Source organism: Myotis myotis, unplaced genomic scaffold (genome assembly GCF_014108235.1).
Source record: "Myotis myotis isolate mMyoMyo1 unplaced genomic scaffold, mMyoMyo1.p scaffold_m19_p_13, whole genome shotgun sequence".
NCBI lineage: Eukaryota > Metazoa > Chordata > Mammalia > Chiroptera > Vespertilionidae > Myotis > Myotis myotis.
In genome coordinates, this window is record NW_023416317.1 from 43442893 (window position 1) to 44596325 (window position 1153433).

The 1153433-nt window shown below is 38.8% G+C and overlaps 1 protein-coding gene, 1 long non-coding RNA gene and 2 pseudogenes across 13 annotated transcripts; 1 reads left to right on the forward strand and 3 right to left on the reverse strand.

The window, feature by feature from the left end:
• Positions 1-28810: 28810 nt before the first annotated feature.
• On the reverse strand, positions 28811-28909 carry LOC118668743 (annotated as a pseudogene).
• A 160339-nt stretch (positions 28910-189248) lies between these two features.
• Positions 189249-201933, reverse strand: LOC118668256. Of its 2 annotated transcripts, XR_004971600.1 has the most exons (4): positions 201683-201933; positions 194361-194467; positions 190215-190400; positions 189249-189532 (listed from the first exon to the last, which is right to left on the reverse strand). It is a non-coding gene; the product is annotated as an uncharacterized LOC118668256 (long non-coding RNA). The 2 variants fall into 2 exon arrangements; XR_004971599.1 differs by lacking the exon at positions 190215-190400.
• A 137-nt stretch (positions 201934-202070) lies between these two features.
• RBMS3 (RNA binding motif single stranded interacting protein 3) lies at positions 202071-825907 on the forward strand. Of its 11 annotated transcripts, none has more exons than XM_036332820.1 (16): positions 202071-202716; positions 349840-350012; positions 398033-398091; positions 470985-471076; positions 586485-586642; positions 602368-602447; positions 687248-687354; positions 701181-701219; positions 704492-704538; positions 714814-714910; positions 717173-717223; positions 753307-753417; positions 761171-761218; positions 802961-803041; positions 805331-805458; positions 819339-825907. In XM_036332820.1, exons 1-16 carry the CDS (start codon positions 202642-202644, stop codon positions 819343-819345), a joined length of 1353 nt encoding a protein of 450 aa, XP_036188713.1. In that variant the 5' UTR covers positions 202071-202641; the 3' UTR covers positions 819346-825907. The 11 variants fall into 11 exon arrangements, with proteins under 11 accessions (XP_036188713.1, XP_036188714.1, XP_036188720.1 ...); XM_036332821.1 differs by having other exon boundaries at positions 349843-350012; XM_036332827.1 differs by lacking the exon at positions 761171-761218.
• A 69617-nt stretch (positions 825908-895524) lies between these two features.
• LOC118667868 lies at positions 895525-895964 on the reverse strand (annotated as a pseudogene).
• Positions 895965-1153433: the final 257469 nt, after the last annotated feature.

The following is a 1153433-nucleotide window of genomic DNA, read 5'->3' on the forward strand; positions in this document are numbered from 1 at the left end:
CAGCCAAATGAGATATGGAGATTATTGATTTGATTATGTGCTTAAATATATCACCATGCTTTTAACTTGCCATTTCCCGGTGGCCCATGAAATTAATCACCGTTTTGAATGTTCATTCTAGTATGATAATGAATCCAATGTGGGAGCCATTGTCTTTTACTTTGAGGAATATAAAAGCATAGAGTATGCTGTTAGGGTTGTCAAACATAAAATTGACTTTGCCTTCAAGATTTCTTATAGTTGTCTTTACCACTCTAATTCTTGGAGTCTCTGCTAGTAGCCAGTGAGAAACACTCTCCCTCTCCTCCCCCCTCCCCCCCCCCTCCTTCCATATTACTCACTGGGCTATCTTGCATTAAAATATTTTTTTTATTTTACTTTGAAAACTAAAACAACCAAACAATAACTAAATGAGCATACAAGAGAGGACCCTCAGAAATGGATGTATCATAAGTGAGAGGCCCTGGTTTTGTTTGGTGTGGCCTAGTGACTGAGGATTACTTTTTGCTCTCTTAATGCCTGATGCAATACAATATGGGTTCAATTGACTTTAGATATCTTGTTGACAAACTGACAAGAAGCTTAGTTTAAGTTACGTTAACAGGATGTAAGAGTTGATGTTTTAAATAATTATCATTGTTTTAAATTTAATTTTAAATCATAGTTGTCATATAGTATTATATTATTTTCAGGTGTGCAACACAATATTTAGATATTTCTATACCTTATGAAGTGATTACCTGATAGCCTAGTCCCCATCTATCACCATACACAGTTATCGTATTATTGACTATACTCCCTATGCTGAACTTTACATCCCCATGACAGTAGTTTGTACTTATTAATCCCCTTCTAATTTTTTTTTGCTCATCCTCATACCCCCTCTTAAATAGCAACTATAACTTTGTTCTGCATCTAAGTTTATTTCTGTGTTTTTTTTTTAAATTTTTTTGTTAAGATTCCATACATAAGTGAAATTATATGGTATTTGTCTTCTCCTGACTTTTTTCACTTAACATAATACCCTCTAGGTCCATCCATGTTGTTGCAAATGGCAAGATTTCATTTTTTTATGGCTGAGTAATATTCTACTGCATGTATGTACCAGATCTTTTTTATTCATTTGTCTATTGATGGACATCTAGGTTGCTTCCATATCTTGGCTATTGTAAATAATGCTGCAATGAAAATAGGAATGCATATATCTTTTTGAATTAGTGTTTTTAATTTCTTTGGATAATAGTAGATGCAATTTTAATCCCAGATAAGGATATTTGTTTGGGCACAAATTAAACAACTCATTACTAAAGGTTTGTATTCTCATCAGACATAGACCTGTATCCAGGAACTCAGAGAAGAAACAGTTCTAGAAAACACGTATACCAAAATAATGACTTTGGAGATATAACACTAAATCTTTAGACTTTAATTTCCTATTCATATAAACATAAGTTTTACAATAGCTTTCAAATCTGAAGTATAACTCATTATTAAGATCCCATCCTCTGATGACTGGTCAGTCACTGTTGATTAAAATAAGTACTGACAATACCTACCTTGCCCCAATAAATTACATTGCAAAGAGACAATGTACGTTTGTCTTAAACTTCATGATATTTGATGATCTGTTGGCTGTTTCCTTTTACATATTTTAGTTTTAACACAGAAAATTAATTAGATCTGCATTTTTTGGAATGTCCAATTTTTTTTATGTGATTCCCTGAATGCATTCACCATTTCCACTGTGACAAACATTCTGTGTAGCAGACTGATGAAACAATCTGCTTTAAAATCCCAGTTCCACCATTTACTTTCTTTGTGAAGTTGAGCTCCTCTTACAAAAGAGAAGAAGATAAAATAACAAAGTTAATAAATCCTGGGGGCATTCAGGTCCTTGATTACAGTGGCACTCAAGGCCATTTGTATGTCTTCCCTCCTGAAGTTACTGAGTTTTTCCTGGAATCCATGAGCTAGTAATTCTCCTTCTCTTTTATATAATACAAGTCGTGTTTCTGGTGCCTACAATGACTCATATGAGTTATGTTTATTGATCAAAAAAATATATTCATATTTGCCTGTGTCCCTGATTTCCCTTTTGCCTTTTATTATTATTATGCTTTGTATTTTGAAATTGTATATCATTTGTCACATAAGAGAAAAGATAGATGAGTTGAATTTCAAAGGTTCTTTAGCATTCTTATATAATGTTTCCAAAAACCTTTAGACAAGACATCACACTCATGCAGCCTTATTACCATTCATAAATAATCAAAAAATATTATAATCCTATACTTTATAAGGGTAAGTATAGGAAATTGGTCATAAGGGCAAAGGGAGCTGCACTACTTAGTATTTGGGGAAATATAAAAACGGATATATTGTCTCATTGTACATGACACAAAGATTATGAAAATACCTAGTATTGCAGATATGACTTATCTTCATGAATAAGGGGTATATCTTAGACTGACAATCATCTCTCAGATTTTGTAAGGATTAGACTTTTCAATTTGATGATTCTCAGATGGTTATTAGAAAGCATCTCTTAAGATCTTTGCTTCATGTTTTCTTTCTAAAAGATGTTACCATCACTTAATAAAAATCATTCAAAAAGAATTATAAGATGCAGAAAACAGAAGAACTAATCAATGGGGATTGCTAATCAATCCAGAGCATAATTTACTGGACAGCAACAATTCCACATTATGACTTTCATGGGCCCCTTCATCCATAAAAAGAATTATTTTAAATTTTTTTATTTTAGTATACTGTTGGTGAAAACACAAATATACTAACATTATATGATAATATTTTTGTGACCTAAAAGGGTTTTTTTTTATTAAAAATATAAAAGCATTTCATAAGTCTCTAAAAGTATCACAGTGCCTTGGCACTGTACCTATTGTGCCTGGTAGATGCATGGACCCTGAGCATCAAACCACCTCCTTCACTCTCAGCCATTTACATATAGTTAGATTAGATTATCACACAATTAGACACTATCTTAGATAATGGGGAGCAAAGCTCTGGAGAGATGAAATGTAGGACAGGTAAGTTTTAATAGAAAGATAAAGACAAGTAGAACAAATATTCACTAAACCCAAATCCTGATCCCAGTGACCTCCAAGGTTATCAATAGAATCACATATGTTGGAAATGACTCCAGTCTTAATAGCTCTTCCTGAAGAAGTTACAGTGGGGTCTTGACTTGCAAGTGTCCCAACTAACGAGTTTTTTGAGATACCAGCTGTCTCTCGGCTGATTTTTTGCATTGAGTTGATAGAGTAATTTGAGTTAATGAGCTCCTTAACAAGCTCCTTAATGAGCTTGGTCTCAGAACAAATTAAACTCGTAAGTCAAGGCCCCATTGTACTTTTATTTCTATAAACTAAATAATTTGTGATAAAATGTCTATCAATTTGCTTCTTGCCTTACCTCAACAAAGGACAATTATCCTCTATGCAGTTGCACTTCCAAAAGAAAATTACTATTTTTGCCTTTTTCTATTTGTCTCAACATACCTTTGAAATGAACTAACTTTATACACTTTTGGCTTGCAAATATTTTAATCTAAGGACTGTCAAAGCTTAATGCGTCAGCGGAGACTCATAAGGATAGTGCTCATTTCATTTGTGAAAAGTTAAAAGTCATAGCCCTTATTAAAAAGTCTTACCTTTGTTTCTGTGGAAAACAATGCCATACATTAGAGGAATCTGTGTGGGTGTGTTTTAATTAAGCTTTAAACTGGTTAACCAAGATGCCTTTGAGGACTTCTTTGTGAAAATTGGACTAAGATTGGTACACGTGTAAATATATCATAGTTGAATAAATCAGAATTGTGTCACAGAATGAAGATTCTTTATTCTCTATAATAAAAACCCAACTTTCCTATAATGCAAAACATGTCCTTTGCTTTAAAATAAAATAAATGAATATTCATTGACTTTTGGCATTTGGGGTTGTCATTAACATGATGGTAAAATGTCATGTTATTACAATCATTTCCATGCTCACATATGTGGGATTTTGAAAACATGTGGTGTCTCTTCCTGTGGGTTATAGAAAGAGACGGTTTGGATGAATTACTTCTGTCTAGACATACTCCTGCCTTTTGCTGTGTCATTCATCAGCCAAGGAGAATAGGGACTCAAATGGAGATGAAGGATACAGATGTTGCTAACACATAGACCACAAGCTGATTTGAACAGTATTAACATTCATAACCAGGTGCATATTAACTCTAATAACCAGGTAGTTTCTTAGCAATCTCAGCAAGTTTTATTTATATTATATAGACAAAAGGGACCCTATAAGATCCAGGCATAGTTGGTCACCAGGAGGATTGTAAAATGCTGGGGTTTAGCATACACACAGTGATTAGGGGATGAGACCGCAGCGTTCCCCATACCTGGGAAACACAGCTTCAACTTAAACCTTAAGTGAACTGCTCTGGGTAAGCTTATCACGGGCACACAGAAGCCCTTGTTGTCTGAGTGAGTGAGCTGGTGATGCATTGAAGCCGCCAGTCTTTTGTACAGTCAACCTGACTTTCATAAGAAGCAGAAAGTTTCATCTTGCCAACTTTCCCTCTCACTTCTCTTCCTGATCCAAGGCTTGTTTGCATGATCCTCACCCCAATGATCAGAATTATATAGAGATGCTTTCCCTGCATATTGTCTATGCTGGGGTAAAAGCAGATAGAAACTGTGACTTCCTTAAATGAAAACTGCGTACAGAGATTTACTCTCCAAACAAACTCTTAGTGACTTATGCACTAATAGCACCCACATTTCTGATGCTGTTTTAGAGAATCCTGGAGGATTTATGACTTTGCTGCATTTCCCTCTCACCAACCTAGACATACTTCAGGGTTTTATCATCACTTTTGACAAAATACCTTGAGATGAAGGTTGTAGTAGAAACTGCTCTAAACACCAAATATTGGGTAATATCTGTTCAGAATGCTACAGGAAATCCCAATGCAGCTGTCCTTCCGAAATTAAAAAACGAATCTTCAAAGCTCTGTGTTATTTTTACATTTCGTGTGAGCAAATAAGAGAAAATGTCAGACCGTTTTCCATCATTTTCCTCAATCACATTCTTTTTGCACCAAATGAAGAATAAATTCCTCGTTGACGGTATCATTTTACTTTTCTTTCCATGACTCCTTTTCCCAAGCAAACAGATTTTGCAATTGGATGCCTACTAGCTGGGTGTTCACGAGCTGTGATGGATTACTTTTAATAGGTGCTATTTTCCTACTTCATTAACTGCTCCTTATCTGGTGGTGTTTCTTTGGGCAAGTTAGAAAAGGAACAATGGCTTAGCCATTTACCCAAATAGGCAGCGACACTAAGTGTATTTTGAAAAAGTTGATTATGTACCCACAAGGATGTGTTTATTTTGGGAGTATGTGTGAGTGAGAGCTTGAGTTTGTGTGCGTGTGCTTGCTCCTTTCAACTTAAAACTCCCTCTCCCTCTGCCTGGCTGATTGCCATCGCCATGCCAGTCTCCATGGCAACTTTCTTAAGGATAAAATAGCAGAAATGTGAGGAGGCCGCCTGCCCACAAACAAAGCTGCCACAGCCCTGCCAGAGACCTGACTAGACAGAATCCCACAACACTCCACATTCCATGAGAGTTATGCAGGTTACTGCAGTTGGCTCCTTTTAAAGGTACAGTGCCTCTGGTCCTAGGAGGAAAGTTCAAGAATGTCTTCTGACTGGTATTCCCACACATTGGAATGTAAATTCACAACCCACATGTCTCAACATCATTTTCCCCATCCCGTTCCCTTTGAATAATTTAAGTATTTTATATCTATCATGTATTTTTCAGTGATGTTTGGAACTTTGCTTCACAGAGACCATTACCTGGTACAGAATACTGAACACTCAGTCACTTGCATAAAATGTTGATTAAATGTTGCTTTTAATAGTTTGTCCCAACCTGCTTTCATGAAAAGAATATACTTGTTTGCTTTTTAATGAGTCATAATGGATGTATGCAAATTTCCCCCAAAAAACTGTGGAATTATTTGTTAAGAGATATTGCTATGGATTGAATGTTTGTGTTCCCCCAAATTCATATATTGAAATCCTAACCTCCAAAGATAATGATAGTAGTAGATGGGGCCTTTAGAAGGTGCTTAGTCATGAGTGTGGAATCGTCATGAATGGGGATCAGTGCCTTTTAAAAGAGGCTCCAGAAAACCCGCAGCACCTTCTACCATGTGAGGACACAGTGAGAAGGTGCTGGCTGTGAACCAGGAAAAGAGCCCTCATGGAGAATGCGCTGTGCTAGCACCTTGACCTTCGACTTTTGGCCTCCAGAACTGAGAGAAATACATTTCTGTTATTTATAAGCTATTCTGTCTATGGTATTTAGTCTATGAACTAAGACAGATATATACATAGTGTATATCATTAGTTTTCAACCAGGGCAAAATTTTTCCCGCATGAGATACTTAACATAATCTGGAAACATTTTAGGTTGTCACAACTAGGACCGTTCTACTGGTATCTAGTGGGGAGGGCGCAGGAACAATCCTAAACATCCTACAATGCACAGAACAGCTCCCATAACAAAGGATTCCTGGCCCCAACTGGCAATGGTGCCAAGGTTGAGAAACCCTGATTTATATACATAGATGTAATATGTGTGTCTCGTGTGTGTATGTGTATACATACATACCATTTTTAAAATTCCTAAGGTGTAGCATGTTAGAATAGGAATACATTATGTTAAGGCACCTTCTATCTAAGTTGTTTCAGCTCAGTCTGCTCAGAATGGAACCAAGAATTCTCATATAATAATTATCAATCTTGGGTCCACGGTTTAGATTTATCTGTGCAATTTGTTTAGCACTCCTATAATTGCAATTGTTTTCTGAAGACCAGAAAAGATTACCTTAGAATACCAGACCTACCCTGGGGATTGGAAACTGTGACTAGTTTACTCTGTCTTTAAGAATGATTTCTGCACAATGAACTATAAATAATATACACAATGTTTTGACATTAACTATTAAGTCTTTCCCATTAGGAATTAGTAAAATGCTTAGTAAGTATGGCTAAGAGAAATATTTGTGATTCTCGCTGCATTGAGATTGCTCATTTCGTCACCAAAGTTCTGCTAATGCTCCCCAGGGTATTCATCTTGTTTCCATCCAATGCTATTCAGCACAGTTTCCTTATGTAGGTTTAGAAAAAAACAACTACGGGAAATTCTGAGTTTCTGGTTGTACAAATACGAAGGTTACTTTTAAAGCCAAATCAAGGAAGCTTTATTGGATTAGCAGTGCTACTCAAGATGTGGTTACCTGAACTGGAGAAGCACCACAAACATTTGATTGCTGGTCTTTAGAGATTTAGTTCTAAAAATTGAAAGTAAGCTTTTAGAAACTTCTATAGCAATTTTAAACTGCACATCTCATCAGACAGCTGGGTGTTGTCACATTCACATGTGGAGTTGCAAAGGGTCGCTAGCTATGAGCTGGTCAGTGAGATCACATGAATTCACGTGGCAAGACCACGTATTGCTCTATAATAAATTAGAAGTTAAAAAAATAATGGACTTTTACCATTGAAAATATGAGAAACAGCATCGTGTCTACTATTTTTTATTACCTTGAAATGCTTTCTTAGTTTTATTCTTGTATGGGATGGTCCTGCTTATATCTGCAAATGTCTGCTCAAGTTACCCCTGAGTTTTGTTGCAATGTTGATATTAGTTGGTTACTCTTCAAGGAGTAGTGTATGGATTTGGTGCAACCTACAAAGGTCTTCTCTTGGAGAGAAATGAACATGATAGGTATCAGTAAGGATATACTAGATTTTGCTGCTGTAATCAACAACCCCCAAATCTCAGAGGCTTCAATCAACAAAGGTTTATTTCTGGTTCTTAGTACTGCTTTCTTTGTAATCACTCAGGAACCCAGGATGATGGTATATCCATGAAGTTTAACATTATTGACAATTGTGCAGGGACAAAGGAAGGCTTTGGTTGTTCTTTCATCAGGAAGTTAAATTCTGTGCCTCAGAAGGGACTCACATGTCACTTCTCTCCTCTGTGGCCAGATCTAGTCATTTGACTCCATCCAATAATCAGAGAAAAGGGATGTAGAGCTACCATGTGCTCAGAAGGTGGGGATAAGAGAGATTTGGTGAGCCTCGTTAATTATTATGACACTAGAAAATGTCTAGGTATTACTAAAAAGCACTTTTGCCTTTAGCATCCTTGGGTGTTAGTCCTTAGCATGTCACTTCCACTTTTACATAGACATAGGAGGCAGGATAGGGAAGCAAAATATTATTTCCTTTGATTTCAGCTATAATCTCAATTCTACAACTTACTAATAGTTGTGGCATAACCATACATAAATTATTTAATCATTTTAAAATAGGACTATAACACCCACCTCATGAGTTGTAATGAAGATTAAATTGGATAACTTTTATTAAAAAGCCTTGCATATTGCTTTTTAAATGCAGGCAAATGAAAGTGTTTATTATCAGGCTATAATAGTTTCAGTTCAATTTTTTTTTAAATCTTGTTTTCATCTAGAAAAGTATAAACAATATTGAAATCAATTTAGATAGAACTCATCTATTAAACCATGATATATCCTTAAGCATCTTTACATATTGTCTGTTGCTGTTGACCTAGCCAATACTTCTTGGATTATTCTTTATGAATTTATGAATGTCTCTAGTCTTTCACACATCTCACACATCTCCGTGCTACAGCATTTTGTGGTGCCACTCAGGTCTTTATTTTTCTTGATTACTGTGTAATATTATTTCTAGAAAATTGAACATGTGATATCATGGGTCTTATCCCTGTTCATTACACACACACACACACACACACACATATATATATATATATGAAGCTTTCATTTAAGAGTTGATTATATAGGTTAATTTCTTAAAAATAAGTATTTAATAGACTAAAACTAATTCTGATAATATATCAGAAGATTATTTCTGCAAATAGATGCTTTTGGTGATCAGAGGAATTTTGCACTTATGACATCGAAAAAGTCATCCCAACTACAGTAAAACATTTGTCAGTAACTCATTCCCATGGTAGGGTTAACAGTCAAATTGTATAGTCTTTTTTTCCTGGCTCTGCCATCAACGAATATTTTGATCATACCATTGATCAGCCTCTTGCTCTTTCTCTTTCTGCCTCCTTCCCTCCCTCCTTCTCTAGACCATATTATCAGTTGAATGATTTAAAAAACTGATGTTTTGTAGGTATATCAGGATTCTTGGAACTAACTTCCACTTGAAGATTCATTATCATTGCTTTTGTCATGAACAAAATCAATGTGGTACATTAATGCAAAAATATTTCCAAACTTTTTCACCCATCCCTGTAACTTGCCTTCCTGGGGATTTGCAGTTCCTCCCTGTAAGAGATGGAGTGTCCCGCCCCACCCACCCTTTTTTAAAAAATATATTTTTATTGACTTCAGAGAGAAGAAGGGAGAGAGAGAGAGAGATAAAAACATCAGTGATGAGAATCATTGATCAGCTGCCGCCTGCATGCCCCCTACTGGGGATCAAGCACATAACCTGGGCATGTGCTCTGACCTGGAATCCAACCCTGGTCTCCTGGTTCATAGGTCAATGCTCAACCAGTGAACTACGCAGTTCAGGCTCCCCACCCCTTTAATCTGGGCTGGCTGTGAGACTTGCTTTGCTCAGCAGGTGATGGTAAGTTCAGAGCCTTGGCCTCAAGAGGCCTCACATGCTCTGTTTTCTCTTCTGGAGCCCAGTCACTTTCACAAGAACAAGCAGGCCAGCCTGCTGGAGGATGAGGTACTGTAAGATAAAGAGCCAACTCATTCCAGCGGAGGCCTTTCTAGACCGGGCAGCATCCCATAGATTTTAGCCCACTGCAGACCCAGGAGCGAGCCCATCAGAACTTCCCAGGTGACCCTTAGACTTATGACAAATGATCCATTGCCGTGTTTAAGTCACCCAGTTTTGGGGATGGTGTTGTTGATGATGGCAATATGTGCCTTAGACATATACTTTCCAGGCCTTGGGAAGGATTGGAGCAATAGTATGTGTCAATCATTTAATTCATCATGTGTCTCAGGAGGCCCCTCCCCCGCAAAACAGTCTTTATTCACCTGGGGCTTCTCATTTTACCATGGTATTAGTTCCATTTTGCTGATGTAACAAATTACTGCAAACTTAGTGGTTTTCCACAGCAACAATTTATTATCTTATAGTTCTGGAGCTCAGAAGTCCTAAAAATCACACAGTTTTTGACATCTGGATTGACTGAGAATTTCCAAATCATGAAGTCCTTATTTTTTGGTGTGTCACTTAAGAGGTTTTTTAACTCATTTTTTTTTCTTTTCTTTTACATTTTACTATAAACAACAACAACAACAAAAACAGGCCATACCTTCAATACTTTGAAAACCTTTGCAGCTATATTCTCTGAGTTATCACTTAGAAGTTCCACTTTTCATATCGTATTTGTAGGACACATTTCACCTAAGCTTTCTCTATAATAAGAAAATCCCATTTCCTTCAGTTTCCAATAACACCTTTTTTTTCCATTTCCTCCTGAGCCGTTGTTAAGAATGCTGTTCAAGTCCACATTTCTACCAACAGTCAGCTTATGATGATTTGAATATTCTCTTAAAAAAATATAGGTTTTCTCCACCATATTCCTCACTTTCATCTAAATCCTCACTAGCAGAGCCATTAATATCCATATTTGTACCCATTGGTTGTGTAAGGCCATCTAGGTACTGCTTATCACGGCCTCTGCCCCCTGCCCAATCCCAAAGCCACTTCCACATTTTTAGTTGCTGTTTATACCAGCAGCCCACTTCCAGGTCAAAGCATGTATTTGTTTTCTATTCCTGCTGCAACAAAATTTCACAAATTTAGTGGTTTTTAAACAACATACATTTATTATATTTCTGGAGGATAGAACTTCTTTTTTTTATTTTTTATTTTTATTTTTATTTTTATTTTATTTATTTTTTATTTTTATTTTTATTTTTTTTAGGATAGAACTTCTAACATCAACATGTTGGCGGGGCTACATTCCTTCTGGTGCCTCTAGGGGAGAATCCGTTCCTTTGCTTTTTCCAGCTTCTGTGCGCTTTCCTGGACATGTGACCCCTTTATCTTCAATGCCAGCCCAGTAGTATCTTCAAATCTCATTCCCTCTCCCTCCCTCTCTCTTACCTCTACTTGTCATCATGGAGCCTTCTCTAACTCTGTCACTACTACCTCCCTCTTATAAGGACCCCTGTGATTACATAAGGCTAACTCAGATAGTATAGGATTATCTCCCCATCTCCAGACTCTTAATCAGATCTGCAAAGTCCCCTTTGCCATTGGAGGTAATATACAGGTTGTCCCCCAAACGAGTATACACACTTTAACAGCTGGTAGCTCAATTGATGTTTCTTTCTTTTCAGCCAGACTAAGCTTTGAACAAAGGAAATTCATCCTAAAATGTTACTGGAAGTTTGAAAACGCAGTTGAAGTACCAACACTGCCTTTATAATCATCCAAAGTGTGTATACTTTTTTGGGGGATGCAGGGTGTCCCCCCACAAAATGTATGCAGACTTTTAACAGCTGATAATTCACTTAATTTTCACTCCTTTTCAGGTTTAACTGATTTGAAATAATGGGTGAAGCAAGACTAAGCTTTGAACAAAGAAAATTTATCCACTAGACTTTTTTTATGGGGATACATAAAAGATAAAGTTTACGGTACAAACAGTTATGAATGGAGGGTGCACAAATATCAAACAAAACGATTCTTGATGTTTTTGATTCTGTTGCTTCACCTTTTCAGCAGTGCCTGGTCCAGAAGGATCATTAGTTTGAAAACAGGCATTGACCCCCCAAAATTATTCATTTCTGTAGATTCTTTTAAATTTTGAAAATGAACTATATGTTAATAAACACTGATTTCATAATCATTCAACACGTGTATACATTTTGGGGGACACCCTATATTTATAGGTTTTGGGAATTAGGACAGGGACATCCACCACCACCTTTCTAGATTTTCTTTTAATATTGAAATCCAAATCCACAACAAATAGTACTCTATCCTGAGTATTAGAAACGGATTTGTTGATCAAAACTATGTTTCTAAAAGAGGAAGGACAAACTGTTTTTTATCAGAAATTGATATATAGTGAAAAGTAAAACAAGCTACACATATTTTCTTAAAGAAGTCCTCTTCAATTCTAAGCTATTCCCAAACATTCATGGTTTAAATAGCTTTAAATAGCATTAAATTTTTAATAGTAAGAATTTTTATTACAATACTTAGAAACCAAACCAAGGCTTTGAAGACATCTGAGGTTATTTGGCTTGGGGTTTGATCATCCCTCACTCAGCTACCCCATTGTCATGGTTACTGTGGGTCCTTTTTTTTTTAAAAATTCTACCTGAGGTTATGTTTCCATTGATTTTTAGAGAGAGGGAAAGAGAGAAATAAATGTTGATGTGTTTATTGATTGCCTCCTGCACGCATCTGACCAGGGATGGGGCCCGGGGAGGAGCCTGCAACCAAGATCCGAACCCTTGACTAGAATTGAACCTGCGACCCTTTGGTCCACAGGCCAACACTAGCCACTGAACCAAACCAGCTAGGGCACTGTGGATCTTAAAATATTCAGCTTCTTTTCACCTTCAGCCACAGTACTTGACCCTCTGACCGTCAGCGACATTGACTACCACAAGCTGATTGTGCCCTGCAGAGAAGAAAAATTTCCTTTTGTATATTTTGTTTACTTGCCGTCACCTCTCTGTGACCCTCATTCTTGCTTTGCAAAATTGCATAAGAAGACAGAAGAAAACTGCACAGAAAACAGATCCTTCCTCTTCCTGCCCCCAACTTATAATAGTATTAAAATAGTACTTCTCTTGCCTTAACCGGTTTGGCTCAGCCGATAGAGCATCAGCCTGCAGACATAAGGGCCCCAGGTTTGATTCTGGTCAAGGGCATGTACTTTGGTTGCTGGCACATCCCCAGTAGGGGGCATGCAAGAGGCAGCTGATCGATGTTTCTCTCTCATGGATGTTTCTGGCTCTCTATCCCTCTCCCCTCCTCTCTGTAAAAAATCAGTAAAATATATTTAAAATAAAATAAAATAGTACTTCTCAGTGTCTTCTATTAGCAAAAATTAAAATATTAATTATTTTTGTCACCTCATAAAATCTAAATGTATGACCACATCTCTCACGTTGCTTCTTTGAAGGCCCTCGGATTCTGGTCCAAATATTGCTCTTTCTATAGAAAGAGGTTATTTACTCTCAGTCTAGGATGTTTCATTTCTGGTCCTAAGGCGAAGGCAGTGAAATCAAATGTAATTCTTCAGCGCGGCGTTAGGTTCTCTCCCTTTTCACATTCTGCCAAGCATCCTGTTTGCTCTCTGGAAATTGGATTTTCACGGTGAAGAACATCATCAAAGTAACTCCAAAATAACTCCAAACTATTTTCTCCATAGAACATTTGGTCAGTTTAGAGGCCAGCTGTTGACAGATGCAAGTTACAAGCGAAAGGTATCATTCTGTGATATTGACTCTCTTGTAATTCACGTGTTCTGCTTCTGTGACAGTGAAATACCGTGAGCTGACTTTATATACTAAGGTTAAAGGAAAACCCAGAGTGCTGCACCTGAAAGTTGATTTGCTGCTTTGTCAACACATTATCTCTCCCTTTCCGGAGTTAATTTTCATGTGCCATCAACCTGCCTCCTCACCCAAAGCATCGGAGTCCATCTGGAGTTCCTTTAGGTCGTCTGCCTATGGGTTTCCCTCTCCCTTCAAATCCAGGCAAATCAGCATCGTCAGAATCCTTCCTAGTTCCCAACACCACCTTACTTCAGATGTGGAGGTGCTTGCAGTGTTCACAAATCCTGAAAGTCGTCATGGCTGTCTGAAAGATTTTTTATGCTAACAGCTGTAGCATTATTATGTATTGATTTATTTTCTAGCATTTAATCTGCATGTGTGTATACGTATTTTTAAAAATATGTGTTTTTACTCATTTCAGAAAGGAAGGGAGAGGGAGAGAGATAGAAACATCAATGAGAAGCTCTGACCGGTTTGACTCAGTGGATAGAGCATCGGCCTGTGGACTTAAGGGTCTCAGGTTCAATTCTGGTCAAGGGCATGTACCTTGGTTGTGGGCACATACCCAGTGGGGAGTGTGCAGGAGGCAGCTGATAGATGTTTCTAACTCTCTATCCCTCTCCATTCCTCTCTGTAAAAAATCAATAAAATATATTTAAAGAAAAGAAACATCAGTGAGGAGATAGAATCACTGATTGGCTGCCCCCTATGGGGGATCAAGCCTACAACCCGGGCCTATGCCCTTGTCTGGAATTGAACCTGGGGCCCTTCAGTCTGCAGTCTACACTCTATCCACCGAGCCAAACTAGGGCCGTGTATGTATTTTAATGTACACTACCATTGACCTTAAATACGGTTGGGGTTGTACACGGGGAAATTTTATAGAACACAGTATGACTTAGTGGTTAAATGTAAGACTTTGGGGTCAGAACATGTAGATGTAAATTATGATTCTTCCATTCACTAATTTTGCATTGTTAGGTAAGTTACCTTTGTTCTGCAAGGTTCAGTTTCTACTATAAACAGTGATCATGATAAAACCTTAATCTATATGTTTTTCAGAGAATTTAATGAAATCCTACAAATAAATGTCTTAGCACCTGGCCAGTGTGGTTCAGTGGATGAGCTTCAATCTATGATCCAGGAAATCAGGGTTTGATTTCCAGTCAGGGCACATGCCCAGGTTGCGGGCTCAATCCCCAGTAAGGGCATTCATGAGACAGCCAATTGGTGATTCTTTCTCATCATCGATGTTTCTATCTCTCTCTCCCTCTCCCTTCCTCCCTGAAATCAATAGAAATATATTAATAAAATAAGTAAGTAAGTAAATCAATGTCTGAGCAAGATGCTTGGCAGGTAATAAATACTCAGCATTTTTAATTTTTTATTCTTTATCTTGATAAAGAGGTTAAGCAACAGTACAGGAAAGTTCCAATTTAAATAGAATTATTGTTAAATTCTTTAAATGGGATTGACATTTAGTTACTCAGTAAATGTTTATTAAATATTCATTACTTGTCTAGTACTATGAATATGAATTCAAGTTCCCGCCTTTAAGGATTACAGAAGGATAAAACTGTAAAACAAGGGATGATAACACAACACAATTGTAATAGTTTTTATGACAGAGATATGGCCAAGATGATAAGCACAAGAAGTGATACCTCTGAGTGATGGGAAGAGGGTGGCAGGGAGAAGTCTTCTTGAAAGAAGTGAGGTCTAGAGTGAGTCCTGAATGCTGGACAAGTGGAAGTTCCCCAAGTGAAAAGGAAGTTATTCTAGTCACAGAGATGAGTAGAAGAATACATGATCTTTAAAAAATAATCAAAAAGTTGGATTAGGACAAAGGAACTGATATTAATTTCTGGCATGAATTTGTATGATATCAAAACCTGGTTAAGGAAGTAAATAATTCATTGCAAGCTCTATACTAGTAGATGTACAGCTTAACTTCTGTTCTTGTGCAGGAGTTAATAAAATAATAGTGACTACCATTTATTTACCAGTAATATCTACCATGGCCAAATGCTGAAATTGAGGTTAGTTGCTTGATAACCATTATCCTCTCAAAACACATATTTTATTGATTTTTTTAAAAATTACTATTTTTTGTCCTCACCTGAGGATATTTTTTTCCATTAATATTTAGAGAGAGTGGAAGAGAGAGGGAGAGGCAGAGAGAAACACCTATGTGAGAGAGACACATCTATTTGGTTGCTCCACATGCCCCTAACCAGGGTCGGGAGCCTGCAACTGAGGTATGTGCCCTTGAAGGAATCGAACCCGGGACCCTTCAGTCCGCAGGCCAATGCTCTATCCCCTGAGCCAAATTGGCTAGGGCTCATATTTTATTGATTTTAAAGCTAAATACAGTGAAACATGCCACCATTGATCAAACCCTTCAATAGAAAATGTAAGGAATGATAAGAAGAATTTGAATGCCAAACTCTCTTTATTCTGTCCAGGTTATGTTTATTATAAAGATTAGAGTCGCATACCTAAAAGAATTCACTTCCAGCTGCTACCATTTTTTTGAAATGGTAATGAATAGTTTATAGCTTATAATTATAAATCATAAATAAGCTTGTAACTTATTAATAACTAATGGGACTTCAATTTATGGTGCTATCAAGTTACAAAATTTTAAATTTTAAACACCTTTTCCCCTAGTTGTCATTCATTTCTTCCAGGGAACAGTATAGACCAGTGATGGCGAACCTTTTGAGCTCGGCGTGTCAGCATTTTGAAAAACCCTAACTTAACTCTGGTGCCGTGTCACATATAGAATTTTTTTGATATTTGCAACCATAGTAAAACAAAGACTTATATTTTTGATGTTTATTTTACATATTTAAATGCCATTTAACAAAGAAAAATCAATAAAAAAAATGAGTTCGTGTGTCACCTCTGACACGCGTGTCATAGGTTCACCATCACTGGTCTAGACAGTTAACCTTCTTAAGAAGTTTCTGGACATAGAATGTTGTTGCCTATCTACATGGAGGACTCTCTGGAGCATTAGAGAAAAGAGACAAGACAATAGAGGGGCCCCTTCCCTGCTTTTTATGGAACACAACCTTGTGAAAAGGCTGCAATCTTGAAGTTGTTCTCTTTAATGACAGTGTGAGCTCTGTAGGGAGTGTAAAGAGTCCTTCTGACCATGCCTGACACCTTGTTAGAGTTGCTTCTTTGGGATGTTAAAATGTCTTAGAGGTTTAGAGACCGCTGCTGGATTCATTATCTAGGAAAGGGAAGTGTAGCTTCTTCGTGAGTATTGACCTTCTAAGGTGCACTTGCTCCCATTGACCGCAGTGAGCTGGCCAGTGCTAAGTATTCGTGCCCTGTCTAAAAGGTTTCATTGTGACAAATTGAGCTAATAAATATTTAACTGACTGGATGAAGTTACAGATCGGATTGTCTTAATGGAATGTACCTGGTTTTCCACATCTTTCCACTTTTTCCCATTATAGATCCAATACACCCACAGACCCAACACCTGTCGGTTTTTGTTTGTTGTTAGTTTCTCTTTTGTGGTCTGTATTGCCATATCTTTTAAAGCAATACAGTTTACAAGGAGATCAGTTAAAATAGAGAACAAATATCTAGCTACCCAACCCTTACCTGAGAGGCCATAGCAGCTGATAACTAGACTTGGCCTCGGAATCCTACTTAATTCTGTTACAGATAGACACTAACAATGGAAGGTAGTTGGCATGTGAGATGAAACCTCTTGGTCTTTTCCACCAGTACCATATTTCACATGCTTAAAATAGGGGATCAAGTGAAATTGGCAAGAAGGCTTACATTCTCCCAATGAGGTAAGAAGAAAAATGTCAATTTTATATGTGTATATGTGTATATGATTGTTCACATGCGTATATCTATTAACCTGCATTTAAATAGGGAGGCAAAGGTAATTTCATAAAATTTTCATTGTCTATCATACTGTCATTCAATTAATAAATTATAGAAAGTAATAGGTTTGTGTGATTTCCCCCATTACTCACATTTATTATTTGTAGCTGAGAAATGCTCTTTAAATTTGTCTTTCTTATAAAGGCAAGGGAACATTTTCTGTCTCCATAAAAAAATTACCCTGCCAGTACCTGTACAGGTTTATGTTCAGAAGCTATAACCTTTTTTATGGGATTTAAACACAGGGAATTGTTCACATTGATTTGGCTGTCACACACAACCTAGGCAACACTTTGCACTTTTCACCACTCTGTGATAAGCAAAAAGATGGGTTACGAAGCTAGTCATTTCATTCCTGTACTCTGTACTGATGGAAGTAGATGGTTCCCCCTCCTTTGCTTTTGTGGTTTATCCAAAAGGTAGAGTACGGAGCTTTCCCAGTTTTTCATGCCATTCCAACTTGCTCAGCATTTAAAGAATGTGTCTCTGCATAGTCCTAGGTGAGTGCAACATCTCATTTTTGGAAAACATTTTCTGTAGTCTCTATTAGATTTATTTACCAACTAAACTCAGTTTGTATGCAGGAGAACCCAAACTCTCAATCTGAAGTTTGAAGTAATTCAGTCAAGCTCTACCAGATAAGAAATGGGAAAGACTATTTTGTTTCTTATTCCTCATGGGAAGACAATTTTCTTGCTTTGAGAATAGCCCTATTATATTATTTTAATGTTTCTCTTTAAAAGTTTGCAGCATTTCCAGCAATTTGTAATTCACTCTTAAAACCCTTTGAAAATAGAATTGAGAGTGGTTAAATGCGTTGTCCCTCTAATAGAGATTTTCTGTCTTTTGCTTTTCTTTCCATTTTTCAAACTGCATCATATATATATATATATATATATATATATATATATATATATATATATATATGCCTAAGGGACTGTTTGACCGGTAGCTATGATGCATACTGACCACCAGTGGGCAGACGCTCAACGCACAGGCACAGAAACATGAAACAGATTGATGTATCTCAGAGGGAAGGGGGAGGGGATGGGGAGGGCAGAAACAGATTAACCAAAGATCTTATATGCATACTAGAGGCCCTGTGCACAGATTTCTGTACTGGTGGGGTCCCTAGGCCTGGCCTGCGGTGATTGGGCTGAAACTGCAGCCTGACATCCCCTGAGGGATCCTGTACTTCCAGAGGGCCCCTCTAGTATTTACATATGCCATTAAGCAAAAATATGACTTTTCCATAATGTTCACTAAGGGGATGCCTGAATTTTAATAGCTTTGTGGGAAACTATTTTGGAAGAACAGATTGTCTTGGAAAAAATGATATTTACCAGTATCTTCTATTGGGAAGTGATTTTCCATCTGACCAGTTGTCATAGCCTACTGACAAAAATTATAACCATTTTGAAAAACATTTTCATTTGGTTGCCTTCCTAGACATTTTGGTTGAGTTTATTGTGATTCTATATAAGTTTCTAAACATCAAAAAATATTAGGTTGGAAGTGAAGACTGAGAGGCTACCATTAATATTACTTTGTCAGACTATGAAAATAAGTTCTTCAGAAAGTCAGTCTGAAGCAAACATGCCTATTCATCCAATTTAGATACTCTCCGAACAAATTTAGGGACCCTCTTTTCTCTTACAATCTCTGGAAAGCTAACAGTAACATTGATTTCAAGGAGAAAAAGAAGGAAAGGGCATTGGTAAACTTTTTTTTAAGAGAGATATTTAAAATTTTATTTTTCAGTTTATTCTTGCTCCTTGGCTGTCTCAGAGACTTTAGAAGATGCAACACTAGTGATTGGGAGAAAAACCAACTGGGTAAAAGCCATGCAGCTGTAAGATCCTTACCAGGACTCTGATTGTGGAAACATATGGAGTCAATCGCAGACCCTGCCGCAGGGACTAAAATTAGCATTTGTTGTCAGACACATGTGGGATGTCCCTTTTTTTATATGATGAAAGATTTGCATGTGACTTTCTCCTGCCTGTTCAGTGTTTTAATTATATGAGAAGAGGGTTGGCGACAATACATACTTCACATCCATCATTACTTTTCCCCTTTGACTCCTCCTCCAAAATAAATTTGTTTGAGGTGGAAAGTGAAATTAGTGGTAGCCGTGGCACTAACAATATGGCTGCTAAACTATGCCCTCACAGAGCATCATATGAAATATTTAGTGAGGAAAACATTTTTATTCTAAGTAAGGGCAAGTGGAATTCTAGAACGCTTTGAGGGTAACTACATTTCAGAGTTTGTTTTCACATTGGTATTAGGCATCCAGTGTGAAGACAAGGCATCCTAGAGTCAGTGAATAAGCACAAAGACAACAAAAAAAGTTCACACGAACAAATTTTCTTTTTAAAAAATCCTCAAAGTTTCAAAACTTTCACGCTCTGGATGGCACTTACACCCAAGTCTTTCATCTCACCTGATTCTTAGACCTAGATTCACTGAATAAATGGTTGAGTAAAGCATCTACTGCTATTTTTAATTGTTTTTGTCTCAGCATGTAGAATTTCTGTTAGTTAAATGTGTATATGATACTAAAATAGTATGTTCATAGTTTAGGTAGCAGGAATAATTTCAGCTAGTTACTAATGTGAGAGAGACCATGCTGTTAATCAATTCTTCATCTTTCCTGACCCATTTACTCCAGCCTGGATATTGTCACATTTTTATCCAATCTCATCTATTTGTAATAAGCTATTAGCTATCTGTAGGCATCACAACACTGCTTATAGATTTTCTTCTTTTTTAAAGCTGAATAATGTTCATATTCATATATATGTATATATATATATGTATATCATATTTTCTTTATTCAATTGTCAACAGATATTTAAATGGAATTCATATCTTGGCTATTGTGTATAATGCCATAATGAGCTTGGAAGTACTAATATTATTCTGTTTTAAATAAGAAATCTTGCCATTTGCAACAACACATGAATCTTGAGGACATTATGTTGATTGAATTAAGCCAAACACAGAAAGACACATACTGCATGATGCCACTTATATGTGCAATGTAAAACAGTCAAACTTATAGAAGCAGCAAGTAGAATGGTGGTTGCCAGGAGCAGGGGGAAGAGGGAACTGGGTAGATATTGGTTAAGGGATATCGTCTCAGTTATGCAAGATGAATAAGTTCTGGCAAGCTCATGTACAGCAATGTGACCATAGTTAACCATATATTGTATACTTGAAATTTGCTAAGAGACTAGATATTAAGTGTTTTTTCCATATACAAAAACATAATAACTATGTTAGGTGTTGGATATGTTAATTTGCTTGATTGTGGTGATTATTTCAAAATGTGCACATACATATATCAAAAACAACAAGTTGTCACCTTAAATATGTACAATTTTTTTAACCATACCTCAAAAAGACTGGGAGATGTTTTTTAATTAAAAAAATATGCTTACAGAGGTAAGAGACCCTTAGTGATAAGTAACTGAACCAGCCAGTAGAGGTTTAACATGTCTTAGCCACATTATCAAACAGTAGAATAGATGGACATGGAGCCATTGCATGGAGACACATGACCCAGCTGACAGCCACTATCAATTTCCAGACGAATACATAAGATCATTTCATACCATCTAGTCTCAGCTGAGTTGCCTATTGGAGGACAGTCACATGATTTTAACCAAGACAAGACCACCAAAAGAACCACCAGCTGCACCCAGCCCAAATTGCTGATCATGCATTAATAAATAGTAGCTATTTGAAATCATCAAGTTTTAGAATTATTTGTTACCTAACAGTAGGTTACTGATAGACTAAATACACATGAATTTTTAAAAGTTTTCTTTCTTCTTTCCTTCCCCTACCTCTCCCTCCCTCCTCCTTTCTTTCTTTTTCCCTCCCTCCTTCCATCCCTCTCTCTTTCTTTTAAAGCTCCCATGACAATATGTTTGAGGGGTGGTAGTCCGGGGCTGATATAGGGCTTTCTATCCTTAGTGTCTTGACTTGCTATTGATGGCAAGGTGACTACTCTACCTTTAGGGATCACATCCGTGCTCAGGGCAGGATGAAAGGAAAATACCTTCACCAACTGTCCCTAGTCCACTCATTAGGAACGCAGAACTTTCTCCAATGTTCCTAAAAGACTTCTGCCATGGTTTATTGGACAGGACTGTGTCATCTGGCCACTGACAGCTGCCAGCATGGCTGGAAAGCTTTCTCAGCCTCTTTAGTACATGCAGGGAAAGGGTTTGGGAATGGCTGCTGTGTGAGCCAACCAACAGTGTCAGATATACTTCCTTTCTCCTCACATTTCTTTTATCTTTTCAGTATTAAAAGGGTTTGTATCTTATTCACCAGTTAAGTCATACTACTTTGAGCCTCAGTTTCCTTATCTGTATAATATAAAACAATGCTGCATGCTTCAAAAATGTATTTTGAATTGAATTATAATATGAATAATCACATAGAGACATGATATTAATTGTAAGTAGATATGAGATTTAGGTAAATTTTGTTTGCCAATTTTTTGATACATAAAGAAATATGGCTTTGGATGATCAAACAGGCACATACTGGCTTCATTTCATCTTGTCTTCCTAGTTAATCAGAGTCAAAATATCTCTGATAAACAAATTTGACTCTAGGTCCTAAACTTATTCTAAGTTTCTAAAAATAGTTTAGAGATGAAAAAACTAAATAATGGTTGTTTTATCCTATTCTAGATTTAGAAATTTGACATACAGCATGATGAGACAAGAGTTATAATTATGGACAAGTTGGAATGCTCAATTATGAGATAAGGTTGTGATACATAATAGCATCAGTAACCCCTCCGATAATCAGCTGTATCTCCTGAAAAACTTTCTTTGAACACTGCCTAGACATTGGCCAGTTGACATTACTAGACTAATTTGACATCAGAGAAGATAAATCACCAATAAAATCCCTGAGAATTCATGAGCCAAACAGCCTCTATCTTAATTTATGTTACTCAGAACCTTAGTAATCATGTTTGCAAAAGGTAAAGTTGCATTAGTCATGCTCTGCTTCAGTAACAAACAAACACATAAATCTCAGTGACTTAACACAATATGTGTTTTTTCTTTGATTTTCCCAAGGAAACTCTTTCATTCAGTGACTCAGGCTCCAGGCAGCTTCCATCTTATGGCAGAACCAACTGATCATTTGACCTTCATAGACACAAGTAAATAGGTGATTAGAGTCTGAGGACGCATATCACTTTTTAATGATCTTGGCCTGGAAGTGACACATGTTACTTCTCATCTCCATATGTTGTCAAAATGGTCACACAGTCCATCGTACTTACAAGGAGGTCTGGGAAAAGTAGGAAGATTTGGATGTTTGGTGAGCACCAAATCGTGTCACAGAGGAGGCTGGTTTTTGAATAGTCATACCTTTGAGGTTTAAATTAAATGAGATAATATTTGAATAGATGAAAGACAGAATGACTGTATGACTTACGGAATGAATAAATAAACAGACAAGTGCTAACTCCTTTTACTTCCACCATATTTTATCATATTTAAATATAGATAATAAAACTGATCTGCATAGATTAGCACAATATTCCGCACATGGCATACAGTCAATAAATACTTGTGTTTTGTTTTGTTTTGTTTTTCTTTTTTTTAATTAAATCTTTATTGTTCAGATTATTACTTTTGTTCCTCTTTTTCCCCCCCATAAATCCCCTCCTCCCAGTTCCCGCCCCACCCTCCGCCCTCACTCCCCACCCACTGTCCTCATCCATAGGTGCACGATTTTTGTCCAGTCTCTTCCCGCATCTCCTACACCCCATCCCACCCCAAAAATAGTCAGTCCATTCCCTTTCTATGTCCCTGATTCTATTATGATCACCAGATTATTTATTCACTTGATTCTTAGATTCACTTGTTGATAGATGCATGTTTGTTGTTCATAATTTGTATCTTTACCTTTTTCTTCTTCTTCCTCTTCTTAAAGGATACCTTTCAGCATTTCATATAATACTGGTTTGGTGGTGATGAACTCCTTTAGCTTTTCCTTATCTGTGAAGCTCTTTATCTGACCTTCAGTTCTGAATGATAGCTTTGCTGGATAAAGTAATCTTGGTTGTAGGTTCTTGGTATTCATCACTTTGAATATTTATTGCCATTCCCTTCTGGCCTGCAAAGTTTCTGTTGAGAAATCAGCTGACAGTCATATGGGTATTCCCTTGTAGGTAACTGAGTTTCTTTCTCTTGCTTCTTTTAAGATTCTCTCTTTGTCTTTTGCTCTTGGCATTTTAATTATGATGTGTCTTGGTGTGGTCCTCTTTGGATTCTTTTTGTTTGGGGTTCTCTGCACTTCCTGGACCTGTAAGTCTATTTCTTTTACCAGGTGGGGGAAGTTTTCTGTCATTATTTCTTCAAATAGGTTTTCAATATCTTGCTCTCTCTCATCTTCGGCACCCCTATAATTCTGATGTTGGTACGCTTGAAGCTGTCCCAGAGGCTCCTTACACTATCTTCGTATTTTCGGATTCTTTTTTCATTTTGCTTTTCTGATTGGGTGTTTTTTGCTTCTTCGCATTTCAAATCTTTGCCTTGATTCTTGCGCTCCTCTGGTCTGCTGTTGGGAGTCTGTATAGTATTCGTTATTTCAGTCCGTGTATGCTTAATTTCTAGTTGGTTCTTTATCATAACATCGAGGGTCTCATTAGATTTTTTGAGGATCTCAGTAACTTTATCGGCGGCTTCTAGACAGTTCTTAAGAGACCTTAAAAGTGTGGTTCTGAACTCAGTATCCTCCATTGACAGTTTTGTCCTGTTTCTTTGTCTCCGCATTTTTTATGCTTTCTTGGTGCATCCCCTAGTGGTCTTTGTGCGCAGTCTTGTTGTAGTTAAGCCTTGATTATTGTCAGCAATACCGGGGGTGATTTGACCTCCAGGCTAACTGGCTATGAGAGTCCACTGTGTCTGCAGTGGGAGAGCTTCTGTGCTGGATCTCTAGGGCGGTGCTAATCTAGCGTTTGCCTGAGGCTATCCGGCAAATGGCTCTGCACAGGGCTTGGGTGGGGCGGTTTCCCGGGGATCTACAGGGCGGGCCGGAGTGAGCAGTTATGGCTGCTCTCAGTTCCGTCCCTAGGGGCTCTGCCTCACAGAGTCCCAGCAACCGCTGCAAACCTCAGAGAGAAAGCTGCCTTCGAGTTCCAACCGAAGCCAGACAGTCCCGCTTCTCCCGTTTGAGTCTGGGTCCCTAGAGACTCACCCGGATCTGGAGCTCAGAGTCTGAAACTTCCTCCCAATTGAGAACAACAACCGTGCCCTCTGCCTCCAGCCCGCTCTGCATGCACTCCGCACCTGAGTATTTCACTTCAGCACTGAGCCTCCTCTGAGTCTGGGTATGATATTCTCTTTCCTCCTAGTTGTAGAATTTCCACTCAGCCAGCCTTCCTGTGGTTCTGGATGATGTCCGTTCCATCTTTTAGTTGTTTTTTGAAGTGCTTCTTCGAGGCAGCAACCTCCGGCGTTAACCTATGCCTCCATCTTGGTTTCTCCTCTAATTCATACTTGTTTATTTTGAGGTTGGTGATAAACAAGGCCAATAATTAACAGTGATTGCACTGCCAAATGTTCTTTTCCTTCCACAACAAGGGTTAACATTTTAAAAAGGATGAATTGTATCTCCCTTTGGCAGTTTGATTTATGTATATTTTAGAAGTAGAATCTTGAAAAAAACTTTGTTCAACTTTGAAATACCAGGACAAATGTTCGCCATGTGCTGTACAAAGTTTAAGGCATTTAATGTAACCGTACCGTCCATAGCACATTGCTTTTCTTTCTTTAAACAACATAAATTTGCTGAGCTGGGCCTTAGAGAACTACGATTTGTTGACATGAATTCAGCATGATCCCAACCTGCATAGTAAGAGTGTTTTGATTCCTGTGCCAACTTTTATTTCTTGGCCAAGTTTTGTGGAACATGCTTTTGGTCTTGGCAATCGCCTGCACATTAGCTATTCTATTCCTTCTAATTTCCAAGGAGAGACATTAATTATATTTCTCTACTCTCCTGGGAGTCACACACGTGATATTACTAGACGACAGCAGTGCAGTAGATATCTCCCTGGGACATTTTAAGTTGGGGTGGAACCAAGGATTTCTGCAAGCTACAGACTGGATCTAAGTGGTTCACTCTCAGCTGGTATTTGTCGTTTTACCCAATGGCAGAAAACAAGTAGAACAGAGTGTTTATTCTGTCCGTGAAGTCATGAGTGATACTTATTTCTATTCAGAAGTGTTTCCTGGATGGAAACTCTAGGTAGATGTGAACACTTGTGTTGTAGGCTTTAGGGAGAAAAAGTTTTGAAAGAGAAACACGAACTGGAGAAAAATCTTAGAATATAAGCATTTGGTACTGATGCCACTGGCTGTCCATCTGGCAAATGAAGAAATGGTGTGGGTTGTGTATAAACAGAGACCTATCAATTTTGCCACAAAGTGTGAAATTTCTTGGTTGATTTTGCAAGTATATTCATTTATTTATTCCTTAGTTATTTATTGAGTTCATACTATGGACCAACCATATTTCTAGGTGCTGTGGATATAGCAGTGACCAAAACATTAAAACAACAAAATAAAACAAACAAAAGGAATGCGATTCTTAGGGAGAGTTTGAAGAACATGCCCAAAGTCACACAGCTTCTAAATAACAGCTGGGATTCAAACTAGGCAGTCTGACATAACCTTCTTCATTATTACACTTCATTACTACTCTTACTAAACTTCATTGCTGAACTACAGTGCCTTTCTAATTTTTTAAATCAATAGATACTATTTTTGGAGGAGTTTTAGTTTTAAAGTAAAACAGCAGGAAATGCATAGAGTTTTAATATACTCCACCCCCAAACACACACACACACACACACACACACACACACACACACACACACACACACTAGTTGATTTTTGCAGAAACCAATAGAAAATGAAACAAGCATGACTGTGCCTAATGCATGCCCCTTCTCCTTTCTCTGTAGTTGTATTGCAATAGAGGGAACTAAAAAATTTCCTAGTCCTAAGTTATTAATTCATTTATTCTCCCAACAAATAATTATAGAGATTTTTTCATGTATTAGGGTGCTCAAATAGAGCAATGAATAGACAGACATGGTCCCTGCTCTTACAAAATGAAAATAAAAGTGAAAAATACAAAGATTTTTAAAGACAAGGTGGCCCATAATTTTCGATTGGGGATTAATACAAGTCCTCACTAAGAAACTAATACTTAAATGACACTTGAAGGATGTATACAAGTTTTCCTTGCAAAGGGAAGAGTAGAGGGTATTTAGGGGGAGAGGGATGACATATAGAAAGTTACTGAGAAGGCAAAGAATTTGGAGCTTTTGAAAAGAAAACTCTGAATCTGTAAAGGAAATGGAAAATGACTGGCCTGATAGATAGGAGAAAAGCCAGGAGAATTTTTTGTTACAATAGTCAAGAGAAAGTATGGTCACATAAGGTCAAGTTAGTTTAAGATTTTAAAAAAGTACATTGATTGAAGGTTGTTTGTGACCTTTCATTTTCTGGTACCAGCATTAACACAAAGGTTGTATTAAATGGTTTTTATACAGATTTCAAGTGCATGTTTTCTTATCGAGAGTAAGGTTCTCAGGTTTCTGGTAAAGAAGTGTCTTTGAAGTGGGTTATTAATTAATGGGAGGTGAGAAGGTAGACATCGTGTGCACAGATAATGCTGATGAGCAGCATGCATTGTGCAGAGGAAGTAGCTAGAAAGGGAGGTGGCATGGAGGAAGAGTTCTTTTTGTTTGTATTAAGTTGATAACTATTGGAACAAGTTAAAATGCTGCTTTTAAGAGAACTAAAAGCATTTCTGGGAGTGGAGGGACTGAAAATGCAAGTGGGAGGGGACAACTGAGGGGCAGAGAGGCAAGAATCCGGGGACCCATAGAGGGATTGGGCTTTGCTAAGGATATTGGAAGAAAAATTAGTAAAGATTTAGTTTAGTTAATAGTTTTGATAGCAATAACTAATTATATGCTTTAAGAATTTGAAGCAAGAAGTTAGTGTGGATCTGAGAGATAAAGGGTGGGAGGTGGAGAAGAAAAACTTTCAGGTATTTCAAGCAGTAAAAGGTGGTTGTGGAGAGTGAGGGTGAAGTTACTAGAGAAATGATGTTATGAATGCCAACCTGTATTGACTGGCCATTTAGAAATGGGTGGCCAAGAACTAATAGTGATATCAGCAAACTAGAATTGAATTATAGTGGGCCTAGACCCCAAATGGTAGTAGCTTATGTCAAGTTTCTCTCTCAAGTGAGTTGGTATTAAGTCCAGACTGGTACAGTGTTTCTACTAGTATGAGGGCCCCAGGCCCTTTCTGTTTGCTACTCTGTTTTCTCCATCATTTGACTTCCATGTCATGGTCCAAGATGGTGTTCCCTTCCAACCAGCAGGGAGGGGAAAGGCACAAAAAGAGGACATCTATTCTCTAAGTTAATCTTCTTGCTGGAATGACTGATCCCAAGAGAATGTGTTCAACATGTAATTTTTATTCTTATGCTTCATCAGCTACCCAAAGTAGCACCTCATTTTTGTTTGTTTTATATTTAAAACTTGATTTGCCTTTAAAGTTTTATGCCTATTTTCTAATGATCTTGAAATTGTAGTTTATGGATAACACATGCCTACCTCTTATTAGCACTTGCATGGAATGGAGTCCATGTTCTTCCTGAAGATAGTTTTTCATAGCCCTCCATCATCCTGACTGCCCTTCTTTGATTATTTGTTGTTGTTGCTATTAATTTTATTCCTAAAGTCATCCAATGGTTTTGAAGAAACCATGATATCTTTCTCTTGAATTCCTTTCTGTTTGCTGTGATAGGTTTTCAAACTTGCTTTTTTTATTGTTTTGTTTTGTTTGAAATAATAGGTGGAAAGCAAATTTTCAGAATTCTTCCATGTCACTCTTAACTGATACTTGTTATTGCTTCATTTGATGATGCAAAAAAGTTTGATGCTATTTGATTCTTTTTAAAAAAAAAATATATTTTATTGATTTTTACAGAGAGGAAGGGAGAGAGATAGAGAGTCAGAAACATCGATGAGAGAGAAACATCGATCAGCCGCCTCCTGCACATCCCCCACTGGGGATGTGCCCACAACCCAGGCACATGCCCTTGACTGGAATCGAACCTGGGACCCCCCAGTCCGCAGGCCGACGCTCTATCCACTGAGCCAAACCGGTTTTGGCATGATTCTTTTTTTTATAATGTCTCAATAAAAATACCAGGTTTAACATGCACAAAGCCAAGAAAACTAACGATGCCAGATACTGAATTTATATTGCGCTGTCCTTTGAACATGCAATTTGATTCTTAATCATTTGAAAGTGACATGAACTATGTTCTAGAAGTTTTTGAATTTATGTTACCTATTATGTAATAACTAGAGCCCGGTGGGGTCCCTCGGCCTGGCTTGAGGGGATTGGCCAATACTAGCAGTCCTATGTCCCCCAAGGGATGTGTAGTGCATGAAGCAGCAGGCTGCCAAGGAGGAATCTGAGCCCGGGCTGGAAGCTGCGCTGCCCCTGCTCATCCCAGCCCCACTGCACATGCTGCCTCAACAGTCTCGGTCTGGCTAGGGGAGGGGCGCGCAGGGGGAGTGTCCGTGGGAGAGGCTCTCATGGCTACAGCTGTGCTTGCTAGGCATGAGCCAGGCATCTGGCACCCTTTGGTCAGCTGAGCGGCGCTCTTGCTGTGGGAGTGAACTAACCACCAGGGGGCAGCTGCCGGTTGACCGGTTGACCGTTAGAATGGTCGACTGGTCAACCAGTCGCTTAAGCTTTTATATATATACTAGAGGCTTGGTGCACAAAAATTTGTGCACTCGGGGGGAAAGGGGGGTCCCTAGGCCTGGCCTGTGCCCTCTCGCAGTCTGGGACCCCTCGGGAGATAACGACCTGCTGGCTTAGGCCTGCTCCTGGGTGGCAGAGGGCAGGCCCAATCCCTAGGTGCAGCCCGTGGTCGGGCTCAGAGCAGGCCTGACTGGGGAGTTGGGGCACCATCCCCTGTCATGCACAGAGCAAGGTGGATCGGGAGGTTGCGATTCCACCCTCAGTCACGCTCAGGGTAGGGCTGATTGGGGGGTTGGGGCACCGCCCCCTGTCACACTCAAGGCAGGGTCGATGGGCAGGTTGCAGTGCCACCCACTGTCACACACAGAGCAGGGCCCATCAGGGGGTTGGGGCTCCGTACCCTGTCACGCACAGAGCAGGGTCAATCAGGGGGTTGTGGAGCTCCCCCCTGTCACTCACAGAGTAGGGCCGATAGGGGAGTTGGGGCACCGCCCCCTGTCACACACAGAGCAGGGAGGACCAGGGGCTTGGGACGCCACACCCTGTCACACTCAGGGCAGGGCCAATGGGGAGGTTATGGCTCTACCCCATCACACACAGAGCAGGGCCCGTGGCGGGGGAGGGGTTGGGGCGCCGCACCCTGTCACACACAGAGCAGGGCCGATCAGGGGGTTGGGGCGCCGCACCCTGTCACACACAGAGCCGCAGGGCGATAAGGGGGTTGGGGAGCTCCCCCCTATCAGGCAGAGAGCAGGGCTGATCAGGGGGTTGGGGCACTGCCCCCTGTCACCCTGATCCTGGTGCCGGGAGGCCTCGTGGCTCCGCTGATCCTGGTGCTGGGAGGCATATTACCCTTTAACTATATAGGATAGAGACCTGGTGCATGGGTGGGGGCCGGCTGGTTTGCCCTGAAGGGTGTCCTGGATCAGAGTGGGGCTTCCCACTGGGGTGCCTGGCCAGCCTGGATGAGGGGATGATGGCTGTTTGCAGCTGGTCACATACCCTTCAGGGTGGGGGTCTTCACTGGGGTGCCTGGCCAGTCTGGGTGAGGGGCTGAGGGCTGTTTTCAGGGTGGCGGGTGACTGAAGCTCCCAACCGCTCCTTTTTTTCTTTCTTTCTTTCTTTCTTTTTCTTTTCTTTCTTTTTTTTTTTATTCTGGGCCAGCTTTAGCTCAGAGCCTCTAGCTCTGAGGCCTCTGCTGCTGAAAGCAGGTATCTGGTTTGTTTGGGTTCTATAATCGAAACACTGTCTCAACTCCAGCTCTGAGATCCCGGCTGGCTGAAAGCAGGTTTGTGAGGTTTTGTTTAGCTTCTATATTTGTAACAATGTTTCAAACGGCAAGCTCAGAGGCCGGCAAGGCAGGCGGGGAACGTTGGAGTCCTCCCTTTCTGAAGCAAGCAAGCCTCATGTTCGCTTCAAGCTGCCTGTCTGCCGGCCGCCATCTTGGCTGGCAGTTAATTTGCATATCACCCTGATTAACCAATGGGAAGGGTAGCGGATATACGGCTAATTACCATGTTTCTCTTTTATTAGATAGGATATTTCCTATATCTGTGTCCATTCTATTACTTAGTTTACATAGTTGACATTTATCTTGCAATTATTTTATTAATTTCCAAGATCTCATGGTTGCTGTCTAATTAATCCTTTTTTTATAGTTACTTGTTGGTTATGAATGACTACTTTCTCAAATTTTTCAAATGAAAATGAACAGCATTTTAAGAAAAACAGAAAGTACATTATTTCTGTTTTCTCTGGGTCAGTGTTTCTGTTGTCCACTTTGATCTTTCTTTTTGGAGTTGTAAATTTTCTTCAAATACCAAGTGAACCAAACCTTGATTGACTAATTATTTAGCAATGAAAAACTACATTAATTAGCATAGAGAGGTGGCCTCCATTTCTTTCACAGTCCTTGGAGTTACTGTCCCAAAAGTCTTATTCTCTGAAAGCCAAAGTTGTTTCTGTATAAGAATAAGGGCTCTGCCCTCAGATTTTCCTTTAGGGTATGAGAACAGACCGTGTTTATAGGGAGGCCAAGGGTCAGCTAAAGAACATTTTATTTTTAGGGTTTCTTTTTGGTTAGAATTCTTAGGTGAAGAACAAAGAATATACTCCAGTTAGTTTGGTCAAGGAGGAATTTATTAAGAGCTATTTAATAACTCGCCCAATTGTTGAGAGAGTTCAAGGATCAGTTTCTACAAGAAACTGCTGGGAGAAAACAGTTGCCAGGAACTCACTGAAGAACTGCCTATTTAGGGAGCTACTGGCACTTGGACCCTGGAGTCCCTCTGCATCTGCTGCCTCCCATAGCAGCAGAACAGATGCCCTGTGCCCAGTCTGCTTCTTCAGGTGGGTCAGGTATAAAACAAGTCTTATATACATACAGCTGATTGGGGGAACTGGTCATATATCTGCATTTTAGTTGCAATGGAGGTTAGGAAATAGAGCTTTAAAAATTGTACTTTAGGAAGCAGTATGCAAAATAGATTCACAGAAGTATTAAATGGCGATATCCTCTACATGGGGACACATACCTGAGTTTATTTCCATCTCCTGGCCCAGCTGCCTCCCCCCCCCCTTTTTTTTATCCCACTGATCCAGTGACATTATACTTGTTTTATACCTCTCTCTAGTCCTAAAATACACACTAATGGACTCTTTACAAATAAATTTTTCTCATTAGAAAGCCCTACCTGAGGCTTAAGATGGGATTCATTGCTGCAGCCAGCTGAACAGAATATGAAATTGAAGGGGCTGACCAGCCCCAGCTGTGCACAGTAAGTCCTTTAATTAATTACCCTCATTCCCACCCCCAATTTACTTGTACTCTCAGTACCTGCTGGGCCTCTTGGGGGGCTTCACCAAAAATCTCTGTGCCCACCCCCACTGAAGCATCTTCCGTTTTCTTTAATCTGATTTGTGCATCCATAAAACCCATGGGACTCCTATCTGGCAGAAACATATTTTTGTTTGCTGAGTGCATACTTCCGTTTTCAGTGCTATTATGGATGAATTATTTTTACAATTGTTACAAAACTCAGTCCATAGTTTGGAAAAAGGTAAAACAAAGACAGTCTCATAGCTAGTTTCCTCTCTCTGCCCTATTCTCTATGTTTCTCTCTCTATTGCCTACCCAGGGACTGGCCAACATTTTCTAAAAACAGTCAGAAATAAAACTTTCTGGCTTTATTGGCTCTATAGTCGCAACTCCTCAAATCTGCCGTGGGAGTGAAAAAGCAGCCATACATAGGCATGGTTGTGTCCTAGTAAAAATATTTACAGGAACAGGTGGCAGGTTAGAGTTGGCCAATAGATCATAGTTTATCCACCCCTGATTGATATGAAAGGTCCTGAGGGAGAAAACGCTGAGTCTCGGCACTGAGCAGGCATGAAGTATCTGAGGATGCATGTCTTTCACATTGAGTTAATATGATTAATCCAAAGTATTGCTTAAACTCACACTTTTTTCATTGTCTATAGATAGTAAAGATACGTTAATTGGAAAAATGTAGGTTTAAGAACACATCATCCTACCCATAAAATCCTTGTTTTACTGTTTCCTGGTGTCAAAGAATGAAATAATTTCTAGTGGGCTTCTTTGTGACTTTGTTCTTCACAATATGAAGGCAGCATTTGAAAATAATTTTCTGGTGTGACACCCAAATAACAGAAATAGCTTTCTCAGAAATTATGACGTTTACGTGTAAAAGAAAGAAAAGGCAGGCAAAGGCAGAAATGGGGAGAGTGGCTATAATACAATGTATTTTGACATTTAAGTGGATCAGGAAGTTACTGAAAACATATTTCCCCCACTTATTTACCAAGGTGGATTTGTAACAGAGCAGATCCTATTTTACTCTTTAATTTAATTCATAAAATACTTTAACACCAAGAGAAATCCTTTTAACTAAGATGTTGAACTTGACATTTGTATATGCAAACTGGAGAGAAAGAGCTCAGCACTGAAGTTGACATGCAAAGAACAGAGAACCTTACTGAGGAGAGCGTTAATGTTCCAACTGAGGGCACATGTGTAAGTTCACAAGGAGGGCTGGTTCCTCAGGCTTTATCAGTTGTTTCTATTGCTGTGGAAGCTGGTGGCTCTGTTCTGGAAAGTGAAGATTTAGTTCTTTTTCCTCATCCTATTCCTATCATACAGGAACCCACTTCTCATTTCTCCAGTAGAGATAGCTCAGGATTTGGATTAGAGCTCTGTTGTGTGCTTAATATTATTTTTACAGCTGTGCCAATAATATGATTTCGGCCACTTACTTTTCCTGGAGTTCCACCCCCCCCACACACACCTGTTTAATAATTTATGTGCCAGTAATTTAGCTCCCCAAACCACCTCCCCAGTAGAGCTAAATTCTCAATCTGTTTACACCCATCAGGCTCTATATTAATTTCATCTTGTTCAAGACATCTCTTCCAGAATTTTCTCACCTCATCATTCTATACTGCTTGTGTTTTTATTGAGAACTGTTTTCGTATGATCATCCACCACCGTCATTTTGAAGATTTTCCTCATGTCTTTCTAGTGACAGATCTCCTATTTTTGGGATCCTGGATCTTTCCTATTTTTGGTTTATTTTCTTGTTTTTGTAGAAAAAATAAAACTTCCAATATCATTGTGGTAAAGAATCGATGTAAGGTAAACTTTTTGTGGTGATGCATATCTGGAAATCTCTTTCTCTACAATACAGTTGATTGATAGTTGGGTTACATATAAAATTCTGGGTTGCAAATAATTCATCTTTAGAATTTCGAAGGCATTTCTTCCATTGTATTCTGGCTTTTGTACTTCTATTATTAAATTTGATGCTATTCTGATTCTGGATCATGTATAAGCTAACTTTTTTCTTGTGGAAGATTTTAAGGATTTTGAGTTTTTTTCTCAATTGCTGTTGTATGTGTGGTCTGGAAAACTGGTGGTCCCTTAAGTCTGGAGATTCTAAGTTCTTCATTTCTGAAAATATTTTTTGTATATTTTGAGTTGTTTTTAATTATTTTTAATTCAGTTTTTCTTTCTGGAATTATTATTCACATGTTCAACCTTCTAAATTCAGTTTTTAAACATCTTATATTTTCATTCTTCTATTTTCTGGGAGATATCCTTATCTTATTTTTTTATATATAAAATTTAATTTTAATTTTTACTTTACATGTACTTTAAATGAAAATATATTTAAGTTGTGAAAACTCTGAGTATATTACTGATTATTTTTTAATTTGGAATCACTGAGAATGAATACAAGTCAAGGTCATCATAGATATAGGAAATGCAAAATTAGAGTTCAAAAAGAAAAAAATGCTAAAAGGTAAAGAAATAGAAAGTCTTCAAAAGAGACAGTCTGCTTACATTTTAAAAAAATTGAAAACAATCAAAACAAACAGACTTTTTTTAAAAAAAAAAACAAAAAACAAACAAACAAACAGACTTTTGTCGAGAATGACCCACTTAAGATTCTTGAATAGGAAATTACAAATTGTTTATTTAATGGACATTTAATAACTTATTGATATCATGAAACCAGGAACAAAATTATTCTCTTCAATCTCTGGCTTGAACAGGTCAAGTAAAATCTCTGCAATTTCACATTCTTTACTAATGAAGATTGAATAACTGCCCCAAATAGTTAAAATTAACAGAGAATTATATGTGAAATCAGTGGGTTGAATGAGCAAGAGAAACCTGAGACTGTTCGTTGTCTATTGAGCATTGATCTGGGACAGTGACCATCACATTCTCCTGTTTCAAATGAATGCTGACAATTTTTCATTTCTGTTTTCACTTAGCAGATAATTTAGAAATTCATTTTACACCGAAGTGCTTTCAAATGGCATAAAACACTATAGAAACTCTACTGTAGATTTTAAGTTTAAAGGCCATGTATTTTGTTAAACTGTTACACAACTCACAACCAGTTCTCAAGGTCAGCTTTGGCCAGCAAAGGTATTTGTGATCTATCTTTTAACTTTTAAAGCCTGTGTTTATTCTTTGAATGTTCTTTTACATCTTCCAGTTCTTGATTCATTAATAAAATGTTTCCTACTCTCTCTCTCTGAGGATGTTAACATTATTTTTGAAGTTTTCCATGCATCATCTCTGTTTCTCCTAGATTTCTTTTCCCCATCTCTGTGTGTTTTGGTTTCTACTTTGCACATTAGAGTTTTTCCCTTCAAATATTTGTCTATCCTTTATTTACTCAAAATTAAGAGCGTGGTTCCAGAGATTGTTAGAAATTCTTACATGCAGAAATTACTTTTCAGATGTGGTTTGTCATGGCTATTTTATTAGGGAAACATCAAGATCATCTTAGTTGCCCTGACCAGATGGCATAGTTGGTTGGAGCAGCATCCCATACACCATAGTTTTTGGGTTTGATTCAAGGTCAGGGCACATACCTAGATTGCAGGTTCAGGAGGGGATGGCATTAGCAGTCTCCTGGTATCAAAGAAAGTATCTGACATCAAATTTCCTGAGCAAAATTACAATATAGCCTTCCATTTTTCTTCTCTGTCTTTTCTTCTTCTAGAATTTATCATTCTACCAACTCCTAACCTGTGGGAGTTCTGTAGTGAAAAGCAGATTATTTCTTAGCTTCCGGAGAGCCGCCCCAAATTTGACTTCCCAGGATTGAGTAAGCATGCTTCCCATAGTCCCGATTTCAAACTGTCAAAGTTAGGTAGCTAATGCCCCTTCCGCACTTCCTTTGCCCTTGTAGGTTTGTGTGAGTGTTTTTTTAAAGACATCTATTTACCATCATCTTGTTGGAGTTTTGGGAAGGAGTGCATCCTAATGAATTTGTCCAATTCTCCCCTGGGTCATTGTCTTAAAAACTTAAATAGATACTTGTGCTTTTCTTAAGCACTATTTGTGAACTAATGGTTTTGTATAGTTATATTTTTCTTATGCACAGAAAATAAGCATACATGTTTTTAAATTGTGCCCATAATGCCCAAGTTTATTTTATGAACTTCTCATTGTAAGCATAACATATTTTGAGAAATGGTGTGCAGTGTTGCTCAGCATGAAGTTGAAACTCATGACAATTATTGACTTGGAGAATTAATGGTCCATGGGCATTCTTTAGAATAATTGTTTTTAATTGTGTATTTTATGCAATATGTTCTTGTGTAAGTTGTGTGTGTGGTGTGTGTGGTGTGTGTGTATAGCAGCTGATTCGGCCATGTCTTGATGGAAACAACACTACAGATTGTGTGTGTACCCCCAGGAACAATTCCCCACTGCTGAGTGACCCTATCATCCAGCTAGGTTGAGGCATTGTTTGTGGCATAAGTATTATCATTATTTTCCAGACTATTACCATCTGCTCATTTGATCCATTAACCTCCTATTGGACCTCGTAAACAAAATGTCCAGTTACATAAGTAGAACTCATCAGAGGAAAATACATCTGACACACACTTTGCTTTGGGAACAGGGGTCAATGCTTTTCTTATTTTCTTTCTCTTCCCTAAATAATTCTTTAATTTTCCTGATGGCAGACTGTGGGTAATCCACATAAGTAAAACACTCCTGGTCTAGTTTGTTTATTTATTGCTGGTAACAGGTTAAATCAACTAACATTCAAATTAGTCATTTCTTTGTGTCCACCAAGGGCAGAAAAAAAAATAAATGAGCTCATAGCTTGTGAAGTTCATATACAGTTTCTCCCCCTCCCAAAGACAAACAAATTGTTGTGTTTTTTTTTAGCCAATGATCATAACATCTTGAAATGATGTAATTTTTACATTGGTCATGTTAAAATTCACATGAGGTTTTAGAGTCTGAACAATTATGTGATTTGGTGGTATACCTGGATTATTTAAGTGGGTACTTTTTGTATTTCATATCACTTAATGATAATAGTGTCATAATATATGCTATGTTGCAGACATTGTTTTGAGAACCGTGTGTATTAAGTCATTTATCCCCACAATGATATTTTGAAATAGATATTATTCCTCTTCATGAATAATAAGATGAGGTACTTAGAGAATTAAATAACTTTTCTGAGAGTCACATAGCTAGTAAGTGGTGAATTAAGGGTCTGAAGCTTTACCCACAGAATAGCCAACACAATAATGAAGGAGAAGAACAAAGTTGGGTACTGACATTACTTGAATTCAAGACTTACTGTAAAGTTACAGTGATGGTGATAGTGTGGTATCAGTGAAAGGACAGACAAATAGATCAATGGAATAGAAAAGAAAGCCCAGGGAGAGACCTGCATAAAGATGTTGATCTTCAACAAAGAAGCAAAGTCAATACAATAGAACAAAGATAGTCTTTTCAACTAATGGGACTGGAATAACTCGACATTACATGCAAAAAAAATTAAGCTAGACAGATATTTTATACTCTTCGCAAATACTAACTCAAAATGGATCATAGACCTAAGTAAAAAATGCAAAACTATTAAAGTCCTAGAAGATAACATAGGAGAAAACTTGGATGATCTTGATTATGGCAATGACTTTTGAGATATACCACCAAAGGCACTACCTATGAAAGAAAGAATTGATAAACTAAACATTAAAATTAAAAACTGTGCTGTGAAAGAAAGTGTTAAGAGAATGAGAAGACAAGCCGCAGACTGGGAAAAATTATGCAAGTGACATCTGAGAAAGGACTGTTACCTAAAATATGCACAAAAGTCTTAAAAACTCAACGATGAGATCAACCAACCTGATTAGACCAAAGGTCTTAACAGACACCTCACCAAAGAAGATACTCTGATGGCAAGCATATGCAAAAATGCACCACATCACATGTCATCAGGCAAATTAAAATTACAGTGAGCTATCACTACAAACCTAACAGGATGGGAAAAATTCAGAATACTGACAACACTAAATGCTAGCCAGGATGTGGACCAACAGGAAGACTTATTCTTTGTTAATAGGAATACAAAATCTTACAGCCACTTTGGAAGACAGTTTGGCTGCTTCTTACAAACCAAGTAATACTCTTACCATACAATCAAGCAATCACACTCCCAGGTATTTATCCAAAGGAGTTGAAAACTATGTCTACAGGAACACCTGCATATTGGATATTTATAGCAGCTTTATTAAGAATTGTCAATACTGCCCTAACCGGTTTGGCTCAGTGGATAGAGCATTGGCCTGCGGACTCAAGGGTCTCAGGTTTGATTCTGGTCAAGGGCATATACCTTGGTTGTAGGCACATCCCCAGTAGGGTTTGTGCAGGAGGCAGCTGATCGATGTTTCTCTCATCAGATGGTTCTAACTCTCTATCCCTCTCCCTCCCTCTCTGTAAAAAATCAATAAAAATATGTTTAAAAAATTGTCAATACCAAGATGTTCTTCAGTAGGTAAATAGATAAATCAATTGTGGTACATAGAAACAATGGAATATTATTTGGCACTAAAAAGAAATAAGCTATTAATTCATGAAAAGATATGCAATAACCTTAAATTCATATTACTAAGTGAAAGAAACCAGTCTTAAAAGGCTGAATACTGCATGATTCTAATTATATGACATTCTGGAAAAGGCAAAACAGTAAAAAGATGCATGGTGCCCTGGCCACTGTGGTTCAGTGATTAGAGCCTAAGCCTGCACACTGAAGGATCATGGGTTCAATTTCCATTCAAGGGCATGTATCTGGGTTGCATGTTTGATTCCTAGCCCTGGTTGGGGGCATTGTGGGAGGCAACCAATCGAAGTGCCTCTCTCACATTGATATTTCTTTGTATCTCTCTCTCTCTCTCTCTCTCTCTCTCTCTCTCTCTCTCTCTCTCTTTCTCTCTCTCCCCCTCTCCCCCACTTCCTCCCTACCACTCTCTCTAAAAAACTCAATGGAAAAAATATCCACAGGTGAGGATTGACAACAAGATGGGTGGTTGCCATGGGTTGGCAGGGGTGGGTGGGTGGGGAGGTAGGGCTCAGAGGAATTTTAGGGCAATGAAAGTACTCTTTATGATACCATAATGATGGGCACACCATTATACATTCATCCATACCCATAGAATGTACAATACCAAGAGTGAACCCTAATGTAAACTATGGACTTTGGGTTAGTTATTACGATGTGTTGATGTGGCTTCATCAGTTGTAACAAATATACTACTCTGGTGGGGAATGTCGATACTGGGAGAAACTATACATGTGTTGTGGGAGCAGGAGGTATATGGGAAATCTCTGTACCTTCCCCTCAGTTTTGCTGTGAACTTAATACCGAACTAAAATATCTAAGTTATAAAAATGAGCTTTATGTTCTGTGATCATCATTTAATTTTACATTATTAAGTTTATTGTCTAAGTGCTTTAAACCCATGTTTGTTTTCAAAAGTATCAACCTAGTTGAAAATGTTGCTGCAAAAATTGAGAAAGTCACCGACCCTCACATACTTCCCTTGGGAGGTAAAGCCTTAGGTAGAAAATAAAAAGCAATTAAAAATAAAATTGATGCATTCCTTTCTATCTACCTCCACTTCTGTGACAGTTTTTTAAAAAACATTTTATTTTCAATTCTTTTGAAAGTTTATTACCAACTTGCTCCAAAAACTTCCCCAATTGTCAGAGTTAAATTAGTTCAGTTATTTTCATAGTTAGTTGATAAGGTAATCTTTCTATTCTGACAAAGGAGTTCTTACATCTTTATCTGGCCTCAGAGCTGAAACTATTCTCATAGAGAATTAAAAATTGGGGGTTTGAATAGAAAGCAAAAATGGCTTGACGTATATATTTGAATGACTCAATATGGAAATGTTGAAATAATCTAGTCTAATTTTCTAAAAAAAGAAAAAGCATGCGTTTTAGACTCACTATAGAAAAGGATGAGAAAAACTAATATAGGCCTTTTCCTCATAGTTAAATAATATCTTTGTAAAGAAGATGATATGAAAATATCAAAATATTTAAAGAATAAGTACACACATGCACAGGTAACATGGATAAATGCATGCATATGAAATATATGCATATATATGAGCAAATGTATACACATATTTAAACATGCACACATGATTCAGCCCACATTATAATAGACTAGAGGCCTGGTACATGGATTCGTGCACAGGTGCAGTCCCTTGGCCTGGCCTGGACTCTCTTGCAATCTGGAACCCCTCGGGGGAGTGTCAGATAGCTAGTTTTGGCCCAATCCCTGTAGGCCTGATCCAGACAGGAGGGAGCCAGATACTGGGCGTTGAGCATCTGCCCGCTGGTGGTCAGTGTGTGTCATAGTGACCAATCGACAGGTCACTCACTCATTCGGTTGCTTAGGCTTTTACATATGCAGACTAGAAGCCTGGTGCACAGATTCATGCACTGGTGGGCAACGTGGCCTGTGGGGATCGGCCTGCTGTGGGAGCACCACTCATCCTGGTCAGCCGAGCAGTGCTCCCACTGTGGGAGCACACTGACCACCAGGGGGTAGCTCCTGCACTGAGTGCCCCCTGGTGGTCAGTGCATGTCACAGTGACTGGTTGACTGGTCATTCTGGTCATTCTGCTGTTCGGTTGCTGGGCTTTTATATAAAGAGATTTTACTAAGTCTAGAATATGTCTTGTGAATCTGTGTGTCTCCAAGACAGTAAGTCACTATTCTTTGTTTCTCTTCATCTACGCCCAGCTATTTGATTCAGCAAGATCAGATTGATGTTGAACATGAAACAGATATGCTTAACACTACAACATATTCTCACATTTTTGCAGCCCAAAGGTAGTGATGAAAGATGCTTGCTAAAGCAAACCAGAAGAATAATGAGCTTCCTGAATCAGTTAATATCTTGATTTTGAAAGATATGAGGGAACTGTATTAGTCACTGTCCAGAGAAACTACTCTACTCAGATATTTTCAACAACAAAAATTTAAAGTAATGGTTACCAAAGAAGGAAAAGAGCAAAGAGTAAAGAGAAGAAAATGTGTGAAAGAGGAAAAGGGAAATGGTGTCCCCCGGAACCCATGATTGCCAGGCTGCTGAGGCTGCTCAGCAGCTGATGAGATGGTCAGTAGTGGACGAGCCATTGTCCTTCTGTTCTGCAAGAAGTCTGCACTCCCACTGCGTTGCCAGTTTAATATATATTTGTTAGAATTGTGTTTCCTGAATTTTTATTGCTAGTGTAGAGAAATGTAAGAAGAGTTTTTGACTTTTCAGTCTGTTCAGCTTTTTATTTGTTAGGGCAAAGTGGCACCTTCCAAGTGTTTTACATGCGAAACTGAAAACTGTTTTTAAATTGCTTATTTAGAAAAACAACAACAAAAGAAAACACTTCTTCTGCATTAAAAAAAAAAAAGTAAAAATGGTTTCTTCTAGGAAGGAATTTTGTTTTAGTCACTTACCTGGGATCACTGACAGTTTCTAGCCAGTTTACCTTTCTGATTAAGGGTATACATGTTCTTTAGGCTTCTAACTTTATGTAGTATCTCCTATTTGACCACTCACTTAGTTAAGGACTTAGATTTTGTCTTCAGTAGATGCTTTCTGGAAAGTTTCACAAGGTACAAGCTAGATGACTTATCTCAGGCTGCTGTTACAAAAATATCATAACCTGGGTGGCTTAAATAATAGAAGTTTATTTCTCACAGTTCTAGGAACCAGACAGTCTAAGATCAAGGTCCTGACCTATTCAGTTTCTGGTGTATTCTTGCATGCTATAGGCAGGGAGAGAGGAAGGAAGGAAGGAAGGAAGGAAGGAAGGAAGGAAGGAAGGAAGGAAGGAAGGAAGGGAGGGAGGGAGGGAGGGAGGGAGGGAGGGAGGGAGGGAGGGAAGGAGGGAGGGAGGGAGGGGAAGGGAAGGAAGGAAGGGAAGAAGGGAGGGAGGGAAGGAGGAAAGAGGGGAAAGTCTTCTGGTTTCCTTTCTTATAAGGGCATGAATCCTATCATGAGAACCCCACCACCATGACCTAACTACCTTCCAGAGGCCGCATGTCCAAATACTATCTCCTTGTGGTATAAGGTTTCAATATATGAGTTCTAAGAGGACATATAAACACAAATTAATCTTCATTTCTGGCCTCAATGTTATATTACTTTATTGGCAGATAATTAATGCATTTAAGGACATGTTGATAATATGTTATCAATAATTTTTCATTGTTTTTACTGGATGTTCTTTGTATACCATGTTGAGAGATGGCATACATAACAATAAAATAAAATTGTTTATAACAAGTTGTGGAAATAAGCTAAATTTCCATTAGTAGATGAATGTTAAATAGAGAGATAAATACTGGGACATGTATACTATGAGGCACAGAACTCTCAATAGATTTTCAAAAAGAATGTATTAGTATCTATGTGTATATTTAAAAATTTAATTCTTTTCTATTTTTTGAGACAAAATCAGGTTACAGAATGAGTAATGTGAAAGAGATATACAGACATAGATAATATACATAATATAAATACCTTAAATAATTCTGCAAGGATATATTCAGATTGTTACTAGCTATTATTTGGAAAAAGTGCAGTCAGTGGTGGAACTGTGAGTTGAAAAGAAATTTTACATTTTAATCTACTGCCTTTGAAATGTTTACATTTTTAGGGAGTGTATATCCATGTATTCAATTTTCAATAAGAATTTCAGGAGTCTTAATAGAAGCTAGTCTAACTAACTTGCATATTCTTTACATGAGCTAATGTAATCCTCTATAACAGTTTATTTGCAATACCTATTGGTACCTTTAGTTATTAATTTAATAAAAGATTTTGTGGAAGCAAAGGCTTCTATACAAATAAATTTTAAAACTTAAAATATAAAACCAATAGGAAACATGATACTCTTTGATATAATTTTTAAAAACATACTTGTTCTTCACCTTGATTTGGCATTGTTTGAATCATCAGTATATTATGCAGTTTCCATCTTTTCAGCTGCTCAAATTTGTGCTCTATTAGAGCTAAATCCATTAAAGTCTTACATCCTAGATTTATTTTTAAAATAAGTTGAAATTAGTTTTAATTCAGAGCAGGAACTTTCTTCTGTAGGTACGTGTAAGATTTGTTAAAAATAAATTACCAAATAACACATTTCGGGGAAAAAAAAAAGCTTATTCCTGCCATAGTAGTTTGTGATAACTACTTTAGCAGTCTTAAAGATAATTTATTCTTAAAATGAAATATTTTCGTGATTTTATTTAAAGCAATAATTGCATCAATAATGTTGTTGAGGAGACTGGAATTTTTCTTTAACACCTTTTTTATTTATTTATTTATTTTTATTGTTTAAAGTATTACAAAGGGTATTACATATGTGTCCATTTTATCCCCCCGCCCTAGACAGTCCCCTAGCCTCCCCTATCCCCCAATGTCTTATGTCCACTGGTTATGCTTCTATGCATGCATACAAGTCTTTTAGTTGATCTCTTACCCCCCTACCTCCTGCCCCGCAACCCTCCCCAGCCTTCCTGCTGCAGTTTGACAATCTGTTTGAGGCAGCTCTGCCTCTGTATCTATTATTGTTCAAAAGTTTATAATGGTCTCTATTATCCATGAATGAGTGAGATCATGTGGTATTTTTCCTTCATTGACTGGCTTATTTCACTTAGCATAATGCTCTCCAGTTCCATCCATGACGTTGCAAATGGTAAGAGTTCCTTCCTTTTTTAGAGCAGCATAGTATTCCATCGTGTAGATGTACCACAGTTTTCTAATCCATTCATCTACTGATGGGCACTTAGGCTGTTTCCAGATCTTAGCTATGGTGAATTGTGCTGCTATGAACATAGGGGTGCATATATCCTTTCTGATTGGTGTTTCTGGTTTCTTGGGATATATTCCTAGAAGTGGGATCACAGGGTCAAATGGGAGTTCCATTTTCAGTTTTTTAAGGAAACTCCATACTGTCTTCCATAGTGGCTGCACCAGTCTGCATTCCCACCAGCAGTGCACAAGTGTTCCTTTTTCTCCACATCCTCTCCAGCACTTGTCGTTTGTTGATTTGTTGATGATAGCCAGTCTGACAGGTGTGAGATGGTACCTCATTGTTGTTTTGATTTGCATCTCTCGGATGATTAGTGACTTTGAGCATGTTTTCATATGTCTCTTGGCTTTCTGAATGTCCTCTTTTGAAAGGTGTCTATTTAGGTCCTTTGCCCATTTTTTGATTGGATTGTTTATCTTCCTTTTGTTAAGTTGTATGAGTTCCCTATAAATTTTGGAGATTAGGCCCTTATCAGATATGACATTGGCAAATATGTTTTCCCACACAGTGGGTTTTCTCGTTGTTTTGTTCATGGTTTCTTTTGCTGTGCAGAAGCTTTTTATTTTGATGTAGTCCCATTTGTTCATTTTCTCTTTCGTTTCAAGTGCCCTAGGAGCTGTATCAGTGAAGAAATTGCTTCGGCATATGTCTGAGATTTTGTTGCCTTTGGATTCTTCTAGAATTTTTATGGTTTCCTGTTGTACATTTAAGTCCTTTATCCATTTTGAGTTTATTTTTGTGTATGGTGTAAGTTGGTGGTCTAGTTTCATTTTCTTGCATATATCTGTCCAATTTTCCCAGCACCATTTATTGAAGAGACTATCTTGGCTCCATTGTATGTTCTTGCCTCCTTTGTCAAATATTAATTGAGCATATTGGTTCGGGCCGATTTCTGGGCTCTCTATTCTATTCCATTGATCTATATGCCTATTCTTGTGCCAGTACCAGGCAGTTTTGAGAACAGTGGCTTTGTAATACATCTTGATATCTGGTATTGAGATCCCACCTACTTTGGTCTTTTTCAGGATTGCTGCAGCTATTCGAGGTCTTTTTTTATTCCAGATGAATTTTTGGAGAGTTCGTTCTAGATCTCTGAAGTATGCCGTTGGTATTTTAATGGGAAGTGCATTGAATTTATAGATTGCTTTGGGTAGTATGGACATTTTAATGATGTTGATTCTACCAATCCATGAGCACGGTATGTTCTTCCATCTGTTTATGTCTCCTCTATATCTTTTTTCAACGTCCTGTAGATTTCTGAGTAGAGGTCTTTTACCTCTTTAGTTAAGTTTATTCCTAGGTAGTTTAATTTTTTTGGTGCGATGGTAAACGGGATTGTTTTTATAATCTCTCTTTCTGAAAGTTCACTATTGGTGTATAGAAATGCCTCGGATTTCTTGGGGTTAATTTTGTATCCTGCTACATTGCCAAATTCATGTATTAAGTCCAGTAGCTTTTTGATGGAGTCTCTAGGGTTTTGTATGTATAATATCATGTCGTCTGCAAATAAGGACAGTTTTACTTCCTCTTTTCCAATTTGGATGCCTTTTATTTCTTCTTCTTGCCGAATTGCAATGGCTAACACTTCCAGTACTATGTTGAACAGGAGTGGTGAGAGGGGGCATCCCTGTCTTGTTCCTGTTCTTAGGGGAAATGGTGTTAGTTTTTGTCCATTGAGTATGATGTTGGCTGTGGGCCTGTCATATATGGCTTTTATTATGTTGAGGTATGATCCTTCTACTCCCACCTTGCTGAGAGCTTTTATCAAAAATGGGTGTTGAATTTTGTCAAATGCTTTTTCTGCATCAATTGATATGACCATGTGGTTTTTTTCTTTCAATTTGTTTATGTGATGTATCACGTTTATTGATTTGCGGATATTGTACCATCCTTGCATCCCTGGGATAAATCCTACTTGGTCATGGTGTATGATCTTTCTGATGTACTGCTGGATCCGATTTGCTAAGATTTTGTTGAGGATTTTGGCATCTATGTTCATGAGGGATATTGGCCTGTAATTCTCTTTCATTGTGTTGTCTTTACCTGGTTTTGGTATTAGGGTGATGCTGGCTTCATAGAATGAGCTTGGAAGTGTTCCTTCCTCTTGAATTTTTTGTAGTAGTCTGAGGAGGATAGGTTTTAGTTCTTCCTTGAATGTTTGGTAAAACTCCCCTGTGAAGCCGTCTGGTCCTGGGCTTTTGTTTGCTGGAAGCTTTTTGATGACTGCTTCAATTTCTTCCATAGTTATTGGCCTGTTGAGATTTTTAGATTCTTCCTGATTGAGTTTTGGAATGTTGTATTTTTCTAGGAATTTGTCCATTTCCTCCAGGTTGTCTAGTTTGTTGGAGTAGAGCTGTCCATAGTATTTTTTAACAATCATTTGTATTTCTGTGGGGTCTGTTGTTATTTCGCCTCTATCGTTTCTGATTTTGTTTATTTGGGTCCTCTCTCTTTGCTTCTTGGTGAGTCTGGCTAGAGGTTTGTCAATCTTGTTTATCCTTTCAAAGAACCAGCTCTTGGTTTCATTGATTTTCTGTATTGTTTTTTTGGTCTCTATGTCATTTATTTCTGCTCTAATCTTTATTATCTCCTTCCTTCTGCTCACTCTGGGGTTTTCTTGTTGCTCTCTTTCTAATTCTTTGAGTTGTAGAGTTAGATGATTTACTACCATTTTTTCTTGTTTGTTGAGATAGGCCTGTAGAGCTATAAACTTCCCTCTCAGGACTGCTTTCATTGTGTCCCATAGGTTTTGGATTGTTGTGTTTTCATTGTCATTACTTTCCAGGATGTTTCGAATTTCTTCTTTGATTTCATTGGTAACCCAATCAATATTTAATAGCATGCTATTCAGCTTCCAGGTGTTTGAGTATTTTGGGTTGTTTTTATTGTAGTTTATTTCTAATATTATGCCATCGTGGTCTGCGAAGACGCTTTTTATGATTTCAATTTTCTTGAATTTGGGGATACTTTGCTTGTGACCCAATATATGGTCTATTTTTGAATATGTCCTATGAGCATTTGAGTAGAATGTATATTCCCTGGCTTTCGGGTGAAGTGTTCTGAAGATGTCTATTAAGTCCATCTGATCTAGCGAGTCATTTAGGATTGCTGTATCTTTGCTGATTATTTGTCTAGAGGACTTATCCAGTGCTGTCAGTGGTGTATTAAAGTCCCCTACTATGATTGTATTGTTGTCGATGTCTCCTTTGATATCTTCCAGGAGTTTTTTTATGAATTTGGGTGCTCCTGCATTGGGTGCATATATGTTTACCAGGATTATATCTTCTTGTTGTATTGATCCCTTTAGTATTATGAAGTGGCTTTCCTTATCTCTTGTTATGGCCTTCATTTTGAGGTCTATTTTGTCCGATATAAGTATTGCTACCCCAGCTTTCTTTTCCTTTCCATTTGCCTGAAAGATATTTTTCCATCCTTTCACTTTCAGTCTGTGTGAGTCCCTTCTAATGAGGTGGGTTTCTTGTAGACAGCAGATGTATGGGTCATGTTTTTTTATCCATTCAGCCACTCGATGTCTTTTGTTTGGAGCATTTAGTCCGTTTACGTTTAAAGTTATTATTGAAAGGTACTTGTTTGTAGGCATTTCTGTTTTTGTGTGGCTGTTTTCTTTCTGAGCTTTTTATTTCTTATTTTTATACCAGTCCCTTTAGCATTCCTTGCATTGCTGGCTTGGTGGTGATAAACTCCCTTAGCCTTTTTTTGTCTGTGAAGCTTCTTATTTCCCCTTCAAGTTTGAATGATAGCCTTGCTGGATAGAGTATTCTTGGATTCAGTCCTTTGCTTTGCATCACTTTGTAAATTTCCGTCCATTCTTTTCTGGCCTGATGTGTTTCTGTTGAGAAATCATTTGACAATCTAATGGGAGATCCCTTGTATGTAACTTTCCGTCTCTCTCTTGCAGCCTGTAAGATTCTCTCTTTGTCCTGAACATTTGCCATGGTAATTATGATGTGTCTTGGTGTGGGTCTTTTTGGGTTCACCTTGTTTGGGACTCTCTGGGCTTGTGTGACTTTTTTCTTCCCCACCTCAGGGAAGTTTTCTGATATTATTTCTTCTAATAGGTTTTCTAATCCTTGTTCATCCTTCTGTTGTTCTGGTACCCCTATTATTCGTATGTTGTTTCGTTTCATGTTGTCCCAAAGCTCCCTTAGGCTCTCCTCCTGTCTTTTCATTTTTTTCTCCAATTGCAGTACGTTTTGGGTGTGTTTTGCTTCCTTGTCTTCTAAATCACTAATTCGGTCCTCCGCTTCTCCTAGTCTACTGTTGATACTTTCAATGGAGTTTTTCATTGCAGCTATATCACTCTTCATTTCTTCTTGGGTCTTACTTAAGTTGTTGATTTTTTCATCTGTTTCTTCTAGCTTCTTCCATATGTTATCGATTTTTTCATCTGTTTCTTCTTGCTTCTTGGAGAGGTTGTCGATTTTTTCCTCCATCCGGTTTATGCACTCTAGGACCCTTATTCTGAATTCTTTTTCTGTCATGTTGCATGCCTCTGTATTACTTAGCTGCTTTTCTGGAGAGTCCTCCTTCTCTTTCCTTTGGGGGTTTCTTTGTATACCCATGTTTGATCTCGCTGACATATCTAGACGTTGAGTCGTTCAGTGGCTGCTCCCTTGGTGGCAGTGACTCCTTGGTCTGCGGTTGCTCTTCAGGCGGTTGCGGTAGCAGCTGCTCTTCAGTTGGCAGCAACTCCTCTGGTGGGTGCTGTTCACAGCTGTGGTGGCTCTTCTGGCTGGTGGGGCAAGGTTTCACGTACAGCTGCTGTTCTTCAGCAGAGGGTGTGGTGCTCAGGAGGTTGCTGTTGCTTGGATCTGCTGTGTTGATTTAAAGGCACAAAATACAACACAACAAGGCACCACGTACCAGGCACTATACACAAATATATTCACGATATTAATAACCCCAAATAAAGATGACCACCTGAATTAAGAGAATTAGGGGATAAGGAAGAAGGAAGAGAAAAAGAGAAAAGAGAAAAAAGAAAAGAAAATTAGGGACCAAAAAAAGGAGTGCAAAAATGAAATTGGGAAAAAGGAGGGGGGAAAGTAAAAGCGAGAAAAGAAAGGAAAAGAAAAAAAAAAGAGCGAAAAGAGAGAATGAAGTGGAAGAGGGGAAGAGACTTTTTTATATGAGGAGAATACTCCTATAGAACAGCCATTAATCCCAACAAATTCCAGCAACAGCTCCCTGGAGATGAATGCAAACTAGAAACAACCAATAATATAACGATGAAAATAGAATGGAGAACACTAATCCCAAAATAAAATAAAGAGAAAATAAAATGGCACTTTAAAAAAAAATGGTAAAATGGTAGCAGTAATAATACTGGTTAAAAATAAGAAGGTAGTAATTAAAAGGGTAAAATCAGGTGATGGAAAAAAGAAGAAAAAAAAAAGAAGAAGAAGAAGAAAAGAAAAAAAAGAGAAAAAAAAAGAAAAAAAATTGGTTTCTTAGTTAAAAGGTGAAAAAAGAAAAAAAAATATTGCAGTAGTGAAGGTCCTTCGGTTCTTCTATTCTTCAGTGTGGCTCACGTTAGACCTGCCAGGTATTCAGGAGAGTGTTGAGTTTCCCTGTGATACACTGTTCCTCTGTGTTGTAAACCACAGTCCTTATTTTAAAGCAAGCCGCATTTGTTTCCCAGACTGCCTTATTTTGTGTTTAGCAAAGAGTCAGTTTGTGGGTCAGCCTCTGGCAGTGTTCTGGGTTGGCCTCTGAGGCTACAGGGCCTCTCTGTCCAGTGGAAGTTCACTGCCCAGAGCTGGCTGCGTAAGAGTTACCAGTGCTGTGTTGTTGCTGTGATTTTTAACACCTTTTTTATTTTTCACAGTGTATTTTTCACCATTTGAATTATTGGTCTGGGAAGATAATTATGAGGAGCTGCCTATGAAATTTTGTTTAATCTATTGTCATGAGGATCCCATGTTGAAATAATACATATGTCAAAATAATATATATGTAGCCCAGTTTTAGAAGCTGCATTCAAGATTTTACTTTATTCATGATTTGCTTTCTTTTCAAAAGCATTCATCTCTTTAATGCCTGCAACAAATACAATAGACAACTTTTCCTTACATCACAGTCCTCATGTCACAGCAGACCCTATGCAAAGCATTGGCTATAGTAGCTTCCTTTCTCTACTCAGTGATGTTCCAAGCACGACCAGGGAAGGCTTGAAGTTCTGCAGCACAGGCTATATTTGTGAAAAGCAAATAATTTTGAATGTGAGAAGTTAGGTAGTCATATGTGTGGAGCCTAGGGAACAAGAGGCAGTAGAGAGGTGGGCTGGAGCAAGGCCACAATATGTAGTAGCTTCATGATGGATGAGAATGGCTGACAGAGAAAGGGAGATGAACAGATAAATATGAGGCTAAAGATGAGATAAAATGAAATGACTGTCTACACTAATAAAAGAGAAACATGGTAATTGGTTTATGACCGCTACCCTTCCCATTGGCTAATCAGGGCAATATGCAAATTAACTGTCAGCCAAGATGGCGGCCGGCAGCCAGGCAGCTTAAACTGAACATGAGGCTTGCTTGCTTCAGTGACGGAGGACTCCAACGTTCCCCGTCGGCCGCTGCAGGCCTCTGAGCCTGCAGTTTCAAACATTGTAACAAATGTAGACGCTAAACAAAACCCCAGAAACCAGCTTTCAGCCGGCTGGGATCTCAGAGCTGGAGTTGATACAGAGTTTCGAGAACCCAAACAAACCAGATACCTGCTTTCAGGAGCAGAGGCCTAAGAACTGGAGCCTCAGAGCTAAAGGTGGCCCAGAATAAAAAAAAGAAAAAGAAAAAAAGGAGCAGTTGGGAGCTTCAGTCCCAGCCTGAAAACAGCCCTCAGCCCCTCACCCAGACTGGCCAGGCACCCCAGTGGGGACCCCCACCCTGAAGGGTGTGTGACCAGCTGCAAACAGCCATCATCCCTTCATCCAGGCTGGCCAGGCACCCCAGTGGGGACCCCCACCCTGATCCAGGACACCCTTCAGGGCAAACCAGCCGGCCCCCACCCATGCTCAGGCCTCTATTCTATATAGTAAAAGGGTAATATGCCTCCCAGCACCGGGATCAACGGAGCTGAGAGGCCTCCCGGCACCGGGATCAGTGTGACAGGGGGCAGCGCCCAAACCCCCTGATTGCCCTGTGGCTCTGTGTGTGAGAGGGGGTGGGGCCACAACCTCCCTATCGGCCCTGCTCTGTTCATGACAGGTGAAGGCGCCCCAACCCCCTGATCGGCCCTGCTCTGTGGGTGATAGAGGGCGGCGCCCCAACCCCCTGATCCGCCCTGCTCTGTGTGTGACAGGGGGCGGTTTGCCAACTCCCCTATCGGCCCTACTCTGTGAGTGACAGGGGGGAGCTCCCCAACCCCCTGATCAGCCCTGCTCTGTGCATGACAGGGGGTGGCGCCACAACCTCCCCATTGACTCTGCCTTGAGTGTGACAGGGGGCGGTGCCCCAACCCCCCAATTGGCCCTACCCTGAGCGAGACTGAGGTTGGCATCGCAACCTCCCAATCCGCCCTGCTCTGAGCCTGACCAGGGGCTGCACCTAGGGATTGGGCCTGCCCTCTGCCACCCGGGAGCAGGCCTAAGCCAGCAGGTCGTTATCTCCCAAGGGGTCCCAGACTGTGAGAGGGCACAGGCCGGGCTGAGGGACCCCCCGCTCCGCCCTGAGTGCACAAATTTTTGTGCACCTGGTCTCTAGTGTGTTTTATAAAACACAAAATTACATGTAATATTACATATATTAACAAATACATTTAATATATCTTAAGTATTTTGACATTTTATTACATTTTTTAGTTTTTTGTGTGTGTCTTATATCTATCAGGTGTCTTACATCTACACATTTGAAATTCTTTTAAAATAGCATAGCATTGTTTGCTAGAAAAAAGTAAAGTTCCACAAAATCCCTATTAATTCAGAAAACACTTGAATGAATTTCTAATGAGGATTTGGGTTATTGATTAGGCACATTTACTAACATTTATTGAAGAGAACTGGTAACAGGATTCCCCATGTACATCTTTCTGACCTCAGCCTTCATTTATTCTTGCACATACCCATTGTGGTCCAGCAAAAATAGTATGATGAACTATGTCATTAAGTGATAGTTATGTGGCACATATTATAATTGGTGATGTAGGAATTTAAGGGTGGTAGAGCTATTGCCCTTGAAATAGTTTAGAGGCTTTAAACATGTGAAAAAACCCTCTGTATTATATGATCTACTTAGTATGTATGTCAGAAAATTATTGGTAATGGGGAAATAAACTTATTAGAATACTTTTTGTCCACACTCAATTATGTGCCTTAGAATCTAAACACAGGAAAAGTCTCTAATGTAAGTTCATTATTGAAAATTTACCAAACTGTGTATCATTTAAGTTGCCCCATTGTTACAAATGTATAGTCCCCCTTATATAGAGGCCTGGTGCACAAATTCGTGCATGGGTGGGGTCTGGCTGGCCTGCCCCGATGAGGGGTGTGGCCAACTGGGGAGCGGGTCTGTGGGCAGTTGGCGGGCCAGCCCCGCCCCCAACTGGAGTGAGGAGGACAATGAGGAACAGGGCCAGCGGGGGGTAGGGGCCTCGGGTGGTTGGCCAGCTGGCCCCATTCCCTGGTTGAACTCCCAGTCAAACTCCTGGTCAAGAGGACAATTTGCATATTAACCTTTTATTATATAGGATTCTGTATGGTGTTCAAGAAATTGCACTTCTTTGTAGAAAATTAAAAAGGAGGGAAATATCTCTTTCATAGGAATTTTGCAAAAAAAAATACAGCAAATTTCTCAACCCTAATGCCCTTGCTTAATTCTGTTTTCATTGGCTCCTTCCAATTCCAACGTTTTACATTTTTATAGGTCAAGGATGGGTGGAGAGAGTCCTTTCTCCCTTTCCACCTTCTATTTTGTGTGCCTTTAATAACATATAATTATATTTTATTCAAGTCAAATAATTTTATATTATGAGTAATTACTATTTTGATTCCTTAGAGAGGACACAATAGTTGCTTTTATGGTCTAGAATAAGAAAACCTTTGTTAGCAGTATATAAAATATTCAGTAGTATCATATTGTATTATGATGAATATATATATGAACTCCTCATCCAAGGATATGTTTCTTATTGAGTTTTTTTTTCCCCTGGAGTTATTATTTGAAAAGGTTAACCATTGTATGTCCTTGCAGGGTAGCAGAAAAATTGGAATTTTTATATACTGTGGGTTAGGGGAAGGCAAAGGGAATGACCATTTTGGCTCACAGTTCCGCATATCTTAAATGTTTAGAGAGAGAGGTAGGGGGAGGGAGAGAGAGATAGAGAGAGAGAGAGAGAGAGAGAGAGAGAGAGAGAGAGAGAGAGACATAGAGAAACACCAATTGGTTTCCTCCCATATGCCCCGACAGGGGATCGAACCCACAACCAAGGTATGTGCCCTGACTGGGAATCGAACCTGTGATGACATTCCAACCAACTGAGCCACCTGGCCTCGGGCATAAATATTATATTAATAGATAGTATATGTCATATATTAATATATAAATAAGAACGTCAGAGAAATACACTTTTCTGAATAGCTTAATTTGGGAATTGCTGTATTTCATTGGTTCTAAGGTACACGTTTTCACATCCTAACATCTCCAAAATTGTAATATGTCCTTCAAAGCTTGACATCTTACAATGTTTTCTGGTCAAACAGTCTCACCATAATGATCATTGCCTGCTCATGAGAAGACTTGGTTGTGATCGATCTATGGTAGCATGTCCAGACTTCAACTCTCAATGTTTCATTCTACACACCCTTCAAGGACTGAGGAGGACCTGAATCCTGCTGTTGCCTTAAAACCTTCCAATACACATGCTGTTGAGATTTAGAAGGAGTCAGCATCAAGATTGGCAGAATCGGTGTCAGAAGCCTGGAAGGAAAGCTCTCAGACATGCTAGTCAAACATCCTCTTACAAGAAGCTGCATCACTAACTCTCTTGTTGGCTTGGAGAAAACATGGGTAATAACAGAAAATTTAGGCTCAAAATATGGTAGAATTCTACAAATACTTTCATTTCACGCGTGTTTTCCTTTTTATGATTGCAGAAAAGTGGTAGAGTTAAAATTAGATGTCAAAGCTAATCTAATAGAGCTCTTTCAATACATCTCTATATATAAAAAGCCAGCAACCATGCCGAAACCGGTTTGGCTCAGTGGATAGAGCGTCGGCCTGTGGACTGAAAGGTCCCAGGTTCGATTCCAGTCAAGGGCATGTACCTGGGTTGCAGGCACATCCCCAGTAGGAGATGTGCAGGAGGCAGCTGATTGGTGTTTCTCTCTCATCCATGTTCTGACTCTCTGTCTCTCTCCCTTCCTCTCTGTAAAAAATCAATAAAATATATTAAAAAAAAAAGCCAGCAACCATAAAAGCCATAATGACCGGTTACTATGATGCCCACTGTGGCTAGTGAACTGGCCTGATCAGGGGTGGGGCTGGCTGGCCAACCTTGTGGGATTGGGGGCTGATTGGGGGTGGGGCCAGCCATGAGGCCCCACCTGTCGGCCTGCCCCTGATCAGACTCTCCCACCCAGATCAAGAGTGGGCTGACAGGCCAAACGCCCCCTCCCTTCCTCTTGGCCATCTCCACCCCAGATCAGCCCACCCCACCACGATAGGCCCGCAGTCCCTCCCCCTGGTCAGCCTGCCTTGATCGCACCCCCCACCACAATAGGGGGTGGGGCTGGGCAGCCAACCTCCTGCAGCCCCTCCCCCTGGCTGCCCCACCCCTGGTCACACCCCCCACCCCAATAGGGAGTGGGGCTGGTTGGCCAACCTTCCGCAGCCCTTCCCCCAACTTGGCCACACCCAAGATCGACCCCCTCACCCTGATCAGGGCCAGAGCCAGCCTGCCAACCACCCATGGCCCCTCCCTCAGGCCACTGGCCCCCTTTGGCACCCCCCCACCCCATTCGGGGGCGGGACCAGCTGACCCACTGCCCACAGCCCCTCCTCATGGCTGGCCCCACCCCCAATCAGCCCCCAATCCCAATTGAGGGCAGGGCCTACCTGCCAATTGCCTGCGACCCCTTCCCCCACCTGGCCTGGACCTGATTGGGCCCTGCTTGGGGGTGCTGGCCAGCCAACCTCCCACCATTTCCTCCTCCTGACAGGCCCAGCCCCGACCTGCCCCAATTGGGGCTGGTCCAACTGGACCCCACCTGTGCATGAATTCATGCACAGGGCCTCTAGTATAAAATAAGAATTCTAATTGATAATAAAACTTTGTGTTATTTTTTATTTGACGACTTCATTTTTTCATATAATATATATAATAATGGCATATCATGCAATTAATGGCACCTTATGACTAATGAAAGACAATAATTGGCTTCTTTCATGGTAAATACAGTGGATATTATTACAACTTTTTTTTTTAATTGGGGGTTTTATGTGATCATCCCTCTAAAGCATATTTCTGGTTGTGCATAATGCCTATTAAGATATAAAAAATAGAGAAAATAGGAATGAGTATGCAGTAACATTAGCCAAAAATTATTTCTTTTTACATTCCTGATACCAGCATTGGTTTTTTTGGCTTGACATTTAATTGTAGGGAAAAATTCAACCTAACCGGTGCACAAACCTTCATTTACATGACTTTTATTTTAATAAGAATTATTTTATTTTTTTAATATTGATGATCTATAAACTAAATTAGAGACTCACCATACAACATAGTTGACCTAATGTCATTATGATCTGCTTTAACAATTTACAGGAAATTCGCAGGTCCTGAGAAAAACAATTTATTGTAGATCAATAGGTGATACCCAATATCTAAGTCTTATAACCTTAACATTTCATTCCCACAAACCTTATTTGTTATTTAAATGATCATAAACCCTTATAATGGGAAATAACACATTTTGATGATAGCCTTAGTATGATCATTTATTATATGCATTTTTAAAATGTATTCCCATCAGAATAGAGGAGAGAAAATGTAGCTATTATGCCCTAATATAATGCTATCTAATGCTTTCTCTGTATAAAATTATTGATTTTAGTTTACCAGAGTATCTGTTTCCCTAGCTCATAAATTCAACAGCTGACTGAAACCTAACAATACAATTTTTCTTTAAGCTATTAGAAATGTGGGAGGGAAAATGGCACTGCTTCCATTAGCCAGATAATTAGGGCGCGCTTTGTACAAACAACTGTTAGCATTTGTTTGACCATTGAGTTATTATTCATATACAAGCCTGTTGACTGAAGCTAACCATGGACTTTTTGGCAGCAAGGATCTTTTGTTCCATCTTTAAATCCATAGGATCTGGTGCCTTGTCAAGCTCATGGCTGATCGTTAGTGCTCAATACAGAGCAATGAAGGAGTGTAAGCTGCCTGAGGTTCAGGACCTAAGGTGCCCTGTTCATTGGCTCAGTCTAGTCCATATCTTAAATTAGTAAACTCTTGCCTGGTTGGCATTGCTCAGTGGTTGAGTGTTGATCTATGAACTAGGAGGTCATGGTTCGATTCCCCTTCAGGGCACACGCCCAGGTTGCCGGCTCAATCCCCAGAATGGGGAGTGCAGGAGACAGCCAATCAATGGTTCTCTCTCATCACTGTTGTTTCTATCTTTCTCTCCCTCTCTCTTCCTCTCTGAAATCAATAAAAATTTATTTTAAAAAATTAGCAAACCCTTGAGGAAAAATAAGCCTGCTAAACTTTCGAAGCAAATGACAATATAAAAGAAGAAAAGTTCTAGCTGCATTTGTTCACCTGACCTCTGAGGAGCTGCCAAGTCACCTTTCCCAGCACAGACCCTCCTTCAAAGCCCTCCTGTCCTGCTCAGCTGCAGACAAAGTTGGCAAACAGGAAGGAGAGCCTGCCTCCCTGACCCGCTCCCACAGCCGCCAGGCCAGCTGCGGGCCTGGGCAGTCAGGTTTCAACAGATCTGCCAGGCAGGTTCATTCAACTTAAATGAATATTTATACACATATCATTAAAAAGGCTCTAATTCAATCTTTAGTACTATTTTTACTCTGACTCCACTCTGAAGTTTCCGGAATATGATTATCTATAAATGAAAAGCCCTTTTTTTTTTAGTTGGGTATTCATATCCTTAGGGCTGACTGCACATTTTAGTGTCATACAATTACAATTTAGAGCCATGTCTCTGGCTACAGATTAATATGGCTGAAACTCTACCTAGAATTATGAGTTCAATGTGCGGAATATAAATTGTGTCTCCATGATATCAGAGACTGGGAGTTGAATAAAGGGACACAGCTCTCTTCACTTGCAGCAGGGTATTATTTTATGGAGGGTAAAATTTATTTTTAAACCTTCAGCCCCTGGCTCTGCACTCTTGTACTTCGGTAATTTTGCCTTTTTTAGATCAGGTTCCATGACCTACCCCCCACCTTTTGCACATGTTTTTCCCTCTTCTCAAGCTCTAGGATCTTTCTTTCATCCGTATAGCTCAACAGTGTGAATTTTTAAATGATTTATATTTCGAAGGTTTGGGGAGAAGGGACTTGGAAAATATAGTTATTTCCATGGAGCAGAACTATGTAAAATAACAAAAGTTTAGGTTTCTAAAACTGTATTTTTTAGAAAAAATCTCTGGTAGCAATCTCCCATCCATAACATGACTCAAGTCAGTGATCCTAACAGATTTTTCTATAGATTGTGTCCTCTTCTCAATGGACACCTCACATAGCCACACACATTATAAGAGCAGAAGCAACAGTATTTACCTTAAGTAACAATGAAAGAGACAGAAGTGAAACAAAAGGAAAAAATGAGAAGAACTCATTGCCAGCTAAATTGTGCAGTTTCTTCTTTTTCTCTGTCCCCCTTTTCCTATTTAAAGACCCAGAGAACTGTAGAAAAACACTAAACATTATTGTGTCTTTTTTTTTTATGATGAGGAAACTTATGTTCAGATAGTTAAATAGCGCATCCAAGCTCTTACAGCTTGGAAGTAGCATTAATGAGCTGGCTACTCAAGTCTGTTACTCCAAACAGAAGATGCAAAAAACAGTTAGGGAATGCAAGAAGCATTCGAGAGTTTAAACTATCAACCCGAAAGCATGAAGATGATAATGATGACAATGATGATCACTGGCATAAGAGTTTGGAGTAGAGAAGAAGCAGTAAATAGAATATGAGCTAGGGATTTGATTTCAACAACAACAAGGCAGATATAGGTGCCTTTTGGTGTACTTCACATTTCAAATTGTACTGTAGTGGGAAAACTATACATGAAATAGGAAATGATTCTTTTTCTCCAACATTATGTGTAAGTTCCATCAGAGTGGCATACTGATTGGAAGGAAGAACTCTAGGACCCATGAGATGCAGTAGTAAGATGGTATGCTTCATGCATGGGTGATTGGGTATCTGGATTCAGAGCTTAAATCTGCCACTTGACACTTCAGCTTTAGGACCTCAGATTCCTCATTGCAGAGGAGGCAGTGGGATAAAATGACTTTTACATTTTCTTTCTCCATTACTACTTTGTGATTCTGTGATCCTTAATCAATACTATACAATTAAAAGCCTTAGATGATTGTACCTATTAATGTGGCTTTTTATCCTTTCATTGTTCTTCCTTAATATACTAAGGTGTGAGGTTTTTTTTTTTGCTGAGAACTTCCTTATATAGACTCCTTTTGTCTTTAAACAATAGCTTAGAGTGAACTTGTAACAACAAAGAGAGAAGTGTAACTTCATTTATTTACATTATGTATTTCAAAATCATAGACTTGGCTTTGAAGCGTTTAATTATATTCTGTTAATTTTCCCTTACCTTGGAGTTAATAGCTAATAATGAGTGGATAAGTTGTTGTGAGTCAATGGAGGCCAGAATTGAATTATTAGGACTATACATCAAAAGGCAAGTCAACTGTTGAAAGGACTCAACATCAAATCATAAAAGGTAGAAGCTGGTTGAAAATAAAAGACCTGATCATTCTTTCAGATATAAGCAAAAGTCTACTTTGAGTTCCATTGTAAAAACTAATTAATTTTCTTCTGATTACAAGTAATATTTATATTTTATAAGATTGATGGAATTAATAAGTATAACATAGCAACAGCACAATATCCACAATCCCACTGCTTAGCTGTAATTACAGTGAATCTTTTGGTCTAATATAGCCAATTCTCAAAAACTTAAAATGTTTTTGAAGCATATGCTTTGTATCTGGTTTGTTTTTTTTCCCACTTATTCTATTTGTTAGCAATTTTTCATTTAATTAAGCACTATTAGAAAACATTCAAATTACTGTATTTTACTCTGTCATACAAATGTATTATTTACTTGCCCCTATTATTATATTTTTTCAGTTCTTTTTTCCTAATATAAAGACAGATAGACTCATACATAAATCATTGAGTGTGCTTCTGATTATTTAATTAAAATAAATTATAAGAAGTGGAATTCCTGGGTCATATTGTTTAACTGCTCTTTAAAAAACTTTTATCAATTTATATCTTTTCTAGTATTGTTTGAAAGCATTCATCTTCCCAAAACATCATCAACTTAGGACAGCTACAAAACAGTATCTCATTGATTCATTTTCTTTCTTTGTTTTCAATTAGTAATAAGGTTGGAATAAATGCAAGCTTTCATTTCCCTTCATATATTTTTTGCAGGAGTTTGGAGGACTGGGGTGGGGAGGACTTTAATGGAAAAATCTATCCCAAGTAAGCTTTTCATGGAGCATAAGTGATGAGATTAACAGTTGGGGTGACTGAAAAACCTGGGATATTTAAATGCAATTGATTTCTCAACCTTCATAATATTGACCAAAAACTGCTGAGAAAAACAAACAAGAAATTATACAGAAAAGAGTGAGCCTATCTAATAAATAGCTTGAAAGTTCAATCTATTTGAGAAAGGAGACCATTGTGGTTAAGACCAAGGGTTTTAGAATTCTGAAGCTTTGAGTTAAAATCTCAGCTCTGCTATTTATTTAGCTCCATGGTTTTGACCAAATTATGTTTCTTCAACATAAAGTGAGAATAACAGGGCAATTTCACAGGATTGTTGTGAACATGAAATAAGAATTTTAAAATTCATATCACAACTCTGAAGAGAAAAGGCACTTAATAAATGGTAGTATGAGTAATAGCAGTAAAGGTTATTGTTGATGTGTTATGACTGCTGCTATCTGTATGTAGGGCAGACTGACACAGGGGTGACGTGAACAGGGACCTTTGTGAACCTATTACTAGGGTTGGGAAAATTCCATGAAGGTATGTATTCCTCTGAAATAGCACCAGCCCACCATCTCCCCCACCCAAAAGGAAAAATGCAGCATCTAACATTGTTGCCTAAAATTCTATCTTAACAGATTTGCCCACTTACCCTAAACATGTTGTATTTTAGAATAAAAAACAATCTAGAAAGATGGGAACCATTGTTTTAAATTAACCATTTATACTTCAACGTGAAGTAGTTGATCAGATTCTGAGTGAAGATTTTAATAAGGGGAAACGAGAGCTCTGCATAGCTGAAGGCTCATTGGGGAATTATGCATCTTGGCACATCCTTGACTTTGGAAAGTGACAAACCTTCTGTAGCCAAGTAGTATAAGGATGGTTAGGAAGGAAACTTACTGTATTAGAAAAAGAATCTGTCAGTTAAGAGCTAAGTACAGTGAATGCATTCAGTAAAATGATTTATAGAGGAAAATGTATGCATTATGTTGTGTATACACTTGGTAGGAATAAAATGGGCTCTTTGAATTGCTGAATTTGGGAGAATGGATATTGTGTGAAAACGGACAAAGTAACTGGAGTGAGGCGGGAATGCAACTAGTGCTCAAGATAGTGAATTGGAGGCACTGGTTGCATATAGACATGCTCAATTCTTGTCATCAATCCTAGGGCTTCCTTTTTTTGGTTGTATTATCCAATATAATAAAGAGCTAATACGCAAATGGTTGTCATACCCTCGTGCCTCATGCTGGGGCCAGGGGACCTGAGGCTTCGCACCCCCCCCCCCCACACACACACACCCAGCGGGGCTTGATGGGGGTGGGGCCGGCCGGGTCTGGGTCTTCTGTGATTTTGAGGCGCACGTGGGTGGGTGGGGACTTGACTCTTGGTCCTGCGGCATGCCCCAGACTCTGACAGGAGGGGGATTTTTATATACATTTTACTAATTTTCTTTCATCTCTGACACTTCTATTATAGAGAAAGGGCAAATAGCAATATGAAAATATTTCCTTTAATTAATTCCCTTTTAATGTATGCAATTTTTTTTTTTTTTTGTGCACCGGGCCACTAGTTTTAATAATATAAGCTATATGGGAGCATATATTAGGTGACTAAGGAATATGTAGTCTGGGAAACACTGAAAGGCAATTATATTATAGACAAAGGGTGAGACCAGGAATGTGTGAATTTAGATTGCAATAAGATAAATGTTTACAGGTTTGCAAGATCTAGAAGTTCTTGAGGATGTTGCAGACAAGTCATCCCTCCAGTTTTCATCAAGGTGTCAATGAAAATCAATTAGGCAGACCTATGGTGCCTCTGCTTTCCTTTACCTGCTCTACTGGAGGGACTGCTCAGAATCCCTGAAATAGGGGACACAGAGCTGCTTCTCCTGGTGGCTTGTGTGGATTGGCTCATGACCTCAGTTTTATGTCTTTGGCATGTGGCATCTTTTGTCAATCAATACCTGCTTCTCATTTACTTGTAACCACTATGTAGGCAGTGACATGCCTGATCGGTGTATGAGTATTCAGAAGGGGGGACCACAGCATGAGTATCTCCAGAAGGATGGTGGGGAACCCTTCTTTCACTTTAGCCAGCCACTCCTAGGCTCCAAGCATACCACTTTCTGTCTCATTTTCAGCCATCACTGAAGTTGAACTTAGGAGATTGCATTTGGAGACTCAAATACCTCATTAGACTCACAGCCTCTGTTTGTAGTAGGAGAATGGGAAAAGTAAAAATAGTTATAAGAATGGTGTTTTGAGGAAGCAGGTAACAATTTGGTTTTCTATAAGGTGGCTCTTAGTCTCGCTGCTTTCTTTTCCACAATGAATGATGATGACCCAGTTAATCTAAGTACTGTTACACAGATCACTTCCTCCAATAATACATTTTAAAAGTCTGATGGTAAAATCTCAAGATGTGTTATTAGTGAGAAAGCTCAGTCTTAAAATTCAGCCGCCTCTTGCTTATCTAAGAACTCATTACTGTACTTCCATAGTGGCTTTTCCAACTCTCTGTTTTCCCTTCCTGTCCTTCACACTGCTTGCCTCGAGCTATTTCATTCCTGATTTGCACTTTCACTAGGAGATGGATCTGTAGAGAAATTGAATTCAAATAATTCATTTTTATTGCTTATAGAGGAGAGTTGATAGGAAGGAAGTGGAAATAACAGAAATGAGATTTTAAATCTCTTCTAGAAATTTCATTTATTTCAACCATGTTTATTGATTGTCTACTGTGTAATAGGTACAGTAGGGGACAGAGCATAAAGCATGGCCCCTGCCCTTCAAGATATTTTAATCTCAAAAAAAGTGCTATATACAAACTGTGCTATCTTAAATGCCCCATTGAGTATGGTTCGTATAAGTAAATACATACATGAACCTCACCACCAGGAAGTTGTAAGTGTCATATAGGTGGCATTGAAAATAAATGGTGGAAATTTTCATTTTATTTAAAGAGTGGCAAGTTGAGAGGGTATACAATCAGGGAAAGATTTATTGAAGAGCTAACATTTGTCATAAGTTAGATTTGTAAGAACATAATACCTATAGTTATTATACGTTCAAATTCTAAATGTATTATATATTGACTATATAAAATTGGAAAGCACAGAAAAGAATAAACAGGAAAAAATCAAAATTACTCATATTCCCACCACCTAATGAGATACCCACTGGTTTTTGTTGTTGTTGTTTTTTTAAATATTGTTGTAATCTATTTTTCCTTCTTATGAGTGTGTTTGTATTTGTATTGTTAATCAAGGTCCTGAGAGGAAACAGATGGCAGGATTAGTAATAGTAAAGGAGCTATAAACAATGTAGGCCTGCTAAAGGAGGGGCAAAAGGAGGGTGTGGTCACTAAAGCCTAGAGCCAGAGTGAGAAGAAACGTGTGACCTTGAGAGAAGCAGCATCCTTCAGAGCAAGCATGTCAAACTCAAAGGCTAACATGGGCCGGATAAACAAGATTCAAGTTTATGTGGGCCGCAAGAAAACAAAAGCTTCAATTTTCATAGAAACGTAGGTTTATTTCCATAGACACATGCTGAATACAAAGGGCTGAAATAAATGAGTAATTGTTAACATAAAATAATAGAACATTTTCATAAAAAGTAATATTTTTTTTAACATTAACTGACCAGACGCTGAATAACTGCACAAATTAATAAGCGTAACCCAAATAAATCTATTTTTTCTTGTTCTCTGAAAGCGAAATATTTCCCGTTGCACACACCAAACAAGTCAGTCCAAGACTAATGATGTGGCAATCGGCTGAGAAAATATTCGCTGCTAGTATTAGTGAAGAGAAATGGTGCACCTGTGTGTAAGGCACGTAAGGGAAATGAATGCAACACAATTATAGTAAATCAGTCATTAGCAAAGATTGTAGTTTGTTATTAATAATTATGTATAACAGGATATTGTAAAAATTAAGTTACAAAATTTTTATTAAAACATTTCTTAGATTCTGTTATATTGGCTGGGCTGCAAAAATATTCATTGTGGGTCGCGAGCTTGACATGGTTGGTTTAGATCTCTAGGTAGGAATCCACAGATGTGGAGGGCTACTGTATGCACTGATTTATACCATTTTATATAGGGGAATTCAGGATCTGATTTTGGTCCTAGAACCAATCCGCCTTGAATACTGAGAGCAGTTAAGTTTTGGGGGAGTCGGAGGTTATATGCACAATTTGAACTGTATTTGGTGGGGTTGTACAATTGTTTGAGGTTTAACTGTATCCGCAAGGTTAAAGGGAACCACAAGTAAGACCTTAACTTTTAAAAAATATTTTTATTGATTTCAGAGAGGAAGGGAGAGGGAGAGAGAGAGATAGAAACATCAATGATGAGAGAGAATCATTGATTGGCTGCCTCCTGCACACCCCCCATTGGGGATCGAGCCCACAACCCGGGCATGTGCCCTTGACCCAAATGAAACCTGGGACCCTTCAGTCCATAGGCCGGCACTCTATCCACTGAGCCAAACTGCCGAGGGCAAGGCATTAACTTCTTATAGTCTTTTTCTTTACAAACTTTTCTCTAGAGGGCCATAGAGACCCTCACATTTCAAACCTGTGTTGTTCAGGGGTCAACTGTACTCAGCCCAGCATCTGGTGTGTGTTAGGGACTAGACAATTGGTCACTACTAAGGAATGAGTCAGAGTAAATAGGCACTGTGTCCTGTACCCTGTTTTATTGGACTGGTCCATTTGGAGGGGGAAGGCAGCATGTCGACAAACCAGTATTGTAGGCGTTAGTAGCATTCTTCTTAATGGTTAACAAATCAGATCGAGGTTTTCAGTTAGGAAAATAAAATAATAGCAGATTACCTTAATGAAACTCTACAGAAAGATAGAATTTTAGTTTTTAAAGCACTTTGGAATCTGTTACCACTTGTCTTTGAGCACTGGTAGAGTAATGATACTCAGGTTAGTAGGGAATCTCTGAAATAATCTATGCAATACTGTTTGACTTCTATCTTGCCTACCCAGATTCCATTTACCTTTCTTTGGGTAAAATTACTACAGTTTCCCTCTAAAAATCTCTAGTTTTCAGTTCATGAGGTTTGTGTGGTCCTCAGAGAAGGGAATTTGTAACTCCCGCCTGCCTCTCCAGAGCCCAGGCCTTCCCTAACCTCAGTGATTGGATCAGGGGTGATGTGACCAAAGTCAATCCAATCAGAGTGAAACCTGAGATTTTATGGGGCTTTTGCTAAGAACTCACTTTTTTCTTCCCATTGGGCTTAGGCTAATAAGGGCAAAAGCCTAACACTGCTGAAAGTTGTCTTGCCATCATGAGGTCGCTTAATGGAGACGCCAATATGGAGATGGGCTGCAGTTGAGAGACGGAGAGAGTTAAACCAGCTGTCACTCCCTTGATGCCCAGGATCAAACTATGCCTGAAGTTAGTCTCCTCTTGGACTTTACAGTCACAAGAGACAATAATTTCTCTTTTTTAGTTTGACTTGGGATTTTCTGACATTTGCAACTAAAATGGAGCAGGCTAATACAGGCACTTAGTTCAGTCGTTTATTTTTGTGTGCAATGTGAGGTCATGAGTAGGATTTAATTCTTCCCAGTTCCCATGATTGGACTAAAAAATTTAATTTCATGCTATTCAACAGGGTTTGAGAGCTAATAAGCTAGAACATGCTGGAGGTCAACACACTGCTTCTTTGAACTTGAGGAAAAAAATTTATTTCTTTTATTCAATAGAAACTTCAGCTGGAAGTCCTCCCATCACTGAAACCCTGCACTTTTAAAATAAGCAAATATATTAATAAGGCCAACATGTGAGGAATCTGATGGCATCTCCTCATTTCATGAAAAAAGAATCTTCTAATAGAAGAGAAACACCCACTTGTTGGCCTTTCCTTTTTTAAATTTTTTTTTCAAAATTAGGGTTGTCTGGCTTGGTGTACAATAAATCATTTGTGTCTTTCTCTGCAGTCGTCTCATTCAGGATAAAAGCGACACATATAACTGCCGGCCCCAGTCCACTCACTGCAGACTGATTTCCTCCCTGCTTTCATCTCAGCAGTTGCTAATGTCACAAATAGGCAGGCTTTAAAGTCAGAGGGAGGGGACAAGAGCAGCACAACTCCTTAACTGTACAGAACAGACACCAGAAAACTTCTCCAGAAACCACAGTCTCAGCAGCAAATTCAGTGCAGGAGCTCTTGCTGGGGGCAGGAGAGATAATCCCTGCCAAGCGATCTGTAAGATTATGTCTTTCCTGTTTCTCTTAGTCCCAGGTGTGAAGAGCAACCTTGTCCCTGTTCTTGGAGTGAAGTCAAAGAAAAAGAGGGACAGAATCTGCCCCCCTTGGAGAGGTCCTGTTCCCCAGGGCTGGTGTTATCAGCACCTTTCTTTGGTGTGGCTTTAGGGCATGGGGAAGATGGAAGCTGAAGGAGACTTGCCATTGACAAGGAAGGGGGAAGAGTTGGTTTTTGCTTTCTTTCCGTAGGTACTTGCTTTCCCATTTATGTCCTGCTTTAGATAATGGGCTCATGACCAGACATTTGAGTGGTTTATGGATTGCTTGGAACTTGGGGTAAACGTGCTTATACTAGTCTCCTATGTTTTTGTTGATTTCCTCTGTACTGGGTAGCTGGGAATAAACCCTAAACCACATGAAGTGTCAATGGGAAGAGGAAGGTAGACGTCTTAACAAATGAATTATCTTAGGCCTTTTCCCTTCCTTCTCTTCCTCCCATTCTTTCATGCTTTCTAAGACTTTCCATCTCGGAGTAGGAGGCGATGTGGAGAATTTCTTCTGAAAAGTGCCGTTGTCCACACACACTGAGTACGTGAAATCGAATTCCATAGTTCATCATTTTCCTCCTTTGCTTTTCTTTTCATTCTCTGTTTCTCCCATTTTCTGTCCTTATTTTTAAGTAGCCTGTTCAAGCTTATCTCCAAACAGCTTGGTACCATCACCTTCTTTTTCTTGTCTCTTTCTCCCACATTTGCTTCTAGCCGCCCTCTTTGGAAATCTTCCTTTTCTGAAATCCTTCTGAGTCCTCAGGCTCTGGGCAAGGCCTGCCCAGGGAGCCCGTAAAGCTGCTTAGGGGAAATTCCTTGGAAACTTTAATGGGACAGGAACATTCCAAGCTCAGCATGAATGGCTGACAATCTGCAATTCTCCTTGGCAAGAGATTTTTCCAGAGGCCCGTCCATAATGTTTGCATGCCAGAACTTGGGATTTCCAGATGTGATATTAAAGCTATGGGCAGTCAGTTTGCCTACAAAAGCAAATCTAAACCTTGGTTTCTCATGATTATTGAAAAAAAAAAGCCATTTCCATGACTTTCTCCTCTTTTATTTTCATTTTATTTCTTCTTCTTCTAATGTGTGGCTCACATTTAGACAAAAATTATCAAGGCACTAACAGTACAATTATTTCACAATAGTCAAGAGGGTGGGTTCCATGAAGTTATACCTCCCATCCATTCCTCTTCTGTCCTCTTAATTCCTGTTTTAAATATGTAGATGTCACTTAAAGTTTATTTGCATATTCATGAGGAAAGCTATTTCTCTGCTTTCTAATTCTCAACATGGGTAGGTGTGATTCAACCATTGCTCACAGTCTTGGTAAGGGGTTTGGTCAATTTCTAAGGTAAAAAGTATTCAGGAAAAGACACTGTTAGGAACAGGCACCCAATGTAGAGAATGTAGCCAGGCGGGCTTCTGGAGTGAGACAGGAGGCATCAGGCCCTGAAGCTGGCAGAAGTAAGTGTGATAAAATACAAACATGAGATTCCTATTCAGCCCTGAAAACTCCCAGCGATGGGAGCCTGAGAAAGTTACTGATAGAATATGAACCTCAGTTTCTCATCTGTAAAATGGAATCTTGGAATAATGCTATCTTGCAGATTTGTTGATAAGATTAGATAAAGTAATGTTTATAAAGTACCCAATACATTGAAACATACATGATAAACTACAGCGGGAAGGCTGGGGAGGGTTGGGAGGCAGGACGGGGGGGATAAGAGATCAACCGAAGGACTTGTATGTATGCATATAAGCATAACCAATGGACACGAGACACTGGGGGGTAGGGAGGCCGGGGGAATGTCAAGGGCGGAGGGGGGTGGGGGGAGAAGACATATGTAATACTCTTTGTAATACTTTAAGCAATAAAACAAAATAAAAAAAATAAAAAAATAAACATACATGAAACTCAGTACATGCCAGACCGAGTTCTAACTACTCTGCAAATACTCCATTCCTCATAACAGTCCTGTGAGACAGCCCTATTTTTATGATCATTCCCATTTTCCAGAGAAGAAAAATGAGCTACAGAGAGCTCAGCTAACTTGGTTAAGGCCACACAACTAGTTACAGAACTGGGATTCCACCCCCAGCCCCGCACGTAGCCACAGGGTGGTGCGTTCCATGTGACACGTTGCTCTATGAATGTTAACACTCACTGCAACTCACTGCTGTTTGCTGCCCATTGTGTTTTCATGCTTCCCTCTTTTATCTTTTAGTTTTGTGACACGGACATTGCTACTTGACCTATAATGTGACTGCCTTATCCTGCTTTAACATTTGGCTTCTTTTCATGTTATCCTGTTCTTAACTCTTTCCTTGCCCACTCATCCCTCCATTAATTGACACTTACATTTCTCAGTCCTCCAAAGCATTCTACTCTCCTGGGCCAACACATATTTTACCATGCCGCATGGTTCATCTTCACAGTTCCTTTCCTGAATTCAAACTCAATAAATTGCTAAAGCATAAATTGTAGCCCCCATCAAACAGAGACCAATTTGTTTTTTTGTCTAAATGACTTGTTTTCCATAACTACACTCTCGGCTGGCAAATGCACGACCTGGTTTTCTGTACAAATTTCCTTGGCTTGATCTTCAAGCTGGTAACCCCACTCCACCAAACCTCCGGCTGAACTCTGGTCTTCCTAACTCATTCCCTTACCCCAGCGCCCATGTTGGAACACAAAATGGTAGGTTAACGCAGCTGCCAGAATGTAACATCTGATCTGCTTTTAAAAATGGAATGAGAGTCCCTTTCTTTAGAGTTGGCTGGAGGCCCCACCATTCCCTTTTGACTTACTCTCCACCACTGCATTCTGAACATCAGGTTACCCGCCTGGCCTTGCAGTCGCCTGAGTCTGTAATGAGTGCTGCAGCATTTGATTTCCAGATATCCAGAGGTAACCGCGTTTCAGTCATGTTCACCTCCCTTCCCTTGTCCCAGCTTTGCCTTTTACCTTGTTTTGACTCTACCATCAGTCCCAGTCCCAGGTCTAAATAGACTCTGGTTTCCCCCCCAATGCTTGTGTGATTCCTGTCAATGCTGGGACCTCATTTCTCAGTAGCCATCAGACCCTCACTTGGACCTGTGTCTACTGCATCCCTCTGCTCAGTCCTGCGCTAGACCTACACGCAGCTGCATGCCTGCTTCTTCTTTAGGCCTTGCCGCGCACTCAACATTTATTCTCCTGGTACCCATGGGACTGCTTCTCCTTTTCAACCTCATAACCTTTCTGTGACACTTGAGTCATTCTTGAGGAGCTACACAAACAAAGCCTTCAAGAGTCCCCACTAAATCTCTCTCTCTCTCTTTGTAGTTTGGAGTCAGTTAGTGCATTCTTCCTCTTACCAAGCATGAATGGAATTCCTGTTATTTTCAGGGTGCTCTTTAGAGTGCTGTAGTAGAAACACCATTATTTGCTTCTTGTGTCAGTTGACTGCATATGTGCAGAAGCTGGCCAAATGCACCATGCCAAGGCATTTGGCTGAGCCCTGACACATGCAACATATACAAGAAAAGCTGTGAGTCAGTCCAGCACCAGACCCACATCCCCAAATTTCTTGGGGAATATATGCAAATTCCAAAAAGTAACTGGAGTTTGTACACTAATGCTACAGTTTTGACTATTAATCCTGGCAAAGAGTGGTTTATAAGTCTCCTTAATTCTAGTATCTAACTTGACATATGCCACACAATTTCAAAAGAATAATCCCCAATAAATACAGGATGTTCTCAGTTGACTATACATTGTGCTTAGCAAAGACTTTTTACACCAATGCCCAAAAGACAGGTCTTTAATGGGCTTCACTTCCGTTTCAAGCTGCAGACAGTAGGGGTAGATAGAAGTCCACATCTGAACGACAGCTGCAGGTCTTCCTCCGACACCAGAGGCTTTGCTGCAGGAATGGGGCCAGATCGGAGCTGTCTAGATGCTTCGTGGGCCTGCTCCAAACTCGCATATTTATTATCAAGGAGGAAGCCTTGCTTGGTATTAGCTCAGTGATGTTTGCCTTGTAGTGTTTCCCTGCAGAAAAGTGTAAGAAAGTGAATTAAGTTTGGTGGAGAAACGACACCACAATCCACCTTTCTTCAAGGGCAAAGTCCTGACCATATCTTTGCAGATTCTATTTGCTTATTACTCTAGTTTCATAAAATGAGTGATGTATCTGCAAAGATAAATAGTGACAGTCTATCAGGAGCCAATGGTGTTTTGTTGGAAATGGGAGCGTGCTTACTGTTTTGTTTTGTTTTTTGGTTATGAGGAAAGGGATTTGTTTATAAAGGATTACTTGGCCCAGTTCTGTTGGTACAACACACACATCTTTTGAGGTGGTTTTGAGGAAAAAAAACCCAGCCTTTTCAAGTCTGGGAACAGACGGAGCTCCAAACTCAACTGCATTTCACAACAGGGACATGTGTTACTGTCCACCGTCTGTTTTCACTTTATGTGAGACGCTGTTCTCTCTACTCAGCAGAGTTATTGAAAGTCCATGAGTATACAAGCTTTGACGTGGATGCGCTGCACAGTTCTAGAATTTAGGAGAACTCAGGCCTAGCTGTGTTCTGTAACAGTGCGTGGCAATGCTTAATTACCTTCGGGAAGTATAAGCATTTAAATATGTTTTCTGTGACGGGCTCTGTAGAATTTTGGTTGCAAAAATCTTCAAGAAATTAAAGTCAGATGCTTTGGGGGGGGGGGCAAGATAAAATATAATTTATTTAAATACTAATATGTCCCAACCTGCAGCTGGCTAAAGTTCTCACTGAATGAGAACTAGTTGGTTGTATACAAGGGCACTGCAGATACTGTGCCTTTTTCACAACCTTAGCTGGTATTCATGAACTTCTCAGCATTTGGTTGAGCAGTTATTAATGCTGAACCTTCACAGAGCAATCTCAGAGTATAGAATTTTAAAGCACCTTCCATTTAAAGCGAAAAAGCAATCAATCTCTCCTCTTTCCCTCCCTTTTTTGTCTCTTTTCTTCCTGTTTTATTTTCCCCCCCTCAAATGTTATAAACACCAAGGGGGCAAATTTAATAAAAAGCAAGGGTTGCCTTCATCAAAGGGCATAAAATTGTTGTGTCTGTTTTTCACAGGTCTGGTTTACTACGTCAAACCTAAAACTTTCCAATGTTAAATATTTAAATTTTAACTTAAACTTATTTAACTTAATTAAATGACTCATTATATGTTTACTTTGACCAGCTAAGACCCTTACTATATGTGAAACAGTTCAACTTATGTATATACAGTTGACTCACATGCTTTTAGAATGTACCTTTTTATACAAGTGTGTTTCCTCCCTAGTCCTCAAATATTGACTGGTAAAGTCGTAGTGATGTACTTTGTACAGGTTTAGCAACATTATTGTAAGTTATTATTAACAGAAGATAAACGAAAGTATATTGGTCATTGGGTGTATCTGAACCCTTGGGAAAATAGCATTTGAAATAGTTCCATGTTGGCATAAATATTTTGGTTATGTTCAAAGTCTTAGTGAGTTTCTTGCATTTCACATTCCCAAAGTTATAGTTTCAAAATCAAGCTTCCTAAATGTTTGTGTCATTCCATCTCTGCTTTCCTTTGTATTGCCCTGGAAGGGTCTAGATGCCAGCTGTGACCTGAAAAGTTTCATTTTCGTGTTTTTCATGGACTTTGTAGCACTAAGGGTGGGAGGAGGGGATTCTAGGTAGAATCTTAGCCTTTAGCTCCCATGGCTCAATTAATGCAAACTCTTCTCTTAACCTATTTTTAGAACTTAACAAAATGGGAAATAGCTTAATATCCTCTCTCTTTCCTTTGGTCATTTGAAATGCAGAGCTTTTTGTTGTTATTGTGTTTTGTTTTGTTTTTGCTTAATCCTCACCCCAAGGATATTTTTTTCCATTCATTGTTAGAGAAAGTGGGAAGGAGGGAGGGAAGGAGGGGAGAGAAAGAGAGAGAGAAATATCAATGTGGGAGAGACGCATCAACTGTTTGCGTCCCACACTCACTACCAGGACTGGGGATCAAATCTGCAACCCAGGTATGTGCCCTTGACCAGGAATTAAACCCGAGACCTTTCTGTCCTCAAGCTGACATGACACACTAATCACTGAGCCACACCAGACAGGGTAGAAGTGCAGTTTTTAAAGAAACCGTTTGCCTTTTACACTTCAGGCTTCTTCATGCAAGCCTTATTTTTTCTGCAATCCTTATTTTTACAGGACATTTCCCAACACACGTAATCTATAGGAATTGACCTAGTTCTCCCATGGGAAATGCATTGAAGCAAAGTCCCCCTTTTGCAGGAGGATCGGAAATGACCGTCCTTTGGGTACAAAATTAGTTCTTCTTAATCCTTCCCCAAGGTGTACCACTTTGTGCTCCAAATCGTACGGCCTCTAAACCTTGTGGAATTTTATTGTCTTTGAACATGATCTAGCAAATCTCCTCTAATTAATTTAATCCCTATAGACATATGCTTGCTGATCAGTAAAAATCAAGGCCAAAAATATCAGTACTGCTTGGAAAGCTCTGCTTTTGGCAAGAAGCATCTTGCTCTGAGTTGTTTAAAGCTCATGCAGCAAAGATACTTAGAGGGGACTCTCTCCCACCCCACCCCCATTTTATAGGGACAACCAGCAGACACAGTACTCTTTATGTATGCACTCGCTCATCCCTTCTAACTCCCTTCTCCCAACTGCTAATAAAAATTAACATTTTCAGATCTGTAGAAATAGTTTTAGAATAAATCAGAAGACCAAGCATCCTGAGAGGTCACTTAATATAGCCCATTTCCTTACCTTACTTTTTCCCTAAAGGATAGCATGGATGAATGTCTTTTCTTGTTTTATCCAGGACTTCCAGACTTGAAGAAATAATTGTCTTTGTAGATAACAGAGTTTCATGACTAACAACACATTTTGTCAGGCCAGTCTCCCTGATGTGTAGGCTCAGTGCCTTCAACTGTAGCTCAAGATCATTGTCTCTGCTTTGCCTTCCTTATGCCTGAACGTCTAGCAGTAAATCACCCGTTGGCTTTCTCCTCCCTTCACTAAGTTATCCTGATTTCCTTCAACTTTGTCTAGCTTACTTTCTACCTTTTTATATTTCTCTTATTTCTTTTTAAATTATTTCTAAACTCTTTATAATAACAGACTTAGTATTTTAGTAGGATCAACGCAGTTGCTAATCTGAGTGGGTAGATGGATTGTCTAATGGTTCTTGTGTGTGTGTGTGTGTGTATATTTTCTTTTTTTCTTATACTTGGAGTCAAAAAACTACAGAATACTATGATTCCTTAATTCTGTCTCCACATAGTTGCATGTGGATTTAAACATAGCATCTCTTTCCAGCCTATTTTATATGTTGGTAGGTAAATAGAGCACCTTACTGATAAATTTTAACAGTACAGAATTTGAAGTTACTGTGTTGACATGTAATGCTTTTCTCAGGCCAATTATATAGAAAGTTGGGAAACCTTTTCCTTAAAGGGCCAGATAGTAAATATTTTAGGTTTTGTGGGCTATAGGGCCTGTGTTGCAGCTACTCAGTTCTGCTCTTATAGCAAAAAAGCAGTCACAGACAATATATAAACAGATGGGTATGGCTGTGTTCCAATCCAACTTTACTTAAGAACACTGTAAAATCTGAATTCATGCACTTTTCACATCACAAAATATTATTATTCTCTTGACTTTTTCCCCCTACTACTTAAAAACTATATAAAAAAACACACACAACAAAAACAAAGAAAACAAAACAAAAAAATCCTTAGGTAATGGGCATTATAAAAACGGAAAGTTGGCCAAATTTGACTCTCAAGCTATGGTTTGCTGATCCCTGAATTATATGCAAAGGAGCATTTTATTTAAGTCCTGAAAACATTTACTAGGCTCAAGCATATCTCTTCACCTAGAAGTGGTTGTTTTGGTTCTTCTCACCTGAATTTACTGCTAAAATCTTATGAATTACCCATTTCCACTGTTTTCTAATGTCTTTTCTGGCACACCTTTAGTGGCACTAACTACACTCCTTACAGTATATTGCCTGGCAGTTGTTCAAACAGTGCCTACTGAGTGAATGAATGAGTAGATAAATGAATGAATGAATCAGAAGGGAGATGGGGAGAAAGGGAGAAAAAGATTACTTAAGTTGGAGACAATTACATAATAAATAAGGAGGAAAAATAAAAACAAGTAAGCTCTTTGAAATAAGGGATCACCTGTTTCCCCTCATCTCCTGACTTTTACATTTTGAACAAAGAAATTAAATGTTGAAGTGAATATAACTCTGTTGTTTCTCTACTTTTCCTCAGATTTGTGGGCAAGTTTTAATTTTAAGATATTGTATCCATATTAAGGTGCAAACACCTATGCTATTTTTAAAGATGTTATCCAGTATAATGAAGTTATATTCCTATGTGGCTGATTTATTCAGTCAATAATAATCTTGTGGTAAATAAAATGAAGTTATTGGTTCAAATTTACCTGAAACCAACTGCAACCCAGAAAATACTTACTCTTTTTAAATAATACAAATTATAGTTACAGATAGTATTATATTTATTTCAGGGATATCTCTGAAATGTATAAATTATACATTTATATAACTTACGAAGTAACCACCTCAATAATTCTAGTACCCATCTGACACCACACACAGTTACTATAATATTATTGACTATATTCCCTATGCTGTAGCTTACATTTTGTGACTGGATGTGGTACATATATACAATGGAATATTACTCAGCCAGAGAAAAGAATGAGATTTTGCCATTTGCAACAACATGGATGGAGTGTGAGGCTACTATGCTAATAAGTTAGACAGAGCAATGCAGATACCATATGTTTTCACTCAAATGTAAAATCCAGAAAACAAACAAACACAAGACACAAGAACCTTTTGATTCTTTGTGTCTGCAATGAAATCGTACTCCTTGGCAGTTGGTAGATTATATATTCTTTCATCTATCAAACTTGCATTCCACTATATTTATTTTTTGCCAAAAGATGAGTCATATTTGTTTGAAATCTGAGACACTATGTTCAATTTGGTGTATCTGTTCAAATTTCTTCCACCGGATATGAAAACCCTCCCTTGGACATCACAACACTACATTTAAGGCTGGTAAGGATGACATGCAAGTCTATGGTTTTCATCACCACAGATGTTAAGATTCTGAATGTGGACGGAGTCTCATTTGAGAGTCACCAAAGGTGCCTGCTCCCCTCCCCTGCTAAGAAGTGTCGGTTTGAGACTGTCCCCTGGGTGTCGAAGGACTCGGTGGGCAGGGGTTCTGGGCTGCCATCTGAGTGCCGGATGCGAGGGACATTGCTGATGATTTTGGATCTATGACTCGACTCCTCTGAGGACTAGAACACAAGGAGTCACCTATCACTTTAGTTTACAGTCCGCAAGATTGCTGCAACCATGTCCATGCTCAGATTTCAACTTCTTCAAATCACTTTGGGTAGTAAAATGATTGACATATTTTTAAGTTGGCAGCACCAATTACCATTCCTTATATTAATTTTTGTTTTTACTGAGCTCCTGCATGATTTATCTTGTGTCACCACCTTAATAAACATTTTATTAAACAAAAAAATTTCTTGTGTCAAGAGTGAGAGGACTACTCAGAAACAAACTCATAGATCACAGAATATTTTGATGGTTGCCAGTTGGGAGGGGGAATAGGGCAATGAGTGAAAACCGGCAAGAGATTTAGATGCACAAATTACAAATGCTTACTCTTAATAAGAAGATCTAGGGCCTTGGCTGGTGTGGCTCAGTTGGAGTGTCATCCTGGGGTCGATTGCCAGTCAGGGTATATACCCAGGTTGCAGATTAGATCCCTGGTCAGGGCATGTATGGGAGGCAACTGATTAATGTCTCTCTCTCTCTCTTCCTCTCCATTCCTAACTCTCTAAAAATCAGTAAAAAAAAATCAAAATAAAACATATCCTTGGGTGAGGATTAAAAAAAGAGAACAGTTAATTGTTTAAAAAGATCTAGGCAAGTGAATGTAGGCAAATCAAAATAAATCCCTCCCTGGGACTGAAAATGTGCCTTATAGTATATGTCCTTTGTATTATAGATAAATGATATTGTCTTATAAGTAAAGGGCAACATATTTAGAAAAATATGCACAATTTATTCTGTCTAATATGGGATATAAAAAATCCATTCTCATCAATGAAATTTCCCTTTTAATGAATTAAACCTTCTGGGGCACTGCAAATGTTTATTATCATTATTACTATTATTATTATTATTATTATTATTATTATTCTTGCACCTATTTTTCTGTTTGTGTGGAGATTTACTTAAACCTCTGATCATTTTGATATTGGAGAAACAATGTGGTTTGAAAGGCATGACAACATGTTCTTTCTGTGTCTTCACTGCTTTAAGTCTAATCTGAGCAATATGTCAGGAAAGTTTCTTTAAATAAGAAAGAAAGTAGAAAGCCTACCCATTCCGAGATGTCTAGGATGCTTTGCATTCTACAGAATGTGTCCAGCTGGCTCTGACAGGGTTTAGGCTCTTAAAGAGTGAGAGGACAACTCAATCCATATCCATTAGAACAAGCTAATGAACTGCATTTGCACAGGCTTGACTTGGTCCAGTTAAATGAGGAACAAGCTAGCTAACGGATCCATCAGATGAGCTGGCCAAGGCCACTCCTTGCATTCCACACAGAGGGAGATTTCATTGGGAAGAGGCCATGTCTACCATTCTAGTGTTTTCCAAATATGCTCCATGGAACTCACATTCCATAAAATTCAACCAAATAAAGGGTTCTGTAGTGAAAATCGTTTAGGAGACCCTATGAGATACGCTCCACCAATGGAGATTCATAGGGCACATTCACACAGTAAAGGGCTCTGAGCTGCCCTGCAGGAGTAGCTGCTGTGGGAAACACCTTTGCAAATGCTCTGCCATCCTCTCTGCGTTATGAGGCTAAAATTAAGTAGCACTTCGTTAATATAATATGTTACTTCAACCCCAGATTTGGGTTGTGGAAAATTCCTCAGGAAGATACTATCAAAAGTGAAAGAATCCTTTACCTTTAAAAAATATTTCTTCTTTGCTTAGAGGTGAAACACAGTAACTTTTTTTTTCTGACTTTAAGTGATTCTGAGCTTGTGTATTCTAAACTTGAAGGTTGTTTTTTCCCAAGGCTTTTGAGGAATTGGCAGTAGAACGAGAAATAAAACACTACCCCTCCGCATTCTTTGAGAAAGGCCAAAAAGTCTCCATTTAACTGGGTCAGCTCTGAGTTAGGATGCTTAACCCACAGCTTTAGTCAAGCTGTGGTTATGCAACACCCGATGGGACCTCTGATGATGTTAGGGGGTGTGGCAGAAATAATGGAAATAATTCATTTTTGTTCATTTGATTTATAGGATGAATATACTACTCGTGACAAGAAGTGTATTTTGAAAAGATAGGCTGTGGCAACATCCAGAACATTATGGATTGTGGGCTAGGGTTTCTTTTGTTTGTGTGTTTGTTTTTTAATGCATTTTTATTGATTTCAGAGAGGAAGGGAGAGGGAGATAGAAACATCAATGATGAGAGAGAATCATTGATTGGCTGCCTCCTGCATGCCTCTTACTGGGGATCGAGCCAGCAACCTGGGCATGTGCCCTGATCAGAATGGAACCATGACCTCCTGGTTCATAGGTCGGCACTCAACCACTGAGCCACACTAGCCAGGCTAGCACAGGGTTTTCCAACCTTGACACTATGGCTTAACATTGTAGGATACACAATTCTTTGTGTGGGTGCTATCCTTTGTATAGTAGAAAAGTTAGGATCCCTGGCTTCTAGCTACTGAATGCTAGTAGCATTCCCCAACCTTAGTAGTGATAACCACAGATATCTTCAGACATTGTCAAATGTCCTCTAGGAAGCAAAATTGTCCCCAGTTAGGAATCACTGGGCGACAGCTCTGCTATGGGCCCTTTGGTTAGGTTGTCACCTGGCAGCTTTTTCACTCTCACAGGCTTTATGACTTGAGGTTTACTCACTCTCCCAACACTCGATCATTCATCTGGAAATGAACTCCAAAATATGGCTTTTTAGTTATGAGCTTTCCGCTCATATCATTACTACATTCTTTTAAAATAAATTCATATTTGGTAGAGACCGATTTCATTACTATAAAATGCAAATTGTATATAAGGCCTCAGTTTCTCTTATTCCTGGGGCAGAGATTGAGGTAAGAACAATTTAGGTGCCATAACATCTAATAGAGTAACTAAATGTTAAAATAATCTCTTTTAGAATGTTAAATGTATAAGACCAATGGGATGACATATGGAAAAGATTTTGAGAGGTGTCTGAATAATTTGTTTAGATATGCGATTTGTTTAAGTGAGTATTTGCATGAGAAAATACATAAATATGGCTCACTTGTTCATAAAGCTAATTCTTTGTCAGATGAAAGGAAACCAGTCTCTAAGACCACTAAGAGCATGGGCAAATAAGATCTTTTACACACTGAACTTTTCACCCCAGATTCTTGGATCCACATCTTTATTTCTACTGAGAAGGGATTCAGATGATTTTTAAAAATTCAAAAATGGAGACCAGCAGGAACAAGTTATAAAATGAATGCTGTGAATCTGTGAACTTGGAGAAGCACCTGAATTGCTGACAAGGCACTCCTTTCGTGTCATTTTTAAAAGTTAATCAGATTCTTGTTAGAGTAATAACCTAGTAGCGTTTAAATTATCTTTGGTGATATTTTCACATTTCACTCTTTCCCTCCCCTGGTTATTTTCCCCTTTCAATTTTATCTCTCTTTATTTAAAGCAGGACCCTAAGAGAAAGAAAACAGTTCAAAAATAAATACACTGGGTAAGCATTGATCCCCCCCCCCCCCCCCCGCAACATATGTGTGTGCACACAACAAGATAACACAAAAGAAAGAGAAAAGGGTGGGGGAATGAGAGAAAATACTGAGGAGTTACTAAAAATATTTACAATTGGAAACGTGCCTTCAGTTCAATCCTGTGTACCTATTCTATTAAAACAATTTTTTAAATGGCAAGAGACCACTAAGCTTTAAATAAGGGAAGTTGTAAGGAACTCAAGTCCACTGCACTGGACACGCTAGACAAGGGCATAACCCGTGGTGAGGAGTTCTTGGTTCCCTGCAGGCACGATTGGTAGCAGCATGGAGCCCATTTCTTCTACTTGCTGGGGCAGCTGAGCAAAACCAAGCTCAGCTGCTCTATGGGGATGAGCCGTCAGATCTGTGGGCACGTGGCACCCATCATTTGCGAGTGGATTCCTCTTCTCAGTCATCAGGATTGGCCTTGAGGATGATGCAGTGAAAAGTCACAAGTCTGTAGAAGCAGACCCACACTTTGCCATTGTTTTCCCTGAGACCGTGGGCATCTAGCCCCTTTTGTTCACTAGCCCTTGTGCAAGGTGCTGAGGGAAATGCAAAGATAATAAGACATAGTCACTGTTTCTTTAGGAGCTTATAAGCCATCAAGCCCTCGAGGGTAAAAAGTCAAGGGAGAGCCCTATTTTCTTGAAAGCCAAGTTCAGGAGGTAACACTGAGTACATATTCTTTGCATTCAGAGCTTTTGGTCTTGCTAATGTGCAGGCTGAGAACAAAGAATGACTAATGCTTATCTTTAATTCATCTATTTTGTGTCCCTGCTCCTAGTTAGGGAGCAAAATTAGTAAAGCCAGGGTTACTATTTGCAAACCTTTTCTTAGGTCTTAATACATTATTTTGAAATAATCTGAGAAATACATGTTCAACATATTGAAATAATCTGTTGACTATATATTCAATATATTAGAATATCTTTCTCCTCTACTAAACTGCTAACTTATCAAGGGCAGGGTATATATCTTAGTCATCATTGCAACCGTAGTGTCCTAGCATCGTGGGAACTCAATAAATGCTGACCTGAACCAGGCTCAGAAAAGTGATGTGTGATCTTAAGATTGCTGGAATGTGTATCTGTTTGTGATTAGACAAAAGTGGGGTCAGGTAAAATAAGTTTACTATTTATAAAAAGCCACATTCCCCCTGCCCAAGAGATGACTGAGGTGACTCTTATCAGGTTACCTTAGAAGTTAGCACTCCAGAGGTGAAAAGGAACAAATATCCTTTCCTATTCTTTAAACACTTCTTTCTTGCCTGGAGAGAATGTGGTTGGTTGCCTTTTTATGCTTTCATTCTGCCATGCAAGAATATATATATATATATTCATATTCTCCACAGTGTTGCTATTTATTTATTTCCACCTGCTCTTATTTCCAGAAAGATCTGAGTTGAAAACTCCAGTAAGAATTATGTGCTTAATCACCATGCTGACCTGAGTCTTCTGATCCACTTGCCTGGTTTTATCTTAAGAAACTGTGTGCTGCCCAGCCAGCATGGCTCCAGGTTAAGCGTCAGCCTATGGCCTATGAACCTGAAGGTCACCATTCCATTCCCTTTCAGGGCAGATGCTCAGGTTGCAGGCTCTGATCCCCAGTAGGGGGCGTGCAGAAGGCAGCCAATCAATGATTCTCATCATTGATGTTTCTATTCCTCTCTCCCTCTCCCAGCCTCTCTAAAATCAATAAAAATTTTATTTAATTAAAAAAAAAAAAGAAACTGTGTGTTGAGCTGGTTTCCAACTCTAGTTACTAACAACATGTCAGGTAAATAATAAAGAAACAACATATGTATTTCTTGTGTGTCATGGGCGACTTACTCTGAATAAATAACCAAGTGTTCAGAGGAAGCAAGAGGCTGTATGGGATTGTTTCCACCAAGCTTTCCAGCCCATCTGGTACATAACAAACAGATTTAACCCAAGCAGTTCCTTTTGTCACCCTGAATTGTTCTTCCCCACCCACTTTGGGTGGAAGGAATTGAAAGTAAAATATGGTTTCTACCAGTAAGTTCAGAAAATGCTGACAAATGGCTAGTAATTCAAGGAGATGGGACCAAAAATTCTGTTCCTCAGTACTGGTTGCATTGTAATACTCAAACACTTTCTCTTGTGTATGCCTTTTCAGATGAAGCAGACTGTAAAAAATTTCACTTCACTGAATTCTGTATTCATTTACATCTCGAATCTTCAGTTTCACCTTCATTATGTGTGTCTGGATGCATGCGTGTTTACTGAATACATTTAAGTACAATGAAGCCATTTAATGAATACATTTAAGTACAATGTGGCTTGGCTCAAGTACAATTTTGAACTTTGTCTATAACAGTGATGGCGAACCTATGACATGCGTGTCAGAGGTGACACGTGAACTCATTTTTTTTTGGTTGATTTTTCTTTGTTAAATGGCATTTAAATATATAAAATAAATATCAAAAATATAAGTCTTTGTTTTACTATGGTTGCAAATATCAAACAATTTCTATATGTGACATAGCACCAGAGTTAAGTTAGGGTTTTTCAAAATGCTGACACGCCGAGCTCAAAAGGTTCACCATCACTGGTCTATAACATCAATCTTTCAAGCAGGGGTTGGCAAATTTTTTTCTGCAAAGGATCAAACAATAAATATTTTTGGCTGTGTGGGACATACCATCTTTGTTGCAACTACTCAATCATATACTCATTAATACAAAAAAACACACATGTCTGTGTTCCAATAACCCTTTATTTATAAAAACAGGCAACAGGACGAGTGTGGCTCACAGACCTGTAGTTTACTGATCCCTCATCTAACAAAATACAAAGTGGAAAATATGGGAGAAAAGTCCCCTCTCTATACAGCAGCTAGTCATCTTTGTGTAAACACATTTATAAGCAAGGTCAACTTAAAGATACGTTTAAATTCTGTGAATACTAGGTATTCCCCCCTCGAATTCTGTATATGAATCAGTTGCCACGACCAAATAAGAAAATCACGTCTTTGTCACCATGAAGCATTGCTCTCCCCCTTTACATCATTCCCCTTAGCATTCCTTCTCTTTCGCTTAACTGCTTGGTGATGAACCTCACTGGTGATAAGGGCCAGGGATTTGCTGCCAGAATGACTTAGCATCCTCAAGCTCCTGCCTGCAGCTCTTGCAAAAGCTCCCAGGCTCAGCTGGCTCCCTGCTCCTGTGGGTTAGAGTGGGTATCACATTTCTAATGGACTAGCTGACTACTGGGAATGCAGAAAGGTTTTTAAAGTCTCTTAACTTCTAAATGCAGCACGTAAATGGAGTTCTATGAATATTTAATTTGAGTACAAGACCCTCAGTTCTTTGCAATTAGTTTAACTGTTGCTTTCAGGAGAGAGAGAGTGCTTCCTTTGAGCATTTTAGGATTCACTGCGTCCTCTGTGTTACTCCTTCTGGAACTTTCCATGAGCTGTGTCATGACCACTCATATAAAATGTTCAGAACCCATTCCCCTTTGGGTACACCTAGTGCATCTTCTCAGTCTTTATGCAGGAGATGGAGTTTTCAGGTACAATATCTCTTACAACTTCCATTAGCAACCTTCCCAGTGGACTTCTGCAGAACCTAGGACTCAGGTTTGCTAACGGACTGGCAGCCTCTGATGCAAACAAACGTCACCAGCTTTCCTTTCTAATCAAATAAGCAGTTTATTAGAAGTGCAGTCTGTCTTGATATTCCAGATGATCTCCTTTGGTCTTCTGATACAAAAATACTAAAATAGCCCAGCCAGTGTAGCTCAGTGGTTGAGCATTAACCCATGAGCCAGGAGGTCATGGCACATGCCCGAGGTGGCAGGCTCGACCCCCAGTATGGGGCATGCAGGAGGCAGCCGATGAATAAATCTCATCATTGATGTATCTATTTCTCCCCATTCCTTCCTCCCTGAAATAAATAAGAATATGTTTTCAAAAACTAAAATAATGAAATGAGCTGCTACATAGCAGGCTCTCAAAAAAATATGCTTCACTCAATAAATGCAAGGTTCTTTCTCTAATGGTATAATCCTGAGTAAGACTCTTAATCTTTCTGAGTAAGAGTTTCCTCATTTATAACACAAGAAATTTTTATATGGTAATTTTAGGTCCCTTAGGGCTCTTAAATTTGATGCTCCTCTGGGCTCAACACTTTGTTAGGTACTGAAATGCTTACAAATTATTAGAACTCTCTGACTTCTAGGAAGCATAACATTAATTAGGAAGACAATGGGAGCACATAAAATAGTGAGGAAGAATAAAATGCATCATATACTCAAGAATGCCTAGTCTTGTTTTCGGCAGAGACAGGTCATTGTGAATGTGAAAAGAATTGATGGAAAAGAACTTGAAGTGGGCCACTAGTACAGATATCAGACTGCTATAAGGAAGAACGAGGAAATGTCCAGGAGCCATTAAGTGTGGGGGGAGCTATTACAAGAACATAAGAAAACTAGGAAAGAATATGGTGTGTACTAAGAAAAATTGGGATTGGGTCATCCTAAATTTTAACCCTTTATGAACAGTAGAATTGTTAAGCTGAAGTCTGGCTCTTTCCCCCTTTTCGGCCTCTTTCCTCTTTCCTTCTCTCTCTCCTTTTCTCCATTAAAAAAATAAATAAATAAACACAGTGAAGATAGCCTTTTCATTACTTTATTTGCCACATATTTTTACCCACCTCAGGGTAAAATGAACTCAGGCCCTAATTGTTGCTTGCTTTCACTGTTGCATCCAGTGTCTTCACTGGTTTTTCCCTGTCTTCAGTTGGCCCCATGCGCCTTGAGGATTTCCAGAATGCAAGTCTGGCCATGTCACTGCAGCTGCTTTCCAACACTGAGGACACAAGGCGAACACTTTGCATTCGCATCGTCAGCCCTTTAAGCTGGGCCCCAGCCACATACAGCCCTCAGGCCCCATCCTGGCTCCCTCTCACTTGTGAGTCAGTAAAGCCTGCTTTCTCACAGTTTCGCTAAACACGCCTGCTTGCTCCCCACAGTACCCCAGCTCCCAAGTCCTATGTCACCTTTTCCCTCATTTCCTCTCTTCTGCAACCTAGTTAATTATTCCCAATCTGGACCACTCTCTCTACTCATCACACACCGGCATTATTTAATTGCAATAACTGGATGGTGATTTCAAAAGAGGAAATTTTGGGCCTTTCCAGTTTGGAATTCCAAGTCCCCAGCACCAACTGTGGTGCATAGCCATGGACCATAAATGTTGAAGAAATATCCGGTCCTCCGCAGTGAGGTACAAACTTTAAAAGGGAGCTCACATGCTTTCCTTTATACATTTAAGTTTTCACAATTATAGCCCTGGCTTTGCTAATATACCACACTAGTTGGCTTTCTTTCTCATTCGAATCTCATTTTGAGAGAATCCTTTCCTCTTGTCTATCTGCTAATGTCTGTCTAGCTCCATTATTAACCTTGTAATGCGTGTTCTAATGTATTCAACATAGAATGTCTTAACAATTTTCTGTAATTTGTACCATCACCATCTGCTATCTTGTGGTGGTGGGTTCTGGAAAATATTGTGGGCTTCCATTAGTGAGGGAGTCTTTGTGGATTAAAGCAGCACTGTGCTTCTCTTTCATATGTGCTCGCCACAACAACAGGACAACATAAGACCTTCCATGGCAACATCTGCAGAGAAATAAATTCTTTTGTGCGTGGAAGCATCTGTTTCCCATATATCTCTAAATTGTTAGGACATGCATTTCCTAGAATCTTTGTTTAGCACAAATAAATCTGTTTTCCACAGGATAGTTGAAGAGATATGAGTATACACTCTGTATATATATAAATACTCCAAAGGCTTTAAATATGAATAGATACTAAAAACATTTTGAATTTACGATTTGTTCCATGTTTATGACCACTTATTGCACTTTGGTAAGACCTTGATAAATACAATGCATATTTTGCATCTTCATTATTTTTTATTTTAAATCATTTTATTTCACTTAACTTTTTATTGATTTACTTTTAGTTGTAAAAGAAATCCTAATGAAAATGATTTCGTGTTAAATAATAGTAACCGAGGCAATTGTCTATTTTTTCCACAACACTTTTTTATGTGGAAAAAACTCAAAATAGGATATTTCCTTATTTAAAAAATCTGATAGGTCTAGTAATACTTTTAACAGTAGAACTTGCCTTTCCTTTTTCTTTGTGAGCCAATAATATATATATATATATATATATATATCCCAAAGAATATTTCCTATTTAATATATTGGCTTAAAGTTAAAGATGTTTTTTTCTACCTTTCCTTATCTACCTTTTATTTTTATTCAGTAATCCTCTGTAACTACAATTATTTGCCGCCCCCCCCCTCCAAAGTTGTCTTCTTTGTGTATTTTTAATTTTTTTCCTAAAGTTAATTTCTTGCAACCTTCTCTCTTTGGAACATCATAATTTCAAAAGTTTGTTTTTTCTTTACTTTAGTGAGCTTTTTAGAAAATTTACTTTAAACCTCACTAAATTCTACTTTTTTGGTAGATGTGTTTTTCAGAAATTTTCTTTCATTAGTGTCTTCCTTCTGTTATATTTAGTTTTGTTTCCTTGATTTTTGGAAGAGAAGTATCTTTATGTGTTAAATTTCATTTTCTTTCCTTTGTGGCCTCTGAGAATGACTTCATTTTGGTGGCTTTAGAAAGTCACATGTAGTCAATGTGTTACAAGAAACTGTATATTCTATTTTCAGAGCACAAAGCATTTAGATATGTGTAGATGCACATTTGTTAGTCTAGCCTCTTGATTGTTATATTTCCTCTATAGCACTGCTATTTGTTTTTTCTTATTTAATCTGTCAATTTCTTAGAGAGGCAAGATAAAATTTTCTGCTCTAGCTGTGCATTTGTCTACTATTATGCATATTCTTTTTGATTTAAAAATTCTTTTCCACTATATTGTTATGCTTAAGGTGCTTAAGCTCCATAATTTGGGTGGATTATTCCCTGACTCATGCAAAATATTTGTGTTTTTCCCCATTTCATTGGTTTTAGCATTGTATTTCCTATCAGCGCTGGTTCCCTGTTTATCCATTCTTCTATTTTTGTAATTTTAAGCGTCATCCCAACTGCTTTTTTTTTTTTTTTAAATATTTAGTGATTTAACAGGTTTTTTCCACTTTTCATTGTGGTAAAATACATGCAAAATTTGCCACTTTAACCATCTTTAAGTATACAGCTCAGTGGTATAAGCACAAATTCCTCAAGGTCCATAATATTTTAGCATATGTCATAAGTTCCTTCTTTTTTAAGGCTGAATAATACTCTGTTGTATGTATACACCAGATTTCACTTACTCATTCATTCATTCATGGATAGACATTTGGGCTTCTTCCACAGTTAGCTGTTATAAATAAGACTGCTCTGAACATGCACATGCAAATATTTACTTGATACCCTACTTTCAATTATTTTTATTATACACCCAAATGTGGAATGGCTGGATCTGATGATATTCTATTTTGAAGGTTTTGAGGACTGCCATACTGTTTTCCATAGCAACTTCCCATTTTACATTTCCGCTAACAGTACACAAGGGTTTCAGTTCTTCCCATTCTTACTAACACTGGTTAGTTTATTTTTTTCTAAGTATTGCTACTAATGGGTGTAAAGTAGTATCTTCTTCTAATTTTGCTTTGCATTTTATTTTTGTTCTGGAGATTTCTTTGGGTTCTTCAGGGAATGCTGCATTTACTTGCTAGCACCTGCATTAGACAGAGAGGTGAGTCTCATTGCTGACAAGGGTGCACCCCATCAGCTTATTTCCAGACATTAGGAGAGGAGTGGGAGATGGGAAAAGTGTAGGAGACGATAGCCAATCTTTTGGGAAGGGACCTTCCCACATTTCCTGAGTGTTATCAGACACTAGGTTCCACCTTGATTTTTTTGAAGAAAGCACCCACCCTCTTCAAATGAAAAGTTTCCTTTCTTCCTTCCTTCTTTCCTTCCTTCCTTCCTTCCTTCCTTCCTTCCTTCCTTCCTCCCTCCCTCCCTCCCTCCCTCCCTCCCTCCCTCCCTCCCTCCCTCCCTCCCTCCCTTCCTTCCTTCCTTCCTTCCTTCCTCCCTTCCTTCCTCCCTTCCTTCCTCCCTTCCTTCCTTCCTTCCTTCCTTCCATAAATATTCAGTTAGAGTCCCTTCTGTTGCAGACACTGTTTTAGGATGTGGAGAGACCATAATGAACAAAACAGGTAAAACCCATGCCTCCATAGAGCTTACATTCTAATGAAGAGAGACAGATAGTAAAAACTCCAAAAAAAAAAAGAAAAAGAAAAAAGAAAACATATAATATGCCAGGTGAGAATAAATGATTTGGGTAAAATAAAAAGGTATTTGTTCTCTATTTCTTTGTAGCAAACCTAGCAGGTGGAAATAAGACAACTTTATTATCTAACAGCATTCTCTGGTCAGGAGTCTCACATGGCTGAAATCAAGGTGTCTGCCAGGGCTGCTGCCACATCTAAAGTGTGGGGTCCTCTTCCAAAGTCATTCAGATTGTTGGATGAATTTATTCCTTGCATATATAGGACTACAATTCCATTTTTCTTGCTGAATGTCTAACAAGAAGCTGTCCTCAATTCCTAGAAGCCACCCACCGCTTCCTCCCATGTGGTCCTATTCACAGCCTGGCTGTCGTTGCTTCTTTAAGATCAGGGTGAGGGTCTCTCTGCTAGTGGGAAACAGAATTCCTCTACCTCTGGCCTGGAGACCCATTTTAAAGGACTGAAGTGATTAGGTCAGGTCTACCCAGATGGTCTGCCCAGGTAGGGAGGTAAAATCCATCATTTTCACAGTCTTGGGGATTATTGCAAGGCATATGCACCAAGAAGTGGGATCTTGAGCACCATCTTAGAATTCTGCATGCCCCATACAATAAAGGGATACACAGGATGGTTGGGGTGGCTGCTCTGGCAAGTGACATTTAAATACAACTCTAGGATTTCTAAGCGAGGGAGTTTTTTCAGGATGAAGGAATAGCAGGCCCAGGTGTCTGAGGCAAGAGCATGCCGGGTGTGTGTTGGAGAGAGCGGAGAGGCCACTGTGGCTGGGGCAAAGCCATTAAGGGGAAGGGCAGGAGACAGGCTATCCATCGGTGTGGGAGGTTCCGAGCAGATCAGGACTTGAAAGCCATCCTTAGAACTGCGGCGATGACTTCAAACTGCTGTTCTTTGTATGAAAGCACCACTTAAAATTCTAATGTTGAAAAAAAAAGTTTATAACGTTGAGATGCATTTAGAAAATCTTAGGTGAATGCCAAACCAGAGGACTGGATGATGGCTTGGAATGACAGGTTCACAGTTGTTGGTGGATGTAGTGATGAAAGGGGGATGGGGGACAAGGATGTCTACAAGCTTAGTGTTTTAAAGCAATTAACAAAAATTGTCTGTTTTCCTGTGATGAAGATTCTGTAAGGAATGAAAATATCAGGACTCACATACACATGCACGGACTCTTCACATTAGTAATATTTTCAGTTAGATTAAATATGTGCTACTTTTAAATGTAAAGACTGTTTGAATTTCAACTTATACAAACACACTTGTAGGCCTTGCCAAATCTGAATTGTGATTTACTGAATACATTTTTTTTTTAATTTATGGTTTTGATCCTACAAAGTTGTGATTTCCAATGTCACAGGAAATGTGAGATTAGCTTTTTTTATTAGGACACATATGTTTCCTTTTCTGACTACAAAATCCAATCTGTTCTGTCTACTTAGACATCCCGAAGAAGAATAAAATATAGAAATCATCAAAATCAATTTTGCAAATCAAGGCTTCTACCTGAAAGGGTTACTGATGTGTAACCGGCAAGCCATTTTGCAATCTTGGCAGTTTTCTGACTATGGAGATTCAGATCATCCCCATCTGTCTTTCCTACTCACACAGCAACTTTGAAAGTAATGGGCTGAATTTCCAGGCATTTCTCAGACACTTACCTGGATGTCTCGGTGCTGCTCCAGGATCTGACAATTCCTTTCTCTTAGAGTTTCTTTTCTGCCAAATCCCCTCCTTGCCGACAGAGACACCATCTGTTACACGAGCAGTGACTGAGGCATCACTGGAACTCCTCTGTCAGTTTTATTTCAACATCCAAACAATTGCTAGTTTCTTTTAAAGGCAGTTTTCCACTCGAAAGATCCTCATTTAAGCTCCCGTCATCCCTCATGTTAATAGCTGCAACCTGAACACAGCTGTTCTAGAAGCAGCCTATCCTTACTTGCCTTTCATTGGCCATTAGGGTGTTTACAGAGGGTGAATGACCTTCAGGCCAGATGCCTTCCTTATTATGTCAGTGGAATCTATGGATATTGGGCTTGTTAATGCATCAGTGAGGGGTCAAAGAATTAGAAGACAATGGCTCCTCAACCGATTAGCACAGAACATCACCAAAGAAGCCACCGCAGCAGGCTTCTCAGTATCATCACTGTCCACTCACTGATAGCAGCTTGTGTCTCCATTCAGTAAATTCCCAGATGGAAACGGGGTTATACAGGGCTCTTTCCCATACATTTTTCTGTTAGCTCTTCTCTCATTTGTTCCAAGTATTTTTTTTAACCCTTCTGGTTAGTTCTCCTATTTTTGCCACTGAGATTTTTTTTTTTTCACTGAGCAGGAGGCAATGCACAGAACATGATGAAGAGCACATGTTCTGGGGTTGGAGATATTTACTTTTGAAATTTAGTTTCATCATGTGCTAGCTCTAGCCCAGAGTCTCCAGTAATGACCTCCTGGATGATTGTTGTGAAGATGAATTAAATAATGTACACAAAGTGCTGGGCAATGATGAACAGGTTCTCTTTCTCAGTCTTTCTCTCTTATTCACTCTGTATGATGAAGTCTCTCTTCCTGGCTTGCAGATGGCTGCCTTCTTGCTGTGGAGAGAGAGAGAGAGAGAGAGAGAGAGAGAGAGAGAGAGAGAGAGAGAGAGAGAGAGAGAGAGAGAAGAGGGACGAGGGACGAGGGAAGAGAGAAGAGAGAAGAGAGAAGAGAGAAGAGAGAAGAGAGAAGAGAGAAGAGAGAAGAGAGAAGAGAGAAGAGAGAAGAGAGAAGAGAGAAGAGAGAGAATGCTCGAGAATGCTCTCTGGTATCTCTTCTTAAAGGGCACGAATCCCATTATGATGGCCCACCCTCATGACCTCATCTAAACCTAATTCCCTTTGAAAGGCCCCATCTCCAAATAGTATCACATTGGGGGTTAGAGTTTTAAAATATGATTTTGGGAGAGAGAACAATTCAACCTATAGTCCCATACTTGAAAATTGACATTTCTCTTTAGATGAGTACAGGTCATTGTTCTTAGCCTTCCCATGATTGATTGATTGATTTCATCTATCTATTTATCTAGGCTTGGTTCCTCAGAAATAGGTAATTTATAAAATAATTCCAACTATTTGCTTATTTTTGTGCATGGTCAAAAATATGTTTCTCTAACCTACAGTTTTCTAACTTTATGTTTAGACTTATCCATCTTTGTTCCATAGGGTATTTGTAATTGGATATTCTGTAGGCAGATTGAACAAAATACTGATATATTACTTTTTGTACCAAAACACTTTTTTCTGCTTCTTTATCAATCTCATCAATACCACTGTTTTGTAGACCTGCCATCTTGGTGATCTTTTCCTCCTTTGACTTTCAAAATCAATTGTGTTCTGTAATCACATAGAGAAATATAGTAGTTGATTCCAAGCCTTTTCTTTCAATGCATTCTATTTTCACAGCATTCTGCAAATTGTTGAGCAAGTACAGAGATAGATTTTAAAAATTAAGTCTAAAACAGGGTGTGTCAAACCAAATCCTGGCCACTGCCTATTTTTGCAAATAAAATTTTATTGGCACTTAGCCATGCCCATTCCGTTAGGTTGTTTATGGCTACTTTTGCCCTATAATGGCAAAGTTGAATAATTGCTACCAAGACTGTATGGGCCACAAAGACTAAAGTATTTGATATCTGGCCCTTTACAGAAAAAGCTTTGCCAACCCCCTAATCCACATGTGGGAACGTCTGGCCCGTGGGCCTTAAAAGGCCCACAAAATCATTTGGTCTAGTCTTGCCAAGGTATTAGGGGTGAGATAATTAAATATTTAACCAAATATAGCAGGCTAATTTGTAAGTTGATAATATTGTATGGCCTATGAATGATGTTACAAATATCCAATGACCCTTGGCAGTAGAATGGTTCTCTACCCATAATCTAAAAGATGGTTGAGAGTGTGTGTGTGTGTGTGTGTGTGTGTATGAGTGAGTGAGTGATAGGGTAAGACATAAATGCTTGCACAAACACATATTCTTGCACAAACACACTTATGAACTTAGGTATACCTGGCACACATACAAAAAAAAATGTAACAAAAATATGTTACAACATCATGTGATAATGAAGATGAAATAGCGATTAACATCTGCTGAAGGACTACAAGTAGGGTAAGACTTCACAGAATGGCTCCCATTTCAGTAAGACATTTGAAAAGTCAGTGTGGTTTTTCCTAACAAGAGGTTAGTAGAGGCATTTTTAAAAAAATAAACATTTACTGAGTATTCACTGATATATTCAAATACATGGAAAGCTTCCTTGGGGTGAGAATTTGTCAGTTCCCTGTACCTTCTGTAGGACATACCACAGTTCCTTGCATACAGTAAGCTAATAATAAATACCCATTATTTAATTAGCAGATAGAATAATATGTGACAAATGCATGATGACATTTGACAGCCTAAACTGTAACAATGTGGAGAAGACATAATTTCTGGAAGGATTTTATGTCTGTGGGTAGGAAAGTTCTTGGGTGATGACTACCATTTTTTTTACTAAGATTCAATTGTTACTCTAGCCTCAATTCTCTGACACCCAGTTCAGGTTTTCAGTCTGTAATGATTTTTCACGGCAGGTAGAGAGACTACATTGTTTGCTTTAGAATGAAAACTCCCCATGGTCTGTGTCCTTTGAAGTAGGAATTCAATAAGTGGTACTAATATTAGAATAAGCTTGATGCCAAGGGCAAACCACTCCTGGTACTCGGCCACATTTTGCAGCATGGAACAGTCGTTTTATAGAATTTTCCCCTAATAAGTCACTCCTATGTCTTTGGCCGATGGGAATTTAATGTGGGGGATACTGGACCTAATTGGATTAGCTCATCACCTTAAGCTTATACTAATATCTTTGGTGATAGCCTCCAGCTTTCTACCTTTTCAACTCAGTCCATTTGCATGGTTTTAGTTGATGAATTCAAAGTTTCTAGCCCAGAGTTTTCTGCTGAATGCCAAATTCACACTCCTCCACATAGTGGACACATAGATATCTCAGCTTCAATAGGTTCACGATTGAATGTATTGTTTTTGACACCCTCCTACCTCATAATGATGATCATCTTTCTGTGCTCCCTAAAATGAATGGCAGTGCCATCTGTCAGCTGGGAATCACCTGTGATTCTTTACATCTTTCCTGCCACCTCTCCTCCCCATGGGTCCTAATGGGCAGCCCCTTCTAAATATATCTCAAATCTATCTACTTGTACTTATGTTGATTGAGGCTGCCATCACCTCTTGTTTGCACCACTGAATGACTTTCTTAGAATCAAATCCCCACCTTTTGGTCTGACCCTGTCCCATCCATTTTCCAGTGACGTCCAGAGTATCTGCTATTAAATGCAAATCCAATCACTCATCCGCCTGAGTAAACTATGTCACTTGGTTACCCTTGCTTTGTCTTTGGGTAAAAATTTAAAAAAGATATTTTTTTTATTGATTTCAGAGAGAAAGGGAGAGGGAGAGAGAGATAGATACATCAATGATGCGAGAGATTCACTGATTGGCTGCTTCCTGCACGCCCCACACACTTTCCGGGATCCGGCCCGCAACCCGGGCATGTGCCCTGACCAGGAATCTAACTGTGACCTCCTGGTTCATAGGTTGATGTTCAACCACTGAGCCATGCTAGCTGGGCTTTGTGTAAAAATTTAAATTCATGTGCCTTCTCTGCCTCTCCAGGTTTATCTCCTTCCCCTACCACTCCCCTCCTAGCCCCCGTCCCCCAGTTCCTTGAGGCTTTTCCCATGAAGAATAGCCCTTCTAGCACTGCTCTCTCCCTTAACCCTTGACACAATGAATTTCCCACAAGAACTGTGCTCCCTAAACCTTTGTGTAATCAGGGCGGTTCTTTCAGTCTGTCCATCCTCTCTTCATCTGGAGCAGTCTTCTCTATATTTCAGCTACAATTTTAAATATCACTTCTTCCAGTTTACACCCAGCAGTATACACACCTGGCTTTGCATCTTACCTTCCCTGCAGCCAGGTTATGGAGCGGGGCGGGGGTGAGGAGAGGCACTGTTCTATATTCTCATTTGCTAAGTACTTCCCTATTAAAACAATTATGTCACTATTTATGGGCATATTAAAATGCCTGTCTCCCTAGCTAATTATTAATCTCTATTAATTTTTCCTCATGGTTGTAGTCTCAGCTTCTATACAAGACCTGGCCCATTGTCGGCCCTCATTAAGTAAGTGTAATGAATGAATGGATAGATGAATCATTTGGAACATCTACTGTGTGTTAGATATGGTTCCAGTTGCAGAGGGAAGAAGACTATTAACTCCTGCCCTAGCATCACTCACGGTCTAGCATTGAAATTCCTCTTAAACCAGATAAACTAGCTTACCTCTTGATGTGAAGCTATTAAATGACTTGTAAGAATCATTTACCATTTTTCTTATTGTCATTTTTATAGGCTAATTTCATTTGAGGGAATCAGCCTATTCCAGTCTCAGCCACTCTGGGACTGTGGGAGTGTCCTCCAGGGACGCTCTATGTGACTTTGACTTCCAACACACTCCAGCAGGAGCAGTCGTGTGCTTGGGTTCATTGAATGTGCACCGAGCCAGGAATTAGCTGTAAGGTGACTTTTGGTGTGGAAAAGAAAAATAAGTGTTAGAATCAATTACTCAAATATAAAGAAATTAGCCTCTGCTAGGTTGATTTCTTCTTTCCATTTTGGGGGAAAGGGGGAAAGGAGAAAAGGAAGCTAGGGAGAAAGTGAAGGTGGGAGGAAAAGAGGGTAAAGGAAAGGGAAAAGGAAAAGAAGGAAGGAAAGAAAGAAGGGTTTCATAAATTCTAGTCCCAAAGTTTAGTGTTCATGTTGTTTTTTTAAAAGTAGCATTTTATTTCAATAATAATTATTTGTACCCCTTAATGAGTATGAGAAACTCTATTAAATGCTTTCTTAACTTATTTTATCCTAATGACAGTCTTATGTGATAGGTTCTATTATTAGTCCAACTTTACAGAAAAGGAAACTGAGACACAGGACAGTTGAGTAGGAAAACACATTTGTCCTGGGTGCCTCTCCTCTGCTACTCACACAAAACACTTCACTTCTGACCCCTTTGGTCACCTGTGTGGAGGTTTTTCCCCACACCCAGCAGTTCTGTGACACCAGCTTGGTGTCCTACAGTGTGACTCAATTCTGACACTGTCTACCTGGAGACAGCGTCAGATGCCACAGGTTAAGGGCTCAGTCTTACAAGACTGCCTCTTCTCCCCCACCTCACTCCCCCCCCCCACACACACACACGTCAGATGCCAATGTCAAGTCCAGGCTGTCACTTGAGTTTCTGACAGAATGGCTTTACATTAGAGGTCCCACCGCCCCCTCCTTAGGTTCCATTAATTTTTCCAGAGAAGTTCACAGAGCTCAGGAAAATAGTTCACTTTCTAGATTACTGATTTATTGTAAAAGTATGTGATAAAGGGCAGATAAACACCCATATGGAAGAGATGTGTAGAGCAAGGTCTGTGGGAAGGGGTGCAGAGTCTTCCATGCCCTCTCTAGGTTCTTGTACATGTTCACCAGCCTGGAAGCTCCCCCATCCAAACTCTTTCCCTTGGGGATTTTAATGAAGACTTTATCACATAGGCATGATCAATTATTAACTCCATTTCCAGCCCCTCTCACCTCTGCAGAGAATGGGGAGTGGGGCTGAAAATTCCAAACTTCTAATCATAGTTGGTCTTTGTGGGGACCAGTCCCATCCAGGAGGCCACCAAGAGTCACCTCATTAGAACAAAAGATACTCCTATCACCCAGGAAATTCCAAAGGATATAGGAACTCTGGGCTAGGGACAGAGACCAATATATATATTTTTCTGTTATTTCACAGCTCACCCCCTGGTCTTTGGCCATAGTTCCTTTACAGCAAAATAATATACAACTCACAAGATAGTGGCACATGGTTAGAATCCCATCCAGCCCTTCATTATTAGCCCTGTCCATCATCAGATCATGTAGAAATGACTCCCCTGGGCAAGGCCACTCAGGTTTACAGGCATTCATTTGATCTTATCAGGTTCCAAGAAGGAAGAGTGGTCTTCACAAACATATGTCTTCACCCTTTGAGGCATTTGTTGTAATTGAACTAAGAGACAATGTCATGTCTTGCTCTGAGCCTCTTTTGTTTTATTATGTAATACTAGAGGACTGGTGCATGAAATTTGTGCACATGCAGGGACCCTAGGCCTGGCCGGCGATCAGGGCTGATCTGTGGTGCCACTGGTGGGGCAATCGGGGGGCCATCCCACTGGCACCTGCCTTAGCTGGCCTGGGGCCTGTGGGCTGGGGGCAGCTCCTGCGTTGAGCGTCTTCCGCCTGGTGGTCAGTGCGCATCATAGTAACTGGTCATTCCATGGATTGTTCTGCTGTTTGGCCGATTTGCAAATTAGGCTTTTATTATATAGGATTGGATTTTCCTCTTTAAATAACCATGTATTCATCCTTTTACCTTCAGCTACTATTCCTTTCACTCTCCATTTATACCAGAACTCTTCCACCTTTGAACAGGACATTGGGTTCAGCCACTTTGCTAGTCCAGGTTGCAGGTAGCGTTTCTAATCTGGCAACGGATCTAGAAATAGTCTATGCATCCTAGGACTGGGTAAGGTTACACAGGCCCAGAACTAGTGGGTGAATTTTTGCCACCAGGCAATATAGATGCATTCCTGTTTGCCCCAATTATACCAGATGGAGCTAAGGTGTATCCTACTCCATCAGACTCTTAGGAATTCTGAAATAAGGGTTTAAAAACATAGTACCAGTTTCTTGCTCGGGAATCATCCGGGTTTCCATCAGGGGTGGTTGTAGCCCTGGTCCTGTGAATATTGACAAATAGGAGACAAATAAAAGTTGAGGTGATGTGGAAAAGAAAGAAATGAGCATAGTCGTTATATGAGCATTCTCTCCTCTGGGAAAGAGTTGCATAGTCATACCAGTGTCCTACGGGTATGGAACTTTACCAAAGATGTAGAGCTGGGGGAGAGCAGAGCCCTGGGCTTTGAATTACCTGACCCTTTTCCCAGGTAAGTATATAGTAAAAGCACTGAGAGAATATGAAATTTCCTCTCCGTTCACATTCACGCCAGAAACCCTCTTGCCAATCTCCAAAGTATTATGGGTCATTATAATAGTTGGTACCTCACAGTGGACACAACTTCTTTTTACTCTTTCCTAATAGAGGTTAACTAGACACCAAGTGGCAGTTCCCAGTGTCTGGGAGAGAGCATCTGACCAGTCAGGATGGGCCCGGGGACTACCTGGTCCAATCCAATACTAGTGTGTGGGGGAGTCACCTGGTATTGCCTGGCTGATCAAGGGCTGGCTTCAGTAGGAGCTGGGAGAGCATCAGGTGGCTGGCAAGAGCCCTAATCAGTGGTCGGCAAACTGCGGCTCACGAGCCACATGTGGCTCTTTGGTCCCTTGAGAGTGGCTCTTCCACAAAATACTGACTTCTGCGCATGGGCCACGAAGTTTCAATTGCACTGTACATGCGTGCCCGCACGTGGTATTTTGTGGAAGAGCCACACTCAAGGGGCCAAAGAACCTCATGTGGCTCGCGAGCCGCAGTTTATCAACCACTGCCCTAAACCATGTCCACAGAGCATACAGAATGTTTCACAACATTCCCCTTTTTGAAATTTTGAAGCTAGACAGTAACAGTAGATGTAAATGCCAAAAAGCACCATGGTTTATGATTATTTTATAAGAGGGCCTCTGATAGAAAGGCTCACACAGATGCTTTATATTTATAAGTCATGAGAAAAGCAATACTGAAAAAATAAGACATTCCAATGTCAGGAGAGTAACAATAACCATATCGAAAAAGCCTCCTTTTCCTCGGAGAAGCGTATGCTGAGAATCAAGCGAGAGACGCATCTCTGAGGAATGTTATAGATGACAGGTCACTCAGAAAAGACTTGTTTCTATTCCTCTGGGCGATGGGTGTAAAGACGTAGACATTTTTCCCTATTTCCTCGTGCAGACTCCTTCTTTTCCAGTGTCATGATTTAGATCCGATTAAAAGGATTTATTTGAAAGAAGCTTCTTATACCATAGGGCCAGTCTCTCTCTCTCCCTCCTCCCTCTCAGGCCTTTGTGAAGGAACAAAGTCACCACTTGTCCTGCAAGGGTGCAAAGGGAGGTTTGGTGTGGGTTTTACTGTCCATTCAGGCTCTGTTTGCAACTGGTCCTAAGTGAACTCTTTAGAAACCACACAGCGAGAATCCTTGGCTTGGGGCACAGGGTGGGGAGGGAATGCTGCAAAACCTATTGAAACTCTGAGAGCTATTGGGTAGAAACTGTTCTTTTTAGACTTCCTCGTGGGCAGTAAGGGGAAATAAACACACACAGGAAGTCATTTAGCCTCTCTGTGAACTTCATGTTGACATGTGCTTACAAAAAAGTTCATCGTGGGGACTTAAGAAATGCATGTGTGTGTGTGTGTGTGTGCACTTAGCTATGCATGTACATATATGTGTGTATCTATGCACATGTATATGTGTATGTAAACATTTTCTAATTCTCCCCTATCACAATATTTGTGATGTGATGCTAAAAATAAAAATGATGAGGGCAAAAGGGAATAACAAAGACATACAGATGTGGGCACCTTTACAACACTATATTTTTAGGAGTAGAAGCTAAATTTGTTATATTTCTGATAAACTATTTAATGATCTGTTGATTGGTCTTTCTTATGGGTACTTTTTAGGGTGTTGCACTAACTAATTGACCCAGAATTGCATCGTTTATGTGTAATGTTTGGTTCACACTTTTCATCTTTACTTATATGGTTCTTACTTTAGAACAACTGTAAAATCTTCAATCATGGGTCACTCAATCTCTGATATCAACTGGAAATGCTGATTTAAGAGCCTCAGGAGAAGAATAGTAAATACAGTTTACTGGTGAACATGAAGGCACATGGACAAAGAGAAACCATTTGGTTGTTAGGAAGAGAAATCCATTCAAATGAGCAGAGGAAACGGGGAAATCCCTGGAATGGTTCACAGGATTCCTGTGAAATACGTGACAGGTCTGTGGGAACCAAAAAGCCCTCAGTTTCTCTCTCCACCTGTACCACATGCTCTCTCAACTCTGTTTTTCCCTGCATGCCTGCTCCTTTCGCTCTGCATAGTCAGTGGTCATTTAATTGCGATTTATACTCCACATCACCTAGGCAGGAAGGAAGGATTTAGTATTTGGATGCAGGAATATCGTATGGAACTCAGGGTCAGGAAGTGCAGCCAGCTGTTGCAAGAGACTGAAGCCAAAGACTATAAAAGTCATCCAGAACTGAAATGTTCCTTCTCTTTCCTTCAAGCACGAATGTCTCTTGTCCCTGTAACTGTCTATACTTCCTTTTTCTTGCCTAACCCCTCACTCTCAACTTTACTTCCCTGACCTCTTCCCAGATGAGCTTTGTTTCTACATTCATGCAACTAAACCTCAGTTCTTCCTTTACCCCACTTCTTAGCTCAAATGTCCAATGGAGATTTATGAGTCATCGAATGCCATATTTCCAGGGAAGTCTCTGATTGGCCCATGTTGGGTCAGGTGACTACCTGGTGACTCAGCGTGGGAGGTCTCCTGGAATAACCAGATCTATATAGGCATATGCTGTGTTCAGCAGGAGCTGTGGGAAGATTAGCTGGGCTGTTAAAACACATTTACCATACATTTATTACAGGAGTCTCTGCTCTGTTAGTACATGTTGCATATTCCATATATTTTAATAGTGTTTATTATATTGGATATAAAGTCTCCTTAAGACTAACTTCAGCAGTATTTGTAGGTTACCATTGGAATATACTTAAACTATTATCAGTATAAATGTATTGATTGTATTTCTAGAATCATCTTGTAATTTCTTCCTGCTGAGGAGGATTCATTGGGCAGTTTTTAAAGGAAACAAATGTGGGCAATGTGTTTTGGCTATGGTGTCATCACTAATAATTGAACCTGAGTTAACTTTAGTGCATTATCATGTGATAACAATATTGCCAACAATAAGATGGTATTGTTCCCTAATGATGGCTGGTGCTCATGCCTGCACCTCATAACAATTTTGTGCTCTTTTGGATTATTGACTTTATATTTACTAGGGGCCCGGTGCAAGAATTCGTGCACAGGTGGGGTCCCTAGGCCTGGCTGGCGATCCGGGCTGATTGGGGCCAGGCTGATTGGGGCTGGGCCAATTGGGGCCTGCCATCTGGGGGGAAGAGTTGGGGCAGGGACCGCGGGAGGTTGGCTGACATTCCCAGGGAGGGAGCCGGCCCTCAGCTCCCCTGGGAAAGGGGCCGCATCTGCAGCCACCCACTCCTGGTTCCCTATCCCAGCCCAGAGCCTGAAGGCCTCAGTGGGGTTGGGAAAGGAGGCAATGATCGCCGGGCCAGGTATAGAAGGAAAGGATGCTGGCCGTGGGCGCCCCGCCACCACGTGTTTCCCTGCCTCCCCCCATCCTCCTTCCCTCACTTGCTGCACCACCGAGTGTCTGTCCCCTGGTGGTCAATGCACATCATAGCGATTGGTAGACTGGTCGTTCCGGTCATTCAGTCATAAAGGTCACTTAGGCTTTTATAGATATTAATATATCCCTATAATGGTCTCTTTCTTAATCTCTCTTTCCAGAGTGGAGTATGTGGTTCATCCCTAAGCCTTATTCTTTGGAGACGTTGTTAATCATATAATCAACCTTTGTTCTACATATGGTGAATGTGTAATTCTTAGCTCTGTGTCTTTACTAGCTGTGTATCCTTAGGCAAGATTCCTAAACTCTATGTGTCCCTGCTTCTTCAGTAAAATATGTATAACAACACCTATGCCATTGGCTTGTGTTGGGGATTCAGAGAGACAATGCAGGAAAGACACATAGCAGCAAGCTTTCTATGAACATTGCTATTGTGATTACGATCCTTATATTTATTCTCAGAGAGGTGGAGAGGTGGTTGTCGTAGCTGCCTCCAGCTACCACATCACATTCCCCCAACACCATCCCTGGCTCAGCTGATTTCAACTGCAACTACCATGGACAGTTCTTGTTCACCAAGCACTTACAGTATCCTACCTGAGCTTACCTGTATGTCTTCCCACTTTCTTCCCCAGGGCCGCCTCTGATGCCAAGAGAGTTCACTCTCCCATGTCCACACATAGCTTGGAAGTGCTACCTGTGATCATTTCCTAGACTCCAACCCTTACTCAGTGGGGGACAGAAGCCAGTCCACAAATACTCCAGCCTCCCATCATTCAGTGCACAATTTTGGGTGACATTTTGAAAACTTCTCAGAAACCCCAGCAGGGTCCACTGCTTTTTACCTTATTCCACAGATACCAATAACACATTAATATTGATTTTTCCTCCTTTTCTGATCCACTTTGACTGTTCCTCCCCTCCTGATTTTTGTAATTATTCCTGCCCATTCCTCCTCCTTAACACTCAAACCAGCCTTTTTCTTAACATCTGTTCATTCTTCCTTCACTTCCTTACTGATAAAATGCAGATAATAATAGTCACTGACTTGTAAAATGGTTATGAGCAATACACAAGCCATCCCAGTGCAAATATAAAACACTTAGGACCATCAGTGTCTGGTAAGTAGTAAGTTGCATGTAAGTGTTATTTCTTCATATCCCCTGTAGACTTATTCAATTGTATCTAGAAATCTTAGCATTAGTTATGCCCTTCTTCATCATGGCATCTATCCCCCTTAGTGCAGCTTTGTTCGGCCCCTCCCTTTAGCTTCCTTTTGTTTGCTAGTGCTGACAAAGTAGAGAGAGTAGCAAGTGTTCCATAGAGCTTTGTCATTTCTGGAAGCATGTGACAGGGTCCTTGTTGTGTGCTGTGCTCCATTTTTTTCTTGCTCCAACAGTCCTGCCCCCAGATCTGTTGGCAGACACCAGATGCTGCTTCCAGCTCTTGCTTATTCAGAGGCTCTTTGTCCAGACTCTTTGCTCTTCTCTCTGGCTGCCTGCCGTTTGGCCCTTAGATGCTCCCTGGCATTGCTCTCAGAGGGCATGCCAAGGCGGGAAAAGATGGCGGAACTCAGATTAGCCAATTATGGGATCTAAAACATTAGGATTTTTGGTTCCTTGGGCTTTAGTTTCTAAGCCATCTCTATTGTGAGATGAAAAATTCAGAATCAGCCTTGTGCAGTTGCAATATATTTTTCTTTGACTGAGATATAATTAAGACATAGTAAAATGCACAGATCTCACGCAGTTTGATGAGTTTTGGCAACTGTATGCATTCATGTAATGACCACCCAAAATAAGATGATTTCCATCACCCTAGAAAATTACTTTATTTCCTTTATAATCAATTCCCCTCAACTCCCCCAGAAAACACATTTTGATTTCTATTACTATAAGTGTTTTCCTCATCTTGAACTTCCTATAAATGAAATCACCCATATCTATTCTTCTCTTCCTGATCTCCTATTTAGCACAATCTTGAGATATATTCATGTAATTGTATGTATTAGAAGTTTGTTGTATTTTATTGCTGAGTAGTATTCCATTGCATGAATGTGCTCTAATATTTTTAAATACATTATCTTGTTGATAGAGATTTGAGTAAGTTATGATTTGGGACTAATATTAATAAGGCTACTGAGCATATTCTTAAAATGTATTTTTGAGTAAATATATTTTCTTTCAAGTAAATAACTGCAGGTGGAATTGCTGTGTCATAGGTGGAAGTATATTGAATTTTATAAGAATTGGTAGCAAGGGCCATACCATTTTACCCTGCCAAGGACTGTGAATGAGAGTTGAGGTCCTCAGGAACCTCCTCAACATTTAGTATTGTCAGTCTTTTCAGTTTTAGTCATTCCAGTGGGCATGAACTGGTACCTTATTGTAGCTCTGCTTTATATTTCCTTGATGACTAATGATTTTGAGCATCTTTTCACTGTGCTTATCAACTATCCCAATATCTCCTTTTGCCTTTTCAAGTTCTTAATGGTAGTAAAGTGAAGCCAATGTGACCTCCTGCTCTCAATTATGCAAAAGGAAAATGCAAATATCTAAGGTTCTATGGCAGGTACAAAGAAGTTCAGGGAGTCGTCCACTTAGTAGCACCTGCTATCAATGCTTTGCCCATACCTCTTGGTACTTACTTGCCTAGAGCGTATCAACAATCTCCTGGGACTGTCTATGTGAGAGCTTTCTTTTGGCCTGTGGTGGAGTAGGTCATAAATGCCTGGGAATTAATGCTCCCAGGAACAACTCTCAGCCAATGATGCATGGGAATCAGAGGTTAAATACCTTATTTTCTTTCACTTTGAGTAGAATAACTCCTAAGCATGTTCTACACTGACTCCAAGTTCCCCAAAGGAATTGAGCCTTAGCGCTTCAAGTTATAATTTATTCAGTGAAGCAAACTTATTGACTGATTCTGTCTCTGTCACATTTCCTATTCTCCAACTGATTTTCTCTAGGATCACTTCCAAAATGAACCACTTGTCCTCATGTTCTTGCATTGTGATCTCTTCTGGAAAACACAGCTGAGATGCCTGTCCCCAAAGAAGTGTGGTGGGACATAATAATTGTTGTGCGAGACTAATTAAGACATTGATGAGTTATGCTGATGAAGTTATGGCATTGATTTCCGCGGTAGCCACACAGATGATGAAAGGGCCAGATGAAAATGGCAGAAAATCAGTAATGTCCATGCCTAGTAGAAGCTAAAGTCCCTATGGGCTGGAGGCTGAGCGTTGGAATAGGTTTTCTCCAAAAGCTAGGGATGTTGAAGTGGGAACTGAGAGGAGGGGAGAACATTTTAGGAAGTAGATGGGTTGTGACAGTGGCATGGACATGCACAAGATATTTGGAGTAACAATCTCTCTGGAGCTTGAGATTATATGGGAAGGAACCAAAAATAAGCCTTGCAATGTATGTTGGGATCACATTAAAAAGATTCAAATGAAAGACTAGACAGTTTGGACTTTTCCTCATAGGTAGTGGGGAGACACTGAACATTCTTCAGGGAGTAACACAATAAAATCAGTTTTCTGGAAAAACTGATTTTAAGGTAGTGTAGTTGTGGAGAATCAATCAAAGCTTAAGATAGAAAGTAGGTTTTTTAAAATGTATTTTTTACTGATATTTAGAGAGAGAGGAAGGGAGAGGCTAAAGGGAAGCATCGATGAGAGAGAAACATCATCATTCGGCTGCCTCCTGGAAACTCCCAACTGGGGACTGAGCCCCCAGACTGGGCATGTGCCCTGACCAGGAATGGAACTGGTGACCTCTTGGTTCCTAGGTTGATGCTCAACTGCTGAGCCACGTTGGCCAGGCAGGTAGAAAGTAGTTTTAATGACTGATACAAATGATAAAATCCTAAAAATGGATAGTGGTAATGAGAATGGAAAAGATAGCATCAATTCAAGAACTATTGAAAAGATTCAATAGAATTCGGTGACACTGATAATGGAAAGTTGACCAGATAAATGAGTCCAAGTCATTCTAAAGCTTCTAGGCACTTGTTTTCAAAATATTGTCAGAAATACCATAAATAAAGAAATTAAGGTGGAATGAAATTTTAGAGTGAAGCAATTAATGCATTTAATTTTATACACAGAATTTAAACTTTGGTTCCCTTTTTGACGATTGGCAGTTATACATCCATATCCAGCAGATATTTTAAGATTTGGGACTGGTATTTAGGAGAGAGTTTGTTAAAGTACATCCGAGAGCCATCTCCTTCGAGGTAATACTTAAAGCTTTGGTCCTGAATAAGATCACAAAAGAAGAAAGTGAAAAGAATGAAGAACACAGAACTGAGGATTAAGCCCTGGCAAAAGACCCCATGTAGGGAGGACAAAAAGAAAGATAAGTAAGTAGGTGGGAGAAGAATGCCCAGTCAGAAGGGTCATGGGGTAAAAAGGGAAAGATGATAGAATATTGGGGGATAAACACTGTTAATGCCTTCAAAGGTCAGGGAGGATGATGACTGTCATTAGACTCTCAGCCTGGTGGCAGAGCTGAAATTTACCTAGATAGGGAAGAAAGCAACACAACACAATCACATGCTAAAGTGTTTAAGCTGCACTGTGAGAGCAGAAAGGCAAGGGTCAGCATAAGCTAGAGGCAACAGGAATGAGATCGAGTAAGAGATGGAACTTGAGCATGAGCTTTGTGGACAAAAAAGGGAGAAAAAAGAATTTGCATGAAGAAGACCACCATGAATAAAATCATTGAGGAGAGACTGAAGCTATTTGGGAACATAAACTAAGAGATGAGGGTATTTACCAACTTCTTTTTGCATGTACTGCCTGCTTTCCCAGGAAATGTAAGGTCCCTGGGCCAATTTAAAAATAAAAATCTAACCATGTCTAGTTTTGAAGGAGCTACCTATAGAATCAACTGAGCAAGTGAGAGTGATAAGTGACCACAGATGCAGAGCAGAAACCAAGACACTTTGGGGGCCAAAAGTAGTTTTGTGGGTGGACTTATTTAGTCTTTGAAGTGACTGTGTATGTGGTACAAATAATTGGGTGTTTTTTTCAAAACAAATACTAAGCTTCCATACTTAGAACCAAGCACAGATATCTTAGTGTTATAAAAGTCCACTATAGCTTCTCTGGCACGGGTTTGTCTTAGGCAGGCCTGCAGTAGTATGTACCTTTGTTTTGCTGTACCTGTACATCCCATTGAACTATTGAACACTTGGAGGGCACACTCAATTTGTGAGATGATGGGGATGAGAGTAGCGACAGATACCAAATAAATGTGTTTACCTTAACAAAGCTGTATTCTCCGTTTTTTGGGTTAAATCTTTTAAGTAGTTTAAGAGTAAATTACTGATTTAAATTTTCTTTCCCCTTTCTAAATATTTTGAGGATATTATGAGAGAAATTGCCCTGCCCGGTGCCTTTGAATTACTGAGCCCTTACTTCTTTTGGTTACCCCAAGATACCCAAATCTGTCTTCATAAAAGTTGTTTCTCAAAGTGTCTAATGGTATCAGAATCTAGCCCAATGGGGAATACAATCTCGGATAAAAGTTTCTTCCCCACTGGGTTTCCTGAATATAATGGCAATGAGATTAGCACATTTCCCCAGTGATTGAGTTGGCATGTGTCCATACATTTATAAATAGAATTTATTGTGAAAGTTACTGTGCTACATGGGTAAGTAGCTATTGCAATTTGATGATAGAAAGTGTTCTCTGAAAAGAAACTATTATATGCCTTATGTGCCATGACATCTGAGGGGGAAAAAAATGGACAGAAGATACAAGTGAGTTTTGTTTTGAGTTCATTCCACTCTATATACAATAATGAACAAGAAAATATATTTAACATTTGGAAAACTGATTTATATTTCCCTATTCCTCTCTTTTTAATTACATGGTAGGGTCAGTTAGGGGTAAATGACAATTTCAGATCCTTCATCATTTTGCTGTCTTCTGGTAGTGAAAGGGCGACATGTTGGAGTATGTCCAGATTTCTGCTGCTCTCTCTCTCCGAGGACAGCAATAGACTCATGGAACTTGAAGACCATTTAGTGTCAGCAACCAACCTGTGCCTCAATCCAACCATCATAACCTGATCTTTGTTTACTGCATTCTGATGAGGCAGATGGTGAACTTCTAAGGTGAACACTGTGGTGAAAGGAAATTCATGTAACTTAAAATATCACTGCCACCCAGCCGGCATGGCTCCATCGTTGAGCATTGACCTATGAACCAGAAGGTCACGTTTTGATTCCCAGTCAGGGCATATGCCTGGGTTGTGGGCTTAGTCCTCAGTGGGGGACGTGCAGGAGGCAGCCTATCAATGATTCTCTCTCATCATTGATGTTTCTATCTCCCTCTCCCTTTCTCTCTTAGATCAATAAAAATATATTTTTAAAAGCTATGTCACTGTTGCTATCACCACTAAAACATACCTCATTTCTGAAGGATGAAGCTGCATGTTACAACCAGAAAAATACTCTTTTCAATAAGATCAATTGTGCTTTGTGATCCAGTCCAAATTCTAATAGTGAGAAAACACTTTTATCCTAGTCTGAACAACATGTCATGTCTCCTCTTAAGAGATCAGCCATTTCCTTTAACCAGCTGAGTTCTATGCCATGATCATACAAGAGAATGTGTGCTGCTGCTCTGTGTGTGTGTGTGTGTGTGTCTGACTTGGGTTCTATGCAGAGCTGTCTTTACATTGCATTTCTTTTTTCTTGATAGTCCAGCTCCACAGTGAGAGCCTATCAAACGAGTAAGTCAAGACTGACCATGAGCCCTGGCTTCAGCTCCCAGTGGAACAGCAGCCAACCATCCTGGAGTACATACTCCTTTCCAAGAGCGAGCTTGCACTACCAGTCCCATGCCAGCTACACCTACTGTACTGGACACCCTGCTGTAAGTACCCTGTTTTCAGTATTTAGAAAAGTGGATGCTTTATTTAGGTACATTTTGAATCCAGAATTGGTATCTCTCTATTAATTGGGCAACTTTTCCAAGGCAACATTAGGCTGCTCTTGAGTAACAGAGGTAAGCAATGGAGAGTGTCTTATGTGTTTACATGACGTATGTTTGGGTGATCTGTGCTAAAAATTGATGTTTCATTTAAAGTTATCTTGAGGTGAAATACATGGACAGAATTTTCAGAATGATGGTGTGGAGGCTGAAAGTATGTATGTCTCTGGTTTTATTTTCTGTTGTCCTCTGGGCTGTTTCATAAGAATTTAGTTGTTGCTTTTTCACTGAGAATGGATGCCTTTCAAAATAGAATAAAGTAGTCCATGGAACCGGTATGTCCCCAAATTCATCAATGACTTTGTTGCTGTAGTTAAACATGTACTAACATATATACAAGTAGATTCATCAGTGGAGTAATCTCCAGTTCCTGCCACCCAGAACTCTGGGGTTGTTGGCATAAATGACTCAAAGGGCAAGAGAAATTAACCTTTGTTGGGAGAAATAAATGCATGGAATTTGAGAACCTTTTAGAATAGGCTACTTGTTTCTGCCTTCATCTTTTTTGGCGTCCCAGTAAGATTACTAAGATTTTTTTTAAATTATAAATTGCACTTGCATACTTGAAAAAATCATAATAAATGTTGATTATGAAGACCTATGTTTACTGTGAAAAATCCAAACACAAGACTCCTGGGTAATGAGAGACCTTTGAAAGTAAGTCATGTCTGCTTGTCATAGTACCTCCTCCCACTGTCATTAATTGTAGACATGGGTTCTTCAGCCATTTACCAGGCCCCCGTGGACTTCTGCACTTTGGCCATTCTGTTTGCATTCCAAGGTTATGGGATTATAAAGTGTTCCAAGCTTCTAAATTGAGGAAATGTGTTTCCAATATCATGTCACAGAAACACTTAAAAGAAGACTCAAGGAATCCACTCAAAATGTAAATTGGCACAATTCTGTTAAAAGGTGATTTGGAAATGACTGTCAAAATTTAAATTGCACATACCTTTGACTCAATAATTAAACTTTTGGCATCTAATTGGACATGTACAAGGATGTATGCACAAGGACGGTGTTAGTAACCTTTTGAAACTACTTGGAAAAAGAACCTAAATAAATTCATCCATTCTTTCAACAACAATAATTTATTAAGCATTTTTGGACATTTTTATATTCCAGCATTTTTCTTGGTGGAAGAGGCATAGGAGTGAACAAAACCAAGTTTTACTCTCATAGAGCTTCTATTCTAGGGGGGAGGGGGAAGATGGTAATTACACAAATAAACATATGAATAAATAAAAAGGAACAAGCATAACAGAAAAGTATGCAGTCATGTTAAATCAGTGATGGCGAACCTTTTGAGCTCGGCGTGTCAGCATTTTGAAAAACCCTAACTTAACTCTGGTGCCGTGTCACATATAGAAATTTTTTTATATTTGCAACCATAATAAAACAAAGACTTATATTTTTGATATTTATTTTATATATTTAAATGCCATTTAACAAAAATCAACCAAAAAAATGAGTTCCCGTGTCACCTCTGACACACGTGTCATAGGTTCGCCATCACTGTGTTAAATGCTATGCAAAACTGGTTGAAATGATAGATTGACTGGGTGACTATTGAAGTTGTATGATCAGCCAAGTCCTCACTTGGGAGGTCAGGTTTTATCTGAATGAAAAAGAGAAATAACATGCAGAGTGCAGGAGGAAGAACATTCCAAGAAGAGGAAACAGTGAGAAGGACCAGAGGCAGGGATGAGCCTGAATGTTCATCACACAGAGAGAAAGCCAGTGTGCCTGGAGCTTAGCTGAGAAAGAACAGGGATTACAGTCAGAAGGAAAGGCGGAGGCCAGAGTCTGTAGCACTTTATAATCTGGAATGAGGTGTTTGTATTTTATTTAAGCATGGTGGGAAACCATTGGAAGGTTTTATGTAAGGAAATTATAGGACATAATTAAATTCTTTTAGGACTCACTCTGGCTTCTTGAATTTCTGGTAGAGGAACAAGAAGGAAGTTAAGGAATCAAGTTAGGAGAGTATTACATGCACATACACACACATGCATGTATGTGTGCATATCTGCATATAATAGACTGAAGTTCTATAGTAAGAAGAAGATTTCTTCTTGTATATCCCTTAGTATGTTTGATGTTCAAAATATATGCATCTTTTTTTTTCATCATAATAAAGAAGCTAGTTGCATATACTTTGAATAAAATTTTCTGTGGTAACTAGTTCCATTACTAAAATGTTCCTGACCTTTTTCTTCAGTCATTATTTGTCAAGCTAGCCATGACAAATATAATTTATTGAAATATTTCAGTTTATATTCTTACTGGCCTCAAGGTCATCTAAAAGTAGCTGATATTTATGGAACACATTTTCCAAGCTCTGTTCTAAACAACTTTATGTGTATTTTTCTATCTTGGGTTGGAACTCCATGATGTGGAGGGCCAACTTAAGTTGTATGTAGATTTTCAACTGAGTAGGAGGTTGAGGCCCCTAATCCCCAAGTTGTTGAAGGGTCAAATATAGATATATATTCACCATAGCTCTAGGAGGTAGTTACTGTTATTGTCATCATTTTAAAGATTAGTAAAATGAAGCTTAAACAAATTAAGTATCTTGCCCAATATTATAGCCAGTAATGGGGCCTGAGATTCAAATGGTTTTTTGTCTCCAACCAGTATTGGTATCCATCTATAATAATAAAAGCATAATATGCTAATTAGACCAGACGACCTTCCGGATGAGGCCGGGGCTGTGAAGCCGGGGTCCTGGGTACCAGAGGGAAGCCTGGGTCCCAGGTGCCAGAGGGAAGCTGGTGCTGGCAGCTGGGGGAAGGAAGGCCTGCTCTTGCACGAATTTCGTGCATTGGGCCTCTTGTTGTATTGTATTGCTCCTTATCACTGAGTCCCTGTGTTGTTATCTACATGTTGAGGACAATGATTTTACCCCAGGTAGAACTCTTTGTAATCATTTCATTCAAATGTGCATGTTACTCCTTAGAGAAGTACTTGTATTTATAAGATACTCGCTTTAGGTCTGGGGATAGGAATGAATAATAGATCCTATCCTGTCTTGAAAACCACTGGAATAATTACTGGATGTCTAGCCAATTTTTATAATGTAAAATCTAAAAGCTGTTACTTCCTTTTGTCACACCACTGAGAGTGAATTGAGTCAAGTGTGAAAGTAGAAGGAAACAATGGGGGAAACCTATAAGAAATAGTCACGGGTGTTATACTTTTGATTTCAAGGATACTCTAAAGATCAATTTGAAGCCTACTTGACATTCTTCCATTATTTGAACATTTAAACATTTCTTTCAGATTTTCCTCCCATGCCTGATCAGATGGCAATAAACTTTTGACTCCAAGATCAGTGCTCATTTAAGTATCCTACCGCCTTGTAAAAGGAATGATATTATCTGAAAATAGGCCAGAAGTCAGTATAGGGGGACTATGAGAGCTGGGTTAAGATGACAATATCTCAAAAGGGTGATTACCTCATAATTATTAGTTGGATCTATATGGCAAGCCAATTACTAGAGAAATATTTGGGGCTCCAAAATGTGAGAGTAGATTCCATAGTTGTCATGCAGTGTAAGATCCACAGAGGTTTTGTGGTTAAAACCACAGAAGCGGAATTTCTGTCTGAATAGATTGCCAGCGATTTTCCTGAGTCATATAATTTAGTAGCCTCTAATTAAACTATAAATGGTCTGACAGCCTGGTGAGATTCTGGCTCTTTTCTCTAAGTTACTAGTTTGATTGAAGATTTCCAGCTCTTTAATTTCCTGGGGTGATAAGGGTGGCAGTCAATGTGAAGTTTGTGTAGTCAGTACATGTGACACAAGCGGCTTCCTTTTGCTTCCATTCCCCTGCTACTGAGGAATCCAGATACCCCATGAATGTCTGGTTAGTGAACTTGAAATTGGTAGCGTATAGAAATCTCAGCACACAGTGATGCCTCTCACTGACCAAGTAAGGATTTCTCAGAGCCCTGTTGTACAACAATGTATTAGTTTCCTGTGGCTGCTGTAACAAATTCCCGCAAGCTCAGGGGCTTAAAACAACACACTTTTATTTGTTTCTCTTTCTATATTGGAGGTTAGAATCGGAAATCCAGGTGTTGGCAGGGCCACACCCCATCAAGAGCCTCTGGGGGAGAATCTGTTCCTTGTTTTTTCCAGCTTCTAGAGCTACCTTCTTTGCAAACCTTCACTCCTGGGCCCTTCTTTCATCTCCAAATCCATTTCTTCTCCATCTTCACACTGTCTTCTAAGTCTGTGGTGGAACCTCTCTCTGTTTCTCTTTTATAAAGACAGTTGATTACATTTAAAGGCCCACCCAAATAAGCCAGGGTAACCTCCCAATCTAAAGATCCTAAACTTGATGAGATCTGCAAAGTTCCTTTGGCCATTTAAACCAACTTGCACAGGATCCGGAGATTAGGTCGTGGACATCTGGGAGGACTGTTGTTCAGCCTACAACAACCATAATATCCAGTGACTCAGTGGCTAACCTTTGAGCCATTAGGTCATTATTTAGGGCTTTGTGAAACTGATGGAACCTCCTAATAAGGGAGATAAGGTGAGACAGGTTCTTTGAGTGATAGAAAACTGAAATGGATAACCTACAGCAAGGATTTCTTATTTAACGGCACACATTAATTACTAAAATTCTGTGGCACACTCAAAAATATATTTTTTGCCGATCTGACAAAAAAAAAAAATAGGTATACTTTTGATACACTTACACCAGCTGGCTATTGTTGTGTTGACTGTTGTCATTTTTTTAATTTGACAGTCTTAGGGAAAAGAGGTCAGTGCCCCTGGCTAAATAGGTATTAGATGTTTTAAAAATTCTTGCAGCCCTAGCCGGTTTGGCTAAGTGGATAGACCATCGGCCTGCAGACTCAAGGGTCCCAGGTTTGATTCTGGTCAAGGACATGTACCTTGGTTGCCGGCACATACCCAGTGGGGAGTGTGCAGGAGGCAGCTGATCGATGTTTCTCTCTCATCGATGTTTCTAACTCTCTATTCCTCTCCTTTCTCTCTCCCTTCTTCTCTGTAAAAAAATCAATAAAATATATTTTAAAAAAAATTCTTGCAGTACACAGGTTGAAAATCACTGCTCTATGGCAATTGAAAATCATTGAAATTCACTAATATTAGTTTGATTTTTCTGAGACATGATTTTTTCTACTTCTGAAATGAAATAACCTTGATAATCATTCCAATACATATCTTTAAAAAGTAAAGACAAAGTTATTCAAACTCTCCTCATATTTAATCAAATGCTCTCAGGGGTGGGCAAACTTTTTGACTCGAGGGCCACAATGGGTTCTTAAACTGGACCGGAGGGCCGGAACAAAAGCATGGATGGAGTGTTTGTGTGAACTAATATAAATTCAAAGTAAACATCATTACATAAAAGGGTACGGTCTTTTTTTTTTTAGTTTTATTCATTTCAAACGGGCCTGATCCCGTAGTTTGCCCACGGCTACTCTAGTAATTGAAGAAACCATGTCTAGGCAGCCTCTTCAACTTGGGGTATAAAATGGCAAAAAGTAATATTCAAGTACTACAGTAATATAAGTGATACTATAAGTCAAATATTAAATATACTGTACTTTTTATTGTGTAAGAAAGTTAATATCATGTAAATTTCTTACCTAATCACATTTTTTATAACACATTTCACTCACGAAATCATTCTCTAATAATTTCCAAAATACTATATTGACTAGTGCACTGGCTTTGGTCTTTCATTTTATACTTTCATCAGCAGCTAAACGATAACCTTGCTAGCTTCATGACTTGACATGGGAAACTACATCAAATTTCCACAACTTCCTATGAACTGATAGTCATTTAGTGACTGGGGATCGAGTTAATCCTAAAAGAATGGGGCTCATTGGACTTCCCAATAGCTCTGCTCTCCCTGAATCTTCTCATGTGTGCCTTTTTCTTCTCAGACCTGAATGATGTTATCATTTGAGTGACCCTAGAGAGACGGACAGAGGGAGAGGGGAAGTGGGGAAGGATGAACAGTAGATGGGGATTATCTGATCCTCACTGCTGAGGCCAGGACCCTGTGTGTTATTTATTCTTTCTCTGGTGAAGCACAATATGTCTCTGTGCCCCACGGATGCTCATTGGGAGACAGCTTGTGCCAACCACAGTGACCAGGTAGAGCCCAGTGCATACTGAAGACAAACTCGAAATGGCTAAAGAAGATAAGAGATTTTAAAAAAAATAATACAAGAAAAAATGAGCAGAGAAGAGATAAAGGATATAAAAAGTAATGGGAGTATGCACAGAGGTTGATGCTGCCTAGAGGTAGTGGAGGCTTTTGCTAAGGCCCTATCTCTCCTTCAAAAGAAGAGTAGGCAGGTAGGGAGGAAGAGTAAGCAACCTGGTGCTAGATTCTCTCTCTCTCTCTCTCTCTCTCTCTTCCCATTGATTGATTTTTAGAGAGAGAGAAGAAAAAGAAATACTGATTTGTTGTTCCACTTGTTTATGCATTCATTGGTTGATTCTTGTATGTGCCCTGACTGAGGATCACACCCGCATCTTGGAGTATCGGGATAACACTCTAACCAACTGAGATACCCAGCCAGGTAGCAATACATCTGTAAGGGAAAGAGGGGAGACAGTGCTCGCACTATCTTTCTAGAGGACTGTCTCTTTTAGTCCCTGAACAGATTTCCAGGAGAGTCCCTCTCTAGAAACATGTTTACAAAGCACAGGGACAGCTGCCTTCCATCAGGAGTTAAGTTGTCATATAAAACAAGGGCTCACAAAGCTATCAGAGGGGACATTGTCTCACAATGAAGGCATGTGCTGTCTGTGTCCATGGCAACTGTCTATATCCATGGGACCCAGTAATTTACTAACTGCTTCCTGAACCCAGACCCTACTCGTCCCCATGGGCAGGGACAAGCATATTTTTGGAGGTTTATAGAAGGGGTTGGGATAGATTGCACCTCTCCTTTACTCTAAATAAGGACTTTTATGCTTCAAGGCTACCCACTAACTTTGAAAATAAAGAGCAAGTCCTCTGTAACAGATTCCTAGCTCTGTGCTCCAATGCCCACTCCACAAAGATGTCTTAGAGTCACATTTTGCTTATTTGTGGTTTCTGAAATGAAGCACAAATGCTGGCATTTAGATTATTGATTATTTTAATGGTTATCCTAATTACTGCTATTCTGTATAGTAACATGTGTGAAAATGTTTTAATACTTTAAACAACTGGTATGGCTAAACATTAGCTTAATTACAGGTCTGCACAAACTCCTAGGGGCTATTGAAAACTTTTCAAAGAGTACTGAAAATGAAGTAATAACCAGATCTTCAGCTTCCATGAATTCTCTTTTATAAACGGATTAGTCTGATAACTTACTAGTATTCCAGTAGCTAAAGTCACCATATATCTCCATTTCTATGCTTTATGTTTATTTCCTAGAGCACTTATTAATAGTGTCCCCTTTTACTCTCAAAATTGTTCAATTTTGGAAGATATATTATAGGGTCTCTCTACCACAGTCCTTTCCAAGAGAAAGCGTATTCCTTGCTTATAAATTTTACTTTGGTCTATTGCCTCAGGGTGTAAAAAACTCTCCAGGGAGACACCAACAAAGAAACGCTTCATAGCATGATTAATCGGGCACCATAAACCAATGGGGCTTCCAGTCTTTCCCAGCTGTTGTGTGTGTGTATATGTATGCATGTGTGTGTGTACACACACACACACACACACACTAAGGGACAAGAGTAGTGTAGCAATTCATTAAACTCACAATGAAAATTTTAGGTAGCTCAAAAATGAGAAAGAGTGTCTATAATTTTTCAAAACGCTTCAAAGAACATGTGAACAGAGTTTGAAGACTACAGCTCAATGGCAATTTTTCCTAAACTTTTTTTTTTCCACCTCATGGAGGCTACTCATTGCTCAGGACTCTGGTTGCCCCAGACCTTGCCCAGCTCCTCAAAAGGCCAAGACATTACACATCCCTATCTCTTTCATATTGCATCATGTCTAATGCTATCACTCCCCTGTCACCCACAGGTCTCCTACTAGACCAGTGGTTCTCAACCTTCTGGCTCTTTATATACAGTTCCTTATGTTGTGACCCAATTTTCGTTGCTACTTCATAACTGTAATGTTGCTACTGTTATGAATTGTAATGTAAATATCTGATATGCAGGATGGTTTTAGGCGACCCCTGTGAAAGGGTCATTTGACCGCCAAAGGGGTCACGACCCACAGGTTGAGAACCGCTGTACTAGACTAAATGTACAAAGCATGTGACAAAATGCTTATATTCATTGAAGTTGGAGTAAGGAACTCTATTGGTTAGGATTCTTTTGCTACAGAAACAGAATATCTGACAGTGGCTTCAAAAACACGGAGGTGTAGGAATTGTCTTAATAAAAAGTCTGGACGTAGAGGTAGGCATTTATGTTTGCCAATATGGCTGCAGTAAGAGGACCCATCCCACATGCTTTTCTGCAGTGGGACATTGCTGTTCTCCCCCCAAGATGTGGTGTCTAAATGCCCTCTTCTTAAATGAGGCTAGCCTTTGTGACGATAGAATGTGGCCCAAGTGATACTGTGTGATTTCCAGGTCAAGGTCAGAAACTCTCTTGAAAAGCTGGGTTTCTGAATGCTCTCTCTCAGGACACTTTCTTTCTGAACAAGTCACCATCCTGTGAAGAAACCCAAGCCACATGGAGAGGCCATGCGTAGGTGCTCTCTGGTCAACCTCATCTGAGCCCAGCTTTTGTCTTCTTAGCCCACATGCCTGATATGTGAGTGAAGATACCATCAGATGACTTCATTCTCTAGCTGTTTGAGCCACTTCCAGGTATTTGAATCTTTGCATCTACAGCCCCAGACTAGAGAGGGCGGAGACAAATCATGTCCACTGTGTCTTGTCTAAATTCCTGACCCTCAGAACTGTGAGCATGATAAAACAGCTATCGTTTTAAGTCACTAAACCTGGGATAGCTTGTTACTCGGCAACAGTAACTGAAACAGTAGATATTTCTAGGGTTGATGTAGCAGAGAGAGGCTCTTTCTGTGTTTCTCTCACCGTCCTCTCAGTGTGTTGTAATGTCACCTTCCCTTACTTAGCACAAGATGAAGCCCACAACCCCAAACATTTCATTTACCTATCAATAGTCCTTAAAAAGGAAGAGAGCAGGGACTTTCATTTGCACTACGGTTTTATCAAGGAAGAGAATGTTCCCCAGAATTCCTTTAGTAGACTTCCACTTATATCTCATTGACCAGAACTGATTTTCCTAGTCAACTTTAATAAGAGGCAAAAGAATATAGACCTTCCAATATTACTGTAAACCATGTACATTTAAATCACCTTGAATCCTTTTCATTTATATATAACTGATCCCAAGCTTAACCAATGAAAGCAGGAGCCACCCATGTGATTCTTCTGTGCAATCATATTCGAGAATCATTGGTTTAGAACCTAGGACTTAAAATGTGATCTGTGGACTAATAATATCAGCATCACCCGGGAGCTTGATACAATTACTTCAGTCTAGACATACTAACTATGAGTCTGCATTTTATCAAGATCCCTTGTTTATGTGTATGCACATGAACATTTGCAAAGCACTGGTTTAAACAAACAATCAGTTATTCCCTGGGGCTAATCATATTGAAATTCGGGGTTCTCTTAGGATAGAAAAAGGGGAATGCCTGTTGGGAAAACAGCCAACAGTGTCTGCCATAGGAATGCAGACCTGTGTTATTTTGCTTCCCCCAGCATGCCTTGAGGCATCTCCCTAGAGGAGTAAGTCTCCTTGGAACACAATTTTACAAATCACACACTAAATGCCAATTCCTGTTTTTATTACAGTATTATAAAACCAAGATGGAATCGGCTGTGATGCTTCTACTTCCCTGTGTGGCTGGTTTGTCCCTCATTTGTACATGGCTCAAGGAGAATAAATACTCTTGGTCTTACTGTCTGAGAATTCCCTCCTTTATTTGCATAATGTTTCAGGGACTAAGGCTTGTTTCTCTAAAGTGTGCTTGCTTCTTAACTATACTTTTTTGGTTGTCTAGTACTCTTATAGACTACCCAGAGTAGCTGAGTCCCAGGCATGATCCCCCAACTCTCTTAAACTTTGAACAAGGGCATATCTTCATTCAGCAAACATTCAATACATCTTGTAAGGTGGACATTGTGGTGGGTAGGCTCTATGATAGGAGAATAGGGTAGAAGAGGAAGGGAATGGAGGATAATATAAAGTGTCCATATTTCCAAGTTGCTTAAAAGCTGGTATACAAGAGATCTGAGGAAACAGACCTATAGTAGATAATGATAGCAATAATTTATTATTTTTTAAAAATATGTTTTTATTGATTTTAGAGAGAGGGGAAAGGAGAGGGATAGAAACATCAATGATAGAGGAACATCAATTGGCTGTCTCCTACATACCCCCCACTGAAGATCAAGTCCACAATCTGGGCATGTGCCCCTGACCATGAAATAAACCAGTGACCTCTTGGTTCATGGGTTGACACTCAACCACTGAGATTCACCAGCTGGGTGGTAATAAGGCTTTAAACCAGTGGTTCTTTTTTTTAAAATGTATTTCATTGATTTTTTACAGAGAAGAAGGGAGAGGGATAGAGAGTTAGAAACATTGATGAGAGAGAAACATCAATCAGCTGCCTCCTGCACACTCCCTACTGGGGATGTGCCCATAACCAAGGTACAGGCCTTTGACTGGAATCGAACCTGGGACCCTTGAGTTCACAGGCTGACGCTCTATCCACTGAGCCAAACCAGTTAGGGCTAAACCAGTGGTTCTTAAATACTAAATGTAGAAGCTTGACACCTGTAGGTTGACAGTGCTGCAGACTTGTAAGGACTGAGCATTTAGACTCTGGGACCAGACTGACTTGGGTTCTTATTCCAGCTGTATCACTTGGAAAATGGATGACCTAGGGCAAAAGTATTGAACCTGTCAGAGCCCACTTCCTTCTTTATAAAATGGGAAAATTATAAGCTACTTCCTGAGGTCATTGTGAGAATTTAATGAGATAATATATGCAAAGCTGTTTAACAAAGGCTTACCTCTTATAAATCACTTAATGGATAGACTTTATACTCCAATAGGAAAAAAATCAATTTCAATTTGGCTTATGAGAGAAGGCTTACAGACTCCCAGATTGCATTATTTGGATGGCATTCTCTTTAAGACCCTAGGAATCAGCATTTGAAGTATTGAGAACTCTTCAGGCACATGAAGACTTGTATCAGTATGTGCCTGGAAATTTCAACCTTTCCCCTTAATTTGCTATTGAACATCATGCTTTAGTAGACCAAGACCAGGAAGGCATTATAACTTTGCCCAGAGTTGGTCATTTCTAGTGAGACCCAAAATCTTTTTTCCCCCATGTGGTTTTCTCCCCAAAGGCAGTGTTTTCAGGAAAAAATGAGATTCTTATTCTGCTTCTTCCTCCTGATCTTTATTTTTCCCCATGCGATTTGAAAAGCTAAGGTTTACATCTGGTGCCTTTTATACCCTTTTCTCATTTCCCAGCTTGAGAGTCACTTTCCCTTGGCTGTTCCTTTCTTCTAATAATCCCGCACCCCATCTCAAACTGAAGGTCTGGGTGCTGCTGAATTCTGAGCATCCAAATCAGATGTTCTGGGGAATGGAGTCAGCCATCCCTCAAGGCTTGTCCCATACCTCCTTTGACTACTTGGATTTCATAAGACACTGTTGGAATTCCAGGCAGGATTTCATGCTGCTCACACCTAACTCCAACAGCTCTCAGTTTTGTACATGTGATTTTTTTAAAACATCCCCTTCCTTGATAATTTTTAAAAAATAACATTATGATTGCTTGCATGCACTAGAGCAGTGGTCGGCAGGCAAACTGCGGCTCGCAAGCCACATGCAGCTCTGCCCCCTCGAGTGTGGCTCTTCCACAAAATACCATGTGTGCAGTGCGATTGAAACTTCGTGGCCCATGCGCAGAAGTTGGTATGTTGTGGAAGAGCCACACTCAAGGGGCCAAAGAGCCGCATGTGGCTCGCGAGCCGCAGTTTGCGGACCACTGCACCAGAGCATCACATAAAATAGTACATTTAGAAATGTTCACTAAAATATTACCTTATAAACATAAACTATTTTCAAAGACTTTAGTTGATAGCATGGTGTCTTGCACAGTTTGATTATGACCGCTGAGGTGAGGTTCAACTCTCCTAATAATAAGGACTCTGGTACATGGGAAGAATTTAAGGATGACAAGGAAATTGGCATCATTGTTACAAACAGGCCCATAAGATGGGAAGGTTTTGGCTTCTGACCAGCACTGTCCTAAAGGCTAGGGCTGACTTAAGTTACCGGCGCGCCTGCTATCTGTTCTTTTTGTGAATGAAGCCTCCTGAACATAAATTGTTAAGCTGAGACTTTATGCTTCCATGGTGGTGAATCCCTTTGGAAAAGAAAAAGAAATTAAGCTTAAAAATAACAACGCCTCTGATTAGCCCCTCACCCTTTTAGGGAAAATGAATGCTATCAATCGCTTTTATGAAGGGACTTTCGCTGCAGTCTCTTAAGGCCCAGCTTTTCAGTAATCACAGGCAGTGAACTTGGATGGCATCAGCGTATCAGCTCAGCTCATTGGAGCTGCTCCCTAATTGTTCTTCTATGAAGACCCATTAAGGCTGGGTCTTTGCAATTACAAAATTAGCACAGGTTCTCTTGGGAGAAACATTCAAACTCTTTTGACTCTATGTTACAGTGACAGTGAAAACTCCACCCTCCTCCTTCCCTAGCCACGAAGATAGCCAGTTATCTTTCAGATACTTTTGGGTTGTGGATGCTCTTTCTTCTTTAATAGCTCGTCAAACCCAGGTGTGTGTTTAAAAACGAACAACAGAGAAATAATCACAACAACAGTATAATAAAATGTGATCCTCCGAAGTCAACGGAACCTCTAAACCCAACAGAACCTGTAGGCCCTTCAGAAACAGAATCTTACAATACCTTGGATGCTTCCACATTCCCCTTTAATGCAACTCCTTCCTAGGGCCAGGAGGGGATGCCTTGACCACTGGCTTGCCTATGTTAAATACTATCAGTCCATTACGCTTTCGCTTTCGTGAATGGGTGAAAATGGTAAGCTATTGTTTTAATTTGCATTTCTCTCATCACTGGAGAGGCCAACCATCTTTTCATTTAACCAGCCATTTATAATCTTGTAAGAACTTGGCCCCTTCCCTGACCAAAAGTAGAATGATAATATAAAGCAGTGTAACCGAAGTGATGTTTGCCCTTCCACTGCATTGTAATTTCATCATAAAAGCAAATGAATTATATTTACATCACCTGCAAATTGGTACTTTTTGTGGCTATTTGGACTTAACCTCTAAAAATCACAAACCTAACCATGCTAAAAACAAATTGATTTGTCTGCGTTTGCTGCCTGAGATCTTTTAGTTTTGATGTTGTAAAATAAGAAGAGATTTTTCAAACATATTTAGCAATGTTATCTTGTCTGACCCGTTACATGTTAAATATTTTTAAGCCCACAGATATAAATTAAGCAAAACAAAGTGCTTATTAATTTATTACTGCAAAAGTTCTTTTTGCAGGTATTAGATATTTGGCATTCTAATCCCTGTTATACGCTTTAAGTGAAAATATTTTATGTTAATGACAGAATGGAATAAAAGCACAAATAAAACCCAGGGAAATTACAAAAATCATAATACAAAGGAGTATTTATGAGGGTGCAGGGGTACCTCAACTCTCCTGGCAATGTTCTATTTTTGAAACTGGGTGGTAGAGATACAAGTATTTGCATATATGACTTGTACCTTCATATATTTGTAAATTATTTCTCAAAAATTAAAGCATCTGTACTTGCCTTTCTCCAATTCTGCAATGGCACATGAAAAAGGATTACCACTCTAAAGCTTAACGATCACATCTGAGTGGCTGCAATGCCAGTCTGCTTGGCAGCCATTCAGGATGGGGATTGTGGACCAATTCACCAAGTCTGAATGGCCTGGATGCCTGTGCTTATCTGGCAGAGGCGAACACTTCGATGATAGCAATTACTAGAATCCTTTGAGTTCATATGAACCACAAGTAATTAAAGTTTTTAAGGCATCTGCAGAAAAGGATGAGAAAGAACGATGGAACCTGACTCAATAAGTCGACTCCTATAAAACATTTTCTAAAAGTTTAACCAACTGTTTACCTTGATCGATCGTTTGCGTATCTAATAATAAAGACCTGACGCTCACAACTTTCTACTTCTTAAATTGTGATGATGAATTTGTTAAGTCTCCAAAATGTATTTGTTATCAAACCCTAAGGGTAAGAGTGATGGACTTCTCATGTCCCTGTAGTTGGACATCTGGCTCATTATGGGAGATAAAAGATCGAAGGCTAATAATGGCCACTTTTGGATTTAATGCGTGAAATGCAGGAATATTTTCTGAAGCAGTCTTTTCAGGATAGGGAGCTCTATCTTATTAAATACATATAACTTTTTCTCGCAAAGATTTTTACTGACATGAATAAAAATGTATCATCCGTTGGGGGGGGGGCATACATATTTATTGGTATGCATTTGGACTTGACATTGGCTTTGCTTTTACTCTCAGATCTCATAGCAGAGATTTACCCTGTAGCAGCATTGCCGTGGAGTGGTGTTCAACTCTGCTATCAGCGGCAGTTAACATTTATGACACAATTCATTTAGGTTTTTATGAGTCCTTCATATTCTCTTTATGATCCCAAACAGCAAATGCCAGTGCAGGGAATTAGTAACATGGTACACCAAAATCTCTTAGATTTTCTTTTTTATGTTAATAGTCACTAAATGCCTAAACCCAGGAAGGGTAATTTCCTCAACCCCTTACATTGTGTACGCCTTGGAGATCTTCAAGCATCATCTAGATCAGGTGTAGGGAGGTCCAGCCCGCGAGCCATAGGAGGCCCTCAACATGACTTGGTCTGGCCCTGCCACGGCCTTAGGGGGTGAGTTAATGAAAAGGTGACCAAATATAGCAGGCTCATTTTTAAGTTGCTAATGTTGTATGGGCCGAGAAGGATGTTATAAATAACTAAGTGGCCCTTGAGAGAAAAAGGTTCCCCACCCCTGCATGGAATTTATCACCACGGAGTGCTTTCTGCTCTGATCCACTTTGGGACAGTATGGTGTAGGGACAGAATGTGAGACCGTATGGCGCACATGACCACAATTTAGTGACTTTGCTTATTTAGCCACTATTTGTTTTATGTTTATTAAATACCTACTGCCTTAGCCATCTTATGTTGCTACAACAAAGTACCATAGCCTGAGTATTTAAGCAACAGACATTTATTTCTCACAGTTCTGGAGGCTGGAAGTCTGAGATCAGGGTGCCAGCATGGTCATATTGGACATATTGGATGAGAGCCCTCCTTCTGTAGCTGATGGCCAACTTCTTCTGTGTCTCATATGGCCTTTCTTCATTGCCTGCTGAGGGAGAGAGAGAGACAGAGAGAGAGAGAGAGAGAGAGAGAGAGAGAGAGAGAGAGAGAGAGAGAGAGAGAGAGAGAGAGAGAGAGGAAGGAAGGAAGGAAGGAAGGAAGGAAGGAAGGAAGGAAGGAAGGAAGGAAGGAAGGAAGGAAGGAAGGAAGGAAGGAAGGAAGGAAGAAACTATCGCCCTTGGGCCATGTATCCTGCCATGAGGGTCCCACCCTCATGACCTAGTTACTTTCTAAGTTCTTAAGTCCCTTCTTCAAATACCATGGGGACAGAGATTCAACATATGAGTTTTGAGAGGACACAGACATTCAGCCCATAGCACCTACTGTGTGCCTTCAGTATGTTTGTTCAGCTATTCATATGGCTGCTTGCCTTATCAAACAAATTTCCAAATATCAGAGGCTGACAATAGAAAAACTTGTGAAGGTTTTCCACAGCGTGATTAAAGTTCTAGTCGCATCCCCCCACCCCCAACTTTGCAATCCCCTAGAGCCTTGGAGTTAACCCCAGAACCCTCCTCATTCAACCTGCAAAGAAGGGAGACGAGAACACAAAACCAAAACTGGGAGGGCTTTGTGGGTCTGGCCTTGAAGGGACATACGTCATGGCCACACATTCCATTTGCTGGGACTCAGCCATGTGGTCATGCTGGTTGCAAGGAAGGCTGGTAAATGTGGCCATCATTCCTGGAAAAGAGAAAATATGGTGAGCAGGAAGCCATTCTCTGCAAATGTGCGACAATATTAGTCAAGACAGATGAGGTGCCTATCTGTATGGGACGTCCATTCTTGTATAGCGTGATGGACAAAAGAAATGTAAACAGGTATGTAAATAACAATAGAGATAGTGGTTAGTGCAACAGAAAGAACAAGGGGGATTAGATTCCCATGAACAATAGAGGAAGCAAGATCTTCTAAGTAGCATGATGACAGAAACACTACCTCTTGAGATAAAGTTCCATGTGAGACCTGAATGAGGGGAAAGAGCCAGCTAGGCAAAGACCTAGAGGGAAACTTCCCAGCCACAGCACACAGAGGGCAAAGGGTCAGAGTCTGGGCTCAGTGTGTTCAGAGTCCAGAGAGAAGCTGCCTCTGGCCCAAGCTTACTGACTGAGATCGGAAGTGGGATGAGTGAGCAGAGAGGGAGGCACTGGAGAACCTTCTGCAGGTCCTGGAGGTCTTTGCTGATTCTAAATAGAGATGTTTTGCTAAGTATTTTGGATGCCTTCTCTTTTAATGTGTTTGACAAATCTGGAAAGGGGATATTATTATTCCGCCTTTCAGAAACAATGGCATGGGGTGTCCTGGAGGGTTAACTTCTGCAGGGTTCCACAGCCAACGAAAAAGTAGAGTCAGATTTACACCCCAGTCTGACCCAAAAGCCACGCTTCCAACTATGATGCAACCATGGTTTGAACCGAGTGCTTAGCCAACACTGAGAACCTGTTTTCTTTTCCATGCATGCAATGATGCAAAAGAATGTGCTCTGCCATCTTATAATTTCTGACAACTCAAAACCACTGAGACTCTGCCAAAGCTAATGTATACTTAATAAGACATTTGAAATAGTTTCTTAAATTTTTTTTCTACCATAAATATGCTTTGTTCTTACAGTAAGTATTTTAGTCATGTTTGTCATTGTCAATTAAGAAATTATTGTGATGTGAGGAAATGTGTAAAACTTGATGCAGATCATTCTATTTGGAAATACTGCTCTCAAAATACTCCCCTCTCCTGAACTGTACAGCAACCTGTTCCAACTTTAACTCACAGGATTATCCAGGGTACATTTTGATAACCTATGCCTCCTTTTTATTACCATCTAGCTGTTCTTAGAGTTTGTATTTGTGCAAAATGCCCCTGCCTTCATCCCCATCTCTATTTTCTTGGCATCTAACTTTCCCTAAGTTTAGCTATTTAGCTTGGAGCTTATTCTAAAGCATCGATTAATAGGTTAAATCACTGTGAGTCTATTTTCCCTCAAACATAGGCAGGCTACTAGAAATCCTCAACCAATTAAGGATAAAAGATAGCAGGGAGTCCTATTCCAACCCTATCATTCAATTTTTCTTTCCATGTCTTCCCTTTCCTTTCATCTTATTTTTCACTCATGGTATCTTTTGTCTGTCTGAGGAGGACAGATACAAGCTCACTTTTGAACCCTGGGATACAAAAGTACTTCAACATGAAATGTGTACCAGTATGTGGAGGAGCTGTCCACTGATTTATTTTCCATAAATGATGTGGGATTATCACAGAACAAGAAACCCTGCAGAGTGTCACTGTATGTGAAAAGTTTCTACTTTGGAAACCTAGTTAGTGAAACTTTGAAATTGTCATCTGATACATACATCTTAGTATTAAAAGTCCCCTTTTCATTTTTCCTCGTTCTACTAATGCATAAAAGATTTAAAAATATTTTAAGTGATGATTTATTTTAAGGATAGGGAGAACTCTGTAATTATGTTCAAGGGATATGAAGCAGATAGAAACACTTTTTATGGCTGAAAGAAGAAGCTGAGGAATATTATTTAGAGGAAATCTACAGACATTTAGACCAAGTAATCTCTACTAATATACTACTATCTCCTCTTTTACCACCCTCATTTCCTGAAAATGTAAAATAAGCAGGGTAATAAGTAGTGTCAGAAGACCTACATTTTTGCCTGGATTCTACCATTTATTCATTTGCCATCACTGGGCAAAATCACTTATAAATTCTGATCAGCTATTCTTCTCTGTGGAATATGATAGCACAACTGAAAGCACTTAGTAATATTTAATGTTATATTAATGGGAAAATATTAACATGATTAGAATCTTTATTTTCTGATTCAAATTAGTATCCTTGCTATTAAGTTTATCTCCTTCTCTTTGTAAAACCCCTCTTTATTCTGAGCTCTCTGCCATGCCAGGACCATCCTACATTCTAAGCCAGTGGTTCTCAACCTGTGGGTCGCAACCATCAGAAAACATATAGCATATCTGATATTTACATTATGATTCATATTATGATTCATAACAGTAGCAAAATTACAGCTATGAAGTAGCAACAAAAATAATTTTATGGTTGGGGGTCACCACAACATGAGGAACTGTATTAAAGGGTCGCGGCATTAGGAAGGTTGAGAACCACTGTAAAAGCTCTCTCTTATTTTGCTTCATTCAAAGCTTTCCCTGTAATTCTTCTAGGATCAAGGAGGCATTTTTTTTATGTGTAGACAGAATAATAGATTCATTCATCGATGCATTCCTGCATCATGCTTCTCATCCGTCCCTCCTGCATCCCTAACCTTGCTCCTTAATTCTCCCTGGCTCCATTTGTTTCCATTGTTCGCTTCTTGCAAGCAAATACATTCTTATTATTTCCCTGGAGTTTATGAACTTTAAAAATCTGTGAATTAAATGATGCTCTTCTTTTGGGATAAAATGAAATCATTTAAAATTCCCTTAATATTAAACTCAGTGGTAGTATCACTTTCTCCAGTAAGTCCTTCCTAACCTCATCCTCCTCTGTATCAGAACATTGCTACAGGCTTGTGGGTGGTTATACAGTATGCTACCACATATCATTATTTAAATTTGTTTTTTGGGGAAAATGAGTCTTGAATTACAAAGCACTTACAATATCCTTTTAAAATAAAAGTTGTTTCTATTTGAAAATGGCTTATATTTTCATTCATTCATTCAGTCAGTCAGTCAGTCTTTTTACAAATCTTTATTGAGCATGAGTTGATCCAGATGTTTGGGGTGCAGAAATGAATAAGAAGAAATCACTCAAGGAGTTCATAGTTTGAAGAAATATGTATTACCTATGTATCATTGAAATCCTAAGACAGGGTGGGCAACCCCTGGCACGCATGCCAAACATGGCACGCCAGTAACTTTTGCTGGCACGCGAAACCCTCTCTTATAATCTTCCATTTACAATTTTTTTCTTAGTATCAACTTTTTTATTTTTCAGATAAATTCAGTGTAGGTGCATCTTAGATAAATAAATAATTTTACATAACAGGTTATCTTAAAGACCAAAGACATGGATTGACGAGAGAGGGGAAGAGCAATTTCTATGCCTCTGCCTTAACTCCCCCTGCCTTCTACATCCGACCAGTGTTTTGGTTTCATCTACATACACTTTTTTTCTCAGTGATGAATTTTGTTAAGTCTCAATAGGAGTATCCTGACAGATAAAAGTAGTAGCTCGTGCATATCTCTGAAGGTCATGAAATATAAACCTGATGTAAAATCTCTGTCACCAGTGATGCAGCAGCAAAAGTCCCACTGATAATATCAAACGGAGTCATAAAGTTTTCTGTCGGACTATCAGTGTACATGTATACATTAAAAAATAAATGTATTTTTCATTGTCATATACTGTGTTTTTGTCACTCGAATGAATTTTATTTTTTCTTCAAGGTTCTTCACATACGTACACCTTAAGAGATATCAAGTAGGCGTAACATGGTCTCAAAAAATTAGGGTTGGCACGCAGAAGAATTTTGAGTCAGAGGTTTTGCTGGTTTTGGCACGCACTCACAAAAAGGTTGCCCACCCCTGTCCTAAGATGTTGGTAAAACAAAGTCTGTGGAAATTGCTATCAAAGCACCAAATATGATTTACTATTTTTTTGCTTTCTAATGAGGGATGACTTTATAGAAGAAAAGCTACATTAGTAGCATCTTGGAAAGTTAAGAGTTAGCCATGTGTGTGGAAGGACATATAAAACAGACAAATCAGCAAAGCCTATTTCTTCACCTATCATCATTCTCTCCGGGCCCAAATTCTTCTGTAACAGGAGGCAGTTGTATTAAATGAATGATCATGCCTCTATCAAAGTTCCATGCTCCTAGGATTTCTATTGTGTTTTGAATATCTGCTACATGCAAAGCAATGTGCTGACCTCTATGTAGAAAATGTTAGCTCTGTTCTCAAGGACCTTACTCTTCAGTAAGATATGGTGAAGAAATTTCATTTCTTCAGCTAGCCAAGTGATAGCAGTGCTTGAAGTGTTGTCCGAGCAGGTTGTAAGATCACGTCTAGATTCATTATAACAAGTGCTGTGATCAATTATGGATGCCTGTCCTGATGAGGAGAAAGGAGGCGAGGCATGCACATCATTTTATTTTAGTCTTAGAGGTTAATTTTAGCAAGTTACCCAAAACCGTTTAAAAGTAAAATGTTAATGAAATGAAATAAAAAAGAAAGCACCCTAAAAACTAGGGTGTCATTTTGCAGGTATTCATAACTGTCCTGGTCTGTTCTTTTAACAAATAGTCAGCTGTCTCATTGAGCAATAAAAGTGGTTTTGTGTTTGGCGGATACAAAGCAGAAACTCAATCCAAGCTGCCGTGGTCAAGTTGGATTCCATTTGCTCTCCAAATGGCTTATCTTCCATTACAGCCCCCCCTCAGAGGGGTCTCCCCCATAACAGTACATACTCTTTTTTAAAAATATATATATTTTATTTCAGAGAGTAAGGGAGAGGGAGAGAGAGGTAGAAACATGAATGATGAGAAAGAATCATTAATTGGCTGCCTCCTGCATGCCAGCTACAGGGGATCAAGCCTGCAACCCAGGCATGTGCCCTTGATTGGAATCAAACCCAGGACCCTTCAGTTCACAGGCTGATGCTCTATCCACTGAGTCAAACCAGCTAGGGCAACAGGATATACTCTTTTAAAAAAAACATACTAGTATTTTTATTGATTTCAGAGAGGAAGGAAGTGGAGAGAGAGAAACATCGATGAACGAGTATCATTTATTGGCTGCCTCCTGCACACCCCCTACTGGGGATCGAGCCCGCAACCTGAGCATGTGTCCTTAACTGGAATTGAACCCAGAACCTTCCAGCCCACAGTCCAATGCTCTATCCACTGAGCCAAACTAGCTAGGGCAACAGTATCTACTCTTAAAGGACAGGAATCATTGGGTCAGTGTGTTGAGCACTGTATCCTCTGCAGCTGGCACAGAAGGTACATAAGAGGAAACTCCCACCCAGAAGACATTCAATATGTAACTGCTACTTGAGTGTTGAGTGAAAAATGAAAATTTCCCTGGAATAGTTTGTGTAACTTTTTCAGCTGTCAAGGTAGATATGGAAAGTTCACATCTGCAGATCATAAACAAGATGTGAGAGAATGTCAGGTATTCAACTGAAGCCAACAGGGCATGAGGAAGGGAAGTGTAGAGGTGCTGTTATTTTAGAAATAAAACTTTATGAATCTTGCATATAGCCAAATAACAAGCTGGCTTTTCATTTACACAATGGAAATGAATATTAAAGTATTCATAAAACTAGGAGAGAAATATAAAGTTATTCTGATGGAATGAATTTTTAAATGCAAAGGGGGAATATATATTATAGACTTATCTCAGCGTGTAACACATTTTGATGAGTGCATTGTAGACCAGGGGTATAGAATTCATTTATGCAGATTCTTAGGGCACAGGCCATTCAGGTTCTTGAAATACATTTGGCCCATGTTTAATAAAAACTCCAAAAATTTACAGTTTTCCTTTGTGCCTCTTTCTTTCCATTTTTCTCTTAACCTATTCATACAAGACTGGCTATTCCTATTGTTGGGTCAAACTTCAAGAAAAAAATTTGCTATTCATTAAACTGATGGAGAAATGTTTCCATTCTAGGAAGTGCTTCCTTCCAGCTAAACCTCATAATCTTTTCAAGTCAGAGACCCATTTTTGCCCTCACCAGGCAACACAACTCCGATTTAAGCTAACTCTATAGATTAAAATATTGCTTACAAAAATTTCTGTGACTGTGAAAACTTCAATGTGAGTGCTTATTAATTTAAAGTCGTTCTCTTTATCTTCAAGCTGTAACAAAATACTTTGAATCCTACTGCAATTCCTTTTCAGGAAGCCTTCTCTTATTTCCTTTTTTATCACAATTTGGGACTTTGTAGGAAAGCTAAGGTCCTTGGACCTCCTGCTGGAGAGAGTTATAATGAGGGCCCCTTAGCGTTTTCAGGCATAGATGCCTTTGGATGGGTTCAAGACCTGCATCATCCTGAATTCAAATATAGAATTTTTGTTGTTGCTTGAATATTGCTCCGATTCCCAAACCTACCTATTGGAACAAAATTATATTAGTAACCTAGTTTAAAAAAACCACAATTACAGCTTCCAAATACCTTCTTACTTTTGTGTTTTATGTATTTTCCCTTAGTTAATCTAGTATCAGACCTTGAGAGTTCATAGGCAGAATCAGTTAATGTGCAAAAAGAATAATATGAAAGATGGCTGGAGAGAAAGAATTGACACACAAAAATGTAAATGCCCGAATAACTCATTTTCTCATGCTCCCTTTCAGAATGTAAATCTTGAACATGATTCAGTAGAGATAAGGAGGTTCCTGAGCTTGGCTCTATTTGAAGAGTTTAGCTGACATTGGATTGTGTATATTTCTCTCTGATGAAAATTTTAAGCATTTTTTTTTAACATACAAATGGTCTAGGAATCTACTTGTCCATGAAATTCACATGATTAAATGTAATGAGAATTTTTCCTTCACAGAGTAAATAAGCTCCTTCCCATGTGTATATTGATATAAACTCTCAGTGCGTTTGTTTTATGATTTAGCACAGATGGTTTCTCCCTTGTTTGAGGCTGAAAAATGGATTTCCTTTTGGCTCCCCTGGAGTTCTTTTTCTTTGATGGTTAGAGAGTAGGTGTTAGCTTTTCCTGAAAATCACACTTAAAACTATTACTACGCCTTTAAAATGCTTTTTTTTTATTTGTATATATTTCAAAAAAATGCACGATAGCAGTATTCGTTGTTAGCACACATTAGAATTTATGTTCTCATGATAAGAACAATTCCCAAAGAGCCATAGGAAGCCAGATTATTTTTTAAAATGACACGAAAGTCTATTTTATTAAAACAGGTGCTTTGCATTTATTGTACTGTTTATTGCATGGATTACCTTAGTGTCAGCATAAGATTCAAGAGCATATTATTTTATCTGTTTATCACATTTAGATAGAGATACTAAAATTAATCAAAATAAGTAGGTTAAAATCTGAAGACCTTTAGCAGTATGATAAAGATTTGCATAATTCTCTATTGTATCTAGCTATTTATAATTGTTAAATATGTTTCTAGGTCAGTATCATTTAGTCTGACATACAGACTTGGCATTTCTTAAACTGTTTAAAATTATTACTTTCTAATTATCCAATAAAAAATACCACGAAGTACACTGTGTTGGGTTCTCTAATGTGATAGATACAGAAAAATAGGGGGTTTGAATAGTTTACTTTATATGACCCAGGATTTGGGGGAATAGGAATTAAATAAATATCAGTCTATTCTTTTCTTTGGGGGAAGAGGGGAAATTTGAATAGATGGCATTTGAATAGATATCCTCATTTTTATTTTATTATTTATTAATTTTTAATTTCAAATCTTTATTGTTTAAAGTATTACATATGTCTCCTCCCCCCCCCCCCCCATTGACCTCTCCCTGGCCACTCCCAACCCCCAGCATATGCCCTCATCTGCCTACTGTCTGTGTCCATTGGTTTTGCTTATATTCATGCATACAAGTCCTTTGGTTAATCTCTCTTTTTTAAAAAAATATATTTTATTGATTTTTTACAGAGAGGAAGGGAGAGGGCTAGAGAGTTAGAAACATCGATGAGAGAGAAACATCGATCAGCCACCTCCTGCACACTCCCTACTGGGGATGTGCCTACAACCAAGGTACATGCCCTTGACTGGAATCGAACCCAGGACCCTTCAGTCTGCAGGCTGACGCTCTATCCATCGAGCCAAACTGGTCAGGCATTTGGTTGATCTCTTACCACACACCCCCTCCGATCCTCCCCTGCCTTCCCTCTGAGGTTTGACAGTCTATTCAATGCTTCTGTGTCTCTGGATCTATTTTTGTTCATTATATTCCACAAATGAGTGAGATCATGTGATATTTATCTTTCTCTGACTGGCTTATTTCACTTAGCATAATGCTCTCTAGGTCCATCCATGCTGTTGCAAATGATAAGAGTTCTTTCTTTTTACAGCAGCATAGTATTTCATTGTGTAGATGTACCACAGTTTTTTAATCCACGCATCTTCTGATGATATCCTCATTCTTATACTATATATTTCCAAAGGGGAACCTATTCCCTTGGACAGAGATGCACCCTATGATAATAGTAGGAGTAAAAACTAGCACTTATTGAGTGCTAATTATGTTTGACAGTGAAAAACATTCTCTCAGTATTACCTTATTTAACGCTACTAATAACCTACACGAAAGAGACTGTTGTTATCAGCATTTATAGATGAGGAAAACTAAATTAGATATAAAGGCTTGAAACTGATACAGTAGCAGGACATGGATAGATATTAAAGGGCAACATCAGCTGTTATGCTTTTCACCGATATACTGTGTCACGAGAAGAATTCATCTGAACAAGAAAACCAGAACAAGACCCTCATTAGCCAGGATACTGTAAAAGCCTTGTTCTAGTTCTTTAAACTACTGTTGGACAAATATAATTAAACATTACAATTAAGATGATCAGATTAAGATCCTGCATTATAATTTAATCCTTTTGGGGTTTGGTACTGTTATAAACACAGAGCTATTTTTTTTTAAAGTAAGGCTTCACAAATCAAATGAATCAGTTGTGGTTTACCTACCAAAGTAAGATAAGCAAACAAAGAATATAACTTCTGTAGATGTGTCTCAGCTAAACTCATTTCTTCCTGATGCATCGTATTTGTGAAGTCCTCTTATCATGGCATGGCTATTTTTCTCCATACTTTCACACTTTGCTCCTCCAGGCCTGCTCTGTCATCTCCTATACCCTAATTCCATGACTTCTACTCCTGTTCATGCTCACTGTCCCTGAAATTCCTTGCAAATCTTTAATGATTCCAAATACAACTGGTATGTGATAGGCGCAGGGTCTATGGAGTTAATAATTCTAACATCAAATTTAGAATTGCTGTTTGAAAGAATGTATGCACCCCTGTGTTCACGGAAGCACTATTTACAATAGCCAAGCAAGGAAGTGCCCATCAGTAGACAAATAGATAAAAAAGTGGTGGTACATACATACAATGGAATATTACTTGGCCATAAAAGAGGATGAAATTTTACCTTCTGTGACAGCAAGGATAGACCAAGAGGGTATTACGCTAAGTGATATAAGTCAGGCAGAGAAGGACAAATAATATATAATTTCACTCATATGTGGAATCTAAAGAAATAAAAGAAATGAAAAAAGAAAATATAAGCAGATTCATAGACACAGAGATCAGATCGATGGTTTCCAGAAGGGAGGAGGTGTGGGGGCCTGGATGAAAATGGTGAAAGAATTAGGAAGTACACATTGATAGTCATGAAATAGTCATGGGGATGTAAATTACAGCCTAAGGAATATAGTCAATAATATTGTAATAACTATGTATAGGGTCAGTTGGGTATTTGAAATAATAGGGGACCACTTGGTAAAGTATGTGATTGTCTTACCACTGTGTTGTACACCTGAAACTAATATAAACTAATATTGAATGTGAACTGTAATTGAAAAAATTGTTTAAAGTGCTGTATTCCAGTGGCAGTGGTGAGTGACGTGTTATAAATGAAAAGCCCTGCTTACCGATTAAAACTGAATCAATACACTAAATGATTGGATGTCTGTATTCTTCATGCAGCTTTGCCAACCTCCATTGTCCTCTGTGTCTGCCTAAATCTTCCATACATTTGCTGCACATACATCTAAGTCTCCTCCATCACCTTAACATTTTGGATTTGTAGTACCTCTGCTCATTTTATTAAGGAGCAAAACAGCTTTGCAAAGAAATGCCATCCATCAATAGAAAGTAATGAGATTTTTCTGTGCATAATACACTGGGGCTTTCTTTTTCACCATAAGTTGTTCATAAGCCACACATGCTGTCCTTTCCAAGTTGCACTGAATTTTATTTGCATTTACTCTGCCATAGATGAACTCTATCAGATTTTAAAATCAAAAGCCCCAAATGGACTCCCTGTGTAAAGTATATTAAAACTCAAAAAATAAAATACAATACTTGAAATAAGTATAATGAGGGAAAATCATGCTTAATGCATTTGATAATTATTGAATTAACAGTCTCCATTGGTTCCATTTGGAGTTGGTGGAGACAGGGACACAGGAAGCCAAAAATAAAAATTAAAAAAAACCCAACTTCATGCCCAGAAGAGCTCACAGATCTGGAATTTTTACGCTTCCTATTGTTTTCTGTCTTGTGAACCTTCCCACCAGCCATAAGTAAACTGACAGATGAATATGTACATAAAAGTTATAAAGTTGGAAAAACAAGATGTTAACTAAACTCCAGTCTCAAAATATCCCAATTCCCTGAAATACGGGTACAGTGTGAATATTGCTGAGGGACTGTTGTTCTCATTATCTCTACATCCTTTAAATGTTTCCCACAAATGTCTCCAACCATCTTTTCCACTCCCAGATGACTAACATATGTTTCTATATTTTGTTTTCTAAAAAGGCAAGATTTCTACTTATCTTAAAAAAAAAAAACAAAAAACACCTGATAAATAATGAGAACCTAGAAAGCTTATGGGAGTAGTAAGATCATGATCTATGTAGGGGTGATATGGTATAGAAATTTAAGATTTCCCCGATTTGGGGTTCTAAGATATTAACCTTTCTCTATTGATTAGTACAATAAAAGATGCTACTCTAACTACATAAATATTATATATTGTGCATAAATTCTGAGCCCTTCTTACTAAGCTATGCCTACCTTTTAAAAAGTGATCAGTCCTGGTCAGGGTACATGCCTAAGTTGCAGGTTTGATACTCAGGGTGTGTATGGGAGAAAACCAATTGATGTTTCTCTCTCACATTGATGTTTCTCTCTCCCTCTCCCTTCCTAATTCTCTAAAATTAATTAAAAAATAAAAAGTGATTATTTTTTTTTTGCTTTCAGATAATTTTTTTTAATTAAATCTTTATTGTTCAGATTATTACATTTGTTCCTCTTTTTCCCCCCATAACTCCCCTCCTCCCAGTTCCCGCCCCACCCTCCGCCCTCACTCCCCACCCACTGTCCTCATCCATAGGTGCACGATTTTTGTCCAGTCTCTTCCCGCATCTCCCACACCCCTTTCCCCCCGCAAGAATAGTCAGTCCATTCCCTTTCTATGTCCCTGATTCTATTATAATCACCAGTTCATTCTGTTCATCAGATTATTTATTCACTTGATTCTTAGATTCACTTGTTGATAGATGCATATTTATTGTTCATAATTTGTATCTTTACCTTTTTCTTCCTCTTCCTCTTCTTAAAGGATACCTTTCAGCATTTCATATAATCCTGGTTTGGTGGTGATGAACTCCTTTAGCTTTTCCTTATCTGTGAAGCTCTTTATCTGACCTTCAATTCTGAATGATAGCTTTGCTGGATAAAGTAATCTTGGTTGTAGGTTCTTGGTATTCATCACTTTGAATATTTCTTGCCACTCCCTTCTGGCCTGCAAAGTTTCTGTTGAGAAATCAGCTGACAGTCGTATGGGTATTCCCTTGTAGGTAACTGAGTTTCTTTCTCTTGCTGCTTTTAAGATTCTCTCTTTGTCTTTTGCTCTTGGCATTTTAATTATGATGTGTCTTGGTGTGGTCCTCTTTGGATTCCTTTTGTTTGGGGTTCTCCGCGCTTCTTGGACCTGTAAGTCCATTTCTTTCACCAGGTGGGGGAAGTTTTCTGTCATTATTTCTTCAAATAGGTTTTCAATATCTTGCTCTCTCTCATCTTCGGCACCCCTATAATTCTGATGTTGGTATGCTTGAAGCTGTCCCAGAGGCTCCTTACACTATCCTCGCATTTTTGGATTCTTTTTTCATTTTGCTTTTCCGGTTGGGTGTTTTTTGCTTCCTCGCATTTCAAATCATTGACTTGATTCTTGCGCTCCTCTGGTCTGCTGTCGGGAGTCTGTATAATATTCGTTATTTCAGTCCATGTATGCTTAATTTCTAGTTGGTTCCCCATCATAACTTCGAGGGTCTCATTAGTTTTCTTGTAGATCTCATTAAGTTTATCGGCGGCTTCTAAACAGTACTTGAGAGACCTTAAAAGTGTGGTTCTGAACTCTATATCTTCCATTGACAATTTTGTCCTGTTTCTTTGTGTCCGCATTTTGTTATGCTTTCTTGGTGCACCCCCTAGTGGTCTTTGTGCTCAGTCTTGTAGTTAAGCCTTGATTGTTGTAGCTAATACCAGGGAGGGTTTGACCTCCAGGCCAAGTGGCTGTGAGAATCAGCTGTGTCTGCAGTGAGAGAACTTCTGTCCTCTAGGGAGGTGCTAATCTGGCGTTTGCCTGAGGCTATCCGGCAAATGCCTCTGTGCAGGGTTTGGGTGGGGCGGGTCGCACAGGATCAACAGGGTGGGCCGGAGAGAGCAGTTATGGCTGCTCTCAATCCTGTCCCCAGGGGCTCTGCCTCTCTGTGTCCCAGCAACCTGCAAACCTCGGAGAGAAAGCTGCACTCGCTCTGACCGAAGCCAGACAGTCCTGCTTCTACCGTTTGAGTCTGGGACCCTAAAGACTCGCCCTGATCTGGAGCTCAGAGTCTGCGACTCCCTCCCGATTGAAAACGCCAACCGAGCCCTCCGCCGCCAGCCTGCTCCGCGCACTCCGCACCTCAGAATTTGACTTCAGCACTGCGCCTCCTCTGAGTGTCCGTATGCGTTTCTCTTTCCTCCTAGTTGTAGGACTTCCACTCAGCCAGTGTTCCTGTGGTTCTGGGTGATGTCCTTTCCGTCTTTTAGTTTCACTTTTGAAGTAGTTGTTCAAGGCAGCAAACTCCGGCGTTAACCTATGCCGCCATCTTGGTTCTCTCTCAGATAATTTTAAAGAACCCCACCCATAAAGGGAAGTCAAAAAGTGATTATTTTAATTGACAGAATATAACATGTAGATGATCACAATAGGCACATCATAAAATAGTTGCAGTTTTTTTGTGTGTCTTTCAATATCATACTTATAGATGACTGTATCCATCATTCTCTTCACTTTATTCATGAGTATGGGTAGAAAAGTGGATATCATATATCATTTTTCTCATTCAATAAACACTTGCAATAATGATAAGCAAGGTATTAGGGTATAGACATAAATAAAACACAATCCCCACCACTAGGAATTCATGTTCTAGTAGGGGAGGAAAGTATATTAAGAAACAAAGGACAACACTCAATGCAACATAATAGCTGATAGAAAAGAGGCATGTGCATGGTAGAGTGGAAACTCCAGGGAGAACTGGTCAACTTTCCTAGGAAGGAGATGGAGGAAAGGAATAGACATCTGCAAGCAGAGTTCCACCTGAACTTGTGATTGCCCGGGTCCAAGCAAGGAGAGGTCTTGAAGACTTACCCTAGAATTTTTTAAAAACACGTTTCTAAGATTGTACATTCTCTCCTCCTGCTTGTACGGTTCTATTGTATTCCATATCAATTATAAAGGAAACGCAGCTTCATCATCAATTTTCTAAAAAAATATATTCAATGTCACTGCTTCCTGACCTTGAGTAAATTCGCAGAGTATTTTGTGTCAGATGGGTAATTGAAATAACAAGGTGACCACTTTAAAAAGTACATGATTGTCTAAACACTGTGCTGTATACCTGAAACTAATATAAACTAAGTAGAGGCCCAGGGCATGAAATTCGTGTGGGATGGGGGAGGGGGGCCCTCAGCCCGCCTGCGCCCTTTGGCAGCCCGGGAGCCTTCAGGGGATGTCCCACTACTGTGAAGGTGGGAGAAGCTCCTGCTACCACCACTGCACTCACAACTGCACTCGCCAGCCATGAGCCTGACTTCTGGCTGAGCTGTGCTCCTCCTGTGGGAGCACACTGGCATCAGGGGGCAGCTCCTGCATTGAGCGTCTGCCTCCTGGTGGTCAGTGCACATCAAGCGAGTGGTTGAGTGGCCTTAGCATATCATTAGCATATTACACTTTGATTGGTTGAACAGATGACCAGACACTTAGCATATTAGGCTTTTATTATATAGGCTATTGAATGTAAACTATAATTAAAACTTTTTAAAATATATATTTTATTGATTTTTTTACAGAGAGGAAGGGAGAGGAATAGAGAGTTAGAAACACTGATGAGAGAAACATCGATCAGCTGCCTCCTGCACACCCTCTATTGGGGATGTGCCCGCAACCAAGGTACATGCCCTTGACCAGAATCCAACCTGGGACCCTTCAGTCTGCAGGCCAACGCTCTATCCACTGAGCCAAACCAGTTAGGGCAAAATATTTTTTAAAGTATTTTATTGCAATGGTATGTGAGGTATTATAAATAAATGAAGAAATAACAGATATCACACAGTCTTCACCATCTTCCTAAATTGTCCTTCTTTCCTTCCTTCCTTCCTTCCTTTCTTCCTTCCTTCCTTTCTTTCTTTCTTTCTTTCTTTCTTTCTTTCTTTCTTTCTTTCTTTCTTTCTCCCTGACATCAAAGAAATGCCTTTCATGGCTGTCTTCAGAGTCATTAAATCTCCTTTTAAAATGTTTGGCATCAGCCTCCACTCACTCACTCCACCCAGATAGACTCACCTAGCGCAGCTGGGCTTATCGGGAAATTTTCTAAGCAAAGGTAATTTTCCCTCAAGCAGGAATTGTTATACCAGCTGCTAAGACAATGAAACTTGTGTCACACAAGGAAAGCTTCACTGAGATGATGAAAACTTGGCTGAGTGAATGACTGGCCTTGGGCCATTCCTAAATAAATAGATTGGTAATGCGTATTGAGTGCCATGTTCTGTTCTAAGCATGCTAAATGTTCATTGCATTTAGTGGCAAATCTGAGTGGTGGCACTAATACTAAACTGATTTTACTGAGAGCACGAAGAGATAAAGCACATAGAATTAAAGTCACCTGCACTAACTTCCATAGCTAATAAATGGTGAACTAGGATTCAAACCCAGAGATAGACTCAAGCCTGTTGTCTTAAAGATTATATTGTTTTACACAAGAAGTGGACACTGAAGGCCATGCTTAGTCTGTCAAAGCACTCTAGGTGTACTGGGCCCATTTGAAAGTTGTCAGAGACACCCCAAATAACAGCAACTTATGAATATATTTGATCACATATGAAAGTCTAAGAATAACTCAGAATTTGACATATCTCACATCCATTGGCTAGAACTTCGTCACGTGGCAACACATTCTTACAAAGAAAGGTTGCAAAGTCAACTTTTTATCTTGGTGACCACATACCAACAAAATTCTAACACTTTGTAAAAAGAGAATATATATTGGGGGCGACCAGCAACCTGTGCTGAAGTATATTAACTCTGCATTTTTGGCCTCAAAGTCTTTGAAGGTCCATTCCTCTCTGAATAGTTTTACATTAGACTTGGTCACAAAACAGCTTTGATAGACATCAGATGTAACAGATGCAGCCTTCTTTTGTCTCTGCAGAACATGGACACGTGGAATCGTTAGGGTGGAATCTTTAGTGATGTAGGGGCATCTTTTGTGTTGAAAACAACGTCACAAGAGAAAAAATGTACCCACAATGTCTACAGGTCTGTAGATACGGATAACAACAGTACCTAAAATCATGAGACTGGACAAGTTCACCTTGAAAAGGAGTGTAGGAAGAGAGAAGGATTAAAAAGAGAAGAGGTCTGTTGAATAAACATAGCCATTCGAATGTTAAGAGGTTAGAGAAATGAGACTGGACCAGTCAGAGAAACAAGAAGAAATATCCAAGGAAGAAAACCATAACATAGCGGTAACCCAGAGTCAGGTGAAGAAAGTGTTATAAGGAGAAGGTATTGATAGACATGTATACACGTTGCTGAAAGGTTGAGTAGAATCAACATTGAAAACAATGGAGAATATAACAACGTGAAGGTTTTTGGTGGCTTGTAAAGAGCAGTGTCAGTGGTGTGGGGAGCAGGGGGCTCAAAAGCCTGATTGGAATGGATTCAAAAGAGAATGGAAGAGAGTAATTAAAAGAAGGGAAATACAGAAAGGTCTTTCAATGAGTGTTATTGTAAGTATAATGCAAGAACTTAGTGTGCACTGGAAGGAGTTAATACCGCATGCTTGTGTACTGATGGAAATGAGCTAAGAGACATGGAAAAAATATGATTCAGGAAATAGGGGGAGGCAATTACATGAATGAAGACAGTGAGTGTGCAAGAATCAGAAGATGCTATAGCTAGGGTTCAAAGATGAAATGCAGTCGGGGCTCATAAAAGGGAGGAAGGAGGGGAGCAGTTTGAACTTAGCATATTTGCTTATTCTGCAAGAGGTGGGCTCAGAACGGTTCGCTCTTTTGTCAACCTTCCCAAGGTGCGCGTGCACCACACACACACACACACACACACACACACACACACACGCACGCACACCTCCATGCAGATGCAAATACATTAGCACTGAAGCATTGAACACTTGAAGGCCAGGTGGAGGTGCTCATAAATATTCATCGGAACATCACGTTGGTGTTTCCGGGCATCCTGTCCTCACATATCACTGTTATGTTTCAGAACCAAGTATTTTTGCTGTTAGATTAAAAATTATCTCAGGACCTGGAGAAGCCTCTGTGCAGCTTCAAAATAACCATGTGCATCTCATGATAACAACACACACACAAAATCATTTAAAAACACAGGTGCTCTAGATGGTTTATAGGGACAGCTGCTGGAACATTATCAAGTCAGGAAAAAGACTATCTTGCTCTCCGTATTAGAGGGCCAAATATTTGTGGCCTGGAGTCATAGATATAGTTTGCCTATGTTGTCAACATAAGGGATGGGCACTTTTCTTGGTAGAAGGACAGACGGTAAATATTTTAGGCATGCAGGCAATATGGTATCTGCTACAACCACTCTATTCTGTTATTGAAGTGCAGAAACAGTCATGGACAATGAATAAATGAATGGCTTGTGTTGTAATAAAGCTTTATTTACAGAAACAGGTAGCAGGCCAGATTTGTCCTGCAGGCTGTAGTTTGCCAAACACTGTTTTACATAAATTTGGAAAATCAAAACATACTTATTTATCAGTGGTTCTTAAATTTGAGCCTTTCTTAATATTCAACAGGAAAGAGCTGCACAATATAGTTTTCTGAAATGTTTTGGCAGGAATGTTTAGCCACCCAAAGAACCCTGTGCAGTGTTGTGAATTGTTGGCTTTTTGCATATTCTTAAGCTGCTTGGCTCATTAAAATGTGGTGAGGAGGAAGGCAGTTCTTTTAAAAAAATCTCATTATAAAGCAGGAGGTGTACTACTCCCAAATGAACTGAGGGTTATGGTGCTTAGCTGGGATAAAATACTCAATATTGTATGTACTGGTACATTTTTTCTAAACATTTTTATTTTTTGAGAAAAGTGGAAATAAATATGTTTATTCCTGAAATGCTTAGTTTGCTTAAATCTGGTCAAAATGAAGCACAGTGCTTTTATATTATAAAATTCCATTTCTCGTAAATCACATCATTGCTAACATTCATACTGGAGTCTTCTGAGATCTACCCCTTAGCATTGTCGTGGTTGAATTCTAAGGTCTAACCAATCGGCATCCTTTCATCTTGACCGGAAGAACTTGACTAATTCCAGAATGTCTCCTTTGTTTATTTATTAATGATAATGAAAGATGAATGTCTACCTGAGCCTTTAAGTCTTCAAAGCTCTTAACCTCTATCCTCTTCTCTCTCCCAAAAGGGAAGGTGGCGTGGCAAGTGGGACAAAGACCCTTGCTTTTCCTCTTTGTTCAGCCTCTGCCACTTACTGTTTTGTCTCTAGAAACCCATCTATTCTCTGACAGGGGAGCCTGCCAGAGACATGAGAAAATCAAAGCTGGATGCAAATATAAATAATGGAATTGAGTAAGCTACAAATTACTGTATATTATATCTTATCCATTTTATCATTGATCACATTCATGCACCATTTTCTCATATGATGAAGTAAATTCCTCTAGTTACTCATAAAGCAGCATTGCTTGGTGGACAAAAGCACATTTCCTGGAGTCAGGTTTCTTAGACTTAAATCCTAGCTCTGTTATTTACTAGCTCTGTTATTTACTACCTGGGCAAAATTATATGCTACTGTGTGTGTCAGTTTTCTCATTTGTAAAATGGGGATAACTATTAGTGCCTGCCTCATAAAGTTGCAAAATAAATGTTAACATTGCAAAGTGCTTAGAACTGGATCTGGTAGAACATACTCTCTCAGAGAGTATTTGGCCAGTATTATCATAATTATTGATAATTTTAGCCTCTGCCACATTCTCTTTTTTAGTTTTGTGGGGTTTTTTTTCAGCACTACAACCAGGATAGCCTTTACCTAAGCTTTAGCATGATTTACCATATGTGGCCCTGCTAGGTTAGCATTAAGATCTTATCTTACCAAATAAATGGATCCAGGCTGGCAACCTATCGATCTTTCTCCCTCCCTCCCTCCTTCCCTCCTTCCTCTTCTCTTTCCTACCTCTCTCTCTTCTTCTTTCTTTGGCCTTCTTGGAGGGGTTTATGGAGCTGAGTTTGGGAGAAGTATTTATCAGACTAAGCTGGATTGTTCTATAGTAACAAAATATCTCTGAAATCTCAGTGGCTGAATACCAAAAAAGATTTATTAATCACCAATTCTACTTCTTTGCATTGGTAGTGATTAATCTACCATTTCAACAAGTGGCATCTATGTTAGAACAGGAGAGAATATTGGTGATTTTTTTCTTTTCTATATTTCTGCATTTTTCAAAATTAAACATTTTTCAAATTTTTCAAAATTAGAAAATGTTATAAGTAAAAAGAAAATAATCTTATTTTAATAAAAAATAAGTGTAAATTATAGTAAACAATGGCCCAAACCTAAATAAATAAATAACACAAAAAACCTTCATAATATTTAAGGTGGAAAGGGACTTTTAATGAAATGTTAATTTAGAAGAAAAAGTCTTTTTTTCTTCTTTGTAACTGTAGTCCTTTCATTGCATCATTGAGTACAAAGTCAAGAAATTTAGCAGTAATTTTTAAAATTAATACTATAAGATCATAACTAAAATCATGGGTTCATTGATGACTTAAATAAGTCTATTGGTGATAAAATGTTCTGCTTCCTAATAAAAACATAAATAGATGAAATCATAGTGGTATGTATTTCCAGTAAAATTACAGTTTAGTAAGACATAAAATGCTTGCGAACTTATGACATTTTTGAATGTGTCATTTTACTTCACAAAGACAGTAAAATTATGTAAAATAATGAAATTTTTTGTTATTTTACTTTTGGTAATATTATTTGGCCATGAAGAAATATTTTGAATTCAGCAATAATCCTTTTCTACATTATTTTTACTAAGTAATTCCTGGCTTGTGGAAGAATAAATTATCCTTTACTTACACTCAAATAACTACCATTAATTTTAGTGAGAGTTTCTGTCTGTGAACAGAAAGTAAATTGGAAAACAGCTATGGAAAATGAATAAACTCCTAATCTTTTCCCCTTAAGAATATTAATTATACATCTTAGCAGATAGTTTATTACTTTTGTATCATTCCAAAAATGCCAAAAAAATGTCTTTGAATGTCTCCTTTCTATGATAGGTAATAAGTATTGACTAATGTTTTTTAACATCAAGTTTAGATGTTAAGGGTATTTTTTTTCCTTTCCATTTTTATTATGGTTATTCATGTCCTTGGTTAATCCAGTGTTTCTTACAGGAAAAAGAGAAAATACCAATTCCTTGCTTTGCCCTTGCTTTACACTTCCAAAGGCAACTACTTGGAAATCTTCCTGTGGTTTTCTTTATTATTTCTCTATGCAGTTCTCAATAATACGCCTATACTTCTATTTCTTTATATTTTGATTTTGAATATTAGCTACTATATTTTTCATTTTAGATGTTGAAGCTTTAATGCGTTCTCACATAGCCATACACGTCTTCATCATACTTCTCCCAATATAGCTATATCTTAATATTTAGTTAGATGGTTATTTGCTGTTTGTATTATAGCACATCTGACCCATACTAAAAACATATATACTTTTTATACTTTTTTATGTACTCTGAAGTTACTAATCTTCCTTTTGCTGCTGTTTGGTAGTTTTTATGTTCTAATCTGGATGTTGTTCTCTAGACCAACTACGGAGATGGCCTCCTGGGGTCTCCTTCCACAACTCATCATGAGGATTCTCTTCTGCCTTTGATCTACTGATTTCTGGCTTCAATTTCTTCCTTTTTCTGAGCTTCCTTCCTCATTTTGGTGGTGTAAAGCTTTCAATAGTTTCCCATAAAGTGGTATAAGGCAGGTTAATTTTGCTTTGTGCTTGGTTCATATTTGATTGACAGTTCAGTTAGATATAGACTTCTGAGTTGGAAATATTTTTCTTAGACTTTTGAATGCATCTCACCATTTTTTCCAAGCTTTGAACTTTGATGTTCCGAAATCAGAAGACATCTAATTCCCAATACTGTACATATGATCTGAAATTCCACAATAATGTAGCTTGTTATGGATGTTTTTCATTCACTTATCTAAGAACTCTGTAAGCTCTTTTAATTGGGAAAAATCATATTTCCATTCTAGGAAAATTTTTGAATATATTTTGATAAATTTTTTTCCATGTTGATTCTTTTAGGTCTTGATAAAGAGTTTGATTTTACTTTGGATGCAGGGGAAGCTGTTGGAAAAAATCACCAGGAGTAATCTGGTAGAGCAAATACATAAATCAAATCATGATAAAGTAATGTTTTACATCATATCTGAATATTTTTACTCACAAATTCATCATAGTAAATCCATATAGAACAATTAAAATTTAGTTTTTCTGCCTGGTACTGGCACAAGAATAGGCATATAGATCAATGGAATAGAATAGAGAGCCCAGAAATCAGCCCGAACCAATATGCTCAATTAATATTTGACAAAGGAGGCAAGAACATACAATGGAGCCAAGATAGTCTCTTCAATAAATGGTGTTGGGAAAATTGGACAGATATATGCAAGAAAATGAAACTAGACCACCAACTTACACCATACACAAAAATAAACTCAAAATGGATAAAGGACTTAAATGTACGACAGGAAACCATAAAAATTCTAGAAGAATCCAAAGGCAACAAAATCTCAGACATATGCCGAAGCAATTTCTTCACTGATACAGCTCCTAGGGCACTTGAAACGAAAGAGAAAATGAACAAATGGGACTACATCAAAATAAAAAGCTTCTGCACAGCAAAAGAAACCATCAATAAAACAACGAGAAAACCCATTGTGTGGGAAAACATATTTGCCAATGTCATATCTGATAAGGGCCTAATCTCCAAAATTTATAGGGAACTCATACAACTTAACAAAAGGAAGATAAACAATCCAATCAAAAAATGGGCAAAGGACCTAAATAGACACCTTTCAAAAGAGGACATTCAGAAAGCCAAGAGACATATGAAAACATGCTCAAAGTCACTAATCATCCGAGAGATGCAAATCAAAACAACAATGAGGTATCATCTCACACCTGTCAGACTGGCTATCATCAACAAATCAACAAACGACAAGTGCTGGAGAGGATGTGGAGAAAAAGGAACACTTGTGCACTGCTGGTGGGAATGCAGACTGGTGCAGCCACTATGGAAGACAGTATGGAGTTTCCTTAAAAAACTGAAAATGGAACTCCCATTTGACCCTGTGATCCCACTTCTAGGAATATATCCCAAGAAACCAGAAACACCAATCAGAAAGGATATATGCACCCCTATGTTCATAGCAGCACAATTCACCATAGCTAAGATCTGGAAACAGCCTAAGTGCCCATCAGTAGATGAATGGATTAGAAAACTGTGGTACATCTACACGATGGAATACTATGCTGCTCTAAAAAGGAAGGAACTCTTACCATTTGCAACGTCATGGATGGAACTGGAGAGCATTATGCTAAGTGAAATAAGCCAGTCAATGAAGGAAAAATACCACATGATCTCACTCATTCATGGATAATAGAGACCATTATAAACTTTTGAACAATAATAGATACAGAGGCAGAGCTGCCTCAAACAGATTGTCAAACTGCAGCAGGAAGGCCGGGGAGGGTTGGGGGGCAGGAGGTAGGGGGGTAAGAGATCAACTAAAGGACTTGTATGCATGCATATAAGCATAACCAGTGGACATAAGACATTGGGGGATAGGGGAGGCTAGGGGACTGTCTAGGGCGGGGGGATAAAATGGACACATATGTAATACCCTTTGTAATACTTTAAGCAATAAAAAAAAAATTTAGTTTTTAATAACTATCACAATATCATGGTTAAAAAATAAAAAAGTACATGAAGGTATATTGTGATAAGTCACGCTCCTATTTATTTCTCCTATTGCCCCATTCCCAATATCCACTAACATGAGGTGATCTCTTTTGTTATTTGTGTGTGTGTACTTCTGTCCATTATGAAAAAATAAACAAATAAGAATACTGTCATTTTGACTAATTTTTCTACAAACTATGCACAAAATTTGGCCTTACTTTTAAAAATGTAATATATCTTTAAAATCATTACATACCAGCAATTAAAGAACTTCTTTATTCTTTTATACAAGTACATAGTATTCCATATTATCCACATAGCATAGCCTATTTGAACAGTCCTCTATTTATAAACATCATATTCATTTCCAAGTATTTGCTATAAATAAGGAATAACCTCAGACATATGCCATTTCGAGTTATTTAAGAATACCTATAAGATAAATATCCAAGATTAAAATTGTGAGGTCAGTGGTTTAATGCTTTTGTAATTTGGATAGACATAGATTAATGTTTTTTTAATGTTGTCTGACTTATTAAGGTCTTGGGTTCTAGAATCAAACTGCCATAGGTTCAAGTGCCGGTGTCACCGCTGTTACTTCTAAAATGAGTAGTCCCATCTACATCATCATGCCTGAGCTAAAGCTGTGCCCATTCATATAGGGTCAAAATCCAGTATCAATTGAATTGAGGATATGGATATTGAATGTAGAGTCGACTATTTTGAAAAGTTTGTCTCTAAAAGGGAAGAGAACATGTCTAGAGCATGGGATAATGGATGAAGGACTCTTTCTAAATGGGAGAAGTAGGAGCATGCTTAAATTTTGATTGGCATGATCTGGTTGAAAAGAGCTGGTTGGATATGCAGGAGACAAGAAGCATAAAAGTTACTGAGGAGAAAGAAGCTGACAGATCAGAATGTAAGAAGAAATAAAGGGGTTTATTGGGCTTAAATGATAGGAAGGGCACCCCTCTGCTGTACCATGAGGAATCATGAAGGTCAAAGAAAAAAGGAGCTGTAGCATTTATAGTTTTAGTAGGCGGTAGCTGAGGACTTTTCATCCAGTCACTTCAAGTTTTCTCACTCAAGTAAAAGATAAGTGATCCTCTGAGATTAAGAGGGAAACAAAGAGCAGAAGGGTTAGAATTTGGATCTTTTATAAGAGTAGACAAGATTGAAGTTGTTGCAGACGATGAGAAGTTGAATTGATCTAAGAAATGGACCACTATTGCCAGCCAGTGCTATGCTCCTATTTGAGTTAGTTGATCATCCATTTATAGTGAAACCCAGTTGTCTTTCTGTGGCTCCATTTCTCAGATATAGAAAATGTATGATTCTCTTGACTTTCTGAGTAAGCAGGAAGGGCTATTAAGGTTTGCCAAGAGCATTTTTAAAATAATGAACCATGAGATCTAAGACAAATAATGAATGAAGTGAAGAAAGCAATGGATTGCTAATTTAATCAGCAAATAGGAAGGAGAAGTTGTGATAATCGCTGTTTTTCAGTATTAAGTAAAATAATGAACACGAATCATTTAGCACCATCCCTAGTACAGGGTGCTCAGTAAATGTTAGCTGCTTTCATTATCATGAACAAAATTGTGTTTTATATTTATCCAACCTAATACTTCTCTTTGAGTCCAAAGAGTACAAGAATTTTTAAACAGAGATAGTAGAAGAAAGAGCCTTCCAGCCAGCTGCTTATTTCAAAGGTATAAAAATCAATTCACTTTTTTAATCTGACAAGTCGACGGGGCAGTACGTTTTTGTTTTCCCTTGTTTCTATTGCAAACACATTGCACTAGCTTTGAGAGTGATAAAAGTAAGAGAAATGAAATTTGACCAGGTCAAATAGAGCATTTCTGTGATAGCTTTCAGAAGCTGCCACAAATTAGGTATCTGATTTAAAGAAGGCCTGGTCCCTTCCTCTCACTTCCCCAGGTTTGACAAGGTGGGGAATTGGACATAGCAAAGGTGACGAAGGGTGAACACGATAGGTCATTTGATGTTGCCAGAACCAGGGTATAGATTGGTTGGCCTTGGTTATTTAATCCTCTTGTAATTCTGCTATTCCAGTAAAATGAGGCTGTAAGTTTCTAATAGAAAGCTGTTTTGCTAGAGGTTCTCTTGTTTATTGAAGAGTAGTGGGAGGGAGTGAGAGAACAAATATACACAGCCACATTCAAGCAATGAAAATAACACAATGGAAATCATCTAATTTATTATCTATACAAATGTGAAAGCATAGAAGAGAGCAGAATTTTTAGTAGTCCTGGATGAAAGATGAAAATAATTCAGAGTGATTTGTTGCAAAGTAGCGACAGGTCAGCACATTTGAATCTTATTTAAATTCAACAACAATCATAAGAAGAGGTGTAAGCAGAATATCTTTGGTTAGCTCTGCATCTCTTTTCCTGGCAGTGTGAAAAACTAATAAAACTCTTTAGTTGTACATACATATAGAATTTAAATTGGACTGCTATTAGGCACTCCAAACTTTCCAGTGAATATATGTATTTCCCCTATTGATCCCTCTTTAATTGTCTTTGTTTTGTGTTCTTTATTGTTTGTCTCTTTTTTTCAGAGGGCATGGCCTATGTTTGTTTGGCTCCAGTGCCTAGAATATTGTCTGGAATATGTTATAGGTGCTCAATAAATATTAGTTGAGTGAATAAATTAATGAATGGTGAATAAGTGTCAAAATTGTGCTTCCACTGTATAATAAGTTCTATTTTAGCAAGAAAACATTCGATTGAAACTCTGTATGAAAATTTAATATTTTTGATCACCTTAACAGGGCATCAACTTAAGAGTTAGTGGCTAGATCCAACATGTCTGGGGCAGAGGACTTGAACTGCTGATGGTGATGTTAGATGTCTGCCATCTCACCTATTGCCAACCAACACAGTGGCATGTCATGGAGGGAGTTATGTGTTCCATGATCACAGTGTAGGATGGCACATTTTTGGAAATACCTTCAAGTAACATAATTTGGAATAAAAATACTCCAACAGCGATATAGACAATCTTTCTATTAATTGAATATGAGGTGGGACACCATCAGGGTTTTTTCCTTTTAAACATAGAACTAATGGCAAATTGTGATTTCAGCCATCATAGTTACGTAATACACAATACTCTTTAAGAGGGTTATAAACAGGGTGGCTTAGAAAGAAGAGTCTTTTGACTTTTTTCTTTCATAGTTTCTTTTCTTTTTCTAGCAAGTTCTTCACTATGTAAAATAGTATATCCTGATTTCCTAACGTAAGAACCAAATATATAATCTTGTGTCTTAGATTTTTTTTATTATTTATGAGTAGTATTTATATTATACACAGAGTATAGTCATTTCTGTATTATAACTTTGAAACTCTGAATAAGTCATATTACAAATGACTTGAAAAAATCCAATAAAGTGGGAGAGGATTACAAGAGAGTGGTTACCTTTCAAGCAAAGACAAAGATTTTTGATTACATAGAGTTGCCTTTCTCTGTTTAAGAATACTTTGTCCTTTCTCCTTGCCCCTTGCCTTTTGTTTGCAGTGATCCTGTATGTAATGAGCTATGGCATGCACCATGTCAGGGAAGGGCTCAGATAAGGAAAAGAGCATGATCAGATAGTTTTTGTCTAACACATTATTTCTCTCCATTACCCTTATCTGCTATCCTGTACTTCTATTACTATACCTTCTCCAGTTTTCAAAACCAATATATAACCGTGTATCTCTTATATAACAATAATATATTTTAATGGCAGAATTCACAGACATTGGTTTATTAACAAACCGCAGAATTTAGGTTTCTAGTATACATTTCTAGGTGTCATAAAACTCATCTGAAATATCTATGCAAGCCTGAGCTTGCTCATAGAAGAATGACTGAAAATGATGTAATTTATTAAAAACTAATCAGATGTATTTTATTTTTATAAATTCTGAAGCATGCTCAGTGAGTACATTATACAGGGTACTTCTTTCCTCTACCTGCCTCTACCTGAGTGGAGAGAATTGGTCATCAGGTACCTCAGCCTACCAAGATCATGCTGCAGCAACAAACCCCAAGTTTTATAGCTTAATACACAAGATTTGGCATGCCTTGTAATTGCTTCTATTCAGAGATTCAATCTCATGCTTTCCTATATTGTTACTGTTATATCATAACAACTTAAGTCATAATAAATACTTAACAAAGGAACATGTGAGAAGATGTTCAAAATAATCACTTTAATTATCTTCTACAAAAAAAGCTTGGTGACTATTACTTCAACAGATTTCGATTAAAACAAAAAGTAAAGGACTTATACCTGAAATGAATCTGTGACTTATTACAGTCCCCTTATTTCATAAATGAAGAAATTAAGGCCCGGATAAAATAATTTTCCCCAGCCTACAGCTAGTTAGCAAAAACATAACTAAAACTCATGTGTCTTGGTCCAAAGTTCTTTACCTTAAATAGTCCTTGAGTGTTATTAGGGTGTATTTGAAAGTTGAACTTAATTTTCTGTTTAAGAATGAGGTATAGACACAGACAACAATATGTTGGTTACCAGAGAGGAAGTGGGTGGGGAAGGATGAAGAAGATAAAGAAGGTCAAAGACATGTGATAGAATAAGACTAAACTTTGGGTGGTGAGCACACAATGCAATATACAGATGATGTATTATATAGAATTGGACACTTGAAACTTATATAATGTTAGTAACTAATGTCACCCCAATAAGTTTAACTAAAATGAATTAAATACATTGTGAGAGATACACACACACACACACACACACACATCAGCAGTCTTTTGGTTTTTCCTTGCCTGTTACCTCTTTGTCAGTGATCCCTTAGTTTCATTGACTCTTTATACAATTTTTATATAACATGCATCTTACTATTGGAATCATTCAGAAAGACCTACCAAGGGAAATTTGTGCTCAAAATCTTATTTGTTATAGTCCCATTATGTGGCCACCTGCAAACAATATAACATCAGCTATAGTTACCTGGTAGTTATACATGCAATAATTTAAATTCTATCAAATTATATCCTAGGTGTTTTTGGCTGTTTCTTGAAAGCTGTCTTCAAATTTTATGAATGCCTTTCCTGTATCTTCCACACGAGCCATCAGCCAACTCCTTTCTTTCAAGCACTAATGTCATGAAATTTTAATAGGTGTTTTATGGGGAAAATATGGAGTCTGTGATCAATAATTGAAAATTTTTAGATTAAACAAGAAATGCACAGAATCATTATAGATGACTTCTCAGAGCCTTGAATTGTTTAATAGTTTAAAAGGTTGAATGCATTCTGGGGACTGAGGAATGACAGTAATAAAATAATTTTAGACTTCATAGTCGTTTTACTCTAGTTGGGGAAGACAGACATTAAAAAAACCTAAGAATTAAATATATGTTAAATTAGAATACGATAAATGTTTAGAAAAAGAAAAGGTAGAGAAAGGAATGGAAACTGGTAAAGGATGGGGGAAGGTAGGATGTAAATTTGCCTACCCTCTGTGAGGACAGGCTCACTGAGGATGTAATGATCAGGACTTGGGGGAGGTCAGGACATTAGTCATGAGAGGGTCAAAGACCAAAATGTAAAAGGTGGTACATATGACATTATGAACTAATAAATGAGGTAAGAGCTCTGAGGTTTCATGGGGGAGGAAGGCAATTTGTATGACAATAAGAAGAGCAAACTTTCAGTAATTAGATGTTTGACCAACTATATAGTAGGTCCTAACGTTATTTCTGGTAACAACTCTTATTATGGTTAAAGCCCCCAGTATGTTCTTCTAGGTAGTTAAAAGAGGGGCCAAAGTTTCTCCTGATCCTATAGGGTTTTGATTGCCTTCAGCTCTATACAATCTATGTGCCAAAGTGGCCTAGAATACACTCAGTCAAGTCTTTGAAATTTACTGAGAAGTTTTACATCCCAGAACTTGAGCTGGTATATTGTTCATCTCATTAAACCATTCTCCTAGTACTGAGAGCAGATTAGTACAGTTGGGTAGTTGTATCTCATTTCAGGCAGTGGTGATGCAGTTGGGCTCCCAAAATTAAGCCTATGGTGCAAGCAATTAGGTATTTGATAAGAGACATCTCAATGGAAACAAAATAAAAACAGTGGTTAATTATTCAAGCAGACTATGATCTCGGTTTCAGATTTCTGAAGGCAGCCTGGCTTGAAAGGTTTCTAGATACCTGACATGAAATACCTTCAGATGGAGTGAGGGCAGGCGGTGACAATCTGATAGATTCACCTGGTTTGCAGTTTGAATATCTCTGGTGATCTTTCTGAAGAGCAACATGAAGATTGCCCAAATAGGTGCTACTGTGGTGATTTCCTTGAAGTTTACATCAAGTCATCTTGCTTCAGTTTGCACGACTTCAGGAAAAAAAGAGTGTTTTAGTTCTTAATAATTCCAAGTCAAAAGTGAGAGAAAATTGGAAGTGTTCATTTGGAGAGTTGTAGCCAAATATTTGAGGAAACTGGAAGAATTGAGGATCCAATCTAGTTAACAGGTTGGAACAAAACCTCAAAAACATTGACTAGCACTAGATTCCAATATCCACAAAGGTACATTACTGAAACATAATTGTTTTCTCTAAAAATTTCCCCATCTTTACCAAAGATGGCCAAATTAAGACTAATTTATTTGCAAAATAAGTTTAGTTTCAATAAATTTGGCCCATTATTTACATAGGTTCAGTAAGAAGAGCAATTAACCATATAGGCTCTCAAATCTGTTTGCCAGAACTTTTTATAAGAAGTCTCAGATTGAACTTTTAAAGGCTCCTCGAGGCCAAAAGAGCAAAGTTAAGGATTTGCCATCAGATTTCCCTTGCAATATGTATAGATGTGGTTCTGTTTCTCTTTCCTCGAGGTCCCTAAAATATCTTATGGTTCCATATCTGCCAGAAAGTGAACTATCTTACTCACCCGGTAAGGCTGCTGGGAACTCACTAAGCAAGGTACCTGGGTTTTGTTACCTTTTATAAGGCAATCTTAGCTCCATAAAGCTGTCTGGTCAGATCTGAGTTTATGCATGTCTCTCTCATACATGACATTATATTAAAAACACTGGTAATATAACCAATGTTCCCAATTATGTCATATTACATGGAGAACAGATTGTTATTAAACATATGCAAATAACTATATTGCCATGAAAAGAATAATATTCACTGAGAGATTCTGAATTAAGTTGGGAGAAAAAGATAAATGTTGCAATTCTACTTGCAAAGGTGTAATTTACCAAATTTTTCTAAGTCATAGATAGCTTAGGAGAAAAAATTCTTTTTAAATCTGGAAAATAAAGTAAAGAACCAGTAATATTTCAAACAACTTGTTAAAAAAATTACAATCATTCTCCTCAGTTGATTCAGTCCCATATTATTAATTCTTGTTGTTCTTGATCTTTTTGTTAGCAGTTTTATGAGTCTAATTTTTTTTTTCCCTAGAGTAAATTCTCTCCCATTTCAGTGTTATGATCTGAAAGTTATTAAAAAATTGTATTCTGGAATAAGTATCAGACTCCTTTCCCTAAATTTGTGAAGATAAAACAAATTTACAGAAGCATCAGAGTAAGAAAAATAATTGTAAATGACAAAAGGACTTAAAATGGCATGGTTAAAGATCTAATGAGAATACAATGCAATTGAAAAAGAAACTTGCTTATTTCTGTGACACACACGTTTTAAGATAATAATTATAATTACAAATGATAATGTATACCAAGACATATCATAATTTTAGAGATTTTATACAATTTCTAGAACACATTACTAAATATATAAGTATTATCCTGGAAGATTTAATATCCTTTAATTAGTAACACTCCTCATGCAATTTAACATCTATAATAATAAAATTAGAGCATCCGTCCTTCCAGACAAAGCTGGGGCTGCTAGGGAAGCCAGGGTCCCGGGTGCCTGCCAGTGGCCGCCAGAGGGAAGACCGGGACCTGGGTGCCAGAGAGAAGCCAGTGCCAGCAGCCAGGGGAAGGAAGGCCTACTCTTGCACGAATTTCATGCATCAGGCTGCTAGTATCAAATAAGTGTAAATACTATAACATCTATTTTTAAAAGTAGAGAGAACAAGTCTGAGATATTTCAGGAACCCTCTAAAAAATGAAAGACTTAGTTCACTGAGACTATTTAAAATTATTTTTGGTTATTTCTTGTCCCCCCCCCAACCAATTAAATAGAGCTCTTTTACAAATTAGCAATATCAATAGAAGGTAGAAAACACCACACATATATGTAACATATCCATAGACATACATGGACACATAGACAAAGGCAAACAGATCTTAAATAGTTTTGTTTTAAAATTTTAGCCATGAGATGGGTATGATAATGTAAACTGTATAAAAGAACAGTTGGGATGAGTTAAGTTTATATGTCTGGATGGCTAAAGCTTTTCTTATTATTTGTGCAAAATACATTTAAGTCTTGTGTTTGTTCTTGACAATAATCATATTGTAGAGCACCTTATGGAAACTGTAGAGCACCTTGTATTCTTTTAATCCTCTTTTTCTTTTAATTTCTCTTCTGTCTTAAGAATTGAGGATGACAAAGATAAGTGGGCTTTGAGCAGCTTCTTGAGCTGTTCTTCTGGTTTTGCCAAGCTTTGTAAGATAAGGACAGTTGTTCTCAATTTCCCAAAGACTTGGGTTGCAGCCTAAATGACATCATAGTTTGATTTACTGGTCTAACTACATTATTATATTATTCCTAATTTGCTTCTTTCCCTCTGGGCTCTCTGAAAATTTTTTTATAATAGTCATTTGCATCTCAAGGAATGATTCTTAGGTCCTTGAGAAGATGGAGGTAGAAAAGGCAACAGAGAAAGTATCCAAGTTACAAACCTTTTAAAAAATCTGTTCCTAGCAGCCTCTGAATATTAGCCTCCAGCTTCTAATTCATACTGTGTGTGCTTAGGCTATTTCAGTTTCTTTTCTTTTCCTTTTTTTTTTTAGCATGACTAATTAACATTGCTTGAAGGGTGGATTTATATGTCTTCTGTTTTACATTATTAGGGAGGGGGTATGTTCTGTAGGGAAACACAGAACACAGTGTCCATCTCTATAATGTAATCAGATAAAAAGATATGAATCACTTCACATAAAAGTTGTTTAAATATACGAATTCTCCTATAAACTTTTACCTTAATTCTACCATCCCCTTCCTTCCTTCCTTCCTTCCTTCCTTCCTTCCTTCCTTCCTTCCTTCCTTCCTTCCTTCCTTTCTTCCTTTCCTTTTTTTCTTTCCTGTCCTTTTTTTTCTTTTTCCTTTCCTTTTCTTTTCTTCTCTTTCCTTTCCTTTTCTTTTTTTACTCTAGCCCTCATTAGGACTTTATCAACAGGTTTTCATTTTACAAAAATGGGTAGAGGAAGTGTTCTGGGCCAGATATAATATCCATTCCCATAAAGCATTCAGGTAAAGTTGACATGACTTTTTTACATAAAGCCAGTTTAAACATTCTAACTTTATAAACTTATCAATCTTTATATTTCTATATTCTTGGGATCTAATTGTAGCTCCAGTTGGGGCTTCACCAATGGGTTTTGGTACCATAGTTCATGGGATTTCAATATCAAGGAGTCCTGGAAACATCTCTTTTCTATCCTCTGACCATTTTACTAGTATTCACTCATGTGTAAAAGGGCTTTGAGTTCCCATGGAGGGTTCAAGCCAAGATACTCTGGCCCCTTTATCAATCTTTAATTTGATTAATGAACCTAACTGCTGCCCCACATGTTTGATGGTCAGATTTCTCATTGTAATCTCTGTTTCCTGGCTTATTAAATTTCTCCAAACTTGGGTAAAGGGATCAGACTTACTAATATTTAGGTCCTTTAATGTATAATCAAAAGATGATTTCTTTAGAACACTCAGCCTTAGATGGTGCTGCATTTGTTTTAACCCTATCAATGTCTGTTTTATTTATCCCAAATATTTTTTTAAAAAAAATTCTTGAGGCATTATGCATCTTTGTATCCACTTTTAAAAATTTGGCCTTTCCATAGTTACCAATAAAACTGCTGCGTGCAAGAGGCAGCTAATCAATGATTCGCTCTCATCATTGATGATTCTATCTCTCTCTCCCTCTCCCTTCCTCTCTGAAATCAATAAAATATATATTTAAAAAAACCTGCTGCTTTGATGAGAGTTATCTAAAAATTTTCTAATTTAGAAGATTTTCCAATTCAAAGGATTCAACATCTGGCTCTGGTCAAGGTGCATGCGGCAGGTGGCCAATCAATGTTTTTCTCTTACATTGAGGTTTCTCTCTCTTTCTTACTCTCACTTCCACTAGCTATAAAAATTGGTGAAAATGTCCAGGGGTGAGGATTAAATAAATAAATAAGTAAGTAAGTAAATAAATAAATAAACAAACTACATGCCAAAGTGGCACATCTTGGGGAGCCCTATTCTAAATCACTAAATACTTTTAACTGCTATCATCCTTGACATTTGAGTCTGGAATTTCAGGGAGAGGCCTGGGCTGTAGATTAAAAATTTAGAAGCTATCAGTTTATAGATGTTCTTTAAAACCATAAGATTGAATCTTATCACTAAGGGCACATGTGGATATAGATATTGTTAATAGCATATGCTTCATTTTCCAAAGTTTTTTTGGTCCACAATTTTTTCTATGAAAGCCTCTTTTCTATCCAGTATTTTTTAGAAGAGTGTTGTGAAAATCTGAGTGGATGCTTTGTGAAAACTTTTAGAGTAGAAAAATAACACTTGAAATACATTGGAAAGAAATTTTATAATTTTTCTTAGGAAAGTCAATTAAGTGTCTCTTGGAATAAAGACCAGAGTTCTACATGTCAGAGAGCAAAGACAGTAGAAATGACGGGCTCACATTAGTGTAGATGCATAGCTGCTCAGTAGATGCACCGATTTTCCCATTATTCCTGTCTGTCATTGATGCATGTGGGATACAAAGCCACAGTAATAGTGTCTCCAACAGATGGAAAACTGTACAAATGAGTTTTGTATTATCAGCAATTACAAGCAGTTCTCTTATTGATCACTGGCCAAGCTGCTTCAATTTTGGATTAAGGAGTGCAGGGGGGGAATGAAATGCAACAGCTCAGTTGTATAATCCAGATGTTGTCTTGAGCTGTTTCTTTTCTTATCAAACCCTTTTCACCAGCCATTTCTAGAGTCTCTTGAGTTTTCCCTGGACACAAGGAATTCTGCTTTTATGCATGGTGATATAAGGTACCCATGGTGAGCAGGCCCTAGCTTGAATCATTTCTCTGGTCTTGGTAGATAGATTTGTAGTGGCCCTTTCATAGGCTCACATCTGTTCTTACTTGTGGCCAGATGATAGAATTAACAGAAGGTTGGCTTGAGCTAAGGGTTTGGCCACTGACCATGGCCCAAATTGAAACTGACTGACTCCTGTGAGGCTCCATCAAGCTCCCATATTCTTGCCAGAATGATGTTCTAACCAGGATCACGCAGTGCCTGGGTTAACCCTGGTTCTTTGTGAAATACTGAAGTTTTCATAAGAGTGCTTATCAAATTGGTAAGAGAAAATTAACCCTGCAATCCTTTCATAGAATATATACAGATGAAAATTGTAGGGTATTACATTTCTCCTCTCTATCAACATTTTATTTAAGCACTTCTTATATATTATGTCACCAACTTCTTAGAGAATGTTGTGACATTTTCCTGATTATTTCATTTTTCTAACAAGGCAACTAAACACCTCACAGGTAAACATTTCAGAGGATAACATAGGTAGGTAGAAATATGGGATTGACACATGACCTTCAGGCCCTTGCTCTTTTTCCTAAGCTTATAACAACTTCCCCAATCTGGAGGGTTTTTTTGTTTTTTTTGTTTGTTTTTTTTTAAAATATATTTTATTGATTTTTTACAGAGAGGAAGGGAGAGAAATAGATAGTCAGAAACATCGATGAGAGAGAAACATCCATCAGCTGCCTCCTGCACATCTCCTACTGGGGATATGCCCGCTAGCAAGGTTCATGCCCTTGACCGGAATCGAACCCGGGACCTTTCAGTCCGCAGGCCGAGGCTCTATCCACTGAGCCAAACCGGTTTTGGCCCAATCTGGAGTTTTAAGTCACATTTAATTACTGTTTTATTGTTGACTTTTAAGTCACTTGCAAACATGATATGAAGCATTTGCGGACAGCATTCTCCCACCAGGTGGACTTTCCCACCTGGAGGTGTCTCGCTGGTGTTTTCACGGACCTGTTGTAAAACAGTCCCTATTTCGCAAGCGTCCCAGAGGCTTTTTCTTCCTACATCCATCCTGTTGGAAAGTCAGTCGCTCTGCCATATAAAGAGCAACTAGGAAGTTAAGGGGCTGCAGATTTAAGTTTTGGGGTCTTTCATCATTGAAGACTTTCTTTGTGAAGCAATATTTGGTTTTGATTTTCACACACATGCATTCACACACATATATATATGTACATATATAAATATGTTTGTAGTTCATTATATATGTGTGTTTATCCGTTTTTCTATCGGGGGTACTTGGATTAAAGCTGCTAAGAGCATTTTTGTCTCAATCTTTGTATGAACATAAGCACTTATTTTTCTCGAATATGTACCTATGAATGGAATTGTTGAGTCACCGTCAGTCTTCGATTTTCAAAAAGTGATTTGGAATGCTGTTTAGAGTGAAGAACGGCAAATCAAATGATTAAAATTAAATAAAATAGAACTGATTGGAAAAAAGAGGTATTGGGGTCACTCAGTCTGCAATATATGACTAAGAGGTGATTTTCTAATTCTCTTGAAGTATGTGAAGGGTAATTTTAAGGAAGAAACACACTATCAATTTATACAAAGTACAAGATGAGAGAAAATGGGATTAAATTTTGACAAAAGAGTGCTTAGGCAGAGTATTATCATAATTAACATAGAAATAGGTTACTGTCCCCAGGGTGTCTTCAAACAGAATGTTCTTTCCTTGGGTAAAAGGTAGATAGATTTGGAAGCAAACTTTTCTTGCTATCTCATGAATCCTTACTCTTGATTTGTCTTCTGGAAGATACAATTTGCTTTCTAATATGTCTGTTGTGTAGGGCGACTATATATTTTTTACTCTTGTAGCCAGAATACTTTAGTTCAGTACAAATAATAGTAAACTGGTTGATGAGCCAGGACAAAGGCTTAAATTCGGATCCCCAAGGAAAACTGGGATATATGATTGTGGATTTAATAACATTGCTGGGGCAAACCACTGGACACATTTGACAAAAGGACAGCCAGTGTGTTCTGCTTCCAGTATGACAGAGTAGGTCACGTTACACCACATTTTCTACAGATAATATTAACTCCAGACAAAATATAAAGGAAAAATAACTGAGAGCAGTACAAAGACCGAAAGCAGAAAGATTATGGAGGGAGGTCTAGTCTTCGAGGAAGAGAATGACTCTGGATGAATTTTTTATTTTCACGCCTTCTAACCTGAGAAGAGGCTGTAGTATGCACCATGTTGGGTGCACAAAACTCCCCAAATTATCTGCTGTTTCTATTTGGGACAGAGACTTAATGGCCTTCAATAGGTTAGTGAGAGTGGGACACAGAGACCCCTTTCACTTGCCCCTATCATACTTTCATGGACAGATCTCAGCCTCATTTCTTTTTAAAAGAGCGGAATTCTTTATTTTATTTTATTGATTTTTTTTTTTAAAGAGAGGAAGGGCAAGGGATAGAGAGTTAGAAACATTGATTAGAGAGAAACATTGATTAGCTGCCTCCCGCACACCCCCCACTGGGGATTTGACCACAACCAAGGTACATGCCTTTGACTGGAATCAAACCTGGGACCCTTCAGTCCGCAGGCGAACGCTCTATCCACCGAGCCAAACTGGTCAGGGCTATTTTTATTTTTGAATCTAGCTATAATAACATAAAAAGCCAACACATATTTCTGGTATCAGGCCAAACCAAGCCATTCAGTTAGCATAGGTGACACTATTGACAAATGCCACCCTTTTTGGAGAAGGCAGCCTGCCTGGAGAATTCTTGGCAATCAAAGTACAAAAAAGACGTTTAGGGCATAGCACAACCTCAGAAGATGCTGCTATCACAGTGGGTTTGGTGAAGGATACCTTCTGGAGTGAAGCCTGGAAGAACCTGCTCAGCCTCAGGTGTTGTCGTCAAGGGGCCCCTTCCTCTGAGAGGTCACTGCCCCAGGCCAGAGCACATGGCTCCGTGAGCAGAGCCATGTGCTCCTTATACAAGGAATGACCTTCACGGATGTAAATGGCAGCTTCATGCCAACTTTTTCTTTCATAGCTAAGAAAATTTCCTATTTAATGTATGCCCTGTGCTTGCTTACCTTCACAATGCTGTCTTAGGGCCATTGTGTATGGTTCTTTCTGTTGCTCCGTGCACTGAGAGGAAGACTGTAACTCAGAACTGTCCCAGATATCAAAGTTAGTCTTCAAGGGCCTACAGATTTCAAAGCACATTCCAAAGGCTACATGTGCATAGTTTTTGTTGTTGTTTTGTTAATAGTACAGCTTGAAGTCCTAAGGCACTCATTTTGATGATTCAGCCACCGTCATTTTAGAAAATGGTTTTCTCTAAATTTCCCGTCTGAAGTACACTCTTGTTTTATCTGGAAATGTAGCCAATTTTTAATTGGCATGTCTTTTGAAAGAAAATGTTGCGATTGTCCTGGCAGAATTGTAAGGATAATCATTTTCCTTTTGGTCATGGGAACCTAGGACAGAGGTTCATTTTGGCCAGTCTTCCAAGGATAGGGTGAGTATCCTATTACTTCTCTACAGTTGCCATAACAAATGGCCACAAGCTTAGTGGCTTAAAACAACACAAATGTATTACCTCCCAGTTCTGTAGGTCAGATATCTGATCAGCATCTCACCAGGCGAAATCAAGAGATTGGCTGGGCTGCATTTCTTCCCCCCAGCTCTATTTCCTGCTCATTTGAGTTGTTGGCAGAATTCCGTTCCTTGAAGTTGTAGGCCGGAGGTTTCTATTTTCTTGTTGACTGTTCGTGGAGAGCTGTTCCCAGCTTCTAGAGACCTCCACATTCCTTGACTCATGCCCCCCTTGCTCCATCTTCAAAGACAGCAATGATGAATTGATTCCTCAACTTCTATCTGTCTCTCAAAAAAAAAGAAAAAAAGTTTGCCTTGGCTGGTGTTGCTCTGTGGTTAGTGTGTTGGCCAATACACTGAAGGGTCTAGAGCAGGGGTGGGCAAACCCCTGGCACGCGTGCCAAACATGGCACGCCAGTAACTTTTGCTGGCACGCGAAACCCTCTCTTATAATCTTCCATTTACAATTTTTTTCTTAGTATCGACTTTTTTATTTTTCAGATAAATTCAGTCTAGGTGCATCTTAGATAAATAAATAATTTTACATAACAAGTTATCTTAAAGACCAAAGACATGGATTGACGAGAGAGGGGAAGAGCAATTTCTATGCCTCTGCCTTAACTCTCCCTGCCTTCCTATATCCGACCAGTGTTTTGGTTTCATCCACATACGCTTGTGAATCTTTGTTCTCAGTGATGAATTTTGTTAAGTCTCATAATAGGAGTGGCCTGACGGATAAAAGTAGTAGCTCCTGCATATCTCTGAAAGTCACGAAATATAAACCTGATGTAAAATCTCTGTCATCAGTGATGCAGCAGCCAAAGTCCCACTGATAATATCAAACAGAGTCATAAAGTTTTCTGTCGAACTATCGGTGTACATGTATACATTAAAAAAAATGTATTTTTCATTATCATATACTGTGTTTTTGTTGCTTGAATGAATTTTATTATTTCTTCAAGGTTCTTCACATATGTACACCTTAAGAGATATCAAGTAGGCGTAACATGTTCTCAAAAAATTAGGGTTGGCACGCAGAAGAATTTTGAGTCAGAGATTTTGCTGGTCTTGGCATAGACTCACAAAAAGGTTGCCACCCTTGGTCTAGAGTTTCCTGCCAGGTCAAGGGCACGTGCCTGGGTTGCGGGTTCAATCCCCAGCTGCCCCTGGTATGGGCGTGTACAAGAGGCAACCCGTTGATGTGTCTCTCTCTCTTTCCCCCTCTCTCTTACTCTCTTCCAGTCTCTCTAAAAGATCAATGGAAAAAATATCCTCAGGTGAGGATTAGCAAAATAAAATAAAACAAAAAATGTTCTATCTCCCTGACTCATTCTTTTTCCTTCCTCTTCTACTTTTAAAGGTTCATGTCATTAGATTGGACCAATCTGGATAATCTATTGGTACAGATTATCTCCAGATGTGGTTGCTTAATCGAAATCACATTTGAAAATGTGTCACCTTTGTCAACTAATGTAATAAATTCTCAAGTTCCTGAAATTAGGATCTGGATATCTTTGGAGCAGCCATTATTTGCAACCACAGCCTTCAGACATTCTTCCACAATTGTATTTTTAGCTTAATATATTTAGTAAACATTTTAATAAACCCTTAGTTTGCTACAAAGGCTATAGAGATGAAAGAACTATGACACTGCTTCTTAGGTGCAAATCACTACATCAACTTGCTGAATTCAATATAAATACAAACTGGATTCAATATAAATATCATTTTACCTGGGTGGCTCCTTAAAAATAGAGATAATGGCTTTCATCACTGGATTCCTAATCATGACCCTCCACGTGGCACATAATAAGCACTCAGAGAATATTGCTGAATTCGTTAATTTTAAGAATATTTGTTAAGCATCTACCTCATGCCAAATACTGTTCTAGATGCTTATTAAACATTAGTGAATAAGATAAACAGAATCTATACTTGTGGGGCACTTAATTTTTTAGTGAGAGCACTTCCATTCTATTGCTGAATGATTAAATAAACACACAAATCAATTGAGGCTGAGTAAACAAATCAGGAGCAGGTTATCAGAGATTTTGAATGCCATGCGAGGATGTCAGAATCTTTTTTTATAGATAGTGAGAAAAACAGGCAAGATTCTTAAGCAGAGGTGGACTGACAAGATCTAGTTTTTAAAAATACCTGATGGTAGAGTAGAGGATGGATCAGAGGATTGGGCATAAAGAATAGCTTGCCAAAAACTTGAACCAAAACGGAAACAATTGGAATAGTGAGGTGGCCATGGGCTCAAGAGATATGTGTAAGACAAACATCTGGAGAAATGCAAAAGTTAGGGACACTGGCCTGATATGTGGGAGGCTGGCAACAACATGGGACACACATTTATAAACTGTTTCAATATAGGGCAGTGGTCGGCCAAGTGCAGCCCCTTGAGTGTGGCTCTTCCACAAAATACCACATGCGGGAGCACACGTACAGTGCGATTGAAACTTCGTGGCCACACTCAAGGGGCCAAAGGAGCCGCATGTGCCTCACAAGCTGCAGCTTGCTGACCACTGATATAGGGGATAGTTACCCTCTTGAAGTTAGACATTTGTTTAATGAGAAACATCCTGTTAACATATACATACACAGAGGCAGCTCACAGTGACATATTCTCACATTTTTTATCATGCTACTAACACAAGCTATAATGTATTTATTGGGCATTTGTTGAACATATAGTACCCATCAACATTCAAACAGGGACTTTAAGCAATTATTCTCTTTGAGAGCAATAGGATTTATGTGCAGAGCCATCAGAACTGAAAGCTTGACGTGGGGAATTTAGCAGTTGAAATGCAACCAAGAACACATCAGAGGTGACCTACATAAAGAAACTTAGTATGGATGATTCCTCCTTTGGGGAATCTACTTTTGTTCTTCCTTGTTCAACTGAGGAGAGAAAAAGAATCTTGTCTGTAAAAATGCTGAGAATGAAAGTAGGATGGAGAATTGTTTCAGCAGCCCATTTGCTTTGTGTCTGTGAGAATTTCCAAAAGTGAGGTATTAGAATTAATTTATTACATCTGACTGTGCTTCTTTCTTTAATGGCTTTTCAACGATGGCTCTCTTAGGACGGGCTGGTCAGTGTCCTGCAGGTGTGAAATCAATGATCAGGAAATATTTCTACAGCAGAAAGAATCTGGAGTCATCCAGAAAGTCCAATGGAATCTTTGAAATAGCAGCCTGTCTCCTGACCCCTCCACAGACAGTTCAAAATCATTTTCTACTTAACACATAACACATTGCAAGCCACAAGATAAGAAGCAACCACCTTTGACTTTATATTTGCTGAGATAAACACACACACACACACACACACACACATACACACACACACACATTCACACTGAAACATTTTGTTAAAATCCCAAACAGCACAGTAAGTGGGAACCAAAAATTCCAATGTACAAAATATTTGTTCATATTAAGGAGAGCTTAATGAGATGCCTCGGTGAAATAACTCAGCCATCTGACTGGGAATTTTAGGTTCCAAGAGTGAAGTGCCAGTAGTCTTATATCCAAATTAACTTTATTGCAGGATATGGGATGGTAGGGTTTTTCTATTTTCCATAGAAAAGTATATACACAGAAACACCCAGACAGACATTAAGGAATAAATATGAAAATCAATTTAATTTTGTTTTTAAAATCGTTAATCTGTGTTGGAGAATCTGAAATTCTCCTTAGGTCTATAGAGATAGTCTATACCCAGTACCTTGTGCGAGGGGTTACTAGAAAGACTATCCTATTAACTTCCATTCATGGAGTTGTGAAATCATAGAGTGAGAAAGAGATTAGTTCAATAGTCTCATTTACAAAGGCGCATAGAGTACCTGAGAATTTTCTAAATTCATAGAGCTGGATAATTTTAGAACCAAATTGGGGCCAAATATTTTCTTTTTTAAAAGGATGTCCATTCCGTATTTTTTGCATTTATTGATTTTTCAACTGGTGTTAATGTTTATAAAGAGGATAGGAGGAGTGAAATTTCAATAACTTAAAATTCAGAATCAAGGGAAATTCAGAAATTCATTTGTTTTTCTATTGTTGTCTCTGGTCCTTAGACTTTTTCACTGTCATTCTATTACATCACTCTGGGAAGTTTTATTCAAGTATTCTGCATATCTAAGATTGATTCCTCCCTCCTGAATGCCCAAACCCCTGGCCTTTGCTTATGAAATAAAATAGTATGATAACTGGAGAGTCAGTATTTTAAAGGGTTGGAGATCCTTGGGGGAAATGTCTGTACTTTATAATTAAATAATATTTCATAAACATTTTATCTATTCATTGATGTTAATGCCTTAAGGATGATAAAGTGTCAAAGTAAGCAAAATCAATGAACTGACAAGCAAATAATTTCCTAAAATTTAAAGTTGATGAAATTTGAAGTATGAAGGTCATTTTTTTTTCTTTGCCTAAAGCTGGTTATTGTTGTTGCATTAATCATGAGTTTGTGATATTTCTAACGTGTTAGAAATATAAGTAAAATGAACAAACTTCTTGCACTAGGAAAATATTCATTTTGTTGTTGTTTTTAATTATTATTTAAGGCTTCCACTTTCACCATTGGCTTTAAAATCTTTTTAAAGGCATAATTCCTGAGGAAGTTGAGGATGATTGAAGAAATACATGACATAACAAACTGAGGGAATTTTTTGTTCCAACATCATGTGCTGAAAGAAACTTTTTTGAAATATCTCTTGCTATTATTCCCAGATCAAAAAGCTAAAGTTTAAATAGGTTATAAGCACTTACTAGTAAGGATAGGAGTCATATCTTATTCAATTCTGCTTCCTCTCAGGAATTTTTTTTTAAATATATATTTTATTGATTTTTTTTTTTTTTACAGCGAGAAAGGGACAGGGATAGAGAGTTAGAAACATCGTTGAGAGAGAAACATCAATCAGCTGCCTCCTGCACACCTCCCACTGGGGATTTGCCCGCAACCAAGGTACAGGCCCTTGACTGGAATCGAACCTGGGGCCTTTCAGTCCACAGGCCGATGTTCTATCCACTGAGCCAAACCAGTTAGGGCGCTCTCAGGAATTTTTACATAGAATACTCGACAGTTATTATTATCCTCAACTGTAATTGACCAATAGGAAATAATGTATATCTACTATTCCTGCCAATTTTTCCATTGCCCTCATTGTGTGGACCGATTTTCTATCACCATAAATCTGCCTATGTCTTGGGATTTAAGTATACTCATTTAAAGGTGGATAGCCCTCTGGAGATGTAGGGAAACTAGCAACAGTGAGAGTGAAAGAAGAAAATGTGTATGTCCCTCATCTCAAACAGATATCTGTAAATAGTTGATTAGCAATGACTCTTTGGATAAGACTTAGACATGACATGAATAGAAAAGGATGTTCAGGGATTCCAAGATGGCTGTGGAGTAGGGGGAAGCTACATTCACCTCCCCCTGGCTTTCTGACAGCTATTATAATTCTTCCCTCTCCGTGGCTACCACCCTAGTCCAATTTCCACCATCAGTCACCTGGCAATACAGGTGATTCATCTAGAAGCTTCCAATAATTGACTTCACCAGAAGTATTCATGATGATATTCTAAAGCTGTAAATTAAAGCATGCACTCTACTCTTTCTTAAAATTCACCAGTGGCTCCCAAACCCACTTAGAAAAATAAAGTTCCAACTCCTATCTCCATGATTGGTTTTCTACCTGCATGCCTGACCCCTGCCAATTCTTCTGAGCTTTTTCTTTCTTGCTCCTCTGTTTGTCCACTATTCTAAGCTCCTCCCTGCTGACGTTTTCCTGCCTCTACCTGGAGTATTCTTTTTTTTTAAAATATATTTTATTGATTTTTTACAGAGAGGAAGGGAGAGAGATAGAGAGTTAGAAACATCGATGAGAGAGAAACATCGATCAGCTGCCTCCTGTACATCTCCCACTGGGGATGTGCCCGCAACCCAGGTACATGCCCTTGACCGGAATCGAACCTGGGACCTTTCAGTCTGCAGGCCGATGCTCTATCCACTGAGCCAAACCGGTTTCGGCCTGGAGTATTCTTTCTCCTCTACATTACATAGCTGGCCCCTTCTTGTCCTTCACACCTGAGCTCAAATGACACCTCCTCAAGGAGGCTTTCTCTGACTCTCAAAGCTAAAGTAGTGCTCAGTCTCCCCCCTAACACCATCTAACTTTAGTTCTCTGCCCTTCACTTATTATTGCCTGTTATTCTACATTTTTATTTCTTGTATGTCTTCCTACAACATATGAAACATTATGAGAACAGATGCACTGCTTGCCTTGTTCACTGCCATGACTCTAGAACCTAAAATGGCACCTGCGACTTGTAGGTACTCAATGTTGAATGAATTAAAGAAAAAATTATAGCCTATAGATTACTATGGAGCTGTATCAGTGAGGGGCTGGGCAGAATCTATGCTAATTACAAAAATAATTTGAAAAATAAAGGGAATTTGGTGCAGAGAATTATCTACACAGGTCATGAAAGAACTGAGAAGCTGCACAGGGGGCACTGTGAGATTATCATCAGCAGGAAACCACCATCATCCTGGCACTGAGGGCACATGGGAAAAGTGATGCTTTTAGAGTCCTAGACCAATGTCACGTGATAGAAGCTGAAACTCCTGAGAAGCTACTTGCTGTTGGAGAAGCCTCCACAAGCAGAGAAGGGGGCGGGGCTAACCTACTTGTTCCTTCTTGTTATTCACTGTTCAGAAAGAAGGAGGCCACACAAAAGCCAGCAGTCCCAGGAGCCTGGGAAACATGCACCCAGTCTCCCCTCTAATGGGTGTGGGGGGGATTGTAAGGAATGGAAATGCGCACAAACTGGTTAGGGACCTACCTGCACAGGAGCCTTTCATTGAATGAGAAGAAATATAAATCCATTCTGAAACATCTGTTCTCTACCGGTGCAGGTCTGTCTACATTTAGGGGATCAGGGACACTTGAGAGCACCCCAGATATCTGGGGAAAGGAGAAACACTCATGTATCCATTGTGCCTTTCTCCATATAAACAACCCCACTGCTTTAAATGTCGAGTTAGTTCACCTGGAAATATGCCTGGAGGTTAATGAAAATCATAGTTATCACATTATTCAATATGTAAACTAATAGATCTCCCATCCTGACTTGGAGGACAGCCTGTAGTGATCTGGCCTACATTTTTCTAAATTTTAATTATGGCCACCGTTACAAAGTGAACATTGCCAAATAGGGATCATGCTTAATCATATATAGCCTTTATTCAAATCCACTTGAACTCTGAGATTTGTTGTCTTATCATTTTCAAAGACAAAAGGAAGCAATTCAAGGAGACCACATTGAGTGTTCATTCCATGTCCTTGAAGCCCCAGACCCAACTGTGAGGTTGTGAGGGGATCAGTGGTCGCGATGGTGGGCCCCCCAGCTCCTTTTCATAGTTTCACACCTGCTTTCCTCTTCCCACCTTTCCTCTGCATGCCTCGCCACCCATGTCTCTCACTGTCCCCTTCGGATGTCAAAAGAAATAAAAAGTGCATGTCACATTACCTCCTCATGCTGTCCCTCACAGATATCATACATACATGAAAAAAAACACACACAGAAAACATGCAGTGTAGCAGCTGTCCTGAGGGAAAGTACCCTGCCACAAAATGAAAACAAACGAGTTTACATTTTGATGTTACACAGAACAGACATAGCTCCTACTTAGGGTTCCAATCCCCCTAGGCTCATTAAGTAAGGGTGGTGGGGCATTTAGAGGAGACCCCATTAGAAGGGGACATGGATGTGCTTTTTAAAGTAATGGGACAGACAAATAAATTGTTGGAGGAATGCAGTACAAAATAGTGGATGAAATATTTATACATTCCATTGAAGCTTAGCGTATGTTCCAGAGGGAGATGTCCTAGAGAGATGGATCTTCCCCTTTGTTCAGAATCTATTTTTTTTCAATTGCTCTGACACAGCTGTTGGCTTCACAATCATTCTGAAGTTGATTAGATCAGAAAGCAAAGGCTTGCCTGCCCAGCATGACCAATGATAGCCATCAAGGTTGTGGGTATTCCAGACTTGTCGTTTGTGTAGTGAAGTTGTTTTGGGTGTTCTGAAAGCCTCCGAGAGGCTCTCAAAAGTCTGGTGCCACTGTGTTTATACATCATTTGTATCCCAAACAGGGCGTGTAATGTGCAGTGCATGCCACGTGCATAAAATTTACCAATCGAATTTGAAAATGGCTGTCAGATTTATGGAGCATGGTTATAATTACACTCACATGAACGCTCAGCTAAAAGCAGAAACAGAATCTTATTACCTTTGCTTTGCTTGTTTTAATAATAATAAAAAAAACACACTTGACTTTCATTTTACAGAAGTAAATTGTTACCTATTGAGGAAGCCTTTTGACTTGCTGTCAACATGATTTACTGTTTCTAAGACATATGGTGTAGGTGAGCCTCAATGCAGATGCTTTTTGTCTGAAGGCCAGACAGGTTTATAAAAACTGCTAAAAATAATGAGATACTATGCTAAGTGCTTTTCAACCACTACTTATTTTAATTGTCACAAAAACTCAAGGGAAAAAGTATGAATTTCAATGTCCATTTTACAGATGTGGAGACTGAGGCTTACAGAAGTCTTCCCCTGACCTGAGTTGGTCCTTAGCATATGTTGTCATTCCAGGTCCACCTGAGCACAAAGCCATATATAGGGTAGCTTTTTGTGAGCACTGTCCTCCTTCCAGAGTCATTCCCCTAAGTGAGTAGTGGTCTCCAGGTCACTGTGATGCTGGCGATAGGGGTGGCCTGTGGTGATTTGGGGTGTCTTCTCTGGAGAACCAGAGTGGCTCTTGACCAGCAACAGTGATGCTTTCACTTGCCTTCCCCACGTCTCCTTGCCAGCCTGGCTCCTCTAAAGCTTTGTTTTGCCAAAAGTAGCTGGTTTCTTAATATAGGATCCAAAGCCATGTCATTTTACCTATGTCGTCATCAGGAGTAGTCAGCTGCTTTATTGAGTCATACCATATTAGAGTTGGAAATGGCCTTAAAGTTCATCTGATCTGAACCCATCATTCTTCAGGCGAGGAGGCTGGCGACCAGGGAATTGGAGGAGTTTGAGCCAGACAGGTGGGGAGGAGTAGTTTGGATGAGAAACCACATGTATTTTCCAGTCCTGAACTCTTCCACCACACAGAATTGTCAGGACATGCCATGACATTACCCTTGGCCATAGATAGAGTGTCCCCCGGACACTCTATGATACTAACTTGATATTATATTATAGAAATAAATATCGAATACCTGGGATATAGTGTACAGGTTGGGGCAAATGTAGGTTTACAGTTATATGTGAAACACAGTTTATTCTTGAATTGTGATTTATGAATTATTGTGTTATTTTCCATATGAACATCTGTAAACTTACGTTAAATTTTTGTTTTTAATCTTTACAGAATAGAGCTATTGTTTTATGTATGGCTTTAACATTCATACTTGAGAATTGTTCTCAAAAGGAGAACAATTCTGGTTCATCAAAGAGAGAACCAGAGAATGAAACCATTGTCTCGGAAAATGTAACAATAAAGGTTCGCTTAGAGGAGGCCAAGACTAGTCTCACGTTCTTTCTTTCTTTAATCTAATGCCAACTCTCTTGGAATTTTGGCTAAGAATCCAGAGGCCAAATGTAAATGCATAATCCCTTAAACTGCTATAATTGCAACAAAAATGGGGAAGAGGCACTGAGGGGAATATCATCTCCTAGAGATAGACATGTCAAATGGAGGTATTTTAGTTACAAGTGTAGATTCTACCCCTGAATACATTCGAACATTGGATTTCTTTTATAGCTCTGAAAAAGCTCAATTTATAACCACAAAAATGACTTTAGAAAACATGCCATCTTTTATTCCTGAGGATGTTCAGAGAGACTGCACCTTACACATGTTTTATAGTTTCCGGAGGCATCCTGACCGAATATGATGATATGTATGAGTCCTTTTCATGTGCCAAGGGAAATAATCAGATTATGTAAATGCCTGAATGTATGTGGCTCTTGTATTATTTTCAGTTTTGAAAACCTGGCTTTTCAAATAGTTTTCTACATAGAAAAAGGTTGTTCCAGATAAGTGATATATCTAAAGCAAGTTTTAAAAATGATGCTGTTTCTGTGTTTGGAAATAAAGTGGGGTTTGGGAAAAGAAATGAATATTTCCAGGGACTGAATTCTAAAGAAGGAGACAAAACACAAAACACCTTGCAAACTACATTCCCTCTTCCAATACCATTCTCTGGAGGTTAGGTTTGGAGAAGTGAATGGAGAGAGAGTGTGTTGGAACCAGTCCTCCAATTTGTAATATTGAATCAGGCCCATTTTAAACTGTGCTAATTTATTCTTCATTGAACCATGGAGATTAATTAATCCTTTGTTTTGTTGGATTAATGAGTAATCAATACCCCCAAAGAGGAAAAATAAAGGGAATGATTTCCTCTTAAGGAACAAAGCATTCAGGTAGCCAAGTCCTTTTATCCTTTATGTTTACAAAGCAAACCACAACCAAGATAAAATGTGTGGCATTCAAGATTTGAGCTTTTGTTTTTCTTAAACTAAAATATTCAGGGTTTGCGTGTTTCACATGGATGTAAATCGTAGGACACCGGCACTAAAATAATCAGTGCATTGTGGGTGTGTGTTGGTGGCCTCTGTTCTTCCCACAAAATTTAAGGTAGTGTCTACAATGCTTTTGATCTGGTCCCTCCCTCACTACCCAATCTAAATCTGACCATCCTCTTGCTACCAAACTAATCCCTCTCAACCAAATTATTTTACTAATTTTCTTCATAGTGCTTATGACTATCTGAAATTGTCTAGTCTATTTATTTGCCCGTCTCTTGCCCACTCCACTCACCCACTGCCAAATGTAAGAGCAGGGGTTTTGTCCGTTTTGTTCACTAGTGTGTTCATTGAGTCTATCTGGCAGTCTTGAACCTAGCCTCCAAGCAATAAATATCTGTTCAGTGAATGAATGAGTTTGCAATGGAATGCACTTGATCTGAAATAGCTTCCGTGAGAGAGATGGAGTTATAGGAGAAAATGGGTAGAGGAACTTGGAGCTCTCGGTGGCTTAACACAAATGAGACATACTGAGAATGTCACCGCACCTTAGGAGCCTGTACTTGGTCTCCAGAATACCTTGGATTGAAGTATGGTAGCAATCATCTCAGGTAGAAACTATAGTTTAACTTTAACCCTGCTGTTTGGCTTCTGTACTTATTTGCTTCGTTTAACAATAGAAAAGTTACTTTGATTTTCTGAACTTATGTATGCCATCCCATTGATTGTGATCTCACTGGTTTTAGAAAGCACATTCTTCTCTACCTGGAACCAGGACAGCACAATTATCCTAAATTGCCTCAGTGGCTCCAGATAACGTGTTTCCGTTGACTCAGTGGCCCCAAGACCTGAGGGCTCCAGATAATGTGTTCCTGTCAACTCAGTGGTCCCAAGACCCGATGGCTCCAGGCAATGTGTTTCCGTTGATTCAGTGATCCGGAGATCCAAAATTATAATTTAACTAATATGCTCAATTCTGCTTCTGTAAACTGCTTTTTTGCAAACCAAGTCCCTCATTCCAAACCCAAAGATGTAATTGATACCTTGTGATTTTTGCCTGTATAAATCTGGTGTGGCGGCCATCTTATTACTAGGAGATTTGAGAAAGTGAAATGGCCCCTCGTAGTCCCGGATTTGCAATAAATGTGACTCCTTAATTCGACTTCTTGAGACGTCCTTGTGTGATTCGCGGGGTATATTACAACAGGATCTTCTACCCTTTCCTGGATCAGGAGCTGTCCTGCTAAGAGTTCCACAGAGGCCCTGGTCTCCTCTTTGCCTATGTGGTCTGACCATAGTTTCATGTAGACTGGGATAGCATGCTGGTGATGTGGGTTGGGTGGATGGAGGGCAAGTCTGGAAGGGATGCTTCTCTTAACTGTGAGAATTATCCTGGTACTACCCAGCATTTGCTGCCACCATATTAATGTCCATTGGCAGATTAATAATAGATACCAGGACATACCCTGTGGAGTAGTGCGTTGTTATTTTTGTAGGAATTGATTTGTAATCAGAAGCTCTGGGATATTCTTCTATTCTATCATAACTTAGTTATAATTTGATAATCTTATTAACATTTATATTTGCAACCTGAAAGGTAGGAATATTAATGTCTGCTAATATATTTATTTTCAGTTTGAGTGAGGGCTTACGTTTTAAAACACATAAGTGGAGTTTGAAAGGGGCATGAAGGGGTAGCTGAAGTTTTTCAGCATGTGTAATATATTTTTAATGTAAAAAGTGTTTAATTAAGATATGTAATCCATTTGCAGCAGAACTGCCAAGTGACTCTGTACAGCAAACATATATTTATGAACAACCATGACATTGATTCCTTCAAATAATATTAAGGCAATCTCTTTATTTGCCTTTTCTTTAAACCATTCCACCTGAGAATGTGAAGTCATAATTCCATCTTTTTAAAATGTTTGGAAACTATTAGATTTTTTTTAAATTTAAGAGTCACTGTATGTAGGGTCCTACGGTGGCAGGCCACAGAGACTATCTCTGGCTAACAGCAATAAAAACAATTATTGAAATGGTGTGTAGATTGAAAAATGAAAGCCATCTGAAAGAAGAGCTGAATTTGAGAGATCAAGGAACAGGAACTAATGGGTCTCTCTTCAGGGCATCACCGTGGTGAGGAAGAAATGCCAAACATTTTCCATCCTGAAGTCACTCAAGACAAACATTTTTTTGAGACAAATCTGATTGGTTCCTTTCAGTCAGGTGCCCAATCCTCATATGGGTAGAAATCATCTTTTTAAAACAAATTCAGAAATAAAGAGAGTGTTTCTCAGGGAAACATTAACATGCTATTGTAAAAAAAAAAAAAAAAAAAAAAAAAAAAAAAGAAAGAAAAAAGGATGCTAGGCAAGCAAACAACAAATATCCGCTAAACACCTGAGCTAATCCCATCAGTTTTTATATTTTGTTTTCAGAAGCATGTGAAATAGTCACTCATATTAATCACATCACCTTGCACAATGATAAAAGAATAGACTAAGATTAAATCTTAGTGTTGATTAAGGAACAATACAGTCAGTGCACTACAAAGAAATATTAATTGATGGTGATAGGTAGGGAAGTGGAAGGAAATTGATATTTGGTGAGAGCCAAGTGTTATGCTAATTGCTTTACTGGAGCCTCTCATTTAATATTCATGATCATTATAGAAGGAAGGCAATCTTAACCTTACCTTCCTGAGAGGGAAACTGAGGATCAGAGAGATGAAGCAACTTTTTCTCAAGGTCGCATACTTAACAACATACAAATATGTGGTACAAACGTTGTACTATTGTCAGTACAATTGCAAAGGAAAACAGCATGCAATTGTTAGTCTGCCTTGCTGATGCGATGTTGCCGTTGTCATGGATAATTATTGCATAACTCCTCTCTGTTGGACCACCAGGTTATCTTGAGACCTAATAAAATAGAAGCATCTCTTTTTCTGCCAGTGTTGTTAGGATTAGGATTAGGATTATTGTCACTGAATAGTGTTCTCTTTTCTTGCTCAAAATCTCAGCTGTCAGTTTTTATTTGAAACCAGCCATATTGTTTTTAACCCATTGTCTTAGATCAGCTTCCCTAGAAGCAGATCTCCAGGCAGGGATTTGGGTTTGAGTGATTTCTTGCATGAGTGTTTCCCAGAAAACAAACAAACAAAACTACTTTAAGCGAAGTGAGGGAAGCAGAGTAGGAAAGGGGAAAGAGTCAAGCAAGGATGTGCTCTCTGGTGAAAATTGAACCCTCTTCTTGTTATTGTGGCGGGGGGGAGGGGGGGGCGGCTCTGAACCTAAGTAAGACTTTAAAATACAGGATGGGGCAAAAGTAGGGGTATAGTTTTTCACATGGAAAATAACAAAATAATACGCCTGTGAGTGTGGCTCAGAGGTGGGGCTTTGAACTATGAGCCAGGAGGTTATGGGTCAGTTTCCGGTCAGAGCACATGCCCAGGTTGTGGGCTTGATCCCTGGTACAGGGCATGTGGCAAGCAGCCAATCAATGATTCTCTCTCATCATTGATGTTTCTATCTCTCGTTCTCTCTCTCTCCCTTCCTTCTCTGAAATGAATAAAAAATATATTTTTTTAAAAAGAAAATAACACAATGATAAGTAATAATACAAGAATAAAATTGTGTTTTGTGTACTCCCAGCTGTAAGCCTACTTTTGCCCCACCCTGTATTTCTCCCCAAAACGTGTGGCTGTGGGTAATTATACCAAGGCCAGCAACTTGGAGCCTTTTTTAGCAGGTGGTACAGGCTCCAGAGCTGGAGGAGGGTGTACCAGCTCGATACAGGGGAACTGGGCCCTTCACGAACAGTCTACCCCAGGGGTGGGCAAACTTTTTAACTCGAGGGCCACAATGGGTTCTTAAACTGAATTGAGTTTTGTGAATTGATGCACTTTTGCGGTTTAATGAAGGTCAGGATCTTTAATATTATTTCAGTGTGCTAACACTGAGGAATTTCTAAGCATGAGGATTTAAGTTGGCATAAGTAGGTATTTTGCACTTCTGTCTTACTTTCAAAGGATAGTCGATTTGTATTTCTTTTATTTTTACCAAATACACTGTTCAGGTTTCCCCTTCTTCTCCTTCCACTTTCTTTTTTTTTTTTTCTAGATCATTGTCAAGTTTAGACCATTATCACATCTTCCCTGGGGTATTTATTATAATAGATTGCTATGTACTTGTCAAAAGCATAATGGTGACTTACAGCAAAATCAAAGCATACACATCCTTTAATATAAGGAAAAAGTGCGAGGGATCAATGACATGATTCTTTTTGTTGTTGTTGTTAATCCTCACCCTAGGATATTTTTTCCAATGATTTTTAGGGAGAGTGGAAGAGAGGGAAAGACAGAGAGAAACATTGATGTGAGAGAGACACATCGATTGGTTGCCTCCTGCACGTGCCCGGACAAGGGCCCGTCCAGGGAGGAGCCTGTAACTGAGGTGCATGTCCTTGGCTGGAATCGAACCTGGGACCTTTCAGTTCCACAGTCTGACACTCTATCCACTCAGCCAAACCGGCGAGGGCCAGAGATGGAGATTCTTTACAGAGGCACCCTGTTACAGAACATGGGGCCCGGCTGGTAAGTGAGCTGATTCCTTCCTCCAGAATTTACCCTTGCCTTTCTCTCCTGGAGCTTTATACCCTCTGACCTCGTCCAAATGTCTTACTTAGAGAGTTTGGCTTACTTACTATGTGCAAGAAATAGCACAATCCCAACGCACATCTGCCTGATTATGAGAACACTGTAGAGAGCTTTTAGTTAAAATCCAATTTTTACATCTTTGTGTGCTTTTTGAGGTTTTTTAATTTTCTCTTCATTCTTTATATGAAGCTAACAATTCATTTTTTTACAAAAACAAACTGTCCATTTTCCTACTCATGTTTCACTGGTCTCCATATGTAATTAATTGATCATGAATTGTATGCAATTCTATGTGTGGGAACACACACACACATTCATCCTCTCCCAGTTTGTATCTTATACACCGCACACCAAACCCCTTGCAGATTTGTGAGCACATCATTCTTTCTCAAACCTCGAAGCATTAACACATGGCATTCTCTCTTTGGTTCAGCTTCCTGCTGCATGTCTACCTAAGCAAACCTCAGCCATCTTCGTGTCTTCATGATTGAACTCAAAGTTTACTTTCTCAATGTAGCTTTCAGTGAATTCCCACTGTTACTTCCTCTTCTGTACTAGTATTTCTCTAGCACGTTTTTAATATGCTAATATGACTGATTTGAGATTGTTTATTTACATACCTGTTTTTTCCCTGAGACCCTGAAGGCGGACATATAAATACATATTTATGGTTTCCCAAGGTTCAACTGGTTGTTTTCAAATGATTATGCTGGCCAGGGACATTGTAGAAACCAGGAGAAATGGCACATGCACCTGAGACCTGAGATAACGTACTCTTAGCTAGAATTGCCTACAAGCAGAGTTGCTGATTCTTGTGTAAGTGATTTATTGAAGGAGTGCTTTAAAAGAGCAATCTTCAGGGGAGCTAGGAAAGCTGAGTAGAAGAGATGAAGGATTTATGCAAAGGCATGGATTCCAAAGACTAGCTTTAGCCTTCTTCCAGGGGGAAACTCTGGAGTATGAGCCTTGCCTGCCTCTGGGCAGAGAGGTTGGCTTTCATACCTTCGATTATGACTCCTCTCCCCACTCCCACACCCCCCTCCCTCACCCATGCCACCCTGAAAGCAGGTAGCTGTAATCTCCTAGGCCAGTGGTCGGCAAAGTCATTAGTCAACAGAGCCAAATATCAACAGTACTTCTTCAAAATAGACTCGCCCAGGCCGAAAACCGACTTCTGCGCATGGGCCACGAAGTTTCAATCGCACTGTACGCGCGCCCATGTGGTAGTTTGTGGAAGAGCCACTCTCAAGGGGCCAAAGAGCCGCATGTTGCTCCCGAGCCTCAGTTTGCCGACCACGGTGCTAGTCAATCACAGGGATGGACTTTTGATAGAATCTGCAGACGCTTTTTAAAACTTACATTTTGTCAAAGACAACTCTGTGATGATCTGATACATGATCATTATGGGTTATGGCTGAGAATTGTTAATTACATGCATCAATAGTTACTCAATGAATGCTACGATTTTCTGGAATGATATATACAGTATTGGAAATAGTGTTTTCTTGTGCATATGTTTTTAAATCTTCAGCATAAAACTAGTGAGGCTATTGATCATTTCAAAAGATTTTTGGATAAATGGGGCCACTCATGCATGATTTGTATTTCACACCATCTTCAATCCCCATTGCTTGCTTCCCTGGTACCTGTCACATTTCAAGAGGTAAAAAGCTGAGGACAACACCATTAATTTGATAAAACAAGATTTTTGATGGTGTAATGGGATATTCGATTACAGATTGATGTTTTTCTAATTCTCCAAAATTAGTGTGAACATGATACATATTAACAATAAGGCATGTTTTAAATTAATTCTTTGAGCAACAGCCAAATGAAATGCTGCAGCCATACTCGTTACGATTTGGGTCAGCTAGTTAATTGAAATATGAGAGATTTCTGTATTTAGTCTGTGTTACAAAAAGGGCTTATTGCCTTAGCCAGCTAGTTGCTATTACCAAAATTAAAAACTATATAAATTATACAAAGCTATCCACAGAGGCTAGCATAAAAATTACTGCCCCTGCTGAGGCCAAAATGATGTCTTTGGTTGAATTGCCAGATACAAAATAACAGCAAGAGATAAATTATTTTCTGGGCCATTATTAAAGGATTAAAGGTGGGCCCCAAATCTCTGGTGACCAGATTCATTTTCTCCTCTATAGTAGGTATGTCTTTGCTCAGTTCTGAGTTGTTTATTCCAGAGAAAATTGCTGCAATGTTAAATAAAGCTAAGAGTGGCAAAGAAAACAATTCTCATTTATTCTTTTTGTACATTGGCTTGGTTTTATCTACTATTGTCAGAGAGTCAGCTGTGAGATACTTTAGAAATTATCAAAATGTTCAATTGGCTGATGCCTAAATACTTCAAAGGAGATTTCAAGGTAGGTTCAAGTACTTGCCATCATTAACATTTTTAGAACAGAAAGTCTAAGTCTTCAGAATCCCCTCTGCCCCACCCCATGTGAGAGTAGGAGGACTGGTCAGAGAAAGAAAGTTTTTATCAAATAGTTTTGTCCTTAGATATAAACTTCAATTTTTTTCCTCCTAAGAAGCAATATCTCAAAAGAAAGCCAAACGGATAACCTTTTAAGAGAATGTGAAAGCATTTCTCTGTTGCGCCATTCAAGTTGGGCCATGATGGAATTGTATCATAGAGAAATTGAATAGCTTTAGATGTTATAAAATTGGGTCATCTTCCACCATCATGATTGATCAGTAACTACACCAGAATCAGTGGGAGTGGGTCAAACCCATGGACATGACTGAAGAGATTAGATATGTTTCATTGGGAGTTTGATTTCACAGGACTTTAAACAGACATTCTTCTTGTTCTTTAGTTTGAGCTCCATAGAAATTTATTTTTTTCAGGCTAAGAATACGAGCAATGAAGTGAACAATGTTATACATTTTTAAATTTTTTATAAATTTTTCTGGCTGTAAAAATAATATGAGGACAGTAGATCATTTATAGAAGAAAATAAAAAATCACCTTTATTTCTAGCACTCTCTGATTCATTCATTTTTTAGCATGTACTATGTGCCAGGAATTGTTCTAGGAATTGAAATAGACATTTCGTGTGTGTGTGTGTGTGTGTGTGTGTGTGTGTGTGTGTGTGTGTGTCTCAAATACTTCAAATGGAAACTCCAGGTCATACATTAACTTACTTTTTAGGTTACTGTTGAATAATCACAGAGCTGACAGTCTCATGGGGGGGAGAGACAATAAAAATGTAAATAATACAGTATGTTAGAAGGTGATAAGAGCTATGAAGAAGCATAAAGCGAGGTCTTTATATTGCATGCAATTTTAGAGGGTACCATTCACATTCTGTTTTATGAGAATCCCATTCCCTGCAAGAGTGCCACGTGACCCTCAGAAGGAGAGTTGGAAAATCTCGGTGAGAGTGGAGGAAACAGGGGTGTATTTTGATGCAATGGCTGGGTTGCTCAAGAAGGTGACGTTAAAGACTTGACAATGCTGCTATTTAAAGGAAGAGTGCTTTAGGCAGCAGGAACAGTCTGTGCGAACTGAAGCGAATGTTTGGCAACTGAAAAGAAGGCCAGTGTGATTGGGCCAGAGTAGGTACAAGGACAGTAGTGAGAGATAAAGTCTTAAAAGTAACAAAGAGGCTTATGAAATTAGTGTGATATGCAGCCACTGGAGAGCTCTGAGTAGAGGAATCTGACTTACACTTTTTTTTTTTAAGTTTACTCTAGCTGCTATGTAGCAAATAGATCATGGGGCACAGGGTGGGCAGGAATGGAGGGCAGGAGACCTAGTAGGAGATGAATGCAGTAAGCTAGGTGAAAAACGATTGTGGTTCAGACTAAGGTAGTAGCAGTGGTGGATAATGTTGAGATTCTGTAAATATTTGGAATAAAAGGCCGCTTAAATTTATTTTCCTGTAACATATAAGTAGAAAGAAGACTAAAAATAACAAAGGCTCTTGTTACTGTGACCATAATGGAGTATATCTATCTAATACATTTGTATGGATTTATGTGTGCGCTATGTGCATCAAATATTTTGATGTTGTAATCCCACAGCACCTACTAGTGTGTGCATTTGCACTTAATATAACATATGTCATGACATAAGGATATTCTACATCCTTACATATCAGCTGGGAATATGCTATTTAAAACAAACGTTATATAGCATCACACAAATAGACTGTATTACCAATACACAGAACTGAGGATTAAATGGGTTCTATTAGACATTGGATTGTGGCTGCCCTCAGAAAAGAAGGAATCTGCTTGGGTTTGCTGTGCTTTCATCTTGCCACCTCAAAGCTCCTTTGCTTAGAAGATTTGCCAAAGAGTTTATGCTCTGAATTTGGTGAGGAAGGCAAGACTTAGCTAGTCAGAGTTCTGTTCTTTGCTAAGCAAGGGTACCCGTGTTCGAACCTAAAGTTCTCCAGCTACCTCTCCTACATTCTCTGGGCTGTGCTCACCTAAAATAGACCTAGATAGGCTGTTCATGATGGTGTCCAGTATCTTTCAATCTTCCCAGAGATAACTGTGAGATCCAGATATGCACCCACCTCTACCTTCCCCACAAAAACAGTGGGTGTTACTAGGCTCTGATGGAATCTCTTTCATATTTATCTCGTTTTTCCTCCCCTGCCTGCCACTGTGGTCTAGTTGCCTTCCTTTCGGCCTAGTGTATTTCTACCACAACTCACAGAAATTACTCCCGTTTTCTGGTATATATGTATCATTCCTGGTGTCCTTTTCTAATACAGGCTCTTTCATAGTTTCATGTTGGTGATTATGTCCAAATGTTCATATTTCCATTTTGCCTGAGAGTCTCTGAAAGTGTGTGTGTGTATGTGTCTGTATGTTCAACTACAACATGTAGGGGAAACTCTAGGTCATACAGTAAGTTACTGTTGAATAATTATATCACTTTATTTCCTCTTGGCTTTGAAGTAAGCCTTTATGACTATTTATGGCATGCAAAATAAATTTTAATCAGATTTGAAACATACTTTGTTAGTTAGGCAGTATTACAAGTTATAAGATGGGTCTCACTACTCTAAGTTGGGACTTGTCTCTTATTTGGTATTAGACAAATACTGTGTAGATTTCAATATATACAACTCATCCTGGAACAGGACTTGCCGAGAGGAAAGTAAGTTAAAGAAGGAAAATATTGGCTTGGACTCAGTCTGGTACCACTTGGTATCATGAAGATATCAGCACAAGGTTAGGTCCCACTTAACTTCTGCTGTGATCCAGGTGAAGCCAGAGAAAAAGGACCATCTAAGTTTCCCATCGCCAAAATATTCATTCAACCATCAATCCATTGCACACATAGTTATGGGATGCTTATGATATAATAGGCATTTGTTCTAGGCTCAAAAGAGCCAACAGTGAATAAAACATAAACACTAGTTTCATAGAATTTACTATCAGCTTAGGAGAAAGACAATAGATATTATATCAGGTGCCAGAAACATGTATAATGTGTATTAATAGGATGAAGGATGACATGAATATGCTATGTTATATAAAACTAGTGGCCCAGCACATAAAATCGTGCATGGATAGCTTGCTGCCACTTGTCGCTCCTCACCCTGCCCGCTGCTGCTCATGGGTTCAGAGGGAGGGACCGAGAGGTGTTCAATGCACCTCATGGTGACTGGTCGAACGTTCATTCCAGTCATTATGCTTATGGTCCCTGGCCTATTATTATTATAGGATGATCAGGGAAAATCTCTTTAATAAGGTGGCCTATGTGCAGACCCCTATAGAAAGTGAGAAGCTAAGTTAGGTGGTTATCTGAAGTAACCTTGTTTTAGGCAGAGGGAAGTAAAGGACAAAGGCTCCGAGGTGAGTCTGCTGGCCAGCTGGAGGCGTGACAAGGAGGCCAGTGTGGCTGTGACAGAGTGTGTGGAGGAGCATGAGAGGAGGTAAGGTGAGGGGGTAGTAGAACCCCATTAGGTCTTGAATCCATACCACCATTATTCCTTTGTTTCTGTACATCTTAAAGACATTTTTATCGTCCAGCACTCTATTTTAGAACAGAGATGTCCCCAAGGAGAGGCAAGACCATAAACTCATTATCATGGCACTGTTACTTTTTTGTTTTCTTCTTGGAGATTCATGGATAGCCAGTGAAAATTTGATGAAATAATGTCCCGGGGGCCAATTAAGGAGGAAAAGATAATGTTATTAGGGAAAAGAATATGATAATGTAGGTGAGAGGGTAAGAAAACAAATGTATTTTATGTTGGTGGCCATGTGTTGTATCTACACAAATTACTTTGCCTTCAATTCCCCCTGCTTTTCTGGAGGGCTCTGATTGTGGTCTGTAGAACATGCTTCATTCCTTGGCCTGTGCAGCCATTTGCTCTGAGAAAATGACCTTCCCCCAGGCTCAGAAGGATTGTAAGTATTGAGGAGTCTAAGCCTATCATGATAATTCCATTTCTCTCATCAGTGAGTGACTTAGAAAATTTCATGTGATCAATTCTGTCCAATAAAACTTGAGCAGAAGACTAACAGGGGCAGGAGATTCCAGTTAAGGTTTCTTACATTTTTCCACGGCACAGGAGGAAAAGGTAGCTATCTCCAGATGTTGGTGAGTAAGGATAGCATCTTGTGGCCATGAGGGCAGTTATCTACACACTGAGGACGGCTGGGTCTGATGAAGTGATTGTCTCCAGCATCATCTGCTGTTGGGCATTTGCCTCTTGCTGCAGAGAGAAGTTTCGGAATCCACACCAAATAGGAGATGCCCCCAAACTCACAATATATATGCGTGTGTGTTTATGTATATATGTAAGTTATAGTCACATTTGTAATAACAAACATAAGAAACAACTATACATAGAATATCAATGGAGGATTGTAAATTACTACCATTATATAGTATGTTCTCATTCAAAGGCATTTTCCAAGAAAATGATCACAATAGGTTGTCAGAAGAAAGTACACAAAAATATAAGTCAAAATTTCATTCAGATCTCAAGTACATGGACAGAGAGTCAGAGATATAAATATTCATAGGAATAAAATAGGTGAGTAGATTATTAACTTTGGGTGATATGATCAGATGGGGTCAGCTGTGAGAATTTTTGTTTTATGCAATTTTACATTTCAATATTTCACAGTGAAAAAGTAGGGTTTTTATAGTCATATAAAATACAATTATTAATTTTACCAAAATTCAAGAAGGATGATTCAGGTATCTCATGGATCTTCTTTAATGTAACTTTTAAAGGGTTGCTGTCCTTGCCATAAACTGAAAGACTGGGCTCCTCAATCATGCTGCTGTGTCAGGCTCTGGCCTCAGTTTGAGTACCTTATAGAAGTTACAGGTCTAAACACCAGTGCCTTAAAGGACTAGGGAGAATCCCTTTGCCATCCACTTGTTCAGTGCATTTCTCTATCTCATGTGGCCAATAGGATATCCCCGCAGTGAGTAGGACACTGTCAACTCATGGTGGCCTGACCTTCTTCTGTGGTATCTTGCCCTTGATTACACGAACTTGATTTCATGAACTTGTATTCATCAAGCCCTGCTCTTAAGTAGGGCACTACCCTTTGGTGATCTACACAAAGCAAGGATGGCAGTGACAGGCCCTACTGCATAAACATGTTTTTACACCCCAAGGGCCAAGGCAGCATGCAACTTAAGCATGCAGATGGCATCGCCAAGATTGCTGCATGGTACAAATTAGGATTCAAGTCAGCCTGAGTCGTACAGAGGCCTGAGAACTTTAAGCTAATTTATGGTGACCTGCAGAGGCAAAAATAAGGCAGAATCTGGACTTTTCCATTAGTTATGAGACTCTGGGAATGACTCCAGAGTCACTGGTCAGATAGAATAGTTAGAGCTAAAATAATAATTCAGAATACACATCAAGGCACAGTCTTAGCTCACCCTCCTACTTGGTGGCATGGTATGTAATCACTCTGAATATATTGCTTAGCTGTCCTATGATAGGGAAGGAAAATGAATGGTGAACGAACAGCTTCGTTTCTCTGTGGATAGGCTTCTAGCGTAGTTGTCACTATAGTGATCCCCCAAGTTGTCAGAATTTAGATTCCCCCGAAATTCAGAGACCGAGGCAAAGGCTTGGTTGTAGATAGTGTGTTTGAGTTGTGATTCCCGAAGCAAAAGTGAGTGAGTGGGGAGAGTGGAAGTTGGGAAAGTCCAATATAATTATGTTTTATCAAAGTCACTGCTAAAAAGCTGATAGAAAAAAATTAAAAAGCTGAAGTTGGTCAGTGGGGTTCAGTGTCACGGAGACATTCAGAGAAGGTGCAGAAATTCAAGAGTTGTCTGCCTGGAGGAGGTTGGGAGGTGGGAGCAATTATCTACCAGCTTCTGTTCTCTGATGGTTCAGTGTTTCCTTGGTGCAATCACCATGCACCTCTAGTCTCCACTGATAGAGGGCCAGCAGCTCTTGAAGCACCTGTGGCTGATGGTACTGGGGCCTTTGCTTGAGGAGGGGCGCTCTATGCAAGGTGAGCCTGTGCTTGCATGAACCTGTCCCCTAGAGTTGAGGTGGCCAAGGGGAATGGGGCACAGGCCACCACAGTTTTTGGGATTTTGTCCAGATGGATGTATCCAAGAAAAATATACCTTAACTTGCAGCCCTTAGAAATAGCATTGGGGGCGGGGGGGGGGGGGAGGGTTGGTGGGTGGTGGGTTAGAGCTTAAAACTAATTAGGTTTGGCCTATGTATTTTAATTCATTTATTGAGTACCTATTATGTTCTTGGTGTGCTGAGAAAACAAGTGGATAAGGATACCTTTTAAGATACCTTTTGGTGCAGGAGATAAGCTCATTACAATTGAAAGTGTTACTCACCCGGCTGGCGTGGCTCAGTGGTTGAACATTGATCTATGAACCAGGAGGTCAGGATTCAATTCCAGGTCAGGGCACATGCCCAGGTTGTGGGCTTTATCCTCAGTGGGGGGCATGCAAGAGGCAGCCGATCAATGATTCTCTCTCATTATTAATGTTTCTATCCTCTCTCCCTCTCTGAAGTCAATAAAAATATATTTTTAAAAAAGTGTTACTCAAATGATGTATAGGTAAGATACCTACTGTGCGGCTTTATGGGGAAAATTGCTTTTATACCAGACCGAGGAAGACTCTCTAGAGAGAGAGGTAACAGTTGGGATACATACAAAGATACACACATACATGCACACACATGCATATACACATGCATATATGTGCATGCATTCATGTATGTGTGTATACACGTATAAAATAATTTCTTTCTGAAGGGGAAGGGTTGTCTGCTTTCTGTGAATTATTTATCCTTAGTGTCAGCATTCACATCTAGACGCTTGATAAGATTCAGAGTGCAAAATGATCACACAAAGAACTGGTTTTAGTGCATGTGTTTATTTATTTTCCTCCCAATTCACATTTATGCTTTGGGTACTTTTATATTTTTGGTTTCCTGGTAGTTACTTCTGTTTATTGGGGGAAAAAAGCATCCATGAAGCTTATTCCTAGCTTCGAATTTGTATTCGGCCAAAGAAAACCTTTGCACCTGCCACTGAAATGCATCCACTTCTGGGCTGGAATGTACCAGCTGTTCCCCAGCCTCCGACGGCACACCAGGCAGTCAGGACTGAGAATGAGGCCTCAGATCCCAGGCCTATGAAACTGACGGGGACATTTCAAGTCGACAGGATGCAATTACCCAAATTGAAATGAGGCCAGGGGCTTATCAGGAGGCCCTTCCCATCTGCTGGGGAAAAGGATCCCCAGATATTTAACAAGGGCAAGTGGTCAGGATCTTCACTGTGGGAGTCATTTCAAAGGCAGGCACTTCAAAACAATACTAAAGGAAAACCATACCTGATATAAAAATCACATCCCTTCAGTGGAGAATAAATCACATGAAAGCCTTGAGAAGCTCAGTCCTTTCCTGTTTGGGGAGGAAATAAATGTTTATGGATGGGGAGCGTAAATATTTCTATACCAGCTCCTCTTAGCACGGATAATGTACAATATTATAATGGGCCATTGGTTATCCGGGAATTGGCAGAAAGTGAGTCCCCAAATCGAACACACTGAATTCCGTACACTTATCCCTGGTCATATAGATAGACCCTTTCATTACAAACTTGTGGAACAACACTGTGTGGTTCTTCTAGGGCAGCGGTTGGCAAACTGCGGCCCCTAGAGTGTGGCTCTTCCACAAAATACCACGTGCGGGCGCGCATGTACAGTGCGATTGAAACTTTGTGGCCACATTCAAGGGGCCAAAGAGCTGCATGTGGCTCGTGAGCCGCGGTTTGCCGACCACGGTTCTAGGGTCTTTGACTCAAGTGTTTCGTTACCAAGAAACTGAGCTAATTTTTAGAGCTTGCAGCAGAAATAAATAAGCTGGGCTGGACGGCAACTGTGTAACGATTGCACGTGGAACCCACAGGTCCATTTGAGCACAGTGATCCCCTGCCTGTGTCCCCTGTCGCTGGTAACATGCACACCCCCTCTCCTGGAGGGAATAGAGGAATCTTAGTCTCCAGGCCCTATGAGCCCTAACGTTGGCACAAGCTCTCCACACCCCTAGTCAAAGAGAGACGAAGAGTAAGGTATCTCTTACCAGACTGCAGTTTGATGGGAGTCCATCACACTGACAGACAGACTGATGTCCCTCTGTATCTGCCCCCTTCTTCTAAAAAATATTTTTGATTTATTTATTTGCCCCCTTTTTCTAAACAATTTTCTTTTCTTTTTTTTTAATTTCACAGTGGAAGGGAGAAGGAGAGATAGAATCATTAATGATGGGAGAGAATCACTGATAGGCTGCCTCCTGCACGCCCCCTAGTGGGGATCAAGCTACAACTGTGGCATGTGCCCTTGACCAGGAATCAAACCGTGACCTCTTGGTTCGTAAGTTGACGCTCAACCACTGAGACACTGGGGCTGGGCATTTGCCTTTTTTTATGGACCGAGAACCCAGCATTTGCAGCCTAAAGGAGGAATAACAGAAGCATCTCCAATCCAGATGCCTCCTTTTGCAACTGCTGCTTCATGGAGATACACTGGCATCCCTTTCTGCCACTCCCCAAAGCAGGTACCAGGAAGGCTTCTGGTTGCCCTCCTGCAAGGGGCTGTTTAATGTCACGGTGCCAATCCCAAAAAGCTCCCACTGGATGTAGAAAGAAAGGAAAAAAGATGAGCTGGTGAAGAGTCTTGCTCAGCATTAAAACAAAACATGCCCTTTGTTGGGATGGTTCACTTTTAACTCTCTTTGCTTGCCAAAGCAGCATTCTGGGGACCCTGAGAGACTGGCTATGGCTGGAGAGGGTAAGCCACGGTTAACTGTCACATGTAATGTAGTTGTCCACTGGGGAAGGGAAGAAGCCACAGGCTGGCCACCTACATGCTGAATTACCACCTCTCTGCCCCCTCCCTGCCCTCCAACATATGTCACCATTTACCTGTCTCTGTGGCAGATGCGAAAGGAGATCAGGAGTCCCGAAGTCCCAGTGGCTTCGCACTAGTTTCTCCACTCTGTAGTGCCAAACCATCCCGGAAAGTCCCCTGTGAGCTCAGCCTGACCATCGGCCCACCCTAGCCAGACATGGACACTGTTCTAAACTCTCGAGCAGTATGAGCAGCGCAGCCGGCATGACTCAGTGGTTGAGCGTCGACCTATGAACTATGAGATCATGGTTCGATTGCTGGTCAGGACACATGCCCGGGTTGTGGGCTCGGTCCCCAGTAAGGGCATGCAGGAAGCAGCTGATCAATGATTCTCTCTCATCATTGATGTTTCCATCTTTCTCTCCCTCTCCTTTCCTCTCTGAAATCAATAAAAAGATATATATATAAAATAAAATAAGTGTGGGCATTTGATGGCACTCATTAAATTCTGAGCTAAATTCTGACCATTTTGTTTTTCCTAAGTGGCCAGAACAGATTTCTCGTTCTTTTTTCTTTATTGAGCGTTTGTAAGACACAGTGTATCTCTCAGAGAGGACAACAGAAACATATTCATTAACGTTGATCTGGATCTCTGCTAACGGTAAGAAGTTGGCATTATTACTGAGAGCTTTGGCCTGTCCTCATTGCCTCTTCCTTTTACTAGCCGTCTATAGCAAGCTGCCTTCCGCACATTTTATGTGAAAGCCGGTTTTCCGCAAGGATGAAAGCTGGCAGAGCTGGGAATGAAATGAGCACTAAGTTTTATTTCCTCCTAAATAATTATCCTCAAGGTGGGTAAACTTTTGGTCATTAAATTGCTAAAAACGAAGATTCTCTACTGCAAGAACAAATCTCCAAGTGACGATTATTTGTCTGTGATCTTAGCATTTATGAGTCTCAGTAAACAGTCAGGGCATTTATGTCCCACCCATTACCTTCGGTCATAAACTTCCTTAAAGAAAAAGGCATAATTATGTTTCCTGACTGCATAATGAGTGTAAACATTCGGCATACTGACAGCCCCTGGGATGGTGCATCTAGACTGCCAGGAATTGAACTGTTTCTGAGGCATCGGCAAAAGTGGCAGGCTCACTGGATGGCCGTGATTGAGTGCCATTCAAGGAGATGTCACCTCTGGAAGGCAAATTATAATTTGTGGGGCTATTTTTGGAGTTGCGGCCTCCCAGTCCGCAGATGCTGGGAATGGCTAGAAGTCCCATAGAGCCCCTGGCTGGAGGATGTCAATCTTGTTCTGCTGGAGTGAGCCTCCCCTTCACGCAGGGGCCAGCCCCAGTATTTCTGTAGCTTATAAGAATCTCGCCCAGCTGATGTGGCTCAGTGGTTGAGCATCGACCTATAAATCAGGAGGTCACGGTTCGAGTCCCAGTCAGGGCATATTTCCTGGATTGCGGGCTCTATCCCCTATGGGCGGCGAGCAGGAGGCAGGCAATGACATGAGCACATCAATGATTCTCTCTCATAATTGATGTTTCTATTTCTCTCTTCCTTCTCACTGAAATCAATAAAAAAATATATTTTTAAAAAGATACAGTCTCATCTTAGTTCAACAAGTGCATCCTGGCATTGCAAAGTGTCAGAGTCAGAAATGGACCTTAAATTGACCTAATTGCAACCCACATTTGCACATGAGATAACTGAGGCTCCCGCTGGGAAGTGGATCTTGCCAGAGTCAGTCTCTTGCAGGCAAGAAGGCCCCCCACCTCCTGGCTAGGGGTTTGGTGCTATTAATATCTTCCCAGGGGTCAGCAAGGTGGCACAGAGAGGGTCGGGAATACACACAGAAAAGAGAAAGAGTTAGGAAAACAAGAAGGGTAAATTTCAGAGAATAAAGTTTTTCCTTTGTAGTGCATGTTGGTTTCATTATTCTTTATATTGCAATCAGAAAACACACCAAAGTAACTTACCACCAGCAGTGTGTAAATGAAAATGAAAAGAAAGGAGATAGTTGTATATTTCCTGGATCAAGACTTTTCAAACTATCTGTCACAAAAGACTGTTTTTTTTTTTGTTCTTTTCCAACAGACCCTACCTAATATTTTTGTAAAACACACTAGAAATCACTAGGAAAGTGAAATGCAAAACCAAAAAATAAAACTAAAACAACAAAAAACCCCAAACCACAGGTTTTTAAAATACAAGTCCAAACTTTTATTATTTAGACACAAGAGACATACAATTCTTCTGACAAGTTACTAGAAAGTTGCTGAGCATGTAATCCAGATCCCCGCACTTGCTGGTGCATGTGAGAGTCTGTGGGGCAGCGCTGGTCCGGGGAACACATTTGGGGGAGCACTGCCCTTCGGCTCCTGTCCTCTTGTGTTTTGCACAATCGTCTGGTTCTCTAAATTGGACTTTTCTGATAACAGCGATGGGGATCAGGGCATTTGTCATTCTTCACAGGCACTTTACTGTAGTGAATTACAGTTTTAGAAAAACGGATTGTTTCCCCTCATGTTAAAAACAAACAAACAAACAAACGAAAACAGAAACAAGTTTACAATGACAATGAAAACAGCTCCTGGAAAACTGTATGGATTCATATAGAGAACATGACTGTGGCTGAACTCTCTTAAGGGAGACTTCCTTTGGGGACTTTTGGGTTCACCTGGTTGGTGTATAAAGAGGATTGAAAATGTTAAGCATGGCTAGTTGTCTTTCAATTTGAATTCTCCCCATTCTTGTGTCCCCTGAAAGGCCTGTAAAGTGTTTTGGTGCATCCATTAGGAGCAGGCTGGCCAGATTTAGGAAATAAACACACAGAACACCCAGCTAAATTGGCATCTCACACAAGCAATAAATACTTTCTATAAGGCCCCAGCCGGTTTGGTTCAGTGGCTAGAGCGTCAGCCTACAGACTGAAGAGTCCCGGGTTTGATTCTGGTCAAGGGCACATGCCCGGATTGCGGGCTTAATCCCCAGTAGGGGGTGTGCAGGAGGCAGCCAATCAATGATTCCCTCTCATCACCGATGTTTCTATCTCTCCCTCTCTCTTCCTCTCTGAAATTAATATATATATATTAAAAACATACTTTCTATAAGGATGGCCCCAATAGTTCATGAGTCATGCTATACGCAATACTTGGGACATACTTATATGAAAATGTGTCTGAACTTCAAATTTCACTGGAGGTCTTATATTTTAGCTGGCAATTCCATTCAATAGTAGCCTTCAGACTGGACTTGTGCATGTCTGGATTTTTCTAGGGAAAAGAATCAGTTCAGCCGATCACATCTGGTCCTATCGATCCAACTTGCTTAGCTATTGACAGCGGGAAGCTGGATGGTCAATACAAAGTGATAATATTCCTTTAGAAAAATACGTTTTCCATGGGACAAAGCAGCCATTCATCTTTTCCCACTTTGAGACTTTCAGTTAGTGTTTTCCAAAGCTCTGGTTCAATAATGGCACCAAGGCTTGGCAGAAGGTGAGCTGGTGAGAAGGGCCATTCGAATTGAGCAGCTACATTGGGACAAAATTGGCTCAGTGGATGGCAAATAGTGGAACTCTTTGCATGGAAATATAGAGGAAGACATAAAGATAGACAAAAATAAAGTCCCTATTCCTACAACATATTGTAAAACAAGCTGGCAGGGGTGCATTCATATTATTTTACAAATAGCTTAATGAGAAACTCAGAAGCACAAAGACAGAATTAGTTTATGTTAAAAAATGAAAGTCTTGGATTCTTATGCAGTTTTTTTTTTTTAAAATCTTTTCAAAGATATGTCATTGATAGCTGTTATTCTTTCATTCAGTGAGGATGCTTGTTTTGGGGTCTTACATGAGAGTTTTGACATTTTTTGATGTAGAATTAATGCTCCTAGATTTTAAAGAAAGATTTACACTTTTCTTAAATTGATGTCTGATCCAGGTCAGAAGGAAATGGCTACTTAAAATACACGGCAATTTATTTTGATACTGTCACCTCTGGTTGTTTAAACATTTCTTGTCAGCTAATAATAAAAAACATACCTAGAGCCGAGACCGGTTTGGCTCAGTGGATAGAGCGTCAGCCTGCGGACTGAAAGGTCCCGGGTTCGATTCCGGTCGGGGGCATGTACCTGGGTTGCGAGCATATCCCCAGTGGGGGATGTGCAGGAGGCAGCTGGTCGATGTTTCTCTCTCATCGATGTTTCTAACTCTCTATCTCTCTCCCTTCCTCTCTGTAAAAAATCAATAAAATATATTTAAAAAAAAAAATTGAACCTCTTTAAAAAAAAAAAACATACCTAGAAATATACTTATTAAAATGTATTTTGAAATAATATCTATTTAAAATAATAAAATATATACTCATTTTGGGACAAATTGGAAAATGTCAGTATTTATCAAAAAGAGAAGCAAGCCTTGGGTGATGTTGCTAAGTGGTTAGTGCACTGGCGTGTGCAACCAAGGGTCTCGGGTTTGATTCTGGGTCAAGGGCATGTAACTGGGTTTCAGGTTTAACCCCAGCTCTGGTTGGGGCATGTGCAGGAGGCAACCAATCGATGTGTCTCTCTCACATCGTTGTTTCTCTCCTCCCTCTCCACCCCTGCTTCCTCCCTCCCTTCCACTATCTCTAAAAGAAAAAAAATATCCTCAGGTGATTATTTTAAAAAAAGAGAGAGAGAGAGAGAGAAGTAAAATTGCTACTAACCCCATGACAGAGAAAAGGTCCTACTGTTGTTCTCCTATTCTCTTGTGTGTATTTATATTTCATTGTTGATGAAATATATAATATTTCATCAATATATATAGCATATATAATGATGTGTCCTCATTTTTTTTTTCATTAGCTATTCAACTTAAGCATTTGCCAAATTGTGAAAATGTTTCTCCGTATCACTTGAATTGTTGAATCATATTTTATAGTGAGTTTATTTAATGAACTTGAGTTGGAAATTCAGGTTTTTCTAATTTCCTATTCTTCAACTTCTAATGATCTGTTTTAGATTCATATAACTAATATTACTGGTTTACAAGGACAAAGACTTTTAAGGCTATATATTTTGTTAAGCTTTATTAAAAAGCATTATAGACATGTATTAGGAATGTATGAGTTCCCATTTCACTGAACTTCATTGCTACCATATTCCCCTTATTTTATTAACCTGTTGTGTTAGGGTTCTCTGGGGAACGGCAATGAGTAAGGTAGGTGTGTGTGTGTGTATACACAGAGATTTATTTTAAGGAATTGGCACATGTGATTGTTGGGCTATCAAATCCAAAAAAATGCAGGTTATTGTTGGCAGGCTGGAGACTCAGGAAAGAGTTGATAATGAGTCCTGAGGCCAAAGGCATTTTGGTGATAGCACTCCTTTCTTCTTAAAAGATCTCAGTCTTTGTTCTTAAACCCTCACACTGTTTGAAGGAGGCCCACACACATTACGGAGAATAATCTGCTTTACTCAAAGTCTACTGATTTTTTAAATGTTAATGACACTTAAAATAAATACCTTACAACAATGTCTAGATTAGTGTTTGATTAAACAACTGGGCACCATAGCCCAGCCATGTTGACACATATAATTCACCATCAGGCCTGTGGTACAAATAGAGTGTATGCTATTTGATGGAAGGTCGTGCCTGCTCTTTCTTCCCAGTTGTCTGTTTGTTCAACACCATCTGTTTCTATGAAGACACACTGACTTATTTAAGACTTTTATGTAGACTGTAAGTTTTCTGTTTTAAACACAAAGATCATCTCATCCAATTTTAGTATAAGGCATTTTTAAGCTCTATCAAATGATGCTTAGGAACAAGCCTGGGGTTGGACTTTATACGGACACTAGAGGCCTGGTGCACGAATTTGTGCCTGTGAGATCGGCCGAAACCAGCTCTCCAACATACCCCGAGGGGTTCCAGATTGCAAGAGGGCACAGGCCATGCTCGAGGGACCCCACTGGTGCACAATTGGGGCCGAGGAGGGACACAGGAGGTTGACCAGCCAGGGAGGGAACGTGGGAGGGCTCCAGGACATGTCTGGCCCATCTCGCTCAGTCCCAATCGGCCGGACCCCAGCAGCAAGCTAACCTACTGGTGGAGCGTCTGCCCTCTGTTGGTCAGTGCATGTCATAGTGACTGGTCAACAGGTCGACCGTCTGCCCCAGGTGGTCAGTGCATGTCATAGCAAGCAGTTGAGCGGCCTTAGCATATCATTAGCATATTACACTTTGATTGGTTGAATGGCCAGCCAGACACTTAGCATATTAGGCTTTTATTATATAGGATAAGTCACAAATAGCCCTCTACCGTGTTATAACTGGGTGTGAACTTGGATGGGGTAGTTAAACCCCATCCCTCTCAATTTTCTCAACAGTAAAGTCTGAAATATCATACCCACTTTCCAGGTGTTTGTGCGTTTTAACTGAGGAAGCATTTATAAACTTCTTGTATAGTGTCTAGTATGTAAAAGGACATCTGTGTTTTAGTTCTTTGCCTCCTTCACCTTTTTTTTAAGTTAGTCAACACCACACCCCAGTGCTCACTCCCAATAGTCAGTGCAGAAAACATTTTCCTCCTTTAGACACTCAGTACTGTAGCAGGTCTCCCAGAAAACTTAAAAGTTTTTGCTTTTTGAGTACATGTCTCATTTCCCCTTTTATTATTCAGAAAGTATCATACACCAATGGCTGGTAGATAAATGAGATGATATTTGGTGGACATTTATTCATTCACTTAACAAGCATTTTTTAATTGTGTATTACATCCCAAGGACAGTTCTAGGTGCTGGAGATAGGACAGTGACATTATAGATTAATAGAGGCCTGGTGCACGACATTCATGCACTCAAGGTGGGGGAGGGTCCCTCCACCTGGCCTGCTCCCTTTTGCAGTCTGGGAGCCCTCGGGGGATGTCTGACTGACTGCTTAGGCTCATTCCCTTAGGCCTAAGCTACCACCGCTGTGCTCGCCAGTCATCAGCTGACTTCTAGCTGAGCGGCACTCCCCCTGTGGGAGCGCACTGACCACCAGGGGGCAGCTCCTGCGTTGAGTGCCTGCCCCCTGGTGGTCAGTGCGCATCATAGCAACTGGTCATTCCACTGTTCGGTTTATTTGCATATCACCCTTTTATTATATAGGATAGGATTCCCTGCCCTTTGGACCTCAGGTCTTATTGGGGAGACACTCAAACAAGGAAGTCAACAATTATAGACTCAAACTACAAGTACTGTCATATTAGGCAGGGTTGACTAGGGAATGCTGTGGTTGTGACCAAATCTCAATAGCATAATACAATAAAGGTTCATTTCTCACTCAGGACAAATCAATGGCTGGTCCAGGTGACTATTTAAGGAAGTTGTGCTCAGTCTTCCAAGATGTTTCCTCTATATCAGCAGGTGCTTTCATCAGAGATGAGTGGGCTGGAGAATTAAATAACAACAGTTAAAAGCATTTACATGTTACTTCTGCTTCATATTTCATTGGCTATAGTATGTCATGTGCTCATGCCTACTTTAAATGAAGTGGAGAAGTGTGTCCTGGTCATGCCAGTGGTAAAAGAGAGCCAGAGGTGCCTACAAGTATTAAGTGTTACAAAAAAAGTGTGTATAGAAAGTGAGAGGACCTTAGCTGATTTTGGTCAGTGGTTAGAGCCTCGGCCCACAGACCAAAGGATTGTGTGTTTGATTCCTGGTCAAGGGCATGTACCTCAGTTATAGCCTCAATTCCAGCTCAGGTAAGAGCCTGGATCAGGGCACGTGCAGGAGGCAAGCAATCAATGTGCCCCTCTCACATTGATGTTTCTCTCTCTCTCTCTCTCTCTCTCCCCCCTCACCCCGCCGCCTCCCTTCTTTCTCTTTCCTCCCTTCCTTCACTCTTTCTAAAAATCAATGGAAAAATATCCTTGGTGAGGAATAAAGAAAAAAGAAAGTGAGAAGATATTATGTATTTTTTACAAATATAATAGAAACAAAATAAATCTGAGCTTTTATGTACATTATTGCTTAGAATTATAATAAAGTATGCATTTAAAACAAACAAACATGGAGTCAACTTAAACAAATTATTTAATAATGCTTGCTATAAATAGGTACTCAGATATGAGAAAACACATTAAGGTCATTTACGAATGGTGATGTTTGCTAGATATGGAGTTACTAAGTCTACTTGAGGACAGGGTAAAAATATTTATATAGGTATCCTTGAGTATTCAGGCACATAGTAGATGCTCAATAAAACTTTGTTGAAATTAATAATGATTATTGCTTTAAATTATTCTTGCTTTGCCCTGGCTGGATGGCTCATTTGGTTGAAGTATCATCCCATACACCAAAAGGTTGCAGGTTCAATTTTCGGTCAGAGCACATACCTATATTGTGGGTTCCAACCCGGATTGGGATGTGTATAGGAGGCGACTGGTTGATGTTTCTCTTTTATATTGATAGGTTTCTCTCTCTTTCTCTTTCCCTCTCTCTTCCTCTCTTAGTATTTCTAAAAAATCAATAAAAACATATGATTGGGTCAAGATTAAAAAATATATTATGCCCTAGCCCAGTGATGGCGAACCTATGACATGCGTGTCAACTCATTTTTTTGGTTAATTTTTCTTTGTTAAATGGCATTTAAATATATAAAATAAATATCAAAAATATAAGTCTTTGTTTTACTATGGTTGCAAATATCAAAAAAAATTCTATATGTGACACGGCACCAGAGTTAAGTAAGGGTTTTTCATCACTGGCCAATACTCTATCCACTGCGCCAAACTGGCTAGGGCAGTGATGGCGAACCTTTTGAGCTCGGCGTGTCAGCATTTTGAAAAACCCTAACTTACCTCTGGTGCCGTGTCACATATAGAAATTTTTTTGATATTTGCAACCATAGTAAAACAAAGACATATTTTTGATATTTATTTTATATATTTAAATGCCATTTAACAAAGAAAAATCAACCAAAAAAATGAGTTCACGTGTCACCTCTGACACGCGTGTCATAGGTTCGCCATCACTGGTATTGACCCTCAGACTGAAGAGTCCTGGGTTCGATTCTGCTTAAAGGCATGTACCTCAGTTGCAGGCTCAATCCCTGGCCCTGGTCAGGCACATTCAGGTGGCAACCAATTGATGTGTCTCTCTCACTTCGATATTTTTCTTTTTCTCTCTCCCTCCCACTCTCTCTAAAAATCAATGGAAAAATATCGTTGGGTGAGGATTAACAATAACAACAAAAACAACAACAAAAACAGTACATATCTTTATTATTATTTACTTTATATTTGATTAATGCTCTAGTCCAATACAATTTTATCCTGAGGCTTGGAATTTTCTTCCAAGGCCAATATTTATTAGTTTTATCTACATTAATATTTTCCCATTAAGTTATAATTTAAAGTATAACCACACATGGTTGAATCACTTAGTCTCTTTTTCCTAATTTGTCTCAAGTATTTTCTTAAGCCATTGGAGAAAACAAAATTATAACATTACTTTAATGTTGGAATTTGCAATCTACCATCTTGCCTTTTTTTTTTTTTTAATATATTTTATTGATTTTTTTACAGAGAGGAAGGGATAGAGATAGAGAGTTAGAAACATCGATGAGAGAGAAACATTGATCAGCTGCCTCCTGCACATCTCCTACTGGGGATGTGCCCACAACCAAGGTACATGCCCTTGACCGGAATCGAACCTGGGACCTTTCAGTCCGCAGGCTGATGCTCCATCCACTGAGCCAAACCGGTTTCGGCTTGCCTTTTTTTTTTTAACCAACTCTTATGTCTACTACTCCTTTGGAAATTACTCTATTGAAAAGGAATCCACAGATTTAAATATAGAAGGCAGAAAATGCCAAATTAAAAAAAATCATTCAAGGTCATGAATGTCTTCTTTTTTTAAAATATATTTTTTATTGATTTCAGAGAGAAAGAGAGAGTGAGAGATAGAAACATCAATGATGAGAAAGAATCATTGATCAGCCCTGACCGGTTTGGCTCAGGAGATAAGAGCGTTGGCCTACGGACTGACGTGTCCTGGGTTCGATTCCAGTCAAGGGCTTAGTTGTTGGCACATCCCAAGTAGGGGGTGTGTGGGAGGTAGCTGATCAATGTTTCTCTCTCATCGATGTTTCTGACTCTCTATCCCTCTCCCTTCCTCTCTGTAAAAAATCAATAAAATATAATTTTTTAAAAAGAATCATTGATCAGCTGCCTCTTGCACGCCCCCCAGTGGGGATCGAGCCTGCAACCCCAGCATATGCCCTGACCAGGAATATGAACCGTGACCTCCTGGTTCACAGGTGGATGCTCAACCACTGAGCCATGTTGGCCGGGCATGAATGTCTTCTTGAAGATAGACTAATATACGTGATTTCAAAGACAGTACAATTATGTTCTTTTCTTTTATCGCCACTGTTCTTTTTCTTTGCTTTTGACTAAGTCTTTAGAAGTTAAAAAATAAACCTCCCAAGAGAGGACTCAGTTTTTTTTTGTGTTTTTTTTTTTTTTGGGGGGGATGGATAGGTCAAGGACCAATGAGAAGAGAGTCTCCATCTCTATCCTCTGAGTCTTGACCCTCATTTCAGTACCATCACTTCTCCACTCTGATGGTGTCTGAGGCATCGCCTCGTTCCTGTTTGCCAAGAACTTGTCTAAAAAAGGACCTCTCCATTCTGTGCTGTGAGTCACATGGTCTCTGTAAGAGTCCATGCCCTTCGCTGCAGTTTGCTGCTCCTGAATTTGTACAAAATTTGGTGGTTAGTTGGCAAAAGGGACACAGCAGACTTCTGATTTAGAGAGTGTCTTCAACGAGTTACCTCCTACCTTACCTTGATCATTTAAATCAGTGGTTCTCAACCTTGGCTGCACATTAGAATCACCTGGGAATCTTTTTTAAAATCCTGATTTCTGGGCCTCATCCTCCGGAAATTCTGTGTCTTTGTTACTAATGTTATGGCCCCATCCCATACAAGGCCAAAGTTAACACAACCTCTCCAGATTTCATTACCTCTTTAGCTTGAACTAACTGAAATCAACTGAGGGCCCCACCCCATAATAAAGAAACAGAATTTCCAGAGGACGTGGCCCAGAAATCAGGATTTTAAAAAGATTCCCAGGTGATTCTAATGTGCAGCAAAGATTGAGAACCACTGATTTAAATGGAAAGCAGTACTGCTCCAACAGAGCAGATGTGATATGAAAACTATTCCTTTTTTAAAAATGTTTATTATATTTTTTTTATTGATTTCATAGAGGAAGGGAGAGGGAGAGATAGATAGAAACATCAATGATGAGAGAGAATCATTGATTGGCTGCCTCCTGCACACCCCACACTGGGGATCGAGCCCACAACCCAGGCATGTGCCCTTGGTCGGAATTGAACCCGGGACCCTTCAATCCACAGGCCGATGCTCCATCCACTGAGCCACCCCGGCTAGGGCTCAAAACTATTTCTGACATGAGTATCTTCCCTCCCAAACTGGCAAGGCTACGGGTATCTCTGAGGGGGAAAGTTAAAAAAACCACCGCAAACACATGGGTTTTACAATTCTCACAAATGGTAAACCACCTTTCTGCTATTTAAGAAAAGCTTTGAATGTTCAATGAATTGTTTTGGCTAATGACAGTTGATGCAAAGAATATAACAATAATCTAAAAAAACCCACCAGAATTGCCTTTTGTGGCCATTTGGGTAGAAATTGCTGATAACATCAGTGCACGTAACTGGGCTGTAGCTTGGGCTGAGGAGTTATTTTACCTTTTATTTGCAAATAAGACAGTATTCTTTTCCCCTCAGGGAGTACCTAGATCACTTATTAAGAGAAGAACACTGATACCCTTTGCCCATGGTGGTGAAATTGGCCGAGGCAGTCCTAGGATCCTGAGCATATGGGTCTTAGCATTTGGAGGAGGACATTTGAGGAGGACAGCATTCTGTAGTTGAGGATGCCTAGATCTAAAGCCAGACACTTGGATAGAGTCCTGGCTGCAGATTATCAACTGTCACGAATTAAGCTGTCCATACCAAGTTCTCACCAAGGCTTTTACAGTCTGGCTCCAGGGTTCCTCCGCAGAGCTATTTTTATAGTCTTTACTCTTCACTTGCTCCATTCCAGCCCCGGCACCATTTCTCACACATTCCAGAGACATGCTCTTGTTGCCAGGCTTTCTGTACTGCTGTTCCCTTTGCCCGGAATGCTCTTCCCCCAGACACAAGTTTACTTTTTTTTTTTTTAGCAGATCCAATATGTTCCACAGTATTATAAATACTTCACATGTTTACTTGGTGAATTTTGATAGTAACTGTCAGGCGTGGGCAGTGCCATTGGATGGATGGGAATAAATGGGGGTACAGTGATACGTCAGAGGCAGGACTAGAACTAAGGCAGTTCAGGTGGGAGCCAAGGCTTGATTCTTACAGTCTAACACAGGGGTTCTCAACCTGTGGGTCGCGACCCCTGTGGGGGGTCGAACGACCCTTTCACAGGGGTCACCTAAGACCATTGGAAAACATATATAACTACATATTGTTTTTGTGATTAATCACTATGCTTTAATTATGTTCAGTTTGTAACAATGAAATTGAGGGTCACCACAACATGAGGAGCTGTATTAAAGGGTCGCGGCATTAGGAAGGTTGAGAACCACTGGTCTAACACCAGGACATGGTTTACGCTCTTCCTTTATCCCCAGAGCTCCTCCTTGGAGAGCATTTCCAACGTCCCGATTAAAGGAGGAATCCCTGGGCCGCTTACTCAGCTGTATAGGGTGTAACAGCACTAAATGTCATCTGACCTTATAGTGCCTACTTCCTTGCTTATCCCTTTGTCTATCTCACCCCCTAGAATACACACTCTACAAGGGAAGGGCCTTGTCCTGATCAGTGTATCCCCACATCCCCTGCACCCAGAAATGGACTGAAGTGGACTGGAATAAGGATGGGAGTGGTGTTAGAACGATCATGTCTAAGTGTCTCATTCATCAAACCTGTACGGAGTGTCCATTTTATGCCAGACACCACACCAGTTTTGGAAATTTGAAAGTGAACCAGAGCGATGGGAACTCCCACTTCCCTGGTTTTGTGATGCTTACAGAACACCTCAGAAGCAACATGCAATTAACAGGCAGTTACACGGGATAAGCCCAATATTGGGGCAAATACAAGGGGCATGGGGGAAGCAAGGATTCAGTGAAAGCTACTGTGAGGGGCTGTTACTTATGCTGAGACCTAAAGGGTGGGCTGAAAGGTAAGGGCCGTGGAAGTGGGTTTGGGAGAACAGGAGGCCCTGAGAGAACACCTTCCGGTTCTAAAAACTGTTGAGCAGGACTCGGGTATAGAAGGTAAGGGGAAGGATTTACCTGGAGAAGGAAGCTTGAGTCAGGACTCTATTGCCCGAGCAAGGAGATGAAATTTTAAACCAGTGGGATTTTTTTTTACTCAGTATCTGATTCCGTGTACCACCTTCAGCCAGGTAAGTTGGCAATATTTCCATTTTCCAGATGGGACAACTGAGGCCCAGAATAACACATTTAAACATCAGCCGAGCTGGTTGCATTTCCTTCATGACAGGGCTCTCAAGGCTCCTACCCCCTTCTCTCCCACCCTCTCTCCTTCCTTCCTTCCTGCTGATTGTTGTTCTTGTCCAAAGTCAAACATGAAATGATTTGCTAGCCACCCTTATCTTTCTCCAAGGAACATGCACGCACTCACACAGCTTCCAGAAACCAGACCGCTGGGCGGAAGCTGATGGCCGCAGGGATGGTGGGACTTGACCATGGATGAACACAATATTGTGCATTGGCCCCAAAGTCTCTGTTCTTGACCAGGGAGCTGGATTTGTACCAGGAACTTTCTCTCTGAAAAGGCGACTCAGGGCTGGGGAGTCCAGAGCCGACTTGAAAAAGTAGAGAGCGGCTCAGTATTGGCCTGCCCGGCGCTTTGGGCATGCGTGAGCACTCACAGCAAACACAGCTGGCGAAGCTAAAATTAGCCTCGCCAGCCTTGAAAAGAGACCCTTTAAGGAAATACATTTTCTCGGAAACAATTTGTATTATAATGCAGCAGCTGATCGACATGTCAGAATATTACTTACTATTGGTGGGGGGAAACTCTGCCAAGTAATTATGATTTTCGTTCTTTTTCTGTGTGTGATATCAGTGCAGCAATGAGAACATCCATGATCAAGATCATAACGAGGTAGACCATGAGCGGACCGGTGTTGGTGTTTTTATTTATAAAGAAGTCCAAAAACCCGGCGGAACACCTCTTTTTGATATTTCCAAATGGGCTGTGATGCTAAGGATGACTATTTCTGCTATAAGTTGGTCACTGTGATCTGTGATGCGTGGCTTGTTAACAGTAGAGTTCTGGTGTAGACTCCAAATTTCCTCAACTCTTGGCATCCCCCATGTCCTCCAAGAAGTAAAATGTTAGTTTCTAAAGTGTTCGTTTTCTAAAATGTTAGATTCATCTGGCTTCAGGGTGTTCACGGGGTTTTGAAAGCATCCGGAGACACACTTTTTGCATTTTAACCAGCTAGGTTAGTCCCTCTTCCTGGATTTTCCCCCCCTTTCTCCCTCCTTCCTCCCTTGTCCTCGCCTCCCTCCCGAGGTCCGCACTGTTTTGTTTCGCTGGGTGGCTTACCTTTAAACTTGGCACGAAAAGGAAAGAAGGCAGCTCGTCTGTGAAGCCGATGGAGGGAAGGATAAGAAACAATCCACCGCCCGCAGCTGAGTCCCCCGGTTCAGTTCCAGCGGCAGCAGCTTCGCTGCAAAAATCGCTTTGCTATTCGAGATAGCCAGCAGAGGGAATCGGAACTTTGCTTGCAGCAGGGGTTGAAGCAGCCTTTTTTTTTTTTTTTTTCTTGGAGGAAATACTGCAGCCTTCTGGACTGCGTACGCCGCTCCCTGGAGAGGCTCTCTCGGTTCCACCCACCGGCTGGAAGGAGGGGAAGTGAATGAAAGGACAGGACAAGCCCGGATCACCATGTCACTCTGGGAGGGAGACAGCAGCAACTAAGCTGTGCAAGGTTTTTTTTTTTTTTTTTTCCTTTTTTCTTTCCCCCTTTCTTTTTCTTTCTGTTCCCTCCCTGTTTTCTTTTTTCCTCTTTCTTTCTCTTTCTTTCTTTTCCTCTTGATTTGCTTTTGCTTTAAGGTGAGGAAAGAGACAAACAGGAGACAGGAAGCTGATCTGCAAGGATTCGGAGTTATGCTGAAAGGACTTTGATTTTTTTTTTTCCGTTCCCCCTTTTACAAACGCTGGCAATTGACATCAATACAGACAGCCTGGTAGAGAGCAAACTGCCTCATCCCAAGTGGACCCCGGCAGCTGGGAGAAGGCAGACAAGATCTGGGGAAGCTGTGTGTGGGGTTTGATTTTTCCCACCGATCCCGGTCTCCTATTTTTTTTTTTTTTTTTTTTTTGGTGTGTTTCTTTTTTATATTCTTGCTGTGTTGGAACTAGCGAGTGGTGGAAGACGAGCAATCTCCGAAGCCTCATCAGTCATCGGGACTGTCAGGAATAGTGGCTTAAGAGGAAGCTCGGCCTGGGGCACTATACCCTGTCATCCAGTTCCCTGCCTCGGAGATAAAGATTCCAGCTACATGGGCAAACGCCTGGATCAGCCACAAATGTACCCCCAGTACACTTACTACTATCCTCATTATCTCCAAACCAAGGTATGGCTCTGACCCATAGTCTGGAAGTCAGTGTGGTATCTGTCCTTCTGCACTTGGCTAGGAAACAGGCAGGCATGTGAATTAGTATTTACCTACCCCTCCCTCCCATCACCTCTTCCTGCTTCTTTGAAATTAGTAACATACCCACGGAGTTAATAAGGCGGCTGAGAATATAGGAAGAGAGCAAGCCCGGAATCCCGGCTTTCTCTTTAAGGAGAGCTCATAGTTTCAGGGGAGTTCTTTTGTTGTTATTTGGCAGCATAAACGTTCCTGGTATCTGTAAAGTCCTTTGCAGATGGGCAGGGTTGTTAGAAAGGAGATCCTACCGGTGATTATCAGGCACGAGAATACAATTTCAGGGGCTTTGCTGGTGAGCTGTTCTTTGTTTGTGACTCTGAGAGGGTTTTTCCCACTGGATAGGACACGCCAGGGTGGGGGGAACTCAAACTTTTAATCGCTGGATGTAGCATAAAAGAAGGGCGTGGAAGGTAGACGGCAGTGAACTAAAGTCTCTTGGAGTTTGTTTGGGTGTATTTTTTTTTTGCCTTACACGTTTTGTTTCCTATGGGGGGGTGATCAGGATGCTACAGACTGAATTGTGGAGCTTTGCCAGAGATGTTCTTGACTTTTAGAAGCTCCGTTTGCCTGTGTTAGCTGCCACCAGAAGGCCTGGGGCTTGGAATGGGCTGCAATGTAACTGATGGTAATTGGACGTGAATTGGTTAAATACTTCAGGCTTTATGTGTGTGCTCAAATGATCATTAAGGGGCCAGTGGGAAGCCCACGTAACTAAGCAGTGGGCAGTGCCAACCATGAACTTTCTCCTGCAGTTCACACATGAAGGACTCTCAGGTGTGATATCCCTGCTCCAATTTGTCAAATAGATTGGACTTGATTTGGAGAGAGGGACAGCGGGGGAGGCGGGGGGGCGGGATGTTGGTAGCCTGCCCACCTTGAAGGCATGGATTCTATTTCTTGAGGGATGCTATTATTTTGTATCGCATTAGCCAGACTCCACAGTCTTCTTCATGGATAAATATGCGGAGAGTGAGCAAGGCGTGCCTGAGTGATCCGTGCTGTCACCAGGACTCCTTGATGTGATTAGGCTTTGCTAATTCATGCCGTAGTTATCGCTCATTTATTCTGTCTCATCAAACAATGCCTGTTTGTGAGCCAGACCAGGCAGCAGACTTTCAATATTATATTAAAGATTGTTGCCTTTTTGCCTCTCCTTTTCCATCGCTCCAGGATTCGCCCTGCCCCTCCAAGGTCGACTCACGTTGCTTTTTGCCTTTGTGAGCATTTAGTTTGTGCTGCTGCTGCTGCTGCTGCTTAAAGAGACCAGCCCAGTGCCTTGAGTTTTAACTCTTTGGGGATTGGGAGGAGAATGCTGCCCGCCTTTCTTGAGGAAATGGCAAAGCAAGGACAAGTTTTTAAAAAGGGGGGAGGGATTTGTAGTCATTTCTCATCCCCCCAAAGAAACAAAAATAACAAACTCAAGGGGTTGGCATGAAAAATCTCGGACATTCCATCCCTTTTACTCATGTGGCTAAATTTTTCCAAATGTTTCAAAATTCACGCTCTTCTTTTGGGTCCTTGTTTTCTACTAGGAAGTGTATTCAGAAAAGAAAAAGTTTAGATTGAAATGAATGGAAGAGTTGCTTTTCTGCTTGGGATTTCTTTTAACCTATTAGTAGCAGGAAATAATGTCATGCGCATTATATGAAAGATACAGGATGCTCCATGAGCCACACTGGTGGAAAGTGTGTGTGTGTGTGTGTTTGTGTGTGTGTGTTTGTGTGTGTGTGTGCGTGTGTGTGTGTGTGTGTGTGTGTGTGTGAGAGAGAGAGAGGGAGAGAGAGAGAGAGAGAGAGAGAGAGAGAGAGAGAGAGAGAGAGAGAGAGAGGAGAGAGAGATTGGGGTAAAGGAGAAAGTGGAGTGGTGAGGGAAGAGAGGAGCGCTGTTTTGGGGTCCTATGTAGTTTCGTGTTATGTAGACAGGCGACATCTGGATCTTGTTACTTTCAAGCCAGTCAAAGCCATCAACTTCTGGAACATTTTTAAAGAAGTTAGATCCATTAGGCGACCTAAGCTGATATTTGGGGTAATCAGATCAGGGTGGTAGGGAATATCAGATCAGCTACTTTGGCTATCAGGGTAGTTCACATTGATGATTATGTTGTAAAATTTCGACAGTGCTGTGAAGTTGTCGAATGTTGTTACGGAGGCTCTGAAATGACAGGCATTAATAACATCCCTGGAAGCTGAAGAAGTGAAAACGTGCCCTGTTTTGAAACTTGGACACACGAGGAATGGGAGGAAGGGTCAATGTGCAGTTGCACTTTAAAAATGGAGATTTTTCTGCCAGCGTGAATACTATATAAAAAGTACTCTCATGCCCCAGGATACCATAAGACCACCTGGTTATTTCAGAATCAGTTTTTGCCCTTTTCACACTTATATCTCAAAATATAACCTATAATAATTTTGAAGGACCTACATGCTGCTCTATTTATTTGTAAGTCTGGGTGAAATTCACAAAATCCTCTGTGTTCTAGACTTGGTTTATAGTTCTAATCCTATTTTGAAATCATAGCTATTTACAATGGTGCTTATAGATGCAGAACACTTACAGTTCATAGAATTAGAATTCTGTGGTTGACAACAAAGATTATACATACTCTGGTGATATCAGAACTTCAACTGTTCTTTAAATTCAGGTGTTTTTCACTAATCCACAAAAGCTATTTGTGGACATTAGTTTTGGTGGAAAATCTTCATGGGATTTTAAAGAACTAAAATGCTTATTGTATTCATTCAGAAAATGCAAAAATGCTGAACCTTCTCTTTTTTTTTTTTTTACTTAAATATGTGTGTTAGATATAGTTGCTATTTTTCTTGTGATGAAACAAAATGAAAATGGGATTTTTAAATAAATGCAAATGGTTTCCATTTCCTCAAATGTAATTAAGTTTTTTAAAAAATTGTGACATTTTCCTGCCTTCCCTGCTCCTACTTTCCATTACATTAAAACCAATCTCTTAACTTTGTTGCTTAACTTTTTAAAAATAGAAACAAGATATTTATGCTTTTGCCCATTTGAATAATTTTCCAGGTGCTTAAAATGTTTTATTAGAAAAATTTATGTGTAAGTTAAATAAAATGAAAACCTAAGTGGCTGACTTATAGCAATATTCTTAGCTTACTCTCCCAGACCTCACATTAAAAGTTGCCCTTTGTAAATTTTCTTTTTGATCAAATTCTTTCCTACCAAGAAGAGCAAGTTTTTGGAAAAGAATATTGCTTTTGATTAAGGAGTAATGAAGAAATCTTGGTGACATGTCATAATATTTAAATAAGAGCCATAACTGGATTAAAAAGCATGAGTTTCATCAAAAGAAATTTGCTATGGGGAATCCACCCAGAATAATCAGCAGATTTGAGAGAAAGGGGACCAAAAAAATTTGTTCATTAGCTAAGTGATAATTTACATAATGATGTTTGATTGAGTTGTAACCTAATATATCTCAGGAATTTTGTCACAGCCCATTCAAAGCAACCGACCTGTTGCTATTGCATTTTGAGATCCAGAGTGAATTTCAGTCTGAATTCGAGGTATTTTCTGTGTGTGGTGGTGGGGCAGCGGGTGTTCTTGGAAAAACAAACTGGAAAAGCTAAAAAGGGTAAAACATGGTCACAGCCTAGTACATTGATATGTTGCAGATGACAAATAGCTATTTCTCTCCTATGCATGTGATATTTGGGAAACTTCAGTCATCTTCAGAAAACTTGAAGATTTGCATAAGCACACTCAGCAAAGCTGGCCTTCCTGCCTTTTCTACACCCTTACCAGTTCACTCTGTCTCTTCAAGTGCAGGACACCCTTTCTAATCACATTGCTCTTACATCAGTCTACTGCCTTCCCATCTGCTTCCCGGGAAGATCTTGAAGCAGAGGTGCAGACTACGTACGGTTTCTCTGGCGGGTGATACTCAGATTGTGTTCAGAACCTGGTGTGAAGTTGGGGTCAGGTATAAGAAGTCATTCATCAACTGCACACTGATTCCAGGCTGAGTTTCCAACCATCTGCAGCCTGGATTGCCGCCCTTGTCTGCAAGTCTAGCTGGAGCCCAATGGATTGTGCCATAGAAAGAGCAAACACTTGAGAACACAGGGCTGAGGAGCAGCACAGGAAGAGAGAGGCTCCTGGGGGGCAAGAGCTGTTCTTAAAGATGTGAATGTACAGATCCTTCAACAACAGAACAACCCTTAACACACTCCTTGCACATGAAAATGTAGAAAATCTTGCCGAGGGAGGGAATGAGTTTAGAATTTCCTTAGTACTTCCTGCCCAGATTTGCATTGATAGCCAGAGTTGGGAACTTGCCAGTTTTAAAACAGCCTTGAAAACTCCCAAGTTCTGTTTCCATTTGAAAGGCTGAAACATACAAAACTGGTTTTCTAAAAACCTTTCAGCAATTGAAATTTTAGGTACGACTCCAAATATTTCTTTCGCTCCAGGGGTGTAAGATGATAGCCTGTAACTATGATAAATCTTGTTTGTCTCATTTTAGAATGTATACGATGTTAATTGTTTTTAATAAGAGAAAAATCGTTATTTTTCTTCCTTATTCCCCCCCAAATCTTTCTTATCATTGGGATTGTCTTATCTTTTCTGTAATGTGGTCGTTGTTTTCACAACACTAAGTTTAGTGCCTGCTTAAAAGGAGTAGAAGTGTAAAAAGTTCATGTTTTTTTCTTTTTTTTATGCAGAATAATTCCAAACTTAAAGGAAAACACCATGTTTGTTTCTTTTAATAGTATCTTTCTAACGCATTTTCCTTTCAGATTCTCTGAATTTGGAAAAAGAATAACTGAATTATAACTCGATATTATTTCCATGAAGTAATGAAATCTATTTGAGGGGTGGCGGTTGGGGGGCGATGTGTAGGGAAGAAGGCAAAAGAAGAGAAGGGAGGATGTTAAGTTCATCCCAGGTCTCTCTGGCTCCAGGAATTCTGGCATGCTTCATTTTTGCACTAATATGATTTTACACAATTCTCTCTGACATTATCAGTCTTTTTGGCAGCGAGAGGGCTCAGTCACAATTATGACCACGCCAAATCCTAAGAAAACCAGTCTTTTCCTTTAAAAGAAAATCTTTCATAGTGTTGGACTTCTTCTTCGGAGTAAATGGTTGATGTTTATCCAAAATTGGCTTCGAGTACTACATTAAAATTGTGTTTTGTAACAGTCTCATAAGCCACAGCTGTGTGTGATTAAATAGTGTAATATCAAAAGCATGTGAGAATAGACATTTTTATGCTATAGCTGTTGCACAGCGAGAGTGCAGATGGACCCGAAGGGAGACCAAGAGCAAAAATATATTCATGGGTTGTTGAGGATATAGGTTGCTCTTTTGTTCAGTAGTTGGAAAAATGCTGAGCCATTTTGGATATGGTTAAGAAATATACTTTCTTAAAGTGAAACCAGAAATATCAATACCCCCTTTTATTTTAAGTGTGGTGTGCCATTTAACTAGAAAACTCGTAGTCACAGCGTGGGTCTGAAACTGATGCAAATGGAAGGGCCGGAATTATTCCCATGGAACACACATTCAAAGAGCAGAAGTGAATTTCTCAATTCTGTCTTGAAATTATAAATGTTTTTGCTCTGTGTTTCTTACTACTTTCTGTGGAACTATTGTAAGAAAAACTTCAGGCCATGTATCCCTAACCAAAAGAGTGATAGATAATCAAAATCAGCAACTTAGAGCAAAAAGAGCAGCAGTATGACTCTTTGTGAAGATATTTGAAAATATGATTATCCGTTTTTTATGAATACTGCTCTTTTATTTCCAGAGTTAAAAACTACATGGTAACACAGGGAGGCACAGCTTCTGCTTCTATTTCTTTGGCAAAGATGCTATATAGTAAAAAGGTCTCTATTTCTTATGGGATGTTTTAACTATAGTTTCTTAAAATAATATCTGCTCATGAAAACTATCATCTTTAATTTTTTTTTAGAGATTCTAAGTATAGGAACGTTAATACTAATAAAAATTTATTAGTAAGTCGTTGTTTTCAGTGTCTTGAAAAAGCCTATAGGGCTGGCTATTGGTTTTCAGATTTCAGACACTAAATAACAGTTTTAAAAAGAAAAAAGAAAAAGAAAAATGTTGGCTAGATTCTATTTGTTTGCATTTTTAATTTTTCTTTTTCAAGTTAAGATTGGCAGAGAATTTGTTCACATTTAAAATTGTTCTTTTTCCCCCATGTAGATTTATTAGTCAGGAAATGCATACCATATGGAATCAGATATCTGGATAAAGTTTTGTAATTCAGAGCATCAATCTCTAACAGACATCCAATTTCAAGAGTATGGATAATAAATGATAAGACATGGATTCTGTTTTACTTTGGGGAAATTCTCTGATTTGTGTGTCAATGAGTTGGTTTCTAGGTCAGGTTCTCTGAGCTCTGATCCAGGCTGAGCATTTGTGACTCTCACTTTGAGATGGATGAGCCTGCTTTGATAGATTAGTGGTACAGGGAGATGACCTCCGTTTGTGCCATTGATGAGTTTTGTGCGGGTCCCTGATGCTTTCTACAGAGCAGATCAAATGCTGCTTTGTCGGCTCTGGTGATTTGACAAATTTAACAGTCTGCATCCTTCGCCACATCTAAATCCCATGCACCGAGAGAAACACATCCGTCACCTGGGAGTGGGTGGAGAACAGTTCCCAAGGGTGGGACAATGACAGGCATCAATTAATCATTATCATGGCTGGCCTTGTTGCAGTGGTAAGTTTTCTTTCCTTCAAGTGGGTAAAATTAGGGCTTACCAAAAAATTAATAGTGGCAGTGCGAGGCTAACTTTTCCTCATTCAGGGTTCTCTCTACAGGTGGTATAAGAGCTGAATATACATATGTTTGGCTAAGCCAGTTGAGGTAATGAAGGAAATAGGTTTGCCTCATTAAGATCCTCTCAACCCTAGTTTCATGAATGAATCTAGGAGCTTGTGTAGACATGGAAATAACAATTGATAGTAGTTTGCAAGACCCTCAAATTCCTGAATTTCTTGATAAGAGTCTTTAATGTATAGGAAAAAAATACTATAGTAACTATAGTATAATGGTATTGTAGAGGAAAATACTAACTTGTCCAGGACATATAAACAAGAGCATTATCTTTTCCTATTGTTCATGCTGGGTATGCTTCTGGTTCCCCACAAAGCTCCTGTTCGCTGAATTAATGAAAGTAAATGGAACCTTGAATTTAGCTTTTATGAATGATAAACAAATATAAAAAATAGACTACATTACATACGCAGTCAAGGCAACCATGATAATGTTCTTTCCTGATGTGTGAAAAGTAAAGTATAATAGAAGAAAAATAAAACATAATATTCTAGATATTGGCAGTAATCATTTTAGGAACTGATTTTTAATTTGTTTTGGAATTAGCTTTCCTATTATCATACTGTAGGCTTAAGAAATTTGATTAGATGGCACTCAATATGCTAAAAGCAGATGATCTTTTGGTTATCACCTTCTTAACTGGTAGTTTTCAAGATGAATGCAGATCATGCATAGAATTTAATGAGGATTTTTGAGAAGCCTTCCTATTTTATCTAGTGTACTGCTGTCTATTTATCTTAGTTAAGTTGCTGATTGATGACAATTTAATGAAAAGGAAAATGGAAAACAGAATGCTAACTATCTGGTTTTCTGGAACTGGTTAGGATACCTTTAAAGCTTTTCTTATGTATGCACGCCATATTTAAAGCTTTTATCGATGTCTATAAACTCTCATGATGCCCCTTTTAAAACTTATCATTCACACAAATTGGATGGTAGCATCCTGAAAATAACATAAAGCTAAGGTAGCTTAAAATTCAAGCAAATATACTTTTAAACTCGCAAATACTTTGGAGTAGATGAATTATTTGAAGAAGTGTGTATAAAACTGGGAATAAAATTTCAAATACTGTTTTCTGGGATATCCCTCTCTCTCTCAGTTTCTCTCTCTCAGTTTCTCTCTCTCAGTTTCTCTCTCTCAGTTTCTCTCTCTCAGTTTCTCTCTCTCTCTCTCTCTCTCTCTCTCTCTCTCTCTCACACACACACACACACACACACACACACACACACACACACAGACTCACACAACCATATATGATAGTATTTTACATTTTTTCTTGAGAGATGAGGAAAGCACTTCTTTTTTATTAGTGCTAGTCTCTTGCAGGGTTGTGACAGCTCTTGGTGTTCATCCTAGGTCTCTAGTCCTTTGCACACCAATTCAGACTGCACTTGTAGACATAAGGATGTTGTGTTTTAATCTAAGGTAGGCATGGGATTTTGAAAACAATAACAGTTTGATGTTTGTTATTTCTCACTTCCAAAAAGTTAACCAATGCCTTCAACTTTATTATTTAACTGTTAGGACAACTTGACTTCAGGTTAGCAATGGGACGTTTCCCCTTTCCAGATTGTTCTTGTTCTTATTCTTGTATTAAACTTCATTGATAAGCTAAAAAAGGTAAGAAAGAAGTCAAAGGCAGCAGGTCAATGAACATGGAAGAATTTTTCTCCAAGTTTAGTGACTTCTTTCAACAAAGGGAGAAGTTGAGGGTCATTGTAAAGCCTCCATATTTTCTGGATACTCTTGGAGGCCCACATCCTATAGAAATTCTAACAAGCTTATTAAAATGCACTTACATTCCACACATCAAGTTAGATTTTTTTTTGGCAATAAAATATTAGAGGTTTTATAATTTTGCTGCTGAAACTCTCTGAGTGCAAGTAAATTCATTTATGTGTGCCTGTAAAGTTTGGAACATCATCTTGCATATGTGGGTATTCTTGCAAAGTGAAAAAATACATAATCGACAGATCCTCTTGAAGAACAAAGAAAGGTTATCAGAGAACTGAATAGAACAATGCATAAAGTTGGCAATGCATTATGTTCTGTAGACATGCAAACAAACATGTATTAATTTATGTTTCACAGTTTTCACTTCTGTTTGGAGGCAATACATTTTTCTCATCTCGTCTATGTTATTCTGGGTTCCTAAAGCAGCCAGACTCTAAAAACTGGCCATCTCTCTAGTATTGTGGCATTTTGGCATTCAAGATATCTCTGTATTTTAGTAATCCCAAATTTCCGGGGCGGGGTCTGTGGTAGAACAGCAGAACGTATCGGAAAATGTCATTAACATTCTTTGGCTAAACTATGTCAAAAGTAGACACATTGGATTGACCTTTGGCAGCAAAAACAACTGAGAATTCCCGATCTGGGTGCCAGGTTTGCAGAATTTTTTCATTGTGCAACTGTTGGAATTGTTTACCAGTTGGAAAGAAAAAGAGGTTGAATGTAACAGGTGTTTCCCTGGGCTCCCAGCTTAGGGGTGCAAGCAGGAGGCAAATCAGTGGCACAGTATTTATTTTATGGCATAATCTTTCTTAATCCTTCTCTAAGTGGGTTCATTGGTTTATTACATGTATTAAAACTGCCACCTCCTGCCGACCCTCAGTGACCACGGATTTTCACTTGGGATCATTTCTCTTGGTATCCAGAGGTCCCTCTCGGCCTTTCAGAATCTTTTGTGCCTCATATATGTATACACACCTGGACCAGATCCAGTTGGGCATCCTGAAGATTCTACCTTTCCAGCCCTAACCCAAGCATGATGGCTTTCTTCATTTTCATTGTTATTCCAGTCGTTCAAGAAAAATCAGGATCCCATCTCCTCCTACCTTAATCAAGAAGAGTTTTCTCTGCCCTTACTGGTTTGGCTCAGTGGATAGAGCGTCAGCCTGTGGTCTGAAAGGTCCCGGGTTCGATTCCGGTCAAGGGCATATACCTTGGTTGAGGACACATCCCCAGTAGGGGGTGTGCAGGAGGCAGCTGATCGATGTTTCTCTCTCATCGATGTTTCTAACTCTCCATCCTTCTCCCTTTCTCTCTGTAAAAAAAAAAAAATATATATATATATATATATATATTTATATATATATATATATATATATATTTTTTTTTTTTTTTTTTAAAGAAGAGTTTTCTCTGACTGTAGCACCAGGCATATGCTCATACCTGGAAATTCACTCCTTACCCCCATCTTGAAGGGAGAATTCTTCTAGTCACCCAATATTTTGATTTCATCTAATCACTCAATTTTTCTTCCCAATCCTCTAGCCAGATATCACTGAATTTCATCACCAGATTCAGTGAGTCAGCGTTGACTTACCTCTTTCATACATAAAACATACACATACACACACACACACATAGATACTTCTGGGAACTTTAAGGATTATTTCAGTAGTTCTGACTTTCTTAAAGACTACATGACTACAGAGAAATATGGAAGAGCAAAGTGGTCTTTAGGAGACATATACTTGTTCTTTCCAGTTCTAATATAATTTTTTTCTGGTAATTGGTATCAAAAGGGATGAGTCTTACCAAAATAGGGGTGACTAAACATTTTCACATTCTTTCTAAAGTATAGTAGCTTTCCACGATCAGAAATATATCAGGAACATTATGAAAGTTAGATATCTACTCTTTTTCCTGCTATTCTTGATTGAGTGATTCTGATTTTTACCCATATAATTTCACAATAATTGTTTAAACTATAGATAGATATTCTAATGAACTTCATACTTAGTGATGAGGCTGTCAATAGCATGGTAAATAAAAAATTACATTTTTACAATTTTAATTAACAAGTGATTTGTCAGAGGCAAGCAGAAAGATAAAACAAAGATAAGTCAAAAACAAAAAACAAAAACAAAACAAAACAATTGGAAGCTAAAGTTATCAGGTCTTAATCTACTTTTGAAAATTTCTGGAATTTGACTTTTTGTTGTGTTTAGAAATAAGGCAAAGGTTAAGAGCTCCTTGACAAGGAGTAAATAGTTCACAAATTGAAGAACCATCATTGGGGAAAAATTATAATGTGAGTATAAAACGTGGTATGGAGAAGTCATATAGTTAAGGCTTTTGGTGTCTTGTGAAAAAAAATTAATGCTTTTGAGGAGAAAGTAGTGCTTTTGTTGTGTTTAGTCACATGGCAGAGCACTTAGTAACCTATAGCAGTTTCTTCTGTTGCTCTGGCTGACCCATCACTAGTTCTTAGGGAGGACCTAGACAATTATGAAACATATCTTGAAATTTCTGTATATGAAATGTTCACATACAATTCATGTATGTTCAAAAATATAATCATGAGTGAAGCTATATTTTTCTGTGTAGAAAGGATCGGCTTTTCAAAAAAGTACTGATTTCAGAGAGAGAGGGAGCAGGAGAGAGAGAGATAGAAACATCAATGAAGAGAGAGAATCACTGATTGGCTGCCTCCTGCACACCCCACACTGGGGATGAAGCCCGCAACCTGGGCATGTGCCCTGACCAGGAATCAAACTGCAACTTCCTGGTTCGTAGGCTAATGCTCAACCACTGAGCCAGGTCGGCCAGGCAACAAAGTAGCTTTGAGAGGGGAAACCAACCGCATAAGTTGTAAAACCAGCAAACCTGTATTGGCATGAGAATTACACAATCCGAAGTACTAACGAGACAGCAGTGCTGCTTGGGGGCCACTAATGTACTTAGGGATCCTTGAATTGAGGATATGTGGGAAGTCATGGTTAATGCTCTCTCAGCACATGCATATGTTAAAGTGTGGGACTGGGTGAAATGTCTAGATTTCAATATGGTTATCGGGGAGTTTAAGTCAATAGAGGCTCAAGAAAGGTAGCTATAGTTGCTATTACTTATGGCCCTTCTTTTTTTTTGGCAAGTTCATTTTACACTCTCCATCCTCACTTCATTTAGAACGACTGTTGGAAGTGACCTTGCTTTTACCTTGCATCTTCTGTATCTCCCTGCCTTTCCCACATTGTTCTTCCTGGGGAACGAAGTCATTTCTTTCTGTATCACAGCTCTTATCTCCCTTCTTTCTTGTTTACCCCCTTTCTCCTGCCCTCAAGCTTTCTCCTATGGATTTGACTCCTAAACTACTTCCTCTTCTTTGTTCTCTGAGCTTTTCGCCCCCTCTTAATGTTTTAGTTATTGCTTTTTTATTTTTTCCATTTCTTTTCAAGGTAGAGTGAGATTGGGTTTCAACTTTCTTCCTATTTTTTTTTTTTTTGCTTGGTTGTAATGTTTATTTTTTGGCTCTTTGAACGTGCTTTATTCATCAGGATCATATTCATGTCAGAGCTATTCTGTGAACCCCCTGAGGACCAGTACCACAGAGCGTTCATCTTTTAGTGCCCTGCAGAATTCATTCGAGTGCCTGATGCAGACTGAGTGCAGAATGAAAGGTTTTCAGAATGCATTAATCTATTTTGTTCTCTGTACCTCATGTATTACTCCATTGCTAAAGTCAACGGTTTTAAACCAGAGTTGCTTAAGGTCATCTTCATCTCTGTGATGCTTTATATCAAAAGTTATTTGGTGTATCTTTCTTTATAGGTACAGATTGATGTAATCTCTCCCTGTTCAACCCCCACCCCCATCCCCCTCATCCCCGGCCAAAAAAGTGGGCTAGTGGGCTAGATACCCTAGAACTATTGGCTGGAGTTGTGTTACATGTCTAGCTAATGGGATATACTGTGATAGCAGAAGGTGAGCCAAGTTAGAAACTGCAATAGAATAAGGAGAGAAAAGGGAAGAACAGAAAAAGAAAAACTGCCAGTGTTGCATTCCAAGATGCTGGCGGGAGCTCAGGAACACATGCCAACTCAGGGAGGGACAGAAGTGGATTTCAAAGACAGTCTAAGTAGCTAGTATTTGGAACTTGGGGATGAGAGTAAGCAAGTAGGTCAGGGCTAAATGGTAGTGGTGGTGGTTTGGAGGCTATTCCGGAGCAATTGCCAAGAATATCAGCTTGTATATGTGGCTTCCTTTCTTGGGTTGGCAGAGAGTTGGGCATATAAGGAGGTGAACTTAGTTTAAGGAGCTAGGAGATGGGTTGAGTATTAGGCCCACATTTTTTCTATTTTTCTTATTCAAGACAAAAGATCTTAAGTATCATAGTAATATATAAGCTACCCATGCCAGTACACAACAATATTGACATGGATTTTACTAACTCAGTTTTTCGAAAAGACAGCTTCAAAGTTCAGGTGAGAATGGCAAAATTTCCATTTTAGAAAGAGAATTCTATACAGTTCCCCTCTACAATTAAGCAGGTATAAAGATACGCCTAAAGCATTTATGGGTGACATAAGATGGGGTTCTGAAGTAAACTTCAAAGCCTTTCTCACAAAGGAAAGTATGAAAAGAGTAACCCAGTTGTCGCTAAGCAAACAAACTGTTTTTTTTATTTGGGTACCTCTTGGTTTTTCCAACTTGTGCTGATATTTTATTTTTTATTTTTTTTATGTTTGTTCCCTTATCTTGGCATTGTTTTCTCTATCATGTTCTTTTTTCCACATCAGAGTTCTTATTACCATTTGTAGAAAATAGTTTATACATTTAATTCCACAACATTTAGTAAATTTTTGTATTCCAAATCAATTCATACTAATTGTATATAGTAAAACAATTCAAGACATATAATGAAAATATTAATCATCTTCTTGAGCATATCACATCATTCTGTCAAGAACTTTCATGAATACCAATGTTAATAATGAAGTCATATACATCCTGTAGCATTTTTTATGTTCATACAAACATACAATCAGATGTATGGCATATGAGATCATACTGAATAAGTTATTTTACTCATTTTTTTTTTCAATGAAAAGGATACTTTATGAATTCTCACCAGGACTTTAGACAAATATTTTTTTTTTGTTTTTTATTGTCAGGATAATTGCTTCTAGTGTGTTTGCACCATGTTTTATGTAAGCATTGCCCATTGATAGGCATGTTTTTTTTTTTTGCTATTGTTTTTCCATTTTAAATAATTCTATAATATATGTATAAGGTACTCATTTAAATATTGAAATTTAATTGATGATATTTAAGCAGGGTTGCTTTCATTTAAATGCTCAACAATGCATTGATAAGCCCTGGCCAGTGTGGCTCATCACATACACTAAAAGGTGGGGGTTTAATTCCTTGTTGGGGTACATCCTAAGTTGTAGGTTTGGTCCCTGCGTATGGGAGGCGACTGATCAGTGTTTCTCTCTCTTCTTCTCTCTCTCTTAAAAAATATCAATAATAAATAAATAAACAAATAAAATAAAAAATAAAATTTTAGAGGAAAAGAAGAACAGTGCATTGATGAATTTCCTATTACACAAAGATGGACATCTCTGCTTGGATGCCGCGCTGAGGGATTCTGTGTCCTGCGGGATTGGTTTGCCATTTGTGTTATGGAAATAAGGCCAATAGTCTGCTCCTTTTGGTGGAAGAAAATGAACTTCCTGATGGAAGTTGTGAGCTGAAAGGGAGCCCCCCGCATTTGGCAGAAGCAGAAATGTCTCATTTCCTTTGTGACATCATCTTTGGGATCCCAACAGATGCTTGGGAGTCTGGGGTGCTACCATTTCATTGCTCCTCATCCATTGCCTGTGGGGTGCACTTGTGTTCCAGGTGGATTTTCATTGTCTGTCACCTATTCCAAGTTGAAAGAGCAACAACAGGCAAGGACAGCCTTAAGCAGCCAGGAGCTTCCTAATTAATTGTCCAGATCAACTATTTTGTCCCAAGGGTTTGGGCATCAGAAATTTTCTTTTTACATGATCTTGGGAATGCTGCAAACTTACATTTTATGAGAACCCTCACCCATTGGACTTGTTTGTTGCTACCTGACCATAGAGCTAATGTCGTGGTATATTAATTGAGCTTAAAAAAAGTGATGCTGTAAAATCTAATGAACTTAGGTGAAATCTGATTTTATCTCTTTTCTCTCCTGTGCTTGTTCTGTTTCTCATTACCCATACCAGTTTTAATTAAAATCAAAACATGGAAGAAAAAACAACAACAAAAGTTTACCTACAGAAGGTGTTATGCCGCAAGAAATAGAAATATTTACTGACTAAGATCTGTCTAGAAGACAGTGGATCATAAACAGTTTACTCTTTCTATAAGAAAAAGTAGGCCAAGGACATGTAATTCTAACACTTAATTCTCTTTTGTATGTTCACACTTTTTTAGAACTTAATCACATCATTCAAAGTTTGATGGCCATGTCCCATACACTGTTTTGGAAACTCAAGGACATTTCCTAAACATAGACCATCAAGGGTGAGATGGGATAGGGATATTAATTCAGCACCTCAGAGACAATTAAGCATTTTCTCTTTTCAGAAATGGAATACTCACCACTTTTTCCCATACTTACACATCAGTAGTCTATTATACTTCATATGTATTTGGTATAAGTAGAATCATTTTAACAAAGTCTGGAAAAGGAATGAAAACAGCACTTTGATTATGTGAAAGGACTCTCAGTGTATTAACAATGGTTTTTGGAGGCACAATTTTTTTTTTATTCTAAAACTTGCTTGAATACCATTTCCCCAGGTGTTTCCTTACCTTTCTATATTTCAGTTTCCTGCCATTTCTTCCTATCACAAGAATATTTAGTGATTTTATATGAACATCTTGACAATCAATGTTAGTCTAGTAGTAATGTGTTTCAATGTTCTCCAAAGAATACCGATATATTAACATATTATGAAGATGATAAAATATAAATAAGGACCATCAACTCCAAGAGATAGTTATTAGTGATAATGGTAAGGAGAAGGTGACTGAAAGGCCTGCAATTGACTTGATACATGAATATAATAGAGCACCAATCCCTGTGATAGCTTAGATCAATGCTATTCATTGAAACATTTCTCTGAGCTTCCATTATGTTTCTCTGGCATCTGTCTCTGCAATCAGCTGGACTGAAATCATGTAGAGAGCTTTGCTTTCAATATTTCTTATACTTCCTGCATGATTTTTTTTTATTGTTGCTTTGATTGGAAAGCAATGCAAGTCTGTCTCAGTGTTCTATAGAGCTCTCATCCTGGAGTCTGAGATGAATCTATTGGGAAATTGTCTGGTTTTTACATTGCTATATTTCACAGTACTTACACTTTCCTCATTTAAGTTCCCACGATGCCTTTTGTCCCCTAAAGCAACTAACTTGTGGAGGTAAAGAGTGTCATCTTTGCAGCCAGTATAGGGAGTGTCAGCTCTTGGGTCCCTAGAGATAGTCCTCGAGATTAAAAATGTTTTGAGCCCTACCTGTTTGGCTCAGTAGATAGAGCATTGGCCTGTAGACCAAAGGGTGCTGGGTTCAATTCCCGTCAAGGGCACGTACCTTGGTTGCAGGCTCCTCCCCTGCCTGGGCCCTGGTTGGGGTGCATGCAGGAAGCAACCAGTCAATATGTTTCTCTCATATTGATGTTTCTCTCTGTCTTTAACTCTCTTCTCCACCTTCCCTAAAAATTAATGGAAAACTATCCTCCAGTGAGGATTAACAACAACAACAACAACAAAATGTTTTGAGTGAGGCCAGCACTGGCTCTGGGTGTGGTATTGTTTTTTGTTTGTTCCTTTGTTTTTTGTTAATCCTCCTCACCCAAGGATATTTTGATCATTGACTTTTAGAAAGAGTGGAAGGGAGAGAGGCGGGGGGGGGGGGGGGGGGGGGGGGGGGGGGGGGGGCTGGGTTGGGTGCGGAGAGAGAGAGAGAGAAACACTAATGTCAGAGAAACATATTGACAAATCCATTGGTTGCCTCCACCAATGCACACACCCCAATCAGGGCCTGGGATAGAACCTGCTACCTTTGACTGGGAATCAGACTGGTAACCCTTTGGTGGGCAGGCTGGTGCTTTTAAGAACTGAGGTATGCTTGCCAGGCAGCATTGAGTTTTATCTAGGTAATTTTTTAGATTATTCACTGAGGAATGAAGGAATTAAGTTTTGTTTTATTTTCTCTAGCTTACATTAAGCTTTCGCGTATCCTTTAAGCATGCTCACATGTAGCATTGCTAAGCTTTGATTTTACCTTTCTGTTAATCTTCTTCCAATTATAGCAGCTACTCACACAAGCTCCTCATCCTCAAAGCACAAGGGTTATCTTAAAGGTCTTCAAGCTGTGTGATTCTCAGTAGTTGCCCAGCATTTAGTAGGTGCTTAATAAATAGCAATTGGTTATATGGAAGCTGCTCTTCCACATCCTGAACCAGTGATGGTGAACCTTCTGAGCTCGGCGTGTCAGCATTTTGAAAACCCCTAACTTAACTCTGGTGCCGTGTCACATATAGACATTTTTTGATATTTGCAACCATAGTAAAACAAAGATATTATTTTTGATATTTATTTTATATATTTAAATGCCATTTAACAAAGAAAAATCAACCAAAAAAATGAGTTCGCGTGTCACCTCTGACACGCGTGCCATAGGTTTGCCATCACTGTCCTGAACTCTAATAACATGCTCTGATAAATACCCTTTGGACACTGAACCATTTTTTCTTCCCTTCACTATCTGCCATTGGCTCAAAGAGAAAAGAATCCTTGCCATCTTTCTCTTTGTACAATGTTGACTTGAACACCATTCTAGTTGGCATCAACTGAGTGAATAATCAATGGTCTCGCTCCCTAAACATCCTTTAGTTGATTTTATAACTTTCAGAAAAATTTAATGAAACCTACTTTATACTTACCTGTGTTTCTCGTATAGTTTTCTTTATAACCTTTTAATTTCAAAGTAATATTTCACTTTCAATTTCAATGATACAAAAAACTAGGAAAAATATTAAAGGCGAAATTTTCTCAAGGTGTTTGGCAATTTTTTTTCTCTAAAGTATTTGCTTTCTTCTTGCTTAGTCACATGTAAACTCTCAATCCAACATTAACTTAACAAAAAAACAAGTATCTTTTCCCATACCTTTGTGTGTGATTGTCTGAAGACATTCTGGGAAATAAAGTGTTTTCAGTGTTTGTGCAACATTGAATGACAATACCTTTCAGTCCAGTACTGTGCTCATTTATATCATATTTTGTAGTTATTAAGAAGGGATTTGGAACTTGGAATCTCAGAATGTGAAATAAAGTGTATCAATCAATGCATGTCCGTGAAGGTCTCCCTGAGGTCAGCCCTGTATGGGGCCCATTGGAGAAGACAGAGGAGGTTATAATGTGATTCTTGCACTTCAGAAATTGGTGATGTATTTGAGGAAGCAGAGATGACACGTGGAACAAAGGGAAGTAGTTAAATGCTAAGATGTGTGACATTAATTTGGAGGATGAGGAGGGACGAGAAGGGATGAGGCTGTTTGGGCAAGAGGAGCCCTTGCAGTGGTTCTCAACCTGTGGGTCACGACCCCTTTGGCCGTCGAACGACCCTTTCACAGGGGTCGCCTAAGACCATCCTGCATATAAGATATTTACATTACGATTCATAACAGTAGCAACATTACAGTTATGAACTAGCAACGAAAATAATTTTATGGTTGGGTCACAACATGAGGAACTGTATTTAAAGGGCCTGCAGGTTGAAAATCACTGCCTTAAGGAAACAGGACTCTTGGGTCCTTTTTGAGGTAGACAGAGGACTCGGGCATTTGGCATACTGGCTAAGTCAGGGAGCGATGGGAGGGTATTCCTGCTGGAATAAGAGTAGCAATGTAACATAAGCCTGAAGTTGGAATTCTGGGGAGATAAGATAATGAGAAAACAGACATAGCTGGAAGAGAGAACTAGGTGGAGAGGGAATAGGTTGGATAGCCAGAGTGCAGCAATTACTAAAAGGCCTTAAGAGGTCAGAAAAGGAAAAAAAAAAAAAAAAAAAAAAAAAAAAAAGAAGAGTAATGGTTTAATCTTTGTGCTGGGAGTGGTTTTCTAAGCTTCATTCCAAAGGCATAAACCATAAATGAAAGGAATGATAGATTTAAAATTCTTTATTGTTTTTATGAAATTCCCACATTTTGACTAAAGGAATATTTATAAGTTGTCATCTAGCAAAACCCAACTAGAATGTAAAGTAAAAAGCAAATAAACATTCTTTTAAAGCAAGATTTTCAGCATAACATTACAAAGGTTTAAAACTCTGGATATAAAGTATGTTTCTACGACAAATTGGACAAAAAAAAGAGAAAGCACTCCAGTAATAATAGGGACAAAAATTTTAAATGTAGAAATAGCACTAACAAACAACAGTCAGAGCAATAAGAGTGAGATATTATTTGCATCTGCTAGATTTTTAAAATAAACATTGCTTAACAACTAGAGTAGATTGAGGTGTAGGGAGACAGCCGCTCCCATACATGCTCATGATCAGGAGAATATTAGCCGCTAGCTGGAGTTTGTATTAAGTTTGAAAGAAGATACTGAAACTTTAAAAATGGCCATGCCTTTTTTTACAGCAAGTTCAGTTCTAGAAATATCTGCTTAGGGGTTAAAGTATTAATGCACAGGGGTGTTTATGAAAGCACTGCCTTTAATAGAGAAGACTGTGAGCAATATAAAGGTCCATCGATAGGGAGTAGATTAAATAAATGATCTTATATCTTTACAAAGAACCATGCAGCCATGAAATCAATGAATATGGATATATTGACTAGGGAAACTGACATAGTGTTAGGTTAAGTGAAGCTATAACACAGTGTTATATGACTCCAAATCTACTTTTACAATCTCTGTGTGTGTGTTTCTGTTTACGCTGAAGTTCATGCTTGTTTCTAAAAAAAAAAAAACAAAAAAAAAACACATAGGAAAAGTTTTGTCTGGGTTTTTGAAATTAGAGACATTTTTAGATGCTTTTGAGCATGAATGGATGATCGTTGCAAACAATTAGCACTGGAAGTTAGGTTCTTTCCAAAAAATAATAATCACATGAAGAGGAAGCAAGCAAACGCATTAAGGATCTTGGTGCAATTAGTAGAAGAAACCCATTACAAGTTGTTTAATTGGGAGAGAAGAATATACACACGAAAGGAGCACCTTGCATTGATTACTAGTATTTTACAAGATGCAGTGGAGCAGAAAGGTAACATTTAGGAAGTCAAGCTAATCCTGGGTGAGCTGTAGGAAAACACGAAACATCGGGGGCCAGAGAAAGGCAGGGCAGGGTGGCACACCGAGACTGGAGACAGGTGCCTGAGAATGATCTGACTATGAAGATAACGGTTCGTGTTTAAACATGACAACTTTGAGATGACAGTGGGACACTCAGATGCAGATGAGGTTTAGGCAAGATGGAAGAGAGAGCTGACGCAAGATCTGAATCCAATGGCAAAAATAGAGATTTATGTATCACCTACATGGAGGTGACTGTTGACTCCTAAGTGCGAATGAGGTTGTCTAGAGTGAGGACAAAGCAGTGTTGTAGGGGGGATGGTAAAGAGAGTTTTATTCTTATTCCATCCTATCTGCGACATGGGTTGCTTTATTTATTCTTGAGGTTGTCGTCAACACAATGAGGCTCTTTTAAGTGTTAAGAACCCGTCACTAGCAAGAGTATTTGAGTGATATACCTCACCAAGTTTAGAGCTCTTGGCTAGCAGAAACCTAACCCATCTTGAAGTATGAACATTTTCTTTTCCAGTTTTAAATTGTACCCTTACATGCAGTTTTCCTATTCACTTCCTATTTTATGGCGATGAATCTTTTATTTTATTGCAATGATTCTTTTGTGGGGACCCATTTTTGAAAAGTTTTATTTAGGAAGAATGAGACAGATGGCTATGTTTCGTTTGCTGGTGATCTTGTTCAAATGGTTGCTTTTTGTTTAGTGTTTTCTTCATTTGGCTGACCAATTTCCTATTTTATGTGGGATTTTTTTTTTCTCAAGTTGTATTTTAGGGCACTGGTTTTCAAACTTTAGCACACTTAAGAATCCTCGGGAGAACTTGATAAGACAGTGATGTATTTTGGGGTTGGTTTCTTGAAGATTCTGACTCAGTAGGTTTGGGATGGGGCCCAGGGGATATTTCTTATGTCTCTGAAATGATGCTGATGCTGCCGCTGGTCTACAAACCACAGGTTGAATAACACTGTTTAGGAAACATGATTTGGAAGCCCATTCTCATTTTCATGGAGCCTCTTTGCACAAATACTAGTACACACCCAACTATGTGTCCAAGTACTCTGTTGAAATTTATTGATGATGGCTCTTACTGATTACGGTTATGTACTATTTAGCCATTTTTTCCAGACTTATTTTAGCTACAATTTAAGTAATTAAAATTGTTCTTGGGGTTTACCCTTCTTGACCTCCGTGCCTTCAGACTTTCATGATATGGTTGGAGACTTCAAGGGGAGCACAGTGAGTTGTCCCCAAGATCTTGACAAAAGAGAAAAATGAGTTTGCCTTCTGAAACTTAAAATTAACTGATTTTATTAGCACATGCCAACAAACATTGTTTTCCAGGCACATATGAATATCTAATTTAATCAGTAATTTTTCAGGCTAGCTAAGGGAAGAATATATTAGATGTGGGCTGGGCTTTCCCAGAGAAAAGCAACTTTGAATGCTGAGAGACAAACATTCTTGCCAATCGAGAAGGGGTCCCTGCTATGTGACTAGGATCTTTGTCATGCCTCAGCCTGGTCTGAGGGGAAAATCCCTCTTGTCTGTCCATTTCTCTGTTTGTCTTAAATTACATTTTATTAGTGAACTTTCTGTGTTTTCATTTCTATACAATGTGAACATATTGATCATAAGGATATCTGTGGTCTGTTGATAATCTGGCCATCTTATTTGCACATTAGTCTCCTGTGAATTGACTTAGGTTGAGTCTGTCTCCGGGATTCTGACCATCTCAGTGTGTGCTGAAAATATCCAGTTAATGACTGCAGAGTTAGGGGAACAGCTAGGGACCACCGAGACAGCCAAATGGTGGGTCCTCTGAACAGCCAACAGTCCTGCCTGAATGGAGACTCATCTGTTTTTCTGAGAACTTTACTTGCTGTTCACTTGTTCATTTACTAGGAAACAGAACTAGAAAAATGTATGAAACTGAAAGGAACTCTGAAATCATCAGGGCCAGACCTTTCACTGTGAAGTTGAGGTCATAACCTTCCATTGGAATCTGACTATCTCTTCAACATGACAATTGACATAACTCAAAAAGCTAGGATCACTGTTCAGAAATATTCCACAGCTTGGTGGGGTGTTTCTCCTTTGTGATATCATCTTCTGAAGTGTGACACTTGGCATTGGGTTCAGATGCTAATGCTAGAACCAGAATTCATCAAACCTTAACCCCTAGGCCTTCTATAGGTTAATTTAAGAAATCCATATCTGCATTATAAAACCTGTCTGTTTTGGTTAACTTTAAAAAATATATTTTATTGATTTTTTACAGAGAGGGAGAGAGATAGAGAGTTAGAAACATCGATGAGAGAGAAACATCGATCAGCTGCCTCCTGCACACCCGCTACTGGGGATGTGCTGGCAACCAAGGTACATGTCCTTGACCGGAATTGAACTTAGGACCTTTCAGTCCGCAGGCCGATGCTATCCACTGAGCCAAACCGGTTATGGCTGTTTTGCTTAACTTTAAAAATGAACATCCCTTTCATTGAATTCCTCTTTTTAACATTTTAGCACAGGATGACACTTCTTTATAAAAACTTCGAAGAATAAATCCTGTTGACATGAACATATTCTTTTTTTTTTTATTTTTATTATATTTTATTGATTTTTCACAGAGAGGAAGGGAGAGAGATAGAGAGAGTTAGAAACATCGATCAGCTGCCTCTTGCACATCCCCCACCGGGGATGTGCCCGCAACCCAGGTACATGCCCTTGACCGGAATCGAACCCGGGACCTCTCAGTCCGCAGGCTGACGCTCTATCCACTGAGCCAAACCGGTTTCGGCGACATGAACATATTCTTAAGAACATATCAGAGGGAAAATATACATCACAGCACCAAAAAAGGTTGAATTGATTTTGGACTTATTGCACTACGTCCATACATTTGAAAGCATATATTTAAATACTCATTATATTATAAAGGAGACTAGAAAACAATGTAGCTAATAGAGAACTCAACATTTGTTTGCTTTTATGTATTGTCTGTTATAATGGGAAAAAGTGATCCTAAAATCTTGGTTCTAATCATTTACTATTATTTTGGGTTTGAGTTTTTTTTCTTCTTTAAAAAAGTTGGTTGCAAGGATGAGTGAGGGATAATATCTGCAACTTGCCTGATATATGGTCCTTGGTACATACTTGAATATTGGTAGTTATTCTTAAGAAGTATATTCTAAATTAAACTGATATTTAGAATGGGTGGTAAGACTAAGCAAAGATGGGCTTCAAAGCATTGAGAGACCATATGTGGACTCACCACTTTTAAGTCCTGCCTGTGCCTTCTTCAGCTTTTTGCAGTTGGATCCATTGAGAACACAGTCCTGAAGACAAAGGCCTGCCCCAATCTTGACTAATGTCAGCATTATTACAACTCTAACCTCACTACTTAGATAATCCCAGAAATAAATCACCCACCCAAGTATGGGGTGTAGTAACTGATCACAACTACTGACAGCCCCTCGCTGTCCACAAGGCCTCCTCTAGGTAACCATGTTGCTCTTGGAGTTTGTAGAACTGTACTTCTCCCTTAGCCCCCAGTCAGTATCTGGTCAGTTATTTCATCTGACATCACTGTCCTCCGTGTGCTCTATGCTCTTTCATGGCAAGGTCCTGGATCCCAGCAATGTATCCACCCTCTTCCTCCTAATTGAAATCTAATCTTTTACTTTAGCCCAGTGACCCTTCCTTGCCTCACTTCCCCAAATACCCACATATAGCTCTTCACTGACTTGATTGTCTTTTTTTTTGTTTCACCACCAAATTAATGTATATCCTCAGTGTTCCTAAGTTTACCCTTTATAGACCGCCCTTTCTACCACCCACCCATCTGGCCCCTGCCCAACTCTATGACTTCATCTTCTACCAATCTCTTCTTCACCCTCTATATTCCGCCACAATGGCCTCTTTCTGTTGTTCCAGCATGTCAAGACCTTGGCAAGAGCTGTTTCCTTTGCCTCAATTCCCCTTCTTACCCGGCCCAGTATTAGCATGAATAGTTTCTTCTTGACTTTCAGATCCCAGCATAAATGCTTTTGCTGACCACCCAGTTTAAAGGCAGCCTCCAGTCAAGCTCCATTGCTCACTATATTTTAATGCCCTGCAGTGCACACAGCTCTTACTATTGCTGGATATTTTTCTTGTTTATTTTCTTATTTATTTCTTTACTAAATGCCTAACATGTTAAAATATAACCCTATAAGAACAGGAATCTGGTCTATCTTGTTCTCAGCTGTAACCCCAGAGCCTCAAACAATGGGGGACACATAGTAGGTGTTCAGTAAATATTTGTTAAGTACCCAACTGCCCCGCAGGTTAGTTTTGTACCTGGCTCTGTTCTCCCAATTTCTGTGCCAGATTATATGTCAGGATCATGCTTCCTTTGTCTTTGATAATAGTAATGAACCTACTTACCTCAGATACATTGGCCAGATTCACCCACTTCTCTTGGCTGGGAAGACATTGATAATTTCTAGCTATGCCACAGCCCAAAGATCCTCCTAGTGTTCCAGGAGACACTGCCAGTTTACCTGAGCATGAAATCTAAATGGCCTGTTCATTTCTATCCTTAAAGGTGTTTCTGAATTCCATTCTACCAGGATTGATTGATGGGACCTGCATTGAATTATCTACATTCTCTTTTCAAGTAAAGTAGTTTTTCAGAGGAAATTGTTGAGGGAAATTTTGCTCTTCATTTTAAAAACACCTGAAGTTATCAAAATAGTAAAATTATGGAGATCCAGAGTTTGGAGCCCACTAAACATCAGAGCATTCAGAAAGACTATGAACTTCAATGAGGTGAAGGGATTAGCTAAAGGACATATATACTTAGCCCATGGACACAGGCAATAGTGTCGTGAGGGCCAAGAAGGGGCAAGGGCTGGGCTGAGGTGGGCAAAGGGTGGGGAAATAGGGGACATCTGTAATAGTGTCAACAATAAAAATAAAAAGAATATGAACCTCAATGGACGAGGTAGAATTCATCAGTTATTCTAAAAGCACATTAAGAAGCAATGGTACATATGCATGTGGGCACACTCTCATGCCCGTGTGTTGTTTGACACCCTTTTCTTTATTTTCTCTTAGACCTTTAGAAAACCTCTGTTCTGGCATTTGCATGGGGGAGTGAACATCTGATTTCACTAGTCCCGCATCTTGTTTTCATCATTGCAATCCAGTTTCCTTATTGGGAGACTAAGCTTCTGTTGGATATGGTTTTATTTCAGTTGCTTATCAAAGAGCAAGGTGCATGGACAAAAGATAGACTCTTGACCCAGGCTAAGAAAAACAAGTGATATATATATGTACATATATATATGTATATGTATATGTGTATGTATATGTATATGTATAATTTTGGAGAGAGAGGGAGAGATAGAAACATCAATTATGAGAGAATCATTGATTGGCTGCCTCCTGCACACCCCACACTGGGGATCAAGCCTAACTCCGGCACGTGCCCTGGCTGGGAATCATGGACGCCGAACCACTGAGCCACGCAGGCCGGGCACAAGTGTTCTTTCTTAAGGAGATGTATCATGATTTATCCATGTTAACTTTAGCATTTAAAAAAATACTATTTATGAACTTCCTCAGCTTAGATTCCCATAGCTTCTCTGGTTCCTATCAGACTCCCATTTCTTCAGATTTGCCTTTGCTTTACTTAGATTATTTTTTTGTTTGCTTTGGTTAATAAGAATCATTTACTATTATTTGCAGCCATGGAACCCTAACTCATACAGAGTAAGTATGTAATAAATATTAAATAATAATGAGGCAAAAATGGATATTTTGTATTATGAGGAAATACAGCAGAACCTCAAACTTGTCCCTCCTGTCTTTATTTCTGCCTTTATCAGGCCTATGTGATGCCCATGTTTACATAAGGAAGCAGCAGAGGTTACTTTCAAACAATGTAGGGTCCCTTTCAGTTGATCACGTTGAGGCTCTATATCCTTGACTTTGGTTATGCTGTCTTCTTTGTTTGGAATCTTTCTCAGGTCTTCCTGCCCCAGCTCCATCTTCTCTGTCTTCGTAATATCTTACCTTCTAGAACCGTAGCTTCAGATTTTAAAATAAACCTCTTTCTCTTGCCCTTTCATTGTTTCTCTGCCCTTCAATGAGTCTTACTCATGTTATAGCCTCCACAGTGCTTAGGGAGGTTGTTGTATCTTGTTGCTAGACAGAAAGACACATTTTAATTTAACCTGTTAATGTAAGAAAAAACACACAATTAAGAAGAAAATCACTCTTTAAAAATATGTATTTTCTGCCGCATTTGTTGCCCTTGGTTAAAATAGCTGCAACTTTTGCTGCCAATATTTTCATTTCATTTATTGAACTCAGGCAACCTAAGAACATCCTCTCCTCTCTGTCTTCTCTCTATTCCTCTAGCAAATGCCTCCACCTGCATTAGTGTCCATTCCACGACTTATCAGAGAGCTAATCGATGCATTGTGTTTTATCTAAAAAAAATCATTAAGTGGAGGGTTGGAGGAAATGCTTTTGCCTTGCTTATAAGCATTATGTGTATACGTTAGTCCTATTTTGAGGAATTCATTTATAGCTGGTGTTGCAATGAGTAGGCATACGAGTCTCTATTTATAAAGTGGTTCCTACTCCCCTTCCATGCTTGCCTGGCTAGAAGTGGTGGTCTGTATTGGGAGAGGCGTTTTCTGGAGGGCAGGGTTGCACTGGGAACCAGCAAGATAACCCAGGAGGATTTAGGGGACTCAGCGCAGTGCACTGTTTGTGTTTTCTTGAGACTATGATGTTTGTTGTTCAGCGCAAACTTGAAGCCTGAGCAGAGCAGATGAGAAACCCCATGTAGAATGCTAAACAGGTGGACAGTGGCTGCCTTTGGTGGTGGGACTTTAAGAGAAAAGAAAGGGAGCATGCCACCTATGGGGTAGATGGTCATTATAATAATCCAAATGCAGTTTTATTCTACCAATGTAGAAAATAAAAGCCTTTGTGAATTAATTGATTGTCTATAAATTGAGGAGGTGCAAAATAAGAGTATAAATCAACTATTGGTTGATGAATGATTTCATTATTCATATTATGTTTAATATTATGTATAATATATTTTGTTAAATGAATAAATAATAAGGTAATGAATAAGTCATTAAACAAATAAATATGTAAATTATATTAATCAAGAAAATTACAACATTGCAGCTCGCACTTTGCCTTTGAATTACCTGTATTTAAAACGTGCCTGATTCTTCACTGCTTAAAAACAAAATAAACCTTCATATAGGAATTTGGTAATAGCATTTTTGTAAACCTGTTAAGTAATATAAAACTTTTAAAAATAATTGTGGGATGGTATGTTCTGACAATTGAAATGAATATTTAAAACTGATGAATATTGCATTCAACTCCTTGAGTTCTAGCTTTTCATAGAGATTTGGAGAAGTGTTTGAATTCACAGTGCCTTTTTCCCCACTTGTGAGGTTAGGGAAAACTCTATCTTGCAAATACTTATTTAGCACTTGCCTTGTACCAGGCACTCTTCTATGTTGGAAGGGTTGCCTCATTGGAGAAGACATAATTATTTTCATATTGCATTTTCAGAGTCTAGCATAGTGTCTGGTATGTAGAAAGTACTCAATCAACACTGGAAGAATAAGGTGGATCAATTACTAAATACAAATCAGTATATAGTTTAGAAGGGTTTTAAGACAGGAGCATTCACACCTAGTATGTGATATGATACCTCTAGTCCCATAGCAGGTAAAGAAACCTACAAGGGCCAGAGTTTAGTGCTATGTCATACTAGAGTCACTGGTGAAAACTTCATGGAGGATATGATGGTAGAGATATATTTTGAAGAGTATATGGGATTGTGCAGCAGTACCTGAAGGGATGGTCTGGCCAGCGATCTGGAGTTAGAAAGTATGCACTTAAGAGATATAGAGCATAGTGGTTGAAAACAGGGAGAAAAACTGGCAAACAAAGTTAGATTAGAAATCAGGGGGATCTTAAATGTCATTCATAATATGAATAACAAAATCATTCATCAACCAATAGTTGATTTATACTCTTATTCTGCACTTCATAAAGATTCTGAGCTGTAATTTTTTTCAGTGTGAGATGATATCATCAGACAATAGTTTTGAACACTTAGGTGAGTGTTGATTAGGATGGGGATGCTAAAGGCAGAACTTGGAAGCAGGAAGTCAGTTTAGAAGTTATGGAACTAACCCAGGTAAGAAAAAATGAACTTCTGGGTTTTAAAAGTTCTGCTCAAAATGTAGAATTATTGCAGAGGGACCATTGGCAGAAATTAGGTAATAATTTGATTACTGCCAATAAGGGATGGGGAAATTTCGAAGGTGAGTCAAAGGCTTCATCCTGGAATGACACTAGGGACATTCTCACCTGAGAGAGAAAGTATAGGAGGAAAGAACAAGTTGTGGGGACAGGCAGTGAGTTCAGTTTTGGACATGTGCATTTGGATTTGTTTGTTGATCTGTTGGCCTAGAAATTCTTAGAAATTTATATTGAGGGTGACAATAAAGATCTAGAATAAAGAATCCGATTTAATAATATTAAGAATAATAATGACAGCAACAACTAACACTTTTGGAAGGTTTTGAATTGTCCTTACTCATTAAATCCCTGCAGTAACCTATGAGGTAGGTGTTTTAGTTGTCATCATTTTACTGATATTTGCAAGTAATCAGCATAGCTATTAGAAATAGCAAAATGAAAAGGGAAATTGTAGAAATAGAGGGGGAAAATCAAGGACACAATCCGATAGAGTATTAAAGAGCCAGTCAATGAAGGAGTAAGAATTAGTCAGAGAGATGGAATAAAAACAACTGAGTATTATTATAGCAAATAGAATATGCAATACGATAGCAGTAAAGGTTACTGGTGATTTCTTGTATTGGAAAGAGTTTAAGATATTGGCGCACATTTGTGGTCTCAGGGGAAGAATAGGGTGGCAGAGATTGACAGATCAAGGGCATAGTGGGAACACTGGCCTTAGAACACTTAATCTATAAGCACTTCTCTCTCCAAGAAAGGAGTTAGCTGAGGACAATGATACATTTTGTGTTGGGACTTGCATTGGGACAAAGTAGAAATAGATCCCGTCTGAAAACTTTAATCTCAACAAAGTAAGTCATCTTCTGGGAGTGAACCGGGGGCCTGGGAGAGGTCATATCTGAAGAGGCAAAGGCAATTTTTTCTTCTAGTAGAACTTCATGCTTTATAGTTCCAATAATTAAGGAATTTTAAAACAGGGGAAACTATTACTACATGCATAGGAAATGCATGCGGTGGATTTGGATCCATTCCATTGAAATGCTTAAGTACATTTGAATCCAATATTTTATGCTTAAAAAAAAGGAAATAAAATAAAAGCTTGATTTTTAGTGAAATTCTACAACCATGGTTAAGAATGAGAAGCATGCAAGACATATTTGTGTGTCAGCATTTTAATACTAAGATTTGTTGGTTTGTATTATGGGGAGATTTTTTCTTCTTCTTGAGGAACATGAAACAAACGAAAGTCACAGGAATTATCTCCTTCAACCCCACCTCTCCTCATTGTTAATATGGCCAAAGCTGGAGGGAAAAATCACTCAAGTGAACTCCTGGGGGTAAACTGGTGTGATGAAAATTTACTGTCATGGGCACTTTGGGGAACAGCAGTTGGCATATCTGTTTATGTTTATGGCTGTGATGGTCATGTGTTAGTCTACTTTTATTACATAGATTACTGTTTTATCTCCAGTGAGTTTTTCTGTTATTAGACAAGAGTGACGCAAAGCAAAGGAATCCAAAATAAAACATAAAACCTCCCAGTGAGCCAGTGAGTCCATAGCTCTGTCTAATGTTATATATCAACATTGCCACTGGCTTATCACTCCTGAGTGCTGCCTTTTCTGTGGTCCACACCATAGGCATTTCTTTTCCAATCATACCCCTGATTCTAGGGTAATGGTGCTGCTGAATATGGTAGTGGTTGATAAACAGAGCTAATAAGCAAAGCTCAGAATTTTATTTTATTTTTTTAAAAAAATATATTTTATTGATTTTTCACAGAGAAGAAGGGAGAGGGATAGAGAGTTAGAAACATCAATGAGAGAGAAACATCGATCAGCTGCCTCCTGCACACATCCTACTGGGGATGTGCCCGCAACCAAGGTACATGCCCCTGGCCGGAATCGAACCCGGGACCCTTCAGTCCGCAGACCGACGCCCTATCCACTGAGCCAAACCAGTTAGGGCTCAGAGTTATTTTTTATGTGCAAACAGATTTGAAGTGCCTTTGGTAGGGTCACTTATGATCTCCAGAGAGCCCTGGCAGGAGAATATCATTTTCCAGTTCTCTAATATGGCTCTTCTGTTAACTGAAATGGAGATCTTGGATCTGTCCAGGTTTGAAGAATCTAATACATTTCTGTAGACTGCTCTATGCTCCATAGTCAGACTTCAAGGAAGGAAGGCCCCAAGGTGGGACCGAAAATCTGGCACTGACTGCCAGATTAATTAGGATTAATTGAGGAATAAATACTTTAATATTCTATAAGTATGTCCTGTCACAATAGATAAATCCCCAAAGGAAGTTGGTATTATAATAGGAGATATCTGAAGCCAGAGACTAACTATGGCATATGTCGCTAGGGTGCCCATTTAATTCAGGTGTTTGGGGAAAGTCTGAGGTTTACTGTTGTAGGCAATTGGGAGCCACTATGGAGTAATAAGCATAGGAAAAATGCAATGAAATTTGCATTTAGGAAGATTTGCTTGATTCTGGGGTATAGAGTACACTTGGCTAGCAGGAGATTAGAATAGGGAAATGGGAGGGCTTGAGCTGGAGCAGAGATTTCTATTGGTAAAGGGCACCCCACAATACACTGTGCGGTGAGGTGTACTAGTACATTGAAAGGAAGGACTCTCTAAACAAGTCAGTTTGGGAAAGGCTTCATGTCTATTTGCATCATGGGGAACCCAATGACCATTTGTATATTAAAGGCTTTGTGAAGACCTGAAGGTAAAAACCTGCCTAAATTTCCCAAACTTTGTAACCAGATAGGCTTGTGCAGAAATAATACCTCCGGTGTTATGTCAAAATTATAATACGATAATTAGCAAGAATTTAAAATATAAAACAACATTATTTTTTTCTCTAGCATTTTATTTCTTAGGTAAAGCATAAGCTAAAGTTATCAGCTTGTATTTAAGGGCCATTTTTTTGAGGACTATATACTCTATTTTTAAAACTTGAACTGCCCTCAACTTGGCAAGAGGTTTACTCCCATAGAGACAGAAGAGAAAGAGGAATGACCAGGAGAAGGCCAATTAATATTTCAGGACTAGAGTTCACCCTCCATTAGAAATGCATTAGTGGAACAGTGGTGGCCATAGTGACCACACATTTAAATCACGAATTTGTTTTTATTGTTTCTGTTTTCTCTCTGTCTCTTTGTCTGCATTTGTACCTGCGTGTTTTTTTTCTCTTTCCCTATAAATCTGCAAGTCTGTCTATTTCTGTTCCTTCCTCTCTGTTTCTCTACCCCTTTCTCGACCTTCTTTCCCCTTCCCTCTCTTTTAACTCTCCCCAAGCCAGCACATCCAGGAACACAGAGTTGAATCCCAATCAATCAAACGCGCATGTGCTGTGACTCCCTGTATTGACCTTTTGCCGAACTGCTATTGCCAGGAAACCGTGGAGACTTTAGAAAATCCCAGAATCCCTTCTTTGCCTTTGATCTGCTCACTCTCCTCTCTTGGATCTTGTGGGCTCAGTTCTGCTTTACCCCTTAACATCACTGCCCCCGCAGTGTTATTCTCATCTGCCCCATTGGTCTAGGACAGAAGCCTGAGAGCCCGTCCTTGTTCTAACCCCTGAGCAAATGATCTCTGCATTTCTCAGTGCCGACCTGGAAGGCATTTTCTTACCATCTGTGGATCTCATAATTAATTACTCTTCTGAAGGAATGCTCACATTTCTTATCTCGCTTGTTATACACATCATTTTTCAAACTCTGGAATGATGAGCTGGCATTTCAAGTAAGGGTGGTCCCACAAATCAAGCGCAGTGTGACTTTGGTTTCATTTCTTTGTGTAAACATCTGGTCTTGCTTAGTGCACGGCAAGAAAGAGGTGGGAAACACGCAGAAACCCTCACTGCCCTCAGCCCTGTCTTTCCATTATGTTATGAAACGTATCGCCTCCGGTAGAGAAATGAAGCTGATTTCACAACAGTTGCATTTGCCAAGACTCATTTTCATGTCCAGGGTCATGAAAGCTATGTGTGGCCAGCTTTCCCAAAGTTCAGCCTGGGACTCTGCGTTGAACAAGGAAGGTTGACGTGCAGGTCACTGGTGTCTGGGGTGACAGGATTTCCTTGCAACAGTGTCACGTTCAATGTCATGGCGTTCGTAAGGGTGATATGAACCACCACCACCTCTCAGATTTGCTAGTCACAAAGCAGGGTTTTCTTTTCTCAGGAATCCTAACCTCCCTCTTAGGAATAGCATTTTACAGCTTAATGGTACCTAGACTTCAGGTTGGCAATGCTTTGTTAAACAGCATGATGACCAGAGGAAACACGGCTTTCAACTCCAAAGCCAACAGTGGGTATCAAGCAGGTGATGGTGCACAGAGGGACAGAATGCTTAATACAAGTCTAATCCTTTTGATAGAGATTCTCCTTTGAATGACAGCCTCAAGTCTTGGCTCTAGTCCCTTCCAAAAGTTTATTTGTTGACTGCTTTTGGTAAAAAGAACCCAGGATGAGTAGAGAGTAGTCAGTTTAACCTAAAGGGATAACCCTTGAAAAAATATGTGAAAATCTCCTTGCAGTTGCTTCTTATCATCCTCTTGCTGCTTGGTCATTGGCAGATTCTCTTCCTGTGGTTGTGTATGTTGTGATGATACAGCAATGGCTGTGTTGGGTTCATGGTAGTGATAGAAGTAATTATGGTGACACTAGTAGATGATTATATATAGATATTCATGCCAGGCCCTGCTCTAGGTATTTTACATATTCTATATATTCACTCGGTCCTCAGAGTAGCCTTATGGTAAAACCCCATGACACTGTCCCCTACAAACTAGGCTATAGTGTCATTGGCGGCTGTATGATCCTTGGAACTCGCGGCTGGCTAGCTACCTCTGGTTATTTCATGAATCTCACCATAATCCCTTCTCACATTTGATGGGATTGAATATTTAGATTCTATTTTAGAACTACAACATGGGTTTCCTATCCTTTTAGTGTCCTCATTTTACAAATGAAGAGATTGGGGTACAGAGTGCTTAAGTAGATTTTCCAAGATCACAAAGCTAGAAGGCAGGAGGCGTACCAGGTTAGCAGGTCCAGAATCCATGATTCCCTCTCCTACCGTATAGGCTGAGGTGTATAAAAGCTAGCTATGGGATAAAGTTGTCAGGAGACCATGGTCCTGCTCGTGGCTTAGCTATTGATCCACAGTGTTTTAGTGCTGTGTTCTGTATCCCCTCCCCCAGCTGCATAGGAGTGGAGGGAACCAGACATGCTATGCAAAGCCTGCCAGGGAGCTGGCTTGTCAAGGGGCCTCAACTTTGAATTCCAGTCTCAAGTTTTATCTCAAAGTGAGTTTTATCAACTGGAGGAATTCTTTTAAAAGCTAACTTCTTGTATCAACCATGAGTGTTGTCTGTATTGCATTTTTTTTTCTTAATTAGAGTTTACTTTCCTAAGGTGCCACAAAAACACATGTGTTTTTGCATGGTAAAGTGGTTCCAGTAGCCGGCATGTGAGATCAGTTAGAAATATGTCCAAAGAACTTTGGATCCCATATCTGGATTTAACTTTGGGGAATCCAGGATCAGAAAAATTTCTAAATGCCTGCAGTCAGAAATTTAGAGCTTGAATGTTTATAATCTGATGCTTTCAGGCTGCAGAACATTGGAATCTCTGGTCTAATCACAGCTCTTACTTAAATCTAATTTGAAATTTAACCTGAAAAATAAAACATGTAAATTAGATTCTATTGACATTATTGAAAAGCAATATGACAATATTTTTCAATAACCTTAAAAGATTCACAAACTGCCCAGCCAGCCTGGCTCAGTGGTTGAGTGTGGACTTATGAAAAAGGTGGTCATGGTTCAATTCCTGGTAAAGGAACATGCCCGGGCTGCGGTCTCAATCCCAGTGCGGGGTGTGCAGGAGGCAGCCGATCAATGATTCTCTCTCATCATTGATGTTTCTATCTCTTTCTCCCTCTCATTTCCTCTCTGAGATCAATAAAAATATATTTTAAAAAAGATTCATAAACTTTGTTCTATATCTTGAGAAGTAGGAGAGGTTCATATTCAGAGATGCTCTTTATTGTATTATCTATCTATCTATCTATCTATCTATCTATCTATCTATCTATCTATCTATCTATCTACCTACCTATCTGGATGGTCTATAAAATAATACTCTGGTTGAAAAGAAATCAAATAGAAATTTATTGAGTGGTTTGAGTTCCTTATATATTTTGTATATTAACCCCTTTTTGTACATATGGCTTGCAAATATTTTCTCCCATCCTATTGCTTGTCTCTTAACTCTGTTGATTTCTTTGCTTTGCTGAAACTCTTTTAGTTTGATACAACTTCATGTGTCTATTTTTGCTTTTGTTGCCTGTGCTTTGGGGATCATATCCAAAAATCACTGTCCACCAAGGTCAAGAACGTTTCCCTCTATATTTTCTCCTAGTAGATATACAGTTTTCTGGTCTTAAGTATTTAATCCATTTTGAGATGATTTGTATGTATGTTATGTGATAAGGGTCCAATTTCATTCTTGTGCATGTGGAAACCCACTTATTCAGCATCAGTTTATTTAAAGAGATGGTTCTTTTTCCATTGTATGTTCTTGGAACCCTTGAGGAAGACCAATTTACTATAAATGGGTGGATTTATTTTGGGGCTCTTGATTCTGTTTCATTGGTCTTTATGGCTATTTTATTGTCAAAACCATACTGTTTTGATTACTATGGCTTTGTAGTATATTGTAAATTGAGGTGTTGTGATGCCTCCAGTTTTGTTCTTTTTGCTGAAAATTGCTTTACCTATTCTGGGTTGCTTGTGGTCAATTATTCTTTACAGTACTGCATATCATTCTAAACCTCATTCTCATTATATTTATTTCTCCCATTCACATACACACACACGGACATGCATACACTCATGAACACACACACATACATTTAGTTACACACATATTCAGAAATATAATTTTTAAGAAAATTGTGGTAAGACTATAGATATTGCTCATTAACTTACTTTATCCATCAAATTATAAGCATTGTTTTTATGAGAGCATGTAGAACTATATAAATCTCTTTTCAACTTTATAGTAGATTAGAGTCATGACAATCTACTAGGCATTAAATTTAGTGAACACTAAGATTGTTTCCAATTTTGATGATATAAACATGCATAAGTAACACACTGGTCACTGTATTTTGCTACATGTGTAGAAGCATGCCCATGAAATAAAATCTTAGAAGTGGAATTGCTGAGTCAAAGGACATTTAAATTATTATAGATCAATATAAATACATTCTCCTTTACTCTGCCACCATCACTGATAAAACTTTACTAATTACTTTCCCACAATGTATGATTGTCCTTTAGGTTGTTTTTTTTTTTCTTCTAGATCTTTTTGAGATAAATGCTGTAACTTTTATTTTATTATTTATTATAAGTTGATATTAGACTATAATATTTTCTTTACTCTGTTGGCTGCATCTTACATGTTTTGATATGTGCTATCAGCAAGGCTATTCAGAGTATTTAAGAACTTATAACAAACTATCAGAAAAATGTGCCATAACCACTGAGTCCAGCCATAGCAACTGGTATGGCCATACTGGTGTGAACCAGCTGATACCAGCTATTTCACTTTCATTGGAATTTACTTCCTGCAGCCCATAATCTTACCCAAATGTACAACTTGATATATTCTAAATACATCAAATATATTTGACCCATATGCCTCTTATCAGGGACTCTGTTGGTCAAAATTCTCACTCATAGGTCTAGTTCATCTCAAATGAAAACTCCATAGTAAAGACGAAGAGTCTTTTGTAAACTGTCTTTTCATTTTGTCTAAACTTGTAATGGTAATTATTATTATCTTCACCAGGAGCCAGCAAACTTTCCTGTAAAGGACTAGTGAGAACTATTTTGGGTTTGATAGACATAGACTTTACACTGAACACACCTCTGCTCTTGAAGCATAAAAGCAGCCCTAGATAATACCTAAACAAATGGGTATGGTTGTGTTCTTATAAATTTACATTTACAAAAACTAGTTGGCCAGCCATATTTTACTGAACCCTCTATTTTTCACAAGACTATTTAAAAGTTATCGTTAATTTTTTAAATCTTCTATTCTGAATGAATTAGTTCTTGGAAATGAGGCTGCATTGCCATGCGGCTTAAACGTTAATTCCTGTGCACTCAAGAGACATTTGTTGAAAGAGTGAAAAATACTAATACCATTATTTCTCTTCTGTAGAAATTTTAGTGCTTCTAATTTGAACCATGAATATTGGTTATATTTAAATACAAAAATAATATTTGTCTAAGACTTTAATTTGTTGTACAATTCATATTTTTATTGCTCCCTCTCTCATATACCAGATTTAGTTTATTCTTTGAGATTCACTCTGTTTAAAAATGTTTTAGAGATAAAAGGGGTTTAGAAAAATCACTCCATCTGACGTGAAAAAAGTCCAAAAGAGAAATCTGATAGATCTAAAAGAAAGCCTATCCAGTATGAGCACTGTGATATTTATTCTTGTCTAAAAAGGTTTATGTGAGTCGCTAATTTGTTTTTGGCTTAACCAGACTAAGCTATGATAGAGCTGAGTAATGATATATTCAGAAAGCAAACAAAACATGGTGAATGAAATATTTTATTTTTTTTCACCCTTATATTTCATTACATGTCCTGAATGGGATACTCCTTAGGAGACCTATAGTAGCATGTTGACTTTTGTTTGTTCTCCCTCTCTGGTTTTAGGCTTTAACTGAACCTAAAAGCTTTAAATCATTTCTACTTGAAAATCTCACTTATTCTGTTGTTAGTATGACAGGCTAAGGACTATGTAATGAATTTGCAACCTTTCAGAAGCCACAGAGGAAAAGCACATATAAGCTATTATTATTTTTATTTAGTTATTCATTTATTTTTATCTTTATTGTTGAGAGTATTACAGATGCCCCCTTTCCTTCTCCCATTGCCCCCCTCCACCTGATTCCCGCACTGCCCCATGCCTTCCCCCTATTGTCTGTGTCCATGGGCACCGCATATATGCATGGAAGTTCTTTGGTTAATATCTTCCCCCCCACCTTCCCTCTGAGATTAGATAGAAAACACAAAGATCAATAAATACTTATAATACACACATACACACAAGTAAATGGAAACAAAGAAAACGACATGAATAAGAAATTTAAGAAAGTATAAAATATGAGATTATATATTTATATATTAAAGATTTGGGAAGGAATACTTCTCCCTATCAACTGTAAAAAATACAAAATACAGTGATGTCATATCACTTAAACTACATAGTTCATCTTTCAGAGGTAGTGGGATGATGTTTTACTCACCTTCAGTTTTCTTCTTACAAGACTACACTTGTTTTTCTTCTTTCAATATCCACTCATGGAAAGAACAGCTTGTCTTATTACCCTCCAGTGGAAATGAGTTATGAGCCTTTTATCTGGAATTTACAGGGCTGCTTTAACCTCTTTATAGTTGAATTTCAGTGATGAATGCAATATCTTATTTCATCTTAGTTAATTTTTTTTTAAGAATTCCTTTCTTGTTCTGATTTGTAGGGTACATACAAGGCAATAATGGGAAAGCTCAAATTACCCCATTTGGGATCCTGTTAAACACTTTTCTATTGTCCTGCAAGTCTTCAGTATTAATTTCCTGTTTTATCTTCTGCTTGTGTCAGTCCAACTAGAAAAACCAGGCATTTGTGACATTCATAACAATTACTGTATTCCAAAGAAAAGCTTGTATTTTATGTAGTACTCATCACAAAACAGTCCCTCATGGCTTAATTTGGCTAACTTTTTCTTAGGCTTAAAAAATAGGCAGTCAGGAATCTTGTGAGCTAAGGCTACGGAAGCGGAGGTCACTTAGGCATCAGTTGCATGTTGAAATGACTCATAAAGTTGCAGAAGGGCCTAACCTGGGTGCTGTAAGCAGTAGTAATAGGGACAGGGACACACAACTGCACAAGAAACATGGATGGCCTTATGAGTGACTTGGCCGATATTTTGTTTACTTAAGTCCTTCAAAAGATAAGTTCCTCACTGTTTCAACTCATCAAATGCAAGTGCTCCTTCCCATGAACTATGTCATCCCTTGTCACTAATTAACAATTGGTTCTGAGTGATTAGCTTTGGATGATTCCATAGAAGTTGTGTTTTTCCCAAAGTCATAACCAATATAGGTAATCATGGAATACCTACTTTTTTGGACATTTCATTAATTCATTCACCCCCTCATCATTTATTGAGTGTTGACTGTGCGCCAGGTACTGTGCTGCGTGCCAGGGGTACAACGTTGAGAAAGACAAGATCCCAAACCTCCAGAGACTTATAATAAGTAATAAATATGCAACTCAATGATCATATATTTATCAGTGCTCTAGTAGGAGCATGAACAGAATGGTAGCCAAGCATAAGGGCATCAAAATCAAATTCAGGAAAAATCCTGTGAAGGAACCTATATTTAGACTGCATTTTGAAGAACAAGAGGGAGTGCTAGTCAAAGAAGCAATAAGACAGCCTTGTGACCTGTGAAAAGTCAAGGAGTCATGAGACAGCACCAGGTATTTGAGTAATGTCAAATGCTTCAGCATGTCTTGAGCTCAGAATAAAGCCAGAGGCCACATCCCTAAAGGTTCTGATGCTAAACTAGGAAAGATGACACCAGCGCTTGGAACAAAGCATTTCAGGTTAAGGGAAGAATTCACCCTGCCCATTCCATAGCATCCAGCATCATGCCAACTCCATGTCACATCGGTGCCCCATTCAGGCCATTTCCAAGGGGTTTTTAGTGTAGGCCCTTCAAAGCAAAGGCAGGCCTCTTCTCCTTAAATGGAATTCCCACACCAAGTGCTGGGAGAATAGCTTCTTTTTCTCATTTTATTTGTATTTCCCTTGTTAAGTTCTGGGGGCCTGCCCAGCCTGCCTAGTTCTTGTGAACAATTTTTCCTTGATTTATACGTGTTTGACTGGGTATAGCAAGCAGCAGAGATGCCGTCAGGGGAGGTTTAGGAGGTAATGGCGCAGTCAGTAAGCATCCTCTCCCCATTAAACCCTGCCCTCGTAAACCTCTTGAGCTGCTCTTCTGGCAGGCACATGGCAGAGAAAATCAGTTGTGAGATTCTGATGACTCCGGTTTTAAACCTGGTGCCGGCTATACCAGTAACACCCTGGGAGACTGGGCTCAAGTCATCCTCCCTGGACTTCAGTCCCTACCGTGTAAAAGGAGGCACTGACTTACTGGTCAAGTTCATTTTCTCTACGTCCATGGATTTTGTTTTTTCAAGTGAGACATCCATTTGTTTATCTAGATCACCTTTGCACAAGATACTGGGTTACTGTTAGATAACAAGAGTTAATTTCATTCTGCGGTTAGACCACAGGTGACTGTGAATGGGAAAGGACAGAGGTTCTATCAAATGAGAGGATTTCATAAACTCTCAGAGTATCAGAATGCCTGATTTTGTTTTAACTCTTAGCTATCAACTCTTTGAAAACTTTCTCAAGGAATTTCATAAAAGTGATCTCTCCAAAGGCAAAAGGAGCCATTCATTGCTTAGTAAACTGGATTATCTTTCTTCTTAAAAGCATTCTATGGCATATAAAAAGAGATATACTATCACAGAGAACATTTTACAAACATGCCATACATCACTTGGAGAGGCTTAATTCCTAGAAATGATAATCACAGAGAATTTTATTAACTCATAGAGGAATATTTTTAATAGAAGCATTTGCCAACAGGTTGATTTTCTATATTATGTTAGCTACTTATTAGCAATGTCTTGGCTTTGCTACTTAGGCAACTTGGAGTCATCAGAAATGCATTGGAATAAGGATATTATGTTTAGTTATGAATTTAGAGTTTGAATAAATAACTCTAGTTGTGTGTTAAGTAGAGAGCTATTCATAGATACTGCAATGGCAGCTACAAATACCTTTTTTACATAAGGTAAGATAAATAGAATGTTACACATTGAAAAGAGCAGATGTGGAAGTCAGAGAGGATAGAATATGAACCATGGCTCAATGCTCTTTATGTCTAAGATCTTGGGAAAGTCTTTGAGCTTTGCCCTCTCTTGCAATGCCAGTATGTTTTGAGGAACAGATTGAGTTAAGATATAAAATACGTAGCTGCTGCAGGTACCAAATGATTTCTAGATCTCCTATTTATGTCATGGGGAAGGAATCTGAAGATAAAATTCCTTAGAGCATTTCCTTCACCTACAACTTGAATAGCCTCCAAATAGTCACTTTGCATTGTGTTTTATTATACCAGACACATGTTTCCCAAACTTTTATTATACACTAGTGGCCCAGCGCACAAAATTCGTGTGAGGATACGGTCCCTAGGCCTGGCCTGCAATCAGGGCCATCTTCCCCAGCTGCCCTCAGCCAGCTCCGCCCCCTGCCGCCACCCACCCCAGGTGATTGGTGCCTGATGGCCAGGGGAAGGGACCAAGAGGTGGTCAGTGCGCCTCAAAGTGACTGGTCCAGCGGTCATTCTGGTCATTCTGCTGTTAGGGTCAATTTGCATATTATCCTTTTATTATATAGGATTAGCCATTTTTCACTGAAATATATGATCCTAGAAACTCCCTTAGGTATTAAAGATAATCCATTTGACATTATTATCTGGCATATCATAAAGTGAAATAACAAGATAAATTATTACTGTTCCCCATTTAATAAATGATGTGCCCTGTTCAATTACCTCAAAGTTACGTTTTTAAGAAAAATATGAAAATATAATTTGACCACAAGAATATTTCAAATTACAATGTTCTGTATGATTAAATTTTATAATTTTAATAGTTGACTCAAAGTGATGAGATAAAGAACAGGTTGTGAGCTTTCTCAACTTGTTATGCATTTCTGGGATATATATTTCTTTATTCATTATCAATAAACACCCACATGGCAAATATGTCAATATGAGTTTTGTTCTTCTTATAGTTGACTGTGAAATACTAGGGTCATGTTGATGTTCTCAATCTCAGTGTTCCATATGCTTCCTGCCTTTTAACTGGAGCTACATTAGGAGATACAAATGATTAGTTACATGACTATAAAATCAAAGCATTTTTTACATTTATAAAGGTAGAATCCACCAAGTTGGCTAGAGGTGTTTAGGTTAGGGCTATAGCTACTAGCGCCCAAGTCATAGGCATATTGGTGTCTCTCTTTTAGCTGCTGTGCCCCTTTATTCAGCAACACTAAGTGGCTCTAAATGGTTTCCTTTTAAGAAGAAACACTGAGTAATCATTATTTATTGACATTTAAAAAAATTATAATGAATAATAAATAGTGGCTTTAATGACAAGAATGCCCAGGAACATATGATGAAAAAGGTGAGAAATAATTACCAGAGGTTTTGCCAGGCACTGTGGCTAGTGTCTCATAGATGTTTCTACATGATACCCGCTCTGTGAAGAGTTCTTCTATTTCTTTTTTCTTCCTTCCTTTTCATCTTTCCTGCCTCCTTTTTGTCTTTGAGTCAACCAACATTTTATTGCATTCCCCCCAAGATCCAGATGAGGAACGAGGGCTATGAGAAGAGTTTCTAATGGAACAAAAATGTTTTCCATTTCTTTGCTTTTAATTTTCCCAGAACTTGTATTTATTTACATATAAATATGTGAATTCTAATGAAGCTGTAATCACTTTGGATGCTTTAAAATACAGTAATGTTCTGGAACTTTTATCACCTAATATAAGCCTCCACATGCCATAGACACAATTAAAAAGTTTATGCTTTCACATTTAAATAGATCTGGTGAATATAAAGAGTGCATTTTACAAGTAGGAAACCTCAGTCTTTGCTACTCTTGACTGAAATTCCTTTAAACAACCTAGTCTAGATCAATTCTGTTGCCATGGTAATAATTTCTCATATGTTGGGGGGAAAAGTGGCCACAGTCGAGCTACTGGTCTTTCTATTTCCGGAACTATGTCCATATAAGCAAAGGATTTGTAGATGGTTCCTTGGAGTTAATTATTATGTGCATTAGAAAGTACTTAAACCCTAAGCATGGAGAGGGTTTATAAATGATTGTCATAAGCTCTTTAGCTACTTAAGATAGAGCAGCACCCCTTTGCCACTGAACAGATAGTGTGGAGAATTTGTGGGACTGCTTAGAACGCTGGAGCAGCTCATTGTTTGAAGATTATGTTTTTGAGATTTCTTGCTAGAAGTCATTCATTCATCTAGTAAGTGGTATTTAAGTGCATATTGTATGCTAACAACTGGAATTGGCACCTCCATGGAGACCATCAAATTTCACCCTTAGTCAGCGAGGCTCATGAGCATCCACCTATGAACCAGGAGGTCACTGTTTGATTCCTGTTCAGGGCACATGCCTTGGTTGTAGGCTTGATCCCCAGTGCAGGTTGTGCAGGAGGCTGCTGATCAATGATTCTCTCTCATTATTGATGTTTCTATCTCTCCCTCTCCCTTCCTCTCTGAAATCAATAAAAATACAATAAAAAAGTTTACCCTTAGCCTTCAGAACCAAGCAGAAGTTGGTTTTATTAATATCAAGACTGAGGTTCAGACAGCATGTCACTCATGATTTTTGAAGATGCTTCTCTGATATCAAATATCTTTTCTATATCAATTATTAGCATTATATCATGCAGCTTATATATAAAGTAGAGGCCCGGTGCATGAATTCGTGCACAGGTGCGGTCCTTAGGGCGGCCTATGGGAATTGGGCCCCAGCTCCTGCCCCCAGCCTCGCAGCCCCGCAGCCCCTCCTGGCACCCTGCCTTGGCCTGGCGCTGCCCCCTCACCTGCTCCACCATCCCACCTGAGGGGCAATCGATTGGGGCCCATCGGGGCCAGCAGGAGAGCAGTGGAGACTGCCACCTGCTGCCAGCGCCATGTCGCCAATGTCCACCATGTTCTGCGCTGCCCCCTGGTGGTCAGCGTACGTCATAGAAAGTGGTCTAAATCTTGGTTGAACTCCTGGTCAGACAATTTGCATATTAGGCTTTTATTATATAGGATTATTTTTCTAAATAAACATAAAAGTATACTTTAGTTTATTTTTTCACACAAAGTAGATTTTATTTTGTAATAAGCATGCAGAATTATCTACAATTACCGTAGTAAAAAAACAACAACTATATGGTAGCTTATTATTCCTCTGATCTTTTGAATTTTTGGACAGAGCGGTGTTGATAATTTGGCAAACTTGTGACGGGGGTAACTGGGCATTAGAAAATGCTGAGATTCAAATCTTCTATATTATTTACATTATTATGATCTTTCTATGACCTAACATGTATGTTTTTAACTCCAGCAGCTAGAGTAAAATTAATGACAGAAAGAAACAAAAGACAGAGGTTATGTGCAGCATGTCTATTGTGCTCTGGGCTCCTTTCTTTCTCCCATCTCTTCTGAAATGTAAGCCCCTACTTGGAAGAGTTCTAGATCACATTAAAAAATCAACTCTCTAGTATCTCATCATATCATTCACGCTCCCTTTGCTCTTATCATTTCCCCCATGACTTCCATTTAAGCATAGCAGCAACTTCAGGCATGAAATAAGCTTTATAAGGCATTATGCTGTTGTAGGCATTTTTGGGAAACGCTAATGAAGCCAATAAAATAGCACACCCACTCAGATATTACCCTGGTTCAAACAGGGTTCTGAAGTGGGGTGCATTTTCTTGGCTGTGCCCACTCTGCACGGAATTACATTCACTGCCATATAAATCACTGTCTTTAACAATACTGAGAGATTTTTTTTATTTTGTTTTTATTTTTAACTCTGGACTTTATTAAGAGGACAAAGAAACTCACCGGAGTGAGAATAACGTAGATTTTACTGTACAGTGAACTACAATGAGCTTCTACAAAGCAAATCATGAAACTGACTTCAACCTCTCATTTTTCTTGGGAGGAACCCAGTTGGAACCATCAGGCACTGTGGCTGAGCAAAGAGGCACAGGGTTTTGGTCTGGCCTGGGTTCTTTCCTTCTTCCATCCCTTGTTTGTTCCTTTCTATTTGCACTGCTTTTGTGAGCTTCTTGAAATTAAGGCTTCATAACTATTCATAGGTTATGCACAGTTTTGACTATTATGATTAACATTTGCTCCAAGAGCCAGGCCTGTACATGTTAGTTGGTTCTTTTTATTTCTTTTTATTTATTTAATCAAAAGTATATATGTGTGTGTGTGTGTGTGTGTATATATATATATATATATATATATATATATATATTACATTCAAAATTATTTTATATTAGTTTCAGGTGTACAGTGTAGTGGTTACACACTCATATACTTTACAAAGTGCTTCCCCTGTCACCCCCTTGATATTTCTAGTACCCACCTGGCATCATACATAGTTTTTACAATATTATTGGCTATATTCCCTATGCTGTCCTTTACATCACTCTGATGACTCTGTAGCTACCAAGTACTTCTCGATCCCTTCACCTTTTCCACCCAGTCCCCCAGGCCATCTCCTCCCTGGCAACCATCAGTCTTTTTCAAAACATGTGGCTTCTGTCTGGGTGGCTCACTTGCTAGATAACCTGGAATGGCCCTGTCCTGGCTGTGTTCAGAGATGTGTGCCTCTACGTGCTGTATTTTTAGCTCGGAACTCATTTCTCCTGTGTTGCCCGAGTGGATAGGATTGTTTGGACAGGAAGAGTCACTTCCTTGTTATGTTCTCCCAGCATTGTAGAGCTGTCGAGGTTTCCCATGTGACCTTCCATTAAGCCCCCACCCTCCTGCACTACAGTTTAATCACTTCCTTCAGAAGAGCTTGCAGAAGTCAAGTGCTCTCCCCACTCTTAGTTCTTTTCTTTTCCTTTCTCCTTTCTCATTCCTTTCTTCTTTTGGTCTTAGTCTGCCTACCACCCTTCCTTCCTTCCTTCTCATTATTTCATTTCTTTATTTTCTCTGTTAATATCTTTCTTCTTAAGTCAGTCAGAAAAAGCTAAGAACCATATGATTTCATCCATATGTGGGATATAAAACTGCAACTCGTGAACACGAACAGCAGTGTGATGATTGCCAGAGGGAAGGGGGTGGGGGAAAAGGGGGTTCTAATATATGGTGACGGGAGAAGGTTTGACTTTGGGTGGTGGGCACACAGTGCAATACACAGATCTTGTAACATAGAAACCCACACCTAAAATCTGTTCATGTTGACCAATGTCACCCCAATCAATTTAATAATAAATAAGTATATTTCTTCTACTTTTTTTTATTTGTTATGAAAAGTAGATCCAAATTTAATGGAGATTTTATACCACGGACCTATTTGCACATAGGGGAAAGGATACATGCAAAGATTACTAATCATAGTATTGTTTGGAAGAAAATATTGCAAACAACCCAAATATCCATCCATAGAGGACATGTTGCATAAACTATGGCATTTCCATAAATTTGAATATTATGTAACTACAGAAAAGAATCAGAAAGCACTCTATGTAATATCTCCAAGATATTTTGTTAAATGAAAAAAGCAAAATGCAGAAACATTTGTATTTTATATTTCCTTTTGTGAAAAATGTGGTGGTGGGAAATACGATGCTAGTTTTGCTTTTTTATTGTAACTTGAAACACAAAGTAATTGGTATACAAAACACAGGAAGCTCTTCATGGGTGTCAGGGATGGGTAGGCTGATGAAGAATGAGAGGAGAGCCCTAACCGGTTTGGCTCAGTGGATAGAGCATCGGCCTGTGGACTGAAAGGTCCCAGGTTCGATTCTGGTCAAGGGCATGTACCTTGGTTGTGGGCACATCCCCAGTAGGAGTTATGCAGGAGGCAGCTGATCAAAGTTTCTAACTCTCTATCCCTCTCCCTTCCTCTCTGTAAAAAAACAAAATCAATAAAATAATATTTAAAAAAAAGAGTGGGAGGAGATATTTCATTGTTATACCTGATAGTATTTATTAACTTTTAAAAACAATTAATATATTATTTATTCAAAATGAAATACAATGTAAACCTGGAAAACCAAAGTAAGATTCAGTTGAAAGAAAACTACTGACATTAAATGCTAAAAAATATACAGAATTAACATGATTGATACATTTGTCCAACTCATGGGTGCCCTTTTAACATAGTAGTTGTTTATGGTTGGAACCATGAAAAACTGTCCTTTTCATAAACAACAAAAAAAGAAAAATCTCTCTTGAATATTGGCTATTTTATATATTTCAATGAATGTTTATCTTAGTCAAGGCACCAAAAATCCATCACCAGTTTTGCCTGAGGTATTATGCCCTTTAAGCTTTATTTCATTTCTCTTCTGTGCCATAAAAAGCCTTGGAATCTTATTTTATTCATTTTCTTGGGCCACCTGGGTAGTGTGAGGTGTGGCAATTATGAATTATCTTTCCACCCAACCTTTATTAACTGCACATAACTGTAGATGAAGCCCTCATATTCTACCACTGGGATTATAGTGTTCTGAGAATTCACTCTGAATTCCAGGCATTCCTTGTCGTTCTAAAGTCCTCATGGTCACCACATTTATCTTTCTACAAGGGAGACTGGATCATGATTCTCCTGAAAAAATGTATCCTGTGTTAGTCAGAGTTTTCCAGAAAAACAGAAATAAATGAGATGAGGTTTAGTATAGGAATTGGTTCAAGCAGGCATGGAGGCCTAGCAGTCCCATCATCTGCCCTCTGCAAATTGGGGGACCAAGAAAGCTGGTGGTACAATTCAGTCTTAAACCAAAGGCCTGAGAGCCAGGGGAGCTGATGGTGTCACTCCCAGTCTAAGTCCTAAAGGTGAACTGGGATGGGGGTGGGGTACAGGGTGGGGGTGGGGTACAGGGTGGCGGCAGGTCAAGGAAAGAGGGGGGAAAAATTCACCCTTTTCTGTCTTTTTGTTCCACTGGGACCCCCATCAGATTAAATGATGCCCACCCACATTGGAGAAGCCAGGCTATCCTTACTCAATCTACTGTAACAAATACTAATTAATCTCTTTCAGAAACACATTCACAGACACACCCAGAAATAGTGGTTTCCCACCTATCTGGGCATCCATTAGTCCAGTTAAGATGACACATAAAGTTAACCATCACGCATCCCATCTCTCTTCACCGCTTACAGAATAAACATGCACTAAACTCCTTGGCAAGGCGTGTAGTTCAGCCCCATTCTTACCTCCAGCCACTGATTCTTTTTGCAAACACTCTATAACTGCTTTCCCCCAAATTCCACTCCTCAATAGGCCTTCATGACTTTGTAATGACTTTTTAAAAAATATGTATTTTTTTATTTATTGTCTAAAGTTTTACATATGTATTTTTATTAATTTCAGAGATGAAGGGATGAGAGAGAGAGAGAGAGAGAGAGAGAGAGAGAGAGAGAGAGAGAGACATCAATGATGAGAGAGAATCATTGATCAGCTGCCTCCTGCATGCCTCACACTGGTGATCGAAACCTGTAACACAGACATGTGCCCTGACCAGGAATTGAAGCGTGACCTCCTGGTTCATAGGTCCACGCTTCACCACTGAGCCATCCCAGCCAGGTTATAATGACTTTCTATTTACAAGAGGACCTCCTCTACTTTCTGAGACTTTCAAATAAGTCTTCCTCTGTAGCTTTGACCCCAGCCTCTCCAAATTAATTTTCTCTTATGTATGTTTCCATGTTCCCACATACATACCCTTATAATCAATATTACTATTAGGGTATATTTCAGATATTTGTTTATGTGACCATTTCCCCTATTAACTAGTGAGTGTTTGGGCTCAAAAACAAAGGTCTTGGTAACCTCACAATCCCTATGCTTAGCCCGGTGTTTGGTATGTAGCTTTGTGCTTAGTAAATATTGGTAAAGGAGTAGTGTTCCAATTTTATACTTGGACTTCTTTTCTGTAAGGAAGAATTTTTTTTAAATCTTTTAAAAAAATGGGACAATGTTAAAGATGATCTTGGGAGTAGAGAAATAGTGCAAGCTTTTTAATTTCTTCACTATGTTTGTAATAAGGATGCAATTCAGTTTTGAATGTATTCCACCAGGTTTTTAAAAATTCTCCTTTGATATTCGTGTTTATTTTGATTATGATGAAGGAAGGCAGTGCACTAGTAAGAACTGTGTTTTTTAATTATGCCTTAACAAGTTTTGGTCCTTCCTTAGGCTGTGGAGTCCTGCGTTCATATTTAATTGTGAAAGTTTGGGCTATTTCTATCCTATAGGAAGGGAAGAGTGTTCTCAAATAAGATAAATCTGAAAATTCTTGTTGGATGATAAATGAAGGGTTTAATCCTCCTAGTTTAGTTCTCCCTCTACTCTTTTCTCTTTTCCTCCTATTACTTAATATTATTGCTATTGTTGTGTTCCCTACTCTGGAAAAGTAGTAGCCTATTAGCCTAGCCCAGTGGTAGGCAAACTCATTAGTCAACAGAGCCAAATATCAACAGTGCAACGACTGAAATTTCTTTTGAGAGCCAAATTTTTTAAACTTAAACTATATAGGTAGGTACATTGTTATTAACTTAATTAGGGTCCTCCTAAGGCTTAGGAAGAGCCACACTCAAGGGGCCAAAGAGCCGCATGTGGCTCGCAAGCTGCAGTTTGCCGACCATGGGCCTAGCCTATCTGAGTTGGACATTTATCTTTGTTGAAAAACATTAAAGTATTACCTTGAAGTAAATTCTCATCCTAGAATGTGAATTCTTAGTGGTATGTGGGTAGTGTTGATTGCACGGATACATTACTAAGTGGCACTTGCTGTTGGAGAGTTTTACTACAAGGGGGTGTTTTAGTCATTGCATCTTTATTTCACCCAAAGATTAGGCTTCCCGTTTTTGCGGCTCGTAATAAAATTTAGTATTTATGTGTGACTCACTATTGCCTTTCAGTTCATAAAAATTAGCACCCGAGAACTATTATTCATGACTTTGGAGTGCTTTTTTAGAGGATGAGCGAAAACAACGTTAGTCCCCACATCTTAGTTTTTGGCACTTGCTTTCTTCTTTGATTAATAAAAGATCATTCATGACCAAAGAAAGAACATAAAATGGCATCACTAAGCACTGGGCTCACTTAGTGGGACCTACTGGTCTAGTCTATTATAACATCAGTTTGTCTTGCTAATGGTGCAACCTCCTGCCAACTGTTTTCAGAGTGCCCCTCCATTTAAACAGTGTCGGACATTCAATGGTTTGGCAGTACTAGCAAGTCTTTGGCATGCATTAGATTTGCATACAGCTAATTTTCTATTGAAACCAGGAGTATATGACAATGGACATGATTTTAAATGTTGAAATGAGCCCAGTGTGGCTCAGTGGTTGAGTGTTGATCTATGAACTAGGAGATCATTGGTTCAGTTCCCAGTCACGGCACATGCCTGGGTTGTGAGCTTGATCCCCAGAAGGGGGCATGCAGGAGGCAGTGGATCAATGATCCTCTCTCATTATTGATGTTTCTCTTTCTCTCTCTCTCTGAAATCAATAAAAATATATTAAAAAATAAATGTTGAAACAAAAAAGTCCTTGAGAATGCTGAGGAGGTGATCATTTGTTAGGGACAAATGATAGATCTGTTTTTTGTAAACATGAGAAAATTGGAATGAAATTTTAAAACTTGTGAGGGTAAACAAAAAAGGGGTATTTAGTATTATACAATTCATTTTCAATCCTAACATCCCAACCACCCAGTTCTTCATCCAAGAATTGGGGTTGATCTGTTCCTTTCCACTGTTTCCATGTATAAGTCAGATGACTTAAAAAGTTTATAGTGTGTCCTCCTTTCCCTCAATCTTTAGGTAAATCTATTGGCAGTTATGCCACCTAGTATTTTCATGGGCTAGAAAGTGTTCTCTTTCTTCTTTCTTCATTTATTTAGCTTCTGTTTATCCTTCTAATCTCTGCTCAGGTCTACCTTCCTCATGCCAGCCTTCCCTGACCTCCTTGGCTGGGTCAGATCCTCCTAGGTAGGTACTCATGCAACTGCTTACTTTCTTAAGCTTGTCACAATTTCAAGTTCACCTTTGTTTACATGATTTTTTGATTAGTCTTTGTTCCTCACTGACCCAAAGGCCCCATAAAGCTGAGGACAGTCTTCAACTCTCTATTGTGTCATCAGTTCCTAGTATAGTGTTTTGCACACACTAGGCACTAAATAAGTATTTTTGAAAAATGCAGGACTGTTTAGATCTAAAAATTCTCATTTTGGGGCATAGCTTATCATTTGGGGTACCTTTGTCAAATGTATAATGAGTTAAGGTTTTATGATTTCTATCAATTTTCTGAAATTCAAATCAGTATCTTCTTTTTTTTTAACCCTGAAAAGTAAGTTAATGGTGTGTTCAGTGCCAGTATCTAGGTAATATAGGTGTTTTTGATTTTTAATTTCCCTATAATTCAATTAAAATTTTTCCATTTTCTTTAAGATAACCCTTTTGATTTCAGGATATAACTGCACCCACATTTTCATGGACCAATGACAAGTATAAGCATATGGACTTTAAAATGTCTATATAATTCTCTAGACATTATGGTGTAATTAAAATCTGGAAGGAGAAGTGATTGAGAGGTCCTAGTAATTTGTTGTGTTGCTCTAGGATCAGAATCTAAAATTTAAAAACCACAGAAGATTCCATAGGTAGCATGTGTCCAATGCATGTACAATGGAAACCACAGAATTAGTTTCCCAGCAAGAGAATCTTATATAATAAAAGCCTAATAAGCTCAGTGTCCGGTTGTCCAGTAGGCTGTTCAGCCAATCAGAGCGTAATATGCTAATGATATGCTAAGGCTGCTCAACTGCTTGCTATGATGTGTACTGGCCACCAGGGTGCAGACACTCTGACTGGTAGGTCACCTTGCTGCTGGGGTCCAGCCAATCATGACTGAGCAAGATGGGCTGGACACGCCCTGGAGACCTCCCGTGATCCTTCTCTGTCTGGCCAAACTCCCGAGTCCCTCCCCGGCCCCGATCTTGCACCTGTGGGGTCCCTTGGCCTGGCCTGTACCCTCTCGCAATCCAGGACCCCTTGGGGGATGTCAGAGAGCTGGTTTCAGTCCAATCCCGCAGTCCAGGCTGAGGGACCCCACTGATGCACAAATTTGTGCACCAGGCCTCTAGTGTTTTAAAGTGTTTGGCATGAAACCCAATGGAGTAGTCTATTAAGAGTTTGGTCATAGAATTGCATCATAGAAAAGTGGTAAGGTTTAGAGCAACCTATTTCCTTGGCTCTTCCCTTGGTCAGAGGCCACTGCGGAGTATTAAATAGGTAGATTTATCATTGTCTCAATTTGCTCTTTCAAAGAAACTTATATGTTTCAGGCTGCCATGCACTGAGTCAGGCATAATGCCTAATTAGCCACAGTCCCAGCATCTGAGTGATAAGCTGGTGTTCTAGCCGCTAATACAATTTTAAATTTTTATTGCTGACCTAAAGAGACCATGATCAGATCTGGTAAATTTGAACCCCTTGTCACATTCATGAGATACTTAAAAAAATTATACATCTGCCCATCTGGTGTGGCTCAGTGGTTGAGCATCAGTCTATGAACCAGTGGGTCCCGGTTACATTTTGGATTGGGGCACATGCCTAAATTGTGGGCTCAATCCCCAGTAGGGGGCATGCAAGAGGCAGCCCCTCAATAATTCTCTCTCATCATTGATGTTTCTATCCCTCTCTCCTTCTCCCTTCCTCTCCCTGAAATGAAAAAAATAAAATAAAATTTATTCATTCCAGTTTGTCCTTTGCAAGCATTCAAATCCTTGTGAAATTCACGTCGTCCTCCATGACATCAGCAGGCACTTTCCCCAGAATAGACCAAGTATTCAGAACTCTATGTCTTTTCACCATAGACATCAGACAGTGTTTGAACAGACACTTGCAACTGTTGCTCATCCAGGCCCCCAAATACCTGAAGTTCAAATATACCACGATGTGGTATTTTGGTCTCTATTTCTCCACACTGTAAAAACCTTGCCTTCCTGGATTCCCGTCGTCCTGTTTTTTGAGTGGGCGTTTGTTTGTTGGTGCTAGCCGTGGTTTATAATTCCAGTTATGTTCGTCACTCAGTACCTCCTGCATTCAACCACCCCTGTGCTAGATCTGCTTTGGAGTAAGTAATACTTAATGAGTAATATTTTAAACTCATCGGCTTGATCTAATTTATGAAATTATTTGGGCTGGAAGAGACCTACAGTGAAACACATAGCTCATCCCCCGTTCGAGAATAATGGGATAGATTTTTAGTGTCTATAAAATCCATTCTGGGTGGGTATCTATTCTCAGCCTTCATTATCTCCAGTGATAGCAATTCCGCAGCCTCCCTTGGCAGCCTTCCCTATTGCTGAACTAGCCTTGCTTATTAATCCTATAATAATACCTTCTGTTCTCTAAATATTGAAACCGTGCTTACGTTTCCCCTGCTAACTCATTCCTCCCTGCCCACCCTTTGAAATGCACCTTGAGGGGGCACACTTATGTAAGCACTCGCTACCACATGGTATGTTGGGCAGCCTTGTCCTGAGACAAGGGGTTTTGTTAGGGTGGACATCGTCAGTCCATACAAAATTAAGCTATTAAATCTGCAGCACCAGGGTGGTGATTGAATTGCTTATGCCACTGGGATGAAATTGCTTTGCAGACATATGCATTGCACAGCCAGTAGTATTCTTCCATTTCTGCATGCTCTAACGGTAGCCCTAGATTAATGGGACACTTTAGGGGCAAGCCGGCATGTTAGCACTCTTGTTGGGACAAGGGCATTGGTTAGGTCTGTCCTAGGAGGGTGTGGTCCAAAAATTGTCCCAGAAAAGAATTGGCTCTGGTGATCGGATAAGGAGCATCCTCATCCATTTTTTCATCAGTCTGAGCAGTTCCATGTTGGCACTCCACCCGTATCTCATCGAATCCCTTTTACCATTTCTGTGCTCCCATCACCTAGCCTCTGGATGCTTTGCTTGTGCTGCCTGCACTTGGACTTGGTTCAGAAGAATGCCCTGGGACTGCTGGGCTGCTGAGTTGGCTAGAGGTGCATGTCCTCCCTGGCATGTATGAAAGCTCTTGCCTTATGTTGGGACAAACTCTTCACATGCAGCTTGCCAGTCGTAGTTCCCCAGGGGGACCAAACTAAAAGCTCCCCTTTGTAGCACTTCTCTCGAAAAAGGACTCAATGGGAGACAAGGGGGACATATGTAATACGTTCAGCAATAAAGATTTTTAAAAAAGAAAAAAGGTCTTTTGCTTGGTTCCCTTCCCTTTCCTGTCGTGTTTCCTCCCACTCCCTTCCCATGTTATCCTGGGAGCACTTTAATGAATCCTATCCCGGACCCCTCATCTTGGACTTTACTTCTAGGGAACCAGACTCAAGACACCCGTCCTTGTTCAGTCATCATCAAGCGTGGCTGTCGGGCCCCCCAGCCTCGTGTGGTCAACTGACCTGATTTCCATGGATGCCTTTCTCATGATAAACACATCTGATCCTGCCCTAGGAAATCACAGGTTTTGTTCTAGGTTTGAAAGGGGATTTTCCATAATCTTACGTGGAGTTTCCTGAAATCACAAAGCTTACTTGGCATGCAGACTCAAAATGGCTCTTTTTTTTTTTTTTTTTTTTCTGGAGTTTTCTTCATTGCAGCATCTATCCTGCGCTGCTTCTTAATCAGCTTGTCTAGCTAATAGAGCAAAGGTTACATATTGACTCCAATTACAGAATGTGTCCTTCTTTCAAACTGGATTGTGAAGTCCTAGTTATCAGAACGCCTAACAAGCAAGTACAGGGCTGCCCACTAGTAGCCTGTTGCCTTCTGATGAAAGGACTTAAGTTTATTTGCATGTTCAGGATGAAGTCCTTGTGGTTGGTTCACTTTAATTAGCCATTTTATTTCAGTTTATTTTTGCTCAGTTCCTGGAGCACTGTCTGATTTGTCTAAGTCCAATAACATTTTATATCCCAAATCAGGAAATATCAGAATAATTAAGGACCAAAGGCAAGGTAGGAAGGAAGTGATGCATTTGGGGAGAGAATAGCAAGAACCCATCATTATCATTCTCTTACTTCCTTTTTTTCTCTCTTACGGGCTTTATCCAGAACGAAGTATTTTCCCCCCAGTCTATTCTCTTTCTGTCTCTGTCTGCCTTTCTCAAATACTTTAGGGATATTAACTGAGAAACATGCTTTATCTTAGAAATGATTATCTTTCCAGGAAGGAAAGCTGCTCTGAATGTAATGTCGAATTAGCCTAGGGGCACCAGGGACAACAGGTCTGGTCATGAATGTTCCAGAAGCTATTACTGAAATGTAGAACAGCACACTCATTATGGTGTCAATGTCTCCTTCAGCTCTAAACCCTTTCAATGAACGCCTGAGATAGCCAGTCATATATCCTCTTTTTAACAATGCCTTACACACAGTCTGGTAGGTCCATAAATGGTTTTTTTTAATTAATATTGAATAAATAAAACTAGGACCTAATGGAGCTAGTACCATATTTCTTGTGAGCACTAAAAGCTATTTTCAAATACATAATTGATACCACTGAAAAATGAATAAGGGAGTTGTATTTATGTTGCATGTTCCTGCAATCATTAGCACGTTGACTTTGAAATAAGAATTCAAAATATGATTAAATAATGCATTGTTCTAGGATGACTTCATACCCTTTTTGTAGAGTAGCATATGATTTTTCTTGTTACTATTGTCTCAGCTACTCTCTTAAATATTAAAAAAAAAATCAGTAATGGAAAATAAATATGGAAAAATTTTAGTTAACAGGAAATCTGACCTTTTACTCAATGACCATGTATTTTTTTTCCCATTTGGTTGATAACTTCTTAAATTTGTATATGTGTGCGAGGAAGTACACTGTTTATATGTATAGTAAGATTTGCATATTCTACCTTTATATCAGAGAGAAATTAAGGAAAACAGTCCTGACAAACCCTAAAATTGTAACTTAGTTTATCTTCAAATCAGTTGTTGGCCTCTTTCATGGCATGATACTACCTGCTAGATTACTTCCCTTATTACAGGGGTGGGCAAAAGTAGGGTTACAGTTGTGAGTATGTGCAACACAGAGTTTATTCTTGTATAGTTGTTTATTATTTATTGTATTATTTACTTGTATTACAACTAAAAAAGCGACTTTTAACCAAAGGTGAGCTAGTCAGTGGCCATTGGCAGCCAGGACTCTCTCAAGGTTTCTGCCCCGTTGGAAAGCAGTGACCATAGTGTACAGTGTCAGCACAAGTAACATTCAGGGCTGGGAAAGTGACTTCAAGAATTCACGAGGCTACATAAATAATATACATTAAAATAAAACATGTACTACATGAACCCATTCTTTTTTTTTTTTTTTTTTTTTAACTCTAGACCATATTGGAGGGAAGGGAATTAAAAACAAAACCAAACCACACACACCAAACTACTTTCAATCTGTTGGAAAACTTCACTCTTAAATTTATAATGAAGCTGTACTTAAGACAATTCAGCAGTAGTCTCTGTTCTCAGTTGGCAAGTTCCCCGGTAATTGGGGTGGGAGAGTCTTACAATATTCAACAAAGAGTGATGCCTATGACTAAGTTGTGTCTCCATTGCATAGTAGTTGAATAAGAACAGTTTCGAAGTCGTCTTTGTTATTTCAGTGTGACTAGGCTATGATATTTGCTATGACTGACAATTCTTCATAGGATAGTCTGACCACCCTGCATAGTTTTCATTTATGTGAGGAAAGCTTCCCTCCCGCCCCAATCTAATGAAGCAAGGAAATAAATTAAAAGAATAGTTTAGAGCTCAGCGCTTCTATAATCAGAGACTTGGGTTTGTATGGGTCCTCATGACCTTAGGCAAGTTATACAGTCTTTGTCTTATTTTCCTCATCTGTTCAATGGATTATGTTAGAGAATTGATGTGGGAATGAAAAAAATTACATTTAAATTGCTCAGCATAGTACCCGACACCTAGCAAGTTCTTCTTAATAGCAGTACTATTTAATCATATTACTAATAGAGTGAGTCCTCGCTGTTTGATTATCCTTTTATTATTATAAGTGATTATTATCTAAGATTTTCACAATTTCTGTTTGTAATGCAACCATAACTGAGTGCTGTTAGTTCAAGATAAAGAGTAAAGTTGTCTTCAAGAACATGAAGAAATTAGAAGGCTAGTCTGCTTGAATTACTTTCTAGTCCCAACTTTGATTAAACATTCTCTTAAAGTAATCATTGCATTATTGAATGGTTTGTTTTTCCCCCATCATACAACTATGTTGTAACGACCCTCATGTTTTTGTATTTTTAAGAAACAAAAAGTGGTCTGTTTTTATATCCAGTTTAATAGTTTGGGGGAGTATTTTTTTTTATTTTTATTTTTTTACAGCTGTGAGGCAGCAGATGATAAATCAAAAACTAATATTTCCAACTTCCTCCAAAAATAAAAGTCTGTGACAGACTAAATATGGGCTAAATGAGGCTTATGGATGATTTGTTCTAATTAGATAGAAGGTAACTGTTCCTGCCATTGTGACTTTTATTAAAGTCAGAACATGCGGTTGTTCAGCCTTTCCCGCATTGCCCTTTAAAAAAATCATTTGAAAATATTTTGGGTTGGCTGTCGCTGAGACAATATGGCTTGGCAGTGTATTGGTAACTTAATAAGCTCACCGCATTTGTCATGCAGAAACTGTTCTTTATATGCAAAGCTGTCAGACAGATTGAGTATATAATTTTTTTCGCATGAAATAATATGATAAAACTCCAGTATCAAATTGAATGCTCTACTGGCGTTTGGAATCTTTCATGCATAGGTTGGAATTGTTTTACAATGGAAGCATTGTTTGATGACAAATACTCTTTTTGCAACATACATCGGTTATGTTTTACTAGCAGGCTTTATCCTCCCGGCTATAGGTCCTCCTTTTACGCTGTTAACATACTGGAAAAGGAAGCCTGCTTCTCAGATATGCTTGACATATATTTAAATGGTTAACTGCGACAATTAGATTCCACTATCAGTGTTGTGGTTGTTTTCATTCTTTCTACAAAAGCTTGACATATCTGATTTTGCCAGTTTTGTGATAGAGTAGACACTATTTACCTCTTCCTGGTTTTGATTTCATCTCCAGTGATAATGCTTAGTAATACAATATAAAGGCTCAGCTCAGCCCAGAGGAGAATCTTGCGTGTGATAGGAACACATACCATGCATGATGGCGTGAACAGTGGGAGGATCATTGGAGATCGTGGACGGAGCCCATGTGGCAAATTCTAGGGCTGGCCTTTGCATTGTATTCAGCTGGTGGACATCCTCAAAGAACTGGCCCACCCATGTCAGTTTCCAGGGGGGCTAACAGGGAAAGAAATGGCTACAAGTATGCGCGCAGCAAATGTGCTTAAAGCAGCTCTTTGCCAAGCAAGTTCCTGTTACAGAGTGGCCGGGTGCCAGAGCTCTTCCAAGCACTCCACTGCTACTTAATGTATTTGGTATGTGGGAGAAACTCGTAACTCTGGAACTGCCCATTGTACAGCGTCCCTCACGTCTGAAGTCTGAGCATTCCAAAGCCAAAGCAGTTTAGCCACCCAACGCAGACCTCAACAGGGAGATACAATTACACCGGTGGGAGGTTTGAAATGGAGTGAGAAGAGACCAGAAAGTACTGAAGTTCTTTCTCTGGCCCTCTCTCCTCCCTTTCCCTGCTCTCCCTCCCTGCCTCCCTCCCTCCCTCCTTTCCTCCCTCCCTCCCTCCCTCCCTCCCTCTCAACTCCTCCCCCCTCCCTCCTGGCCTCCTCCCTCCCTCTCTTTGATTTTGCTTTCTATTCTGTTTTATTTCTGAAGGAAGCTCTGTTCTAAATGCATTAAAAGTGATTATAAAATATTCATGGAGATGCCAGGTCTGGGCTTGGCTAGCCTTAGTTTTTCAGCTGATCTGCCTTTCTGGGTTTTTTGTAACAAAGGAAAGCCAGATTTCTTTTGCATCCCCTAACTTCATAGCGCAAGCCCCCATCTGGAATGAATTCGGCGTCTTTAGCAAATATGTGTTCTCTATTCAAAATCCATCTAAAAATAGTGCTCAAGCAAGCAAGAAAAAATATTTTGACATTCTCTTCATGTTTTGTGGGGTAAGCACAGTTTGAAACAAGCTTTCTGTTAATTTTCATAGGAGTAAGAGTCGATGTACTTTTTATTTTATTTTGCACGTGTACAATCTGCTTTGATCAAGGATGCTTTCTAATCTAAAATATAACACTGCAATTGGTTTTGTGAGCATGGCGCCACACCTATCCCAAGCCAGCTTTCACATGAAACTCTGATACTGGTAACCTAGGTGAAATGATCCACCATGATCTGTTGACATGTGCCAATTTCCTAGGTAGTTTTAAGTGAAGAAAAGCGAAGCCAGCCTGTGAGGTTGTGTTCACAGCCTAAAACTACTAGATGGCAGGGACTTTAATACTAAACCAAAGGCTTGCCTTCCAGGAACGCAGAACTCTTCTAAGAACAATAACCACAGCCATCATTTATCAATCAACTACCATGTGTTAGGCCTCATGAAAGGGAATTTATATACATCTTCACCTTTAATCCTGTAGTTATTAGTCACTCTATGATGAGAAAATTGAAGCTCAGAAAGTGTAGCAAGTTGCCAAACATAAATTGGCTGATAAATACCAGCCAAGATATTCATCCCCAGGCCTGCCACTGCCTACTCTGCTTTCGTGTTCAGCTTCAGGGAAGGAAAAAGTGGCAAAATTCTAATCTTTTTGGGTCAGATTCATATTTAAATAATTAGTAAAATTATTTCCTAGTTTTCTAACACCATTTGATGTTTTAATGCATAGAGTTTTGGAAAACCTGAAACTGTGTTTTTTAAAAAATGCTATCATTACAAGTTCATTGTAACGTGCCTAAAATTCTAAAATTAACCCTAGAACAATAAGATAAGTAATATCTTTGGTTATTCTTTACCCCCCAAGCCTATCCCTTTGTTAACTTTGTGGAGGTGATTAAGGAAAATATTTCTACTTAAATTTGATGGGCATTTATAGAGACATTTATAAATGAATGGAAACATTGCTATCACTGGATTCATGTCTAGCTATCGCAGCATATTGTCCTAGGAATATCTGATAAAAAAATGTTGAAAAATTTTTTCTAGTGGATTCAAGCTATTTCTTCTATTAGAGAAGTGTCACTGTGTGGCCCAATGATCCCTCATCTTTAGGAATATGCTAGGGAAAATTACATTCAGGTTTCTACTGTGTGTTCTGATGTCAGACGTAGCTGCACGGAACCGAGAACTGAGGTCATACTAAAACCATCTTATAAACCTAAGACATGAATACAGAACAACCACACAATACTGCTTGTCTTTACTAGTGCATAGTGTTCCCAGGTGCACGGTTAGGGAACACTTTTTGACAACACTTTCTAAATTCCGTTTATGGTGTGAAATGGCATCTGGTCATTGTATTTTAGGAAAGAGCGAGTGATTTCGAAAAACAAACAACTCCATTGACTGTCTGATAACCTAGATTAGAATGGGGTACACCTGGAAGGAACTTAGGTCTTCTATTCTGGCCTCTCCATTTTTGAGATAAGAAAACTGAGGCCAACAGTATTAAATGACGGGCCTAACACCTCCGGGCAGTGCAATCCACATGGAATTTCACTGGGAACAAAATCCACATGGCCTGGGCTATGCTCTTTCCTCGGCATTGCGATGGGCACTCTCTGAGCTTTGTGAACAGGCTTCACATCCCTGTTGTCTTTGATACACATTCATTTTTATGATCCGGCTATAAAATGTCAATGCCGGTATCTTAAATATTATACATGAGGCTTAGAATGTATTTAATACTTCATTTGTGAGTCGTACAAAAGCAAATAAAAGGTTTCCTACTTTACAGATTGACAGCAAAGAAAGAAAGGCTTGCCTTCAGCCCAATGCTATGCCTTTTGTTAACTATAGAATAGAGTCAATCTCTCCTATCAAGGTTTAGAGAAATGGTTCTCAATAGCGCAGCCCCTGAACCAGTAGCTTCAGCATCACCTGGGAACTTCTTAGAACAAATTCTTAGACTTCTCAGAACGACTGCATCAGAAATTCTGTAAGCGGGGCCCAGCAATCTCTCTATGAAGAGCTTGCAAGGTAGTGTTGATGCATGTTAATGTTTAAAAACTGCTAGTCTACCTACTTAGATGTCAATGCTCTAATATACAGGCTTTCTTGCATCCTCCCTTCCTTCTTTTTTCTCTTTCTTGTTACGGAAGGACTTAAAAAAATTTATTTTTGCATATTTCATTTCTTTTAAATAGCTAGTTATTTAGCAAGCACGATGCCAGCCATTATTCTGCACTTCCGGTGCAGTGTAGAGCCAATTCTGTCAACCCCTTCTAGATGAGTGGACCAGCATCATCTGTTTTGACATGGTTCTTGGCTGGTGTTTTCCTTGCTAATTTCAATTGATTGACTCTCCTGTTTGTCTCTGCCACTCTTGCGACTAATTGGTATTTTTGTTGGCAGGCCCCACTGAGAGGTCAGCCATCGTGAGCCAGAAGACTCCATGATCATCTCACCCCAGTTGCCCTCCCCTCCTGTCCGGGATTCCTCCAGGGCAGGAGTGTGGAACAGGATGAGTTAGTTGGGAAAGCCTGCTTTCTCTAGAGTCCCTGCCATACTTCTGGAGATAAATAGGAAGCCTCCTTTCTCCAGCTCTAGACCTAAATTCCCTTTTTAACAACACTAAATTCACTTCATTACCCTTGTCTGACCGAAGAGAGATCAAGACAAATGGCATTTGCAAATGAGAAAATCTTGGGGACACGGGCTTGGGCGTGAGCCTAATAAGAGATCAGTTGTTCTCTCTGTCAGTGTTTCCTGTGCTGATGGGGCCGCCTGGAAGCGGCTGCGGGTCCTCCCAGATGCAGAATTTCTGATCTGAGTTTCTGATCTCTTGTTGTCCAAAATGGCTGGAGAGTGCTATGTTGCAGAGTCATTAATCATGATTATTAAGCAATGGGAGAGGAGAGCTTCACGGCTGTTATTTAACTCCTAGCAGCACTGTGAAATATATAGGCCACAAGTAAAACATCACTTAAAAAAAAAAAAAAAGGAACAGAATGATGGCGTGAGGCAAGTCACATCTTTCTAGGGAGGGTTGTGGGGGGAGGCAGTGGTAATTAACAGGCAGTTACCGCACAAGTAAATTACAAGAGTTCTAACAAGAACCCCTGTATAAAATATGAACCTGACAAATCACAAACGCCAAAAATTCCTTTCACAGAGAGAAATGCTTTGAATAAATTAAAGGGAAGCCTTGAGAAGAGACAAACTGTTGACGTAAAAGCAAACAATGGTACAGAGTTCTGTTTTCAGATTATGCTCTGAAGTAGGGTGAGGAGCACGTTGGGTTGGTTGCAGGCAGGAGAATAAAAGCACCTGAGAAAATGACCACCAAGGGAAGAATGGCCCAAAAAGATGAGATGGAGCCTAACACGCACATTATCTTTTTGCTGAGGATCGTCTTGACGGACTGACTTCCTATGCCACAATAGTGTTCTCCCAGTGATGGGCCAATCCTAGATCAGAGACACTTCCATCACGTGTAGGGAGAGACTTTAACAGAGTTTGTCTGTCTTTCCTTAGGAATAGTTACATAATTTGTAGGACGTAGGACAAAATGCTAATCGGTCAAAAATTATTGAGAATTTCTAGATGGCATCAGCAAGAATTAAACCAAAGGGGAAAAACGCCCTTCTAAGCGAGGAGCCTTGAGCGCATGTCCAGTGCCCATGATGCCTGCCATCCTCTTACTAATACTTTCAAAATATATTTTGTCTCTTTTTGCACCAATGTGTGTCTCCATTGTAGTGCTATGTTATGGTGGAATGCAATTTTGTAGTCTTTTTTTTTTTTAAACATTGTGCATTAGAGGATCTCTCTTGACTTAATGGAGGATGTTGAGAATAGAGGAATACCTTCTGTAGTGCCCAAATACATTGGAAGTTGAATGCATGTCAAAATCTATCCCCTTTTCATTTTTTAATGTTTTATTACTATTTTTATTTTTAAATTGAATTTATTGGGGTTAATAAAATTATATAGCATTAATTCCAAGTTTGTTCAAATGAGATTTAGCAAAATGCCAGTTCCTTGTTTCTGTTCAAAAGTGTGTCCTGAGGAAAGGGAAATGTCCTCTACCTGAATCAATCATAACATAAACAAAGCTCATTGTATCACAGAAAACCAATTTACTTTTTAGGATATGTGAAGTATCTTAGTGTTCTTTTTTTGTGGTTTTTAATTATTTGTGTTTTTGGTTTAAGAGAATAATTTATCATAGTGTTTTAGTGGCATCATAGAAATGGCACCAAATAAAGTGCGTTTTGTGTTCTTGATTATCACTTTTTATTATATCATTTAAAAAAGAAATTAGAATAAAGTAACTTCTTTTAAGTAGATAAAAGTCTATCTTTATTTGATGCTTTTAAATCCTATTTTGTATATTTTATTATTTTGCAGCTTGTGAGGTATTGTCATAAGTGTCATGCTACTTTCACAGGGAATAGGAAGAACTAACCACTAGCAATGACCCTTTTGGCTTGTTAGAGGAGGGTAGATATAGATAGATAGATAGATAGATAGATAGATAGATAGATAGATAGATAGATGATAGATAGACGATAGATAGAGCTTTTATATATAGGTGTGTATAAAAATAAAGTAAATAAATAAGCAGTGAAATATTTATAACATATGTAACTAAAGAATCAATATGTTCTCTCATTTGGTCTTAACAACTCTGTGAAGTAGGTAGTATCACTCTTTCTCCAAGAAAGAAAAGGATTCAGGGAAATTGTTGTTGCCCATTCTCACATCTTGGAGAGTTCTAACTCAGGTTTGAATTAACTCTAAAATCCATCTTCTTCCACACTACCCTGCAGTCTCAGACAGAATATTTTTAACTTTTCCAAGTCTTTTTATTCTATTACCTCTTTTGATCTGTGTGTAGTAAATCATGTAATAAATACTCAGTTTGACCAACAAGGTTACTGAAGCGTAAGAAGGTAAGGGGATGTGCCTTAAGCTGCCTCAGTTCTCCAGGAGCCCATCAGGGAATAGAATGCTGCACCAATGAGCCCAGGTCTGTGTTCTTGTCCCTGGACCATGCCTTTTCTACTTGGCTTCTCCTCCAGTTACCGCCCTTAACTCACTAATGGCAACGGCATACATTTCTAAGTACTTTATAATCCTTTATAAGTCTCTACCTATTTAACATGTGTAGAATTGTTATCTTCCATCTCTCAGCATCTAAAATAATAGTTACCATCAAACAAGGAAGTACACTGTAGTCATTTTCATTCTGAGAATGTAGAACTCAGCTCTTCGTTTTAGGGACCTTGCCAAACACTGCTATTTGCATTTCATTTAATTGGATTAAAACGGAGGAGGCATTTTTTTTCTCTTGTCTTGTAACTTCACCCCTCTTGTTTAATTTCATAAAACATCATGTGCTTGGTAAGATCGCATCCCTGGGGATACAACTCGGGTATCTCGTGACTCTAGGGAAGCCTGAAAGCAATAATGACTTGTGGTGTGATAGGCAGGTGCTTTTTCATAGTAATGATGTTTAATAAATTGAGAAGAGACTGTGCCGAATTCTGAGTTATTTCCAAGATTGGAGGCTTCAAATGTGGACAGGAAGTAGATAATTGGCTCCTTTAACAACCGAGTTAGTGGATCATTCATGGGGATTTGAGACCTAGTTCATTCCACCACTCACAGGAATACCGAAAGGTAAAATCAACTCCCAAGGCAATTTCCAATGGTTAGAAACTGGTGAATCTTCTATTGGCTTTAGTCTACTTTTAGCTGATTGTTTTTCTGCATTTGGAATATGCCAAAAAATGGATGTATTTATGGTTGACCCATTGCTGGCTATTAATCTGTATTGTTATCTCATCTCTATTTGCATAAGGTATTGGAATATAAGAATCATTGGGGAAAAAGTATCATTTAAAATATATATTTAAGAATCACAGTACAGTGATTAGCTAACTTAAGATTTAGATCATAGAAACACAATGGACTAACTAGCTCTATGCCTGGGATATTGCCAAATGTGTGAGACATTTACTTTTATTGTTATAAAAAAATAGGATACCGTGAATCTTTCTTGCTACTCTTATTTTGAACAATTGCACATTAAACATCTATCTATTGTGAATTATCCAGAAGGTTTTCCACACGTTATAGAAACAGTTCATGTACTTGAGAAAGAGTTGGAGAGGACTCCCCAAAACCCCTTCTTCCTGTAAAATCCTAATGTAATGATTCTAAGCTTGTAAGATAAAGAAAGCCTTGAGAAGCCAGTGAAAAAAATTGTTGGGCTAATTTACTCGTGGAAAAATTGATTTACTGGCTTGTGTTAAAGTGGAGACTGAAATTCTAACCAGATGAATGTTATACATTATATGTTTAAGCTATTTTAAAAGTTGGGCTATTAGGAAAGAATTTTAGTGCAACTGGTTTCTTATATAGTTACTATTCTGTAGAATAATTTCTGAAGTGGTGAGAAGTTTGCATTTGTATATGTAACTAGATTCAGTAATATGTTTGTATCCATGTTTTTTTTATCTAATAAGGTGATAAAAGGATTTAGGGAGAGCATGTATAAATCCAATACAGATTGTAATTTACTTGACTGAACCATCTTATAGAAATAAACATAAATAATGCTGTATGATGACTACTTTTTCTCTGAAAATGTAGCCAATTACCTGAAAAAACCATGCATTTTCTACTTAACTCTAGTCACACCAACATTGATTAACCTCACTAAGTCTAAATAAACCACTTTAATTGACAAAGAAAAACAATGCAATTTAAAATCTTAAGTGTTTTAGTCTGAATAAATCATTTTAGGAACTTTCAAAATGAACTTTACTACTTGAGGAATTATTTTACATAGTTAACTAATATCACTTGTTTCTCTTAAGTAGATGGCTAGTATTTCTTATTTATGGAAAGATTTTCTTTTGTATATCATATCAAATCACCAAAAAACTAACTTTGAAGATAAAAAAAAATGATGTTTCCCCCACTGGAATATCACTTAGGTCCTGGTAGGAATGTTGGTGAATTGAACGCATCAGGGAAAATTGATTTTAACTCATTGCTTCTTAGAAACACCACTATTTTTGCCCTGACAGATGTGGCTCCGTTGGTTGGACTTCATCCTGTCCACGGAAGGATTGCCCTTAGGTTCCCGGTGAGGGCACGTGCCTGGGTTGTGGGCTCTCTCTCTGGTAGGAGGTGTGCAGGAAGCAGTGGATCGATGTTTCTCTCTCACATTGATGTTTCTTTCTTTCCCCTTTCTCTCCCTCTCTCATCCTCTATCTCCCTCTCTCATCCTCTATCTCTAAAAATCAATAAAAGTATCTTTAAAAAAAATCCCAAAGCAAAAAATCCTTATTGTTAATGGTTCCTTTGCGCGCGCGCGCGCGAACACACACACACACACACACACACACACACACACACACACACACAGAGTTCTAGTATAAATTTAACTTTTCTGCTGCCTTTGATCCCGAGGTCATAGCTGGTAAGTAGCAGAGTCTAGATGCGAACTGGGCCATCCTCTCCATTCCCCACTTTGCTAGAAGTAGTGGACTGTACACAGGTCCTTTTGTCTCCATTGTTCTTGTTCTTTGCTATAAGCACACACACTATCTCAGAGCAGCGCTGCAAGCACAGATAGCAGTGGTCCTGCTTCATAGATAAGGGAATGGGGAGTGTGTGTGGTTAGGGTACTGACCTAAGGTCATACAGTAATGGGTGATGAAGTTAGGATTTGAACTTAGATCTCTTTCCTAAGTTTGCTGTTTCTCACACTGATCCCACACAGAAGAAACCAAATTTTTTTCCCTCCCTCCCTCCCTCCCTCCCTCCCTCCCTCCCTCCCTCCCTCCCTCCCTCCCTCCTTCCTTCCTTCCATCCTTCCTTTGACTCTTCCTCCCTTCCTCCCTTTCTCTCTCCTCTTTTCCTCCCTGTATTAAAGCAAAGGAATTAAACCTCCTCATATTTGTAAAGGAATGCCTTGTCTTATAATTTTTCTCCAGCCATTAGAAGGCATGCTGTAGACCAGGTGCCGTGCTGAGCCCCATGGCGTGCTAAACCATTTTGCACACTATCACCATACAGTATGGTCTGTAGTGTTTTCTCACATAATAGGAATTGCTTGGTTCCTGGAAAGTATAACAGACACTATCGCCTAAACATTTATATTTCCCTGACCTAAACAAGGGCAAATTGAAATTGCCCTTGGTTCTTCTTCAGTTCACCAGTTCTGCATTTTCTTTTGGGAACTGCAGATAGAGAGCAAGTTCCCAATTATAGCTACTATTTTTTGTTTCATAAGGATTATATTGTGTCTATAAATGGTATTCCTTTTGTTGAGTCTAATGTCTTAAATGCAGTCCAAAATCAATTCGCTATTATGTGTAGCCAGGTTACCCATTAGAAAGGTAACCTTTCTCTTTTCTGTATGCTATGGTATTTATTTGGCACTTAAACCACAGGGTAAGGAATTGAGATGGTAACTGTTGCTTTTCTGGAAGTAATTTAAGCCAATAATTTTCATGTATGTGTTGCCCTTTCTTTCTCCCCAAAAAAGATCATTTAAATTTTCAACATTAAATCAATAAGATTAAAAAAAATTAATAAGATAGATTATTTTGCAATCTCTCCATAAGGGAATTCTTCAGAAAAGAGAATAATATAGATACCCCCAGAGGCTGTTTGTCTCTAAATCCCAGCACCTGCAGATTTTTCTTCAGGAACAACCCCAACAAGAAGTCTTGACAATGGGCTGTATGATTGTTAATTATCAAATGTCTAATGTCAACGATCCTGCAAATACCCTTTAGCCAACTCTAATGGCAGCAATATTTGTCTTGTTAAAGGCCCTTAAGTTAAATTACTGCTGCACTATTTTCCTTTAAGGCCAACTTGTTAGTTATGGTGGAAATGAGCTATGGACTGGGGTCTTCCCATTCATCTGGACTTCCTTTATTATTTTCAATGCTCTCATGAGCTAAGGGCCAGCAATTTGCATTCTTTGTTCAATGAATTCTACCTGACAGTCCTGCCTATAATTTTCTTTGTAAGAGGAACAGAAAGAGTGAGGGTGATAAACTGTCTCATGAAAACTCATGATTTATCTACTTGTTGCAGAAATGCTACAGATTTAAATTTTCTTGACTGAGGAATGTTTAGTAACACAAAATCCTATATTGTAGAATTTTTAAAGGAAGATGAATATTTTTTTCTCCCACTAGTTCTCCATACATCTATATCTATATCTATATCTATATCTATATCTATATCTATATCTATATCTATATCTATCTATCTATCTATCTATCTATCTATCTATCTATCTATCTATATATATTTGCAGTCAGCTCTTGTTTACCTAAAACCTTGATTTCTCCTATTGATTTTATGGGAATTCCTCTTGAAAGACACAACACTTCTCTCTATAGGAAGCCCTTTCATAGGAGATAACTCTTTTCATGTGTACATTTTTATTTAACTTGCATTTGGTTTTCTCATCCAAATGTAAGGCTCATCATGCCCTAATGCAACTTCTCCCTGAAAATGCATGTTACCAGGCTCATGTGTGGGTCTGGCGTTTTAAGGGACAGGCTGACAATCCATAGCCAGAGGAGACCAATAAGGAAACTGGCTTGATTGAAGTCCCAACACAAATGTTGACAGCATAATTAAAATGATTAATTTGAAGTAAGAAAAGTGTTTGAAACTAATTAGAAAAATGGTTTGGTCATACCCCAGACTGTACATGTGGCCAGGAGAAACCACATTTTTGATATAGAGAAGGGAAAAGTGAAGATGTACGTTAAAATGTTGTCATTCTTCTTTTATCAAGGGAAAACTACGAAGTTAAAAACTATAGGTTATTTTTATATGGGTAGTTTTTCTGTGAGTCTTTGGGTCTCTTTTTCAAAGGGCATTTTGCAGATTTGCTGACGGGAGAGCCATGTTAAAAAAAACAAAAACGGAGAGATTACTTGCCTATCTAGAGTTGGCTCATATTAATATAAGTTAATTCTCAATCAAAAGGACCAACCACACATTCACTAGCTTATTGCTCCTTACAGGGAACACAAAACACTAAAACACCAGCAGAAGACACAGCATATAGTAGGGGCTCAGTATTTGTGTGTGTGCTGACTTAGCCAAAACAATACTTTGAAGATGCCAAAATGATAAGACTCCAAAGTTTTGCTTTGGTTTTGTTGGCCGTTTCTGTTGTCCTGTGAATTCTAGGGGAGACAATTACATGTTATAGGTTAGAACACCTGAATTATCATGGACTGATCGATTTGTGGATTGCTAATGGGCATTAGCAGCGTCATATTTTCAGACTTGTTTGTGTACACAACTTAGTTAAAAAACTTCTTAGCTTTTAGAAAGGCTAATTTTTAATGTTGTGAAGTTGGAGTTCTTAGTGAACAAAGAAAATATTACATAAAAGAACTGCTTTGGCCTGCAAACATAAAATCTCAATAGCTGTGGACTATAACTTTCTAAGTCAAAGTATATGAGAACTAAGTTCTTGCTAGATTTCAGGTTTTCTTTCTCTTTGTGTTCTGTAAAGACAAGCAGTGGGTTTTCAGTGAATGCCTCCGGCTACATGAAAAAGGAGTTTCACCAAGAATGTTGGGAATTCCTTTGGTGCCCAAAAGGAAATATGAGGACTCTGGAGGCTGATGAGAGAGAGGAAAGTGGGGAAGCTATAACATCATGCCAATTTGTGCAACTTATTATTGTTTCAAAGAACTGAACTTGTTTGTGAGTTTTTATAAAGCCTAAGTAAACTTTCTAGCATTTTCGATTTTAATGCAAGTTAGTGTTTTGCAAGTGACAAATATGTGTAGGTAAGTGCACTCATTCTGGGTCTGTGATTTGTAAAGATAATAAATAGGTTCAATTTTTTTGCATACAGAATGCACACTAAAATTAATAGGAGAAAGGATGGTCTTTGGATCTGTTTAATTTAATTTTAATGAAACCAGACACACTTGTAATCCTGTAAATTATAGCTATTTTGTATATTCTTAACAACTAATTTAGTATCTATGGTGTGTGTGTGTGTGTGTGTGTGTGTGTGCGTGTGTGCCCGCGCGTGCATGCATGCACGCGCAGGTGCAGGCTCGTGATGGGGAAACAGTGTCCTCTTGGGAAGAATGACATTTTGACAAATCACAGGAAATAGTAAATTATGTGGATTCCACACAGTCCCCAAGGCTAGCACAAAGTTTTTACCTCTGAAATTCATAAACCAAAGTCCAAAGGGAGCTTGGATAGAATTCCAATTCCAGTGTTTTAAAGTGGGAGGAGTACAGGGTGGGGACAGAATTACATTTTCTGTTTATTTCTCTACACAAAACCCATTGTTACAGCCGCCCTGAAGAGGGAGAGAAAGCATATTTTTATGCTAAAAATTTCTAGCAGGATGAAGCACAGGAGCATTGAAGATGATATTAACCTTTAAAAAGTTTGGCTTGTTATTATAATTATACCCTATTCAAAACATTTTGGAAAAGAATGTAACTGTATTGGGTAAGGTTGACTATATGTATGAAATGGGTGTGAAGTAAACAATAGCAAGCGACTGCTCCAGATTTATGCATACTTGTAATACACTGACTTTCAGGATCTCTTTTAGTAAAGTTGGAAGCCTTATTTTTCACCTCGATATTCTTGTTTTTCTCTCATTTCAAGTTTCTTGGTTGCATTGTCAATTAAGCTAATTAAGGCTGAAAATAATTTCCCAAAGGGAGTATTGAACTAAAACATTCCAGGCAGAATCATTTCCAAGACTTAATCTAGTCAGGAAATATTAATAATATGCAAGTGGGGTTATGCATAAAAGGAATGGTATAAAATGCTGCATTGTTCGTGGTACATATAGTCAGACAAAACACTGCATTTACTGTCTCCAGAAAATGAAAGTTAATTTATGCAGTTCATCAACAGGCTTTATTATAGCACTGCATATTTGTGGTAGACCTAAGGCCGTGGGAACTTTTCACTCTTGACTCCACTTCTTAAGAAAAAAAATCAAATCAAATCACTGTTGTTTTTTAAGGGGTACAATGCAGTAATGGAAGTATAGTTTATAGTCTCAGCTTTTCATTAGTTAGTTGAGTAGCAATTGGCAAAAAACAAGAACCTTAAACTCTCAAAGCTCCACTTTTCTCCTAATTAAGTGAAATCAGGGATTTGGAATTGACTTCAAGTAGCAGATTGAGGTTCGATTCAGAAATTAGAATGTGCAGTTCGTATCCAATAATCAATCTCTAATAAAAATGTAGATTAATAGTAAATTGCGTCCCTTCCTCCAGCTCAAGTCCGTAGCAGAACGGACTCTTCAGTGTAAGGAAGGGAGCATGGTGCATCTTTCTGTCTTTCCTCTCCCGCATTTCACTTCCTCTTTTAGCCCCTGAGTCTCATTTCTGACTCTGCGAGTGTCCCAGTGAGAGGAGAGAAGGGAGAGGTGAGAAAGGCAGGGGAGTTCTTACTCTTATCTGATTGCATTATCTAATACCTATAGAACAATGTAAAATTATAGCACATTCTTGCTCTATCTTGATTAAAATGTGAATGGTGCTTGTTTCTCTATTAACAATGAAATGATGGCATTTGACTGTATGTGTATGTGTGTATTTGTGTAAAGAAAGTGGGTATTTCTATTATTGAAGTTATTTTAGTATCAATATTTGACTTCAGCTCTGTGCCTTTTTTGCATAGATTCATAGAAGCATTTATTTCTTAAATGGCCACCAGCTTCTTCTTTTCGCTTGACTGCAGCTGGGCCCTTTTGCTCTCCTTTTACTTATTATAATTAGGTTTGTGGGAAGAAAGACTTTGAAATCATGCTTCATTCTGCCATCGGAAACCAAAAGTCCTGGTGGGAATGTTTTAATTATTCATCACGGAATATCTGTGTAGTAAATCAAATAGAGTTATATATTTTTTACTTGATGATTTTGCTAATGGGATTCTAATATTCACAACTTAAGGAAACAAAAACAGCCAATAATGTTTTAAAACAAAATAGTTAAGTATTGCTTGGGAGTTTCATACCAAAGAGCATGTGGATGTCTATGAGATGAAATTACAAACCAGGAAAAGGAGACCAACACTTGCATTTCAATATATATTCTGTTTCTTATTAGAAAAATCTCATTGATAAATATTTGCAAAATTATTTTAAGTGTGAACCAAAAGTCTTTTCAAAATAGATGAATTCTTCATCTGGACTCTACCGTGATTGAAATCACATTACCTGATACCAACTAGTATTAGATCCAGATGGTTCCCCAGCAATTCTAGTCTCCAGGAAAAGTGAATTTTTAGTTTGTTTTTTACAGGGTGTGACAAAGCAGGTTTACAGTTGGTCATGTGGAAAATAAGGCAACAATAAATCATAATATCAGAACAAACTTTCACATACTCACAACTGTAAACCTACTTTTGGTCTACCCTTCACTTGTTTGTTCTATTTTTGTTTCTGATTTTTACTCAATGGCAAGCTTTTTTATGAAATATTCCTTCAAATTGCTCTTGCAACTTATTGATTAATCTTTGACATTTTCTGCTCTTCTTAGTGTTATACAACCTATAAAATTAGGAAAGGCCTACACATTTGAGCATGTGTTTGCTCTCTTTCTTTAATTCTACATAGATATTTATATTTATAGATATGTTTATGTTAATTTCCATAAGTATTTTATGCCCACAAATAGCCTACCATAATACATTTTGCTTATCTATGGAATGAAATATAAGTATCAAGCAGACCAGATCTTTGTTTCCCATAGTCACATCATCTGTCTGTCAGTCTCTTTCTCTCCCTGGGTCTGCTTCTCTGTGTCTGTGTCTGTCTCTCTGTCTCCATATGTGTGTGTATATATATATATATATATATATCAGCTACATAGAAAGTCAGGTCTTCAGGGACATGAAATAACCATAAGAGATGGATGATGCTACTATAGACCAGTGTCCTGCTCTGCAAACATGATGCATGGGTTACCAACATCAGGACACCTGGCTGAATGGAGACTGACAAGAGGAATACTCTTGCCCGGATGTTGCTTATTGAGACAATGCCAGTTACACTTTCCCTTGGTGGCCAATTACACTGTCTCCTTGTTAGTTATAGAACACTCTCTATCAGGCTGTATTCTAAGATCTTTAAATCTGTTACCTAACTAAATCCTTATATAACCTGTGGAATAGATACTACTTACCCATTCTTTTTCACATGGAGAATCAAGGCACAAGGCATTTAAGTAACTCCTCAAAGAGTACACAGCTAGTAAATGCAAAAGAGGATCTGAACCACGCAGTTTGGTTGCAGAGCCCATCATCTCATCCACAGCACTATCTCGTTCCTTACCTGTGTTGTAATTATTTATTTAATGACATGGGCTCCTGCCTGACTCGACGTTCTCTGAATAGGGAGCCATGCTGATCTTGCCTCCTTTCTATTCCTTTTGTCATCATCACAATACTGGGCATGTGATAGGGGATACATAACTTTCTCTTTTTAGAGTGAATTAAGTAAAATTTTATCTCTATAACACCCTTTTTAATGCCTCCCTAATAAGCAGCTTTCATAAAATCTTTGAGGGATGAAGGTTGGTTAAGGAAAGGCAATACAGAAAAACAAGCCCATATTTTTCTAACACATGCCTCATCTGGTCTACTGCTTAATTCACATTTGTCATCAATGCCCTTCAGTATTTTAATAACAAATGGCCATTCTTAATAACTTGGAGCTTCCAAACATTCTTTCTACTCACTCTTTTAGCCAAATAGGCACAGTTAAAAACAAACAAACAAACAAACAAACAATACATAGACACGCTCGTCATGTTCTGATGGCACTTGTATTTGTTTAATTAGGAAGCATGATTGCCTATTTGTCACATCCTAGAAAAAAACATACTACTCATTACAGCAACTCCTCAGTGTGTTCCTTTGTTTCCAGAATCAAAGAGAAAGCTTTGGCTAAGTGGCAATTTCTTTTTTTTTTCCCAAAGAAGAAATTTTGTGGGCAATTGCATTGAAAAATAATTTACATAAAACAAAAAGCACAAATCTTAAGCTTACGATGTGTTCAATGACTTAAGTGTTCATTGACTTTTAATTGAAGTATATACCCATAACTACCACCTCAATCAGGATATAGTTCTTACCTTCCAGAAACTTCCCATATTCCCCCTCCAGCCAATTCTCCCCACTCCTACCTTCAGCAAGTCCTGATACGATTTCTATCACAATAACTTAATTTTTTCTGTTCTAGAACTTTATATGACCCTTATAATAAACAGAAGTTACTAAAAAGAACTATATCATGATCATTTTTATTCTTGTCAGGTCTACTAGTCAGTTACATGATAGGTACTTCATGTAGAGAAAAATGCCAATGAAATGATACCAGTGCAAGTAGAATTCACAGGTAATGTTGAACCATCACATAAGGGTGTTTTCAGATTATTCTTGAGAAGCAGATCTCACACCAACAGTTTCTCTCACCTCTGAGCATTGTCCCTTTCATTTGAATGACTACTGTGTGATGTGGTTTCACAACCTTCTCCATAAAGTACTGATGGGAACATACTTTCACTCTTATGTTTTGTTGTCCTAGTGACAACCAGTTGTCAGGCAATTAGTCCACAGTAATCCCTCAATAGAATATTTTCTTAAGGCAGTTTATTGGGCCAACAAATCCTCTAAAGAAATAATAGTATCTTTTACTGTCAGTGAGCTGGTTTACCTCCTTTTACTTGTCAAGACAAGCCAAAGTGTGATCTTAGTGGCTTCTGTTTTAGTACATAAGTATTCATGATTGTCCTGAGTATGCATATGTAAAAAAGCGTGGCCTCTGTAATAGTTAAGCGACTCCATTTTTGTCAAGGACTGTGTCTCTTTAAAAGTTGGTAATTTGTACATATTCATAGGATCAGTCTAAGTTTACATAGTGAATAATATTTACTGGGGAAGGTGTGTGTGTGGTTTAGCGATTCTATGTGTTCAGACACCTCATACCTCCACTGTGATAAGAAACTCCATTTTCTAGTTGTAAATAGAGAGCTAATGATAACATCTATTGCATCAAGCTCCTGCGAGGACCAAATGAGATAATATACTCAAGTTATGTTGGATAATATTTGGTTTGGAAATTTATAAAAGGGCTGGTATTACATTGGGTGCAGCTTTTAGAGGATCTTATACATAAATAATTGCATATAAATATCTAATTTCAAAGGGGGGAAACTAGTAGGTACCGCCACAATTTTAATCTATATGGTTGCTTCCAAAAAATTACAGCTTCTGTTCTATATAGGACCAGCTATAGTGTACTGCACAAAGGGCTTAAGGTATTTTTAAGTGTAATGTTGACTATACTTGAGCTTTAATACAGACTTCAGAATCAACTCCCAGATAAGGGGCAATTCCATTGTATCACAATTCTGTAGTCCTTGGGTAGAGTCCCATGTGGGATGTCATTCATCATCAATAATTTTGAATATCCTACTCTGTAAAGAGGAATAAATAACTGGTTCCCTTGCTTTTACATTTTGAGGCCAAATGGAAACTCTTCCTCTCTCTCAGCTGCTCTTAAAGTTGGACTGGCCTAGATATAAATCTGTTCTAAACATTTGATCATGGATTCAGCACCCAATCCTGATGGCCTGTTCTCATGCTCTAGCCTAAATCTGGGGAGGGACTCATTATAATCTCTAAGGCAGCTTACCACTTAATTTAGAAGGAGTGGTACACATATGTTTTGTTTATAATCCATTTGGACAGAAATAACCTTAGATAGAATTAGGACTAGTTTGTTCCTTATTTGGGGTTGCCTACTTTGTGGACCAGTATCTTCACCACAGATAACCACGAAGACATTAGCAAAATCTGATTACTATATCCTTGATCCTTGAACAATGTGGGAGTAGGGACACTGACCTCTGTGCAGTCCAAAATATATGTGTAACTTTTGACTCCCCCAAAACTTAAGTTATCCCTAGTATCTGCAGGGTATTGCTACCAGGACCCCCATAGATGCCAACATTCATGGATATGCAAATCCCCTAACTAAAGTGGCAAAGAGCAATGCATATAGTCAGCTCCCTGCATTCATGGACACCCAACTGCAGATTGAAAACAGTACTGGTATTTATTGAAAAAAATCTGCTTATAAGTGTACCCACACAGTTAAACCTATGTTATTCAATGGTCAACTGTATACTGTAATATATGGAGAGGCTCTCTAACCCAGGGTTTTAAAATACACCGAAATGTAAAAAAAGAATGATTGAGGCTAGACTACATAGAGATGCTCAAAGTTAAGTTCCAACCAGCAATGAGTCTGGTCCAGTAGCTCAGTGGTTCAGCTTTGACCTTTGCACCTGGAGGTCATGATTCCATTCCCAGTCAAGGCACATGCCCAGGTTGAGGCCTCAATCCCCAGAGTGGGGCATGCAGGAGGCAGCTGATCAATGATTCTCTCTCATAATTGATGTTTCTATCTCTCTCTCCCCCCTCTCCCTTCCTCTCTGAAATCAATAAAATATGTAAGAAAACAGCAATGAGAAATCTTTTTTGCTATCAAATGTATTAAAAAATATAAAATATATATCGCCTGAGAGGGGAATGATGAGCAGAAATTGTTACTCTTATATGCTATTCAGTCTAAATCAGAAAAGGGTTTTTTGATCATCATTTGGAAATATCTCAAAATTTTAAATCCATGTGTCTTAGCTCCAGTATTTCTACTTTGAAGAATTATGTGTACCTGTACAAAAGGTTATATGTAGAGGGAGGTCCAGTGTAGACTTACTGGAAACCACTAAATGCCCACAGTGAAAGGGGATTGGTTCAGTGTGATACGGCTACAAATATGGCATTGAAAAATCTCAGATATCTCATCAGGGGAAAAAAAGAAGAAAGCCTATCAAACAATGGATATAGAGTTATCACATTATTATGTAAAAACAGATTTCTGTGTATATGTCCGTAAACATTTACAACTACATAGAAACATTGGCTGTAATCTGAAAGGAAGTAGAATTCAGGGAAGGGTGATGAAGTGGAAAAGGTCAAACGGAAGGACATTTTTGTCACAGACCTCAGTTATGTATTGTAACTAAGCAGTACATGCCAGTAAGTTTTATCTAGGGTTTTTCATTCTTCAAAAGCAGAGTACAAATAGGTATTTAATGAAAACAGCCTAAATATGTTAACTGGAGCTTGCTGGCCAAAATTGGCTTCATTTTTTTGAGAAATAATATGTGAAGGTAGCCAGCAGCAAAACAGCTGAGATAGAATCAGTCTTGCGTCTTTTTCACATACTGTATATTTTCGATCGATTAAAAGGATGCTTTGGAAAAAGCCGCGAGAGTCCTTCAGGAATCGCCCACTCTCTGCAGCCTTATTAGATGCACAGACGCGTGTGTCTCCTGGTGAGAGTCTCATGCTGTGAAAGTCATTGGAATAATAAATTAAACTTCTCTGTACAGTGGCTTTCTAAGCTTCAGGTGCAGTTTCCTTTTATGCTTTTTCCATTTTCCTGTAGCTTTGAAGTATTGGGATGGCCGACCTATTCCTTCCTCCAAAGTTTTGCCAGCATAATGAGTTCATGGAGTCACTAATGCCTAAAATAATTTATGGAGTTTGGATTGCAATAGCTCTACACAGTCCTTATTCTCGATTTCTAAGCGCTCGGCAAAAAGATAAGACCTAATTAATGGAAAGAGACTTCAGAAGGGCTAAAATGGAAGATCACATAATTTTTTTTTTTAATATTTTGTATTAGAGTTCAACCTCAGCTACCATTATACCAATATCAAGATCATCCCATAGCATCTATTTATATATATGGAAATTAGCACCTTAAACTGCAGTTTTCAAACAGATTTTGGAAAAGGCCTTGGCCACACTATATGGCAATTTCTACGGGTAGAAATATACTTATGAGGAAGGCTTTGGAAAGCAATAATATATAAATTTATTATTAAGCTATGCCTTTTAAAATTAAGATTATCAAAAAGATTTAGGAAAAGTATATATTATAAATATTCCTTTTAAAATTTTAGGAAATTGACATTCAGTGTAGAAATGTAGCATCATAGTGCATTTCCCCATCATTCAAATATTGTTAGAATGGGTTTTGCACCCTCACTGTATCAAAGGAAAAAAAATACACTCATAAATGGTAAAGAACATCTGCATCTTTAAAAATAATTCTAAAATTGGAGAAAAAATGTACAACTAAATACAATAAGCATGAAATAAAGGCATTGCATTTATTTGTTAAATCTCTTTATATACCCTTTCCTTCCTGCTCATATTATTGGCAAAGATATCCTTTCTATGTTTTACCTATGTCTGTGTGCCATTCCTGTATTTCTTCTTGGGATGCCATGTCTATTGCTTTGGGCTTCCTTTCAAAACTTGCATTGCTACTTTTGCCTTTAAATACACAGACTGTCTACTATATTTTCTTTGCTCTGCCCCTGAATAGGAAAACAAAACAAAACAAAACAAAACAAAACAACAACAAAAGATACCTCCCAAAAGTTAGCTGCTAACTTTCCCATTTACAAATTCCTTATATTTGATTTCTAAGCTTCTTGAACCCATCATTTCCATGGAGTTTTGTCCAGTTCTTGAGCATTGTATCCTTAACATTTGTAATCTAGGGATAGTTCTTACCAGACTATAGTTTAAGGAAAGGATATGAAATAAGAGTTGAACGAACTATCAGCTTTAAGAATATTCCACTCTGTAGTATGCATCTAAATTTGGGACAGATAAAAAAAAAACCCACTTTGTAGAAATGTAACTGAATCAGTTTTATTTCATTTTTTTAAATGTTTTTATTGGTTTTTAGAGAGAAAGGCAGAGAGATGGAGAGATAGAAACATCCACCAGCCTCCTCCTGTACACCCCCAACTGGGGATCGAGCCCATTACCTGGGCATGTGCCCTGGCTGGGAATCAAACCAGTGACCTCCTGGTTCATAGGTCGACACTTAATTGGCCAGGCTAATTATGATATCTTAAGAAAGCAATATGCAATGTGTGTGTATGTAAGCGAGAGAGGGAGTGAGAGAGATAGAGACAGAGACAAAAAGGGGGAGATAAAACAGAAAACATTTAAGTTTTGCAGAAAGGCAATGTGCCAAAATATTAGCACTGCTAGAATAAGATGTCTTATTTATGTTATAAAATTCTCTATATTCCATATTTTTGTTATTAACATGTGTTACCTTTATAATCAAGAAAACACAATAACTGATTATTTAATTTACCAACCAGTGAAGCATAAAATATTTAAGGAATATATAACTTTTAAAAATTATGGTTGTGTTTGCTTTATCAGAATATAATTTTTTTTTATTTCTTTATTACTTTCTATATATTCCATTCTTTTCCTACAAAGAATATACATTACTCTTCGAAGAAAAGCTGAGGTTAATTTTTTAAAGAAAACATAAAGACAGTATTCCCCTTTTTTAAATCAAATGTTTTGGTGAAACTAGAAAAATAAAAGACAGCAATGCACTTTGTCTGCTACTTGATTCTTACTAATGAGGAAGGACAATAGTGCACTTTATTTTATTACACTGTTTTCCTCTGTTCTAAGCTAATACATGAAAGGAAATATTGAGAATCATATGTTTAAACACTCACAAAACAACAATCAAGATGTCAACTTTGATGGAAATAAGTGAATCTCTGCTGTAATTTTCTTTTGGAGATTACTTTGAACATGGAATTCAGTGAAACCATAACTAGTTCTTCAAGCCCTGTAATTGATAATTAGACAATGTCTCTGAATATAGATTTGGAATACTTCAGTGGCCATCGATTTAGTTAACTTTTTATTAAAGTAGAGAAATTTCAGTTGGGCCTAACTTGCCATTAGAAGTTAGAATGGAATCTCATATTTTTTTTTAGATGAAAATCCCAGCAAAGTCCATATACTAATACGTAGAGTAATATTGATCCAGCTATCTGGACTAGCGAACCCTATATTTGTAGCTGGCCTGATCAGCCAGAAGGATAGAACTGTCATTACTGAAATGCAGAAGGCTAAAAGTAGAGCGGGTTGATCTATGTTCATTGGGGTTATGATTGGAAAGCAAGTTTGACATCACTTTTTCCCAATGCCTAGTATGTGCTTGGCACTCAGGGTGCTCAACAAATATTTGTCAAATGAATTAATGAATTATAAAAGCTTCAATTTGAGCTATCTTTCACATCACTATTAAAAAATGGAAGTTCAGGAAAGGCTGTTGAAAAATCAAAACTTCATTTTAAGTTTAAACAGAGTAGAGAAAAATAATACAAGGAATATTCTAAATTTCTTGAATTTGTGACATCCTCAACTTGCATCAGCTTTTATTTTAATCTCACAAATGTTTGCAGTTGTTTAGATGGAATTTCTTAAGCCATTCTCTCTAACCCCATCATCCCTTCTTAATACACACACACACGCACACACACACACATACACACACACAGGTTTAAGGTAGGGAGAGGAAGGAGAAATTAAGAAAATGAAGTTGGGTTAATTCAGGCAACTATTGAAATATTCTTTCCGCTTGTCTTGGTGATGGCTGGTATAGAACCCAGCAGAAGGTATTATAGGACTGACCAGTGAAAAAATACCCAGAGTTCAAAGCTAAATGGCAAGAGGGAGAGCCTAAAATGAGGAACTTGTATTGAATGGGCTGTCCAATCTGGAAATAAATATAGCTAAACTTCTTTCTGTTTAGTAAAAAGGTCTCCAAATGGTGACAATCAGGATTGTAAAGGCAGTCATTCCCATCATATTTTTCAATTTGAACCCTGAGTTATAGAGATAAAGATAACTTTTCCCAGTAAAAAAAAGCTGCTCTGTCTGAAACTTCAATTTCTACCCTCCAAGGCTCTGCCTTAATTAATCTAAAGATACAGTGCAGGCACCAGCTTTGCTTTCAGATGTCATTTTCTTGAAGCCTAAAATGATGTCTCTCTAACAAATAGCCCAGAGAATTGCTTTGTGGTTTTCCTTTCATACATTCAGGGATGACAGACAGACAGGCCTTATGACATGTGGTTCTGGGAAGTCTTTTTAATGGACTTATCTACAGAAGTAAAGAAGATCAGCAGCTACGTTGTCTGCTATTTTCACTATAGCCTTCCTGATGGACTTTTCTCAAGAGAAGGCAAGTAGATTATGACATCATTTGTGGGTTTCAACTGGGTTTTGTTGAGCCTAAGAACCTGGTTGGGGTATAGTCGTAATTGATCCTGCAGCTCACGTCTTAAATTAAAATTTACGTGAACATTCTTTCATTTCATGTTAGATAACCTGTTTTAGGATCCATGTCTCCTGCTGGATATATTGCTTTTGACAATCTCTTGGACTTTTAATTTCCATATCTTAGTGCTCTTTGGACTCAACTATGCATGCCCCTTGAATTTTAGTACTTGGCTTTTAAGGCATTTTCAGACCAGACTCTTTCTATTTGTTAAGGGTGATATAAACCTGGCTCTTCCACTCATGTGATTCCTAGATTCAGACCGTCTAATAAATCACCAGAGGAGGAATAATTAAAAGCTTCTTTCAGTTCTGTCACTAAATCACCAAGGATGCCTGGACCCTGCTTCTATATGTGCTGTAATTTAAACTATTAGTGTGGATTGTTTTGGTTTTCTTAAAAATAATAAATGACCCAGTGAATCACATTTGGCCAGAGGCATACAAGAAACAATCCATAGTATATGGATTTGTTCAATGGCATTTAAAAGGCCTTGATTAGAATTCAGTCTGGGCTGGAGTGATGAGAATGTGTTTACTGACGGCTGTTTGAAGCCGTCCTCCGTGGCAGAGGCTGGAGGGATTCACAAATAGAAACAATTCTTCCTCCAGTGGCTGATCCAGCTGTCAGGAGGAGCTGACATTTGAAAAGAGAGGTAGAAAAATGTCTGAATGTCATGATTGCTGATACCATTTTTGTGTTTTTGTTTTTCTGCTACCTGTGTTTGCTCGGAGCTCCAGCAATGAGCTAGGTCAGCTTTCCCAACATGCCGCGCCCTTACAGTTCTTTGAGAAAAACACTGGCGTTTTGACTGTGGAGTGGGAAGTATTTCCTCTGACATAATGGTTCATTGACACCTGTGTTCCTGTCAGCCAACCTAAGAATCCTCTCAACATACTTAGTGGTTTAAGATTGGGAGGTTTTACTTGGATGGCTCAGCGATGCGGGTCGGGAGGAAAGGCAGGTACAAGGTGATGAGTTTACGTAGTTCATCTTTGAAATGGAAACCAAGACATTTGATTGGGGTTACTAATGGGCTGGGGCAATCTCTAGTGCTGAGAAAGCAAAAGTGGGTACTGGATGGGCCAGCCAAGTTTATTTATTAGGATCAGATTTGAAAATCTATATGTAAGATTATGTTGGAAACACATGCTGTACTGAGTGAGCAGGCATGTGTCACTGCTCTTAGGGAAGGCAGTGATGGCATGCACAAATAACCACATTCAAATCTGCTAGTGTTACTAAGAGCGGTTCCTGTGATGTGTGTGCAAATGTGTGTGAGTACATATGAGCATCTGTGTGTGTCTGTGCGAGTGTTATGTGAAAGGGAGGCAGGGGATGGCACACATAATTTTTTAAAAATATGTATTTTATTGATTTCAGAGAGGAAGTGATTATGAGAGGGAGAAACATCAATGATGACAGAATCATTGACCGGCTGCTTCCTGCACGCCCCACACTGGGGATTGAGCCCACGATCCGGGCATGTGCCCTTGACCAGAATGGTCCACAGGCCAATGCTCTATCCACTGAGCCAAGCCAGCCAGGGTGGCACAAATAATTCTGTCATGGTGGATTCAAGAAAGGCTTTACATTTAGTCTAGGTCTTGCAAGAAAGTTCCAAAATGAAGATGGAGATGATAGTCTGGAGGAGGGAGGAAGTCAGACCAGCAAACTTGACTAATCCTGAACTCGGCATTTTCCAATCAGTTCCAAGTACAAAAAGGTCTTTGTGAATTCTTTCCCCACAGCCTCATCACATTAAAAGAGACCTTACCTCCTTCACTCATTAATCCTTTGAACATTTGAAAAAATGTTTATTATAAGTTTTTATTGATTTTAGAGAGAGAAGAAAGGAGAAAGAGAGAGAGAAAGAGAAACATTGATTGGTTGCCTCCCTCATGCAGGGTGCCACTCTGATTGGGGACCAAACAAACCTGCAACCTGGGCATATGCCTTGACCGGGAAATGAACCTTTTGCTGCACAGGCGACGCTCAAACTACTGAACCACAATGACCGAGGCTTGAACATTTTTAAAGTAACACACATGAATCCATATTATCTTAGATGTGAGAGATTAAAAAAAAATGGCAACTCTAGTCCATAAGATTAAAAAAATACACAGCCAAAAAGCATACAGTAAGCACGAGGACCATAGAAGCACATATAATCTTCCAATGATTGCCTCTTGTAGGCAACTGTAAATGTAATAAAGATAATTGTGAAAGTTTTCCAACACATTTCTTTTATTTTGAGAGAAAACATTAAATGTCTGGAAAAAAAAAGAATTTTTAAATTCTTGGTTGTATTTGTAATAAGATAAGCTAGCTAACGTATCATATTTTTCCCTTTTGATAAATGATAATATCTAGTGAATGATCAAATAGGACTATTTCAGAAATTTCAGTTGGAAACTATTATAAGGAAAAACTTGTAAATGGCTTTATGGGGAGCCAAAATTCCCAAGGTCTATATGAACTGATAAGCAATAAAATTATTCTACTTGTTTTTTTTTTAAATAATTTCAATGTTTTCCAAGTATTGGACTTCTGTTTTTTACTATCATTTTAACTGTTGTTCCTCTAATAATTAAATGTCTCTGGGAGACCAACCACATCTTTCTTCTGGAATGGGAAAAGTGAAACCATTGATTGAGTTGTCTACTTTGCCTAGAATTACCATTGCAGAACAAAACCAAACCAAAATTTATTTGTTTTCAACTCTATCCCTCTATGAAATGGAAATGATAATATGAATCTACCTCATAGACTTATTGTGATGTTTCACAGAGAGGGAAAAATATATGCACTTGAAGCCAGTATAATAATGCCTAGAATATGGTAGTTGCTCAAGTATGTTTGCTCTTTCTATTTCATGTTTACACATTAGCAAACCCAGATATAAATTTCAAAAACTAGTAGGAAAGATTCTAAGATATTGGCACACGTAACTTCCTGTGAATTTATCATTCTGTGAAGCAGGATGCTGGGTTAGTATACGGGGTCTCTCATGTTAGAGTTCCTGTCTGGAGGCCACATTAAAGAGGTGGCTGTGTCGCGTTCCTCTTGTGTGTCCGTCTTGAATTCCTTATGAATTTGCTTCCAGAACCTACTGATCATAGGCAAGCCAATGAATTCTCAATTGTTAATCTGGGTAGAAGCAGCTTCTTAAACTGGGTGGGTGGGGGGGTGGGGGGGGGTGGAAGGGAGATGGCTAATGCTGGGTCATGCCAAGGATAATCCTCCCACTGAAAGAAATTCTGGCTTCCCAATAATAACAGATGGGTATTCTCCCTAACCTCCTGGCTGCACATATGTGATGAATAATTGTGATTTAGGGAAAGAAAGTGAATGGAAATGGAACAAATTGAAGCAATTAGCTAAAAGATGGAAAAGGGAAACAAGAGTCAGACTTGGCCCCCAGACCTAGTGGGAAGGAAACCCTTGGTGTTGGTTAAAGAAATAGTAATGATCACTTTCCCTGTTTGCAGACTGTTATCAGTGGTTGAGATCCTTATGATTTGCTCTAGAGACTGGGAAGGAATGCTAACATATGAAGCCAAGCAAAGAAGTGGCAAATAATTGAGCCTTGAGGGATCCTTTCGGAAAGAGGCTAGTCATTTAGGGGAATGCACTTCTGATATCCATCTTGCTGGTTTCTGAGTGCCTGTTTGCAGGAAATGAAATTCCAGGCTTTGCTGTTTGAAAGGCTAGGCTAGGGGAGGGGAGTGTTCTCTGAAGGAATCAAAGCCCTTTTAGCATTCAAAATGACGGTGGAATGTTTGAAGCTGGAGGCGCAATGATGTAAACCCAGTGGTCTATTAGTACCCTGCCTAGCGAATGTGGAAGCCTTAAAAATTCCGCTTGTAGGTGGGTGGTCAGCATCACAGCATTAGACACAATGTAGAGGAAAGAAAACCCTGAATGTTCTGCACATTTGCTGGAAAGAGGGTTTATCACTGGAGTGGGTGGGACACCATGGGCTTGCAGAGAAGGGAGAATATAAAAGCCCCAGGAGTAGAGCCATCTGACATCTCCCCATTTGAGTGTCACAGCTAATCCCAAATGGCAGAGGTCAGTGAGATCCAGATACCAAAACTGTGCAGGTGAGTCATTCACCACCTGGATAAACATCCCTTCAGTAAGCATGAGTGCTTCCGTATTGAGAGTACACCTGTTAAGTGGTAGAAGGTATCAATAGTGACTTACACAGAGCTTGTATGAGCTTGTGAGAGCCGATTTTTCAATTTTCCAGGAATTCTGCAAGCTGTTTTTAAACACAGTCATTATCAAAAAATTGCATTGTAGAAACTTGTAATTAAATGATTATATGCAAAAGGCAATGCTCAAAATTCACCACTTCATGATGACTTTAATGCCTGTTGCTATTATCTGTCTTCTTGAAGTTATTTACATGCATTATACCTACCTGTATGGTGAGAAGACAAAAATGGTGTGCTTCTGTAGATATCCTCCCCGGCTGCATTCTGTCCTGTGATGTTGGTAGCTGAAATTGGCTTTCCATTTCCAAGTTCAATTGCCCTTACCCCCACCCACATGTAAAGCAGCAGCAGGTGATAATTCTGAAGGTTTCACAGAAATGGTTAAAAAGACAATGAGCTAAATGTAATGTTACTTGCTAAAACCAGCTTCTTTATCAGTCCTCCATTGGCTTTTTTTCTTTGTGCCTATATTTCTTAGCAGTTAATTAGCAATTCCTGCTATAGCAACAAGTCCTTTGCCAGCGCCAGGAGACCTCAGGCACCGCTGGTGATCAGATGTGCTGAACAGGGACCTGAACGTGAATGTGAACAAAACCAAAGGTTCTGATTTCATTGCTCTGGGGTAAGGCCTGGACATTGGGCATTCTTCAGGCTTCCCAATGATAATAAAATTGAGGAAAGGTTGAAAACTACTAGCCTAGTCAAAATGAAAATTTCCTTTTGCTTCCCAATATCCTTCAATATCCTTTAGCTCCTGTTAACCTGCTGCCTACATGCCTCACCTGTGTTCACTTTCTTAGTGACTCTTCCCTGACCTCTATGTTGACCTAACATCATCAGGATCGCGTAATTCTAGAGATGCCCCTCACCAACCCAGAGAGGAATGCTTTCCCAATAGTTCCGTTAAACACCCCAGGGAGAAATCCCACTTGCCTGGCTTGGAGCATGTGTGTCCACCTCACAACCAATCACTGTGGCGGGGGCCGTTACCCCCCTGCCTCGTTGTGGTGCTGTGCCCGAGTGAACTCCTTAAGACAGATGCTGAGCAAACTGTTCCACTGTCTCAGGTGTTCATTGGTGGAATCATCTGTGTGAAAGGCTTCGTTTTCCTTTTATTTTATTTTTCAGTGTCAACTGAATGTCAGTTTTGAATATTATTTTATATTAGTTTCGCGTGTACAACATCTTGGTTGGATAGTTATATAATTTGCAAAATGATCCCCCAATAATTCTCGTACCCACCTGGCACCATACATAGTTATTACAATGTGATTGGCTGTGTTCCCTAGGCTGTACTTTACATCCCCATGACTATTATGTAACTGCCCATCTGTACTTCTTGATTCCTTCACCTTTTCATCCAGCCCGAGACCCCTCCCATCTGGTAACCATAAAAGCTTTATTTTAATCATTAGCAAAAAGTGGTGGTCCTAAAATGGTATTAAAGTATTTAAAGTCTAGTGTTTCAGGAATAAAAGTGACTCCTGTTGTATGTATTTTTGATAAGCATATAGAGATTTATCCCATTTCAAATATTATAGCCTCAACATATAGTAGTTCTGACTCTTATTTTGGGGCATTAGTTGCTAGGGAAGCCAAAGTTATAGTGGATAAGCTACTGAGGTCTCATCCCTTATCTTCCTCGAACTAGTTTGCAGCCTTGGCCAAGTCCCATTAGCATTTCTCTGTCAGTTAACATGTCTTTGCCATAGAGATTAAAATACCAGTCTGTTTACCTCACAAGGTATTATGAGGATTAAAGAAATAATGTTGATGAAATAATTTTAAAGAAGTGTATCAATCCACAGCTGTAAAGTTATTTATACTTTACTGGTTAACCAGGTGGTATTAGCTGTTACAAGTAAAGATAATACACATGCAAATGCAGATGTTCAGATGATTATTTTTAACACAACTTTTCTTCTGTTACACATTCTTTTAGTTGCAGATCTGACTTGATTGCAGTTCTGCCTTTGCAAAGACATTTTATGGGAACTCTTAAAGTTCTTTTAATTGTATCATTCTTAACCATTAAGTTTAACATCAAAATTAAAACAAAAGAAAAATGGGTAACATCAAAATGTATTCATTCACGAATATATATAATTTATTTTTCAAATAAGCTTAATTGAGGTTCGGGATATGGTATCTCACCTGATTTTATAATTTCTTTGAAATAGGTTTGTTGGTTATACTGTTTTGCTTCCAGAGTTTCATCTATCTTGTTGGCCTAGCAGGGGTGGGCAAACTTTTTGACTCGAGGGCCACAATGGGTTCTTAAACTGGACCAGAGGGCCGGAACAAAAGCATGGATGGAGTGTTTGTGTGAACTAATATAAATTCAAAGTAAACATCATTACATAAAAGGGTACGGGTCTTTTTTTTTTTTTTTTTTAGTTTTATTCATTTCAAATGGGCTGGATCCGGCCCGCGGGCCATAGTTTGCCCACGGCTGGCCTAGAGTCTTTCCTTAAAGATCAATCTCAAATTTATAGCCTCCTCTGAATTCACTGAGTTAAAATTCCTTGTACCCTTCTCTATGTTTTCCTGTAGATTTCCTGAGTATCACACACACACACACACACACACACACACACACACACACACAGAGGCCCTCAGGTGCCATATTTTATAAGGGTTATTTGTGCACAATTTATTTTTTTCAATCTTTAAAAGTAATCACCCAATGTATCATTCCATTCCCTTGAACCTAAGAGTATTAATATGTACCTATAACCTGGTAAATGCTGAAAGAATGAGTGAATCATAGAATGAATGTTTTGAAGGTGCAGAGACATTAGAGTAACAAGAAAAAAAAGGGCAAAATAAGATTCTTAAATTTTTCTTAGATTAATTGAGAAATATGCTTCAATTATGCAATAAGTATTTATTGAATATTTACTGCATTCCCGCTATCAAGTAAGAAAGGGGATTCAGTATGGCCAAGGAAGATCACTCAGAAGAGACGACCTTTCATATGAGAACTGAAAAGATCGGGGGAATTAGTTTTACAGAGACCCACAGCAGGACTTCCTGACAGCGAGAAAGAGCAAAAGAGTATGAGAAACTGAAAGCAGAGCAAAGAGGCAGGAATATGATGAGTAAGAGGTCTCAAATGAGTGCTGGTACCATCACGCAGGGCCTTTCAGCCAGGTTACAGAGTGAGAGTGGGAACCCACTGGGATTTTAGTAGTTGTGTGTGTGTGTGTAAAGAATGGATTTTTAACAATATCTTGTACGTTTTAAAACATTTTAAGTCATCATAAGTATGGTTTATTCTGGCAAGTGGCAAGAGATACCATTATAGGCTGCTCCAGACCTATAACAAGGTGCATGGGTTGCAAAGCCAGCTGGATTATGGTTCAAAGTGGCATAATAAAAATGAAATCTAACACATATGGTTACTGTATGCTTGGTACTGTTCTAATTACTATAGTTTGCATATCTTCACTCATTTTAATGGTCACAGCAACCCGAGGAAATAAGATCTGTGTTTGTCACCATTTCACAGATGAAACTGAGACACAGAGAAATGAAGAAAATTGCCCCTGTCAGACACATTAGCAATGGAGCCCAGACTGAGGCAGGACTGTGAGACTCCAAATCCCAGACTCTAAGCGTTGTGATGCCAGTCTATGAACTTCTTTCTTGTCAGTGGTCTGGCCAAAGTACACAAATTGAAAGCAAGAGTGTGATCAGTGGTCTCGGCTCATTGAACGAGGTCGAGACCAGTGTGAGTGTTGTGAAAGTGGTGAGGAATTACATGTGACATGAGCCGAGTGTGAGTCATGCTCTGTAGGACCATACACCAGCTCATGATGGATTGGGAGAAAAATGGTCCTTCACCTCAGCTAATTCAAAAGGCATAGGTCAGAACCATAAGCTATGCGGCCATGGATTAATCAAGGTGTTAAATCTCCTTCCCTGTGCCTCTTGATATTCCACATGGTACATCATGTGCAACAATGGCCTCTATAACTTGCCTATGGAAGCTTCTTTTATTTCTTTCTTGCATCTTGGGCCTGGAAGTGTGAGAATAAGGAAGTAAGTAGGAGAGGAAAGTCCAGAAAGAGATAAGGTCATAGGGACCTTCCACTCTCCACTGATCCAAGCCAAGTAGAAGTTTGGGGTTTGTGATATAACTGTCACCTACCTGTGATCATCCTGCAACACCCCTGGAAATTGTGAGCCTCTGGCAGAAGCAAGGTGGTATAGAGTGAAATATTTATCACAATTATCTCTGGTCCAGTGGTCCAGCAGACTTGAGCATGATGTTAATTGGACCAATGGTATGTGCTACCTGTTTTTCTCCATGAAGACAATAGCCAAGTCTTCTGGCTGCAACCTACTAGCCTGGAGAAATGGGATTGGTTGTGAGGTTTGGATGGATTCCTGTAATGTTACCTCCATGGGGTGGAGAAGAGGGAGATACATTCCTTTCAAAAAGCATAAAAGGAGCTGAAGTAATGCTGTGCTTAATATTATACAATGAATTAGTGCTAGCAACAATTGTCGGGAAATCTGTATCTTTCAATCCAATATGCTAACCCTTACATCATATTCTCCCTGCCCCCGTGCTCTGACTGAGAGGTTCATTTTGTTCTTTAGCTAATGACTTTCTCTGGGTCAGATATCAGACACGTGGTACTTGAGTGGAAGTGATGTGTTCATTTTTGTCTTAGTTGTTGTTGTTATCAGTGTCACCTCATGTGTTTGGTATTCCGTGTTGGCTGTGGAACCACATTCCTATCTCTTCCATGAAGTAAACAAAGCAATTCCCACAGCCTAATGGAGGAACAGTTGCCTTTCTCCCTTCTTTCCCCCCTCCCCTCCCCCCTTCTTTCCTTCCTTCCTTCCTTCCTTCCTTCCTTCCTTCCTTCCTTCCTTCCTTCCTTCCTTCCTTCCTTCTTCTCTCTCTCTCAATTAGATAAGATATTATAAGTGAATATGCCACTACACATCATTTCCTTGCAGCTTTGAATAAGATCAGGGCCCTGATAAAGGTTTATAATACAAGGTCCAGGAGCTCCTACAAACAAGTCACACACCTGGGGGGGGTGGGGGTGGGGGGGGGAGAATGCGGACTTTTCAGAAGACATTTAGTTCTTACGTTGCCTTAGTAAAACACAATGAAACTTTTACTTCAAATAAACCAGCACCTTATTTAAATAGTAGACAGACATGCGCCTTGAGTAGTTTGTTTCATGGCGAGTAAGAGGCAGTAGAGAAGCAATTTCTCTTGTGCACAGCGACGTGAGTGGTCTCATACATACCATAATGACTACGTAAAAGCATGGGCCTGCACGTTATTGATTTATTCTTTAGTACTACTTCCTGCTTCTTCAAGGCAGCAAGCTGTCTGTTGCTTTGTTGTCTAAGTTGGTTCACTTAAGAAAATTGCCACCCCTGCATGAGGGAGGGGAAGGGGTCATGAAAACGAACCCTCTGAAGTGTTAAAAGTTTTTCTATTAACTCTTGGGAGCACTGGAAATCAAACAACCTTTATTGGATGCTACTGTGTTCATTGAGGTCCTGGAAACAACACATTGTTTGGAATCGAGGTGGCAAGACCTACAGTACAATGCAATCTACTGAAATACCTTTCCGAGTTTAATAGAGACTCTAGATATGTAGTAATTCTTTATTGCCACCATTTAAACAAATGAACACAAAATATTCTTTACAATTTGATTATGGAGTTGAGGGCACTCTAAATAGTGTCGTTGTAGTTCCCTTATTTCTTACACCAACCCTATTTAAGAAAACGAACAAAATCTGGGTTGGATAAATGAAAAAGAAAAACAAGTCTTCATAGGCAGCACACATTCATCCACATGCATTGCTGGTGACCTTTCTGATGAGAAAACAAAACACATGGAGATCTGTCCTCTTAGTTAAGGTACAGGGCACGGCTGCCAGGGAGGATGGTTTCAGGAAGCACACCCTCACCTGGGCCCTGCCCTCCAGGCCCCACAAGCAGAGCAGACTCTAGGCAGGGGTGGGCAAACTTTTTGACTCGAGGGTTGACAATGGGTTCTTAAACTGGACCGGAGGGCCGGAACAAAAGCATGGATGGAGTGTCTGTGTGAACTAATATAAATTCAAAGTAAACATCATTACATAAAAGGGTACGGTCTTTTTTTTTTTTTTTTTTTTTTAGTTTTATTCATTTCAAACGGGCCGGCGGATCCGGCGGGCCGTAGTTTGCCCACGGCTGCTCTAGGGCGACTGTGTTGTAGCTGATGTATTCTCTCAAAACAACAATGCCTTTAATTTTTAGGACACAAATTATAATGAGAAACAGATCTATGCCAAAATAACTGTTGCTATTTGGATCCCATCAATTAGTATAAGTTGTGTTTTGGTTTCCACTTAGGGGATTTCAGTAAGAATTAAAGCTTAAGTGGAAATATCCCTTTTTTGAGAATAACTCGGGCACCTCTCAGAAAGTGGGGTTCTATGTGGGAAGAACTGCAGGGTGCGCCCTGTCCTGCTCCACTCTGCCTCAGAGGCTGGAGGCACCTGTTTTGGTGATCAGTGTGTGCTGATGTGTAACCCCTTGAATATGGGGCAAAGGCTGCACAGAGCTATTTCTGTAATGTTCATCTTTCTTCTAGGCTTCCTATAAATTGATTTGCCAAGAAGGGTTCCTCTTAGCCTCCAAGCATGCTTTAAAAATCAATGCAGATGGCTAGTTAAATTTATTGTGAGTCAGACTCAAGCTGTGGTGTGTTTGTATACACTTAAGAATCAAGGGACATTGTTAGCATAAAATATCTACTTCCTTGCTGGACTATAAGCTTCTTTCGGTCAGTTGTCTTCATTAGTTTTACAATTTAGCAACTAACCCAGGATCCGGCAGTGAATTGTAGTGGCCAAGGCTATCTATGGTCAGGAATCAAACTACCCAAGTTCAAATCCTGGCTCTGCTGTTTACTAGCCATATGGTCCCCCGGGTCATAAATTTTCAATGTTTCATTGTCTTCAATTTAATAATTACGGGGTAATATTATTTACATATACCCTGCATTATTATAAAGATTAAATAAAGTAATGCATGTAAAGTATTTATCCCATAGTGAACAGCTAGTATCAACATGTCAGCTATATAATGATTATATTTATACCCACCCCACTTTGGAGCAAACTGTTGCCCCGAGGTGGTTGGTATCCATGAAATGATAAATGGAAAAGAACTGAAATGCAAAGAAGGAATTCTCACTTTGCTTGAAAAGTAAAAAAAAACATACACCAAAACAGATAAGCCAGAAAAACTCCAGACATATTAAATAACACCCGACAGGATTTGAAGGCGGGAAGGGAAGTGAAATAGAGGCCTGCAGCTATTACTTTCTGGTCTGAAACTTTTTATTGGACTCCTGTGTCATAAAACAGGGAGGGAAGTTTTGTTACCACGGACAATAATTTGATGCCTTGACCGTATTACAGTGCAAGTGCGATTCCGTGTCGGTGTCTGGAGTCTAGGTGGGACAGTAGGAAAGAAGACGTGGGCAGTTTAGAGGTTTGGAGCCAGGAAACCAAGAGGCAGTTTCTTCCCTCCCCAGGCCACTCCACGTCCTGGCTCCCCAGGGCCTCTGACATTCCTTAGTGTTGTGAGAGAGGAGGAGAGAAATGCGTTTCAGTTGGTTCACATTACCTGGTTCTGGTTAAATGAAAAAGTATCAGCGTAAGTTACTTGTCACCACAATTGCAGCTGGCCAAGTCAGGGCTCTTGAAGCAGAGCTATATGATCTTATAACTCCTAAGGGGGGGTGGGGAGAGAGAGAGGGAGAGAGGGAGAGAGAGAGAGAGAGAGAGAGAGAGAGAGAGAGAGAGAGAGAGAGAGAGAGAGAGAGAGAGAGAGAGGTGTTGCAGAGCAAACCTCCCCATCTCTGACACTCTCTGACACTCTGCTCCCTGCTTGCCTCCTGCATGTGACAAGAAAGGAAAGAGGATGGTATGCCCAGCAGACCTGAGGGCTAATCCCATCACCACAACTACTCAAGACTGTCTGGTTAACACTCAGACCCTAGTCCATCAGGCTTTGTCTGTTCCTTTTTCTGGCTGCGTATCCAAGTCCCTCCCCCAGGCCCTCTGGAACTCAGAATCCTACACAGAGTCTCTCTTAGCCCCAAACTTTTCTTTCCCTTCCTCACTGCAACTCAGCTTGGATGTCCCAGAAGATGCTCTTTGCCTAAAGCCACCACGGATTGGGAAGAGACATTTCACTGGTGTCAGAAGGCCTTCCTCGCTGTCATTTTTGGATAATTCTCACTCTTTTGCCTGTGAAAACCCCATGTTTGAACCTCCTGGGTCTTCTAAGCATTTCACCTGCCAGCTCTCCACATGTCAGGCACGCCCTTCATTTCCAGTTCACTCATGGTCTCCAATACGAAGTCGCCATATTCTTGCTGATTTTATTACCCTGGACTCTTACTTCCTTGACCTCTTCTCCAGTAATTTTCATTTCTATTCTACCTCAGCCACCCATTTCATGCTCATAATTCGGGATCTTGCCATTACCAGTTACTAAAAACCCTCTGTAATCACAATTTCAGGCATCATACTTTTGAGTCACTTCTTGTTTATTTTGTGTGTTTTTGTTGTTGTTTTAGGTATTCTAATTCCAACACTGTTTAAAAGTCTGAATAGGAATGAGGAGCCATTACCTTGATTCATTTTTCTTTGTAATTTATTCTCCTCACGTCTCCGCATCCCTCTATCCATCCTCCCATCCTCTGCTTTGATTTCATGGAAAACCATTATTTCTCTCTTATATACACATATACATTTTATGGTTACATTCTTTCTCTTTTGAATTACTCTGATCCTGGATATTTTTCTATTATAGTCAATCTCTCTCTCTCTCTCTCTCTCTCTCTCTCTCTCTCTCTCTCTCTCTCTTAACCTGTATGCAGAAACCTGAACCTGCTGTAGAAAAACATACTACATGATGACTGATTTCACTTTAAATTTATGATCACTCACCTCAACTGAACCTTTAGTGCCATCACCCAACCATTAGATTTCCTGGTCTATTCATTTCCCACTCACTTAGGTGACTAGTTTGTTCATGTACCTCCTCTTTCTTTCTCAGTGTTTACTCCAGCTGATAACTTTGCTTGCTATTTCACTGGAGACATCGAAGCAAACAAAAGAGAACTTTAAAAATGCTCCCAGCCACAACATCTTCCAGGGGAGTTATTCGTATCAGCTTACCAACATGCTGTAACGTTTCTCATCTTAAGAGAAAAAGAAAAAACAGAAAGAAAGGCAAGCTCTCAACTCCATTTCCTGTTCAGTGACTGCCTAATCTCTCTGCCCCATTTCATAGCAAACTTCCTAAAAGATAAGTCTCTTCTCAGTGTTTCCACTTGCTCTCTTCCTGCTCTTTCCATTGTGTTTCCATCCCACCACACCAGCAAAAATCTTTTTGTCACTGTTGTCAAAGATTTTATGTTGCCCAATTCATTTCCCTTTCTCATTTTACTTTTAATTCTCAGCAACATTTGATGCAATTAATCAGCTCTCCTTTCTTTTTTTTAAATATTTTTATTGATTTCAGAGGGGGGGGGGAGAGAGAGAGAGAGGGAGAGAGAGAAACATCAATGATGAGAGAGAATCATTGATCAGCTTCCTCCTGCATGATCAGGGATCAAGCCTGTAACCCAGGCATGTACCCTGGTTTCCTGGTTTGTAGGTCAACGCTCAACCACTGAGCAACACCAGCCAGGCAGCTCTTCTTTCTTAAAACTAGGCTGGTGAGACACAGTTTTCTCTACTCTAGCGTGCTCACTAGCTGCTTTTTTCTATCTCCCTGGCTTCCCCTTATTTCAATATTGGAGGACTCTAGGCTCAGTCCTCAGATCTCTGGATGCCTTTGTCTTCACTCATTGCCTGAGTGAGCTCATCCAAATTCACGTTTTTAAATATCATCTATATCTTGATTTCTAAATTTACATTACAGAGCTTAAACTCCAGTCTTTATAAGAACTGGGCACCAACATTCCCATTTTATATATTAAGCAGGAATTTCAAACTGAACATTTTTAAAGCATTTCTTTACTTGTCCCTCAAACTTACTTTACCTTCAGTCCTCACAATCTCAATCAAGGGCAACTCAATCCTTCTAGTTGATTTGGGAAAACCTTGATTTGTCTTTTTCCCCTTCACTTATCAGATAGGAAATATCAGCAGATATAAGTGGCTCTACTTAACCATTGCTCACCATTCCCATAACGATCACCCCAGCCCAAGCCAACATAATTCCTGTCTCCATTATTCCTGTCTACGTTATTACACGGCTTTTAAACTGATCACCCTGTTTATCTCCCTGCCTCACTATGGTCTGTGCTCCACCATCCGCCAGAGTAAACCTGTTAAAATACATATCAGTGCATGCCATTTGTCTGTACCAACCTTTCAAAGTTTCTCAACTCAGTAAAAGTATAAGCAGATTTTATAAATATCTACGAGGACCTGCTACTTTTCTGCCTTACCTTCTTCTCTTCTATTTCATGCATCCTAGCCCCAACAGACTATTTCCTATTCCTTGTGCTACGAGGATCCCAATCCCACCCGTTTGCCACTCCCAACTCCAGTTGTCTGTTTATTCCTCAGGTCTTTAATTAAATGTCACCCCACCAGAGAGAACTGCAACCAAACTACCAAACTAGTATATAATGTAATGTAATATAATGTAAAGTAATAATATATATATTAAGATATATATGTGTGTGTGTGTGTGTGTGTGTGTGTGTGTGTGTGTGTGTGTGTGTAAATGTAAAAACTTTCTCTCTATTCCTGGCTTTCCATATATCTTATACCTTATTCTGCTAGGTAGACATAGATTTTTTTAAAATTATCTGATTCTTGGCAATAGAATGTAAGATTCAGGAAGACACAGGCTGGTGTGTTTTGTATCTTGTTAGATTTCTAGTACCCGGAAGAGTACATGGCACATAGCAGGTGCACAATAAATATTAGTTGGATAAGTAACAAATAGTTGAGCTTAGATTTGGCTGTTTGTCTTTTTTTTTATCACAGCAACATTTAACCCCAGTGTGCTTTCCAGGGAGGCCAATTAAAGAAGCACTGTAATTGTGCATTGAGTCAACATCATGTTGTGTCTCCTGCCCTCTCCCCAATCTGCAGCGTGACAACATTTTTCTGCTGCAACACTCATTCCTACAGAAAAAGTTTGCAGACTGATGGCTCCCTCCCTTCGATGCAGACACATCATTAGGCAGCTTCCTGCAGTGTTGGTCTGAGCATTTGAGAGGAGTTGGGTAGAGGGAGAGAGCACTTAACTAAAAATTAAATCCTCGTTTGATTTTATTTTAAATTTAAAAGTGTCGTTTAATTGAATTCTTTCAGAGAATTAGCCTACCTTGGGAAAAATAGTGCAGTAATAACAGCAGAATCAGTGCGACTCTCCCTCTAGACAAGAAAAAAATAAAAATGTGCAAAAGGAGCCAACTCCCCCTGATTGCCCAGGTCTATTTCCAAGCCATGAGTTCTCATCGCCCTCCTTGGGGCGCTTGACTTTTTAAACATTTTCTGTGTGAAAGCAGCCTACCCTTGAGATTGCTCTAATAGTGATTTCAATCTCTGATAAGACAAGTTTATAATTTTAATGAGGAAAAAATGGGGGGAAAGGCCACTCTTTAGCTGTAGAATTGTACTTTGGCTCTGTATTTGCTGTCTGGACTCTAGTGTGGAAGCACCCAAACAAGTGCCTTGGCACAGAGACTGAACTCTTGAGGGACAAACACAATCTGCCAAACACCCTCAGCCACAATGTGTTTTGTGGACCGGGCCCCCTTAAATACATCTGACTCCACGGCCAGGTTACTAGACACTGACGTTTCAGGTCCTCTCTCTCTCCAGCATCTCTGGTTTAGTCAGTGATTGAATTTTACATCGAGTTGAATGGTGATAGACATGATTAGCAAAAGTGGCTTTCTTGGTTCTATGATGACAGAGCAAAGATCCTGAGCTTTTCTGGGTGGTCACAACCTCCATTCTTGTCCACGAAATGAAGGTTTAGTTTGTTTTCTGCTGTTTGGTGGTTCTACCATGGGGAGGTTGAGTCTTTTATTTTTTTCTCAAATCTTTATTGGGAACGTATACCATTGACCTCTTCTAGCCCACCTTCCACCCCAGGCCTTCACTACCCTATCGCCTGTGTCCATGAGTTATTCATATATGTATACAAGTTCTTTGGTTGCTCTCTTCCCATCCACCCACCCTCCCCCACCTTCCCTTTGAGGTTCCACGGTTCCCTTTACATGTAGTGGCACCAGACATTCTCCATGGGCCTGGCAGTGGCAGGGAGAGGCTGCTGGTCACTGGAAGAAGGGGTGGAAGGCTGCTATTGACAGTGGCTGATGCATTCTGTGTATTTAGAGTGTATGTGTGGGATGACATTGGTGGGTCTTGATGAGCAGTGGGAGGGCTGATGGAAAGTCAGAGATTTTTAAAGGAATTCTGCAAAAAGGCCCTTTGGAACCACCTCTGCTACAAACAAAAGATGTTATTTATGTGTGCATGGCTTTATATCAAATTTCATTCTGAATGAGTAATAAAGATAAGGGGATTTTAAAAATTCTTTTGAAAATTGAAGATTGCAAAATCCCTCCACCACCATGTCCCCTGCCTTGTTAGATAGCTTGGGGATTTCCAAATTCGGGATGAAATGTCACTGTTCTAAAATAAATAGATTTGGGAAATGCAGCTTTTACACAGTGTTTTCCCAAATATGTTTTATTGCCACATATTGAAAGAGATATTTTGTGATTTAAAGAATTCATAGTCAAATAAGCCCTACAGACACTTTCTATTAATGTATTTGTATTAAATCTGAGATGCTGTCGATTGCAATATGGACCATTCTTTATTGTTCTGCCAGAAAAAATTGCTGCCAATTAAACTATGATTCAATTATAGGAGCATCTCCACATCAAAGTTTTGTAGGAAAAAGGCATGTTTTGGATTTATTAAATACATTGTATACAACCTTTTTGAAGAGCCATAGAGTATATTAGTATGTCATTGTTCCTGGAAACCCTGCAGTAAACATCTCTATTGAAATTCCTTTAAACCAAAATTTCCTAAACCACCTTATTAGCCATCTGAGTTTCTAACACACCACCCAGCATCATAATATTAGTTAAACTTTCTTTGGGGAAAACTGATAGAATATCATCCATTGTAAGCATGGCGAACGTAGGTGGTATAGTGAAAGATTTGAAGAATAGTGAGAAAAGGAAGAGATGTAGTGGAGCACAATCTTGAAAAAAATTAGATTCAACAATTTAGGCAGGGCACCTAGGAAGAATATAGAAAAATGCCAGAGAAAATATTCTGAACAAGCTATTGAATTTGGGTAAAAAGCTGTGAATTTACTAGGAGGGGTTCAGCTGGAGAAGGGGTAGAAATGTTGTCTGAAATTGTGATTGGTGAAAATTTGTGGGTAGAGACACAAGTACCAAAGCTATTATTGCCATTGATATAATCTTGGCTATGCCCATAGCATTTTTATTGGGATGCTGTTTAAATCTGATATCAGTTGGTGACCAAAACTGTATTTGGGAAAGTTATATCGGGAGGGTGGGGGAGGGCGGAGAGGTATATTCGATCTTCAGACAAAAGATGTTCTCTTCAACTTTGCAGTCGCTTCTTCCTCAACTGCAGAGTGGGATGAACAAAACTGGGTAACTGAGGATTTAGGGTACAGCTGTTAAGTGGTTTAAGAATTTAATACTATGATATTCTTTGGTTCTGGCGTGGTAATGGAACGATCTCCATGCAGTTATCTCCTCAATTACAATTTGTTTTGTGGAAAACCTTTTTGAGAAAGAGGAATAAACAGAAAAAGAGATGTATTCTCTATGCATACAATTATGTTTTGAAAAACTATCTACAGAAATGTAAAGTAATCACTTAATGCAACCCGCTGACAAATGCATGGGAAGAATAACTATGGAACTGACTTTTAGCATAATACATGAGTTGCAACTATGATAAGTAGAGTTAAGTTTGGGAAATAAATAGAGGAAAGATGAGGTGGGCTGTTAACATAATCAGATGGAAACGTGTATTACCATATCTGAAATGATCTTATTTTTGGCGTACTTGTTTATTCTGGTTCATCCCTTTGGAAAGTACCACTCATGAGCGTAGATTTTGTCTTTTTCTTTGTTGTATCCCAGCTCGTATGTGAGTGCCTGGATTATGGCCACTCAAATACTTACAAAAGATTTGTAAAGTGAGTGAATGAATGAATGAATGAAATGTAATTTAATTAATCACCTTCACTACTCATAATTTGCTAATGTATCCTCCTTAAAGCTTTTCAGTCTTTGCCTGGTAGGTATATGCTTCTGAATAACTTATTAAAATTAGAGGTAACAAAGTATTTCAAACATCAGAGGGCACCACAGTCGGGGGAAGGTTACATACATATGTTCCTTGCTTTAACGTGATCAGCCATTACTACATGTCTCTGAGGGCAAGGGGAAGAGGAGAGAATCTGCCATGACCTTTGCTCAGGTAGAGAGAGGTCACTCCAGGCATCACTTTACGGCAGTCGCCAGTTGCAACATTGCACAATGGCCCGCTGTGTGCAAAGGAACCAGAATGGAGCCTTCTTTTTTCCCCATTATAATTTTTCTTCCAAAGCGAAGGGTCATAATCAACCTGCTGCTGACTCCCTCTCCCTGCTTCTGTTGTTTTTGTTTTTGAAACATCCACTATTTCCACAGATTCTTTTAACAGCAAGTAAAATTTCCGGGTTTGTGTGTGAAAACTACACCACAAAGATGAGCTTCACCTTTGAAAGTCAGTGCTCAGGTGGGCATGAAACGATGCCTCAGCATCCCAAGGAGATGAGCAACCTTTTTTCTCTCTCCCGAGACTTTGAATTGTAAACTCCCAATGTATATTGATGTGAGAATATGAACAAGGCGATGTATTAAGCTCTCTGCCTCTCTGCATTCTAATGCTGCCTCAGAAGAGGTGAACCTTTAAAAGTATTTTCTTTGAGAGTTTTCCTTCCTTTTCACAAAACCTGAAAGTTAATTTGAAATTTAGTATTTTTCAGTGGCAGCCCTCAAAATAATCTGGGTGTTCTGTTTGGTCACATTGTTGTATTTTTATTTAAATCTTAGCCCAACAGAACCTTTTCCATGGCTTTTAATATAAATACTATGTAAAAATATATAGACATCGTCTATCTCTGTGTGTAGTCATTCACTCAGTCTTGTAAGCCCCCTTCTGTGACACAGAAACTTTTTTATTCTGAGTATTAAAAGATGCATAGGATTACCCTCAAGGAACTCATTTATCTAGGATATGATACCAGTATCTATATAAATACAGTACAGTGTGTAAGTAAGAGGAGTGTGCCTTCTAAAATTACTAGGAGTGAACAGAGGAGAAAGATGAAGAATTAGATAGATAGATAGATAGATAGATAGATAGATAGATAGATAGATAGGGAGAATAAGGACTAGTGGATGACGAGCTATACAGATACCCAATTAATATTATCATATTTACCAAAACCAGGCTTACCATATAGAACAAAAACAAATCCTACTGATCCTATTGAAATGTCGTCAGTCAGACCATGTAACTTCTGTGTGCCAACCCTTTAATGATTCCCTAAGGTCCTCACTTTGGCCTCTAAAGCTCTTCGTGATCCCCACGTCCCTCACATCTTTAACAGCATCTTTGCTACTTTTCTGGTTCCTCTACCCTGCTCCCGCCACAGTGACCTCCTAGCTGACTTTCAAACATGGCCTTATTTCAGTTCTTTTGCACTGCTCACTCCTCTCCAAAATGTTCTTCTTCCATTAGATAGCCACACCTTCTTCAATATTTTATCCAAATGTTATTTTTATGCACATCCATATAGTTATTATTGGTATGCAAGTTAATGCCTAATTCCAGAAGTCTGACATGGGATAGTTCCAATAATGGCTAGGAAGAAGTTATGGTAGAACATGACCAGCAATGGAGAAGGTGGGTCTTTTGCACTGCTCACTCCTCTCCAAAATGTTCTTCTTCCCTTAGCCACACCTTCTTCAATATTTTATTCAAATGTTACCTTTTTATCAAGGCTACCCAGAGCACTGTTTTAATTTATAAACTGCCCTTCCTGTCCCTTCCCTCAATCCTACCTTTCAGTGTCCCAATATTATTCTGGTCAGTCATATGTTTGGTTAGGAATCAGTTTGTAAAGAAGAATGAATAATATTTTTAAATCCTCATTATTATTTTCTAATTCAAATGTGAAAAGTATCAAGGAGCCAGTTATCAGAAGACCCATCTTCTCCATTGCTGGTCATGTTCTACCATAACTTCTTCCTAGCCATTATTGGAACTATCCCATGTCAGACTTCTGGAATTAGGCATTAACTTGCATACTGATAATAACTACCTGGATGCCGGGAGCCGGTCCATCCTTGCTGTTTCAAGGGACCTGGCATATATGGCATACTGTTCTTAATATGTTTGCTCACCTCCTTGGCACTATGTGTTTTAACCAAGGTCTCCTCTCTGAGAAAGGTTGTTTCCCCAGGTAGGGATTTTCCCCTGAAGTTAGGGAGGGAATAAAACCCCTCAACTAAGTGCCAGGCGGGTAATTAATCACTTTAACTATGAACAATCATGCTTAAGCTACATAATCTTTACTCCCTGGAATGGAGATAAGAAACACCCTAACCTTTGTAATAGAGATTGATAGGATTGAATCAACTGGTATAAATACAGATGTAACAAGATAGCAAGAGACAGAACTTAGAAGACAGAACCTACACAGAACCTAGAGACAGAAGAACTTCGCTGGAGAGAACATGGCAAAAGATCCTGGACAGAAACTGGCCACAGAACCTAGAGACAGAACCTAGCGAGAGAACCTGGCTGAAGAACCTAGAGACAGAACCTGGCTACAGAACCTGGATAGAACATGGCAAGAGAACCTGACTAGAACCTGGTGACTGAACCTGGCTGGAGAACCTGGACAGAACCTGGCTGGAGAACCTAGCAAGAGAACATGGACACAGAACTTCTCTGGAGATCCAGACCAGAACTTGGCTGGAGATCCTGGCTGGAGATCCTGGCTAGGCTGCTGATCAACTGAACACTGTATCCATGTCCTTCCTTCTTCGCCGACTCCGTCCACACCTTTGGGGACCCCTGGACCCGCTGGGGTTGGACCCCAGCACCTGGATGTGCATAAAAAAATGTGTGTGTGTGTGTGTGTTTACATTATGTATGTATTTATATAGAGGCATGCAGAGTTTTTGAACACACTGAATCAGTAGACATGGAAATACTTAGGATCAAATCCCCATTTTTAAATGGGGTAATACTTGGTCTACCTAATTTGTAGCATTCTCATTAGGTAAAAATAAATTGCTTTATGTCAAAATCTCCTGAAACTGGAAAGTGCTATGACATTTCCCATTATTATCATAACAGCTATGAATATCTACATGCACATTCACATTCAACAACACCTTATATTTTTACAAAGCATTATTTCAAATGTATGTTCATGTGCCATTATTTTTATTTTCTGAAAAAATATTGACATTATTTTAAAGATAAAAGTTAGTTTCAGAGAACAGCAGAGACTTGTCCATGATCAAATTGTTATTAAGTAATAAAGTGTTCTCTATCTATGTTGCTATTTTTATGCACAAAACATTTTACCTTCCCAAGACACTAATTCCCTGCCTGATTATAAGTTAGGTATTTAGTAAAGAAATAAACTCTCTACTGATCCACCATTTTTATTCTACATAAACAGTGAGACAAGTAATGGGATAAGTATGGAGGGAAGCCAGAATGGGAAAACCATCATATTGAGGTCAAAGTAAAGAATCATTAATAGGTGCTAAATCCAGAGAAGAAATTTTGATGAGTAGCAAGATATTTGCAACCTCTTCAGAGATTGTTTATTAGTTATAAGCTCAAACGAAAATAGTTAACTATAGAATGGAAAAAATGGCCAACACTTTGGGTAGTCAACATTACCAATGAGGAGGAAATGGACATCTTATACCTATGGATGTAATACCCTGGGAGGACATAATATCACTTATGCATGTTCTAGCCAGGAATAATGGATAACCTGAATTTAATCATAAAGAAAATCAAATAAATCCCATACCAAGAGTGCTTTTAAATCAAAGCAGCTACTCTTCAAAATTGTCAGTGTAACAAAAGACAAAAAAATGACCAAATATTTCAGGTTAAAGGAGACTAAAATGTTATGACGATTAAATGCACTGGTTTTGGCTCATATACAGTAGAAGGAATATGCTATTAATTCTATGAGGTTAAATGGCAGAATTGGAATACTGGTTCCAGATTAAAGTATTGTATCAATGTTATTCTCCATACTGTATAGGATAGTATTATTATTCTTAAGAAGGTCACATGGAGGTTTTTAGGGGCAGTGGGTCATGATTTAGAAATTTACTCTTAGGTGGTTTAGTAAAAATGTTTTGAGATAAAGATATTGATGAATAGAGAGATCTAGACAGAGAGAACAGCAAATTTAAAGCAAATAGGTAATTCCATTTATAATTTTTGAGGAAACTCCAAACTGTTTAACCACCATTTGACCTAGTGAGATCACTTCTAGGAATATATCCCCAGAATTCAGAAACACCCATCAGAAAGGATATATGCACCCCTCTGATCATAGCAGCACAATTTAAAATAGCTAAGATTTTGGAATAGGCTAAGTGCCCATCAGCAAATTAATGGGTTAAAAAAACTGGTACATCTATACAAGGGAATACTACGCAGCTATAAAAAAAGAACTCTTACCATTTGCAACAGCATGGATGGACCTAGAGAACATTGTGCCAGTCAAAGAAAGATAGGTATCACATGATCTCACTCATATGTGGAATGTAATGAACAACATAAACATAAACAAATGAACAAAAATAGACCCAGAGACACAGAAACAACGAACAGACTGTCAAACCTCAGAGGGAAGGCAGGGGAGGGTGGAGGCTGGTAAGAGATCAAGCAAGGAACCCATATGCATGTATACATAACCCATGGACACAGATAATAGGGTGGTGAAGGCTTGGGTGTGGGTGGAGGGGAAAGGGCAATAGGGGGAAAAGGGGACGTATGTAATACTTTCAACAATAAAGATTTACAACAAAATAATAAACATAATTTGATGAACAAGAGTAGATCCAGAGACAAATGGCAGGGGAGGGGTGGCGTTAGAGAGAAATCAAAGGACTTGTGTACAATCACATTATCATAACCAATGGACACAGACACAGGGGCAGTGGGGGCTTGCCTGGGGTGGGAATGGCTGTGGGGGTGTCAATTAGGGAAAAAGACATATGTACAACTTTAGACAAAAAAAAAAAAAATCCACACTAATAAAAGAGAAAGATGCAAATTGCCCATACCTTCATGACGCCCACCAGCCAATCAGGAGTGAGTATGCAAATTAACCCAACAAAGATGGTGCAGCCAATCAGGAGTGAGTATGCAAATTAACCCAACAAAGATGGTGGGTAATTTGCATACACAGGCATCAAGCAATGGGGGGCTGGGATGCGCCACACAAGCGATCTGCACTGCCCCAGTAGCTGGGGGCCTGTGGGAAGGCAGAAAGGTGGCTCTAGGCCTAACAAAGGCAGAAAGGCGGCTCCCGCCTCAGTGAAGGCAGTGCTGGCAGCCAGGGTGAGGAAGGACCATTCTTGCACGAATCTTTGTGCATCGGGCATCTAGTAATAAATAAAAAATAATAAAGTCTGCATATCAACAACAAAGCAAAGCAAACTAAAGTAAAGGGGGCCAAATACGATAGGTAAATCTGAGGAAAGGAGTATTCTTGCATATTCTTTGTTCTATCCTTGCAACTTTTCTGTATTTGAAGTTATTTTCAAATAAAATATTAAAAATTAATTAGGCACTAGGTTGCAATTTAGTGTAGCAGCTGTGGAGACTTCTTGATTTACCTCAAAGAGTTTATTTTCTTTACTAAATACCTGACTTACAATCAGGCACAGGCTTAGTCTCTTGGGAAGGTAAGACATTTTGTACATAAAAATAGCAATATGGAGGCGTTTGATATGTTAATATTTCCCTGCGTTCTCATTTTTTTATTTATTATTAATGAAATGCAGTTGTCTTTGAAGCCTGCTGAGTGTTTAATAATGAAATTGTGCAAAGTACATTTTCAAATGTCTGTGCTCCATATGTGTTAGGAATACAGATTCAATATGCTCTTCAAATCACTTTATACGGGAGTTAACCAATGGATGCTCTTTAAATGCATGTCTACATACACAGTTGCCAGATTGACCTGACATGTTATGAATTTGTGTGTTGTATGCAAAGTACGCATGCCCTAAGCTTTTGTTTATGTGGTCTTAGACAACTACTGAATTGCTCAAAGTGTATAGTATGGTTTAGCAACATGCTTCCCATGGCCCAGAATGGAATGTATTCACTTTCAAAGACTGATTAATTTCTTCCTTAATATTCTGGGATTCTTTTTGTAAGTTAGTTCTCAATTTGTTGTGGTGCTACCACCAAAATGGACCTTGTTCTTAAGGGGTTACTGTGTTGAATACTTTGCTCTAACTTTTACCATTCATGCTCAGCATGCATAGTGCTGTGCTTGACCGTAGCTAGTTTGGAATGAGGCAGTTAGACTTGCTTTAGTCCTCAAGCGAAGCAAAAGATCACCAAAGACAGTGAGGCCACTAAACTCTTTTCCTTCACTGTTTCACTTGTACCCTTTCTCCTCTCATTTTTTCACATCCTCTAACTCTTCTCCCACCCCCTCCACCTCCAGTAACTTACAGCTCTTCTTGTACAAGCTTTTCTCCATTTTGGCCTCAAGAGAGCTTCAAGCAGGCAATCCCAAAATCACAGGATATTGTTCTGGGATTAGTGACAGAATAAATAGAAGAAAAGCTTCCATCATAACCAAGTGCTCCAACTGTGGTGAGGAAGGAAGGATGTGGGAGAAACTGCTCTTCTCATGGCCTTCGGGGAATTATACACATAGCTACTCGCAGTGTTGTTAATGAGAGTGCAAAGCCTTTAGACCCCAAGGGACCTAAGTTCAAATTCCTTCTTCACCACTTATTAGCTGGGTGAGCATCATAAGCCAACCTCTCTGAACCAGACTCCTTATCCACCAAATGAAGGAAATTATAATACCAATTCAGAGGATTCTTGTGGGGATAAAATGAGATTATACAGATAAAACAATCCTAACAATGGCTAGCTACTGTCTAACATGCTATTTATATTGTTAGTTTAGTATGTCACTTTTTTAGTTTTACTTTCTGGAGAGTCCACTACCCAATTCCAAGGTAGTCTTTTAGAGCTTGTTTTGGGTTAATGAGCAGGATGAATACAATTTATATGAATAAGTTCATGGCTGAGTGAGCCAAATCTCTCTCCCTTCTTCTCTTTAGTACTGGAAAAGTCGCCCAGTAAGATTTCAGTAGCCACTATCCTATCAAATATATTTCCTACAATCATCTGCCTACTATTAGAATAAATACATAAACAAACTAGTCTTTTAACTGAAAATAACAAGGCCTCGGGCTGGCAAAAGCCAGAATTATTTTGTGATTTGAAAATTCTTCTGAATTAGTGATGAAAAGATATGTCTCATGTCTTCCCTGTTGGCAGAATTCTAGCCAGAGCACATGGCCACTGCCCATCATGAAAGCATGCGAGGAGGATTTCTGGAAATGCTGTCAAGATGGGTATGCAATAAAATAGTGTTTTTACTTCTTCAAGGACCCCTCTCTTCCAAGCATGTCATGTGCCGCAGGTGTCAAGTGTCCCGACAAATGTTTACCTCGCGTGAATCCCAACCAGTCTATGTTTTATGGTGTGTCGACACTCTGGAGGACACTTAGAAAGGAGAGAATGTGATTAGGTCTCTTGGAACTCAGCTTTGAAGAGGCGAGTTCGCATGTTTTTCTTACACTTTTCTGCCGTACATCTGGGAAATGTTTGTAGAGAGTGTGAATCACTTTGTAGGTTTCCTCAGAAGGGTGTTTCCGTTTCCTGCGCTCCTAGCCTGCCAGTGCTAGGCTGGGTTTCTGGATGAGCGCCAGCTTTGGAAAATCACAATATCAAGCATCCTCTCTCTTTCTAGTTCTGCCTCATCCCCTTTTTCTTGTTCTGGAAAATTTTAACTTCCTTTCATAAATTACAGGGCTTAATTATTTAGAACAAATCAACAGACAAATCCCAAAGCTCAAACAGCTATATGTATATATCTTTTCATCTCACCGGTGTCTCAGGTCAATAATAGCTTGGTAGTAAAGCACTTACATTTGCAGGTGGCTTAAAAAAAACTCAATTTTTTCCATTTATGGGCTTATGTGCAATTTAACTGAGCATCCTGATTGAGCAAGAAATGCTATAAGATGTCAATGGGGGGAAAAAGGGACATATGTGATACTTTCAATAATAAAGATTTTTTTTTAAAAGAAAGAAATGCTCTTGACTACATGGAAAAGATGATCAGGAACCTTAAGAAATTGAAGTTTATTTGTCTTTTATAAGCGAAGGATAAGAGAAGCCCCATAGGAATGAGGTGCTATTCAAAAATTTCAGATACCCATAGCATGTTGGCTTTAGCCTCATGATCTCAAAATAGCTGCAGAACCTCCAGGATAAGGTCCTAATTACATCAGTACTCTGCATCCTGTCCATGTTCAAGGCCTCACTAAGGCCAAGGGGAAATGAACCAAAGCCAAAGATGAGTGCCAGCTGAGTCTCTTACTTTGATTAGACAAGCAAGATTTTTCTCAAATACTCACTCAGCTGACTCCCAATTATGCCTTATTGGTCAGATTTCCCAAAGCCACTCCTAGCTAGAAGGCTGCTAGGCAGGGAGAAGGGTAGAATGAAGGATGGTGACAGAATCAGTTGCCTCCCACATGTACCCTGACCAGGGATGGAACCCTCAATCTGGGTATGTGTCCTGATCAAGAATCAAACTAGGAAGCAACTAAGATGGCGGCATAGGTAAACACCGGGAAATTGTCGCCTCACACAACAATCGAAAATTACCGCAAAGGACTGAGCAAACATCATCCAGAACAACAGGAAGGCTGGCTGAGTGTAAATTCTACAACTAGAAGGAAAGAAAAGCACGCTGAGAGCCAGAGGAGCTGCGGAGGTGAAGTGCAGAGGTACGGAGGCTCGCGCGCGCGAGGAAAGGGGGTAGCACCTGAGGACGCGGCTGTCTTTTTGAATCACAGGCTCCTGACTGCTCTGAACTCCGGTTCCGGGAAGTCTCTGGGGACCCAGGTCTCATACGGGGAGTGGCTGGTCTGTCCGGCAGTGGGCGAACTTGAGGGCGGCTTTCCCTCAGAGGTGCTTGCAGCCGTTACCGGGACACTGAGACACGCGACTCCGGGCGGAGAATCGGCCATAGCTGCTTCTCCGCCCTTTGACTCCCTGAGACCCCGCCCCACCCAGGCTGCGGCAGAGGCTTTTGCATGTGAATGTACCTAACTGCAGCCGAACCAGGCAGACCCTGAACTTCCAAGAGAAGGCCCAAGGCCCCGCAGCGGCTTGCATTGCTTCACAGCTGAGCCTCTTCGTGGCTCCTGCTGTGTGGCCTCAGGCAGAGGCTGAATTAGCACCTCCTTAGATCCAGGAGCCACTGTACCCAGTGGTCAGAGGGGGTCCATCCAGACTGCAACTCCTCAGATCCATAAGGGACACACTCAGGGAGCAGACTCAGTGAGCACCAAAGCCCCACTGAAGCAAGTCTTGCCCCAGAAGGGTGTCTTCAGCACAGAAGTTCTCCCACTTTAGACACAGCTGATTCTCACAGCCAATTGGCCTGGAGGTCAATTCCTCCCAGTGATTCTACAACAACCAAGGCACCAAGAGTGCACCAAGAGTGTCCACCCCAGGTAACTGGGGAGGCTGAGCTACTGGGCCCTACAGGACACCTGGCGCACAGGGCCACTCTATCAACACAGGGAAGCTGCCAAAATGCGGAGACAAAGAAACAGGTCACAAATGGCAGAAATGGAGGAAAGCAAACGATTGGATATAGAGTTCAAGGCCACGTTTATAAGGTTTTTCAAGAATTTTATGGAAACCGCCGATAAATTTAATGAATCCCTCAATAAGTATAGTGAGACCATGGAGGACATGAAAAAGGACCAACTAGAAATTAAGCATACACTGACTGAAATAAAGAATAATTTACAGAGATCCAGCAGCAGACAAGAGGATCTCAAGAATCAAGTCAAAGATTTGAAATACAAAGAAACAAAAAATACCTCACCGAAAAAGAAAAAAGAAAAGAGATTCCAAAAATATGAAGATAGTGTAAGGAACCTCTGGGACAACTTCAAGCGTACCAACATCAGAATTATAGGGGTACCAGAAGGAGAGAGAGGGCAAGATATTGAAAACCTTTTTGAAGAAATAATGACAGAAAACTTCCCCTACCTGGTGAAAGAAATGGACTTACAAGTCCAGGAAGCGCAGAGGACCCCAAACAAAAGGAATCCAAGGAGGACCACACCAAGACACATCATAATTAAAATGCCAAGAGCAAAAGATAAAGAGAGAATCTTAAAAGCAGCAAGAGAAAGACAGTCAGTTACCTACAAGGGAGTACCCATACGACTGTCAGCTGATTTCTCAACAGAAACCATGCAGGCCAGAAGAGACTGGCAAGAAATATTCAAAGTGATGAATAGCAAGAACCTGCAACCAAGATTACTTTATCCAGCAAAGCTATCATTCAGAATAGAAGGTCAGATAAAGAGCTTCACGGATAAGAAAAAGCTAAAGGAGTTCATCACCACCAAACCAGCATTATATGAAATGCTGAAAGGTATTCTTTAAGAAGAGGAAGAAGAAAAAGGAACTCTTACCATTTGCCACAGCATGGATGGAACTGGAGAGCGGATAAATACCACATGATCTCACTCATTTGTGGAATATAATGAACAACATAAGCTGATGAACAAGGACTGATCCAGAGACGGAGAGGCATTGATTGGACTGTCGGGACTTGGAGGGAAGGTAGGGGAGGGTGGGGGTAAGGGGGAAAGATCAACCAAAGGACTTATATGCAAGCATATAGGCCTAATCAATGGACATGGACAACGGGGGGGTGAAGGCATGAGCGGGGGTGGGGGGGGTGGGGGGTAGAGAGTAACGTGGGGACAAGGACACATATGTAATATCTTAATCAATAAAAAATATATTAAAAAAAAAAAGAATCAAACTGGTGTTTTTTTAGTGCACAGGATGATGCTCAACCCACTGAGCAACACTGGCCAGGGCAGGCTTTCATAATTTGAAGGAGATAACAGCTGAGAAAATTCCATTGGATTGGGTGATTAGAGATCTCACAGGACCTATTAGGCTGTAGTTCTAAGATGCTTATAGTACAACTCAGGGAGGAGTTTGAGGTAAGAGAGAAAATTGAGGAAATAAAAGAATCATATGTGGATGGCTCAGTAATTAAAGAAAGAATGTGGGAACAGATCCTTGAGATGAAAGCAAGATATAATGAAGGATATTAAACACTGGAGAGATCTGAATGTGTTGGCAGGAGTCAATGGAGGGAAAGAGCGAGATGAAAAATATAAGAGAGAAAGAGGGCAGGCATAAGGGGAAGGAATAATTAGTTGTGGGGGATGGAAGAAGGAGTGCCTACAGCCCTACACTGACCAAGGTTACCTGGGACCAGGGAAAACTTGAGGAAGACTTAGAAGAGAGTCTTTCTAAGTGGAAGGCTTGATGTCATCATGGCTGAGAAGAGATTTTTGTAAAACCTGGGTGAACACACTAGAATACAAACAAGAAAGAATCATGGAAGAAATAGAAAATAATACCAAAAAGGATAACTTTCATTGTTCAGCCTTCTAATACTTATCTCCCTGGGTTTGTGCCATCTCTTTGTTTTTCCAGTTTTATTGAGATGTAATTAACACAGCATTGTATAAATTTAAGGTGTACAATATGATGATTTGATATATGTATATGTTGTGAAATGATTACCACACTAAGGTTAGTTAACATATCCATCACCTCACATAACTACAGTTATTTTATGTGTACATTGTGAGAGCATTTCAGTTCTACTCTCTTACCAAGTTGCAACTGTGCAGTATAGAATTATTAACTATAGGCCATAATAAATATTAGATCCCAGGACTCACTCATTTTATAACTGGAAGTTTGTATCATTTGACCAGCATCTCCCCATTTCTCTCAGCCCAGCCAAAGGGAACCACCGTTCTACTCTGTTTCAGTGAGTTTGGAGTTAAGCTTCCATGTATAAGTGAGATTATACAGTATTTATCTTTCACTATTCTATTTATTTTACTTAGTATAACTCCCTGAAGATCCATCCATGTTCCACAAATGGTAGCATTTTCTTCTTTATAGTTGAATTATTCTATCATCTATATATCATATTTATATACATTAAATCAACTATATGTTCATATATATTACATTTTATTTATTCGTCCATTCTTTGATGGACACTTAGGTGTCCATTGAATAATACTGCAGTGAACGTAGGAGTGCAGATATCTCTTTTATATAGTGATTTCATTTCTTTCACAGATGAACCCAGAAGTGGAATTGCTGAATCATATGGTAGTTCTATTTTTATTTTTTGAGTGGCTTTACCAATGTACATTTCCACCAGTAATGCACAAGGGTTCTCTTTTCTCCACATGCTTGCCAACACATCTCTTGTCTTTCGATAGTAACCATTCTAACATTGTGATTTTGGGTTGTATTTGCCTGATGGTTAGTGATGTTTAACACCGTGTTGTGTACCTGAGGGCCTTTGTAGGTCTCCCTTGGAAATATGTATATTCAGGTCTTTAGCCCATTTTTTAATTGAAATACTTGGGAGAATTCCCCACTATTGAGTTTTTTTATATATTTTGGATATTAACCCTTACCTGGTATGTGGTTTGCAAATATTTTCTTCCACTCCTTAGGTTGCCTCTATATTTTGTTGATAATGGGGGCAGGAAGTATATGGGAATTCTCTGAACTTTTCACTGTTTTGCTATGAACTTAAAATGCTCTAAAAATACTAGTAAAATCTATTATAACTAGTCTAATATAGCCTAGCCGGTTTGTCTTAGTGGATAGAGCATCAGCCAGGAGACTGAAGTGTCTTGGGTTTGATTCCAGCAAAGGGCACATCCCTAGGTTGCAGGCTCAATCCCTAGCCCTGGTTGAGGCATGTGCAGGAGGCAACCAATCAGTGTGTCTCTTTCACAATGATGTTGCTCTCTCTCTCCCTCTCCCTTCCACTCTCTCTAAAAATCAATGGAAAAATATCCTCAGGTGAGGATTAACAAAAAATAGATGGTAGGCTGTATTAGATATAAATAGAGTTTCCAATATGTCTATCACTCATTGTCAAAAACAAACCATATTAATGACAAATTATTTCAAATGTTATGTTTTATCACTTAACATTGGTATTTAGTAAAATTCCATCAAATCACTGATAAGATGAAGTGATAAATTGTTCTATGTACCTCTATGAAAGAAACATGAACTCTAACTCAGGTTTTCTGCATTTACAGTCTTTGCATTTTTAGCCTACCATTTGTCAGATGGGTAGAGGGCTTCTGAACAATCTACCTTTTCATCATAAGAAGATATTTGATGCCCTCATTGGTGCAGGACTACAGAAAGGAATATTGCTTCTGTTTACTATTGCTTGCTTAAGCCCAGGGCATGTTTTAAGAAGAAAAGATGAAGCCAGCTAGGTTGGCTTTTCACTTAGTGATAATCACTTTAGTGTTATAAAGGAACATAGATGTATAGAGAGGCATCGGTGGGAATTTCTGAATGAAGACTAGGGATAGAAATCTGCCTTCCTTTCAAATCTTGCTTATGAGTAAAACTGAACTGAGTTTGATTTTTTTTTTTAAACTTTGTTAAACAGAGTAGCTCCCTTTACAGAAAACCTTAAGTGCTGAAGTTTTATCCTTCACAGCATTTAGACCGCTGCTAACATTTTTTTCTATGTCATGGTCACGGTATGAAGGTTAATTTTTTTAAAACTGGAAAAGGGGAAATTGCTTCAAATTAAAGAAAGACAGCTTTGAACAAGTCGCCTTCGAGTAAAGCATTTTAAAAGTCAAGAACGTTAGTGAAGCTGACTATACTGTAATTTAGGTAACAGCACGCACGCTGAGCCGGTGTGTGGTAGCTGTTCAGCCCTGTGGATGATTGCCCCTCTCGGTGTTTTTATTTTATGCTACAGTATTGCCTCTTTACACTGACGATGACAAAAGCCCTTAGTTAGACACTGAAAACTAGGCTTTTGAGTATGTGCTTGAAAAAGTAGTGAATCCTATGGTCCTCACAAGAAACAGGGGATATAGGAAAAATTATCCTACTGAAGGAAGAGCTTACCTGGAATGTCCTTCACCAAGAATTCAAGGTAGCACTTAAAACTCCAGCAGAATCATACATATAATAAGCCAAATACACGAACAGCTCGATTGCTCACTCTAAAAATCAGTGAAAATATTTCAAGGGATTGTGTTTTATATTCCCTGCTGAGAGTTGGTGTTCAATAACTGCTCCTTGAATGAACAGATTAAACAGTGATGTAGGTTTTTACAATACCACAAACCAAAGACGTGAGTAACATTGCATAGCAGTGGTGAGATGTGCTTTGACTAACTGTGTTGATTTCTAATAGTCATGGCAGCGAGAGCCTGGAAGTGTTTTCCCATTTGATTGCAGGGTATTTTTAAACAGAAGGATAACTGGTCAAAGATCAGGAGAGTTTGGAAATGCCTCTTGTATACCCTGCACTGACTCCCAAATATAGCATTTTTATGGACTTAGATCTGGGATTAGGTTTTATATTTTTCAGCGGGAAAGGCAGTACTCTGCGAAAGTTTGCAGTTTGTGGCACAGAACTTTACACCAGAGAATATTCAAGCTGTGTCGATGAAGAATCCAGACGGAGGGCTGTGATGACGGACTAGAGTTTATTGGCACAAAGTAGCTCAGGAATTGCAAAGACGGGGAGACATGAGATACTGTGACCTCATACAATAGCCATCTGCTGTTTATACTTTATTTACAGAGCATTTCATTTGTACAAGGCCTTGGAGCAATGAAGAAACATATAAAGGATCCTTAATGTTTTAAGATAATAGAATAAAAGGAAGAGGTTGTTGAGCTGTCGGTCACAAATGAATCAGAGATGACCTGTTCTCAAGCCAAGTAAAAGATTATAAATTTAGTTATTAAAATAAACAAACAATCATATCTCCTACTTTCCTATAGTTCTTTAAGAATTGTGGCTGTACTGTCTATGAATATATTTCCTTATCTGGGCAAGAATGCGCCCAGCCATGCCTAAGCTGAGGTCGAAAGGAAATGAAGGCATATGGCATAGATGGATGGATTCCTTTTCCCAAGAGCTACCAGTCTCATCTATTTAAGATGCTTGTGGACACCAGGGCATGTGGAGAATCTGCTGTGACTTTAAGTTGAGATGTGTCTGAAGGAAGCAATACTGTGCAGCATCCAAACCAGACCTGGCTCCAGGTTGCCAAATTGGAAGCACTGAAGTAGCCAATGTTACTCTCTTCTCATCACCCTGGTTACCTGAGCTGAAAGCAAGCTAATGTAAGGTTTGTTATTCTGTACTCCTATCGTTAGGCCCCATCCTTTGTAGGGCTCAAACTTGAAGGAACAATGGGATTTCTAGAGGAACGGAACAGGACTATTGAGAACTCTGTTTCCAGGGCAGTATGATGGCCACTGGAAATTTTCTGAGGGGGCAATGTGAAGTGAAGGGAATATGGAGTTGTAATTGAAGTTGGGGAAATGCAATCATGTTTAGTCATAGCCTTTTCTGTCATTGTTCAAATGTGTTTAGAGACATGCGGTTGAAACTTCTATTAATAAAGAAACAAGTTTGCTATTGGGGATATAATAAATAAATACATTTTTAATTTATACAAATCTGACCCAAAGACAGTACTATACAGTTCCTAAACTGATCAGTGATTTCTCCCTCCTCTTCTCTGAAACTTCTTGGTAATAGAAATTTGATTGAGTTTTGAGGTCCTTTTTTATTGACTTCAATCTGTTTGTGATATCAACATTCTTCCCAACTGTACTATGCAGTATCACCATAGATTGGATCAGAGTGAAGAACATGCAAATGTAGAGGAGAGACCAAATTCTGGGAGTTAAGAGAGCTGACTTCCAGTAGTGCTTCTCAGACTACCCAAGTGTGTGTGTATGTGTGTGTGTGTGTGTGTGTGTGTGTGTCGGGGGGTGGGAGTGGGGGGGGGGGAGCAATTGAGTTCTTACTTATTTATTACAGACCGATACTTATGCAAAGTACAAAACCAGACACTTGGATGTTGTGACAATGTCAAATTGGCATAAAAATTTAAAGTTCTTTCTCTCAATTCGTGTAATGGATCTTGTTGCCGACTGGTCACAAGTTGCAGGTTGATGCCAGCCCACACTTTGAGTAATGCTGACTTAGAGCACCCTCTTGTTTGTTATGGGGACAGTGATTTTACCTCTCAGAAATTCTTTTCCCCTCCCCATTTTTAAAAGGAACTGGGAACACATTAGATGATTACTGAAATCCTATGATGCTATCATGTTTAGAATATTTTCTTTTTACTAGTTAGGAGACATTTAGGTCATATCTACAGCCAATGATCTAAATGGTCTCTGTTAGTCCGTACATACGTAAATGAGTGAAGAGCATGTTTTAGCTGAGCGTTTACAGGCGATATTTTTACAGATTGCAGATTTGTCATTTTCGGGGTAGTAATTATTTTTTTACCAGCTCCTTTAAGAAGTACATCACTTTCTAGGTATCTCTGGACTTTCTGGTATTACCCTTCCCCCTCATTTGCCTGTCTGTCCCCTTGAGTGTGCCAGGTGGTATAATGATGATAATGGCAGGTCAACCTTCAGTGACAAAACTTCAATTTGGTTTCCTAACAGATGTGACAGTATTGAGTTACAAATAGGATAGCTCTGAATATGGCAAAGTACCTGCAACCCAGACACCTTAGCCTTCTCTTCTCTCCCAATACCTGTAGTGAAAAAAATATATATACCCAAAAGACAGCAATAAAAAATGTAACTTTAAAAATTGTTAAATATTTTAGTCTTAGGTCTTCAATTGTGGGCTTTTAATGAATGATCATAAAAGTAGGCATGGAAGAAAACATTTATCTAGAGTTAAAAGTTATAATAGCCATGGATAAATGATTTCACGTAGTCATTTTGTGCCTTGAGTTTATGTTTTTAGAATATGTTTTAAATTCTAGGACCAAAATGAAAGTTTTCATGCATTAAATAAAATTATTTTATTTTGAGAATATAGAAAAAAATTTAGATCTTAATTGGAAAATCAGGTGTTCTTCACGAATAAGTTATTTGGAAACCTCTGTGCTATTTCTGAGAATTCCAGGTTGTCAAAACTTTCTCTGACAAAACAAATACTACACACTTCCAGACATTGCCTTTGTGTTTTGTTTTGTTTTTAAATCTTTATTGTTGAAAGTATTACATAAGTCCTCCTTTTTTCCCCATTAACTTCTTACAGCCTGCTCAGACATTGCCATTGGATGCTAACTTTCAGACCATGGGTATGGTCCTAGGCCTATGTTTTAAAAAAATCAAAGAAAATGTATTTGCCAGTCATGCTTTTAAGAATTATTCACTCTTAAGTGGTTATGAAAAAATAAAATATTTTTCCAAACAATACTTCTGAATCCATACATAGTCTAATCCACTTTTTAAATTGGTTTTGTGGTGAATCAGGATACACTCTTTTCATAGTGAGCATCATTCATCTTTGATATGTGGTTGGTGTCATTTGCCACACATGTATCTTGGGTAAGGTGGGACAGGGCACATGCGTAATAATTGGATGAATGAGTCACACCCAGACTTGCTTAAATACATCTTGCTTAAGTCAGTCTGCAAATTGTATGGCTATTGTTCAACTGTCTGCTTCGTTTGTCACCCGTAGCAGTGGAAAAAATTCAGCCATTTCAGCTCTATTTGCAATCACTCAAGATGGACCTTGTGACCTAGTGATTGATTGGACAATATAATTTGCTGTTCTGGCTCTCCCACTTGACACTATTGGAAAAGGTGAAGATATTGCACAACTTTTGAACTTACTTATCCTCTTGAAAGAGGTGTATTAGAGTCGATAGATTGAAAGAGTACTTGAGAATTGAATATCCCCACCAAATTTTAAGTAAACACAGACACGAATTTTTCCATGCTGCCATGGTGCATATCCTAGTTGTTGAGCTGAAAAAACAAAAGTAGTTTCTAAGACTGCCTTCCAGAGAGAGGAAATAAACATCCCAACTACGTTGAATTAATCTTCAAGTTACATTGTCAATCACTGTGATGTCTACCTAGAGGCAAATTAAACTAGTTAAATAGATAGTTTTGGTGCATTTCTGAAGGGGAGTTCTTCAACATTGTGATCTGCTCTTGATGTGTTAAACAGTTGTGGTTCACAGTTATTCAAAATCCATTCTGTTGAGCCTGACCTTAAGATAATGTAAAAAAGCAATTAGTTTTAAACAGTAGGAGTGCCATCAGTGTGAAAGAAACAGATTACATGGTGGGGTGATAATTTTAGTGATTGTTAAGGAAATTATTAAAAATGAAATCTGTACTAAAAGCTGTGATTGTAATCGTTACAACTGACACAGAGCCATGCATTCTCTTTAAACAGCTATGCTCCCTAAATGGCAGCCCAAGCTCCTTTCTGTGTCCTAATGAGAGGTGGTCTGGCTCATTAAATCACATCAAAACTCATCCTGCATAATAAAGCTAAACATTCCTTATACTTGATTTGCTAAATTCTACCCTGTTGCCCTGTCATTCATTATTTCAGCAAATATTTATAGTGAGTGCATAATGAGTCAAAACTGGGCTTATCATTAGAAACTATTGTTTATAACCCATAACCAGACCCTTAACGCTATTTACTTATACACACACACACACACACACACACACACACACACACACACACAGGTTTATGTTTATTGTTGAAAGTTTTACAGATGTTCCCTTCCCCCCCCCCCATTGGCTTCTTCTAGCCTGTACCTGTCTCCCTTCTCCCCTCCCCCCCCCACCAGGCCTTCACCACACAAAGAATTTATATGCATAACCCATGGACACACACATACTTCTATATTTTAATACTTTTGTTTTATTAAACTAAAATTTTACTTTTTTGTTGACTGTTTACTTTTCGTTAGAAATAGCAAAATGTCATTCTGTTCCTTTGAAACTCTACTTCATTTCATTGCAGTAGTGGAGCTGTAGCTAAAATTTGCAGAATTTTAAATTTTAAAATCAAATGTGTGGTCTGTATTACAATCACTTACCTCTATCCGGTTTCTGTTGCCGCAAACAAAATGACCTTAAGGTTGTAAATTTGATCATCATTTAAAAAATCATATTTATGAAACTTAGACACATGCTGATCTTTCAGACAGTGTCTTAAAGTTGAAGCTCCTATATGTAGAAGCTGTCTGATACATTTTGTAGAACCAATGTTGATTCAACTCTAGTTCAGTAATAAATTTATAAACAAGTACAATGCAAATGTTAACAATGACAATTACTGTACACTTGCTGGGTACCAGACAATGACAATTACTGCACACTTACTTCGTACCAGAAACTGTTTTTAGTGGTTTACATCTGCTTAATTCAGTCAGACATCACGATAGCTATGGAGGTTGGTACTATTGTTCAACTTTCAGACATGGAAACTGAGGCTCAGAGAAGTTAAATAACTTCTCAAAGTTCCTCATACGATTTTGAAAGAAACATATATACACACCTCAGCAGTTTCTAGGGTCCCCATTTTTTACCATTATGCTCTGAGGCTGAACTTTAGGGGCAGGTTTCCTCATCAATATACTCATCATAATTTGATTACAACATATATAGTCAAAGAATCTTAATGTAGACAGGTACAATATACTAATAATTTTCTTTTAATACACAAATCTTAATATAGGCAGATGCAATATACTTATGAATGCGATTCAGTTATATAGAGTCAAAGAGTCTTCTTTGTCTAGGAAGATGCTTTCAGGGTCCAACCATTTAGCCAGGCACTTACAACCTCCTCTCTTCACTCTGAGATATAACTGAGTTAGACTTGAGCATCCCACTTGCTTCCATGACTGACATGACTCCTTTCCTTCCTAACTTATAGCACAGTCATCCTTACAGGCAGTAAAAATCAGTGTCCTCAAAACTAATCTGGACAAATCCACATCATTAAATTCGGTTGTTGGAATTTTTTTGCAGCCGTATCCTAATTTGGGTAATACTATGCTAATTCACATTATTAATGGAAATGAAATAGGTGAATAAACATTAATATATTTTAGAGACATTGAAGAACTTACAGGAAGGTAGTCTTAAGAATTGACTTTTTAAAAACTCAGTAAATAAAATGTTTCTAGTTAGTTTGTGTTGGAAGGACAGATTTCTTTTGAGTTCAGTTGGACTTAGTGGCATCTTTACATCCTAAACAGTTTCTGACATAATGCTGTAACTCTTTTAATATACCTACCACATTCATTAACTCATTTAGTCAGAATTTGGTTCAAATAACAATGTAGTCTGGGGTTTATTTCCCATATGGGTCCAAACATTGTGTTTATGGAAAGAATACAGAGTCTGGAGCCAGGCTGCCGAGACAATGAGACCGGCTCTGCCACATACCAGCTGGGCACTTCATCTCTCTCTGCTTCAATTTCCTCATCTGTGAAATGCTTGGAACAGTGTGTGACACATCAAAAGCACAATAAAAGAGATGGTTTAGGAAGAAAACATCTCAGGCTTCAGAAGCAGTCATCACCTTATTTTTGGTACTTAATTGGTGCAGAGTCAATATTTGATCATGGCATTTAAATTACCCTGTAACTTTAGAAGACTATATGTATAAATAGGTTGACTCTCTAATATCATAATACATTATAGTTCTCTTTCTCTTTCTTTTTTTCCCTAAATAGTGGAATCTTATATCAGTAGGTCCTACCTCTTTTGAAAGCATCCATGTCATCATATGGTGTGATCATTATGCCAAACAATTGGTGTTGCTGTCGTTTTCTTCAATATACAGAGTGAAAGAATCTACATCCAAATGCTCAGTTATGATGAGGCCGAGCTAGAAGCCTTTTTCACCCACACACAAAAAAATGTTTTGTTATCTGGTAGATTTATAGTAGGCCGTAACGGCCAACGAAAGTCTCTTTTCTTTAAGGCTGCAATGCTCCATAATTAGTTTGCTGTTGCAGTCAAGTCACTAACAACTTTTTTTCCTAATCCCAGAACAGAATGAAATAGACAATCAGAGCTGGATGGGACCTTGGGGTCATCTAGTTTAACTTGCTCATATTATAGATGAGAAAACAGCCTCTGGCAGGTTAAATGTCACACAGCAAGTTAGGCATCTGTCCTTCAGAATCTCAGAAAAAAAGAAAAGTTGCATTTTTAAAGTGCCTATTTCAGTTCTACATAAGAAGTAGTGATAGATAACATGGCTAAACCAATCGCGATTTGCTGTTTATTTATTAAATTGTTGACTTATAAAATACTGTTGTGATTCTCTGCATTGACTGAGTAGCTCTTCTGCCCACATGGTGCCACTGAGTCACACAGCTTCGTTGATCTGAGACTTGGCGGAAGCACCTCAGTCAGGGCACCTGGGTCCTCCTCTACATGGTCTCTGTCTTCATGTATTATCTCATCCTATTGGGTCTCTCATGTAGCCCCTCTTTCTTGCAGGATATTGTGTGACTGAAATGGCAAATGTTTAGGCCCTAACTCTTAGCACAGTCTTCCTTCCATCAAGTACAGATTATTGTCCCTAAAGCTTATCTGGATAAATCAACTTCAAGAAAGTATGCTGTTGGGATTATTTCCTTACAGCATGGTGGCTGGATTCTAAGATGGAGCTTCGCAAAAGAATTAGCCCCAAAGTACCAAGTACTCATCAGACCTCTGCTTGCGTCATACTTGTGGATATCTGTTGGTCAAAGCAAGTCCATGGGCAAGGTCAGAGCGAATGTAGGAGGGCACTATAATACAGCAGGAGTTTTGGAAGATGTGGTTCATTTGGAGCTACCAATGGACCTCCCTACCGCAGTGGCAGAGAATTTATGTGGTCAGGGTCAACAGAGCATGATATATTTGACACAGAATGTGACACTATTTCATTAAACATTTTTTTGCATTGCTTCAGAATTGGAAGTCCAATTGCACAATCGTGCATGGATTGCAGGGGACAGATGAACCTTTCCAGGATATGATGAGCAGAGGAAATGTTTACCTTGGCTTTGGTGGTCACTTTTTCTTTATTTCAGATGGTGAGATTCTGACAGAGCCAGGCAGCTCTTAACATTTTAACATATAAATCTTGAACCAAAAGAACAGAAAAGAGCCAATATTTCCAATGTATATGTAATAAAACGTGAAGGCATATGAATGCTATTTTGGGTGTAATTCACCAATGGAAAGAGCAAGACTTCAGTATTAGATATTTTTATTGGATGAAATTATTGTGGCTTGAACTTACCCTGAACTGCTACTGACTGTAACTCAGAAGAGAAAAAAAGAAGTGCCAGCCTCCTCACAAATGCCACTTATCAGCATACACAGAGAAATACAAGCATGAATCAGTCATAAAGCTCTGTCCTCTGTGAGGCTTCTCTGGGCCTCTGTGAAGTCCTTGATACATACCTGTGTCACTGACAGCGAGTATGCAAATTGCCTAAAAGCTCCATTAGGCTGGTCTAGGCAAGGGAAGCCCATCTGTCAGTTCTGTGACACTTTCCTTTTTGGATCCTCACCTGGGAATATGTCCTTGAGACACCCAGATGGACAAATCCACGCCAGTGTCTGGTACAACCAACCCTGGAGGACGTTGTCACTTCGTTATTAGTGTGTGTGTGTGTGTGTGTGTGTGTGTGTGTGTGTGTGTGTGTGTTTAATTTTGATCTCCTCTTCTCTCATTTCCCAAACAATTAAATTATAAGGCACAAATATTAATGGATGGAAAAGCTTTTTATTCTCAATAAAATAGACACATTATTATTTAAGCCTAGAAGATGGAACATGGCGAACCCTCCGTGGGGGAAATTCTGGTATTTTTGTATACTGTGTGTGTGGTCTGATCCTCACAGGAAACACACTATTTCAGATTAGCTGGAACTTGTCAGCTGTTGCTGATAGCTGTCCAAAGGTTTTGAGAAAGAGTGTTATGGTGTTATTTTAGCAGGCTTGCCTATTAAGGGCATTTATTGGAAATTGTTTCATGATTCCTAGCTTCTTTCTTCTTCTTTTCTTTTTTTAAGACAACACAACAATGGCATGTAAGCATTTGGTCAAGGAAGTCCAACCTTCATTTCTTTGAGGGTTTTCTGATTAGATTCAAATCTCTTGTCCATCTCAGGTCAAAATCCCCAGGGGAGAGTTAGGAGTGACAACAACAGAATGACAAGTGCAGCCATCCCTTTGATCATTGATATCTGCTCATCACAAACAGGCTCCTTTCCCGCAGCTGGTCTAGCAGAAAGATCTACTCAAGTTTCTTTCTGAACGTAGGAAAGGTGGCATAGACATAATGATGGCCTCACCACCCAGGGAGGAAAGAGTTTGCAGAAATGTATAGCGGGTCAAAATCTAGAACCAGGGAGAGTATTCCTTCTTTTGAAAAATTCTCAAGCCAATGGCAAACAATGTATGCCGGTCTCTGAAAAGGTTTATGACAAGATAGGCTTGATGCTTTTGATCATTCTGGCAGCTTAATGGTCCATAATTTTGTCAGATTAGATCCTGTTTTCCATTTTTTCAGGAAATGGTCCAAAAGATGTACTGTTGTTATTGACAGGACTTCCAAACTAGTTATTATTGGCTAATAATGTTTCGTTAAAAGTCTGAGCCGAGCATCTTGCCAGACAGGGAGTAAAACTTTTATGCCCAGCGGTGTTTGGATGAGCAAGATAATTATACCCTTGTCCACAGCAGATGCTCTGTTCTTCGCTTTGGCAGTTTCCCTCTTCAGTGTGCAAATTATTTTCTCTTCTGAAGTTGGTGGCTATTCGCAACAAATACATTTCTTTTCCAGCAAAGAATGGATCTCTTACGTCACCACTTGTAAATAGAAACGGAATTGATTGGAGTTTTTATTGTTTTACACACAAAGCTGATGTGAAGCAAACAGAAATGCATGCAAGTCCCATGTCCGTCAGAGGATGTGATCCTAGCCCTGACTGGGTAGCTCAAGGGTTAGAGATAATATGCTAAGGTTTTGGGTTCGATGTCTGCCCAGGGCTCATACAAGAAGGAACCAATGAACACATAGCTGAGTGGAACAACAAATCGTTGTCTGTCTCTCTCCTCTCTCTCTCTCTCTCTCTCTTTCTCTTTCTCTCTCTCAAAATCAATAAAAAAGGATGTGATACTAACATATAAGTAGGTTACCATACTTCATTTACCAAAGTAGTTGAAAAGCTACATTGTAATACTTACTTGAATACCCTTATTAAAATCAAGATAAAAAACATTGTCTCAAGGCTGATAAGCAAATAAAATTCTAAGTCAAACATATAAGTTTACTTAATAACAGGAAAGACCTTTATTTGCAAGTATTTGTAAAAATCTTACGAGCTCTCTCGGCAGTCTATATTTCTGTATGAGGCAAATTTCACTTTACCCATATATTTTGAGACCCAAAATATAGAGTTCACTTCCCTCACAGTTCAACAGACATGTATGACTGTCCTATGTTTGAAAAAAATGAGAGTACTCTTGGTCACTGATCAGCCAATATATTCCCATAAGCCAGTAGTAGTATGCTTACTTCTTCAGGGGTAGCCCAGCTGCTACAGTTGTGTCTGTTAGCAGCAGGCTAGTGGGCGTTTGGCAGAGAGTGGCAGGAGAAGAAAGGACGAGATGGATTTTCCATAGCTCCCTTTTTCTGCTTTTAACACAAGTCCTCTTAAGTAGAAAGGCAAGCATAACCTCTCCTCCAGTTGCCATGTTTTCACAACCACAAAACGCAAGATCCATTTATTTAATAAAACTAAGGATATAATTGGGGGTTAGGTTTCTGGATTATCCCTGGTTCGCCCAAGAATAATCATTGCTGACAAGATTTTTATGGTGAAATTCAACATCCAGCAAATGATGAAGTACCAACTGAGAGAGTTTCCTAAGTCTACATGCAAGTGCTGAAGACTAGAGGTGTGTCTCATCACACACCCTGTCCTCAACTCTTCAGCATGGCTGGGGTGGAAATAGCAACTGAAGGACAAAATATTGCACACAATATTTCTCACCAGCAGAAGCATGAGGAAAAGGTTCCCTGGAGCCTTGAGCAGGGGGAAGATAAATCTGTCTGTGCTAAAGGTTTCACAGATGAGGTGAAATTTGAGTCAGGATAAATAGGTTCTGCTTCTGGGGAACCATGAGGTGGGCATCCCATAGGGTGCAACAGCATGGATCAGGAGGCAGTAGATTCCTCTTTTGCCAAATGCCTTTATCAGAACGTTCTCAAATACCACTATTCGGTTAGATGGCACAATTAAGGATAGGTGGCCCTGTTTGCACACTGACATTTCTCTCCTCTTATTGAAAACGAGTTGCAGCTGAAAAATCTGGAGAAATCCACTATAATCTTGATAAGAGTTGTAGACTATTATGTGTAGTAATATTCTAATAAAGATTTAAGAACTCGCATATGTACAAAGATATTTCTAGTTGTATGTAATGGTCACGTGGTTGTCACTAGAGATGGCATAAAAAACGGTAGTAGGAACGACAGTATAATAGGATTCTGGGTACAAGCAACGTTAAATGAGATTAGTGAGAACTTTTATTCAGATGGTTCTTAGTAGGGCTTTCAGGTTATTTTTACCTTGGGTGCTATGTGTTGGATTTTCATCTTTGTTTCCAGATGAAGAGAATAGAGTATTCAGGGGCCAGTCACAGAACTCAATCAGTGGCCAAAACATTGCATCCTAAGCTGTAAATAACTGAGGAGATTCTTGTGGAAAGTCAGAAACCTTCTTCCCAGTAGAATAATCAGTGCCTCACTGGGGACATGGTCCTTCTCTCTTTCCTCCTTTCCCTGAACCTCTCTCCTCATAGACTGCCATTCTATCCTGTCTTCTCTCATCGCACACACCTAGGCACATCTATACTTCCACTCCCTTCCCCTTTTGGGACTGTGCTTAAGGACCACCCACTTTTTATTGACGTACATCACTGAATCTGCTTCTCAGTGTGCTTTTCATTCTCTAGGTATTACCATCAAGGTCTTTTTGAGGAAAAAAAAATGAGTTAGAACCGAAACCAAAGGAACGTCATTATTCTTCAAATAATTTAATTACTCAGAAATGCTTTTTGGCGAAACATAGCTTCTAGCATCTTCCGTCTTCCTGCTATTTATCCATACTCTGGATTACCTCATTCATTAGTTCTGACAAGGGACTGTATTTGTATCATTGCCTGACGGACGTGTTACAAGTTTCAGTACTAAAATATTCGACTCTGAGCTCAGTGCTGCATACTTGGGAGATGATGTTAAATCAGCCTCGGAGACACACCGCTGTCATCAAGCCAAATAACTCAGTGGAAAAATGATAAGGGTATAAGGAGATCAATAAGGCAAGAGAACCGTGCTTTCAAAAGCAAGGCAAAATATGAGAAAGACTACCAGCCAAGCATTGGGGTGTAAATAAAGCAAGAATATGCCATGTTTGGGACACCCTTATGCTACAGTGAACCATTATCCTGTGAGGTGTAAATTTCCCTTACATTTGCCTAACTCCTTTAATATAGGTCATTCTAAAATACAGCCATCAGACTAACTGGCACATTGATTAGTCTGGCGTTGCTCTCCCTTCTCTCCTAACGGAAGAAAATGAGGAGATGGCTGATGAATGCTGAGGACAATTCCGAGGCCATTTAGATGTGAGTGGTCACAGTGGAGCGTTCTCTCTACTTAATGATGATTTGTATAACTCATATCTTTGTAAATATGAATTATGCAGATAAATTTCTGCTCTGTGAGATGAAATTACTCAACAGGGCCCTCATAAATGCCCAGTTGCATTGGATTTTTTGAGTGTAAAACAAAGCAAACTGTATAAACTGGAAACTTGGAAATGGAATACCTTGCAGATGCAAGGCAATAACATTTTTTGAATATTTGGAAATAATAATTTATTTTCTATGGGCTAATGGTCAAGGAGACTTTGTGAAAATGGTTCAGAGCCCCTGAATTAAAGGAATGCAATCTTTAGACTATGAAAAGCATTTTAGGATTTTCTTTTTTCTAATATGGGATGAAGTATGAAAATTAATTTTTTGTTTTAAGATAAAGCTTAAGGCTATGTGCTGGACAGATTGGAGTATTTGGAGCTTGGGAACAGGAAACACTAGTTAGAGATGGTTACATTAACCCGTATATGAAGCACTTCCAGACAAGAATAGAAGCAGCAGAATGAATGGAAAAGACAGATGTGAGAGACACTGAAAAGGAAGCATAAGTAGGACTTGGTGCCCGAATGAAACATAGCCATGAAAAGAAAAAACAGATGCATCCCGATGTTAAATAACCAATACACAGTCGATCTGTGAAAAATGACTGCTAAGTTCAAGTTCAGCATTCAAGGCATAATGTACTGTAAAATGTTCATGCCATGATCTGAGGTTATACTTGGAGGTGCCCTTCAGCACAGTGAGCCATCAAGAAAAGTGTCCAGAAAAGGTGATCGAGAAACATGGGATAAAAGCACATTATGGGCCAAAAGAACAGCAAATGGAAAGACTTTGGAGCAAATGATCACATACAGTACTTACATCTAAAAATGGTGGGATACCTGTTGGTATGGGGAAGAGGTGGGGGGTGGCTTGGAAGGTGGGTTGAGGAGTTAGTGGCAGTAGGTTTGCCTGGAAGCTGATAAAATTTAAGCTTTAGGGCTCTTCCTTTTCTCCACCTTTTCAATATTTTATATCTAACCTTATCTTCATTTTGAATTCTCCTTAAGAATGGCCAGTGACCGTCCAAATTGTATAAACTTTAGCTACACAAAAGCCACTTTTTTCCTTGCCTAGTCATGTCTTTACATGGTCATGTGGGTTTGGAAATTTTTTAAAAGAAAGGTATTTTCATCACAACTGGTTAAAACCCTTGACCTTTTCTGTTTCAGCTTCCCCATTTACACTTTCCTTTTTCTCAGATGGTGGTGGGTGTTTTGGAATTTAGCTAAGGGGAAGGAAGGGGAGAGATGCATTTGGTCTGGATGTAAAGAGATGTAGGATCGTGTTAGCACTAGCTGTTCTGTGTAACAATTATTCCAGGAACACTCAAACTTCCCACTGTCCTGGACACTATGGCAGGAAGATGGGACCACAAGGTCCTATTATGACTGGTGTCTAGCCCAGGGGTGGGCAAACTTTTTGACTCGAGGGCCACAATGGGTTCTTAAACTGGACCGGAGGGCTGGAACAAAAGCATGGATGGAGTGTTTGTGTGAACTAATATAAATTCAAAGTAAGCATCATTACATAAAAGGGTACGGTCTTTTTTTTTTTAGTTTTATTCATTTCAAACGGGCGGAATCCAGCCCCCGGGCTGTAGTTTGCCCACGGCTGGTCTAGCCTCTGACACTCAACATAGAAAGTTTATGGGAAAGTATATATAATAAAAGGCTTTGCAAAATCGTAAGCCAAAAGGTAACTGTATGCAAAGTTCTTCCCTTTTTTTTGGTCCCCAAATTTACTATCCTAACAATTTATAAGCTATTACCGTGAATGAGTTGTGGGAGCTGAAGAAAAAAACTATTGGAAACTCTTAAAAAATGCATTTCTATCAGCCACTAGGAGACAAATAAAATCATCTTTTTACTAGTATTCTAAGTATGGAAAATATTATAAAATTCATGCTATCTGATGAGGTAATTAAGGAATATGCAGACCGCTCCCCCTACACACATGCACACACAAAGAGGGAAAATTATTTTGAAGTGTGAGGAATTTATAATTGTTATTTTCAACATGTTTGATATTTATTTTATATGTCAGCTTTTTAAAGTAAACGATTTATTGCAGCCTCCTTGTTCATTCTAAATAATATTCATTTTTTATAACTAATTTTATAAATTTTACTTAATTTTTCTTAAGGAGTCTCTAAAGTTGTAAAAGTTTTAAGTAGCTATCCTTATATTTGAGGAGGAGGGGGATGGACCTTAACTTTTATAATCAAGTTCATAATCTGAACTCCTGACCCATCCATGAAGAGCATTTAAGGGTTAAGTATCTGCTGTGTCCTGAAAGTTTGTGTCTCTCCAGAAGTTCACATGTTAAAATCCTATGTGATGGTATCAGGGGGTGGGGCCTCTGAGAGCTGCTGAGATCATGAGAGTGGAGCCCTCATGAATGAGATTAGTGGCCTTATAAAAAGAGACCTCCCTTACGTCTTACATTATGGGAAGGTACAATGAGAAACCTCAGAACTAAGACAGGACCCTCACCTGACCTTGCTGACACACTGGTTTTGAAATTCCAGCTTTCAAAACTGTGAGAAATAAAATTCTGTTATTTATGAACTACCCAGTCTATGGTATTTCATTGTGGCAGCCTGAATGGGCGAAGACAGCGTTTGTGTCTTTCAACTGTCATGGAATTCAGCCTTTTTGCATTCATTCATCTAGCTCTACTCTATAATATCCCAATTAGTGGAATATTATATTAGTATTCCCTAATGCCCTATGCTCAAATTCCGGTTAAAAAAGTTCCTGTGTCTGGCCCTAGTCAGTTTGGCTCAGTGGATAGAGCGTTGGCCTGTGGACTGAAAGGTCTCCCATTCGATCTCAGTCAAGGGCACATACCTGTTGCAGGCTTGATCCCCAGTGTGCGGCGTGCAGGAAGCAGCCGTTCAATGATTCTCTCTCATCATTGATGTTTCTATCTCTCTCCCTCTCTCTTCCTCTCTGAAATTAATAAAAATATATTTATCAAAAAAAGTTCCAGTTTCTGGATAGCATACTATTTAAGAAATATATTTAAGTAGAATTATGTAACTGATTCAAATCAGAGATATATGCTCAAATGAAAATTGTAGTAGACTATATATAAGGTCAGAAAGATCTTGATAGGGAACATTATTCCACTTAGAAAGTTTCAGGAATTTATAACTGGTTTCATACAGAAAAGTATTTGCAGGAGTACACAAAGAATTTTGAAGTATGGCTAATGGAGAGAAACTGTCCACCATTTCTCAATACTCCATTGCCAGCAAAACAAATGTGAAATAATTACTTTATTTTATAAGGGAACAAATAATATGCTTTCTATTTTACACAGGGAGACCACCCATTGAAAGTTAAGTTTATACAATGGACAAATTTGAAAGTCAGTTATCATTTTCCTAATTTCCCCCATTTTCTCTGTGTCTTCAATAAAGAAAAATATCTGTGAGATTAGGTAAGGATAAAAATATATATATATTTTATTGATTTCAGAGAGGAAGGGAGAGGGAAAGATAGAAACATCAGTGATGAGAGAGAATCACTGATTGGCTGTCTCCTGCACAGCCCCCTACTGGGGATGGAGCCTGCAATCCTGATATGTATTCTGACTGGTAATCAAACCGTGACCTCCTGGTTCATAGGTCGACCACTAAACAACACTGGCTGGGCAAGACCTGTAGGTATTGATTGGTCAGTAGAACTAGCATGTTAGCTACAACTATAACTTCCATGTTTATTCTGTTCACAAACATGTCTCTGTTTGACCTGCCAGGTATGACAAGTAGCTCAAAGAAAATGGAATACTTTGGGTCATGCCATTTTCAGTTTTTGAATAAGGAAAAAACATGTTCAAAACACGCATTTTTTTTGTCATTGTCTGTGTTCTTGCACAGATTGTAGATTGTGTCCATAACTGAAACCAGTAGCCAAGAATGGACATGTCTGTCTGTCTATCTTTACAAATTGCTAGCATATGACGTGAACTGGCCTCGCCAGAAGCCTTAGTACTGATGGAAATGAATGACTAGTGGAATCCAAATAAATGAAAGGAAACATGCCTTTACATACAGCACAGCCCGCCTCAGGGCGAGTGGATGGTCAACATTGTAGAATATTGTAATAATATTCCAAAGAGTGCTCCTTGGCCAGTGGTGGGAGAGCTAGGTTCTCATGCTCCTGCATTCCACTCTGTAGTGTGGTCCACACTTCAGGAATCTTTACTTTCCCCCCATGAAATCAGAGCATAACCCCGGTGGATGCCTTTTTCCACTGAATGAAAATTACCCCTGCGCAAAAAAAAAAAAAAAAAAAAAAAAAGTCTTAAATATGAATCTACTGATAGACCATAACTCATCTGAGTAAAAGTCATCACTGTGCTAGAAAGTTTTATGTTGTTATTCCCTTCTCTCATTTTATTTTTATCGTTATTATTACCTATTCCTGCAAACCACAAGAACAAGCAATAAAATTAGTTTCATTTATTGTTGTTGAGAACGCTGGTGATATAACTTGACCAGTCCACATCAGTCCTCGTTTCTATTCTTTCTGATACTTAATATGATCACAGTGAGCTATAAAATATGTTGTTCTTTGTTAAGAAGAACAGAGCTTACAATAAAATAAACAGGCATTCTATAAGAATTAGCATTGCACACAGGCACTGTTTTTTCTCATACTTTAATAAAAATAAATATAGACTGCATTTTGGTGCATATCAAGTTCATCTTTCATTTGCTTTCTATCCTGCTATTATATGTGCTGAGAATTTTATGCTAACTTCACCTGCTTGGACTGTTTCTCTAGTTGTGTTTCTTTAGAATTTAAAGGAGCAATAGTCATTGGTTACATTTCATCTTTTAAAATATTTCCATAATAATATTTAGCTTTTATATTATTGTTGAATTTACATGAATTCTAATCAGTCATGTATCATTTCACTGTGAGGAAATGTTTTGGGTGATATCCTCTTTGTGCAAAAATCACAGCATGCACTTACACAAACCTAGGTGGTATAGCTTAGTACATGCCTCGGCTATATGGTATGGCCTATTATTTATACACTGCAACCTGTACAGTATGTTACTGTACTAAATATTGTAGAAAATAGTAACACAATGCTAGATATCTATATAGCTAAACATATCTAAACCTAGAAAATGTACAGTTGAAATGCTGTAGGAAAGATAAAAATGGTACATCTACATGGGGTACTGACTGTGAACAGATCTTCCAGACTTGGTGAATTACTCTGGGTAAGTCAGTGCGTGACCGTGAGTAGATGTGAAGGCCTAGGGCATTACTATACTGTACTGTACACTTTATAAACTGTGAATACTTGGCTACGTACATTTATTTTTGAATGTTTTTCTTTCTTCAATAATAAATTAACCTTAGATTATTATAACATTTTTACTTTATGAACTTTTTAGAAAATTTGTCTGTACAGAAACATTTTCTTTATTTCCTTTCTAGAGGCCCAATGCATGAAATTTGTGCAAGAGTAGGCCTTCCTTTCCCTGAATGCCGGCATCGGCTTCCCTCTGGCACCCGGGACCCTGGCTTTCCTTGCAGCCCCAGCTTTGTCCAGAATGTCATCCGGTCTAATTAGCATATTCCACTTTTATTATTATAGATTCTATAAGCTTTTGTGTTTTGTTTTTACTTTTTAAACTTTTTGTTAGAAACTAAGACACCAACACACATTAGACACGTGGGCAGGATCATCAGGATCACTGCCTTCCACCTCCACATTGTGACCCTCTGCAAGGTCTTCAGGGGCAATACCACACTTGGAGCTGTCCTCTCCTACAGTGTCAATGCCTTCTTCTTGAGGAGGTGTCACTGTTTTCAGAAATATGCACATAGAGGTTTGCCTCATTTCTTTCATCCAACACAGATTTGCATGTAAGCAGATAATGCACACAGTGGTCATTATTTCTATTCTTTCTGATACTTATTTTTTAAGAAGTCCTCCTTAATACTGAAAACACTTTGGTATCAGGGTCCAGGTTCTCAAACTTTGTAAAGAAGCTTGTTGAGGTCTGCAAAAGCTTCTGCTAACCCCTTCCCTGTGCATCTTCTTAAGGATTCTTCTTTTCTCTTCTCCTGTAGTCGCCTTCTCTCTTGCGTCTTCTTCAGCTATGTGTTCCTGTTCCAGTTCCAACACCTCCCCACTAGTCAGTTCCTCAGGAACCACCTCTAAGGGCTCCTCAATGTCCTCCCATCTCAACCACAGCCTTGTTGATTTTTGCAACCTTGGCACGATATTACACAGGCTGCAGCATCACTAGGCAATAGGGATTTTTCAGCTCCATTATAGTTTTATGGGACCACTATTGTATATGTGGTCCATCGCTGACCAAAACGTAGTTATGCAGGAGTGACTGTATACGTTTGATTTTGGAAGTGTCGTAGCATGGGTTAAATTTGTGGTCGTTATCTGAAAATTAGAAGCCTTTGGACTTTCTTTGGTATAATATAACTTTTCTTTAATTAGGTCCATCCTTCACATCCAAATTCTGGGCAGAAATTCTTAAAATCGGCAGCTTCAGGAAATCTATCGATGGAAAAGAAATACTTTACTATAAGGAGCTATATTTCTAGGCTGCTTTGCTACACTATCCATGTTAGAAAATTTGAAAAATTTGCTTACTACCCATTATCAGCCAAAGTTTTGTGTTCTGTCTGATGTTGGTTACAAGCAGAAGGGTGAGATGTGTTTTATATTATACATGTAAGTTAATATGAAAAGCTAGCTTATTGAAATGTTTAACTCCACATGCTATTATTTCCCTCCGTTAAGGGATACTTATAAAAACTACCAATAGTATGATTTCAAGGATGCAGCTTTTATCGCTGTTCCAGTAGTTCCTGCTGTAATTTTTTGTTTTTGTGATGTCTGCTGTCATAGCTTAGCTTCTTAGGTTTGGTCTCTGTTTTGACTTTGCTTAAGATGTGATCAGATGATTGGTGTTACTGGTCTTCCCTCCAAGAGTTTAAAGTGGGCCCTGAGTGTTTGTACTGCAAGGAATGATGACATAGTTATTCTTTCTTTTCAAGGAGCTCTCTGTAGGCTAATGAACAGAGAGGGTCTCTGAGTCCCATCTTTCTTTAAGACATTCTTCTGTGCCCTGTGCTATTTCTCCATTAGATCATGGGGATTTGTTAAATCAGTCTGTCTGCCCACACACTCCTCTGGTCCTAGCAGCCTAGCCGTGGAGATGGAGCCACCAAGAAATATTTATTCTGTCTTCCCTGGGTGTGCCTAGCTGCTTCTTTACTAATGCATTTAAACCCTCTCCTTTCTGTATGTCCTCTAGGATGTTAGGCGTTTGAGTAGCAAGCATGTCACCTGTGGCCACATCCATTTTGTACTGCAGTGGGGGCCTAGAGCTAGCTCTTCCCTCTTGTGCGAGCTGATGGCTAACTTCTCAGAAATGTCCTGAGCCAGATGTTGAACTGTTAGTAGGTTAAAAGCAGCCACGTAGAAGTATTTACATGTCAAAATCAGCAAAGCTATACATCGAGGTTTTGTTTTATTTTGTTATTTCTGAGACCTGGAATACCAACACACTGCTTATTCTGAGTCAGTTTTCTATTTTGATTCCCATTCCAGCCAATTAACCTTCTACCGAATACAGCAGTCACTGAGGCTTCTTTGGGCTGGGGGTGGGGAAGAGGATAGTGACTATTGGAAAACTCTTGGGGATTATAGTTTAGATTTCTGTTTGTCAAGCTACACATGGTATTCTAAACTGAAGCAAACCCAAACCAAACCAAGCCATTCTCTGCAATATTGGAAATGTATAGTAAGTACTTTGGACTGTATAAATATATGATTATTTCATTTTTATATAATAAATTATTTGCTCGTTACCCTAGGACACATATCTTACAACTTGTTATAAATTAGGGCAATAATTAAGCTGAAGTAAACAGTTGAAGCTATTGTTTATCCACAAAATATCCTTTCAGGGCAGCAATTTTTATTTATTTTTTCTGTTTTTTAAAATATTTTTTTATTGATTTCAGAGAGAAAGGGAAAGGGAGAGAGAGATAGAAACATCAATGATGAGAGAGAATCATTGGTTGGCAGCCTCCTGCATGCCCCCTACTGGGGATCGAGCCCGCAACTCGGGGTATGTGCCCTTGATCAGAATCGAAACTGGGACCCTTTGGTCCACAGGCCAGTGCTCTATCCACTGAGCCAAACCAGCTAGGGCAATTTTTAAAAACCCAATCATTTTTAGTGTTAGAAGCTATGAAATTGGTCTAGTTTATTTTCTGTATATAAAAGTCCTTTTAGGTAAGGGTATGGACATTTAGTAGTTAGTGTGTTATTTAACTGATAAGCTTTTCCCACTTATCAGAAGAAAAAGATATAGTTGACAGTGATATATCTTACTTGACTAAGTACTTGTACAATTTATAGGTAATTTTCCTGAGTTTACATATTCTAAGAATAACTTCCCTTGCGAAAGTTTATGTGTGTGTGTTTTTTAATTCTTCTGAGGATTTTGTCATCAATATATCTGGAGATAATTAGTGGCAGTAGCTAAAATAGTACTAACTGAGCGTAATGGCTCATTGAAGAATGACATCATATCTAACAAAGGGGAATATGCTAATTGACCCCCACACCATCGCAAAGATGGCAGCACCCACAGCCAATAAGGAGGGAATATGCTAATTACTGTCCCAACCTCAATGATGGTGGTGCCCACAGCCACAAGATGGTGACGCCCAGTCCCCTCAGCCCTGCTGGGGTGGCAGGTGTGCAGCAAGGCCAGACCCGCCCCCAGGCAGGCCCGGCCACTCCCTACGCCTGCTTCCGGAGTCCCCCAGTCCTCTCAGACCCCCAGCCACCCAGGGCCAGCCTGAGGCACAGGCAGGCCTCAGATGGCAGCTGCCCAGCCTCCCAGGACTGCCTCTGGCTCAGATAACCAGGGCCAGCTGAGGCTTTCACTGCTGGCAGTGGCAGCAGCAGAGGTGTGATGGGGCGTTGCCTTCCCCTGACTGCCGGGTCGCCTCCCACCCTTGAGGGCTCCCAAACTGTGAGAGTGGGCAGGCCGGGCTGAGGGACCCCCCTACCCCACCTCCAATGCATGAATTTTCATGCACCAGGCCTCTAGTTTCTTTGTAATCTAGAGAACTTGTTTGACAAACATGAAGGGGCATTTTACTTTGTATTGTAAGATTTCATTTAATACAGGTAACCAGAGTTTGCTAGATCATTCAATGGACCAACCAATATACCTCTTATTCAAAAGAACATTAATGTCATGATAACAAGGAATATTATATAATACTTTAGGATTTATAGAATAATAAGTAACACCAGTAGATTGCTTATTGTGTTCCAGAGTTTATTCTCAGTGCTTTACACATAATCACTTATTTGAAATTTTCTAAGGCAGTTATTATTCTCAGTTTTACAGATGAGGAGACTGAAGCAAAAGAGATGAGATAATTTTCCCGGGGTTGTACAGACAATAAGCGGAAAAGCAGGATTTGAACCTGGGTAGTGTGGCTTCAACATCTATGCTCTTAGTTCCAATAACAATAACTCCTTGAGCCTTTGGAGAGTCTACCGGTCAAGGGCAAATATTATACTCTTTACTTGCAAGTCTCAGAAGCCTCAATCACTAATTTTATAAGAACAAAAGTAACTTGGAGAAAGACAAGCAGAACTGTCTTGTCATTGGGAACCAATCATTCTCTTGATTATTGAAAATTTCACTGGGCAAAAAGAATCTCCAGTAATCACAGTACAGAGAAGATACATCAAAAACTGGATATATCCATATTGTTTTGGAGATTCTCTAAGGTACAAGATGGATGGACTTAAAATATACTGAAAAAGGAGTCCTTATAGAGGTTTATAATTATGAGAAATAAAATTTTGTATGTGTAAATATTGCATGGGCTTCTTATTTAAGAATGTAGTAAATCAATAACAATATAAAATGCCCAATAGTCATTTTATTGCCTGATCCTTTTTTTTTTTAACCCTGAGCATTAATTTATTCACATAGTTATAATCTCATGGCCCAAACTACAATAAATGTTGAAAATATATTCACAGAAAATTATCTGTGCAAGTGCTCCTTCCAATTTTTATAATGAAGCAATTACTTTGCATCTATTAATTGCTGTCACATTTTGATCTGTGCTCTAACATTGTTGTTGTTCCTTTGAGAAAATTGTTGTGTTTTATACTCTAAGTATTTCATATTTAGAACTTCCAAAGCATAGGTTCAGTCCACATTTAATTTTGCTGCATCAATAAAAAATGAATGAATTGGCTAATAAAACATCACAACTATTTCATGTCATGGAATATAGGTTGTTGTTTATGAATATTCTCAACTGACCCAGTAGTTCACTGTAAGAAAGCATTTTTCTTTTCTTTTCTCCTCCTCCTCCTTCTTCTTTTTTTTTTTTTTTTTTTTTGCCTTCCTTCAGTGGAGAGAGAAATAAGATTGGTAGAATATCATGCTACATGGGGGTAGGGAGAGAAAGGTGCTCTTCTTTTGGGATGTGCAGGTAGATGCACATCCCAAAGTAGATGCACATCATAAAGTAGCTGATATCATATTGAAAATGCAGAGCTTCCTACCCAGGCAGGGCGCTTGTCTGCCTAAAACAGAGACATTTATTCTTTAGCAGTTTATCTCAATTGCTCTCTTTTCTTGGTATTTAGTGATTTTACAATACAGATGAAATCGTTGTTACGGGCTGAAAACCAATAAAATCCATCCTGTTTCTTCCACAGATTAGAGTTTATTTCCTGGAAATCTCTTTTATTAATGCCCACTTTGGGTCTGGGGAGGTATCAATTGAACGAGAGATTTCACATGGCAAAAACCTAGACCCACTCATGAAGGAAAAAACACTTAAATACTAACTCTACTCAAAGGAGATCAATTGCCTTAAAAAAAAAATCTTTAAATAGCAGCCTAGACATTGTGACCATTATTTCACTAGGCACATTTAGATACTGTAGATGTGTTGTATGGTGTGGCGAGATGATGCCGTGTAGTTGTACGAATGACCTACATCCGCATCGTACAGTAGAACTTTCTATAAGGATTGAAATGTTCTATGTCTGCCTGTCCAACATAGCATTACTAGTCATGTGTTTTTGAACATGTGGCTAGTGTGACTAAGGACCTTCATTTTTTATTTTAATTCATTTGAATTAATTATATTTAGACTTAAGTAGTCAGTGTCACTAGCGGCTACTGTATCAGACTGCACATATCTACAGTTAAATGTAGAATTAGCGGGAGTGAAGACTGCTGAACTTCAGGTCCTGGATATGGTGTAGAGTAGTTGAACAACCTTAGAAAATCATTTAACCTCCCTGAGTCTCCATATCTAGTATTCTCAATTTCTATATGGGGATAATAAGAGTACCTACCTCCAAAAGTTCTGAGATCATTAAATAAATCGATTAGTGTAAAGCTCTTTGAACTGTGCCTAACATACAATACATGCTCAACAAACATGAGCCATTGCTATTCGTATTAATTATTTTATAATCTTTTGTAGATTTTTAATGATGTAGGAACTGAAAGGGAGATGGAAATTAAATAGGTCTAAAGTAATAAACAGATAAAGTCATAAAATGGGATAGAATTTTAGGTAATCCTAGAGGAATGGCTGAGATTTAAATAAATAAAAAGTAATTTATAAATCGTGTGACCATATATTCTAATTTACTTTGGAAAATCTGAAGTCGTACCTTGTATCCTAGTTTAATTATTATGTCCCTCTTTTGTTCTAAAAAGTGTTTGTAAGATAAATTTTCTAGTCACCCTAGAATAAGATATAGAAATGGAGCCCAGGCATTCCAGGTGGAAGGAAAAAAAGAAAATAAGGTATAGATGCAACTGTGACTATGATGTGGCATGAAAGATGAATGAGCACTGGGAAAGAAAAGAAAACAGAGTTAGATATGAGCTAGAGAGACATAATGGAGGTAGGATGAAAGCTTGGACAAGGAAATTAAATTTCATTTTAATGCTATTTATGCTATTATTGCATTGCTCCTCAGTCAACACAGATTCACTTTCATAAAAAATTTGTGATGTAATTGGACAAAATTATTCAGTGGACCAAAAAAAAGCCTTATACCATTTGATGCTGTGATTGGCCATCCATTATTCACTGTAAAAAATATGAAATTCGTGCAAGGGACTTGGCCCTCGCAGCCCCAGTGTCATCCAGAAGGTCGTCCAGACAGTCCTTCCGCTGTTTGGCCATCAGGTCTAATTAGCATATTACGCTTTTTGGTTTGAAAGAAAATCATTTACTTAGATTGCCCATTTGCTACAAGTAACCAAATCAGTAGTATGATTGGTTAACAGGAAAATTAGTCTTTTGAGTGGAATTATAGCTCATTATATCAGTTTTCAAGAATGAAGGAGAAAACTTTGTGTACATTTAGTTGCAATAAATACTATGTCAACATATCTTATGGCAGTGTTCTTTAGGCTACATCTATTGGTCTTCATTCATTTTAGGCCAGCATGCATGATAAATGGAAGGGAATTCATTGTTGGCATTATTACTGATTATACTTGTAGGGAAATACAGAGTATATTGGACTGTGAAACATAGAAGATTATAAAACAACTAGGAAGAGAGTCAAAGATAGAGATAATGGGGAAAATGAAACTAAAAATTTAAGTAAACATATAAGGTATAAGAATGGCACTCAAGTACAATAGTTTTATTCTTTACAAGATCTCCTTTTTTATTTCTAATTGCATTATGGATTGAGATGCTGACCATTAGTGAGCCCAGAGATCTCCAACAGTTCAAGGTGACCTGTTATGGATTGTCACTCTTTTCCCAGTTATTCTAGCCCATTGTAAATCAGTCATTTGAGTGGATCTCTAAAGTATTCCTGAGGGGGAGGGGGCGGGGGACAAAAAATAGGAGTCTTAAAAAGGGATTATAGTAACTTTTGGTATTTCAGGAGAATTCTATTACTGTTACAGTATAGCAGACATGGTACTCTCTACCTAGGGAACCAATCTTGGCTTTTTTTTTTTTTTTTTTTTTTTTTTTTTTTTTTGCAGGAGCAACCAATAATTATCAATATTAGAATCATGAACTGTTTGGGTTATTTTCAAAGCTTAAACTAATGCCACAAGCACCTCATATTTTGAAGTTTTTTAATTTTGTTTTTCATTAAAGAGATCAAGAGTTGGCCAAATGGACAAGAGTTAGGCAAAGACAGGATGTCACTGGCATTTGGAAAATTGAGCAATCTTTATAAAAGCCTATTGGCATCAATTATAACAGCCACTCTTCTCTAGCTTGTAAATGTATTAACGAAATTGGTTTATAGGTGCTTACAATAATTTATTTGTGTCTTCAAGTACATGCATTTAAAAATGTCATTTAATATCTAAACCTCTGAATGGAATTCAATGACTTGAGATTAAGCCTATTTGTAAATAGTACAGAGCAATGTGTAATTATGCAATCTACTGAGGTTTTCCAAACCTAATATTTAGAGCAAGAGTGAATCTCATCCTAACAGAATTTTAATAAAACTCGGGTAGTGAGTTGTAAATACCTTGACACTAATTAGCCATTCCCTCCACAGTGATTGTTTCATCACTGCTTAGTTATTGCATTTTGGTTCTTGATGAAAATGGCAAACCACAGTTCTAATGACATAGTTTCATCTCAAGAACAGCGGCTCCCATCTTAAAAAAATAAATGGTTGACTCTTTTAGTTTCCCCTTAAAGGTACATTATTCCAACTAGGACTTTGGAGCAAATGTTTATTTTGAGGATCTGCCTCATGTTGATGACGATGTAATTGATAGGAACAAAAAATATTTATTGAGTAATGACTCTGTCAGGCACTGTGCTAAATATTTTATATGTCATTTATGTAGTAAAAACCTTACAACAGTCCTATGAGGTGAGGTCATCATAATCTCTTTGTCTTCTGACTAGAGCTTTAAGTGCCTAGTTAGTGGCAAAGCAGGATTCTCAGCAGGCAATCTGGAGCTCTCAAGCACCATATTACCACTGTTGACAGTAGCTATTACCTAGACCAGTTGGCGGAGAATGTGCAAATGATTGCCTTTTGTACAGAATTTTGTCCTTTATTGCTCATTTCCATATCAGAGCTGTGGGGCAGGTTTTTACCAAACTCTGTTATAAAAGGCGTAATTGAAACAATTGTTTTCTATAGTCATATTCTACATAATGGAGAGGCAATTGCCTAGTATGAAATTGCAAAGCGGTAATGTATGTGGTTCATGAAACTCTGGCTAAAATTGCATGGCTTGCCTTAGATATTAATTTAGCTGCATTTGTTATTGCTTGCATGCACAATATTCATATTCACCCTCATTTGAGGCTATTCTAAACACTCCAGTGATTGCCACAGTTTTCGCCATGTCTACTCGTTCATGTCGTGTGTTGATACTAGAGGAGAGGTCTACAGAAGCAAGGTTATATGGAAATTACACTGTCTGGGAGAGGAATCCAATAGCCTGCAACAGCATTATCCACTGAGCAATGGATTACATGTGTACATGCAGGCTAAATAATGTATGATTTAAGACAGGAATGTGGTTTGTATTCATTTTTGGATAGTGAAAGAGTTGGCATGCCAATCCCAGGAGAGACTTTATCCAGGGCTTTACCCTTGAATGGATAAAAGAGTACAAATTCTATTGCACTGATGATGAATAAAAACAAATCGGGGAGCCCATCAGCAAAGCAGACTTCTGCATGATGGAGTCCAAGGCTACTCCAAAACCACCAGACCAACTGCTTCAGGATCCTGCCAGCAACCAGATGCCAGGAATAGAATTGACTGCAGTTTGGCATCAAGGCTCTGTGATTCCCAGCCAAGGGGAATTGCATGCAAAAAATATTTAAAATTCTCTTTGAAAAAGATTTATGTTTCCAGTCCTGTTCTGCTTGGAAATGATATGTAGCATATCGCCATTTTAGTTGCAGGGGGTGGAGGCCTGCGGAGGTGATGCCATGGGTACTTAGGGGTAAGAAATTGAACTTTGTTAGGTAATGGGGTGTTTCAATGAAATCATTTTTAGGCTATTGGTTAGTATCATTAATCAAAGGAGATACCATATTGGTCCTTCAAAAAGAGTGGCTGGATCTGTTTAAAGCTGTGATTCTCAACCAGAAGCAATATCACTCCCTTAGGGAGCATTTGGCAATATCTGGAGATATTTTTGGTTGTCACGTCAGGAGGAGTGGGTAGAACAACTAGCATCTAGTGCAGTGATGGCGAACCTATGACACGTGTGTCAGAGGTGACACGCGAACTCTTTTTTTTGGTTGATTTTTCTTTGTTAAATGGCATTTAAATATCTATAATAATAGAAGTGCAATATGCTAATTAGACCAGACATCCTCCCGGATGTCCTTCCGTCCTTCTGGATGAAGCCAGGGCTGCGAAGAAAGCCTGGGTCCTGGGTGCCTGCTGGCGGCCAGAGAAAAGCCCAGGTCCCGGGTGCCAGAGGGAAGCTGGTGCCAGCAGCTGGGAGAAGGAAGGCCTACTCTTGCATGAATTTCATGCATCGGACCTCTAGTATAAAATAAATGTCAAAAAAATAAGTCTTTGTTTTACTATGGTTGCAAGTATCAAAAAATTTCTATATGTGACACGGCACCAGAGTTAAGTTAGGGTTTTTCAAAGTGCTGACACACCGAGCTCAAAAGGTTCGCCATCACTGATCTAGTGGTAGAAGATGGGTTTTGTTAAAGATTCTACAGTGCACCGGACAGCCACCTACAGCAAAGAATTGTTCTTTCCAAAATGTCCGTAGTGCCAAGGTTGAGAACCCTGATTTAAAATTACCTGGCCAGTGCATAAACATTACAGCCCTGCCTTTGGACAATGGTTCTAATGTAGTTTGACATTGTATAAGACATGATTTTTAATGATACTTTACTCCATTGATGTGTGAACAACAGTTATTGAATGTACCAAATGCTTTCTGTTAAAACAAGCAAAAACGCCCTCTCCAGGTTGCATCCAGCATAGCGAGGGGGTAAAAAGACAATGAACCTCCCTCCAGACCTACACACGCACACGCCCCACATTTTACAAGAACGTAGGAGGACCCGCTTGATTCACTTTTCAAACTTGAAAAATGAGGCATATTAACAAAGCACACTAAATGAATCAGCTGTTTAGGATGATCTACAAGCCAGTTCATTTTCCTGTTATTAAATAACAAACCATGAATCTTGACAAATGAACCCCACTAGTTTGACATTATTTGAAAAACTCATAACATGCTTGCTTCTGTTGGGCACTTCCCCTTTGAAATTAAATTTTGAGATTGGCTTTATTTAAATTCTGGTAGAGGGAAAGAGCTTGTTAACCTTCATTTTGACTGCATGCTGTTTAGCATCATCATTCTTTCCCCTCCGCCCCCCCCCCCCCCCCCCCTTATACTTGGCTCACCAGAGCTTTTGCCCGAGCCTCGCTGTCCAGGGCTCACTGCAAGGAAGCCAGTTGTGTTTGTTGGCGCCTCTGTCTTCAAGAGGTGAAGTTCCTGATGTTGTGGGGACTGCATGGCTTCTGGAGTCAGACCCCCTCAGTTCAGATTGGGGCTGTAGCCTTGTGACTTTGCAAAAATCATTTGCCCTGTCTGTGCCTCTGTTTTCTCATTTATAAAATGAGCTTAATATTATTTGCCTCATTAGGCTGTTATAAAGTCAACATATAAAATGATTAGCAAGACCCTGCCAGGTAGCTCAGTTGGTCAGAGCGTCATCCCTAGAGGCCAAGGTGGGGGGTTCAATCCCCGATCAGGGCACATACATGAACCAACCAATGAATGCGTACATAGGTGGAGCAACAAATCCATGTTACTCTCTCTCTTTCTCTCCTTTCCTATCTCTCTAGAATCAATAAAAAATGCATAGCAAGCACACATTAAATGTTACCCATGATTATTAGAATCTTTATCTTAAGAATAACATCTTCAAAAATGGATGCCAAGTCATTTTACTTAATTTACTAAGGATGACACAGGTACTAATCCACTGATTTAGCAGCCGCAACATGTGACTAAGAAGGCTCCAGCCCCCACCCCATAATCCCTAACAGCCCCTCCCAGCAATGCCACCATGAATAAACATCTGAGAAAAGCATGCACGCTTGCCAAGCATATTCGGCTTCTGCTTCCCGAGAAGTCTTCTATCTCCCCCTTCAATCCCAGTGCCATCCCAAGCCCTGTTTTTGAAAATCTGCCATTTCTACTAGCTTTAACCAATGGACACTGCAAATTCATAGCAAGCCCTTGCCTTGTAGCAGCTCAGTGTTACAGTGTTCAGCAACCCCAGACCTTAAGTGCTCACCACCCTTCAATACGATTTACAAAGTGTCACTTTGGGCAATATTACAAAGTCAGTTTCATCTGCAGGAAAATATTTTTTTACTACCATTTTAAAATTTCTTCCTCAGGGCTTTAAAAAGCTAATCAATGATAAAATTCCAAGTTCATTTAAAGATGAAAAATTGAGAATCAGTCACATTTAACCACTTTTAATCAGAGGGCTGCTGTGACCCATTAACCCCTAAAGATTATTGATGCTCCCTTTTTTTTAAGATGCTGTAGGTTAGTCGTTTGTCTTTGGCAGCCAGAGCATACAAAACGTCTTTTGCTTTTCGCAAATTAATTCATTTCAGCCTGTGCATTTGTCAGACATTCCCGGAACCTTCAGCCAATGTTTTGTTGATTAAAAGATGTGTATTTTGAAAATGGATGGAGAGGAAGGAATGTATAATTCTCAAAACCAGAGAGTGATTTATAATGCAGGCCGCTACCTGAATCATTCAGTGCATCATCAACACATGAATGAAATATTAAGAATTAGCAGGAGTGTCAGCCCCGGGTCTTAAAGTCTCTGGATCAATTGGCTGTTACACTGAGAAAGTCTACCCCTTTCAGCAGAATTTCTAGAACTCACAAACAAGATGATGACAGAGAAAAACACCTTTGTATAGTTTCTTCAAAGGGCTTTTGAAATACACCCTTTTCCCACAACAATCTGGTGCTTCCACTCCTATTTATAAATTACGTACCTTGTTTCCATGCACACAAGTTCCCGCTACTCATTCCAGATTTGATTTGCTTTGGACTGTTTGTTTAATCTCCCCCCACCCCCAAGTGAATACATTGGGCCCTTTGCAGGGCACAGTTATTGTTTTAGGCACCATGCAATTTACTAAATGGTGCCCCAGTTGTGTAAAATGCTCGCAAAGATCCCTGAGGGAAAACAAAAGAATTAAGTCAACACATATTGATCACCCTATAGTTGGTGCTTTCTTCTATCAATCAAGGGCTCAGTCTGAACTGGTCCATCGGATCTGAGATACATAGAGCTGGAGACATTCTTCTGGCTCTTTGGTGGTTTAAAAGGCTAGGCAGTTGGAACAACTGCTTTTAAACAAAGCCTCATTTTAAAAGAAGCCTGAGTACAGAATGGAATTCAAAGAATTTAGAGGGAGGGGAGGGGAAAGTGGCAAAAAAAACCCAAACCCTGGGAAATGTAAGAAAAGAAAGCACATGGGAAGTAAAAGATAAGTTCCATCTGCCCTGTTGCAGTACACAGAGACCAGGATGCTACTTCAGCCAGGATGTATTGAACACCTACTAAGTGCAGGGCTTGTAAAGAGGTAGAGTTAAGTATTATGGATGTCCGAGAAGCGAAACACAATTCTTAGCTCAAGAAGGAATAGTTTTTCATGCAAACCAAGAATCTTTATGCAGATATTAGATTCCAAAAGGCAATCAATATATGCCATTTTATTCAACTATTGGGGACAGAAAATATTCTCCGGTGTAATTCATTTTAAAATTCGACATTAAAAGTGTTGTTCACAAACTCACACTAAAGAAATGGTTGAGAAAAATGTTTATTTCAAAGAAGCGAGTTGGGGCCTCTGGGGTTTGCTCCTGTCATTCCAGCCCTGTCACCTCCCCATTTCTTAAACAAACTGCCTAATACTCCCTTGACCACTTTGTGCTTGCATTTGACGTTGGCTTATCCTGTCTTATTCTTCCCAGACCCAAACCCCCAGTTAAAAACAGGAAAGCCTGAGGTAAGGGAGCTTGAAGTCCTTTACATTGGAGATGGTTCAGACCCTGGCTGGCCTAGGGAAAAAGTAGGAATTCAGAGGAAAGGATGATTCTAGAAACCTCACAGAGACTTTGGTTGCTGACGGTATTTTGAGATTTAGGATTAGGGAATGGATGAAGTATAAATCAAAGTTCTAGCATGGAGGCTGGAAGGATGACGGTGACATGGAAAAAATGGGGTAATTGTGATGGGTGGCTGGTGTGGAAAGATGGGAGATGAGAGTAGATATTAGGAGTTGCATTTTGACAAACTGCCTCTAAGAGGCATGTCTGGTAGTCATTGGAAATATGCACTGGGGCAAATAGGAAATCCTGGAAATGTGTGTTAAACAGATTGTAACAGCAGGAAACAAGGCTGGATACTGCTAAAATGTGCCCTCTTGTAGGGATTAAAGGCTGTGTTTATTCCATTTTTATTGTACACCATGTAGCCTAAGTATTGATTAAGCACCTACTTGCTATTTGATAAGTACATACCTCCCACCCCTGATAAAATAGCTAATGTGTCTTCAGGTTAAAACTCAGCCAGAAATGTCCCCACTGGAATCTGATGAATGTGTTTATTGTGCCTGTAGGTGGCATTCTGAGTTGTGGTTGAGGATATCTGGGATAGTTATATAGACTAAGATCACTGGCAATGCAGAAATGAATGACAAATATTACCAGTATACATTTGTTTTTATCGTTAACATTTATTGTATACTTACTAATTTCCAGGAGCCATTTTGGTTGCATTAGCTCACTGAGTTTTGGTAAGAACCCTATGACACGGGGGAGTACTATTTCTATCCTCCTCACATGAATGAGAACGTTGAGTCTCAGGGAGGCTAAGGCACGATGCAAAGGTCACAGAGTCCATAAGAGATGCAGCAGGGACTTCAACCCAGGCAGTCAGTGCAACTTTAGAATTTCTGATGATATGCCTGTATGAAAAAGCAATAAAGTATAATGAGTAATATATCTACTTATTTTGGCATGTATAATTAAAAAGACCCTCACATTGTATATCTTAAGTTGCTGGAGGTCATTTTATCATTTCCAATTTCTCAGAAAGAGTCTGACAGTTTAAAGGAGTCATCTGCTGGGGGAGATTTTACTCCCAGGGGACATTCATGAGTGTGTGAAGACATTTTTGGTCGCCATAATTGGGGGATAGGTGCTGCTAAAATCTGGTGGGTAGAGGCCAAGGATGCTGCTACCACCCTCTAATGAACAGGACAGCCCTCCAAAAAAAGAAGTGTCCTGTCCACGTTATCAATAGTGCTTAGGTTGAGATCCTGGGTTAGAGTGAAATAAAGGGGACCTTGACTGAAGGGAGAGAATGGTGGCTGAGTCTTGCTAACAAAGTCTTTTTCCCCAGGAAGAAGCAGGTTTGGGAGGGGAGAAGAGATCAGATAGATTCATTCATTTGCTTGTTTACTCATAGAATCACCACTCACAGAGTGATTTCTTTGTATCAGGAATTGTGCTGGAGAGTAATGCGGAGGAAACACTCTACGGGAGTTGCTTTGGAGGAAAGGAAGGAACAGAGAGTTAGAGGCAAACCAAAGATGGTTGGCTATTGAACATGCGCTGGGCAGAGCTTTGGTGTCAAGAGTGAGTTGTGTTCTTTTGCCAGAGAAGGAGATAACATGCTACCTTAGAGGTCTCTAAGGAAAGTCACAGTGGACAGACTCCGAAGCCATAGGCTGCTGTCAGGAGCCCCTGGGAACTTCATTATGTCCCATTTATAGCAAGCTCACGCTGATCCAAATGCAGGGCCAGAGAGGGGAGACGGCATCTTTTGTTCTCAGAAGTCCACAGAGTCGTGATGTATATAAGTATGTGTGTGCATGTGTGGATCCGAGAGGCCGAGACGCTTGCATTGCTTTCGAGGTGCTCTGCTGGCCTGGGAATAGGTGCTGGCTTTGTTTTTCCAGTAACAGCCTTTTCTGTTTCCAGCAGTCCTATGCACCAGCTCCCCACCCCATGGCTCCTCCCAGCCCCAGCACAAACAGCAGCAGCAACAACAGCAGCAGCAACAGCAGCGGGGAACAGTTGAGTAAAACCAACCTGTACATTCGAGGCCTCCCACCAGGCACCACTGACCAGGACCTAATCAAGCTGTGCCAACCGTAAGTGCCCTTCTGCTCTGCGCCTTTCTCACCCACATGCTCGCCCATGTGGGCTCTGACCACGCCGGCCTTGGCTCTTGTACCCCATCCTCCCATCCACTGGTGTCTCAGTGAGGAAGATGCTGTTGTCTGAAGGGATTTAAATTTGAGATCTAAGTCCAGCTTACTTTAGGGAATGAATTTGTTTATAGTATGAAGTGGGGATTCTTGAGCAGATATATATGGGAGTGCTGGCCGGGTGTGCATGTATTGACTAGGAAGATAATGGGCAAGCATTGAGTTGGGCCCTGAAACCTTGTGGTTGGTGGAGTCCATGATGAATCTCATGAGAAAAAAAAAAAAAAGAAAGAAAAAAAAGCTTACTCCTCCCCTCCCCCCCCCTCCCCCGCCCAGAAGTATTAGTGGGGAAATCTCAAAAACTCAGAAGAAGTGATAGATTTCAGCATGGTTATCTCCTGTGTTGCAAACTTCCTGGCCAGTGCTTGTAAATCTCAATTCAATGGGAATCAAGTAATTGGAGAATTGTAAGGCAAATGCTCTAGTTTCATTAAAGACATCTATTTCCAAGTCCAGTGAATCTACTTTCCACCAAGGCCAAGAGCTACACTCGCCAAGTAGCTTTGTATTTTCTAGGAAATGTGGTAATGATTAAACGCCCTTCCAAAATATTTCTGTTACTCCATTATCTACCAACACATATTATCAACTGTCTTATTTCTCTGACAATAAATCAAGCTATTTAAATTTACCTTCCAAATCACAGTAATGCTGGGTAATGAATTAAGAATCATAGAACAGTACTTGTAGGTTATTGTCTGGTGATTTTCAAAGTCCTGTCAGCCCCCTGTTTTGTGATTTGATTGTGCCTTAGCTGGGCATTTTTAAATTAGGGGAAACTATTACTCAATTGTTCTTTTTCTCTTTTGCAATCCTTTTACAAGAAGGTTGAGAGGATATTTATTTTGTAAATTTTCCAACCTCTAAAATATTGGAAGAGGAAAACAAAGCAGGCAGTATTTATTTGCCTTTGTTCTGTTTTTTTTTGTTGTTTTTTGGTGTGTGTTTTTTTTGAGATTGAGAACAAATAGCAAAACAACAGGAAGTGGCAGATAAACCAAAACACAAATAATGTTACTATATAACCAATTGACTAGGCAGTATGTGGATTAGGGAGGGGGCACTTTGGAAAAAAATTTACTTAGAAGCAGTTTTAAAAAGGAAATGAAATGTGCCAGGGCTAAGACATATGAATATGTTAGGTTTTGGTCTATAAAATGTTGAGGTTGAGAATTGGAGGGTAAATCACTCACTTTTCTTTTGTTCTTGCTGTTAGAAAGATGTAAGCCATTTTGAAAAGTAAGAGCTTTGAAAATGTGAAAGATTGCAGCTTCAGATGAAGTATCTCCTCAATGGAATCCTATGTGAAAAAGAAGGGTAGCTATTAACTGTTCTGTATATGAGTCTCATTCATAAAAAGAAGAATTATTGGATAATACAGAAAGATTGTTTCCCATACAAGTCAGAGCATTCGTTGAACCATAGATTTCTGGGGCCCAAGAAATTATGATTCACTAGGTTTGGGGCCCAAGCATATGCATTTCTCATGGGTTCCCTGGTGGTGTTGTTGATATTGCTGTTTTTTCGGGGGGATATACTTCTCTCTGTAATAGTATGAAGACCACTGACTATTTCTAATGCATCAAGTTTCACTTAATATATGCCGGTCATCGAGTTGGACCTCTGTGCATTACAACCTACACAGCCTCTCTATGATCTTGAGGCAGATCATGGATCCTCTTTGAGCCTCAATTTCCTCTTAGAAGAGTAGGTTACCCTGTAGTATCAGTGGTGTGGGAGGGCTGCCTATGATTACTGCACTAGAGCCACTTGTTAAATGTTCTGGAAATCTGTGAGTGATTTGTTTCAGACTCAGTATCTTGAAGTTGGCCATGGTGGGAGTATTTGTATCACAGGAATAAGGGAGCCTTACAAATCAGGCATTTAACTTTTTTTTTTTATCTCTTTTTATTTTTTGGAAAGCTGGTTTATGCATATACCACTGATAGAGCATTATACTATGAAATTTTGTGTCGGTATCCATTTCTGGAAAAAAAAAATGTTGCCAGAAATGAATAAATGGAAAGTGTTCCCTAAATGCCTGTATTGGCGTTTTTAATTTAGCAAAGAGATTTAGTGACACAGAAACATTATTTTTGAGAAAAGAAGTTTTGTTTATATTTCTTGTGTGCATTTGAGAAATGTAAAGAATGCTAAGAGCACAGAGGGTAATGGTTACATGTTCATATTAATTTTTGCTAGCTAATAAGATGTGGCTCATTCTAATGTTACTGTAAAAATGTTTATGGGTTTTCCAGCTACTGAAGTGGTCTAGACCTGGGGTTTATTGCTTAGATTCATTTTCCTCGAGAATCTTATAGAACGAATGTGATCGGGCAGTGGGATGTAATAGAAATAGCTGTGCACTAAGGGGTCTGGGTTTCAGTCCTGGCTGTGCCATCAACTGAGTAGTGGCCTTAGACAAAGGATTTCTCCCCTCTTCACTTTAGTTTCCCCATGGAGAAAACAATGTGTTTGAACTCGATAATCTTTTAAACTTTTTTTTTTCATTCTAAAATCCTCTTATTTTATTGAGCCCTTCATTAATTAGCAACAAAACCTGCTCTGGGCCACCTTTTGTATCTTTCAACCAGTCCCCCTTTGCAGAATGGTTAGACTACAGACTAAATTGACATAGCTGCATGAATCTGACCTGATGGCTGGAGATGCCTTTGCTACAAGACGAATGCAGGTCATGTGTCAAGTCCTATGTCCTCGCTTGTAGTGTTGGTTTCTTCCATTGCTCATTACTGTTTTACATGAGCAGTCTTCTAAAGATGCAAGTCATTTTGCATTGGGATTACTCATCCAGAATTTTAAAATAATTTCATCTATAAAAAATAGAATATTTATTGGTTTAAATGAACTTGATATCAGGATCAACTTTCCATATTTATTCCTATGAAATTGTACGTACTTTAGAGTTAATGGTATCTTATAATATAGAAAATGCAATATTTGCTAGTATCCATAGTAATGAAATGATGGAAAATAGAGATATACAAAAATGGCATAGATATATCGAATTATCTATATTTGAATGCAATATTCATGTTAATACTAATGGACAGCAAGGAAATTATATTAAAGAAAAGCAGTTGCATTATTTCACCATGAATATTCTGAGAGCAAATTCTGTTAAAGTATCCCATTCACATTCATCATCAAATCTCCTATGTTTATATTGCAAGACTGAAAACTAATAGACATGAAGAATGACTTCACTCCATGGAAAATCTCTAGTTACAACTATGTTTTGGATGAATACATTGCATTGTGTGTCTTGTAGGAAATGCCTTATAATGTCTTCACCTTGAAAATTCTCAAGGAACTTTATTGTGTTCTCAATCAAGCAGTATTTCTAGAGTACCTCTGTTGCATACCAAACAGTGGGCTGAAGATTCAGTGGTGAGTACATGGAGAGAAGGGCCTTGCTATAGCAGAGCATATGTTTTCCTCGACAAAATAGGATGTCAGTTAAATAGTTATATAATTTTATATGAAATTGCAACTATACATACAACAAAGGAGCATGGAACTAAGAGTCTTTGCAACATGGGAGGGTACCTAGTTAGGACAATGAGCAAAGGCATCTCTGAGGAAGTGGCAGTTGAGCTAAGATCAGAAGGAGGAAGAGGTTTCACTAAGTGAGGAAGGACAGGAAGGACATTCCTGGTGGAAGGAACTTCATGTGTGTAGGGCTATTGGCTGGAGGCAGCATGACAAGCATAAAGGGTTGGAAACAAGGCCAATGTGGTTATAGCAGAGAGAAGGAGTTGGAGTAAGGAGCAGTATGAACTAGAAACATGGAGAGGAATAAGGTGATGATCCCTTTGTACATCAGGTTAGGAGCTTTGTTTTACCCTAAGAGCAATGGAGAAGATCACTAAATTATCGCAAACAGGAAGGTAACAGAATTTGTTTCAAAAAGGTAACACCAACTGCATAGTGGAAAGAAAGGATCCCATGTGATCAGGGAACAGTCAGAGTAAGAATAGGTGAAAAGTGATCTGGTAGAAAAATAAGTTATGATTAGAGAAGCAGGCATGAGACTTAATAATTGTGATGTTGGAACAATTATGTATGGTGAAAGATGTCTTTTTTTCATACGCATTTATTTTCCTATTAAAAAGCAAGGACTTAAGAGACAACGAAATGAACTCCAAAAAGAAACAATGAAGTAGCACCAAATAGGACCCAAATCATTGATTTTTAGTCTCTTTTTCTTACCTAGTCATGAGTGGGTCATCAATATAATATTAAATATTGAGTGGCTACAATATTAAAAGCACTAAAGGCAAATACAGTGGACCTTGAACAACTTTGAGTTAGGGACACTGACTCCCACCATGAAGTCGAATATCACATACAACTTTAGACTTCCCCAAAACTTACCTACTAATAGCCTACTGTTGACCAGAAGCCTTACCATAACATAGTCAATTGACACATATTTTGTTTGTTATATGTACTATATACTTTATTCTTACCATAAAGTAAGCTAGGAGAAATGTTATTAATATATTAAGAAAGTCATAAGGAAGAGCAAATACATTTATAGTACTTTACTGTATTTATCGATACCATAAATTTATAACATCTGTTCACAAGATAAAGTATCTGTCAGTATCTGTATCAATATTGTCATTATAATGCAAAACACTGTAAATGTTATATGTATAACTAACAAGAGACATCAAAAATGAAAAGGTATTGTGAGAAAGAAATTCGTGTTTATTTACAGGTTTAATGATCCTTGCATTGATAACCAAGAAGCAGCAATATGATTGCTTTTTGGTAGTCTAGAATAATTGATATGATTGCTTCAGTAGTAGTAAGAAAATCTCCAAACATTTTTCCAGTATGTTTATTGAAAAACTTCCATGTATAAGTAGACCTGTGCAGTTCAAACCCATGTTGTTCCAGGGTCAGCTGTATAATGAAAACTAACACTTCAGTTGATTATACAATTATGTTCAGGGAATTGTTATCAGTTGGAGGCTATGGGTGCAATACTTATATGCCTTTTATGCTTATTTCAAGAAGAGGAGATTGATGTGGAGGAAGATAGATTTGCCTTAATCAATTGAGGATATCGCAACATTTTTGGATGAAATAAAATTTTTGTAGTATAATTACTTTTCACATATTAAGCTATATTTCCTCCGTCAAAGAAATTGGAAAGTTGTAAACATTCCCTTGAAACACATTGAAATTACTCTAAAAAATAAAACCACACATTTAACATAATGGACAGAATTATAAATGTAAAGAAAATTCATTAATGTGTTTATATTTTCCATGTGAACAATACCTTTTATCTAATCATTTTCATGACTTATCAATTTTAACAAGTATAATGCTCTTAGAAAGCCCTAGCTAGCCTGGCCCGCATGGCTCAGTGGTTGACCATCGACCTATGAACCAGAAGGTCACAGTTCAATCCCAGGTCAGGGCACATGCCCAGATTGCAGGCTTGATCCTCAGTGTGAGCTGTACAGGAGGCAGCCAGTCAGTGATTCTCTCTCATCATTGATCTCTTTCTCTCTCTCTCTCTCTCTCTCTCTCTCTCTCTCTCTCTCTCTCTCTCTCTCCCTCTCTCTCTCTCTCTCTCTCTCTCTCTCTCTCTCTCTCTCCTTCCCCCTTCCTCCCTCCCTCCCTCTCACTTCCTCTCTGAAATCAAAAAAATACATCAAAAAAACAAAACCCTAGCTGGACATTGCCCCCACTTGCACATAGTTAAGTAATGTAGTGCTAGTAACTACATTGTACAGCTGCAGAGTAAATTGTCCTGTTCAATGTGCAACGATGCTGCTAAGGCCACCTGAAGCAGAATGAAGGCAAAGAAGGGAAACACTTGGGTAGGTGCAGACATATTTCTAGTCATCACCAGAAGATCAGGAAGGCAGCTCCCGGCCCTTCATTTTTCTCTGTAAATGTTCTCTTGCTCAAGCTCTGATGCCCTAGCATGGCTCCCTTGAAATTGAGGCTGTAAATGTCACTTGAACATTTAACAACAGACAAGAAACACCCACAATGAAAAGGGAACAGAGTAGGAGTGTTTTGTGCTCAACAGCTGAGGGTCTACCCAGGCTCATCTGGAATTTTACCCAGCCCCGTGGTTAAGGTGAGCACTGAGCGCTGAGTAGGAAGAGCTGACTCAAGTGACATCCGGGCTCCAAGTGCAGAGTCCATTATACATGGTGTCAGACAATTTTGACAAATGCACCAACACAATCAAACCTTTTATCAATTTAAAAGGAACCTTGTCACAGTAATCTGTCAGAATGCTCAGATACAACAAAGGAAAACAAGTCGTCATGCACTCTGGGGTAACCGAGTCAATAAGAAAAATATGACTGGAATTTTTTTTTTTTTTTTTAGTTCTTTCTTACTGTGTCATAGGAGATTTAAAAGTTCCCTCTAATAAGACCCGAGGAAATTTATTAGGAGCTTTCTTCTGCAAGTCGGACTCAAATTACGCAGCTGCTCTGGAGGTGTCATAAATCCGGGTGGTGGCAGGTGTGAGTAGGAAGTGAATGTGCAGATCTTTGACCCCTGCCTTTGTGCAATTTAAATGAGAGAGTGTCTTAAAGGCCCAAGCTAGATGTTTGAATTCATTGAGTCAGCATGGAGCTGACACTTGGCTACGTATATTAATTCAGATTCAGGTACAGTTATATTTGCTAACTATATATTTTAAGCCAGACCTAGTTTGTAACTAATAAATGCTTATTGTTAATAAATTTTGTCTCTATCTGTATTATTAACAACATTTATTGTGTTAGTATTACATACCATGTACTCTGCTAAGTTTTTATGTTATCTTATTTAATGCTCAGAACAACCCTATGAAGTGGGAACAATAATTACCGAGTGATAATTGAGTAAACTGAGGCTCTAAGGCAGTGGTTCTCAACCTTCCTAATGCCGCGGCCCTTTAATACAGTTCCCCATGTTGTGGTGACCCCCAACCATAAAATTATTTTTGTTTCTACTTCATAACTGTAATTTTGCTACTGTTATGAATCGTCATGTAAATATCTGATATGCAGGATGTATTTTCATTGTTACACATTGAACATAATTAAAGCGTAGTGATTAATCACAAAAACAATATGTAATTATATATGTGTTTTCTGATGGTCTTAGGCGACCCCTATGAAAGGGTCATTCGACCCCCAAAGGGGTCGCGACCCAGAGGTTGAGAACCGCTACTCTAAGGGTTAAGGGTCCAGTCCAAGTGTACACAGTCACCAGGATTCACAACCCAGCTCTGACTTCAAAGCCCTTATTCCTCACCATTACAGCATTAATTTAATGAGAACAAGGGTAGCTTAAGTCACGGGTTCTCAAATCCATGGCTGCTCATGAGAATCCCTTGAAGAGCTTTAAAAGTACTGATGCCTGTATTTCACTCCCTGGGAGTCTGATTTAACTAGTATGTGGTCAGCTTAGACCAGCCGTGGGCAAACTACGGTCCACGGGCCGGATCCGGCCCGTTTGAAATGAATAAAACAAACAAACAAAAAAGACTGTACCCTTTTATGTAATGATGTTTACTTTGAATTTATATCAGTTCACACAAACACTCCATCCATGCTTTTGTTCCGGCCCTCCGGTCCAGTTTAAGAACCCATTGTGGCCCTCGAGTCAAAAAGTTTGCCCACCCCTGGCTTAGACACTGAAGTTTTTAAAAGCTTGCTCAGCTTATTCTAATATGAACAAGGTTTGAGAACCACTTGAGTCAATGCTGCCCACACTAATCAGCAAACATAATTTTAGCCTTCATTGAAACTTCCTTGCTCTGACTTTCATAGAATCCGGAAATTTCATAGGAGTGCCAATTTGATTTTAATTAATCATAAGATTTAACAGTAAATTTTATTAAGACAATTTTAGAATGAATCGGGCTTTCTGATTACCAAATGGAATATTTAGATTTAGATGTGAAAAATAAAGCCCTGGTCTCCAAGAGTGCTTTAAGAATGCACCTGGTAGGATCTCACTTTCCTTCCTCACATAATTTTCATAAGCCAAGTATCTTCTTTTCAACATTTCACTTGTTAATAATATTTGTATTTAATTGATGATGAAGCAGGACGCCATTCCTATTTTGACACATTATTAAACATATATATATTCATATTTTTCATACTAACTATAGTCTAGGGAATATAAATCTAGTGAATCTTAAAAAAATAATCAGCATTTGGAGGACGTCCACCAAATTATTGTCCCACTGATTCATCATCCATTCATTCTTATTGTTTTCACTACTTTGGATGAAGATTCTGCTGAATGTCCATGATATTTGAAAAGCGATGTATTTGCATTGCTGATAGCTGATAGCTGATAAAACTTTTTCATATTTATCCTAGAAACTGAGAAAAATAAAAATGAAATCACTGAGCACACCAGTTAACTGTGGTTACTATGTTGGTGGTAGTACACACAGAAAAAGGAGGGATGGGAAAGAGAATGATCAGCTCTCTCTGGATGTGCCCATTAAAGTCCTGGGGCCTGGGAGAAGTTGAGTTCCAAGCAGATTGTCTCTGTGCATGAAATTTTGAGGAACTTAGGGTTCAGGGGCAGGTCTCTGGCAAGTTCAGATGGCATCTTGGATTTCAGGGTTCCCAGTGATCTTCTAATTGTCAATACAGCTGACTTTTTGTAGTCCTTATTTTATTTGATCTCTCTGTTACTTGACCCTGTTGGCCTCTTCTTTACTCTCAAGACGTTTTTCTTGGTTATCCTGTCCTTCTTTCCTGGGTCACTGCCTAGTTTTAGGGAGATTCTTCTTTCCAGCTTCTTTTCCTCTGCTGGCCTCTTATTGAATATTTTGGTGTTTTCCTGTCTTCTCACTTCAAAAACTATCTATTCTTCTCTACTTAATTTCAGCTTTTCTGATGACTATTAAATCTATATCTCTAGCTCGTGTAGACATGTTTCTTCTAGTCCTAGATCCATATCTCATTATTTCCCGGACAATTCCAAATTTGAATCTTAAGAGCTATGAAACGCAATGTCCTATAAAGACTATTCCTAGACTTGTTTCCTTTTCAATGTTTCTTTCTCTATGAATGGCACCATTATCCATCCAGTCACTGAGATTAAAAACAAAAAAAAAAATTTGTAGTCATTCTTCTCCCCAACCTAGAAACAGTTCCCAAGGTGCATAGATTCCAATTGCTTGGTGTCTAATTTTCATAAGCCAAGTATCTTCTCTTCAACATTTCACTTGTTAATAATATTTGTATTATTGATACAAATATTATTGATATCCAACATTTCTTCTGTTTCACAACTGCTATCGTTTATTTGCTTATTTAATCAAAAGTATTTATTGGATATCATCCATTTGCTAAGCACTGCGGAGAGGTTTAGGACTGGTAAGTCTCTGCATAGAATTTGCATTCTAATGGGGAGAGACAATACATGAACGAATGAATAATTAAAGAAAATAATATAAAAATATGCCATAAAAAGGTTTAAATGCCTTGAAAAAGAGGTTGTATATAAAGATTAGGAGGTTACTATTGCCTGGGTGACCTTGAGATGGAATATCAATGTCGAGAGAGTCAGGGATATATTATTCAGGAAGAAGAGCACTTCAGACAGATGTCAGAGAGCTTGTACAAAAGCCCAAAGGGGGGAATAAACTTAATGTATTTGAGGAACACAAAGGTCAGACAGAATAGTAACTAAAGAGAGATGGAGATAGTAAGAAAATGAAGTTAAAAGAAAAAAAGAGCTATACCAGGGCTAAATCAGCAAAGTTTTGTTTCCCAGATTTTGGATTTTTTTCCTAATTTATTTCTTTTTTTAAAGAAAGGATATTTTTTGCTATTATATAGAGAGTGGATTTGGGGGGAGTACGAGAAAGTCAAGCAGATGAACAAAGAGACCATTGTGAAAGTTCAAGGAGATGGAAATGGCTTGGAGTAGGATCGTGTGGTAGAGGAAGTTAGTTGTGATGGATACAGTATATGTTTTAGAGATAATTCTGAAAGAAATTACTGAGGAATTTGAACATGGCAATGAGATTAAGCTAAATAAAAATTAGGGATAATTCTCAGATTTTGGCTTTCTACTTTAGAGAGAGTATAGAGTCACTTAATGAAATAAGGAGGATTGTAGAAGGAGTAACTTTGGATGGAGATAAATCAAGAGTTCTCCTCAGTCTTGTTATGTTTTAGATCCTCTTTGACATCTAAAATGAGATTCAAGTTGGCAGTTAGATATATGACTGAATTTCAAAGCAGGGTTTAGATTAAAATACATAAAAAGGGCAACATTGGAAATTATGAATGGCATTTAAATACATTGTATTGATATAGTAATATAGTACCTAATATGTGCTAAACATTATTCTAAATATTTTACATGTAAGTACTTCATAGAACATGTATTAACTAATTTATAGCTCATGACAGCCCCCAGTTAATAGCTGAAAAAAATCAGTGACACAAAGAAGTTAAGTACTTTACCAAGGTTACACAACCAGTTACTTGTCTAGTCCAGTGTTTAAGGAATTTGGTTTAATAGTTTCCGCTTTTAGTTGTGATTCATACATAGGGTACGTATATAGTAAGAAAAGAAAAGTGGTCACACAACTCAACATTCTGAGGTTCTGAGATGGGGAAAAGCCAAAAAAGGGGTTTATAAAGGAATAACCAGCAAGACAGAGGAAATACAGAAGAGCAGAAAAGTGTGATATTATAGAAGCTGGGAGAAGAAAGTACCTCAAGAAGGCAGAATAATCAAGCATGTTGAATACTAGTGAGAAGTTAAGAAATGTACCAACAGAAAAGTTACATTTGGATTTGGCAACATTAAAGTCATGGGCAAGCTTGACCAGGACAGTCTTTGTAGATGAGTAAAAGCTAAACCACTTGGTGGACCTTCTTTAGGCTCATTACCTGACCAGCCTTCCAAATGGAAATGCCTGTCTCTTCTTTGTGCCCAAACTATATCTAAATAGTTAACTTTTCTAAAAATTTTCCCACTGTTTTTTTGGTTCATCCTCCCTCCCTCCTTCCCTCCCTTCCTCCCTCTCTCTTTCCCTCTCTCCCTCAATTCCTCTCTCTATCATCTATCTGTCTGTCTATCTATCTATCTATCTTTCTGTCTATCTATCTATCTATCTATCTATCTATCTATCTATCTATCTATCTATCTATCATCTATCTATCTATCTCTGTCTCTGTCTCTACCACTATCTCTATCTCTCTATCACCTATCTATCTCTCTTTATATATCTCTGTCTCTATTTCTATATCTACATCTCTGTCTCTTCAATTATCTCTCTCATCTCCCTCACACCTTTCTTAACTATAAACTTTTGAGGACAGTAGACTTCTCTTATTCACTTTTAAACACCAGTGCTTAGCACAATTCCAGGTATTTAAGGGGTAACTGATAAATATTTAATGACTGAATCAAATCTGCATTCATTACTAATATCAAAATGATTTTATTGGACTTATAAAGCTTGTTCCAAGGTAGACTTGGAGTTCATACTGGGAGATATAGGAAGCAGGATCTTATCTCAGACACTGCACTCAAAGTTGTTGTGACACAAAGCATGCCGTGAAAGAAGGAATGCGGGGACTATGAAGATCTCTTACTGTGTAGAACCCAAGGAGAGTCTTGGAGGGAAGTCTCAGGATAACATGAGTCACATGTATTCGAAGACATAAATAAGATCAGTACTTTGCTTACTCACTCAGTGTTGCTCCTGAGACAGGACATAGCCATTTATTCTTGCCTGAGCTATAAAGTTTCGGCTGTCAAACAGATCACATATGCCACTGACTGCTAATTCTGCACGTAACACAAAGTAATCTGTGCTCATTGAATGGTGTTTGCTGAAAGTTATTTTGGCTCTGGAATTTTCCTACAGATTTCTCTCTGCAACCAAATGACTTGTGGGACCACAATATAAGAGACTATTGAAAAACACACATAAAAGTGTTCCCTGGAAATATGCCTCTGTGTATCTGTCATCAGAAAATTGGCAGTAGTATGATGATCTGCATATGTTACTTAATCACAGGATCCAGGATAAGTTATAGTTGCAATTTATTCTTAAAACAAAGTTTAAAAACCATCTGCTTTGCTTTCTTATCTGTTACCGTATTTATGCTATCGCAAACACTGTGGTGTCTCTTGATAAATGAGAACTTTATTTTGTGCCATAAATATGCCCCTGCAATTTTTGTAAGTAGATTTGCTATTTAGTGTTTAAATCAATATTAAATGCACTCATTTTAAGTGTAGGACTTCGTGAGTTTTGACAAATATATGCACCTACCTAGCCAACACAACAATCAAAATATAAAACATTTCTGTCATCCTGAAAGCTGTTTAAAAATACAATCATAGGCTAGGAAGTTCACAATTTAAAGTCACCCTACTTAAGAAAACAAGGAGCTAGCATCATACCATGAGCATGGCAGAGAATTTTGAGTCAGTTGTGGGTTCTCATTAACCACTTGCTAGATGTGGAGGCTTGGTTGAGTCATTTAGACCACTTGAACCTATTAGGGACTGATACATATTAAACCCTTAATAAGTGCTAGTTATTGTTGCTCACTTCTACAATGTCAAAAATCATTATTGCCATTCACATTTATATAACTAAATTAAGTAGAGTTCACCTGTAATTGTAAGGGTTCAGCATTCAAACAAAGCATGTACAGTATTTTGGTTTTGATATTACTTCTGTCTTTTTTAGCTCTAAATAACCATGAACACATATTATCTTGTGCTATTTTCAATCTTGCTGCTATCTGTTGTGTACTGATATATTTTTACTGTAAACATTCAAAGTATCAAGATAAATACATACAATTTGGGTTCTGTCTACAAGATGGAAAATAAAAGATATGCAAACAATTTAAAAGCATTTTTAGTTGTAGTGTATAAATATGGAATAATGATATGCATTTTACTAATAAAGTGGAAGTTTTAGAATCAAATTGATGCCAAACATTTTGACTCTTGAATATAGTAAAGCTCTTTAAAACATTTTTGGTAATCTTAGTTACCGTGCATAAATTAATGCTATGCTAATATCACTTAGATTTGATTGTCGAATGAACAGAACCAGATGAGTTTGGTTTTAGCTTGAATCTGTTTTTATTAACTACATTTTTATACAAAGTCTATGCTTAAATGTGTTTCCTCAGTGTATTTAATAATGTTTTAAAAATATTTTTGCTAACGAGAGATCTTTATTTAAATAATTGCACTAAAGTTAGAATCAGGGGCACAGATGCTTAAATAATATCAATTACTGAAATATTCTTTCATCAATATATAAATTCAGGGCATGTCAAACTTGGTTTCGGTTGACTTCTTTCTTGGAAAATACAGAGATCCTGTTATTCCAGGTCTCAGTACAGAGCGTCTTATTCTTTTTATATCTTGATGAAGACCCCTCTTGGCTCCACTGTCAAATCTATCATTTTATTAGCTATGGGCCCTTGGACAAGTTACACTGCTTTGCAGGGCCTCGGTTTCACTTTCTCTAAAATGAATGTAGTAATGGCACCTCGCATTTAGGGTTGTTAAGAGCATTAAATGAGTTAATACCCAAAATACATTTGGGTATTATAAGCATTGGGTATTGTCAGCTTATAATGCTTATAAGCATTTTCCCATTATAAACTGAAATTAATTTGCTCTCAGTATGAACATCCTGCATGAAGCTAGTGGTCATGTGATCCGATGATTTCCCGCTCTGTACTGAAAGGGTATATCACAACATTATTACCCCAAGTCCTTTCCAGCTCTGGAGTTCTATGATTCTGTACTTCTAGACTCTATCTCCATAAGCACAATTGCCTTCCATCATTCAAGACATAGACCTTGGTTATGGGTAACTGCTGCCCTGTACAAGAGTTTTCGAAAACAACTGAGCCCGATATTGATTTGTTACCTAAAAAAAATGGAACCTTGCTGGTTCTTGCACAGGAATCTTAGCAAAGCAACCAATTTTAAGATACCAAGCCGACCTGTTTTACCAATTCCTGCTTCGACAGCACAGGGCAAGCCAGAGACACAATCGGTAGAGGATCTACATGTCTCAACAGAGGACCATGGCACACTCACAGGGTGAACAGGGTGATCGCTACAATTACCTTTGTGCTTACTGGATAAAGTGTCCTTGGGGTGCATTTGTGACCACAAACCAGAAAACAATTGTAAGCAGTGCAAGTAAAAACTAGAAATGAGGTTATCAGAGAACTGTTAAAGGATCCCCGAGTTTGAAAATGAAAAAGAGGAGTCATCTTGCTCTAGTAATTGATGACACCTCTGAGGAAGGGAAAGGAAACATATTTCCAGACAACACTTCATGCCAGGCTCACTTTGTTGGGGCAGAAAGTGATCTGCTGAGGGCCTTGAAACACTGAGTCCTTGTTTCTGTATCACTGTGTGTGAACTCTGTTTTACTCTAGCTATAAAGCGAAAGGACAGAATGTATTAGGTTATGGCTTCACACTATTCTGTGGAAGATGAATGCATCCATGTTCATTGTATGTTTGAATTCCAGTGAAAAGGACAATGCAGTGAGAGCTGACATTTTACAGGTGCTCTGTGCCAGATACTGTTTCAAGCACCTCATAGGTAGAGTGATCCACTCTTCCTGGATTGTCCCGGACTTTCCCACTTTCAGCATGAAAGTCCCACATCCTGGTGACGCCTCTATTCTGCGCAAACTAGGACTCGGCTTAGACGAACTGTACTCAACATTTGTTGATCGTTTTTTGGAAACTGCTACTTTAAGCGAAAGGACATGTAAAATGAAACCAATGTTGTCATAAGCCAGTCATTTTCAACCCGTGTGCCATGGAACACTGGTGTGCGCAAGAATTTTGAAAACATGCAATACCTGACTATTTAGTCAGGGGCACTGACCTCTTTTCTCTTAGATTGTCAACTCTAAAAATAACAGCCTCCAACATAACAATAGCTGTCTTCTAATATTAAACATTAAAATAAATATGAGCTCTATGTACATTAAGACACATTTATAAAAACAAGAAAGATCATGATTTTCCAACCCACTTATTACATACTAGAGGCCTGGTGCATGAAATTTGTGCACTCAGGAAGGTCCCTCAGCCTGTTCAGCGCACTCATGCAGTTCGGGAGCCCTTGGGGGATGTCTGACTGATGGCTTAGGCCCACTTGCGCCTAAGCATGCAGTTGGACATCCTTAGCATTGCTGCAGAGGTGGGAGAGGCTCCCACCACCACCGTTGCACTCACCAGCCATGAGCCAAGCTTTTGGCCGAGCAGCACTCCCCCTGTGGGAGCGCACTGACCATGAGGGGGCAGCTCCTGCATTGAGTGCCTGCCCACTGGTGGTCAGTGTGTGTCATAGCGACCGGTTGGTCTGCTGTTTGGTCGATTTGCATAATAGCCTTTTATTACATAGGAGGATAGTTCAGGGTTGTGGGTGGCTGGAGCCTTTCCCAGCAGCTCGGGGCACAAGATGAGAACCAGCGCTAGACAGGATGGCTGTCCATTGACAGGTGCATCACAGAGGCTGGGACACTCACAGAGGCTGGGACAATTTAGACACCTGACTTCCCCTCACCTGCACATCTTTGGGATGTGGGAGGAAATCAGAGTCTCTGGAGAAAACCCACACAGACATGGGGAGAATGTGCAAACTCCACCGTTGTTTGCTTGATTTTCTGTAAGGGATCTAGGTCATGGTTTACAAATCATGTAGTAAACATGCAGTGAAAATGGAGAGAAATACACCTTGGTGCTCTCCTTCTCTAGCAGCTCACACCAAGTATTCTATATTAAATGGAAGAAAAGTAGATATAGTCGGGGTGCTAAGGAACCACTAAAATAAATAAACTATTGAAAGTATGCCTGAATGTACATTGTTCTGGGTGACCTTCACGTAGTCTGAAAGTGACTTTAGAATTGGTATACATTTTCTTGGATTCTTGGATCTACAGCAACCCAATACATACAATCTTGCTATTAATGTGGTTATAAATGGGAGAAAAAAATCTACATTTACACTGAAAACTTCTTGAACCCCTGCTTTTCTTACTTGCTGAGACTGAAGCCTCAGGGACAGCAGCCGCTTGTTTTCAGGACACCACATTTAGCTCATCTCCGATGTCTGATGTTTAACCCATTCGTCCAGAAAGCTGTGGTGGGTAGCCTTTGCTTTGCAGCCATTTTCTCTGGAATGCTTTTGGCCAGAAAAACTGAGAGTTAAGGCTTCCGCAGGATGTAGGTACACCTGGCCGGGGTTTTAGATGGGGCAGTTCTCTCTCTCTCTCTCTCTCTCTCTCTCTCTCTCTCTCTCTCTCTCTCTCTCTCTCTCTCTCTCTCGGTTGGCACAGCCTGGTGAAATTGTTGAGCTGCCGCACTTCAGTCATGGTGCCTGCCCGATGGCTCAAGGCCAAGTTTGCTATTTGGGAAGGAGCAGCCAGACAAGCAGCTGGTTATTGCAGCCCATCCAAGCAGCGAGCGTGGGGCCGTGACTCTGGTGCCAGATCCTTCGACCCAGTTAGCAACTGAACCCGGGAGGCTTCCCCTGGTTCTGCTCCCGTCTCGCCTCATGGTGGGCTTTGCCCAGGAAAGCGTGGTCTCCAGCACGTTGTCCTGCCTGGGTCTTGAGCGACGGCGTCTGCCTGGAGGAAGATGCTAATAGACCACCTGAAGCTAAGGGACCACTTGGCAACTGTGCCCTACTCTGTGGGGGCTCTGGCCAGAGCATGCTTTCACTGGAGGTTGGCTGCAAGAGGGCAGACTCGACCCGAGCTGCTGGCATTCCACTCCAGCCGGGGCGAAGAAGTGACAGCCCGCTGGCATCTGCCGTGGGCCCTGTTGGCATCTATTTTGCGCTGTGCTTTGTGAGAACTGCTGAGGCTGAAGGGCCTGGGGAGCGAACTTGTCTAGAAGAAATGGGCAGGAGGAGATGAGGGAAGAGAAACTGGCTCAGGAATTACAGCTCTAATCAAGGATGATGCCCTTAGCAATGGGTGAGCAGGGTCCTACTGAACATTCTCTGTGCCTACAAAGTGGAAAACGCTCCTTTCTTAGGCTTTTTAGGCTCCCTTTTCTGCCAGGACTTCTGGACCCTGAGGATGGTTTGATGTTGGCCTTTGGGAGAGAGAGAGCCCAGCTTTTTTGAGGGGAGGCCCTTCCCCCCGTAGGTGTTCCCCTCCTGGGGTCTGGCACCATCTGCATGTTGCTGCAGCTGCTGATGGATTTAAGTGGAGTTAGCAGGAGTTGGGCACAGCATATTTGGAAAGCAATCATCCCTCTTATTTTGTTGGGGTGGGAGTGGGGAGCAGCAACTCTGGCAGGATTATTTTCCCGCTGTTCTCTAGCAGACACCATAATACCGTTTTCAGCACTGAGCCCTCCATGTCGATTCCCTGGAACTCAGAGAGCTATTCAGAATGGTTCAGTGTGAAGTCTGACAATTTGAACATAGCCATGGGGTAATTCTCAGCATCGTTCAAAGGATGCCTGTAATTTCTCCCGGGGAAAGTTGAAGTCTACTACAATGGTGGATCTATTAAAAATATTGGCACAGAGGAACAAGGGCCCTATTGTGTTTAATTGCTGGGATTCCCGCCTCACCACACAGGACAAGTACCAGCAGGATACTTTCTATGAAACTTGCCTTTTACTCTGAATATCTGATCACTTTCTGGAATGAAGTATATGACTAGCATGTCTACCACTTAATGTAGATGAAGGAACTAGAATGGGAATATAGCTCCAATGTTGTATGCCAACTGTAAAAATTGTTCTCTCTTTTTTTGAAATCAGGTCTGCTAACTTTTTTTTTTATTTGGTCATTTGGCCAAGGAACATTATTGTTGTCACTCACCATGTACAACTATCCTTAGGACTGTGCAGGTTCAGACAAAGCAAGCTCACATGCATAGTATAAGGGTGAAATCTGATATTTGTTTAATTAATAAATACTTCACTCAAAAATAAATTTCACAGTATTGGACATGAGTGTTTTTCTTATTTAGCAATCCATTTCCATTGCCAAACGAATGCATTGGCATGTGGCATTTTTTGTTCACGAATTCAAAGTTAGATAATTTGGGTTTGAGCCTTTATCCCTCTCATTTCCCTCTTTATCTGCTGAACTCCCACTCATACCTAAGAAACCAACTCACATATATTGCATCGAGCATTTCTTATTTTTTCTCTAATTTTCACAAAAGTATTTGCCACAACATGCATCTGTGGTTCCATTCCATCTTATTTATACATTGATTATCACTTTATATATTATTTATATATTGTTTATATATTAAATATATTATATACATATATTTAATAATTTATATATTATTACCACTCTGTGTTCATTTTGACCTATTCATCTCTCCTACTAGACTAGGAGCTGTTTCCTATCCATATTTGCATACATTTTAATTTCAGTGACATTGAATTGTATAATGAAGTTAAAATGTTCCTATTTATAGCAAGAACTGTTTTCAGTTTCAAGTATACAGGTACAGTCCATTAATGTTATTTGCAGAAGTTGTTTCTATAAAGTCACTGCAAACACTGACTCGTTAGCAAAACTGAATCATTGCTCCTAATGCAGTTAGGTTTCTGCGAAACTGATCACAACATTTTCATCAATTGATCAATACACAACCTTGTTTTATGCGTGTTTCTGTTTAAAGATACCTATTTAATATAAATTGTTAATTCATTAACATGGAACTCTTGGCCAACAGTACTATAAGTCATGCCTGAACAAAGTTATCTAACAAATATATGTTAGATAACATATATTTTCCAACTAAGGTGCTACCAAAAATCCAGAAATAGCAAAACTAAAACCACCAGAACAGTAAAAGAAAGTATTTGGTAAGAATATATTCTGCACATAAGAACAGCTGGCAAAACTGGGAGCTTTCAAATTCAAAGCTGATATGAAGCTCAGAGGCATGTTACAGGATGGCCTCTAAAGTGAAAATGAGGAAGTGTTTCAACATGTGCAGTGATTGGTTATTACCATGGGAGTTTGCACAGCAGAGGATTGGTTGCAAGTGATTATCTTTCACTTTTCATTTTGGAAAGGTGACAAGTTTATTTTGATTATCAGAGGCATTTACAAGAAATGACCCAAGTTTTACTCATGTTCATGAAATAAGCTAGATTTAGTTTTGCTTACTTGGCTTACAAGGTTTTGTATGTTTGGGGGATTTTTCAAGCCTGCTCTCTATTTTATTTTGATTTTAATAGCACAGTGTAGCCTTCTCACACTTCGGAACACTAGAGAGCCCTTCAGCATTAGATTGAGGGCCTTTTTAAACAGAAAGAAAAGGCACAGAAATGTGAAAAATGTGGCACTAAATAGACCGCCAAGAGGACACTTGTTTATAGTACAAGGCAGAGTGCGGCCTTGTTCAACCTCAGCTGGAGCATTCGCATCAGACAACTCAGTGTTTCACCTCATTGCACATGTCCACAAATGACCACGAAACCACCGCTGCAAGTGTTGTTGATTTGGGGCTTACAAATAAATTTTAGGAAGTAGGTAAATTCACAAATAAAGAGTCTGTGAAAAAAGATGATCAATTATATGATGTATCACTGATACATAATATGATGCTTAGTCACCATTTGCTGAATTTTAATTGGGTATATGGTGGGGAATAGAATTAGGAAACTTCATTTATATGGGGTATTTTATAAAAAGGGACTATAAAGTTTTCATTGGAAGTCCATTTTATTTTAAAATTATATGACATCTAAAGCACTCCTTATGTATTGGTCATGCTTAATTCAGAAAAGAAAATTGAGAGACCCTTTAAAGACATGTTTTCTAGAAGACACTCCACACCCCCTGTCATTTGCTCTAATCTAGAGGGTAATGCAACATGAGCCAAAAAGAGAGTATTGAATGCGGAGAGGCACAGTCTGAGCACAAATATCTGCACAATGGATTTGCAGCAGCAGCAATGAGCTTGACTGAGAATAGAATATAGATATGCATGTATTATTGATGATAATTCACTCTGGGGAACTTCTGACTGCAATTTATCCAATCCACTGTGTGCCACTGGATATAGCACATGCATCTTTTTATTCACTCTACGTGGGATTATGAACAGTACCAGAAGGACTCATAGGAAAGTAATGGCCATTTCGTAGTAATAGATTTTTTGCTAATAAAAAAATGGGTATTGTACCTCCAAGACATTATTCAAATAGTGTGCATGTGTATTTGAGTAAAATAAAAAATAAAATGCAAGCTCTTACATCTTTAAATAAATATGTTCTATTAAAGAACCAAGTGTTTGTGTAGAAGGTGGTAAAAGAAATACATGATGCCCTAATCAGTTTGGCTCAGTGGATAGAGCGTCGGCCTGTGGACTAAAAGTTCCCAGGTTCGATTCCGGTCAAGGGCATGTACCTTGGTTGTGGGCATATCCCCAGTAGGGGGCATGCAGGAGGCAGCTGATTGATGTTTCTCTCTCATCGATGTTTCTAACTCTCTATCCCTCTCCCTTCCTCTCTATAAAAAATTCAATAAAATATATTTTTTTACAAAAAGAAATACACGGTAAAGCATATCTTCTGCCATAGCCCTGATAATATGGGGGTTAAGGGTGGCATAGCAAAGGCATTAAACAAGTACATATGGGCAAAAGGGGTGAAGGGAATCCAAAAGTACAACCGTATAAAATAAGTAAGTCATGTGGATGTAATGTACAGTGTGAGGACTATAGTTAAGACTGTATTGCATATTTGAAAGTTGCTAGCATAATAAATCTCTCAAGTTCTCATCACATACGCAAAACATATCAATAACTTTCATACAATAACTTCCGTAAAATAGTGTGGAAAAGATATAATCAGTATGAATAAACAGGGTGTCTTTTGAGATGGCCCTTGCATATGGTGAGGCAGAAATTAAAGCATGAACAGTGTTACAAATGGGGGACACAAGGGCACACTTAGAGACAAGTTTCAGTCCAGGTGCACCAATGTGTGTGGATTATGCAGAATGAGTTGGCAAAGAGGTGGATTTGACTCACTCAAATCAGGGATGTCCTTGACTGTCTTTCTCCACCTTCACATCCAACCAGTTGTCCAGTCCTTTCATGGTTCTCTTTTGGTTTTCTCTTGAGTTTTTTCATCCTTTGCTCCTCATCATTATACCATTACTTTCATCCAGGTGACTGCTCTCTCTTATTGAGAAGGCCTCTGGACTCTTCTCCTTGCCTCTAACAAAGGCCCTTCAATCTGCACTCTACAATGCAACTGGAACCACCTTCGCATTAGGTGACCCAGATAATTTCACCTCGAAGCCCAGAGTCCTTCAAATATTCCCATTGTCTTTGCATGTCACAAAGGCCACTTAGGATTAAGTAGGTCACCCATTTCCTTTCCTTCTTCAACCTCACCTCTTACCACTTCTCACCTTGCACTCTCCATCTCAACATTAATAAACTAACCTCAAGTCACTGTGATCTGCCTTCAGGCTATTATACCTGCTGTTACCTCTGCTTAGAATACTCTCCCTTCCCCACCACCCTCCTACCCAGGTAACTCCCATTGCATATGGTCAGGTGTCAATCCACATGACCATTTCTCTAGAAAGCCCTCCCTGACCCCTCTCAGATTAGACCAGATGACCTTCTGAATTTCTCACACAGTACCGTGTGCTTAGTCCATAGAGAATTAATCCAGAGCGTATTATAACCATATTTTAAAAGTGTTGGCCTCCCCCACAACTAGACCAGTGATGGCGAACCTATGACACGCATGTCAGAGGTGAAATGCGAACTCATTTTTTTGGTTGATTTTTCTTTGTTAAATGGCATTTAAATATATATAATAAATATAAAAAATATAAGTCTTTGTTTTACTATGATTTCAAATATCAAAAAATTTCTATATGTGACATGGCACCAGAGTTAAGTTAGGGTTTTTCAAAATGCTGACATGCCGAGCTCAAAAGGTTCGCCATCACTGAACTAGACAATAAGCTCCTTGCAGACAAGGACTGTATCAAATTTACTACTCTATGTTTTTCAGCATAAATTGAATGATTTCAATAAGAGTTACACAGGTCAGTGAAGATTTTTGCAGAAAGGATAGTGCTAAAATAGATGCATAGTCACAGGTATAAACTATTTTGTATATTATATAGCTACGTAATAGTTACTATACACTCATACACTCATGGTTAAACCTTCAACTTGCATAGAAATAAGTATATATAAATAATAAAAGAGCTACTACAAATCTTGATAAGACCAATGGAACAAAAGCTGTTGTTTAAACCATTTTGCAAAATATGTATCTTGAGTATTGCCAATTGCCTATGTCTTTTTTGAATACTTGAATGTAAGGGGTTAAGCTGCATGAATCTTAGCACCATAGTCTCAGCTAAGCAAAACATATTATATAACTCTTTATAAACTGGGCTAGGTCTTCTTTTATTCAGTTTCCCTAAAATGTTTTTCTGTAATTAATTAATTTTCCTATTGGTTCATGATGTGAGGGAGCCTGGGTGGGGAAGTAAGCAATGTGACAGCAATCAAGAGATCTTATTCTGACCCTGTTACCGTAGGTGAGTTATTTTGACTCTCTGCCGAAGGGGCTGCTGGGATGGTCGATCAGAATTTGCAAGTCTGTCTTTTTTTTCCCCACAGACAAGTGAGTTATTGCAACATTATTAACAGGGAACTTTCCAAGTTCTACTGATAAACACATATCATCTTTTCTTTTCTTTTTTTTTATTTTTTTGTTGTTTTTTAAATATGTTTTTTTAATTGTTTTATTGCTTAAAGTATTACAAAGAGTTTACATATGTCTCCTTTTTTCCCGCCCTTAACAATCCCCCGGCCTCCCCTAACCCCCGGTGTCTTATGTCCATTGGTTATGCTTATATGCATGCATACAAGTCCTTCAGTTGATCTCTTACCCGCCCCTTCCCCCCCCCCAACTCAACCTTCCCCGGCTTTCCCGCTGTAGTGTGACAGTCTGTTTGAGGCAGCTCTGCCTCTGTATCTATTTTTGTTCATAAGTTTATAATGGTCTTTATTATCCATGAGTGAGTGAGATCATGTGGTGTTTTTCCTTCATTGACTGGCCTATTTCACTTAGCATAATGCTCTCCAGTTCCATCCATGCTGCTGCAAATGGTAAGAGTTCCTTCTTTTTTACAGCAGCATAGAATTCCATTGTGTAGATGTACCACAGTTTTCTAATCCATTCATCTACTGATGGGCACTTACGCTGTTTCCAGATCTTAGCTCTGGTGAATCATCTTTTCTTTATTAACCTGAGGAAGTACCATTGACAAGTTAGTTTGCTTGGCTTCACCATTGTCCCTACCCACCCCTCATTGTTTTACAGTCCAGTGGCCAACCTTGTCATGCAATGGAGGTGTTCCCATCAGGCGTGCCATCTGGCAGAGCGTGTCTCGAATTTGTAGGCTTACTTTTTCATTCTCTTTTTCCTCCTACTACCAGAAGAACCATTACAGCATCATGTGGCATTCACCTGAAAAATAAAGAATGACATTATTTGTTATCTACCTGTTTCGGTTGCCGTAAGATAAATTATATTCTTCTTATAAACTGTCCTCTGTTTCTTAGGCATAGGTGCTTATCATCATGAGGGGTATGCATTCATTCATTCAGTCTTAAACTCATTTAACTGACATCTACTCCTGCCAGCTATTAAGCCTCTGTGATAGGGGCTGGGAATCCAAAGGGATTAAAGATCCAGCCCATGAGGGCCCTAGAGGTGAGTGGAGGGGCAAAGAGAAGGGAATAATGACAGCAGAGTACTAACTTATAAGTGCATGGTTTCTAATTTAAGACATTCCTTTCTCTGGTGCATTTATGCTATAGAGGCACTTTGAGTATGTGCAACAGAAAATTTGAACCAGACATGTGCTAAAGGGAAGCAAGCATCCAGAAATGAGAGAACCAGAGAATCACAGGGTTAGAGTGGGCCTTAAGACACATCAAATCCAAACTATTTTCTAAAGCTTAAATTCCATTTGAAATCCAAGTGTCAAGGGGTCCACTGGCTTAGCCTCAACATTTCTAATAAGATGTGCTCCCTATCTCAATATATTCCGTGTCCCTGTTGATCAACTCATTGCTTATGAGGTATTTTCTTGTAACAAGTCAAAATATATCTTGCCATACAGAGCAAAGCTAGTTCTTCTTCAGGATAACAGGCTTACAAATATAACAAGGTAATTGTCAGTGCCCTTGGGTCTTTTCTCTGGGCTAAATAAAATCGATCCACCATTGATAGAAGTCTGTTTATTTTCCCAAAGTATTTTATGAATACACACAATAGAACAGTATTTTTCAGTGTGTCAGTTACAATCAGTGGGTGATGCGATCAGTCTGGTGGGTAAGAATTAGAATAACATAGCATAGAACCAAATATATAATGTCAGAATGTTTTAAGTGCAAGTATTGTTTTGTGAAGTGTTCATTTCAGATGTCTGTGCACATCTATTTGTGTTTCTGTATATTTATGTTTGTGTACATACTGAATCCTGGATTCAGATTATTCCCTAATGTGAGTTCCAGTAAAAAAAGAAAAAATCTGTAATAATAAAAGCGTAATATGCTCATTAGACTGGACATCCTACCGGACATCCTTCCAGACAACCTTCCGAGAAAGCTGGGGCTGTGAGGGAAGCCTGGGTCATGGATGCCTGCTGGTGGCCAGAGGGAAGCCTGGGTCCCGGGTGCTGGAGGGAAGCTGGTGCCAGCAGCTGGGGGAAGGAAGGCCTACTCTTGCATGAATTTCGTGCATCAGGCCTCTAGTGAAATAATAAAATACCACTGATACAGTCCCACAGGAGATTTCATGTACCTTAGATAAGTGCTTCTCAAATATGAGTGTGCTTACAAATCACCTGGAGAGTTTGTTAAAAACAAACAGTTGTGATCCATTTTTTTTCTCCCCTTCCTCCAGGTTCTAAGTCAGACTGTCTGGGGTGCGATGAATTGCATTGGCATTTCCTTATGAATTACATTTTAATAAATCCCTGCTGCTGCTAACCCACGGAGCCCACCGCCCTAAGAGACACGACTCACTCACATAAGGATGGTGTGAGGGCTCAGGTGTCAGTCCATGTAGTCAATGGTTAGTGCTGCTTCATTGAGTTAGCAAATTCTTTTACATTTTTAATCCAAACTAAATTCAATTAGACATTTTTAATCGTTTCCCTCACACCCCACTTTGGAGACAGTTGGAGCAATGGGACTAACCCTTGAAGAGGAGTTCAGGGTTAGAGACACAAACTCCAGAAGGACCTGCAGAGAATGTGATTCTCAGGACTTAATCATTTCTACTGGGGAACCTCTGAGAGAATCTGACCTTTTTAGTTCCCGAACAACTGTACCCCAAACTGTCCTTCATTCACTTGGTGGAGGACTTAGACTCCGTGGTGTCAGTGTAAATGCCTTTCTGTTATAATCTCACCATCAGTTCTATCTGACTTCTCCAGTCCTAAGTTGATTCTGCCCCATAGAAAACCCCAATGCAATATGGTATAGAATGCAATATGGTACAGAATGCAATATGGTACAGAATGCAATATGGTACAGGAAAGGTGCTCCCTAGTTGTCTTTTCCAAATGGATCCTTGGAGTACCGAGACGGCCCATTGTGATGTTCTCATTTTGTTGCTGATTTATCTTGATGTTCAGTCGTCTCTTCTGTTTCCTTTCTTGAGTTCCTTGCTTGGCTTTACCTTTCCAGGTGTTTATGAGCCTTCCTATGCCATGGACTCTTCCATCACGCAGACAGTAGCAGCGGCAACAATAAAAGGGCATCCCTAGTTTCCCACAATTCCAAACCTGTTAGCGAACTGTAACAACTGCAACAGCGAAGCTTTGATACACGCAGATTGGAAAAGGGGACGTGTGGGGAATATGGCAACATCATGCCAGAGGAGCTCTAGGAAATATGTGAATCTGTGATATTTGGGGCTATGACAATGGGAAGTCTAAGTAGAAAAAGGGAGTCTCAGCTTTTGAGTCCAAATCTGCTACTTATAAGCCTCGTAAATTGTGGGCAAGTGGCTTAAATTTCTGCGTCACTATTTATTCCTCTTTAAAATGGGGTGATAATGCTTCATGAGGCTCAGTGCTTTACGTGCATGATAAAATATAAAGAATTAGCCCTTGGTGGTTTGGCTCAATGGATAGAGTGTTGGCCTGCGGACTGAAGGGTCCCGGGTTTGATTCTGGTTGAGATCATATGCCCGGGTTGTAGGCTCAATCCCCAGAAGGGGGCGTGCAGCAGGCAGTCAATCAGTGATTTTCATCATTGATGTTTCTATCTCTCTCTCTCTCTCCCTCTCCCTTCCTCTCTGAAATCAGTAACATATATAATTACACTCAGCGAATTTTCTGTCCCAATTACCATTGTTAATCTGAATCCTGAATTACAGAATAGAATCATTTTTTAGTTTAAATCCCATTCCTCTACAGAGCTTTCTCAATGCTGTTCATATCAGCTTCAGACTGTATCCCTCCTTTTAGACACACTGTCTTCAATCTATGCCATTTATTCATTGAATCTTGTTGTCAGTTCCAAGTGTTTAATGATAAATCACTGGCTATTTTCTTACTTGTGCGCTGTCATCTATTACCTCCTAATTGGATGGCATATCACATTCTCATTTACCTCTGTTGTACATTTATTAAGCTTTCTGGGCAGTCTAGGCCAAATTGTCGGTAGTTCCCTGGCTCCAGACATAGAGCAGCTACACCTCACTTTTCTGTAGCTTCATAAATGTCAGCTCTGGGATAATGCCACCTGTTCTGCTTTTCCCAACTTTTCCCAGCCCTTACAATGGGTAGAACACTTAGTTTACCCCTGCTTCTCCAATTTTTGCAATGACAATAAAGCTGTTGTTGATGCTGTGCTGAAATATATATATATATATATATATATATATATATATATATATATATATACACACACACACACATATATTCATAGATTGCTACCACCACTAGGATGTTGAGAATGATAAATCCATTAAGGTAGGAAGGAGGATGGAGTTTGTCGATAGGAGCTCTTTATTTATTGCTTTTGCTTAGAAACACAAAACGACTTAAGAAAACTTAAGAACAAAATTGCAAAATTAAACCTGTTTTGTGTGGATTTTTTTGTTCCGTTAGCTATAGATCTTTAGATATAGGTTTTAGTCACTAACTCAACAAATGTTTATTGAGTGTTTGTTATTTACCTGGTGCTGTGTAGGTGTTGGGGTATCAAAGGAAAACAGCACAGGCATGGTTATGTCCTTATGGATGTTTAAGTCCAGTGAAGGGAGGTAGACATGAAACTACCAAAAGTTATGGAAGAAAATCACACGGTATTGAGAGAGTACATGTTGAAGGTGGGGGGACCTCAGGGAAAGGCATAATTAAGGCCTTTGAGACCTTCAAGTTTGTTTTGGTTCACGATTGTCTAAAGATTCATTTGCTCAAAACAGTAGAGTTCAGACTGAAGGTTGCTCTCCTTCCAGTAACCCCCTCTGCTCCTCTAAAATATCATATTTGAGATTGAAGTGGGACCATATAATCAGGCGGACTAGGCTTTCAAATGAGTGGTTCAGGCCGTGGTTAATCTCGGCAGAATGAGAAGCAATTTAAAGCCAGGACTGTGTCCTGAAACTTTATTCTTAAACTAGAGGCCTAGTGCATGAAAATTCATGCAAGAGTAGGCCTTCCTTCCCCCGGCTGCCAACACCTGGTTCTCTCTGGCACCCAGGACCCGAGCTGGCTTCCCTCAGGCCACCTGCAGGCACCCGGGACCCAGGCTGGCTTCCCTGCGGCCCCAGCTTGGTCAGGAAGGATGTCCAGAATGACATCTGGAAGATGTCTGGTCTAATTAGTGTATTACCCTTTTATTATTATAGATATCTTCTGTGGCACTTGCTGCACTTAACAGACAAAAGAAATATTTAGAATATTTGCTTGATAGATGGAACTGTCCATGACTGGCAGGTCCACAAGGCTATTAATGAATGTTACAGGTTGAACATTGCTCATTAGGGGGAAAATTGCAAGTTTCTGAGATTCAGCTCTAGTGCTACTTCCTCCGGGAAGCCCACGATGCTTGTCTTTCTCTATCCCCTCCCTTTCCCTAGTCCCCAGCTTAGGTGCACCCATGCCTGCCCTCTTCCCTTATGATGGATCATTCTGTATATTTCAATCACAGCCTCTTGTTACTGCAAACACTGTATTGGACTGATGTATTTTCATGTTTGTGATCCTGCTTTAGTTGGTAAGCACTTTGGGGTTGAAGTTCCTGTCTAATTCATTTCTGTGTTCTCAGGACAATTATTGGAGCATAGGAAAAGCTGGATATAGTTACCCAACATTTAAATGAATAGTAAGTAATAAACATGACAATGATGAAAACCTTAATTTACCTATCTAGTTCAATCTCATTTCTCTGCAAGAACAATTAAGACAACACAAAGGGTTTTTAAACTTAGGGAGTGGAAAATGTAAGTCTGGAGTTTTCTTTTTCCTAATTTCTGAAAAGCCCCAGCTGAAGTCACGGGAATGAAAGACATAAATGTCAACAAATGGATTTATTGGTGTTAACTGTGCCAGCTTCTTGGCATAATGCTTGAGCATTAATAGGTAGGCAGTACATTTTAATGACTTTCTAACGAACAAGTGTATATTTAGAGATGGGAACACTATAGCGCTTACATAATTAATAATAAATAACTAATTAATATGTTCCTTTAGAGAGATGGCTTCTATTATCTCTGGCCTGTTGGGTGGTCTCCATTTATCTTTTTAAAAGGCTTTCTGCCCTAGCTGGTTTGGCTCAGTGGATAGCACGTCGGCCTGTGGACTGAAGGGTCCTGTGTTCGATTCCGGTCTTTCCCCAGGGGGGGGCATGCAGGAGGCAGCCGACTGATGATTTTCTCTCATCATTGATCTATCTATCTCTCCCTCTCCCTTCTTTCTGAAATCAATAAAAATATATTTAATAATAATAATAAATAAATAAATAAAAGGCTTTCAAATCAGAAAGAGACCAAAAGAGAGGGTATTGTGCATTTTCTTTGAAACATTCTCCCCCTGCCACACACATATCTAGTGAGCCCCCCTGAGCTGGGCAGCCTTTCAGAAACACACAGTTTGTATTTATAGGTTCAGGTAGAGTGAAAAATCTCTTTAATTGGAACACTTTATATAAAGTCCTGAAAAAGGGGTTTTCAAAGGCAGAAGATTTATTTTCCCAAAGCAACTAGTTCCTAGTATTGACTTTTTAAAGTTAAGTTTCCCTAAGTATTCTTTCAGCCAAGCAGATTCTGAAATCACTGGAAGGCACATTACCTATATGCTTTGCTATTTTATTTCTTAAATCCAAGCTTAATTTGGATCTGGGCATACTAGGGTGGAATTGCCCTAGAGGAAAAAGATTTGGTCATTCTCGTGTGCCCGCGGCCATCTAAACAGCTGTGTAAGCAGCAGGTCCTGGAAATACGGGGCTCACGACTTTTGGATAGAATTCAAGAATCGGCATGACTCCACCGCGGGACCTCACTCTCTGCCTGTAACTGTTTCTTTGTGGTCATCCTGGAAGTCAGAATTCAATATGAATGCCTCTTGAGCAATGCTTTTAATGAACTATAAAGGCCAGTAGTCTGAAGAGAAGGCCGTTTCTAATGCTGTGATTATCCTCATTTCTGTACACCCATGCCAATTAAAGACTATCGCTATGTAAGGAGAAGGAGACCCACCAGTATTACAGCAGCACAGATGAATTACAGCAACTGCCAGGACACAGACCTGCATGTTGGTTTCTCTCTGAAAAGCAGACTTCAGGCTCCTGAACTTCACACACCCCCCAGCTCAAGTGCCCTCTCCATGAACTCTCCAGAACGCTTTAATTTTAAGTAATTGTTTTGAATGCACAGACCTAGGGATTGTTTGATTATCTGTTTTTTTTGGGGGGACTCCTTTTAGAGGATGAAATATTTAAGGCGTGTTTTTTTAGATCCTGCATTTGCACATGCACAGCCTTTGAATTCTTTTGCAATAAAATTGCTCTTAATGAAACATCTGAAAACATGAACAAACAGTGCACAAGCCGAGTTCTCCAGAATAATGACGGTATTGTTAAGTGATTGGATAGTTGGGAGATTAATATCATGGTGCACTGGCATGTTGGTTCATTCTAGACGTAATTTAACAGTGAAACCTCCTTCAGAGAGCAGGAGACTGAAGGGCTTGTCAGACCCACTGCACATACACAGGGAGCTCCACACAATAACAAATTAAGCACTGTTTATCCACAGACATGGCTGGCCTTATTTTTTCCTTAATCTTTGATTTAGGTAATAATTGCACTGTAATTTTAACACTCTGTGCAGTGTGAATGTTTGCTTAATTGTCTTATTACCAATTGTATTTACTGCTACTGACACAGGGTGCCAGCGAAATTTGGCTCCGTGTCTCTGAGTCTTTATTTACATAGGCTGGCAATGATGAAGACTTGATAACACGGATCCCATTTCTGGTAGATTACTCTCATCTTGTTTGACCAAAGGCTATGGGGACATTTTAGGCCAAGTGAAAATGTGTAATTAAATTTCTGTAGAGTTCCCACATTTGCTAAGCCAGGCTTTCCTTTTTCTTGCATATTTTACAGAATTTCCCCAATGAGACCCCAGTGCCTTTTGCTCAGATGTTGTCATGTAATACATATAATGTTTGCACGTGTTAGCTATAGACTCTGGAGACGTGTCAGCTGAAAGGTGTAAACCAGCGGTTGAGACCTGTTGGTCGCGACCCCTTTCACAGGGGTCGCCTAAGACCATCCTGCATATCAGATATTTACATTACAATTCATAACAGTAGCAACATTACAGTTATGAAGTAGCAACGAAAATAATTTTATGGTTGGGTCACCTCACGAGGAACTGTATTTAAAGGGCCAGAAGGATGAGAACCACTGCTGTAAACAATTATGCAAAAGGAGAAGAAAACAACAGCCTTCCATGATGTTCAAACCTATCCTTCCACTAGTCCGCTTTGGCAAATGCAGAGTTTTACTAACTTAAAAATTATCTTGACTCTACATACAAAGTTAATTTGTTCTAGCTCCTCTCGGTTCAACAAAATGTGTGGAATTTCATGAGTTTTGTACATGGGTCATAAAGCAGTATGTTTACTACAGTGAAGTGCATATGAAATCCTTTGGGAGCTTGTTAAAATGCAGATTCTGACTCAGTAGGTCTGGGTGGGACCCACAATTCTGCCTTTTTAAGAAGTTCAAGGTGATATCAGTGTTGTTGCTCTATAGACTGCATTTTGAATACCAAGGTCATGGACATGAGAATTAAAAATGTTACATCTTTTGTATGTGAAAGAACAAGGCACCAACAAATACGCATAGATATTTTATGACCTTAAGGAACTGAGGGCCTATATAGGATTTTACTAGGGTAGAGGAATAAATACTATTTAATCTCTTTGTCTTTGGGCTAAACTTGAACCTTTCTAGGAATGCTGTCAATACCTTCAGCTATTATGTTTCTCTACATTAATGTGGTCTCATGTATGTCTAATACAGAAATATATATGGCAGGGGCGGTGACTTCAGGGTCATAAAAGATCCCAGAAATTGGGTGGTTTTGTTGATTTTGTGGTAATGAACTTGAGGCAGCAGCCTACGGGCAACATTGTTGATGTTCTTGAAATTTTCCATCCTTCAACAAGGAAGGGTGAACCAGAAGATCGGCATGTCCTCTGACTTTCGTGGTTGCAGATCCCCCAGAAAGCTTGTGGCTTGATAGAACTTAAGCTTGTTTAGATGACTACACACAACACTCGTGTGTTACCTTAGCAAGGCTTAGCTTGTTATATAGCCATTACACTTGCAAAAACATCACATAGTGTTCATCCAACCTGGGATAAATTAAGTGGCGGATAACTGAAGTAACTTTGTAGGACTTAGGTTTTAGAGTTTTCCAATATGGGAACTACTATAGTATCTTTTGTAATATTTGAGAAATGACCTGAAGTAAAGGGAACATTGACTTCAGCTCTTAATTTTCTCTGTATGGTAATGCCGGAAAGTATAGTTTCATTTTGACTGTGGAATACTGGTTATTTGAATACTCTCTTTAGTAGTTTATTTTGTATGGAGTCAGTTTTCTAAGCGACAAGAGTCTCCTCCAGACCTAATGTAAATGACCTCAAAGTGACCGAAATAATCTAGAGACAGAACCTTCTAAGGACCAAGTATTTGGAAACATGGATGCTCTCTAGTCATTTTTAGTTTTTATTCTTGCCTGTAGAATATTCAAATATATAGACATACACACGCACATATTCAAGATTCTACTTCAAAGCATGCTGCGTTACAGAAACACAGTGAGATATAACATTACAAACACTTACCTTTTCTAAAAAAGTGATATTATATATTGGGACTAGTTCATATCTTAATAAAGTTGCAATGCATTGATTCCCTTAAACAACGGAAAGGCATGCCCAGAAACTTCACCTGCTTTAGAGTTGCCCATCTGGTTTCATTAATGTTTACTAATCTGTAAAACTTAGAAATCTTACAACACGTGATAATATTTTAAACTCAGTAGTTTGGGGAAAATAGTAAAGAAGTCTGTAAAATTAAACGTTGGTAAGGCAGTGGAGGAATTGTGATTCTCTGGCGATGCAGCATGTGTTCTGCAAGCCTCAGCAATCCCTCTCCTGATCAGAGAGCCTAGCAAAACTCTCGCATGTTTGTAGCAGCATTAGGTAGGAAAATATTAATGACAGCAATGTTACAGTTACAAAAATAAAGGGGTGAGTATGGATAAGGCCAAGTGAAAGTAGTCAGGAGCTCTGATAAACAAGTTGTGAATTATTGGTTCAGAGGAGCAGTGTAACAGTGAAAACAAAAGAATCACAGTCTCTTGGACCAAAATGGCTGAATTCATAATTTAAAATGAAAAAAGCAAGTTTCAGTAGATATACAAACTATGATTTCTTTGTTTAATATATATTTTTATTGACTTCAGTGAGGAAAGGAGAGGGAGCAATAGAAACATCAATGATAAGAGGGAATCATTGATTGGCTGCCTTCTGCAGGCCCCCTACTAGGGATCAAGCCCACAACCCCGGCATGTGCACTGACTGGGAATCGAATTTTGATCTCGTGGTTCATAGGTTGATGCTCAACCACTGAGCCACACCAGCCAGGCTAAATTATGATTTCTTTTAAGTTAAGTGCTATTATGAGCATCACTAAACAATGTATATTATATACGTATTATAAAATAATAGAAAAAAGCAAGGGATATTTTATTACAGAATAAGAGGTAGTGGTTGTCTATGAAGGAAAGTGCAGGAAATAGGTTTAGAGAGAGGCAAGCAAATATTTCACAATTACAATCAATTCATTTCTTAATCTCTATGATGTGTTTTCATCTAAAAGAATTGTATAGCTTTTACAAATAATACTTCACATAATCAATAATCATTTGTGTATAAATATTTATTAATATGTTTACATAAATTGAGATATAATTTAATATAATTAGACAGGGGTAGGCAAAAGTAGGTTTACAGTTGTGAATGTCAAAACATTCTTGTATTATTAAGGATTGTATTTTTTATTTGTATTATGCGTCTTATTATTATTATTGTTATTATTTCCTATCCTTCCTTGTAATAAATATTTTAGTGATGGCTTGTAATTTAACCCACTTTCGCCCACTCCTGTATAATAGAAAATATATATATATAATTTAATATATAATTAAAGTATTAAAATAGACCTATTTATTATTTTAATTTGAAATGTAATAAATTCAATATTCTGAGTTATAATAAATTATAACACTAATAAAATAAGACAGGGGCTTGGCCAATGTTGCTTGGTGGTTGAGCATCGTGCTGCGCACAAGCAGTCACCAGTTTGATTCCCAATCAGGGCACATGCCCAGTTTGCGGCGGGATCCCCAGTGTGGGGCGTGCAGCCAGCCAATCATGTTAATGTTTCTCTCTTGTGGATGTTTCTATCTCTCTCTCCCTCTTCTTCTCTTTCTAAAGTCAATCAAAACATATTTTAAAACAACAACAATAAACAAACAGAAAAACAAGGCAGGGTTTGGATATAAGCAAACTGAAATTTAAAAATATCCACGACTAACCCTTAACTTTTACTTTTTGAGTATAATATAGAAAATGATGTTGAAAAGCGTTGCATAGTGTAAGTTTTTAAAATGCAGTTTGATGGTAAGTACTCTAAAATACTCAGGTATCATATAACGGGAAACTGAAGTCAATGTATCTACAACTTTAAATAGAAATATTAGTTATTTCTCAAACAAGATGAAATCGTTTATCTCAGTAACCCCATTATAGAGGCTGAAGGAAGAGGCCTTTATGAAACACACACACACACACAAACACGCACATACATCTTCATGCTTTCTAATGTTATTGTTTGGAGAAACAAGTAATTTCCAGGAGGAAGCAATAAATGTTGGCTCAACAGATCAATGTAACAATACTAATTCTCAAATAGCCAGTAGACATATCTACATTGATAGGTGTCAGTTGACCATACCTTTATTCTTTTGAAGTTTCCTGATATGCTAATATACCAGAGATTGATAATATACTTGAAACAGAAAAAGGCAGTAGAAATGCAGTAAATGAACTGTTACCTTTATCTTTCTGAGGACATTCTTTGCTAGTTGGTAAATATTTGCAAAGAATTAGTTAATTCAATAAATAATAATAAAGATTGCTTTGTAAATGTGTAAATTATAAACTACCCAGTGATAATGACTACTTTTTTCAAACCAGATTTTTTTTGTGTGTGGCTTATACTGTTAAAATGTTCTAATAGTACTGAAATAACTTTCATGTTATATACACTGATATTTATATTACTTATACTTAAAAGTCATGTAGAAAGCCCTTAAAAGCGCAGAATTATAGAACTGATAGGATGATATGAAACAAACATGAAAAACAACATTTTGATAAAGGAAGTAAGCAACATAGCAAGTGTTTGTGGTGAGGTTATATTTTTCTACATTTTTTCAAATCTGACTTTATGAGACATATTTCCTCTATAATGGAAAAAAAATAATCAACTTATTAAAATGTCAGTACTCAAGTGAGGAGTGGGCTGAAGACCGTTAATAGAATTTCAATTTTATGGGCATGAAATGTGGCTTTTCATTACACTTTAATGTAAAGGAAAGTGGAACCAATTATGTTCCCACAGCTCAAGAAAACTACGTACCATCTAAACATACAACTTATACTTTGTTTTACTAGCAGTTAACGTCGAGATATTGAAAAAGAGGCTACCTCCCAAGCAGAATATACTGCATTGCATCTTGTCTGGAGGTGAATCCCCATTGTGTAATACACATCTGTAACCACAGCATATGAAACCATGGCTAATCCCACTGGGCAAAATCATGTAGCTTCCAAAGGAATCTAGGTGGTAATGGAACCAGGCTTACTTGCAGGAAATAAATATATGTGTGGGATGCAGGGTATATGTAAGACATTTCTCAAAATGACTACTTTATTGCTATCATTAATTTTATATAGGAGCCTTAGTTTTTGTTGTTTACTCTCACACCCCCACCCCAATTACCATCCTTTGATATGGGTAAAAATGTATCCCTGAACAAATAAAAATCAGTATGCTGCTGACAACCTGTTGAAACCTCTGATCTGTAGCTTTATTTGTATATTTCTTTTTTGTTCACTCTGTGACAAATGGGTCTCAATGAAAGATTTTAGAGACTTCAAACATAACAGTAAAATTTCCTGCAATAATGGATGGGTGGGAATTATTTCTTGCTGCTCCATATCTGTGTCTCCTCTTCACTGAAAACAAAAAAACTGTCATTAGCTTTTACTATCAATGCTATTATTTTCTGAAGGTTTTATTGAAAAATACTATATGATAGTAAGTCATGTTCTGTACAGCTTCTTGGTGTATTTCACAAACCTGAACATGCCCGTATGACCAGCAGTCACCTGGTGAAACCGAATATGACCAGTTCTGCAACCCCCCTCTCATCCCTTCTAGTTACTACTTCCAAGGATAGCCGCTATTCTGATTGCGAATACATCAGTTCATATAAGTAGAATAACTTAATGCATACTTTTGTCCATCTTACTCAACATTGGAGACTCATTCATATGGTTGCTATAGTTTATCACTTTCATCGTGATATGGTATTCTATTGTTTGAATAAACCCGATACATTTGTCTATTACATTGCTTTTGTCCACTTGAGTTGTTTCCAGTTTTAGGCTGTTAATGAACATTCTAATAAACTATTTTTTAATACCAGGAAAAGGAAACACTGCCTATTTAGTAATTTCATATGATGTGGGTATAGCAGGAAAAAAAATCAAGTGTAAGTTATCTTTTAAGCTGATTAGTTACATAGGAATTAGCATCTGCATCATTGTCTGTTCATCAGCTTTTATTGGACACTTGTCCTCTGCTGTCTTCTGTACTGTGGTTGGGTGATGCAAACAAGGAAGGCATTTCTGAACTCTAGGAACTCTCAGACATAAACCTGCGCCTACCATGCAGTGGGGACAGTGCTGTGGTGGAGAAACACTGGGGGAGGAGGTACTCCTGATATACCTAGAAAATGAGTGAAGTCCGTCTAGGAGAGATAATCAAAACAGTAGGCAAAGGAACTTGTGAGTAGAGGAGCAGACGAAAAGAAAGACAATTCTTGACTGATGGAATTGTATACATTATAGCAGGGAACACCCTAGAAACTCACAGTAATCAACCTTTGGTTGTATTTGGGGGCTCGAATTGGGGAGTGATGAGAATGGAGACTAAAAAGAGGAACTCCCTGCCTCACAAAGTATAGATGAGTTCTATAAAGCATTGTGGAGGGCTAAAGGACTATTAAAACAAAAGTATTTTTGGATTTTTATTTTTTCTGAGATGATTCCACCACCCAGGTGAGTAGCATAATACATATCATGATAATAAAGAGTTAATTGCGGTGTGTATAATGTCTGTAATGGACTCTTAAGGCACAATAAGCACATAAAATAAGACAAAAAATTAAGCAAGAATGCATTTGTCAGTAAGTGATTCACTTTCATAAGTTTCTTCATTTCTTATTTACACCACAGGTAAGAGCAGCTGGTTTTATCTTTTCAGGAGGAATATTACCACAACATCACATGTGTATTGTGTTTATTCTAGATGCACATACTCTTTGCTCCATAAATATATATAAACCATTGAGTCTTCCCTCAAATGTTGTATATGAGAAACCCGGTGCATGAAATTCATGCAAGAGTAGGCCTTCCTTCCCCTGGCTGCTGGCACCCGCTTCCCTCTGGCACTCGGGACCTGGGCTTCCCTCGCAGCCCTGGCTTCGTCCTGAAGGTCGTCGGGAAGGACGTCCGGAAGGACATCCAGGAGGATGTCTGCTCTAATTAGCATATTATGCTTTTATTTTTATAGGTAGCACCTGATCTGTGCTTAAACATGAAATTCATAGTGTTTCAAGAAAGCATGAAAACAAGGCTTTGGGTTGTGATAATATAGACATGTTGCACCAAGAGTATCAAAAGGGGTCTTATAGTGGAAATTAGAGGCAAATGTTTAAGTTTTATTAAATAAGACTTGCTCAGATAAAAATAATCTGTAACAAGGCATGATAAAAGTCCTGCATGTGGGGAGCTGTTGATTTTTTTTTGTTTGTTTTTGCATTTTCCCTTTAGTATATGTCCTTCCCAAATGGCATAGACCAGTGGTTGGCAAACTGTGGCTCGCGAGCCACATGCAGCTCTTTGGCCCCTTGAGTGTGGCTCTTCCACAAAATACCGACTTCTGCGCATGAGCCATGAAGTTTCAATCGCACTGTACGTGCGCGCCCGCACGTGGTATTTTGTGGAAGAGCCACACTCACGGGGCCAAAGAGCTGCATGTGGCTCGCCAGCTGCAGTTTGCTGACCACTGGCATAGACCAAAAATAGTATGCTAGGTGTGTTCTTTGTCATGCAAAACAGTTTTCCCACTGGAATGAAAGATATGCACTTAGGGGTGTGTGTCTGTGTTCACCTGCAGTAAGAATAGGAAGGATAAAGGCAAATGAACCAGCAGTCGCGGATAATTGAGACAGGATTGTAAGAATGTTGCAATATATTTACCTTTTTGTTTTTCAACATCGTTTGTAACATCAGCCTGCATTTTCTGACCATTTAGTAATTGAAAGAGTGAGCATCACCCCACCAACTACAGTTTTGACTATCCACTATAAACATATAGTAAAATGCTTAAAATGCATCATTTTATTGTGTTCTCACCTAGTGTGGCAGTTACATATATATTTTACATAAAAATGTAAAAGTACTATTGATAATACAGAGAACATATAACCTTCAAATAATCTTCAGTTAGGTAATTGGACTATCCCATTGATTTATGGTAGCATGAATCAGTTGAATATCCATTAGACAATGGGCTTTCTGCACGAGTTCCACAAGGACTGAATCTTTTGGGGTGACACAGGACAGTTTTATCCAATACACTTCTCATAATTTAATGCAGAGAAATCAACGTGTTGACAAAAATGGCTGTGTTCTCATCCATTTGGGTATGCTGTTGTATACGTTTTTGGGAATTAAGGAGAAAAGAGTTAATATAAATTAAAATTGGGCTTGATTTTTATCTTTTCTGCTTTTTGTACATGTGAGCTTTGAAGAAAATGAAAATTACTTTCATTGGACTACTTCTTGCTCTACTATATGGTTTTATCTAGTTTTCCCTTTGTGAGTTCTAGTTATTTTAAATGAAGCAGGGGCATTCTTATATTACTTAATTACAGAAATGCATTTTTAAATGTTATGAAGCTCAGAAAGATTCCACAGACAGCTCAAGATGATCATTCTTTTAAAGACAAATCTCCCTGGGAAATTACGCATCGAGTTGTTAGCATTAGGCACTTTCTCATAGCAGCAGTAAAAACTGTGTATTCATTAAAAAGCTTAGAGTGGCTGCTCTTTCAGTATTGTATGTCAATATTTTTCCTTGAGTGTCTTTGTAGATTTAAAACAATGTAATGCATTAAACATTTTACAGGAAAGAATTTCAGACTATGTTTTAGTTTGGTTCTTGGGAGATGTTATAGCTCACTCTCTTTTTGAATGAAATGAAGTGAATGTGCTGAAGATAGGAAAAGTCATGAATCACTATCAGGAGAATGTTCCCTTTGCCATGTTGGAAAGGGGAGATGTATCTGTGCCTAGATATACTTGATTCTCATTGCCATCCTGGGCATCTTGTTTGATGAGGGGTGTGATATTCGGCATTCACTCACTTATTCATTTATTTAATAAACATTTATTGAATGAGCCCTGTGTGTAAGGCCAAGAGTATAAAATAAATAAAACTTATACCCAACCCTTGAAGAACTCATCCTCAAAATTAGGATAAGTAAAGATATAATATAGTGTGGATAAAATATTGCATTTGTATCATTAATACAATTGATGAGACACGGCACTCTTCAATAGAGCTATGCTTAATGCCTGTTGGATCATAACCAGTATTAACATGGGCTGCTTTGGGAAGAGAGAAAATGTCAGTTGAGCTGGGATGAGAAGGATGAGGGTGGTGACAAAGCAAACCTGGGAGGAAATTAGAATGAAGCCAAGTGATCTATATCAGGGTTGGGAACTACTACTTTAATAGCAGCATCTCCATCACAAGACTTTTTTGAGAGCCATGATGATGCATCTTAAAACTGGGGGAACAGTGGAAACCAAGAGGGTTCTCTGAATAGCAGAGTTTCACTGCTACTGAAATATAGCCCTCAAAATGATCACATATGCTGTGCATTTGTTTCAGTGTTTTGATAATACTATTGAGGCAATAGATGATATCAGGATTTTCAGAATTTGAGGTTTGATGTCTTCCCTAAACAGCGAGTATAAATTCTGCCACAAAGCTGTTTTCCATCCTCTGTTCAGTTGATGTTAGGTTCACAGATGTACTAGACTGTGCAACAAGCTGCAAAGTCCTAAGCCGCTTTAAAGACTAAAGTTTTTGAAAGTGAGTTCTAACAATCAACAATGAAGGTCTGCCTGCACTATTTCCAATGAATGGTGGTTATTTTTTTTTTGTGTGTGCCACAAGAATTTTTAAAACATGCAACACTGACCTCTCTTTTCCCTTTGATTGTCAAATAAAAAAATGACAACAGCCAACACAAGAATAACCATCTGGGGAAAATGAATCAAAATTACACCTATTTTTATGTCAGATTGGCAAAAAATATATATTGTGTTTGCCACAGAATTTTAGTAATTAGTTTATGTGTGCCATGAGATTCAAAAAGGTTGAAAATCACTATTCTAGGGTACTAATCATGTCCAACATCTGCAAGACTTCTCGATGTTTCCATGGCCCCATTTGTTTCTTATACTTTAAGGACAGTGTAATATCAAGGAAAAAGTGGGGATTTTGTAGCCAAATGCACCTGAGTTTAAATGTAAGCAACCTGCCTCAACATCTCTGTCCACCTGGGCAAGTAACTTAATATAACTAACTTTAATTTTTTTATCTTAAAAATGGGAATTACCATATCAACTTAGGTAGTTTTGAGAATCTGGAGTAAAAGAGCTAATGTGCTCTATGTAATAAGTGGCGCGTAGCAGGTGCTCAATGAATGGTGTGTGCTGTGCGTGGATGTGTTTGCGTATAAATGTAGCCCAATCACTAAGAGTTGTTTCTGAACTGGAAGAATTGTCAGGTCCATTAAAAAACGATTTAAAAATCAACAGGTTTTTATAGAGGTGTACTATACATCACATCAAGCTCTATACTGGATATTAAGAGGATATTCAGGAAGGAATAAAAATATTATCTGGACTCCTGAAAAAGTCAAGGTTTTATTGAAAAGACAGTCTCCTGGGAACAAACAGACAATGTTATGAAACAGTAAAAATAATAATAATAATAATAATAATAATAATAATAGTAATAGTAGTAGTAGTAGTAGTAGTAGTAGTAGTAGTAAATGCTAGGTGATTTTATGCAGACTGTGAGCACAATAGCTGTTCCGATTTGGGAAAAATAGCTGGTGGTCATGGCATTCAGAACATGGAGTTTGCCCTTGAAGGACCTGTATTATTTATAAAGACAAGGGCAGCTGGAGGACATCAGTGCCACCATCACAAACCGGCAGTCCTCAGGCTCAGTGGACCTAGAAGAGCTGTTTTATTTGGCCTTCACATTAGCATCTCCAAATGCCAGAGAAAGAATGAGCCATCTAGAAGTAGGCAAACAAGCACATTTTCTAAAAGGATAATGTTTCATGCATTAAATAAATGTAATACCTTTTTCCAGTTTGGTACCAATATACAAGGCATGTGAATAATGAGTTAGCTGGGAATTAATTGACTGCAGAGACTATTTTCAGTCTCTGTATTTTTTGAATTAATATACACAGTGGGTGATTCAGCAAAAGGATTTAAAAATAAATTCTTTATAGAAAGATCCCATCAATTTGATGTCTTCATAATTCATGAAGCATAGACCCATAATAGCTCTATTTTCTCTTTAACTTTGGAAAATAAAAGATGCCATTAGTTTAAATTAGGCTTGTATGTGGAATAACCATGTACATCAACAAATACAGTTAGAATCAGATGCTGTTTAAGAGAATAAATGCCAGAAAGAATTGATTATTTCTTTAAAAAGTGTAATATGAAATTTCTGTTGATAAGCTAGAGTAAAATTGTCTTATTTATTTATTTTTTTACATTTCTGTAATACATCCTCTGTATATCGTATTGTGTGTTTACCACCCCAAGTCAGTCTCCTTCGGTCACCACTTATACCCCCTTTTCCTTCTTTTCCCTCTCCCCACTCCCCTTTCCTCTGGCAATCACCATACTGTTGTCTGTGTCCATGAGTTTTTCTTTTTTCCCCTTTTGCTTTAAAGAGTTGATACATGAGACATGAATTTATAAAACTCAGTTATGAAAAATCAAAATATAATAAGTGGTTCATTTTCCTAGATTGGCTACTGTTTTTACAGAGTACACTTGGAATTAAATAAAATGTTGCTTGGGATTTGGTCATGTTTGGACACTGTCTTGGTACTCAGGATTGCTGCAGGATATGTAGATATGATGTGAAGTTGCATATTTTAACATTGAGCAGTGTCCTAGCAATTCTGTGTTAGCTGCTTCTGACACTGGCTCCAGAAGGCACTACACGCCCAGATGGAAAGACCTGTGATATAAAATGTGTTCACTTCATTGATTTGTTTCCCCCAAGCAGTTGAGACCCCTAGGGAAGCAGACTGCGGCTAATGTTTGATCTCTTCTAGCCAGAGGAAATGAAAGCATAGGGAAGTGGATTGGATTTGTCTGAGAGCTTCTGGAGCCAGGGGCACCTGGGACCAGAGCTCCGATGTCTACTTCCAGGCATCGTGCTGGGGTTTGGTCACACATTTTCCTCTAATATCAGATTTTGCTTTCCCCTCATGGGTGGCATCAAGAAAAACTTTATGAGCACTTAAGGTCTTAATCCAAATCCTAGGAATGGGAAGACTAAATAAGTAAGGTAATTTAAGTTTAGAAATACCTTTTTGCCTCAGAAGTAATTTATTTATTTTGGAGTGTATAAAAAGGTATCTTTATGAAGTAGTTTTTACTCTAGTTGATTAGTATATTTTAACAAAACATCGGGAAGAGAGATTTAACCTAATTCTTCAAAAGGATATTATATCAGTGATACTTGTGTCATTAACAAAAGGTCTAAACTTTATTTACCTACCTCAGTTGTTGACTTTGCGGAACATGGGGAAAATAGCACCAGCGATGCAGAAAGTACCTGTTTGTCAAGTGAGAGTACAGACATCGACTAAAATCAATGGCCCGTTAAATACCTCCTTTTGCTGTTTAAAGCACATTCTAGCTTTGTGAAATAATTGTTAATGCAGAATGTTATAACTACGCAAAGGAATGAAATTTCTATACCTCCAGTCAGAGTAGAGGCTCAGTAAGGTACTCCGAGTTGTGTCCCCTTCTTTTGTGATTCTAAACTATTGGAAAGGCTTACCTAGAGTGTAATTAGGAATCAGGAAATCAATAAATATAATTAGCCCAGCCTGCATGGCTCAGTGGTTGACCTATGAACCAAGAGGTCAAGGTTTGATTCCCAGTAGAGCATATGCCTAGGTTGTAGGCCAGATCCCCAGTATGGCGTATGCAGGAGGCAGCCCAACAATGATTCTCTCTCATCATAGACGTTTCTATCTCTCTCTGCCTCTCTGAAATCAATAAAAATATTTTTTTAAAATAGAAATATCATAATTTATGTTTTGGCATGCGTATGAGTGTGTGTGCGCACATGCACAATTTTTCAATTTTTAGTAGTATTGTAACACTTTCTGGGAAATAAATGTGCTTTTATTTAAGAAAAAAGTTGCTTGCTTAGGTGTCCTCAAATACTTTCCACAAGAAAGTATTTTATTTTATTTTTGGCTGTAAAAGTGTATAATCACTTTTAATTATATTACATTTAATGGAAAAGATATCTTTGTAATATTGACACAGTAGAAAAACATGCACACCCCAGGTTAAAAGTCTCATTGTGAAATATTATTTGTTATAAGATATAGTGATTTTTAATTTCCTCTTTAAAAGAGAGGACTAAATTTTAATTAATGGAAGGTACTTATAGAAAAAAATCAGGAGTAGCGTTAGCAACCAATTAAGAAGGATTTTTGTCTTAAGAGTTTGTGTGTTTGATGTGAGATGGTTATAAATGTTCTATCATATTTTTTCTTTCCTAGTTTTCAGTTCTCCCATACTATACTAGTGGTGCTTTGTATGGGGAAAAATGTTTCAGCATATGTTCCCTTTCTGTCCCTTTAAGTTGTCTCTGGTATGATATATATAGTTTTGCTAATGTTTATGTGCCTAAGAACCCAAAATCTAGCAAACGTTACACTAGCTAATGGATCTGATTCTAGGTACCTTGAAACACTGTCAACTAAAGAGACTGTTCAAATAGGGTATTATTTTACTGGTTATTTTCCTAAAAGAGAAACTCTTGGGATGAAATAGAGCTTAAAAATAGGATTTATGTGTTTTGGGGGATGAGAAAGGTGTGGAGATGAGGAATTTTAGAGAGAGTGAGCTTATATTATTATATCATGAGGGAATGGACATTTCAGTAGTCTTAAACCAACCCCCAAAATCTTTGAACCTATAGGCATTTGTGCGATTAAATACGGTGAAAACCTAGTTAATGAAGTATCTAACATTAAAAATCCTATATGATAAAAGGGTAATATGCATAGTGACCAGTCATTCCCAGCAGAACTACTGGGAATGACTGGTCACTATGACACACACTTACCACCAGGGGGCAGACGCTCAATGCAGGAGATGCCCCCTGGTGGTCAGTGCACTCCTACAGGGGGAGCTCTGCTCAGCCACAAGCCGGACTGACGGCTGCCAGCACGGCGGTGGTGGCGAGAGCCTCTCCCGCCTCATCAGCAGCGCTAAGGATGTCCGACTGCAGCTTAGGCCTGCTCCCTGCTGGCAAGTGGACATCCCCCAAGGGGTCCCAGACTGTGAGAGGGCACAGGCCAGGCTGAGGGACTCCCCTGAGTGCACAAATTTTTGTGCACCAGGCCTCTAGTAACAATATAAACTGTAAATGGAAATTATCCTTTTAGCAAATAACTTGACCTGCCAAATATTTTAGTGGAAGATTTTTGACAGTCCAAGTAGTAATGTTTTATTTTTTTTTATTTATTGTTTTCTTTAGTGATTAAGGTATTACATATGTGTCCTTATCCCCCCATTGCTCCTCACTCCCACCCCACTCATGCCTTCACCCCCCTGGTGTCTGTGTCCATTGGTTAGGCTTATATGCATGCATACAGTCCTTTGGTTGATTTCTCCTCCTTACCCCCACCCTCCCCTGTCTTACCTCTGAGGTTTGACGGTCTGATCGATGCTTCTCTGTCTCTGAATCTGTTTTTGTTCATCAGTTTATGTTGTTCATTATATTCCACAAATAAGTGAGATTATGTGATATCTACCTACCTCTTACTGGCTTATTTCTCTTAGCGTAATGCTCTCCAGTTCCATCCATGCTGTTGCTAATGGTAAGAATTCCTTTTTTTTTTTTTTTTTACTGCAGCATAGTATTCCATTTATAGATGTACCACAGTTTTTTAATCCACTCATCTGCTGATGGGCACTTAGGCTGATTCCAAATCTTAGCTATGGTAAAATGTGCTGCTATGAACATAGGGGTGCATATATCCTTTCTGATTGGTGTTTCTAGTTTCTTGGGATATATTCATAGAAGTGGGGTCACTGGGTCAAATTGGAGTTCCATTTTTAGTTTTTTGAGGTAACTCCATACTGGTTTCCACAGTAGCTGCACCAGTCTGCATTCCCACCAGCAGTGCACGAGGGTTCCTTTTTCTCCACATCCTCGCCAGCACTTGTTTGTTGATTTGTTGATGATAGCCATTCTGACAGGTGTGAGATGTTACTGCATTGTCGTTTTGATTTGCATGTCTTGGATGATTAGTGACTTTGAGCATGTTTTCATATGTCTCTTGGCCCTCCTTATGTCCTCTTTTGAAAAGTATCTATTTAGGTCTGTTGCCCATTTTTTGATTGGGTTGTTTATCTTCCTTTTGTTAAGTTGTATGAGTTCCCTGTAAATGTTGGAGATTAAACCCTTATCAGTGATAATATTGGCAAATATGTTCTCCCAAGCAGTGGGCTTTCTTGTTGTTTTGTTGATGGTTTCTTTTGCTGTACAGAAGCTTTTTATTTTGATGCAGTCCCATTTGTTTATTTTCTCTTTAGTTTCCATTGCCCTAGGAGCTGTATCAGTGAAGATATTGCTTCAGCATATGTCTGAGATTTTGCTGCCTGTGGATTCCTCTAATATTTTTATGGTTTCCTGGCATATTTCACAGACCTAGAACAAACTCTCCAAAAATTCATCTGGAATAAAAAAAAGACCCAAATAGCTGCAGCAATCCTGAGAAAGAAGAACAAAGTAGGAGGGATCTCAATACCAGATATCAAGCTGTCTTACAAAGCCACTGTTCTCAAAACTGCCTGGTACTGGCACAAGAACAGACATATAGATCAATGGAATAGAATAGAGAACCCAGAAATCGACCCAAACCACTATGCTCATGGAGGCAAGAACATACAATGGAGTCAAGGCAGTCTCTTTTATAAATGGTGTTGGGAAAATTAGACAGATAAATGCAAAAAAAGAAAAAAAAAGAAAAGAAAAGAAACTAGACCACCAACTTATACCACACACAAAAATAAACTCAAAATGGATAAAGGAATTAAACAAGTAGTAATGTTTTAAACTGCCATTTGGGATAGTAGTTTTACCCCCATTCACCTCTTACCCATCTTAGAAAATGTCAAAGACTGGACATTTTTATATAGCAGATAACAGGAAGAGAGTCATTGCAAGAAAAACTAATACTTAGTGAGCACCTATTCTATGCCAGCCACTGTTATCAGCACTTTTGGTAACCCCATTTAATGCCCACAATAACCCTGTGAGGTAAAGACCAGTGTCATCATGTTATAGATTTAAATAGATGCATATACATTTAAATAAATAATCAAAACCGATATTTAAAAATTGCTTCATATTATCATAGATGATGAAATGATGCAAAGAACACATAAGTTTAACCAACCAAATATACTGGGTCTTAATTGAGATTCAAGCCATGATAGATTGTTGTCACAGTATGTTATTTTAACTCAACACTATATTGCCTTGGTTTCCCAAAGAAATGAAAGTTGATTGAACTAGAAGATTTGATATATGTATCTTCTCTATTTCAGAGGCAGCATGATGTCATAATTAGGCACTGCACCAAATTTGCATGATAGCTTCTCCGTGTTATTATGTTGAGTCAGAATCACCCTTCGTGGAATCCTAAAGAACAGGGTTTTAGGAAATCACCTAATTTAGTCCCATCAGTTGTACTCCATGGGACAGCTCAAAGAGATTGAATTTTATTCTTCATGTAACCCATATTTTTGAAACAAAGCCTAGAGCAGGTTGTCTGCAAGAGATGATTAAATAATGAATATGTGGTAGACACTTTGTTGTAGATGAAGTACCATTGGATAATTTATTTACTTATAACAAGCATTTATTTGACTTCTATTGACTTTGGTGGCAGTCATTGAGAATACGAAGCTGTCTTTATCCTTAATTAACTTACAACATAATATATTTTTAGTAGTAAAATAACCAACTAATAAATACATTTGTTCTTATTTACCCTACAAGCCCTGATAGACAATCTCAACTTTTCAATTTAACACTCTCTCAAATCCTGAAAGGTGATCATTACAATTTTCATTTTTTAGAGATAAAAAGACTGGCCTGGGGAAGTTGTGTTTAACTGCTCAGGGTTGCAACACTAGGTGAGCACCAAAGCTGGATGCCAGCCCTGGTCAGCCTGGCACTAGGTCTGTACTTTTCCACGCATCCCCAGAGTGCGATTTACTTTGATTACAATCACAGGCGGTCCCCTCTCAGCCACCTATGACACCCTGACAGGTCTATTTCTGAAGGCTCCACCCAGTGATTATTTTGGGAAGCACATTCACCAGGTATAGAGAAGAACTGGTGAAAAGAGATCATCCAGGTATGAAATGGGAGTTCAGAGCTTTGTCCTTGGTTTATCCCTGCTCCATTGTGTGTACACCCATGCTCATTACTGTTTTTAAGTGTCTTCATTGGGCTACGGTAACTTTTTTTTTTTCTCTCTCTCTCTCTCTTTCAGGTATGGAAAAATTGTATCGACAAAGGCAATTCTTGACAAAAACACAAATCAGTGCAAAGGTATGTGTGAGGGCATCTGTACCTTTAGCTCTGGACTGTGCTGATACATTGAGAGCCCTGCCCAGGTGGAGGCCCAGGCGCCTGCTGCACAGGGTCGTGATGTACAGTATATGGCAAACCTCTCTGATATTGCCGAGGTTTTGCTGAGTTGTGTTTCTAGTACCATTGCTCATTAATTTTTTTCATTAACAAACAAAATGAAACTCACAAATTAGAACAAGTACCAAATTGCTTTCAGCATAAAACTAAATTACCTCTTAACAACTTTGGGTTGTCTGGTATGAATGATATCATCAGTGATGCAAATTGATTTCCTATATAAAAATGAGGAACTCTGGGGAAAACTTTCCCATGCAAAACACGTTTTAATTTATCTGTTCTTTAAAGCTTTAGCAACATTGGTTGACTAGGAATGAATTTACTGATGGGCCCATTGTGTCTAAGCTTTAGCTGTAAGCACCTCATAGGATCTCAGATTTGGTATCTTATTAAGGCTTTTTCTATTTTTGGAGGGGGGAAATATTGTTGAAGTTATTTAACTATGTCTATGGCTCATGTTTCTTCATGGCTTGGAATCCAATACTCTTAAGAGTTGCATTATATTATTTATGAAATCTATATGGTCTCTCTTTCATGACTCAGTTCTTACTGGAAAATTGGAATGCTTCCTGTAACATGTTATTTGTTGTTCCTCTAAACCAGTCACTTTGATGATACTGAGATTAATAAGTAAGGCAGAGCCAAGATCATTCTAAACACTGTCCCTATTTCACATATAAGTATAATGTGCAAAAGTCTTAGGAATGAATACTCATACACTGCAGATCACACACTTCATGTCTCTTATAAACTTAAAAAAAAAAGCACTAGGTGGTCAGGTACTGCAAGAAAAAAAATAAGACATGGTTTCTGTCACCTAATAGCTCAATTTCTAGTTGAAAAAGCAACCATCAAGAAAACCAAGAAACTAATACTAATCAAATGATTAGGATTAGTCTATCAGCCTAATATATGTGAGAGTGTAACAGGTATCTACAAGAGGGGTATCTGCGAAATATTGTGGATAGAGAATATGGAGACTCCTTTGGGGCAAATTAAGTTTATAAAGGCAAAGTACAATGATAGGCTTGAGAAAGTTTGATGTTTAGGAGAAAGAATTTCAGAATATAATTGATCAGACCCACATATCTGGAAAGGAGGAAGGAAGGGAGGAAGGAAGGAAGGAAGGAAGGAAGGAAGGAAGGAAGGAAGGAAGGAAGGAAGGAAGGAAGGGAGGAAGGAAGGAAGGGAGGGGGGGGAAGGGAGAGAGAGAGGGAGGGAGGGAGGGAGCCACCTAGGGAAATCATTTAATATGAAAATATGTATGATTAATATTGATATAGATGAATAATAATATAGATGAATAATTCTAATGAGTAATTGAGTTAATACATGGATGATGCTCAAAAATACCTTGTGTTGTCTGTCCTATAAAATACTGGCAATATTAAGCAGAACAAAAATATTTGTATTGAGGTGGTAGGATTATGGGTGATAGATTGTTATTAATTTAAATTTCTCCAAATTTGTTATATTGTCAGTGAAGGGGGAGGGGGGATAGCAAAGCAGTTCTTTGTCTTTGTAAAATAATATCAGATGAAACTAGCAATGAATTAGGAGAGAATTTTACCTTCCCTTTTTTAATAGGCAGAAGTTGAGTTTGTCTTGACCTTTCTTTAGGAAAGAATGAAAAGGGTGTGTGAGGTGGCTTTTTCAAACAAAATCACTGAGAGCATTGAGCCTGTAATTAGAGAACACAAATTGGATTTGGACTTTTCCTAGACACTTGCTTCTAAATCATTTGCAACTTTGCCTCCAGACTAAGACTATGCAATCAAAACCAAATATTATGAAAACTGGATTTACTAATGTTGTTTCTAAAGAAGTGGTATGAATTCAATTTTTCACAGGCTGTTGAACATGTGGCATATTATACGCAAGTTAGTGTTTAGGGGGATGAGAAAGTGTATGCACTTGTCTCCTTAGAGATGAAAACAAAAAGCATCAAAATTAAGCATGCTATATTAACCCATACTCTAGACTCTTACTCTACCTTAGCATGTAAATGAAAGGATTTTGTTCTGTCTGTATCCCACTCACGCCTATTATTTCTAATTTAGCATATTAAATATTTTAGAGGGTTTTATTATTGTTGTTGTTGTTATATGTTAACTTTGAGAAGTCTTTGTAATAAATGAAAAAAAATGTACTTATAATATGTTTTGGGAGTTATACGACTGCATATTTTTCCTCACAAGTGTTACATAGTTATGTACAGGGTGAGGCAAAAGTAGGTTTTCAGTGGTGAGTACATGAAACACAGTTTATTCTTATATTATTATTTATTAATTTTTGTATTATTTTCCATATGAACAACTGTAAACCTACTTTGCCCCACCCCTGTATTTACTCAGTATTTGTGATCACTTTTAACATACTAGTATATATTAGGCAAAAGCAAAACTATCCATAAACATTTAATAAAATATGTAGCCTTGCTGTTTTAAACATATATTTATAATTGACTGCATTTAATACTATAGCCTACCTGTCTAACTCTTTTGCAGTAATTATTTTTATTGGAAGAAATTTAAATAATTTTTTTGAACTTCAGTATAGCTTACATAATATGGTCTATCCCAGCCAGCATGGTTCAGTGGTTGAGCGTGGACCTATGAACCAGGAGGTCATGGTTCGATTCCTGGTCAGGGCACATGCCCAAGTTGTGGGCTCGATCCCCAGTGGGTGGTGTGCAGTAGGCAGCTGATCAGTGATTCTCTCTCATCATTGATGTTTCTACCTCTCTCTCTCCCTTCCTCTCTCTCTAAAAATTAATAAAAAACATTTTTAAAAAATAATATGGTAGAAAGACATTGTTTTTGCCCATAATCTGAATATTACTTTTAACTAATCCATGTCTTATAGATTAACAGAAATCCTTATGTCCAGATATTCCTCTTCTATCTTTCAATACCTTATTTTTAACATCAGACTTATATTATTAATATACATAAAATTATCTTTTCATACCTCTACTGGGCTATGTCAAGTATTTCTTCCAAAATTCACCTTCTCAAGAAGCCCTCAGTAGACTCTTCCTATCCTATTTGAAAAGTTTTCAACACCACCTCCTTTGAGTACCATCTGAAAGCAAAGATCCTATGCTACCTTACCTCTCATACTGTTGTGATTAGTTTGAGTCCTTCATCTAGATTATCTAGATTATAAATTACTCAGAATACTGGGAGGCGAACCTATTGGCAAGGTATGGAGGAAGCAGGATGGTTCAGAGTGGAACTTAGATTGTAGAGGCCTTTTCTTTCTCTCTGGGATCCTTTGATGCTGCATCTAAGGAAAGAACAGACATGGCTAGGTATATGTCTTCAGGCCTGTGAACACCAGTGCTACCAAAGACGTTCACATACACATGTTTCCCAGAGTCATTCTTGAAAAGTAAGCATTTGTACCTAAGAATATTTATTGTCAATGCAAAATTATTCTTTTTACTGGTTTGAAGTTGTCTATTTTTTTACTTATCCATGATTTCATAAATATATCGGAAATTATATATTATACTACATGTTTTAAATAATATGCAAAATATAACAATGTAAAATAGACAAATATAATATGGAAATGTTCCATTTATTACAATTTATGTAAACTTGCAAAAACATAATATCCTTTCAAAAAAGGATTTCAAAAAATATGGATTTTTTTTTAAACCCCACCCAGTTCTTCAAGGGTTTTCCAATTAAAGTCTATACCAAGAAAATTTCTGAATAATAATCTAAGTTTTATTGGACAAATGACAAAATATCTCTAAACATTGCTTTTCTCAACTGTCAAATGAGGTCATCTATATCTATGATTTTAAAAGTATTTCTCAAAATTACATAGAACCATGTTTGTAAATGTGTCTGGCACATACATCAGGTGAATTTTTCTATGGCTGTGGACCTGGATTTCTTCTCATAGAAACCATATTGTCTAGAGCTCGTTCATATAATTTAATGCAGTCCTGAGTACATATTACGTATTCAAGGAATGAGTATTTCATGAATTTACACGTGTTTGTTGACACTAGTATTTTTAATAGCGAAAAGTATAAGTGCATAAAGAACATTTCATTCACACATTTTGGTGTTGGCTATATGAGAGCCCTTAGGATTTTTTCAAAGCCCATAAACCCGATGTCTTTGAGTAAAAGCACATTCCGTCACAGTAGCAGGTGGTGGAATTCGTTGTAATTGAGTTGGATAGGTTCTGAAAACCAAATGCTTCTTAGTTCACCCTTTGTTATACTCTTTACTACGTTGTTTTGTAAGTTCAAAAGTAAAAAGAAAACCAAAAAAAATCTGAAGACCTTTGCTTCCTTAGTGTTGGAAACCACAGTAAAAGCATGGATTGTCATCTAATTTGGTGGCTGCCATTGTTCTTGTTGATTTGTTGGTTATTCATTTTGCTAATAAAATAGTGATCTTTTTTTTTTTTTAGTAAAGAAATGAGAACTTTAGAGTATGAAAGAGAAAAAATAAACCCTCATGAATATGGCATTAAAAACAAAATAAACCCAAATCCCCAAACTATAAAACCTAAATGGAATGTGAAAGATGAATGTATCATTTGTTATGGTTCTGCAAGTGGCTGTAAGTGGGATCAAATGTCTGTTTAGTTATAAAATATTGATGATATAAAGTCCCTATTTCATATGATCTTTTAGAAAATTGGTGTGGTTTTTCTCTCTGTTGTAGAAGATGAGAAAATAGCAAGGTCTGCATTTAATTTGTACTATTTCTGTTAAGAAAAGGGCAGTTCATTTAAGTTACTAGGCATCCGGATAGACCTACTGGCCATTCTGCTCACATCAGCCCTGAATTGGAAGAAATCTGTATTCATGAAGTGTCTTTGGAACACCTCAATGCCACCTTTGAAGATACAATTTCTCTTTTTTATTAACTTTTATTTTTATTTAAGTATAGTTTGGTACACAGTATTATATTAGTTTCAGGTAAACAATATACTGATTCTACACTTATACATCTTACAATGAGATCGCCTCACTAGGTTTCTGTAATTGCAAAAACATCACAATATTATTTTAATAATCCAATCACAAAAGGACAAATATTGTATGATTCTACTTATATGAGGTACCTAGAGGAGTCAGATTCAGAGAGACAAACGACAGAATGGTGTTTGGCAGGGTCTAGGGTTTTGGGGAGATGGGGAGTTAGAGTTTAATAGATACAGAGTTTCCGTTTGGGAAAATGAAATTCTGGAGATGATGGTGGTGATGATTGCACAAAAGTGTAAATATATTTAATGCTATTGAAATATACACTTAAAAATTGGTTAGAATACTATGTTATGCTATTTTATCACAATAAAAAGCAAACCAACAAACTCACAAAAAATAAGTATAATAATGAAAGTAATTACAGATACAATTTCTCTCCCAAAGAAAATAAGAAAGCTTAAGCGGCAGATATCACAGCTGTCCACATTCTCAGAATGTGCCCACTATAGGAAGGCAGGAGCTGAAACAGAAGATGTCAAGGAAGCAACTGCTAACAATCTCACTAGGCATTGGATTTGAGGGTGATGTGAAAAATAAGCACATTTGATATCGTACTAAATGAAATCAAGTGGCAAAAATCCCATGAGAAATATACTATGAGGTACCTTGGAATTTGTCTTTGTGCCACTATTGTTACAGTACATAATTAAAGTGAAAACTGTAGATTTTTATCAAATGAATGACTGAAAGAAATTTTTTTCTGAATAAGGGAATTATGTGGGGTAGAATTTAGAACCCCATTTTTAAAAAATGCTATTACAACACTGTGGTTAAAAATGGTTCTCATGAGATAGTTTTGATTTCAAGAGGTTAAAGTTCAGAAAATCTCTAATTTCATATATATAAGATAAAGAAATTATGGCTAATAATATACCTTTTCATAGAGAAACAGATAACGAAATTGATAATGATTTGATTAGAGGAAAACTTTTACATTTTACTTTTTAAATGAAAATCACATGTATTTAAGGTATATAGCATAATTTGACATACATAGTAAACAATTACTACAATCAAACTAATTAACATATCATTTCCTCACATAGGTACCATTTTTGTACATGTAATGCGAGCACCTGAAATATATTCTCTTAGAAAATTTCCAGTACTCAATGCTATATTATTAACTGATTTTATGCCATGTATTAGATTTCTAAACATATTCATCCTACATAGGAAGCAACATTGTACCTTTAAATCAACATCAACTCATTTCTTCTGCCTTTTTGTCTGTGATAATCACTATAGTGCTCTCTGCTCCTATGTACTTGACATTTTTATGTTGCACACTTAAATGATATTGTGTACTTTTTTTTCTTTCGTGTCTGACTTATTTGACTTAGCACAATGCCCTCCAGATTCATCCATGTTCTTCCAAATGGCATGATATCCTTCTTTCAGGCTGAACAATATTCGTGTGTGTGTGTGTGTGTGTGTGTGTGTGTATCACAATTTCTTTATTCATTATTCATAAATGGATGCTTATGTCTGGCCTATTGTAAATAATGCTGAAATGAACATGGGAGTGCAGATATATCTCTTTAAGAGATACTAATTTCATTTCCTTTGGAGCTATACCTAGGAGAGGTATTGCTGATCATATGGAAATTTTATGTTCCGGTTTTGATGAACATACTGTTTTTCATAATGGCTTTATCAAATTACATTCCCACCAACATTGTAAAGTGAGGTTTCCTTTTCTCCACATATTCACCAGCAATTATCTTTTTTAAAAATAGCCATCCTCACAGGTATGAGGTGATATTTCATTGTGGTTTTGACTTGGATTTCCAGGATGATTAGTGACATTGAGCATCTTTGTAACTGAATATCTGCTGTTACATAAACCACAGAAATCCTGGAGAAGTTGTTCTGCCACAGATAGTGGTCAGGGGCTTTGAGGTTTTCTTCTACTGTGCAAGAAAAATGTAAGACAAGCAATAATGAGTAAAATTACATATACAACTATCAAATGAAAGCACAAATATGTATGTTTGAAATCTGTGTGAGAAGTAAATATTGCTACTTTGCATCATTGTACTTGACCTATTATGTTCTAGTAATAGGGACTATCATAACTATATACAACCTATTACATTGTCTAATTCAGCTTATCTTTCCTCTCTTTATGTCCTTCAGAATTTACTGTTGGAGGGCCAATTCTGTAATTCTGCTTCTTGTTGGGGAATTTTTTTTTTTAAATGACACGTAGTGTCATTTTCCAGATACAAGGTTTCTGTTATGTAAGTGAACTTTTTTGTGGACAATAAAAAGTCAGCATGGTACATGAACTGGTGAAGACATCTGACGTGATGGCAGACCAGAGACAGGTTTACCTGATTTGGAAGAACATTTTATGGTACCTCTTTAACCCATTTTTTTGTTTTCGTTTTTGTTTTTGTTTTTTTGTCGAAGCAGGGGCTATCACCTAAATTTTTCCCTTTGTGTTTCCCATCTGAATTCCCTTAAGCAGAGAAAGTAAACTCTTCAATCGGTTTTCCACGAACCTACCAACCAACTAATCATCCAGTGAACAACAACAACAAAAATTAAAATAATAAACAGGAAGTGAATCCAAACGAAGAGTTAGGAATAAGGGCTTTGGCTTGTTTACCTAGAACAGAAGAAAACCTTAAGGGAGTGATCTGGGGAATGAGTAGGTCATGAACTATAGTTCTCAGAAATACGGTAAGCTGTGGTTATGGAAGCAGGAGCCACATCTATGCTAATATGTTGTGCAACCCAGTTTTGATCAAATAGTTGTTCAGCAGGCTGGCATCCAGAAGTCTCTTAGAACATTCTGTAATTCATCAAAAGGGCAAACGTGTCTAGTAAAGAATGTTGTTTGACTGCAACCCTGCTTAAAAGTATTTAGATGCGAATGTTTTTTAGAGGAGGCTAACCCACTGTGTTATTTTCTTAAAACCAGCCCACTTCATTTATGTATGTACATGTGTGGCTCCTAAAGGCATGCATATCTTCAACTTTCAATAGCCTATAGCCGTGGTCGGCAAACTGTGGCTCGCGAGCCCCGTGCGGCTCTTTGGCCCCTTGAGTGTGGCTCTTCCTAAGCCTTAGGAGTACCCTCATTAAGTTAATAACAATGTACCTACCTATACAGTTTAAGTTTTAAAAATTTGGCTCTCAAAAGAAATTTCAATCGTTGTACTGTTGATGTTTGGCTCTGTTTGCCGACCACTGGCCTATAGCATTGTGCAATGGATATCAAGTAACCTCAAGAGTTATTATCTTTCCCATTTTACTGATGAGAAAACAAACCTGGAAATGCTTAGTAACTTCTCAAACATCATCTAGCCAGCATTCAAATAGAAATCTAAGTCTGCCGAAGCCTATCTATCCTCTTTTTGCTTTTCCTCACTCCAAATAACCCCCATAAGTAAGACCTGCAGTAAATGACCTTGGATGTTAATCATCACAGGCAGACACAAGCACAGTGTTTTGAGTTTGCGCAAAGGCGGACAGTTTGGAAGTAACACACAGTAGTTTTTACCCACCCACTTCCCACCACTGTAAACAGTATGGGCCGGGCGTTCTAGTTCTGTTTCGTCATTTAATAGAGACGTAAAAGAGCATGCAAGATTGTGGCTTCAAAACAGAGGCACCTTTTGAAAATATTTTGTTCATTTTATTTAGAGTAATTTTTTTTTAAAGAATGGTTTTCTGTTAACTTCAATGTTATCCTTAAATTAGATTGACAAGTGTTTAGCCTTCTACATGTTTTAGCTTTAAAGTGAGCATCAGTTGAATCGATTTTATGTGGGGAAAATATCACATAATTAGGGAGGGTGGCAGGCAGAGTGCAGCTGCCAGTTTCTCTCACTCTCAGGATTCAGGATTCAGAAAGAGGCATGTGCTCTCTTAAAGGGCCTATGTGGTCGAGTTTCACGGCAAATGCTCTCTTTCATCTTATTTAAGTTCGGTTTGGCTTGCCTCCCTTGTTTGCTCATGGGAATAAGGTTAAGACCTCTGAAGAGGCCACTTTATCCCAATTCCTTACCCAGGCTCCTTTATTTTCTTTAAATAGCTTGCACTTAGTTGTGCAAAGTGTTTGGGGTCAATATCTCCTTGATGGATGCACCCAGGAATAAACAACTATTTTCTATTTGGATTCTGAAGGTATGATCAAGTTTAATCAAAAAGACTTTTTTTTATGTTTTTAGTTTACCCATGAACCAGTTATTATGGAAAAAAAAAAAACCCAAATGTCTGCTAAGGTCAGTTTTTTCCTTTCTCAATCAGTTTTATTTATTTATTTTTTCTCAAAGGTTCTTCCCCTATCCTCATAATTTTTTATTGTCTCAAGTTGCCTTCAAATCTCTAGCTCCAACCCAAAGGCTACCTAGTCTCTCATTTTGGGGGGAATGTTAAAGAAACCTTGAGCACCTGTGCTTAGTTGTTTTCAACAGATCCATTCAACAGGCACATGTTTTACTACCTCAACCTCCCTAGAATCCCCTGCCCAGGTTTGAGTCTCACATTTTTAAAATGCATTTTTTTAATATATTTTATTGGTTTTTTACAGAGAGGAAGGGAGAGAGATAGAGAGTCAGAAACATCGATGATAGAGAAACATCGATCAGCCGCCTCCTGCACATCCCCCACTGGGGATGTGCCCGCAACCCAGGTAACATGCCCTTGACCGGAATCGAACCCGGGACCCCTCAGTCCGCAGGCCGACGCTCTATCCACTGAGCCAAACCGGTTTCGGCGAGTCTCACATTTTAGAACGCTTGGTTTGCAAGTCCATTTCTTTCTTGTCTGGTCTGTGAGAGATATGTGTCTCAGGCTTGATGTTCTACTTCCAGATGCTGATCTCATCACTGGCTCCTACTTATTGGGACTTGAGAGAATTATTTTACTTCTCCAAAATCATCATTTGCATTTGGTCTGTTTTTGTGGATGTGATTTTTGTAGAAAGTACCATAATAGCAAGGCAGCCACTGCATATATGTAACCCAAATTAACTCACGCTCAGGTAGGGCATGGCTGCACTTTGTCAGGTTTATGTCTATAGGCAACTATGAAGTCCCTGTACATTGGCATCTATATTCCTTCAGAGTTAACAGTTAGACTTAACATTGCCAGAGTTCCTTGAAATTTTTGGACAAATAATGGAAGGAAATTAACAGCTTTTTCATTTGGTTTTAATGCAACAGTTGAAGCCTTACCTGAAGCCCTGTGCTGCAACTGGTTTCATTCAGGCTTTGCTCTCTAAACAATTTATAGATGGTTGTTCAGAATTCCCAGCCATCATCAGCTAACTGCAAACATGTGGAAACACAGAGGCTATGACCTTCACATCCACTCCAGAAATACAAACTTAGTCTCTGAGTTTAGAGAGGAAATGCTTCTCTCTCTCTCTCTCTCTCTCTCTCTCTCTCTCTCTCTCTCTCTCTCTCTCTCTCTCCACAAATTGGGACTGACGTTTTGACCAGGTCGCATTTATTAAGACGCTGAGGTAGCATGGAAAATTGGCTAGAGTGGGAGAAAGGAAAATAGAAAAAAATATGCATACTCTGCTAATAACTAGGTCAAAATATTACTTATGATGACTACTGAAGATATTTTTTACAGAGAGGAAGGGAGAAGGATAGAGAGTTAGAAACATCAATGAGAGAGAAACATGATCAGCTGCCTCCTGCACACCCCCTACTGGGGATGTGCCCGCAACCAAGGTACATGCCCTTGACCGGAATCGAACCTGGGACCTTTCAGTCCGCAGGCTGATGCTCTATCCACTGAGCCAAACCAGTTAGGGCTGAAGATGCTCTTTCTTGATAGGTATCACTATTGGTTGACATTTATGTCTTCTTCTCTGGATAGCGTATTCTTTGAATGGGGGACCATATTTTACTATATCTGCAAAACTAAGATCTAGCATACAACAAGGGCTAATAATTATTTCCCAGTTAATCCATGAAAAGATAACACATGTCTAGAAAAACAACAATAATGATTAATGTGAAAGTAATTTAACAGTATTAAAATGCAACAAGGAGAAGAATGTTCATTTATTCTATAACGAGACAGTTTAAGGATGAATTATCTTCATTAAAATTCAATTACATGTGTAAATTTTTGGGTCTCTGTCATTTGGAATGATATGGCAAAAATAGTAGACTTCTAACTCCTTATTGTGGAATATAAGGCCTTTCACGACATGGCCTGTCCTATCTCTAGCACCAGGATGACTGCACTTTTGTATGACATGAGCCCTGCACAACTCTGAAACTGACGGAGCACTCACATTGTAGTCCATGGGAAATGCACCACTGGAGTTGTACAATGAGCAGCCTGTGTTCATACTGTTGACCGTGGCGAATTCTCATCTCTTCCCACCATACCCAACTATTTCCATCTCATATGCAAAGACACTTGGGTATCTCTCCTCTTTGCCTGAAACGTCACCTGCCCCCCATCTACATACTAGTATATAAAAGCCAAGCAATGGAATGACTGAATGACTGGAACGACCAGTTGCTATGACGCACACTGCAGCAGCCAACCGACCCGATCGGGCCCCGATTGCCCCCCCAACCTCCTATGGCCCCTCCCCCCAGCCGGTCCTGCCCCCAATCGCCCCACCCCACCCTGATCAGGGACGGGGCTGTCCAGCCAACCTCCCACAGTCCCTCCCCCTGGCCGGCCCTGCCCCCAGTCGGCCTCCATCGGGACGGGCCAGCTGGATCCCACCCGTGCATGAATTTGTGCACTGGGCCTCTAGTTTAATAATAAAGTCTGGTATGTATTGAGCATTTACTAAATACAGAAATTACACTAAGCCGTTTTTATATATTATGGCACTCTTTTCCAAATTGTTTTTCTTATTATCTTCATTTTATAGGTGGGAGAGACAAAGAACTGGGCCACATCTCCACAACTATGAAGTAGCAGATATGGGATATAAATTCAGGTCGGCTTTGTTCTAAAGCCTGGTTGTTCTATCTCATCCCTCCCCTAGGCTGTCTCTGTGCTCTTCCTCGTCTTGCAAGATTCAGCAGATGCGCATCAAGTCTTCAAAGCTTTATCTTTCCCTCTATCCCTGCTCCAGCTGACTTAGATACCCTTTTCCTGTAATCTTAATAAAACTCTCAGTTCTCCCAAAGTCTAGCCAGCTTTTAACAAACTGGGTACAATCGGTGACTTTTCTTTCATGTTCCTCTTATACCATGGCCTTATCAAGAGCAAGAATTATACACTTCTTCAGATAATAAAAAAAAGACTACATCTTATTTATTTTCCATTCACTGTACTTAGCACATGCTTGACACATGAAGTAGTTACCCAATGAATATCTGGTTAAGTAAAATAATGAATGGCTTAACCACATCTTAGGTTCTCAGTACATGGATGTAGCACCAAGAAATCATCAAGCGTGTGATTTGGGATGTGATTAGAAACCAGAATAAAATTGTAGCCATTTATCACCCAGCTGCAGTTAGCACAAGTTCTTGTTAAGGTCTCTTGGGGTTAGGGTTCTTTTGCAGATTCCTTGTCTTACTTTAAAACAGTGCTTTCATCATGTCCCTTAACTACTTTGGGACTTGCTATTCCATTCCTTATCAAGTCTGAATCCCTCAGTATGGCCTCAAAGGGCCACCAAAATATGTCTCAACTCACAATATTTTTCATTCTGTTCCAACATGTGCCTTTAATGTTAAGCAGGCAGTCACTTTACTCTCCCAACATCCTGGTTATACCCCTCTTGGGTCTTTACTCAACTCATCCCTACCTCCCAGAAGCCTCTTCTCTGTAGCCTTCTTCCACTGCAAACCAGACTTGAATTACTGGGTGACTTCAAATTCTACTTTGCCAGTGCAAGCTTACCTGTTTACCTTAGCTCTTAGTAAAGTCTCTTTTCTATGAATTCATATTGCCCCTGTCAGATAATTTACCATCTAAAGATATTGTTGACTGTTTCCAGCAATGCTTTAGTTATGCTAGCATGGTTTTCCCTACAGAATTATTAACAAACACCTTGCATTTCTCTTGTTTAATACCACAAGGTATTGAGTTCCCACTATGTGCTGGGATCTATGCTTATGCTGCATGTTTTACAAACATCTTATCTGGAATAGATTTGAGTTGCCCTTTGGTTAATGACAAAGGAGAAAAGCTTTCAACAGAGAATTGATTAAAGTCAAAAGTTGGTTTCTAAAAATAACTTTGACCTAAATTTAACAGTGATCCTAATGATTCATTGTTGTATTTGAACAGACGACAGCATACAACTATTTCTGTGCTTGGGTATTTCATATGACTTTAATATTTAGTACAGAGTATATGCGCAGAACAGTTTTTACTCTCCTCGGATAGTTGGTGCCTGTGTGAGTATCTGTGTTTGGTCTACAAACTACTCCATGTTAAAATACCTCGACCCTATAGTTAGCCCAACACTTTGCCAACATCTGCTGTTGGTTATAAACAGAAACCTGGAAAAAAAGTTTGGATTGGTAGGCATAAAAAAGTAGAAGTTATGGACCCTACTCATAGGATCACTATATAGGCCTTTATTTGGAGACTATTGCTTAATCATTTTCCCATTTATAAGAATAATAACTATGAGATTTTCATACTCTGACTTAAAGTTGAGGGGTTCCACTGTGTCTTAGGAAAGAATGAGAATAGATGAGTCACAAGACTAACGGCAAACAGAATTTCATATCTGCCCATGTTCTCAGTCACTTTGCTGACACTGTGCTCCTGAATTAGGAATTCCTTGAAGAGCAGAAGTTGACGAGTAAAAAGGGGGCTTTTCCAGTAACACTTTCTTTAAGTTTACATGCAATTAAAATTATAATGTTATTATAAATATATATATAATATATATATCATATATATAATATATATATGATATATATATTATATATATGATATATGTACATATATCATATATATAATATATATATCAGACACATTAGATATTTGTGATACATTTAGTGTCAGCCTCCCTTATATTTCCTAATTTTTTTTATTCACATTTATTAAAAATAAAGGTAAGAGCAAGAAAAAAATGGGAAAGCCTACACCATGGAAAGGTTATCTTTCCTATTTCTCAGCAGATGCTGGTTCGAATCATTAAGGACATGGAGAATTGCTCTGTCATTTGTATATTATGCTGGTTAGTAAATAAGTACATCACATATTTCTAAGTTATGGGTATGAGCATTTGAAAAGGGTAAAAAAAAAAGCAATTTATTCTTTAGCTGCAACATGTTATGAGTGTAATAGGCACATTTTTATTCTCCTGACATTATCTTTTGAATTAAATTATTATCTAGAGACTGTAAATACTGCCTGAATCCTTCTTGAATTTAATTGTTGCAATCTATGAGACTGTCCACAAGCATTCCTGGAATAAGTAACTTAAATCGTCTTAAAACTTCAAGATGTAACATCAGTGTATTAATGTAATTCCACTTCTTTAAAGTTCCACTTGATCTGTGATCCAGGCTGCTCTATTGTTTCCTTTTTCATTGAGAAACCGGCCTGAAGACTTGAGGATTCACATCAGGGACCTTACAGGGGACTCGAAACTGGCACCAACTGAACAAAACACAGAGCAGTGGCGGGGAGCGCTCCCTTCCTTGTAGATCAATCTTGGACAAAGGCTGTCTAATATTTCAAATTCTGTGGCTTGTGAACAATCCTGTGTGCCACGCGCCTCCACCTCTGGCATTTAGAATGCATATATATGAGCCGAGGGGTATTCTGACAATCCATCTTTTCTATCATCGCTGCAGCCATTCCAAAAACCCTTAGCTGGAGGATATATTTGGAAAGCGCTGCTTTTCCGCTCTCGACACATTCAGGTAACCATTCCAAAGCTGCTAAGGTTCCACTTGAGAGGGAACTCGCTATTACCGTGTGTGCCGTGTGTCATAAATGGGCCCTATTATAGTCAGCCAGACCCCTGAGCAGCTATTTCCAAAGGAGCAGCCCGAGATTTGATTATACGGGTCTCTCTCCCAAACACATCCTTTCACATCTGACATTTACACTGGTTGCAGATTTTTATGTAACTCGTTAGAGAGCAGTCTGAACCTTAAAAAGGTGTTAGTCTTCCTAGAACCCTCGGGCAAAGGGAAGTCTTTTATTGGACTGAGACGTTTGGAGTTGAAAGCCGCACTTGTCTGATTGGAAAGAGTTTCAGGGAACGGATTTTGTTATTTTTCTAAGCGAGGCTACAGGAATTGAGCTGGAGATATCACTGACCAACAAGGAAATTTTTTTTTTTCCCTCCAAGAGCTGAGAACCAAAGGAAATGACTCCAGTGTTTAAAATCCCTTTGTTTCCTCTGTGGCCGGTATCTGTGCAGCTGAGACGTATCATTCCAGTTGGCCCCCTCCCAGACTTTATGGGAACTGAGATTAGGAAGTTGTATGGTCAAAATAGTCATTGTACAAATTGCTTCCAGTCTAAAAATCTCCAAGTCCTTGACAAAGCCATGAGTTTTTACATTTGATTTATTTTTTTTTTTTTTTTTTACATGGGTGACTGGCCTATCCCTCATTAATTACCCTGCGAGGATTTCTTCAGTTCCTTTAGTAACTTCTATAAATTGTTTCCATTTCTCTTGGGTGGGGGGAGAAGGTGAGGGTTTGTGGGAGACGTGTGCAGGGTGCCTGTAAATTTCCTCTTTGTGAGACACCACGTTTCGCCTATTTCCCTCACCTTCCATTTGAAATAAAATAGTGCTGGGCCACAGGGAAGCTTATAAAATTGCGCTTTCTTCCTTTCTTAATTTCATTGTACACTTTTCTTCCTGCCTTGCTTTTTCAAATCTGAGCAGGATGAGAGGCCAGATGTGGCCTCAAAATTCAACACCCATCACTTCCTTTGACATGATCATGCTCTGGGGAAAGAAGAGGGGGTTCGTCAGTCTGTAAAACACCCTCCCCAGCCCTCAGGATCTTACTCAGTTTCCGTATTTCTCATGCCTAGCATCACTCCTGGCATGTGTAGAGGCCCTTAGGTGTACTTCAACACTGCAGTAGGCTCAAATGGTGGCACCTGGTCATACCGGACACTGTGAATCAGTAAGAGAGGAATTTATGGCACACTTTAAAATGGCTGAATTGTTCTCTGAATTTAAAACTGTGGCCGAGGCCCTGGTTGACTTTGCTCAGTTGGTTAGAACATCATTCCATGGGTTCCATTACTGGTCAAGGGCATGTACTTTGGTTTCAGGTTCAATCCTGGGCCCCAGTTGGGGCAGGAGGCAACCAATCAATGTGTTTCTCTCACATCAATGTTTCTCTCCCCGCCCCCCTTCCACTCTCTCCAAAAAAATCAGTGGAAAAAAAACCTCAATGAAAAAAAAAGGATTAAAAACAAACAAACAAAAAAACTGTGTCGAGGAGGTAGCGATGGATATAATTCCCTATCTACAAATTTTTAGGTTTTTTTCTTTTATCTTATCTATTTTAGGGGAAGTTATGTAGGCTCCATTGCCATAATTGACTTTTTTCTATACCAATAAGGCTACTCAGACTTCCATGGAGGTAATTGCTCCTCTATCTCAATGGTCTTCTTCCTAAGAAGTCTTCGGATATGCTGGTGATTAGTAGCAGTTCTCTTATTTAACATATGCAATAGGTTAACATGAACATTGAGGCTGACATTTAGGCTGAATGGGATTCACATAGTCCTTGCTCAGTCTAATTTGTTGCGTCCAACATTTGTCATGTGTATTTTTGGCCGATCTTGTATTAGGCACTGGGAATGAGAAATTGGGATGATCTATTGCCTATACCCAAGTACTCAGTGAATAGGAGGTGCAGATACTATAAATGTATAACTGAAAAATAATATGAGCATAGTAGCTAATAATAATATCCAATAACCAGTGAGCACTTGATACATGGCTTAACTCATGAAATCCTCCCAATGGCTCTATGAGGTAAATGCTAAGATTATTAGTATTTCACAGATGAGGATATCTAGACTCTGTTTTCAAGATCATTTGGCCTCCAAACCTCAGAGTCTGCGTCCAAGCCGTTCAAATGATAAGCTCTTAACAGCTAGGCAGTAGTGCTACAACTAAATTGCTCTTAGGCAAAAATGGAGAACTGTCTAAATTTCCCCAGAAAAAGCACAGAGGAAGCTTTAAGGGAAGATGCAATATTTGAGCTTGATTCTTAAGGATGAATGGAAGTATACCTAGCAGAGGTGGCAGAGAAAGATTCACCTGGAGAGGGAGGAACATTGTGATGGCAGAATGCTGTAGAAGTGTGTGGTGTTTTTCTGCTGCATTAAAAGTAGAGTTTTGGCATATATGGGAACATTAAATGATGTAACCCGAAAAGCAAGCTCAAGTCTTATTGTGAGGTTTCTTGCATAAAAGTAAGAGCAAAGAGCATACTACAAAGGCAATGGAAATCAAGGAGAGATTTATAGGCAGAGGAAAATAATGTGGTTAGAACTATGATTTAGAAAGTCAATTCTAGCTAAAGAATTGAGAATGACAGAGGAGGGGTAAGCTAGATGCAGGAGACAGGCTAGGACAGTGGTCGGCAAACCGTGGCCCCTTGAGTGTGGCTCTTCCACAAAATACCACATATGGGCGCGCACGTAGAGTGTGAAGTTGTGGAGTCGTGCGCCAGGTGGGCTGCAACTGGATGCGCATTTTTTTTTTAATCGGAAGGGGATGCAGACTCTTGAATCCACTGAGCTTGTTTGGGGTGGGATCCTGAGGTCCCAGACCCCTACAGGGAGAGGTGGGACGGCCTTGCAACAGGCCAGAGAGCGAGAGTGGCTGTCTCGCAGAGCTGCCCACCGGCACTCGGGGACACGGAGACACGGAGTCACGGAGAGGCAAGGAGACGCCATTGCCCCTTGCTCTGCCCTGGTGATTCCCAGAGACCCCGCCCTCCTCAATGTACATCCCCACCCAAGCTGTGCCAGTGGCACAAAAGGAACCACCTGCGCTTTTGCAGCCCAACCCAGCAGACTGCAGATTTCAACTCCTCACATACATAAGGGACACACTCAAGAAGCAGAATCAGGTTCAGAGGAAGCCGGAGCCGGACCTGACTGGGCCTGTGACGTGGAACCGCTGTACCAGCAAACACACAGCCAGGTCCACCAGATCCAGTCTCACATGGGATGCTGGGAAACGGCAGACAAGCAGTCTGTGCACTTAGTAGAAAATGAAATCCAAGCAAGCATACCAGATATTCAGCCACCAAGAATGCCTGGAGATTTTGTCCAGCAAGGAGCCACCCAACAAAAGACAGAATGCCAAACTTCATGTTGCTGAGACGGCCCCCGTGAGGCCGAGGCGGCCCCCATGAGGCCGCAAGGCCCCGGTGAGGTTGAGACATCCCGGTGAGGTTGAGACGGCCCCTGTGAGGCTGCGACGGCCCCTGTGAGGCTGAGATGGCCCTTGGGAAGCCAAGAAAAATACCACATGATCTCACTCGTTTATGGATAATAAGGACCATTATAGACTGATGAACAAAAATGGATACAGAGGCAGAGCAGCATTGAGCAGACTGTCAAACTTCAGTGGGAAGCCTGGGGAGGGTTAGGGTGGGGGAGGAGATCAACCAAAGGACTTGTATGCATGCATATAAGAATAACCAATGGACACAAGACACTGGGGGGTGGGGGAGGCCGGGGGAATGTCAAGGGGCGGGGGAGGAGACATGTGTAATACTCTTTGTAATACTTTAAGAAATGAAACAAAATTAAATAATAAAAAAACTTTAAGTAAAGTTTATTAAGTTAATTTTAGGGAACATTGTGGAGTGAAAGAAGATGTAGTGTTGAGGATTGAGAAAGGTATGTTGAGATGGCTTGGACATATAGAGAGGATGAACGAAAGTAGATAGATAAAACAAGTATACAAGACGAGTGTGGATGGGAGCGTTGGAAGGGGTTGACTAATGAGTTTGCCAACCACTGGGCTAGGAGAATGGATCCTTTCCCTTGCATTCCTTTGTTAGTGTAATAGACTACAAGTGGCTGAACAGTGATTTAAACTATATTTCCCCATACTGTTAGAAGGAGACCAAAGGAAGGGAGGTAATTCAGAGCCAAGGTGATGACTCTATCATTAGGAACTTAGCACTTACCTACTCTTAGATCCTTGTGTTTGCCTTTTCTTCATGCCTTTTGCCTGTAGCTGCAGATAGCTGCTCCATTTTCACATTGCATTTACATTTCAGGCTGAAAAAAATGAGAAAGCTAAAGGGCAAAACACAAGTGGCAACTGAATGTGTCCTTGCTCGACAGATTTCCACTTATATGTCATTGACCCCAAACTGTATCATAGACACGGGTTTGTGCTACTCAGGTGAGGCTGGAAATTGTTTTTATAACTGAGCACATTGCCAGCCATTAATAAAATAAGGAACTAGTTGATCTCTTACCTTCCCTCCCCATCTTCCCCTGCCTGTGCTGTGGGGCAGGGTGAGGACAATGGAGGGAAAAAGAGACATATGCAATACTTTCAACAATAAAGAATTTAAATGAAAAAAAAAATAAGGTACTTGTAGGAAGAGAATATTGCAAAAGTGGATATTACATTGATCTATATGAGAGTTGGCGAGGTCATGGACAAGGCTTTGGGAGCAGAAAAGGTAAAGTGGGGTCAAACATTAGAGATGAGAATTACTAAGACTTGGGCACCAATAATATGAGACAGACTGGGAAGAGAAGAAATCAAGGAAGATGCTATAGTTTGTGACTTTAGCAGCTGGATGGGTCAGTGAGTATGGTTTTAACAGAGATGTGGAGAATAAAGGAAGATTGGACTTATGGAGAAAATAACACATTTGATGAGGATATATAGGGTTTGGTATAACACTAGAAAATCTGTGAAAATTTAAGTAGTTGGTGTAAACAGGTCAGGAGATGATATGAGTGTCAGGGTCATTGCTAAATTGTTAGTAAATGTGTATCTATATCTTCTCTTGACCTCTTTCATAGCAAAATAAGGCATGATTAAAGACACATCCTTTAATGGAAAGGACCGTGAAAACATTTATAGTTTTCAAGGTCAATTAGCAACTCTCTTTTCACCTTGGCAGGAAATGTCTAAAGTTTAAGTGCCCATTTTCATCTTGTCAGCATACTTCATACCACTTTCTTTGTTCATCTATCAAAATATGTATGATTTTATAAGCTTATTCATAGTTTGTAATTGGCTGAAGGCAGGGGTCCACTTATACTGTGTTTTAAGGTGGCAAAGATGACATTATAATTTTGTGTGTGTCAATTAATAGAGTATTCAATTCCCCCATAAAAATGTATTATGATGTTCACAAAGAAAACAAACAAACTGAGCATGATAGGGATACCTAAGTGAGCAAGGCTGATGGGGTTTGGGGTAGAGAAATGGGAAGGGGGCAGCTGCCTCCTGTGTCCTCAAGCTAGTAATAGCCTGAACTGACAATGTTGCAATGAAATTGCTATATCTTCTATTGATCATTGCATGCAAATTTGTACAACTCTTCTGGAAAGCAATATGTCCCTCCGTTTTAAGATATCCCTAGATATATGACCTACTGGGAACTAATCTTGGGACATAAGGGACATAAACTAGTCCAAGAGAAGAAGAAAATCATCTGTAGAACTATAAAGGAGAAATTATGAGGTCTGAATAAGATAAGGACTATGTAAATGGAGAAGATTTGAGTTTCAAGAAGTGTTAGAATAGTGGTTCTCAACCTTCCTAATGCCGCGACCCTTTAATACAGTTCCTCATGTTGTGGTGACCCCCAATTTCATTGTTACAAATTGAACATAATTAAAGCATAGTGATTAATCACAAAAACCATATGTAATTACATATGTGTTTTCCGATGTTCTTAGGTGACCCCTGTGAAAGGGTCGTTCGAATCCCAAAGGGGTCACGACCCACAGGTTGAGAACCACTGTGTTAGGTCAAGATGACCACATCATGGAGAGGATGAGTGGGAGGATAGGAAAGCAAAAAAGAGAAAACCTAGAATGACCTACAGATTTTGGCCTGGACAACAGCCTTGGCTCACTGACTTAGAAACAAAATGCACAAAAAAGAAAAATATATATTAGTAAGGTTGCACAGATTTATATTGAGAACTGTTTTACTTTGCACAAATTAATGCATGTGTACCAAGCATAATTCAAGACGGCAAATACATACCATCACCGTAGTAAGCTAAGTAAGAGTTGTGCAAGATTTGTACAAATCATTAGCTAACCTAAATGGAGAAAAATTTTAGTATAATCTTCTTATTGGTGGAAATAGTTAAATTTAATAAACACTATTGGGAATAGTGTTTGTCAATTTCAGAGAATGCATATGTACCATACATAAATTAATATAAAGGATTATTATGCCTTTTTTGCTGTTTCTCAGCAGAACATTGAAAGTGCTGCTTTCCAAGATGCATGTTCTATTGCCTCATGGAGTTCCATCATGACTCATTTGTGTTTAATTCTACTGAGGGAAGCTAGTAAGGAATCTTATACCATAGACACTTATTTGGGAGGAATCAAAACGTAGTCCCTACTGAGGTCAAGGTTCTGTCAAAACAAATATTAACTGTTCCATCAGCCTGTAACATGCTTTCCACCGAGAGGCTCCGGGTCACCTCTCTCCGTGTTCCGTCTCTGCTCGAATGTCATCTCTTCAAGAGTCCCTTCCATGGCAGTGTTATCTAAACTAGCAGCCTGTCACTTCCTACTCTTACCCCACTTTATTATTTTTTTCATAACCCAGACATTCTATTGCATTTTCTTCCATCCTTTCTTGCACTAAATATTTTAAATTGTATTCAGTAGTATATACTATTTTCCATCTTCCCAACTCCCATGGAGCTTCATCACGGGGCAGTTGTTTGCTGCAGTATCCTCAGAACCTAGAATAAGGCCTAGATCTCAGGTAGGTGTTGTGGTCCTGAGACTTTCTGATATTTCCTAGTACAGTTATTTCTTACTGTTGCATCTGTGACTTAATATATTTGTTAATATCTTTAAAAAATCAAATTTTGATCAGTCTTTCCTACTTTGGAAGAGAGAAAAACATAGGTCCTGGATCTCTGCTCCTCCACTCCCTCATGCTGGGCTTCTACAATGAGTCAGGTAAAGTCTGGGAACAGAGCATTGAACTTATAGCTATGCTCCAGCCCTCTGCGGGGTTTGTCTTTCTAAAAACAATTTCATTCTTAATGGTCTTAAGCTTCCTTTTTGAATTGGAATGCCAGAAAATTGAGCTCATTATGTACAAATCTGTGCTGACAAATTTGTTTTCTACTTTTCAATGGGATCAAGGAAATGAGAGCACTGTTGGCCCCTGTTCTCCATTCTTTGTGTAAATTAACTCATTTATCCATCAGGACTATTATTATCTCTGTTTTTCAGAGGAGGAAACTGAGGCAAGAAGAGGCAGAAAATCAATAAGTGACAGAACCAGAATTTGAATTTGAATCCTGACAGGCTAGGTCTGTAAGCCTTTAGCAACTCAGCTACATAAGGTTGACACAACCAACCTTGTGTGTTTAACAAAATAGAACTATTGTTGACCTCCTTGGTGAAAGTTTAAGATCATGATTTATTTAATCTGGTTTGGGCATGCAATCAATTTGGAATGTTCTTTATCTCCATTTTAGCATAACCTAGTCTTGCCCATTTTACAAGACTTAGCTTGCTTTATAGCACTTGATAATCAGAGTCCAGTCAGGAAAACGGAAATACCTCTAGGCAGTTCATAAAGGGGGTTGTTTGTGTAGAGATAGAAGAACTAAGAAGCTAAACACAGTCTAGAGGGGCAACCTAGAGGTTAGGACAGTAGGGAAATGCTAACACATCTAGGTCTGGATGGGTAGAAGGAATGGGCTTACAGGAAACTGCAAAGCACCTTAGGTCTAGCCAAGGGTGGAGAACCTTTTTTCGGCCAAGGACCATTTGGATATTTATAACATCATTTGTGGGCCATACAAAATTATCAACTTAAAAATTAGCCGCTATATTTGGTCAAACATTTAATTAACTCACCTCTAATGTCTTGGAAGGGCCAGACCAAATGACTTTGTGGGCAGGGGCTGATATTCACCACCCCTAGCTAGACAAGGCGGAAGGAGAAGGGATTTCCATAATCTAGAAGTTGGGGCCATTCAATGAAAACAAGAACTACAGGAAGGGTATCTGGTGGGAGCTGGGACCAGTAGGAGACACTATAGAAGAAAAAAGTACATTGTCTTTTCTTCTTCAAGCTTTTATTCTTCTGCCAGTGCCTTCCATTGGCTAAGCCTACTGGATCCATTTGGCAAAGGAGCCTGGAAAATGTAGTCCCCAAGGATACAGAGAAGAATGATTCTGTAGGCCAACAGATTATGGACCAGCCCACAGCAGAGTTCTTCTGTATTCAGAACTTCCATGGCCCTTCCCTAGTTCCGCTCCTCTTTAATGGCATTTTAGATATTAGAACAGTGCTGGGCACACAGTCACTACTCATTGGCTTTATTGAATACCAGCACTGTTGTATGCTATCCATATAATCAGTTCTTTAATACTCAGGAGACCCATGTAATGTAACTAAAACTATCACCCTATTTTCCAGATGGGGAAACTGCAGCACAATAATTCCTCTAACACAGCGGTTCTCAACCTGTGGGTCGCGACCCCTTTGGGGGTTGAACAACCCTTTCACAGGGGTCGCCCAAGACCATCGGAAAACACATATATAATTACATATTGTTTTTGTGATTAATCACTACGCTTTAATTATATTCAATTCGTAACAATGAAAATATATCCTGCATATCAGATATTTACATTATGATTCATAACAATAGCAAAATTACAGTTATGAAGTAGCAACGAAAATAATTTTATGGTTGGGGGTCACCACAACATGAGGAACTGTATTAAAGGGTCGCAGCATTAGGAAGGTTGAGAACCACTGCTCTAACATGATGAACAAGTGGCAGAACCTGAATTCAAATCCATGCTGTCCAGCTCCAATATCCATTCTCCTAATTACCACACACCCCTGCTTCTCAAGATTTTTGCCTTTCTAATTTTTTGAGCGTCTAATACAGGGCACTACATGTAGCAGGTGCTCATTAAACAATCTTGAAAAAAATGGTTTTCCTGATTGTAATATTACGTAGTAATCACTTAGATTCTTATATTTGTATAACCACTTGGGATTATTTTTTTCCAACTTTTTTCTTTCTTTTTTATGTTTTTCAACTCCCATAGTCTAACTTTCAACTAATGAACATTTTCAACACCATAGCTGAATATTACATTTTTGGGGGAAGACAATATTCTTAGGGTTAAATATCCAGGGATATCTTCTTTAGATGTCTCCAATGTTATTTGGGGAGCATCCTTTGCGCTACGTTCTCGGGAACAGAGTCATGTTGATTCCTGGGGAGTTAACTTTAATGAGGTAAGCAGTCTTACATAGCCACGTTCTATTATCAGTCTACCATTGATGGCTTATTATACTTAAGAAATTTTACATATGTGATCTCCTTGAATGCCCATAGCAACCCTATGAGCATTCTGATAAAAATTTCCAATGTATTTCATTTTTAGTATCATTTTTGGTTACCTATTTGTTTTCAACTGTTATCATGTCTAATTTCAATAAGAGAAAACTCAGGTTCATGTGCCACATCCAGTAAGTGGCAGAAAGGGCATTTGAACTTGGATTGGTCTGGCTACAAAACTTACGAAGGTTTCAGTGAAACTCAATACCTTACAACACAACAGCCTGCAGAGACAAAGGAAATGCAGCTGCTCCTTATGATGCCTAAGGGGTGGTAATGCGCCTTTAAAACACACTGATTTCACAAAACATTTTAACCTGGAAATATGAATGGTTCTCTTTAAATTCTTAAGAATGACCTCTTGTGACCACAAAGAACAGCAAAAAGTATCAAAAGAATAAATGTCCTTTAGTGAACAAATCATTAACAAACATTTTAAATGCAATTGGACAGTGCATTTGATTAAGGAATTCAAATCCCTCTCTTGCATTTTGGCTTTTTTTTTTTTTTCCATTTGGGATTTCTGTATATGACTGTTGTGGGGACTGCGACTTTAAAAAATAACTTAAAAAAAGAAAAAAAGGCCACAGTTAGCCTGTGAGCTCATTTTTATTCTGGCTCTGGCCTCAAAAATTGAGTTTCGACTAGGCTCTGTATCAAAATAAAATCCAGAGAGGCATTCCTAAACTTGGACCTTTTGTCCATGCTCACTTCCTGTTGACCGAGTGACAGCCCTTCAGCTGGCCCGTGGTCAAGTTGTTTGCACAGAATAGGGCGCAGTGTTCTCAAGGGCAGCAATATCTTGCAGCTGATTAAAAAGTAGCATGAGTTGCAACCAAAATGCCAGTTCTCTTTCCGTTTGGGGTTTGCTTGAGTCCAAAGGTCAAAAGGAAGACAGAATAGCCCAGTGTATTGGTTTGTAATTCCACTCCCACTACGGCTCAGTGATACAACATAGTCCGATCCTTGTCTCATCAAGGAGTTCTTCAATCTTCCATCTGCGTCCCCTAAACACTGGCTTGTGTGGACACGCTATTAGCTGGCAGGGTTCAATTTCAATATTAGCGGTTACACTCGGTTTCAAGCTCCTCACAGTTGTCTGTGCCGGGTCTGAATCTGGAACTGCTGCCAATTTTCTTGGAGGGCATTTTAGTATCATTATCCCAGTGCTTATGCTATTATCTCTGAAGTGTTGTTTTCCAGCTATTTTCTGCCTCTAAAAAAGACAGGGTGGTTTAGCTATTTTATCAATGAAATTTAAGTGTACAGTGTAGCTAACTCTTGACTTGTGATTTTCTTTCTTTCACTACTTGGCTGAGGAAATGCTCAATATTGACGGCGAGAAGGCACCTTAAAGATCACCTGGTCCCTGGCTACTGAAAGTGTGTTGCCCAGGAGAGCAGTGTGGACTTCACCTGGGAGCTTATGGGAAATACTCAATCTGAGGCCCTCCCCAGACCTTTGGGTCAGAATCTGCATTTTAACGAGATCCCTAGTATTTCATGTGCAAACTCAAGTTTCGGAAGCGCTGAGCTGGCCCAGATTAAAAACTGCAAATGCATCTTCTAAAGCAGTCCTGAGAGAGGTTTTCCAGCTCTTTTATGAATATTTACAAGATTCATAAATATATTGTCACTTTGCAAGACTTGGACAATTGAACTGTTTCCACATTTAGACTTTTATTCTTCTCTTTAGCAAACACCATAGGCTTTATTGTGACTTCTCTAATATTTGAAGGTAGCTAACATGTTCCCCAACCAATTCCATCCATCCCTACCTCCCTCTCTCCCTTTTGCTGTCTCTCTCTCACTCACTTCTCTCTCTCTCTCTCTCTCTCTCTCTCTCTCTCTCTCTCTCTCTCTCTCTCTCTCTCTCTCATTTTCTCTTTCATACTCTCCTCCCTTAATCCTGCCCTCATCTCTTTTCATGCTAAGTGGTTTCTCCTGCAATCCCTCTCCTTGGCCTGGCTTCCAGGTTTTTCAACAGCAATGATTACTATTTTACTAATGAACTCTGTCAGGTTCCTCTTAGCATGTGATGTCTAAAATGGAATGTACTAGTAATATTTCATTAGATATTTTGATAATCATATTTTATAATATGTGTTTGTAGAGAAGTACAGGGGGATTTTTTAAGTATATATATTTTGTTACTGATTTCAGAGAGGAAGGAAGAGGGAGAGAGAGAAACACCAATGATGAGAGAGAATCATCAGTAGGCTATCTTCTGCATGCCCCCCACTGGGGATCGAGTCTGCAACCAGGGTATCGAACTGTGATCTGCCAGTTCATAGGTTGACGCTCAACTACTGAGCCATGCCCGGTCCAGCAGGGGATTTTTTTAGTGCGGTAGAACAGAGGCAGAGTTGCTGCTGCTGAGTCTGAAGAATTTAAAGGCATCCTCTTGGAGACCACCTGGTTACCATGCATAGGAGGATCCAGTGTGTGACACCGTTGTTTCACATGGTTCTCAATAGATTGAGTAGAGAAAAAGATGGGAAGTAGCTACTTAAATGAGAACTACGCTAGGTAACACCAAAGCAGTAGTACAAAAATTTATAGCTACACTTTTCACTTTCTTTAGCCACACTCCTAAGTTGAGTGGAAAACAAATTCTGGGGTAAGTATAAAATGCATATGAAAATTAGAAGTATAAAATGATCATGAAAATGCAATTGATAACATTCCTTGAAGTTCAAGGGCAGGCTAAACAGTCAACCTCTTACATAGTATAGATACTTGAATAGGGATGTTATTGTAGTTGATACCATCCTGTCTAATACCATTTAAACAAGTCAAGTCCTAAAGCAGGATTTAGAACTCTTCCAATGTAGGGTAGTTCCATGAGGTGGGTAAATAAGTAGCAGATTAGGGAACAATTGGCCTGAATTTAGATACTTGCAAGGAATTTGGCCTAGCTCAGTCAACACTTTCCAGATAACCAGGGGGTGCATACATGTGAGGAGTATCATAATTTCTAGCTAAAAATCTACTCTTTATTTTTCACATTTTGCATTAATCAGCTATCCAGAAGTCCTAAGATTTTACCACCTTAAAGCGTTGGTCCTTATTTGACATAATGTCACTCAAGAAAATAACAATTGATAACATTTCTGTGATTTACTATAGAAACACTGCCATGATTTACATCTAGGACATCCACATAGAAATACCAAGTATGATTTTCCTGTTATATTTTCAGTGTCTTTCTTTTTTTATTTTTAATATATTTTTATTGATTCCAGAGAAGAAGGAAAAGGGAGGGAGCGATAGAAACATCAATGATGAGAGAGAATCAGTGATTGGCTGCCTCATACACACCCCACACTGGGGATTTAGCCCAAAACCTGGGCATGTGCCCTGACCGGGAATCGAACTATGACCTTCTGGTTCATAGGTTGACATTCAACCGCTGAGCCACGCCAGCCGGGCCTTTCTTTTCGTTTTTTTACACTCAAACACCAGTGACTGTCTTCACAATCATTATTGCAAAGAAGTATAAACAGATCAGGACCCGTAATTAAGAAATACTGAACATATATAAAATTTTCAAAAATATAAATAAGTCTAACAAATAACTTTATTTTAAGTGACATATATAATACTCTATCTCCTAAATATTTGTAAAAACTACACTAACACACATTATTCAAGTATCTAAGGTACATAAGTGGATGATCACTTAGACCTCTCCTGAACCTCAAGGATGTTATCAATTGCATTTTTATTTTATTTTTTATACTTTTAATTTCTGTAAGCATTTTATGCTTACCCCAGAATTTGTTTTCCAATCAAGTGTCTTTTGGTTTAGAGATACAAAACCCAATTCTGATAAGCTACCATAAATGTCTAAAACATTGAAAAATTGCTCTCTAACAAGAGTTTTGGTGGTAGAAGAGTCATTTGCTCTCATGTTATCTGAAAAAATAAAAACTATATTCTGGCATTGATTTACTACTCATATTTTATGATGAAAGAGTGAAAACGAAAAAACAAAAACAAAAAAACCCCAAAATGTGAGGTTATCTATCCTATATAATAAAGAGGTAATACGCAAATTGGCCATCACTCCAACACACAAGATGGCCACCCCCATGTGGACACAAGATGGCCACCACAAGATGGCCAGCAGGGGAGGGCAGTTGGAAGGGACCAGGCCTGCAAGGGAGGGCAATTGGGGGCAATTGGGCCGGCAGGGAGCAGTTAGGCATTGACCAGGAAGGCAGGCAGGCGAGCGGTTGGGAGCCAGCATCCTGGATTGTGAGAGGGATCCCAGATGGGAGACGGTGCAGTCTGGGCTGAGGGGCACACACACCCCACCCCCGTGCACGAATTTTGTGCACCAGGCCTCTAGTCTATTTATAAAAGCCTAATATACAAATTGTCCCCTCAGGAGTTCAACCAGGAGACCGGGAGTGTGATTGCTCGCTATGATATGAGCTGACTACTAGGGGACGGAGCAAAACAAAGGAAGGCCCAACCGGTAGTTGGCAGCCCTGATCACTGGTCAGGCCTATGGACCTTACCCATGCATGAATTTTGTGCACCAGGCCTCTAGTGGGACTATATTGATTAATCTAAGCCACGTCCTTAGACCAGCATATATGTGCACTGAGACAGGAGATTCTGAAGCCCTATCAGAACTGTGACCTTTCTCCTACACAGAATCTAATCTTCCAAATAATGACTGTAATTGTTAGAAATAAAACAAATGTGAGTTATGACTGTATGGGTGAAAAGGGACAGCTAGATGCCAAATTTGTAGGGAGAAAGAAGGAAACAGATGACCACCAATTTGCACACATCTTGTTGTTTAATAAATCACAAAATTTGGGGTTTTTTGAAAATTCAAAAAGTCATGAAAAGCACCTCCTACATTTTAACTACTTTATTTAATATAAATTTTCAAAAGAAAATTTTAAACAGAAAATCTTTCTGTTATAAAGAGAGCATAAACAGGAATACAGAATATATAGAGAATATATATATCGCTTAGACGTTTTGATTTTTTAAAATTTGAAATGCAGTGTAGACTGCTTCATTTTCAAATTGTTCATATAAGCCATTCCTCTGGGGACATTAATAAAACATCATGATTATTACATATGTGGCTGCTTCCGTGAGGTCTATGAATTAATTTCCTAATTATATTTCATCAAAGAATGGAAATTAAAAGTTCTAGTTTCTATTTTATGAACCAGAAGCCCAACTCATATATAATGTCATTGTGATTTTGTGAGTAAATGTTATCTGTGGCAATGTTTATAAAATTCCATTAAGCTTTTATAAATGTAGATGGGTAGTTATTGGAAAAGAAAAGAAAACAACTGAAAATAACATGCTATAGGATGGCTAGAAAACTGATTTCACTTACCAACTGTAAGTTTCATCTCAACATTTTTGTTTACTACAAAACAGACATTTCCTTATCCTTTGCTAGTCCTACACTCTTGTAACACATTCTTTCATGCCATAAACCTTCCTTTTCTCAAACTCATCCAAGAAGTCCCTATTGTGTACCAAGATCCAGGGCTTTTTTTCCTTTCGGGCCATTTGTTATGAGAAACAAATACAAGCTCTGTCTTTTATAAAATTTATAGCAAATATTCTTTTAGAAATGAATCAATGCAAAAATCTCTCCGACGACAGTTAACACAGCACATCATAAACTTTCCAGAAGAACCAAATAACATAAACCAAGTTCAGAACTGTAAAGTTTTACCCCAGATATTTGGATCCCTAAAAGTACTAGTCACAAAAGAAAACTCACAATAATAAAGTTTGACATGAACTTAAAAAAAAAAGACAATTTGTAAAATTTGCATAAAAATAACTTATGCAGAAAATGATTCCTGGGAAGTTAAAATTAAAATTCTTTGATGCTATGTATAGAAAGCTAACCTGGAAAATAACTTGGCTAAATGCAGTTGGTAATGGAAATACTTCATGAAAAATGTATAATGGGCTGATCTAAATGATTGTATTTATAACCTTGAATTAAAAACATCTTGTTGGTCAAAAATCATGATATCAGAATATTCTTTATTCTCAAGAACTTATTAGGTTATTTTTCCTAGGGATACTTTTGTGTATGTGTGCAGAATTCAAGGTTTAAATTTTGAGAATTTAACCAAATGAAAATGTAACTATACCATCCACCTGAGGGATTGAGGCTGAGTATTTTGTAACTAGCACCTGGGAATGTGGTCCATTCTCTTATTCCTCAAAGTGTGGTCTACCAGAAATGGGGCTTGCTATTAATGTAGAATCTTAGTTCCCAACCAAAGCTACTCTGTCAGAATCTGCATTTTAACAAGATCATTAGATGCACATTAAAATTTGAGAAGCACGGTTCTCTTCTAGTTGCATAAAACAGGCTTTCAACCATGTGCCTTCTTGGGTTGTTTTCATTTCTGTTTATTTAAACTACAAACTACATGGTGATACCCCCACCTTTATTATTGTACAAAGTAACAAGTCTTTTGTTTCTCATTTGTTCTTTTTCCACTTTATTTATAAGGAGACATAAATAATGTAAATTGGGAAGGTGGAAAAAAACGTGTGATCTACTTTGGAGCTGAATTTTGTAGCTAGGGTACTTTTAGACTAAGAGACGCCGGTACTCCACATGTCCTTGGTGCCGGCTTCTGATGTTTTTGTTGCTAATCAGCACCCTTCCCTGGCTGCTTGAGCATCTCAAGTATTCTTGCTGAGGCAGCAAGGAAAATGCAATTCTGTGCTCATGTGGGATATTGGCCTGGTGATGAAGATGATGCTAACCCTCTATGCCCCTCAGCATTGATCACATTTGGACACAAACTTTAGGAACAAAAATAGACCTTGGGTACTGGTGTCTAAACTACACTTGGCTAGCTCATTGGGGGATCATTGTAAGCTGTCTGTAGTCACGTAGCAATTCCCTAGTATTTTTCCTCTTTTTCCATTATTGTACATTCTTCTAGAAGCCTGGCCAACTAACTATTTTGGTTTCCAGTCTGTTTACTTCATTCCTTGGAATAACAGAAAGAGTGCCATTCTGAGTCTTAGGAGGCCTGAATTAGTATCTGCTAATATTGCAGATATTTAACAAATGTTAGTTATTTTCCTATTTCTCATTATTAATACACTAGAGGCATCATGCACGAAATCCGTGCAAGGAGCTGGGGGGGGGGGGGGGCGCCTGCGGTGGTTTTGTCCAGAAGGTTGTCCGGTCTAATTAGTATATTACACTTTTATTATTATAGATAGATGACTTTGAAGTACTTTTAACTATTTTAATTTTCATTTGCCTCATCTACAAAAGAGGATTAGATGGAAAGACCATGAGTTCAAATATAGTTCCATAGATCTGTTATTATTCATGGTGCTTTTCAGGTGGTATGTCTTAAAACAAGACTTCCTGAGAATATCAGGATTTGATCGGGATGCCTTAGGTGCCATTCTGAAATGGGATAAGCTGAGAGAATGGAGCGCCCAGACTCCCTGCTTCCCAGCACTGGGGCCCTTGCACGTATTGTACATACTATAAGTCTTCATTAAGTTTTCATTGAGAACAATTATAAGCTTTTAAGAAATAAGTGTGAGACCTGATTCTCTACGAAATAAAACAATTGCTAATGCAAAGCACATCAGAATCATTCTAACAGAAGACAATACAGCACACATATATGTATGGCCTCCCAGTATTCACTTTGTGTTGTGTCAAAAACTAGACAAGCATGACTCCAAAATATATTTTGCAAGAATGAAGCCACTGGATCACCTATACAAGTTTACTTTCTGATTTTTTGAGGTTTCCATTTAGATTTTTTTTAAAAAAAATACAACTTCAGAGGCTTCCGATGATTATTTTTCTCCCAGCTGCCTTTTTTACTTTGCATTTTTTAAATGGGTATGTTTTATGCCAGTTCATTATGAAGTCATCACAGGCCAGAAGCATGTAGGCCCATATGGTTGGACTAGATATCCTCATGCCAGCTTCATTTTAATGCTGTTATTTGTAACTACTATTATCTATTAAATACCCTCTTTGGAGTTTATACGTCTGCTCAGTTCTTGCTATGGAGGTTAAGAAAATCTGTCTCTAATCTATTTGTTCTGTGGAGCATAAAATGTCCTGTGATAAAAAGCCAAGCAAGTATTTACCAGGTTCTTGATCAACATTATGGGCCATTCCTTAAGTCACTCCTAAATGTATTGTATTTTTATGTTCATTTTATTGATGGAAATGTAAATGTGAGGGTAATTAAAGGTCATAGCTCAAATTAAAGAGACCAAGCTGATGTCCTTGGAAGTTCATGAGTGTAGTTCCCTATTTCTCCTCCTCTGTTATGTTCTATCTTTGCATATAATCAGCTGCCACCTGTAGAGGCAGAACATGTTTCTGAAAGATGTAGTTTTCTTTCTGTGCAGCAGTCTGGGGACAAAGGTCACATTCCAGGAACATCCTGAGGAAGTCATTGCCACCAGGCACATTCTGTTCGGAAACTTGGTTATCTTTGAACAAGAAATCTGAAGTTTCTGCCCACAGAGAGGGGAGGCTGGCTAGTTGCCTGTGCCTACAAAAGTGGGCCTCTCAGAAGTGGCTTTCCCCTTATATTTGTTTTCATTGAGTGAAACAAGGGCACACATTTCCTCACTCTTTTTAAGGAATCTCTATTTCTGCCCTGGTTGGTATAGCTCAGTTGGTTGGGCATCGTCCCATGCACCAAAAGGTTGCTGGTTTGATTTCCATTTGGGAAACATGCCCAGGTTGCAGGTTTGATCCCAGGGAAGGGGTGTGCAGGACGCAGCAGATTGATGTTTTGCTCTCACATGGATGGCTGTCTCTCTATTTTCCTCTCCCTTTCTCTCCCTGTCAAAATCACTAAAAAAAAAGTCTCTCATATTGTAATTATATAGACATTTATACTCTGTAAGAGGGGAAACAGTTAAAACGTTGTCTTTCTTAGAGATATGTCAGATGGGAGATAATCCATATTGATTAAACATGAGAAACCTTTTTTAAACTCTCTTCACCTTAAGTTACCTATAAGAGATTTAAGATGGCCAATGTCAGATGTATGGATTTGGTTGGAGTGAGTTCAACCTCTTGGATCATGAAGATATTTAGCAGTGGGAATTTAGTAGGATTTATTTCAAGTCTTTGAGATGGTGACAAATTAATTACACTTTAAACAAGCCTTGATTATCCATCAACCTTCAAGTATGGTCCCACAGCTTTCAGCAGCACAGCTGATGTATTGTTCACTTTGTTGTCTGTCATCACATGGGTTCGGTAAAAAATTTTATCTGTATCACATTAATTAGTTTCAGAATTTTTTTTGTTGAGAGAGATTATTGATTACATGGAAGTATTTGAAGAAAAGGAAGCCGGGCACAAATTGAGAAAATAAAAATTCAGTCAACATGATGATATATGTTGGCAGCTGCTGTTATGCAAACTGCCGAACTAAATATCAAAAGTGTATTTTCTTCCTATGAATAAAACTAACTGCAAATAATGAAGCCATTTAGCAAGATCAATTACCTAGTGGTTCTCTATTAAAGACATTCCATTGTCAGACAAAAGGGTTCATATAACTTTGCTAACTTCCCTTAGGGGTTTTCAGACCAATTCTGAATTAAAGCAATAAGGAAGGTTCTCTTTACTTAGTAAAGATCTCTGTATGTCAGAGGTGGTGTTAACTATAGCATGATAAAGATACAAAGATTTTACAAATGTCTCTTAGTGATTTGTTTTAATCTTGACAATTTGCATGAGACTGTTAATGCATCAGTCGGTAATCTCATTTGCTAAATTATAAAGATCACTTCCATTAAGGTTTTCATTACATACCACTGTTCAAATTCTTTGACTGTGGTTAAACAAGAGCTAATTGCCATGTCTGGTAAGTTTATTTTCCCTTTGCATATGCAATTCTCCTGATGAACTTTTTCCACCCCTCCTGAGATCTCTGAAGATTCAGGATGTTGGCATTTCCTCAAACCTGGAGTGAGAGTTTGGCAAAAACCTAGCCTACATCATAGTCCCTTCTACACACTTTCCCTTAAAGCTAGAGTCATAAAGAATTTGTGAGACCCATAAAGCAGATGGCTGTCCAATAAGGCATTTAAGTATGAGATCAATGGTTGATGTCATTGTACTCTTTTTATTGCTATAAATAGCAGTGGAATTGCAAAGGATCGAGGGGTATTCAGTATGGTGGGTTTAGGCTGCATACCTCATCTCACGGGCTGGTTAAACATTCAAACACGAGTTATTTCCCTCTTATTAGTAAAGCGATCTACTTCTGGTTGATATGGAGTCTAATGGTTTGACAGGTCAGCAACATTTGATTACCTATGCTTGAGAATAAGCAACAAATAAGTGTACGAAAATTCTCTAAAGTGTATTGACTTTATTCATCTTTAATTCTCATTGAAGCTCTATAAAATTAGCTAGACATATGTGGTCCTGCCAAGGAATGACCTTCGAACCACTTGAAAGTTAGCATTGTGGATAGTATCAAATTTCTTTCTGATTTGTCTTACTTTCCCAAATAGAAGCTATATGAGAAAGACAATGCCAAGAGTCTCTTGGTAGGTATGCATGCTCTACACATACACAGTAGAGCCAAATAGCCATTTATAGTCATCTCATTAACTGGATTCTTGGGCACTTAAGGGAAAGAACTATTGTATCTGTGTGTGTTTGTTGTTCAATAACCAAGTGATGCCAGCATTCATAATATGCTAGGTCAGCATATTTTACTTTTCTAAGACTGGCAAAAAAATAAAATAAGAGAATTGCTTCCAGGGTTACTGAATGGTTATTGAGATTGCTCCTCTTTACCTTGCCCATGGTCCGACCATGTGTTGCATTGGTTCTGTTGTACTTGTGTGCTCTGTTCTTATAGTTACTGATTTGGAACATATGCTATTGCAACTGTGCCACAATCTCTGCCATATTTCAGCACCGTAACCTTGCAAGAGCTTAGGAAGACTTGGAGACATGTCAGAAGAGCTTACCAAGCTCATACGTTAGCCGTGCTCCACAGTGGAGCTGCAGAAATGAGCTGCAAATTTCAGGCAGTATATTGAGTGTGTGATGTATTTGTTTGCTGGGCAGGTCAATTAATTATTTCACGGCGATGCCACCCTAAGTTGTAAATAGAGAGAGAAAATGAATTGTCACATTCTGTGCCTGTCTCTCTTAACACTTAGGATGACAAAAGCAGTTCCTCCCCTGAATGTAGGTGATAACTAGAAATATGAGGATTGGGCTGCTTTAAAGATGTTGGCCGGTATGTCTCAGAGATGCGATTTGAAATGACTTTAAAAATAGTGTACTCAGACTTTCCCAACCTTTAAGTTCTCAAAAGAATATTTGTCTTTGCCATTTGGGGCTACTCTAACAACAACAGAAAAAAACCAAACAAAACAAAAACAGCCCTAACCGGTTTGGCTCAGTGGATAGAGCGTCGGCCTGCAGACTGAAGGGTCCCAGGTTCGATTCCGGTCAAGGGCATGTACCTTGGTTGCGGGCACATCCCCAGTAGGGAGTGTGCAGGAGGCAGCTGATCGATGTTTCTCTCTCATCCATGTTTCTAAATCTCTATCCCTCTCCCTTCCTCTATGTAAAAAAATCAATAAGATATATTAAACAGCAACAACAACAACATAGATTGGATAGCTTAAACAACAAATATTTATTTCTTACACTTACAGAGGCTGGGATACCCAAGGTTAGTGTGGCTGCAGATTTGGTGTCTGGTGAGAATCCTCTTCCTGGCTCATAGGTAGCCATCTGCTGGTTGTAGTCTTACATGGGGAAGAGAGTTAGCTCTAGTCTCTTTGTCTTCTTATAAGGACACTTAATCCCCATCATGGGGGCTCCATCCTCATGATCTCATGTAGACCTAATTACCAACTAAAGGCCCTCCCTCCTATAGCATGCCATTGAGGGTTAGGGCTTCAACATACGAATCTGGGGGTACTCAAACATGCAGTCCATGACACTATTATATGGCAAGGAAAAGAAAAATAATAATTCTTATTTCATATCTGCTATAATATGTACTTCCTTTCTTGGAAACATGAAGAATGATGGTTTTCCAAAATTTTCAAATGTATTTTCCAAAAAAGATTTGGATTGGTTATTGATTAACAATTTTTTTAAAATGTGTTTCTAGGTCTTTTGCTGAGAGATAATGGAAAGAGAGGAAATAAAGACTGACATATAGGGGAGAGTGGCTAAAAGACAGTTTTGGTTTTTTTTTAGTACAAAGGTGAAGTTTCTAGATTATTCATCACTGAATTATTACCCCTATAACCTCTGAAAATTCATTCTCTTTTTCCCAATGTGAAAATATATTTATGTTGGCAAAATGGACCACTGGCATATTTTCATTAGTTTAAGTGGAATTTGAAATAGTTTGTCAGGGCCCTAACTTTGGCCCCAAACTTTCTTTACCAGGTGAAATACTAATTTATTTTACTTGGAAAGAAGAAGTATTTTAATAGAAGAATGTTCTGGCTTCTAAATCAGCCCCCTTGGCAACAGCAATTTGAAGTCAGTATATGCTAGGGAATGCCCTGAACTCCTAGGAAGCTACCAAAATACCTTAAATTTAATTGCTTGGATGAAAGTTGCTGGAAGAAATTATTGTGCCATCTTCACAAGTACCACCCAGGAGCTTTCACAAAAACCAATATTACTTCTTAGGCGATGAGTTTGAATCTTTTCCATTTTATCATGAATCTTGACTGAGTATTAACACATGGCACTCACAAGTGTGTCAAGTCTTTGGTTTGTGTATAGATGTGTATTCATCCGTATTTTACATGATTTGGCAATCATGGGGCAGGTGATTGTGGGACACTTAGAAAAATAGACTCTACCCCTTATGCGAACTCAGTGTATAGTCTTGGCCCTAAATCTAATGCATGATTCTTATTCTTGGGCAGGTTTTGCATATCATAGGAAAACACTATAGACTGACATTGGGTTTTCCTCAACAAACATGAATAAAAATAAATGTGAATGCACAGAAAATCAATCAAATACCATAACATTTATGTTGCTGTCATGTACATAAACACATGTATAAATGGCTCGGCCTCTGTGCAATTTATGTGCCCTGGATTTCCCACAAAGACTTGAGGTGACTTATAAAAGCATACGCTTTACAGTGGGTATAATAAACTCGATTTAGAAATAGAAAACCAGGGCGCTGACAGGAAGTGGACGGAAATATATACTGTTCTCGAACGCTGAGCTTCCTGGTAACCCAAACAGAAAGAGACACAAATAAGGAACATTGTTATCCTTACTATGACGGAGGAAGTGCTCCAGGAGAGGCCAAAGTTTTTCCTGGCAGAAAATTCTAAAAGACATGCTCTTGATTTATTTAAGTAAGCGTTGCTTGGAAGCAAGTGAGTTTGAGTTTGTCTGGTGCTCAAAAACAGTCCTCATGGTAGATTTATGTGCCAGAATGACAGGCCTTGGATTTTGTTCAGTATCACTTGTGTAAATGTCATCCTCTTGTAAAGGGAACATGATCATCAACAGGTTGGTCATTTAGTCCTTGTGGTCAGTAGAGGCACAGGCCTCTGGGAAGCCGCACAGTGTCCAGCCAACCTGGACTCTTATCCAGCTGTGTGTCCTTGGTCAAGTTCTGTGACCTCTGTGACCTTCCATTTGTTTGTTTTTCATCTATTAAAGAAGAAGGTTACATTTCAGGATTATTGAGTTCATATGAGAAGATATATCTAAAATATTTAAGATCATCACAGTACTGTAGCATCACACAGGCTAAAGATAAGAACAGGATTTTCCTCACTTTTTAAGCTTACTTTCCCATGGGTCACTAATTTTCACTTGCCTAATAGTGGGATAAGAGGCACAGATGAATGAATCGAATCACAGAAATTACAACGGAAGTCTGGACCTCTGACTCAGGTGTTCCATTTGGCCGCCGATCCCGTATTGATTTCGGATTTGCAGGAAATGAGTTGTGATGGATAGGTGGGTTTCCACAGCTAAGAACCTACCTATCCTTTTGGAGACAAAATACACTATTGTTTCAAAAAATAAAGGGGACTATTCATAATGAAAATCTTTTTTCAAGTTCAGTCGCACCCTTTCTTGCTTTTTAACAGTGAACCTACCAAATCAACACAGACTCTTTTTAGCCATGTAGGGTTATTAGACTTTGTTCTGCTGTAATCTGCTGCTCACTCTAGAGCGCTTTGTGGTCACTGTAATGTGTGTTCCACACAAGGAGCTCCAGCCTGCTGTGCCTTTGAAATTGGGAGTCACACCATTCCTTTTACCAGCCCAGTGGCCACTTTAGCCCCTTCTAAGCTATTACATTTAACATACATTTGAAAAGTAGGTAACCAATCTCATTTTAACTCTATGTAAAATAAGAGGAAGTACTTACTAGTAAGTAGAATCTGGTCGTCTAGGTATCAGGTACCTGGATGTTTAGACATTAACTCTGTGCCTTGTCTTGAGTTCCTTGGAGCTCCTTTTGACTTACTTGCTGCTTTTTACTATGGATTGAAAGGTAAGAGGTTATTCTCTGTTCTCCAGGAGTTATTAAAGACTGATAAGGCCTGGCCGGTATGGCTCAGTGGTTGAACATCATTCTAGGAACCAGGAGATCCCGGTTCAATTCCTGGTCAGGGCACATGCCCGGGTTGCAGGCTCAATCCCCAGTAGGGGGTGTGCAGGAAGCAGCTGATTAGTGATTCTCTCTCATCATTGATGTTTCTATCTCTCTCCCCCTCTCCCTGCCTCTCTAAAATCAATAAAACATATATTTTAAAAAAAAAAGACTGATAAGACATCAGGAATGCCCCAGATGCACAAAGTTCAAAGTCATTCACATTCTCAAAGACTTGAATATTCAGTTGTATTCACTAGTAGAGAACCTCGGCTCTTTTCTCTAAGTTTACTTTGGAATTATTCACAAGAGGTAGCTATTAATTCGTTAAAGAATTCGAGGAAAGGAGACGTTCATCTTCTTCTCCATGGGTTTGCTCCAAGCTTTAGCATTCAAGCATTCTTCCATATGGCTCACCTTGATGCCTCTTGGTAATGGCCTGTCCCTTTTCTGTGCAAGTACAGGCAATTGAGTGAGGATTAGTTTCATTCACCGTGAAGAGGAAATACTTTCTATAACAACCCCCAAAATATTTTAAATTAATTATTAAATATCTTTAAGTGTTTTCATTTTCATGAAATTATACTTAAATCTTTCTTTGTCCATAGGTTATACTTCCTAGTACCTTGTAAATGGAACATTTGTGTTTGCAATCTAGTCTTTAAAGCTAAAGTGACTTGAGACAGGTATAAGTGTTTCCCTCATGACAAATTGGAAGGAGAACATTCCTCTTATACTTTCCCTGATATATATGACTGCACAGTTTCCTATTTCTCTAATTTGGTTCTGTCTCACATTTATTGAAGTTTCCATTAGGTAGCTAATTTACTTCTTTTCATTTGACTCTACTATATAAGACTCTGTACCCTGCATGACATTTGTTCTTTAATAATCAATAGTCACACCTAATCTTTCTGTTGTGTTTGTAACATATTGAGTAGTGTCTAGAATGCTTCTACCACTTCTCCTGCTATCGCTTATTGTGTTCATAATCTGTGCTCTACTCTGGGATTAAGGCTTTACATACATAATTTCAGCATAGTTTCATAATAGCTCTCTAACATAGGTAAATTTATAATACCCATTTTTACAGATGAGAATATCAAGGCCAGAGAGATTGAGTTATTGGCCTTCGTTATCTAGCAGACCTGTGGCCTGGAATTGTACCCAGGCAGAGTGGATCTACCTCTTCCTGCCAGTATTCTGAGTGATGCCACTGATACAGGGCCATGCGTCTGGGTTGATGCCTGGAAACTTCTAGCCACTCCCATAATGTTTATTTCAGAAGGAGAAGAGATGCATCTTTGGGCTCATCTCCATTTGACACAGGGATCAATTTCTTCACCATTTGTGAACTTTCTCAGAAGTGTTCCTACTCTGCCAAGTTGCATTATTAATCTCATGCAAATGCTAGCAACTAATCCTCACTCAATTGCCTGTACTTGCACATGATTTCAGGGAAATGAGCTGAGAAATAGACAGAAAATCATAGCCATTGTGTGGCTTCTAGGGACATGAACATGCATAACCAAGTTTATCCTCCATGTCACCTATAACTGCTTTAGGTGGGCGGGCCTAAATTTCACAGTGTTAAACAGCAGATGAATATAAAATAGGTCTTCAAGTAGCTCCTATACATGAAATACTCCCAAATATGTATTCCAAGCCCAGCTGTCTTCCCAGAAGTGCAGCCTCATGTACCCAGCTGCCTGTCATTTATTCTGACAAATAGGTGGTCTTCTTTGCCCCAAATCAAGAATTAACATTTGCAATTTTTTAACGGCAAGAGGGGTGGCAGTTTTTTCCCTTAATAACGGTTCTGTTCCCTCTAATAAGTGTGGAGCCATTTCTAGGTTAGCTGACAGTTGTAAAGTTTGAATAATTCTTCCTCTTATTTTACCATCCCCCACGGGCACTTGTGTCAAAGACTAGCATCTTTTCTTGCCTTTTGTGAAAAGATCAAAGGATCTCATAAGTAATCTGTAAAATACCATACTGTTCACCATCGTTGGCAAAGGTAAAATTTAATAGTCCATGAGAATTGTCAGAAGCAGCAGCAATAATTTTAAATGATTTAAGTTTCAGAGACGTGATAAAGCCTCACTCAATATGTGCACTGTGGGAAAGAATCCTCAGGGCAGTATCCCCTCTTTGAATCTCCTGCATGTGGACAGAGGAGAGGGCCCGCCACATGGGGGGAAAGAAGAACAAACAGCTTGAAAACCATGTTTCTCCTTGATCTCTGAGAGACACGATTGTTCAGTTATGGATTAGAGGTTAATGTTACTATCAAAAAATAAACTCATGACCTGCTGCACGCACTGGGCAAAGGTTTGTATTTTCTGAACCCAATTTGAAGTAAATCCAGAAAAGAAAAATAAGAAACAAGAAAAAAAAAAGGCCAACAAAACCACAGTCTTTGAATAGTTCAGATTGTTTTGTGGGGAAAATGTTTTGAGAAAAATCACACATGATATGATAATTTATATTCACCAAATAAATAAAAGGACCAAATCACTTAGTAAATTTTTCGGACTTGTTATGGAAAATGTCTCAATGCATTGCTTAAGTTTCTTTTTAAAGATACAACATGTGGCAATATTTTTAGACTCCTCTATTTTTTAGCCTAGCAGTAATACTCTTTTAAAACAGAAAATATACATAATTATTGTATATTTGGGATATAACTATTGGGACATAACGGGATTGGAAGGCTATCAAAAACTGTCTTATTATATGATGTCAAATAACTACTTATTATGTTATTGACATTTAATAGCTTATTTGATGATCATGAAAAGAGCGAATGCTTTTGAAAGTACTATTTTTTTAGTGCAATTTCAGAGTGCAGGTGTGGGTGGGTGGGAAGAGATCAACCAAAGAATTTATATGCATATATATGTAACCCAAGGACACAAATGACAGGGTGGTGAAGGCCTGGGGCAGGGGAAGGGGAGGAGGAGAGGACTGGGTGGGGGTGAGAGGGTGGGATGGTCTGGCTAGAAGGGGTTAATGGAAGAAAAAGGGGACATCAGCAATAATTTCAACAATATAGATTTTTTAAAGTAATATTATTTTTATAATACTAAGAAAATTACCAGCCAAAGTTTTCATTGCTGCTCTAACATAGTGCATGAGGAGAAGAAGAAAATAAATGAAATGCTGTTTCAGATTTTAACCTTAGTATTCCAACCAGATTGTAAAAGACAGGAGATTATAGATCATTAATTCAGTATTATTTTTGCCAGAGTTTAATGTCACATAAATAATGATTAAAGTAGTGGAAAGAAAGGAAAATAGAGAAAAGTAGGGGAACAATGAGATCTTGGAGATCATTCATTAATTCATTTTGAATTTTTAGAGTTTTCTTTCAATAATGATGAAATTTAGTTGGTCCAGGCTCTCTTGGGAAATGTTGCAAATTTGGTTTCTTAGCAGATAAGCTACCAAGCAAAAAACTCCCTTGAGCCCAGCTGGCATGGCTCAGTGGTTGAGCGTCGACCTATGAACCAGGAGATTACAGTTCGATCCTAGTCAGGGCACATGCCCGGGTTGTGGATTCGATCTCTCTCTCTCATCATTGAAGTTTCTCTCCCTCCCGCTCCCTTCCTCTCTGAAATTAATAAAAATATATATTTTTAAAAAAACTCCCTTGGATAGTTTTTGTTTCAGAAGGTCTTTTTCTTAGAAACATTTGGCTGTAGCAGAAAGATCACTAAACTGATAGTCCAAACACCTAAGTTGATTGCAGTAGTAATTATAAGACCTCATTACCTCAGTCATATTCTCTAAATGTCAGTTGTCTGTAAAGCAAAAAGATAAGGCTAAGTTTTTATGATTTTGTATAAATGTACAGTGCCTTCCAATTGCTAGACATTCCACTAAAGAGGATATTGTTAAATTAGGAAAAATGTGGAAGGAATACTCTGTGGGAGGTGTGTGTGTGTTGAGTTGTATGAGTTCTTCATAAATTTTGGATATTAACCCCATGTGAGATGTATCATTGGCAAATATCTTCTTCTATTTAATAGATTGTCTTTTCATTTTGTTGATGGTTTCCTCTGCAAGCAAACACTTTTTAGTTTGATGTAGTCTCATGTGTTTATTTTTTCTTTTGTTTCCCTTGCCCAAGGAGATATATCAGGAAAAATATTGCTGAGAGAAATGTATGAGATTTTAATGCCTATGTTTTCTTCTTGGATTTTTTTTGTTTTGTTTTGAGTCTTACACTTAATCTTTAATCCATTTTGAGTTTATTATTGTATATGGTGTAAGAATGTGGATTAGTTTCATTTTTGCATGTATGGGTCCAGTTTTCCCAACACCATTTATTGAAACTTTCTTTACTCCATTGTATGTTTTTGCCTCCTTTGTTATATATTAATTGACCATATAGTCATGGGTTTATTTCTGGGCTCTCTATTCTCTTTCATTGATCTATATGTCTGTTTTTGTGCCAATACCATGCTGTTTTGATTACTATGGCTTTGCAGTATAGTAATGCCTCCAACTTTTTCTTTCCCAGAAAGTTAGTTTTTATTAATGCTGTTTATTGGCAATATTCCCAAATAAAAATATGCCAGGCCACAAATGCTTAAAAAATGAAATACTACATGACAAAGCTGTTTCTACCCTTGGGTGTCAGATTTTTTGTGCTGAGTACATTTCAATCCCCCGAAGCATGCAGAGGAATCATTTTATTTCTCTTTAAAGTACACCGAGAATAAAGTTAGCTGCTATTAAATGCAGCAGTTGTCACCTCCAAGCAAAATGTGAACAGATAGGAGTTGTGTTATTCCAAAGGTTTTTTTAAAAAATCTTCCTTTGTCACAATTTTTGTTGCACATTGTCTGAAAAACAGAAAAAGGAGCCCTGGCTGGTGTGATTCAGTGGTTGGTGTGTTGGCCTTAGCACCAAAGGGTTGTGGGTTCAATTCCCAGTCAAGGAATCAAGGACATATACTTGGGTTGCCAGTTGGATCTCCACCCTGGTAGGGTGCATGTGGGAGGCAACCAATTGATGTGTCTCTCACACACAGATATTTCTTTCTCTTTCTCCTGGCCTCACTCACTCCCTTCCACTCTCTCTCTCTCTCTAAAAAAAAAAAAAAATCAATGTAGAAGTATCCTTGGGTGAGGATTAAAAACAACAAAATAATCACCAGCACCAGAACAGCCTGGGGAATGAGTCCCTCAGTCCTGAAGTGGGCATCTACGTAGTCACCCCCCAATACAACCCTCCTGTGCACAAATATATAATAGTGTCTTGATTTGCTTTAATATAGATCTTGCATATTCAGATTGAGAGCAATGTAAAGCAATATTCTTATCATACCAAAATTAACTGACTAATTCAATGAAAAATAACATTTCACTGTTAGTTTTAAATGTACCCATCATTATTCCATGCACCGATATCAATCGCATTTGTTTGTTTCTAACTGCCTTATTATCCTTCCTAATGATGCAAATGTATTTTGTATGGTTATATTTATGGCATCTATGTATTTTTCATTATCTTTATTCTGTAGCTTAACATTACATCATAAATATTTCCATGTAGCTATTAATTTTCACATTTGTAATTTTAATAGAAACACGATTCCAATGAGTTTCTGTACTATAAATTGCTTAACCATGTCCTTATTGTTTGGCATTTAGCTTCTTTCCAGGTTTTTTTGACCAAATCATACCATAAATTATAAAATTATGAATTCAGCCAATCATTTCAATTCAGTAAACGGTAGCAGTCGATGCTGGCTCACATGAGAATAAAGGGCAGATAAAATGATAATAAGTGTGTGCCTCAAAAGTATGTTTGAATGAAAGTGAGGCACAGTCATATAAATAAGTCACCACATAATAAAACATGGTCAATGACATTGTAGAACAAGACAGGAGTGATTATTTCTAACAGTGTAGGAGGGGAATGTCATAGAGGAGGAGGATTTTTAAGTGGGCTTCGCAGTATGAATAAAATTTAGACAAGGGAAAAAGACACTTAGGACATGTTAAGCCAAAAGAAAGGTAATAGCAAAAAAAGGAGGGTGTAGCCTTAGCCGGTTTGGCTCAGTGGATAGAGCATTGGACACAGGACTGAAGGGTCCAGGGTTTGATTTCTGTCAAGGGCATGTGCCTTGGTTGTAGGATCAATCTCTGGCCATGGTTGGGGCCTATGATGGAGGCAACTAATTGATGTGTCGCTCTCACTTCAATGGTTCTCTCTCTGTCTCTCCCCCTGCCTTCTGTTCTCTCTAAAAAATAATAATAATAAAAAAATAAAATCAGTGGAGAAATATCCTTGAATGAGGATTAATGAAAGAAAGAGAGAGAGAGAGAGAGAGAGAGAGAGAGAGAGAGAGAGAGAGAGAGAGAGAGAAGGAAGGAAGGAAGGAAGGAAGGAAGGAAGGAAGGAAGGAAGGAAGGAAGGAAGAAAGAAAGAAAGAAAGAAAGAAAGAAAGAAAGAAAGAAAGAAAGAAAGAAAGAAAGAAAGAAAGAAAGAGGAATGTAAAAGTAATTTACAGATATAACTAACTGTGAGCCATCGGGTAGTGGTTTATAGGGAATGAATAGGTGATGGAAAAAATAATTTAGAGTCATATATTCCAGAAACTGAGCCTCTATATTGAAGAGGTTGGATTCATCTGTATGTACAAAGACAGTTTTGAGCCTGAGAGTGACATGATGAGATTAGTGCTTCAGAAGACAGTCACTGGCATTAATATGAAGCACAAATTCATTGAAGAGCTAGACAGGAAGGAGACTCTCATCCGAGCTAGAAAGATAATGCACTAGTTTGAGAAAAATGTATTAACTTATTCTTTCATTTTTGGGTTCTTTCATTCATTTATAATCATCATAAATATATAATCACCTTGCAGCATATTAGACCTGGGGCTATTGGAATCAAGATCTATTTAAAATTATCCATTCATTCAACAAATATGAATTGAGAGCCTACTTTTTGCAAGATGGCCAATCACAGTTGAATTCATCTCAATCCTGGATCCTGAGCTGTCAGTCTGGGTGTGAGGGACATAGCATTAGCCATATGAATAGAGCCCTAAAATTCTTCACCAGGCGACACCCCACAAAGGGGATTAGATAGACTCTCTAAAGGACTCTTCACCCCAACCCTTGAAGAAACAGTGTATTGGCTGTATTCTCTTATGTTTTCTCCTCTTTCTACGGAGAAGCAAAATCTAAACCTGCAAATCCAAACCAAAATGAGGCATAAGCAGTGTCCTCTGGCTACTTGGGGATCAGGAGGCATTAGAGCAGCGGTTCTCAACCTGTGGGTTGCTAACATGTGGGTTGCAACCCCTTTGGGGGTCGAACGACCCTTTCACAGGAGTCGCCTAAGACCATCGGAAAATACATATGTAATTACATATTGTTGTTGTGATTAATCACTATGCTTTAGCTATGTTCAATTTGTAACAATGAAAATACATCTTGCATATCAGATATTTACATTACGATTCATAACAGTAGAAAATTACAGTTATGAGTAGCAACGAAAATAATTTTATGGTTGGGGGTCACCACAACATGAGGAACTGTATTAAAGGGTCATGGCATTAGGAAGGTTGAGAACCACTGCATTAGAGTATCTTGAAATAGTTTATGTTTATTTACTGAGTCTTTTAGGACATTCTTACTTCTATGAGAAATCAAGGGCTCTGAGATACCTGCATTTTAGCACTATTATTCCTAGTCTAGGGTGGGGTTTGATCCTTCTCTTTGCCCCTCTTCTCCATGGGTTGCCCTCCACCTTGTTGAGACATAACCCCAGGACACAGGCTCTTTGTACTGCTTCACTTAGATTTCATATTTATGGGTAAGCCTCTACTCTAACAAAAAATGTTTTGCTCAAAACCATTTCCAAAGTTAATGTAATAATAGTAATTAATTTTATACACTATTACAGCTAAATCAAATGTTTGATGAAATCTAAGAAAGACAAAACCAAATTATGTTTGAAATATATCATTTGTAAAAACATGTTTTAATAGGAAGCCATGTCCAAAGTGTTTAGCTACATTAAATATGTCAACATCTGCATTTTTTTCATTCTGCTGCAATCAGGGTAGTTTTATCAGCTGCTGTAAACTTTATATAAGAAATAGCTTATGACCAGGTAAAAATGTCTTCTGCTTTTAAAGGATAAAACTGTATCTCAGAACCATTCTTTAATGGTTGGACTGACACCTGACGGTTTGAGGCAGGAGTTGACAACCTTTTCGTGGGTATGATAGCTTCTCACACCCCAGAGGTGTGGGTTGGGTGTAGGGAAGAGGGAAATGGCAAGACAAGGTAATTAGAGAGGACACTGTTCATGCTCACCCAGGACCCCTTGGCTGCTTTTCACCTGTTCTCATGACCCTCCCCAGATTTGGGGGGCTTGTTCCAACTGTCAGGATCTGTGACTCTTCCTCCTGGGGTGGTCCTTAGATTACTAGTGCTGCTGTGCTTGTAGGTCCAAGAGCCAAAAGTGTCTGGGTGTGTTTTTTTTTTTTAATATATTTTTATTGATTTCAGAGGGGAAGGAATGGGGAGAGAGATAGAAACATCAATGATTAATAAATGATTAATAAATGGCTTTCTTACAAATACTTGTTCTAAAAGATACTTCTAGGGAAGCTAAGGACAGTGCTTCTATGTAAAGTATCTCTTCTTGTATCACAGCTTTTTGAGATATAAGGGGCTCCCAAAAATGTACCTGGACACTTTGAATAATTATAAAGGCAGTGTTTATTAAAATACATTTCATTTTCAAAACTGAGCTATCAGCTGTTCAAGTGTGTATATTCTGTGTTGATAAATCTTCTAAGCTGTTTGAATGACCTGAGAAGAACAAGTATAATGAAATGAAACATCCCCAAGAACCTGATATCAGAGACAGATCGAGTAACTAAGATTCATAGGAATAGCAAAACCGGGCTGCCTGTGGATACTGCATTTTAAGGTACCCAAGGCACCCTGCCCATTTCTTTTTTTAAATTTATTTTCCCTTTATTGATTAAGATATTACAAATGAGTCCTTATCCCCCCAATGTCCTCTCATCCCCCCAATCCTGCCCTCACCCTCACCCCCTGTTGTCCACATCCATCGCTTATGCTTATATGCATGCATACAAGTAAATGAAATAAGTCAGTCAGAGAAAGATAGATATCACATGCTCTCACTTATTTGTGGATTATAATGAACAACATAAACCGATGAACAAAAACAGATGTAGAGACAGAGAAGCATCGATCAGATGCTCAAAACTCAGAGGGAAGGTAGAGGAGGGTGGGGGTGACGGGGAGAGATCAACCACCCTGTCCATTTCTATCAGGCTTGTTCTTTCTATACCCAAAGAGCAATTGGAATTCTAAGAGGTAGGAACAGCTTCTAAGACCAAGCTCTGGCTGGAGGTCTAGTCCCTAGAAGTAAGATGCTGGACTGCTGGATGTCAGAAGATGGAGAGGGGGAGGTAGCAGAAGGCATGCTGAGAACAGATGATATTATGTGTTCGGTGGTTCAGAAATCCTGATGAACAGCAAAGAGTGGAAGAGCCCATTTCTGCCCAAAACATCTACACAAACTGATTGTTAGACACTGGGATTGTCCATCTATTGTCCAGTTACAGATCTGACTGATATTTTAACTAAGTATCTTTTTTTAAAAAATATATTTTATTGATTTTTTACAGAGAAGAAGGGATAGGGATAGAGTGTTAGAAACATCGATGAGAGAGAAACATCGATTAGCTGCCTCCTGCACGCCCCCCACTGGGGATGTGCCTGCAACCAAGGTACATGCCCTTTACCAGAATTGACCCCAGGACCCTTCAGTCTGCAGGCCAATGCTCTATCCACTGAGCCAAACCGGTTAGGGCTTAACTAAGTATTTAAAGAATAATCGTGAGCCAAGGGAAATCCACTGGCTATTTATAAATGTGAAATCTGGGAATTTGTCTCATTATTTTAGGAAAGCAGGAAAAAAAAGGAACCTACCCAAACCGTCCTGTGGCAAAAATGAAAAGAAATAATATCCTGAAAGCAAGAGGAAGAGCAGACCTCTGAACACTATTTATAACAGGAACCAGAAAAAATTTAGAAGACTATTTGTCATACTTAATCTGATTTAAGAAGACATTGCCTTTGGTAAACAGGAAAAGAAAGCCACGAAATAGAATCAGCTGAGATGCAGGGGCAACAGGATGAAATGAAAAGAGGACAGGATGTGAGGCGAAGGCAACATGCTGGGATGAAATGGCAGCGCTGGGAGACAATGAAGGCAAAAATAACAATTTCAAAATTAAAATCACGTGAGAGCTGACCCCCTCACATACATATTTCCCATCATAGCACATAAAAGAACAGCAGAAAGGGATATTAAATGAGATGAAAGGAATCAGGACAAGTTAAGGTGGTACAAACTAAGAATTATAAGTATCTCGAAGAAAACTAGATTATTTATAACAGAAATAACTATTAAAGACACAATTGAAGAGCCCTTCCCAAATCTAAGGGGTTGAGAGAAAAGAAGGGAACTAGAAATGCAAATTATAACAGTTTGCGATAATCAAGGCAAAACTATTTAAGAAAATCAGACATATATCTTGATTTTTTTTTTGAGTGGCTAACGCAACTATTTTTTTTTTAATTGTAGTTTGAACTCAATACTTTGTTGTATTAGTTTCAGGTGTGTAGCAGAGTGGTCAGAGATTCATATAGTTTACAAAATGTTTCCCCCTGATAATTCAATTTTCTGTCTGGCACCATAGATAGTTATGACAGTATTGTTACCTGTATCCTCTATACATAACCTTACATCACCATGTCTGTTTTGGAACGATCCATTAGTAATTCTTAATCCCATCACCTTTTTTTACCCTCCTGCACCAAAACCCTCCCATGTGGCCTTCCTCAGTTTGTTCTCTGTATTTGTAAGTCTGTTTCTATTTTGTTCATTCATTTATTTTGTTCTTTAGATTTCACATATAAGTGAATATCATATGGTATTTGTCTGGCTTATTTCACTTAGCATAGTAACCTCTAAGTCCGTCCATGTTGTCACAAATGGTAAGATTTCATTTTTTTATGGCTGAGTAACATTGCACTATATATTTGCACTGCAGATTTTTTATCCACTCATCTATTGATGGACACTTGGGTTGCTTCCATGTCTTGGCTATTGTAAATAATGCCGATATGAACATGGGATGCATATATTCTTTCAAATTAGTGTTTGGGGTTTCTTCAGAATATCCTGATAATCTTTTTATTTTTATTTTTTCAATTTTTTTTGTTGATTTTAGTGAGGAATGAAAAAGGAGAGGGAGATAGAAACATCACTGATGAGAAAGAATCATTGATTGTCTGCCTTCTGCACACTCCCTACTAGGGATCGAGCCCACAACCCGGGCATGTGCCCATGACCGGAATCAAACCTGGGACCCTTCATTATGCAGGCCAAAGCTCTGTCCACTGAGCCAAATCGGCTGGGGCATTACTTTTAAATTGTAAAGAAAAAGACTAACAACTGTCAAGGAAGAAAAATACAGGTTTTCTCTAATGGAATTAATGTTAATTTGACCCCGTAGAATTATTTGCATCATAAGATTTCAAAGATAAGGAAGCACATTTAGATCAGCTGTCGTTTAGTAGCTCTATGTGTCTTAGATACTGAATGAAACATTGTAAATATTCATAACCTGGAATTATCTGCATATGAAATGAAAAGTAATTGATCATCACAATTACATGCAAAGATTTCAGAATTATTTATATGCTGGGCTCTTCCCTTATAGTTTCTGATTCAGTAAGTCTGGGTACTTCCCAAGAATTTGCCTTTTTAAGATGTTCCTAGTGACGCTGATTAGCTGGTCTAGGAAGCACACATTGAGAACCATTGATTTATATTAACTGGAATTTGGGAAGGAATAAAAGGGATACTCAACTACAGTGGAATGATTTCATAGTTGTAGCCACTAAAATATTTTGAAGATTTTTAATGCTGTAGAAAAAATACTAATATTGCAATATTGCACACATATGAATTATAGTTCTTTGTATAAAGATATAGGTTAAAAAGGGGAGATAGTTGTCAAACAGACTGTCAGGAACTTCAAAATTAGTTAATAGTGATTCTATCAAGGCCATGTCCTTAATAGTTAATTTTTATTGTCATCTTTATAACTTTCTGTATTTTCTAAATGAATATGTATTAATTTTATATAGGGGGAAAAGAAAAATAATTTTCCCCAAAGGCCTAGTTTTAAATGTTGTCTCCTTGATGAAGGTCCTATTAGGCACCCATACCATTAAACCAAATGCCATCTGTGAATTCTTCCGTCATCACAGCATGGAGCATTCATCATATTTTATATCATTCATTAAAAATTGACTATGCACATTAAGATTTTAAAGGCTCTGAAAAGTCTCAATGTTGGAAAAAACTCATTTAATATTACTTATTCCAGTATTTTCCAAATGTGTCTGTCCACCAAACAGTGCAGAACATCGATTCGTCTTCTAAAGAATAAGTGGTCCATACAGTGACATTAGGCACCCTTTGGCATTTATTGAATGAATGGATGAAAGAATTGATTCAATGAACCATTAGCTAATATATGTTGAATACTTACTAATTAATATTTTTCTAAGGCCATTGTCATTTTAATTTATGTGAACTGAAACTTCTCATTCCCTAAGTACTCCTCAACAAATTTTATACAGTGACTAATGTGTGCAACATACTCAGTGATGTGCAAAGGTATGTTACTATTTCATCCGATCAAAAGTCAGCCCAGTATTAATTCACAATTTCCTATTTATTCCAGCTTCCAAAAATATTTTAATCATTTTTCATAGGTGACTGTGCTTCTACATAGCATTATTTCAATTTATCCAAGAGTGAGAATTTCATTCACTGTGGGTAGAAAATGACAATGGGAGAATCCAAGCATTCTCTCACAGAAAGGTACAAATACTAGATAGAGTTTCCTGCTTTTTGAAAGTTGATGACACTGTTATTTCCACACACAAAAAATTATGTCAAAAATAAGAGCCCATCTGGAATTTCAAAACTAATTATATTCTCTGGTTAAGAACCTTTTTATACTGTAATGACTACATTTCATACTATTATTATCTAAGATCATGAGATTTCTTATGGCCCTTTGTGTTTTGCAACTATATGAGCTACATAAAAATATGCAAAAGTGTTTGCAAATATTGGTTAACTTAGAAATGAAAATAGTATAGGATGTACAGATACATAAACAGTAAGCTTCCCAGAACACATACACATATCAACAAAGATGAAAAGTTAAAACAAAAATCTCTGAAATAGGGAAAAATTATTAATAAAATTTAAGTTTGACATTTTCATGTGAGGGTTACAAAATGCTTTCCTTCAGCACTGTGTGTGTGTGTGTGTGTGTGTGTGTGTGTGTGTGTAGCAAGTGCCCCAAAATGGTTTGTTCTGGAACATATAATTTTAAAATGTCGTGATTTTGTAAGAGGAAAATGTAGGGGTGACTGGAATTAAATATGGCATTTTATTACATAAACTATGATTTTTTAAATGCCCTAATTAGTGCACACACTTTCCCCATAATGAAATGATGAAAACCAAATATTTCAATATGGAATGTCATGTTTAAGAAATCAGAACACTTTAAAAACATGACTATTTTCCTTTAATAAACATAGAAAATGAAACGCAGGCCTATTAAGTTTATTAAAGTGAAGTTCAAGATCGTTCAGTAAATTAGAAGAGAATAGAGTAGAATTAACCATGGCTATCTACTCATTGCATGTAAATACTGGGCTTAAGAACTTGAAATCAACACAAGCAACACTATGGCTTACTTATGGCTCACACCTTTTTGTAAATATAAAGAAATAAAAAGTATGGTTCTTAATCAAAACATTTGAGGTCCTAACAAAAAATGATAACATTGCCAGGTACTGCTTCTAGTGATATATATGTATATGTATATATGTATATATGTATATATTCATTTAATCAACAACTCTATGAATTGTAAATAGGTTCTGTGATCATCTCCATTCTCCAGTGAGGAAATGGAGATACAGAGATTAATATTGAGATTTGACACCAAACCTTGTATACTGTGTGCTTAACCAAGCTGTTCTGCGGGTTGTTTCTCAAAAGTGATATATATATATCACTGAAATCTGCATATACATATGTCTTTAAAATAGACTGACCCAGTGCTTGGGAATGATAGTGTAGAATTAATTGATAACAATGAAAATCTTGTGTAAAGTTTCTTTTCTTCTTGACCATGATTCAGTTATCCTATAATTCTCCATTTTCCGAGCTAGAGGTGTTGGAATATCAGAAATCCATTTTTTTCACTAATTTCTGCTTATTTCCATCAGCTAGAAGTAGTCCAGGTAAGAACTGGAAGTAAGTGTGGCTTGATGAGTGCTATGGCAAACTAATATAAAATCATGTCCAAACTAAAGAAGATAGCAGCCCTTAATCAGTGACAGTCAACTATTTTCACACAGGCCTATGGCTTCCCAGTTTTCTGATTGTTAACGATAAGCTGATCATCTGGTTCTTATCTGATATTTCTCAAATTTGAAACTACGTTGCAATGAATTTTTTTAAAATTTATAAACATCCCCAGCCTGGCTCTAACTGCATGGGCCACAGTCAATAAGGAAGAGGCCATGGTGTTGACTATGGTGTCACATGTATAAGGCAATAACTTGTTACCTCTGGGGGAGGTTCCAAAAGTTTACCCTCTTCACACAACAGAACTATTTCTTTTACCTTCTACCACCTATGCTACTTGGTGTAAAGTTGCTTTCGGTACAGAATTCCAAGTATCTGATGAGACCTCTGGAGGATCTACCTTCCGTTGTTAATTGCATGCCGAGTGGGTCTATTGTTACTTTCATTCTTCATAGATTTTTCTTTATGTACATATCCCAGCTCAGCTTTATCCTCCTCTAACCCATGCTCATCCATCATGAACATTGATTGCTTTTGAACTTAACACCAAATTAGTTTCTAGGGGAAATCATCACATGTTACAAAAATGGTTCCTTCAGGGGAAGTCACTCTTGAGGTACTAACAACTTACCTAAGTAGTTTCATTTTTATTTTGGGTTTAAAAATTGACTTAAAGACCTGACGAATGGAGATATGTCTGGAAGAAACACTTAGAAATGGGAAAAAAGGAGAAACAAATAAATTTAAGGGGTTGATAAGACTGTTAATTTCATGGTTTGATCCGAGGGAGAGAGTGCAAGACTAGGTCTCCGGTGATCCTGGCCTTTGAGGTGACAATCAGATACATCTCTCGAAAAGCAAGCCATTGTAGAGGACAGCCTTTCCCCATCTATAATCTCTCCTCTCTTCCATTGCTAAGAGCCTTCCTGCAAAGAACCCAAAGGTCTACAAGAAAGAAGGCTTCTTGTCATTCATACATGTGTGCCAGGACTATTTCAATTACTTTTAAAGCTGTAGAGGAAGACATATACATATCAATTGGTAAAAGACCGTCCTAAAATTCCCAGACATTTCTTGATGTAATCCTGCTGTCAATTACCCCAAATGACTGGTGACCATCCTGGGTGTCAAAGGTCATTTATTCATTTATGCAATCAATATTTCTTGAGTGTCTGTCCATTCCAGGCACCCCTGCGGGCGGTGAAGACACAATATTGAGCTAACAGCTATCTGAACCCTCAACCGAGATATATCAATATAGAAATTCTTACATCGTTGCTCTTTACTGCTCAAGGAAGAGCCTCGATCTCAATTATACAAGAACAGAATGTTTTAATATCATAGTTTCACTCATTTCTGTAATTTATATTTATTGGTGACATACATTGTATCAGTTACTTTTCTAGGCACTGAAGCCCAATAGATGAATTCTTTTAAACCCTTGTGTATGTTATGCAAAGGTATCATCGAAGCACATTTTCTAGAAAATGTTCCTGAATTTATAATTGCCATTTTTAAAAATATCATACACAAACGGTGCCCCACTGCAGTCTCCTACTGCTTATGCAACTCATTTATATTACGATGAGATACTTTCAACGCTCTGAGACTAGGTTACACCGTGTGCAAAATGGGAGTAATAATACTTAAAGTTGTCATGAGATTTCAATGAGATAAGCTCTGACTAAAAGCTTAGTAAAGTGCACTGCATAAAGTACGTAGCTTTTATTTTTATTATATGTGAGTTTTGATAGTATATGCCTCAAACCAGGAAGTTTAACCTGCCCTGCAGAAACTTGCCAGGCAAAGGGCTGTATCTACTCCCCAGCTCCAGCTTCCTTCCTAGCACAGAAGTCATCCTGCTGTGATGTTTTGTCAGCTTGGATAGATCGGCTTCCGGAAAGATAATGCCATCACTTTGGGTTTAGATACAAGTCAACTCTATCCTTTCCAACAAAAGAATATCTTTGAAAGAGCCATCTCAAAATACCTGATGTGACTGAGACTCTTGCTGTTTGTTTCCTAGAAGAGGAAGCTTTGGGCATTAGTTTTCTTTAGCGTTATTTTGTTTTCCTCTTTTCCTGCTTTGTAAGGACAGAAAGCAAGCTCTCACAAACCCATCTATGTTTCTTCCGTGTGTTTTTTGGAGCCCCTGGGGAATTCCACGCTTCCTGTTCATATGCAGAAGAAACGGACACAAATGAACAAGAGAGAGATGCATTCTCCCCTCACCTGCAAGTTGGGGAGGGAAACTTAAATGATGTTCCCAAACATTTATTTACCTTGTAGGCGGTACTTGTTAAATGGCGAAAGGACCTTAGAATACAGGGAAAGGAGAGCTTTCGGGAACTTATAGAAAATGAGCTATTCATGTGGTATTTCTGTGTCAGAGGAAAAAAAACTGACTTGAGCCACTGTTTGTGAATTTTCGTGTGTCTGAAAACATTTCCAAGGTCAGGTTCGAAGAGCAGGATTTGAAAACAGTAATTTCGCTACCTTTGCAATTGTCCTCTTTACTCCGGAGTTCCGGCACTCTCTAAACTGCCCTTCTTTGTAAACATCGTTTTGTTTTGTTTTGTTTCTGTTTTTTTGGCCATCAGCTCACCTATTTTTTTTTTCCCTTCTGCTGAGCAATATTGCTCCTGGGCACTTTCGTGAAGTCACAATACAGTAAGCAAGCAATCAGCAGGCCCTTGACACAAAGGCATGTATTGATCTAAAAACAGTGCTGTGCTAACCTGGCCTTAAAATCCTATGGCATACAACTCCAGTTCCGCAAAAACAAAGCATTAACACCAAGGCACCTGGTATCCTTGTTTTCTGAGCACATTTGCTATAATTAGAAAAAAGAATCCTGCCTTATTCTAATAATTACTGTCATTTTAGCTACAGTGACTTTTATGTCAGCATCTACCTGGCCTGCTAATGTTAAATAGTTGGCTTTGTTTTGCCCCAAAGTTCATAAACAGATCAGGCCAATGTTATGATTTTAGGATTGATGTTGCAAATTTATAAGACTCTTTGCTGTGCTTTAAATTGTGTAGTAATAAAGGGGCATTTTAGAAGACGAGAGGTGAAGAATTGTTTGTCAAAGAGAGTTGTGAGGCTTATAATGCCTGAAGTTATGCACGTGACTGGATAAATGCTGAGGTTTTCAATCTGTTCTGAATTTATTTATGAATAAATATTTTATTTTTCATTTATTCATTCATTTACTCACATATTTACTCTTTCAGTGACTAACATGAACCAAAAAAGATAGCCAGTCCTGGTGATTTGTCCTTTTATGAACAGAACTATCCTGTTTGTTGTTATTGTGGCACTTACAGTATGTTATAGTAAAATATAGCAATCTTATAAACACAGTCATCCCAGATTGTGTCCTATGGCATGGGTGACATTAACAGCATGGGGTGATAGAAGCTAATGGAAGAGAGGAAGAACCCAGCTTCTGTACAATCTCAGAGATGAGTGCTCCAGTCAGAGAAAACAGCAGGTGCAAGAGCCCTGAGGTAGCATGGCCAGAGTATAATGATGGAGCAGGAGAGTAGCTTGAGGTTGTAAAAGTGGTTCAGAAGTTCTACATGATGCATGATCAGTTCATGTTATCTGTCCTGTATTCTCTCCCCAACCCCTCTTCTCTGGTCTATGTTTGGTCTATGTACAGTTCTGGAACTCACTCCTTTTTTCCCTGTCCCTACGTCTTCACTCAAGCTAGAATGCCATTTTATTCTCATCTCTAAATGTTATCATTATGTTGAGCAAGAAACAAAAACAGAGAAAAACAGGTACATACTGGGGGATTCCATTTGTATGAGATTCTAGAGCAGGTAAAATCCATCCCTAATGACAGAAAGCAGAACAGTGGCTGTAGGGGGCCAGAGTTGTGGGGAGGGTGACTAGAAAGGGATGTATAGGAGCTTTGTGGGTAATGAGACTGCTCATAGCTTCATTGTTATGGCAGTTTCATAGGTGAGTATGCTTGTCAGAGCTCATCAAACTGAATGTTGAAATGGGCATTTATCATATGTAGACTATACTTCAATAAAGTTCATTAGCGCACTACAAAATAAGAAAAAAGGAAAAAGAGCATGCTAAAAAGCTCAACTTTATTGTCTTCATTGTCTCTTCCCCACTCAGATATAAGCTTCCTTTCTGTCATCATGGTATGTGCTATAGGTTTGTGTACTTGTGAAAAACAGACCATGTACAGCCTTTAATGAGCAGCATGGTATTAAACTGGCTGTTTCTCCATTGGGTTTGCATATGCCCTTATGAGAGAATCTATGTCCTGCTTGTCTTTTTCTCCCCTTCCCCCCCCCCCCGCATCCCCCCAGGCACCCACCTCAGAAATCATAGAAATGTTCCCTGAGTATTTGTTAATAGCACTTTTAACACCTTGTCTGGTACCCAAAGAGGATGAACAAAATTAAATGAAAGTATTGTTCTTGGCACTGGATCCCACATTCTGGCTCCATGTGTAAAAATAGGGAACAGAATGGGTTTTCGACCTTCCATATTCACACCCAATGAGCTTATTGACTTATATACTTGTGATGGCTTCTTTGTTCTCCAAAATGTAATGCAGTACAGACCATCTATATTATCCTTTTTTAAAATGAAATTTATTGGGGTGGAATTGGTTAATAAAATTAGATAGGTTTCAATGGTGCAATTCTATAATGCATGATCTATATATTGCATGGTGTGTTGAGTTACAAATGACCAAACAACCCTTCTTCTAAGTCTACCTGAAAAAATTTGAAAATATTTATTCATAAAGCTATATGCAACCATATGATCATTGCAGCATGATTCACAGGAGCCAAGACATAGAAACAACTGAAGTGTCTTTCAATAGATGACTGGATAAAGAATATATGGTACATATAAACAATGGAATACTACACAGCCATAAGCAAATATGAAATACTGACATTTTTGACAACATGGATGGACACTGAATATCATGCTAAGTAAAGTAAACCAGATTGAAAAAGTCAAGAACCATATGATTTCACGCATATGTGGGATATAAAACTGAAAACAACTAATGAACAAACAAGACAGACAAACAAAAACTCATAGATACAGACAACAGTATGGTGGTTACCAAAGGGGAAGAGGGTTAGGGAGGAATAGAGAGTTGAAGGGGGTCAAATATATGGTGATGGAAAGAGATTGGACTTTGGGTGGTATATTATCTTAACGTCTATTATTTCTCTATAGAGTCTAGTGGTAGGACCAGTATTGGTAAGCCACAATGAGGTGGGTACGACAGTGTAATAAGAAAGTGCCTATTATGTCCCATTATTACACTGAATGAAGAAAATTCATAAAAATATGGAGTTCTATTGCATAACTGCCATTCTAGATTGTTCTGGGGGAAAGCTCTGTAAATCAGCCCTCCTCTGCTTAGTCTTATGAGGCCTTTCTCCCCGCCTCCCCTATACCCTCTCCCTGTGCAATATTTGGTGTTCTCAACTGGCTGATTACCTGGAATATTAGCTTTTCAAAATATGACACAGAAGTTTGCCAATTCCTTCTAACTCGTAACACTTTCAAATTGCAACTGCAAATTATTCCTGTAAAAATAGCTGATCTTTATGACTCCCAGGGGATTTCTTATTTTAATCTGAAAGCTTCAGAAATGGCTCAGTTTGGTGGAAATGATGGGGGAATGTCTGCTCTTAGCAGTTTTTTGTTCAAGGGCAAATCAACCTCTGTCCTTGCTAACTCTAATTTTCCAAGGGTTATGAGACTTTAATTTGATTCTTTATTCAGTGTGCATAAAATGTTCACTATAATTTGCATAATACATTTATTGTATAATCACTCTTCACATTGGTTACACGCTTTCTCAAAAGGACATTACTTTTTTAAGGGGGTATATTAATGTAGGGCAAATTTGAGCTGTGTAACTAAACAGAATTAGGTATATCTCTGAAGGACTAACATAAAAGAGAAAGAGGAAGGAATACACTTATTCTGAAATTGGCTATTATGTAAAAATAGCCCCAATCCTGTATTTTCAAATATTCATTTTGAAAAAGAGGCAGGGGAAAGATTTCTGTTTTTTTAAAAAATATAAAGATTTGTTATATAGAAAAGGGATTGCACTTGTCTGTTAGAATGTACTTAAGGCATGTGGGTACTGAAATTCAACATGGTCTAAGAAGATGAGGGAGTTTGGGAGAGAAGATGCCTTAAGCACTAGGCTAAGGTGCTATAAAGGCATTGAAATTTATTCAATGCTCAGAGCTAACATACAATTAAGGTAATGGTATTATTACCCTTAATTTGGGTTGAGTGTTCTGTGCTATTTGGACTCCTTGTTTCAAATAGAGGAGCTAGGACTTGAACCCAGAATGTATGATACCCATATCTTTGTCCTTCAATTACACCAGTTTTCTATTAAATACACTTCTCTAGGGTGCCTTGGGAGACTGTGTATTCCGTAACATTAGTCCTGCCCAGGTGGAGCCTGGATGGTGTTTGGCAAAGAGACGGTAGGGAAATAGCTAAGATTTGGAAACAGCCTAAGTGCCCATCAGCAGATGAGTGATTAGAAAACTGGTACATCTACACAATGGAATACTACACTGGTATAAAAAAGAAGGAATTCTTACCATGGATGGAACTGGAGAGCATTATGCTAAGCGAAATAAGCCAGTCAGAGAAAGATAAGTATCACATGATCTCACTTATTTGTGGAATATAATAAACAGCATAAACTGATGAACAAAAATAGAACCAGAGTCATAGAAGCATCGAACAGACTGTCCAACCTATGAGAGAAGGTGGGGGGTGAGGGGATAAGAGATTGACCAAAGGACTTGTATGCATGCATATGAGCATAACCAATGGACACAGCTGGGGGTGAGGGCATGTGCTGGGGGGCTGGGGGTGGCTGGGGAAAAAAGGAGACTTATTGAATACTTTAAACAATAAAGAATTTAAATTTTTTAAAAAAGAGAGATGGTAGGGAAATTTGAAAATCAGAATGAGGTTGTGTGAGATGGCATTTAAGATCCCCATTTTTCTGCAATTTTATGAGAATAGTAGACACATTCCTGACGTGAATGGCTTCTTGCAGACTAGGGTGTGTCATTTCTAATGTGCATTCTATCACCTGGAGATCTTGTCAAACTGTAGAGCTTGGTTCCATAGATCTGAGTTGGGCCTGAGAATCTGCATTTTTAAATCATCACACAAGGATATGTTGCCATTGATTTTGAGAGAGAGATGAAGCGAGAGAGAGGAGAGAGGAGAGAGGAGAGAGGAGAGAGGAGAGAGGAGAGAGAGAGAGAGAGAGAGAGAGAGAGAGAGAGAGAGAGAGAAACTTCAGTGTGATAGAGAAACATTCATTAGTTGCCTCCCATACTCACCCTGACCAGGGATCGAACCTACAACATAAGTATGTGCTCTGACCGGCAATCAAACCCACAGCCTTTTGGTGTACGGGACATTGCTCCAACCAACTGAGTAACCTGGCTAGTACGAGATTCTGCATTTCTAACAGACTCATCACTGCTGGTCCACAGACCTTCTGGTCTCTGCTTCCAAAGCCATTTCCCCAGCGATCCAGGTCCTGGTTCTAGTTAGGACAATTGTACTGACACTTCTTGGTCACAGTTCCTTAAACTCAAAAAGCATGTCTGAGGATAATGAAATCCTATTCTCTTTAGACAATTGGGATGCTTCAAGTAAGTTCTACCTATAATAGAGAAGACCTAAGCTGTAAGTCATGAATCACCAGATATTAAAAGGCAACAAAGAGTTGATACTGTTAGCAAACCAATTTACAAATTATAGTAAAATTTCCTTGGGGAAAATATGTCTTTGTTAAAAACAACAACCCACTTTTATACACAAATGTGTAATCATGAATATAATGACATGACTATTTAAACTCTTGGTATTCTTTCTGCATCACAGGTCTGAAATTTTGTTTCATAAAATCCTGATGTATTTTCAACATTTCTTTGAGATGGATGCAACTTAATTACAATAAAAAGGAAAATGGGCTTTCAGCCCCCCCTGTATTTCAGGAGGCTATTGTTTTAATTTGATTTAACTGGCTTCTGATATCTTTGGATTGTAGTACATAAGGGTCTGTCTTTAAAACTTCCTTGAAAGAAACAAAAAACTTAGGAAAATCACTCTTTATAGTCGTGGAGGCTATCAAAGTATTGTTCATTTCTATCTTATTAATTTTTAAATATGTGAAAAAGTTGAAATAAAATCAGTTTTTCAAGTTAGGAATCTTTAAGAAAGACTTTGGCAATTGGGATGTTGAAAATTATCAATTGATGGGATTATAGAGATCCATACTTATTGGCCAGGAAAGGTAGCCACGTGTCATGAAGAGAAGGAGCCAATTATAAAACCGTGTGCATAATCTGATACCATTTGGTTAAAAATAAAGAAAAAATTAAATTAATAGTTTAAGTTTGGGTTCATCACGACTAATTTCTCTCCATATTGACTGAAATTTCTTCAATAAATTTGTATAACTTTTTTTTTAATTAGAAGAATAAACCTTCTATTTATTTTAGGGTTAAATGGACAATTGGGTTGCCAGTCATAAAATCTTAACCAAGAATGTTTTTCACTTCAGAATTTTTGATAACAGAAATTATTTTATTACTCTGTACATCCATAAGTGCTTCCAATAAACACAATCATAAGAGCTAAAAAATTAGTTCTAGTTGTTTTTTTCATATTAGAACATCAGAAGGAATCATAGGATAGTTTATTAGGAAGTGGACCAGAGCACTAAGGTCTACAGAGCAAGGGACTTGTATTTCACTGAATACTGTTCTGTTTAGCTTGATTATTTTTTTAAACTATGTGTGTGTTACTTTCAGTTGCCTTTTGTACTTTTGTAAATTCTAATATCACACTAGGATTGTGCTTGATATATCAGCTGGGATGAAGAGAAGTTATTTGGGATCCAAGAGCATGTAAAAGCCATTGTTTCTGATAGTGATAAGGACAGTACTTGTGGACATTTAAAAAATGTTTGGAATAAGGATGATAAACATGGCTGAAGAATGTATCCAGTAATATATGAGTATACATTAAGAAATACACGATTTTACTTAAACAGAAGTTCCCTAGGGTTTAAAAGTGAGTTTTGTCAACGGTTTGGAAGGAGGGAATTATGGATGGAGCCCTTTTCCAGGATAATAATGTTGTTCAAAGAGACACAGGGCTTTGTACATAAATTTAGATAAAGTGACAACTCAAAAGAAGGAAAGTCTAGAGTTCAACAAAGACTTAGGCTCACAGGTAGTGCATGCTTCTAAGAAGTTTGGCCTGTATGTAGGATTCATTTTCTCTTCCTTTTGCCACTGAACTACATTATTATTGCATCCCTATGAGTGCTATAATGTCCATCCTGAGTGCTCTAATGTCCTCTTGTACTATAATGTCCATCCTGTAAAGATGAATGGGTGGTGAGTTGGGGACATCTTTGCTGTAGAAGGATGTGTAAGACTACAAACATGCTTCCCAGGACATTGGCTAGAGCTGTTGAGTGTGAATGTGAATGACAGTACCTGGGAGGTGGGGGTGAGGGGGAATTGTGCTGCCATTAATCCTCACATGTGGAGACCCTCATTTCTCACTCTTCTAATAGAGGGATAGTCTACAATTCTACCTGCCCAGAAGACCAGGGCAGGAAGAGGGAGGGAAGGATGAACTCTCAGAAATGAAATTATAGTTCCTCTTGCCTACTCTACTGTGCACCGGGATTGTGGACATATAGAGCATTCCGTTACAGCTTGCTTCTGTCGTGATTACAAACTCAGTGGAATTGTTTTATCAATATCCTGGCTTGCTTCTGCAACCACCCTGTATTACATACTTGTACCTTCCACTCTTTTTAATGGCAGAGACCCATAGACCAATGATTCACACAAGACATACTTTTTACTTGTAGTTTTACACACTGCCTTTCAGCAAAGGAAAGTTTGCAAGATGATTCACAGAGGTTAACCTGCCCATTTACAGTCAAGCAGACTGCTCCCTTAATCTCTGCATTATAGTAAAATAATGGTTGATCTAGAAAACCTTGTCAAATCAGTGAGTTTCTTTAATAAAGCATAGTGATCTCTTTAAGCCAATAAATAATGATCTTGATCCTAATTTTGACATTATTCAGTATAAAGAAGCAAATTCTCTCATTTAAAAGTCAATTGAACAGGGTGAGCAGGGAAGTGAGTTTTGGGATTTGAATTTGTGTTTGGTTTAATAAGACTTTGTGTGCAACATAAATGAAAGGAGAGTGTTCCATTTTCAAGTGGCATACTACCAAGCATTTTACTCCCTAAATTTGTCTGTCTTTGTAATTGTTTTATTCTGCTGGGTAATGCCATTTAGGACCTAATTTCTTTTTTTCGTCTTTACTTTTGTCATTTGCACACAAAATGTCCTGAGTTTGCATCCACCTGGAAGAAATATTTGCCATCTTAGAATACTAGCACAGTTTATTTGCCTTTCATTCCTCTCTATACCTTGTATTTAGCTTAATTCATTTCTGCTGTGCACAGAAACTGACAAAAAGACAGAATAATGCATACCTACATAAATTTAGAATGAGGATAATTTTGCCATCATGTTACTCATTGAAAGGGGACCTGACTCAGGTATTCAGCCCTGATGAGCAAAACTATAAACACAAAACCATGCATACTAAACTGAATGAAAATATGCCACTTTGCATATACTCACCTAACTTAACCTCCACGTGTAAGAGGACCTTCCACTGTATTTAAATGTCTTTATCTACCCTACTAGACTATAAACTGACTGACAGGAAGAGCCATGGTAGAGTGTCTTTGTTTTCCTTGCAGTACCTAGCATGCTATCTTCTTTGCACATGGAAAATATTTCGTAAATCAAATAATAATAATAATAATAATAATAATAATAATAATAATGGAAAAGCCACACCATGGTTCAAATGTGTCCCTCATAACAGGTGGATCCCATTCAAAAAAATAGATGTCTCATTTTAGTATTTCTGGCACTAGAATATCAGAATGTTTAAGTACTTAAGCTCAAAATTCAGGGAATACACTGAAGCAATATACTAATGGATATTGTATAATGGACACGATTACCCATCTTATTGGCCTCTATTTGTTAAGTGTCTGAGGGCTGCAGCCATTTGTGTAAGAAGTACAGATGCTGTCTTTTTCTGTATAAGCATCTTATTTTCTAAGATCTTTCAAAGCACAGGTGATTTCATGGTTCGGAATTTTTTCCCCCTCAAAATGAGCACTCTTATATCTGGCTTTTGCATCCTAGCAGGATTTGCCTTTTGCCTTTATTTGTCACACATCTAAGTTAGGCCATGTTGCTATTGTATGGGTTCCTCTGTTGTACCCTTGCTTCATTATAATGATCGCCCACAGGAAATGGATGCAAAAGAAGATACTAAAGAAATGACTGAGTTTTCTTCTTAGTTTGGTCTTATAAGTATAAAAGTAGCAAAGAATTCATGAATGCTGTCTTTCAGCTACCTTCTTTGATCACATAATGCAGAGAACTAGGAAATCCAATAATAAGAGAATGCATTCAGCAATAACTCAACAGCATCGGGATGCAAGAGAAATCCGGCAGAGACAGAAAGACATGGAGGCAGCTAGACTCCATCACCTCTACGAAGCATGTGAAGCACTGGTCCCTTTCTGCAGTCCACATTAACCCGCTTGTGATTCAGTTTTCCTGCTTAGAGCCCGGACAACAGTCGCCGAATATTGTACAGTCTAAATAGAAAGAGGGGGGACTTATGGAAGGGCAAGTCTTAAACATCACCAACTGGTGCATTTAAGTAGAACTTCAGTGGAACATATAATTCCGACACAAAGTGTGTGCTTACCCTATTTAAAAATCGCATTTGACTCACAGCTGGATCGTCTTTGAAAGAAGTTGGGTGTCACATCAAGCCATCTGTGTTTCTGTGGGCTTTTACGACAGTCATTCTGAAGAGGAAGAGGAAGAGCAATGCAAATGTCGTGAAATTTAACGTGCGGTTACGCTTGGAGAGCAAGTCTCCCCTGGCCTCCAAGGTGCCACCACCAACTGCAGCTGGAGTTCTGGTTTTATCATTCTCCACTCCCCCCACGGAGAACAATTCCAACATTAGTATGTAAATAAGCAGTTTAAACAGAGAATCTAAGGAGCTGATGGTATAAAATATAAAACGTTGAACAAAATTCAATTGGATTGTGTCACGCAGTGGTCCTGTTGAATGGCAAAGGTCACAGAGAAGAAGCTGCATACAAATCTTCAAAAAACAAAAATGAAAAAATTCTGTTATAATTTTTAAATATATAAAGCCATATATATGTATATATATATACATATATATATATATATATACACACATATATAATTTCTCTTTTTTTGTAAAGTCTTCAGGCTTTGTACTACAAATAGCAAAACTTTCAATTAATGCCCAACGTTTAAAGCATTTCAGGAAAGCATTGATTCTATCTGCCAATGGATTGAATGCATTTGGCGAATGACCTAATTAGCGTGGAGCTGGTTCTTTCTCCTGCTCTGCTTCCCACTAATTGAGGACTGCTGGCCTTCTCCCCCCAACAAAGAAGCAAAACAAGGACGGGTGTGTGGAGAAAACAGTGACACCGTTTTTAATTCATTTGAACCTGCTGCCAAGTTTAATGATGCCATTGAGGGGTGAGACAGGTGGGCTTCCTGCCACTTGGGTTGGGCTTTGCGCTGGTTACCAGTCATGGGTGTGTTGTCCAGGGCTTAGCAGTCACCATAAAGCATGATTAGCTGGAGCTGAACTAATCTCCCCGCCCTGGCCCTCACCAGATGTAGCTGCAGAGATTCCTGCTCCCAGACTTGATTATTTGTCATTAAGGAAAGCAAATTGAAACCAAATTGTAGTTGATTTTTTTCCTTAGCGAATGCTTCGTGATTCTTCAGGGGCAGCTCCGTATTTCATTTTGTTTTCTTCTAATTGTGATGTGGTAGATGCAGTCACAGCAAACTCAGGGATGGAGTGTTTATTTCTAGAATCAGGGTGTTTCTCAGGGTGGCTGGGGACCCTTTGACCTCGGAACTTGCATTTTAATTAAGGAGAGTGTATATGGAGAACACAAAAGCCAGTGAAATATTTCACTCCTGGTAGCTTCTTTTTAAAATTGTGGCAAAATATATTTTAATGGTAAATAACAGGAATAAGAAACTCTACTTGGTTGGTGCTAAATCCTTCTTGTAATGTTCATTCTTCCAATTCCCAAAGTTATTTGCCAGTTTTATATATTTTTCTCTTTTTTTCCTATTTATTTTAATTGAATTTATTGGGGTGACATTGGTTAATAAGATTGTATAGGTTTCAGGTGTACGATTCTATAAAGCATCACTGTACATTGTATTATGTGCTCACCGTGGCCAGTCATGTTTCCACCCATCACCATTTATCCCCCCTTTATTATCTTCTATCCGCTCCCCCCCGCCCCATGCCCTTTTTTACCTCTGGTAATCACCATACTGTTGTCTGTGCCTATGAGGTTTTTTTACAATTATTATTATTTGCTTAATCCCTTAACCTTTTTCATCCAGACCCCTAACCTTCCTCTGTTGCCTTATTCTTTAACATTTTTTTCATCAGGTCTTAGCTCCCCGGTTGGGATGGAGCCTTCCATAGAGGGGACATTATATAGGAAGGGGACATTCTCTTTCCTTGCTGGCATGCTAGCTCTCAGAAATACTCTCTTCTCCAAGTCCTCCCAGCCCCTCCTCAATTCAGAGAGAGCTAAGGGGGTCTCGGGCCTCACAGGGTGTCTTCTGTTTGGATTGGAGTTCCTCCCTGGACGTCCGCATCATGATGTTGTCCACTTCTGTGTGACATTTGGTGGGTGGCAGAGGAGGGAGAACTGAGAGAAGAGAAGCAGCACTGTACTAGAGTGCAACAGTCCTGAAATCTGGGGCTGCTTTGCTGGGTTCAGGGCTGAACCAGAACTGTGACTGCTTGGCATCTATAGTGTTCTTTAGAGTCAAGATGTATTAACAGACATTTTTATCAGTTCATTTCCAAGGTATTCCCATGAAGTACCTACGCATCTTTTAAGTATGCCTTCAAGTAATTTCAACAAATATGTATCAAGCACAGGCTGTGTAGTAGGTAGAGTCCCAGTCACTGGGAAGTACAAATAAATAGCACCTGGTAACCAAGAGTGCCTTTTTTTCCCCCTTCCAGTTACAATGAGTGAAGGATAGGTCCTCTTATAGAAATTATCCCCTTGTCCCCCTGTAGTTTTAACCTCTTGCTTTCTGCTTGATCATTGTTGTTATTATTGTTAATCCTCACCCAAGGACATTTTTCCCATTGATTTTTAGAGAGAGTGGAAGGGAGGGAGGGAGAGAGAGAAAGAAACATCAATGTGAAAGAGAGACATCTATTGTTTATCTCCCAAACATGCCCTGATCAGGGCCGGGATCCAGCCTGCAACCGAGGTACGTGCCCTTGACTGGAAATGAACCCAGAACCCTTCAGTCCTCAGGCCAATGCTCTATTCCCTAAGCCAAACTAACTAGGGATCTGCTTGACTTTTTTTAATTCAAAATTACCAAGAACAATCTCTTAATAGGTGCAACAACAACAAAAAATTCTTGAATAATTTGAATAAATACTCAGTAGTTCTTTACCGGGGCTTCATATTGAAATCAGCAGGGAATAGATATACACATACCTATACACATACACACACACACAGAAACACACGAGGGTCTCTCTTTCTGTGTGTGTGTGTGTGTGTGTGTGTGTGTGTGTGTGTGTGTGTGTAAACATTTGGGCCACATTCCCAAAAATATTGATTTAATTTTCTTGGGGGTGAATCCTGGGCGATGGTATTTTTTTTAAGCTCCCCATGTGATTGTAGTTTGCAGCTAAGGCTGAAAACCATAGTATCTTCTATCTTTAAACAGACAGCTCATTAGACTTCATACTCCCCACTGGCTAAAGCTGTTTATTAATTCTCCATCCCAGGCAAGATCATGGCAATGAGGCTGGTAAGCATTCTTTTTGCCTCCTCATCTCTCTCACTCTTCCACTCAGATAGGCTTCAATCCCCACACTTGCCTAAAGCAAATCACAATAATTACATTAAGGCTCCTGAACATCTGAGCATTTCCAATCTCTCATATTCCTCATTCTCTGTAGCATTTGGCACAGCCGATCTCTCTCTCCTTGGACAGTTTCTAAACTTGACTTTCAGACATCCTATTACCTCTTCATTTCCTCTCTGATTCTCCTTCCACCTCCTTTGCACGCTCATTTTCTCAGTTGACACCTAAATGTTGACGTTGTTCAAACTCTAAACCTGAACCCTTTGTTTCTGCTTACATTAGGCATTTTTTAATCTATTTCCTATCTCTGTACACATATTTATGGTGTTGACTGCCTAATTTGCATATCCAATCTTACCCCCTTGTTTGTGCAACAGCCTAAAAACTCCAACTGCTACTTGACATTTTTACTTAGATATTTCACAGGAATTTCTGACTCAACGTGTCTCAAATTGATACATTACTTTTTCCTCTCCCTTGCTGGGTCCTCCTCTAGTCTCCCCATTTCAGTAAATCACATCTCTAGCCATCCAGTGGCCTGTGCCAAGAAAGGGCAGTAATAGTCCGTGTCCTCTGTAGCCCCCTTACTCCCAACCAAGTCAATCCATTACCAACTCCTGTTACTTAAAAGTATAATTCAAATTATCCATCTCATTTCATTCGCTTCATTGCCAGTTGCCATTTGCCTCTGTGTCGCCTTGCTGATTCCATTCTTGCTGCCCACTTTCTCCACAACCACTCAGTCTTTAGCAGAAGCCAGTTAAAGTGATAATTTAAGAAATGCTGCTTCCTTATGACTTTCAATAATAAAGGATCAGTAGTTAGATGCAATAGTATATGCTCTCATTTTCTTTCAAGGGAGACATACCATTTTGTCAGTATAGATTCATTTCTATGGTTATTTTATGTATGTCCATCCCCCAACTCAACTATATGCTGTATAAGGATGGGAACTGGAGCTATTTTTTTAAAATATATTTTTATTGATTTCAGAGAGGAAAGGGGAGGGGGGAGAGAAACATCAATGATAAGAGAGAATCATTGATTGGCTGCCTCCTGCTTGCCCCCCAACTAGGGATCAAGCCCCCAACCCAGGCATGTGCCCTGATCAGAAATGGAACCTCCTGGTTCTTAGGTCTACACTCAACCACTGAGCCATGCTGGGCGGGCAGAACTGGAACTATTTCATTCACTATGATATGCCCTATGCCTGGCAAAGTGCCTGACATGGCGTTTCCTTATAGAGTGAAAGATGAGCATGGGAATGCATGAGGAAGAGTGGCCAAAGCACGAGGTGGAAGGGCGTGCCTGACTTAGCCAGTTCTACTGAGAACCCAACCACTCCATTAACTGAATGGAGCTGCTTTGTTCCATGCCCTCACTTCAAAATCCAAGAGATGTTCAAGATTGCATTCTCTCCATGGTGGACCTCAGGGGCCACAAGGCATAGTTTTCAAAGTGAGGGTATGGAGCCGTTCATTGTAGGGTATAGTTGGGGGGGCGTAGGCAGACTTGGCTTCAAATCCTGGAGCTGCCAGTTAGGCAGCCTGTGACTGGTGTCACCTCTCCCTAGCCTCAGTTTCGTCATGTTTACACCCGAAGGGACATGAGGACCATAGCCCGTGAAGCCATGAGCGTTTCAGCAGGTGCCAACATGGCAACCACCGAGCACACATTCTGATACATAGGCGAAAACATCTGCATTTTAGTTTATGTTCTGCTTCTTCTAACTCTAATGCTTTATGTATTTTGTTCTTTCCCCCTCTTTATTCTGGCTTTTTTCGCCTATTTTACTCAACTTAGTGGGTGGTGCTACTCATGTTATTCAGATAGTTTGAGTTTCGTGGGACGAGAAGAATTAGTAGCACTTATAGAACAGGCTTTCTTTTGGATTAGAAATACAAACTTCACAGCTACTCTGCCCAGCTTTTCAGCAGCATTTGATGGTATGCTGCTGGGTAACAAGTTCATTTTAGGATAACACGCTGGGAGGAAAAAAGAAGGAGGGATTTGAGGGGAGAAAATTAAAAAGTTAATTAAAAGAAACAACTCGGTAATTGAATTCTCTTGCACATTTCTTTGCTTGTTTGGAGGGGGGTGTCACAGTGCATGGTTAGCAAGGTTGCCTTTGTAGCTCACCTCAAAACTCCTAAATGAGGCAAGTAAAAGAGTACAGAGCCAATCCCTGCCTAATAAATGAGAAGAGGCGTAGGTTACATATGATGGGTTTTTAGATGTGCCAAACAAAGCTGCCCTCCTACTCATTCCTGAGTTTTTTTGTTTTTAAATATCCTTGGCAGCTTACATTACTGTTAGGCTAAGTCCTGGATTCATATCTGCTATTTTATGGACATGCAAAATCTCTTTTGCATTTAGTCTGTTTTATTGGCTATTTATTTGGCCTCACTCTGTATCTACCCTCTCCCCCACCCCCCCACACGCACAGGCACACAATCAGTAAACAGTATACGTGACTCTTGTGTCCTTTTCAGGTTGTACTCCAGTAACAAGTGGCATGGGTGTGTTTACTTAATTTAAAACGAGCTCCTTATTTATATAAGAAGCCTGAATATCTATGTCATTATGTTTATCACAGATCACTTTAGAGTTAAAATAATTTACTTATGCTGTGATTGAGAGCGAGAAGGTCCTGTAATGAATTAGCATGGGCTTTGGAATCAGCTGGAGCCACATTCCAACCCTAACTCTCATTAACAACATTTATTAACTCATGTAGTCAACATGTATTGATTGAATGCCTACTGTGTGCCAGGTACTGTTGAAGTTGCTGGTGATATCTATAGTCAAGTTCTGCCATAACTTTTATTAACAGCAACTTTTTTGAGGTTTTGAAAATTAACTTTAGAGAGAAACTCTAAAAAGAATATTTTTCAACATTTTGTGTTTCTCATTCTTGCAACAAATCCATTCAGGAAAATAGAACAGGGTTCAATAATGTATTATCACCTTACTCACCGAATTAGTCTAAATCAGGTTGCTGACTGTAAGCCCACTCTCCAAAACATAAGACTTACTATTTTATTTAAAAAAATTTTAAATATACTTTTATTGATTTCAGAGAGGAAGGGAGAAGGAGAGAGAGATAAAAACATCAATGATGAGAAAGAATCCTTGATCAGCTGCCTCCTGCATGTCCCCCATTGGGGATCAAGCCCACAACCCAGGTATGTGCCCTGACTGGAATCAAACCATGACCTCCTGGTTCATAGGTCGAGGCTCAACCACTGAGCCACTGAGCCATGCTGGCTTAGGCTAAGAATTTATTTAAATCAGAAGTTTTTCTTCTACAACAGTTCCAGTATTCCATCCCTTCATGAAAAATAGGTACCCCCAGAATGATGTACACAGACTTCTACTATCTAGACCAGTGGTTCTCAACCTTGGCTGCATATTAGAATCACCTGGGAATCTTTTTAAAATTCTGATTTCTGGGCCTCATCCTCCGGAAATTCTGTTTCTTTGTTACTAATGTTGTGGCCTCACCCCATAACAAAGAAACAGAATTTCCGGAGGATGAGGCCTAGAAATCAGGATTTTAAAAAGATTCCCAGGTGATTCTAATGTGCAGCCAAGGTTGAGAACCACTGGTCTCTAGACTCTGTAGACCTTGCTAGGTTGCAAATTAACCGCTGAGCGAGACCAGGAGCACCTGGCTGACTTTTGCTTGCCCACAGACAGGTGAGTGGAGGTAAAGATGTTCTCGGTTCCCCCAATCAGAGAGTTCGCGCCGGGGAGCACGTGGGCCCAGGGGAAAGCGGGCTGGGCAGCACGTGGGGCTGCAAAGAAAAAGGCTGCTGGGTTCGGGCAGACGCAGACTTCAGGCGCTGCTGCTAGGTGCCCACCGCATTTTTTTTGATGATTTTGTGATTTTTCCCAGACACGGTAAGGACCAGAGATGGAGAGCCTTTATGCAAGTGAGAGCCCCAACACTCCTTCCCTCGGTGTGGAGGAGAGCCAGCTACTTGCGAGTGCTAACAGGGGTTTTGTGTTTCCACAGGTTACGGTTTTGTGGATTTTGACAGTCCCGCAGCCGCCCAGAAAGCGGTAGCGTCTCTCAAGGCCAATGGGGTGCAGGCACAGATGGCCAAGGTAAGACTGGGGGGGTTTAGGTTGTTTGCTTGGTGATCATATATATTTCTCCATCGCTGGCAGCTGAATCCGCATTGCAGTTTGCAACAATTTGGATGATATTTACTTGGTAGGGAAAAGAAGAAACCCTACAGTAAGTTTGGCTTAGAAGACTCTGGCTGGTTTATTTTGTTTGTTTGTTTGTTTGTTGCAAGTATGTTTGTTTGTGTGCTCTTTTGTTATGGTAACGTCACTGGTGACTTAAGGGCACTTGTGGGGTGCTCTGGTTTGCCTGAAAAAGGTAGTGGGGGTCCTAATTAAAACTTTATTTATGACATTAAAGATAAAAGGTAGTGGGTGTGGGTGGGCGTGGGTGTGTGGTGTGTGTGTGTGTGGTGTGTGGTGTGTGTTCGTGTGTGTCCAGGACTTCCAGCAGGAAATAGTATTGGAGTAGTCCAGTACGCAGCTAGTTGTCTTTGATAAACAGTGTGAGAAAAATTGCTGTCTCATGTTGGGGAGAGCTGATTGCCGAATGACGGTGATGCTTCATCTGTGCAAGGAACTGAGGTTAACCAAAGGGTTTGTTGTCTGTTTGGCTAGAATTTCACGTTGGCCTTTGTAGAGTTTAGCTAGATGATAATTTCCAAGGTTTGAATAATTTTCAACACTCATTTATTGCTATGTAGAACAAATAGTCTGGAACTTCCTATCTGAAATGATAATGCATTTTTATATTCAAGAAAATAAATAAAACAAAATATAATAGTTTTGTATCCTGATCGCAGTGATGGTAATAAGGATCTACAGGTGTGATAAAATGACACAAAACTATACACACATATTGTACTAATATCAATTTCTTGGTTTTGATATTGTGCTATTATTACATAATATGTAATACGTATTGGGGAAACAGGGTGAGAGGTACACGGGATTCTCTATCAGTGGTTTTCAACCTGTGGGTCGCGACCCTTTTGGCGGTCGAACGACCCTTTCACATGGGTCGCCTAAGACCATCCTGCATATCAAATATTTACATTATGATTCATAACAGTAGCAACATTGCAGTTATGAAGTAGCAACGAAAATAGTATTATGGTTGGGTCACAACATGAGGAACTGTATTTAAAGGGCCAGAAGGTTGAGAACCACTGCTCTATATGTTCTTTCCGAAGTCTGTAAATCTGTATTTCCAACTAAATTTTTTAAAAATTTTATGACATAAAGATGTTTGGTACATATTTACTTCAAAATAATAGTCATTTTGTATTTGTTTTACATGCAACTTAAGTTTTAAAATATTTTTTCCGATTATTTCTGTTTGAGTTTGTTTATCTCTAATTCTCAAAAGTTAGGTAGAAGAGCCAGCAGATCTTGAAATGCATTTATGTCATATGCATGTATACACATACTCTTAATTATTGCCATAACAGCTGAGTGATATCATGACAGAGTCATCAAATTTTCAGTCATTGGAATTTTGTTAGGATGGCTAACATTCACTGAGAACATTTTGCATTTTTAAGTTCAGATACCTAGACTTGGGATATTTGGTTTTCTTCATCTTCGGTTGTCTTCTAGCAAACTGATACCATCAATATCTGTTAACCTTTTGTTGTGGGTCACTTCACACATAGATTACTTTGATAGACTCATTGCTCTTTATGACTCATTAATTGTTTTCAAGGCAATATAAATTAGAGTTTGAATTCTTTCAGCTGTGTAATGTATTCCTCATTTGGATTATGCGTGGAAGCTTTGAATTTGGTCACAAGCTAAGATTGATGAAGTTAATATTCACAATTAATAAGAAAATTATGTACATGTCTTGGTTTAAAACTTACCTGGCAAAGAATTAAGTTACTTGGTGACTTAAGCAGTAACTTACACCTAGGAAACAAGTGATAAAACTGTAGGTGTTAGGCATATGCAAAATTGGGACCTAAAGGAAACCCTTATTTACAAGAAATTTACAAATGCTTATAAAAATTGTATATTTGATCAATTTTATTGATTAACTAACAAATTTTGGAAATTACTAGTTTGTGACAATTTAGAAATAATGAATACAGTGTGCATAATCTCCAGTTTTCAAATGGTCTGAGAATACATATGTGGTACTTATTGGATCAACAGAAAAAGAAAGTTGCCATTAATTTTATAACTACCAAGGAGCCATTGTGAATATTTCCCCACTATTTCTCAGCATTCTGCTGCACAAGAACTCGATTTCTTTCTCTCTCTCTCTCTCTCTCTCTCTCTCTCTCTCTCTCTCTCTCTCTCTCTCTCTCCCTCTCTCTCTCTTTCTCTCTTTTACACACAGACACACCCATCTCCGTCACTGACATCTCAGCTAAGCAGGAAATTATCAAAGAGAAAATATTTTAAGGAGTCTCTAAGAAAATTATTTAGGAGAGCTAGCATTTTGGTTCTTAGCTCATGCCCAATGTACACAGTAAGGAGGTTCCACCTGGAATGTTTAAAGATACGTACTTTCTTTTATTTCATTATTTTATTTTACTTCTAGAGTTGCTGAAAGATTTCTACTTTACCAATTATGCTGTCTGTGGAATAAATTCTTATTCCCCTTTTTCTCGCAAACTTTGGATCTAAAGCTCTGGGCTTTAGATCCACATCTGCCTACTGGAAAACTTTCAGCAGTAAATGACTTTGTAATTTAACTACCCAGAAGCAAATAAATAGCCTCCCTTTGACAATGAAATGGAACAAGCTTGACCACCTGTATTAGCAGATTTCTCACTGAGCTATTGGATTTCATGGCGTTTTTTCCCTTTGTCCTGGTGAAAGCTATTATTTATTATCATATAAACCTGCAGTCTGCAGGCTGTGTGAAACTGCACTATATTTTTTTGCCATTTAAGTGTCCAGTGAATTGCCTCCTGCATCCTTGTTCTTATCAATACCCTACTATGCAGGCTGTGATGGGTACACCTCCTGGATTTTAAAGCAAAAATGCTGCAAATAATCTAGGTTCCCAATAGGAGCCTAGAGTGAACATGAAACCTTCCAAGTGAATCACTTTATTTAGCTAACTTATTCCAATGTGTGCATATGAAAAATTCAACTAATTTGTCAACAAATAGGAATTAAATAATAAATCATCCAGTAAGTGGTAATTGATTAATAATGTATAACCATTAACATGGACTAACATTTTCTGTATACTTGCTGTTCTGCCAAGAAGGGTTTTGAGGGATCAAAGGATGTGTTTCTTTTAGGAGAGCAGATATAGAATATGTTAGTAATACATAGTGGTTAAGAGCATAGGTTTGGAGGGAGGGAAACTTGTCCTTGAATACTGGCTCAGAACACCACCTGGCTCTATGACCTTAGCCAAGTTATTTAAATATCTCTGAAAGTCCCTAATAATACCTACATTATGGTACTACTGTGAGAATTAATTTTTAAAAACACACAAAGAATTTAGCATAGTACTTACATTATACCAAAATTCAGTAAATGTTAGTTATTCAGTAAATGTTGTTATGCATTAAATTCACATTTGTTGCTGAACATTTTATCATATATGCTTTAAGTGTTATGTTATTACAAAACAGTTTTTTGAGGACTATAATAAGTAGTATCAATTAGTAAACATGTTTCTTGCCTGCTAAGTGCCAGGCACTTTACTAGGTGTTAGAGAATCAAGACTGAATTAACTTCTTCCTTTTTCTGAATTTTTAAAATTTAACCTTTCTCCTTGGATTGCTACAGCTCTGGGTTGAGAATATTGGCTGTTACTATTCTTGCCAAGTATACAGAAAACGTTCATTCATGTTAAGGGTTATACATTATTAATCAATTATCACTTACTGGATGAATTATTGCTTAATTCGTATTTGTTGACAAATTGGTATTTAAAAGAAGTCATTGGCTAAATAATATGTCTCTGTACACTTAAAAAGAAGAGAGCTAAGAAATCCAACTAACAATAGCCTAACCTTCTAAGTGTTTATCTTACTTATGAATAAGATAGCCATCGATCTGCAGTTCAGGGCAAATGCTTTGGGGTAATATCAAAATCAAGGCTGCTTTGCCATTCGTTATTAGTGGCTTTCATCCATACATATCATATGTTGCTTTCTAAAGCTCCAGCTGTTGTAGCTCCAGTTTTGCCAGTACGTAAAACTTACATAATTTTATTAACCAATGTCACCCCAATTCATTGAATAAAAATAAAAAGGAAAGAAAAGGACAAAAGGCTCAAGCACCATTCTGGCTGATTCTGTCATTTTAAAAGCTTTCCCAGAATTCTAACTCAGGATCTTGTGTTCACCTACCAACGTGCAAAGCTGAGTCATGGATTTCTCTTAGCTGCAAGAGAGTCTGTAATGATGAATAATTTAGTTTCTTTGCCTCTAGTACAGAAAAGTAAGAGTAGTCTATCTTTTGGGCTATTAAACATCAATAACACCATTCTTCCCATTTATACATCCTGGGTGGCATGCACTCATTCCTTCCCTTGGGGAGTCTACTTTAACGCCTCACCCTCTAATCACATCTAGTGATGCCATCATTTCCAACTGGCCCAGACATGGATGCCCTTATGGTTTAGCAGCCAATATGTTTATAAGACAGATTATCTGAACTCCCATAATTTTGAATCATAGAGAAACAACAGGATACATGAAACTAAAGGAAGACTGCCATTTAGAAACAGAGAGAATGGGAAACAAATGGAAATCACTGATTGCTTATTTGATGTACATATCGAATACTGTTGGGAGGAATAGAATTCCCTTGCCCATTATCCCCCATTGCCTCATTGAGGCCTCACTGGAGAACTGTACAGCTTTAGAAGCTGAGTTTTCTTGGATGTAAGTTTCTAGGCCCTAGAAGGATTCTATATATTGAACAGTTATCAATTATTACCCGCAAAGCCGTGAGCTCTCACAAACTTAGCAGGCCTCCGTATTTGCTTTCTGTCAGTTCCAAAGAGAATTAAAAAAAAAAACCAAAAAAAACAAAAACAAAAACATGTCTGTTTCTAGAGGAAAGGCCCCCAGAGGAGTCACCCTCTTTACAGGGCCTTTGTAGAAAGTTTTGTCAGGTCTACTACTAGGACTGTGATTCTAATTACCAAAGGTGATTCACCACACCATAGGATATGTAGAATAGATCAAACTTAAGTGATTATAAAAAAGAGACCACATGTTCAAGAGAATGTCAAGTACATCAGGGATAATATAAAAACACATATCAACTAGGGCAGAGAACCAGATTGGGACCAGAGAAAGGAATTCTCTCCTATAAATCAATGACTATAATAGTAGTTCTCTTTGTTTAAAAAAAAAAAAAAAAAAAGAGTGGATTTTTTTTCACTTGATATTGTAAGAAATAAAAAGTGAAAAATCAATGAATATATGAAAATAAATTCTGTTAATTATAAAATATATCACCTCAGTGGTTAATGCATAACCCTAACAGTTATATTCTAGTAGTAGAAATTTCATTAATGAAGGATGGGCCTAATACACAGATTATTCTAGAATTTTTTTTTTTTTTAAAGTTCAACCATTATCCCCATGATGTGGCTTGTTGTCTACCAAAGCTACTTTTTGCAATGCAGAGCCATGTGCTAGGCTTTTTCAACCAGACTCTTATGGTCTAATGCAATATTTATAGTCTCTGCTTTTAAGATTCCTGGGTATATGAGAGTAAACAGGCTATCTTGTGTTCATGGGTCACTACAATGGGATGGAGCCTACTAGTAAACCAGCCAAACAGGGAAGCTTCTCAAAGGTTCTCATGTAGGAGAGAGGCATTGTTCAAGGGCAACTTCAGTGGATGATAGGAAAGATATTGCTTTTTGAGGCCAGGTGGGAGACTCAATCAATACATGATGTAATGATGGATAAGTGCTGTCTTCAGATTCTAATATACCAAGAGTAATGTTCAGGTATTTTTCTTTTCCAAGAAGATAAAAAGATCAGAGAAGCCTATATACTATTATTTATATACACTCAAAAATACCAGTATTTCCCAGGCAGATGAGAGCTATGGCCTTAGGTTGGAATTGTGTTTTTTTTAATTCTCCTACTCTCTTAACTCATGTTGTAAGCCTACTGTGTACCAAGATTATTCTGTTGTAACGGCAGGCATCTCTCTCTCTCTCTCCCTCTCTCTCTCTCCCTCCCTCCCTCCCTCCCTCCCTCCCCTCCTCCCCCCTCTCTCCCTCTCTTTCTCTCTCTCCCTCCCTTCTCTCTAAGTATGTCCTGAGGTGAAAATTTAAAAATAGATTATTCTACATTCTAAAGATACTAGAAGCCCATTGCACAAAGATTCGCGCAATAGGCCTTCCTTCCCCTGGCTGCCGGCAACGGTTTTCCTCCGGCACCCAGGATCCAGGCCTTTGGTCCAGCTGCAGCAGAGATGCCAAGCCTCTTCAGTCTTCAGTCTTCACTCCAGCTGGAGCCTTCAATCTTCACTCTGTGCCTGTGTATGCAAATTAACTGCCATCTTTGTTGGGTTAATTTGCATAGTCACTCTGATTGGCTGTTGGGCGTAGCAGAGTAACACCAATTTGCATGTTTCTCTTTTATTAGTGTAGATGGCATTGAATCGAACAAAGTTTTGTGATCACATTCTACTAGTGGAAGGCAGACGGTAAACAAATTGATATGTTATGTGGTAAGAAGTGGTTAAAAGACAAAGCAGGATGGGGATACTAAATACATAGAAGATGAGGATGGAGATAGAAGGTTGAGCCGGCATGCATTTTAGATAGCGTGGCCAGGGAGTCTCTCTGATGAAGTGACATTTGAACAGAAATCGAAAAGAAATTATGAAAGTAAACTATAATATGTTTAAGAGATTATTATGAAAAATGTCTTTGGTCATTCAAAATAGAGCAGACTTTTTAGTGAGCTAACATGTTTAGGTTGTGTTATATCTATATCTGTACTTTCTTCTTAGTAATAGGCGGTATGCCACCATCACTTATCCTTTTGTTTTATGTGGAGGTTTTCTTGTTTCCAGTCATTCTAATGGTGCATTTCTCTGAGTACATTTTTCATATGAGCCAAATCTTAATTGAGTCAGTAAATACTTTCTTTCAAAATTTAACTGCAAATTATGCTGTTCTATTGTATTGCCATATGTAAAGATATGACAAGATACATATACCGCTATTGTGGAATGCACATTAAATAACTAATTCCAAAGAATGGCAGTTCAATGTTGGTTTTAACAGTTCATTACTCTTGATGACTGATGCCATGTAATGAAAACCTTGCTATCTCATTTTCTAAAATGAATGTTTGTGTCACGTGCTCCTGTTGAACATATTTTGAACAGAACATCTCTAACAAACACCAAGTATTATTTTCCTGGTGACTGAGATTTTTGAAGTTGTCAATAAAAGCAATACTAGTGGTTGGTCATTTATGTACCTGTAAAATGTTCGTGAAAGTCTGCTTTGTTGAACTATGTCAACTTGGCTCTTTTTTCTTCTGATCTGATTGGGCAATGCAAGGATTCAAACCCCAATATTGAAATTGTCAGGAAGTCTTAATCCTTTTTGTTAATTATTTGACATTTCTGAAGCAGTGTCTTCTGAACTTATATTTATATTAGCTTCTGCCAAATGATTTACTTAATCTGAGTGAGTACCACTTAATGTGAGTACCACTCTACTTCTCCAAGGACTCCCCTGTATCCTCTTAAGTGAAATAGTGGGCATGTACTCTAATAACATTTGCTGCTTTCCTAGCATTTGACAAAAACAAAAATCAACAAAACACTCACCTTAATTTGTGTCATATATTGGAGACTCTATCCGGTGGCGAGATACTTTTTTTACCCTAGGGCAGCTGTTCTCAATCTGTGGGTCGCGACCCCTTTGGGGGTCGAACGACCCTTTCACAGGGGTCGCCTAAAACCATCAGAAACACATATATAATTACATATTGTTTTTGTGATTAATCACTATGCTTTAATTATGTTCAATTTGTAACAATGAAATTGGGGGGTCACCACAACATGAGGAACCATATTAAAAAGTCGCGGCATTAGGAAGGTTGAGAACCACTGCCCTAGGGTATATGTGTAATACAAGTTTTCTTCAATTTGCTAGAAATACCAACTCTTTCATCTTGCCTCTCTGAAGGGAATGCATCCACAGGCTGATCTCAATCAGTATCTCATTTCTTGATATACCATGGAGAAATCTCATAATGAACAGTCTTCATGCATGTCTTTAATAATTTGTTCTTAAAATTGAAAGCAGATCCTTTCTCTGGTCACCATTGTTGTAAAGTGAGGGGACCTAATTATAAGCATCACTTTGTCACATGTAGATTATAATCCCATTGAAAATAGAAGAAGAAGTTGTAGTGTTTGTATTGAGCATGTTATCAGGATAATTCTGGCTTGGTAAAATGACTTGGAGCATTTTGGTAAAATGTTCTGGCTTGGTAAAATGTTCTCTCACCTCTTCAAGTTTTTGGAAGAGTTGAGAAAGGCTGGTGTTAATTTTTCTCTGAATGTTTGATAGAACTCGCCAAGGGATCATCTGGTCCTGAGATTTTCTGTGTTGAGAAGTTTTTGATTACTGATTCAATATTCTTACTAGTAATTAGTTGGTCTTTTCAAATTTTCTATTTTATTTAAGATTCAATCTTGATAGGTTCTGTGTTTTTTCACAATTTATCCATTTCTTCTAGGTGATCCAATGTATTGGCATATAATTATTTATAGTAGTATCTTATGATCCCCATTTATATTTTTTTAAATCCTATTTCATTTAGGATTTTATTTATTTGAGACTTCTCTTCTTTTTTCTTAGTTTAGCTACATATTTGTCGTTTGTTTAGCTTTTCAAAAACCAGCTTTTAGTTTCATTGATCTTTCTTTATTGTTTTTTCTGGTCTTCATTTCATTTATATATGCTCTGATCTTTGTTATTTCTTTCCTTGTACTAACTCTGGGATTATTTTGTTCTTTTTCTATTTCCCTGGGGTGTAAAGTTAGATTGTTTGCTTTAGATCTTTCTTTTTTCTTAAAGTATGTGTTTGCCATAAACTTCTTAGAACTGTTTTGTTGATTCCAATAAATTTCAGTATGTGATATTTCCATTTTTGTTTGCTCCAAAGGTCTTTTCATTTCCCTTTTAATTTCTTTCTTTGTCCCATTGGTTGTTCAGTGATGTATTGTTTAATTTCCACATATTTGTGAATTTTCCAGTTTTCCTTCTGTTATTAATTTCTAGTTTCATAACTTTGTGGTTGGGAAAGATATTTGGTATGATTCAATCTTCTTAAATTAGACTTATTTTGTGATCAGTCATATGAACTATCCAAGCATAGCCTTGTGCTATGCTTTCACGTTCTGTCTCATTGAATGTTTTGTGTGCACTTGAAGAATATATATTCCATTACTGTTGGATGGAACATTCTATATATGTCTGATAGGTCCATTTGACAGAAGGATTACAGATAGAGAATGTTATTATATCTTAGATGGAGGAAATGGTCCATGAATTAATGTTTAAAATGTGCAATTTTGGCAATCAAGGTTCACCTCAGCATTTGCTAGCACACAGGAAACCACCTCATGGCTTATAATGTCCAAGAAATTAGTAACTCATGCATATGTAAATGCTCCATTCCCAGCCAGATGATTTATTTAACTGATGGCTGGAGCCCTTATAGGGACTGTTAGCACAGTGGAATAGTAAGGCTTTATAAACCAGACTGCATGCTAATCCATGTTATACTCCAATGGAAGAATTTAACCATAATATACAGTACACTGGAAAATTGTATACCTAGAATGTCAAGATATTAAAGTCGCCAACATTCTAGATTGCAAAAGGATCTTTTCATTTTAACACTATATTGTCATATTTTTCTCATAAAACTGTTAGTTTAGTATTCTGTAAAAATGAATTGTGAATATCTTTTACTTGTGAGAAAGATACTAAATCAGATGTCACTTTGCTTAATGTCCTATTCCTATCTGTTAATTTTCTCAGTGATAGTGTTGATTATTTATAATTCATTGCTTGCATTCATTGATTTTCTGTAGAGCATCAGGCAGCCTTGTGCTATGCTTTCACGTTCTGTCTCATTGAATCCTCCCACCCTTCTCCTCCTATTCCCCTTTCACATATCCTTCAAGGAACAGTTAAAATGGCAGTTCCTTTTGAAAATCTTAATGACACCCCTGTCTAGGTCATGCTGCTCTTTTTATATGGTCTCATAGAATCTTGCTCAGTTTTCTAGAATCTATCTTCATAATTAGTAACTTAAATTTTATATTAAAGGCAATTATATTCTATCCCTCTCCCACTCTAAAGTGTAATAGTTATAAGTGCAAAGACTCTAATGCTTCCTGCCACCACTGTATACTGTACCTTCCAAACCAAGCACAGTGTCTGCCAAGCAGGTAGCAGGTAATAATAAATATTTGTTGAATCAAAGAACTCTCTCGGCGGTTATTATTGTTCCAGTTTTACAAATGAAGAAATTAAAGCACAAAAAGTTTAACTTAGTCAAGGTCATACAGCCAACTAGATGTCAGGGTCTCATCTTATGTCTGATTCCAAAGCCATTATTATATGAGTTATTGACTAGGGCAGTGGAAGCACTGTAAAATGTTTCTATAAAAAAACTGAACTTTACTAAGTGTTTGCCATTTCTCTGTACAATCTTTAGAGCAGTGGTTCTCAACCAGAGGTAATGCCCTCCTCGCCCAAGGACTATCTGGCAATGTCTGAAGACATTTTTAATGATCACATTGCGTGGAAAGGTGCAACTGGCATCTTATGATGCATGAAAGCGTCCTCCCGTGCTATGTTGGTCAGTTCAGCTACCTACCTTCCTTCCTTCATTGATTCACTCAACATATATGTACAGGGTATCTAGTATGAGGAGAACCAATGGTGGATAAAATACAATTACAGATCAAATTCACAGTCCATAGGAATGTACATACAAGTAATTAAGTAATTGTTATACATGGTGAATAGTTAATCAGTGATGTCTCCACTTGTCAGCACATAATGGAGACAATATATTTCACCTGGATATCCAGGAATCTTTTCCAGGACGTAGTGGCATCTAAGCTAGTATCTGAAAGATGCTTTAGAGCACTGGTTCTCAACTGCAATATCTAGAAACATACTTGGTTATCACAACTGGGGGAAGGTAGAGGCCAGGGTAGCTGCTAAACACCCTACAATACAAAGAGCAACACCTCACCCCAGTCAGACACACACGACACAAGGAATTATTTGGTCTAAAAGTCAATAATGTTGAGGTTGAGAAACCTTATTTCTTTTTATTGAATTTATCGGGGTGACATTGGTTAATAAAATTATATAGGTTTTAGTATACAATTCTGTAATTCATCATGTGTATATTGTATTATGTGCTTACCACCCCAAGTCAAGTCCCCTTCCATCACCACTTATCCCCTTTTAACCTATAGAGAAACCTTATTTTAGAATGAGTATTCCAGGCCATGTAATGTCATCAATGCATTTTAACTCACTTTTGTTGTCCTTGATTACTACCTTTATAAGTTGCATATGTAGATAGATACCTACCTTTCTACTATGAATTATGTTGCATCTTCTAAATGATAGGAAACTATAGGATGACTTACTGGAAACTAACATTTTAATACAGTGGTTCTTAACCTTCCTAATGCCACAACCCTTTAATACAGTTTCTCATGTTGTGGTGACCCCTAACCATGAAATTATTTTCGTTGCTACTTCATAAATGTAATTTGCTGCTGTTATGAATCATAATGTAAATATCTGATATACAGGATGTATTTTCAGGGGTCGCGACCCACAGGTTGAGAACCACTGTATAACATGTCATACTAAATAATAATTGATCATACCTTTTTATTTTTTGAATTTCTTTCACAGTTCAATCTTAAGCCTTCATACCACTTCCATTTTTCAGTATAGTCCAATGACCTACTCACCTTGGGGCCAGAGTTCATGCCTGGTTCATCTTTATCTTTACCTTATGGTAATGTTGAGGTTGAGAAACCTTATTTCTTTTTATTGAATTTATTGGGGTGACATTGGTTAATAAAAAATTATATAGGTTTTAGTATACAATTCTGTAATTCATCATGTGTATATTGTATTGCTCATCATGGGCTTCCAAGAAGTTAACACTCTTGCAGAGACAGAACAATTAATTCCACTGAAAAATAGAAACCAACTGATTAAATACTTATTGTACTGCAGTCCCTGCAAATGAGCCCAGATAATAAATTTTTGATGATTGAAATTTCTTTCCATTAGAGTTCTGAAATCCTATCTGATTAGGCTTCTTCTCGATCATTTACTATGAATATTAGAACTTTTCAGGAAATGCCTCTGTTCCCTTTTTCATGATCCATTTTAGTAGATAGAGAACATTAGTTTCCCTTCAGGGGTAGACCAATAGAGTATTGGAAATTTGACTGGCATTTGTCTACCACCATGTCTTTTGAAAAAGGGTAGAAAATAATGATAAATGAAAAACTTAGGTTCTTTTGGAAGTATTTTGGTATTTTGGGCTATGCTGACTTACTCCCCCCAAAATAAAGCAGAAATAAACCTTATAATGACTCTTTTACTGTTTCTAGTTTATTCTATCCCTTTCTCTCCCTTTCTCTCTATGCATACACTACATCTATACCATAGCTAGTTTTTATAACTTGTATTGAGGATTATGGTGTTATTCCTTCTCTAAATATTTAACTGTAACATTTATATTCTGCTTATGTTTTTGTAAATTGTTTATCCTCATTTACTTTTGTTTATTTGCAATCCAAAAAAACAAGTTATGGACTAAATGGAGCATCTGTGCAAAATATAAATTCTTAAAGAAAAATACTAAAAGTACTTCACATGTTGAAATGTTAACATTGACCCAAGAGTGCAAAGATCCATACACCAGTGTAATGATGTACTGTGCTTTAATATAGGCAAGTCCCCATCTCCAAACTATTCTATACTTCAATCAGCAGAATAATATGTATAATGTTATAGGAATTCCTTTGAGTTTTCCAGAATCCTAAAGGCAGTGAATTCATAAATGCTCTATGTAACTCTACACACTGATGATTCCAGAATACAGTGTGGATAGGGGAACCATCTATGTACTTCTTGTACTTCATGGCAGACCCTTGTGGAAGAGAAAATGGGGTTGAGACTGGATACAGATAACAAGGGTTATTCAAGAAGAATATAGAGAAAGTAGAAATGGGAGATGATAGAACATTGCTTCACAAGTTGATGAACCAGTAAGAATAAAGCATGGAGATCTATTATACTTGGTTTGCAGTTCAGATTCTATGGTATTGAATATTCTCCCAATTCCAATTTTAATGGATGGGCATAATGCATGATGTCCAGTGTACAGGCATTGATGATCTATGTCTTTTATGCTAATACTGCTATCATGCCCATTGCACTTCCAAGGATGTTGAAATAACTAGTGAGGAGCTGGTCTGCTGTAGCAGTTTTTGTGTTATAAGGTCTTCTGTCTCCTTTTTTTTAAAAAAAAAATGTTTATTGATTTTTTTATAGAGAGAAACATCCATCATTTGCCTCCTGCACACCTCCTAGTGGGGATGTGCCCGCAACCAAGGTATATGCCCTTGACCAGAATCGAACCTGGGACCCTTCAGTCCTCAGGCTGACGCTCTATCCACTGAGCCAAACCAGTTAAGACTGCTGTCTCCTTTTTTTCTGGTTTTGTTAATATATAAAACAACATAGGTTTCCTTTTTGCTTTGTGGCAGTGTGTAGGTTTCTCGGGAGTTACTAGTTTTGGTGAAACTCAGTTTACAATATACAGTAATTTACCTTTCTTGGGAAATAGTTGTGTTGAATCATGCATCAATACTACTAGGCTGTGAAATGTCTGTGTCTGATATCTTTGGGTTGCATAATGATAAATTAGGTCAAGGATGACCGTCTTTTCTCACTTCTGATTTTTGCTCAACACAAACTCAATGGTGTTAGGCAGCATTCCTTTTGGCTGGTCCTGCAACTGATGGTTAAAGACTATATTGGAATCTGATTCACATCAAAGTGTATGTAAATGCATGTGGATCAGTACTTGGATTACAAGCTGATAGACATTGTGGCCATGTCATTTGCACACCAAAGGATTTTGTTCTCAAGGGTTTTTAAGTGTATTTAACTTCTTTTGAACCTCAACATAAGTCTTACTAGACCCCAGAGGATTTCAGTAGCACATAGAATTTCGCCTCAGAGCTGGAATGGTTTGCTCATATTATAGGAATCTTTTCTCAAGTACAAAGCATCCATGTGAAGCTGCCGTGTGTAATTTCTTATAAGAACTGGGGTTGATTTTATGAGCAGAACATATGACTGTATTTTTTTGTATGCAGTGTAAAATCACAACCAGGCGTAAGTGGACCTGAGAAAAAACAACAGCCAGAATAAACACATCTGTTTCTGAGTTTTTCTGTACTATTCCTTTTCTATTTGTTTATTCATTCTTTCATCTTCTAGAGCTCACGTGCAGACAAATGTTGCTGATGTCAGTGTTTAAGGAAAAATACATGAGAGAAAACATTCTACCCATCATATGTTATTTTTTTCTTTAAATTGTGGTGGGGACTCAAACTATATTAGGGCTAAGTTATTCGTGTAAAACACAACTATTCTTTAATAGTCAATCAAAGAAATAGGCAAATCATACAAGGTAAATTAAAATAATCTGAGCCCAGCTGGTGTGGCTCAGTGGTTGAGCATCGACCTATGAACCAGGAGGTCACAGTTTGGTTCAAGTCCCTGACAGGGCATATGGCCAGGTTGTGGGCTAGATCCCTAGCAGGGGGCATGCAGGAGGCAACTGATTGATGATTCTCTCTTATAATTGATGTTTCTATCTCTCTATTCCTCTCCCAAATATATAGTATATAATATATATATATAATAATCTGAAAGAGAAAAAATGACATTCTTTTCACATCTCAACTCAATATTATATTAAAGTCTGTGTGCTAATATGTGTTGGAAAATGGCAGGCATCCTGTTTGGGATTCTAGAATTGCTGTATTGCTTACATTTCCAAGATATTATTAACTAATTTTTTAAAGTTTTTCATTTTTGTGAATGTATTTTAATATTGGATAGAGTACCCTCAGTTAAAATCAAATTCAAATCTTTCCAAGAAAATAATTGAGAATTACCTGGAGAAAAATGACTTAAAAGTAAGAGTGATAATGGTAATGGAATATCAAGGGGTGAGGCATGATGTATTTCTTCATTTCTTCTTACATCCTTAATTTCATTGTTTCTGAATTACATGCTGCTTCAAGTCAACACTATACAATTTTGCAGAAAATTTCCCAGGCTAATTGCCTCAGGATCGGTATTTGGTTCTGTTACTGTTTGGATGACAGAATGTAGTCTTTCAATTAGAGGTGTCATTCATCTAGGGTTTATTTTCTTATTATATTCATTAAATTTATTGAGGTGACATTGTTTAACAAACTGATATAGGCTTCAGGTGTATAATTCTGTAACACATGATCTGTATATTGTATTTTGTGTTCACCACCCAAAGTCAAGTTTCCTTCCATCACCATGTGTCCTCCCTTTACCCTCTTCTACTTCCCCTTACTCCCTTTCCCTCTGGTAATTGCCATACTGTTGTCTGTGTCTGAGTTGGTTTTATTTCCTTTTTGCTTAGTCCCTTCACTTTTTTCACCCAGATCCCCAAATCCCCTACACTCAAAAATCTAGGTTTCATACATGTTTTTTATACAAACTCAACGCTACAACAAGCCCCTTATCCATTCATCTGAACTGCTTAGGAAAAGCACTGCTTAATTTATACTTTAACCCAGAATAGTTGTGAGGCAGGAGATGCAAATGTTCCATGAACTAGGATAGACATTCAGTGTGCTTAGCAGCATATTTTGTGTGTGCATATGTCTCTGGCCTTCCTTGCTTGGGTAAGGAGACTGTTAAAGGGCAGCTAGGGGTCCTCTTTTATGCAAATAAAATGCTTGATTTATGTATTCTTTATGTTTAATCATACTCTTTGTAAAAATTCTCTGAAGAGTAATCATAAAAATGAAATAAAAGAGAGCAGGGCCGTATAAAATACAAGCTTCATTTCTATTATTATTGGTTTTAACTGACATATAACCAATCTGTCAAATTGTTATAAGTCTCTAAATGCTGCCTCTACATTTTTGTTCTGTAAATTCTCCTCAGATAGGTGGCCCTAGTCTGCAGACTGGGCTGGAGTGTTGGCCTGTATTACAGGAATGACAGTCATGATATTTAATTGCCAGTATGTCATTGTCACTCACAATGAATCCCGGATCCTGACCACTGAGCTGGAGAGGGGGTCGTGAATGCCCCTTACCCGTGCCAGGCATTAACTGGATTACAAGATGATTCTAGGGGTCCCGGAAGAGGAGTCAGTGTAACCAGGGAGTCTGAGTGACAGACAGTGTGGGGGTAGAGTGTGGTGGTTGGGTCAGTAACTATTTTCCAAGAGGGGTGGAAGTATGTCAGTATGCTAACTACCACTATAATAATACACAAGCCATACCAGTGCCTATCAAGGGAAAATCCTCAGCACTTCATATCTCACACTACAGACCCTGGAGGATAGGGAGACTATTGTTTCTCCTGTGCCTAGCCAAAGTCCTGGCATATTTTCTGATGATGAGTCAATATTTGTTGAGTTAATGGGTGACTGATTGAACAGGGAGGTTTTGGAAGGAACACTTCTCGTTGAGAATTTTTGCTAAGCATGATAACTCAGACTCTGATGTAGGATGTGTAAATGTCCACATCAAGATGTGCAGAGCTTTCCTTCTGTTCAGATGTCAGGTGGCATCTACTCAGAGGTAAGAAGCACAAATAAGGAAAATGAATTGTTCTTGAACCCATGTGGTCGCCAAGAATCGCTAGAGTGCCTTTGCTTTGAGCTGCACATGGAGCTTTTCTCTTTACTTGACCTAATCCAGTTTGCGTGTCTGCAGCTATAAACATTTTACTTTCCTCTCAGGAGCAGACATATAAATTTTTAAACATCAATGTTACTTTGAGTCAAGGCCTAGTCTAGAAGAAGTTTTTTTTAAAAAAAGTTATTTTAAATATTTTCTAGATGATTAATTTTCTTGATCTGAGGACAGCCACCATGGTAGTGATGGAAAATTAACTGATAAAAGTGGATTCAAGATACATATGGACCTTAACATTAGTGCACGTACAGTGTAGAATGAATATGACAGGTTTATGCATAACCATCAGCTAGAGAACAGGGGAAAACTAATATAAAGATAAATGCCCATAAGAAATAAAGTTTTATACAGCAGTCACCACAATTTGTCATGTTCTTTTCATAAATCTAGGCTTATGCATAAAATTCGTCCTTACCACCCACCTTGATGCCCCTTGGTGAAGGAATACACAAAAGCATTTTTCAGATCTCTGAGTAGATAACACTTCTTTCATGACCACTTTGAGGGACAGTACCTCTACTCGTGGCTCTTTCTTTTTTTTAAATATATTTTATTGATTTTTTACAGAGAGGAAGGGAGAGGGATAGAGAGTTAGAAACATCGATGAGAGAGAAACATCGACCAGCTGCCTCCTGCACATCTCCTACTGGGGATGTGCCCGCAACCAAGGTACATGCCCTTGACCGGAATCAAACCTGGGACCTTTCAGTCTGCAGGCCGATGCTCTATCCACTGAACCAAACCGGTTAGGGCATCCTGGCTCTTTCTTGAGCCTTCCCAGCCTCCTATAATAATCATGTCAAAAGACTTAAAACATTTTTATTTTGGCTCTTAACTTCTAGTCTCTCCCTTTGTGTTAGTTCTGTGGCTGGTATAGAAGGGCTCAAGAAATACATGCTGACTCATAAAACAAGTGAGAGATTATGGATCTTTCATGAACGCACCTTCAGAAACCATCTGACCTTATTTTAATTACTTAGAAAATACTCTGCGCCTACTCTTGCCGAGCACAGCTGTGCATAGGCATCATCGTTTAGGAGAAATGATTCTGTAGAGGATTCGTGCATTCTAGTGGAATTCTACCCTTGTTTTAAGTAGACAAGAAATAATGTTTCTACACACATATTTTCTACCCCACATCCCTGACTTTTCTGCCTTTCTTTGGCGGAAAAAAAAAAAATCCATCCTTTTAAATATATATATATAGATAGATAGATAGATAGATATATAGATATATAGATACACACACACACACACACACACACATACACACATATTTAATGGGCTTTGTCAAGTCCTTGGCACAGACGTGTTTTATGTCTTGAGTAATGAAATACTTCCGCTTGTGGTAGGGCATCTTGTCCCGCCCTGAGTGAGCGATGCCAAGCAAAACAAGAATGGGAATGCCAAACATTATGTCGGTATGTTTGTCAGTTGTGTGATCTATTTCCCAAGCCCAAATGCAGTGCAGTGACATATTTTACTCTTTGTGAACTTTACCTTCTGTTAATATGATTGAGGCAACTGGAAATGGAAATTGTCAGGGCAATTTAACAAAGAAGCCCTGTAAAACTTATTATAGCCCAGGTAGTAAAAATCAATTTAGAAGGCATATTCTTCAAACCTGAGTTTTATTTGGTAAAACATGCTGGTGCCTGACCTTTTTAGAAGCGTACCAAAAAGGAGTCATTTGGAGGTCCCTCTCTTAAATTATGAACAGCAGCCTGATTAAATTCGGCTGTGTTTTGCTCACAGTACATGACAGAATGCGTATGTACACCAAACAGACAGCTAAATGACTGGCCATTTGAATGAGTTTGATGTGTGTCTCATAAAATGGCATACTATACAAAGCAATAAAAATCAATCTCATGTACCAGAAGAACCCAGGTATTGATAAATTAAAGAATCTTCACGAGTTTATAAGTGAAGTTAATCTTTCAGAGCCTGGAACAGGAAGACAGGAGCTCTACCACCATAGACAACTTTTAAATTTCTGCGGTTCAGGTTTCAGGGTAGGAAATCAGAATTGTCACATATTGTGCATTAAAACACATACTAGGGAGTGTATTTTCAATGTAAAAGTATTAAAAGTTCTGAGTATGAAATATAAAGTGAACCCTCACTCCTCATCCATCTCCAGAGGTGATCACTGTTAACAGGCTCCATATATATATATATATATATATATATATATATATATATATATGCAGATACTTGCTGTGCATATCCAAACACAGGTGCACACTCTCCAATGTTAACTCCCTGAGAGATAGTGCAGCTTGGGGGTTATGAGTACAAGGTCTAGAGTCTACTTCCTGGGTCTCACCTACCAGCTGTATAAACTGAAACATGTCACTGAATCTCTTTGCATCTCAATTTCTTCCTCTTTAATATGGGGATAATTATGTACCCACTTACTAGAGGCCCTGTGCACAAAAATTTGTGCACTGGGGGGGGGGTGTCCCTCAGCCCGGCCTGTGCCCTCTCACAGTCTGGAACCCTTCGGGGGATGTCCACCTGCTGGCTTAGGCCTGCTCCTCAGGGGAATGGGCCTAAGCTGGCAGTCAGACATCCCTCTGGCAGCCTTAGAGCCCTCAGGGGATGTCCACTTGCCAGCAGGGAACAGGCCTAAGCTGCATTCGGACATCCTTAGCGCTGCTGAGGAGGCAGGAGAGGCTCCCGCCATCATTGCTGTACTGGCAGCGTCAGCCTGGCTTGTGGCTGAGCAGAGCTCCCCCTGTGGGAGCGCACTGACCACCAGGGGGCAGCTCCGGCATTGAGTGTCTGCCCCCGGTGGTCAGTGTGTGTCATAGTGACCAGTCATTCCTAGTCTTTCTGCTGCTAGGGTCAATTTGCATATAAGCCTTTTATTATATAGGATAGAGGCCTGGTGTACAGGTGGGAGCTGGCTGGTTTGCCCTGAAGGGTGTCCTGGATCAGGGTGGGGGTCCTACTGTGGTGCCTGGCCAGCCTGGGTGAGGGGCTGATGGCCGTTTTCAGGCTGGCCATGGCTGCAGGCTGGAAGTAGGTATCTGGTCTTTATTTATCTTGTATAATTGAAAATTTGTAGCCTTGAGCAGAGCTCAGGGCCGGCAGGGCAAGTGGGAAGCTTGGCTTCCTCCATTGCTGGGGGCAACCCAAGCCTCCTGCTGGCTCCAGCTCCGTGGCCACCGCCATCTTAGTTGGGTTAATTTGCATATTTGCTCCTGATTGGCTGGTGGGCGTGGCTTGTGGGTGTAGCAGAGGTACAGTCAATTTGCATGTTTCTCTTAGATTAGATGTCATGGGATTGCTGTGAGGATTAACAGGTATTTTAAGTGGAGAAGAACACCTGTCTTACTGAAGAATTGTTCAACATTAACTATTGATTATATAGTTATTATGATGAATAACTACATAGTCATTTAAATCAAAATCTGTGTAGGAAAATAGTTAAGTGCATATATATTTTTCATATTTATTCAATGTGTATCTGTAGAAACTAGACTGCAGCTTGATATTTGACGTATATCTTGGACACATTGTTATGTTAGTATCTATAAAGGCTAGTTTGTAATCACTGTGTAGAGTTCCATCTCATGGCTATACCCCACCTTAATTTATGACTTTTATATTCATGGGTATTTGGGATTTTTCCAAACTTGTGCTGTAATAAAAATGTTGTAATAGCATGTTTGTTTGTATATTATTGTGGTTCTCTACAACTATAGCTGTAGGATAAATGCATAGAATTGGTCCCAGGGCACATGCATCTAAAATAGTGTTAGGTACTGACAAATATGCTACAAACCTTTGCCAAGTTTTGCTTCTACTAGCAAAGTAAGTTGTCCTGTAAGGGAGCTATTGCGAAGATTCATTTAGAGCCTATATTTAGAAAAAGCAAGTGAAAGAGACACCAAGATAGAAGAAGCTACATGGAGTTTAAAAACTTGGTTTCATTGGTAGCATGTGATTGCTTTTGCTTTTTAAACCAGTTGTCACATTTTGTAAAGCAAAGCTGAAGTGAAGAATTACAGTATCATGTCAAACATTTTGATTTTAAGCAGTTTACAGCTATCCTTAATCCTAATAAGTCAATCACAATTGTATGGAGTTTCATAACTGAAAGCTATGTGATCAGATGTTTACTTTCCTATTATTTTCTAATTATAATTTCATGTACATGTGCAATGTGCATTTTCCTTGTGTTCTTTCCCACACTTTTCACAAGAAGATCTTCAAACAGGTGTTCTCTTCATTATTCTTCCTTCCCTAATTTTGTTTGGGCTTGGAAGTAATCACCACTTCTTCTAGCAGACACTATTCCACATGATGGTTTTGTATTGTTGTCATGTTCGTGCTGAGATAGGAGGAAAAGAAAGCAAATTAAAGCAGCACCCAGCTGCTTGCTACAAATTGCAGTGGTAGGTATTTGCTAAAACTATTGTGGTATTTAAAAATGCTGGTTGAGTTATCTGACATTCCTAACAGAAGTCCCTAGAAACCAAAATATATATTTTTTTTGTAATATTGTGGATCACAAGAAAAGAAGTCTTCATTTTTGGTCTAAAAGTTGGCTTGAACTAGAGGATCTTGCATGCCTCATTATTACGCCATCACCCAATCCCTAATCACAAAGGACCAGGCTTATCAAGAAATGACAGGGTGGGAGAATTTGGGTTTGGCTCTATGCTAGTTTTTTAAAACTTTATTTATTTTACTAAAGAACTAATAAATATATGCACTTCAAAAATTAAAAAGCCTTAAGAGGTGTTCTTTGAAAAGCCTACCACCCCTGTCTCCCACCCATCAGCCCAAAACAGGTAACCAGTATATTTACAAAAACACAAAAAACAAAAACAAAAAACTTCTGTGTTGGTTTTCCAGCATCGTACAAGAAAACATGAATATGTTCTTCCTGCTTTTTCTAACATAAAAATGGCTTACATTATTTAAGTAATGAACATGTATATACACACACATACACATTTCAAACATACAATTCCATTGGGATCTAAAATAAATATTATAAGCAACCACTTTTTGTGACCTTAATATATTGCTAGTATTTTAAAATTGTGTAGTAGAGTGATCAGATTAGTTTTCTAGAATGTTGTTTATTTTGTGCCTCTGGTAAGAGGATGGATAGAGGCGTGTAGCTGGGAAATCTTTATGAAGACCATATGTGCAATGTGGAATACAGACAGCAGAATCCCTCCTCTGCTGACCTTGGTCCAGGCTCTTCTCTCACCAGGACTCAGTGTTTCCATATATACAATGGGAGTGTTACTCTAATTAACTTCTGCCAGTTATAAAATACAGCTCACCTGATTCAGTGAAACACTACAAAATTTTTGTGCAGAAAGATTTGATAACAGGGAATTTTGCTCCTGAGCTGTATTATTAATTAAGCGAAGTTTTACTTTTTGATAACTACCTAAAACAAAGCCCTTTGGGTAGAATTAAATTGCTGAATGTAGTATGTTCTGATACAGTGAAGCATTCTTATACATGAAGCTATTTATTCATGCCTTCTTAACTATTATCTGTTGAATGTTTTAATCACCCAAGAAACTGGGGGTACATTGAGTTATGTTTACTAAAAGCCCATGAATGTTTGATCTTAAAAAGTAAAAATCAGTGATAGAAAAATAAATTTCCAAATGCTATGAACCCTGAGAAAAATGTGCTGTAAGTTCAAATAAGGGTGGATATGGGTGAGGAGAGATTTAACAGCTCCAGAAAAAAATGGAAAAATCTCGATGATGCCACATTGGCAGAAGTGCATTTAATAACTTTTTATGGCCATCATGAAATTTTATCTCCTAAATTGGGCCCTTTAATGGCTAGATTTGCATGCCATCATTCTTATTTTTATTGACATCCATGTAAGTGCCCATTACTAAGAATTCTAGGATACTAAAGCAATTTTTTAATACATTCCAGGTTACATATTTTATGTGGTTGGCTATTTCCAATGACTTCTTTGTATGATTTTTAAAGAAATCTTCACTTCCACTACTGATGATTTCTCTTTAATATTCAAGCTTACAGCTTCCATCCCACTTTCCATTGAAACCAGGTATCAGATACCAGTCACCTGAAGTTATAGCCAAAATAATTTTAGAAGCTATAATTAGGATCAAATTCATGTGACATAGGGCATTGTTCTTTAACCAAGATAGACTTAAATGTTATAAAACTCTATGAGCAGAAAAATATAACTAAGTATATTATCTTTGCATACTAAATATCCATATCTATATTTAAAATACAGTGTGGCTTATTTAAATTTTATTTTCTTTGTTACCATCTGTATCCTTTAAAGGGATTTCATTTAGGGAGAAAAGGGTGCTTACTTAACTTTTGTTTCTTAGAGATGTTTGTTAACCAGTCATCCTAGGAGTCAGTCCTAGCTATTTTGAATTACTTTTTTTCAGTAATCTAAAGTAACTGGTTTACCCTTTTTATGAAGGTCGTCATTTTAGAGAATTACATTGGGTGGTTTTATTCGTAATTGAAATATTCTGATGACCCAATTATTTTATTATTGTTTAATTGTGGTAAAACACACATATCAGTTGTTTTAACATCTGAATATGCCTAAGTTTAAGAAAGCTAATATTTTTTTAAATGAAATGCTCTCTCTCGTGCCCCTCAAACATACCCAGAGGAGCTCATATATGAACATAAATAAATATGAACATATTCTTTTGATTCCCAAATAATGTTCAGTGTATGATGATATCCTTGGAAGGAAAAGAATATATCTTTTGGTCCTATCAGGTTTTTCCCTTAGTTAAAGTATTAACTACAAATTGTTTAAATTTCTCAGCCTTTAAGGAAAACTGTGGCACCATTGAACATAGCTTTTATGTATATATTTCTGTGGCATTTGTATAACAGACCTCATGGGACCAACTTAAAGCAAGTGTAAGCAAAACTTTTGATCCTTGGGGAAGACGATTTGATGCAAGACGTCTTTTCTTGGTGAAGCTTCCATAGACCCACCATTCGTCAGCTTTGGCAGCTTTGTGTGATCTATGGCCAATGAGTTTTGCTTACTCTACGAAGGGTAAACTCTTCCAGAATGGAAAGTGAGCTGCCCAGGTGTTCAGAAGTTCACCAAACCAGTTCACTTGCTGGGATATAAGAAGACACCCAATCCTGGGCATATGTGCCTCCCCTGAAGTCTGGACAAGAAACAGCTCCAGAATATTGACTTAATTACAGAATTTAGTGATAAACAAAGCTCTGTAACATATAGTAACGTGTGTGTATTGGAAACCTACATAGGCCTGTGCTTAATCACATGCACATTGGATTACAAAGGGGAAAGAATGACTCAGGAGGCCAGTTTCAGAAGTTAGCATGAGACCACTTGCTACAGGAAAGCCTTCGTGAGCAACCATTACTGTCTCTCCTATGTGTTGGCTGTCTGTCCACATCCAGATAATCATTTACCTTGTATCATGATTTCCTGTTTACCTGTCCACATCCCCATGTGACTTATAAGTTCACTTTGGTCAGGGATAGTGTGTTACTCACCATTGATCCTCACACAGTAGATACTCTATGCATATGAATTGAAGGAAGGTGGGAAGAAATGAAGGAAGGAATAAAGGACAATAGGTAGATGATCTGGCCATGTCACTTACTAGGGATCCTGAAGGATTCATTTAGTCTATCTGAGTCTCTGTTGTTGTTCTTTCATTTGGAAAACAGGATGTTGGTCTTGATATTGTCTAGCACCCCATTACATATCTTTCATGCTGTAGCAAAGATACTAGTAAAAGGGAAACTAGGTTTCTAAGGAGTTAATGTGCATAGACCACTGCTGACTGTCAGGGAGAGACCCAACTTCTGCATGAAACTAGGCCAATTGTTGCTAATATGAGCACCAGTCCTATGTTTGGCAGACACCTTGCATGCCTGGGTAGAAACCCAAGAGCTTCAGTCAGAAGCAGAACAAAACTGGAACTAGCCCTTGTTGTGGAGGGATGGTGGGGGATAGTACATATTTTATGAGAGGGAACTCCCAGCATCACTCACTGTAGTTGGTCGAGTAATGCTCACTAGCAAAATGAAATGTAAGGGCTTCCTCAGCTGGTTTATGTCTGTGTTTTTGTCAAAGCAACAATAAAAAAGATGGGCTGAAGTCCACAGTTAATGCCAAAGCAATTGGAACATTTCCCCCTGGGGAAATGGAGGGAGGGATAGAAGTTTTCCTCACATGGAATTGAGTATGTCAGTGATTTTCTTCTTGGGCTAGTTTCTCCACCCACCACAGTGCGAGTGAACTTGAGAGAGGTGGGTGGTCTCTCCAGGGAATTGAGTCTTACCACATCTCAACCATCAGAGAGTACCAAGAGCTTAAACAAGTGCACTAGAATCTTGCCCTAAGCCGGCTGCATTTAAAGGATATAAAAGGCCTGAGTAATATATTCCATCTAGCTTAATATGAATCATTATTTCATATACCACAAAGAAAAGGCATTACCTTTTAAGGAAACAGTATCTTATAAAATATTTTGTGTAGCTCTTTTAGACTTCTTTAAGCATAGATAGATTTTAAAAAAATTATTCCTGTGCATTCATGAAAAATGAAAATATAAGTAAATTAAACTGATTAAGTAATTCTAACAAAATTTCACAATCAGAACCTGACACTGAATAACTTTATGAGTGAGAACTGTCATAGTCCATGGACGTTTTACGTTATGCCCCTGTAGGCTGTCGTGAGCATTACTGAAGTAGCAGCGTTTAGAAGGATGCTCTGCTGATGTCTCTGAGGTTTTCTTCTAAGTCAGCCACCCTGGTCCTTTTGAGGTTCAGATGCAGGCGATGATAATTGCATCCTAATTGTACCTGGTTGACAGCTACTTTAAGAAGCATCCTCATTTCAGAGCCATTAAAATGTGGGGAAAATGTGCATTTTAGAATTGATGAAATAAGTAATTCACACCTTAATAATGAGAACTATCTTCTTTCTACTTTAAAGGCTTGAAAAATTCAGAGTGGAAAGTACATAGATTTCAGAGCCAGACAGAGCTGAGTTCATATTTCTCTATCTACTAGCTATTTTAATGAGGGCAAATTATTTAACTCCTCTGAGTCTCATTCTCATCTATAAAACTTGTCTTAAGGCAGTATGGGGGATAATAAATATGAATAAACCTCATTGCCCTAAGCAATTGTACAAAAATGTGTTATCTTCTTTTTGTGAAATAAGAGCTCAGTTTAAACTAGTGTTTTCTCTGCATTTGAACTTTTTATACGTGTTGTGTCCAGGTGAAGACTGCTAAAATCAGTATACTTGTTAAGCCTTAATAATGAATTGGTTATTTTTGAAGATGATGAACACATTCATAATAGCTGGTTTTTTAATATACAGGGATGGGCAAAAGTGGGTTTATAGTTGTAGTGCAAATAAATGACACAATAAATAATAAATAATACAAGAATAAGCTCTGTTGTACAATACTCATAACTGTAAACCTACTTTTGCCAACCCTTGTACTTCACCTAGCATAACCCACCCATGGTTGTGTTGTCAACTTTTGTTTATTCCTTCTATCAAGGACTTGAATTCTGTCGAAGGTCAAGTGGTGAATCAGCAGTAGGTCAAATAATTGACTTTATTCTTTCTCCTACATCGCTTTTCAGTCCAACTCTTAAACAGATGTTATTTCAGAGGCTATATCATGGCTGAAATACAGCTGACCGGTTTAAGGCTATCTATTTCCAAGTAACATGTATCTCCCAGGGCAAGCACAAAGAAGACTTGTACTGGAGGTCCAAGTCTTGAAAATTCAAATCAGAGGATTAGCCTTATCATTCCTGGTGTTAATTATGTATGAAATTCATAATAGGTCACAGGAAATCATCAGTTTCTCATTTCATGAGACAGAAAAAGATAGGAAGGCAGAAAATGAAGGCAGTATACGATTCCTCCAGAATGTGACTGAAACTTGGAAGCCACTGGCTTCCCTCATTTTATTTTGTGGGGTTTTTTGTTTTGTTTTGTTTTGTTTTTTACTTTCTATTCTATTTTTGTTGCTTCTTTATCTCACCAACTCCAGAAGGATCTAGAAAAAGCATCTTATTTCCCACAGAGCAAGGAATAGTTCAAGTCCCTTTTACAAAATGTGAAGTTGGACTTCTTTAAATGCTGCTTTAGTTTTGTTCTTCCTTTCTTTAGGATAGACAACTAATGAATGTCATTGTTCTAATCACTAGCAGATACTATTCAAGCTGAGTGACTTTTGAAGAAATGCACTTTATCACCATTGATTCATATGCATTTTACTGTTATAAATTTTTATTATTTCAGTAACAGGCAATGAGCAGTCCGGAAGCAAGAATTGGATATGAATTCCCTGCAGCTTCCCCCAGTGCCTAGTACAGTGCCTGCCATGCATTCAGTAAAGTCTTATCGACTGTCATGAAAATTAGAAAAAATAGGAAAGGAAAGAGGAAGAGAAAGGAATTTACGTGTTCGCATAATATTCTTGAATTCTTTCTAAGTCATTCCAATGGAGCAGACCAACTGGCTTACTCAGAAATACCGTCACCTGTATTGATGGTTAGAAATATGATTCTTGAACCCTGACCCAGGCCCATTGAATCCAATTTTTTAAGATCAAGGCTTGGAAATCCATACTTACAACTTATCACTCTTGACAATTCTTGCGCTCAGGTAAAATTTTAAAAATACTGGGGGACAATAGTACTTTTTTAAAAAAATGCTTAATTTGGTAAAACAACTCATGATTTGTGTCAGACTACTTAATATTGGGAATATTAAAATATGGTACTGGGTAGCAAAGAAATTGGAAGGGAAGTTTTCTTACTTGAAGCTTGGTACTAAAACCATCATTTTACTCTTTCTGTCACCTCTCATTGGGCAGCAGAAAAACATTCAATTTTATTCTTATCTCAGGACCTAATATTCTCCAGTGTCCAGGATCTGAGTAGTTTTTAAAAGTGATAAGTTGGTATTGATTCAGATTCTAATTGCATGATACCTATTACTGTAAAGATTATAAATAATAAGAAATTATGTTTAACATAAATATATATGATTGATAAGAGCGAGAACATTCCTTGTGGCTCTATTTTTAACAGCTTTCCATTGCTGGATGGTAAGAGATGCTTGGTAACATTGCCAAGCTCTATTTGTGCATATTCTCTGTCTGCAGGCCTATGGGATTCTGATACCATCATTTCATCCCTAATTGGTTCTCTTTGTTATTATTAGGGTCTGCATCAGACAAAGTATTATAAATAGTAAATATTATTGAGTGACCTGATAGCTCAATCGCAGAGGAAATAAGAGGTTCAACTTTTCATGTAAGATTTTGATTAACATTTCTGTACATGTAAGTAGATATTTTTTCCAATAGTTTTAGAATATTAATACTTTCCTTCAGTAAAGCATGTTGATGCACCATAGGTCAAATACCAGAATCCCCAGAATCCCACTAGAACAAAATAATCGCACCTGTCCCCTATCACTACTGGCTTATTGATTCATTTATAATGAGATTTTTGTGCAATGAATGGCCGAGTCTAAGCATGCTTTTTTCTAGTCCTTGTAAATCACTATTTGTCTATCTGAAAACCTATTTTGTTCTGTTTGCAGAGCAGCTCTCACTTGCTAATGATCTGTGCAAATTAAACAGCAAAGAGGAGGAGAGGCAAGGCTAACTTTTCAAAACTTCTTGACTCTGGGTGAATTGTAAGCAAGAAGCAATTATCCTCTGCCCGCCCGCCCCCGCCCGTCCTCCCTCCCCACCACCAACATTCTCACTGCTGGCCCCAGGAAAGCTTCCCAGCCACAGACCAAGAGGAACAACAGAGACATATACACATGCATGCACACGCCACCCAGCAAAACAAATGGGTGGGTAAGAGAGTCTGTTCACACCTCCTTGCTAAGGAATAGCAATTAGATCAGATGCTTTCTTTGCGCTGTACAGACTGGTGACTGTTCTGTTTCTCCCTAGAGCTAATTCAGTTCAGAGCCTGGGCACGTGCTTTGATGATATTTTCCCCAATATAATTCCAGAAAAGTAGAGTGAAATTCCAAGTCAGCCAAACTCTGCGTAGATGTAGGCACTGAGGATTCAAGGAGCTAGCAACTTTCCCAGGACTACGGATCATTTAAATATTCAGTATGAAAAATTTTTAAAAAATTATTTATATGGAGCCATCTTTGTTCTGTATTAAGTTTCTTGTTTCCTGGGTTGCCAAGTTCCTTAAGTGTCATGCAGGGAGAAGAGACGGAGAGAAATGGGAGAGGATTTAGTGTCTGTGACTGAAAATGCTCATAGTTCTTGAAGATTTATCAGTTGATAATGCTAAGTTGCTTTTTATACTTGTCATACCAGAAAGTCTTCAAATTCTTTCATTTCAAAGCTGAATGCTGCTAAACATTGGGGCACTTGGGCATCTCAGATTTGGGAATTCTGTTCTTCCCTTGTTTAGTGCAGCTAGTGTGTTGAAGATAATTATAAGAGAATTTTGTGGTAGCTTTCAAAATGCTCCGTGTTGTAAATCGCATTTTGCCATCCAAAAGCCAGGGGAAATGACTTATGTGGGTCTTTGGGCATTTTAAAGACATTGAAAGGTAACTCCTCTGAAATGTGATTTATGACTGTGTACAACTTAGTAACTAAAGAATGGACCTTTATGTTCATTCTTCCTAACATTGCATTTAAGAGCTTTTCTCTGGACAGGATGAGTGAGGCCATATACCCCTTCTGCTTATTTCCCTATGCCTTATATAGTTTCTAATGACATTTTCTTTTTCTTTTGAATAACTGGCATATCGGTTTTCATTTTTATTTCCATGAGATTTACTGTGTGCTAAAAGCAATTTTTAAAAGATCTCCGAACAAAATTTTAACTGAATTTCTATAAATCATACTTTGTAATGTTTCAGGAAAGTAAAGCTATAGGTTTGTACTAGACACATCCTATCAAAGCATGATTTCTGTCTCTGCTGCTTTTCTCAGATTCCAAATATCCATAGCTCTTGGCTCAGTTATTGGGCTGCTATAACAAAATAACAGACCGGGGAGCTTATAAAACAATAGAACTATATTTCTTGCAGTTCTGGAAGCTGGGAATTCTAAGATCAGGGCACCAGCATGGTCACATTCTGATGAGGGTTTTATTTGTGATTCATCATTGGTACCTTCTCACGGCACCTTCACATGGAGGAAGTAGCTAAGGGGATCTGTGGGAATTGTTTTATATAATCACTAATCCCATTCAAGAAGGCTTCACCCTCATGATTTAAACTCCTCCCAACGGCCCCATGTACTAATATCATCGAATTGGTATCATGATTTCAGCATATGAATTTGGGGTAGGAGTTCAGTCATTCAGACCATATCAGCTACTTTCCTCCCCATGTATCCAATATTCAGATAATAAGTATAATATCTGTACATCTGTATGAAAATGTGGATATTCATGATGGAAGAAATTAAAGCCAGCTTTTTGCTTGAGACTTGCAATCAAATATAGAAATGCACCTTAATTCTAACTCTCTGCTTAACCTACAGATTACCTTCTCAAGGGAATTATTTGGATTAGGAGAAATAATGCATTTGGGCGATAGCAGGAACATAAATAGGGTAGGAATAAGGCATTATATCTTCATAGTTCCTCTAGATAACAGTGTTAGAGTTTGGATGGTCTTGTTCTTATAGCTCATCCAATTTAAACTGAGTACTCTGCCCTGTGCTTTTAAATTAAGCACCTTTGTGTTGGCACCTTTGAGATGGGAGAAGAATGTGGCATCTCAAATAATTTTTACATAATATAGTATTATTGTTTTCTTTTCAATGTCTTGTATTTTGGAATCCAGAATCAAAATTAGTGCTACATTCATGTTTATTACCCTCTTGAGCATCTAGATACCATTGTGCTATTTCTACTTAATGTTGTAAACAACCAAAGAACACTTTTTTTTTTCCTTTCCAAGTTGCGCTTTTTTTTTTTTTAAGCGGGGTTTGGGGGTATTACTGGTTTGACCAATGGCAGAATCTTGTCAGACCTGAAAACTGTGATGAGCAATAGACCCCTCCCAGATGCAAGTAGAAAGAGAATTCTTTATCTTCTCCGGTTTTCAGGAGCAGAGTAAGGGAGGTGGATTTACAGGGGAATACCCCAAATCCCTGCCACACTGCTGTCATCAGACCAAGAATTCCAGTTTGTGCTCTTGGCTGAGTTCCTGGCTGGAGTGAGATTGGACACAATGATTTCTGATATCCATTTCACATTTTATCTGCTGAATATAAATATCTCTGTATATGCAAGATTCATTTAAACTATCCCACTCAATAATCTCATTTTTTTTCTAAAAGCATTGGGCAAAATGGAGACAACTCACCTGCTAATCTCTCATGAAGAAATTGCATAGCCGTGTTTAATACCTGGAGTGTTCATTGTTGCCTCTGACAACAGCTTCCCAGTTTCCTGCAGAGGTGATGGACTTGATAATGTACTGTTTATTGACTTCCTTTCCTTCCCTGACTTACTGACTCCTCTATCTTCTCTGGCTGTTTCCTAATATCATCTCCCAAATAATCTACTTTGACTTAAATCCTTGTTTCAGAGTCTGTTTCTGTGTCACCAAAGTAATACCCTTTTCTAACCTGTTCATTTAGGTTAGAGAAATAAGGGCACTTTCAAGACATCACCATTTCCTTTCCCATGCTCAAAATGCAACTCGTCACTAATATTTACACACTGTGCTCTGCCTTGACGTAGTACACTAGTTTTGGTTTTCTTCCACTTGTACTTAGATTATTGCAGTAGAATTCTAGCCAGCATTTCTACTTCCATATGTATGCCTTTCAGATAATCTTATATACCACTGCCTGACAAGTTTTACTAAATTTACATTGGTTCCATGGTCCTAACACTTGAAAAATTCGGAGGTTTCTACTCTCACTGTTGTGATATTATCTGGACTAATGGCTTTAAATATCTACATGCCACTGATTCCCAATAATTATATTTCTGTATCAAAATATTCTCTTGACTTTCAGTCTTTTGGAATACTACTGATGGGGAAAATAAAACATTTTTGGGGGGATAGCAATCTGAATCATGCCACTAACCTAATGCACATTTTTGTTAGCCTATAGTCTAGTCATTGTCCCTTCTTTAATTATCTGGTCCTCCAAGACTGGTTCACCTAAGTACTACTCCCATTTTACAGAGGCCATAAACCATGAACAACCCCCAAAGGGGGTTATCAGCGCTGGCGCCAGGCCTTTAGGTGTGGTCTCACAGCCCCCATCCCAACACCTGGGGCTTTTTGCAAAGCCCGTGAAAGGTCCGGAAGTCCCATCCCATATTTGGGGGACAAAGAAACCAAAGGGTATAAAGGGAAAGCTTCCTCCATATTGGCTTGCTCAGGATTTGGAAATAAACAGTCTCCCCTGAGTCACTGTACCAGTACATGTGAAACATCTGAAAATAAGTGGATTTTTCCTGTGTCTCCAAGTACTCCTGTGTGTTCTTCGGTCGCCTGGTAAATTCTGTATCACTACTGCCTACTTAGCACCTGTACAGATTCAGAACGTCAAAGCTGAACCCCTAATCTTCCCCTATAAACCTGCTCCTTCTGCAGCCTTCCATGTTTCAGTTGAAGGCAGCTCCATTCTCCTGTTTGCTTAGCCCTAAACCTTTAGAACTATCTTGAGTCTTTTTTTTTCCTTACAGTCCACCCCCAATCCATTAGGAAATCTTTGTGTCTTATTCAGAACCTTACAACCTTTCACCCTCTTCACAAGTAAGATTCTGGCATAAGCCAATATCACCTTTGACCTGTATTCTCATGCCTCTTGGTTGTTCTTTGCTTCTTCCTTCTTCTATCTATTCCCAGTACAGTAGACGGTAAGCTCCTTTAAAGCTGTTGAGTCAGATCATGACCTCTACTGAAGAAAACCATACAATAGATGGCTCACTCAGAATAAGCCAGCACCTTTACAATCACCTATGAGGGCTGATTTGAAGACTTCCTCATGTCACCCTGACCCTCGTCTTCATCTGCTCTCATCTTCTCTCACTTCACTCCAGCCACATCAAGTCATTAATGTATTCATTCACTCAACGGGTGTTTCTATGTATTTGGTTCTGTGTCAGGCTGTTCTAGGCATCAGGGATACATATAAAACGGGATACATATGGTTCCTATACTCTTGAAACTTAGGTTCTAGTACATTGTAAGATGCTGTCGTTTTAAGGTGTATCCCTAATCAATTGTACATTTCAGCCTTTCTCCCAAGATCCTGTGTTTCAAACCTCAGTCTTACAGGCAGAAACAAAGAGTAAGAGGCAAGCAAGGAAAAGATAGTATCTATAGCTAGAAAATGAATTCTTAGAAAAATTCCATAACCTAGCAACTTATCCTCATTGGTAAAACAATGTCTTTGGACCACCCTAGCTGCAAGGGATGCTGGGAAATGAAAGTGTTTAGAAGGGTTTATTGCTGCCATGAAGAAAATCAGGTGTGTGGTCTTTTTGTTTTGTCAGTTAAGAAATAAAAGAGAATGTATACTATGTAGATAAATAGTTTCTACCATGTCTGGTGTGAAATTACCTGTGGTTTACACTGAGGTCCTGCCCACTTCTGAACATTTTAATCAGAAAAGCATTAGTGTACTCACTTGTTTTTAGATTAGAATAAGGGCTATTTATTGCCATCAGCTCAGGAAATGACCCAGCATGGCCTTGTAAGACAGAATTAATTTGCAGTGACTCCAACTGAAAGTTGGCTGCCTTTTAACTTAATAACTTGAGAACTGTCAGTATCCTTTGAAGTTAATGATAGTTATAAAGTGCAAATAAAAAATTCCTAAAGGAAATCAAAGTCACTAAGTCTAGTAAATGAATGTTGAATCCTTCATACCTAGAACTATTTGTAAGGGGGAGAGGGATTTGGGTGAAGAGAGCCAAGGACAGTAGGATGCCATTGTTATTTTGTCTTGTTTGGTTTTGGCTTTTGGATTATAGAATTCCCAACAAGTTTGCCCCTAGGACATGAAAGTTAAAGCATTTAATGGGATTTCTGGATGTTTGGTAGAAGCAAAGATATTTTGTGTGAGCTTTCGTGTAGGAAATACTTAAAATGTGAGCATCACCCCCGATGTAAGTATATTAGCACAGCAGAACTTCACAAGGTAAATGAAGGCATTTGCTTCAGTCTTTCTGCCAAATAAGTGGATGGATCCCCATTTTAAGTACCTTTTATTTTCTCTAATGAGTAAAGTAACTGGCTATACCAAGCCTAAAAGATTTGTCAGCCCAGGAATAGCAGGCACTGTTTGTCCAAGTTATGTAAAGTAGCAAAGGGGTCATTTCAAGGAAGTATCAGGCAGCATATTATGTATGTGTGCAATGTAACCATTTCTAATTTCAGCCCCAGGTTGTTAGTAGTGTGGAAGCGCCTAATGAGGCCGGAGAAACTTTCTCTTGTAGGAGCATCCCCGCCTTTCATTGACAGTGATGCCACTCAAAGTTTGTTTCTGCAGGAAGCAGCACTTTTGATTTTTTTTTTCTTAGTGCTCATTTGTGGTTTTATTTTTTGTTATTTTGCTGATTGGAAGAGATACCAGAGTGACATCCCTGGGGACTGCAATTTCCTGTTGACTGTGCAAATGAAGGCAGCAAGCAGGGAGTTCTGCGCTTGCTAGATTTCTTGGTGACTTTAGGTATCCAGAGGCAGAAACTTAAAAACCTCCTGAAACCTCTATTGAAATCACTCCTCCTCCCAAAGACACAGCAGTCAAATCAGTTAAGGTTGGTTAAGAGAAATTAAAAAAAATATTTCTCTTCATGCCTTTCTCAAATGCAACCTTTTCAGAACCCCACAGTTATTATAACTCAGTGATTTTAAAACTTCCCTGATTATAAGAGACATATGCTTAGTAACAATGTAGATTTTAAAACTTTTCCCTTGGAGATTCTGTTTTATTAAGACCTGGGTGATAAACCTCTACCAAGCATCTCAGATTGTTCTTAGCATCAGGCAAGTTGAAGAAGCATCACTCTTATCGGAATGGGCAACAGGGTGGATCTTAGACTGGAAGCACTATGTTTAGTATTATCTTTTACAGTCCCTCATTTCTTCAATGTGGAATACTGATTCCTGGGACACAGTTATAAAGCATTTAGTACCCAGAACAACATGGGCACTGGAGTAGACCATTTCTCTCTTGGGAAAGTAGAAGTATTGGCTCTAAGAGGAATGAAGAAACTTCCCTAACAACACAATCTGCAAGTATTTACAGTCTCGTAAGAAGCCATTGGTGGTTGGTAGATGATAAAGAAGTTTGTGCTGTGTTAGTAGGGGAAAAACAACAACTATTCATCTTGTTTTGAACATTCAGACCATTCAGCGGAATTGGGGGTGTGGAAGGATACATTTGCTAAGACAACTAGGTTCATTTTAGGAGGATATGTAGGTAAAGATACATGTGGGCAAAGCAGTTTGGGTATGTTCTTGGGAAGTACAGGAAGATAAAGTAGCTGCCTTCACACCAAACGAAAAAATGTCAGAGCCTAAACACACTGTTAATGTACCTGCAAACAATATGCTGATGAGTTTGTAGCAGTAATTTTCTGCCTGTTGTAACTGTCCTGGAGAATTGCCAGGACAGGACCATAAGGCATTTGATCCTTCTGGAGTTAGACCATGTACTAAATTTCAATCCAAGTCTATAACACATCATCTGCATAGTGCATACTGTGCTCACCACTCAAAGGCAGGTCTCTTTTCTCCACCATTGAAAATGGTATGGCTCTAACCGGTTTGGCTCAGTGGATAGAGCGTCGGCCTGCGGACTGAAAAGTCCCAGGTTTGATTCCTGTCAAGGGCGTGTACCTTGGTTGCGGGCACATCCCCAGGAGGAGGTGTGCAGGAGGCAGCTGATCGATGTTTCTAACTCTCTATCCCTCTCCCTTCCTCTCTGTAAAAAATCAATGAAATATATTTAAAAAAGGAAAGAAAACGGTATGGTTTTATTAACCAATCACTCCAACAAATTCAATAAAAAAGAGAAAAAAGTATATATTGACATGTATAGATGAAAAATGTTATATACTAGTAAAAAGATAAAGTGAAAAATAAATTTTAATCCAAGTCCATAAGAGATTATGAGCCTATCTTAGAGTAGGTGGATGGATATATTTAAAGTCACTAACCCACTAAGGCTGTAACTAATAACTTTTGATACTCTGATATTATCCTGATTCTTTTATTTAATCTCCCTGGATCATGTGGATTACAAGATTTTCCCTCACCACTGTAAAATTACTTGATAGTTTATCTTCATCATCTTCTGTTACTCAACACATCCCAGAAGCTGTTGATGGGTGTCTCATAGTCACTATTGGAATATAATTCCCAAATATTTCCTCATCCTGGAACTATCAAAAGATAAGATTATTCCTTAAATATTCAATTTCCTGTCAAGTGAATGATTTGTGAAGCATTTAAATTCTGCAAACAAACACAAGGAAGAGACAGGCCAACATATCCCATAGTTCCTCCTACTCTAAAATTTCTCCAGAGACAATTCCTGACTTGTTATATGTAGGAAAGGTTGAAAAAATGTGCTATTATTTAGACATTACCAAATTAGGTCTATTTTGAGTCAAACAGGGTTTAGGGATGGGCAAACTTTTTGACTCGAGGGCCACAATGGGTTCTTAAACTGGACTGGAGGGCCGGAGAACAAAAGCATGGATGGAGTGTTTGTGTGAACTAATATAAATTCAAAGTAAACATCATTACATAAAAGGGTACGGTCTTTTTTTTTTTTGTTAGTTTTATTCATTTCAAAGATCCGGCCCGCGGGCCGTAGTTTGCCCACGGCTGGTTTAGACTCATGTTGCAAATTACTCCAAAGTTTGTTGTTTACTAGATAATGCTTCAAACTTAGAAATTTTCTTAATGTATGTCAGTGAACACTAAGACTACATTTTTTATTTGAGAATTGGTTAAAACACATTCAGGCTCCTGCCACTGCTAAAAATATGAATCAGAATAGCCCCTGCCTCAAGTTAAAAGTTTCTTTTACTGCCTTTTATTTTGAAAACTTGCAGATTTTTGTTCAAATTATTTACTCCAGTTGATTTATAAAAATGCAAAAGGGCCATTATAAGGAATAATCCAATTGAGAGAGAGAGTCCTGGATATGGATATGTTTACATGGTCTATCTCAGCTGCATTTCCATCTGATTTAACTTAATCTCTGTGTGAAAGGTTACAGAATTCAATATTATTTATCTACTTTTGCAAAAAGTTGCAAATGTACTTCATCTCTAAGAGGACGGAAATGGTCATATAAAGGAAAGATAACTTGGAGGCACTTATTAAGAAGTACACATTCCTAGCTAGATCCTGTCCCAGACCTACCGAATAAAAATATCCATTGGGGAATTTTTGAAAATTGTGTTTTTGTAAATAAATATTCCTGGTGATTGTCATAATTCTGCAAGCTTTGGGAACACCACACTATTAAATCTGTATTCTACTTCCAAAAAAATTGTAGTAAGATGAGGAAATATTCACAATAAAAAAACTCAATGAGAAGAAATACTACACACATAGTATGATCAGAATGTAGCACAGAGTAAATAAAAAGTGTCAGTGTAAAAGCTGGCCTCAGATGTCCTCTTTTCATTTAGAAAAATGCTTGGGAGTGAATGGAGAAGTTCAGTGTCTGCTTTAGAGGAGGACCAGTATGAGACAAATTATACCGAAAAGATTGCAGGAAAGTGGCAGGATTTTTTTGTTCCCTGGGTATCGCTTGGGGCAAGGACTTATGTGTTAAAAGGAAAAGGAAGGGAGACTGAACAAGAGATTAGAGACTAAAGAGGCACATGATTGATTAATCAATGAGGTGTTCCAGGTGGTAGGGATAACCTTGGATACATAGGACCAGGGATACCCACTGTTAAAATTTAAGCGATTATCTATACTGTGCTGCCAGAACTGTCATGTCATTCCCTCGCCTGTCAGTAATCATGCTCTAAGAGGACTGAAGAGAAAAGACACAACTACATTCCACAGACATACTGATGCAAAGCAGAGAGAAGAGAACATTGACAAATCAGAATGAAGCAGGAATAGATGCAGATGTGTAACCATTACAATGATTTTCCCAAACATATCGAGCGTCTCTGGAAATGTAGAAGATCTGAGTTGTACCCGGTAGTTGACATTTTGGCTACACACAACCCCCCCAAAAAACAAACGTCAGGAGGATTATCTCTGCATGTTGAGATTAAAAGTGATTTATATCTTCTTTTATTGCTTTCTTCCATGGAACATATATTACCTGTGTAACAAAGGGGGGGGGAGGGATGATTAAGCTTTGGGGAAATAAAGATAACTTTCATATGTTTTCAATAAACTAGTTTAAAAGTTGATTTAAAAAATAAGGCAAATCTAATACTCAATTTCAAATCAGACAGCCGCGAGAGCTATGCTACACTAGTTACCATTTTGAAAGACCTTTGTTCATTAGTCTATCATAAATAAAGCCAAATCCCTTGGTTCTGGGAGGCTGATGGGACACACAACATAACTTACATTGAATTGTTGGATGATGCATGGATTCCACTGGTTTAAAGTGGGGAAAACATTTTAATGATTTTTACATTCATCTGTACAATTCTTTTAGCTATCAATCATACAGGGACTTATGGCTTCTTTCCCTTCTTTTAAAGGTAACTTTTAGCCGAAACCGGTTTGGCTCAGTGGATAGAGCGTCGGCCTGCGGACTGAAAGGTCCCAGGTTCGATTCCGGCCAAGGGCATGTACCTGGGTTGCGGGCACTTCCCCAGTGGGAAATGTGCAGGAGGCAGCTGATCGATGTTTCTAACTCTCTATCTCTCTCCCTTCCTCTCTGTAAAAAATCAATAAAATATATTTAAAAAAAAATAAAGGTAACTTTTACCTATTTAAAGAATAATACTTATACAACAGTATTGTATCTAGTCCCCAAACATGCAATATCTACCATCAGATAAACTGAATTTGAAGGCCACCTCTATCCCACACTCCTGGCTGACCTTGGGCAAATTACTTCCGTGTCTGCAGCTGTGTTTACTTTTTAGGACTTTTGTGAAGATTGCATGAATTAATGCATGTAAAGGGCTTAGCATAGTCTGTAGTCAGTTGTACAAAATGAATTAACCTATGATTGGTGTTTGTCCATAATAGAATCTTTCAGGCAAGAAAGAAATAAAAATCATCTAAATTCTTGTATCCAAGACAAGAGGTACTGTCATTTTTGTACCTTTTCATCTTCCTTCTTTGTTTAAACAAAAATAGACTATCATATGCATTTTGTTTTATAATCTGACTAGAGGCCCGATGCATGCAATTCATGCAAGGGGCTCAACCCTCGCAGCACTGGCTTCGCCCAGAAGGTTGTTTGGCTATCTGGTCTAATTAGCATATTATGCTTTTATTATTATAGATTGTTCAACTTTATGTAAACTAAATCATTTTCTCTTCCAAAAACTTCATTTTCCATTTGTAGCGAAGCATCATACTTTATTTAAATAATACATCATTGGACATACTAGCTGTTTTCAAATCATTGATACTTTAAGAAGGCTACACTGACTGTCAGTGAATATCTGTGCATATCCATGATTATTACCTTAGAATTAATTTCTAGAATAGGAATTACCAAACCAAATTATATACTTTTAATATATGTTAAATACATAGTTATTCTGTATTGCCAAAGTGCTTTCCAGGAAGTTTGTGCCAACTGCCATGTCTAACAGTGTACAAAATACTCTTTAAACAATAGATACATTCTCTCTTTTTGAAAAAAAAAAAAAAAAAAAAGGCAATGACTTCTTATTGTTTTTGTTTATACTCTATTGAGATAGAAAAAAAAGGAGGCATTTTTTCTCTTGTACATTACATGAATATTTGACTACGTTAAAGCGTAATTCTTCAGTGATCACATTCCCTGAGGTGACATTTGTTGAGCACTTGCTGAAGGCAGGCACATTGAGGTGACAAGTGTAAAGGCACTAATGCTGAAGTGGGTGGTACCTAAGAGACGCAGGGCCCAGAGGAATTTGCATGGCTCCTTTGGGGACCATGGAAGTGCATATTAATCTGTAGAAGCCAAGAGACCCATCCGTCCCCTTGCAGGAAGGAACCAGAAGACAAGGAGCTTCATCAAGTCCCACCCCAAGGGAACTGACGTTCCTTGAGGAATTTTTAAAGCGATGGAGAACTCCAGTTGCCCATATGAGGAACAATAACTGCTTTCACTTGTGGGACATGCATGCTGTGACAGGGTCACGGCTGAGGTTTTGCTACTATCTGTCACTCAGAATGGGTATGACAAGTAGGTCTGCCAGTGAAGCGAATGAGCTTGCTTGCGTGGAGATGCTGGGCTTCCTCAGATCTGTTTCCAGCTCTCCCTCCCCTTTCATTTACACTCGGATTTCTCAGCTTTTCAGCTTATTGCATTTGTGAGTCTGCCTTATCTGCCTGTTGCTTTTCTTTAAATTGATTCCCTATGTTTCCTGGTTAAGGTTTCTTTGAAAAGGAGACTGTATATCTCTGTCATGAATGTGAAATCAGTAATATTTAATACATATAAATAAAATAAATTAAAATATATACTCTGATATGTACCACATAAAATCATCTTATCCCCCTAGCCCCATCACCTGCCATCTCCTGCCATTGTCCAGAATATGACATCTAGGGAAACAGGACCCCAGACCCTTTTTGCTTCCCTAATGGAAACAGATGCATTCAGTGGGGACAACAGGATAAGACTGTGGGAGCTCCGTAAGAACCTGGGACCTCTGTGCCTTTCTCCTGTCCATTTCTTAGTTCTCATTCTCTTCTGTGGGGCTCCCTGAAGGACCTGGGGGGGTGAACTTTTGTGCGGTGTGAAGAGTGTTTGTTATTGTCTGGGAGGGGGAAAGAGCTCCCAAGGTTCAGCTATGCTCAGAGAAGGTGCTTACCACATCTTGTTTAACTGCATGGGAACTAGAAAAGGGCTAGAGACTCAGAGCATTAAAACAGAGCCCACAGCCCGGCCGGTGTGGCTCAGTGGTTGAGCATCAACCTGTGAACCAGGAGGTCAGGGTTCGATTCTCAGTCAGGTCACATACCCAGGTTGTGGGCTCGATCCCCAGTGTGAGGTGTGCAGGAGGCAGCCGATCAATGATTTTCTCTCATCATTGATGTTTCTCTCTTTCTCCCTCTTCCTTCTCTGAAATCAATAAAAATATATTTACGTTGTTCATTAGATTCCACATATGAGTGAGATCATGTGATACTTACCTTTCTCTGACTGACCATAGACACAGACAGTAGGGTGGTGAAGGCTGGGGTTGGGGGCGGGGGGCAAGTAGGGGAAAAAGGGGGCATATGTAATACTTTCAACAATAAAGATTAAAATAAATATATGATTAAAAAATAAACCCAGAGCCCCCAGCTTCCTTCTCTGTATTCCAGGGCTGCTTTTCCATCAGCAGACCCCAGAAGTGGTTGGTCAGCCCGCATGATTTCCAGTTACCAACGCAGATTAAGCCTGTCTGGCCAGGCTTTGTCTGACAGCCTTTTCTTAATCGAATAGAAGGGCAGTCTTAGTAGACGGTTAAGTCCATTGGACATTCCCTCATGTTTTATGATTGAGGGGAAAATGGGAACTTTGTTTTCCCTGGACGTTCACAAAAGAGAAGCCGCACTGTGGCCGCCTCTGTTGGTGCTTGTGGGGCATGGCAGTTATCTGAAGAGAACCAGCCAGATTTAATCTGACAGTCACAGTCAGGGAAGAGTGCTACCAATCTAATTATGCAGTAATCTAGTCAGAATGGGAGTAATTCTAGGCCTTTCTCAGGCAGCTAATCACATTTCCTGTGCATTAGCTGCCACACATAGGGAGCTTTTAGGAAGGAGCTTCAAGGCCTGCACAGGCTCCGTGAGCTCACAGCGGTGCCATTTCTCTGTTGACTTTCCCCCGAAGTGGGTTCTTCAGGCTGTTGCGTTTTATTTTCTCTTTCCTACTCCTCCCCTTCATTGCTAAAATGGTCTGAAGTCAGCTTCAAGTTCCAGGTTAGACAAGCTTCTTGCATTCTTTGACACCTTTACTGATTTTCTCATCCAAGAATAAATTTAAGGAGTAACTCCCAATCTGGGGGGCAGCGGGGTAGGGAGGGTGCAGTGAGAAAGATAAAAAAGCTATTTTTCTACAGGGAGAGTGCTGTTTCTTATGAACTATTTTGTATGTCATTTATCTATTGACATGGGCGATTTCTGAGACGGGTTTTATAAAAAAAACAAAAGGCAAGAGAAAAGAGACCATTAACAGGTACTTAGTCTTTCAGTACCTCTAAATGTCAAGATCTAGGCAATATCGATCATGCGTCATTTCTGTAATCACAATTTTAATAGGGAATGCAATGATTGGAAAAAAAGCAAAGGAGGGGGCAAAGCACATCCACACAGAGGAACTTTTGCTGCCACGCTAATTACTACCCTGCCATGTTCTTTCTCTGAAAACCTCCATTTAGGATAATTCATATTATTTCTGTAAATCAGAATGCTTTTCAAGTGCATTGGTTTCTGACACTCAGAAATTGAGGTGTCTCTGAAAAAGCATGATACTAGCACCACATCTTTTTTTATTTTCTTCTCCCATGCTGTGAACATCTCTCCAACTTTTCAAAATCACTGCTTGGTCAGTGGAAATCGGAGTATTTGAATCTAATAAAGGGGAATTCCAGTCACTAATAGCTTTATAATGTAGTAATTTCCCCCCAAGTTATCCATGATAAATGGGCTTCCCAAATAGCCTCTAGCAATCAGAACACAACACATTAGGCGGAACACCATAAAACAGAGGAAATGTGAGATGCGGTGTGAAATTGTTGCGTTGTAAATTTGAACAGGTTTCAGCCACAATTTGCACTCTCTAAACGGCAATGTCTTGTGGACTTAAGTGTGTTTTCATTCCTGTAACTGTAGGAGATATACGCCCCTAGGGGCTTCGTTGTTTGGGTGTGCCTCTGCGCATACACAGAGAAGGTTATTAAATCACAGGTATATTTGAGCCTAGAGTCTGAAGCACGTGAACCTGAAGGCTGGTGTGTGTGGGATGGAGCACGTAGGCTGACTGTCCTGCTTCTAATTATGTTGCCTCCTCATTTGTTCTAGGTTCAGGTTTCGCAAAAACGATTGATAGGAGTATTTTTTAATCAGGAGTTCTATAAAACTATTAATAAGCCCAACTTTGGGACTATTACCCAATATAAGATACACATTTTGGTCTCTTATTGCAAGCACTATAATTGTTTGACACCCAAGTACGGATGAAAGTCGGACTACATCTGAAGAGTAGGTCACGCTGGGCATTTTTATCGATGCGGTTCCAAGAGTCAGACTGTGTCTTTCAACCCAGATGAAATGTATTCTCTGGGTCACTAATTGAAATGTTTACCAATAGAAATTATATTTAAACATGGCACTATCCCAGCAGTTTGTATAACAACATTTATCTGAGAACGTGAAAATGTTCATGGGAAATTAGTACCGTGCTAGCTAATCCCTACTGAAATGTGTTTAACCAAGGCTCACTTCTTACAGAATCAAAACGAGAACGATATTATGTTATAGTGATGGCTTTAATGATTCCAGCCTCTTAGTATATAATTGGCACAAATAAAAAGAACATCAGTTCTTACATTTCTCAAGGCCATTTCTCAATAGAAGTGAAAATGATTCAGGAATGCAGGAGAAGCACAAAGGAGACTGCATATTAAGAGCTTTAACTGAGCCATGGAACCTGGAGGTATTTGCAAATGTGGAACTATTTTTATTGAATTTATTGGGGTGACATTGGTTAACAAAAGGATACAGGTTAAAATGCACAATTCCACAACACTTCATCTGTACACTGTATAGTCTGTTCACCACCCCAAGTCAAGTCTCTCTGTATCCTCCTTTACCCCGCACCCCCCGCAATCTCCTCACTGTTACTCTTTTCATGAGTTTTTTTTTTTTCCTGTGTATTTCCCCTCATTCCCTCCACACTTACACACAAACCCAGCTCCCCACCCCACTCCCACAGCCATCAGCCTTCTCTTGGTCTTTGGGTCTGTCTCTATTTTGCTTTTCTCTGCTTTAAACTCTGGATCTTGAATTACGCAAGTGATTGTGATCTGCAAATCAGTATACATTGTTGGTTCTTCTGTTCAAATTAATATCTGCTGAATGAGATGGGCTTTGTGTCTTATTTGATGCTGTCCAAGAAATGTTCCAGGACCAAAGGATCATTATGTGAAAACAGTGATAAATTCCATTATTATCGTATATGCATTATCAGCCTGCCCTCCATCACATTAGTTTCTGTACAAAGAGTGCTATTGACTTTGAAGTTTAGTTAAATCGAGATGAGGCAATGATTCTAAGTTCTGATTCCATGTGTAGGGGATCTTCTATTTTACTGTATCAGTTTTAATGCTGTTTATTTCCTATCACCTTTGATTTGGTTTCTCTTTTTAAAAAAGTCAATTTGTGTAACATGTTTTAGTTTTGAGGCAGAGTCAACTTCAAGCTTGTGATCACTTTTCTTTCTTACACTATAGAAATTTCCAAGGGGATATTTGTTGTTTAGCAACATGAATGGCAAAACTCCCATATTGGCACTGTTCGGTGTCTTTGATAATATTTTTAAAAATTGGCAGTTTGGGTGAGTTATTACTGGCCATTATTCAAACCCTCCCCCAACCCTAATTTAGTCTTTTAAATGTATATCGTCTATTTATGTGCTTCTTCATCAAGGCCTACTTTTTAGACTTTGTGCAAAGCCCTTCAATGTGTCTCATCTACTTAGGCAATCTTGCTGAACGTGCATTGGTTTTTATATGGTAGCATATAATCCTACTGTTCTTTGTGATATTCCCTTGAATCTGTTACTGTCCAATAGAGGAACCATTTGCCACATGTGCCTGTTAAAATTGGAATTTAAAATCATTTCCATTTAATACAATTAAAAATCCCGTGTCCTAGTTGCACTAGTCACATTTCAAGTGATCAATAGCTGCAGGTAAGTCATGGCTCCCGGATTGGGCAGTGCAGGCACAAAATATTCCCGTCACTGCAGGAAGTACTGGTGGAAAGCACTTCCTTACCTGCCTGATAAACTCACAGAGCAGAGTATCTCCATTGACTTAGAGACAGAGAGCAATTGTGGCCATCCAGCCCCAGGTTCAATACCAGAAACAGCTAAGTCAATAAAACTGACTGAGACTCTTGGAAGGTACACATTTATAATTACACCTCATCATGAGTTCTCATTGCAATTACATGAAATCATTCAAATGTTGATTTTATCGCTTGTAGACCTTTTGACCTAACGAACTTGGCACCTGTCCTCATTCCCTACTTCAGAACTGATTTGCGATATTTAATACACACAACTTCTTTGGCCAGAGGCTTTCAAAATCTGTTACTCCCACACTCCGTCCGTCCCTTCTTATAAACACTATGCATTACCACGTCATGTTTTCTTTACTTTTAAGTGGTTTTTAATTTGTATTTAATTTATTTTTGGAAGAGATAATATGTTCACATGACAGTAAATGTAAACAAGTGTCTCCTTTTCACCCTGACCGTTATTAAGACAGCTTCCCATCTGAAGTCCAGGCAATTGGGCTAGGAAGCTCTGGGGACACAATTTTCATTTGGAGTTGTGTGAACGCCATGTGAATTCATCATTACATTTCAGACCGAGTCATCAAATTGTAACACATAACATTTTTAAACTCATGTAAGCACATTCTTATGTTACTTTAGCTAACTAAGCAAGCTGAGTGTGGTAAATATATGATTTGTGGCCTGTGAAGGTGTGTATTATTTGGATTCTTACAAGTGGTTAGGAAAAACACACAAGTCACAGGCACTGGGTGTTTATTATAAGCATATGTGGGAAATGAAGAAGCATAATGAACTTTCTTGGCAGCTGCAAAGTCATTTTGGGCCTCAGAGTTTCATAGTCTGAAATGTGTGTAAAACAACTGATGAGGTGGGAATGATGTACTGTCATTCATGAGACAAGGGCAGTTTACCCTGTTTTCTTATCTTCCACCAAGAAACATATCTGACTACTTTTCATGTAGATTGATAAACTACCAAATGATAAAATTTGAGTGCATGTCTTAATATCCAGTGTGGAGATTCTCTGGACAGTCTCTCACCAAAACCCATGATTACATAGATGACCTTTATATCTGTGGTTGCTACAGACTCCAATATGAACTCTGACCCATTGTGATCAAACTATAGAACCACCTGGTCAAGGCCCAGCACTCTTATTCAGAAAGGCTGATTTCCCATTGGCCACTCCCCTCACAATGTGATTGGGTGGGCAAGATGGTCACACAAGCATTTCAAAGAAGATAGAGAGACTTACCTTGTGTTTAGGTTTGCATCCTTACATGCATGCTATGATTTTATTTTAAAGGCATTGTCTGAGAGATGAAAAGGAACAAATATTTTGTCATTTTACAAATAGGAAAGCAAGCACCCAGAAAAGTGAGTGTATTTGAACTTTTTCTAGGAGAAGTCTAGTCAGTACTTGAAACTCAAGTAAGTCAACTAGACCCTTGCTCTTTCTACTTGAAAAGGTAGTTTTTCATGGCAGACAAAGTGTCAATTATATGTAGTGTTTGACAAGGTACTTGCCCAGTGGACAAATGAATAGAATTAGACAAAGCAATTTAATTACTGGGTAAGAAACCACTTAAGCTATTTAAACAGCAGTACTAAAATTGTCTTTTGGGTATGTTAACTAAAAGAGTCTATTTTATCAAAGCTGCACTCTTGTAAGATTTTCTGATCTTTCAATCATATTTATGTGGAGAATCTAGTGGCCTTAACCACATCAGGAATGTATTAAACATCATGTTGTATTTAGGAATACTGGTGTACTTACCAGGGTATAAGTATAATTTATTTGATAGAGACTGAAGTGTTGATCAATCCAAACTGTCTTAATTTTTTATTTCTTTTGGTATCACCTTTAAAAAAAAACCTCAAAACCATATTTATTACTTTAACCAATTGGCCATCAAGCTGTCACATGAAAGGTTATACAACTCACTTAATTGCAACCTCTGTGTCTCAACAATCAATGCTTCCCCTTCATCAGAACTTACTAATTGCAGAGCATGTGAATCAGTATAGGGCTCATGCTTAGGCCTCTACCCTGCCTGACAAGATTAATTCATATAAAAATGATGGATGTGCTACTTTATTTGATTAGAAAGAACACCTAATGTTTGTAATTGAAAAATCAGGGGAAATTTGAAATATATATTCAGATTAGATTGTTTAAAGAAAACAGTTTGTGTTTTTTGTGGACTGGGAACTAGGGGTCTTGAGTGTCATTATTATTTTTGAACAAAGTAAAAATGGTAGATTTTGACACAACTGAAAAAAACTTCAGTTAGTCTGTCATGGTAACTTTAAAGTTGAAAATGTACCTGCGGTTTGTATGTGAAAATTTAGAAATTAAGCAAAAGAGTTATTCTGATTTGTATCAGCTTTCAATATTAAGGAAACACACGCACGCAGATGCACACATACAAACACATATTCAAGTTTTGACTGAAAGCTGGTTAGTTTTAAAAGCACTGTTAGTCCTAAAATAGTAATCTGCATAATCCTAAATAGGACCTCTTTTGTCATCTTGCCACCCAGTACTTTAGCATATACATCCTATTGACTACTTAGTTCTCCTCTTTCAAAGCAAAGAGCTGAATGATTATAGCAATGGCAGGTGGCATAGTTGGTAGTTTAGCAAAATCTCATTCAACTTAGCCCTAGATACAAATTATCATGCCTCATACCTGATTTGGAATACATTCTAGAAATAAACAATATAATCCCACTTAAAATTACATAATTACATATATATATTACATATTACATATAATATGTAAATTACATAATTACATATATATATTAGCCTTTTCAAAAGTAAATCAGAATTTTTGATCAATTATTTTTAGTCAACTTCAAATTTACTTTGTCACACTTCTGCTCACACATACGCAAATAAGTAGAAGAAAACTGCCCCTTTGATGATGGTAGTGGTAAGAAGATGTCTTTGATCCCAAATATCTGAGAAATGTAGAAATTGCCATGTATTGGCTGATTCCCAATGTCTTCTTGAATGTGTAAAAGCCATTAAGATAAATGTAGTCATAATTTCCTCAGCTGCAATTTTATCCTCTTTGGTTTTTATAAGTATAAATTTATACTTTAATAAAAAATAGTTATACCAAAACCTTTAAATTATCCAACAACCTTCTATCCTCATAGGGAGTTGGGAGATGAAGTAAAGAGAAAGCCAAACATTCATATGTAAGTGATCATTATTTAAGATATCACCAGGATGCCTGTTAAAATCTATGGAAGCTAGATAAACAATGAAGACTAGATTAAAAAATCAACACTATGTTTAATTTCTATGCCTACTTCAGGCAACTGAGTATTTATCACAAATCAATGGGTCAGGCTCCCCTGCTACTGATCTTATAATTCCATGCCTGACATGTATCTGAGGAGGAGGAGGAGGAGGAGGCGAAGGAGGAGGAAGAGGAGGAGGAAGAGGAGGAAGAGGAGGAGGAGGAGGAGAAGGAGGAGGAAGAAGGAGGAGAAGGAGAATTCACTAAGAGTCTGTGACAGAATTTTATTGCTCAGATGCAGAGAATAAGAGACAAAACTAAAATTTCTCAAAGCAAATTCTTTTTGGAAGTGCTTTGATCAACTCATGACAACACACACACACACACACACACACACACACACACACAGGAATGGTGTTTGAACAGGCAAAATATTTGGAATTCTGTTTCTCAAATATCTCTAAGGTTTATTTTGTGATGGGAGCCCTCAATCTCAGCAGTCCCAAGGGAATTTCTTTCCCAAGCCACATGCTCTCATGTAAATTCTGAGCTCTGTGGAAATGCAAACTTCACAGTATTCATTTCTGCTTCTAGCTGCTGACCTCTAAATTTCAAAGCCTGTTTATTCTCTTTGGACTGATCATACAAGAAGCTTAGAGGAGAGGACTTGTGGGAAGCAATATGAGGGATATAGGCACGTTTTATGTAGGTGGGAATGTGGAGTAGAAATCAACGTCTATAGTTAAACAAAGGAGTGGATTAAGAAGATGACACGCGTTTGGAGCTATTGCTTGGAAAACAGTCATGCTTTGAAAAGATACAAAGGAAAACCCCCATAAAGAATTACTTGACTTTATTACGATTTGTTTAGAAATCTTTGTGATGGTGGCATTGTAGCAAGGCTTTAGATCCACAGCATTTAATGACAGGTCTGTTGTTTATTAGCTTAGAGGTTTCAGATAAGCTATTTAAACTCTCTGAGTGACATTTTCTCATTTATAAAATCAGGATAAGTATACTTACATTGCATGGTTGTTTTGAGGACTCTAGACATTGAATAGCAAATATTTAAAGCAAAACTTCGCAGAGATTAAGTTACAACAACTACTACTACTACTTCTCATCCTCACTGGAATTGCACAGTTCTATTTAAAGTCTAAAGGATGCAACAGAGCTGAAGGTAAACGCCTCAGAAGCGTGTGTATCCACCCAAGGCCAGAGTGGCAGCCATTTCAGGATTAATATTCTTTTCTTTCAGCTAAAGGATTCTCAACTATGGGCCAGGATGCATATTTATGAGCTTCCAGGTGATAATTATCTTTGAGCCTAAACCTTAATTATCATAACCATCCTCTCACATTAATAACACTTTCATTGTGATATTGGCCCATATCAGTAGAGTGTATATTTTTTTACCAAATAAACCTTGCAGCCACTCCTCAAACTGCCAATAGCAAACACCATTATATATCTCTAGCAATCATCCTGTCACAATTCTACCTATTTTGACTTTGCCACGAGTCACATTTCTTGACCACAATACCCTGCTCGGGAAGGTCTGATGTTTTTCATAAACAGGAATTGTTCCATACCCAACCCCAAGGTCTGCTTTGGCAGGCCACATTATTCAGTGTCTTTATAAACCTTGTTATACATCCATTCATTCAGTCCATATTTACTGTTTTGTGCTCAGTAATTCACAAGGATATACTGTTTTGCATCCTTTCTGAGTGGCCTTCATCCCCCTCTCCCCCAATCTTTGCAAGAAGGGAGAGATTGGCAGTGAGTCCATTTGCAGGTACCACTTAGCTGGTGCCTCTACCCCACCCCCTTTTTTAACAACTGCCACTGTAGACACAATATTGAAATGAGAGGACAGGGAAGATTGACAGGAAAGACACTGCGTATAATATCAATTCTTACTGTTTTAAATCCACTTTACAAATGATAAACCTAGGATGTAGTAAGGGAGAGATTTGGTAATAGAAGAATCTAGGTGTTTTTTAACTCCTTAGTGACATATAATAATTATAGGACCATAAACTCATATGCCTTTAGGTTCACCAAGAATTATTGGCCATAGGTTGGTTGTCATGTGGACATGTTAGCAAATTGGAGAGCGGATACCTGGAGGATAGGGAAACACTTGTATTGATCTACAACTGTAATGAGCCCTGAAATGTACAAATGTGGGTGTGACCATATCTTCTGATTTCCTAAGCAAAGCCAACATACATAGATTGGTGTGTGTGTGTGTGTGTGTGTGTGTGTGTGTGTGTGTGTGAGAGAGAGAGAGAGAGAGAGAGAGAGAGAGAGAGAGAGATATTAACACTAGTAACTATTTGTTAAGACAGTGCTAGCCAAAGCCTGGCCTCATTGACCTTATGACCTCAGAAGATTAAGGTTTTGCTTCTAAATCCACTTTCTTTGCTTCAAGTGGCAATTCAACAGCCCTTTTTATTCTATTCTCTTTCTTCCTCAGTATCTTCATCTGTGAAATAGGGATAAGAGAATTTGTTTTTCTGCCTCCAAACCATCAAGGATTGTGTGCATGTCAAGATTAATGTGTTTATTTGGTTATGTGCATCTTGCTGAGAAGAACTATGGCTTATGAATACTAATAGCATTTGAGTCATGTGAGCTTTCATGGGAAGAGAGTTGGACCATTTAGCTTCCCCTCTGCAGGGAGTTATAAAGAGGAAACTAGGGAGGAAGAAGCTGAAAATGTTTCTTTGTGATTGTCTCCCGTGGTGAACTATGAAGTGGCATTGGGAATTCTGAGAGTTTGTTTGCATGATGGTAATAGATTCTGGAGCACTGTAACCTGAAGAGAGCAAAACCCTCCCTATGTGAGCGTATGAGTTTATGTCAATTGGAGAAGGGTGAACGGGTGTGGAAGGAAAATAACCTGTGCACTATCTACCTAAGGCTCTGCTCACAACCTTTTTTTATGCTCTAATCCAATTGTCTTTTTATCACTGGACTCTCACCCTTCCTGGTGCATTAACTAGGGTAGACTACTGAAGCATACCCAACATATCATTATATTAACCCAACAACAGTGCATTTCATTGATACTCCTAGGTGACATTTCAGATAATCCAGAAAACTAAGCTTTTTCATTCTATGGCTCCCTCATCCTGCGGGCCTCACCGTTAGTTGGCAAATGGAGTAAGAATGCAGTGAAATATACATGTGGAAGACCATTATGAGCCAAGCCTGAAAGGGACACATGCCATTTTGGCTCAGATTCCCTTGGCTAGAACTCATCACAATGCCACACAAGGAACTCTGGGAAATGTAGTCAAGTCTGCCCCATGAAGAGAACATTTTGATTAGCCCATAATCACTATATTTATCTATAGCCTGAAATGTTTTCAAGCATTTGTTCTTCCATTTTATCATCTGCTAGACATGTTTGATTCCTTGAACACAAGACACTGAAGTGGAATTCACCATTCTCTTTATTTTTGTTGCATCTCTGCAGCTAGCATTCTGGCTTCTTGGTTTTCAGTTAAACATTTTTATACCCTATTTTGAAGGATTTTTTCTGATTGTTTGTTTTAACATTTCTGTTCCTTCTACACACTAAATAAATTTCCCATATTGTTGCTTAGAAGGAAGATTTTTGCTCCATTGGGTGTTGAGAGTGGTGAAGCTTGAATACCTTTGTTGTCAGTGAGCGTTGACAGTGACTAACACATATTAACCCAACAACTGTCTGTGATTTCCTTAGTTGTGGATCCTGATGGACATTACTGATTCCTGTGTAGAAATCCAAAAATATGTTTTTATTTTTAGTTTTTGAATCTGAAACTGTCATAGGGAGTGGGCGGGCAGGGTTGTATTAGGAGTGATGTGTAATGTAAAAATAAAATGATTGAACATTATGGAATTATACAGTGACTTTGATTAGTGTAGGCAGTCCATACTAATCAATGCACACAAAGCAATACAAATGTTCTTGCTCTTTTAGGACAACATTGTATATGGTGTGGCTGTTACTGGATGACAAATGATAAGGGAAAAAGAAAGATATAGACCCACCCAAGTTGGTACTTGTCATGAGGATTAGCAATCTGAGGATCTATAAAAAGCATAGGCTTATTTAACCATTGACAAAACTCCTGTGCAAAAATCCATGAAAATGGAGAATTTCAAGATGTAAATGTACATAAGTGACAACAAAGTGTAATTATCTATCTACTAGAGGCCTGGTACACTAATTCATGCACCAGTGGGGTCCCTCGGCCTGACATAGGGATCAGGCTGAAACCAGCTCTTTGATATCCCCCAAGGGGTCCTAGATTGCAAGAGGGCGCAGGGCAGGCCAAGGGACCCCACTGGTGCACAAAGTTGAGGGATGTGGGAAGTTGGCCAGCCAGGGAGGGATCACGGGAGGGCTCCAGGGTGTGTCCAGCCCATTTCGCTCAGTCCCCATCTGACGGACCCCAGCAGCAAGCTAACCTACCAGTTGGAGCATGTGCCCCCTGGTGGTCAGTGCACATCATAGTGACTTGTTGATCAGTCGACTGTCTGCCCCCTGGTGGTCAGTGCACATTGGAGCGAGCAGTTGAGCGGCCTTAGCATATCATGAGCATATTACGCTTTGATTGGTTGAACGGCTGACATGTCAACCAGACACTTAGCATATTAGGCTTTTATCTATAATAATAAAGGGTAATATGCTAATTAGACCGGCCATCCTTCCAGATGTCCTTCCTGATGAAGCCAGGGTCAGAGGGAAGCCAGCCCAGATCCCTGCTGGGGTCCAACCCCAGCAGGTCCAGGGGTTCCCAAAGGCGTAGACAGAATCGGCGAAGAAGGAATGACACGGAGACAGCGTTCAGTTGATCAGCAGCCTAGCCAGGATCTCTAGCCAGGATCTCCAGCCAAGTTCTGGTCTGGATCTCCAGCGAAGTTCTGGTTAGGATCTCCAGCCAGGTTCTTTGTCGATGTTCTCTTGCTAGGTTCTCCAGGTTCTCCAGCCAGGTTCTGTAGCCATGTTCCTTCGCTAGGTTCTCCAGCCAGGTTCTGTCCAGGTTCTCCAGCCAGGTTCAGTCACCAGGTTCTAGTCAGGCTCTCTTGCCATGTTCTATCCAGGTTCTGTAGCCAGGTTCTGTCTCTAGGTTCTTCAGCCAGGTCCTCTCGCTAGGTTCTGTCTCTAGGTTCTGTGGCCAGTTTCTGTCCAGGATCTTTTGCCATGTTCTCTCCAGCGAAGTTCTTCTGTCTCTAGGTTCTGTGTAGATTCTGTCTTCTAAGTTTTGTCTTGTTACATCTGTATTTATACCAGTTGATTCCAATCCTATCAATCTCTATTCCAAAGGTTAGGGCATTTCTTATCTCCATTCCAGGGAGTAAAGATTATGTAGCTTAAGCATGATTGTTCATAGTTAAAGTGATTAATTACCCGCCTGGCACTTAGTTAAGAGGTTTTATTCCCTCCCTAACTTCAGGGGAAAATCCCTACCTGGGGAAACAACCTTTCTCAGAGAGGAGACCTTGGTTAAAACACATAGTGCCAAGAAGGTGAGCAAACATATTAAGAACAGTATGCCATATATGCCAGGTCCCTTGAAACAGCAAGCATGGACCGGCTCCCGGCAGATCCCGGGTGCCAGAGGGAAGCCGATGCCGGCAGCCAGGGGAAGGAAGGCCTACTCTTGCATGAATTTTGTGCATCGAGCCTCTAGTTATATAGGATAGCATTAGAGTGTGGTGACTAAGAACTCTCTGAATGAAAATATCCAGATTTGAATCTTAGGCACACCAAATCCTATCTGAGTCTCACAAGTTAATTCTGAAACTCTATTTCCTCTTCTGTAAAATGAAGACAGTAACAGGAATAGAACCCCTGATGTCATGGGGATCATCAATAAGATGATATTTGTGAAGAACATGGCAATTCATGTCTGATAAGCACACACAGAGAAAAAGCATCTTCTTACACAGAAAAAAACTAGTTTAAAACAATGCTTACAATGCTGTGGGCCTACCAGTCACCTGAATATTATGTTAGTATGGAGACTCTGGTTCTTTAGGTCTGTTCTGGAACCTGAGATTTGCATTTCTTACTAGTTTATAGATTACATTAATTTTGCTAGCGATTAAACCACACCTTAAAAAAATCCTCACAAGGATATGTTTTAGATTTGAGAGAGAAAGGAAGAGGGAGAGAAACATTGATGTGAGAGAGAAATATCAATTGGTTGATTCCCTTACATTCCCCGACCAGTCATCGAACCCACCACCTATTGGTGTACGGGACTATGTACCAACCAACTGAGCCACACGGGCCAGGGCTGCACCATACATTTAATATACAGGAACTAAACTTCATAGTTATATTCATATTTAATATTGGATTATCTGTATGTCTGTGAATGTGAGGACTCCTGGCAAATGACAAAGAGCTCTTCATGATGCAAAATATCTGAAAAGCTTCCATAAGTGAGCAAGGGATGTAGAACCAGATGCCTGAGAAACAAAAGAAGTAATCCAAAATTGTATTCATGCCACACATATTTTATGTCAAGAATTGTTATGGCCTCGGAATGTAGTTTGAAGGGCCAGTGATATAGGGTTAATGTGCTTTCAATACTAATGAGACTTTTTGAAATTCTGATGTATTCATTGGTTTTTTTTACAGATTTTTTTTTTTGGAACTGATGTCTGCCAGGGGTTGTTCTGGCATTATTATTTTTTTAATATACTAAAGAGAAAATGAGAAAGTTTGTCCAGTCTTTTCTGGCTCCTGTTTCTGGTAAAGCTGGTTGCATGTATTTTTCAGAGCAGTGTTTTGGGATTCCTGCTAGAGTATTTAATTTAGGTCACTACTGTTTTCATTAATATCATCTACCTTTTTCTATTAATTGTCCACCTAGTAATTTTATCTGCTGAAGTCATTGTTAGACCATTATTCAGATTTTGAAACCATTCATGTCTGCTGATCATCTTGCTAAATATTCCTTTATTCTTGTCTTCCTTTAAAGTAAAGATATCTTTATTTTAATGGAATTCTATAGCTACATCAAGAGTTTAGCTAATGTTGGCAATGGCCTGTGCTGGGCTTTGAAGATCCCATAGAGGGTTGGATTCCCTCTTCTCCCAAATTTCCATAATGAATGGTACCATGCTTCTATATCAGATGAATAAGGAAGCTCCCAGAAGCTAGGAACCCAGAGCACCTACCTGATCAAAATCTCAGCCCCTGTATCTTGTCACAGTATACTGTAGTCACTATGTATCCTCAATGCACATATTTTCATCTTCACAACCAGTAGTCCTATTTATTGTTTTGCGTAATTATCAATGGAGTGGTGTGTGCATCTTGTAATAGCATTTGCATATCTTTATTTTAGGGGAAAAATCTATACTTAAGGGTTTATTACATGCGATTGTGATATTAAACATACAACATATGGAGAAAAAGAAAAGGCGTATGATAACTGTAATTATTTTCTATAAATAAATATATGAGTTTATGGAGTCATGACATTTTTGGAATTAAAAGCATTGGAAGACAGCCTAATTATACATTTTGACATCTCCTAGTGTTTTAAACAAAAGTACCAATTCACATTACCTATTTTTAAGCACTGGGACGAAGGAGGGAACATTAAGATTAACTGACAATAAATAAATTTCTTAATTTTTTATCTAAAAAAATAGTCAATGCTTTATATCTATTAATTCAGCCCATTTCAAATGTACAAAATAGGGGAAATCTAGATTATTGTGGTAAAAATAATTACAATAAAATGAAAACAAACAGGCATTCCTAAAGTGACCAAAAGTTAATGTTGGAACCAAGCTGTCAACACAAACTGCAAAGAGACTAAATCCCAACATTACAAAAAAAAAAATTGGGATGAAAGCAAACCATCCACACCCCAACATTCTCTGACCACACTAATTTGTTTGGTGGCTCTGCCCATCTCCAAATAATTATTTTCTTTGAATTCTAATAATGTGATTTTTCTCACTTTTCAAACTGCCCCTCTAGATGTTTCCTCTCCATTGGAACTTGGGGATTTTAAGACGTGGAAATAAAAGTTATTTCAAGAAGAGGGGTGATCTGCCAGTGGGTTGCTCATGGAAAGCTTGTACAGCTAGGGCACTCTCTTTATAATTTATTTATTAATATAAGTGATATAAAATATATGGTTCTTCCAAGAATATCTTTAGCTGGGAATATAAATCTGACCCGGTGTTAATAAATGTCTAGGATTTGGGTTACATTAAGTCTCTTAAGGAGTGCTTGGAGGCAGAGGAGTCTGATGGATAGTTCTTTGAAGACAAAAGCTGTACCTTATTTTCTTTAACACCTTTGGTCATTCAATGGCTCTCATAGAGGAGGAACCCACGAATGTGTGTTGAATTAATATTGTCTCCCCACACTTTCTCCCTGTGATTTACAATGTAATAAATTAAAAACGGCTTATAGTTTTAAATCACCACTATGAACATTTCATGAGTGAGGGAGATTTAATGCCCATCATCCCCTATAAAGTGCACAAATGGCCAATAACTCCTAAAATTTCTTAGTAGCTAATGTTAACAATACTTGTATTTATTTAGTTAGTTAGTTAGTTTTTTTGTAAACAGAAGCCTTCTACTCTGGATTATCAGTAATGCCATTTTGCATTACAATAAATGAAAACAGAAGATAAATGAAGAGAGAGCGATTTTATACAGTTTTCTTTAATAGAGCAGGCATGAAGATATTTTTGTAGCCTTTAAAGGAACTTTTTTTTTTTTTCCTGATTCTTCTGATGGCATTCTTCCAAAAGGAACCAAACAAAAGTTTCTCTTGGGGCCTGGGTTAATACAACACCATTGAAGAGTTGGTAGATGAGCTGACAATTGGGTAGCCACCAGAGGCAGTGGTGGGAGCTATAAGTAATCCAGTGGCCTCAGGAGGCTTATACTACCCAACAGCTCTTGTGATTAATCTGACCATGCCATGGCTTCACTGGGAAGCTCCTCAAAATCTGTTATGGCTGGTGATCTCCAAAGGTGATTTCTCTTTAAAAAGTTGATGTTTTAACCCTAACCAGTTTGGCTCAGTGGATAGAGCGTCAGCCTGCAGACTGAAGGGTCCCAGGTTCAATTCTGATCAAGGGCATGTACCTTGGTTGCGCGCACATCCCCAGTAGGAGATGTGCAGGAGGCAGCTGGTCGATGTTTCTAACTTTCCTCTCTGTAAAAAAAATCAATAAAATTTTTTTTAAAGTTGATATTTTAGATAAACAGCATATTAAGATTTTACTTAGCTCATGCGATCCTTGGGAACAAAGTCTTTGTTAGTTTATGGTTCTGTACCCAGAGCCTGGCATAGTACCTGGAGAAGCAGAAGCTTAATAAATATTTGGATGAATGACTGGATTACTCCATTGGATAATTACTATGGCTTTTATTAATTTTGATAAATATTAAAAATAAAATAGGTCAAAAAATAGTTTTCTACTAAATACTGCAATTGGGTTGATCTAAAAGTACATATGAACTCCCTTGAAAATGGTGAAATTATCTAATACTTACTCTGACCCTGAATTTCACCACTTTTAAGACCAAAAGAAAATACTGTCTCTAATGTGGATCTAAAAATTTGATATTTAAGGGGATTGCATGCCAAGTACATTTGGTAATCAAGGTTATTCTTAACTTATATATCTAATATGACTTATTGTTGTCCAAAGGTGAGGCAGCGATTCTTTAGAGATATGTTAGATCAGTCTAATGGAGTTAGGATGATGAAGCATTTTCCAGGGATATAGAATTGAGGCAGGAAAGTATCACTTACCAAAAATCAACTAATCAACTTGATTATAGGCTCATATGAGAAAAAAATGTTTCTTTGGAGCAACTGACCTTAAGTAAAAAAGAGTCTTTAGAAGATACTTAAACACTTTGAACATTAATCCTATTAATTGAAGTCCAGTTGTGTGCATGTATGTGTGTGTGTGTGTGTGTGTGTATTAGAGGCCCGATGCAAGAATTCATGCACCAGTGGGGTTCCTCAGCCTGGCCTGCGGGATCGGGCCGAAACTGGCTCTCTGACATCCCCTGAGGGGTCCCAGATTGCAAGAGGGCACATGGCAGGCTGAGGGACCCCACCGGTGCACGATCGGTTCCGGGGAGGGATGCAGGAGGTTGGCCAGCTGGGGAGGAACCGCAGGAGAGCTCCAGGGCATGTCCGGCCTGTCTTGTTCAGTCCCAATCTTCCGGACCCCAGCAGCAAGCTAACCTACCGGTTGGAGTGTCTACTTCCTAGTGGTCAGTGAACATCATAATGAGTGGTTGAGCTGCCTTAGCATATCATTAGCATATTACACTTTGATTGGTTGAATGGATGACCAGTTGACCAGACACTTAGCATATTAGGCTTTTATTATATAGGTTCTATGGATTCAATGATAGAACATTTTTAGGTTAATGGTATTTATTTTGAACACCAAATATGAAAGAGTTCATAGAGACCACATTTACAATTATTCTAGATTTCTGTCCAATGCAAGAATTGATTATGGGAAGAAAAAGAAAGGAAGATGAAAAGAAATTTGTAATTGAGCAGGCTAAAGGAAAAAGAAAGGAATCATAATTAAAGCCCAAGTTGGAAGAGAAGTAATTGTGAAGAATGATATTTAGGGAAATGAACATTCTGGTCCTCTAGGTAATACCAGCTTAAAAATACTTAGATAAGTAATGAAGGCACTAATAACCACAATTAGGCATATCTAGTCATTTAGAAACCAGTTCTGATCAGATTTCTGGAAGATAAACATTTAGTTAGTCTGTGTGTGATAGGCTAAGTAGATTAAACCTCTTCCTTACTAATTTTATAAACAGGAGGTTACAGAAGAATAAATAAATTCTACATTGCCCTCAAGAAAAAAGCAACCCATTAAATATCAGTGGCTCATGTAATAACTGAATTCTATAATTTTTCTTTGTAAAACATTACTATATTTAAAAAGTGAAATAGTTTACATATTTTAGCCTTAGTTAGACTTAATGATTCTATTATCTTGCTCCAAAGAAATATTTTAATTTCTCCTCCTCTTCCCACCCTTGGTCCCTCCCAGGCTAAGCAAGTCAGTTTATCAGGGATGATATTGTGCACATAAACATTCTGATAATAGCCCTCTCCTCTGCAAATAGAACCGATGGCAATATAAACAGTTGCTCTAAATCAGTGAACATTAAGTTCTCTCTTTCACTTTCAGGTTTTATAACTTCCTCGGAGCCCAGTTCATTGTGAGAACAACTCGTTAGTCTCCAGTTAAAAACAGTTTGATCATTTTCATTTCAAACATTTTTATATGCTTAAAGAAGAAAAAATATATTAATTATCACTCCTATCTGTTCTCTATGGAGTGTGATAGGGATTCTCTATGAAATTTTCCAACTGTGCAGTGCAGATAAAATGTCTAATCTTAAATACCAGCACCATTATCTGCAAGTACCAGCTCATATCTAACGTTTAATTCCCTTCATTGGCTCCCCATCTCTGTCAGAGTAAAAGCCAGTATTTGGAATAAACTACCAGGCCTGAGAAGATTTCTGTCTAGAGTTAACCCTCTCCTCAACTCTCCTACCCTCTTCTCTGACTCTTTTCCATTCACTCTTAGTTGTGGTACAGAGGGCTTCACAGGGCTTCCTCATGTGCTGGATCCCACACACATGGCATTTCCTCCTCCTGGACCAGTATTTTCAGAAATATCCATTTGCCTCCCTATCTCTTCCAAGTGTTTGTTCAAGTATCACCTTCTCAATAAGGAATTCCCTGCATACCCTACTGCAAGTTGTATGACCCATATTCCAGGACTTTCTAGCCTCACCTTCACTCTATTTTTCTTCATGGTGCTTGTAATATATTAAGTACTTTACTTTTTTTTTTAACTGTCTATAGGGCAGAGATCTTTGTGATTTCCACTGCTCTATGCCCTGGGCCGAGAACAGTCCCTGGCCCCTAGTGGGCATTGAATATGTGTTTAGATATTCATTTACTGAATGAATAAATGCATATTTATTGCATTTTGTAATTTCACAGGGCTCTTGAACATTTTCAGTATATTAGTAGAAATGTGTATTTTTGGGTTGTAGACTCTTACATGGGAATAGATGAAAAGGTAACACTTTAATACTTGAGTGGAGATAAATGGCTCATGATTAAGTATTTGATTATGTAAAACCAATACTATCTTTTAATCATTCTCTGTATGAGTTGAATATTAATATAATTCCACATAGTGTCATTTGCTTCACTGGCATTAATTTTATAACTTTTTATTAATGGCTATATAAATCTGCCAAGGAAACATTTTTAATTTTTTTTCCAAATTGGTTACTTTGTGTAGAAATAGTTTTAATATTTAGCATTCTTATACAAGTAGGAATTAGCCTATCATAATTATTAATTATTAGCCCTCAAAACATTCTTTGGCTTTGAAATTCAATCATTTACCTCAGCCCAACTGACCTGTCTAACTTAATGATCTACTAAGATCAGGGATTATCCTGCTAGCACTGAACAGGGCAAATAAAAATGAATAAGATTTTACTGCCCTATCTTGTACTCAAATAAGTCAATTGTTGAAATTATCTGAATATATAAATTAATATTTAATATTTAAACAAATCTTTCCCCTGCTTAAAAAAAAAAGGCTGGTTAATAATGTGCTTCTCCTCCACTCCCAATGAAACTGGAAAGTGGAAAACATCAGTGATAAATGGGTGAGGTCAGGCAATCTGTATGTGATGGAATAGAGTTTTGAAAAATAGAGCTCCCTACCTATTATCAGGTTGACACTGACATAGGTTAGAAAATGTCCATTTTTCTTGGGTAAGAATCCATTCCTTGATTATATTTAATTCAAAGGGTTTTATAATCTATCCCAGTGTTTCTCAACATGTGATCCCTAGACTAACAGCATTGCTATTCCTTGTGAATTTGTTTGAAATGTAAAATTCTCAGGTCCCAGCCCACATTTCTAAATTAGAAACTGTGACTAGGGCCCAATCACGTGCAAGCAGTGTTTTGACAAGTCTTTGAAGTGATTTTGATGCTCTAGTTTGAGAAATGCTGATTGATCCATCAGTAAATACATATGGAGCCTTTGTCATCTACAATAAACTATGTGTTGGGGGTGGGAGAAGAGATCTGTCATAGCAGAAATTATGCTGAAAGTCTCCCAAAATGGCTCTCCTAGCGCACATTAATATCCTTAGTGGAGACCTGTGGCCTTCACATGGTCTTCTCTGGGTTTCTGTTCATTTTCATCTGCAGAAATCTGTAAGCCCATATTTTTACATTTAAATTTGTAAGATAAAAAGTAAAGAGTCTAAATGAAGTAATCCTCTAAGGATAGTGAATCATATTCATGAAAAATTTTAACACAAAACAAAAGGAGTGCTCTCTTTAAATCACGTCTATATAAATTTTGACTCAGGAAACAGGGCGAGGAGTAACCTATCAGAATAAGGGTAGCAGATATATCCCAAGACACTTCCTTCATTGTTTTTAGTGATGCAGTGAACGCCTATTCGGTCTCTCAGATACTGTTCTCACTGGACACCATATTAGCTTCTTCATGGGTCAGGAAGGCTCATGTTATATCAGCCACTGTTTAGACAGAAAAGAAAAAAAAAGAAAAACAGAAACCACTTTAGGTATTGGAGACTCAGGACCTTTCATACTGGACTTGTTTACAAAACAACTTTGAGGAACTGGAGGAGGAGGAAAGAGAGGAGGAGGAAGGAACTTGGAGATTAATAATAAGAAGAAACTGTTACTGCCTCTCTAGCTGGCCAAGAAGCTGAGGAAGTGATGTGAGCAGAAAGCAGGGGCACACTCATGTCTACAACTGCTGTGAGTCTCTGCTACTGATGAAACTCCCACCAATCCCACTGTTGGAGCAGCCAGATGCTCCTGCTGGCCTGGGCTGGCCCTGCCATGTAGGGCACTGGAGTTGGAGCCAGCACTGAACTGGAGTGGCTAGAGGTTGCTGGAGCGTGTAGCTGCCTGCTGATGCTGGTGACACTTCCAAAGCCAAGAAAAAGAAAGAGAGCACTTAGCTTCTTCCTACTTCCCATCTCCCACTGGTACCTCCCATTGGCAGATGCAACCAGAAGTCAGCTGGGAAATCTGGGAAATGTAGTTTCAGGGTCCAAGCACCTGGGATACAAGTTAATACACAAAAGGGTGGAATGAAGCTGAAAGAAGTTGGAGGCAAATGACCTGCACAGACACAAGGACACATCTTAAAACAATCCATTGGAATGCAGAATTTCAGAGCTTAAGTGGTCCTTGGCATTCTACCTGTGACATTTTTTAAAAAATCTTTTCAGTTACATTCAGAACAGAGGGTGTCAACGGATAATTGAGGAGTTAAGGAGTAAGTCCATTAAAGAATAAAGGCAAAGCCTTTTTCTGGTATTAGTCTTGCTAAAGTAATCCTGATTTTCTAGTTAATACCTAAACTTCTTTTTCCTGAATGGATTCTTCAAGAACTCTTTTAAAACCCCCGAAATTCAATTGTTATTGCTGTTTTGTATCAAAAGTGTCCTAAAATGTGGTATTCCACTTTCACTTAGGTCTGTGGTCGGCAAACTGCGGCTCGCTAGCCACATGCGGCTCTTTGGCCCCTTGAGTGTGGCTCTTCCTAAGCCTTAGGAGTACCCTAATTAAGTTAATAACAATGTACTTACCTATATAGTTTAAGTTTAAAAAATTTGGCTCCCGAAAGAAATTTCAATCGTTGTACTGTTGATATTTGGCTCTGTTGACTAATGAGTTTGCAGACCCACTGACTTAGGTTTATGAAAGTATTGGTTTTTTTAATGTTCATTTAAACCTTTGAATATTTTTCTTCAGTATGATTTTCTAACATATCTGTAACTTGTTTTCAGGAATATCTATTCTACTCCTCATTCCAAATTCCTCTGCATTTGGCAGATATACATCAACATCTGGTGGCTGGAGTTAGTGTTTTCCTTGTCTTACTATAGAAAGCCTCAGCTTCCCCAAATTTTTCTTCTTCTTCTTTTTCTTTATTGTGTTGGGTTTTCTAGAAAACATGCTCTTTTTTTCTACAGGCAGGCTAGGGTAGTATTCTTAGAAATTAGATGTAGTGGAGAATAATCTAATAAGAGTTGTTAGCATTCTTGGGGTTAGGAAGAGCCTCAGAGTGAGAATTAGGCTGGATTTAAACCACAGCCCTGTCTGTTACATACAGCTTTGCCGCCCAGTTAGACGACGATGTGAACTACAGCTCTGTCTACTGCATACAGCTCTGCAGCCTCATCAGTATCTTTACAAGGTTGTTGTGAGGATAAAATAAATAGCCTGCCCGAAGCTATGAGTAAGTTACATGGGAAATATAAACAGAAGTGCTAGCTACTATTATCTTATTTATTTAAAAGCAGCCATAGGGCTGGAAAAAAAAGTAAGATTAGTCCCTACGGGACCCAGGCAGCAATTCTTCCATCATGCTCAGCTTGGGGATCACCCTGTGTGAAAGTTCTCTTTTCCATCCTTCAGCTGCTGTCAGCCCAGGACTCACTGCAACTTTGGTTGACATAAAATATTCCATTGGATTGGGGAGGGTGGGAGAAAGGTACAGACCAGGGGTTTAAAAAGTATATCACATAGGAACTTGGCTTCCGACTACTTACATGCACACAATTTTGAGGCAATTCAAAGGACATTTATAAAAATGATTAGGGGTTAGGAAGCTGTCCTTATACCAAATACTGAAGAAACTGATAGGATTTTGCTTGGAAAAGAGAAGTCTGAGGGGAAATTTAATACTCTCTACTCCATGTGATACAGATGAGATTAATAACCAGCTGAGATTCTTTGTCTCCAGTGAGCATAGGGCAAATAGAATTGACTTTCGTTGCATCCTGTAATAATCTCCAGACAGTGAAAGCTGGGTCGGGCATCCTTGTAGGAAGGGGCCGCCCACTTGTGGTATCAGGGGACTGGGAATGGCTACTCATTCCCCTACTCTGTAAATCCTTCCCATTATCTCACGGACTGATGCATAATTTCCGTGATTAAAATGTCATTGCTCTGACTAAGGAACAAAGTATTCCATAACCCCCGAGGTGATATAAAAATTGAAAGTTTGATACAGTGAGTTAGGAGAGTTGCCTGAAACAAGTTTGATTGACATGGGGAGAGAGTAACAGGACACTTGGTTGCTGAAGGGGGAGGAGTTTACATTACCTCAGAGGGGAGAGGGTACAGCCTGTGGAGCCTGGGGTCCCATCAACCTCTCGGTTTTATTGAGATTCAACCCTCAGTGGGAGCTATTAATGACTGACTGGTTATTGCTTCATCTGATGAAGTCACCTTTCTGGATATCTTTAAAAGCTGGGCACATGATTTACAGTTATCTTACGTGATTTCCTGAACTTTCCAACAACCATTTAGTTGTGCTTACACACATCCAAAAGGTTTGGATAAGCGTTGCTCCAAGTGGTCCTGTGATGAGAGCATCAGCAACACCAGAGAGCTTGTTATTACTACAAATTCACGGGCATCACCCCAACCTGCTGAATCGGTGTTTTCTGGGGATGGAGTCCCAGGGTTCTGTATTTTAACAAGACCTCCAGGTGATTTTTTTATGCTAAAGTTTGAGAGCCACTGGTTTTGATTGCTCTTTACTGGTTAAGAACATATATGAGCTTCTTGTGTGTATTTTTTTTTTTTTTGCCTCTTGGCAACATATGCCCACACACAAATGATGTCGGAGCAGGGTCAAATACTTCTTTGTAGGAGCCTTTTATCTTTATATTTATCAGGTAACCTCTTAATAGTATTTATTAGTATATATTTTGCCATATATGTGTGTGGGGGGAATATATATATATATAAAACTGTTGCAAATAATTTCCATAACACATTAGCACACAATAAGAATTAGTAGAACAGGTTAAATATCCTACTTTATTTATTTATTTTGCTTGTTTAAAAATGCCCTTGTTTTAGCATTCAGTGCCTAGCTGCCCTTAAACTACTAAACTAAGGAGAGAGGTCTAATTGAGAATTGAAATGTATTTTTTTTTGTGAATTTCATGCTGGTGAAATACTGTTGTGCTTCCTCCTGCATTCTACCAGTGATAATAGGTTTTCACTAAGCATTTTACACTTGTTTTATAAGACCCAAGTTTTGAGTACTTCAGGCCCCACAATATCCATCATTTAGACTCTGAAATCCCCAATGTAGATTTGACAGAGCAGTAGTTGATCAAGCATGGTTTGCCAAGTCAGCATTAATGTCTGTGTGCTCTGAAAAAAAAAAATGAAATAAAGATGGTGATGTTCTAATCAATATGGGCCAGCATGTTTTTATATTTTTATATGGGAGATTTTTGCCTAATAAAACTGCTGGATTGAGATACATTAGCATGGACCACTTTTATCGCTCTGGGTGTGAAGAAAATAGTGGAGTATATATATAACATTGCAAAAATGAAAATCAAAACATTTCAGGAGCAAGTCATTCCATCTCATTGTACTTTGTGCAAATGGTGACAACTATTGCTTGGTCCCAGTCAGAAAGAAGCAGGAAGAAGATGACTTGCCCTGCAGTTTCACAATAGATAAGGTACACATTGTAACTTTCCTCATTTTATTATGAAAATTTTCAAACATACAGAAAAGCGCAAAGAAATTTACAGTAAACTATCTAGATTTATAATCTATTACTGTACTTACTTTATTACGTACCTATTGTCCTTTCAATTCATCAGTCTGCCTTTTTTTTTTTTTTACCAATAAGCCATCAATTGCAGATATCAGCACACTTCACTTTTAAGTATTTAGCATGCATATTATTAGCTAGAGTTCAATATTCTTTTGTTTTTCCTTCTGTTGGAGTGAAACTTGCATAAAATGAAATATACAAATATTAAGTATACAATTCAGTGAGCTTTGCCAAAGTGTCTGCCTGTGCAACACAAAGCCCTATCCAAAGAGAAAGCATTGCCATCACCCTAGAAATATATATATATATATATATATATATATATATATGTATAAATAAATAAAATAATAAACACACACATGTATGTATTGCTGGACCCCTCTGGTACTTTTTTAAATATAATAATGAAGCTCTCCTAGGACTTTGCATGGCAACTGTGGGGGTTGACATGTTTGTTTCTCCAATATCTTTCTCTATTATACTTAATGAAAATTACATGAAACTCAGTCTAATTGCCATCCTACATATTCTGGATTAGTACATCATTTCTTAACTTTTCTAATGCTTCATCAAAGTTAGTAGAAGAATGCAAAGGTGCATGAAGCAAAAGCTCATCAGCTTCCTCCTCTTAAAACTATCCTATCTAATAAAAGAGTAATATGAAAATTAACCATCACACCCTCACTACGTCATTCTGTCACAAAGATGGCGGCGGCCACAGAGCTGGAGCGAGCAGGAGGCTTGGTTGCCCCCAGCGATAGAGGAAGCCAAGTTTCCGCCCGCCCTGGCCTGCCCTGAGCTCCGCTCAAGGCTACAAAGTTTATATTATAGAAGATAAATAAATCCCAGATACCTGTTTCCAGCCTGCGGCTGTGGCCAGCCTGAAAACGGCCATCAGCCCCTCACCCAGGCTGTCCAGGCACCCCAGCAGGACCCCCACCCTGATCTAGGACATCCTTCAGGGCAAACCAGCCGGCCCCCACCCGTGCATCAGGCCTCTATCCTATATAATGAAAGGGTAATACGCAAATTGACCCTAACAGCAGAACAACTGGGAATGACTGGTCACTATGACACACACTGACCACCAGGGGGCAGACACTCAATGCAGGAGATGCCCTCTGGTGGTCAGTGCGCTCCCACAGGGGGAACTCTGCTCAGCCACAAGCCAGGCTGATGGCTGCCAGTACAGCAGTGATGGCGGGAGCCTCTCCTGCTTCCTCAGCAGCGCTAAGGATGTCCGACTGCAGCTTAGGCCTGCTCCCCGCTGGCAAGTTGACATCCCCTGAGGGCTCTAGGGCTGCCAGAGGGATGTCTGACTGCCAGCTTAGGCCCATTCCCCTGGGGAGCGGGCCTAAGCCAGCAGGTGGACATCCCCTGTGGTGTCCCAGACTGCAAGAGGGCACAGGCTGGGCTGAGGGACCCCCTGAGTGCACAGATTTTTGTGCACCAGGCCTCTAGTCCCTAATAAGAGTAAATAGACGTAGGCTGATTGTTCAACAACTTTCTCTATGCTCAGTGATTTTATGGAAAGATGGGCAGGTGCAGGAAGGCAATTAGAATAAACTCTGCGTTCCTCATGTTTACAAAGGTAAACCAAAAGAAGCTACCCAGAATTTATTATTGTATTATTTATTGTATTATTTTCCATACGAACAACTGTACACCGACATTTGCCCCACCATGTACAGTTGATAATGGCTGATGGTTGCTGGTGTCGCTGTGTTGAGAAGGATCCTGAGGCTATGTCTGTAGTTAAAGGGAAGGTACCACAATTGCTTAGTGATGTCTGCGAAGCAACAGCAGCTTTGCCATCCCTTTTACATCCAGGTTTAAGTGAGCTCCTTACCATTTCCCTGTGATCACCCCAAAACTCTTCTAGATTGAACCAGACAATGGAAAAGGACAGATGGGCAAGACCACTCTGAAACATTTTAAAATACAAGATAGGGACAAAAGAGAAAGAGAGAGGGATAGAGAGAGACAAAGACTAATCAATTCTACTATTTTAAGAATAAAAATGTGGTACTAATTGCCGTAAGGCTGATATACTCCAGGAATTACCCTTCCTATGAACAGTGTACAATTCCAGGTATAGAAGCTACTCAGCTTACACCCCCATAAACCCCATCGTAAGTTTAAAAAGCATTCACTGCACCTCACCTACAGAACACCGTAGCTTAGCCTAGCCTAGTATACACGTGCTCAGAACACTTGCAGAGCCTACACCTGGGCAAAATCATCCCAATGCAGAGCCTATTTTATAATAACGGGTCAAATATCTGCTGGAGTTTATGATGCGTATTGCTTTCACACCATTGTAAAGTCGAAAAATCCCAAGTTGAACCATCCTAAATTGAGGACCATTTGTAGTGAAATATTTGAATCACCGCCACCACGGGATAATAAGGCCCACTTCAACTTGACTGCTTTTCTCTAAAACGCAAATAGATACTGGGTCAGCCGAGATTATTCCGTAGCATGTGGGGGCAGGATGGCGGGGTGAGGAACCAGGCTCCACTTTCATCTTTTTACTAGACGGCTTTATTTATAACACTTCAGCAGATGTCGAGACGATTCGTTCTGTGGCTCACAGACTCTGTGTGATCTCTCTCTCTCTCCCCGCTGCAGTGTTCCACCCAAGTGTGAGCGGCTGGGCTCAGGATCATTTTCAAAGACTCAGTTTTCAAAGCAAATACACACACAAGTCAGTAGTATTTTCGAAAACAAAGGTTATCACATTTTCCCAAGGGGGCTAGACGAGGGGAGGGAGGATGCTGAGAATGGAGGGCCAGTTTATTTCACATGGCAGGTCTCATAAAGATTGCATCCATAAATGCGCTGCCAAAGTGAACAGCAGAGGGGAAGGAATGGGGGCGGAGGAGGAGGGAGGGCTCCGACCAGAGAAAGCTAAAGGCACAACTTTAGCAAAGAGTGAAGGTGAAGGGGACATGCCTGTAGGGCAAATTTTCTTACCAGCTCTCACTTTAACTGTTGACCAGAAATACACAGGGACGGACACACACACACACACACACACACACACACACACACACACACCTCCTTGAAGGGAGGGGTTTTTTTGTGTTTTGTTTTTTTTTTCTTCTTTTCATCAGGATTGCTGAGGAATGTTGCTGCTGATAAGGCTGCAGAAAATATTTCTAGGAGTGCATTTTCAGAACTTGGGAACAGAGACAGTCTGTCTGAACCCAGCTCAACTTTTCTTTCTTATCACTTTTTAAAAGCATGTTATCTTGAAGAGCCAAATTAACATTTCATGATATGGTTTCTCAGCCGCTGAGACTTGGGCATCCCAAGGCTAGACAGGAATGACTAAGTGGTTCAGTAAAATGACTCTCCCCAGAGCTGCTGGATGGACCGTTTGGGTGCCAGTCACAGACCGAGACCATGTGGTCCTCTCCAGGTTTATGCGGCCCTTTAAGAAGGGAACGGCTTGTTCCAGGAAAGGTCTGAATAGTATAAGGAACACGAGGAGCCACAAAGTCTATTCTTACCGGAAGCCACTTAATTATTCACACTGATGTGTCAGAAGTATGGTGTATATTCTGGTTTGAATATCGAATGACACCGAATTTTCTCAGTGCATTTGGAGATATACTGAGGAATATCCCGGGCAGCAGTTTTCATAGTACGGTGCTGTGCTGGGCAGTTTACCAATTAAAACTCAGAAATAAAATAAACACCATCCTCATTCCTAAAAAATGAGTCCAGGATTTACATTTTGACTTTTGATGCCTTTACTATTCTTGACACTCCGAAGAATTTCAAATGCCATATTATAATGCACTTTAATGTTTTAAAATAGGTGAGGTTTTCAGAACCATACAGTTTTGTGGGGTGTGCTATTTAAGTGTATTTCTGTTTTACCACATGGTTATAGCATTTATAGAAGCACATAAAACTACGTGGGCTGCTAAAAGATCACTACTTGTGGATTTATTTAGCTATTTATTTAGCCATGTTTAGAGAGCTAGAGACCGGCCAGTTTTCACGGAATACATTGGTTAGCTTGTTTTCTGTTTGTTTGCTAGATAAAAGCACATTGAACAAAAGTTTTTCTCCTATATTCTGGGATATTATTTTTTTTCACATATGACTGCTAACTTCTATTTCTTTTATCATAGGGTAGCAATTTTTAACAATGCATATTATCCAAAATTTGGATGCCATTATCCTGCATAGCTTCTGATATCAGAGAATACTAGAAAAACCTAAAGAATTACAACTGTGTACCAAAATTCAAACAGCTAAACTCTAAGGTTCATTTTACACACACACACACACACACACACACACTTTCACACACGGTAAGTAGGCTGGTCTTTGTGTAATTCAAGGAATAACACTTCCTAATTCCCTTTCTGTCTATATTTCTTGATAAGCCGAAATACAGTTTTCTTTGATGTATTTATCTCGCATGTTTTATTTTCTTAGACTTCAGTTGTGTGCATGCGTGTGTGTGCACACACACACACAAAACTTTTATATCTTCTAGTGGTCAGAACAATTTCCGATAAGCATTTTTCAGAAAGAGAGTTTTAATACTTTTGATACGAATTTTTATGATTTTTTTCTTCCTTTCATATGTCTGATAAGATCCTTAGTTTGCTGCTTAGCTCCTATTCCAAGGACTTTTTTTTTTTGTGTGTGTGTGTGTGTGTGTGTGCCTCATGGGTTTCCTCCAAGCACAAAACAGGTCATAATTAAAAAAGGAAAGAGCATTGGTTGCAGCCTATTTTTAGTCATTACTTGACACAAGGCAAGTGCTGACAGGCACCCTCCCTCAGCCTTGAAGATGGACAGATAAGTAGATACACAAATAAAAAGGTATCCTATATAATAAAAGGCTAATATGCAAATTGACTGAATGGCAGGATGACCAGTCATTTTGATGCACACTGACCACCAGGCACCAGGGGCAGACACTCAACGCAGGGCTCAGCCAGAAGCTGGGCTCATGGCTGGCAAGTGCAGCAATGGTGGTGGGAGCCTCTCCCACCTCTGAAGCAGCGTTAAGGATGTCCGACTACTGGCTCCCATGGGGAGCAGGCCTAAGCCAGCAGTCAGGCATCCCCCAAGGGCTCCCAGACTGCAAAAAGGCACAGACTGGGCCGAGGGACCCCCCCTCCCCAAGTGCATAAATTTCATGCACCAGATCTCTAGTGTACATATATTTAGAAAGAAATCATTTGTAAAACAATGGGCATGAACTGCAGGACTTGATCTTTAAAAAGCAAGGTAATGACCAGGAAAATTTTTATGTGTATTTAATGAACTTTTTTTAAGAGCTCATGTGCATTAGTTCAGGACTCAGCGAGGTCTTGCCAGCATCTTCACTCTCCTGGTAGTCCTCAGTGGGAACTCCCTGACAAGGTTACACCCACCTCACCCCACCATCAGCATCATTACTGCCACCCAATTCTCCAGCTGGCTGAATAAGAAAGATCTAATGTGGAGTTTCCATCTGATATACTTTACTGACAATCCTTCCAGAAGTGCTTAGTGAGCCCAACTTCGAATTGTATGGCAAACTGCCCCTGCCTGGAGTTTCATGGATGGAGGAGGAGGCAAGCACGTTGCCGTGGCAGCACTATTGATCTCAGACAGGAAGATCTGGAAGGTTCATGCCCATCAGCACTTAGTCATATTCCGGAGGACCCCCATCCCAAGTTTTTTTCTGGCTACTTAGGCAGACAAAGTTGATTTTTCCTTTGAGCTCTCACTTGCTTCACCTTGACTATATCTCTGTCTCTTGAAAGAGCCTATTTGAATCTGTTTGCATGTTTCCAAATAAAAATTTGGTCTCCTGAGTCCCTCCATATAAAGAACTATTTTATACCATATTTGCAAGTTCAGTGTGCCTTTGAAGTGGCTGATACATACTGTATATTCATTGTTGGACTGAATATCATAAACAGTTTTAATATTTTAACTAACAAATAATTATGAGTAAGGATAGAAAATGAATTAAATATAAGAACCAATGTTTGCTTACAATTATACATATACTTTCTTTTTATGTCACACAACCATCTCGGCACACACAGACTCCAAAATAATAAGGTGTTACTTTGAACAAGTTAATTTTTAATGCTTATTGTTTCCCTTTTCATTCAATTTCTGTGTGAAACAAATTTTGGGGTTTGGGCAAAATGAATTCATTCTTTTATTTAAGGAGTAGGGGGCAGTTATCCTTAGTAAACATGGCCGTTATCTTTCTTTCTGAGATAAAGTGGCAGTCTCTGGCCCAGCCGGTGTGGTTCAGTGGTTGAGCATCGACCGATGAACTAGGACAGTGATGGTGAACCTATGACACGTGTGTCAGAGGTGACACGTGAACTCATTTTTTTTGATTGATTTTTCTTTGTTAAATGGCATTTAAATATATAAAATAAATATCAAAAATATAAGTCTTTGTTTTACTATGGTTGCAAATATCAAAAAATTTCTATATGTGACACGGCACAAGAGTTAAGTTAGGGTTTTTCAAAATGCTGACACGCCGAGCTCAAAAGGTTCTCCATCACTGAACTAGGACGTCACAGTTTGATTCCCGGTCAGGGAACGTGCCTGGGTTGCAGGCTCAATTCCCAGTGTGGGGCATTCAAGAGGTTGTTGACCAATGATTCTCTCTCATCATTGATCTTTCTGTATCTCTCTCCTTCTCCCTTCCTCTCTAAAATCAATTAAAAATATATATATATATTTTTTTAAAAAAATGGCAGGCTCTGGTTAGCTGTTCCACTCTACAAAATATATATCATTGGTTTTGGTTTGCAATCAGAGTAGTACCAGAAAAGAATGAGGCCATGCATGTTGAAAGTGCACCCTATTTTGTGGATTTTCTTAAAGTGTGACTTCCTTTTGAGTCAGATGTTTTTCCCTTCCTTTGCAGGTCTCACTTACACCATTATGCAGAATCTTGTAAATTATGTCAGCTGAGGAAATAGTGTCCTATAGTATAAGTGACTTTAAAAGCCAGAAACATAAAGGAATTTTTCTTAAGTCCGCAGAACATTTAGCCTACTGTTTCATCCAGTCCCTTTAGAATGTATCTTATGCTTCTGATGTTTGAAGCCATATGATCCTCTGCAAATAATCCAAAGGATAGAATCTTCAAAGAATTTAGTCTATAGACGAGATGTATTATATTTATATTATATTAGTTAGTTTTGACAGTGTCGTCCAGGCGTTTGGACATTATTATCTACAGGATTTCTTTTTCCTTCCACATAAAGACATTTAGTTCAGATTTGCAGAGCAAAGCATGTCTGCTTCATATTTGACATGAAGTGTCTCAATTTAATCCCCACTTTACTTCATTAGATAGTCACTGAGCTAATTATTTTTGAGAAGTAATTGATAAATAAATGATAATTAGACACAAAGGCTTTAGAGGCATGCATTTTGGCATGCCTGGGAAAATGTTTCTTCTTTTTACATGTAAAACTTTATATCATCAAAAGCATTGATTGGAAGAAAAAAGAACTGTGGTCATCAAAATTTGCATTCTCATTTTTTAGGTTACTAGGCAGATAACCAATACTTCACGATCATGACTTGCTAGACATAAGTGGTGAAAGACAATAAAATGATATGTTGCTTCTTCAATTGTGGTGACAACCAGTTTTGAGGGGATTATTAGCCTCATGAACTGAGATCAGTTATGCAAAGTGTAGAATAATAAGAGCACATATTAGAATATTTCTAAATTGCAGGTGTTTTCATATTTTCTTGCCAAAAAAAGACAATCCTCACATTATTATTTGATGGTACTTAAGGGAACTGCATGACATATAAAGAATAATTACTCAGTTTCATGAAACATCCACATGGATTTTATTCTCACTCAGCTCCACCCTTATTGTAAGGGCCATCTTTCTGTTTGATGAGATGGATTCTTCACCCTTACTTATTGTGTTTTTCTTCTTTTCTCCCACCTTTCATTATATTTAGCAGGACCATATTCTCAAGCGCAGAATTGTAGTCCAATGGTTTCATGTCCATTAGTCTCATTTCCAAATGTTCTTAAGGATGGAGAGATCTTTTGCTACTTCAGCGGTCCCCTAAAGTTCTTACTACAAGGTGAAGGGGTTAAGGTGATAGCAGTTCTCCTGTGCCTGTCCAAACAATGTAATGCTTTTAAAGGCTGCATATATCTACCCCCACCTACCTCTTTCTAGAAGAGTATAGTTTCCCACATTTTACATGTAATCTTTAGTTTGACATCTCAAAAAGTTTCATGTTGATGGAGATAGTCAAGTCAAACAGAAAGTCACATGATTTTTCTGGATGGAGATTCCTAGAGAGATTTGTTTTTTAAAAGGGAACTCAAAGAACTGAGAATTTGTAAAAAGGATGTCAACATTCAGGGTTTGCCTGGGACAGCCCCTGAGCTCTGTTATCTATATTAACTCTGCGCCAAAATTTCTAGAGGTAAACTTTTTGTTTTTACTTAGAGTGATTTTCTGCCTCCCTTATAGTTTGTGAATTTGGTAATATATGTATTTAAAGGGATGAGTTGTTTAAGGAACTTATTTGTTAGAATGCCCCTTGGATATTCTTCTTGCCCTCAAGTGCAGCAAAATGCATAATTGTAAAGAGCAGCGCTCTTCCCATTGCTTCTGTGCTCTCCATGCCTGTGGAGAAGGATTTGGATTGAAAATATTTCGGGTTCTTTTTCTTTATAATGTTCTTTTAAATACACAAATTAACTTATGAGAACATGTAGCCTAAAGCTTAATTTGATGACCCACACATTTTGAATATTTATAATAGGGCTAATAAATAAGAAAACAGTAGATATTCTCAGGGGGTTAATTTTACTCATATAGTGAAAGTTGATGGTTTGTGAGTTTTACAACATTTCATTAGGACAATCTTACCAGGGAAGCGGAGTGGAATATATACAAGGTTTATCCTAAACTGGAGAGATGGCGCCCTCATTAGAGTGTGCTTATATGTCCTGATTAACTTGAATTCTTACCTCCTGAGGAAGCACTATGCAAATGATTTTATTTTCTGGCTTATTAGACCAAGAAAAAAGACAGAAAATAACTTTTATTGCAGAGCACTCTTAGTCTTTGTAGCCTCCTCTTACATCTTTTTAAGAATTTCTTGTAAGGGAGGTTCTAGAAGACCACTGTTTCTTTGATAATCCAGCCACTGGCTACCCCAGTGGGTAGGAAAGAGACACATTGCTTAAGAGATTGATTCTCTGGTATATTTTTGGAGAGTGAGTTTTATTCTGCATGTCTTTCACAATACATATGATAGTATGAATGATGTTTGAGAAAAAGTAAAATAATGTGATTTTAAAATTTTATAGGTGAAATTTATTATTCAAATTGTCCTTCATTTCCTAGAAATCTTTAATTAATAGATTTTTTTTGCCTTATCTTTTAAATTGGTTATATATTCTCACAGGTCAATTTTCACTAGTTGCAAGTGCTAAATAATCTCTATGTTCAAATCACCAGAAGAATTTTGAAAGTAATTGCCACTAGTTAGTGCTATACTGATCAGAAATGTGAGAAGCTCAGACTTATCTGTTAAATTCTGTATATTCCATACCAGTATTGCTGTTTTGTATTTTGTTTTGTCTAAATAGTTTTGACCTTTGTGCCTTGTCATTAAACTCGTATTCATATTTTTTGCTATGTTTTGAGTATTTGGATTATTTTAATACATGACCATTGATAGAAAAGAATGTTTTTATTAATTAGGCTAAAAAGTTCATGTCTCAATCAAAAATAATGGAAATATCTGCTTTATTTTATAACTAGCATCTATTTTAAAATTTTTTCCCCCAAGTGTAATGCTTAACAAGGTTTATATAGGATGGGACAAAGGTAGGTTTACAGTATGAGTATATGAAATGTAGTTTATTCTTATTTATTAATCATTGTATTATTTTTTATATGAACAACTGTAAACCTACTTTTCCCCACCTGTGTGTATGTGTGTGTGTGTGTGTGTGTGTGTGTATATATACATATGTGTATGTATATATATGTGTGTATGTATATATGTGTGTATATGTATATATATATATATATATATATATATATATACACACACACACACATATATTTATATGTGCTACTTTGCATATCAGTGTTATCCATGAACTGCCAGGGCAGGGTTTATTTTAACCCCAGGGTTTATTTCATATATATACACATATATATGAAAGGAGAGGGGGAGAGGGAGAGAGAGAGTTTTTCATACCAGAAAATATAATCTAACAGAGCAAGTTCTATTATCTCGTGGTTTGAGAGGCAAGTTTAACTCTACAAAATTGCAGGTAGGAAGACATATTACACAAAATGCCAGTCATATTTGACACCACAGTCTTGTATTGACACTTGCCATCAAAACTCGGAAGAATACAGCATTCATCCTGATATATAAATTCCAGGGAGCATTTTGCAGAGCAAAAATATTCTCTTGTATTTATATGGAGTATCTCAAAACATAAAAACACCAAGAAGTAAAAGGACAAAATGATTAAGGATTCTGTACCTCCTCCCAAAATACCTGCCCTTGAGCTATGGAATAACTTTCTCCTCTGATAAGACTGACCCAAAATATGGTTTGAAAGTGATCTCTCTGTTTGCTTTCCTATTAAGAATAGCATGTGCTGTTGTTACCTCTCTTCTCATAACTTGGTGCTGGGTTTCTGACAACCCCAATCAAGCGGTCCTTCATTATAGACAGTCATTTGTTTAGTGGGTTCTTCATTTCCACTCATCTAAGGAAGGAAGGTCAAGAAGTCTCACCAAAATATCCCAAAGTAAAAACAAACAAACAAAATGTCTTAATTATTGATACTTGTGATTTATTGAATCTCCTTTCAATTGTCATTGTAAGAAGTATATGTGCCAGGTCAAGTTTTTGCTTTTTGGCCTGGTTTCTCTAACAGAGACTCATACTTCTGCCCTAGAGTTAAATCTAATGGAAAATACACTTACTGGAAGCAAATAACATGTTTTTATCTATAGAAACTGTTTTTCTCTTCAACACAAAACAATATAGATTTTTCTTCTAGGAGTTTCTTTGGATGGCTATTAAATGCTGGTCATGATCAAATTTTTGAAAAAAGATCTTATTTATGTGTGGCCCTTTATTATATGCTTTGAAATGCCATACATTCTTATTTTAATTTTATCTTGCATGTCTAACCATTCAGCCCAACTTGTTAGGACTTTATAAGTTACCACTTTCAGTTCTTGGTACCACTTGCCAATGCATATTGTCTGGGGCCTCCTTTGCAAGTGAGATATAGCAGTAAGCTTAAATGAGGTGAATCTGAATATGCTTGAGTGCCCTGACTTGCTGACATTAAAAACAAAACGGGGAAAAAACACCGGCATCATCTCAAGTTGTTCATGTACCAACCTTTGCAGCAAGAACACATATTTGGTAACCTAATCAAGGAACTGACTATTTGTATGCCCCTCCTATCCTTTCTTAGATATTACTCAGTGTGGTCCAATGCCTCCTTTATAGGCCTAACCTCAATGGAGCAACAAGGAGGAGAAGATGGTGTGTGATAGTGTCATTTCTCTGATGCTCATCACAGACCACCTGATGATACTCCAGAATGCAAATAGCTATAGTGCTTCTGCACACTGGTATCTAAAATACTGGTAACTCTGAAGGGGCTCAATGTGAAGATGGGTCCTTTACAAAGCAGACAACATGTGATAGCATTGAGAGCAACTCTGTTCTCTTTTCTTTAGCATAGTAACGAGTCCCACTTCAGTATTTGTATTTGCTTTGTAAAGAGTGCATTGTGCTCATTGATTTGGGGGCATGGAACAGTGCTTTATAAGATAACGTAGCTTAATATTTTTCAAAACATTTAATCGGCATCGTGATTTACATGTATATTTCCAGAAGCATATGCCATAGCATATACCATAATGGCTAAGACACTTCTGCATAGTCATTTTTATCAGTTTCACCACCACCTATTGGTTGATGTCTCTGAAACTTTGGGGGGAACATGACCAGCTTCACCTAGGTTCCCTTTCTGTCCCTTCTTTTATCCACCCATCTGAGCTACTTTGCATATCAGTGTTATTCATGAACTGCCGAAGGACTTGTATACATGTATATAAGCCAAACCAATGGACATGGACAACAGGGGGATGGGAGCATGAGTGTGCGGGGCGGAGGGGGGGAAGGGGAGGTTGGGGGTTAATGGGGGGGATGAGGACACATTTGTAATACCTTAACTAATAATAAAAAAAGAGGAAAAAAAAAGAACTGCCATTTTAACCTCTTACTCTGATTCACAAAGGAGGAAACATTTTAAACAAAAACTTAGATGAACACTTGCTCCCTGATCTGCGAGGTGGTGCATTCACTTGCAGATTCTACCAGCTTCTGTCCTTTTGTTATATGGCTGATCATTGTTATTCCTCTGGCATGTGCCATGTGCACCTCAGTCTTAATAACTACGGGAGAAAAACAGCACAGAAATCTTCATACCTGGTGCTTCATTTTATGTGGGCTCCCTGAAGGGACGGGCTTGTGGCTGTGCCTACATCCCTGTGAAATTAATGTTCCTTCTTCAGACTCCTGTTATTCTATTTATAGCCACAGGGCTTCAGTTTTATAAGTGTCCAGAAAGTTCTGAGTAATGCATAGAAATCTACGTACACAGCAAATGCAACCTTGGCAAAATGGAATAATCCCTGGTGAGAGAGGAAAACAGAAAATCAACAATCCATTGCTTTTATTGGAATAATAAAACTGGAACAGTTTGTGTCTAAAAGTGCTGTAAACCAGATTTTTTTTTTCATATAAATTCGATAGCCCAAATACAATGGACTGGTCATGAATTTGGTAAATGGAGAATTACAGTATTTGGAGAAAACTTGACTTTTTCCTCAACATTCTGTTTTTCTTTGTTTACTCATTTAAATATGCCTATTTTTATGGATGGTTGGTCAAAATGTGGGCTTAATTGAAATAATATTTCACGTGAGCATGAAGAGAATTTGTGTGTCTAAGAAAACATTAAGGAAAAATATGATGGTATATTTACTGATACGATCTCTTAAATTTTCCATTCACTTTTTCCAAAATATTAAAAATTTTAGAATTCATGTGAAGTTTGCTAGTCACAATATTTAGTAATAAGGAAGCATTTTACTCAAATATAAAGCCTACTCTATTATTTTGCCTGGATGTAATTTCACATTTTTTGCAACAAAAAATTACAGAATTAGAATCATTAAAGATATAAAATGTCTATGTATTTTGTTTAGGGATAATAAGGGTGATGGTGGTGGACTTTCAAGATTCACTATATATTGGGTGGAGCCTGATATAATGTAATGAAATGACCTTGGCATAGTGGTAAATGCACCAAACCAATGGAACATCTCCATTGTTTACAAAAAGGAATATGATGCCTTGAGTCTTCTTTGGTCCCTGGCTCTGTATCTGGGCTGTCTGTGCTCTGGTAGCTCTTTGAGAAAAGATTAAGGATTCAAAATTGTTTAATTCATATTCTCTCTCTCTCTCTCTGGTCTTTCTGTCTCTCCCTATCACCATAGTATAGATCAGAAACACCATTCCTCATGAAACAGCAAAAAGAAAAGTGTCCCGTTTCAGCAAATATATAAAGTAACACAAAGTAGGCCCTGAAGGACCTAGGTCCTAGGAGGTTGCTTAAGGACTGACATTGGTGGTGGCATGGGTATTTGCTCTAAACTATTTTCAAGATACTTATTCCCATTCTTCTAAGACTGAACAAGGGGACTAGACTTGGTGAGTGTTTAGATTAAATAAATAGGCTTACGTACCCTAATGCTTATATATATTAAGCTTTCTAAGAGACCTTCTAACACAGAAACTCAGTGTAGGTTATTGGGGCCAAATCCTAAATAAAGTCACACCACGGGGCTGCATGCCCTCTGGATAGCCTTTCCGCACTCTGAGTCCTTGGATCCCAGGGACTTTTCTGTGACTTTTCATCATCTGCCCTTAGGCCTACTAGAGATGGGTTACAGCTACTAGTACACATCTAAATGTGGAGACTCTTTGCTGTGATAAGCTAAGGGAGTCATTTCTTAGTGGAGGCAGGAATAGTAAGGATTTCGTTTTCCTTCTGTTTCATGTGCTGCTGAATCACACCAAACTGTGTTGTTTGAAGCCCTTCCAGTGAGGCGGGTCCTGATGAAGCTCTAGATCAGTGGTTCTCAACCTTCTGGCCCTTTAAATACAGTTCCTCATGTTGTGACCCAACCATAAATTATTTTCGTTGCTACTTCATAACTATAATGTTGCTACTATTATGAATCATAATGTAAATATCTGATATGCAGGATGGTCTTAGGCGACCCCTGTGAAAGGGTTGTTCAACCGCCAAAGGGGTCGCGACCCACAGGTTGAGAACCACTGCTCCAGGATTTTCCTGGAATACATGCTTCCTACATCTCTTGCAGGGCCTGTATTCCCCCAAGTTTCATTGTACAAATATTTGGTTGGCTAGCCCTCACAATACAGCTATGAATAGCCAAGTATACACACCTGTTCTCAAGGATCTTGGAGTTTAGGAGGTTAGACAGGCATGATAATTGGTAATTATAGAATTTATGTACAGTAAATGCTATAGTAAGTTACAAGTAGGCACAGGGGAGGGAATTATAACTCAATATTTTAGCATTTTTCCCCAGAAGAATGAAGACAAGGTATAATTAGCCAAGGGAATAGAGGGAGCTTTGTAAGGAGGAAATAACTTGTAGGAAGGTTTAGAGGTTCAGAAGAGAAAGAAGAAAAGGCAAATTGGGAAACTGCATGTAATCTGTCTTGAGGATCCAGGGGGAGATTGTGACTATGTGTGTGTAGAAGCGGGGAGGTTGAAGGGGTAGACAAAAGTGTTCTTGAGAAGTGTGAAGAACTTGTAGAAGTCAGGGCCAGACCTTGAAGAGCCTTATTAACCTAGCTAAGCCTTTTCAAATGATTTCTCAAGACGATGAAGAACTGGTCAAATATTTTAAGTAGGGAATGTCAACCCCCTCCAGGAAAACAAAAACCCACTCACTGCAACTTGGAGAGTGAATTACTCAGTAGCCGACCTGAAGGCTAAAGAAACTGCTTAAGAGCCCTGGAGAGCTTAATGGCGACTAACATTTAGGTTATGGATGCCACTCCTGCGTACAAGTACTATTGTTAAGCATTGTACTAGATGTATTATTTACCTCTCAAAACAACCCCTTTAGGACTGTAGATGTTTATTACAGTCATCTTCATTTACATGGAAGTATATACCCAATCAGAAGTGTGATTGATTTATACTTCTGCAACCATTTGACTGGGCAGATGTAGAAAGCACAATCTGAACCCCAGTAGTTTGCTCCCAGGGTCCCCTCCCCTCGCTATTGGGCTGTACTGCCTTCCCCATTGAGACTGTGATGAAACCACAGGCATAGTTGTTGTGCTTGAGTGGGTTAATTCATTATATATATGTTTTAATGTTAAAAATAAAATGAGATAAAATACATGTTTATCTTCCAGGGAGAGACTGATATTATAGAACTTTTCACTCAATGTGTTCCCAGTATATAAATACAGATGAATTTTGGCCCTTACCACTGTTTCTTTTAAATGCCAGTCATTTTTTAAAAGGTAAAAATAAGCCCCCAAGAGCAACAGAAACTACTCATTTCTGCCAACTTGAGCAAATGACATATCCCCTCAGTCAACACTTCCTTGTTTGCAAAATGAAAATAATCATGCTTATTTTACAGAACTGTTGTGAGAAAACACGTAAAGTGACGGGCACCTAGTGAGCACTCAGTCAATTTTAGATTGGTAATTTTTTTCTTCTTCTTGTCACCACAGTTACATTGTCATTACTCAAAAATGCTGAGATTACTTTTCCAAATTGCTGTATTGATTACCAGCTTTCTGGATGAAATAATTACTTAAAAATGTTAAATCTCAGTGAAGAATTTAGATTTTTGACAAGAAAAAACAAACATGCTACTATACTTATGTCTATTGAAGAATGAGAGAGTTTACCAGTAAAGATAAAATATTTTTTCATGGAAGAAGCCAACATTGCATTTATTAACTTTGACCATTGCTTGGCAAGGTTAGGTCTTTATTCTAAATACAAAGTTAATGAGACTCTTGTCACATGACCACTGAGTTAATTTAAATGTGACTCCCACCACCACACACACCATGGTTTTCCAAAAGGATATGCTTCTTGGTGTAGCTTCCCTTGTGCTTGTGACTAGACCGGGGTGGGCAAACTTTTTGACTCGAGGGCCACAATGGGTTCTTAAACTGGACCGGAGGGCTGGAACAAAAGCATGGATGGAGTGTTTGTGTGAACTAATATAAATTCAAAGTAAACATCATTACATAAAAGGGTACGGTCTTTCTTTTTTTTTTTTTTTAGTTTTATTCATTTCAAACGGGCTGCATCCGGCCCGCGGGCTGTAGTTTGCCCATGGCTGGACTAGAGCCTAGGTTGCAGGTAGGGGCTGTTTGCTTTACCAGGTGAAGATACAGCTTTCTCAGCCATGTCCAGTGTGAATGGCAATCCTGTTGCAGTTGACCAGTTATTACAGTCACATGGAAGGGCAAGGAGTTGAAAGATTTCCTAGAAGCTGTGATCCACAGGAGTGTCATTTAAATCGGGTACTGTGTATACAGCTGAGAAAGTAATTTCCAGCTCTGGCTGGGTAGCTCAGTTGGTTAGAGCGTTGTCCCAATACGCCAAGGTTGTGGGTTCGATCCCTGGTCAGGGCACATACAAGAATCAACCAATGAATGAATATGAATAAACAAATGGATCTCTCTCTCTCTCTCTCTCTCTCTCTCTCTCTCTAGTCAATCAATCAATAATCTTTTTAAAGTAATTTCCATACAGAAAAAAGTATATGGGGTAAATCCCCCCACTTTTCCTTGGGATCAGGTCATGGTCCTTAAAGTGGCATATTATGCAAATGATGTTTATTTTTTCCTTCTCCCTCTTTGCTCTTTCAACATATTAAAAAAAACAAAAAAAACAGTCACACATTGTAGGAGGTCTTTCTTTTCTTTGAAGCCAGAGTCAGAGAAGTCCTTCCAGAGCTGGAGAGTTTAATTATAGGACATAAGCACAAAGAGTAAAAGCATGAAATTGGGCAAGATGAGTGTTAAAAAGTGGAATTTCATTAATGTAAATTGATGAGAGTTTTTCTGGTTTTGAATGATTATAGATCATTTGTTTTATGCTTTGTGTTTTCATTAATCATTCCCTACATTGAATCCACTCCATTTTCTTCCACTCATTTCCTTTTATTTTTAACCCCATGCAAACCTTCATTCACAGACAAGCATTATCATAGCATAATCACATCACAAGGTTGTGGTGAGAATGGACTGAGATCTGAAATGAGTGTTGCTATTCAGATTTGAAAACTAGGGTGATGCCAACTCCACGCAGTCAGTGCTGCTATTCCCCTCAGGGGTTGTGGTGATTTCAGGTTTGTTTTCTGCCTGAAAACAAGAGAGTCAGAATAAGGGGTACTTGAAGAATAAGGTATTCCCTTCTTCTTCAACAAAGCAGCAGGTGTACCAGCAAGGACCCTGCTTTCCTTCCATGGCTGTCAGTCACATCAAGCTGGTTCTAGCAACAGTGGGCCATCGAAGCTCCAAGGACATGATGTCACCGACTGAAGGCTTCTATTCGTTGTGACAGAATGATCAGTCCCTGGTACAAAGGAAGCATAAGCTATTGATTGTGGGAACCCTGTCACCTGATGTCAGGAAGAGAACTCATAAACAGTTGTGAATCCACCGTATGCCTTAAAATTGTCATAAAATTCCCCCTCACTGGTACATTCTAGTCCAGACTCGTATTTTCCTGCATTGATACTTATGGTTCCCCCAACTCTCATATAATCTCTGGAAAAATTGAAGTATTTATAACTCTGATTTGCTCTGTTCTGCAAAGGGTACCATGATATTGTCATGACATCAATCAAGAGTGACACATACCGAAGACTACCAGGTCTGAGCGGGCTCAATTGTTCTACTGCATTGTTTATCTCCCAGGCAGCACTGGGGCAGGGGGTGAAGGAGGGGCCGTCTATAAAAGACATCTCCAAGGGTGCCTTAAACTCAGGATTTGGCAGAATTTATACAGCATGAAAACACGTACCCCACTACACCACTCTCCCACAAGAAACGCTTCAGGCAGAGCAGCCAGTGACATCTTGAAACATTTACAGGTCTTCAGGGATGGCGCCATGGATGTTCACATACCCAGTCACCATCATTTAAAAGCTCCCTATTCGATGGAGGGATGATTTAGCGAAACCACAATGGCTCATGTGTTTTTCCCAGATACTTTTGCGTGCAACATTTTCATTATTGCTTTTTCAAATTACCCCAAGAATAGAAGGTGGTGTTAGGACAGCTGAAATCCTATTATATTGTATGCACTTTCTTGGGTTGGAAGTGAAGAAAGTGCTGGCTTTTCCAGAGATGGTTTGCCACTGTATCTTTTGCCATAATCCTGAGGCCTCAGAGAAGTCCCTGTCACATCCCTTTAAGATGGCAGACAAGTGCTGAGGGGTACGTTGCTTACTTTGAAAATTCAAGTGCAGTGTATTAGATGAATTGTTTCCGCCAATTGTTATGTGTAATGAGTTGAAAAATCTAAGAGCCATAAAAGATCTCCTTGAAATGAATGTCTTCCATGATGATAATTTTCACATCTGGAAGATGTTTCTCTATGTTAATGTTTCTGTCCCCAAATAATCATAAAGGATGAAGTTTTATCATGTGCATTTTAAACAAATTATGGCAATGCCTATTTAGTTTCTCTTTTATTTTTTTTATTTTTTTTAATATATTTTTTTATTGATTAAGATATTACATATGTGTCCTTGTCCCCACGTTACCCTCTATCCCCCACCCCCCCCACCCCCGCTCATGCCCTCACCCCCCCATTGTCCATGTCCATTGATTAGGCCTATATGCTTGCATATAAGTCCTTTGGTTGATCTTTCCCCCTTACCCCCACCCTCCCCTACCTTCCCTCCAAGTCCCGACAGTCCAATCAATGCCTCTCCGTCTCTGGATCAGTCCTTGTTCATCAGCTTATGTTGTTCATTATATTCCACAAATGAGTGAGATCCTGTGGTATTTATCCGCTCTCAAGTTCCATCCATGCTGTGGCAAATGGTAAGAGTTCCTTTTTCTTCTTCCTCTTCTTAAAGAATACCTTTCAGCATTTCATATAATGCTGGTTTGGTGGTGATGAACTCCTTTAGCTTTTTCTTATCCGTGAAGCTCTTTATCTGACCTTCTATTCTGAATGATAGCTTTGCTGGATAAAGTAATCTTGGTTGCAGGTTCTTGCTATTCATCACTTTGAATATTTCTTGCCAGTCTCTTCTGGCCTGCATGGTTTCTGTTGAGAAATCAGCTGACAGTCGTATGGGTACTCCCTTGTAGGTAACTGACTGTCTTTCTCTTGCTGCTTTTAAGATTCTCTCTTTATCTTTTGCTCTTGGCATTTTAATTATGATGTGTCTTGGTGTGGTCCTCCTTGGATTCCTTTTGTTTGGGGTTCTCTGCGCTTCCTGGACTTGTAAGTCCATTTCTTTCACTAGGTAGGGGAAGTTTTCTGTCATTATTTCTTCAAAAAGGTTTTCAATATCTTGCCCTCTCTCTCCTTCTGGTACCCCTATAATTCTGATGTTGGTACGCTTGAAGTTGTCCCAGAGGTTCCTTACACTATCTTCATATTTTTGGAATCTCTTTTCTTTTTTCTTTTTCGGTTGGGTATTTTTTGTTTCTTTGTATTTCAAATCTTTGACTTGATTCTTGGGATCCTCTTTTCTGCTGCTGGATCTCTGTAAATTATTCTTTATTTCAGTCAGTGTATGCTTAATTTCTAGTTGGTCCTTTTTCATGTCCTCCATGGTCTCCCTATACTTATTGAGGGATTCATTAAATTTATCGGCGGTTTCCATAAAATTCTTGAAAAACCTTATAACCGTGGCCTTAAACTCTATATCCAATCGTTTGCTTTCCTCCATTTCTGCCATTTGTGACCTGTTTCTTTGTCTCCGCATTTTGGCAGCTTCCCTGTGTTGATAGAGTGGCCCTGTGCGCCAGGTGTCCTGTAGGGCCCAGTAGCTCAGCCTCCCCAGTTACCTGGGGTGGACACTCTTGGTGCACTCTTGGTGCCTTGGTTGTTGTAGAATCACTGGGAGGAATTGACCTCCAGGCCAATTGGCTGTGAGAATCAGCTGTGTCTACAGTGGGAGAACTTCTGTGCTGAAGACACCCTTCTGGGGCAAGACTTGCTTCAGTGGGGCTTTGGTGCTCACTGAGTCTGCTCCCTGAGTGCGTCCCTTATGGATCTGAGGAGTTGCAGTCTGGATGGACCCCCTCTGACCACTGGGTACAGTGGCTCCTGGATCTAAGGAGGTGCTAATTCAGCCTCTGCCTGAGGCCACACAGCAGGAGCCACGAAGAGGCTCAGCTGTGAAGCAATGCAAGCCGCTGCGGGGCCTTGGGCCTTCTCTTGGAAGTTCCAGGTCTGCCTGGTTCGGCTGCAGTTAGGTACATTCACATGCAAAAGCCTCTGCCGCAGCCTGGGTGGGGCGGGGTCTCAGGGAGTCAGAGGGCGGAGAAAGCGGCCATGGCAGATTCTCCGCCAGGAGTCGCGCGTCTCAGTGTTCCGGTAACGGCTGCAAGCACCTCTGAGGGAAAGCCGCCCTCAAGTTCGCTGGCTGCCGGACAGACCAGCTTCTCCCCGTATGAGACCTGGGTCCCCAGAGACTTCCCGGAACCGGAGTTCAGAGCAGTCAGGAGCTTGTGACTCAAAAAGTCAGCTGCGTCCTCAGGTGCTACCCCCTTTCCGCGCGCGCGCGCCGCCGTACCTCTGCACTTCACCTCCGCAGCGCCTCTGGCTCTCAGCGTGCTTTTCTTTCCTTCTCTAGTTTCTCTTTTAAAAATTTATTATTGCAAGAAACGAAGTGAGCTGTGTGAAATAAGCCAGAATCCACTTTGATGCCAAGGTAGATTTTACTGATTGGGTTAATAAACACATGCATCCTCATTGCTAGAACACTTAGATAGGATATCCAGATTAATGATATTTCCATGACTTATTCTTTTTTTATCAAAGAGCCATCTTTCTGGACATGTTTAGTTTGGAAATATAGTTCGGTGTTAAAAATGGTTCTTCATACATATGGTAAAGGATTCATTATCACTGTATTCACTGTAAAAACAATAATATGTAACATGAAAAAACAAAAACACTAAATCAGTCTTCCACAGACACAAAAAAGCTATTTTTTTTCTATTTTTCTGTAAGAAAAAAAGTATGCCGCCTTTTTCCTGGTTTATTCCTTCCTTCCCACATAAGGCATTGTAGACACAATTCATGTTTACAGAAATCAAAGACACTTTTATTTTTTTGGTCCCCTGCCATTTCTCTCTGCTATGGGACAATTTCTAACTGTGTTTCTTGCCAAACGAGGGTAGGAATGGAAAGACTGTCAAGTGCCAGTAAGCCCATTTGAGAAAAGACAGGTCAAGGTTTTTCATTTTAGAGAGCCTACAAAATACAGAACAGCCTATAGTTATACGCTGCGATGCTTTCCGTTGACACTTTTATTGTGGTGTGTTTTATTGTTAAGTTCCATCGAACATCAAGTGATTGGCCCAGCCTATGGGATGGCCCTCAAGTGCGACAGTGTCAAACGTTCCTGGTGGCAGGCCTGACATGGGCTGATTGCTCCTTCTATTTAGAGAGCATCATGCCTTTGCAATAAAGCCCCTCCTGATTGACAGTGATGTATGCCGCTTTGGTTTTAATTCCTTAACATTTGACACTCTTAGATGATGCTTTATAAAAGGAGGAGGTCAATTTCCTTTAGCAGTCAGGAGGAAAGAGGATAGATTGCAGACAACCTTACATGCTGATTATCTCTACTTTTCATTTAAATAGCAGATGGAAAGTTCTGAAGCCTGCTGATTATGTTATTAAATAGTCACTGACCTAAGTCCCGGGAAATAAAGTAGCCACTATTTTAGAGGCATGGCTTTTGGGGGATATAAATGTAGGCAAGGGTATTAAAAAATGTCCTCAAATTGTTGAGTGCAGCAGGTGTTCTGTTGGAGACAAATAAGGTAAGAAATAGTGTAAGCCCTACAAAGTTGGAATTGAAGCTTGTGGGAAGTGAATAATTTTCCTTGCTAACGTATTAAAAGCTGTGCAAATTTAATTTCTTCTTTATTGTCCTCATCTGGATTTGATGCTCCCACTGAGATGTCAAGAGAAGTTTCAGGGGGTTGGGATGATTCTAGCAGCGGCCACTGTTCCCTCAATGGTGGGATGGATGGATTCAAGCCAGTCACCTCTGGTGGGAAACAGAGACTATGGGCTGGGTCCCTAAACCTGTGTCTCCTATCAGGAATCATAATAAGGGAGCTAAGAGCCCTCAGAAGTGTTGATGGATGTGGTGACACTTTGACATGCCACCCACAATCCCCTTCAGTGAAGAATTTGTTGCCCCAACTACTAGGAAGGCTATTGATTGACAGCCTTCAGATGTCAACTCCTGAAAGGGATTATCTCATCTGCAGAGAACCACTTGGTTCAAGGTTATGCCTTTTGGCGGGTGGACCACATCTAAGGACTGATTGGTGAGATGGTATTAATGTCTGTCCATCTTGGCCTAACTCAGACAACTAAGGACCACTCAGGCTCTGGAGCTCCCACTGGGGCCAGCCAAGGTCAGGCCTGCATCTCAACTCAATTTCTCCCTCTGTCTAGTTCTGCTTCCTTTCATTCCCTGTTACAGGTGACAATCCAAAGCCTCTCCTTGACACACATACAATGCACTATAAACTCCATCTCAGGGCCAGCTTCCCAGGAAACCCAGCCTATAGTCACCAGCCACATTCAGACTGCAGTTATCTTCGTAAGTGACACTGTGGGATTATAATCCTGATTTATGTTTGATAGGTCTTGTTAGCAATGCAAACAACCTTCCCGCTGAAATTAAAAGAATGGAAATATGTGAGTGAATTGAAGGAATGTCATATGCCTTTATATCCACATCGAGGATCAATTGTGAGCTCCTGATAGGATTGGAAAATATCAAGACTATCTATTCCGTTTTGTGAAAATATTTTGGCTTTAGTGTATGCAGAAGGTTTTACAGTTTTGAGTTATATGCATGGCCCTTTGAATTTTTGCCTTTTAAACAACTTCTATCCTTTTAGCCCTGACTGGTGTGGTTTAATTAGTTCGAGCACCATCACTACACCGAAATTTGGTGGATTCAATTCCCAGTCAGGGTACATACCCAGATTGTGGATTCGATCCCCAGTCAGAGTTTGTGCAGAAGGCAACTAATTGATGTTTCTTTTTCTCCTTCTCTCTCTCTCTCTCTTTCTCCCTTCCTCTCTCTAAAAACTTATTAACAAATTAAAATTTTCTACCCTTTTGATTTAAGATTTTAAGAATTACTGCCTTCATTATCAGTATTCACTGATGCTCCCAATTCAATTATCTGCAATGGAGGGCAGTGGTGGCCAAGATAAACTAAAACAATAAGTTATCCAGAATCAATTTTCCCTAAGTGATTTTTTTACATGAAATATAAATGTCTTATATAGAACATATTTAAAAATATAACTTTTATAGAAAATGCCTGAAGATAATTGAAAAAACAAAACAAAACACCTATCTTTACATTTGATTCTTTCTGTAAGAAAGCTATAATCATAATGATAAAGCATTGTCTTGCATAAAAGTCATAATTTGGGTATTTTATCAGTCACAAAGAATACTAAAAGGTGGTAGAGTGAATATAGGGGGAGTTGAGTGAAGAGATAATTGAAAGACACTTTGGACCGGTCTGACTGGTGTGATCAGCAGTTAGAGCATCAGCCCAAGCACCAAAGGTTTGAGGGTTTGATTTCCAGTCAAAGGTGCATACCAGGGTTCCACGATGGATCCCTGGCCCTATGTCTGTCTGTCTGTCTGTCTGTCTGTCTGTGTCTCTCTCTCTCTCTCTTTCTCTCTTTTTCTCTCTCTCTTTCTCTCTCTCTCTCTCTCTCTCACACACACACACATTGTTGTCTCTCTGTCTCTTTTCTCCTCCCTTCTCTTCCACTCTCTCTAAAATCAATGGAAAAAATATCCTCAGGTGAAGGATTAAAACAAAAAAAAGAAAGACACTTGGGGACAAAACAAGTTGCCATTTTTCAGATTGCACTTATAACTTCCTTAGCAATTGTAAATCAAATAGAAGGAGGTGATTCGTGTGGGAAATTGCCATTACCCATTCAAACTTTGTTGTTACATGTATGAACATTTTAAATGAAGCAACCCTTTAAGCTACTTGGATTTTTAGCAGTTCTCCTATCTGCTATTGGAAGTTTTTATACATTTGCCTTTTTAGACTTGTGAATTAAAAGGACTCAGACTTACACATTGATATGGACTGGTTTTCATTAAAGTAACTGGTTTTCATCATATTAACTAGGAAAGCTAAATTCTCTTTCTTCCCTATGTCAGTGGTAAATAATGTTATCTTCGTTGTAATAAAAGCTGATTTCATTGCATAGATTCTTTGTTCAGGCTCTGTACTATTGCCTCTACATGTATGTTCTCTTTGTTTCTCCAGAAATCTTGGAAGGAAGATCACATTAAACCCATGAGAAGCTAAAGCTCAGAAAGTAGCAGACATAGTATTAAGGGTCAGACAGCCTGACTCTGGCACCTATATGCTTTCCAAAATACTGAACAGTAGTGAATGACGGCTCTGTGTCATCAAAAGGAATAGAATCAAGTTCAAGTGACAATATAGTATGTTAACTCAGAGATAGAAACCATCCTCTGTCTCATTTCAGTGAATTCTCTTCAGTTAAACTTTCAGACCATGTATTTCACCACTTTTTTTTTTTTTTTTTAGAATCTCAGATATTGAGTTTGAGAAGTTACTGCCCTCTTTGAGAGCTTCTTAGAAGTGTCAGGCTGCACCTTGTATCTTTTTTTATTTCTTGGCACAGAATTAATGTTATGCCTTCTGAGAATGCTTTAATTTCTCTATTTTTTCAGTATGAACAATTATTTATTCAACAATTATAGTATAGGCCAAGGGACATGAGTTCATTCATCAGAAAATACTTGAGCTCCTACTCTGTGTTAGGTGCTGTGCCAGGCATTGAGTATAGACTAGTAAAGAAAATAAGCATTGTGTCCACTTTCATTATGTTTATTTTCTTCTGGAAAAGGAGTCAAGTGATATGAATTTTAGCGGCCAATTTATTTTAACTTGCTCTAATGAGTTCATCCCTGAGCTAGTAACATCCTTAACCTTATGACATTCTGAAATAAAAGAGATTTACTTCCTTTAAATAAAATACTTTTCTCATCTCTGCCTTGGAAACAATGAAATGTTATTTGACAAAACGCATGAGTTAATATAAAGTGACATCTAAAAAGCAGGATTTGAGGCATACGTTTCCCTATTAATACGACCTAAAAATTTTATAAAGTTTTTAAAATGTTCTAAAATACATAAATTATTATTTACCCCTATATTTCAATTAGTTTATCCCAAGATGTTGTACTTTTGTATCTTTATCCCAATTGATATAGCAAAGATACACAAGATAGACCTGCAAATCTTAAGCCCTAAGGTTTTCCATAACTGTTCCCAAGTGTGGAGTCATCCTTCTCAGCATATTAGCTCACATAGCAGACAATTCTGCAAATTATAATCCCGTCCAAAGCTTAGTATCATCATCCTTCCTATTATTGGCACTGGATTAGATTCATGACCCCACCTCTACCAATGGAACGTGTCATGTTGGCCCATTGTTGAATGCATCCCTTAGGCTATTCCTGGAAACAATTCTTTCCACTTTTGTTGGCTCTCTGTGCTGCCCTGAATATGTTTGGGAAGAGAGCATCAATGTTGTGGGTCTGTGAATTTGGCCTGAGAATGAATAATTGGGTTGTGGCCCCAACCTCTAAGGAACTTGGAGCATGGCCTAAGAGGTTGCCTGATGAATTCAGTCATGGAATCTGGAACAGAAAGAGACCTTAGAGACAACCCAATACAACCAATTTAAACAGGTGCAGAAACTTTAGAGCCAAGAGGGGTCAAACAATAACCCAGGGTCTCAGAGTGAACTCATGGCAAAAGCCAGCCTGGAATCCAGCTCTCTCCTCCAAGGGTCACCCTCTTCCCATGGCTCCATATACAGGCTCTAATCTTTGGCCTGCTCTGCTCTTAATAAATGGGGTGGATGATTTTAAACTTTGGACAGGTTGATAATGAGGATTAGCTATTATTTTTGTGATTGAACAAATATCTGGCTTTACATATTTCTAAATAATAAAAAAAAGGAAAATAATTAAAGCTAAACAACTACATTTACCAACGTGAATATGAATACTATTATAGCTATTAAAAGGGTTTAAAATATATAAATCTTTGGGTAACTTTAGGTGAATAACAGTCATTGTGTTTGGGGGCAATGACTTCACTGTTCCTTTTTCCTTTTTGCGTGCTTACATGTACTCGAAGAGCATTTCCTCCCACAGTAAAGCCTACAGCTTAGAAAATCGGACTGCCCCTTTAATTTATTTTTATGGTTCATTATCTAAGAGAAAGGGCTGTTTTCTGTTTTTTCAAAAGGAGATTTAAGTCATCCATAACTTTCTCTGTGAGGATGTGGTTTTGGCAATTGTAATACTTATGACCTTCCTAGGGACTGATTGCTATTACAAATACCTATTAGAGTCTATTGGGTATTGAGCTTTCCTTAAATACTGTGATTCAAGCAAAGCTCTTTGTGCCATAAATTACAAGTTCCTTGTAAAATCAGACTTTAGAAAAGTTACCAATCACTTGTTTGTGGTGGTGTTGTTTTTTTCTTTCTCTTTAGTTAATATTCACTTCCATGCCTTGGTAGAATTGTTCACCCTCTCCTGGTTCTGAGTGTGTCTTCTGTGACCCCTATCAGAATAATTAAAACCCTTAAGAGATGTTAAAATAAGTTTTTTCACAATAAAGAGAAACGGTAAGGTACAATGTTCTATTCTCCTAAGCTTCCTGGCATATGATTCCTAGAGTCAAAGAGAAGATTCTGTGATGGACGTTTATAGGCAGTCTAGTCCCTAGAGAAAAAAAAATGCATTTTTTCCTGATTTTTATGAGCACACCATATAACTGGGTGGCCACATCATATGATGGCTTCTCTCTATAAAAGAGACTGGTCATTTCTATACCATAAGAAAAGCAAAAATATCTTCTACTTGTACCTTTTTAGTTTCTGACCTAGGAAAATTCTCTAGTCTCTCCACTTCACATTCTCTTTCGGGGTGCTAGCCACACACATGAGTAAGAAAATGCTTTCTACCTTAATGAATATTCATACGTAGCATCCTTACTTCTTCCAAGAGGGTACACTGTCTTAAGAGCAGTGGAACCAGCTAAGTCTCGAAAACTTTACTAAAAATCTATTCTTTATTTCAACAAATATTTATTGAGTACCTACTGTGTGCCAGGATGTTGTCTAGAAGCTGAGGCCACGTGATTGATCAAAAGAAATAAATATTCTATTCTGTAAAGCCTCATGGGGAGAGAGAAAAAATATGAGAAAAAATATTGTGAGTCATCCTGTGCCATATTCTGCAGAAATATAAGGCATGTCAAGGAAGTGACATAAAGATAGGGGTGTGCAATGTAAGTAAGAGGTGGTCTCTCTGGGAAGGTGATATTTTTACAATGATATGCAGGAGTTGAGGGGGAGAGGCATGTGATTTTTCTGGGAAAAGATGACACTAATCAGAGGGAACATCAAGTACAGAAGCCCTGAAGCAGAATCATGCCTGGGGTGTTTAAGGAATAGAAAGGAATCCTGAGTGTCTTGAGCACAGTGAGCGAGGCAGAGGAAGCAGAGTAGGGTAGGGCACGTAGGTCATTTTAGGGACATTTGCTTTTATTCTGAGTGAGATGGGAAGTCAGTTCGATTTTGAGCTGGAGAATGATATGACCAGATTTACAGTTTTGCAGGGATTACTCAATCTGCTGATCTGCTAAATTCAGACGGGACTATGGATGGGCAAGGATGGAAGCAGGAAGACCCTATAAGGAGGCTATTGTGCTAACCTGGGATAGAGACGACAGGGAACTGGACCAGCAGACAACACTAGAGATGTAAAGAAGTCATTGAATTTTGAATAATTTTGAAGGTAGAATGAATAGGATTTAGTGACTGATTGCAAAAGATGAAAGAAGAATCAAAGATGACTTCAAGTTTTGTGGCTGAGCCACTGAAGAGTTACCATTGATAAGACAGAGAGGGCTGGGAAGAAGGGAGTTGGGGTGGGGACAGAGTCTATGGGACATGCAAGTGCAAATGTTGAGTAGACAGTTGAGTATATCAGTCTGGAGACAAAAGGAAAGAACAGGATCAGACACACACTTATAGGTAGACTTTAAACTCATGAGTTTTGATAAGATAACCTGGTAGGAATTGCATGTAGGGCCGGGAATGCAAGATTTAGATGACAGACAATATTCATCTCTCTTCTCCTAGAAGCACAAAGATCAGATGAATGTAGCAAGTCACTTAAAGGTGTTGGGTTTTTTTCCATTTTGCATGTAAGTTGGTTAGGCTGTAGAAAGTAGGTTTAGATGTTTAGGCATGCACATGCTTGCAACAACATACACATGCACTCAAATAATAGCTCTGAAGAAATGGGGGCAACATTGAATGGGCTGTTCTTGAAACTTGGCCCATGATGAATATAACAGCAGTTACAGGCCTCGAGGCAGATCTTTCTTCCTGGGCCTGTCTTATTATTTGGGTAGTGTGTTGTATATCTTCCATGTTACAAAGCACAAAGGGATCTTGTGTTGTTTCTTCACATAGTAGAGAATTGTTTTAAATTTGAGAAAAAGGAATCAGAGTAGCAATTTCTTAAGGATAAATCTGTCCCTCTGTGTGCACCCTCCCCACCTCCACCCAATTTGTGGTTTTGTTTGAAACTTTGATTTTTAAGCATATTTTCCGGAAGATGATTTCCCTGCCTTTGTGAATTGTAAAATAATATCCTCCAGTCAAGCAAGATTTATTTCTTTAATGAATCTATGTGAAATCCAGGGGCTGGATCAGGGGTGCCCATATATGCCTTGCACTGTGCTGGGTGTTTTGTAATGTCCTCACCTAATTTGCCTAGCAGCCCTGTGATAGTGGTATAGTGAGCTTTGTTTATGGCTGAGAAAAGCAAGATTCAGAGAGAATAAGCAACTTAAATCCTATGCTCTCTTCTCTGTATGCCATACTGTGTCTTTTTACAACTCTAATTTTCCACACTTCTCCGAAGTTTCTGCCTGCACCTTAAGCCAAGCAGATCTTCCTGAAGTTGCAAGACTAGCTGCTGTGACTTCCCAGGAATCTGCTTATTCTCTCCCAATTGTGTGACTATGCACACATTTTAATACTGACTGGTGTTGACAGCATCTTCCCTTGGAGAATTCCCCTGCATGTTGATTGTGCATCTACCTAAACCCTCATTGCCCATTGGGTGGTTGTTTCTATTATTAGTTTCATTTCACAGACTTAGTAACTGAGAATTTTTAAAAAAAAATGGTCTTGAGATCGGAGGTGAAACCACTGGGCCAGTTCTGTAGTAACAAGTCATTTCTTTGGGAGTGTACCACCTGCTGGGGCAGTGTTATTGTTTGATGAAGGGATTGTTCAATTTAGTGCATCAAATGCCTTATCATATTTGTGCACATTTTTTCCATGTGTGCTCAGTTGGCCTGCAGAAATCCCCAACCAGTCTGATTACCCTTTGATGCTTTTTCATCTTTTGTTCTGCCTTATTATTCTTAGGAAGTAAAAAAGAAAAAAAGAAAACGAAAAAAAAAGCATCTCAAACTATAACATTTGAATTTCAGTGACTTTAAGAACAGAAGGCATAAATTCTAAATTCAGGCAGTAGGTTGGCAAAATTACAAAACTGGGTCACACTAGTATAGTAGGTGTGTGAGAGAAGTGGAACTTTTATATATTTTGGACGAAGATACATTGGTACAAATTGAGGGGACTATCTAAACATATTAAATTTGTATTCCCTTAGATATAGTAATTCTACTTCTGGGAATGTATCTTCTAGATATATAGCTGCTGGAGGTAAGATTCTGGGCAGAGCCCTTGCTGGGTAGCTCAGTTTGGTTAGGGCACATACAAGAATCAACCAATGAATGCGTAGATAAGTGGAACAACATATCAGTGTTTCTCTTTCTCTCCCCCCCCCCTCAAAATATAAAGTCAATTATAAAAAAAAAAAATTAAGATATCTGGGCAGAGATAACTGAGCCCAAAACTTTGCTTGCTGCACTATTAAAGAGCAAAGTCCTCTTCTATGGTTTTCTCAAAACAAATAAACAAATTGTAAATTAAGTTCTGAATTTATATTAAGTTTATTGTTTTGGTAATGCAACAAGTCTTATACTTCCTATATTAAAAAATTTGAGATTGCAGATAAGAAAGAAGGAAAAGGAAAGTATATTCCTGATGCCACCACCCAGAGATAACCATTGTTTCCTTCTAGTTCTTTGCTGTGCAAATGTGTATGTGCCAACATGGTGTTTCTTTCCTGCTTCCCCCACATAACTTCATAACAGGCTATTTTCTTTCATCAAACTTTTTATAAGAATTATTTTTATTAACCACAAGATCTCCTGTTCTTGGAAGAACAGTACTTAAACTTTCTCATTGTGTAGGATATTTATTTGTTTCTAGTTTTGCTTTGAAATATTCTCCCTGATGGTAGCAGGCCAAAAGTACCTACACATTGCTTTTTGTTAGTTAATTTTTTTGTCCTACATGTCCTGGTTGATTTTGGTTTGCAGAAGCTTCATTAACAGAGTCTGGGTCAGTATATTCCTTTGTTTCTCTCTTGGTAAATCACCTTTATGGCAATTATAAGTCAAAAGTTTTATATATATATTATATAAAACAAATTTATATATTATATAAAACAAATTTCCCAGTGCAGGAAATTTGTGCACTCGAGGTGGGGGGAGGGGGTTCCTCAGCCCAGCCTGTGCCCTCTTGCAGTCCGGGAGCCCTTGGGGGATGTCCAACTGCTGCGGAGGTGGTGGGAGAGGCTCCCGCCACCGCCACCGCATTAGCCACCTGTGGGTCCAGCTTCTGGCTGAGCGACACTCCCCCTGTGGGAGCACACTGACCACCAGGGGGCAGCTGCTGCATTGAGCATCTGCCCCCTGGTGGTCAGTGCGAGTCATAGCAACTGGTCGTTCTACTGTCAGGCCGAAACCAGCTCTCTGTCATCCCGAGGGCAGATTGCGAGAGGGCGCAGGCCAAGCTGAGAGACCCCACCAGTGTACAATCGGTGTATGATTAGAGCCAGGGAGGGACACGGGAGGTTGGCCAGCTGGGGAGGGACCGCAGGAGGGCTCCAGTGCATGTCCAGCCTGTCTCACTCAGTCCCAATCAGCCAGAAACCAGCAGCAAGCTAACCTACTGGTCGGAGTGTCTGCTCCCTCGTGGTCAGTGCATGTCATAGCGAGCAGTTGAGCGGCCGTAGCATATCATTAGCATATTATGCTTTGTTTGAAGGGCCGACCAGACAACTGGATAGTTAGCATATTAGGCTTTTATTATATAGGATATATATAATATATCACATACATAAATACTACATTGTTTTATTTTAATTTTAGCCTTAGCATTTTATTTTAATACACATATTTTTGAATTTTTGGGTGACACAAGTTATGTTGTTGTTGGTAGTCTGGCACCATTTAAAAGCTTGGACTCTAGAGTCACTGGCCTGTGTGTAAATCTTGACTGGTAGCTGTGTGATTTTAGGTCAATGTTTTATCCACTTGTAGTTTCTGTTTTCTTATTTGTAAAATAGTGATGATAATAATGTCTACCTTGAAGGCTAAACATATTGGGGAACATGCAGGGCACAGTGCTCAATGCATAGTAGATGCTTAATGAGAGGTAGTCATCATTGCTATTGTTATTTGTTGCTTGCTATTCACGCTGTTTTGTTTTTTTTATATCACTATAGTCTTTGTTTTTGTCACACACTTTGTCCTCACTTCAAGGACCTCTTCCTCAGCTGTAAATTTAAACTTAGTCATTCCTGTAATCATCACACCCTCCCCTCTCCTTTTCTTTCTCTCCTGTCATTTTTCCCACCCCAAGTATTGCTAAAATATGAATTGTGAATTAGCATTACATAAAAATTATGACATAATCCTGAGTTCCAGTTTTTTTCTCTCATATCTATACTAAAGTCCCAGTGCACGAGATTCATGCACTGGGGGTGAGGAGGGTCCCTCAGTCAGGGCTGCACCCTCTCGCAGTCCAGAAGCCCTTGGGGGATGTCCTTAGAGCTGCCGCAGAGGTGGGAGGTGGGAGAGGCTCCCGCCACCGCCACTGTGCTCGCCAGCCATGAACCTGGTTTCTGGCTGAGTGACGCAGTGACCACCAGGGGGCACTCCTGCATTGAGCATCTGCCCCCTGATGGTCAGTGTGCATCATAAGGACTGGTTGTTTCACCATTTGTTCAATTTGCATATTAGCCTTTTATTATATAGGATGGGTTTTTATCTTTTAAATCAGAACTATTAAATTGCTGATTCTTAAACATCTTAATGAGACCATTGACCCATCAGGACTGCACAGAAGTGGGGTTGAACACTTCCAGTTCTCTCGCTAACCTCATGAACAGTCAACTGCAGGCTCAGTGAGTCTAATGCAGACTTCAGAATGAAGGAGGAGAAGCACAATGTATTTAGACGTATGGCAAGTTGGTAATGACCTGTTAGATTACTTCATTATGTCTGTGGCTTTTCTGGGTCCTTGACTTCAGCTTTTGTCATAGGCATTTTGCATTTCTTGGGGGGGGGAGGGATCATGAAGAGCCTCCCTTTTTGAAGGGATCTATTGTCACTAGCAGTCAGATTCTCATGGGAAATGGAAACCACAGAGGAACAATCATTAATGACAGTTCTTATTATGTAATTTTGTCTGAACTGACATTTGCTGCCCTGTTTTTAATATAGAGATGAAAAGATCTCCATTCCTGATGTTTTTCATTTTCCCCTTTTTTTGGTTTCTAAAAATAATATTAAATGTAAAGCAACAACAACAATGACATAATAACAATAATACAGAAATGTTTAAAAGTCTCTTGTAAATATGTCCCAGAGACAAGCATTGTAGTTTTTGTCTGTAAACCTTTCCATCTTCCTTCATGTACATACATGCATTCCAGTATATCACATATCTGTATTATATACACTTTAAAATTAGCATTGGTGCCAGGACAGTGTGGCTCAGTGGCTGAGCGTCAACCCATGAACCAGGAGGTCAAGGTTGGATTCTAAGTCAGGGCACATTCCTGAGTTGTGGGCTCGATCCCCAGTGTGGAACGTACAGGAGGCAGCTGATGAGTGCAGTGATTCTCTCTGATCATTGATGTTTCTATCTCTCCCTCTCCCATCCTCTCTCTGAAATCAATCAATTAAATATATATATATATATATATATATATATATATATATATATATATATACAGAGTCTACACCCCAAAGTAGACTCTGAGGCAAAGATTTGAGTGGACATAATTTATTGGGAAAGTCACCCTGAAAAATAGAAGTGGGGAAAATGAGATAGAGTTGAGAGAGAAGTCCAAAAAGGATGATCTAACAAGCAGATTTTGGCCATGAACAATTGGAGCTCAATTCTGCTGGGGAACCCTGTGGAATGCACCTCAGACAAGGATGTTGGAACATTTATACTCCAACTTCCATACTTTGTTGGTGGTAGTTTGCCTTTGGGGTGTTAATTCTCCGGCAGCTTGGTCTGTGCCTGTGCACAGATGAACAACCTTTGGAAAAGGCAGAGCAGAGAGGCCCCCTGCATGTGCTGGTGCGGCTCTGGCAATGGTGCCTGTGACCATGATTGTGTTATAATCACATGAGCCAAAGAGACGTGCTGCGGTACGCTACGATCTTCAAGCATCAGCTACAATCCTGTCCTGCATGCTGTTCTTCAACTAGCTTTTTAAAAACATCAGCAATGTATCTTGGATACATTTTCACGTCAGTACATGGACACGTACTTTTTGTTTTTAATGGCACCATTCCTCCCTGAATATTATAGGGGGCTAGTTAATCATTTGAGTGAGAGCAATGCCAGTTTTTGTTCTCATTTTACTGTGTGAACCTAGAGGTACATTAAATAGTTGTCCCTAATACCAAGAATGATTTAACTTCGAAAACAATGTGTCTCAAACTCTTATGTGTACAAGAGTCACCTGTAGATCTTGTGAAACTAGTGATTTGATTTAGCAGTACTGGCCTAAGACCAAACCATACTTTGAGTTCAAGGTTCTACAACCAAATGTACACTGTGAAAATATTTTTATAAGAATCTGAAAATTTTTCGTAAGGATAGACATATCGAACCCGAGTTCAGTATGCAGGGAGGATGTAATTTTCAGCTACAAAATTGCTTTGGGACCTTGGGCAAGTCTTCTGTGTCCTCTGAGAAAACCTTGGGCATTGTTATCATCCCTGGTTCTTAATATATTATTTTATGATCCAATGTGTGCATGCCTGGGCTGGCAAAGAGAATATTCTTCTTGTCTGCTTATATCTATCAATGTGTTGGACCAAGCTAGCCTATAAAACCAGATGTAAGGTATGCCAGAATTCCAGAGTATTTACATTATACATTATCACTATTATTAGCTAACACTAAATGAGTCAGATCACAAGCCTAGATGTCTAATATAAAACTTAAAGTATCCAAAGGAGAATTCTAAATTTCTTAGTCTGCCATGTCTTCGATCATAATAAACAAGTGAATATGTGGGTGAAGACCCAAATGTCAAAACCCTGAGGTCATCCTTGAATCCTCCTTTCTCAAATGCCTCACATCCTGGCCATCAGACAGTGTGCAGCCTACCTGAAAAACAGAATTTTTTAACCCACTTTTTACTACCGCCATCTCCACTGTTGTTTTCATAATCCCTCTCCTGACCTATGCAACATCTTACCAGCTAACAGGAACATGGTCCCTTTCTGTTCTCTTACAAACATTTCTTTTCTTAACAAATCAGATCATGTCTTTCCCCACTTAAACTCTTCAATGCTGTCCCAATGCACATAAGAACATAATCCCAGGCCCCAGCATGTAGGCACAGCATGGCCTATGATGCCTTATTCAATCTGGCCCCTTTGTACCTTTCCAATGTCATTTCATACGACGCCCCCCTAGCTCACTGTGCCCCAGCCCCACTGGCCTTTTTGCTTTCCCGGGTGCCAGGAAATGCTTTCCTTCCTGAAGGACTTTCCACCTGCCTGGAAAATGTTTTCAATCCTATGAATTTCATACTGCTGTTCTTTTCAGTGAATCTGATATGCATCAATCTCTTCTCTGTGCCAATGTTATCATATTTAGCCATTGTTAAGTCTTACTTTGGCAGTGTCTAAAGATTCACAAGGAAAGGGAGGTGGAAAGAAAAAAAATAAAAGGAAGTCAAGATTTCAGTTCTTGCTGCCCTTCCTACCTGTCTTCTTTGATTTCTGAATTCCTGTATGCTAAACAGGTAGTTTTCACAGAAGAGATAGTAAATTAAAGACCATCACCTATAAATAGATACATTTTGATTTAATGCCTTCTTTAATATGAGCTTCTGAAATTGATGCAGTTACCTATTCCCTCAAGTGCTTAATTTTGTTTCCCATTCACTTGAGAAGAAAATGTAGGCAGGCACAGCAGCTTAAGATTAAAAAAGAGAAGACATAGATACTAACATCTATGAAGTGTCTCTTTAATCCTCACAGTGACTGTACAGTAACAGTATCCTTCTTTTAGATGACAAGGAAATGAAGAATTCAGGAGATGAACTTACTAGTCCATAGCTGTAAAGCATACACACGTGTGTATTTGTGTGCATGTATACATACATGCACATATACTCACGTATACATATATAATATCTCCATGTGTATAAACTTATGTATAGCTAATGTGTCAATGCTTCTAGTTTTACAACCAGATCAGAAGTGGAAATCCATGGCAGTTTTTTATTGTCTTGGCAACTTTTAATCATTGGAATCTGTGAAAATAATTTTAAAGAATTCATGAGTTCTCTATGAGAATTTATAAATTTGGGGCTTTCCTTTCTATGACAGTCAGAAAAAATGTATGAGAGCCTGTTTGAGGTCATCTGGTTGACTAGATGATGTCACTGCCTGCGTCTGTATTGACGTGTATAATCATATAGTGCCAAGGAGACCTAGTGTCACTGTCTCAGGCTAATGGGGAAAGAATGAGGTAGACCTAATCAGTAAATGATGCTTTCAAGCCAAATGAAAGCTGTTAGCGTGGCTATGCTCAGATGAAGGTTTCACAGCAATCCAAGTAGATACAAGTGGTGGAAGGAGTAGAATGTCATGTGGCAAAGAGAATGTAACCTGTGAATTTCAAAACTACTGGGTACTGCAGCAGTCAGTAGCATATTCACGTCGTAAGTGGCAATTCAGGTTTGGCAAAACATCATCGTCCATGATATTAAATTAATGTTTTAATTAAATTATATTGGTTATGCAACTTTGCTTTTCTGCACTTTTAAAGTATATTTGGTTTAATCGTTGCAATTCAAGCTATAAACAGAGGCATTTATATCCCATAATTAAATGTTTGTACATATTTAAGTTCTGCTTAATAAAAATAACCAAATCAACACTGGGAGTCTATTATATTTCCTATATAATAAAAGGCTAATATGCAAATCGACCAAACGGTGGAAAGACCGGTCACTATGACACACACTGACCACCAGGGGGACAGACACTCAACGCAGGAGCTGCCCCCTGGTGGTCAGTGCACTACCACAGGGGGAGCACTGCTCAGCCAGAAGCCAGGCTGACAGCTGGAGAGCGCAGTGGTGGTGGTGGAAGCCTCTCCAGTCTACGTGGCAGCACTAAGGATGTCCAACTGCTGGCTTAGGCCCGCTCCCCTAAGCTGTCAGTCAAACATCCCCTGAGGGCTCTCAGACTTCGAGAGGGCACAGGCTGGGCTGAGGGACCCCCACCCCCAGTGCACAAATTTCATGCACTAGGCCTCTAGTATTTCTATAAAATCTATGATATATATCATAACATACAGTGATTGATATGTGATGTATATTTTTTCTTCTTTAAAGGCCTGGTACCAGGGGGTATCTCAACCTTGGCCTGACAGGTGCCTTCTTTCACAGATGATTCTTCCTTTAGGCAGCTTTTCTGTGTGTTCTGGGATGCCAGGGCAGCCCCCTCACTGAAGTGTAACAATCAAAAAGCTTTCCATATATTTCCAAGTGTCCCTCGGGGGACAAAATTGTGCTGTTTTAGAATCACTGATCTATGCATTACTCAACTATCGTGACGGCTTATTCCATTATTACTATTATGGTTCCCAAGTGGTGATTGGCAATTCCAACCTCCCTTCTACATTTATTAGTTTGCCTTCTACCTTAAGGAACTCCTCCTGTATTTAGTTATTCACTTATATGCGAAGAGACTCATAGATTCTTATTTTATTTTATGGGTTACAATCATTACTTACATTTTGTATATTTATGCTCCAATGTTTTGAATGGAGCTCTAATGAGGTAAAGATAAATGATGGATATAAACCAGCTGCTCTTTTCTCTCCTCCTTAGCGGAGCATATTAGCTAATTTTTGCAGTTCTTTTCAGGTATTAGGGTAATCCAGCAGAAGCGCCGTGGTCTCAATGGGTAGGTGCCAGTTCTGCCTCAATGACTCATTGAAGTGGAGCTGAAGGAGCGCCAGTCCCTTTCTCCTTGGAAGCCTGGAGTGTTTTATTGTTCTTCACTGTGCACAGAATGCCAGTGACTCTAAAGCTGGGGGGAAAAAAGACTCTTAATGAGTTTCAGCATTTTAATGTACTGCAGGTTCCCAATTGTATGAATTTAAGAAGCTTAGCAATTCGGTATCTTCTGAATAATAGCATTTATTTTATACTCTAAATACTCCCAGGGAAGTCTGAAAAACATTGTAGCTTCTTTGGTATAATAGCTTTCTTTGCTGGGCTAATTGACTTGAACAGTGGAATTGCTCCTTAAAAAAAAAGTCACACAGTTTTGATTAATGAGCCCAGTAATAAAGCATTAATCGTTTTAGCTCATGAATGATAGGAACAGTATTCTCTTCCCCCCACATCCTATTCCTAGATTCTCTTGCTGACATAGTGGCCATGTTTTAGGATCTCATCATCAGTTTAACCTGCCCGTCTCCACATAACTTAATAGAATGTCTACTAAGTTTGCACCTATGAGGAACTCAATGGTGCAGAATCTAAATAGCAATCATTATTTTTTATTTATGAACATGACTTACTTGTAGTTAATAGCTATCCCTTTTGAAATGCCATAAAATTATTTCTATAATTTAGTAATAAGTATAAAATGAGTTACTGAGCTTCCCCTATGTACCTGGAACTCTACTAAATTTTTAGTGTATTGTATCATTGATTTCTCACAGTAACACTCTGAGGTTATTAGTAGTATTATGTCCACTTTAAAGTTCAGGAAATTTGGTGAGAAATGTTAATAACTAGTTAATGTCAAAGAACTAATTGGTTAATGTCAGAGCCACCATGTTACTATCTGATTATATATTATTCCTACTCAATATTTTCTCGAGGTTTATGAATAAAATTATTTTTGTTGAGATTAAAATATATAAATAGGTTAGCTCAAACTGAAATTTCTAGTTGTCTTAGGACTTAACTTATTCCAGGGTTGTTTTTTTTATATTTCAAGAATTAATTTTCATGTTTATTATGTAGCTAAGACACCATTTAGGAATAATTTAGATGGTCTCATCACCATTTTGAGGAAAATAGAATTTCAGGTGATAGACTTTTAGAGAATCTTCAAGGCAAATGTCTACATTCTTAACTATACTAATGTATTGACTGAGGTGAAATGGCTCTTTATTAGTGAAATGTAGTTGTAAATTATCCACTAGACTCAACTCTCTATGGTAGGCAAGAATCATCGTCCTATCATGTTTGTAACCTCAGGATTTAGCTCAGTGGCTGACATAGACTGGAACATTAAATTTTGAGTGAGTGAATAAATAAATGGTCAATAGCAATGATGTGAAAAATAAGTGGATGATCCATTTAGTAAAGTGCCTGGACTCAAAATATGCAAATCAACAAATGACTTGGACTCATATTAGTGTTGTGACCCTAAGTGCCTCCAATTTTTCAAGCATGCCAGTCTACTGAAGTTTCCTAGAGATAGAAGGCAGGGGGAAAATGAGATGTATGCATTCCTTTTTCATTGACCTTCTAGGCCGTCTTGGTAAAATCGTTTAGCTCAGTGGAGGCACATTAAGAATAAGACTTACCTCTTTCCACGTATGAGTTTTGAGAAGTTTATAATTGATATATGTGTCACATAAAAGCTGACAGTGGTGATGGAAGTTTCTCTTTTAAGAGGCAAATTGGTTTGTCTCATTTAAACACCTTGGACTCACGGTTGCAGCTTCGCTTTGCTATTTCTCTGCCAGGATCACAATGTTAATACAAGAAATGGACACGTGACAGTAGCACCTAGTAAGCTTCCTCTCCCGACCTGCCCCCTGCATTCTTGCATTGATAAATTGGTTTTCATCATGGACTATGCACACACACACAAACACATGCATGCACATTTTCTCCAAACTGATGTTAAGGATCATAAGCCACCAAATGTTTGGTAGCCTGTTTTGGCTCTTTTGGAAAGACTGTAATTAAATAAACCGAGGGTATGCCATCTTTCAGTTAGACAAACAGCATTCAAATGTACAGCCAGATTCTTAAAAAGTGTTTCCTCTTCCTCTATCACCTGTGAAATGTACATGTCCTTAAAAAGTCAGTTTCTTGTGAAATTGATATTGGACAATTTTTAAATAAAAGTGGATTCAAGCAAAAACTCCATGCAACAGTAACATTTTGTACACAAAGCTGTGATTTTTAACTTTATATTATTTATTTCTATTTCTATTATTGCCCAGCCAGCCTTATAAGTAAGACTTAACTTTGGGTCTTCTTTTGCTAATTCATTCCCTCAGTATGATTAAGTGATTTCCAGTCTCAGAAAGGTAAATTGTGCTGTCAAGTAGATTTACACATTGAACATCTGTATGAATCCATCCAATGGCAGCTCCTTCACCTTGACCTGTCAGAAAAAGTTGTGAGCCAGTTATTAAATACACTTCACCTATTTTGAAATCTCAGGCCTCTGACTGAAATAGATTGGAATTTGAATTCTAGTTGGATTTCTTAATAGCTGTGCGCCCTTGGGCAATTGCATAGCTTTCTCACGTGTAAAATGAGGACATTAACTGTATCTACCTCAAGAATTATGTTAAGGAATAAAACCACAATAAATTTAAATAACTTTTAATCATCGTGCTTAGCACATAGTTAGCATAAAATAAATATGAGTTGATATTTTACTATAAAATGGTAATGGTATGAATCTTATCTAACAACAAACAATTTATGTGACTTAATAATGTTAATCTTACGTAGCAATAATTATTTTCCTATAAATATGTCTCATGAAATATTTGAGATGTACTTACACTAAAAAACTTGTTTTTTATTTACAGGAAATTTATATTTAACAGGGTGTCCTGTATTTTGTCAGGGTGCTCTAATTTCATGGGACATAGTGTTTGCCACATGAGCTCCCTTGTATAATTCCATGGATCACCATTTGTGCTGTGTTCTGGGGGTGTCATTGACATAGAATACAATGAAAATGGTTGCCCTTTAGTGGAACTATATGTCCCTAATACCTTTTAACATCTCAGTGACACGTTTCTTTATATACCAAATACAAAAATGCTTTGTATCTGTTCGATATTGATATGTTATGATTCTTCCAGATGGTTTTAGTAGGGTTCCATAATAAAGTTGTGGTTATACTCACGTCAATTTCATAACTCCAGCTATCGGATGGAGGATCATGGTCATTACCAACAAATCATGTGACACCTTTGCATCCCAGAGTTCACAGCAGGCTCATAAAAGAGAGACTCCTGGAGGGTCACTTCAGAGAAGTGAACCAGATGCTGAGAAAATGCGGCGTGATTTCTTTACAATATTGAGTAGTTCTCTATAGTTTTGTTTCCTGTTCTCAGTTTTGACTGTCAGGACCCTGCGTACAACACCAGATGTATTTGTGATACAGCAATATATTACAATAAAACTATAGAGAGATCTCAATATTGTAAAATGTTAATTTAGCATTTTCTCACAGGGCACACCATCACGTCAGGGCTGATAGCTGGTGATACTGAGTTCGAGTTCATGAGGTGCATGTGGAGGGAGAAGTCAAGGAAAGCCAGGAATCCAATCTGGCCACCTATCCCAGGACCACAGGTAATGCCAATTCAGTTATAAAGACCCCAGAGGCCCATTCAGTCATTCACTGCTCACCTAAACTCGAGGCTGCTCGATTGATGTAGAAGAGCTCACAGCAGCCTTAAAGAACAGCACAAAGAACGAGTGGTTCAGGTTGTACTGAGCACTCAGCATCGTTCCATAGTCAGGTCACTGCTGAGTTTATTATTCAGAATTAAACCCCTCCAACTGAATTTGGGGATGTGAACTCCAACCTCCAATGCTATGCTTACATTAAATTTGAAATAATGAAATGTTTCTTTTTCAAATATGTGTTCCTTAGAAAAATCGTTCTTATTGGTGTTTATTTCAAGAAAATTACTCTTATTGGTGCCTTGGGAGGAAAACCTAGTAGTCAGCCTCCTAACTCTAGCGCCATGTGAAACTAGGGTAGGAGACATCACCCTGTCTTTTAGTGGAGCAAGAAGGCAATTGAAAACATAGGGCAGCCCCCTTCACTGCTTAGCAAACAGAACAGAGCACACAGTTATTCGGCACCATTTAGGGACAAGGATAAGGGCCTACTTCTTGGCAGTCCTTTACTTTTTCCTTTGCTCTTTAACGCATTAGCTTGGAGGTGTGCTCCCAGAGCACCTATCTTAGGAGAAGACTGTGCACCCCTTTCCCTGCTCAACGGCCATGACTGTGTGGCGAGGGAATGCAGAAGTCCTCGTGTGGAGGTCAGAGCTGAGCCTGCGTCTTACTTTTTCATAGTAATACAGATTTGGCAGAATTAACCCATTGTATTAGATAGGGTTCTCTAGAGAAATAAAACCATGCATATGTATGTGTCTGCGTGTGAATTTTTTTAAAAAATATGGAATCTGCTCATATACTTATGAGGGCTGTCAAGTCCCAAGATCTGCAGTGAGAAGGCTGGAGAGCCAGGAGAAGCCATGACATAGTTCCAGTGTGAAGGCCAGCAGGCTTGAGACCCGGGAAGAACCAATGTTCCCGTTGGAGTCTGAAGGCAGGGACAAAGCAGTGTCCCAGCTTAGAGGCCAGCAGGCAGGAAGATTCTTTCTTAACTCAGGGGAGGATCAGTCTTTTTTTCTATTCAGGTCTTCAACTGATTGGATGGGGCCCGCCCACATTAGGGAGGGCAATCTGATTTACTCAGTCTACTGATTCACATGTTAAACTCATCCAGAAACATCCGCACAGATTCATCCAGAATAATGTTTGACCCAATATCTGGGCATCCTGTGTCCCACTCAAATTGGCACATGGAATTAACAATCACACACTTATGATACTGAAGCAAATCTGGCCAGAATGGCAGGCTTCTTCCAGGTCTCAGCTAGAGGTGCTGTAACTCCTATAGCCATGCTGCAAACACGCTGAGAATTCTCCAAGAGGGTGAGGACATCTTTTTACAAAGTTGGTGTTAAACTACTTCTAAAACCTCAGATGCCTTTCAGCTTGTTAATAATACAGGAGGCTCTGACTCTGCTTCTTTTTTCAGGCTAAGAGAAAACATTTAATTTTTATTATTAATATTTTTTAATTGCTACAACATTTAAAATAGATTGTGTCATTAAGAACAATTGCTCCTTTGTCTTGCCATGGATTTTTTTTTTTCTTTCTACAGGTAAAATCCAATGAAAAAGCAATATTTATAGGCAGTATCCAGATGGTGTAGTGTGGTAGAAAGAGTATTAGATCAAGAGTAAAAAATATATATCATTTATAATGTCGTTTATTTACTTACTAGCCATGTGACCTTGGTAACCTTCTTAAGATATCAGAAGCAGCTTTCTCATGTGTAGAATGGAAATAATAACTCTTGCCCTATCTACTTCATAAGTAATTATAAGGGGCTACATGAAATAAAATAACCCTGAAACAAGTTGAATACTATAAAACTCTCCCTATGTAAAGTAATAATAGTATTATCTTCAGTCTGTATGAATACCTGTGTTTTTAAAGTGTTACAGTCACATGTTCACTTTAAGGTTGTTTCAGACTTCCTCAGGGTATTTTCTGGATGTTTTATCACAACTGCTGAAGATAATTCATCTTATAATGGCTCTGTCCACCTAAACAGTTAAAAAATGACTATAAATTGGTTACACACAATTTTGTGATTAAAAAAGGACTTGAGAGTATAAAAATAAGCAAAAACTAACAACTTAGTATTATATGATGATGGGAAAAATAGGCATATAGTTCCCTAAAAGAGTGTTACTTCAAGTTTGGTTCACCAAATGATATATTCCCACAATGAAATAAGCACAAAAATTTAGAGTAAGCATTCAAAACCTTTTATAACAATTTCACACTAACATGACGTTTAATCCAAATGTAATTTGGGTCCATTGAATGTATAATAAAAATTAAAATTTGCATTTTTCATATATTTTAATTTTACTTTATTAATATTTCTGTTGTATTTTGCACAAATATTGGTCTGTGACAGATTGTAAATAAAGTGGGTCTCTAAGCCAGGTAGCTTGGGAAACGTTTTAAAATCTCTTAATGCCAATAACTACTTCCTGAGTACTTAATGTAGTTTTGTCAAACGTGTGTTAGTAGATTATCTTGAAATCCTATTCTGTTAACCACCTTTTTTGGAATCATGTATATTTAATAACCATAATGCATACCCCCAAACACAGCCCCAGACATAACCTTTGACCTAGATATGGGCAACAATTTTTTATCCTTCATTTGTATCCATTTGCTTAGCTACCTTGGAATGTTTGAAATTCTAAAGTTGTTTTAAAGTGTTAAAAAGCAAATGAGTGCTAATAAATCTTATTTTAGCAGTTTGCATACACAAAAAAATCCAAGAAAAGTGAAGTCATTTCCGGAAAAGAACTTTACATATTCTTGAGTGAAATGACTTGTGTCTGTTCTCATTAACAATGGAGATGGTATTTTTCTAACTTTTTCACCATCTTTTGAGAAAACTAAGTAATAAATCAAGAAATTTCAGTACAGATGAAAATTATGTGGAAATAGCCTAAAATGGGGAAATTATGGTATCAATTACTTATGGGGTCAATTAAATGTAATAGATGTATAAATTGCAGTCATAATACTTTTACAAACGAGTATATGCTGTAAAGTATTCATTCGGTGACTATCTAGGAGATGCTGGCTAGGAACTCTTTTTATTATTTTTCCATAGCCTTAGCTCTGTAACTAAAGCCAATTGATGAATAAGCCCGAGTGACTAAAACATAGACTTCAAAGATATTTCTTTCTGTCTGTATTAATATTCCTTTGAATCACAAAATGCTGTCTACTGGTCATTGGATTTTATGAGCAGAGGCAGTGCCACGAATTGGTAAGAACATTGGACCAGGTATAAAGGACGTGAGTTCTATTTCTCATGTGTTACTAATTAGCTGGACAACCTTGAGCAAATCATACCCACTCCTCTAGCTTGTGTTTCGTTCTCTCTGTGAAATGATCAGATTGGTTAAAATGCCCTCATAGACCCATTCTGGAGCTAAATGATCATAAACATTTAAGGTAAAAATATTTTTTAAAAGTTCTTTAAGATTGCAGTGATCACTGAAAAGTTCAGAGGAAAGTGCTCTTTGGTACATGGTGCCAAAGAATCTTTTAAGTCAGCATCTATTTATATACACCCGATACATAAATAAAATTGAAAGTAAAAATATGAATGTATGTATTATTCAAAAGTTCCTTCTATGCAGAAATTAAGATCTATGCTCAAGTCAACAAATATATTCAAGATGAATACTGCATTTCAAAGGACAGAATTTCTTAACAAATAACACTGTCCAACACCATATTCTTTCTGTGAATACAAATTAAGGAATGACACTGTCCAATGCCTTATTGTCTCTCTAAACACAAATTAATGAGTTGGCCTTACCGTTTGAATTTGGATTCAGAACATAGCTTTCCGGGCGATCCCTTATGTACCAGGTTCTGCATGTTTATTGCACACCATTTGCTGCAGTGCATTCTACACTTGGGGAATTTAGAAATGGATTTTAATCAGGACAAATTGGTGCACTTCTGCCTACAGAAAATGAAAAGATCCGTACAGTACTCTGTATAGTGTTGTTGGTTGCTTATGATTATTTAGCCTGATCAAGGACACAGGAGAGCAAAATGTTGGGCAAATTTCATTCTATTCATGGCACCACCACATGTTGCAGCCTGCTCTTCTGGAAGCTCTGGGTTAAGGCAGGAATTCCCAAGTTGTGGGACATGTATCTGTCTCTCATGGAAACTTGAGTTGATATAAGTGTGTAGGGTCCAAAAATCAGATCGTAAGAAAGTGTTTTTTTTTTATTTCTTTCTCAAGTATTATTTTTCCCAGGAAAATAAAGAATCTGGTGCTCATGTGCTTCTGACACATCTTTTAATTACAAATCTCATTTGTTACTGAGAAGGAGTCAATCACTGGGGTCAAAATCTTCTGCAAACAAATATCATGGACATGATTTAATAACATTGATTTGTTCCCTATTTTTACAGTAATCTATGCAAAGTTATGGTACCGACATCAACTTATATTTTGAAATAAATTTATTTATACCCAAAGGTATGTTGAGATTAAAAAAACTTTTTATGTAAATAAAATAATATCACGTCACTAGCAGAATGTTCTAAAATGATATGCAAATGAATGAAGCTTGGGAAACATTGGGCTAGTGGAAAGTACACTGAGTGGCAGATAGGAAACTTGGTTGCTAAATCTGCTTCTAACTTTGTCACTAATTATTGGATTGTCCTGGGAAATAATGATGAATCTCTCATGCTTCTATTTCCTCATAGCCCAATTAATATAATGATAGTTGCCCAGCTACCGTTGGAGTAACATGGTGAAGATTAAAAATAAATGCTGGGTAGTGAAGTCTGTAAGTTGTATGTGCATGAGGTTCATTATTATGTATCTGAAACACCACTTTTAAAAATATATATATTTTTATTGATTTCAGAGAGGAAGGGAGAGGTAGAGAGAGAAATATCAACGATGGGAGAGAATCATTGATCGGCTGCCTCCTGCATGCTCCCTACTGAGAATTGAGCCAGCAACCTGGGCATGTGCCTTGACTAAATTCTTTCAAACCCTGGACTCTTTAGTCCCCAGGCTGACGCTCTATCCACTGAGAAAAACAGGCTAGGACAGTGGTCGGCAAACTCATTAGTCAACAGAGCCAAATATCAACAGTACAACGATTGAAATTTCTTTTGAGAGCCAATTTTTTTAACTTAAACTATATAGGTAGGTACATTGTTATTAACTTAATTAGGGTACTCCTAAGGCTTAGGAAGAGCCACACTCAAGGCGCGAAAGAGCCGCATGTGGCTCGCGAGCCGCAGTTTGCTGACCACGGGGCTAGGACTAAAACACCACTTTTTCTTTTCTTTTTTTTTTTCACCATCCCAGCCAAAAAATCCCACAAAAACCAAACCATGGTCATTATAATTTAGGAAAGGAGGGAAGGATAATATTATCTCTGTTTTCTTTCTATGATCATACCACTTAGTGTGTGTGTGTGTGTGTGTGGACAGAGAGAGAGAGAAAGAGATTATAGTTGAATATTGTCTACATTTATACTGTTGCTAAATACTGAAGTTGTACTGTCTTTTTCTGATTGATTATATGTTTATTTTTACTATTTTCCGTGGTGATAAATAAATATTTGAAAACTAACCTATGTTTAAAAATGAACCTATGCCCAGCTGGTGTGGTTCAGTTGTTGACTTATGAACCAGGAGGTCACAGTTAGGACTGTGGGCCTGATCCCTCTTAGGGGATGTCGGGGAGGCAGTCGATCCATGATTCTCTCTCATCATTGATGTTTCTCTCTCTCTCTCCCTCTCCCTTCCTCTCTGAAATCAATAAAAATAAAAGATGAACCTAATAATAGATCTTATTAATATTAAAGCTTACTAAAAATATTATGGACTATCTGAATATTTAGAGCTGTTTTAAAAATAGTGGATTTTAGTTTCATACCAGAATTGTTACTTGACCTTAAATAATATTTGGAATCTTGCTTATTGTGTTTTTCCTTGTGATTAAAACATTAAATTTTATACAATATCAAATTCTCTGCAACATATGATACCAAGTTTTAACAAAAGATATTTTACTGTTATGTAATGTCATTTTCTATAGACTTCAGAATTTCTCTTTTATTATTTAATCTCACTTATTCTTGAAGTTAAGGTTGTTGTTTTAGTTAAAATATAATGGTTCAATGAAATAACATATATTTTAATGTTAATAACTAATTATGTCAGGTTATTTTGAGACATACATACAACTAAGTTCCAATTTATTAATTCATTATGTGAAAGAGAACATTCATGTACATAGAAATAATGCTAACAGTTGTTTGGTTCCCCATTCTATTAAGCAAAACTTATTTAAACACTATTGTTGCTGGATTCGAAAATGATGGGCATCACAATTCATTTGCATATAAATATTCATGGATGGTCTAGGGCAGCGATTCCCAAACTTGAGTAGTCATCACAATCACCTGAAAGACTTTTCAAAATGCAGACTACTTGGCTCACCCTCAAGTTTCTGATTTAGTAGTTCTGGGTGGGGCCTGAGATTTGGCACTTTTGGCAATTCCTGCATAGATGCTGAAGCTGATAATGCTACTCTGTGACCATGCGTTTATCCTCATTGGTCTGGTGCAAGGAGTAGAGCAGGACAGTGAAGCTCAAGAACTTAAGCGATACCCCCAGATTTCAGCCCTGGCTTTCATACTTACTAGCTTTGTAACTTGGACAAGGTAGGGATCAGTTTTGTCATACTAACAATTGCCTGGCCGGTGTTGCTCAGTGGTTGGGCGTTGACCCATGAATGAGGAGGTCACGATTTGATTCCCCCATCAAGGCACAGACCAGAGTTGTGGGCTTGATCCCCAGTGTGGGGCATGCACGAGGAAGCCAGTCAATGATTCTCTCTCATCATAGATGCTTCTCTCTCTTTCCCTTCCTCTCTGAAATCAATGAAAATATATTTTTAAAATAGTAATATTATATATATATATATATATATATAGAGAGAGAGAGAGAGAGAGAGAGAGAGAATATTGAATGAAATAATGCATATTATAAGAGTTTAAAACAATGCCTAAAATATTATAAGAACTTGGTAAATGCAACTAGAAGTGATGGTAATTAGAGTGGTAACAGTAAAAGTAATAGTTAATAGTAATAAAAAAGAATTTACTTATTTACCTTAGTTCAATTGCAATAAAAGTTCATTAGTCTTTTTTAAGGAAGGCTGGACAGAAAGGTTGCTTTTCATTGATGATATTGTTTCTATAACGGCGGTTCTCAACCTGTGGGTCGTGACCCCTTTGGGGGTTGAACAGCCCTTTCACAGGTGTCGCCTAAATACATCCTGCATATCAGATATTTACATTACAATTCATAACAGTAGCAAAATTACAGTTATGAAGTAGCAACGAAAATAATTTTATGGTTGGGGGTCACCACAACATGAGGAACGGTATTAAAGGGTCGCAGCATTAGGAAGGTTGAGAACCACTGTTCTATAGAAAACATTCTGGCAAGAAAGGAATTCAGTGAAGAAAAGCAATTAATTCCCTTAGTGAAAGAAATTTCAAGACCATGCTGAAGTAGAGTCCAGTTTACCGTTTAATCAAAAGTTTATCCATTTGTGCAGTCATTTTCTCAATATTTAGAACTTACTGCATTTGTTTCTTTCCTTCCTTAGCAACAAGAGCAAGACCCAACAAACCTATACATCTCAAATCTCCCCATTTCCATGGATGAGCAGGAACTTGAGAATATGCTGAAACCCTTTGGACACGTCATTTCTACAAGAATACTAAGAGATGCTAACGGAGTCAGCCGAGGCGTTGGCTTTGCCAGGTAAAACAATTGCTTTGTATATTATTTATCTTTGCTCCTCATTTCCTCTTAATTCCAGGGCCTTTCTAGCACTAGGGCCCAAAGCAATAGAAATTTTAAAAGCAGTTTATCAAACTCATTCTATGTATTTTTGCTTCAAGACAGAGAATCCCAGTGTAATTATAAATAGGTTGTGCTTTCTAAAATATGTACATCGAATGTTTATATGTGTCTGGAGTCATAATGATATGCATACTGAGTTCCCAAGCATCTCTATGGCTAAAGTTCAACAAAATCAGATGCTGCCAATTTCTGTTGGGGATAATAAATGCCCAGTACCCCAAAGCTAAGGAGCCATGTGGTGAACGAAGCATCCAGATGGTTTTGCATTGATTTCCAAAGAATGAGATGATAGCGTTTCTCAGTCAGCAGAAGAAAGAAGAGAAGAAAGATACAGAGAAATAGGACTTGTTGGGAAGTCAGGGAACACAAAACTGTAAGAGGAGGTCAAGAGGGCATTTGCACTTCAGAGGCCCTGGCTGTGTATTCTTTGATGTTTTACACAGAAACAAAAAGGCAGATTGCATTTTTGTCATTGTCTTAAAGAAAGACTAGTTTTTACTTAACTTTAAGGGAATGTTCATAAAAGAGGGTCTTAGCCAGGAACAGAATTAAGATGGTTGTACCTGCTGTGCTTTCATGAAAAACAAAGCTAAAGAAACCACAGAGAAGAAGAAACTGCTCAACCACACACAAGAAAAGGAAAAGCTGAGTCTCCAGGTCTTGGTGCGTGTATGTCTCTGGCTGACTTCACATGGATGAATGGATGGATGTTAGTGTCATCTGAAAGTCAGTCCATTGTAGACAGGAGTGTCCACTATGATGAACCCTGCCATCACTTGGCAAACCATTCCAAATCAACCCCTGTTAACCCACTTTGAAAGATAGCACATGGTAGGGTTTTTAAAAAATCTTTATTGTTGAAAGTATTACAGATGTCCCCATTTTTTTTCCATCAACCCCTGCCACCCCTCACACACCCAGGGCTTCACCACACTATTATCTGTGTCCATGGGCTATGACTATATGCATAGAAGTTCCCCAGTTAATGTCCCCCCCAACCTTGTTGGCATCTCTCTGATGATTCGTGATGTTGAACATTTTTTTCATACATCTGTTGGTAATGTCTACTCAAGTCCTTTGTCTATTTTTTAATTGGATGGTTTCTGTTCCTAGTGTTGAATTATATGAGTTCTTTTTATATTTTGGAAATTAACCCCTTATCAGATGTATCATTAGCAAATATGGTCTCCCATACAGTTGGTTCCTATTTCTTTTTCTTTTTGTAATGTGTTTTAATTGATTTCAGAGAGAAGAAGGTGGAGAGAGAGAGAGAGAGAGAGAGAGAGAGAGAGAGAGAGAGAGAAAGAAAGAAACAGGGAGAAAGAAACATCAATGATGACAGATAATCATTGATTGGCTGCCTCATACACAACCCCTACTGGGGATCTAGTATGCAATCCAGGCATGAGCCCTGACTGGGAATCGAACCGTGACCTCTCAGTTCATCGGTCAATGTCAACTACTGAGCCACACTGGCCAGGCAGTGGGTTCCCTTTTCATTTTGCTGATGGTTTCCTTTGCTGTTCAGAAGCTTTTTAGTTTGATGTAGTCCCATTTGTTTATTTTTTCCTTTGTCCTAGGAGATGTATTGTTTATTTTTTCCTTTGCTTCTCTTGTCCTAGGAGATGTATTGATGAAAATACTGCTATGTGAGATATCTGAGATTTTGCTGCCTAGGTTTCTTCTAGGATTTTTATGATTTTGCAAGTTACATTTAAGTCTTTTATCCATCTTGATTTTATTTTTGTGTATAGTGTAAGTTGGTGGTCTAGTTTCATTTATTTGCACGTACCTGGCCAGTTTTCAAGCACCATTTATTGAAGAGACTATCTCTATTCCATTGTATGCTCTTGCCTCCTTTATCAAATATTAGTTGACCATATGGTATGGGTTAATTTCTGGGTTCTCTGTTCTTTCCATTAGTCTATATCCCTTTCTTATGCCAATATCAGGCAGTTTTTATTACAATGATTTTGTAGTATAGTTTGTTATCTGATATTATGATCCCTCCTACTTTGTTCATCTTTCTCAATATTGCCAAGGATATTCAGGGTCTTTTTTGGTTCCATATAAATTCTTAGAATATTTGTTCTAAATCTGTGAAGTATGCCATTGGTATTTTAATAGGGATTGCATTCAATCTATAAATTGCTTTGGGTAGTATGGACAAATATCACATGATCTCACATACATGTGGAATCTAATGAACTAAATAAACTGACAAACAAAATACGCCCAGAAGCATGAATGCATGGAACAGACTCACAGATCTCAGGAGGGAGGGCTGTGGGGGGACAGGAAGAGATTAATCAAAGGACATATGTACTTATATGCGTAGCCCATGGACACGTACAATAGTGTGGTGAAGGCCTGGGGTGGGATGGGGGCCAGGTGGAGACAAGCAAAATGGGAGATATTTGCAATACTGTCAATAATATATATATTTTTAAAGAAAGATAGCAGCCTGGCCAGCATGGCTCAGTGGTTGAGGATTGACCTATGAACCAGGAGGTCACGGTTTGATTCCAGGTCGGGGCGCATGCCCGGGTTGCAGGTTCAATCCCCAATGTGGGCATGTAGGAGGCAACCAATCAATGATTCTCTCTCATCATTGATGTGTCTATCTCTCTCTCCCTATCCCTTCTCTCTGAAATCAATAAAAAGTTAAAAAAAAAAAAGAAAGATAGCAAATTGTAAATGTAAATGTTAATTGATTTCTGTCTTGACTTCCCAGAGGTCATGGACCATGCCTTTAAATTCTTTATATTCCTCAGTGTTCTACACATAGCAGACCAGTAGATGTATGCAAGGTACTTGTTTGATCATTTTGAAGAGAATTGGGCAAAATGAGGAAAGTCTCCCTGACTTGAATGTATGCATGAAACATTTCAGTTTTCAGAACACTGTTAACTGTTGGTTTTCATGGTCAAAGCAGAAGTGGTGTGATTAGCTCTGCTTTGCCAATGTAGTCATTCTTGGATAGTGCACGACCTGCAGTTGGAAGTCTGACCAGTGTGGGAGTTCACTGTAATCACTGTTATGCTTCACACAGCAAGCACATTCCTTTGGTTCACCCCCACCTCACACACCCCAAAAAACTCTATTTAGAAAATTAATTTCTCCTTCATTTGTACTCCTGCTGAGAAATGAACATTTTTCAAATCAACAGAACATACTTTCTAAGAATATCTATGGTGATTTTTTTTAACAAAGGATTTTTTTTTTTTTTTTGCACTAAGTATATTAGTTTGTTAGGGCTGCCAGGACAAAATACAAACAGACTGGGTGGCTTAGACAAAATAAATACATTTTCTCACAATTCTAGAGGCTAGAAATCCAAGATAATGATGTCAGCAGGTCTGGTTTCTCCTCCTTGTTTTATAGTTGGCCTTCTTCTCCCTGTGTCTTCAGCTGGCCTTTGCTTTGAGTCCTAATCTCCTCTTAAGTAGAGATTGGGTTAGGACCCACCCATCTGACCTCATGTTAATTTAAGGACTCCTTTAAAGGCCCTGTCTCTAAATGCAGTCACATCCTGTAAAGGGTGAGGATTTCATCCTGTGAATTTGAGCATGGGACACAATTTAGCTCATGACATAAAGATTGGGCTGTTCATTTCTCTCATCTGTATCTTCTCTGCTCATGTTGAGCCTGCTTAAAATGAAGAATATTTTCCTTATGTGCAGAACCGAGCGATGCACACTGTAAGTGGTAAAATTATAATCACAGTATGTGTTGTCATGAAATGGTAAAATCTGTATTTTTTTTTCTTTTTTAGAAACTGAATAAGGATGGGAATTTTAAATTATTATTTTATCTTCTCTGAATGTATCCTCTCAGTTTTTATGTGCATTTTGAATTTAGATGTCATTAGAGATTCTTTAAAAATGCAAATCTGATCATGTCAGAGGCCTGCTGACTTCCTTTCCACATGGCCCGAGTAACTGGATTCAGACCTCAGACATCATTATCCCTGACATCATTATCTCCGACATGGCTCATCTTTCTAGCCTGTCTTCCTGCCTCTCTTCCTAGACATAAGCTGCCCTTCTCCACTATTATATGTGACTCTTCCTCTAGTTTCTGCCTACTCACCCTTCAAATATAGGCTTAAATGTCTTTTCTTTAAAGAAAACTTCACTGATTTCTAGCTCTAGCCTACAGACAAAGTTAGGTTCTCATGTTACAGTTTTTGTCTCTTGTTGTCTTTTTAAAAATAAATTTATCACAATCATAATGAATTCACTAGTTTATTCCTTCACCCACTGGATTGTACATTTACTGAAGTCAAATTTTCTTTTTTATTGTTGGATGGATAGATGGGTGAATGGTAGATTGCATAATTACCTTTCTATGAAGGTTTTGAATGACTAAATTCCAAGGAATGAATTTTAAAAATTTGAGCTCTAAATATGAATTATTGGTCACATTTCAATACTGAAACTTAGGTCTCTGGACTCTAAGTTGTGCATTTTCCAGTTTCGGAAAGTGGCATGTGGATTGTAAAGGAAATCTTAGGTTCAAAGCAAGCCCATGATTTCTCATGTCTAAGAAATCTCAAGAAAAATCTGGCTTGCCTCTCTTGTAAGAAGCCAGGAAGCTGAAACAAAATAAGTATTTCATTCTCCATTATCTTAGGACTGAAATTTCAAGAAGCAGGGTCCCATGTGATTTACCAATTTGAGGGAATGAGAAAAGAATTTTGGCTATTGCATACGTAAATAGACCTGCCCAAATTCCTACTTCCTCACACTTCAATATGTGCTCTGCATTTTCTCAAACAATTGCAGCTACTGCTTTAACTAACTTGATCATACACAAATGAACTCTTGCACACATTTCTGGCTTTTAAAATACTGTCTTTTTCCTCCTCAGCCTTTTTTATCAGAAGCTCACTTTCTGAACCACAAAACAGAAATACTTTGAGTCACAATTTCTGAATTCGTCCAAGGATAGTACATAGCTATAGCGAGTCAGAGAAGACAATGGATTACATGTAATGGATGCCTTGGGCCAATGGTTCTCAAAGTGTTGTTTCTAGGACAGCAGCACTCCCTGGGAAATTGTAGAAATGCAAATGCTTGAGCCCCACCTCAGACTACATCAGCAATGAGTGGGGGGTGGGTGGGGTGCAGCAGTGGGTTTTAACAAGCACTTCAAGTGTCTCTGATGCTCTCTAAAACTTGAGAGCCTAAGGACATAGGTTCTCAGAATCATCAGGAGGCGCTGTAAAAACTCAGATTGCTGGACCTCATTCTTAGAGATTTGTTCCAGATGGAGTGGATTCCGGTTGACGCCCCTATCACACTGTCCCACTTTCTCCAAGTATACTCATCATGAAGCCATCTCTCTCCCTGTTCCTCTAGGGAGAGACTGAGCCTTATATTTCTTAGTATCTTTCCTAGAACCTAGAATGGAGTCTGATGCATAATTGCCCCCCTGCTAAATTTTTGATAATGAACCAATGAAATCACTTTAAGTTCTTTGTGGGTTTGTTTTTTGTTTTGTTTGTTTGTTTACTAAAGCAATATGCAGGGAGATAGCGTTTCAGGAAAAACCAATTTTGAGACATTAGAAAAATCAACAGTAGCATTAGCCCAACTGTTCTTGGTTCACAAATTATTTCTTCCTCCAAAAGTTCACAGTGGCACTGGCATTATTAAACGAATCATAATTGGGAGAACGGCTAGCCTGTAATGTGGTAGTGAAGTGTACATGGCTCTTGTATTTTTCACCACCTCAATTCATGAAGCCGGAATCATTTTTTCATCAGGCTTCAGTTTGAATATTACCACTGGTCACTTCCATCCACCAGATGTGGTCCTTGATTCGTGTGTAAGAGATCCTCGAATTGTTTTGACTAGAAAGAAAACCCCACATTATTATCTTACCCTAAAGCTGCACATTAATCTTCTTTGATAACCATCTCTTCAAAGTAAAGGTAGTAGAATCTTCATTTTATATTTAAAACACTGAACTTCAAAGCACTGATGGGAATGCCAGTAGGGCGCACAGACGGCACAATTACAGGCTTTCCGAAGTTCCAGAAGCACTAGATAGTGTCTGAAATTACAGACTTTTTATTTTATTTTTTATGTTTTTAACTCTCTTGTAACTTAAACCAATTCGGTACGACCCACCCCCCTCCAGGCAGCATTTCATAGCCAAGTCATAAACCTCTAAAAACAGAAGTTTATGGTGGGAATGCTGATAGTCAGACAGACCACTACTGCAGGGCTGGTGGGTGCCCACAGACTCCCTTGCCTTAGAGGGTGTGGATCAGAGCATAAATCAGTCCTGGCCTGGAGGGACGGGACTGTGTGTTCGTCTTATCCATTTCCCATTCCCAGAAACATGAGACCGTTTGTCTAACAAAAATCACATTGAACAAGTATTATGAGAGGCTGGTAAAGCAGGACCCAAAGCAGAGAAGGGATGGGGGGTAAGTACTCCCCATCCAGCTTCAACATCTGGGAACATAGAACCTCTTTAAGAAGTGCATTTACTGTCCCCTGGTGAGCTAAAGAGCGTGAGAGACTGCTGAGCACAGAGACCTTTGTATTTGTAGTATTTCCCGCCCCTCTCCAGTGCTTTTAATTTGATTCTCATGGAGTTTTTGTTTGAATGACTTTTAACACAGAGGAAGCCCTGTGTCTCAATTCTCTTAACCAAATGAGCAAGTTTTCCAAATAATTTCAATTCTTCTTTTCACAAAGTAAAAAAAAAAAAAAAATCAGTCATGGTTACAGGCAGACAAATATCAGCCAGATTATTAAAAAACAATATAAATAGAGGATTAAAAAATTATTTGTATTCTTATAACTATGAATATCATTAAAATTTAATTGATTTGCCATTTATTGCCTGATCTGCTTGCTCCCTATCTTTCCTCAGCTGGCGAGATAAAATGAGAACTCTGGTTCAGAATAAATATAATGAAAATATAGGAATTTTAAAAATTATAAAGCAAATTGCCAAAACTTTTTTATTGGGCAATATGCACTTCTTTAAAATGACTGTCTAGCCCTTGCTGGTTTGGCTCAGTGGATATGTTTAAAGAGGGAAGGAAAACATATACTAGTATGTTATTGTTTTGTGATTACGAAATTGAAATGACCTGCCTCTGTAGAATGGGAGGGGGTTCTGAATATGACTTACCCATGAGAAACTGAAATGGGAGAACTCTGTTGCCCTAGATTGGAAGAGGTGGCCATTCAGTGTGCTCCGGACCTGTAAGATCTCTTTGCTCTCCCTGCTCTAAGCACAAAACATGGCAGGGACTCTTGGGCCATCCAAAAGCTGTGTGCCTTTGAAGTAGGCTGTCTGCTTCCAGCCAATAAAGAGGAGGAACTTGGACACATCGTTTGGACTACTAGTGTCAGTCTCTTTATTGAGTATCTTTCTTACATTCTCAGTTTCCTGTGAGTTGGACCCATCTACTTTCTGTGTGGTTATGAACACAGGTCTATGGGTCAGAAACAACTGAGCTTGCATCTTAATTCTGTACCTCCTATCTGTGTTCTAGCACTAGTTATTTAATCTCTCTGAGCCTCCTTTCCTGATATATAAGACATATTCATTCATTTATATTCATTCAGGTCATCTGATAAATATGTCTTGTGCACTGCTAATATGCCGGTAATTATTCTAGATGCAGTAATTCAGAGGTGTACACAAAAGATAAATATCTGCTTTCATAGGTGAATATTGTACTGAATCGAGACCAAAAGCATGCAATCAAACAAATACTAAAATATCAAATAATTAAAGATTCATGAAAACAGAGTAAAACATAGGGGTGCAGTGGAGAATATGGCAGAATCAGAGGCTGAAGTCAGGGACAGGAGAGCCCCCTGAGGAGAGAGCATTTAAGCTAAGATGCAAATGATAAAGAGGAACCAGCCAGGAGAGTCTCTTGGTGGGGTTGGGGAGTGAAGAGAGCATCTTTGGCAAAGGAAAAGGGGAACAAAAGATCCATGGTGAGGCCAAGTTCACATATTTGGGCAGCAGAAGAAAGGCAAAGTTGTTAGATCATAGAGGAAAGAAAAGAGATGTAATCTCTAACAATATCTAGGACTGGAATATGATTGCAGCTCAAAAGACTGATTAAAAGTGATGACGCATTCCAGTGCCTTTAATGGCAGGCTTTCTCATTGGTTTCTTTCCTTATCTCAGCTTTAATTTTTCAAATTTAATTTTCTCCTATTTCCGTACCCAAATTCTTTTTGAACGCTTAAACGTATGGTTAAAAGAGAAATTTAGCTTATGATGTATCTAGGTAAGGATGTGTCAATCTCGGGCAGGCAGTAATCTAAGCTAGAGAGAGAAGTGGTTCCTTCATTGAGTGTAAGAAAACTTTCCTCCCTTACATTTTTTCTTGAAACACACAGCCTGCGGGATAATGTTGTTTCATGATTATTGATAGTTTTATGATGTAGCCATCAGAGTGTGGGCTGGAAACAGAATTTTGCCCCAAATGGTTCAACTGAAGAGACTAGAATAAAAGGAGTATTTACAGAAGTGTGGGCAGAGTTAAGGAAACTGTCAAAGGAATATTAAGACACTCAGAGATGAGCAGCAGGAGGAAGCCTGTACCACCATGAGAGCTGACAGCAAGAGGAGGAGTGTTTCCAGAGCCCAGTGAGACCCCGTGCTTTGGAGCAGGGGCTGCCTGGATGAGCCATAGAGAGAGAGGGATACAGCTCCTGCCAGAGAGACAAGTGCCAAAGCAGAGAGAATGCGAAAGAGCTGGTCACACTTCTCTCTACTTTCCCTAAGTCCCCAATGGCTGAACCCAATGAAATGCCATCGGATAAGGGAGCAAGATGATACCATCCATAGAAAACTCACTTCTTTGGGGGCATAGAACAGAGCAGAGAAGACATATGAGAAGAGGTAAATGAAAAACACAAGTTCACATGGATAAGCTCACTTTCCCCCCCCTCTTGGCTCCATCATGAAAAAAAAAAAAAAAAATAGTGCAAGGTCAGCAATAACTAGCATCTGCTTCTTGCCGTGGGATTGGCACTTGATACAGGTTGGTAGGAATGATGGCGGACTGGCTCTCTGTAAAGGAGACAACTGCTCAACTCTAGGCCGTGGTGGCTGTGATGTCTTTTTTTTCTGATACCAAATATGTGTCATTTTCCCACAACAATTCTCCAATTCTCTGACCATAACTGGGAGTGCAACAATTCAGTTCAGTTCTGACTCTACCCAGAGTTATCCTCAGACTCCACAGGTTTAAGGGCTTAGTCTCACAAAACTGGCCCTGGGCTACCCACACTTCTACCAGGCCAACTGCAAATTCAGGGCTTCCCATAATCCCCCTCAGATTTGATAATTCACTGGAGCAAACAAAAGAACTCACAAAAACACTTTATGTATGTATACCGGTACTTTATAAAGGCTACAACTCAGGAACAGCCAAAAGAGATCCACAGGCAAGGGAGGCATGGGGATGCCTAAGAGCTTCCCTGCCCTTTCTAGGCACACCACCTTCCCAGAACATCAATGTGTTAACCAATCCAGAAGCTCCTGAAACCTGTCCTTCAATGGTTTTTATGGAGGTTTCATTGATTAAATTATTGGCCATAGTTGGTAGAGATCCATCTCCAGCTCCTCTCCAGTCCCTCCAGAGGTTGGAGGGTGGAATTGAAAGCTGAAACCTTCTGATCACTTGGTCTTTCTAGTGACTGGCCTCATCCTGAATCTTTCTAGGGGTCCCAAATTGAGTCATTTCATTAACATAAACTCAGATATGGTCAAAAGGGGCTTATTGTGAAGAACAAAAAACATTCCTATTACTCAGGAAATTCCAAGGGATTTAACAGTTCTGTGACAGGGACTAGGCCAAAAACCAAATGTATTTTTATTACACCATACTTGCCATATTAAAAAAACAAAAAACAAAAAACATGGGTCAAATCATCTCATTTTTAAGAGAAATCAGAAATTCAATTTATGTGAAGTCTTCCAATTTAAAATTTTGACAAGTATTTCAGATTTTCCAAAAACTCTTTGCAGCCCAAAGAAAACATCCCAGAAGGCTGGATTTGGCCCACAATTTCCAGTTTTGGACACCTGACATAGAACTCCAGTTAGTGGTTTTTAGCCCTGGCTGCACTCTGAAAGCACCTAGGTAGCTTTGAAAAAATATGGACCTAGCTTTCATGCCAAGCCAATTAAGTCAGCATATCTTGAGTTGGGGCCCAGACATTGCTATTTTTAAAAATAGTGTCCTGATAATTTTAATGTACAGCCATTATTAAATAAGCTTTTTCTTTTGAAATAAGTTTGGTTTTACAGAAAGTTACAAAGATAATACAGAGTTCTCGTCTACCGCACACCCAGTTTCACTTGGTATTAACACTTTACATTACCATGCCGTATTTCTCAAAATAAGAAACTGACATTGGTATATTGCTATTAACTGCTGCAACCTGGGCATGTGCCCTGACCAGGAATCGAACCATGACCTACCTCCTGGTTCACAGGTCGATGCTCAACCACTGAGCTATACCAGCTGGTGAAATCCAGGTTTATTTGGATTTCACCAATTTTTTTTCTTTCTTTTTTTTTAATTTATTGCTTAAAGTATTACAAAGGGTATTACATATGTGTCCATTTACCAATTTTTTTTTCATTGACATCCTCTTTCTGTTCGAGGATCCAGTCTAATGTACCATTTTCCAGTTAGTTGTCAGGTCTCGCCAGTCTGCTCTGTTCTGTGACAGTTTCTCAGTTTCCTGATTTTTCCTGAGTAGCACTAACCGGGTTTTCTGCAGAATGACTCCAGATCTGGGTTTGTCTGATTTTTCTTTCCATGATAGGATCCATATGATGTGCATACTTTTGGAATGAATACCAGAGAGGTGAAGTGCCCTTCTGGTCGTGTCATATCAGGGTGTATCTCCATATTTTAGAACAACCGCTCCAGTCAGTCGCGGCTGTGGTGGAATAGAGCTAGCAGGACCCACCCGGCTTCAGAACGGATTAAAGAAGATGAATATTGGAAATCAGGAGGATGACATGAGACCACCGGGGAGCTCCATCTCTTCCAAAGAAGCCACTTGAATTGAAAGTCAAGAAACACATGTTCTAGTCCAGGATCACCCACCGACCAGCCGCAGTCTCCTGGCGTTAGCTTCTGCACCTGGGTAATGTTGACGTTACCTGAGGCTCTTTCTGGTTTCGAATGGACATGATTCCCAAACTGGGGAGTGAGTTTCCATTAGTCAAATACCGTCCACACCTCTGTTTCCTAAGAGGATGTGCTGTAATGCTGAGCAAGACTACCCAGGTGCCGAGGTTTCTGCAAAGGGAGACAGCAGGGAGGCCACCCTGCGCCACTATGCGACATGTGTGACACTCGTATCCTTCGGGTGTCCAGGATCTGGCTGGAAGGAAACAAATTGCAAAAACTAAGAAGAAAACTCAAGTCATCCTCTCACCTTTGTTCCTGGGACTCCCAGTTATTCCTTCCGTTACAGTGGATTAAGGAGTAAATGACATAACTTGTTTTCAAAATGTCAGGCGTGCACATTGCAGTACTTTTAAGAAGCTTTTAATGCTGACCCTTGGCGTAAATCTTACCCGAAATGAGGGACGACTGCCTTGCAGTGTGGGATGTTTCTAAGTTGCCGATCATTTGCACAGAGCCTGTGATTGCAAAACCACAAAAATTTGGCAATAGTGAAAACCTCTAATTAAGCATAATAAAATGACAGGGCGGATTTGTTTTAAATACATGGTTGATCACGCTTATTGGTTTAAGGTCGTACCCTGAGAAGTCCTCTACTGGGCTTGAGATAGGTGGGCTGCAAATGGTTTTTGCAAAAACACTTCTTTACCTCTGCACGTCAAGCCTGACCCAGAACATTTTACTAATATTGGATCGGGCTCTCCGCTGATGTCATCTGCCTGTGGGAATTGTATTGGCTGTGAAATTAGCTCCTCTTCATAGCTGTTGAAAAAAAAAATGTTTAAAAAAAAATCACAATTCTGTGATGCATTTTGAATGACGGAAGCCAGGTTCCTAGGCACTGAGACAAGAAAGAATGTCAACCGGGGCCTTTAATGTGTGTTTATATTTAAACATCAGACCTAACAGAAAACCCTTAAGCTTTATACAATGATTAGAGCCTTGTAAGAACCTAATTAATGTATCATCGGGTGAATGGTTGGCCTGGCATGCGAGCTGCTCCGAGGGACGCGAGGGGGCTCAGGTACCTGCTAGGAAGAATAGATGCGGTTGTAGTGATTCAGTGGCCCGTCTGAAAGGGACATGTAAAGGCAGCTTTGTCTGGCGTGCTGCCTTTTCAGACTCACTTGATAATGCTAGTGTCAGTTTCAACTGAAGCGTGTGCCAGATTGCAGATAGCTTGAGCTGGCATTTCAAAGCGGTTAATTGTGAAACTTGAGAAGAAAATGGGCACATTCTTCAGAGGTAGCTTTTAAAATGCAATCTCCACCCCCCCTCCTCCACCCCAACCCTCACCTCCCCCCGATCCCCCCCCCACCTCCATGGGTCTCACTTTTGTTCTGCTCCCACATAAAATGCATGAGAAACACTGAGCGTTTCCCCTTGGCAGCTCTGATCTTGCTGTCTTTGCTGGGACTGTTTTGCCTTGTTAAAATGTGCCCCGTGTATTAAAATGAAATTGTCACTGCTGGGTGGTGCGGCGTAACACGGTTTGACACTAAGCGCCGGCAGGGATAGAAAACAGACTTTTATTGCATTTATTCTTTCAGAGAGGAGAGTCTCTAAAGCCTCAATGTAGACATTGACTTAGTTAAATCTGAATGAAGCTGAAGTGAACAATCTAGGCTGCTGTCTTTGTGTTCCTAGAAACAGCCCCCATCCGGCTTGATGAGGCTGTAAAACAGTCTTCAGAAAAGGCGGTCATATATAGAATCCAAAAAGGAAAACGAGCCTTTCAAACCAGGGCAGAAATGTTTTAGGTCGGTCGAGTGGGTTAGCCACGTGACGTTCTTCTTTAGCTATCTCTGGATTCCTTAAAACACATAATACAGAATCAACAAGTGCACACACACACACACACATTTACTGACACCATTAGGTTTTAGTCTTCATTTAGAATCCCATGTCATTTTAAAAAATATTTTCATTGATTTCAGAGAGGAAGGTAGAGGAGAGAGATAGAAACATCAATGATGAGAGAGAATCACTGATCCACTGCCTCCTGCACGGCCCCCACTGGGCATGGAGCCTGCAACCCAGGCATGTGCCCTTGACCAGAATTGAACCTGGGACCCTTTAGTGTGAAGGCCAATGCTCTCTCCACTGAGCCGAACTGGCGAGGGTAGAATCCTATGTCATTTTAAGACAAAGAAAAAGGGTTTGATTTGTAGGACTCTTGTAAGCAAGCTTTAGATTCTTAACTGCCTTTTACTGAGATGGGTACCCAGAGAGAGCCTGAATAGGGAAGGGGACTCTGGGGCATAAGATTTTTATTCTGTAGCTCTCCTGGAATAAAAATTCCATAAAGCAACATCTGTAGTCATTAAGGGCTTACATTTCCTCACCCATTCATGTCTCTACTAGGAGAGAAGGTTATTTTCCCTAAGAGACAATAGATAGTGGATCCTGTGGGAAGAGAGAAAGAACAGAATTAGAATTCTTTTGTTCCTAGAAATGGAACTTTCCTACTTAAAAAAAAAAGTTGGAGGACTTACTATAAAAGATTCACCAGAAAGAAAACTTAAAGAAGTTGAAAATTTGTACTTAGCTACTCCAAAATATTTGGAATGAGCAAGGTTTCACCTTGTGTTTCTAATCCAAATGTCTTCTGATTTGGGGGAAATTGTGAGTAAGCAGTTAACAAAATGCTATCTTTATATTTTTAACTTTTAAAGTTGCATGTTACTAAGATTAAAGAGTTTCTTTTTTGTTTCATTTGGACATAAAATCGGTTCATTCTTGTTGTTTATCAAAATAACACCTATGTTCATCCAATGGTCCAATGGATCAACCTAGGTGTTATTTTGATAAACAACATTTCAGTTCCTATAGCTGTAATAAATGCATAACTTCTTTGTCTTTTGCTTACATATTTTTTCCTTGTCTTATAAATAATATGATCCTGAAAACACATATAAGATTTAGAGGTAGAAAAGTTTTACAACTTGTGTCAAAGGGCTCCATTCCCAGAAAGCTCATATTCATAACAGAGCAGAACATTTAAATTATACTTTGCCTTTTAGACAAATTTCACACATTTCACTTACATCCTTTCATATGGATGTGTTCTGGGTTGTTGTTTTTTTAATTTTTGTCTCTACTGTGCTGTTTGTGGGACTTAATTTCCTTTAATCAGAGTAAACCCTTTATTTTTTATCTTTTCCATCCAATTTTATAAAGTAATAAAGCCCAGATATAGTTAATTTATTAAAATTGTTGCCAATACTACTCTACTTAGGATATGGTGATTCTGCCAATATTGAAATGATGATGGTATAGCTCAAAATGTTCATTCATTAGCTTCTACGTGAGATGACAAAATTTGGCACAAGAAACCCAGTTTAGGAACATTGTTATCTAGTATAAAAAAATCAAGGGCTGTTCAAAATGAAGAAAGTTCAGCACCTGAGGTTTGTGTATTTACATTCTCCTCTCACGTTACAGACACCAAGTAATTCTCTTTTGTATCTTTCTAATGGGTTATCAATGAAAGTGTCATGAAACTGATGACGGCACTACTATATTAACCATTATTTAGGCTGGAAGAGGTTGAAATAAAACACATCTCATCAATTTGCTTTGTGAAGTCCCTCTGCAGGATAGCTTAGTAGTTACAGAATGGCTTTGATGTCAGATGGGTCTCAGTTAAACTTCTTGGCAAGTGTTTCACCTCTCTAAGCCTCAGCACCCTCCCTGATATGAAAAGCCATAATGAAGTTTTCTAATTTAGACATTTAACAGGTATTTATGGAGCACTTCTTAAAAAATATTTTTAATGAGAAGAGATAAACCAAAGAATTTATATACTTATATACATAGCCCATGGACTCGGGCAATAGAGTAATGAAGACCTGGGGGGTGGTTAGGTGCTGGGAGGAGGAGGGAAAGGGGAGAAAATGGGAGATATCTATAATACTATCAACAATAAAAAATACATTTATAAAATATGTTTTATTGATTTTAAAGAGAGAGAAAGGGAGAGGGAGAGATTGATAGAAACATTGGTAAGAGAGACACATCATCAATCAGCTGCCTCCTGCATGCCCCCTGCTGGGGATTGAGCCACAACCCGGGAATCCAATCCATGACCTCCTGGTGCATAGGTCCACGCTCAACCACTGACCTATACCAGCCAGGCCAGAGCACATTTAATTGCCAAACGTTGTATAGATTACATAAGATCATGCCTTAGTATTGCCTCTGGTTGAGGACTCAGCACAGAGACATCCACATAAGCAATACTCTCTCAGAAATGATGTGTTTGTGATGTCTTGTAGATCTGGTCATGGTGGTCATGGTAACAGTTGGCAAATTCTGGTAAAACAAATTGAGCTTTTCCATTTTCCTTTTTGTTTTTATTTATTTTCCTGAATATGCACAAGTTTGTGAAAAGTATATGATCCCCCTTTACTTCTTTTTCCAGAATGGAGTCTACTGAAAAATGTGAAGTGGTAATTCAACATTTTAATGGAAAATATCTGAAAACACCGCCTGGCATCCCAGGTAAGACCCACATACCATTAAGTAATGATTCAGTAGTGTCTGGGCTTCTTGTTGGGATTAGAAGGAGTACATGCTAAGGCCTTTAGTGGGTCACTGGGATAGAAAAGGATCCATTCATAAATGTGTAATTTTTAATACCATGTAGCAACTCATCTTTCTTAAAACTGCCACACACTTTTTGGTGATTCTTCAATGGCCTTCCTTTTGAATCTCTGCTGCTCATCCCCTAACGTGAATTAGAAGAAAAATATAGCAAAAAGTAGTTAAAGATGCACTCAAAGTGAAGGAAGTTTATATCTCCTGTCATTCAGATGGGTGCATTATCTTGATTTCTTTTTATAAATATCTGAATAGTGATATGCACAGTAGAGGCCACAGGTTGATGCCAGTGTCCAAACATATCTTGCCTGTCCATGACAAGAAGAGTACAGAAAGTGAGCATAAGCATTTAGAAGCTTTCATAGCAAATGGACATTGTCATACCATCTGGGTGCATAAGTTCATATTTTACAAAAATACCAGTTACTGACATACTGAAAAATTTCTTAAAATTGTCTATTCATCAGAGAGAGATTGAGGAGCACCAACCTAGACTGTCCCAGGGCACTTCTCATTTCCCAAAGCAAAATTCTTAAGTCCATATATAGTAAGATGATATAACTTTATGCTATTAAGAATTACATTTAAAAAAAGAATTACACTCAACATACAAAAGTTGAACCTATCACATGTCAGAGCTTAAGCAGAAATGCCTGCCTTAATTTGATATTAACCTGGTAGTAGCATATATGGAGGTATTTAATATTAGATAAGTACATTTAAAAATATATCTCACTCCCATATGAAAACATTAAAACTTGACAGAGATGTTAAAAACTACAATGAATGAATAAAGAAATATCTGACTAATGCATGTTGGTTTATTTGTTGCTCTTTTGTTTTTCGTGGTTCTCCAGAATAATGTAACTTCTTCGGCCTTACAATATTTTTCCTTTTGGTCTTTTAAAAAATGTATTTATTGTTGAAAGTATTACAGATGTCCCCTTTTTGATCTTTGTAAACTGGATTTCTATAGTCTTTTTAATGTGTCTATTACTTCAAATCCATGGTTAGAGAGTTCGGGGATTGAACATTTTATTTATTTATTTATTTATTATAAATATATTTTATTGATTTTTTACAGAGCGGAAGGGAGAGGGATACAGAGTTAGAAACATTGATGAGAGAGAAACATCGATCAGCTGCTTCTTGAACACCCCCTACTGGGGCTGTGCCCACAACCAAGGTACATGCCCTTGACATGAATCGAACCTGGGACCCTGCAGTCTGCGTGCCGACGCTCTATCCACTGAGCCAAACCGGTTAGGGCAGGGAATTGAACATTTTAATTCCTTAAAATATGTTGAGGTTTATACAAGAGGAAGTTTGAACAAAAAGAAATATTTTTTGTGACGGGGTCAGGGTTCTTTGTGAATTGGTTGGTTTGGGGAGGATGTCAGGAAAGGAGAAGAGCCCTTCAGACTGACACTTGGATGATCTGCAAAATCCAAAGTGGCATCTCTGGTTAATCGGAGAATCAACACACAGTGTAGCCTGTGCCTCAGTCTGGTTCGCTCCCATGCATAATGTTCCCTTGAGAACTGACTGCATTTGGAACCTATCTGAGACATATGGTGTTGTTCAGAAAAGAGTTAGCAATTTACATCTCAGCATGTAAGCTGCCCTTGCATTTTAGGAGACATACTTTTTATTTATCTTTTATTTTAGCATAAAAAAGCACTTTAAGACACTATGCTCAGACCCATCATTGAAGAAAGGAGTTGTACTGTTAGAGGATTTTTGCTGTGTTTATCCCTTTTCATCCAAAAGAGGCCTATCCATATAGAAGGTGTGAATTATATGGCTATCTAAAAAATTAAGAATGAACAAAGTATATAGAAAGTATTCTTGACTTAAGTTTTAATACAGGTGTCAGGTTTTTTTTTTAAGGTTTCTTCCTTTTCAGAAAAAGACACTGAAATACTTATTGACTTGATTGATTTGGAACTGTTTGATTTGCATTCCCCATAAAATGTAAAGCTGACTAACACAACTGAATGCTAAAGACAAAGAGAGTCACTAAAAATCCCCAAATGTCGGGGCATTCTTCCTGAATATGCAGGCTCTGATATCAGCCTATCTAATATCATAGCTACACCCAATGGAAACATTGTGAATAGCAAGAAGTTAGTTATGAGTTTCTCTCCACTTTTATCTCATGGGAACATGAGAGGCGAAATAATTGTTCTCAGTTATAAAACTCTTAGAGATATAACTTTATGCTTCTGATATTTGCACTCAACCTTAATAGGATGAAATGTACAATATTGATCATAATTGGTATTTGAATTTGCTTATTCATGCAAATTGGAGTTCAGAGTTCAATAAAGGCTAACAGAAGGTATTTAATCTTTGATATTTCAATTTGGTGTTAATAAAACAGGACATCATGCAAGATGTGTGTATTTTGGAAGACACAGTAGTAAAATGCCCTCATTGGGCACATTTAGTAAGTCAGACAGGTATAACTAAATTTAGGTGTGTGCGGTTTGCCTTTATTTGTCCTCATTGCTTATTTGTTGTAGAAGGTTGAAATCTTATATACAGTAACTCCCAACTTAATCCAGTTATCTATTCCATGTTGAAAATTGAGTGGGATGTCACTGAGAGCTCTGATATCAGATTGGAGGCCATAGCTTTGATCTTTTCAGAAGGAGTGGCTGATTTCCTAACTTTTTCAATACGCTTGTGGCTTCTGGGAGTCCTAATTAAAACCAACTACAATTGATCCGACCTACCTGCAACTAAAATACAATTCAAAAAGTTATTTTAAAAACCCAGGCTTCCACATTCTCATGATTTGACATCTTTAAATTCAGAAGTTTGTGGCTTTATAGAACTCGCATTGATGGTTTCAATATAATGCTTTAAGGCTGTGTGATTGAGGGACCCACAGTGATACAACAATGACCTGAGGTTCTCAGGCCCTGTAAAAGCTGTTGAAAAGATTTCATGTTAAGTCAGTTATCTTCTCATACTAGAGCCCTGCTTTTAACCTTCCTTTAAACAAGTAGAGAACAATGGGGCCAAATTCGCATTATTTACTTCTCCATTCAGGAATGACTTGGGAACATGTGCACATGTCATTGAGCAAACATATTGCCATTTTGGCTCCTGTCACTTTGACAATGATTCCTCTTAAAGGAGATGCAAAGTTAGTTTTTTCCTCTCAGAAGATTATCTAGTTTCCCAATCCTCTACTGTGTCATTTCTGTGAAAGAACCAGGAAAAAATAACTTCAACCCAAAATTTTGACATTGCTCTGATTTTCAAATTATAAAAACATCATAGTTAAGGATATTTGCAAGGACATGTAACCGGGACTGCATTTATATTGCTGTCTCCATTTTGATTTGCATTATTCTAGGAACAATTTATTCATTAGACAGATTTCATGATGATATTGAGTTTTCCTTGCTGACAGATTATGTGAGCTGGAAGCAACCTGTGTAGATGCTTCTTTTGACTTTTTTTCTCTTTCTCTGGGATCCTTTTGTTTGTTCGTAAAAGATCTAATTTTAATGAGTGCATCATGGATCATTAATGCCTATTAGAGCGTCTCAGAACTAGCTCTGTTCATTTTGATTTATAATGTTATCCCAAGATTTTGGTTATTTCAATCAATGAAGCTAAATATACCTGCCAAAAATAAAATTATTTGAATTCATATATATATATATATATATATATATATATATATATATGTATATATTCAGGAAATTAACAAAGATCAGGTGGCTATGTTGCTACTAGCAGATGGGAAGAAGACGCCGAAGATGAGTACTAAGCAGTGTCAATCGTTGTAGCCATCCTCGGAAAGAGACCATCCAGCATGTTCTCCTTTCCCTAGAGGGAAACGAAAACATAGTGTTCCATAAATGTTGCATGTCCCACATATCGATCTTGATGTTTTCTGGACAAAATGAAGGACCATTAGTCGCTTGCCTGCCTAACCCCAGACATTTCTTTGTCCTGTAATGAATTGCTCGGCAATGCTGTGCAGCCCCAAAGCGCTCCATTTTCAGACCAAAAGCAAAGGGTAAGTTCCCAGACACTTCAGGGATCTGTAGGGCATGAACTTGAAAGGCTCACTTTCAAAGAGCCCCCAGAGCAGAGTGATGCACCATGTGGAAAAGGCTTCCGCATGTTAGGGCATGTATTGATGAAGAGAACGTGCAGGCTAGTTTGTAGAGAAATAAGTCACGTTTTCCTCTCAAACTAGACTTTTGCCTGTAAGCACATGTTCCTATTAGGGAGCAGTCTTTCTAGAAGAAAATGGTATAACTCTCTGTTAGTATAATGTTCTTATCCTTCGGGTAATTACTTCTAATCCCAAATGAACTCCAAGAAGTAGGGAAGAGTGAGAGAAAGATCAACACATTCAGAAATCTTTTCAATTTTAACCAATCCTGTGATCAACAGAAATTGGACAGATAATTAAGTGACACAGGAATCATATTTTTCTAATTAGTATAAAACCGTGTGCCTTCTTGATACTTTGATATAATTTTGCTATTGTGTGTTTATGTAAATAAGAAATGTATATGATTGTGGATATGTAGTATATGTCATGAGCGCAAGAGAAGAAAAATATTTAAAATATGATAATTTTTTAAGGAAAATGAACAAAGAAAATGTTTGTTAAATTTAAATTGTCCCCCAGAGTAAAATGTCAATAATGTACTTATATAAAATTTATGTTTAGAGACATGGTTCAAAATTCTGAGTATTTGAGCAATAGATATATACATTTTTATCAGTGGAAAATGTTGCAGACCCTCACAACCAGAGTATTCCTCTGTGGTATCAGTCTGTTAAGTCCACAAATGTAACTATAGCTGAGAGCTGAGTAAGAGGCAGCAAACAGAAAAATATTATGGTACAGGTTAGCAAAAATATTTCTTTATTGTTCTACTGAGAAGCACTGTCTAATGCTGGCTTTCCCATCTTTGTGAAACTAAAACATAATTTACATAATAAACTTTGCAAATACTACAGTCCCTAACTGGGTATTAGTTCAGATTTCTCGTTAAGAGGACATTTGCGACAATGAGCAGCTACTTTTCCTAAAGCCTCTCCTCTATAATGTCAGTGATGCTTTCTAGATTACTCATTGCACCAAACACATAGTTGACTCATGAAGCACTGTTGGAATACTATCAATGAACTTTACAAGCAGCCTGATAATTCTATGGCCAATAGTGTTAGAATCTATGGGAATTCTATGAACATGGACTTGGCCAGTCACTTCTAAACCTTCTGATGGAGACACACACCTGCTATTGTAAAGGTAAACACATTATGAGTTAGGAACTGATTAAATAAGGGGGAAGGGAGGGAGAGATTATTACATTTCTAAATGAGAAGGAAAATCCAGAAACAGAAGGTCTAGGGAATCAGTTTCCGATTAGAAATGATTGAACCAGGTTTTGTAATGGGTGCTCCCTGTCCTCTTCCCACCTGTGATTGCAGCTGCAGAGGAGATGGGCAGTCTCCAATACCCTGGAAGGGTCCCATCGCAAGCATCCATGATTCTCTCCACTTTTCTACCTCTAGCTAAAAGCTTGTTCAACCTGACATAGGATTTTTGCAAACTCTGGTGGAGTTATCCATTCCCTGAAACAACCCCCAATCAATGGACATGGGAGTCACTGTGTAAGATTGGGCCTCTTGTCCTTTGGAGGGACAACTGTGAGTTACAATCAACAGGGTTCTTTAGGGGGTCACCCATAGTCCTAACAGGTTCAATGAGGCGCCTTTTTATTGGCTTTTCTTTCTCCCCTCAACCCCTTTCTTTTACTTTTCTATCATATCTGCTTCCTGACATCAGCTCCCAATTAAACTACTTTGTCCCAGGCTCTGATTTGGGGAAACTGACATTGAGATATTCCAGGAATGGTGGTGGGGAACATTTTGACTTAAAACTTCTGACCATAGAGGAAGGTAGACCCAGCTAAAGCAGTGAAATGAATTTCATGGACCAAATATATTATTTTCATGATTTTTTTTTTACAGCAGCAATCATGAAAACACATATCGGGGGTGATAAAGGCAATTATTAGTGGTAGTAGGCAGATAGTGGGCAGGGCTTAAATTTAGCAAGAGAAGTATGGGAGAAGATAAGGACCAGCGACATATGGCTGACATCAGGATAACAGCCCATAAAGTGGTGGAGGGTAGATGAAAATGGGGGTGAATTTAGGGACTAGGAAATAGTTGTAATGCCAGCAAATGAAGGTGAAGTGTGGGCACAGAAAATTAAGGTCCCAGAGAAAGGAATTTGTGATGTTTTGGTTTTAGATCCACGTGGAGTGGTGGACATTGATAATGAACCTCAGGGTGAGACTGCCTGTACTTGGCTGAAGTGAAATAGAGAGGATCTTTAGTTGACAAATTGGAGGCTTCTGATTAGAATGTTGAAAGGTTTTCCAACACTACTGTAGATTTCCTTCCTTAATCTCACACTTCCCTTGTTTTTGTCTGAAGTTCTAATCTTCGTAGAAACGGGTTAGGAAGTGTGCACAGTGCTGAGGTAATTTTTTTATGTATTTGATTCAGAGTAATCAAAACCAGGTTTCCTTCCTCCCTCCCTCCCTCCCTCCCTCCCCCTCCCTCCCCTCCCCTCCCCTCCCCTCCCCTCCCCTCCCTTTCATCACTTTAAGGGCTGTTGCTTAGCCCAGTGTAGTTTCTCAATAAATATTCTTTGGAGTTGATGCACAATGCCATGAGTTGAATAACCTTTATACTCCTATTTGCTTTTTAATGAAATTCCTGAGGATATGTGGGGGATACACAGCTCCTGCTAAACAAGCATCAACAAACTTGGTGGCTGTTGAGTGTTTCCTTCCCACGTCCCGCGTGGGTCAGGGTTCAGGAACTGGAAGCAGAGCTGCACACAAATGAAAATGAAAAGACAAGAGATAATTTGGGAATATTGGGGGGCCAGGCGGGCAAGTCCAACTCAAGGGGAAGGACTTCCTCCCATGCTCAGGCCTCACCAAGCTTTTATTGATTCTGGGATGCACCCATACCATAGCCCTTAGGCAGGCGACCCCTGGCAACAGGCCTACTAGCCCATCAGCAAGGATTTACATAATAATAAATGGGGGAGTAGTTTCAGCTACCACTGTCTGGACAAACAGAGGTGGCGCCTAGCTCCGACCTTTGCTAGAGCTTCAAAGGCACCCAGCCTTTGGGGGGGGGGGGGGGGGGGTCTCTGTCTACGCTTATCAGATAGTGAAGACAATAAACAGTTTTCCACAGTGGCAAACCTTAAGTGAAATCTCTTTTAATTTTGAAAACAAAAACAAAACACCACACGCCCTCATTTGTATATCTAAATATACAGAAAGAGAAGGAACTAAATACTCCCAAGAAAAAGAGACTTAATTTGATGGAGAAAGGTTCTAGTTACTTTTTTAAATGACTCATTTCTTCAAGACTGCTTTTCAGGGGGCTGTGCTGGTGGTCTAATTGTTATTTCTTAAAATAACTCATTCCCGGCACAATGATAAATTCTGCTTTCTTGACATGTCAGATGATTTTCCCTCATTTATATTGAAATAATGTCTAGTCCTTTACTTTTTGTCACTGGATCTAGGTAAACACTTTCTCCTTTTTCCCCTCTTCACATAAAAAATGTGAATATCTTGAGAATAAGCAGAAAAGAGAGTCTCTTGGTCTATGCATTTGTCCTGTTTGGAATAACTTGGGAGTTGATTCTCTCTACCTAGGGGAAGTACTACATTGGCTTATTAGTCCCATTATATATAATAGATATGTAGCTATAGATATAGGTAGCTATAGATATAGATAGTTATAGATATAGATAGTTATAGATATATATTATTTCTATTATATGTATATATATATATATAAAAGTTCCTATTTATATAATAAAATCTATAATGTTTAATTAACATAATATGGTCAGTTTGCTTTGCTAACTATATAGTTTCTGTAATTATGTATAAGCTTCAATGAGTAATAGAATTTTTCTGGAGTCTCTTCTTTTTTATAGTCATAATTTCATGAAATAGAGAAGAGGGACAAGGCGGTTTTCTATACATCTCCAGAATTATCAGCCATCTTCAGCTATTATTTCTAACATAGCAACTACCTTCAGGTCTTCAAAAATTCCTGCATTAAAGATTTCACAGTGAAAACTTAGAAAATAAATGATTAAACCTTACTTGTATTTCTAAGACAATGTTGGGCTTTGCCTTCTGTCAGCATCACTAATGAATAGTTAAACCATTTAGTGCCTGTCCCGAATAAGTCCTATTAGCAAGAACAGAGGGTTGAGTGGCTTAAGACCAATTAAGATACAAGCCATGGAAACCAAGCTCTGAATAATTAAGTGCTTAGTGAATTTCCAAATCTAGAAACTCATTTATAAGGATTGATTTAAAACATTCTAGCCAATTTTGGGATGAATGTGTAGTATCCTGAATGAAACACTTGCCACTCTCTCCATGTAATTGTCCAGAAGCCTGCATGCACACAACTCATTATTTATTACCTAATTTTTTTTCAGAGTGAAACATCTGAAAAATTTAAGAAAATGCTTTAATAGAAATAATAATTATACTGTTCATTAGGCAAGCTCTGAACCAGCCATCACTTGTTTATCTTACAACTACTTCCTCTGATTTCTTCTTTTTTAAAAAAAAAAAAAAATACTTATTGTTGAAAGTATTACATATGCCCTCCTTTCCTCCCCCGTTGACCCCCTCCAGCCCACCCCTAACCCTTCACCACCCTATTATCTGCGTCATGGTTTATGCATATATGCATATAAGTTTTTTGGTTGATTACCTCCTGCCCACCCATCCTCCTCAGCCTTCCCTTCGAGATTCCGCACTCTTTTCCATGCTTCCATGTATCTAAATCCACTCTGTTCATCAATTTATTTTGTTAATACCTTCTAATACTTTCTCTCAAAGAAATCCTGCTTTAATATCAATGCAACATTTTAATGCTGATTTTCCTGATTTTTAACTCCTCTGCCCTTAACCCTCATTATATTACATTAAATTATTTTCTCCTTTATTGGGTATCCATTTGTGATAGGTAGTTTCGTATGGCAGTTGCTGTATACTTTCCTTATCCCACTGGACCACAGAATTATGCCTTTTTAAAAATTTTTGTCTCATATCTCCTTCAATGCCGAGCAATTGAACATAGGAGTTACTTAATATGCACAGACTGAAATGATTTACAAATAGTTAAGCTTAATTATTGTAGTATGATTATCAACACTGTCTTAATTCTCTCTTAATAATGCATTTGATTAGTAAATGCTTATAAAGTGAATGCTGATACCATGGACTATGGTGATTCCATATAGAGATACTTTGCAAAATATGTTCCTCTTTTGTGATTTTAAAATATTTCAATCTCAAAAGCTTTCTTTGGGATGAAGACAATGATCAAAAGCACAAGAATCCTTTTCTTTCACACAAAGGTTAAATCATCTTTCCATTTCACATTCTTTCTACTGTCTCTAGATTTAAAAAAAAAAAAAGAAGTAATGGCCTATAGAAATTAAAAGGAACAAAAGAAATATAAAATAAATGTGTTGGAACAGCAAACATCCTGTTAGTTGTTACAATTAATTCTAACTAGCAATTAGACATAACTTTTTTTCCTAATTAAAATATTTGAGAACACACTTCTAGTATTCACAAAGGTTTCTCTTTCCTAATCCTTCTGCAGGTGTGTCCTTTCAATTCATGGGCTGGAGTGCCCCAGGCCATCAGCAGAATGGATTCATTAATCTTTTTTGTTTTGTTTTGCTAATCCTTACTGGAGGATATTTTTCCATTAATTCTTAGAGAGAGTGGAAGGGAAGGGGACAGAGAGAAACATTAATGTGAGAGAGACTTGTACCCCTACCAGGGCTAAGGATTGGAATAGAACTCGGGACCCTTCAGTTTTCGGGCAACGCTCTATACACTGAGCCAAACTGGCTAGAGCTGGATTCATTAATCTTTACATTGATTTGAACTGTTGTTAGAATAAGTATTTATACTTCCTTTCCCTGATGGCTTAATGAAGTCCTATATCAATAACACGGAGAGATTCTCCCCTTGACCTTTGTCACCTGTTCACTCCAAAATTTTTCATCAAGCTGTTTAATTACATTGTTAATCTCTTGCTGCCTTAGTCCAGTTTGGCACAGAAATGCATTCGTCCTGGATTTAGTAGAATTATTTTACACTCTTTCGGCTTCTGTGGAGAAGACAATTTCTGTCTTTGGGTGACCTGTTTTAACTTCAGGATTTAGGCATTTCTAGTTTCTGCATATTTTTCTTTTATTTTGTCTGATTATAGAGAATTTCTCTTACTACTCTTCATATGTGATCACTTCAGTTTTAGTTTTGACACCAGTATCTCCTAAAAGATGGAGGGCGCATTGGCTGATGCTACAGTGGTAAGCATTTTGCAGTATATATATATGTATCAAATCAACACATTGTACACCTTAAACTTAACATTATATGCCAATTATATCGCAGTATAAAGCTGGGGAGGTACAGTTTGAGCCAGGAAATCACTCTGTTCCCCTGTCCCCATATCCTATCAATGCACACCTTTTTCGTGGGGTGAGTGAGAGGTTTACTCTATGCCTAACATTGTGCTTACGGATTATATATTTATGGATTATTCTATTACATTCTCAATGGGCACTGTTCCATTTTACAGATGAGGAGGCTGAGACTTGACAGAATTTATGTAATCACTCAGACTCAAGCATAGTTAGTGACAGATTAATCCCAGAATTTAGTTCTGCCACTTACTAGCTGTGAGACCTTTGGCAAATGACTTAACCTCTCTGTGCCTCAATTTCCTTGTTGGCAAAATGAAGATAATCATAGTTCCTTTCTATGCTGGCATTGTGAGGGTGGCTGTGAATTAAATTAGTTATATAATAATGTAAATATAATATTTTTATGTGAGGATGCTCTTGATAAATACTAAGTGCTATTTAGGTGTAAACAGCACTTAGTTACGTTAAGTCATATATCTTTTTATGGATGAAGAGGAAAAATACCATAGGAGAAAAAAACAGTGAGAAATTTAGTCACACTTCCCAAACTTGGAGGGCGAAGTTTCTTTCTTACTTGATAAATAGAATGAATATGAATATTCTGTATTGCGTTGAATGTTTTATTCCTTTAGTCCATTCAAAGTTTTCCTTCTTGGGATTCAATTGTTTCCTTCAACACTCATCCTAGTTTTCAGAAGAGTGAAAATATTTGGCCATTACGTGCAGCAAGCCATGCACTTGGTTTTTCTACTAGTGTTTAATAAATGGTTCTTTTGTTACAAAGGAAAGGTAGCCTCTTTATAGAAACTTCCTTTAGAAAAACAGTCTTTCTTCAAAAACTGAGCTGAAGAATGACTTTCTTTTCTATTCTGAATTGTATGTTAAGATTGAGAACTGGGTAGAGAAGAGAAGGCACATTTAAAAAGCTTCAATTAGAAGAGTTACAGACTGTTTTTTTGTTTGTTTCTTTGTGTTCTCCTCGATCGCTATGGTATCATTTCATTGGGTGGACCAAAAGGTCATAGAAACGAAGTGGCACCTGATAATGCTTTTTATTCCTGGCGGTCCTGAGATACTGGCGAGAAATGTCTTGCTATCTGTGATGTTTTTAGGCTGAAATGTACCGCTTAGAAATATAATTACCACAGGTACCCAATTCAAAGAACTGAACAGAGTTCCTTCTGTGGTTGTAAAGGGGCTGCAAATCTCAGAGCCATAAAAGAAAGCAATTGTCTACTGGGGTGAATACAATTCCAGCAATCCTAGATTAAGAACGCCCCAAAAATCAAATCTTAATAACAAGGTAGAAAATCCATAGAGTTCAATGATTGAAGCACAAAGCATTGTATACTTTAAAATCTAAATTATCTTATGGTAAATCAATGGCCTTTATACTAGTAGACATTTTAATTTTCTCTGGATTTATTCATAAAACACATGGTTATAATTTGATTGTAAAGTAGACATAGGAATACGTTTTCAAAGTGAGGGATAACCATATAGCAGAAGAAGTATAATGGAGAGGCCAGATAATGGTAGTAAAAGAGGGATGATCAACTCCATTTAGAGGGATCAAGTATTATTCTAAAGGAGGACCCCTTTTTACTGCTATTCTTGATATTCATGAGATACAATAATAGTGATAAATAGTTATCAGGTAATTAGCATTTTCAACTATACACTTAATTCATGTTTGCCTTGCAAGTATATAAAGGACATATTTTCCCATTGATTTTAGAGAGTGAAATAGAGAGGGAAAGATAGACAGAAACATCGATGTGAGAGAAACACATATATTGGTTGCCTCCCGCACGCGCCTTGACTAGGGCCCAGGCCGGGAAGGAGTCTGCAACCGAGGTACATGCCCTTGACTGCAATGGAACCTGGGACCCTTCTGACACTCTATCCAGTGAGCCAAACCAGCTAAGGCTACAATACAGCTTTGTAAAATAATATATTCTGAGAAGAAACATTCAGAGTTAGAGCTCTTAGGTTTAAGAAATCTCTAAAACAGTTTGATTACAAATCTGTTTTCCAGTACAATGTTGTTCCATGACGCCCTCATTTCTTTTTGTTTTTGTCACTGATTACAAAGTTGTAAAAATCAAATGTGAAGTGACATCAGCTGAGCTTCTGAATGATTAATGTGATAAAAATATCCTGAAATATATACGTATATTCTAAAGTTAAGGATGAAAGATCCTTGCCACAGAGAACAGCTTGCTGCTTTTGGAACCTCCTTGATACCAAAACAATTCCAACCAAGAAGCTTTCCTTTAAATGGGTGAGAGCCCATTTGTACTGGTTAGAACCAGGTGGAAATGGCCAGGAGGAGTCCCTGGAATCGAACAGAAATAGATAGAGCTGGGTGGTCAGGTTGGGTTGGATTTTAAACTCCATGGGTTATGTGCTATCCAGTTAGATTTTTAAACAAATGAATTTGATCTGTCTGTTTTAATGAAATGCTTTCTATATTGAGGATATTATGCATTTTTCTATCATATTTCTCTGTTTTTCAGTTTTCTGTTGAAATTTACTTCCGTATTTAACTGTACCAGACCACTGTACCGATTTTTCGGTAATTTCCGAATCTGCCGCTATACCGCTGTACCTAACTTTCGGTATTTTGCCTAGACCTATTTTCTACAATGTCTCCAAGTTCCATCTTATTCTAACCACTTGTTTGCATGTAACTAACATTTTTCTATATCATGTTGGTTTTTTCTCTTTAATGCTCAGGAGCCCAGGTATAGGGGACAGTTAGGTTCAGGGCCTCAGGTCTGGTAGGGTTAAATAGTAATTTAATTACTATATGAAATAAAGTAATGTTTTCCATTGTACATTTTACAAAATCACATAAAATCTAAGAGATTTATTAGCATTCCCTTCTGCATCTTTTACTTTACGTTTAGCTCTTTAATATATTTGGTATCATCAAATAAGTATCTAAATTGATTATTTAACAAGGTATCTCAGCAGCACTCAGAAATTAATCCATTCCTTTCATACTGTTTGATATCACCGTTTCCATTACTAATTTAATTACCCATGATAGGCATGCTTGCTTTGCTTAAGAGTCATACTGGTACGTTTATCTAATCATTAAAATGCGTGTTATCTCACAGAGCTCGTCCCTGCTGTAGATTTCACTTTCAAATTTTTATTTTCAATGTTTAGATATTCCGACTTCTTCCATTTTCCAGATCTGTCACACATTCTCCAAAATGTAAATGGCATATTATTAGGGTGCTATGTCAAGATATAGAATAGTTACTAAAAACTCCCTCATGCTGCCCCTTTGTTGTCAAACCTTCCCTCCCACTCTTACTCATCAAAAACCATAATTGTGTTTTCCATCCGTACAGTTTTGCCTTTTGTAGAATATTATCCAAATGGAACCACACACAGTGTGGTGTCTTCTGAATCTTCCTTCCTTCACTTAACGTAAGGCATTTAAAATGCATGCACGTTGTTGAATGTATCTTTAGTCCATCCATTTTATTTCTGAGTAGTATTTCATTGAATTGGTCTACCTCATTTTGCTTAGTCTCCAGTTGGAAGGCATTTTGGTTCTTATTCATTTTCAGAAAGTGGATATGATAAAATACCCATTTTTTTATGCCAAATCGGTTGTCTTTTTTTTGTGTGTGTGTGCTATTAATTGGGAGTGGATCCTGAATTTTATCTAAAAACTGAGGTAATCATTATCTAATCCTTGACTTGTTGTCTCTTATGAAACTAAATTTTAAACTATAAAGCCATTTATTGGGAAATTTAAAACTTAATTATGATGGATTCTTCTAATGTATTTTCATTTACTTTATGTTTTGAGTTGATAATATGTGTAGATAGTTGCAAAATTGAAAAGCTTCACAGTGATAGTAATTTCTCTCTCTTTTCTGTGGTATAGCCACCTTAGTTTCCTTCCTGGAAGGATTAGTAGGAACTTGGCTCGCATTTCCAGAGGCTGTTTCTGAATTCCAAGCACATGTTTATGTTTTTATTCCAATGGTGGCAAATATATACTCTTTTCAACCTTGATTTTTTAACTTAATAATGTACCTTGAAGATTATTCTTAACAGTATAAGGAAAGCCTTATCTCATTACTTTGGGTGCTTGTATAGTATTCCACTGTGTAGAAGAGCAGTACTTTTTATACAAGTTTTAAAAGTTTCTTACTTATGGGTCTCTGAGTTGTTTCCAATCCTTTTCTATTACAAATAGCACAAAAATGATTAGCAAGAAAAAAATAACCATTTTTTTTTTTACATACATATGTATGGGAACCCTGCATATATGAGAGAGTCAGAGATCCCACATTCAGAGACAGAAAGGGAACATGGGTATATAAGACATCCTGAGCTAGGGATGAGATAGGGGGCCTTGAGGCTTCAAATGGCCATTGCAGGATGACAAGAAGAGCAAACCTTTAGTAAACAGAAGTTTGCCCTGTTCTATAGAGTGCTCAAAAGAAGACATCTCTTATGGGCAAAGCCTCTAATTCAAATTCTTCTAGGTAGTCAAGGTGGGAGGAGGCAGAAATTTCTCTAAAGCCTGCAGCTGCAATTGCCTTTAGCTCAAAACAATCTGCCAACCACAGAGGCATATCTTGGGGTGACTCATTCTGTGACCCCATACTTTATACCCCTTAATTTTGTGAAGTGTCTTTTGTAAAATAGGATAGGCCATTATGAGGACTCCATGACACAATTTAACTTGATGTGGATGGAAAGTATTGATGTATTTTGTGGATTTCAGCCCTATGACTTTTCCAAGAGCATGATTCAACCTATACTCCTTGTATAGTTACTAGAAAATCCTGCCTTGCTGATTTTCCATGGAATATCAAAACTCTCAGATATATGCCATTGAAAATGAACCTACACAGATTCCCCAAAATGACCCAAGAGGTACTCCCTCCTCCTTTCCTTTCTGAGGTATTTACCAAGTGTTTCACAGGAAGTGATTAAGCATTCAGGAGAATTACTTAATTTTCAAAAGGACTGCTTTTTTATGTCTTGCTTTTTGAGTCAGAGGGATTTTGAAGTTTGAAATACTAAGATACTATGTAGTCTCAGTGGTAAAATATTTATACTTTGATATTGAGTGAAATTTCCCAAATTGCATGATCTTTGAATATAAATGGTATTCACATTTACTTTTCAAAGCTTTTAATTCTTTGTGGACAAAGTCCCTAGACTCTGTACTCCACAGACCTGTTTCTGTTTGTTTAGCTTGGGCTCCTCCCTGCCCTGAGTCTCAGCGTTGGGTGGAGACAGGCAAGGAAAGATGAATGAGTCCTCCCACCCCAGCCCTTGGTAGAATGTGCACCTATTCCTCCGTACTTATTCCAACGTGCTTGTAAAATTGTGCAAGGAATCCTGCTTTTAAAGCCACTTTAATATTTTTGTTTGTTTTTTAAAAGCCTCTCAGACATAAGTGGGGTGAATAGGTGAATAACATTGATTTCTTTCAAAGAAGGGTGTTATGTAAATGCCGCCTAGTAAAATTGCATTTCCATTTCCTGCATTGATCTCATCTTAAAGCCTTGAAGTCGATCCTGTTTTTTATGTGCTGCTGTTTTAACAGAAATTCCATGTTGCAAAATGAAAGTGACTGACCAGAGTTGTTGAAATGATGTTTAAAAGCCTCTTATGTATCATCTTTGGAGTTTCAGGATGTCATTTAAAAATATATGTATAGCAAAGGAACAAATGGCGATGCACTTTAGCTGACATCATTATTCAAATAGATTCTCAGTGCTTTGTGTGTTTTTTCTTTTTCTCCTAGAAAATCCATTTTTGGGAGATGGCTTTTGAACTAGCCCAGTCTATAAGGAATAGATTTTACTGTTTATCATTAAGAGCAGAGGGTTTACTTACCTTAGAGATGGTGCAATTGAACCCATCATTAAGTGGCTAGAACTCTCCTCTAGTCCAAACTCCATCTGCTCAGCTAGGAGAACCAGGATACATAGAACCTGCTCCTCTCCTAGGACATCCTGGGGGGTCCACTAAAAGCTTCTTTATGCATAGCCCAGGTGAGATTTCCATTAACAGAGCAGTGAACAGGTATGTCAATGCATTTAGCATTTCTATCACACCATCTTGGGCACATAAGTAGGAAACTTGAATTGGCACTAGCATGTAAGTTATTCCTGCCTTTAATCATTACCAATTTATTGTTCCCTAAAATGACCAGATTTTACTTTTTAATTAAAGATAATGATACACCTTAATCTCCAAACTTGTTTTAAATCCTATTGTAGTTCATGAAATTTAAACAGTTGACAGAAACATCAACAAGCTCTACCTTTGAACCAGATTTGTAAAAAAAAAAAAAAAAAAAAAAAAAAAGGTACATGGACTAGAATTCATTGTTCTATCCTCATAGCTGTTTACCACATAATGCTATGATTTCTCTTTTGTACCTCTGGAATTCTTAGTCTACAAGTGGAAGAGAAAATTAATTTTGATCAATATCCAAATCTTGGTTTCCTGCTTTGGTTCATAGAATTACTAGGATTATTAGGATTATTTTCATGTCTCAATTCCAGAAAATAAATACTCAAAGCAAATTACACTTCAACCTTCAACTTCTAGCAGAGGAGTTCCTATATGTCTTGCCATTTCTCATATTCTATATGAAGTATCTCCTTTGAAATGTAGGTCCTTCATGCTTTGGCTTCATACTCTAATACTTAGAGACTTTTCTAGCACTGTCTTCTACCACCATGTGTATGGATCTTTGCTGCTCTAAAGGAAGGTAGCACGAACTGAACTCTGTAACCAGACTGCCTAAATCAGAATCCCAGCTCTACCACCTACTACTTGTAAGCCCTTGGGCAAGGTCCTCATTTGTATAATTAGAACAATCATAGTGCCTCCCTCATAGGATTACCACCTCCTAGTAAGCATTCAGTATTTGGTATAGTAATGATATTTATCATCATCATCATTATCATCATCACAAATAGAGGTCAGTATTATTTATTTTCTTCCACCTTGCTTTAACACATCTTAAATGCTGCCATTAAGACTTTTGGAGTGGGCAATAGCAATTCTTGTTAGCAGCCCCAATTACTTTCCAGCATGGGCAAGATAATTTAGCAAAAACAACATAAAGACAGGAAGATCGTATTTAGAGAAATTGCTTGTGTGAAACTGTCTATGCTGGCATTTATTCCTTTTGCTCAGCAACTGTTTATTGAGTCTCTACATTAATCAGGCACAGTGCAAGGTCCTGAAAATACAGTGTCAACTAAATAGTTATGGTCCCTGAACTCATGAAGCATAATATCTGAATGGGAGGCAGTTGATAATCAAATAACGTTCCAATGATAATTATACATTTTGGTAATTCTATAAAGGTAAAGAACAGAATGCAATGAGAGAGAGTAAGATATAACCTATTTTAGTTATCAAAAAGGGCTTTCTGGAGTTGGCTATTTAATTTGAGACCGGAAATGGACATGGACAGGTAAAGAGTGGGAGGGAGAAGGTATCTGACATGTGCACGTACCCCAAGGCAGGAAAGGGTGGAGGTGTCAGAGCAGTTGAAAGACAGTGGATGAACTTGGAACACAGGGAGCAAGCAAGAGAGCAGAGCTCTATCTCAAGGCTGGAGTGGAGGGCTGGGTCTGACCGCTCAGGGCCTCAGAGACCTTAAAGTTCAGGGCTGGATTCTAAGTGCATCGGGACGTTTTTAAGCAGGGAAGCACACAGTCCAATAAACATCTTTAAATGATTGTGCTGGTTCATGTGTAAAAACTGGATTGAAGAAAAATTAGTAGCAACAGGGCAAACGTTAAAGACTATTGCTGTGCACAACAGAGAACTAATAATGGCCTATGGGACAGTAGTTATGGACGGATCCCAACATATTTACATGTTGTTAATTACATTTACCATTTTGAGGGAGAAGAGGCAGGACCTGGTGAGAGATTGCATGTTAGTTTGGGTGGGAATAAAGGTGTCCAGAATGAATGAGGTGACTCTTAATTAATGATGTAAATAACATTACAGATGTTATGTAACCTTATAGACATAAATAAATGGCGTCATCATCTATTAAAGTAGAAAAGATGGAGAATGCTTTCAAAGTAGTTGAAGAGTCTTATGTACATTTCTGGTAGTGAGTCAGTATAGACGTCTGCTAAAGATTAAACAAACTAACCCACAAAAAGAACCTGTAAAATACCAGCACATGGCAAGTGCTCAGTAAAAATGATTTTCTGATAAGACTTAGGTTTGAAACTGACATCTTTGCTATGACACAAAGAAAGGCCTGTTATCATCCAAGGCCTCATTCATTCACGGTGTTTGTTTTGTGATTTGATAGGGCACTTTGATTCCCTGGCAGAGATGAAAGTGCCTTGTTTTGGGGAACACAGTTAATACAAGTGACTGTCTTTCAGTGTTGGCCAAATTGTCTCGCTGATTTACAATATGCTTAGATCAGAAAGACGTGAGGGAAACACTAGCCTGCAGGTTGATGTCTGAGGACTGACTCTTTTCTTCCCCTTTCTCTAGACACGTGCAGGCAAATGCTTGTCTCATTGGTCCAACAGCTGCTTTTTGGAGCCATTGTCTGCACCAGGCGCTGTGCTCAGCCCTGGATGCTGATGCCAGGTGCTCATTGAAAGCCTCTGTCTGGATGATGGCCTCCAGGGGCAGTGCGGTGGTCGGCGCAGTGTTCTCTAAGAAAAGCTCACCGCCACGTGGGAGGCAAATTGTTCCTTAAATCCCTTAAGGGTGCTCTAAAAAAATGAAAAAGAATTACCTGGAGAAAATATTTTCTCCTTTAAATGGTAAGTGAATGTATGCAAGGATTTAAAAAAATCAATTATTTTCATTTATTTTTGTTGAGTGAAGCGTGATGCAAGGAGAAAAGAAAGCCTCTCAATAGTGTGTTGTCATCTCTAGGGATGGTAATAAAGTTCCATGTGTGGAAGAAATCTCTAGAAACCAACAGGTAGGTAGATAGATTGATTGATAGATAAGTAGATAGATAGATCATAGGTAAATGATAGATCAGTAGATGGATAGATAATTAGATAGATGATAGACGGATACATAGATAGGTGGATTATTTCCCTAAGCACTTCTTAGGGTGACAGGACCGAAGTTATGAGTATTCTACCACTGGGTATGTATTAAACATTGTTCTCAAACAGTATTCATTTTACCAAAATGTTTCTGGGAACCGTGATGAACCTCATCTGTGGACCACATGTACAATTCTGGCACTGACTCCTAAGCCAGGATTCTCTGACAGTGGGTACAATGGACCTCCATGAGAAGGCAGGCTCACTCCTAAATGCGGCGCTCATTCTCGCCTCGAGGAAGGCCTGCATGGGTTTGCACGTGGCGGCAATGCCCAGCTGCAGCTGTGCTTGTGGCTCTTCTATCTTTAAAAATGTATTCCATTTTGAAGTGTACAATAAACACAAATTTGGCTCATTACAAATGCAGTTCCCTTCAACTCTCTTTAGCAGGTTGTATCTTCAACCAAACTGATAACCAGATGAGGAGCATAAGCACATTGCATTCTTTGTAGCTCAGTTTGACTAATGTGCCTTGCATGCTGGGTTAAAGGTGTGTGGTCTTTCTTGGGTCTTGCCTAGTAAATGTGTGATCCCACTGCGCCCTCAGATGGTGTTGATAGACTGTTCCTATTTAGGTAATTTCTCCGGACTGCCCCCTGAGCCCTTTCCAAGAAGGAGCATCTTAAAACCATTTGATCTGGGCCTTGAGTCCTGGATGTAAATGAATTTCCAGGCGCGGGACTTTGTAGCAATCCGAGTCCACAAGTGAATCATGAGTCTCAGAAGTCCCTGAAGAGGTTCTTTGACGGCCCTGAAACATTTTAGTTGAGGGGATTCATCAGGTGAATGTATACAGGGCTCTGTGCCTGGTATGCAACCACCTGTGTGTGATAATGAACAAGGCCTAGAGAAAAAAAATTGCTAAAGGAGATGGAGAAAAAAAGAATCGATTAAATTCATTTTCTTTCTCAGAAGGCTCCCTTTAAAAAAGCATGCATGTCGAATAATTCTCTGCTTCCCATTCTCAACTCATGAATGCTATTCAGTCAAGGCTGCAGGTGGCTGTTGACATGGGCACTTTTAATATTGTTACTGGACCCCATCGGATTCCCCAGGCTGCATGTGAGTTATCATGGGGAATATTGTTCTACTTGCCGCTTTCATCATTTTAGCTATTGTTTGATGGGGATTAGGAAAGGGCAGTGAACAAAATGGTATTTGCAGGTACTTTTCTCTTTTTGCCATGATTATAAATGCTTGTCAACAATCCAGGATTTCCTGGGAGAGGAAAAAGAAGATAGATGAACCCGTGAGCCCTCACCGAAAGTGGGAGCCTGCATCCCTGTGAAATTCATAGCCTAGCTTGGAAGTACATCAGAGGCAAGCTCCATCCCTGTAAACCTCATGGCTGAGTATTTATTGAAAATGTACCTTTGTGTTTTTCTGGTTAACTGCATACACGACAGGCGTGATAAAAGAGTGCATTTTTCTTTCTTTTCGTGTAATTGTCATCATGTAATTGCATATCTACTTGATTCATTTACTAATTAATTCCCATCTCCCTCTTCTTAAGCATCAATCTATGAGATCAAGAACCTTTTCAGTTTTATTCTTGTTATATCTCCAACCTAAGATTACGTAACTAGTAAAAGCTTAATAAATTAATTAATAGATAAATAGTAGTGGAATTAGATTGTAATCTATAATACGTCATTAGGAAGTTATATAATCTTGAGTACCTTCCTTATAGTCTCTTGCATTCATCTTTCTCCTCTATAACCAGGAGGGAGCAGGGTTAAGAGGAACAACTAGATGACCTGCGAATGTCTGTTGCAATGCCAACATTCTGTGCAGTATTAGCAGGAAAGAATGTTGGCTGATGCATTGCTTCAGTGATTAATTTGTACCACCCTCACAGTTTGGGATCCTGTTATTATCTTTTTCTGTAACTTCTTTAAGTATTCATCAAACGTTACACCGGGAAAAAATATTATTGAGAAATACAATTGAGCCTGGTTGGTGTGGCTAATTTGGTTGAGCATCATTTCATGCACCAAGAAATACATAGATGGTTGGACTCCTGGTCAGGGCGCATGCCTGGGTTGCAGGCCCATCCCCAGTAGGGCACATGCAGGAGGCAGCTGATGGATGTTTCTCATCCATGATTTCTTTCTAATAAAATCAATAAAAACATATTTTTAAAAATTAAAAGAAATACCATTGATATACCAATGGGAGCTGCCAATTCCCCTTAAGGAAATAATGGTGAATGCCTCTTACTGTCCATAACATAAATGATTTAATGTATTCTGAAACAAGAAGATCACTAAAGAAGTTGCTAGCACAGATGGGAAAGCCATTCAAATATATGTCTAGTTCTTCCTCTATTGTCCCCCATCAAATCACCAAATTTCCAAACTGTTAAGCCTTTACTTTTATCTGAGTGACAGGACATGCTTGGGTTTCCTACATTTCAAAATTTGTCTTCAAATGCAGTTTCTCTGTGCATGATGTGTACTCACACATCAATAAATATCTCAGCAATGTTCCTAGCACATCAAGACAAGCTATGTTAATACTATCCTACTTAATGCCAATGGCACATCAAAAAAATTCTTGAAAGGAAGGACTCTTTATCTCAAAGTCAATTTAAAACTTTCTTATCCATTCTAAATATTTCATCGCATTAATTTTTCAAAGCCACAAAACAAACATTCATCAAGTGAAACTAAGCATGACCCCCCTCAGATGGGTACATCTGTTGCTTTCCCGCTGTGTCCTTGAATAATTCATTTTAATACATTTAAAGTATACACTTCATTAAAATGAGCTACACTCGTTTACATATAAAATTTACGTTGATGGAAACAAAAATAAAAGCTGCTAGAAAGCTGACCCTGGAATTGCTAAATCTTTGTGGTTTCTGACTAGCCTGCCTTTGTCTGTTTGCATCTCCATCCCCATGGGTCCAGTGAGCGCTTTAGTTCTATCAGCAAATATGTGGAAGATGTTAGAATACTTTGATACCTTTCTCCCATGGCCTGTGTTCCTCGTGAATACCTTTAACAAGATTTGTAGTCACCGCTTGTCCCTTTTAGCTCCCTCTGCTCACATCACATAATAGCTCTACCAGGTATACCGAATGACATCTAGGAATCAAAGCCGACTCAGAGAATACAAATAAGTTTTAACTTCTCGAAAATTAATCAATGTGAGCTCAGCCCATGCAGTGCAAGGGGGACAAAATCTTCAGTTTTATTTGCTTCTTACCCTTTTGAACTCTGTTAACTGATGAGCTGAATGGTTTTGGAGGAAGGGATAATATTTTTCACCATAACAGCGTTTTCTCCCCCCCTCCTCCCTACGGTTATGCCTCAAGCCTAGAAATGTTAAGAAAAGAAAGGAAAGGACACAAACAGAGCTTAGCAGGTAAAGATACAGTGTTGACTGTTCCCTTTCAGGGAAATTGCTTTTCCTGTTTTTTTTATTAAAATAAAAATCTAGCCCAGCCAGTATACTAGTAGCTCAGTGGTTGAGCACTGACCCATGAACCTCACGATTCAATTCCCAGGCAGGGCATATGCCCTAGTTGCAGGCTAGAACCCCAGTAGGGGTTGTGCAGGAGGCAGCCGATCAATGATTCTCTCTTATCATTGATGTTTCTATCTCTCTCTCCCCATATATATTTTAAAAAACCTATTTTCCTATAGTGTGGTAGATAAAGCTTTAAGGACAGAATCCAAAGAGTAAAATAATTTACAAGATATTCTACAAAAAAACATTATCACAATATTTGTCAGTCTCCACTATTCCTATTTATTTGAAAAATGTCTCTACATCATGAAATTAACGGGTCTCAAGTATTATATATAAGAGCTATACAACACATAGTTTTATCTTAGTAATTAATCATAACAATACAGTTTTAAAACTTTGTAACATTATTTTCTAAGGAGCCAGAACAATTTGTGTACATTCAGTATTGCTCATTTTTTAGTAAAAGTAAACTTAAAGTGTAAAAACCAAAACAACCCCCCAAAAAACATTTGTTTTAATGATGACTAGTTAACAGTTACTTTATATAAATTGTACTTTGAGAGTATAGAGTTTTTTTCGTATCACAATATTTTGATCTAAGATTTGTCAAACTTCCCAAATCCATGGAATACTTTTGTCAAGAGAAAAATGCCCTTGAACTCCCTGCCTAATATCTCCCTGTTTTCTTGCTCATCTGCCTCTTCTTTTTCTCCCTCCCTCCCCAAAACTATACCAGAATAAAGAAATAAATAGGGTGTCATAGTCTTGCTATTGAAAAATGTATAGACCAGTAAGTATGCTAATGAAGGATAATATAGGCAAGTTTTACATTATTTATTGAAAACCAAATCATAAGCCAAAGCTTAAATGGAAGTCAGTGCCCAAGTCACTTGCAGATCCCACTGTGGCTCATTTGTGTTACATGTATACATTAGAAGGATTGTTGATCTTATTCATCTTCTTGTCTTTTTAAGGAAAATACTATATAGCCACACCTAAAAATTTCAGATGTATTTCTCTCTACCATAAAACAAACAAACAAAAACATGTTTTAGGACAAATTCCTCTCACAGTTTTATTTCTATGACACATAATAAGGTATGGTGTGTTAGTTCATGCTACTATAACAGATTACCATCAACTGGGTGGTTTCAACAACAAACATTTCTTTCTTTCTTTTAATTTTTTTTATTGCTTAAAATATTACAAAGAGTAGTACATGTGTCTCCTTTTTTTTTTTTTTTTTTTTTTTTTGCCCCTTGACCTTCCCCCAGCCTACCCTACCCCCCAATGTCTTGTGTCCATTGGTTATGCTTATATGCATGCATACAACAAACATTTCTTTCTCACAGTTCTGGAAGCCGAGAAGTTGGGAGATCAGGGAGCCAGCATTGTCAGGTTCTGGTGTGGGTCCCCTTCCTGCTTTACATGTGACTGTGTTTTTGTCATATCCCCACTTGGCCAAGAACAGAGAGAAAAACTCTCGTATCTTTTCTTTTCTTTTTTTTTTAAATATATTTTATTGATTTTTTACAGAGAGGAAGGGAGAGGAATAGAGTTAGAAACATCGATGAGATAGAAACATCGATCAGCTGCCTCCTGCAAACTCCCCACTGGGGATGTGCCCGCAACCAAGGTACATGCCCTTGACCGGAATCGAACCTGGGACCCTTGAGTCCGCAGGCAGATGCTCTGTCGACTGAGCCAAACTGGTTAGGTCTGTCTTTTCTTATAAATAGACTAATCTCACCATGAGGGCTCCATCCTCATGACCTGTGACCTAATTACCACTCCTCGCAGCCTCCATCTCCAAATACCCTTTAAGACAAAGGGTATTAGCTATATTCTCAGTTGTATACAGATATTCTGGTTTTCATTTTTAAAAATAAATCATGTCCAATTCTTTTATTATTTTGACAATGGAATTTAAGATGTACCGGACTAGTACAGTACCTACCTAAATACAACCCATTGCCATTATAACATGCATTGTTCAAAGACCATTGTCTGATGAATATTAATTTCCACATGTCAACAAAAGAAGCACTAATTAAACATTTGAGCATATATATCCCCAATCTGTTTGTTCAGGCTCTATTTATAGCATGCTACTCATTTTACTTTTATATATCAATTTCTGAGTTAGAAGTAAGATTGGCTGAGGATTCCAAACTAACAGAGAAGCAAGCAGTTGTCCTGCAGCCTTGTAGAGTTAGGGCAGTTTGATGTCATGGAAAATGGTAGCTAGCATTCACTGAGTTTTCATAATTTATAAAGTGAGTCTGTGACTATTAATACATTTTATTTTTGTCATTAGGAACTTTGTTCCTTGGAAACCTAGCACTGAATGCTAGGTTATCAACATAGACACTAGTAATTGAGGTAAGGGAGTTAGTGAAGAAGGACAAAAAGATAGATTTTCTGGAAATATGATCAAGAGTTTTATTGAAAAGCCCCAGTATTATCACTCTACCATGTGATCCCATTGGATTCTCACCACTCCTTTAGGCAGGAAAGATCAATATTCCTATTGTACGGATGGAGAAAGTGAGGCTCATAGGAAGGAAATGACATATCCAGCATCCTACTAAATCCCTTTCCTTTTTTTCTAGTTATAATCAGAAAACTAAGTTTCTAGTTGACTCTGTTATTTTCTATCTTGTGACTTGAGCAAACAGTATTTTCATCTGTATCATACATGAAAATATCCCACCGCTGTGCCTATATTTTCTGGGTTTTTTTTTTTGTTTTTTTTTTGGGGGGGGGGAGGTTAGATTTAAATTAGATGATGTAAAGATGCTTTACAAAAACTTCAGAAGTACTGAATAAATATGACACTAGAGGCCCGATGCACAAAATTCGTGCAAGGGGCTTGGCCAGCCCTTGCAGCCCTGGCTTCATCTGGAAGGTCGTCTGGACAGTCGTCCACACGGTCTTTCTGCTTTTCAGTCTAATTAGCATATTAGTTCTTTATTATATAGGATTACCTTTGACACCATAGAGTACCCTGCCCCCAATCACCTTTCACCATAATGTTATATGAATAGTTTCTATTGAGAGGAAGTTTGTGAGCAAAAGAATGTTGAAGATGAAAGTGGCAATTGATAAGAACATCCATCATCTGAATGTAGTATTTACAGTTGGCAAACTGATTGGCTTTGGTGTTTCTTAGATAGAGCCAGAAAATATATTTCATCAACATGTTGACACAATTCCATATATACAGAAAACAGTCTTAAGCTACAGAAAAATTTCAAGTAGAGAAGAAAGAACATATTTTTTAAATGTTTGAGGGTAAGTTGTTGACATGGTATAGTCTCAAGAAATTGTAATTATTATCTAATGAGTAATTATCATTAAAAGTAGAATCACATTTAACTTGGTAGTATTTGTATGTGTAAAAAGTAGACAGTAAGTTATTTTATTCTTATGCACGTGTTTTCTTTTAAACTATTTCTGATTTTTAATAGAAGTGTATAAGAATCATTAGAGAACACTTCAAAACTATTATCACAGATAAGGAAATATATGCCCAATTAATTGATTTGCCCTGGACCATGAGGTTGTATGTAAATTACTTCATGTGAGATTTGAGTAAAATTAGTCTTTTTACCACTGCTCAAAAAAAAAAAAAAAAGAAAAAAGAAAAGAAATTCTTTGTGTCCTTCCTATTCTAAGAGGGTTAGTGATATTCCTGTTTGAAGTAAAACTAACTGAGAAGAACAATCTGACAGAAAAGAGATCATTCTCAACCTAGAAGCCATTGGTTGAGAATCTGTTTTTGACTTGATTAGGGAAATTAACAGAGGAAAACAGGGTCACAGAATAGGCCTGAATAATTTATAATTAGCTACACAGTATGTAGATATATTCTATTTGAGTTGATGCTTTTTGATTACATGCCAAGTAATTCTAAAGCAACCCAGAGTTTGGTAAATGGGAAGAGAGAAGCCTGAATCTGTTTTCAGATTGATTACAGAAACTCTACAAATTAGATAAACCATATGCCAATAATTGAGATTCAACTCTATTATTTTATTATTCTTATGAAATAGTAAAACCTATGACACAAAAACTGAACTTCCAATATTCTGAGCTTTATATGTTTTTTTTTAAGATGCTTCTTTTTCTTGCTGTTTATGTCTAGAAACTCATGGAAAATCTCTATTTCTGATTTCTATCCTGTCAAAGTCTAGTTTGTTCATTTTCATAGCATGGAATGAAACCTCAATTTGCATTTTGCCTTAAAGAAATGACAGATGAATCTGTGATGTTTTGTTCTAGCATCTGAAGAAAGATGCCAATTCCTTTAACTAGTCTAATTGAAAACACACCTTACTACAGTGCATCATTCTTTCTTGGCAAACCGTGTGTGTGTGTGTGTGTGTGTGTGTGTGTGTGTGTGTGTGTGTGTGTGGTGTTTATGGTAGGACTGGACTGTCAGATTTCTAAGTATGTAAAAATGGACAAATATAAAGAGATTATTGTTCCCTCATGTATATTCAAAGTTGGCTGAAAATTCAATCCCTCTTACTTTAACTGCTCTCTAATGTCTGTTTTCAGCATTAATTTACCTGCAAAATGTCTAAGTAGTAAGGATGAGTTTGAGAAGTAGCCTGTACTTTTTCATTCCACAGTATAATAGTTTTTTTTAAACCATAGCTTTGATCATGAGCCATATATGTCTCTTATCATGCAGAGAATTGGATACCAACAGACAGAATAAGAACTCCCTTCACCCAACTAAAAGGAACCCAGGAAAAGAAATATCACCATATTTTAAAAGAGCAGAGTTCATTTTTTTTTTCCAACCACTCCTATATTTCCTGTCGTTTTGATGGGACCTCATCACTGTGCTGGTGTTTTAAGCCAGGCAAATGAAGGAATGCTTCGTTCACATTCTCTCCTCTTGTTAATGGAAGTCAAGGAAAAAGAACGTAGACCAAGGTAGTCCTTTGTGACTGATAATCCGAAAGGCACACACAAAAGTGTGATTTAGAATGTATGTTTAGTGAAAGAGTTCTCTTGCAAATTTAGGATGATTTTGCACTTCCTGTTAACCAGACCGACTGGTAAAAGTTTGATGGGCAATGAGGGAAGCCTGCCCAGTTTTTAAGCCTGCTTGGGTGATTATTGTAGTCAAAGACTTAACACAGGGTCCACAGGCAAATGTGAAATGTAATGGGGCAAGAGAGACTTCAGAAATCATGACTGCTTAGTGTCTTCACCATGTCTCTTTCTAGAATCCAGCCTAGTATATCATGGATCATTAATAATTATTGCAAGATAATGTCAGAGTTCTGAACCATGGTGCATTCTCTCTCACTTTATTCAGGTATATTATGCATTCTATTTCTCTCAGCACCTACTGATTATTCTACATTGAGTCTTGAATGTTGATCAAGAGTTACGCTTTCTAATCCTATTGCCTCTCACAAATTAAGTATTTGCATTTGCTTTTCCAAAAGGATTTGGATTCTTTTGCAAAGCCATTAGAAGTGGATTTGTTTTTCAAGTTTTATAAATACCTGAGTCCTGAACATCTGTATGTGCTTTCAAATGTCAGAAACCATCAATTTTGACTATATGCATTATTAAGCTGTAAATTGGGTGTGTGTGAAAATATATGCTTTGATTTGCAAATGGATAATTAAGCAGGAAAACTTTAGAGGCAAAGAAAGAAACGATGTCTTAAGAGGACAGTGTTATAGAACATCCATCGGGAGGTGGAACTATAAAGCACCTCTAAGAAAATAGTAAGAACATAAAACTGCCCGCATCAAGATCTCTTTCCTTCTTATCACAACATGACAAAAATGTTACTCGCTATCTTTTTCTACTCTGCGTAAATCTAGCATTTAAGTTTTCCCAAATCCTTTTTCGAGTAAAAATGGATCCTAATATATTAATAAACACAATAAAATATTATGATCTCTGCCAGATATAAAATCTTATTGGAACGTATTTTGCACTGAGTGTTACATTTTAAAACGTGCATAACCTATGGACCCTACAATTCTCTATGTAGGGCTATGCATACAGGTATTTGTACAAAGATATTCATTGCAGCATTATTTTCAATATAAAAATTCAAATGTCTCTCAATAAGAAAATGATTTTTAAAGATTTTTTAAAACTTAAAATGTGCAATGGAGTACTATGCAGACATAAAAAAAAGAATAAGATGGCAATGTGATGAGTTGGAAAGTGTTCCATAGCATACTGTTATGTGAAACAAGCAGCTTGTAGCTAATAGATGTAATAACTCAATGGCACTGTAGGGTGTGTGTGTGTGTGTGTGTGTGTGTGTGTGTGTGTGTGTGTGTTCTAAATATATTGGCCTTGACAATGAGAAACATAGTATTTCCCCATTTTCAAATTCTAATCCTTTTCTTTCTCTCCTCTACACCTTAATTATCTCATCTACAACAATGCAGTTTTCCCAAACATTTTAAACCAAAATTTGTTACAGCTGTTGCAATCCACATGCAACGTTAATATTATTTTTAAATGTGGGTAGATTTGATGTTTCAACACCAGGTTACTACTATAGGGTATAGGAATCCGAGGTCCGTGTCACTTACCTCTCATTGTCCTTTAAACACAATGAACAGATCACCACTTGATTATCACCATCCTTCAGAATCTCACTGCTTAGGACTATTTTTTGTTCATTCCTTTTGTTAGCTATGTCAGCAGATAATATTCATATTTTAATACCCCTGTGGCTGAACATCAAAGCCCCATAACTTTTTCATCCTTTTTCCTTCCTGCCACTTACTCACTGACCTTTTGCAAATTTAATTATTTATACCCAATTTGGCTTCTTCTCCCTTTCTCTTTGCCTGCTAATGTATCAAATGTAGAATTGATATTGTCAACCACGCAATGGAATGTGCTCCAGGAAATCTCTAGCCTTCTAAAGCCAAGTGACAAATGAAAAGGAAAATGCCAAAAGATTTTGCAATTTGAAACACAGAGTGGCACAATAAGAATGCATTGTTGAAGTTATGGTGGAACACATCCATTTCCCCCCTGCAGGGAAGAATTTTACACCACATCAGGAGCAGATCTGATCAGCTATTCAGTAAAGCACCCATGCATAATACTGATAGCCTAATTCCACAATATATGAGTTAATAGGTTCGCATCTGCTTGATCCGACTTCTTGTAATAAGATACTACAGTGTGGCTCATTCTGTTACCTGTTTGTCCCTTAGACCTGTTTTATTGTTGGAGAAAAATTAAATTGTAAAGGGAGGAAAGAATAAGAAAAGCTTGAAAAATGTGAAGGATCCATGTATTAAATAACATGGTTTAGAAAGCGTTATGATGGTGATAGCAATTTAATGAAGTTAAAACTTTATTTTGAAAGGCATTTTAAGAATTCCTTGCTGAATTCTGTTGAATTAAAGACATTAATTAAATGGTCAGTGAGGAAACATTGATCTCAAATGTGATTTGATTAAGAGATGGAAAAAGAACCTCAATGTGGATTCTCCTTATTTTTACTTACCTGTGGAATGATCTAAAGATCTAGTAAGCACTGATTTACTTATATTTTCTAATAGTTAATGGAGAAGACAATATTAAAGTTAAAGACCAGAAAATAGAACTTTGTCACTATCTCAGACTTCAAAAGTTGAGAGAGAAAAGTAAGAAAGAAAAGAGAGGAAGTGAGAGAAGGAGGGGAAGACTGAAAATTGTTGGTGAACTAATGAAATAAATGAGGAATATAATTTTTTTTAGAAAATTCAAGTAATGTTCAGAAATTTACTAGTTGTATATTTTCATAATAATTTTGAATCACCAGATGTATAAGCTATACTATCTTCTTTCACATTTGTGTTGTCTTCACAAAAACTATGCATATGATAATGGCACTGACATATCGGAAGTATTTAAAATTTCATTTCTACACACAACTTTGAAAAGGTAACAGGGAAGCTGCTCATTTCAGAGCTCACATCTTTTGTTCTTCACAGATTGTGCCTATGTTCTCACAGACTTTTTTAGAAATTGTAAACGAGTACTCACTTTCTGGACAGTGCTCTTTAAGGTTTGATTATAGTGATGATGAATACAGTGGACTAATGTTTCCTGTGGAGACAGCAATGTTAGGCTGAAATGCTTTCTAGTAAATGAAGAGAAGAACTTTCATCTCAGGAATTTTGGAGGGAGAAAAAGGTACATAAGCAACATCTGTTTAAAATAAAGATTCCATTACTGCTACCACTCCCTTCTTGGTTAAGATTTCCTTCTGTTGGTTACACATTTTCAAATTTTGTTTCATTTCACCACAGTATTAGCATAGTATATCAAGGAATTAGCTTATATTCTTATACAGAAAACATCATTTTTAATTTGTTAAAATCAGAGTCAAGTGGGCCATTATGGTTAGAGATGTAAAGAAATAGCATAATTCCAGGATGATAGTGTACACTTAATTAATAGAATTTTTTACATCTTAATAACACCTCTCTCTCTCTCTCTCTCTCTCTCTCTCTCTCTGGATGGATAAGAAAGAGAGACACGCCCAACTGTTGTGACTCAGTGGTTGAGCATTGACCTATGCACCAAAAGGTCACTGGTTCAATTCCAGGTCAGGGCACAAGCTCTGGTTGCTGGCTCCATCGCTAGTAGGGTGTGTGCAGGAGGCAGCCAATTGATGTTTATATCTCTCTGTCCCTTCTCCATCTTCCTTCCTCTCTCTCTAAAAATCAACAAAAACATTAAAAAAAAAAAAGAAAAGGAGACACAATGAGTAATGTCTGATTAGAAATAGGTGATCTCTTTAGCTTTACCATTTTCTGTTTCTCCAGTTATAGTTCTTTTATTCCTAACTTAAAATTAAACTTACCCTCGACCCTTTGTGTTCTCCAAGGAGCATAATTCATATCCGATTATTTTTACTTAAGTGAGTAGTTGAAATACTCAAACTGTCTTGGAGCTGGTTTGCATTTCACAAGTCTCCTTTCATGACATGTATTTCTTTATTTTTTCCTGACATTTCAAATATACAACAAATACAATATGTTTATGTATATATGAGTTTATAACATTTTATTCTCAAATAAGATAGTAAGGATTAAAGCAAGCAAATTAACATTTCTCATACCAATCTTGAAAGCTTTTTTACTCCCAAATATGAGATACATATATAATGAGCCTTATCTTTGGTTACCCTTGATTTTTATAACATGCTATTTATCTTAGAAACCAACAGAAAATATACCTAAGTAATAAAACAAATTTGCCTATAAGGACTTATTACTTATTTTTTGGTATATATATATATTTTTCTAATTTATTTGATAATGAATATTTTTCAAAAATGCACACATATGCATATATAAAAATGGCTTAATATATGATAGATTGTTAAATACCTATATTCTTGAGCTAAATATATCACAAACTTTAGCTACATAGTTCCATAATGGTTTAATTTGCCATAATATTTAATCCCCCCTCATTGGACACGTATGATATTTCCAGTTTTCAGTATTATGAATAATGCTGTGATGAACATCCTGTGACTCTGCCTTAATATGGGTCCTCAATTATTTGCTTAGGATAAATTTAGCAAAGTCATTCTTTGATTTTAATATATGTTATGGGCCATCATATATGCCTAGTTCAAAATATGGTAAATAGGTAGAGAAACTAAGATGGCGGCATAGGTAAACACCGGAAAATTGTCGCCTCACACAACAATTGAAAATTACCGCAAAGGACTGAGCAAACATCATCCAGAACAACAGAAAGGCTGGCTGAGTGTAAATTCTACAACTAGAAGGAAAGAAAAGCACGCTGAGAGCCAGAGGCACTGCGGAGGTGAAGTGCAGAGGTACAAGTGCAGAGGTACGGCGGCTCGCGCGCGCGAGGAAAGGGGGTAGCACCTGAGGACACGGCTGTCTTTTTGAATCACAAGCTCCCGACTGCTCTGAACTCCGGTTCCGGGAAGTCTCTGGGGACCCAGGACTCATACGGGGAGAAGCTGGTCTGTCCGGCAGCGGGCGAACTTGAAGGCGGCTTTCCCTCAGAGGTGCTTGCAGCAATTAGCGGGTCACTGAGACCCGAAACTCCGGGCGGAGAATCAGCCATAGCTCCTTGATCCGCCCTTGGATTCCCTGAGACCCCGCCCCACCAAGGCTGCGGCAGAGGCTTTTGCATGTGAATGTACCTAACTGCAGCCAAGACGGGCAGACCCGGAACTTCCAAGAGAAGGCCCAAGGCCCCGCAGCGGCTTGCATTGCTTCACAGCTGAGCCTCTTCGTGGCTCCTGCTGTGTGGCCTCAGGCAGAGGCTGAATTAGCACCTCCTTAGATCCAGGAGCCACTGTACCCAGTGGTCAGAGGGGGACCATCCAGACTGCAACTCCTCAGATCCATAAGGGACACACTCAGGGAGCAGACTCAGTGAGCACCAAAGCCCCACTGAAGCAAGTCCTCCCCCAGAAGGGTGTCTTCAGCACAGAAGTTCTCCCACTTTAGACACAGCTGATTCTCACAGCCAATTGGCCTGGAGGTCAATTCCTCCCAGTGATTCTACAACAACCAAGGCACCAAGAGTGTCCACCCCAGGTAACTGAGGAGGCTGAGCTACTGGGCCCTACAGGACACCTGGCGCGCAGGGCCACTCTATCAACACAGGGAAGCTGCCAAAATGCGGAGACAAAGAAACAGGTCACAAATGGCAGAAATGGAGGAAAGCAAACGATTGGATATAGAGTTCAAGGCCATGTTTATAAGGTTTTTCAAGAATTTTATGGAAACCACCGACAAATTTAATGAATCCCTCAATAAGTATAGTGAGACCATGGAGGACATGAAAAAGGACCAACTAGAAATTAAGCATACACTGACTGAAATAAAGAATAATTTACAGAGATCCAGCAGCAGACAAGAGGATCCCAAGAATCAAGTCAAAGATTTGAAATACAAAGAAACAAAAAATACCCAACCGAAAAAGAAAAAAGAAAAGAGATTCCAAAAATATGAAGATAGTGTAAGGAACCTCTGGGACAACTTCAAGCGTACCAACATCAGAATTATAGGGGTACCAGAAGGAAAGAGAGGGCAAGATATTGAAAACCTTTTTGAAGAAATAATGACAGAAAACTTCCCCTACCTGGTGAAAGAAATGGACTTACAAGTCCAGGAAGCGCAGAGAACCCCAAACAAAAGGAATCCAAAGAGGACCACACCAAGACACATCATCATTAAAATGCCAAGAGCAAAAGATAAAGAGAGAATCTTAAAAGCAGCAAGAGAAAGACAGTCAGTTACCTACAAGGGAGTACCCATACGACTGTCAGCTGATTTCTCAACAGAAACCATGCAGGCCAGAAGAGACTGGCAAGAAATATTCAAAGTGATGAATAGCAAGAACCTGCAACCAAGATTACTTTATCCAGCAAAGCTATCATTCAGAATAGAAGGTCAGATAAAGAGCTTCACGGATAAGAAAAAGCTAAAGGAGTTCATCACCACCAAGCCAGCATTATATGAAATGCTGAAAGGTATTCTTTAAGAAGAGGAAGAAGAAAAAGGAACTCTTACCATTTGCCACAGCATGGATGGAACTGGAGAGCGGATAAATACCATAGGATCTCACTCATTTGTGGAATATAATGAACAACATAAACTGATGAACAAGGACTGATCCAGAGACGGAGAGGCATTGATTGGACTGTTGGGACTTGGAGGGAAGGTAGGGGAGGGTGGGGGTAAGGGGGAAAGATCAACCAAAGGACTTATATGCAAGCATATAGGCCTAATCAATGGACATGGACAACGGGGGGGTGAGGGCATGAGTGGGGGGTGGGGTGGGGGGGTAGAGGGTAACGTGGGGACAAGGACACATTGTAATATCTTAATCAATAAAAAATATATTAAAAAAAATATGGTAAATATATCACCACCAACTATGGAAAACTTTCTTCATGTTGGTAAAAGTAATCCTATCTAATAAAAGAGAAACATGGTAATTAGTGTATGACTGCTACCCTTCCCATTGGCTAATCAGGGCGATATGCAAATTAACTGCCAGCCAAGATGGCGGCCGGCAGCCAGGCAGCTTAAAACTAACAAGAGGCTTGCTTGCTTCAGTGACGGAGGACTCCACCGTTCCCTGCCTGCCGCTGCAGGCCTCTGAGCTGCAACTCTAAGCAACTATGTAACAAATATAGAAGCTAAACAAAACCCCAGAAACCTGCTTTAGTCCCCCGGGCTTCAGCCAGCAGGATCACAACATTGTAAGCAAAGGCCAGAAACCTGCTTTCAGCAGCGGAGGCCTAAGAGCTGGAGCTAAGCCTCAAAGCTAAAGCTGGCCCAGCATAAAAAAAGAAAAAAGAAAAAAAGGAGCGGTTGGGAGCTTCAGTCACCCCCAGCCTGAAAACAGCCCTCAGCCCCTCACCCAGACTGGCCAGGCACCCCAGTGGGGACCCCCACCCTGAAGGGTGTGTGACCAGCTGCAAACAGCCATCATCCCCTAACCCAGGCTGGCCAGGCACCCCAGTGGGGACCCCCACCCTGATCCAGGACACCCTTCAGGGATAACCAGCCGGCCCCCACCCGTGCACCAGGCCTCTACCCTATATAGTAAAAGGGTAATATGCCTCCCAGCATCGGGATCAGCGCGCGAGGCCCTCCCGGCACCGGAATCAGCGTGACGGGGCAGTGCCCAAACTCCCTGATCGCCCTGTGGCTCTGTGTGTGACAGGGGGCGGGGCCACAACCTCCCTATCCACCCTGCTCTGTTCGTGACAGGGGAAGGCGCCCCAACCCCCTAATCAGCCCTGCTCTGTGCCTGATAGGGGGGAGCTCCCCAACCCCCTGATCGCCCTCTGGCTCTGTGTGTGACAGGGTGCGACGCCCCCCCCTCCCCCCCCCCCGCACAGGCCCTGCTCTGTGTGTGACAGGGTAGAGCCATAACCCCCCCATCGGCCCTGCCCTGAGTGTGAGAGTGGCGGTGCCCCAACCCCCTGATCGGCCCTGCTCTGTGGGTGATAGATTGCAGCGCCCCAACCCCCTGATGAGCCCTGGTCTGTGCGTGACAGGGGGCAGCACCCCAACCCCCAGATTGGCCCTGCTCTGTGCATGACAGGGTACAGAGCCCCAACCCCCCTGATGGGCCCTGCTCTGTGAGTGACAGGGGGAAGTGCCCCAACCCCCTGAATGGCCCTGCTCTGTGTGTGACAGGGGGTGGCACCGCAACCTCCCCATCGACCCTGCCTTGAGTGTGACGGGGGGTGGTGCCCCAACGCCCCAATCGGCCCTGCTCTGAGCCTGACCAGGGGCTGCACCTAGGGATTGGGCCTGCCCTCTGCCACCCGGGAGCAGGCCTAAGCCAGCAGGACGTTATCTCCCGAGGGGTCCCAGACTGTGAGAGGGCACAGGTCAGGCTGAGGGACCCCCCCTTCCCCCTGAGTGCACAAATTTTTGTGCACCGGGCCTCTAGTATTTCTATAAGATTCTTGGCATAACAGCCAAAAAAGGAATCAGTTAGGATGTCTCTCTAAAATGTATTGATCTCTCTGGAAACCATGTTGTGCTATACAGAAATTCAAAATTGATATCTTTTTTTTATTTTTGCAGAGAAGTTTCTAGTGAAACCATAAGACCTTAGAAATAACTAATGTTAATTTAGAAAGACAGGCATTTAAGACCCATCTATCTGTAATGTATTTCTCCTTGAAAAAAAAAGTTTCAGAATGAATGTTTCCTTAAAAATTCATTTGACTTTTTGGAAAATAGGTCTGCCTGGTTGCCAATTTAAAATGAAAGCAGGATGACCGTAGGGCCTTGGAAATAAGGCCCTAATATTATAGTTAAATTTTTTTAACACTATAGTTTTTAAATTCTCTTTCATTCACATAATTCTCACTGTAAAAACTTAAAATACTCTAAAGTATATAGAGTAAAATATATGTGCAGATATTTTTCATTTCCAAATTAAGTACATATGGTTTTGAAACATAAATGGAAATATATTATAAATATTTTTGGCAACTTGATTTTTGATTAACAATATGTAATATAGATCCAACTCATTCTTTTAAATGGTTTCATAGTATACAGCTGTATGGATATACCATGATTTACTTGATCACCTTATTACTATAATGAAAATAATTAAAATTTATATTTTAAAAATGTTTATTTATTGAGGGCATAAGGACTTTATATGTATGATCTCATATGTATATTTATAGAACATCATTACATATAGGGTGAGGCAAAAGTAGGCTTAGAGTTGTGAATAACTCTAAACACAGAGTTTATTCTTGTAGTATTGTGTATTAATTATTATATTATTTTTCATGTGAACAACTGTAAACCTCCTTTTGCCCACCCTGGATACATAATGATTTTTTTCCCTATTTTGGTCATTGGGGTTGCAAGGTCATAGAGTCAGTACATTTTTTTTTAACTTTCTTTTTTTTATTGTTTTATTGCTTAAAGTATTACAAAGGGTATTACATATGTGTCCTTTTTTTCCCCGCCCTTGACAATCCCTTGGCCTCCCCTACCCCCCAGTGTCTTATGTCCACTGGTTATGCTTATATGCATGCATACAAGTCCTTTGGTTGATCTCTTACCCTCCTCCCTCCTGCCCCCCAACCCTCCCCGGCCTTCCCGCTGCAGTTTGACAATCAGTTTGAGGCAGCTCTGCCTCTGTATCTATTATTGTTCATAAGTTTATAATGGTCTTTATTATCCCTGAATGAGTGAGATCATGTGGTATTTTTCCTTCATTGACTGGCTTATTTCACTTAGCATAATGCTCTCCAGTTCCATCCATGCTGTTGCAAATGGTGAGAGTTCCTTCTTTTTTACAGCAGCATAGTATTCCATCGTGTAGATGTACCAGAGTTTTCTAATCCATTCATCTACTGATGGGCACTTAGGCTGTTTCCAGATCTTAGCTATGGTGAATTGTGCTGCTATGAACATATGGGTCAGTACATTTAACACGTAGGTAGATCATGCTGATTTGTCCCTCAAACTTACAGAAAAATCTAAAACTGGAATATTTAGTTCCAGAGAAGTTCATTATTTTACAGATAAACATATAGAGGAACCTTTCAGCATCTTTTCATTATTAAAAATTTCTTCCATAAGAACATTTTAGTCTTGATGCTTCGCAAATGAACCAAAATGAAATGGCTTCTTGGGGTTGGTTGTACTTCACAGGTTTGGCCATAAACCTAAAAGCTCTTTCTCTTTTATTCATTGTTCTTACAGTCTACCTGGTCCCAGAGAACATCTTTTTCAAAAGATTTCTAAAGCATTGATTGAATCTCTCTATGAGAATTGGTGTTTGGGAAAAAACATCGTGAGCAGCAGTGTAAAAACAACTCTTGTAATGGCATAAAAAGTCCGGTCACAAATGATTCAACATCACTCTTCTTCGTTTCCCATCTCCCCAGCATTCTTTTAAGGGGCTTGGTGTCTCTCGTCTCTAACAGCAGCACAAGCTCAAAGCAGAACTAATTGCCATAGCACTTCACTTTAGAGCAGGAACAAGCCTCAACCCTGGTCATTGAAGTTAATTCCCAGGTTCTTAAGGGCCCTATCTGCACTCTAATTCCCATACACACCCAAAAGCTGAGGTCACCCGCTTCAGCCACCCTGCCATACTATTATTTATAGTCTTCTCTTTTCCAGCTTTAAACACTTAGGCCATAGTTGTGTCTCCCTTCCTTCTCCCTAGCCTCCACATTGCTCCTTAGGAAACAATACACTGTCATGTTTATGAATACGGGCTTGACAGTGACATCTGGTTAGAAGTTGAAGGCAATTCATTTAATCCCTCTAAGCCTCTGTTTGTTCTTTGTTAGGATAGGGTTAAAATTAAAACAGGGTGTTGGGAGTATTAAATTAGATAGTGTATTAGCTATTACTGTAGCGGTTATTGGTTCCCTGCCATAGCTCAGGAAAAATTAAATTTTAGTCACCATAGTCCAGGGTGTAGGGTGTGTGTGTTCTAATCCATTCCACGGTATGGCTTGACCATATTTAGGCCTCTGAGTCCTCCACCGGACCCTCTTCTTTCCAGTTAGCAGGCAAAGAAGAGAGAAAGCACTGCCTGAGCAGCACATCCAAAGCCATGCACATCCCTCCCACATTTCATTGGCCAGAGCTCCATCCTCTGACGCAACCCTAAATGCACAAGAGCAGGGAAATGTAATCTGTTTGTATGCCCAGGAGAAAGAGAACACAGATGTTGGTGAACGTTTCAGCAAACCTCTGCTGTGATTATCATTTGGATATAAAATCAACACATTTTTGTTAATTGGCACAACTTCTAAGCATTCCTGTGACGGTTATTTGCTTGGTTGAAATTTAACACAGCCAAGCCCCGAAATCAAAGGTTTGTGTGGCGATTGGAAACAATTTAATATGGAGAAATTGTTACAAATGCTCATAATTTACAGTTCTTTTTTATTTATTTTTCCAAAAAAAAGGAACCTTAAAAAATAGTCATTTTCATGCCCCCAAAACTTTTGTGAGCTATATTAATTGGCACAAATTATATGTCATGTGTGGTCCCAATTGACACCTAAATAGATAGATTTAAAAAATAGATTAAATCGAAAATGAAGCAAATATCAAATATTCCTTATCTGTTTTCTCTCTTATTACTCTTGATTTTTTAAATTAAATGTGTTGCCTTTCTAAATCTTTTAAAAGGCACATTTTGAAAGACACAAATTGAATTTAATAATTGTGTGTTCTCTTACATTTTCATTATTTCTGATTGAATCTGAAAGTAGAAGTCAGCATGCATTTGGGAAAGAAAACACGAGGAACAAGAAATGCTTTTGGTCAGCCTACTTAATATTATAAAGTAGCTTTACTAATACAAATGTTGTTTTCCATTTTGGAAGATGATATTCCTAGTGAGAAACATGTCTATGTAAGCTGATGGGGGAAAAGAATAAGCCATTTGAAATGATTTTTATAATTAAATAAAATATTATAAGAAATAGCCATTGTAGATTCAATAGTCTACTGCAGTACTGCTCCTTTTTCCATCCATTCATCTATTCATCCATGTGGCAAAGACTTACTGCATACCTGTTTTATGTCATACTCTGTATTAGGTTAGATCATTTTAGGTTCAATGTTTCAGCAAACTTCTGATTTAGGTTTATATATGTATCTATAATAATAAAAGCATAATATGCTAATTAGACCAGATAACTGAACGACCTTCCGGATGTCCTTCTGGACGACCTTCCAGATGAAGCCAGGGCTGTGAGGGCTGAGGCAAGCCTCCGCTGCGAGGGCTGAGCACCTTGCACGAATCTCATGCATCGGGCCTCTAGTCTATATCATAAAAGGCCTGTGGTCATCACTCCGTAACATGGAATGACCAAGACCAGACTCACCAGGAGGCATGCGTGGGTTGGACGGACGGGGTGCGCATGGGTGGGTGGGGCCGTGTAATTTTATGCGCTGCGCTTCTAGTAGATATATAAATGAATATAGCTATAAAGAGTGAGAAAGATATATAAGTAGTCAATGTCACATTAGGCGATAAGTGTCTTAATGTGAAAGCTCATGTAAGATTTCAGGTCTATATCTTTCATGGAAAACCTACTAAATTTAATAATTACTAAATTGCCCCCCAGAGAAATTATACCAATCTTCTCTTCCACCATATACAGTAATATTTCTATATTTTCCCCTTAAGTTACCAGTTTACAATTTCTGCTCATGTAACCGGTAAAGTATAATCCTAATTTTAATTTTTCATAACTGTGAGGTTATGTATTTCATAGCCTTTATCCTATGTATCTTTTTTCTCAGCTTTCTCTTACTAATTTATTGATTTTTCTAGTGGACCTTTGATATGACTTAAACCTACTGATAGAATTTCTCAGTGATTCAGGCTTGCATTTGATATCAGCCATGTACTTAAAAAATTTCTCTTCTTGATGATGATAATCTATAAATATATATGCTTTGAAAAGTGTGAATAATAATCTACTTACTGATTTTCTTCACAGAGATTAGATTGAGATAAGCAAACACTACTTACTGTATTTTAATCAACCAAACATACTATAAACATTGATTAATTTCTTCAGATATCCAAATCTGATTAGAATAATAATAATAATCAGTATGCCATTTTTTTTCTTTTTGCATTCCCTGAAAACATATTATATACTCCTTTATGGGCCACATGCTGAATAAGCTTAAATAGGTTATTTTAACTTAGCAGTTCAAGGAAAAGTGTTTTCTCTATAGTAGCTCCCTCTGCCTTTCTCAAAAATTTGTTAAATTTTACTATCAGAAACCCACAATACTGGAATACAAAGTACTGTATTTTAAATTAAACTGTATTAAAATTTTCTGAAAAAAAATTCTAAAAGCATAACATTTTAGTAAAAAACAAAAATGAAATGCATTCTGTTGTCACCCATCAAAATAACAAGTGTCAGAAATGTGTACCTTAGATTGATGATGTTGAGCCAAGATCAAGTGTTTTAGTCTTGTTTCCCTCCCTGGGGTCCATCGCCCATACTCCTGATCTAGTGTGTATCCTCCCCTTACAGGCCTGGGCCTCCATGTTATTTCAATCTATATTTCACGTTTAGTTTCTATATCTGCAAATAGTTTACAAAGCTACTTACCATATCCCCATCATTATGTATGGCAGAGTCAGCAAAGTTTTTACTTATAAGAGCCAGGTAGTAAATCTTTTAGCTCTATGGGCCATAAATTCTCTGTCATAGCTACTCAACTCTTTCCATAAACAAAATGTAAATTAATGGGGTAGCTGTATTCCAATAAAACCGTATTTATGTAAACAACCCAGGTTTGGCTCATGGGGCATAGTTGGTCTACTTCTGATAGGTTAAATTAGCCAGTATATTTTTAAAGTTTTTGAATAACATAACAATAGATATTCGGCATTTTTTTTTCCCATTGAACATTACAATTTTAAAATTTATATTGGTTGGTACATATGGATCTAGTTCATTCATTTGACATGCTGTGTAACATTGTTTACCTGGTTTTTTAATGATGAGCATTTATTTTGCTTCCAGTTTTTCACTGTTGTCAGCAATGCTTCAGTGATAATCCTTCAACTTCTCTCCCTGTGCATATGTGCAAATGATGCTCAGTGGCACTGCTTGATATTCAGACTTCCCAGGCTCGGTGTGTCCCAGTTAGCAGCTCAGAAGGCATTCTAGCTGATGACAATCATGGAAAGCAGAGCAGGGCAAACTTTTCCGGCGAATCTAGACAGAATCAAAGGGTTGAAGCCATTCTCTTTATCTCTACCCATTATACTAAATATTAGGTAAAGAAAATGGTGAATTTCAACACTGTGGTTTATATATTTGTTATGTTATCAAAACACAAGGGTCTTATCTTTAAAGATAGAAATCTGAATCCTTTCTGGTTGAAAGACACAGATCTTTCCTGCAAATGGAGTTTGATCGTTTCCATGCCAATTTTTCCAGTGGTTCAGTCAAACACCATTTTATATTTGCTGAACTGTGATTTTATTTTTCTTCTTGTGTTCAGTTCAGCTAGTTGGAAAGATAGTATTTTATTCAAAATAGAACTAGTCATAAACACAGAATACAAGTTTTCTCCTTGACCTTAAGACATCTTCTATCACCTATTAGGCTTTGATCTGCAAAATTATATCATTCCAGGTTCTTGCCTGTAATTCAGGTAAATTATGAGTGGATAGACAGTGCTGATATTTTCCAAACTGATCAGTGCACATGGTACTGCAAAATTTTAAGAGTACAAGAGAGTTTACAATATAAAGTAAGTCTCTCTCCAACTAATTCTTTTCCCTGGAGGCAGCCAATATTATGAGATTCTGTAGTTCTCTCAAAGGGCTATTCTGTGCCTAGAATAGTGGTGTTTTGTGATTGGAATAGACTAGCTTTCTAAATATGTACAAGTGCAAAAATGCATGTTTTCCTACTTCCTCGTTGTTTTTCTACCAAAATAAAATCCATTATCCAAATAGCCAAGTATATTGCTACTTCCATTGATACTTTTATACACAATTTGATTTTTCTCTTTTTTTCTAAAATATCGCTTTGACTATGAAGAATGTCTTGATTCCCTTTCTATCCCTTTTTCTATTTTCAATTGTCCTGGAATTTTGTACTTATCTCTTTAGTTCATAACCATGAACTATATTTTGTATAACCTCCTGGGCTTCGATCTGTATTTCAGATTTGTTTCTATACCTAGAGATGGGCTGCAAAGGTATGAGAGAGTAATCAGGGTTGGTTACATGACCCCTGCACAGGACAGGATAGCAGTTAGTTCCTAAATATGCAAACCGAGCAGCATGACTTTTAAAGAAGGCACATAAATTTGGGCACCATTTCTGCTTTCAACTAGCCTATGTTTCCATAATTATAGGATAAATAAACGACCTGTGAGAGACAACAACCATTTTTACACTGTGGACTCGGGATATCAGGATAGCTTCCTATAGAATTATCCTCTGGAAAGTACAGCAGAATAAATTTAAAAGAAAGTCTGACCATAAGAATATTTTACTATATAAAGAACTACAAAGTAGACTAGCAACTAAAGCTCATTCTGAGATTATTTTTTAAAAAATATGTTTTTATTTCAGTGAGAGGAAGAGAGAAATAGAAACATCAATTAGCGCCTCCTGATCATGCCCTACCAGGGATTGAGCCCACAACCAGGCACATGCCCTGACCAGGAATCGCACCAGCAACCTCCTGGTGCAGCGGCAATACTCAATCAACTCAGTGACACTGGCCAGGCTTATTCTGAGATTTTGATATCAGAGTCACAGGAGGATGATTGTAGTTATCAGTAAGTTCTTGCCTTATATTTCTTTCCTGTTGCTTGTGGCCACATCACATTTTGGTAGAAAGTATATCCCTTTTTATTGTTATTAGATTATAGAAAGCTGAAAACACATGATCAGAAATAGACTATGTCTGGCTGTTTTTCTCAAAACTCAACTGTTACTGGACTCAGAGGGCACATAATCCCACCATTACATGTGATTGTCATTTTATAAAACTACACAAGGGCGATAATCCTTAAGTCACTGGGTTAAGGCTTTCTTATGTTTAATCTTTATTGTTGAGAGTATTACAGAGGTCCCCTTTACCACCCAACCCCTCTCCACCTGGTTCCCACCCCACCCCAGTCCTTCACCACCCTATTGTCCGTGTCCATGGATGTATATAAATTCTTGGGTTAATCTCTTCGTGCCCCCTCCCTCTTGCCTCTGAGATTCCTTAGTCTGTTCCATGTTTCTGTCAGTTTATTTTATTCATTAGATTCCACATATAAAGGAGATCCTGTGATATTTGTTATTCTCTGATTGGCTTATTTCACTTAGCATAATACTCGCCAGGTCTCTTCTTGTGTGTGTGTTGTTAGGCCTGTAGGTCCTCTTCTCTTTTTCACATTTTTTCAGACAAACCATTCATCAGAGTATTCTGTGGCATTTGCCACTTCCTGAGCCTGAGTGTGTGACTTCAAGTATTTGAGATTTTTATTTTTCCCTTCCTTCAGACTAGTAAATGCCTAATTTTAAATGGACTATTTCTGTCAGTTTCCCAGCTTACTCCCTGTTGCCATGATTAAGTAGCCCAAAACATTCTTCAATGATGTCTGAGGCTTTGGAATTTAAAAGTAAATTGCTTCTGGGAAAAACAAATCAAACTTGCATTGCAGACCTACAGAAAGTGCATTAAAACATATTACACTGCACTTTCTTGGTGGAATAAATTGAGAGTCACAGCAATGATTCTTCTAGCAATGTCAGAGTCTAAGACACTTCGATTAATTTTGGCTTTGGATTGAGTTCCTTTCCAACACCCCACTCTCTATTTGATGTGTCTACATTTTTCAATGTATCCAATGACAATTTATGCCATAAATTATTGGCTTTGGGGCCAAAAACTCAGAGTGGAGAGGTAAAACAATATACTGGGAAGAGTGCATGCAGAAGATATGGATTTGATTTGATTTCCCATTACTGACTTGCTCTGTGACATTAGGTAAACTCTGCAGCCTTAGTGGGCCTTTATTTACATCACATTTCTGTCTACCTCTGTGATGGTGCTATGGCTGCCATATTACATTTGAGACATCTTCCGATGCAAGATGGTGGGTGGATGGTAAGAAGAACTCCTAAATCATCTAATGTTTCATAGGCACCTTGCAGGCCTGTTAGACCTATAAATTATAGAGGAAAGCTGAACAAAGTGTGGTACCTGGAGGAATCCATTGTGTTGTGTTGATTAATTCAAGAAATCAAATGCCTCAACTTTTATTAGCAATGAAGAGAGAATGACTGTTTACATTTTCAATTCACATTAAAATGTTGTTGCAGCTTATCTTTTAAAAATCTTTTTAAAGTACAGTATCTCTATAGAAAAATGTGCATATTACAAACAGGAAGTCTGATACATTTTTACAAACTGAACACAGCCACTGCAGCCAGCATCCTCATCAAGAAGCACAGTGCGACCAGTCCTTCAAATTACTCCTCATGTTCTCTCCCAGTCACCACCCTTCCACCCACTAAGGATAACCGCTGGCCTAACTTTTAACACAAGAGATGAGTTTTACCTGTTTTTGTAAAATATAAGTGGGATCTTACAGTCTGTGTGCTTTTGTGTCTGACATTTCAATTAAAATGTTTGTAAACAGGGGGCAGGGGTGGGAAGAGATATACCAATGAACTTACTTATATGCATAGACCATGGACATAGACAATAATGTGGTGAAGTTCAGGAGGGTTGATAGGAACTGGGTGAAGGGGGCCAAAGAGGGGATATCTATAATATTGTCAAATATATATAATATTGTCAATATATATATATATATATATATATATATATATATTTATTTTAAAGTTTGTAAGATTTACCCATATTATTCCTTGACTAGAGGCCCAGTGCACGAAATTTGTGCAAGGGCCTTGGCCCCCCGCCACTGCAGCAGCCGCCTCTCCCTCGGCCCCCACCTGCTGCGGCTTTGTCCAAATGAAAGCTGTCCGAAGGCCAGTTGTTCTAATTAGGTTATTATGCTTTTATTATTATAGATGTAGCATATTCATTGTATTGATACATGATATCCTTTTGTGTGAATAGGTCACAATTTACTTATTCATTCTAATGTTGGCAGATATTTAGGTAGTTTCCAACTTTTGTCTGGTAACTAGCAATGGATATATGAGGAAATACAGTGCAATAGAACTTCTTAAAGTGATAGAAATGTTCCATACCTGCACTGTCCAATATGGCAGCCACTAGCCACATGTGGCTATGAACTCTTCAAATGTGACTAGTGTGACGAGGAAACAGACCTTTAATTTTAGCTAATTTAATTTATTTAAATGGAAGTAGTCAGTCACATTTGGGTAGTGGTTACCTTGCTGGATATCACAGACTAAAAACATGTCTGTAGGTGATCACATGCACTTATTTCTATTGGGAACCATTTCTGTCATACCGAAGTGTGGAATCACTTGGTCATAATATGCAAGTGTTCAACTTTATTGCATACATATTGCCAAGCGTTTTTCTGCCTGTAGTGTTCAGTTGAGCTTATTTATATGCCCAGCAATGTACGAGAGTTCCACTTTTTCCCCATCCTTGATAATACTTGGACATTAATGGCTTGACATTGTAGGTGCCTCCATAGCCTTCCCCTACTTCCATTCTTGGCTTCTTCCAATCTAGTCTTCACAAAAGAATCTGATCTTTTTAAAAATACAAATCACTCCTTGTTTTAAATATTACCAAGTTCCCACTGTCTTTAGCATAAAAGCCAGATTTTTATGAAAGTGATTATGTCCCTGGTCTAAAGCTATTCTTTATTTCCCTTTCCCAGCCTTTCCTGGCTCTATCTAGTCTGCATTTCACAGGACACCAATCTCCTTCCTCAACTCTCAGTTTCAATATCACCTCTTCATTGATGCCTCCCTCACGATTCAGGATCTCCCCTTTTACATTTTAACAGCTCTTCTGATCTATTTCTTTCTCAGTTGTTATCACTACTTAGTAATCATTCATTTGGTTATTTGTTTACTCGTCTTACCTGTATCTCCCTCTCACCCCCACTGAACTATAAACTCTGTGATAGTAAGGATATGCCACTTTCAATCATGGCTGTAGTGAGCAGGATAAAGGTCCCCAAAGATATCCAAGTCCTCATCCCCAGAACTTGTGAAGATGTCATGTTAAGTGGCAAAGGGGAATTAAGGTTGCAGGCAAATCAGATGATCTTTAATAGGGAAATTATTCTGGATTATCTGTGTTGGCCCAATGTAATCACATGGTTTTTTAGAAGGAGAAATGGAAGGCCAAAGACAAGGTCAGAGTGATGTGCCCTGGGAAGGTTCTGACCCACTGTGGCTGGCTTTGAAAATGGAGGAATGGGGACAGGAACCGGGGAATATGGGTAGCCTCTAGATTGCAAAAATGTCAAGGAACTGGATTCTCTCAGAGCCTCTAGAAAAGAAAGCAGCCCTGGTGGCACCTGGATTTTAGCTCCGTGAGACCTGTGTCAGACTCCTAACCACAGAACCATAAGGTAATGAATTTGTGTTCTTTTAAGCCACTCAGTGTATGGCAATATTTTATGCCAATACAAAAACTAACACAGCATCTCACTAGAAGAGTTAAGAGTTAAAAGTGGAAAATGACACGAGAGTGATATTGAAATGAGGGAGAGTTCCTATTAGATGGGAAGAGCAGAGACGTTTTGGTGAAGAGTCACACTTGATGCAGTGCTGAAAGAGGAGCCGGATTTCGTCCTGGAGAGATAGATAGCAGAAACCTTCCAAGCCAAAGATACAGCGTGTGCAGTGACTGGACAGGAAGACACGCGAGATGTCCAGATGAACAATGGCTACAGGAGACTCATGGCTGCGAAGGTTAAAGTTGCAGCCAGCATTTTAACTAATGTGATTGCAAATTAAAGTGTCTGCATTAATAACTAAAACTCATCATTACAGCCATCTAATCTCTGTGATTGACACCATCAATATGCAGCACTGACAAGCCAGTTGGGGCCTTAATGACCAAACTGACTGATACCCAAATGGAAGAGCATTTATCTTTCAGAAATCTTCAAGAGCGTCATAATAGCACGACTAAGAGTAAGAACAGGCAGAAGAAAAATCAGAAGGAACATTTGAGGCTTACTATGTGTAAGAGACATAGTTCTTTCTAAACATTTTGCTACTTAATCTTCAGAACTCATTGAAATGGATATGATTCTTAAACAAATCTGTAAACTAATAATAATACTTAATCTTATGTCAGTTAAGTGAATGGTCTAAAGCAGTGATTCTCAACCTTCCTAATGCCATGACCCTTTAATACAGTTCCTCATGTTGTGGTGACCCCCAATTTCATTGCTACAAATTGAACATATTTAAAGCATAGTGATTAATCACAAAAACAATATGTAATTATACATGTGTTTTCCTATGGTCATAGGCGACCCCTGTGAAAGGGTTGTTCGACCCCCAAAGGGGTCACGACCCACAGGTTGAGAACCGCTGGTCTAAAGTCTTACAGATGGTAGTTGGCAAAGCGGGGATTTGAACTACAGGATGTTGAAAGGCAAGTTCTTAGCCAGTAAACATATCTCATGTTTAACAGATCAAAAATGAATGATGATACAATTTATCTTAATTTTAAAAAACAGTTTGCAGACTCTGGGGCAATGAAAAAGATCTTAGTTTACTATCTTCCAACTGACTGAAATTTAATAAAGTGTGTTTAGTTCATATTTCTTTGGATTGTGGTTTAAGAAAACCTAGTAATGTGAAGGGACAGCTCATTTCAGTCAGAATAAAAGATAAAACAGAGAAAATGGATTGTGGTTCCAGTATTTTCACACCATCTTTCCAAAGGGGCCTTTCCCAGACCTGCTGTTCATACTTTCAAATTTTATATTAGATCTAGAATCTTGTAAAATAATTTCATGTCTTCAAACTTGATCATAATTTCCATCCTCAGAGGCCAATTTAAGATCTCAAGACAATTTGCTTTAATGGATAAATTAGAGGGAACTTAGTAAGAACTTTACATTTTACAGATGAATAAATGGTTTTGAGTGGAGTGGAATTACTTCCCAGGTTGCCCACTTACCCTCACATTGTGCTAAATGCTGGAGTTACTGGTGCAAATTAGGCCGGGGATTGTACTCAAGATCCTTGCATTGCCGTTGACTCCGGGAGGTCATCCTTTTTAGAATAAGCTAGAGAATTTTAGCTTCAGCTCTTAGATGCAAATAATTTCCCCCTATTAGATGTATAACCCCTATACTGGACTATAAGAGGACCTGATGACATCCTTAATAGAGCCTGTTGGTGCCCCTACCCAGAGCCTTATTACCAAGCTGGAGCACTCCTCAGCTAGCCTCTGTGGGTTCTGACAGTTCACATTTGTGCTCGTCTCCTAAAAATTACCTGTAGCAACGGGGAAACTAGCTTGCCAAGAAATTCCTTGGAACTTACTCCCTTATTCTAAAGGCAGTCAACCTTTAGTGACTGACAGATGTAAGGTCAAAAGACTAGTCCTTTTGCTACAAGGAGGGAATTACTTAATGGTATCATTTCTGCTTTCTTGCTCCCTTTGGAATCTGGCTGAGACTAGACTCCAAACTGAGATAATATCCTTGCTTAGCTTCTTCCCCTGCTCTACCCTGCTTTCCTCATTTCCTACTGGTTTCACTGCAGCTCTCACTTGCTCTGAGTTTCTTAGGAAACCTAGCTAAGTCATTGTCACGTTTCTATAATTTTTTTGCATGACCTCCAGATACAACCTTTTTGAGAAGGACCCAGTTTTTTTTCACTTGTTCTAGAGAAAGGATACTGCCATGTCTCTAAACATCACTCTTGTCTAGGCCTAGCATACTCTGGAAGAAGATGTAAAACTAAATGAGTTCTAGCAGAAACCATGGGGAAAGCCTCTTTGGCATCTGAATATCTGTAGATTTGGAAGATTAATGGAGAGCAACTAGATCAGTGGTCGGCAAACTCATTAGTCAACAGAGCTAAATATCAACAGTACAACGATTGAAATTTTTTTGAGAGCCAAATTTTCTAAACTTAAACTATATAGGTAGGTACATTGTTATTAACTTATTTAGGGTACTCCTAAGGCTTATGAAGAGCCACACTCAAGGGGCCAAAGAGCCACATGTGGCTCGCGAGCCGCAGTTTGCCGACCATGGATAGATCAATGGCCTCCTGGTCCAGCCTTTTTCCTCAGCGTACTCAATGCCTCTCTGTACATTGTTATTAGGATTTAGAGTGATTCTTTACATAACTCCGAATAAAATTGTTTACATGGTAAGAAAGGCTATTGCTGAACTCTTTCCCAGCTCTTGGAACAAGGATATAGGAACCAGAAAACTCTGCCCATTAAGCACTGTCTCCAGTCAGAGACTGAAATTGTTCCCAATCGAAATTATGCTCCAGCAACATGACTTTTCCCTTCAAGGATGTGCACTGGCCAGAGTAGCAAATGAAAAGATACAGTCTCTTCTCTTGAAAGGATGGATAAATGAGTGACTGGATAGCTGGCTGGCTGCCTGAGTGGATGAATAAGAATCCGTGAAAGACTGTGTGAGTGAATACACTTGCTGCAGTTTCCTTGAAGATTAATTTTTTTGCTTTTGTCTGTTTTTCAATTCAAAAAAGTTATTACTAAAAATAACTCAAAATGAAAAAGAGAAAGGCAAGCTAGTATATGTATATATTTTTTTCTTTTTACTCTCTTTCTCATAAATGTGATTAAAAAAAACAGTATGTTAATATCTGGGATATTCATTAAGGAAAATATTATTCTGGGATTCATTCTCTTCTCAATATATCTAGTGGTTTCTAATAAAGCAATTCACATTCGTTTCTTCAGAGACACAAGCTTTTCGAAATTTAAGAAGTTTGAGAAGGAAGCTTTTCCAGTTTCCCAGAGTTATCTTTGAGCAATATATTTTATTTAAAACGTGGTACAAATCAAATGTGTTGAGTCCTTTATATGTAAAAGTGACCGTTGCGTTCTCTACTTTAATATCAGTCTTTAAGGTGGAATGTGGGCATAAGGATGGTTTCCAAAGGACTGAGAGCAGAGGACAAGGTGGGGAGGAACATGGAGAGGAGACGACGGCCTCTGCTAACAGGAAATTTCTACTCAGACTAATTTCAGCCCCACTTCTCGAGCTTGGATCTCTCATGTGTATGGTTGTAACTTGCAGAATTAATGTGAAGCTTCCTGTCCTTCTTCACTAGTCAAGGGAATTGATCAAAAAAAGTTGCTTCATTTTGAGCTGATGTGAATGTCTCCACATTTCAGTTAAACAGAAGTTGTTTTCTCAGCAAAATGTGCTATTTCTTTGGGCTGCATTTATATGTGTGTAGCAGCTAATTATATTGTGCAGGTGTTGGGTAAGGTGACAGTCTTTTCTCTCCACTTGTTTCTTTTCTCTTGGAGCATTTTTCAAATGCTGGGGGAGACTTAAAAATAATGGTTGTTTATATTATAATCTTTAAACAATTGGATTAAATGTAGCAGGGCTCTGCACGGCCAAGGTAGCTCAGTGGTTGAGCATCGCCCTATGAACCAGGAGGTCACAGTTCGATTCCTGGTTAGGACATATGTTCGAGTTGTGGGCTCGAACCCTGATCATGCAGGAGGTAGCCAATCAATGATTCTCATCATTGATGTTTCTATCTCTCCCTCTCCCTCCCTCTCTGAAATCAATAAAGATATATTTTTAAAAAATGTAGCAGGGCTCATGAAACTAAGGTTAAAGGTTTAATTCAAGAATGGAACATTCAGTTTCTGCAGAGAAAAACTTTGTTCTGGAGCAGATATCAAGCAGACAGCCCCTTAATACCATCTTCGACTCTTCTTTGGTCACATGCTATGCTTCTCTGACAAACTCAAGAGTGCAAGTGATAAAGCTAAGATGCAGAGCAGGCTGTTCCCAGCACTGAGAAACAAAGGAAAGAATTTCAAAACCCAGTCCTGGTGGTGGTCAGCAGTGCAGTTTGTTCATAAAGCTTTGAAGAAATATAATACATAGAGTGCTTGCGGATGTAATATACACGCAGGTCCCAAAAGCCCCCTGGAGAATTTTCCTTGATGAGAATTTTAGTACTTAACTGGAAATTATGGCTTTCGGACCTTTTCGTTTTTATTTCTGGGGAACACATTGAATACAAAGGCAACGAGTTTAGCCAGCACATTGCAGTTCAGACTCTTTGCCACTCATGGATTCATTTCCAGCGGTTTGCAATACCAATTGATCTTAACCAGCCAACAGCAAATAGAGGCACAGGGAGCTAGAATATTACCTCAGTAAGCGTAGACAAGCAAGGAGTAAATTGACCTTCAATTTCAGATTTCTCTGTCCTTCCGTCAGGTAGGGATATTCAGAGGTGCTAAGTTGATTTGTGTTAAGTTAAAGCCATTTCAGTAAAGCAATGACCTTGTACCAGTAAATGTTTAAATGTCTAGTTCTTTGGGGATCAGCAAAAAAAAAAAAAATAAAATAAAAAAAAATCCCATTCTTAAAATAACACATTCTGTGAAAGCTTTTTACTGCCAGAGAATTTACTCTGAGTGCATTAAACAAACAACCTCCCAATAGGAACAAACTAAAATATGGCCACTACCTAATTTTTACTTTAACCTTTGTTTACGGGTTGAATGGTACCAAAGATAAATGAAAAAGGAGAACAGTAGAGAGCCAGATATGTTTGTTAACTCTCTATATGCTGATGAAAAAGGACTGAGGAGGAGTCATGGGCATGGGTTCCAGTCCCGTTTTTCTTCTTCAAGTTACCTTGGCCAGCACCCCTCATAGTGGAACTTCTTTGTACTTCGGTTTTCTTGGCCACAAAATAAAAGTAGAGAGAAAAAATGATGTGCAAGACCGTTTTTGAGCTTTGGATGTTCTGGATTTATAGCTCAAACCAATTTTTGAATGATCCATAATTCAGGCTACACATACGATCACATCTTTATTACAGGCAATTTGAAACCCCAGAAAAGGAATAGAAATTAAATATATAAATAATCTTTGGTTCATATAGTTAATGTAGTTAATTATTAGAATTCACTCAAAACTTGCTGACATAGAAAGTAAAATAGATATTTCAGAATCCCTCAAATACCATTACTAAGAAAAAGCAGAAATGACTAATAAGTCTGTTAGAGGAGTTACTTCCCTTTAAAATTCTATATAAGATCCTGATTTTGTCAATGGCTGCTTGATTGATTCATTTGTTTTTTGCCTCTTGTTTTTCTAGGGAGTAAATTGATATAGTTTTTAAAGAGCATTAACTCTTTTTCTTTTTTTCATTCACCTGAAAGTAAACATTAACCTTACTTAACAAGGTGAGAGAATTGGCACAGTGAGATGGAACATTCCATATCTGATAAAGGTCATCCCAGATCGGCTTTGGTTGGGAATGGTGAACCACTGGTTCAGTAGTTAAGACTGTTGTTCCAGAATGCAGGACTGAACTTCCCGGTGCCATCTACATGCCAGTAGGTCAGAAATGTCAGAGTTCAGTCCAAGTGCTACCTTTTTCCTAGAAGCCTTCCCTGGGGCCTTATTCTTGGTCTTCAGCCTTCACTCAGAGAGTTACTGCCTGCATTAAATTCAGGCTCTCCCCCAAAGACGCTATTCCATGGCCAGTCTGGCTGAGTTTTGTTTCTTCTCAGTGTGATGATGGCTTTCATGCTCTTTTGTGCCTTCTGGATTATTGCTCCTCCTTTTTTTTTTTTTGTAAACACTGCTTTTCTAAATGCTCCTGCAAGCTGTCAAGATCACCCTCTCCACCTGTCGGCTACTGGCCTCCAGTAATTTGCTCTCACTGAAGACTTTTGGAATCTGGATAAGTTTTCAGTCCTAACCCGAGTCTCTGCCATCACCTTCAGTGTTTTCAACAACCATCCCTTACATTGAATCATTGTGCATTGAATTGGTGTGTTGACTACCCCACAGCATGACCTCTCAATGTCTTTATAGCTCATTATCTGTTATAACTTCCTCTTCAATTTCTTCTAACCATTCACTCTGAGACTTAAACTCAAGACCATACAACCTAATGAAACTGCTCTTTCTCCAAAATCATGAAATCAACATCCTACTCCCATCCCCAAACCTTCTATTTTCCAGTGCAGTTGTTCAATTAGTGATCTTTCTCCTGCCTCTTGGCAATGTCCAATCCATTGGCTCCTCTTTCTTTGCCCGTCCATTAGTGTTGACTCATCATCCTTTGTGTCCCATGTCTGATTAAATAGCTACCTTGGATGGGCTCAGCTTCCTGCCTTCTTTGGGTCTTCACATAAATCATAGGTAAAGAAAAGCAAAAAGAGAAAAACAGGTTCCTACCCTATGATAAACAGCATCAGCTGTGCCTCTGGAATTTCCTCTAAAATCCTACTACTTTCCTTGGTTACCTCATGCTCCAATTTTTGATGGCCATTGCAAACCACCTTCTCCCTTCTGAAATTGCTGCCTCTCTACCTCTCCAGACACTCAGCAAATGACATCCCTTTTCACTTAGTTTAGAAGATAGCAGTCATGAGACAGGAACTCCCTCTGCCTGACACCATTAGACTTAAAAATCTATCATCAGAACACAGCTTGCCTCCTTCTCTCCTATTGCACTAAAGCAGAGTAAAGTGGAGACATAGAGCCATGTCTCTTTACCAAGGAATATTTACCAAGAAAGATAGGCATGCTGTCTCTCTAACTAATACCATGTTAAATACTTAAAATGAAAATAATTTTTTTTTCTCATTGACTCACACACTATTTAATCTTGGTTTTATAGAGTAAGCATTACTAGATTTGAAATAAGCTTAGAATTATGACTTCTATGTTTACCAATAACTTTAGTCAGATTACTTAATCTCTCCCACCCTCAGTTTTCCTATCTAGAAAATGAGAAGAATATTGTTAGAATATTAATTCCCCCAAATGTCTTCTACTCCCACTACTCATCGACTATATGCTTTCCTTTATTAATATTCATACTAATAATTTTATAAGACCTCACATTAAAATAATACAAGGAATATATTTCTCCAAAAATGGTGAAGCAAGGACAAGTTAAAATTGGAGGAAATAATGTCTTTACTTACCCTGAAATAATATTAAAACTGAAACGGATGAGTACAACCAAAGTAAAATCTGTTAGGCTTAGATATGAAATTTATTGATATAATTCATTACAAAGAAATCTGCAGAGAAATTATTATAATGACCCTGCTTCTAGTAGCCACAAGACCTTCTATAAATGACCTCAGTCTCCAAAGTCTAAGTCTCCTCAGCTGGAATAAGGAGGATAAAATCTTCCTCATAAGGTATTGGTAAAGATTAAATGAGATAATGCACATGATGCATTTGCACTGTGCTTGACATATAGAAGCACTCAATAAATGCCATTAGTAAGTTGAGAGAGAGAGAGATATGGGACTTGTGATATATTTTTATCTGATGCAAGTTCTTTTTCATGACCAGGTAATATATCTATTAAACTCTAATTGATCAATTTATATAAGATGAAGAACTAGCCTATACTTTCAGACTTGAACAAGTTGCCCAGTCTTTGTTCTCCCACTAATTCCGGATGATAGTGACCTTGACATTGAGGGGGTGCAGAAGCAAGAGAAATGACCTTTCCGAGTCCAGTCTCAGTGTCTAACCTTTGAACAGTGATATCCTTCAATGAGGGTTTTCAGTACATTGGAAAGACTGGGACAATCATCACTAATGCAAAAAGCTTTAGTAAATTTTTTGTCTCCACGCTATAATAATGGTTCTAACACAGGTGATTCTCCTCCAAAATCATAGTGATTACAAGTCTGTTGAAGTTATAGTCTAGTGAGCATGTAGCAATGTTTTTCTTAACTCTTTTTCTATTGTTGCTATTAATATTTCTTAAGCACTGTAGTTACTATGGTTTTATTGTGGATTTTATATATTATGTCTTGGGTGTTCAGGTTTAATTTTCTTGTTTTTCTTCTTTATACTTTAATTATAATTGGTATATATTTGGAACATTAAACTCTGATTGCCATTTTATTCAATAAAGCTTGTCAAACTTCCCACGCTTTTTACCCGTGGGTCCTTCTTATGTGTAGATATGAATCAATAAATCTAAATCAAAGTTGTATGAAGTGTTGTGTTCCCTCCCCTGACCTGGTGTGAGCTGTTCATGCATTTAATTAATGTCACTAGTGAATGGTATCTTTGTTCCAAGAAAGAAAAGAAAATCAGTGTAATGGAGATTCTGCTTCTGTATTGTATGAGGTCAAGATAGAATAGTTATTTAGTGTCGTCATCCTCGGAATTGTCCTCCCAACTTTTGTCAACAAAGCAATGCACATTTAGTTTCAAGGAAATGTGAAATGAGAACTCTAAAGCCATAATGATAGTGACTTTTGACATCAAGACCAAATTAGCATTTTTGTGAACCCTGCTGAGAAATGTTGGTTTTGTGTCTCATTGGTCACATATGCCTGCTGGCTATATCTAGTGAATAATTTTCCTTTAAATATAATCCTCCCACATTCCTTCATATTGCCAGAGACCTTTCAAGTTATAAACACAGGAAAGTACTGAAGAACTCTGATGAAGGCATTGCTTCCCAAAGGTTCCCTGCAATGTGTGAGAGGTGCCAAATTATCATGTTCTAAGCTTATGTCCCAGAGTTGGCTTTTTCCAGCCCTCAGTCTAATCCTTCCTTCTGAATACTTGAATATTAAACAGGTCACTTCATAAAAAATAGAATGAATACTTCCTACTACAAATGTATCCATTATTCACTAATAACACTTTGATCTAGTAGTGGTTGTCGATCTTCTGGCCCTTTAAATACAGTTCCTCATGTTGTGACCCAACCATAAAATTATTTTCGTTGCTACTTCATAACTGTAATGTTGCTACTGTTATGAATCGTAATGTAAATATCTGATATGCAGGATGGTCTTAGGCGACCCCTGTGAAAGGGTTGTTCGACCGCCAAAGGGGTCGCGACCCACAGGTTAAGAATCGCTGATCTAGGGTGAGACCACCTGACTCCTTAAGTATTAATCGGTTCTTCAATGTCTTATTGATTTCAGCCCAACCTGAATAGGGTATTTCAAATATAAGTATTCAATTGGAAAATAATAAAAGAAGTCTAACTGATAACAGTAAGAAATATATTACATTGTGAATTTCCAAATTTTTCAAAACATGTTTTGATATGGTTTCTTCCATAAATCCATATATTTTCTAACTAAGCCATTTTGCAATACCTTAACATTGAGTGGTTTTAAGTACTGGCTATTTGCTGAATCTGGAATGGTCAATTATTTTTTAGTTCAATTGTCAATTTATTCATCTTGGTTTTATGCAGTAATTAAATCAATTAAGCAGAAGAAATGAATATAAATATAGGTATCCATTAGTGTCAAGCTTATAGTTCCTTTTTGTTAAACAACGTTTTAAAATATATCACTATAGTTATCAATTTAGCACAGGGAACTTTTCAATATAAAATATGATATAACACACATAACACATCAGATTGATTCAGGTATTTTGCCATTTTATTCTGTTCTCATATGAAATATTTTGGACTATGTGATTCTTTATTTTTTCCAGTGTATTGAGCTACTAGAGGCCCGGTGCACAAAATTTGTACATGGGTAGGGTTCCTAGGCCTGGCCAGCAATCAGGTTGATTGGGGCCTTCTGGCTGCCAGCCAGGGCCTCCCTTCCCCGGGTGCCAGCTGCCGGCCCAGGCCTTCCTTCATTCTGCACCATCCCCTGGTGGTCAGTGCACATCATAGCGAGCAATAGAACTCCCGATCTCCCAGTTGAACTCCCATGGGGACACTTTGCATATTAGTCTTTTATATATATAGGTAATCTATAATAATAAAAGCATAATATGCTAATTAGACCAGACATCATTCCAGACATCCTTCCAGACGACCTTCCGGATGAAGCTGGGGCTGTGAGGGAAGCCTGGGTCCTGGGTGCCTACCGGCAGCCGGAGGAAAGCTCAGGTCACCGATGCCTGCCAGCAGCCGGAGGGAAGCCTGGGTCCTGGTGCCAGAGGGGAGCCAGTGCTGGCAGCCTGAGGAAGGAAGGCTTACTATTACACAAATTTCATGCCTTGGGGCTCTAGTTGGACATATATCACTATGTAAGTTTAAGGTGTACAGTATAATGGTTTGACTTACATATATGTTGTGAAATAATTACCATAATGTTTAGTTAGCATCCATTATCTCATATAGATACAATGAAAAGAAAAGAAAAAAAAAGAAAATGTATTTTTCCTTGTGATGAGAACTCTTAAGATTTACTCAAGTTTAAATTTTATTGTCATCTAGGAAGTGTTGGTTTGAAACACAAATCTAAAAAATAAGTTTATAAATTCTGTTTGTTTGGGTTTCCCTTAAGTAGGTCTCAGAATATAGGTATAATCAAAGACAAGTAGAATATTTGAAATTCACTAATCTCTGTTAATGAGCATTGTTATAACGGCTGCCAGGGGGACAGCTTTTATTAGAATTATCTTTTGTGAGTCCTCCTCATTACGGGGGAAGGTCTTACTAAAGTGAATAATTATTCTTCATTCCAGAACTACAATGTCTACTGTAAATGAGTAGATCTGTTAATACCTCCTTCTAGGTAGCCCAAGTCCTTCATCTGTAGCCATCGATTTGGTGACAGCCAATCATTATTTTAACTGGCCCCTGATGCTGCAGTGCACAGATGGCTTTCTTCCTGCGTGGCACCGGGACCACTTATAATTTCTGAGAGGCATCTGTCACTCCCCCAAGAACTTCCTGACAGCAGTGACATGTGGCCTAATCATTAAGTCACAAGGCTTCTCTGCAGTGGCTCTCATCGTCAGAAAAGCTCCTGTTGTCTTAGAGCCACAGCTACCAACATCTGCTGCCGATATTTTGCTTGAAGTGTTCTAACTTCTCTTTGAAAAAATAAGAGCGCTCCCTTTTATGCCTTTAGGTTATTTTCCTGGAAATAATACCAATCTCTTAGGAGGTTTCATAGTGTTACACTTCTCAAAATCATTAATGAGGAAATATTGTAAAGACATAATTGGAGTGGCCCTGAAAATGTTTATAAAACGTTACCTAAAAAGCAATAAAGATAAACTCACTTTTTACTTCATGAATAATTCAATTATTATTATAGAAAACTACTTTTAAAAAAATACACCAAAATGATAACAGTTATTGGTCTCGGGTAGGGGTGGAGGTTACAGATTTCTTCTTTGTGTACTGTATTTTGCGAATAATATAAAATAATTATTAATTGGAAAAAAATTTGTTTAAAGTGCTAAAATAATTGTGCTATAGGTAGACAATAAACACAAAGAAAAATGTTAAAAAAATATTTTTTCAAAGATTTTTTACCATATAATATTACTCTAATAATTTTTTTCTGTGACATTTACACATGCTACTGTTTAGCATACTTGGAGAATTATGTTGGAATGCATTTTACTGCATCATATAGGAATTAAAACTGACAAATAGTATTTATTAACTCATTTAAAATAATAATGAAACCATTGAATATTACGCTAACATTTCTGAAAATTACCCTATTTTCCAAACAAGTAAAAAGAATTAATTACAGGGGTGTAATTATTCTACATCTTTGAAAACTTCTTTAATTTTGAACTAATAGGACACAGCTGAATTTTTGTATCTGCTAATTTATTTGCCACATTACACATCATGTAGCCAGCCTCAAAACAGCTACACTGGGCCTGGTGAGAATGAGGACTAAAAATAGAGTGAAAAATTTACCTTCATATTATTATGAAATCATTTTGACCTTGTGAACTTCTTGAAAGGTCTCTGAAACATAGATCACAGATTGAGAACTGTAAGCCTAGAATAGACACTTTATTTTTGTAGCTGTATAGTATTCCATTTTAGCTAATGCACTGTTTGTATAAACTGCTTGGCAAATGACATTTGTTTGCCTTGAGTTTTTTTCTTACAAACAATGTTGCCATGAATATTTTTATACAATTCTTCACATGGATGGGTGTATGTAAAGATGGCTATTTTAAAGTGAATCACTGTGTCAAAAGTTGTGCAGATTTAAAGTATATGGCATCCCTCTAAGAAAAAGATTTTGTTAAAAATGTAATTTAATCAGCACAAGTTTCTTTTTCTAACTATAAAATACTGGGAAAGAATAAATTTTGCTGTTGTATCCCTCATAAATATTCTCCCCAATCAATACATTCACAATTTTTATTGATCTTCCTCAATCTGATGATTAGGAATTTCAGTACTTCTCCAATTCTATAGACTGTGCCTCTATTTCAGGCTTTTTAACATTTCAGAGCTCCTAGTTATGATGTTAACTAGATACTCCTTTTCTGCACCTCAATTTACTGAAAACCCCCAATTTAATGAATTTAGGTATGTAATTTTTTTTAAGATTGGAGATAATGTTAATCACTTTTATTTCTTTATTAAAGTATAGTTGTCACAAAATAGTATATTGGTTTCAGATGTAGACATGGAAATATTTTTAAACTAATCTGTAGTTTTGAAAAGTTCATCAGGAAATGATGGTTTCTATAATTGGAGCAATGTATCAAAATAAATGAATTCCAAAATTATATTAATTCCTGAAATTGTCTCCAGGCAAAATTTGTTCTACTTTCATAAGTGTTTCCATTTTCTTGTTAGGAAGAAGAGAGACGGTCTGAAATCCAACTCTAATTTTCCCATAGGCATAAAAGAGCAGTCCTTAGTATTTACTTATCTTTTCATCTAATCATTTAGTGTCTTTTTTTCTTATATTTGCCAATAAATGCAAAAAAAAAAAAAATGAAGATCCCCATAAGGAGAAAATGTTCTCTTAGAATGACTGTTTTTAGGCCTGCAGTTTTACTTTTATACCGCTGACTCATTCTTTGCAATATTTCACATCTTAACACAGTTAAAAAAAAAAAAAAAAAAAAAAGCTCCTTTTTGCACATACTGTTTGGAATTAGCCTTTTTTCCCCTGTGCACTGTCCATATTATGTTATGATTAAATGCATACCTGGACAAAATATAATTTTTGTGTGTTTTTCTTGCATTCTGAAGGAATTTAATTAACAAACCTTTTTAAAAGACTGTTCAGAATACTACTTGTTTCTTAATATTAACTCTGAGCATCCAGATATAGACACGCTATTAGCACTTGAATACATGACCAATGTAGCTAATTTAGGCTCACTATTTTAAAGTGTGCCTGCCATGCACCAGACCTTATTTGATAGGATTTAATGGCTCAAATATATAGTATTTGCTGAATTAATGAATAATTGATATTATTATTACTACTACTACTACTATTATTAAACCAATACTTGCAAGTCCTCCATCTTTTCTGCCTTTTATTTCTTTCCCTCTGTGGTAGGCTGAATAATAGCACCCAGCAATCTCCATGACCCAATCCCTGGAACCTATAAATATATACACACACACACACACACACACACACACACACACACACACATATATACACACACACACACACACACACACACATATATATATATATATATATATATATATATATATATATACATATATATATATATATATTACTTTACCTGGTAAAAGGGATTGTGCAGATGTTATTAAGTAAAATATCTTACAATGGGAAAGTTATCCTGGATTTTTATGCTGGGCCCAATGTAATTACAAGAGTTCTCGCTGGAGAGATGCTGGAGTTTCAGAGTTATTAATATTAGGAAACCTGACAACAGAAGCAAGATTATTTAGTAATATGAGGGAGTACCATTACTAATATATTTTATTTTAGTAATAAAAGCCAAAGAATGCAGACAGCTTCTAGAAGCCAAAATGTCAACAAAACAGAAAACTCTTTTGAAACCTCCCAAAAGGACACAGCCCTCCTTGACTTTAGAGTTCTGACCCCCAGAAATGTGAGAGAATAAATTTGTATAGTTTTAAGCCGCTGAGATGGTGGAAATTTGTTAAAGCTTCATTTAGAATCTAATCCACTCTTTTTACTCCATTTCTTTCTTTATTTTATGCCATTAAATGCTGTCTCTAGAACCAGGCATCTATGGTCCAGGACTTAGACTGGATGATGTGTAGAGTTCACATTTAAGTTCAACCCCTTTGCCATATCGGGTAGGCTTCTACAGTTTGTACAGTGAGCGCCTGTGACTTCTGTCCGCTCAAAGGCCTTTCCTGTCTCAGTCACATGACTGTAAATACAATCAAATAAAACTCTGCATTCTTTCTTCAGAAGAACAAGTTGTGTTTGAACCTTGTACATGCAGAACCCCATCTCTTTATTGAAAAGTAATATTAAATTTGGTTTAGAATTTAAAGATGCTGTAGATAAGCAGGGTGCCGTAGATAAGCAATGCAGGACACCAGTGATTTTTGTGTTAGCCAGCAAAGGAGTGATCTTAAAATATGGAAATTTTAAAATGATGTTCATAGGTATATATTTACCTTCTAGTTCAGTGATGGCGAACCTTTTGAGCTCGGCGTGTCAGCATTTTGAAAAACCCTACCTTAACTCTGGTGCCGTGTCACATATAGAAATTTTTTGATATTTGCAACCATAGTAAAACAAAGACTTATATTTTTGATATTTATTTTATATATTTAAATGCCATTTAACAAAGAAAAATCAACCAAAAAAATGAGTTTGCGTGTCACTTCTGACATGCGTGTCATAGGTTCACCATCACTGTTCAAGTTGCTTATCCCATGAGCCATTGGGGTATATTTCATTGGTCACAATCTATAACCAAGATCCTTTTGCTATAACATACAAATAATTTATTAAGTACATGGACATTAACAAGGGTTTTGTTTTATTCCATCATTCATAGAAAAGGAATTCCATCTGCTATTGTTTGTCTTATGCATCTTGGAGTATAAAGAACCAAATGGTAAAGATCAGTCTCAATTATTCTGTTTATAGAAAGTATAATTTATGCTTCTGGATGTGTACGTGGGGGGTGGGAGCAAACCATGGATTGTAACACTTGGCTTCATTCTTCCTTTGATTCATATTAAAAATATATAGTTTACATTTTCTGCTCTTGGTAGTAATTCTGTCTATACCAGGAATAATGCAAATAGATGTGGTAAAAATTCCCTGGTTGTATAAATATTGTTCTAACTGTAAAATAACTGACCACTTTCACAGAGATGGGCTGAGAAGGTTCTTTGCATTGCTTTGCCCATAATTAATTCTCATGGGGACCTGCACAATCCATGATTTCTGATAAAATGGACAGCAATGGGGAATTTACAAATTATCAAGCAATTATGAGTAGATTAGTCAATAAAATTTCACAATCAGTTATTAGAGTTTGTGTTTAAGTTTTGTTAGGGAGCACAGGGTACAGAAATGTTGCCATACACGAATGTGTAATTTGGTCATACTTCTTGGAAAGACAATTAAGACTTTAGTTGTCCTTTAATTTAGACTTTCTCTAAGAGGTTATACAACATAAGACAATATGATTAATATCATTATTGAATATTTAAAATTATGTCCTGTGAAGGAACGAATCTCACTAATGGGACTGAATACAATTTTCAGTGGATGGTTCATACTTTGGATTCAGATAGGCTGGTGTTTCCAACCATTTATTAATTACGTAATTTTTAGTGATTTATTTATATTACTAAGACTTATTTAAATAGTATATAAAATGAGGTAATAATGCACCTCAATGAACTGTTTAGGAAGTAAATGAGATGCTATATTTGAATTGGTCTGAATAGCATTTAGTGGTAATAAAGAAATTTTCAAATCTCAGTGGCTTAACTCGTAAAAAAAAAAAAAAAGTGTTATTCTCTGTTCATGCTCTAGAGCAAGCACGTAAAACTCAAAGGCAAACACAGGCCAAAGAAATGAGGCATGCGGCCCACAGGCCGCGAGTTGGACATGCTTGCTCAAGAGTTATGTTGGGAGTTCTGTTGTGCATAGTCACTCAGAGAGCAGGTGAAAGGAGACTGCACCACCTATAAAACACGGTCTCCCAGGACAGGATGGCAAGGGATCAGAGATGGGAGAGGCACACCAGCCCTGGAGACGTGCATCAGAAGTGACATATGTCATGTTTGTTACCGTAAAGGCCAGGGAGACTTGGAAACATAAGGAAGGCTGGGAGCATGGATATGTGTAGGTATGGTCTGTCCCACAACATCTAAAATGCTTAGCAAGTGCCTGGTACATAATTAGCTCAATAAATGTTAGTGACTGTCTTTACTGTCATCGTCATCATGATTATTTTACAGGCAGAATAGTTTATAGTTAAGAATTCACATCTACCTCCATGACTTTGGGAAAACTTTTAAAACTCTCTATTTCTTCCATTGTCGAGTTAGCTCACCTCATCAGATTGTTATAGGGACTAAATGTAATAGTAATCCCAGGTAGTATGTCCTCCAAAATAGATGGTGTTTTTGTTGTTACTATATATTTTTACTCTTCATTTTACCTATCAGTTGATTAAAACCAGTTAAATGCCTATATATGTGTGCTTTTAATCTGGTGGTGTTAAGATTTCTTGATTCATTTTAGCTTTATAAACTAATAAAATAGCAATTTTTTTCTATTTGTGTCAGGTATATATAATTATTAATCATTCATTCCACATGTATTAAGTGTCTACTGTATACTAAAGACTAGGTATAAGCCATAAACAAGACCAACAAGATTGTTGCTTTTATGGAATTTAGATTCTGGGTCAGTGAACAGGGAAATGGGCAATAATCAAGCCAATATAATCAACTATGTAATTTCAGATGATGATAATTCCTACTACTGCAAGGAAACAGAATTATTCAATAAAGATTGTCTGGTGAATATTTAATTTTGTAACGGTCAGGGTTGGCCTCTCTGAAGAAGCAACATTTCAGCTGAGATTTGAGTGACACAAAAGGTCCTTGGGGGAAGAGCATTCTTGGCAGAATTTCAAGTACAGAAGCTCACAAGCAAAAGTTATCTTGACTCTTCAAATGTAATTAGAGCAGAGTGAGCAGCAGGCCCAGTGGTTAGAAATGAGGACATGGAAATAAGTAGGGACTTTTGTCTATGAAAAGAACTTGATATATATATTTTTTTTTTGTATGGTTGATGACAAACTATTGGAGGTTTTCAAGCAGGAGAGGTACATGCCATGAATTTTACTTTAGAAAGATCACTGATTGACTATGAAAAGCCAATAGTAGGGGCTATTGCAGAATCCCAGAAAGAGATGGGGGGCTCACTTTTGAACAAATGAGGTAGGGTAGAAGGTGGAAAAAGTGGAAAGATTTAGGATATATTTTGAAAGTAAAGTCAAAAGATAGGTTAGGATGTGGAGGTAAAGAAAGGAAGCCTGGCCTTAACCAGCATGGCTCAGTGGATAGAGCATCAGTCTGCGGACTGAAGGGTCCCAGGTTCGATTCCAGCCAAGGGCATGTACCTTGGTTGCAGGCACATCCCCAGTAGGAGGTGTGCAGGAGGCAGCTGATCGATGTTTCTCTCTCATCGATGTTTCTAGCTCTCTATCTCTCTCCCTTCCTCTCTGTAAAAAGTCAATAAAACATATTTAAAAAAAAAAAAAAAGAAAGAAAGAAAGAAAGGAAGCCTCCAGGAGTTGGGACCTGGGCAGTTGGGTGGGTGGTACTGAAATAGAGAAGGCTTGGAAAGAATGTATAGCTTACAGCATATTGAGAGTTATACTTTGGATTTGTAATATTTGAGATGCCATTTTGATGTCTAACTGACAATCATATGCAAGTCTTTTGACCTTTCAAGTAACATAACTTTTAGTGTAGGATTGTACCTATTTTTTAGATTACTGTGGTGAATGCAATTCAGTAATGGGAGGAGTCAGTATCTTTCTTTTTTTGTGCTCCGTTGCAACAAAGTTTTAAACTCAATTTAGAAGTTCATAATGTCCTCTAAGGAAACATCTGATAGAATTTACAAAGATAGACATCAATGCAGGCAAATAAATTGTACTTGAGGGTCAAAAACAAAAAATTATTTTCCATTCAAGTTTCATCTAGGGTTCATATGAATTGATTAGCCAGGAAGAAAGAGTAGTTTTAACTCATAATAGGCTTGTATAGCGTCCTTATTTTATAAAGAACTATGTTATTTTTTGCTAATGAAATGAAATATTAGACTAGACTTTAGAGTCAATTCATTAGTTTGTTGTAGTTTACCGCTTCCATGCCCATCTGATGTAGTACGCAAGAAAAAGTGAAAGATACAAGAGGCCATATTTTTTGACATACAGGATAACAAGTAGCATAGAGTAAATACATTTGTCATTTCAGGGATGTTCTTACCTGACACAATCTTGGGAAAGCCTGCTTTTTGAGAGATAAATGGATGAAGTCATTTAGAATTGTGAATTAAACCTGCCTTTTATCTTCTCAACCATGTCCAATTAAGTAGTTTATATTGAATAAGAGTTCCTACCTCCCTGATCTAAAATACAATGTCATAGAAGATGCACATTGTGTGGAAAAATAATCTGATCCATGTTTGTTTATTTGTAACTCCTGCAAGCTCTGGAATCATTTTTATTTATTTTTTTTTTGCACTTATTCATTATGACTTTGTATCTCAGGGTCAGAGTTCCAATTTCAGTACACAAAGCCCTTGCCTGTGGCAGCTGAAGGCCTGTTATTATGGGCAGAGATTAAAATTACTCAGGGCCAAGATCTATAATTTTGTATATTAAGTCTTGGACCAGTGCCATAATGCTAGGAAAGTGAGGTATCAGTACAGTGGCTCACTTAAAATTATTTTTCTCATGAAGCAATCAGACTAGTAATTTTAAATCCAGTAAAGGGGATCAATTTGGACCATGCTAGCTTGGTGTTTTAAGTAAAACACTATGAACCCACATGGTGGGATGTGGCTTGTATTTTGTAGAGTCAGGACACCTGTTCTCAATACCAAACAGAAGTAACTCTTCGTTCACCTTTTTCTTGGATGTCCCCTTACGTCTGTGATAACGAAGGAGCTAAATGTACGTTTCTCGGTTGCTGATTTGGCCATTTAAGGAGGGAGAGAAGGACAGCTCAGAGAAGTCCTTCCCTCCAAGGCAGCCATAGGGCTTACACGTTAGACAGCCAGCACACTTGGACAGCTGTCAGGGATGCATTCACAGGATCTTTCTCCAGTACGCCAGCCACTTTTCTTCCTATGCCTGTATTTTATGAACATTCCATTGTGCTGATGAAGTCCTATTCTGTTATAATCCATATTTAATAGAAGCCCAGAGGTGCCTGTCTTGTCTTTCTTTGACTTAGAGCTTATGCATGTAGGTGTAATACGTTGTAGATTTTGCTCAGGGATAACTAACTATAAGTTCTAGAGCAACTGTTGAACTTAGAAAGTCCCAGGGAAGTCCAGTGACCTAAAGAATAATCCTGGGCGTTTATGTAAAAGAATTTGCATATTCTGTGAATTTCCTAAAAAATACTTTTGGCTAAAAAAAAGAGATGGGAATATTTAGAAAACCATATCAGGATATGGTAATTGTTGAAATGGGGTGAAAAGACTATGAAGATTTCATTATACTATCCTCTTCTGTGTGTGTTTGAAACGTTCCTTAAAGAGAAGTTATTTTTTTAAAAAAAGACAAATTGAAGCAGATGTACAGGGATGCAAGAGCAGTTTTGTTTGTTTGTTTTGTAAAAATATTTGAGAGGTTTTATACCATTGATAAGTCAGGCTTACAAATTTGTGGGACAATCTAAAACCTAAGTGGAGACTAAGGGGGAAAATGTTTTAACTCTCAGGACATTGTTCAATCGTTGAGAAAGTGGAAAGGGAGAGGGATACTTATTAATGGGATCTTCTTGGTACCATATATATATTTTAAAGAGAGCGGGTAGATTTGAATTGCTTTTTCTTTTTTTTAAAATATATTTTATTGATTTTTTACAGAGAGGAAGGGAGAGAGATAGAGAGTTAGAAACATCGATGAGAGAGAAACATCAATCAGCTGCCTCCTGCACATCTCCCACTGGGGATATGCCCGCAACCCAGGTACATGCCCTTGACCGGAATCAAACCTGGGACCCTTCAGTCCGCAGGCCGACGCTCTATCCACTGAGCCAAACCGGTTTTGGCTGAATTGCTTTTTTAATGTTGTATTGTTATTCTTTGCACTTGATTCCATGCTGAGACCATGAAGGGGACCAGCTGTATTAGAGTAACATAATCATTTACAAAACAGTTGATCTACCTCTTTGCTTATTGATCACTGAAGGTACAGGAATAAATGCCCCCAAAGGAAGCTGTCTTCTTACTTTTCCACTTCCCACCTCTCTTCCATGAAAACTCTGGTTCCTTTGAAATGACATTATCATTTCTTTCCTCAACTCCTTTGAGCCTCACTGAAGGAAATGTCTATCTTGTTCCCTGTTGAGAATCAGGAGCCCGGCCCCAATAGAATAAGGATGGCCTCTCTTCCAACACTCTTAGGTAAATATGCGAACATTTATTCCATAGTGGGATTTGCTATCTTTACACAGAAACAAAACCCACATCTGTAGGTTTGGCAGTGGAAGTATCTCCACATAATGAGAAACAGTGATCCCTTGAAACTCAGTTCTCACCTCATGGGATGGGCCTTCCTCCTGAGGAGCCTTTGCTCTCACCCTCTTGAGATACCAAATCCCCTTTGGGCACAGAAGGGGATCAACAATAGAACCCTACTAGCTCTTTGATCTCCTCCTCCGTCACCTTCCTCCTCCCTCAACTCAAGTCCCACACTTCATTGCCATTTTTCCAAAGAGCCAAGCACACACTTACCTCCGGGCATTTATTTTCTGTCCCTCTTCCTGGAATACCATTCTTCCACATTCTCCAAAGCTCTCTCCTTTCTTTTATGTAGGTCTTTGTCTAGGTCTTTCCAGATTTCCAGATCTAAAATATCACCACCTCCCCTATCATCCTCTGCCTCCTACATTGCCTTGACTATTTCTTCCCAATACTTAACACAAAGGAAGTAATATTTTTGTATTTGCCTATTTATTGGCTGTCTCTCTTAATACAGTATAATGTCTGTGATAGCAGGGACTTGGTTTTTACTAGTTTAGTCTGCAGGATCTATAATTGTGTCTGGCAGATAGTCAGTGCTCAGTAAATAATTGTTGAATGAATAAATACCCTTCGTGGTCTCCTACTGTTGAGAAAAGGCTGTAATTATTTAAGATTGTGTAAACTGTGATATGTAAGAAGGAGAGGACAATATGATATGGAATGTATTATGGAGTATCAAAGACCTGCGATTAAATCTGGGCTCTGACATTTGCTATCTGTGTATACTTGTTCAATTTGCCTAAACTCTCTGATCTGTACTTTTTCACCTTTCAAAAAAATGGATTTCAATTCACAAACGGGTTGTTTGAAGAATAAATCTGATAGTGCTCTAAAGCATCTAACACAATGTCAAACACATAAGAGAGGCTTTATTTCAAAATTGGTAAATACATAGTTCACCTTAAAAAAACACACACAATTTACATCAAATCTTAAGTTGCAATTTACTCTTTTCCCATTTTTTATATTTACCAGCCAGGAGAATATTCTGATATATGTGTTCTTATTATATTCAGAAAAAAAGGCAAGGGCTTCTTCCTCCAGACCATCTAAAATCAGACTTTTCAGAACCAACTTCCTATATGGGAAAGCAAGTGATTAATTCTACTTAGAAGCAGCTGCCTATGTGCACAACCACGTGACTGATTCTAGATGCCCTCCCCCTTCTGAAAATGGCCTCTACTCTAAAGGCCTCAGATTTAGAAATGTGATGTGCCCAGTACCAAGACAGGAGCAGTTCACCAAAGCGAGGAAGAAGATTGTTTTCTTTCATTTTCATGGAGAGAGCAAGACAGATGTTGGCTTGAGGTTAGCTCACTTTCTTTAAGAGCCTTCCCAATGGAAAAAGTAGAGAATGGAAAAGTACTTTGTCCTTCCTATTGTCTGACAACTCTGACAAGGTTTCTCACAGGCTGTGCCTACAAGAGTGAAACAAAGTAGAGTGGTTTATAGTGATGTAGCAAATTTTGGTCTTTTTACAAAGTTGACTCAGGTAAAACAGATCATAATCCATGTAAAAAGAACGCTCTCCTCTTACCCCTTTAAGTCTCTCAGGTTAAAATAGAAACTTTGAACACTCACCACTTCTGAAATTTATCAGTGGGATGACTGTAGAGTTTAAGGACTATTTTCAATCGACTGTACAATTCCTATGGTGGGAATAAAAGTAGAACTACTTCAAAAGTAGTACTTTTTATATGTTCCCCAATAATATTAAAAATACCTGATGTTTGTGTGTGTACTTCATGGTTCATAAAAGTTATTCTCTGGTCTATGTTACGTAATGGCCACATAATTACTCCCCGTAATTTATTCAACAGACATTTGCTATATGTTACTGCTGAGTGTAAAGTCACATGATCCTGTGAGTTAGGAGGCAGCCACAATTTATAAGTAAGTTCCAGCTATTTAAAAGTGGCTGGTCTAAGGTCTTATAATGAATAAATGGTAAAATTGAGATATGAAAATAAAATCCATATTAGCAAAAGGATCCTATAAATCATACCTTTCTATCCTCAGTTTGTGAGAGCTGGGTCAAATATGACTTACGCCTTTCAGAAAAGCTTTTCTGAATTCCCGGTGGGTGACTGCTTCTACATGTGCTAGATCTAATCACCATGCCCAGGAAATACATGCTGTATTCAACACCAAACACTCCTCTGATTATGTTTATTTTTAAATAAAAAAGAGCATGTTGCCAAACTGCAATTACTTAAGACTATGTCCAAGATGTGACTAGCAGGATTTGCGATATTTAGGAGACAGGGGAAATGTTTCCAGTGCCTACTTTATTATTTTATCCTCATCCGAGGATACTTTCCCATTGATTTTTAGAGAGTGGGAGAGAGAGGGAAAGACAGTGAGAAATATTGATGTGAGAGAAACACATCGATTGGTTGCCTCCTGCATGCTCCTGTACGTGCCCTTGACCGGAATCGAACCTGGGACACTAGGCACTGAGCCAAGCCAGCTAGGGCTCCAGTGCCTACTTAAAATGAGAAGGCCTTCTTTGTAAATGTATCACACATTCAATGGTTTGTTAAGAAATCTAAAGACTCTCTTTATGCAGAAATATTTTAAAACTTGACAGATATGTATACTGCCCAACTGGATTCAACTGCAGTCCTGGCTTATTCAGCTGAGTGGATGCAAAATGAGCAATCACAGTGCGTTCTGCTGTCTTCAAGCCATAGGACAATTTTCAGAGTGTCTTCTGCTCTGAAAAAAAAAAAAAAGTGTGTGTGTGTGTGTGTGTGTGTGTGTGTGTGTGTGTGTGTAAACTGTTAGTTCTAGGAACTACACTATGCTTTGGGAATACAAAGATGAGTCATGCAGGGATCCTACCTTAAGAGCCTTTTACGTTAGCAGAGAAAGCCATATGAACATAAATAAGCTGAGGTGTTGTACACATACTAAGTTAGATGTCTCCATGAGAGATGCGTAAAAGAAAAGATTGGAATTGACTTGTGATTTTTGTTTAATTGCTAGTTTAATGTCTGCTTTGCTATCAGAATGAAAATTCTTTAAGGGCTAGGCCTGTATCCATTTTAATTCACTGATTGAAACTTCCATGGACAGCACAATACGTGGTCTATGGCACCATGTTTCAAATTAACTTAGAATGAACCTCAGGCAAGGATGAATAAATAAATGAAATGAATGTATTAAAAATTAATTAATGCTAAGTTCACTCTATGAGAACTTGGAAAGGGGTGGGGGGTGGGGTGGAAAATCAGGCAGGATTCTATGAAAGTGATTAACTGGGAAGGAGGGAAGGCAGCCCAGACAGAAAGAGCAGTATAAGCAAATCGGAAGCTGTGAAAGGCCGCTGTCCTTTCTGAGTAATCCTGTAAGTGGAAACAGAGAGGTGTATATTTACGTTGATGTTGGATGGTGTTTTGTGCTAAGGAGCCTGGATTTTATCCTGCAGGTGAACATGCAGGAGATTAACATGATAAAGTTTGCCTTTTAGGAAGATCTATTGGCAATTGGAATCCATATAACAGACCTTTAATGTTCAGTCCCAGCGGAGGAATCGGTACCTATCTAAGAAAAATGGATTTAGAACAGTTACTCAAACCTTCCCCTGAGGTAGTCTAGCCCTAAACTCTTTAATCCCTTTGTTTCTATAGCAAGAACAAATGGGTATTTCATTTGAGAGCCATTTGTATGCATTGTTTTTGCAGAAAACTCCTCCATAGGTGGGGGCTGCCAAGGTATTTGCTTAATTTTTTACGACTCAGATTAATTTATCCATAGATGTTTACAGCACATATGTGGTCTTTAACACCTCTCTGAAAACCTCAACTTTTAGTATCTGGATTAAATTTATGTAGTATTGATGGGTAAGTGATTTAGGCTACAGAAGCACTCTTCAAACTGTTGCAATTTCGGTACCTTGGCTCTTGAATTAGAAAAGATCAGTTCCATGCCATTGCCCCGGTAAATCCTTCACCCACCGAAGGGAAGGTTCTCATCCCCACTGATACCTCCAGCCTGTTAACTGATGCCTACAGTGTAATGTACAGCTTTCACTTTGAAACTGGAATTATATTTATTTCTACTAACTCAGTTCACTGCATTTGGGGAATTCTTTCAGCCTCTAGCACAGGAAATGTATGCTTAGAAACAGCATGTGAGAAATTGAGATATGTTTTCTTGACCTGAGCTTGAGTTCAGTTTGGGGGTGCAGATGTGTTTTTTTCGTTGGCGGTGGACTGTAAGTAGATACTGGAAAGAATCCTGATGTTTTTTATTTTTTTTTTTTTTTTGTCTAAAGTTTTACATATGTCTCCTTTTTTCCCCATTGAATTCCCCTCTCCCCCAGCCATTCCCACCCTGGGCAAGCCCCCACCGCCCCAGTGTCTGTGTCCATTGGTTATGCTAATACCTGACTTTTTTTTTTTTATTGAGATTCGTCCTTACCTTTTCCTTGCCATTTGTTTTTACCTACAGCAGTTAATGTGAGAACCACATGAAATCAGAGTTAGACCTGGGGTTAGGACTTGGAATTCTGTTTTGTTTTGTTTTGTTGTTTTTCTTTTTCAAATACACTTGCCAGTTATAGTTAAGTATAAAAATTATACTTAAAAATTAAGTATAAAAATTTCCTCTTAAAAGAGGAAAATAGTTGTGCCCTCACTCTTTAATCCTTTAACATTTAACTAATAGAAGGAATCTTAAGAAATTATTCTATCTGCCTGAATTTATTTAGTAATTTGATCAACAGATAATGAAATGTGCATTAACCCTCAGCCACTTGGAGAGGCCACGGGGGCGGATGCTAGACAAAAGTGGACAGGACCCAGCTCCTGACTTCAGTCAAATCAAATTCTCTTAATAGCAGAGAAAAACATGGAAATGCATTGTGGAAATTTAATAAGATTTAGCTGGTCCCCTACTGATAGACATTTATAAATTATGGTGCATGATAACTAGGCTACCACGCTGAGCAGCATTTCAAAAGGGTGATATATGGTAATAGGGAAAATTCTTCATGTAGAATTAAGGTAAACAAAGAACAAAGCCCCCCTATGAACCAATAGTGCCCCCTTGGAATTAATAAAAAAAAGAAAGAATTCGATAAATGGACTATTAGGTATATATTTATGCATTTTCCTGGAAGGAATTATAAGAAAAGGGAGGAGAGAAGTTGAAAAGAGGTCTTATACTTTTTGTTTTTTTATTTTTATATAGTTTGAATTTACTAACTTTACTAGTATATGTGTTCTTCTTTTGTTTATGTATTTGCTTACTTATTTTTTTATTTTAATATCAAAGGGATAGCTGCACTATAAGATTATAGCTGTATTTTTTCTTCTTTGTACCTTTTTCTGGAAAAATGTGTTGTATTACATACAGTATGTAATAATCTATAAACATTGCACACGGTATGCAAGGAGTTTAACAGAGGCCAGTACACTGATGAAATGCAGAAGACGGAGGAATGAGGCAAGACCAGGCAGTGGTCCATCTTGGCCAATAAATGAGATTCTTTTATTTTTTAAAAAATATATGTTATTGATTTTTTTTTCAGAGAGGAAGGGAGAGGAATAGAGAGTTAGAAACATCGATGAGAGAGAAACATTGACCAACTGCCTCCTGCACACCTCCTACTGGGGTTGGTACATGCCCTTGACAGGAATCGAACCTGGGACCTTTAAGTCCGCAGGCCGATGCTCTATCCACTGAGCCAAACCAGTTAGGGACAGATTCTTTTATTTTTAAAGACTCTTCATCTCAGGAATCTTTTCCTTGATGTTTTGTCTTCCAATCATACAACATTCCTCAATTTGTAGTTGGGTATGTAAGTCAGTCGGTTGTAGGGTAAGTCAGTTAATGCTTCTTGGGACTACTGGTACTTTCCACTTTCTTGGTATCAAACCATATCTACATTCAGCACAGATAACGTTTCAGTCATATGCCCCATAAAATCAGCCGAACTTAACCTTTAACCTTTGCATTCCATCTACTAGAAAATATTAGTTTTCTCTGTTAATGTTATTCCCCTGATGTGCTTTGGTTTTTCTTTAAAAATAATCTTTTCCTACATGAAAAAGGATGATCAGAGAATTGTTAAATTAAAAATGGCATTTTAGTACTAAACACAGAGAGGTGAGTTTGAGGTAATTACATAGACCATAACATTATTTACCAAGCAGTGGCTTTTTCTGCCATGTGTCTAAGCAAACTGCTGTTCTCTGCTTTTAACATCGCTGTGGGGTGTTTTTTATTTGAAACTAAATATAAGCATTAGTCCATTACTGTGGGGTAATATTAGGAATGCACATGCAAATTACACCTTCTTTGAAGTACGTCCTTAACTTTTTATTTATTTCCACTTTTTGAGTTGACATTGTTGTGCTTGTTTTGACCTAAATGATAGGGGTAAACATGTGTCTGACACTTGTAAATATAATCCATGAAATGAGTCTGTCCTGTTAAAATGAACTATTATTAGAGTGGCAATGGTAGCAGATCTCATCGGTTGTTTAGTTTGAGTTCTAATTTTAATCTGTGGGCAGAGAACCACTGTAATCAGATCTTAATGTACATATATTAAATCTTTTTCTTCCATCCCTGAATTATAAGGAAGGTAAAATGTAAGCAGTTAGAGGGGAAAATGTAGAGAACAGAGTTGTGGGTGTTAGTTTCCCACCAGCTTCCCCAATATAGCTGGGAATTCACTTATTGACAAAATCAAGGGTTTGAATTAAATAAATTAGAGGATCATGTGACAGAGGCTATACACACCTTCTAGACTGGAAGTTTATTACAACTAAGGACTACTCAAATAACTACACCTGCTTATTACAGAACAGGACACAGTTAACTGGTAAAGAGGGTGCTAGAAGTTGAAAGGGAATATAACCAAATAGCTCACTCTATCAAATATCATAATTTTATGTCATAACCTTCATGGAGTGTTTTCCAGGGAAACTGTGGTTTAAATGTGGAACTTGCTAGCTCTATTTCTAGAGGGATCTACTTATATAAAAACCATGGGTGATATTCATCACGACCGGAACCTCTGTGACCAAGCGGAAGGCAGTCAGTCCTGCAGGGGTTGTCTTGGCAACCGCTGCATCCTCCCCCAAGCTGTTTCGGCAAGGGTGGGGTTTGAGGCAGGAACCTGCCCTCGGAGCGTGGACCCACTGAATCCTGGGTGATTTTGCCAAGGGCTGCGCCCTCCCCAGCTATTTCCCGTGTGGCCTGAGGGAAGAACCCACCCTCAGAGCACCAGGAACGCCCAGCAGCAGTCAGTCCTGGGTTGCTAAGGTGGAGGCCATGGTGTGGTAGAACTCTGGGCCTGGCCCGACAGGGGGCATGGCCGACCTTCAAACCAGACCCTGACAGTAGAAAGGAGGGAGCCCCATTCCTCACAGAATCTGCTGTTGGATAGCTTGCTGTCAGTGGCCTGCCAGCCAGGAACCCCATTCTCCTGCACCCCGGACCCTGACAGGAGGGAGGAGGGAGCCCCTTTCCTCACGGAATCAGCTCCTTTTATTACTGTTTATTTATTAATAAATTTATATATTATTTTCATATACATTTTACTAATTTCCTTTCATCTCTCACACTTCTATTATAGAGAAAGGGCAAACAGCAATATTAAAATATCTCTGCTAATTAATTCCCTTTTTAAAAAAAAATATATTTTATTGATTTTTACAGAGAGGAAGGGAGAAGGATAGAGAGTTAGAAACATCGATGAGAGAGAAACATTGACCAGCTGCCTCCTGCACACTCCCCACTGGAATGCCCTTGACTGGAATGGAACCTGGGTCCCTTGAGTCCGCAGGCCGATGCTCTATCCACTGATTCAAACCAATTAGGGCAATTAATTCCCTTTTAATGTGCACGAATTTGGTGCACTGGGCTACTAGTATATAAGATAGATGATAGACAAAGAAATACCACACTCATGCACATACCTATATACATAAGTCTATCATGTATATAGCATATGTGGGAGAGAATACAACAAATCATTTACAGACAAATCAGGGACTTGACAAAACTGAATATTATAGAAACAAGTATTTTGGAATAAGTGTAGAAAAGTAAGAACATGGTTCTAACATAGAATTCGCAAGAAATACTCTTATATCTTTCATTTTTACCCCAAATCAGTACCGGCTACTTCTGTCAGCACAGGGAAGGAAATGAGTAATACAGGTCAGGTATCAGACAGCAGGAAGGTTAGGACTTCATCAAATTACAGCATGAGCTGAAAGGAATTCACATTCCTTGTGAGGCTGCTGGTTTCCAACTTCAGGTCTCGGTGGCCCAGGTGTTCTAAAAGTCTTTCCGCTAAATCCTATCATTGTGTCGCCTCATTCACTCATAGTTTCATTCAGCGAACCTGTGATGAAAGCCCGTTCTTTGGCCAGACTATGTAATACTTGGTATCAGTCCTTTGTGTGCTCGACTGTGACCCGGCAGTTGGTGCTGGGGGAGCTGGACATGGAAATTGTGAAGTTTCAAAACTCCCTGTGGCATTGGACATGATTTCTAAACGAGAGGATATTGTAGGACTACAGTGCCAGAAGTTGATATCCATCCTGCGCTTCCAAAATGCCTATGCATATCTCTGCGCTAGCGTCCATCGCCATCTATTAGTGCCTTTTACTTGTCTTTCTCTCCCTCGAGACTGTGACCACTTAGGTGCAAAGTCCAGGGTGGGGCAGCATATATTGTATATGGAAGAGATTAGAGTTTTGTTTTTTTAATTAATGAATATGCTAAAATATTTGAGTTTGATTAACATTCTTCAATATAGATCATGTTTAATCATTAATATGAACATCTTTTTAATATGCAACTTACCCAGAAAAGCACAAAGGTAGTTTGTGGATTTTTAAAATGTGGAGTTTTTTTCTGTATTCTCTCTCTCTCTCTCTCTCTCTCTCTCTCTCTCTCTCTCTCTCTCCCTCCCTCCCTCCCTCCCTCCCTCTCTCTCTCTCTCTCTCTCTCTTTCATGCACATCCTCTACTGGGAATCGAGCCTGCAACCCAGCCTGGGTTTTTTTGAGGTTTTTTTTAATCTGAGGAATTTTTACTCCAGCAATTCTACTCATAAGTATCCTAAAAACATACTTGCTTATGTATACATATACATACAAGGGTGTTTACTGCAGCTTTGTTTTCATAACAGTAAGACATTTAAAATAAACTGGTACATTTATACTTGACTATAAAGTAGCCATTATAATATATATGAATTAGATCTATATATACTGACAAGAAAGATCTCCTAGACATACTGTTAAGTAAAAAAATGAACACAGAAAATGGATTTACATGCACATAAAAAGCCAGTCCCTAGATAGAAATTGTATCACATTTTAAATTATAGTTCTTAATTTTTTAAAATTTATTTTCCTCATTCCTCTATTTTTACTCTGAGGTTTTATAAGCCCACCTCCAATAAACTGCTTCTGTTGTAATTAGTTATCTTCACCACTCATCTCCTCCCACTCTACCTTTATTCTTTATTTTTTCTGTCTGAGGTGAGGAATTTTAAAATTTAATATTTAAACCACCAGACCTGTAACTTATGATAATAAAGAATATGCAGTAACACCATCACCATAATCTATTATAAATAGTAGAAGAATTTTTTAATTGAATGATAAAAATGAAAAATGTTCAACTTCTCTAAAGGGCAGTAGAAATTCTGCTATTGATATGTATTCAAATCAATGTCAATATCGGCGTGTAGAATATGATGTTAGAGAACATTCTTAGTGGTTCATAAAACTGAAGACATGTTAAGTTTCAATAGACAATCAAAATTTAAAAATTTACATTAATTTTTCTGAGCAAAATTATTTGCTATTGTTTTGTTTGTTTGCTTAAAACAGCAAGTCCTAGAAATCATTAGGCTATATTTTATCAATTTATGCATTGGATGTTTCACATTTAATACAAAGTTTAGAAGAGTAGAAGAACTCCAGTAAGCAAGCAAACGGTAATTACTCCTTCATAATTACCGTGCAACTTTATTGCTATACATTGTTATAATTATATTTTAAATACTCCCCACTTACATGATAGACCATAATGTCTGCTAGCACATTGCAATCTGTGGCTTTTAACTGCGACGCATTTCCACAAAGGCGTCTTTTTCATTTAGTCTCTATTTTAACTACTGTGAAAAGAGACTAACCAAAATTAATTGGCAACAATACCATAAGGAAATCGTAGACAATATGATATTTCTGTGCTGCTGAAATCATCTCATTACTCGGAGGATTCCTGTTTGATATCTAAGAAGTATTCCTCCCGTTAGGGAGGCAGTCATAATCAAATCCCTATTTCTCAAACTTCAGTGTTCTCACCAGTCACCTGGGGATGTGGCTCTAATGCAGGTTTTGATTCAGTAGATCTGGGAAGGGCCCAAGACTCTGCATTCTAGTAGGCTCCCGGTGATGTTGATACAGTGCTGCTGGTCCTTGGACTACCCTTTGAGTAGCATCACTTTAGAGCAGTGGTTCTCAACCTTCCTAATGCCTCGACCCTTTAATACAGTTCCTCATGTTGTGGTGACCCCCAACCATAAAATTATTTTCTTTGCTACTTCATAACTGTAATTTTGCTACTGATATGAATCGTAATGTAAATATCTGATATGCAGGATGTATTTTCATTGTTACAAATTGAACATAATTAAAGCACAGTGATTAATCACAAAAACAATATGTAATTATATATGTGTTTTCTGATAGTCTTAGGCGACCCCTGTGAAAGGATCGTTCGATCCCCAAAGGGGTTGCGACCCACAGGTTGAGAACCGCTGCTTAAGAGTATCATGTATACCTATGTGTAACATGCTGTTAACAATACTCGCACACACGCATGTATAAACTACACCCTGACCATCATTACTTTTCACCCTCAACCCTGGAAATTAATTGCTACTGTCAAAGAACTTAACACAAAAACAGCATTCAACCTGGGAAAGTCTGCCAAGTAAGCACTAGGCAGTTTCACTCTGACGTCAAGTCAATGAAGGCTTCCCTAAGTATGTGACATTGAGCTACATTCTGAAGGTTGATTAGTAATTTAGTTTGCAGATGAAGGGTTGTGTGGGGAGTGTGGGGTCGGGGGGGGGGGGGGGGGAGGGCTGGGTAGGAGGATGGTGGAAGCTAGTGGGGAGGGAAGCTAGAAAAGGAAATTCCAGGCAGGAGGAAGGGCATTTAGAGGTGAGACAACTGTAAACCATTTGGACTGGGAGGAGAATGATGAAAGATAAGATTAAGAGGACAAATTCTTATCTTCTAATCAAGGAGTTTGAATTTTATCTTGCAATATATTTAGGAGTCACCTAATCACTAGGAGAGTATATGTATTTTAATCCACCTAATTTACTAATGTTATCTCTTCCACTCTCAATGAAATATGCCTCTCCTCCCACCCCTCCCACCCCAAACTAAAAATCCAAATTACATTCCTGGGATTCAAGAATAATATTATGGATAGATCCATCTTTTTTTTTTAATGACACACTTAAAAATTTGTTTCTTGGTTTTATTCATTTAGTAACTCATTGTGGTCCTATCTTTCCCCCCATCATAATCATCTTCAAATGAGTAAAGTAACAGCAGTTTCAATTTAGCAACATCGGGAAATAGAAATAAGTCATTATCAAAATCCATAGCTTATTAAAGAGTCTTCAAATATCAGGTGGCTAAGATTTGAGGCTTCTAAGACTCTATAAAAGACAATTCACAAAGACATCTCAGTTGAAAGTTAAGAAAGTCTCACTCCATGATTTTTTTTTAAGTTTCTCTTAGCAATAAATAATTTTTTGAAAAGGGAATTGTGGAGCTGGGTGAAAAAGGTGAAAGGATTAAGACATACAAATTGGTAATTACAAAACAGTCACAGGTATGTAAAGTACAGCATAGGGAATATAGTCAATATTATTGTAATAACTGTGTCTGGTGTCAGAAGGGCACTAGAATGACATAAATGTGTAATCACTGTGTTTAAACTAGTATAATACTGAATGTCCATTGTAATAGAAAAACAACTTAATTGAAAAAAAATAATGGAAAACTTCAAGATAGGTTTCAAATCCAGAGTCTCATAGTCTATCTATATTTGATCCTTAGCAAATTAGAATATTGTCATTTGGTAATTTCGTGGCGAGGGTGCTTCTGCAAAATTTTGTGATGCCAGTGTGTAGAAGAAATCCAAAAGTTAACAATTTATTCAGCGCCCTTTGTTTTCCTGCAAACACTGCCCCCCTAATTCTATAGCTTCCAAGGCTGCACCAAAAGAGGCTTTTAAATATGTGTGTATGTGTGTGCACATGTGTGTACATATGTACACATGTGTGCATACATAAACAAATATATCAATTCTCTTTATATAAATGTATGCCTTATATATTTGTTAAATATTTAATAACATACATTTAATACATACATATAAACTAAAGACTTGGGAAAACTCTGGCTTTTTAGATCTTTACATATAGGTATACTAGAGGCCCAATGCACGAATTCATGCACCGGTGGGGTCCTTCGGCCTGGCCTGTGGGGATAGGGTAGAAACTGGCTCTCCAACATCCCCCAAGGGGTCCCAGATTGCGAGAGGGTGGTCCTCAGGTGATGCACCCCGTAATCGGGCTCCCTCCTCTCTGGTTCCAGGTGTATCACCTGAGAGCCGCAGCAGGGCTGGGATGAGCAGGAGTGGTGCGGTGCCTGGCCTAGGCTCAGGCTCCTCCCCAGCACACTACTACATCCCTCAGGGTATGTTGGACTACTGGTTTTGGCCCAAAGGATCCCAGATTGTGAAAGGGCGCAGGCCAGGCTGAGGGACCCCACCAGTGCACGAATCCGTGCACCAGGCCTCTAGTATATAGATAATTGTTTTTTGGAGGACAAACTAAAGGTAGAGATGATCTCTTTCAACAAAGAAAAATTTCCTAGAACTTGGTTCTAGCACAGTTATTATCAAACATTTTAATATGGAATTTGGGGGAAAGAAAACTCAATGAAACCCATTGCTCTGTGGGTGGCCTGGTACTTTTTCTAGTAGTAAAATACAGCTTTGATGGATTCAAACATCAACAGACCTTTTGCCATTGAGTCACACAAAAATAATAGTAATAATAATTTAAAAAGGAAAAAGAAAAAGGAACAGTCATTAGGCAACTGCATTTAAACACACATACTAGTAAGAGCAACATGACCTGCCTCATATGGGGGGGGGGGGGGGGAGGGAGCGGGCGGATAATAATGGAAGCCAGACTTTGGTGCTGACTCCGGGGAGGGATCTGGCTGCAGTGGGCAGATGGTCCAGTGACAAGCTTAGTCAGCAAGAACCATTTGGGAAACACAGATCCTCTCCGTGAGCAAATCTTTTTGTCATTCCTGGAGAACAGTCACATTCTTTGGCCAAACCACCTTGGAATTAGAATGGAACCGGGCTGATGAAAATTAAGCCCAGTTGATTAAACACTCTGAACTCTGACTCTGACAAGTGATCAGCTTTCACAGCTGAAAACTGGCAGTGGCTAACAGAGATGCTAAGAGATGATGATAGTTACAGCCAACATGGATTTAGTGTTTGTTTTATGTACTGGGCATTGTTTTAAGCCCTTTCCATGCATTAATTCATTTAATTCTCACAACAGCTCTTTGAGGTAAATAACAATATCATCCCCATTTTATACATGAAGAAAATGAGTCACAGAAATGTTTTTGTTTGTGTGTTTTAATAATGCCGATTGTCTTTTAACTAGTAAGTCAGGAAACTAGGTCTCAAACCCAGGAAGCAGACAAGAAACATGAACAAGTCTATAGAAATATGAACAACCAGAAGAGAAGCCATTGTCATAGTCTATAAGAATCTGTTTTAGGAGACACAAATTACAATGAGTCTTGCTTAAGACAGTAGAAGGTATGACTCATGAAAGTCATTATTCAAAGAAGCACAAATGGTAGAATCTTCAATTCTATATCAGCAGGAGATTTAAGGTTTTTATAGATTTGGTGGTCTAGAAATTTGTGTTACTGCCAGTGATAAACTCACATGTTAGCATGACCATACCATTTGAATGGATGGTTGAATGTGAGGAATATATATGTACTTTTGAAATCTCATAGGAAATTTTTTTATGCATAGAGTTTGAGGTCCGGTGATTGCATTTATCCTTTTGGGTTTCATCTGGAGAAAAAGTTTAGATAAATTCCATAATAATATTTTGCTTCAGCTAGATTAGTAAATGCAAGCAACCTAACTGGGAGTGAAAATGCGGAGGAATGGCTTTTGGCATTATCTATTAAGATAATAATGCTACATATCAATTTCTAAATCTTAGTGCATGAAACAATAAAGATTTATTAAAGATTTCTGGGATGGCCTTGACTGAACTTACCTGGGCTTACACATTTTTCTGTGGTCAACAGCGCATTATCTATGTGCCCCTGCTGATCTTAGACAAGCTCACTCAAATGTCTGGGTGGGTGTTTGCCATTGGATGATCTAGTTTGGCCTTGGCTGGAATGGTAGGGATGACTCATCTCTATTTGTAGCTCATCTTCCAGCAGGTCTGGGTGGGCATATTCAAGTAGCTATGCAGAGAAACAAGCTATGCAAAGGAAGCCCCAATGCTTAAAAATATTTTGTATCATTTGCTAATATCTCATTGGTCAAAACAACTTATCTGAGGTCAGACCAAGGGTCAGGTTGAGAGAACTCAACAATACTAAATGACAAAAGAAAAGGATATTGGGAGGAGTAAAGAATTAGAACCATTAGTACAATTAATTTTTAGTAGAACACATTTTTTCTCCCAGAGTATGGGGCGAGGAGGAAAAGGTTCATTTTGGTTTTCAGACTGTAAACTTACAAATTGATATTTGGTTTGTGCTCAGACAAATAAACTAACAAAAAACCCTCCCAGGCATGTTAGTACATTGATCAGGTTTGTTAGGCCAATATGGCTTTTTAAAAATTCATTCATTTTAAAACATGTTTGTAGTAATAACAAGCAGCAATTTTCACAGTCAAGTAAGGATGTGGAGGTGGCGCCAATTCACAAAGAATAATTTTTTGCCCTGTTATGTTTTCAAAAGATTATCATTTTGCAGAGTAATTGCAGAAGAGGGGTTCGTCAGATGTTAGTTTGGGTCACAGTCAGATGTTAGTTTGGGTCACTTTTTCTTAGGAACTAAGTATACATAGTCACTAAGGACCATATTTCTCCCCCCTCCCCGCCCCCCATCATCCATGGTTCGTTTGTTAGGGCCATATCCTTTGGCTATATTTTATCATGTGGGTTCACTTAATATTCAAATCGTTAGTCCCCCTGGGATTCTGACTAGATTTTACTGGGAGATTGGATTGAAAGGGGTTGGATGAACAATCAATTTCCAGTCTTTATGAAATTTTAGGGGATAATTAGAAAAAAATAGCTAATTTGGTTGCAATTAGCAAAATAGCCCCCTTTGTAGAAAGAAGCTCCTAAGTACCTGTTTCCAAAATAGAATTTGACAGTTTCTACAGTGAAAACAGAGTTAATTTGAGGGAGAAATATTTATCCAAACATGAATACTGGTTATGAATGTTTCTAGCGTAACTGGAAGGGGTCGACGCTGGCCTCTTTACTTCTAAGGCAAGTTCACATTCTGCTTCAGCTGATTATTTTTTCAACAATATTTGTCATATGCTTTTATGGTCTGCCAGTACTTTTTTGAAGCCCAGTTAGATCAGCAGCCAACAGAGCTGAGACTAAAAGGGGGCCAAACATCTCTCCAGAAGCAAGACTACTTCAAAAGATATGCGTTACAAAGCCCTACTGTGACTCAAATAATCACTTATTTTTAAGGGGGATTTGCTAATGTAGGATTGGTTTCTTATCTTCCCAGCCCCTAGTGAGCCTTTACTGTGCAAATTCGCTGATGGAGGACAAAAGAAGAGACAGAATCAAAGCAAATACACCCAGAATGGAAGGCCTTGGCCCAGGGAAGGAGAGGTGAGTCCCAACTGGCTTGTGCTCAGAAACTTGGCAGCAGACATCCCTCAGTAGAGGGACAACACAGACGTTTGGGGTCTTGAGGAAATCAGGTCCCATGGAAAAGCAAATGGCTTCTCAGGGGGCAAATGAGCAGGCCTTTGTTAATGTGCTCAGGATAAAATTTCTTGAGAAAGAGATAGGACTTCAACATTGACCTCAGTTCTGCACTACAGTAAGTCGTCTGTCTTTAACTAAACTTGAACCCCATAGGCACCCATAGAAAGACTTATTCACAAGAAGTGATGTGTAATTGTATAATAGCTAAAAACTGAGGGTATGATTACTTAAGAAAATATTGGTGAAATCAACAGTGAGAGTTGAGTGTGTTTTGAAACAAGCAAACAAACATTGAGATTGAGGTGTTCCACTTGCACACGTGTATGTATTTATGCATATTCCCAGATGTTCATAAATGTGTTGATATGTGTTATGTATGTTTATATATCAATGTAAAATATAACATATTCTGTTGGTCAAGGAGAAAGAAAAGTCAATACCCACAGGGTTTTGTTTTTCACAACAAGGAGGAAAGCATGTAACTATTAATTTTCCATTTTCTCTCGTAACACAAAATGGTAGAAAAGCAAGCCTATGGATCCAATTCCACTTGGAATGATTTCTTTTGGTTATTTTTTTCTTGTAAGAAAACAAAGAAAAGGTGTCTGGGCTTCTAAGAGGTCTTTTTATTCTTTGTGAAAGGAATGAAGTTGTTTGAATGACTTGAATAAATGCCATTTTGTACCAAGGCCATAATTTCAACAGAAGAGCTTTATTTAGCATTTCTATTCAAAGCACCTACTTCACCCATTTATCATTTAAGAGGCATCCTATTTGATGCAGCATTTTACACTCTTAGCACTGAGAGGACATTTGTAAGGAAAGAAAAGGGGGGTATTTTTCTCAGCCAATCCTTTAGCCATTTTTCAGTTTCTAAGGCTCAGTTTTGAGCATTTTCATGCAGGTCTCAAAACCCCTCTTAAAGAGTATACTTATATCCAAGTACTGTATAATCTATAACTCATTACCTGAAGACATGAAAAAGAGAATCACCATGGACTGCCTAAAGCTATTTTTAAAAAGGCAAGAGTCCCAATATTCTCAATTTTAGAAAAGCTGAATGACCCATGTGTTTTTAGCGCGCAGTTTAATGGCCAGTGGTTAGCATCGCTGCCCCCAGAAGACAGCTGATTTCTGATAGCGCTCATTTTCACATTCGTCCCATACCAAACATCCAGAGTCTAGAAAGATTCACTTGATCTTTTAAAATTTGGCTGGGTCAAATGCTTGCTGAGTAGAAAGATTTCTGGATCCAAACTGTAACCCAAAAGCCTCACAGCTGAATTAGGTAACTTGGCACTAACGACTGAAAGTTCCATTCTTGTCTTCTCGAGAAGCTATAATGTTACATATGCAGTGCAGAATTGGGATGCCAGGTGCAGCAACACGCTTCGCCTGAGTCTACCTTTCATAGAAACCAAACCAATAAACATAAAAGAAATGCAGGATTAGAGCTGCCACCCTGATACTGTGTACCGAATCTGGGCTTCTGGTTTAGAGTATGATACAAAAGAGCCTGTGTGCTCTTGGCCTGGAAACATTGTGGTGTTCAGTTTAGGACCCAGAGTCCCTTATAATTCAAATGTAGGCTTTAAAAGTATATTCCTAATCTCTGTTTTCAAAAGTTACTTTTTCCTGTTGAAGTATGAAAATCAAGGGACCTTAATAAATTTATCTGTGACCAATACAACTATATTCCAAGGCTGTAGACACATTCAGAGGAAAGAAATCAGAAAAAGAAATGGCATGCACTAAAAATGTGCCTATCAAATATATTGATTTTGAGGTGAGCATGTTAATTTTTATAATTTTATTGTGGTCTTAGAAGTTGACACACCAAGAATGTTGGATAACTTTGTGTGTCCATCACAAAATATTTTGTACCTGCTAGAGTAAAGTGTATTAGTATGATTGATAAAGTATGGCATAATATACATTAATCCCAGATAAGCAGTATTTAATTTTATATACCAGTAAATTCTAATTACTATATTTCATTGTTTCTAAGGCACACATTTTTGTTGTTGTTTTTCCACATTTTCACACTTCTGAAATTGTTTCCCTCATATCATCAATGTCATCATTACAAGATAATTTGTGTTTGCTCCTGTAAGTCACCTAGGTGTATTACCTACATTCTCTGTTTAAGGTCTATGAATTGAAGCTTTAATCAAAGCAAGAGCAGAGGGTCAGATTCTTAGGGGAAATTATTTTTTGTCCCCTTCCTTTATCCAGTGCTAAGATTGAGACCTGCAACTCCCTCAAAGTTCATTTCTGATGGGTAGTGGTGTTTTTCATTTACCTGGTAGCCCTTTGACATCCCAGCTTCATAAGGAGGCCATTTTGGATGTTTGTTTTGCTTGTTTATTTGTTTTGTTATACAGTTGACCTTGAACAACAGGCATTTGAACTTCACAAGTTCACTTACACTGTGTTTTTTATAATATGTTTTTATTGATTCTTAGAAAGAGGAAGGAATAGGGATAGAGAGATCGATGAAAGAGAAACGTCATTGATCAGCTGCCTCCTGCATGCCTCCTACTGGGGATTGAGCCTGCAACCTGGGCATGTACTTTGAACTGGGAATCGAACCAGTGACCTCTTTGTTCATTGGTCATTGCTCAACCACTGAGCCACACCGGCCTGGCTGCACATATTTTTTTTCAATAAGTATAGAGTTGGCCCTTCATATCCCCTGGTTTCCCATCCACAGTTTCAAACAACTGCAGACGAGAAGCAGTTATCAATCTGCAGTTGGGAATCCGCAGATGCTGAGGGCCAACTATATGCATCTTTCTACCCTATTTTATTTCAGGGACTTGAGCTTCTGTGTATTTTGGGGTCTGGTTTGGGGAGGATCTGAACCAATCCCCCATAAAAACTTAGTTAAATTTGGGGGTATTAAAAGTTACATGTGAATTTTCGACTGCATGGGGTTGGCATTCAATCTCTGTGTTGTTCCAGGGTAAACTGTATACGATAATGGTAGACCTTTCAATCATCATTACTTTAGATACAGTGAAGGATCATTTAAATTCTGTGGCTTTTAGAATTTGAGATAATAGCACAAATTGAGGCTGTTTACTTTCCTCCTTTTGAAAATCAGGTAAAAACGTTAGTGTGAAAAGTATTTCTGATGAAATGCTGAAAATACAAAACCATTGGACTGCAAGCATCTAAGGAGTACCTTAAACATGACAATTTATAGGCTAATTAAAATTTTAATTTGTTATATAAATCCATTTTCTTCTGGGTGGCATTTTGATAATAGTTCCTTTAGCATAGTTTAGTGAAATGCATTTTTTTTACCCCAAAAACTCCAATATTGAAAACTTTATACACATATCTTAGTGAGGTTTTGAAACATAAACATATGCTGGGACATATTGTTGTATAAGGAAAACAAAGGGATAGTTTAAAGTTATTATTAGCTTTCAGGCGACAAATGAAGCTCTGAGCAGAATGACTAGAGGTTGGGGCTGTTTGGCCTTTCTTTCCCGGTGCTCCACAGATCTGACTGCTTGTTTTCAAATTCTTGGTCTCAAATAAGTTTTAATACTCTTAAAAGTTATTATTTATTACTTCATTCAAAAGAAATAATAAACCCATCTCACTATCAAAAAAAGTATATTTTGTTGAAAGTACTATATTTTTCAAAGCAGAGACAATTATTTTTGAGAATAATGACACCGCTTTACATTTTTGCAAATCATTTACTGCCTGACTTAGTAAAAGATGACCAGATTTACATATCTGCTTCAGCACATGTGTTACAATATTCTGTTTGCTATAAGCATATGAAGTCTAGCTTATGTAGACATGTCCTTGAGAAAGGCAGGAACTATGGATGTCCCCAAAGGATCTCAAGAACCCTGGGGTGTCAGGAGACCACCTTTTGAGAACCATTGTCCTAGAGAAGCTTGAGCCAAGGACAGGGCTGCTATTCCACATCCATATACCAGGAGAACCAGGCAGCTTGTGGAAATATTAAAATGTACCTGTAGCATTTGGTACATAACTACTGGCAATGATCTATCAGTGCAGCTCCATTGCCCCTTCCACTCTGGTGCCTCCTTGAAGACCTCTCATGATCCAGCAAAAGTGAGGTGCTGGCTGGCACAGCAGGAGTCCCCCGGGATCCTACTTCAGCATTTAGATTCTGATTGGCCAGTGCTTATGCCATACTAGAGGTAAAATGTTTTAAGGTCACTCCTAGCTCAGAAATAGTCTCACTTTGTCATCTCTATGACTCTCAAAATATTACATTGGCCATATATTTGATGTTATCTAACATCATATTCTCGGTTCTTACTTCAGGCAATATGTTGCCCAATTGATCTTGTTAGTGTTCCCCCAAAGGACTAGTCTGGAATCAGGAATGCATAAAACTAGTCCAAAAATATACCAGATACGTGAAGAGAAAATCCTGATGTGTCTTTCTATATAACTTAAGAATATATTTTCAATGACTACCAAAAAACCACCAAGTCTGTTTGTACTCTTTGCCCCAAATGATAGCTGATCAAAAAACACTCAACTATTTTGTAAACATGATTGAATCAAATCAAAGGATGGATGTTTCTATTATGAGAATGAAAGTCTCTAAAATTTTGAAGTTGTTTTACATTGACTCTTGTGTCTATTCTTTGAATTTCCTTCAGAATTTTCAAATATCAGTAAAGGCTAAGTTTCAGATCACAGAAGATAATGCTATTTCTCCAAAATTTTATGCTGGGATATTACCCTTAAATAGTTGAAATGTTATAAACAAATTATTTTCACTGGCTTCAAAACTCTAATCTAGCTTTTATAAAATCTTCCCAAGCCCTATACTAATTGAGTCATTAAATGTCACTGATAATGATTGCTTTGGGAATTGTACTTCCAAGAAATAGTGTTTTGGCCATGGATACAAACAAGAGATATGCCAATTGAACAAATAAAGAAGCTAACAAAGTACTCATACATCTAGTGGGGAAAAAAAAAGACAAGCTTTTATTACAAAAACTAAAATCAATAAAATTACATTTATTGCCTTTATCTTCTTCACAGTTCTCTGCCAGAGTCAATTTAAAAGCAATGAATAATAAATATTTTGTTTTTGATGCTCTGAAGAAATATTATTTTTTACTATGAAAACACTTAACAAGATTATCTTCAGAGTCTCAATATTCAGATGAACTAATGGAACTAATTAGCATTCAACAGGTTTCCAGGAATAGTTTTTAGGTTATGTTGAAGAGAAAAACAAATAAGTTTTTTTGGTGTGTGCATTCTAGGAATACTAATGTTTGGAATTTCTCACTTATTTCCAGTTAAAGAGCAAGTTTTAGATGAGGCATCAGATGATATATTATTTCTTGAAGATATTATTTAAATGCATTTGGAGTTGCACAAAGGACAGGAGTAGAGGATAGGCCCTGAATAATACCAGGGGGTGCCATTCACACAAACCAGAAATGGCATCCCTTAGCATAGTAAAAATGCTATGGCTTTGCCTGGACATGTTAGTTTAAAAACCTTTTATGAGATGGAATAAACTGGCATAGTGTCCTTTAATGTCCTTAAGTTAATAGATCCCATTAATCCACTCAAAAGTCCCATATTAGTGACTGAAAGCTAAAGTTATCAGTTTTATCACAGTCAACTTAAGCTAAGTGATCTGTTATAACCTATAACCTAGATAATGTTATCTTATTGTCAGACCTGATATCGACTGTTTTCAATGATGGATAAAAACTTCCCCTGTGCTGTAAAGTTCTATAACTTTGGTCCATGTAGAGTTACTATTAATAAAGTATCTTTAGTGCCAGTAAGTGAATGAAGACCTGCAAAGTGTATATGGGAAAATGAGATTTCTCATGCTATTCTAAAGTCCATAGCCAAGTTCAGGCAAGGTTGATAAACCTGATTTCCAATACCCAACCTCCTACCTGTTGTACCTCAAGGCATTAGGAGTAATTATTCATTTTGTCTACATCCACTCATGATTGAGGCAAAAATGTCTTTTCAGATTTCTGAATTGGCAGATGATCATTCTCAACTCAATAGTTACACCCTTTGTTCCAATTCTAGATAAGTAAACATTTTCTTGGAGGGATATGTTCTAATTTTTTGTTTGTTTGTTGTTACTTTTCAATTTTTTTTTAAAAAATAATCTGAATACACACAGATTTCAATTTTAACTGTCTTCATCACCATCATCATTGGTGCCCTTGCATGACTAATACGTTATGCTGTGTCCTGAGGACACAATGAGGTATAAGGTATGATTTCTGCCCTCAGCATATACTAGATATAAACACCGAGAGTAAGAAGCCCTGTGTTTCCAATTTGCTTTCTTACCTTTTACACAAATGTTCTTTTTGAGATCATACTTGTATTTGGAAGAGATTTTTTTTTAAAGGCAACATTGAAGAAGAAGAAGCAGCAGCTTAAGGAAAAAGCAGTCAGTGAGCACTTGTTGAGTGTCCGTTGGGCAGGAGGCATGAGATTGCATGCTATGGACATGGTGTCAACACATAGACAGATTCCCACCTCCTTGAAGCCTAAAATGGCAAAGGCCTTCTTTGTCTGTAAAATAGGAGATTAAAAGTGGAATGGAATATCAATTAGTGCTGTAGAAATAAAACCAGTGACTATAACTGACTTCATATCTGTATAATAGTGACAGAAAACCAAGCTGAAATAAGAGAAATCACAACAGAAAGAAACAGCAGCTGCAAGAACATTAGTTCACATTAATCTTGTTGCTACGCATTAATTGCTTGTTTGAGTATTTGTTTTTCAGGGTAGGTAACTGAGAAATTGATTTATATGCATTTATAAACCAGAAATTCTCCCGAGTTGGAAAGCTCCACCTTGTCACCTGGCTGATAGAGGCCTCTGTGCCCTTGAGTGCTGGCTGAGTGGCACAGAGAGAAGCAACTTGAACTTTGGGGTGTTATTTAATATATCTTGAGTCCTTCCCTAATACACCTATTAAGAATAGTACTTCTTTCTGAATTCTAAGGAACTGTGTATGTCTACATCTGTTTGCTTTTCTTCATAATTTATAAGGCACTTTAGTGGTTAAGGAAGAAAACTCTAGAATTTAAATCACAAATCTACAGCTTGTGAGCTGAGTGACAACACAGCAGATTTTTCAGTCTTTAAGTTTCCTTTTCCTCATCAGTAGAATGAGGATGGTCAAAAGTGTATATTTTGTAATTGGAAGGATTAAATGAGGAAATGAAGGTAAAGTACTGAACACAGTGCCTTGAAAATTAGAATTGCTCATGTATCAGCTGTTATTATAACTGTCATAATATCATTAACACAATCCAGGGCTTTTTCACCTGAAAGCCAGCTTTACTGTGTTCCTTATGACTCAAATGGTTAATTCCTTTTTTTCCAATTTTATGCCATGTCTATATTTATTTTCCAAACAGGAATTATTTAAAATTATTTTTAAAAGAAAATTTGCTGCCAGTATAATTTTCTAGCTGAATTTTTTTGCTTATTTTTATAAAACATCATGTGAAACAAGTCAAAATTATTTTAACTTTGACCCACATTTTATTAATGTTTTTATAAGATCACATTCCAAATCATAAAGCATTATTTAGCACTGAAACATTAGTTGTTTTTGAAATTTCTAGCCAACTTTCCCTTGAGGTTCAAGAAAAAATTATTTCTATTAACCTTGAAGCCATACTGACTGCAATTTAATTTTATAATACTGAACATCAGAAAATTTATGTTTTAGAGATATGAAATTTAGGTACTGCTCAATGAGCTACTAGAAATTAAAGTACTTTGAGGAGAAACCCTATATCTAAAGAATTAGTATAGCTGTATAGTAAATAGAAATAGTATATCTAAAGAATTATTTTAGAAACTTACTAAAACATGTAGATTCAGGATATCTCTGATCATATTTCAGGAAAGTTGAAATATCATCTATCTAGTTCACTACTATTTTTTTTGTGTATATGATAGTGCATGATAATTAGTTGTATAATTATTTTCTTTAATAAGACCTTGGGAAAAAAAAATTAAGATATATCTATTAACATTGCCAGGTTCTGCAAAGTCTTTTTATCTTGAACCTAAGGGGAGTCCTTACTTTTGACTGTTATGGTGAATGCCAGCACTTGCAAGTTGGGTTTGTCAGCCAGCCCATGAGATGTAATTTTTATTCATGTCATGGGCTTTACCTGTAATTTGGAGAGCAGACACAAAGTGAAGCCCCTTTTAATCTCTAAAGAAATTTTCTCATTAGCACAGAACTTGAATTCTCAGTAATTCAGCATGAAAACTTCCTTACTCGGTTAAGTGTTCTTATTTTAAAGTTGCTGGGCCCAATATTCACTAACCTATGATCACTAAAGATAAAAAAATAAATCTTATAAATCCCTATAATAGTGTATTTTTTGCATATAATGTGATTAATGATGAGTGCCAGTCCTCTGTCTAGTCTCCATTCTCAAGAAAGAGGATGGGGTGATATTCTTATGTTGTTGGAGCAGAGGTATGAATGGGGGTTTAGGCTGGGAAGATGACCGAAGTAATTACAAGGAGAAAGACTGATGGTTTATCTCCATGTCCTCTATATTCCCTTGACCAAGTCTCAATGGATCAAGGCAGCTAAATGGGGCATCAACCAACTGGGAGATTTCTGGAGTTGTTGTCATTATTCTGACAGTCCTAGCCTTCCACAAGACTCAGAATGGTCCCCATCAATATTTAAGCCATAGCTCCAACCTCCAAGTAACATCAAACTGTAGTTGGGACCTGGATGAATATGGACCACTTAACCAGATACCCAGGACTTTCACCTATCTAGATGCACAGGATTGCCCTGTTAGCAATATCAGCATTTTATATTTTTCACCCTGTAGACATCCTATTATTGGTTCCAAGACACCATCAATTAAAGATGAAATATTATTTTAAGTGTCACTAAAAAAGAAGAGACAATTGCCAAGCTATCAAATGCCATCAACTATGTCAGTACCAATTTCACAGATATTAATATGTGAAATAAAAGTGATGTCTTAGCATCGATCAGTTTTAGTTGTTTAGACTAAGATAAAAGCTGGAGTTCATATATAAAATATAGTAATGTTCTCTTATTTTCTTTTATGGTTATCAATCAAGGCTTAATTTAATTTCAGTTTTAATGACAAACTAGGACTTCTTTTTCCCTTAAGACTTTGAGAATCTTAGCAGGCTACATCATATAATGCTAGTATACTTTTTCTTCTGCTTCCTTTTTAACAATGCTTTTTCTGTGCAGCCTTAGGCTTTCTCAGCCATCCAGTCTTCATTCTGTCTGCATCTTTCTCTCTTGTTCTTCTCTGTTGCTATATAAGAGAGAAGTTCTCTATCTGACAAGAATGCTTTTAGTAAAAGCCAGAAAAGGGAAATTCCATGACGCATAGTGTATAAACAACAGCATGACTCTCCTCGATGTTTTTCTTTCCCAAACATAAAGAGGTGAAATTTTCTCTGTTTATTGACCTTTTTTTGGCTATTTTTTAAAGTGATCAATCCTTTGCATCTCATTTGCTTGAAGATGTCAAGATGTCTTTTAATTAACAGTCCTCTTCTCCCCACTCCTGGTCAGTAACTTGGAGAAGAGGGGCCTCCTTCTGCTAGGCTCCTACTCATGATCTGTCTCAGTACACTGGCTTCCCTGCTGCATGGAAAGGTCTCTGAGCATTTCCAGCACTCATCTTGTTTCCCTCTGTCTCTACTGACCAATCAAAGGCTAAAACATTTTCTTTAGAAGTTTGGGTTCAGTGGAAGTTTTAAAGAGTAAAGTTTACTAATAAAATAAGGGAAACTTAAAAACACTCAAATTCCTTTTTCAAATACCCATTTAACTGAAGTCCAAATTCAAAATAGTCTTTAGGTCAATTAGGTATTTATTAGCTTATTTAATAAACATTTATTGAGTCCCTATTATGTTCCAAACACTTATGGACACAGGCAAGAATCTAGTTGAAACATACATGACAACGTGTAGTCATATTAGTGCCCATCTTCAATCATGGGGACAGAACAAAGGCAGCAGTTAATGCCACAAGGAGAGACAGAGATGGCTTTAAGAGTCTGCGATGTCTGGTTTGAGGCTGAAAGACTAGAATTTTCATTTTTCCCACAGACAGTGATGCAAAGTTTCCAGCCAAAAACTACAGCAGCAGAGGTCCAGAGGTTCAGGGTAGGGTGAGTGTATGTCTGAGTTTGGTGAAGAACAGGGTCTAAAATTGCACAGCATGATTATGGACGTCAGTCTGTGAATAAAGACTTGATCATGAGGGGCTCTGTGAGCCATGTTTTATTTAGAAAATAACACTGTGTCACTAAAAGAAGAATCATTATGTGGTCAGACTTGCCTCTCGCAAGAGCAGTCTTCAAGCGCAATGGTGTGGCTGATGGATTAGAAAAATATTGCAAGCAAAAGTAGGAGAAGCTATTTATGACCAAAGGATATTAGTAAACACCCAAATAAGAAATGATAACTTCATAGGAGACGTTGACCATACTTCAAACTTACTAATCTAACTTGGCAATAAATGTCTGGAATTCAGGCTAGATACTTGAGTTTGAGATCAAGATTCAAGAATCACCCAGACATAAATAATAGTTGGAATCAGAAGGTGAATGTCATCTCTGTATGGAAGGAGAGAGGAGGAGGGTGAACCCTGGCCCTGAGTGCTGGCATCCCAAAGGCAGATGGAACATGTAACACCAAAGCAGAAATTGCTCTCTGAGCGATCAGAAGAAAACTAGGGGACAAGCTCACAGAACCCAAAGGAAAGGAGTTTTGAAAGAAAAGAAAAATATCACTGATTAAATTATGCAAATTAATCAAGTATAATTTGGAGTAAAACTATTCCTTGAATTCATATGTTATGAAAATTAGGGAGTGTAGTGAGAGCCACAGGTTGGTGGGCATTGTCTTTTTTTTAAATCTTTATTGTTGAGATTATTATAGATGTCCCTTCCCCCCCCCCCCCCATAGCTCCCCTCCACCCGGTTCCCATCCTACCCCAGGCCCTTGCCACCCTATTGTCTGTGTCCATAGGTAATGCATACATGCATATAAGATCTTTGTCTAAACTCTTCCCTAATGGACAGTTAGCTTGGATGTTGCTGTCTTATCTCAGGACCATGCAGTGTAGTCTATCTTTTGTAGGCTTTGGCAATTTCTTTGTTTACTGTCATTTGTCCCTTATCTTCTCTTCAGAGAGGCAGTAGTTACACATTGCCCAGGGGATGTTCTTTTGGCAGGTGAGAGCAGACACCTACATGGTTGACTGCCCCTGCCCAGAGAAAGAAAGCATTCAATAGTCACCTGGCCATGGCAGAACCATTCCCGGGTAAAACCCTACCATTTGCCTCATGAGAAGGCCATGATTTCATTCTTTCTCCTCCCCTTTCTGTAAGGGCTCCAATAGCCTGTCCTCAACTTGGCCCCTTGTGTATTATTTCGGAGGATTAGTTCTCTTAACAGGAAGTAGGTTAAAAGCCCTTTTTCTTTGGCCAAAAGATTTACTTGGCATCCATGAGGTTGTGGTTTTCTGGTGATATTTATTGATTGATGACTATCTTGGGTACCCACACTTCTGGTGTCACATAGGAAACCCTCCATTTCTCAGCCCATATGGCTATTTGGATTTATGAATTCTGTCTAGCTTCCACTAAAAAAGAAACACTGTACCATGAACCCTGAAGTGTCAGTCTTTATTCTTGGCCTCCTGCCCATTCTTACCTTGATCCTTCTGGATGTAGTAACCCCACCCACCCCAGCTCTTCTGTATTTCATTGACCCAGCAAAACTATACATCTCCTGACATCTCCAAGCATATTTCTGAATCAGGCCTCTACTCAATAGTTCTTTTACAAATGACATACCTTTTTTCCCCTACCTAAATTTAAATTTTAAATAAGTTGTGAAGTACATAATGTGTTGTTGTTTTATAAGAAAAGGAGTTTTTTTGCCATTATAAAAGTAATTTTCATTATATACAACTTAAAAGAGTCAGAAAAAAAATATATGAAAGGAAATACTATCATTTATGGTCATATGACTCAATATTTTCACATTTACCCCTGTTAAAATTGTTTTATTTCTAGTCAAAGATTAAATTTTTTAAATTTTATTTGTTGACATATATGTACATATAATTTTGTATCATGACTTCTTCACTAAAAGGTATGTTTTCTAAAGAGAAATACTGATAAATAAATTAAACCAAGTTAAGTGAGACTTTGCTATAGAAGCAGTACCTAAACATGTATAACACATTTTCAAGTCCCTTTTAAACACATCATCTTTTACTGGTAAGTCATCTTATTTTATTTAGTGATTTGACCTACACCAACCAACAGTTGGAAATATTGTTAAAATTGGTTTCAAGAAATAAACTCCTTAGAGATGACATCAAGAAAATTTCTTCTTTGCCTTCCTGAACTCATCTTGTGGTAATTTGGTACCAGTATTTACTAAATATTTACCACATATTTACTAAAGTGTTGCTTTAAAGCTGATCACAGAAGATTGGAAATCCTTGGGATTATTCATCGGTAACTCATCCAATTTTGATGACTCATGTGTCAGGGCAGAATTTAGAAAAAGGAGAAATGTTAGGCTAAAACATTAATGTTTCAGTTTCCAGGAATTTCAGTGCGTATCTGTCTGTATGAAGTTTACTGCCTCAAACTTTTTGATCCCCGTTCACATTACAGTATAAAAATAATTTGAAAAGTGATCAAAACAATTCTGCCAGCCTACCTTTTCATTGGCTTTGTTAGAGTCCATGTTCCTCTGCTTCTCCAATGAGGCCAAGCATCTCAGAAGAGTTTTTCAAAGTGCTAATACCTGTTTCCTAATATGTATATTTAAGCAGCATTTCTATATTTTTTACCTTTCATTTAACCTGTTAATCATTTAAAGTTATGAATATAAATATTTAGCTCCAAAGTCAACCTAATGTGTCTTAGTGAATTTCCTATAATACTAAAAATGATTATGAAACCCTAATTTCTCCAATAAGCCATATTTTTATATTTCTTCCAAAATATTTAGCTCTTTAGTATGGACTCTATAAGGAAGGACCAGACATATTCTATTATAGTCAAAATACTAAGCCAAAATTCATCTGCTGCTGAAAAATGACAAAAATGCCCCTTTTTGTTTTAAATAAATTATAATCGCCTCTAGCACACAAAAATGTGAACTTGAGAAATGAAAGTTATTTGTTAATCTAAAAGCCTTTAAAAAAAAAAAAGAAGATTGACATGATTAAATATCAGTTTTCTGCATATGTGGTGTGACATTTTCATTTTGTTCCAAGTTATTTTATTTTTGTGTTACTCCAGAGTTTGTAAACATGCCATAAAATTTGGTAATTACATAATGATGATTTCATGGTTCCAGCTTAGTATAAAGGTAGCTAGACAGAGCAGCAAAATTGATTTTCCTTTTTACCTTAATGGAAGGAAACAAAAGGAAATTGCATGCAAAATCTGCATTAAGACCATCCTAGAATTATAATTCAGCCATTTATTACACATGAAATGAAAACCAGGTCAGGTGTTCGTTATTGTGTTATGATGTTCAGCCAACAGGTGAAGGTCAAACAACCTTCTGTTGAACCCATGCCTTGTTTTGTTACCCAGAATGTTCCAAATGCATATGACTTGACGCTCTCTCTTGTTGTCTCCTCTTGCCAAAGGTACTGAGAGGCAGGACTGTCCCTAGGCAAAATCATGAAGTAGGTGAAACTTGTTTTTATTCCCTATCCTTTTGCAGTGACAGTCTCACCTTAGATTCTTTCTACTTCCCGTCCCCAAGTGCCTATTCCCATTGCTCATTGCTTTGGATTTACCCTGTTTTCCCAGAGGCTCATACCGTTTCTTATTGTCCAGTCCCTCTTTGATTGTATAATTTTCTTGCTCAAAAATGTTCAGTGGCTCCCCAAGAGGAGCCAGGCAGTCAAGATGGTCCCTCTTTTCCATTGGAGTCTTATTTCCCACAGCTCCCCTCCAGTGTTCTACTGCCCTTTTTATTTACACACTGTTTTCCATTCAATTCCTTTTGCTTGAGCAGGCCTTCACCACTGATCTCCATTCGTGGAAATCCGAATCATCTTTCAAGGCTCCACTCAGCTGTACCTCCTCCAACTATCTTCCCTAATCACCCCCAGCCTCTCTCCTCCACACCTCATCTGTACCACTCATATGACACTTAACACTTCTACCTTTGTATTATAATATTTATGTGTATGTCTTACTCCAGGCACTGTGCTGGGTCTTTTATAAACATAATCTCATTTAAATTTCACAACAATCTCATGAGGTAGGTGTTACTCTACCATTTAACAGCTAAAGAAACTGAGGCTCAAGTAGGTTAAATAATTTGCCCAAGGCCACATTGCTAGAAAGTAACAGAGCAAAGACCTAAACCCAGATCCAAAACATACATTCTTCCCACTGAACCATGTTGCCATTTTTTAGATCTTTCCCATCTTTTGAAAGATGGATGGAGTTGTAAACTGGAGGAAGAGGCCAACTTAGCCTTTCTAATGGTCAAATATGTATTCAACAAATAGAATGTATTAGTAAGTACTGTATTCCTAGGTAGAACTGATTGGTTAATGACAGTCCATGAGGAATTCAATTAAAATATGAAAGAAAATAAAAAATCCGTACCTAGAGTTGCCAAAATAAACAAAGCATAAGAAGACAATGTTCAAGAAAATTTGTAATTCAAGAAAGGCTAGATAGCATTGGATTTGAGCACTACTGGGAAATAAGTACAAGAAAAAGAAGTAAATGTAGGGTTGACTAGGAAAGGCTTCTGATAAGTCCGCTAGGATTTTAACCATTTGGGGTGGTTAGGAGACTGAAGCTCTCCTAATCACTCTTAATCTCTCGTGAGATTAAGATTAACTGACAATATCTCTATTGAGTATGAAGTCTATTTTTGTCATTCTGCCCTGGTGTGGCATCTTGGGTAAGTTAGGGGAAAGAAGCTTAGTGCTTTCAAGAGAGAAGTCTCATCCCAAATGGACTGCTTTTAAACTATCCTCAATAGCACCCGGGACCAGGGAGTTTCAGCTCACCTAGACCTCTCTATTCTGGGAAGTCTTTAAGCGAGGACCTTCCTCTTGCCAGTCACAGGGCAGAGGCCCCACCCCTGGAAAGAATTTAAACTTTGGATCTCTATGTGTTTTGCACCAGAGGCAAAAATAAATAAATAAATAAAAATTTGCCTTTGTTTCTGCTCTTTTATTCTTATCTCATTTGCCATTCCCCTCTACTTGTCATATTATCTGTTGTCTATTTCTTTAACCTAAGATACAGTTATCATTAAACATGTGTTCTCAGTGCTCCTCTATTAACTCCTGAGTCATTCAGTGTGGTTTGCAATCTCCATTTGAATTTATGCATGCTTGCTGTATGCTAATCCCATTCATATTTGGCTCTACAGGTTTGTTCCTCATACCAATCTTAGTAATAATTTAAAACTTATTATTTAGGAAAAATAATGCATATAATCTAAGCTTGACTGTAGCATGTCATACTGGACTTCAGGTCCTGCCCTAGAAAGCCAGAGGATTTATGTTTCAGTTAGGTGTTAAATCTGAGGAATTCAGCAAGCCTAACAGGAAAACCACCTTCATCCAACTGGAAGAAACTCAAAAACAAAAGCTGTTTTTTCTTTTCTTTAAAGTTTTAATGATTTTTCTTATTCTCTAAAAAAAAGTCCTCAACAATCATTTGCATTTTTTGTCTTTTAATTTTGAAATAGTTATAGATTAACAGAAATTACAAAAGAAATGAGAAGGGAGGTTTTGTATAGTCCTCACCTCATTTCACCCAATGGTTACATCTTTCATAATTATAGGGATCTAACAAAGCCAGGGAATTGACATTGGTCTAATTCACTTTTAAATTTCAAAAGAGGAAAAAAACAATACACCCTAAAGACAACCTAATTATTTTTAAATTTCATTCTATATTCTCTTTCTGCTCACACTAAGTGATAACCAGGTTGGCAATCCTGGAAAACAAAGGGTGGTCTGCTCATAGGACCACAGAGAAAGTCCCCCCACATCTTTAGAGGTGATCCTCAACTCTCATTCAATTCCTAGGTCAAGATTACAGCAGAGCCCACATCTGAAGGCTTTGGCTGGAATCAGGTTCTGCCACCAAACATGTGACCTTGAGCAAGTCATTTGACCTCTCCAAGCTTCAGGGTTTTCAAATATAATAAAATGGAGAAAATATTCTCCTGCCTACTTCATAGGGTTTTGTGAGGATCAAGTGTGATGATGTGTAGGAAGGGATGAGGTAAGCTGTGCATCAGCAATCATGAAAGTTTCTATTCTTTTCTCAAAATATTGCCAGTTACCAAAGTGTAGTTTTTCAGAGGTAGTTTTCTACTTAGAAACAGAATAAAACCACTTCCTTATTAGCCACCAGGCCAAGAATTTCCATCAAGTGTAAATGACCTTCCTTTCCTACCACTCTTAGTAGGACAGGTACTAGCAGTGTGTTGGACAAGCACTCCCTGACTCATTACCTACATACCCCTGAGGCATGCGATCTATTTTAAAATAAATATTTCTTAACATTTTCTTCTAAAAGGTCCAATGCATTTTAAGGAGCTTTTATTTTCTCACCGCAGGATTCAGCCTTACTTTTTTTTTTTTTTTTTTTTTTCTTGCGCCATGAGATGTATATACAATAGGTGGTTTTGACAATAGTGAGAAATTGATGGTTTATGAAGTAGAAATGGAAGTCCTCCAAGCTGCATTGTGCCTTGGTTTGTCTGGATGTATAATATAAACTCCCCAACTCACTGGTGGATTCCGGTGTATGGATAGTAAAAATGCTTGTCTTGTCAATGGAGAAATATGTAGGAGAAAATAAACTTAAATCAAGGAAAGGAAAGATAAAAGTCTTTGTGTGCAGTGAAAGTTTGGGCCACCACAATAAAAATGTTAAGATCTGTTTTCTCTCCTCTCCCTCTTCTATGCAGGCTGGCATGGCTCTGACCTATGACCCCACAGCTGCCATACAAAATGGGTAAGTAGCCCACATTTTCTCTACTCTAATTGCTAAGATGTCTCTGAGCTCTGAAATCAGTACTGAAGAAAAAATGTTCAAATCTGTTTTTTGTTTTAAATCTCTAAACCAAAATGATAAACCAAACATTTCTCACCACTGTATTTTTTTCTGTGCCCATGAGGGACTGACTTCAGAGCCTCTCCCATGTCACCCCGTCTCCCAGTGCCTCTGCCCATATTAAACTCTCTGTGTTCTCTCTGGAACTGTCCTTACTTATTACAAACCGAAAGGGGAAAGAGTGAAGTTTCAGCTCCCAGTCTGAGCAGCCAAAGGTGAACTCTGGGCGGTGCCATGTTTGAGGCAGTGAGGACTGCCTGGTAGACAGGGAACATTTCTCCCTTCTCCTGCAGGTCACCACCTCTGTGCCCTGTTGCCATAGACTGAGATATATCTCTTTATCTTAGATCACCGCTATGCGATGTGTCTTTATCTGTGTCTTCTATTAACAGTTCAGTGTTGGATTCTTTGAACTATTTCAACAATTACAAAATGGTTCACTCTCTTTTTGCCACATATTCGATACTACAATAATGAATATTTCCCTCATGAAACCAATTTTATTTAAGATGTTGAGGATACCCATTGATTTCATCTACTCTCTTCTGATACAGAACGTATGTCCATCAATCCATCCCCACCTTCAATACCTTCCTGTACAATGTGCACTGACCATTCCTTTCAGCCTACAGATATACTCACATCTCTCCCTTCTTTTCACAGGTCTACAATTTCAGTCTTCTATACATGCTGTCTTCTTCTCTAATTAATCCCATTAAAGTATGAAGTCTGGTCTCAAACTTTACTGGAGTTTCCCTTGCTGATGCCCTCAATGATCTCTGAATTTTCCATTTGCAACTGTAACTTTTTGAGCCTTTTATTTGAAATCTTGACTCATTTGGCATATTTTTAACCCATTTATACCTTCCTGAGATTTCTCATTTGGATCCCACAACTCCTTCCTTTGCTGATCCTCTTTGCTTCCAACTCTTGGTGATCATTCAGTATCTTCTTATTACACCTCTTCTGCCCACTTTTGCTCATCTTTCTCAGAGCTTAGTCTTTTTTCATTGTCTTCTCTCTGGTGATCTCATCCACTGCTCTCGCTCTTAGGAACTGAAGACTCCCAGGTCTGGTCTTCAAGTTCATAACCAGATGCACAACTTTATAACCTGTTTCTAACAGCTTATTAGGTGTAGCTACTGGATATCTTTATATGTCCCAAATAGGTCATTACCCTTATCAACTCGTCATAATATAAACCAAACTAATGCAAATGAAAAATAAGTATCAAATTGTTTCTTTTTTTAATTCACTCTAAAGTAATTTAGACTGTTAACTCCAGTTCTCTGTTTTTTTTCTCTTCTCCAAAATTCTTCATGATCAAATTGGTCGTTTTATTCGATATATCTTTGAACTATAGCTTCATCACTCAGCCCGTTCACCTGCTACTTGTTGAGTTCATTCATTCACCATTCTCTACCTATGCTAAACTTTTACCTACCTCTACTATAACTCTCCTCCAAACCATTTCCCATTGTTTTTTCAATAATTGTTCAAAAGCAAAATATGATCTTAGGAGTCATCTACCTGCCAGATTTGAAGTATTTGGTGGACTTTACTATGTGCAGGACAAAATTAGAGCTTCCAAGAATGGCACGAAAAGAACTACATGGTTTGGTTCTGAAACTGAACTGGACCTTCTGTGATTCTCAGAATATCTCACACAATTTTACTTCTCCGTGTCTTGTTGTTCATGGGAGTCTGTCTGCCTGGGTCTCAGGCATGATAATCTCTCTCTCTCTCAATATCTACCTCTCTCTCTCTTTCCTCTCTCCCTCCTCCTCTCCCTCCTCCTCCCCCTCCCTCTCTCCCTCCCTTTCTTCTTCACTCCCTCCCTTCTTTTCCTTTTTTCTTTCTTTCTCTCTTTCTATGTATACAGCTCTCATTTAAAGAACAACATCACTTCATACCTGGCAAAGCTTGTTACACAATTAGTCATAAGAGAAGCAGTATAAGCAGTGGTTAAGTGTGCAGACTCCAGAACCAGCCTGCCCAAGTACGCATCCAAAGGCTGTCATTCACCAGAAGTGGGCAAGTTGTTTGTCTTCCTCTTCTGTGAAGGAGGAGACAATAGTAACAGTACCTTTTCCTAAGACTTGGTAAGGATTAAAGGCACCCTGAATGGTATAATGTAATCATTAGTGTAAATGCGGATGCTACCATTGCAGTATATTTGATGTTCCCATGATACATTTGAGTCTTTTTATCATGCATCCATTAACCCTGGCATTTATTTCCCTACTGGACTATTAATGAAGGCAGTTCCCATGTCTTATTCATCTTTATAGACTGTTTAACCTAGCATTGTGCATGCCAAGTCAGAAATAGAAATGTAACTGATGACATCTGTTTGGCTCCAGCAAGTTGGCATTAGAACCATTTCCCTTCCCAACACCAACCCACTGTGTCCCCATGTAATGCCTTAATCTGATTCTCCTTAAATACAACCTCTAGTTTCACTCAAAACATCCAAACTGCCCATGACTTTCTCATATCCTAGATTAAGAATAAAGTTTTGGAAGCCTTAGACTATCCATTGTGACAAGAAGATAATCATGTTATATAGTAAAATTGAAAAGAAAGAGAAGATAGTAGCTAATTAATATTATTCATTTCATACTTCATATAGATGATTTTAAAAATGTTTTGCTCATCCTTGGTTTTATTATCTATTTAGAAAATGTGCAAAAAAAAGAAACTAGTAGAATAATCATTTCTATGCATGTAAGATATCAAAATAACCACAAATATATTATTAATGTCCTGTCCCTTGAGTAAACATTAGTGCACGCCTTTTAAGAGTTATAAAATCTGATTTAGATAAGTTAGTCTATTGAGGAATCTAGCATGAATCCAGAATAAAGTATTTTATTCCCTATTCATTTTGCTGCATTCCATCTAGCAGTTAAACCTTCCTCAGAGAACAGTAACCGAACAAAGAGAGAAATATTTATTACCGTAGGAATGAAAACTGGTCCCGTTTTACATAGAACAAATGATAGCCAATGATACAGTTGCAACTCATTCGTACTCAGTTAATATTACTAAACACTTCATGCTGACTCAATTGAGTTCAACAAACTCTTTTTCTTTAGAGTATCTATCTATTGCTCTATTTAAAATCATTTTGATGATATATGTTTGAAAAAATAAAATTTTTGCATCATATCAAGGACAATGGACATGTAGACAATTCTAGTATAAGATATAATGGAAAGGTATTGTGATAGAATCATGGAGTAGTATGAGATTTAGATATAGATTAATTTTTATATGTATAAAATATTTCTGAAAGGGTACACAAGAAAAGGTGAGAGCAGTTCTCAAGGGAAAGCCAGTGGAAATAGGAGTGATAGGAACTTAATTTTCACTGTTTATGTTTTTGTATTCTTTTCAAAAAGAAAAAGAATTAAGGCCAAAAGACCACAGAGAATAGGCATTCTAACAAGGGATTAGAAAGCTTCTTCGTGGGACATGGCACTGTCTTTTTTTCTTGTAGATGCCCCATGTCATAGCTAGAGTACGTATTTGATGATTCCATGGTGTCCCGTAGCTATATACTCAGCCATAGTGCTTTCTGAGTATCATAAGCAAATGCATGCCTGGGTTCTCACTAGTAGCTACACAAACTGTATGAAGAGTTAAATGTTCTGAATTTTATACCCCCCACATTAACAAGCAATATGAAGCTCAAATAAATACTCCCACACTTAGCTTGGGTTTTAGCCAATGAAAAACATACATTTGTAAATGTTGACCATGGTGAATCTATGCTGTTTGTGTTCGGGCAATAGAAAATGTCAGTTTTGTCATCTGCTTGGATCTATCCAAAATATTACTTTAAAAAATATTACTTTCAAATATGAGTGTGGGAGGTGAATTACCCATCCCTCTATTCAAAACCTCATCTTCCCTGCGCCTTTTTACTGGGGCACACGATGCTGTGTAGAAGGCTCTTGGATCATCTTATTTGAATAATATGCATTCTTGGAAGAGATATGGAAAAGAATGTGTCCTATAGCATTGGTTTGCCGGCTATTTTATATGGGCATTTGATAGTAAGTAATGCAGAAACCTTATCTTATTACACTAGCACAGAAATGGAATGTGAAGGGTACATTGGCATTACAATAAAAATGACCAATAACTTATTAATCTTATGCTACAGCGTTACCCTGAGGACAGTATTCACGGTTCTGACTCACAGTGTTGCCTGTAGACAGAAAAGACAAGCCAGTGCTGTTTATTTCAGTGTGCAAATAGGATTTGGTGTGATTTTCTACTGTAAAACACATTCTACCCTAGAGTTATTGATATATTCATGTTACTTTTATTGTCAGCGCACTAAGATTTCCCCATATTCCTACTGACTGCCAAATCCCCTGAAGATGACTTTTCTACAGGCAGGATAATGTGCTGTTAGAGACCTAGACTTGCATTTTCTGGACTTGTAGAGGCCCCTTGCTTTAAATGCCAAAGAACCAAGTAACTCTTTGCATTCCTTTAAAATATTACATTTTTGAATGCCCCAGCTTAGAGTTCCATAGACAGACCATACTTAGTTACCTTGTTTTAGCCCAGTGGTTCTCAACCTTCTGGCCCTTTAAATACAGTCCCTCATGTTGTGACCCAACCATAAAATTATTTTCCTTGCTACTTCATAACTGTAATGTTGCTACTGTTATGAATCGTCATGTAAATATCTGATATGCAGGATGGTCTTAGGCGACCTCTGTGAAAGGGCCGTTCGACCGCCAATGAGGTCGCGACCCACAGGTTGAGAACCGCTGTTTGAGCCACTTTGGCATTTGGTATTTTGTTCATGTGAAACCTCTCTGGAAGTAACTCGTTCATATTCCTAAGGCAGGGTTTCTCTGCCTCAGCACTATTGACATTGTGATCAGATAAGTGGTAGTGAGGGAGCTGGCCTGTGCCTTGTAGGATGTTTAGCAGCACTGCAGACCTCTACATATTAGGCGCTGGTAGCAGCCACCCCCTCCCAACCTAGTTGTGACAACCAAAAATGTCTCTAGATCCTGCCAAGGGTCCCCTGGGGAGCAAAGCCACTTCCAAATTAGAACCACTGGGCACAGTATGAAAGGAATGCTTGTCATACACAAAATGTTATGTGAATTTTAGCCAAGAAATATCTCGTAAGAGAGTCAACTGTTCCCAGGAAAATAGTTTGTCAGAGAATTCATTCCCAGTATTCTCTACTAGCCTTTGCAAAGCAGAATGCATATGTAGCAAATACAAATAGCGTAAAGTCACATGGCTAGAATTATCTCTGTTTTGTTATTATGGCTAACAGGTTCTGCTGAGTTTCTCTTTCCTGTTCCCCAGGAACAGAACCTAGCTATGCTTGAAGTTTGATTTGTGTGTGTGTGTTTTTTAATGTGTTGGTTATATGAAAGTCATTTTAAATCATGACAGATAAATGGCAGGGACTGAGAAAGAAGAGTGAGGAGGTTGAGAAACTTATTCTGCAGTTTTCTTTTTGGAGCCTGGTCATATATATTTTCTTTTAGCTACTGTATCTCTAAGCCTTAGATGCAGTCACAGCCTCTCTTGTCAGGGTGTAAGCAAGGGTTTCCTTTAAATTCATCTGGTTTATGTTTGGACTTGGGCAGAGCTTCTAGCAGAATACCAGAATTAGGGGATCAAGACAGCGTGCTGGTCCGTTCTTCCCAGGATATTTTTGGGGAAGATATACTCTCTGACTTTAGCAGCAGTACTGGAACTTGTTAGGAAGCATGCAATACCATTCTTGTTGGATGGCTAGGATTAGAGCAGATAGAATAAAAATGCATTCAATTTACCCCCAAGGGTTCCCTTTGTTAGTATCAGTTTCCTTGGCTAGTTTCTTTATGTGTCTGCCCTCTGTTTTCCCCGTAGAATTTTCTGTAAACTCTGCCTATCAATCCAATCCTTATTGCTTTCCTTTTTAATACTCCATTTGGTACATTTTACAAAATAAACCAGCCACACTAAAATGCAATGTGCAGTGCGCTCCGTTGGTGTAAGAGGCTGAAACTGGGTTTTTAATGGAAGTTAATCAGCGCGTGGGGAATGGGAAGGACTGTGTGTGGAGTGGTCATTAGTGCCTCTCATGTCATTATGAGCCCGAAATACATCTTTCTGTTCAATGCCTCATACGTAAGAATTTTCAAAGGTAAGAGCTAAAGAAGATTTTTAAATGCAAACCATGATTTTTGTGGAAAAAGGACTGTTTTCCCTAGTTACTAAGACCTATGCATGCTTAGAAAGCATGTATTAGTTAAGTTTCCAGGAAGCATTTATAAATATGTGATGCTGGCCTATCTTCTCTGGGTTCTCCCCCTGTTTCCTACAGGTTTAGGGGCCCATCTTCTATTCTCCCACCATCTTGGCACTGGCCATCCTGTCCTGCAATCATTACTTATTTCCCAAGCTACCCTGTGTCCGTTGGTTCATTTAACCTATAGTTATGTATCTACTATGTCTCAGTCCCTGTTCTAGACAACAAAGTCAGTGTGTCCTCAACGTTCTTAAAGCTGTCAGACTAGAGGGGAAAATAGTCAATGCATGCATTGTATTAATCAGCTCGGCTTCTGTAGCAAAATACCACTGATTGGATGGCTCTAAACAACAGAAATTTATTTTCTCACAGTTCTGGAGGCTAGAAGTCTAAGATCAAGGTCTGGTAGATTGGCTTGTAGATGGCTGCCTTCTCACTGTGCCTTCACATGGCATTTCCTCCATGTATAGGTGTGTGTGTGTGTGGGGAGAGAGAGAGAGAGAGAGAGAGGGAGAGGGAGAGGGAGAGGGAGAGGGAGAGGGAGAGGGAGAGGGAGAGGGAGAGGGAGAGGGAGAGGGAGAGGGAGAGGGAGAGGGAGAGGGAGAGAGGGAGAGAGAAAGAAAAGAGAGAAGAGAGAGAGAGGGGAGAGAGAGAGGCGAGAGAGAGAGAGGAGAGAAAGGAGAGAGATCGAGAGAGAGGGAGAACTCAGTGTCTTTTCTTATAAGGACACTAATCCTTCCAGATCATGGCCCCACTCTCTTGAGCTCATTTAACCTTAATTGCTTCTTTAGAGGCTCCATCTCCAAATATAACCACACTGGGAGTTAGGATGTCAATATGAATTTTGGAGGGACACACACATTCAACCCATAAGCTACATCTAATTGGTTTCTAATTACTAGTTCAAATAGTGATAAGAGCAATGAAAAAAATCAGTTAGAGCAGTGGTTCTCAACCTTCCTAATGCCGCGACCCTTTAATATAGTTCCTCATGTTGTGACCCCAACCATAAAATTATTTTTGTTGCTACTTCATAACTGTAATTTTGCTACTGTTATGAATCATAATATAAATATCTGATATGCAGGATGTATTTTTATTGTTACAAATTGAACATAATTAAAGCATAGTGATTAATTACAAAAACAATATGTAATTATATATGTGTTTTCCGATGGTCTTAGGCGACCCCTGTGAAAGGGTCATTCAATCCCCAAAGGGGTCGCGACCCACAGGTTGAGAACCTCTGAGTTAGAGGAAAGAAGTAGAGAACAATGGGGACAGAGATGGTGGCTAAGACTTTAGCCACAGGCCTCTGTGAAGAAGTGAAAGTTGAGTGATATTAGTAATGAGTAAGAGGTAACCTTGGAGAGATTTAGGGATGTGAACATTCTAGTTGGAGGGAATTATAATAAGGTCAGTGATCCAAGATGGGAGTGAGAATGACAGGACCATGGGACAAAAGAAGGTTTGTACAGTTGGATCTAATTGGCTAGGGGGAGAGGAGTGAGAGAAAATATTAGAGAGGGCAGTAGATTCATTTTGCTAGCCAGTACTAGGAATTCAACTTTTATTCTCATTGCAATGGAAAGCTATTGGAGAGTTTTAGAATTCATATACAGATAAGATTTGATTTAAATGGCTAAATAGAGAAAATCTAAGGAATGTTTTAGAGTCTTCCCCATCTTTGGTACACATAGTATATGCTCAATAAATTTTTTTAAACATGGAAGTATGGATATTTTCTTACATAGTAACTGACTTCTTTTAAACATCACATTTATTAGGTATAATTTACATAGAATATGTATTCATTCTTTATAGTGTACAATTCTATGAGTTCTGGCAAACACATAGTCATTCAAGCACCAAACAATCAAGATATAGAAGAATTACATCATTTCCCCAAAATCCTTCCTGTGTTATTGTAGTCAACCCTTTCCCCCAACCCCAGCCTTTGGCATCCACTGATCTCTTTTCTGCCTTTATAGTTATGCATTTTCTATATTGTGATAAAAATGGAACTATAAAATATAGAGCCTTTTGAGTCTGACTTCTTTAGCATAATCCACTCAAGATTCATCATATTAAATGAATCAGTAGTTCTTTCCTTTTTATTGCTGAATAGCTGTCCAACATACAGATGTACCAGTTTGCTTATTGACTCAGTTAAAGGGTATTTGGCTTGTTTCCAGCCTTTGGGGAGTATCAATAAACCTGCTATAAACATTTGCATTAAGGATTTTGTGCAGACATATGTTTTCATTTATCTTTAGTTAATATCTACCAGTGGGGTTGTTGGGTTATATGTGATGTGCATGTTTAACTTTATAAGAAACTTCCAACCTGTTTTTCACAATGGCTGTACCATTCTGCATTTCCACCAGCAATGAACGAGAGTTGTACTTTCTCTCATTTCCTGCTAGCACTAGTATTGTCATTTTCTTATAAATAGCCCATTCTAATAGGTATGTAGTCAATAGATTTTTTTCAAACTGCACAACTATAAATTCAGAGGTCTGGTGGGTATGAATAGAAAGGATTAAATGTGTAAGGAATAATTTTTAGCTATATCTTAACCAAAATAATATGATGTTATAATCCTTCTTGAGAGCTAGTAAAATAAATTTGACACTATAGTTCCACAATACTTGCTTGGAGACTCTTATAGAATATCAGCTAAAGAATTTACTCCTTAAATGGCAACCTTGAAGTCTAGCCTTCCTATATTCAATGTGAGGTCTTGTGGTATGCATCCTTAGAAAGGTAACCCATGAGATTTTCTCTTTTAAAATATTGGGGACTCCTGGGGTGTGATGAAGCTTTTGTACCTAAAAGTCCAACCTCAGTCATACTTTTTTTTAAAATTAAAAGTAGTTGACTTTTACTAACAGTATGGCAAAGTAAAATAATGATTTCATTCTCCCTGATACACATTTTCCCAATATATCTTCCCATCAGTGAAATACTACATCATAGGCAACTCCATCATGGTTTCATCTGTCCTTAGTCTGGCCACTCCAGCATTTTACTTACCAGGGAGACATGAAGGAGGAAACATGATTTTAAATCTGGCTGAGGAATTTGAGCTTTGGGTACCTTGTGGACTCCAGGGCAATCACAGAGCGAAGATGGGTATGTCACTGATCTCAGTATCTAGAATCTATTCTTCAGTAGATCCCTAAGCTTCCTCTGATTTGTGAAGTCCTGATCTGCTCAGTATTGTTCTACAATTGTTCAATGAAGGGGCATGAAGGACTAGAAAACTCAATGCTTTTTACAGAGTCTACAGGAGTATATCACATACATCCAGAATCTCCACCAACACCATGACTGCATCTCTACCTAGACACCAATTGTCCACTTCCCTTTTCACAGAGAAAGTATTTAGCTTAGATCTTGCATGAGGGTATAGTCGCATACCTCACACAAGTTAGCCAGAACTCTTGGAGCTGATTCTGTTTCTTCAATGAAAAGATATAGATGCAATTTGTGTTTACGTAACACCGGCCTCCTTTAGAAAGCTTGGTACTATCATTTTGCCTTTCTTTCCAAAGAGCTTTAAAATGGCATCGCCTTTCCAAAACAAAACAGTGCCTGTTGCTTTTCTCCCCCTGTTGGTGAAAACACAGTTACACTCACTCACCCAGCATAAGAGATTTTGTGTGGACAATTTGATGAGATGACTCCACGTTGTCATGTCTGTTCAGAACGACTTATTTCTCTTAGTGGAATCCAATCCAACAAACCTCCTGGATGCTCCTGTTCAGAGTTGGTGGGCGAACGTGAGGGTGGAACTCTGTCTTCCCCAGAAGTGCTTGGTAGCATTTGCTGAGTGGCCAGGCATGCGGCAGCTGTATGAACCTTCTTCTTTTGTTGTTGTTTTCTGTTTGCAGATTTTATTCTTCACCGTACAGTATTGCAACCAACCGCATGATTCCACAGACATCTATCACGCCATTCATTGCTGCTTCCCCTGTCTCCACATACCAGGTATGTCCGATTCCCCACCCCTCAGGAGAGATCTCTCTTGCCAGTGATAATCGCCATAGAGGCCAAGACACAGTAGAACTTTTAAAAATTGCCCTCGCACACTTGACTCACGTCCTGATGTGGTAATACTCAAGTCACCAATTAGTCTACACTTTCAAGGGCCTGTTCGCATCTATTTCACTGAGTAGTAAAATCCACCATGCTTTTCATTCTTCTGAGAGAACACCTGCTGAGTTTTTCATCATTATGCTACTTCCCAGACAACGCTAGTACCGCTGTCTTTATTACCACTGAGAAATGATTTTGTTTGCTGTCTGTTATTTCGGTTGTCACGCTTCCTAGTGTGTCTTTTCTAAAAGCACATTTCTCGCATTCCCTGCCCTCACTCTGGCATGTTTTACCATTGTCATCTCATTTTGTCACAGTTGTCCTGTGTATCCATGTAAAACTACATGGACTGATGTTCAATCAGTTTCCCCAGGAAATAAGATTATCAAAGTGGTAAAGAGTGATTCCTCCTGTCTGTTCTGACTTCGTTCTCAGTTCCTAAAGAGCCCAAGGAGACCTCAGGGGTTCCACATGTTGAAACACAAGAAAATCCGAGAATCGGTGTGTGTCCTAAACCAGATGTTGTAGCCAGTTAACTCTATGTACACAGGTGGATTGCAATAGTCACACTTCTCCCTTAAAAAACGACTTCTTGTCTTATTTCTTTTGACTTATCAACTATGTGATATCACTCCCTGCTTCTCTTTCCCTCGTATTGTTCCTTAGACAGTTCTTAATTCTAAAAAGAAATCGCTATCCATGTAACATAGAGCCGCTAGTGTCATTTTTTAAAACTCTGGAGAAAGAGAAAAGAGCGAGAGAGAGAGAGAGAGAGTGCAAGAGCATGCACGCCATGTGTTTCTCTGTCTTGTGCAGATGGTGGGGGTGGGGGTTTTACAATGGTAACTCCGATGCTGCTGACTGCTACTAATTCAGTTAAGCGTCACCTTATTCAGCCACTACATACTTCATCTCGGGATGCCCCAGTTGTCAGAGCATCAGACTTGAGACTATGCACATATTTCCTTAGCGGATCCCCCCTGACGCAGTCCATGTTCATTCATTTCCTGCACTTAGATTCTTCATACATGTTGGTGGGCGAACAGAATAGACTTGCGTGTGAATTGCATCTGAAGGTCTCTGAATGGCTGACTTCCTAATGGCCTTTCCCTGGGACCCCCAAGGCTCCGTGCAGGTGCTGTTCCTCACGCAGGCCTGCCTGGTTGTAATGTGTATTTGGGGCTTTTTTTTTTAAGCTTTTTTCCCCCCCTAATCTTGGCCTCTGTTTTAGCCAAGACCACCCATTGAGCCCCAGTGTGGAGCACTTTGGTGACATGAATAAAACATCCACAGAAAAGTGACTTTACTTGGGAGGGCTCCTAAGTGGAATTTAACCCCAGCTCTCTTTTCTCATAAAAGGAATTAGAGCAATTTCCTATGTTGTTGATTCTTGCCTTTCAACACTTCTTCCTTTTTTTTTTTTTTTTGTTTTTTTTAATCTAAATGGCATTGGCAATTTTGCTTGTGTGAGTATACTGAAAACGAAATCTTTAAGGTTCTTTGTGTGACAAACAGCTCTTCAAGTTGACGTTCGCATTTGGCTGACAAGGCCCATTTCAGAACAGTTGGCTCAAATACTCATTTTTATTTACATACCAGTTATTATGAAAGAAAAAATATTACAAACTCGCTTAACTTGGGTAGATCCCAGAGCATTTTCCCCAATTTTTGGTTGATCTATTTAACTCTTACCCCAACTTTTACCGCTTGGACTTATTTCCAAGATGAGAATCACTTGAGAATTTGAAGTTCAAACAAATGACAGAAAAAAAGGAAGTCTTAGCATAAACACTTGCTTCCTTAGTATTTGCCTGGGTATCCCTGGGAGTTGACCTTTATATAGGAGGTCCCTGAGGCTACCTGATACTTTAGTCTCTAACACCATCCTCAAAATATGCTCCAGGTCCTAGCCTGGTCCATGTGGGCACTGCAGCCAGCTCCAGTGAAGCAGGAATTTGCTTTACATTTTATCATGTTTCAGGGACCAAATGAATCAGGCCCAAGAATGTGCTTTCCATCCTTAGTTTTGAGCACTAATTAGCTGTAAAATCAGATGGACTCCACTTTTTTATGATCTAGTGTGACTCCACTGAACGCAAGAACCAAGTTCTCTCTGTGATTGCTTTGTGCTAATAAATGCTGTTTGATGCATAGGTCCAGAGTACTTCATGGATGCCTCATCCGCCATACGTTATGCAACCAACAGTAAGTGTTCTCAGTCACCTGAGGCTAAATATTTCTATTATCCAAGTGCAAGCTTTTGTAATGCATAGAAGCTTTGGGGTAAAGCTTTTGTTATATTTTATACCTCTTTCAGGCAGCCATATTTTCCAGATAAAAGCTGTTCCTGAAATTCTACAAAAGCATGTACAATAGATAGAGATAGATGAGATAGAGATAGAGAGATAGAGATAGAGATAGAGAAACTTGCTTGGAGGAAGTATCAGTCATAACAGTCAATCTCAAAAATTGATGTCTACTATTTGTTATGAATAGGGAATTTCTACTTCATGCAGGAACTCTGAGCTCTAAACAAGTAAATCCATTATTGGAGAAAAGCCTGTTTTCCTTCTCCTTCTCCTTCTGTTATGCTTTGTTTTCTTCAAATGCAGTTTGGTGTGCTTTGGGAGTGAGTTTCAGGATCACGGCCAAGTGTTATCTCAAAGCAATATATTTAAAATAGGAAGTTAGTTGTCTATTAATAGATGGAAACATATAGATAGATAGCAATGTTGCCAGGTAATTTTTATGTTAACTAACTGGAGGCCTTCTCTTCTTCTTTTGTGGAAAGAATCTTCCAAAAATATTCAAACTCTATTTTCTACTTGCTAGATTTTCCATTTTGTGGAACAATATTACATCAGTCCCAAGTGAAAAATATTACATATTCCATTAGAACCTAGACTGAAGGCTAATGATTTCATTTGTCTTTGTCTAGTTCTTCCAGGTTTTCTAGCTCTGCAGAAGTACAAGACAGATTTCGATAGCAATACACTCATGAGAGTGTGAGGTAGGGGAGGGGCCCGAGACTGAGAGGTGTGTGACACGGTCTCTGGTGGGCCCTTCTGGGTATGCTCACATGTGTGCCTTTGTTTCCTTACCTGTCACTGTACTTGGCAGGGGGTGGGGGAGAATCAAGAGCATATGTAAAAATAACTTTTTAAGTATGACATGCTATACATTATTATTACCATTATCCTTATTATTATTAGATCTATATATTGTGCAAAGAAGAAGCAGTGCTATATTTTTAGTCTTTTAAAAGCTAAGTATGAGTAAGGTAGCACATATCAATGACCAGGAAACTAGATGCACAGGCATCCATTTCCTGGACTCAAAGGATCACAGCACCTGGTTTTCATACTTGAACTTCCTCCACTTTTTACAAATAAGGAACATTTCATGTTGCTCCTAATGTTTTGATAGTTTGTTTTTTATTTAAAGAATAAAATATATGTAGCCTACTACAGCAGAACTTTAGACCATATTTTGAAAATCCTTCTCTTTGCTCTTATTTCCACACCTTGAGGGCTTCCTGAGTTCATCTGGCCTAAGTTCTATAAATCATACCAACATACAATGAATCCAAGACACACTTTTCTGTCCAAGTCATGAGGCAGAATTCAATATATGCTGCCAAACCAATGTATAGCACAGTCTGAGCCAACACAGGAAAAGAGAAGATGTCCTGCCAAGTTCTAAAGAGTAGACTTTTGAGAAGGAAACAACCACCTTCAAAAAAAAAATAGTGTGTTCATCTATAGAGCACTAATGCTAGCTTAGTCCTCACACTGAGGTTAAGTATCGTCTCATTGTGGCCAAAAGGAATGCACATCTGGCAAGAAAATCTGAATATTTTGCCAGATGTCAAAGTATGTGAGACTTTACAGTATTTCTAGAGCAGGGAGTAGAAGAGAAGATGTTTGTATGTGTCTATTTCAGCTATCACTCAGGACCTTAGAAAGTTTTCATTATCACCTCCTCACCCAGCACAGCTTCAACCCCATTTCTGAATGCATTATTTCTTATACATCTTACTCTACCAATCGGGGTGTGTGTGTGTGTGTGTGTTTTCGTTCATTCGCCCCCTTGGATCTTTCTTGCTATGGCTCAGTGATATCTTATCGCTCCCCATGACCAGACTGTGCATCATGTTTGCGCTGAGGTCACTTGGTTTAAAATGTAGTGTCTGTGGCTGGGGCAAATTCCTAGAAAAAGGAGTGGCTGGGCCACCCACCACTTTGTTGTCTTTAACATGGAAAAATGGGCTGAACAGTGTCATGGAAACACAGAGTTTATACCACAATATTTGCCCAGCAACAGTCTTACTGGTTGTCTAAATTGTATAAATCGCCCAACTGGCCTTAGCTTCATCATCAAAGTGAGTGTTACGTTAATCACTCTATGATACCAAAGTACAAAAGTGCTTAAGCAACCTAAGGCAATGAAACAAAATACCTGAATCTAAAAATCTATTTATTTATATGAATAGACTGCACATTATGCCTTAGATTAGCCCAATTAAAGAAAATGAGTATTAGTATAGAAAAAAATTAAGAATACACAATGATCACCTATTTCTACCACATTCATACTAGGTATTCAATTTACTTTACTAATGAATTTGGGGGAGACACCTCTGTGGTTATACAGAAGACAAATCGCTTAGATTGGGACTTCATTAACTTACTGAACCATTCAACACCTGACACTTTAAAAAAAAAGGCCCATGGCCCTAGCTGGTTTGGCTCAGTGGATAGAGCATCGGCCTATGAACTGAAGAGTCCCAGGTTTGATTCTGGTCAAGGGCACATGCCCTGATTACAGGCTTGATCCCCAGTAGGGGTGTGCAGGAGACAGCTGATCAATGATTCTATCTCGTCATTGTTGTTTCTATCTCTCTCTCCCTCTCCCTTTCTCTCTGAAATCAATAAAAAATAAAATAAATAAATAAAAAGGCCCATTGAGCCCTGGACAATTGCTCAGTGGTTAGAGCATCAGCCCTTGGTCCAAAGGTCTCGGGTTCAATTCCCAGTCAAGAGCACATACCTCGGTTGCAGGTTTGATCCCCAGCCCAGTTGGGTGTGTGCAGAAGGCAACCAATCAATGTGTCTCTCCTGCATCTATGTTTCTCTCTCCTCCCCTCCCTTCCACTCTCTCTTCCTAAAGATCGATGGAAAATACATATCCTCAGGTGACAATTTTTTTTTTAAAAAATAGGCCCATTGAGTACCTCTTGGCAACGACCAATAAATTCAAGGTATCAGTATCAACAGCTCTCAAATATGTTGCTCTAATTCAGATTCGCTTCCAGCTTTTCTCTTCTCTTGCATTTTCTCTTCCACCATTTTGAGAAAATCTCATCTATAAGCACTAAGTGTTACAGGCATATTTCTCCGCCATCACTAGGAATGCGACTTCCTCATTGGAGCCCGAAGCCTGGCAGGTTCTTGTTTAGTCTTGACTCGAAGGACTCTGAGATCTTAACCAGGTTTCTGGGTGCTTGCGGACAGTTTGAAAGCAGAGCACGGTGCCTGTCTTTGTCAGGGCCAAAAAGGAGTAGCAACATCTGTAAGAGAGAAATAAACTGATGCAAAAAAAGGAGAGGGGTCGGTAGTCCAGGGATGAGAGAAGAATAGAAAGCGGAGCATAGAACTGAAGCTTGCCATTTAAGTTTCCTTCTTTGGAGACTGAATTTTCTAAGTTGCATGAAATGTACTTTTCCCTACTTTTAGACATAAGATGCTGAGAGGCTTTTTTGCGTTTGTGAAAGGGGGGCTAGGTCTCCTTGGCTGCATTACAACCATCACACTGGTGTTGGTGCAAGAAAACCAGTTCTCTGTCAGTGACCAGCCTCTGACCAGGTCCCTTGGAAAGTTGTCAGACCCCACTTAGGGCAGCAAGAGTGTTTGTGTTTGCACTTTGTTGAAATTCACCTGAGCAGACACTGAAGAGAGAGCGCTGTTGGAGGAAATTAGGAATTTGCTTTTTGCTGCGAGGAAGTAAAAATGCTGACTTTGTCAACGCCATCAGCTATTTGTCCCTGCTTCTCCGAGCAGGGTTCTGTACTATACTCTCACACTGACAGAATTTTAATAGATGATGGATTGCACCCAGTGTCTGCTCTGCATAGCAGCATGTCACAGTGGAATCTCAGATGGATTCACAATTGAAATTCCTGTGTTGCAAGACGCCGGATATTTTGTTAAAGCTGTGCTGACAAGGAGAAAAGATGAGCGTTCCCAAGAAGGAGCATGGTTCCATCTTTTTAAAATTTTATTTAGGGTCACGTGACTCGTAAATCTCCTGTTCTTCACATGGGCAGCATTACTTCCTCTTGAGGAGAAAGGCCAGCTTTCATTGTTACTCAATTACAAATCGGTTATCTAATTACAGCATTGTAAGAAATGCTGGCTGCCCTCATTGAATCATTGCATGATTTGTTGCTCTGCTTGGCTAAATAATGATTTTTAATAAACCATAAGTTTACAGCTAAAGAGTAAATACAAACTCTACAAGGCTGAGCAAGGAAGCTCCAGAATACTTGATTTGGTCCTTTTTTCCCCTGCAAACTGGTATGACCTCAGGCTTAATTTTAGAGGTATGTCCCCCAAGTTGGCAGGTGTATGTTCTGTAAAAGCACATCACTAAATTTGGAAAAGAGTATTTAAATCCTTAGAATTCTGTTCAGAAAGCAAGGTTTTTGATATTCTCCTTTTACACCAACACCCGAGCTGAGCAAAAATCCTAACCCTCATAGTGTCATTATCAAAGTCGATGCTTTTGGTATCTAAGTAGTTAACCAGGCAAACCTATCGCCAGGCCAGGCTGTTTTTTTAAGTACTTAGCAAAAAGAAAATGATAGCAACTCTAACCCATATGTACCATCATAACAGAAGATAACTCAAATGAGTGAGAATAAACTTGGGAGGAGCAGCTTCCTTTGAGTATCACCTCTTTTTAAGGTGGGGTGAAGCGAACTTGAACAAATCATTTCCACAGAAAGTCTCTTAGACATCTTAGCTACTGTAAAACAAACAAACAAACAAAAAGGATAGTGCTGCCTTTGCTGTTGTTTAATGTGGCTTCCAAATTCTGCAATAAGTTTTCAAAAATAATCTAAAGTGACTTTAGAAAAAAATACTTTAAACAATGAAGTTCAAGGCTCAGCATTCCAAAGTGCATAGAGCATAAAAGACTTTCCACTCATCAGTGCTACCCTCCAGAAGTAAACTTTGCCACAAATATGTATGTCACCATTCAGTTTTTGTATGAATATGAAAGCATATGTGTACATCTGGATATACTAGTATACAAAATCAATATATAGTTATTGTATTACAACGGAATAGAATGTCCTGAATGCCATTACATGATTTACACACAGGCCTATGTCATTTTTTTAAAAAATGTCATACTATGCAATTATATAAATGCACCAAAAGGTATTTAATCAATTCCTTAGTCATAGTCATTTAAGTTGCTTCTAGTAATCGCTCAATAAACTCAAGATTAATATTGAGCACTTATGAGAAAATATAGGATGAATTGATAGCATAAAAGGTATGTGCGCTTTAAATTTGTTATACATTATTGTCAGCTTGCACTATGAGTGAGAGTGTTTGCATCCCTGTGACCTCAATTAGCACTGTGTAATCTCAAATTTCAAATACATAGTTAATGTGATAAATAGTGAGCGGTATCGTGTTAATGTTGGTTAGGCTCTTTAAGATTAAAAACAGGTTGTTTTTATTTCTCTGAGTCCTAGAAGACCTGAGTTGCTTTTTATATGTTTATTGACCGATTTTTTTTCTTTTTCTCTGAGCTCCAAGTTCCTTTAGTTTGCTCGTTTATCTTCTAGGATATTAAGCTCTTCTTATTTTTTAAAAGATCTTATTACAATCAATAAGTTAACATTGTCATGGACAAGCTATATATTTTCTTAGTTTGCTTTGAATTTAATTTTATAGTGTTCATCATACAGAACTTTAATATTTAGAATATACTTAGTATTTACCAGTTTTTCCCTTTAGAACAAGGTCAAGAACCCTTTTCTGTAAGCAGCCAAACCATAAATATTTTCAGTTTTGTGACCCATATGGTCTCTCTGTCACACCTAGGCATTTTTGTGGCTGTAGTGTGAAAGCAGCCATAGATAATGCATAAATGAATAGGCATGGCTGAGTTCCAATAAAACTTTATTTACAGAAACAGATGAGGGCCACATTTGGCTCCTAAGCTGTATTTTGCCAGTCCCTGCTTTAGAACATCTGGACTCCATGCAAAATACCTTATTAACTACAGTGATTTAAAACACCATATGGTTTTGTTTGTTTGGCGGTTTTTATTGTTGTAGCTTTTCTGTTTTGACTTCAGTAAATTTTTAAAAATTGAGGTATAATTGGCATACAACAATGCATCATCATGTGTTTTATTATTGTGTTCATAGTACATTTTATTTAAAATTTTTGTTTCTCTTGGAGTTTATTTGTAATATGGGATGAGAGTATGATCCAACTCTCCTCCCCAAATGGCTAATGGATTATCATAAACAACTTGTACCATATACATCATCTATGTTTTTCCACTGATATAAAATTTTATGCCAAATTTTTCATAGAATAAATCTCTTTAGATCTTTGGTTGTGTATTTTTTTCACTGTATTCTATTCTGTTGACCTATTGTAATACTATATGTTTTGGACAGGACTTGTCCCAATATTGTTATTTTCTTATTTCTTAGTAATTTTCTAGCTATGTTTTGTTTCTCAATAATTCTTCTACCTATTTCAAATTTCCAGAATAATTTTAGTAGTAGTTTGTGAAGTTAAAAACAAATCCACTAAAATTTTTATTGGGATCACTTTGAATTTATATATTAACTTATGACAAATTTAAGAATATGACATATTTACAGCATTCAATTTTTCTAAGAGAAAATGTCTTTGCATTTACTCACGATTTTTCTAACTTTATTGAGGCATAATTGACAAGTAAAAGTGTCAGATACTTAAGTGTACATCATTGTAATTTGATACATTGTGAAAGGATTCCCACCATGTAGGTAATTAATATATCCATCATCTCACTTATTTTGTGTTTGTGTTTGTGTGTATATGTAGGTGTGTGTGTGTGTGTGTGTGTGTGTGTGTGTGTGTGTGTGAGAGAGAGAGAGAGAGAGAGAGAGAGAGAGAGAGAGAGAGACCATTAAGTTCTATACTCGTAGTAAATTTCAAATATATAATACAGTGTTTACAACTATAGTCACCATAATTTACATTAGATACTCAGATCTTATTAATATTATAGCTGAAAATTGGTATCCTTTTACCAACTTCTCCCTATTTCTCCTTCCCAGTCCCCAACACCTGGCAACCACTTTTCTACTTTCTGTTTCTATGAGTTTGAATTTACGTATTTATATATTCATTCATTCATTTTAGTTTCCACATGCAAGTGATACTATGCAGTATTTGTCTTTCTCTGCCAAACTTATTTCACTTAGCATAATGTCTTTAAAGTCCATCCATGTCATTACAAATGGCAGGATTTTCTTCTTTCTTTTGGCTGAACAATAGGTCCATTATATTTATATATATATATATATCACTTTGGAATCCTGTCTTTATTTCCTTGTATATAAACCCAGAAGTGAGATCCTGGATCATATGGTGATTATATTTTTAATTTTTTGAGGAACCTTCACACTATTTTTCATAGTGGCTGCCTCAGTTTACATTCCCACCAACATTGCACAAGGGTTTTCTTTCTCCACACCTTTGTCAATACCTGTTATCTCTTCACTTTTTTATAATAGCCATTCTCATGTGATGTGATATCTCACTGCAGTTTTGATTTGCATGTACACCACTGATTAATGATGTTGAGCACCTTTTCATGTACCTATTGGCCATTTTTATGTCTTTGGAAAAATGCCTAATTAATTTCTCTGACCATTTTAAAAATCGGGTTTCAGTTTTTTGTTTTGTTTTGTTTGTTTTATTTTTGTGTGTGTGGTTTTTTTGTTTTTTTGTTTTTTGTTATTGAGTGGTATGACTTCTTTATATACTTTGGATGTTAACCCCTTATAAGATACATAATTTGAAAATATTTTCTCTCACTTAATAAGTTGTCTTTTCATTTTGTTGATGGTTTCCTTCGCTATGCAGAAGCTTATTAGTTTGGTGTAGTCCCATTTGTTTATTATGCTTTTGTTGCCTTTGTTTTTTGTTTGTTTGTTTGTTTTGGTGTCAAATCCAAAAAAATCATTGCCAAGACCAATGTCAAGTTTACTCCTTATGTTTTCTTCTAAGAGTTTTCCAGTTGCAGGTCTAATGTTTAAGTCTTTAATTCATTTCGAGTTTATTTTTGTGTCCTGAAAAGATAGAGATTCAGTTTCATTCTTTTCATGTGATTATCCAGTTTCCCTATTTATTAAATATTTGTAGCTCCTTTGTTTTAAATTAATTGATCATATATTTGTGGGTTTATTTCCTGGGCTCTTTATTCTGTTTCATTCATCTGTATGTCTGTTTTTATGCCAGTGCCATATTATTTTGATTACTATAGCTTTGTAGTATAGTTTGATATCAGGAAGTATATGACTCCAACTATGTTCTTTTTCAATATTGCTTTGACTATTTAGGGGCTTTTTTGGCTCCATACAAATTTTAGGATTGCTTGTTCTATTTCTGTGAAAAGTGCCATAGAAATTTTAATAGGGATTACATTGAATACGTGGATTCCTTTGGGTAGTATGGTTATTTAAACAATAATAATTTCTTCCAACCCATGAGCACAAAATAGCTTCCTCTTTATTTTTGCCTTCCTCAATTTTTTCATCCATATATATATATATATATATATACACACATATATATATTCCTGCATATTTTATTCTTTTTGATAAAACTATAAGTGGTATTGTTTTCTTAATTTCTATTTCTGATAGTTAATAAAAGCACAGTATATGTAAACATAATTAATATTTGTATATTGAGTTATTATCTTGTAACTTTACTGAATTTGTTCATTGGTTCTATCAGTTTTTTTGGTGGACTCTAGGGATATATATATATATATATATATATATATATATATATATATCATGTCATCTATAAATTGTAACAGTTTTACTTCTTCCTTTCCATTTTAGATGTCTTTTTTTTTTCTTGCCTAATAGCTCTGGCTAGGATTTCCAGTACTCTGTTGAATAAAGGTGACAAGAGTAAGCATTCTTAGCAGTTCATTTTAGGAAATTGAGAAGCTTTAGTTCAGTGAAAAACTATTAAGTAATAAAAATATTCTTAAGCATCAAATAGTACAGAAGATTCTTTTACTCATGGGAAATGTTGGAGGGGAAGAAAGAAAGAATGACCTGAAAAAATATACAGTGTTAATTGTGGAGATAATTTTTATGTGCTTAGGGTGATAATATTTAAAAATTTACAGCAGAAAATGTGTCAGATGTTTAGCAATCATACAGCATTAGAAATGACTAGAAAGAGATCACTTTATGTGAAAATAACACACAAAAAACGTATATGTTGGGTTTCAGGTTACTTCAGGGCTCAGAGAGGAAAATAACCTGTATTAAAGGAAATGATTGTGTTAAGGAATAAGAGAAAGATTTGTTTGGAGAGGTAAATTTTGGTCTATTGAAGTATAACTTTTATTAGTATATCTGACACACTTTACTACACATTTTTTTATTAGCTTGATAGTCCAAAGGCAGTTGTCTAGAATTTAGGTTTACTTTGGAAAATGCAAAACAGAAAAGCTAAATTCTGTCACTGATATGTGTTAAAAAGTCATAATTTCTAGTAGAGTAATAGATGAATCAATCATAAATGGAAAATTTTAAATTTGGCTGCGTTATAAAAACGTCATTATCCAAAGCCTTTGCACATAAAGTCATTTTCTATCTGCAGAAATATTTTTGGAGGTAATATTCATAGTTTAAGTAGAGCTTTAGAAGGCTTCTAGGAGAGAACATTTCTTGATGCCTACGGTCCCTGCCTCCTAAATGCAGGAGTGGCTAGAATGAGTGGTGAATCGGGAATCTTTTGAAATCCGACTGTGTGCGTATGATCTATATGTTGGCATGCAGTTTTGTGTTATTTTACTCTGGACCTTAAAAAAGAATGACTATCTCAAGGAATAATAATATATTACTTTTTTAGAACTCTGGGCACAGCATTCTGAAGACAAGACTGAAGAAGCTCCTAAGAGTAAAGGTTCCGGTCGTGCATGACTCCTCATGTATTCTTAGGTAGCACTTAGAATTTCCTTATCATCACTTCATCAGGAAGCCAGAACATGCCAATTCCTTTGGAAAGACATTGACATTACCTTATTAATAGCTGTTTAGCACATTAAATATAAGTAAATGGAAACACAATATTAGGTATCCAAGCTATTAAAGCCTTATTTTCTATGTATTATCTCTACAGAAAGCAAGTATGAAGCTAAAATAAAATCCATGTCAAACTATCTAGAGAATAGCAAGTTACCGGGGCAACACAATCATACAGCAATAGGGTAAATCATTTATTTTATAAATGTTGCTAGGGCAACGGAAACTACTAACAAATTAATGAAGGCCTAAGGATAAGGGTACAAATAGACTATGAAACTACTTGTTCTTCATAGCACATTGGAAGAAAATGTCCATTCATAACTAGAACTTCAACAGTTATGTGAAGTTCAATTAAATAGTCATTCAGTGGGTTCAGATATTGAAAGTATTTCTTTTTAAAAAATATTTATTGCTGAAAGTATTATAAATGGCCCCCCTTTTCCCTCATTGACTTCTAGCCCACCCCCACTCCCCGACCCAGGTCTCCACCACCCCATTGTCTGTGTCCATGGGTTATGTATATATGCATACAACTTCTTTGGTTGATCTCATCCCACCCAAGAACCATATGATTTCACTCATATGTGGGATATAAAACTGAAACTCTGGACACAAACAGCAATGTGGTCATTGCCAGAGGGAAGGGGATGGGAGGATGGGAGATAAAGGGGGCCTAATGTATATGACAGGAGATGACCTGACTTTGGATGGTGGACATACAGTGCAATATACGGACCTTGTATCATAGAAATGCACACTTGAAACCTATATGATCTTATTGACCAATGACACCACAACCAATTTAATACAAAATATATTATTCTCGATTTTTGCCTCTCAGAATCATTGTGGCACTTTATTTGGCTTTAAAGATTAATCTCTGGTAGGTTAGCCCAGATGACCCTAGTTATTTTTACGTAGGTGCTATGTCTACAATTCAGGATCGTGGTTAATGGTGTTGACTACCTTAGGTTTAATCAGACAACCAATTCGAGTGTACCTGAGTTGGGGAGGGGGCAGATTACATATATTTGTATCTATATTCATATCTATCTATATAAAATCAGGTATGCTTTAAGAAAATATTTGTTATTTTATTCATTAAAATGTAAGAAATGATATAGAGTAATATTTTCAAAATACTAACACAAATACCAGTGAAGTACCTTCAGACTTTACTATTGCTTAAGAGGAATATTTACCAAAGGTAGGACTTAAATTAACATTTTTTTCTCTGTTTGAATACACTCTGTTTCCTTCTTGATCAGATCCCCTGTCACAAATACTTGTAATAATTTAGCTCATTATTAAGTTCCAGAATGCAGTGCTTGTAATATTGTTATGCATTTGTTGGTCATGGGTGATCATTATAGGCAAAGCCTATAGGGAGTGAAGAGTACTCTTGCCATTCTCTTCTCCATCCTGTTTTCCTTTCTAAAAAATCGAAAGTAGTACATCTACTTGTTAGGACAAGCAGCAACCCTTGTTTTCACTACAGTAAAGGAAAACCCTCTTCTCAGACTGAGTAAAAGAACCACTGTGGAAAATTGCACAGAGTGGTATTTAAAAAAGTTCAGGGTTATTTCCTGTGTGACCTATGTTTTTACCAGTAAACCTTTTGTGTGTGTGTGTGTGTGTGTGTGTGTGTGTGTGTGTATACTCATTTGCATAAAAAATGAATATCCACTGCCTTTGGACCCAAGGAGAATGAGTGATAAGGGTTTCTACCTCACCTGCTCTTAGAAAGAAATTGAGAGTACTTACAATTAAAGACATACCTCAAAAGATAGCTAAATGAAGGGAAACAAGTAAAAATCAGATAGCAGAGGAAATAAATTTGTTAAAAATTTAGGCTCTGAGTAGTTTACTACAATAGGACACTAAAATTTTGTCTTGCGTTTTCAAAAGCCAATACCAAAATGGTTAAAAAGAATTGGTTATATTGTTTTATTCTTTGGCAAAAGGAAGCATATCAGATGGCCAGGAGATTTTTATTTTTTCACTGCTTTTTTTTTATTCTAGAAAATATTTATTCTATAATGTTATTTACCATCCTCACATCTTAGATAACAGTTATACATGCAAACAGAAACATTTTTCTTGTGGTCATTTCCTTTATTCACTCTCAATTAAAAAAAAAAAGCAAATGTTAACTTTTAATTTTGTTATGAAGTGTCTAGAGCAGCTAAGTTAATATTCTTCAGATATATATGTTTCTCATGATCTAGCTTGATATAGCACTGACACGTTGTAAATCCAACTGACTAGCAAGTAGCTTGTTCAGTCTTTCAGATTCCCTTAGTCTCAGCCGAGATTTTCTAAAAGCTTTACCATCTGACTTAGCATTATCATCCAGATAAAGGCCATTTTACCTCCTCACTGAAGGAGGCTGCAAGATAGATGATCAGCAATTTGTGCCAGAATTCTCCTCAAGCAATGACTTTCTGAAGAATCTGAACATGTACTCTTTGAGTTCCTGTAGTTCAGTGCCTTTGATTATTGAGAGACCAATTGCACCTAAAACATTGATGGTAGGTGTGGGACCAATTAGCCATCCTCACTCAGTGGCTCATGAAGTACTCATGGTTTTTAGCAGTACTAGAGCCTGATATAGTTGCCAAGATGAGTCTGGTGCAAAATGAAGTTGTTGGTAGTAAACTGAACAGAGATAATGGACTTACTTGGTATGAACTTTGAAAATTTTGAAGAGTATCTGCATACATTGATGATTTGGCTTCAACAAGGTCAGCTCACTCTGAAAGCTGCACTTGAGAAGTGACAGCAAAACCATAACATCAGCAGAGAAAACCTATTTTCCTGCTGAATTGGGCAGGTAGATGTCCAAATAATTTAGTTGGCATCACACTGTTTATGTATTTTTTAAAAATTAGTATAATGCCTATTCCTTTTTATATCACACTTGAGGCCTGGTGCATGAAATTCATGCACTCGCGGGGGAGGGGGGGCTCTCAGCCCGGCTTGTACCCTCTCGGAGTCCAGGAGTTCTCAGGGGATGTCCAACTGATGGCTTAGGCCTGCTCCCCGAGGAAAGCTGGCAGTAGGACATCATTAGTGCTGCCACAGAGGTGGGAGTGGCTCCCGCCACCACCTTTGCGCTTGCCAGCTGTGAGCCCAGCCTCTGGCTGAGCAGCACTCTCCCTGTGGGAGCACACTGACCACCAACGGGCAACTCCTGCGTTGAGTGTCTTCCCCCTGGTGGTCAGTGCACGTCATAGCGACCAGTCGTTCCACAGTTCAGTCTATTTGCAAATTAGCCTTTTATTATATAGGATAAGCATAACTTTGTGGCACATAGTGGAAGATAGAAACAAGTTGGGGAAACTGAAAGCAAATTTCAAATAAGAGGATTAATCCTTATCCATGTTAAAACAAGTATTGTGTTCTTGGCTTTTTAATTCCCATTTAGTACAGAGGAAATCAATCTAATTATCAACTTGAGTTCTGAACAATAATCTTAAAACTGCTATTCAGAAGAGAGACCTTTTATCAAAGAGTTATCCTTAAAGGGTTTTTAATCAATACACATTAGAACTATTTCTGCATAACAATGGTGTATGTTAAAAATTGATTCTTACTTTCCTATAAAGCCTTTTATCTCTTCAGTCTTGTATCTCATGTGTTTTCAGCCAATACTGAAAAATCATTAAGATGCTAAGTTTGGCCAGAACCGGTTTGGCTCAGTGGATAGAGCGTCAGCCTGCGGACTAAAAGGTCCCAGGTTCGATTCCGGTCAGGGGCATGTACCTGGGTTGCGGGCACATCCCCAGTAGGAGATGTGCAGGAGGCAGCTGATCGATGTTTCTCTCTCATCGATGTTTCTAACTCTCTATCTCTCTCCCTTCCTCTCTGTAAAAAATCAATAAAATATAAAAAAAAAGATGCTAAGTTTGTGTTACATGCTACATGTATAAATCCTTAGATTCTAATGTAACGTTTCAAAGTTATTTCTTCCTACCTTTCTGAAATGTGTCTACAGAATTTCTTTCAAGGAATAGTTTCTATTATACATGGCATGGACAGATGGGTGGATAGATGGACGAATACCCTGTATATATTGCTATCCACATATGCTAATCTCTACTGTAGATATTATTTAGTCAAAACACTGACCTACACATTTTATACAAATATATGTTTATGTGAGGATGTTCAATGTCTTATTTATTATGATTTAAAAAGACTAAACACTGTTTAGATTCATGGTATAAATTAGAATAAAAGGAGAAAGAATGACAGATATGAAAGAGAAATAGAAAAACTGAGAAAGAGAAAAGATATGGAGGATGAATGAGTCAAATCTCACTCTAGCAGTTAGCCTAGATGGCTAGGTAGAAGCTAATGTCCTTAAACTGAATTAATATGTGGAAGAGAAGGAATAAATTCAAGATCAGGGACATAGAGTTCCTTTGGGGCACATCAAGTTTGTGGAACCAGATAAAGATTTTTAATATGTAGTTTGAAATAGAGTTTTGGCATACAAAAGTGGCAGTGATAGACTTGGGAGTCATTTCTTCCCATTGGAGAGAATGGATGGGATTCCTAGCAATGGATTTACTTTTCACTAATAATTACCATACTTGATATATGCAATAGCCCCTAGACCTAGGAATATGAAATAATATGCATATGATAACATTATATTAAGTGTACTAGTCTTAAGTGCCCTAAATCAAGTGCTTGCTTATGCCCCGTGCAAGCAAGATTATTTAGCAACCTGCTTATACTTTTGCTTATACCTATAAATTTAAGGTTAATTATATATTGCATAATATATGCCTTTTTAAATCAGCCAAAGCATATGCACCTGATGTTTCCACTTAAGGAACTGACTACAGTGATAAATTGGAAAATAGAGATAGATGCTTTAAATTATAAGAAATCTTAGATGCCATTTAGTCCAACCCCTTTTCAAGTTTAGGAGACAATATAAAAGGGTGAGAAATTGCCTTATGTGTTGTGCTTATGGAAAACTCTTTCATTCCAATCCTGCATACTATTTCAGAAGGATATTTTGTTCATTAAATCTCCTTTCCTCTAATAGCCACTAATGTAGGGAGAGGAAGAGCAAAAAAATATGAAAACAAAGCAGCAACCCTTTGCCTGGTACAAACCAAGGAAGCAACCAGCTCCTTTGTCAAGCCCACAGGCACACCCAAAGAGGCACCTGTATATCTTGATTTATTTAACTCCTTATTGATCATGGTAAATGCAGGGCCTCTATAAACCCTAAACCATGATCTCTGAAAGGTTCCTACCACTTGGGGATAGGATGGTCTCTTCTTCGTGTTTCTGAAAATTTTATTTATTTATTTTGCTTTATCGACAAAGATAGATTATTTCATGCTTTTTTAGATCATCCCATCCTTGGTTGGCACTGAGGGCTTTCAAGTGTATTTTCCTCCAATGTTATGGTTGATGCTGGTAATAACCACTTTGAATTATCATCAAAGTCTGAGCTCCGAATGACTCCATCATTCCAGTTGTTACAAGTGGCCAATTTGAAAAAGCTCCACGGGGTGGGGGTCGGGGAGTGGGGAGTGAGATCTAAATTATTGAATCTAAATTATTGAATCCCACTTTTCCTGTGGGATTTTCCCATGCCCTGAGGATTTTGGATTTTATACACACTATTTCCTGGGGTTTTCTCTCCTTCCTCTTTGACATTTTAAAGACTAGAAAGTAAGTTTCCCAAGAATCCTTAAATGTATGTCTATAGCTCTAGACAAGTGTTTACAAATTAGATGGTGGCTCAGAGATTTAGCTTTCCTTCTTTATGTCTTTAATCAATAATAATAAAAGCATAATATGCTAATTAGACCAGATGACCTTCCAGATGAAGCTGGGGCTGCAAGGGAAGCCCGGGTCCCAGGTTCCAGAGGGAAGCCGGTGCCAGCAGCCAGGGAAGGAAAGTCTACTCTTGCAAATTTCGTGCATTGAGCCTCTAGTCTAAAAATAAGGTTTGATATGAAATTGGTGAGGATGATGATTCATTGACAGACAATCAGCAGCAGTGTCCTTTAGGGGAATATTCCTAATACAACAGGATTAAATGTTTCAAATATAAACCTTTAGTCAGTAGGATATAATTACTGACATTTGAAAAGTTTCAAACATTTTTAAAATATATTTTTATTGATTTCAGAGAGGAAGGGAGAGGGAGAGAGAGAGTTAGAAACATCAATGATGAGAGAAAGTCATTGATTGGCTGCCTCCTGGGGATCGAGCCTGCAACCTGAGCATGTGCTCTTGACCAGAATCGAACCAGGGACCCTTTGGTCTGCAGGCTGATGCTCTATCCACTGAGCCAAACCAGATAGGGCCAGTTTCAAAGATTTTTGTCAATTTTTTTGTTTCACAATTCTATACAACAACAACAAAAACAAGAGACACTTAATTCTGTACTTGGAGGAAACTGTTAATGCAAGATCATGTAGCTTTAGTCTCTTCAGAGATTGAGTAGGCTGTGTTCCCAGTATTTATGATCCTGATTTGCCATGGTTCAGCAAGGCTGCCCTGTTAGTAGCAATTATCCTTGCTTATGAAGTTATGTAGACAGTCCCACGTAAATCAGAAAGATCCAATCATTTGATCATGTTCATTTCTATTACACCGGGCCAGGCATATGGTGAGAAATGTTCTGGCTGACACAACTTCTTCTTACACCCGTCCTAGAAAACGAAATAAATTGTTCTAGTATTGATTTCCTAACAAAGTCAAAAGTATGCAAGAATGAAAGTCTATTTCTACCTATATTCCTGTAATCCCTAATAGATCTTTCTCTCCTTTCTTTTCTTTCAATTGGTCTTATACAGATTAAATTCATTAGACAGTTATTAAACCTCACAGCACTTGTTTATGGTGTATCTTCTCTTCTTGACTTAATAAACTCCAGTGAATATTCATTAAAAGCATATACTTTTTTGTTTTGAATTATTAAACCTCTCAAAAATTATGATTTTGAACCCATCTGAAAGTGGTTGGATATTCCTTATATTGCTTTCATTAGAAATGTACTTATTAGTTGGTCAGAAGAAGCACATATTATCCTAAAGTGGGATTTTAGTTTTTATTTTTTTAAATCCTTATTGTTGAAAGTATTACATATGTCTCCTTTTTTTCCCCATTGACCCCTTCTAGCCTGCCCCCACCCCTCTAAAGTAGGCTTTTAATTACCACATAAGTCTGACTACAGTTGTGATAGAACACTAAACATGTAAATGAATCAGAAACACATGGGTTATATTTCCATAAAAATATGTGCATTTTAAAATTAATGATGTACCTTAGGGGAATAAATGAGTTTTACATTTTATTAATCTCAAGGTATTTAAGAACCTTCCAAAAGGAGATTCAAGAACTTCATTCAAATTATGATTATTGTATAATTAATTAACTTCTGGAATATTTCCAGTAGAGTCAGAAAACTTCTGTTGTCTGTATCCTGGAAGAATGATAGCAGTAAAAAAAAAAAAAAAAAAAAAAAAAAAAAAGTAGATATTTTTATCCAGTCTTTTTTTTTTCCATTACACTAACAATGTTAAATTAAGTCATTTTATGCATGCATTTATTCATTCACTCAATAATCATTTATGGGTGTCTGCTATGGGCCAGGCACCATTCTAGGCACTTAGAATACAAAACTGAACATAACAGAGGTTCTTTCCTTTATGGGACTTACATTCCAATAGGGGAAATATTAATATAAAGTATTAAAAATATGCCAATCAGCCATGTTCATTATTTGAGGTTAGATTTTGATGAAATTGTCAGGAAGGTAAAATTTGTCTTTCGGAAACTCAGCCGTTATTTTCAACATCCTTCACAATGCTCTTTCTTCAAGACCCTTAAACCCAAAAGCTCATGCTTTCTCCCTTTTGCTTTTTCATCTAAACAATATTTATAGAGAGGCCAGTGTGTGCCAGATGCTCTGTGTGGCTCCATGTTCAGGCATATGGTGCAGAGTAAACAGGGCCAGCCCTTGCCCTTGTGGAACCTACAGTGTATTGAAGAAGACAGATGAGCATATTAGGGAATATGCATTTTGTTCAATTTTGTTAAAGATGCGTGGGATTCTGGTTGCACATATCCGCGGGCCCTTACTGTGTGTGTGTGTGTGTGTGTGTGTGTGTGTGTGTTTTAGTTGGGAGCCTGGAGAGGGACCAGAGGATATAGAACATAGCCTTCCCATCAGACTAATGGTGTGTATGCTTCTCTCAGAACCTCCTCTGAAGACTGTGATCTGACCATCAGTATCTTAGTGTGCATGAAGTTGTCAATGAATAGACCTAAGCATGTGCATTTTTTTCTATTACTATGTAATGAAAAGTTTGTGACCTTCTAGAGAATTCCAGGTGTCAGCATGGTGAATTGATCTTTTCAATGCACAGTTTGCTATCTCTGGGATAATGCTCTGCTTATTTAGGTTATGTAAAGGTCCTGTCCTCGATGTCTTATGGTAATATTACATATGTTATCACAAAATATAAACCTGAATTTTATAGGATAATGTTTTTATGGATGAAGGAAGTGATTCAGAGAGGTTAATTGCCTTTTCTGATATCACACAAATTGATGTCAGATCTGAAACAGGTATGTTTCAACCCAATTAACACCAATTCTGTTTCATTATATGTGGCTTGATTCTTCATTAAATTTTTATATATCAGGTTATATAATTTAACCCAGAGTAAATTAAGTTGACAGATTAACAAAAAAATTATAATTGGGTCCTTTTGTACATAGAATACAAAATATTAGTCAGTTATCTTTTGTCCATTAATGCCAATTTGATTAGTATAAGAAGTAAGATATGTTTTCATCTTTTAGCAATCCCATCATTAAATTTTAAGTGGAAAGGAATTCATATGATTTAGTTAAAAGCTTTCATTCTGACTGGCACATTCGACCAAATATTATCAGCATTTAATTCTTATTTTCTCAAAATTGTATAATGCTAGATGATGTCTGAGGTAAATATATTTTTAATGTGCACTTAAGAGTATAAGATATACTTTTAAGGTAAACTTACTTTTAATGTGCACAGTCATTGAAAATGGCCCATAAATACTATAGACCTTTATCAGGTTATCCAGTTAATCACACTTTTTGCATTTTAAAACAGATGAATTAGATAAACCACATAATAAATCACTATAAGAAAATTCCATAAAAGCATATTACAAAAATGTGGTGTATTTTCTTTAAGCCTATGTCAACTAGAGCTTTATCTGAAACTACATGCTGAAATACTTTACCATTTTTCCACAGATAAGGTAGTTTATTACTGAAGGATGTAAGTAATTTGGGCATTGTATAATAATTTTGATTCAATTTTGTATTGAAGACCAGAGTCTTCCTTTTTTTCAAGCCCCATGTACTATTTCATAAAGATCAAGCAGTTTTGAATTAAACCCCGATCGAATAAAGGAATAATATTTTGTCATTTTCCTTATATTAGATAGTATCTATTGCGTAAAGTAAAAATAAAAATAGTTATTAAAAATAAAACCAAAAAGAGATAATCATTTGTTTCCTCTTTTCATGTAGGCCCATTTTTAAATGGAAAAAATATAATAAAAGTGAAGTATTTCATTTTTAAGGTTTTTTTTCTAACAAATTTTTAACTACTTAAGATGATTTGCATAAAATCCTACACTAATGTAAAAACCTTAAGAATAATTTGCCAAACACAGACATGTCAATAATACAGAAAACAAATTCAGTGGATTTCATTGACCTTCTTCTGACTCACTGAAGGTGAAAGATAAAGATAGGTACCAATCTACTCTTTTGGGGACATAAAATCAATATTGAATTTACATGGGACATTGCATCCTTCATTCCAAGAAATCAGAGATAGGTAAAATAAAAGGTGAGAGAAAGAATTTATCAGAGAAGTAAAATGAAGGAATAAAGCTTTCTTAGGAGGAAAATGCAGCTGTCAGAGCTCTAGAACCTCTGCCTCAGATCCACAAACCATCAGGGCCTCTTTGCAAATACATGAGTGTAACACCTGCTTAATGTGCAGTTTGTAGAATCATTAATTGCTACAGTCGCTAATCCCAGTTATAATTTTTTTCAATGGTTTCTCTCTACATTTGCATTGCAGTTTCCTGCCACTTAGTATTTATAATCAAAATATGTAGGTTTTGATGCAGTTTTATTTTGATGCTTTGGATGCCTCCATGGAGCAGGTTTGGGGAATCTCTACATAGTTGCCAGCAACACCAGGTCCTTGTAGGCTGCCTCTCCCTGTGAAACAGGGCCCCAGCTGTATGATGCTAAAGTCACTGCCTGAGACACTGCCGTCTGCCTCCTGAAGCTCTATAGATCATCAGCTTTTCTGCCACTATATTCCCAAACTTTGTTTCCACTGAATGATCTCCCTGCTTCTCTCCACCCCCAGATTTCCAGGAAAAAAAACTAATTTGGTTGATTTGCCATGATTTTAGAGTGTTAGCAGTAGAACACAGCAGAAAGCCTGGTTGTTCCATTATTGACCCCTCTCATTTTTTTTAAACTTACCTATGTGAAAAATGTTCCACAGCTCTAGAGATCGGATTTGCAAATTAGGTCGTGTATGGCAGTCGCAAGAAGCAAGCTGCTCACTGGCCTACTGAAATCTGCCACGTGGGTTAAAATCAAGCCAGATTTTTTAAAAAATTGGACTGTCATTCACTTTTGCTGATAAGTTGTGTTTGAAATGAAACAGCATATCTCTTTACTCCTCTGTATCTGAGGAGACTCGTTTATACTTTGGCTTTTGAAAAATTTATGGTATGAGCAAATTGGCAAGTATGATTACTGGTCTTCACAATTTAGGTGTTTAAAGAATGCTAAATTAAGCATTGCATTTAGTTCTTAAAAAGCATGGTAAATCAAAACTAATTTTGTATTCTGATTTTTCCCCTGAGATTCTTACATACTACCCTTTTGCGTACTACCTTCATCCCAATTTATCTTAAAAATGTCATTTTACCCTTCTGAGTCCACAATATTGCTAAACCAAGCAGTATGGAGCAAAATTATTTCTTATATGGATGAATTCTTAGAATATAATTTTTATTTTTAACTCAGATCACTTATTTCCTGATTCATAATAACCCCCTCATGAATGTTATGCAAAAAATGGTAGTTTAAAAATCCACAGAAACTATTATGAACCAATGAAGCTGCATTATTTTTAATTAAGTTTGAATGTTGTGCAATGGGTAAAAAGTAATTTTTTTTTAAGTTAACCTTATTCCAAGACCATTGGATATCACTATTTATTAGGTCTATCCTATGAGGAACCCATCAAATTATAGTTAGATTTTTTAGGATTTTTTCATTTTATAAAATACCCACCATAATCAGAATAGGTTGCTACATGGAATGTGTGGGTTAGCTGTGTTTACTACTCCATTGCCATGCAAATACTAAAAGGCACTAATTAAACAGTTGTTTCTGGGGTGCGTGCAGAAATCCTAAGGGGAATGACACAATAAAATACTACTCTTAATTAACAAGTGGGTTGACAATTGGCATTAATGAAAGAGCTAAGGAGAGCAGAGACTCTCCATAAGTGAGTTATGATTGACATCTATAATTACTGCTAACTCTTCTTCAGAGATGAACCATCCATCCCTTGAGACTTCAGACCTCTGCCTATAAAGGCATTTTTTTATTCTGAAAACTAAAATAAGTTTTAAAAAATGTATTCTAAACTTTAAACATCAACAAAATACCTTTTTAAATGTTAGTAAGGCTTTAACATTTCAGACAGTTGGCATATATAACTTAATTTTAGCAGCCCCATCAATATTAGAAAGTGATGTCATTCTTTCTACTAAAAGTTTTCCTTTGTCAATTTCAAGCAAGCCAATATAAGACTTCTTATAAAGCAGATTAATTTTTGTTCCTAAAATATAATCTAGCATCAGGGTATAATTCCACCACAGAACAATTTCAGTTAATTGTCTGTCCATTTAAGAAAGAGGTTATAGTCTCGTCACAGTATTTCAAAGAGCTGGATGAGTTTGGTGGTGTAAACATTTCCTCGTGGGAATGTTATACAATCAAAAGAAAAGAAGTGATTGATGGATGCATACTCCAGCTAATTGAAGTGGCTCAGAGCCTACCAGATGTTTTCAGCTGAATCATGCCCCCAGATGCTATTGCTTCATGATTCCTTAATCTAGGGATTACCCCGATTGGCTAGCTTGGTGACATTTGAGTGTTTTAAATAAGTTTGCCTCTCTTTTGTTGCATACTTTGCAAAGAGCTCTTGTCTAAAGCTGGCCTATCTTCTGCCCGGGAAATGTTTTTCAAGGAAGTTATCAGGGCTGTTTGTTTTTCCTGCTCTTGGATGTGGTTTTTGGTGAGGTCAGAAGAACGGAACGAGAGCTGCCACAGATGACACCGGAGCTATTTCCACAGCTGGCTGCAGAGAGTGGGTAGTCCCTTACACATGAGTTCGCATGTGGAGGTAGATGATATAAAACATCTGTCACAACGGGAATAAGCAAAAACAATGTCCCTTTGAAGATTGCCTTTTAATGATGAGGTGGGGGGTTCTGTCTCCATAACAGGAGTGAAGGATGTAGTTGTTGGCAGGCAGATGGCCTCAGACTTGCTCTTGCATGAAATAAAGCAAAAGTATATGTTGAAAACCTCTGATGCTAGTCAACTGCCTAATTTTGCTGAACATTCATTTCCCCACTATAATCTGTGCAAAAGGGAAGGCGTGCTAAGAGAAAAGGGTGGGAGAAAAACTAAAAGAAAAAAAAACCTGATTCTGAATATTTTTCTCTTGACTAACTTTAATGCAATAGCATAATTTCAGCCGGTGGTTAAAAAGTCAAAAAGAGGGGTTTTTTATTTTTTTGTTTGTTTATTTTTTCAATAAGTTTAATGTGTTTGTAGCTCCATGTTATTTTTCATAGAAGTTTCAAGTAGTAATGTAAAAAGGGTATATCATCATGGCCATATGATGATAAACACTTAAAATTTGAATACCAGTTAGTAGACATAAAGTCATATTTGTTTCCCTTCAATGAGCAGTAGGACATAATAAAAATACTTAGTGAACAATTAGAATGATAGTAGTTTAGTTTCTCATTCCATCTACCTTAAAAAATAAATTAAAATCAATGAAATTAGCATATATTTTTATTAATAGATTCACTGATAGCAAATAAATGCTGAATATTAGCCAACAGTGAACTTCTAGATCTCCTGTTACAAGAGTCAAAAGGGTGCAACTGTCACCCCCTGCCCCCAGTTGCATTGCTGCAAACCATGGAATCCTGCTACTTCTGCCACCTCTTGGCCAATAAAGTGGATGCCACATGCCCTGCCCAACTGTTATTCTAAACTCTCTTCCAAATCTAAGTCCTTTGCAGGTGCTTCTGGTTAGTGGAAGCTGTATATCTCTAGCAGCAAGGGAGTCTAGGAAATGTAGGGTTTCTCCAATTCTATTTTAAAAAGTTCACTCTATAATAAAAGCCTAATATGCAAATTGACCAAATGGTGGAACAACTGGTCGCTATGACACACACTGACCACCAGGGGGCAGATTCTCAATGCAGGAGCTGCCCCCCAGCCTGCAGGCCCCAGGCCAGCCAAAGTGAGTGCAAGCAGGGTCCCCCCGATTGCCCTGCCAGTTGCCCCACAAAGGGAGGCGAGTGGGCAGTGCCAGGCCAGCTAAGGCGGGTGCCAGATGGGGCCCCCCCCAATCACCCTGCCAGTTGCCCCTCAGAGGGAGGCGACCAGCAATGGTGGCGGGGCGAGCAGTCAGTGCCAAGCTGATCACAGTGGGTGCCAGCAAAGGTCCCCCGACAGCCCCACCAGTCACCCCATAGATCAGCCCTGATTGCTGGCCAGGCCTAGGGACCCTATCTGTGCATGAATTTTGTGCACCAGGCCTCTGGTTAAAACATAAATGTCTTCAGCCATGACTGAGAGAGATACAGCAAAGGAAGTAATTGGATTAATCTTCATGAGAGCTAGTACAGTGCTCAACCTAGCCAGTCTCACTTGAAAGGAAGACAAACAGGATTTGGATATATTTATGATGTAGCACTGACAACACTTGACTGTGGGTTTGTTATAAATGATGAGAGAGAAGGAGAAGGCCAGGATGACCTGGAATTTTTCATATTATTCTAATAATCAAATATAGGAGAAAGAATAGAGGATAGAACGAGCCTGTATCAGGCTCCCAGATGATGCTATCTGGCCCTGGACCACACGTTGAGGAACAAGGTACTATAGAGTTTACAGCCATTCTATTAAACTTAGCAAAAGTCACAATTACTATTATAGCATTATGTTTAGGAGAAAAGGCAATAAAATCTAAGTGAAATAAAAGATGTTTTTATGTATACGTTTCTTCAACAAATAGGACACTGAAGAAAAGAAACATAAAATTGGCTTTCATCTCATTTAATGGACAACTTTATGTATATGAATTGACATCTCACAGGCCTCAGATTAGGTCTATGTTGGATGCTAATATGATGTAATTTTTACCTTAGGACATGGCCATTGCATCAGGACATATTTTATGTCAGCATCACATTTCAAAACATCTCATCAATAGTATATATACTGAGTGTGAGACATGTTAGTGACAAATGTACTAATAGAAAGTACTTTAAAGGGAGTGAATTCGTTTTTTAATTGGGTCTTGACTTCACACCTGTATCCTTCGGTCTAGTTGAGTTGCCAGCTCTAACCAGGCAAATTTCTAAAAATGTCTTAAAAGAGAAAACGAATAGCCCAGAAATGTTCTCTGAGGGACCACAAAGTAAAGTCCATTTGCAGCAAATGGCAGGACAAGGAATAGCTGCTTTCCTAGTAATAGCCAGAATCAAGGTGCCTTGTGACATATTTAGGCAATTTGCTCTATAAACAATGGCCATAAGTAGGAGAACAGCCAGCTTTTCCTCTTGATCACCCCTGGGGGTTGAGAAGTAATTTCCCAGGCCCATTCACCAATAGAATCCTGTAAGGCCTTGGAAATGATTTGCGTTCGGGTTTGGAGGCCTATTTGTCAGTAGGGAGAAGTTTTTAATGAGAGGCTTTATGACAGCTCACCGTCCTGAGTGCTAGTTAAAGCGAGATAAACCTTTTACCAGACAAAAGACGCTGCCCATAAATATTCAGACATCTGCTGGGAACCCTATTTGCCTTATCATTTGGAAAAAGACTGGCCTCAAATACCGCTTAGGACGTGCATTTTAAACTTCCTGTACGTTGAAAATTGACTTGGAGGTATACAAAGTGATTGCTGTATAAGTGAATAAGGCATTTTTTTTTTCTCTTATCACATGGCGAGGTTTGACAAGAACCTGAGCAGATATATGGCTATTAAAACGGTTTGTGGCATGAGAACGCCCTAATGAAAAAGTTTGCACTGCAGTTGTGACAGTGTCTTAGCGGTAATACATGAAGGGAATGTTGCACCATGTAATGGGGTATGGGTATGTCTTCCATAGAATGGAAATTACGTAGTGAACTCAAACATTTGAAGTTCCTTGGGTAGTATGTGGCCCTTAGAAGACCAGGAATTCTCATACTAAATGACAAAGACATCAAGCTGGCAATTGTCAGACAGGGGCACGGTTAAAGGAAAGCAAAGCCGTTGAATGAATGGATTTTTAAGACCATCCTTTTGTCCAGTCAAGGGATTGCTTCTGTCTCGTTTTGTTTTTTCAATTGAATGCTCTTATCCAGTCTCAGCATGGAGTTGCTATTGAGTTTACATCCCTTTAAAGTCATGGGTACCCTGGCTGATAAGCAAGTGTCATCACTCATCTAGTCATTCAGCACCATTACTACCTGTTTCATAATAGACACTGCGCTAGGTTGTAGAACCATTGGAAAATGAATAAACATCATGAATGGCACAGTGGACTTAGAATCCAGGAGAGAAATAAAGCATGATCATGTTCAAGGTGTGTGACATATAGCGTGAGAGAAGAGAGAAGCAAATGACCAACAAGCTGGGTCAGACACAGGAAACGTTCCCTAGAATGTAGCATTTGATCTACACACATGCACACCTGCTGTAGATGCCTAAGACTCTGGGCAGAGACAGCAAGGGCGAGAGAGAAAGATGAGTCAGAGAAGGATGAGGAGTTCAGTGTGGTAGGAGGAGAGACCCTTTGTGGATAGTCTTGGAGAATTAAACCAAAGGGTAAATGGGAAGCCATGGGCTCTTTATAAAGCATGTGTGTTATGCTAAAGAGGTCAGCCTAGATCTACCTGTAGGAGCCTTCTTTGGAGATGTCATGTGGAACTAAATAGAAAGGCACAGTCTCATGGGCGATCCTACTGCTGATTCCATCTAAATGATTTCTGGACAGACAGGCAGGCATGGAAAATAATTTGATCCCATCACTGAATTGTCTTATGTGCCCTTAAACTCCTCCAATACATTAACTTACAACAGCCATTGGCTTAACAGTGCCAATGTCCTTAATATGTGACATTTCCACTATGAAATAATATCTGTCAAGATGCTAACTCAGCTATAAAAATGTGATCTATGCTGTACTTTGGTAGGGAAGGTAGTTTAACACGGCCTCTTTTATATTCCCTCTTGGAATGAAAAATAGGAAAATTAGTTCTGCTTATCTTTGAAGGGATATGCATATTTTTAGGGTTATCTTTAAGGTAGGAAAATGGTAAGGAGCTGTTCTCCATACCTCTAATATAATTTTTAATTATGTAATCTATTTTATTGGTAGATATCAGTAGTTTTCTCTGTATCTTAAAAAGTAGGGAAGATAGTGAAATATATTATGACCAACCCATTCATTTGATAAGTGTTATAGCTTAATGGTCTTTATTCTCTTTCTTCTTAAATCTCTTTAAACTGATTTTGGAACTGAATGCATGTGCGAGGAAGGCATATACCATAAGAGTTCTGCAAAGTAAAGACAGAGGACTTAGGTTGCACTATTAGTTTTTCCACACAAACTGTGTGAGTCCTTCATATCTTCAGAACATACCACGTTGATTTTCATAACACACATTTGTGCTGAGAGCCACACTTGATTAAATTATAGAATTAGAGTGGGAAGCTAATGAACATACATGTTGCTTAAGCCATTAGAAGCTCACTGAAGTGCTGGGATCCTCTATACACACTTCATATTTCTATTGGCTCTGCAACTATGATCTCGTTAAATAGAAAAACAAAAGGAAAAGAACATAGTAACCCACCTGCATAATGAATTTCCTTTCATAATTTTAATAAGTTTAATGATTAAAAAACTAATTGTTGTATTGCACTTTAGTCAACAAAACCATTTGACCGTGGGGCCCCATGTCTTCAAGTTTTCAAGTCTCCCTCCATAATGTAACATATTTTCATTTTGATCTATTGAAGTTCTAAAGAAGCTGTTGTAAACATCAAAGTCACTGCCAAACAGATTTCTTTAGTTTTAGGAAAAAAATTTTAAGGGATTCAATAAAGCATTGTTGAGAATCCTAATTATCTAAGTACCTGCTTTGGTAAGAAATACTTCAATGTGACATACTTACATTCTTATTCAAAATGACATTATTTTATAAATAGGTACTTAATCAATCATTGAAACCATTATTCACAGTTGAATAGGCATGGTATTTAATTAGAATTCCTTTAAAGGAGACTCCATGGTTAAAACTAATTTGGTTTTAGTGTCTTTTAATATTGCATAGTTTTTAAAGATTTTGTAATTGATTTTAAGAGAGATGAAGGGAGAGGGAGAGAGAGAGAAACATTAATTGGCTGCCTCCTACAAGCCCCCCGACCTGGGATTGAACCTGCAATCCAGGCATGTGACCTTACCAGCGATAGAACCAACAACCCTTCAGTGCATGACATGATGCCCAACCAACTGTGCCACACTGGCCAGGGCTAATATTACGTATTTTTAAAACAATGCCAATCAATGAAAACTGAATAAAAAAGTAACACAAAATTAAGAATGTTTAAGAGAAAAAGAAAAATAACTATTTTTATAGCTAATAGCTTTTCTCTCTTTGGATAAATGATATACATAACTGTTCTAAAATTATGTGCTTGTAAACTTCATACCCTTAGCCCACAGTGACGCATTCAAGGTAGCAGTCCCAATATTATAGCAATTGAGTCTAACTCATCTAAAATTAGGAGAGAGAAACCAACTCTAGTTAGCCATATCTCTAAAATAAATAGAAATAGAAATTTGAACTTAAAAAATAATCATATAGCCAAGGAAAGTCACAGACCAGTCTTGCCTCCTTTCATTGATAAATTATAGAATTTAGGCAGTTGGTTTAGATGTCAAGCCGTTTAGAAATTTGTTTATATCATTAATGTAATTTTGGTGCAGACGCTAAGATTTGCTGTTAGTTGTTGAGAGCAGAGAGTTGGATAGGTACTTTGTGCCATTTTCTAATTGCTGCAGCTTCAGATTTTTCTCATTTTGTATAAATGAAGCTTACGAATATTTGTCTGCATATGCCAGGTTTTCTGAACCTCAGCGCTAATGATGTTTGCGGCTGTATAATTCTCTGCTGTAGGGTCGTGTCCTGTGTGTTGTAGGATGGCTTCTACCATCAATGGCCCCTACCCACCATGTGTCAGTAGCAGCTCTTCCCCACATGTCTCCTGATATTGTCAAATGTCCCTTCTAGATTAAGCAACATACTTTTAATTTTAATCATGTCCACAGATAGGCTGTGGTGGTATTCATAGAACTTTTTTTTACATCAGGTGAATTTCAGATCTCATTTTTAAGAATATGGTGATTGAAGGTATTAATAAGTTCACAAATATGCGTGCTGAACCATGGTTTTCAAACTGCCCCTTGTGAAAAGAAGTTTTCTCAAAAGCTTCGGAATGCTCCATTTTGACGAGCACTCTCAGACTTGCATTGTTAAATTTTTACCCCTTGATTTGGAATTGTGTTCTTTCATCATTCTGCCAGCCAATATTTATGAAGCATATGTTATATGCCTCATCCTGTAGATAACACTAAGCCACTCTCCTTTGACAGTGGTGAACAAGGAGACGTGATTCAGGCCCTCTTAGTGTGAACATCCCAAATAAAAAATGTTGCTAAGTGTCAGCCATGTTTCATTTCACTGAATAATTAGAGGCAGAGATAGAGAAAAGTAAGTCACAAAAACTGTTTTGAATATCTACTGCCTGTAATTCTGTTCATTGGGATTACAAAAGATGTGTGAACATAACCCTTGCCCTCTTAGAAGGTATAACACTGAAAGAAGCAATTAGAGAATAACAGGGGGAAGGAAGGGATTAAGTGCTCAGATGGAGTCCTAGGGGCAGTGCGGATTCCTGCTTACCAGGGTGATTGATCTTTCTGCCATACGGCCAGTGTTTGTCAGGGATCATTCCAACATGCTTGCAAAGTCAAAGTCATATCTGCCAGTTCGGCTGCAGCTTTTGGGATTTCAAACATAATTTGTTTTAAAGTCAGACTGCCCTGTACAAGTTGGTTGGAAATTTATCAAGGTAGTTGAGGATTCATGAGTGTTTCTAAGGAGGAGGAGGCTTTTCTGCTCCATTTTTTTTTCTCTTCCCACAGCAGCAGCTCTTCTTAAACTTCACCCAACAACCCCTCTTTGCTAAAAATGAAAAAAAAAAAAAATTTTAAAACCACCTATTCGAAGATCACAAATGAAAAAGATTAAACATCTCAGCATATCCAGCAAGGAATATCCAACTGGATATTCCTTTATCCAGTCCCCCCAACCCCCCTCCCCTCTGACATTTGTCAGTCTGTTCCATGCATCCATGCCTCTGGCTCTCTTTTAAGTTGTGTTAAATAATTACTATAAAAAATCCCTAAAAGTCATGGTAGGAAAAGAGTATATAACATGGGCCACAAACATTTTGACATAAGGCACCTAGATACAACAAGAGGGGACGGGGGGGGGGGGGTGACATTTCTTTTCTTTTTTTTACTTATATTACCCAATATTGCACAGAAATATTGCTGGATACTGCATTTGGATAGCTGTTCCCCAGATTAAATAAACCACCTTTATTCCATTTATATTATTAAATCATCCTTGCTATTAGAAAATCATTTGCACTCACTGATTTACTTGTAAGCCCTTATCATTCTCTGTACTCCATTTTGCTAGGCTAAAGATAGTCTGATGTACACAAACTCAATTCAATTATTTTCTAACTAGATTAGAAATATTAAAAAATTGACAGAGAGGCAGAAAACCATACAGATGAGAAAAAAGACAAATGACCTTAACCAATGTTATTTTAATTTTTTATTGTTGACACTAATTCTAATTCCCCCCCCCCTTTGCCCACCTCCACCTAGCCCCCAGCCCCCTCCCTTGGCCATCCCCACACTATTGCCTGTGTCCATGGGCTACTTACAATGTACTTTAGCTAATCCCTTCATCTTCCTTTATCCAGTCCCCCCACCCCCCTCCCCTCTGGCATTTGTCGGTCTGTTCCATGCATCCATGCCTCTGGCTCTCTTTTAAGTTGTGTTAAATAATTACTATAAAAAATCCCTAAAAGTCATGGTAGGAAAAGAGTATATAATATGGGCCACAAACATTTTGACATAAGGCACCTAGATACAACAAGAGGGGACAGGGGGGTGACATTTCTTTTCTTTTTTATTTTAACTTATATTATCCAAACAATTTTCTCCCCTCTTTTACATCCTGATGATTTCAAAGTCGGGCCTTACCAAAATTTCAAATAGGAAGGATTCTCACACAGGCAACAACACAAGGGAGACGGAGCAAATGGAAACACGGCAGGTCATCAGGCAGACCCCTAAATTATTCAGACAGTTGCCCATTTCAGCTCATCAAAAATGTAGGTTTGGCCTCTTTGCATATTTAAACCAAATATAATAGGATTATTGCTATAAAGACTCATGCCCTATCACAAGGCAATAAATAATTGAGAAACAGTATAAATAAAATAAAACCAATTATTGGTATTTAAGAACTATAACATTTGTTTATACAATAGCAATTTATAGACAAAACAGGCTTCTAAAACGTTAGGGTACATCACAGTCATCTGGAGATATTAAAACACAGATTTGAAGACACAAAGCCGAGAGACTGATTTTGATTCTAATCCTTAGTTTGCTGCTGCAGGTCCACAGATCATAAGTTGGAGTGTCACTAGTTGGACTAGAGTACGGATAGCCGCAGGAATATTCATGTAGGTGTTTTTCTCACTGTCGTCCATATTACAATTTTTCTTTCTGCTAATACTCATCTTTATACAATTCTATCACCTTAAAATTTGAATAATACATTCTGATTAAAGTATACTACTGATGATGATGTGTATCATGTATGATGCCTTCCAAATTGTTGGCCACATACTGTAACAAACTCTACAGGGCATGATTGCCTCATATAACAGTCCAAGGATAGGGCCATCATTAGACAAGGCTTGAATTAGATGCTCAAAGGATGTCATTTCAAGACCCTGGTTTTGAAATTTTGACTTAATCTCTAAGCCAGGACATCCCCTCTGAGAGAGAAACTGAAGAAGGGAAGAGGGGTTGAGTAGAGACATTTGAGCAGATTATCTGGGGGAAAGGCATTCCAGGTGAAGGGGAATCACATGCAAAAAGTGATGAAGGAAGGAAAATATTTGAGAAATAGCCAGGAAGCTAGTGTGCTTGCAAAGTGAACCACACAGAAAATGGTAAGAGAGAAAATCAGAAAAGGCGCAAAAGGGCAATTAATCTCGGGCTTTGTTGGGCCCTTGCACTGATACTGGCTTTCGTCCTGAGTAAGAGGGATAGCCATTGGAGGATTTGGAGCAAAGGAGTTGAGACTCGAATGTGAACTGGGATAAGGGAGCGGTAAGCAAAGGGAAGCGAAGTTTATTACAGCGAAAGTAACAAATCTCTTGGCACACCAGAGGGGTCCCAAAAAGGGTCGCTTCAGAAGCTCACTAGTCTAGGGGTTTATATTTTCCTGCTCTTGCCCTCTGTTGGCTCTTTCAAAAAAAACACCACCCAATCTCTTTTTGACCCCATCTTCCTGCTTTTAGTTCCCACTCTGTGTTCAGGGGAGGGCAGCTCTACAGTTGACTGGTACAGTTTGCCTGTCTTGCTCACATCTTGACCACCTGGCTCATCTCCTCTTTTTTTTTTTTTTTTTTTTTGAGCTTTAATTGATCTTTTTTTATTTTATCTTTAAATCTTTATTGTTGAAAGTATTCTCCCCACATTGACCTCTCCTAGCCACTGTCTCCACTCCAGGCCTTAGCTACCATCTTCTCTTCCTGGAGCCCTTGTCCTAAACTACCTGATCCCATCTAACTCCTCAGAGTGACAAGATCTGACTTACATTTTCAAAGGATCGCTCTGGTTGCTGTGTTGAACTAGAGCTAGACCAAGAGGAAATAAGAGAAAACAGGGAAACTGATGAGCAAATTTGCAATAGTTTCATACAGCCTTTGAGCCAGCTCTGTGTGCTCTTGTTGGAAGAGAGCCTGCCCACATTTCCCCTATTTGCCAATCATCTTATATTTCATTTGGGAAATTAAAATATTGATGAACTCTCCAAGACTTGAAATTTCTTTCAACTATTGGCAGAAGGTTAACCACACAGATGCTTTTCTGTCCTTAGGTCAGCTGTGTTTACTCCACATCAATGATCTTTGGAAACTTTCTCCAAATTACTGTTGAAATTGTTTATTTCAGAACTAGGGCGACCAGATCGGCCCTCCATCTCTTGAGCGTGAGCAGCTTTGTTTTGCAGAGGCAGTGGCTAAAACAGACCAGACATTTCCATCAGCTGTTTGGTCATTGTGCTTTTTAGTGGAATTACAGCATGTTACAGTATTTTTCTTTGCCGCTTAAACATTGAGCAAACCCAGACATCCGGAGATGCTAAAATGAAAAATCTGTTTCCTTTTGCCTTGCCATTTGCCAAGCAAACTCTGTCAGACAGCACATTCTATACATTTCGAGAAAATGAAATTACCCTTAATGTGTTGGCAACATCTGTCACAAAACACTCTTCAGTCTATGGCTTAAATGCATTGGGTAGAAATGGATTTGACAATATATTTAATGAGACACAATTATAGGTGAGGGCACTAGTTTGGCCTTAACAACCATAGGTTTTTCTTTTCCTATTTTGTTCTTTGTTTTCTCTCTTCTTTGTAAATGGCATATACAATACAAAGGGCATTCTTTGATGAGGAAAGTGACTTGCAAACACCATTCTTTGTTGTAAACAGCCAGCACATCAAATTCTTTAAGTTTCCTTCCCTGATAAAGTGTCATCAAGAAAATGTGTTTCTCCAAGAGGTTACTGCCTACTACTAAGTACTTCCACCTTACTCACTGATTGTGAAGTTCTTCCATCCCTTAAGACAGTTACGAAATTAATGTTCTTAATAATTTGTGGGAATCCTTTTTTCATTGAACATCTTTACTGAATATGAACAAGAATGTATGTTCTTACCAGTCCTCCCCCAAGAATTACTATTTTATTGTTCATTCATTTGTAATAGCTGGTCTGGGTAGGAAAAGAATGTTTCCCTTACATTGTTTTACACTCCTTGCCTAGTGGTGCTAGTTACAATTCCAAAGGATGACAAGTCCCTTCCCACTCTTTCCTTTGATTGTCAGGTGTTTGGTTTATACACAGAAGCAGCGCTTGCTCTGTGGCATCTGTAATCAAGTGAGTCCCCAAACACTTTCTGAGAAAGGATGTTTTAAAGAGACCAGACAATCCTTCCTAAATTAGTTCCAAATGCAGGCATTCAATCCTTCTATTCTTATCATGCATGGATTTTGATTCATCTGTCACATACTCACATATCTCATTTGCATATTGCCTTCCAAACAAAGACTCAAGTCTGCCTGCTCCGCCACACTGGGGAATGAGGTCACCCCCTAGGGCGTTGCAAGGAAAGTCTTCCTACCAAACACAATTTGGTCTTTATCTCTGATTTATGACAAACAATCTTTATGTGACTAGCGCAGGCTGATGAAATTGAGGGGTTTCCAAGACTGTGACAGTTTAGCTGTACGTTAGAATCTCTAGGGGCAAATATTCTGAAAAGATAGACTCAGTCCCAAGTTCAAGAAGAATATTGAAGTCTTGCACCTGCTAAGGATTAAAATATTGTGATAGTGCCACTTTGGGGTTGAAAAAAATGCTTTAGACCTTGTCTTAAGTCTGAGTTATTCTATATAGTTTTTATTTGAGTGATTTAAGAACTTCCGTTCTTCTTAAATGAAGGCCAGTAAGTGATTTTTGTTTTTAATATCAAGATGGTTTTGCTAAAGCAATTTAGACAGCAGGAAGAAACTGTGATGTGTGTCTGAATTTCAAGTTAAAGTTTTTATCATGTGTCTCATTCAAGAAGCATCCTGGTGAACAACAATTCACAGAAGCATCACAACATTCAAACAACACAAATCCACAACCGTGTATATTTACAAGCTAGAGACCTTTAAAATAACATATTTTCTGATTGAATCTTGCTCAAAAGCCTTTTGGAGCAAAGTTGAATCTGTATAGTAAGCATTTCCAAATATTTGGCTCAATTGCTATTCTTCCTCCATATTAATGGAGAGGAGTCCATAAAAAAGGCTGAGTGATAGCCTGATCTTTTAACACCTACAGTCGGGAAGTTGGATTTGGATAGCAACATGAGGAATTAATCACCCTGAGCAAAAGCGTTTTAGGAAACATTTGCCTGTGGGTAATTAGTTTGGGGTCTGAAAGCCTGTCGTCTACGTGGATCTGTCCTAGTTTTATTTCTTCAAAACGTTTACTTACAAATATGGAGAAAAAGTCACATCGTGAAAAAATAATGTTTATAGGAAAAAATAGCATTCAGATACCTACCATGTTATTGCCATAGAATGTTTAAAAGAGCTGCTATAAGCATGAGCTTCTGCCTTTATCATCATCTTTAAAATAAAACATTGGCATAATATAATATCAAAGACCCTATCCAACCCTAGATTTTCAATTTTTTAAAAATATCTTTCATTGTCTAAATTAGTCAATTAAGGCAGAAAAGTAGGGCAGAGGAAAAGGAAAGGGGTATGTGGCCTGGCTGTGCTCCAATAGCCATGCGATGCTTTGTGTATGGGCAGAAGTGGTTTTTGTTTTTTGGGTGTTTTTTTTTTTAATATCTAGTAATATTTCTTTCATTCCAATAGTTATAATAAATCAAAAAGCATATTCTAAAGGGATGCTTTCCTAACGCCTGATGAAACGATATTTTTACATTTTTAGAAAAGTATAGCAATGTTGTATTTGACTGGCATTTAACAGTTTAATATCTTCTGTCATAAGCATAGACACAAAGAAAGTAGATCAAAATATTCAAATTTTAAAACATGGGAAATAGTAACTTGAATTTTTATTACATTTATACTAGATTTTAGTATGTCCAAAGAGATCCAGTGAAGAAACCCATCTGGACCAGTGTTATCACTACAGTGGTAGATTGTACTGAGCTGATCAAAATCTGCCCATATAAATCATAGATAAATGTTGTAAACCAAAAGTTTTATGCAGTATCAATAAAAACTAGAGAATTTCCATCATATTTGTATATTTTTAATTAAGAGAAGTTAGTATTTAGAACAATGAGAGGGCATATATATGATATTTTGGAATACATTCTACATTAAATATTAGAATTATAAATAACAAGCATTTTAAATACATCACGGAATAATCACATTGGAGGAAAGGAAGCCACTTAATGCTATATATTTAGAACAGAAAATGTCATGGGTGGATGTAAAAATTATACATGGTTGAATTTAGCCTTTTCAGTACTAGTAAAGTAAACACGTTGGATGTTAACGCTGTCTACTGTGTTTATGTGTTTTAAGTTTCCTTCCTGTGGAACGTATTTTCAGACGGACATTGTGTGTGCTTCTAGGGTGCTGTGATTACGCCGACAATGGACCATCCAATGTCAATGCAGCCAGCAAACATGATGGGCCCCCTGACACAACAGATGAACCACCTTTCGTTGGGCACAACAGGAACGGTGAGTTGAAGAGTTTGTTTTGTTCTGTTTTCTTGGATTTCTTCAACAAGATGAAATTCTCTATTTTCACTGGCATTGTCAGCAAATCTGGCTCTGTACCATTGACTAACACACCTTTCAGGTTCGAGTGTGAAGGCAGTTCGAGCTGCCTTCTGCCTGCGTATTCCATTCTGGGACACATTTACTCACATTGACAACGCTGAAGGCTGTATTGTGCTGCATCTAAATTTGAGTTACTTCTTGCTCTTGAAACAAAATGCACCAAGTATAATGTCTGTTTTTGGAAGAGTGTCTTTATGCATGTACCTGCAAATCTAGACCTTGTAACTTAATATACTTGAGCCTGTTTTTCTTTTCCCAGATGCTTACCACTTCAGCTAATATATCTTTCCCAGGTTACTTACAGTGAGGGGCCAACCTTGACTATGACTAATATACAGGGCTTTTTATTCAGTTTCCATGTTTAAGTCAGTAAAAAGTAATTGAGAACCTGACATAATCCGAGTTCTTTTCATCTTTCTTTTGACTATATTGACATAGATTATGTTGAAAAATGGGAAAGGAATCTAACATACTTAATCTTTTTTTTTTTATAAATTGGGATATTTTCGACTAGCCATTATTTTTCCTTAGGGAACAAAAGTATATCAAAGAGTTCCCATTGCAACCTTGATTTTATATCTGTGAGGCCTTTGAAATCATTTGCAATACTTTGTGTTAGTTTTTAAATCCATACAAAGACAGTTCCCCAAATAGTCAAGAAGGCAAATGTTTAATACAACCTGGAATACTGCAACTTTGTTAATTACCATTATAGAGAACAGTGAAAGACATCAAAGTCAACCTCTTATGTGACACCATTCCTAAGAGTTTTTATTTTTTTATAAATGTTAAGGCAGGTAATTTTTCATTTTTAAAGATGTAGAAAGAAAAATATATTTTCTTTTTACGGAAGCAGCTTAAGTATTATAGAAATAACACTGGACTTGAAGTTGGGAGTTCTAGCCTCAAATCTTGATTGAGCCCTATTGTTTCTATCTGTCCAGTCTCAATTTCTCTCTCTGTCTAGTTGAAGTATTGAACATGATATGTTGGGCTCCTTTGACTACGTGCCTTTGTGTCTTTAAGGCTATATGTCTCATAGTCACCACTTCTGTGATTCTTCACAATAATGCTAGCATCATCTCCAAATATCATCATATACTATGTGCACTAGTTATATATTGGAAATTTTACCTTAAAGCAATGGCTTGCTTGATACATAGGCTTTTTGGGAATATAAGATGTTTCTGACATGTCCACTGAAGCCTCAATAATCTGCTCTAAATAGGAATAAAGTCCATAAAGCTAGTGGAAAGAATTGCTTTGTTTCAATAAAGAAGTTTAATTTTATTAACATAAAGTGCCTATCTCTAAGACTTCAGTTTCTGATCCTAGAAAAAGCAGTTGATGATACTTTACCTGTCTGAAGGCTGGGCTGGGTCAAATGATTTTTTAGGGCTCTGACCTAGACTTTTAAAAGTCATATCTAAGGCGACATTTAACTCTACACTGTGGCACAGCTAATTTTCATCAGGGAGATAAAATTTGAAGATAATATTTCTAGAGCTTTTAGTACCGTGTTAAGAATTATTTGTCATTGCTTTGCTCATTTTCCAGCAAAACAGACTCCATGAAGTGTTGAGAGGCCTCAAGTTTCTCATGTGCTCACTATTGATTTCCCTTCATGTCAGCCTTAATCTCCTTAAGGGATCATAAATTCTCAATAAGTGAAGTATTGCAATCTTATTATACTGAATAACAATCTGGAATCTGATAAGAGAGGGAGTTATAATGCAAAGCCCAGCAAGAAACACTTTATAAATCCTAGTCATTTGAATCAAAAGCAAAGCCAGCTGACTTGCTGAAGTTCAAATTTGCAAACTAGAAAAAAACATAAGAGCTAAGTTTAATTGAGAATCTGACTGGATCCTTTAGGGAATTGAAAAATAAACTAAAACATGAAGAACAGATTTAGGATTATAATAGTTATTGCTTCAATAACATATATTATGATTAGTATTTGAGCATTTTCAACAAGAACACACTTATATGTAAGATCACTATTTTTACCTAGCTGGAAATGGGCAAATTATTCAAGAATGATATACATCCCATTCCTTTCTCAGCAAAAGTTTAAAATTTGTGGTTTATTTTTAATACCAAATTTTCTGTAGCTTTTCCTCCCATTCTTTTCTCCCTTCACATTTGTACTAAAAAAAAATGTTTATGTATATGATAAACTTTGTATAAATTGATGTTTTGCAAAGATTTGAAAGTTCATAAGGTTCCGGAAAGGCAGAAGGAACAAAATAATATTACTTTGTTGATTTATTCAACAAAATACCGCTATATCTAGTGTCCAGAATACTGGTATACATTTTTCTTGAACTGTCACTCTTGTACTTCAACATGCCATCATAGATTCATTTTATGTGAATTTTTGATTGGTATGTGGAGTGGCTATCAGATTTTCCCATCTATTACTTCTTTTCACTGTATTTTATTATTGCTGAGAAGATTGCCTATTGTCATGGAAAGAACAGTGGACATTGGGATCAAACTTAAGTTCAAAGTCCAGCTCAGCTCCTTATTAGCTATGCACATTTAGGCAGGTTTTTTAACCTCTCTGAACTTTTATTTCCTCTTCTACAAAGTAGAAAAATAACATTTACATCCCCGGGGAGTTGCCAGCGTTAAATGCAATGACATATGTGACATTCCTAATACAGTGTGAAATCTGGCAGATAGATGCTTATCAAATGAGCTGTCCTCACCCGCCTATATCCAGTGGCTTCAACTGGTAGGAATCTAGTCCAAGTCACCAGAAGGGATGTAGGAAATTAACAAGTTCACAGCACAACACACTGGCCTACTCTGTTTCGTTTGGCATAACATTTCTTTTTCACGTTTCCACTTCCTTAGCGCCTAACATACTCTTCCAAGGTTGTAAACTCAAAAATTCTAGAGGCCAGCCAAATCACATTAATGAATCAAGTTAGCTGATTCAAGCAAAAAGCTTAGAAGTACAGAATCAACTTTGGTCTACATTGACCTCTCATGTACTATAAATATACTTGATAGTGGAGATGACATTTTAAATTAGAGATATTTTTAATGCAATACTAATAACCTCTCTGCCTGAGAGTTAGGTGAACAGTAGGGGGAGGTGGCACCCTTGGCAGCCTGGAACATGATGTTGCCTCTAAGGAAGGCAGCCACTACTCGACTCTAGGTCGCTATTGCTACAGAGGCATACAGACCTAGGGTGGCCTCCCCTTCCAATTTTTTCAGATAAATTAAATATTTAAATCTTAATGGAACATTTCCCTGTATTTGAATATTGAACCCAGTTTGCCCTAAAAGCTCTCAGATAGTGACTCCTGCCCAGGGATTTCCTAGGTCTCCTCTGACTCTTCTGGCCATTGCTGCTTCTGTTCTTTCACAGGCTGCTCAGACAGAATTCCATTTTTTAACTTCTCATTAATACATGATTTCCTTAAGCCATGCCATCTACTTTCATGGTTTTGAACTCTGCTTGCTATGCCAAAGACTCTTAAATCTGAGTCCTCAGTGCTAACCTCATCTTACATTTTTAGACCCATTTTTCCAACTATTTGCTAACTGTCTCATGTAAATCTCCCTCTGATATCTCAAAGTCAGCATGACCCAAACTAATCGCATTAGCTTCCCCAGGTGTCTTCCCCACTGATGCCCTTCCGCTTACACATTCCTGCTTTTTATTTCCTCTCAAGACATATCCATGCCCTTTTGCTCTGCTAGTCAAATGCTAATCCTAGAACTCAGCCTAGACTCTTTCCTTCTCCCTCAGCACCATATACAATTACTTTTCAATTCCCATCAATTTAGTCTCATAGACATTTGTCAAATACATCCCTTCCTCCACACTTCTAGGCTCTGCCCTGGGTCTCACTTGATTACTTATCATAGTCTCCTAACTGCTCTTCCTGCTTCCTGTCTCAATGGGCTCCAATCCATTCTCCAGCATGTCGCCACAGCCAGTCAATCTAAAATTATCTGATCATGTGTCTCTCTTACCAGTAACTTCAGAGGCTTTCAGACATCTAAGCTCACTGAAATTCTGCAAACAAGATGTGAGCAGTGACGAGGCAAGATAAAGACAGGAGCCTCCATCCAGAAACAGATAGGCTCCAGGGGAAGAGCAGAGAGAGATCAGTGAATGATGTACAGTAGGCAGTGGTCCAGGGCTAATGGGGAGTTGGAACTAGATTGGAATTTTCCAGTATTAGAAGGGGGGGCGGGGAGGTCTTAGTCCATAGGCCACATCCCACTTTCCTTTCTAAGATCCTTGGGTAAAGAAGTTTATTGAGATGCCTCTTTTTCATCTTCATAAAAGATATATTTGGTCCCTTGTAACCCCCAATTTTGAAATGGAAGCCAGGTAGTTTAACCTTTCTCTACCATTTGCCACCGCAAATGCTTATTGTTCAATTCTCTACGTATTTTTGAGCTAGATAGAGTCTCCCAGCCGTAAAAGAAATAAAATAACTGTTTTATTCCAGGGCTCTGCTGACCTTGGAGAATTTTCTAGCTTTTCCACTTTTTTTTTTTTCTTGTCATAGGAGTCCCTGGATAGAACCAAAGCCCTGTTAACCACCATTTCTTATCACTGTATTGTAAGCTTTAGCCGAAATCACTGGGGATTTTAGTGTATTATGAGAACCTCCAAATTGCATGACAATCTTGTTTTACAAGTTTCTTATCTCATTTTCATTTGTTCAGTTGGTGGTCACCAGTGGCTTACAATGTCACCGGAATCTGTTGAAAGAAATAAAAGTTTTTGTTCTGCAGGCTCCTTATCTGCAGTTCTGTTTGTATTCTCCAAACCACTGGTGATTTGTGACATCATTGGATTCCATGGTGTAACCATAGCCACTCACAAAGATAATCTTGTAATTCTACTCCGTTTGTGCATGTAGTTCCCTAACATTTTTTCAGTCATACCATTTCTCCTTTATTACTCTAAAATGTTGAATTACTAATTTTGCTCAGAGATTATCTTTTTTAATTATCACGTATCAGTATTAGGGCTAAGAGTAATAAAGAACAACACATAGTGTTAAATGGGCTCAAGACTAGAAAATAATATCATAAATTCACAAATGGCAATGAGTATATCTCCTTAAATGGTTTTTGAGGAAAAGGTGTCAATTAATTAAAAATGGTCAAATACAAGACTGAAAATATAGACAAAAGGGAATAGCTTTTTAAATTTGTTTAGTCTTATTCTAAGATAAATAAACTTTGAAGGTAGTCTTTAAACCAGGGGTCCTCAAACTACAGCCCACGAGCCACATGCAAGTACAAATATTGTATTTGTTCCCATTTTGTTTTTGTACTTCAAAATAAGATATGTGCACTGTGCATAGGAATTTGTTCATAGTTTTTTTTTAAACTATAGTCCGGCCCTCCAACGGTCTGAGGGACAGTGAACTGGCCCCCTGTTTAAAAAGTTTGAGGGCCCCTGCTTTAAACAAACAGTGAAGAGGCATTAAGTGAAAGTCTAGTATTATGAAAGTTTAATTGCAAATATTAAGTTTTTGCTGCTTAAATATTTTTTCTGACTTCAAAGAAATTAGCAACAAAGTACAAGAGCCCAATAGATAAAAACAATGTGAATATATAGTTGGTAAAAGAGGAAATAGAATGCCATAAAACATGAAAAAATAATAATGAAATAAATAGTAATTTAATCAAATACACACAGAGACATACACACATTGATCCATTAAATACAGTTATAAAAATAATATGCATTGCTGATGAAGGTGTGATGAATAAACATTCTCATTATGTGATGACAGGGATCTAAATTTGTAAAAGTCCCAGTTGGATAGAAGGTGGACAGTCAAGACATTTTAAAACAGCTCTGATGACTGACCAATAAGTTTTAGTTTTAGAAGCTATTTTATGGAAATATTCTAAAGTAACACTAAAGCCTTTATACCTCAAAAGTGTTCAAGCTAGTGTTCGTTATAATGTCTAATGAAGAAGAATGATTAAACCATAAGCCATCCACAAATCAGAATGCAATACTACATGGAGTTATAAGAAATTAAACCAAGTAGGAAAAGGATGAGCTATCATTATGAGCAGGATGTAAATTTACATATGTATCAAACATGAAAAAATATTTATGAAATAAGGCTATAGAAATACAAAACAAATGTGGTTATTTCTGGGTGATGGGATTAGGGGGTCATTCCTATTTTAATCATATTTCTATACATTCTCCAAGTATACAACAATAAGCATGATTTACTTTTATTATTTATTTTTAATATAAATGTATTTGTGGAAAAATGACTAGTGACATGATCTTAAAATTAACTTTTTGTTTGTTTATTTGTTTGTAGTAATGTGTGATTGCAGTTTTTAAAAAGGAACTAGGAATTACTACCACTATTTAAGAACATATTTGGAGATCCTATAAAAATGATTCTACTTATTCTAGCTTTGGTGAAAATAATCAATTCACTAGTTCACATACCTGTTTCGAGAAGCAAAATGACTCATGCCTAAGGTTTATTTGCTTTTGAATCTTTGACCAATATTTTTATCTGTCTTCTCATGAGGAAGTGATTAACATATTCCTTTTGTGGCAAGGAGATTAAATGGAGAAATGTCTGATAGTCCAAATGAAGTTTTTAAGTCAATGGAAAAAGGAAGTTTGAGATTTTAGTTTTTTAAAGAAATAATGATCATATAAATGGAATAAGGGTATCACAGAACCATCTATGTAACCGTGTTTTGGCAGTTTATTTGAATGTGATCGATATTTGGTCTTTTCACACAGTTTACCCCTCCAAGGGGAAATGGGCTAGATTAGAACTTTCCATTTTTAAAGGGGGGTGGGGAGGTGGAGGGGCCTTGAGCCATAGGCCAGATCCAACTTTCCTTTTTTAGATCTCTGGCTAAAGAAATTTACTAAACCAAAGCCTCTTTCTCATTTTCAAAAAAAACAAAAACAAAAAAAACAGATCTATTTGGTCCCATATAACCCCAAATTTTGAAATGGATGCCATGTGGTTTAAATAGTCTTTCCCTAATATTTGCTACCTCCAATGTTACAACACTTAGGAAAAAGACAGCAATCATTGCTGAGTAGATTGTCCTACTTGTCTCTGCTCTCACTGCTCCAGCAGGCAAAGCTCCTTGGTCTTGACAGACACCCATTGGGATCAGAGTCAGAGCTGAGTGATCAAAATGCATCAGCCCCCATCGAGTATGGAAATGTACACATTTTTTATTGATCTCAAATTTTCCATTCTTTATTTTTTTTCCAGGACTTGGTTTCATATTGTGCTCTGGGCCCCTTCTAGATGGGCTGCCTTGTAGAACTTTTGGGTCAGAGAGGGTCCAGATTTCATATTGATACCCCATAGAAGTGACCAAAGTAATGACAGCCTGAGGAAGATGACAGTGTTCTAGGACAGAGTGCACTGTCCTAGCAGGTGGAGCCTAACACCATGTACAGTGTGGTGGTTATGGTGACCATTGTAACTACTGTGAACTGGGTAAGGGTCATAGTGCCTGAAGAGCTTGGAGGTAGGGGGGTTAGGCAACCTCATGGCATACAGTGAGTGGGCACTTCCAAGATGTAGAGCTAAGATTCTGTTTTATTTTCTTTTGTACTTCATTGCATTCTTTCTCATGCTCTTTTCATTCAAAGATTCAGTCCCAAGACAGGATTATGATACTCCACCAGCTGTTGTGTCAGGTAGGAAAATTCTAATTCCTTTCAGACTTGATTGGTGGGGAGAGATGGAAGTTGCCTGGTTTTCTCCAAAACTCTTTAAAGCAGTGATTCTCAATGGGGCTGGGTATAAGGAATGTAAATTTCAGTTCCGGGGTGGGGGGTAGAGTGGGGCAAAGGGAGTGGGCAGAGCATGGTTCAAAAATGTATTTAATAGTTCAGTCCAATTTTGTGTATGAAAAATAAATAAGTTGCTTTTGTAATAAAAAGTAAAAGCTCGAAGACATTTGGTCTGTGAAGGATACACAGCACGTGGAGACTATGTTCTGTGTATCAGAGGGTCTCAGTGTGGGAGGGTTCATCAGAATTTCTGAGAAGTGGGAGAGGACATTTATGTTTATCAAAGGAGGGCACAAATTAACAAAATGTAGTTTGAGAAGCACTGCTTTGGAGACCAGAATTCTTCTGAAATCAGAAAATCATCCCATTTTGCTTGCTCAACACCCAGCATAGTGTCTCACCCATAGTAGGTGCTCAATATAATTGTTTGTTGAATGAATCAAAACTTCAGATTTGTTCCAAAAATGGTATTTTGGATATTGAAAGAGAAGCTGCCAATGTTCCACTTGTACAGCAAAGTGGCAGAGATTGATCTGAGAGTGCGTTAGCATCTTGAGGATTGCTATTAGCAATATTTAAGTTGTTTCATATACTTTGGTGGTGCAGTTTATAGTAGGGGATGGGTATGTGAAAGGGTGGGGTTTTATTTTGATTGCACAGATCTTGTGCTTTCTTAACTTTGAATTTTGGTTTCTTGCAAAGAGGGTAATGGGCATAATTTTTTGCTTTTGTTGATTTGTTTTTAACTAAATAAAATACTGGCAGCCTAAAGAGCTCTTAACTCTTTGATCCTTTCATGTGTTAGATGATGAGGACATACAACCTAAAGCAAGAGATGAAGGCCAGGAGCGCCCATCTGTGGGTAGAGCCTGGCCACTGAGCAGCGGTTTTCAAATAGAGAACAGCATGCTCTTGGCCCCTGGGTTTGCCTGACCTAGCATCTCAAGGGCAATCCTTTCCTCATGTCTGATGGACTTGTTTAATGGTGCTCATGGCTGAAAATTCATCTTACAAGTTCAGTTGAGAAACAATGAGTTAGCTTTCAGTTGTGAAATCACTTTTTTTTCTAATCCCCACCCAAGGACTGAGGATATTTTTTCCATTGATCTTTGACAGAGAGAAGCATTGATGTGAGAGATACACATTGATTGGTTGCCTCCCACACTCGCCCTGACTGATGGGGGAGAGAGGGACAGGTATTAAACCTGCAACCCAGGTATGTGCCCTGGGCCAGGAATCAATGGTGCACAGACTGACACTCTAATCACTGAGCCACACCAGCCAGGTCCACTTTGCTCTTTTTGAAGAGCTCTATAAATGGTCATTAATTAAAACATCACTTATCTTCCCCCAAAGTGTGTATCCTACCATATCATAATGTGTTTCATTTGGCATAGTTTGTTTAATATAGCCTTTACTTGGTTTAATATATGGCATCTTTGTTTAACAAGAGGCACCTATTCTTGAAAATTCAACAATATTAATAATGAGGAAAGACAGAAACTAAAAATTTCCTTCTACTAGGTTTCCTGATTTCACTTTTAAGAACACACACACAGAGACACACAAAAGCAATGAAAACATCAAAAGCACTTGCTAGGTATCAGCCATGGGTCAGGATCAATGCGTATGAATTGAAGCAGAACATCTGGCTTAGAGTTCTCACCTAATTCCATGGACAGCTGCCACTGAGACTTCATGAGCTGAGAAATGACTCAATTAAAGTAGAGCCTTAAGAAATGTAATCTGGCATTTTTGTGTGTGCTTAAGCAACAAGAAACAGTAATCACATAGAACAGTTAGAAAGCCCTGGTATTGCTATCATTAATATTTTTTTAAAGTGCTATGATCCCATCAGTGGAATACAAAAGAAGGCACTGATATAGAAGTGACAGGAACAAGAACAATTTACAGGACTTTACCGTTGTTTTCCCCTGATAAGATTTAATTGGTGGTTTGACATCTGATAAATTTGCACAGAGTTTTTTGGCCTCTTTGGTCTACCTGTAAAGGAAAATAAACTTACCTTCTAAAAATGTTTATAAATTGTCTGGTGGGCACAACTTGAGTGACTTTTGAAAAATGGAATATCCTTTGCCCAACCCTTGGGAAAATCAGGAAAGTGAAGCAGGCAAAGGTGTTGTAATATTTCCTTCCCATATCTCCCAGTATATCAATATTTGACAACCCAAGTAGTGATTAATTCTTTGTCAGTGTAGGAACCCACTAGATTATCATAATGTATCAGAGTTGAAAATATCTGCTTTGTAATCTACAGATACATAACCAATATATCAAATATTTATTGAATACCTTCTGAGTCTTAGGTGCTTTACTCAAGTACTAGGGATAGACAGTGAATACAAAATAGACCCTGGGTTAAAAAAAAAAAAAACATGGTCTAATAATGTTGTTTGTGATGTTTAAGTGTATAAAATATGGAGGAACTAGAATCTAGACTCTGAAAAGAAGATTAGAAACCCTCAGGAATAAAATTCTGAGCTGGATTTGGAAGAACAAATAGGATCCGATGGGTTAGATGAGAGTGGGAAAGATTCAGGAGGGAAATAAGATAAGATATGTAAACTCTTGGAGATAGGAAATAGTGTGGGGTGACTAGATGACAGCAAGTCATTTGTCTTTCTCAGAGCAAAATGTCACAATGGTGGACACAGGCTAGGTCAGGGCAAATCTGATTATAGGACTCTTTCCTCTCTGAGTCACATACCATCTTTTTTTTAATTCAAATAATATTTATTGGGAGTGGCCATTATTGTATTGGGTGTTAGGTTTACAACTTCCCTCTAAAAACCTAGGATCCAATTAGGAAGTTAGTTACAAATGGTAATTACAACACAATGTCTTCGGAGCTTCCATATGAACAAATATATGATGTTCACTTTTGTAAACTCTCCAATAAGATTCCTGAGTTCAGAAACTACTTGTGTAACTTACTAGTTGTGGAACCTTGGAAAATTACCTAGTTTCTCTATGCCTTTGATACCTTATTTGAGGAATTAATAATAATTACTTAATATGGCTATTGTGAGAATTAGGTAAGTTAAGATATAGAGCCTGCTTAAAACAGATCCTAACATAAAATAAGTGCTCAAATGTTATTAGTAACAACTGTACCTATTCTTATTACAAGATGCTATGGTGGCACAAAGAAGAAACAACTAACATGCAGTAGAAGAAGTTAGTGAAAGTGTAAGAAACATCTAAACAGAGACATAAGGGTATATGGGAATTACCAAGTAAAAAATAAGTTGGAGCAGAAACGTTTCAGACCAAGTAGGTAGCACAGAAAGGACTCTTGGGTACAGAGTATGACAAATTCTGGGAACTACAGATGGTTCAACAAGACAGGGATACATAATGAGAAATGGGGAGTAGAAAAGAGAAAATGAGTCTGGAGAAATAAACTGGAGCCATATCATCAGAAATGATAACTTGAACTTTATCCAGGTGGCAATAGATGAACACTAAAAGTTTTTAAGTTGGAGGGTGACATGACCACTCCAGATATAGGGCAGAGAATGCAATGGAGACATACAGAACTAGAAAAGGGGGGATCCAGAACTCAGGAGTCCAAGCATGAAATCAAGTTGGCATGTGCTCAAGTTGTGGAAATGATAACAGAGAGTTGACAAATTTGTGACATATTAAGGAAGTACAATATGTAAGACTTAGTAACTAAATGGATATCAAGATAGAAGGAGAAGAGTTAAGTTCCTGTCAATTCAGTGGCCTGATATGTCATTTTCAAGGATCTAATCCAGAGGAAAGGCATGCTATCCCACAGGGGAGCATGCCTGTGCCATTCCCTTACCCCTCTCCACCCTCCATAGGCAGGTATCCCTAAATTCTAAGGGACCCCACGAGACTTGCAACCAGGGAAGCAGTGGGCAGTGGCATCTCATCCTAAGCTAACCTCCTGAACATGTCTCTAAGACCCCTTTAAATTAATTAACACATTAATTAATACATTAATTAATAAAACAGAGGGAAATGGCCAAGTTCAGTATTGTACATGTTGAGTTTGAAGTATTTATGAGGCATCCAAACGGAGATAAGTATTTGGATGTGTGTGTCTGGAGGTCAGAAGATAGCTCTTAGCTACAGGTGGATTTTGGAGTGATCATCTTGGAATTAAGACATGTAACCCAGGGAATGTGCTTCGAACAAAGGCAAGTAGGCAGACCCTTAAAAAAATGGCCACCCCCCCCCCCCAAAAAAAAAGAAATTTAAGAACAAGGAGCCTAAAATAAAGATTGGAAAAGACAACTATAGGCATAGCAGGAAAACCAAGAATCTAAGGTTTCCAAAAGAAGCCAAAGAGAGAAAGTATTTCCAAAGAAGCCTATTTAGTGAGATGAGCCCTGAAAAGAAGCCGTTGGATTTAGTTGCAGAGAGATCACTAGTCAATCTGATGGTGCAGTTTTAAGGGGAAGAATGAAGACAGTGCATGTAAGGAAGTAGGTGTAACAAATGCCAGAAATGCAACAAATTTGGCTTTCAAGAAGAGTAGGAAAAACCAAATGGACAATGAAACTCATTGATTTACTACTTTTTAAGACGGGGAATATTTGGTCATAATAGGAAGAAGCCAGGAAAGAGTTCTAAAATATGAAGATGTAATTCATGGAGGGGTGACTCATTGAGCAAGGTCACTGAGGAAGCCAGATACTTCTAGGAATGTGCGAGGACAAAAGGAGGGGATGCAATATGTGCATGCAAGTTTGTGAATGTAGGAATAGGAAATCAAAGAATTTCCTACATGATAAATACTATTTGTTTTTATGAGACATAGTAAGTGACATCTGAGAATGAATGGGAGATGTCATGGAAAAGAGAATTTTGGGAAACTATGGCGTAAGAAAGCCAACTAACAATACATAGAAAGTTTGAAAGGCAGCAGTAGGGGTCCATTTGAAGCTACCGATTACGAATTTTTGTGATACCAATCTGTGAAGAGGTTTAATTTTCCACAGTAGTGATCAGTAGCCAGAAAGGCATTCAGGTGGATTAATCCTCAGCTAAGGTTGTACTTGGTAGAGTGAGAAAAAGGGCAATTCATGGTGACAGTATTGTCAAAAGAATGATTGAGTGACAAATTCAATCAATATACTTCATAGGATGAGCAGAACAAGAAAAGAGGGCCATAGGCAATGGGAGACAGGGAGAAAGTGGGAAGAAAGAGAAGAGGTATCAATGAAATGTATGAAGTGGTCTAGAGTAAATACTAGGATTAAAGATTTTGGATAATAAACTATTTCTTGGCAAAGTCAAGGTCATGGGAACAGGAGGCCAAAGTGGACTGGAGGTGAAGGTGACAAAGATTAAAGACATTAAGCTGCTATTTAAATGGGGTGTTTTTATGTCTGGCATGGTCTTATTTTATTTGATTTTTGACATTAATAAGATATGGGCTAATTATCAGGGAGAATATCCCAAATATAGGGGATCACTAACAGCATACTTACAAAAGATGTTACAAAACCTATGAAGAATTTTTAAGTACAAAGTTCTTTCCAGAATACTTGGAATATAGATTTAAAGGCAGAAAAGTGTTTCAGATCAGTGTTTTTCAAAGTGTGATTTGTGTATCACTTTGATACCTTAAAGTTAATTTATGAGTACAGGGCCCCAAACTTTTTATTTTTATTTCAGCAGCTATATAGTTACTTTTATGTAAATTTGAATAACAGAATAAGTTCACCAAAAGCATGGCTTAAGGAATACTTTGCTTAGGAAAAGTCTAAGAGAAATAGTTAAACAGTAAATACATTTAAAAAAAATAATTCAGAAAGGATAGAGCAAAGGCCATAGGGATGTCCAAGAGAAAGTGGCTAAAGTTTGGTAAATGGGAGTCTTTGATTTATTTCACTAGAGTTACCTCTCCTTGTCAAAGTCCCAGCTACATCTTATCCAGCTCATTTAAAGAACACAGGACAGAGGTTGGAACTACCTGCATTTTCCATGCAAAATCAAGAGTCTGTTCTCTTTTTGGTTTTTCTTTTCTACAACAGCTACAACTCTTTAAAAGATCTTTCTATTTTAAGCAATTTTTTTTAAAAAATCTTGAAGTCATTTTTTCTCTCTTCATAGTTGGATTTGATGTGGCACATATGAAAACTAAAAATAATATGTTGTCAAAATTTTATCTCAGTTGCTTTAAGCTTAGTTCCCTTGAAGGGTGTCATCCTGAAATCAAGCAAAAACTGTTGACAGAGAACCAAAGTGGAACCAAAATTTGTTCACCTTTTCTAAAAACCTTAGAGTTCAAAATCTGAATCTTTTTTTGGAAAAGACAAAAAATGAGAAAAGTGCCCCCAAAATGCATGAGAAGAATCCACAGAACATCTGGAACATATATTTATTCTCTGGCATATCCTTTCTGCACACCAGCTAAAATAGGTTGAAGATATTCAATGATATCAATACAACTTCATGACAAGATTTCACAGAAAAAGTATAGTTAAGTCATGATGCAGATTCATTCAGTGTGGTTGAATATGAAGTCCTTCAGTGTCATAGTCAGGAAATTATGCTCAGCAAATGAAGTCCTTTCCAGAGGTATTTGCCCAAATTAGGGCAAAATTCACTGTTAAAATAGTAGGCAGTTTTTCCATATTGCATTTGCTAGTCCATAGCATCACTTTGCATTGGAAAGCCTCACTAATGTGGAATTGGCGATGCTCTACCAAAGGTTTGGTTGAAGCCTATCTTTATACCGCCTCTTCTCGGGTGAGAACTACTTTATAAAACTCCCTCATAATTGGGATGGGAGGAGTTGTTTAAAATTCTTCAAAGAACAAAACTATTTTTTCAGCTCTAAACAACATCTGTTTTCATGGATACCATGTGCTAATTACAAACGATTTCCATCTCTTAATTAAACATTAGGACCATTAGTACCTCCAATTAGCAACAATTAGCCATTAAATTGTATTTACTGTAAAAGACCTGACACAGAGTTATGTGTTCCCACAAGCCATGCATGAAAATTGGTTTCATTTCTTTGCTCAAATACTGTGCATCTACTTTGATTACAAAACTGCATTTGTTTAAGTGTGCTAATTAATTGATTTTTTTCTTTCCAATAAGTTCTAAAAAGGGAGATTTTGTTCTACTTACTATGTATTCATTCAGCTAATATTTTCTCAGCTCCTGTAGTGCTACAAGGAACCAAGGCACAGATGCTTTCCTTGCCTACAAAAAGCATGGGATCTAACAGAGGATAGGGTTATAAAGAACTATCATAAAACACAGAATGGGACTTTGTACATGATATTTATACAAATATTTGACAAACAGGCTTGTGCATGCTGCTATTGTGTTCCTGCTGGTACATTTATATCGATCCCTCCGTTACCAAAATGAAGTCTGAGGGACCACAATTTTCATTGCTCTATTCAAGTAACTGGTAACCAAAGAGGGGTTAAGCAAATAGACTGTTCTGGTATATAAACATCACTGTTGTTTAGTCCATTTTTATGAGGGGTGGTGATGGGGAGTTGGGCTAGGAGGATACAAAATCATATGCCTGTTTTCTAATCAAGTAATTTTATTTCTGTAAAGGTCCAGATAGAAAATATCTCAGGTTTTGTAGGCCATACGGTCTATGTCATGACTACACAACTCAGTCTTTTAGGGCAAAAGCCACCACAGACCATGTATAAGTAAATGAGCATGGCTATGTCCCAGTAAAGCTTTACTTATTAAAATTGGCAGCAAGTTGAATTTGGCATGTGGGCTGTAGTTTGCTCACTCTTATTTCTAATCAATTTATTTTCATAAATATTCCAAATCAATACTATTACCAGCATTCTTTTTTGTTCTTTTTTTAAAATTTTATTCATTTATTTTTAAATCTTTATTGTTGAGAGTATTACAGATGTCCCTCTTATTCCTCTCATTTCCTATCTCCACCCAGTTCCCTCCCCACCCTAGGCCTTCACCACCCTATTGTCTGTGTCAATAGGTAATGCATATCTATAATAATAAAAGCATAATATGCTAATTAAACCAGACATCCTTCTGGACGTCCTCCTGGACGACCTTCCAGATGAAGCCAGAGCTGTGAGGGAAGCCCGGGTCCCAGGTGCCTGCTGATGGTCTGAGGGAAGCCAGTGCTGGCAGCCAGGGGAAGGAAGGCCTACTCTTGCACAAATTTCGTGCATTGGGCCTCCAGTATGCATATGAGACCTTTGGTTAATCTCTCCCTGCCCCGCCTCCCCCCTACTTTATGAGATTCCTTGGTCTTTTTCATGTTTCCGTGCCTCTGATTCTATTTTAATCACCAGTTTATTTTGTTCATTAGATTTTGATTTTTAGATTCAATTGTTGATACATAAGTATTTATTGCCATTTTATTATTCATATTTTTATATTTTTCTTCTTCCTCTTTTTAAAGAATACCCTTCAACATTTCATGTAATACTGGTTTGGTGGTGATGAATTCCTTTAGCTTTTTCTTGTCTACAAAGCTCTTTATCTGACCCTCAATTCTAAATGATAACTTTGCTGGATAGTGTAATATTGGTTGTAGGTCCTTGCTATTCATCACTTTCAATATTTCTTGCTACTTCCTTCTGTCCTGCAAAGTTTCTGTTGAGAAATCAGCTGACAGTCATATAGGTGCTCCCTTGTAGGTAACTAACTGCTTTTTCTTGCTGCTTTTAAGATTCTCTCATTGTCATTAACCCTTGGCATTTTAATTATAGTATATTTTGGGTCTCTATGGGACTCTCTGTGCTTCCTGGACTTGTAAGTCAATTTCTTTCATCAGGTAGAAGTTTTCTGTCAGTATTTCTTCAAATAGGTTTTCAATATCTTGCTGTCTCTCTTTTGCTTCTGGCTGGCCCTGCCACAATGCAAATGTTAGTATACTTGAAGTTGTCCAAGAGGCTCCTTACACTATCTTCATATTTCTTTGATTAATTTTTCTTTTTGCTCTTCTGATTGAGTATTTTTGCTTCCTCATATTCCAAATTGTTTATTTGATTCTCAGAATCCTCTACTCTATTCTTGAATCCCTGTAAATTATTCTTTATTTCAGTTAGTATATGCTTAATTTCTGACTGGTCCTTTTTCATGTCTTTGAAATTCTCACTAAGATCCTTGAAAGTCTCACTAAGTCCCTTGAACTCTGTATCCAGTAGTTTGCTTCCATTTCTTTATTTGTGACATGTTTCTTTGTCTCCACATTTTGGCTGCTTCCCTGTGTTTGTTTCTATATATTAGATAGAGTTGCTATGTGTCCTGGAATTAGTAGAGTGGTCTTGTGTATTAGGTGTCCTGTAGGGCACAGTGGCTCAGCCTCCCCAGTCACCTGAGCTGGGCATTCTAGGTGTGCCCTTGTGTGGGCTGTGTGTACAGTAGTTGAGCCTTGATTGCTGTTGGCAGTCACTGAGAGGAATTGACCTCCAGGCCAATTGGCTGTGAGGACCAGCTACGACTATAGTGGGAAAGCAGTTATGTAGGAGACACCCCTATGGGGCACGACTTGCTTCAGTGGTGCTCACTGAGTCTGCCCCTTGAGTGTGTCACTTGTGGATGTGTAGAATTATAATCTGGTATGGTCTGAATCTGTCCACCGGGTGCACTGGATCTGGGACCTTCAGGGAGGTGCAAAGTCAGCCACTGCCTGGGGCCACCCGACAGTAGCTACAAAGATGTCTGCAGCTGCTACTTGTATTGGGCTTGTAAGTGCCCAGGCAAGGCCCACCTGTGAAGCAAGGCAGGTTGGTGCTGGTACCTGGTCTTGGGCCTTTTATTGATAGGTTTGGGGTATGTGACACCAGCTGCTGCTTTTTTGAGAGATTTGTGTAAAGTTTGAAGCCTGAGCCAGGCCAGGCCATTCATATGGAAAAGCTGCTGCAAACAGCTTGAGTAGGGCTGCCATTTGGATGGGATGGAGGTCTTAGGGAATCATCAGGATAGAGCCAACAGTGTGAGCCAGGCTCATGGAGACTCAGATATGGCTGCCTGTCAGGTCTGCAACAGGTGAGGTCTCAGCACAGGAACAATGATCCCTGTTAGCACCCCTGTCTGGGAGAAAGCCGCCCCCTTAGTTCCTGCCCCTATGCCAGACAATCCAGTTCCTTCTGTATGTCCCTGGATTCCCCAAAAGCAGTCCAGCGATGGAGATGGAATCCAAGTAAGTTCTTGTGCTGGCCCTTTACAAAGGAACACTGGGTCTCCAGCAGCTTCCATGTCACTCAACCCCAACCGCCACTGGTTTTTACGGGGACTTCTCTTCCCAGCTCTGGAACCCTGGGCTGGGGGTCTGGTATGGAGCTGGGACCCCTTGCTCCTCCTGGGCGGCCTTTGCAGCTGAGATATTTTAAAAAAAACTGCACACATGGGTGCCGGTCCAGCCCGTTCCTCACCTCTGCCCTTCCCACCAGTCTCAAAGTGCTTTCTTCTTTACTTCTCTAGTTGCAGGACTTCTATTCAGCCAGATTTCAGATGGTTCTGAATGATGGTTGTTCTGTATTTTAGTTGTAATTTTGATGTGGTTGTGAGGGGGGCGGGGGGCGAATACTGGTGTTTACCTACGTCACCATCTTACCAAGGTACTTTTCCTTTATAGTTATCATTTTTGTGGTTTTTAAACATTTATTGAAAAGCCAATGAAATATCAGAAGAAGAGAGGTGGAAGAGATTGAGGTGAAGACTGAGACATTTCTTAGTATTTTAGTTTGTACAGCATGAGTGATTGTAGTACTGAAGTATTAAAACACTTTAAGTCTACTTCTACTTTTTACATGCTTATATACTGGTCTTCTGGGATTTATTTGTATGTACCCAGCAACAGAGGATTATCATCCTAGAAAACAAAATATATAACCTGTTTAACATTTCCTTGCCGGACTTTAGAATTCTTTACTTTTAGAAATTTAGAGAAAAGGCAAGAGATTCATCCTCTCAACAGATTTGTAGTAAAATATATTTTACATCTTTGTCACCCTACACAGGCTGGTATTTTTGTTGTGGTGGTTGATTATTGGGAAGTTATTCTAGATGGATCAGTTATCCCCTGGGCAACTGCTTCTGACTGTTTTTGTTTTCTTGCTCTGCACTAAGAAGGTGAAAAGGAACTTTCTTGGTTATTGTCTAAAGACCAAATACTGCATAGGACAGGCATGGGGTGGCTGGAGATATGACCGCCCTTCTGTGCAAAGTCAGAGCGAAATTCCACTTGGTGATGCAACACACACATCGAAGGGAAAGCAGCATCCCAATGAATCTGCCCTAGAATCCCTCAGTGAGTGGCAGCCATGGGCTTAGCGACACAGCAGCAGCTCCCAGAGTCACTTCGTACTTCAGTCATCTAAAAGGCAGTGTCCCCATAATGCAACAGAGGGGAAGAGCCTCTTCAAGATAACAGTTGGTTTTAATGGAAGCTAATTGTATGACAGGAATCAGCATATGTGGGACTGACTGCACAGGGTTCCCTTTTTAATCAACAGCACAAAGTGGGCACTTGAGGTTCCCATCAGAGAATCCAGTCATGAATGGACTGCGGTTCAGCACTTGGCAAAGGCATGCTAGAGACATCTGATCCTGGAGAGATGCTGCCTGACAGACAGGCTAGCATTTCTCTAGCCTCTGTGTCAAATTAGTTTATCAGACAACAAAATACCTGAACCGTAAGATTGCATGTCCTTCTAGAAGTGCTTTCTCGGAGTTAAAATTTAATGTTTTAACCTCTTGTGTCTTAAGCAGGTAGCATATGACACAAACACTTAAACAACGCTACTAGATTTTTTGAGATCCCAGAGTGGAAGTAATTGTCCATTATTTTACTCTTATGTTCCCTCACATAAAGAAGCAAATGATGAATTGCTCCTTGAGTTCAGTGCCTAGGCAAGAATCTCCCCAGATGAACGGATATACTTCTGTTGATCTGGCAATGTAAAATACAGAACTCAATTCATTTCCTTTTGGCCTTGGTTATCAGGACAGGTGGAGTCCGGCATAGTGCATTGCAAATGTTCCTGGTGGCATGAGCTCTCTATTGCTCTCAACTGTGCATTGATGCGCTGGTGTTTGTGTGTGTATGTGCTTTTTAAAATAGTGCTGAATTTTGGAAACCCTGCACAAATTCAGTTTGGGAGAACAAAAGCTCTAATTCCTATGATAAATAAATAAATAAATAAATAAATAAATACTAATGGGCTCAGGGAAGTTTGTGTGCTATAAGGTCTCAGTGGAAAGATAAAATGAGAGATGATTGTGATTATGTGTTCATCTAATCTAAAAATGTGCAGGCAGGGACTTTTTATTCACCCACACATGCAACTCTGAATAGGCATATGTATGGTGTAATAATTGGAAACGGCTTTTAGAGTCTAGAGGATATTCATGATTCCTTGTCCCATTATTTAATAATTATTTAACAGTGACAGCCACCTAAAATTTTTGAAGCCTGCCTTTCCTTTTCTTAGGTATAGATAATAATGCATTAGCAGTTCCATCTGCGTACTAATATGAGGATTAATTGCGATGACATATGTCAAATACCTAGTAAGTGCTTGACTCCTCATAGATAGTAAATAATTAGGGTTTCCTTTTCTCTCTTTCCCTGCATTCAGAGAAGTATGTTAGAACTTTTGAAGTACTGTTAACCTTATGTTTGCCATGATAGATTGACTGAACAAAAGTAGTGATTTAAGACAGAGTTTCCTAAAACTTTAGAAAATAAAAAAATAGGGTTTCCTAACCCAGTATCTAAAAATAGGAGAACTATTAAGGGAATTCATTACATGTCTTTTCTATTGGCTAAACAATTATACTATTTTAGGTGCATTAACATAAATATTAAAGCTTTTTTAACAACATGAAAAGTAATATTGATAAATGTGAAGTGAAAAAAGTGACAAAATTAAACAATCATTGTGATTCTGAGTTCTAGAGCATGCACATAGAAGAAGCTAGAAGAGAATGCATTAAATGATTATCATGTGTCTTTAATTTCTTTTTCAACATTTTTGATGTGTTGCTTTGGAACTTACATAATTTACTAAAATTTTAGTGTCATAGCCTTTGAATATACGTAATTGTGGGGAATATATATAGAAGGAAAAGATGAGTGTATTAATATCAAGATGATGATGATGACTGTGATGATTATATTGTGGTGGTGGTAGCAGTGATGGCCTCTAAAATTTTCCCCACTTCCATTCATTATGTCTCAACACTAGGGCATTTAAGGCAGAATTAAGAGAAGCTTATCTCTCTATAGAAGGGGCATAGATCTTTGAGTGATTTTGTCATCTAAAGTCACTCTTCATTTATGTGAGTTTATTGTCCACCTACCAGAAGGCAGACAATAAACCACAACCACGTGGCTGTTGCTTTTCACAGTTTTCATAATGAAATCACATTTCAAATAATTTATTCTGCTTCTTTCATGCATCACTTGGAACAGTCTGAAAATCTTCCCAATTTCCTTAATGTGAGACTTGTAGTCTCTTATGGTTTATGGAACTGATCTAACACATTTGAAATTGGGACCATATATAGTATACTTTAATGACGTTGTATTGTCTAACTTCCATGATACATATTATATACGTGTTTTATTTATATATATATATATATATATATATATAAAATTATATATCATTATATATTATATTATCTATATAATAAAAGCCTCAGTGACTGTTAAGGTGGAATGACCAGAATGACTGGTTGCTATAATATGCACTGACTCCAGGGGGCAGATGTTCAACGCAGGATCTGATCCCTGGTGGTCAGTGCTCTCCCACAGGGGGAGCGCCACTCAGCCAGAAGCCTGGCTCACAGCTGGTGAGTGAAGTGGTGGTGGTGGGAACCTCTCCCGCCTCTGCAGCAGCACTAAGGAGCAGCGAGCTGAGCAGTAAGGAGGGAGCAGAAGGACAGTAAGGAGCAAGGGATCCTGGATTTCGAGAGGGATGTCTGGGGGCTCGGCATAAGCCAGCAGGTAGACAACCCCCAAGGTGTCCCAGACTGCCAGAGGGCACAGGCTGGGCTGAGGGCCACACCCCCCAGTGCACAAATTTTGTGCACCGGGCCTCTAGTATATAATATTATGATTATATTATATTTTATAATGTATGTGTTTCCCCAAGCTGTAGATCACAAAATATTTGTTCCTACCAAAATGATTATATTGTTTCAAAGTCCATCACCACCCAAGATATTGCTTGTTCTTACTTCTTTTCCAACATTAACTTTATTTATTTTGATGTGGAATATAACATAAATGATGTATTATTTATTATCACACCAGATTTTATAAAATTTTCACTTTCTGAACTGTGCACTTTGGTGTATCAACTATGATTTAGTTTTGGTAAAATATTGATTGAAAAGCCTACCTGACCCAGATACTGCATATCAAAACTGTAATCGTATCACATCAAATGTCCTTAAAAAAGCAACAAAATTTGAAAAAAAATTTAAACCAGTGGTGCCCTTTAATTTATATGCAATGGATATTTCATTTGGCAGAAAAATCATATTGGGTTCAGAGTAATGGATTGCAGGCCCCTGTAAGGCATAAATTTAATTACTCTCTTTGCCTGCTCTGAGTCCAACCATCTACCCAAGAGACTCAAATCTGGGAAAGCATAGGACTCAAGATTCAAGAAATGGGAATTTCATTCATAATTGAGCAGTTATTTTAGCAAAGCAAGTATATAGTGTTGGTAAAAAGAAAAATAATAATGTGTTTTAGATACTTGTTCTAGAAGGTTAAAGTGTACTAGTCAAAGAAGACCAGAAACCAACTGTAGTCAAATAAAATTTGGTTTACTAGCTTACGAAAAGAAAGAAGTTACATCAGGTGAACCATGGAGCATCTAAGAAGTTTGGAGGGGCTTATTATAGGATTTGAGCTCATGCAGTATGACTTTGGGAAGGACCGAAGAAAGTTGCATTGGGGCTTTCAGGCAGTGAGGGGAGGTTGACGATTGGTGTCTTACTAAGGCTAGTAGGTGAGCGGAACAGAGCATAGCCAGAGTTGTCTTTGCTAACGATGGAGCAGTCACTCACCTTAGACAGAAAGAGGGGATGCTTCTTCCAGGTTGGCAGAATGTCCTTGCTTCTCTCTGTCTTCTATCCATCACAGTCATCAAGTTCTTGTCTGAAACCGTCTTCAAATTATTTAATTGAGAATACTATGCCCTTCCTAATAGCTACCAGCTAATTAAAGACAATTTGAACGGTATTTTATTAATCCTTTCCTTACCTAACAGGCAATTTTTAATGTTAATTGACAAAAATATAGCTCAACCTTGAATCGCCTTGATAAAATGTAAATACAAACATGGGATAGGTCAAAATGTATTTTATTCATCACATGCAGTGAGTGTATATGGAAGGTACAGTGAAGCCAAAGATGATTTTATGTACACAAAACACACTATATTCAAGACGCTGTGCCAAGTGCTTTATGCAGATTGATTTGTTACGTGTAATTGTCACAACCAACTAGTAAGGAAGTTTCTGTGTCCTCTACATATTGGTTCTTTATAAGTCTAGCTGGACCCTCACTCATATTTATGCTCCTTTGGTTGTTTTAAACTTTTCAATCTTCTCAAGTTACAAACATGTGTCCTGCCATTTATGCTCAGAAAATGGCTGCCTTGTCCTTTATGAGAAATGGATACCATATTTGATCTGTTTCCCACAAATATTTTCTCTTTTCTTCAAATGTCTGCTTCTTCATTTTCCTTTTTTCTAGTCTCCTGTGTTTGTAAAGTGTGCCCCTCTTTTTGACATTGTTAACCCTCTCTTCTGTGTTTTTTATTTCATGTCTTTACCTTTCAGATGGTCTTAGCATGACTACTCTCTATTCCAGGCACAGGCACCTTCTTCAGTATATATTTATTCATTGGTCAATTTTCCTCTGCAAAAAAACTAAGGTATAAATCCGTTCTATCTTGTTTTGCAGGGTGCTGGTCTTAGATCACTTTGCTTTATTTTCATTCTCTTTCCAGGGACGTCATCTGCTCTCTTGGTTTTAACTCACATAAATGACTTTCAAATCTGTACTGCTCATTCTATCCTCTGTCTCAAATTCCATGCCTGTGTTTCTACCAGCCTCTTTGATGTCCCCCATCTACTCCCACTACCCTTGGCTGGCTCCATGGAAGTTCAAACTTCATATCCATAATTTAAGTCTAACACTCTTTCTTCCCAGTTTAGTTTCTTTTGCAGACTTCCCCAAGATTCAAACAAACCTCTATAAATATTTTTTCTGTAAGCCAAGATTTTACAAGTAAGTGTAGTTATATGGTTAGGATTGTTACAGCCTTTGACAGTGGCTTGGAGTATAGTTCTTTTTTGGGTGAGAACCATATGATTTAATATTCAATTGAGCTTGGAGTAGGATAGAAAATCTCTTATAAATTGACGAGGCATTTTTCTCCCAGGCAATTTTGCTTAAAGCCTCAGAGACATTTTGGCTTTCTCTACACCCTATAGAAACTTTCTTTTTTGTCTAACTTCTACCTGTACAATATACTTTGAATCTGTTCTCCCCATTCCAGTCTTTTACCCCAGTTCAGGTTAGATCCTTGTTACCTTTCATTTGATTATTACAATGTCTTCCTAGTGCCAACACCTGGCCCTGCCCATTCTTATTCAGCCTTCACATAAATGCCCGAATAAATTTTAGATTAACACTGTTTAAACTTTATCTGCAAAGATAGAGCCTTCATCTAACAATTGGGAGTTACCTTAATAAGTAACTACCCACCATATGAGTACTTCCAGAAGTGGATTAGATTAAATCTCTGAATCTAAACTCATTGTTTCTAATAGCAACCCTCAGACTTACATGCCTACTACCAGAAATGTGACACTACACAGAGCTGTGAGTGGCTTACAGATGATATTCTACAGCTGTGTCACACTGTAGGACCACAGTATGGTGATTGCTCACTGGTCTCTGGGTGACAGCAGACCTAAAATTTTTCTGAGAAGAATCCTATGCTCCCTACAGCTAACCTCCAAATACAGGGGGTTCCTTTTGGGTGGAGTGGGTGGGTTCTCGTGAATTCTTTTTAGCTTGCTCAATTCAACACTATCTGTCCAATGCCAAGTTCAGTTGATGGTTAAAACAGAGGCCTGTGTGTGTGTGTAACCAGCAGCAAAGAAAGCTACATTTCAAGTTCTTGTCAAGAAGTATAACAATTCCAAAGTCACAGTTACTCATACCTTTCAGAAACTTGGCTAAAACAAAATAAATTTTTTGAGAAATATTTGGAGAATATGCAGTATATCCATTCTCTTTGGTTATTCTAAATTATATCCTGGATTAATCTCAGAAAGCTGTCTTACCTGGATGCCTGTGTCTCACTGAACCCCTGAAAAATAGCTTTCCTGAAGTATGCATTGGCACAATGCCATTCACTTGTGTTTGAAGGACACTGTAATAAATAGCCCTTGGAAACTTGCTTCGCTTGCTTTAAAGCTATTGTTCATTTGAGTATCTGCTCATTTCAGACCTATGGGAGAACTGTTTCTCTTACTCCCATATAGGGAATTAGTCTCTTATCTACCTCATTTATTTTTTTTTTAACCTAATGGACACAGTATAGTGTAGATACTTGTACATTCCTCACCAGCCCATTTTTAGTCCGTAGGTCCCTGGAGGTTTAGAGATCAAGACTGCGCTATTCCTATTTTCTCTGGTAGTACTGAAGCTCAACTTTTTGATGAAAATAAAACAGTTTAAATAAGCACTCACCCTCAATGAAAAACTTCACAGTGATTTTTACTATAAATAAATAGAGAAGACAAAATGTGGAGGCGATACTAAGCTAGCCAGACACCTGAATTTTCTCTAACATGACTAAAATGTAGGACCTCTTTTTCCCCCAGTAAGTTACTCTGGGTAACTGTCCTCCCTTAGCAGCATTAGCACGACATCCATCTGACTGCTTTTGATGATTCAAGCCTCAACCCACCCCATTCATCCTTTCAGCAGCCACCAGAACCATCTTTCTAAAACACACATGGCCTATGTCAACTCCTTCCACAACCTTCAAAACATCGTCCTCAGTCCTTAGCCAGTGCGACATAGCCCTTCATGCTCCCCACTTCTACTTATTCAGACTCACTTCTTACTACTTCTGTGGTCCAGGCATAATAAACTCTTTCAGTTCCCAGGATGGGCCAACCCTCCAGGGTCTTCACATAAATGGAAGTGTGATAACTTTGAGCAGTTCCTCTGTCTAGAATGCTTTTTCCTCTACTCTTCAACTTGCCTAATGCTGGCTTGTTTTTCAGGGACTGTCTCGGATACTTTCTTCTCCTTGGAAGTCTCCCTCATTCTCTGTCTTGTCTTACAGTTGCCACTTTTTCTTATTCTCGCAGGTCCCTGGGAGTATCCCCATCATCACATGTAGCACACAAAATCATCATTTTATGTTTAATTGCCTTTCTTTACCTCTAGAGCCAAGACTTAAACCTTCTGTAGAGTAGGGACTATTTATATTTTCCTTATCACCCAGTAGCATCTGAGTAGGTATTTAGTAAAGATTTGTTGACTGAATAAATAATGTCTACATTTTAAAAAGCTGATGGTAGTAGGTATCCCTTCTATAAGACCCTAACCTTAACTTCAAAAGATTAAAATAGCAAGAAGAAAACCAACTTAGAAACCCCAGAAGTTTGGAAATTTGATTGAATAAGTGCAGAGAGCTTTCTGAAAAGGAGAAGTCTCATGAAGAAATAAGTAGAAGAAAAAGTGGAAGGATGTGGAAAAAGTCAAATTATAGGAAAGCTTTCTTACATGAAATAATTTTAGAAATTGGTCAAAACCCACCAACGTATTTAACCACTAGAAATATAACTGTTCTTTAACAATGCCACATATCTGGAAGGTTTCATTTTACTCATCATTTTCCCTAGATAGCCATCATGGTCATTTACCTTGCTAACATTATTATAATTGACTAGAGGCCCAGTGCACAAATTCATGCACAGGTAGGGGTCAGCCGGGGGAGGGACCGCAGGAGGTTGGCTGGTGGGCTGGCTCACCCCCAGTCGGGGTAGGGGGGTCAGTTGGGGGCCGAGCTGCCTGATGGGGCCGGTTGGCTGGCTACAGTGCACATCATAGCAACTGCTTGTTCTGGTCATTCCGGTAACTTGGCTTTTATATGTATAGATTCCTTAGGGTCACCTTCTGAAAGTCCTTTTGTACCCATTTTATCACTCAGGTCCTCACATGCACACCACTGAAAACATACTGGTCCCAATGACATAGCATTTTTGCCTCATTATTTTCCAATCAGTTTTTCAGTGGCCTGTGCCATGCCTTTTGCAGATTCTCTGGAAGACATGCATCCAGGTGTCCCACTATCTCTGTGAATGGTAATCAGGACAAGTAATGGCCTTTAGCTCTTTTTCATTAATGAAATGGAAAAACACCATACCCAATCCATTAGTGATGCACTATTATATTGAGAGCTTAGTGTAGAAAGGCAGCCAGCCAGTAGGTATAGGGCTGGTTCCCTTAAACAGGATTTTCAACCTTGATCAAACAAGACACCCTTTCCTCTGGCAGGAACGTTCGCACTCCATCCCTCTCTGTCTTTCCCATTTTGTTTTGTCCTAATTTGTCCTGACAGTCCATAAGGTATTTAACTGTTTCCTAAATAACATTAAAATGTTTTGCAGATTAACATTTTGCATATTCATAGGGATAAAATATCAATTAGTCTTTTGAAAAACTTTCTCTTTTATTGTTTCTGTCTGTGGGTTTTAGTTTCTTGAATCTCTTACTCTCAAAGAGTTGTTTTCTCCTTGTTTTTCCTCATTAGAAACTCAATATAATTATAAATAAGCAACCATTCTAATTTATTATTATTATTATCATTATTATTTTAGCATTCATGCAGATAAAACTCCCTTGTCATTTTTATTCTTTTAGGAAGTTAGTTAGTTTGATGGTCTTGAATTTGGTCAGTTTAGACAAGACTTGAGGATGTGTTTTGTTTTGTTTTAATCTCATTTTGCCCTTAGCTTGTACTTTGTAAGGTGTCTGTTTGCTTTAAAACTCACATCACTGGTATTTGTACTTATCACCCAAACCACTTAGACATGAAGTTTGTTTGTAGAGCTAATTCTTTGTGATATTAAACTGCATATTTGTGAATAGGGCCTAGTTCCCGAAATATCCTTCCTTAGGTATACAACCCAGACAGCTTCACAGTGTTTTTTCTATAATTGCTAATTTATGTGTTAGGAAAATGAATATTAAAACAACTAACACAAACAATGCACTCATGTTAAAAGATGGGGAAGCGCAGTTTTTGTGTTCATTTCTGCATTGGACTCCCTTCATCACCTCTTCCACACTAAGTCCACTCTCAGAGAGAATGAGAAAACATGAATACTTAACAGCTCAACAGATGTGTCTCACTGACCCGACCCTTCCCCCAGTTCTGGGCAGCCACCCCAGGATAGAGACATGAACCCAAACTTGAGGAAAGATTAGCATTTATGGGCCGTCCCAAAATTCACGCAAGATTTGCAATTGAATTGAATTGCAAATCTTGCCTGAAGTTTAGGACACCCTATAAATCCCAGCTCTCCCAGGGAGTCTCCATGAGGCCTCTCTGGAGCTGCCTTTTCATCTGTAAATGAAGATAATAACACCTAACAGAGATATACCATGAGAGTTAGATGAGATATTTTGACGGTCATAATACATACTCAGTTCTACTTTCTTTGTAGAATTCCAAGTTTCTGACCTACCATTTTTCATTTTCATAGTTATTAGTTCTCAAAATGTGGTTCCAGAGGAGCAGCATCAACCCCTTCCTGAGCCCTTGTCTAAAATACAGTCTTAGGCCCCACACCAGACATGCTGAGTCCAGGACTGGAGGTGCAACAAGTCCTTCAGGCAATTCTGACACACAGTCAAGTTTGAAAAACCCAGCTCTAAAGCTCTAAGCCAGTCAGCCAATCTCAGGCATGTGTGTGAAGCAAGGAAGGATAAACTATGACAATGGAAGGAATTTAAACTCATGGGGGAATAAAAGTAGATTGTTCATTATCCTTTATTATTTAAGCTCTTTTCTTCCTTCCACAGTTCTCTTACATGTTGTTGTCTTGTATGATTTCCCTCCCCCTGTGTGATGTGTCTTTAAAAACCAACAGAATTTTTTTCTTAGGTTGGAATATAAATATAGTGGGTCCCTTGGGAAGAAATAAATAAATCCCTATTTGAATTTATGCAGTACACTCAAAACTATCAGGATTTGTGGTCTATGATGATATATGTAGGAACTCCCAGGAAAATGAGATCAAAGGAATCAGCACATTGGCACAGTGCGTGTATCCATTATGGCATGGTTAGTTACCAAGAGACACTTTTAGAATGAGAGCTTGATTCTCTCTCTTGGTCTGGAGAGGAGAGAACCACAGTTGTTTACAAACATAACTGCAAAAATTTGTAGGTGTGATATGCAGCTTGTCTTTTTACATGGTTACTCCAAGGAGGTCTTGGTGAAGTTCTATTTTTAAAAGGGCCAAGACTCATATATGTATAAATATATAGATATAGATAAAGAGGTGGTCCCCCTATGTCAACAATCATCGGCCTCCCTAGCACATTCCTTTGAGCCTCTAGTATTGAGGACACGAACTAAATTGGCCCTTTTTATTTTCCACTGGCGTTAAACACAGCTAAGAGGATTACACTCTACTTGGATATTAAGGTTCTTTGTGTAAGTGGCAGCATCTAATCCTGATTATTCACTGTTTGTGTTTCTGAAATATATAAAGCTAGAAACAAAGCTTTCAGCTGAGTCCCCAGTTTCACAGTCAGGTTGATCTTCCCGTCTATAGTCTACAGACTCACTGTGACTCATTGCTAATGAGAATAGCTGTACTTTTTGCTCTTCCCCTCCCCTTCTCTTCCCCTCTCCCCACCTCCACTCCGCCTCTCTCTTTTCCAGTGTCTGCAGAACGACTCCTGTGTAGTAGAATTGGGAAGAAATTTTATTGCACAAATATTTACTTATCACCTGTGCCCTTTAATTTTTTTTTTTTTTTCAATTTGGGCTGTGGGGAATACATCTTTATTTCTGTTTTACGTCTATGTTCTCAATGCAAGATAAAACTCCAGGGAAAAATGGTAGCAATTCAGAGTATTTAATATAAATCATCACTTAAATTTGATTAATCTTTTGGTCATTTATATGAAACATAAATTTCTTGGGGAATATATTCAAGCAGCATTTCCCAAACAACCCCTAGAGTAGCAGATCTAAAATTTTGTAGCACATCAGTCCCAGGGGAGGGTTAAATATCCCAATGCCCAGGCCACACTCCAGGCCAGACATCAGTATTTTGTTAAAACTTCCCAGGTGATTCCAATGTGAAGCCAAAGTTTGAAAACTAGAGTCCCAGAATGTGCCTCAGTCTCATGAGATGTTAATGTGGTACTTTTTTAAAAAAAGTTCTGCCTGGCTGGTATGGCTTCGTGGTTGAGTGTCGAACTATGAACCAGGAAGTCATGGTTGGATTTCTGTTCAGGGCACATGCCTGGGTTGTGGCCTCGATCCCTAAAAGGGGACATGCAGGAGGCAGCCGATTAATGATCCCTCTCATCATTGATGTTTCTCTCTCTCCCCCTCCCTTCCTCTCTGAAATCAATAAAAATATATTTAGAAAACAAAAAGTTCTCAGGTCCAGCATATTTAGGAAATACAGCAAATTGTATTGGTTTCCCTATAGATTCTGACAGACTCACAATAAAGTCTGAGGAGTCCTGCAGGGGGAAATATAGTGGATATAAAGAAGGAAGAAGGAAAAAGAGAAAAGGAACCCTCACCCTCAAGCAAAATAAACATGCCTTCTTAGCTCGGTTTATTCCATCACATTTTAAATTTGTTTATTCAGAGGTGATTTTGTACGTGGGATACCTGTCAAACAATTGTATAACACTTCTTCCCTGTAATATTTTTGGAAGCTACTGAATAGAAGGATTCCACAGCAAAGTCTTTTCTTGCAATGCTTATTACTAGTAAAGATCTGGTTCTAGCTAGATTTGGCTTCGCTCTCATGTAGCATTTGATATTTATAATAGCTTGTTGAGTTTGCCATAAAAGTCCAGTAACTATGCAAAGTGTCTGATAATAAGATAGTTGGGTCACAAACACTATATGAGATTTAGGTTAAAAACAAAAAAGTCTCCAAAATCAACAGAACAAAGGAGATCAATGGTACCTGGAGAAATACACATTTGGTAACATGGAAAGGTGTGGGAAAACCAATCAGGTAAGAAACTGGAGGATCTGATAGCAGAAATAGTGCCAGGTAGCATTCAGTGGCATGTGCAGGGTCAGTACAAATAACATGATAGTTTGGGATCATTCAGCATCCCCTTTCTCTGCACTCACACTCCATTTTATATGCTCTAATCCTAGGCTTTTCTAAAAACTTTATCTCAGAACTTTGTACCTCTGGGGGCTACCTAATCAACTCTTAATCTTATAGTTCCCCTTTCCTTCACCAAAACTAACCTGCCCCTTTTCTCAGGATTCTTGCAACTTCTTCTTGAGAGTTGATTATGTAGCAAAATACTAATTTCCGAATGTGTTAGCCTTTAACCCCAGTGATGGAACGCCAGGCCCTGTGGCAGATTGCTTCCACAGTAGTCGCAAGGCAGATGCAGAATGATGGCAGTCCTTCTCCATTTGAGTTTCCTAAGAGATCTCAAAACATTCTAATTAGACTCTCCTAATTAGGAAAAGTTCTTGAGATGCTGTAAATAGTAATGAAAAATATTGAAAGTAATTTGACAAATTGGGTTTGGATACGCATTAAAAAGGGGAAGCCAACTGTTGATGTCAGAGAAGGTTCCATTAGCAATTGAGTTTTATTGACAGGATAAGAAAGGATGAAATGCCTAATAGGCAAGGTAGCCCAGAGGCCTGTGTGACCCCTGCCCTGCTATGTTTGGGCCAGTTCTATCAAAGCTGCTGCTGATGTATATATTTTTAACTCATTTTTTGCTTAATTTTTCCTTTTAAATTCATATGACCTCCTCAACCACAAGGAATAATTAAACACTCAGCTCAAAATGGTTAATTTCTGAAAAAAAGAAAGTATAATACAGAAAATTTTTAAAAAAAAATAAATGTATTAATTCATGGACCTGAAAAGCCATAAGAAGAGCTGGCTCAAATGCTTTCACTAAAGACCTGTGTGTTTTTTTCTTTGCTGCATGTCATTTACACATTCCACAGTCTGACATCTGAGAAGCCCAGGTCCGCATGTCATGGTAGCAGAGTGGCTGTCCCAATGATGAGCTCACATCTGCACACTGTGCCATGCAAGAGAAGAGGAAAGGTCATTTCTAGAAGTCTCAATAAAAGAAGAGAGAATGTTTCCCTTTTCCAGAAGTCCCAGTGAACATTTCTTCAGACTCATTGAATTTGCTAGGGTTATTTTCATCCATTTCTGGACAAGGGAGCAGGATACACTAATTGCGAAGTCAATCACATTCTAACTGTATGATTGGGAAAGAGGTGCGTAAGAATTCCCAGAGGAAATACGGGTTAACACAGAGAAGGAGGAATGAACCCTGAGTGAGTAAGAAAAAAAAAAAAAAGTTTATGCCCTAGCCAGTTTGGCTCAGTGCATAGAGCGTTGGCCTGCGGACTGAAGGGTCCTGGGTTCGATTCCGATCAAGGGCATATGCCCGGGTTGTGGGCTCGATCCCCAGTAGGGGGCGTGCAGGAGGTAGCCAATCAATGATTCCTTCTCATCATTGATGTTTCCATCTCTTTCTTCCTCTCCCTTTCTCTCTGAAATCAATAAAAATATATTTTAAAAAAAGAAAATAACATTTATTGCACTTGCCTTCTTGTCATTATTCTTTATATACTCCTCTCAAGAATCTACACTTATTATAACCTTTGATTGGATTTTATTTTTGATCTTGAGTCACAGTTTAGTCACTAATTCCTCTTTTAAAATTTCTCTTATTTTAGATATCCTTTAGATAAGAATTAAATATATTTTGAAAGAAATTCAAACTTATATTTTTATTTTCTGTAAGTGTACATGAAATTCATTAAGGAGGAGATTGGTTTCTATCCACCTCTCTAAGACTCATGGCATCTTAAACGTGGTTGCCTCCCACAAATATTTTTGAATAATAGATGAGAAAAACAATTTCTTTGGTCAAAAGAAAGATAAAAACAGGATCAAAACTCTAGAAAAATATCTGGTCAATGTTCTAGGAAAAGAGTGTCCGTAGTAGCCTGGGAGTTAGTGAATGAGTGTGTCCACACCCTAAAAAGAAACTAAAATATTCTAGGATAAAAAAAGTCACGGACAGATGATTAGGGAAACCAGACCAAGGAAAATCAGGAGATAAAAATTAAGAGTAGAGCAATATCTGTATTGATTTTTGCTTTCTATTTGACTTTGGCTACCTTAATTCCTCTCCACCACTACCCAAGAAGTGCACTTCTGGTCCTGTTGTTTATGTTTTGTATCTATTAGTTTTATTTCCTTTTGGAACTACTACTAACATGCTTCTCTCGATGATCAAAGCCTTTATTTTTCCAGGGGATGGTAATTAATAAGATTTGGTGTAACTTTCCAGCCCTTTTGGATTTATTGTATCCAATTTTACTTTATTTGTTTAAAAATGTAACCCAGATCATTGGATCCCCCAATATTTTGAAATTAGATAAGATTGGCTCGAACCCCCAATTTCATACTCTTTTGAAATCCAGGGCTTTCTGCAGTATGTATTTAAGTTTTTGAGAGCATTATAATCACTTCTGTCTGCTCTCTCTAGTCCATAGTGCTTTGATTCAGACATGAAATTTATCCCCTTTCCAGTTTTCCCATAAAAATTTTGCACAGAATAAAATTTTTAAAGATTTGAGGTGTGTTCAGTGATGGAAACATAATGAAATTTAAACAATGTCAATTGAATATAAAGATGCATCTCTGAGCTTAAAATGCCCTTTGGCGGCTTCCCCACAGTGGGATTTCACCAGCCTGTCCCTTCCATCTGTTCAGGCTCATCTCACCCACAGGCACCTCTCTCCTCCCCTTTCCTTTAGCTCTGAACTTTGTTTCCTCTTTCCCACTCCTTCTCACAAACACAAGCTCCTCCCATTTCTCCCATTTATAATGATCTCTTCATGTAGGTTAAGTGTCTGTCTCCCATGCCTTTAGTATCCTACTGTTCACCCCAAGTATCATCAGTGTAATTTTCAAGATAAAGTAAATGAGCATTTCCTGCCTATGCTGATTTCTGATCCTGCATAACTATTCAGATTAAGCTTTTGTTTTATCATAATAATAGTAGTAATAATAAAACCAACAATAATGGTATTCCCATCTTTTAGATTCTTAATATGTACCCAGTCCTATGTTAAGAACTTCACTAACATTTCTCAAAAAAAACAAATCTTTCAAGTATGAATGTGTGATTCCAGTTTACAATAAGGAAAGTGAGGTTTATAGGTAAAAACTCAAAGTTTTTTAATCATCATGCTAAAATAATCAATGTAGACATTTTTCTAGTTTTATTGGGTGATGTTACTATTTTACAGACTTTAATTTTATTTCACTCATGTCACCTTGAAAATCTTAAATAAAAAATTACTTCTAAAACCCCATTAATAGGTAATGGTTATATGGGGGGGGGGGGGGGGAGAGACAGGAATTCACTGATACTTGTGTAATCCTATACCAGTGCAAATTGAGAAATCCTTTTGCAATGTGTATCAACAACCCTTTCATTAAAATGAGGTTCCCATTTTTTATTTTCTTTTTTGCTCCAGAATACATGAATATTTATCATAAACATCATTATCTTCATCATTAATTCATTAAATTTGAAGCATGGCATTAGTCTAATTTATTTTTTAAATGCTCTTCAAACTAATGTGACATTCTCTGAGTCATCCCCAAATCAGTTTATTGTCAAGCATCTAGAAGCCAGAAAATAAAGCAAACAGAATGCATGGATGAGTGTATTTATCCGTTAAATTAAAAATCACCAAAACCACTGAGTTAACATGTTAATATCTCAAAGCATGTTAATGTCTTAAGAATAATCAATGTACCCAAAAATAGAAATAACAGTAAAAACAAAGAATAGGAAACAAACTAGAAGAAGACAAGTTCAGTTTGCCACTAGGCTATTTGATGGATGGAAGGTTTGGATAACTTTCAGATAAATCTTTTCTGAGCAATGCCAACAATAAGGAAAATTATTAGTAGGTGTCTCTTCTCCCTGTCCACTAATTGTGAAAGCACTAGCCAGTCAAGAATAATAGTACCAAAGGTGATTTGTAATGAGTACTTTTTCAAGATTTATTCATTTGGAGCCTTTCCACAGAGGAAACAGCTGCTTAGGTTTAGATAGAGCTTGAATTAAAATGTAAAGTCTTTCTTCCAACTCTCAAGAGTAAATGGCCTCTAATAATGAGCAGATGGGGGAAAAGAAGAAAGAATGTTTTCAGACCCAACAACTAATAGTTGTAGCATTACTGACAGGCATTTCTCTATCAGGCTATGAAACCATCTTAGGTCTCAGCTGGCCTGGCTGGAACTTGGAGATGATGCTAACAGGCCTGCTATCCTCATCTCCTGAATCACCATCCTAATTCAGTCTATTTGGGGCTTCTCCCTTCATTGCTTTATTCTCAAGGCTCACCATACTGCTTGCCCAATGGATCGCCCATGGTATCTTTTCTCACACGGTATCTAACCTCCCATGGTATCTTTTCCTTTGTGTCCTTCTGAAAGGACTTTTTAAAACCCAAAGATAAAGTCCTCTACATTCTTATGCTCTGTGCAAAATGTTCCTTCTCCTTCATGTCCTACCTAAGATCTGGTTTGTCTTAAAAATATGTCCTTCCTCAACCACCCTCTCGAAAACAGACTTCACTTATTCCTGTGAGCAATGGAGCTGGAAAAGGTGTTATCAGTCTTCCATATTCCCACTGCCTCTTCTAAAACTGTGCATAGTCCTTCCTCTTTTAATAATCACAGTGCTCCAGGATGCTATCTCCTCCCTTCTTTTTGCTATTATCTGTTGATCTCCTTGCCAACCTGAACATTCAACAGGGCATTATGTCATTAACTCTAACTCCTGCCTCAGGAATACCATAGTATCACAATACTGCAGCAATACTCATGTAGAGTGAAGTTGCCACCATTTTCTCAGAGAAAAGGAAGGATATCGGGTGTGAATTCCTTCTGTTTCTTGATTCCCCAACCTATAAATTAAATGATTCTGGCAGTCAGCCTCACCTTCTCGACAAGCACTCCATAGCCTTTAACAATGACAATATTCTTTTCCTGTCATGAAAATCCTACTTCTTCATTTGCTGTCTTGCCTCCTTTTATTCCTGATACAGTTAGTTTTTTTTAAAAAAATTGTAAATTGTTTTGGATCTACTAGATCCAATTTCTTCTCAAATACGTGTAGAATATAGGATTTTTTTTCTGGTTCAGGGTACACTTCTTAATTTTATTTCCTTTACCCCAGCCCTAATTATGCAATTAAAAAAAAACAACAACAACACCTTATTTTTTAGCTAACCTATTCTCCTTGAGTTTCTGATGTTCTCCTTGCAAAATGGTTCCATTCATTTGCCAAATTCTTGCTTAATACAGGTAAGATGTTCTTACCCAAGCCTGAAGTGGTTCTTGTAGTTTGAATTCCTGAATTAACTTATGATCTTTCTAACTAACTTACGGTTCCAAATATTTGAAGGCAATAATCAGGAGTCTTCACAAATATCAGGCATTTTCTATCAAAGAATTTTGGAGAGTCTAAGAAAGTCTCATCTCTTCCCTCAATAGTAATTCTTATTAGCTTTATTTTATGCCATAATGTGCTTCCAAATAAACACTAAACCACTGAAGTGTTTATATTTTGTTCACTACTTTATGTATAGCATAGACATGGTGTTAGTTCAGCGGTTCTCAACCTGTGGGTCGCGACCCCCTTAGGGGTCGAACGACCCTTTCACAGGGGACGCCTAAGACCATCGGAAAACACATATATAATTACATATTATTTTGTGATTAATCACTATGCTTTAATTATGTTCAATTTGTAACAATGAAATTGGGGATCACCACAACATGAACTGTATTAAAGGGTTGCAGCATTAGGAAGGTTGAGAACCACTGTGTTAGTTAGTGTTCTTCAGAGAAACAGAACCAGTAGGATGGGTGGATACATACATACATATGAGAGGAGATTTATTGTAGGAATTAGTGCATGCAATTATGGAGGCTGAGAAGTCCCACCATCTACTGTCTGCAAGCTGAAGTGCCAGGAGACCCATGAAGGTCTGACAACCAGGGCAGCCGATGGTGTAGCACCCAGTTCGAGGCCTCAGAATTGGGGAACAAGCGATGTAACTCCTGGGCTCTGAACTCCTGAGAACTAGGAGCTAAGATGTCTGAGGGCAGGAGAAAATGGGCATCCCAGCTCAAGAAGAGAGAGAGAATTCACTCTTCATTTTTTGTTGAATTCAAGCCCTCAGTAGATTGGATGCTGCCCACTCCTTCTTTACTCAGCCTACCAATTCAAATGCTAATTTCTTCAGGAGAAAACCCTCAAAGACATACTCAGAAATAATATTTTTACCAGCAGTCTGGGCATCCTTAGCCCAGTCAACTGACACATGAAATTAACCTTCACAGGTAACAAGACAAACAAAAGATTAGGACTCCTGTCCTCTTCCCTGAACAACTGTAGTTCCTGTGAATTATGCAGCTTGAGTTTTCATCCAGAGTGCTTAATTATTCATTCATTCATTTGTATGTTCGTTCAACAAAAGCACACTAAGTGCCAACCATGATGAATCAGACATGGTCCCTGTAGGAGCTTTCACAGTTTACCTACAGCACAGATACAGATGAAGAGCTGCTGAAGGTCATAGAAGAAAGTTATCACTTCCAAATCAAGGACCAAAGCAAGGCTTCCTGAAGGAATTTGGCATTTGGACATAGTTGGAGAGACAGCTTTTGGACATGTGTTGTATGTGGGTAGAAAGAGGTTAGAACACAATAAAAGCAGAAAAAGGCACCGAAAAAGGAAATGACAAAGGGTGGTCTCTTGACTATGTACAGGCAGATGTAGGTCAGGATGATTCTAAGAACTCAGTGGGAGTTGAAATTTACCCCAAGATTACATCCTTTGTCTCTGCATTGTTTGATAGGTGGTATCAAACAAACTATTCCATAATTCTTGTGGCAAAGAGTGGAATCTGAATTCTTGCACCAGAAAGTCTATTTCCTTCTAGTCTTTTTTTTTTTTAATATTTTTGCCTTTAGCTCTTTTTACTTTCAACGGTTCATATATATCTTTGGAGGCAAGGATGGTATCTGTCTCCCCACAGAAACTGCGTCATTATGGTTTTGTATTGCCAAAGTTTATATGCTCACAGAGTATGGTACCATTTAAATATTTCCCCCCTCATTAGGCAGTTCTTAGAAGTATTTTTCTCAAATAGATTTATGTCCCATTTTTGCAGTTTCAAATTGGTTGTTGCTTTCTATTCTTTCCTACTTATTTAGAATATCATTTCATCTTTCTTTCTTCTTCCTTCTTCCTCCCCACTCACCTTCAAGTGCTCCCCACCCATTTGGGATCAGTGTCTAACAGGAATATTCTAACTTGTTTAGTAGATCAAGTTTTTTCAGTAAAAGTCTCTTGACTAATAAACAAACACACTAATTAAGAATATGTTTGATGACCTCTTTCAAACTACATTTTAAGAACACCCTCAATGTTTTCTCTTTTATTGTCTCCTCTACCCCACTGGGATGATTGGCGTTCATGGTATGTGGGCAAAATGGTTGAGAGGAAATTTTTTGTGTGGAGGTGGAATTTACTGTGGGTGGCAGCCTGGATGAGTTCCCTTTTACTGTGGCCAAAGCATTTTAACCTAAGCCCAATTTAATGCGTTAGGCACAGACTTAAATTGAAAACAACAAAGTTTCCAGGAATATTGGGGACTTCTTAGTTCATTTGTCTGTCTTTTTGACAAATTCCTTCAGTTCTTTTATTTTCAAAATAAAGAAGCAAACTTGGTCTCCTAGAGAAAAGGTTAAATGAGCCTGAAGAGGCTGAGGACATTAGTCCTTGGGCTGTGTTCATATAAATTTATGTAAAAACTATCTAGATAATAAGTCAGTCATTTGTTAAAGTGATTTCTTCTTGATGCTTTCAAATTTAAAGACTGATTCCAATAAATGTTGATGTGACCCCAGTAACCTCTCTCATTTGAAGAGGTCACCACGTTACAGAGACTTTTAACTTTTTTACCATTAATAACCATGCTAATATGCAAAAATACTAGAAAATGTTAAGAAACAACCAGGAAGGCAGGAAATTCAAACACAAAACGGGAAGACTACCATAAGAAAGTAGTAATAATACAAAAAGATGAACTTGGATTTAATTATCTACTCAGTTTCTGGGTGCTGTGGTGAATGTAAGATTGGCAATAGTTAATAGTGCATAAAAATTAAATAGCTTTATAAGTATGATCAGAAAGGAGAAATGAATCCTCCTGGACACAAAGAGGGTTAGCAACAAAATGTGTTCCTTCTGGGCCGTATCAGCTCATATTCCCCAATCCATGTTTTAACACCATAGTATGTGCTTACTTAATATTTGACACATAATAAGAGCTCAATAAAATTTTATCATGCTGTTTATAAGTGAATTAAGAATATATGTTTATTATTGGAATTTTACAACACAGCATCTTCTTCTCTTTGTTTCTGAGCTCCTCACTTCTGGTGATTTTTTTTCTCTATCCTAGAATTTGTCATTAGCAACCACTGTATTAACTCCAAGTCTGAATTTCAAGCTCTAGTTCAATTTCAGACATGCTGCTCTGACTACCACCTCCTTCTATGCACTTCTTATAGAAGTATACCATATGTTCAGAAGAGTGCACAGTTCATGTTTACAACTCAATACATTTTACAGAGTATCCACCCCTCAGGTCTCTACCACCTACATCAAGATATCAAAGGTCCTCTTCTCACAGAGGCCTCTCTGGTGCCTAACACTTTCATTCTCTACAGCAACCATAACCCTGACTTCTAAAGCATAGATTTGTTTTGATTGTTTCTAAACTTTAAATAAATAGAAGCATACAGTAGGAAGACTTTTATGTCAACTTTTTCTAAAAAGTGCAGCATTATATCTGTAAGATTCACCATATTTGTGGAGGTTTTTTTATTGTTTATACTAGAGGCCCAGTGCACAACATTCGTGCCCCGGGGGTGGGGGCGTCCCTCAGCCCAGCCTGTGCCCTCTCGCAGTCTGGGACATCCCCCAAGGGGTCCTTAGCACTGCCACCAAGGCTCCCACCACCACCGCTGCGCTCACCAGCCATGAGCTCTGCTTCTGGCTGGGTAGCGCTCCCCCTGTGGGAGCGCACTGACCACCAGGGGGCAGCTCCTGCGTTGAGTGTCTGCCCTCTGGTGGTCAGTGCACATCATAGCAACCATTTCTGCAGTTTGGTCAATTTTTATATTAGCCTTTTATTATAAAGGATTATTATACAATACAAATACATCAGAACTCATTCATTATACTGTGGATTGACATTTAGGTTATTTTCAACTTGGAGCAATTCTAAATATGCTGCTCTAAATGTTTCTTACATATCTCTTGGGTGTGTATTTGAAAGGATTTTTGCCATTCACATATCTAGGAGTGGGATTGCTTGGTGATAGGTTCTGTAAATGTTCAGCTTCTTTGTTACTGCTGTACAGTTTTACAGAGTGATGCCCGAAGTTAAACTCCTTCTAGGAACATCTGAAAGTGCTTCTTGTCTATATCATCTCAAACACTTGATATTGTCCATTTTTTGCCCTCCTGGTAGGAATGTGTATTATATCATCATATTGATAACTTATATCACCCTAATGACCAATGAGTAGGGTCTATATTCATATGCATATTAGCCCTTTGAATTTTAGATACTCTTTTGAAAAGTGTTTGAGTGACTATATATAGATTTTTTATGATTGTTTTGTATTTATTGAAATTTCTATTGAAGTAATTGTAGATTCACATATAGTTTTAAGAAATAATATAGAGAGGTCCATTGTACAATTGCCTCAAGTTCCCTCAATATTTTGCAAAATTTTTCATCTTCAGTATGAAAGTTTTCATGCCTTTTCTCAAAATCATTTCTAGGTATTTAATATTTTTTATGCTATAGACACAGTATTTTAAATTTCATTTTTAATTGTTGCTGATATATACAAATATAAATTTTTATTGACACATCCAACAGTCTTGCTAAATGTCCTTATTAATTCAAACAATTTTTTAAAATGTATTTGGAATGTCTATACATTAGTCATGTCATCTGTGTTAGTTTCTTCATCTATATGCCTTTTTTTTTCTTAACTTATTATACTATCTAAAAACACTAAAACAAAGTTAGGACAGATGATACTGGACATCTTTATCTCATTCCAAAATTCAAACAAAAAGTGTTCAGTATGTCACCATTAATTATGATGTTAGCTGTGTGTGTTTGGTATATAACCTTTTATTCCTAATTTCCATTTATTCTTCATGTACCTAGACATGTTCTCATATCCAGGCATTAGATCTTATCAAAGATATTTCTGAATCTTTTGAAATGATCATATAATTTTCTTCTTTATTCTATCAATGTGGTGAATTATGTTGACTTATTTTCAAATATCAAATGTTTATGAGATATATTGAGCTGTAGTTTTTCCTTTTAGTAATGTCCCTGTCAGTTTTTGGTATAAGGAGCATGCTAGCTTCATGAAATGAGTAGGGAAATGTTCCTTTATGTTATTTTCTGGAAGAATTTATATAGGACTGGTTATTACTTATTTCTTAAATGTTTGCAAAAATCAGCTGAAGATTTTATTGTGGGAAGGTTTTGGATTATTAATTCAATTTCTTTAGTACAAAGAGCTACTCAAATTTCCTATTTTTTGTGTCACTTCTGCTAAATTGTGCTATTCAAAAAATTTGTCTATTTAATATAAGTTGTCAAATTTATAGGCATAAAGTTGTTCATAATATCCTATTATCTTTTTTACTTTCTCACTTCCCATTCTCTGTTTAAGTCAATTAGACTTTCATTTCCACTACTCCATTGTACATATGTTTTCAGTTTCCCCTCCATTCTGAAATCTGATGTACAATTCATTTTCAGTTTTTATCTGATTTATTTTTATTTCCTGAGTTGCCTTTGTAGTTTACTGGATCTCTCTTCTGTCCCATCTTTCTCTAGGTTTTATGTTACCTATCACAAAAAATTTGAGGAGGGGAAGGAGCTAATTCATAGTGTGTACATAGAGTTGTTTCTAGTTCAAATTTTAAAACATAGTTTCTTAATCAGCTGTATTTCCATAGTATTATCTTTTATTTTCACTCCTACCACAATGATCTGTGAACGTGCTCGAACTTAATGGGCTTTGTTGTTTTATCCCCAAAAAAACATTCATGAAAATTACTTTTTCTACAAAATTGAAGGCCTCGCTAGCCTGTGATCATGGCTGCTGCTTACAGATGAGGTTTGTGAATTTCAAGCTAAGAACAACCTCCAAGAGTCATTCTTGTTACTCTGCTGTATGCCACCCACAAATGGCCCCGCCCCCAAAATACAACAGTCTGTATTTTTTGTTTAATAATTTAACAACACATCTCTCTGTGGGTTATGCTCAATACGATTCTGGGAAAATGGGTGGGATAATACAGGCTACCAATAATGCTGGGCTCCCATTTCTATCCTTTTCCTCTCTTCGAGTGTTTTTACTTCTAGTGTGTGAGGTACATGCTCCTATCTGTATTCACTTCCACCTACTCTTCAGGGATAGTTACTGCTGTTACAACAGACTACTTTGTTATTTCCATACTGGCATCTTAGAGAGTAAGTAGCCTACTTTATAAATTAATGCTAACATGAAACATTATGAAAGCCTACACCATTACTATTCTGGATGGAGATCCCACTTCCTTTTCCATCACGTCATTGACAGACTTAGAAAGGATATAGAAGGAAATGAGCAGTACAGGTCCAGGTAGGAATCCAGCCTTACATAGCCTCCTCTCTGTGGATAGCCTCTCATTAGTTCATTGAGTGGCATTTTAAGAATTCTACTCTGGCAGCTATACGAGTTAACCCTAAGCAAACCTGCAAAATGATAGAAATTTTCAATCTCTAAGTCAAGTCCTGCTTCCCAATTAAAATTATACAATTCTACAAATTCAAAAAATATGCCATCCAAACTGCAGGATACCTCTACCCAAGGAACACGGTGCCTCTCCCTCAGCCCTTCACCCATCCCTGATGAATCATAACTCAGGTTGTTGCCTACATCCTCAACTTTCCTTTATTAGAAGAAAGTAGAAGACCTTAAAAGTAATTCACTCTGCACGCTGTTAGCATCACCAACCACAATTGCTGCTTTATCCTCTCAGCTTCCTTTCTGAGGCGCATTTATGACTTTCCTGTATCGTTCGCATTGACTTTCTGGGTTTGATAGAGCCTGGAAAGCGTTCCTTGCTGAAATTTGTTAAGCGGATTTATTGATTTTATAGCAAGGTCTGAAGCACTAATTTACAATCTAAACAGTGTAATGATGATTCCAAATGAGCAAGTTTGATCAAGTATTTTAGGAAATTCCAAAAATTGAAATGTGGGGGCCACTCCTTTGCTTTACAAATAATCAAAATATGTTTCCTCACAAGAAACATCTCAGACATTTTTTATTTGTTTTGGTGGGGGGAAAGAAAGTAAATCCAAAACTGAAAATTTAAGTTTTCTTTCTTTGTTTTCTTGGAAATAATCAATGGTTCCCCAGTAACAGAAACAGTTTGTTGTAACTTAAACAGGCAAAAACACAACTCCTCTCCAGTTTCACCATTTTTTTCCTTCTCTTTGTGTAAATATCTTGGTGATGCAGTGTCTAGACTTCTTGGAGCAAGTGATGGAGTCTGGAATTTATTCTGTGGGTTTGAAAGCGGCTATCCAGGTCTCCCACATTGATGTGAAAATCTGTTGCTTTCAGAATATGTAAAAATCATCAAACTGTTTACCAAAAAATACAATTTATCAAATCATGCCAAACTTTGTGCTGCACACTACAGGGAAATATTGTATGAACTTGTTCATTTTATCTATACTTCATTTTAATGTTCCCATCAGTCATATCAAGAAAAATTAATTTTCATATGAATATAGACCCTACTCATTGGTCAATAACTATAAATACAAAATAATTTTCACTTATGAAAGAATTATGGCAGATTTTTTCTAGCTTTTGAGAAATACCCATAAAAGAAATTAGTTTCAAAGATGCGCATCCATTCTTGTTACAGTTTTAATAAGTAATCCAAAGGGATTCATCAAGTGAAAGGGACAGATTTTTTTATGTCACAGGTCCTCCTCTTGGTCCTGTGTCACTTGCGAGCCAGATAAAATGAAAGCCACCTTTGAAGCACCCAGATCTAAGCAATTTTTTGTGCATCCTGGATTATTAGGTCTGTCTGCACTTTATCTCTTAACAAGCTCTGTGCTTGCAAAGAAAATGCAGGGTTATTTGTCACCAATTACGTAAAGCTGAGAATTGATCTTGCATATAGCTATAACCATGTCCTGTAAGCAGTTGCTCCTAAATTTATAATGCTGCCACTTCTTGAGGCTTTACTCTAGGAAATATATATCTACTACAGAAGAGTTTGTTGTACAAGTTTATCCAGAGATAATAGTTTTACAGGGTATAAAACTCCATAGCATCGACTTGTTTGAAATAAGTGTCTGTTCCTAATTTTCAAACAACGTTCTCAAGCCCTGTCTTAGTTACTCATGACCAAAGGGGGGGAAAAAAGCAACCCGAAAGTAGGGTTATTGGTTTTTTCCCATTAAAACACACACACACACACACACACACACAAACACACAAACACACACACACACAGGGCATATTGAACTGAACTGACCTCATCTAAAATAATAAAAGTGAAATATGCTAATTAGACCAGACAGCTGAACAACCTTCTGGACGTCATTCTGGATGTCCTTCTGGATGAAGCCGCCGTGGCAGGGGCTGAGGCAGAGGCAGTTAGGGACAATCAGGTAGGCAGGCGAGCAGTTAGGGGCGATGAGGCAGGCAGGCAAGTGGTTAGGTGCATGGGGCAGGCAGGCAGAGTGGTTAGGAGTGATCAGGCAGGCAGGGAGGCAAGCCGTTAGGAGCCAGCAGTCCCAGATTGTGAGAGGGTACAGGCCTGGCTGAGGCACCACCCCCCATACGTGAATTTTATGCAAGGGGCCTCTACTCCTATATAATAAAAGCCTAATATGCTAAGTGTCCAGTTGTCCATTCAACCAATCAAAGCATAATATGCTAATGATATGCTAAGGCTGCTCAACCACTCGCTATGAGATGCACTGACCACCAGTGGGAGACCGGTTGACCAATTGCTATGATGTGCATTGACCACCAGGGAGCAGACAATCGACCAGTTTACCAGTCACTATGACATGCCCTGACCATCAGGGGGCAGATGCTCCGACCGATAGGTTAGCTTGCTGCTGGGGTCCAGCTGATCGGGACTGAGCAAGAAGGGCTGGACATGCCCTGGAGCCCTCCCGTGGTCATTCCTCGGCCCCAATTGTGCACAGGTTGGGTCCCTCAGCCTGGCCTGCGCCCTCTCACAATTTGGGCTGAGGGAACCCCCACCCCGAGTGCACAAATTTCATGCACTGGGCCTCTAGTTTATACTATAAAATCTCTACTGGTTCTCTTTAGAATAGTAGCATAAAAGCAAGTTAAGTAACACTTAAACATATACGGTAGCCCTCCTAGAAGAAAATCAGGTGCTCTGAGTATAAAGTAAAATTTAAAAATGTCACCGAAACCGGTTTGGCTCAGTGGATAGAGCGTCGGCCTGCAGACTGAAAGGTCCAAGGTTCGATTCCGGTCAAGGGCATGTACCTGGGTTGCGGGCACCTCCCCAGTAGGAGATGTGCAGGAGGCAGCTTATCGGTGTTTCTCTCTCATCGATGTTTCTAACTCTCTGTCTCTCTCCCTTCCTCTCTGTAAAAAATCAATAAAATATATTTTAAAAAAAAATTTAAAAATGTCTGGAAATTAAACAATAAAAATGTTAATCATAGGCATATTATTCTATTTTTTATCCAGAACTAGTTATTACACTCCATTAGTTAAAAAAAACAACCAGTATCTATAGTACATAGTAATGATCAAAAGTAGCCTCTTAAGACCTTATTTACTTAACTTCAAAGATAATGTAGTGGATTGAAAAGTGCTAAATCACAGGTCAGAAGAACTGGCGTTTATTCCCATCATATGTAGGTCTCTGTTTCTCAGTGTGTAATATGGGTGAACCATCCTGCCTGGCATACAGCGTTGTTCTAAACAGAAGGCGAGTATGAACTTACACCTTAAGCAGTTCAGTTAGGTCATGTTCCCACGTCACTGAATGTCATGGGAGGTGTGAAGATTTGCTGATTCTGTTTTACTGAATAAAACACAGAGTTTGGAATAACTCAGAATCATTTGAAGAAGCTTAGCTAAGAATTACAGAGTATCCTTTCCATTAACTACACAGCCTAGGAACTCTAGTTTGGCATGAGAGGTCTTAAGAAATGGGGTGGATTCTCCTGTGAACTAGTGAAGATTGCTTTCTATAGCCTCAGATCATGTTCCTAAATCTAGTTCACAGAACCACCTCCTTAGAGATGCAGACAGTGGAGCAGAGACAGATCGAAGTCCTGTCCTGCAGATGGGTGCCAGTGATGGCATCGTCTTACGCAAAGGATACACTTCTTAGGCCCAGTTGCAAAGTTGTAATTACTAACCCTGGGAGAGAAAATAACTAACTTGGCCCAGCTGGTGTGGCGCAGTGGTTTCGCATTGACCCCTGAACCAAGAGGTCACGGTTCAATTCCCCATGGAGGCACATGCAGGAGGCAACCAATCTATGATTCTCTCTCTCATCATTGATGTTTATGTCTCTCTCTCTCCCTCTCCCTCCCTTTATCTGAAATCAATTTTTAAAAAAAACTTTTTTTTAAAAGAAAATAACCAGCTCCATAGTGGATTGTCCTTTTACTAGTATATTTTAACTCTTAGAAAATCATGACCTAAGGGTAGAACATGAACCACAACAGTATCAACTCTGTGCTTAGATAAATTCATAGTTGATATATATATATATATATATATATATATATATATATATATATATATATTTCTACTTGCTATAAATCTAGGATTTTTGAGATTAAATTAAAGAAACATTTTACAAAGTATGTTTTTTAGAGCACTAGTTCTAAAAATTATTAGGTGTTACAAAAAAAGTTTTAGAAATGCTGGCTTAATCAACTTTAACTAGGCTTTTGTAAAATAATTATTTCTCAAAAGTGTTTTATTACATGTCAGTATCAAAGAAAAGAATATCGTGCACAGCATTACTGAAGTGCATTGGAACATAGAGCTTTTTTCTCACTTGAGCCTAGCATTCTATAAAAAATACATTGTAGGGAAAACTGAATCAAAGGATATTTAAAACCTATATAACACAGTCAAACCACCTGTCTGAAATAGTCAGGGGACTATAATTATTCCCCGATGTACTCTCTAAAGCGGTTTTGTTGCTAATGAAAACACCTGCCACAGGGTTCTAGATGTGAAGTATTTGCTGAAATGTGACTCCAGAGTTCTATACTTATTTTAAAAATGGACAGCAATCAAATACCTGAATACTTATTATCTGCTTAAGGATACAAGGACAATGAGTTGGAGAAGGTATTTCTTAAAATGTTATATAAACCTGACAGGGTTGGTGGCATTAATATAAAAAGCTCAGAATGATCAATGGCTAAGAGGCATGCAAGATTTGTAATTGGAAGTGGAAGGTTTTCTACTCGTATCCTTTTATTCAGCCTTGAACAATAACTTATCAAGAATCAGGTTTTCGGTGTGTTAGAAGATGCAGAGACAAGTGACATTTGGCCCATCCCTTCCAGGAGATAATAGTCTGGACAATTTTAATAGATGAGTGATGAATGCTATCACAGAGGACAGGGCACAGAAAGCTCGGATAATATTGAACTAAAAAGCTAAATGAGTAATATCACCAGGCCTTTCAAACAATCGCTCTTGGTCCAAGTGACAAGGCTGTTTAATACGTACATATGTGAATTGCACTTAGCTGTTATTAGTAGCAACAAGAATACAGACAACAGTTTGTTTGATTTGGAGTTGTTTCATTAAAGCTGTCTCTATTTTTTAACCAATAGTTACAGTAGGACAGTGCTTATTTTACAACGAAGATGCATTTACTCCAGAATTGCTTTGCTGCTATAATTCTCCATAAATATTAAACAACAACCGATGAGCTAGTCTCCATTCATATATTCCCTTGATTCAGAATCACTTTGCCTCTTGGGTACTGAAAGTACCAAGATACGTAAAGCATACTAATTTAGGTTTTGCATATTTATGCATGGCCTTAATTTTTGAACTCAACAAATTGAGAAGAATAAATATTCACAGGCTTGTGATTTTTCATAAACATAATTTCTCTAACCTGCATGAATTGAGAAATCTTATCTTCATTAGAGGATTCTCATTCTAAAGTTTTGTGATGCCCATCAAGTTTAGGAACTCAGAAATAAAGTTTATTCTATAGAAAATTCCATTGTCGAAGAGTAGAACTTTGAATTTGCAAGGGAGATGTGTATTAGAAATAGGAATACAGGTCGTACTTTCTGTTAGATGACACTGTAATTTTTCTGGGGCTCCCTATCTTCATTGCAAAAATACATGTTATCCCCAATACATATGTTACTGAATACTACAACTTAGTGAAAAAAAAATTATTTGAATGTTTCATTGTTTATTTGGACGAAGAAAATTTGGAGAATTCAACGAGTTGAAAAGGAAATCCTGAAAGTGACAAGAGAAAGGGATGGGGAGGGAACAAAGGAGACTGTAACATTATCTGCAATTTATATACATAAATACACATAGATATAGATATAGATATAGATTAGATATAGATATAGATATATATAGATATAGATATATAGATATAAAATAGTTATGTGAAAATAAGAAAATGACAATTGCCAATTTTCAATGTTGCTACATAAGTATTTCTTGCATTATTCCTGTATTATTTTTATTTAGACAAGAAATTATTATTAACAATCTGATTCATTCATTCAACAAATAATTTGTTGAGAGCCTACTATGTGATAGATGCCAGCAGGAAAATGGAGAAAATAAAGAACATCATCCCTGCCCTCATGGAGTTTATTTTAGATATGAAAGTGAAATAACTTGAGATCTGGTATAGACTGTTTACAAAGACAGAGTGAGGGAATGGGGGTGGTACTGTGGAGGTGGGCTGCCATCAATAACTGAATCAGTAAGGAGAGGTTATTCTGTGCTGATAGGAACTGCCTCATTTTTGGTCAAAATAGAGTGTAACTCTAATCATGCACTGGCCATGGGCCACATATGTAATGTCTACTTTCCTCTTTGGTTGCAATCCCAAGTTCACCTGCATTTTTCTTTGCTTCCCTCTAGTATATGACTGCTGCTGCTCCTATGCAAGGGACCTACATTCCCCAGTACACGCCTGTGCCTCCGACAGCTGTTTCTATTGAAGTAAGTCTGTCTCTGTCTTATGGAAAGAGGGTCACAGAGATACATCTCAGCCACATATGCCGTGGTCCCTATAGCCCAAGGAATCCTGATGTGAGATTTTTGTGCTTCTTTGAAATTTGAAATTGCAAGCTCAATATATGAAAATATGTGCCCATACCTGGCTATGCCTAGGTTTTCCTTTGCACATAAAATAAGTTAATTTGCTATCAAAGTATGAGGGAAGTGTCATTTTCATATTTAGAGAAAAGATCAGAGACTAAATCTCTATCCCATCAAATGTTAACCACAATACCCATAAATAGGGAGGAGGAATATTGCAACTCTTGTGCCTTGTTACTCAGAGAAGTCCCTGGACCAGCATTACAGACATCACTGGGGAGCTTGTTTAAAACTGCAAACTCAAACTCTCATGCACCACCTGGACCTCCTGAATCAGAATTGGCATTTTAAAAAAATGGAGGTAACATTATGTAAGTTTCAGGGGTGCAACACTATAATTCAGCATCTGTATATACTACATGGTGCTCACCACCAAAAGTCTGATTTCCATCTGTCACCAAATATTTGACCCACTTGCCCTTCCTCCATCCCCCCCACCCTCCCCTCAGCTAACGATCAATCTGTTGTCTATATTGATGAGTTTATTTTTGTTTTATATCCCACATATGAGTGAAATCATATGGTTTATGTCCTTTTTTGTCCGACGTTTTTCACTTTGTGTGGTACCCTCATGATCCATTCATGTTGTCACAGGTGGCAATATTTCATTTTTAACGGCTGAGTAATATTCCATTGTATACATAAGTACACCACATCTTCTTCAATCCATTTAAACATTTTGTATATGACAAATGTTTGCTGCTACTCAGAAGTTTAAGAGGACACTTCATGTAATTTAGGAACTCACAGAGACCCAGACTTGTAAGGCCCCAAAGAATGTGTCAGTTAATATTAAACAGGTTTTAATAGGACTTTCAAAATTTTAAGACTGTGTGATTAAAACACATTTTCCTTGCTATAGTTAGCTGTCAAAAAGTATCTAGGACATGAGAAAATTAAGAACCTGAACATTTAAACATAAATCTCTGCTACATATTTGCATTTCTCTATCTCAACACCAAAGATATATGGTTATCTACAGAATTTGAGCATTTTGATGACTACAAAATAATGAGACACATTCAATAGTGTGGCTTATGGAAAACAATATAATTATAGTTAAATCTAGGACTTAAAAAGTCTTTCATTAATAAAAATAGAGGTACACTCTGATATATTGCTTTTAGTTTATGTTTATAAGGAAAAGCATGAATTCATTTTTTATGTAAAAACACTCACTGAAAATTCACCAATATCCATACAACTAAATACTGGTGGAAGGTTCAGGAAAACACACACACAATACCAAATAGTATTAGGAAGATAAAGATTAATAAAGGGAGAATTTTCAGATTCTGAGGACCTCAAGGATCTTTTGTGGCAGAGAGCTGTCCAAGAACATCTGAAACTCAATACTGCTGCAGGTGTTCAAGGTTATAAGTGAAACTATGAGAATATATTCAGACAGATGCCTTTTAGGCCTAATAATTACCTAATAAAACTACCTATGCCTCTCTGGGAACCAATATGTGTCCCTAAAGAGACCGACTTCAGAAATTCATTCTTGTGGGCATCTGTGAGGATCAAGAGAATGAAAAGGTGAGGAAAAGAGCAAATCAAAATTTTGATGTTTGTTTGACTCTTTATCTGAAACCTTTAAGTGAATTCCAGTTCTTATTGTGGAAAACAAAAAACAAATCAAATTTCTGAAGGGAAACCTCCTTAACCGTATTCTTTTCAAAGAATTCCAAACGTTAATGTAGATGCTTATGCAGGTCAGAGTCCATTGCTTTGCCAGATCATATAGACATGGTACAGTGCACTATCCCAATAAAATGCTTGAGTATACAATTTTTTGTAGAAATCCTTCATGAATTTTTTAATAAATTACCATTCAGTGTGGCTGCATACAGGTCTGGTTGAAGAGTTGTAAGTATGAGCAAAATGATTTCTGATCATTTGACTGCTCCAAGGACGTGATGGCAAGGATCCTTGGGAGCTCATGGAGGTGAATTTCTCAGCTCTTAGCCACATGTGCTCCGTGGTTTTCCTTTGAGTACTTACTGTGGCTTCATAACTGAGTGCAATTTTCCTCCAGCCAAAGAGAAGTGGGGTCTTCTCTGAAGTCCATCTGGAAGAGGGCCCTTTGCTGAAGCCAATAAGACTTTGTGTTCTTATTTGCCTCCTTAGGGTGTTGTTGCTGATACCTCTCCCCAGACAGTGGCACCTTCATCCCAGGACACCAGTGGTCAGCAGCAACAGATAGCGGTGGACACATCCAACGAACATGCATCTGCATATTCCTACCAACAGTCTAAGTAAGTTCGAGCTGTACTAAGCTTTTTCCCTCAAGATCAACTATCTGGGCTTTACTCTCTCATGTTGCACCTATTAGCTTTTGCTGCAATACAGACCATCTCAAACTTAGTGACACGCATTTATTTAGTTCATAATTATGTGGGTTGGCAGTTTGAGTCAGGTGGATAGTTGACCGAACATCTGGGAACAGCTGCTTGACTGCCTCCTACACTCCCCCTATTGGGGATCGAGCCCTCAATGCAGGCATATGCCCTGACTGGGAATGGAACGGTGACCTCCTGGTTCACAAGTCGCTGCTCAACCACTGAGCCAAATCAGTCAGGCATGACCAGCATTTTTTCAATTCTGATTATGACTTATTTGCTGCTGCCCCTTTGGCCAAAGCATGACCAAGGTTCACTACCAAAAGGCTTGAATTCAGAAAGGAACATTAAAGCCATTTTTTAAAAAAATCTGTCATACATAGTTTTTCCATACATGAAACTAAGTAGTGAGCCTGCAGTTTGGTCTCCATTTTCCAATTTATCCAATCAATAATTATTGCTTACTGCATGACAGGGAGTATTGTAGATGCTAGTGAAAAACCAATGAACAAAGCAGATGCTCCCCAACTTTGAGTTTACTTTCTACTACGAGTAGACTCAGAATCAATGGGTCAATCAGCAAACAATAAAAAAGAAACAGAATTTCAAAGCAGACTGCTTAAAAAGATTCTTGTGGTAGAAAGTGACTGTGTAGATACCTAAGATTTGTATCAAGGACGGTCTCTCATATAGACCTAGTCTGTAAGATAATTAGAGGCCAATCTTGGAGAGCTTTGGAGAAAAAGCATTCTAGACAGAACCAACAGAGATTCAAAGATCCGGAGTGGGGACCTGATGCTGAAGTGTTGTAGATAAGGCCACGGGGGGGGGGGGGGATTGTAGGTGATACAGTAGAATTTTTATATCTAGCCTTTGTGTCGAGTAATTATTCTTGGTTTCATGCTGAGTTAGAAAACCTTTGGAGAAGAAATGACAGAATTTCGTTTATATTTCAGTGCCTCTGTTACCAATGCACCCTGAGTAGAGAGGGATGTGCATTTTAGGATGGATTTCAGGATGCAGCGTTCCCCCTCTTGCAATTGTCCAGAACCCCTTCTCCATTCCCTGTCTGATTAAATCAGCGTTAGCTGCTCCTATGTGTCAGCTCACAATCAGATGCTCTTTCTCAGGGTCCTCCCACCTATTCATTGTCTGATGTGATGGAGAGGCGAGTGCTCTGCCTCTCATGGATTCTAGTGAGAGTCTCCACACCCTGTTTCACTGGTAGCATCGTATGCCCGGTACTATGCTAAGAGACAGGACCTGTGCCCTCAGTCTAGTATGGGATTTAGACCTGCACATAGACAAGAAAAATAGACTGCAAGGAACAAAATGAACAGGGCTCTTTTTAAAAATGCAATAGAAAGTCATAGAAGAATGCACTTAATTTTTCTTGGTTGTGGTGAATGAAACTGTGTCTTCAAGGAAGGCTCACGGTACGGAGTGGAAAAACTCAGCATTTCTTTGAGAACCAGATGCAGAATAGTGTAAAAAGGCAGATGGGACCCAGATTCTCATATCAGGTGCGATACTGAGGTGCTCAAACAGAATTTTCTTTGCGTGTCCTTCCAGGTGAAGTGCAATGGTTCAGACAAAAGGGAACAGAGTTCTGAAGTAGGATGGTGGCAAGTGTAATAATGGTGGAGAGTTGGGAGGTAGAATGAAGTAAGAAAAAAAGGGAATGGGACATTAAAAGCTCAAGCAATACTGTGGAGTTATTGATGCCACTAAGAGAGGCAGATGAGAAAAAATGGGGGGAGGGATGGTTGTGGAGAAAGATGAGGGATTGAATTATAATGAGTCCATTCACAGACGCTTATTCCTTGGAAATATTTGAGGAAGTCTAAATCTGACCTCATAAAACTAGTGGCACCATGATTATGTGCCTTGAGCCACGAATTCTTACAGAGCTCTCCACAGATAATAAATGTCAAGACTAGAAGTCTCCATCCCTTGTCCTCAAGGAGGTAAGAAGAATGTTCCACAGGGAGTGCTCACTGCTGCAACATGACAGAGATGAAAGCACCTGGAACATTCCAAATGCGTGACATGGGAAAACCACTTGCATTGCCTTGCGGACGTTTTTTTAAGCCTGGAGAAAAAATTTCCACAGGTCCTGTTTATATTCTCAGTTTCCTCTTAAACAGTGCTGCTGTGAGGGTCGCCAAAGGAGGAATGCATGAGACCGAAAAGGGTAAATTATTATGAATTTATTAGGTCATCTGGAAAACCAGATGGGCTGAGCCTCAAAATGGTGCCAACACCCAGGGATGGGAAGTCAGATTTTAAAGGACTCTAGGCGGAGAAGTATCCGGACTGGAGGGGAAGGATAATGGTCTTAGCAAGTGGGATGTGGTCTAACTGAAAGGGACTGTTCCTTGTGAAGTGGCCTAAAGGTCTCCCAGGGCAGGGGGCATTGATTCAATTGTTTGATGAGACCTAACATAGTCTAGCCTTTGTGTTTTATGGAATAGGGATGAAGGCCATGTCTTCCATCGTTACTTACTGCTGAGGGGGACGCGAGATCATAGAGGGATGGACTTTAGAGTCGCTGGGACACTGTACAGATTTCTCAAGGTTGGAGGGAGGGGTTGCACCAGCATGACTTCCCCAAGAGACTGGTTGGTGAAGGCTTGAAAGTGGTCCTATTGAGTGACTTGGGAGGTAAAAGCTGGTCCTGAGGCTGCCACAGTGTCACTTCGGTTTTGCTGCTTTTCTGGGCCTGGAGCTGAAATACAAGGGAGACCTAGATGTTATCTTTAGGGAGGAAAAGAGCAGGGGGCTAAACTGCCTGACTAGTGATAGGAAAGGGGAGGCTAGGTTACCCGCGGGTCCAGGTTCTTGTTTTCCCCCTTGCTAGGCACCCAGAGCTTTCTGCCCGGGTGAGTTTCTGTACCTGGCGGTCAGAGGGACCCGGGCACAAAAGGAGGTTGTGATGATGTCTAGGGGTGGTTATTTCCTGAGTACAAACAGGGCTTGTAACCTGGTGGATAAATTTTAGTATTATTGAGGCAAAAGTTAGAGCAATAAGAATTATGACAAATGGTCTGATGGAAGAAAAGAGACATTGTTTTGGAGGGTTGTGGTATAATATACCAAAACGAGGTTTATTCTCTTAGCTTCGTTTGTCCTTGGGTGTGGTCGGCAAATGGCACTAACTACACTTCTGCTGTCTCCCTGAATAGGGTGGTTTAAGCTATTTACCCTCTGGTTGGGCAGGAAAAATGCAAACCATTTACTCTTAAGTGTCCTTGGTTTAGGGAAGATAGGATTTACTAGATGGCTGCAAACTGCTGTTTAACTGTCTCAGTTTCCCTATTCTGCTTGTCCTGGATTACTGGCCTGTGCATATAACTTCCTTTTAACATTTCTCCTTAGAAACCTTTTTACAACTTCACCTCACTTTCTTTTTCCCTCAAAATGCTGAAACCATACAATTTCTTGCCAATTTAATTAGAATTCTTAACTCTTAGAAACGTTAATTTTCCAATGATAATCAAAAAGTAACCCACCAGCATTTCTTAGATTATGAATACTGTCACTTTCAAGAAACGTACCTTCAACAAAGCATATGACATTACATTAACAGTTCAAAATCTACTTTATAGATTTTCTTTAAAAAAAAAAAAAGAAGCTAAAATCATGTGAACTTAAACATCTAAGTTTATCATTTAACTCAGAAATGCTCCAAAGCTTTTAAATTACCAATTAGGCACATGAGGCTGGGGAAGAGGGGGAGATGGGGAGCAGGCCCACAGACTCTTCTAGGACTACAGTTCCCAGGCCTCCAGCTGCTTGAATTTAAAACTGACACATTTTTCCTTAGAGATAACATGCTAAGGTTTGGGGATAATGACTTCTGCTTCTGTAGCAGGACGTTAAACGTTTGCAGTTTTGCTGTAAAGGAAGTTGTTCTTTAGGAAAGGGGTGTGTGTCTAGTAAGACGCAGTGTCGATGTGAGGTGGCTAATGGCTGTGAGACTAATCCATCAGTCCCAGTAATAGAGGCTGAGGAGGGCAGAATAAGTGGCCCCAGTGTCATTTCAAAAGGAGATCAGCTTACCTGCCACCATAATTGTTGCTTGAGGCTCTGTTTTGGTGACATAAGTCTGTGGGGCCTTGTCAGGGCCTGGGCAGCTTCTTCAGTGGCCAGTCCCAGAGGCCTGGGCACTCCAAACTGGATCCAGAGGGTGGCCTCGCTGGACTGGCTGAGGTCCGACTTGGAGGGGCTAGACTCCAGTTGATTTCAAGTGGCCTTCCCTTTCACACCTTGGGTGGGGGTCTTGTGTTTGAGCAGGACTTGGCCCAGTGTTCTTCCTTGTTGCCTTTGAAGCATGGGCCCAGAGGAGGCTTTGCCCCTAACTTACGTTGGCTGGAGGACAGGCGTTTCACTTGGGGTTCATGAGAGTGGCCTCAGCCTGATCTCGCCTTTGGGTTTGGGTCTCCTCATCTCTATTATTAAAGATCTTCAAGGCCAGGTTAATGAAAAATAGACACAGGTCGACAAATCCCTCAAAAGGACTTCAAAGTTTTTGGCATATGTCGGGGGCTGATTGGGGTATAAAATGGGTGTTTAGAAGGAAGGGTTCTCTCTGGGAAGCTGTGGTGTAAGGTGGTAAATTTCTGTAAGGCCTCCATGAGGCGGGAGAGGAAGAGAGGTGGGTATTTGTCAGGATTTTGAGTGCTTTCATTAAGTTTGTCATAGTTGACCGCTTTATAGGCAGCTTTTTTGAGTCTGGCCATGAGACAGATGATCATATGGCTATAGAGCCGGCACCCTGGAAAATTAACTTGCTAGTCCCACCTCAGGTCAGTTCAAGGGACCACGTAGGTGCCAACTGGGTTGGCTGCCATGTCCTGTCTCTGGAGGGCATCGGCATGGTCCTGAGCTGCTAGACAGACATGCTCCTTCTCCTCTGGGGTGAGAGAGGATGACATAGATGCCAGGTCAGGTCAGTGGAAAAAGACCCAAGACGCCTCCCAATCTGTGCGAGGTCAGACATGGAAAATGGGATGTGTACCCACACAATACCCTCAGCCACCTCTCAGAGGTAAGGGGGTCGAGAAGGTGGAGGAAGAGGTGGAATTCATAGATGTTGGGGGGGAGGAGGTCCAGGCAAAGGAGGGGCATAGAAGATGGGTTCGGGGGACCCAGAGGGGAACAGAGAGTCGAGTGATTGGAAAGGTTGAAGAGAGGGTCTGAGGGACCTGACAGGTCAGGGAAGGACGGGTCAGAAGCCTCAGGGTATAAAGGCCCAGGGTTAACAGAAGGGGGCTTTGAGTGGAGAAGTAGGATTTGATAAGTAGAGCAAGTCTGACTGAGAGAAGGACAATTACAGAGTGTAAAGAAGGCCTGGCTGTAGGGAATCTAACCATTTTCCATTGTGGTGACAGAAATTAAGTCCTAGAGAATGTTAAAATCTTACGTTCCATCCTCAGGCCAGTATAAGTCATTTACTGGTAGATTGTGGACAAGGCGCTTGGCCAGACCTCTGTGGAAAGGCTGAGCAAGTTAAGAGTCCTGAGGAGACATCCCAGTGTGCTTTTTTGGGGGCGTTGGGGGGAGACAAAAAATTCCCATGGTGCAAATTAGGAAGAGGAGGTAAGCGGCAAAGGGAGGGTAGAGGGAAAGGCAGCCTGATCCACGTGGTGGGTGTTCCCTGCAATGAGGAAGACTGTGGGACCTGGTCCCAAGGCTGAGGCCGGAGAGGATTTGGAGCCTAGTGCTAGGTCTTTTGTCCAAGGTGTCAAGTCAGAAATCTGGAAGGGTGATCCAGTTGTCACTTACCAGAGATGAAATGAGCCAGTGTTGAGTGTGGGGTCAGCAATGGGAAAGAGAGGTCCCGGATCCGGCATCCATCTTGGCTGGTTCAGGAGGTCCTTTGAGAGAGGGAGGCCTAATCCAGGCTGGAGATCCTGTAACCCGAGTCGGATTCCTAGGTAAGCGCAGGTCGAGCTGCTGCTGCCTACTACTCTCAGAATAGCAAACTCAGGGTCGCCAGAGGAGGAACACACGAGGCTGAAAGGGATGAAGAATTAGGAATTCAGTCATCTGGAAAACCAAATGGGCTGAGCCTCAAAATGGCACCAGCAGCCAGGGACAGGGAGTCAGAGATTTTAAAGGACTGTAGGTGGAGAATTCTCTGGGTGAGTCCGGATTCTAAAAAGGCCCAGAGAGAAAGGACAATGGAAAGGGAATGTGGGTCCTGAAGTGGTCTGAAGGTCAGTCCCCAGGGGAGGGGATGTTGATACAATTATTTGATCAGGCCTACCAGCTACAAAAGTGCTAAGAGCTTTTGACTTGCAATAGCAACAAAACAATAAAATATTGAATGGAAACAAAGAGGAGTATCCTAAGTCTGATAAATAAGTGAATGACAATCACTTCTGAAGTTTCCTAAAAGGAAGAAATTTAATGTGACGCTATCCATTCGCAGCCCAGGGAAGCTGACCTGTGTCATGGTAAGACATGAGGTTCTTCAGAACCATTCAAGGAAGACACTGGGAAATGAGCTAAGCATTTGGGTCATGCAAACACCTGGGTCCTTTCCATTATATTACCATCACCAGGGAAATGTTCAGAGATGCAAGAGCACCCACAGAGGCATTTGTTAAGGAAGCATTCGTTAGAAAGAAGGCACACAACAGTTTAGATTCTACATTATCCTTAAAAAGGCCACCAAAATCTCTCTAACAGTCTTGTTTCGAGATCAAATCACAAACAAAAACCCTAAAGTTATGGGCTACAAATTTCTCTGTAAAACTGTATCTTTTCTGTTCTTGTAAGAGTGACGAGTATTTCTAAAATATTTTTGACAACCCACGTTATATCTTTACTCCAAATTTCACAAAGGGCAGCTTATTTCCATCATCATTACACTAATTGCCATGCCCTTACTTTCATCAGGCAACCCATTTCTAACAATCATTATGTTAATTGAGATATGGATAGTTTAAAGTGCTTGTACAAACCTCTGGCCTTTCTTATTAAAGGGTGGCTGACCTCCTGTGGGGTGTGAAATTCTGATTAGGGTAGAGCGCCCCTGAAAAGTAGTTTAACCCATCACACATGTTTAACATCATAATGTCTATACTAAAGTTATTATAAACTAAATTAGAGACATCAAGGCAGAAGGCCAGCAGGATAAAAGTTTGAGAAATATAAATGATATGCGTACGAAAAAGAGGTTATATCTGGGATCTATGTCAGCAGATATTTTAATATTTCAAATTCTACTTTCCAAGCTGAAAAAACAGGTATTCACATTTGAATTCATGCTTTTATGTTTGTTTTTTCCATTGCTAAGAGAGATTAACTCTAGATTCTAATCCCAAAAGGCAAAAAATGATACCTGTGGTTTATTTTAGAAGTTCCATGGAAATTCCAGGTCCTGCCCAAGTTATTTGCTTTTCTTTGTGCTATATAGGAAATCTTAAAAACAAGTAGAACTTACATAGGCAACTTTCCAGGAGCATTAGATTCTAATATGCAAAAGCCAGAGCCCTTGATTCAAATGCCATCCTTGCCACTGACTAGTTGTCACTCAACCCTTTGGAGCTTCCTTTTCCTCTTAAAGTGAGAGATTAGATTGTTCTCCAAAGAGTGTAAATTAGGTCTCTGGCACATAAGGGAGGATTAACCACCATTCCCTGAAGTTGGGAGGGGCGGCCAGAAGTAGTGTTGGGAAACACAGCTTTCACCTAAGTGAAAGGCTTTCTTAATTGCAGTTCTTTTCAAAGCTATTAATATGCTAATGGCTGTGACCTCCTAGAAAGCCAAAGATTTCAAATGTTTTACTTCCTGAAAGATTAATGTGGCCTGCCCTCCTCCTTTTGAATTCTAAGAGTTATTTGTTTTAACATTTTATATTAAAGATTGAAACTTTTTTTTTATTGGATACCCTTTGTTGCTGGGTCCTAATCACATGCACGGTTTGCCTCTGAGTAACCCAGAAGTGGGCGTCTAGTAAGCAATTTTCCCTAAACTCTGGACCCCTTTTCACATGGCATCACATAAGGCTAATCTGTCAGGAGTGACATGGGAGGATATTACATTATTAGATAATCTCTAAGACTTCTTCCTGCTCTAAAAGTCTAGAATTCTAAGTTATGTTTTGCTACTTCCTAATCTAGTCACTCTACTTTTCCTTATTTGTGTGTGTGTGTATATTAGGAGGTAGGGGCGAGTTGGAGGATGAGAGGGTTCAAAATGACTGTGGTCTTAAATTCAAACTCCTAGTCTTCCAACACTCACACTAACCTTAGGGGAGGCCCTTATCTCAACCCCAGTACTGCATGGTCTCTTTATGCTACCATTCTTCTCTGGCTGACTGAACTGTCATGAACACCAATACCCTACATATTGTTAGTATATTAATGATATGTAAATGATATCCTTGATTACCATGCTTACATGGCCTTTACCTTTAAGCATGTGAGTGAAAATACTTTTTCATACTCATGATCTCATTCACAAGAATCTCTCTTTTAAAGTTGCAATCACTTTTCTTTCTAAAGCAATCCCACTGTTCAACTTAAAGCATTCTTTTTAATAAAAATCACAGCCTTTAGAAAACTTGTTTTTATGGATATCAGTACAATCCATAATTATTATTTTAAATATGCACTTTCACACTTTACCTGGGACAGAGAAGGTACTAATGAATAGCAACACTTTCCCCCTTCAAACTTCAGCTAGCAGCCATGAAAACGTAAAGTACAATTATTTATTTCTCCTCATTTGTTTTCAGGTAGCAATGAGATTACTTGAAGGATCGAATAAGTGATGGGAGAGGGCTATTAGAAGCATTTGTGTAAGGTTATAAAACTTGGCAATAGCTCCAGCATAGCTTATAAATATGGATGCTTCAGGACCTGTGCACATGACATACCTGAGCCGTGAGGGAGTTTCAAGTCTGTGTAGGAAGACACTGTTCATTGAGCAGCTCTCATAGAGATTCGTGCTGTTTCAGGCATTTTCTGCTTGATGGATAATAATACTGGGATTGAAGATGGGAGTAGGAGCAAAGTATAGATGCAAAAAATAAAACACAAAACCATGCAAGATAGGTTTCTAGAGATGAATGGAGTAAATCTACACTTTGCAAGGTACATAGAAAGATCAAATATACACCTTGGTTCCATAACTACTACTATGAAAATTTCCCTTATTGTTGCTGCTATTGTGAAAATTTTAATTGCATAACTCAGAAAAAAATGCATTTCAAGAGCCTTAAACTATTGGTTAAAAATGGCTCTATTCAATTTATCAACTAGTCGTTTTCCTCACATGATTCTAGGTACAAGTTAGTCTGGATTCTAAGAGCCATAGCAGATTCATATGAGGGCATTTTGCAAATTAGGAAAAGCAACCCCTCTGGGTCATTCCAGGCTGTCATATAGTTTAAATCATGGTTGAGGCCTTTTTGTCAGTTTGAGTAAGGCCCGCTTGCTTGGGTTGAATGCAGCCATGCACCAGAGTACATAGGTTGAAGAACAGACTAATGGCTGGAACTTAGCCCCACTGTGATCCCTCAGCCATGCATCTGTAAGGTAAACAACATGTAAAACCATATCCAACATCCCTGTGCTTCCTCTACTAAATTAAGCAATGGGGCATCAGAAGAACCTGCAAAGCACTAAGGGAAGAGGCCTTCACCTACATACAGGTGACTTCCAGATACTTTAAAGAGTCTTTTTTATTAGCACACTTCCGATATTCTTTAGCAAAATTCTAATCTGTGGGTGGAAAGCTAAGAGTAAAAGTCAACCCACTATAAGCTCAACCCTGCAATACAGACAGAGCAGCAGCAAAAGACATTATTTGGGCTGGGCTAGGCAAAGTGGCATATAGTAAAAGTGACATTTGTCTAGGCATTAAACACCTATTATGTGCACACCACTCTGCCAGTTTTCTAGAAAGTATAAAGTAAAAAATAAAATATCGTCCCTGAGCCCTAGCTGGTTTAGCTCAATGGATAGAGAGTCAGCTTGTGGACTGAAGGGTTCCAGGTTTGATTACGGCCAAGGGCACATGCCTGGGTTGCAGGCTTGATCCCCAGTAGGGGGCATGCAGGAGGCAGCCAATCAATGATTCTCTCTCTCCCTCTCTCCCTTCCTCTCTCAAATCAATTATATATATATATATATATGATCTTCTCATATCACAATAGAAAGAAATTAGAAATCAACTACAGTAAAAACATATGGAGGCTAAATAGCATGATATTAAATAATGAACAGGTTACCAATGAGATCAAGAAAGAAAGAAAAAACTTCCTGGAAACAAATGAAAATGAACGCACAATAATCAAAGCCTAGGGACACAGCAAAAGCCCTGAGAGGGACGTTTATAGCACTACAGGCCTACCTCAAAAAAACAAAAATAATAAGCTATTTAACCCTACAACTTAAAGGTATAGAAAGAGGACAAGAAAAGCCCAGAATGAGTAGAAGGAAGGAAATAATAAAGATTAGAGCAGAAATAAATGACAGACAAAAAAACAAAACAAAACAAAAACGTACAAAAGATTAAACCAAGAGCTGGTTCTTTGAAAAGATAAACAAGATTGATGAACCTTTGGCCAGACTCATCAAGAAACAAAGAAAGAGGACCCAAATAATTAAAATTAGAAACAAAAGCAGTGAAGTAACAACTGACATTACGTAAATACAAAGGAACAACTATATGCCAACAAGCTGGGCAATGTGGGTGAAATGGACAAATGCCTAGAAAAATAGAATCTTCCAAAACCGAATTGGGAAGAATTAGAAAACACGAATAGACCAATAACAATTGAGAAAACTGGAGCAGTAATCAAAAAACTCCCAGCTAATAAAAGGCCTTGTCCAGACAGTTTCACATGGGAGTTTAACCAAACATTCAAAGAACTAACACCTGCCCTCCTCAAACTATTCCAAAAAAATCCAAGAGAAAGGAACACATCCAAGCTCTTTTTATGAGGCTAGCTTTCCCCTAATTCCAAAACCAGCTAAAGACACTACAAAGAAAGAACTACAGGCTGATATCCCTGATGAACATAGATGCTAAAATCTTCAACAAAATATTAGCAAACTGAATCGAGCAATATATTAAAAAGATCATAGACCATAACCAAATAGGATTTATTCCAGGGATGCAAGGCTGGTACAATATTCACCAGTCAATAAACGTGATACATCACATAAACAAATGAAAGACAAAAATCACATGATCATATCAATCGGTGCAGAAAAAGCACTCAACAAAATCTAACACCTATTTTTGATAAAACTCAGTTAAGTGGGAATAGAGAGATCATACCTCAACATACTAAAGGCCATATATGACAAATCTACAGCCAACTTCATACTCAATGGGCAAAAACTATGACCATTTTCCCTAAGAACAGAAACAAGACAGGGATGTCCATTTCAACACTCCTGTTAGACATAGTTCTGGAAGTCCTGGCCATAGCGATCAGACAAGAAATAAAAGGCATCCAAATTGGAAAAGCGGAAGTTAAACTGTCATTATTCACAAATTACATGATATCGTACATAGAAAAATTAAATATGGAACTGCCATTTCACCCAGTGATCCCACTTCTAGGAATATATCCTAAGAGACTCAAAACACTTACCAAAAAGGATATATGCACCCCTAGATCACAGCGGCACAATTTACAATAGCTAAGATCTGGAAACAGCCCAAGTGCCCATCAGGAAGATATAAACAAGTTGTGGTACATTTACACCATGGGATAGTATGCATCAGTAAAAAGGAAGGATCTCTTACCTTTTTTAAAATATATATATATATATATATATATATATATATATATATATATATTTTATTGATTTTTTTACAGAGAGGAAGGGAGAGAGATAGAGAGTTAGAAACATCGATGAGAGAGAAACATCGATCAGCTGCCTCCTGCACATCTCCTACTGGGGATGTGCCCGCAACCCAGGTACATACCCTTGACCGGAATCGAACCTGGGACCTTTCAGTCCGCAGGCCGACACTCTATCCACTGAGCCAAACCGGTTTCGGCAGATCTCTTACCTTTGAGACAGCACGGAGGGACCTGGAGAGTATCATGCTAAGTGAAATAAGCCAATCAAAGAAAGACAAGTATCACATGATCTCACTCATATATGAAATCTAATGAACAAAATAACCTATTGAACAAAATAGGTCCAGAGATATAGTTGCATGGAAAAGACTGTCAAATCTCAGAGGGAAGGTGGGGGAGGGTGGGTGTATGGGAAGAGATCAACCAAAGAACTTGTATGTATATATGCATAACCCATGGACACAGACAGTAGGGTGGTGGTGGGCTATAAGGGGTCAATGGGAGAAAAAAACAGGACATATGTAATACTTTCAACAATAAAGGTTCTTAAAATAAGTAAATAGATTTTTTTTAAAAAGTAGAGCATTCTACACTGCCATTTATCATGAAAGGTTGAATGAATTCCATGGATTAACTGAACATGTGGAAGGCAGCTAGAATTGAGCTACTTTGCTAGCAGCACCTGCTTCAGGAGGGCTGACTGCTCAGTAAAGAATCCAGCACCAGGATGATGTGGAATAAACAACAAAGGGAGGTAACTAGGGTGACACAAGAAAATGTCAACTCAGAACCAGATTTCCCACATCAGGGATCTATGCGTTGGTTAAAGCTAGGAAGTTACGAAAGCTGCCAAGATGCCATTAAGTTGTGGACAGTGACAAAAAAAACAATTCATGTTGCTCTCACACACAAAATTGAAACTTTCAAGAAATTGGTATGTAACACCAGAACTGTCTTTTTTAATTAAAAAAAAAATACTGTATCTTGAAATTTTACCAACCTACCTTTGGTAAATACTGCAGATGAAGTACTTTTGGCAGATGTCCAGATTGTCTCTCTTATCTTTGGGTTTGCCGTGTTCAACTGATGTGAAGTTTTGAGATATCTTTTGTGAAGCAGCTGCTTTAGGATCACATTTCTGATAACTGGTTTTAAGTGTGTCCAGTAAAGATGTCTGTGTTTTCTGTATTGGACAACAGAAATGAATAAAATCATGGTTAAATGTCAGTTTAATTACAGTGTAGCAACTAGTAGAAATAACACTGGAATCAACTAGAACTTACCTCTAGATTTATTATTGATTAGATAACTTTGAATAAATTACATAATAATTAAATAATTAATTGGGGGGGGGGGAAGAATTTGACTACTTGATGAGATAAATGAGCAAGGAACAAGAGAAGAAGAGGGAAAGTGAACAAAACTCCCTGGCCCTCTTAACTGCCTTACTTAGCTACCTGGGACAATAAAGCTAATGTGAACATACTTGGTGAACACCATGGATAGCATACAACCCATTGCTTTATCTTGGTACATAGTAGGGACTCACCCATTTGTTGACTGAGTGAATGATGAATCCCATGGAAGTTCTGAAGTAATAGAATTACTTAACAGCATTTCTGGGGGAGTTACAACATAAGCCAGGCAACAAAAAATAGATTTCATTCCCCAAGAGGAGTATTTTTTATCTGGGTATATTTATAATATTTATGACTTTAGAATTGAAAGATATTCTTGACCTTAATATTTAATGTGAACACACTTTCTGGCTCAAATATATATTCATGTGAAAGTGGCAGAATTAGACACTTGAATCGGCCCAATATGCTTTTACAACTTCACTGATGACTGTTATTTTTAAAGAACTTGGTATCTTTTAAGAGGTCTCACTGGAAAAGAGCATAGAAGGTTTCAAAGTTGCTTTGATGTCATAACCACTCTTACTCAATTGTTTTCACAGACCATAAACAAGACTGAAGAATGTCCGTCTGAAACTTTGCCTTGAATGAAGAGACTTCATTGAACAAGAAGTTGGCTTCCAGTTTGCACAGGCGTCAATGGAATGCTTTTTTCTTTTTTAATTTTGTACTTTACCCAACGAAAACAAAGCGTTTTGTGTGCTGTGCAAATGGGTCCTTCATGTGGTCTGACAGTTTATTTTTGCCATCATTTTTTAAATTAAAGTAAAAAAAAAAAAACAAAAAAAAAACCAGAAGAGGAAAAACAACAAAAACAAAACATGGAAGGTTGACAATTGATCTGGAAGAACATTTGAAGTCAGAATTGACCTGAAGGTGTAGATAGATTTTTTTTTCTTTTTAATAGAAAATCGGATGTCAAGAGGTGGGCAAGCAGAAATGGAAAGAAATTGTCTTCCTCGGTAATTAAGCTACTCTTTATTTTTTTTTCCTTCTTGTTTAAATGTGGGTTGTTTTTTTATTTTTTCTTAGAAATATTTAGGTAAGGTTTATCTTGAATCTTAATTGCCTTAATTTTAAGGACGTCAAAGGCTCTCGAGGCAAGCTGTCAACGTCTTGTTAAAAAATCAAGAAAGAATTGAAATATTGTGCCAGCTTTAACTGGTACAGAAGCTTAAGACTCTTGAGTTTTTAGGGTGAAAAAACTGTACAGTTTAAAAGAAAATGTTTTTCTTCATTTGAAGAAAATTTGTTGATAAAAGAAACCATGGCAACTGCAAGAATTGGAAAAATGCTGGGACTTTTCATGAACTTTGTCTTAAGTGTTGACCCATTCTAGAAGGCTAAAACATTTTATGGTAAAGTTATTAAGGTTGGTTTAAAAAACAACTGCATTAGAAATAATGCGTGTTTGGGGGGCAGAATGCAGATTTTTTTAATTTACAAAGCGTGATTGCTAGCAAAAGCATTAGTGCTTTTTATCTGCAGTCTTTTTTATGAGCTTTACAAAGTTTTTAGTCAGCTTTGCTTGTCACATTGCAAAACCTAGCTTAAGAGCATTAAAAAAAAAACACAAAAATCTTAAGTAGATAGGAGCTTATGGTCAAAAGTGCAAAACAAAACAAACAAAAAAATACAAAAAAAAAGCAATAGATAGAGAAATTGTTGACAATTTCTGTAGTCTTTCCTAGTTGTGATCAAATTCAGCCTATGGATGGCCTATTTTATACCAAAGATGAAGTGGCACCCTATTGCAGTCCAGAAAATAGAGGTCATTTTTCTTTACTTTTCGTTAAAAATTTTTATTTGACCTACATGGCCGGACCAGTTCTTACTTTGTTGTTTGTTTAAACTACCTTCCACTGGTGTTTTACATACTGCAAAAAAAATTATTTTTAATATTTGTTGTTAGTAGAAGCTTGCTCCTGCTGTGTTCAGCCGTTTCAGCATGAAGAGTTCTGGATACCAACTGATAGAGCCAAATGGCTTTCAATTCCATGAGCTTTTCCAGTTCCTTGCTAGCTCCCTTGAATAGTGAAACCTATATGGATGGCCACCAGTAAGTTAAGACACTTTTTTTAACAGGTTGAAATTTCTTTTTGTGAATTTTGAATGAAAGATACTTCCTGAACCTGGTCTGAAGAGTCACTTGTCCAAAAAAAAAAAAGAAAGCATAGTGATATTCTGTTAAGTGGTGAGTGGTCTCCTGAAAAGGTCCCATTGTGTTAGTAACAATAGTCTTCCTTCTAAATTCCAACACCTTTGATTTTGTCTTTGCACCTTAGTCTTTGTCATCATCCACAATCAATAGGCACCTTGATTCTGCAGTGGGGAAGGGATAGCTTCTTTTTGCCTTTTTTTTTTTTTTTCATTATATTTTCATATCCTGGTATTGTCAGAAGAAAGACAATAGACCTTTTTATTTCAGTTTAACTCTCTGAGACAAGTAGGACCAATAAGACTGAGGATTCTATTAGTGGAATTTAGGTAAGCTTTTAAAATGCTAGTTGACAATCAAGAAATTATTATTTATATTCATAAGAACCAAAACAATTGGGTTTGATCAATCATTAAAGCCAAAGGAGATATATTTGCATTGAGAATGATGCAAAGCTTTCTCTAAAATGAATTAAATTGATGGAACAAACATCCCTGCATATTTGGTTCATGAAATCCATATTCAACCTATACAGTTTTACCTGAAACTAAGGACAATGAAACTTTGTTCATTGGACCATGCCCTAGAATTGCTTTTTGAATGCATCATTAGAATCAAATAAGTAAAACTCTTTTCACAAACTAAGTCATAGGAACCTGTCTTAGTCCAGAAGAAGAGGGAAATGCATTAAGTGCACTGTAAAAGAAAGCAGAGTTGGCTTTTAAAAACTATTTAAAAATTAAAGGATAAATCTTTTTTCCATTATATCAACATGGGTAATGAGTTTGACTCACATGAAAGTGTCAATATTTCACTATTTATGACCTACAAACAGAAGCCCAGTGTTGAAATAGATCTGGTTCTCTTATTTGCAACACCATGTACTGGAAACTCAAATTTAGAGAGTGACTCCCTATCTTTGTGATCAAATTAGAGGTGAAAATATATCCAAGAAAACGTAACATGCTACAGAGAAATTCGAACTGGTCACACCCATCCTTATGTTTTTCCATGATTTAGAGAGAATCTTAGTTTTCTACTCCCTTCTGTTCCATCCTTCAGCCTCTTCTGTATTTTAAGGGCGGCACTTAAGTTTTATCTTTGAGAAGTGGGCCCCTAAGTTTCAGGGGGTATAAGCAAATATGTATGGGAACTGTATTTTTCCTCTTTCTTTTTTTTCACTGTCTGAACTCTTTGTATAAATAAGGATTATCCTGGGCATAATTCATTTGAATATGAAACCAACATGCTTTCTTTTGTTTCTGTAAAAAAAAAAAATAATGTGATACAAAGAAAGTCTCATTTACACAACCAACAATGAGGCTAAGAGGTAGCTACCATGTGGCTGATGAATGTGCCTAGGTAACTTCCTGTTTCTATTCAAAACTACTGCTTTATTTATACATTCAGAAACATTTTTTTCAACTATGAAATTTCCATGATCTCAATTTTTTTTAAGCCACTTCAGGCAAAAGGAAATTACCTATAATTTTATGTATCCATGTGTGTTTTGTGTTTGGATTTTTTATATCATGCCATTCTATAAAATACCTTATTTCAAGTCAAGAAGGAAAAAATGGCACATGTTCAAATTTGCATCTGTCATCTTACCTAATTGTTTTTTAAGAGTCATGTCTGGGGAGGGGTGGGCAGCATCAACAGGTAAGCAGCATTACATTGTATTAAAAATAAAACAACCCAAAATCTGTGTTCAGTACATGCAGACATCAGAATCCTAATTTAATCAACAATAGTTATGTTGGTTATTTTAATCCTATTTACGTCTGTAATTTTTTTTAAGTATTCTAGTTCACCGGGTTTTCAAGCATTTATTTCGGTGTTCAATTTTTCCTTTCAATTTTAATTGTCAACACTTAACCTAAACATTAGAAATCAAACTAAAGCCAGAATCCAAATGGGATAAACACTATCTCATCCAAACTCTAGTAACAAGAACACTGGAGGAGGTGGTGGTTTTATTTTCATTTTAAATAATAAGGTATTGTCAGGGGTGACAAAGTATGCCTCGTGACTAGGGGCTCCTCAGTGCATGGCCAGGTCTCCTGAAGATGTCATGGACCCCATGGGAACTCAGTGTGATACTAGCAGGGGCTGATGACCGTCCTTGAACATTGCCATGTCTTGAATATTGTAAGTGACATAATAATCTCAAAAAAAAAAATCCTCTGACTCCAGTTTGGTCAGGGTTAGTTTGTTTCCTTGGTAGATGCCAATTGTCCAGGTGTTGTCTCCATGCTTCACTTGAATCAATTCTTCCTGTGACCTTAATGGATCTGCCATATTTGACAGCATATAAGACTCACCTTCAGTCTTTTCTAATGAAAAACTACACAGTGTTAAAAGCACTCACCTTAGAGCAGGAAGGCTGAGAGTAGCAGGTGGATAGAGGAAATAGGAAGTTCACTGTACCTATAGAATACATCAATCTTTTGCAACACTGCTTTAAAATTATTTTCAATGAATGTGTGACCAAAAAAAAAACCAACCTAGTCTTTCCCCAAAAAACTTGATTTGAATAATTGGGATGCCATCAAATACCTATGTACCTTTTACAGTGATCTAAAATCTCCATTAGTGAAAAGTGAGATTTGATTTAAATAGGACTTTTGCAGTCTTTTTCATGATTGAGAAGTTTCAATGTGCTGTCTAGACAGATTATAATGTTAGTAGGAGACTAAAAATACATTTGACAATTGAATCTCATGCTTCATTTGAGCACACAAACCTCTGCAGATGAGCTGATAAGCAGAGGAAAATTCTTAAGTGGGTTTCAGTGATAAATGTTTTTATGTGATATGAAAGGATAATATTTGTGTATGTGTAGTACAACATTCAGCACTTTTGAGGGTCACTTCAAAATAAAGTTAAAACATGTCATGGAGCCCTTGATCTGTATTATCTTGTCCACAGTAGGGAGTGAAAGATGAGATTTTGTTTTCGTTATTGTGGCTGGCATGCTTCCAAATTTGGAGCTCGCTGGGACTGACAGCCTCTCACTGCAATCCGAGGGACTGATGTAATTGAAACAGGCTCATTGATTCTGTACACTATCCCCTTCCTGTGGCACAGTGATAGTGGCATTTCATTAATGAATCAATTCATTTTACAAATGACATCCACTGTGGCAGTGGAGGACAGTTGAGTCTAACTCAAATTTAATAAATTCCACCAAATATATTTAAATATGTAATTAGTCTTTTCATCCAAATGCTCTTGGTCATGGCTGTCCTTTGTAGATTACATAGTTCAGGAAAGTACAAAAGCTAAATGTAAGATCCCTGAGTGGCCCCCAAAATCGTTTATGATACAGGGTAGGGAACTCACCCCAGATTGACCTCTTTTATCGTTGGTTATATACCCCAATACATATACATATTCATCCTCTCTCTCTCTCTCTCTCTCTCTCTCTCTCTCTCTCTCTCTCTCTCTCTCTCTCTCTCTCTCTCTCTCTCTCACACACACACACACACACACACAGGATGGATGGCTTCTCAATATTCATTTCTTTGTATTTTGGGGAGGAAAAATGATGTTTCAAGAAATGCTTCTTTCCCTCAGAAGCGTAAAAGCTGAAGCAGAAATGAGATCAAGCTTGGAATCTGCAGGAAGGACCACTAGGCCACTGAGTCACACTTTCCTTCCCTTTTATTCACTCTAGTTAATAACCACCCCATGACGAAATCTTACAGAAATACAATCACTCTCAATTTTTGAAGGGCTAATTATCTACTTTGTGCATTTCTTTTATATTTTCTTTTCAACTATTAGGACTTGGGGCTCGAGTGTTTTTTTTTGTTTTTTGGTGTTTTTTTTGTTTGTTTTTTTTTAACATGCCACCCTGAGGGTGGAAAAAGAAACAATTGGAAGTAAAATTCAAATTAGTCTATTTTGCTCTTTGTTAAGTATTGGTTTATTGAAGGAGTTTGAAATCATTTGTAAAAATTAATGTCAGAGCATTATATAGCATTGATTTTTTTTATTACCCATGGTGTCCCTTTCCCATCCACCACAAATAATTGAGAGTTGACTGTATTCTTGCAGAACATAAAGAAAAGAAGAAAAAAAAAAAACAACACAAAAAAACTGTAGCCAAGAATTTGGCTTCCCTCAAAAGAAAGCTGTTTCGGTTTCGTTCACCTTTGAAACTTGAACCAGTAGAAAAGGTCAACTCAAAATTCAGTTATGAAAATATAACCGCTCTTAGTTAAATACACACTTATCCCCATCTTAAATCTTTCATGCAAAAAAAAAAAAAATTTTTTTTAACTTTGCATTAATGTGTTAAGGCTGAATGACCTTGACATTCCAGTGGATTTATTTAAATAATCATTTCAAATTTAAATAGTGTCCAAAGTGTAACTTTACTGTTACACTTTTTATTTTAGGCCCTCTGGTCTTAGATTATTAAGATGCTCTGTCCTCCCTAAATGCTATTCCCTCATATATAAAAAAGGAGTTATTCCATACTTTTCAGGAACTGTAAATACTATTTCAAAAAGACACTTGAAAAAGTTTTCTCCATTCTGAAAATCAATGCTTTCATTTCCTTAAAAAGAAGAATTGGAATATTAATTCAAAAATATATAGGTAAAAGTGTTCTTGCTATGAAATATTCAGTTTCTTTAAAAAAAAGGGGGGGGGACAGCTTCTATTAAAACCCTTGTTTCAGGCCATATTTGACTTCATGGAACTTCTAGATCATCATTTAATTTTGAACTTAATTTAAGAGCATTTTGTACTGCTGTCTCTGTCATGGAAAGTTCTGTAATTCTATGGTGTTTCTGGTTTTATTTTTAATATTTTCATCTGTACCACAGTCAAACTGGCTACCATTTCCCCCATTCCTTGGGCTTTCTGTAGATCAGTGGATGTTAGGTTTAAACTTCTGTTTTATTTGATGAAGCTTTCAATAAAAAATGGAAATAAAATCAACCAAATAGGGCCATTGTGTTCTTTACTTTTCCAGAGATGGGTTGAGGAAGGGGCTGGTGGGAGGGAGCAATGTCTATACATATTCAATTATTTATACTGCTGCTTCCTACAGAATTCCTCAAAGAAAGAACAATCCATGGAAACAAAAAGAGAGGAGGGAGCATTCTGTTCATGCAAGGAGACATGAGAAAATCACTATTTGGAGGTCGGGTGGGGTGGGGAATAGACCATTTAGATCTTTCTAGGATCTAGTACACTCTTTCCACTTTCTAGGCTTTAAGATCTGGCAATCATCCAGCACCTATATCCAAACATGTCTAACATCTACCAGCTACTCAGTACATCTTGTGTGAAGGCCAGAAGATAGAGAGTTATATGTAACACTAAAAACATGTGGTTTTTACCCCTGCAAGGATTAAATTCCAGGTCAACCAAATTCAGAAGTGTCCATTTCTCAAGCTATGGATGGCTATGGTAAGCAAATAATCAGAAACTATCTTTCTCTGGTTCAGAAAAATCCAAACTAATTCAGAGCTCATATTCAAGGACCAAAAATATTCTGTGCTATAATATGCATTTGCTGTATTAAGAAGATTTGGTTCTACTCCAGAAGACAGGAAAACAAATGAGATGAGTAAAATTTACATGACGTGTTAAACAACAAAGTAAGGAACCTTTAAGAAAGGTGAGAGTGGCATCAGAGGAATGGAGGCATAAAGGCAAATCTTTTCCTTTCCCCGAGATTTCAACAAGTTTACCAACTATAAATCAACAAAGAAATCCCTCCACAACACAGACGCACACCTGAGAAACCCACACACTTAAACATCTAAAGGTGGGCAACCTTGAATAAATGGAAAGACCAGAAGGGAGGAAAGCACAGACAGACCATAGATGCTGTCCTGCAGCCAGGAACTCATGGGTTGGCTGGGAGAGGGGAGAAAGCCAGAGTTACCAGGCATTTCTCTTAATCGCACAGGAGGAACAGAGTTACAGTGGGGAAGGGGACAGCCCAGCAGGGTGAGCAGTGAGCAGTAAGAGAGTGAACAGTGTCTGAGTCAGCAGATGCCTGACAGAACACAGGGTTCTTCTGTGTGACACCCCACTGTCAGGCCAGGTGGTGGTGTTTCAGACAAAGAAATGGAACCACAGAGTCCTGCTAATGATTGGACTCCCAAAACTCACCTCCTGTTGCCCTTGGAGTTGGGTCCAGGAGTATATTATCTGTGAGCCAAGAGCTGTTGCAGTAGAATCAGTTTCCCTCTGTGATTCCCAGGAGGGGTGCTTGGGGTGGGACTACATGGAGGTCAGGGGTCACCATTACAGTGAGGGCAAAACAAACTCCACCCCCAAGCAGCCCAGCTGTACTGTTTTAATATTTTCATCAAGAAGGTTCCAGACTAGGAGACCACAGAAGTAAAAATCTTGCAATTCTGTGCTATCTACTGAAAAATAGTGGAAAGATCTCTTCAGAGATACTAGTAAATGCAAAAAAGAAGGACAGCAAATAACATGAAGAACCACAGTAACAAAGATGGCAAGAAAATGAAGAATCACCAGAAAGCAGGCTGGAACACATGGAAATATGTAACATAAATGACAGAGATTTCAAGATTGCAGTTCTGAAAATATCAACAAGATAAAAGAAATCCTGATAGGCAATTCAAGGCACGAAAAAAAAAAATCAATGAACAAAATGAGGATTTTATCAAGGAAACTGAAACTTTAAAAAAGGACTAATCAGAAATCCTGGAAATATGGCATGCAATTAAGGAGATTAAGAGTAAACTACTGAGCATAGAAAATAGAACCAACCAGATAGAGGAAAGAATTAGTGATATAGAACATAGGAATCAAGAAATGATGTAGAGGGAAGAAGAGAGAGACCTGGGAATAAAGAAAAATAAAAGAGCTCTTTGAGACCTATCTGACTCCATCAGAAAAAGCAATGTTAGAATTACAGGTATTGTGGAAGAGGAAGAGAGGAAGCATGGAATGGAGAGTCTATTAAAAAAAATAGTGGATGAGAACTTCCCAGATCTATGGAAAGAACTAGATCCTCGAATCCAAGAAGCAAACAGAACACCTAGTTACCTCAATCCAAAGAGGCCCTCTCCAAGACCCTTGGTATTGAAACTGTCAAAATTTAAGGACAAAGAAAAAATTCTCAAAGCAGACAGGGAAAAGAAGCAAGTGACCTACAAAGGAAAACCCATCAGAATTTCATCTGACTTCTCAGTAGAAATTCCACAAGCCAGGAGAGTGGAAACAAAAATTCAAATGTCTAAAAGAGAAAAATTACCAGCCACAAATAATATATCTAGAAAAATTATCCTTTAAATATGAAGGAGAAATAAAGATGTTCCCAGACATACAAAAGCTGAGGTATTTTATCACCAGAAAATCTTCATTGTAGGAAATTCTCAAGGGAGTTATTCTACTTGAAACAAAGAACATAAGGTCACAATACTATGAGTAAGACCACCAAAAAACTTACAGCATAAATAGGAATAATTTGTGACAACAAAATCATAAAAGGGAAGGGGGGGGGGAAGCTCAGAACTGGCAAAGGAAGATGAAGATTAGATGCACTCAAAAAGGAAAAAACTACAGTATATATGCAACTTTGTTTTTTATAAACTTAATGGTAACCACACACAAAAATCCCTAAGCTAGGACATATAACTTCAAAAAAAGAGTAAACAGAGGAAAGATGTATGGAATACCACCAAACAAAAACAACAAACAGAAACATAAAGGAAAAGAACCAATACGGGCATAGAGCTACCAGAAAACAAAAGATAAAATGGCTATAGGAAATCCTCATACCTCAATAACTACCCTAATGTAAATGGTCTGAATTCACCAATAAAGAGGCACAGAGCAGGAGAGTGAATAAAAATAAATAACCAAACCAAAACAAAACAAAAAAAACCAAAAACAACAGTCATATGCATACAAGAGACAAATCTAAGCTGCAGGACGAAGGTTGATTCAAAGTAAAAAGGGTGTAAAATTATTCTCCAAGAAAATAACATCCACAAAAAAGCAGGTAGCCATACTTATAACTGACAAAGTGGATTTCAAAATAACATGAGACAAAGATGGACACTTTATAATGATAAAGGGAGTACTACATTAAGAAAACATAACACTTCTTAATATACATGCACTCAACCAGGGAGCACCAAAGTATATAAAACAATGACTCGCAGAACTAAAGGAAGAAACAGATCAAAAAACAGTCATAGTTGGAAATATTAATACTACATTGAGAGCACTAGACAGATAACCCAAACAAAAATTAATAAAGTAATATTGTCCTTAAATGAAACACTAGACCAAATGGACATAAATCACATTTACAGAAACTTTCATCCCAGAACATCAGATTATACATTTTTTTGCAGTGCACATGGAACATTCTCAAGGATAGACCATATGTTGGGTCACAAAACTGGCATCAACAAATTCAAGAAGACTGAAATTATATCAAGAATATTCTCTGACCACGATGCCTTGAAATTAGAAATCAGCTGCAAAAAGGAAGACACCCACAAATATGTAGAGATTAAACAACATACTACTAAAAATGACTGGGTCAAAGAAGAAATAAAAGATGAGGTCAAAAGATATAGAGAGACAAATGAGAATGACAATACAACATATCAAAACCTCTGTGATGCAGCAAAAGCAGTGATAAGAGGGAAGTGTATATCATTACAGACTTATCTGAAGAAATAAGAAAATAACCTAACATCACATCTTAAAGTACTAAAAAAAACAAGAACAAAAAACAACCCAAAGTCAGAAGAAAGGAAATTAATAAAAATTAGAGCAGAATTAAATGAAATAGAGAAAAAGATTATATAAAAAAAAATCAATAAAACAAAGGGCTGGTTCTTTGAGAAGATTAATAAAATTGACAAACACCTTGCTAGACTCACAAAGGAAAAAAGGGAAAAGACCCATATAAACAAAATAACAAATGAGAGAGGAGAATTCACCACAGACATCACAGATTTACAAGGGATCATGCTAGAATATTATGAAAGACTATATGCCACCAAAATCAATAACCTAGAAGAAATGGATAAATTCCTAGAAATATATAACCTTCCTAGACTAAATCATGAAGAACTGAAAAATCTAAATAGACTGATCAGCAGTGAAGAAATTGAAACAACCATAAAAACCTTCCAAAAACATTGAAAATCTTCCCAAAAATAAAAGTCCAGGAGCAGATAGCTTCACCAGTGAATTCTACCAAACATTCAAAGAAGATTAAAAACCTTTCTCAAACTCTTCCAAAATATTTAAAGAAGAGGCAATACTTCCTAACACATTCTATGAGGTCAACATAACCCAGATATCAAAACCTGGCAAAGATAACACACACACACACAAAACCTACAGACCAATATTTCTGATGAATACAGATGCAGAAATCCTAAACAAAATACTAGCAAATCAAATACAACAGTCAAAAAATAATACATCACGATCAGGGTTGGGGTGCGGGGAGGGAGAGTTTATTCCAGGGGCACAAGGATGGTTCAAAATATGCAAATAAATCAATGTAATACACCACATTAACAACAGAAAGGATAAAAATCAAATGATCTTATCAATAGATGCAGAAAAAACATCTGATAAGATACAACATCCATTTACAATTAAAACATTAAATAAAATAGGAATAGAAGGAAGTATCTCAACATAATAAAGGCCATATGTTATAAATTCTCTGCTAATATCATACTCAATGGTGAAAAACTGAAAGCTTTTTCTCTAAGATCAGAACAAGGATGTCCACTCTCATTACTCTTATGTAACATAGTGCTGAAAGTCCTAGCCAGAGCAATAAGACAAGAGAAAGAAATAGAAGGCATCCAAATAGGGAAGGAAGAAGTCAAACTGTCACTTTTTGTGGACAACATGATTCTGTATATAGAAAACCCTAAAGACTCCACCAAAAAAACAATTAGAAACAATAAACAAATGCAGTCAGGTTGCCGGATACAAAAATCAATGTGCAAAAATCCATTGCCTTCCTGTATACTAACAACAAAACTTCAGAAAAATGGGGGGGGGGGGGGGCGGAGAGGGGTGAACCAAATCCTTTTGCAATTGCAAGAAAAATAATAAAACCTCTAGGAATAAACTTAAAGAACATGAAAAACCCCTACTGAAAATTACAAAGCATTATTAAGAGATTGAAAAAGTCACAACAAAGAGAAAAAATATCCCTTGCTCATGGATTGGAAGAATCAACAGAATTAAAATGGCCATATTACCCAAAGCAATATACAATTTTAATGTAATCCCCATCAAAATCCTAATGTCATTTTTTAAAGAAATAGAAATCATCCAATTTGTATGGAACCACAAAAGACCCCAAATAGCCAAAACAATCCTGAGAAAAAAAAAAATGAAGCAAGCTGGAGATATCACACTACCTAACTTCAAGTTATACTACAGAGCTAAGATAATCAGAACAACATGGTATTGGCAGAGAAACAGACACACAGATCATGGAAACTGAATTGTGAACCCAGCTATAAAACTATGTGTCTATGGACAGATAATTTTCGACAAAGGAGCCAGAAACACACAATGGAGTAAAGATAGTCTCTTCAACAAATGGTGCTGGGAAAACTGGACCACCACATGCAAATGAATGAAACTGGACTACAATCCCCATGTACAAAATTTCAAAATGGATCAAAGACCTAAATATAAGAACTGAAACAGTAAGTTACATAGAAGAAAATATAGGTACCAAACTTATGGACTTTGGACATAGAGAACATTTTATGAACTTGACCCCAAGGCAAGGGAAGTAAAAGCAAAAATAAATGAATGGGACTATATCAAACTAAAAAGCTTCTGCATAGCAAAAGAAACTGACAACAAAACAAAGAGGCAGCCAACCAGATGGGAGATGATATTTGCAAACAGTAGCTCCAACAAAGGCTTAATTTCCAAAATATATAGAGAACTCATAACATTCAGTATCAAAAAACCACCCAACCAAAAAGGGGCAGAGGATCTGAAAATATACCTCTCCCAAGAAGACATATAAACAGCGAATAGATATATGAAGAGATGTTCAACCTCATTGGCAATTAGGGAAATGCAAATCAAAATGACAATGAGAATCCAAAACCCTTTCTTGATAAAAACTCTCAGCAAAAATGGGAATAGAGAGATCATACCTCAACATAATAAAAGCCTTATATGACAAACCTACAGTCAACATCATACTCAATGGGCAAAATCTAAAACCATTTCCCCTAAGAACAGGAACAAGACAGGGATGCCCACTCTCACCACTCCTGTTTGACATAGTACTGGAAGTGCTAGCCATAGTGATTAGATAAGAAGAAATAAAAGGAATCCAAATTGGAAAAGAAGAAGTTAAACTGTCATTATTTGCAGATGACATGATATTGTACATAGGAAACCCTAAAGACTCCATCAAAAAACTACTAAGTTTAATAAATGAATTCATCAATATAGCAAGATACAAAATTAACACCCAGAAATATACCCCAATAATTAACTCACAGAAAGAGAAACAACAACAACAACAAAATCCCATTTACCATTGCACACACACAAAAAATTAAGATAGCTAGGAATAAACTTAACTAAGGAGATATAAGACCTGTATTCGGAAAATTACAGGACATGAAAAAAGAGATAGAGGAAGACATAAACAAATGGAAAAATATACCATGTTCATGAATTGGTAGAATCAACATCATTAAGATGTCCATACTACCCAAAGTGATCTATAGATTTAATGCAATCCCCATTTAAATACCAATGGTGTATTTCACAGACCTAGAATAAACTCTCCAAAAATTCATATGGAATAAAAAAAAGACCCTGAATAGCTGCAGCAATCTTGAGAGAGAAGAACAAAGTTGGAGGGATCACAATACCAGATATCGAGCTATATTACAAAGCCACTGTTCTCAAAACTGCGAGGTACTGGCACAAAAACAGACATACAGACCAATGTAACCAAATAGAGAACCCAGAAATTGACCCAAGCCATTATGCTCAATTAATATTTGACAAAGGAGGCAAGAGCATACAATGGAATCAAGACAGTCTCTTCAATAAATGGTATTGGGAAAATTGAACAGATACATGAAAAAAAATTAAACTAGACCACCAACTTACACCAAACACAAAAATAAACTCAAAATGGATAAAGGACTTAATTGCAAGATGGGAAACGATAAAAATCTTAGAAGAATCCATAGGCAGCAAAATATCAGACATATGTCGAAGCAATATCTTTACCAAAACAGCTCCTAGGGCAATGGAAACTAAGGAGAAAACAAACAAATGGGACTACATCGAAATAAAAGCTTCTGCACAGCAAAAGAAACCATCAACAAAACAATAAGAAAGCCCATGTTATGGGAGAATATATTTGCCAATGTTATATCCGATAAGGGCCTAATCTCCAAAATTTATAGGGAACTCACACATCTTAACAAAAGGAAGATAAACAATAAAAAAAAATGGGCAAAGGACTTAAATAAACACTTTTCAAAAGTGGACATACAGAAGGCCAAGAGACATATGAAAGCACGCTCAAAGTCATTAATCATCTTAGAGATGCAAATCAAAACGACAATGAGATACCATCTCACAAGTGTCAGAACGGTAATCATCAACAAACGACAAGTGCTGGCAAGGATGCAGAGAAAAAGGAACACTTGTGCACTGCTGCTGGGAATGCAGACTGGTGAAGCCACTGTGGAAAACAGTATGGAGTTTCCTCAAAAAATTAAAAATAGAACTCCCATTTGACCCAGTAATCCCACTTCTGGGAATATATCCTATGAGATCAGGAACACCAATCAGAGAGGACATATGCACCCATATGTTCATAGCAGCACAATTTACAATAGCTAAGATTTGGAAAAACAGCCTAAGTGCCCTTCAGCAGGTGAATGAATTAAAAAACAATGCTACATCTACACAATGGAATACTATGCTGCTGTAAAAAAGAAAGCACTCTTACCATTTGCAACAGCATGGATGGTCATGGATTGCATTATGCTAAGCGAAATAATCCAGTTGGAGAAAGATAAATATCGAATGATCTCACTCATTTGTAGAATAGAATGAACAACATAAACTGATTAATAAAAATAGATCCAGAGACAGAGAAGCATTGAACAGACCATCAAACTTCAGAGGGAAGGTGGGGAGTTGGGGGTAAGAGATCAACCAAAGGACTTGTATTCATGCATATAAGCATAACCAATGGACACAGACACTAGGGGGTGAGATCATGTGCTTGGGGGTGGGGGTGGCGGGGGAGAGGTCAATGGGGGAAAAGGAGGCATACGTAATACTATATGTAATACTTTAAACAATAAAAATTTTTTAAAAAACTGCAATGAGATACCACCTCACACCTGTTAGAGTGGCCATTATCAACAAGATAAGCAATAACAAGTGTTGGAGAGGTTGTGGAAAAAAGGGAACCCTCATTCACTGTTGGTGGGAACGTACACTTGTACAACCACTATGGAAAGCAGTCTGGCAATTCCTCAAAAAATTAAGAATAGAATTACCATACAACCCAGCAAGCCCTCTCCTGGGTATATACCTGAAAAACTCGAAATCGTGTATTTGCAAAGATATGCGCACTCTTTTGTTCACTGCAGCATTACTTACAGTGACCAAGACATGGAAACAACCAAAGTGTCCTGCGATAGAGGACTGGATAAAGAAGATGTGGTACATATACACAATGGAATACTACTCAGCCATAAGAAAGCATGAAATAGCACCCTTTGCAACAACATGGATGGACCTTTAGAACATTATGCTACGTGAAATAAGTCAGCCAGAAAAAGCTAAGAACTATATGATTTCACTCATATGTGGGATATAAAACTGAAATTCATGAACACAATCAGCAATGTGGTGGTTGCCAGAGGGAAGGGGGTGGGGGGGAAGGGGGTCCTAATATAAGGTGATAGGAGAAGATTTTACTTTGGGTGGTGGGCACACAGTGCACTTTTTCCAGATCTTGTAACATAGAAACCCACACCTGAAACCTATATATTCATGCTGACCAATGTCACCCCCAATCAATTTAACTAATACTTTTTAAAGAAAGATGAAATGATTAGGGTATGTTAGTACGAAAAAATAAAGACCAAGAAAAAACTCTCTCTCTCTCTCTCTCTCTCTCTCTCTCTCTCTCTCTCTCTCTCTCTCTCTCATATATATATATATATATATATATATATATATATATATATATATATATATATCACTAAATATACACAAAACACCATATAGCCAAAAATAGGAAGACCAAGAAAACACCATACACTACACATACATGAGAAATATGAGGCATTCACTATACTTGAGGTCTTAATTTGGATAGCCTGTGTAACCCATAGCAGCTTATCAGGTAACTGCTGAATTTCAGTTACTTGCTTTCCCTTCTCTCAGAGGGAGCAAGCATGTTTCATTGACTCCTTCCTTCTGTTGCCTGCCTTGCTCAAACCAAAACTCCAATCCTTGTAACACACCATCCATGGAAAGGGATGTTGAGGCAGAGGGAGAAGCAAGAGATGAACACTGCAGAACATTGACTAGTGTGGTCCTCCCACTCCTCTTGTACCTTACCTTAAATGCGCTAACCTACACCATGTATTTCCCCTTGCTTCTTGCTGTGGAAAATTGATTTAAATCTATTTAATAAGTTCTGTGCTTTCAGCACATCCCCAGTGGGGGGTGTGAAGGAGGCAGCCAATCGATGATTCGCTCTCATCATTGATATTTCTATCTCTTGCTCCCTTCCTCTCTGAAATCAATAAATATATTTAAAAAAATAATAATAATACAAGAATAAACTATTTCACCTATTCACAGCTGTAAACCTCCTTTTGCCCCATCCTGTGTTTATTTGGCCTATGAACATTTCTTTTTTCTATGACCTTGAGTATAACTTGTATTTGGAGGCTATCACTGCATCAAGGTAATTTCCCAGTGACATCTTCATGCTTTAGAATATAAGTACCCAAGAGGTTGTGGAGAGAGCTAACCAACCAGTGTCCAGGTTCTAAGAGTGTGTTGTGTATATGCCCCTTCCCTACTTGAGTATTTCTTGGCTAGAAGAAGAGAAAGTTAGAATAGAAAGCTGAAAGAATGGAATTATCAGAGAGTGTAAGAAAATAAGACTAGAATAAAGACAATTTTATCCATATTCCACCAGAGGTTTTTGTTAATGGTTCTTTTATGTTCATTTGTTTTCAGAAATTATAGACTTTTAAGAAGACAATTATACTACCACCATCACCCATATGCACACAAAATTTTTGCAGGGCATTGGGGAACTTTCTAAAATGCATCCATAGGCTTTTGATTTTTTAAAAATCCGTTGTTTCAAGATATAAATATATGAGAAAGAAGACTAAAGAATGAAGGAAACATGGCCTCCTTTGTATAAAATTAACCATGATTTCTTGACTTCATATCTATATATTTCCTAATGTTTTATAATTTTTCTCCCAAAAGAATTCAGTGTTTTGTCAACTCTCAATAGTTCCATTCATATTCAATAATTCTTTTCTAAAAGAATGCTGACGAAGATAACCCTTTTAGCGGCTCTCCAAACTTGGTAAAGAGAAAATTAGTCAAGTTCAAACTTAATCTCAGATGATTTAATTATTTCTACATTTTCTGCAAAGGCGTGTCATTTACGATATGGATGAAAAAGTTTATCATATATACCCGGCTGGTGTTGCTCAGCGGTTGAGCATCGACCCATGAACCAAGAGGTCACCAATTGGATTCAGATCAGGGCACATGCCCTCGTTGGGGGCTGGATCCCCAACTGGGAGCCTGCGGGAGGCAGCCAATTGATAATGATTTTCTTTTATTGATGTTTCTATCTCTCTATCCCTTTCCTTTCCTCTCTAAAAATCAATAAGATATGTATATTTTTTAAAGTTTCTCACCCTGGCCGGGTTGGCTCAGTGGATAGAGTGTCAGTCGGGACTGAAGGGCCCCGAGTTCGATTTTGATCAAGGGCACATGCCCCGGTTGCGGGCTTGATCCCCAGTGTGGGGCGTGTAGGAGGCAGCCAATCAATGATTCTCTCTCATCATTGATGTTTCTGTCTCTCTTTCCTTCTACCTTCCTCTCTGAAATCAATAAAAATGTATTTCTAAAAAGGTTCTCATATATCAAAAGGCTGTCTTTTTATTTAAATCCTCAGAGACACAACCTGCACTTTCTCTCCCACGATCTTTCTCCACCCTTAGGTAGTTGCAGGTTACTACTGTGATAAAGTGGTCACCAGGTGGCGCTGCTGCATCAGTCTCAAGTGTATTCCTACCCCAAATCCCAGATTCTATATTCCCAAGCAAAACCAGTACTGTGAGGTATTGCTGTAAGAGCAAGAGTCACCACTGACTGAGCCGTCACCATGTGCCAGGCACTGCGCCACATGCCCCACATACCTGAGCTCACACAACCTCACAAGAATGCTGAGTAGGTACTGCCATTGTCCCCATTTTTCAGATGAGATTTGGAAAGTTTGGGCATCCTGCCCAGGGAGCTACATTTAGGAAGGACCAGCGTGTGCTTTTTAAAAACATATCCACAATCTCAACCCCTGGATTCTAAGATTTCATCTTCTGCAATGACTTTGGGGAATGCCAATGTAGAGGACATTTTTTTTTAAATATGTTTTTCAAAAGGTCATCGTACTTGGCCTGAGATTATGTGACCTCTGTAGAAGAGGGCACTGGAGGTTATTCTAATCATCCCAGTCACAGAAACCCAACACAGTTCACATTTTCCATCCCAGAAATAGCTTGCTGTTTCAATCATCTCTGTGATTTGTTCTGGAAAGAAGAACCTACCGACCAAATAGACAGGCATAACTTTTCACTGCCTCTTTCATTTAACAGTGCTGAGCACGTGGACACTCCATACATATTTCAATGAAACGAAGATAAAACGGACATGGTTCTTGTTTACAAGGATGTCCTGCTCTAGTAGGCAGGGGCTATGACAACGCTGTTGCATGAACAAGACCAGGGAACTTTGTGGGCAACATGTTTAAACCTTTCATGGTTGGATGCAACGTAGATGGGAAAGCTGCCTGGTCTGAATGCAGTCAAGTCTCCTTTCATGCACACATATGGAAGGTCTTCCAGGCGCCTTGCTGCTGCCTTTTTCTTAGCAGATATTGCACGGTTACCCTTTTCCCAAATCATCTGGAACATTTAACTCATTGACAGTAAGAAGGAGAGTAGAATCAGCTATTCTGGTCGTAACAGTAGTAACAGCTATGATTTTTTCCCACTGATCTTTTCACAGTCATTCCAGGGAAGTGCTGGCCATATTTTAAACATGAGAGAACTGGGGCTTTAAAAAGTTACATGATTCTGCCATGTTTTCACGGCACAAGCTTAAGACCAGCTGGATACAAAGCCAAAGATGTTCCTCTTACGTGGTGCTGATCCACTGATAGGCCTGGAGGGATACATGTCTTGTTCAAAATAACTTTTCTATTAGCTGGCATCTCACCACTATCATTTTATTCTTGATCACAAAATATTGGGATAATTACTGAACAGGCATTGAAAAGATCTTGGAGTCTCATGTTGGGTGACTCCACAAAGCATCTCTCTTTCTCCCTTTTTCTCTTTCTCTCTCTCTCTCTCTCTCTCTCTCTCTCTCTCTCTCTCTCTCTCTCTCTCCCTCCCTCCCTCCCTCCCTCCCTCCCTCCCTCTCCTCCAGCTTCTTTACTTGTCAAAATGCACACCTTTTACCTCTCAGAGTGGTGACCGAAATAAAATGGGCAATGAGTATATCATGTGTAAATCCTCTAATAATTGTGAGAGCAACCAAAAGCAATACCTAATTTTAATTTTTCAGTTCTGAATTTCCCTTAAAGCACAAGATATTCCTGTGAAAGTAACTCCTGATAGTTAAGGGCACGATGGATATCTGAGAAGATGGAAGGAGGCAGGAAGACAACAGTAGTAGCCAGTCAGCTACTTTGCAATGTTGTCCAGATTCTGGAGGCTTAAACCCCTTTACTCCCAGGCCACCAGAACAAGAGCACACAGAAACTGAAGCTGCTGGTTGGGCTCAGTCCCTCCACAACTTCAGATGATAATCCTTTAAAATCACCCAGTCGACAAACACGCTCTGCCTTGTTGGAACCTCCAACATAGTGCCATGTAATCTAAGGGCAGCTACCGATAAAGGGGGACAGGCCTTAACCAGATATGCCTATTATATATGGGAGCTGCAAACAGGATTGAAGAACTGGGGGTAGGACTTTCTCCAGACTTCAAATCCATAAAGTATGCTTATCCCAATATGTAGATGGGATCAAAATAGTCATTCCATTAAACATGTTGCATCAGACACAAATATTTCCAAGACAAGTGATTGCAATTAGAAAATGAGAGTGAGATCTAGCCTTTAAAGCGTCCAAAAAAGTCTAAGGAGCATGGGATAGTGGTTGTAAAATATATAACTCGCTCTGCATTTTTCTCTGCCACCATGGTCTATTGTCTCAGGGTTGACTTGTTTCATGTTTGTTTGTGTGTGTGTTTTTTTTTTTTTTGCTAAAATACAATAATGTCATAAAAGAATATGCATATGTTATACATGATAAACACAATGATTTTCACAAACTGGATACACGGGGGTAACCAAGAAACAAAATATCAAGCTCTCAAGAGACTGCCCTCCCATGATCCTTCTACTCATTTCCCCCACCCAACCCCACCCCGCCCTCCACAAAAGGTAATTATTTTGAACTCTAACAACCTGGAATGATTTTGCCTGATTCTTACTTTATATAAATGTAGGTTGGTTCGGCTTTCAGGAGAATGATGCCTGAAGAGAGGACTGACAATTTTGCTTGTGTTTGAAACCCCAAGGTATCTATTGTTCTAAACATGAGGCTATATTACTCAAACTTTAAAGACCCTCTGTTTCAGAGATGGCATGAATTCTTCTTATAGGCCCATTCAATGCTTCACATCCTTTATAACCAAGAAACACAGCAAAAGTTCTACCTGAAACATCTTGAGAGAGTCAAGGCACATTCTTTTTTTTTAAAAAAAATATATTTTTATTGATTTTTTACAGAGAGGAAGGGAGAGGTATAGAGAGTTAGAAACATCGATGAGAGAGAGATATCTATCAGCTGCCTCCTGCACACGCCCCACTGGGGACATGCCCACAACCAAGGTATATTCCCTTGACTGGAATCGAACCTGGGACCCTTGAGTCCTCAGGCTGACACTCTATCCACTGAGCCAAACCAGTTAGGGCCAAGGCACATACTTAAAGCAATTGCTAAGTCCCCAGGAAAGGCTGGACCTAAGCCTTCCTTGAAGGTTTGGTAGCACATCACTCATTGTCTGCTTATTCCAACACTGGTGATGTGCAGTACCGATGTCAGACCTCATTAGGAGACCACGCAGAACCAGAAGTTACCAATACACTACGGTTAATATAGAAGCACAGCTTGTGGAGAAAATTAAACTCATGCCCGCCAACAGAAGTGGCAACTTCTTTGGTTTCTGATTGTTAACTTTAAATTGCTTGGGGCTTTCCTTACTGTGGGGATTTTGCTCTCACCTCCTTCCCTCCTTCCTGCCTCTGAATCTTTCATGCCAGGTGGAGATCAATCAGATCTCTACGTATTTCCCAGGTGTGGGCGTTAAGGCTTATACAGCATTTTGGTGGAGGGATTACCACACACAGCATTCTTTCACCGCTGTGGCCCTAGGAGGAATCACGGTCTTTGGGGATCTAACATACAATGACGGCTTTGGTGAACCCTCAGCAGCTTCCGTTAAAATGCGCTTTAAATATTTGGCAAGTGACGTTTTTGGAGGTTTGGACCAAGCCCGAGTCTGGGTGGCAGGAATGTGGCTTTCACCAGGGTCCCTGCCCCTCCTCCGTGCTGTACTGACTATCTCCCGTGGATCCCTGCCCCTCTGTCCTCTGTCCTGGCTGCAAAGGGCTTCCAGCACTGCTCCATGGCAACCAATTGTGTTTTGCTCTTCCCCTACAGATTCAGGTCTGGGCTTTGTTTGTGTTTTATTTTGTGGGGTTTTCTTTGTTACTGTTATTTTTTAAATATATTTTTATTGATTTCAGAGAGGAAGGGAGAGGGAGAGACAGATAGAAACATTAATGATGAGAATCATTGATTGATGCCTCTTGCATGCCCCTCCCCCACTAGGGATGGAGCCCGACCTGGGCATGTGCTCTGACTGGGAATTGAACCCTGACCTCCTGGTTCATAGGTTGACACTCAACCACTGAGCCACACCCAGTTCCCATCCCTTCAGCATGGGAGTAGAAAAGAGTCAGGCTGCAAGCACCATTTCCTCCAAGGCAGAGCTCCATGCCTTGCAAGAGAGCAAGTCCATCTCCCTCAGAGCCCCTTCACCCTGAACTGAACACACCAACAGGTAGCCAGAGTGAAGTCGGCCCAGGCCCCAGCATGTTCACCTTCCCATGGCCCTTCAAGCTCCCTACCTGCAGCTTTCTACCCCTTTCCTCCCAATCAGGCCAACTCGTAGCCTCTGAACCACCAGGGGTCTTTCTTTGTGGGGTAACTAACAGGGGGGCTAAGTGTTACATGAAACAAGAAAACACCACAGTGATCAGACAAGAAGAAGGAAAAAAAGGCATCCAAATTGGGAAGGAGAAAGTAAAACGCTCATTTACAGATGACATGATATTGTAAATAGAAAACCCCAAGGACTCCATCAAAAAGACTACTGGATTTAATAAAATACTTTGGCAATGTAGCAGGATACAAAATTAACACCCAGAAATCACACTGGCATTCTCATACACCAATAATGAACTCTCAGAGAAACTAAAAAAAAAAAAAATCCCATTAACCATTGCAACAACAACAAAAAAATGAAGATACATAGGAATAAACTTAATCAAGACAGTAAAAGATCTGTACTCTGAAAACTACAGAACATTGAAAAAAAGTAGAAGATAATATGAAAAAAGTGGAAGAATATAATACCATGTTCATGGATTGGTAGAATTAAAATGTCCATACCACCCAAAGCAATCTATAGATTCAATGCAATCCCTATTAAAACACCAATGGCATATTTTACAGACCTAAGACAAACACTCCAAAAATCTATATGGAACCAAAAAAAGCCCAAATAGCTGCAGCAATCCTCTGAAAGAAGAACAAAATTGGAGGGATCATAATACCAGATATCAAGTTATACTACAAAGCCACTGCAATCAAAACAACCTGGTACTGGCACAAAAACAGACACATAGATCAATGGAACAGAACAGAGAACCCAGGAATCGACCCAAGCCATTATGCCCAATTAATCTTTGATAAAGGAGGCAAGGGAATTGAGACAGTCTCTTTAATAGATGGTGTTGGGAAAATTGGAGAGATACATGCAAAAAAAAAAACACAAAACAAACAAACAAACAAAAAAAACAAAAAAAAACGATACTAGACCACCAACTTACACCACACACAAAAATAAACTCAAAATGGATAAAAGACTTAAATGCAAGTCGTGAAACCATAAATATCCTAGAAGAAACCATAGGCAGCAAAATCTCAGACATCTCTCATAGCAATGTGTTTACCAATACATCTCCTACAGCAAAGGAAACTAAGGAGGAAATAAACAAATGGGAATACATCGAAATAAAAAGCTTCTGCACAGCAAAAGAAACCATCAAAAAAAAAAATGAAGAGAGCCCACTATATGGGAGAACATATTTGCCAATGATATATCTGATAAGGGGTTAATATCCAAAATATATTCGGAACTCATACAACTTAGCAAAAGGAAGACAAACAATCCAATTGAAAAATGGGGTAAAGGACCTAAATAGACACTTCTTCAAAGTGAACATGATGGCTAAGAAACATAAGAAAAAATGCTCAAAGTCACTGATCATTAGAGAGATGCAAATTAAAACAACAACAAGTTATCACCTCACACCTGTCAGAAAGGCTACCATCAACAAAACAACAAATGACAAGCATTGGCGAGGATGTGGAGAAAAGGGAACCCTAGTACACTGCTGGTGGGAATGCAGACTGGTGCAGCCACTGTAGAAAGCAGTATGGGGTTTCCTCAAAAATTAAAAATGGAACTGCTATTTGACCTAGTGATCCCACTTCTAGGAATATATCTTAAGAGACCCAAAACACCAGTCAGAAAGAACGCATGCATCCCTATGTTCATAGCAGCACAATTTACAATAGTTAAGATCTGGAAACAGTCCAAGTGCCCATCAGCAGATGAGTAGATAAAAAAGCTGTGGTACATTTACATCATGGAATACCATGCAGCTTTAAAAAAAAAAAAAAAGAAAGAAAGAACTCTTACCATTTGCATGGATGGACCTGGAGATTACTATGCTAAGCAAAATAAAGCCAGCCAGAGAAAGATAAGTATCACATGATCTCACTCATATGTGGAATCTAATGAACAAAATAGATCCAGAGATACAGAAGCATGGAACAGACTGCTGAATCTCAGAGAGAAGGTGGTGGAGGGTGGGTGGGTGAGAAGAGATCAACTAAAAATGTTGTATGCATATATGCATAACCCATGGACACAAACAATAGGGTAGTGAAGGCCTGGGGCTAGAAGAGGTCAATGGGGGAGGGGGGACATATGTAACACTTTCAACAATGAAGATTTTTTTAAAAAAGAATTGAGAGGTTACCAATTGGAAAGGTTATCTTGGTTACAGAGTTCCTCAGTCGGGAGCAAGAGGTCCCAGCCCCACACTAGGCTCCCAAGTCCAGAGCACCAGAGCCGGGAAGAGAAGCCCACACAGCAGCTGGCTGTGAAATGATCAGGGACTCCATTCAGGTGAGATGGAGGACTGCTATAGGCCCAGGAGTTCTCTTAAAGGGCCCAAGCACTGACTTGTTTGCTCACAAACACTCTAATGAACATAATCCGTGTGTGGGTTGTGTATGCTCTTCTGTTGTAGCTGAACCTTGCTTGCTATTGGAACATCAGTGGGTGGGATTGACCCTCCGGCTCCATGGCTGTGAGGACTGGCTGTGATTACTGGGGGAGAGGGGCTTACCTCACAGAGTAAGATTTGCTCTAGCAGGGCTCTGGTGCAGAGAAGAGATAACAGCTCAAAAAGTGCCAAGGACGCATGGGGATGGCCAGGGCTGGAGGGGCAGTGCTCTCTGGGACTAAAGTGAGGGCAAGTGCCATTGCTCCTTTGTTGAGCCCTCCCCCCTCTCCCCGCAGCCTTCAGGCACAGGTAGGAGGCAAAGCAGAGTCTCCATCAATCTGGCTAACTGCTCTAGCCCCACCTGGTGATTCTCTGAGACCCTGTTCCACCCAATTCACCTACCTGCCCCTAACCACTTTTAGAGCCTAAGCCCTGCAAGTGGCCAGCCTGAGCCCATAATTCAGACTTTCCTAAAATTTACCAAAAGTCCACAAACCTCTAACAAGCAGCATCTGGCCGTGGCATGCCCTGTAACTCTTTCTAAGTGACCCCCAAGCCCAGCACAGGGGGCAGCCAGCCTTGCTTCACAGCATAACCACCCCCAGGTGCCTCCAAGCCCAGCATAGGCAGCTAACAGCCAGAGATCACTTTTAAATATATATTTTTTTATTGATTTCAGAGAGAAGGGAGAGGGAGAGAGAGAGAGAAACATCCATGATGAGAAAGAATCATTGATCGGCTGCCTCCTGCACAACCCCCACTGGGGATTGAGCCCACAACCCAGGCATGTTCCCTGACCAGGAATCAAATGGTGACTTTCTGGTTCATAGGTTGATGCTCAACCACGAGTCATACCAGCTGGGCAACCAGAGATCACTTTATAGTCCTACCAGGAAGACTAGGGTCAGACGCAGGTGGTACCTGACCTTGGCCTGCACTGGATCTCCTCCCAAGAGGCCCCAGACCAACACACCTGGTGGCAAGCTCCAGACCACACCACACCACCACCCAATTAGCTCCACAAATGAAGCATCCCAAAGTTGGACTCAGCAGGCAACCAGAGCCCTGCTAGAGCAAATCTTACTCTGCGAGGTAAGCTCGTCTCCCCCAGTAATCACAGCCAGTCCTCACAGCCATGCAGCCAGAGGGTCAATCCCACCCACTGATGTTCCAATAGCAAGCAAGGTTCAGCGACAACAGAAGAGCACACACAACCCACACACGGATTATGTTCATTAGATGATGACAAAGAATTTTTAAAAATTCAAACTCATTTAAAGAAGAGAACAAATACCTACCATAATTTCATGGCAATTTATTTTCTCTGACTTCTATTGTGTATATACAAATTTAAAAAATACAAAATTATAGAACTTTATTATTAGAATTATATTATGCAATTCTACATCACCTTTTCACTTCCATTATGAGCACTCTATTATTTTCAATTACACTATTTTAAACAGTGAATTAAATTTTTTCTTGGACAGACGCACTATAATTCACCTTTGGTTTTAATTAATAAACACTGAAAAATACTATAAACCATACTATTGAGCAATGATGGGCAATTTACTTTTGAGAGCTGAACTTTAATCTACTTAAGTAAAAAGTCAGTTTCCATTAGCAATACCCAGAAGACTGCCTCCTGTTATTTACTTTAAGCTGCTTACATTGATTGGCCATTGCACTCAGATACATGGTGAAGATTTCAGGCTCAAATAGAAAAAATAATACTTGAGATGGTATATGGTGAGGTATACGTAGCTTTTAAACTTTTATTTTTATTAGAATTTTATTTTATTCAAATGTGGGACAAACAGGTGAAGTTTAATTTCAAGGAGTTTTTATTGTTATCGCCAAGAGTAGTTCTGAACCAATAAGAGGTGATTATTTAGTAAAATAAAGGCAAGCGCAGAACAATGTGGTATGCCACAAACTGAGTTGCAAAAAGGAAAATGTGTGTGTTTTGATATATGTTTATCATTTTTCTTTTTCATTTACACACCCCTACACCTCCACATAGGATCTACTGCTACAGGAACAGAATGTGTCTGAAAATATTCACAAGAAACTCATCCCTGGTTTATTCCACAGGGGAAAATGAGTTTTGTAAGGAGATTTAAAAAACTATATAGTTCTCATACATTTTGTATTTCTATTCTGTGAACATGTTACCTCTAAAAAAGACCTAAGAAAGTAAACACCAATGAAAAATTGTAAAGAGTAAAAAAGAAGTGAATGTTTTTGAAAAATGTATATGTCTAGGTTTTTGGTGGAGGGGGAGAGAAACACTTTGGATAAACCCATTGAATACAACACAATACAGGCTACTATAGAGCACAAAGCCAGTCTGAGGAAATTAGAAGACTCACCACAAAAGTGACGTCTGCGCTAGATCTTAAAGCACAAGCAAGAATTTTCCCAATGAATATGGAGAGAAAAGAATGTTTTAGGAAATGGAATGATGTGAACAATAGCAGAAGAATGGAACTTGTAGACCTGCAGTACCAGGGGAACCAGTCTTCAAATACAAAGTCTCGGGAGGAGATGAGGTAGGAGAGGAGGACAGGGTTATGTGTAGGAGAACCTTGTGAGCATGGCTGAGGATTTCATTTGGCAAACAATGGGGAGCCACTGAAGGACTGTAATGAGGGGAGTTCTATGGTCTGATTTGTGTTTTCTTTTTATCTATTGGCTGCATTGTAGAGGATGGGGTTGAGTTGGCAGGAGACCAGAGAGGAGGGTACTTCAAAGTCTGAGCAGAGATGATTAAACATGAAATAAGGATGCTTCTTTGGAATGGGGACAAAGGGTAGAGGTGAGAAATATTTAAGATATGTGGTAGACCGGACCATTGTCCCCCAATTCTTTGTGCTTTCTCTGTTTTGGAATTACACACCCACAGAATGTGCTATGTGACACTGTGCCTTGCACTAGAGGCAGACTATTTCCCACCACCTTGATTTTGGTCTTGGCCATGTAATGTTCTGTAGCCAATGGGATTTGAAATGTGATTGTGACTGTGCAGTTCACCATCTTGAGCTTCTTTCGTCACCATGAAACATACTGTAGGTAGCCTCTAGTTACAGGAGAATGGAAGACATGTGGAGCACACCTGAGCATCATGCTCCGTGGGAAGCCAGGACCAGATGCCCTGCAGTCTAAAGTGGAGCCTGCCCACCAAGTCCAGCCTAAGTACGCAGAATCCCTGTCACTCTGCACACCCACAGAAACGAGGATAGATGCTTGTTGCTGGAGACCCCTGAGATTCTCAGGTTGTCTGCTGTGTAATACAGTGATGAATAGAGATATAAAGTTAGAAGGATTCAGTGACCAAATGGATAAAAATTAGACATGATTCTCCAGGTTCTGATAGTGCAACTGGGGGTAGAGTGATTCCAAAAACTAGGATCAGGATGAGTGGAAGAGAAGCAGCTTTTGTGGCAAAAGTGAATGAGGTCAGTATAAAACATTTTGAGTAGGAACTCTTGGTGAGACATCTAGATGAGAACATTTAGCAGGCAGTTGCGTGCATAGCTCAAGGCTGGAGAAGGTATGAAACGGGTAAGTCACTGAGTTATAGTTGATTGCTAACAGCATGAGTGTGAGTAAGATGGCTCAGGGGGAGAATGAGTAATGAACATAAAACTGAGCCAAAGATAAAGCAGTGATCACAATCACTCAAACACTTATATATGAATAGAGGAGAAGGAGTCAACAACAAAGGCGGAGAAAAAAAAAAGTAGCTAGATGGAGAAACAGTATTCCAGAATAAGAGAGAAATGAGTTTCAAAAAGAGAGAGTATTCCAGAATAAGAGAGAAATGAGTTTCAAAAAGAGAGAGTATTCCAGAATAAGAGAGAAATGAGTTTCAAAAAGAGAGAGTACAATACAATTGAACACTGCTGGGGTGAGTTTGTATAAAAGCCAGATTGCAAGTGGGCTGAGGAGTGGCTGAGAAGGAAATCTTACTTTTGTCAGCAATGCATCCTTGAACTCGTAATGACATCCACATAGCTCAACCACCAGCTGGTCTTAATACAGTGGAATAGCATATTTAACGAAGATTAGTTTCTTAATTAACGGAGTAGCATAGATAAAGGAGACAAGTGTCCTTTATTAAAGTCCATTATAATTATAAAAACATCTTATGGGTTACTTTAAAACCCTATATATGAAATAAAGTCTGTCTTCAGTCTCCTGCACACCTAATTTCTGATTCTTAAAACAATCCTGATGGTAACAGCAACAGATGAATCAGCATTCAAATCCCAGCATTCCTTTAGCCACATTACCTCACATGGGTAATGGCTACAAAGTGGAATATCAATTATGCGTGAGTGTGTTTCCATAGCTGAGTTATCTCGTGAGCCCATTTGATCTATGAGAATCACTTTGGTTATTACTGAAGGCAGGCAAGAGCCTCTTGGCAGTAACTATCTTTTATTGCATCTGCTAAGCAAAAAGCCCAACTCTGTTTTAAGCATTGCCTAAAAGTTTAAATATATTGGGGCCCAGCTACATTGGATTTAATTGAAAGCACCCTAATAAAGTAAATTCTGTCAAATAAATTCTGTCAGAAGAAATTTGTAGAAGTTGTTGATTCTGTGCTGTTTCGGTTTACAAGTGCGAGAATTCTGACAGAGTTCAGAGTAGAGAGCAAAGAGGAGGAAAGTTGGGAGTAAGAAAAACAGTATTTCCATTTTCTTCTATAATAACTTTCTGCTTACTACATGCATCACTCAATGATAACTAATGCTAGAAATAAATATATGTTGGTGTCTACATTTCTTTCCAGTTTTAAATATATAACATAATTTTTAAAAATGCTATTGTAATATTCCGAGCTCTATTTAAAAGAACATTTTCAGGAGGGCTAGAAGAGGTCAGTGGGGAAAAAAGGGGGCATATGTAATACTTTCAACAATAAAGATTAAAAAAAAAAAACTTAACCAAAATCCAGGCCTATATTAATGGCTACCCAAGTTTTTTAAGGAAATGGTTACCTTGCCTGTTATGGGTTTTTATCTGATTTTTATCCATTGCAAATTAATAGATATAATAACTATTCATTCCTTTTCTAGCAAAATTTTAATATTTCTTAGTTACATATACCATTTCACAAAGACTAAAAAGCAACAGCATCAACAAACGCAGAAAGTAAAATGTGTTAAGATTTCTGCCTATCAGTTGATTAAACATTTTTTTAAACAGAACATTTTCTATGCGATTTAGTTTTTTATAGTGTTTCTTAAAGTATCTGTGGTAGAGAACCAGTTTTTTGACTCAGTAAAAAACATTCTAGTCTGTTACAAACCAGTATTTTTATAAAACATAAGAAAAACATAACTAGAAAAATTTAAAAAGACACAAAAATGGCAAATCCCAACTTTTGATTATTAATAGAGTCAACTGATACTAAATTACTCTGTCAGATAACTATAAAAGTTTTTAATTACAGATTTTTAAATTTTGTATTGGTGGGCCAGTAACAATCAACTCATTGACTTGCACGTGCCTTCAAACGAGACTCTGAGTAGCCCTAGACTACAATATCATTTTGACATTTTATATAACCTCTTCCACTGTTCAGATATAAAGAAATTTGTTCCATTTGTCACTTCTGCCTTATTTACTACTTATTGGGTGTAAGCAGGGACAAGTTTCATAAAGACCAGTGTCCGGGGAGCAGTTACCATCAGAGGTGAACTCCATGAAATTGGAGGTGAGCAAGGAATGAAATTTAGTCAGTAGAAATCAAATGAGTAAAACACAGAAATTTTGGAAATGTGTAAAAGCCAACGAATGCTTTTGGAGAGAAATAGCAGAAATAAGGAAAAGAAACCATCAAAACAGCGGAATGGCTTCCATTTGTCGAGTTCAGAAATGAGATGTGCCAACAACACAATTAGTCTATGACCAGAGGAAGTTGTCTGTCCCATAAAAAGTTTTCTATCAGATTATTATTTTCCAAATCGGAATACAAGTAACACAGGTGGCAAGCAACATCATATTTGGTGTGCGGACGAAAAGGAACCACATGCTGACCCAAACAAGCTCAGGTAAGGCCTGCATGGCAGCCTTGCAAACTCAGAGACCTAAAGTAACCACAAAAGACAGTCTAAAATTAAAGCTTTTTGCATTTATGATAATTTACCTTTGGAATGTCGGGGTAACTTCCCCTTTTCCGGACCCCTCCGGGCACAGCCAAAGCACCAGCACGGAACCACAGTTCCCTCCTTGTTATTGTTCTCCTATTAATGCTTGACGGTTAAGGGTGCCCACCTATGTAAAAGAAGCATGTGTCTATCATTTTATTTATTATCCAATCCCAGAGGTTTCTCCGCTTTGCTTTCTCCCGCCTCCCTAGTCTATCACCAATGGATTTCAAGTAACCCATTTACGCCTCCTCCTTTGATTGTAATTTATAAAACAGGGTGAAAAACTGCCATAAGATTCTGCTTCCCCACAACTGTCGACAGTTTGGCTCAAATAAACTCACAAAAATTCCTTACAGGTTTGAAGCTTTCTTACATTTACAGGTGATACACAGATAAGTTTGCTTTTATTTTTATATTAAGGGACATTCATGATATTAGAAAAATCAAATGAAGCATTAAAATTCTGAAATCATGACTCGTATTAAGTCTAAGTGGTAAAGAGAGTTGAAAACATATTAATAATAGTACAGACATTATGCAACTATAGCTCTATGGAAATCACTCAATTTGTGGGACTCTGAATTCAATATAATTTAAGCTCTGATTCAAAGTCAAAATTATATGTATTTTTCAGTGATTGTTTTGGACATCACAGAAGAACTCTGGACCCTGGGAAGATATGTTGAAACCCACAGGAGAGGTGGTTTGCATTGCTATTACTATGGAAAAAACCACCTTAAGATGAGTGACCTAAGGCAACAGTTTTACTCTGCCTGTGAGCCACCAGCACGTGGCTCGGGAATTCAGCCCGCACAGCCGCAGTGACTTGGAGTTCTCTGCTTTCCCAGGTCCTGGCCTCAGATGGGAAGCACCTGGGCTAGGAGGATTTCAAGACCAGGAATCACCAGATCTTGATAAAACACGAAATGCGCACCTCACGATTCAGAAGGTCCAGCTTGGGGGGTGGGTAGCGGTTGCCCGAGACTGTAGTCAATGATGCTGATGCCAGGGCTGCACTTGGAGGTGGTGGGACAGGAAGACACATTGTATTTTGTGTTCTCATTCGTGAGAAGAATTTCAAAAATAACCGTGATTATAATCAGCTTTCAATAAGGTGTCGCCACACACTACCAGGTTCAAATAATTACTATCAGTCAATTAAAGTAAAGTAAGTTTATGATCAAGTAGAAAACAGCTCCCCACCCCCCACTTTTTATTTTATTTATTTTAAAATATATTTCTTTATTGATTTCAGAGAGGAAGGGAGAGGGAGAGAGAGATAGAAACATAAATGATGAGAGAGAATCATTGATTGGTTGCCTCCTGCACACCCCACAATGGGGATCGAGCCCGCAACCTGGGCATGTGCTCTTGGTCGGGACCCTTCAGTCCGCAGGCCGACGCTCTAACCACTGAGCAAAACCAGCTAGGCCCCCCCCGCCGCCCTTTTTTTTTTTTTTTACTAGAAACATAAAGATTGGCAATACCTGAGAGACATTATAAGGAGATGTGAGATAAGTGAAATTAACGAGAAATGGTAATAGTATTATGGTGTTTACAACATATGACTAGCTCATCCAAATGTATAGGTTTGAGTTTGTAAGTCTGGGGTTCCCAAGCTATCTCTTTTTCTTGCATGCTGGTTGGCATGTTCCTAATCTCAGAATCAGAGACTAACTGGATGTTCAGAGCGGCCAGTAACAACACAAACACACACACACACACACACACACACACACACACACTGATGATAAATTTACTCTGTCCCAGTTGCATCCTGAAATGTGTGCGAAGAAACCATTCTAGACATTTCAATCAGAGTCCCAGCCCCTTACTAATTGTTGAGCTCTGAGAGGAAAGAAAAAAGGCCACCGCATGTAATTAGATAAATCTATGATTTACACAGTAACGAGCAAGGAAATGAAACCACAGAGGGGAGAATGAAATCGTGGCCGGCTAATAAACGTCTGTACTTATTAAGGCTGAAGAAACAACCTATGAAGCAGATCTAAGCCTTTCTCAAACAGTGCAGGGCAATTATATTTGGCATCCGTTCCGCAGGGAAGATGTGGCTTTGGAACACAGAATTGAGAAGTGGGAGGAAGAGAACCAGCTGAAGAAACAAGCCAAAGCTTTTCCAGAGATCTCACAGGCAAGGGAAAAGCTAGCGGCGAGAGAAAGGAGACACTGAAGGGCCTGGGAAAAGAAGAAAGATGAAATATGCCTTTTTAAGCTCAGTCTTGGTTCTGGAAGGTGATGGGACAATTTAAATTTCAAAGTCATCCACGAGAACTTGATGGGAAATTTTTAGTAGAATTACGTAGACCAGTGGTTCTCAACCTTGGCTGCACATTAGAATCACCTGGGAATCTTTTTAAAATCCTGATTTCTGGGCCTCATCCTCCGGAAATTCTGTTTCTTTGTTATGGGATGAGGCCACAACATTAGTAATAAAGAAACAGAATTTCCGGAGGATGAGGCCCAGAAATCAGGATTTTAAAAAGATTCCCAGGTGTTTCTAATGTGCAGCCAAGGTTGAGAACCACTGACGTAGACCTTGAATACCCCAAATCAAAAGAAACAGATGTGTAGTCCCTTGAAGAGTTGATTCCTCTCCTGATGGTAACTTTGTTTAACACCGTCTTTTATTGGAAATAATGAACCAAATAGTATTTCTGTCTCTGAAAAGTTTCCAGGGAGTGGAAAGTCTACATACACATACCTGTACATGCTCCAGCAGTCATGTATGCAACTTCAAACAAACTCTGGGTCTTTTTCTCATTAAGTTTTGGGTTTAGATTCCAGATACTCTATTTACAAGAAGTGTGACCTTGGGCTCTTTACCCTGGCATGGTACCTATATGTAAATTGAAAGTTGTGAGAATATACACACACACACACACACACACACACGCTATATATATATATCTCTGGAAGATCTGTGTGGATTTTGAAAATAAAGTAGAAAAATTTGCATCCTAAAGAAAACTAGAAGTAACCCAATAAATAATTTTTAAATGTGTAAATGAATAAATAAATTGATCCAAAACCAGAAGGCTAATTTATTAAGTGAATGTGATCATTCACTATAGAGACTGAGTTTTCATAACCACATGATCAGACTATTTTGTTTCTGGAGAAAGTGAGGAAGGACCAGTATTGTATAAGCAAAAGTGTTCCTCGATGAGAATAGAATATGTAAAAGTAACATTGGGGGATCACTTTATGAGTTATGTGATGTACACCTGAAACTAATATAATATTGAATGTTTACACAATGGAATACTACTTGGCCGTAAATAAAGAGGGAAATTTCACCTTTTGTGACAGCCTGGATGGACCTGGAGAGTATTATGCCAAGTGAAAGAAACCGGTCAGAGAAAGACAAATATTATATAATCTCACTCATATGTGGAATATAATCAACAAAATACTTTAACAAACAAAATAGAAACAGAAGCATAGATACATAGAACAGATTGACAGCTGTCAGAGGGGAGGGGGTTTGGAGGGTGGGTGAAAAAAAGGGTGAAGAGATTAAGCAAAAAAAAAAGTGAAGGGATTAGCCAGGGGTGAGCAAATTTTTTGACTCGAGGGCCACAATGGGTTCTTAAACTGGACCGGAGGGCCGGAACAAAAGCATGGATGGAGTGTTTGTGTGAACTAATATAAATTCAAAGTAAACATCATTACATAAAAGGGTACGGTCTTTTTTTTCAATAGTTTTATTCATTTCAAACGGGCTGGATCCGGCCCGCGGGCTGTAGTTTGCCCATGGCTGGATTAGACACATAGACACAGACAACAGTATGACAGCCAGAGGGAAGGGGGGTGCGGGGAGGTGGAAGAGAGCAAAGAGGGGATAAATGGCAACACAAAGAGACTATTTTGGGTGAAGGGCACATGATGCAGTGTGCAGATGATGTTTTGTTGAGTTGTACACTTGAAACCTGTATGGTTTGTTAAACAATGTATCCCATTAAACTCAATAAAAAATAAATAATTTTTTTTTATTGTTTGGCAAAAACCAACAGGGACTTTCTGGCCATTAAACAAAAACAAAACAAAACGAAAAAAAACTGCTGTCTTCCACTTCTTGGCAATCTTTCAAATCCAAGGAAAAGGCTGCACGAACTGAGTCTAGACGTCTTTGAAAACTGACACTTGGCTTCAAGGATTAGGGGTCATGCCCAAGGTCTATGTTGCTCAGTGGTTGAGCAGCAACCTATGAACCAGGAAATCATGGTTTGATTCCCAATCAGGGCACATGCCGGGTTGCGGATTCGGTCTCAGTGTGGGATGTGCAGGAGGCAGCTGATCAATGATTCTCTTATCATTGATGTTTCTGTCTTTTTCTCCCTCCCTCTTCTACTCTGAGATCAATAAAAACGTATTTTTTTTTTTTTTAAAGAAAAAGGGATTAGGGAACATCATAGTGATTCTTTCCACCAGAGGGCACCATAGATTACAATCCAGGAACCTTGCTTGTGGGTCTGGGTACGCGGGATAATCTGAAGCCACTACTTTCAGGTTTCAAGAGTAGGTTTCTGAGGTCAACAAATGTGCATTATCGATTTTTCAATAAGGTAGGGTTTATAGTAAAGACATTAACTTGACTCTATACCTGTCTGACATTTTTATCTTCCAGATGGAGGGGGGGGGGGGGGGAGGGGGCGGTGGGCGGGAAGGGAAGCTTATTCTTATATTTCAAATTATTTCTAGAAATTGGGTGATGTAAAACAGTTTTTTCTACAAGCACCCCATGACCAAGTCCACTTACAAATTTGCCTGTTGAGATTCATCTGGGACAAGTGTTTGGAATGTGTGGGCTCCGTGGAATAATCGTAGGCTCTAATTTCCAAGGAAGCTACAAGGAAGCCAGGCACTGCCCCCCCCCCCCCAACCCTCCACCCCCCCGGCCAGGCATTTCTCTAGCACTAGCAATTATAGGACCTTTCATTTCCAACCCAGCCGTGCACTGAGCAATTTCTTCTTATGCTCACAGATGATGCCCCTGCCTATCACCTATTGAAACGCCAAGCTTTGCCCGTGAATCTCTGACAATCAGATGCTTGCAAGCGGCCCTCTAGTTTGCTTCAAATGCTGGGCCTATAAAGACAGATTTACTCGTACTCCTTTTGTACTCTGAGGGGCAAATTTTATGAGCTGCAAGCTCGCTTGCAGTCTCCTGTGAGTGTTCAATAAGCCAAGGTGCTTGTGAAGTCTAACCCCCACGGCTGCCTTCTACTGGCTGATTAGGAGGAAAAAGTGCATTTGAAAATGGAGTGCCATTTGAAATTCATGGGCTGGCAGGGCTCACAGCTGATCATAGTTTTTCATGTGAAGATGTGATTTTCCTCCCCCGGTTTCCTCTTGTTATGCTACTAAGGAGGACTAAGTGAGTCTCCCAGCCTGTGACCCAGGACTTCTGCAATGGTGATGCCGGGAGACACAGTTACAAACACCCACAGAACTATCAGGTTTCCAGGCTCTGACTTCTTAGACTTACAAGGAATGGCTTTCCTCCCTTATGGAATGATGACTCCTATATGGGGAGAAAGCAGATGCTTTCTAAAAGTTTAAGCCACTCCCCAATTCTAATATCGCTTCCACAGCCACATTGGATAATAACATGAGCTTGTATTGGACAAGGACCTAATAGCGAGAACGTAGCTTTACAGCTGAGTGGCCATCTGGAGCCTAAATGACCCTCCCATGTTCCCCAAGACTCTGGATAGTAATTGTAATTGTTTCCATTTTCTTATAACAATTAAGAAGTTACTAAGTCATTTAAATATAGGGTGAGGGAAAAGTAGGTTTATAGTTGTTTGTATGGAAAATAATACAATAATTAATAAATAATAATACAATAATAAACTCTGTGTTTTGTGTACTCACGACTATAAACCTATTTTTATCTCATCCTGTATGTAATTAGACAGTCCACATAGCATGGATTCTTTTGTTAGCAAATGTAATTTTTCTTGTGGCTCCCCCCAATATTATGTTTTCCTTATTCTAATCCAGTCCAAATCCTAGACTATTTTATGCCCTCTGCAAAACCTAAGTCCTCCCCCTAAAGAATTTAATTATAAGAAGTCATGAATTAACACATTTGAGCAATTTAATGGGAAACATGGACTCTCACACTGAGGGCTGCAGTTCAAATAAATGGTAAGGAGGATTGACAAGTTGTGATCAATAATTTAAAACTCTTAATATGGACATTCAGTCTGAGTAAAGTAGTATATTCTTTTGCATTGGAATTATATCAACCCAACGTGGTCACATCGATCAGAATCTAATTGGGCTGTTACAGCAGTTAGATAGTCATTATTATTTCTGACAAATGAAAATAGGAAATAAAATAGTTGCTCAATAAATACATGGAGTTCTCCATCACCCATGTATCCCTTCCCTTCTTACTGCTTTCTCTCTCTCCTACCCTTCAGAGCATTTAAGGAACAGACACAGACATTTACCCATACTCCTTTCCCATTTCCTCCACAACCCCTGGCCATTGTTTTCTGCCTTCCTACCTTCACTGAAACTACTGTGTTCAACTTACCTATGCATATCTGATTGCCAAGGTCAATAGATGCTTAATGTCCTTATCTCATTTGCCTTTTTGTAACATCTGGTGCCATAGTTTCCTTTCTTTACTCACATGGTTCATCTGGTTTAATTCCATCTCTCTAACCATTTCCTCTCTGCCTCTTTCCTCTGCCTGAACTTGCAATTTCTCCTAACTTTCATTCTTTTTTCCTTCTCTCTCAGTCTATAATTTCCCCATGTCTCCTCATCCTGACTTGAAATACCATTATTATAATGATATATTTTTTTAGTCTTTTCTCTAGGTCAGACTTCTGAGATTCAGCCTCACATTTCCGTCTCCTGAATTTCCCCAGCTGGATGTCTGCAGTGAGGACAATGCTTTGTGTCACCAAAACGGTTGCTTTCTTGTTTGTATTTGATGGGCACATATGTACCAGACATCTCTGTAGCTATATGGGGCCATGTAACAGACTTCTGGCCAATGGAATACGGGTAGAATTAAAACATGTCACCTCCATTTCTGGTCCATATGATGCCTTGCACGATCCTCTAAGCTTTCTCTCTTCTCTGACAAGATTGGATGATGATAGTAGCATAAGGTCCATTAGCCAGAAACATTCATATCACATTTTGCTGGAATAAAGAATAAAGATGTGTTAGACCACTGAAAATTTGGGCTGTTACAACAGTTACACTGTCATGATTATTTTTTTTAAATATATTTTATTGATATTTTACAGAGAGGAAGGGAGAGAGATAGAGAGTTAGAAACATCGATGAGAGAGAAACATCGATCAGCTGCCTCCTGCACATCTCCTACTGGGGATGTGCCCACAACCCAGGTACATACCCTTGACCGGAGTCGAACCTGGGACCTTTCAGTCGGCAGGCCGACGCTCTATCCACTGAGCCAAACCGGTTTCGGCCTGTCATGATTATTATGAACCCGATATATCTAACGGACCTGATATATCTAAAACAAAACTCAGCTTGCTCCACAAAACAAAGGCTCCATCTCAGTGAATGGGACCCCAACTTGTCCAAACCAGAAACTTGAAGGACTCTAAAACTTATCCCCTCACCTTATCACCATATCCAGTCTCTCAGCTGTTAACCATGTTAATATGACCTCTTTAATATTCCCATGAACGCTAATTCATACCCTCATGACCGCCAGTTTGCACAATTACAATGCCCTCTCTGCTTTTAATCTCTTCTCTCATCCTTCACAGTTCATTGCTCACACCTTTTGAAAGATGATCTTGTTCTCCCTAATTTCTTTTATCTTAAAAATTAATAGTGTTCAAAGTTTATGTGCCTGCTGCTTTGAAATGACAAAACTCACAATGTCAGCATTTGGAGTAAGGAAAGGTTTGTCAATCGAGAAAGTGCCAACCAAAAAGATGGGCGGCCTAATGGTGAAATCCATATCACTTGGTGGACGAGGTAAAAGTTTTTTTAAGGGGTTAGGAGGAGCAGGTATGTGGAAATGCTGGTGGGTAAGTTTTAATTAGAGGACCTTGAAACAGCCATTTATGGTAAAGGGTCATCAATACTAGATCTTCCTGGACAAGGGACCCTTGGCTTCTGAAGTGGTTTTGAGGAGTCAGATGGGATCAGACAGTTTAGCGTAAGGGCCTAGGGGACCAAAGGTGATAAATAAGGAGGGAATGAGCCAGATGGTCAGAATGTGAGCAAGACAGGCAGAATGTACCAGTCAACCATAGAGCTGCCCTTCCCCCTGAACCAAGAATGGGAACTAAAAGTGGATAGGCAAAAGGAGATTGGCTGGTGCTTTTTTGAAAGAGCCAATAGAGGGCAAGAGCAAGAAAATAAAAACCCCTACACTAGTGAGCTTCTGCGGCAATCCTTTCCAGGACTCCTCTTGCATACCGAGAGCTTCTTTCACTGTGATAAACTTCGCTTCTCTTTGCTTACTACTCCCTTGTCAGTGAATTCATTTGCTGGCTTCTCAGAGCAATGAACCCAACAGTTCAGACTCGTGTCTCAGTTTCAGTGTTCAAGTTCAAGTTTTTGGTCCTTTGATTCCAGGGGCAGAGGGATAGGTCGGTGCAAGACTTTGTTTCCTGGTGCAGCTGGAGATCAAAGTTCTCTCCTCTGCACATGCTTCAGCTGCATGCCTTGCATTTTCGGTCTATTATCTCTGAAAAACAATTCAGTATCTCGGTAAACATGATAGTACTACTTTCAGCTGGTTCTGTGGTTACAATAGCTCCAATTTTCTGATAAAAACCACACACAAATTTATGTGTATTTTAGAAATTTGGGAAAACTCAGAAAAGTATTAAATAGAAAATAAATATCAATTACAATCTCATTAACCCAATACAGACTGATTACACATTTAGTTCATGTACCAGTCAACCACAGAGCTGCCCTTCCCCCTTAATATAGGCTTCCTATATTAAGTTTATGTGTGTGTTTATAATTATTCTATATAGTATTTTAAATTAAATTTTTATTAAAGTAATACATGTATAAATTTAAAATTTTGTTTATTAATACTATATGTAGTATAAGCCACAGCTTCCTACCTCATCCCTCCCCATTTGCAATTCCACCCCTCAGAAGCAAATGCTTTTAAGTAATTTAGTGATTTATGCAGTTTTGTTCCTTATTTCTAAATGACATGCTTGTACTGCTATTCCTTGATTTTTTAAAATTATATACTACTGACTTTGCGCTATGGAAAATGAAGATTAAGCTCTGTTATATTCCACACCACCCCACACAAACCTCTGCTTGACAAAAAATTAGGCTACTCTTTTAGTTAAATCAATAATGGTATTTAAATTATTATTGCTCTGTAAATAATATTCAAAATCGATCTTCATAAGGTACACTGATTTTTTTTTCTTGTTCAAGTTTTTATTTTTCCTGAAGTTTAATAATTGTCTCTATTTATCATGTCCTTGTTTTTCTATATAGCTATCACAGATTTATATTTATATCCTCAAAAGAGCCAAATATTCATTTCACTACATAAACAACACATTAGACATTCAATTAAATACATTTAGAGGGCACTTTCCCTATGAAAGCCCTCCATATTCATGTTTCAACATGGATTCTATTTCTTAGTATCCAGAATATATTACATATAATGCTTAAAAGTCAATAAAAAGAAGAGGAGAACAAAAAACAAGAGATAATGGGCATAAAAGATATGTAAAGGCTATTAACAAAAGAGGAAGACAGCCATTAAACATGTGAAAAGTTGCTCCATTTTATGAATATTGACAAAATATAAAAGCTTTACAATTCTATGTGTATTAAAATTTAAACGGTACAAACTTTTGGGGGAGTGTATCATTATCTAATGAAGTTGCAGACATGCATACTCTACAACACAACAATTCACTAGGAGTACATACTCTATCTCTTGCTCATATGTAAAAGCAGGTTTGTGCATTTAACCCATTTTGCAGCATTGTTCTTACTAGCTTCCAATGGGAACAACAAATATTCACCAATAGGACAATGATAAATAAATTACGATATATTTGTGCAGTAGAATTCAGTACTACAGTGAAATTAATGAAATATATATATATGTATATATATGAATCTCATATCACTAAAGCAGAGAAATGATAAAATGCCAATTTCAATATAGTAATCATTCTCAGAAGAAAAGTGTTGGGAAGGTGAAGGATAAGAATTAAGGGAGAACCTTAATTGTATTAGCATTTTCTTTTGAATTAGCACGGTAACTACATATTCTTTATGTCTCTTTAAAATATCTCATAATACATGAAAAACTAGAGTCAAATAGATGGTAGGAGGGCATATTTTGTGTGATTTGAGTATATAGGTATTGGATGACTTCACTGGTTTTAGGGCCCCCATTGAATGACTCCATAGGACCAGAAAAAGGATCATTAAAAAAAAAAAAAAGTATTACTTCACAGAACAGAAAGGAAAGGACTAACCACTTAACTTTCTCCCCTTTCCTCTAAATGTCTCTTAGAGACAAGAGGTACTGTGTTTGGCTGGAATTTGGGGACTATGTCTCCTGGCTTGATCAGTGGCTACTGAGCAAGCCTCATTTTGATTGAGGGGAACTGGAACCTTCAAGTACATGAAACAGCAATTAGGTAAACACTTGATAAAATAAAGAAGCTTTGAGTATGTCTCTGTCATTATAACTGGGAAGCACCTTCAGAAAAATTCTGTCTTCTGTAATCCCAAATCTCACAGACCTGTGTGGAAGTGTCGACAGCTTTTCCAGATTTGCCCCCCTTCGTGTAGGAGTTTTACTTGCTAATAAAGCTGAGGTGCTCTGCCAGTGATGTTTCTTAACAGAATTTCTCATTCCGTCCTGATGCTTCAGCACGTGTTTCATTTTTGGATTGAACAAATCTCTGCACTGAACTGTCAACATTAATAACGATAAAGGAACTGTACCAGGCACACGAGATAAAAGGTATTGCATCGCGCACCAGATCCCATCACAGTTCTAGGGGGAGCTCTGTGTTACTCTGTTCTCCATGAAAAGGAATTCTATGGAGCCCTGCAGTGCAAAGCATGGACTGAAAATTAGAGCTCTTGAATTCACTCCCAGCTTTGCTAACTTATTGGATAGAGGTATGGTAAGTAATTTCAACTCTCTTCTTAACACGCTAAAACGTTAAAAGGTTTACAGCACTCACAAGGGTATAGTGAGGCTTACTAAATGTTTAGAAATGTCTACTAATAAGCTGTTGTACTCTCAAAGCATTTCAAGATACTAAAACTAATTAGGTGTTCTCTACTTATTAAGTAAGTGCTAGATGATGAATGTTTTTACTGAGTTTTAAAATTCTGGGGAAGACATTGTGAGGCACAATTATCGTTGGCAGTGAATAGTATACATGATGAATAGCATGAAAAAAAAAATCAAGTCATTATTGTGCGTATTTTAGCTATTTCACTGTCAGAACTGGAAAAAGGTACTGTCCAAATATAAAGGTATAACCAACATAAAGAAACATCGATCTATCTGAACTCTCAGAGCGGACTGTCAGGATGGATCCTCAGGATATCACAGGAGTTGAAACCAAGAAAAATTATTTTTTATTAGCTAATTTGTATGTTGAGAAGCTAGTTTCCCGAAGAAGAGTCGGTCTGCCCTAGAAATATTGTAGTAGCTCTGAAAGACATATAAAATCTGCCCTTTGATAGAAAAGAAAATGGTTAAGGACTTGGAAGAGAAGGAAAAACACTGCACCCATGATTACAAAGCTTCACACCCAAAAATGTCTAGAACTATTACTTTAAGTCTGCAGATAGGCCCCGGGCATAGAAGCAACAGTCCTGGCTGCTTTCTCTTCCGTGGCATTATGTCTCAGCTCTCTGCCTGACCATGTCAGCACCCACCCTCCTCTCAGAAACTCTGAACTTTATTTTAGAGACAGACTTCCTCTTTTGTCCATCTGGGTTATACCACAGCCTACGTGACCGATTCTAATAGCACTAGAAAAAAAATTTCATTTCAGTCATTGTCTATAGCTTCCAGGAAAACCAAAGAATGATTATTCGTTTTTATCTTTTAAAATTTTTTTTATTAATTTATTACTATTTTATTATTATTATTTTAGAGAGAGAGAGAGAGGGAGTGAGAAAGAGAAACATCAAACAGCAATCGGCTGCCTCCTGCACGCCCCCTACTGGAGATCGAGGCAGAAACCTGGGTATGTGCCCTGATAGGGAATCCAACCAGCAACCTTTTGGTGCACAGGGTGATGCCCAACCAACTGAGCCACACCAACCAGGGCAAGAATGATTATTCTTTACACGTTTAAAATGTTTTAGATTTAGAAGTGTTTTCATAATCTACTGATTCCAAAGTCAGAGACCAAAGACCCATTTGTATAGCTTCTTCAGATGTAGGTATAATTGTCCCTTTCAAAGTGTCTTCTGTATGATGAGAACCATCTGGGGCTTTCCTAGTCTTAGGTTTGTTTCTTCAAACTTTTAGGGGTTGAGACTCTAGAAAACTTAAAGGACTCTTGTTTGAGACCTGTATTATTTTGATTCCAAATGGATGGAAGTCAATTCTCTATGGCTTAAGCTCAAAAGGAGGGATCTATTTGGTTTAAAACTTAAGCTGCAGGAAGGGAAAGGATGTAACTGAGCTCAGAAACATCTGGAACTAGGAACTTGAATGCTAACAGGACTGCCTCCTTCCCACCCCCATCCCCTGCCTCTTATTTTTGGTTTTCTTTGAGTTCCAATTTCATTATTTCTTCTTTTGGGCTGTGCTGACTTATGTTGTATCTAATTTCTAATTAAAAAAAAAACCACAAAAAATCCAGGAAAAGGCTTTGCTATGTCTGGGGTAGGAGTAGGAGTGAAAAGAGTAAAAATAAAAAACCCTGGCCTTCCTGTGAAAATCAGATGGTTATAGCACAGAGAAGTGCAGCTCACCAAATAAGATGGGTGCCAGTCTCAGAAGAAATTGTGTTTGGGGCAGACAAAGCAAGAGGTAGCCATGGTGAAATCCCATTGTATCCTTTCACATTTGCAATCTGTAGACAAGAAAGCAGATTTAGAGTGAGGCAGTGATTATCAAGGCCATGCAGCTAGTTCCTAAGTGAGGAAACTGGCACTTGAACCTGGGCTTCTTGTCTCCCAGCCCCTTCTCTTCTATGATACATTACTCTATAATTTAATCTTTAGGTTGGCAGCATAAAACTTGGCGCATGTCACATGACACTGTGATGTCCATGCAAATTCTCTGGAGAACACACGGATGTGTTATGGTGTCTCAGGTTGAGGATTGGCCTCAAAGAGGCTGTGAGCAATGTTAGTGAGTCATCTATCTCCAGACAAAATGTCTATTCATTGAACACCTTCTCTAAGACATGGACTGTATTAAGCTTTTGAATTATGGAAAGGAGAAAGATCAGAGCTATAACTAATTAACTAAATAATTTAAAACATTAAATGTGCAAAAAGAAAAGCTACCTGATGCCATGGAAGTATACAAAATGATAAAACACAGAGTTATGTTTGTATTAATGATATGGGGTGTGAAGTTATGAAGTGTTTCTTGTGGATGACTCTGAGGGTATTTTTAAAAATTTATCTTTATTGTTGAACGTATTACAGATGTCCCCTTTTTTCCTCCCATTGACCCCTTCCACCCTATACCTGCCCCACCCCAGGCCTTCACCTGTGTCCACATTAGACATTATTAAACTCTCACACACCAGGTTAACATTTTTCCTACCCTCAATCAACCCAGGGCCAGCTTCCAGGCGACTAAGGATAGTCCCTATGCTCAAAGCCCACCAGAATGATTCACACTGGCCCGTCTCAAACTGCTTATCCTGCCCTGCCTTGACTCTCTTATTGAAACTCCGACAAAGGCTTCTCTTTCTCTGGTCTCTTCTGCCTCCTGACTGACCTTGAGGCTTCCCCACGTGGCCCCACGTGGCACGCTGTGCCCATCCCAGCCCCCTATAAGGGAACCATGAATATAAACATTTCTTCAGGGCAATCACTTCTGTGTCTGTATGTCTTACCATACCTGATTAAAGCAAATCTCAGATACAAATTTTAGAACATTTATTTCTTATTTCCTATCACTTAGCATATAACACACTTCCTAGTTTACTTGCTTATTATAAGTCTTTCCCAATTAGAATGTAAATTCCATAAAACAGGTGGTGTTTTCCACTTCTCTATTTCCATTATCTAAAACAGTTCTTAGCAAATACTAAACCCTCAGTAAGTATTTATGAAAGGAATAAATGAAACATTAATGAGCAAAATGCATCTATACTCTTCCTTTTTTTGTATTGGTTCTAAAATCAGATTAAAACAACAACAACCGGGAAGCAATCAATGTTAATATTTTGATACCTTTTCTATCACTCAGTTTATGTATTTTTATTTACAGCTGACTTCATGTTCTCATTTAACATCAAGCATTTGAATGTTTGTCGAGCCGTTGCCTAGTTCGTACCAGACATGGGCAGGCAAGACTGCAAAAAATAAAATAAAAAAATCACTCTTCATTTGTGTCTGCACGCAGTTTTCAGTCTTCAATTTTTTTTTTTATCTCCTATTGAGTCTTGTATTACAGGCATTTCCTCTTCAAAAACAAGATGATCATGTCAATTAATATTAATGGCTATAAAACATCATTTAAAACAACCTTCCTTTCATTACATTGAGTCAGCAGACCTGCTTTCTTTATAGACATACATTCAAATTAGTTTCTAGTAATCTAAAAGTTGAGCATTTTAACATTAAGTAATCCAATTTCTCTAGAAAAATAGGAAATTTCAGAAAAAGGAGCCTACATCCCCAGAAGGAAACTAAATGATACTTAGAGCCAAGCGGCAGCATCTAATTTAGACTGGGCATTGGCTTGTCAGTAGGGTTTGCTTTCATGTGCCCGCTTTTCTCGTTTTATATTAACTCACTGGCCTCTACTCATTTTGAATTTGTAACCTCTGTATAGACCATTACATTATATGGATGTATCATAATTTTCTTAGGTGTTTCAAGGTTAAACAATTAAGTTATTGCTAAATTCTCACTCTTATAAACAATGAGTATATATCTGTCTATATGTCAGATTCTTTCCTAAGGGTAAATTCCTAAAAAGGCAATTACTAAGTCACAGGATCGGGATATTTTACTTGCTTTTCAAAAAGAGTATATAATTTTCTACCCTGAGTTACATGCAAGGATGCATATCTCAATGATGGGCTACTGAAGCTGCATTTTAGAATATTTTAATCTTTACTAATTTAGTAAGAAAAAATGTTATTTTAACTTGGATATCTTTGATTACCACTGAGATTAAATAGTTTCAATATTTTATTGACAGTTATGCAGTATTACTGTCAAATTGCTTTTATTTTTTATTTTTTTAAATTTTGATTTCAGAGAGGAAAGAGAGAGATAGAAACATCAATGAGAGAGTATCATTGATTGGCTACCTCCTGCACACACACACCCCTCCCCCCACCAAACTGGGGATCAAGGCCACACCCTGGGCATGTGCTCTGACTGGAAATCAAACTGTGAGCTCCTTATTCATTGGTCACAGTTCGATTGTGACCTTGCTCAATCACTGAGCCACACTGGCCTGGCCAAATTGCTTTTATTTTAATTTGCCATACATTTATGTTATTAATTATATTAATAATTTCCTCACTGTATTTGCTGTATATATTTATTATTTGTTTCTTAACTTGGTACTTCCTTAGGTAAGTAGAAGTTATTTATTTTTTAATAATCAAATTAAAATATTTTTTCTATCATTTTTAATTTTACTATATCTTTTCTCCTATAGAGTTGAATTAAATAGCCACACATACATAAGAAAGGTTTCTAGCCCAGTCTAGAGGAAATAATGTCCAATGAAAAGCACTAGATTCAATAGATTCAAGCTCCCAAAAGTGCCATGTGCTTGTGTTTGTGTGTGTAGGTGTGTTTTAATTCCTTCTTACCAAAAGGAGTGTACATTTTCATAATATATTAGACCTGAGAGCCTGTTTTATTTTATACTAAGATATGTATATGTTTTCTAATAAATTCTAAATATATCCGGAGGGCTTGTTTATTGACTGAATGTTCTGAGACGTAACTCATTCCCAAGAGATGATAATTACCTGATAATTTCAGATCTTTAATGTTAGAAATATTGGTAAGAACAGTTAAATAACTCTTAAAGACTCCATGAGTCATAGTTGTCTTTTAACTTTTACTAGAATATGAGTTTCTTCATTAGCCTTTTCTTCTACCCACATAAACCTTCCAGATGTAGGAAGCCTCAACAAGGTCCTTTTGATGTGGTAGCATTCAAAAGAGAAACTTACCATATCTGAAAGTATCACCTCAATCACATCGCTTCCAGTAGGAAGTAACTTGTCCCTGATTTTAGAGAGAGAAGGTTAACTGAAGCCAGAGGCACCTTTGTTCTATCTCACTGACCTCCTCTCCCCTCCCACAGGCTGTTCTTGGAGTTCTCCCACTGGGCTGAGTCAGTGCTTCTGACTCATCTGTGAGCCCTCGGCTGTAATAGGAGCAGCAGCCAGCCTCTCTCAAGCAGGGGGGCAGACAGGGAAGGTCTCTGACACTGCCATTCAGTACCTTGGGGGACAAAGAGCCTAGGGACAGGGTAGTGAGGCTAAGATTGCTGGACTTCATGGAACCCAAGGCAGAGCTCAGCTCCTCAGAGGACAAAGTCCTGAGGAAAATGGCAAGTAGGGTCAACATGACAGAAGAGTGACAGGAATTTAAAGGAGGGATGATGAGATGTAACCGTGGGTGGAGGCAGCTATTCTGAGTGCAGTTCACAGAACTTATAGCTCCGACAAAAATTCACACTGAGTGACTCTTAGATATTTGCAAATATCTGGGGAAAGATGAACATGGTTTGGCTTATTCGATTTGAACCTGGGTTAAATGCTATGAGGGATTTCCTGATGGAAAACTTCCAGCATTTGTATTCATCATGTAATTGTCACAGATTTGTTTCAATGGATTTTTGTGTTGTTGATGATGTTGCTATATAACCACCATTTCTTTCTGGGAGACCTTTGGTGCAACTGATATAAAAACCAACTCTGAAATCAGATCACCACAGGAAAATTTTGATGAGGATGGTTTCCACTTAGAGAGAGTTACTATACATCATGCACTGATTAATCTCATAAGCGCACTGTATGGTCACAACTATTTTGCAAATTATAAAGTTGAGCCAATAGAGGGCAAGGCAGCTGTCCAAGTGTTAGGTATTCTACCATACTATAAAATACTGAAGCTGAGATTTATTGTCTGGCTACACTTATTCTTTGATTTGTCTTCCTACTTATATTTCTGAGAGACAATGTTGGGTGATTTTAAACCTTTGTGCTGGAGCATAAAAACAAACAAACACCTAAGAACATCAAAGTCAAGACAAGCTTAGAAGTCCTGGGATGTTGAAATTCTGACCAACATTATTGGTAGCCTATCTAATATCCAATGTTCTCTCCTTATTCATGATGAAAAACTTTGTTTTATTTACTGGTTGACTTGGGGTGGGAGGGTTCTGGGAAATAATGTGTATCTCTAGTTTAATTTCCCAGCCTCCTTTTCAGACAAGAGTTGCCATGTGACACAGTTCTGACCAATAGGAAGTGAGTGGGTCGCTGAGGGAGGAGCCTCAAGGAGAATTGCACAAACTGGGCAGGTACCAGCTTTCTTTCCTTCTTTCCTGGAGCACATCTATGATGCTGAAGATGGTGCAACCACTTGGGACAATAAAGAAATAAGCAAGAGACTAAAAGCCATGAGCTACGGATGGATAAGTGGAAAGGCAGAAGTCTGGGTGAGGAATTCTTTTTATATGAGAAAAATAAAAGCCCTTTTTCTTAGAGGCACTGTGTGATAGATAGTGTGTTAAATAAAACCAAATATAATTCTTAACAAGTAAACAGATTTTTAAAAAAGACTTAAAAATAAAACAAGTTAGTATGGGCAAATCATATTAATTAGCTCATTTGCCTTCATAAAGGCAAATTAAAATTTATGATAGTGAGAAAATACCTTATACTGATAGTGGTGGGAGTGAGTTTTGGGGAATTACAGTTCTGCTTGCTGGTGGGAGTATAATCCGATTCAGTGCTGGTTGAGGTTGCTTTGGGGAGTATGCAGGAAGCTTTTTACAATGTGCATAAGTTTATGACGAGCAATACCACTTCTACAAATTTATCCTATGAAAATGTTCAGATAGGTGTGAAGAGAATATTATCAAGACTTTATAATCATAGTGAAAATCTTTTAAAATTTGGCCCCAAATGGAGTTTATTAATGATTCAATCAGAATCATTTGATCAATTTAAATGTATTCTAGAATCTCTATGTAAATATAAAAATTACATAAAATTGCAAATATCGTGATTTAACATACAAAAGTCTAGGTTATAGATGGTTTATATCACCAATCACACACATACACATACATGCCTGTATCACATGTGTAATTTCTACAGAACACAATTATACTACACGCAACCTGCTTTTTAAAATTAAATACAATACCTCGCCATTTTAGTACCTTTACCACATTCTTTCTTAATAGTCTTTCATGCAGAGAAGTTTTCACAGTGGTTTTTTATAGTCTTCTCTACTGTCTTTTTGTGTGTGCTTGTTTTCTACTAATTTTAATTTTACTTCTTCCTCCTAAGGTTAGATAACACACCTATATTTTATTCTTTTTAAAATATATTAATTTTGACAACCCCCTCCCAACCCTTTTGTACCTCTAGAAACGTTGAGCATGGTGCAAAGTAAAAATTAAACTTTAATAAGTTCACATATTAACCAGTTTTTCCTGCACAACTCACTGAATGAAATACTTTTGTACAAGCCTTGGTATGGGCATATGTTAAATTGGTCTTCCATCTGGAAATCAAAAGTCTGAGCCTGATAACATAACCTTCCAGTGTTTCTCCTAGGGCACATCAGCCAGCTTTATCACTGGTCAGCATCCTCTATCCTGCTTCTGTGAGATGAAAGCATGCTTGATTTGGGGCATCTGTCATTGTTACATAGGACAGAACACTAAATAGCAGCCTTTGACTAGAACTGTCAAATCAAGATAGTGGATGGCTTATTTGGACAGATGAAATTGTGGAAAGACTTCTTTAACTTCATTCTAAAACTGAAGGGATGTATCAGAGTGGTGAATAGAAAATTACCAGAGAAGAAGGAACTAGAGACGGTAGGCTGCGGGGAAAAAATAAAGACATTTTCCCAAGGATGCCTTTGATCTTGGAGAAGCTCAAGTGTCCTTTGGATCAGAGAGCTGCAGGACAAGGCCTGTCAACCCAGCTACCATTGACAGGAGAACAATTGGACTACTCCAGGTACATTCAGAGCCGCCTCCACTTGCCACTCAGAAAAGCTTCCCCACCAAAAAGAGGTATTCTCATTTTCATTTTTCTGTTCATTTCCAACCTCAGGACTCTTTCACTTTGGACTCCTATGTAGCCACAATTCTCCCTCTGGCCACAGAGGTCACCCACACAGGCATGAGGTGACAGGATGAGACACCATTTAGAAGTCATCTTTCTAATTGAGAGCCCTGTCATCGTCCCAGGGAGCCCGCCATCACATGGTGTGAGGGAGGAGACGCTTTTGAAGTGGCTGAAAGGTCATTCCTTCCCAGACAAGGTTTTCTGAAACTAGAGTCTGGGAGGAAAATGGCTTTGTGCCAATTTCAATACACAGTCAAACTCAAGGCGCAGCCTCACACGTCCACAAGATAGAAAGACAGGGAAAATAATGTGCTTTCGATGACTGTTCTTTTTCCCTGGTGCCTTATTATTTCATCCCACTTGGGAACTGTAAACATTTCTTACAGCTAACCAGAGAGAAGATGGTAAATAGAGAGCATTGCCATTTTTCACTGGGGTTTATGGAGTTTGCTAACTTCAAATTCAAATGATTTACCCCCCAAAATAACTAAATAATTACATTCGTAGTGTTCAGGCAGTGCTTTTATTTATTTATTTTTATTATTAAAATATATTTTTATTGATTTCAGAGAAGAAAGGGGAGAGAGAGAGAGAGGGAAAGAGAGAGAGAGAGAGAGAGAGAGAGAGAGAGAAACTGCCGGGGTCCAACCCCAGCAGGTCCAGGGGTCCCCAAAGGTGTGGATGGAGTCGGCGAAGAAGGAATGACACAGAGACAGCGTTCAGTTGATCAGCAGCCTAGCCAGGATCTCTAGCCAGGATCTCCAGCCAAGTTCTGGTCTGGATCTCCAGCGAAGTTCTGCTTAGGATCTCCAGCCAGGTTCTGTGTCCATGTTTTCTTGCTAGGTTCTCCAGACAGGTTCTCCAGGTTCTCCAGCCAGGTTCTCCAGGTTCTCCAGACAGGTTCTGTAGCCAGGTTCAGTCACCAGGTTCTAGTCAAGTTCTCTTGCCAATTTATGTAGTCAGGTTCAGTCCAGGATCTTTTGCCATGTTCTCTCGCTAGGTTCTGTCTCTAGGTTCTGTTGCCAGTTTCTGTCCAGGATCTTTTGCCATGTTCTCTCCAGCGAAGTTCTTCTGTCTCTAGGTTCTGTGTAGGTTCTGTCTTCTTGGTTCTGTCTTCTTGGTTCTGTGTCTTGCTGTCTTGTTACATCTGTATTTATACCAGTTGATTCAATCCTATCAATCTCTATTCCAAAGGTTAGGGCGTTTCTTATCTCCATTCCAGGGAGTAAAGATTATGTAGCTTAAGCATGATTGTTCGTAGTTAAAGTGATTAATTACCCGCCTGGCACTCAGTTAAGAGGTTTTATTCCCTCCCTAACTTCAGGGGAAAATCCCTACCTGGGGAAACAACCTTTCTCAGAGAGGTGACTTTGGTTAAAACACATAGTGCCAAGAAGGTGAGCAAACATATTAAGAACAGTATGCCATATATGCCAGGTCCCTTGAAACAGCAAGGATGGACCGGCTCCCGACAAGAAACATCAATGATAAGACAGAATCATTGGTTGGCTGCCTTATGCATACCCCACTGGGGACGGAGCCCACAACCCTGCCAGGAATCGACCTGTCGGTTCCTAGGTTGACACTCAATTACTAAGCCACACTGACCGAGCCCAGGCAGTGCTTTTAAAGGTACTAAATTGCCGGGGGTTTTTTTAGCATTACCATGTGGCCAGGTATTGTACCTGGAAGGACAGAAATAAATAAACCATGGTTTCTGCCCTCTCAAATATGTCCATCTGAAAGTTTCAGGGACTAAAATTAAATTGAGAATTTTATATTTTTATTAAATATAAAATTCTTGTTTCAGAGTGAAAGGCGCGCCGCCCGCCTCTCCGGGCGGTGCGGGAGGAGGAGTCTGGCCGCTGGGCTCTGGGATCCCTCCGCGGCCGCCGGCCTCCCCGGAGCGGGTCCAAGTGTCCGGACCGGCTGCGTGGTGGCCGGCGGCGGGCCGTGGGGTGGGGCCGGGCGGCGACCGACCGCGGGGGAGGTCATGGGAGCGGAAGGCCTCACCGCCTGGCTCTTCCCTCCCTTCCCCCGTGGTCGGCTCCCCGCTTGCCCGCGCTGGGGCCGGGGGTCCATGCGGCTCTTGGGGCCCGGTCGGGGGGGCCGGGGCCTGCGTGGGCCGGCCGCTGGGCCCCATGGGGGGGGCATTGGCTCCCCAGCCCAGGGCGGGAGCCCGGCGTGGGCTGCCACCCGCCCGCTGCCCCCCGGACCGGGCCCAGTGCAGCAGCGGCGGCAGCGGAGTGGGGCGCGTGCCCTAGCTCGGGGAGGCCGCCATGCTGCAGCGCACCGGCCCCCTGGCCGGGCCTGCTCCGAGCGGATGCCGCTCCTCCAGAGCTGGGCCGCTCCGCCGGCCGCACCCCGTTTGCTGGGCCTGTGCCGCCCAGACGCGCTGGAGTCCCAGTCTGCCCGCAGGCCAGCTGCGGGGGCTGTGCGGGAGGGCCATCCTGCCTTGTGGCGGGTTCGAGCGGCAGCAGCAGGAGCCGGGCAAGGACTGCGCCCTCCATCTTGCCTTGGGTCCTCCATTTTGGGACGGTACCATGTGCTTCCTCACGGGAAGAAGCCGCTACTAGCCACACCCAGGATTTCTCTGGACTAACCAATAATAATCAAGGGAAGTGCACGCCATCACTATGACCGACTTGCGCCTGGCCAATCAGCGGGGCCCACAGTCCCCTCTCCTGCCCTCACTCCACCCCCCTTTAAAACCCCCTGTCCCATCAGGCATCTCTCTCTCGGCCACTGGAGCTTACCGTTGCATCGGTGAGTGTGGCAGGGGAGCCAAACCTAGGTTTGAAATAAATGACTCTTTGCTTTTGCATCGGACTGACTGGCTCCCTGGGGGTCTTGGGAACTTTGAATTCTGGGCACAACAAGAGTATCAGCTAAGGACCCCAAAATAAGAACAACAGGGGCCAAGCAACCCCAAATGATAAAGTAAGGTACACAACCATCTCTGCAAGACTTGTAAACTGAGCAAGTCAGAATCCAGTTATACCAGTATTTGGAAAATTGTTCACTTACTTACAAGTTAAACAAAGACTTACCCCATGACCCAGCAATTCCTCTCCTAGGTATTTATCCCAAAGAAATGAAAACATATGCCCATACAAAGTCTTGTTCACAAATGTTCATAGCAGCTTTACTTGTAATAGTCACAAGTGGAAACAAATAGCCATCAATATGTGAATGGATAAACAAACGGCAGTATATCAATAAATGGAATAGTACTCGGTAATAAAAAATGAACGACTATAAAATAATGCAATAAGACAGGGGTCCTCAAACTTTTTAAACAGGGGTCCAGTTCACTGTCCCTCAGACCGTTGGAGGGCCGGACTATAGTTTAAAACAAAACTATGAACAAATTCCTATGCACGCTGCACATATCTTATTGTGAAGTAAAAAAACAAAACGGGAACAAACACAATATTTGTATTTGTATGTGGCCCGCGGGCCTTAGTTTGAGGACCCCTGCAATAAGACATAGTGATTCTGTTTACTTTAAACAAAGTCAGCCAGCTATTTCTCCAGGAAAATGAGTTTATTCAGGAACAACAAAGAATTGCAATCTGAACATGACACCATGATGAGCCACATTCAAGTCTGCTGAAACAAACCAGGGGAGGTGCCATAGCCAGTTTGCCTCAGTGAAAAGAGCATTGATCTGTGGACTAAAGGATCCCAGGTTCAATTCCAGTCAAGGGCATGTACCTTGGTTGCAGACTGGAGCAAAGGCAGCCAGTCGATGTGTTTCTCTCACATTGATGTTTCTCTCTCTCTTCTCCTTCCACTCTCTCTAAAAATCAATGGGAAAAATATCCTCAGGTGAGGATTAACAAAAAAAAACAAAAAAAAACAACAAATGAGAGGAAAATCTTGTACAGGGGAGAAGAGGAAGTCTGATGGATTATTGGAAACAGAGTGCTTGTACTTTGCAATCATGTAGGGGGTGAGAGCTCCCCCTCTGGCTATTTAAATATGGTTTCTGTTTACTAATTTTTTACAAGTCACGGAAACATCCTGTGAAAGGAAAGACGGTAGACACAAAAGAATATATATCCCATTATTCCATGTATATAAAATTCTAGAATTTATATCAATTTACCCTATTGATTAGGGTAAAACTAATCAATAATAACAAAAATAGGTGAATGGTTGCCTGGGACCAATTGATGGGGTAGTGGGTTGGAGATTAATTACCAAGAGGCATGATGGAACTTCATAAAACGTGAAAATATTCTATATCTCACCTATGGTGCTGGTTACAAGGTTGATTACTATATCCTTTGTATCATATATAAAATATACCTTAATAACATTGCATTTTCCAAAGAGCCAGTTGTGCCAATATTAGTTCTCCTAATTATTTAAGGAAAGACTAGGAATTAGGGATTTTTTAGAAAGTAGAAAATTTCATTATAGAGAAACAGTTGGTGCAGAAGGAGGCGAAGAGAGGTGTTGCTTCTCATCAGAAGTTATCAAGGACTTTAAAAGAACCACTCAGATAACCTGACCTGTATTCCCTAGAAATTGTGGAATAAGAGGGCTGGTACCTTATGACAGAAATTTCTCAGTTTGAGAGGATGGATGGAATGCCTCGCTGAGCTGCAGATGAGGTGGCAGGAGTACTTCTGTGCTTCCAAAGTTTGATGGGTCTAGGATTTGTGTTTGCTTCCTGAAGGTGAGGTGTGGATGGCACAGAAGGAAGCTGGGCTTCAGGTTGTCTTAAAATGATTCTGTGCATCAGGACCTGCTGAGAAGTGGGCCACATGAAGTCAGTATTAAATAGTTGGGGGACAGTATTAAATAGAAGTCTAGGAAAGGCCTCTGTGAATGGAAGATCCTGAGAGCATCTAAGATCTCACACAAATGCTCCACAAAAGATTTAGTTTGTGTTTTGGACATTGACTTTACTCAGAAGGTTCTAAATTGTAAATGTACCCCACAAACGGTTCAGTTGTCCCTTATCTCTTCCCCCACCAGCCCTGCCATCACTGAAGAGCCAAGAGTGGTACAACATGGGACAGAAAAAGAGAATAGAAGAGTGAGCTAGGAAGTTGAGACTCACTCCCCAGTCTCAGAACTAGATTAGAGAGTGGAGGTTTTAAATTGAGTAAGAAATTGTGACTTTGATATGAGAAGGCATTGGGTTTTTTAAATGCCTTAAAAATGATATTAACATAAGAGATCACTGGAACAACTAAAGGAATTCAACCAGCTCCCTATTAGACTTTTGGGGGGAAAAATGAGTTCACAGGGTTACTTCGCTGGGTCAGTGGTGAGCAAACACAAACAATGGCTATCTAGTTGCATCCTCAGTGCCTTGATCATTGACTAAACTGGTTGAAATGTAAGTTCAATGTAATGTTTTAAAAGATTACTTCTAGGACAAAATGCCATCTGACTAGCTTTCTACCTTGCCCAAGTATTTAAAAAAAAATATTCAGGCAGCAGGTGTAAGTCTTCGGGCCACAAACATATGGAGGCTCAACCTTGCCAATTCAATGTATTAGGGAGGAAATTAAGGGTAACTAAAAGTATTTGAGGGGGATATCCAAGAGGGAGTGGGTCACAGGTACTGCCAGGAGTTAGGCACGGGCACACCAAATTTTACCCCAATGGTCTACTAACACAGGATGGCATCCACGGCCGATGTCTTGCAGCACATCATGGTTTTTGGTTGTGTGCGTTCCACAGGCTAAGCTCACGCTCGGCTCACTCCTGATATAGACAGTTGAACCTAACCGATGAACGGACACTACAGGAACTTTCTCCTCAACTTCCATCATTAAGATGTTGGGAAGTCCCACCAAGTCAGAAGGTGATGCCCATGAAAATGCTTTTGAACTATAAAGCAGTATATATTGATCTGACAGATAGTGATTATCTTGGTAAGTAGTTTTCTAGCAAGAATTAAAAATTAAATCCTGAATCCTTCTTATATTTTTACTTTAAGACTTATTTTAGTTCCACAAAGATTACCTCACTACATTTCAGGCCTGAAAAATATGTGGGACTTCTTTTTTTCCCCAAAAAAATTGGAAAATGAGCCTCCCTCTGCCCTTTTGGAACAGGCACTGTTGGCTAGATGTCACCCCCATCATTCTCCCACTCCTGCTCCAACCAGACCAGGACACGCTGGTGCCAAACAGTGGTTCCTGTGGTTCCTAAATGGTCTGGCCAACCCAGGCTTCCAGCTGAAGTGAGTAGTGGAACTGTCAGCCTGTACACAGGACGACATTTCCTCCTGCCAGCTGTAAGCAGCTTGTCGAGGCTGAGCAGGGCAGGCTGGCTTTCAGAGATAGACAATGACATGGATATGCCAATAGTTCCCTGCTTTCCTCCATCTGCTGTCAGAGCTCTGTGTCAGCAGCACTGCACTGTGCAAGGAGGCCTTAGGGTTCACCCTGAATTCTCCTCTCCTTTCTTCCACCTTCCTTCAGGGGGTCCAAGCTCCTGGAAGTTGAAATTCACAGCAGCTTACATCATTATCTGCTCAAACACGTTGACTTTAGTTAGTCTTTCTTTCCCCCATCCATCCTTTCCTCCCTCTTTTTCTCTCTTTATTTCCTAGTCTGATGAAAAATAAATACCAGTAGGTAGCAATGTGAGCAGGGGAAGATACCTTTGGCAAAGAAAAAGGAAATTAGGGCAGACCTGTCTCTCTGTTTCTCACATAAATGTGAGATATATGTATTCAGTATGTGTATATTTTATAATAATAGTTTATTCTTATTCTTTTATTTATATAGTAATCTGATTAGCCTATTGACTATTAAGTGATAAGAATATATAAACTTATATATAATTTAGAATTTATATTCAGATATATATAAAATATGAAATGACTATATATTATATAATAAAGAAAAGATATAGTTATTAAAATATACTAGATAGTAGCAGCATGGGCAATTATACCTGCAAGAATTGTAGCAATAGTAGTGATCATAATCACAATAATAAGAGCTACTTTGACTTCAGGTAATCTTCCTATTAAGAGATTTACATACATTATCTCATGTAATCCTAACAAGTATCCCATGAAGAAGTAGTCTTTTCCTTATTTATATAATAGAAGAAACCAAAGTTGAGAGATATAAACTAATTCTATCAAGGTCACCCAACTTGTAAATGGTAAGTGTTGGATTAAAACACAAATTTCCTTATCTCCTAAGTCCTCTGCTCTTAATTATTAAATTAGGTCAACTTCTGTGGGACCATCTCTTACTACCTGCCTGCCATTTTTCTCTCATTTGGGGAAGGACAGATTTATTTTTTGGTCATTTGTCTCCACAGATCTTCCAAAGTCACAATCCACAACCTGGACTTGTACCCTGACTGGAATCAAACCATGACCTCCTCCTGGTTCATAGGTCGATGCTCAACCACTGAGCTATGCCAGCCGGGCAGTTCCTTTTATTTATTCATGTCTTCCTTCCCTCTAAAAAGCTCTTGGTATTTCAGTGCTAAGTGTGACTATTTAGTGAAAATGTTTCTAATGGGACCAGAGCCATCTGTTTCTTGATGGGTTTGCATCAGAAGACCACTCTTTATTCCTGCTACTTCTTAATATAAGTAGAGATATTTCACTCATGCTCTGCCATAACTTCTGTGACTGGGTTGATGTGCTTTGTGCCAACTACCAAAAGATGTTTTTCTTTTTTCCTTTTCCTTCTTCTTTGTTCTTCCTCTAGCAGTGCAGCAATAATCTTAATGTGTCTGCTACTGTGTTTTAATAGTCAATTTAGGCTGACTATTAAAATAAAATAGTACACCATAAAACCACTGCACAGATAAGCACCCTCCAAATGGTAGATTCCAAGGAGATGGTGTTCTTTCAAGGGGCAACAGAGGGCACAGGGTTTCAGAGAGGAGGGAGGATAGTCTGATGGCTCCATGCCATTGCCCTCAAGTTCAGTCTGTTATTTACCTTTCATGCTGGTTTCTGTTTGCTGAGATACCTGACTCAAGTGTTAAAGAAAAATCACTGACACTTATTAAAACAGCAAGAAAGACTTTACTAAAGATTCTTGTGATAGGGGTGTTGCAACAGAGGAGAGGAATTGGTTCAACTCTGAATACCACAATGACTGTTGAGTATTTATAACCAAGAAACAGGGTGAGGGTTTCAGAGGATGGAAAATTATGAAGAGGAGACATCGAGGACTTTGGGGGAACCCTGCTGACTAATCAAACAGGATTCTTACTAAACACAGGCCAAGGACTCAGGCATCAAAGGTGGGGGATCCAAAAACATTGATCAGATATCAAGGATGGGGGAACACAGAGCAATTTTTTGTTAAGACTGTGCTGGACAGGCCAAAGACAGGACAGGGGCCAAGGTAGAGCCTGGTTAAAAAGAGAGCTCAAAGGAACATGACTAAAATTAGGTCAGGAAGTCTTTGTCACAGGGTGGCCACTAGATGAGATATTGTAAGCCTATTATCTGGTACATGGTCTTCTCTATCACAGAGCAGTCCTGTGCTGAGAGGACTGGAGACGAAATCCCATAGGGCAGTGGTTGGCAAACTCATTAGTCAACAGAGCCAAATATCAGCAGTACAACGATTGAAATTTCTTTTGCGAGCCAAATTTTTTAAACTTAAACTATATAGGTAGGTACATTGTTATTAACTTAATTAGGGTACTCCTAAGGCTTAGGAAAAGCCACACTCAAAGGGCCAGAGAGCCGCATGTGGCTCGCGAGCCGCAGTTTGCCAACCTTAGCCATAGGGCATCTCCAAGTGTCCTATGTTCCTAGGCAGAGTACAAGGACCTAGGAGAAATAGCAATTTTCTCCCCTTGCCAAATCTAATTAACAATTCAAGTAAGAATGAACCTAAAGCAAAATTAGGAATAGGTTATGTTTTCAGACCCTCTGAGTCATTTTTGGATTCCACTTCTACATAAACCCTCACCAAGTCTCTCTTTGACCTCATCCTGCTTTCTGATTTCTTCCCAAATTTTATGTTTTTATTATACACACACACACACACACACACACACACACACACACACACACACACACCTAGAGGCTCAGTGCACAAATTCATGCTCATGTGGGGTCTCTCTGGGTGGCCTGCAGGGATCAGGCCGACACCCGCAGTCCAATGCTGCCTGCAGCTCCTACTTGCTGCTCCTGCTCTTCCTGGCCCCACTGTGCCTGCTGAGGGCTCATGCCCAATCAGTCCTGATCCGGAGAGGCTCGTGCTGCCACAGCAGCGCTCGCTATGTATGAGCCCTGCGTCTGGCGCCCTCCCAAGGGGAGTGGCCTGTGGGACTGGGCTGAAACCAGCTCTCCGACATTCCCCAAGGGGTCCCAGATTGCACGAGGGCACAGGCCAGGCTGAGGAACCCCACCAGTGCATGATCGGGCCAGGGAGGGGTCTCAGGAGGGAACCAGGGTGTGTCCAGCACATCTCGCTCAGTCCCGATCAGCCAGACCCCAGCAGCAAGCTAATCTACTGGTCAGAGCATTGGCCCCTGGTGGTCAGTGCACATCATAGCAACTGGTCAACTGGTCAACTGTCTGCCCCCTGGTAGTCAGTGCACATCATAGTGAGTGGTTGAGCAGCCTTAGCATATTACACTTTGATTGGTTGTTTGCTTGTTCTGCCATTCAGTCTATTTGCATATTACCCTTTTATTATATAGGATATATATATGTATATATATATATATATATATATATATATATATATATATATATATATATCTTACAATCCCTTGCTCCTCTGAAATTTCTTCATATAAGACATGCTGGATATAATGCTTGAACCATGGGATATGTCCAATAGATATTGTGGTAATATAGTCAGGGAAACAGCTTAGATCCTGGGAAGGGGGAAGGCTTTTGGTCTCCTATAAATCATGTCATATAGATTGTTGCCTACTTTGTGGATTTACAAATTGACCTTGACCCTAGATTCTTGAAGGTTTTATCTCAAATAATATCAGGCAACAAGGGAACCTTCAGGAAAGATCATTTTATACTTCAGTTCTTGTTTTTTTTTTTTTTTTCCTCTAAAATCCTGGATCAGGTAATACCATGTCAAGCGTTAATGAAAACAGACAGGAATCTGGGAAGAACTAGACAAGCTCACACTTATCAAGTCTGAAATTAACTGGTTAGAGTCCTTTTTTATCAGAAAGAATATTTTTCTAAATTTAAATCTGCAGTCTCTCAATTATAAATTTCATCAGAATGTAAGACTTTGCATTGACTAAATGAATAAATCAGGCTTTAAATGAGAAGATCTTACAGAGCTTATGTATGTGCACCTATGTTGATTTATACAGAGCTATGTTTAGTTATGCTCCATGAGTAAATGTTAGCTCTAAATCTTATAATAGGTCCTAGCACTGAGGAGTAGCTTTAGATTGTGTTAGCCATTTGCATCTTAAGACTATCCTCTTCTTTTAGAGATTGATACTGCTCTGATCTGATGTACCTGAAAATCCATGCACAAGTCTGTTTTTCAACTCATTTTCTATGAGTAGTACTCAGTTTGCTTTGGTTCCTTTGAGAGTAGAGAACATGTAAGTTCAACACAAAGGGAGAAAAAGCTTAACATGTCAGTACTAGAGTTAGAGTGAGGATGAGAACCTAAAAGCAACCCAGGAGGGTTCCACTAGCTATTGGTGAGTCCTCTACTGCTCCCTTGCGCTGTAGATAGCTCCTACTGTCCACACAAGGCATGTTGCTACTTCTCCATTAGACCACAAACAAGTAAGAGTCAGCTCTGCATGCAATGCCTTTAAATGCTGACATTCTAATGGGATTTGTGAACCAAAGAGACAGGATATAGCTTCCTCTATACCACGTATAATCCATGCTCTCCTGAGAGATTTAGCAGTTAGCAGTGGCCAAGTAGGATGCTTTCAAATTGCTTTGTTTTCTTTAATCACAATAAGATAAAAATTGTGGGGAAACAAAGAGCAGAGGGCAGTCCAAGGATTTCCCTTGGTTTTTATTTCCTATTAAATGCAATGAGAAGCAATATCCATATATTAGTTGCTCTGCCTCCAGCACTAGACTGTAAGGGGGGAAGGTCTTCAATTCTCTATGGGGTCGTAAAGCCCAGGGCTGGCACTTCCTACTCAGTGATCAGGAACAGATACTGGGATGGTGCCCAAGGCAGACTACAGAACCACTGTAGTCATCAATTCCAGCAAAGGAGGGCCTGATTCTAGGAGGAATCATAGGGACTACAGTAAAGTAGAATCACAACTTCCTTGTCTATTTTTAAAAATCCTTCCCTGATTTATAAAAAAGCTCAAACAGCCCAGCTGTCATGGCTCAATGTTTGAATGTTGACCTATGAACCGGGAGGTCATAATTCAATTCCCAATCAGGGCACAAGCCCGGGTTGCAGGCACATCTCCAATGTGGGGTGTGCAGGAGTCAGCCGATCAATAATGCTCTCTCATCATTGTTGTTTCTATCTCTCCCTCCGTCTCCCTTCCTCTCTAAAAATAGTAGTAATAATAATAATGATAATAATAATAATAATAATAATAAACCTTAAATATAGAAATATTACACGAACATACTTTAAGTAAGGTATCTGCTGTCATGCAACCTCCATTAGGGAAGATATGCAGCCTATATTTTTTAAAATGGCACAGGACAATGGTATAACTCACATTGAGAATAAAGGAAGCAAACCCTTAGTCCCATCTGTTCCCATGAGGGAAAAAAAGTCACCTAGAGGTCCAGATACTTCAAGCACCTCCTATGGGATTCTTCACCCACTCCACTCCCTCACCCCAGATCTTCCAGAAAAAAAGTTACTAAGTCTATCTATATTCAGTTTGGATTCACATAGACTATTAGGCAAAAATATAGAAAACAATAACCTTGAGATGGAGGATAGGAGTTCTTATCATTATAACTTCCCTTTTGCTGACCTTTATGCACAAAAGGCTTTCCTGGGACAAGTCCTGCATATTTATCTTGATGGGGCTTCAGAACTTCTCAGAGACTAGATCACAGAAAGTAGAGAAACCAAGACAGTGATTTCAAAAAGTTAAATGTAGTAAAAATTAATGAAGTCTGTTTTATTTGAGTCTTGATCTTCCCTTGCCATTTCCATTCCATGTTATAAAAGAAATCAGGCAGATCTAAATTTATACTCATTCTAGAACCATGAGTAAACTAGAGAAGGCAGATGTAGGCTCATAGGAAGAAATATTTCCTAACCAGCCTTATAAATGTGATAGAGGCTTTGAAAACAGTACTGGGAATCTTCAGAGCAGAAGGGTCCAACCACATATAAAGAGTGATGCAGAAGCTTTTTATCAAAAGAAACCATCAACAAAAGAACAAGAAAGCCCATTGCATGGGAGAACATATTTATCAATGTTATCTCTGATAAGGGTTTAATCTCCAACATTTATAGGAAACTTATACAACTTAACAAAAGGAAGATAAACAATCCAATCAAAAAAAAATGGGCAAAGGACCTAAATAGACTTTTCAAAAGAGGACATTCAGAAAGCCAAGAGACATATGAAAACATGCTGAAAGTCACTAATCATCCAAGAGATGCACATCAAAACAACAATGAGGTAACATCTCATACCTGTTAGAATGGCTATTATCAACAAATCAACACACAAGTGCTGGAGAGGATTCGGAGAAAAAGGAACCCTCCTTCACTGCTGGTGGGAATGCAGACTGGTGCAGCCACTATGGAAAACAGTATGGCGTTTCCTCAAAAAATTAAAAATAGAACTGCCATTTGACCCAGTAATACCACTTTTAGGAACATATCCCAAGAAACAGAAATACCAATCAGAAAGGATATATACACCCCTACGTTCATAGCAGCACAATTTACAATAGCTAAGATTTGGAAACAGCCTAAATGTCCATCAGCAGATGAACGGATTAGAAAACTGTGGTACATCTACACAACAGAATACTATGCTGCTATAAAAAAGAAGGAACTTTTACCATTTGCAACAACATGGATGGAACTGGAAAGCATTATGCTAAGCGAAATAAGCCAGTCAGTGAAAGATAAATACCACATGATCTCGCTCATTTGTGTAATATAAAGAACATTTAAACTGTTGAACAAAAATAGATAGAGGCAAAGAAGCATCAAACAGACTGTCAAACTACAGGGGGAAGGTAGGGGGGGCGGGTAAGAGATCATCCGAAGGGTTTGTATGCATGCATATAAGCACAACCAATAGACACAAGACACTGGGGCGGGGGAGGTGGGGCGGTGTGTGAGGGCAAGTGTGTGGGGGGGGGGGGGATAGGGAAGGCCCGGAGTAGGTCAATGGGGGAAAAAAAGAAGACATATGTACTACTATTTGTAACATGTTAAACAATAAATAAGTAAATACAATTTTTAAAAAAGAGTGATGCACAGATCTTTTCTTACCTTGAACAATTGAAGAGATAATCTTTTGGATTCCTTCCAACTTTGAGTTTCTATATCACTGAACAAGATAGCAAAATCTTGTTAGCAAAAATTGAATATATAAACATCTTATAGCCATAAAAAGGGGATAATAACTCAGAGAAAAGAGTTATAAAATTACTTATTTATTTACTGACTTCTTACTGAAGAAATTTTAGGACTGATGCAATATAGAAGGGCATAAAGTCCTGAGGAAGGATGGCATCTAAAACAAGAAAACCTGAATAAGGATTCTTTTCTCTCTCCACTTAAAAGTTTGGTGAGGTTAGAGTAGACAGACATCAGTAGACTATAAGGCAAGATGACAATCACATTCTTATATGATTTGAGGAGGAATTTAAAGAAAAAAATGATGTAAATTTCCTACTACATAATAGTTTTAAAGTAAATGTTAGTTTTCAAATATGCTCATTTGTAAAGACCTTTGGGCAGAAATGTTCTATTTTAAATAATAAAGCAAAACTATACATACAGTGAGGAAGTGTATAGTATCATTTCTTTTATAAATCAGTTCTGTGGGAACAGCTTTAGTTAAAACTAGAAATGATATGCAGTAGGAACTTGAGACTATGTCAAATGAAAAATATGTGACTATTTCCAGTAGCTTGCAAAATACAGCCAGCTCAGTCTATCACACTCTCTTAGCGTCTCAATGATGAAAAACCTACTTAGCTTCTTCACCTGGTTTAGAGTTGAAATCTACCAGTTGACTCAGGTAATTAAGACTTCCAATGTTTGCTAAGAAAAAAGGCCTACTGTACTTCTGCTCTTGACATTCCAACCGGTAATGATTTGGCTTTTTCTAAGTTTCAAGAAAAACAATTTTTATTTTAATGCATACATTTGGAAAACTCAGAAAACTATGCCTGAGCTAAAGCCTAAGTACAGGAAAATGTAACAAAGTTTTATTTTCCAGTTTCCCCAGAAATACAAAATAAAAAACAAACCTAATCAAGTAAGCAAGCAATCAATCAAACAATTTTTTTTTTAAAAAAAGTAATATAACTGGAGAAAGCAAAATTCAAGTTTCCCATAGTCTAACTCTAAGATTTTATTGCCAATACTGTTCCTGATGAAATTTTAATACAATGCTTTTTGTTTTGAGAAATCCTGAATTAACCAAAGAAAAAGAGATACTCCATTTGCTACTGCTATATAAGAAAATCACCCTAGAACTTAGTAGACTTAGTAGCTTAAAACAGTTAAGGATCACTTATTTTGATTACGAATCCACACTATTGACAGGGCTTTGTGGAACCACAAGGCATTGTCTGGGAGAGCTTGAATGGAGGGTGGAGAATGTGAAGAAGCTGGTGAGTGGAGTGCAGATAGTAGAGTACTAAACTTTACATAAAGGGAAAAGCCAACAGTATTCACAAGGTGAAAGAGGATGAGTAGTCATTGGGAGCACAGGCTTTATAGTCAGAGAGACCTAAGTTCAACTTCCAGCCCTAGTGGCAATGTGATGTTGAATGAAACTCTCTGAGCCTCAGTCCTCTCATCTATACAATGGGATGACAACATTTCCTATATTGAGCAAAGTGAGCATGTGCACATACCATTAACACCATGCCATTTATTACAGCAGTGGAATATCAGAGCACAAAGCCCTCAGTGCAGAGGCCCTGGTTGGATGCCCCACTGAAAGGACTCTTTCCCTACAATGCTCTGCATGTCAACAGAGCAGGGGCATGTGTCAGGAAGACGACCTAGTTAGAAAGGAGGAGCCAAAAGAGCTCACCCTCAGTTTGTTATGATGAGCCAGTTCCATGTTAAGCTACTGAATAACAGACAGAAACAGGAGTCCAAGGTCCTCTATATTTGTCTCTATTCAACCTACTTCACAAGATTGCTGTAAAGATGAATGCAAAATGTTCAGCAGAGCACCTGACATGTGTTAAACTCTCAATGTTAACTATTATTGCATTATTATTGGGTTCCTCCTACTTTCTTAGGTATCCTCCTTCAAATATAAAGTGATGGGATTCATAGAAGAAATGCTCTCTATAAGCATGTTATTGTTGTAAACATTATGTTTTTTTTTGTTCTGAGGGCTGTATTAGTGATTGGTAAAATCAGCAGCCATTTATCCTGGCTGGATCTGTGGATTATTTGGAGGTCAGCAGAGAGGGAGCAGGCAGATCTAGGCTGAGCGTGGTTGGGCTCAACTTAGCTCTACACCATATGTTTCTAACCCCTTTCTGGAAGCAACAGTAAGCCATGGCATGCTCATCTCAGGGTGATGAAGATGCAATGGGAAATAAGCAGAAATGTACAAGAACTCGAGTTTTAGATTCAACACTGGCACACTGTCACTTCCACAATATTCTAGTGGGCTAAGCAAATATGCCATTTGGCCATATCTGAAGTCCTGGGGAGGGAAAATAAACTTCACCTCTTTAGTAAAAAGAAATACAAAGTCACAGAGGGAATAGATGAGTCCATTACTGCAATCTACCACAATGATAGACTTGGAAGATTAGTTTGTAAGCCACAAAAGGGTAGATAGGTTATAAGAGATCTTTGTGCAACTTCTAAAAAGATCAGAGAGCATGGAACCCAAAGCCCCTTGCCTGGCCTGCACTGGGTTCACTGGGTTGAATAGTGCCCCCTCCCCACCCCACCCCCGCCAAAAAAAAAATCATGTCCACCTGGAACCTATGATTGTCACCTTATTTGGAAATAGGGTTTTTGCAGATATAATTGTTGAGATGAAGTCATGTCACATTCGGGTGGGTCCTAATCCAATGGCTGGTATTCTTATACAAGGGAAATGTGGGCATCATTACACACACAAAGGAGAATGGCATGTGAAGGCACAGAAGGCACAGGGGACAAAGCTGGGGGAAGACAGCGGCAGAGATTGGAGTGATGTGTTCAAAAGCCAAGGGACTCCAAAGATTGCTGGCAACCACTAGGAGCTAGAGGCATGGAACATTCTCGCTCAGAATCTACAGAAGAAACCAACCCTCCCAACACCTTGATTCCATTTCAGAGTTCTAGATTCCATACCTGGGCTTAAATATCAGAAATGTATTCTCTCACAGAAAAGCTTGCTGCCTCCTGTCTTCGCTGAGTAATTTTGGGCTCTATAGAAGGCCAGGCAGTAGATTGATCCGAGAAGAGCTCATTTCCATAATATCCCAAGATCACACTTCCTCAGGGCCAATAAAATAAAGCAATCAACATTTCTCATAGACACACATACCTCTTTCATCAATAATTCCAGGGAGAATCAAGTGCGGTGCTGATGTCTTCAACTTATAGTGAATCTTAAACTTCGTCTCAAATTACTTCCAAGAGATTTGGCCCATAATTCTGGGTTGGAAGTCTGTTTCCAACATCCCTACTGTCAAGTTTTAATTACTTCCTGCGGGGGATCCTTCTCCTCTTAGTCCCTGAGATTATTCAGAAGAGAGACATCTGCTTGCTGCTAAACTGAAACACTACTTCCAGCTACAAAGAGTTTTTTTCTTCCTTTTAAGAAGTTCCCTCCAACTAGTGAAGAATAAAGTATGTTTTCTTCTAGAGGAAAAAAAAGGCACCTGCTTTGCTATCGGAACTATAAAAGCCTCTTACCTATCTTCACTAATACCCAAGAGGACTCTCCTTGCTATTTTCTTAGAAAACTGGGGGTTTAACCTACATATAATGGCCAAGGTTAATTAAGTAAACCCCACCACCAGATTTCCCTGGAAAGCTGACAAAATGGTATCTTTCACAACCTGGATCAGTTAAAAAAGTAAAGTGATGGACTAATGCAACAGAATAGCTAATTAAACTGGAAATACACTAACTACTTGTACCCTAACGTTGCATGCAGACATGACAAAGTTCTAAATAGCTATGCACAGGCAATTAAGAAACAGAACGCTATATAATGTGTTCATTTTTTTCAAAGTATAATTACTGCAAGAAAATTAGAGGAGGAGAGGTGGGCACAGGACAGTCCTAAAGCTGGAATCCACAGAGCATGGGGGGAAGGGACTATCGGTGTTGGAAATGGCTTTGACATTTCCTGGCTGGTAACCGTGGGAAATTCATTGAAAATCCAGTGCCTCAGTCTCCTTATACAAAGCCCTTAGCACACTATCTGCACAAACACTCAAAAACAAATAGTTGCTGTTATTTCATGTGTTCTGTTGTCTTTTCTTTCCTGCCATGGGGATGGAAATCTTCTTTCGCTGGCCACTAGGTGGAGAAAGCAAGCCTTTTACAGTAATTGAATTAAGGCCAAATCATCCTGACCTAAATAAATACAGACATTTAAGGAGAGAATTCTCTTTTTCTTCTTCTCCTTCAGAACTTCAGACAGCACGAACAGGGAATCCGGAGAGATGTTTGGGAAACTTTTGTGCAGTTCACATGAAAGTGTTTGATTGTTGAGAGCGCTCCCGCCCTGAGGCACTAGAATCCACTCAGGGAGGGTCCTAGGCAAATTATGAAGTTCACAAAGCCAGCTTTCCCACACTTTCTCGGCCTCCATGCCCTAATCTCTTCTCGCATGCATGTCAAATAGGAACCTGCCCAGTATTTTCTTTCTTTCTGAGGTATTATATAGTTGCTGATTCCCAGGGGTGTTTGCATTTGAAAGTGAACTCCCTGGATAAATTGCCTTTCTTTAATCTGCAATAAAGTAGTAAGGAGAACCCGTTAGACCTACGTCATAGAGTTCTTGTGAAGATCATTTAGTTGATACAAGTGCAATCATTTGAGAACTGAAATTTTATACAAATAAAAATGTCTATTTGGATGGAAGATATAAATTTCATTCTTTAAGGAAAAAAGATGAGAAGGCCAAAAGACTCTTGAGGAAGAATCCAGGTTGCAAGGGGACGAGGTGATATAAAAGGACATGGCTGAAGCTTTGCTGTTAAACAGCTGTAGGTGTGGGTGGTAAGAGGAGAGGGGTCCGTGTTTATGGAGTTGTGCAAGCATTTCAAACAAAATGTTCCTGAAGATGAATCCATATCACCACTATGTTTCTGCCCAGTGACATTCTAGGTAAAGCTATTATAGCTCTTTCCAGCGTAAGTTCAGGTAGCTCCAAGCTCCATATTTCCTTGCCTTATGCTACCTTTCTTTCTCACCTTGTTGGCAAAGTCTCTTTTTATTTGCTTTCATACTTATTTTTATCCTCCTATCACTGACCCTTCAGAGGCCTAAATATAACATATAAGTGTAAATTCCATATTTTTCCTTACAAAAGTTTCTGATTCTCATTTTAAAGTATCAATTTTCAATTACTCTGTTCCATGTGCATAAGACATTTGGATGTGATATTATATGTCTTCTAAAGGGCTTCCTTTCTCTGTTGACTGCAAAACAAAGACTTGAGTGCAAGCAGTTTACCTGGAAGTACAAGTAACATGGGTAGGTGTGGAGCAAAGAGATTCAGCGAGAAAATAATGGGATATTATAAAGCTGGCTTCCCCAAGGACAACTGGAACTTAATCCTGTAGAGAAACTCTGGGAATGGCACAAAATACTTTTTTTTTTCCTAGAGATAATCAAGATTATTGTAAATTTATATTGTGGAAAAGCACAAGTCCCTACAATAGCTAAAATAATCTTGACAAAGAAGGATAAAGTGGGAGGAATTACTCTGACTAATGCTAAGGCTTATGGTACAGCTAAAGTAGTCAAGAGTGTGTGGTATTCTTGGAGGGACAGAGACATAAATCAATAAAACAGAATAGAGGACCCATAAACAGAAACAAACAAAAATGCCCAACTGATTTTTATACAAAAGCAAAAGAGAAATTAACTGGGAGGGGACGAATTGCCTTTTCAATAAATGGCACGGAAACAATCAGACACTGACAGGCAAGAGGAAGAGAGAGAGAGAGAGAGAGAGAGAAAGAGAGAGAGGGAGATCATGAACTTAAAGGCAAAATGTAACACTATAAATAGTTAGGAAAATCAAAATCTTTCCTCTATTTTATGTTGTGTAACTGAAGTATGTCACCTCTGTATCATAACAACATTTTATTTAATTCCATTATTTTTGAGAGTTATAGCTAAGAGTGCAGACTGTGAAGTTCAAGTACTTGGGTTTGCATCATAGCTTTTCTACTCATCACTCTGTGACTCTGAGCATATTCCATAAATCCTCTATCCTTCTGGTTGTGTCTTATTTATTTATTTTTTTACCTGTGAATGGGAATAATAATAATAACAGCCTCAGCCTTTGTGTCAAAGGGAAGTCAGAAGGATTAAGTCAGTTAGCATGGAAGCCTGTAGAATAGTACACTAAACACCGTAAGAACTCTGCAAGTATTAGCTGTTTCCTCATATTTCATTTTGAATATTTACATACATTATTCATTACGAGGGTGTTTTCCAAACCCATTGTCAAAGGCCTATTGATTGAAAGAAATAAGAACCTTGCCTTTTGATCACTTGCACACACAGAGAGGTGATGTAACATAGTTGGATGCTTTTTCTTTCTTCTTTTTTAAGGGAAGCTGTTTCCAATCTTATTTTGCCAATGAAATAACATATTTGGGTTATTAAAAGAAGACAATAGACACCCATCTGAGATCTCAGCTTCATACAAAGATTACAAATGGTTTGGAACAGCAATCAAAGTGAAGGTATAAAGTGAGGGGAAGATGAAATATAGATGAGGGAATTATGCACTAGAATGAAAACAGTGCCAACAACAATGATGCTTCAAAATACAGATTCCCCCTCCCCCCAATGTTAGAATTCATTTCTGCAGCTTATAATGCAAGACCTGTGGGCCCCAAATTAAATATTATTTTCCTGGTTTTGAGAAAACCTGTTCTTTTCAGTATTCACTAAAATTTATGAGAAAATGTAATATATTCTTATCATATGGTCACTTTCAAATGTCTGTTCTGCTAATGCATTTAGGGGTTTTATTTCATATTTTCTTTGGCCTCTATCCAGTCAAAATGTGTGCCTTGATTTCATGCATATTCTGAAAGTTAAAGCCAATTTCTATTTGTATTTTGCATAACCAACCTAATTCTTAATCCTTGGTGGTCTTTTTTTTTTTTTTTACATTTGCATGGTATTTCTAAAATGCTAATCAATTTCAAAATTATCTGTGAATCTTCCTTCTAAAACTTTTGTTCTACTTACCTATACTGTTATCATTGCTAGGTAAAAACAAGACCATTTGGCCCTAACCGGTTTGGCTCAGTGGATAGAGCGTTGGCCTGCGGACTGCAAGGTCCCAGGTTTGATTCCAGTCAAGGGCATGTACCTTGGTTGCAAGCACATCCCCAGTGGGGGGTGTGAAGGAGGCAGCTGATCTATGTTTCTAGCTCATTGATGATTCTAACTCTCTATCCCTCTCCCTTCCTCTCTGTAAAAAATCAATTAAAAAAAGACTATTTGTCTGTTTCTTGTTGTTGTTGTTTGTTTTGTATGTGAATTACTTTGGTTTCTTTCAAACATTTTAGAATTGGTATTATGTTAACAGAAATTGACTATTTTCTTGAATCTTGCTCCTATTATAATCTCCAAACTAAACTAGATTATCTGTTGTCAATTTGGTACCACCACATACAATGCGTAGGCTAGGCATATTACATGTAGAGTTTCATTTTATTCTCACCAACAGCTTGACAATTTAGATACTACAGTTATCCCTGTTTTTAAAAAAATCATTTTTAGGTACTATTTGGAAATCCCATCCTGGTGCTACTGGTGGAGTTTAAAGAGACCTTCCACCAACAGTGAGCTGTGGAGCAGACCAACCTGGAGGGACATTTCTTAATTCTATTCCAGGAGTGGGGCTCATGGGAGCCCCTTCACAAAACTTGGGACAAAGAGAGCAACAGGATATCAGGGATACTTAGAGAAAGAGGAGGGCAGAATGCGAGGGGACCCAAGATCATTTGTTAGTATCATTTATGAAAATCAGTGCCAATTACTATAGAACTTCTTTTCTAAAGAAAGAAAATAAAAACTACTAGAGGTAAGGTGTTATGAAAAAATACTTTTTGAAATGTTTCCCTCTTTCTTAAAACTTCTCTAATATTTCACCTCTCTCTACCTCAAACTTTATCGAATCTTTGCTTATTATCACCCTCTTCCCACTCGTCCCTCTAGTAAATAAATTTCCTTTTTTCTTCTAAAGTTAAATCAATGCTCTTGTTTTCATTGTATCGGGTACCTACTTTTTCTTTCTCTTATATTTAATGGTTTGTTTTTAATCTATAATATATTCCATTCCCTTCCATAATAGAAAGACTATTTCCTTAACTCCTCTCAATGTCATCCCATAATCCTCAGCTAAGAGATAATTTCTGTTACTATTTAGGCATCCTCATTTGACAATTACTTATTGATCAATTACTATTTTCCAGACACTGTCTTAGGCACTAGAAATGCAGAGACAAAGACACAGTGGTACTGCCATTTTATCAGCAGTTTTGCTTTTCATGATTTCAGTTACCTATGTTCAACCAAGTTCTGAAAGTATTAAATAGAAAATTCTAGAAATCAACAATTCATGATTTCTAAATTGAGTGCCCTTATAAATAGCATAATAACATATCGCACTGCCCTACTCCATCCTTCCCAGGACATGAATCATATTTTTGCCCAGTGTCCCCACGCTGTACACACTCCTCACCCTTTAGTTACTTAGTAGCCATGTTGGTTATTAGATTGACTGTCACCGTATTGCAGTGCGTGTGTTCAAGTAACCCTTATTTTACTTATAATGGCCCCAAAGTGCAAGAGTAGTAATGCTGGCAATTCGAATTTGCCAAAAAGTTGTTGTAAAAATGCTTCTTCTAATTGAAAGATATGTGTGCATGGGGAAAAAAAACCCCTAACAGTATATATTGGGTTCGGTACCCTGTGCTTTAAGACATCCAATGGGTGACATGGAACTATCTCCCATGGATAAGGAGGGATGACTCTATAAATTTTAAAAAATGAATGGGATAATTTTAGAAAGTGATAAATGCTTTGAATAATCAAGGTAATGTCATGATGAATGACAGGCAGAGTGGTGGAGTTACTTTAGATGAGATGGTTGGGGAAAGGTCTTCTCAGGAGATGACAATACCTGTGTGATGAGAAGGAGTCAGTTGTGTGGCTAACTGGAGGAAGAATGCTCCAAGCAAAACATGTCCATATACATATACAGAAACATGTCTATATATATATATATATATATATATATATATATATATATATATATATATATATATACACACACACACACACACACACACACAGAAACACGTATACTCGCATATACATATACACATATACAAATAGAAAGATATAACTTTTCATTTTGACCTTTAGTTTCCAGCATTACCTATTAAAGGACTTCCTTTTCAGTACCCATTGCTTGGGTACTGTGTTTCTATGTTAATTTAAGACAGAGGCAAGCCTGGCTAATATCATCTTCTAACTTGCCTGAAATTATGTTGCTCTAGGGGAGCCTATGGGAGCTGGGGTAATGCATGTCCCTGGCCAGCCTGCAAATGTCCCTGAGCATTCTAGACAAGGTCATATAGGAAATACAATATCCCCCCTGGCCCCCAAATTTACAATCTCTTGACAACTTCATTCTTCCCCAACCCCTCACTAACATGAAAACTTTTATTATGGGGTAGGAACATACAGGCCTTTAAGAGAAAAATCAACCGGACATTCTAAAGTTGCTCGTAACGCTGTTGTCCCTGGATGATTCCCTCCTGGTCTACCTTTTTGAGCTTTTGCATGTTGTGCTATGTGCCCTAGAAGCACTGAAAGATGCAAGCTGTTTCATCAGCTTGGCAGGAACAGTATTCCTTGGGTCTTCCACCTCCTGTCCAGCTCCAGTAGATCTGGTGTTGTTTTAAAGAGCATTGGTTTTACCTTTCAACCAAGAGAAAGGTGAGGTCAATTATTCTAGGACAAAAAAAGTATTGCAAGAAAATGCAGGAGGCCAGGGCATCAGTTGCCAAGAAATATGAACTAAAATAGCTTGAACTTTTGATCTCTGCCTGCTGATTAAGCTGAAAGCCCAAAATAGACTCTTTTAATGCCATCTGTGACCTCCTCAATCTCTTAGCTCTTTTCTTTTATTCAGGCCATGCTACTCAAATTTTCTCTTTGAATGTCGCAAGTGACAAATGACCTTTCAGTTAACAATGTCCAATGGTCATTTAACAATCTCATCTTCAACCTTTCAGCGATATTTGATGTTGCCAACCACCCTTAGCTACTTGTAGTTCTGCATCTCCTCCCACAGCAAAAGGGATTGTTCTGTATGTCTTTTTATCTCCCAGGATCCTTTTTATAAGTCTCACTCACTGTCTTCTACTATAACACCCCATTAATTTGATGGTGCTTTTTTTCTCTCTGTGTCTCACCATTAGTGATGTCAAGTATCACTTCAATGAGAAGGTCTCCAAAGTCTAAACCTATAAACTTAACCACTCTAAAGGCTGAGCTCTTGCCTGGCCAGTGTGCCTCAGTGGTTGAGCAACTACCTAGGAACCAGGAACTCATGGTTCAATTCCCAGCCAGGGCACATGCCAAGATTGCGGGGATTGGTACCAGGTGTGGGGTGGGCAGAAGGCAGCCAACCAATGATTCTCTCTCATCATTAATATTTCTATCTCTCAGTCCCTCTCCCTTCCTCTCTGAAATCAATAAAAATATATTTAGAAAAGACTGAGCTCTTAATTTCCTCCAAGATATTTCTGCTGGCAGCTTGTATTGTCAGCAAACAGCATTCCCAAAGAATACTTGCTTATTCAGAGTACGGGAATGTTATGGACTGAATCATGCCCCTCACCCTTCCCACCCTCCAAATTCATATATTGAAACGCTAATGCCAAGGACCTAAGAATATGACTATATACGGAGATAGGGCCTTTAAAGAGGTAACTAAGTTAAAATAAGGTGGTTGGGGTGAATCTTAATTGAGTCTGATTCGCGTCTTTATAAGAAGAGATTAGGACACACACAGAAAGAGAGAAAGAGAGACACCAAGGATGGGTATGCACAGGGAGAGGCCAAGTGAGGACACAGCAAAATGTTGCCATCTGCAGACCAAGGAGAGAACCTTCAGAAAAATACCAAACTTGCCAGCACCTTGACCTTAGACTTCCAGACTCCAGAATTATGAGAAATAAATATTTGTTGTTTAAGCCACCCATTCTGTGGTATTTTTAAATGGCTGCCCTAGCACAGTAATACTGGGTTTAAAAAGAAAAGTGAAATGTGTAATTTAACAAATAGATCTGATGCTCCTCTTTGTGTAGAAAAGTCATTCTAAAATGAAGGCAATTTTGCTCCCCTTCGGGGACATTGGGTAATGTCTGGAGACATTCTGCTTGTCACATTGGGGGAGGCGGGGGGAGGGAGGGCGCGAAAGAGGGTGGAGTTACCTACCGACATATAGTGAGTAGAGGGTATGGACGGTGCTAAATATTCTACAATGTATAGAACATTTCCCTTCCTCCATAACAAAGAATTATCCAACCCAAGATGTCAATAGTGCTGAGGTTGAACAATCCTGCTGTAATGGCATGAATTTGCCTAACAGGTTTGTGATTTGGGGATGAGGCGCTTTAACATTTTTCTTGGTGGTTGAGCCTGCAAAGTCATAGCTGCAATAGCTCATTATCTGGTGCCAGACACTTTGAGCAGTTAGCTAGACGATGCTTTCACTAATGATCTCCATCAGGCCAGCTGGCCCTACCTGTGATGAACATTCTGGACTGGGGAACACTTTACTTTACAATTAGCAGAATGGAAACATTTCCGAGGTTTGATTTTCACAAAACACAGAAGGCAGAAACTAATTCCATATGTCAGATATATCTCCCTTTAAAGATAAAGCAACAGAAAGACCCATTCTTTTTGCCCACAATGTACTGGACATGAATTTATTTAAACCAATTTATTTATTTTTTTAATTTAAAAAAATTCTTTATTTCTGCTCCTTTCATACACCTTCTTGCTCAGAAAACAGTCTTACATACACATCTGAAATAACGTGCTGTCACACACTCTGTTTAAAGGCAAAGCACCACAGGTAAAACTGGTCAGCTGTCCAGAGTTTGAAGCTAATGGGATCTTATTTCCTGGTTTTACACTCCCAAACAATGTTCAGATGGTTGTAAAAAAAATTAATCACTCTACTCAGTGTTATAGTTGTAGAAATGGAGTATATTTTCTTTAAAATTAAAAACCAAGAAGAAAATGCCACTTAACATCATTGGTATGTCAGTGTAGGTCAGCAGGAAAACACCCTGCATAAGCTTGTCTCTTTGATACCAAGAAGATATTGTAATCCGAGCTTTAATATGTTTCCATGTTTCCTACTAGATGCTGCTTTTCTGCTGCTTTTCATTCTTTTCCATATTTCATATCAGAGGTTTGGTACAGCCTTTAAAACTTCATTAACTGGAACAAATCCAGTGTACACAGATTTCTTCTCAAAAGGCATGCTAACCCATCAGATAGCCTGGCAATTTCATTCTCATGAATACTTGAGCCAGGAAAGAAACTCAATAGGACACAGAAGAACCCAATGAATAGAAGAAGAAATCTATTGAGTTTTGGAATGTTTGGAGCATTGGGTCAGTCTAGGATTATGAAACCTAAACCTCCACTGTAAACAGGAAGCCGTATGTGAGTCCTTCCATGATATACTGGTATTGTCCATTTACCCTGTAGGCCATCTTCACCAGTCATAGTGCCAACACTTGGAGGTTCAACAATAGCATCATAAATGATTTCTCCGGTGATGAGAAAGTAAGACACTACCACCAGAGCATACACCTTCATGGCCAAGGGCATGTGCACACAGGCCAGCTTCTTCAGCTTCAGGTTGGGGGCATTTCTGCTCTAAGAATGGGACTGGGTCTCATTGGTACAAAGTGTCCATGTTGGTGGTGGCAAGAGGAGCTCTTCATCTCAAGCTCCACATGCCACCCAGAAAACTAAACCAATTTATTATTAAAGCAAATTTAAATATGCTCTATTTAGCGACACAGGTTAGTAAAACTAAGTTCAAACAGGTTTTTTAAGACAATGACTATGCAGTCACTTGAAGACAGCCCAGCACCAGTCAACACTGAAGCTGCCATGTCTCATCCGTTTCCAGTTTACCAAATTGGTTTGTAACTGGGGTCATGGAATCTGTTTTGCCATCCCCTCTCTGGAAGGCAGCAGAACAACGTGTAAACCCTAAAACGCTTGAGGCTGGGGATGACCACTCACTGATTTAGTAGTGGGGATGAGGGTTGTCAGGGATGCTTGCTCCAGGCTCCATTTTTATTCCTACAGTTATGATACCGTTTTAAGAAGGTGAGGATTTAGAGGTTATAATTAAGAAAGATTGTTCTAAATTTGAAGTTGGTAGAAAGATGTGAGATAATATGATTTACTATTTTCTGAGAAATAATTGGTATTCCAGATAAAATATTGAGAACACATTTGACAAATCTTCAGTTACACCACCTTAAAAAAAGATACTCAACTACTAAAATTAAAAATGAAACCCATAATTTAAATCATCCTGGACATTACTATTGTTTTTATAGAAGTAAAAAGGATGATAAATACTATGAACAACTGTATGTCCTGACCATTGTTTTGAGACACTTTTCCAAAAACCTGGTAAAATCTTGCAGCGAAATACTACAAATATTCCTGATTTTGGTGGAATAGTGCAATGTCAGGTAGAGACAATTCTTTGGTCTTCCTTTTGCTCCACAAGGGATATTTTATTGAGATTATTTATCATTCAAGAAACTGAAAGAAAGCTTCGTTAGATTACTTTGAAAGATTTTTGCAGCACTCCCAACCCCAAAACAAAGACAATTATGTTGGTGTATAAGAATGTGCATCTGAAATCTGAAAAAGCCACTCTTGCTACACTCTAGTGACTTTAGCCCTTGCCAAATTACCTTCAGGGTTGACTAAATGTCAATTTGTCAGCCCTTGGTTTAGGACCCAGCCCTACAAAACCACGGCCTGCTCCAATTCTTTCTCCACAACTAAACCTAATTATGTCATCCCCACACTTCCATCTTCTCTACTTTAGACACTATAGTAGATTTACATTATTCTTTGGCTAAGGAAACTTAATATGCTCTATAAGCCTGAAAACAGTCAGAAAGAAAAGTAAATATTTCTTGAGTGAATAAATAAATGAATAAAAATCATCTAGAGTTTAGCAATATGTTTTGAAGTTGGAACTTTGTGTTATTATTTTGCAAGAACCAACATCCAACTGGGAGACCATTGTAATTTAGTTGCATTTATGAGCCATTGTGATGATTTGGGGCTAGAATGAGCATGCAATTTTTTTTTTAATGCTTGGGAGCAAACAAGAAAGATGGAGAAGACCTGGCTGGATTGATCCATCAGAATTCTGCAGTGTAGGATTAAAAAAAAAAATTGTCCTTTGGGATCACAGCATCTCATAGCAATGGAAGACTCAGTGAACGCTATAAACACGGTAATTACCGTTGGCCTCCTATTTCTGACTTTGACTTGGTTAGGCTTACTTAGTTTATTTCAGTGATGAGAGATCTTGCAGATCAGTAACTCTGCTGTCCTGTGCTTCTTCCTCTCATCAGAGTGCTTGCCTAAATCATAACTTTAAGCTTCACAATTCATCGAGATGACTCTGTGAGTGCATCATAAACTGGGAAGATTAGATTTTGTGTATCTTTAGCTCCACAAATCATCATTTATGAATTTCACTATTGGATGCAGAGTGATAAGAGAAATATGAGGAAATATGGGAACCATGGTGAGATAATCTCATTTGAATTAGACAAATGAGGCCCTGCTGGAAAAGAATACCCAGTGTTTCTGGACAAATTTATGAAGTCAAAACAAAAAATAATTACAGTGCAGAAATAGCTGGTGCTGGATGAACCTGCTTCATTCCTAATGTTGGTTGGCAGCTCTTCATCCTGATTATTCCATCTGGAGATAATTGTGTGATATCATCCATAAAATTAAATCATAAATCAACCCAACTAGTGAACAGGCCAGCAAGCTGCTGAGAAAGTCACATGTAGGGGAGGTGAGACTTCTCATCTTAATAAGAAGTATGGGCATGAAATTAAGAGAAGACAACATGTAGAGGGTGACCTTTGGCATGTCCGCAGGCTCACTTGCTGACAGCTGTCACCACAGTCTTTGCCTCAATAGTATCGGGACAGCCAACACGTTGCCTGCATTATCCACTCAATGATAAGAAGAGAATGTCGGTCATGAAAGGCACCGTGCATTGCTTTTTAAGGATTTCTGGTTTAAGTTGCAGATGCCCAAAATGAAAGCACTGATTTTCTTCCTGGATGAAATATTAACAGTGATAGAAAGTCCATAAATGCACTCAAAGTCTTATACAAGAGCATTTGGTCAAACATTTTCTCTAGACTTAGGTTTTTTAATATTCAAAGAGAGCACTGGGGTCTTTGACTTTGCTAGTAAGTGAGCTGTAGTCAAATTTGTAGGTTTTATTTGGTAAAGGTTTTTCAGAGGACGAGGTATTTTTTTTTATTGGCTGAGACAAATCAAAGCAATCATAATATTTTGTGACATGTGAAAATTATATGAAATTCAAATTGCTTTCACCCTACAAGGGCAGAAGGTATAGTTTTAAAGCAGTTGATTATGATGAATAAAAGAGTAATTAAGATAAAGATAGAGGCATTGCTTAAATGGCTATTGTTGATTTCCACAAGTGCATTTGCTCCGGTCAGCAAGTTGGAGGGGGGGAGGGTCAAAGGTCAAAGGTAATTCCGGACTCCCTAATAGCTCAGGCTGGAGCAAGAGGCATATACTTCTTTCAGTCGAATTATTTGTGATGATGAATCCCATTGGCTTTGGAGATTCCATTTGTGACCATAATAACTGCAAAGTCCAGCTGTACATCCAGTCTCTGCATTTTCAAATGGACAAGATGAACAGATGTTGAGATACTGATGGCTATGAGCATCTGTGGGAGGAAGGTCACTATGCCACCCGCAAAGTTGCAAGTAGAAAAACAGCAATGAAGATAAATTCCTTCTTGTTTGTTTTCCCCCCCTTCTGAATAACATCAGGACCAGTAGAGCAGAAAAGTTGCCAGCTCTGAAAAATGCATACTATTTTGTTTCATTCTCAATTGTGTTGAGTACATATGTATAGGCAGTTAGACAGGCATGAGCAGAGTAGGAACAAAGCTGAAGGTCACCAGCCAGATAGCTCTCCTGCCTAGTAACAGACAACTATAGGGCAGGACCTCGCCCCCAGGGTGACCCCTAGCATGTCACTGGTCATGGAGCTTATGCCTCTGACCTTTCATATTTTTGGTCATGAGGTTTAGACTCTCCCCTGACCTTTATACCCCCTGCATGTCATTAGTCAGGTGGTAGACTCCCTTAGAGGAGGACTGAGGGAGCCGGAGAATAACCTCTCCGCCTCTCCTTTTCCCAGGCGAGTTCTCTCTGCCTTTCTTTTTCCTAAGCTCCAAGAGTCCTTATTTTATTTTATTTTCATTTTTTTGCCTCCAGCCCAACTGGTTCACTTTGTCTACTTCTGTAACTTTCTAAATAAACTTTTTCTTATAATTTGAGTTCCTCGACTCTGAATTCTTTCTTTGCCAAATTCAAATACCATAGTTACTGAACTGAAGTCTGGTAACATTCTGGTGCCATTTTGCCACACATATAATGCATACATATCAAACCCTGTATATTTGCAAGTATAGGTAGCTAGTTGGTTTTAGACAGTTGTAAAGTGTAAGCAAATTAAAAAACAAAACAAAATACCTTCATAAGGGATAAATACTTTTCACCGGTCTTTAATTATTTTCTTCCCCCAATCTTTTACCCCACAAGATTTCAGCTCTGTATTTTGGCCAAGCTCAATCAAAAGCAAGAAAAACTACATATACCAATTTTATGATCATGAACAACACTAGAATTCCATGCTTCAGGTTTATTGTATTGATCAGGACTCTTTTAGTTGCAAACCTCAGAAAGCCAATTCAAACTAGCCTGGGTAAAGAAAAGAAAGTTATCTACATATAGATATCTAGATATACTAGTATATCTAGAGATGGACTGCTTCAGACATGGCTGCATCCAAATTTCAAATAATCCAGTCAGTCCTAATCTCTCTGTCCCTCTCCCCCCTAGGCCCTTATCTCAACTTCATCTTACTCACTTGATTCTAGTTTCCCCCTTGGTTTTATATTCAGACAGGCACTCATTCCATAAAAACAAAAAATCCCAAGTGGCTTCAGGCCTATATATTCCTTGAGATCCATGATTTCGCAGAGGAAGAGAGTATATCTTTCTCAGTGATTTCAGAAAATGTACAAAGTGGCCGTGGTGTGTGTGAGGGCGCAAAATATAATTTTTCTCCCACCTTCTAAGTTCTTCCACACTTATAACCAAATTAGCAGGAGCCAGATTAATAGGAGAAAAATGTCCAAGTTTAATATGTATGTACATGCAGGGGTTCTGTAAGAATATAAGACCCAAGGACACATTGGGCAGTTGAGGTTTATATGTCATTAAGGAGAAGAGGGAGAGAATGTGGTTTGGGTCTTCAAAGGACAGGAAGGGAACTCACATGGAGATAGAAAAGCAAATGTTCGATGAAGAAATGCTTGCCGGGCCATCTTTAACAGAGAGGACTTTGATCCAAAGGACCTTGCTGGGCCCAGCCATCGTGGCTCAGTGGTTGAGCATAAACCTATGAGCCAGGAGGTCACAGTTCAATTCCCGGTCAGGGCACATGCCCAGGTTGCAAGCTCGAGCCCCAGTGAGGGACAAGCAGGAGGCAGCTGATCAGTGACTCTCTCATCATTGATGTTTTTATCTCTTTCTCTCCCTCTCCCTTCCACTCTGAAATCAATAAAAAAATAAAGGGCCTTCCTGTCATACCTGGTTGGTATAAACTATAGTGTCTGTGATGATAGCTCCCTTCCTGGGACAGGTCCTCTCTCTAGATTCCTTTTAGGCGGTTTAGAATAAGGTCAAAGGCTCTTCCTGATTCTTTTGTTTCTTAAAAATGACCAGCATAAAATAATCAATATCCCAAAAGGCTTATTTCGGGGTAGCAAACTCTGCTCTCCCTCATGTGAAGAAGTTAACTTGTGGAGGATAAAGCTAGGCAGTCTAACTAGAGACAGGAAGCTTTCTTGAGACTTAATGCTATCAAGTGAAATGACTAGGTTTTTGTTTTAGAAGGATTACCTTGGTAGGAAGGTGCAGAATGAATTGAAGTTGGAGGAATCTAGACTCTGGAAAAGACCTTGCAGGCAGTGGAAGGTAAGGGTTTAGTGGCAAAAAGATTAAAAAGGATAAAAAGCAGATTCAAAAGGTCTTTGAAGAATAAAATTGAAATGACTTAACAACCAATGTGGACAAATATAAATAGAAAAAATTAAAGATTGCATCTATATTTCCGCTTGGATGATTGAATAGATTTTAAGGTCATTCACTGATATGTTGAGACATCTCATAGTACTGAGTTAGAATGCATATTTTTCTTTGTAGATATTTGAAAGTGATTTTTCTATCCCCTAGGTAGAAATACCAATTAATCCTATACCCTTTGCCTTCCACTTACAGCAGAAAAATTGTGGAACAGATTTTAGGCAATATTTAAGATGAAAACTAGGGTAATATGTTTATCAATGGGGCCATTTATTGAATTATTCAGGCTAATTCCATTGAAAGACATCAAAACTGTAATTCTTCCTTCTCAGCTTTTAACAGTTCAGAGTATTGATGTTATAAAGATTTGATTTTTTTCCAAAATCTGTATGATTTTTTAAAAAGTTAGTTTATTGAAGGTTGATTTAATAATTACCTGGCAGAGGACATTCAGGAAGTGTCTGATAGAACCCACAGGTGCTGCAGTGTGCAGAGCCCAACAGGGTAGAATAGGAAGAATATTGGGACCAATAAAACTTTAATTACAAAAACATATGGCCAATCATAGTTTGCCAATTTAATATTTAAGTATTGAATTAGATTATTTCATGCCTTGATTACTGAGTGCTTTGGTACCTCTCTAGATTTTTTTGCACAAGGATAATACCTCACCCTAGTTTCAATTTTGTTGCTACCAAGCCATAAGGAGATTGTTACCAAACATAAGCTCAGGACACTGTATTCAGGAGGGAAGTTATAGGGATGAAGACCAAAAGCCAAAAGAGTTTATCCAACAGGTCCTTAGTCTAGATGCCCAGACTAATGGAGCCCAACTCACTGTCAGAGAGTAGAAAGCAGCACAGACCTATTTTGAAACATTTCTTTCAAACAGAGCCAGCCTAACCACGATGGTATGAAAATGAGTAGTTTGGTAGGTTTCTCTGGGCCAGGAATTAGCTCTTAAATTTTCTGAACTATGTTAAGCAGGAGGAAATAATTTGTAAAATGAGATATTTGATTCTGAGCCTTGCTACTAAAAATGTGGTCTATGGATCAGCAACATCAGCATCACCTTGTTAAAATGCTAGTTCCCAGGCCACATCCCTGGCCTACTGGATCAAAATATGTATTTTAACAAATGAGTTATATACACATGAAAGTGTAAGAAAAGGCCTCCAAAGTGGAGTACATAATTAAAATAATAGGACTTTTATTTATTCTCTTTTATCTATACTCTTGCCATGTTAATATTATGTATGTTACACAAGATATATCTATTAATATTGGGGATATGTTCACAAACTTGGGGTTTTTATTCAATCAACAGAAATACATGAGCAAACATTTTCGGCGACCACTCCTTGGAAGATTTCAACTCTGACATGCAAGTTCTTAGAGAGAGAAATAAAAGAGGGAAAGAACAAAGCTGATGGCATTCTAATCTTCTGGAGTGACCTTCAGGGTTAGGCTGTTATGCCAAGGTCATGATGACTAATTACTGCATCTATAAATTAATTAAAATAACATAGAGCCATCTAGGAAACTTCTTTACCTAAGGTATCCCCAAGTGATTTATTATTTCCCTTTAATACCCAGTCCTGGAACACGGAAGCAAGTTGGATTCACAAATCAATGTGATAAAGAACAAAGCAAATTTAGAATTTTGAACAAACCTTTCCTAGACTGATAAAGGGAGCCATAGCTATCCATCTTAAGTTCCTTTTATTGCACTATTTCTTTTTTCTGGTTAAAACAATGAAGTGCAAGTAACTAATGACCTGATAAATGTCCCATCTTCTTCAACAGGGAAATAGATGCTGAGGTACATCCCATTTCTGTGATATTATCCTCCCAAGTAATAAGTAATGCTTTGACTCAACCACTTAGTACCAAAGTCCGTTTCTTGCTTCTTTCATTCTTGCCTCCTCTATCGCTCTTCTCTCTTTCTTCTCTGTCCTATTTGCCACACATTTCAGGTTATAGATGATGCACATGAATACAGGAAATAAAGAAAAATCAGTCAATGACTTCTGGAAAGATATTAATAAGAACATTTAACTGGAGAACCACCTGAAGATTAGATAAGTAGACTTTTTCAAGTAATATTTAAATTTATTACTTTAATATATCTGAATGTGACTTTGGGGGAAAATTCAAATGCCAAGTCCTAGGCCAAACAATTTTCTTTTCAGCCTTTGTACTCAAGCTGCCCGACAGTGCATTTTTATGGTGCGAAGAAACCGCATTTAGAAGATTGCTTCTGTTTTCTCTTCAAATTTACCATATTGAGCTTTACTCTTAGAGGATTCCTTCTGGGTTCACACATAAATCTTGTTTATGAATGCTTCCCTTTGGCTTTTCAGCCACTGTTAGTAAGTCCCTTTGGCAGGCATCCAGAATTACCCCAACTCATATTCAATTCCAGTTTTTAGTGAGTTATATTACAGTGATCGTTGTAAGTACTTGAATGCCACAATTATGGCTAATTTCTCCAAGAAAATATGCAAATGAGAAGGAAAAAGTAATTGGTCTTTGAAAGCTAAAATATGAGAGGCAGAGTGACACACAGGAAAAACACAGGAGTTAGAGTAAACACTGGTTGTTCAATAACCTTGGACAAGTTCATCTCTTTCACCTTCATCTAGGGGAACTTATTTATGTACTTTATAGGGCTGTAGTGATTCTTAAATGAGATACATATTAACAGTACTTCTTAAGGAGCTAGGAACATAGAAGCTACCCACATGGTAACTGTTGATACTGTAATTAAAATCAACACATTCATTGTGAGCCAGATATATGAAGTCTTTCTGAATAAGCCTGGATCACTTGTCAACTAATTGAATGGATCAGCAACAGCTAAGAAAAAGGCTATGTCAAGGGTGTTCATCAGATAATGGATATATAGAAGAATGAGAGTATAAAAAAGGAAAAAACAACAAAAAACTCTGGTAGTGAATTTCCTTACATGGTGGAAAAAAAAAAGAGAGCCTTAACCAAACTCACCTATTTTTTATCCCCAAATTGATCTGGATACATTAAGGCAGTGGTTATCAACCTTGGCTGCACATTAGAATCACCTGGAAATCTTTTAAAAATCCTGATTTCTGGGCCTCATCCTCTGGAAATTCTGTTTCTTTGTTACTAATGTTGTGGCCTCACCCCATAACAAAGAAACAGAATTTCTGGACCGATCCCAGCAGTCCAGGACAAGGGGCCCCACCTGCCGAAGGTCCCTTAGATCATTATAATGCCAGAATAAATTATACTGGTCCCTTAGATCATTATAATTCTTATAGTAAGTTAATAAATCAACATTTTGTGGCCTTAGTTTCCTATCTCCTATTTCACCAGTCAATTCCTGGAGGCCTGATTACTTCTAATAACAAAAAATCTTGCCTTTGTCCTTTCCAGTTTACTTCCTCTTCCTTTTTTGTTTTGTTTGTTTGTTTGTTTTGTGCCTTCTTGAATAATTTAGTTAAAAAACCGTTAGGAGCAAACAGAGGAAGTTGGCATCTTTGTGTGTGCGGGGGAGCCACAAGTGCCCAGAGCAGGATGTTGTAGGCCAAGCATAGTGAAGAGAATATTCACATACAGTGAGGAGTGGGAGATGGCCCAGAGGATATATGAGAGCCCAGGTAGAGTGAGGAGGAAGTTCACATGGGCAGGGGGTGCTAACGGTTGTGTTGAAAATTAGACGGTAACAGTGTAGGAGTCATATGGATCAATGATGATTCTACTCTCCAGGTAATCTGGGGAATGCTTCAATAATGCTTGAGGAACTTAATAATCTGGTCTGTGGATAGAAGAAAATGCTAAAGTAATATCAATATGAAATATTTTTTTAGCTCTAAAAAGAGCTCCTCCGCCAATGCTTTCCTTACATCTGTATCCCAACCCATGAAGTGAGTGAGAGTGTCTAGTCATCCAGTCTGCTTTTATTAAGCACTAATTACGTCATAAATTCTGTATTAGACTCTGGCTATACAGATTAACAAGACTCAATCCCTTGAATCCATCCCCTTAGCCAATGATCTTTTTCCCAGACCTCTAAGGTCCAGCACCTCCCCCTGCACCATTGTGACTTTATTGCGCATGTTCTTAGTCCTCATCTCCTCCTGTTCCCTACCCCTCCACAATCTGGTACAGGAGGGGACAAGGGAAAAGTGCTAATCCTTTTGGAGGGACAATGCTATGCTCCCTTGGGTGGGTGTGAAGCTGTAGCTTCCTGGTGAAGCAAACAGTCTCAGTGTCCCCAGCTGACCATACTCAACAATGTCTGGCTCCCCTTTTGTTTCCTTTCCCAACAATAATCATCCAACTACGATAACACATCTACCTCATTTCTAGCTAAACTGTCCACACTGTGAAAGATAAACATGGAAACTGACGAGCTGGAATGTGCTAAATTCAGTAATGGAGTTAGCACAGGTGCTCTGGCAGCTCAAGGAGAATCTCCCAGCCTACACCTCAAGGTATGAGGAAGGTTTCTCAGAAGAACACACAAGTGAGTGCTTTAGGTCTGTTAAAGAGAAAACCATAGGCCCAAAATGGTGCCACTTATGCTAAAGCCCATGACACCACAGCTAGATTTAATACCTGACCTAACTGCTCTTTCAACCTCTTTCAGAAACATAATCTTAATCAACTAGTCTGAAATTTTCTGGTCAACACCAGTAAAGTCATCTGTCCGGGGGGCCCTCTCCATCCACCACCCAGCCATAGAAAAAGAGGCAATCTGCATGATCAAAACCTTTGTTCTTTCCTTTCCTCCTCCCCACAAGCCCTGAAGATGTCCTGGTCTAAAAATAGTCCTTTCTTTTCTTTTGTTACTAGCTCTCCTGCCCCCCCCCCATTTTTTCTATAAAAACCTTCCCTTTTGTACAATCCCTGGAGCACCCTTCTACTTGCTTCTTGGGGTGCTGGTCCATTCATGACTTGCTAAATAAAGCCAATCTGATCTTCAAATTTACTAAGTTGACTTTTGCTTTTTAACAGGCTCCACAGCACCAGGATGTGGGAGAAACTGGTCACCTCTCCAGTATACCAAACTTCTTTGGAGAAAAACATCTACAAAGACACTTGTTTTTAGGACAGCATTATGTTGCCTAAAAATGAAACCCTGGTAGGTTACAATTAAACATAGGATCACTATTGGCTTCCTTTTCTAAGAGAACAATGTTTCAGCCTGCACAAAACTGATTTAATGACCTGTCTATTCTCAAGATAGGGAGCAATTCTTTTGCTGTTCTGGTAAGTAGGTAAATAGTATATGCGCTTTCATGTTGATATTCTCTGAGTCCCTGCTTAATTCAAGAAGGTATCATGTTCTGAAAATTGAAGATAGAGAAGGGGAAACAGAAAAATAGCATTATCCTCTGGCTCTTTGTCTGAATATGACGGCTTTGTTAACCACTGCTGTCTTGAACTAAAATTCTTACCCCTGATATACCCAATTTTCCTGGCAGTATCCACTTAATAAATTTGTAGTGTTTTGGATTTCTTGATTCTAAGTGAACTTTTCATTAAAATATAGCATAAATAGAAGTGCACAAATCATTTTAGCTTCACTACTTTTCACCCATCACACACACACACACACACACACACACACACACATACACACACACATACACACATACACATACATACACACATACATACGCACACACATACACACACACATACACACACACACATACAGGTGTTGTATAGTCAACATCCAGATCAATGAACAGAACATAGCCAACACCCACAATCTTCTGTGCTCACATCTAGGCACTATCTTTTCCAAGGCAACTCCTATCCTGATTTAGTTTATTTTTTTATAATATATTTTTATTGATTTCAGAGAGGAAGGGAGAAGGAAAGAGGGATTCATTGATTGGCTGCCTCCTGCACACCCCACACTGGGGATCGAGCCCAAAACCCAGGCATGTGCCCTGGCCAGGAACTGAACCATGACTCCTAGATCATAGGTCGACGGACACTCAACCACTGAGCCAGGCTGGTGGGCTCATCTTGATTTCTAACCATAAATGAGCACCCCCTGCTTTAAGCACTCCATAGATGAGATCACACCATATGTGATCATTGGGGTCTCGCTTCTTTTGCTCAGCATTAATTTAGCGAGATTCATCTACTTTGTGCGTAGTTGTTGGACTGTTTGGTTTTCACTGCCATTTATTACATTTTTATTTCACTAGAAAAACACCAGAGGCTCATGGCTATCATCTGACATCTGACATTCTGCTTCCAACTAATGAAAGCCTTTATTACAAAGAAAAAGAAAAAAAAAAAACTTTCTGAAACGCTCTGTATTACAGTTAGTATTTCCTCCGGAAGTTTGGCAACGGCGTAGGAAGGGTGGGGATTAGTCATTCGGAGGATTTTGTCCTCAGATGTCCTCATTTTGTAGTTGAACAATTCCCATTGTAAGTTCGGATTAATGCTGTTATGCAGCTCTGTGTATGACCCTATATTAGAAATATAAAAGCTATAGTTAAATTCAAAGTATCACTAGTGATGTTTATTTGTTGGCACTATAGTTTGAATTCATCATCTCTATTAAGGCTAGAAATTTGGGGCCAAGGAAGACAGAGAAAGCTCCTTTCTAGTATAAAACATGTTGGCGCCTCTTTAAAAAAAATCGATGCAGAAAGATAACCTTAATTTGGTGATTTTATTAGGAAGTTCTACCATTCTGGTAAAACTGCAGAACCTTCCTCTTCCTTGCAAAGAAAATACTAGTAGCGACATGCTGGGTTGAGCCTGACTACCAGGGAAGTAAGCTATTTTGAAATGTGCAGACAATTACAATCACAAAGGCAATTGGGTAGTGGACTTCCTCTGGAGAAGTGGGCAACCATCTGCTAAAGAGGCACAAGCAAGACTTTAGTTTAATCACCAGCTGGGTAAGAGCACAGGCCTAGTAGTTCTGGCCACGTTTCATTGACTCCCTACATTTCTAAATTCTTCTGTGTAAGGGAACCCCAGTTAACTGCAACCTCTGCATGTATCTAAAGTATAGTATGATGTTCTGAAAAACCAGAGTGCTTGGGCTGGTTCCTGAAGGGAGCTAGAAAGCAAGGAGTGCATTGAATTGCTCCTTTTTATAGTAATCAAACTTTCCCTGGTATACTGTGTTTAATCTGTGGTGCCCTATTGAAACTCAGCTACTACCCAAATTGAGTAGCTTTATAAGGAATCAACCAAAATAGTGACAGGTCTTGCCGAAACCGGTTTGGCTCAGTTGATAGAGCATCGGCCTGTGGACTGAAAGGTCCCAGGTTCGATTCTGGTTGCAGGCACATCCCCAGTAGGAGATGTGCAGGAGGCGGCTGATTGATGTTTCTCTCTCATCGATGTTTCTAACTCTCTATCTCTCTCCCTTCCTCTCTGTAAAAAATCAATAAAATATATTTTTTAAAAAAAGAAAGAAAAGGATCTCCATTGATTTAAAAAAAAATAGTGACAGGTCTTGAGATGCCCAATAATGATCTCTAATATTTATTAGGCACTTATGACATGCCAGACCTTCTCCATGGATTATGGTATTTAAACCTTTCAATATTCCCTGAAGTTATTATTATTACTATGCCTATGTTTTCATACACAAGAAACTGGGACTTGAGAAACTCACCCAAGGTCATAGAGCTGAAAGAGCTGGCTTTGCGTCTTAAGTGGTCTGACTCACAAGCACCATGCCACATGCCCTACAGCTGAAGGACTCCATGACTTGTACCAGCATCATTGGGTTCCTGAGCTATTTAAATGAGATGACCCAGGTAAAATGCTGACCAGTTTTTGGTAGATGTTGGCTGCTCTTATTATTGGCAGAATAATGGTGTGAGAATGATTAATCTGGAGAATGTCATGGGGACATGGCAGTGGGCTTGAAAATGACATTCCTGTAGGTTACTATGTGTTAGATGGCAGATGGCCTGGTATGGTGGGAAGGGCCTTTCTTTAGAACCAGAGCACCGCTGTTCCTTTTTATAGCTAACTTTGGCAAACCACTTAATCACCTTGAATCTCTTTCTGCATCTCTATGATGGAGAAAATAATTGCTGCCTTTCAGAATGTGTATGAAGCATATGTAAACAGTGCCCTACAAATGTCTGGCACATAAGGGAAACTTTGCAAAGGTTAATTTCCTTCTCAACAACCTCTGTGACTCTGGACTAGGGGATGTTGTGATCAACTGAAGGAAGTTTAGATTTGGTCCAAAAACCATTATCAGAATGAGCTTCCTCAAGAGAAAGTGCTGGTTCATAATGGAAGATGACTAAGTACTATTTCAGATGAACATTGGGCTGGGTGAATTATTGCATCTTTAGTCTTGTAACTATTATGGAACCAAGAAAATACTCGCCCAGTCTTTCAAAAAGTTCCCTCGAAAACATTCAAGCCACAGCAGTTTTTAGTAAATCTCAGGATCCGTCAGTCTTGCGTCCAGTAAACAACGGTGACAGGGAAGACCCATCAAAGACTCGCAGGTGGTAGGCACTGTTGGCTTCCGCCATCCTTTTGGCCAAGCCTTGTTTCCTCTGTCATTTGAGGTGATGATGGTCTGTGCTGGTTTTCTTAGTGACAGGATCCAAGATGATGCTTTATTAAAACATGTCTTAAAACATTCTCTTCATTCTATAATTTTCTGTTCTCCTATTCAAATCAGGAGTCAACACCTTTTCATCTCCTTTCCCTAGACTTTTTTTAAAAATGTATTTTTAAATTTATTTCAGAGAGGAAGGAGAGGGAGAAAGAGAGAGATAGAAACATCAATGATGAGAGAGAATGCACTCCCCACACTGGGGACTGAGCTGCAACCCAGGCATATGCCCTGACCAGAATCAAACCGTGACTTCCTGCTTCATAGGTCAATGCTCAACCACTGAGCCACACCAGTTGGGCCCTTTCCTTAGACTTTTGATAAGCAAAAGGTAATGTGAAGAAGGAAGGGAAATGGTGAAATGACTTTGAAGGTAATAAAAAAAAAAAGAACTAAGATTTCTCCAAATCGAGGAAGGGTTTAGAAGGCATCCATCCTGCGAGCAGAAGGACTTACCACCCCATCTGCTGGGAGCAGTCCCAGGGAGACAATGGAACCTCAGAGCGGAGCTGCCTAGTGGGCGTGGAGAACCTGAACAACTGAGGTATGCAAAATCAGCCGCTATTACCATGAACGGAAGCAGCAAGCAGCAACTTTGGAGTAGCTGAACAAATTCTGCCAGTGTGCATCTCCCTGGGAATCGGTGAGAACAAGTGCCTTAGGACAGTGACTGGCAGGTTGCTTGGCATTGGGAATTCTTGAATTCTGATGTGGGGGGCTGCATCCTTAAGGGCTGAGAGCACATCTTCCATCAGCCTGGTGAGACTCAGATTCAGTTGATCATTAAAAAAAAAAAAAGAATTGTGATTTTTTTCCTACCACACCTGATTTTATAGTGCAAATGTATACCTTTCACAAATATAAACCTGTTTGAGGGTTTTCAGTCTAAGGTCACACTATGCGGGTGTCTTGTCATGATTAGAAAGTGTTGCCACATTAACCCAGTCGAAGGTGAAGACAGAAAGACCCTCAGAGACATTAAGTGATTGATCCAGCCTCAGCACCACCATCAGTGGGGAACAGGTGAGTGAAATCCAGAATTCTAGATTTCCTAGCTCATAACTGATCCCTCTCCAAGGTTTGAAAAATGCTGTTTCAATATGATACCCATTGCTTCAAGCAATATTTTATTTCTGCTCTTGATATTTATGGAAACCTGATGGATGATGGAAATGCAACAGAGCCCCCCTGGTGCCTTTGAGAGCCCTGTGCCTGCCCTTCCTTGCACAGCAGCCACGTTGCCTCTGCCTGGCTCTGAGAGCAAGGGGCTTAGAGAAAGTATTAATGATTGAAAAGGACTTTAGAATCCTGCGATGAAAGTGCTTGGTGAGCCTGAAGTGCCACTCCTTGAAGGATTACCTCTGTGTATGATTTGGCTGCCACTTGGTTGTGTTTAAGGGAAAGGCTGATTTCAGAAATTGATCCCTTTATCCTTTGAAGGAGCCAAAGTGGGCAGAATTAAAAGGGATTTGAGGCGGCTGCTGGCAGCTTTTCAGTGGAGGCCTGTTATCACCCCTGCATGGGGACAGTCTCCCAGGATCCTGTAGAGTCACCTTAATCTCTGTCCTGTTTGCACGCTTGAAAGTGGGTGAGAGATATGAGCTCAGGAGAAGGGAAGAAAGGGGCAATTACCCAGCTGCAAGTCATCAGCCCCCCTGGCCCTGCATTTGAGTGGGCTGTATTCAAGCCAGTGACATTCAGGCAGTGGGTGCTCACACTGTGGGGCTCTGGTGAGTTGGCAAACGGCCTGGGTTGGTGGGGGGCAGAGAGAGGCAATAGGAGGGAGAAATGGGCTCTAGGAAGATGCTCATGATCTCTGGTCACTGCAGGGTGAAGGGCTTGTCTGGTGTCCCCATGAGCTGTGACACCCAAAAAAACCATCTACCTGCTTTTCTTCATCTGCCCTTCATCTCACACCGACTTCCTTCTCTTAGATAGCCTTTCTTTTCTTATAAGTTTTATTTCGTCTTCCTGATCTCTCAGTGGGAGTAGAGATTGTGAGAGCTTAAAGGGATTTCAGCAATAATCTATTCAAATTTCTCACTTGATAGAAGGGGAAACTTGACAAGAGTATGAGTGACTACTCAAGCTGATGATAGACCCAGGAATACAAATTAGATGTTCTGACTTCTCTCTGGGGATCTTTATAGGATATTCCACAGCCTCCTCTCCTGTCCTGTCCTGTCATCTCCTCTCCTTGCCTCCCCTCCCCTCCCCTCCCCTCCCCTCCCCTCCCATCTCATTCTCACTCTGCCCCTCCCCTCTCTCCTCCCCCATACAATAATAGTGTCAGAAAATAGAAAATTAGAGAGTTCTTGTCCTAATTGTCACTAAACTGCCATGTGATTTATTGAAAGTCACCCTGTCTCAGACCTTCAGCTTGCCCATCTGTAAGCTAAAGGATTGGATTCAAGGGTCTCAGAAAGAGTTACAAACAATTCCATGTGTTCATCAAATCCAGGTAATTTTCCTCCTGGGCATATGAGAAGCCTACATTACTCAGCCTCTGCTCTGATCTTTGGACCAGATAACTGAATTGGGGCCAGTAGAAAGGCTGGAAGTGATGCTTCTCACTCCAAGACTTGGTCAGACTCCATCATCCTCACTCCTCTTCCCCTTCGCTGGTGACCATGGAGGCCAAATATGGAGGTCAATAGCATTGCAAGATGGAGAATGAGTGTGTAGAGCACTAGGCTCTCCTCACCACCACCTGTCCTTCCTCATGTCTACTCCATTGGACCATGACATGAAAGCACTAAACCTTTCTTACATAACTAAGAACTAGGGATTGTTAGAGTAGTAGGTGTACCCTGGCTAAGAAAACCTTTTGATCCCTTTCGACCATAATGTGTGAAGATTTTTGCTAATCATTGTTAGTTTATTTTATTCTCCTTCATTCAACATTTATTAAGTACCTTCAATGTACCAGACATTGTATTAAAATGCAATGTCTCATTTCTGTCAGGAGACTTGTTGCCCCACATCTAATTCAAACATGATCAGAGGAAATGCAGTTAGATGAGGCATAACCTGCCTTTGATTTCTCAGGCTTTCTTCCCATCTCTGTGCTAAAGAGGACACTAGGAGAAATGGCTTTCAATTGGCATTATCCAGTACCATTTTAAGAAAGTCTCAATGCAATTATTAAGTACCAACAGGCCAAGTTACAAAGGAATAAGAGAGGTAGACGTGTTTCAAATTATGGGGCTAGTGGGAGTCTACTTGAAATGATTCAGCCCTATCCGCTCCAGGGGACTGGACTATGTCAGCCCATTTAGCAATCCCCACAGTGGCCCTTTTGGATTCTTTTGAAGCCATCTTTCTATCAGGCCCATGGAGCAGCACTATCCATCCTCATTAGAGCTGTCGGTTCCTGACTGGCGGCCACGTCCACTCCCGCTCTCAGATTCTTGAGGTACATTTCTCTTCCCAGCATTGCAGCTGAGCACATCCATCTGGCCAGTGAAAGAATAGAGCGGGGCATATTTTCAGCATGACCAATTAGATGTGCAACTCCCATTAACAATAGCAGGACTTACGCTCCAGATTCTTCCTCCATAAATCCGGCCTTTCCCCTTATGAGCAACAGATGGGTTTTCCACAATGGCTCATTACCTCCTGGCTCGGCTCTGCTGCCAAAGTGAAATATAAAGTTATTTATGGATGGAGAAAGATGCATAAGTCACTGTGGATTATTTTCCGCCATCCTTTTTTTGTTATTGTTGTTGCTTACTTAGAATTTTTCTTTTTTTTATTGCCTAAGATGAACAAGTTAGAGAAGCTGGTGGTGTCCCCACTGGGAATAGAGATGGATGTCCCTTAGCTCGGTTACTTCTCTTGATGGCCACAGATCTCTGGGGTGATGCTGCGTTTCCCGCTAGAAATGGTTATTGGGAGATTTCCATAGAGAAGATATCCATTCCTCAAAGATCCTCTAGCCTCTGACAGGCCATCTCTGTAAAGTTTGGTCAGTGGGGGCACAAGTCAGGCCATTTAACCGCATGTGATACATTCAAAAAAAGAAACAAACTACTTCTTCAAGGAATGCCAATATTTTTCAGCACCTGACATCTCTGGCAGATAGAGATTATTCCTCCGTCAATTGGGGGAGAAGGACAGGGAGGCCGGCAAAGAGACTGACATGCTAGATGTTATATGGGAGAATAGGCAGTAAACGGATAAATATCCATGAAGGAAAGGGAGAGGAGAGATGGGAAGATTGAGAAAATAGCACTGAGTATAATGTTGTCAGTCTGTGAATACAAAGAGGCAGGCTGTTCTATGTGAATATATACCTATTCTGTCTAGCTCTTTTCTATGCAATTCCTTAAATACTCTGTGCCTCGGTTTTCCCATTTGTAAAATGAAAATAATAGGATATCAATATCCTATTATTTATCAAGAGAAACTTTAGGTTACTTGAGAGTTGGTAGAAAGAATGTTTGCTTAATGTCAGACCAATACCATATTAAAACGTAGCAGACTGATTGGAATCTACTATGTGAAAACAAACAAACAAACAACCATCAGCCTGGGACAGTTGTAGTTACAGATACTGGTGACCTGAATTTTGCAACTACTAAACCAGAAACGAATTGGTAACATATACTAGGTAAATCTCCTTTCATTTATTTTCCTAGGTTGATTTCCTTTAGAATTGACAAGAATTAAAACAGATATTATGCCAAATGATATCCTATGGTTGGTAATTAGATTTTTCCATTTAAAACATACAAGCTGCAGGGAGTCTATTGAAACACTGCCTGCCTTACCTTTACAACAGCTTTAAATAAAAAGAACACATTGTTGACACCTCATTTCCCTGAAATTGTGAAAAAGAAATTGAACACTAAAACATAGAAGGCTTCTCCCCACTTCAGGTTTCATGCCTCCAGTCCTGGAGGTTTGATTCTAGCTGAGATTTTATTTCTGTTTAGAAAGCAGAAGTAATAAAACAACTCTTTAAAAAAAAATACATTCAGTGAAATAGACCTTAAAAACAAAACGGGGGGTGGGGGGGGGGGGAGAAAGAACATAAACCTATAGTAGTTATAGCATTTCAAAGGACTGACACATCTCCATAATATTGGGCATTCCAGAAGTCCTAACAATTAGAGCATAGTTTAACTTTTGCCATTTTTATTTCAATTGCAGTAGTAACGATGAAGTTCAGAGCACCAGGAAACATTGCCCCTGGATCATATCAGCTTAATTATTTGTGTCACTTAAACATTCCACAAAAATGTCGCCCAAATTATAATTAGATACCATTGCACATCTACTTAAGTGCCTAAAATCATAAAATCTGACAATGTCAGATCCTGGTAAAGATGTGGAGTAACTGGAACTCTTGCACAATCTTAGAGGTGATGCAAAATGGGAAGTAGTTTGGCAATTTCTTACAAACACATATTTCCACATGACCCAGTGATCTCACTCCTAGGTATTTACTCCAAGTTAAGTGAAAACATGTGTGTGTCTGTATCAAAATCTGTATATGACTATTTGTTCATAATCACCAAATCCGGAAACAACTCAAGGTTCATCATCTGTGGAATGGATAAACTGTGGTGTAGCCACACACTGGGAAACTACTCGGTAATGAAAGGACAAATTACTGATTCACACAACGGTATGATAGATCCCAAATGCTCTATGCTAAGAAGAGGCTGACACAAAAATACTCCATATTCCATCATTCTATTTATATGGCAATCTGGAAAAAGGCAAAATTATAGAGACAGACAGATCAATGATTGATAGGGGCTGAGTGTGGTGGAGGGGAATGTCTGCCAAGAGGACTAAAGGAAATTTTGGGGGTGATAAAAATGTTTTATGTCTTGATTGTAGTGGTGACTTCATGCCTGTATCATTTTTTTTTTTTTAGAATTTATAGAATGGCATACATAAACAGGGTGAATTATATTGTCTAGAAACTGTATATTAATAAACCTCTCCAAAATTGAATGGCTTATTGTCATACCAATTATTGTCACAGCCCTGTGTGTTGGCAGTGTGGTGGTGGACAGTTGACTTGGCTGGACACAATGTAGCAGCTGTTCTTCTCATTGAAAGTCTACAGATCTGGGTCTGCCCTGTAAGTCTGTCATCCTCCTTGAACTTGTAGGATGGCTGGGGGATGTTCACAGGCTGATAGTAGGAGCAGAACAGAACAAGTCCAACAGCAGGAGCATATTTAAACTATCTGCTTGAATTCAATCTGCTAAAATCTTTTTGGTAAAAGGAAGTCCCAAGATTTAGTTCAAATTCCAGGGCTTAAGAAGGAAACAATTCTAGTTGGAAGAACTGCATGGCAAAGGTGGAAACGAAGTGTTAGAACCATAATCCAATCTGATAGAAGGCTCTTTTCTGAATTACAATTTAATACAGTACCCCTACATTTATTTAAAGATGGTAAGAAGAAATGGTTATATGAAGATCACTTTTGCTTTTCCCGCATTATTGTTGTTTTATTTAATTTTACATAGGGTTCCAATTATGAGGATCCTATTATAAATTCTTCTTAGAATTTAGACCAGACATTCATACTCTGTTTTTTGAAAAACAGTAGATTTTCTCAGACAATTAGATATCTATGATTCATCTTGATTGCTTTTCCTGTTGGTAACCACAGAGCTCAAAGTCAACTGCATTGTTCAGTTGAGATTCCAAGTCCCATGATATTTCAGGTTCCTCGAAGGTTGCTCCTCATCTGCAGGAATATAGGCTCTTTTAAATCTTTTATGTAATTGCCTTATTTTCTTTGTGTTTTTTTATTGCAAAATTTACAAATACCTATTTTTGAAAATAGGCAGAGAGAGACTGAAGGAGAAATGTCATATAATGCAGAGAATAATGGATGAGGAGGTATAATATTTGTGCTCTAATCAAGTCTTTGAATGTATCATCTGACCTTTGCAAATCTCTTGATCTCTTTATCAAATCTCTCTCTTGTTTTGTTAAACATCTTATAAAGTTAATCAAGTCTCTCATTACTTACTTTTTAGCATAATAGAGAAAACATGTGAAATCACAATACATTTTTGGAGCACAATTGACTCTGGTTCTAAGCCCTTTCAGTAATCGAATACACACAGGTGTGACTTCAGTCCTAGAGGAAGCTCAGACTGTTCTATAAATGGAACAATAGGCTTGCCTTGATTTTTTTGCAGCGGCTTTGCCTGCGAGTGGTTTTAGGAGATTTGTAATAAGCAGAAGGCACAAAACTTCAGCTCACTTGCAGTTTCCAACTTGTACAGAAGGATGACAGTTTTTCAGTTGCTGACAGTTGTGAAATGAGACGGTGGGTCTCAGGATGATTTTAAGAGGAAAGCTTGCCACAATCTCAGTAAGATCTTCTGGAATTTACTGTGTCAAAGCCAAGGTTAAATGAAGTGCAGGAATAAAGGAACTTGCCTGGCCACAGAGGGTAGCGTCAGGTCCCTGAATCATTTAAATGATATAATGACAATCATTGGGTGAGAAGGTAGTGAGGGAACTCTTGAATGAGTATAATTAGTTCTCTGACCTATGTGTACCCTCCTGATCAACAGCATAACACTAGGCCAATGGCACAACTTCTGAGCATCTTATTTTTTAGCATAAAACATGACTTACATAGACAATTATTTAGCATGTTTAAAGAAATTTGAGCCATGAGATTTGTAATCAACATGAGCTCAGAAGACATGTTTGAGTTTATCAAAGTTTTAAGACTCACGTGCTCCAAGAAGCCCTGAATTGGTGTAAAATTGCACATTGAGGCTGTTTCTCAAAGTGCAGGGCAGGAAGGCAAGTATCATTTTATCTTTGATCATTTGAGTGTTAATCAACTAGAAGTCTCCCTCTGCAGAGAGACATATGTAAAAACATAAACCTGCATCAGAATCACTTAAATTCCATATTAAAAGTACTGATTGGCCCAGCCCGTGTTGTGGGCTCAATCCCCAGTAGGAGGTGTGCAGGAGATAGCAGATCAAAGATTTTCTCTCATCATTGATGTTTCTATCTATTTCTCCCTCTCTATTCCTCTCGAAATCAATAAAAATATATATTTTTTAAAAGGCATCTTGGCACGCAATTGGAAAGTATTTTTCCCAGAAGTCAGCTTTCACTCATATGAACCACTATTTGCTTTCCCTCTCTGGATATCAGTTTTCTAACCTGTAAACTGGGGATCATATCTCACAGGATTGTAGTGAGGATTAAATGGTGTGACTGATTCATGTATATTCTCATGAAGTCTTGTACTAGTTAATTCAACAAATAGGGAATGGCACCCATTGTGTGACACTGTGCAAGGCCTTGGGGTTACAAAGTCCATATATCAAGTCCCTGCACTCCTGTTCAAGGTATATCTAATTTGCCCTGACCCATGTGGCTCAGTTGGTTGAGTGTCCTCTCATGCACCAAAAGGTCTCCAGTTTGATTCCCAGTCAGGGCACATGCTCAGGTTACACCTTGATCCCCAGTTTCACTCTCAATTTGATGTTTCTCTCTCTCTCTCCCCCTCTCCGTTCTTCTCTCTAAAATCAATAAAAACGTTTAAATATATATAATTTTCTTTAAAATATTTCAGCATTAAAAGATGATAATCTGAACGTTGGCTGGATAAAGCTACAACCACGGTACAGATTGCATTCTAGTCAAGAACGCTCAGTGCAGGGTCGCTCAGCCAGCAGTCTCATCTGATAACCTATTATCAGAAGCCATTATGGCAAGTGTGTCTGTTATCCTTACCTCAACTAACACCAAACACTTTTAAATTAGCATGTTAACTCAGAAATTGTTTCTATTTGTGAAATTAGTATCTTGGTACCATGATGAATGTGGGGAATAGGTTTGCATTGGTGAAACACACATTCAGGATCTATGGATTGGGTGTTTAAAGCAACTCTTCAGTCCTGCAAGAACAGACTGTAGGAACACAGTGAGGTGTGCAGCCTTTACCCTGAGAGATAATGCCAAGAGTTAACCTCTAAATGGTTCTGTGAAATTGGAGGATTCTAGTTGCCAGATGCCTGCTGAAAGAGTAACAGTGCCCTGCGTCGGGCATGCTGGCAGGGCTGCCTCCACTGAGTTTTTGCCCATGCAAGGCGTTGGTGGGAACACCTACAAAGACTAAAAGTGAGATTTCATTGAGCCTTTGGAAGGATTTCTGTGGATTGTTCTCGTGATTACGTATTTATCAGCAGATGTCTAGTTAATAAATCTTATGACTAAGAATGGGAAATATGATATAGTTAAATCACACCCACTTCAGACTTTTAGATGTTTACTTTTATTTAACCAAAAAGTACCTAGATGTTTGCATCTATGAAATTGGCATGTGCCCTGACCGGGAATCGAACCGTGACCTCCTCATTCATAGTTCGATACTCAACCACTGAGTCAGGCTGGCCAGGCCAAGATACCTTTTTTATTACTTTATGTGATCCTGTGTTGAATGCTCAGGGCCCCAGCCTTCACAGCTCTGGGTTGAGTAGCCACCGAGAGAGTCACACACCTCTTTTGGATGCTAAAAAATATAATTTTCAAAATGTTTTTAAAAACCCACACATTTGTACGACAGTGAGCATACATCAAAATTTTAATGAGGGTTTCAGCAGGATGACAAAGGCGGTTCAAATGCAGATAAGAGGAAATGAATGTGTATTCATGTGTTACTTCAAAAGAGAAAATCAATGTATAGTGATTGAATGAAACACATGCTCAAGTAATATTTATATGTTAAATACAAAACTGATTAATATACCACAACACAATAAAACAGCCTCTGTGGTTATCTTCTCTGATAGACAAGAGTCATTTGCATTGCTATCAAGAAACAAAAAAAAACCCACACACCTCTTTTGCATACCTATGAGATAGAAATAATTTGCTTTCATTTACTAAAATGAACATCATTATAGAACTATCACTTCTACAGATTTATAATATGTATATGCCCTAGTTAATAGCAGTAGGGAGCTACATTCCCGTGGCCAGATGATCCTTAGTCAAGTATGATGTCCTAGCATAACATCACATGTCACAATAATCTTTTAGTTTTATTTTTCAAACTCTGTCTAATTTTTCTTCATGGGCCACATGTTGCTTTGCCTACCTATCATTCACAACTGGGAAGTCCCGCTTCCCCCTAATTCCATGCACAGAATTTCAGCACAGGCCACCTTGTTAGTGAAAGGCAGCTCTGTCCCCAGTGTACCCTCCATCCAAGGCTGCAGAAGAGCCTCAGGAGAGGGCTAGAGGCTAAGGATTACTACTCTTCCACTTCTCTCACTTAGTCCAGAATTGGCCAAATTGAATGAAATCATGCTAGGTGTGTTGTTTTCAGTTTGTCAATTTACAATTTGTGAAGCTGGATTTTTGGGAGTGATTGTCATAGAAATAGATTACATAAATAAATTGGATAGTCAAGCTCTACTTTATTTTATACTGTCAAATATGAACATACAATCAACAAGTTATTTCCAAAAAAATTCTATAAAATGTAAATCATAGCATAAATTTTTATGTTGAAATTGTTTTGTCTTCAGGTTTCATTAACATATCTTTGTTTCTGGTTTTTATATGAAGGTACAGGCTACTCAATAATCTTTTAAGAAGATTCACCTTTATTCCAAGAGGATGTCTTCTTTTTTTTTCATGTGAAATTACATTTTGTGTGTGTGTACGATGATGGGGATAGAAGATATAGAAGTTTTCATTTGTTTTATTTTGTCCTAATATTCTTACCAAGAAAAATAAAAGTGGGCAACCCTATGTCTGTTCCTCATTTGCTTCCTTTTTTGTTCACTTGCTTATGGATTAGCTTTCTTAGGAAAGCCAAGTCTGGAACTCATTCTAGAAAACCCGTGAGAGCAAAAACCTATGTTAATGCTCACATTGTTCTGAGTCTAACTCCCAACCCTGTAATTTTAGAAACCAGAATTGTTTCTTCCTCATTCCAAGTATAGGTTAGTTCACTGCGGGTAAGGCTCCTGTTAACCAAGATGAACATAGAAAACATAACAGAACAAAAATATCACCTGGTTAAATTAAAAATTGGATTCTAACTGCAGAGAGAACAAGACAATTAAGTTCAAAACTTCTCCCTGAATTTATACTTCTCCAAGTGCCAAATTACAAACAAGGAGTGGCTAGTAAGCAAGTAATTAGAACAGGGACCACTCCTTCTAGGATTAAAGGACTTGAACGGTTGATAGCGTCAGACTGGCCATTGGGTGTAAGATGAATGTGCCAGGGAATCCTCTCTCCTGGGCAATGCGTGGGTGCACATAATTGTAAACACTTGTGTCTATGCATCTTTTATTGGCCACCAGGCTAAGAAAACCTCTTTTTTAACCACACATTTTTCTTTTCCAATGTATGAAATACCTACATCTCCAGGGTTCTACGGGGCGGGTAACTATTTGACCTCTTTAATAAATCTTTACACGCTTCTACTCTGACCCATAGGAAGTTAATGCTTGATTCTAAGATGAGGATCTTAATTCTTTCTTTGATATGTTTGTGTGTGTGTGTGTGTGTGTGTGTGTGTGTGTGTGTGTGTTTAGGAAACATCATCACTCCTGTCCACCCCCACTCGATACAATAGTCAGAATTCTCTTTAAAAGTTCCAAAGATTAATTAAGGCCTTATTTGATATATCAATATATTATTCCTCTATAGACATTCAGTCCCTGTATATATCAAACCAAAAATACTCACTGCTGTGGACTGAATGTTTGTGCCCCCCAAGTTCCAAATATTGAAACCCTAATCCCAAATGCAGTGCTTTTTGGAGGTTTAGATTAGGTCAGGGGAGGGGGGCAGAGCCCCCATGACAGAATTGATGCCCTAATAAGGGACTGGTTTCCTACCAATATTTCCCTAACCCATGGACCAAAATCCTGAGCATAATGGTCACATTAGGTCAATCATTGGGTTGCTATCCATTTCTACCTGGAACACTAGGTCTCATGTGACTAGTGTGGCTCATCAAAAAGAAAGAATACCTATCTATCTATCTATCTATCATCTATTACCTAGTATAAGTTTACTGATAAAAAGGAAGAGTAGCATACAATGTTTGAATAATAAATACACAATACTCTATTGTAAGTTCTATACAGCCAATTGATTTCCATGGATTGCTTTCTTAGATTTTGGCTGAACTCTTGTATTCATAGCCAGCCTACAGTGGTTAATTGACAAATAAATGTAGTTCTGATCTGAATATTGGTTGATCTTTTTATTTCTGTTAGCCACTGAGATGGAAGTAAAACAACAAAAACTATGGGAACTTCACTTATTCATCAATAATGTGAGTTACTTCTTTGCCATGTTGGATAACAGCTTTCAAGCACTCGAAGAACAGGTACTCAGTTTCTGCGTTGATAAATGTAATGGCTAGACACAGCATACTTTTAAGTTCAGTCTGCATTATTAACATTTTATTCATTACTCTCTTAAGTTTAGAGCAGAGATTGAAAACTATGGCCCTTTGCCAAATCTCCCTCAACCCATTTAGTAAGCAGACTTATTGGAATAAAGCCAAGCCCATTCATTTACATATTATCTGCTTTTGCTTTTAGGCTACATCAGAGTTAAGTAGCTGTGACTGAAGTCATAAGACCCACGAAGTTGAAAATATTTACTCTCTGGCTAACTACAGAAAAAGTTTGCCAACCCCTGGCCTAAGTTAAGGACAGAGAGCAAAAAACAAATGGAAGACTGGGGCGTGTATATTCAGTGAAAGAAAACAGGACTATCACAAAGATGAGACAGAAGATCTTAGAACACCTTAGGAACAACAGCAAAGGTGGATGAAATACCTTTGGTTGATCAATGTATGGATCCAGGAATTCTAAGACATATAGCCAACAATTTATTCTAGCAGAAGATATTCATTATTTTTTTCCCTAAATGCTGATTTAAAGGAAATTCTTGATAGAAAGAGATATGGAAGAGGAAGTAAGCTGACCCTGAATGGGTACAAGTGATCTCCCTGCCTATAATTCGATTATACTAACTCTTGAATTTCATAGCATGAAACTAACTGAACAACTGCGGGAAACAGAAGCATGAAACAATTGCCAGAGAGTGTCCTTCCTAAAAATTCACCCTTTCTCTTCTGAAGCACAAAGGCTTGAGTTTCAAAGATAGCTGTAGGTATATCACATTTTCACAGTTTTTTCCAATGTTTATAATACCCAGAAAGGAAGAAAATAAAAGGAGATCACAAGAGCAAATGAGGGCATGTGTGGGTTGTAAAAATAGCAGATACATAAAAAAAAAAAAATAGATGGTGTTATAGGGGAAAATTGACACGGTAATTGTTGACATGCAAGTCCTTACTTCTTTATTTCCTTTCTGGGTATTTAATGCAATTATCTCTGGAGTCAGGAACAGAAAATTCTTCATGGTGTATTTAATACTATTACTACATGGCATATTTAATATCAACACAGCCATGTTTATGCTGCCAACAAACTATTCAAAGGTGATGCACCAAAATGAGAAGATCCCACCAAATCTCTCTCAGGGTAGATACTGTACACTTCGTTACAAAGCAGGTATTCTGAGGTTAGCATCATCTACTGTCTTATAATGTTGTAATTCTCTGACCATTTTTCTGTTTTGGAAATTCTGCTAAAATTTAATTGGTTTCAATCCCAAAGTATCATGCAATCTTGATATAGGCCTGGATTAATAGACGCAAGAAAACAGATGCTGCACTTTTGTGACAAAATTTCATTATAAGATGGTCATATACATAATTTAGAATACGTACATTTTTTAATGATTATTTTAAAGAAACATAAAATAAAAAAAAATCTTACAGGGAACCCCCAGAGCTCTGAGGTTACTAGTATGTCCAAGGATTCTGAGGAATCCATTTAAAAAGAGTTTGTAGTCAATATTTTCCTAATGCATTTGACTTTAAAACCAGGGATTTGTGGCACCTTGGGGAAACATTTTAGAAAACAGCGTATTCATGAAAGAGTTAAATTTTGTTCATGGTGCCTCTTCCCTGTGATAGACAACTGGAGAAATAGCTGAGCCTAGGGTTCATTTTCTCAAGGTTCTGGGGAAAGCCAGTTTAATCTGAAGTTAAACCATCACCTTCACACAGCTCAAAACATTTTTAAGCTTGGAAAATAAGAAACAGATCCCTGTACTCGCTGGGTCCTGAGAGGACCGAAAGCTCAAGCACCAAGCGCCAACCTACTGTAAAAGGAGAAGCTGTTTTGGTGATCTCTGACCTGATGGAAATTGACAGTTCGCAATGCTCTCAGGAGAGAGCCCGTTCTTGAGAAACTCGGAGACCAATTTCGCAGCCTTGGTAAGTGTGGTTAAAGTCAAGTCCCTTTCAGACTCTTTAGGGCTTTATCATGATTATATCTTTACATTACAGACCATTTGTTCTCAAAAGGTCTGCAGTCATTTTTATCAACTATGATTGAGGGAGAGAGAGAATGAGCTTTTGTAGAAAGAGTTTTTTGTATTAGCCTCTTGGACTCCCATAACAAAATACCACAAACTGGGTGGCTTAAACAATAGAAATCCATTTGCTCATGGTTCTGGAGTCTGGAAGTCTGTGATCGAGGTGCCAGGAGGGTTAGTTTCTCCTGGGGCCTCTTGCAGATGGCTGCCTTCTTGCTGTGTCCACACATTTCCTCTGTCCGCACCCACTTCTGGTATTTCTTCCTGTTCTTATAGGACATCAGTCTTATGGATTAGGCTCATTCTTATAACTTCATTTAACCTTAATTACTCCTTTAAAAGCTAGATCTTCAAATACAGTAACATTGTGGGTTAGGTCTTCAACCTAAGAAATTTTGGGAGAACAGTTCAGTCCAAAATAATGCATGATCATTACAGGGCATCCTAACAAAATATCAACATTTGAAATAGAGTAAATGTTAAAAAATCACCTAACTTTCTACCACTTAGAAATAACAACTTTAGCCTTAGGTAAAGGTCTTTCCACAATCTCTCCAACCATTTGGATGAGTCATTAGATTGATGAATTGCAAATGAGGTGAACAGATTCTAATCTATGTAAATAAATTCATAGTATATAAATTACTTTTTAATTAAATAATGGGATTTTGTAGTGGCGTGATATTTTACCATGCAGTTGATTCTAAAACCAGGGCATAAAGTTACTATTTTTCCTAAAGATTTGTTTTTAATCACCCATAGTGTAGGGTATACTTGTTTTCATGTATAATTGCTGTTCACTAATTCATATAAACATTATACTTAAGACCCTCTTTGCTAGACTACAGGAAAGGGAAAAAAAGGAAAATCTCTGTGTGTATGTCTAGTTATTTGAACCATTTAATACAGGTAAATAAAGGGTGGGAAATTATTAAGTGCTCCTGTTTTTGTTGTTTGTTTGTTTTTTTACAAGGGTTACTTATGTTTTTAAAATATAGTCTGTAAGTTTATAAGTTGGTTTATTTTTTGGTTATTAAACTAAACAACATATAAGACAGAATCTAGAGAGAACCATAATAACTGTTCAAAGTGGATGCTCAATAAATATTTGTTGAATTAGAATCTACATATTACTTAATCAGTGCCATGAGTATTCTGTGTTCTGTTTTGTTTTTAAATGTGGAAAAGAATAGCCACCTGTCTTCCCAATTTGGCATTTTGTATCAGAGTCCTATTGAATGACTACCACTCTTATGCCTCTAGGCATTGGCCTAATGGAGAGGAATTTTACAAAGATAGTAAGGTGTATAGTCATCCATAAATTAAATGATGCAATCATACTATACTTAATGTAGCAGAAAAAAACTGAAATGCAATAAAACTCATTTAAAACTTAGGACATTTCTTAAACTCAATACATATTATTTCTAAAAGATTTCTTAAGCCTCAGGAAAAAGAGATTATGAAAGCAATTAAGATTTTTGTGTCTTTTTGTATTTTTAAATTAAGTGTTTCTATTTTAGATTCCTTGCAATAAATGATGATGATATTAGGCTCTTATAAACCCTATTAATTCCTCTTCTTTGCACTTAATTTCTGTTAAGTACATATGGGTACACAGACTTATGTATTCACACAGTAAGAATTATATATGTATTCTATTTTGTGGTCATAATTCCCATTGTTACTTAATTTCATTTCTCTATGAATTTAATGTTCAACCATCCTTTTTCTTCATTATCTGCATTTCCAAGTTCATTAAAAATTTCTTTTAGTTATTGAGAACTCACAAAGTATTTTTACTCCATAAATAATCTGTGAGTATGGCTATGAGTTCTTGCATGTTTAAGAATGCATACAAAGAACTTATATACTTACTAGAGGCCCAGTGCACGAAATTCATGTGTGTGGGGGGGTGGTGTCCCTCAGCCCGGCCTGTACCCTTTCTAATCTGGGATTCCTCTCACAATCAGGGACCACTGGCTCCTAACTGCTCACCTGCCTGCCTGCTTGATCACCCCTGACTCCTCTGCCTGCCTTCCTGATTGCCCCTAACCCAGCCGTGGGCAAACTACGGCCCGCAGGCCAGATCTGGCCAGTTTGAAATGAATAAAACTAAAAAAAAAAAAAAGACCATACCCTTTTATGTAATGATGTTTACTTTGAATTTATATTAGTTCACACAAACACTCCATCCATGCTTTTGTTCCGGCCCTCCGGTCCACTTTAAGAACCCATTGTGGCCCTTGAGTCAAAAAGTTTGCCCACCCCTGCCCTAACCCCTCTGCCTGCCTGCCTGCCTGATTACCCCTAACTGCCTCTGCCTGCTGGCCTGATCGCCTCTAACTTGCCCCTGCTGCAGGCCTGATTGCCCCTAACTTGCTCCCCTGCCAGCCTGATCTCCCCTAACTACCTCTGCCTTGGACCCTGGCCTAAGCCGCAGTCTGGCCTCCCTCTGCGGAGGTGACCTGGCAGATCAGGGGGCAGGCGCCACCCCCATTACCCCACTGCTGCTGTCACTGCCCGCCTAAACCTGGGCCCTTCCCGGCCACTGCAGCTTTGTCCAGAAGGACATCCAGAAGGTTGTCCAGAAGATGTCTGCTCTAATTAGCATATTACCCTTTTATTAGTATAGATATGCATAGCTCATGGACATGAACAATAGGGTGGTGAAGACCTGGGTGGGGAGGGAAAGGGCTGGGAGGAGGGTTGTAAAAGGGGAGGGGGTACTGGAGACATCTGTAATACTATCAAAAATAAAGATTTTTTTAAAAAGAATGTATATGACCTTTATCCTGTAATGACAACTGGATTGGGCATAGTACTCATGGGTCATTTTCTCTCCCTCTAGACATTGTATAGACTTTGCTCCTGTATTCTAGCTTTAAACATTGATGCAAAAAAAAGTTTGAAGTCAGACTAACACCTCCCTATTTTGATGTCTAAATTCCTTATGAATTTTTTTTCAATAAATCTTAAAAGCTTAGCTAGTTTTAGCTTGTTTTTACATAAAAACTTGGATTTTCTTGGACTTCCTTAACTCCCACCTTATTTAAGACAGGTTTCTCCTGCCCTCTAATCTACAGCTGGAGGGTGGGGTTTAGTTTTGAAGACATGGGGGTAAGAAGTAAGATCAACTGGAACTAGTTTCCTTTCATGAAGAGTTACCAATTTTCTACCTAGTAGTAGTGGTAGTGGAAGTATTTTCCAAAATTGATAGTTTAAGATCTAGATTATTCTACCAATTGATCATGGAATTCCTACATCCACTGGGATTATTTGTCTTCATCCAGTAGGCATTGCCATTTCTTCTATCATTCTTCATACTATAATAGGAAAAATGCATGAATATTGCCAAATACCCTCTTTGTTTCCAGTTTTGGGGCAATAACAACATTTTAAAGATTTGTCTGGCTCACTCGTCCTATTTCAAGTAAAGTTTAGGAACAATGCTGCATCATTTCAGAATCTTCTCTTCTTTTCCTTGCTGAAACCCTTTTATACTTACAATATGGGGCCGTGATCATGGTTGAATTTTTGCTCTTTTTACTTTCTTAAAAAATTTATTTTTACTTTCATTTATTTCATTAGATAATTTGGGATGGGAGGAATCTCTAATCTGATCTCAACATGCCATAATTACCTATAAACTCTCATCAATTTTAAAAGCTTAGCTAGTTTTGTCCAATCAATTTAATTTAATTTCTCGAGTGATTAATGTGTTGTCTTCATCACACTTCCTAAAATACAGGGTTTCACCAACTAATAAGGGAACTTATTTTTAACAAAACTATGCATGTCTATATGCAGCCGGAAAAAAAAAAAAAAAAACCACACCTATAAGAACCAATTATTTGTTGCTATAACTCCTAACACACGCAGGACTTTGGGACTCTAAGATGATTCTATTTATTGTTATAGCAACAGAAATACTGGTGATTTAAGAGTTTCAAAGGGTTTCAGAGGCACTGTCAGTGGGCATTGCCCTTTTCTGAAAATAGGAAAGCAGATGCACAATTGCTGTCTCTTGCTCAAGGTCAAATAGCGATGGAGGCAGCATTTGAGCTTCTGTTAGCACTAGGACTGTACCCTTTTAAATGTTCCTTAGGCAAGAAATATTAAACTACAATCACTACCCTTACCTCCTGACTGTGCAGAACCTGAGGCAGGGGACCAGGGGGTGAGGCATTGCAAAGGCCCACCACGGACCCAGGCTGTGCATTTCCAACATGGAGTAATCAGTCTCCCATGGAGGAACAAACACTGGTGTGCGCAAAGGTGTGGGCATTTCCCCCCCATTTCTGTAGGTTAATACATTCCCGTCTTTCACTGTGGAATTATACTGGCTTAGAAACTGCCAAGTGTGTCTCTTAAAAAAATGCAGCACATACTTTCAACCATAAAAGCAGAAACCCAGCTGATTCCTGTCCAAGTGAGTTTTAAGAGCTGATTGAAAATATCCAAAGAAATAGCTCTCAATGTTCAGCTTACTGCACAGGGGTGGAGAAAGGCAAGGGAGGGGGGATATCAGGGGCCTTCAAGGTAGGAAGAAGACAAAGGAGTCCTGTCCTTTGTTTACTCTGAGCTAGGAAATGTAGCAAATTTAATGGATGCCTGTAGACATCCCTTTCCATCTGCATCCTCTCCTCAAAGTCATGACCCCAAACCAACTGCTTACCAGAATGCTGCTGCCTCCATGTATCCCAATACATTTTCTTTAATCACATCAATTGTTTTACTAATAAGCATTCACATAATCTTCAGCCAGTATCCCTTCACTGGGATCAGTAGAATAGGAACTTAAAAAAGAATGGTGTGGTAGTCAGAATAACACCCCCTCCTAATCCCTAGATGTTCATGTCCTAACCCTAGGACCTGTGACTACTTTACTAATATGGCAAGGAGGACTTTACAGTTGTTGGTAAGAATGTTGAGATGGGGTGATTATCTCGGATTATCCCGGTGCATCCAAAGTAGTCACAAGGGTCCCTATAGGGAAGGAGGGAAGCAGGAAGGTCAATCAGAGATGTGATGACAGAAGCAGAGGTCAGAGAGGTTTTGCGATGCTACAGTGCTGGCTCTAAAACACAGGAAGGGGCAGTGAGCCAAGGAATATACATAGTCTCTAGGAGCTGGAAAAGAGAAGAAAACAGATGCTCCCTAGAGCCTTAAGAAGGAATGCAATTACTTTTGTAGTAATTTGTTACGACAGCAATAGGAAACTAATATGAATGCATAAGTTCCTGATTAAATTATTGACGTGCTGATTTCAGAGTAATAAAGCAAGGCTACTGTAGGAACTCTGATGTAAATAGTGGATCTGGTGCCTTACAAAAAAAAAAAAAAAAACACAAAAAAACACAACAGTGTCTGTAGAAACTATAAGAAGGAGGCCCTCACATATAACCATGAAAAATATTTCTGGAGGGATAAAGACCTTTTTTTCTTCAGGTGCCTCCACTATTTTTAGGAACTGGTAGAAACAATTTTAAGGGATGCAGGAATTATTAATAACCATTTCCTGCTGAACTGCATTGAACTGTTCAGACATGCTTCTACTTAAGCCACCACTGTGTCCATTACTGCACGAGCAAGTGCCCACTGAGCTTTGAAAGCTTTTGACTAAAGCATGACCCCAACAGAAATCTTCTGTTTTTTAAGCTTGTGTTTTCCCCACTCCGAAAGGAAGACTGTTTTCAAATATAGAGTGACTATCCGTAAGCTAGAGACAATGTGATTTCATCATGTCATAGAGAAATGAAGGGTCTTTGTTTTCTCGAAGAGACTTCTAATGGCCTTTGTGAAGAATCTATACATTTAGCTTCCTTCCGTCCCCTTAAAAAAAAAAAAAAAAAGCAAGACAAGACCACTGTTTGGATGCTGCTGATTCTGACACCAGCCTCTCCATCCAGTTGTCTCCTTGACTTGACCTGTCTGAGGTGCCCATCATACTGATCTCAATGGACACTTCCAATGGTCCCTTCCCTCCTGCATCAAACTCCTGTCCCTGGCCTAGATGCTTCTTCATAAACAGCCCCATGTGGGACACCTAATCACCCACCACAGAACCTTCTCTACCTATAGTTGTTCAGCCAATAGGCAACTCCAAGTTCATTTTCTCATAAAAATGATATTTTACAAGGTGCTGAGATGACAAAACCAGTCTGCAAGAAGCCAGTTAACCTCTAATGTATTAATACTACTCCTACTCTATCCACACCATGGCCCCTGCCCCTGACCCCAAAGGGAATAAGTGTCAGCAAGAGTTCTCACTTGGGTTGCTAAGTATATTCCTTACTTACTAGGATTACTTCTTGGGGGGCTGGATGGAAGATGAAAAGCAATGTTATGAATTAATCCCAAATCCTCTAAATAAAAAGGAAATTGCAAAAAATACACCCCCATCAACAGGTGGCCATCATGCTCCTGGGAGGTTAAAGCGTGGATTTGACTTGGGTTTAGATGAGGTAAGGCAGGAGCCTTTCCTAGGCACTATAACTTAATATTGCACCAAAACACACAAATAAGAACTTTCTTCTATAACTTTGTGGCTGGAAAAGAAAGGTGTCATTTGAATCTAATCATTTACTGTGTGACTAAGAAATAAAGAACTGTTTATTTGAATTTCCCCTCACCCCCAACCTCTGTCAGGGAGTGTGTGTGACTGTTTTCATATGAAGGAATTAGCCAGTAGTTAACAGCCGTGGGCAAACTACGGCCCGCGGGCCGCATCCGGCCCGTTTGAAATGAATAAAACTATTGAAATAAAAGACCGTACCCTTTTATGTAATGATGTTTACTTTGAATTTATATTAGTTCACACAAACACTCCATCCATGCTTTTGTTCCGGCCCTCCGGTCCAGTTTAAGAACCCATTGTGGCCCTCGAGTCCAAAAGTTTGCCCACCCCTGCAGTAGTAACTATTCCTGTCAAGTTCTCTCCCAGGTTCCATCCTTTCTTTCCCTTTGGTTATGATGCTTAATCATTCTAAGTCACAGCGCATGTAGTTTTAGATCTGCCAGAGAGCCTCTTTTTGTACAATTCTAAATTCTCTGCATTCTTCAAAGCCTGTCCTAGTCTTCCCTAAGTCTTTCCCTCTCTTCTCTAGCTGTGGTTGACAATTATTCTACAGACCCACCACTCTTCTCTTTCCATGGGAACAACATTCTCCTTCTGGGGAATTCCTTGTTTTCCCACCTCTTGCCTCCCCGCCCCTCCACCCCCACCCCCATTGTGTTATCAGCAAGAATTAGTAAAATTCCATCTCCATGACCATACATTGTGAATGCACTTGATTTGACTGAAAACCTGCAGAATTTCCACACACTCATCACAGAGACTAGCCAGCACACCAAGCTCTCCTCAAAACTGTGAACTGAAGCTGCTGTGATGAGCCTTTTTCCTTCCTGGTCACAAACTGTGTGGAACAATCCTCCTATGCCAGAGACTGGCCGGATTAAGTCAATCTGCTTAGTGGAGAAAACCAACCTGCAGTAGAAGAGAATAGAGCTGAGAAACAGAGCGGGGAGATAAGCTAGAGAAGACAGTCATTCTAAAGGTCAACTTTACTCTGACCTTCCAGTAGTTTACCTACAGAAACCATTTTCCTCAGGCAAATTAGGGTTGAGTGTTTGTGACTTACCAAGACGAGTCCTGGCTTCCACCAGCCCCTTTCCACAAACCTCAATTTTTATATGGCCTGCACCATTAGTTAGTACTTTATGGCCACACTATCCCTTTCCAAACTCATGGCTTCTCTCATAGACTTTGTTCCCTAATTGGATTGTGTGTGTGACTTGAGAGCGGGTAGCCTAGCTTAAATTTAGCAGAAATGCTTATCATCACGGGAGGAAGCTCAGGAAATACTTAGTGGTTGATTAATAGAAGAACTTCCTGAACAGATGTGTTGCATGTTTATCAGACATTATCAGATTCCATTAGCTCAGTTGGATACATGCAAAAAGAACTCAAGAGTCAGTAGATTCAAGTTTTGTCTCTTCCTCCATCTTGCTGGCATTGTTTAAGTTGCTTCATCTTTCTGACCTTCAGTTTCCTCTTTATATTTTAGATAGGAATAATAATGTATTAGTCCTGATATTAGTTATGATTAGTCCATGATATTTTCAGTTGCAAGAAACATAAATGCAATTTAATATGGATTAAGCAGAAAAGGACTTTTTATTCTTATCTAATTTAATGAGTAGCAGAGTAAGCAGACCTTCAGGTATAGCTGGATATGGGTAAGCAAATAATATCAAACTATTCCTCTCTTAGCTCTAATTTTTTCCCCCTTGTCATGCCTTATTAGTAGGTAGAAGTCCTCAACTGGCTAAAGCCACATGTCATTTACCATAAAAATCTGTTCTTACAAGATCAGATATCTCCAAAAGTACTTTGTGTACACAAATGACCATCTGAATATTAGTAATTATTAAAATGTCAAATCAGAAATGACACTGGTCACTGTCTGAAACATCTTTTAATATTATAATCCTTCAAATAAAATCACACATATTGTAGCAAAAATTCCTTAAAACAGATTTACTATAATCAGGATTTTGAACTCTCATCATAACTTGGATGCATAGCCCTTTGAATTTAAAAATACTCCTTTAGGGCCTAGAAACTTAGTACCCTGAGTAACAATACATCTGTGAGGGTCTTGTCAATCCCCATTTGGTAACTGAAGGACATCAAGATGTAGCTAATTCAATAATGGCACACAGACAACCAGAGCCAAGACAGGACAAGGATTAAGGATTTTCTGCTTTCCAGACAGCTCAGGGCAGTGAGAAGGCCAATATAACAAAAACAAGTTGACACAGAGTAGAGAATTTCCTCCTAGGAGACAAGAGCATCCGGTCTACGGGATTTCTTTCACCAATAGATAATGTCTCCCTTGAGTTTGATACCAAAATTGTGACCCTGTAATTTCTGGAGAAAATACTCAAACTCAATACAACTCCCATCTTCATTCTTTTATGCCATTGAATATTTAATAGCCACCTACTAATCATTAAAGTATACTATTTTTCATAATCACTGTGATTTTTAGAATTCTCACTTCAGGAATCATCTTTTGACTGACTTCCTCTTCCCAACCGAAGCACACACATAGGAATTTATTTGTTCTTTTCAGAGATGAGAATGGTACATGAGTCATGTTTAGCCTTTTGGGAAGTGTGGAAAAGGATGAGGTGTTTCCGCTTGCTTCATTACTACACCGATTTCTGTTTCTTTGAGAAATTTATGAATCTTTGGCTTTTCTGAGGAAATATATATCTGGTATTGTTATTGCTGGTGCAGTGAGAGGATGGAGAGGGTATTGAGGAGAATGGAATTAACCTGCTTAAAATAGACTTATTCCTTGAATGTCAACCAGCCTACACACCAATATGAAACAAATGATTTATTATTCTCAAGAAAGCCCTGGGTCTTTTCTTCCTCTGAAATGCTGTGCTTCTTACCACTGTGATCCACTTACCTTCACAACTCTGTTAAACATTCTACTTCTCAATCAAAAGATTTCTGAAATTCTAAACATCAAAGTTTTCCATTCTTAGTAGCCTCTGGGAGCTAGAATCCAGCCATTACTAAGAGATGTCCAACTGGTTGGAGAGCTGGCATGATTAATTTTTATAAAACATATCTTTTTGTTGATTTGTACTTGAAAAATCCTTCCACGTATCTATGATAAAGAAAATGTTTGTTTTGAAACTTTAAACACTAGGAAAGCTCTGAGGTTTTCCCAGGCCACTTCTTATCAAATCCATCTTAGCCTTACTCGATTATAATGGGCATACAAATGCACAATGCTATTACTAGCACCATTGAAAGTAATCCCTGTTACTAAGCACGCATAACATCTGCCTTCCTAACGTTCCCATAACAACAGATATCAATATCACTCAATAACAGGGTCTTCTCACACAAAGAACAACCATCATAAGTATTTGTATTTGTCTTTGTCATTAATTTCTTACGCATTTCAATGCTTCCATTAGTTCTTTTTGTCAGATGAATGATATAGATCTCTTTTTTTGCCTCAGATCTAGAATTCATATCTGAATCCACAGATAATTGTGTCTTTCTAATGGTACCCTTTCCTGTTGGGGACATTGGCCAGATGACTCATAAGATTGGCCGGGAATGACAGTTGCTGGTATAAAAAAATAGACTGGAACACTGTTAAAGCTTTTCCTTGCTCAAATGCCCACAAACCTAGAGCTCAGAGTGCGGTGCTCCCCTTTCTCTAAAGCACTGTTTCTTATACCTTGTGGAATATTAGAAAAGCCAACGAACAACAATAGCAATAAAAACAATAAAACCCTGCCTAGGTGACATCCCAGACCAGTTAAGTCGGAACCTTACGACCACTGGAAATCACTATTGTACAGTTTTAAGCAGTCACATTGCCCAGGACTCACTGCATTTTCAAAATCGGAGTTATTTATTGTTTGAGTGAGCAGAGCAAATCTGCAAAATGCTAGCATGCCATACTAAAGCGGTGGTTTTCTAACAGGGATGCTTTTGCTTATACAACTAGCTTAACTTTTTGTGATCAGATGTGGTTCACAATAATTTTTAATAATTAATATTTTTTTTAATGTTTGTCAAATCTATTCCATGCTCACAAAGAAGTTCCAGATCTGGTTTGGCAAATATTACAAACCCTTTGCCAATCGTCAATTACTAAATTGCAATTACTAAGTTGTCTTTGTGAACAAATTAAATGTGAATTAGCTCCTCAAAGATAAATCTACTGTCTATTTCTTAACATACTGAACTTCTAAGTCTGAAAGAGCCAGAGACCAAAGTATGGGAAATTCATCACTGGCAAAGACCCTACCCTTTCAGTACCTGGTGGTGAAATAGTCTTTCATCTGATATGTGGACTTTGCTGAACTACTTAAATCTCAACTTCAGTGATGTCCTTTTCTTCACATAAGCTCATATCTAATAAATCACTATGATTGAATGAAGAAGTAAAAAGCTAAGTAACTTTGACATGTCCTTAAAGACCATCCTGGGATGTAGAGCTACAAACTCCGTTTTCCAGACCCCAGTTATTTTTGTGAACCAGTCAAATCTTTTCATAATCAGACATATGTTTTTGTGAGAAGAGGCACCATTCTTTATGTTGGCTGTCCTCTATTAATGCAGAATATTTGTCATATAAACTCACCAAGGAACTCCAGGCCAAGTGTTTTCGATTTATGAAGTCTTAGATGTGGTCTACAATAGGTTAATTACTCTTGGGAGCAAACTGCTTGCGTATAGATGAAAGCAATGCTAAAGATTTATTGGCACTAGTGGAATAACTCAGAATAATGTAAGGTAATTTCTTCTAAGGCTGTGGTCTCTCAGAGTTGAGAAATAATCCCTTTTCTTGGGAAAAGGATATAAATTGGTGACATCTTGAGAAATAAAATTTCTTAAAGCAAGAATGATTTTGAAGTATAGGAACAGGCTGGATGAAAACAGGAAGATAAGGGGGAAATTGTAGGATGACTAGTCCAACCAGAAATAAAAACTTAATCTAAATGAGGACAACTTAATATTGGTGCAAAGATGGATAAATAGACTAAACAAACAGAGTCCCCAAATAGACTAGTACCCATAAGTATATTGAATATATGACAGAACTTACTCTGTGGAACTGGGGAAAGGATAAAATATTAAATAATTGTAAGACAATGGGTGATCCAAAACAAACAAACAAAAAAGAAATTGGGTTCATATCTCATACAATTAATTGACACCCCAAAATTAATTCTAAATAGGTTAACAACTTAAAAGTGAAAGGAAAACATTAAACTTATAAATACAAATATATGTGAAAAAGTTCATGGCTTCAAGGTAGAGAAGGATTTCATAAAAAGATGCAGAAAAAACCCCAAAAACCCAAAGTTTAAGAGAAAAGCTTAATAAATTTAACCAAATTGAAATTAGCACCTTAAAAAATACACACACAAGCCACAAGATGAGAAAAGATTTGCAACAAATATAATTGACAAAACTTTATAATTAAAAATATGTTAAGAACCTCTAAAATCAATAATAAAAAGACAAACAACCTACTATAAAATGGGCAAAAGACAGGAACAGATATATCAAAGGAAAGATAACACAAATGACCACTTACAATAAGAAGGTGCTGAATTGTGTTACTAATAAGAAAATGCAAAATTAAAATTAAAATACAGCAAATTAAACCACAGATTGGCAAAAAGTAAAGTCTGAGTATACCGAGTATTGAGAAGACAGTGAGTCAATGGGAAATACTGTCCATTGACTGTAGGAATGTAAATGAGGAAATCACTTAGGAGAATGATTTAAATAATCTAGCTGGCCTGCGTGGCTCACTTGAGCTTCATCCTATGAACCAGGAGGTCACGGTTCAATTCCCAGTCAGGGCACATGCCCGGGTTGCTGACTTAATCCCCAGTAGGGGGTGTGTATGAGGCAGTTGATCAATGATTCTCTCTCTTCATTGATGATTTATCTCTCTCTCCCTCTCCCTCTCAAATCAATAAAAATATATTGAAAAAAAATGATGTAATAAATTTCAACATGTATAGATTCTATAACCCCAGCAATTCTATCTCTAGAGACAAACTTATCATACTGTATACAAAGACATGTAAAAATATGCATAATGGAATTGTTTATAACATAAAAATAAATAAAACCAACTTAAATCTCTATAGAGTTTAGTTCTAATAGATATATTGTAGCTATTATATAGCAGTTGAAAAAAAGGAGCTATAGCTGTACATATCAATACAAATAAATCCCAAATACCTAATACTCTATGAAAAAAGACAAGGAATAATATGGTCACTTTGATGGCATACTCTTTAAAATCTTAAAAACAGGTAAAATGAAATGATGTCTTATTTACTGGTATTTACATAAATAGAACACTATGAAGAAAAACAGGAGCATGATTAATGACATTCAGGATATTAATTATCTCTAGAAAGAGAGAGTAGGAGGAACCAATCAGCTATATACACCCAGGGAGCTTTAAGGCTATGTTGTCTTAGGCTGGGTGATTGGTTCAGTGTTCATTTTATCTCTATCTTTTAAATTATACATACAGGGTTTCTGTACTCTTATCAAAATGATATATTTTAAAGTACAAAAAACAAAGACTATAGATATCATGCTATCTCATGGCAGGTTTCACATCCTAACTTTCTGATGTCTTTGTAAACTAGGAAACTGGACTGGATTGATTAAGTTTCATTTCCCGAGTGACATTCAGAATGAACTGCCCTGTGTTAATAGATGAGGAGGTTGGTTCCTGTTACCCAGGCTATAAATAGCCAAGTAAAGGTTATTTTGAGAGGACAACAATGCCCAAGATTGGAAATATTTATTTTAAAAAGGTTTCCTTTGGGGTTTGTTCTTTTAGCATAACCTTGTCCTCAACATTCCCCAGAGGATAAGGCCCCCATACAGGCCCTTCCCAACATTCTGCGAGTTTGTCTATGTCACCTTGCACCTTACTGGGCATCATGACAGTCCTGGTTTCCCATGGCTGGCCTTCAACTTACTGTTTAGTTGTTATCATCACTATCCTTATATTCTTTTCCTTTATTAGACAGAATCAAAATTGAACATTCAATTATTAAACAAAGACTTTCTAAAGCAACACCCATAATTCTGCTCTAATTAAGGAATTAAGTATGACACCAAATCTTTTTCTGAGGGACCACATTTGATGGGACAGCATGAAACAATAAAAAATCTTAAGAAAGTACAGAACTGTGGGGAAAATTCAAGGGCAAAAAATGGTAATTTTTAAATAACTTTATTGATGATAATTGATATACAATAACTTATACCTATTTAATGTATAATTGGAAGTATTTTGACATTTGTATACATCCTTGGGAGCAATAACACAATCAAGATAATCATTTTATCATCCTTAAAGATATCCTCATGCCTCTTTGTGATCCATACCTCCCCCTACCCTTCCAGGATTTGCTTAATTTTCATTTTCTGGAATTTATATATTAGTTTGCATTAAAAACAATTATATAGATGGAATCATATAGTGTATATTCTTTGGGGAGGGGGAGTCTGGCTTATTGATTTATCAGCATAATGATTTTGAAATCCAGATGTATTGTTTTATGCATCAGTAACTTCTTCCTTTTCTATTCCTGAATAGTATTCTCCTATATGGGCATATAAAAATTTGCTTATCTTTTCAGAAAGGATATAATAATAATAATCCAAATTTCCCAGGCTTCAAAGTTTTAGAATAGAGGGGGTCCTGTCAACATAATTACACAGGTGTATCTGGCTTTTGCCTTCAGTGACTCATACAGTGATTTCAAACCCTTTACCCCTCTCCTCACTATCTATTTCTGGGTGTCTTCAGAGGGTACTTTGCATAAGCTTATCAACATGTGCATTTTTGTTAAGCATCTTCCACAACTCTTCCGGGCATTCATAGTGTGGCACAGGGCAGCTGCCCAGCACAGGTGAAGCCCCGGACACCTAAAGATGCCCATTTCCATGAAATTCCACTGAAACCAGCAAAATATTATAATCTGTTTTGAAATCAATGTCTAATTGAGCTTCCATTTCACCTACTGGAACTTAAAGTCGTCAATTCAGTGCATTTACAGTTAGATGTTTTCTTCCACTCATCCCTGCCCTTTTTATAAACCTAGGTTGGCATCTAATTTCCATAGGGTTTCCAGTCTCTCCTCTGCTCTCAAATCCCCATGTTATCTGGGAGCATTACTCTCTCCTGGGACAAAGTCTAAGGAGTAGGTTATCAGAGGCCCAGGGGTTCTTCTCAGAGACTTAGACTTTTTCTCCTCCTCTGCTGATGAAAGCTTCAGTACCGTGTCACATCTGTCATGCAAAGCTCCTTCCTCCCTTACTCTTAATTCTAGGAAAAAGCTCCTTGGTTTTTATTCACATGGCCTTCTGGTATACAGCCCTTCCCAGATTGTCATATATACTCAGATACATAAAATTCCAGTGTTGAGTTCCTCAAAATATTATCAGAAATATACAAATACAGTAAAAATAAGCTTATTTGAATTTGCTGCAGTTGGAGGGAATACCACCTTGGTAGGATTTTAGGAGCTGCTCAGAGGAGAAGCTAGAAATGAGAGATATTCATAGCACTTTGGGGTCTGGGCTTAAGCAGCCTAAGGGATGTCTTTCAAGGTAAGTAACTGACTAGAACTGGGCAAAATTCATTCTATAATAGTTTAGAATTAGTTGTCAGTCAGGCAAGACCCTTGAACGTGCTGATAGACACATTTTTGTTTGCTAAGCAAGCTGTTTGCCCAGAAGACTGCTGTCTCTGATAAATTGATCTGTAGGAATTTCCTCAAGCAAACAGTGAAGTTATTTATTAGTTTACAGTTTTATCTTTCCTGGACAACGTTTTCCTGAAAAAAACACCACTAAGTCATGTTGACATAGGTGATTAAAAGTCTTATGCAAGTTATATCAACATAGAAGTACTCAGATCTCACTTGCTTAGACCCAAACTTGATCTCACACTTAGTAAAAATGACTCCTTGTTAGTTCTACCCCCTAAACACCTTAGAAATGCCAGGGAGTATCTTTGTGTTATAGGGTATCAGAGAATAATTTTCAGAGCAATTGATAACCTAAAGTGAGCCTTGAAAATGGGCAGGCTATAGAAAAATGAAGAAAAGCACAAGGGCAATTAGGGAGAGAAGGAGAGTATGAATGGTGGCATTTGTAAAAACAGAGAAGAGAAAAAAGTTTATAAGTATGCATTTCTTAGTTTTGGTGAGATGAAAGCCATATTGTGATGGGCTTGGCATGCATAATTAAGAATCATTATATCTCTATTTACATACTTATCAGTAGGGCTTCCCAAGAACCTCGAAGTGTACTGTAGCCTATCACTTACATACTGTCAAACATACCTCAGATCACAATGAGACAGAGCCATGTTGCCAGGGGTGAGGATGACTCTAGTAGTAAATTAAGATAAGTGGTAAATTAAGCACTTAATATCTTGCATGTAGCAGGCATTAAATAATTAATGGTTGATACTATTATTACTAGATTGTGCTAAGAGTTAAGAATATATTTTGGTGGTACAGTATTGTAATCAGGCATGCAGGGATAGTTGAATCCCGTGGACACAAAGAACAACAGTGAAGCACATATCTCACAAGTTTATTAATAGCTGCATATGCCTTAGTGGACCAATACAGGGTTTTATGTGTAAAAGTATATTTGGAGCATGAACTTTAGGCCATTCTATGAAAAGAAAAAAAGAAAGAGTGGGAGGTCAGTGAAAAGAATTACATTTATTGACCCACTTGGATATATAGTATCAGAGGAGAGAATTCTAGTTTGAAAAACCTCTGATGAGAAGCCTCATTGACATTTTAATTTTCCTACCTAAGAAGAAACTGAACAAAAGCAACATGAAAGCTGCTTTGTTGTTGGTTTGTAAGAGCACAGTTACTACCCACTGGCAATTGTGAGCCAATCAATGTCTTAAAACTGACCAGTCTGATGAACTATTCCCATGCTCTGGGGAAGAGCTAAGAAAATGGTAGAAGCATGCAAAGGAGACAGGATACCACTAAGTTTTCTGATCTCTGTATTTTCCTATTTTTGTCATCTGTACAAATTTACTTTGGGTAAGAATGTGTGTTTGGGGCTATATTAATGATATTTTCCAAGAGACCTAGGAAACCCTAATCCTGCTCTATGTATCAGCTTTCTTTCTATGGGATTCCCAAAGGAGCTATATCCACAATGACTACTACATGGAAGGGACCAGGTTTACTATATTAATAACTGTGTAAGAATCTAATACTTTTAGTGGAAACTCTACATTAAAAGCTGGATTGGCACCTACAGTTTAGAATGAAGATTTCCTATCTCTTGCTAAGTCTACATCCTGAGAGTCTGTTGTGGATGGTTATACAGAGGAAAGAGATTAAATATATGGCGAGAACAATATGGCCATGTCTACATGAAATAGCTGGCTGGAAATTTCTCACACAGCCATATGTACTAGGTGTAATGAGCAGAAAAGAGGAACCTGAGTGTCATTTGCAGGACCTATTAAAAAAATATTTTCCTACTAGAAATCATGACTTCTTAACATTCCAAGTTCTGAACCATTATACTAGTAATTGTTCTCCCATTGCAAATAACTAGGAAAGAAGTGAGCAGTGGAACCAGGAAAGGGGTTGAAATGTATTTCTCCCTCCCAGAGTTTCAGTCAGAAGGAGAACGATGAGGAAGAGGGTTGCTTCTTGCTTCATTATACTTACACCATTCTTCCTTGTACTCTACCTGACCAGCCTGAGGCTACTGGTCTCATTACACCAGATGGCCAACCAATTAAGGCCTAGTTGGAGGGATATCCTGGTAGTAGAGTTTAACCTTTTCATCAGCCGACTATACCTGTAATTTCCAGTGGATAACAGAATGTTTAATCAGTCTTCATTGAATGAAATGCATGAATGTCAACATGCATGTTCCTTAGGCATACTGAACTGGGAATCACGTGTAGCTGCTCTCATTTGTAGGCATATATCACCTGAGTCATCTCTCACAGGGTGGGAAGTGTGGCGGACTTTCTTTTTTAAAAAATATATTTTATTGATTTTTTACAGAGAGGAAGGGAGAGGGATAGAGAATTAGAAACATCAGTGAGAGAGAAACATTGGTCAGCTGCCTCCTGTACACCCCCTACTGGGAATGTGCCCGCAACTCAGGTACATGCCCTTGACCGGAATTAAACCTGGGACCCTTCAGTCCGCAGGCTGAGGCTCCATCCACTGAGCCAACCGGTTAGGGCTGTGGCGGACTTTCTAACAGCACCTTTTTTTCTTGCCACCTTTCACTGAGATGCCATAAACGATAAAATCTTACTTCCCAAAACTACTTTGCCCATAGGGGTGGCCATGAGACTCAGCGATGGCCAGCGAGATGTAAGCAGAATCTCAAAAAGGTTTGACTCCTAAGAAAGAGGACAGATTTCCATCATGCTTCCCCTCCCTCTTTTTGCTGCCTTGAGTGTAGACATTGGTCTAACACTTGGACAGCCATCTCATGCTGAAATCTGAAGGCAAGGCTGAGAGTGTCACAAATGTCAGCACTGCCACCTTCAAGCCTATCCCAGCCACTGCCTACATCTAACTTTACCACCGCTTGAGGAAAACTAAGCCCCAAGGAACTTAAGCTAATAGGAGTTTACAATTCCGTGTGGCCATTAACATTCTTGAGTGTCCCAGAATTCATCTGGTAAGGAAACAGGAAAGTCTTGAAACTAAATCACCTGGATGGAAATTCACAGCTGAGTTGAAAATAATCACCATTTTTCTTTTTGCAATACAAACATTTACAACCTGCATCTTCCTGACACTTTCCCCAGGTGCATGAGACAAGGAAGATGGAAAGTAAGGCTGCTCTGGTTTTGTACTTGTAAGTTCAGAACCAAATGTAGAAAAATGATTCTTCATGCAGAAGAAAAAACCAAGATTCATATTTCAAATGCTTGACTTTCCTCTGTACCCAGTACCCCAAGCCTTGAAGCTGGACTCCCCACTCAGATTTCATAGGCCCATGTGTCTGTTTCAAAAGCTGCTTTGTACTGCTGCAACAATGAGGCTATGCACTGTATTTCTTTTATATATTTAACTTGTTATATATATCTCCATTAAGAACAAAACAGATTTACAAAAAAAGTGATATCTTAATAAAAGAATACATCCTAAGGAGTTACAGTTTAGTCTAAGACAGCTGAGCTTAGCATTACAATTTTTCATATTCTTCTAGCTCATTATGCTTCCGGGCTACAGTTATATATTGGAGTCCATTTACAAGCAAAGAACTCTAGCAGTGGAGTCAAGCAAACTTGAAACTGAATCCTGGTTCTACTTTATATAATGGTATGAGCTACCTACAGCTAGCCCACTGGTGACTCTAATAAATTATACCTTTGGACAAGTAATTAGTCTATCTGAATCTAATTTTTCTCAGCTAGAAAAGAAATGACTAGTATCTGCCATCAAGGTGGTGGTAAGAAGTGGTGAGATCAACCTGATAGCAGCAGCTATTATCATTATTAATTAGCATTTGGCAGATAAATATCCTTTTTTTCTGCATTACATTTTGCAGGAACTTACCACAGGGTCTCCCCCTTCCCTCCCCCCAGGATGATACAGGAGAGGGATGATAAACTAAGCTACTACCTTAGGCCTCCAGTCCATGCCCTCAACATTTCTGGGCAGCTGTTTAAGCCATTTGACCACGAGCAATTTAGAAAACAGATTCATCTGGGTGTAGATGGCCTTTGTTACCCTCTCTCTAGGGTCCAAGGGGTTGTAAGGCTAGAAGTCAGGAGTGGAAGGGAGGTCATAACCAGTCCCTTTTGGAAATTGGGCTACAGATCCTTCAGAGGAAGTCAGAGCCTAGGAGTCTCCTAAAGAAGCCCTCTCTTCTTAAAGACAGAGAGGAAAAGCAGATGTTGACTCACCCTCCCCTGCACGGCTGGCTTCTCTGCTCCTCTGTAGATTAAACAGCTGCACTCTTTGCTGGTTTACTGATCTTAAGTAAAGGGATTTTAGACAAGTTCTTTATTGGTACAACTTGTCCAAGCTGTCTAGTGTATGTCATAAAAGGCTGCCTGCCAGATTGTTTCACTGAATTATAAACCAAGCTGATTTCTTATCCTAACAACCAGAGAATAACAATTTCCAACACTTGTAAGCCACCCTAGTGAATATGAAATGCAAGAGTAGGATAAATTACAAAGATAGGTAGAGAGACAGAGATAGAGACACACACACAGAGAGAGAGAGAGATTTCAATAAATCGGGAAATTGAGGTGTGGGGATTTGTCTGCATCTAGAACTTACCTTGAATGAGCTAATGTTCTCCAGAGGCCACAGGGACTTGGGCCAGACCTCAATTATAATTTAGGACCTGCTATTAAGCAGTCATAGTTTCCTGAAGGTCATTCAGCATTTTTAGGTCTTTGCTACCCCATCTGTAACATGAGTTCACTTGGATTCAGTTATCACCAAGGACACTATCAAATCTAAATGCTATGATTTCTTAATTAAAAATGGTTAGCATTGCAAATTTGGCTGAATGGTGATGCCTGAATAGTTGTAAAACCTTTCCGGGTCTCCATCATGACATGTATGGAATGACGCTGGATGGTCCAGGGCTGGAATACTACCCTTTGGACACAGATTTCCACTTTCAATTTACACAGCAACTCTAAGAGGCAAACTTTTCTGGTAGTACATTTTTATGGGGGTGGTAGCGTGGGGAGTCTCCTATACAACAGGCACATTCATTTGCAAGCAGCTAACACATATTATTGATCCTCAGGGTTTATACCGATTGAAGACTTATTAGGCTATTTCACTGGGCCCTTTGTATTTCGAATTGGGAAAAAAAAAAAAATGCAGAGGTGCAGATATTCCATTACTATAAAAAAGCTGAAAAGTCCGTGATTGTAAAGTTGATGCAGACCTGCAGCGCCACCTGTTGGCTTCTGGGTTAACAATCACCACAGAGTTCTACATTTTCAGGAGAGAAACAGAGCTTATCTCCGAAATAAGAAAATAAGGGAGCAGGGTATGTCAAGGCCAGATTGAACTTAAACTCATTAACAGTTGAAAAGGGGAAAAAATTTCCCTAGAAAGTGAGTGGTACAACTTAATTCTAGATGGCCATGCGGTAACTGGTAGTTTTCATTCACTTTATTTTTAATGAAGCACTAGAGAAAAATGAAAATATAGAATGATAGAATTTCAGAACTGGATAAGTCTTTAAATAATTGCATAAGCTTTTCATTGTATAGATGAAAACACCAAGACACTAGGCCATTATATATTCCAGAGCTACTGAACTTGGGCTTGTGGGTGTCAATACTAGAACTTTCTGCAGATGTTTAGTTCAAAGTTCTTTCTGGATAATGTTCTTTAAGAAAATGCATTTTAAGAGATCTTCATACCCTCCACGTTTGATAGAGTGCTATTGAGAATCAGAAGCAGTTCTCAGAATATTACTTGTTTAAATTCACAGCATTCAGGAAACAATTTCAGTAATAACCCCTATTCCCAGCTGCCTATCAAAAACATTTGTTAACTGTTGTGGTGCTTACAGAATCTAAACTTGCCAAAGAGCAACTTCTCTTTCATCATCTTCTCAGCAATTCATTAAATGTTTTTCAACCTAGCTTATTATGCCCAATGCGGGTCAGTGGTTCCCTTCAGACATAAGACTCCTAGACATAAGATTCCCTGAAATGCTAATTGCTCACTTGAGACAGCTAAGAGCCAATGAAGAGAGACAACACCCAACCTACTCTCCTATCCTGATCTTATCCAGAGAAGATGGAAACTTAATTGAGAAATGGGTCATGATAACACAGACAAAATGTGTCAGGGAAAAAGGTTAGTAAATGCCACCCTCGTAGATAAAAGATCACAGGAGTCCAGTAGGGATTATAAGCACCATCGTGGACAGAAATCAAGAAATATCTCCCAGAAATAACAATCTTTGGAACTCCACAAGTTTTTCTAAAATAAAATAAAAACTGGCCTCTATTCTTTTATTTAAAAAACAAAAACACCCCCCCCCCAAAAAAAAAAACAACAAAAACAAAAAAACAGTGATCAGCTGCACATTCCTTAAAGAGAAATACTATTTGCAGTCCCTCCTGAGAGCAGCAAGGGAAAAGAGAACATGGGCGGCTAGGTTTTGCTTCCTCGTCAATTTGAGGGTACAAGGCTACGAATAGTGGAGGCTTTGTGTAGGAAAGGAAAACAGGTCAAGATCGGACCAGCTGAATGATTCCTTAGTGCTTACGAAGTGATCTTAACAACTTGATATTGGAACCTTGTATGGATCCCCAACCTACTTCCCCAGTCAGTCCATTATTCATACCAGAAGGCTGAGGGCTCCCCTTCCTTTAACCTTTATCCATTTACCACTTCCAAAATATCTCTGAATCTGCCCTTCAGTCTCCATTCACACTATCACTCCTTAGCACAAATGACATATTTCACAGCAAGTGCCTCCTTGCTAATCTCCTTCCTTTCAAATCCATTCTCCACTCTGTCACCAGCTTTCTCGGCCCAACATGCAAATGGAATCATGTCAACTTCTTGCTTGAAACCATTGAGAAAGAACAAAATCCAAGATTCTTAGCATGACATATAGGATTTCTGATTTGGCTCACATTTTCTGTCCAACCTTATTTCCTGGCTCAACACCACCAGTTCCTCTAAGGATTCAGCTTCTTTTGCCACAAGCTTTAGCATCTCTGTCCGTATTCACAGTCAGTTCCTCCAGCCTGTCATGTCCTTTGTTCCCATCACTGGGCAAATTTCTATTCATCCTTCAAAGCCCATTTCCATTATCACTGCCCCAAATGAGCCTTCTCTAAAATTTCCAGGCACAGAGTTTCTCTGCCCTGTGTGCTGCTTCCTTATCATTTATGTGTTTCATAGCATGAAGCTCATTGCATTGTAACTCCACTAGCATATCAGTCTTCCTTATAGATATCACAAGTTTCCTTATATAAAGATCCGGATAGATCTTTGAGGCGTTCAAATTCTTATTGCATGGTACCACAAATGTTCACTGAAGATTACACATGAATCGGTCATGGTGCTACATACTAGATATGCAAAGGTTAGCCATGAATGGTGCCCATAGTAATTTCACTCAAGGTTAGTTTCTTTTGCATCCTAAGTATTCAAACAGTTGGAAAGTAGAGACAAATTTTGTGTTCTCTACACTGGCCTAAACTCCATTGCAATGCGGTGATTCTCTGGTACACCAAAATCAGTGGTGAAACATATTGTATATAATAGGTGCAATTTTAGCTTTTATCAGTGCTCTAGCCACTGGATATAAGAGATGATATCATCATCTTGATTGTCATGTGTATATGCACTCACTACCTGTGTGCTGTATACCAGGACTTTACCACCACTGAATTCTCATTACCTGTTTGTGAGATAAGTAATCTTTGAATGGATTGATTCCTGGGTGGATGGGATAACAGATGAATTACTGGAATGATGGACATACTGATAAATTTGAATTGCTGATCTTCCTCCCATGAGTATCCATTGCACTTAGCATTTAAAACTGAACTTTGAGATAGATAATGTTTGTTGATACTTGTATATAGGCATAAAGATTGGAAACTATGTTTCTCAGATGCCCCCGCCAGCATGAGTCTGGTTAGATTATAGTGAGAGGCACTTACATGAGATTTAAAAGCAGAAGAAATGAGAAAACCTTTATTGTCTGGTGACAGCTATAGGTAGGAAAGTGGGCATTGGCAGACGGCCAACATGGAGTTGTGCCTGTGGCTTTCAGACATCTTACAAGGAATTACACATGTTGGAATCTTAAACAATTGAGATTTCTGAACTTCTGGATGTCCTGAAAGTTCCCATAGTGACCTTTATTCACCCAGCTTTCTAATAATTGTGTAAGTTTTCCCTATAAGAAAATTTACTCCTATCCAAAAGACCTCGGATAAATTCTGAGTAATACAATGCTTAGAAAATGAAAATAAAATGGTTACTTAGACCTGGTGAACAGTGAATTGAAGAACTTTTAGAGTAATATATAGTAATATACGTATATATTTCAGTGATGGAAAGCTCATTGCTTCACCAAGTAGCTAATTCCTCTTCCTGAAAGTTCAAATTCATCTTTCTTTATCTTGAAATAATTGGTTCTCATTATCTATTTATTTTCTGATGCTCTAGTCCTTCTACCTCTAGAAAGTTCTCAAACTCTTGGTATTGACTGTATGTGTAGACAGGCTGGCCTAAGATCAATATCCTTGGATCCTCCAAGAAGGCCTGATGATTAGGGAAATGGAACAGTAACCTAAGTCTGCATGTTTTCCTGAGGTGGTGAATTTCGGAGTTCAGATCACTGGAACATGGGCTTACTAAAGGCAATGATAATAACTTAAGTACCTTTCAATTCCCAGGATACAACATGGCACTTCTCTGTAGCTGAACTGAACCAAAGTGCAAAAGGGACTTTAACTGGGTGTAAACCTAGCATTAGAGGAGATAAAATTGTTTTGCAGATCCCTAGGTCTTCATTTTATTTCACCTCCAGGAAAGCAGTACAATGGCTTTCATGCTTCAGATTTTAGATCAGGATATAACACTTATTATAGTTGAAATTGGCACAATATAGAATTATAATCACCCTTTAGTTCATGAGAGAATAAAAGTATTTAAAGCCAGCAACTAGCAGAGAATTATTATAGTTGTTTAAACAAAACCTAACAAGGTTGAATGACTTTTGCTAAAATCTGCAGCTGTTTATGACAGAATCTTTTATCTTTAACATATCCAGAGATGACACTTATACTATAAAAAAAATGTTAACAAAATAAGCAAAAAGTTAACACATTATCATATATCTTAGAGGGTGTCAAACATAGTAACATATGATATTCCTATTGTTATTAACATTTTAAATAGGACTTGAAGTTCTGGAGTAGCAGGGACTAGATTTATCCCACTTGAAATGACTATATATATATAAAAAAAAAAAGACAAAGTACATGAAACAATGGTTTGTCAAGAGGACTGACATTGGGAACAGATAACATTTTCTAAGAAACACGAAAGAAAGGGGAGTCCAGGATGTGGCTCAGAGAAGAGGAGCTCAAATGGGGCCCAACAATGCTTGTGAGTTGAGGAGAATGAGGTAAAATTACTATGTAGATTCAATTACTCTTTCATTAAAAAGAATAATCCTATATAATAAAAGCCTAATATGCTAAGTGTGTGGTCGTCTGGTTGGCCATTCAACCAATTAAAGCGTTATATGCTAATGATATGCTAAGGCCACTCAATCGCTCTCTATGATGTGCACTGACCACCAGGGGGCAGTCAACAGTCGACCAGTTGCTATGACGTGCACTGACCACCAGGGGGAAGATGCTCAGACCAGTAGGTTAGCTTGCTGCTGGGCTCTGGCCAATTGGGACTGAGCCAGATAGGCCGGACATGCTCTGGAGCCCTCCTGCAGTCCCTTCCCAGCTGGCCAACCTCCGCGTCCCTCCCCGGTCCTAATCATGCACCAGTGGGGTCCCTTGGCCTGGCCTGCGCCCTCTCGCAATCCAGGACCCCTCAGGGGATGTCAGAGAGCCGGTTTCGGCCCGATCCTGCAGGCCAGGCCAAGGGACCCCACTGGTGCAGGAATTCGTGCACTGGCCTCTAGTAAAAATATAATGAGCAACTTAATGCCAATACATTCAAGAACTTAGATGAAATGGACAAATTTCCTGAAAGACAGAAACTACTAAGCTTACTTAAGAAGAAATAGATAACCTAAATTGCCCTCTATCTATCAAAGAATCGAATTTGTTTTTAAAAATCTTTCCTCAGCCCTGACTGGTTTGGCTCAGTGGCTAGAGCGTCGGCCTGCGGACTGAAGGGTCCCAGGTTGATTCCGGTCAAGGGCATGTACCTGGGTTGCTGGCACATCCCCAGTAGGGGGCGTGCAGGAGGCAGCTGATCGATGTTTCTAACTCTCTATCCCTCTCCCTTCCTCTCTGTAAAAAATCAATAAAATATATTTAATAAAAAAAAAATCTTTCCTCAAAGAAAACTCTAGCCCCAGATAGCTTTACTGGAGAATTCTTCCAAACATTTAAGAAAAAAAAAAAATCAATTGTATACAAACTTCTCCAGAAAATTGGGGACCTGAGATTTCTTTCTAAATCATTTTATGAGGCCAGCAATGGACTTGTATTCAGAATATATGAATATCTCTCAGAATTACCAGTCAATAACAAAATAGCTTAGTAGAAACTAGACAACCAATTTGAACAAATACTTAAACAATATAAAAACATATGTAAAAACATGCTCAGCATCACTTCTCATTAAGGAAATGCAAATAAGACCATATGAGATATCACACACCTATTAAAATGTCTAAAATTAAAAAGACAGATCATACCAAGTGTTAGTGAGGATGTGGAACCACTGGGACTCTCATATACTACTAGCAGAAATGTAAAATGGTACAACCATTTGGAAAACAGTCTGGAAGTTTCTACAACTACCATATACTGAGTGAAATTAGACAAGAAGAGTACATACTTTAGGATCTCAGTTATGTAAAATTATAGGAAATGTCAACTAATCTGTAGTAACACAAGGCAAAGCAGTGGTTGCTTGGGGATGGGGAAAAGGCAAGAACAGCCAGAAGGGAAAGATTACAAACAAGAATGAGGAAACTTGATTGCACTGATGGTTTCAATGGTGTGCACATATGTCAAAACTTGTCAGTTGTATACTTTAAATGTGTTTGGTTCATTACGCCAGGCATAGTTCCATAAATTGGCTACAAAACTTTTTAGCCCAAAAGGTTAATATTTTGTAAGAGCCATGAAGCAAGTATTTTCCATTAACACATCCTAATAATAAAGTGTTTGCTTTGTACCGAAAACAAATAAATAAAAATAAAAGAATCTTTGGTATCATTGGGAACTTATGGTACGAGCACATAAAACTAACCACTTTGAGGAATCAAACAACTTCCTCCCATGGGAATGGCAAACGCGCAAGAGACTGGATTTCACATTGCTCCATTTCTCACTTTCTCAAATTGTGGGGTAGAATTTCAGTGTGCGATGCAATGTCCAATGTGGAATCAATAGCCACGATGAATTTTCTGCTCTGATGCCCCTTCACGCTTTCCTGGTTTTATTGCTCTCTCCCACAAGCATTACACACGCTTATCTTTTGCTATCTTTCTAGGAAACACTCATGTCTCTTTCATTCAAGATTTCAAACACTAGATCTGTACCTCATGACCTCTGTATCCATTTCATTCCATTTTCTTTCCTTCATGCTCTTTGCTGGGGGGGGAGGGGGCAGTTTTAGATCGTTCCCTCTCCTCCCTCTCTGTTCCCTTTGAGTTTCCATCCTCAGATTTGTCATGGGTTCTCTTGTTCTCTCATATCTTCCCTTTATTCTCTCCTGCATCAGCAGCACTCATCCACCTCATCGGTTTTAACCTCTCCACTTAGTCAAAACTTGCTGCTTTCTTCCTGTCATGGTTAAGTACCTCTTGTTATTTTCTTTTCTTCCTTCAAGATCATCAGAACAATAGAAATAACAGTTCTCTCTCTCTCTCTCTCTCTCTCTCTCTCTCTCTCTCTATATATATATATATATATATATATATATATATATATATATATGTGTGTGTGTGTGTGTGTGTATGTATGTATGTGTGTGTGTATATATATGTATATAAATTATCTCTATATATAAAAGCCTAAGTGACCGGCTGACCAGCCAGTAGCTATGACACACACTGACCACCAGAGGGCAGACGCTCAAAGCAGGAGCTGCCGAGCTGTGGTCCCTTGGCAGTGGCGGTTCTCGGGTGATGCACCTGGAATCAGAGAGGAGGGAGCCAGATCCCAGGGTGTGTCACCCAAGAACCACCCTCTCCTAATCTGGGACCATGTGGGGGATGTCAGAGAGCCAATTTCAGACCGATCCCTGCAGGCCAGGCTGAGGGACCCCACCAGTGCACAAATCCATGCACCAGGCCTCCTCTAGTTAAAATATAAAAAACAAAGTGCTTCACAAGATAATTATTATCCACAAATTATTCAAAAAAGTTGATGCAATCCAATCAAATCCCTGGTGATCTATGTGTGTAATCATACTACGTATTATGTAATAGGTAACTTCATACACTGCTGGCGGGAGCAAAAATTGGTCAAAGGATTTTCAGGAGTTATAAAATTTGAACATTGTGACACATGGAGCAGAATCTATGCACAAGAATAGTTAGGACAAAATTGTTTGCAATAGCCTCAATCAGGAAATAAACTAAGTGAACATCAATCATGGAATAGGTATGATAATTGTGGTCTTTTTACATAAGACTATAGTATTGTATTTCAGCTATAAATATAAACAAACATGGATACTTCTAACAAACACGTTGAGCGAAAGAATCAAGGTACAAAAGAATACTTACAGTATAAGATTCATACAAAGTTAAAAATTAAAAAAAAATAAAACTATATTGTTTTGGGATACATCTTAGGTGATGCTATCATAAAAAGCAAGGAAGTAATTCTTTGCCAAGTGTAGTAGTTGAATGGTGCTCCCCCACAAAGATCTGTCCGCATCCTAACCCTTGTAGCCTGCGAATATGACCTTATTTGGAAAAAGGGTCTCTGCAGATATAATTAAGGATTTTGAGAGAAGAACACCCTAAATAACCAAGTGGGCCCTAAATCCAATGACAGGTGTCCTAATAACAAGTCAGGTCTAAAGAAGAAACAGAGAGAGAGAGAGAGAGAGAGAGAGAGAGAGAGAGAGAGAGAACAAACAAAAAAAACAAGCATGTAAAGCAGAGGCAGAATTTGGAGTTTTGGAGCCATAAGCCAAAGAATGCCTGGAGCACCAGAAGCTGAAGCGGCAAAGGACAGATCCTCCCCGGGGTCCCAGAGGGAGTGCAGTCCTGTGACACTTTGATGCCAGACGTCTGGCCTCCAGAATTGTGAGAGAATGCATCTTTTGTTTTAAGCCGCTAAGTTTACGGTGATTTGCTACGATAGCCCTAGGAATCAATACGTCTGGTATAGAAATTTTAGCTGGTAGCTTGTTATAATGATCCGAAAGCAAAGAATAAAAGACAAGGTGCTGCACTCTTAACGATACCTTTTCTAAAGACTGGGAAACAGTGAAAGATTATGAGAGAAAGAGAGGGAGAGAGAGACGCAGCATGACAGTGAGGGGGAAACACTGTCTTGGCTGGTCGTAGGCAGGACCCTCAGAGAACACAGGGAACCATAGCTCAGCAAGAGATGAGCAGACATGCAGGAGGCTCATCTCATAGCTTCAAGGTCAATTTTCAGACGCTCTTTCATCCTGGCTTGTGGCATATCCCCTCTGTCTGTCCTCGGAGGCTTTCTTCTCTCCTAATCTGTCTGTGTTCTGGGCCCCAGACAATATTTGTGTATTATTATTGGTAATCCCCCGAGAAATAATTTTAGTTTTCTAGAATAAAACACATTTTTAAGAGCCAGCCCCACTGTGAGGACCATCTGTATGATTTATCCTTACAGCATACAAATCACTGGGAAGTGGCTGCATAAACATCATGCCAGTCAAAGACGTTAGATCATCTCTGCTCATTTTCTGCCACAGCCTGACAAGAATTCATTTTTGTCAATAATTATTAAAATTACTAGTTCCCATGGAATTTCTATAGTGTTACTAGTGTAAATGTGTTTTACACTCACTGTCTGACTTGATCTTCACAACAGCCGTGTGTGGAGGATAGGGTAGACATGATCCCTAGGTATGTGTGTTTTTATTTTTTTTTTAATCCCTACTTTAAGAAATTGTGGCATTTAGTGACTTCCCCCAGCTTACTGAGATAGTCATGGATGTGGCTATAATTAAAATGTAGAATTGCTGATTCCTGTTCCCAATGTTAATTCAATTAGTCATTCATCAATTTGACTAATAAACCAACATTACTGAATATCTATTACATTGAATGCTATCCATAATGCATTGGAGAAGAGGGAAAAAATGCAAGGTAGGAGATGCAAGGTCAAGTCCTTGACCTCAGGAATTCGGTAATATTCTCAGAAAGACAAGTATACAAAGACCTACCTAACTTTTAAAGAAAAATTAAACAATACATATATAGCAAAGTCCTATGATAGTGCCCCATAATAATAAGAACTTTTATAGAATGTAAATGGTGATTGGCCCTTTTTCTCCAAGTAGCACCTATTCTCAGACACGGGGGTAGGCAACCATGGGCATAGGGAGGCTGACAAAGACAGGCAGGGCAATGGTTGGGCAAGTGTGGAAACATAAGGATCCCCTGCATCCTAAGTATTCTTCCAGCTGAGAACTGGGAACTACTATATGGGGAATCTGTGGCATTGCTGTCACTGTTCTGAATGAGCCAGTCAGCTGCAAGACCCAGAATTGTCCCCACTTGTATTCAAGCCAGAACAGACAACCCCACTCACTGGCACCAAACCAGCATGGACTTTGATCTTACACTTGACCTTCTTTCCAATTCTGCCCACAATCAAGGCCAATTCACACTTTTTTATGACTGGAAAAAAAAAACTCTGTAGTCCAAATAATATATATGGCAGGTGAAAAAATGAACGTAAAATGCAAACAAAAGCTGTTGGATAATTGAAGTACCCTTTATTAAAATGGTTTTTAAAAATTGTTTTGCAGTTAATAAATTTTCTAGTAAAATAATTCAAAGTATACTGCACTAGAATTATTCATCTTGAATATCTGCTTTCAGGTTTTCTCATATCTACATACTAGAGGTGGTGTTTCTCACAGAGATGGGCGAACTGATTGCTTTCTTCCCTTGTAGTATTTGTATCTGGATGTCAGGAAGCCAAAGTCTATCCCATTGATAAGATCCACATGGGACCATTTTCACTGTTCTAATGACACTAAGGTTAGCAACATTGTGCTGACATTTTTTTGCAAGTTGAACCTGTGTCCATTAATACTCTTTCCACTCTATCATAATTATTGTTTACATCCAGATCACACACACACATAAATCCCGTTAGTGTCCAGAAAAGTAAAAGAAGTGGGAGTTAACAGGGGTATAAAACATACAGAGGCGAGCAAAAGTAGTTTTACAGTTGTTCATATGGAAAATAACACAATCTATACTAATAAAAAGGTAATATGCTAATTAGACTGGATATCTCTGGACGATCATCTGGACATCCTTCCAGACAAACCACGGTGGTGGGGTCAAGGCAGAGGTGGTTAGGGGTGATCAGGCTGGCAGGGAGAGCAGTTAGGGGTATTAGGCAGGCAGGCAGAGGGGCTAGGGGTGATCAGGCAGGGAGGCAGGTGAGCGGTTAGGAGCCAGCAGTCCCTGATTGTAAAAGGGATGTCTGACTGGGATCAGGCCTAAACCAGCAGTCAGATATCCTCCGAGGGGGTCCCAGATTGGAGAGGGTACAGGCCAGGCTGAGGAACCCCCCCCACCACCCCCCGCATGAATTTTGTGCACCGGGCCTCTACTATAAATAATACAAGAATAGACTGTATTTCATGTAATCACAACTGTAAACCGAGTTTTACCCACCCCTATAGAAACTAGTGGGCTTTTGGCTAACTGAAGATCAAATGTCCTTTCTAAAGGCACCCAAATCTAAATGTTAAAAAAAGTATGTATGCAAAAAAAAAAAAAAAAAAAAAGGTCTGTTAACATGGTGTCTAATTATCTGGTTTTCTTATCCAGTTCTTAAGCTATACCAAATGCCCTTTTATACACCTATTATATGTTATTTGTCATGGTTAATCCAGAGATAAACCACGACAAATAACAGGAAAAGTGTTCTGGGGAAAGTGAAGTAAGTTTTACATGTTCTTGTTATGTAAAAACTGATACTTTCTTATTTATCTTAATTCTTACAAAAAAAACCCCTTATGAATGTACATAAGCATTTTCATTTATAAACTGAGGAAACTGATCCTCAGAGACGATAAATGATAGGGTCCAAGGTCATACAGTTATGAATGAGTGAAACTACATTTCGTTTGGACTCATTTTACTATATCTGAGTATTTTTTCTTGACTCAGCTAAAATGCCAAATACAGCCTGCCAGTGGAAAAAAAATAGAAAAATTTGATTCTTCTGACTGATTGTCAATATTTTATTTCATCACCAGAGTGTTTATGGCACCACGGACTAAATTGGAAGCCTCATTTGCCTGGTTGTTGGACTGTGTCAGTATGCTCAGCCCCAAGATAATAATGACTTTGGAAAAGTTGAGGTGTGAGTGCAAGGCTGCTAATCCAATGCAGACTGAATTTGGGAGAGTGCTTCAGGCCCTCTGTTACACACCAAAGCACAGATGCCATGTTTTCCATCTCCTTTTCTTTCAGCTCTTAGATATGTCTTGGCAAATTATCAATGCTCAACGGGGTCATTTGAAAACTAAAGAGATACTTCAAGTGCAATGATGAGGATTTAAGGAATCTGAAGCAGCAACCACAAAGAAAATTCTTCTGATGGCTTTTGAAGCTTCTTTTCATTCTTTTAGCAAAATGTCCTTCTTTGTAGCCTTTGACAAACTTAAAGAAGTATTAAAATCAAAGAAGCTTGTTTGATGTTTGATAGGGACTTACCATATAATATGTGTTCTTAGAATAGCATTGATGGACTTTTCCAGTTATTCAAAGGAAATGACATATGCCAATGTCAAATGGGAAGTTGGGAAGAGAAGGCGGGGCAGGCAGCAAACTCACTCTCTGCCTTCTCCATAAACCAGCCTAGTGTTGAGCTAGGGGGGCAAAGAATAATGGTAGAAACACCAGCCAGGCACAGCTGAGCCTCAGGCCACCCTTTGGTCATTTAAACCCCCACAGAATTCCAAGAGATTGGTGGATCTCAGAGCGACTCTCTGCAGTAAGTATGCTATAGTTTGGTTACAATGAGCATAGACTTGAGACCCTGCTTAGCTACTGAGAACTCTGATCTGGGGAAAGTCTTTTATCCTCTCTGTTCTTCCCACATATAAAATGATTGATGCTACTTCATTGTCACCCAATCCCCCATCTTTGTTGGCAGAGCCTTGCTCCCACAGTAAGGGTTGAAAATGCCATTATTTATTTCCGCAGCTTTCTTTGAACCTAGCACCCGAGTACATGACTCAATCCAATGAAATCCAGTGGCATCTCAGGGCAAGTCTGCGTGGAGACCTCTGAGATGCAAGGGGAGGAACTCCCCTTTTCTTGGCCAGTAATTGTACCTATATGAGGATACCAGGCCTGCAGCTGCCTTGCAACAATGGCAGACACGGCTGAGAGGGAAACAAATGTCTGAAGGATGGCAGAATGGAGAGATGACAAGACCCTAGATCCTTAAAGATATTTTTAAATCAGTGCACCAGCTTTGGCACTTCCTCCAGCAATTTTCTGCTTCTCTATGACAAGAGACAATAACCATCCTTAATGTTATGCTAATTTTAGCTAGGTCTTCTGTAGTTATAGCTGAAAGGATCATAACAGATACAATAATAACTACCCTATAAGGTTATTGTGAGGGTTAAAAGAGAATGCATTTAAAACACAAAACATCTATGTACATAAAAGCCTAATATGCAAAGTGTCCCCTTGGGAGTTCAACCAACCAGGAGTTCGATCACTCGCTATGATGTGCGCTGACCACCAGGGGGTGGCATGGAACGAAGGAAGGCCCAGGCTGGCAGCTAGCAGCCAGGGAAGGGAGGCCCAGCCAGCAGTCAGCAGTTGGGGAAGGGAGACCCCAGCCAGCAGCCGGAAGCCGCTAGGGGCCCTTATCCATGCACGAATTCGTGCACTAGGCCTCTAGTTTATAATGCTTGACATATATAGATATAGTGGATACTATTTATAATAAAAAAAAGCTACTTCTCAAATCTGATCATTTTCCCCTCCCCCAGGAATACTGGCTGTATTATCTTTCTGACTCTATTGCAATTGGTCAGGATCATCTCAGTCTTAAAAGTTCATGGCATTGAAATTACTAGAATTTATATTTTTATTTTTATTGAATTTATTGGGGTTAACAAAATTATACAGGTTTCAGGTGCACAATTCCACAACACATCATCTGTATACTATATTGTGTGTTCACCATCCCAGGTCAAGTCTCTGTCCGTCACATTTATCCCCACAATCACCTCCCACAATCACCACACTGTTGTTCATGAGTTTTTTCCTCTGGTTTTCTCAATATTTTTCTTTCTATGAACCAGTGTTTCTTCTGCCATAATAGCTCAATACATAAATGGAGTCATCTAAACTCTTCTTCTATCACTCCCCTCCTACGTACTGATATAACTGGCAATGATTTTCTAATTATTTGGGACATCTTTCAGAGTGTCTCACATGTGCTTCCACCAAAGTTCTGCCTTTCCTCAACGTCAACTTTAAAAATAAGTTTTCTTGATTTCAGAGAGGAAGGGAGAGGGAGAGAGATAGAAACATCAATGATGTGAGAGAACCACTGATCGGCTGCCTCCTGCATGGCCCCGATTGGGGATCGAGCCCACAACCTGGGCACATGCCTCACTGGGAATCAATCCGACGGTCAACCGCTGAATCACACCGGCTGGGCTCAATATGAAGGCTTCAACAGCTTGGAAAGAATTACCACTGCCACACACTATGGTTGTCTCCCCCTCTGCACTGTCCCCTCGGCTGCTGGCCCTACCTGCACCAGAAACCTCTGGCGTCATGTGGACACTGTGTGCTGGATTACTCTGGAAACTAACACCACGGGCTTTCGTGCAGGAATAGAAATCACACGTTTCTCCCTATTTCGTGTGATATTTGGCACATGGATCTCAAGGTAGTTTTACCAATGGCCCAACATCTTAGAGGAATTTTAATGAAAATAATTTTTTAGGTCTTTATTTTTGGCCACTCCCTACCTGCTAAACCTGTACACATTACCTCACTTTTCTAGAATTAATTTCTTTACAGCCTAGGCCTAGGAGCAGTTAAAAGAGGTAATCACTATGCCTTTATGGAAACTTCATTTCTTTTAATTGAGTTTTGGCTAACGGTCCAAATTTGTCAGCTTCTCAATCTCTCCCTCTCCTCATTTCCCAGAGGCAAATATAATTTTAGCAGTCCTTCCCACCAAACTTCTAGATACTTCCAGAGTCGTGTGAAACCCAACCATGCACAAAGCTTGGGTTTCATTTGGGACCCTCCCTTCCCACCACCTACTTTCACACACTACCTAGAATTGTCAAGCAGGAAAAACATCTATCATATATTTTCTTCCCACTTCTCATTCAGTGGGACATATTTTTATCATTTCAGACCAAAGAGAACATTACTTTCCCCCAATATTCAGAGAGTGTTTTTAAACCTTTTTCCTATATAGTTCTGTAGAAACGATAGTAAATTCTAAAGACCTGCTTGCTCACTTTCTTCATCCAGTGCTTAAAAACCTCAGTCTCCGAAAATGATCCTGAGTTGGCCCAAATCCCTCACAGTACAGTATAAAATAAAAGACTCCTCCTTTGATCCTTGGTGAAGAAAGAGCTGGGCTGACCTATCCTTCCTCTCTAACTTAGCATCGCCCTTTATGCAAATGCAAAATTATGTCAAGTCTCTGTTTTTCTTAAGCATCACTAATTCTAAATATGTTCATTATTTTCTCCATCTTTTAATTTTTTAAGAAGTCTATTTTGCTATTTTCTTGAAAGGGCATCACGTTCTCCCATTCCTCCCAATCAGATAAACAAACAAACAAACAAACAAAAAAACTCCAGTTGCTTTGGTAAGTCCCACTTTTTAATACTTTCATAGTCATTATTGTCTTCCTCCTGTATGTTCTCTAGTATTTGTGTTCTGCTATAACTGATTGCTAAAATTTGATGTTGGTCTCCCTCATACAAGGTCAGTCAATGCTAACTAATAAAAGCAAACATTACCTCCCTGAGAAGATGATTAAGTCATAATGTAATTATTCTAAGTAGACAATAGTTCAACACTGGGGAGAAAACATCGTGGGGATATGCATGTATGTACCATTTTCTAAAAATCTACTGAGTCAATGCCCTGGCCAGCGTGGCTCAGTTGGTTGAGTGTTGCCCCAGGCTGGATCCCCAGTGGGGGGCATGCAGGACGCAGCCAATAGATGTTTTTCTCATTGATGTTTCTTTCTATCTCTCTCTCTCCCTTCCTCTCTCCCTAAAATCAATAAAAAATTATTTAAATTTTTTTAAAAAAGTATTGAGTCATAATACTAGCACTGGGTTCAGAGAAGTTTAAAATCTTTAGAGCATTTGCAAAAGTACGCCCACAGAAAATGCTTTAAAACGGTTGAGCTTATAACATATATCTCTTGCTATATGGCAGGGGGGAAGGGGCATTTTATTACTGCTACACAGTCATTTGATTGTGACAGTTAAGTGACACACTTACCGAACTGGTTTGTGGAAATAAATGAATAGAAGCTGCGCATAAAAGAAGAGCAAGGCCAAAACCGGTTTGGCTCAGTGGACAGAGCGTCGGCCTGCGGACTGAAAGGTCCCAGGTTCGATTCCGGTCAAGGGCATGTACCTGGGTTGCGGGCACATCCCCAGTAGGAGATGTGCAGGAGGCAGCTGATCGATGTTTCTCTCTCATCGATGTTTCTAACTCTCTATCGCTCTCTCCCTTCCTCTCTGTAAAAAATCAATAAAATATACTAAAAAAAAAAAAAAAGAAGAAGAGCAAGACTGGAGGAGCCCAAGAGGTCACACATGTAGAGGTGAGTTTTGTGTGGATGAAGGAATCATGTAAAATTCAGATATCTGCAGATTAACCAATACTATAAAATTTTCAAAACACTTTTAAAATATCTGAGCTTTCTTGCTGAGCTTAAAAGGCAGTAGGAAGGGACACTCCTTACTCAATTTGCTTTTCTTCTTTCTGTGCATTCCGGTTTAACAAGAGTGAAGACATTAAGAATAAGGAAACACACTGTAAAGTATAAAAAACATCAAATCACTCTATTGTATTACCTGAAACTAATAAAACTGATATAATATTGCATACCAACTTAACTTTAAAGAAGGATGAAGAAATTAAAGACAAAATAAATAATGACCTTCCAGAGTAGCAAAGGAGACTCAAATATGGAAACTCCATGAGCTGTCCCTACAGGAAAGCACATTTGCGACATACAATGCACACTGTAAACCCAGAACGGGTAGTTTAGTTTCTCTGTCTCAAGTAAGTTGATCCATCAACTAGGGGACTTTTATCTGTGACTACAGAGAAAAATAATAAGAAAACCCATCCAAGTAATAATAACCGGATCATATTCCCTTCTCCAAAATTCTACACGCCTGTCTGCACACAGAGCCCAGCCATGTCTGGGGAAAATAAATAGTATATGAGGGTCAAGTAAAATTATTCTATCTAGTTATGTCAGGCAGGGAATGAAAAATCACTGCTCAGATGTCCTTTTACAGACAAACATTTCTATTTTTTTTTTCATTATGTTAGCAATGACTCTAACCTTTATTTCACATAGTTGTGGTTGTGTCAACATCGTTGCATTCTATTCTGAGCTACCTTTTCTTCGGTTAGTTAAAAAAACAACAACAAAAAACCAGAGAAGTAAATAAGCTAAACAATCAATCAGCCGTTTAAGGGACATTGATGAAGTGACAGGCACTGTGCTGGAATCTGGGCATAGAGGAATCAAACCCGGGCTCCAGTGGCTCAAAATTTAGGCGAGTGGTCCTACAGACATAGAGTTACAGAGATGCTATGAACAAGACAAGGGCGTGAGGAAGGAACAATTTTCCTTTGCAAAAGCAACGAAAGCTTTTTACCAAGAATCTCAGCTCAGAGACTCAGGTTTATTTTAGGCTGATAATGGAGTGGGTAACATTCTAGGAAAAGGGAACAGTCTGGGCAAAGGTATAAATGATCATAAGAACACAGGGCATCTGGGAAACTGTGAACAGTTTGACTAAAGTTGGAAAGTGGAAGAAATTATGAGAAAGGCCAGATTACCAAGGGTCTTAGATGCTCCATTAAGGGAGGGCCTTTTACTGAGGCCATGGAGGATCAGAAAAGATTTTAGCAGGGTTCTGACATAATCAGAGGACTTTGGTCTACAGGGAGAGTAGCATGGCATGAAGCTTGGACTGAGGTGGTAGAAACAGAGATTTGAATTACTTAGGATCTGGCAACTGGATTAGAACAGGAAGTGTGAATGACTCATTTTAATTATTTTTTAAAAGGGGTTTTAAATTAATTTTTAAAGAGAGAGAAGTGGAGAGAGAGAGAGAGAGAGAGAGAGAGAGAGAGAGAGAGACCGACCCACCACAGTGTGGGCAAAACACTGATCAGCTGCCTCCTACACGGCCCCTACCAGGGATGGAGGCCACAACCCCGGCCATGTGCCCTGATTGGGAATTGAACTGGCAACCTTTTTTGGTGCACAGGATGATGCTCAACCAACTGAGCCACACTGGGCAGAACATTATTTTAATTCTTGAAAACAGTCACCCTTGCCCAGGCCATCCTTACATTTCTGGGATTGAATTCTATCTTGTTTTCAATTCTGAATCTATCCCATGTTCTGGGACTGAGGCAAGTTGCTTTCACCTAGGACCGTGGTCGGCAAACCGCGGCTCGCGAGCCGTGGTTTGCCAAGCTGCAGTTTGCCGACCACTGATAGGAGAATGGGCTGCTGAGTGAGTTGGAAAAGAATGAATGATGTTCAAAGAAATGACACGTGCAGAGGCTGGTCTGGGAGAGAAGCCTCCGGACTCTCTCTTTAAGGACAGCAGCATGAACAAATTAGTCATTAGCTGAGGTCGAAAGTGAGTGTGACTGTAAGTGCAGCATGAGGAGATTGGGTGGGACAGACCAGATGTTTCCCAATTTGCTTTGGGAAACCAAAGCCCTAGAGAAAGGTTTGCGAAAAGCCACCAGGGACTACTAACCTGTGACAATGGTTGATTGCTTTGATAATGATCTTTCCTTTCCAGAAGTTTCCAATGATGGGAAATGTGGAAACATAAAGGCCATGTGCCTAATCAAGTCCATTCTTAGCTAAGGAGAACAATGCATGGAGCATTCTGAAAGCCTCTATTGAGCTCTCTGACCCTCCAAAGAGGGAGGGGAGAAAATGCGGTTACTCAGTTTTATTTAAAAATCCTTTCAGCTAAATAACACCAGCCTTATAGTCTTCTTGAAATTCTTCACCACAAAATATCCATTAGAGTCCCTGATAAAAGGGCGGTACTCACAATCCCCATGCTAATTATGTAGGCCAGTGGCACAGCTTTTTGCTTTGAAGCTTCTTAGAGATATTTGCTCTTCTGATGATGAAAAATGCTTATAATCTGGCCAGCCAGTGGTAAAACACCATCTCTTAAATTTGATGACAAACTCTGTATCAGCTTTTACAAATACCATCTGTAGCTTAATACTTGCTGAGTGAAAGCAAATAGATAAACATTTTCAAAGAGAAGAAGCAAAACTTGGTTAAGACTCACAACCTTACTATTCAGAATGATTCACAGACCAGCAGATCAGCTTCACCTGGAAACTTAGAAATGCAAATTCCTGGGCACCACTCCAGACAGGCAAGATGACTCAGAATCAGCATTTTAATAAGATTCTCCAGGTGATTCCTGTGAAGGATTTTTGAGAGCCACATGAAAAGCTTCATATGGCAGACATTTGGGGGAGAAGTAGCCAAGCGTACTGTTCCTTTTAGACTTTTAACCATATGTTTTTAGTTTTTGTCTCACTCCAATGTAGAGACCCTTAACATTTATTTGTTTGTTTGTTTGTTTATGTTTAGCCTGTTTGGATCTTCTTCCCAGTCTGGTAAAGTCTGCGAATCGATCTACAGAATAGTTTCCAAATGATAAAAATAAAATACATATGACAAAGGAAACTAATTATACTTAAGTACAGTTATTAAAATAATAATAAAATAATAATAAAAGGAAATGTGAAGTGAATTCTACCAAAGATTGAGAAAAGAATTAATATCAAACCTTCTAAAACTCTTCCCAGAAAAGAAGAGAGGACATTCCCAAACTCAATTTACAAGGCCAGCATTACTCTGCTAGAAAAGCCAGACAAGGACAGTTTGAGAAAAATGCAGGCTAATATCCCTGATGAAAAATAGATGCGAAAATCTTCAACAGAATTCTAGCAAACTGAATTCAACAGCACATTAAAAGGATCATACACCATCAGCAGATGCTCAGCTTAGGAACTGCCCCCAGCCCGCAGGCCCCAGGCCAGACAACGTGGGTGCCAGTGGGGGCCCCCCGATTGCCCCACTGGTCACCCCACAGAGGGAGGCGACCAGCGGCAGTGGTGGAGGATGGGGCCAGGGAGCGGGCGGCACCAGGCCGGCCAAGGCGGGTGCCAGTGGGGGCCCCATGATCACCCCACTGGTCACCCCACAGAGGGAGGAGACCGGCTACAGCAGCACCAGGTCAGCCAAGGTGGGTGCCAGGAGGGGCCCCTCGATTGCCCCACCAGTTGCCCCACAGATCGGCCCTGATCACCAGCCAGGCTTAGGGAACCTCTAGTGTTTTAATAAAAAGACAAAACAAACAAACAAAAAAAAACCAGAGCCTGGCACTTAGTAAGCACTCAACAAATATTTGATGAATCAAGCAAGGTGGCAGAAAGAAAAACATTCAAAAGGACATTTCCTAATAACTACTACTCATTAGAGTGATAGCTACACCTAAGTGACTTACCAATATTTGCTTTAGGATGGCATTTATTAGAAAAAGTGGATTTAATTGAACACACTCTCAAGTTTACTTAAGTTGTAAAATTTGATAACTTTAGAATAAACAGTTGGGCCCACAGGTTAGAAATGATCTAATATCATGTTCAGGAAGTGGCTTTGGCACTGTTAAGTACAAGGTAATTTAAAACCACCAAAGTGTTCTCATTGTTAATGTTTAAGGAGGTCTGGGAAATATGTCTATTCATTTCACAATTTAAAACAAAAAAATCTTAATAGCAATATTTGAGTATCTCTGAACAAAATTATCACCAAGAATAATTAGAAAAAGCTTTATATAATCTATGAACCCACATTTATGAATTTAAAACTCACTTCTCAATATCAGCCCTTCAATCATCAGGTCCTTCAAAAAACCACTTTTTACTGAGAATTGATTATATTTATGGTTGATGTTGAAATGAACCAAAAACAAAGACTTAAGCATGCCAATTGCTTTACATCCTTGCCAACACTGTGGTATTCAATTTTTATTGTTATTATTATCATTATCATCCTAGTGGATGTGAAATCGTATCTCATTATGATTTGATTTACATTTCCCTAATGACTAATGATGTTGACCATCTTCCCTTGTATTTACTGTCTATTAATATATTTTCTTTGGATAAATGTCTATTCAAATCTTTTGCTAACTTTTAAATGGATCATTTGTTCCTTTAATTATTGATTTGAAAGAGTTCTTTATGTATTACTAGAGGCCTGGTACACAAATTCATGCGCCAGTGGGGTCTGGCCAGCCCGCTCCAATCGAGGGCCAATAAGGCCAGGTAGGCCGGGGGGAGGGACCGAGGGTGGTTGGCAGGCCGGCCCCGGCCCCTGGTCGAACTCCTGGTCGAAGGGACAATTTGCATATTAGCTTTTATTATATAGGATAGTGCAATGTAGTTTCTTCCTTCTTTATGCATAGAAGGAAGAAACCTCTATTGAGCTCTCTGACCCTCCAAAGAGGGAGGGGAGAAAATGTGGTTATTCAGTTTTATTTAAAAAATGTAGTTTCTTCCTTCTTTATGCATAGTCTGCATTGTTTTCATTGTATTCTGCCTGATCTAGAATTCATTAGCTCTTGGTTTAAGGGGCATTATTGAGTGCATGGAGCAACCTTAGTTGCTTACATTTGTATCTGCTCAAAGTTTATTTTCAAATACATTCTTTAAAAAACAATTATCAATGGTCTTATGTGGATAAGAGTATCCTCAATACCCTCTGCCACAGGCAGGTGATGTGTTTTAAATGGTCGGCCTTATTTCACACATTGTCTGCTTACTGTTTGTGCAACACACTTGCTAAGTGGAGCTCTCTGCCTTGTGTCTCCATTATCTGCATAAGGAGCACTTTCTGCCAAACAGCAGAGGCTGGAAGGATTATATATGCTCCGTGGCAGGAAGTCACTTCCTGATTAGCATCTGACCTGAAATAACTTTCCCCTCGTGGTGTTTCCAGTGTAACCTGATAAGTCGTTCTTCCTTCAGGTGAAGCCCAGAAAGGAGCATTGCGGGCTCATGGCTTTGTGCCCTACAGTCTGCAGGCTTCAATTTTGTCTTAAAAGGAAAACCTCCTCTGGCTCTCTAATCTCTCCTGAACTAAATCCAAATGCGTTAGCCAAGGATGTGTCCATTACTGTTTTCCAGTGACTAGAAAAGTGCCTAGAACATTGTAGGTGCTCAGTAAAATATTTACTGAATGAATGGATTTAAGGACTTTTAGTAAACTTTCTAACCTCATTCCTTCTGACACTCAGGCCATACTCTGAGTTAAACGGGTTTTCTCCATTTCCTGAACTCTCCATATGCTTTCCCCATTACTTTTCTTATGAAATTTCTTCTGTCTAAATTGTGCTACCATGGGCCCTTTCCACAGTCCTAATTGCTCCCATGACATGTTATGTACACTACCTCCACAATGACTATCACCACAGGCTACTTGGCATTCCACTCAATTGTAAATACTATTACATACATGCTATGAATCACACAACTCTTATGAGGCATTTGAGATCCTCTAAGCCTCACTTCTCCCTTGGTCCAGTCACTATTACATGTGTAGACCAGCTCTGTATGGGTTCAGACACACTCCAGCAGGTACAATCTGCCAATACCTCATCTGATACCCATGTCTAGCCCCTTTCTCCTGCTACAGTGGGTCACTCCTACAGAGGCCGAGGCATTAAACACTGTAGGAATTCACTTGGCTTCCACATATGCAGCCTCTGGAACTGTGAGCCACTTCAGATCAAAAGGGGTAAAACTCAATTGAAGAAGACAAAAACTAGTAAATAAATTTTTCCATCTTTTTCATCGAAAACAGACTGGCCTAAAAAGTATTATTCAGATGACCTCCCAAAGACTGTTTTGTGAGATCAAGCAATCATTCATATTTGATTGCAGGCAGTAGCATCTCCATAACAAATTCTCTTTTTTTCTCATTGTTCCTCTATCCCTGTCCTTCATGCTCTATGAAATGTCACTTTCTGATAAGAATGCACATAAGCCTTTGCCATAGGATTTGAATTCTGGGAAGCCCAGATTGTGACATAATATGTGCTAACTCTCATTGTTAAGAATTAAAAAATGAAGAAAATTATAGTTATCCCCCTGAAGGATCTGGTTGGGGAGAAGAAACATAAATTATTCCCCATAATTAAAGGTACCCTTTGCAATAACTGAACTATGAACAAAGTGCTACGGGAACAGAGATGAAATGACATTAAATTCTACTAGTGGTCATGGATTTGAAAGATTCACTAGAGAATATAACATTGAATTAAGTTTCAAAGAATGAAAAGCACTATTCCAGGTGGACAATGTAGGTGAGAAAGGCAATTAAGACCAACAGAGTAGCCTCGAGGAATAGAAAAGAGGTAAAAAATACACTATAGACATTAGATGTTTAATAAGTGGTTTCCACAATTGATTATGAGTTCTTTTAAAAATGAACAGATATTATGCAATTTGGTATCATTCATTCATTCATTCAATAAACACTTGCAAAGTGCCTGGCATTTAATATTTAATATGTGCTCAATAAGTAGGTATTGCTTGGGTCTGAGTCCTTAGCCATCTTTTACACACTGAGAAGTCACACAAATATCCAAGTATTGCTTGTTATTCAGGAGCAGAGAGAAACTCATTGCTTTGTTATTTTGGCAGCACTGTGGATTTAATAGTAAAAAAGTAAAAGCTGTACATGGTTGCAGCTATGCAAAGCAACCTCATCCTGGATGCTAGGAGCATTTATGGGAATAAGCGTTCACGTGCAGTCCTCCTTCAATGCAGCGGATGATTCCAATTTGTAGCATTAGAGGAAATGAACTGAAGGATATGAAACATTTCAGGAGAAGAGGAAGTGTCAAGACTCAGAAATGCCTTATTTCTTACCACATTACATCTCTTGTAAATGTGTAGCTACATTTTACTTGCCATTCTATGAAAATAGGCCTTATTTTTTTAAAAATTACTTTATCTAACATTTGCTGGGCACTGTGTTAAATGATAGGACAGGAAGGGTAAGTCCATTTATTCTCCTTTGTCAACACAACAGCTTGGTGATGGCTGCCTGGAGCCCTGGGAGGAGGGTTTTGAAGAGAAATCTAGGCTCAGACTAAAGGAGATTTGTGATCAATAAGCACTGTCTGTCCCTTATTGGTGAGGGAGGGGTGTGTGGACTCATCTGCCTCATTTGCTGTATCCCTGCCCTACGAGGACAGGATGAATGAAAACACTTGCCTTGGAGCCCACAGTAGTGGAGAAGCTTGTGCATGACTAATTAGTGCAGCGTATCCATGTGGTTCTGGAGCCTGGAAGGGGTAGCACCTCCATCACTCAAACTTCATGAGGGACAAAAGTGAAGCTATTTCAAGGAGAGCCCTATGTATCTATTTTATATCCAGGGCTTTTTGGTAAGGTGACATTGGAAAGGCATTGTTATAGAATTTAAAGTATATGAAAAACACTGACATCATCCAACTCTTCCACAAGTTATTTCCCAGAATATTTATTTGTTCTCAGCATGGACAGCCACTGGAATATTGGATCTCTCTCTTTCTCTCTCTCTCTCTCTATATGTGTGTGCCGTTACCCTCCCTTAGGAAAACTGAGCTCCCCAGCGACAGGGTCTAGGACAGCCATGGGCAAACTACGGCCCGCTGGCCGGATCCGGCCGTTTGAAATGAATAAAACTAAAAAAAAAAAAAAGACCGTACCCTTTTATGTAATGATGTTTACTTTGAATTTATATTAGTTCACACAAACACTCCATCCATGCTTTTGTTCCGGCCCTCCGGTCCAGTTTAAGAACCCATTGTGGCCCTTGAGTCAAAAAGTTTGCCCACCCTGGTCTAGGACCTCAGCTTTATTTTACACCCTACCCCCTATGAGCATGTTTTGGATGAGTCAGTAAAGAACAAAGCAAATCTAATCTTATTGCCTCTATGCAATCAGCTGGCCTCAGTGGTACAAAGGTTCTGATGAACAGGGCTGGTGAAAAACAAATAGTTAATTCGGTTTCAACCTCAAGGCAATCTTCTTACCTGCTGCTCACTTGAACAGCAGTATTTTTGCCAAAGGGCCATTCAAGAACAGAGAGTGTTAAATTGATCACATTCCAGCCGCAGGGCCAATAAAATCATGGAATATGGTAGTCATACAAGGACCGTGGAAAGCTTATTGAACTTGAACTACATGGGTAATTTAAAATGACAACAACAGGCTCATTTTCCTTGACAGCTGGCAGAGGAACCATTGAGCCTGGCTTCTTAGCGTTCGGGTTCACTTTGCCGGGGTCACTCATGCGGCTGCTTGCCCTTTATTCTATGTGGAGACCGGTGGGCTGTGTCATGTCTCCCGGCCGGGGAGACAGAATACCTCCAATTTAGGCCACAGAGCTCTCAGCTCAAGAAAGGGCAAAGGCTTGGACAAGCCTAACAGATAGATGATCACCTTTGGTTTGATTCCAAATGAGAACGGGGACTGCACACAGTAGAGATACACCGATTAAGATAACCGCAGAATTTTGGCACTTGGCCAGGCCAGAGGGAGCCTCACAATAAATCATAACTAAGACTGCCGCGGCCAAGGAGGCATGGAAAAATTAGCATTTTCACCAGAGCTGAATGAAGGTCTTCCTGTCCTCCCCTCCCGTCTCCTCCCTTCCCCTCCCCTCCCCCCTTCCCCTCCTCTTCCTCTTTCCTTCCTGCCCTCCACATGTGGTGTGGAATTTTCACACATATGTAGAACAGCCCGTGTGAACAGCCTCCACAGCCAAATCTACAATGTTTCCACAGTCACCTTCACTGACACATCAATCCTAAAAGCTTAATGATAAAGGAATGTATGCATGAGAGAGAAGCATGGGATGTACTTTTTGGATTCCCAAAGCTTTGGCAAAGGTGGAATCTATTAAACCTTCCCAAGGCTTTTAGTTTCAGACTGTAAAAAACAATGAAGTCAAGAAACTGTTAAATCTAACGTTCGCCTTTTAGGGGACAAGTTTGCACACACTGAGTTGATAAATTCTCACTTATAATCAGAGAGTTGCTACCTCCATGCAGTTAGGGGAGCTAAGTGAAAGTATTCATCTTCCAATGACTACGTAGAGTATTTTTTACAAACTATACCCTCAGGGCAGCGGTTCTCAACCTGTGGGTCGCAACCCCTTTGGTGGTCAAAAGACCCTTTCACAGAGGTTGCCTAAGACCATCCTGCATATCAGATATTTACATTATGATTCATAACAGTAGCAACATTACAGTTATGAAGTAGCAACGAAAATAATTTTATAGTTGGGTCACAACATGAGGAACTGTATTTAAAGGGCCAGAAGGCTGAGAACCACTGCCTCAGGGGAAATGGAGAGGTATCCGGGCAAGAGCAAAGCTATCCAGCTGTAAGAGGTTTTGTGAGGAGAGAGCTGAGCCAGAGAAAATTCTATAGGTTGCATTAGCAAACAGGTTGTGTTGGAACAGTAGGCTGAGTTAAGGGCCTCATTTCCTCTCCCCTCCCAGTGTTCATGCCTTTTTCAATGGGATTTTGCACTTCCTCTCATTTCCTCCCTACTGTGTGCCTTTAGGCTCAACCCTAAACTTGCTTTGGCTGTTGGGAACTTTACCACATTCAATGCAAGGGGTTAACCTCTGCCTAGAAGAGCCAAGTTCACTGGGGTCCTTGTGTCCCGTTTCCTCATTTGCCACTCTTGTCTCTTCCCAGCCTCCCTTGGTGAGTCCATCTCTAATTTCAGAAGTAATCATCTGTTTCTCAGAATCCTAGGGAGAAAAATCTCTCCCCCATTTTAGCTCAGGATTTTGGATCAGGACTTAGTCCTATCATTCAGTTCCTACCACTTTTTGCCAGGTTCAGGACAACTTTCTTGGGCATTCTGTCACTTCTTCCAACACAGACTTAAAAACACGGACTTTAATGTTGAAGCGAAAATACTATGAGGAAAACAGTGTCCCACAACAGATCCTGTAGGATCGAAGGCAATTGTGGCAATTATTTTTCTGTAAAGGGCTGGATAGCAAATGTTTCAGACTCTGCAGGCCCTGTGGCCTGTCATAGCTATTGGGCTCTGCCACTCTAGAGCAAAAGCAGCTGTAGAGAGGGCATAAATGAATGGGTAAGGGTGGGTTCCAAAATACTTCATTTTAAAAACAGCTAGCAGACAAGATATGGCCTATGGATTGTAGTTTGTCAACCCCTGGTCTAAAGCACAACCCTGTACTTTTAAAATCCAAAGTAAAGCATTTACATTTTAAATGCATATGTAAAAAGTCCCGCAATAAATAATGCATTTTTAGAACTACTTGGTCATTTCAAACGTCTACTCATTTGACTAAGTTAATTTATGCATCATTATTTTATACTGTTTTACTTTAAATGAATTAAAATTGTCATTATTGAGTACAGGTTACTATAAAAGAAAATTTAGGATTCTTGAATTTCATAAAGCAATCCATTAGTTCCTCTCATAATGACCTTATAAAAATAGTAAATATTTTGAAAGCCATTCAGTTTTATATTTATACATATATATTTTTCCATTTTGTGAATATTTGTTTCATTTTTTGTTTCTTTATTGGTTTGAAAGGAGGTCTATTTACATACTGCATTTTTTCTTGGAAATTTCACAGTCCTCATTCCACAGTGAAGGTGGTAACCAGTTGCCATGGAGATGATTACCAAAACTCCATTGAGGTTTGTGATTTCTGATGGGAAATGAGTATCGAGAACAAATGAATTCTTATTGCACTTTTAAATTACAGAACTAACCTTTACACTGACCCTGTCATATTATCAGTGGGATTATCTAGTTGTAATTACTTCTGCTGGTAATGAAAAGTTGTTGGATATTAATACTAAAGCTGAGCTGTATGGAACACAGAATTAGACATAGCCACGGGCCATATCCAGTATTCAAACCGCAGTTCTCTCCTGGGAGAAAGAGCTAGAAGAATGGATTCTCAAGGTTTCTGGATGTTGTTAGGGATTTTTATAAATGTGAGATAGATGATGTACATTTGAGAGTTTTTGCCTCCTGACATGTCCGCACTAGCAATTTTCTGGGTAGACTAAGGGCAAGGAAGTTGGATTGGTAATTAAACTTTGGTTCAAGACTCTGCTACAAAGTCCCTTAGACTAAGATTGCACATTTAGCAAATGAAAATACAGATGCCCAGTTAAGTTTTAATTTAAGACACACAACAAATGCTTTTTTAATTGTATGTTTCATGCAATCTTATAATAAAATTTATTAATTGTTTATTTGAAATTAAAATTTAACTGGGCACCCAGAAATTTATCTGGCAACCCTTCCTTAGAGAAATCACATACATAATCTTTTTGAGCCTCAGTATTTTCAGTTACATTAGTTTTTACCTAAATACTTTCTAACTCTAATAGGATTTTTCAAGGTTAGGAGAAACTAACTGCTATAACAAGTATTCCCCACCTTCTAGGGACTTAATACAACACGTGGTCTTTTTCTTGCTCATATACATCCCATTGGTTCAGTAGGCTTCCTTCCACATGGTGGTTCAAGGTCTTATGTTCCTTTGTTTTCCGGCTTTATCATTTTCAAAACATGGTCTCAATAAAATTGAACAGTGAAGTACACTCCTCCCCTTGATGGAAGTCAGGCATGGTTACCACTAGACTTAAATTACTGGTGAATGTTAAACTAATCATATTCCCAGAAATAAAAATGGGTTCTATGGGTCTCTAGCATGTTTCTGCCATTACTTCATTTTATTCATTCATTCACTCATTCATATGCCTGGCATTGGAGACAGAGCAGGGAACCAACTGGATAAAGTCACTGCCCTTTGGAAAGTTTTGTTCTAATGGAGAGAAATAGAGAACAAACAAACAAACACGAGTATATAACACATCAGCTATTATGCAGAAGAACAAAGCAGTGCGCAAAGATGGAGAGTTAATGGGGGGTGTATTACATAGAGTTGTTTGGGCCTCTCTGATAAGATAATATTTGAGCAGAAACCAAAAGGAAGTGAGAATGTCTGGGGAAAGAGGATTCCAGACAGAAGAGGCAGCAAGTCTAGGCTCTAAGGCAGTGATGGTGAACCTATGACACACGTGTCAGAGGTGACACGCGAACTCATTGTTTTGGTTGATTTTTCTTTGTTAAATGGCATTTAAATATATAAAATAAATATAAAAAATACACATCTTTGTTTTACTATGGTTGCAAATATCAAAAAATTTCTATATGTGACACGGCACCAGAGTTAAGTTAGGGTTTTCAAAATGCTGACACGCCAAGCTCAAAAGGATCGCCATCACTGCTCTAAGGCAAGAACGTACTTGTGTGAAGAACAGTAAGAGGCTGGTGTGGCCAGAACAGGGGGAGCAAAGCAGAGGGAGTGGGTAGGAAATAGATCAGAGAAGCAGGCCATTGCAAAGACTGTGACCTTTACTCTGAGATGTGAAGCCATTGGAGTGGGTGAACAAGAAAGCAATATAATCACACTAAATTTTAAGTCAGATATTTAAAGAATTGTGCTGCTTTACTAAGTGTATACTCTAGATGGGCAAGGCTACAGCAAGATATCAATCTGAAGGCTGTTGCAATATTCCAGGTGAGCGATGATAAACCAGAGTAGACAGAGTACAGTTAGTAAGAATTGGACGCAGTTAGAATATATTTCAAAGGTAGGAAAAAGATTTGCTGAAGGTGCCATGTAATAAAAAGTGAGAAGGCTAAGATTACTCTGAAGGTTTAGGCGTGCACAACTGGCAGAGCAGGCAGACATGAACTGATATAAAAAGTCTGTCGGAGGAAAGTATAGGGCTGTTGGAGATCAGAAGGGCTTAATTTTGAATAAGTTAAACCTGAAATGTCTATGAGTCATTCAGGTGGAGAAATATGTCTGCAATTCAATGGAGTGGTTGAAGCTGGAGGTAGAATGGGGTCAGCAAGCAATCAGACTGAATGCTGCCAAGAGAATGAATGTGGACAGAATAAAGAAGACTAAAGACTGAATCCTGGAACAGTCAAACATTAAAGAGGTCAAAGAGCTGAGAAAGAATCAGCAAAAAGTTACTAACAATATATAGCCCGAGTAGAAGGAAGTAATTCAAGGACAGATTCAATTGGATGTCAATGGAATCAAAGCTTCAAATGCTATTGGTTAGTTAAGTTGAAAATTAAGGGCCACTGGATTAAGCAATGCAAACCATTCAAGGGCTAATTTGATGGAGAGATGTGGCCTCACTGGTGACCTTTCAAGGGCTAATTTGAAGTCAGTTCAATGGAGAACAGTCACTTAAGGAGGCTGCTTAAAGGGGGAGTCAGTTCTGCACACTCAGAAAATGCCCACCATCAAAGTGAAGAATCAACACAGGAGGGCTCACCACACATGGGCCAGGGAGAATGGTCAGCTATTTTGAGAAACCTGCCTGCCACTCCCTATTATTATCCTTCTCTCCACTTCCTACCTCCCCCACCCCCAGAGCATCCCATAATATCTCACAGGTATCCAGGGTCCTTAAGTTCAACCAAAAATTATACTCTGGAAAGTAACTAGCAATAACAATAGCTACTGTTATTGAATTTACTAGATCCCAAGTACTGAGTTAAATGCTTTAGAAATGTTATTTCCTTCGATCTTTGCAATGGTCCACGAGATAATTATGATTAGACTGTTTTTAAAAAGGTTCGGGGAAGTTGAAAGAAACTTGCCCATGCTGAACCTGACTATAAGTCTATTGAACTCAAAATACGATTTTTTTTTTCATGTCACAAATGCTGTCTCTGTATGTCATTTTACTGCTTTTGTGTGTGTGTGTTTAACATGATCAATGATAACAGGATGGATTGCACTGCCTTAAAGAGACTTGGGCATTGATGAGCAGGTAGCAGTGATCTGGTCTGGGGGACCATGGGAGTCTTCTAAGATCACACTCTGGCTACTTGCCCTGATGAATGAAGGCAAGACTCATAGATACATGTTTGAGGATGACAGAGATGTCTTCCATGTCAAAGTGAGACCTATTGGAACTTTCTCCTTACAAGTCAAAATATATCTGCGAGACTATTTAGAAACCTCCCTTTTAAAAGAAGGAATTGTTTGCATATACACAGGTGTTGTAACCTCCCCAAATTCTATTGGTTTATAGAAGGAAAATATGCCTCCCCCAGAAAAGTCCCCTAATACTCTAGCAGTATAGTTGTTGGTGTAAGTTTCAGCAGGTGTGAGCCATGTGGCCTTTAGAATCTGTGCTAATTTGCATGTCAGATCCTGGGACACAAAGATAGCTGGGAATTAAAATCCCAATTCTACAACCTACCAGGCACATCTCTAAATCTTGGTTTCCTTATTGATATGTGAAGATAATACATCTTAGGGTTGCCCTGAGAATTCACACATGTAAAACACTTACTCTGTCTTGTCCTTAATGGCAGCTGTTGTGCTTATGAATTTCAATACTGACTGAACCCAGACATCTGCAAGACCTTAGAAATGGCTTCTATAAGCTCCTGGACCCAGAAAATATGTGCTCCTGGGCTCTCAGAAATACTGTGATGTCAGTAGGTTAGCATGGAGACAATAAGAGTAAGAATTATTAGTATTTTTTTTGAACATTTCCTATGTGCCATGTTCTGTGCTAAATAAACATTACACATGGACAGTATCTTATTTAAGCCTCACAATGACTCCATGAGTGCTGTTACTGCCCTTTTACAGATGAAGAGACTGAAGTATAATAAGGTAAGTAAATTGTCCAAGATCACACACCTAGAAAGAGGTGAAGCTAGGATTTGAACAAAGGTCTAACCAATGGCTGTCTTCTTCTCCAAAGGGGTATAAGAACAAATATGTGTACTTATAAAGAACTTTGTAGAGGTAATCTCTTTATCAATTTAAGAGAAATTATTAACCTTGCTTCTATTCTTAACATCTATAATAATAAAAGCATAATATGCTAATTATGACCAGATGTCCTTCCGGACGACCTTCTAGATGAAGCCAAGGCTTCGAGGAAAGCCCAGGTCCCGGGTGCCAAAGGGAAGCCGGTGCCGGCATCCTGGGGGAAGGAAGGCCTATTCTTGCATGAATTTTGTGCATCGGGCCTCTGGTAGTTTTATAAAATAAACATTGAGCATTAGTGCTCATCACTGATATATTGTCTTATGAGTTAAAGGTCGTTACCTGGACACTCAGAATAAAGTATGGCACCATTTCCATTGGTTGTATGGGTTGTTGAAAGCTGTTATTACAAAATTGTTTCCACTCCATTTAAATAGGACAGACTATAAATTGGACTGATCTTATTGTCTCTATTTCAATGATAGTCCAGTGTTCAGTCAAGGGTGGGAGGTGGAATGGGGAAGGAGCGGGGAGAGAAAGGGGACCACAGTCTAACAGATACAGCTATCCCTTACATCAGCATTCCCTGGCAGCTGACAATGCTGGAGAACCATCTGTGATGTAAATAGGGAAGGAGTAGACAGACAGCTTTTGACAAATCTGCTGTTTACCTAGTAGAGGCATTTGTGGGCTCTCCCACAGGAATTCACTTTCCTGCTTGGTTTGCCATGGAAGGAAAGGAAGAGCTGACAAACAGAGCCCTTAGGTTTGCTTCGCTGTGAGATTTCTATTAACCACACAGAAGTTTGTTTGGACACACTGTGTGTTTGCACAGCCGGCAGTAGTGTCTTTTCCAGACCCACCATTGTCTGGAAAGACTTCTGAAGTCCTGAGTCTATAATAAAGTACAGTGTGCACCATCCTTTCTGTCAGGCTCTGCCCATCACAGGCTGGATTAAATCTCAGTGAGACCAAACGTGTTCTTGGTTTAATAGTCAAGTGTGTTCTTGTGCTTGTTGGCATTTTTGCCACTTCCTGCAGGGCACGTCCTCTCCATCAGACTATTGGGAAGGTGATGATGAAGTGCAGATAGAAATTCACCCTCCAGGTTTTACTGAGGAACATTTCTCTAACTAATAGCCATAAAGAATTCTCCATTAAGAATTCATATTAGGTACACAGTAGGACGACATCCTTAGCTAGCAATTATTTATATGGATTTTTAAAATCACTTGCCCATGTATTTTCTTATTTGCTGGAGCAAGTGTCATTATTATTATTTCCTTTTATTTCTTAGAAAACTACTGCTCAAAATGGTTCAAGGATTTTCCTAAGATTATTTATCTAGTGAGCAGCAGACACAAGGGTTAGGTGCCTGGATTTCCAACTCCAGGGCCTGTAATATTTCCACTACCTATTTTCACATACAAACCTCCTAGATCTTTGCTACTAAAGTGTGGTCTATGGAACAGCAGCACCCACCACCTGTTACAAGTACCCAGTAGATCCCATCCGGACCTGTGGAATCTGAACTTGTGTTTTTAACAAGCTCTCCAACTGACATTAAAGTTGGATCAGCACTCTACTCGTGACTCACATATAAAGTACATCCTTTCTCCAACTGAATAATGTATTCACAGGCAGTGGTATTTGAAATTCTGTATTAAATACCAACAAGGCATCTGAGATCATGCCATTTCTTCAGACACTAGAAGGCCTTGAAGGTCTATCATCTTCACTTCTTGAAAATACCATTTTGGTAAAAATACAACTGCATCCACAATTGGGTATACACCCACCTGAGCAAGGAAATTATGCTGTGTGTCTCTACCTGTTTGGGGAGCAATGTCCTTTTGCATTTGCATGGTGGCTTGTGAGGGTAAGCCATCTGAAGCTTGAGCCAGATATTCCATTAGGAGCTTTCTAGCTGATGCAGATTTTTAATTAAGTGTTCAATGCCAAGTAAATGCTTGTGAAATTACAGCCCCCTACCATATGGTGTGCTGCTCAACAATGGATTATATTTGACGTCCCTAAGACAAATTATCTATTGGAAATCAATGCTACATCCAATAGCTTTGCTGATAACCAGTTAAATGAGCTCAGATAAGTCATTTAAATTCCTTGGTCCTTATTTTTCTTGCCTGTAGTGTTATATCAGATCATCTCTATGCATCTCGTCCAAGTTTCAGCACAGAGTTGGAATTTTAAAAATTATTACCGATTTATAGTCTGAAAGAGCCTAGTGAATTCACAGCCAAATAATCTTTTGCCCTTTGCATTCTTTTGTGAATGGAATTCTCTGCACCCTTCATTAATTGCACTTCAGGTAAGTGTTTCCTTTCTTATCCCTAGCACAAAAGAGCTTCTAAAATCTCAGCAATGTAGTCCAGCTCAGTCCCAAAATGAAGTATGCGTGATTGAATGCCAAGGAGTTGCTGAAGCCCTCAGAGGAATTTAGTGTTATCATAGGACCAGATGCTTGTAAGTTAGAGAAGCTGGCCTGGGGAAGGAGCTTATGGGTGAAAGATTACACAACAGCAGAAACACACACCCTGGATCCTTTGCAAATAAGCTCTAGAACAGCTGTGGGCAAACTACGGCCCGCGGGCCGGATCCGGCCCATTTGAAATGAATAAAACTAAAAAAAAAAAAAGACCGTGCCCTTTTATGTAATGATGTTTACTTTGAATTTATATTAGTTCACACAAACACTCCATCCATGCTTTTGTTCAGGCCCTCCAGTCCAGTTTAAGAACCCATTGTGGCCCTTGAGTCAAAAAGTTTGCCCACCCCTGCTCTAGAAGAATGGTGCATCAATTTCTAGGGTGTGTCTAGGCCCTCTTGTTCTTAACCAGGTTGGATACTCTCCTCTCATTTTCCTGCCCATTTTTCAGCAGATATTTTAGGTGAGACCCTAAGGTGGGGGCATGCTACCAGCTGGTGCTGGTATCGAAGGGGTAACCAGCATCCTAAACACAGACACCTGCCACCTGGAATTGTAATAATGTGTACGTGTGTGCGTGCGTGTGTCTGTGTGTGTTTGTGTGTGTATGTTTAGTAGAGGTAGAGTTTTACAAAGAGAAAATGAATCCCAAAAGTCCAGGGAACACTGGGTTGGGTAAAGTCCAATAATATTTAACATAGGGCCCAAGACATTTCAGACGGTATGTTTCTAAACTGAAAAGCTGTCAGAATTTTGGCAGTAGATAAAGGTGGCAGATTCTAACTCTGCACTCATTGGAAGGATGAGTACGTGACGGTTCAGATGTAGAGCAAGAATGGGAGAAGAACAGAAAGCCAGCAGCCCACACAAGGACTGGTACGTTGGGTCCAGGGGCTAAGGCCTAGCCAGGGGACCTCAAGCTGCCCGGCCCTCCATTTCTCAGGTATCCCTGGAATTTCTTACTGAGAGTCCTCTCAGTGAATGAGGAGCCCTTAAGACTGAAAGACTATACGACAATTTGTGACCTTTCATGTTGTGCTCTTCTCATGCAGTGCCTTCTCCCACCATCCTCACCAGAGTCCTATAAGTGCTTTAAGAAGCAGATCAAGCCTGGCTGGTGTGGCTCAGTGGTTGATCATCACCTATGAACTAGGAGGTCATGGTTCAATTCCCGGTCATGCCTGGTTTGAGGCTCAGATCCCCAGGGTGGGGTGTGCAGGAAGCAGCCAATTAAGATTCTCATCACTGATGTTTCTATCTCTCTCCCTCTCCTTTCCTCACTAAAATCAATAAGATAGAGAGAGCTCTATGTAGATCAAGCATCACCTTTTCCCCTACCAAGCAGAAACCCTCGTTTTGTCACACTTATTGCTCCACCTTCATAGCAGTTTGCTCCTAGCAATAACAAAGCTCTTATTTATTTATTTTTTATTGATTTCAGAGAGAAAGGGAGAGGTAGAAAGAGACAGAAATGTCAATGATGAGAGAGAATCATCCATCGGCTGCCTCCTGCACACCCCCTACTGGGGATTGAGCCCACAACCTGGGCATGTGCCCTGACCAGGATTTGAGCCGTGACCTCGTGGTTCATAGGTTGATGCTCAATCACTGAACCACACTGGCCAAGCTCTTCTCATTTTTTTTTTTAAAGCAGTCCACAGCCTGCACTGAAACCTACTTTTTGCAGTTATCATGGTTCTCCGTTAAATAACTCTCATGTGCCAGAAATATCCCATTTCTGTATTTTTATAGCTTTACTTTTTTAATTGAAGACTAACATGAAGCCTTTACTGAAACGGGTTGGCAGGAAAAGCAAATGCAGTCATTTTAGAGCCTTACCCTCCTCACAGGCTCACACCAGAATCCAAGTCTATGTGGGGACTGGAATCGGGAGAAGGACTTCTAAAGCCAGTTCCCAAATGCACTGACATCCTCATCACCCAAGCCCACAGCGGTGGAGCTCTGCTTTATGGCAAGCTTGAAATGTGGAGATCATCACTGAGACTGGAAACAACACGTCCAGTGTCCTGACACCCTAAAGTCTGCCTCCCTCCTTGTCTAACTGCCTCAATGTAGTTCATGAGTCACTGCTGCTCTGGGAGCCCTTAGACCTCTTTCTGCTAAAAAAAAAAAACTTTCAGAAGTACAGACAGAGAGGATCTGAATCTATGGGCTTGACTTTCCTGTGTGTTTACCTCACTGCTTACTGTATTCTCCATATTTTCTCCCCAAGCAATGGCAATGAAAGCCAGTCAGCAGCCCCAGACTTAACCTTCTACCAGATTGCAACCTGAGTGGTGAGAGAAACTTTTTCCCAAGTAGGGTTCTCTCTCATTGGCTGACTTAAATCACAAGTCAACCTGGGAACAATCATTGTGATCAAAGGAATTTGGTATTCTGACTGGCCTTCCCTGGCTGACATGCCCAGCCCTGGAGCCAAAGGTAGGGTAAGTCCCACACAAATTGCACAGTGAACAATGGGGAGGTGTGGTTCCCCAACAGGAAGAGATGGGCTGTGTTAACAGGAGCAAAAACAGCTGGGCTGAGAGACACCATACATGTTCACTGCAGTGTGTCAGAATTCAGATTGGTCAACTATAAAATGTGGGCAAACCAAATCATCATAAAGAAGACACAACCTCCTCTAGGCGCAGTGGATGAAACTAATGTACAGAGAACATGAAAAACTTGCCCAGGCTTACACACTAAGTTAGGGGAAGAATGGTCCCACTTTTATTTTTTTTCATGTTCCCTAACCATTCTAAGTCATCCACTTCTGGGGACCTGCCTGAGCCTGTCTTGCTGAGATAAGCCTCAATATTTGGAATAAATTTGTTTGAACTCTATTCAATTCTGCTCTGTTCATCAGAGTAGATACATTAAAGAGATGATTAAATACTATCTGCATATAGTACATGCTTGCATAGTCTCTGAAAAGTAGCAACTAAAAATAATTAACACAATGGTGGACACGTCAAAAGTTGTTGGCAGGAGATGCTACTTCACAGTGGACTTCTTTCAATCAAGACTATGTACTGATCTAAAACTAATATAAAATAATATTGAATGTCAACTGTAATTGGAAAATAAAAATACAATTAAAGTGACAAAATGTAAAAAACATAAAATTAAATAATAACAATAAAAGACTGTACCCTGATCATCTACTAACCTCTGCATGGCATCTACTCTCATTAAAGAAAATGCTGGCATTCTGAATAAGAGAAGATATTGTGGAAAACATTCATAAATCATTATTATGTAAAAACAGTAGTTTATGAAATAATACATATTATATGATCTTATTTATGCTTATATATATGAGTATAAATACAGTGACAGTGATGTTTAAAAATATATTTTGAAATATTAATAGTATTTTTATTTAAATGTTGGGATTGTGTTTAATTTTTTCTTTATGCTTTTTGAATTTCTTTTTCAGGAAAATTTATAATAAACCTATTTCCAACATGCATGCATGCATTTTTTTTCAGTTTTAAGATACCATTGATAATAAAAGCATTATAAAGTTAACAGCTTCTCATTCACTATTTATTACTGTATTTTATTTTTTATCTCAACCAAATGTCTGACTTGTTCATGGAGGGGAGATAAAAAAAAATAGGTATTTTTTTCAAAAAAAGGGAGAAGTAATAATATGAGATCATACCTTGGTTACAAGTTAATCATCATATGCTACACAATCTGGATTTTTCAACATTTTAAAATTTTACGATTAAAATGGACAACTGCCATTAAAAATAAAACAAATCACTTGCCAAAGTTGTAAATTCACAGACACTGAAATAAATAAACCCAAATGAGTATGTATTAAACTCTGAAGTCTACCAACAATGTTCAGAGACCAACCCAAATGCCAAGTACAAATAATAAGACCAAAAAATGACATCATCAGCTAATTTCTACTTCTTCATAACATGGTTGTCTGGTGCTGCACGTGGGTACTACAAAAATGAATGGCAAGTCACTTTTAACAGCCAAGATCATCAACAAAGAATCTTCATGATAATCATGTTTAAAAAGAAAGATGTTTCTATCTCTCTCCCTCTCCCTTCCTCTCTGAAATCAATAATAATAATATATATAGATCAAGCATCACCTCTTTCCCTACCAAGCAGAAATCCTTGTTTTGTCACACTTATTTCTCTACCCTCTTAGCAGTTTGCTCCTAGCAATAACAAAGCTTTTATTTATGTATGTATTTACTTACTTATTTATTTATATTTTTATTGATTTCAGAGAGGAAGGGAGAGGTAGAGAAAGAGAGAAACATCAATGAGAAGAGAATCATTCATTGGCTGCCTCCTGCACACCCCCTACCAGGAATTGAGCCTGCAACCTGGGCATGTGTCCTGACAGGAAATGAGCCGTGACCTCCTGGTTCATAGGTTGATGCTCAACCACCGAGCCACACCAGCCAGGCTCTTCACATTCAAATAAAGAAAAAAAAAGGGTTGGAGACCCAAAACTTTCCAAGTCTGATGGTGGGTGCCAGTTGGTTCCCCAGAAGCAGACCTGAGACAAGGATTCAGTGCATCGTTGTCTGGGAGTTGCAGGGAACAATAATAGCTGACTAAGGGAAGTGAAAGACAGACATAGTAGTTATGGAGCCTGGTGAACAGCGAGAGCTTAAGTCCATGGCAGAACATGGTGAGTGCAGAACACATGCCTTGGAATAACCCCACAGATGGCGAGAGCCTGGGTATTTATACATCTACTCCCGAGTTATTGGTTGAGCACTGCTCCCAGGGAGTGTTAATTTCCTAGCATTCCTGTCTTGTTACTCATGATTCTGGACAGAGCAGTCTTCTGTGGTTTAGAGAAAATAAGCCCTCCTGCACAAAGACTCAGACGCTGGCTGGGGAATGTGGCTAAAACACTGCACCACAATGGGCCCGTAAAGTCAACCCATTAAGCTTCAGTTCATAGAATATAGCAAATTTCCTTCTCACCATTTATGAAAGCTTTCTTACAGCAATCACCTCTTGGCTTTTCATCTCCTTTTACAAATGGCCATATTAATATTAGTTTTTCTGTGTTACAGTTGGTACCTGGTAGTCACCTTTGGCCATAAACATTCAAAATCTCTTTGTAGCAGCTCTGGACACGTTTGAATTTGTTGGTTCACAAACTGGCCCACACATGGAGGGCAAAAACAAAAAAAAACAAAAAAGAATCTGGTTCACTCCTTATGAGGCTTGTCTTGGTATAGCAAGACGAGTAGGTCTCCACACCACCCTTCGGAATCTTAAAAGTTTATGTAGAAGCCTTAACTGGGTTCAGTCACTTATTCAGTCCAGATGGTCTCTACAACACCTTACTCTCTCAAGGCTGCATCCTGGGAACCAGCTTCCACTGTGGGAACACTGGGCAGAGCATACATTCCAAGGACAACAAAGGGGGTGAGGAGGCTCCAACTACTTGGATCCAGCCCATGGGTCAGCCAGCTGTCACATCCTCTCAATGATGTCCTCCAACAGGACTGCACATTCTACTTGAGCATTTTCTTTTTTCTTTTTTTTTTTTAATATATTTTTTATTGATTAAGATATTACATATGTGTCCTTGTCCCCACGTTACCCTCTACCCCCCACCCCCCCACCCCCGCTCATGCCCTCACCCCCCCGTTGTCCATGTCCATTGGTTAGGCCTATATGCTTGCATATAAGTCCTTTGGTTGATCTTTCCCCCTTACCCCCACCCTCCCCTACCTTCCCTCCAAGTCCCGACAGTCCAATCAATGCCTCTCCGTCTCTGGATCAGTCCTTGTTCATCAGCTTATGTTGTTCATTATATTCCACAAATGAGTGAGATCCTGTGGTATTTATCCGCTCTCAAGTTCCATCCATGCTGTGGCAAATGGTAAGAGTTCCTTTTTCTTCTTCCTCTTCTTAAAGAATACCTTTCAGCATTTCATATAATGCTGGTTTGGTGGTGATGAACTCCTTTAGCTTTTTCTTATCCGTGAAGCTCTTTATCTGACCTTCTATTCTGAATGATAGCTTTGCTGGATAAAGTAATCTTGGTTGCAGGTTCTTGCTATTCATCACTTTGAATATTTCTTGCCAGTCTCTTCTGGCCTGCATGGTTTCTGTTGAGAAATCAGCTGACAGTCGTATGGGTACTCCCTTGTAGGTAACTGACTGTCTTTCTCTTGCTGCTTTTAAGATTCTCTCTTTATCTTTTGCTCTTGGCATTTGAATTATGATGTGTCTTGGTGTGGTCCTCTTTGGATTCCTTTTGTTTGGGGTTCTCTGCGCTTCCTGGACTTGTAAGTCCATTTCTTTCACCAGGTAGGGGAAGTTTTCTGTCATTATTTCTTCAAAAAGGTTTTCAATATCTTGCCCTCTCTCTCCTTCTGGTACCCCTATAATTCTGATGTTGGTACGCTTGAAGTTGTCCCAGAGGTTCCTTACACTATCTTCATATTTTTGGAATCTCTTTTCTTTTTTCTTTTTCGGTTGGGTATTTTTTGTTTCTTTGTATTTCAAATCTTTGACTTGATTCTTGGGATCCTCTTTTCTGCTGCTGGATCTCTGTAAATTATTCTTTATTTCAGTCAGTGTATGCTTAATTTCTAGTTGGTCCTTTTTCATGTCCTCCATGGTCTCCCTATACTTATTGAGGGGTTCATTAAATTTATCGGCGGTTTCCATAAAATTCTTGAAAAACCTTATAACCGTGGCCTTAAACTCTATATCCAATCGTTTGCTTTCCTCCATTTCTGCCATTTGTGACCTGTTTCTTTGTCTCCGCATTTTGGCAGCTTCCCTGTGTTGATAGAGTGGCCCTGTGCGCCAGGTGTCCTGTAGGGCCCAGTAGCTCAGCCTCCCCAGTTACCTGGGGTGGACACTCTTGGTGCACTCTTGGTGCCTTGGTTGTTGTAGGATCACTGGGAGGAATTGACCTCCAGGCCAATTGGCTGTGAGAATCAGCTGTGTCTACAGTGGGAGAACTTCTGTGCTGAAGACACCCTTCTGGGGCAAGACTTGCTTCAGTGGGGCTTTGGTGCTCACTGAGTCTGCTCCCTGAGTGCGTCCCTTATGGATCTGAGGAGTTGCAGTCTGGATGGACCCCCTCTGACCACTGGGTACAGTGGCTCCTGGATCTAAGGAGGTGCTAATTCAGCCTCTGCCTGAGGCCACACAGCAGGAGCCATGAAGAGGCTCAGCTGTGAAGCAATGCAAGTCGCTGCGGGGCCTTGGGCCTTCTCTTGGAAGTTCCAGGTCTGCCTGGTTCGGCTGCAGTTAGGTACATTCACATGCAAAAGCCTCTGCCGCAGCCTGGGTGGGGCGGGGTCTCAGGGAGTCAGAGGGCGGAGAAAGCGGCCATGGCCAATTCTCCGCCCGGAGTCGCGCGTCTCAGTGTTCCGGTAACGGCTGCAAGCACCTCTGAGGGAAAGCCGCCCTCAAGTTCGCTCGCTGCCGGACAGACCAGCTTCTCCCCGTATGAGACCTGGGTCCCCAGAGACTTCCCGGAACCGGAGTTCAGAGCCGTCGGGAGTTTGTGATTCAAAAAGACAGCCGCGTCCTCAGGCGCCACCCCCTTTCCTCGCGCGCGCGAGCCGCCGTACCTCTGCACTTCACCTCCGCAGCGCCTCTGGCTCTCAGCATGCTTTTCTTTCCTTCTAGTTGTGGAATTTACACTCAGCCAGCCTTCCTGTTGTTCTGGATGATGTTTGCTCAGTCCTTTGCGGTAATTTTCAATTGTTGTGTGAGGCGATAATTTCCCGGTGTTTACCTATGCCGCCATCTTAGTTGCTCCCTCTACTTGAGCATTTTCAAAGTGAGTTTGTGCACCATTAATTTCTGGTTGTTTTATAAGATGCTTCACTGCCCTGAAGTACATTGATATATTGGCTTTTCTTCTCTGAAACTACCACCTTGCTGTGAGTGTCAAAACCCCATGTTCAGCTGAAGTGCTGAACCTGCAGGCCAAATGGTCTCCTATTTTCACTGAGCTATAGTGTTTGAGCTATCGTCTTCTATGTGCAGATGCAATGGCCATAGAAAACTCATTGGAACTGAAGACCCAGCAGACTGCCATTAATAATCCTATAATATACAAAGTAAATTACCTCCTAGGACACAGGAAACCAGCCTGGATCTGTTACAAAGCACATTGGCCACATGAAGCAGAGGGCACTAAAGCAAATTTAATTTCCTTTTTGAAAAATGTTATTTGAGTCATTATTACCACCTTTCAGTTCCAGATTCATATTCCTTTGGTTATCAAAATAGTTCACTATTATTTATTCACTATTATCTAGATTTCAGGAATACTGAAATATTGGGAGAGTTGTGCATCTTAGAATAAAAAGAGGGAAAGAAAACTATACAGAGAGGTAAACATATTTATTTTTTAATAGCACACAACAGAAGACTTTGGGGGAGAGAATTATCTTCATCTGGGACATGCACTGATAATCCTGTGGTGAAATAGGAGACTGTGTGTGAGTGTGGGCATAGAATTCATATGCATTCTATTGCATAGTTTATATTAACTAATTGTTGGGGTTTTTCTTTTACAAAACTACAAGTATATGAGTATAGAAACATTTCTGGCATGCCATCTTGTTAGTAGTTAGCTGAGGGTGGTGAAATTATGGATAAGAATTATTTTACTTCTTATTTTCTAACTAGAGGCCCGGTGCACAAAAATTTGTGCACTCGGGGGGGAGAGGGGGTCCCTCAGCCCGGCCTGTGCCCTGTCGCAGTCAGGGATCCCTCAGGAGATAACGACCTGCTGGCTTAGGCCTGCTCCTGGGTGGCAGAGGGCAGGCCCAATCCCTAGGTGCAGCCCCTGGTCGGGCTCAGAGCAGGGCTGATTGGGGAGTTGGGGGCGCCACCCCCTGTCATGCACAGAGCAGGGCGGATGGGGAGGTTGTGATGCCACCCTCAGTCATGCTCAGGGTAGGGCAGATTGGGGGGTTGGGCCACCGCCCCCTGTCACACTCAAGGCAGGGTTGATGGGGAGGTTGCAGTGCCACCCCCTGTCACGCACAGAGCAGGGCCCATCAGAGGGGTTGGGGCTCCGTACCCTGTCACACACAGAGCAGGGCCGATCAGGGGGTTGAGGAGTTCCCCCATGTCACGCACAGAGCAGGGCCAATAGGGGAGTTGGGGCACCGCCCCCTGTCACACACAGAGCAGGGCGGATCAGGGAGTTGGGGCGCCGCCACTGTCACACTCAGGGCAGGGCCGATCAGGGGGTTGTGGCCCCGCACCCTGTCACACACAGAGCCGCAGGGCCATCAGGGGGTTTGGTCACTGCCCCCTGTCACGCTGATCCCGGTGCTGGGAGGCATATTACCCTTTTACTATATAGAAGCCTGGTGCATGGGTGGGGGCCGGCTGGTTTGCCCTGAAGGGTGTCCTGGATCAGGGTGGGGGTCCCACTTGGGTGCGTGGCCAGCCTGGGTGAGGGGATGATGGCTGTTTGCATCTGGTCACACCCCCCTTCAGGGTGGGGGTCCCCACTGGGGTGCCTGGCCAGCCTGGGTGAGGGGCTGAGGGCCATTTTCAGGCTGGCGAGTGACTGAAGCTCCCAACCTGTCCTTTTTTACTTTTTTTCTTGTTCTGGGCCAGCTTTAGCTCTGAGGCTTGGCTCCAGCTATGAGACCTCCACTGCTAAAAGCAGGTTTCTGGCCTTTGTTTACCTTCTATATTTGAAACAATGTTGCGGTCCTGCTGGCTGAAGACCAGGGTTTTGTTTAGCTTCTATATTTGTTACAATGTTGCTTAGAGTGCAGCTGAGAGGCCGGCAAAGCAGGCAGGGAAGCTTGGCTTCCTCTGTCACTGAAGCAAGCAAGCCTCCCTCTTCGTGTCAGCTGCCTGGCTGCCGGCTGCCATCTTGGTTGGCAGTTAATTTGTATATCTCACTGATTAGCCAATGGGAAGGGTAGTGGCCGTATGGCTAATTACCATGTTTCTCTGTTATTAGATAGGATGTTCTAATTTACCTTAACAAAAATTGACTATTTGTGTTTTAGTTTATTTAAGTATGGTGTGCAAAAATATGCTTTGGCATAAGATACAGAAAAGCTGTTAATTATTCAATACTCAGCAACTTAGCAGCAAGTTATCGAAACTTTCTGTGCTGTACTGTAACCATCTTCAAAATTCAGCAATGACCTCTCTAGCTCCCATGGAAGAAAGAACCATGTCTCTCTAGGGTCTTTTTTTCTCACCACTTGTATCCCTATTGCCTAGCACAGAGCCAGGCTTATTTAATAAATGCTTTGTGTTTAATACATAATAATAATAATAACATTATAATAATATAATATATACTAGAGACCCGGTGCACGAAATTCATGCACTTGGTGGTGGGGTCCCTCAGCCCAGCCTGTGCCCTCTCGCAGGCCAGGAGCCCTCAGGGGATATCCGACTGATGGCTTAGTGCTGCCGCGGAGGTGGGAGAGGCTCCCGCCACCGCCACTGTACTCGCCTGCTGTGAGCCCGGGCTCAGGGAATCTGGCTAAGCGGCACTCCCCCTGTGAAAGCACACTGACCACCAGGGAGCAGCTTTTGCCTTGAGCGTCTGCCCCCTGGTGGTCAGTGCACATCATAGCAACCGGTTGTTCTGCTGTTTGGTCGATTTGCATATTAACCTTTTATTATATAGGATAATTAATAATCTATACTAATAAAAGGGTAATATGCTAATTAGACCGGGATACTGGACATCTTCCAGATGTCCGACTTCCTTCCGGACAAAGCCACAGTGGTGGGGGCCAAGGCAGAGGCAGTTAGGGGCAATCAGGCCAGTAGGAGAGGGCAGTTGGGGGTGATCAGGCTGGCAGGGGAGCTGTTAGGCGGTGATCAGGCTGGCAGGTAGGCAAGTAGTTAGGAGCCAGAGGTCCCAGATTGCGAGAAGGATGTCCGACTGCTAGTTTAGGCCCCATCCAAACCAGCAGTCAAACATCCCCCGAGGGGTCCCGAATTGGAGAGGGTGCAGGGGCCGGGCTGAGGGACCCCCCTCCCCTATGCACAAATTTCATGCATCGGGTCTCTAGTAATCAATAAAATGATAAAAATAATACCCATGCTTGGTGTTTAATAATATTTGCTAGCTGATTCAATTTAAACTATTCATCAAGATATCAAGTTAAGGGATCATTATTATCAGCCCAATTGAATGGCTCCAATTACTGGACTGCCAGGAGAATCCCTAACTGGTCACATTCTATTGGCAAAAAAGGGTGAATCATCTATTCCTTGTTAGAGGTGCAAGCCTTGATCTAGAAAACTCTCAAGATCTCTCAAGTTTCAAGGCTTGAAGGCAGAGAAATTCATTGCTTTTATTATTTGTGTATTATTTAAATATTAGTACACAAATAAGTGTTATTATCTAAAAATTTTAAAATAAGCATAGGCATAAGGAAGCAAATTAAAATCACCCACAATCCCACCACCCAAAGATAACTGCAGAACAGAGAGAAAGGAAACACAGTTGCATGAATTCATATATCATGTTTTTTACTGTGAAGATGGGTTCATGCCAGCTATACTCTATTAACTTCAATTTTTTATTGAATAAGTCATAAGCATCTTCACATGTAAACACATGTATTTCTATGACAGCATTCTCAAGAGTCACCCTATATGGATGCCTCTCATTATCACATTGCATTTAAATCAGTTCTCTTTAATAGGTAGTTATTTCCTATTTCTTGTTATTACAAGCAGTCTAAATTAAAAACCCTTATGCATCCACCTGGGCCTTTGATTACCTATCAGACTCTCAGATTCCTTCTTTGCACAGATTTCAATCCTTAGTCAGAGGCTGCTGCCTAAAATTACTGGCAATGAGGGAATTCAACAGACTACATGGCAGATGGTCTTCTATATGTCCATACGTGGGGTCAAATTATATTTGACTAAACTGAATGGCCAATTACATGCAGAATTAGATTGGCTTTTTCCTCTCATCTATTTGATTTACTATCAATCACATGGATTAAACAATTGATGTTCATTTTTAAGCACATTCTGCTGTCTTTATTTCTTCCCTCTTTCCTTTTTCTACATAAAAATCCTTCAAAAGAAAAGACATATGCAAAATAAACATACTAAATGTAAATGATAAATATATTGAATTATATAGTGAATATAAAACATATATAGTATAGTCAACATGTAATATGTTCAATATAAATTATAAATATGTTAAATTGTATAATAGGTTCCAATTTTAAAAGCTCTTAAAATGTTTCTACTATTTACAATGTCAGTCATTTTGCATACATAATCTCCAGTAATTTTCCCAAGGTCATGTGGCCAATAGTGGCAGGGCAGAAAATAAAGCTCAGGTTTCTAGTCTATGTTTGTTGTTCTCAACAAGATGATGGCAATACTGTACGTAGCTTCAGAACCAAGCTCAGTTTTTATTCTGTTTGACAAAACTATATGAGTAGCCTTGAAATAGGACCTTGCTTACTTGCAAATAGCCTTTGACATCTGCAATGCCTGTCCGAATTCCCTTTGTGGAGGAAAATGAATGGAGCTCCGTGAAAGCCTTTGCAGTCTGAACCAGTGAGACTTACCACCAAACACTGGTCCACATCCATCTTTACTAAGCGGTCATTCCTGAGGCAACAATTAACTAAGTGGATCTGGAGACAACTTTGCTGCCAGGAGGGATTAAAAAATTCATGAGTCACTACTTGTCTTCTAAAACAGGTGACAAAGCAATAACGTTGTGATGTTTTAATTGAAACCAGAGGTTGAATGGAATCCTCTAGTCACTAGAGTCTAGTGAGAAGGGGAATGGTGGTAGTTTATACTCCAACAGGCCCGTGAGAAAACTGTAGAGCAGGGATGAGATGAACTCACTAATTTCTTTCTCTAATCCAGTGGTTCTTAACCTGTGGATCGCGAACAATGAAAATACATCCTGCATATCAGATATTTACATTACGATTCATAACAGTAGCAAAATTACAGTTATGAAGTAGCAATGAAAATAATTTTATGGTTGGGGGTCACCACAACATGAGGAACTGTATTAAAGGATCGTGGCATTAGGGAGGTTGAGAACCACTGCAAGGACAAAAACCATGATTTCACTCATATGTGGGTTATAAAACAGAAAGCAACAAATGAACAAACCAAACAAATAAACTCATAGACACAGACAAGAGGGAGGTGGTTATCAGAGGGAAGGGTCTTGGGGGGAGTGTGAAGAAGGTAAAGGGAGTCAAATACATAGTAATGGAAGACTACACTTTGGGTAGTGAACACATAATGCAGTATAAAGACACTGTATTATAGAACTGTACACCTGAAATTTATATAATGTTATCAACCAATGTCATCCCAATAAATTTAATTTTTAAAATAAATATCTAAATACTTTTAGTATTTCAGCAATAAACTGGCTTGCACAGAATAAACTGGCTTGTGCAGAATAAAATAATAAAATAAAATAAAAATATAGCAGATCATCTCATTTCCTTTTTTATCTGTATTTTTCAAGTGCCAATTAATAGAATTTAACAGTTTCTGAAACATCAGGAATATTTAATAATTATTTTTGTGATTGAAAAATGAATGAATACATGAATTTGAACATGAATTATATCTCAGAAGTCGTTTTAGGTACTGGGAATACAGCAATGAATAGAACAAATAAAAACAGGCTTAGATTCTAAAGAAAAATGGCAATAAATAAATAAAAAGTAAACTGCATAGCAAGAGAAATAGTGATAAGGGCTTCAAAGAAAAGTATATATGGGATGGAGAAAAAGTGCGTATGGGGAGTGTAGATGATGCTGAAATTTTAAATAGGGTTGTCAAGGCACTGTTCCTAATATTTGCAGGACTTTGAGAAAGAATGACAATAGGATCCACATGCCATACATCTAAGTATTCTAAAATTATAAATCAAAATAACATAATTAAAATACATTCCTTCCTCTTAATTTGAAACATATCTTTGTAATGGCAAACTGGAAAATTATGTATAAAGTTATAACTTTTATGACAAAAATATCGAACATTACTGAATTTAATCATTAATATTTGTTTTGGGGTGTTCTGTTGAGGGGCCAGCCATGTTTAACTGAATACTGTAATCAAATAGAGAGATGTTCATAACATTTGATATGTTTACTACAAAAATTTATTATACTTTTTTCTTCATTTCAGCAAAATCTCTATGTAAATAACCACATTTTTTACATAATTTTTCTAATCATCTACAGGATCAAAAATAAAATGTAACTGTATTTCAAGTAAACAAATTTAAATATTATTTTATCATAAAAGTGATTTAAAATAATGTAAAAAATTCAAAGTGAAATTATTATGAATATGTTTTAAAAGATACTAATTCAAAAGGCAAAATACAACTATAATTCATTAATATCAATTTTACACTAAAATGTATTTAAAGCTGAATTTAGAATTTTTATTAAAAATGTAAGTCTTTTTAAATCATTTAAAAAAAATAAAATTTCATCATTTTAAGTCAATGTCTGTCAAATTTTCAATTAAAATAAACTTATCACATTTCATATATCTTTTCTCTAAACCTACAAACATACAGATTTAGGAATAATGCAAATTCTTTAATATTATGAATTATTTGTCAATCACTAAGGGCAACCATTGTGAATATGATCCTAATTCATGAGTATTGCAAGACCCTTATGAAACATACAGAGAAAGAAGGGAATTGTTCACCACTATTGGGAAATGATATTTATTAAGACAATGTTCCTTTTATGCTATCTGAGAGGAAGGATTTAACAAGTTGATTAAATTATCCTTATCCTTTGCAATATATTAGTCATCCAGTGACACATAACAGATTGCTCCAAAACTTAGCTAATTCAAACAACAAATATTTATTATTCCTGTTTCTATGGGTTAGGAATCTGGGTGTGACTTAACTGGGTGTGTGTGGCTCAAGTCTCTCACAAGGCTTCTGTGATGAAGATGTCAGGCTGTAGCTCAAGGGGTGGGGGAGAAGGGGCAGAAGGATCAGATTCCAAGCTCAGTCACGGGGCTGTTGGCAAGCCTCAGTTCTATTCTGCCTATTGGCCCAAGACATCAGTTCTTGGCCATGTGGGCCTCTCGAAAGGGCAGATCACACCACAGCAGCTGCTTCCTTCAGTGTGAGAGGAAAAGAGTTCCAATTGAGAAGCTATTCTTTTTTCCCTTCTTATAATCTAATTTCCAAACTGACATCCCATCCCTTTTGTTCTATCCTATTTGTTAGAATGAGTCACCAAGTCCAGCCCACACACAAGAGAAGGAAAGAACAAGAATATAGATCATCCAATGCCTTGACTTCCTCCAGTGCCCCTGGTTCTTTGATTCTCTTTGTAAAATATCTTTAGTGCATCAGTGTAACAGAAAGGCTGATGGAGACTCAAAGCTATCCACTTGAACCTGAACTAGAGAAAGGTTCCCACTGTCAAAATGGCATTGCTAGTGCAGAAGGTGACTATAGTGCTACTAGCCAAGTGATGCTAGTGGTGGTGGCTCCTGAAGGGGGCGCCAGTGATGAGAAACCTGGAGCACCAAACCAGACTGGGGCCTTGGACATGGGGAAACTTGTGCATCATAGAAGTACACTGGACTTAGTTTCACCTCCGAATCATAGCTAGGCTCAATTCTTCCTGTTTAATTTCATTTTTATTATTTGTCTCTATTTAACATGGCATTAATGAATCATTTTCACTTAGATTGTGCCACACACTGAAAACAAAGCCTTAACTCTTAAGGGACAAAGAATTCAGCAACGACATCTGTCATTCTTTAATTAATTAGAGTGCCCCTAATAAGACCCAGAAGAACGAATATTACAGCTGAGCACAATTATATCTGGCTGATGGTCAGCAGTTCACAGTTCTGGGCTTCCTGTTTCTCCATATGTTACCGAAATATAGGCAACTCAGAGCAGGTCACAAATGTCACCCATGTTAGATTATAGGAACCAAACCTAAAGACAGGGCTTGGAATTCGAGTTTGCAAATATTCAGTGGAGGAAATTTTGCTATTTGTAGAGTTTAAAATATGTCTGGAAATTGAATTAGGTCAGGGAAGTATTTTAATATTTTGTAACATAATTGCTTTTACTAAGTCCCAAATTAGCCTAAAATATGGTTTGACTTTATATCCAGAACTTTTTTGGAACAGTCCTAGTTTCATGTTTTCTATATAACTCCCTGCCCTCTCCCCCTCTCCCTACAAGAGGCTCATGTTTTTCACATCATGGTGACCAAATCTTTGTTTAGAAAATATGAACATACAAAAATCGGGCAAAAGAGAATGTGGACTGTACTTCCTGGCATCGTTTTCTTAATTGCTAAAACTGCAAAGGTGGGAGATAGAAAAGTTGACATAAATACTGCACATCGATAGGCGGCCCAAATATAACTCTCTGTGGTCTAAGCGTAAAGCCTTCCTGTTGGTAGTGAAATTCAGAAAAGTCTGTAAGTGGCTCTTAAGAAATCCACCATAGATTGAACCAAATGTGTGAGTAACATTCAGTGCAGGTTGACTGCTGCTGCTACTTTTACTGGCAAACAATGGCCAATGGCCAAAGCATGTTCAACCCACACAGCTGTTTGCAATGATTCATTTCCCCTGATTTCCCAGCTGAGCCATTCAGAAGAACAGCAGGTTTCAAGCCCCAGTTGGGAGCCCCAGAGCTGCAAGGAGTCCTCCCCTTCAATTGTGGGAGAATTTTAAAGGCTAAAGTGCGGGGCAGTTGCCCTCGTAAACAAAGTTGTTTCTATGACCAGAGTGTAAGTAGGCAGGACAGGTTGAGAGGAAACTGGAATGTTGATTTTGTGGTGAGGTGCTCACCAGGACTCTGAATCACAACATACCTCTCCAGCTTTCTCTCACACTAGGCACAGACCTTAGCCCAACATTCATTCCCAACCACGCTGGCAGTTTCCAAAACACAGAAGATTCTTTCACTCATTGCTAACCACTGCTATTCCCACTGGCTGGAACGGTCTCACCTCTTCTGTGTCTGAGAACCTCTCGCTACCTCCAAGATTAAACCCAAGTATCATAAACCCTCCCACATGGGTTTGATCCTGCAATCTTAATGGGGCGGGGGGGGGGGGGATATTGCCCACAATGGGGTGAAAATGACTCTTGAAAGGCAAAAATTTCCTATTCTTCTTATGTATAAAGCACACATATATAGGGTGTCCCAAAAATGTATGCATAGATCAATTGATGTTTCTTTCTTTTTAGATTTAACCCATTGGAATTAATAATTATTCAAAGTGTGTATACATTTTTGGGACACCTTGTACGTACAGGATATAAGCAGACATACAATTTTTCTGTGGAAAATTTCATTTGGAGGGGGCAACAAAAAACAAATATCTAAAAAGGCTCCGTAAGTGGGCATGCATGAAAAAATACGAAGGAACACTGGGTTCATGCTCCTTTGTCTCCTGTGCATAGTGTTTGGCTTAAGTCACTGGTGTAGGATGGTTGGCTGCTCTGTATGACTGCAGCAAAGGCTGACTGACACCCCCTTCTTAAAGGCCTTCTCTCCTCCCAACGCAGTCACGATTATAGCTTCTTGAGAGCTGGGCCGCTGCCTGCTCAGGACCAGGCACAGCACTGTGTGGTAGCAGGAACTAAGGAGATGCCTGTTCAACAGCTTTGAGGAGACCATGACTTCTCAGCCCTACTTATGACTTCTATACCCACTCTAAGGAGGATTCAATTCCTTCAGCTCCTTGATTTGATGACATGGTGCTTCATGGATATTTATTCCACCTGCAACAGCCATGGGAGTGGGGACACAAAGTTAAACTAACAGAGTGGTTGTGTCCTGTTCAATATCCAACGGGTGCTTTGCCTCAGCCTTTGTGAAGGTGTTTCACATCCTCAATTTCCAAGTCATGGCTTATTCCCAACAAGAACAGCATTTTCACTACAACATCAGTTGAATCAGAGGTACTGGCTGCAAATTTGCAGCTTTTTCTAGTGGCACAGATCCCTGTGACTGCTTTACGTTACTTGAAAAGTCAATATTGGAAAACTCTTTGTAAAATTGTTTGTACATATGATTCTGTTATTTCATACACCTATTTTGTCAATAATGCCCATTATAATGATAATGAAGAAGATAATGACATAGGATAACTAACTCCATTGATTATATACTATTTTGCTAAGGATTTTCCACCCACAGCCTCATTTAAGTCTCCCAGTAGACTTCTGAGACCAATATTACTATTTTCCTGATTTACAGATGAACAAACTGAGGATTCAAGCAATTAAGCAAGTAGCCCACGGACTCATCACTAGTAGTGTAAAAGCTAGAATTCAAACACAGGAAAAGCTGACTCCACCTTTAAAGCACTATGCCAATTAGAAGAAGAAAATCTGTTTCAAAAATAGATAAGTAAATTGCTACATTCTAAAAGCATCTAAATGATGATGATGATTATTGCAGTTAACAAGATTAAATAAATGAACAGGACATTTCAATTTGCAAAGCAAGATGAAATTCTGGCTTGGGATAAGTGCACAGCATTTCAGTTCAGGTCTATATGTGGAAAGTTGTCACCAAATAGTAATAATTTGAAAAATAGATCCCAAGGAAAATGTTGAGAGGGGGTGGAGAATTGGCATTAATAATAATTAAACTTATTAGAAGTTATTGTTGATAAAAAGACATGAGTGTGTGTGTGGGGGGGGGGATGCAGGGATTAGGGGGATGGTGAAATGAGACAGAAGGGAGGAAAAGACTTAAAAGACAAAATGCTAGTTCTTTGCTTTTAAGAGTTTCATAGATGTTGGCATTACAATAGGACACCAGTAACTAAAAAATAGAAAAAATAATAAAAACCTAAATGTGGAAAGTGAGTGCATGGCTCAGAAAGAGCGAAATAATAACAGATATTCCCTGTTTCTAGGAGACATTACATTTTCCATGTGGCAACATTTTGCTTGTCCCTTTTGAAAAATTCAGCCACATTTGGTAGTCTTTAAAAGCAATATGGAGAGAGTAGTACTTCTTAGACTAAGTGGAGTTAACTACTTTTTAAAAAAATTATGGCCCTCACATAATACACACAATAGAATTCAACTCGTTAGTTAAGAAATTTACCTGAAATGAAATTTCAGGTTTTATTCTTATCCTGAAAACCTCTTACTCCCCAAGAAGCTCTTTTGTGAGCAAAAAGTCTGTTTCTAAGATTTATCACTAATGCTGGTTTACTCCTACTTGTCAGTTATTTTGTTATTGGGGGAGAAAAGTCTGATTGGAGGGTGTGGGTCGCTGGAATAAGACATACTACTAGATTCTTGGGCAGATAACTTATCTTCTTTGACCTTCAGTTTCCACACCTACCAAATCAGGTAATAATATTATTTCTGAAGGCAGTGATGAGTTGAATGTGGAAGCATATAGAAAGGTTCAGGTCAATCAGTTTTTCCCTTCCTTCTTGTCCTTTTTTTCATTGTAAAATAATTTGGTTTACAATATTTTCTCTAAGGTTTCTTTCAACTTTATTCTTCAACGATGGTAGTCAATTTACATTGTCAGAAATATTTTTGTATACCCCATGGGTTTTCCAGGGGTAGTCGGGGAATAGAGGCAAATAGGAAAGATGGCGTGGAGGAAACATCACGGTGTGGTTTCAGGTTGCAACCGACCACGGCTGCTTGTAGCCTGAAGTAAGGAAAGCTCCACAGGCACCGCTAAAACAGAAACTTTTACAGTCGCTCTGCAAATTCTACCTGAACAGACATTTCTCAAGAATGCCAGTGGGAAAGGAAGATGAAGAGCTGTGAAAAACACAGAAAAAAAAATGATACCAAGGGCTCTAAAGGAGAAAAGAAGATAATACATTATCATTTTGGGGGGTAGGCACTTTATCAAATGTATCATGTGTCTTACATTGTGTAATACTTTCAATCACATAGGCTAGAAATATTTTAAGCCCATTCTGCAGATGAGAAAACTGAAGTTCTCAGAAGCTAAGTAACTTCCCCAAGTTTAATCAGCTAGTAAGCATTTAGGCCAGGATTCTGGCCCAGTCTGTGGGTTCCAAGGGCCGTTCATATTACACATTGAGTCCCAATGTGATATGAACCAGGATGCAGAATTCAAACTAATCTAAGCAAAAATAGGGAATGTGTTCATTCTCATAAGCAAATCATGGTAAGAGGTAGAAAGAAATAGTCCCAGAAACTAGTTCCAAAGGATATATATACACTGTTGGATTGCCAGTACCTCTCCCCTACCTCATTCTTCCACTCCTCCGTCCAGTCCCTCCTTCCCTCGCATCTCCATCTCATGTCAATTTCTCAGTATTAGCTTCATTCTCTCCATTGTATCTTTTCATCATCTGAATCCATGGCCACAGGTGGCTTCAGTGTCGTATCTTACAACTCTACGACAATAGGATATTGAAGGCTTCCCTGCCTTCTCCTAAGATAAACTAGTTAGGAAAGGGCTATTAGTTCTCTGGTCTGTTTGCATACCAGAAACAGTAAGAGTGTACATGGAGGTGATCACAATGACTGGTTCAGGGCAGGGCACCTGCCTACCCTGTGACCAGGTCTGCAATGGAACTGGAAACCACCTGCAGAATCTCAATACTGGAAGAGAAGTGGTTACCCATAAAGAAAAGAATTGTTGTTTGGGTCCAGATAAAACAATAAATGATTACTCTCTAGGTGTGTGTGGGTGGTGGGGGGGAGGCTCAGACTTTGGGGGTGAGTAGAAATAAGTTTTAAGCCCATTCTGCTGCTTTCAAACTTTAGTCACTATGGTAAGTAAAATATGAAGTAATAAATCCAAGAGCAGTCAATGCTAAATAACTAATTGCTAAATGAAAGGATAATAAAGTGCTAAGTAAATTCAAGGTTCTAATATGAATATGACTTTGATCTTGAATTTTAAAAGTTCCTTATCAGGACGTATGATTTCAGAACTACCTCCCCTCCTGCCCTCCCCCAACACACACACACACACACACACACACACACACACACACACACACACAGTAGACACTTTTCTCAGACATATGTTCAAGTAGGTTGTAAACTCCTGGAAAGCAAGGACAATATTTTCTGTATCTTTTGTGTCCCCTGAACACATAGCAAATGTCTGGGCATATGTTAACAGCATTTGTTTAAAAAAAATACTTGTTAATTTATAGCATTGAAAAGATTCTCACACTAGTCACATTGGGAGTCCATACATAAATTTGCACTGCTTGCACTAGTGTTCTAGGTCCTGGGCAAAGAAGTATTTCTGAGAATAGGTATTCATAGTGTTAATATTCGCTTTTATCTAAAATGTGCAAGTGAGTGACATTTTATCAACTTTTTGGCCTAAAGTTATGTTAAATTATTTTCATATTTGATAACATCATTATCTTGAAAATGAGGAATATTATAAATGTTAAGCCCTTGCAACCCACCCTGTGTTATGAGTTCCCATTTTTAATTCTTTTCTTCTCATGATAATTTTAATACATGTCCATTTATTATGTTCCCACTGATGTTCTGAAATAACCCCAGCCAAGCTCATTATGTATTTCGATGGAAAAACACTTAAATATAAATGGCAACTTACATTTACCTTTTTAAAATAGATTTGTAATGACCATTAAAGTATTTTCTCTAAACAGACTCTGATTTTGATATTCTTATTGAATTTTATATTTTGTCCCACAAAAATAACCATATTGTTATTTTGGCTGAAATTACTGGGTATATCACCCATTTATTCCTGTCTTTGAAACACTAGTTTCTGTTTCTTAACCTTTTGTTAAGGAAGGGGGCGGGGGTGAGCGGAGGGGTGGTGTTGAAAACTCTCTTCCCTGAATGCCATGAATTGTGGGTGAGAAAAAAGAGACATAGGTGATTTAAGGATGCCTTCAGGACTGTGTGGGTAGAAAGCTCTAGTGCTGAAGGTGTTGGAATATTCATTTGGATGTCAACATTTCTTTTTCATGGTAATGGGAGGCATGAATTTCCCACTTTGCCTTACTGATTATGCTCTAATTGGCTTGAGTCCCTTTTCTTCTGATGACATTCAGTAAAGCTTTTGAGAAGCTTCCCATTGCTCTACACTGTCTGCTTAAAGTGGCCCTCCAGAACCTACAGATTCCAGCCTCATCTTGTCACTCTCCCCCCATTTCTGCCAGGCTCCAGCCACACTCCTCTTCAGTTCCTCTTGTGAATGGCCTGTGCTTCCCACTAAACACAAAATATGTTCATGTATCTATTCTTCCTGCCTGGAATTCCCTCCACCTCCCCCCTTCACCCTCACTTAGGCGAACTCTCCTACGTAGCTGCTTAAGTAGCATTTCATCTTGACCTCCCAGACCGTCTATTTTCAAAGAGTCATGCGTTTTAGGTTTACATTTCCAAAAGTCTAATTAGGTTTATAACTGTTTCCTTAGTAATGGATGGCTTTGTCTTAAGACTAGTGGGAACCCAGAATAAAGAGAAGAAGAGTAGGAATACTTGAATTCTTCTTGTGTCCTTTTCCCAATTCTAGTGCCCCACAGAGCAAAGTCAAAGGATTGGGAACTGGAAAGGCAAAGGCTGCAAGGATGGAGTTGGCCCCACAGGAGCCAACAGAGCCAACAGCTTTCCTGGGCTAGTCAGGGATTACGAAGAATGAGGCGTTTCTCCTGAAACCAGAGCAGGGAGGCGGTCCATGAAACTACTCCATCTGGGTATTATCAGTCCCTGCTGTCTGGGAGGTCTCACCACACAGCTCTGAGCACTGGGCTTCTTGCCCTTGACAATGATACCTCTGGGCATGTGCTCAGTCCAACTCATGCTTAGCATTTCAGCTGGTGCCCTTCTCTGTCTTTATTTTAAATAGTTTGCAGAAGTGCAGAGTGTGCGTGAATTCTGATGACTATAAACATAGTTTAACTTTATAATGCTCATGCGCGACATTCCATATTCACAAAATGGCATTTTCACACTGTTTCTGTAACGTAACTGGTGATATTCCAAAGTCCTGTGAGTAGGTGAGGGGAAGAAGTCTCTGCTGAATTGAAGACTGACTTCAGTCTGCAATTTCTGGTCTACCACACACCCCTTTCTTTCCTTACTTAGCAGGCATCCCAACCATTACTTATTTTTTCAAAAAGTGTTGTTTAACATTGTTTCCTCTCAGTCGTCTGTACATTTCATGAGGTTCAAATTGCTTTGAACATAATAGGTGCTCAATAAATATTTACCAAATGAGTGAATGCTAGAATAAAATGGGGAGGGGGGAAGGGAATAAAGGGGACAACAGAGCAAATTTTATGTGCTCCTGGAACTCCTCTTACTATCTTCTCTTTCTCCTCACTCCCAGTGTAAATTTTAATCCTCCATCATGTATGTATTTAAATGATCTGTGAAAGGAGAAGACAAGCTACTTATTTTTGTAACTGTGGAGGAACAACTTTTTAAATATTTGTGTTTATATTTGGTGGGATCTTATTAAAGCATACAGAGTAAAAGATCTTTTAAAATAAGTTCTAAATTCTTTTTTAACATTAAGTCCATTAACATTGATTGTGAGTGTCATTATTTGCAGATTAATGTAAGAGTCATGCAACATACATTTCAAATAACACAGTGGCCAGCAAATAGATTCTGGGTGCTTTTCTGAAATGCAGAGTGCGAAATAAATGTTGTCTTGGACTAGAAAAATTATTTGCACCCAGCCGGCATGGCTCAGTAGTTGAAGATCAACCTATGAACCAGGGGTCATAGTTCAATCCCTGTCAGGGAAGATGCTTGGGTTTTGAGCTCAATTCTAGTGGGGGGCCTGCAGGAGGCAGCCGATCAATGATTCTCTCTCCTCATTGATTTTCTCTCTCTTTCTCCTTCTCCCTTCCTCTCTGAAATCAATAAAAATATATTTAAGAGAAACATTATTTGCAGTGCTATACATGACCATGGGGGTTCACTGATGGGATGGTGGACTGCATGTCTGCACTCCCCTTTCAGGTGAGTTTGGAGAATAAAAGCATAATTTGAGCAAACAGCAGATTACAACGGCACTTCTGATTAACTGAGAGAATAATGTTATCGCTGGGGCTCACTTTTAAGAGTTTCTGAAAACAAGCTATCCTGAAACTTAGGAAACATAGTTTTTCAGTGTAAGACTTCAAAGTGAGTTTTAGGCCTACTAAAGAAGGTCTAAAAAATAAGGAAAAGAATCGGGTGGACTGTGTGAGTGTCAATGTTCACTCCATTGCTTCTTGGTATTAGTAAAAGGAACTCCCTGTAAATGGACAAAGTAAGATCCAGACAAGATTCTCAACAGGGGAGCAGACAGGGATGCAGCAAGGATGGTAGATCAGCTCTCACTCTGTTGGGTAGGTACCTTTGTGCAATGCACAAACCATTCAACCATAGCTATGGCTCTGCTCCCAGTTTCAGCAAGATATGAAATAAACTGATAAAGTTTAATGGGAAAGATCCCTGTTGTATCTGGATACTTTCTTTACATTTTAATCCTCTTCTAACTAGCTTGAGGGGCAATTTAACAAAATGATTGAAGACAAGAGCTTTGCCATGAGAGAAAACAACATGTAAACCCTGAATTTATCACCCACTGGTTCAGTGATCATTGTCTTCTCTCTGAGGCTGGAACACATTAGCTACAATAATGAAATGACAGTGTCCTCATTAATAATTTGTTGTAAGGATTAAATAAAACAAGACATGTATTGTGCCTAGCACACTCTTTGGTACATGGTAGGTACTCAATAAATGGCATTTGCTGCTAGATCGTTTAGGTTTTTTTTAATGGTAGGTTTAAAGAGGGCTTTTTAAAAGGAAGGATGCTTATCTTGATCTAAGTCATGCCCCACCCAATTTAACATATCAAATTAACTAAAATATTTTTCATACTTGTGAACAAATAATAATGACAGTTCAGTGAATGAAAGCTCTTTGATGATCTTCCACAATATTAAAAGATATAACAAATTGTCCCTTCTCATGAAGTGACCTGGATATCAATTGGTCATAAAAACAAAAACAAAAACAGGCCAAATGTACTCAATTTAGGAAGTGACATAGACTACGCACATAGAAATGCCCACTTAACTTTCCACACTTCAGCACACATTATAGCTGCTCATATTTTCCCATGTTTATTTCACAGGCACACAAATGAACAAACACACCTGAGCGAGTGCGTGCTTGCACACGCGTGCACATACACACACACACACACACACACACACACACACACCACACACACACTACTTGTGTAAATATATCAGAGCTCACAAAAAGCAAAGGTGGTGGGTGTGGGCTGGTACTTTATATTGCAGCCCTAGCTTCACAGGCAGTTATTTTGCAAATGGATTTCAAAAAATAATCACATTAATCAAAACTCTATTTATTCTATTACATCACTATTGATTTCAACTACACTTATCAAATTTATATTCTGCCTCTTACTGCCTCTCACTATCTGGGTTAAGAGGACATACATGTCTGCATACCACACATATGCTCAGGGTTCTCCTTTGAAATAAGATGTCTATAAATCCCCACTAGGACAAAGACCCCGGGATTAGGTTCATCTTTTCCTATCCTGGTTACTCATTAGATCTGCTCCTGAGTTTCTTTGGTCTAACACAGTTCTTTATTTGCATTTGCTGTATGAGCAAATGGCGACTGCACTATATTTAGGTCTCTGAAAATGATAAATCACCTTATTCTTGGCCTGACATTTTAGACCAAGAAAATTAAGTGGCAACAATTTTTTTAGAAGCAGTTTAAAAAGCTAATATTAAAGTGGTGTGATATATCAACATAGAATGTCTGTAATTAAGAGAGGGGGGGGGGAGGGAGAGAGAGAGAGAGAGAGAATAAATAATAAATGTGAAATAGATTAACATTTGGGGGAACCTTTGTAGAAAGCAAACAATAATGCTTTGTACTATTGTTGAAATAATTGTTGTTCCTCTGAAATTCTTTTAAAAAGTTTTTAAATTTTTGAAAAAAAAACATTCCAAATACAATTTTAAATGATAACGACCCATAAGCATTAAAAATGGAGACTTTCTGGTGTTATTTTGAGGAATAAGAGGTGATTAGTGGAACTCAAAGGTAAAGCACCCAATACAACCCATTGGAAAACACCCACACCAAAACGTACTCATCTTTAAAACATATTCAGCTCAGTAATTCTTGGTCAAGATCTGAAGAATTTCAAAATCTAATAATAGTCTTCCAAGTCACCACCAGCAAAATAAAATAAAACACAAAATAACATTAAATATTAAGGCTTTCAAATAAATTTTGCTTTGAATACAATTCTAGCCAATATCAACTGTTCTTGCTTACCCAAAGACTACCTCAGAGAAAAAGCAACCCAATTTGCAAGCCACATACTAGCAGTCTCATCCATATCATACATTTGATCAATGTTTCTTTTTCTAGTTACCGGGCATTTTAATCATCTCAGTTGTCTCTAGGAAACCAACTAGGTATCCATAATCCACTGCCATCTATTTGCAACTCTCCCAGAGCCATCTGCAGCAGTAAACATGGCCTTGTACCATTATGTACAGGGGAAATGAGTGTGCCCTCTGCAAAGTCTTTTAATCCTTGTTCATTTCAACATCAGGGTATTTAATGGCTTTCCTCAAGAAACAACACCAATTATTCTCACCGTTTATCTAGGTTTCTGGGAAAATCTGTTTAAAAGTTGCCTTCCTACCACAATTCCCCTGGCAGCAGGTTTACTGAGGAATACATTTTGCCTTTACATTTTTATTTCTGAGGAAAACCTGTGCGCTAGACATTTGTTTTCCATGTGGTTCCCTGACAGAGACACACACAAATAGGAAGGCTATAAAATAGAATAGGATAAATTGGGACAGCAAGATAAACATGTACACTTACTTCAAACCTGATATCCTGACCTATTTTTAACAGCTAAGGAAAGAATAAGACCTGTTCCTTGGCCTAAGTAATTCCATGGGAATTCTCTCAGTGCAGCGAAAATACAGAACACAAAGTAGCTCTCCCTATTCCTGGAAGGAAGCTCTGCTTTTAGTTTCCAAAAGAAATGACTGTAATTAGTCTTTACCCTCAAAAATATTCTCTTTTTGGGAGCTCAGCAGCTGTCAGGCCTTGGACCTGAGTACTTTGGGTATGGTCACTATACTTGCAAGATTCCTTAATTTTCTAAAAGTTTTCAATTCAGAATGTTTTGAATATAAAAAAAGACAGGATATTTGACCTTTCATACTCCCTCCATTGCCTGAGTTTTGATAAGCACTCAAACAAAGAGAAATGTAGGAAAGAAGACAGAGTCAATATATATTTAGAACATAAATTCTAATGGTGACGTGCATGGATTCTGGAGCCAGCCTGCCCAAGGCTGCACCCCTCTCCACCACTTTCCAGCTTTGAGTCTTGGGGTGCTGTGTCTCAGTTCTCCTGCCTGCAAAATGAAGATACTAATAGTACTAAATAGTACAGTAATAAATGAATTAATGTTTGTAACAAGCAAAGAAGCATAGTCAGACTTTGGTAATGCAACGAATGTGTTAGCCTTTTAGATTGGTCACCATTTCTGAAATTATGACACTCCTACCACTGGGGACATATCAAATGATTTTAGATTTTCACAGATTAACACTTTTGTTTCAATAATTATGCATTTTCCCTAGCCAGTTTGGCTCGGTGGATAGAGCATCAGCCTGCGGATTGAAGGGTCCCAGGTTCGATTCCAGTCAAGGGCGCATGCCCAGGTTGCAGGCTCAATCCCCAGTAGGAGGCGAGCAAGAGGCAGCCAATTAATGATTCTCTCTCATCATTGATGTTTCTATCTCTCTCTCCCTCTTCCTTCCTCTCTGAAATCTATCTATCTATCTATCTATCTATCTATCTATCTATCTATCTATAATAATGCGTTTATTTTTATAGTTGCTCTATGCTAGTGGCCCAGGATACTACCTTTTCACTTATACTAGTAATATATAGTTTCCTTCCTAGTTAAATGATTTGAAGCAAGAAAGGTGGATTCCAAAAATAATCAAAAAATTACACAGATATTACTCAGATATGACAACAATTGTGAAATTGTGAAAGTGGAACATGATTGAATGCCATTTGTGTTACATATGTTGCTTATTTGCAGAGTTAATTGTGTGTTCATTGGTGTAAGTAGTTTCAAGAATCCAAGTAGTCTGTCTATAATCTTAATTTTGAATTACTGTCTTAAGCTACTAAAGATGCAAGTCACACCTGATTAAGAAAAAAGGATGAAACAACAGTTCTCTAGCACTTTGCTGACTGGACAAAAGGGTCATCTTTGCAATAGATTTTATCACGTAATTAAAGAGGGATACCCTGATTGATTAAATGGAGAGGCAAACTCATTTAAACTAGTGATGCTAAGATGAGATTGCAATATTTTGCTTTGACCAAAATAAAGTAAAAGGTTATAGCTCTATCCCTTGAGTTTTTGCTATCTGCAATACAGTCCACTTGCTGACAATTTTTCAGTACTTGCAGGTTTATTCAGACCTATTAAAGGCCTCAGAACAACCAGAAATTATAATGAATATTTAACCAGAGTTCTCGATGTTTCAAATGCTGGCTAGATCATTAGAATTAGAGCTAGTACCCCAGCACCCCTCATCCATCCCCCACAATCCTGTGCTCACTCTGTTGACACCTGCCCTTTACAACCCAGTCATGACATATTCTTTACTAGCTGAGGGAAGTTCTATTTTCATTTTAAAGAGTTGCTTCTCATTAAAAAAAAGGAATAACTAGGAGAACTGTGATGGGACTAGTAAATCAGATTTACTAGTTATATAAATCACCTTCACTATTTCTGTGCAGTCAGCCTGGCATTGCAAGTGAAATGTTTTAGTTAATTGTAGGGTAATAAACCCATGGTCCTAATAGCCCTCTTGTAAGGATCTCAAGGTATCAGGACACACCTGTAAGACACTGAGTCCTGACCCTTTCCACAGTCAGCTCCCTTTTCCATTTCTCACACGCTGAAAGCTTTGGATTCACTCCCTCCTGCATGGTCAGGACACCGACGTCCCCTTCTCTCTCCACTCACCTCAATCCAGAATCAGGCTCACCTCAGCTCTCTCTTTCTAGTTGTTGCTAACCATTTTCAACCTAACATTTTGAATTATAAATGATCACTGAGATTTGTTTACCATCTGTGTTTCCTATGCTTTGAGTTTCTATTCCCCAACTCAAAACTGGATGGCTTGAGGCAGTGATGGCGAACCTTTTGAGCTCGGCGTGTCAGCATTTTGAAAAACCCTAACTTAACTCTGGTGCCGTGTCACAAATGGAAAATTTTTTTATATTTGAAACCATAGTAAAACAGAGATTTATATTTTTGATATTTATTTTATATATTTAAATGCCATTTAACAAAAATCAACCAAAAAATTGAGTTCGCGTGTCACCTCTGAGACGCGTGTCATAGGTTCACCGTCACTGGCTTAAGGCAACAGGAATGTATTCTCTCACAATTCTGGAGACCAGAGGTCCAAATCCCAGGTGTTGGCAGGGCCATATTCCCTCTGAAGGCGCTAAAGGAGAATCCTTTCCAGCATCAGGTGGTGGCCAACAGCCCTTGGTGTTCCTTGGCTTACAGGGGCATCACTGCAATCTCTACCCCCACGTGACAAGACGTTGTTTCTTATAATGGGGCGTATTCTGAGACAGAAAGGAGGTTAAAAGCAAAAGAACTGGAGACATTAAAGCAGAGCTGTCAGATCAGGATCTGCGGGCAAGAGGCTGTGCTGGCAGAAAGTCCCCAAAGCTGGCAGTGGTCAGCACTATTTACTTCACATCCATCACTGTGGCTCGGTGCTTTATGTTCCTTCTATTACTCAACCTTAAATAAACTTGTGAGATAGACGTTACAATCTTCATGTTCCTGAAGATAAAACGTAGGCTAAGAGAGGTAAAGTAAACTTTCCAAAGTCATTTTGGGACAGAGCCTGAGCCATGAGTAAAGAGGGTGATATTGGGGGGGGGGGGGCAACGTGGCTCAGATAATTAGAATATTATTAGCTCCTTTTCTTGGGCCTCCCTAACTTTCCATTCAAATTCTAGACATGCAAAATGGGTGATAATTGGCCATCACAGGGCTGGGAGAAAAGAAATGACAAATCAGCTAATTTTGTATCTGAGAATAGAAACAGGCTCTAATTCTGGGCAGTCTGGGTTTGTCCTGGCTCTTTGTCTTCATAGACTACAAGCTACACTTTCCAACTCTCAACCAAAATGAATTCTTCTCTCCACTGCCCTGTGCTTTCTCTGCCAATAAAGGTGTGGGTACTCCCAGGGTGTGTGTCCTCCTGAGCAAGTCTCTTTGATCTCCCCATGGCTCTACTCTTTCATTTCTCTCATTTCTGACTTGGAATGGTTCAGCCATTCCCTCAGATAGCAGCCCGCCCTCTTTGCTTAGGCCTTAACACCCCACTCTCAGTTCTGTCCTAATGTAATCACCCCAAACCAGCATAACCAGTCTATCTTCAGGAAACACACCCCCACCTATTTTCCAGAGCAAGTGGGAACCTCTGTCCTTGAGGGACTGTTTTTCCTCCCAGTACCATAGTCTGGCCAAATAAGCAGAAAAAATGAACTCTCATCTGTAGGGTGGTACAGAAAAGGGGAACTGATTTCTACAACCCCGATAATGGAAAGCCAAAGCAAGGGAGATTCCAAAGGATCAAATATAAATACATGGACAGAGAGCAAGAATTATTCCAAAACCAAGGCCAACAGCACAAGACAAGTGAAAAATGGCAGGTGGAGTGAGGAGGTGGCACATGGGACACACGGATGGAGGGCTTTTTGTGTGGTGTTTGAGCACAAGCCTGTGGGGAGGATAAGTGTAGTTAAGGTCACTTTGCTGATTTGGATAAAGAGAATCTAAGGCCATGACTAATTCAAAATTCTCTAATGACTTCATACTGAGGTCTGTGGTCTGAGTCACCAAGTAGCCTTTCTTCTTGCCTCCCTGCCATTCATCTCTTCTTGGAGGTGAATGTAATAAGGTTACAGGAATTCTTCATTCACAAGCAGAATCACTGCTACAGGCAATTATATGATGAACTACCACTTCCAGGAGGTATACACTGCAGGCTTTTTGCTAATCTCTGCAGCATTTTAGCTATAGAACATTCATTAAGACTAAAAGAATTTGTCTGGCTAAGGTCCATTAAAATAAAAAACTTAGAACACCTGATCCTCTAAAAAATTTATTGAACAGACAGAGCAATCGATTGGAAGGAGAGTGGACCCATTCAAAGCCATCCCTGGAAAATCGCTTTGCAGGGCCTTTGTTTCTAATCCCGCCAGTGGACACCATCCCGTCTTTTTTGTTTATTGGCCTGTGAAAAGCACGCCGGCCCACTGACGACAGGTCTGGTGGGTATAATGTTGACTAACCTGTCTTTTTCCTTCCTTTACACAAACCTGAAGGTTGACCTTTTGTCTTTTGAAGTCCAGGCCTTTTTTTCTTAAGATGTTGTCATGACACTAGAGAAAGTCCAGAGGAAACAGTCCCCAGGGAGATGTGGATGTCCTCCATTCAGGGAGACAACGCAGTGTCCTTGGGGCCCTGTCCACTTTGATCAGCTGAGGACCTCTCTGTGGCCTGGAAAAGAGGGCAGAGGCCTAAGTCCATGGGGCCATAACGTCTCCCAGTAGGAAGATAAAAAGGCTTCCTAGCAGGGATTTGGCTGAGAAGTTTCTATCTAAGTCAGGCCCCTGGCCTCCACTTCTTTATTCTCTAAATGCCTTCCTTCTTAATTCCCTTCCCTTCACAGAGGACAAAGAACTGTCGTATGCTTCTGCTTGTAATTTTAAATGTAAAAGAACCCCCGGCCCTTTGGCTGAGGTTGACTCAGACATGTGGTATGGCCATGGAGAAGCAGGGCTGGGGGCTGGCAGGGTTCCAGGTCTTGGTCCCCTTTTTCTAGGAGACCTCAAAGCATCCCTATGAATGAAGAACAGTATGTAGTGTCTTCATCCTTATAGGATGCTTGCTATTGTGTCTATAAATACAAAATAAAAGAGGGAGCACTTTAACAGATATTTCATGTTCATAAGTTGTTGAGGTTAAAATCTCTAGTAAGGTGACAGTGTGATAGATGCATGGAACACTTTGGGCTGGCATTGGTCCGCTTAAATCTCATAGGCACAGTCATAATTTCTGACAGAGACTTCCATCCCCAGGTTTTGTCACTTAAACCTAACCTTTAGGCATTGAAAGGAATTGTTTGGAAATATTTCCTGATGCCTTTTACTTGCTGTCTTTCTAAAAGAAGAAAGAATCAGTAATTAAAAGGTGAAAAAAGCACACCTCAGTTTCTGTCTAAGATAGAAATGATGGCTTCCTTGAATCTCTGCTGGTGAGAATCTACTTGTGAGAGCAGCAGCCTGATGTGTCTCAATTTTTTTTTAGGAGATTTGAAGAGTGAAATAAACTTTCCAGGACAATACCCATGTTCCTGTGTTTTGAGAAACATTTTATTATAAAGCTTCCCACACAAGTTCTATTGTTATCTGTGTTTCCATTTCTATTCTCCCCTTGGACTGAAATCCCAGAGGGAAGGACTATTGGTTACTTGTCTCATAAGATCAAAATGTTACCCAGAGCCTACAACATAGCAGATGGCCCATACAATTGTTGAATAAACAAAAATAAAAGCAGGTTGAAGAAAAACATCCCTGGGTATGTCTTAAAGGAACATGTCCTCTGGAAAGATGAAGGCAACTGGAATAAGCAAAATCAGGTGTCAGCACACTGCAACTTGAGAACCAAATCCAGTAGTTGCCTATATATATTTAACAAAGTTTTATTGGGACACAGTCATGTTCATTTGTTTACATAATGCCTATGGACACTTTCACACCATCACAGCACTTTCATGTTTGTGACAGGAACTGTATGGGCCACAAAGCCAAAAATATTTATACCTGGCCTTTGATTTTTGTAAAAATGCTAACCCCTGACTTCAATGAATCAAGACTGAAGCACACAAGTAAGTAAGCAACAAGTAGTTACTGAATGCTTATGTGCTTAGTCCATTGCAGGATTCGCAGTAGACACAGCAAAACACATCTTACCTTTCTGAGTAATAGGGCCTTTAACTATTTGAGGGCATTGCTTTTAGCCACTGAGCCCATGAAGGAGAGAAGGCATTATCTATGTTTTGGAGTAAAATGAACCTCATCAAGATAAAACATCTGGTAAATCCAAGAGAAGGTGAGCAGAGGGGACACAATTAAGTGCAAAAGTGGTATTTTGGCTGCAGCAGTGACAAATAACAACCAGAAGAATGTAACTATTGTCCCATTTTTCTCATTCCTATTTTCCTGAAAGAATATTAGGGGAGGTATTGCATTCTGCATTCACTATAGTATAAAGACTGGAACTATTGTACATGGATAGTGAATGAAAGAGTAACTTCAGAAGGCTGAAGACTTGGTGACAATTGTGCTGCAAATATTTTATCTCTGCTGCATGTAATTATACTTTTAAGTTTCATTGGAGACATACTATGAATCAAAGGATCATAATAAGTACTTTATATACATTAATTTGATTCCAGTTTTATGCAAGAAGCTTCATTATTTGCACAGTATAGTGTCATTATCCTCATAGTAACTTCCTAAGCCACTTAGTGTATAGTCAGTCAGAATAAACTAGGTTGCGCTTCAGTAACAAATAAGCTCCACATTTCAATGGCTTCATACTTCTATCAGACTCCAATACCTATTATTTTTCTACCAGCATTCATAGTTCTATAATAATTCAAAATTCAAATAATAGTGTGCCTCATGGGTGTTTTTCACCCCAAATCTAAATAGGCATAGGGGTGGGCTGACAATTACTACCAAGAAATATTTATCATGTGATCCTAGCCACTAGGACATGCCAGTCTTCACTGAGCTTATATTCTAGCAGGGAGAGAAAAATAAACACATCAATTAGTACATACAACTTAGTAAAATATGAAGGACAGTTGATGATAAGGGCTGTGGGGAAAAAAGATAAAGACCATGGTAGAGAATTCTGGGAGCTGAGAACTGAGATACTTCCCAACCCATAAGGTCCTTTAGCATTTTGGCCTGAGCATGACAGGTGGCCTGGGCATCCTGGAAACCTCATGCTGCTCAAGGAAACTGGTGTAAATAGCAGATTTATTTTATTTCTGGTGGTCTCAAGTTCAATAACCATCTTGAGGCCATGACGGGTAGAGAATAGGAGAGGTAGAGGTCTTGCCAGGATTATCTGGTTTTCTGAGGCTCCTTTCAGATAGAGGAAAGGATGTTGAAGGAGAGATAGTAGTACAACATTCAAAACTTGGACTCTTCTAAGCCTCCTTAAATGTATTATAATTGTGGGCAAGAAAATAAAGGTCCATAAAATAAGTCTTTAAGAGATATGATGAAGAGAGGAGAAGGGGTCTATTTGGCATTAAAAACAAACAAACAAACAAAACACCCTGAACATGTACCTTATGTGTGTGGGAACAGAAGTTAGAGATAAGCATGCTTTGGGCTTGGCTGGTAGAGGATTGCAATGTTTCTCTTCACTTATAATGAGTGACATGTTTGTAATGAAATTTCCTAGCCCCCATTTCGGTCCCTGGTTTCTTCTTCCTGAAATAACTCTTCCATTTGCTCCACTCCACTCCACTGCCCTCTGGCCCTTTCAGTTGTTCCCATTGGCAGTTCATGAAGTGTTTTAAGACCAATTTATACTCCTTACTTTCAGTAAATCCTTTCTCTCTCCCCGTGCAATTTTTCCAACTTACTATCAATCTTCATGTTAAGGTTTCTAGCAAAGTCTGTGGATAAAAAATATCTTCTTTATAAGTGGCTTTTTTCTATTAACCTGGATCATCCCTTTGTCAAAACACTTAGCCGTGAGGTAGCAACTCCCTCAAAGTCCTGGCTCAGATTTCAATTTACCTGTGACCTTACGTGGATGAATCACTTTGCCAATGTGACAACGGCTCCTTGGGGAATATAGGATTATTTATTCTCTGCCCAGCTACAGAGTAAGAATATGAGGATTTCTTAATATTTTAAGAGTGTTCTGTAGTTGAAAGAAATGATATAAACATCCTATTTGGTGATTGCTCAGCTGGAGATATAGGGAAAGCTGGTGGGCAGCATATCTTCTGAGCTCAGGGCTCCCCCTAAAAGACCAGAGCAGCATTCTCGTGCCTTACCTGCACCCTCATTTCTCATCCCACTCCCCCCCCACCTCCCGCCACAACTACTTTTATCTCTCCCACCCCTCCAACCTACTCCACAATAAAAACATAGGAGTCATCTTTTATCTAATGCTTAACCATGCACCAACCATTATGCTACACATTGTGGTAGGTTGCATAAATAAATTGTTCACACCGCCAGGTTTCCATGATCTTTGCCTTGTGACTTTGCAGTTCCTCTCATGGAAACAGAGTGTACTTCCTGTTCCACTGACGTTTGGTTTGATCATGTGATTTGTTTTGGCCAATAGCATACAGTATAAGTAATGATGTGCGTCTTCTAAGTCTAGGCTTCAACAAACCTTGAATATACTGCTTTATCTCTTGGAACTCTGTATCTGCTATGAGAAAAAGCTTGAACTAGACTCCTGAAGATGAGAGAGATGTGGCCCAGTTACCTAAATGACCTTTATAGCCAGTCATCATCTGGTAAATCTCCAGGCCTGTGCGGGAAACCATCCTAGACCAGCCAGCCCCCAGCTTGTGGGAAGAGCTCAGGAGATTTATCTCAGTGCAGTGGCAGATGCAATGGCGTGAGCACACTCCGCCTATACAAGCTTCCTCGGCACACCGGGAAGTGGCAGTGCCCGCCTGAGCAAACCTCCTAGAGCCCCTACATAGTACCCTGATCTTTCCTACTATTGGCTGCCCTAAGGATTGTGTAAACTTCTGATTGGTCCAAAAAGTTATATATGTTGCTGCACTTACACAATAAACTTAGATCTGCGTCACTGAACCTGGTCTCCGGAGTCGGGCATGCTTCGTTAGGACTCCGTCGGCCTCACCCCCGCGGGACCCCCTGCTTCAACAGCTGATTGTAGATTTGTGAGTGAACCAAGTGGTATTAACCAAGTCTGGCCCAGGCAGTAGCAATGCCAAGGAACCCACACACTCCGGAGAAATAATAACTGGTTTTTATTTGAAGTGACTATTGGGGTATTTGTCATGCAATAATAGCTGACCGATAAACATTTTCCAAAGTTTAGTTTATTCAATCATAATAATCTTACACAGGAGATTCTATGACCATGCCCATTTTATGGAAGAGAAAACTGAGGTTTAGGAAGTGTTAATGTCACACAGCCATGAAGGGGCAGAGCTAGAATTCCATACCCAAAAGTCTAATAACTTAAAATATGACATTGTTTCACCATATATATCACTATAGATATACCCTCCTTGCTTTTCTATCCTTACTCATTTTGAAGGGGAAATGTTTCAATTATAACCAACTAAATTTGCTAAAACTCAGGGTTTTTTTTAAGATGAAGAAATCCTTCTCATTAGACTCAAAATGAAACAGGTAACTGACTTTTCTTAGGGTCTCTGTTGACTCAAGATTCTCTGAAGCCAGTGTCAGTGAAGAAACAGACATAAGACAATTCTAAACACTTACAGAAACATTTTTTTATGGTAATAACTTCTTTATGCAAATAACTGTTGCCTGCGCTAAAATTTTCCAGTATTCCTTCCTAATGAGTTATTATAATTAATGGATCCTGCCACTCACTCAGAGATGTTTGTTCTTATGCTGAATAACTAATTGTACAGGTCAATGCACACTTGTTCATCAGGGAAGGCTTTGTGAGAATGGGGGAATAAAAGCCAGCTGGGCCCTGCCGGTGTGGCTCAGTGGTTGATTGTCAACCAATGAACCAGGAGGTCATGGTTGGATTCCCACCAGGGTACATGTCCAGGTTCTGGGCTCCATCCTTAGTGTGGGGTGTGCCAGAGGAAGCCAATAAATGATTCTCATCATTGATGTTTCTATTGCTCTCTCCTTCTCCCCTCTTCTCTGAAAAAAAAATTATATATATATATATATATATATATATATATATATATATATATATATGCAAATGCAAATGCAAGCTGGGAAGCTGCTATAATTTCACAGAGATAATGGCATAAAGTTTGGCATGTCTCTTGTTACTAACCACACTAGCTTTCCATGAAATTGTCCTCAATAATGCATCTTTCCTGGAATGAGTGATGGAATAAATATTCTTTATTCTTATATGATACTGGTAAGAAATGCTTGCACTCTCAAGAAACATGAATCGGGTTATTCTTTAGTAGATTCCAACAAAAAAATTATGTTCTCTTCAAGAAGTCATCTGTTGTTAATCTGTTTTTCTTATTTGCAAAGTTCAATATTAAGGCTTTCTTTATTTCAAGCAGCTTTTGTCTTAAACATGCAATAGTTGTTCTTCCTTCCTGTCTGAAAATTTTGTAAAAGTGCAGACAAGAAGTTTCAACATTTCTGATGTCATGGAGCTCTTCTATGGCTTAAAGAGAATGAAGAAAACATACATATCTTTTTGCTCACAGCCAGTAGGTCTGTTATATTGCACACTGCCATAATTATGTTTCAAATGCACAGCTGAGAGTCAGAAAAAAATTTAAGGCTTTTGATGCCTGAATCATTCAGAGCATTCGTGTTTGTTCTATTGTCAGTGATAATCATGTGACATATTTCCCCCCTGATTTTTCCATTCTATAAAAAGTTGGGAAAGTTGACATTCTTCTTTGAACTCATTCTCACAAAATGGAAGGAATTCCTTAATAGGACTTTTTGTGTGTGTTTTTTTGTAGACTATGGTCTAAGTATAATTAAATAAGTGAGAACTTAATAACAGTTCTTAAAACTATCTCATTTAATAGTGTGTCTACTAGTACACCAAATAATATTATAAGGATTAAAAGTATGATATAATTTAAACTTTATTTTTTTCTGCCTTGTATTTTTATTTAACTTCTATAAATATATTTTGATCCAAGAAGAATATAAGATTCTTCCAAAGTTATCTGGCTAATACACTCTCTCAATGTATTAGTATTTTCTGTTAGTCACTTCCCCATTTATTTAACTATTTAAAAGTTCTTAACCATATTTGATATACAACATTAACTATTTTCAAAATCACTATTAATTATTGTGATATTGTATGTTTGGAAAAATAAACGTACATTTATATTCAAATGACTGCTAGTGTTTTATAATATATAAAATGCATACGATTTCCCACTTCAAGGTACATCTAGAATGTATATTTATATTTGAAAGTGAACATTCATATATGAACAATGAATCAAATGAAATAGCTCACTCATTTTATTGACCTGGTTATGCTGATTAGATATGATGGCAACCTATGTAATCACACGACTCTGACTACCTCATGTTTAAGGATACTAGAAGGTATAAAGTTGCACATGAATCTTCACTCTGAATCTGTCAAGGGCAATGCTGAGACTGAAGCTAAAGAGCACATTTTGGCCAAATATCTAGGCCACAGCTAAACATTAATGCATCCCTAAATATATTGCTTTGGGAGATAGATACATTTTAATACAAGAAAAGATATATTTTCCCAAAACATTTTGAATTTCTATTTTGTATTTGCATACAGTTCAAATAGAAACATCAGAATCATTTCCCACTCACTCCGACCAATTTTAAAAGCAGTAGTTAGCATATAACTACCATTATTTAGCCTAGTAAGTAAAATATGGGTAAAATATCTGATTCTCAGAGAAAGAACAAAAAGGATGATATAAAAAGCAGCAAAAAAACCCACACAACTAGAAGTGAGATAATTAAGGACAGGTGAAATAATTAAACAGAGGCCAAAACAGTTCGTCTTTCATATAATACAATATGCTATATATTCCAAAGAGCTGATTAATTCTCGTAGTATATTTTTATTGACTTTTGCTGAATTCTTGGACTTAGGGACAAACTATGGTTGAAATTCATAAACAAGTATAGTTCCAACATAAATGTTCATTGATACTTTATTTTATTCAATAAGAATAAAGTGAAACCATGAAGATGTTTGCTATTTGTAAATGCAGTGAACAACTTTCTGAACTGGGTCGTAGTTGCCAAGAACTAAAATCTTATTTTCTCAAGTGTTTGTGCTAATCATAGTGTAATACCAAAAAGATGGCAGACTTAAGTTTAACCTGCATTACTTGCATTCTCTCCATCACTTCATTGAGTCTAGATAATAAAAATAATCAATAAATCGAGGTCTGATTTATAGCATTAGCCAGTTTCCATGATGAAAAACTCTCAACATGGCAACATCAAGCAATGAATATAGTGTGTCTGAATGCACAAAAACTGGCCTAAATAACTGTAATGGCATGGATAATGGAAAAATACAGTAAAGTCATCAGGAAGGATGTATTTTTACTATATTTATTTTTAAAATAACATAACTTAATTTTTAATAATGGCTATATGTTTTTAATAACTGACTCACAAACATACTGAAAATTTAATAACCTGATCTCATGAGCTGGTATGATCAGACTCCAACACCCTGTTACTTCCCACTGTATTCCACCCCTCAGGCTACATAAATAATACCTTTAAGTTTTAAACTATAAAAGAAGACATAGTTCTCAGCTGGATGAAAGAGGAAGTCATGAGAATGCACCTACTCTGTATTAAACCTGGATACCACTGCCCTGTTCAGTGCACCCAACATGAGAGAGAGAGAGAGAGAGAGAGAGAGAGAGAGAGAGAGAGAGAGAGGTATAATGCATCTCTCCAAGCATACACAGTAAAATAATGATGAACAGGCCTACAATATGGCAAAAGTAGATAAAGAATGTATTTCAGAAGAAAATATAAACCTTCATAAAAAAGAAAAATTTCCTAGCAGTGCTTTAGGAACTAAGCACTAAGTTCCTAAATTTAGTTCTTAAGAAGACCACAAATTTAGGAAACAAGGGCTCAAAGATAAGAAAAATATAGAGTAGGAAGAGTAAACAAAGCAAGATGAAGATGAAAATTTTAGTGTTAAAGAAATGAATTGAGGACAAAACTTCACAATGTTTTCATCATTATTGTAATCACCGGACCTTTAATTTCCTTTGTAGTTTAACCATGCCAGGGTTTCCTCCCCTAGAGACTGGAATATCTATAACTTAGTCTAGATAATGTTAAGAATTCCATGTTCTTATTCAAATAATAGATTCATATATATATATATATATATATATATATATATATATATATTGATTTCAGAGAGAAAGGGAGAGGGAGAGAGAGAGAGAATCATTGATGAGAGAGAATCATTGATCAGCTGCCTCCTGCATGCCCTATATGGGGATTGAGCCTGCAACCCGGGCATGTGCCCCTGACCGGAATCAAACCCAGGACCCCTCAGTCCTCAGGCCGATGCTTTATCCACTGAGCCAAACCAGCTAGGACAAATAATAGATTTTAATAAAACAACACCAAAATAAAGAAAGAACGTTAAATCTCAGGAGTCAATGGGGTAAACATTGGGCAGGAATGTTGATATCGTGGCACAGGATCAAGCACCATCCCTAACAAATGTTCTCAAATTTAGAGAAATCATCACATTTCTATATAATTAATGTAACAAAAATATTAATGTCACCTCTCCACCTTTGTGAATAACATGGTAGCACCTAAGTTATAATCTAAATAATAAAAACTCTTTTTTATTGATTGTTTTCTTAAATATGAAACATTGTGATAAAAAACACCTTATACATGTTTACACCAGTTAGTTCTCATAACCACCTGTTAGTAATTAATACCAATCTGATTTTTAAAATGAGGATACCATAGATCAGAGATGCTAAGTAACCTGTCCAGGGTTATACAGAAAATATGTGGAAGACCCATGATTTGAAACTATTTGTGCCTAATTCCAAAATATGTGTTCTTAACTCCATCACTTGCCTACTTTCTTTGATATAGTTCCCTTAGGATATCTCAGGAAAGGTAGAGATAGATGAAACCAACTGTTTTAGAGTGTCCATTTGATGCTTTAATTTATGTTCCTGTTTTATTGGCACGCAAATGCAATAACGGATCATCTATGATAGAAATCTACACTTGAAAGCTATCAACCAACGTCACCCCAATAAATTTAATCCCCAAAATAATCTTGTAAGAATATTGTATCATTCTTAACTTATAGGTGGAAAACTTGTAAGGTGTAAGCATTGGCTAAATATGGTTGTCCAAATGACATTTTCATGTGATTTATGCTGGTCCTGCTTGAATCCAAATCTGTGTCTTCTCATTAATAACTCCTGTTTCACATCATGTTAGAAAGGGTGCTGCTCAGTTTGAAGCTAGAACATGTAATTTCCAAGGCCCGAGTGCTAACATGGGACTTACTAACGAGTTTACTTTCTTCTGATACCAGAAAATGCATTTTGCTCCTTCTGCCTCTAAAACTGAGAACAAATGAACAATCTTAATGATCAGTATCTCCAGGAATCAGCACAAAAATTGCTATTTCGGAATTGTCCAAAAAGCTTGAAGATGGTGGCAGGCAGAAAAATGTGGTTCTTTTTAAAATGTTCCCTGAGAGTCTAGCAAATTTTCCACCATTGTAAAACCTTCAAGAGAAGGTGCTTTGAAGAATAACAATTCAACTTCAATCATGGCGAGACTTACTTCCCTGTCACGGGACCCCCTTCCCAAATGAAGGGTTTGAGAGATGTAATGAGGATTCTCTCAGTCTTGCTGCTTTTGACTCTAGCACAGACTTGAAGATAATTAGCCAACTACCATAACACTGATATTTGCCTTTCTGCCAGCAAAGCTCTTCCGAGGCAATAATTTGCCTCTCCTCAGGAACATCAAACTCTCCAGTTGAATAATGATGGGCTTGAACTATATGGGTCTGAAACAGATCAGCGAGAATCAGGCTCTGGAAGCCTATAATCCTACTTTACTGCTTCGAAAGCAAAAGGACTATGAGAGCGATGAAACCCTCGGCTGCAGCCTTGAGACCCTTCCTTATAGCAAAAAGCTCTGGAGCTGAACTTCAGGCCTCCATTCAACACAGCAACCCCCTCTGTCTATGGACCCCCTTTGCTCTCTCTACCTCCATGGCAATACCGCCCTGCACCCCTTCTTGCTATTCAACCCTGGAAATGTGTGAAAATTACTTTCCTCATCATTATGACACACCCAGACTGCTGGATAAAGCTTTTGATCTACTTTATTTGACTTATTAATTACAAAAACAATCCATTTTACTGTAGAATATTTGAGAAAAAAATGAACAAAAGTACATAGATGTAAAAAGTCACCCCGATGATAAGAGTTAGAAGAGTAGCTATCTCAGCAGGCAGGGGGTGGGGGTGGGTGGCATGGACTGAGAGGAGACCCAATGAGCTTTCTGGGTTGCTCACCATGTTTTATATTTTGATCTGGGTGACAGTGACACAGGGAATGTCTGCTTAAAAAATGAATTGTGATACACTTTACATACTTAATTGCATATATGCTATACCTCAATAAAAAGGAAAACCTTTAAAATCAGCCACCACTTCCAAATCCACAGCCACCTTTACATTGTGGAATATGTCCTATATACGTGTGTGTGTGTGTGTGTGTGTGTGTGATAGTGCACAATTACTCAACCACAATGAGCCTGAATGTCTGCTTCTGTAACATGGAGATGACATTGCTATCGGTTGCCTATTAAATATCGTCCTCCCCTTCCTTGGTTACAGACTCTCTGTGTTTCGATGAGGACATTATCTTTGGAAATAAATATGTGTCTCTTGGTCTTCTTGTATGACATGTAATATGGACTTGTGCACTTGGTTTTGGATTCTCCTAAGCATAACATGCGTCCCTCTACTTTCAATAACTTACATCGACTCATAGACACAACAAAACTATGTGCAGAGCAACACGAAGCCAGCTCTGCTCCCACCAACAGATGCTGTCAGCTTCTTGCTCCATGATTCTGTTGTAGGATGCAGCCTTTTTCTTTAGTCTTCAGGATTTTTTCTAGGGTTGCATTTATTTGTGAGGAACCCCACAAAGCTTATGATTCCATTTTCTCCAATAATTCAAAAATTGAGTATTGAAATTGTCAGCAGGAAGAGACAACTGCGGAGGGCGGGAGGAAAAGTAGAGGAGCTCAGAGAAGTGGAGCCTGACGCCTGCAGAGAAGGAGGCAGGGCTTTGGTTTCACAGCACTTGGAACTGGGGTTTGAGCCAAGATTAACTTCATGTCCCTGCGCCGGGCTCCAGGAGACATGTGGGTTGCAGGTAGCAGACAGTGTGTAAAAACTTTAAGGCAACTCAGTAAACACAGATTTCACTAAGAAGCATATTGCCACTGGCAATATCTCATTACTGATCCAAGGAAGCAGTCTTACCTAGACTGAAACATATTTAGCATTAGCTAGGCCATCTCACTATTATGAATTTAAGTAGGTCAGAAGATGTACACTTATATCTGTGTGGACGCCAGATAAATGTTCATGGGAAAGAATTCATGGGATGCCAGATAATTGTTCATTGTAATTTTTTTATTTACTTTATTAAGAGTCTACTCTCTATTTTGAGCTTCTGAGGGCCATTACCATGTCTCTCATATCTGTTAAAAACACAATGTTTAGTTAGTGCCTATGAAGGCTCTCTCTATATGTTAACTTATTTTACCTGGATAACACGGAAAAGAAATGTAAAGGAGGCAATCAGGCTTATATGAAGACTTCACTATAGGGAGGAACTGGGGAGTTTTCCATCTCTTTGCTTTACCGTCCTAGTGTGTGACTTCCATTCTCAAGATAGCCTCATGGCTCAGGATGGCTGCTGGAGTTCCAGCGATCATGCTCACAATCCAGGTGGGAAGAAAAAAGAAGCAGGAAAGGTTCTCAACTGTATCGGAAACATTAAAGAACCTTTGCAGAAGTTAGAAAGAACACACCTAGGGCTAACATCTCATTGGGAACTCACTCATATGAAGACCGAAAAATGTATTTATTTCTGGAGACAATGTCCTCACCTAAAAACAGTGAGTCTATAACTAAGGAAGGGGAGGATGATATTTAATAGGCAGCTGATAACAATGTCATCTCCATGTTACAGAGGCAGACATCAGACTCACTGTGGCAAAGTAATTGTGCACCATTGTAAGACACGATAGCTAGTGATCTACCTCATCCCAAAGCCAATGTGCTTTTCACAGTGTAACACTGCTATCAGTTACCTGGCAGAGGGCCGCCGTGGAATAGACATGCAATACACGTCTGTGCAATGAGGGAGCAAATGATCACCCTGGACCAGCAGTAAATGGTGAAGAGCATGTGCTCTTGAGCGGTGCTTCTCAAACTCTACTGTGCAAAGTGCATGATTCCCTGGCGTATCTAGTTCAAGTGAAGCTTCTGATCCAATAGAAATGCCTGGGTCCGAGAGCCTGAATTTCTATCAAGCTTTCTGTGCTGCTGGTCCGTGAAAAGCAAGGGTTTTAGACTTGAATTACCCAATACAAGCGGCGCTTATCATTCGTGGCTATTGAGTGAGCACCTGAAATCTGATTTGAGACATTCTGTGCAGTAAGTATAAATGCACAGATTTCAAAGATTTCATATGAAAAAAGAATACAAACTGTCTCATTAATATTACATATAGATATATTGAAATTATAGTGTTTTGATTATATTGGATTAAATAAGATATACTGTTAAAATTAAACTTTTTAAAATTTTCCAAATACGACTGATTTTACAAAAATGTAAAATCACTAATGTGGTTCACATTATATAGGGATGGGCAAAGGTAGGTTTATAGTTGTGAGTACATGAAATTCATTCTTGTATTATTAATTATTAATTGCTGAATTATTTTCCATATGAACAACTATAAGCCTACTTTTATCACACCCTGTATATTTATTAGACAACGCTGGTCTAGATTGAGTGATGCTTCTTAGTCCAAATTCTGAATCCCCACTTGCTAGCCGAAAGACTATGAGCAAAGCAACTTCACTAAGTTCAGTTTTCCCTTATAAACTGGGAGTAATAAGGGTTTGCTTCCTAGTGTTTCTCTTAAATAAGAGAACGAAATAAAGCAATTAACACATGCTAATTCCTTGATGCTGAGCTGTAGCTTTAGGATTTCGAAAAGGACCACTAAACAAGCAAAAACCATTTGCTTCTTCATATTTTTGAAATATGCCACACATAGCAATTAGGCACTTTAATAATTTTTGTTGCCAATTAATTTAAAGCTGATTTTAGTGATATATGTCTTATAAACTTTGCCAGCTTAATTCTCCTTATTTTCTAAAGTCTGTAAAAGTGATGAGGTACCCAGTGCACACAAAGATACAAAAGTCATGGTCAATGGTCAGGGCTGGACATAACAATAGCACCTACATTTCCTGGCTAATGATTAGCTAAGCCAGGTCACTGTTGCTTCCACAGAACTATGTGTTACTGTAGGTACCCAAAACAATTACAAAATATAATCTTTTCCAAGCTCCATGGCTTTACCAGTCTACCTCTTCCCAGAATTCACCAGAAATATATTTGCTGAATGGGCAATTTGCCTAAAGCCAATTAGTAGAAAGGCCAATTTGCCAAATGACTGATTCATCAAATTTACTTAATCTTTCAACTATTTAGCTGTGGTCCATGAAGTGGGCTTTTGTCCTCCTCACTGCATTTTAAGGAATTTTTAATTTGTTTCTATCACAGTCTCCACTGTTCCAGAAGGAGCTAAGGGTCAAAGAGAGAAAGAGGCTGAAGAAAAAGAGAGAGCAGAAAAATGTGAACAGAAAAAGGGGAATCATGGGTTAGAGGAGAAAGGCACTGCAGAGGAAAAGAGGGATGTAATTATGACTATATTCTCAAATATGAAGCATTCTCATTAATACAGTTTTCAAGAATATATTATTAATCATGCAAACAGATCATTGTGATACTTCCTGATATTCAAGAAAATGTTGCAGGATGTATATTTAGTGAATATGCACAGAATTCTTGTCAACACAATTTCCTCTTGCATAATAATATATTCATAGGCATTTTCATATTCAATAATTACCCCTGTGAACTATCTTTCCTATGTCTCAGAATCTTGTATCTCTGCCTCTCCTTTTCTCATATTCCAGCTGGTAGCAACAAGAAGCAAGGGCAGAAATGGCCTGACGATTCCTTAGCATGCTGTTATGATGGCAGAAATGAAAAGCAGTCCATTAAGAAATAGTTTTTGGAAATGGAAGTTTAGTGAATTGGTCATGGATCACATTTGCCTTTGGCAAAATGGTCATTCAGTGAATTGGCTTCTAGGTTCTGGCTTGCTCTGGGAAAAAAGCTGATAATGGATGAGTTAAGAGGGAAGCAAAAAAAAACCCACAAAACTGAAGATGATGTTGCATATTTTGCCTTCTATTCATAAGAAAAATGTTTAGGAAAATAATTATTAGATATGTACTATTTTTAAGTGCCTCGGGTATAATGCAGGATCTAAAGTAGTATCAACCAATATTTGGCTCTCAACCATGACCCTGAGCCCTGCCCACTTCCTCACCCACCCATCACTTATCAACCATGCTGCTCCTTCCTGCTTAAGTGGATGTGATTCAAGAACGCCCTTATACACACCTTAGTCATTATACTTTTTGGTATGTGACTAATAGGAAATCTAATTGCCATCCTGAGGCTACCAACTATATTAGCACATGAGTGTAAACAGAGGTATTCTTCACCCCAATCAGATTAGAAAATAAATATATCACTATCTTAAGGAGAGAGCATAACTCAAAGACAAGCTAGACATGCCTAGACCCAGACTACAGGTCTTAATATAAGAAAAGAATGTGTCCGTGAGAAGGGATGTTGAGAGACCTGAGAGGAAATACTGACAGTGTTCATCTCAGATCAAGAATGGCCCTTCTCCCCGTCTCCACCTGTGTGGTCCTGGAGGCAGGTATACTCATCTTGTGAGATGGAAACATTAGGTTATCATAGCCTGACACTTCACATCCACATACTAGATTTGATTGCCTCTGCTCCTCTTCTCTGTTTGCACAACAAAGTTTCTAAGTATAATTTGGCATATATGATTTATAAGTATGTGACTATCTTAGCAAATTTGCCTCTGGCTATAAATTCTGCTTTATAATCACTCTTAGACTAATCATAGCTACCATTTTTATGCCATTTTACCTGCGTGTGTGTGTGTGTGTGTGTGTGTGTGTGTGTAGACATTCAATTCTTTGGTCTTTACAACTACATCAGGAAGTAGCTATTTGGATTTTCATTTATAAAGAAAATAAGCAAATCTCAAACATGTAAGGAACATACTCAGGATATGTCAGCTGAATGAAAACCTTGGATCTATCTGACTCGAATGTCTGTGGGGCTCGAGCCTTGCAGGCTACCGTCTTCTGAGTCTAAGAGTCACTAACAAGGCGCTTTGGGGAGATGACAAGATGAGGATCTGAGCCAGGTGGTGAATTGTGAAAAATCCACACTTTGTTAGGCAATCTCCCCTGGGTGTAATGGAGCAACGATGTCATAATTGCATCAATTTCTTATAACTTCCTGTTTGTTTGTTTTTTATCATTTTAAAGGTGAAATTTAAGCATATAATGTGCTTAATATTTGTCATATATATAATTTTTGTAGAAGGGAAAAGAGCATTGATTTTGCTCCCAATCACTGTGTGAGAGCATCCAGCTAAAACACAGGAGCTTACATTTACTAGTATATGCTAATTAAGTGACCTGGACTCTGGAAATAAATTACTTGGGTCGGGTTCAGCTTTCGGCTGAGGCTAGGGGTTATGCCCTGTCCCCCACCAAAACCAGTAATTATTATTAATAATAATAATAACCCAAAACTGACTAGCACAGGAGTCCAGCCAGAAATAAAAACCAGAAAGTCTAGAGCTGACAGAAGTAAATATCAAGATGTAAGTCAAAAGCAAAAATAAAACGACAAAACTAGGGTCAAAGCAAAAAGAGCCCTAGAATGAATGCATTGGAACCATCTTAAAATTCTCAGTCATAAAAGTTTCATTCATTTCCCTGTTTCTCACAATGTGTGAGTCACTGAGCCAATAGGTGGTCCCTTGGGTGGGGTCAGTTTAGAAGGCAGTGAGGACAAACTAAGGGCTTATGTCTTTTCTCAGTGGAGAGAAAGTAGAAGGCTTCCAATGGGAACACTGATAGGTACCTATGATAATTCTCAACATATTAAGTGTCTCAGAACATCCTGTTCTTTGGCAAAATAAGGCTTTCCTGATACAAATATTCCAGACCTTGGGAAAGTATTTATAATTGTTATGTACAAAAGGATGTGTTTTTGTATTTGCATCTGTGAAATGAGAGCAACAAATGATGCTAGGAAATTGTGCGAACACAACTCACTTGTGGGAGTGCTTCCAATATTTTAAAATTAAGGCCCAACCTGGCACTGGAGGAAAACATCAAAATTTAGCTTCACAACACTTAAGTCTTAACAAAAGAAGAAGTAAATGAATATAGGGAAAAGGAGTTTCTTTGAGAATACAGGAAACTGTGTCAGAGAAAAATTCCAATTTTGGTAGGAATGAGGTCACCAAGGAAGTGAGGGCATGTGAATAGCAAACTCTCAGTTAAAGGAAAGGTGGTGATTGGATGGGGGAATGCCCCCATAATTCAACCAACAATCCCACTGGTTCTTAAAGGAAAAAGAAAAAAGCAGCCAAAATATCCAAGAATGAACAAAACAAAACCATATATGGGTATAGTTCTAAACATATATAGTAGGACAAAAATAACCCTTAAGACATTATTTGGTCAGGAAATGAAGAAATAAATGCGTGGTAGCAAGTAAGAGGCATGAGACGTACAAGATCAAATCTATAAGAGCATCAGCAAGATGTGAGCCTCTATAGATACATGCCGACTGTGACTTAAATGTATTCCTTAGCATTGGGAAGAGAAAGTTCAATTTTAATGTGCATTTGTTAGCATCAATCATAAACCCTTGCTTAAAAAAAATCTCTCACCTGGTGCCATTGGAAAATGATTAGATCCATGGAGAAATTGCATTTGTTTTATAATGATTGTTTTTTACAGACATTTCCTGAAAAACATTGTTTGTTTTATTAAGTTATTTGTGTCATTCCCATTCATCATACCTTTTTTGGTAAATATCTTGACTTCTAGTTGTTCATGGTACCTGAGGACTATTGGACACGTTCCCTATTGTTAAGACCTGATTGCAGTGTAAACAAGACTACGACCAAATTCTTTCACGCATACAAACATTTTTTTTCTTTCACCAAAAAGGCATAACAACAGTTTATAAACTAGAGAGCAAACTCTAGCACTAGCTCGCTGTTCTTTCAGGTGCTCTGACAGCACACTGCAGGAAAGGTTCATCAGGGCAAAACCAACCATGTTTCACTGGCAGGAATCAGGCAACAAAGAGTCTTAGGAATGCCTACCTGCACATGGGCATTTTGGAACCTACCCATCTATCACCTATCTGTTTATCTTTAAGAATATAAAGTTCCATTTGAAAGCAGGCAATCTAGATTTATTAGATCTTTGTACACTATTCAAAAAGGTTGGGAATGCCTAGAAAATGCCACATATTCTAAGGTGCAGAATAAAGACCACTAATGCAAAGTACATATACAGTACTAGGTGTACCAGTTAATACTGCGGATTTTTTTCAATAGATGGAGTTACACATATGTTGACATATATGTGATTTGATATGTATGCCATTTTGTTGTATTGGCAACAAGTTTCAAAACTTCATATGTCAAATTTTCTGAAGGTGTTAACATCCCAGATAATTTTACACTTATAAATGTTGAATTTCATGCCAAAAAAAAGAGCATTTGTGGGAAGTTTTAATTCATTATTTTGAAGAAAAGTGCTGCTGAAAGTTATGGTATACTTTGGAAGCTTATGGTGAACATGCTCCATCTCAAGATACTTCTGAATGCTGGTTTAAACGTTTTAAAAGTGATGATTTCGATGTGAAAGACAAAGAACGTCCAGGTCAACTGAAAAAGTTTGAAGACCAACAATTACAAGCATTATTGGATAAAGATGTATATCAAACTTAAAAACAACTTGCAGAAAGATTAAATGTTGCTCAGCAAACAATTTCCAGTCATTTACAAGCAATGAGAAAGATTTTAAAGGAAGGAAAATGGGTGCCACATCAATTGAACGAAAGACAAATGGAAAACCGAAAAGTTGTCAGTAAAATGTTGCTTCAACGGCACGAAAGAAAGTCTTTTTTGCATCGAATTGTGACTGGCGATGAAAAGTGTATTTATTTTGAGAATCCCAAATGCACAAAATCATGGGTTGATCCAGGTCAACCATCAACTCGACTGCAAGACCAAATCGCTTTGGAAGGAAGACAATGCTCTATGTTTGGTGGGATGAGGAAGGTGTGGTGTATTTATGAGCTTCTAAAACCAGGTGAAACCATTAACAGTGATCACTACCAACAACAAATAATCAATTTGAGCCATGCTTTGATCATAAAACCACTACAATGGGCCAGAAGACACGGCAAAGTAATTTTGCTTCATGATGACACACCATCACACACTTCAAAACCAGTTAAAAACACATTAAAAGATCTTGCCTGGGAAGTATTAACCCACCTGCCGTATTCACCAGACCTTGCTCCTTCAGATTACGTTCTGATCGATGGCACAAGTACTTTCTGAGCAGCACTTCAAAACGTACAAAGAAGTGGGAAATTGGGTTTCTGAATGGTCTGCCTCAAAATAAGAAAAGTTCTATTGGGACGGTACCCACAATTTACCTGAAAGATGGGGAAATGTGGAGCTAGCGATGGACATTACTTTGAATAAAGCACTTTTGATGTTTCTCTTGAAATTGTCGTGTTTTCTTTGATTACAGAATCCACATTATTAACCGGTAAAGGGTCAATCTGCATTATTAACCGGTACACCTAGTACATCAATATTGAAAGTGATTTATAGTACTAACAATAGTAGAAATGGCCCAAAGATTCAGCAATAGGAGACCACATAAAATGTGACATAGTCATATAATAAAATACCTCAGGAATGAAAAGAAACAGATGGCTAGTACTTGCAACAACATGGATGAATCTCAAAAACACAACATAGAACTAATAACACCATACCAAAAAAAAAAAAGTACGTACTGTATGGTTCCATCGATATGGAAGTTTAAGAATAAACAAACCAGTCCATGGGGATAAAAAATCATAATGGTAGTTGACTCTGGGGGAGAGGGGCATAGACTAGAAAAAAATACAAGGAGACTTTCAGCAGTGATTCTAATGGTCCATATCTTGTTTGGAATGTTGGTTATATGGATGTATGGGTATATCTCTCTATCTACCTGGCTACATACCAATACTCTATTGACATATATATGCCTTAGTCCATTCAGGCTGCTGTAACAAAATGCCACAGATTGGTCAGCTTATAAACAAAATAATGTATTGCTCACAGTTCTGGAGTCTAGAAGTTTGAGATCAGGGAGTCAGTTTGCTCAAGTGAGGGCCTTCTTCTGGGTTTCAGACTTCTTACTGTTCCCCAGGTAATGAAAGGGGCTGAGGGGCTCTTTGAGGTTTCTCTAACATTAATCTCATTCATGAGGGCTCTACCACCATGACCTAGTCACCTCCCAAAGACCTCATCTACTAATGTCATCATCTTTGTGGGGTAGGATTTCAACATATGAATTTTAGAGGGACAAAAACATTCAGACCATAGCAATGTGTAAATACACACACATGCACACAGGGATACATATATAAAATATATACACTTATCACACTAAACACTTAAGTGTATTTAACTGAATGCAATTATAGCTCAATAAAAATATAACAAACTACATAACACATATCTATTTCCTAAAGTAAGGCCTCTAGATAGCTTACAGGTTAGCTTTTTATTAAGGAAGAAAGTGTTCACTTGTGTCTTAGAAGCTAATCTCATATATAAAGATCACTGTAGTCTCTTGACAGCTTTATGAAGTTGGATTATTTCCATTTTATCGGTGATGAAATTGACACCAGAACGGTTTCAAATTTCCAGTGTCACAGCCTAGCAGAAGGCAGGGCAGGCCACCAGGCCCAGGAGTCTTTGTTTTACTCCAGAGTTTTCCAGCTTAAACTGAGGGCCAAGGAGTTTTCCTGATACCATCATCAGAGCTCTGTGTGACGCCTATATTGCCAAAAGCAAGAAGAAGGAGAAGTTTGATAGGAGAAGGTTATTAAAAAGCAAACCAAGAGATGAATTGAAGGGCAAAGGTAGAAAAGAATATTGATTTCCTGTGACAGATCCTAATCAGACCATTTTCGTCCCTGGGTGCCCAAAGAATTTAACCACTGTCAAACCCAAACTAAAATTATCAAAGCCGCTCTCTGTCTCTCTTTCTCTTTCTTTTTTTTTTTTTTTCTTTTTTTTTGTCTTTTTTTCTTTTTTTCTTTTTTTTTTTCTCTTTCTCTCTCTCTCTCTCTCTCTCTCTCTCTCTCTCTCTCTCTCTCTCTCTCTCTCTCTCTCTCTCTCTCCAATGTAATAAATAGCCTCTCCTGACAATTTGGAATTGCTAGATAATTTTTTTATTAATATTTAGGAGGAAGTCTCTTCTGATAGATCATGAGTTTCCATTCTTAGAGTAATAGATGACTTCTAGTGTGTTCAGCTAACTGGGTCTCCATTATTTTACCCCGATCAGTTGTAATTCCAGTTTTGTTCTTTCCTAAGATGTTTTACCAAAAAATACTCCTCACATCTCTAGTTAGCATTAGAATTCAGTTAATAAAAAGAAAATCAAGGGAGGTTCAGACTTTTTAAGTCAGGCAAAATATTTTTAAAGGGTAGAGGGAAGTATTCGAATAAAGAAGCAATCTCACCATTTACTTTATTTAGTTTCCCTTTGTATTTACTAAACTAGTTTTATGTTGAATGACTTCCCAAGAAACTAACCAGGCAAGCATACTGCTCAGATCACTTCCGGCACATCCAGTCTTATGCGAGCCAATGGCAATCTTTCGGGATATAACTTGGTTCCCAACCTAAGAAAGAAATTATAACTAGGATATTACAGCAAGAGCACATATTTGTCATGGTTTTGAAGTGTTTCAATTTTATGGCTAAGCTGAAATGAGGACGATTGCCTTTCTCTGCCTTTCTGTGCCTTCTCCTCCACACTCCTTATACACACAAACCAAGTGCTCACACATACCCCTACACATATTCAAATTCTGAACCAAACTGTACGTCCATAAGGATGACTGAACAGTATTAAAATTTTTGCTGTCCCCCCCTGCATGTACAGTGTTGAAGTGATAATTTATGCCTGCAGATGGCTGCTTGCAAATCTAATTTAACCCTGTTCCCACTGGGAGGGGTCAAGTGCACATCGTTATCTGGTCCAAGGCTACATTAATACCAGTAATTTTCCACCTGCAAGAAAAATGAACAGTTTATGCCAAAGGAAGTGAAATATATGGCCTGATGCCTAGGATGTGTAGCCAACGCTATTTTGTAAAAAGGGGTATTCAAGTCTCAGTCCTTTATGTTTAGATGGTGTTGAATCATCCTGGGCTCATTAACAAAGATTTTTCTCAGCAAAAAGAAAAATCCTATTCCTCCTTGGAACTTTTGAAGAATACAATGAATGGTCTTTCCAAAGTCAAGTTTGTACAGTTTGTTGGAAGAAGCATAGGCTTTGGAGTAAGACTGAGCTACCTTCTGTCTGATCACATGTTGAAGATGTTAGTCCACAGATGCATAACAGAGTCAAGATTTGACATGAATTGCTCAATGCTAGTCTCACATGCTTTCGTAATGAACACAAGATCCAGGACACAAAATGAAAGGAATGAATGTTATGTGCTAGAAAATTAATTCTTGAGGTCTTGGGTAACCTTTTAGAAAATACAAGTTGATAAAGGCAGTTTATGCTATTTTGAAATAACATCTTAGGATACTTCTGAAATTATGATGTACCCTTAGTTATCGTCAGGCGCAACATAAAGCCTGCTCACTATGATTTGTAGATTGTTGAACGTGTATATTTCTGTTAGTTGAAAAAGAAAACTTGACATAAAAACCACTGAAGTATTTATCTCAGGTTATTTCTAATATGAATCAGAAGGAAAAAGCAGGAGGCTTTGAGGGGAAGAGCTGGGGCAAGACTTAAGGTCGAATGGCATAACAGCAACAGGAGAGAGAGTGCCCCATAGATAATGAAGAGCATGGAAGGAAAAGGATAGGACAAAGTGACTCTCTTTAGTACACAGCCACATCCAGGAAACACGAGTGTCCTAGATGACAAGTGGGCAGCCATAGCTTGGGCCAGAACAAATGCCAGATCTACCTACAATACAATAGCAGGCCATCAGATACTCCATGAAGGCTGTATAGTGGCAAACTTAAGGATTTAGTCCCCAATTTTAGACTGCCAGGATTTGAATCTTTGTCACCCCACCTACTAACCATATGATTTGCAAGTTACCTGATCCCTTGAAGTCTCAAGTGGACATAACATTATCTTCCTTGAAGGTTGGTTACAAAGGTTAAATGGGAGAATCCTTGCAAAGTGCTTAGCGGAGAGTAGGTGCTCAATATTTGTTAGCTCTGAGTATAAGATCTTGGACATCACTAGTATCCTATGTTCTGATCTATAGCTTGGCTTACAAAAATACCTCTAAGCAGTCTTCCAAGATGTTTTAAAACAAGAACAAGGTGACGAAGAAATGTCTATGAAACAACAACTCGTGGTCCGGCCAAACATCATATGTGTTCCTTTCAAACAGTTTATCTACCTCTTATCTCATTTTAACTTATCCTTCAATACTCAGCTCAAACTGAAACCTCACCTTGATAAAGTTTCTTCCAATCCCACAAACCAGAGAATTAATTTCTTCTTTCTCTAAATTCCCCAAACACATTTTGTTTACCCTCACTTGCAAGCAGTTAGTTCTTTCTCTGGTTAATTGAACGACCTTCTCACCAGCTAATTTAGGAAATTCTTGAGGACTCATCTCTGGTTCCAAATAGAGCTTAATGCTGTCAACATAGCAAAGGATTCTATAAATGCCTATTTAATTACGTTTGAGACTGAAAACACTGAACACACAAACACACACACACACACATACACACAAACACAACTGACAGCGGTTCACAAACCTTGTCTCAAAAGTGAAAATGTACATAATAGCTTAATTTTACAATTCAGTTTTTTGGGGAAACTATACATTATTTTAATCAGTAAAAGACCCAGAGCCAGCTCTACCTTCCCCTCAATTTTGTAGTCTTAATTAACCTCACAGAAAAAAAAAAAATATCAAGGAAGGAAAAAAGACCAATACTCCTATGCATAGAATTATACCAGGAGTCCTCAAACCACGGTCCGCGGGCCACATGCGGCCTGCCGAAAACATTTATCCGGCCCGCCAGGTGTTTTTGCTGCCGCTGCCTGTCCTGCTTAACAGCCAGCTCGTCCCGGGCCCGCAGTGCGCATGTGTGGAATGTCTGAGGGACACTGAACTGGCCCCCTGTTTAAAAAGTTTAAGGACCTCTGAATTATACTATTGAGAGGAAATGCCTGTATCTCTTGGTTGTCCTCTGTTATGAATAAAAGGGAAGACGGGAATGCACCTAAAAAATGGAGGTGGAACACAGAGTTAATGATAAATTTTCTTGCAATAGCACATATATTTTTAAAATATATTTCTTTCTCACAAACATCATTGTCACAATCCAGTGCACCTGAGACTAGGAGCCCCCACACAAATAATTGCCGTGCAGAGATAATTTTTAATTAAATTGCATTTAAGTGCCCATTGAAGTTTATCATAAAAACCCTGAGCACCTCAGCTAATATGTACAAATTCCCAGGCCATTTAAAACAAGAAATTTAGGTCAGGTACGTGAAAAATATTTCAAATTCTTGTCTCTCTCTCTCTCTCTCTCTCTCTCTCTCTCTCGCTCGCTATTTGGGTGCCTAGAGTGATCCAAAATGTATCTTCTATCACCACTAAAATAGTCCTTTTTCCTGCTATTGTAAAGGAATTTCGATTTTTTTAAGTCAGTGTTTGGATCCACAAAGGCTTTTTCTTTTTAGTCTCAAGAAGCACAATAATCAATTCCTTTAAGAGACAATAATGTGTTTTTCCCAAATATGTTGCACAGAAAAGATAAGGCGACTTCTCCCCCGGGGAGATGGGAAGAACAAACCGTGTTGTCAACACAGGAAGGCTTCTGCAGAGGGAGACACATCCCCCTGCCACCCTGATGAGAGAAAGCCAGGAAGTGAGGGCTGTTTGCTGGGATCTACCATGAGAACCAGGCTGCAGCCCCAGCCCCAAGGGGGGAGGGGAGAAACTGCCACATCTGGGGAAGGCTGTGTTTCCTACATGGCATTGTTCTCCCAGCCTCCCAGTGTGATATTTCTAAACCCGAGACTGTCATGCCAAGGACTAGGCCTTCGTGCCTGCCCTCCCAGGACAGGGCTGGGAAGTGGGCCCTGGATGAACCGGGCAAGGATTCAGGACAGGAAGAAACACTGTAAAACTCTTAATTCAAGCTGTCTCTGGGGAAAATGAGTTTGAGTAGATAACCTGTGTGGCAGAATGGTGCTGTGTCTGTCAATTTAGCTAAGCAGGAACCATATTTACAGGATCCTCCATTGCATAATTCCCGTTTAGCATGGACCACAGGAAACATATATGGCGGGACTTGGAAGTTAAGCAAAAACCATATTCTCTTTTTTCATTGCGATAACATTAATAACTTTATATAAATGTCAGGTGTACAACATTATAATTTGATATCTGTATACACTATAGTGTGCTCACCATTGCAAGCTTAGTTTTCATCCACCACCATATACCATATTTGACCCTCTTTAACCATTTTACTCTCCCCCCAACCTCCTTCCCTTCTGTTGTCTCCATCTATGAGTTTGCTTTGCTTTTGTTTTGTTTGGTCTTTTAAAGAAGATATTGTTTTAAAGCTCTGAAGGTCAAAGCATGCACAAAGCATGCACTGTTGCAGCCAGCTCCTCCTGCGGACACAGGCAGGAGCCAAGCATGCAGTTTTTTCAGCTCCCACCCGTTCACCTCCTGCTGGTGCCCAGCTCCCAAGCCAGATGCATGATTAGCACTGGATGAGGCACTCCAATTCCTCTTGCAGGCCATGCTCATCCTTGAGGTTGGAAGTCAAGACAGAGGCTGATGTGGTTCCAGCCCATCCTCCTGGATTTGTTTGTCTTTTTACCTCCCAATTCACAATGGTCTTTCCTTCTTTTTTAAAAAAGATATTTTATTGATTTTTACAGAGAGGAAGGGAGAGGGATAGAGAGTTAGAAACATCAATGAGAGAGAAACATCGATCAGCTGCCTCCTGCACACTCCCTACTGGGGATGTGCCCACAACCAAGGTACATGCCCTTGACCAAAATCGAACCCGAGACCCTTGAGTCCACATGCTGATGCTCTATCCAGTGAGCCAAACCGGTTAGGGTGGTCTTTTCTTTTTTTCTTTTTTTGTCTTTTTTTTTTGTCTTTTCTTCTTGAAGGCCTGCCCTGCTGACTTCAAACACCAGTGCCAGAGTTAGAATGGCAACCATATAACAACTGCTTAACCAGCTCCCATAACTGTGAAAAGTCAGATCTCCATTTTTAAAAAGTTTCTTCTATGTCCCTTCTAGTGGTTCTATATCTCTAGTCAACCCTTGCCTGATGGCATCTAAATTCTAGAAGAGGAACTGCCAATATTCTTAGTACTAGGGTTGACCTAGCTATTAACCAGCTGCTTTGATATAGGCAAGATGGGGCATTTGAGATTCTGATAGAATTAAGTCATGAAAATATAATTGTAGATTTGAAGAATGGGACAGAAGCAGATGGCAATAAACACCCATTCTAAAGCAACCTAAAACATTTTGCATTTGATAATGTTTTAAGGAATGTATACTCATTTTATATGTATAAACCTGCACATGTTTATATGCCCATATATGAGTTTGTATGTATTTTATACATATATATGTATGTATATGTTACATACATATGTAAATATAAAAGTTAGACAGATAACCTGTTACCTAGCAGACATCTCCATAGCATACATTTCTGTCAACAAACATGAATTGATAGGCTGCCAAAAAGAATACTGAGATGTGGATCTTTAATTCAGCCTTGTTTGGAGAAAATAATATTGCTCTCTGTATCTTTGAGAAATAAAAATGATTGGTTATAGTGTTTCACATATTACTTCTTTATACTCTATCTCATTTCCCAAAAGTACATGAGGCAGCTTGCAAAAGCCGCACACTGAAATAAAATAAGTAGATGATGAAAGTGGAGCAAAGGAAAAATATGACTAGAAATATAAAACAGAGCAGGTGTGAAGTGAATTCAGAAAAAAACACAAATTCAAAAGATTGCATTCAGTTCATTCTTGTGCAGGTGAGGATGATGGATATCATCAATGTGACATGAAGACTTGAAAAATTCATGAAGTATTAGTCTAACTCAATCAAATGTTAATATACTATACTAATCAGGTCTTTTCCAAAATATTTATTCAATTTATGGTTCCAGGTGCTAATAGATTTAGACAATCAGGGAGATGTTCAGTCAAGATTCACAAAATCATGAAAAAACTTGAATATCTTGGAAAGAATGGTTAAAGGTTTTAACCTAAAAGAAGGAAGATTTTTATGAAGCAAAATAACTTTGTCTTTGATATAAAGGACTCCTAAGTAGGATAGGGTACATTTGAAATGTGTTACCTGATGATAAATATAAACTCAGAGTTAAAGGTATAGGAAGTAAATGTAAGCTGAATGTAATATTCATATCCATACAAATGTAAGTATGTAATAAAATGTTTTGAGCAGAGGTCTTCAGGCAAGTAAGACTCCTCCTTGCTGGGATGTCACAGGGAAGAGGCAAACACTGGCTGTGAGACTGGAAAAAGATGATGTCAATGGCCATTTCCTGTCTTGATCCATATCTTAAACACCATCCCAGGACTAGTGGTGCACGCTTTTCCCAAAAATCATAGGCTAAATCCTTGCAGTTTGAGAAACAGAACAGAACCCTAAAATGTGAATACCTGAGCAGTTTGTTCATTTTCCTGGGGAACTGACATACCCGAGACACACCATTACGCAGTGACATCCTTCCTAGTTCGTCTTGATTATGGCTCCTAGAGTTTATAATCTTCCCCATGTATGCACCCCCTCTCGAGATGATAAACCAGGGGTTACATAGATCAGTTCTAGCCCGTAGATAAGTTACATCTACATGGAGTTTAACATTTTAAAATTAGTTTCTAACACTTAAAAATAAATAAAATAAACACAAAGTTCCATACGGACAACTATTTTTGAAAAATAAAAAGATCTGGGACTATGAGTCCTCCTTCCTGCCTGGCATTATCATCTCTGAAGCTGAATTCTGTCTCCTCTCTGCAAAGAAAACCTGGGTCTCCAGTTTTCTTATTGTCTTACGCATGTACATTAGCTACCTGGCCCTGGCTGAATTTATAATCCCTGCCATGTATTTGAGCACATTGACTGGAAGACATCTGAGGCGTGGGGGGGGGGGGGGGGGGGGGCGGGAAGGAGACACACACTGGGAACTTTCAGTGAATTATTGTATATGTTCTTAGGTCTGTCTTAGCTAGGTGCCCTAGAGAACAGAGCCTAAGGCAAGGATTAAGTGCCGATGCTTTATTCCGGAGGTACAAACCTAGGGCAACAAGAGTATAGAGAGGAAAGTGAGACAAGAAATTTTGCAAGCAATTGCTAGGAGATACATAATGTTGCTGGGCATAGCACTCTACTTACCAGGTGCAAACACTCAGCCAGGTGGGATGTCTCAGAGAAGTTTGTGCAAGAAACGGTGTTACATGGACAAGAGAATGAGAAGGATTGGCTTCCTCCCATCTCCCATTTCCCACTGGTCCATGTTTGCACCATTGGAGGTTAATTTCTCTGTGCTTCTGATTTGCATGATCTGGTCCCTTTGATGGCTTCATGTCAGATTCAAGCCCAACAGTACAATTTTTTGTTTGTTTGTCTTACTCTATTCTAAAAATGAGAGGAAGCAGAAATTATAGCTGTGTGACATAAATCAGTTCTAGCCCATGCATAGATAAGTTAAATCTACATGGAGTTTAACATTTTAAAATTAAAATGGTGGGGCCTAGGTAACAGCCAGGGGCAGTGTCAGTAGGTGCAGGCCCCAGGTGGTGGAACTTGCCATGGACAGATCTGAACGGGATCGATCAGCCACTAAGGAAAGCAAGGGAATATGAGTCCCTTATAGTGGTGCTGAGGGAGTGTAAGACAGCGGTCAGCCAACTAAGGCTCACAGGCCCAATCCTATTTTTGTATAGCTTGTGGGCTTAAATGGTTGGAGTAAGATAGAAGGGAGAATAATATTTCATGACACACACACACAATTTATATGAAATCCCAACATCAGTGTCCGTAAATAAAGTTTTATTGGAACACAGCCGCACTCATTCATTTAGGTACTATCTGTGTCTGCTCTCACATAACAGAGTTGAGTAGATGCAGCAGAGACTGCATAGCTCGCAAAGCATAAAATAGCTACTATCAGGTCCCTAACAGAAAAGGCTTCTCAAACTCCGGCCTAAGGAAGCCAATGCAGTGCATCTGAATCAAGAAGCAAACGAAACATTCTCAGCAAAATGCAACAGGGCTATCACCGCTCAAAAATTATTTTAAAAGCTACTACAATTTACACATGCCTGCTGATGCCCTCAAAAATGTGAATGTAATTGCACCCCCATGTGCAACTGGAAGAGCCCTCCATGGTTAATGTCCCATGACCTATTGGTGGAATCACCTACAGAAAGACAAAATAACTTTTACGGCTTTAACCCCAGTAGCAAGATAGTGACTCTATTCCCAGAAGGAAAGAATCTCAGAGCATTATCCTAATATACAACATGACCAAAAAGAGAGGTGAGATTACTTGTTTATCTCATTGCTAATTCAATGTCATATGTTTTCAAGTTAAAAATCTTACTTGGACCGAGCCAGTATGGCTCAGTGGTTGAGCATCAATCAACCCATGAACCAAGAGATCATGGTTCCATTCCCGGTCAGGGCACATGCCTGGGTTGTAGCTCCATCCGCACAGTAGGCTGTGTGCAGGAGGCAGCCAATCAATGACTCTCTCTCATCATTGATGTTTCCATCTCTCTCCCTCTCCCTTCTTCACTGAAATCAACAAAAACATATTTTTTAAAAAATCCTACTTGGGACAAAACAATGTGCACACAGAGAGGAGCCACAGCCTGAGCCCGCCCTTCTGGGTGCACTTGCAGACACACTGCTTCCTGTTATCATTCGAGATGAGGTGAAGGCCCATAGTGTGCCAGCTCAGTGCCAGGTGAAACCATAGACAGCCGTGCTAATAATAGGCCCTGTTTTGCTGACAGCTGGAATAGAAAAGCAGACTCTGTGACAGACTATATTAAGAACGCTGCACAAAGAAAGATTGTGAGCACTTAGAGGATATCTTTTATTTGGAGATTAACTAAGTTCTGTTTATTCATTTACTCAAAAAGCATCCTCTGAGGACCCAGTATATCCCAGGAGCTGGGTGAGCTGCTAAGGAGACTTTACATAGGTAAGACACAGTTCCCGCCGTGGCACCTGGGATATCATCAACCGACGCTCCAGCTCCCATTGCCTGGATGCTGTAAACTATGCACTCCCTCCCAGAATAGTCCTCTCTGGGGACCTGGGCTCCCAGTGGAACAATATCTGACTATTCTCAGCTCCACTTCCCAAGGCGAGCCTGACCTTTCAGGGCAGCTGGAGAGATGGGCTACTGGAGTCACACAGGCCTTTCCCACTACGTGTGCCCCCAGGCCATGCATGTGCAGGGTCTGCTTTTTGTGAAGGCTCAGTCCAGACTCCCGGAGCTCCAGGAGGCCTCCCCTGCACTGCTATGGAGCACCAGGCTACCTCCCAGCAGCTGACCTACTTTGTGGGAACCAAGCTTCTTCAGATCTGTCTAAAGTGCATTTGCCTTGGGAGTGTTCAAGGACCTTGGGATACAGATCTGGGAATGAATTATGTGCTTTATGCCCAGCCAGGCTCTTCCTTTCTGACAGGACTGACTGAGCATGGGGAGGGTTTCCTTGAATCAGCCACTTAAAGACACTCTGCTCCCAATCGTGACTCCTAAGGAACGGTGGTTTTCAAAGCAGTTCCATGTGGCGCAGGATGGTGTAGCAGCACACGGATAAATGCCCTTTAATTACTTCCCACCACTTTTGACAATTAAACATGAATCCTTATGTTTGTAGCTCTGCTCTAATTTGCAGGAAAGTTGTATTTCTGGGTAAACTGAAGTAGAAATTCTGCCACTGGAATATGCTTCAAAACACCAAAAGCATTTTATCTTTTAAAAAGACATGGCCACCTTGGGCTTTAGTATCCTTATTGATATATGTTGAAATCGGGGCTTATATCCCAATCAATGGCATATCATTGCTGTTGGTCTAAAATGAAGGAGATGACCATCCTGCTTATGCCAGGTATCAGGGGCCACCCAGCTCAGACCATTTGACCTTAGAGGTTCTTTAGGATCACACTGACATTGCAATCAGTCCCAAAAGCTTGAAAAAGGGGTTCTTCTAGCAGGAGATGATCAATGATAGGGGCTGGGCTCATGGCTGGAGGGAGTACAGGTTGCCACTACAGAGAGGATCCTGGCACTGGTACTAGAAGATGTGTCATTGGGCCTGGGGTAGAGCAGGAGGGTCCCTAACCTCAGAAAACATTCAGTCTGAGAGATGGGCAAGCCCCTGTGGGTCCAGAAAGTGAAGAAGACCTTCTTTGAGGGCTACTTTAGAACAACACTCTTTTGGCACTAAGGGGCATGGCTTGGCACCACGGCCCGTGGACTGGATTCTTGCCCCTCTCTTTCTCTCTCAGCCCAGCGCCTTGGTATAGTGTTCAAACTGCACAGTGCTCCACAGTGGCCCTGATGAGGAGGAGGAGTGATGGTCAAGGTGTGACTTAATCTCCCCTCCCCACCCCCCCCCCACTATGCGAAGCTCAGTCTCAGGGCTTGATGTTGTCTCAGCAGGGGGTGCCGCAGATCTAAGACAGGCAGCCAGGTCTCTCTGATGTGCGCTGGGCTCAACAATCCTTTAATCCCTCCAACACTCCCTGCAACAAGAAACACTGATTCTCCTTCTATTTAATTAGAGAGCTGTTTTCTCATGAGCATTCTGCCTGATTTATGAATACCTATTGTTCAAACTGTAATTGCATATTCAGCACTGCTTAATGGAAGCGAGACCACTTGCGTTTGTACTGTTTGCTTTATCTTTTAAAAATCCTTTTCCCAAGTATATATGATTCATTTCATTATGACACATAAAATCAATGCATTCCAGGAGGCACTCTGTGGGTAAGTGTTGTTTTAGATCAGCGATTTTCAATCAGTGTGCCACAAGAATTTTTAAAACAGGCAGTACCTGACTACTTAGTCAGGGGCACTGACCTCTTTTCCCTTAGATTGTCAGATAAAAAAAATGACAACAGCCAACACAACAATAGCCATATGGTGTGAATGAATCAAAATTACACTTTTTTTTTTCTTTTTGGTCAGGTCAGCAAAAACTATAAATTTTTTTGGTGTGCTGAGGAATTTTAGTAATTAGTTCAAGTGCGCCCTGAGATTAAAAAAAAAAAAAAAGATTGAAAATCGCTGTTTTAGATAGCTGTTTTGACTCTTGGGGAAGACTGTGCCAAACAAGCCAGAACACAATGAGGCTGACTCAAAAGCCATGAAATTTAGAATAATGACCAGGCTAAGGGTAAGTAAGTCTCTAAGGTGCCCACAACCTTCAGACACTTATCCAATGAAAGTGAATCCATTTGGAATAAATGAAAGACAGTCATATTTTCAACCATTTAGTAGCAAATCAAACAGATTCCTTTTTTTGTTTGTTTTTTGTTAGATATCTTGATGTTCTCTACTTAGATATATTTTAGAGAAAACCTTGCTGGTTTGGGGAAATTGTGCAGACACTACTATCGATCCAGGTCTTTTCATTGGCCTTTATGGACCTTCACTGTGGTGTTGGGAAGTGGAACTATGAAACGCAGTCATACCCATAAGTAAATGAAAACTGTAAAGTCACAATTTGATGTTCAATATCACCCATTTGCCTTATCATAATTCCATTATCGTCCCTCATTACTTCCCTGCTGCCTCCACTCTTTAGCCAAAAATTCCTTACTCACTCTTCCCACACCCTTGCCTTGTCCTGTCTTGTTTTTTTTTGTTTGTTTGTTTGTTTTCTGTCTCCTCTCAGTACCCAAGGCAACTAGAGTGACAAATACCCAGGAGGTTAAAACTTATTTACAATTACAACACTGCATTCAATAGACATTAAAAATGTTTTGGCCACACCCTATTAAGATCATCATCTTCTCTTCAAATATGCATTTACTTTACCCCAATAAGCCTTTACTCTCACTCCCAGCCTGTCATCAACAGATACTTACATAATATGCCACGTGCTAGGCATTGTTCTAAGCACTGGCCATACAGCAGAAAATAACTAAAATTCCTTCATTCATGAAAGATTGTAAATTTCTTCCTGTTTTACTAGGAGAACTGCATCTGGTTTTCCATGATAACACTAAAAACCACATTAATATACACAATTTACTTGAAATTATTCAATTAATAGCCAGAAACTATTTGTAGTTGGCATTCTGCTCATAATGTCTTTTTTAAGGGGAAGAGGGTATTTGTAGACAATTCTCCAAAGTTCTAGTTGAATAGGTAACATTGCTTCCCATTGTCTGTAGAGTAATTGTATACACTATTTTTAACTAAAAATTATGTTTTGATTAAGAAAAAAAGATTTGAATGTATGGGGCCATTCAATATTTAAAATAAAGTTTTCTTGTTAGTTTTTAAATATGTCACATATAAAGAAAAGTACACAAAACATAATTGTGCAGTTCAATGAGTTATACAATGAATTTCTCAAATTAAAACACCCATGTTGCCACCACCCAGATCTAGAGAGAGAATAGTACCCACACCTCCAGAAATACTGGTATGTCTTTTATCAATCAAACAACCACCCTTCTCCCCAAAGTTAACCATGATTCTATCTTCCAATACACTTGCTAAGTTTTACTTGGTTTTGAACCTCATATAAAGGAAATTTAAAAATCGGTGTTCTTTAGTGTCTTTCTTCTTTCTTTCACTCAACATGGTGTTTTTGAGGTCTGTCCATATTGCGATATGTGGCTGTATAGCAAACTATTGTATGAATACACCACAGTTGCTTATCTATTATGGATTTTTAAAAAAAAACGGGGTGGGGGGAGGCTTCTGTAATAAAACTGACACATCCAGGGACTGAAAGCAAACTCACATGGTGATCTGATCATAAGTCCCTAACTGGGCAGGTCATGGTAGTTAGTCATGCCCCAGGTCTAGAATTCTTTTAGTGAATTCTAGAGTTTAAGCAAGCCCTGTCCTTTGTTCTTATGCATCTAGATTAACACATCTTTGAAATGCTAGAAATAATCCTCTTTCCCAGACACCTGTGTCTCCTCTGGAAATATTTGAGATCTTGATTCCCAGACTATCATCAGTTCTGGCTCAAGTAAACTCTTATAAAAGTTCTCTACAGGTCTGGATATGCTTACATCCACACTGTTCTACTCTTAATAAAATGTTCTGCTTCTCCTTGACACTGATCATACAGAATTCCTACTTCAAACTCAAAATCTATATAAAGACCAGTTTTCATTATTTTATTCATATTCTCTCATATTCTGGTCTTCTGGTTACTTTTTTTTTTACATAAAAATTTATTTGGAGATTTTATTAAAATGCAAGATTTCTGGGTCTTACATTCAGAGTCTGATTTAGTAGGTCTGGGAGGGGGGGCGGAATTTGCATTTTATTTTCCTTTTTATTTGAATTTATTTTTTTATTGAATGTATTAGAGGGGCATTGTTTAATGTTAAATTAAATTATATAACTTAATAAAATTATACAGGTTTCAGGTGTACAATTCTATAACATATCATCTGTATAGTATATTCTGTGTTCACTACCTCAGATCAAGTCTCCTTCCATCACCATTTATCCTGATGACTTCAATCAAAGAGATGAGCCTCTTGACTCTGATGTATCAATTTTGCCTCTGTACTCAGGCTGAATTCATGAAAGTATTGTGTGTACCTTTACTTTCACTGCCCTCTCTTCATCACCTCATCTCACACTCCTCAAAAGTCTCTTTCCTGCCACAGTAAATAATTCAGATTGATATATGCATCCACCTGAAAAGGGGTCCCATTTGTGGTTTTCAAAAAAATCTAAAACTAGATTAAATTAAACATATATATTATTTTACCATGCTCTTTAAAATAGAGAGAACAAACTCTTGCTGCTGGCCATGATGGAGTAAGTGGGACTAGACTGGTCTGCACACTATAAAAACTAGACAACTAGAAAAAATACATGAAACAGTTTTCAACATTAGGCAACAGGAAGAAGCAGAACATGACCCTTGAGATGGGGAAACTAAAGAAGGAAGCCCTAGAACTATCACAGCTTTCTGCCTAGAAGCAGATTTCAGACCACTGTAGAGGGAGGGAAACCATGTTATTCATGATATGAATGAAACAGATCTTCCAAACCCAGTTACAGCACCAGATGACTAAAGTACCAATGACATCCAAACACAGTCTCATGAAAAAGCCTAAACCAGAACCATGCAGTCAAGCCGTTTCTCATTTACAGGCCTACTGGAACCATTAGAGGTATAAGTAATATATTATTGGTGTTTAGCCAGTATGTTTTGAGGTCATTTTTTTTTCAAACAAATACTAGATGATTAAGACAACTAGGAATTTTATGCCAATAAATTTGATAACCCAAATTTAAAAATACAAGTCCCTCAACAAATAATCACCACTGATACAAAAAGAAATAGAATATGTGAATAACCTATTTATTAAATAAGTTAAATTTTTCATTTAAATGACCCCACAAAGAAATTCTAGGCTCAGACGACTTACTTTATTCATGAATTCTATCAAATTTGTAAAAGAAAAGAAAATATTATACTAATTCCACAGAAACTCTTAAATAGGGGAGAAAACATACTTCCAAACTCAGTATATAAGGCCAGCATAACTCAAAATACCATATCCAGGAAAGGGATTAAAATAAAAAAAGCTATTGACTAATATCCCTCATAAACATAAATTGGAATATCTTTAAGTAAACAATAACAAGTTGAATCCATTTATATACAGAATAATGCATCATGGCCAAGTGTGTTTTTCTCAGGAATGCAAAGTTGGATTAACATTCAAAAATCAATTACTGGAAAATGTTCTGGAATTAGATAGTGGTGATGATTGTACAACCTAGTGACTATACTAAAAACCACTGAATTGTTTACTTTGAAATAATGAACTTTATGGTATGTGAATTATATCTCAATAAAACTATTATAAAAATATCAATTTGTGTAAATTGCCAAGTTAACAGAAAAAGAAAGAAAACTTGTGTCTATCTTAAAAAATGAATAAGAAGCATTTAACAAATTTTATCTCCCATTCATAATAAAAACACACAAAAAGAACAATTACAAGCTCAACCTGATAAAGAAGATCTAAGAAAAGAAACTGCAGATGACGTTAATACTTAAAGGCTTTGTCTTTGAGATCAAGAACAAGGCAAGGATATCCACTCTCATCACTTCTATCCATTATTGTACTAGAGAAAATAGATAAGGCAAGAAAAATAAATAAAGGAAGAAGTAAAACCGTCTTTATTCACAGACAACATAATGGTCTGTATAAAAAACAGAAAGCCCTAAAACATCTACCCAAAAAGATGCCATTACAACTAATAAGTGAGTTTAGCAATATTGCAAAAATACAAAATCCACTCATAAAAATCCATTGTGCTTATAAATATTAGCAGTGAACAACTGGAAATTGAAGAATAAAACATTTCCACTTACAGTAGCAGAGACATCCACTTTCGGCCAAGATGAATGAACAGGGACCAGATTTACCTTCTTCCTGAAACAAAAAAGAAATGGACAAATACATGAAATAAACGTTTTTTAAGAGACTAGACATCACATAAAGAAGGACACTGATTCCTGAGCGATGGAAAACCAATGAGGTGAGCCTTCGAACCGCTTTTATCTTCCTGCCATGAGAGAGTTTCAGGGAAAGCCTGGTGGGCTCCCTGAGTGAGCAGATGGAGTGAAGAACCAAGGAAAACCAAGGCAGACAGAACCTGCAGGACAGCATCCTGGAGAGGAGATTGGTGCACACAGAGAGGACGGGGGTTTCTGCAGAGGCTCTCCCTTGAGTATATATTATAATGGCCAATGCATGCATGCAAGAAAATTATCAGAACCCTGGAAAGAACCACAGAAAACATTAGAGGGAATATTTCCAGCACTCACACAGGTCTAGAAATCGTGCCAGTTCCTTTCTGCTAGAGTAGAAAACCTTTTCTTTTTTTTTCTTCTGGCGCAGTGGGTAGATAACCAATGGGTCTTGCCCCACTAGTGCCTTTAGTCTTCCTGCCCAACAAAAGTTGAAAGCAAGATTCTAAAGGACCAAACTGTTCCCAGGTAACTTAAATGCATCCCAGTACAAAAGCTTAGGAATATTTATAAGAATATGAAATAGCCAGCTCTAACAAAGTAAGATGTAATAGTGTCTGAAAGTCAATAAAGAATTACCAGGCGTAATGTCATTAAGTACTATGCACCTGTGAGAATTTTAAAGGTGAGAAACAGCTCTGTGAATATGGAATGACTTCCAGGACACACTCATAAGTGAAAAAAGGCAAAGCCTACAAGTATTGTCTATAGCATGTTACAACTTATGGAAGAAAGGAATATAAGATAATACACCCGTGTCCACTCATTTGCCTAATGGTGATTCTCTGTTTTCATTCCTGAAGAAGGGAATCAGGAAAAATAAACTAAACACGAGAGCTTGGTTGCCTACAGGGGTTTGTGGGGAAGAGGTGAGTATACGAGATAGGGACTTAGGGTAGCAGAGTAAAGGGAGAGACATTGCTTTGAATAAACTTTTTTTAAAATATATTTTTATTGATTTCAGAGAGGAACAGAGAGGGAGGATGAGATAGAAACATCAATAATGAGAAAGAATCATTGATCAGTTGTCTCCTGCACACCCCCTACTGGGGATCAATCCTGCAACTGGGCATGTGCCCTGACAGGGAATCAAACCGTCACCTCCTGGTTCATAGGTTGACACTCAGCCACTGAGCCACCATAGCCGGGCAAATATAACTTTTACTATAACTCTGATGCTTAGAACCACAGTAGTGTTTCATATACCCTTCACATAACCCCAAATTAAACAAATAACTCAAAGCAGCCAAGACATGAGGGTGACTCCAAATGGAATACAAACACTAGCAAATGAGCCTAACTGTATACACATGAATACCATAACCACACTGAAGGGTATGGGAGGAAAAGAACTATCCAAAGTCACTTGTCTATATACCACAAAGCTGTAAACAGAAATAAGTGTACATAAAACTATAGTCTAGTTAGTAAATGATTTGTTTTTGCTCTTAAACAGGGGCAATGTCTGGCAATTCTGAAACTGCTTTATGTCTACAATAGACTTGAACAACAACAACAAAAGTGAAAAGATTGTAGAAAATGAGAGCCAGGTGTTGTCAGTGTTAGAGCAAGATTTAAAAATAAGGAAAAAGGGAAGCTAAAAACAACCCCAAGTTATTGGATTAGAATCAGAGATAGCAGTATTAACTCATGGTTTTTAATATATGTCCCTGTAGATAGGAAAATATAGATATGTGTGTATGCATGGATTAGTCTACATACACTGCTCTGAGGGTCAAAGCAATGACACCCCACTAACAAGGAGACTACCAGCCACCCAGAGACTGGTCTCTATAAACAGTATAGTCAACTAAAAGGAACGAGGGCTCCTTGGAGAAGTGAATAATTCTAGGGCTGGGGCATCGTGAATATAAAGTGAGACAGGCACATCCTGTGATGCCAGAAAGTAAGAAGATACTCAAAAAGGTCAGTGGGGGAATCTTAATAAAAGAACACAGGAGCCCACCGGAAGGAGCTCTTAATGGCCCAAACTGGAAAAATATTGGGACAGAATTGGATTTTAACCCAAGAATAAACATCCACAAATCCATACTGATATAGATAAATAACAGGATAAATAAATAGGGAGAAGAGACAGTTCTTCTTCCCAGTAGTATTCAAATTAATAAATACAGAAGGAAAGACTCATCATTAGGGAAATACTATAGAAATAGATGACATAGACACAATCTTGGAAATATTAGCTACTAGCCCTAGTATAATTTGCCTGCAATAAAAATACCCCATTTTATATACACAGTTCAATGACTTTTGGCAAATATAACATCTCTGTAGCCATCACAAAAAATCATGGTTTGGAATATTTCTATCCTCTGAAAAAGTTCCTGCAATCTCTTTGCAATTAATCTCTCTCATCCCTGGCCCAAGACAACCACAGATCAATTTTCTGTCACTATAAATTGGTTTTGCTTTTCCTAGAATCTTATATGACTCTAAACGGTTTGTGACCTAAACTATAAAGTTCAATGAACAAACTGTAAAAAAAAATAATACAAGTTTTTTCTCCTTTTCTAATGGTCAATCAAAACATAATATGTAATATCTAGGTCTCACGCTGGGCTTCATTTGGAACTAGATTCTCCCTGAATTAGTCAGGGTCCAGGGAGGAAAACAGAACATACGTCAGGCTGTCCATCAGGTGAAATTTAATAATGGGAATATTAGCTGCTACTAGCCCTAGGCCTGGAAGGACAATAGAAAGAGACAGTCGTATCAGAGCTAGACTGAAACTGCATCCATGGCTGGAGCTGCTGGAGAGAGCGGGGACCCTGGGGGAGAGAAGCACAGAGAGATGAGAGATGCTCTGTCTGCTTCTCCCTTCTCCAAACCTTCCTTCTCTCTACCACCTCCTGTTGGCTGAAGAAGGCTGGAAGCAGGGGCAGAGGAGCCTGGGAAAGGCAGTTGGGCAAGCTCAGCCCTGCGTAGGTGGGGAGAGCAGGGGAAGATGAGGAAATGTATCAGAGGGCAAAAGGCACATGACCTGCCCATTCTGCACTTGTGAGATGCTTCTTTAACTCCAATGGTGGAAAACTGCAGGGAAAATGTGCTGGGGCGGAAGGTTTGACGTTGTAAATATTTTTTCTTGACCTTCTTGAGGAAGGTGAATGGGGATAAATCATTTAGTTTCGAAACACCTCCCAGGGGTGCTTTATAAAATAATGAAAATGCGTCAAGAACTTATCACAGGACCTGAGCCAGATGAACAACGAGTAATTTCTGGGCTTCAGATCTTACCTCGGAGGGCCATTCCATTTTGTGTAGAAAATGAAGCAAATCGTGAGTGAAAGAGGACAAATATTTTAACATCTGAACATTCCTCTTTGTAAAATCAAATAGAGCAGGGAGACTGATAGACCTGCAGCCAAGGCATTTATCTTTCTGAAATGCTGAAGTCTCACTAAGCAAATAATGAGCCAGAAAAAGCAAACATTCATTTTGCTGCCATTTCAGGGTGTGATCCCAATTCCTTCAATTCAGCATATTTAGGATCTGCCTCGCCCCCTTTCCTGCATTCTCCCCGTTCTCCATCCTTGCAGGATGCTGTCCTCTCACACATGTTGTTCTTCCGTAATAAAGTAATAGCTGACACCGTCTGCCCTCTCGGCAGAGTGAGTATGTTAGCCTGTTGTTATTGATTTTGTTGCTAAGGTCTGAGGATCTGCTAATGCTCCGCTGTGGGACTGGTAGGAAGCAGGGGAGGGAAAAGCATGCTCTTATAATTTTCCCATAAACCAGATGTTTTCTTTAACTCTTACATTGTTAGAATATTTTCTCTTAAGGGAAAAAAAAAAGGGGGGGGGGGGTGAGAGCAAGTTTAAGAGGCCCGTTCCTCCTTGCTCAGCATTCCAGGAGTACACACCCAAATAACTGAGTGCGAAGAATTCATGCTTGTGGGCACCTGTGTATCTGCTACTCGTCTACACATCTCATTCAAGGCAAACCTGTTTCTTAAGTAAACTACATTCTTCCCATTTTTCCCGTGGTTCTGTTTCTATGACCATCGCTGTACTAGGACACCACCCTACACTGTGGGGTAAAACAACTACTGTTTTATCTCACAGCGTTTGCAGGTCAAGAATTTGGGTAAGACTCAGCTGGGCTGTCATCTTGGCTCTGCTGGGATTGTCACTCCCAGAATATAGACTCTCCAAGTATGGCAGTTGCAGGGTAGTTGGACTTTCATAGCAATTGGTTCCTTCCAAAATGAGTACCCCAAAAGAACCAGGAGCATGCCGAGTGACCTTTTATGACCTACCTTAAGAAGTCCTGTGACCTCATTTCCGACCTCCTCTATTGTAGTGATTTGCAACCGGGGGTAAGTCTGCCCCCACAGAGTATCCAGCAATGCCTCCTGGTTTGTAAACTGGGGTATGAGGGCTCCTGGCATCTAGTGGCTCAAGCCCCGTGATGCTGCTAAATATTATACAGTGCACAGCATAGCCCCTCACAGCAAAGATTTTGTGGCTCAAAACATGAGTAGTGCTGAGGTTGCGAAACCCTGTTCCATGGTTGAGCAGCCTTAGCCTGCAGGTTTAAAGATGGGGAACATGGATCTAATTCTTATTTTTTTTAAAATATATTTTATTGATTTTACAGAGAGGAAGGGAGAGAGATAGAGAGCCAGAAACATCGATGAGAGAGAAACTCCGATCAGCTGCCTCCTGCACACCTCCCACCGGGGATGTGCCCGCAACCCAGGCACATGCCCCCAACCGGAACCGAACCCGGGACCCTTCAGTCCGCAGGCCGACGCTCCATCCACTGAGCCAAACCGGCTATGGCAGGATCTAATTCTTGATGAAAGGAGTCAGAAACTTTATAGACAATTTTTAAAAACGACCACGAAATCGCTAATTTACTTTTTTTTCTAATTCAAAGTCCAGTCTTCTAGGAATTCATAAGAGGTCAATTCTAAAATTGAGAGAGAAAACAAAGCTGTCCTGGTTTCAAAATCATGTCGATGAAAATGTAAATTCCCAGATGAAGTGACACACCAACAGGGAAGCCGGGGCTTGGGTATCAGTTCTTGAATTTGACGCTCCCAAGCCATTATCTGCTCTTGATTCTCAAGTGTCTACTTTTCATTCCTTACAACGTCGTCCAGCTTTAGATGAAATGTTGTTTTTAGATGTCAGTGAGATTATATTTAAATGTAACTTTCCAACTGACCTGTCTGAAATCTAGAGCACACTTTTAAGCCCAGAGCTGGATGACAGGGAGGATGCTCCCAGACTCCTCTCTGGGTCTCTTCATGCTGAGGAATAGCTGGCTCAGCAAGGCTAGAGCCTATCTCAAGACTGTTCCCTAGAACCAGAGAAGCTTGTAGCAATAGCAACGGGAGGCAACAGATGTCCCTGAGCAAGGTGACCAGTTTTATAAAATGGGAACTGGAGTTTTAAAAAAGCTAATAGCACCAATAACCTTTCTTGTTAGTTGTTTTCCTTGTACACTTCTCTAGACATGTGTTCTTACATTCCTATATTTGCTCTGATAGTCGTTTCTATTGTCTCCCGATAAAGCACCTGGCTTCTTACCTCATTATCTTCAGTTAATAAAGGAGGGAAATGATCTGGCTTTACTCCAATATCACCAGGTATTTCTGGAGCAGCTCCTATATTCCAGGCTCTGTACTGAGTATGCAAGAGAGTAATAGTGAACAGACAACTAAACGCGCTGACAGAACCCCTGGGGCCACCTGCCCCCACATGCTCTACTGGGATTTAAGCCCAGCCAATAATTATATTACATGTACTATCTTATACATACATATGCTTAGAAAGTCCAGAAACGTTCCTAGATTCAGAAATATCTAAATTGAGAATGAGAGTGAGATGAAAAATGGTTGGGGTAAAGCAAGGAGGGAGAGTTTTCTAAGCCAAGAAGCTAGAGTAGATGAAGTTCTCTTTTTAAGTTCAACATTGTTGGTTTCCCTGTGTGTGTTTTTTTTTTCACTCTGTTACGAGAGTCTCTACCTGCTTGTATATGGATTTAAGACCATAGAGACAAATTCTGAAAACTTTGTATGATAGTGACAAGTATTTGGAATGGGCTATTGGGTATTAGCTCTATAAACTTCTACATTTTTCTGCATGTGAATATGTGATATTTCAATATTAAGATTTGCACTATTAATACAGCCCAGTAAAACGTTGTTTTATTTTCTTCATTTGCAGGGATGTTTTTTGTTTAAAATCAATCTGACATAATGATCTCAGATGTGCCTTTAAAAACGCCTCCTGAAGCATATCCCATGCCCTAAGCAGTCTTAGTTTCCCATCACTTCTAACAGCTTAATATGCATTTAAAGAAAAAAAGAACAAAAGAAAAAAAAAAACACCAAGCTGTTTCAATTTTCATCTCTGGATAATCTACTGAATCACACATTCATTAGTAATGTGAACAAAAGCAAGTTTGCTATTTGTCTTCATTTTTCAAAACACTGCCTTGTTGAACTGGACTTTGTTTTCCTGCACAGTTCGATCACTTCCATACAGAAAAATGATTCTCTAACTTTTTGCCTTACTTAATAAAATGCTCAAACTAACTTATTTCTAATCCCAGTTATACAGAAACAGGCCTCCAAACTGCAGGATATAGATGTAAACAGGTGCTTGTTGGTAACAGTCTTTATCATCTGGGCACTACTAGAATCATTGAAGTGGTAGGCACAGCCAGACCTAGAGCATAACCCATATTCTCCTGATGTTTACCTGCCAAACGTAGAGCTCCTGTAAGAGTGAGTCATGAGGGTCAGGGTGAGAGACAGGAGATGTAATGACAGAAGGACAGGATGGAGTAACGAGCTCTGAAGATGAATGAAGGGGCCACAAGCCAAGGAATTCAGGATGCCTCTACAAGCAGGAAAAGGCAAAGAAACAGACTCATCCTGGAAGGTTCCAAAAGAGATGCACTTCTGCTGACACCTTCATTTTAGACCCATGAGACCTATTCTGAACCTTTTACCTCCAGAAATGGAATATAATACCCTTATATAGTTTTGGGCCAGTATGTTTATGGCAATATATTATAGCAGCAACAGGAAATGAATACAGCCAAGGCCTTCAATTGAGAAGTGCATGGTATTAGTGTGTTATTGTTCATAAAAGAGTGGCTGTTCTTGTTAACAAGTCTAAGAAGGAATAAGTGTTATGCAGGATAATACTAAATGAGTTATGCCTTTAGAGAGAAATGATGTGAACGTAGCACTCGGCAAGCAAAAGAGAGGAACAGTTATTAGCATACAATCAGAAAGGCAAGATACGGTCCAAAGAATAAAAGTAGGTTAGAAGAAAGAGGATTTTACTACAAGCACTATTGGACAGAAATTTCCAAACTGTAACAATATGAAAAATGAGGCACAGGGAAAATTTGCCCACTGTTATACAGCTGGTATATGGCAACCAGAATTTGCCCCCGGGAAGTCTGGCTTCAGAGCTTGTGCTCTTAGCTTCTCTCTCTACAGCCTCTCATGTGGCTATGACATGATGAGGTAGCTATTTTAATGGAGTTCATCCGACCTGCCCAAGTCTGAAGAACTGTGTTTGGATCCTTGACTGCACTGGAGAGCTTTACCCTAAGATGGCAAACAACAACAAGAGACAAGAAGGGCAGGACAAGAACAGGAGCGATCAGGACCTAAAAAATGCCATCAATGAACCAGAGCCAGCAAGCAGTCAGATAAGAGAGGGTGGTCAGATGGCAGAGATAAAGGCGAAAAAGAAGGTCCAGGCAGGCAGAGAGTCTGAAGAGCAGGAGCACAATTATGAACAGAATTCAAGGACACTTGAAGCCCAAGGTCAGCTCCACCTCAAATAAGATTATGAGGACAGCCCCATAATTGAATCCCATGACTCTAAGCAGATGGGAAAGCTCTTAGAGTGTACCTTAGGAATACAGAAACCTCAGCAGTATGCATTCATGCATGCACCAAAAACAATGTACAAGAATATTTATAGAAACACTACTTATAATAGCCCTATACTGGGAACCACCCCAATGTCCATTAACAGTAGAATGCATAAATAAATCTTGGCATTTTTACACAATGAAATACTATTTAGCAATGTGAATAGAAGACTTACAACTACACTTGAAAATATGGTTGAATCTTATAAATATTTTTAAAATATATTTTTATTAATTTCAGAGAGGAAGAGAGAGGGAGAGAGACAGACAGAAACATCAGTGATGAAAGAGAATCATTGATTAGCTGCCTCCTACAAGCCCCAGACTGGGGATTGAGCCTGCAACCTGGGCATGTGCCCTGACCAGGACTCAAACTCTTGGTTCATAGGTTGACGCTCAACTGCTGAGCCACACCAACTGGTCTATCTTATAAATATTTTGATATGTGAGGGAAACATTAAGAGCACTTATTTTATGATTAATAAAATTTATCTATGATTAATATTATTTATCTATAATAATAAAAGGGTAATATGCTAATTAGACTGGATGTTCTTCCAGATGACCTTCCAGACGAAGCTGGGGCTTCGAGAGAAGCCCGGGTCCTGGGTATCTGCTGGCGGCCGGAGGGAAGCCTGGATCCCGGGTGCCAGAGGGAAGCCAGTACCGGCAGCCGGGGGAAGGAAAGTCTACTCTTGCACAAATTTCATGCATAGGGCCTCTAGTACTTTAATAAAAATGTTTAAAATAGAACTAGATCTCTGAAGATAGGAGATGGTGATAAAATACGTTTGAATCTGAACTTAGAATTAATCTAACTGTGCTTAGCATCTTGAATTGGCTGTTGGAGAAAATTTTAATAGCCGGTTGAGAAGAACCAGGGCACTGTATGCCTTTGTCAGCTGAGCATTATTTAATACCATTTGGTGCCTCCATGCTCACTGACAATGTCAGGGATAAATCCTTGTTTGCTATTATTAATCACAGATCAATGGACTCATCATTATGTCTGAAGTAGATTACTTAATTTTCCTGATGAATGGGTCATTTATATCTGTAGATGGCTCCAAATCACATCTTAAAATTAATCCATGTTAATTGTAAATGTGATGGTGGTTTCACATTTCTGTGAAATAAACCTGCATCTGTTTAACTCGTGTGCTCATTCTATCATCGAGGCACACACCTATTTTCTCCCCCTTTTCAAATATTCTCTAGTTCCTTTTCTTTTAAATATATTTTATTGATTTTTACAGAGAGGAAGGGAGAGGTATAGAAAGTTAGAAACATTGATGAGAGAGAAACATCAGTCAGCTGCCTCCTGCTCGTCCCCTACTAGGGATCAAGCCTACAACCAAGGTACATCTCCCTGACCAGAATCGAACCCAGGACCCTTCAGTCCACAAGCTGATGCTGTATTCACTGAACCAAACTGATTAGGGCAAATATTCACTAGTTCACTGAATTTTGATTTGTGCTCAAGATCATTTTTTCTAAGAAAATGTTCTTTAACAGAATGTGACCAGGGTAATCAATTAAACTTTTATTGTTATTGTTATTATCCTATCTAATAAAGACAGAATATGCAAATTGACCATCACTCCAAGACAAATATGGCGGTGCCCACAGCCAATAAGGAGGGACTATGGAAATTGACAAGACAAAGATGGTGGTGGCCAGGCTGGGATGCTTGCAACACAGGTGTTCCACCCCGCCCCAGCCACACCGGGCCTCTGGGCAGCACGTGTGCAGGGACGGAGTGGCTGGGGTGGGGCAGGACGCCTGCTATGAGGGGGTGTGGGGGGTGGGGGGACCTATAGGGGGGCGGCGGGGCTGTAGCAAAGGCAGAAGGCAGCTCAGGCCAGAGCGAAGGCAGAAGGTGGTAGCCAGAGCTAAGGCCTGGGTCCCGGGTGCCAGAGGGAAACTGATGCTGGAGGGAAGCCGGTGCCAGCAGCCAGGGCAAGGTAGGCCTATTCTTGTACAAATCTTCATGCATCGGGCCTCTAGTTATTATAATGAGGGAACATCTACTAGGCAGGATGAGTAAAGACAAAAAGTGGTGGTAGGAACCTATCTATGCCAATACTCAGTTCCAGCCAGTTATAAATTTCTCAGTGTTTAGATTTAAAAACAAAAAATCAGAAATCTGAATTGTCTAATTTCTAAATATTGTCAATAAAATTTAAAACTTTGGGTAAGCCAAGAAAGCCATGTTTCTGGGCAGGATTCAGCTCACACATTGCTAGCCTGAGCCTTCCACAATGGGATTTCATTCATTCCTCACAAATGCCGTAGGAGGTAAGCATTGTACAGAGAAGGAAACTGAGGCCCATCGAGGTGAAGTGTGCTGGTCAAGTTCACACAGCTAACAAGGGGCCAACTCAGGGTAAAATTCAAGTCTAATTATCCAAATTACTAGTCTTTTCCCCAATGAGTAAAGCCTCATTTCCTAGAACTGATATTTGGGGTACCAGACAAATTAATTTTTTATTTACAGGTACAACGAGTGAAAAGATAGGCAATTATTTGCTAAGAAACTTATTTTTTGAAATTGGTTTGAAATTCTGTACTACAAATAGAAAAGTATTAGCCAGTACTAGATTCCTCATGATTATTCTGACAAAAATATTCATTATAAAGACGCAGCAAATAAGCCAATCACCTTATATAAGACAATTCAATGACCACAAGGGACTTGGTTTAAAATTTTGTCTGGATAGCCCTGGACAGATAGCTCAGTTGGTTGGAGCATCATCTCATACACCAAAAGATGATGGGTTCAATCCCCAGTCAGGGTGCATATAGGAAGCAACCAATGGATGTTTCTCTGTCACACTAATGTTTCTCCTTCTCTCTCTTTCTCTCACTCTCTTTACCCCTCCCTCTCTCTAAATATATCCTGGGGTGAGGATTTTTAAAAATTATGTCTGGATAACAAGTGACAAATGGCATCTAGTGGGAAAAAATTTGAAGGGAGTCAGGGCCAGGCTGTTCTGGTTTGGATTATCCCAAGCTTTTCAAATCCTTACCATCACTGTAGTTTTCCAGACAGAAGTCTCAAAATAATTTTAATCATATTATCCAGGTTAACACCCATTTTATCTGAAAAAAACTCCTTCTTTGACAGAGTAAAATGTATGAAACAATGTATTTGGAAAAACAAAAGGTATAAACTTGCTAAGAAGTGGTTGCACTGTTCTTAATGACCAAACTAACATTAAATGTATCTTGTCTTTTGAAGAAAAGTGAAACCATTATTAAATATAATGAGATGGGGCTGATATGTAAGGTAAAAAGATGGTGCAATTATTTAAAATTATTCTTCAGGTTTTTGTTTTCTCTCATACGAAAGGGAGTAAATCTCACCGGGGGGATTCCCAGTGTCATGCCTGGGCCTCAATCATCTCTAAAAATCACAATGCTTTTTATTTTTGTAAGATTTTTTTAAATTGATTTTTAGAGAGAGAGGGAGGGGAGACAGTGAGAGTGAAACATCAATGTGAGAGCACAATATGGATGGGCTGCCTCCATTCATGCCCTCTACTGGGGATTGAGCCCACAATTCGGGCATGTGCCTTGATCAAGAATTGAACTGGCAACCTTTCGGTGCATGGGATGATACCCAACCAACTGAGCCACACTAGCCCAAGGCTCACAAGGTTCTTTTAAAGTGAGATGTTTGTTTGCTTCACACATTGGTATGGCTTAAGCTATTTCAGTTATAACTTTGCATTTGTTAGCCTATTTGGTTAATATGCATGGAACAGTGGCATATATGCTAATATCACTCGCCACATGTTCAGTATTCAGCAAGCCATGTGAGACTGCTGAATGCAAGTTCCTTTTCAAAACCTGCTAACAACTGAAATACTACTATTTTTTCCACCCTTTTGGTTTTACTCGACTTAGTGTTTTCAACGTTCATAAGTGCTTTTTCAAAGACCTTGCCACATACATCATCTTCCTTCCCAGGACAATGCCTCTGGCCTTGACACTAAACCAAGAATGCTAATTATGTTCCCCACACTTTGTTTACTACGTGAATTGACTTAGTCTTGAACAAAACAAAAAAAATGTATTATGGCTTTACCTTTTACTCTAGAATTCTACAGTTTCGTGGGCAGAGATTATAAGTCACTGAATCTTAAAAAACAATAATAGAAAACTTAGATCCTCAAAGGAGTTGTTACTTAGTGTATCTCTCCAATTTCATTACTATATTTGGAGCTGAAGGAAAAGAGCCATACTTGTGTATTTCAATTTTTAGTAATATATGTTATATATAAATAATTATTATAATATACCATATATGTCACATGTATGTGCATATACTTATGTGATAATATATCTGTCTTCAGTTGGTTCACAAACTATAAGTAAACTTGATAAAATAAAAAGCATAAATTATTTTAAATGCATGTCTATTTTGCCTAGATTTTTACTTAAAGTAGTCCATGATAATATTAACATACTCTTGTATAGCTTTGGAAACTAAATAAATGCAAGACACAAATTTAAGGAAAATACAAGTGGACCCTTTGTGGTGGGAGTGAGTGCTGGGTGCCGCATTGTCCAATCTCTATGTAATTCAAATTAGACCCTGCTGTCATTTTATCCTCTAGACTTCAATTTTCCTCACCTTCGAAATGAAGATAATAAAACCTGTTTTGTAGATTCGTGGAGAGAATAAAAGGCAATTTTCCAACAGCCCATGCGCTGAGCTTGACCCAAGGTAGGTGCTTAAGTGAGACCCAATGGACACCTATGTGGGCGTCACTGTCTTTGTGGACCAGTTTCCCCTCCCCCACTTCTCTGGGTTTACACTGTCCTATTGAGCATTCTCTAGAATTTACTTTCATTGGAATGTGGTAGAACAATATTTTTTTATTTTTTAAAATATTTTTTTAAATTTAAATTCTTTATTGTTGAATGTATTACTAACCAATGGCACTCTGTCTGGTGTAACTCGGTTGGTTGTCGTCCTATGTACCAAAAAGTTGCCGGTTCAATTCCTGATCCAGCACATGCCAGGGTTGCAAGCTCCACCCTGGTGTAGGAGGCAGCCAAACGATGTTTCATTCTCACATCCATGTTTCTCTCTCTAAAAATCAATTTAAAATGTTTAAAAAATAAAAACCTAACCAATGCACTTTTCCTCTCATGTATTTCTTGTTATCTCATGATTCTTCTCTCCAGGAAGGGATGGAGATGCTTAAAAGAAATTAAATAAATACTTTGTTTTATTTCAAAAATCTAGATTTTCAAGAGGGAAAATTAGTTATATGCATAAAATATACAGTAGAATTGGGAGAAAAGGAGGATTTTTATGAAAACTAAATTCAGGACACACTACCCTCCCACAATTTAAACTACCTCAATAAGGTAGTGAAAGAGAGGATTGAAAAAGTTAACAAGGGGTGGAGAGGCAATGTAGACCAAGCATGTCAAACTTGCGGCCCACAGGCCGCATGCGGCCCACAATGAATATTTTTGTGGCCCAGCCAACATAACGGTATGTAAGAAACGTTTTAATAAAAATTTTGTAATGTAATTTTTACAATATCCTGTTATACATAATTATTAATAACAAACTACAACCTTTGCTAATGACTGATTACTATAATTGTGTTGCATTCATTTCCCTATGCGCCTTATGCACAGGCCCAGCATTTCCCTCCACTAATACCAGCAGCGAATATTTTAGCAGCCGATTGCCACATCATTAGTCTTGGACTGACTGGTTTGGTGTGCACAACAGGAAATATTTCGCTTTCGGAGAACAAGAAAAATAGGTTTATTTGTGTTACACTTATTAATTTGTGCAGTTATTCAGTGTCTGGTAAGTTAATGTTCAAGAAAAAATAATTTTTATTAAAATGTTCTATTATTTTATGTTAACGATTTCTCATTTATCTCAGCCCTTTGTATTCAGCATTTTTCTATCGAAATAAACCTACATTTCTATGAAAATTGAAGCTTTCGTTTTTTTCCGGCCCACATAGACTTAAACCTTGTTTATTTGGCCCATGTTAGCCTTGAGTTTGACATGCTTGGTGTAGACTATTGAGATATGGATGGGGCTGGACCCTGTCCCTCTTCCGGGACCAGTTTGGGGTACAGAGATAGAAAGGGAACCTTAGATCATTTTGGAGATTTTTGCAGGGAAATGTCAAAATGTCCAAACAGAAATGATTGTGTGGTACATGCAGGTGGCGTTGAGGCAGCCTCACTGGGACATTGCCCCACTGTCACTTAGCAACACAGTCACTTAGGACGTGTGCCTGCAGCCACGGGGAGCATGGAAATGATAAACAGAGGGCCGCAGGTGGTCAAACCAAGTCTCCCAATTACAGTGTGGCCCAGATTTGGAGAATGATTCCAAGTCCAAAGAGGGGCCTGAGAGTTCACTGAGAGAGCGTGGGACTCAAAGGACCCTGCTGTTGGACTAAAGTCTGGTTATTAGGGCCAACTCAGGAAGGACCTGCAGGGATCAGCACCGAAAGACAAGCAGGAATGAGGACATCTCAGTGAGTAGCTGCCTGGAGAGCGGATGGCCCAGGTTGCACACTTCCCTTGGGGCCTTGGCATTATTATAGAAGCCCACCAGCACTTTGTCACCACTCCAAGAAGGAATTGGCCAAAATAAATTTCTTCTACTCCAAGAAAAGGATGAGGAGGAGGAATCCAGACATGATTGAACTAAAGTTTCCACTAACTGGCCAGATGGAGGGTTTATAGTGGAAATTTCATTCTGTATGAAAACTAAAGTTATGCTTCTTGTACACCTGAGTTAGTGAAATGAAGTTTATACCCACTACACACCTATATCTCCCAATTAAAAAAAAAACTTGCCAAAGACATGACAGAGTGGTCTTTGGAACATACTTACTAGTTGTTACAACCCCTGGCAAATTATTTAAACTCCCTTTGCGTCAGTCTCCCTGTCTGTAGATGGGAATGTGGGTTTTATTGTACTTTGTTTAATAATGAAATAAAACAGTATGTATTTCATGTGCCTAGCATCTAGTTAATATGCAATGGTCATCATTTAGTTTCCTAACTAACTCCATAGAGAAAACATGGGGAAAATAGCTCCAGAAATTAAAAAGAAAACAAAGAGCTAGGGGAAGGTGTTTGTCAGAAGGCTATTAATGCTGTTAGGCTAATTATGGGGCTGGGTGTGCAGTTCCCAGACAGGGACTACAATCAGCAAAATTTCTAGTTTGATGCTAATATTAGCAAGGCCAGGCCTGTTGATTGGCCGTGACTCCAAATCTTGTCAGCCTTTTTTATCCTCATTTGCAGTATCTCAGGCATCAGCTGTGGAAGATCCTGCCACCATCTCCTCCAAAGGGTACCCACAATACGCATTGTTCATCTAAAGCAGGGGTGGGGAATGGCTGGCGTGCTCGTGGGTTGTGTAAGGCCTGAGAAGTCACTTGGGCTGGCCCTGCGAAGGTATTAGCGGTGAGTTAATTAAATGTTTGAGCAAATATAGCAGGCCAAATTTTAAGTTGATAATTTTGTGTGGCCCCAGAATGATGCTATAAATAGCCAATGGGCCTTGGCTGAGAAAAGGTTCCCCACCCCTGATCTAAAGAGAAGAAGGAAAGCTCCCAGATCTATCCTAGCGACAATAGGGATATCCTATAAGATGCCAAGTTAAGTCACATGAAAACAAGAACTGGTTTCGTGTGCTTACTCTTCTAGTCCTTCTGAAGTTCTGAACAAAAAACTTATGGAAAATTGGCATTTGTTTGTTTTTTTTCTCTCTATCATATGGCATTCATGATTCAATAATGTACCTGTAATTAAACATCATGTAATTTTTCTCTCACCTTGTATTCAGAATTTTACTAGTAGAGATTTTTTATTCCAAGTTCTATATGGTATCCCAATGTCAAAAATTCTCTTGGGAAATGTGGTGGGAAAACTATTTGCTCTTACCTGCCTAACACCTAATGGGATTTTGTGAGTGGCAGCATGAAAGACTGGGCTGGAACTGCTTAGTGGTAAGGCTTCGGGCAGTGTAGGAGGGTTTTGCATTCTTCTGTATAAAAACATTGTGATGTGAAGTCATCTCTGGTTAGCTGGAACATATATGGTACATTTTCTGGCACAGACTCAATTTCAAACATTCTATCCCTTGGTTCTCATAAGTAGACTTATTCCTCTTAGATCAAGAGTTCAAAAAGAATCTCAATTTACTTTAAAGATTATTGTTGATCAACATTTCTATGATTCCATTAGAGAACAACAAATGAAGTGCCTTGGGAATAAGAAATAGAGAAGTATTTGGGTGTATGGTAGAAGGTTAAAAGGCAAAACATTTCTGAACAAAAGAAATAACCTCTGAAAGGGAAGACAACAAAGGCAGCTTCAATTTTCTCACTATTTTCCTTAGACATCCTGGCTACTCTGCAGCAGATATGAGCAGACAAATGCTCATTGACTTCAAAATCAAGAATAGGATCCTTTCTCTTTAATTATTTCCGTGTAAGTAAAAAACTAAATGCTTTGGTAAATGTTTTAAATACAAATGAGGGTATTAAATGGTTTCAGAATCAATGATGTATGTGAGGTACATGTGGCAAAGTCTCCCTATCTGTAGACCATGGAAAAGCTATTTTGTAGAATTTAAACTTACTTTCATTCATTCATTCATTCAAACAATGTCTATAAGCAGCTACTATCCCTCAAGTGCTGTGCTCATCAGTGGTACAACTGAGATGAGTAAAGCCCAATCTCTGTTCTTAAAGACCTTAGAGTCTAGAGGAAGAGATAGATGTGTAAATAAGTATAATAGAAATATAAACAAGGGTCAAAGGTGGCTCATAACAAGTTAGGGACATATTAAAGAAGTAATTCCTGGATGAGGGAATATTGAGCTAAATTCAGAAGATGAATAACAGTTCCTCTGGAGATATTAAACAGCATTTTGACAGAAATAACAGTATGTGTGAATACATTTAAAACATGGTGTAAAAGGTACGTTTAGAATACTATAAGAAGTTTGATGTTTTTAAAGCATAATGGGGAAGCTGGGGGCAGCGTGGTGAGAAGCCAGAAGAAATCTAAGCTACAGTATATCATAAATGGGTAGGAATTGAATGGCAGAAATATCTTACAGTGTTTGAACTAGACCTAAATGCCCATGAGGAATCAGGGAAGCATTTAACACAGAGAAAAACATGACTGGGTTTGCCAGAAGGGTTGCGAACAGATTAGAAGGAAGAGATGTGCCAGGAGCCGGTCCATCCTTGCTGTTTCAAAGGACCTGGCATATATGGCATACTGTTCTTAATATGTTTGCTCACCTTCTTGGCACTATGTGTTTTAACCAAGGTCTCTGAGAAAGGTTGTTTCCCCAGGTAGGGATTTTCCCCTGAAGTTAGGGAGGGAATAAAACCTCTTAACTAGTGCCAGGTGGGTAATTAATCACTTTAACTATGAACAATCATGCTTAAGCTACATAATCTTTACTCCCTGGAATGAAGATAAGAAACGCCCTAACCTTTGTAATAGAGATTGATAGGATTGAATCAACTGGTATAAATACAGATGTAATAAGACAGCAAGAGTCAGAACTTAGTCAGAACTTAGACACAGAACTTAGAACACAGAACTTAGAATACGGAACCAAGAGAGACGGAACCTAGGCACAGAACCTACACAGAACGTTCTCTAGAGACAGAAGAACTTCGCTGGAGAGAACATGGCAAAAGATCCTGGACAGAAACTGGCCTCAGAACCTAGAGACAGAACCTAGCAAGAGAACATGGCAAAAGATCCTGGACTGAACCTGACTACAGAAATTGGCAAGAGAACCTGACTAGAACCTGGTGACTGAACCTGGCTGGAGAACCTGGACAGAACCTGGCTGAAGAACCTAGTGAGGGAACATGGCTATAGAACCTGGCTGGATAACCTGGACAGAACCTGGCTGGAGAACCTAGCGAGGGAACATGGACACAGAACCTGGATGGAGATCCTAAGCAGAACTTCGCTGGAGATCCAGACCAGAACTTGGCTGGAGATCCTGGTTGGAGATCCTGGCTAGGCTGCTGATCAACTGAACTCCGTCTCCGTGTCATTCCTTCTTCGCCAACTCCATCCACACCTTTGGGGACCCCTGGACCAGCTGGGGCAGGACCCCAGCAAGATGGGTGGATGATAGACACAGGGAGGTTTTTGAATATATATATATATATATATATATATATATATATATATATATATATATATAAATAGTACAGGTGGTAAATAAAGAGGGTTTTATCTAAGACAGTAGTAATGAGAAAGAAAACAACAGCTCAATATAAGAGATGATCAAGAAGTACTCAGTAGAATCTGATGATGCCTGATATGAGAGGTGAGAGTGACTTCAATTCTCTAGCCCATTAAGTGAATGGATTTGGTGTCATCAATTCAAAAGAAAAATAATAGGAGGGAAACACTGAATTTGAGGAGCCAGTAGACATTCAGATATCTGGAGATAACTGGGAGCATAGTTCTAAAGAGCTTATGAGAGACAACTGGTGGCAAGCTGTGGATAGCACCAAATTTGATCACAAATTTCCTTGATGTCTGACACATAATAATAAGCTTGACTCAGTGGACACAAGGGAAAATGCCCCTAAACTCCAAACATATTCGAGTCCAGGGGATGGGATTTCCAAAGGGCAAATGTAGTAGAGGATACTCAGTGCCCTTAGAGGAAATGCAAGGTGTGATGAGAGCATGGAGAGGGTTCACAGCAAAGACTTGGTCTTGAGGTGGTGGCACAGGGGGAGGGGAGTGAGACAGGCAGCCTACAAAAACATTAAATGAAGATGAGACCTAAAGAGTTAATAGAAAAGATGAAAAGAAGTTTACAAGCACTGGAAGCTTCATGCACAATGACCAGGAAGCAAGACTGAGCATGGTACTCTTGAGAAGTGATAAGTTTCCTTGGCTGGCGTGTAAGAGGAAGTGGCTAGAGCTGAGGCTGGGGAAGTTAACTCAGGCATGATCCTGGAAAAGCTATTTTATAGAGTTTAAACTTTCTCCAGTGTGCAAGAGAAAGCTACTTAAGGATTTTTTAGCAGGGTAATGATACAATCAGACTTGTATTTTAAAAACTCACTTCAGCTACTGTATGGAGAATGAGATGTTAATTAAAATAGTGAACCTGGATGCCATTACCTAGGGCAAAGACCACAAATCGATTCAACCTACTAATGTGCTCTGGCCTGCAGAGTGCTTTTAAAAAAATTAATTCTGAATTCTTTGCGAGCATTTAAAAATTGGAAGCTCTCCCATAAAATTGCGGTTACAGGCTTCATTGAAAATTAGAAGACCTGGCAATGTTGGATCCACATTCCTGAGCTGTTGACAATTGACTGGAGTTTGGGCTGTCTAAAAAGTGACTTTCTGAGACAAGTGGGTGCTCTCCTGCATCCCAGAGCCTAAAGGAGGCATTTAGTTTGGTTTTATTGTCTGGCCTTCCCTGGAGGGAACAAGTAGACTAAGACTGATGAGATATTGAGTGTGCCTATCTCAAACCAAACTCGATCCTATCCTCATTCCTACTCACGGACTATGTGCCAAGGAATTCTCCCTTCCTTCATCAGATTTTTCTCCTCTTTTGGATCATTGCCACTGGCACAAGAACCTGTTGCTATTTCTTTCATCTTAAAAATAACTCCTTTTGATCCACTTTTTTAGGATAAGATGGATCACCCTCAAACTGAACTTCCCTTAACATTGTCCAGAGTTAGCAATTGGCCTTCCTAGCAAATTTTTGTAAATATCTGTGTCTAGGCTCTGACAGCTTGATGCCTAAGGGACTTGTTTATCCCCATTGACAAGAGAGAGCAACAGAAGCTGTCTCTCAGACCAAGCACATCCTTTTACAGACAACCCAGGAAGAAGGAACCTGTACAACTAACGGCCTTCGGTCACTAATGTCACTTGAGCTTTTTGCATATCACCCTTGACCCTTGTTATCTTTACCTCATGTCTCATACCCTCCTGACTTTTCCTTCAGAGCCATAACTGTGGAACACCCTTGATCAGTGGAGGGTGGGAAATGGTGGATAAATATTCCCCTCTCCCAATACTCAGGAAGAACATTCTCAAGGGCATCTTCAAAGCTCCTTAGACAGTTAGCAAACTGAAGTTCTCTGGCCCCCAGCTGTGATTTCCTTAGTCGAGGCTGCACCCTTGGATCAGATTTTTTTTCTTCTTCCCTGTTCTTCTCTTCCAACTCACCCACTCATGTTTCTTGGAATCACCTCCTGAATAGAACCTCTGGCTCCCAAGCCTATTTCATCATTTGCTTTTAAGAGAAAGCCATGTTAAGACTTGCTGCCCGGCTGGTGTGGCTCAGTAGTTGAGCATTTACCTATGAACCAGAAGATCACAGTTACATTCCCAGTCAAGGCACATGCCCAGGTTGTGGGCTCAACCCCCAGTGTGTGTGTGGGGGGGGGGGGGGGGCGGGGGCGGGGGGGGGGGGGCGTGCAGGAGGCCAGAACAATAAAAAGAGACTAAATGCCTCCAATCAATGATTCTCTTTCATCGTTGATGTTTCTCTCTTCTTCTCTTCCTCTTTGAAATAAATAAAAATATATCTTTTATAAAAGACTTGTCTAAGTGAGATGGTCAATAAAAATTGTACCCACAAGTAATCAAGGAAGAGTTGGTGAACAACACTCAAATATGACATAAAAGTCAAGCAAGATTAGGAAATTTAGAGACAGCTGTTAATCAGAACACTGGAGAGGTGGGTGGGGAAGCAAAGTTAAAATAAATTATGGAGTAAAAGATGGTAAGTAAATGGAGACTACTCTCTTTTGAAAGAAATGACAGACTAAGGTGATAGCTGAATGGATATACAGGACACAGTGGGAAAAGACAGATGTTCCAAGAAATAAATGTAGCCCAGTGAAGCGTTATGGTAACACAGGAACTTGTGTGCCACATTTGCTGAGGAAAGAATACATAAAGGCAACTTTTGAGCTTAGTCTTAGAGGGTAGTTTTGCCAGGTGAAGGGTCAAAGGGGTTGCAAACAAACTCCTGCAAAGGCAGTAAATTCTGAAAAAGGAGAGTGTGTTTTGTGGAATTTCAAGTACAGTAGCCTAGCTGGAATATACACTGTTATGATGGTTACAAACGGTGCTTGAGATGTGGCAGGGCCGGGCTGTGATGGCTTGTCTATGCCAGCCCAATCCTCTGCCCCCATTCAATGATCTTTCTTTTATCAGGAGCATTTAAATTATGGAAGGAAGAATCGGTGCTATTATCATCTTTGGTGTAATCTAATTCTTAGTCCATATTTAATTTGACCCAACTGTCTCAAAATATTTTTATAGGTGGTTTGTTTGAATCAGAATCTAAACAAGATCAATACTTTATAGTTACTTATGTCACTTGTCTTTATCATCTAGACAAGTGCCCCCCTCACTTTTTATTCATGACATTTACTTGTGAAAGTTGAATGAAAACATTTTAAAGTCTCAGTGATGAATAATCAGACAGATTACTTTTATAATTCCTGCTTTCTGGAATTTTTTGAGGTTTTCTTTACTAACCAAACATAGTAATTACTTACAAATGATTAATAGACCCTGGGAAAAGAGGTTTATTTATATTTGGATAATTATGTTAATGCATTTACAGTCCTGTCAGCCCAGCAGCTGAAGAATGTGGTTGCGACAGGAAGATATCAATATAGGAGTCCATACCTGCCCTAAGTCAGCCCCATCTGGGTGCTGAACAATATTCCTTTGTTTGTCAAGAGCCTGCAGCTAATTGTCACCAAGTTCTCTAGGTCATGGGTTCCATGCTTTTCATTAGAAATCCATACAATGCATTCAAGATAACTCCATCGCTAAGAGGGTAGACCAGGCGGAAGAGGGGAAGAGGTGAATGCTGACAAAAGTGAGATCAGCAGCTCTTATCTCATACTTTGCCACAGATATTTGTGGGGAGAATTGCTATGAAAATAACGAGGAAAATGACCCCTTAGTCCTGAAAGATCTCTCATACGGATTAGCAGGCAATATAAAATGCCTCTCCCAGTTTGACAAATATGTGACATTGTTGGAAAGCCTAAAGGCAACTAATGGCAGATGTTTCAGGCCATCAGCAGCTAAGTTAGCAGCTTCTTGTTCCTGCTGCTCCACCATCCCACCAATGAACCACTGTGTAATATCCACTTGCATAAGGCACATGCTCTTATGCTGTCCCCTAACTCTAAGCCCTCCCACAGGAACACACGTTGACAGAGTCATCAGTTAAAGTTTCCTGGAGCAAACACTCCTCTGAGTCTTTGGACTGTATCATATGAGTTTAAATTTGCTCTCAGATATTAGTAATGGAGACTAGAAATTCCAGTGGCTTTAAAAAGATAAAAGTTTGCTTTTCTTTTCCAAGGAAAATAACTCTGAATTAGACAGTCAAGGTGGTTGTGGTAGCTTCAGAGTACCATTAGAAGACCTGGATCCTTCTGTTTTTTGTTTTTGTTTTTGTTTGTTTTTTTGTTTGTTTTTTTTTCCAAGGTTTCTCCACACTGCAATTCCTGACACTTCTGGATCTTCTGGATGTCCTCTTTTCCCTTTCATTCTATTTGCAAAGCAGCCAGTGATTTTTCTGAGCTTACCTCCTTATGAGATTCAGCCAATGGCACCACAGAGAATATTCCGAGAACGAATATTCTGTTTGCCAACTTCTTCACCTAAGGCCACACACTTATTTAGCTCATTATCTGCCTTCCAAATTATTGCTGACAGTTTTATCAAATGTCTCACTACTACATAAATCGGATGCCATATTTGTGGCCTCAATAAGAGTTTCCTTGCCATTCTCTGCCAAATAACAAAGTCAATACCACATATATTGTTTGTTGTTTCCCCTCAACAACTGACTTTTAGGTACAGGTAGTTGTCAGGATGGGCTGCCTATGCTGTTGTAATAAACAACCTCAAAGATGCTAAGGCTTACAACCACAATTTTTATCTCTTTTTCATGCAGACTCTACTGAGACTCAGCTACATCTGTTCTTCATCTCAGGCCCCAGACTTAATGAGCAGTTTCTCTTCGAGATGTTGGTGCAAAGTAGAAGAAAGAATGTTGCTGGGTGGCTCTTCAAACTTCTACTAAAAAGTTGAACACATTATTTCTGCTCACATTTCATTGATCAAATCTTCATGTCAACAGAGTAACAAAATATAATCCTCCCAGAGAGAGAAGATGATAATGATGCATTACATATCGAAGCTTAAAGTCAATGGGGCAGGATGTATGATCCTTCCACGTGGAGGATAAAGCAGATGCAGTGAGCCCGCATGAACATTCTCTTGGCCTTTGCTCTTTCAGTACACATCAGTCTCACACCCAGCTGTCAGCATGAGGCATCACTGTCACTGTTTAGAACAGGCTCATACTGCCAGGGAAGTAATGCCTTCTCCCAAGGCTCTCAACCAGCTCCTTCATCCCTCTAATAGGGTGACTCTGAAGTTGATGGTCTACCTTGGGGTAGAATTGGACTTGCTTTCCCCATATGAGTATTTTCTGTGACCACTTCCCAAAGAAATGACTTGCACTTAAATCTTTACTTCAGGGTCTCCTTCTGGCAACCCAAACTAAGATGAAAGGACAGAAAATATTTAGAGCAACGATAAGATCCACAAAGAGAAGAATGGCCTTGGGTGGTCATTAGCAGCCTCTGCCAGAAATTCCTTCTGAACAACGAATCCACCCACTTTCTCCATGCTCTGTCCTCAAATCTGTTCATCTCTTGGACAAACCAGAAATATTGTTTCCCAGAAGGGATGAGGACTCCTGTAATAGATTATGTTCTTCCACTTCTGCCCACAGGAAGCAAGAGCAGTCATTTACTCTAAACAGACCTCACCACCCTGCCTTTCATAGGACCTCAGGATGTTTACACAGGAATTCTCTTTATAGGCACATCTGCTCCCTGCCCATAGTTTGGAGCCATCTGTGCCATGCGGGGAGGCTGAGAGCAGGTGCACCCATGTCCCTTTCTGTGACTCTCCCCTCGCCTACTTTCCTCTCATAACAAAGGGCACCCCATCTACAAACATTATCTTGTCAGTGCTATCCTACACAACACAAGCCTCACATATATACAAAGCACTTTCTCTATGCACATAGGCACACGTACAAACTAGAGACATAATAAATTAGTTTTCTTTTTTTGACAAATTAAAACAGAAAAAAAAATTTCTCTAAATTATCTCTCTCTCTTTCTCTCTCTCTCTCTCTCTCACACACACACACACACACACACAATCCACCCCTCCCCAAGGGGCCAGTTTGATACAATGCATTCCACCACTTGAAATGCTTTGAGATTAGTAAGTGTGATAGCCCACAATTTAGTATCATATATTTTATAGGATAGTGTAAAATACAGCTCAATTTGCTTTGTATGGCATAAAAGGTTTTCTTCCTAAAGGGAAGTAAACATAAAAAGCTTAAAAAAGGAAAACAAAAACAAAAGTTTAAAAAAAATCCTATTCAATACCAGATTATAAAATATTTTTAAATCCATTAATTTAAAAGAATTGATGTGATTATTATTGGAAAAGTTAGAAATCATGTTAAAGATAACATAATGGGAATTACAGCAAGGAGAGCACAAAACCTATCCTAACTGTGATCATTGCATATACGCCCCAAATTTTGCAGCTATAACAAAATGGGAGAGAGTTAGCATAACCTTATGTTCTAATGGAAAGACTCATACATTTGCCCCCAAAGGAAATTTTTCTCTCTGATTTTTTGTGTAATATTTCAACTGTCTTATATTTTTACCTATTTGTATCCTCGGTGATACTTCTCAATCTCTTTTCCAAGCTTCTGTTGACCTGCAGTTCCAACAAGCAGGAGTACAGGTTCACTCTGCCCCCTTGCCATTGTATCCACTGATTCAATGTCATTTATGGGGCCCTGGTCCCTGCATGTGGAAGAGGAGCAATACAATTCATGCCCCTCCAGTCCAGAAGAAGCTTGGGATGGAAGAAGGAACCTGTATTGCCATTGACATATGACCCTTGATGAAGCCAGGGAACAGTTATTTCTTTGAGTAAAAGCTGTAGGGCAACCTCAAAAGACTTTCAAAATGTACATGGCATGTACTGACCCGCTAGCTGCATGGAATGGGCACTCAGTGCTATATGAGGGTCCACAGTGAAGTCAAAGAGTCTACAACACTTGGCTTCTGAGTTTGGGTTCTGCCATCACACTGGCACCACATGAGGAGCCATCTAGTTCAGACAATACTGCTCTAGAGAAATAGATATGGTGGTTTGTATGATGCATAGATGGGAGGATTCCTCTAACTTCTACTTGCCTCTGCCCTGTGGCCAATGGAATGCTTCCTTTTAACTTGGCAATCCAAGAACAGAGTGAACCTGTACTCCTGCTTGTTGGAACTGCAGGTCAACAGAAGCTTGGAAAAGAGGCTGAGAAGTATCACAGGCTTTGTGAGAGTTCTAGAGCAACCCCATATCCTCTGGGCCTCACAAAGGTACAGGAGGACCACTGGCCCCTCCTATAACAAATAGAAGGTCATGGAAGGTCTGAGGGAAGGCCAGATGCATGGATGATGCCTGACTGCTGAGAAGAGCAACCTACATGAACCTGGTAACTGGAAGTTTGGTGAAACCAGAGCCATGTTAGTGGAACCAAAATTGATGACCAGCATTTAGCACAAGACACCTGGACAATTCACAGGCACCCACATGGATGGAGAATGTGCCTGACGACTGGATCAGTTCTATCAGCACTGAGGCCAGCAAAGAAGCAATAATCCAACTAAACCACTGCTATTATATACAACATGGTATACATACGTGACACATGCACACACATCTCAACTTGATGTTCATAAGCCCCTTCTTCAAAAAAAAAAGAAAAAGAAAATGAAGAAGAAGAAGAAGCAAGGGCAGAATATGATTGAATTATACTTCTGGATTTACTGAAAAATCACTGCAACAAACTGAGAGAAACTTGCAATTAGATAGATATGATTGTCTGCTGCTGGGCAAGCTTGAGGCTAAAAGCCAAAAATTAAATTGGGTTAAGAAATAAATTCTATTTTTGCATGCCAGAGTCTGTGACTGAGAAATTCATGCCTATTATACTTTAATCAAATCAGGTCTATCCTTGCTTAGCAAGCCTTGATAGCTTCCCAGTTTTACTCGGAATGAAATCCAAACTCCTGGCCCATGAGATCCCGTGTGGTCTCCGCTTACATCTGTTAGTTCAGCTCTTCTCTCTCCCTTCTATCCACCATAGTCCAGCAACACAGCCCTTTCTTCTCCTTGAACAGAGTAAGAACTCTCCTGTCTAAAATCTTCCTATTTGTAGGACCCTTTGTCTGGACTGCTGTTCCTTTGCTTGAAATGTGAGTTGTTTCTTTTAAATTCCTTTGTATTCTTTAATTCTCAACTCCAATGTTACATCTTCAGAAATGCTCTGACTTTCCTAACTAAAATAGAGTTCTTTTCTATTAGGTCTCTATATGTATTTTCTTTATAATGCTTTGTAGAACAAATTCTGTATTTATCTTATTTATTTGTTGGTTGTTTATTATCTGCCTCATCCCATTGAATATAAACTTTCTGAGGGCTAGGATACCATTTGCTTCCCCTTCCCTTCCTATAGGGAATCCCTATTTCCTGCCATGGTGCCTGGAGCATAGGATGTATTCAATAAAGCTTTTTTTAAAATCTAATAAATCACCCAGTTATTTAAAATCATACTATAGAAGAGTGTACATAGACAAAGGGAAATATTTATGATATAGTAAGTAAAAAATATCAGATTACAAATAGGTGTCCTCAATTTTGTAAGTATAGGTGTATATAAACCCATGGTTGAATACCAAATGTTTTTAAACCCTGGAATTAACTGTATCAAAAATTAACAGTGATTATTTGGGGATATTGAGATTATAGACCATTTAAATTTTCTCTTTTATACTTTACTGAATTTTCCAATTTTTTGATCCTATACAGACAATTTTTAAAGTATTAAATATCTCATATTTAGTAATTATCTGATGGAATTTTATATTTTAGAATACTTTTTCTCCTTTATCTTTTCATCTATTTTTAATGCTATCGCAGAAAGAGGAGATTATCATAGAAACAGCAGACTCAGGTTGAAATCCATCTACCTCAGAAAGAACATGTAATTTGGAGCAACTTACTCAACTTTTCTGAGCTTCCACTTCATCATATAATGGAAAGCATATTAAATGGGAATCATTAAAAGTATCTCACAGGAGATGATGTAAAAAGAACTTCCCAGAGTGCCTGCTTTGGGGGAGGGGAAAATGGAGAAAGAAAAGCTGTTGAGTAGCTGCCTTCCCACTTTCCATTCTTTCTTTCATTTTGCTCTCATGCATTGTTCTTTCCTTTTCCTCCTTCTATTAGATCTGCATCCCATCAATTGTGAGACTATGCCAGAATGTCTTCTGGATGTGGAATTCTTGTTCATATCTTTGAAAAATGAAAAGTCCAATGTAAAATGGACTTGATTGACAGGGCCAGAAAACCCCAATCTTCAGGATACTCTCACAGTCATTTCCCTTTCTCTCACTGTTTCCTTTAGAGCTCTGAAACTCTTGGCATTGCGGGGGAGAGACCCCTCTATGCACCCTTTGGTCTAGAATTTGAAAAGCTTAGGGAAAGAAAAATTATCCTATCTAATAAAGAGGGAATATGCTAATTGACCCTCACACTGTCGCAAAGATGGCAGCGCCCACAGCCAATAAGGAGAGAATATGCTAATTGACTGCCCTGCCCTCAAAGATGGCAACACCCACAGCCACAAGATGGTGGCGCCCAGTCCCCTCAGTCCCCCAGCCACTGAGGGCCATCCCAAGGCGCAGGCAAGTCTCGGATGGCGGCTGCCCAGCTGCCCAGGACTGGCCCGAGGCACAAGCAAGCCTCGGATGACAGCTGCCCAGCCACCCAGGGCTGGCCCAAGGCACAGGCAACCACTGGAGGCTCAGGTAACCAGGCCAGCCAAGGCTTGCACTGCTGGCAGTGGCAGCAGCAGAGGTGTGATGGGGGCATTGCCTTCCCCTGATCATCGGGTTGCCTCACCCCCTTGAGGGCTCCCAGACTGTGAAAGGGGGCAGGCCGGGCTGAGGGACCCCCCTCCAGTGCATGAATTTTCATGTACTGGGCCTCTAGTCTACACTAATAAAAGAGAAATATGCAAATTGACCATACCTATGCAACACCCACCAGCCAATCAGGGGTGAGTATGCAAATTAACCCAACAAAAATGGTGGGTTAATTTGCATACACAGGCACCAAGTGGTGGGGGCAGGAGGGGACACTTGCATCATCACCATGACAACGACACAGGCGTTCCGCACCACCTGTGTTGGAAAGGCGGCTCCAGGCTGGAGCAAAGGTGGAAAGGCGGCTCCAGCCAGAGCAAAGGCAGTGCCAGCAGCCAGGGGAAAGAAGGCCCATTCTTGCACGAATCTTCGTGCATTGGGCCTCTAGTCATATAAATAATACTCTACGTTGCCTTTTCCTAGTCAAAGAAGAGATCAGAAACCTCAAAATTCTAGATTTAAAATATATTTGGCACATACCAGAGTGGGGGTGAGGGAGACAGATCTCATTTCAAACAGGAAAAAAAACAAGTTTGAATTTATTTTCAAACTAACTTGGGAGAGATTTAAACATTGAAATATTATAATCTTGTTGGCTTCATGCAGCAGTGCCAGGCATTTCCATTTCACGTGGGCAGAACAAAATGAGGCAAAAAATCCAAGATGAAATGAAAACAGGTGGGATTACATTTTACCACCTGGAATAAGAGTATTTTCCTCTTATGGTTTTATAGGCTTGGGGGCTATTGAAGTAATAGCACCATCTATAAATTGAATCGACATTCATTAAACTCATTGGGAGAAATTCAGTTAGGAAAACAGCCTAGATGGAAAACAAGCCCTTTGTTTTCCTGTATTTTACAATAGGGAGCAGTCTAAGCTTTAAACGTTAAGGAGGGAAGGAGCTAATGGTAGCCATTACCTTAGTGCGGGATTGGACTTTGGGGAGGCTGTGCTTCTCTAAAGAGAAGAGCATGTTCATAGGAGAAGACTGAGGTTGGACAGAGACTGCATTTTCTTTGGACCCCCAAATAATAACCTTAATGGGATTTCTCTCACAATTAGCCCACTTCCTCTCCCCACTACCAGCAACAGTTCTCCACTCCCTGCCTGATTCTGGTTCAGTTTCCTAACTCTTCTCAGATGACCAAAATGTTTCACTGTCTGCAGCCAGATAATGCTAAGGCTACTGCCGTATTCGCAAGGCAACCAATCAGTATATAATCATAACTGTACACAGCACCGCAGGATCTTATCTCTAGAAACCAAGACCAAAATATCCACTTAAAATCCTACTAAACTTCCTTTTCATAGGAGACTAGTCTTTCTGGCCTTAACATCCTTCCAGACTTTTTTTTTTTTAAAGTCACTCTTTCAAAGTTTATTTCAAACTGGTTTCACATCACGAAACATGCAAACATGTCCCAGGCTCCAGGACCCATGCGAAGTGCTGCATTTTATAAAAAGAAGGAAAAGGGGGAGAGAAAACCACCAGCCTCTTTCTGGGACTTTTATAACTTACCTTGTTGACATACCATTTACTGTTCATTAAACTGAGTTACAGAGGAGAACTAATTTTTATAAGCCAGTAACCTCGAATTTGAACCCAGATGTGCATAATTCTAAAACCCGTGATTTCCTTTTTTACTATCTAAAGTTTGAGATGACACAGAGGGAATAAATATTTGCGCAAGGACTACCTAGTCAAAATTCTACTCATTATATGTAATCTTGGAAAGAGGGAGTACTATGTTAATTTGGAGCAAATTCTTTGGTAAGTCTACCCACCCTTACCCTGATTCTGATGGAACCTTTGGTTTATGATGAGATGGCAGGGTCATAATGAACAAGAAAAGGACTTTGTGTAGGGCTTGATTGTCCATTTATAGAGCTGTCACTGATACAAGACTATACTTTCATTTTTCTCTCCTCTCCATAATATACTGTCTCGCTGGGTTTCTGTGAGTCTACACCTGGCTTGCTTTTCTTTTACACAACTGGCTGCTCCTTAGCACTCACCTGCTTGGCACTTCTCTTTTCTACTGATAGTGTAAAAGTCAGAGGGTCTCATGGCCTTGTACAAGCCCCTCTTCTCTCTCTTTCTCACTCATTCAGGCTCTTGATATCACAGTGTACTTGAAATCCACCCCTGCATGTCTAATAGACATTGTCAGATTATAAACAAACTTTGAATTTCCACCTCTTACCTATTCCTCATTTAGTTTTCCCCATTCCATGTAATGACACAGCCCCACATCATTACCAACCAAAGAATACAACTATTCTAACCCTGTAAATTCATTTGGGCTGGTTTTTAAAATGGGATAATGCTATGTACTCTTAGTTCTAATTTTTTTCCATCAATGTAATGAGTTTGAAATGAATCCATGTTATTTCTTATAGCAGTAATTGCTAATTTTCTTTCTTTTTTTTTTTTAATTTATAATTTAATATAAATTTTATTACTTTATGCAAATGTAATAGAATATACATAAATGTAAATATATAGCAAGTACTATTATTTTTTCCAATAACCGAGACACCAATAAAATGGAATCAGTAAGGTACACCTCAATGAGTATTTGTATTGCATACAACTTTTTTTTTTTTTATTAAATCTTTATTGTTCAGATTATTACATTTGTTCCTCTTTTTCCCCCCCCATAACTCCCCTCCTCCCAGTTCCCGCCCCACCCTCCACCCTCACTCCCCACCCACTGTCCTCATCCATAGGTGCACAATTTTTGTCCAGTCTCTTCCCCCATCTCCCACACCCCTTTCCCCCCCAGGAATAGTCAGTCCATTCCCTTTCTATGTCCTTGATTCTATTATAATCAACAGTTCATTCTGTTCATCAGATTATTTATTCACTTGATTCTTAGATTCACTTGTTGATAGATGCATGTTTGTTGTTCATAATTTATATCTTTACCTTTTTCTTCCTCTTCCTCTTCTTAAAGGATACCTTTCAGCATTTCATATAATCCTGGTTTGGTGGTGATGAACTCCTTTAGCTTTTCCTTATCTGTGAAGCTCTTTATCTGACCTTCAATTCTGAATGATAGCTTTGCTGGATAAAGTAATCTTGGTTGTAGGTTCTTGGCATTCATCACTTTGAATATTTCTTGCCACTCCCTTCTGGCCTGCAAAGTTTCTGTTGAGAAATCAGCTGACAGTCGTATGGGTATTCCCTTGTAGGTAACTGAGTTTCTTTCTCTTGCTGTTTTTAAGATTCTCTCTTTATCTTTTGCTCTTGGCATTTTAATTATGATGTGTCTTGGTGTGGTCCTCTTTGGATTCCTTTTGTTTGGGGTTCTCCGCGCTTCTTGGACCTGTAAGTCCATTTCTTTCACCAGGTGGGGGAAGTTTTCTGTCATTATTTCTTCAAATAGGTTTTCAATATCTTGCTCTCTCTCATCTTCTGGCACCCCTATGATTCTGATGTTGGTACGCTTGAAGCTGTCCCAGAGGCTCCTTACACTATCCTCGCATTGTTGGATTCTTTTTTCATTTTGCTTTTCCGGTGGGGTGTTTTTTGCTTCCTCGCATTTCAAATCATTGACTTGATTCTTGCGCTCCTCTGGTCTGCTGTCGGGAGTCTGTATAATATTCGTTATTTCAGTCCGTGTATGCTTAATTTCTAGTTGGTTCCCCAATATAGCATCGAGGGTCTCATTAGTTTTCTTGTAGATCTCATTAAGTTTATCGGCGGCTTCTAAACAGTTCTTGAGAGACCTTAAAAGTGTGGTTCTGAACTCTATATCTTCCATTGACAATTTTGTCCTGTTTCTTTGTCTCCGCATTTTGTTATGCTTCCTTGGTACACCCCCTAGTGGTCTTTGTTCGAAGTCTTATAGTTAAATCTTGATTGTTGTAGCTAATTCCAGGGAGGGTTTGACCTCCAGGCCAAGTGGCTATGAGAATCAGCTGTGTCAGCAGTGAGAGAACTTCTGTCCTGTAGGGAGGTGCTAATCTAGCCTTTGCCTGAGGCTATCCGGCAAATGCCTCTGTGCAGGGCTTGGGTGGGGCGGGTCGCACAGGATCAACAGGGTGGGCCGGAGAGAGCAGTTATGGCGGCTCTCAGTCCTGTCCCCAGGGGCTCCGCCTCTCTGAGTCCCAGCACCCGCTGCAAAGCTCGGAGAGAAAGCTGCACTCGCTCTGACCGAAGCCAGACAGTCCCACTTCTCCCGTTTGAGTCAGGGTCCCTAAAGACCCGCCCGTATCTGGAGCTCAGAGTCTGCGACTCCCTCCCGATTGGAAACGCCAACCGCGCCCTCCGCCGCCAGCCCGCTCCTCGCACTCCGCACCTCAGAATTTGACCTCAGCACCGCGCCTCCTCTGAGTGTCCGCATGCGTTTCTCTCTCCTCCCAGTTGCAGGACCCCCACTCAGCCGGCGCTCCTGCGGCTCTGGGTGCTGTCCCCTCCGCTTCTTGGTTTCACCCTCGAAGCAGCTATTCAAAGCAGCAAACTCCGGCATTAACCTATGCCGCCATCTTGGTTGAAAGTCTAATTTTCTTTACTGTATAGTATTCCATGTGTGACAAGATCACATTTTTTTAAATATATTTTTATTGATTTTTTACAGAGAGGAAGGGAGAGAGATAGAGAGCTAGAAACATCGATGAGAGAGAAACATCAATCAGCTGCCTCCTGTATATCCCCCACTGGGGATATGCCTGCAACCACGGTACGTGCCCTTGGCTGGAATCAAACCCGGGACCCCTCAGTCAGTAGGCCGACGCTCCATCCACTGAGCCAAACCGGTCAGGGCAACATCACAATTTATTAATCCTATCTACTACTGATCACTTCCAGTTTGTGGCACTTATTTATAATGCTGCCGTGAACATTCTTTTCAATGTCTTTCAATGTACATATATAAATCTCTCTTTCAGATTATACACTTGGAAGTGAAATTCCTAGGTGGGTGAGTAGGCATAAATATACTTTGGTTATATTATGCTAAGTGAAATAAGCCTGTGAGAAAAATAAGTACCATATGATTTCACTCATATGTGGAGTCTAATGAACAAAATGAACTAACAAGCAAAATAGGGAAAGACTCATAGAGAGCAGGCTGATAGCTGTGGGAGGTGTGGAGTGAAGGGATAGAGCAAAAAGAAAAAAGAAAGAGAAAAAAACTCATGGACACAGACAACGGTGTAGTGATAGACAGAGACTTGACTTGGGATGGTAGACCCATAATTCAGTGTACCGATGATGTGTTATGGAATTGTGCACCTGAAAACTGTATAATTTTGTTAACCAGTATCACCCCAATACATTCAATAAAAAATAATAAGTAAAATGGTTGTATTAATTTATACTTTCACTAGCAATATACAAAAGTCCCATTTTTCCATGCTGCCACCATCATTTGGAATTGCAACATTTTATATTTTTAAAAAATGTTAGCCATTCTGTTGGGTTTACAATAATCTCTTATTGGGGTTTTGATTTGCATTTTTTCTGAGGATTAATAATATTAAGAAATTTTCATATGTTTATTGGCTATTTAGATATCCTTTCTTTGGTGACTATTCCAGACTTTATATGGGTGGACTGTCTTTTTGTTTTTGCTTTGTATGTGTTCTTTATGTATTCTGAGTACATTTATTTAGTTGAGTAGATATGCTAGAATACATTATCCCAATCCATGACCGGCTTGTAACTCTTTAATGATATCTTTTGACAAATAGAAACTCTTAATTTACATGAAAGCCAATTTATCAACTTCTTCCTTTATTATCTGTGCTTTTTGTATCTGTTTGAAACTTTATGTTTGAATTATTCATTGCTAATACAGATTTATGTCTATACCTATATAAATAAGATTGTTCTTTGTAGCTTGACCTTGTAACCAACAACTGTAATAAATGTATTTATTTTATATACTCAGTGATAGCATCTTCTCTTATTGAGCATTCGAGGACATACTAGTAACCTCTGTTGAACAGAGGTTACTAGTACATTAGTTATCTATTACTGCATAACAAGTTATCTCTACATTTAGTCACTTAAAACAACAAGCATTGATTATTTCATCGGCCAAGCATGTGGGTGAAGTTTATCTGAGTGCCTCTGGCTTACAATGCCTCATGAGATTATAACACCAGCCAGCCAAGGCTGTGGTCTTGTGGCAGACTTCAGTGGAGAAGTGTGGAGGAGGTGATTAATTTCTAGGTTCACTCACATGTTTGTTGGCAGGCCTAACTCCCTCCCTGCTTGGACATCTTCACACGTCTGTCAGGACAAGGCAGCTGGCTTCTCCCATGAAGACTGATTTAAGAGAGAGTAGAGCTTACATGGAAGTGACGGTCCTTTCATAGCCTAATCTCACAATATCATACCATCCTGTCTGCCATATTTCATTTGTTAGAGATGAGTCAACAAGTCCAACCTTCACTCAAGAGGAGAGGATTACATAGGAACATGAGCATCAGGATAAAGGGATCATGGCGGGGAGGCCATCCACAGAACTGGTGATAAAGAGCTTCCTTGTGTCATTCCTAATCTTAATGAAATACTTTCAATATTTCACTAATAGGTATACTCTTTGTTTTATATATGTGGAGAGAGAAAGGGAGAGGGAGAAAGAGAGAGAAACATCAATTAGGTGCCTCCCACCTGAACCCCAACCAGGGATTGAACCAGCCACCTGGGTATGTGCCCTGACCGGGCATCAAACCAGCAACCTTTCGATGCACAGGAGGACACTCAATCAACTGAGCCACCTGGCCACGGCTTAGTATATATTTTGTAATCCTTTATTTAAATTGAAAAGGTTCTTGTCTACTCAAAATTTCTAAAAAGATCTTTAACCATAAATATGCATTGAATTTCATAAAATGCTTTCTCTGCATCTATTGAGATAATCATATAATTTTCTTCTTTGATTTTTAACATGCACATTTGAATTAATTGAAATTTTAAAGGTCAATCAGCCTTCTTTTTCTGAAAATAACCCGGCATGGTTATGATGCTATACTTTTTATATATCAATTTGTTTTATTTGCAAATGTCTTTTGCTTTAGGTTTTTCTGTTTTGTTTTATTTTTTGCTAATGGTCATAAGAAAGCTTGACTTATAATGACCCTTTATTGTATTGTCATCTTTAAGAATTGCTATCAGAGATGTGCTGGCCATATTAAGTGAATTTTAAAGTGTTCCTTGTTTTCTAGTTTATATAAAACTGATATTTCTCTCCTTTAATGTTGGAAAAAAATTTACCAGCAAAGCTAGGTGGGCTTGAAGATTTCTTTGTTGTTGTTGTTTCATTAAAAATTGTATTATTTCAAGAAATAACATTCTACCCAAATTTTCTATTTCTTGAATCACTTTTAGAAGATTGATTTTTTAAAAAATAAGTCCTCATTCAATCTATGATTTAAATTTATTAGAAGGATGTTATTCATAAAATCCTTTTTAACTTTTTAATGTCTACAGTATCTATAATGTTATCTCTCTTTTATGCATTATAATGATTTTTTACTTCCTACTACTCTTTTTCTTGACCTGTCAAACCAGAGTTTTATCACTTTTAATGTTTCCAAATAACCAAATGTTGATGCTCAATTGTATTTATTATATCGTTGTTTTCTACTTCATTAACTTTATCAATTCTCTTATGTTTATTTTCTTTCTTTGTATCTAATTTGCATTTTATTTCTAATTATTTGAAGTAGCTACTTAGGTTGTTAAATTTTACTTCTTCTTACTTTCAAATATACCCCATCCTGTCTTTAAATTCTCCTTTAATCAAGGCTTTAACTTAAATTCTAAAAGGTTTAAGGTAATGTATTTTCTATTTTATTCAGGTGAACATATTTTCTGTTTGCATTATAATTTTTTCCCTTTGGCCTATTGGTTATTTAAAACTGTTTTTTTTTTAATATATTTTTATTGATTAAGATATTACATATGTGTCCTTGTCCCCACGTTACCCTCTACCCCCCCATCCCCCGCTCATGCCCTCACACCCCCCCCCCCCCGCCGTTGTCCGTGTCCATTGGTTAGGCCTATATGCCTGCATGTAAGTCCTTTGGTTGATCTTTCCCCCTTACCCCCACCCTCCCCTACCCTCCCTCCAAAGCCCGACAGTCCAATCAATGCCTCTCCGTCTCTGGATCAGTCCTTGTTCATCAGTTTATGTTGTTCATTATATTCCACAAATGAGTGAGATCCTGTGGTATTTACCCACTCTCCAGTTCCATCCATGCTGTGGCAAATGGTAGGAGTTCCTTTTTCTTCTTCCTCTTCTTAAAGAATACCTTTCAGCATTTCATATAATGCTGGTTTGGTGGTGATGAACTCCTTTAGCTTTTTCTTATCCGTGAAGCTCTTTATCTGACCTTCTATTCTGAATGATAGCTTTGCTGGATAAAGTAATCTTGGTTGCAGGTTCATGCTATTCATCACTTTGAATATTTCTTGCCACTCCCTTCTGGCCTGCATGGTTTCTGTTGAGAAATCAGCTGACAGTCGTATGGGTACGCCCTTGTAGGTAACTGACTGTCTTTCTCTTGCTGCTTTTAAGATTCTCTCTTTGTCTTTTGCTCTTGGCATTTTAATTATGATGTGTCTTGGTGTGGTCCTCTTTGGATTCCTTTTGTTTGGGGTTCTCTGCGCTTCCTGGACTTGGAAGTCTATTTCTTTCACCAGGTGGGGGAAGTTTTGTCATTATTTCTTCAAATACGTTTTCAATATCTTGCCCTCTCTCTTCTTCTGGTACCCCTATAATTCTGATGTTGGTACGCTTGAAGTTGTCCCAGAGGCTCCTTACACTATCTTCATATTTTTGGAATCTCTTTTCTTTTTTCTTTTTCAGTTGGGTATTTTTTGTTTCTTTGTATTTCAAATCTTTGACTTGATTTTTGGGATCCTCTTGTCTGCTGTTGGATCTCCGTAGATTATTCTTTATTTCAGTCAGTGTATGCTTAATTTCTAGTTGGTCCTTTTTCATGTCCTCCATGGTCTCACTATACTTATTGAGGGACTCATTAAATTTATCGGCGGTTTCCATAAAATTCTTGAAAAACCTTATAAACGTGGCCTTGAACTCTATATCCAGTCGTTTGCTTTCCTCCATTTCTGCCATTTGTGACCTGTTTCTTTGTCTCCGCATTTTGGCTGCTTCCCTGTGTTGATAGAGTGGCTTTGTGTGCTAGGTGTCCTGTAGGGCCCAGTGGCTCAGCCTCCCCAGTTACCTGAGGTGGACACTCTTGGTGCACCCCCTCGTGGGCTTTGTGCACAGTCTTGTTGTAGCTATGCCTTGGTTGTTGTAGGATCACTGGGAGGAATTGACCTCCAGGGCAATTGGCAGCGAGAATCAGCTGTGTCTGCAGTGGGAGAACTTCTGTGCTGGAGACACCCTTCTGGGGCAAGACTTGCTTCAGTGGGGCTTTGGTGCTCACTGAGACTGCACCCTGAGTGTGTCCCTTATGGATCTGAGGAGTTGTGATCTGGATGGTTCCCCTCTGACCACTGCGTACAGTGGCTCTTGGATCTAAGGAGGTGCTAATTTAGCCTCTGCCTGAGGTTACACAGCAGGAACTACGAAGAGAACTGCAGATTCTCCTTCCTTTTTTTTGGAGTTTGGAAGTGCCCTGATGATGCTCAGCTGTGTAGCAATGCAAGCCGCTGTGGGGCCTTGGGCCTTCTCTTGGAAGCTCTGGGTCTATCTGGCCCGGTTGCGGTTAGGTAATTACAGGTTGCAAATGGCCGGGGCATTCATATGCAAAAGCCTCTGCTGCAGCCTGGGCAGGGCGGGGTCTCAAGGAATCAAAGGGCGGAGAAAGCAGCTATGGCGGAGCCTCAGCCCCGCCCTAAGGAGTCGCGAGTCCCAGTGTCCCGGCAATGGCTGCAAGTACCTCTGAGGGAAAGCCGCTCTCAAGCTCGCCCGCTGCCAGACAGTCCAGTTTCTCCCCGTATGAGCCCTGGGTCTCCAGAGACTTCCGGGAACCGGATTTCAGAGCCGCCGGGAGCTTGTGTCTCCCTCCGGATTCAAAAAGACAGCCGCGTCCTCCGGTGCCAGACCCTTTCCGCTCGCAAGCCCCCGTACCTCTGCACTCCACCTCCGCAGCTCCTCCCGCTCGCAGTGTGCTTTTCTCTCCTTCTAGTTGTAGAATTTACACTCAGCCAGCCCTCCTGTAGCTCTGGATGATGTCCACCTTGTGTTTTTGATGCATTTATCGATTGTTGTGGGAAGCAGTAATTTCCCGGTGTTTATCTATGCCGCCATCTTAGTTTCTCCAAAACTGTTTTTGTTTTAAGTTTTCTATCATTTGAGAATTTCTACTTATCTTTTAATAATTTTTTTCTTGGTTTAATTCCATTCTGGTAAAGAATATAACCCTCCAGATGTTAATCATCTCAAATTGGTTGAGCCTTATTTTATGGCTCAGAATATGATCAATTTTGCTAAACATTCTCAGTATACCAGAATATGAATATTACATTTATTGGGTGTAGTGATGTATATGCATCTATGGGTCAAGTAATACATCACCTTTTATATTTTTACTTTTTGTTTAACTGTTTGCTTTATTAGTTACTGAGAGGAGTATGTTATAGTTTGTCATTATGACTTGAAATTGTTTTTATCCCTTTTTAAATTTTGTTGATTTTTGCTTTATATATTTTAATGCTTCCTTTTGTGTTATACAAATTTAATATTGTTATATTTTTCTGGTGGGTTAGTTTTCTAGGTAATTTTTGCTAGTTTTATTTGGAATATGACTCAAAAATAAATGTAAAGTACACCCATTTAAAATGTAAAGTACAATTGATTTAAGTATATTCATGTAGTTGCACAATGATCACTACATTCAATTTTAGAATATTTTCATCACTCTGAAAAGAAATTGTATTTATTTTAAATTCCATGATTAATCATTCTAATACATGGATCACCTATAGGCCTGTTTCTCTTGACTATTTTTTTCTTCTTAGTTTTCATTTATTTTGCCTGTCTCCTTGTCAGGTAATTTTGAATGAGTGCTGGGCATTGCAGATCAAATATTGCACAGGCTCTGTGTCATGTTTGTTGTGTTTATTTTATTTTTGTTTGTTTTCGGAGAAAATATTATTTTCTTCTGTTAGACACATCTGGGCAAATCACCTTGATACAATCAAGAATTGAGGTGATTCAAACCTGCATTTCTGTCTTTCTGAGAGCTGTTCTATTTCTAAATATTGCTTTATTCCGAGGATATAGCTTCCTAGTCATTGCAAATGAGATCTTGGCTTAGTTACCAGGAAACTCCTTTGAAGTGCTCTAAAATTTAAATTTTGTCTCCCAGCATTATGAGTTTGTGGAAAAAGCTGTGCTTAATTAACATGTTTACTCCCAGCTGCTGCTCTCTGCTTTTCTTGTATACTTTTACTACATGCAATTTACAATTTTGCAAATGCTTTGAGGGTAAAACCTGTATTTTAGAATCACTTCTCTGGAGTCCTCCTTCCTGAGACATAGACCCTCAAGTTCCCACTAGCTTAATAACCTTGAACATCAATTTTTGTCTCCTCAAGCTACTGAGACTATAGCAAGGTTTGCACTATCTCTTTTCTAGTTGGCCCCACACCTCTTACAAATGAGTAAGTGCCCCAAGAAGAAAAGTAACCAGGAATATTAGTATCACTACAATGCATATTTCTTTAAAATCATGGTTGCTCTCTAAGGCTTTCAAACAAATGGGGATTTTTATTTTCTTCTGTGTGTAATTTACCCAGATTTCATAGGTACCTAAGCAGAATGATTGGCCAGTATAAGCTACTCCATCATTGCAAAAAGCAGAAGCCACCTTCTGTTAAATATTTGCAGGTGGAAAATTTTATGTGAGTTTCAGGTCATCATTATTCCAATACTGAAATTTTAACTTTCTCCCCATAAAACTGATTCTGATTTTATGTTATCTATCTATATAGAAATTTATAGCTGGAAGACATTTCAGAATGTATCTCTTTCTAATCCCCCTACTTTGCAAATGACTCACTCATGTAGTGGTGAAGTTGAGACTAGAACACTGGCCTCCCAGCTCTCAGTCCAGTATGTGCTTCCCCCCTTCCCCCTGCCCCCTGATACCTCATGCATAATACCATCACATTCTCGAAGCTTCATGCTTACATTCTCCTAAAACTTCAGCAGGGTTATTTTATTAGCTGCAGTGACTTGAGAATGAATGTATTCTTGAAGCTATGCAAAGGGTTTTTACAAATACATCAATAAATTTTAGTCAGACCTGTCTCCCAGTAGGAAACTATCATCCTTTCATCCTAGATCTTTTATTAAAAACAAAAAAACATATGTCCCAGATGAATGAAAGACAACATGTGCTAGCAGAATCGTGCTAGAAACAAACCTAGGGCAGGCATAATAGTTCCGGGACTGGAGAAATGTCCACATCCATTGGTGGGGACTTTGGGAATGAAACCAGAGAAGCCCATTAATCTAAAATAAACTATAGCACCTCAGCCCAGTTTCAGCAGAACAACTCCCCTGCTGGTACTTTTGCTGCTGCCACTAACTGTAGTTAAAGAAAGTTCATGTTTCTCAGGAGGCCCTAGTGTAAGAAAGGCATCTTTAATTTTGAAAAGCAGGATAAATCTCTATTTCTCTCTTCCTCTACCAAGTACTTTCACAGTCCTGGTGGTGGGAGTGGAATTCTGGAGGTGGTGTCTACATAAGGCTTTGGCCCCGAATGACTAAACATATTAAGTAACTGCTTGCTGTAAAGTCAACATGGGCTCTACCGGAGACTAGCATTTGGAAAGACTCTCAACATAACCTTGGTTGGGCAACTTTCTGCATGCCTGTCATGTGGCCAGGCTACTCCATGATGTGAAGGATACACCCAGCACAGGGACTTTTCAAGGGCCAGCTATAACAACACCGAATTCTGCCTCATTAGCCATGTGAAACTTTATTTCCCCAGTGCTTATTCTTCCTGAAATTAAGTTCACTCCCTTGAGAGACATGGGAATTTGCTTAACCAGCGGGAGAGTCATACAAAGACAACTCCCAATATTCCCCGCCCTAGAGCCAGGGAACACTGGACATTAGAAACTATTCTGCTTCATATATATCAATCCGTAGCTCCTACAGGAAGTAAAATGAAGGGTTTTTTTTGCAAATGTAGGAATTCTGGCTATGTCATCTTATTTTCAGAGCTTATGTAATACTGTCAGTGATAATCACTACCTAGAAGTCCATGAAACATTCCATCAGCCAAGGCCACTGAAAAGAGTCTTTTCACATATTCTTGACTCTTGGTATCTGCCAAAGGAGGCCACAAAAGTCTTGTCAGGTAACCCAGAAAAGCAAATAGATTATTTTTTTCATAAACCACAACTTATTTTTTAGGAGGCATCAGGCATAACAAAATTTTCTGGAAATGTTCTATATTTTAATCGGAATATGGGTCAAACAGATGCATACCTTAGTCAAAGCTCATCAAATTCTATGACCTGTGCATTTCACTGTATATAAGTTGTACTTTGAACTAAAATTGAGTTGGGGCAGGGAAGGAAAGAAGACTCACATGTTCTGACATAAACCATAGGTGTCATTTACTAAGAGAAAGACTCGGAAACTCTCTTCAGAGTATCAGAGGGAAGCAGCCTGTTCATAAAGAGCCCTCCATACAACAGCTAACTTTTTTAAAAAATATATTTTATTGATTTTTTTACAGAGAGAAAGGGAAAGGGATAGAGAGTTAGAAACATCGATGAGAGAGAAACATTGATCAGCTGTCTCCTGCATACCCCCTACTGGGAATGTGCCCGAAACCAAGGTACATGGCCTTGACCGGAATTGAACCTGGGACCCTTCAGTCTACAGGCCGATGCTCTATCCACTGAGCCAAACCAGTTAGGGCACAACGGTTAACTTTCTATTCCTCATATAATTCCCTCAATGTGTTTGTGTCTTTATTATGTCACCTAACACTTCTTTTGAAAATAGGAAGAACAGAAGTAATCAACAATTCAATGATTATACCCTAATATCACCAATTCAACTCAGTACTGGCATCTCTTGACCTCACAGCCATTGGAACCAATTCTTCCCTAGTTGGTATTGACCCCGTAGCCCTTGCAGAATGGTGTTCACTCTCTGGACTTCAGCCAGTTCATCAAAACTACAAGGAGAAGTTTAGCACCACCAATAATGTCCTGTCTAGCAATAGTGAAGAAGTTTCCATTTTAGAAACAACTTCCTGTTTCTTTTCCCCCAGGAATCTTCCTGTGCTTGTTTTTCTGCAATATTCTAGGTATTGCCACTGAAGAACAATTAAGAAAAAAATTCTAGGGAGATCTAGATGTAATTTTAAAGTAAAACACTGTATTATTATCTTTCAAAATTGCCAGATATTTTAAAACAAGGGAAGTAAGTGCTCTCTGATTTTCTCTAGTAACTAAAGGATAATAAATTAAGTACTAAAAAATTGCTCTGGGGAAATTAATAAACATGGCCAAATGATGCTTTTGTTGTTTCTCTGTGTAAATGGTTACAGCTTATAATAAATAATTAATATTAAAATGGCCCACGTTTCCAAGGAGTCTGTTGCCAAATTGTTTCCTTTCAGAACAAAAGAGACAACTCTGAAAAAATCAATTCCATCAGGCAGAATGCTTTAGGACTCCTTCTGTGGTTCACCTTGAAATCCATTATTTCTATGAAATATCTTGAAATTAGAATGTCATTTGTACAACAAGGTCAGAGGCAAGAAAGCACAATGGTGCAATGTTCCTTTCTACATTTTCTTATTTACTGTGGGGGGAAAAAGTTCCAATACAAAATATTATGGCCAAAGGCGGAAAGACTAGTGGATGAAGAGTCCAAAAATCTGTGTTTTGCCATATGTTAGTTGAATGACTTTGTGCAGAGAATTGAAAATCAATTATGGTGGGGTGGAAAATGACAACTAGAACTTGAGAATTAAACAAAATGGGTTCAAGGCAAATGTACTACTGAGTGGGAATGTTACTTCAAGCAGTTCTCTTTCTCTTTCTAGAGGCTCTGTGTCCTCATCTGTTAAATTAGAGCACAATTCTGGGTAAACTGCAGCACTCCATCCAGCCCTATGATTCTGTGCAGAGTGCTATGAACTGGTAGACTGGCTCAGCATTTATTTGTGGAATTTTAAGAATTTTAAATCACACAAGCAAATCTCAACATAAAGAAATGAGTTCATTTACGTCTTCCTATAGTTTGTAACTTTCCACAATAAAGGGACTCTACTTTCATTTCCCTAGTAATGGACACTTACGTACAGATCAAAATGTGAAATTAGCAAAAAAGCAGATGTTTTGGCACATCTGCTATCTTCCTAATACTCCACTTCCTCTAAGTGCACCAAAAGTCTTATTTGTTTAGGGAATAGGAGATCAGCCTTAAGGATCCCAACTGGCTGTCCAGTCAAGGTCATTGAAAGGACAGAGGACAGCCAAGGTAAATAATTCAAAACTCCCCAAATTTACTTTTAGTTTAAAGTAGCCTGCTTCCTTGTTTTCTTTCCAATGTGCTTTCACATAATCTGATTCTGATTACTGAGTTAATGAGGGAATTTGGAGGTTTGGCCTTTGTTCGATCCTCTGGTCCAAGGCATGCCATTTAATGTTCTTGAAATTTTAGTCCCTTTCTTCTGCAAAATGAGTAGCAGTTCTCTACCCGCCAGGAATGATGAATGCACCCTGGTGTATTCACTCTTGCATTATTATTTACTATCTGTATAAATAAAAGGATCCAAAGAGAAATCACATATTGCACAAATTATACACCTAAAACATTAATAAACAAAAAGCACGCAGCTGAGAACAGCTGTTTACATTTTCCTTGGGGGCCCTAATACAAAACCAAGCAAATAAATAAGAACTAAATCATTTCCTCCCAGAACTTCAACAGTAGGTGGCACTAAAAAAATCTATGTTTTCTAAACCTTGTGTATCCTATAGTACTTGTTGAAGCACCACTTTCCGGTCCCGGATCAGAATTCTTTTCCCCTTATGTGAAATTAACACCATTAAATCTAAATACAATGTGTGGCCAGGGGTCTTGTTCTTGCACCTTGTGAAGTTGATGCAGCCAAGCCCTGTGCTTCAGACGGACCTAATGGTACTTACCTAGGATTTTTAAACCCCTGCCTGCTTACAGCTGTGATCTAAACACAGCACTCACCCTAACCTGCCTGGGCATCACACCAAGGACTTGGCAGAGCTGCATTTGCTGGAGGCGGGGCAGCCAGTGTGGACTCTCAGCAGGTTGAGAGAGGGAAAGTTGAGGAGTGAGCCCAGGACATGCTCTGAATCCATGGGAATGCCTTTGTTATGGCAAAGGTAATTTCTGTCAGGAGAGGAGAGTGAAAGCAAGGAAGGGAGTACAGAAGGGAGCAGAGCTCTGTGCTAAAATTTTGTGCTAGATCCTGGAGACACAAAAGGGAATAAAGCACATGCTTGTCATCTCGAACGCTCCCAGTCTAATGGCAGAGGCAGTGTGTGTTCATCATTACAAGAGGGTGTGAAAAATTCAATTAGAATAGCGTAGTTACTTCCTTTTGTCCTTCCAACCAGACTGGATGGTGAAACCACATGACATATCCATTAAGACTCTGAGTTTCAAGTTCAAACATACATCGGGCCACAATCCCAGGTCTGCCACGGCTATGTGTGTGCCTTTCTGTAATGACTCAGTCTCTCTTAATCTTCAGAATGGTTGGTTGTGATGTAGGGTGGGAAAGGATAGAGCAATAACATCTACTCATGAAGATGAGTGCAAGAACTAAACGAAATAATACATGCAAATGTTTACGTAGGGCATGGAATACAGTAAGGACTCAATAAAATTATTATCCCTTTTTATTAGCATTCCCATTTCACAGGTGAGAAAACAGGGCCAGGAGCCTGTGCCTTGTCCAGTTTTTCAGGGGCATATGGCAGCAAGAACTTGAGTTTCTGTCTGATCCTGAGCCCAAGGCTCTTCCCTGTACCCAGGGAGCAGAACAATGAAAGTGACGCTATTGAGTGCTATGTTCAGAGAGGTGCACACTGTGCTCCTGTTTTCACTCTACGTTTATCCCTGACTTTGAAGCTCCTTCCTGCCCTCACCTCTGGGGTTACAGTGGTTCCCAAACATATCAAATACTATTACTTCCACAAAATAGCAAGATTAGAGACTGTCTCTATGGGAGGATCAGGAAGTCAGCGAAATAGGCATTTTTTTAGTTCATCCACATTCCATAGAGATCCAGTATGCGAAATGCCATTGAAACCTAGTACTTTTATTCACTCAGTCGTCCAAAGAGCTTTTGTGAGCAGTAATTTCTGTGACAAGCGCTGTGTTACAGATTGGGGATATAACTGAATAAAATAACATTCCTCTTGGGAGCTTAGATCCTATTGAGGGAGTAAAAAAAAAAAGAAATTTATAAACAAAATAAATATATTCTGTATTTTAAGTAGTGATAAGTGCTATAAAGAAGATAGGCAGAATGATTAGATGCAGAATGAGGGTGGAGAAGGCCGGTTTTGATGGAATGTTCTGGGAAAGGTCTCTCTGAGGTGATGACTTTGAGCAGAGACCCAATGAGAAGATTTTGTTCTAATAAAAGGAAATAGCAAGTACAAAGAAATATGAACCTGGCTTGTTCTAGAAATAGCAAGCAGCCAGCAGGGTTGGGGCATTGAGGTGAGTACAGAATGGAACTCCCAGAGAAGTAGGGGCGAATCAAGAAGAGCCACCCAGGCCCCAGGAGAGACTGGATTTGACATCAAGTGTAATGTGAAGTCCTGGGAAGTTTTAAGCTTGATGACAGTCACAGGTTTTTTTCAAAGTTGTCTTGGCTGCCTTGTGGAAAATGAATTACAAGGAGCAAAGGCAGAGAAGGGAGACCCAGCTGGGAGATGACTGCTGTAGTCCCAGTCAGACTCGCTGGTGACTCGGACCAGAGTAGCCAAGTTTTCAACTTTTCCATGAACTAATTACTATGCATTTTTAACATGTGAGTCTTTATTTGAATAATGTATAGAACCATGTTTTTATCAGAGACAATGCAATATCAAAGCTTTTCAAGGTTGGAAATGAGGTGACATTTAACCAAGTTAAATGCCTTTATAAGTTCTCTTAAAATTTTGCTTCCAAAAAACCTACACCACAGAGAAGCATCTTTTGAAATGTAGGATACTTAAGCATGTTTACTTTGAGAAGCACAGAATCTCTTATCTACACACTGACAATCCTAGTTTGACTAATTTGTGTGGTATTCTCTCTCTCTCTCTCTCTCTCTCTCTCTCTCTCTCTCTCTCTCTATATATATATATATATATATATATATATATATATATATGTATGTATATCAGATTTTGGAGAACAACCACAAAGTATCCCTTTGGGAGAAGAAAAGATAAGTTGTGGGGACAGCACCATTAAAGAACCTCCATGGGCTCCAGTGATAAAACACTTTGCAAGTGTTCAAGGAGCACGAGTGACTGACACACACGATCATTCAGGAAGTCAGTGTGTGTGTAAAAAAGGAAATACCTGGTCACTGAGAAATTAAATCCTACTGTTCTTGGCTCCATTTTGAAGAATAAACCACAGAAACTAGCAGTATCCATATATATCCAATCGTAGAGCTCCTAGCCACTTTCAAAAGCCATTAAAGCGCAGGCATCCAGCATTAACTACTACAGGGATAAATCTGGTCAACAGCTTGGTTGGCCTCAGGAAAACCCTTATGGTAACAGATAAAGTTCATTTCTACCTTAGGCTGAAGTAAGAAGATGATGCTGAATATCCTCTTTTTTCCCCTCCCATCTCCCACTGTCCTCCACTTTGGCAACCATCAGCTTGTGCTCTGTATCTATAGATCTGTTTCTCTTTTGTTTTGTTAGTTCATTTGTTTTATTTTGTTTTGTTTTCTTTTTAGGTTCCACATATAAGTGAAATCATATGGTGGTTGTCTTTCTCTGCATGACTTATTTCACTTAGCATAATAGCCTTTGGGTCTATTCATGTTATCACAGGAGTTTATTCCTTTTTTATTGTTGAGTAATATTCCATTATTTTTAACATTTTCTTTATCCAGTCATCGATTGATTGACACCTTGTTGCTTCCATGTCTTGGCTATCGTAAACAATGTTGCAATGAACATAGGGGTGCATCTATGTTTTCAAATTAGTGTTTTATTTTCTTCACATACCCAGAAGTGGTATTGCTGGGTTGTATGGCAACTCTATTTTTAATATTTGAGGAATCTCCATACTCTTTTCCATAGTGGCTGCACTAATTTACAATCACAACAACAGTATATGAGAACTCCCTTTTCTCCTCATCCTCACCAGCACTTCTTATTTGTTGATTTTTAAAATGATAGCCATTCTGACAGGTATGAAGTGGTATCTCGTGATTTTGACTTGTATTTCCCTGATAATTAAGGATGCTGAGCATCTTTTCCTATATCTGTGGGCCATCTGTGTGTCCTTTTTGAAGAAGCATCAATTCAGGTCCTCTGCCCATTTTTAAATTGCATTGCTTGATTGTAGGGGTGGGGGGTTGTTTTTTTGTGGGGAGGAGGGTTATTTAGCTGTATGAGTTCCTTACATGATTGGAATATTAACACCTTATTTGATGTATCATTTGCAAATATCTTCTCCCATTCAGTAGGTTGTCTTTTCATTTTGTTGGTTTCCTTCACTATACAGAAACTTTTTAATCGGATGTGGTCCCATTTGTTTATTTTTGCTTTTGTTGCCCTTGCCAAAGGAAACATATCTAAAACGATATTGTTGAGACTGATGTCAAAGAGTTCACTGCCTATGTTTTCTTCTAGAAGTTTCAAGATTTCAGATCTTACCTTTAACTAAGTCTTTAATCCATTTTGAGTTTATGATGTAAGAAATGGTGGAAAGTATTCTTCATAGGTACAAAATCTTTCTTAAAACATTAACATTTTCTTTTACTAAAAGATAGAAAGATAATCTTTATCCCCATTGTCCTAAAATATTCTTAAACCAAGAGGATTCATGAAGGGGGTCTATGAAAGTTCTGAAAGAAGACATCAGGTTCTTCAGATTATATTCTCACTGTTATCTGTGAGTCTAATAGGGGCTAAGGCCCATAGGCACATAAGGGCATGTGTCTTTAAAAACTTAAGATTCAATAAAGTATCATTTCCTTATTTCTCCCTAGTCCTTCAAACTCCAAATATAAATAACAGATTCCATTCAGTGGAGGCAGCAAAACTTATTCTGTGGCTAAACATGACCTGAATAATTTTCAAAGGTGTAAATGCAAAATCTTCATCTTGTATCCAAGGTAAACAACAGGGCATGGGTCATAGGGTAGCCCATGAAGGAGTGGGGAGAGGATATTAAAACTGTTGAAGCTTGCAATGACATTTGATGAATTGCAGGATATTTTTGCTTTCAAAGTACATAGGAACTTTGTCTTTGGGGTATGTGTACCCTCTTTGGAAACCACTCCCTCAACCATTAACATAGAGTGCTTCTAATTAAACAACTCTTAAATCAAGCAGGAGCTATGAATCAGTGTTTGGATACTGCCAGTTTATTTGATTTATTGTGTCAACATGGTGTCAAATAATATAGCAGGTAGATAGGTTTATTTTTTTTCTATAACCTTGTGGTTCCTACTTCCCACTAACACACACACATACACCCATTCATAAATACACCTGTTGTATGAGTGATGCCATGTGCCCATCATAATGGACAAGGTAGGATGATTTTACCAAGCCCATTGAGCTATGTAGATGTAATTCTAATATCTACTCATTGTCCTCCAGAAGGCCTAATTCAGCCCAAGATATTAAATGTTTAGACTTTAGGCTTCCCTTTGCAAGAAAGTTATTTGTTCTTAATGTGTACACATGTTTTAAAAAGTAACTTCTTACTGATTAGGAAACCGAGCCACATCAGGAGGAATGAAGTGCTGGAGGGTTGGGAGAAACTACCTTCAGTTTGGTTTTCCCCCCGTGATGCTTTTTAGCTTGAATCAGCCAAAGAAGAAATGCAATGCTGAGCACTACAATTGCCTGATTTAGACATGGAGGCCAATTTATACGGTTAGGATAGAGGTGGATAGTTCCTCTAAGGGAAATAAACATTGCCATCTCACAAGGGCTGGGAAAGAAAAATAAAAGACAAGTCTCAAATTGAGGGAGATAAGAATTCTTTTCCCTTCTTGCTGAGTCCAAGAGGAAGCTGAGAGCCTGTCTCAAGGCAGAGGGGAAATGACCAAAGTGCTCATGTGGAGAGAAGTGATGTCAGCCCCTGAAACATCAAGGGAAATCGAACCTAAAGAAATGGAAGATCCAAGTGGAAGAGACCAAAAGGTTTTTCAGGATCCAACTACATTTTCTGCATTGTCGTTTCCTGCTCTTGTTCCCAAACCTTGACCTTAACTGTCCTTGGGAGAATTAATAGAGACGCCTGTCCCCATTGTTAGAGTGAAACAAGCCTGAGGAAGGAGATATGAAACAGATGGCTGGTAAAATTGACAAGTGAAAGCCATGTGGGAATCGTCAAACATGTAAACAATCCCCTGGCATTCTCAGATATACTTGAGAGGGGATAATATAAAAGATCAGACTTTCCACAGTCACTCAGACTGACAACTCAGATAGCTGATGTTTGGGTATTAACAGGAAAAGAGACTACAGAGATATCTGCTAACAGAAGTATAGCCTGGAAAGAGGAGTGTAAGGAAGCCTCTAGGATTCAGTTCCTACTAATAACAGATATGTTCTAAGCACCTCCCTTCCACACATAACACACATTCCCTAAGCCAGCTTCTTGAGTGCTCACAAGAGCAAAAGGAGTCTACAAGGGACAGGAAGCAGTCTCAGCCCCCTTCATTGGCTCTCTTCCATTTAACTTTCTTATACTCAACACTGATGAAATCACTCTGCCACAGAAAGGAGCCAGACATTCTTTGCAGCTAGAAACACCAGAGTCCAAACTCTTGTGCTGCCGTTTCTTGAGACACGACTTTGGGTGATATAATTAAGCTAGTCAGGTCTCTGTTAAGAAAAGGTAATGGAAGTTTATTGTAAGGGTTAAGTGAGATAAACCCAAACAACATACTTCTTCTTCTTTCCACCTCTTTCTCTGCCCCAAACTCCACATGAAGTGCTTTCTGTCACCACTAACAGTGCTTCTCAAACTTCAATGTGTGCACAAACCACCTGGCTACCCTGTTAAGATACAGTTTCTAGCTCAGCAATTCTGAGACTCTGCATTTCTAATAAGCTCCCAGGTGATGATGATGATGCAGGCCACACCTTGAGTGGTGAGAGCCTACAGTGTAAACTCTAAATGCCTTTCTCCAGAATTCACTTTTGGGCCCCAACCTTCCCTTGCATTTCTACCTGCTGCCCTTTCTCTCAGTCGTAGGCCCCTAATTCTTACTCCATTTGCCTTTGTTGGATCATATCTCATATTTACACATGTCTGATTTTTCTCTATTTTGCATCTTCCTAGAATATTCCAACTCATCTGACATCTTCTTTGTTTGGAAACACCCTAGTCATGTATCATAGTCAAATTCCCTGTTGCTCTAAGAGAAATCTTTGGATGTTACTACTGGCCATCGCACAACCATGCAGAGGGAATCGTGCCTTCTCCCATGCTCCCAGAGCATTTCACAGACCAGTAAGCACATCATGTCATACTTAGTCATGTATTTATCATGTTTGATGACCCTATACAAATATAGACTCCATGTCAAGACCATGTCTCATTTTTATTTTATCTTTAACATATAACAGTACTTGGTATATAGTAATTTCTTGACAAACACTAATTAAAATAAATCAATGTAAATGATATAGGGCAGCTGCCAAAAACAGGATCTACCTACACCTTAGGGGACACACATGGAAATACCGACTGAAAAATAAGGGACATTATAGTCCGTTCTGGATCTGGATCTGGGTTGCAGATACACTAGTTAACTGGTGAAATTATGGGGAAAAAACTTCAAACTACAAGGGTCAATTGAAAATGGAAGATACCTAACCTGAAAAAGACAGGTTGCACAAAGGGATATCATTATCATCCTCAGATACTTGAATGTATATCACATAAAAAGGAATTAGACTTGTTTTCTATGGCACCAGGACCTACGCATTAAGCCAAAGAGTGTAAGCTAAAGTAAAATATGCTTTGCAAACAGTAGCAAACAAATAATAAATCTATAAGAAAAAGCTTTTTTTATAGTGATTTCTTAGGAGGTAGTGAATTGCCAATCCCAAGCCATATTAAGTCCAACAACCCAACATCAAAACAATTGTTGATTGAAGAAGAAATCCAAGAACAAGAAAAATGTTTTATGAGGCAACTTTTTAAGTTTCTTTCAATGTCAACAGGCTAAGTTCATGAAAAGATGACACGTTAGTAGGAGCTACCCATATTTAATTTCATCTGTCCTTGTCATTTCCTGGTCACCAAACCAAGAGTCCTATTCAGGGATATTTATTTGCCAAAGCTATACCTTTAAGAAAAAGTAATTGAAACTTATGACTGCAAAGACAGAAACTTGGTATGTTTACATGTGGGTGCTTAGATCTACATCTACTCTACCAGCCATCATCCCCTCATCCTTACCAAGAACAGTGAGAGATGATTGAGTAGCAAACTTAGCAAAATATGTTCACCACATCATAAACTTTTTGATTACCCCCACTGGAGTGCACATAAGGGTACCCAGGGACTATTTGCTAAGTATTTATTGATACTTTTGAGGAAAGTAGATAAAGGTGTACTACTTTTCATTCATTTGCCTTGGGTAAGGTTAAAAAAGGGCCTACCATACTTTCATTTTCATTTATTTTTTTTCTTTAATGTTGGTACATGCTTTCTGAGTTAATAGAAGAAAACCAATCTAGAAAAAGCCTGATCATTAATCCAACTAAGATAATTAGTCTCCATGAATAAAATAATAATTATTATTCAACATGAGAACCCTGTTAGGAAATGCTAATCAGGAAGCAAATACTAGTAAATATTCTCAGCAGACAGATATTTTGATGGGTTCCCTGTGATTGTGTAAGCTTCGGAAATATAAAGTGCATTTTCTTGATTCATGAGAATTTTCATGTTTTAACACAAAGGGGTGAGGCTTGATATTTCTCCAAAGTTAAGGGTCTTTGAGTCCCCTCAGAATTCTGAGCAGTAAATCTATCACACGAAAGGAAAAACAAGCAATTTAGAAAAGCCATTATCATTATGCTGCATAAACGGATCAAAATAACTTATGCAGAGTTACCCAGTAGGTTGTACTGAAAATTGCTAGATGATCCATATTAAGCCAACCCTAGGATGCCTGCCTACCATTATGAAATTTTGTGATTTATATTAGCTATTAAGAAGAATTAGAAAATCTCCAGCTAGGGAAAAGCTGCCGCAAGCTAGAGGGGTCCCCTGGACCTCTTGGAGACTGAAGAGCTTATCTTGGAAGAGAAGTCCCTCATGCTCAACAGCTACTGACCACATTCTGTGATACTTCCAAATATTCTGCCATTCACGTTCGTTTCATGGCTAATTTACTAAATACGGGCTTTTCTAGGCATCCATGGTTTGAAGGACTGAGGAATTTGCTCTCAAATTCTCTGGTAAATGTTAAGTCTTTGTTGGTGAGTGACAACTAAGGAATCACTCAGATATCTGAGAGGCCAAGATAATGTGAGGGAAACAAAGATGTAATTTTTGGCCCCAGTAGACTTGCAAATGTTAAAGGGGAAAAGTGATGATATGAATTTCTTACAGACCCTGTTGCCATTTTCTTGACCCCAAGGAAATGCTCTTCAGAAAGCTCACTTGTTCTGATACTAAAACGTCTTCTTGTTGATCTTACAAAGCTGTGTTTTCTAACTCTTATGAATGCATTCTTATGGCATATATAGCTCTGGCTCTTGAAATGAAATGGTTGGGTGACAATAATGCCATTGTTGTTCTAAAGTATCAAAGAATCCCTTCATGAGAGAAGTCATTTTAATAAAACGATATGTCAAGCAGAATAGGTCCATAAACCATACTGAAGTGCCCTTTCATCAGGGCTTAATTCTAAGACCATTAGAAATCTTTCCATTGGAAAACCTGGTTCCACATTCCTCAAGCAGAAAGAATATTAAAAGTCAGGTGTAAGACTAAAAGACATATGCGCAATATATAATGGGTTTTAGGGGCCACAAAGGGCCACATTTTTCAATCTATAAAATGATGATTGACAGATACAAGTGTCATTTTCTCTTCTATTTTTTCAAAAATGTTCAGATTTTTATACTTTTAAATATTTGCAGATGTAAAAAGTTGTAAAAATAGTATAAAGAATTATCATCTACCCTTCACTTATAGTCCTCCAAATTAAAATTCACATTTGTTTTCTCTTTCTCTAGATACATACATACGTAGATAAATAAATAGATAATAAATAGATGATAGATATTATTTTTTTCTTAACTATTTGAGAATACATTGCAAATATTTGGCCCTTTTACCTTTAAATACCTCCATGTGAATTTCTAAACAACAAAAGACATTCTCTTATATACTGCAGTAGTTATCAAAATTAGAAAACTAACATTGATATAATAATATTATCAAATCTAAAGACCTTACCAAAATCAAACCAATAATGTTTTTTTTATATAGAAAAAGAAAAAACAATATTTTTATATCAGGGTCTAATTCAAGATCACACATGGTATTTTGTCATGTCTCTAGTCTTTCTAATCTGAGTTTCTCACTCTTTCTCTCATAAATGTTCTTGAAATATTTGAAGACTCCAGGCCATTTATTATTTTGTAGACTGTCCATCACTTTAAGTTTGTCTGATGTTTCTCCATGATTAGGTTCAGTCATTCATTTTTGGTTAAAAAATAGCACAGAAATTATGTTGCAGCCTGCCGGGAGCCGGTCCATGCTTGCTGTTTCAAGGGACCTGGCATATATGGCATACTGTTCTTAATATGTTTGCTCACCTTCTTGGCACTATGTGTTTTAACCAAGGTCTCCTCTCTGAGAAAGGTTGTTTCCCCAGGTAGGGATTTTCCCCTGAAGTTAGGGAGGGAATAAACCTTCTTAACTAAGTGCCAGGCGGGTAATTAATCACTTTAACTATGAACAATCATGCTTAAGCTACATAATCTTTACTCCCTGGAATAGAGATAAGAAACGCCCTAACCTTTGTAATAGAGATTAATAGGATTGAATCAACTGGTATAAATACAGATGTAATAAGACAGCAAGAGTCGGAACTTAGAATACAGAGCTTAGAACACAGAACTAAGAAGACAGAACCTACACAGAACCTACAGACAGAAGAACTTCGCTGGAGAGAACATGGCAAAAGATCCTGGACTGAACCTGACTACAGAAATTGGCAAGAGAACCTGACTAGAACCTGGTGACTGAACCTGGCTGGAGAACCTGGACAGAACCTGGCTGGAGAACCTAGCGAGGGAACCTGGCTAGAGAACCTAGCGAGGGAACTTGGCTACAGAACCTGGCTGGAGAACCTGGACTGAACCTGGCTGGAGAACTTGGACAGAACCTGGCAGGAGATCCTAAGCAGAACCTCTCTGGAGATCCTAACCAGAACCTCACTGGAGATCCTGACCAGAACGTGGCTAGAGAACCTTGCTATGATGATCATCTGAACAGCCTCTCCGTGTCATTCCTTCTTCACTAACTCCGTCCACACCTTTGGGGACCCCTGGACCTGCTGGGGTTGGACCCCGGCAGCAGCCTATTCTCCTTTTGGAAATATTTAATTTCCAAAACTTTTGAGACATGACATGCACCTAAATTTTTCCTACCTCATTGGCTATTCTATCCATCTTCTCTATTAGATCTCTAAATGTCAGAGAGCCCAGAGTGCTTTCTCTACCCTCCTCCCACCTCCTTCCTCTATTTCTCTCTGGGTGTTCTCATCCAATGTTGCATTAATAGGTACCAACCATACTATGATCTCTCTTCCCTACACTCCAACTCACATTTTTGGGGGGTGTCCAAGAAGCATCTAAAATTGTAACATGGCTGAAACCAAACTATTAATCCTTTTCCTCCAAAATGTACTTCCAGAGCTTCAGAGTTGAGACCTACATAATAAGAAATATGAATCCAGACAGAAATGAGTGGTGGGCTGAGATTAGTGGAGTGCCCACAGAAGGACCTCCATCTCCATCTATTCATCTTTCTAAGAGTGTTAGAATCAGACAACTAAAGAACTAATCACCATAGAAGATCTAGTCTAATATTACCCAGTGTGATCAGCCCTTCTATGGGGCTGTGACACTATAGTTGTTAGAATTGTAATCATAAAGAATTTTACTTTATTAAAAATTGTTTCATGTATACCTACATAATAAGAAAGCCAGTTTCATGTATACCTCCATATCACCTGTATTGCACGCTGTTTAAAAAATGAACATAATTCAAATTAGACTGCAAAACTATACAAAATTACAACACAGTTCACAATTGTTGTTACTAAATAAAGAAATGCAATGCAAAGTAAGCAAGCAGCCACTTAAAATATTTGTGTATTATTATGCTTCCTGCAACAATTGTGTTAGTTATCATGTTATAACTAATAGTGGCCTGCACAGTACCAGATTGTGTTACTGAATTAATCAATCAAATTATACGTAATTTAGCTTAAGGGAGCACAAACTGTAGAAACAATATCTATAATTAACTTCTGCTCCAATGATCTTGCTGACAAGGAGATTGCTGTCTCACAAAGAGGCCATTTCATTTTTAACATACCCACTATTATTAATGACTTTTTCATATTAAATCAAGAGCTACTGCCACCTAATAATTTTTACCCATTGGCTCTAAGTTCAGTTTTCTGGATCCACAAGAAGTCTTATTTCTCCTACACATGGCATGGTATGGAAATGGTCATGTTTCTTCTTAAAGCTTCATCTATCCTGGGGCCATTACAATCCTGATTGGTAAATACCTTCTCAATAAAAACGAAGACAAATAGGTAGACCTTGATGTTTTTGGATTGAACCGGAACAAACTTCAATGTTGATCCAGGCTGATGAGATTGATCCTCCTGCCTTCCAGTTTCTTCTTAGCATCCCAGCCTCATGGTGATAGATGCCAAATCCACATGTACTCTTGTATTTGTTGTGTAATCTTTTCCTACCCCTGACTGTAATTGAAGTCTTACCTTGGATGTCAATAGCAAAATTAGTTGATTTAGCTCCAAAGTCTCACTTGGTCTCTCTGTTAAGATTCCAAACCCAGTAGCTCTGACCACCTTGGAAGAAGCTATTGCAGCTTCTTTATGGCTATTGCATGGCCAATGGACCACTCCAATGTTCTCACCATCTCCATGAAATGCTTCCTATTCTTTAAGTTGGGAGGCAGCTTTATTTTCCAGAAAATATCAAAATCACACGTAATTATTCTGCCACTGAGTGAGCACAGTTGTTTGTTTATATGGTTGTTTAATCACTTTACTGAGGCATAATCGAACTACAATATTTGAAAGTATACAATTTGATATGTTTAACATGCGTATATACCTGTAAAGCAATCGTCACAATCAAGACATTGAACATATGCATCATCTCTAAAAATTAGCTTGCGCTCCTCTGTAGTTCCTCCTTCGCATCCTTTCTCGCCCCCCCCCCCAAATACTGAAGAAGCTATCGATCTGTTTTTCATAACTATAGATTTGTTTGCATTTCTAGAGTTTTATATAAGTGAAATCACATAGTACATGCTCTCCTTTTGTGTGTCTTCTTCACTCAGCATAATTATTTGGAGGTTCATCCATACTGTGATGTGTATCACCATCTCATTTATTTTTGTTGGTGAATGGCATTCCATTAGATGGATGTACCAGTTTTTTAATCCATTCATCTAATAATAAACAACTGGGCTATCCCTAGATTTTGGAGATTACAAATACAGTGAGCAGGGTTCATTTCATCTATCTTAGGTAGATAGGCTTGTCAACAATTATGGTTCTCTTAGGTCTCCCAAGGACCAACTGATTCTTTTAAAGATTTATTTTAAATATACACTTTTATGAGAACTTTGAACAAGCTCCTCAAGGGCCTGTGCTTTTATGAAACATCAATTGCACAACATTCAGGCATATTAGGTGCACATCTTTAAAACTAATTGGTCCTCAAGAAGAATTTTCTGCCCTCTGAGAAAGTGTGAACTTTCTCTTCCCACAGGTTGGGAACCCACTTATCTCCTGTTAGAGAGCTTTAGGCTCAAATCTTGGAAAAATGCATTGTTGGTCATAGTAGGTCTATGATCCTGTATGAAGGGCTCACAATAATATACCTTGATATTTCAGAATTCTCAAGGTGAACATTCTGCTTACATCACACCCGATTTTCTCTCTAAAAACAGAAGGATATCATGGAAGAAGAAATTTTCTAGTCATCTTCATTGTGTCACATTTCTGACTTGGAATGAAAATCCTTCCTTCGCTCTTCCTCACTTTCACCACACTTCTTCCCTTTTCTCCTCTTCATATTTCACATTCAAACCCTACTCGGACCAAACTTTTTGGACAACAAGCTGAAGAATGCTAAAAATCATCAATATTAATACAATAGGTATTTCAATTCTTCCAACATCAGTTCTGTTCTGCTGCAAACCTTCTAACTTGGACTGAATTCATGGGAATACAGGAAACACAGAAATCTTTCCTTACAAAGATATATATAATAGAGGCTGTCATCTCTGGGAATTGTGCCAGGTTATTTGAGAGCAGTTTCTGGGCTATCACGTGTTTGGAAATGTTCTCCACCAGGCAATTCCTCTCCTGTCAGATTACATGAGTGACTGCTATTGATACAACTCAGCCTCGGTTGAGGACACTGAGATCATGGAGCAGAGCTAATGGTTCACCTGGAAACCATTTCTCTGTGTGTTCAACAAAATTCTCTCCCCTTGTCTTTGACTTTCAAGCAAATTACCTTTCAACAGCAATAGGAAAAAGTACCCATCAAAAACAATTCAATTTCTTAAATTACGACCATTTAAGTTTATGGGACCATATTACAGCTATTCATTCCTCTTTCACATTGAAATTATTCAGTTCAAAAAAGGGCAGATAGTATCTTGGCTTTTGTTCAGTATCTTGGCTCACTCTAAAGACTTCATCCAGCCAGCAATTATTATATTTTTCCATGTATAAGACACCCGATGTATAAGATGCACCCCACTTTTCCAACCCAAAATTAAGAAATCAATATTTTAAAAGTTTTGCTGGTTTTCCTCTTAAGGCCTTCTTCTCTTTTGGCATCTTAAGCAGTTGTTCTTCTTGTTTTCTCCACTGTCTGATCATACACCCAGTGGGAGGAGGTCCAAATTGTTTCTCTGCAGCTCTATTTCCATGCTCTTTTGCGTAGCTGATTACATTGCTTGAATTTCGCAGAATAAGACAGTTGCTTATTGGTATTTGTCTTTTTATTTTTTGACATCTTTATGGGCTCAGAACACTCTGGTCCCTGTTGCATCTGTGCACTCTCCACCTCCACCTCCAATTATGGCGTCAGCTGACGTCAGTAACAATAAGGCTCGTGATTGGAGGAAGCCTGTTTAACAAGATAAGGGCAGCTACCCATATGGCTCCCTCTTCAGCTGACTGCCATGTATAAGACACTCCTCAATTTTCAGTCTAACCATTTTAGAAAAAAATAGCATCTTATACATGGAAAAATACAATACCTCAAATCTGAAAAACAAATGCTCAAGCTCCCAAACTTGTATTCTCTCATTGAGGATGCCTCTCTGTCACTGTCAGTCAACCCTTCTCAATCTCATTTGTGCCAGTAAAAAAATATGATACTGCTAATAAAATGTTAAGCAATAACAGCCTGAGATACTCCCACAAAGGGCATTACACAGGAAGCCAAGGGGTGTTACATAAGAAGTTTTATGGTACTGTGCAAATGTAGCATCCATTTAAGTTCCAGAAGGCCCCCTGTACAAATAGAACTTTTATATCCTAGAACACCTCAGCATCTGGGATGATATATCCAGGAACCAGTCAAAGAATGAGAAACAACACATCCAGATTAGAGAAACAGCCCTGACCTGAGTTTAACACTTTAAGATACTTAAATCCTGCTCAAACTGGTTTAGTTGGGGATTACTTGTTTTTATAACTAGGAAGTCTAAGTGGACATGGATTGAAGGCACGGCTGGATTCAGGCACCCAAACAATGTTTTTAGCAACTTGCCTCTCTCCATCTCTCAGCTCTCCTTTTTTCTGCTGGCTTTATTCTCAGGTAGACTTTTCCCACCTGGTGGAGAGATGGCCATCATCTTGCTCTGAGTGTTCATCAGTGGACAATGAAGAGCATCTCTTTTCCAGGTTTAAAATAAAAATCCCATAGCAACTTATTGCCTCTCAGCAGCAAACCCAGCCTTCACTGTCTTCCTTGTGATATTGGGACATTTTTCCTTGCCAGCTAGAATGACATCAGGCTTTGACAGTGGAAGGTACCTGAGGGACCCTGGAGAAGTAAAGGGCTTCTCTTCCTGGACGAAGCAGGCTTGGCTTTCTCTTGCTCCCGCTGTTGGGCTGGCATGCAGCAAACTCAGTGGAGTGCAACACCCTCAGGTGGCTTTCCAGCAGTGAGAGCCATAGAACAAATTCCTGTGGGCAGCTTTCAGGCAAGCGCTAGTGGTGACACAGGGCTTCCTCCGAGTAAGTTCCATAGGTACCATAGCTCACTTACTATCAGCTTTTGGTGACAGCTTCCCAGTGTTCCCACTGGGCTCCAAAAGCCACAGTCCAGCTCTACTATAGCTTGATGATCAGTAAGTTCTACAGCAACTCCTAAAGGCAATTTCCTAGTGAAGTTCAGAGGCACCCCAACAGGTGGATCTCTGCTTGCTGGCCACATCCCACCAAGTTGGACTAGCTCTGGTCTGAGCAACTTAAGAAATATTTTCACCATCTACTGGCTACAATCATACCCTCCCCAATGAGGACTGAATCCTGGCTTTGAGGAGAATTTCCTTCCTTGGCTATGCTTCCTCAGCCCTAGGATATTCTTAAATTTTACTTTGATTCCATTTTAGTCAATACCCTATATATTGTTTAATAATATAGCAATTCTGTATAGGAAATTTTTTTCCCATTACTGTATAGATCTGTTTCCTGATTAGACCCTGACTGATATATCAGAGTTGGTGCTTAATTACTCAGATTGACCTTGCTTGGCCACAGATCCACTCCTAATCCAATATTTGTGACCAGTGAGTTCATTAACCAATCATGAGTCTTGTGTCTTCTCTTAGAGCCACAGGCTATAGTCAGAGACACCTACATAATATAGACTGAGAATAGGAAAGGGATGGTTTCCTAAAGATAAACTGTGAGAAACTGATTTGGTGGAGGTACAAACAGCACAGTCCATATGAAAGAACATGAGAGAGAGACTTAATAATGAGAATCCAGAAGCAAAAAGCAGACATTTCAACATGTAACACAGCTTACAGAGTAATGTAGGCCTCACAAAGAAGAAGCTGGTCTTTCGTTAGTCTCCAGAAATGAGGTTCCTAGCATTTTCTGAGAGCTGAGAAATAAAAGACTGGGACCAAAACCATACATAATCTTGCTTAAACAATAAAGAGGACATACTGGCTTACCTAAATTCAGAATTAGGGCAGAATTTAAGCAATACTTGATCCCTCAGCTCAACAGTATTGTCAAAGCTATATTTCCTGTCATCTTTTTGCTCTACTTTTCATAGTGTTGCCTTCATCGTGACCTTGGCTTCCTTCTCATTTCCCAAATGGCTGCCAGTAACTTTTGGGTTATTATGCTTCCTTGTCCAGAAAGAAACTGACAGCAATACTGACCCAGATTTCACTACAAAAATACCAACACTCATTTTTGTTTAATTAGCTGGGTTCATAAGTTCATCTCTGAACCACTGACTGAGACCAGAAGAGAGGAAAACACTAATTGGTGTATAGGTCACATCTTCCGTGCCTAAAACCAAGAGCAGCATAATCTGCAATTATGGGACAGTATAGAATGCATGCTAGGAAGTCAACCAACAGATCTACCCTACAGGAGTTAATTAACCACTTATACCATTGAACCCTTATACCATCTCAAACAAATTTCTAACTAGCACTTACTAAGTTATTATATTTGTCTTTACATCTAAAACTCATCTACTAGATTCTAGGTAGTATCCTTCAGTGGTAGAAACTAGTTCTTATTTATTATTTTTCCCCAACGAGTACAGTAGAAGATTAAGAAAAGTTTGAATGAATAGAACATAATCATTCTAAGATGTTTTAAAGTCCCCTACTATGACTGTATGCCGGGGTCCAACCCCAGCAGGTCCAGGGGTCCCCAAAGGTGTGGATGGAGTCGGCTAAGAAGGAATGACATGGAGGCAGCATTCAGTTCATCAGCACCCTAGCCAGGATCTCCAGCCAAGTTCTGGTCTGGATCTCCAGCGAAGTTCTGGTTAGGATCTCCAGCCAGGTTCTGTGTCCATGTTCTCTTGCTAGGTTCCCCAGCCAGGTTCTGTCCAGGTTCTCCAGCCAGGTTCAGTTACCAGGTTCTAGTCAGGTTCTCTTGCCAATTTCTGTAGTCAGGTTCAGTCCAGGATCTTTTGCCATGTTCTCTCGCTAGGTTCTGTCTCTAGGTTCTGAGGCCAGTTTCTGTCCAGGAACTTTTGCCATGTTCTCTCCAGCCAAGTTCTTCTGTCTCTAGAGAACGTTCTGTGTAGGTTCTGTGCCTAGGTTCCGTCTCTCTTCGTTCTGTCTTCTTACATCTGTATTTATACCAGTTGATTCCAATCCTATCAATCTCTATTTCAAAGGTTAGGGTGTTTCTTATCTCCATTCCAGGGAGTAAAGATTATGTAGCTTAAGCATGATTGTTCGTAGTTAAAGTGATTAATTACCCACCTGGCACTTAGTTAAGAGGTTTTATTCCCTCCCTAACTTCAGGGGAAAATCCCCACCTGGGGAAACAACCTTTCTCAGAGACCTTGGTTAAAACACATAGTGCCAAGAAGGTGAGCAAACATATTAAGAACAGTATGCCATATATGCCAGGTCCCTTGAAACAGCAAGCATGGACCGGCTCCCGGCAAATTCCCCCTTTTTTATTTTTTAAAAGCGGGCATTAAAAAGAAAAACCCAAAATGCTCTCTTGTATCCATTTTAAGAGTAGGATTGGCGCTTTCCACTATTACCTGAGTCCTGATCTATCACCCCAGGGAGAGCTTGCCAATCCTGCACTTTCCTGGGGTGGAAAGGCTGCAGTGGGGTTAAGGATAAGGCTCCTTGGGCCTACCTCCTCCCATGCCTTTACATTTACCTTTCCTTCCTCAGAAAAGCATGGACATACTTCTTGTATAAAACGTTCTGTCTGACTGGGAGTAACCTTAATTCCTCTGCTAGCAAGCATATGTGTTAAAAGATCAATACAGAGTCTTTTTTCTTTAGACTCAGTATGGCACATCTTCTTAATCTAAAGATCAATACAGAGTCTTCTTTCTTTGGACTCAGTATGGCACATCTTCTCAATCTAAGAATCAATACAGAGTCTTCTTTCTTTGGACTCAGTATGGCACATCTTCTCAATCTAAGTTCTGTACTATCCACCTTCTTACCCTACTTATCCTCTGTAGGGGGGTCTGCAGTACCCTGGTGGAGTCCTATCCATCCCGAATGTGGGGGTTCTCAATGAGGGGGAAGGCTTACCTAGGGGAATCCTGTTCCAGGGGTTCCCAAAGGTGTGGACGGAGTCGGCAAAGACTATCCACCTTCTTCCTACGGCGGAGTCCTATCCTTCCCGAGTGTGGGGCGCTTACCTAGGGGTCCCTGTTCGGGCGCCATATGCCGGGGTCCAACCCCAGCAGGTCCAGGGGTCCCCAAAGGTGTGGATGGAGTCGGCTAAGAAGGAATGACATGGAGGCAGCATTCAGTTCATCAGCACCCTAGCCAGGATCTCCAGCCAAGTTCTGGTCTGGATCTCCAGCGAAGTTCTGGTTAGGATCTCCAGCCAGGTTCTGTGTCCATGTTCTCTTGCTAGGTTCCCCAGCCAGGTTCTGTCCAGGTTCTCCAGCCAGGTTCAGTTACCAGGTTCTAGTCAGGTTCTCTTGCCAATTTCTGTAGTCAGGTTCAGTCCAGGATCTTTTGCCATGTTCTCTCGCTAGGTTCTGTCTCTAGGTTCTGAGGCCAGTTTCTGTCCAGGAACTTTTGCCATGTTCTCTCCAGCCAAGTTCTTCTGTCTCTAGAGAACGTTCTGTGTAGGTTCTGTGCCTAGGTTCCGTCTCTCTTCGTTCTGTCTTCTTACATCTGTATTTATACCAGTTGATTCCAATCCTATCAATCTCTATTTCAAAGGTTAGGGTGTTTCTTATCTCCATTCCAGGGAGTAAAGATTATGTAGCTTAAGCATGATTGTTCGTAGTTAAAGTGATTAATTACCCACCTGGCACTTAGTTAAGAGGTTTTATTCCCTCCCTAACTTCAGGGGAAAATCCCCACCTGGGGAAACAACCTTTCTCAGAGACCTTGGTTAAAACACATAGTGCCAAGAAGGTGAGCAAACATATTAAGAACAGTATGCCATATATGCCAGGTCCCTTGAAACAGCAAGCATGGACCGGCTCCCGGCAAATTCCCCCTTTTTTATTTTTTAAAAGCGGGCATTAAAAAGAAAAACCCAAAATGCTCTCTTGTATCCATTTTAAGAGTAGGATTGGCGCTTTCCACTATTACCTGAGTCCTGATCTATCACCCCAGGGAGAGCTTGCCAATCCTGCACTTTCCTGGGGTGGAAAGGCTGCAGTGGGGTTAAGGATAAGGCTCCTTGGGCCTACCTCCTCCCATGCCTTTACATTTACCTTTCCTTCCTCAGAAAAGCATGGACATACTTCTTGTATAAAACGTTCTGTCTGACTGGGAGTAACCTTAATTCCTCTGCTAGCAAGCATATGTGTTAAAAGATCAATACAGAGTCTTTTTTCTTTAGACTCAGTATGGCACATCTTCTTAATCTAAAGATCAATACAGAGTCTTCTTTCTTTGGACTCAGTATGGCACATCTTCTCAATCTAAGAATCAATACAGAGTCTTCTTTCTTTGGACTCAGTATGGCACATCTTCTCAATCTAAGTTCTGTACTATCCACCTTCTTACCCTACTTATCCTCTGTAGGGGGGTCTGCAGTACCCTGGTGGAGTCCTATCCGTCCCGAATGTGGGGGTTCTCAATGAGGGGGAAGGCTTACCTAGGGGAATCCTGTTCCAGGGGTTCCCAAAGGTGTGGACGGAGTCGGCAAAGACTATCCACCTTCTTCCTACGGCGGAGTCCTATCCTTCCCGAGTGTGGGGCGCTTACCTAGGGGTCCCTGTTCGGGCGCCATATGCCGGGGTCCAACCCCAGCAGGTCCAGGGGTCCCCAAAGGTGTGGATGGAGTCGGCTAAGAAGGAATGACATGGAGGCAGCATTCAGTTCATCAGCACCCTAGCCAGGATCTCCAGCCAAGTTCTGGTCTGGATCTCCAGCGAAGTTCTGGTTAGGATCTCCAGCCAGGTTCTGTGTCCATGTTCTCTTGCTAGGTTCCCCAGCCAGGTTCTGTCCAGGTTCTCCAGCCAGGTTCAGTTACCAGGTTCTAGTCAGGTTCTCTTGCCAATTTCTGTAGTCAGGTTCAGTCCAGGATCTTTTGCCATGTTCTCTCGCTAGGTTCTGTCTCTAGGTTCTGAGGCCAGTTTCTGTCCAGGAACTTTTGCCATGTTCTCTCCAGCCAAGTTCTTCTGTCTCTAGAGAACGTTCTGTGTAGGTTCTGTGCCTAGGTTCCGTCTCTCTTCGTTCTGTCTTCTTACATCTGTATTTATACCAGTTGATTCCAATCCTATCAATCTCTATTTCAAAGGTTAGGGTGTTTCTTATCTCCATTCCAGGGAGTAAAGATTATGTAGCTTAAGCATGATTGTTCGTAGTTAAAGTGATTAATTACCCACCTGGCACTTAGTTAAGAGGTTTTATTCCCTCCCTAACTTCAGGGGAAAATCCCCTCCTGGGGAAACAACCTTTCTCAGAGACCTTGGTTAAAACACATAGTGCCAAGAAGGTGAGCAAACATATTAAGAACAGTATGCCATATATGCCAGGTCCCTTGAAACAGCAAGCATGGACCGGCTCCCGGCAACTGTATTGTTGTTGATCTCCCCCTTAAAAACATCTAGAAGTTTTTGATATATTATGTGCTCCTATATTGGGTGCATATATGTTTACCAGGATTATCGCCTCTTGTGGGATCGATCCCTTTAGTGTTTTGTGTGACCTTTGTTGTCTCTTTTGATGGCCTTCATTTTTTGAAGTTATTTTGTCATATATGAGTATTGCTACCCCAGCTTTTTTTCTTTTCCATTTGCATGGAAATTTTTTTTCCATCCCTTCACTCTCACCCTGTGTGAGTCTTTTGTTCTGAGGTGGGTCATATAGATGGGTCATGTTTAGAACAGCGAAATGGAAAAAATAGAAGCAGGGAAACTAGTACTGAGTCCATCGTCATTGTCTAAGCTGTTGATTACAAAGCTAATCTATGGCAAAGGCAGCAGAAATGAAGAACAACAAATGAAGTACAAGAGACCCTGAGAAATTTCAGAGGTATGATAGATAGGCCTTGGTGATTAACATAATGACTCAAGCAGAAGGAAAAGTTAAATTGATTCAAATTTCTATCTTTGGGTGACTAGTAAATTGACCAAGATTAAAAAAAAGAAAAAAGAGCAGACCTATGTGTAAGATAAGAGTTCACTATATTCACTATATAATTTATAGAACTGGGGATTTGTTCATAAATACTTGAAGAGGAAAAGAGATTTGTTTATAAATAGCCCCAATTTACTTTCCCAGCTTCCCTCAAATTTAGAGAGGTAGATTATTTGTGAATAATTATTAGCTCTGTGTATATTATACCAAAAGAGATGGCTCTCATGCAACTAGTCCACATCATGACTTCTTCCACTTCTAATTGGCTTAGTGGATTTCTTCTTTTGATATCTATGTGGCCTACTGCATTTCCTAAGACAGCTGGCTCTATCAGTAAGAGAATTCACAGTGATGGACACCAGCCAAATCCATTGAGCAGCCTGCAAGCTAAGGACTGGGAGTAGGGGAAAGAAGGATTTTGTTAGTTTGTTGATATGCTTTTATTGTTTCTTTTAATTTTTAAAAGATGTTCTAAATTGATTTTTTCTTAGAGATAGAGGAAAGGAGAGGGATAGGAATATAAAAACATTGAAAGAGAAACATCATTGATCAACTGCCTCCTGCTCAACCCTTATTGGGGAGAGAGCTCACAACCAGGGACGTACCCTGACCAGGAATCAAACAAGCGAACTCTTGGTTCATGGGTTGATGCAATATTCTCACAAGGTAACAGGGAACAGAGTACCTGTTTCCTTTAGACAGGGCATGGTGTGTTCCAGTATACCACAATTTCTACCATTCCCTATTGTCTCTCTTACACTAACTTTACTATTTATCATCAACCTTGCTCTGGTTTTCTTATATCAAACACCTCTCTCATTTACACTACCTCCCTGACTTTTATGGCATTTGAGTAGTCAGTCTGTTCCATAGCTTTACAAAAGTCAGTGGGAAAGGGGTGATTCAATGCATAATTTTAAGCTTATAGTGGGAGTGGGGATTTAAACTCAGGGTGAGGATCGAGTGGATGGAGGGGTGAGAGTAATTCCTCTTGCTTTGAGATACTTAGCCACATAGATATTCCATAATGTGCTTTACATTTTATGATGAACATTTCCTCAATCTGTGAATAATGATAACATTGTAAATATCACCACTCATGTCGTAAAAACGCTGACATGCATGGGATCTTTCATGAATGTTTAAATGAAAAACCCTGAATGTTTTTATAGCAGGGACATGTCCAGAAACATCAACTGTGCTTGTACTTTGGAACTGAATCTTAAATGATTTCATGGACCAATGGCATCTGAAGAAGAAGTCAGCTACAGAGAAGGTGACAGAAAACATTTGCTGCTGGGATAACCATAGCTATTAAAATGCCTCAGTCATGGTGTGGTTTTCCTAGTCTTTGTTTATGTAACTTGGTGATTTGTTGGCTCAAGAATTTTAGGATTTGTCGTCCTAGGAAAAGATGACGTACAGGAAATAATCCTTTGCAACTAACTTTAAAACATCTGGGCTCATGGAGTGTGAATAAATGAAAGCTGTTCAAAATCCAGAGAGAGAATTGGAGGTAGGGGTAGAGAGAAAAAGAGGGGAGTAAAGGAAGAGGGGAAGGGAAGGACAGAAGGGAAGGGAAGGGAAGGGAAGGGAAGGGAAGGGAAGGGAAGGGAAGGGAAGGGAAGGGAAATAGGAAAGGGAGGGGAGGGGAGGGGAGAGGAAGGAGGGGAGGAAAGGGAGGAAAGGAGAGGAGAGGAGGGGAGGGGAGGAGAGGGGAGGGGAGGGGAGAGGAGGGGAGAGGAGGGGAGAGGAGGGGAGAGGAGGGGAGGGGAGGGGAGGGGAGGGGAGAGGAGGGGAGGGGAGAGGGAAGAGGAAAAATTCAAGTAGCCAAAAGTTTCAGCTTCCTTTTCCTAAAGAATGCAATCAGAAAGGGGAATAAAAAGGGTGGCGAATAAGAGAAATATGGACAAGGAAGAGAAAACAACTAGCTAGTGGAACTGATGTGAGTGTTGGCTTTCCTTTCCTCTTCTCCCTTCAGAGGCTTAAAAAAGTAGAAAAGTGAAGAAATCAAAACCACAGAGCAGCTACAAGATTCTCTAATGGAATATGTTGCCTTACATCAGCCTACAATACTGCGGAAATGTGAAAGGATTCATCCTTTACTTGTAATTGTCCCCATAGTGAAAGCTAGCAATAGATAAATTTGATCTTTATTTTTAACTACTCTCCCTCCCCCACATGCCAGGACATAAAGCCTTTTATCCTCAGGAATCGGGACTTTAAACTGACCCACAGAGCGGTGGTGGATTTTATTAATGAACAAATAAAAAGAAATGGAGGATATATAGGGAAACCTAATTACAGTCCTGGGTCCAAGCTGCTTTCCCCTCTACCATAAATAAAGTTGATATTCTGTTGTCCATCTAATTAATTCATTTATCTGAACTCAGAAACGCAAGAGAGGATGTTATATATTGTTTCATAAAACCCCCAATTAGTGAATCAACTGGGAACCTTGATAGATAGTTGTAAGCACCGATATTCAGAGACTGAAATAATCCATGGAATCCATGGAGACATGAAGGTTATTGGTTCAATCAGGGCAGGGAGATTAGGCTTCACGCTTCAGTGTTTCATAAACTCAGGCCTCTCTGGCTTTTGATCTTGGTAATTTGTAGCAGCTTCTGTGGTGATTATGCAGCTCCTTTTTAACAGGCATGGACTGTGGGGGCCTCTGCAAATCACCTTGAACTGTTTTCATGGGCACAGATTGGTGCTAGCAGGAATTATATCAACATTCAGTTCTCCAAATGCACAAATATTTCATAAGGACCTACTAAGTGCCTGGCACTACTCTAAACTCTCCAAGTACATCAGTGAACAAAAGGTAAAGAATTATAAAGGGGTTAGGAGTTCCAGAGTTTGAAGGAAGGTTTCCCATGTAAAATGTCTTGGTCAGGCTGGGCCACATTGAAGAGATTATATTAGAGCAAAGGCTTGAAGGAGGTGATGGCTTGAGTCATGCAGCTATAAGGAAGAGGGCTAAAAGAGCATTCCAGGCATAGGGTAAGGCTTTAAAAAAAAAAGGTAAGGCAAGAAGGTTGGTGATGCTGGGACACAGGGAGCAAAAAGAAGAGTATTAGAGAGGTGAGGAAGGTATGAGGGAGAAAAATAATGTAGGGACTTGTTACAATTGTGTAGATCTGCTTGAGTGAGATGGAACATCATCCCAGGGTTTCATAATTTGAGTTATGCTTGTAAAAAAAATCTTTGCATCTATTGTCTAAATTAGAATAAAGGGGCAGGGGTAGAAGTAGGGAGACCAGTCAGAAGGCTGTTGCATTTATTACAGATGAGCATTTTGGTAACTTAGACCAAGGTTATCAAAATGGAGGTAATAAAGGTTGGTCAACTTGGGGATATGTTTTAAATGAACATCAACCAGACTTCCTGATCAGTAGGATTATACTCACGGGAGAAAAGAGAGTTAAGGATGACTCTGAAGTTTTTAACCTGGGAAACTAGAAGAATGGACTTGCTTACCTCTTAATGAAGTGTAATAATAGATTTGGGGAGGAAGATCAGTAGTTTTAAATGTGTTAAGTTTGAGAAGTTTATTAGAAATCTAAGTCGGAGCTGTTATCAGAGGGCCGCTATGAACATTTTGGTGTCTGTCTTTTAGTGAGCATATGTTTGCATTTCTGTGGGTACACACCTAGGAGAGGAATTGCTGGGTCAAAGGGTATGTTTACATGCAGCTTTGGTGGCTACTGACAGATGGTTTTCCAAAGTGACTATACCAATGAAGGACTAGACATTTCGTGTTGAAACAAGACAGGATTCCTGAGGAGATCCTGTGGCAGAGGTCTTGGACCTTACAAGGCCTCTAGGGCAGTAGGTTTCAGAGTCATGAATAGTAGCTTCACTTCAGGAATGTGTTGAAGTGGATTCTCCAGTGAAAACAAAGGGAGGGGTGAGGAGGAAACCACTCTTGAGAGGCAGAGTTCAGAGAGGAAGGAAACTGAGTCCATAGCAAGAAGCAGTGATGGGAGACATGTGGACGAGGGCTGAGATGCCTCCTTACTTGAAGAGGCAGTTCTGCAACCAGAGGAAGACTTCATTCATCATTGGAGAAGCATTGGACTCAATGGAAGTTAGACAAACCCTGGATTCAAGTTAGTCACATTGCATTTCAGAACCGCAATCTCTCCATTTGTGGAGTAAGGAAAATAGTATCATGAAGGTTATACTACATGTAAATCTCCTGTTTCATCATTGGTGTTCAATAAATGTTATCAATTGTCATACATTTCTAATAGAAAAAAAAATGCAAGGATGAAATCAGAGTCCTCTTCTTTCATGCATTTCCCTTGGGTGGCCATTTATATTTCTTCTGTCTAATAAAGTGCTAAAAATCCCCACTTAAAAAATTAATAGACTATCTGTTCTGTTTAAGTCACTGGTTATGAAGACTGAAATAATTGGTTGCCTTACTCTTCCCTCCTCATTGACCCAGAAATAAAATGCCTTGATTCTCAGTCCCAGTGGATTCCCAAATATCACTCAAACAAAACCAAGGACAAAGATGTGAAATGCCAAACCAAGAAAGTTTGGAAATCTTGCTTTCAGAATCATTGAAAATGACTTAATAACTGGTCAAATGACTTCCCACACATGAATCAAGTATGTTCAGATGTTGGAAGTGATTATTCCAAAACTAGTAAGATCCTTGGCTTCTTTTGCTTCAGTGTTTAAGCAACCCCAGATTTCTAGCAGAAGGTTTACTAAAGAGATACAAATTGATGTCATTTAGATTGGTCAATTGTGCAATTATGCTTACATACTAGCAGTTTATATGAAAAGAGTACAGAAAAAGTGTGATGCAAAGATTTCCTTAAATAAGACTCAGAATTGTGGGAGGTATAATATAGTCTGACTAAGGTCATGCTTTATTATATCTTTAAATAGAAGCTCTTAATATACAATGTACTCTCACATGTTGAGTTTTATTTCACTTAATACTAATAATGGTATTATCATGGAATTGTTATTAGTGCCATCTTACAGATAAATAATTGATCCAAGGAAGAAGGACATGCATGTCATTTAATAAATGGCAGATCCTGTATTTAAGCTCACATAAAGATAAAACATGTGTGCCTGCTAAGAATCAGGAGCCTCACATAGAATATTTATTCCTTGAGTCAATCATGCAAGAAAGTTGACATGGACTTTACTTACTGTGAAGAAGCCCTTAGGTAAAGGTGTCATTCAATGGATGGACACTGGAGTGTCCCACCTAATCAAAGAAAATGTGAAGAAGCTAAACGTATCCAAAGTAGGAACAGAGTTGGGTCCCATGGAAAGCTAAGTTTAGGGGCCTGAATGTTGCCAAGACTTTCTCCAGCTCATTTCTTCTTCTTACTGTGATGGTTTCATTTTCTGTCACTGAAGTCCTCCTACTTCCTCTACATGGTGGATGTCAGAGTCCTGTGAGTCTCCATACCCCAGCTTCACCACTAAAAGTGAGAAGCGTTTTTCTTTCTCATATCCTGCTTAAAATTCCAGGTGAATTACCTATTTGCTCAATTTAGCATAGGTGTTCACTTTATAATTAAGTGGGGTCACTGGGACAGGACCATATAAGAACACGGAGACTTACTTTCTAACCACATCACTGGAATGAGTAAAAGAATAATAGACAAAAAAGGGTAGTGGTGTTTTATTCTGAGAAGAAGGGGAGAATGCTAGGTATACAAAACAATAGCTATTCACCTCAAGACTGAAGCATATTAGTCTGAACTTGTACCTTATAGACCATCAGACTCATGAATCACTCTCCCCATGTTTTTTAAAAAAAACATATATTTATTGATTTCATAGGAAGGAAGAGGGAGAGATAGAAACATCAATTCAAACCTAATCTGACTGTCTACGGAACCCACACACAATCCCTAAAGTTTCTCAATGAGAATGAAGAGCAAAAAAATCACTGGACAGAAAAGGGCAGGGAAACTGGTTTTCTAGGCTGTTCTGAGGCTGCCGTGCAGTAGTCAAGCTACAAGGGTTCATGGGCCCTGCTGCTAGCCAACTGTGGGATCTTGCACAACTGCCTGATGTTCCTTTGGCTATTTCCTCAGTATCAAGAGAATAGACCGGACAAGTGCAAACGTTCCTAGAATCTGTCATACCATATGGTCAATGGCATCCAAAGACACAGGTGGATGACCTGGATTACTCTCCTGTTCCCAGTATACAGTCCCTAGAGCAGTGATAGCGAACCTTTTGAGCTCGGCGTGTCAGCATTTTGAAAAACCCTAACTTAACTCTGGTGCCGTGTCACATATAGAAATTTTTTGATATTCGCAACCATAGTAAAACAAAGATTTACATTTTTGATATTTATTTTATATATATTTAAATACCATTTAACAAAAAAAAATCAACCAAAAAAAATGAGTTCTCGTGTCACCTCTGACACGTGTGTCATAGGTTCGCCATCACTGCCCTAGATGAATCAAAGATGATGGCTTGAGATTCTTGCCTGCTTGCCTCGCCAGCTACATGTAGCGATCCCCATGGGAGTGGTTAGAGAATCTATTCTCTGGGCATGTGTGTGCTCAGTTGCTCAGCCCCACCGTGATAAAATCATGAATTAGGGTTACAGGATCTCAACAAATAGGGTGCAATAGGGAACATCTATCCAGGCAAGAAATCAACCACTGTGGGTTTTTTGTTTGTTTGTTTAATCCTCAACCAAAATTATGTTGTTTTTTTTCAATTGATTTTTAGAAAGAGAGGACGGGGGAGTGAGAGAGAAACATTGATCCATTGCCTCCTGCATGCACCCCAACCAGGGACTGAACCTACAACCTTTTGGTGTATGGGACAATGCTCCAACCAACTGAGCCACCTGGCCAGGGTTGTCTTTTTCAAATCATTCAGATTCCTTCACCCTTTTATCACAACTCATGTACTCATCCACCTATTCCCAACTCAGATAAACTCAGATAAGTCAATATGTCTTATCTTCCCATCCAAAGCCCTATCTGACTTTTGATTCAAATGCCACCCCCTTCTAGCCAGGGCAGTGAGGCTGCCTGTGGAAAGACAATTTTGATGAATTGTCCACTGCTGAATAAAATGCATGTGCTCTGTTTGTGAAGCTAATTAACTGAATGTTCTCAATCCAAAGATGGTGCTAAGAATTATTTTTCTTTCCGAAAGGACTGAGGAATTGAATAGGACACCCCTTCTTCAACAGTAGGTCCCTGCTCCACATGTCACCGAGAAGTCCCAGCAAATGCTCTGAAGGTGCTGAATACGAATATATTTTTCAAATTGCTTTTTAGCCCTATAATTACAAGGATCTAAAAACCTTGATTTGACTTTTCAATAACCTGTGGCGAAAACCCATTGCCGGCTGATGCAAAGCAATTTCCACTCTGCCTGTGGGACTGCATGGATTGTAAGGGGACAGAAGGATAGGAAAGCAATATTTCTTTTTCTCTCTTCTCCAGTGCTCTAGTTTGTCACTCATTTTCATTTCCTATTTTTAAATGCTAGCTAGTGAGCAACCAATTCCACATGCAGGAATTGTTTTCTGATTTCAAAGCCCTGCAAGGCCACATTCAAATAGGAACGGTGACTTATCTCAGTTACACTCTGGAGAGCATGGAAATGCAAGAGATTTTTGTTTTCCTCATTGCATGTGCATTATTCATGGCTCTCTGCTATTTCAATGAATTATAAGGGAAGGCAATGTGTTGATTCTATCTTTCACCATTACTCAAATGTCACATAGGCCTTTAATTTTGTTTCTTTTCTGATTCTCTTTGTGTGGGGTTTGTTTTTGCTACTCTTATTTTTTGTTTGTTGGATTGTTTCCTTTTTTTTTTTCATTCAATCTCGTATTCATTAAGTGGGTGTTTTTTTTTCCCCCTAAGTAATCAACCACCCAATGTTTGTATTTATCTAAAAATAACTCAGATCCCTCCATATGTGCTTAGTCTACTGACAGTTGACTTTAAGAAACAGCACATGTACTGCACTTTGTCTTGAAATTCAAAACACTGATAGCTAACAATGGAGCCCACCGGATCTGCAGGGAGAGAAAAGCTTTTGTGTCTGTCCTCATTTTTTCTCATCCAGTGTTGTGACACTTGACTACCTTAAGGCTCTCTGGAGGGCAATCCGGAAGCTTAGGAGACATTTCTTATGAGCCCAAGTGGGGCTCTGAATTCAACCCAGCCCAGCTTAAGCCACAAAGAACCTCAATCTCTGGCAGCTGTGGGTTTCCCCGGCTTATTACTTAGGGGTTGTGAGCAATCACCCAGATATGCTATCCCCAGACCTGGGCAGATCCAAAAACAAAAGAAGTGAATCACAGGGCTGTCCTTCTGCATGCATGCCACAAGCCCAAAACTTTTCCAAAGTATTGCCATCACACACTTTTATTCTCAGGAAATGGTGATATGAACCAGAGATTACATGAACATCACATGAGAGAAGACAAAGGCAAGGGTAAGTGTGGGGATGCTCAACACAGCAGCATTCACAGAAGGTGAAAATGGTCATATCTGATAATGTCATATGAGAGGAGAGATGATATCACAGTTCTTACCATGGTCCATTCCAGGGCACCCTGATGGCTATCTACCCGAAGTGATGCCAAAGGCCTGGGAAGGTTCAAACATGCAGCAAAATTGAAAAGAAAAGAAAGGGAAAGAAAAAGAGAGAACAACCCTACCCATGCACCCTGGTATTAATTCAAGACTTCTAAAATTGCACTAATGAGAATGTACTCTCAGCCTCCTCGGGGAGGTGGGCCACTTGTGGAAGTTGTCAGTGACTGATGTCCCCAGTTAGAATCAGTGATAAAAGATTTCTGGAGGGAGCAAAGCCTGGGCTGGCGTGAGGCAAGCCAAGTGCTCAGGGAGTAACATTTAAGGTGACTCTCTCAGGTGCTCTCCAGGAAGAAAGAATAAAAGAGTCCAAAACAGTGCATTTTAGAAAATGAGTTAGGACACCAGGAGACAAGGGAAGATGAGAAAAATGAAGTGATTTATCCAATGCGTGCAGCAAATTGAAAGGATGGATAGTGGAAAATACAGATCTGACTTTCAGTCTGCCATGCTTCAGTTGCTTGTTTTTAAATTCCTTTCAATCCAAGATTTTAGTTTTATGCTGGCTATTCCACTAGTGTTTTAATAACTCTGCCTTTTTTCTACTTTTTGATGTAGGTGAAATAACTACGGCTTTGATGTGGGACAGATTGGATTTCAGTTTTACCACTTACAAATTTATGGGGCTTTGAAGAAAATGATTTACCATTCTTTTTTAAATTTCTTTTTATTTTAGAGAGAGGAAGAGAGAGAGAGATAGAGAGAGAGAGAAACATCAATGATGAGAGAGAATCATCAATCTGCTGTCTTCTGCACGGCCCCTCCTAGGGATCGAGCCTGCAACCCAGGTATGTGCCCTGACCAGGAATCCAACAGGTAACCTCTTGTTCATGGGTCGCCGCTCAACCACTGAGCTACACCAACCAGGCTAGAAATAATTTACCATTCTTGAATCATAGTTCCTCATCTGTAAAATGGGGCTGTTGCTAGAATTAAATGAGGTGATTTATATGGGTTTGCTCAGCAAAGTGTATTAAGTGCCTATTTATGCCAGGTCCTGTGCTATGGATAAAATAGTGAGCGAAACCAACAGGGCCCTAGTGTTTAGTCTAGTGAAGAAAACATAAGTAAACAAGATCTTGGGACTAGATTAGACATTAATGGACACCTACTCCAATACTGGTTTTTAAAGAGGTGGACTGGATGCTAACAATTAGGGGCTCACTCTTTCTTAATAATAGGAAAGAAGTGGTTGGTATAGGGATTATATTTTCTTTATTTTTCTTTATTCACAGGTTTCATTTTTCCCCAGGGGATTACTTTAATGTTAAACCTCACCAGGCAGACATTAGAGCTTATTGAATGGATAATACAAATTTTATAAATTCCCTCACACAAAAGACTACAGTGAGTCATGCTTTCAAAAGTGCCTGAAGATGGATTTATGCCACATGACAGCCATAATGGTTCATTTGCAGCAGTTACACAGTCTGTTGGGTAAATAATACAAGTTGTATAAATCACATCGATGCTGTGTTTACATAATAGACCATAACTTCTCCAGAGGAGTTCAAACAATCTGATACAAGAACATTTTATAAATGATGTAAATAGAGAGCAAGTTTAAGTTACAAGTGAAACAGCCCCAAAGGAAGAAGGCAGGTTTGTCAGGAAGGCCTGAAGGAGATAAAATGAATAAAATATGTGCCTCTGATAAAAGTTTATATTAGGTAAGTCTCCTGGCTTGCAAACAACTGAAGTCAATTTAAACTCCTTACTTTAAAAAAGAAAGTGGGGGCAGCAGGAGGTGGGGGAGTAGGATCGCCTCCTAAAAAGAGGTGCTTCATTGAACCTACAAGTCATAATGCAGCATGGTCTTAAGGAGGAATGGAAATTAGGAGAGGGAATGCTGCAAACAAACAAACAAAACACACAGAAAGTGGCCCATTCCTTTTGTCCTCTCAAAACTTAATTCTACTCTCTTCACAAACTGGCCTTCTCAACTTAGCCATATGGCCTCATAACTTCTGAGTTTCCCTGTTACTGTTCCAGCCACATGTAAAAATAGATTCTCAGCTTTCAGGCCTCAGGTCCAATTTCCTAGGAGGAAGATTCTGATTGGTTCACTTTAAGTCAGCTATCCAACTCCTAGTTTTCTTTACCCAACCCCTGCCCCCAGTAAGCTATGGGAAAGGGCTGGGAACATACAGTCCAATCACGGGTGACTGGGCATATGCCTGTATGTAAAGAGGTTGTTCTCTGAGAGGAGAATGGCTTGGAGAGAAAGCCAAATAAATGTGCACCAGAAGTGCTCCAACTTTGATAGGACCCAGAGACGGAGAAATATACTGTGAATAGATGCAGGAGAGATTGAGCTGCTGCAAAGACATTCCATTCCCTTCTACATCCAGGAGGGAGAAAGGCTAAGAAAACTACTAAGGATAATTGCCTATTTTATGATGACTCAATTTACCACATACTTTTAAAAATTCTAATGGAGTATCCACATCTTTGCAGAATGGATTGCAAAACAAACAAAAACAAAAAAACAAACCAAAAAATCCCCGAAATGCAAAACATCAGGACAGTTTGGTTTTTCTTGGTGTTTCCCTTCATGCCACATACCATAAAAAGAACTCAATAAGTGTTTGCAAGTTTCCCTACTTTAAATAGGATCCAGAGTGGAACCTATGAATAGACAAGGAACTTGAGAACTATTATGGGATAAATATGGGGATATTGTTGCAAATCAAAGTTAAGCTCATTATTTATCAAATTAATTAGCAGAAACCAAAGTGTCTCAGTACACTGTGGCTTTGACTAGTTCCCATTTTGCCAGGAAACATTATTGCAGATGATTTTCATCCTCATAACGTTAGCATAGCTCTTTGAATTTATAGCACATGCTTGTCACCATCCTCCAATCTCAATGATGATCCTCACTCTTGGGATGCACAGAACCACTATTCTCCTTTGCTAGAAGGGTCTCACAACCCAGATTAAAAACTTATTTGTCAGCTTACTAGACACTTTATTTGCCTTATGAAATCATCCAAAATACAAGTAAATGGACTAGCAGGCATTTGTGGAGCGTTCAGGAGACCGGGAGACTTCTGCTTCCTTCCCTACCATCACAGACACAATTCAGTGTCAAAATTTGTCATTATGTTTTCCTACAAGTTTGTTGTTGTTGTTGTTTCCTTTTTCAAAAAATATGAGAAAGTTGAAGGAAGAAAACAAAACACTACTCATAATTCCACCAATGAGAGATAATCAAGGTTAACATTTTGGTGTATTTTCTTTCATTTACATTTATTGGTAAACTTATTGTTGTTGAGCCCATACTGTATCTGCAATAGTATACACTGCTTTTATCCAAGTGTTAAATGTCTTCATAAATAACTGAAGAGCTACACCATACTATTCTTAGGCATTTTCCATCATTCTCCTAACTACATTCTTATTTTTTGTATTTATGTTACTTGCAATTGTTTTTATATATATTACCAAGTTATCCTTTAGATAGATACCAATTAATTTCCCACAGGCTCATGTAAACATTATCAGGAAAACTCCTTCTGAAAATAAGTACTGAATTGAGTATTGGTTACAAATTTATTTAATCTGCCCTTCTTTAAATGTTATATTGCATGTTTTTATTAGCCATCTCATTGTTTCTTTTTTTAAAAAATATATTTTATTGATTTTTTACAGTGAGGAAGGGAGAGGGATAGAGAGCCAGAAACATCGATGAGAGAGAAACATCGATCAGCTACCTTTTGCACACACCCCACCGGGGATGTGCCCACAACCAAGGCACATGCCCTTGACCGGAATCGAACCCGGGACCCTTCAGTCCTCAGGCCAACGCTCTATCCACTGAGCCAAACTGGTCAGGGCCTCATTGTTTCTTATACTAATTATATCTATATATAATTCATCTATTTAACCATTTATTTGTTTTTCATTCACTATTTGTTTTAGTTGCTTACATAGGCTGCCATTATTAATAAATGAGTTTTCAAGTTTGACTTCAGCCTCTTAAATTTAAGAATTTTTTTTACCTAAGAAATATTTGGGCATTTATATAATCAAATCCATCAATATTCATCTTTGTAATTTTTCCATTTATTCTAAGCACACAAAGTCCTTGATCTGCAAAAATATTTTTTAATTTTATATTTTACTCTGGCTTTACTATACCTTCATTTTTTTACATTAAACAATTCAATATATGTGGTGTACAGAGAATTCAAATTTCTTTTCTTTTCTTAATAGCAAGCCAAGTTTCCTTATTAAATTAGCCTGCTCCAAAGTTTGTTCTTTGGAACAATTCAATTTATAAGTTTCTTACTTTAAAAAAAAAAAGAAGAAAATCTTAGAATTCTATGGTTAAATCAGTCAGCAAAACACTGCACACTATTTCTCCTTCTTACCTCATAATGCATAAATGCTTTTGAGCATATTAAAGACTGTGAGTGGTTCTTCAATAAAAGGAGCCTGTTTAACTGTTTAATCTTGCATTTTTTTAAACTCTTCTGTACCATTTTTAAGGCATTCCTCCACAAAAGAAACAATACAACATTGATCTTTCACTGAAAAATACACATACTTTGTTTGGGGGGTTAATTCTAGATGGAGAAGGATGGACATTGCAGGCAACATTTCATCAACACTTACTCCACACGAGGCACATAAAACATCATCTGAGTTCAGGGAAACTTTATAAAAAAGTAGCTACTTTCCATGTGTCTATTTTAAAGAAGGCATTTTAGACTTGGGAAACTTAAATGCCTTGTCCAAAGTGACTCAGTAATAAATGCTACCATTTGAACCCCAGTCAGAATGTGTCCAAGGCTGACATCTATCCCCCTGAATAACTTCTCACCCTTTGTAAAAACGAGGGCATGTGAACTTCTTAAGGAAGGAATATAGTCTTCCCTTTAACTGCTCCAGTCATGAATTGTCTCCTAAGCCACATTCACACAAAATCATGTGATTATTCAAAGTCCTCTCATTCCCAAATAGTAATTCCTGCCCATCCTCCACTTTTCCAGATATAGAGGTGGGACAAGAACAGGCCTCACAGTGGATTGCTGAGACAGTGCATTCTGAGTAAATCATTATCAACTGGCCCAACTCACTACGGATTAAATCACTAGATAAAGTAAGCCATGTGCAGAGAAAGAAAAAGGCCACATGAAACTCCGGAGCCAGGCAGACACTGTGCCTGTACGTAATTTCTAGGTCTCTGCTGTATTTGACAGGTGAACTGCAAGTTCAGTGATTAATTCAGCAACTTATCCAACCCGGGAAGCAAAGAGGAAGATTCAAGATGGGAAATAAGTTTAAGGAAGAGGAGAGGACATTGATAAGAGATTAAAACTGTGGTCGATCTATTTCACTACATCGTAAACTTTTGATTGGGTTAGACGATGGCTGTTTTTTAATTCATGTTTTTAACAATGCACCAAGTTCAATGCCAGGCACTTAACAGGTGCCCAACAGAAAATTAAAAATAGGTGAAAAATATTACTTGGATCAATAGTTAAGGGGGTATATATACATATATTAATAAAAGAACTTAAAACATTTTCCTCTCTAGGTAGACAAACTGAATCATCAAACCCAGATAGATTTTCCAGTATCTTACAAAGAATGATGTGGCAGAGCTTTGGAAATAAGCCGCTTTTTATGTTCTATCCCCTAAATATGAATAAAAGATCGGAAAATAGTCCCTTTACATGGATTTTTAGTTCTACAAGAGACTCCAAAGTGTACAGAGTTGGTTCTCACTAGCAGTAGGGGCCAGGTGGTGGAGAAAGTTTTGGGGGGAAGCTTGGCCCTTTCGTGCCTTCTCCAATTGGAGTGACCACCCACTCATTGGACGACTGTTTTGACCCATTTGTGTTTCAGACAGAGGGACTTTCTAATGTCTTAAAATAAAGCTGTTGTCGCAGGGGATTTCTTGCCCTTAGTCCACAGTTCTTTCGTCTTCCTCTCTTGCAGCAGCTGAGAAGTCTCTTAACTTCCCTGGCACTTAGTATGAAGAAGTTTTCTTGAGGACCCAGGGACTGCTAGAAGGTGGCATCTTTCATGTTAAAGAGTAGAGACTTTGTCATCAGAAGGAGCTGAGCTGAAAGTTCAGTCCCACAGCTTACTAGCTACGTGACCTTGAGCACCACTTACCTATGATTGAAGCCTCATTTCATGGGGTGTAGAATGAGAGTAATAAAGGTACCTACCTTATGCCCTCCTGCGCTGCTTAAGGATGCTTTGGGTGACGACGGATTCCAGGTGTGATGGTGTGCCCATAAGATTATAATGCATTCTGAGCAAAAACATTGTTCGCGATGTTGAAAGAAAAGGCTGCAATGACAAAAAATGTTGAATTAACTACAAGCTGCGGTGGAGACTCAGCATGCAGTCCACCTCCACCTCCAGGGTTCCCTGGGCCTAGATTTGGTAAGAAAGCACAAGGAGTGAGATGAAGAGGACGGGAGTCCAGGGGCGGGGCACCTGCCATGGTATGTGCAGGAATACACATACATATGCACACATGCACACACACACACATACACGCATGCGCACTTGCACTCATGCGCACAAACTTACCTCCCTCCATTTTTCTTATCTCCTCTCAAACTCCTCTCCCCTCTTTCTTTTCCCCCTCTCCTTTTATTTCTCATCTTAAGCTATATCTCTCTGTGTCTCTGATCACTTCTCTTTCTTTCTCTCCCATTCCCTTTTTCCTTCTCTCCCTTCCTCCCTCCCTCCTCCTGATGTCTACTACCACTCTGAAATAGCTAACTTGGCAGCCCTCCCCATGTCCCCACAAAGGAAAGGCAAACACACACTTTATCTTTTAAACTGTATTATTATTTAACTTTTCTATGTTTAGATATGTTTAGATACACAAATACTCACTATTATGTTACAATTGCCTACAGTATTCAGTACAGTAACATGCCATACAGGCTTACTAGGAGTAATAGGCCATACCATGCAGCCTAGGTGTGTAACAGGTTGTGCCATCTGAGTTTGTGTAAGTGCACTCTGTGATGTTTACACAAGACCGGAATCACCTAAGGACACATTTCTCAGACTGTGTCCCCTGTCATTAGGTGACACATGATTGTAATGTTAATGGAGCTCCGTTCTCTTCTTCTTATAAGAACATTAATCATCATATGGCTCCATTCTCATGACCTCATCTTCTCAATATTTGAGATCCATTTAGTTAGCAAATACTATTCTTATAGAAAAGAGAAAGATAATCATGATTATAGAAGCTAACAGAAATGTTTTTCTCATATGTGAATAGAAGCCTTAATAAACTACAAGAGTCTAGACCTGTTACCTAATTATCAGTGGAGAGAAAGCATGCAGATCAAATATTTTAAAATCATAATCATAACCTGACTAAAATCTTAATCAGAAATCATTAAGGTAGAATTTAAAAAAAAAATGTTTTTAAGAAGTCATTAAGGTAGATACCGCCAAATATCATTCACATTCAATCATTTCTTTCCCCAGCCTTGTTAATGGAGCTGAAATATATTACTTACAGTTAGGTAACATGGGAAACATGAACATAAAAGACCTGGATTCTTGCTCAAGTCTAGTTTAAATTGATCTTAGAGAAGTCAGTTAACCCCAGCAGACCATAAGGCACATATGGAAGCTTCTGGCACTGATAGTGAGTAGATAAGGTCCAGAAGGTTTGGGCCCTGCCTGCCTTTCTAATCTCAGCCAGTTCCACCCTTCCTAACCTCCCTACTCCTCCCCTACACTTGGCCAGTGATTTTCAACATTTTTCATCTTATGGCACATATAAACTAATTATTAAAATTCTGTGGCACAAGCAAAAATATATTTTTTGCTGATCTGACAAAAAAAAGGTATAACTTTGATTCATCCACACTGATGGCTATTGTGCTGGCTGTTGTCTTTTTTTTGTTTGTTTGTTTGTTTTTACAATCTAAAGGAAAAGAGGTCAGTGCCCCTGACTAAGTAGTCAGGTCTTGCATGTTTTAAAAATTCTTGCGGCACACCAGCACATCGGTTGAACATTTCTTCTCTAGGCACTTGGGGTCTCTTGCTGTTACTCAAATATTCTGAACTCATTTCTGCCTCAGGGCCTTTGTACTTATTTTCTCTCTGCCTGGAAGTCTCTTTCCCTAGAGACTTAGAGAAAGGAATCATATACTTTGTTTAGCTCTCTCCTTCAATATAACTTCCTCCATGTGGTCTTTCCCGGCTCCTGAGCTACTACAGCACCTGACACCCACTGTCTCCTTTCCCTGCTTTATTTTCTACATCAACATTTGCTGATATCAAAATTACCTGTTCATTTAACTGTTAATTTCCTTCCCTCCCCTAATGTACCCATCTCCCCTGATAGTCATGAGGACAAACTGTGTCTGTCTGATCCACTGCTCTAACAGAGCCTGAAATATTATAGTTTCTTCACAATCATTTCTTGGATGAACGTTGAATAATTAGTATATGTCTCTGGAAATAAATCTTCAGGGGCCTTATCCTTGAAACCAATTCCCAGAACCCCATTCTTCATCATCTTCATAATAGCAGATATTATTTATACTCTGCCATGTAAGGCAAGCTCAGATAAATTAAGTAACCTGCCTCGGGGCATAAAGCTAATACGTGGCAGAGCCAATGGGTTATTTGAACCCTAGTATCCATCCTTCTGCCCCACTCGGATGGATGTTTGGTATCCTAGAGGTATGGTGATCAAATGTCAAGGTGTTCCACTATCAAAAGTCATGCTACAGAGGCAGAGCAGCATCGAACAGACTGTCAAACTACAACAGGAAGGCCGGGGAGGGTTGGCGGGGGGCGGGGGGGTGGGGCGGGGGTAGGAGATCAACCTAAGGACTTGTGTGCATGCCTATGAGCATGACCAATGGACACAAGACACTGGGGGGTAGCGGAGGCCAGGGGAAGGTCAAAGGGGGGAAAAAAGGAGACATATGTAATACTCTTTGTAATACTTTAAGCAATAAAACAAAATTTAAAAAAATAAAAAATAAAGTCATTCTATATCAATAAATTAGGATACTACACAGAAGTAAAAAGAAATAAGCTACTGCCACATACAACAAAATGGTGGATCTCATAGGTATGATGTTGAATAAAAGAAGCCAGACCCAAAAGACTCTAGAGTAGTCCCATGTATATGGAGTTCAACAATAGGCAAAGCAATGATGATGAAAGTCAAAAGTTATAGCTGCTTCTGGGCCTGGCAGAAGGCACAAGGCAACCTCATTAGAAATGTCCTGTGTACGTGTGTACATATGTCAAAATCTCCAGATGTACACTTAAGGTTTCTATACTTTACTGTATGCATGTTATACTTTAATAACATATCAACATTGAACCAAATTTGAAGCATAAAAATGTCAAGGTATTTACAGACACAACGGGATAGAGCAGGTTAAATTAGGATGACCTGGAAAATTCAGGAGATGTAGAGGCCACAGTTAAAGAAAACCTAACAGACCGTCCAGATGGGAATTCACAATTGTCTCCGTGGCTGACAGCTGACGGGAAGATGGAACTAACCTCTGCCATCTGTCTGAAACCAACTCAGAAAGAGCTGAGCCACATAAAAATTTAGAGAAGTGTCTTGTTTTTCCCCTGCCTGTTTTGCCTCAGTCCCACTTCTCGAATTTAATGAAGCACTTTCTCCTCAGATCTGGTTTTTCTCCTGACCACCTAACTTTCTCTCAAACAGCCACGAGAGATGAGCCATGCCTATCAAACTTGAATCATGCTTGGCAGGAAAATAAGCTTGTTTTACTGCCGTTTGTCTTTGGAATTATCTTACATTAAAAGGATTACAGTGACGGCAGCAAGTCTTTTTCTTTTTGAAAAATAAAAAGTCATAAAAATGCCAAGGGATTTATGCATGGAAATATCCGAGAGACCAAATGGGCTGTATCAGTCTTTATTAAAGGAACAGCCACTCCGTGTGAAGAAACTGGAGGTCTGGATTCTTTAGGGAGAGGGTTTGTGTGACTGTAGCAGGGTGGAGGTGACCTCAGGGTCTTAAGAGACGAGTTATGAATAGGCGGCCTCCTTGAAAAACTTTGATAAATGGCATTTCTGCAAGTGCCAAATCAAAGGACAAGATCCCTTTCCCCTGCAAAGGGGGCTGAGCGAGTCATGCATCTGGGCGCTCCGGCATGCCTGGCAAATGAAGTCATCCGAGCCTCTAAAGGGAGTTATGTCTGAGGCTGAGGCTTGTTTATGGAAAAATGAGTTTCGGGGCTTGGCTTCGCTTAAGTACAGAGCCTTGTGGGCTGCGGGGACATTGGTTGTTCTTTACAAAGTGGTCCTTGTCCTCAGGAACAAGTGTCCTGATTCCGGGCCTCGGTGTGGAGCTCAAAGGTTTGGCCTATCAGTTTTCTTCATTTCCTGTGGGCTCGGCCGCCGCCCCTGTCTCAAAGGGCAGCTTTTAAAACTGCACCCTCCGCTCACTTGGACGCTGGTCCCTCATCCGAATAAGGAAGCCAAGAAACACATGAAGTGTATATGGGCTGGAAGCAGGAAAAGGTGGCAAGAAATGATGTGGCTATTTTACAGCATAACCAGCCTCATTCATACCCCTCTCCGCATGCACAGACACCCCGTAAAAGTACTGAGTGGCCTCTCCCCTTCTCTCAGGAATAGACTGAGCTGTTAGAGACCCTGGGACAGACTGCTCTTCAAACTTGATCCTGTGCAACTTCCTATCCCACGTTATTCTCTTTCGGGAGAAAACTAATTACTTATTGCCATTTTCTGCCTTCATCAACAGCATGATGTAAAAGTAGGACGAGATTATATAAAAATTAATAGACTTTTAATTATGTTTCTTTCCTCCAAGTCTCTGGGGGAGAGTTCAGCATTTCCAGGATAAACTTGACGTGATGCTGGAGGACTTGAACTACTGTTGATATTTGGAGGGCGGGAGAACGAACTAAAGTGTTATCAGGAATGGTGAGGGCAGCTGTGGCAGGCAGGATTGGGCACCGTCTATCAAACATGTTATAATGTGGGGACTCTTTTCCCCTCTTCTTATTTTGGAAAACTTTTGTACTTCCTCCAAGGTATGCATGGTGAAAGCAAGTCTAAAGAAACTTCCATTGCTCTGTGCCTCTTCCTTTAGTCTCTTTACATTTGTAAATAACAGGAAACATGTTTAGGGGTGGGGATGGGAAAGATGGGTGGAGGAATTTGCATTGTTACACAATGAGGCTATCAGTGAGAATCGCTATTTCTATGGGGAACATCTTGGTGACCTTTCTCCATTACCCTCGCTCAGTAATGTGTTGGATCACCAAAGAAGGGGACATGTCTGAGAAAGGGAGTCTTTCCTTAAAGCTCATGAGGATAACTGATTGAATCAAAATATCTCCTGTCCAGCGAGATGCACAGTGTGCATAGAGCCAGGGAGGCCTGGCAGACTTCATTAGGCTCACCCACGTCCTCTGGTGTGGACTCTGGCCTACTGAGCAATTCTGCCTCAGTTCAAAGTCCATCTGTGCCCCTGGTCAGCTGGGTGACCCTGGGTAAGTTTTTAATTTCCCCAGCGCTCATTTTCTTCATCTGTCAAATGCAGATACTGAATGTAGCTATCTCACAGGGTGATTCTGAGGAACAAACAAGTGAAAGCATACATAAAAGCAGCTGGTGCTTAATAAACGCTTATTATGATGATTTGGGAACTTGATGGATGAATAAGAGCTCGGTAGGCATACAAGCATTAGAGAACAACGGAAAGAAATTGTATTCATGAAGAATCTTCTCTATACTCTGATTTCTAATTCTGGCTGTCCCACTTAGAAGATGTGTTCTTGAGTGAAATCTTAAGTCTAGGAGCCTCAGGTTTCTTGTCTGTAAAATGAAGATAATACCACCTAATGTGCATAGAAATAATGGTGCTGTGCAAACTCTAAAGTCCCTGTAAATATAAGAGTGGTTACGGCCCCAAACACAGGAAGCCACTTAGATTAAAAAAAAAAAAAGAATAAGAGGGCGAGGACATTGTTCCCTTTAGATACAAGCAATTTATTTCTCTGAGCCTCCATTTTCTTTCCTGAAAAATGATATTATAATGTCCATTTCTTAGGTATCTTGTGGGAATACAGAGGTTGTTTATGCAAAGAGTTGGCCCAGGTTGACCCATGGTAGATGCAGCAAATATTCATTGCCTTCTTCCCTTTCCTTCTTTTCCTCCTAACTTTAAGAAATTTCTTGAAAATTAAATTCAGGAAGAGCTTAAGCCTGAAGGGCATTATGTCCTGTGTTCCCAGGCTGCCAGTGGAAGCTGCTCCTCAGGTAGGTCTGAGAGGACACAGGGAGGGGCTGCAGGGCCAGGCTTGCCGGGCTGCACAAACATGTTTTGCTCCTGGCGATGTCTGCTCCAAGTTGACAGGAGACTGCACAATGGTGTCCCCGAGATCAGTCTGAGGTGACTCTCCCACAGAGAAGTGTCACAGGGGGATCCCAGAACTGGCAGCTGCCACTGATTCCAAATAAGTCTGTCTTCCACAGAAGTGCAAGCAGCTCACAAGGGAAAGAGAAATGAGATCACATGACTTCCAGTGCACATGGGCAGGAAGCCAGACAGAGCATGTGATGTTCTGAGCCATGTGGGCTCATAAAACATGCCTCTATCCCTTGTATGCGCCATGTACTCAGCGGAAGCACAGGAAAGTAGAAGACACTATCCAGGATTAGGGCTAGTCAGGCCAAAGCTGCCCTTTGGCTTGACCTGTGGCTTCTCACGTCCCCTGGGGGACTGGTTAGGGCAGTGATGGCGAAGCTTTTGAGCTCGGCGTGTCAGCATTTTGAAAAACCCTAACTTAACTCTGGTGCCATGTCACATATAGAAATTTTTTTATATTTGCAACCATAGTAAAGCAAAGACTTATATTTTTGATATTTATTTTATATATTTAAATGCCATTTAACAAAGAAAAATCAACCCAAAAAAATGAGTTCGCGTGTCACCTCTGACACGCGTGTCATAGGTTCGCCATCACTGGGTTAGGGCACAGGAGGCATTTAACTGCTCTGAGAAGCTAGAAAAATGAGATAGTAGTGATAAGAGCCCCTAGAGACTCTGCCACTTATTTTGTGCCCTCGAGTGATTTGGGTCCCTGTGTTTTCTCCATCACAGACTGAGAGGCTGTGACGAGATACTCTATGGTCCCTTTAGCTCTTCTTTTCTAGGATTCAGTGATGCTCAGTCTCTATGTCCCTCACACTCACAAGGTAAAGGGATCTCTTCAATGGGCAAATATTTTGATTAAAACTTATTATCAGTTGCATGAGTAGCTCATTAGCAAGTTTTAAAGAGTTAGATGGCACTTGAATCTATCCTAAAGGACAGTGAGTCTACTTCAATCCATGTGCTGAGATTTGGAAGGCCTTGCATGGTGTCTAAGATCTTCACTGAAAACATGGCAGCTAAGAGTCCTGAATGCGGAAACAGACAAGCCTGGATGGATCTTCCCCCCACTCTGTTCTTCCAAGTCACGCAAACTCTAGCAAGTGGTTCAACCTCTCTGAGGCTGAACTTCTCATCTGGAAAATGGGAATAATAATAACCTCATAGGATGACTGGAGGTTTAAATGAGAGAAAAGCATGCTAAGCACAGAGCATAGTGTTCTAAAACTGAATTCACTTTCTCCAATATTTTCTTTTTTTGTTCCCAATTTGCTAAATGTCCTTGCCATCAAAATCAAAACCTCAGAGTTCTTGTTCTTTCTTATTCTTTCCCTCTGCCCCAGCACCAAATCAAGTCCTGTTTGACATTCTAAATTCCTCTTTATCTCTATAGATAGTCCAGCCCAGTTCACACCTTTCTACCTCTACTTCTATCTCTACCTCTACCTCTATCTCTATCTCTAGATCTAGCTATAGCTCTAGCTCTATCTCCTAACTTATTAAAGCTTCCTAACTCATTTTCCACCTCTAATCTTACCCTTCAAGTTTCGTCTTTTCTTTGCTTTACCAGATCATAATTAATCCTGTTAGAAATGTGCTAGAAGTGTGGAATGGCACAACAGCAAGAAAGATCCAAGCCAAGGTTTATGGAGCAGTGTCTGAGAGCTTTGAAATATATTCATTAAGAAACAACAGGGAAACAAAAGTCACAGTGACCTTAGTATGATTCATGAAGTGAAAGACTGCAATATTTTCTCCATCTTTCCTTATGTGTAAACCTCTTTTTTTCTCATTCCCCCCATGACAATATACACTTAGATAATTATATGCTTGAGTCTATTCATTTTAAAAGCAGTATTTCACATATAAATATCTGAAAAAGCAGGAAAATTAGAAAGTCCACAATGCATATGCCACTCTAAATTACTTGCGGTTAATTTTATGTATTTCTAGTTTAAGATACTTGCAGGTTAAAGCCAGCTCATATATAGATTACACAATATTATCAATTACTATATAATATGTTTAATATCAAATATTATACATAATACACATAATATATACATATATATCATATCAGCAGTATACAAATAAACAAGGCTGAAAATAATTCATATTTGCTGATGACAGAAGTAAAAAAATGCAGGTACTTATTGGAGTACATGTTATCACTATGAAACATTTTTAGGAAAGGGAAGGCCTACTTTTCCATTGTGTACAGCAGGAGTGAGCAAAAGTTTTCTGTAAAGCGCCAGATAATAAATATTTTAAAATTTTCAGGCCATACAATCTTTCTCAACTACTCAACTCTGCCACAGTAACACAAAACAAGCCATAGAAGATTTATAAATATACTAGAGGTCCAGTGCACGAAATTCATGCACTTTGTGGGGGAGTCCCTCAGCCTGCCCTGTGTCCGGTAGCCCTCGGGGGATGTTCAATGACGGCTTAGGCCTGCTTTCCATGGGCAGCAGGCCTAAGCCGGCAGTCAAACATCCTTAACACTGCCGTGGAGGCAGGAGAGGCTCCCGCCACCGCCAGTGCGCTCACCAGCCATGAGCCTGGGTCAGGGCTTCTGATTGAGTGGTGCTCCCCCTGTGGGAGTGCACTGACCACCAGGGGGCAGCTCCTGCATTGAGCATCTGCCCCCTGGTGGTCAGTACACATCATAGTGACACAGTTGTTCCGCCATTTGGTCAATTTGTATATTAGCCTTTTATTATATAGGATGACTTGGCTCAGTTCCAATAAAACTTTATTTCCCAAAACAGGCTGTAGGCTGGATTTGTCCCATAAGCCATGGTTTGCTGATCTGTGGTAGGTTTGCTGATCCCTGGTATAGAAGGTAAATACTTATTTAAATAATGTTTGCTTGCCATATACACCTATGCTGGATATTTTCTGTTTTCCAGATCCACTTGCCATCCTTCCTCACACTGCTTTCCGTAGGGAAAACTGACTTCTATGAATCCATCACTGGACAACCTTACCCCCTGGCTTCTGCTTGAGTTTGGACAACAGGAAGAGTTGTTAGAAAAGGAGAAGGCAGGCGAAGAATAAGAACAAGGTATGTAGTCTCCTGGCTTTCTCCATGCTGGGTTAACACATGTTGGCTATGTCCCTGTATCAAAGGTCAAAGCTCTGGTTCTGGTGGCTTCTTAAAATTATAGCGAGGCTCGCAGCATTCTGTGTTGTACTCCCATCACGCTTTAGGGTGCTAACAGTTTCCTGCTGCAGCAAGCTTCTTCATATTCCCTATTGGTTTCCCTTAAAACAAAGTAATCCCTAGTCTCCCTTCAGTAAATAATCCCTTTAGTAAATTGCCTTGAACTATTTAATTGGAATGTGTCATCTGTTTCCTGTCAGGAACTTTGATTTAGTAAACTTTTTTCTTCAAATAACTTTAAAACTTTGTAATATCAATATACTATTGTATTTATTACACAGAGGTCAATTAATGTTAAACATAACAAAATAAAACCCTACTTTTAGTTCATCTGACACTAAAACAAGGCACTTAACCCTGGTCACCAGGTTCTATCTCCTTTTTTTGTTTATGTTAACACCCTTCAAAAGCTACACAGCCTTCATGACAGGATCTAAAAACCCTTAGCTGCCCAAAACACTGACAAGATTATGCTGCCTCCTACATACCTCCATCCTGCCATATGCAATTTAAAAATGAAAGCAATGTTAAAACATTAAACAAATATAAGAAAACCAATGTTTGGGGGGTTTTCCTAAAATAATTACGATTATACTTGAAAATTTTACAAATCATTTCAAAATAAAATTTTTACCCTTCTCCTGATTCATTGGTATCCTAAGCATACACCTGCTCTACCCATTGAGAAAGCTAGCATTGCCCTGTAGCTTAAAGGCCAAACTCTTCATCATGGAAATAAGAATTCATGATGATCTGGTTTCTGCCTACCTCTCCAGTATCCTCCCCTGCCATGGCATCCTCTATTCTTTGACCTATGGTCATGCAGACTCTGCAATGGGAACTAAGGTCTTTGTGAATGGGGTGCGCTGGAGGTGTGCAATATGGTGACTCAATTTCAGCCATAGTTAACTGCATTGTATCCATTCCTAGCTCTATCCCCTACACACACACACACACAGTGCAAGTTCAAGTCTGTGATTTTGTACATGCTTCTACATTATGTAGTGCTTCTATACTTCCCCCCTTGGCAACCAGCTCCTGTTCACCAGGATAATCCCTATTGTTTGACCCTCAACTCAGACATCCTTTCCTCCAAGCAGCCTCTCCTGAGTGCCTCACTCCTTGGCTCATCCCCTCTGCAGACTTCCAGCAGCTTATTTCACACTGCTCTTCTGATGTTCCTCTTTTTCACTAGACTGTACAAATCACAAGGGCAAAGATTATTTCTTTTTCATCTTCTGTCTCTTTGGCTTGATGAACGTAATTACTTCAAGTTCTTTATAACATGACCTCCGAAAGTGACAACCCAAGTAGTTAAAGTCATTCTTCAAAAATGTATAAAACTATAGGAAAACCCTTAGTATTCTTTCATTTTCTATTCTCAGCACAAGTGGTTCAATCCCAATCCCAAGATACTTATATATACCAGGTTTTTCCAGGGCTTTTTCAAGCATAAATCTCTTCTTGGATTTTGCCATGCTTAGGTTGAACTGGTTCAAGACTTCTTTTGCTCATTAAAATTCCTTCTTTCTTTGTAGCAAACTCTTCAACCCAGCTCTCTGGCAGTTAATTTCATGAATCTAACATTTCTAAGAGGGTGTGGTAACCATTTTAGGTGGTATTTTAACCTTTATAACTATTTTTATAACCTATAGATATAATTTATTTTTATAACCTACATAACTAGGACATCAAATCAGTAATTTCATAGTTATTTTTAGGAGAGGGGGCTAAAATAAGGGTAAAATGAGGTAGCTTAATTAAACAAGTATTAAGTAAGAATACTAATAACACAAAAATGGGGCAAAAATCAATAAGAGGAATCCTCAATTATGATGGTCAGTTGTTGTTTTCTTAATATATTTTTATTGATTTCAGAGAGGAAGGGAGAGGGAGAGAGAAAGATAGAAACATCCATGATAAGAGAAAAATCATTGATTGGCTGCTTCCAGCACGCCCCACACTGGGGATTGAGCCACAACCCAAGCATGTGCCCTGACTGGGAATCGAAACATGACCTCCTGGTTCATAGGTTGATGCTCAACCAATGAGCCATGCTGGCCTGGCATGATGGTTAGTTTTAAGTGCCAGTGTCATTTGGCTATCAAATCCTAATCAAATACTAATCCAGCTGCTGCTGTGGAGGCTTTTTTGTAGATATAATTAACATTACAATCAGTTGACTTTAAGGAAGAGATTATCCTTATAATATGATTGGGCCTGATTCAATCAGTTGAAAAGCTTTAAAGGCAGAGTTGAGGTATCCCTAGCAGGGAAGAAATTCTACCTGTAGGCCATAGTGTCAACTCTTGCCCAAGAGTTTCAGCTGACCTTGACATGATGGCCTGTCATCAGATTCCAAATATGTATAGTCAGCAGCTAAAGTTGCCAATGAGGTAAGGTAGTAATGATGATAGATAGATAGATAGAATGATAGATAGATAGATAGATAGATAGATAGATAGATAGATAGATAGATAGATAGATAGATGGTAGACAGACAGACAATCTTACTGGTTTTGTTTCTCTGGTGGAACACTGAATGACCTATCAAATGACTGAAATTTTGCTTGAGTTTTTACTGCCTGAGCTCACTGCATATTAACTCTGACCTGGAAACAATGCTTCAAATGAGCATTAGCCTTCCATGTTTAGTGTTGTTGTAAACAAAATTTGAGATATTAGTATTTACACTTTGATAAATGACTTTCCTCCACTCGGCTTCCACCTTCTCTGTTTGCATTAGCTCGTGGACTCGCTGTCTCTGCCAAGTATATCAGCTGGAACAGGAAGAGTAATATATTTCAGCTGACATATATGACCTGACTCAGTAAAACGGCACTGGTACTTGATATTCATGGGAGCTGTCAAAATAGAAGTGCTTCTTAGAATCCTGGGATCCTATAGTAGTTAGACTCCACAAAGCCTTTGCATCAAAATAATCTGGAGGGTTTCTTTTTTAAATTAAAAATAGGATTTTCTAGACCCCTCCGCCCCCCCTACCCGCCATCTCCATTCTACTAAATCAGGACATCTTACAGAGGCCCACAGGACCTTCATTTTTACAAGCTCACAGCATGATACTAATGTTTAAAAACTAATGCCTGAAGAGTCTCCTGGAGAGCACATGCAGAATGGTTGTAGCTTTATATTTTTTCAATTTTTAAATTCTGTACTGGATTGTATTTGAGAAATAGAATCTATTACAGCTATAAGAACCCCGAAGTGTAGAACCCACTGAATTAGTCTATGACAGGTTGAATTAGTTCTCTCCCTCTACGTCAGCGGTTTTCAACCTTGGCTGCACATTAGAATCACCTGGGAATCTTTTTAAAATCCTGATTTCTGGGCCTCATCCTCCAGAAATTCTGTTTCTTTGTTACTAATGTTGTGGCCCCGCCCCATAACAAAGAAACAGAATTTCCGGAGGATGAGGCCCAGAAATCGGGATTTTAAAGATTCCCAGGTGATTCTAATGTGCAGCCAATGTTGAGAACCACTGCTCTACGTCTTCATGGATGGGCTATAGTTCAATACCCGTTGACTTTTGGATTGGTCATGTTGTGTAGCCAATGGCAGGTGAGGGCAGAATTGACCTATAGACCCTCAGTGCAAAGCATTATCATGGTGCTAGCTAAATGGCACATAGTCTAATTCCCTAATTTTACAGAGGAAGTAAAAAGCAAACAACTATCCTAAGGAGCCTTAATCCAAAGAAATAACTCAAAATGATAGGATTTTCACAGCAAGCCAGAAGATGGACAAATTGAGAAAAGGGTTTTCAGCACGCTTTTTTCCAATTACCCAAAGTAGACCACCACCCTCAGGTCGATGAACCTTTGGAGTAGCAGCATTGGTCTCTTCCAGAAAACTTCATATATCATCCTCGGCCAAGGAAACAACTGAAGTTCAATGAGACCTTATGGTCTTCAAGGGGGGGACTTGGTGTCTTTTCACCTCCTCGGCTGACCTCAGCTCAGTTTCTCTCAAACAATCATGCACTGCCTATTGGCATGAAAACAAATGGCAAGACAAAATGTTTTTGTCTTGACCATGGCAATTTCTTTTTAAAACCAACTATTAAGATGTATGAATCCAAATGCCTTTATTGAATACCCCAAAACAGAGTCTTGCCTACTGGGCAAATGCCTGTGGTAGTTAATTTGACACAGGGAATTAAGAGTGGAACTGATTATTATATTAGAGCCCAATGAATACTCAGACTTGGAATTGCTCTCTAAAACTCAGGAGTGTCCACGCTAAGTGACTCTCAATACGCTGTAGAAGATACTACAAAAGGAATCTACATACTCATGATAACCTCAAGGACACCTTTTTAATGCCTGTACATGTCAGAGCCTCGTGCTTTCAATGACCACAGTATTTCTTAGAAACTGTTTTGCCTGATATCTTGAATTCAGGCCTAAGCATTCTGCCCATTCACAGCCACATGGTGGGCTCAGTGCTAAAGGGACATTAACATTGCAGTGTCCTTGTACAAGGCTAGGCCTACTCGATGTTGAAAAGGAAACGAAAAAAAGATAAACATGATTCCAGGCACATTCCGTGCTTCATCTCCATGGTCCAGTTCCTGTTATCCATCAAGGAGGTTTTAAAATAGTCCGCGTTTTTCAGTCTTGCAAAGTCAACAGTGCTGGAAAGTTGGCAGGTACACTTGTTTAAACAAAGCTCCCAAGTTTTCTGCTGGCAGGTGTTCCAGAGTTCTTGGAGCACAATTCTTTGGATAGGATATTTGCCAATATACATAGCAACAGAGGAAGAAAAGTATTTTCCTTTGCCACAGTGGAGACACCGAAATGCCTTAGATGCAAAGCTGGATATTCAGAGAAAGGGCTTATCTGGGCTCTAGGTCAACGAATAAACAATAATAAAATTCACATCTCTCTGTCCAGAAGTCTGGTGGGCTTCAGGGTGGGATAGGGCAGTCTGTGCTCCCCAGCCATCTCTATACGGTTTTGCCCAATGAGTTTGATTTTTCTCTTTTTTGTCAATTCCCCAGACTCCTGAAGGTGCCATTCATAAGCTTTCAGCTAATTTAGCTTGAAGCTAAGGCAGAGGGTGGCAAGCTTGAAATTTAATATGATGAAGGCAGAGCAGGTAAGATTTTATTCTTTCCCCATTCGCCCCTGGGCATCGATTTTAGTTACTCTTAAATCCAGCTTTTCAAAATTGAAACCTGGGACTGCTTTAAAAGCACATGTCTGGTTATATAATCCATTCCTTGGCAGTTGGGCTAATTCATATTTGCTGCCGTTAGATTCCTTCCCTTAGCCGTTCAATTAAATTCAACATAGGTGCTGGAATTCCACAAGAGAGAAGTAATCCCTTGTCTCTCACCCTGAACCAAATGAAAATAAATAGATTTTTTTTTTTTTTTAACAGCAAGACCAAACTCTGAGAAGGAGAAACATAAGCATGGAAGGGAAAGGTTTGGGGCACAAGTTTTTAAACCTCAAAGGAAGTCCAAATATTTCTGGCTTAGAAAGTATTTAATGGTCATTAAATTATAACCCAGTGAAAATTAAGTTTCAAATCCTGCCTAAAAAATTTAGAATATTAGGCATTACTAAGAATTAGTTTAAGCCATTCCTTCCTTAGTTACTTGGTACTGGTATGTCCTGGATTTAAGTTCTTTTGTTCTTGTACTAACTGGCCTTTTCTGGGGGTCACTTTATGCCTCTGTTATCTCTTTGTTCGATCTCCTTCATTTTATCTTGTCATTCAGCATCTTTGGAAGCTTCTTTACAAATTTCAAAACAAAAATACCCTTTATGGATGGTTTGTGTTTACAATGGGTCTTTTCAGTCAAGTGGGCCTTTTCATGGATATAGCTGAGGCTACTCTCTCATAAAAATCCATCAGTTTCAAAAAAGGACTGGCCATTTCATTTCAGGGGGAAAGTGATTCCTTCTTCATGTTAACCGTAGCTACAAAAAGAAACCACATTGGTCATACTCTGAGTGTTTCATCACAAGAAGATGTTTGAAGGAGTAACAGTGGTTAAAAACATAGACTTTGCTCAGACAGACCTGAGTTCAAATACCCACTTGGCCACCTCCTTGTAGGGTGTTTGAAAATGAGGCTCTTCATTCAATACTAGTTGAATCTCCCTCTCCTAGCTGTGAGACTTAGATAGGCTTATTAAACTCTCTGGTCTGTGCTTCCTCAAGGGTAGAATAGGCAACATGAGTAGATATGATTGGGAGAATTCAGTAAGGAAACGTATGTCAAGTGCAGATCCCAGAGAAACTGAAGATGAGAACAGCCGCAAACAATGAGAAAAGTGTATTTGGCTGCAACCTGGACATCACCATATTTTTCGTTTCAACTTCCATTGTGTTTTATAATAAGTATTGGTTGTAGGAAAACTGGAAAATATAGATAAGTTTTAAAAATGAGAATTGTTTATTCACTTGAAGAACCATCGGCCAGAAATAATGACTATAGAGAGTTTGGTTAAATCCTTTCAGACTTAATTATGGAACATCCAGGTGGCATTACATTGCTCCTCGAAGGTTCCATTTCCATCTGGAAGAGCGTCTGCCTGCTCTCTGTCACCACAGGGAGTGGAGAAGGCTGTGGGAAAATTTATTTCTAGGAGATAAATCAGGAGAAAGGATCCTGAGAAGATTTCAGAGGAAATGAACCTTTCTCTATGTTTTCGCCAATGAAGAAATGTTGTGAATTCCAGGCAGGATATTGTTTTCTGCCAGATCATTTTTGGAAGAGGCAATAATGCTAAGTCAGAGTTTCTCCGAGAAAGATACCAGGCCCTGGAGGAACACTGCTGGTGAAGTTTCAGTAAGTGTGATGAATCAATATTGTGTTTACAGTTCACTCCCAATGACAAAATTGGAAAGAGTAGATAAAACAATAACCTTTTTTAATAAGTTGCCTCCCTTTCCCTTGACTAATGAAAAGTTTGTGAAAACTCTTTTTGCTGTCTCTATGGCCTTTACTAACAAAATCTTTGAAAAATTATTTTATAAAAGTTTTCTCCTAAAACTTACTTGTTAACAATCTTTATATGACATCTTTAACATATTGCTTCATTCTACTTGTAATATTAACATAATAGCTACCATTGCGGGGTGCTGTGTTTGTGCAGAAAGTCTGCAAATCCAACTTTAAATTTAACAAAACTGAAGCTTAGAGAGATTAAGTAAATTGGTCAAGGAAACAGTTAGTGAGTAGTAGAAGTGGAGTTTAAATACAGGTCTACCACAGCCCCCAAATCATGTTCCATTCACTTCAACCTGTTATGCCTTATTGTGTGTGTGCAAACATGAGCCCCTATACATTTCATGTCACTCACCAGGAAAAAAAGCAACTGTTGATAATGTGCATAATTACAGAAGCATTTGATGTAGGAATATGCTTTGCATGGGATTCATTGGGAATGAAACACTATAGCCCTGGACTTATAATTCTTTTGGGAAACTTCACTAGTATCTGTGTGGCAGTTAATCATTTTAATACATTAATGAAATCCATTGATAGTCAAAAGCTTTTTAAATTTACATGAATATTAAATTTGTATAACCCAGAAAAAGAAAAACCAGTGAGGTCTTAACAGGCTTTGAAGTGATTCCTGTAGGACATATACTCTTGAGTATGCAAGAGATGACCACAGCTGAAACTTCCACCTACTAGAGGTGAGCACAGGGCCTTGCTGGAGAGAGAGGGAGAATGAGGTGGTAGTGAAAAGATGACTCAAAATTGTTTGTGGTGACTAAAAGCTAAGTCTTGCCTTTTTTTTCTATACTTCATAGAGTCTTCAATCTCTTAAAAAGTGTAATGATGACAAAAGGGAACTTCTAGAACCACATGAAGTTTATTTCCTCTTGTCCTTATCCTTTCTCCATTGAGCTTCCATTAGCTTGGGATTGGGGAAGAAGCTTCATTAATAAATGGAGATGAAGGCAGGGAGGGGGAACTAATGTATATCAAGCACCCACTAAAGGCCAGGCACCCACCTAGCTGTTTTACGTATCAAATCTCTTCCCAACACCCTTGCAGAATACATATTATCATCCCCATCTTCCAGTTAAGAAACTGGGGCTCAGGTAACCTAAATAATTTGACTAATTTTACCTATTTAAGTATCAGAGCGAGGATACCAGACCATTTCCAAAGCCTTTCTACTGCATTAGGAAAAGAAGAATTAGGTTCTGAACTTAACTCCCCAATTTCACAGCTGTGGTCAGATTTGTTTTTAACTCTGTCTAGTTTATTAATATCTGAGGTGTGAATATGTATCACATTCTTGGGGTAAGTAGAATCATTTATAATTTTGAATTCCAGATAAACCCCAAAAATGTATTTCAACCCACACCCTGAAGTAAAAGAAGGCTCACACTGTAATACTAAAATCACATATCTCTGATTTTGTGAGACACTGATCCCACCTTACATTTCTTCCATAGAGTTTTGCAAATGGTTAGAGTGCTTGTAATACATGCACTGTGAATTTTTTATGACACTAGATGTCTGTCACTTTCTCTTTGCTGTATCTAAGTGGTATCTTTAGTTCTTCATAATATAAGAAAGGCTTCCTGTCTACAGTGGCCACCAATTAGGTTCTCATTCCTGCTAATGTCATTCCACCAAGTCATCATCTCTCAACATCACCAATGCCATACACCATCTCTGCCCAACCTGCCAATACTAATGCTGATGACATACAGAGATCCCAAAGCCAGTGAGGCAATTAGTAGGAAAGAAATGGGGGCCTGGGCTAGAGAACCACCAGAGGGATGGGCCCTGGGTATATACAAGACCCACAGGCCTCCTCAACACCAACCCACTACTCTTGAACCAAGTTATCTGTGACTGCTTGATGATCTTTTTATTTTTAATATATTTTTTTGGTTTTTGACAGAGAGAAAGGGAGAGGGATAGAGAGTTAGAAACATCAATGAGAGAGAAACATCGATCAGCTGCCTCATGCACACCCCCTAATGGGGATGTGCCCACAACCAAGGTACATGCCCTTGACCGCAATCAAACCTGGGACCCTTCAGTTCGCAGGCCGACACTCTATCCACTGAGCCAAACCGGTTAAGGCAATGATGATATTTTTTAAAAATTGATTTTGAGAGAGAGGGAGAAACATGGATTTGTTGTTCCACTTATTTATGCATTCATTGGTTGCTTCTTGTATCCTGATCAGAGATCCAATCTACAACCTTGGCATATTGGGACAACGCTTGAACCAACTGAGCTACCCAGCCAGGGCCAGATGTGGTCTTTCTTAAGAGGCACCTCATTCTATTTTGTAAAGACTGGCTCCAAAGACATGAGACCTTAAAGATAATCTCAGTTTGAGATCCCTGCTGTATACATCTGTCTGTGGAACATGTGGGCCAAGGAATTCATGGTTTGTTTGGTTTTCTCAAGCTTCTTAGTAGCAGAGTTGAAACCAGAGTTTGAGTATCTTGATTCCTAATTCAGAAATGTATTCTTTTGTTTATTCATTTATCCACTCAATAAATATATATTGAGGGCTGGTTTCATGCCAGCCACTGTAAGAGGTAATATATATGATACATACTGGACCTTCAGAGCTCACACACTTCCCAATGGTGTGATAAGTCCTCTGTAGGGTGAAACTCAAGGTCCAGTGGGAGTTCATGGGAGGGGTTCCTAACCCAGGAAGGGCTTCTGAGCTGAGATGAACTTGAAGCTGAGCCTGAAGGATGAGGCAAAGTTAGCCAGACTAAGGAAGAAGGGTGACTTGTAGGTAGTGGGCTGCTGAGATTGGGGAGGATAGGCAGTTGTGATCCAGTAAGTCAGAAGGCAGCTGAGCACTAAACTTTCTTGCCAATAATGTTATAATAATTCCCTTTAGAAATTAAATGAGTATCCATTTTCTTTCTCTTGGTAATAACACAGAATTTTAAAAACAGCAACTCCATAACATAGAGGTTTCCTTGTGAATTTATTAGAATGAGGGAAAGAGGACAGGGTTTAGCTAATAAGGGTAGGATTGGAAGCAATATTGTGACTTCCAATAAGTTATGTAAAATAACTCTTGGGGTAGATCCAGTTTCTGTGGAGCCTGAACTTTATATAGCATGGGGGATACTTTTTAAGAAAAGTAATGAAAAAATATGTGTTTGTTATTTTTTCAAAGACATGACTACATGGACACACTGCAATTTGGGAGGGGCCTAGTAAAATGAAGGATTCTGAAAATTAAGCCTCATTAGCACCATGATAACACCCTTCCTAATGACACCATTTTAGAGAGATTACCAATAACAGTCATAAAGTCACTCAAGCCATAGGCCAGGCAGAAGGTACTTGAACTCTTGATTTTCTTTTTTTTAATAATATATATTTTTTTATTTCAGAGAGGAAGGGAGGGAGGGAGGGAAGAAGGGAGGGAGGGAGGGAGGGAGGGAGGGAGGGAGGGAGGGAGGGAGGGAGGGAGAGAGAGAGAGAGAGAATATGAATTAATAATGAGAGAGAATCATTGATTGGCTGTCTCCTGCATGCCCTACACTGAGGATTGAGCCTGCAACCCAGGTATATGACCCAACCGGGAATGGAACTGTGGTCTCCTGATCCTCAACCACTGAGCCATGCCAGCTGAGGCCTGATTTTCTTAATTTCAAAACTTTCCCTATTTGAGTGATCTGGGGGAGTTTGGACAAGAGAAAGGGAGAAGGGAAAGTAACAGATTTATTTTCTGCCGTGTGTGTGTGTGTGTGTGTGTGTGCGTGCGTGCGCTTATAACTGGAACCCACTATGGGGATTTTTCACGGTCAGTTCTAATGCAGTGTTCCACAGAGATTTCAACACCTTCTTAGTAAACAAAAGCCACATAAACCAGAGGTGAACAGCCAAAGAGGACGTGGTCTTTCAGCACTTCTATCTGAAAAACACTGCAGAGGAACTTCCCGTATTAAGTAAATGAACACATAAATCTTCCTGTGGAGACACAAGTTCTCTGTTTCTCAGGGGTGTTTCATTTGGAACAGGGCTCTTCAAGTAGGGGTTGGGGAGTGGAAGGGGAGAAGGGAGGGAGGCAGGAAGGGGAGGATTGGATGGGGAAAGTGGTGCACTGTTAAACTAGCCTCCAAAAAGGAAGAAAAATCCCTGATGCATGTGCCAAGTTCAGCTGCATAAATACCCTTACTGTGGCCGATTTCTATCAACAGATCGGAAATGATTCACACGGAATTGGGAAGACATGAGCACCATCAGTTCTCGTAGGTCAGTGAGATCCACTCCAGCAGAGAGATGCCTGGATGTAAACGTTCTGTGGTCTGCTCCACGCTTCCTTGTGGAGCTACAAGAACAGACCTTTGTTTAAAATGCATCTCAAATGTGAAAAGCAGGTGCTTTGCTTAGCCTTCAGCACCTGCAATAATATGCAGAGCATGGATTTCAGGTCCCACATGCTCTTGGGTTAATTTTGCTGGATTAAAGCATATTCAGCCTCTCATGAGTAAGGCTGGCCAGGGTTTTGTGAATTCCAGATGGGGTCCTGGCAGCTGGCTCATCAAGTTCTGCTATTAGCAGCTGCAGCCTTCAGAAGTCCAGGCTTGGGGGTGGGTGGGGGTGGCTCGAGCTTAGGAAAAGGATAGAAATAACAAGAACTGTGTCACCGTTTACCAAGGACTACTTAAAATATAGTTTAATTTTGGTAGAATGTGCTTAGAAATGTTTCCAACCCAAATATTTGGTTGATTGATGGGTAGACATCATGTATTTCTATATTAGGAATATAAGTAACTTGCAATAAAAGTTTTTAATAAATTGGTATATGCCTTCAGTTCCTTCCCTTTTTCCTTCCTTCCTTCCTTTTCTCCTTCCTTCCTTCTTTCTTTCCTTCCTTCACATTGAGTAATTACAAGGTTCTATGATAGGTGCTAGAGTAAAACAATAAATAAGATGAATAAGACATGGTGTCTACACTGAAGGAGCTCACAGTCAGAAAGAAGACACTCATATAGCCTGGGCAGCATGACTCAGTTGGTGAGCGTCGACCTATGAACCAGGAGACCACAGTTCGATTCCAAGTCTGGGCACATGCCCAGGTTGCAGGCTCCATCCCCAGTATGGAGCATGCAGGAGGCAGCCGATCGATGATTCTCTCTCATCATTGATGTTTCTATCTCTCTCTCCCTCTCCCTTCCTCTCTAATAAAATAAAAATATCAAAATCAATAAAAATATATTTTTTTAAAAAGACACTCATAAACACCTACCTGAAGGCACATAGCAATTTATTATATTTCATAATAGAAGGCTAAAAAGAACACAAAGCATGGAAGGAGGTAAACTCTGGCTGAAGGGGACAAAGAAGAGAAATCAAAGTAGAACTTGCAGCGTCATAATATAGAAACTTAAAAGATGAGAAGCTTAATGGCCAGGAGTATAGGACAGTGTGCAGAAGTGTGAGAATGGACAGATGGAAGTCCATCAATTGATTCAGACAATGCAAGGACTTCAGCCTGCCTCGAGATTTGGGGACAAGAACCAGAAAGGCACTCTGTGCATCAAGATGCCAGGAGAAATCTTATCCTGGAAAATCTTGAAAAGCACACTAGAGTGTTGGCATATTATCCTGCCAGCACTAAGGAGCCAGTTGTGAGTTTTTAACTGTGGAGAGATAGGATCATTTCTGGATTTTGTTTTGTTTTCCTTTTAAGGATCACTTTAAGGATCTGCATGAAGAACAGATTGGAGGATAAGAAGCTGAGACAATGAAGGCAGTTAGAAGGATAGAGTATGGGCTTTGCTGACACTATTGGCCTTGGGGTCATCCTAATAAGGATGAACAAAGCAGGAGAAGAAACTCAGGAATTTCAAGGAGATAGAATTGTTTGGACTTTGTCATCCTTCTGATGGAGGGTGAAGGAATGGTTTAAGTTGCCTCCCAGGTATCTTGTTAGGGATGAGGGGTAGGGCAGGTACTTAATGAACATTGTTGAAAGAGGGGACAAAGCCAGGCTGGCGTGGCTGAGCGTCAACCTATAAACCAGGAGGTCAGGGTTCAATTCTCAGTCAGGGCACATGCCTGGTTGCAGGCTTGATCCCCAGTGTGGGGCATGCAGGAGGCAGTTAATCAATGATTCTCTCTCATCACTGATGTTTCTATCTTTCCCTTGTTCTCTAAAATCAATAAAAATATTTTTTTAAACAAAAAAAGGAGAAAGAGGGGACATAAGTATAGGGTCAGAATTGGAAGAAAGATAACTAAAACCTAGGAAACATGTCCCCAAAAATAAATATTTTGTAATTAAAAAAACAAGGCTGTGTGTTCTCCTTTTAAGAATACTCCCTGGAAAACACTTACTTTTCCTTATCTGAACTTAATAACATGGTGACCCCCAGCTGCAAATGAAATTTTTCAAAAGGTGGTCTTTATTCCAGGTGAGTATGTTATCTTAAAACATCTAATTATTAAGTGAAAAAGAGAAAGATGGTTTTAGAGGCAACTGTTTGGAATCATTTGGAAATAGTTATTGGAGATGTCAGAAAGCTAGATCTCATAGGATCAGCTTCATGCAAAGGGAAGAGTCAAGGAGTGCCTCCAGGTTGCTGGTTTTGATGAAAGAATAGATCATGGTTTTATTCAATGTGAGCAAAATCTGGTTTGTAAGGAAGTTCATGAATTAATCTTTGAGCTGTAGATAACTTGTGGGACAACCAAATGGAAAACATATGTAAACAGCTGTGTTTAAATTTGAGGAGCTCAGAAGATTAATTCCAGCGAGTGACGCAGACTTGAGAATCATCTATGTGGTGGTTAAAAACAAGGGAGGGAGGGAATGAAACAGCACAGGCTCTACTTTCCTTTTCCTATTATGGCCTAAATGTGGCTGGAAAAGGCACTATCCCAGAGCAGTGGTTCTCAACCTTCTGGCCCTTTAAATACAGTTCCTCATATTGTGACCCAACCATAAAATTATTTTCATTGCTACTTCATAACTGTAATGGTGCTACTGTTTTGAATCGTCATGTAAATATCTGATATGCAGGATGGTCTTAGGCGACCCCTGTGAAAGGGTTGTTCAACCGCCATAGGGGTCGTGACCCACAGGTTGAGAACCGCTGTCCCAGAGGCTCCAGCTGTGACAGACCCTATATGGCTAATCTGAGAGCTGAGGGCAAGCATAATTTTCTTATATACTCACACAGTTGGGAAGGACTAGTATGGAAATAGGAAACATAGGAAAGGTAGAACACATAGAAAAAGGATTCTATGGGGAGTCTGTGGATGAAGAAGAGTTTATTTACAGTGGAATAAGGTTCCACAGCTCACAACAGAAAGCCTGAGGAGGAGTCCAGGAGGGTAGGAAGGAAGCACACTGTCGATGTATATGAGAGAAGAGCTGGCCAGAGAGGCCCACATTATTATGGGTGGCTGAAGATGGAGACAGTACTGTCATGGTGGGATTCCTGCCCCTGAGTCTTAGCAACTGCTCATTATTTAGGAATAGTTTTTCTCAAAAGATTTGCTGGAGATACGGCTTTTTGCAAGGTAAACCAGTGTCCTAAATCCAAGTACTAGCTGAGGCCTGAGAACCCCACAATTAAGGGACCTGGGCTAAAGTCTTTAGCCTGTGCTCCAAGGGGAAGCAGGATGAGTAGTCATTCTGAGACTCCTAAAGATATGGCACCAGAGACTCCTTGAATGAATGGATCCTACCTGACCAAGTGGTAGAGGGAATGTTTTTCTGACTTTCTCTGTAACATTAGCAGCAACTTTTAATGGCTTAGAGATATGTCCTCAGTAGATGGCCATCATTATTTAAGAGGATGCATTTAGATCAAAGACAGGCAAACTGGAGCCCAAAGGGCCAAATTGGGCCCACTCCCTGTTCTTGTAAAGGAAGTTTCATTGAAACACAGTCACTCCCATTTCTTCAGTATTGCCCCTGGCTGCTTCGGTGACACCACAACAGAGCTGAGTTGTTGTTACAAAGACTGTATGGTCCACACAGTCTGAAATGTTTACTATCTGGCTCTTTTAAGAGAAAGTTTGCCAACCCCTAATTGGATAATCTATATAAAGCACTTAATCCAGCATCTAGCACATAGTAAGTGCTAATAAATAATGAGATGTTTTTTATTTTTACCTTTAAAGCCAAAACTTGATTGCTAATATCTTTGTTATTGGCAATTTAATTTCAGATGCTCTGGAAAAGCAATCCATCCTTGCTAATTTACATGTTATTGGTGGGAAATTTTTCATATCTCTCCATTTTATCTAAATGCATGTACATATAATTTTAGCCATATGGATCTTTACGATGGGGAGATCATGCCTAATTCAACCATGTGGAAATTATTTTCAACGTAAAAGCATCTAAAACCAACAGATGATTTCATCTCTTTTTATATATGCAATTATTATGAGAGCCAAAATGTCATACTTTTGGATGCCAGGACAAATGAATTCAAAGAGGGTTTTTTTAAAAAATCATTAATACTGAATATAAAAAGGATAGGAAAAGTGTGATTCAATTAAAGTATAACATTAATACTTGTCACATATGAAAATTAACATTGTGCTAGAATAGCAATACAAAACAAAATAAGATTCATGGATTTTATGACCTATTTTCCATTTACTTTAAGCACATGATTAAGAAATTTCAGCATTAAAATCAAAATGCTGTGATATGGCAATATATTATACGTTAACCCAAGAGATGTTCAGAATTTGATGGAAAGAAATTTCTACTGGAGAATATGGGAGATATACCTACTTAATATATTTTATTACATTTAGTGGGAATCACCTACAGAATGTAATGTGAGAATAGGTAGAGTGAGTTGACATCTCATAAAGAAATACCAAAAAGTGACTTATGAAATGAAAAGTGAAATAGCATAGCTCCATTGCAAGGAGTCTCCAGTGTAGAGTTCAGGTAATGATGGAAAAGAAAATTACTAATTTGGGGATGTCTACTTGTATTGTGTTCAATCCTTAGGATCCTGGAAGGGCAGAGAAGTTCATGCCTTATAAAATCTTGGCCATAGTCATATTTAAAGCAGCCATAGGTTGTTTTCAATGCCTGTCCAGCTCCTCTTTTGCCACTTACTTATCTTCTCATGAAGTTCCCTCCTTTTCCCACAATGCCAATGCTGTGATGGTGGAAATGTTCCATATCTGCGCCATTCATGTGGTAGCCCCTAGCCACCTGTGACTCCTGAGCACTTGAAATATAGCTAATGCAACTGAGAACTAAATTTCTTGTTTTGCTTAGTTTTACTTAATTTAAATTTATGTTAAATAACCACATATGGCTGATAGTTGCCATATTGGACATCACAGATTCTAAACTGAATATATTTCAGATTATGCTTAGGACAAAGGGAAATGCTGGGAATTTTTTCAACTAGGACACTGATTGATTATTGCTAAAGATGTCTCTTAAGTATACAGAAGACCCACTA

Bases quoted from the DNA above. Each gene is read 5' to 3' on its own strand.
- RBMS3 (XM_036332820.1), top strand. From the start codon at position 202,642: ATGGGCAAACGCCTGGATCAGCCACAAATGTACCCCCAGTACACTTAC. The intron at 202,717-349,839 runs GTATGGCTCTGA...TTCTGTTTCCAG, and splicing joins CTCATTATCTCCAAACCAAG to CAGTCCTATGCACCAGCTCC. The intron at 471,077-586,484 runs GTAAGACTGGGG...TTCCTTCCTTAG, and splicing joins TGCAGGCACAGATGGCCAAG to CAACAAGAGCAAGACCCAAC.